This window comes from Onychomys torridus, chromosome 3, assembly GCF_903995425.1.
Source record: "Onychomys torridus chromosome 3, mOncTor1.1, whole genome shotgun sequence".
Taxonomy (NCBI): domain Eukaryota; kingdom Metazoa; phylum Chordata; class Mammalia; order Rodentia; family Cricetidae; genus Onychomys; species Onychomys torridus.
In genome coordinates this window covers 36,135,503-37,116,295 of record NC_050445.1, presented here as the reverse complement: position 1 = coordinate 37,116,295, position 980,793 = coordinate 36,135,503, and the positions used below count along the sequence as shown (strand labels likewise).

The following is a 980,793-nucleotide window of genomic DNA, read 5'->3' as shown; positions in this document are numbered from 1 at the left end:
TTTCCAGGAAGTTTGTTCACCCAACCGTTTGCAATTGACTCTAAAAAGTTCAGTCAGTTAAGTAGGCAGTGGCTCTCCAAACAGCTCAAAGCTAGATATGGGAGATGCACTCCCATAAACAAGCCGTTCTTAACATCCCTAGTCTCAAACCTCTGTCACTAAACTTACCATTTTGCCATTTAGTCTTAAACTTTTAGGAGCAGAGACTACATTTGCTTAAATTCCTATTTCATGGCCTATGTATTTGTTCGGTTGTGTGAAGTGAAACTTTCAATGTTAGGACTTTCAAATATGCATACAAAAATATACAGGGAAAAATTTATTTACACCAAGCTTGCAGGCACAGCAGTATTTCCCACGTGTGTGACTCCCCTGCTCCTTCATAAGTTAGGTCACCGAACGATTAGACAGGGAAAAGTAATGGCCAAAGATGGTATAAATTGGTGAAGGAATTAATGCGGCATTAGACAAAGCTGAGATGATCTATTATGGAAAGTTTCTACTTCGGTACTTTGCCTTCATGCACTCTAAAAAAAAATTAAGTTATCCATGTATTTCTTTTTTGTTTTGTTGCTTTGCTTTGTTTTTGCTCAACACTGTTGCTAAAAGTACAGTATGATCTTAGATTTACAGAGACAGATACTCTTTAGAAGTTAGATGGGTGGGGCTGTGGGTTTAGGTCAGTTGTACGTGCAACGCAGAGACAGCCCTAGCTATGTGAGGGAGGAGAAAGGAACAGGAGGAAGGAGGCTTGAGGAGACTGGAAGGGGAAGAGGAAAAAAAAAGGAGGAGGCAGAAAGGAGAGGAGGGGAATGGGAGAGGACAGAACTAGCTGAACATGGATACTTTTTTCAATTCGTCCTTTTCTGAATTAAGCGCCACAGAACACAACATATCATGGTATCCTCTTACGTCAGACGGATCTGAAACATTGAAGAAACAAGTCTGAGCTTGAGTTATTTGTCATTATGTCAGGATCTGCACAGCAGAAACGTTTTCTATCCCATTCCAACATCCCTGGTCAGTAGCACAGCGGCCATTTCATCTCACCATGCCATCCTTCCAACATAGGTGCATCTATAGCACACTATATTACCTGCAGTTTTGAGCCTATCTGCTCCTTTACTTGCCCTCAAGTTATATCACGGCTAAACAGTCTTCTGCAGGGAGCCCGGACACCCACGGATTGTCGTTCCTTACAGTGGGTCCTCCCCCTCTCGGAACACAACCTCACTCCTTACAACAAATACAGCACGTAATGGGGATGCTGCATATAACAGTTGCTCAATAAACACTTGCAAAATGAAAGGCTTCCATACGGAGAGTAGAGAGATAAAAAACACCACCTGTCAACAACGAAGAAAGCCAAGTGTGAGAAGGAAGTGGATGCCTTCAGTTAGGGAACAAAAAGCATTTAAGTGGTCTTCTCAGTAGAGGTTCCAAAATGCTTTCAAACTCCTAGTGCATTTCAAACAACACTAAAGAAACCTTCTAAATAATAATAATAACAATAAAATAATAATAATAATACATCTCATTTGAGGGAGAAAATGCCTACAGTGACAATATTATTCTCCCCATGTCAATTCCATGGCCCATAATTTCTACCATCTCTTCCTGAACTATGGAGAACCAGTGGCCTCCTCTTCTCCCTGGCTCTACCTTTCTCATGATCATCTAACCCAAAGGCAACATTTATTAGCCAGGAATGTAGGAAGTAAAACGCAAAACTTGGCTAAAAAAAAAAAAAAAAAAGAAAGAAAAGAAAAGAAAAAAAAGAAAAACTCAATTTGAACCGCTCAGATTCTCTCTCCCTTTTCTCTATTTTTGGTATCACTTTCTCAAGTTTAAATGTGAAATTCGCAGCGTACCAAAAGAGAAGTGGAGCAGCTCGGGTAATGAGTCTGAACCGGGAAACGTCACGGCAGACTACAGAGGGGTGAAGCAGGAACCGTAAGCAGAATAAAAACATCCAGATGGCAAGAAAAAAGTCAAACTGCCTCTGTCACACATGACATGTTCTTATAAATAGAAAAATCCCAAAGAATCTACTAAAAAAGGGAATTATTTTTAAAGTTCAGCAAGGCTGCAGAATATAAGATCAAAGTAAAAGCCCCGGTGTATATCTATACACTGCAACTAGCAAGCCCAAGCAAAATGAACACATCAAACCCATCAGGAATAGCATCAAAAATAGCGCAAATGTCCATTTATTGATAAATAGATCAACATGATGCAGCATTTCCAGACAATGGAATAGTATTGGGTAATAAAAAGGTACAAAGTGCTGGCATATGCTATGACATCGATGAATCGACATCTTATGTCATAACATCAAACTGTGCCAAGGGCTAGAGAGAAGACTCAGTAGTTAAGGACCCTTGCTGCTCAGGTTCAGTTCCCAGCACCCACGTGACAACTCCTAACTGCCAGTAACGCCAGTTCTCAGTGACCAGACCCCTCCTCTTCTGGCCTCTGCAGGCACCAGGCATATACTTAGAACATTATATGTATGCATATAAATGTACAGCCAGACAAAATGCATACATGCTATAAATAAATGTGTTTTTTAATTATTCCCAAGAAAAATTCCAGACACAAAAAGACTACATATCATGTGATTCCATTTAAGTGTATTGTGCAAACTGACTGATTTGTGCACTTAAAATAAATTATCTTTTTGACATATAAGTTACGCATTAGTGAAGAAGAACAGAAGCTTATTTAGCATTCAATAAAGTCAAATGTGAAAGAGTTTTTTAATAGAAAAGGTGGAACCTGAGTTATAGATCAGTGGCAGAACACTTGGCTAGCATGAGCAAGGCTTTAGGTGTGAGTCTCAGCATCAAAGAGAGAGTTCTGGGGAAACAGCTGGGTGGGTAAAGAGCCGGCTGTAACCATAGGACCTGCCGAGTTCAGATCCCCAGCATCCACACAAGAAGCTGGAACAGGGGAGAAGCATAGAGATGTGATTCCTTGGACTCCCTAGTCAGCCAATCTAGCTGAAAGGACGAGATGCACATTGAAGAAACCTTGTCTCGAAACCTAAGGTACAGAAGCTACTGAGGAAGCCATTGTAACACCAAATTCTGGCCTCCACATGCACCAATACAGTCTCTCTCTCTCTCTCTCTCTCTCTCTCTCTCTCTCTCTCTGTCTCTCTCTCTCTCTCTGTCTCTCTCTGTCTCTCTCTCTCTCTGTCTCTCTCTGTCTCTCTCTCTCTCTCTCTCTCTCTCTCTCTCTCTCTCTCTCTCTCTCTCTCTCCCCTCTCTCTCTCTCCTCTCTTCTTCCCCTCTCCTCCTTTCACTCCTCTCCTCTAATTTATCTATCTATCTATCTATCTATCTATCATCTGTCTGTCTATCTGTCTGTCTGTCTATCTATCTGTCTGTCTATCTATCTCTCAGCTGTTGTACTGCAGCTGTTGTTCACAATATTAAATCAAGCAAAATTCCAGTTGGATGGGGAAAGGCTCACGAGGCCAAGGAGCTATTGGCAGCTCATTGCTTCTAGGAAAGGAAGAGTCACTTTCCTTCAGTTAAGTGGCCCCAGTAGTTTGCCCACACTCCACTAGAGAGCCTCATCCCCATGTGCATAATGACAGCCCTGACTGGACTCAGTGAGTTATATTTTTTTTAAGAATTCTTTTTTAAAAAGGAAGAGCATATGAAGTTTGAAGACAACATGTAGAAAGGTCTGAGGGGTGCAATTAGAGGCGGAAAGTGGGGAGATAAATATGGCCAAAACACATTACATGTATAAAATTCTTTAAAATACACAAAAAATTTTTTACTGAAGTGTTAGATAGTAAAATAGAAGTCTATCAAATGGATGCTATCATGAAGTGAGTAACAACTTAGTCCCACACACTCAGAGCATGGAACAGAGACACAAGCCTCCAGAAGTTTCCAGAGTTTATTAGAACTCCAGGAAAGTTTCCAGATGCAATCTTGTTAATAGTTGGTCTTATCCATGTTTCTGCTTGCACTCAGGCTCCTCTCTACACACCTTGCCCCTCTCCCCGATGCCCATAGCTTTACCAAAAGCTCTTCCTCATGGCATAAGCCTATCCAAACATCAACAGAGCAATACAGGACTCCAGAAACTGGCATGCTAAGGAAGAATGGCAGATGGCACACTGTCCTTAGCTTCATAACTGAGATCCAAAGGGTCTCACTCTTAGCTTGGCCATTGTGATAGCTAATCTCGATTGTCAATTTGATTGGATCTGCAATCAACTAAGAGACAATGCCTCTGGGCCAGTAAGGGTATTTCTGGGAGGACTAAGGAGGAGGCCCCTCCCCTGGTGTGGTGGCACCTTCCATCAGATGCTCAGATATGAGGAAGTCAGGGGGAAACACTAGTGCTTTTTTCCTAACCACCTTTGCCCCTTGTTGACAAACACATCTGTTCTGTTGCTGCTGTATTTGGTGATACTGGAACCCAGATTCTTCTTCCTTCCAATGTGGACTGAAGAGCTGTAGCGGTGCCAGATTGGGATGGCTGAGACGTTCAGCCCTGTGTGCTAAGCAGCTGCATAGGTCTTGGTTTTACCTGTACACACATCCACTGTTGAACTACTCAGACAGTATTATGAAAGCCAATCCACTAAATAGTCTTCGTTATGGGTTATGTTCCTCTAGAGAGCGATGGCTAATGCAGCCACTACAAAAGTATTGTCCTCCAACTCCTTGTGATGTGTCGTTTCTTACTTTTCTAGTACATCAAACCTTGGGAAGAAGGAGAGAGGAGGAAGGGAGGCACAGAGAGAAGGAGGAAAGGGGGAGAGAGGGGGAAGAAAAGAAAAGGGAAGGAAGGAGGGAGGGAGGGAAGAAGACACAGAAAGAAGGAAGAAGAGTGGAGGGAGGGAAGGAGGGAAGGAAGAGAGGAGGGCAGGAGGGAGAAAATGAAGGGGAAGGAAAGAAAAGGAGGAGAAATGCAAGAGGGGAGGAAAGGAGAGAGGAAGAGATGAAAGAGAAGGGAAAGGAAGGAGAGAAGAATGAAGGATGACAGGCGGGGGTAATAAAAAAGGAAGGGTGGAGGTAGAGAAGGAGGGAGGTTGTTTCCAATCATCCTTCTCGCTGGGGGTGGAGAGGTAGGGGTGGAAAACACCCACCTAGACTTCTAGACCATTCCACTGAAGTGCAAGAAGTCTCAGGTGAGAAGAAACCTTGCAGGACACACTCTGATTTGTCAACTCCAACTTTAAACTAAAAATCACTAAAAGCAAAGTCCTCTCTTACCTGCCCCCTTACACATGGCTTCACTGCCTTACTCGCTGGGCCAGGAGTTCAGGGAGACACCGACTCAAAGGTGAAAGAACAATGCTGAGGAGGTAGAGAGCCCAGTTCCTGGTCCCCAGCCCACAGAGCTAATGAGTGTGTTCTTCAGCACCGCACAAGAGCCCTCTCAGAGCTCTTGAGGAGCATTGCAGCCACACAGCAGAGCACTTGGGGTCTTTGGCCTGGCCTGAAAATGAGTGCAGATATATCAATCTTCCTTTCTGAGCAAGAAATTGAAGCAGTTGCCCTGACATTAGTCATCTACTTAAAGAGACAATTAAACACAGTCCTTGAAGTCAGGATGATGCTGGAGAATCTAGGCCATATAGTTGCCATAGTTATAGCTGGCCAATCAAAATCACAGGCAAGAGCTGCGGGTGGAGTTCAATCCATACGAGCACATTCTGAAACTATGGACTAGGAGGTGTCCGACAGACTGTCACAGGGCCCCAGCTTTCGAAACCCTCCCATCTACTATTATACAGAGAACCATATGAAAACAAGATAACGCTTAGCGGTAGTTCTCCCTGAATGTGAGCGTGTGTGTGTGTGTGTGTGTGTGTGTGTGTGTGTGTGTGTGTGTGTACATGGGCTCCTGTGACAGATTGGAATATAAGAATTTTAAGTAGTACATTTAAAGAGATTACAAACTCTAAATAGCGTAAAACAAGTCAGCAATAAGTAAACGGCGTTCACAAGTGCAGGATAAAGATGTATATTTTGGCATGTAACATCAGTAACAGCACAAACCAGTCTCTACTGAGCTACTCATGTATTAAGTAAAATCATGAGAGAGCGGTCCCTCACTTCTCAAGAACATCGCCATCCATCTCCAACTTCCAGTGGACAGTACCTTTGCTGCTAATGTCTGGCTCACCATAAATTGTATATGCTGTGCCCTGCCTCACTGTAGGGTGAGCCTGGTGACTATTCTGCTTAACAGACACCACTTAACACTATATAGCTAAAATAAATTCTGCACATGGGCCATATTCTTGGCAATGCCCCAAGATTTCCTGGTTCGTCCAGCATAAAGTTTATTCTAGAGTAAAGCTTCACCCAGTTTACAGCCGGTTTCTAAGTAGTCACTTTCTGTCACTGCCTGGACACTTCTCTGCCTGGCCTTTTTCATTTTTATGGGTTTTCCCTGACACCTCATTTCTTTTCTCCTCTCTGTGTGCTCATCAAATTATAGTGGCTGGAATATTGAGTGTTGGGGTAAGGGCATGGAGGGAGGGATTGACAGGGAGAAGTATGCACAGAGAAAGAAAGAGAGAGACAAACCCTGACTAGCTTCCCATCGCTTCCAAATTCAAACCGTGCCAAGGTCCCAAGGCCCTTTGATTTCCTTTGCACAGGATTTAGAGTGATCATCTCTGATGAGCATAGCACAAGTCAGGAGAGACTCATTCCTCATCTCCATCCCTTAAACAAGCACAAACATTCCATCTGTCATCTCTCCTGAATGGCTCCGCTGGCCTTGATGAATTTTCAAGCCATTTTTACTTGAGAGCGCAGGGACTTTCTTCTAACCTTTTAACAATATCTACCTGTCATGGAACTTGAGAGATTTCTGAAATGCAAGCTGTTAGCCTCTTTACTTCCAAATAACAAATGTTTGGGATGCATCAAGGTTACACAGGCAGTTCTGCTGAGAGGTTGGACAGGCAGAGAAACGCATGTTTACTGATGCTAATACTGTAGAAACAGCCCCACGAATACTCTCAGCTGCTGATTCCCAACTCAGGACCATCCAAGGCAAGCACTTTGCTGACCTTTCAGTGCCAGTGAAACACTGTTTTGCTTTCATGTTCCAAAGCGAAGTCTTTACCCCAACACTCAATACTCCAGCCTTTATAATTTGGCAAGCATATGGAAGGAAGAAAATAATTCCAGTCCTTAGCCCAAAGTAGGCGACTACACAGTGTATTCTTGTGTTGGAATTCATGAGATTTTAAGTGGAAATAACCTTGACAATCATCTGATCTCCTTCTTCAAAATTTCATTTTTAGAGACTTTATTTTTAATTATGCATATGTGTGTGGGGTGCACATGAAGTCAGGTGCCCACAGAGGCCAGAAGAAGAACCTCCTAGAGATGAAATTACATGCAGTTGTGAGCAGCCCAGCATGAGTAGCTGGGAACTGAACTCAAGTCCTCCACAAGAGCAGTATGCACTCATACCTGTGGAACCATTGTCTCTCCAGCCCCCAATCTTCATTTTTTTTTTACTACGGATGATGGGGCTCACACCCAGAGAAAATGAGTGAGTCACCCAAGTCCACAAAGCCCTGTGACAAGAGACATTCAGTCTACTACTTTGCCAGCACTTCTGATTCCTCTCTGATGGGAATCTGCCCTCCTGAGCCTCAACTGCCCCGGTTCTGAGGCCTGGTAATGGGCACTTCAGCAATCACTGGAACTAAGGTAGACAGGATTATTAAATGGAGATGACAGTGTTGTACAGTTGTGAGGTGCTGATATAGAACCCAAGTGTAGGGGTGACAGGTCCAACATAAAGCCAGTCTCCTCCTCTATGGGAATATTGGAGGCTTCACACAAATCCATATATATATATGAACTTGCTGGGCAGTGGTGGCACACACTTTTAATTCCAGCACTTGGAAGGCAGAGAAGGTGGATCTCTGAGTTCAAGGCCAGCATGGTCTACAGAGTGAGTTCTAGGACAGCCAGAGATACACAGAGGAACTCTGTTTGGGGGCGGGGGGGGAGAACTTAAGTCTACCGAAAGCTCATAGAGGAAAATTTATCATAGCTTCATCACACAAGACCTCATGCAGGAAACAATGCAAGTGTTCGTTGACTTACAAGTGCACAATGGTGGCATATTTGCACAAGGAAACGCTTCACTACAGTGAAAGACAAAAAAAGCATAACTATTGTTAAATTTAACAAAGCTGAATATCATAGGAATAATGCTGGAAAACACAGAACAATATGTATACTGCTTAAGGCCATGCACATGAGTTCAAGAACAGGGCAAAGCCTAGGGGCAGAGCGCATGGCACAAAGAGCCTGACTGCTTTGACCAAGAGCCGGAGTCAATCACAACCAACCGGGAGCGGGGGAGACCTTTGCAAACGTAACTGATCAGAGCAGTGAGATGGCTCGGCAGGTGGAAGTATTAGATGTCAGGACTGACAGCCTCCGTTTCATTCCCCTGACCCACATGATGCTAAGAGAAACTGATTCATTCAAGTTGTCCTCTGACCTCCACATTGTCAGGTCTCAAACCCTGGGACAAATGGCTGAGGTGCCTGTTTAACATATCAAAGTGGACCTGCCTGCTAGGCTGTCCCAGCAACCCTCAGTCCCTACCTGTTCCTGGGTTTGGCTGGCATGCTCCGCCCCCACCCTAAACTTCTCCAGGAACTGGACTGCCTTTCCCTCCAGCTGCCCTTCCCTATGTAATCCAGCCTCTTTGATTACCTGGCCCTTTCATTTACCATTACCCCGATGGCCTCTTGGTGTGGCTCCTCTCCTCTCTCTGTTTTCCTTACCAGGCCCAGCTCAGTCCGGTCATCTCTGCTCTGGACTCTGCCAGATGTCTCTGCCTCTGGCTACGCTCTCCCTTTTATCTACAATGAACTTTCTCCTCTGCCATACCTAGGAGTAGTCATGTCCTTTTCTTTTTATTTCTTTTTTCCATTCACACATTTGGGTTGTAGCACACATTAATAAACACACACACACACACACACACACACACACACACACACACACACATCTTACAGTAAAAGACATCAAAAGTGGTTACCTTTGTAATTGGAGTTCACCTAGAGGTAGCACCATGGAAGCTTCTTCTATGTCTTAAAGGTTCTAGTCACTAATTGTGTGGTTACTGTGTGGTATGCATATCTGTAAATTTTTATTAGGCTGTATACTTAAGATTTGTACATTTGTCCATGAGTAAGATGCAAGCAATATTTCAATTTTTTTTTTTTTAATTTAGAAGTAGAATGAAAGCAAGACAGAGAGATCTGCTGGGGAGAACATGTCTCAGGGATGACTGAAGCCTCTATTGGAAAGCTGAGATTCAGGGTACTTCATAATTAACAAGGACATCCTAAGTCTATTATAGTCAATCACCTGTGAAAAGAAAGAATCAGACGATAGAAAAAAGAAGGATACACTGGACAGATGTGCTCCAAACCATGCCAAACCGAAGGAAATGTCACAGAGAAACTTAAAGCAGAGGCTTGCTGGAGTCAGCGCCCACACCCAGTGACGCTCAGCTGTACGTTTAGATACATCAGCTTGGCAGCTTGAAATCAATGACTGTGGGAATAGCTCAGTCATCAAAGAAAGCAAACACCATAAAACTGGGCTTGTATTTTCCCTTCAGCCTGGGTATTTAACAGTTGGTAATCTACATGAGTCCTAGGCATTAGAGTACCAGGATCACACATGTATACAAGAGTAAGTACAGTCACCTCTTTTATCTTCAGGTTCTGCATTTACGAATCCAATGAAACAGTTCTCAAAAATATTTGGGAGGGGGTAAAGAGAAGGCTCAGTGTTTAATATTGTGTACTTCTCTTTTGAGAGACCCAAGCTCCATTCCTAGCACCTAGGATAAGCAGGTCATAACAGCTTGTAACTCTAACTCAAGGGATCCATTGCCCTCTTCTATCTTCCTTGGGCACCTGTATTGGTGAAATTATTAAGGCCACTCCACGTAGTTAAAAGGGAGGTTTATTTTGTGGGGTAACTTACAAATGAAGGGGTAGGTTGCAGGGTCTGGCAAAGGTATAGCACAGTCCGGCGGTGTTCTCTGGAGAACTCTGCTCGGTCTACCTCCTGCGTCCAGCGTCCCCGAACCAAGAGAGCGACCTCCTCTTGATCCTCGGTCTTCGGCTCCCTCCTCTGCCCCGCCTTGTGGGCGTGATCATTACTGAAGCCTCAATGGAGGTTGGAACTTCCAGGCCAATGCTGGGATGGCTATCCACTACACACCTGCACTTATATACTCACATGTGTATGTGCATGTACACACACACACACACACACACACACACACACACGCACACACGCACGCACACACACACACTAACATTTATATATATATATATAATTTTTTTTTGAGTGAGATTGTCCCCATCCTTAACTCCACCCAAGGATGTGAGTAAGGCTCAGCGTGTAAACCTATCAGCACACCTCTCCTGGTTCTCCTAGAACATAGACTCTTCTTGGCTAGATACCCATTGTATAGCCTGGAGTGTTCCTTTTTGATCACCCAAGAAGCCTGCATGAAAACAGGGCTGAAAAGAAAGAATAGAGAGTAAACTGGAAAGTAAAACTGCTGTGGACGTTCTGTATGTCAAATGTGTTGCTCTGATTGGATAATAAATAAAACACTGATTGGCCAGTAGCCAGGCAGGAAGTATAGGCAAGACAAGCAGAGAAGAGAATTCTGGGAAATGGAAGGCTGAGGCAGAGAGACCCTGCCAGTTGCCACCATGGCAAGTGAGATATAAGGAACCGGTAAGCTACAAGCCATGTGGCAACTTATAGACTAATAGAAATGGGTTAATTTAAGATATAAGAACTAGATAACAAGAAGCCTGAGCTATTAAGCCAAACAGTTTAAATAATATAAGCATCTGAATGATTAATAAGTGAGCTGTTGGATGGCCGGGCTTGGCTGGACCTGGAGAGAAAACTCTAGCTACATAAAACAGTTTGGTCCTGTCTCTTGGCTCCAAATCACACCTATCAGGCACCTTTCTGGAGTTTCCCATTACATGAGCAAATAAGTTTGTGTCTTCTCTGTTATAAGTCACTAAATAAAGCATAGTAACTGATAAACCACTTTGCTTTCTATTTTCCAAGTTACTGACATTTACCATAGAGTTGCCATTCACTGCACAAGGCCGGGGTCCCTCTATATGCCTGGTCCTTTTAGATGCTACAGTAATATGTGGGAACTGAGACGGGGAGAGGGCAGAATCTTAGGGCCCTGAACATAGACAAGAACTATATAGAATGAGTTGGAATCAAAGGAACTATGTGTCCGTGTTTCTTCGTGATCTCTGACAAATGGCAGAAAGAACCATTATTCTCAAGGCATGGCTGTGAGGAAGAGGCGTTTCAAAGAGGAATGGATGGTCAGTGTAGAGGCTGCTATAAACAAAGATAACCATTGCCAGTGTTTTTGCCTTTTCCCCGTATTAGCCATCAAAACATTTAAATGAGGGACTACCTTACTGCACTGATGGTAGGTATTTTAGGGAAAGCACTTAACATAGAGAACATCTGGCATTGTCTAAAATATGAAGTAGTGATTTTATGTTACCCTAGCCATGTTTTTTCCTTCTTGATCTCCAATGCACTATTATATTTCCAATCTCACATTGTATTTTGTTTGTGTATGTTTTAGATATTTATATTGCCTACATCAATTCCATTTTTAACTCCTTAATTTGGAATTATTTGTAAGCTGTTTTCCTATTTTCCTTAGTCTTGCATAAGCAGCTTCTGTTTATTAAAATAACATGTGTTTGTTATAGTAAATGTAGATAAATAAAAGATTAACAATAAAAACTATATATAATACCTTCTATTTATACCTATCTATTGCTAATATATTCAGAATACAAAAATACATTCTTGGGGTTGGGGATTTAGCTCAGTGGTAGAGTGCTTGCCTAGCAAGCGCAAGGCCCTGGGTTCAACCCTCAGCTCAAAAAAAAAAAAAAAAAAAAACCACATTCTTTTTTATCTCCAAGATAAATGGGGTCATAAAGTACATGCTAGTATTTAGCCTACTGGGTTTTTGTTTATTGCATTCTAAGTCTCTTTTCTATGCCATTAAACATTGTCTTACACTAGTTTTTATTTATATGATTACATGATAACCTTTGTGTGATGTTTTCATTCATCCATTAAATGTCCTACTTTTAGACATTTCAACCCTAAATTTAAAAAACAGATCACTAAGGATACTCTTGATTAAACTTATTTAAATCAGTTTTTATTCATTTATTTGTGGAGGGAGCACATCTGTCGTAGTGTGCATGTGAGGTCAGAGGACAACTCATGGGTGTTGGCTCCTTCCTTCCACACTCAGCTTCCGGGGATGGAATGCAGGTCGTCAGGCTGGGCAGTGAGAGCCCTCGTCTACGGAGTCAGATCACCAGCTCGATAAAAACCCTGCATGCCGTTCAGTGTGCATATCTGGAGCTCTCTCCTAAGGAGAAGTCCCTAGCAATGAAATTTTCAGGGAAGAAGACCATATACTGTGAAGCCTCTCGGGTGTTGCCTGTTTGCTGCAACAGTCTCTTTTCCATACGTGGGACATGAGGGGATTGCGCTTGATACCGTCATCCTTCTAAGAATGATCAACTTGAGACGTAGTATCATTTGCATTTACCTCATTACCAGTGAGACTGATCATTTTCCACATATGTTTTTACTCGGATTTCTTCCTATATAAATTCATGCTCCATCACCCCTTAAGAATTCACCTGCCGGGCGGTGGTGGTGGCGCACACCTTTAATCCCAGCACTACGGGGGGGGGGGGGGGGGGGGGGTGTCTTGAAAATAAATAAATAAATAAACAAACAAACAAATTCATGCTCTTCACTGTTGCTAAAGTGTACATTAGTTATCACTTTTAAACTTAGTGCTATTTACCTCTAATTTTTTTTTAACTGATTAATAGTCTAAATGTGTAATTAATGTGATTGACTTTATAACAATCAATTGTGATTTGGTTTGTTCTTTTATGACTTTCTTTCAAATTATTTTATTTATTTAATTTTATTTTATGTGCAGGTGTTTTGCCTTCATGTATGTCTGTGTGAGGGTGTCAGATCCCTGGAACTGACTGTTACAGACAGTTGAGAGCTGCCATGTGGGTGCTGGGAATTGAACCCCAGGTTTCCTGGAAGAGCAGCCAATGTTCTAAGCCACTGAGCCAACTCTCCAGGCCTCAAACTATTTTATATCTATTCTAACTGTTAATCTTTCAAAATTTGTTCTCATTTGTTGTAATTGTTGTTATCTAATTTAAGGCTTTCTACATACTTGCTCCAATCATTTTATTGCTTCTTGTAATCCATCTTTCCTGGCTTGTATCTCTTGAAAAATCTCTCCTGCTTTTTTTAAAAGATTTATTTTTATTTTATGTGGATGGATATTTTACTAGTATGTATATCTGTGCACTGTGTGTGCACAGCCCCCAGCAGCTGGAAGAAGGCATTGGATCCCCTGGAACTGGAGTTACAGATGATTGTTAGCCACCTGGTGGGAGCTGGGACTCGAACCCCAATCCTCTGGAAGAGCAGCCAGTGCTCTTAACTACTGAACCATCTTCCCACCTCTCTCCTGCTTTTACACATCTGTTTTAATAACTATGAAATCAATCAGAGGGAGGAAAAGCAGGGAAGGAAATCTAGTAAAATGGACGAGACTATGACCCTCAAGGAATTTTAGAAAGCTTCTTCCTCAGCCATCCTGAGGTTAAATTTCTCCTGGACTTCCTTCCCTTCAAGGCTGGTCATAGCCTGCTTAAGCATACGGGGAAAGGGATTACCCGGCTATTATACCTGCACTGTTCGTTCGCTGAGACAGCTCTGAGATAGCAACTGGAGTCCCTGACACACACAGTTACTGCACTGGGGGCAAGCTGATTCTTCTCAGCAGTGACCTGGGAGAAAGCAGGGCAAGGTAGGCGAAAGTAACCCCCCTAGAACGGTGTTAAAATGACTGCCCCCCAATAGTGGCAAGAAAGTAGAGGGTGTTACATTAGGTGACCACCTCCTCACCCCTCCTCCCCTCCACTCTGGGAGGTGGGCCCAGTGTCTCATTCAACTTTATACTCAGTCCATACTGGGTCCCTAGTCTTTGTCAATGAATTACAAATTTAGGCCAGGCATGGTGACACACACCTGCATTCTCAGAATTTGGGGAGTATAGACACGAGGATCAGCAGTTCAAGGCCAATCTCAACTGTAGAATAAGTTCAGGGCCAGTCTGGGCTCCATGAGAACCTATCTAAACAACACCAAAAATTCTAATCTGACTGAAGTATCCTCTCTGTTATGAAGAACCAGCCGAGTGATAAAATCAGTTTATAACCCCAGGTTAATTATTAGTAAAGTGGAGCCTAAACTGAGAATGTGGATATCACTTTCAATTTCTCTAATTGTTGATCTCCTCCTCTTTATAAAAGGGGATAAAACGTGGTCTGTTTACTTTGTAAATGTAAAGAAGGATAACCTCTTGACTAGTATGAAGACTAGTTGGAAGAGTTCTTTTTGATCAGTTAAAAGAAGTTTGGAAGTTCAGCAGGGGGTGAAATGATGGCAACAGAGCCCTTGCCTCTCTGGGCTCACTCATGTGCCGGGTCACTCAGCAGCAAGCTCTGCCCTTCCCTCCTTTACCACGCCCTGGCAGACTACACTGCTCAGTGGGAGCAGAGGCAGAGGAATGGGCAGCTAGTTCTCTGTGGGAAAGGCCTGGCTGCACTCAGGAAACAGCAGAAGGGAGGGAGATGATCACAGGAGGAGGGAATGAACAGGAAAAGCTGAAGTGTCAAGGCCAGGGCTACACTCTATAGCATAATGGCGTCCATGCCTGAACATAGGCTGACAAGGACAGTAGGGAAATTGAGACATTTCTGTGGGTTACAAGATGGCTTTAGTCCATTCCCTTTTAGCAGATGCAAAGGAGGCAGACAGAGAGAGGTGAATGATAACAATGAAATGTATAGCTATAGATACTGACACAGGCCCAGAGATACATGTAGGTGTGACTGACACACATGCATCGTATATACCTGCTACTGTGGATAGATAGTGTCTTATGGTTACTCTTGCTGTGAAGAGACACCATGACCCCGCAACTCTCATGAAGAAAAACATTTCATTGAGGCTGGCTTACAGTGTCAGACATCTAGTCCATTATCATCATAGCAGGAAGCATGGTGGCATGTAGGCAGACATGGTGCTGGAGAGGTAGCTGAGAGCTCTACATCTGGATCTGCAGGCAGCAGGCCGTGAATGTCACACTAGACCTGGCTTGAGCATTCTGAGACCTCAAAGCCCACCCCCTAGTGACACATCCTCTGACAAAACCACGCCTATTCCAACAATTCCACGCCTCCAAGTAGTGTCAGTCCTCATGAGCCACTGGGCCTATTTTCATTCCGACCCCCACAGATAGGGATGTTTATTTCATACAGCTGTGGGAGATGGTAAATCCATCTGAACCCCATGGGCCAGGGTGACCGGCTTTGACCTCTGCCAGAGGAGCTGCTGCTGAGTTTTGGTTTAGTACTGGGAACTAAACACAGGGCCTCACACATACTAGGTAAATACTTTACTACTGAACCAAATCCCAAGTCTTTTTCCTACATTTAGTATTGGAGACAGGATCTCGCTAAGTTACCCCAGCTGATCTTGAGCTCACTCTGTAAGCCAGCCTCGCCTTGACCCTGCCTGGGTTTATAGCCTGGCACCATGAGGCCCAGTAGATCTTGATTTCTTGAAACAAAATTCCTTCTTTTCTAAGAAGTCCTTGGCTATTCCCTTAAAGCCTTTCAGCGGAGGGCCATCCACATTGTGGAATTTCATTTCTTTCCTTAAAGAGGTCTGGTTATAGACATGAGCTACATCTATACAATGCATCCACTGCAGTACCTCAGTGAATATGGGAATAACTAGAAGATATCACCCAGTGAAGTTGAACTTCCGGCCAGTATAGCTGGCATCTGCTTCACATTATTGTAGTTGGAATGTTCCTAGAGGGAGGCAGCAATTTGTTACCAGGACTAGGCCACACAGTGCAACAGAACTTGTTCCTGTTTGTTATCATCCCACATCCCCCAACACACACAAGTATGCTGATATTTTATTTGTGCTGAAATGTGATTTTATGTGTATGTTAATAAATAAAGTTGCCTGGAGATCAGAGGCAAAAGTAAGCCGTTTAGCAGAAATCCAGTGGTGGTGGCACATGTACTTAATCCGATCACATGGCAGGCAGAGTCTCTGTGAGGTCAAGGACACAGCCAAGTGTGGTGACCCGAACCTTTAATCTCAGTACCAACCATAGAGACCTGGAGGTCTGTATAGACAGGCAGTGACGAGGAAGTCATATGGTTGGGTTTAGAGCCAATGAAAAGGCAGAACAGAAAGGCAATAAAAAGACAAGTCACGGGCTGGCGAGATGGCTCAGAGGTTAAGAGCACTGGCTGCTCTTCCTGAGGTCCTGAGTTCAAGTCCCAGCAACCACATGGTGGCTCACTACCATCTATAATGAGATCTGGTGCCCTCTTCTAGCATGCAGGCAGAACACTGTATAATAGTAAATAAATAAAATCTTTTTTAAAAAAATGATTTAAAAAAAAGACAAGTCACACAGGAAGAAGGTCTCTCTCTCTCTGTCTCTCTCTCTCTGGGGGAAGCGACGTTGGCGAGGTAATCAGATAAGGTAGTCATGGCTCTTGCTCTGATCTCTTTGGCTTTAACTCTGTATTTGACTCTTTTTTTTTATTTACTAAGACTGTTTAGAATTTCATCTACACACAAGGACCAGCACCACTCCAAAGATTAAAGGAGATGCAGAACAACCATATTTTACTGGGACAGCTGTGGGGATGAGAGAAGGAAAGTGACTGGGCAGTGGACACTCTGATTTCACCCTTTGAGGATCATGGGGACACAGCCTTCATTGGCAAGCTGGATGTGTACATCCAGGATAAAGGGCTGATCCAAAGACTGGTGTGTTGAGAGAAAGCAGTTTGGTGCCTGGCATGTGTTTTCATGCATAAAAACTTAGTCCATGCATATGCAAGGACCAAGTTCTCTATCTATTTGTAAATGAAAACACCTCCCAAGGGGAAAGGGAGGGTCGAAAGGACACTGTGAGGCAAGCTCATTTCAGCAATGGGGTAAAAAAGAAAGAAAGAAACTGGGCCAAAGGTTTCTTGTACTGCTCGATCATCCAAGGCAACCCTGCTACACACAGCATTGGCCTTGAATGTAGGGTGCTCAAAGACCTCTGCTCTCTCCGCCCTCTACACTGGAGCAGCCCGGCTGGAGGAGGGAAGAATCTGCCTCGTGGGCCCTGACTTCCACCTTATGAGATTCCTAGGGAGCTAAATCTTCCCACTCAAGCCTAGCACCATCCATCACCGACGGACCGTGGCAGCCCCTCGGACTGCCCGCAGTAGAAGGTTTCCTGGTTGAGAAGCAGTCCTCCAGACACCCCTTCCCAAGTTACATGCTGAAACGAAACCGGAGCGTGGCAAATAGAAGCCTTGCCGGCTCACAAATCACTTTTAATGATCCCTGAAGGAAACCATCAGTAAACTTTAGGCAGGGAGCTGGAAGCAGGGACGACAGAGAGCCACAAAAGCACAAGGCGCCCGAAGGGACAGACGCAAGCTCATTTCACTGTACAGCAGCTCCTGTTTCTTCCTCCACGGATCACCGTGCTGCCTGCCTCTAGCCTGGGAGACGTGCCTTAGCTGCACACATTAGAAATTTACAGTTAATCTCGGGCGATGATGGCCCTCACCGGTCTCAGCATTGGTGCCATTTCCATGACAGCATCGCCAGTGTGCTCACAGAGAGATCTGTTACCAGTGAAATGCCCCCGACAAGTGCCAGCAGCCTTCCGGTAAAACGATAAGGACTGTATAGCTGGGAACAGAGCAAGGAAAACGCAGAGATGCCCTTCCTGTCCAGCGCTGCCTCGTTTCTCCTGCCCTGCATTCCCAGATGCTCTGCCCAACTGTGTTCTCAGTAACTGTCTTCTCCCAGATTAGGGAGCCCCCAATTTAGGACCCAGCCAAAGCTCTGATTTTACATCATGATTATGTCCCAACAAACAAACAAAAAGGCTAGAGTCAGGTGTACTGGCACACACCTGCAATTTGGGCACTTGGGAGGCAGTGGCCAGAGAACAGGGGCTTAGCAGCCAGCCTTGGCTACATAGCAAGAACTTATCTCAAACAAAACAATGCAAAACGAAGCTCCAACCCTATTTCTGTTATTTCTTCTCCATGAGTTCCTCATGGGCTTTAATCTACACCAGGGAAGAGAAGCCTTCTCCGCCCTTGAATCTGGTAGGGCTCTGTTGTAGCCTCGGTAAGCAGAATGCAGCAGAGGAAAGGTTTTGTGACTTCTAAATGACTGGGACATGAAAAGCCACCTAGAGGGCTAGGGATGCGACTCAGGGGCATAATAGCATGATTGAGACCCTGGTTTCAATTCCCAGCATGCTAAGAAGGAAAGAAAAGAAGGAAGAAGGGAGGGAGGGAGGGAAGGAGGGAGAGAGGGAGGGAGGGAGGGAGAGATGGAGGGAAAGAAAGGGAGAGGAAGAAAGGAGGGAAGGAATGAAGGGAGAGAGGAGCATAATCCTGTCTGGCTTTTGAAACCCAGCCACAATGCCATGAGGATGCCCAAGGCACAAAGTAATGCCCTGTGCAGTTGTTCCAGGGGACAGCCCAGAGAAGTGGGACTTCAAATGACTCTGTCCTTGAGAGATAGAAGCTTATCCCTAGTGGAGCCAAGATGAGCCACCGTGGCTACACCCTGCCCTGTCAGAGCAGAATGAAACTGTACTGAAGCCTGGAAGTCACAGATCAACTTTATCGACACAGCTCATTAGTGCCTGGAACGATCATTGTCTCAGACAGGGCACCCAGTGGCCTAGAAAAATACCACACTCCTCACTTGGAATTGAAAACACAAAATACCAGTGTATCGTTCAAGTCAATAGTTCCACAAGAGGCACTGGACTAAATAAAGGCCTGACATGAACAGTGTAACTGCTTGACATGTACCAAAAATGTCTGGATCAATGCATTTCTTGAGTCCGTTATTTTTGAATAGAGGGTAACATGTGAGGTCATAAAGTGGGAATTTTTGTTTGGGGCTGTACATACTTTCTTACTGAATGTATACACAACACACAATTATAATTCCACAACTTCAATCATTCAGCTCCTGCCTTGCCATTTGGTTGAGTGTATCCATGATGGCTCTACTTGGATCCACTCAGCATATCCACTCAGATTCTGTTAAGGCCAGAGGCATCTCTCTCTTTCTTTCCTGTCTACTAGGCAATACTAGCTGGGCTGTGTGCCCTGGGCTTTCTCACAGTGTGGTGGCTTCCTTTCAAAGGTGACAGGTTGACATCTTGAGAAAGAGAGCCAGACAGAGCTGTGTTGCCTCGTGAGTGTGTGTGTGTGTGTGTGTGTGTGTGTGTGTGTGTGTGTGTGCGTGTTAAAGCTCACTCACACACTTAGGATAAAACCCAGGACCTCAACCATGTTATTCAAGCACTCCACTCTACCAATATCACCAGCCCACTGTGTTATGCCTGCCCACCCCCCCACCACCACCACCACCATAGGCCTTACTGTAATTCACTAAGTAACTCAGGCTGGCCTCATGCGGCTCACACTGGCCTTGTACTCATGGTAGTTCTCCTGCTTAGTCTCTCAAAATGCTGGGATTACAGATGTGAGCCACTATGCTCAACTTAAAACAATCAGAAAATAAGTAGAAGATGAAAATACACAGAAGACAGGCCCTACCATTCTCTCGTCTCTTTCTCTTTCTTGGTCCTTACCTGGGTGCTAGAGAAGGGACAGCGTGGGGAAATTTCACCCAGACATTTTCCTTCCTTTATGTTGGGTTCCAACTGTCCAGTACCAGGTAATCTGTGCCCCACGAGGTCTTAGAATTATGGACAACATATCAAATCTAAACAGCACCAGGCATCCCCCACTGTGATTTCTAAGAATGTAAAATACCCAGGTGGTAAGTTTCATTTGAGTGGGACAAACCTTTTCCTTTTTCTTTCTTCTCTTTTCTTTTTTCCTTTTTTAAAAAAGTCGTATCATCCAGGGGCTAGAGCAATGGCTCACAGTTAAGCACACTCACTGCTCTTGCAAGGTACCTGGGCTTGGTTCCCAGTACCCACATGGTGTCTCACAATCCCTCATACCAGTTCTAAGGGACCCTACAGAACACTGCAGGCACCAGGCATGCACACAGAATACATAAATATATCCAGGCAAAACATACAATAAGCTAAAACTAAATTTTAATAAAAATGAAAGTTCTATCACTACTAGATAATCAACCTTGAATAACTTCTTCAAAGAGTGTGAATAATATCGCTATGGATAGCGCTCTGTGTAAATAAAATTCTGATTGGCCAGGCAGGAAGCATAGGCGGGACAAGAGAGAAGAGAATTCTGGGAGGTGGAAGGCTGGGTGGAGAAGACACCGCCAGCCGCCGCCATGACAAGATGTAAGGTACTGGTAAGCCACGAGCCATGTGGCAAAGTATAGATGAATAGAAATGGGTTAATTTAAGATAGAAAAAGTAGATAACAAGCAATATAAGTTTTTAAGCAATATAAGTTTCTGTGTGTTTTCTTGGTTGGGTCTGAGCAACTGTGGGACTGGTGGGTGAGAGAGATGTGTCCTGACTGTGGGCCAGGCAGGAAAACTCTAACTACATAATATTCTACAGAATGCTTGACAAACATTGCCCAGGTTTGTCTGACAGCCCTTTTAGGAGACCTCTAGCTAGGATGATGAGCAACTTGGGACCTTAGAAGAGCATGAAGGATGGATTTGTGGTCTTGACTCTCTAGCCACACTGCTGGTCATTTTTAAGGGGCCCTGCTAGACACTTAGACAAATGTGGTTCTAAAATGAGATGCATTCTTAATCACAACCGAGTTTTCAACTGAAATACAGGTAAGGTGCAGGCTTTGCTCTTATTTATTTTAATAACACTCATCTGAGCTGTGTCCTGTGGCAGAACATCTTGTCTTTAGTAAAATAAACAGAGGGCAATCTGGATCTAACTGGCTTATAAATATGAGAGTGTTACCTTTTCCTTGAATGTGCCTTGTCTTTTCTTATGTAACTCAAGTCACAGCAACGGAGGGTGAAACTTGACTTGCAAGAGCTAGTGGGGAGAAGTGGTAAAATTCATTTTCCTGCAAGCTACTGTTTCCCTAAAAAGAACTCAAGCCTTAAAAAGATATTGGTACAAAGTTCAAAATGCTCTAACATCATAAATGCAAATTAAACAGCTTTCCAAAAATACAGTGCCCACTTGGGAGACAATTGGGAGTCTACCTGTGTTTTTCTTTTTTCTTTCTTTCTTTCTTTTTTTTTTTTTTTTTTGAGACAGGGTTTTTCTGTGTAACTTTGGAGCCTTTCCTGGAACTCGCTTTGGAGACCAGGCTGGCCGTGAACTCACAGAGATCCGCCTGCCTCTGCTTCCCGAGTGCTGGGATCAAAGGCGTGCACCACCACCGCCCAGCCTTAGTTACTTTCTCATTGCTGTGATCAGATGGCCTCAGGAAAGAATCGAAGAGGAGAGTTCACTTGCTCATAGTTGGAGAATGCTGTGAGGCCCACGGGTACCATGGGCAGGGAAAGCAAGAGGGAGAGTTGCATTGTAGGGAGATGGTTGCATTGGCTCAGTTTTCTCAGTTTTATTCAGCCCAGGCCCCCTACCCATGGAACGGTGTCACTCATACTTAGGGTGGGTCTTCCATCCTAAGTGAAAAGGCTCTGGATATGCCCTCACAGACAGCCCAAGATGTGTCTCCTAGGTGACTCTAAACCTAGTCTCGGTGACAACGAAGATTAACCATCACACCAGGCAGTTCCTTGACTCTGAATGCTTCTTGGATATGGCTCAGCTTTGGATGGAGTAAATCATTAACGCAGTTACACACACAGTCTTGGGGTGTGGGCCAGCAGAGAATTTAAACATTCCAGCAGTACTTAAAAAATGCTCATTCTCCTTGAAAACACACTTTTTAAAGTTCACCTCAGTTAAGTCACTTCCTTTACCCTTCAAAATCCGACCTTGGCTTTTTGTCTGGTTGATTTTTTTTTTTTTTTATGATCAAATAACATATTCTCTTGTTAAAACACTCACCTCCAATCTCAGGTTAAGGGTTCCTGGCCCTCCTTGTATAATGTCATCATGTAATGAAGAGTAAAATTACAATTGATTGCTAATTTCTTCATCTGGCCTTAGAAAAGATGAGCTTTAACAAGCAGCCTAAAATTTAAGTGCCAAATTTGGGTAATATACCAAAGACACAGACAACTCTATCTCTAGTGGTATTCTGTGGGCTGGGAGACACCATTATTACCAGAAATACTTCTCGGTAAGGTAAGGTATCTTCCAGGGTTGTAATTCACTGGGTCCTGGTTACAGCCTCAGACATCTACCTTTTAAAATAACCAGCCAGGGAACCCTACAGATGGATCCACACACCCACACTGCTATCCCGGAGAGTCCTGGTCCCTCCATGGCTGCCTTCTCAGGTTAGAATCTGCCTCCCCACAGCATGCAAAAGGCGCCTGTCCTTTGACTCGGTGTTGTCTGCTTCTCCAGCTCATTTTGCTTCCTTCCTTCTTTCTGTGCAGCCTACATTGTCCAAGCCTGAGGTGAGAAAGGTCTATCAGCAAGACCTCGTGCCAAGTCTAAACCAGAATCTAACGCTATTGCAAAGATACAATGTTCTTTCTCTAAAGGCAGCTTGGGGATTCTGAACAAAGAAATATTAACTTGAATGGAAAAAACAAAGTCCATTGTGGAAGAAGTGACTTAATGCCTTCCTCTAATTCATGAAAGCATAAGATTAAAGCTGAATAAAAAGTCACAAGACTGTTTCACTAACCTGCAGCTGCTGAGAATATCACATGCTGGATTTCTTCCAGCCAGCCCCAGCCTTCCTCAGTCAGCCCCCAGCCACCTTCAGCCAACACCCAGCCTCCCCCAGCCAGCCCCCAGCCTCCCCCAGCCAGGCCCCAGGCCCCCTCAGCCAGCCCCCAGCCTCCCTCAGTGAATATTAATAACCAGGAAGGTAGAATACTGAAAAAGCCCATTGTATCTTCGTTCAAGATTCACAACTAAGGAATTTATTGTCTTATCATTAGGTCAAAAATAATTTTACTTCCTTGTTACCCTTCAACTAGCTCTATTCTCTCCTTAGACTTCCTCTTCATAAAACAGAATGGAGACGAACTAAGTGAACTACAAATCTCACTTCCTATCAATTCCCTGGGCTTCATAAAAATGGCAGCCAAGGTTAAGATAGTTGATACCATTCCTAACTGGAGTGGTGAAAGATGTCAGGTTCCCTCCCTTCTGATAATTAAAGGTTAGACCACAGGGAGAATAAGGAGAATTAGGAAAATGGATGCTAGAGGATGCCTACTAGGATTTTTGACCATGTAATTTCCCTTTTTTTCTGTGGCTAGTTAAATCCCTCTTTGCTGCAGGAAGCCCTTTATGTTAAGCTCGGGTAGTTAACCATGCTCGCACCACAGTCAGACGCTTCGGTGGACTTCCTATTGCCTCCCAGGCCTGTAAGGGTTGGATCAAGGAAAGGCAGGAAACATACAGATGCCTCTGCAACTTCCCTGCAGCATTTCTGTCTGTGCCATAGAAAGTCTTCTCTTTCCATGGTGGTCGGGAAACCAACAGAAGTGACCTCTTGGGGGTGAGATGCCATCATTACTGTCACAATGAAACAGTTTATCAGAGAAAGAAAGAAAGATGGATCCCATGTGACAGCCACTGACCCATGAACACAACCAAGTCTGGTCTTTAATAATGTGAGCCGCTGAAACCCTTGCCCAGCCTTATATTTGCCCTGAGGTGAACTGAGGTGGTTCTTTCACTTGCAACCAGCAGGGCCTTGACTAATATAGTACATTTACCCTTGGGAGTTACAGCATGATGGTTAGCTTCCCTTGACGTTAGGTCCAGAGTCCTTTTCCCACAGTGCTTCAGGTGGCGTTGAATGGTTTTCATGGAGAATAGCCTTTGGCTGAGAAGTCACCTTCACCCTGTTGCAATGCCCTTAGTATGTATCCTATCGATGTGAGTAACACATAGTGCTGTTCCACTTTCAAGCACTGTCTGCTGACTCCCCACCATGGCAAAGAACACGATTCACATACCCATCCTTTGCTGTTATTCACCCCGATTCCTATCCTTATGTGGTACCAGTAGACTTTTGATTCAATACTTGATGCTTTCTATATTACTGTGACTATTATGATTTATAAATAACTATAGTTCATTGAGTTGAAGATTGACACCAAAAATAAGACATCAAGAATAAGTGTTATGGGGCCAAGGAAATGGCTCAGTGGTTAAGAGCACTGACTGCTCTTCCAAAGGATCCAGGTTTGGGTCCCAGGACCCATGTGGCAACTAACAACTGTCTGTGACTCCAATTCCAGGGAATCAGATTGTCCCCTTCTGGCCTCCACAATATTTTATGCACATGGCGCACAGATACACATGCAGGCAAAACACCCATACATATAAAATCAAAATAAATTAAAATATCAAAATATTAAGAATAAATATTATTTTATATACTACCAACGAGGAAAGTATGACATTCCATAAAGTTGTATTCATCCCAGTTTATAAAGTAAAAACATGAAAAAAAACCCTCCACTTAATCATTCTACATACTGTATACAACTAGAATGTCAAACCCATAGAAGAAAGGATCTAATTTGTTCTATTCACCATTGCAAGTATAATAAAAGGCATATTAAGAGCTTAATGAAGAGCTAGAGAGTGAATATACAAATTCTGATTCTTATCGAACTAAACAGTCCACACAGGTCACTCTGATGTAGCTTGCTGCTTGTATAGCCAATTTGTCAAGTTTTCTAGAGACTTCCCATTAGTAGTGTTAAAGGACATACAGACAGCAAGTTAGCTTAGAGACCTTAAGTGACCTTTTTGTTTCCAATTGGGTATTCATTCCACAGAGTAGAATAAGTGTTCCAGAAGAGGTTTGACTGGAGAAAGCCAAAATGAGGAGCTGAGAGGTACTCCATCATCTCAAACTTACTTTCCTTATAGGGGAAGGACAAAGGAAGAGAAAATGGCTGATTGGTTAACAGGTCTGTGTAAGGATTAAGACCAAAGCATACTCAGTGCTGTGCCAGTTGACACTGGCCTGTTGACAGGAAATTGGGCTGTTTATCTTTCTCCTGATTCCTTAAAAGTATCAAGACTATCTGGGTTTCCCTTTGATGACATGGGATTTCCACATAGATGATTCCATTTTAAATTTTAGGTTGCTCTCCTGGGGACTTGTTCCCTAGCCTGGCCCCCCACTATGATCTCCTGTGTGTGGTTTTCACACTAGCTCTCAAATGTTGAACAGTGTTGGCTCCAATTCGTTCATCATGTTCTCATATCTCAAACATTTCAGCCCCATGTGCTCTTGGAGCTTTGCCTCCAGACCCTGTCCTGTGCAAGCTCTGACGCCATTCTCTCCACTGGGAATGCCCTCCACTGTTCCCTTGAGGTCTTGCAGCACACATTCCCCACTCTCTTCCTGCACTAGCTCCTCCTGTTCCCAGAGTGGCTGCAGGTCTGAAAATATTTTTACCTTATTATCATATTTGATTTATAATTTAAGTGAGGTACAAACTCATAGGGCTAACATTATTTTTCAGTCAAGGCTTTCCAGGCTTCATGGAGAAGGGATAGCTCTTCCGCTACTGGAGGAAGCTGGGCTAGTCTTCTCTGCTACTTGTCTATCACATCTCCAACTTCCTGTCATTCTCTAAAAATGCCTTAAAATAGTTATTCTTGCTTCATTTCCTATTCTTTTGGTTTTCTAAGTTCCACTTTACATTATTTATTTATTTTTATTATCATCATTTATGTAATATGTTTATTATTATTATTATTATTATTATTATTATTATTATTATTATTATGTGTTTTAATTTTATACATCAGCCATGGGTTCCCCTGTCATCCCCCCTCCCGCCCCCACCCTCACCTTACCCCTAGCCCCTCCCCTCCATTCCCATGTCCTCCAGGACCAAGACCCCTGGGGACTCATTTAAACCTGATGGATTCAGTACAGGCAGGTCCTGTCCCCTCCTTCCAGGCTGAGCATGTGTCCCTGTGTAAGCCCAAGGTTCCAAACAGCCAGCTCATGCACTAAGGACAGATCCTGGTCCCATAGACTGGGTGCCTCCCAAACAGATCAAGCTATTCAATTGTCTCACTTATTCAGAGGGCCTGATCCAACTGGGGGCTCCACAGCCATTGGTTCATAATTCATGCGCTTCCATTCAATTGGCTATTTGTCCCTGTGCTTTTTGCAATCTTGGATTCAACAATTCATGCTCTTACAGTCCCTCCTCTTTCTCAACAATTGGACACCTGGAGCTCCACCTGGGGCCTGGCTGAGGATCTCTGCATCCACTTCCATCAGTTATTGGATGAGAGTTCCAGCACGACCATTAGGGTGTTTGGCCATCTGATCACCAGACTAGGTCAGATCAGGCTTTCTCTCGACCATTGCCAGCAGTCTACAGAGGATGTATCATTGTAGATTTCTGTAGACCTCTCTAGCACTTTGTTTCTTCCTGTTCTCATGTGGCCTTCATTTATCATGGTCTGTTATTCCTCATTCTCCCTTTCTGTTCTTGATCCAGCTGGGATCTCCTGCTCCCCTAAGCTCTCTTTCCCTCAAATCTTGCCCTTCATTACTCCCACTGTCATCCAGGTTGTTCATGTAGATCTCATCCATTTCTCTGTCATTGGGTGATCCCTGTGTCTTTCCTAGGGTCCCGTTTTCTAGGTAGCCTCCCTGGAGTTGTGTAGCAGTCTAGTCATCTTTGTTTTACATCTAGTATCCTCCTATGAGTCAGTACATACCATGTTTGTCCTTCTGAGTCTGGCAGGCAAATGGATGGATCTAGAAAAAAATCATCCTGAGTGAGGTACATTATTTATTTTTGTTTTCTATTATGTGTATGGTTGTGTGGATGGGGTGGGGGGGACATGAATGCAGTGCTCATAGAGGCGAAAGAGGGCGCTGAATCTCCTGGAGCTGGAGTAAGAGGTGGTTGTGAGCACCGGGATGTAGATTCTGGAAACTGAACCAGGTTCTCTGGAGGAATCTCTTCATCCCCATACCTTTTTAATTTTTACCTTTAAATTCCTTTACTCTGCATTATTTTAGTATGTTCAAAAAATATAGAACAGTCCACAAAATTGCATTTCAAATCTGCACAAGGCCATGCAAACCTTTGTAACATTCTAATTTTGGAGCATGTGCTGCTGAAGTGAGCACTTTAGTGGGTTTTTAAGAAAGAGATCATTTCCAGTCAATATTTCAACATGGTGATCTATTTTTAAATAACATTTCTTCATTTTAAAATCAATACATGTTTATCGAATAAAACACAAATAAGCAAAAGTAGGAAAATTAAAATGACCTCTAATAGCACCACTGAGAGACAATCACCGCTAATAGGGACTATATTTTTCCAGCATCCTTTCTTTAATGTCACACACACCAGGGGTTGATGCTACTGTTGCCTGCTACCACCTTCATTCCTAGAAAGTGTGTGGGAAGTGTTCTGTGACAGGTCCTTTGTTGAGCAGTACATTGGGAAGAGGAGTTCAAATGTGCTGGTAGCTGCTGAAAGAAAGCAGGTAATTCTACACAAGAATCTGTTAAAAGGGAGACAAATGTGCATAGCACAGGAGGAAAAGCTAAGGCGGTATATTCATACAAGCCACAATATGAAATATACCCCCAAAACACTAAGGTAAGTGAAAGAAGCTGGGCGTATTGCATGGTTTCTCTGAATCATCTAGAGGAGGTAAACTCACTAAAACAGAAAGCAAGCAAGTGATAATTAGGGACCAGAGGAAGGGAATAGGCAATAACTGTTTAATGGATATGGGTTCCCTTTTAAATTGATGAAACTCTGTTCAGAAGAGATTGAGGTATTACTTGCACAAATTATGAATGGGCTAAATGCTATCAGGTAACATACTTTAAAATCGTTAATTTTGTATTATGTGAATTTCAACTTCAATGGAGGGAAGGCCCTAAGCATTATCTTTAGTGACCACATACTGTTCCATTATGTGGTTGGATTATAATTTTTAAAAGTGAGTCCTTCATTTTTGACATAGAGATTATTTCTAAATAATTGTTACAAAAAGAATTATAGCAAATAACCTAACAGCTTAATATTTGCACTTATCTCTCTAGAATTTTTTTCCCAAGGAGTAGCTTATTTAGATTTTTTTTTTCAGATTGCTCTTCAAAAACACATTTTGAAATATTAGATTCATGTACTCAAAGGAAATTATTTGTAACAATATGTTTTTTATAACTTTTCAGAGTGGTGCCCTAATGAAATTATGCCACTCTACCAACTCTGCCCTATCCATGGCAACCAGAGCACACCCATGACTTCACATAGCTCCCACACATGTGCAGTTCTGCATTCTACACCAACAGTAGGCTAATTTATACCCCCAACAAAGAAATGCAAACATTTTTTAATTAGCTAACCCTTCCCCCATCATAATACATATATTTTTGTTCACTAAGACTACGTTGCCCATAGTAAATGTGTAGTGAATGCATGAAAACACTGACAAATTTCTTCTATATTTATTACCTTGCATGTGAGACTGTAGCTATCTGTTAACTTTCTTGCTGCTGCAGCTACTGCAATGCATATTACTTTCTTTCTATAACCTCCACAAGCTGCCTGACACACATCTGCTCAATATTTGTGGAATAGATGGAATAGATAAAACAAGACCAAGCTCACTCTGCCACTAAGGTTACACACATTGCTGCAAATGTACACAGTAAGCAGATGGGAAGGTCACAGTCAGACTCTTGGTCTCCTATGTCCCCAGTGTCTCGCCTCAATCCTTCCCAGCTCTGCTATAGTTAATTAAAAGTCCATTGGGTTTCCAAGTATGCTGCACATTTCTTGAGACAAGGACAAAGCAGTGAGCTGCTTTGAAACTCCCAGAGTGCCCAAGCCAGTGCATGACATCCATCACACTTATTCAAGAAATGTTTGTGGTTTGAGTGCTCAATAAAAAAAAAAAAATTATTATTGTTAGCATTGTTTCCACTTTTAATGACAGAAATGATAATAACCTCCCAGCAGTCTGCTTTAAATAGGTTCAAGACACTGAAACACAATTTTAACAGTGTCTTTCGTCAGCTCACCCCCTGGAGAGATGAAATGAGTTCATAATGACATTCCTGCAAAGAGTCAAAAAGCAGAAGGAAGGAATGCAGGGCTTGGCTGCAGTCGGCACAGATGCTTCACTGCCATTTGGGAGTCTGTTTTCTCTCCGGTATTCAGAACTGGCCTCTGGACATGGGGGACAGTCAGGAGCAGCAAGCCAATGATGACCCACCTTCTCTTTTCTGGGCATCAACCCTTCAGGGCCAAGCTATCTGCAGTGGGGAACGGGTAGGGATCAGATTGTTGACTCTGCATATCCTTTGCTACCAGCTCATGGAAACCACAGGATCTCTGAATCACCCGCAGAATAGCACATTGACCAGTTGGCAGCAAGACAACAGGTTATTTCTCAGTAAGACATTGTTACCAAGACTTTTTAAAAAGACACAATCTCACCTAGTCCTGCCTGGTTTTAAAATTGCTATCTAGTTCAGGATGACCTTGAACTCCTGATCCTTCTGCCTCCATATTCCAAAGGCTGAGATGAAAGACATGTACCACCACCCTTGACTCATTTCAAGTTTCTGTTGTGAGTGTAGCTTGACTTGGAAGTGCAGGTTAACACTAGTGAGTTTTTAAGTTTTTGTGGCAAACATGTTAGTTCCATAGACTGGCACAAGGTGGTCTAAGAAGAGCCAACAGGGGCTAGCAAGGATGCGGTGAGGGAGCGCACCATCCTTTTTCATCTACAACAAGCGTATCACTAGGAAAAGGAACAGAAAACATACAGGAAAGTGTTGAGAGGCCACCCAGGTCCTCACCCAAGGACAATGAATCCACTGCTCACGTTGAAAATGCTTCTAACAGGCCCCCTACTCTTTTCCATCTGAAGTCCCTCAGGGATGATATGCAAAGACAAAATTTCACAATGCTGTCCTATCTAGGTGCTAATTGCCAACTTGACAGGATCTAGAACAGAGGTTCTCAACCTGTGGTCATGACCCCCTGAGGTAGCAGGTCAGATATTTACATTATAATTCTTAACTAGCAAGATTACAGTTATGAAGTAGCAACAAAATAACTTTATGGTGGGGGGGGGGTCACCACAACATGAGGAACTGTATTAGGAGGTTGAGGCATTAGAAAGGTTGAGAACCACTTATCTAGAATTACCTAAGGCACACGTTTCTGGACACATCAGTGAAGGATTATCTACTTGATCTTAATTAAGGTAGGAATGCCCACCCTAAGCATGCTTGGCTAGGGTCTTGGACAGTATAGAAAGAAGAAAGCTGAGCACTGGCATTCCTCACTCTCTGCTTCCTGCTTCCTGACTGCAAATGCCATGTGACCAACTTCCCGTTACTGTGGTTGAGACTGCTTTCTCATTATGAACTGTATCCCCTCAAACTGTAAGCTAAACACTTTCTCCATTAAGTTGATTTTTTTTCAGGTATCTTATTGCAGCAAGAAAAGTAACTGATGTAGGTGAATCAGAGCATCCAAGGGTTGCCTTCGACTTAAACAAACGAATGCCCTCATTTCTGGAGTGCCCTGTGACTGTCTTGTCCATTTTATGTCTCATGTTTTAAGCCACGGAGCAACTTAACCTTCCTACTAGGGTGAAGAAGTTAGTTCCCATGTGTGGGAGACCTTGTGCTTGCTCTTGGTACCTTTTCTGAGGTCACATCAGTAATCTATTACATCTCTCCTCACAAATAACACAATAATAAGCCATCAAAATAATTCAAACTCCAATGGACCAGTGATATGGCTCAGCAGAGAGGGTAAAGACACTTGTCATGTAAGATAGGTAGCCTGAGTTTGATTCTCAGAACTTACATAAAGGTGAAAAGATAGAACCAATTCCACAAAGTTGTCCTCTGACATTCAAGTGTACTGTGAAATGTGCATGCGTACGCGCGCGCGCACACACACGCACACACGCACACACGCACACGAAGGCAATAAAAAAACTAAATGTAAAATAACACTTCAAAAGCACCAACTGGTTGCTTAAACTTCACCAGTTTTCATGAAGAGACAGGGAAAAGCACTAACCTGAAAGTTAAGTCACCAAAATTTCAGAAAGAGCCCCTGGAATTTCTTTTCAGTAACCAGTGGCCTGACCGGCTGAATGCACTCTATAGCTTGGGGCTTCTCCAAGCTTCTTCAATTTGCATCATCACAAAGAACTTGTCTAGGCATCCATCTTCCTTAGGAGAGAAAGGAACTGAAAAATGGCAAGCATTCCTCCTCTGTCACATGAAGTAAAGTGGGTTGTTTACGTGAGTGTTGAGTGTGGGTGGAGGTACTGTGTAAGTGTTGAGTGTGGGTGGAGGTACTGTGTAAGTGTTGAGTGTGGGTGGAGGTACTGAAGCACTTAATAACAAGCAATCTTTTACTTTGGCTTTCTGGGTCATGGGCTACAATACTGGCTAAAATTGGACATGATGGTACACAGCTGTAATTTCAGTGCTCTAGAGACAAATAAGGCAGGAAGATTATGTGTTCAAGGACAGCTTGGGCTGTGGAGTGAGATCGACACCAGCCTGGCCTATGTGGTGATACTTATTTCTTAAAACAAGACAAACAAAATTCTGACTAGGAGTGCACATGGTCAACATCATCCTTTCCTGATCTCATAAGTAGAGTAACATCACCTCCTTTGCAGGGTAGGGTTATTGATGAGAAAGCAGCAGGGAGGATAATTATTAGTCCCAATGAAATTACACTGTTTTTTCTAGAGATTCTGATACCCTTCCCAATCTCATGGCTTCTAGTGGTCTCTATTTGGAATCAGTGTTTCTACCACCCCTCCCCCACCCATAGTGACACAGGCAAGATCCACCTCCAGACAACGGAATCCTTGGAGGTACTATGAGCACTCACGTTCCATCTACGCACTGCTTGCCCCCTCCCCCGTGCCTATCCTGTCTCTAAGAAAACATAGCATTGAAACTCCCAAGCATCCCTTTTCTATTCCTAGTCTAAATTTTCTTCACTGGGAATATTATTTTTCTCAAGGTTTCTAAGGAAAGTGTAGGGAATCGTAGCCACAATGGTAAATTGAATTACATTTGAGCAGAACAAAGCTGGCTTGTAGGTGAAAGGGAAAAAAAGGTATGATATCTTCTTTTTTAATCAAAAATGTTTCTCAAAGGATATTTTACCCAATGAGTTTTCTATTAGCTCGACAGCAAATTTATTCACATGCATGCAGAAGAAGAAAAAACAGAGTGAATTAGATCGGGAGGATGTTGATCCTCTCCGCTCTTTCAGATCTGCAGGGAGACATGGTGTTGACCGCAGGAAGATGGACCTCTGAATGGGCGTTTGTTGCTACTAAGAGAAAGAGAAAAGAAACAATGATGGGCGGAATTTTCCTTTGATGTCACACTCTTCTGCACAGACCTTCAAAAAGATGCTGGTTCTCAGGCTCATTTCCACAAAATTCATCTCAAAGCTTCCGACACTCAGAACTACCTGCACAAGATCCCCAGATGTCCTAGCATTCAATGTGGCTTTCAAAATCCCTTTCTAGACTGCCACTTTCATATTTGCTAGACCTGTTGATTCCACAACATGCCAACATAGGGATCCATCTGTCACAATGGCATGGTGCCCTTTCTGCAGGACAGCACGCCAATATCTACCAGCCCCAATGCCAGCCAAAGTGGCATTAACAACAATGCCCCCCATGACATAATCAACTTTATACTAATGCTGCAAGAAGATCTTCCTGGGAAGGGCAGAAGCTGCCAAGTGAAGAACACACTGCTCACCAGAAAGTCATGTGTGACCCAGCTCAACACAGACCCCAGTCCATGGGAGACATGAGTCTGTCTGTGTGGAGCTCTGCTCTGCAGATGGAAGCGATTCTTCCTCAACAGCGAACCTCAGAGTGTGGCCAGAGTACTCACTGGAGAGACCTGGCTGCAGCCACAACACCCAGATGGCAATCAAACATTCTAGTGCACCAGAGACAGGGGCTTCTTGGCATGCAGGGTTTTTGGTATCAAAAACAAGAGTCTCAGACAAACTAAGAAGAACTGACCACCTCGCTGTATCTCTATCGGGGGCCCCACCGGGCAATTCCTTCCTGTCTTGCGTCTCTATCCAGCTTTGTTTCCATTTCCACTTTCGTGTGGGGATTTTGAAATCTGCACCCTAGTACAATCTCCTCCACATTCACTCATTTCTAAGACTAAAGCAGAAGTAAAGGAATGTCACTTCTAAGATTATCTTAGAGAAAGATTGTGACTTCTCCCCTGGCCTCAGAGCCCTCTGCTCCCCTGCCCTTCTCTGCCCTCCCCTCCCCTCTCTTCTCACTAATTCTCTTGTTCCTACCTTTGCTTTTCCCATCTGCTGTCTTCCCTCTCCTCTCTGAAGGCAGCCAGTTTTCATATGGAGATCATCTCTGTGGAGAAGACCATATGGCAAGGAACTGATGTCTCCATAAAAGTAGAGGGAGAGGAGAGAGAGACACACAAGAATAATGCGGCCGGGGGTGGGGTGGGGGGCTGGCTGGAATATCGTGTTTTCTTTCATATGTAGAATCTAAACATGTGAGCGTGTGTGTGAGCAAGTGTATGACAGCACAAGAGCACTTGTTTGGAGGGAGGAAGGGAACCAGTGGAGTAGTGCAGAATGGACAAGAGATGCCTTGTAGGGGGTGAAATTGAGAAAAAAAAATGTGTGTGTGTGTGTGTGTGTGTGTGTGTGTGTGTGTGTGTGAAATGTCATGGTGGAACCTATTGTTTCATATGCCAACTTAAAAATATAAACATGGGAACATGATGTCTTCAGACAACAATCAGCAAGGATCCAAGGCTGCCATACACATAGGACTAGGCTCAGGAGCAGATTATGCCTCTGTTAACCTTGAGATGGCAGTAGCCTCACCTTGACCAGAGCTCTTGAGATCCAAGTCTGTGCACCCAGCCCAGGCTTGCCTGGGTTTGTCATCCTTAGAAACTGCGAGGCAAGAAAAACATGTTCAGAGTTACTAGATACTGCATTTACACACGGAAGCTGATACAATTTTAAACTATGTAGACACAGGACCTCAGTTAAGAAGCTCTGGGCTCTGGGAGATCAATGCTCCAGTCTGGCTATTTGACAGGTGTGAAATCTGAGCTTAAAGGAGGCCTTGTGACATGTTATCCAGCTGGTTAACAAGTACCACATGTGGCTCCTGGCTTATCTAACTCCTGTTTTGTGGGAGGTATGTTCAGAGCCGCCATTCTGGGTGGCAATCGCAGGGGCCCAGTTCTCTGTGCCTGGGTGTCAGACTCCTCTGAGCTGACTGTTTGCAATGTGCAGACAACGCTTCGACACCACCGTGTCTTTTCAGTCGGAAGCCTTAGCGGGCTGGATATCATCCACATGGAAGAGAAGTGAGCCCCTCTCATGCTTGATGTCTTTCAAAGTTATCCCATTTCTCTGAGATCTTATGGGGAGAGAATTGATCTCCAGTTTCCTCACAGCACTGAAAAACTTGATACAAATCTTTTCTGCATCATCTGTAAACACTGTGGATTTCTCCCAGCTTTGACAATCAGGCAGTATCTTATCAGTTTTTGGTCAGATGTCTACAGATCATTCTAAATGTAACAAATATTCCTACACCTAAAACTAAATGTAACAAATACTCTGAAAACACCTATACCTTAAAGGAGGACTAGTGTAGCAGATGGCAGGGATAGGAGAAGTTATATCACATAGCTACTATCCCCAAGAAGGATTTCTGTATGGAAGTAAACATACTTATGTTGAGCAAAAGGACCTACCTATGTTGTAATGCTTTATGTCCTTTATTTTAATAAGAGCTGAGAAAATGACATGGTGGGCATATGGTTACTATACTATTTCCTTTTAAAAGTTATAATGCTTCCACTGAGGCCTGGGCCAATCTGAGTGGCCTGCACTGTCACCTGGGACAATGGTGACATCTGGACCCAGCGGCTGCCAACCACCATGCTGGGGTCTGTGTTGAAGTCCGAGTCCCGTATTGCCACCAAAGGTCACATAGAAGCCCAGAGGTAGAGCTACAACCTGAGGCCTTGGTGGTGTCCAGGAGCCATGCTGCTGCCAGAACCATCCCAATCTGAGTGGCCAACGCTTCCACCCAGAGCCAGGATGTTGTCCAGGCCCAAGCTGCTGCCAACGGCCATAACTGGGCCTGTAGTCCAGCTGCAGCTGGTGTCTATGCTGATGTCTGTGGCCCATGTCACCTTAGGAGGCCTTAGGAACCATGTGAGATGAAATCAGAGGGCCATGCTGAGGTGGCCCTACCCTTCGCTGGCCCTAGGAAAGCTGGCCTTGACTCTCACTGGACACTACAGCAAGAGAGCTGGCCCTGACCCTCACCAGAGAGCTGGCCCCTGCACTCAGGAGAGATGGCCCCACCTGTCACCACAGGTGAGGGTGAACTAAGGCTAGCTAGGGCATGGGTATCAGCATAGGGGAGCTGACTCTGCCCCCTTGCCTGAGACAGGTGGTCCCAGTGGCCCAGACTGACCAACTCAGCTACCACTCAGGCCCACAGCCAGGCCTTAGGTTGGCCCACCCTAATATCTACCCCATCTAGGACCTGCCAGAGCACATGAAGGGACTGGTTCTGTGGAAGAATACCCGCAGGATCTCCAAGACTCCTGTAGCCACAAGGTATCCCAGAGGAATTCCTGTGAGGATCTAGTGATGATGGTGAACCAGACCAGTGACTCATTGCAAGGAACATTTGCTAGTAATCCGACAGGACCAAAGGGTACACTATGTGAGACATCGAGGCCCCCAATGCCACCAGGACAAATAAAGAGGTGTTGGAGAGACAGGAAAGATGGAGAAGCGAAGAGGTTTTGTTGTTTGGTTTTGTTCTTGTTGTTTCTTTGCTTGCTTTGTTTTGTTTTCTTTTGTGGTAGCGCTGCAGGGGTGAGGGGAAGATATGGGGGAACCAGAATGTAAGTGGAATTGGGGTGCATGATGTGAAACTCCCAATGAATCAATACAGAAGTTTTTTTTTGAAGCTGTAATGATAGGGCCAGAGAAATGACTAAGTGAGTAAAGGCATTTGCTGCCAAGTCTGATGGTCTTAGTTTGATCCCCTTGACCCACAGGGTGGAAGGGGAGAATTAGTTCCAGGAAGTTGTCCTCTGACCTCCACACATGTGATATGGCATGTGTGCATGCATGCACATGCTCACATAATAAATAAATAAATATTTCAAGTTCACTATAGTTTAATAATATATAATTTACAATATCTATTACAACATATTTAGGTAATCTATATATAGGTTAGAGAGATGGCTCAGTGGTTAAGGCTGTATACTGCTCTTGCAGAGGACCTGAGTTCTGTTCCCAGCACCTTCTTAAGTGGCTAACAGTCTCCTATAACTCTAGCTCCAGAGGATCTGATGCTCTTCTCCGGCCTCTGTGGACACTTGTGTTCATGTGCGTATACCTCCCCTTCCCACAAACACACAATATACATAATTAAAAATAAAATAAATCAGCCAGGCAGTGGTTTTGCACACCTCTAATTCCAGCACTTGAGAGGCAGAGGCAGGTGGATCTCAGAATTCAAAGCCAGCCTGAGCTACAGAGTGAGATCCAGAACAGCCAGAGCCACTCAGAGAAACCCTGTCTCAATAAATAAATAGATAGATAGATAGATAGATAGATAGATAATAGATAGATAGATAGACAACAAACAAATAAGTAAATTTTTAAAATATTTACATTATATATAATAGGCATCATGTTTACTAAAGTTTTTTTTCAAATTAAAAGTATCTTAGCTTAATGATTAATTATATCTAAGATACTTAACAAACACTTGACACGAATATCTCATTAAATCTTCCCACCAACTCTCTAAGGAAAAGATTGTTTCTTTCTCTTTTCTCTTGAAGTTCAGAAAGAAAGAATAATTTGTTTAAATTCACCCAGCTACCAAGTGGAAGTTGCGTCTAGTTCTGTCGTATTCTAAAACCAGAGATCTCTATATTTAAGTTTTGACTCTCACCCACTAGAATTGTGTGTGGGTGCAGAAATAAGATACATGTGGAGACAATTTTGGAACATTTGATATAGTAAACACTTATCACTAGAAGTCCAATTTGTGCTAGGGAGTTATCAGTCAGGAGAGTGAGAAATCCACACTAGCTAATCCAGTGGAAAAAGGCTTTGTTGTTGTGTGAATTCCTTCCATTCAGGCTTTGGGGTACAAACCCTAGGGTGTGGCTTTGTCTGCATACATAGGTGACCCCTTAAGAGCTGAGAGAGAGGAGTTGATCTCTCTCTTGGGTGGCCAGGACTGGGTCAAGAAGAGTGGAGCAGCTTGCAGTTAGTCCCTATCCCCCATCCTATTCCCCCTAGCCCCCAAACCCCCAATTCCACTCCCCAACCCCCGACAGGACTGGACCAGCAAGATCAGCAGTGGTGTCTTCCTTATTGTGTATTAGTGAGTCTGTATACCTTCTTAATAAATTAATACTAGACCTCTGTGGATTGTCACATTACTTTGTGAAACAGGTTCATTCATTGACCCAACTACCCTTTTCTGATCCGTGGCCATGTGCTAGAAAGGATCTGAGTGATACAGTGCTAGAGTAGATAACACAGGACACAGTATGACTCAAAGGAATAGTGGGGATGGATGGATGGACAATTGTAATGCATAAATAAGGTAATTTCATATATGAAGGACACTATAAGAAAAATTAAAATGGGGCCTGAGTGACTGGTTTAGGAACCTTGTGAATTAAAATGTTTCCTTTCTGCCTCTCTGACAATGAGGACTCATGACTTGGGGACCCTAAGTTACAATCAGTGAGGTTTGTGGGAAGGACATTAATATTTGAGGATGACCAACTATATCAGAAAGATAACTGTATTTTTCTATACATCTTGCCTCAATAATGGTTATGGACAGGCAGGAGGGGAGCCGGCAGAGCACATGCAATGTGATAACGATGACACCAGCAAACAAATCATGTGTCTGGGCAATAGAAAGTAGGCAGGTAGGGGATGGCACAGGATGCATGCTGGAACTTAGGGACAGAGTATTTCAGACAGACAAGGAAGAGCTAGACTTTTAGAAGCCAGCATGGGGCCTTGGATCCATATCAGAATCACAGTAATGGCATAAGAGAAGAAAATGATGAAGAGATATTTTGAGTGGCTGACTGTGAACAGAATACGGGATAGATAGAATGGAGACATTCATGAGGCCAGAAAACCTCCCAGTAGTCCAAACAGTCCTGCACTTCCTAACACTGCAAGCAACGAAGAGATGCATGACCCACAGCAACCCCATAAGACCATAGCAGGGCTGGAAAATCCCCATCAACTAATGGCATAGTAGACATCCCAATGCTGTAGCACAATGCACTGCTCACATGTGCATGATGAGGCTGGTCCAAGTGAACCTATTGCCAATATTTTTCTATGCCAGTTACATAGAAGAATAACATAAACAGTTACATTCATAACACTTGAAATACTAATAAATGACCACACCACTGGTTTGTGCCTTTCCCATACTCCTACTTATTGTAAAATAGTATGTCATGTTATACCACACACCTGTTTTTCCACATCCCTTCATTGCATCAAGAGAGCACATTGAATGAATGACCCCTACTATCTAGGTATGAATAACTACACTTGACATGGTCTACATAACAATGGAAGTTTTTCAGAACGTATTCTGATCTACACAGGCCATGGGAAACTTCTATCTAAGAAAGCAGGAACTGACGCTAGGGATGTAGTTCAATTGGTGAGTACTTGTCTCACATGCGTGGATCCTCTAGTTCCATCCCCAATTCTACATAAACCTGGTCATGTTGGTACATACCTGTAATCCCAGCATTTAGAAAGCAGAAGCAGGAGACATTGTCTAAATAAATAAATAAATAAATAAATTGCTGTGGATATCGCTCTGTGTAAATAAAGTTCTGATTGGCCAGTGGTTAGGCAGGAAAGCTCTAACTACAAATGGCGCCTAAGGTCAACTCACATTTTTTTTTTTGAAGCTGCTTGCATGCATTTCCTGTTTTTATTTTTTTTTTAGGTAGTATTATTCCCTTCTTGGGTTTCTGAACGAGTTGAAGATCAGTTAGTTATAGTTATAATTATCTTTGTTAAGGATTTCAGAAAAATTCACTAAGAGCTGTAAGTGTATAAATTTGAAAGACGTTATAAGACTGTTCCATTAGCAATGTAAGTTAGGATAGAAAGTGAATCAGGTACATTTTGGACTTACCAAAATAGGATAGATAATGGAATTATTTTCTCTGAATTTGTCAAATGCAAATGGACTAGACATTGTTTAGGTATTTATTGTTTGTATATATGGTATATATAGTTATTGTACTTTTGTATATAGTTTTTCTTATATTAGTTATAACTTTTCTTTTTTTCTTTTTATTAAAATAGAAAAAGGGAAATATAGTGATATTTTATTTGTATTGAAATGTGATTTTATTTGTATGTTAATAAAGTTGCCTTGAGGTCAGAGCAAGCCAGAGCAGAAGCTGAGCGGTAGTAGTGCACGCCTTTAATCCCAGCATTTGGGAGGCAGAGCTAGGTAGATCTCTGTGTGTTCAAGGACACAGGCAGCATGGCAGACACACGCCTTTAATCTCAATACCAACCATAGAAGACCTGGAGATCTGTACAAACAGGCAGTGATGAGGAGGTCATGTGGCTGGGTTTACAACCAATGAGAAAACAGAACAGAAAATCTATAGAAAAGATAGGACACACAGAGGTAGCTCTCTTGCGGAGAGGAAGAACAGCAGAAGCAGTGAAGGGTAAGGTTTTCCGCTCTTGCTCTGACCTCTTGGCTTTTAACTCTGCAATTAGTTCTGTGTTTCTTATTTAACAAGCCGGTTACATCTATAATAAATAGCAAGAACAAAGAACGGAAGTTACATCTGAGAAACAGTGCAATGAAGGAATCCACAGTTGAGCCCTAAGAACGAAGATCTGGTGTACAAACTATGCAAACTTTCAGTTGGAGATGGCAGCCTTGTTTTTGCCCAACACTTCTGGAAGATTGGACTGTTCTGGTCGGTTGTACTTGAACAGATTGTGAACATGATCTCTCCAACTTTTTGGTTTTGGACTCAATGGAGAGTTTATCTGAAGTATTTAGTTGGCTAAGTGGGAGGGCTGTGCGTAGGACTAAAGCTTCCGGGGGCAGAGAGCTCCTGCACAGATGGGGATTTTGCAGAGCACAGATCATAATCAACCTCAGCATTTAGAAGATTTCCTTTCACACTAAAATTGTTCTACCCTTTCAGAAATAACCAAAAACTTGTGCCATATGCCTCAAATATCACTAATTCTTCAGTAGTTTCCAAAGATATTTAAACTACTATTGCTCTTCAGTCCTCTGATTAACACTTCATTTACCAGCCTACAGATATATAATATGCACATATATGTACATATTTACCAGATTCTGTTTTCAAAGCATAGAGATTTGCCTGTTATCTCAGGGGAAGATAAAGTGAGGTGAAAATTGTAATAGAATGTAAGAATGCTACTCTACCTGTCTCAGAGTTGGGCTCAGGTTCCCCAACTCATTGGTACAAAACACTCTTAGATTCTAACTGCACTGCTAGGTCATGTATCCATGCAAGCCAAGCAGAGGGACTTGGAGAGATTGACCAATATTAACCCAGATCCTGCTAATATGGCAAATGGGTGTAGAAGGCAAGAGCTAGGATTCCGTTGGAAAGGACCACAGTGTTTGCTCGCTCCCTCCCTCCCTCACTGACCTTCCCCACGCTGTGCTGCCAGGTTCACTTCCTGGCTTTTCCACATCAGTGCCCACTCATTCATTTTCCAACTTCCCACTCTGTCTTCCATTGTCTTCAAGCTCTCTCCAGTTCCCAGGTTCCAGATAGAAAGTTCTAGAAATGAATACCTCCTCATTCCTGAACCAGGGGAGCAGCCCCCAATTGGGAATGGTTAAGAGCTGGCACCTGAGTTGTCTCATATCACTTGTCCTTTGGGTTCAATAAATTCAAGTCATGTGTTTTTAACTCTAAGTGTTTTGCGGCACGATAGCAATCTAGACTTCCTAATCCCTTCTTTATAACATTTTATTTGTTTGTGTGTTTACAATATGGTCTTGCTAACACCCAGATTAGCCTTGATTTCACAGTGATGCTCTTGTTTCAGCTACCCAAGAGGGCTAGGGTTACAGGTGTGCACTACCATGCCTGATTATCCTCATAACAGTGTATTTGGGGTTTATAAGCATTCCCTTCTACTTCTTATTTCACTGTTTTCCCCCCATTCAATGTACCTATGATTCCCCAACCAGATTAATTGCTTGTATTTGGTCCTTGTCTGTGGAAACCAAATGGAGGCCTAAGGGGAAATCTTTCTCTAGCTCCTGGTATTCAAGGCATGCAGGAAATGCTACCTATAAGCATTGGAGAAGTTTTCATGGTGGTGAAAATCAGGGCACCATCCATCTTGGCTCTGGTGTATTGCCATCTATGTATAGTTGAGTTGGATGGACCAAGGTCTTGTTTACAGCTTTTGCATTAATTCACACGGCTAATCATATCCTGTAAATTTCCCTTTTTCCACTGTGGTTCTCAGGTTGGTGTCAGCCTAAGCTAGTCTCGTTGGTTAAGAAGCTGGCATCTCTTTTCCTAACCTCTGAAAGCCTATGACAGATACTTCTTCCTGGAATTTTCTAAGAGGGACATTTCAATAGAGGTTATTGTATATGCAAAGTATACAGTGAAATCTGGGTAGAGTAGTACACAACTGTAATCCCAGGAAGCTGAGGCAGGAGGATCACATGTTTGAAGTCAGACTAGGTAACATGGAAAGATATTGTCTCTGAAAAAAATATATAAATAAAAATATAATACATAATATTTGATATACACAGTGAAATGATTATTGGAGTCAAGCTAAGTATTGCATGCACAGTGCACACCAAGCACATTTCCAATATGTAATACAATGTTAACGGCAGTCCTCACACTGCCCATTGGATCTCTTGACTTGCTTCTCCAACATCACTGCAACTTTGCACCCTTTGACCTCCAGCTCCATATTTCATAAGAGAATGTTTTTGATCACTGATTCCATTTCTTTAAAGCTTCTAGGACCATCTCAAATTTTTAAAGCTTTTTTTTCCAATTAGATTTTTCAAAATACTATCTTATTAATTGCCATCTTTTTCCCCACTTTTAAAAATTGAAGTCTAATTTACATAGCAAAAAATTCACCCTTTTGAAGTGTACAATTTAGCAGTTTTCAGTATATTCATAAGGTTGTTCATCCATCATCACTATATAATTTTAGAACATTTTCATCAGTCTCTAAAGGCAAGCAAGCCCCCATTAGCAGTCATTCCCTATTCTCCTCCTGCCTCCAAACCATGGCAGTCATTAATCTGGTTGCTACCTCTGTGAAGTCGCCTACTGTAGGCATTTCATATAGATCGATTTGTGTCATATGTGGCCTTTTGTGCCTGACTTAGCATAATGTTTTCAAAGTTCACCGGTGTGGCACATGCCAGCATTTCTTTCCTCATTGTGTCTGAACAGCTCATTTATTATTTATCTGCTCTTTGGTGGGTTGGCTCTAGTATTGGGCTGTTTTGTGTGAACGTGTTAGGAAAAGGACATGAGCAGCCGAGCTGGGAGACAAGAGTCCCAAAGGACAACCAAAATGCTTTGTTCCTGTTTGTATAGCCTGGCAAGCCATTATAAAACCCTGGCCCCAGCTTTCATGATTGAACCTCAATTAAAAAAATAAAAGAAAAATAAAGTACCTTAACGCTGGGGTGGCAGATTGCCTTAATCAACTGAGAGCTCTGAGATCAGTCATGGGACCCTGCACAGCTGGATTTTGGAAGCTCTGTCTCCTAAAGGCCCTTGTGTGGCTAAAAATCCTGATGCAGATGGATTAATCCTGCCATATAAAAAACTAAGGAACTAGAGCATTTTCTCACACATGTATACTTATAAAGTATGGACTTTTCTAGAGGATCTTGGGAAGATTCACCATGACTTGGGAAGGGAAAAACATTGTCTTAGGGTTACTATTGCTGTGATGAGACACCATGACCAAAGCAAATACGGGAGGAAAGGGTTTACTTGGCTTACACTGCCATATTGTTGTTCATCACGGAGGCAAGTCAGGACAGCAACTTATACAGGGCAGGATAAGGGAGGCAGGAGCTAAAGTTGAAGCTATCAAGGGGTGCTGCTTACTGACTTGCTCCTTGTGGTTTGCTCAGTCTGCTTTTTTATAGAACCCTGGACCGCCAGCACAGAGATGGCAACACCCGTAATGGGCTGGGTCCTCCACCATCAACCACTAATTAAGAAAATGCCTTATAACCAGATCTTACAGGGACATTTTGTCACTTGAGGATCCTTGCTCTCTGATGACACTAATTTGTGTCAAGTTCACATCAAACTAGCCAGCATAAAGGTTACTTTACCAGTTCATGAATGCACCATTGATCCACATCTGAGGCCTCTTGAAGTATTCACAATTCACTGAAACTCCCTTTATTAAAACTGTTTTGTTTCTTTTGAGCACTTTCAGGCGTTTTTAGTCTTTGTGTTTACTAATCTTTTTTTCTACAATGCTCCATCTATGTTAATCCATCTACTGTGTCTTTAATCTGACACACTGTAATTCTCATACCCAGTTCAACTTGTTTTTTAAAGGATCTTTGTAAAATCTAGAGAGATGGCTCAAGCTGTTAAGAGGTCTTGCTGCTCTTGTAGAAGATGGCTGTTTGATTCCTGGCACCCACATTGAGAAGCTCACAGCTACTTGTATCTCCAGCTTCAAGAAATCTGATGGTCTCCTCTGGCCTCCACATATACCCACAAGCATGTGTGCATACATACACATGCATACACACATCTTTCTTAAAAATTAAGTATATTCATATTTATACTAGTTACTTTAATATCATTGCTAATTTTATTATCTCAATCAATTGTCAGTTTCAAGTTATAGATGCTTTTGGTACTTATTCTGTATCCTTTTTTCTCTTCATGCCTGGTAATTTTAAATTAGACAGCAGATATTGTGAATTTTACCTTGCTGCATGCTAAATAGTTTTGTATTGCTACAAATATTTTTTAGTTTTGCTTTGTTATGAAGGCACATTTGACCTTTCTGCTCTTGCTTTACATTTATTCAGTAGGATTAGAGCAATATTTAGTCAATAACTAATGATGCCTTGTTCATGAAGCAGACCTTTCTAAGTTCTCTATCCAGGTATCTCTGGTTCAGGTTTCTGTTCTGACTTGAGGGAAAACAGATGCTACATAGTCTCAGTCCTCTGAGGGCCATATCCTGTCATCTTATTTTTCTCAGATAGCTTCTGTAGATGTATGGGCTTGTCGGCTTGTCTGCTGAATATTCAAGTATGATCTAGAGAGCTCTAGAACTCTGTGTTAGTGCTTCCCTCCCAGTACTGTGCCTGTCCTGCAGACTGGAGCCATCTTGGTCTCCCCAGACTCTGAACTCTATTTCTTCCACTTAGGGCCTCACTGACCTCAGCTCCCTCACAAGCAAACTGGGAACTCTTGCAATGCTAAGTTAGGGCAGCTACATATCGTACCTCCCTGGTTTCCCATCTGGCACGGATGACCATTCTTTGCTGTCCATGGACATGAAAGCACCTGTTTCAAACACTTTATTTTCTGGCTGTTTATTTCAGACATCTATAATTGGTCCATGCTATTATATCTTGTTTGAAAGCAAAGTTCTACCCTTTTGCTTTAAAAAAATGTACATATGTGTGTGTTCCTGTGTAGGGGTACAGGTGTGTGTGGGTACATATGCATGTGTGTGCACATTACATGTGTTTGAATACATGTGGTGGCCAGTAGACAACCTCAGATGTCATCCTTAGGGCTATCATCTATCTCTCCATGAGACAGGATTTATCATTGGCCTGGAGCTCACCATTTAGTCTAGACTGCCTGCTGACCACTGAGCCCCAGAGATGCTCCTGTCTTTGGCCCTCCAGTGCTAGTATTACAAGGACACCCACGAGTTCTGGGGATTGAATCAGATCCTCATTCTTGCAAAGCAAACACTTCACTGACCTAGTTGTCTTTTCAACAGGCTTTAATCTTTCTATAGTCACTTCTACATACACTATATACAATCTTTATATGTGGCTTGTTGTAATTGTTGCTATTGGGTTTGTTTCATTCAGCTTTTTTGCTGTTTTTTTTTTTTTTTTTTAAGACAACTTCTCAGTTGGCTGCCCTAGAACTCACTTCGTAGACCAGGCTGACCTCAGACTTACAGAGATCTTCCTGAGGCTGGAATTAAAGGTGTGCATCACTGTTGAAACATTGTCTAAGAATGGAGTCATTTGAAGGGAATTCTGGGTGCTTGTGAGAAAATGCCAAGGAAACAAGAGTGTTATGACCTCAGTTTCTTCAAAAACAGTGAATTGTTCTTGGATTATGCTTTGTGCTCCTCCCAGGGGTAGTGGACAGGAGTGAGTTTGCTTCAGATTATTCACTACAACCAGCTATTGTTATTTGTTTATATACTTCTGGGGGAAAACCTGCTTTTGCCATGTGCAGCTTGTCCTTATGATTGTTCACTTTACTCACGTGATTCTTCTTAATTGTCAGAGTATAAATTATCTGATGCTGTGAATGAAGTTGGTTATTGAATGAGACTTTAGTCTGCCTCATTTTTAGGCTCCATTCTTCCAGCTCACTCCATTTATAACTATAGCTTTAGATCTTGCTTAAAATCCTTAGGCTTTAGTTGGAAGCATTAGTCCTTATTTATTAAGCAATTACTCAAATACTTAGATTTCTATCTACTCCATCAATTTCATTTTAGTTATTTACTTTGCAGAGTTGGGTTTGCACCCAGGGCCTCATGCACTCTATGTACACATCCCCCCTCCGGACTAAATTCTCACCCCCGCTCCCCATGTTGATTTCCTCCTCCCACTTTTGCTTCCCTTCCATGTGATCAATGTTTGTTTTCCTCATGTATCATGGACCATATTGGAAGTTACTGGGCTACCATATCTGGTAATAAATACACCAAGCAAGATTCAGAATTAGAAAAAGCTCAGAATTCAGGTGCCATATGCAATCATAATGGCCTGCTGAAAAGAGAAATTCAGGAATGAGAGGCATCCAATGTGGCTACTAAGGAAATTGTAATTAATGATGGGGGTGGGAATGAGCTAAAAAGAATAACTTCTTATGATCATCCACTATTCTGGTGGAGAGGTAAAATTGCAATTACTGTTATTTTAATTATTCCTACATGCCTTATGGGGCCAGTAAGCAATAAGATTCCAGAGATGATGGGAGGTAGTGTCTAATAATTGAAGCTATCTGAATCTCGTTCTTTGCCTAAATAAAAAAAATTAAGTCCTTGGGATAACAACAACAACAACAACAACAACAACAACAACAACAGAGTAGCTACCCATTTTTGAATACATAATAATGACCAGCGTGGTTGGTTTTACAAGGTTCTCACATTAAATTCCTCAAACAGTATTTTTGACATGGTGTGTGCCACTGTACACTACTTTGTATTCCCTCAGTTTCAGTTTGTTGCTAATCTAGCTGGTACTGAAGTGTGCAGGCCTGTGACTCCAGTCAGTTCCATACAGATGCTCTCCATCAAGGCTTGCCTCTAGTTCCTGCCTCTTATTTGTGACCTTGAACTTCTTTGTTGAAGCCATTATAAGAGAATGGTTCTATAAAGTTCCCAAATATGTCATCTGGGTAGGTGTACTCAAGGCTTGGAAAAATCATCACACACAGGTTCTCTGACCTGCAGAAAGATTCAGTGATAGGAAGGATGAGGTACAAGCTCTTCACTGCCTTTGCCTCATATTTCTAATCAAGACCATAAAGTAATTGTGCATTAGAAGGAACTGCAGAGATGAATGCTGCCATTAAAAGCTTCAATGATGCTGGGGTTGTGGTCCCCATAATGATTCCCTTCAGTTCATCAGTCTGGCTGTTGTAAACAATAACACCAGCAACAAGAGAGAGCATGGTGCATGACAGTCATAAATTTACTCAGGTGGCAGCCCTGAGAGCAGCTGTCTCGCCAGCTGTCCTGTCTTGATGGAAGTCGATCATCACAGATGCTAGCTCTTTGTATGTGGCTATTGATCTGACAAATGTCTTCTTCTCCTTCCATAGAGGTGTGGGGATGATCAGAATCAGTCTGATTTGATGTGAGACAGACAGAGATGTCTTCATTGTCTTGCCCTAGGGGTATATTAATTTTCCTGTTCCCCGACTCAATAAAGTGTGCAGGGACTTGGTCATGTGGCTCTCCCAGCAGAATGTTAGCAGTGTCATTCTAATGGGACTGGGTGAGAATGGATTTGCCAATGTCCTGACTTGTTTTGTTTTGTTTGTGGCTGTTTTTTGTTTTGTTTTTTTGTTTGTTTGTTTGTTTTGTCAACTTGGCACAAACTTGTGTCATCTGGGAAGAGAAATCTCTAGGAAGTGAAAATGCTTCCATCAGATTGGCATGTAGGCAAGTCTTTGGGACATTTTTCTGATTAATGACCAAGGTGAGAGGTCCTGGCCTATTGTAGTAGTGCTGCCCTGGGTAGGTGATCCTGAGCTATGTAAGAAAGCAGGCTGAGAGAGCCATGTGGTACAAGCTAGTAAACAGCACTCTTCCATGGCTTCTGAGTGGTTCCATTCCTGCCTCCAGGTTCCCATCTTGAGCTCCTGCCCTGACTTCCTTCCATGGTGGACTTCAACTGTAAGTTGAGACAAGCCCTTTTCTCCTCAGGTCGCTTTTGATCATGGTCTTATTCAGAGCAGAAGAAACTAAAGTAGAGCAGTTAGTACCCTGGATTTTCTTGCAAGTGAGCCAGTTTGCAGAGAGAAACCCTACAGTGGCTTAGATAGCATGCACTAACAAAAGTTTCAATGAATAAAACTAGAAATGTATTGTTGAAAAATTTAAACACACACACAAAGCAGGCAGAGTAATATAATAAATGGGTCACATGTCTTTTACCTAGTTTCAACAACGACCAACCCACAGTCAATAGTTTTTAAGTAAAATTTCACTTTCTCCCTTTCCTGTCTTATTTTGAATAATTTCCAGATATATCTTTTTATTAAAAATATTATATGTGTATTTTTGTCTTAGTCACTTGTCTATTGCTGTGATAAAACACCATGATCAATGCAATCAATAAGAGAAAGCATTTAACTTAGGGCTTACAGATTCAGAGAGTTAGAGTCAATGATTCCAGAGTAAAGGAATGGCATCAGAAACATCTGAGAGCCCACAACTTGATCCTCAAGTTGGAGAGAGAGAGAGAGAGAGAGAGAGAGAGAGAGAGAGAGAGAGAGAGAAAACGCTATACTGAGAATGGCATGAGTCCTTTGCCCCCAGTGACACACCTTCTCCAATAGGGCCACACCTTCTAATCCTTCCCAAACAGTTCCACCAACATGGGACCAAGTATTCAAATACATGAGCCTACAGGTTCATTCTTATTCAGACCACCACAGTCTTTAAAAGATAAAACTTTGGCCGGGCGGTGGTGGCACACGCCTTTAATCCCAGCACTCGGGAGGCAGAGCCAGGCGGATCTCTGTGAGTTCGAGGCCAGCCTGGACAACCAAGTGAGTTCCAGGAAAAGGCACAAAGCTGCAGAGAGAAACCCTGTCTTGAAAAACCATAAATAAATAAATAAATAAATAAATAAATAAATAAATAAATAAATAAATAAAAACCTTTGGAGACACACCTGATTATTATTACATCTAAAAATGCCAAGTCATGGCCAGGTGGTGATGGCACACGCCTTTAATCCCAGCACTCAGGAGGCAGAAGTAGGTGGATCTCTGTGAGTTTGAAGCCAAGTTGGTCTACAGAGTGTATTCCAGAACATCCAGGGCTATAACAGAGAAACCCTGTCTCGAAAAACAAAAACCAAAACCAAACAAAACAAAAAACAATAATAAAAAACCAAGTAATTCTTTAACATACCACATAGTCAATCTTTCAGATTTCCAATTATCTTATGTATTAACTTTTTAAAGGAGGCCATTTGAATGTATGACTAAAACTCACACATAGAAATCTGTTTTTAAAGTCTTTGTGGCAGCAAGATGACTCATCAGGGAAAGACACTTGTTATCAAGTCTGATAACCTGTGTTTGATCCCCAAGACCCACATGGAAATGAGAGAATCAATTCCCTAAGTTGTCCTCAAATTTCCACAAGTGTGCTGTGGCTCATTCAAACACACACACACAGAGACACACACAGACACACAGATACACAGACACATACACACAAATGTAATTGTCTCCTTCCATCTCTTTGAAGTTTTCTTTTACTCTTGGAATTGATTTGTGACAGGAACTGGGTCATTTCCCATGCAGGTTAGATTAGTAGTTGCATCTCTGAGGTGTCTTTTGACATGCTCCTCTGTGTCTCCTGCAGGTGTGTAGTTGGTGGTAAAATTTGTAGAAGGTCTGGAGTGTCTCAGAGCACATCTATATGACAATTTTCAGTCCCTTGTAGCATCTGTAATGAAAGAAGCACAGCATTCACTGAATCTCTGGTTGATCAGTTTAGCGTGTGCCCAGAAAGGCCTCCATGTTCAAGTGCGATCTTGATACATAGTTTGGATCTTGAATGTCTCCTAAAATCCCATGTATTCAAGGCTTAGTACTAAGGGTGGCACCCTTGGGAGGTGTTAGAACTTTAATCAAGTGGGACCTTATAGGAAGGCCCTGCATCTCCAGGAGTAATGCTTGGAGAGGTGTATGGGACCCTAGGTCCTTTTCTATTTTTCTTTCACTTCCGGACATGAGGTGAGCAGTTTGCTTCACCAGACTCTTCCACTAATATATACTTACTGCCTTGCTACAAGCCCAGAGCGACAGGGCTAATCAGACTGTAAACTCCAAACTCTGAGCTAGAATATACCTTTTCTCTTTATAAGCCAATTGCCTTGGCTATTTTTTCATAGTGACAGAAAGCTGACTGGTTCAGATCTAAAACAGAAAAGGAAGTGGGACAAACCACTTTGCACTTGGGATACGTGACCTGTTAGGCTCAATTGTCCCAAGGAGATTCCTAGTAGATAGGAATGCAGTTTCTGATAGGTTTTAATCTACATTCTGATACATGGCTCAGTTACCTCTCCTCTGTACTGCATGTCTGACTTGGTCTGTGTCTCACTGGCATCTCCCCTTGCTCCTCCATTCATCCCTCTGACTCCTTCTCTTTGCCTGGAGGTCCTGCCTATTCTCTCCTGCCTAGTTATTGACCATTCAGCTTTTTATTACACCCATCAGAGCAATACATCTTCACACAATGTACAAATATCACACAACAGACAAGCCCTGATATGAGGACTAGAGTACTTTTCTGGAACAAGACCACGACCTATAAAGCAGAGAATTGTGGTCTTTTTGATAAATACTATCTAGGATGTTCCTCAATCACAGTACAGTTCTAACACCTGGAGCACAAAGCAACTATGAGATCCCAAATACCATTCTGAACTCACTGCAACCAGAACCATCAGATCATACCATCAGTTCACGCATCAGTCCACTAACTGTTTCAGAGAGCATAGGGTAATGCCAGGGCCAAGGTAGCATGCACAAATAAGATGTGTGATCTATTGACCCTGCCCCAAGACCACATACTCTAGTTGTATGGACATCTCTCTTCTATTCACAGCATGTCTGTATGGGGTAGGGGATTTCTACCAAAGAAAAGGGAAAGAAACAATTTCTTCTTAGACACATTCCACTATATGTTGGTGTTTCTCAAAAATAGATCTTATAAAGAACAATATTGAAAAGAAAAAAAAATTCCCTAGTTGATAAAGCAGGGAGTCATAACCCACTGAATCATTCTATTCTAATGGAAAGGTGTCAAGTACGAGTTTACAGAATCCTGAAAAATAGAGAATGCCATGGCAGCTCATGAGCAGCTTGAAAGTGCTGAGACTGTGTGATATGAGAAAAAAAAATGTCTGGTCAAAGGGCATGTGGATAGATGGCTGAAGTGAGAACAAGCTTGCCTATCTTTAACTCTCATACTGATGCCCATTCAAGAACATCTCTTGCAGAGGAAGGTCTTACCAGCCAGGCAGATGGGTGGGACGACTTGGGATAGAGATAAGCCTGCTTCATTGCTAAGCCTTTTCAGGGGTGGCATAATGAATTTTTAAACGATCACCACAGTAGGAGAGATGAGACTATTTGTCAGTCCAATTTCTCCTCACTAAAGGTGAATGGCATTAGTGAATACCTAATTTGCCTACATCCAGGACTGACTGTACACCTTGATATGTACTGCAGGTAGACACTGGAGGGCAAGCTGTCAGATCCTTTCATCCTAGAGCAGTGGTTCTCAACCTTCCTAATGCTGCAGTCTTTTAATGTAGATCCTTACGTTGTGGTGACCCCCCAACCATAACATTATTTCATTGCTACTTCATACCTGTAATTTTTCTACTGTAATGAACTGTAATGTAAATATCTGGTAGGTGACCCCCAAAGGCATTGTGACCCACAGGTTGAGAACCAGTGCCCTAGAGGAAGTGAAAACTTTCCCTTAACAAAATTGATACTTACTCTAGATACATGCTTGTCTTGCTGTCACACAGTACCTTTGACAGCCATCACTACTGGGCTGCTGGATGCCTGGTCCCTTAGTATGGTACATAGTACGACACTATCTTCAAGGACAGGTCCATTCTAATGACACCAAGATGCAACAATGACCCATGAGCTACCCTGGTTTGACCATGTATGCCATTGTTCAGGTTAATAACATGTCTTTGGAGGGTATCACCCCCAGTAAGTGTCCATCTCAGGGACAATAGTCTTCTGGTTTGTGACATTTTGCACAAAATGTAGCCTATACATTGAGTCCAACAAGGCTTGCAGGATGCTTCCCCAACCACTAGCACTTGTGGTGGTGGTGGGGTACTTAAACAGACAGCAAGAAACTTTAGTCATTGAAGACTTGACGGTATCAGATCACTTGACCACTTTAGGATGCTCTAGTTGGAGGACGAGGAACTAAACTGAATTATTGTACTACCAAGAATAATTGACCCTGGTTACCACAAAGAGCTCTGACCTCAGTGAGCAGGGAGGAGCGTGTGTGCAGCCCACAGGATCCCGTGGGAGCATGGCCTCTTAAGGCATCCCTGCCAGGCAAGGCCACTAATGCTGAGACCTTTGAAAAGGAGTTTCTGAATCACTCCCCACCAGGAAAGCAAGGAAAGGGAAGTAGAAACTAAGAAATAAATGTTTCCCCTCCCCTTCACTCCCCAGACGACAGATTCTGGGGTGCATTAATATAGCTTTTCTGACAGTTTTGTGGGACCAAGCAGCTGGCTACCTGCAGCTCTAAAGTGTACTCACATGTGGGCTCCCCCTCTTCCTACCTCACAGACCCTGTTCTTTACTGCTGTTCCTCCCAATGGCACTCCTTAATAAAGTATTTGCCAATAGCCTCTGTCTCTGGGTCTGCTTCATGGGAAACCTAAGCCAAGACAGGTAGAAGTGTTATTTCTGCGCTGTAGATGGTGATTAGTTACTTCCCCATGGCTATATTCCTCACAGCTCCAGTCTGTCTAGTACCAAAGCCCGTGCTATAAGTTAATGCTGCCTCATAGAATGTCCTGTGATGGCAGCTAGATTCTCTATGCACTTTGTCCAGAGAGGAAGCCGCCAGCCTTGTGTGACTCTTGAAACCTGCAAATGTGATGAGTGTAATGAAGGAACTGAATTTTTCATTTTATTTAATTAACATTTACATAGTCACATGTGGCCAGTGGCCATCATATTGGACAGGGTAGTTCCAAGCCATAGATCAATTGCCTCATGGACAAGATGTACTGATTACATATTTATAAACTTTTCTGCAAGCAAGGTAGCTGAAAATCAATAAAAAGTACATTTGATGGTTATTACTGATACCTAACCGCAAAAAAAAAAGCTTCACATTATAGGCTAGAAATATTTTTGCAAAGACAGGCACAAATATGGAGCTAGACAGTGTTTTAAGCAGTGGGAAGACAGTCATAAAACCTATGGTTCTGCCCTCTGCTGGAGAAAGTCAGGGCCAGACACGTCTTCCTCTATCACCGAACCATGGTCTATGAGGGGCATCACTTGTCTCTCTGCCTCCTTGCCCATCACTTGTCTCTCTGCCTCCTTACCCTTCAGCCATCTCGATACTGAGTTATCTTATGCACCAGATTTCTTCTAAGGCACATGAATTGAGAAAGATGTGGACCCTGAAGTTAATATGTAACTGGGTTTGAATCACATTTTCTGTCTTAGGGCCTGCCCTATCTTACACAGTTCCTTGCCCCTCAGAACCTTAACTTATCTCTAAAATGGGCTTGAGGGGATCACATGAAGCCATAGACATCCTGACCTAAGATAACCCTACCAAATTGACCTTTAAAATGTTCTGCCCTTGTTTTCCATAATCTTTCCACACAGCAGTCTACTTTACAGTAGGGGAAGCCAACTGTAGGAGGTAGTAGTAAGGTAGCCTTGAGATCATGTTTAGAAGTAATTTACAATAAAATTGCAGTCCTGTTGATCACTTGGCTTTTCCAAAAGGGAGAGAAAATTACAGACCCATAATCCATAGTCCTGTCACGTTTCACATGGAAACAGGCTTGGGTTACTAACCAGAGGCATGCAAACACAAGATAATAGAAAGGAGATGATACTATGGCCATGCTCCTTTTATGACTCGGAGGGATTTCAAACTGTTTATTTTATATGCATGACATCATTAACAAATACATTCTGGTTTCTTCTGTGTTTATCACTGTGATGACTTCTGGAGACAGGAAAATCAACACAACATAGTCCCTGTCCTTCAGACCAAGATGTTGGTGGAGGAGTACTCTATACAACATATATCACAGGCAACATGTGACAGCTACTTTGTTCTGGGTTGTTTAATGAGCCTGGATATGGGACAGAAGCTGTAATAGGGAGATGGACCAGTAAGGACATCCTAGAGGATGGCCAAAGCAACAGGACATGCTCTACATGGTCTACATAGTCACCACTACACGTGAAACTGTAGTAAAGGGTCGCAGCATTAGGAAGGGTGAGAACCACTCCTCTAGATGATCTCTCTTTTCTGAAGGGGTTAGTGGCTCCTGAACATCCATTTGAGTTTCCCTATGGTGCTGTTAAGTTTTTCTTGGACCAGTGTAATAGAGTTTTCCTAAGAGTAACTAAGCATCACTCTCAGCAGACTTGGGTTTGCTTATGAGCTTAAACCCTTCTTGGTTTTCTCTTGGCAAATCATTCAAGATTATCTAATGAGAATTGTTTTGAGGGCAGAACATGGTCCTTTTAGAGGAACACAGGCCTGAGGACTAAGAGGCCAGGCAAGGCCTTTAGAGGTGGAGTACTGGTGCTGATAACCAATCTCGTTGTGGTCCATGGAAAGGAACTCTGAGCTGTGCAGGACACGTGCTGTGCTGCTGTATGTGCTGCTTTGCCTTATTCCTGTGGTCAAATTCAAAGGAAGGTTTTATTTTGGCAAACTTTGAGGGCATACAGTCCATCGCAGTAGGGAAGGAATGGCAACTCTTTGATGGTCAGAGCATGTGACTGGCTGAAACACTTCACCTGCTCATACCTCCAAGAGCAGGACACAGAGACCAGGCAGGAAGTGGGCCCTGGTTATAAACCTCAAGGTTTGACCCTCCATGGTCCATTTCTTCCCCCTGAGGCTCCAACATTCAAAGGTTCCACAACCGCCACAGACAGCAGCACCAGCAGGGGACCAAGTGTCTGAAAGTTGAGTGTCTACTGGGGTATTTCACATTCAGCCCCTAACAGCTGGAATATCGCAACTGCGTGGCCATACCCAAGGAAGACAGCAGTTGAACACCACAGGAAGTAATGCTGCTGGGAACAGGGACCCTGCAGCAGTGCTCAGTGGCACGCACTTGTTTAGGAACACTTTCATCCAAGAGGCATTCTGTAACTCAGATGTTCTACCTCGATTTTCCTTCAACTCCTTCTACATCTCTCAGAGATTGGCTTATGGGAAAGCATTATGACTCTTCCAGCCATCTCAGTAGAAACAAAAGTAGCAGCTTAGACTGGGAGAGTGAATCATTGGCAGACGTGGGGAATGAAGGTTTCCTGTCCCTGGCCACAAACTCTTCTCCAGCCTCGTCTTAGATGCTATCACTTAAGTTTTAAAACCCAAACGTGAGTTTTTGTTTTTTTCCAAGGAATGTGAGTTGGGCACAAGTGCACTCCACTACACAAGGGCCAACACTGGGAGAGACATTTTAAAAATCACTATCTTCGCACAGTGACAAACTAACGTTGCTACAAACACGAAGAGAAAACAATACAGAAGGAATGGATGGGGTTAAAAGAACAGGCTCATAAATTTATGTAGTTAATGTGCTGTGTGTTTTCTGATTGGGAAACATTTGATATAAAGTCAGCACTAGTATGCTTCAAAAAAAAACTTAGCTAATATAATACTTCCCACTATAGTATTTAGATTTATTGCTTGGGGTTTTTTTTTATGAGTTTTAAACAGCTTTTTCTTGACATTAAATATTTAGCAGTTAACAGTTCATTTGTCATTTTAATTTTGAATTGTTTCATGCTGCATAATGTGACAGGGTTGTGGGGAAGAAGTACAATATGGTGATGGTGGATTTGTGGGCCAGTCTTGGGAGAAAGGCTGGCAGACTAGAGTATTTTTAATGGTGTCAAAAATCTCTTAAACTTGAAACAATGAGATAAGGAATGTTCTTCAAGCTTTCATGAAAGTATTTGGGTGCGATAGCTCTATGGAGTCTGCAAGAACATTTCCCTCAGTCCTCTAGCCAAGAGAATAGCCTTAGGAGACACTTCATAGCTGAAGGTTAAGACACTGTGTTCCTAACTTTTCCTCACAGCTGTAACAAACTATGTGGCAGAAGCCACCTGAGGAAGAGAGGACTTGCTTGAGAAGACGCAGTCCATTGCAGCAGGGGAAGTGATGGACGCAGAATCACGAGGCTTGTGAGAGAGATGGATGCTGATGTTCAACTCACTTTTTCTTTCTTTCAGACTGGGACCCCAGCCCACGGAATATGGCCACCTGTGTGCAGGATGGACTTCCCCACTTCAACTAACCCAATCTAGAAACTCCCTCTCAGACTTGCCCAGAGGCTCGTCTCCCTGGTGACTTCAGATACTGTCAAATTGATGCTAACCGTCACAGGCACCACAAGTGAGCCTCATGTGGCTAGGAAAAATATGGACTGTTTCTGGAACTGGGTGATCAGGACATGAGAAGCTGACTGGCGAGTGCATCCCCTCTGCACTTCTCTGTATTCCATGTATTCACAATGGGAAAAAAGTGAGAGAAAGAGACCACAAAAGGAAAGGGGGAAACATTTTGTTCATAGTAGGTTCTGAACAATCTCAACACACTCTCTCCCAACCACTCTTCTGTCTCCTCCCCAGGTTCCTGTGCTCTTTCTCTAGGCTTTTCTAAATCCTGTCTCAGGCCCGGCACTGCAAATCTTTAAGATTTCAGAAGAGAGAAGATATGATTTAAAATTATCATAGCTTATTATAGTTGCTTTGAGCTATGTGAACACAAAGCCTATGTTGTTAATGTAGTATCTCATTTTAAAACTCTTTCAATTCTCTGGGTTGGGGGAGCACAAGCTTATTGTTTTATAGTCAAAGAAACTGAGGCACACAGAGTTAACTAAATAACACCCCCAGAGTCATAGAAAAAAAGCAAAGATGCTATTAGAACTTCTGTCTGGCATCCCTAAAGCCCTATAATCTCTTCAAGTTGATCTTCGTGATTTTCTGGAGGACATGGTCAAAGAGGCTGTTGGGTTGAGCATCAACTTGATTTTACACTTGAGTTTGAAATCATTGTTCCATCCAATGTCTTCCTTTGTCGCACACACAGGAATCTGGGATGGGGACATGGTAAAGGGGAATGGTATCTGTGGTGTCACAGGTGATATTTTCTGTGGTAAAGACTTAATCCAGACATTGTTTTCATAATTGGGGCATGTCCTGAAGGCATATTAAATTCTCAGTCTCAAGCTTAGATGAAAGGGAGAAAGCTACAAATAATTAGGGCTGGGATTGAGTTACTAATTAGCTGGGTGGTTCTTAAAAGAGGTAGCCAGTGCTGTGCAGTGTGGTAGCATACACCTTTAATCCCAGTACTTCAGAGGCACAGGCACAGGCACAGACAGACACAGACACAGACACAGGAACAGACAGACACAGACACAGGAACAGACAGATACAGACATAGACAGACACAGACAGGCACAGGCAGATCTCTGTAAGCCTAAGACAAGCCTGGTCTACAAAGAGAATTCCAGGCCATCCAGGGATATAACTTGAGACCCTGCTTCAAAGTGGGGGCCAGTGATCTTAGCCCCACTGACTAAGGAGGAGGAGGAAGAGGAGGAGGAGGAGGAGGAGGAGGAGGAGGAGGAGGAGGAGGAGGAGGAGGAGGAGGTCACCAAGTTCAAAGGACTATAAAAAAATCTATGATTAGTCCAGATGGCATGAGCATGTGGGGGTCTAGACCACTGGATGAAATGTACGAGCAGATGTTTCTACAATGCTGAGAAGCTGAAAGGCAGCAGCATGATTCAAGATGCCCACTCTTGTCAGAGTCCAACACTAAGTAAGCCTGTTTTTACAGTGTCAGAGAAGACAAGAGGTCCCAATCAACACTAAGGTTTTAGACGAGGAACCTCAACCCAGAAGAAACCCTAGAGTTCATGTCAGATAATCATGGTCATTTGAAACCCATGCATGAATCTTGCCCCACCAAACACTGCAGTTTGACAATATGATTCTGGGAATCACCACCATAAAGCCTACTTAGATTTCCTCCAGGGAAAGATTCCCACATCAGTCTTCATAACTAAGTACATCTTCTAATGCAATGCCTAATCCAGAGTAGATCCACAAAAGTGCCTATTTAGAGAATTAATAGGGTGAGAATAAACATGGACATAGTTTAAGAAAAAAAATCAAGATAATTCCAATCAATAAGAGATGTTTCTAGGCTTGGTTACAACCATGTACCCAATTCTGATTTTTTCATGTCAGAAGATTGTCATTGAACAGCACATCAGCCTTCCACATTTGGACCTTTATCAGCTGTAAGCTCACTTCATGAGAAGTCTCTTTTTGTACAGCAGGAGCTTCAAATCCTCAAGTATTCCGAGTGTGGTAAGGATTCACTTCTTTGATCTGTTCCCCATTTCTAGGATCAGTCTCATTTCATGAGCATCCATGGCGCTGCTACTGGGTCCAGGCCCTAGTCACTGTGAGAGGAAGCTCACTCATATATCTTCAGTCATCTTCATCTTGATAAGAATATCATGGGGGTCCACACCATAGCAGGGCTCAGCTCTCACTACATAGTTGAAATCTTGGGGGATCTACCCTCTGTTGCTTAGTACATTCCAGGGCAGTTGGAGTTAAATCAATCTGAGCTCTGCCAGTACAGGTTTCTTAGCAACAATGAGGACACATTACTGAGGGTCAGATTCTTTCCTTGTCAAATCAACACTTGAAGCTCTGTCCGGCTCCCTGGTGAGAGTGTGCATGCCCTCTGTATTAGAGTCAGGACTGTGCAGCCATCAGAAACAATATTGGGACATCCGCACCTCAGCTTATGTCTTTGCATCTTCCACAGACTATTGGCTGTTTATAGCAGATGTACTGTACTGCTAAGAGGTGCTTTTGAGGGACTGGAGTCACTAGGCAGTCTTCATTTGATTTCTATTTCTTTGTTGGAATTATCTCTGTCTATCTCAGCATCCTGATGATAGATGCTGTGATCTACCACCCAGAGTGAAGGAATTGCTGCTCAGATGTTGGCAGCTTTCCAGCCCCCTTTGGGAGATTGCTAAAGACAGCCACAATGTCCAAGGTCATACTCCCTTCCCAAGTTGGTCTGCATCCAATAATTGATCAATGAGAAGTTTAAATGCCAGACCTATTACCCCAATTGGGACAGGTCTTCTCAGCTCCCTGTAGGGTTAGCCAAAATGCTATTGATCCGAATCACAGATCAATGTTGCCCAATTCTACTCTCACTGGCTCATTCCTTTTCTCTTACATCAGTCCTAAGAGAGCCCCAGTAAAACCCTGACATCTCCAAGAGTCTAACCTGCAACAGTTTTCAAACTCAAGGCTTTTCAAACTTAGGCTGGTGAGTGTAATATCGGGTGGCAGAGAAGGTGAGGCTAACCTTCACGGGTAAGTTGCTGATCATTCACCACCAGGGTATGTGCCAAAGGATACACTGGGTGGCAGATGCCATCCCATATACTGTACTGGTAACTTTTATCATCACCATGGCCAAATGGCTGACAAAAAGCAAGTGAAGGAAGGAAGGGTTGATTTTGGGTCACAATTGAGAGGAATGCAGTCCATTATGATGGAGAAGGCATGGCAGTGGGAGCAGGTTGGTCCATGAGCCTACTAAGAAGCAGAAAGGTCCAAGCTTTCTCCTTTTTATGCAATCCAGGAATTCAGCTCATGGGACAGTGCCACCAACATTCAGGGTGGGTTTTCCCTCCTCAGTTAATCCTGTCTAACTAGAAATAACCAGATTCACTCCAAGGTGTATTTCAATACCTTAGACACTTCCTAATCCAATCAGACTCCACTATCCCACGAATCTTCAACTCAGAGACCTTCCCAGTCCAAGTGTTCATTTTCTGTTCTCCATGGGTCAAAGTCATCTAAGAGTCTTCTTGAAGAGGCCAGACAGACAACCCGAGCAGGGAAATCAAGGCCTTCTTCATGGTAAGTGTCTTTTAGCAAATTCTAGCTGCTTCTTCTTCTTCTTCTTCTTCTTCTTCTTCTTCTTCTTCTTCTTCTTCTTCTTCTCTTTTCTTTTCTTTCTTTTTTACTTCTAACTTATCTACATGCAGTGTGAATCTTAATTGAAAATTGAAAATGTAGTTTGGTTTTGTCTGTAAGTTGAGTCATTTTAGAAACTAGCACTCTACCTGTAGCTGATACAGCACAGACCTGAAGCATCTGGAAGAAGATTGGAGGCAGAGGAGGGCCTCTTCATGTCTCTTACCACCATGTTTAACCTCCACTGTCTTGATATGTTCAAATTTTCTAAGGTAGGGTGGGGCTGGGCTCTAGTTTGTATTAACTGCCCCCCCCAGATTATAGTATAAGTTACAGATAGACTTCCTCTCTGTAAGGAAAGAGAAGCTGAAATTAATGGTGTTTAAAATATTTTTAAACTCTGTGTGCTCAGGAAAGTGTAGTTTAGTTTACAAGTAAATAAGAAGGAAGCCCACAGTCATAGCTTCAAATGCTGATTCTTCTGTTGACTTTAAGAAAACCCATTGGCATTCATCTGTCTTAGACCCTTTATCTGTTGGGAAAAAATAGGGATATCAAACTGGCTTGTGTGGTTGGGGGGACATTTTTAGATGGTCAGGTTTTCAGAACTAGGCATCATGTAAGAGAGATGAAGCAATGACAGGAGACATGTTGCCCACTGCAAGTTCCAAACACAGCAACGGCGGGGAAGTCTTTTAAGTGACAGATCTGTAACTGCTGATTGAACCACTGCCTTGGATCTACGCTTTTTCTCTAAGAAGAGCAAATGCTTCTGCTCTTCAATGTCTAGAGCAAGAAGGAAAGTGAAGGGACTTGTTACAAAATTGGAGGGTGTCAGTGTTTAAAAATGTCTTTTCTCCAAATGGCAGAAAATCGGCACGGACGCCCATAATTTCTGTAAAGAAAGAGATGCACTTGGAGCGGGAGGGATGGAGAGACAAAGGACAGTGAGAAACCACACAGTTCAGAGATGCAGTGAACACCATGCCCTCACTCCAGCTTCCCATCAGAGCACACAAAGGCCTTACTCCTGATTCCTCAGAAGCAGAATTGCTGATATCTGACTCCTGACTCTGCTGTTGTGAAGATGGATTTGAGCGAAATAGATCTTTACACAACATTTTCAAGTAGCCTGAACAAAGAGAGTGATGGGTGGTGAATTCCAGATGTTGGTGGCCCCCTGATGCTATCATTTTTCTCTGCTCCTGCCTCATCCTTGACAGCCTAGTGTATGAACAGCATCCTGAGATGGCATACTGCTCTGTCTTCCTCCTCTCCTCTTTCCCTCTTTCTCTTCTTTATTTCTTCCTATGAAGAAATCTGCTTTCTCTCGGTGAGGTGTTTGGCATGTATTTAAGGGCAACAGAATATTATTTTCTCTCCAGATGTTGCATAAATACCAAACACAAACAAGGATCAACTGCTTGGAACTATGATAAGGGCCTTTCTAAGGGTTCCAGGAAAGAGATGTGTGTGCTTATAGTATGAACATGTTTACCATCTGCCACCCAAATGTATTTCTTTCTTCCTCTGTCCTGGAATGGTGTGGCTGGCTCAGAAAGGTCTCATACTGTAACTGCCATGTCTTCCTCCTGTCATATTATTCCTCTCCATCTCTTTCCTTATTCCTCGTGTTTTCTTCTTCTCTTCCCCTTCCTCCTGCCCTCTTCCCCTTCCTGCCCCTCTTCTTCTCCATCTCGTCTTCTTGCTTTCTCCTCCTGCCTTCCTCACTCCATCTTTACTTCTATCCTCCTTCTCTCCTCCTGCCCACCATGTCTTCCTCTCGTCATGCCCCTTTCCACATTCATTTCTATTTTCAAGGAAAAATTACTGGTCAAAAATCTACCCGCACTTGTCAAAGACAAGAATCTGTCCTGCAGTTTCCTACAGATTTCCTGCAGTTGTTTGGTGTCTAGAAGATGGACTGACCAGCAAAGATGTGGGAAGATGCCAATAAACCCTGGAGCCATGCCAGCCCACAGAACCCAGGAGACAAATGCTCACTGCCAAGAAGTGCTAAGTGCACACCAGCTATTTGTAAGCAAGTCACAGCCTCAGCGGGGGTAGAGAGCAACTTCATGGTGGCTGATTAACACTCTGAAAGTCTTTTGCATTAGAGAGAAGAAAGGAGAAGGGGCCTCTGACTGAAAGAATAGTAATGACATCATATCTATATATTTTTTCTTAAAATCTTGAAGCAAGGCAATTATAATCACAAATGTATGAGTTATGAAGGGCAGCATTTTTCTAGTCAGAAAAGATAGATATGGATTACTGAGTCAGTTGGGGACAAGGCAGGCTAAGTCCAGCTGGTGTCGAGGCCTCCCAAACCTGGGGCTGTGTTCCATCCAAAGCATGAAACACAAGACTCTCCCAGAGGAAGTACAGCCAGCATCAATCTGAGCAGCCAGCAGCAGATGTCAGTCCTGCAGAATGAACCACTGCCTGGGGCCAAAGATAAACTCTGATCCAGCTCAGCTGCTTGGACAGGTCTTGGTCAGAAGATGGTAGGCATTCTTGTTACCCTCCATGCACTGGATTTCAGCACAGCAACAATGGACAGTTCCCTACACGCTCCCGCCGGCTTCCACTCAGCACCTTCAGGAGGGACTCAGAAGCCACCTGCAGGTGATACAGGGAAATGCAGAGGCCATAAAAGGCTCTTAGCCATTTGTGAGCAAGTCAAGGCTTCCATATGAGCAGAGAGGCACCCCCAAGGCTTGCTCCACTTTTACTCAGAGTGTCTCAAGGAGTGAACACCAGTTAACCACAGCAGCAACCAGTCATTACCTCTCACCCTTTGTTTCTCAGATACCTCCCAAACAAACTCCCCAGACTTAAATTCAAACCTAACTCAGACTCCTCTCCTTTGGTTCCCCACATCTCTCACTCATTTGATGGGTCTCTTGGATTAGTCACTACCAGCCCCACCTTGTCTCTCTTTCAAGCGGTCCCTCCAGGCTTCCAACCCTGTTTGTAACAGCAGGAGTGTTTGCTAATGATTGATTCGATACCTCTGCTGTCTACAGCCCCAAAGTGAGGATACTATGAGTTGTACTTACTACTCTCTAGCACTTTAAGTAGCTCCCCCTGCCTTCACCCCACACCATGGTTGGCTGACTTGTTCTTTTTATGGCTAGACAGTAGATCGTCAGGCATTGCAGCTGTGACTCATCTTTGCAATATTATAGTAAACAAGCAACTATGAGTGGTATAGAAATGTATGGTCAAGGGTGTATTCCATTAAAGTTTTATTTATTTATTTATTTATTTGTTTGTTTGTTTGTTTATTATGTACACAGAAGAGGGTGCCAGATCTCATTACAGATGGTTGTGAGCCACCGTGTGGGTGCTGGGAATTGAACTCAGGACCTCTGGAAGAACAGTCAGTGCTCTTAACCTCTGAGCCATCTCTCCAGCCCTCCATTAAAGTTTTAATTATGGGCTGGAATCTTCAATTTTCATAGGCCATGAAATACTCTTTCCCACCTCTTCAATGATTAAATAGTTGTTGGGATATAGAGAAATAATCAAGGGCAGATTGCTGGACCTCGTCCTAAATCTTGAACTCCACAAGACAAGCGACGACTTCTCCAAGTACCTTTACTCCCATTGCTCAGTGCACTGCCCAGCACATGGTGCTTTCTCAGCCCTGAACAGGTGCATAACCAAGAGGAGCAAAGGGCAACCCCTTATCTGCGTCTGGGTGAAAGTGCTCACCTGCTTAACCTCAGAGCCACCTTGCCACAAAGTGCCATGAAAGATGGGTGCTTCCTTTGTGCAGTGTCCCTCTACCTGCTGGAGTGTTTTTCTGTGTCCCAAGTTCTCTGGGAAGCACTTGAATTGTGGGTCTGTGTTCATGGCCAGTAGCAGAAAACTGCCATCTTCCAGCCTTGGTTCTAGAAATTTTCAGGAAACATTTGGCCATAATTAGCCATCTGAATTTGGGTGTTGAGAACAGGACTATGGGTACCAAGCATTTCTGCTGATCCAACCAAGTGAAGCTTGAAAGCTTTGTTATTGAAATCATTCACACACACACACACACACACACACACACACACACACACACACGAGCCAGGGGGAAATAATGAACGATTACAATCTGATCAAGCAATATTACTAGCTGGTGTTCTATAAGCTTCGAGGACATTCCCTGAGATGACTTCCCCATTGATTTCATCCACACTGATAGGATAACCATCTGCAGACTCAGCCGAAGGGATTTATCACTTCCTGGTTCTGATGCTAGAACAACTGCCCACTACCGATAAGATCAGGAGACTGATTTAACAAATTGAACTTTAATATGATTTTCCTAAGAAAATTTATCATCCCCGGATACCCCATGGCATGCTGAAACAGCCTCTGCAGGAGACAAGGGATAAGAAAGTCCTGTAACAGCGTGGCCTTTGGGCTCGGTGCTGCTCTGATCCATGGATTAAGCTTTGTGACTGTGTGGGTACATGTGTGTCCAAAGGGCTCCCAGGGAAGCATGGTGACTTGGGAAGAGAGGTATGACACCAATGGCAGAGCAGTTTCAGGGAGGGTCTCTGAGCTGAAAGCAGCCATCGAGATGCCTGCCGGTCCTGTCTGAGACTCCCGCTGTCACATCCCTGGTAAATTTGGGCCCTAAAACCAAGCTGTTGGGCTTTTGCCACCATCCCACCATTGAAACTTTTTTCCAGAGAAAACAGATGAAATATTAATACTAAATGCTTCAGGCTTGAATAATTATGACTTTAGTACTCATTGCTGGACTCTTCCTGTTAGAGCACCAGCCCCAACAGGCCAGGATGTGCATATGCCACGATTTAGTACATTTTTTCCTTAACACAACCAGTGAGTGAGTGCCACACATGTAGTTTCAGAAATATTGTCACCGAGCATGGCACAGAACACGGGGAGAGGGGTTACAAAGCTCCGGTGAATCTTTATGCATGCAGAAGGCCTGGCCCACCTTGGCCTACACATGCTCCAATGACTGTACTTGTAATGTGTTTGGTTTTTTGTTTTGTTTTATTTTATTTTGTTTTGGGAGTTGTTTGTTTGTTTGTTTTGATTTTTCAAGATAGGGTTTCTCTGCATAGCTCTGGCTGTCTTACAATTCATTCTGTAGACCAGGCTGGCCTCAGAGATCCACTTGCCTCTGCCTCCCAAGTACTAGGATTAATGGTGTGGACCACCACTGTGGGTGCAAATGTTCTTGTTTTAGCAAATACAGTATTTGTAAAGTGCCCAGAAGAGTGTTCATAGGAACAAGACATATTTTCTTTTCTTTTTAGATTTTTCATTTCTTTGTTTTAAATTTATTTTTTACATGCATTGACGTTTTGCCTGCACGAATGTCTGTGTGAGGGTGCCAGATCCCGCTGGAGTGACAGACAGGTATGAGCTGCCTGCCATGTGGGTGCTGGAAACTGAACCCGGGTTCTTCGGAATAACAGCCAGTGCTCTCAACTGCTGGGCTATCTCTCCATCCCCTTTGGGTGATTTTCTTAATGAAGCAAACATAAACAAAACACATGAAAAGCTGGCAAACCTTCCCACATGCAAAGAGAAAGGAGGAGGCAGTCCATGCCAGCATCCCTCCTCTCCCTCTACTCTCTCCTTCTTCCAAATTGTTTTTGCTTTTTTTTTCTTTTCCAACTTAAGGTCACCACTACTGTTTATTGGTAGCAAGATTTCTCAGTCTGAGAGACCTAGGGTTGGGAAGGGCCCTGGTCCTGTATGTACCCACTGGGAGTAACTCAGCTACTGCTGCTGCACTTTAACAGGTTCCAGCTAAGCAAACACACCTCTGAAGGCGTCACTTTGGGGACACTGAATGAGGCAGTTGTCCCCTCCCCATGTAAGATCAGGTCACTTTGGCATTGACTCCCTTCTCCGGGTAATCACTCTTGGTGATGCAGATATAAAACAATCAGAAAGATGAAGGCAACAGCCTCAAAGCAGTGTGTCTGCTCACCGTCCTCATGGGCTCTTTAGTCATCAGTGAGGCAGCCTAATGCTAGGAAGGAGTTGACTGTTTTTTCTGCCCCTGTTTTATCAGGAAGAGACTCTTCTACCCTTTCCAAGCTTCAAGCAGTTTGAAACTGACAAAGCAGAGTTTCAGGTCCAGACCTGTCCCAGTCATCCATTCCCTGCAGGAGGTGTCCTGCTGAAGGATTTGCTTATGCTATCTCCAAGTCTTGCCAAAGTATGGCAGGAGGCATTGGTGTCCCTTTTCTCTAACTGTGACAAATGAGGCTCAGAGGAGCTAAGGGACTGGTGCAGGAATAAATCTAAAACATGACGGAACTATTATTTAAAATAAGGACCTTCAAGTGCTCACAACATGTCTGCTTGCTCTTCTTTTTATTTTCTTTTATATTTTCTCCTTTACATTAAAAAATATTTTTCAATTACAAGCATATATAACACTAAAATTTTGTCTTTTATAGCCTTTTAATTATAAAAGCAACACACCAAATAGAGGCTTCCTACAAAACATCCAACACTGTGGATGTTGAATTGCTATTATAATAGGGAGAAGAGATTATAAAAGCGGTGTTATTGCATATTCAGCTTTACTTTATTTATTTACTTTTTTTTTTTTTTTGGCTATTGCTAGCAATTCTTTCAGAGAGATGTCGGGTAGGTCTGTGTCAGGATTTCTCTTTTTCACATGAAGACCCTAGTAAGTACTACAAGTGAAAGATCAAGTAACTCACTCCATCTGCTTCTGCAGTCTGCAGACACTGGGGCAGTAAGTGTGGGTTTCAAGCATGTCCCTGGGAGGCAAACTTCTCTTGACTCTCCTACATAAGCACGGTAGCCTATAGGTTAGTGAGCACACAGAGCTGTAGGGGCAAGCCAAAGGTGGAAGCAAGTGCTGGCAGCCACTTTTCAAAGGCTGTAGTAGTTGCTTTGCTTGTTGAGAGGACATACTCTAACACAGTTGGAAGTACAGCCCATCACTTCAGGGAAGGTACTGCGGCAGGAGTATGAGGAGGAAGGTCACATGGCACCTGTGGTCAGGAGGCAGAGAGAGGTAAACACTGGTGCTCAGTTTGCTTTCTCCTTTTTATCCCATTTGGGACCCTACTCCTTTGATGGTACATATTCAGGGTAAGCCTCTGAAACTACTCTCATAGACACAGCCAGAAGTTGTTTCAATGGTGGTTTCAAGTCTGATAACAAAGATTAGTAACCATCACAAAGGCCTTGAGACCCTGAGTTGGACCATAGCTGGACACAGAAGGCATGTGCAAGTGAGGGAGCTGGGATGATTTTCATGGAAGTTCTGCTCACAAAAGTATTGGAAGAGTTAGGATAAACCAGCAAGGGATGGTGGGATTGGAAAGTATCCATGACGGCAAGAGTTACCAGCTTAGGCTCAAAGCAGCAAGAGCAGGGGATAGTTACAGAAAGCCTGAGGGAGGGAGGGAGGAAAGGAGAGAGAGGATGAGAGAGAGAGAAGGAAAGCACTTATGAAAGGGCCTCCCAAAGGGTGTGCGCTGCCTCTAGATAATGCAACAGTCAGAACTGGGCCATAGCCATGCTGCAGAGGCATTAAAGAATCAATCCCCAGATGGCTTTCTTCCCAGCCTCTGCTCTTCTATTAGTGCCATAAGAAAGGATAAAATTATTTGCTCCTCAAGAGTGGCCCCATACCTCGACTGGACAATACAGTAGAGCTGGCCCCAATGGTGTAGGTGTGGATGAACAGACCCTAAGAATGTGAAAGCAGAAGAACTGGCCCCACCCATTGCTCATTGCTGCAAGGGGTGAACTAGCAAGGGCAGTGCTGGAGAGCTCCCCTTGGTGGTGAAGACAGGGGAGAGCTGGTGGGCTGACCAACCCTGCAACTACCCAGGCCCAGAACCAGAGTTAAGCATTGGCCCACCCCAACATACATCCCATCTGTAATCTTCTGAAACACAGGTTGAGGGGTAGGTCCTGGGGACCAAGGGCTACACTGGGCAGCAATGAGATGTCCAGGAAGAGTCCCAGTGAGGGCCCAGTGTCTATTCTATGATAGTGTAGCAGAGACCAGGGTCCTTGAACCAAACCAGTGATTCTTTGCAATGAACATCTGCATGTAAAGATGTATGGATAAAGGGGTCACTGTGTGACTCACTGTGTCACAGTGCAGCTTCCATGATGAGATTTTTCCTTCCCTTTTTTTCTTTTTCCTTTTTTTATCTTAAATTTTATTTTGGGGGGGTTGTAGGGACAGAGGACAGATTCAATGGGAGGGGAGATGGGTGGGATCGGGATGCATGATGTGAAAGACATAAAGAATAACCAAAAAAAAAAAAAAGAAAGAAAGTTAAAAGAGTATTTGCCATCTTTGCCCACTATAATAATTTTCATTCCTAATTTAGAGGGTTCAGTATTGTTCCTAGAATCTTCCATGAACATACAGTATCCCAAGACCCATAGATTTCCTCCTATAATATTGCCATCAGCACCTCCCACATACAAAATATGTACTGCACCATATTCTAATCTCTGAAATTCATTATGTAAGATGTTCTAGATTTCACCTTTTCCACAAGTCTAATGTGGACACAAAAGAAAAAAATCAAGTAGTGTTTATTGTGCAATTCCAATAGATATTTGTGTGATCTTGAATTAGAGCTAGTCTCCATGGTTATTCCAACTGCCCAGTTTAAACTAAAAGCAACAACCTTTCTAGAAATTTTGCTTGTTAAACACCAAACAAAGCACTGATGATTCATGTTATGATCTAAAAACATTTTTAAACTACACATACTTTACATACCATCCTTTTTATAATGTCATTTGATTATCTAGGAGGAAATAACTGAAGTAGTTCTTTCAATGTATTTACAACCTCTGTAGAACTCCATGCCCAGAGAAGAGGGTGAAGTAAGGATTTGTCAGTCACTAGGAATCTGTGAACTCTAAGACGAGAAATGGACTCATGCTTTTCCTGTTTCCTGGGGACACAGAGCTTACAGTGGCATGAAGGCTCCAATCTCTGGGGTGGCTTCAACAGATTTCACATAGATTTGTTTCATTTTTATCTGCTTCTTTTCCAGCTTCTTCTGTTCTCTCTTCAAAGCAGCTTCCTCAGCCTCCACTGCATCTCAAGATCTTCTCCTTCATGATCCATTCCTTCTTGGCTCCTTCCTTCAACCCATGCTGAGGCTCTGCAGCCTCCTGAATCTGTGCATATGTCAGCTCCAAGTTCTCCTCCACTCCTGCCCAGTTCTTATCTGCATTTGTTTACTTTCTCTATTGAATTGGAATCTTTTGATTTATCCAAAGGATGCATCGCCATGTTCATCAGGGCACCAAAGCTTCCATCTTTGGGTAAGTGTTACCTGAGCCAGGCACATTAAATGTAAGCAGTAGTGCCTTCTTCATGTCAGGGAGTTTTAAAGGTCACCTTCCTCTTTGCATAATCTTTGAACCATGGATGGATTCAATCTTGTCAGCATAGTGTATAAGGAAGTGAATCATCTTTGTATCCATCCTTCCCTCTGTGACTTCTGCTTCTAATAGGATGGCTAAAGAGTCTGGCAGTCCAATCTTTGCTCCAGACTTAGGTTTATCATTACAAAACTAACCAGATCCTGCATCTCTTCCTGTAGTTGCACCTGTTCTAGAGGTGTGCAAGAATATCAACACTTGTTATCAGGTCTTTATTTTTGCTAGAAGAAGTATATGATTTGTCTTCATAACCCTTAAGTTCTTCATCATCATATTGCTCACTCTTAGTATCTTCTTCCTTAGTATCTCCATCTTCAAAATCTCCTCCTTGGTTTTTAGTCTGCCCTTCTAACTCCACAGTGTTCTCATCTTCATTGTCTTCAGTGATTATCACTTGCTAAGGAGATTCCACAACAGAATCTTCCATACCACCCTCAAACTCAGCAAAGTCATTATCATTACACTTCTCCTCATCCTCAAAATCATAAAACATGACTTCAAGAGACATGTTTGAACACTACAAGGACAGCAAAGAAAGCACAGGAAGTTTTAATCAAGCCCCCTCAAAATAAGCTGCACTGAGGCTGCAACATGTCTGGGTCTCCTGAAACTGTTGCAGGACAGCCAGGGCTATGAAGAGAAACCTGCCTCAAAAATAAACAAACAAAAAACCCTAACAACAACAAAACAAAAATCATGCTCATCAAGGTTCACTCTTTGCTGCAATGGCACACACAGTGTCACACATGTATCATACTATAACACAGAATAACTTTCCTGCTTTGAAAATCACATGTCTCCTATTTATCTCCACTGGCTATTTTCTTACTGACTGTATTGTTTTGCCTTTTCTAGAATGTTGCATAACTGGAATCATGAAACATGTAAACTTTTAAAGCTGTGTGTTAGTTTCTTTTCTCTTTATTGGGACAAAAAATACGCGCGAGAGGAGAGGATTGTTTGGGCTTACAGTTTTACAACTGGCTTTTTTTTTCCACACAGGAACTTTAAATTTCCTTCATATTTTGTAGTTTGATAGCTGATTTTTTTTAATCCCTGAGCATTATTCCAGACTATGGATGTACCTGAGCTTATTTATCCATTCCCCCATTGAAGGACAGGTTGGAATGAAAAGGGAAACCTCAGGGTAATCGGAACTATCGTTCACTGCTTGTGGGGATGTAAACTGGTTTAATCACTTTGGATTAAATCTCTTTCAAATCTAAACATATTTTCATGTTGCCTAGGAATCACACTCTGGGGTATTTATCCAGTTGGTTTGAAGCTATGTTCACACATAACCCTGCACATAAATGATGACAGCAAGTTTATGCATAGTTGTCAACAACTTGAATCAGTAAAGGAGCCAGCCACTAGAGAGACTTCTTACCTCTATCAAATCCTCAGGCTGAAGGGGCTGAGCTCCTGTCTTTTCCCACCTTATATTCTTCTCTCTGCCCAGCCCTATCACTTCCTGTCTCCACCTCCCTAGTGCTGGGATTAAAGGTGTGAGGCCCCACCACCTAGCTCTGTTTCTCTTTTTGACTGGCTCAATCTTGTATAGCCCAGGGTGGCCTTGAACTCCTGATCTTCCTGCTTCCTACTCCTAAGTGTTGGGATTAAAGGTGAGTGCCACCACTGCCTGGCCTCTATGGCTAACTAGTGGCTGGCTCTCCCCTATGATCTTCAGGCAGTCTTTATTTGTTAGAGTACAAACAAAATATCACCACACAGGAGTTGTGATATTTTCACTATATAGGAAGAATGGGTACAGAGCACCCAAGAAGATACTTGGAGTTCTTATTCACAAACAGTGGTTCTGTGATATAGAAAAGGATCTTCACTGAGTAACACTTAAACTGGACATACGTAAAATGAGTCCCAAGATTTCCTTGGGGACACGGCAATCACAACAGGCTAACCAGCCTTTGAAGTATGCATGTGTCACATAGTAGACATAGTAGAGAAACTGGGGACTTACCAGCCTGTCATTTGCTAACGTTTAAGTGTTGAGTTTCCACTCACTGAGCTAGAAGCTACCATCCAAAGGCTCCAGGAATGATGGCAGATACCTACTTACCCATAAATCATCGCTGTCTAGGAACACACACACACACACACACACACACACACACACACACACACTAACAAAGGTACACATATTGGCTTTGGAGCCAAGGACACAAGTCTGGCTAGCAAAAGGGAAAGAGTTGAGTGACAATTTCAACAGCAGACTCTACATCCAAGGAGCCAGGCCAGTCAACCTGAGGGACCATAATTACTTTTTCAGGCTTATGCTAAATGACTACAAACAAGCTTTATGTAGATGGATCTGAGAGAGGGAATGGATTCCCTTGTGCTTCAGAGACTATTGTGGAGAAAATGTTGATGGGAGGTAATGTTGATGGGAGGTAGAGGAAGAAGCCCAGCGGTCGAGCAGCCCCAGGCAGAGAGAGCCTGAGATGTCCTCATAACCAGAACAGCTGCATCCCACACTCACCGGTTTCCAAAGCTTCCCTGTCATTTGGAGAGAAGACAGAACACATTTTCAGGACACAGTGGAATGCAAGCGATTGATGGGTCAACACGGCTGGCTGGGCTGGTGATTTTGTAATTACAAAGCAGATTTTTTAGACAGAATGGTTACCCCAACTGTGTAATTAAGAGGATCATTAAGGAATGTTGTTGGGCTGTGCATCACCCCAGGGCTAGTGCTACCACATGGTTACAATAGAGATATGCAGTCAGGCTTCATCATAAGGCCATTGCTAATTAATTGAAACAAATATTTGCAATAGCAATTCCTATAGATGATATATTTGTAACAGTTGAATGCTGAGAGAGTCTTAATAGAGTGCTATGATCACTGGTGAAGGCAAGAAGAAAACAGGTGTTGGGCCTCAGGTTAGAAGGAAACCAACAGGCCGGTTGAAATGAGATGGCCACAATACAGTTTTAGTTGCATTAAACTCTGTAGCACTGCTTGGGACCTTGTTTTATTCAGCATATCTCCTATCATATGGGTATGGATAAATTAGAAAAGTTCTAGGAACTAGAAAGAAAGGGTGATTTGAGTTGAAAAATAGCACCAAAGAGGGAGGTGGAGAGAAAGAGGGAGAGAGAGAATTTAGCACAGTCTAAATCCTGCATATTACATTCATAAAGACTTTCAAAATTGTGAGTGGTTTTCACGCTTTGTTCAAGAACAGAAGTTAGTCATTCCCACCTCTTCTGAACAAAAAGGAGAAACAGACCTCAATACAGAAGGAGGAATTTTAAGCACAAGTGCTGATGCTCTACATTCTAAAATGGGAGGATATTACATGGATATTTGATCTACTTCTTTCCCACATTTTAGAGCTGCAGGGAAGCTGTAGGATCCAGGGAAGGGCCCTCCTATCCCATACTTTTCCAGAAGTTTGCCAAGTGACTTTGAAAACTTCTGACCTAGACCAACCAAACTTCAGCACTGGGCTTAAAGACAGCTCCCTGAGGAAGCTGGATCCTCAAAGATGCTCCATCTGAGCATGGGTTGTCTTTCCTGGTTAGCAAATTCAATCCACGTTGACTCAGCTAGCCATGTTGTCATAGATTAAAAAAAAAAAAAAAAGGTAGACCTGATTAAACGACCCTCACTGTTGCCTGTACTTCACAAGGCCTTGCTGTGTGCAAGGGGAGGTCCTGGGAGGGGCATATCTATCACTGTCAGGGCCTAATAATGAATCATTGCATTCCAGAAGGCATTCCCCTCTGCAGATGGTGGCAAGGCAGAAAGGCTTGTCACTGGTAACAGACAGAGATGAGCAATATTCTCAGTGTTTTTAAAAGCCATATTCTTGCAGCTGCATCATGAAAAACCATAGCACCTACCAAGCAACTTCCCAGTTTGTCTCTTGTATTCAACTCTCTGTATTAAAGCCATTTTCACATTAAAGAAAAGACATATGTATTAGAATATAGAATGAAAAATTCACATAAATAAGAAATCAAGAGACATCAAAGAAGTGTGTCCCTGATGAAGTTCTGGCATGGGCTGCAGAACCTCAGCATTGTGACTATTCTCCGTCCAAGAAGAATTTTAGGTAAGACAATACAGAACTTTCTTTAAGCACACCAGTGTCCAACGCAGACACATGTGCCATTTTGGACTTAAAATGTAACTAGTAAGACTGAGGAAATGGATTTTTAATGTATTTTGTCTTGGGGGCTGGGAAGAGGGCTCAGTGAGTACAAGCACTTGCTTTGGAAGCTTGGGCCCTGAGTTCAAATCCCTAGCTTTCTTGTAAAATGCTGGGTGTGGTTGCATGTACCCATATCCCCAGCACTGGGAAGCAGAGATAGGTAGATCCTGGGTACTCACTGGCCAGCCAGCCTAGCTGAAGGGGCAAGCTTCTGATTCAGTGAGAGATCCCATCTCCAGGCAACAAAGCAGAGAGCAACAAAGGGAGCTAGCACTGCCCTCCTCTGGCTCCTGTGTGCATATGCATGGGCACGTACTCACCCACTCACATATTTACAGCGAGCATGTGCACACGTGCACACACACACCTGTTCCATTTCAATCAATTTGAGTTTAAATAGCCACACATGGCTGATGGCTACTGCAGTGAGCGAGTTTAGAGAAAAACTTTACTCTTGAAAATTTTGGGGGCATTAAAGGGAAATTTAGTAAATGGAAAAGCAGCCAGTATTCTTCCCTCATCAGTCACCTCTCTCTTTTGCTCCAGATCATGGGACACACACAGCCCCGCCCGTGTGTTGCATGTGTAAAGATGTGTGTGTTTGTGTGTATGCAGCTGTATGTGCACGCAGAGGCCAAAGGTTAACTGCGGGCATTGATTCTCTGTTGCTGTCCACTTTGTTTTCAGAGATAAGGTCTCACACTGAGAACTTGGCATCATCCACTGGGCTAAGCTGGTTGGCCAGCAGATTTGCCTGTCTCTGCCTCCCCAGTGCTGGGTTAAAAAACATATGTCACTCTTTTTATTGTTGTTGGCTCTTAGGATGTTGGGCATTGAATCTAGGATGTCACAGATTACTAGAAAAGTGTTTTACCATTGTGCTATACAGCCCTGTTTATGGTTGTTTTGCTTTGTGTTTTGAAACAGGGTCTCACCAAGTTGCCCAGGCTGGCCTTGAACTTGTGCTGCTCCTATCCCAGCCTCTCTAGTAGACGGAATCACAGGCCTGCGCCTCCAGGCTTGTGGAGATTTCCATGTCTCAGCAGTAGACAGAATGTGCATGATGTACAAAGAAAGGCACATTCTATGGTTGTTTGTGCTCTGCCCCTGTGTTGGCTGGTCTTCCGTCAACTTGACACAAGCTAGAGTCATCTGAAAAGACAGAACCTCAACTGAGAAAATGCCTCCATAAGATCCAGCTGTATGCAAGGCTGTAGAGCATTTTCTTAATTAGTAATCAATGGAGGAGGGCCCAGCCCATTGTGGGTGGTGTCACCCCTGGCCTGGTGGTCCTGGGTTCTGTAAGAAAGCAGGCTGAAAAGCCATGGGGAGAAAGCCAGTAAGCAGTACCCTTCCACAGCCTCTGCATCAGCTCCTGCCTCTGGGTTCCTGCCCTGCTTGCGTTCCTGTCCTGACTTCCTTTAGTGAGGACCAATGCTGTGGAAGCATAAGCCAAATAAACTCTTTCCTCCCCGACTTGCTTTGGTCATGGTGCTTCATGACAGAAACAGTAATCCTAACTAGGACAGTACCCAGGGGTTTGTGTGCTGAAGGTTTTGTCCTCCAGGCAGTGGTATTAAGTAGTAGGACCTTTAATAGGTGGGGTCTTGTAAAAGGCCCTTAGGTCTCTGGAGGTATGTACTTGGAAAGGACTGAGCTAAGTCTTGTAGGATCCCTGAGTAACTTATCTCTCAGGGGAGTATTGTTTGAACAAGTCTGACTGCTTCCCAGCCTCTTTGGCTGCCCTTCTGGTGATATGTTCTCTTCTGCCTTCATACTCCTACCATGTGGCACCAGCTACTGTGACATAACTTAGCTCAGGCCGTCACCAAAACCAGTGTAACACTTTACAGACTTTCAGCCTCTAAAAACTGTAAGCTGTGTAAACCTCATTTCTTCATCCTCAAGTACTAAGTACAGCCTTGAGTATTTTGTTATAGTAACAGAAAGTGAACTCAAACAACCTGCTTTGGGGGAAGGCCAAGGACTGCATGTGAAGAAGCCTCAAGACTTACTCTGGGTGTCCTGCAACATTTCAACAAGATCTTGAGGATCCTATAAAATTTCAAGTTCATCTTATACATGTAGCAGCAATCTTAAAAAGTTCTTATTAATAAGATCAAACCTGGAGCCAAGTATTGGGGTGAAAGCTGGAAGATCAGAGAGACAGAACAAACCACAGCTACCTCATCTCGCCAGTTCCTCAGCCTGTGTCCTCATCCCAATGGCTCTCAGCTGAACTGCTGCTAGAAGCCTGAAAGCTTAACCAGCCAAATGCTTCTAGTTTCTGGTCTTCATGCCTTATATATCTTTCTGGTTTCTGCCATCACTCCCTGGGATTAAAGGCTCACTTTCTGGGATTAAAGGCATGTGTCACCATGCCTGGCTATTTCCAATGTGACCTTGAACTCACAGAGATCAGCCTGGCTCTGCCTCCCGAGTGCTGGGATTAAAGGCATGTGCTACAACTGCCTAACCTCTATGTTTAATATTGTGGCTGTCCTGTTCTCTGACCCCAGATTAGTTTATTAGGGTGCACAATATTTCGGGGAACACAATACCACCATATATACAAATGGAAACAGAACTTGAGAATGGAAATTTACTATCTTGGTGACCAGGTGAACAACACAAGAATGGTCCTTTTGGTTGTCAGCCACTCCATGCTAGTTCCTTTAATGAGCCTGTGTCCTTCTCAGGGAAGATGATGAATTGTGTGCACTGGCCTGAGAGTTCCCAAAAAGACTGCAAAGCAAGATAATCTCCCTATGATTTTACCATATGTGTCAGGATTTTAAAACTGTCCTCTGAACCAGTAATTCCTATGCTAATACTTTATCAAAAAAAAATTCACTGAGAAACAACATTACATTAAGTAGAAAAGAAGGGCACACATTTTATACATATACATATAATCTCAGAATACTTAATTCATATTTATGACTATTACAGAAATTGGAAGAAATACACAGTGACTATCAGTGATTGAGTTATACTAGTTTCCTACTTTAAGAATCTCATTTTTTCTTTAATAAACATTACTTTTATGGTTGAGAAAGCCTTTTTTTCCCCCAGTGTGTTAGTAATACAACCCAGGTACTTACTCATGCCAAGTGAACTCTCTACTATTCAGCTATATCCTCAGCCTTTGGTGTTTGGTGACAGGGTTTCTTTATGTGGCTCAGCCTGCCCATGAATCTTCGATCCTCCTGCCTCCATCCTTGACTACAAGAATTCCAAGAATGGACCACCATATGTGGCTAAGAAATCCATTGTTTTAAACACCAATGGCTCATTTATTTAGTTATATTTTTTTCCCTATTAAAACCAGTAGCCTCCCCTTCCTGTCATGGGTATACACACTCTGGTCTTTCCTTTGGTGACTGGGAGATTTAGATAGCATGGAGTTTCCATTATCCCCTTTGTTTTCTGTATGTTTTTCTGAAGGGGAACCCAAATAGAGGAACAGCAATGAACAAGAAAGAGGTGACCTGACCAAGGAAATCCGGGAAGACACTGGTTGTCAATCTTTTCAAATGACCAGGAACAGATCTCCCTGCATAGTAATTACTGTTAGAGTGCAGCTTCACAGGCAGATGGCAGAAAGGGCAGTGCCCTCACTCATGTATAAGAAGGTACCTCCTGGGCTAAGGGCTTGTGGAAGGTCCTTGGCATCTCGACCACATTTAGAGTGAAATAAAACCCAGCATGCACCTGCAGCAGTATGCAGGGCAGTGCCCTCACAAGAGCCTTCAAAAGTCAAGGCAAATGTCCAGATCTCAAGCAACCTCATTTCTAACCACAGGCACGCAATTCCAGGCTCATCTCTTCCCTGAGGTGGCTTTAGGTTGAAGCCGACAGCCTTCACATTTCGAAAGCAATTGCTGATAGAATTGGGTTTTTGAAAACAGTTGCTGAAAGAATGTAACTTAGAACTGAGCAGTGGCTTCTGAGGTATTGAGAGAGCCCTTTACCTAACCAAGCTGACTCTTCTTCTGGCAGATGTGGCATTAGTGGAGAGTAGGGCATGCGGCAGTGATGTGCTGTTCCCATTGAGAGCATGCTTTGCAGGCAGGACACGTAGCATGGGGTTATACATCTCCCAGCTTGCCACATCCTGTTATGTTGTAGCCCATCAGCCTAAACCATGATAGAGGCGAATACAACCTGGGGTGACACGTAGCACTTTGTAATGCATCGTAGCATTTAAATCTACATCAGCAAAGTTGCACACATCAGCTTGGACACTGGATGCTTGGTATTCATAGAATGTGATCTCATGTGCAGGAACTGCTGGCCGAGGGCAAAAATGCATCGGAAAGACAGCCTTGGTGTCACACTCCACTGGAGAGTTCATCCACTGCATTACATTATTAGTCCTTTGCCGAAAACTCTACCACCACTGTGGTCTTGAAAGGATCCAACAAATGAAAATATTCCAAATTTTTGTGAGGAGGATGTCCCTCCCTCTAACATACTGTAGGATGGATGGGCCATATCCCCAGAATATGTTAAAGCAATTAAGGTTGGGGAGATGGTTCAGTCAGTAAGCCATGTGCTTGTCACATAAGCATGAGGACCTTAGCTTGATCCCCAAAACCCATGTAAAAAGCTGGGCATGGTGGTGTGCACCAATAGTTCAGACCTGGGGAGTCAGAGACAAGAAGGTCCATGTGGCTTCCTGGCCAGTCATTCTAGTCAAATCCGTGAGCTCCAGGTTAGTGAGGGACTGGGCCTTAAAAAGTACTATGGAGATTAGTAGAAGAAGATGCTAGATATTGACCTCTGGCCTCTCCATACATGCCAGTCCATATACACCCACACCCATGTACACATGCATACAGGCACACACACACACACACACACACACACACACACACACACACACAGAGAGAGAGAGAGAGAGAGAGAGAGAGAGAGAGAGAGATAGGCAAGCAAATGATAAAGTATAAGACTGCATTAATATCTGTTGCTTCAACTCAACCCAGAATAATGCCAAGTGACTTAATGTTTAAATTTAGAATCTTTTTTTTCCTTGGTTTTTCTGAGACAGAGTTTCTCTGTATAGTTTTGGTGCCTGTCCTGAATCTCCCTCTGTAGACCAGGCTAGCCTGGAACTCACAGAGATCCGCCTGCCTCTGCCCTCTGAGTACTGAGATTAAAGGCGAACCCCACCACTGCCCGGCTTAAATTTATAATCTTATCATCACTCCTCTAGTCAACAGATTTATAGAGTGAGACCACTGGAGAGCTGTGGTGATGAATGAATGACCAAGGCCCTAAGCCAACCCTTTACCATAAAGGTTTGGCACCAGAATTTGGCCCTCTCCTCCTCAAATTGTTCCCTTCAAGGCTGGCAGTCACAAGAAACCTCATGTTCTCCAAAACTGAACAATTCACAGTACTCATTCCCCAATGACTAACAAGCTCTGGGGTGGGGCTCGAGGCACCAATTTCAAGTTGGTTGGTAACTCTGATTGGATCTTCTTAAGGAAAGAGAATTCCAGAGAGGAAGGCTTTCAGAACCCACAACCTCCCTCTGTCTCGCAGCATGCTGCTCTATCATCTTAAAAAAATTCATTTGGATGCCAGGTAGCAGTGGCACACACCTTTAATCCAAGCACTTGGGAGGCAGAGCTAGGTGAATCTCTGTGAGTTCAAGGCCAGTCTGGTCTCCAGAGTGAGATCCAGGACAGGCATCAAAACTACACAAGGAAACCCTGTCTCCAAAAACTAACAAACAAATTTCATTTAGACATAATCCAGCACTTGAAAGGTAGAAGCAGGGGGATGGAAAATTCAAGGCCACTTCTCACTACATGGTGAGATCAAGACCAGCTTGAGTTATACAATGAACCCCCATCTGGAGAAACCAAGGGCTTGGGATGTAGCTCAGTAGAAAAGTACTTGCCTAGTATGGGAAGGACCTTGGGTTCCAACCCTGCCCTCAAAAAGAAAAAAGCAGTGTTCTGAATTTCTCCTAGTTCAGTCAGAGAACAAGGAAAACATCTGAACAGAGGGGTCAAGGAGTCTTTTCTCAGGACATTCCAACAATCATTTTTACTGGTGGTGGCGGTGGTATGTGTGCATGTGGTTTCAAGTGCCTGGCACAGGTGTGGCGGTCAAAGGACTGCTTTGTGGACTCCTACCTCTGTGTGGGTTCTGAGGGTCTAACTCAGGTCACTGGGTTAGTGCTGCAAGTTTACTTACTCACTGAGCCATCTCACTGGCCCTGGGAGACTGTTATTTTATTAAGCAAAGTTAGAGTCCTCACCCAGGGACACTGAAGCCACTGCTTATGTTGAAAATGCTTCTAACAGGCCCCCTACTCTTTTCCATCTGAAGTCCCTCAGGGATGATATGCAAAGACAAAATTTCACAATGCTGTCCTATCTAGGTGCTAATTGCCAACTTGACAGGATCTAGAACAGAGGTTCTCAACCTGTGGTTATGACCCCTGAGGTAGCATATCAGATATTTACATTATAATTCTTAACTAGCAAAATTACAGTTATGAAGTGTAGTGGGTAGCCATTCCAGCATTGGCCTGGAAGTTCCAACCCCCATTGAGGCTTCAGTAATGGTCGCACCTACAAGGCGGGGCAGAGAGAGGACGCTGAAGACCCAGGATCCAAAGAAGAAGGATCTCTTGGTGCTCAGACCCTGGATGCTGGAGGTAGACCGAGCAGAGTTCTCCAGAGAACACTGCCGGACTGCGCCATACCTTTGCCAGACCCTATAATCTACCTCTCCCTTCATTTGTAAGTTATCCCACAAAATAAACCTCCCTTTTAACTACGTGGAGTGGCCTTAATAATTTCACCAATATTTCTTCTTCCTCCCCCTCCTCCTCTTCCTCTTCCTCCTCCCCCTTCTCCTTCTCCTCCTCCTCCCCCTTCTCCTCCTCCTCTTCCTCCTTCTCCTCCTCCTCCTCTAACCAAAACTTGGAACAACCCTCAGCAGCTATGAGAGAAAAGGCTTGGGGGCCAGATAGACTTCCTCTCAAACACTGTCAGTTCTATGACTTGATTTCTTGACTAAACCTCAGTTTCTTTATAAAAAAAATAATGGAAATAGACAGGTATTGCAAGGTTATGACCATTTGTTTTAGTTTTGGAGACAAAGTCTCACTCTGTAGCCCTGGCTGGCTTTGAGCTCACAGTATAGCTTAAGCTAGCCTCAAACTCAGAGCGTTCAGTTCCCGAGTGCTGGGGTTACCAGAATGTGATTTTGAGAAATAATTACTCATTTTGGAAAAAGCCACTGAAATTCAGGGTTCTACTTCACTGCTTTCTATATGCCCTCTGCTCACTTAATTCTGGTCTCTGGTTCTACCATTCCCTGGACGTTGTTTTCATCAAGGTTGAATTTGAATTCTTGACTGCTACTGTTTATCCAAATTATATTTGTGTTCTTTTCGGTACTGGCACTGTTAACACTCTTGCCTTGAGATGGCTTTCTATTCTTCATCTAACTATGTATTTTAGTTTTACAAATCCACATTGGTTTCCTTAAAATTATTTGAACATATCAATGAACTAGAGGATGTCATGAATCAGTGAGATCATCACCATTGAAAAGTAGTTATTCTTAACATCTTTCTCTTCTTAAAGTTCTTTTCTTTAAAAAAAAAATCACTCTATGTTATAAAAAAAACTCTTACTTGCTTGTGATGCAGACAATTAATATAGAAATGTAAATCTAAATTTCTCCATTCAGAAATTCTTTATTCTCTATGGCCATACCAACCTGAATGTGTCTACTCTTGTCTGAATTCCTTTATTAAGGAAAGCAAGCAAGCAAGCAAACAAACAAAAACCTCTTTGCTATCTGAGGCATCTTTTTAAAATGAATATGTAGAGGCCATCAATTGAAGAAAAACACCAGATTTTGACCTCTGGCCTCCACACACTCACACTAACAAGTACATACACTCACACATACACACACAAAAAATAAATGCACTAAAAATAAAAATGTGGAACTGTGAAATAAATCAGAACATAATTTTAAATGCATTCACTCTACAGGTGCTATTTCAAATTAAAAGAATTAAACTAGGCTTTATTAACTTTAAAAGATATAAAACAAAAGCATTATTAACATTTTAACAAGTATTTAATTGGAGCAGTTTCTAAGGGACCCTCTAAAGCTAAGGAGTATACAAAACCACTCGGGTGATTAGAATCCTATGCTTCTGTTTTAGGCACTGGAAGCCCTCTGCCTCAGTAGCTCTTTCTTCCTCTATCTCTTGGTTTGTGTTAGTTGTGTTATTGTTTTATAGCAATGTGGTTGCTCTGAATGGATCATAGACTCCACACTCAGGTGAGTTTTGCGCTCACTATGAGTCCTTTATTTGGCGATAGCCATTTCTAAGCTCTTTTATTTATTTACTTGTCTGTCTCAGTGTGGAATTGTGCCTGCTTCCTCAGTGGTACTCATGGGTCTTTGCTCTTTGACGTCACTGTGTGCTGAGATGGCTGTCTGAGATCTGCTCTCAGGCTTGCGGGCTGACACCATGGTCATAGTTGACCCTTTATTATTACAGCTCTGATCATGTTTCTCCTCTAGTCTTCTAGCATTAAATGCTGTGGCAGAAAGTCTGGAATCAGCTTTCATTGCTATTTCTGACTGGATCAAAAAAAAAAAAATTAAAGTCCAAGCCTTGGGAGACGGCAGTAGGTGGATCTCTGTGAGTTCAGGCCAGGCAGATCTACAGAGCAACTTCTAAGCACCCAGATCTACATATTGACCCTATCTCAAAAGCAATAAATTTACTTATCTATGTGCCTATAACTTAACTCATTTACCTCAACTAGATGGTCTTGATACTCAATGATCTGAACAATTGGGAGAATAAATATAAAATGCCCAGCACAGAACCCAGGATGGTGCTTACAAATACTGTTCTGAAGGGGAAATCCATCCTACAAACTGTTTTTCTTCAAAAAGGCTTTATGGGCCTATGGCTGTATTAGTTCATTTCTATACAACCTGTGTCTCCCTTCCTTCCTTGATGGAACAATTGAGTATTGTTGACAGCAACCACTCTAAAATCTTTACTTTCTCTTTTTATTCTAAAACATGTTCATCAGTCTTATCCCCAACCCTGTCTTATAGGCTCAGAAAAGCTGCCTATTAAAAGTCACTTTATGTCTGATAGCCTGTTTTCTGTAACAGTGCGTTTTGTAACACATCTAGATGCATGTCCCACTTGATATTAACCACTTGACAAGAAGTTCACATGCATCCCATAATTTCCACATTCCATGGTATTATCTTTCACAGGTGAGCTTACGTTGTTTACAGAGGCCCATCCACACTTCAGCAGGATGATGCTTCAATGTAAAACTATCTCCATTCAGAAAGTGTCCCTATTCCTACTATAGCAGTCAGGTGGACCATGCCTGATTGCAAATATTTCCAGTTAATATCAACCACAGTATGGCTTGGGCTCTGTGGAACAGAGGTGAGGACCAAGCATGACTATACACACCTGTAATCCCAGCTCTGGAGGCAAAGGTGGGCAGACAGCTAAGAGTTAAAGGCCTGCCTGTTCTACATAGTGAGTGTCAGGCAAAGCATAACTACACAGTGAGTCCCTGTGTCAAAAAAAAAAAAAGTGGAAGTGACATTGCTTTTTATTTGAGTAAAGCTCTAAGAAATAAAATAAGCCTCCTAAAGGCCATTTGGAAATAGTCTATATTGTAAGAATGTTGCCGCTACCATGACTTTGAAATGCACTTGGGCTGGACTCACTCAGTCCTTCCTCTTGGGAAATGGGCAGCTCCTTGCATCAGGCATACTTGTGGAGATCATTTCCAGCTCTGTGAATTGCCATCTACATTCACTATCTCCCATGTACCAATTTGTGGAGAGTGATGAGGGTGGGGAGATAGGAGAAAGGATTAATAGTCTGCTTTCCAGTGACTGGGAGTGTGGAGAATAGATATTTAGCAGAGAGGGAGATAAGGAATGCCCACGCCTTCAGTGTGTTTGTACACGGGAGATACTATCAATTTCGATATCTGCTTGCCTTAGGTCAGTAAAAATTAGAGGCAGAAATTGTATTTAGCTCCGTGTTATCTACTCTTTGCAACCTAGTGGTTGGCTAGTTAGCACAAAATATATCTTGTGGTAGAGAGATATTTGTGATTTACATAAGAAGCTCAAATGTAGGCTGGTCAGTTTCCTCTGCGATGGACAATACAGTAACTACAGGCTTCCTAAGAGATAACACAACTTCAACATCAATACACAAAGCCTTGGACAAGTTTCTTAACCTGTTTCCTGATGCAGATGATGAAATGGTAAGTCAACATTTATCACCCTTGGCCTGTACACCTCCTTTGGCGCTAACTGTTCTTCATGGGTCATCCCATTTTATTCTTACAAGCATGAGGACACATACTGTTCATTTTCCTTCTTTGATGAGGAAACTGAGGGCTAGAGAGGCTCAAACCTTAGTAAGAGGCAACCCTGGACTTAAATTGCAGTTCAGCCCCAAAGCTTGCACTAATTGATAGAAGTCAGTTTCTGTGTCTTTTATACAAAGTAAGTCTTCACCAAATGGGAGACATATATTGATGATCATGATGGAAATGACAATTAAAAAAACAACAAAAAACTATGCTTTAGAATAGGTCAAATGACAATCCCCAGAAGGATTTCTGTCCCCAGCAAACAATCCTCCTGCAAGAGAGAATTTCTTTACCTGAACTTGCATCTGACTTGAGACAAAGCTGACGTCCTTGTGCCAAAGTGCTGGTGAAATATAATTCTAGATTTGACTTTATGTAGAATTGTAGACTGCTGGGATGTAGAATCAAGGAGAGAAACCCCTTGGTGTGCCTGTGAGTGTCTGGAGTAGTTAACGCAGTGGGAAGACCCACTCTAATTGTAGGTGGTATCATTCGATGGAATGGATAAAAAGTGAGCTGAGCTCTCTTCTTCCTGACTGGTTGCAATGTGACCAGTAGTTTCCTGCTGCCACTGCTGTGCTTTCCTGACACTATGGACTTCCTCTCAGACTGTAAGCCAAAGCAAACCCTTCCTTCCTTAAGTTGCTTTGATCAGGTATTTGGTAGAGACAAGGAGCAGAGTCACTAATGCAATGACCATCGTGTGCTCACAATGGCTGTCATGTAGAAATTGGGAACTATTACTTTTCATTGAGAAAGGCTTAGTTTTAGACCTGGGGTCAAAAGTTTACAGTCATTGTTGAGAAATTGCAGGAATGTCCCACCTCTAAGGTTCTAGTACTGAGTTCTGTCTCTGTCCTAGCATAGGCAAATATTCAGAACAGAGTTCAGGCTGAGGATGTAGTCCTCACTTGTAAGACAATTACCTAACATGCAGATGGCTCTGGGTTCGATGCCCAACACTGCAATAAAGAAAGAAAGAGATGGGGAGAGGGGAGGAGGGGGAAATGAAAAAAGAATACAATCTATGAGTTGAAGAGAGATGCAGAAGTCAAGGGACAGGACAAACAAAAGAGGTGGTACCTAAGCATCGGTAAGGCTTTGGCAGGGACTGTGAGATGCAGCAATATAAAGCTTGGGGAAAGGATGTTATGGTCTTAATGGGAAATGTTTCTCACAGGCTCATGTATTTGATCTTGTAGTCCCAAGCTGATGGCATGCTTTTAGGAGTCATTTCTCTCCTTCCATCATAAGGATTCGGGCCACAGGTTTGAACTCAGGCCACAGGTTTGACAACAAGCACTCCACACTCACTAAGCCATCTTGCTGGCTGCGTGGTACTTTTTTGGGAAGTTGTGGAACTTTTAGGAAGTGGATCCTAGCTAGAGGAAGTGGATCACTGGGGAATGGGCCTTTAGGGGTACAGCCCAGGCCTGCTTCCTGTTTCCTGTTTCCTGCTTTCTGACCTGTCCATGATGTGAGCAAGCAGCCTCATGCTTCTGTTGCCATAACCTCTAGCCACTCCTAACTTCTCCTCTGTTGAACCATACCTTCAGACTAGGAGACAAAGTCAATTCTTTCAAGCTGTTGTTGTTGTTGTTGTTGTTGTTGTTGTTGTTGTTGTAATTTGGTTACAGCCACAAGAAAAGTGACTAAAATGGTCAAGGGGATGATCAACATTTTTAAAGAGTGGGTGAAGACCAAAGAACCTAAAACACAAAAACTCCAACAGACATTCTTAATGGCATTCTTTAAAATAGTACAAAAAGTAGAAGCAATCCAATTGACTAACGACAGATACAAAGGCATGCAAGATGTGACACATACATACAATGGGATTTTGTTCAGCCTTAAAAGAAAATTCTGACTTTACCCTGCAGTATGTTTGAACCTTGTTGAGATTATGATAATTGAAATAAGCCAGACACAAAAGAGCAAATGTTACGTAATTCTATTTATGTGAGCCCTAAAGCTGTCAAAACAGAGACAGAGAGAGTAGGATGTTAGTTGCCAGGGGCTGGGGTAAAGGGTAAGGGAGGGGTAATATTTACTAGATAGAGAGCTAAAGTTTGTAAAGGTAAAAGAATTCTGGATGTGCATAGTGGTGAGGTGTACTGTCTTAATCAGCATGCTATCGATGTGAAGAGACACCAAGACCAAGGCAACTCTCTTAGAGGAAAACATTTAACTGGGGCTGACTTATAGGATCAGAGATTTAGTCCATTATCATCATGGTAGGAAGAGTGGCAGCATGCAGGCAGACATGATGCTGGAGAAGGAACACTAAAGTTCTACATCTGGATCTGCAGGCAGCAGAAAGAGGAAGGTAGTGGGGCTGGCTTGGGCTTTTGAAACCCCAACACCCACTCCCAATGACACACTTCCTCCAGCAAGGCCACACCTACTCCAACAAGGCCACACCTCTTAATCCCTCTCAAATTGTGCCACTCCCTAATGACTCACATTTAAATATGTGAGCTTATGGGGACAATTCCTATTCAATGTACTTATTAATCCTGACACATACATTTAAAAGTGGCTGAAACAGTAAGCTTTACGTTATGTGTGTTTTACAACAATAAAGAAAATCTGACAATAAAGAGAGTGGCCAAACCTGGATGCATGTTTAATGGCAACAGTTGCGCTCCTGAGCATGCCCATTGCATGCATGTAAGTTCATGTATGCCCACCAATGCTGTCTGGATGGAGAGGAAAAGGACCAAATGTAGAAAATGAACCAAGTCATGCTCAACAATAGAGCTTACAAAGTTGCTCCAAGGAGCGTCTACCAAAGGTGGGTAGTTGTAGCAAAATTCTTAAAAGGTCTTATTAGTAAAAACACTCAGAAGCCAGATATTGGGATGAATGCTGAAAGATCAGAGAAACAGAACAAGCCACAGCCACCTCACCTCACCAGTTCCTCAGCTGATCTTGTTTCCTCAAACTGGAAGCCTCTGAGTCCTCATCCGAATGAATCTCAGCTGAACTGTTGCTAAAAGCCTAAAAGCTTAACAGGCCTCTAGCTCCTGGTCCTCACACCTTATATACCTTTCTGCTTCTTGCCATTACTTCCTGGCCTAGCTGTTTCCAGTGTGCCTTTGAACTCACAGAATGGATCTCTGCCTCCAGAATGCTTGGATTACAGGTATATGTGTCACCATTTTCTGGCCTCTATGTCTATCTAGTGGCTGTTCTGTTCTCTTACCTCAGATAAGTTTATTAGGGTGCACAATATACTGGGGAACACAATATCACCACAGGTAGTTATGTCTGTGACAGGAGAAGAGGGTAGGGATCAAGGCATGCAATGTCTGTGAATATGAGTACTAAAAAACTGGTTGGCAGAAAGATGGACCGTCTCTTGACAAGGTCCACAACAGATAAGATCTGCTGAGAATGCATACAAGGTGCAAATACACAGAAAGCCTATTTTGCAAAAGACCTACATGAGGCCCAATCTTTTATGAATGAGCATCATGGAGCTTCTAGCCTTCTTCCCAAGTGCTGTCAACTTTCTCCCTTGGAAAGGTATTCTTTCTTTTCTTCATTTCTTTCTTTTAAATAATGTACTAGATTTATTCATCTTATTTAATGTGTGAGTGTTTTCTCTGAATGTATGTATGCATACCAAATGGATGTTGGGTGCCCACAGAGGTCAGGAGGTATTGCATCCCTTAGAAATGGAGTTACAGATGGTTATGAACCACCTTGTAGAAGCTTGGAATAGAACCTGGGTCCTCTGCAAGAGTAACAGGTTTGGTTTTTTTTTTTGTTTGTTTGTTTGTTTGTTTGTTTGTTTTTTAAGCTGAGGATCAGGGCCTTGCGCTTGCTAGGCAAGCACTCTACCACTGAGCTAAATCCCCAACCCAACAGGTGCTCTTAAACACTGCACCATTTCTCCAACCTCCAGAGTATTTTGTCCTCAAGCACTGTTTTTTATCACTAGCCATATGTCTCTTTCTAGTTCTTCTTTTTCAGGGCCCAAGAACATGGCAATCGTGGATGCTCACTGGGCCTGGATATCAGATAATAACATCTAACCAGACACTTTCCAGAAAGGCCCTTGGAGCCCAGTAGAGACATGATGGAGGGTGTCATCGCTAGCATTCCTGGGGACTAGAGCTGGCTGGCTAAATTAGACCAGGAAGGACAAAGGTCCATAGAGAAGCCCCCTTTAGGCTTGTAGAGACTTGAGTTGGTGTGTGGAAGAGCCAGCTGTGCTGCTGCATCATGAGTGCCTTCACATGTACACTGAGTCCAAGTGGTCAGTCTCGTGAAGTTGCACAGAGCCCACTTGTCTTAGTCAGTGTTCTATTGCTGTGCAGAGACACCATGACCAAGGCGAGCTTACAAAAGAAAGCATTTAATTAGGGGCTTGCTTACAGTTTCAGAGGTTTAGTCTTTTTTCATCATGGCAGGAATCAAGGTGGTATGCATGTCACTGGAGCAGTAGCTGAGAGCTACATCCTAGTCCACAGCTGAAAGAGGGCCTCTGGGCTTTGCATGGGCTTTTGAAACCTCAAAGCCCACCCCTAGTGATTTATCTTCTCCAACAAGGCCACACCTCCTAATCCTTCTAATCCTTTCAAATAGTTCCACTCCCTGGTGACTAAACATTCAAATATAAGAGCCATTCTTATTCAAATCCCCACACCACTAGAAGCCAAACCACCAGACTCTCATTGAGTCTGGCGAGCTCTCCACCATTGGCAAATCAGAGCTCAATAGAACGCTAGTCTCCCTACAATTAAACAGATAATTAAGAAATAAGACCATATTTTCCAATATAAATTGATAACTACTGGTTGGTAATGGTAGCATCAGGAATAAATTGAGCAGTAATGTGCAAAGGAGGTTATTGCTATTATAAAAATAAGGATCTGTCTCTGCAGTCAATCAATTCAGCAGATATATACCAACAATCAAATTGTTAAAAATGACTCCTATAAATTACCCAGCGCTCCGTCTAATGATGCCAGGAGCAGCTGTGATGGAACCATACGTCAGAGCTCTTTTTCACCCTGATGTTTTCCGTTTCCTTCAGAGCGGTTGTAGAAGAGTCTTCAGCTTTGTTTAATGCAGCCACATGAAAATAGAGTGGGTCTCACTCCACGGGCTAGCCGAGTCATTTTGGCTGACAATACTCAGGAATATACACATTTAACATGGAAAAAATCATTCCCTTTCACTCTATTGCTTCAGCTACAAGGTTGAGAGAGCCTTAATTCTTAGCTAAGCCCTTTGACATACAAGGAAGTCTCTCTTCTCCATGAGCTGCTGTGCTTCCTCCCAACAAGCGTGGAAAAGATTCACCAAGGGCTAGTTATGATCGTGTATTTTCAGTCTTGTCTCACAGCCATGCTGATGAAATCAGAGTGATTGAGTACCCTATCTCCACTGAAGATTTCATTCTGTCCATGCTGTCTATTAGTACCTAACCATGAAGCCAGGCTAGGATCTGCTGGTGACCCCTTCTGTCCTTCGCACATTCATGGGAGATGGGGGTGGAAAGTAGTCAAATGTTGGCTGAACTGAAAGCAATTTTCCCAGCTGGGAGTCCTGACACAATAGAAATCCATCCTTAATAGACAGATCCAAACTTCATTCTACAAAATGGTTTGTCTAGTAAGCTTAGAAGGTACCCAAGCGGAGAGATGCTTTGCTCTAAACAAAATCAGCATGAGAGCAAAATCATCAGCAGTAGCTACTGGACTTCTCCTGTGTATTAAGCTCTTTCCTCAGCATTCAGGGGGCCACAGAGTGCACTGAGACAAATAGGTGCAATCACCATCTTCAAATAACTTATCGGAAGCATTGCCAATCTCATACTCACGACAAGATACATAGACACTCCATAAACAGCCGATGAATCAATCTAAGAGATGGCTACTTTCATGGACCAGCTTTGGTACTAACTATAGATTACTAATTGAATGTCTGACAAATTGATTGATTTGATTTAATTATGAAATAGAGAGCTATCATATTTGAAATAATTTACTCTAAAACTTCAGGCAATTTAAGTCTAAAAAAAATAGGAAGAGTCCAAGGGTCCAAGAAGGACAAACATTTTAATTTCTTGAAGATCAAATACAGAGATCTAGCCTGCTCCATGTGGAAATGGGTTTGCAAGGAGACACTGGCACATCCTCAGTGGCCTCTTCCTTCTCTGGAGAAATAAGGATGTTCCTGTCTACTGTGCCAGCAGCTATATCCTGTGGGTTTCCCAATGAGTCAGAAGCCACCTCTACCCAGACCTGTAATGTACAGCTTATAAATGAATTCTCAAATTTAATTTATTAAAAACTCATTTCTTCTCTTTTATTAAAAATAGATTTTTCCCTCATTTAATAGGTTCTGATCACCATTTCTCTGCCCTCCTCCACTCCTCCCTGTTCCTCCACACCTCCTCTCTCATCCAGATCCACCCCCTTTCTGTCTCTCTTTAGAAAACAAACAGAATTCTAAGGGCTAATAATAAAATAAAATAAGATAAAACAAAAACAAATACATCAGAATAGCATGAAACAAACAAATAAAAGGAAAAGAGCCCAAGAAAAGGCACAAGAAACAGATATACACATAAAAAACTCACTTGTTTGCACACTCAGAAATCCCATAAAAACAGTAAACTGAAAGCCATAATATATACCTAAAGGACCTGTAGTGTGTGTGTGTGTGTGTGTGTGTGTGTGTGTGTGTGTGTGTGTGTAAATTAAATTAAATTAAAAATAAGATTTAAAAAAAAAAACAACATTAGGAGCCTCCAAAGATGCTATTGAGTTCATTTTCTGTTGGCATCTCCTGCTGAACATGCAGTCTACCCTCAGGAGTAATTTGTTTCCCAGTGACACTCCCTTGGAGAAAATTATATTTTCATTTGCAAGTGGTTATCAGTTGGGGATAGCATCTGGGTTAAGGATGGCAGCACTTTCCTCTGCTTTAGGACCCCATCTGTGCAGACCTGTGAAGGTCTTGTGATTTTTATATATACCTTGATCCTGTTTATTTATTGTTTTTTGGTGTCCTTCTTCCTCCCTGGCTCTTAGACTCTTTTGTTCTCCTCCTGAGCCCTGACAGGAGGGATCTGATGGAGACATCCCATTGAAGGCTGAGTGTTCCAAGTGTTCCTGTTCTCTGTGTATTGTCTGACTGTGGGTCTCTACGGGAGGAAGCTTTTCTGATGGTTGCTAAGCAAGGCACTGATCTATGAGTATAGAGATGTCATTAGGAGTCATTTTATTGCTATGTTTTTTTGGTTGAACAATGGTATTCAGTTTTATCCTGGATCCCTGGCTATCTAGTTTCTAGTTCTTAGTCACCCAAGCAGTATTGGGTACAGGTTCCATCTCATGGAGTGGGCCTTAAGTCAGATGGTGGTTGTTGACTCCCGTAGCTTGGTGCCACCACTGCACTAGCATATCTTGCAGGCAGGACCTCACTGTAGATCAAAGGCTTTGTAGCTGGGTTAGTATTTGTTTCTCCTTTGGTAGCCTGCAGAGTATGTTCCTGTACCAAAGATGCTAGCACAGAAGGGTGAAGGCTCTGTGTAGGCACCAACTTACTTCTCCATGTTCAATGTGTAAAAACTCACTTATTTTCAACAACAACAGATTTCTGAATAATTCACAACATCATGGACTGTTTAATGAAATGGGTTTTATTGTAATTTGTGATTTCCCAAAGTACTTGATTGATAGGTGCTGTTGTAGGCTTAGTCTGTCAGGGTATTGTTTTCCTGTCAAGTGACAACAAAAATCCTTATTGATGAAATTGCTGGATGTCTCTTATTAATGTAGAAATACATTCTGGCATTGAGCCCCACAGGTGCTAGGCATTCACTAAGGTACATAAAAATGTAGATGTTGTAAATGTTGTTGGTTGGTCTTTGGTCTTTTTTGCTCTTTTTTGGGGGGCCCATCACCCTGCTCCCAATAAATCACACAAGCAAGCTTTTTTTTGGCATTTGGAGCTGACATTTTTCTTTTTTTAATTAAGAAATTTTTTATTCACTTTACATACCAGTCACATATTCTCCTCTTCCCTCCTCCTGTTCCTCCAACCTCCCCTCACCCAGCCCCCCCCCCCTTCCCTCTTACAAGAAGGTAAGGCCTCCCATGGGGAGTCAGCAGAGCCTGGTACATTCAGTAGAGGCAAGTCCAAGATCCCCCCCCCCCCCCCCCCCGCCCCCGCCTCAAGGTTATGTGAGGTGTCCCACCATAGGTAGTGGGTTCCAAAGTGCCTGCTCATGCACCAGGGATATATTCTGATCCTACTGCCAGGGGGCCCCTTAAGCAGATCAAGTGGAAACTTATTCTTAATTATGAATACTTGGTCTTAGCTTGGCTTAGTTTCTTGCCAGCTTTTCTTAACTTTAAATTATCCCATCTACTTTTTGTCGCTGGACTTTTCCTGTTCTCTTACTTCTGTAAATCTAACTCTGTGGCTGGCTATGTAGCTGGGTGGCTGTCCCCTCATGTCCTGCTCCTTCTCTCTCATTCCTAGATCTCTTCCTTCTCTAAGATTTCTCCTTTTATACATTCTTTCTCCCTGCCAGCCCTGTCTACTTCTCTCTCCTGCCTTGCTATTGGCCATTCAGCTCTTTATTAGACCATCAGGTGTTTTAGACAGGCAAAGTAACACAGCTTCACAGAGTTAAACAAAAGCAACATAAACAAAAGTAACACATCTTAAAAAATATTCTATTACATATAGAAATGTAAAGTCCATGTGGCTAAACCTCTCAATCCTCCATTTAGAAAGTCTGGCAGAGTGTCTTTCTATCCCCTCGTCTGATGTCAAAGAGGAAAGAGGCAGACACAGGACCGTAAGCCCAGCTCCGAAGGAAGCCACTCTCAATGTTTGCTTTCTAAACATTTTAGAACATTAAAGGCCCTTTTAAAGTACTGAGGTGGACAAGTGGTGGTGGTGTACACCTTTGATCACAGCACTGGGGAGGCAGAGGCAAGGAGATCTCTGAGTTCAAGGCCAGCCTACTCTACAAAGTGGGTTCCGGGACAGCCAAGGGTACACAGGGAAACCTTGTCTTGAAAAAAGAAAAAAAAAGAAAAGAAAAGAAAAGAAAAGAAAAGAAAAGAAAAGAAAAGAAAAGAAAAGAAAAATGATACATTGAAATAGCCTTTAGTAGACTGGCATAGTCATTAGGGCTTTAAAAAAAAGAGTCTTCTTTAGTTACTCAGTTCATCTTCTCTGGATTGAGATTACTGTTCAGTCTAGCCACTAACACAAGCAAGCAATGAACTAGGAGGAAAAGCCACACAGGGGAAAGAAGAGGCGCACTTACACACACGAGCTAAGTGTTGCCACCACCTGGATATGCAGTTTGCTGCATACTTACATGTATGTGTTTGTTACTTTACCTCTGCGCTTCTAGATAGACAAGAATCCTCAATGGAGAGGAATTGGCCATTGAGCAAGAAGTCCAATCCCTTCCCATATCTCAAAATAAGAACATAACTTTCTAATCAGAACTTTCTCTTTTAAGCATCCCCTTCCACAGCCCTCAGTGACTTCAGCCCAGAGATTTGGATTAACTTCTGGGTCATGGTTTTTTTTTTTTTTTTGTATTTTTTTTTTAAGCCTGGTGTCTGACAGCTGGAATACTATAATGTTTATGAGATCTTCACTGTCAAAGAGATTATATAGCACCTTGAATGGCTTAGAGGACACATGCTGTGTAAATCTGAGAGCTGAGAAGTCAGGGACCTGAGAAGAAAGCATAATGCAGGATAAGTCCCCCACCCCTTTTCCTGTCACCTCTGCTGGTTTCCTGGAAGGAGATTCTTAAAAAGTAAATTGGTACAGAGTCCAGAGGTTCTCCTTTCCAGGGCCTTTTATTGTGCATGAACAAGCCTAACTGTGTGCAATCTCTCCCTAGAAATGCAGGACTACTGATGGTATTGGAAAGGTGAGCCCTTCAAGGGAGTTTCCAAAATGTGCGTTATAATAATCTGTCTGCCGATGGTTATATACAAGAATATGCATTCAGTGAATGACTAAATTTAGGTTCAGTAAGATCTCAGTGCTGTTTGCAAAAGATATAGTTAAAATTATGCTGTCTCTGTTTTTTCACTAAGATTTAAAAAATTAAAATTTTAAAACTACATATATATGCATGTAGCAACAATTAATGAAAAAAGAGGCCTGAAAGAGAGCAAAAAGGGGTATATGGTAGGGTCTGGAGGGAGGAAATGGAAGGGAAGGATGGTGTAATTATATTATAACCTCAAAAATAAAAGACAAAATATAAACAGCCACAAAAACAAAAACTAACATGTTAATATGGCAAAGATATGGGGAATACTTTAAAAACATTGTTACTTATTAAATGTTATAAAGTACATGGAGGGTAATTTGAGAATATCCAAGTTCAAATGTACTACCAGAGATTTTCAACTTCAAGATGGCAGGGAGGAGGAGGTTTCTCCCCCTTTTTTCTTCAGAGAGATCACCCCAAAGCAATAACACTAATGAGTAACTGGGGATACAAACTCCACCAATGACAAATTAGGAAACAATCCAAGTAAAAAGAAAAAAAATGAGCGGAGCTGAACTCATCTAGCACAATGAAGCACGCTGGATTTGTAAGGCACCAAACGACGCAATATGGGAATAAGGAAGGTGAGAAAAGGGGAAATAATTGTAAGTTTACAAACCTAAGGGAAGAGAGCTCTTGCCAGAGTCCCACCCCATCCTGAACAGCAGCTTGACTACCCCTCGTATAACCTGTACCAAGAAGAGGTTAAACCAGACTGTCCGCGTGAGCAACACGAAACCAGAGGGAGGCAGGCAACGGGCATCAAGCTAGTGACAAGCACCGGGGTGAGGCAACGGGAAGACCCACTGCTGCTTTCTGTTGTACAGACAGAACTAACCACCATACCACACTCAGAAAGACCAGTTTTCCTTACAAGAATGTATTCTATAGGTTTACAGCACTGTCGTGTGTTAATATTACGAGCCATATGAGCCCTCATCGGTCCATGCTGTTTTATTGGTACCCAGCCATTCATTCACCTGTTTCCTGACAGCTGCTTTCATACCACTACGGGGAGCTGACAAATCTTAATGGAGCCTGTATGGCCCTCTAAGCCAGTGTTTCTCAACCTGTGGGGCACAACCCTTTGTGGGGGTCAAACAATATTTTCACAGAGGTCACCTAAGACCAGAAGAAAACAGATATTTACATTATGATTTATAGCAGTAGCAAAATTACAGTTATGAAGTAGCAACAAAAATAATTTTATGGTTGAAGGTACCACAGCACAAGGAACTGTTAGGAAGGTTGAGAACCACTGGTCTAAGCCTAATGCATTTACTATCTGATCCTTTCCAGAAAAAGTTTGTTGATTCTCTGGTTTGAGCCAAGGGATCTTGAACTTCAGTGTATATTACAATTACTTGAAGGACTTAAAGCTATATCTACTATCAGGGTTAATGAGGGCTCAAGAATTTGAATTTTGGATGCTTATTAGTACTCCTTAAACTGCCTTATGTTGGCACTTACCTGTTCAAAATCTTCTGAGTTGGTAAATTTCCTCAATCCAGATTCAGGTATAACCCGGCTCGTACATCCATTTTTGGTTATTTGTTTTTGAGACAGTGTTAAGTAGCCCAGGCTGGCTGTGGTGGTTTGAATAGATATGCCCCCATGGACTCGTGTTTCAATGTAGCAACTGAGCATACTGTCCGATGCAGTTCTCCAGCGTTCTGGAACTGAGGATTGCTGACCTGCTTATCTTGCATTGGTGTTCCTTCCGACCTCTCTGCTGCACTTCCCAGAGAGGTGAACTTACCTCTCTATTTTGCTTTTTAGCTGTTACTTCAAGGTCAACAAAACTTGCCCAGATTACTCAATGATTTGATGGGCTGCTGGTATACCTGACTCAAAGCACGATGTCTACATGTATCCCGCTCCTCAAGGCACAGACTTACCAATCCCAGTGTTCCTGGACTCCCAGAAATATCCTGGGCACCACACACAAAACACAGGTGGACATCTTTGAGAACTCTTGAAGAGGGCAAACAATTCAAGCACAATAGCAGGGCCACTTTGGAGAAACAGGTATTGCAGGCCACGAGGATGTGAAATCTGCAGAAGCACCCTGATTAGAAAGCTCTATGCTTACCGAAGTTACATGGACATGGCTTCATCCTTTGGAGGAAATAAGATTTTTCCTGGCAAGGCCAGCACACCCAGTTGGGCATCTAATTAGCAGTGTTTTTTCTGTCTTTGGAAGAAGGGAGTCTAAGACCTGGATCTGGTCCCAGCTCTGCCACATTTACTCTGGGATCTCCTCTAAGCCACACAACCTCTCTGAGCCTTGGTTACCCCCTCTTAGAAAATGAAGGAGGAATTTGCATGGTGATCCCCAAGGTTCCTTTGAATGCTCTAGGGATACCATTCTTTGCCCCCTTTCCCTTGTAGATACATATACAATCATGGAGAATGCAAACAATTTTTTAATATGAATCCAAGCAAAATGTAATAAAGAAGGTAAATTTGCTCCCCCACATTTGCATAATGGATTCTCAAGCCAAGCAGAAATGGCATTTGTATTATTTGTGGTTTTGAATTATCTGCACCACCGCACCCCTGCATGTGTGCAGATAATTGGGAGTTGACGCTTTAGGAGGAAGATACACAATTGTCATGTGTGTGGATCACATCACAATAGCCTCAGAGTTTGGGCTAATATGATTATCTCAGTTGGCAGAACCTGAGGAAGAGCCTAAATCAGTTTTATATAGAGAAAAATTTCTTTTCAGATGGCCCTAATTACACTTTTTATCAAAAGGAATAAAGGGGGTAAGAAAAGGCATGTTAACCAAACATTAACTTCTAGCCTCTACTCGTAAATGCATATACACATATACGCACAGAAAATGTGTATTAACTAAATTGTGAACCAACAGACAGTTGCCTTCCTGATTCTGGCTTGTGATCAGAGCAACCCAGGAGAGGGGATAAAGGATCTTGTCATGTTATTGAGATGAACGGGCATTCGCATCACCTGTGATAGGGGAAACGAGGTCTGTAGTTGGTGATGGCACTGTGCCAGTTCCCCACAGCACCTCAGCATTGTCATCCCAGGCAGCAGCTCATGGGAAAGCCGTGAAGTCGTGATTTGATGCTGACGCTTTAATAAAGTTAAAAGACTCAGAGCTTGTCTGTGAACAGATACCCGGAAATACGTGATTTGGAATGCAACCCGGAAGAAAGCCTGGAGCCTGTACAAATGTTCCATTCACTCAGCTTCAGGAACATGAGCAGGTCCTTGTGGTGAAGGTCTCCAAGGCTGCTGAGGTAGAACCAAGAAGCTGTCTTGGGCTGGAAAGGGGTGGTTTTAGGACAAATACAACAAATTACTACTCAACAAAGCAGACAGAAAAGAAATGAAACATGTCACCCCTGAAGGCGACACAGACTGGAAATAGAAATAGGTTCAAAAATTGCTTAGAAATCTACAACACAGGTTCGCTCTGTAATAGGAAAGCCAGGCATCCTTGACATGTGACAGAGAACAGCTGTGCTGGCCTGCAAAGCATCCTGTTTGCTGCTCTTGGAACTGTTGCTATTGCTGCGGTTGTTGGCTTTTGGAGTGTAAAATACTTACAAAGAACTCTCCACACATTATCATCATTAACCTTCACACTGCATTATATGCCATTATCCCCATTTTAGGAACAGGGGACAGTATTGACAAACATGCGCATCTGTGCTCAGTTAACACGATCTTTCTCGATATGTTGTCATCCTCTGGTACCTCCCTCCCCTATGTTGCCACTTCCCAACCGCTGTCACAACCTGTTTTTAATGGTTAGTTTTGTTAATTTGACTGGGTTTAGAATCACCATGGAAATGCTTCAGGGTGTGTCCATGAGACACCAGAAAGGTTTAGCTAAAGAGAGGAGACTCCTCCCTAAACGTGGAGGGCACCATTCCATGGGATGGGATCCCAGACTGGATAAAAGGTGAACACAAGCTGGCCATGAGCATCCCTCCTCCTCCTGTTCTCTGACGACATGCACATTGTGACCAGCTGCCTAATTTTCCTCTTGTTGCTACGAGTTTCCCTCCAAGCTGGACTGAGTCAATGCAAGCCCTTCCTTAAGCCACGGCTGCCGGCTACTTTGTCACAGCGCCAAGAAAAGGAATCCATACCACAGCCCAAGGTAGGTCTGCCACACCCTCTCAGAATCCCAAAATCTGAAGAAGGATGAGTGCACAGGGAGCGTTAAGACCCTTGCGAGACTATGTCCCCGGAGAAACTGGAACCCTTACACAGGGCTGAAGGAGACATAAGTGGTGAGACAGCTGTGGGAAATGGTTCAGTGGTCCCTGAAAACATTGCCCTCTGACCCAACAATTCTACTGCTAGACATATACCCCAAGGAACTGAAAACAGACTCAGATACTCAGATACACTAACGTTCTTGGTGATAATATTGACAATCACCTCAAGGTAACAATGGCTCAGATGTAGATTGGAGAGATGGCTCTTTGGTTGAAAGTGCTTGCTGGATCAGGGTTGAATTCCCAGAACCTACATGGTAGCTCACAACTAAGTATAACTCCACTTCCAGGGGTTCTGATGCTCTCCTCTGGGCTCCATGAACCCCAGCCATGTCATGGTGCATAGACATAGATACAGGCAAAACATCCACCCATACAAAATAAGTAAAAAAGAAATTAAATGACTCAAATGTCCATCAAGAGATGGATGAATAAACACATTGTAATGTATCTACACAATGTAATATTATTCAACTATAAAAAGGAATTATTCCAGTTATATACTACACCATGGGCAAGTCTAGAAGACATTATACCAAGAGAAATAAGCCAGACACAAAAGGCAGAAATAGGATAATACTAGCTACATAAATCTCTACAATAGACAAATCCACTGGGACAGAAAGGAAGTTAGAAATTATCAGAAGCTGGAAAGAGACAGTTATAGATTGTTACTGCTTGCTAATGTCAGAATCTCTGGGCAGGATGATGAAAGGTTTAGGAGAAGACAGTGGTGATGGATACACAACATTGTGAACATAGCTTATGCCACATCTAACACTTAACATTGCAGTGGTTTGAATAAAAATGGCCCTCATAGGCTCATAGGGAGTGGCACTATTGGGAGGTGTGGCCTTGTTGGAGTAGGTGTGGACTGGTTGGAGAGAGTGTGCCACTGGGAGTGGGATTTGAGGTCTCAGATGCTCAAGTCAGGCCCAGTATGACATTCTTTTCCTGCTGTCTGCCGATCTGGATGTAGAATTCTCAGCTCTCCAGCACCGTGTTTGCCCACTTGCCACCATGCTTCCTGCCATGATGACAATGGACTAAACTTCTAAACTGTAAGCCAGCCTCAATTAAATGCTCTCCTTTATAAGTGTTGCCAGAGTTGTGGTACCTCTTAACAGCCATAGAAACCCTAACATTATTATTCAATTATTAAAAAATATATACTTATCACAATAAAAAACTAAATGTGAACACACGCATACCCACAGTTCTGCTGGTTTCCCTGTCCCGGGCCGCTTAGATTTTTTTCTAGGTTGTTCAATTAAAATGACTCAATTTCAAGACAATAAATTCCCTATTGTCATTGAACTAGCCAGATTCATCAAAGTGAAAGTAGCATATGAAGGTTCAGGTTGCCTAACACATTTGCCTATCCTCCTGCTCCTTCAGTGTACCCCAACAACAGCCCGTGACTTTAGCCATAGTGCCCCTGTGGACCATCAGAAAACAAAGTCGGGGCCATGGAGACACTTGTCCCATCTCCATCCTCTAGAATGCAGACATTCTAGTAGCATAAAAAGGAATTCATTCATTCATCCAACCAGACTAGATGATCAGACAACAGCCAATTATTACTTTTTAGCAGTTACTGGATGGCAACACTGTACGAAATAATGAGAGAAGGAAGGGGGTGGAGAAAAAGCGGGAGCCTGCACTCCATAATTGCGCAGTCCACTAAGGGACATGTACTGTGATGGGGAACATTGATTGTCAACTTGACAAGACCCACCATCACTTCAGGGACAAGCTTGTGAGCATGCTTAGACTAGGTTAGGATAACTGAGATGAGGAGATCAACCTTAATTGTGTGGGGGACTATTCTACGGGCCATGACTTGGGGCTGAGTTAAAAGGAGAACATGAGCCGAGCACCCGCAGCTACCACTCCCCGTTTCCTGACTCCCCGCTTCCTGACTCCAGATGCCATACAACCAGCTGCCTCGGGTCACTGTCGCCATGGCTCCCCCATCATGATTGAACTGTACCCTTGAACAGTAAATAAACCTCTCCTCCCTTAAGATGGCTCTTGTAAGGGTATTTTATCACAGCCCCAGGAAAAGTAACGGATACAAGTACCATGTGGATAAAATGTTGAAAAACTAGACAGCGGAGCCAGCTTTGCAAGCCAAAGCCTCTGAGGGGAAAGGAATTGAATGAAAAGAAAGATCCATGTGTTATAGATTGGCTTAAGCAATAAAAGTTCATCTTTGTGGACAGTCTGGGACTGAGAGAGAAGATTATTTCTACCTGACTTTTTGGCTCAACAACTTTAATTACTGTCCCCAGATCTACAGCTAAGATGGAACCCTTCTGTTACACCCAACACCCGACTCCTACCACCTACTGCAACGTCTCACACTGCTTGTCATTAGTCCACTGGGTGTTATGTGGAATATTTGATCTATTTAGGAGTGGTGTCCAGGCAGCATTTAAATAAAAATAAATAAACAATAACAACAACAAAAAACCAAACCAAACAACTGCCTTTAGTTATGCCCACGCTAGTTTTTGTGGTCAGATGTCTGACTAACGCAGATCCTGGCAAGATTAGCCATCCAGAGTCTCATTGTTTATTTAATGAAGAGACGTTATCACAGCTGGTGAAAGTCCCCCATCATGGGGCACTCTCATGCCTACACACCACTTTCAGTTGTCACCTTGGGCAAGCCTGGTTTACCAGCTTGAACCGTTCAGCATCAGCTATGCCCTTGCATTTGCACCCAGGGAGAAGCAACAACAGTTAGATCTGACGTACAATTCTGTGTTCTTTGGCCTGGTTGGCTGACACTGTTGCTGACTTAGGAAGGATTCCCCCGAGTTTTCTTCCTTGACTCTCACTGTAGGATGTGGGGGCTAAGGAAATGTAACGAGTGATTGCTGCATTAGGAAAGGGGAGGGTTTTGAGAATAAAAATTCCTGATAAAATTGAAGGTGGCCCTTTTTCCCTGCCATGAAGGTGAACACTATGTAGAGTAATTGTCATAGGGAACGACAGGCTTAAAAGATGAACGTCACCTGGGGCTGGAGAGACGGTCCAGTGGTTAGAGCACTGACTGCTCTTCTAGAGGACCCAGGTTCAACTCCCAGAAACTACATGGATGCTCACACCTGTCTGTAACTCCAGTTCCAGGGTTTCTGACACACTCACACAGAAATACATGCAGGCAAAACACCAATGACGATTAAAAAAAAAAATGAAGGCCACCAGCTAAGAATGTAAAGTATGCATGCATGGAGAGACTGGAGACTAGACCTGTGCTGATATCACATACTGGTTATTCCCTCCTCTTCCTTCTAGTCACTTGTATTGGGTTGTACTGTAATGTAATGAGATATAACAGAAAAGTTGCCTCATAAGTATACAGCTTAGGTGAGCAGAGCCCAGATCAAGGAAGGCAACATGACCAGCACCCCAGTGTCCTTTCTCTCATGGTTCTAACCTTTAGAAGGAGCTCTTCATGGTCTTGGTACCATTGGGTGGATTGGCCTGATTTTGTACCTAATAAATAGAGTTGTGTGGTGCATATTGTTTTGAGTCTTCATTTGCTTAGTTGTTATATTACTACGGATATATATTCATTTGGTTTCTATGTCTCACACAAATCTCACATGTATGCATGTATTTATATGTATCTGTTCCACCACTGATGAGCATTCAGTTTTGGGTTATTATCAATCAACATTTTACATGGTCTGATCTCTCTCTGTGTCGGTGTTTCTCTGTCTCTGTCTGTCTGTCTCTCTTTCTCTCTGTGTCTCTCTGTGTGTCTCTCTCTCTCTCTTTCTCTCTACACACACACACACACACACACACACACACACACACATACACACACACACTTTCATTGGGTTTACATCTGGGAGTGCAATTGCTGGGTCAGAGCACAGCTACTTGCTGAGTTGAGTTGACAAGTAGTTTTTCCAAATAGTTACATCAGATATCTTTATGTTGGAAAAGAAAGCATTTGTTTAAGCTACTATAAGCTTGCTGATGAATGCATCCCTAGCCAACAGAGCCTTCTCGGCATTCAAAAATAATTTTTTTTTCTGAGACAGATTTGCTCTATGAAGTTCTGGCTGTTATAGAACTCACTCTGTAGACCAGGATGGCCTCAAACTCACAGAGATCCACCTACCTCTGCCTCCTGAGTGCTGGGATTAAAGGCAGGCACCACTAAGCCCAGTAGTGTTTGAAAATATTTTTACAATTAGTTTAAACATACACAATTGGAAGATAAGAATTGTCTTAGAATTAGATGATCATACAAGATAGTATGACTTCCTGGCTAGATTGACAAACAGTGGATAATATTTTTATAGTTTGTTTGACACCTGAAACCATTCTAAATGTTTCATGCATATTGACCTACTTGACACGTAAAGTGGGCAAGCACAGGCCTTCAATTCCAGTGCTTGGAAAGCAGAGGCAGGTAAATCTCTGTTAAGAACCTGGTGGTCTACATATGTTCCAGAGCAGCCAAGGTTGCATAATAAGACTGTTTCAAACAAACAAACAAACAAAGAAACAAACAGCTGGGCGGTGGTGGCACACACCTTTAATCCCAGCACTCAGGAGGCAGAGGCAGGTGGATCTCTGTGAGTTCGAGGCCAGCCTGGGCTACCAAGGGAGTTCCAGGAAAGGCGCAAAGCTACACAGAGAAAACTTGTCTGGAAAAAACAAAATAATAAAATAATAATAATAATAATAATAATAATAATAATAATAATGAAACAAACAAATCAATGACTTACAATGATCCTAAAAGGCAAATATTAGTGACTTGTCCATTCCATAGCAAAGAAACCTAGGTTCAGGGAGATCAAACGGGCTATAGTCACACAGGTAAGAACCAAAGGAGCCAGAACATAAATGACTCTCTAGCTGTAGAATCTCTGTTCTTAGTCAGCTCACTGCTAGCAAGACCCTACCAGCTCCACCCACCTCGGGGTCCTACTGCCTGGTGTCTATTCTCTCCTTGCTGATATCAGCCTGCTAGGTTTCTGTACGTATCTGAGTGTGAAATTTCAAATACTACTTATTTTGAGTACAAAATATAAATTCAGTTTATCATGATCCTCCAGGCTACTTTCTACACTACCAAATTGCCAATTGCAGTAACTTTAAAAAGTTTTTTTTTAATGTTAAGTTGGTATTCCTTGTATATAGTAATGAATTTAACAATGATATTTTTGTTTAATTACAGTATATACTTTGTCTGAATGACTATCATTCAAATAAGTAACAACAAATATTGAAAAGAATATAGAGGAAAGAGACTTTGAGCCTTTCTTTGTATATAGTTGTCAGGAATGTAAGCTAGTGTAGCTACCACTGAAATCAGAATAGAAGATCTTTAGAAACTAAAACTGGAGCTACCATATAAGCCAGCTATCCCACTTCTGGAACATGCCCAGTGACATCTAAGTCCACAAACAATGGCTCTTCTTGCGCTTCCATGTGTCTTGTGGCTTCATTCAAAGCAACCCTGTTATGGGATCAGCCTAGGTGTCCATCAACAGATGATTGGATAAAGAAATGTAGTGTATAATTAAGGTGAAGTTTTATTGAGTCATAAAGAAGAATAAAATGATATAATTTGTAGGGATATGGATGCAGATGGATGTGATCATATTTAAGCAAAATAAGCCAGACTCAGAAAACAGCTTCTCTATTCCTACTATTATCTAGAATAGTATAGTTCTCATCTCCCAACATACTGAGTGTTTTTCCTGTTTATCTGGGGGCAATAGTTTCATAAGTGGCCTGTGTTTCTGTATGTTACAGTCAGCACTGTTTACCAAACCTGGTGGTCCCAAGGATGCTATTAGATCAGCACAAAGAGAAGCGTTTGCAAACAAAGGAGCAGCTGTGGGGTGATGCAGATCTAGGTGGGAGAGAGCAAAAGTTACCAGAAACTGAGGCCCATAACAGGGGCCAGTCCTGCAGAGAAGTTCCAAAAGTAGTGAACAAACTCAGGAGGAAACTTTTCACTTATTCCAAAAGCTCCAAGAAGAGAAAGGAGGTTGGGCATGAGAAGTACTCCTTTCAGGTTTCCAGGTAACCCAGAAGTTCAGTTTCTACTGGACCTCTTGGTGGAAGTTGGAATTGAAAAGCAGAACAGAGCCGGGTAGCGATGGCACACACCTTTAATCCCAGCATTCAGGAGGCAGTGGCAGGTGGATCTCTGTGAGTTCAAGGCCAGCCTGGTCTACAGAGTGAGTTCCAGGATAGCTAGAGCTGATACACAGAGAAACCCAATTTCGAAAAACTAAAAAAAAGAAAAGCAAAACAGGTTTTGAGTTTTCAAGTAGTAGAAGAAATCATGGAATCAGTTGATTTATTTACCCCCAAACCATTTCCTTTCCCTTTCTTGGCGGCAAACAGCTAGTGTGTTGACCATTTGGTCCCCAGATGATGGTACTATTGAGAAGTGATTACAGAACATGATAGTGCAAACTTTACTTCAGTGGATTCATACTGAGATGACATTATTGGGAGATGATGTAAATTGGGAGATGGAGCTTGTTTGGGAGTAGTAGACACTGGGAATGTACTTTGCTTTGGAAGGGCATATTTTCCCCCTTCGCTCCTCTTCATTTCTCTCTCTGCTTTCTGATGACCCTTAGGTGAGCAGCATTTCCAGTTCCTCCCAACAATGATGGTGTGTGTGTGTGTGTGTGTGTGTGTGTGTGTGTGTGTGTGTGTTACAAACTTGTACATACACGGGGGCCAAAAAAGGATGTCGGGAGGCCTCTATCACCCTTACCTTACTCCTTTAAGATAGGATCTCTCATTGAACCTGAACCTAACTGGCTTTTTGCTATATTGATGGCCACCAATCACCAACAATCCTCCCGTATCTGTCCCCTACTCTCTCCATCCCCAGTGCTGAGGTTACAGGCTTGTGGGATTACACTTGACTTTTATATAGGTGCTGGGGATTGAACTCAGGTCCCCATGCTTGCAAGGTGAGTGCTTTGTTCACCAAGCCATCTCTCCAGCCCTTCTCAGGACACAGAGTACCTTCTGGGTATATGGAAGCTGATTATGTTGATGAGCCCCATTGTCTGCTCCCTGCTCACCTTGTTTGTACAGGTCTCTACACTCTGTAGGGTGGAGTCTACATAACATGAGAACTGTAGCCAGAAAGAGGAGTAGAGGGGGGAAGGCGAATGGCTCTGGACTCAAGTCCACAGGCTTCAGGTGAAGGATCTTCAGCATCTGGAGTTGGGCAATGTGTGTCTGCGGGTGTCAGGCTGGCACCAGCCCATTTCACTTATGCCATTCTTGGCAATCTCTTATTCTTGATGTCTCCTGTGGCCTTTGTCATAATTTTACTCCTTGCTTTCCCCTTCCTTTTTATTTGATTTCTTTCTATTTCTGCTTAAAAAATATTTCTTCCTCAAAGACATAAAGGGAAACTTAAGATATCATCACTGATTGCTTGATATTTAATTGTATTTTGTTTTCCAGACAAGGTCTCATTAAAAACTGTACACGTTTGCATATAAAGAGATATAAACAACATGAGCAACCACTTGCCCCTCAATAGTAATAGAAATTTTTCAGGAAAATACTTTTCCTAGTAAAATTCATCTTTCTTTCTTTCTTTCTTTCTTTCTTTCTGTCTGTCTGTCTTTCTTCTTCTCTTTCTTTCTTTCTTCTTTTCTTTCTTTCTTCTTTTTTTTATTTTTTATTTCAGGTTGGTGAGGTGGCTCAGTAGGTAAGGGAACTTACCCCCAAGCCTGATGACCTGAGTCCAATATCTGGATCCCACAGGCTGGAAGGAGAAAGCCAGCTCTCAGTAGTGTAAGGTAATACTGTGGTCTCTTCCCACTGTCATAAAATGTTTGAAGACTCCCCCGGATAGTTAGCTACATGCATGTGTAAGTAGTGACATATCAAAAGTGTCTGGAAGTGAAGAAATACTTCAATATATGTTAGAGGATAACATAGAAGAGCATATACCCTGTGTGTGTGATTTATTGAAGGTCTGTTGTGTGCACCAGTGTGTTCGATTCTGAAACATCAGACCTCCCTTGAAGTCACAGCCACTCTTGTTCCTTATAATTTGAACTGTTCACTAAGGGAATAGTTTTTAATTTCATTGCTGGAAATTTCCTTAGCCTCTGATTTCCTGTGGGGATTGTGTGTTAAGCAAGAAAAAAATATCCATCCTCTTCCCCCTTCATCTTGGTGTTTGAGGGCTGATATACATCATTGAAGTTTGCTGTTAGCACTAAGTTAGTTAATTATGGCAAGCACTGAGTCTACATGCTGTGATGATGGAAGAGAAAAAGAATAGCCCATCAGTCAGAGGGGCTTCTAAATGATTTTGCCGTGATCTAGGGATATGGAAATTGATGGGTCTCAGCCCATCAACCAACCAAACATAGGCAGCATTCATCTCTTGCTGAGACACAGGGAGCACCATTTTAAACATGCTGAAGCCCACAGGTTTTTGTCTGGCTCCACCAAGCTAGGTTTGAACAGAGAATTATTTCCAAGTTTCATCTTCTGCTTCCCACATCTCTCACCAGAACAAACCTTTCCACATTCACTACTCAGTCTATGGTATGTGGTGTCTTGTCTGGAGTGGTCCATTGCTGACAACTTTAGCTCTGAACCATGAGGCATCAACACCTGAGTTGGAAGTATATTACCAAACCTCTACCTCCACATGGGGGCCACTAGAGGAGCTCAGCCATTATCTTGTAAATCTTGGGATACCAGAGGATCTAAAAGCAGGGGCTGTTATAATCTCTGTTGTGAAGTAAGTCACTTTCCTGTGGCTGGAAAGCACCCACGTAGGCAGGGGACTGGAAATGGGTGCCTGCCAGGCTTAAGCCTCATTGAGCTCCATAGAGGTCAGAGATGCTGTGAATTGCTAGGCATGATTATCAGCAAGCCCTGGAAACATGTCAGAAGAAGATGGACAACCCACTCCCCAATAGGCCTTCTTATCACCAACCCCCTTCTCAAAGTTCAAATCTGAAGCATCCCTCACAGGCTCATGTTCCCAGCATAAAGAACTATTTTAAAGAGCGTGGAACCTTAGGGGGTTGGGCTTGGTGGGCAGAAGTGGGTCTCTAGAGGCAGGTCTTTGAAAGGGAGGCTTGGCCCTCCTTCCTATGCATCTTTCCTGGTTCATGACAAGTGAATAGGCATGGCCTCTCCCTCCCACCTCCATGGACAGACCCACTGCAACCTGCCTTCCCCACCATGATGGATTAAAACCCCCATGAAACCGTAAGCCAAATTAAATCTTTCCTCTAGCAAGTTACTGTTTCTGTCTGGCATCTTAGTCTCAGGGAAGCTGAAGATAACAAAGAACTCTCCTATCTCCCTCCCCCTTCCTCCTGTTGCTTCTTTCTCTCTGCTTCATGCAAATGAGCACACGTGCAACTTCCTTAATTCTGCAAGAAGTCTTGATCCAAACCCCATGGCTGCCACACAGAGAGATCTATCATTCCAAATGCCTGCAATCCAGCAGTATGGGGGACCATAATGGTCATTTTCCAATCAGAAAACCACTTTCAGGGTCTCTTTACCAACCTGCTCCCAGCGTTGCCCTCCATCCTGAAGCATGTCTTTGACTCTATCTCTGTAGCACTTTGTCTCTTTAATAAGAACGTTGGCACCCCTGAGCAGTTAATTTTTCCAGGCTGACCTCTTCCAGCAATGGGTCTGTCTTAAAATTACTGCACATCACTTTCTCTGAACAGAACTGAATAGTAAAGAACCCAGGGAGGCTTTAGACTGAGCAGGCTGACGGCATTTCATCTGTGAAGACAGAGTGTTAAAATGTTCCATGGTTGTGTACCAGGCAAATTTCTTTCCCCTCACACCTCTGTGAAGCCCAGAGCTGTGTCTAACAGGCTTTCAGTGCCACGTTTAGCACATATTTACACTCTCACAGCTCCTAGACAGGAACCTCATCTCATCTCAAAACAAAGTCAGCCGAATCGGACCACCTTATCCATCTGAACCTATTAAATCTTATTTATTTCCCAGCTGCTCACGTTTCCCAGGTAATGGTTATTTATGTAGGAATTTGGTAAATGTCAGACAAACCCAGTGATGCTTGTCTGGACTCCTATTTGCAAAGGATGGCAGCCCGAGAGTATGAGTGTTTCCCCCACCTTTTGCCCTAAGACTATCTTATTTGAGTTGTTATACAACAAGGCCACACAATGTCTGGTCTTTAGTGACATAAGGAAACTGAATGCTACCCTGAGTGTTTCAGGAAATGAAAATGTCACATCAACACTATAAACTGTTTGCTCCACAAATTCAGGATGCAAACACATTCACGGTAGGTGTTTTTGTTTTGCTTTTATAAAAATGTGTCCTTTCATTATTTGCTCCATAGCAAAAGTTTTCAGTGTGTCTATTGGCAGAGGTCAACTCTACCTTAGATTGTTAATGTATGCCAAAGGTGTAACGCCTGGGTTGGGGAGTGGGGGGTGTTGACAACGGTGGAGCCAGTCTTTCCACAGAAGCACTTTACATCATACCATTTCCTGGGAGCCAGGTTGAAGGTGTTTCTCCTTTTTTTTTTTTTTAATATATACAAATATTTAATCCAACAAATACAGAGGAAACATCTTCCAGAATAGATCATATATCAAGCTCCGCTTCTCGTGTCTGCTGCCTGGTGGCTGCTTGGCTTCTTGTCCTGGGCGTCTCCCCCATTCTTTCCTCCTTCTTCTCTCAGTTCTCTCCTGAGCCTAGATTTCTCCTCCTATTTATTCTCTCTGCCTGCCAGACCCACCCATCCTTTCTCTTGCCTGTCTATTCAGCTCTTTATTAGACAATCAGGTGCCTTAGGCAGGCAAAGTAAACAGATGCAACACATCTTTATGTAATTAAACACACACCATTACGTCCATAAACAAATGCAGCAACACAGCTTTACACAGTTAAAATAACATTCTAAAACACAGGACTCTCTGTGCTGGAAAGGTGTAGTGGTCTGAATGAGAATGGCCCCCATAGGCTCTTGTGTGTGGATGCTTGGTCCCCACTGGGACTGTTTGGGAAGGACTGGGGGTGGGCTTTAGGGTTTCAGAAGCCCATATCATTCCCACTTAGCTCTCTCTGCCTCACGCTTGTGGATGAGATGTGAGCTCTAAGCTATTGCTCCAGCGCCATGCCCGCTCACTGCCATGTTCATGGATGCTAACTCTTTAGAACTGTGAGCCCAAATGAAATTATTTCTTTTATAAGTTGTCTTGGTTATGATGTTTCATGACAGCAATAGAAAAGTACCTAAGACAGAAGACCAAGTGAGAATCTTTGGCCCTCAGGCTCTGCTCCAACCAGCAGTTTGTCACAGCTAAGCTGCTCATCTCCTGACAAAAATAATAAACATATATGGCCAGGGATATAGTTCTTTGGAAGGATGCATGCCCAGCATATGTGAGGCCTCACACTTGATGCTCAACACTGAAAAAAGAAACCATACATGCAGCCTGGATTATTATTATATGTCCAACAAGCAGCATTAGGCTAGCATTACATATTTGTGAACGGCAAACCGGTCTTCTACTTCTTCCAGTGTCTTGTGCCCTACAATTCATGGAATCATGGAAAAATTATGAAGTTTAGAGTCTAAGAGACCTGGCTTCAAATTCTGAGTCTCCCACATAGAAGACATGTTTGCTAATGTCGCTATGTCTCGATTTTTAGATCATGAAAAGAAGATAACAAGACTCAAGTTACAGTACGGTTGGGAATATGAGATAGGTGACCTATGTAGAGGAAGCCATTTAGAAATGGGAATTGTCTTTTCTTACCTACTCTTTTTTTCTGTGAAACAACCACCATCTATCAATAGGTGAAAAATAACTTCAAATGTTAACAATTATAAGAAAATATTACAGTTAGAAAAGATGTTTCCCATCTACATTCGAGTAAGAAAATCTACATTTATGACCCAGGTTTGTAATTTTTAGTAAAGGCGAGTGCCCTTTGGTTGTAGATGTTTGAAATAACTGGTTAATTTTCACCATGAGTACAGGAGGACTGTGGCCTGGTTTCCAAAAAGGAATCCAGACTCTTCAGAGACCAATTGCACTAAGAAAAGTCCCAGAGACTGGGTGTGTGCATTTTAATCCTTCAGGAGCTGGTAGTAAGTGAAGAAAGACAGACTCATGAAGTGAAAGTCTTTAGCCTGTGACATGGGGTAACACTTCGCTTAGGAAATGGCCGACCCTTCACTTACTGCTGATTGGTGAAGTGTTTTTCATAGGAAACACAAGAACACCCTAGTGAAATAAATTTAGAAAACTGCAGTTGAACAGAATATACACCTCTGCCTTTGTCAATCTACATTATGACTCATCAGGACCCAGAATGCAGTGTGCAACATTCCCAAAGTAATTTGGCTAAGGAATTTTAAAAGTACATGATTTATTGACTGGTTTAGTTATATTGACTGTATTGAGTGTATTGTGTGGTGGGATGTGTGTATGTGTGTGTGCATGCAACTGTGCAAAGGGAGGTCAGAGGACAACTTACATGAGTGAGTTCTCTTCTTCAACTATGTGAGTTACGGGGAGAAAACTCAGGTAATCAGGCTCGGCAGCAAGTACCTTTGTCTCATCAGCCGTCTTGCTGGCCCAGAAAAAAAATGTTTTTCTCCTAGCTGAACCTGGAACTGACATGGGACTCACAATCTGCAGAAACACACATCAAGGAATGTTGATGTATTTAAATGGAATCTTTCTCTCCCTCCCTCCCTTCCTCTCCCCACCCACTAACTTTCTTCACAGATCAAACCATCTTCAAATTTCTTCTCGTAGTCTGTGGACCTCCAGTCCTGGGCTTCTACTATCCTCCTATAATTACAGGATGATATCACAACTGATTGGTTTTGGTTTTTAAATCCTGAAACTTAACTGTATTCTTTTTAAGACCTCCTTTCTGTCTATATATTGAGTTACTAGATAAGCAAATACTCAGGGAGAAATAACTGGACCAAAGGAATTTCTTGTTCTGAGGGACTTAATTCACATGACAAGTTATTTGAGGGACTTAATTCATGTGACAAGAGACTTTAAATCGGAAATATTTCACTTCAATAGTACGCAGAGCTGTGATGCACACTTCCCTTTGTAACAATTGTGCTGTCTTTTGTCTGAAGTCTGATGTCACCCTTACTTCGTTAGCACCATGAAATGAGTCTGCAGAATAGGGATGAGAAGTACTCTGCCATCTTCCTGGCACCTTTATAATCCTTTCTCACGCCTCAGAATTCATGCCAAAGATACTGGTACAAATACATTTTAAGATAAGCTGGGCGCATCTCTGTTCCCATGGTGAACAGAAAGATAAACATCATTTTCTTTGATGGGGACGTCTTGTTCTTTGTATTCACATTCTATAAAGCAAATAATCTCATTGATTACTATCAAAAGGAGAACCCTAGGATCAATTGCGCCAAATTCCGAACAGTCACCAGGGGCATCTTCTTCAACTCTAGTTTTCATACTAAACAGTTTTCTTTAAAAAAAAAAAATTAAAAATGTGGTGTGTGTGTGTGTGTGTGTGTGTGTGTGTACATGTGCACACACGTACCATAGCATTTATGTAGAGATCAGAGAACAACTTAAGAAAGTCTATTTTTTCCTTCCACCATGTGGGTCAGGAATCAAACACAGGTGGTCAGGCTTGGCAGCAAGTGCCTTTACCTACTGAGCCATCTCGCCAGCCCACCACAGCATTCTAATTTCACATGAAAATTCCAATATTGTACTTAGCTGCAGCCGCCTCCTGAAAAAGGTAGAACAGTGTCCATGTGCACCCAAAGCCTGCCTAGTGTTTGAGTGGAGAAAAATTTCCCACTGAGGCAAGAATATAAACAGAGCCCTTCAATTTATGATAGCATCTCTTTTTAGCCAGCAGCGAAAGGTTCCTGAAGCCTGGTTATCACCCATCAACAGTGTGGGAGATCTAAGCTTTAGTTCTCAGCTTACCTGCTCTTCCTTGTCTGGTCCTTATTCACCTGAGGCAACTCATAATGAGAAGAATTTTCAGAGAAGCATGGCCAGAGATGAATTTCTCTAACCTACATTCTATTCCCATAATAAGGAAAAAAAGCAAACACACAACACACTGCGTGCTACCCCAAGGAAACCGTAACGAGTCCACAACTTGGTGTTTCCTCCTTTGGTATTCATATTTGAAAAAGCTGCATATAAAAACATCCACACATTTCAAATAAACTGAAGATATAAGTGTTCCATATTAGCTGGATATCTCCATGGCAAATAAACTTATTTTAAAACCCAATAACAGCAAAAACATCCCTTAAGTTGATATAATTAATTCCTCAGGTAATGAAGACAATAACCATGACAGTCATCCTATGTCTGTTTTTTGTTTTGTTTTGTTTTGTTTTTTGTTTTTGTTTTTTAATCTCAGCTTCAAGGATGCTTGGAGCTATGTTTTGGAATCAATTGCAGTAATTTTATTAAGTGTAAGTTTTCATGACAAAGCTATAATCCACCTAGTGGCTGACTCTCACTCTGTTACTATCTTCTTCTTGATTGTCTGTATTTCAGTTGTCGTAAATCATTTAAAATCCTCTGGGGCAACAGATAAATATCAGAATAATAACTAAAGCGCACATAATGTTTATAATACCATTTGAGGAACTTGATGGAGTGTAGTTAGAGGTGGGAGTTGATGAATTGCCATAGACAAAGAGAAGGTGTCAATAGAAATAGGGCAGAGGCTGCTTTTCTACTAGGAGGAGAAGCAGGAGGAAATGCTCTGATCTGGGTAACCCATTCATTTTCTAAAATGTTTAGGATTTCACTTCCATGCCACTGAGCACTGTGGAGGTCAGAAAACAGCCCACAAGAGTTTCTCTCCTTATATCACGTGTGTTCTGGGGATCAAACTCAGGATGTTAGGCTTGGCAGAAAGCGCCTTTTCACACTGGGTCATCTTGCAAGCAAAGACTCTTTCCCTGCCCCGCCCTTCTCTGTGAATATATGTATATGTTTATATATACATGTGCTCATGTGTGTGTGGGGAGTGCATGTGTACATGTAGAGGGCAGAGAACAAACTTGCGTGTTGATGCCCAGACACTGTCTACTTTGTTTGTTGAGTAAGTTTCTCATTAACTAGGTTGGGTGGGTCAGTGAGCCCCAGGAATTGGCCTACCTAAAAACCTCTGGGCTGGAATTCGAAAGGCACGCCACCATGCCTGGCTTCGCACCCCCTTGTGGTTTGAAAGAAAATGGCCCCCAAAGGGAGTGGCACTATTAGAGGTGTGAGAGGTGTGGCCTTGTTGGGTTAGGTGTGGTCTTGTTGGAGGAAGTATGTCACTATGGAGGTGGGCTTTGAAATCTCAAATATGCTCAAGCCATGCCCAGTGTCTCAGACCATTCCCTGTTGCCTACAAATCAAGATGTAGGACACTCCATCTCCAGCACCATGTCTGTCTACACACCACCATGTGTGCATCATGATAAGGGATTAAACCTCTGAAAATGTAAGCCACCTCAATTAAATATATTTTTTTTCCTTTATGAGAGTTGCCATGGTCACAGTGTCTCTTCACAGCAGTCAAAACGCTAACTAAGATACCTCCCCACATTGTTTCCTGGGAATGAACTCAAGTCCTCATGCCTAAAGGGTACACACTTTACTGACTGACCTGGCTCTCTTGTAGGTTTTTGCTTTGTTTTATTTAAACAAAAATTTACTTATTTTGTTTTATGCATATGAGCATTTGGCTGGAAGGTATGTATGTGCATCGCATGCATGCTTGATGCCCAAAGAAGTCAGAAGAAGGCATTGCATTCCCTGGATCTCCTGGAACTGGAATTTCAGGTAGTCAGGAGCCACCATGTGGGTGTTGGGAACTGAATCCAGGTCCTCTGCAAGAGCAGCCGGTGCTCTTAGCCACTGAGCTATCTCTCCCAAATCTACTAATATTTTAACAGGTATTGACTTTAAGACAAAGAAAAAAAAAAAAAAAGAATGCTATCTCCATACACAGTTTAAAAACTGTGTGTATGTGCTGCTTGCTCACTTGCTTGCTAGGGGAAGTGTAGTATTTCTTTTCTCTCTTTTCCTCATTTCTCTCCCAGGTTTCTGTCTGGTCTTGTCATCTTGAATGCTCTAGGGACCCTGAGCACAGGTGTGCCCAGCAGACACTCTCTCCTCAGTCCATCAGTCTCTGCACTGCCTTCTGTGCCCAAGTGCCTCTCTCTGACTTGTGATTCCCAGGCCGCAGTGAGCTGGCGGATGGCAAGTGTCTCTGATGTCCTTTATCCCACTTCAGCTGCAGAGCTGGGCTGTTGCCAGTTGACAAAGTGGATGTCAGACTCAGCTGTTTCACTGTATAGATGATCCTTTTTAAACAAAATCTGTCTGGTAAACAGTACAAGGCTCTCAGGGGCTGTGATGGGGGCAGATCCAAGTAGGAGAGAAAAATCACATCCTAGTCAGAGGGGAAATTCATATGGCTGCTTCTGACTTCACTAATTATATAAAAGAGATCTCAGAGACAAGTTTTGGGGAAAGGATTGCAGTAAATTTTTAAAGAAATGTTTGGATAACAAGCCAACCGACTTTGTTGAGATAGTCATAATATTATTGGACTGAAATGGTACCCACGGTAATCAAATTCATGGGATATTAAGTGACAGTCTGTGAGGCACCTTGAAATTAAATGCAGTATTGTGTAGCGTCGTGCAAATGTTCATTCTCCTGGAAAAAGGAGTCATATTTTCATCAAATTTCCCAAGAGGCCCAAAATAAAAAAAACTAGTGAGGTTCAGAAGTCCTCACTGACTAATCCAATTTTCTCAGGACCGTGCAATCATAGCTAACCCAAGTTCCTGTGATAACACACGGATGGCAGGTGAGGGATTAGAAAAGATCATCAGTAAGGAAAGAATTTTTCTAATGAGATTTTCCTTGGGAATGCTAAAAACACCCTGAAAGGACAAAGAAGGCCAATACCGCTGAACCCACACAGGTTTTGATTCAAGTATTCTAGGCCAAATCTCTCTGGTGATCAGTTGTTTGTTGAGGAGTGTCATTTTCTGAGTTCTTGTGTCGTTTATGCTGAGGAAAGCTCTGAGTGGGAGCAGCTGGGAGCAGCTAGGAGCAGCTGGAAGCAGTGCCCGTGTTCTTTTGAATTCTCCACCCCACCACACCTCTGTGTGTCCAGAACACACAGAGGACACAACACACTGGGTAACGGGTTCCAAGGGTCTCGTGTCATCAGTTGCTGTTTCTTCTGCTTCACAGCCGCCTAGTTCGAGTGTCACGTGCCCAGATCAAGTCAACAGCTGGTCCCTCCATTTCTGAAAGCCTTTCTCCACTCAAAGTTCTTGCCTTCTGAATTTGGCTCTTGCCATATTCTCCCCTGCATCTGTGAGTTGACCATTTTGGCTTCACATTTCCCACACACACACACCTGCTGTTCTACTCCCCCACCACCCACCCCGGCAGCTTGAGCCCCATTCTGATGGCCTGCCTCTCTCCTCAACTCTCTTGTCTCACTGTCTCTCCAAGGCAACCACCTGTCCCAATACATCTTGACTAAGCCACTGTCCACAGTCTCCTAGGCCTGGGCTAAGCCAGTCTTCTACTTGCGCTGGTCCATAACAGCTGCTGGCAGTCCATCTCGCTGTCTTCTCCACAGCGGCTGTAGGAGATGTAATAACTTCAAGCATCTGCAGTGGGTTTCCCCTTTTCCTTGGACGCGGTGTAAGAGTTCTCTTTCCTTCTGGCTAGGGCTGATCCTTCCTTTGTTCTCTGTCTGTTCTCTGCACCTGTCTGGGAAGCCTCCCTCCATTTACTATGCTTTCTCTTCCAGCATCATCTTCCTGCTCTGTTTACTCTGTAATACATTTCTCTACTCTTCCTCAGACATGACAGTAACCAAACAGTCAAGCTTAGCGCCCCCCACAGTGGGCCAGCCTGTTATTCTGCGCTTCCTAATGGATAATCAAAGCTTCGAAGAAACACATTGGTGGTGTCTTGAATGAAGTGGTTGGGGGGAACCGACACGTTAGTTACCCGGGCTACCAGGCGTCTGCGGCACGAGCAGAAGGATGGCGGAGGCCTCGGAGAGGCTTTACCGAGTGGAGTACGCTAAGAGCGGGCGCGCCTCTTGCAAGAAATGCAGCGAGAGTATCCCCAAGGACTCGCTCTGCGTGGCCATCATGCTGGAGTCGCCCATGTTCAATGGAAAGGTCCCACACTGGTACCACTTCTCCTGCTTCTGGAAAGTGGGCCACTCCATCCAGCAGCCTGATATTAAGGTGGACAGGTTTTCTGAGCTGTGATGGGATGACCAGCAGAAGGTCAAGACAGCAGAGGCTGGGCGCGTGGCAGGCAAAGGCCAGGATGGAAGCCCCGGCAAGGCGGAGAAGACACTGGGTGACTTTGCAGCCAAGTATGCCAAGTCCAACAGGAGTACATGAAAGGGCTGCTGTAGGAGAAGATAGAGAAGGGCCAGGTGCGCCTGTCCAAGAAGATGCTGGACCCAGAGAAGCTGCAGCTGGGTATGATTGACCGCTGGAACCATCCAACTTGCTTTGTCAAGAATCGGGAGGAGCTGGGCTTCTGGCCTGCTGTGGATATTGCTCTGTGTAAATAAAGTTCTGATTGACCAGTGGCTAGGCAGGAAGTATAGGCGGGACAAGAGAAAAGAGAATCCTGGGAAGTAGAAGGCTGGGGAGACACCGCCAGCCGCCACCATGAGAAGCAACATGTGAAGACACTGGTAAGCCACAAGCCATGTGGCAAAATATAGACTAACAGAAATGTGTTAATTTAAGAGTAAGAGCTAGATAATGGTAGGCCTAAGCTAATGGCCAAGCAGTTTAAATAATATAAGTGTCTGTATGATTATTTTATACATGGGTTGTGGGACTGCAGTGGCTTGGTGGATCCTGGAGAGAAGCTCTCCAACTACAAATGGCGCCCAACGTGTTGGCAAGAATTTCCATCTAAAACCTGAGAAAAAAGATTCTAAGACGGAGCTAAAAACAGCTTCCTAATTGTCTCTCTCAAGTTAGCGGCAGCCTGCCAGTTTGAGCTACTATGGCGGGTTCCTGGTGTGTGTCTGACCTGCCGTGTGGCGGGAATGAGGAGTCTACAAGCGGCACTTTACTCTGCTGCGTGGTAGATTTAGCCTTTGCTAGTTTAAAAAAAAAAAAAAGTTTCTGGGCTATGCGCTGCTTTGATAGAACTGCTTCTGATAGTTGATGGTACACATGGCTCCAGACCCCAGAGCTGGCGGTAAACTGTACCTCCGCCATGTTGAGAAGCTAAGGTGGGCAGAGCCAGCAGCCACAGGGGTGTTTCAGTCTTACAAAGATGGATATTACACAGAAAATCTGGTTTGTCTTGTCTTTGGGATTTTTAACTGCAGAAAAAGATTTGATCATAAAAGCTGTTGAGTTAAACAAATATGTGAATTTTAAAGGTACCTTGACTTCAAAATTTGGATATAAGGATATGTTGCTTTGGAAAAGAGTCTCTGCTTTTGTTCCCACAGAAAGCCAGAGGCTCTGGATTTGTTCCAGATTAAGATACATCAGGTTTGATCAGCCAAGACCACCTGAAAGGTCTCCGATGACACCATGGCCCAGATGATCCAACATCCAAAATGGTTTCAAGGCAATTGGCTCAGAGGTTTACCCTCACAGACTACTCCATAATCCTAAAATTTTCTTTGTGTTCCCATAAGATACAGCGCCCCCCTCCAGCAGGAAGTAGTAAGAGAAACTATGCCCAAATTCCCAGCTGGCTTTGGAGATGGAATTGGCTCACTCCTTCTCTAAACCCAGACATATTGCTAAAAGAAAAGGTTAAGAGGTGCTGTGGATATTGCTCTGTGTAAATAAAGTTCTGATTGGCCAGTGGCTAGGTAGGAAGTATAGGCGGGACAAGAGAAAAGAGAATCCTGGGAAGTAGAAGGCTGGGGAGACACCGCCAGCCACCACCATGAAAAGCAACATGTAAAGACACTGGTAAGCCACAAGCCATGTGGCAAAGTATAGACTAACAAAAATGGGTTAATTTAAGATAAAAAAGGTAGATAACAAGCAGCCTGCCATGGCCATACAGTTTGTAAGCAATATAAGTTTTTGTGTGCTTTCTTGGTTGGGTCTGAGCGACTGTGGGACTGGCGGTTAAGAGAGATTTGTCCTGACTGGGCCAGGCAGGAAAACTCTAACTAAACCGGCCTGAGTATAGCGCCAGCCAGCTCGAGGCTTTGGCCTGCTCTCTGCGGAGGACAAAGAAGCCCTGAAGAAGCAGCTCCCCGGGGTCAAGAGTGAAGGAAAGAGAAAAGGTGACGAGGTGGATGGAGCAGATGAGGTGGCCAAAAAGAAATTTAAGAAAGGAAAGGACAAGGACAGTAGGCTGGAAAAGGCCCTCAAAGCCCAGAATGACCTGATCCGGAACATCAAAGATGAACTGAAGAAAGCATGTTCCTCCAACGACCTGAAGGAGCTGCTGATCTTCAACCAGCAGCAAGCACCATCTGGAGAGTCGGCGATCTTGGACCGTGTTGCTGATGGCATGGCGTTTGGGGCCCTCCTCCCCTGCAAAGAGTGTTCAGGCCAACTGGTCTTTAAGAGTGAAGCTTACTACTGTACTGGGAATGTCACTGCCTGGACCAAGTGCATGGTCAAGACTCAGACTCCCAGCAGAAAGGAATGGGTAACTCCAAAGGAATTCCAAGAAATAGCCTACCTCAAGAAATTAAAGGTCAAAAAACAGGACCGGATATTCCCTGCAGAGACCAGTGCCCCAGCGCCACTGGCACCTCCGCTCCCCACAGCATCCCGAGCTGTGAACTCCTCTGCCCCAGCAGATAAGCCGCTGTCTAACGTGAAGATCCTGACTCTTGGGAAACTCTCCCAGAACAAAGACGAAGCAAGGGTCACGATTGAGAAGCTCAGGGGCAAATTGACTGGATTGGCCAACAAGGCCTCCTGTGTATCAGCACTGAAAAGGAGGTGGGAAAGGTGAGTAAGAAAATGGAAGAAGTGGAAGCTGCCAACATTCGAGTTGTGTGTGAGGACTTCCTCCAGAACGTACGTGTCTGCCTCCACTAAGAGCCTCCCAGAGTTGCTCTCAGCCCACAGCTTGTCCTCTTGGGGGATGGAGGTGAAGACAAAGCCTGTTGAAGCGGTGGCCCCAAGGGGTGAAGTCAGCTGCACCCTCCAAGAAGAGCAAGGGCCTCATCAAGGAAGAAGGTGTCAACAAGTCTGAAAAAAGGATGTAATTAACTCTGAAGGGAGGAGCAGCTGTGCATCCTGACTCTGGTCTGGAACATTCCACACACGTCCTGGAGAAAGGCGGGAAGGTGTTCAGTGCCACGCTTGGTCTAGCGGACACTGTGAAAGGCACCAACTCCTATTCCAAGCTGCAACTTCTGGAGGATGACAAGGAGAGCAGGTACCGTATCTCCTGGTCCTGGGGCTGAGTAGGCACAGTCATCAGCAGCAACAAACTAGAGCAGATGCCATCTAAAGAGGATGCTGTTGAGCACTTCCTGAAATTGTATGGAGAGAAGACTGGAAATGCCTGGCACTCTACAAACTTCACAAAGTATCCCAAGAAGTTCTACCCTTTGGAGACTGACTACGGCCAGGATGAAGAGGCGGTGAAGAAGCTGACAGTAAAGCCTGGAACTAAGTCGAAGCTCCCAAAGCCAGTGCAGGAGCTTGTAGGGATGATCTTCAACGTGGAGAGCATGAAGAAAGCCTTAGTGGAGTATGAGATTGACCTTCAGAAGATGCCCTTGGGGAAGCTGAGCAGAAGGCAGATCCAGGCTGCCTACTCCATCCTCTGTGAGGTCCAGCAGGCAGTGTCCCAAGGCAGCAGGAACTCCCAGATCCTGGATCTCTCAAATCGCTTCTACACCCTGATCCCCCATGACTTTGGAATGAAGAAGCCCCCACTCCTGAACAATGAAGACAGTGTGCAAGCCAAGGTGGAGATGTTGGACAACCTCCTGGACATCGAGGTGGCCTATAGTCTTCTCAGGGGTGGGTCTGATGACAGCAGCAAGGACCCCATCGATGTCAACTATGAGAAGCTCAAAACCGACATCAAGGTGGTTGACAGAGATTCTGAGGGAGCTGAGGTCCTCAGGAAGTACGTTAAGAACACTCATGCGACCACACACAATGCCTATGACCTGGAAGTGATAGATATCTTGAAGATAGAGTGTGACGGGGAGAGCCAGCGCTACAAGGCCTTCAATCGGAGGTTGCTGTGGCATGGGTCCAAGACCACCAACTTTGCTGGCATCTTGTCACAGGGTCTGTGGATAGCCCTGCCTGAAGCACCTGTGACAGGCTACATGTTTGGAAAAGGGATCTACTTTGCCAATATGGTATCCAAAAGTGCGAACTACTGCCACACATCTCCAGGAGACCCGATTGGCTTAATCCTGTTGGGAGAAGTTGCCCTTGGAAACATGTATGAACTCAAGCATACCTCACATATTAGCAAGTTACCCAAGGGCAAGCACAGTGTAAAGGTTTGGGCAAAACCACCCCTGACCCTGCAGCCAACATCACCCTAGAGGTTCCCCTTGGACAGGGATCCCATCAGGTGTTAATGACACCTGCCTACTGTATAACAAGTACATTGTCTATGACGTTGCTCAGGTGAATCTGAAATACCTGCTGAAACTGAAGTTCAATTTTAAGACGTCCCTGTGGTAAAGTGTGAGGGGTGTGCTGCACCCAGAACCCAGCACCCAGAGCCTGGGGGGTAAAGTCCCCCTGGTTCCTCTGCACCACAGACACCAGAAAACCTCAGTCACACCGATGCATAAGGGTGGCACCCTCACCGAATCTCCTTAGGATTTATAGAGACGGGTTAAAGAGCTGGGGTTCAAGTCCCTTGTCCATGCTGACTTGGTGGGAGGCTTGTTTGGGGTTTTAGCCTTCCAGGCACAGCCCTGATAGACACAGCTGGCAGTAGAGGAGAAGTTGCGGAGAGGATTTTTTTTTGTTTGCCTAGACTAGTCCTGAGGAAAAAAACAAGCCATGTCACAGTCACAATGTCTGCCTTACTGGTTTCTCCAGGGAAGGAAAAATGTGCTTCCTCCTTCCCCCCCCCCCCAAAGGTTTGTCTTTGGTTTTGTTTTTGGCAAAATGTTAAGCATTTATTTTAAGCTAAAAATAAAAGCTAATTTCATACTAAAAAATAAAGTGATTGACCTGAAACTTGTGACAGGAAAATGGTCCTGTAACTTCAGACTGTGGAATGTTCTGCTGCACATTATCTAAGACTCTTTGAAGGATTTAATGCCCACAAAAGAGAAGGAAGTATGGTGAAAACTAGACTCTTAACTGTCAAACACGATGTGCTAACCTTGATTGGATGGTGTCTCAAAGAAAAAGTAGTTATGAGACATGTTTATGCTAAATGTAGATATGTATTCATTATCTGTTGGATGAAGCAATCGGATTCATATTGATTGCCTTACATCAGAAACACAATGCCCTTGTCATTGGGGAAACAGTTCGATCAGTAAAGTACTTGTCATGCAAGCATCAGGACCTGAGTTCAATTCCTGGAAGTGATGTCATGCAACTTTAATTCTAGTACTGGAGGGGTGGAGGCAGGTAGATTCCTGGGGCTCAGCAGCCATGTAGCCTAGCCTACTTGACAAGTTCTAGGCCAATGAGCAACCCTGTCTCAAAAACAAACAAACAAAAAAACATAATGGTGCCTGAACAACACCAAGGTCTTTATGTACACCTGTACATACATGCACCCATATACACACAAAAATGTGCACATGTGTGTACATACACACACAGAGACAGAAAAAGAGAGAAAGGCAGAGAGGACTTCTCTTGTTCTTGAGACACATGTGCTCATGAGTTGAAGTGTGAAATGCCAAGTGATCTGCTTTGGGTGCTATGGGGAAAGTGTCTCTCTAGGTCGTAAGAAGAACTGGGTGCACCTGGACTGACAGTTGTGATAAGGAATCATCATTTTAACTTTTTTGTGGCTATGGACATTTGAAAAAAAAAGAAATAAAATTCTCCGCTTGTTCCACACATACTCTATTTTTAAACCTCCACTCCCCAGGCAAACATTTGATAGATTGTCTAAATGTATTATCTTTACTTTCTCATTTCTCATTCACTTTTCCTTACAATGTCCTCCTGTTCCCCTGAAATTGCTCTCAGTGAGGTCAACTATAACAACCTTGTTGGGAAATCCAGTTTGTGGGAACCAGTCCCTTTGATCTGTCTTCTGGGTCACAGAATCACTCTTCAGCTTGGTCCAATTTAATGCTGAATGTATCCAAAGAGTCTTACATTCAAGTTATGTTTTAGCTTCAAGAAATTCTGTTCTCATTTCTAGAAGTTTGGTTTGGACTACTGATTTTTCTCAACTGCTGTTCTCAGGCATCTTTTTATGGACAGAGACATTATAGTTTTACTTTTTGAGGTAACATAATAGATTTATGGAACTCATATAAATTACGTTTGTAAAATGCATAGGCTGAAAAGAGTTCATAGATGTCAACATCCATGAAGACATTCCCATTATCCAGTTAACAAGCATGTTCATCAGTCTCCAAAGGTTCCTTGCAGTCCTTTCTAGCCCCTCTTCTACTCACTTTAACTATACCTGCCAAGTTCCCAAACAACAACCTGCCTGCTTCCCGTAACTATAGAGATTTGAAATTTTCTAGAATTGTATTTATTTATATATGTGTGCCTGTGTGTGTGCATGCATATGTATGTGGGTACTGGTGGAGGCCGGAAGAGGTTGTTGGATCCCTTGGGTTGGGGTTGCAAGTAGTTGGGAGTTAACAAATATGGATGTTGGGAGCCAAACTCTGGTCATCTGCGAAAACAGCAAGCATTCTTAACACTGAGCCATATCTTCAGTTCATACTATTTTAAATAATAAATCCATAAGGTTTATCTTTTTAATTTATAAATCTTTCAATGCACATATCAATAGCTTATTCCCTTTGTTTTCACATAGTGTTCTGTGAATGGATATGCTAGCATGTATTTACTCTTTCACCTTGATGAGTGATCATTAGTGTTCAGGTTGGGGCTTAGTATGATATCTGTGTGTTTGTGTGTGTGTGTGTGTGTGTGTGTGTGTGTGTGTGTGTGTGTGTGTGTGTGAATGAAAATGCACATCTAAGGCCAGGTGGTGGTGGCACATGCCTTTAATCCCAGCACTCAGGAGGCAGAGGCAGGGAGGTCTCTGTGAGTTTGAGGCCAGCCTGGTCTACAGAGTGAGATCCAGGACAGGCACCAAAACTACACAGAGAAACCCTGTCTTGAAAAAGAAAGGGAAGAAGGAAGGAAATGCACATCTATGTGTACAAGGCTTTGTATAGATGTGCATTTTCATATTTCTTTGGTAAATACTTAGCAGCTGACAGATGGATTATACTGTAATATGTGTTAAACTTTTTAAGAAATAGCTAAGTCATTTCCCAAAGGAATTATCACCACTTTGCATTCCCACCAGAAGTGTAAGTAGAACATAAGCGTTTCAGTTAGTGTGCAATCGTTTTCAACAATGTGTGATAGAATCTTCGACATTGGACTAGGTGTGCAGTCTCCTAATGCTTACTGATACCAAACAGGTTATATGATTATTTATCTATGTATCTTCTCAAATCTTTGGACCATCTTAAAATATAATTGGTTTCTTAGTATTGGTTTTAAAACTTTTAAAAAGTATTTTAAAAATTACTTGCGCGTGTGCGTGCGTGCGTGCGTGCACAGGTGCATGCACAGGATAAGGCATGCATGTAGAGGTCAGAGGACAACTCGGGGGAGTCAGTTCTCTCTGATACCATGTAGGTCCTGGGAAACAAACTCACGCTTTCAGGCTTGGCAGCAAGCATTTTACCCATTAAGCTATCTCCACATTCCACAAAGTTCTTTTTTTGTTTGTTTGTTTTTTGATTTTTTGTTTTTTGGTTTTTTTTTTTTTTTTTGAGACAGGGTTTCTCTGTGTAGTTTTGGCTCCTGTCCTGGATCTCGCTCTGTAGACCAGGCTGGCCTCGAACTCACCAAGATCCGTCTGGCTCTCCCTCCTGAGTGATGGCATTAAAGGCGTGCGCCACCACTGCCCGGCCTCCCCAAAGTTCTTAATTTTGATGAAACCCAATATATATACCCATTTTATTTACATTTACCAATTTTTAAAAACGAGATTGTTTGTAATACTGAAAATTCAGCTCAGAGTCTCACATGTTAGTTCAGAGTTCTACCGCCGACCAATAGTCCTGGCCCATTTTCATTTACTAACTACGGGGTGGTTTGGTTTGGTTTGATTTGTATTGAATCTAAGATTTCTCTAACGTCATTGATACTTTCTTAAGTTTTCTAATCAGATCTAAAGTCCACTTTGAGTTCATTTTTTATGTAATGTATCAACTTTTTTGGATATAACTATCCAATTCGTCCTGAATCATTTGTTGAAAAGATTATATTTACTCAATTGAATTGCTTTATACCTTTGTGGAAATTCAAAACCATATATGTATGAAGATATTTTCAGGCTTTCTATTCTGTTCTACTGATTTCTTTTATACCTTTATGCTAATACTATGCTGTTTTAATTACTGCATCTTTATAGTAAGTCCTGAAATTGGGTACCATAAAACCAATATTGAGCCTATTATCTCTTTCAACTTATTTTTATTTTAAAATTTATTATTTTATTTATTTTAAGGTGTATAGGTGTTTTGCCTAAGTATATATCCATATATCCATATACCATGTGCCACGCCTGATGCCCAAGGAGGCCAGAAGAGGGTGTCAGATCCCCTGGAACTGGAGTTACAGAAAGTTGTGAGCCACCATGTAGGCTCTGGGAATGGAACCTAGGTCCTCTGCAAGAGCATCCAGTGCTCTTAACCACTGGGCCATTTCTCCAGCTCCTATTCATGTACTAAATTAAAAAAAAAAATGAAAAAAACTCATACATCATGAATGCCAGAAAACAAAGCATTCTCCTGGAATCTTGGACTTGTCATTTCTCAATGTCTGATACTATTTTCCACCCTTACTATGGCTACTGTCTGTCTATCATCTACCTACCTACCTACCTACTTACCATCTCTATATCTCTATTTTGTTTATGAGGAAGGAGATCATGACTACCTTGTCATCACATTATCCTAAATCCTTTGTATGGGGCTAAATAAATGATTTCTTAGAGGACACATTAATGAATGGGTTAATTTAACATGAGGTTTCAGGTTTCCCCCACTCATGACTCATCCAGTACACTTTCGGCAGCACAACTGGAGTAATTTTCCAAGGAAATCTAGGGAAGTGCGTCCATTTTAAACTTCTTCGACAGCCCTTCACCACCAGACTTCTCACACGGATTCCCACCACTCTCCTCCATCTGGACCGTGCTCTCTCCTTGAGCTATAGTCAATGTTGACATCAATGCCAATATCACGGCCCACCTCTCTTGCAGCTTTTGATCTTATCCACATCACTGACCAACTTGCGTCAGTGTTTTGCCCCCTTGTTCTCCTTTCCATCAGGTTAAGTTCTAGTCATCCTTTATGCTTCTGTTAAGATGTTTTCCCTACATCTGGAATGTCTGGAATATCTGGAATATAAGACGTTTATATTTTCACTTGCTACTGCATGTTCTAATTAGGTATACCCATAGAGAGATCCATGGAAGCAGGAAATAGGACCATCTTGTTGATCATCGTCTAGTCGTATGGCATGGTCTGAACAAACTTTAACCAAGATGATGGAAACTATGATTCTGAATTTGAAAACAGCATTGTTTCAAATTTGTTCATCCAGAGTTACATTTAAAACTCTTTAGAAGACGCCATTAATTTGAAAGATAGCAAAGAATAATTATGGGAGGCTTTGCAGGGATTAAAGGGAAGGCAGAAATTTGCACTTATAATCCCTCAAAATAAACAATTAGATAGATAAAAAAGGATATTCTAACTTAAACTTTTTTGAACAGTTTAACTTAACACATTTGAACATTTTTCATTTTCTTTCTTTCTTTTTTTTTTTTTTTTTTTGCCAGAGCTGAGGACTGAACCCAGGGCCTTGCACTTGCTAGGCAAGCGCTCTACTACTGAGCTAAATCCCCAACCCCAATTTTTCATTTTCTATAGAGATACTTTTAATGAAATCAAATGCTAAGACAGAGTACTTCTCAATTTCCAGTGAGCCCAGAATCATTTGAAGAATTTAAAGTTCTAGACTCCTGGACCGTGTTTCATGATTTCCTGACTCAGCATATCTGAGAATGGGACAAGACAGATACAATTTTTTTTTTCTTTCTTCTCCAGACAGGGTTTCTCTGTGTAGCTTTGCGCCTTTCCTGGATCTCACTCTGTAGTCCAGGCTGGCCTCAAACTCACAAAGATCCGCCTGTCTCTGCCTCCCAAGTGCTGGGATTAAAGGCGTGTACCACCACTGCACGGCCAGATACAATTTTTATAAACATTGTATTCATCAAGGTAACTCTAAGAAATACCCTTCAAATTTGAGATTGTTAACGTAACAGAAGGTTCACATCTTGCTCATGTCCTGCTCCTAGTGGATTGGCAGCTTTCTTTGCAGAGATTCAGGGACTCACAGTGAGTTCTGTCATCTTTTGGGGATTTGGAGCCCTTCATGGAAAAACCTTGTCTTCAGCTAAGCAATAAAAGGTGATTGAGAATGTAATGTATCTAGCATATGAGAAATTTGAGTGGGTTTACTGGTGGTGATGGCAGTGACCATAATGTGTCCCCAGCTGTCTTCCTAGCAATAACTAGGGAGAGGCTCTGAGTCTTACAATATGCTCAGGTAAAGCAGAAGAGACATGTCTTTTGGTGAGCACTGACGTTTCCTGTTTCTGGTTCCCTGTGCTTCAGATGTACTAACCTGTGAACAGGAGTAACAACAACAACAACAACAACAACAACAACAAAACCCTTGTGTATGATAAAACTCAGTTCATTTCATATGGGTTCTAAGCATTATCACTAGATTTGGTTTTAAGATATTTTAGTATTTTTCCCCCTGAACTCTTAAATATGGCTGAGGATGTAGCTCCATTTGTAGGGTATTTGCTTCACTTGCCTGAAGCCCTGGGTTTCATTCTCTAGCATCACAAAAATGAGAGGTAATGGCACATGCCTGTATCCCCAGTGCTCTGGAGGAGGGGCAGAAAGATTAGAAGGTCAATGTCACCCTTCTTTACATAGCAAACCCAAGCTTGGGGTGTTCAATGTCTAAAAAAAGAAAAGGAAAGGGAAGGGAAGGGAAGAAACAGAAAAGAAGGAAAAGGTAAGCATGTCAAACAGGACCTCTTATGACTGTGCAGCAACCCTAGGATAAGGAGTTGTTTGCTCTATAACTTAAGGGGTCGTTTTTCATACGTCTCATTTCCCAGCTTCTGCTGAGCTTTTTTTTTTTTTTTTTTTTTTTTTTTTTTCTTGTAAGTTTCAGGTCTTATCATTGATTCTTCTCACACAGCAGGAAGAGGAGATTGAGACCAGGTAAAGCACTTCAGCTCTTCAGGGGAAAAAAAATAATAGCCTCTTGGTAATTAATTCTATTTCTGGACCTCTCTTCACTTGGGTGCCTTTACATCTCTGCATTTTATTTTTTCTTTTATGTGAGAGCTCACTCCAAGTCACAACCATTTGATCAATATTTTATTTTGCAGGTAAATGATTTTCCTCAGTAACTTCTCAGCCACTTACAACTTTTATCAACTGCTTTTCTAAGCAAACTACTTTCTGAGGAAGATTGCATAAGAAAGTAGTTTGCAGAGATTTTAAGTTGTAAAAGAGCACAAATAAAACTATTATGTGCAAATTGCCTGCAGAATTCATATTTGGAATAACATTTTAACACCTCAAAAAAACTACTTAAAAGAGATTTTAAGACACCTCCCCCCCTTTTTTTTTCTTGACTCGAGGACTTCAGGAAATATTTAGAGTGTAGATGATTGTGAAGTGGAGAGAGGTCTAGGGAAGTATTGCCTCAGCTTTCACATTCAGACTCCACCTTCACCTTCATTCTTTTGCACTGAGAAAGAGCGCTGTAGGTGAGGCCTGGGAGATGACTAAGATGCTGAAGAATTGGTGTGGGGGGGGAGGGGCACCATTTGCACTTCTCTGTTCGAGTTCCTGGTCAAGGCATCATGCCATTTTGTTCCCAAATTCCCCTTCAAACAATTTTGAGCAGCTTTTACTCCATCCCACCCCCACTTGGTTTTCCCACTAGACAGGCCAGAAGATTCTCCACCAATCTGTGAATTCAGAAAGATATGAGTCAAAGAAATTGTACCAAATCTGGGAAGTCTCTTTGAATTTTCATTTTTAAAAAGTAAGATGAATGGTGGATGAGGGTGTTGTTGCCAAGAGGAAACTCTGTGTCTACTTATTAAAAGAATCCTTCTCACTTCCAGACCTTTCTCAAATGGCCAGGGAAAAGGGTCGAGAGGAGGCTCAGCCTCCTTCCAAACAAGCAAATATTAGCTCTTATAATGCAATCTAAAGTTCAAAGGAGAATCAGGTGGAGCACATCTGAGACACAGTGGCAAGGGTTTTGTACACAATTCCAGGAACGAAATTCCCGTAAGCCCTTGAGAAGGCAAGAGCCTGAGGAGCTGGTACCTGCTGTTCTCTCTTGCTGCTTGCCTCTCCGGCTGCCATTCTAACCACTAGCAGATAGTGTACAAGCTTAACAGCCTTTCCCCAACCCTGACTCTTCAGACTGTCCTGAGACTAGATATCTGAGGCCTTGAGTTTTCATTCTATGGGTAGTTTGGTGGATTCTGCATGGAATCATGGGAATAGCTATGATCTGGGCACTCTTATTCCCCAGTTACCACAGACCCTGAGCTCTAGAGGCTTAACTCCTTTCTGGAGTTTTATATATATATATATATATATATATATATATATATATATATATATATATTCTCTCTCTCTCTCTCTCTCTCTCTCTCTCTCACACACACACACACACACACACACACACAATGGTTTGAGCTCACTGCTCCTCCCCATTTGACAGACAGTAACAGTTTTCTTACTCAGCTCTAGCTGCATCCCTGAGACATGATGGTGAAGGTTGGATTAGGTAGATTTGGTCCTATAGGCCCCTGGTTATCAGGGCTGATTTCAGCTTTAGCAAAGTGTGCATTATAATTACCCACAACCCTTTCATGGACCTCAGTTGCATGGTTTCCATATTCCAGCATGATCCCACTATGACATGTTTTATATCACAGACAAGACTGAGACTGTCTCCCTCTTTCATCAGGCTGATCCTGCCAACAACAAGTGAGGTGGCATTTGTGTTCAGTACGGCATAGAGTCCATTGATGTCTTCACCACCATGGATAAGGGTGAAGGTAGAAGGGCCTGCCCCGGCCAGCAGGGTTTCAACCGGGGCGACCCACCTGTGGGAGCAAATGAGAGACAGGGGACACGAGAGAATGACAGCAAGACAAGATTCTGATCAAGCTGCAATTTTTATTTCTCTCTGCAAGGCTTATATAGCATAGGAGGGGAAGGGGCAGGAAGGAGGGAAGGGGAAGAGGTGTGGAAGGCATGCAAGACATGGGAGACGTGCAGGTCATGCAACTGCAAGATGTCTGCTAAGGTCACTGGTCAGGGGCCATTTGTTATGTTGCTAGGCTACCTGACCATGGAATGTTCTTTACATTCGGTTGCCATGGCACCTGACTGTGGAATGTTCTTATCTTTGGGAGCCTCCGGTTAGTAAACAGGTGTTACTGCTCTGGGGAAGGGCAGTGGGCTTATGACTTGTTCTCTGGCTTAGCTAGTACTTTCCATGGTTCATGTTTGGTTCCTGAAATCTTGGTCCCTAACAGGGCTGTCATCTCTGTCCAGCACCCTCACACAGACATACATGCAGGCAAAGCCCAAATGCACATAAAATATAAATAAATATTTAAAGAAAAAAAAAAGTAGAAATTTAATGAAACATAAAATATGGCTTGGTCAGTAAAAAAAATTATTTTAAAAGAATAAAATAAACATAAATATCATTAAATAAAAACAATTTTGGAAATTCTTTTAAACATAAAAGAGAAAAAGGTAATGACTAGGGATATAGCTCAGTTGATAGAATGCTTTTCTAGAAGACATGAAGCCCTGACTTCAATCCCCATCACCCCATAAATCAGGTGTGGTGTCACCCATCTGTAATGTCAGTACTCAGAAGACAGAGGCAGGAGGATAAGAAGCTCAAGATTATCCTTGGCCATTCAGTGAGTTCAAGGTTACCCCAGGGTACCTGAGGCCATCTAGAGGGGAGGAGATGGGGAGAAAGCGGGGTAAACCTTAGGGAAAAACAGGGAAGAAACTAAAGTTTTTAAAGTTAAAGTAGATTGCATAAATTTTATAGCATTGTATTTGAAAATATTGATTAAAATGATTATTTTCCAGGAAAATATAAAATTTTCCTATTGACTTGAGAGGACAGAAAAGGTGAAAAACTGAATAATTCAATACCTATAAAAATAATTTAACAGGCAATCAAATATCTATTGTTTAAAGCTACAGTCACAGACAATTTATAGGCAAGTTCTGTCAAACATTCAAGAAATAGGTAATCCTGACTTCATATAAATTATTTCAGAAATAGAGAAAAGATGGAAAGTCTCCCAACTTGTTACACAGACAGATAGAACAAGAAAAATCACAGAGCCAGGAGTGCAAATAGCTATGCTAAATAATATATTACCAAGAAAATGTCCATCCCACCCCACATGATTTAGTCCCAGGAATATAGGATAAAGCAACATTTGAAGACCTTTTCTTGTAATTCTCTACATTAACAAATGAGGAAATTGAAGTTGACATTGATTTATGCTTTTTAAGGCCTTCTCAAATTCAACCCTTGTTTCTGATTAACATATAAAACTCCTCGTGCTAAAATAGAGAAGAAAAATATACCCTTAATGTGGCAAAGGGTGACTGTCATAAATTTAGCATGAACAATGGAACTTTGGGGACACTACTGCATCCCACAGCATCAGGACAACCACAGCTAAGTCACTCAACATCCTGCTAGAACTTGAAGCCAAAACAGAATGTATTTATGTGGAATTGGTGGGTCATAGTCTATGTTCATTTTTTTTTCCAAATTTTATTTGCTCTTCAACAATTTCAAATATGTTATAATACAATGCATCTTGATTGTACCCAACCCCAACTTCCTCCTCTCACTCCCCTCCTAAACACCCCTAGTGAGTCCTGTAGCTGGAGTTATCTCCATTCCCGCCTGGGCCCGCAGTCACTCAGACCCAAATAAACACACAGATGCTTATATTATTTAAACTGTTTGGCCTGATGGCTCAGGCTTCTTGCAATCCAGTTCTTTTATCTTAAATTAACCCATTTCTATCAATCTATAAGTTGCCACGTAGCTTGTAGCTTACTAGTACTTTCACATCATGCATCCTCTGTCTCTGGCTGGTGACTGGCAGCATCTCCTGACTCAGCCTTCTATTTCCCAGAATTCTCCTCTCTCTCTCTTTATCCTGACTATACTTCCTGTATGGCTATTGACCAATCAGCTTTTTTGTTTATCAATCAATCATAGCAAATTCACAGCATACAGATATCCACAGCAGCGTCCCCTTCCAACATCCTCTACTTTTTTTTTTTTAAACCAGTTGAGTCCAGCTAGTGCTACCTGCTAGAATGTTAAAGGATCTGGTTGGCTTGATAGTGTTCAGGTCTTATACAGGTAACCACAGCTGCAGTGAGTTGGCCATGTCATGATCCAGAAGACAGCATTTCATAGTGCTTTCTCAATCCTCTGTTTTTTGCATTCTTTCCATCCTTCTTTCTTGGTGTTCTCTGAGCCTTGCATGGAAAGGCATTGTTAATATGGATGTCCTTTCAGGGCTGAGCACTCTACAGTCACTCATTCTCAGTGTGTTAGCTAGCTATGAGTCACTTCATTAACTGATCTTCACTATAGGAAGAAGTTACTCTGGCCAAGATGGAGAGCAGCACTGTTGTTCAAACGTTTAGAAGGCAGTTGTTCAACATGTCCATTTATCAAAACAATAGAAATTGATTCCCCTTTAGTCACAGGACCTCCCAAGCTATCTGCTTTCATTTCATGATAGCACTATGCTAAACTCTTTTTTAGCATTAGGAAGTTGCAATTTAGTCCTGATCCCATAGATACATCATTGTTATTTTGGTTTTGCCTGTAGTGTTTTTTTTTTCATTTTTATTTATTTTTCTATTATCAGCTTGATACAGTACAAATTCTTATCCTAACAGTCAAATGTTTCATTGAGACTTGCCCAGTAATTGAGTAAAACTAAAACTTATTATAAGCTGCAGTTATCCTAGGGTACCCCTTCTACATAGCCTCCCTGGTTCTGTGGGTTGCAGTCTGATTGTTCTTTGTTTTATATCTAGAATCCGCTTATGAGTGAGTACATACTATGTTAGTCCTTCTGGGTTTGGGTTACCTCACCCAGGATGATATTTTCTAGTTCCATTCATTTGCCTGCAAATTTCATGCTGTCATTGTTTTTCTCTGCTGAGTAGTTACTCCATTGTGTATATGTACCACATTTTCTTAATCTATTCTTCAGTTGACGGGCATCTAGGTTGTTTCCAGGTTCTGGCTATTATGAATAGTGCTGCTATGAACATAGTTGAGCATGTATCTTTGTGGTATGATTTAGCATTCCTTGGGTATATGCCCAAGAGTGGTATGGCTGGGTCTTGAAGTAGATCAATTCCCAATTTTCTGAGAAACCGCCATACTGATTTCCACAGTGGTTGTACAAGTTTTCACTCCCACCAACAGAGGAGGAGTGTTCCTCTTGTTCTGCATCGTCTTCCACATAGACTGCCTTTAGTGTTTTTGATCATAGCCATTCTGGCAGGTGTAAGGTGGTATCTCAGAGTGATTTTGATTTGCATTTCTCTGATTAAGGATGTTGAGCATTTCTTTAAATGTCTTTCAGCCATTTGAGATTCTTCTTTTGAGAATTCTCTGTGTAGCTCTTTAGCCCATTTTTTAATTGGATTGTTCAGTAGTTTGATGTCTAGTTCCTTGAGTTCTTTATATACTTTGGATATCAGTCCTCTGTCAGATGTGGGGTTGGTGAAGGTCTTTTCCCATTCTGTAGGCTGTCTTTTTGTATCAATGACTGTGTCTTTTGCCTTACAAAAGCTTCTCAGTTTCAAGAGGTCCCATTTATTAATTGTTCTCAATGTCTGTGCTGCTGGTGTTATATTATAAAGTGATCTCCTGTGCCAATGTGTTCAAGAGTACTTCCTACTTTCTCTTCTATTAAGTCAGTGTAACTGGATTAATGTTGAGGTCTTTGATCCACTTGGACTTGAATTTTGTACATGGTGACAGATATGGATCTATATGTAATCTTTTACATATTGGCATCCAGTTTTGATCAACTGAAAAAATCAGTAGCACTCCTATACACAAATGATAAAAGGGCTGAGAAAGAAGTCAGAGAAACATCACCCTTTACAATAGCCACAAATAATATAAAATACCTTGGGATAACACTAAAAAAGTGAAGGACCTGTTTGATAAAAACTTTAAATCTCTAAAGAAGGAAATTGAAGAAGATATCAGAAAATTGCCTGTAGTTCAAAATATACTTGTGTTTTCTTTTGCTAATAGTCTTTGAACTTATAAGAGGCCCCATGAAAACCCAGAGAACTGGAAAAAGTCATTGAGAAGACGTTTTTATACAGCAAAACTTGTCAGAAAATTGATCCATTCTATTTTTTCCAGAAATATCTCTCTTGGAGCATCCTCTTTGCATGCCAATCATGACTATCTCTTGTTTGGTTTCTCTAGGAAGTAAACCTCCTGTATTGCATGAGTGGAGCTGACAGTTAGTCTAGTGAGAGTACCTGGATCTGTAGCAGGTGGGAACAGGTAGGTGTGGCTGTAGAACCTCATAAGTCATCTTCCTGGTTTCATCCTTTGCCTCTTTCTCTGCCTCCCAGAAAACAAGGTGCTTTCCATGCCTGGCCTTTTTAAGCTGTACCAATTCATTTACTGCTCTCCACCTGCTTTTCTAAGAAGTGCAGTTTGTGGTTATAAACGACAGGATGGTGTGTCCTTTTGTTCATTGCTCTCACTGTTTTGGTATGATTCCCAACAGAAGAAAGGTGGGTGTGTTACCCAGGGTCCTAAGAGGAAACTCAGGGCAGAGTGGTTTTTTGTTTGTTTGTTTGTTTTGTTTGTTTGCTTGCTTTGTTTTGTTTTGTTTTTTTGAGACAGGGTTTCTCTGTGTAGTTTTGTGCCTTTCCTGGAACTCACTCTGTAGCCCAGGCTGCCTCAAACTCATAGAGATCCGCCTGCCTCTGCCTCCCAAGTGCTGGGATTAAAGGGGTGTGCCACCACTGTCCAGCTCAGGGCAGAGTTCTAATTTAGGATGATTTGAGGAACATTCATTCAATAGATGTGCTATTTACAAAGGTCTGAGGTGGACACAGAGGACCATGGAAGTTTCTGCAGTTCCGGGGCTTCAGCTGGGCTGTTACTCACTGAGCCCTGAGCCAGAAAGGGAGAATAGGAAGGTGATGGAATTCAGAATTGGTGAGCAGAGGAAGCCATCTTGAGAGGGAACCAGGAACCTGTGAGCTGGCTCCAGAGGGGGCTACCAACAGACCTCCTCATTCTACTTCTCTTCTGTATCCTGGGAGCGAGGCCAGTGGCCTCACAAATGGTATTCAACCAGACCGGGACTAGGGAGCCCACTGATGAGCTATACATACATACATTTTGCTATGGTTTAAATGTGCTTTATGCTGCAGAATTTCATGTTTTGGAAGCTTGAATCCCAACATATGGTGTTAGAGTAGTAGAAACATTAGGAAATGGAGACTAATGGCAGATTATTAGATCATGAGGTCCATTACCTAGGGGTTTGGGGAGTGGGTTGAGGTCTCTCACAAGACTAGATTGAGTTTCTAAGGAGCAGGTTGCTATGAAGCAGGCTACACAAGCACCAGTCCTTAATGGGTATGGTCTATTCCTTTTTTTGTTTCTCTAGCATGCTAGGACCTAGCCAGAGGACCCTTCCAGGATGTGCATGGACCTCCAGGCACCAGAATTATGAACCAGATGTATCTCTTGACTTGATAAGCTACCAAGCTTACAGTATCAGAAAACAGACTAAGACACACTTTCCAGGAGGCAGCAAGCAGGGCAGTAAGAGTAGTTCTGGGCTGTGAAATAGAAAATATCTGGCACCAGGGTAGAAATCTCTTCCAGAAAAGTTAGAACTAGAAGTTTAGACCACTGGCTTTAAGTGTTATCTCTCATTTGACACCTAAATTAATGTTATTAAGTCCTAAATTTACATCTCAAGCCAGACTTCTCCTTAAAGTATGGGTTTGTATCTTAAACAACCTACTTAATCACTTTACTTGAATGACTGACATTTGGAACATAAAAGGTTGAAGACATAATTCCTGATGTTTTACCCCCAAATGTGTGCCTCCTCAGCCTTCCCAGAATTAGCAAGAGCTCTGCTGGCTTACCTATTGTTCAAGTTAAAAGTTTAAAAAAAATCACCATCGATTTTCCTCATTCTTTCACTTGTTACTTACAATAGCCTCAAACTGTGTCTTAGGTCATTCTATTTTCTTTTGTTGTGTTTGTATGTGAGGTTTGGGGGGTGGGAAAGGAGAAGGAGAGAACAGAGAAACAAAAACGTTCTAGTATCCAGGAATCTGCCTACTACCATTACCATTATCTAGACTTGACAACTGATCAAGATTGGATTCCATGTTAAGAATTGTACCAGAGTACCATGAAGGGGGCTTGAGGGCTGAGGTGCAGATTGGAATGATAGAAGGTTATAGACCTTGATTCAGTGAATTCTTTTGGTACTTTGAGTTTGTTGGAAACTATCCTTGTCACAAGTTGTCTTAGTTAGAGTTTCTATTGCTGTGAAGAGACACCATGACTATGGCAACACTTACAAGAGAAAACATTTAATTGGGGCTGGCTTACAGTTCTGAGGTTTAGTCCATTATCAACATGGTGGGACATGGTGGCATGCAGGCAGACATGGTGCTGGTGAAGGAACTGAGAGCTCTACGTGTTGATCTGCAGGCAACAGGAAGTGAACTGTTTCACTGGACATAGCTTGAGCATAGGAGACATCAAAGCTCACCCCCAACAATGTCAAAGTTCCTCCAACAAGCCCACATCTACTCCAACAAGATCACACATCCTAATAATGCCAGTCCCTATGAACTTATGGGGGCCAATTACATTTAAACTATCACACAAGCGTTTAAGTGCAAGCAACATTTTAAAAAAGGTATAAATCCTTTAAAAGGGCATGGGAAATAAGACAGGGAAGCTACAATACCAGTAAAGGGTGTGTGATTATGCTAACTCCTACTTGGGTGACTGAAGCAAATCATTTCCAGTTCAGGAAAGCATACGGAACATACACCTTAATCGTGCCAGCCAAGTGTAGCACTGTTGTTCAAGGACTGGTCTCAGGAATCAAGTAAAAACATAAAACATAGGGCCACATGTAGCATGAATCTTAAAAGGTCTTATTAATAAAAACAAATCTAGAGCTGGGTTTTGGGGTGAATACTGGAAGATCAAAGAAGCAGAACAAGCCACCACCACCTAACCTCACCAATTCCTCAGCTGATCCTGTTTCCTCAGACTGGAAGCCTCTGAGTCCTCATCCAGCATGAATCTCATCTGAACTGCTGCTCAAAAGCCTGAAAGCTTAACCAGCTCTAGTTCCTGGTCCTCATGCCTTAAATGCCTTTCTGCTTCCTGTCATCACTTCCTGGGATTAAAGGCATGTTGTCAGCTATGCCTGGCTGTTTCCAGTGTGGCTTTGAACTCACAGAGATCCAGACAGATCTCTGCCTTTGGAATGCTAGGATTAAAGATGTGTGTGCCACCATTTTCTGGCCTCTATGTCTATCTAGTGGCTGTTCTGTTCTCTGACCCCAGATAAGTTTATTAGGGTGTACAATATTTTAGGGAGCACAATATCACCACAGACACATTTGAATTCTTATTCCTCAAAACAGTGAAAATCAAGGTATTTTAACATGGAAATCTCCTCTGGCTCATATTTTAAATTTTTAAAAATTAAAGTAAATTTAAATTAGATTAAAAAAAATTTTTTTTCTGCCTGTAGTGCAGCAAGGGAATGGTAGAAAAGCATGAGTTGGCACAGCGGAAATGAGAAGATACTTTAAGTGAACTAGACATGGGGTGATCTAGTAGCCAAATGTGGTATCATACATTACCCAGCACTGGGAAGGCCTGAGAGAGAAAGCCTCGCCCAGTGTGGCAGTTTGAGAGAAATTGGCCTCCAAAGGAAGTAGCACTATGAGGAGGTGTGGCCTTGTTGAAGTAGGTGTGGCCTTGTTGAAGTGGGTGTGGCCTTGTTGAAGTAGGTGTGGCCTTGTTGGAGGAAGTGTGGCACCTTGAAGGCAGGCTATAAGGTCTCAGATATGCTCAAGCTTTGCTCAGTGTGATACTGAGTCCACTTCCTGTTATCTTCTGATAAAAATGTAGCCAGCACCATGTCTGCCTACACACCACCATGTTCCCCATCTTGATAATAATGGACTGAACCTCTGAACTGCAAGCTGCCACCTCAATTAAATGTTTTCCTTTATAAGAATTGTTGTGATGGGGCTAGAGAGTTGGCTCAGTGGTTAAGAGTGTTGGCTGCTCTTCCAGAGGACCTGGGCTCAATTCCTACCACCGACATCGCAGCTCACAACTGTCTATAACTCCTGTTCCAGGGTATCCAACACCCTCACAAAGACATATATTCAGGCAAACCACCAATGTACATAAAATACAAATAAATAAATTACAAAAAAAGGAAAAAAAATGTTAAAAAAAAAAAAAAGAGTTGCCATGGTCATGTTGTATCTTCCTTCACAGCAATAGAAACCCTAACTAAGACACCCAGTGAGAGTCAGATTCAAAAAAAGAAAAATATAGATGGTGCCTGAGGAATGGCAACCAAGATTGACCTCTGGCTTCCATACATACATATGTACCCACACAAATACACACACCATGTCTCTGTCTTTCTCTCTGTCTCTATTTCTGTCTGTCTGTCTGTCTGTCTCTCTGTGTGTGTGTGTGTGTGTGTGTGTGTGTGTGTGTGTGTGTGTTTTCTGATATCTTTGGTCTAAATCCTTCAATCAAGGATAAGTTCAGGCAATAGTGTGTGTGTTGTTGAGTGTGAATTTGGGGAAAGATGCACATCTGTGCTTGCCAGACTATGAGACTCCCCTCTGGCATGTATTAGAAATTACTAAAGAAATCAAGTTTGGAGAAAGGGGATAATAGGAAATTACCTTTCAGAGAAACACTATTACGAGGGTTATAGGATCATGGCCATAGCCAGCCATAATGGGGCTCTGAAATATGAGAGTATTAAAAGAGATAGCTGCCACAAACCCTAGGGGTCCCGAAGAGAAAGAGACAGACTGTCTAGTTCCTGGAATATTGGAATTACTAGTATCAAACCAGGGCCATATATAATAATAGGGACTTGAAGAGAGAGAGAAAGCCTCCAGTTCCAGAGGACAAAGGTGTTTCTCAGGGATGTGGGTGAACTCCCTACCATGGAATCTATCTGACCTACCCTATGTGCCAAGGCACTAGACAAAAGTAAGGGTCTATTTCACAGTTCTCTTGCTTGCTCACAGCTGCCAGGGAGAAGGAAGCTGCAGGGCTGCAGCATGCTTTGTCAGTTGCATACTCTTGTTGACTTTCATCTGGTTTTGCTACATTTCTGAGTGCTGGGATTAAAAATGTTAGGATTAAAGGTGTATCCCACTATACCCAGCTGGCTGCATATTCTTATTAATAACATTCCTTTCAGCTTATAATTGCAAAATATTTGTAGTTAGTTTTTACAATATGTATATACCATTAAATATGGTCATATAATTTTTCTTGCCATTGCAAACAAAATATCTTTAAGCAAGAGAAACCCATTTACTCTATTAGCTCACCACTGTCCTCACCTACAATTTGTCACTCAGTTTATTCTGGAGGAAAAGGATCAGCCCCACCAACCCCTTGCTTTCTTGTGCATTATTATTAAAATTCAACTCAATTCATGGCCTCTCTGCAGGAATATTTTAAAGCCTTCAGTTCATTTTTGTGGATTAAAATTAAATAAGGGAATCAGTAAATCCATGTAACTGTTTACATGCAAATTGCAACATGTCAGAACCCGATGCAATAGAGTGAAAGAGAATGGAGGTCAGTGTCAATGCCAGATCACTGGCTTTAAGTAGAATTCCTCTCTCCCTAGGATACCACTGTCAACAAATGTCATGAACCAAGGCAAGCTGTCAGTGTCAATCATGTGCTAAATACTAAAGCTTAGCTCTTTCATTTTTAATAGAACTAGATGTTCTATTATTTTTGCTCATGTTGTGAGGGGGGTGTTGAGATACACAGCCAGTCTAAGCAGACATTTATTTAACAAAGCAAAGGAAGAACTCCAAAGAGACTGGAGTGAGCTGCCCTAGAAGGGTCCTGTATTTTTTTAATGAATATTTATGAGGTAAGTGGCATATTGGTGAAGTAAGGTCACACTTTTTCCCTTCCAAATCATGGTGGACCAGATGCCTCTTTCAGGTTCTTTGTTCTCATGCTCCTCTGGAGAAGTCCACAAGAAGGGAACCACGTGCCCTGGCAACTTGGTTTTCACCCTGACAAAAGTAACTAGTCTACAGCCTTGAGTAGGTTTAGTTTTCTGGGTTGCTTCCAGTTAAGTCCTTTTTGAGAATGCTCAAGTCCCATCATCAGTCTAATGACTGTTTGTCAGCTAAGACATTTTTGTTTTAGGTTTGCTTATATTATTTTTATACGTATGAGTATTTTGCCTTCATGTATGTATGCACACCTCATGTGTGCAATGCTCAAGGAAATCTCTGACTTCGGACAGAGCATCAGATCCCTGGAGTTGGAGTCACAAATGCTTGTGAGCCACCATGTGGACGCAGACCATGAGACCCACATCTTCTCAGAGAGCAGCAAGCATTCTTAACCGCAGAGCTGTTTCTCCAGCCCTGCCATTTGTTGTTTATTTTAAAGATTTATTTATTTTTATTTTGTATCTATGGATATATACACCACGTGTGTGTTTGGTGTCCATGGAGACTGGAAGAAAGCATTGGATCTCCTGGAACTGGAATAACAGAAAATTGTGACCTGCCTGTGGGTGCTGGGAACCGAACCCAGGTCCTCTGCAAGAAAACAGTCAGTACTCTTAACCATGGAGCCATCATTCTACCCTTTGTTATTTATTTATTTGTTTGTTTGTTTGTTTGTTTTTGTAGTTGAGGTTTTATAATTCAAATTAAGGCCAGGACTTTCAATAGACTGGCAGGCTAAACAAACAGGAAATAGTCCTTGGGCTGTCCATAGGACCTCCTTCTCCTGGCTCCTCCATTAATGTCTATCTTTTACCTAGTACTCACACATGAATGGAAGATTTTAAACAAGCTCTGGTTTTTGTTATGCATCTGTTCAACCTATGATCTAATCCTTCACTGGCAGCAAATACTGACTGAATTAGTTACCTCTACTTCTGTGACAAAGTAACACGCCAAAGGTACCTAAAGAAGGAGTTTATTTTGACTTACGATTCCAGTGGGCTGGATGACCGTAATGGCAGGAAAAGCATGGTAGCAGGAGCAGGAAGCTGAGAGATCACGTCTCATCCATACCCACGGGAAGCAGAGTGTAAACTAGAAATGTAGCAAGGCTATAAACTCAAAATCCACCCCCAGTGATGGACTTCCTCCACCTCCCGAAACAGCTCCATCAATTGGGGACCAAACCAAGAAGAGCTCAAATGCATGAGCCTATGGAGGGCATTTCTCATTCAATCCATCACACTGACACATGAGGGACCTCCAACAAGGGCTCCTGAGAGACATACTCTCTTGTGTCAGGGACAGAATTAGTGTATCTTGGGTTTGCAAAACTGGATGAAATGCAAGAGCTGTAAGAATACCAACAGGCATGAAATTGGGAGGGAGACTAGAGAGCATTGGAGGGAGGTAGTAGTGGGTATATATGATCCATATGCATTGTATAAATGCATGAAGCTTTCAAATTATAAAAAGTATTATTAAATTTTTTTAAAGAAGCAGATAGGAGACACAGTTTCTCTCCATGGAGCTGGAGAGCTGAGAGAACAAGAAGAACGCTTTAAAAACAAAAGAAAGCAAAATATACCAGGAGGTCTCCGAGATGATGGATGTAGCCATCAGGGTTGTGGTGCTTTGTTAAAAGCAAAAATCCGAAAGTCTAGTAGGAGAAGGAAAGGAACTTCACAATCATCTTTGAGTCCCCTAAAGTTCCTTGCCTGGGAAGATTTAGTACAAGAATAAAGTAGTCACCCATCCTCCTGCTTGCCACCTAGAAATGTTCCCCCACACACACCTGTTTCATGCTGATCATTCAAATGCATATTTTTTTCTGCATTTTATAAAGTAATTTGTCACTTCTTTTGTGTTTTGATAGATGTTTCCTGGTGTTTAACTTCCAAGTACTTCTTTTCATACATCTGAAATGTTGTAATTTTCTAGAAACTCAAGGTAGCTTTAAAAAACAAAACAAAACAAAACAAAAAACCCTCATCCCTGTTTCTCCTTGATCATCATGTGATTCCTAAAGCAGAGTGACCCTGGGAACCGAAAGGTCCCGTGATTTATGCTGGAGGCAGCACGTAATGTGCTTGATGAAGCTTCCTTATTGCAGTCCACACTTTTAGACTAGTGGCTGAGGTAAAATTGGAGGTAAAGAGAATATATTGATAGTCTTTCTTTCCTTCCTTCTTTCTTTCTTTCTTTCTTTCTTTCTTTCTTTCTTTCTTTCTTTCTTCCTTCCTTCCTTCCTTCCTTCCTTCCTTCCTTCCTTCCTTCCTTTCTTTCTTTCTTTCTTTCTTTTTTTTTTTAACCAGAGCTGAGGACCGAACCCAGGGCCTTGTGCTTGCTAGGCAAGCGCTCTACCACTGATAGTATTCTTTGAAAGAGCTCAAGTCTGTATCAGCTGTGGTCTTGCAAGAGGAAAAATAATTCTTATAATCATGGCTCTTATCATTTTATAAAGCATTATTCATATCTTTTTTTTTCTTTAGAATCAGTGGCCTTCAGTAGAGATTATTTTTATTTACTCCAGAAAAAAAAATTGAGGTCAAGTGGCCCACCCAGTTTATACAAAGCCTGTTTCTGCAGTAAATATCACAGACGCAGCAGGTCCTATGTTGTGTGATATATGACTAACAGCAGCAAGTGAAACAGATTTCCCCCCTTCTCATTTGCTTCACGGTTTTGCTGCCCCCACTCCCTGCACCTGGTCCAGGTGGTGGTGGGTTAACAGTCCTAATTTACTTTCTGCTTGGGTTGAGAAAACTCTTCAACAAAATGAAACCTCAGGGGCCTCCTAAGAAAACAGAGAGAGGGAGACAGATTCACCGGAGGATGTAAACCACAAAGATGAGCACAAAGTGGGACGGACGAGGTTAACTAGGAGTCCCTGAGCTATAAAGCAGAAAAGATGGAGGCAGTACAGGAGGGCTGGGGAGAAAGTCACGATAAAGGAAACCCCACACTTCAGATTATTGTTTCCCCTGTTTTTTGGGTGTTAGGATAAATGAGCCACTGTGCTGTCTTAGCATGGTAGATATAAACTGGGGAAGCTTTGTTTTCTCGGAGCATTAATCAGTTTCTCTCTCTCTCTCTCTCTCTCTCTCTCTCTCTCTCTCTCTCTCTCTCTCTTTCTCTCTGTGTTTGTTTGTATCTTTCTTACACACACAGATACACATACACACATTTAGGATTGTCCAATAAAATAAAGGATGGCCAGTAAAAGTTGGGCTTAGAGTTTTTAAAATCTAAATATCTTGAAGGCAACACATGGAACACATTTATACTAGAAATCTCTTCATTGCTCTGACTTGCAGTTTAATTGAGTGCATTGTTCTTTATTTATTGTATCTATCAACTCTAACCTAATTAGACTTCAGATCAAGCTCCGATAGCAAGTACAATCCAAGCGAAGCTGAGGAGAATGAGGGCATCCTCTACTATTGGACTGGCCTTTATCAGAATGGCCATCTTCTTGTGTTCAGACCTGTATATTAGTTGCAAATGAGTATCAGTGTCCACCTGTAGTTACTCTGAGTTCACACTTCAGGTGATGGTCCCTGATGAGCTGCAGATTCTGGGGAGAGTTTTCAAGCAGATGTATTATGGAACTTATTCTCTTCTTCTGAAAATTACAGAAATGCTCAACCCATCCCGCTATGACCATGATAACTTCCTGTGCTAAGGTAGCAAACATCTCCAGTTAAATCTGAAAGTGAATTCAATGTCCATCTCTAGAAGGATCAAAGAGCACCTACTTGTGTAGGAAGTCATTATCATCATTATTAAGGTCTCCCTGTAAATGCTACTCTTTGAACTTAAAGAGTTATCAAAGGATGTTTGTAGATGCTCCTTCCTGGCAGTGAGTTTATTTCAGAGAGACCATATCAAATGGTTCAAGTTCAGATTGAACAAATGGCAGGAGATAAGAACAAACGGTTTCCTAAACTACATCAGTTACATTTCCCTCTGCTTTATTCAATGCTCTCTTCTCTGGAGAACTATGAAATTAGACCCGCTGAGGCAGTAAACCATCTCAGATAGTGTGTGGAACAAAACTCCCATTCCCACACCCAACCACAAACGTGACCCTAGTAATAGCCCCCAAGGCCCATATTAAAAGCTAAAATAAAGTGTAAGGGCTTTGTGTGCTATTGAGTATAGTTTGGGCGCGCGCGCGCACACACATACACACATACACACACACACACACACACACACACACACACACACACACACACCTAGAGGTTTAAAAAATGCTATGGAATGTATGAAACTTTGATTTTCTAAATCTAACCTTCCTTAGGTTTTTAATTAAGGTAAAATTCACATAAGAGCATTTCAAAGTGGACAGGGTAGGGGTGGTGGGTATGTTCCTGATGTGGAGCATCCTTTGTGTCTCCCCAGATGTTTCCATGGCTTTCTTTCAAGTACCCATTGAGCTGTTGTTCCCCATTCCCTCCTCCTCTGCCGGTCACCAATCTGATCTCTATAGCTGTGAGCCTACCTATGCCTGCTATTCCACAAAAATGGAATCCTCTGCTGTCTTTTGTGTCCATTTTATGCAGCCTGACATGCTAGTAGGACATCCATTTTGTAGCACAAATCAGCACTTCATTGCTTTTTATAGCTGAATAATATTTTCCTTACATTTTAAGCTTCCATTTGTAACTCTTATTTTATTTCCCAGACAGCCAAAAATGTAATAGTATCTTTTAATATTTTCTTACTTTATTTTTGAGACAGTATCATATATCCTAGCCTAGACTTGAACTCACTATGACCTTGAACTTCTAATCCTCCTACCTTTATATCCCCAGAGTTGAGACTACAAGAGTGTGGCTATGTGCAGTGCTGAGGAACCCAGAGCCTCACGAATTCAAGAAAAGCACTCTACCAACTGAGCTGAAATCCCAGGCCGTTCTCAATAATTTTTAGAATGGACTTCTATTTAGCCTGTGGTAACTCACTGAAATTCCTTTAACATTTCCAATAGTGCATAGATTAAATGTATTCAATATTCTTTAATTCTTCAATGAGCATCTTAAATGAAGTACAACTCAGGAGACACAACTCCTTAGTTCCCAGTGGATCACCACAAGTGAACAGGCCTGTGTGGCTCCCACCAGCTCAGGAGAACATGGCAACATCTCAGATGCTTGCCCCTTCACTTTTTCCTGCCAAGGAATCCACGGTTATCTTTTTTTTTTTTTTTTTAAGATTTATTTATTTATTATGTGTACAGTGTTCTGTTTGCATGTGTCCCTGCAGGCCAGAAGAGGGAACCAGACCTCATTACAGATGGTTGTGAGCCACCATGTGGGTGCTGGGAATTGAACTCGGGACCTCTGGAAGAACAGCCGGTGTTCTTAACCTCTGAGCCATCTCTCCAGCCCCGCTTGGTTATCTTTATGTCCTGAACATGGCTAACTTCCTGATACATTCGACTTATCTCCTAATGCCCCCTGTAGTATTTCCCAAACACTTTTCTTGCTTAACAAAAATTGGGGCTGCTGCGGAGGACAAGATTTGGAGAAAAGCTCTTATGATATCTGGGGAACACCTACCCCCAGAACTCACCTTCCTCCCTCTACACACCAGAAGCAAATTCCTCCCTCTGTGCTGAATAGACAGCACACTTCGCTCTTGGTGTGACAGAGCTGGAAGTGGAAGGAAGTGGTACTGTGGATCAGCTATGGCTGAGTTCAGTTTAAAGATCAGTAGTTGCTAGCAGCTGTATATAAATTGCCTGCAGTAGTGTGGGGAGTTCTTTCCTTATGGAAACCCCTTTAGGTGTGTGGCCAGGCTAGAGCTGCTGGTGGTAGAGGGGTGGTGGGTGGCTAGATGACCACTCAGAGCACCCTTATGACATTGCTGTCAAGGTTTCCCAGGCAGACCATGTAAACAGCTCCTCTTAGCAAGTGTGACTGGAGAAGGACAACTTCTACTGAACTAGACTTCAATCACAGCAGCTGGATGAAGTAGTTAGGAGCACAGGTGAGAAAAAACAGCAGGGGCCCCACAGTGCAAAGCTTCCAAAGAAGGGAGCGAGTGTGCTAGAACCCAACAGAAACCCCTGGAGATGTGAGGCAACCTAACCACGACCCACCCTCTTCCCCTTTACCAGCGCTTCTATTTTCAGAGAAGGCCTCTGTCCTCCTTTGCTTTCTCTTGCTGTGACAAACACCAGGACCCAGTGCACATGGAGAGGAAATGCAGTATTTTGCCTGACAGTCCATCATCAAGGGAAGGAAGCCAAGGTGGAAACTCAAGGCAGGAGCTGAAGCAAAGACCATAGGGGAACACACTGCTTACTAGCTTGTTCCTCATGGCTCATTCTGCCTGCTTTTTCATACAACCCAAGACCACCTGCTCAAGAGTGGCACTGTCCACAGGAAGCTGGGGCTTCCTACATCAATCATTGACCAAGAAGATGCCCCCACACAATTGCCTTCAGGCCAATCTGATGGAGTTACTTTCTAAGTTGAGGTTCCCTCTTCCCAGATGGTCCTAGCTGGTGTCGACTTGACAGACAACCAGCACACTTGTGACGTGTATAGCAGGACCCCCTGATTGGTCATGCCCCTGACTATGTAGAGAGGTCCATTGTCAGCCTTCTCCCTGCAGAGTGACTTGCCTACCCAGGCTTCTGCTTCTGAGCCCTGCAAGGCAGAAGTCTTCGTGGAACCTATAAGGACCTCTATAACTAACTGTTGATCCCGCCAGACATTCTAAGTAGTTTTAAATTACTGTGGTCAGTACAGTAGCCCTCAAAGGTACCACTATCCTGCAGCAGTCAGATGGCTCAGTGGCTCAGATGGTTTGCTGCCCCACCAGGAGGATCTAAACTCAAATTCCCAGCACCCACTTAAAAAGCTGAGTGTGGCAGCTCACTCCCCTAAAACCCTTGAGCTAGAACCCTAGAGGAGGAGGAAGACAGAGACAGAATTGTCGCTGGGGTTTAGTGGCTGCCAGCCTAGTATGATACATTTCAGTGAGACACCCTGTTTCAAGAAAGGAAGTCAGAGAATAATATAGAACAGGATACCATATATTTTCTTTTGACCTCTGCTCTTGCACATACACTACAAACACAAACACACACTCACAGTTACATACTCACACACTCATACCCATGTACACACTTTTACAGCCATACCCACTAACACATTTATGCATACACACACTCACATTCAAACACACATACTCACATACCCACTCACACCCACACATACACTCATATACATTTACTCTCACAGTCTCACACACATTAATACACACACACTCAGGCTCACATGCATTCACACCTACATTACACACCCTCACACACAGAGTAACTCTATCTTTACTTTCCTTTGACAAGTGGAGAAACTGAGACACACTGCAATCAAGCCTCTCCTCAATGTCACCACCAACCAATGTGTGGCAGAAACGAGATTCCCCACAAGACTGTCTGACTTTAAGGTTTGTATTCTTACTTTTGTGGGGTTTTGTTTGATGCTGTTGGAACTTGAACCCTAGAGCCCAACACATGACATGCCAGGCAAGATCTCTAGCCCTGAACTATACCCCCATTCCTGGGGTTCAGATTCTTAATTTAGTCTGGTTATACTAGCTCTTAAACTTAAGAGACTCCTTTTTAAAACTTTTTTATTGATTCTTTGTGACTTTCACATCATGCACTCCAATCCCCTTCATCACCACATCCCTCCACATCTGCCCTCTGCCCTTGCAACCTCCTCTCCCACCTTCCAAAAAAAAAAAAAAAAAAAAAAAAATCTCCAAGTGGAAGCTGTCAGATGTCCCCGTGTCACACAGTACACTCTTTTGCCCAAACAGCTTTACTTGCAAATGTTCACTTCAACGAATCATTGGACTGGTTCAAGGCCTCTGGCTTCTCCTACACTATCAATGCTGGATCTTGACTGGGACTCCTCTCGGATATCCTGTTGTAGTGGGTAGCCATTCCAGCTTTGATCTGAAAGTTCCAACCCCGACTGAGGCTTCGGTAACTCTCATGCCTACAAGGCGGGGCCGAGAGAGGACCCTGAAGTCCTGAGATCTGGATGGGCCAATTCTCTTGGCTCCTGGACCCTGGATGCTGAAGGTAGACCGAGCAGAGTTCTCCAGAGAACACCGCCGGTCTGCGCTAAACCTTTCCCAGACCCTGTTACTTGTAAGTTACCCCACAAAATAAACCTCCCTTTTAACTACATGGAGTGGCCTTAATAATTTCACCAATATCCTATTGTCCTGTGTTATGGAGATCCTGCAGCTTTGGTCCTGCAGGACGGGCCCCTTGACTCACTCCAGTAGTTCACAGACGGGGTAAATGTTGGGATGAGCCAACTCAAAGCCTTTGACCTAGGCCTGGGTGGTAGCTGAGTTGGTCAGCTACCCACTCTCTTGCACCAGAGCCACCAGGAGAGGGGTAGGGACCGCTCTCCCACATGCTGCAGCTAGCAAGGGAAGCCTGAGACTGTTTACATCAAAGTTAGACTTAATGTTTGTTTGCAGTAGTGGAAATGAAAAAACAAAAAACAAAAACAAAAACAAAAACAAAAACAAAACCAAAACCAAGACTGTATGCATGTTAGGTAAGCACTCTACCACTGAACCACATTCCCAGCACCCAAAGCTGCCTGTTTGCACATACCTGAAGATTTCCATGTTGCTTCTGCAAATCTGAGAAAAGGTGGTTTGTGTGTAAGTGCATGTGTGCATGTGTGTGTGTGTGCCTTTTTGGTTGGTCCTGGGCAATTTCTCAGAGACAGTGCTGTCTTTCTCCGCTCTTGGCCTGAGCTTCGGGTCAACCAGGTAACTCAACACTCTTTGAGTGCCAATCACAGGAAAAGCAGTGGGAGGATTTAAGATACACAAGCCCCCACCCCCATGTGCTGTTCTTGGACCTCACCCGGGGTCAGGCACACTTACTGGAGAGGAAGGTGGAACAGGACGGGAGCATTGAGAAGGGGAATGCTGCTCTAGCCCGGTGTTTGCTGTGTGCTTTGTTCTGCACTCTCTCCTAGGGTAGCTGTGATGCCATGGAGAGCTGATGCCTGCTTGTGCCTGCTTTCCTGCCCAGAAAAATGGAGCATTTCACCACAGACTCCTGGGAGGGCTTGGTAGAGTAAAAGTGGTTTAAAATGTAAGCCAAAATAACAAATACTATTATCTGCACTCATAGCATCCTTTAGCGCTATTGCCTATAGACTGCCTTTGGGAAGGATTACTTACAATGAGAAATGCTTTATTATTATAATAGAGTACTCAATTATTTACTCTGATGAGAGGTGGAGGGGTTTCTAAATTCATTGTCTTAATTTAGAGTTAGGGAGAATGATTACAAATATAGGCCACCTATGGGTGCTGCATAATGTGGATGATATAGTGTGGTCATAATGGGAGTGTGATGCATCTTATTTATACAGTCTCTAGCTACAAAGAGTATATTAGGTATTTTGCAGCCAAGGCTGAGAAGCCTAAAACAAACGAGATTAAAATCAGCAATAAAGCAGATCAGAAGGAGCCAGTGCAATTCAGCAATAAATTTGATGCAAAACCAGTGTGATCTGCCTAAGGCCTTTTCGAATTTGCTTCAGGCCATTGCTTCTGTTGGCTTATTTTAGTGATGTGGGGGTAGAGGAGGTGGGGTTGATGCCTGTGAAGGAGAGCACAGAGCAGTCCCAGTGTTCTAGGGAAGGGCAGAATTCCTATGGCCCAAAGATCCTTGTGAAAACTGTACACACCTGCATGTGTGTGAGAAAGAGAGAGATAGAAAGCCTCCCCACAGTCACCTACTCCAGTGTGAACTATGGTCATACTTAGCATCAAGAAATTCTTCCTCTGTGTAACTCTTTTTTTTTTGCTGGTTTTTCCATTAATGTTTTTTTGTTTTCCCAGGCTGGCTCTCAATTTCCAATCTTCTTTCAGGACTCCTTGTAACCTTCAAATTCTGTCACACTGGACAGAAATAAGTGTATTGAGATCTAGTTCTGCAAAGGGCACACAGCCTTTTGTTACTGACTCAGGACTGGAGAATCTGGACTTAACAGTGATAAGGGGTTGGTATCTCAGCATAATATATCAAGAAGGGAACACTTTGTTTCAGAAATTAAGAAAATAAAGATTTGTTTGTAAAGAAAAGCATTCGTTTTTTGAATTCAAATTTTGAAGAAGTGCCCAAACCCCTGAGGAAAAAAACATTCTATTTGCTAATTTTCTTGCTCTGACAAACACAGCTTAAGGAAGGGTTTAGTTTGGTTCACAGTGTGAGGGTCCGGGTTATCATGGTGGAGAAGGCACAGCAGCAGAAGTGTGGAACAGGTGGTCACATTGCTTCTACAGCCAGGAAGCAGGGAATGACAAATGCCAGTGTGTTTATTTTATCTTATTTCTGAGACAGGATTTTGTGATAGTTTAACTGTAGAAGGTAACCTTGGCAGGTTGGAGCCAAGGGGTACCACAAAGTCACACCATGCAACAGAGCTCACGTGGGAGGTTTATTGGGGGAGAAGAGGTGCAGAGGCAGCCTCTAAGTGAGAGAGGAAGGAAGAGAGTGGGGTGAGAAGAGCATGCCTTTCATAAGGGATACAGCACATGCGCATGGGGAGCATGCTCTACTCAATGGCAGCAGTAGTCACAGGGTCACATCTTGGCTGCTGCTGCTGACATGTGGTGCTAGGTCCCTGAGGGCAGGCCGGTGTAAATGCCTGAATACTAACAGCTCTCACTAAGTAGCTTAGCTTGGCCTGGAAGGCCCTCTGCAGATTAGGCTGGCCTGTGGCTCCTGAATGCTGGAGTTAAAAGTGTGCACTACTCTCGTCCAGGTTGTTCATGTAGATCTCATCCATTTCTCTGTCATTGGGCGATCCCTGGGTCTTTCCTAGGGTCCCTTTTTCTAGTAGCCTCCCTGGAGTTGTATAGCAGTCTAGTCATCTTTGTTTTACATCTAGTATCCTACTATGAGTGAGTACATACCATGTTTGTCCTTCTGAGTCTGGGTTACCTGGACGAGAGTGGGAGAAATGAAGGGCAAGGTTTGAGGGAAGGGAGGCTTGGGGGAGCAGGAGATCCCAGCTTGATCAGGAACAGAAAGGGAGAACAAGGAATGGTAGACCATGATGGATGAGGACCACATGAGAACAGGAGTGGGCAGAGTGCTGGAGAGGTCCCCTGAGGTCCACAGTGATGCATCCTCTGTAGACTGCTGGCAGTGGTCGAGAGAAAGCCTGATCTGACCTAGTCTGGTGATCAGATGGCCAAACACCCTGACGGTCGGGCTGGAACTCTCATCCAGTGACTGATGGAAGTGGATGCAGAGATCCTTAGCCAGGCCCCAGGTGGACCTCCATGTGTCCAGTTGTCGAGAAGGAGGAGGGACTGTGGGAGCGTGAATTGTTGAGCCCAGGATTGGAAAAAGCATGGGGACGAAAGGCCAGACGAACGGAAGCATATGAATTGTGAAGCAAAGGCTGTGGAGCCCCCAGCTGGATCAGGCCCTCTGGATTAGTGAGACAGTTGAATAGCTTGGACTGTTTGGGAGGCACCCAGGCTGTGGGACCTGGACCTGTCCTTAGTGCATGAGCTGGCTGTTTGGAACCTTGGGCTTACACAGGGACACTTTGCTCAGCCTGGAAGGAGGGGACTGGACCTGCTGGAACTGAATCCACCAGGTTTAAATGAATCCCCAGGGGAGTCTTGGCCCTGGAGGACATGGGAATGGAGGGGAGGGGATGGGGGGGAAGGAGGGAGGGGGAGGACAGGGGAACCCATGGCTGATGTGTAAAATTAAAACACAAATATAATTTTAAAAAGGGGGGGAATAAATAATAGGAAAAAGAAGTGTGCACTACCACCCCTGGTTTTATTTTATTAAGTGTAATTAAAAATATTTTAAGCTGGGTGTGGTGGTGAATACCTTTAATCCCAGCAGTAGGGAGGCAGAAGCAGGAGGATTTCTGTTTGAGGCCAATCTGGTTAACAAATCGAGTTCCAGCATAGTCAAGGCTACACAGAAAAACCAAATTTTTGAAATGCCAAAAAAAGAAAAAAAGTGCTGTTTTTTGTTTGTTTGTTTGTTTGTTTTAATTTTAAGTATAGAGACAATTTTACTGCAAGTATGTCTGTGTCCCACTTGCATGCCTGGTGCCCATGGAGGACAGAAGAGGGAGTCAGATCCCCTGGCATTAGGGTTAAATAAATGGTTGTTAGATAACATATAGGTGCTGGACCTTGAACCCAGGTCTTCTCTCCAGGCCCTATTTTATTTTTTATTCAGTCTGTAAATAAAATTTATTGATCTGTCAGTAGAATGGTGCTACCCCCATTCAAGGTGGGTCTTATCACCTCAATAATTACCTCAGTGTAGAAACCCTTTCATAGACATGTTCAGAGGTTTGTCCCTGAGATGAGTCTAGTTTCCACCAACTTGACAATGTTAACCATCACAGCCTCACTCCATATGCTGAAGAAAGTGTTTCTGATAAAGTTGGTGCCTTAGTTCATGTGTTTCATGTCCTTGCTGCAAAAGCATTTGCCTATCAAAGCCTCACTTCTAAGGACTAAAAAACACATATTTATGTGGAAAATCTGCTTCTCTACCATGTATTCTAGAAATTCATCACAGGCTGCCTGCTCGACTGTCTGCAGTAGGCGTGTGGTAGGCGACAGCACTTCTCCCAGTCTCCTCAGAACACATGGCCATCCTTGACCTCTTTGGCCCTGTGTTTAGCTTTGGGTAAATCTACGTTGCCTATATGGTGGCCATCCCTGACCTATGATCCCTGTCATGTTGCAGGAATTCAGCACAGTTGCTGTATCTGGGGTAGACATTAGAATGAATAGTTGTTTTCTACAAGTACTTTGACCTTGAAGAATCATTGTGATAAACAGTAAAGAATCTTGGTGGAAAACAGTGATTGTTTTCTGTGATGTAGAATTTTTTCTGAAGGGGCTATTGGATTATTGTGTATTGCAAATGATACACAATAAAGGACTAAAGTCATGAGGGCATGTGATGCTTTCCTTTAGAGAGACATATAGATTAGATTATGGACCTTGGTATGAGGAAATACTTTACCCCCCCAAAAATCGACTTTGTGTAAAAATCAATAAATATGCCTTTGCACAGCAGTTCAGGGTTCAGTCCATCAGAGAGGCTGGACCTTCCTGCTGCCACACAGGCCTTAAAATTTCATCTTGGGGTGACTTCTTTCTTCAACCAACTCATGCAACACAGAACACCCAAACACTGTAGGATCAAACAGCAGCCATGTTTCAAGATCCTGGTTAGAACTGCACTGTGGTACTCTATTTAAAATCAGCAAACACCTCCCTTTTCTTTATGTCAGTGACTCTAGCTGTCATTATTTAAACATTTCACATCTATACAAGGTAGCAGCATCAACTGCAGTCATGCACTATGCTTGTGTTAATTCCCAGTTTGCTAGTGTGTTCCTGCACAGTGGTCTCTATCTTCACATTTTCTTATTTTTTCCAATGTCTGTGTCATTGTTATATGTGCAAATACCAAAAAATATACATTTTATATAAACCACAAATTCTTCCTAACTTTCTTGACATCTTATTTTGAAAATATTCAGACATGCAGAAGTTGAAAGAATAGAACAATGAAAAAAAACCAGTGTATTTTCTCCAAGACTTAGCAATTTAACAATTTAACAAATGTTTGGCTATATATATTTGCTTTACATATTTATATAAACATTAGTTTTTAAGATGTTTTAAAAATAAGCTTTAGAAACCATGCCATTTCATCTGTAAATATGTCACACATTTCATAACAACAAACATGCTCTTCCTGTATCACCAAAGTACCATGTAACATCAAAGAAAAATAACAATATACATCCTGTATTTAAAATTCCCTGGTTATGCTAAACAAGGTGCTGTGTACCTATAATTCAACGCTCTGTGATCTAGGGCAGGATTTATTCTGGACAACTTAATGAGATCCTGACTGAAACAAATACATAAAGTAAAATTAAAAATTAAAACAAAATTTCTAGCCAATGTGAAAACCCTTTACAATGATCATCATTTTTTTTTTAACTCTAAGGTGGCATAAGGTAATGCATTTCATTTTGTTCTGATAGTCACAAGGTCACTGTAAGCCAATGTGGCCATTCAAACTTGTTCATTTACTATGCCCGCCCCATGGTTCACGACAGAGTCTGGGGAGCTCAGAGGCCCCAGGGGTGAACTTACTACTGTTTTTCAAGTTTTCTTTTTTAAGAACTTCATGCACGAGTACTGTATTTACCCCCATGTCCACATTTCCTTCTTTCCCTCCAACTCTTCCTGTGCCCTTCTCACATCTCATATTCATGATCTTTTTTTAAAATTATTCACACACACACAAACACTAACACATACACCCCTACTGAGTGCATTTAGTGTTTCTTGAGGACTACAATGAAACAGTGTCTTCTGGGCATGGCAGGACTACTGCACTCAAGAACTCACAACAGCTGCGCTTGCACAAGACCTTTACAAGATCATTCCAGCAAGAAGAGAGGAGGGGCTCACAGCCCCCATCCCTGATGCAAGATCCATTGACTGTTGATGGCTTCTGGGAGAATCAGCTTTTTTTAGGGTGTGACCCCTGGTAGGTTGAGCATATTCTAGTTTCTAATGTGTGGCATGAATACCTAACCAACAGAAATTATACTTTATGGGTTATTTAAAAAAAAAAAAGGACATAAAGTTGGAGGGTTGAGGATTTGGGGATAAGTGAATAGTATCAAAACCTGTGAAATTCTCGAAGAATCAATAAAGATACTCTATACATGTATCTTGAATAATTATTTCTACCTAGAAAGAGTCAAGAGGAACTAGAGAAAACTGTGTAAAAATACATAGAACACTCTCTCCTTCCCTCTTCTCCCCTCTCCTAGCTGAGGATCGAACCCAGGCCCTTGCGCTAAGCTCGGCAAGTACCCTACCACTGAGCTAAATCCCCAACCCTTCTCTTTCATTTTTCAAGCTAGGGTTTCTCTGTGTAACAGGCATGGTCAATCAGTCCTGTAATGCAGCCCTGCTGGGGAAAGCAAGCTCAGATTCTCACTCAAAACCTCTGTGGGGCCAGGCATTGGTGGCACACGCCTTTAATCTCAGCACTCGGGATGCAGAGCCAGGCGGATCTCTGTGAGTTCAAGGCCAGCCTGGGCTACCAAGTGAGTTCCAGGAAAGGTGCAAAGCTACACAGAGAAACCCTGTCTCGAAAAACCAAAAAAAAAAAAAAAAAAAACAAAAAAAAACCTCTGTGGGCCACCACCACATTTTGGCTTGTAGTTTCAAAAGAGATTTCAGTCCATGGATGACCGAATTGTTTCGGGTCTGAGGTGAGGAGGACATCATGAAGGGGTTGGGGGTCTGTGGCAGAGAAGGCTGCCAACATCATGGCAGCTAGGAAGTAGTGGGAGATAGGAAAAGACAAGGAACAAAATACAATGTTCAGAGGCACACTCCCAGTGGCCTCCTTCCTCCAACCAGGTCCCATCTCTCAGTTCCCAGTACCCTTCCAAGCTAAAGACCAAAACCCCAGCACACGAACCTAGGGGTTCTAGTTTGCTTCTCCATGGTGATAAAACACTCCAAACAAAAGCAATTTAGGGAGTAGATTGGTTTCGCTTGAAGTTTCAGGAGAGTCCACAAGGGCAGAGAAGCTATGCCCTGGTGTCGGGAGCAGGGAGCTGTCTGATCCACATTTTCACTCACACACAGGAAGCAGAGGAAGAGAGCAGGAAGTGGGGCAAGGCTAGGAACCCTCAAAACTTGTCCTCAGAAACACACCTCCTCCAGCAAGGTTACACCTCTTCAAGATTCTATATCCTCCTCCAAACAGCTGGGGGACCAAGTCTTTACCCCCATAAACCTGTGAGAGATATTTCTCATTCAAACCTAGACAGGGGTCTGTGGTGGGCACAGCCGCTCATGGTCCACAACACACTGAAGGGAAGGGAATCGGTACCAAATGGTGCCCACGATGCTGCCAGTATCACACTGTGTCTGTGCTCACCCAAGGCTGGGTCATCTATCGGAGCAGTGGGCAGGTTCTCAACCAAGGCATGCGTGTGCTTTTCTCATAGCTTCCCTGTTTCCCTTCTGATCCATGACAGCTACAAAGGTGACTGTGTGCAGCTGTGAGGACCACGTGTAGGCACTCCTAAAAGCAAGCTGATTTTCGTCATTATTTTTAAGTGTTTGATCACAGTAGTACATTATAAATCAAAAGTACTGAGTTCTCAAATTACCTTTCCACTTCCCTGTCCAACTCTACTGATTCTAGGCATCTAACCTCCATAGCCATAAGAGAATGAATGTGTAGCTTTAAACCAATAAATTTGTGGTAATTGTTAGTGTAGCCATAGGAAGCTAAAAACAATATTCCTTTAAAAAAGAAAGGATTATACTTTATAAGCTCAATATTTTATTACTAAGTCATCATGTTTCCCTTATTTATTTCCATTTGGAATTTGTAGATTTTTAGTTAAGTTACATTTGAAAACCCCTGTCAGTGCCCTGCAAGCCAAGGCAAACACAAGGAGCCTGCCTGACCCACTCTTGGACACAGAAAAGAATGATCGGGCCAGGTGTGATGTTCAGGGCAGGGCTTTGAGCCAAGACAGCTGGTGTATCACCATGCTCTGCAGCCCTCTGGCTCCATATGGTTTGTTGCTGTGGAATAATCCTTCTGTCCAGTATGTAAATATATGTCCCTATGATTTGGTTTAATAAACAAGCTGACTGGCCAATAGCTGCACAGGATACAGTTAGGCAGGAAAGCCAAGCTGAGAATGCTGGGATGAGGAAGGGCAGAGTCAGAGGAGTCACCAGTCAGACACAGAGCGACCAGGAGATGAAAGCTTCATGCTAATCAAGGTACTGCCACATGGCAGAGCATAAATAAGGAATATGGGTTAAATTAAAATGTAAGAGGTAGTTAGTAATAAGCCTGAGCTATTGGCTGAGCATTCATAATTTATATTAAGTCTCTGAGTCAGTTATTTGGGAAGCAGTTGCTGGTTATTTGGAAGCAGGTGGTTGGGACAGGAAAACCGCAGTTTGTCATTTCAAGGTCCATGTGCTGGAGGCTTGGACCCCAGTGCAATGGCACCTAAGTGTGATGGAACCTTTAAGAGGTGGGTCCTAGTGAAAGGACACTAGATCCCTGGGCTCCGTGCTCGGAAGGAACTAAAGTCACTCCCTGATGTAAGTTAGGTACTGGGGTGATGGCTCATGGGGTAAAAGGCTTGCTACACAATCCTGAATTCAGATTCCCAGAACCCACATCAAAGCCAGACACAATAGGCCCTGCCCCTGCCCCTGCCCCCAGCCCTTTCCCACCTCCACCCCTACTTCCAATGGGGCAGAGGGGGACCTAGAAGATGAGGACCAAATATCCCCACCCTGTCTTATGTAGAGTAAGTGTCCAAACTGTGAGCGATGGAAATTGTTATGGAAAGGTATTTAAACCTGATCACACTTGGATGGCGGCTTTGCAGATTAGAGGCTGAAGCTACTTTTGCTTGAGAAAGTGCTGCAGCTAAGGGTGTGAAGGCAGCAAGGCTCATGCTGGACCAGGGCACAACTCTGCAGTCACGTACCACATGAAGAAGGGAAACAGCTCTCTGCCTCAGATCCATGCCAGCTAGAGGACGGGGCTGCTCTGTAGGCCTCACCAGACACTTTTAGTCTCAGAGCAAATGTGTGTGTGGGGGTAACTTTATACAAATAGATCATTATTATTAATTATTAAGGAATATTAAAACTAGAAATGCTCCAATATTCCAATTTAGAATTTTAATAATTCATCAAAGAAATACTGGTATTTTAGTTGAAAAAAAGCCCCAAACTCCTTCTACCTAATGAGATTTTGGCAAAAATGGCCTCATTAAGTATGGGAGTGGGAGGGGGCATCATAAAATGACATCTCTATCCATACCCCCTGGAAAACTGCAATAATACTGTTAGATCAACTCAAGTCAGCTCTGATAGACACTCCATACTGGGGACTGAACCTACAACCTCCTGCATGTGAAGAGAGCATGCTACCTCTGAGCTATATCTTCAGTCTGGTGGACACTGTTACTGTCCTCTACGCAGCTGCAGGATGAACTCATAGACAGGACTGGGCTTGTCCAACTCTGGCAGCTCAGCTCGAGCTCAGTGGCCGTCCCATGATGTCTCAGCCAGAACACATTCCGGACAGCAAGTTAGCCAAGGACAGTTAGCGCCACTAAGCTCCGTGCTGGCTGGTAAAGAGAGGGCTTTGTCACAGGTCTTTTCCTGTCTTCTCCCCTAGAGGATTCTGTCAGAGGTGACCTAAAGGAATCGTGCTAACACATAATGGTGACGTGAGAGGTGAGATGAGTTTAAAGATTACGGATTGGGGTCTGGGAAGGTGCTTCAGTTGGTAAAATGTTTTCCATGCAGCCATGAAGACCCCTATTTGATCGCCAGAACCCAAATACAAGGTGGGCACAGTGGCACATCATCCCAGCACTGGGGACAAGGACACAGGAGAGACCCTGTCTCAAAAAGCAAGATAGAAAGCAATTAAGTTAGATACCCAACAACTGCTGCCCACCCCCATGCGTTCACATTTACACACACACATAGAGGTGGGGGAGGATCCTAGATGTTTGCCTTGACATTCTAATGGCCTCTTTTTTTCCTACAAGATTTCTGTTTTACGGTATGATTACAGGAAGGCACCAGACCTGAGCATGGGGCTCCTGACCAAGAAAGAGGCAGTGGGTGTGTGATGGCTAGTCTTGATCGTCATCTTGACTACATCTGGAATTAACCAAAACCCAAGCAGCTGGGTACACCAGTGAGGGATCTTTCTTTATTTAAATTACATCATTCGAAGTAGAATAACCCACTTTTAATCTGAATCTTTTTGGGGTGGAAAAAATACACCTTTAAAGGGAAGATCCACCTATAATGTGGGCCACGCCTTCTGCTGGCAGCCAGGATAAAGGACACGGAAGAGGTTGCTGTCCTCGCCTGCTTGCCCTCGCTCCCACTCTTGCTGGCAAGCCCATTCCTTCACTGGCATTAGCCCGACATTCCTTCAGACAGAGTCAGAAAACAAAACAAAACAAAACAAAACAAAATCAGAGATACTTGGACATATACGGTTATTTAACAGACAAAGGTGTTTGCTGCCCAGTCTAAGAGCCTGAGTTAGGTGCCTGGGACCCCTCTGTCTGTCTGTCTGTTTGTCTGTCTGTCTCTCTCTCTCTCTCTCTCTCTCTCTCTCTCTCTCTCTCTCACACACACACACACACACACACACAACCACAAATAAATGTTAAAAAAAATTAAAATCATGGTAGATCTTTGGACTGGTGAGATGGTTCAGAGAAAAAAGGGGCTTGCCTTTAAGCCTGACATGAGTTCGATCTCTAGGACCTACTTGGTGGAAGGAGAGAGCTGACTCCCCTACAAGTTGTCTTCTAACCTCCATGTGGGTACACACACACACACACACACACACACACACACATAAATAAGAAATGTAGTAAAAATTTTAAAAATTGGAGTTCCATGGTTCTTGGCATCCTCAGGTCCATCTTACAAAGCAAAGGGCTGCTTCTCACATTCTTTTTTTTAAATTTTTTTTAAAGATTTATTTATTATGTATACAGTGTTCTGCCTGCATGCCAGAAGAAGAGGGCACCAGGTCTCTTTACAGATGGTTGCTGGGAATTCAACCACCATGTGGTTGCAGGGAATTGAACTCAGGACCTCTGGAAGAACAGCCAGTGCTCTTAACCGCTGAGCCATCTATCTCTCCAGCCAACTTCTCCCATTCTTCACTGGAAAGCAAGCAGCATCGTGGAACCTGTGAGGGATCTGGGTTCTCACTGAGGACTCAAACTGTGCATCATCCCAGCACCACTGCTGCCTCTAGACTCAACCTCGGTCCATTTTCTGTTGCAATAACAAAATACCTGAGATCAAAGTCATTTAGAAAGAATTGGAGTTGCTTGGCACACAGTTCTGAAGGCTAAGAGCATCTGTCTTAGTCAGGTTTCTGTGACTGTGAGAAAATCCTGCCCTTGGCGAAGAAGGGTTTATTTTGCTTACACTTGCACACCATGGTTCATCCCTGAGGGAAGTCACAATTGGGACTTAAGCAGGAACGTGGAGGCAAGAACTGAAGCAGTCTTGGAAGAAAGCTGTTACCTAGGCCTGCTGGCTTGCCCTCCACGGCTCACTCAGCTTTCTTTCTTATATAGCCCACGAACACCTGACCAGGGGTGGCACCGCTCACAGTGGGCTGGGTGTTAGGATCCTGCCCTCACTCCACACATGCGCAACTTGGGGTCTTGTGTCTTGGGATCTTTAGAGGGGGCACTGGCGGCTACTTAAAAAGCTGGATGTGCACCACCACCCTCTCTCTGTGTTCTCTCTCTGTTCCCTCTCCGCTCTGCTCTGCTCTGCTCCCTCCCCCCAGGCCTGGCTCTCCTCTCTTTCTTCCCCCCCTTTCCCTCCTAATAAGGATCTGAAACTAGCACTGGTTTCTGTGACTGTGACCTTTCCACTCAGTAACCAGCGCCATTTATCAGAACCATCACTGGGGTCTTCTCTGTCAATCACTAATCAAAAAAATAATATTAATGCCCTACACATTTGCCTATAGGTAATCTGATGGTGGTATCTTCTCAATTGAGATTGTTCTTCCTAAATAACTCTGGTTTTTATCAAGACCAAAAAAAAAAAAAAAAAAAAAATCAGAACAACATCCTAACTTGAGCTCATGTTGTGTGGCAAGACTTTTCCTGAGGAGATGCTACACACAGTTCTACTCACCCCAGGTAAGAAGCTTCTGTACAGATAGCACCAACGTCCAATTTGGTGAACCATGAGTTTTATTGGGGTTACTTACAGAAATACAGGTGAGGGGTTACTTATAGGAACAGACATGACTCAAATATAGCTATATCACTGAAGTCCACCCAACATGGGTGACAGGTCACAAAAGCTGGGGACATGGAGCTAATCCTGCTGAGCAATCCAGGTAATCCTGTTCAGCGGGTGGTGGTTCCTCACCAAAAGTCTAACACAATGGTTTCAAATGTGGTTTTGCAGCCAAAGTCCAGATCAATAGTTTCAAAAAATCACCTTGCTCCATATCCTTTCTACTCAATCCCAAGTTGCCAATTTCCAGCTTGTGGTTTTTCCCTATAAAAACTCTCTACACCTGGGCTCATGGCCGCCACCGCCACATTTCCTTCCATCTGCCATGCAGTGGTCCAGGTTGGACCTGAATAAAAGTCCCTTATGTGCTTGCATCAGAAACCAGCTCCCGGCTCCTTGGTGGTCTCTGGGGGTTTCCACGAAATGGGTACAACAACAGTGGTCAACAAAAGTGGCAAGGATGCTGTTATACACTGGAAAGGAAATATGGGTGGGACTCCATGGGTGCCACTCCGTTCTTCTTTGAGAATCATGCTATGAGTAGATAATAGTAGCAACCTTGTGTGCCTATGAAAGGGAAAAATCAGTAGCCATCTTGAGAGATGCTCTCCCGCCCCACCCCAGCCCACCCCTATCCTCTAAGGGATTTACTGACCAGCAGTTTTAGAACTGACCAGAAGTTGAACTGATGGGAAGATAAGGCTGGAACAATAAATCTATATATCCTGGACTTGGTAAAACAGGATATAGGGAGTAATGGACTCAACTGACCAGAAACTGAACTTATGGAGAAAATAAGACTGGAACAATAAATCTGAATGTATATATCCTGGGTTCAGCAAAAGCAGGACATAGGGAGTAAAAAAAAAAATTATGTCTCTGTAGATACCTGAATCCTATTAGCCATCAGTAACCTCATGCTTATAGTTCAGCCAATAACTTCAAAGAACTACCTCACCCCTAGCCCCCTTGTCCAATCTCGAGATATGTAACTCTCTGGATGTAAACCTTCCTATATAACCCCTTAAAGTAAGTGCTGGGGCGACCTCCTCCACCCGCTGTATGGAGTGTTTGGAATATGGACCAAGCCCCTGGCTTGCTTTGTTATTAAAAAAACCTCTGTGTGCTTGCACCGGATATCGGCTCTGTGGTGGTCTTGCTTGGGGGTCTTGCAACCTAGGCACAACACTTAGACTCCTCAGCCTGGTAAACACTGAGATCTACTGAGGAAGTAGCTGAGGGTCAGGGGAATTAAAATATATAGTAATGGAGATGAAGGGACTCTTGCCCTTCCCTGATTCCCTCTGCCTTGCTAAAAACTATTTGATTGAATTCTTAAAGCTAGCCACAAGGTCTGTCCACCTTCGCCCCCTGAGGGCCAGTACCACTGTCCAGCTATCAAAGTATTGTAGTCCAGCTGATAGGCATTCACAACATGCCCCCATGGTTGGGTATGCCCATCGGACCTAGACACTTCCGCCTAGTTATTTCTGGTTCAAAATAGCCATTTCTGGGTCAAAATGTCTTGCATGACTAGGACCCCGTGGTCTTTCGTGGTTGCGTAAAGCATGCTCGCAGCCATGTGATCTACGCACAGTCGTGGAGTAGCCACATAGGTTCCTGTATGTATGTGCGGCCCACCCTTTATAAGCCAGCGCCATGTTCCCCCGGTCTCACTCTTTCCCTTGATCACATGTGTTTTCCGAAGGCCTGTTCACATCTGTTTCTTTCTTTCCTATCCTAATAAAACCTCTTGTTAGTGGATTTGTCATGTTTTGGGACATTTCCTCTCAGGGTAAGAGCACCGCCAAATAACTAACACCAACAATCAAAAACTCATTTTTGGCCACCCTAATTAACCTACCTAATCAAAATTAAACACCTCATCCTAGCATGGGGTTTCCCCTTTTACCTTTATAAACTGTCATTTTGTTCTTCCAGAGGTCGGTCCTGAGTTCAATTCCCAGCACCCACATGGTGGCTCACAACCATCTGTAATAAGGTCTGGTGTCCTCTTCTGGCCTGCAGGCATACATGCAGACAGAACACTATGTATATAATAAATAAATAAATCTTTAAAAAAAAAAAAAAGCCAGGCAGTGGTAGCACATGCCTTTAATCCCAGCACTCGGGAGGCAGAGACAGGAGGATCTCTGTGAGTTCAAGGCCAGCCTGGGCTACAGAATGAGTTCCAGGAAAGGTGCAAAGCTACACAGAGAAACCCTGTCTTGAAAAACCAAAAATAAATAAATAAATAAATAAACAAACAAACAAACAAACAAACAAACAAACTGCCATTTTCCTATGGGGTCACATCTATCTCCTCTCTATCCAGAGGCAGTCTTTTGTTCCTCCAGGGCAAGTACCCCTCCCCTCTCTCCCTGTTCCCTTCCCCTTCTCCCTCATCCTCCATCTCCTATCTTTGTCTCTTATTCCCTGTCTGGGGCAAATAATTCTCTCTCTGGGGCAAATAAATCTCCTTTGTGCTGAGAACTTAGTCTTGGAGTGTCTTGTGCCAATAATGGTCCGTTCAGGAGAGATGGCTCATGGCTCAGCAGTTAAGACTTAGCTGCTCTTGTAGAGGAACCATGTTCAATTCCCAGTACCCATGTTGGTTGGCTCAAAACCATCAGAAATTCTAGCTCTAGGTGATCCAACACCCTTTCCTGGTCTTCATATCTTCATAGATACTTGCATGAGTGTGTGTGTGTGTGTGTGTGTGTGTGTGTGTGTGTGTGTGTGTGTGTAAGACATGTGTGATGTGTGTGCAGCATTTCCAACATCTTGGGTTCTCCAAGGCAATACAGGTTTCAGCTTCACAGCTTCATGCAATGGCCTCACTCGGCCTCCATTCAGGGACACTCTGACACATACCTGGCCTCAGTGGCTTTCCTTAGTCTTGTGGGGAGGAGAGACAAAGTCCATAGCCCCTTTCTTCTATCTTTAACTCCAGAACCACGTGACCGAAGCTGCCTGCCAAGTTCTGCTGCTTACTGGGGCTAGAACATGGCCCTCTCATTCAATTACATCTTCATCAGCTTTCTGTTCTTCACTGCCTAAGGTTGGCTGTCCTGAAAGTGGGTCTGTAGACCAGGCTGGCCTTGAACTCAGAGATCTGCCAGCCTCTGTCTTCCCAGTGCTGGGATTAAAGGTTTGCACTACCACTTACGGCTCTAAACTTTTCTTTAATTCCTTTTCACAAGTTGGAAATTTAGCTGGGTGGGATCTTGTCCTGAGGTCACCACTCCCTATATTCCATTTCCTAATATGTTTATCTCCTTGAACATAGCACTTAACTACATTCCTTTCCTCAGATTTTATATCTTGTTGCTCCTTTTCATTATAAATCTTCATTGGAGTTACCACTAATAACACACTACAGTCTATCCTAGGCTGTTTTGAGATTTCCTCTGCCAAAGGAGTTAATCCAAATCTTTAGCCTCAGGCAGACTCTTCAGACAAGGGCAAAAAGCAGCTGCATTCTTCACCAACATATCACAAGAATGATCTCTAGGCAGCATATTCAAATTCTTCTCCTCTGAAATCTCTTGAGGAGCACCGCTGTCTTCCTTGTTCCTACTAGTATGCCCATTAAGCCGTGCTTAAAGCATTCCACTGCTTCCATAACCCAAAGTATCAAAGTCCAAATTCCTCAAACAAAAACATAATCAGGTCTATCACAGCAATACCCCAGTGCCTGGTACCAACCTGTCTCAGGGGTTCTATTGCTGTGAAGAGACACCATGACCAAAGCAACTCTTTTTTTTTTTTTTTTTTAATAATAGAAACTGGTTTTATTGTCAACTTTTTTGTAAGATAAGCCTGCTAAAACATGGGTATTCCAGTCATGATGGAAATAATAATGTCTGGGGCATTGCTTTTGAGTCTCTGATTTCCCAATGTTCAGCCAAGTAACAAAAGTAATACAATGGTAATTGAGTTTACTATTATCAATGACACTCCCATCACTTTACTTACAGATCGAAATCCTGGCTCCTTTCTGAATCTGCCCATTCCCTGGTCTGTTCCCCAACCAATATTCTTAAGGAAGTGCTCCTTGTGTGGTATGGTGATGGAGTTCACCCACAGCAGAGCCGCCTGCAGCAGAGAGTAGAGCATGAAGGCCATGTGTTGGTTAAATCGGCACTGTTGGTGGCTGGCCGCCGCCCACCATGGCCATACCAGTGGAGGAGTGCTGGTTGGCAGAAGAATCACGAGCCATAGTTACCTTTTTAGAGCTTTATTGAAAGAGAGAGGGAGAGAGAGAGAGAGAGACAGAGACAGAGAGAGAGAGAGAGAGAGACAGAGAGACCATGCAGAGGGCAGAAAGAGGGGGGGACACAGAGGGTCTGCCCGCTTTTTAGGCTGGCCTGCATCCCAGGATGATGATGTAATTAAGAACAGAACCCTTACATCATGGTCGCTCCAAATAGTTCTCAGACTTGACTAGCAACTCTTATAAGGAAAACATTTAATTGAGGTGACTCGCTTACAGTTTCAGAGATTTAGTCCATTACCATCATGGTGGAGAGCATGGTGGTGTTCAGGCAGACATGGTGCTGGCTACATCTTGATCAGAAGACAACAGGAAGTGGTCTGTGACACTGGGTGGTATCTTGAGCATAGGAAACCACAAAGCCCAACTCCATAGCTACACACTTTCTCCAACAAGGCCATACCTATTCCAAAAAAAGCCACACCACCTAATGGTACCACTCCCTATGAGCTTATGGGGATCAATTCATTTAAACCACGTGGCTGGCAGTTTTCGCTTCTCCTTGATCCGCCCAGCATCTCCTGAAGTCTGTAATTCCCCGCTGGCTTTAACCAGCAAGGCAGTGGCACATGGGCTCCATCTGTGCTCACTAGTTTTTAGTCAACTTGACGTAAGTTAGGGTTATCTGGGAAGAGAGAACTTCAAATGAAAAAAAAAAGTATCTCCATTCAGACTGACCCATGGACAAGTTTGTGGGGGCATTTTTTTTTTAAATTAATGATTGATGTGGGAGGTCCCAGCCGCTTGGGTGGCACCTCCCTGGCCATGTGGTCCTAGGGTTATAGAAGAAGAGCAAGTTGAGTGAGGAATGGAGAGTAAGCCTATAAAGCAGCATTCTTCCCTGCCTTCCCCTCAGGATGGGCTAAAAGATAAAAGATGAAGTAAACCTTATCCTCCTTGATTGCTTCTGGTCATGGTGTTTGTCACAGTAACAGAAAGCCAATCAGGACACTGCCCGAGGCAGGATTCCTGCTCTCTAGCATCACGTTCTTCCTGATTTGGTCTTCTTGAGAGAATGACGGCTCTCTCAGACCCATCCTGTTCCTTCTGTTGATGTCCTCTGGTTCCACTCAGGATCTGCCTCCCCCCCCCCTTCTTCCTCTTGCTCCTCCTCCCTTATTCTTATTCTTCTCCCTCCCCTCACTAGAGCCCAGGCTGTCCCAGAATTCTCTACATAGCCCAGGCTGACCTCAATCTCCATCCTCCTGCTGATGTGAAAGAAACTGAAAAGAAACTAATCGGTTTAAATCACACAAAGTAGAACTGAGTTAAGGGAATGCTGCCTCCAAGATACCCCAAAGATGAGTGTAATGCAAACCAGGCCTATTAGAGATTAGTAAAATTCAGCATGTTAAAGCATAAAGGTTTGCTGGGCCACATGTCTTTAATCACAACACAGAGGCAGGCAGATCTCTGTGAGTTCGAGGTTAGCCTGCTCTACAGAGCTAGTTCCAGCACAGCCAGGAATACACAAAGAAACCTTGTCTCAAAAAAAGTAAATATTTATTTCCCAGGATTTGTTTACTTTTCTATAGGCTCCATTTCCATAACAAAGAAGAAATCCCTGACCAAAAAAAAAAAAAACAAAACCCAAACAAAACAAAAACAAAAAATGCACAGAAACAGAGCACGCAGCCTTTGGGCCCATCCAGCAGCCTATGGCAGGCAGCAGAGGGTCACAACATCAGTAAGTCTGGCCTGCCACTAAGTGCCCTTGGTTCTAGTCAGGGAGACTTAATTCTTCCAGGTGGGCATGACAACCCTGGGTGACAACTCTTTGAAAAGAACATCACAGGTGTACTTAAGAAATAACTCTGGGGTAGGGGTTTAGCTCAGTGGTAGAGCGCTTGCCTAGCAAGCACAAGGCCCTGGGTTCGATCCTCAGCTAAAAAAAAGAAAAAAAGAAAAAGAAAAGAAAAAACTCTGAAAAGAAAGAAAGAGAGGCAGAGGCAGGGTGAGTTCAAGGCAGCCTGGTCTACCAAGTGTGTTCTGGGACTGTTACACAGAGAAACCCGGCCTGAAAAACCAGGAAAAAAAAAAGAGAAAGAAAGAAAGAAGAAAGAAAGAAAGAAAGAAAGAAAGAAAGAAAGAAAGAAAGAAAGAAAAAAGAAAAGATATAATTCTAGGAACAACTTTGATATGTAAATCTCCCGTCTGCCCCAGCAGCCAGACGCGCATTCTCCTGTCTCTGTTTAGATTGTTCAAAGTGTAACCTAGGGCCGGGGCGAAAGAGACTTAAGGTTGGCGGTGTGTGAGAAATGAATATGCCTAAGGTGTATGTAAATTAGTACAACCTTTTACTCAAGGCCTGCTCTTTTTGGGCATTAGCCCCAGTTGGACAAACACTACTAAAAAGCATTTCCTTCACTAAGAGTCAGGAGTGACTTCTCACCGGAAAGGCATTTAATTTGTAGTACACATCCTCATTCTCGCCAACCACTGGGACAAGAAGTGTGTGCCACCATCTCTCTGGCCCCTTCTGTACTTTCAACTCTGTCATTAGCTCCCTCCCAAGAAACCCAACTATAACAGTACATACCACTATGACAAAAATGCTCTGAATGAAGCCTGGCATGGTGGCGCACACCTTTATTCCAGTACTCAGGAAGCAGAGGCAGGTGGATCTCTGTGACTTTGAGGCTGGTCTGCATAGAGAGTTCCAGGCTAGTCAATGCTATATATATATATATATAGTAAGACCCTATTTAAAAACAAAAATCCTAAATGTTTCCCTTTTCCCTCCTTTCCACAGCTGAGAGTGTTCTCTTGATTATGTATCCTTCCTTCCTTCCTTCCTTCCTTCCTTCCTTCCTTCCTTCCTTCCTTCTTTTCTTTCTTCCTTTGCTGTAGTGGAGACACTGGGATGGACCTCACACACACCAGACAAGTCAACTGAGTGGCATCTCTGGCCCGCACACTATTTTTCAGGACTTGAATGGAAGGGAATTGTGTTTTGTTCTATTTTGTTTTGTTTGGTTTTGGTTTTTGAGACAGGGTTTCTCTGTGTAGCCCTGGCTATCCTGGAACTCACTTTGTAGACCAGGCTGGCCTCGAACTCATTGAGATCCTCCTGCCTCTGCCTCTTGAGTGCTGGGATTAAAAGCATGGTCACCACTGCCCCAGTTTGGTTTTGTTTTGTTTTGGGAGGGGGTAGGGGTAGGGGTTGTTATCTGTATTTCTAAGTACTCTCATCCAACTGGACTCTCTGATACAGCTCAGTGGTAAAGTGCATGGCTCTGGTTTCAATTCCTACAGAAAAAAGTAAACCACAGTAAAATCCTTGTAACAGGATTATTGGTGAAATTATTTAGGCCACTCCACGTAGTTAAAAGGGAGGTTTATTTTGTGGGATAACTTACAAATGAAGGAATAGGTTGTAGGGTCTGGCAAAGGTATGGCGCAGTCCAGCGGTGTTCTCTGGAGAACTCTGCTCAGTCTACCTCCAGCGTCCAGGGTCCCAGAACCAGGAGAGCCCTCTCCTTTCGATTCTGGGTCTTCAGCGTCCTCCCTCAGCCCCGCCTTGTGGGCGTGACCATTACCGAAGCCTCAGTGGGGCTTGGAACTTTCAGGCCAAGGCTGGGATGGCTACCCACTACACAGGATATAGTGAGGCTATTATACTTGTTACTGTGAAAAGCAGGAATCACCCTTGGGCCACATCCGCAGTCCCTGAAGAGCTAGAATCAGAACAGGACCCACATTTTGGAGCTGCAGATCAGCATAGTTGTAGCAGTTGTTAATACTGAAATCTCACGGTCATAATAGCTACTACCTCGGTACCCATAGTGCACTGCCCATCTCATATCCTCACAGACACACTGCAGCAGCTAGAATCTTCATGCCTGGCATTATAGATGACTCGTAGGATTGAGACTGAAGTCCCTGTTATAATTGGTCAGCATCAGCGTCACATCATTCTTAACATTTGCATCGCCCTTGAATTAGAAGAATGAAAACCTTGAACAGCACATTTCACATTGCTACTCCAGGTCTACTTTAATTGCTCATCTAATCCCTTAGGTTTTCAGATCTTCAGATATTTTATGTTTGATTTAGGATTAGTCACTTTTACTATTTCACATATTAAGTCTTGTTATTCTTTAAAATCTCTGTATTCTGCATTTCATACTAATCATATATAAAACTCTTATATATGAGTCATATTCATGCTAACTGGGGTTCCTCAGGTGGCTCAGAGAGTAAGAATATCTGCTGCCAAAACTGGTGACTTCAGTTCAAACTACAGAATCCACAGCTTACACGGAGAGAACCAATTCCGACAAGTTGTCCTCTGCCGTCCATATGTACCTTGTGAGTACATTCATACATGAACACACAATGAACAAATACATACATAAATAAAATGTAATAAAAATGTAAACTATATTGACCTATCATAGTAAGAGTCATGTACATATTTGACTTGATATAAGATAAATGTGTATATACATATGTATCATATTTGCAAAGTAGAACATATTTATCACACAAAGAACCCAACTTTTAATGCTCAGGGAAACCATATTTATTAGTTTACAAATATTGGCACTGAATAGATAACAGGTGGTAGTGACTATTTTTACTTAACAATTTTGAAATTAAGCATATAAATTTCACAAACCTAAACATAGATACGTGTCAGCTCTTTTGTACTACTCAGTGCATGTAGGTTAGAAGGGGTGTTTCCTAGAAAAGATAGTTATCCAAGAATTTGATGAGAAGAGATAGACAGCAACAATTTCATTACATCTGAGAAGTTTTAGGCCTTAAAGCAACAGACTTGTGTGTGTGAGTTCTGAGGAACATCACCAGAACTGCCAGGGAAACACTGGAAGACATTTTAAAGGTTTATTTTTATTTTCTTTTATGTTTTCTGTTATGTGTGTCTGTACACGGGTGTGTGCATGGGAGTGTGGGTGTCCACAGAGGCCAGAAGAGGGCACTGAATACTGTAGAGCTGTAGTTAAAGGTAGCTATGAGCTGCTCAACTGGAATGCCGGGCACCCAACTTAGGTTCTCTGTGAGATCAGCAAGTACAGTGAATTAGGACCAATAAAGGCAAGTCAGTTCTAGGACACCAGTCAGTGAACTGTGCAGGTGAATATTTTCACCTTTCTGCAGAACCAGTTCAACTAGATAAGCTCTGCTCCTTGTAAATTCTATTTCTATCCATCCCCAACACATACAAGCAAGAGTTACACGTTCACCATTAGGATGTTTGTTAAACAATTCTATTATCGATTCAGATTTATTTTCTTTAGCTAGTAACTGAAAACAAGTAAGAGTAGCAATAGACTGTTTAGTGGGACATGTTTTTAATATTTGTTGTTTGAAATGTAGAAAGTAAGTTATCATATACTGCATATCTACATGAAATCTTGGAAAATATGTTAATGGTGGTTATGTCTGAGTGGTGTACATTGGAATTATTTTATTCAGTGTGTTGCTCTATATTGCTTTTTCTACAGCAATACTTTCATAATTTTAAAACTTAGTTTAAGACATAGAGGTGGAGTCATGGTGAGAACTAGTGCTGACTTCCCTCTTTATGGTGACTACCTCCCTCTCTCTGACTCTCTCATTTCCTTGGTTTTGACTCTTTTTCCCTTTTCTTTCCATTGTGTTTTTCTCCTGGGCTCTCACTGCGTAGTCTGGCTGGCCTGAAACTCACCAGTCTTCTATCTGTCTCAGTCTCCCATTGAAGATATCACAGGCATTCACTTGGTTTTTATTTAATATTCTCTCCTGTTCTCTCTCATCCTCTTTGGTCCTTGTTTGTTCTGGGTACTAAGGGCATCAAAAGACATTGTGAGGGCTCAGTGCTAGAGGAGCTATTCTGGACTTGGTGAATCAGGAACAGATCCACCAATCCACACAGAGCACTTAATCCACCTGTGACCTGGGCTCCCTGGTGACTCTGCACTCTCTGCATATCCACAGAGCTGTGTCATAACTAAGGAAAGTATCTCAGTGTTGGGTAAAGATCCTCCCTGGGGAGAGCCGAGGCTACATGGTACTCTTGTGGTTGCAGCTGTTACAACAAGAAGTGTGATTTTAGGTGATTGGACTTCCTGAAACTTTGAAGCTTGAAATGTTGGAACCGCCAGCTACATCATTTCACTGTTTTTATACAAGCTGATCTTCCACCTACCATCCCATCATCACTGATGAGCCAACTTAAGGACAAACATAAGCATCAAATAAGCAAAGAAAAAATTCAAAAGCTTTTGCTATCTGAATACTGGTTTTTCTCTACAGTAAAGACCTGTAAGAAGAATTTTACAGGCCAAGCAAATGACTTATTGTATTATCTGTAGTTTGATTCATTGTGCTGGTTAGTTTTTTGTCAATTTGACACAAATTAAGGGCATTTGGGAAAATCAACTAAGAAAATGCCTCCATCAGATTAGCCTGTTGGCAAGTCAGTGGGAACATTTTCTTGATTAATGATTGATGTACAAGGGCCTAACACACTGTAGGCAATGTCCTCCCCAGGCAGGTGGGCCTAGGTGGTATAAGAAAAATAGCTGAATGTGAGCCTAAGAGGCCAGCCAGAAAGTAGCGCTCCTCCATGACCTTCACTTCAGCTCTCTCTTTGAGATCCTGCCTTGACTTCCCTTCATGGGGACTGGAGGCTGTAAGGCTGAATAAAGCCTTTCTTCCTCAAGTTGCCCTTGGTCATGGTGTTTATCACAGTAATAGAAGCCTAACTAGAACATTCATAGATGTGAGATTTGATTTGATTTTTTTGTTTTTTGATACAGGGTTTCTCTGTGTAATAGCTCTGGCTATCCTGGAATTTGCTTTGTAGACCAGGCTGGCCTCAAACTCACAGAGATTCATCTGCCTCTGCCTTCTGGGACTAAAGCCATTATTTTATTTTATTTATTAATTTTGTCATTATTATTATGTTTTTTGGGGGGGTTAAATGTGAGATTTTAAAACACAACACAAGCTCTTATACACAGAAGGAGAAATTTCAGATATGAAAGATCATTCCTGATTCTGTTTCATTGTTCCTCCTAGTGTTATGTACTAAAATGAGTTATAATCAGTAAATCAATCAAAAATGATATATAGTTTTGTTATGGCTCCCAAAGGCAACGTAAGTTTGAATTAATTTACTGAAATGATGTAGTATTTTAAGAAATTGTTAAAGGAAACACTATGTTTAAATCATTTATCATTAGTTTGATGACTGTAGTGACTTTTACCAGCCTCTCTGGTATAATTTTCCTTAAAATTAAGTGTTTTTGAAAGTGCTCAGTCTTAGCCCTGTAGTTTATTAACGTTGACTAGAAGATGATTCGATTCAACAAGTCCTGTGTTTATTTACTGAAAACCTTGCTCTGTGCAAGGCATTGGGTATGAAAATGAAAATACAACAACAGTGTTTCCATCCTCATGTTTAGAAATAAACAAGACTGAAGGGAATAAACGCATACTCTCTAACAAGCAGATGAATCTTATCATCTTGTTATACCCAGCACTCACTGAAAGTTAAGAGCGCTATGGTGTGAGGGGCATGGTGCCTGTGAGCACTGGTGGTTTCGTGAGTGACTGACCTTTGGCCTTGAGGAGCAAACAGAAGGAGTGGAATTAAAAGTCTCACAACAACCTTGCAGAGTAAGTAGCCACATTTTCCCAGCTGTAGACTCCACGCTCGGTGAGTTCAGAGAAGCAGAAGCATGTCAGAGGAAAGGAAGCAGAAGCAAATCCAGTTTTCTGAACCTGTTTAGAGAGTTGGGTATAACGAGCGTAATCAATAAAGAAGCTGGAAAAATAATTTGGAGCTGTTTCTCTGGTGAGCAGTTTGGAAAACAGTGCTCTAGGCAAAGTGGTCCTTGGAGTTCTTAATGCAGGGCCAGAAGCTTCAATTAACATGTCAGAGTAATTCCTGAAGTGTGGTGAGTTCATTGCAACAAAGTTGGTAAGAGACAAAGGAGAAAGCATTCAGAAGAATCTAGAAAAGATGGTGAGGACCTGGTCCAGGACATGTGGAAGTCATGGGAGTAGGAAAGTGAAGCCTTGATCTTAGTGGGAGGACTCAAAGTTTGTTTTTGAGGTAAAATTCGTGACATTTGAAAATACGAGATTTGGTAACTTTCACAATAGCATGTGACCATGAACACCAATTCTGGAGTATTTTCATCACTCTAAAAGAAAATCCTGTAAGCAACTGTCAGGTCCAGAAGAAACTCAGGACAAATGGCTAATGGTGGTACTGGCTAACTTACCCAAACCTGTGTTGGGCACCAGGCTCTCTCAGCATCACAAGCACCTCTGTACTGGCTTCTCTAAGCACTTCTCAGCCCTGTCCCCTACCCTAAGCCCCTGAGCTTCCCTTCCCTTCCCCCAGCTTCTGACGCCTCTACAACCTGGCATCCATTCTCTTTGTGCTCTCGGCTCCTGGCCCCCTCTCTTGGTCCTCTCTCTTCTCTTCCTTTCTCCCCTCTCCCTCTTTCTCCCCTCTTCTGACCATGTTCACTCTGGACTCTTCCGGATGCCTCTGGCTGTTCTCTCCCTCATATCTACAACAAAAACCTTCTCCTCAGCCATACCTAGGAGTGAGTGGTCATGTCCTCATTTCCCTTAAGCAATCACCCCATACTCTATTCATCATCCTCCCCCCCCACCCCGTGACAACCACAAATATTCTTTCTGTCTCTATTAATTTACCTCTTCTTGGTATTTCATATAAAAGAGAGCATATAAGAGGTGACCTTTTATATTTAGCTTGTTTCACTTTCTTTAATGGTTTTAATATTCAGCCATGCTATAATACATATCTACCCTTCATTCCTTAAAAAGCAGGACAATATCCCATTGTGTGGATATACCACATTTTGTTCATCTATATATTTATTGATGGATAGTGGTGTTGTTTATACCTTTTGGCTTTTGTGGTAAGTGCTACTATGACCATTCACATGCAAATTTTTGTTTGAGCATCGGTTTCTAAGTTTTAGGGGAAGATACTAAGCAGTGGGGTTGCTGGGTTATAAGGTAATTTATGGTTTTCCATAGTAGCTATTCTATTTTCTATACTCACCATTGACGTACTGAACTTCCATCTCCCCATATGCATGCCAAGTTTATTTTCTCTTAAAAAAGTGACAGCTGCCAGGCAGTGGTGGCACACTCCTTTAACCCCAGCACTTGGGAAGCAGAGGCAGGTGGATCTCTGTGAGTTCGAGGCCAGCCCCTACAGATTGAGATCCAGGACAGGCACCAAAACTACACAGAGAAACCCTGTCTCAAAAAACCAAAAATAAAAATAAAAAAATAAATGAATAAAGTGACAGCCAACCCAGGCAGTGTAAAGTGCTAGCTCAGGCCTGTGGGAGTGCTCATCCAGTAAGCCCGGCATCCTAAGCTCAGTCCTCAGAATTTGTGTGCGCAGATCTGGATGCAGTTACTACATCTGTGATCTCAGCATTCCCATGGTGAGGTGGGAGGCAGAGACAGGTGCAGTTGGAGAGCTTCTCTCCAGGTTCCACCAAGCCCCGGTGGTCCCACAACCCATGTATAAAATAATCATACAGACACTTATATTATTTAAACTGCTTGGCCATTAGCTCAGGCCTACCATTGTCTAGCTCTTACTCTTATATTTAGCCCATTTCTGTTAATCTATACTTTGCCACATGGCTTGTGGCTTACCAGTGTCTTTACATGTTGCTTCTCATGGCAGCGGCTGGCAGTGTCTCCTCCCAGCCTTCCTGTTTCCAGCCTTCTCCTTTTCCTTGTCCCGCCCACCCTATCCTTCCTGCCTGGCTACTGGCCAATCAGCACTTTATTTATACAGAGTGATGTCCACAGCAGACAGGAGAATAATCCAGAAGTGTGCAGCACAGCAGAAACAAGAGGGGTCCTGCCTTTGTGAGCAAGTGGGAGGAGAGAACTCATTTCTGACGGCTGTCCTCTGACCGCCACACTCACACTGTGCATGTGCATACACCACACACATGCAATAATAGTAATAATACATAAAATTAAAATGTTATTATTTGTTATTTTGATTTCATTTATCAGATGGATGATGACACCAAGCATCTTTTTGTATGTTTATTGATCATTTATGTATTTATTTTTGAAAAAGGAAGATTCAGAGTTTTGCTCCACTTTTTAAAAATTGGAAAACTACTTTGTTAGTGAGCTGTGATAATTCTTTATATTTTCTGAATATTAGAACATTATGAACTATGTGACTTGAAACAATTCTTTTCTATATTATAGTTTTGCCATCTCATTGCATGGATCTTTTTTTCTCTTTAAAAATTTTTTGTTTTTGTTTTTGAGACAGGGTTTCTCTGTGTAGCCTTGGCTGCCCTGGAACTCACTCTGTACACAAGGCTGGCCTTGAACTCACAGAGATCCACCTGTCTCTGTCTCTCGAGTGCTGGGATTAAAGGTACGCACCACCACCTCCCAGCAATAAATTATTTTTTAAGTGTAGTATTGGAATCCCACACTGTGGCTTTTTGCATGCACACTATACATTAAGCTTTACTTTTAGCCCCTTCACTTGATAGATTTTTGAACTATTTTTGCTGAAATATGAAACACAGTTGAGAAAATGAAGGGGATTCAAGACAAGAGGAAACATAGGTCTAGTTTGAGGTAGAATTGAGGGCATGCAAAGGTATTTGGCTCCATGTAGTGTCTGGAGCGTGTAATACATTCAGTATTTCTTTGTGTATGTGCATGTGTATGTGTATATGTGTGTGTATATGTGTGTGTGTGTGGAGGGGAGTTACATGTTTATGTGTATGTGTATGATTACAGATATGCATGTGTCATACTGTATGTGTGGAGGTCACAGGACAACTTCCCTTGTCAGTCATCTCCTATATCATTTTGTTAACTACTGTGTACACCAGACTGGCTGGCCTGGGTGCTTCCAGGATTCTCCTGTCCCTGCCTCTCACCTTCCTGGAGCACTGGGACTATGGAGAAGTCGCACCTGGTCTGGCTTCACATGGGATCTGGAGATCTGAACTCAGGTCCTCACACTTTACTCATTGACCATTTATTTCTCCAGCCCATCACCACTTCTTGAGTCTAGCAGAGGAACTGGGAGAATGGTGCTGCTCTAGATAGCCAGAAGACAGGATCATGTTCCAGAGAATGGTTACTCTTCCCTACTTCAACAAAATCAAATTTAACCTACCATTCTTGGACCAATTTCCAAAAACCAAACCTTACTCATAGAAACCCAAATCAACATGGATTCTATTACAGGCCAAAATGAACCAGGTACTGAGTTTGAACAATAGAATTTACTGGTCAGAATTATAGGCTATTGTGATCTACTTATAAAATTTTCCTCCAAATAGACCACAATATGTATATATCTTCAGCTAAGCTTACACTATGTAAGATTTATTTCTGCCACAGTAATTGAAAAAGCTAGTATAAAATTTAAATCCTAAATAAAATAAGACAGTTGCTTTTTTTCATGAGGAACATATCATTGAGTTTTTCTTTTTAATATAATCTAGATCCCATGCCTTGATTTACTCGCCCATGCCTAACGTGCATTTTTTATATCTTAGCTGAGTTGGCTCTTGCACAGAGGCAGGGCTGATGGGGGCATAAAACAGCGCTTTTTCTGGAGTTCTGCCCCTCTTGCTGGTATCAAGAGATCCTTGTTTTCCAATCTCCCAGGCTCTGCAGACACCAAGACCTGGGCAATTTTTATGAATCTCAGGGAAGCCATTCTCCTGCTGAGCTGGCCACATTCACACATTTCATTTATCTGCAATAATAAGAATATCAATACCCTGGATTTATATGGAGCTGCTCATCCAAAGAGGTCAAAACATTTTCATTTAATTGGATGTTCCCATGGTTTTAAGAGCCTCTGGGTATATTACAAATGTAATAATAAAGCAGTCTGCCCTGGTTTGCAAAATAATAGACAACATAAAACAAGACATGCACATGTACTGTTTCTGAACCTCATTGTATAAACCTAGGCAGGGTCTAACTGTGGGCTTTGAGATCTTTTCTGAGATCATCTGTGTGCCTTTTCACCTTGTGATACCATCTTTCATCCATAAACCATTTATTCAAGACTAGGTGTCTCCTTGAACATGATTCACAGTTTCACTTTGTGCCTTAGTTTGTCTGCCTCCTTCCCATCCCCTCCCTTTCCTCCCCCTTTCTTTTTCTTCTGGAATTTAAGTCTCTATCCTATTTTTAAAAATATTTATTTTTAATTATGTTGTATAGTGGTTTGAAAGAAAATGGCCCCCAAAGGGAGTAGCACCATTAGGAGGTGTGACCTTGCTGGAATAACTATGGCCTTGTTGGAGGAAGTGTGTCACTGTGGGGACAGGCTTTGTGGTTTTCTATGCTCAAGATACTGCCCAGTGTCACAATGTACTCCCTGTTGCCTTCTGATCAAGATGTAGCCAGCACCATATCTGCCTCCACACCACCATGCTCCCCATCATAATGATAATGGACTGTACTCCTGAAACTGTAAGTGATAAATGAGCCACCCCAATTAAATGTTTCCCTAGTAAGAATTGCCATGGTCATTGTGTCTCTTCACAGCAATGGAAATCCTAACTACAGCTCGCTCTCTCTCTCTCTCTCTCTCTCTCTCTCTCTCTCTCTCTCTCTCTCTCTCTCTGTGTGTGTGTGTGTGTGTGTGTGTGTGTGTGTGTGTGTGTGCAGGTGCCCATGTTTGCCAGCTAGTTTTATGTCAACTTGACATAAGTCATAGTTATCTGAGAAGAGTACACCTCAATTGAGAAAAAAATGCCTCCATAAAATTGGGCTGTAGGAGAGCTTATAGGTCATTTTCTTAATTAGTCATTGATGTGGTAGGGCCCAGTCCATTGTGAGTGAGTCCACCCCTGGGCTGGTGGACCTGGGTTCTATAAGAAAGCAAGCTGTTGCTGGGCAGTGGTGACTCATGCCCTTAATCCCAGGACTCAGAGGAAGAGGCAGGCCATCTTTGAGCTTCAGGACAGCCAGGACTACACAAAGAAACCAACCAAACAACCCACCTCTCCTCCCTGCCCCCCCCCCCCCCCCCCCCCCAAAAAAGCAAGCAAGCCAGGGAAGCAAGCTATGGGAGCAAGCTAGTAAACAGCATCCTTCCATGGTTCTGCTGATGCTCCTGTCTCCAGGTTCCTGCCCTGTTTGAGCGCCTGTCCTTACTTTCTTTGATGAGGAACAGTGAGTGATGTAGAAGCCAAATAAAACCTTTCCTCCCCAAGTTGCTTTTGGTTACAGTGTTTCATCACACCAACAGCAATGTAACTAAGATACACTGAAACAGGAAAAGGGTGTCAGACACCCTGGAGCTGGAGTTACAGGTTGTAAGCTGCCCTACATGGGGCTGGGAACGAAACTCAGATTTCTGCAACAGCAGCATGTATGCTTATGCTTAAACACTGAGCAATTTCTCTAGCCCTTCCATTCTATTTTTAAAGTCAGCTTAATTACAACCTATCCGTTCACGAAGATTTGGCTAGCCATCCCAGCTTTCTTTGATTCTTTTTCACTGAAACATCTTCAGCATTGTGTGTGTGTGTGTGTGTGTGTGTGTGTGTGTGTGTGTGTGTGTGTGTGTTCAGTAAATTCTTTGGACTATGTTCATTTCTAAATCCCTTTACCCCATGTGCATATCATCATTCCTACATAAAAGTTTCTATAACTAATCTCTTATATGTTGAGAAATGTTACTTTGTTTAAGTAGCCTGTTGAGTTTGGGAGTCTATGTTAAAGGCTGATATTTATAAGTGAGTAGATATACTAATCCTCCTATAGAATAAAAAAAACACAGTTTTTCCACATTTTTGTACAAGCTTGGAGTTATTCTTCCAGGCAACCAAGAATAGAAACAATGTCAAAGACTATATTTATCACTAGAAGATGAAAGGTATATGGGGTTAAGTTTTCCTTAAGTGTGATATGAAACAGGACAATTAGAACTCTTTCTTGAGGGTTTAATTTGCTGTGATAATTTAATTATCACCTAATTACAGTTCTAGTATGTGATAAAAGCAAGCCATCATTTTGACACTTATCCAAATCATGCTTTTAAATAAAATGCATTTGTTTATTTCCACTTAAAATTTATAGGATCCACAGGAAAGCAAACATATAAAAGAAAAATTATCCAGATGTGTGTGTGTGTGTGTGTGTGTGTGTGTGTGTGTGTGTGTGTGTGTGTTCTGAGATAGGGTTTCTTCGTGTAGCTCTGGCTTTCTAGGAACTCACTCTGTAGACCAGACTGGCCTTGAACTTGCCTTGAACTGACAGAGATCCACCTGCCTCTGGCTTGGGAGTTCTGGAATTACAGGCATGCTCCACCACCACCTGGCTTCATATTACTGTGTCTTAAAACAACCTCACATTACTATCAGAGACATACTTTAGACACTTTGAAGACATGCTTCAAAGTGAAGTCATTTTACTACCGGCCTAACAGATATGGAAATTGAGGCACAGAACAGCTTAAGTCTCTTTTCAAAGGGAAGGTGGGATCAACTGAGACCTTGGATTGAATCTAGACAGTACTGCAGCACAAGTGCATACTTTAAAATGCACACACCATAAACTACTTTTTTATCATCTTAAATGTGGGCTTAACAGATTCAAAATACTGAACCTGTCTAGTATTATACATTGTGTTTTATAAAGTCACCCTCCCCTCAGGTCTGCACACTCACTAATTTGCTTTTTGTCTCTATGAATTTACCCATTCTCAATGTTTTATTTTATTTCTGCATTTATCTGTAACATGAATCTTAACAGGTCTTATTAATAAAATCAGACCTAAAGCCAGGTATTGGGGTGAATGCTGGAAGATCAGAGAAACAGAACAAGCCACAGCTACCTCATCTTGCAAATTCCTCAGCTGATCCTGTTTCCTCAGACTGGATGCTTCTGAGTCCTCATCCAAATGGATCTCATCTGAACTGCTGCTCAAAAGCCTAAAAGCTTAACCAGGCTCTAGTTCCTGGTTTTCCTGCCTTATATACCTTTCTGCTTTCTGCCATCACTTCCTGGGATTAAAGGCCTGAGTCACCATGTCAGGCTGTTTCCAGTGTGGCTTTGAACTCACAGAAATCTGGATGGATCTCTGCCTTAGGAATGCTAGGATGAAAGGTGTGTGTGCCACCATTTTCTGGCCTCTATATCTAGTGGCTGTTCTGTTCTCTGACCCCAGATAAGTTTATTAGGGTGCACAATATATTGGAGGAACACAATATCACCACATCTATCTATTTATTATTTTGTGTGTGTATGCACGTGCACACGTGTGTGTGTGTGTGTGTGTGTGTGTGTGTGTGTTTGTGTGTGTTTGTGTGTATGTTGGAACCAGGATCTCTCTGTGTAGCCCTGACTGTCCTGGAATTCTATCTATAGACCAGGCTGGCCTTGAACTCAGAGATCCATCTGTCTCTTCCTCCCCAGTGCTTGGATTAAAGGCGTGAGCCACTACTGCCTGGCTAGACTATTTTGAATAAATGGACTCCTCAGTATTTGTGTCTGGCTTCTTTCACTTGGCACAGTGTTTTGAAGAGTATTAATGTTGTAGAATGCACCAGTACTTCACTCCTTTTTTATGGCTTTGAAGTATTGTATTGTATGGGCAGTCCATATTTGTTTAACCACATTCACACATCTCATATTACACCAAATTTATTACTATTGTCAAGAATGCTTCAATGAATGCTTACGTGCATGTTATTTTTGAACATATAATTCTCTTGAGTATTATTTGTGAAAGAAACCACTATTTCCACATTCACTGAAACAGTTCATATTCTCAGCAACACTGTTCTGATTTCTCTCTGTATTAGCCAGCATTCATTTTTCACTGGGGGCTGGGTGTAGTGGCCTATGCCCTTAATCTCAGCACAGGCTGGTGTGAGTTTGAGGCTGACGGGGTGAAAGGAAAGAGCTGCTTTCTGCAATTGTCCTCTGACCTTCACACGTGCTCCCCGTCAAATATGTAACTTAATGTAAACAAATTTTAATCAAGAAAAATACATCGTCAGCCCAGTGAATGTGAAGTGGTAGCTATTATTGCTTTCATTTTCATTTCACTAATAATAATGTTGAGCATTTATGTACATCCTTTGGAGCTTTTAAAATTATCAGTATATAACTTACATATATAAAATAAAGTCCTATTTTAATATACATTTTCCTTTTGTTGCTCTTACTTTTGCTGTTGTATATAAAAAATAATAAATCATTGTTAAATCTAAGATCATAAAGATTTACCTCTATATTTTCTTTCAAAAGTTCTAAATCATATATTTAGGACTTCGGTACATTTTGGTTGAGTTTTTGTGTGTGGTATGAGGTAGGTGTCCACTTCATTATTTTTCGTGTTTGTATCTAGTGTTCTATTGTCATTTATTGAAAAGATTATTCTCTCCTTCGTATTTGAAATAGTCACATTTTAAAAATGATAATCAAAATATCATTTTGAATGATACTGGAATCCTTGTCAAAAACCCAACTGATCATGGCTGGAGAGATGGCTCAGAGGTTAAGAGCACTTGCTGTTCTTCAGAGGTCCTGAGTTCAATTCTCAGCAACTACATGGTAGCTCACAATCATCTATAATGGGCTCTGATGCCCTGTTCTGTCATGCAGGCATACATGCAAATAGAGCACTCATATGCATAAATAAATAAATATTTAAAAAAAAGAGCACTTGCTGCTTTTGCAGAAGATCTGGGTCTGCTCCCTAGCACCTACGTGGCTGCTTACAACCATCTGCACCTCTTCTGACTTCTGCAAGCACCAGGGCACATACATGTATGCATTTACATCCATGCAGGCAACCATTTGTACATATAAAATTAAAATGGACAAATCTTAAGAACAGAAAAAAGCCAACAGCCCACAGACATTTTATCTCTGGATTCTCAGTTGCATTCCATTTATGTGTTTCATTTGATGTTGGCACTTCTCTTTTTGATTGCTCTAGCTTTTCTCTTGGTTTTAAACCAGAAAAATGCAAATCCTCTATATTTATTCTTTGTGTGTGTGTGTGTGTGTGTGTGTGTGTGTGTGTGTGTGTGTTTGTGTGTGTGTGAAGTCCTGAGGGCAACCAAAGGTGTATTCCTTAGTTGCTATCCACCTCGTTGTTTTGAGATAGGGTCTCTCACGGAATCTGGAGTTTGCCTATTTGCTAGGCTGGCTGGTCAGTGAGCCCCAGGGATCCTCCCGTCTCTGCTTCCTTAGTGCTGAGGTTGTGAGTTCATTTAGCTGTGCCTAGTGTTTTACTTGGGTTCTGGGTATAAAATATAGGTCCTTGTATTTTTGTGCTAAGCACTTTACTGTCTGAGCTATTTCCCCAGGCTTCCACATTTTTTTTTTTCTTTTTCAATATTGTTTAGGCTATTCAGGGATTTTTATGTTTTCACATGACCTTTAGAATCAACTATTGTGTTACTGAAAAAGTTTTGTCATCTTAGCTGCTTCATTTTATCATCTATGATGTTTCTCATGTACTTACAGATTCCTTTATTTTTTTCCAGCAATATTTTGTAGTTTTCATCATATACATATTTGATTTTCCTGCTGAAATTTATTCCTGTTTTATTCTTTTTGCTTTTGTTGAGTTGGAATTATTTGGCTAATCTTCCTTCCTTCCTTCCTTCCTTCCTTCCTTCCTTCCTTCCTTCCTTCTTTCCTTCCTTCCTTCCTTCCTCCTTCCCTCCCTCCCTCCCTCTTTGTAGAGCAGGCTGGCCTGGAACTCGCAGACATCCATCTGCCACTATTTCCTATGTACTGGAATTGAAGATGTGTGCTACCACGCCTAGGCTAGGTTAGTTTCTTTTTAAGATTGCTCTCTCTTATTGTAGAGGAATATCACTGAATTTTTGTACTGTGTGTCCCATGAGATTGCTGAATTATTTTATTAGCTCTAGTAGTGTTTTGTTTTGATTTTTGTTTGTTTTGGTGGTTTTTTTGAGACAGGTTTTCTCTGTGTGACAGCCTTGGCTGTTCTGGAACTTGCTTTGTAGACCAGGTTGGCCTGGAACTCCTGGAGATCCTCCTGCCTCTGCCTCCTGAGATTAAAGGCATGAGCCACCATGCCCATCACTTCTAGTAGTGTTTTGTGACATCTTTATGATACATTCTATATAAAATCATATTGTCCATAAGTAGAGATGGTTTTATTTCTATCTTTGGAAATTAGATGTCTTTCACTTTTTTTTCTTGCTCTGCCTATGGTTTCCAGAATTTTATTGAATAGACACTTTGAAAATGGACATCCTGGCGATGGAGAGATGGCTCAGTGGTTAAAAGCACTGGCTGCTCTTCCAGTGGACCCAGGTTCAATTCCCAGCACCCACATGGCAGCTCACCACTGTCTGTAACTCCAGTTCCAGTTCCAGAGGATCTGACACCTTCACACTAATGCATGTAAAATAAATTAAAAAAAAAAAAAAGAAAATGGACAGCCTTGTCTTGTTTCTCATCTTAATGAGAAAGCTTGTTTTTTATTCTACATACTGTTATTTAAAAAATTCTATTATGTTTATGAAATTTCTTTCTGTTTGGAAATTTTTTGAATGTTTTTAATGTTGTATGTTGAATTTCTACAAAAGATTTTTCTGTATCAGTTTTGGTCAGCAGTTATCAACCTGTGGGTCATAACCCATTTGAAGGGTTGAGCAACCCTTTCACAGGGGTTTCATATCAGATATCCTACATACCAGACAACAATTTATAACAGTAACAAAATTACAGTTATGAAGTAGCAGCCAAATAATTTTATGGTTGGGGTCACTACAACTTGAGGAACTGTATTGAAGGGCCGTGCAGCTTTAGGAAGGTTGAGAACCACTGGGGTAGATGCTTTCCTCTTCCACAGCCTGCATTTTTAACCATTTGACACACTACTTCCTCTCTGTTCTGCTATGAATTACGGATGGCTATATTTTGTATTAGGTACAAAAGTCTTATTTTCGTCAAAAACCATTGAAGTTATGACTTTTGATGGGCATATGTAATTTTCTCATGTGATCTATCCCTAATTTATTTAATACTTCAGGTGCTTCGCCAAATCTCATTATTCTATATGACCGTCTATCTCTTTTTTTTAAAACTGTTTTTAAATAACTTTTTTTTGTGTGTGTGTATTGGTGTTTTGTCTGCATTCATGTCTGTGAGAGGTTGTTGGATACCCTGCAACTGTAGTTTCAGACAGTTTTGAGCTGCCCTGTGGTTGCTGAGAATTGAGCCAGGTCCTCTAGAAGAGCAGTCAGTGCTTTTAACTGCTGAGCCATCTCTCCAGGCCCTTAGCCTTCCATTTCTTTAGGAAGAAGTCTTTAGGGTTGGAATGATGGGGAACTCTGAAGTTCTCTGTATGATTTCTGAGGAATTTTAAAAGGTCAGTGTGGATGTCTACCACTTACTTAAAGTGGTTGTATTCTGAGTCTGCTGTCCACAGCTCCAGACTGAGTCGGTCAACTTTCTGTTTCTGCTCTTCAATTTTCACTTCTATAAGGAAATCATCCCCTTACTTCCTCCTTGATATATTATCATTCTTGTCTCCCAGTCTTCTCATTTTCCATCAACATTCTGACCTTGGCTTGCCAGTAGAACCAATGCAGGAAATAGAACTTTACCAGTTCAAATTGCCTTTAGACACCATTGTGATTAATCATTGTATTTTATTTAGTTTGGAAGACATCTGCACTCTGGCCAGTTTTGTTTTTCAGTTATTCCCTTTTCTTCATCAATATTCACTTGCCTGCTTCTAAATGTTGTTTTTTTATTCCCCAGAAAACCTGCAACATACCAAATTGAGCTTACACATAAGACAAATGTTGAAAAATTCAGTCTTAGATAATACAAAATAAAGTCTATGCCTATAAGTTGTGCATTTGGCTGATTTAAAGACAGTATTTGAAGTTAATATTTTTGCACACTCAAGCACCAGCATAACTTTGGGGCCTTCATTTAAATACACGCATCTGCTTATCCATTTTGATATTATCAGATACATTAAGTTAGGAAGGTGTAAAGTTATAAAAGGGAGTACACTGAAAAACAACCTAAGGTCTGAAGAGATCTAAAGTAGACACCAATTAGGAGACTTGAAGTGGCCACTGGTTTATTGTCCAGGCATGCCCAGAACTCGCAGAACTACATTTCCCACAGTGCTTAGAGCGCACAGACGCCTCGTCCTCCAGCTGGGCATCAGTCCCGCCTTCTCCGTCTAGTGATTGGTCTCTTCACTTCCGCGCCTCCGCGGTTCTCTTCTGCCATTGGTGGATATTCGGCCACAAGAGTTTACTCTTTCCCGGTCCTGTCAAGCACCTGGCTCTCGCTCCCGTACCAAGATGGCGGCAGAAGCAGCTGGTGGGAAATACAGGAGCACAGTCAGCAAAAGCAAAGACCCCTCGGGGCTGCTCATCTCGGTGATCAGGTGAGGGAGGCAGGAGGCAGGGTGAGGACAGGGCAGCGGCTCGCCCTCCGCTGAGGAAGGGGGAGGCGTCGGTCGGGTCCCGCCCGCCGGCCCTTCCCTTCCTCCTGGCCTCCCCAGCCCCTCCCCAGGGCCTGTGGTCCGGCGGGGCGGCCCCCCAGGACTCCCAGTTTCTCTGGGGCCCGGCTTAAGGAGAGGAGCCCGGCCCTCAGTCTTCTCCTCCGGGCAGCGTCTTTCCTTGGGTCCCCGGCCCTAAACGCTGGCTCGCTTGGGTTCGGGAAGCAGCCCGGCGCAGGTGTGCTCATTCATTCCTAGAACAGGTACCGGTTGACCCCGCTGCAGCTCGCGCTCGGCCGGGCCCGCTGCTGCCCGGGCTCCCGGGCTCCCGGGGGCCAGGCCGGTGTCCCCCGACCGGAGTTAAGGAGTGTCCCATTCTGGGCACTTGGCACCACCTGGGAATAGCCCCAGCCACGCCACCGCTGATCCCAGGTGCTGCCGTGAGCTGGTTAGGAATGGATGTTGAAGTGATGACACATGTGTTTCTTATTTTGTTCGCTTTCTGATTCCAGTTCTCCCCTCAGAACCACACCAGAACAGAGTTTCACCATGCCCTCCGTGCTACTATTCTCTTCCTGAAGTAATAGGGTGAGAGTGGCAGTGGTGGACTATTTAAAAAAAAAAATGTTTAAAACGTTACACAAATTTAGACCAGCCTGAATAAAATGCACTCTGACACATTTATACGTTGTTGTCATTTGAATTTTACCCCACATATTTTCCAGAACAAAATGCCCCTTGCTTTTTTGCTTTTCCCACTTATCCTCCACTTTGATTTGAATTCTTTTTTTTTTTTTTTTCCCTTGGTTTCTCTGTGTAGCTTTGCGCCTTTCCTGGAACTCACTTGGTAGCCCAGACTGGCCTTGAACTCATAGAGATCCACCTGGCTCTATCTCCCGAGTGCTGGGATTAAAGGCGTGCGCCTCTATTGCCCAGCCGATTTAAATTCTTAAGAGGGCTCATGTAATGGTCCTGATGATTTTTTTTTTTTTAAACCCAGGACCTACCAGTGGTAGGTTGTAAGCCCTTGAAAGAATGGATAAATCAAGCTTCAGAAAGTTTACCACTTACTGGACTGAGAAAGATCTATCTATGGGTTTTATGTCAGAGATAGTAGTTTAAGACAATGGCCTGTTACATTATTATCAATTTTATTTTACAAATGAGAGGATAGAACTTTCTGTGAAAACAATATACTTTGTAGGTCTTGAAGAGAAAGTAGACTTGTGTAACTGTAGGCTCGTAGTCTTTAAGACGATACAGCACAGACTTATCCCCGGGATATTAAAACCTCAATCAAACCATTTGTAGTGCCCCATCTTAATTTTCTCAGAAATTCTAGTATGAGTGCTTGGAATCTTTTTCTGAACTTGGTTTTGTTCCCTGCCTGATAGTCAACACTCATAAACAATAGATATTTACTGGAGTATGGTGCCTGGCATTTATTTAGTACTTAGGAAATATTTGTTGAATGAGTGAATGAATGCCGTGAGGTTTTCAAAGACAAGCTAGATATAATATTACTCTTGAGCGTATATTCTATTTTTGAGATAAAGATGTATAGAGAGTATGAAATGGAATTGGAGGGAGATGGAGTGTTACAGAGATGGAGAATTTATGGAAGGAGTGATCATTTCTAGTGGAAGTGGAGTGGGTTAGGGAAAGTAGCAACTGTAAACAAATGATTCTGATGCGGAGGCATACATTTGCCTTGAGGGGTCAATTCTTTGTCATCTTCAGGGGTATCACCCACTGCGGGATAGTGTATGGCATTGTTGTTTTGTGCTGAGTTATGGTCTCATATACCCCATTCTGGCTTCAAATTCATTATGTAAATAGTAGCAACCTTGGACTCTTGCCGAGTGCTGGTGTCACAGATGTACATCACAATACCTGGTCTTATTTGGTTATCCGTCTTTCTCTCTTTCTTTTTCTGAGACAGGGTTTCTCTGTTTAACAACAGCTCTGGCTGTCCTGGAATTCACTCTGTAGACCAGGCTGGCCTCGAACACACAGAGATCTGCCTGCCTCTGCCTCTCGAGTGCTAGGATCAAAGGTGTGCATGCACCACCACCCCAGCTGGTTATCCATCTCTTAGCCAATCTGTGTGTATCACCTTCACTTTTTCACCATGATTTTGGCCCAGGCATCCTTTACTTTGACTTCAGTTGTGAAGTACTACTTTAATTTTGATTCTTAATCCAGATCGTGTCAGAACACTTGAATGACATGTTTTCTTTTCTTTTTTGGTTTTTCGAGACAGGGTTTCTCTGTGTAGCTTTGGTGCCTGTTCTGGATCTCGCTCTGTAGACCAGGCTGGCCTCAAACTCAAGAGATCCACCTGCCTCTGCCTCCTGAGTGCTGGGATTATAGGCGTGCGCCACCACTGCCCGGCTAATGACATGTTTTCTTTCTTGTGCTTTTTACAATCATGCTATTAAGGAATGCCCAGACCTATCATTCCAGGCAAGTTTAGTAAAGATTGGGGTCCATGCTTATATATGAACACAAGACTAGATGTTTTTGGTGCTGGAGTGTTGCTGTTTGTGTTTCAACATTCCTTTGGAGACACAAACGTTTTCCTTGAAATGAGGGGTGATGTTGCTAATCTCTGTTGTTGGTTTCCTTCCTGATTTTCTTTTGTGCTTACCTCATAAACAGTGCATTAGAAGAGAATGGTAGTGTGGTTTTGGTGGTGGGATGTGGGGTGAGAGAAGGACCCTGATTGGAAGAATAGGACCGTGCATTTCTTATCAGGAACTGTGTGTCATTCTGGCTTTTGCTCTTCAAATCTGTGCAGTTTGTTCTGCTGCTCTTCTTGTACATTGTACTCATTGTTCTTAGATCTTCCCATGGACTTCAGTTACCTCCTTCCGTCCTTAATGTTTTTCAGATTCTCTCGAAAGACTAGACCCTTCCTGGTTGCTTTGGCAACAAGCTTCACAAAGGAAATCCTGTTTTAGGATGGTGTTTTATAAATCTTAGTATTCCTGTAAGGATACTTGGTACATACTAGCTTTTTCATGGTGCCCTAGACCTGTCATCTTGTCCCCTAAATAAAGTAGCTGGTCTTTTAAATAGTTTGATTGTTTCATCTTTATTTGTTATATCCCTGAGCCATGTTTTTCTTCTTTTGGAATGTTTAAAAATTTCCTTCAGTTCTCTTTCCCAAATGTGTAAAAACACCATTTCTACACCAGGTTATATGTTGTAACATTTTCTATTGCTTTAAAAATGATTATATATACACACACACACACACACACACACACACACACACACACACACACACACGTATATATTTAGAGATAAGGTGTCACTATAGAGCCTGGCTGGCCTGGACTTGCTATGTAGACCAGGCTGACATTGAACACTGAGTTCTGTTTGCCTCTGCTTCCCAAGTGCTAGGATTAAAGATGTGAGCCACCATACCTGTCTAAAATGTTAATCTTAATAGAGGATAACAACCTTTCTTGTTGTAGACACATTTTGGTACTGGCTTAAACTCCAGATAAGGTCTAATATAAGGACTGAGCCAGTGTACACACAGGGAATGGCCCAGCCTCATTGCCATCTAGTCTATTTGTGTATAGATTTTTGAGACAGGGTTGCATGTAGTTCCCTTGGACTTGGTCTTGCTATGTAGGCACAGATAATCTTGAACTTCTGATTTGTCTGACTCCACCTCCTGATGCTGGGAGTACAGGCCTGCCCCATGATAGCCAGTTCTCACTGCCACTTTCTGACATTGTAGTAACTAAAATTAGATGATGGCTCAGGGTTTTGCTGGTATCAGAGTCCATCACTGAGAATTTAAGATAAAAACATAGAAATACAGTGCAATTTCAGTCTCTCTCTCTCTCTCTCTCTCTCTCTCTCTCTCTCTCTCTCTTTTTTTTTTTTGTTTTTTGAGACAGGATTTCTTTGTGTAATAGTCCTGACTGTCCTAACTCCCTTTGTAAACCATGCTGGCCTTGACCTTATAGAGATCCACCTGCCTCTGCTTCCTGAATGCTGGGTTTAAAGGTATTAGCAACCACTGCCTGGCTGTGCAATTGCAATCTTATATTTGATGGAAAGGGACTTAGAAGATACTTAAATTAAAATCTTTAATTACTTAAAAACCCTGAATAAACACATTTCAGGCCAGTCAGGTGTGTAATGGTCCACTCTTGTGTCTGTTTAAAAGTCCTTAGGCTTTTGGTGAGGAGAGATGGTGTTTGTGATTTGGTCTTTTGGAGAGTGCCACTAACTGTGATTTTGGGTTTAATCACCACTGGGCTAATTGGGTGGACATAGTCCAGTTTGGACAGTTTCTTTCTTTCTCTTTCTCTTTCTTTCTCTCTCTCTCTCTCTCTCTCTCTCTCTCTCTCTCTCTCTCTCTCTTTTTCCTTCTTTCCTATTGATTACCCCACTTCAGCCTTTTGTTTGGTGTGAGTTGGAGTTGTGAAATAAGCAAGATGGCATTTCAGAGATGCTATTTTATTTTTGTGAGTTCTTGTCAGATTTTTAATTGGGGAATGTGTCTACTACTTACTGTTAGGTGATTTGCTTTCCAATTAAACATTGACTATGCCTTTTTTTGTACGTCAGCCTGCAAATAGCCAGTTTAATTGGGGAGACAGACTCCGGTCATGACTTAAGGAGGCCTTATGGAAACATTGGAGCAGAGCTTTTGAAGACAGGCTGGTTATAGATATCAAGGGGGTTTGAAGGCAGTTGGAGGCTCACATTTTCATCAACTTTTATGTCTTCACAGGAGTTGGAATTTCAAAAACATAGAAAATCCTTTATTGTAGGTTCCTGTTAAATTCCTTCCTTCCTCTGTAGAGGATATTTTGGTCAGCCCATAGTTAATTCAAAGTAAAGTTTATTGAAGGGTCCAGGCTTTGATCTGGGCTTTGAACAGAGACCTTTGAGGTTTGTGACAGTTTGTGGCAGGAAGAACTTGGCCACTCTGTTTTGAGCTGGGTCCCAGGAGCTGTGTTAGGCATAGATACTGTTCCTAGCACCATCTCTCTTCTGAGCTCATTGTAAAATAGCCTTTAGGTTTCTTACTCTTTGTTTCCCTCAGCCTTGTTCCTCTCAGGGATGCAGTGCTGTTTGCAAGTTACTATCAGAACCAACAGTATCAGGACTGGAGATGGAGCTCGGTTGGTAGAGTACTTGCGTAGTACAAAGCCCCTACCTAAGTTTGAGTCCTGGCATAAACTGGGTGTGGTAGTCCATACCTGTAATTTGTAGCTAGCACTTGAGATAAGGGATACATGAGACTCTGTTTGGAAACAGAACAAACACTAAACTTTCAGGAGGTTCTGGGACAGCTGATAATGGCATTTATGGAAATGAGAAGAAAACTCCATTTTCTGGCTGCACATGCAGAATTAATATCTTGGGGAACCGAATTGTGCTGGCTAGATTTATGTTAACTTGACACAAACTGTAATCATCTGAGGGTGGAGGGAACCTTGATTGAGGAAGTGCCTCCATCAGATCGGGCTGTAGGCAAGCCTATAGAGCATTTTTTAAAATTAGTGATTGATGAGGGAGGGCCCAGCCTATTGTTGGTGGTGCCATCCCTGGGCTGGTGGTCCTCTGTTCTATAAGAAAGCAGGCTGAGCAAGCCATGAGGAGCAAGCCATTAAGCAGCACTCCTCCATGGCCTCTGCATCAGTTCCTGCCTCTAGGTTCCTGCCTGTTTGAGTTCCTGTCTTGACCTCCTTCAGTGATAGACTACAATCTAGAAGTGTAAGACCAATAAACCTTTTCCTCCTCAATTTTGCTTTTGGTCATGGTGTTGTGGCAATAGAAATCCTAGCTGAGACACAAGTCTTGGTTTCTAAAGTCTCAGGAGTCACTGTTAATGTTGGAGTTTCTTAACAGCTTTGAGCATTGTGGTTTTATTATTGGGTGATACCGTCATGTTTTTCAACTCATACCTTTATAGATATGTCTGGACACAAGCCTTTGGTGACAGAGTCAGTGTGTGGTTTAGGGTAGATAAGAAAAACTTAACTACTCTTGTAACTTGGAATCACTCAATGCCCATACTGCCCCCAGTCATAACGTTCCCATTTATGAAACAGGATGATTAGAAGATCTGGTGTCGTTTGAGGGAACATGAAATAAGACAAAACATGCAAGTGCTTTGTACAGGTTGGAACAGAGGCACTCAGATGCTTAATTCTTCATTTCTAGTGTCTGTAGTGTCTTTGGTTAGAAACTTGGTTTTTCCCTAAATTTGAGAGTACTTGCCTGGCATGCCTCAGGCCATGAGTGATAGAAAATTACAACATGTCCACATGGTTGGGCTTGCCCGGCGGACTGCTTAATTATTTCCGGTTCAAAATAGCCATTTCCAGGTCAGAACATCTCGCATGGCTAGGACTCTGTGGCTTTACATGGTTGCATAAAGCGCGCTGCCATATAATCTAGGCGCATGCGTGGAGTAGCCACATGCGGTCCTGTATGCTTGCGCGGCCCACTCTTTAAAAAGCCGGCGCCATTTTGCACAGGTTTCTCCTCTTCTTCTCTTCTCTCCTCTCCTCACTCACGTGTGTGCTTCACACAGGCCTGTCACCTCTATCCTCTATCCTATATTAATAAACAGCTCTTCTGTGGATTTGTCGCGTTCAGGACGTGTTCCTCGCAGGGTAAGAGTGCCGCTAAATAACTAACATTAATTAAGTCACAACTGGAGACCAAACCCAGGACCTTGTGCATGGGTCCAGTTCATGCACAACAAACAAAGAAACAGATCCAGAGCTGAGGTCGAAACCTAGAACTTTGTGCTTGCTAGGCAGGTCTCTACCACTGAGCTAAATTCCCAGCCCCTGTTATGTATCTCATTACACCTTTAGTCTGAGACATGCCTTGAAATGATTGTGCATACTTACAGCTATTCATTTTACAGCTCTCTCTCTGTTGTTTGCTGCCTGCAGTAGTAGTGTTGTAAGTTGTTGGTGTGGTGTGTCATGTGGTCACAGTAGGCTTTCTTTGGGCAGCTTAGAGGCTTTTATTACTAGTTGGTGGGTTTTGGTGGTGGTTTGCAGTGGTAAGTGCTGCTTTCTGTTTCGAACAGTCTGAGTCTGCTGCTGTTTACATTTTGTTAACTGCTTTCAGCCTATGAAATGAATTAGATCTTGATCCTTATAGTCATAGCCCATCTTTTTATGTGCTAGGAATTCAGCCTTAAAAACAATCAGAACTTACAGTGTAACACAAACTAATAAAAGAATACTTTTCTGTTTTGCTAATGTTGATATAAGCAATTATGCATTTTAAGTCTTTTATGAGAATTTTTTCTGAATTACTTGTTACTATAAGCCCTTTCAAAAAGTAAATAGGACATAATTCAAATGATCTTGTTTGTTTTTCACTTAAAACTTACTGCTGTTGACACAAAAAACACAGCTCTCACCTTAAAGAGAATAAGAAATAGTTTATTTTGCAGTCATTTTAAGGCACCATGGTCTGGGAACACAGATTTAGGTTATCCCAGATTCCATGTTCCAAAGTGGGAACAGTCTTATAGTTTTAGGGAACAAAGAAGGTCATAAATCAAGGGAAGTTTAAATACATGGTGGGTACATCAGAGAGGCAGTTACAGCAAGATGGGGGAGGCTTTTTTTTTTTCTTCCACTTTTTCAAGACAGGGTTTCTTTGTGCAACAGTCCTGGCTGTTAGGAAACTCACTCTGTAGACCAGGCTGGCCCCAGACTCAGAGCTCCCCCTGCCTTCTGAGTGCTGGGATTAAATGAGAGCACTGCCACTGCCCAGCAGGAGGCTTTTCTATAGGCTCAAGATGCTATTTGATGAAGGTCTTCGCTTTTGGTTGGTGGATGCTATTGGTCTGCTAAGTCAGTAGATTTCCAAATGTTTTTTTCTGTTAGTTACAGGATATTAGTTCTTACACAAAGGTGGGCAATGTCTGTTCCAGGGGCTAAAGCTAGCCCAAGACAAGGTATTTAGCCTCTGGACATACAACACTCCAGTCTCTCTGTTTCATTGCACTTTTAATCAGTCAGTCTTTGTAGACACAATTTCTTTCCAGGAATTGTCATTCACATCATTTTATGTCCAAAATCACCCTTGAAAGCTTGCCAGGAAAGTGTCCTCTTAGGCATTGTCTGACCTATCTGACATGAATCTGCATTTTTATAACTAAACAGATGATCTGGAAGATGATAAAGTTTGGGTAGCCCTTAAACATACTTTATTGGGGAAATAAGATACAAGAAACAAATTCAAATTGTTACCTTTCTTTAAAGTTGAGATAATGATAGAGCTATGCTTTTCTTCTTCTTTTCAGTGAATATACTTTTTAAAAAAGTATTACTCAGGGTGGAGAGATGACTCAGCAGTTATTAGTACATTCTGCTCTTGCAGAGGACCACAGTTAGGTTTCCAGCTACCATATTGGGCAGCTCAGAACTGCCTGTAACTTTAGTACCACAGGTATCAGATGCCTCTGGCCTCCTTAGGCTCTGCATTCACATATGTGAAAGCATGCATGTGTACGTGTGCGCTCACATACACACTTAAAATACACCTTCAAAGTTTAAAAAAGCATTGCTATTAAGATGATCTTTTTTATAATGAGATATATATCAATATGAATCATGCCTGGGACTTTGCTAATGTAGTTGGGGAACAGGGATAGAGCAGTTCAGGGGTTCGGTGAGACCAGATTGGAATGTGGCACTATTTCTTGAAGGTGGAATTTTTTGACAAGTCTTTTAACTTTTGTATGTGGGCAGAAACTTTCATTAAAATGTTTATGTGGGGGCTGGAGGCAGAGTGTCTATTTAGCAGATCAGTAAATCACAGAAATGCAGTATGATGTAGTAGTCTTTAGTTCTCAACCTGGGTTCTTGACCCCTTTGGGGGATTGATTGACCTTTTCACAGGGGTTGTATATCAAATATCCTGCATATCATATATTTATATACGTTATGATTCATAACAGTAGCAAAATTACACTTATGAAGTAGCAATGAAAATAATTTTTTGGTTTGGGGTCACCACAACATGAGGAACTGTATTAAAGGGCTGCAGCATTAGGAAGGTTGAGAACCACTGCTTTAGATCTTGTCCTTTCTCCGTGACACCTGTATTCTCAAGCTCCATGGGTGCTTTCATTTAAGAAGCCTACCCCCAATTTCCAATATGTATTTGACCACATAATACCTGTGAGAATCTTGTAAAACATCATTTTGAGGAACCCCCCAGGAAGTGAGGATCTCTGTGGACAATGCTTTCTGAGGGGTGCTGGACTTTTTAAGTTGAGTTTGTCAGCCTTAAGCTCAGTTTTGTGCCTGAATCGGGTGATTTTACTTAATTTTAGATAATAGCCTTCTTTGTTGCCTAAGCAATTTATACCTCTTGGTTTCCAGTACTGTTCTGCATAACTGAGTTAATTGCACTATTGAAGCACTGTACGCACATGTGTTGGGTGTAATATTTGGCTCTAAATGCTGTCTGAAGCCAGGCACTAGTGAGTTTTCAACTGACTTTAAAGCAGACATTGTTACTGTCACTTGAGGCCACACAAGTCTCTCTGTACTGTTAAGGGATGTTCATATGCATGAGAAAACTTTTTCAGAGGGACACGCCGTTGTGGATTGCTATCAGGATAGGATTATCCTGTATTTCGTAGGCTCTAATAAGCCATAATTAAGAACCAAGGCATTACAATGTATAATTGAATAGAATAAAATCCGATTTGAAAGCGAGGTGTCGATTTACTTATTCTTTGAGTAAAGTGTATCTTGTGTGATTATGTAGTGATACACATCTCTAGCATTTCTTTAATGTGTGATCCTTTATTCAATCTCAGATTCATGAGGGCCTCTTATTTTGATAACTCCCTGGAAGCAGTGACAGATGATTCAGCATCTATGAAGTGTAGCTGTGTGTCCTGCTTTGCATAATCAGCTTGGAACTCTAAGCTGTGTAGTGTTTGTATCCTTTAGTCTCTTTTCTTCCTCATGGGTTTGAGTTTCTCTCTACTCATGCCTAGAGCTGTTGTCTATAGTTCCCCTGCTGGCTGTAGGTGTATTTTGCTGTCTTCCATGTATGAGATGGGTTGGGTTCTCTCTCTCTCTCTCTCTCTCTCTCTCTCTCTCTCTCTCTGGAAAGAAAATGTGGCTCTAGTACTTTGAAGTAAGTGCTGGTTAGAACTGATAATGTAACGGAGCAGCGTGGGAAGAAAGCACAGTTGACATTGGAAAGGTTGTATGAGCTCTAGACATCTGTGGGATCACTAACAAAACGTGTATTTGCTTCTGAAAGACTGGCTATGAAACACTCGGTTTTCACTCTCTGGAGTAAGGCCTGGAAACTAGCCCACCCTAAGGTTTAGTTTTTGTCTTGTGCTCTGGTGTTTGAGCACAGGGATTCATGGTGGTGGGGTTGAGGTTCTCGATGATAAGAAGCTGATGGCCTAGACCCACATGGAGTACTCAGAAAGACGATAACCGAGGACACTTGATTCCTAGTATAGATGGTGCTTTGTCATTTGCTGATTAGTGATTTTTGGGTATGTGAAGCTGTACTTGTAATTAGTTTTTCTTAGTTGCTTGAAGGAATTTCCATTAATTGTTTTCTTTATATATGTATAATATGTGTATATATATATGATTTATTTATTATATATACAGTGTTCTGTCTGCATGTTTGCCTGCACACCAAAAGAGGGCATCAGATCCCATTATAGATGGTTGTGAGAGTCACTATGTGGTTGCTGGGAATTGAACTCAGTACCTCTGGAAGAGCAGCCAGTGCTCTTAACCCCTGAGCCATCTCTTCAGCCCCATTAATTGTTTTCTTAGTCTTTATTTTTTCTAGAAGAGAGGCTAGTGTAGGCTAACAAGGAATGCCCTTAGTAGACAGCTAAGCCCATTATCAGAAAACAAGGCTGAGTTCTAACTCATTCTGAAGGAGTCACCAAAATTTAGGTGTGTAACTTTATTTCTTGTAACAAGTGTCTCATGAGAACAGCACTCCTAGCTGAGGTTCTCCTGATCTTGCTAAACTTCACCATCTCTTCTCTTTGCCGTCTCTAAACTTAGTCCAAGTGGAGAATTGAGATGTCATCATAAAAAGAGAAAAGCCTTTTTGTGGGATGCACAGTTCAGTTTATAACTAAGCTGTCCCTTTATCACCTTGTTAAAATACTCTAAGCTTCCAGAGCATTAGCCTGTCATCTGCACATAGGTGACCTCAGGCAGGAGCGACTGTATTCAGCACTATCATGCTGTCTTGTGATAGTTACCAGTCTTGCATCAATACTGATAGTGTGCTCTACACTCTCCATAGAACTGCTAGGAGATGGCTTCATCTGTTGAAAGATTTGCTAAGATGATCTAACTCACTTAATCCTATAACTTCTCTAAATTCTGTTTTTAGATGAGAATGAAAAAAATAAATCATTGGGAAACTATGTACTTGGATTATATTATTTTGTTTTCTGAAATATGGAGGCCTTAGTTTTTTTGTGTTTTTTTTTTTTTTTAAATTATGCTCCTGAAGAGATGTTAATGGAAAATTTGTTACCTTGTTTTCAGAAGATTGTTGAGGACATCTTTCAGTATATTGTAAAATGTCTCCCATGTTGTTTTAAATGAAAATTTGGCTTGCCTAAAGGAGTCTTTCTTTTAGAAAATGAGAATTAGAACTTTTTGCCTTGGCTGCTTGGAAGCTCAAATGTCATGTAGATTAAGAACTCATTTACTTTGAACTCCATGTGTCCATGTGACCTGCTTATATTTTACATTTATATAATGATGTTCTGTGTATTTTACTATATTCTTAGAGAAAACATCTCTGATATTTGTTTTTTTTTTTTTTTTTTTTTTTTTTTTTAAAGAGATGAGATATAATTAAAATGAAAGTGGTCACTGGTTGTCACCACCGAACACTGGCTGATTAGTCACCACCACTGCTAAGTAGTTGCTTCTGTGACCACCCAGAGTAAAGGCCACAGGTCTGTGCTTGGTCTGGCTCCTGACTTCCTCTCTGTCACTGCTACACTAGCAGTTAAGTAGCCACAGTGATCTCCTTGCTGTTTCCTTAACAGTTTGAATTCCTTCTCCGTCATGGCCCATGCATCCTCTGTCCTCCTTAGAACAGCCTCCCCACAGAGAGTGTCTTCACAGAGGCCTTCTTCACGGGCCTTCTTGCTGTGCCCTTGCTGGAGGAGGCCATTTTGGTCTCTGGTGTACCCCAGCTCCTGCCTCCTGCCCTTCCCCTGTTGCCTGCTCTATGGTCTGCCCCTCCACACTGAAATGTTAGCTTCTTGAGGGAGGGCTAGGTTAGTTACTGCTGTGTGTCTAGCCACATAGAACTGCCTGGACGTAACGGTGTCTAATAAATGCTGTTGAATGAATCAGTGAATTGGGCAGGGCCACCAGAGCTGTTGCTTTCCTTTCCAGGGATTTATGAGCATGCATGACCTCCAGTGAGACTATTCCATTGCATTTGTCCTGGGCAGAGAGCTGTTCTGCATGACCTTCCACATCCTGCATCTTGCTGCTGCTCATTCTGTAGCTTTTACTAAACATTTAATGTGCCAGGCACTGTGAGAATCTAGAGAAAAGGTCTGATCTGTGTTCATAATAGATCCATAGGGACTCTGGGGTGGGGAGGCTTGAGGGAATTTGGGCTAGCAGAGTTGAGATTCATAGATTATTTATTTTGGTTCTAATGCTGTGAGTCCACATTTCCATTTAGCTTTATATTCTGCATAACACCTTCCCACACTTCTTTAGTCCTTGAAATGTCCTGGAGAGGCATGTGTTTTTATTCTTTTTCCTGTTTTAAAAGGAAAAACACCCAGAGAAGTTGAGGACCTCACCGAGGTTGCAGAGTTCTACTTGTTTTTGTTTACTAAGGATTTCTGTTTCTAAGCCAGGGCCTCACTGTGTAGCTTACGCTGACCTCAAAGTCATGATGCTCTGCCTTAGCCTCTCTTAAGTGTCTGGGATTAGAAGATAATGCTGCAAAGCCCTATTTGAGTTTTCAGTTTTAACTTTTGAGAACAGCTATTTGTTTGATTTTATGAGAATACTTTTTATGGTTTTGTTTTCTTGCTTTGTTTTTGAGAAGGTCTTATATAATCCAGGTTGGCCATAAATTCACTTTGTAACTGAGGTTGGCTTCAACTCTTTATTCTCCGGCCTCTACCTCACTAAGTGTTGAGATTACCATACCTCACTCAAAGATCCGCCTGCCTCTGCCTTCCGAGTGTTGGGATTAAAGGCGAGTGCCACTATACCCAGCTAATATGTTCAACTTTTTTGCACAATGGTATAGGGAAAGAAAAGTGAACTTTTGTGCATGTTGTGGACTGAACCCAGGACCCTGCACATACTGGGCAAGTGCTGTCCCACCAAGCTCCTTCTGCAAACCCTGAATGCCTCTGAGTGGCATGTCTACTGAGTATTCTAAGAAGGGTTTGGTGTATTCCCAGCGCAGCATGGATTTGGTGGTTTTCTTCTTCCATTCCTTTCCTCTGTCTTTGATTGCAAGTTCTAGCTTTGGTGAGTAACTAGATTTTCATAGGTGCACTTTCACTTCTGTCTGTGCTTCCTTTGATCTTTTAAAAGAAAGGCATTGACTCTATGCTTCTGTCTCTGTCTGGACTCCATTACTCTATAAAGTCCAAAGTGAGAGCAGGATTACTCCGAGGAAGGAATTACTGACGGTGAGTGCTTATTTTCCTTTCACATTTGTCTGGCCTACCGGAAGACGGAAGCTGCTATTTAAAAAAAAGAAAAGAAAGCAACGAATTCCATTTTCAGACTCCAGATCTTAATCCCATGTTTTAATGCTTGTCTGTGGGACTCCTTGGGAGCTGGTCCCTTTTGAATGCACTGGCACAATCTGCCATCCTTGTTCCTGCTGGAAGGATTTGGTGGCCCGTTAGCCTGTTAGGAGAACACATTCCTTCCTGGGGATTAATTAGTCCTGGTTAGAGAAGCAATTCATCATGTAAAATACCAGAGCTGTCTGAGTGAAAAATTCCGTGTCCAGCTTCACTGCAGTCTAGTTTACCTTTTTGTGTTCCAGTGTGAACTCCGCACCAGTTTGTAAATCATAATCACAGTTTACATGAAATAAGGGCAACATCTAAAGAGTGGTTGTGTAATTTGAATGTATCTAGGGGGGCCAACTTTACATCATTGTCCTTTGCTTCTGCCTTTTTGTTTTTGTGGTTCTTTTTCAAAACCCTTTTGCAGGTCCAACAGCATTTCTTAAAAAGAAAAAGGGAGGGGAGGGAGGAGGAGGGGGGAAAAGGGAGAAGAAGGAAGGGGGAAGGAGGGAGGGGGAGGGGGAAGGAGGAGGAGGAGGAGGAGGAGGAGGAGGAGGAGGAGGAGGAGGAGGAGGAGGAAGAAGAAGAAGAAGAAGAAGAAGAAGAAGAAGAAGTAGTAGTAGTAGTAGTAGTAGTAGTAGTAGTAGTAGTAGTAGTTGTTGTTGTTTTTGTTGGGTGGTGGTGGCACACACCTTTAATCTCAGCACTTAGTGGGCAGAGGCAAGCAGATCTCTGTATTCGTGGCCAGCCTGGTCTACAGAGTGAGTTAGCCAGAGAGACCCTGTCTTGAAAAAACAAAAACCAAACCAAATCAGCCAGTGGTGGTGATGCACGCCTTTAACCCTAGCCACCCAGGTGGCAGAGTTCCAGGACAGCCAGAGCTGCACAGGGAATCCCTCTTTCAAGCCCTCCTTCCTCCCTACCCCTCTACCTCTGCCAACAACAACAGGGGGGAAAAAAAAGAAAAAGAAAAAAGAAAAACCCAACAAAAATAAAAGAAGGAAAAAGCTGTAGGGCCTCATGCTCATGTTCATCTTTAGCTGACCACTACTTTCTTACAGGTGAGCTGTCACATCGTTAGGGTGAAGTCCTCAGTTTGGGATTGAGGCAGGAAAAGTAGCAATTCATATGTGTAGTAGAAAGAGACTTGGCTTTGGGGTCAAGTGTACTCAGCTTTAATGCCAGCCTAAATTCCACTTGACAAACAAAGACAAAAACCCCTCCAAACTAAAACCTGAGAAGAACAAAAAATGTAGTTTAGAATGATTGTGCCTATGACATGATATTAATATCTCCTTTTGTTTGGAAGTAGGCTTCAGGACCCCACACCTTTTGACACTGACAGGGCAGTACATGCAAACTTCCATGACACTGGGTAGTAGGTGTGTTGGAATAAAGAGCTCAGCCTAGGTAGTTAAGAGTTCAGAGATAGATTTTAATTACTCTGCAGTTGTTTAAAACCTAATCCATAAACAGACCAACTTGTGTTATCAATCCTCTAGGATCTCTTATTCTCATTGTGTGAAGTGGGCAAATTAATCTCTTCAAAGCTCAGCTACTTGTAGTGTGGAAAGGGCTGTAAGATAACAACAGGCCCCACTCCAGCAGGAGTGGACATATATTCGATAAAATGTCAAATAAAGCTGGTTTCTTACATGTGTAAGCCTCTCTAAATTTTAGAGGTCTTTATTATTTTCATTATCTTTACTGCCTTTTATTTCACTAATTAAAAAAAATACTGTAACAATTTGTAATTTTAGAGTTTTATGTGTTTGACTAAAGACAAACTCATCCATCCTAGATTACATCAAAAAGAAGAGGATGAACTTTCAGTGTGAGTTAAACTTGGCACAGGATATTTCTTATATAAATATTTCTTCTGGAAATGAAAATAGGAGAAAAGATCCCCTTGGACTCAATTTACTCCTAATCTTCGTTTTAGTAACCCTTTGTCTTTCCTGAGTAACTCCTAATGATTCAGAAATGCATTGCAGTGACAGCTCATGCCAGAGAAGGTGTCCTCCTTGGGCCTGACATTTTCTTTAATGGTAATTCTGACTAGTTAAGGTAAACAGGGTGAGATGTTTGGCATGTTCCTTCCACAAATGGCAGTGTGTATGTGAGGGGGAGGAGAATGTGATAGGTACTGGGAAAATGGCAGGCACATGCTGTGTAGCACTACACATGGTGATGGAGTAAAATATCCAGAAACTCCTACCAAGTCGGTCTGTTCATGGATTAGTTGATAAATTGAATGCATTTCTTGATTGTTCTTTAGATTAACATCCTGGAAGTTTTCAGATTTAAAGAGCAAAGTTATTATGTCATAAAAACAACAGAGACACATGCTAAGATACTTGGAACCAAATATTGAAGGTGATTTTTGTGGCTCTCCCTTTGAGACCAAGTTGATTTACTTTAGTAGTTAAATACTTGGGTATTCTCTACCTGAAAACAACCTTGGAAATGGACTGGCTTAGGAGCACAAGTTTACAGATGAGGAAATAGGGTCCGGCCTGGTACTGCCCTTCTTAGCTCCCGGTACTGTTTCATTTCATGCAACACTTGATCTCTTGGCATCCCTAACACATTCACAGAATTCATTTTGGAATGTACATTGAAGCCACAGACAGGCCTCCTGAATTCCCCTCCAAATTGAAAAAGAAGTTTTATATATTGTGTGGCTCATGAATTAAGACCCCTTGCTCTGAGTGACAGTTTGGAGAAGAATGTTGTACAGTATTTTGCTTGAAAGTATCTGGAAGTGGGTATGTGATTGATTTGCTGACAGACCATCTCTGAAAGCAGTTCTAATGATGGACTTATAATTGATTGCATCCATCATTGAGAGCCTAAAATATCCCCCTCCCTAAATTAAAAAAGATAAATGAAATAAACTAGGCTGATTGTATAAGCTGACAAATCTGAGGGAATTTAATGAAACTCTAAATTACCACAGGGAGCAGATAAGAGAAAAAGGTTTCTTTATTATAATACTAAATTAAAAAAATTATTCAAGAAAGATAATGGAGGAAACAAAGATCTGTGGCCCATGTATCAAACTGAGTTATTGAAAGATTTTTAATAAGTGTACCTATCTCATTGTCTGGTTATTGTTGATTCCTATCAATCTTGTTGGTGCTGTTTGAAGAATAGTGAATGCAGGCACCATCTTGTAGTGCAGCTTAGGTTATTGCTGTTGTAACAGATTTTAGAATTAGCATGACCTTATCCCCAGGCTGCTGGGTGCTCTGTTCCAATTTCAGGCCATTCTCATGAGCTTTTAGAAGGTGGTTCCTTGGTGAGAGAAATTTTATCTCTTAGTATATTTCAGCCACGTATGAAAGAAGACCATCCAGAGTGACTTAAACTATGATATTTATTATCTCCACTAACAAGAAGTCTTGAGAGGAGGGCAGCTTCAGGGATGGCTCTTTCATGTCGCCCATGGACACAGATGCACAGTAGCATTTACGATGCCTTTTGCTTCCACAGTGTCTGAGAATCTAAACTCTGTGTGTCAGCGTCCTGGGCTGAAGAAGGAACCTTTCTCTAGATGTTCCGTAGGTTTTGTTAGCCAAAGTTGTAAGAATGGATGTGTTAGGAATTACCATGATTCCTATAAATCAAGAGCTGCCCTGCTTCCCTCCATATCCATGCCCATCTGTTGTCTGCTAAAATAATTTCAGGGGTCAAGAGAATAGATGAAGGGTGGGCTCTGCGGCTATGCAACCTGTGCATGTACTTAGGAGGTGTTGGAATCAACTGTGAAAGTTATTTTGTGTTTTCTGGTAATTCATGTCATTTCCTTTTTTGTAGTATGAATGTGCTAGTGAATTGTCTGGATACTGTTCTTCTTATTGTTGCTTTGAAGTTTGGCACAGCTTTATAATTTCTGTCTTCACAAGGACTCTGTCTACTAGTGATGATGTTGAAGACAGAGAAAATGAGAAAGGTCGCCTTGAAGAAGCCTATGAGAAGTGTGACCGTGACCTGGATGAATTGATCGTTCAACACTACACAGAATTGACAACAGCCATCCGCACTTACCAGAGCATCACGGAGCGCATCACTAACTCAAGGAATAAAATCAAGCAGGTGAGCCTTCTTTCTTCCTGTCTGGCAGTGGTCTCTTTCCCTTACAGGTGCGGTTTGTGTGCCTAATGGTCCTTGACCAGTGATTCATAAAGACAGTTTCTGGAATTTTGAGAAGCTGTTGTTTTCTGGGTACTCTGCCTTTAGTGCCTAAAGGACAAAGTGAATTTCTAAGAGATGCTTTTATATTTGGTCAAAGGGATGAGCTGCTAAAAACAAAAAACAGAAAAACTGCATACCATCACATCTTATAGTTCTTAGCTACATATTTTTTTAATTGTGTGTGTGGTCTGTGTGCATGCATGCACATACATGTATAGGTAGGTATACATATGTGTGTATGTATCTGTGGGTCTGTGTATGGAGACCAGAAGTCAGCATTGGGTATCTTCCTGTATTACTTTTTTTTGGAGACTAGATCTCACTGTATCTGAAGCTCCCTGATTCAGCTAGACTGGCTTCCCACAAACTTCATGGCTTCACTTGTCTTTCTCCATCTGGCACCAGGGTTACCAGCATGTGCTACCATGCCCAGCTTTGTTGTAGCTGCTAGAGATCTGAACTCAGGTTGTCATGCTTGTGCAGCGGGTACTGAGCACTGAGCCATTTCCTGAGCCCCCAGGCTGTGTATTTGAAAGATCACTCCTTTAGTACTTTTTTGTACTGTTCTTTGATAAGTAACAGAAATTGCTACTGTATTGAACACTGACTTATTTTGCTGCCAGGAATCATTGCTTCTATTATCTCAATAGGTTTAGAATGTGAACTCAAGGCTCCCTGACTCTAAAGCCTTTACTGGCATTTTTTATTTTTCTTCAGTAATTTTTTCAAGCAGCGCCTTTCACCTTTAAAAAATAAGTATGAGACATTGCAGAACCCCAACATGCCAAATACCAAGAGGGCTAGAGTTCTCTGCTTATGTAATGTTGGGGTGAGGATTACAGAGCAACATGCTTAGCCTCCTTTTTGGTAACTACCCTTCAGGGACCTTTGTGAGGTTATGCACTGTGCAGAGACTGTGGCTTGGAGTTTGTACTCTGGACTGTGCAGTGTAGAGGACTCCCTAGCTTGTTTCTGCTCAGGAACAGCTATGCTTGTGGTGTTGTTACATTCTTTCTTGTCCTTAGACCTTTTATTATGAGTTTGTAAGCAGTGCATAATTTATACTTCTCAGACACTGTGGATGTGAGTTTCAGCCTCTAATCTTAGAGTCCAGCTCTGGAACCAGTAAGCTTTTATGAAGCAGTCTCTTGGTATTTTAGGAAGAACTGGCCAATTTTGAAAGAAAGCCTTTAGATGTGATAGTTCCCTCCTATGGATTTATCTTGAAAGTGGACGAAGCTATAGATGAATTGGTCTTATGTAAAACAAACTATAGTCCATTTTCACCCAGTATAGTAAGCTCAAGAGAGGCCAGGAATGAACGTTTAGCATTGCTGACCTTCTGGCTTTCCTTGGGTAATCACAGGAAGGGTGAGAGACCTCTGATTAGGTTGGCTGACTGGAAGGACTTTGTCCTAATCTCCAGGGAGGTGTCAGCAGTGATTATTCTGTTCCTGCCACTCAACATCCAGACAATAGCATCATTGCTGCTAACAGAATGTGTCTGCTGGTCTTGGTGCTGAAAACAAGGACCTCATCTTGAGGCTCTTGCATTTGTTCTAGAAGCCACACTCCATTCTATTTACCATTCTCACTTTCAGTATACTAAAGTCAGAGCAAAAGAAAGAAAACAGAAGAAGCCTTTGTTATTCCAGTTTGCCAAGGAAGTAAATGTCTCCTGATTCAGTGTTAAGAATTACTGCAGTATTTGGACAAGAAATGCAGGGTTAAAGCTTTCAAAAAACACTTTAACAATTGATTAATAAGATAGGAGAAATGCTGGAAAATGAACGTAAATTTATTTGTATTCTATATTTTGATAATTGTGTACTGTAAGCGGATTTTTTTTTTTAAATGAGCAAAGGAACAGTAATATTTCACTACTTATCTTTCCATGTCATTTTTGTTTTTGTTTTTTTAACCTGCACTTCAGTTTATATTACCAAGTATAGGTATATATTTTTCTCAGGCAAAAATGGGATGAGTCAGTCATCATCAGGCTGCATTATTCTAGAGTCACACAGAAGTTGAGAATACTCAGATCTGATATGAAGTTTCCTTTCTGTTCTCTAGCAAAGGAATAGAAAGACAATCGAGTCCATTAATATATCTTGAGTGCCAGCCATGGTCACGGTTCTGTTTTAGGTGCTCGTGGATATAAAAAGTGGAAGACATCAGTCCCTGTTCTCATGGAGCTTACATGAGGATAGGTAGAAACAAATAGATTATTCCAGCTTCTGTTTAGTATCTTTATCTTGAGTATCTGCCTTGTGCAGAGATTGTTTTTCTAGGCTCTGGAGTACAGAAATGAAAGCCTTCTGTCCAGAGAGTTAAGTCTTAGTTTACATTCTAATCAGAATAAACAGACCACATGATGTTTAGATAAGAAAAAAAACAAGCAAGGAAATGACTAGGACTTTGCTCTTTTGACAGGATTGGTCAGGGGAGGCTAGTATCTGCAGAGGATGAGGATGTAAGGGGATTTTGAGGAAAGAGGGATAGCAGGTGCAATGATGATGAAGCAACAAGGGGGCTAGTGAGATGAGAGCAAAGTAAGGGGCCAGGAGAGACAAATGAAAGAGCGTGGTATGTGAGGGTGGCAAAGGGGACTTGGTACCATAGGGTCTGGCAAATCATTAGAAGAACTCCAATGTTCATGAATGCACCAGGTATACTTGGCTCATGTATGTGATGATTTTGCAATGTGTACTTCGCATAATTTTAGCCTTTTAGAAGTAGTAAGGTTTTAAGCATAGGAACAACATAATGTGACTAACATTTAAAGTCATACTATACCTGATGATGTAGGAATATATTTTAAGGTGGAACAAGTCAGATAAAGATGTATTCTTATTTATGCATCACTTCTCATTTTGATATCATTCCATATTTACATTTAGGTTATATTGTTAGAATCTATGTCCTTCAGGATAAGTACATGATGATAGATGGGTTAGATTTTCTTCTCAAGTGGTTTGAAAATTTTACGTTGGCCAAGTCCATTTGGAAGTTTTTCATAGCTTAAAAATTATTCATTGTATATGAAATTTGACCAATCAGGTCAAGTAATGTGGATAATAAACAGAATTCTTGAGTGATCCTATTATTGTTGAATACACTATAAAATTGGCCCAAACAAGATACCTCAGAATCCATGGGTTCTGCTAGTCTTAAGGTGACTGTTAAAATGACATTGACATTGATGGGTGTAATTGATACAGATTGAAGACTTGTATCATACATGCCATACTTATTGATGTTTCTTCATCAGTGCAGATTTCTTCAAACATATTAAGTAATATGTAGGCTGAGTTTTCTTGTCCTGCAGCTGCTCTCAAATGATCACTCAGAGGCTTAATATTAATTACAAATGCTTGGCCAATAGCTCAGGCTTGTTACTAGCTAACTCTTATATTTAAATTAAACTATATTTTGTATCTATGCTTTGCTCCATGGCTCATGACTTGTTACCTCATTTTCTACATGTCCTGTTTCCTCAGTGGCTGGCTGGCATCTTTCTTGACTCTGCCCTTCTCCTTCCCAGCATTGGATAGTTGGCTTTCCTGCCCAACTTTATCTTGTTCAGCTATTGGCCAGTCAGTTTCTTTATTAAAACAATCACAGCGGCAAATCTTCACAGTGTGCAGAAGGATTATTCCACAGTAGTAGTCAGTCCGATGCCTATCATAGAAGAAGGGTAGGCAGAGCTGAACATACACTTGCCTTTCTTGTATACATACAGACACAACATTTCACTCGTTATTGGTTGTTTTCTTGGTATTCGATCCCATACTAAAAACCTGCTTTTCTTGCCTATAACTATGAATAATTATTCAACTGATGTTCTTAGGGGCTCCATTATTCAGGAATGCAACGTTCATTACTTAACATTTACCCAAAATGACTTTTGGCTTTTATATGAGAGTATACCTTGAAAGGTAGAATTAGGATGAAGAATAGCCTTAATTAATACAAAGAATGTCATAGGAGAACAGCGTGGGTTTTGTAAGATGTTATTTACAACCTAAATGTTAGTGAAAATTTTTAACTATTTGTATGAGAAAGGGAAGAAAGCCTCGGTTTTTCCAGAAATGGACATGCTAAACAATGGCCAGTAACAAGAGCTATAATTTAAATGCAGAACAGCAGTCTTAAGTGCGTTATTGTAGTTGTAGGAACCACAAGATAGTCTTTCCAAAAAGTTCAAGGGTTTCTTGATCTGTGTCTGCATCCAGTAGTAGCTGAATGTATTGCTCTTGGAATGAGTTGAGGGGATATTTTTAGAGAATTTAAAACCAGAAAATGAAAGTTAAAAAAACTGAAGGGGAAGTGTGGAAAATAAAAATGTGAGGGTAATTTAAACATGACTGTTGTTTCTCAAGTTTATTCTTTCTATGAACTTTCTATAAACTGTATAGGACAAACCAGCTGGCCCTTCTCACAGGCACATGCATATGAAAGCACTTAGATGTAGATTTACTTCCATCGCCATAAAAGGGATAGAACAATATTTTGTATTTGTAAACTAAGTGATATTGATATATTGATTTTCAGTGACAATTTCTTGCTCAAGAGTGAGCTTCTCAGCTTCCTTCTGGCCCACAAGTATCCTAAGATGCTTGCACATGTTCTGTGCTTTATTATGGGTGTTAGCACACTCAGAGGAATTTCCCCTCTTTATTTTTCTTGATTTGAATTCAGCACTCTTTTGCTTTTCTGTCTTGAAGATTATGGCCTTCCTTTGTTTCCCTGGGCAGTTATGAATGAGTCCCTCTAGTATGTCTCTGCTATTCCTTTTACAAAAGCTGAGGCAGGTTTGTATTTTCTTAAAGCCTGAGTTTGTTTTCCTCATTTCTTTGTCTCAATGTTGGGATACAAAAATTACTACTTCTCTGCCACCTGTATCATCTCACATTTCTTTTTTCAATAGCCTCTTGAGCCCTGCCTTTGTTTTTTTTCTGGTCTCTAATTAGAATGACTTACAGTTCTGTATATTGAGCCTGGAGTTCTTGGTGCTGCTGAACACAGGATTTGGAGCAAATGTCAAGTTACTGTAACCCCAAGGAGGCAAAGCATGATGACATGATTTTAACAACTTGGCTTTCAATGGATTTGTTTATGAACAAAGCAGGATAGTATAATTTTTCAATATTAATTATCACTATCAATTAAACATAACAGAATGAGAATACTGTCATCATATTTATAAAAGTAGAACATGGATTTGAGAAAAAAATGTTTATGTGAGTTTGGTACTTTCTTTACAGAGTCTTTGTTTTACATCCTTAATTAAAAAGGCCTTGTTTAAATTTATTAATTGACAAATAAAAGTTATGCACATTTATGGGTATACCATGGTATTTTGTGATATGAACACATTGTGGAATGGTGACAACAAGTTAATATGTACATCACCTTACATAGATACCATTTCTCTGTAGTAAAACCACTCTAGCAATTTTCTTTTCTTTTTCTTTTTTTTTTGAGACATGGTTTCAAGGTTTCTCTGTGTAGCTTTGCTCCTTTCCTGGATCTTGCTCGGTAGACCAGGCTGGCCTCGAACTCACAAAGATCCGCCTGCCTCTGCCTCCCGAGTGCTGGGATTAAAAGCATGCGCCACCACCGCCCGGCTTCTAGCAATTTTCAAGTATAAAACACATTGCTATTAACTTAAGTCAGCATGTTGTACAACAGATCTCTTGAATTTGCTCTTCTTATCTAATTAAGGATTTGTATCCTGTGGTGAACATCTCTTCAGTCTCATCCTCTGATAACCATCATTTTCTTCTCTTCTGAGTTTGACTTTTAAACATTGTCACATGTAAGTGAGTTTGTGTGGTATTGTCTTTGTATGCTTGGCTTCTTTCTCTCAGCATGATGCCTTCCAGTTTCATCCATGTTATTGCAAATGTCAGGATTTCCTTCTTTTTAGAAGATGTGTCATACATTTTTTTTAAAGGATAAATGCTGTGCATATGTGTGTTATTATCTTTATCCATTTGTCTGTTGGACATGTACATTGATTCTGTGTCTAGGTTTTTGTGAGTAACACTGTATAAACATGGCAGTGCAGATGACTCCTTGACATACTGATTTCATTTTCTTTAGATATACAGATGTTCCTTGATGTATGGTTGGATTATATCTAAGTACTCCCATCATAATTGAAAATGCCACAAATAAAAGTACATTTAACATATCTTGTCCATTGAACTCTCAACTTGCCTATGGTGCATTGTGAAGGGTTCTTCGTTTACTCTCCTGATTGTGTGGCTCTCTGGGAGCTGTAGCTTGCTGCTGCTGCCCAGCATTGTTATAGAGTGTCATACAATATAAATACTAACCTGGAAAATGATCACAGTTTGTGGGAATGCTCCTATTGAATATGTTTCACTTTTATGTCATTATGAAGTTGACATCATGAGTTGGAAGCTATCTGAATGCTGAGTAGTGGAAGTCTTGGTTTACATTGTACTGATTTATTTATTTTTTGAGACAGCCCTGTCTGTCTATATAGCCCTGGCTGTCCTTGAACTCATTATGTAGATCAAACTAGCCTAGAACGCATAGAGATCTGCCTGCTTCTGCCTCCTGAATTCTGGGATTAAAGGTGTTTCCCTACCTTGGCTTTATATTATTTCCTTTAAAGGTTTATTCCCCATATTTATTGAGATTTAATTTTCATGCAGTAATATGCATGTATTTTGATATTACATGGCAGTACACTTGTTTATATGTTTCAATTTGTTACTGTTGTGTCCGAGAATTCATTCCTGCTGTGTAGCTCAGGCTAACTTCAAACTTGGCTATTGCAGTCCAGGCTGGCCTCAAACTTAGGCTCCTCCTGCCTCAGCTTTCCTAATACTTACGTTATACTTGCAATGTGCACTGTCATGTGTGGTCTTCTGCTTCTCATAGCCAGTTCTCATCCGCATCCTGCTGTGCACAACTACTGATTGAAAATCTGTCACTGGGTTAGATTTGCCTGCTGGGGTACTCATACACATGTCCTTATTACAAGTGGCTTCTTTTGTCAGCACACAATTTTGCTATTCTTCATGTTCTTCTTTGTTGCTGACTAACTCCCTTTCCCATTTTTCATGATTTTCTAATAAAAAAATTAAAAGACTCAGGACCGCTTGGTAATGTGGTGTACTGAAAGAAAATGCCCCCCATAGGGAGTGGAATTATTAGGAGATTTGACCTTTTTGGAGACCTTTGTGGAGGTGGGCTTTGAGATCTCCTTTGCTCAAACTTCACTCAGGGAGACTGTTCTGTTCTGTTGCTTGAAAGATGTAGTTCCTTCTCCATTCTCAGCTCCTTCTCCAGCACCATGTCTGCCTGCACGCTGCCGTGTTACACTATGATGATAATGGACTAAAGCTTGAAACTATAAGACACCCAATTAAAATTTTCGTTTTATAAGAGTTGCCATGGTCATGGTGTCTCTTCACAGCAATAGAAACCCTAAACTAAGCCAGGTGGTAAAATTTATTGTACTTTCTTATGTCCTCTACCTTGCTAGTCCAGTTTAGGGAATAATCTTAGTGATGTTCATTTTATATACGACCCAATGCCAGTGAGTTTGCTGCCAATCTACCTTATTTTCACTTTAGTTTCTATGTAGTGAGCAAAAGTGGGAAGTGCTCTGGTTATATGTGTATATGCTAGCATGAAATTCCGTAATGTTTTTTTCTCACCATGCAGGGATTTGCTAAGCTTGACTGACACTTTGTAAATTTGTCCCCCACCCTTGATCAAGAGCCTAGTTGGGTGTTCTGATAAAATTTATTTTTACCTACTTTCATGGGAAAGACTAAAATTGTAGAATTAAAGCCATAGGAGAATATCAGAAATAAAATTCTAACAGATTTGTAAAATGTAATGAGATTAATAACAACTACTTAGATCAAGAATACAAGGGAATTTATGAATGACCTCGAGAGATATTTAAGTCTAAACCAGAAATAATGATAAAAATGGTCTTTCCGGACCTCATTCTTGCCAGGTCCCAAGTTCATGTAAAAGCTCGGTCTTGTACTGCTGGAGTTCTCCCTCCTCCAACATTTGTATGTCTGGTAGTATTCTCATACTGTTTGGAGTATTCTGTTTAAGAAACTGTAGATTGACTTCTTGCCACATAGGGAGCTCAATTTAGTCCTTCCCTTTTCTGACCATCACACTTTCCTCCTTCCTCTTCTCTAAAAACAATAGATATTCCTTTTTTGGTTAAGCTATCTGTGCCCCTTTATTGTAATTATGTAAATAGTCACATCTGAGCCATTGCATGGCTGTGTTTCCTTCTGTGCAGTTTGTTGCCACCATTGTTCTCCCTGGGGTGATGAGGATGGCCCTGTCGCCTACTTCTGTGTAGGAAATCCCCCTTTGCCCATTTCATCTGTGTTCTGGTATAGATGGAGCAGCATTTCTCAGAAGTTTGCTGATTCTGTCCATGCAGTGTTTATTTTGTGAGCGCTTACATGTGTGAAAATGTTGCCATTCTTTCTTCATGTTCAGTTGATAGCTTTGCTGGGAAGTAATTCTCTCTCAGATTCTGAAGAGGAGTGTCCTTTAGTCTAATTCACCAAGTTTTGTATAGGCCCTGATGTATTCTATCAAAAGCTTTTAGATCTTCATCTTGTACCTACCACTTCTTGCTCTCACTTTCTTGGCTGTCTGTGTATCGCTCTTTCCCTCTCATTTTCTAGCTCTTTCCTCCTGTCCCCTTCCATGTGTCATTCCCTTCTCCCTTTTCCTCTAAGAAGGGTCTCAAGAAGGCCAGACTGCCATCAAGCTCCTGGTCCTCTTGACACAGCCTCTTCCCATTTGTCTTCATTACTTCGTTTGCTTTTTCAGTTTGAGAAATAGTTTGCACTAGGAGTTTTTATTTGTTAAAATTTCATTAATATTTTTCTCTGATATATTATGAAAATAATTTTCCTTTCCTTCAGAATTCTTCTTTGGTAACTATTGAATTATAGATCAATCTTCTAATGTTTAAAAATCTTGTGCATGCACATGTATCCACACCCTTGGAACATCTTAACTTTTTTATTCATTATCAATTTTACATCATTTTTTAAATTTCTAAGAGTTTTTCATTTTCCAAAATTGTCATGTGCTGTTTTGTTTCTTTGATGTAATCTTTTCTTATTTTTCAATAAGTATGTTAACTATAGTTAAAAATCTGTTTTCTGTATACTTTCTCTTTTACTAGTCCCTTCTTTTCATTCTGATACTTGTCAGTCCTTTTCTTTTTTAATATTTAACTAAACTACTGTTCAGTTTTTGCCTTATGTTTATGCTCTAAAGACTTGACTTGTCAATCCTTCCTATGGATTTCCTGGTTGTCTGATGATTCTTGGCTGCCATTTGTATGCAAGGGAGCTGATTGGAAGCTAAGAGCAAATTGAGAGCCTGTTTTCTGTGATAGTAGGACTCTCAGTTTCTTTCTTTCTTTCTTTCTTTCTTTCTTTCTTTCTTTCTTTCTTTCTCTCTCTCTCTCTCTCTCTCTCTCTCTCTCTTTCTTTCTTTCTTTCTTTTTGGTTTTTTGAGACAGGGTTTCTCTGTGTAGTTTTGTGCCTTTCCTGGAACTCACTTGGTAGCCCAGGCTGGCCTCGAACTCACAGAGATCCTCCTGCCTCTGCCTCCCGAGTGCTGGGATTAAAGGCGTGCGCCACCGCCGCCCGGCCTGACTCTCAGTTTCTTGAGTGAAAAGTCAGATGCCTTTAAACTTGAACCAGATCACTTTCCCAGAGGGAATGCCCTTCCTTTCCCTGGTTGGTGCTGAGAGGGAAGCTGTCAAGTGTTATTGGAGTTGAATCATTGACAGTGCTAAGGGCCTAGGGGCCCTAAGGATTATGCTGGTTACTAGGCTCCCCTTTGACTACTTCTTCATGTTTTTCTTTGGCACTTCTCACCCTGCCTTCAGCCATACCTACCATTCCTTGGCCCATATTCTTGCTGATTGTCCAGATTTGGCAATTGCTGGCAGAAGGACTCACCTGCCCGTGTGGCTTGATGCTGGTCCTCAAGATATCCCTGTGGGGAGTCTGAATTCTTTAGTTACGCCTTCCTTGTTCTGCTGCTGCCCTTCAGTGCAGCCAGACCCACTCTAGGTTGAGGCACTCAGGCTTCTATGGCCTGCTAACTTCCATCCACCTTCTGTCTAGCTTCTAGAATTGTACTGTGATTTTCTGTTTGCTCTTCCCTCCTCTGTTTTTTTTTTTTCTTGATGTCCTGTTTATAAAGAATCTCTTTGCTTTTACCATGGTGGAATTGCAAGAAGCAATGGTGAGGACTAGAACCGTCTCTGTCGGATTTTCTCTACCCCCTCCATGGCGCCATACCACCATGCTTCTCAAAGGACATCACAGATTCCTCTTATCCATGACTACTTTCTTTACATGAGAGTTCTATAGAAAGCTGACTTAGATGTTATGAAATTATAAAATCAGATTAGTTGTTTTCTTAAGAGACCTTCTGGCCCTAACAGACTATCTTCACTTTTTCCATGCTTGTTAGACAAATATTGAAGTTTCATTTTACAGTAATCAAAAGCATAGTCTCAATAGTATGTTCACCCTCAGTTTTTCATTGAAGAAGAATACAGGTTTTCAGGAGAAACAGACACATAGACTCTCTAGGGTGATGGGTATGCCTCATACTGTTAGCAGTTTGGATCATGTAGGTAGGTATACATGGCTGTCAGGATGTACCAAGTCTGTACTGGAGTTGCAGTCACCTTAGGGGAAATAGAGACAAAACTAAACAAATGTGAGCTCCAAATAGAAGCATATGCTAGCACCGTCAACACTGTTTGAAAGCATTTATGTGATTTGTAGATGAAAACGAATTTAAAAATCCCGCCCTGCCGTCCCCCCCCCCCAAAAAAAACCAAAAACAACAACCAAAAAACCAAGCATGGCAGCACATGCTAAAGTCCTAGTGCTTGGGAGAAGGAGGTGATAGTATCATCAGGTCAAGGCCAGTGAGCTACATGAGACCTTATAAGTTTTTAAATATTCCTTTTTCATGTTTTAAACATTGAAAATTTTATAGGGTTGAAAATAGAAACTTAGTTTTATGATGTGATTGTTATTATTGTCCATCTCCCAATCCCTTTTATTCCTAAACTTCTCTACCTTTAATTAAATTTTGCATGTGCAGTAGTTAGAATGTACAGGTATACAAAATGCTGGAGATTGTCTATTTAATATCAAATTTATTAAGTGATTCTTAAAATGGGAGGCAAAAATCTGTCATGTGTCTTTGAGATTATCTTTCCATGTGTTTACTTTTTTTTCAATGTTGGGCCTAATTTTATTATGGTCATTTGGGAAGAGCACTGAGATCCTTGGTCATAAACCTTGGCTGGAGTTCTAGAGCTGTCAGCATGGGCCATGTGGCCTTCAGCTGCAGGGGAATTGGGGAAGGAATACTAGAGCTGAACTGTCATACTGATCATTCCCCTGTTTAGGTGGATCCACATTAATAAAGTACTTCATATTTCCAGAGTGCCTAATATTCATTGTAATTATTTCTAGATTCACTCAAAGGTATGCTAGAAGTAGTTTTCTCATTTCATGGGAGAGAAAATAGAAACACAGAGAGGTAATGATGCACCCAAGTGACGAGAATCAGGATTAGAATTTAGCAGGGGCACCAACTAAAGGGAATAAGTGGGAGGGAATTAGGAACTGTTACATACACAGGACCAGTAGGGAATACTAACCATGTTAGTGGTTTAGGCTGGCAAGATTTTGAGTTGACTGAGGATCAAATATGTTTTGTTGTAGGTAAAAGAGAATCTACTTTCCTGCAAGATGCTGTTGCACTGCAAACGGGATGAACTTCGTAAACTATGGATTGAAGGAATTGAGCATAAGCATGTCCTGAACCTGCTGGATGAAATTGAGAACATAAAGCAAGTGCCTCAGAAGCTGGAGCAGTGCATGGCCAGCAAGCACTACCTTAGTGCCACTGACATGCTGGTAAGAGCAGCCTGCGCCAAGATATCAAAGTTCTCTTCTTTCTGCATATAGTATGGTACAAACAGCTCTTGGGATTCTCAAGCCATCGAAGGGGAACCCTAGCTACTTCTCTTCCTATATAGTGTTTGAAAAGTTAGATGGTTATGAAATGATAATAAGAGATTGTTTTTTTTAGCTTCAGAGGAAGAGCATGAATCTCATTTTAGTGGATGAAATCTATGTGACATAGGCCTGAAGATTTGTAAAGTTAGGTGTTCTCTAAAGGTTTTGAAGTCATTTTTGGATTGATTATAGCTTTGTTTTGTTCCTTTCACCTGGTAGAAAAGAAAATGACTTCTTTGATACTAATTTTAGAAGTAACTTTACAGAGCTGGAGTGCTCTGTGACCTGGCCTTTACTGTTTCAGTCCATGGTGTTCTGATACCTTTTGAATTAATGGAAGTTCCTGGAGGGTGCAATCTGTGGTGAATGTCAAGCCAGACTTTGCTCCCTCTTGGTCCTGACTTTTCCAGGGCAGGTGGCTTTTCTGGATGGCTGTCCTGTCGTCTTGCTCATGTACACAGATCCGTATCCACTTTGATCTCTGTAGATATCCACAGAAGCTCTCAGCAGCTGTGCTGGATTTGAAGTTTTCTATTTTCTATGATGGGGGCAAGTTCTTTTTTTTGTTTTATGAATTACATTCATGAAAACACTATTGGACTTGGTGGGGACACTGATGAAATAATTCATTCACTTCTATTAAGAATTTTGCTGTAAGTAGTATTAAGGAATTTGGTTATCAAAGGGTGGGAAGTGGATAGTATTTTATCACATATTGGTTATAAGTCAACTGAATCATCAGTTTTATCAGTATAAGGAGTATTGGTGTAGTAAAGGAGTCTTGGCATAGTAGAAGAATTAGGTTTTTTTTTTTTAACTTTCTATGCATGGTTATTGGTGCTTTTTTTTTTTTTTTTTTTTTTTTTGTATTTGTATTTGTCATTGAATGTAGGGCCTTGCATATGATTGGTAAGCATACTGCCCTCTACTACTAATCTGTGTCTTCAGCCCTTTCTCTATTTCATTTTTTTCTCCCCCAAGACAGGGTTTCTCTGTGTAGCCCTTGCTGTCCTGGAACTCACTCTGTAGACCCATCCTGGCTTTTACCTCACAGAATCTGTCTGTCTCTGTCTCCCGAGTGCTGGGATTAAAGGCCTGTGCCACCATGATTGGTATTTATTCCAGTTTTTGGAGACAGGGTCTTATTCACTTGTCAAGGCTGTCTCAGACTCCTGGAGCCTGAGTGAGCCTTGGATTTGTAGTCTTCTTGCTTTAGCCTTGTGATCAGGCAGGATCACAGCCCTGTACAGCCAGGCCCAGCGTATTTCCAACATCTTACCAGAGTGACATCCTAGTTCATAATCACTGGGCTGTCCAACAGCCAAAAATTACTTTTTAGTGTTAGTGTTGATTTAGGTATATTTTTGCTGAATTATCAAGGTTTAGCAATTTGAATAGATAAGCTTATATGTGTTAGTGGAACATAATACCCAGCTGCTTTTCTTATTGAGTCACTGTTTTGGTGTGCATCTGCTCTTGATAAAATGGCATATATTAGAATATACCTTTTCCAATACTCAATCTAAAAACTGAATAACTAACAATATTTAAAGAACTGATAATGTGCACTGTGATTACTTTAAATCTTTCAATAAACATCAGAGGTATATAGTATCTTAACTCAAACATTTAGTAAAGGTAAATGGCCACAAGCCATGCTGCTGTTAAGAGTTAAAGCTAAGATTCAAGTCTAGGTCTTACATACTGGCACATATAGTTCTCAGTATCATCGAACAATATCATCGATATGAACTGAAAATACTACAATATTTTTATTATAGGATTCTAGAAAACTACTCAATTAAATAGCTGCCTTACTCTCTTATCTCAGATAGGGTCATATTTTCAAAGTGTACGTAAAATAACTCCATTACACAGTGCTCACAGAAAGGCATCCCAAGATCCTCTGGGGAAAAGACAACTATGTAAATATGTTATTATAATTATCATAATAATCCTCATCTGACTATATAGCTATGGATTTTTTTTGTAAAGGCATAAAAATAAAGACAAAATGATTAAAAAGACATTCAAAATCTCTACAATCTTAGGCTTAGAAATGAAAATTTATTTTAGTCACAAGCCTTGTGTGACTGTCAGCTAAAGTGCTTCTAAACGACTCACAGAGGCTTGGTTTCTACTGATTGAATGCAATTATGAATTGACTTCTATGGCCGATAAATCAGAACTTGTGTAAGTGGTTTTCAAAGCACTCCCTGCAATTTTCATATGATGCAGACTTCTACACACAAATTGTCCCTGGAAAAAAAAGTTTATAAAAATATTAACTCTCATGAAATACCTTCCTGGTTACTCATGCCACTGGGAAGAAGCTGCTATTCTCATATTAATAATTGTTTCCAGAATTAATCAGTCATTGTACATTAAAACCAGCAGCTGGAGTGTTTTGAGTGATAATGAAACCTGTAACAAGGCATCTTCAGCCGTCTTTTCAAGACAATAAGGGAATTAAAATTTCAATTTAAATGCAGAGGTTTGAAACACGCTTCACTGGCAAAATTACTTCAATTAATGTGAGTGGAATACAAAGGACAGACTGCAGAAATGTGATGCAGCAACCAGAAATTATGTCATTAATGTGCTTGCATCAACCCAGCACAATACTGCAAAGGTCTAATTTAAACCATACATATCACAAAGCTACAGGCTACAATATTAATCAAGCTCTGATTTCTGTGTGGCTTCTTGTTGGATCATTTTTAGCTTTTCATAAGCCCACAGCAACTGTTTACCTTAAAGAAGGAAACAAAAGGCTGGGCCTATTTGCAGACATTACCTGTCATGACAATTTAATTATTTTGTGCAATATTCTGGTTATCATATCAAAAGAAGAAATAAAATTCCACCTAGAAGCCAAGCCTACAGCTATAAAACAGGTCAAATTTTAAAACAGGAATAGCAGGAGGTGGCAAGAGCCATGGGTCACCACTGATTTATTTACTGTGGGTTTATTAACCTATACTGTGGAGGGATCAAATTACTACATATCTGTATCTGCACCTGCCTTAAAATGAAAATGCAAAGTCTTCTGTCAAACAAATCCAAGGAAAGCAGTGGGGCTTGAAAGACTGGATGGTTTTCCCTTTACTTTCCTCTGATGCATTTTAGTGACGATTTCTATTTGGAACCTGCAGATTTCTTAAGTAGATTTTACTTGTAACAGCACGTAACCATGGAGAAAAGAAATTGTTTTTCATATGAGGTCCAGCAAAAGAGTAGTTGCAGACCTTATACTACACTCTTCTATACACAAGACTGTTGAAGATTATTTCCAACCTTTTGTGGACAGAATGGACAAATTGTTGTACATTTGGGCACACCAACTTCCTGAATCAAGCACAATTACCTCTTCTATAAAATAGTAATGATACCAGAAACCCATCTATCCCAGCTCTAAGAGTGAAGGGAGTTGATCCATTTCCCATACTTAAAATATCAGCACAAAGTAGGTCTATAATCATATTAGCTCTGTTGAAATTGTTTTTGCTAATTTAAATATTACAAAAGGTTAGAAATCAGAGTATCTTGTTCACCAACCAGAGGAAATAAAGCACAGCTCCTGAAAAAGAAATACCTTTAAGAAATGTCATTTCCTCTATGTATTAAAGTCCTTTACATAGTTACCCACTTGGCTAATGATTTGTTAACTCTGACTCTATCAATGTCACTGTGGTAGGAATGGGGCAAAACTGGATAAGATATAAACTCCATAATCAATGATCTGCCACATAAATAAAAACAATTATATGATATAATCAAATTTATGTAGCTTATGAAAACATAAAGAAAAGCATGTAGTACCTGAGATACTCAGAAAGCTGAGTAAATTTAAGCCAAGTCTAAGAAGATAGGATTGGAAATCACTCCAGGAAAATATATAGTCAATTAATAAAAATGAAAAATCAAGCCAACAAATGGCACAACAGATAAAGGCATTTGTTGAAAAGAACCTGGCAACCTATGTTCCATCTCCGGCTATACATGGTAAAAGCATAGACACTACCTTTGAAGGCTGTCTTTCGATGCACAACAGTAGACTGAGACCTTTATAGAAAACTGCAGCCTGTAGAGTGCAGAAAACTATGTGGAGCCCAGTCCCAGCTGATATATCCACAACACAATTCCTGTACCGAAGGCTCAGGGACCACAGTGTGAGGGAGCGGACAGATGACAAAATGCAAAGAAACAGGGAAGCTTGCTGTGAGATTTTATCTCCTAGAAGTGTCAGAGAAGATACACCCAAGAAGTCTCACCAAGGCAATTGCCTAAACAAGACCTAAAGAAAGATGACTCCAACAGACATGCTAACAGAAGGGGGAACTCTCACAGGGCCTTCACCCTAGGCAACAAAGGTTCCCAGGGAAAAGCCCCCAATTTGGTTATCTCATAACAAGTGGTCAGCCCTGAAGTCATATGCATATAAGTAGCATTATAAAGACTGAGCAAGCCAGGCAGTGGTGGCGCAATCAGGACACACAGCCAGACAGATCTCTGTGAGTTCAAGGCCAGCTTGGTCTACAGAGCGAGATCCAGGACAGGCACCAAAACTACACAGGCATATTCTTTCTTCTGCTTGGTTTAGTCTATTGTTGAGACTAGAAATTTCAAGTGAATTTTTAAATTTTATGTTATGGTTGCCATTTCTAAGATTTCTAGTTCTTTTACAAGATTTCTTTCTGCTGAATCTGACACTCATCATGAATTGTTTTTCTAATTTTGTTTGATTATTTGTATCTTCTTAATTCTCACTGATTTTCCTCATAAAAAAGTAGGCATTTCTTCAGTGTCATTTTCTTTGTAATTTGTTGATTTTTGTTTTCTTTGAAGGCATCTGTTACATTGTCTTTTTATATTTCCCATGATCCCACACTGATATTTCCACAGTGGGTAGATCACTTCTTTTTGTTGTTTTTTGCATAAGGTAGCTTCTATTGTAAATAGCTTTCTTCAGATTTTATGTCTTGGGGTATTTGGTTGGTTTTGGTGCCAGATTGGGCACCATAATGTAATCTCTGCAAAGCTTTTTTGGCTGTAACTAATAGCTTTAAATGCAGTATGTATTGTAACAGGTTAGACAGACCCACTATCTGGAGGGGCTATGTTGGGTGGTACACCCTGTCATTGGGGTTGGGTGCCTCTTTAGGGCTACTCCAAGGGTGGGAGTGTGCTAATGTTTCCTCAGGCACTGCTGAGTCAGCTCTGCTCTTGTCAAGGCCTCTTGCACCAGCAGGCACAGTAGGGATGGGGTCCTGCAGCACTTTGCTCTCAGACCCAATGATGGTGCAGATCCAAGAGAAGCTGGCTGTAGGTGGGGGTGGTGATGGGAGCATAAAGCAATCACTATATCAGTTCTAGTGCTGGTGCTAGGGAGTTGGCCACTAGGGAGTAGCACACTTGCTATTGGCAGTGGCTTGACTAGCTTCTATTTGCTAGTCAAAGGGACTCTTTTGTTTGTTTTTTTTTTAATTTTATACATCAGCCATGGGTTCCCCTGTCCTCCCCACTCCCTCCTCCACCCCCACCTTCCCCCCAGACCCTCCCCTCCATTCCCATGTCCTCCAGGACCAAGATACCCCTGGGAATTCATTTAAACCTGGTGGATTCAGTACAGGCAGGTCCCGTCCCCTCCTTCCAGGCTGAGCAAAGTGTCCCTGTGTAAGCCCAAGGTTCCAAACAGTCAGCTCATGCACTAAGGACAGGTCCTAGTCCCACAGCCTGGATGCCTCCCAATCAGATCAAGCTATTCAATGGTCTCACTTATCCAGAGGGCCTGATGTAGCTGGGAGGCTCCACAGCCGTTGGTTCATAATTCATGTGCTTCCATTCGTTAGGCTATTTGTCACTTTGCTTTTTGCAGTCTTGGATTCAACAGTTCATGCTCTTACAGTCCCTCCTCTTTCTCGACAGTTGGACACCTGGAGCCCCACCTGGGGCCTAGCTGAGGATCTCTGCATCCACTTCCATCACTTATTGGATGAGAGTTCCAAGACGACTGTTAGGGTGTTTAGTCATCTGATCACCAGACTAGGTCAGATCAAGCTTTCTCTCGACCATTGCCAGCAGTCTACAGAGGGGATATATCATTGTGGATTTCTGGGGACCTCTCCAGCACTCTGCCTATTCCTGTTCTCATGTGGTCTTCATTTATCGTGGTCTATTATTCCTCATTCTCCCTTTCTGTTCTTGATCCAGCTGGGATCTCCTGCTCCCCTAAGCTTTCTTTCTCTCAAATCTTGCCCTTCATTACTCCCACTGTCGTCCAAGTTGTTCATGTAGATCTCATCCATTTCTCTGTCATTGGGTGATCCCTGGGTCTTTCCTAGGGTCCCGTTTTCTAGGTAGCCTCCCTGGAGTTGTGTAGCAGTCTAGTCATCTTTGTTTTACATCTAGTATCCTCCTATGAGTGAGTACATACCATGTTTGTCCTTCTGAGTCTGGGTTACCTCACTCAGGATGATTTTTTCTAGATCTATCCATTTGCCTGCAAACCTCATGATGTCATTGTTTTTCTCTGCTGAGTAGTACTCCATTGTGTATATGTACCATATTTTCTTTATCCATTCTTCAGTTGAAGGGCATCTAGGTTGTTTCCAGGCTCTGGCTATTACAAACAAAGCTGATATGAACATAGCTGAGCAAATGCCCTTGTGGTATGATTGAGCATTCCTTGGGTATATGCCCAAGAGTGCTTGCTACAGCTGGGTCTTGGGGAAGATGGATTCCCAATTTTCTAAGGAAGCTCCATATTGATTTCCAAAGTGGCTGTACAAGCTTGCATTCCCACCAGCAGTGGAGGAGAGTTCCCCTTGCTCCACATCCTCTCCAGCATAAGCTGTCTTCTGTGTTTTTGATCTTAGCCACTCTGACAGGTGTAAGGCAGTATCTTAGAGTTGTTTTGATTTGCATTTCCCGGATAATTGGGATGTTGAGCAATTCCTTAAATGTCTTTCAGCCATTTGAACTTCCTCTGTGGAGAATTCTCTGTTTAGTTCTATAGCCCATTTCTTCATTGGACTGTTGCGCATTTTTGATGTCAAATTTCTTGAGTGCTTTATATATTCTGGATATCAGCCCTCTGTCAGATGTGGGGTTGGTGAAGACCTTTTCCCATTCTGTAGGCTGTTGCTTTGTCTTGTTGACCGTGTCCTTTGCTCTACAAAAGCTTTTCAGTTTCAACAGGTCCCATTGATTGATTGTTTCTCTCAGTGTCTGTGCTACTGGTGTTATAGTTAGAAAGTGATCTTTGGTGCCAATGCGTTCAAGAGTACTTCCTACTTTCTCTTCTATCAGGTTCAGAGTAACTGGATTTATGTTGAGGTCTTTGATCCACTTGGACTTAAGTTTTGTGCATGGTGACAGATATGGATCTATTTGCAGCCTACTACACATTGACATCCAGTTATGCCAACACCATTTGTTGAAGATACTTTCTTTTTTCCATTGTACATTTTTGACTTCTTTGTCAAAAATTATATGTTCATAGGTGTGAGGGTTAATGTCAGGGTCTTCAGTTCGATTCCTTTGGTCCACATGTCGTTTTTTATGCCAGTACCAAGCTGTTTTTATTACAGTAGCTCTATAGTAGAGCTTGAGGTCAGGGATTGTGATGGCTCCAGAGGTTGTTTTATTGTACAGGATTCTTTTGGCTATTCTGAGTTTTTTGTTTTTCCATATGAAGTTGAGTATTATTCTTTCCAGGTCTGTGAAGAATTGTGTTGGTAATTTGATGGGGATTGTGTTGAATGTGTAGATTGTTTTTGGTAAGATGGCCATTTTTACTATTTAATTCTGCCTATCCATGAGCATGGGCGATCTTTCCATTTTCTAACATCTTCAATTTCTTTTTTCAGGGACCTAAAGTTCTTGTCATATAGGTCCTTCACATGCTTAGTTAGAGTAACCCCAACGTATTTTATATCATTTGTTGTTATTGTAAAGGGTGAAGTATCTCTGATTTCCTTCTCAGCCAGTTTGTCTACTGTATATAGAAGGGCTACTGATTTTTTTGAGTTGATCTTGTATCCTGCTATGTTGCTGAAGGTTTTTATTAGCTTTATCAGTTCCTTGGTTGAATTTTTGGGGTCACTCATGTATACTAACATGTCATATGCAAATAGGGAGAGCTTGACTTCTTCCTTTCCAATTTGTATAGCCTTAATCTCTTTATCTTGTCTTATAGCTCTGGCTAGAACTTTAAGTACTATATTGAATAAGTAGGGGGAGAGGGGACAGCCTTGCCTTGTACCTGATTTTAGTGGTATTGCTTTGAGTTTCTTTTCATTTAATTTGATGTTGGCTGTTGGCTTGCTATAGATTGCCTTTATTAATTTAGGTATGTTCCCTGTATTCCTGATCACTCCAAGACCTTTACCATGAAGGGGTGTTGGATTTTGTCAAATGCCTTTTCTGCATCTAGTGAGATGATCATGTGGTTTTTTTCTTTGAGTTTGTTTATATGGTGTATTACATTGACGGACTTTCGTATGTTGACCCACCCTTGCATCCCTGGGATGAAGCCTACTTGATCATGGTGGATAATTGTTTTGATGTGTTCTTGGACTCTGTTTGCCAGTATTTTATTGAGTATTTTTGCATCAATGTTCATGAGGGAGATTGGTCTGTAGTTCTCTTTCTTTGTTGCATCTTTGTTTGGTTTAGGAATCAGGGTAATTGTAGCCTCATAGAAGGAGTTTGGTAATATCCCTTTTGCTTCTATTATGTGGGACAATTTATAGAGTATTGTTATTAAGTCTTCTTTGAAGATCTGGTAGAATTCTGCAGTGAAACCATCAGGTCCAGGGCTTTTTTTGGTTGGGAGACTTTTAATGACTGATTCTATTTCCTTAGGGGTTATTGGACTATTTAAATGGTTTATCTGGTCTTGTTTTAACTTAGGTATGTGGTACCTATCCTAAAATCTTTTAGATTTTCCAGTTTTGTGGAGTAGAGGTTTTTGAAGTATGACCTGATGATTCTCTGGATTTCCTCATTGTCTGTTGTTATGTCCCCCTTTTCATTTCTGATTTTGTTAATTTGGATGCTCTCTCTCTGTCTTTTGGTTAGTTTGGATAGGGGCTTGTCTATCTTGTTGATCTTCTCAAAGAACCAACTCTTTGTTTCATTAATCCTTTGTATTGTTCTCTTTATTTCTATTTTATTGATTTCAGCTCTCAATTTGATAATTTCCTGGCATCTGTTCCTCCTGGGAGACTTTGCTTTTCCTGTTCAAGGGCTTTCAGGTGTGCTGTCAAGTCACTAGCATGAGATTTCTCCAGCTTATTTATGTGGGCATTCAGTGCTAAGAATTTCCCTCTTAGCACTGCTTTCATAGTATCCCATAAGTTTGGGTATGTGGTGTATTCATTTTCATTGATCTCTAGGAAGTCTTTAGTTTCTTTCTTTACTTCTTCCTTAACCCATTGGTGATTCAGTTGAGCATTATTCAGTTTCCATGAGATTGTAGGATTTCTGTAGTTTTTTCTGTTGTTGAAATCTAACTTTAAACCATGGTGGTCTGACAGAACACAGGAGGTTATTCCAATTGTTTTGTATCCGTTGAGATTTGCTTTGTGATCAAGTATGTGGTCGATTTTAGAGAAGGTTCCATGGGGTGCTGAGAAGAAGGTATATTCTTCTTTGTTTGGGTGGAATGTTCTCTAGATATCAATTAAGTCCATTTGAGCCATAACATCAGTTAAGTCCATTATGTCTTTGTTAAGTTTCAATTTGGCCCATCTGTCCAGAGGTGAAAGTGGGGTGTTGAAGTCTCCCACTATTAATGTGTGGGGTTTTATATGTTTCTTAAGCTTGAGTAATGTTTCTTTTACATATGTGGGTGCCCTTGTGTTTAGGGCATAAATGTTGAGAATTGAGACTTCTTCTTGGTGGATCTTTCCTGCAATGATTTTAGTTTGAAGTCTATTTTGCTGGATATTAGGATGGCTACACCAGCTTGCTTCTTAAGACCATTTGATTGGAAAGTCTTTCCCCAGCCTTTTATTCTTAGGAGGTGTCTGTCTTTGAATTGAGGTGTGTTTCTTGTATGCAACAGAAAGATGGGTCCTGTTTTCGTATCCATTCTGTTAGTCTGTGTCTTTTTATAGGTGAATTAAGTCCATTGATATTAAGGGATATTAATGACCAGTGATTGTTCATTCCTGTTCTTATTTTTATTTTTTGGTGGTAGTGTGTGTGTTCTTCTCTTCTTTGGGGTTTACTGCTGTGGTGTTATCTATTGCCTGTGTTTTCATGGGTGTATCTGCCTTCCTTAGGTTGGAGTTTTCCTTCTAGTGCTTTCTGTAGGGCTGGGTTTGTGGATAAGTATTGTTTAAATCTGGTTTTGTCTTGGAAGGTCTTGTTCACTCCATCTATGATGATTGAAAGTTTTGCTGGGTATATTAGTCTAGGCTGGCATGCATGGTCTCTTAGTGTCTGCATTATATCTGTCCAGGTCCTTCTGGCTTTCAAAGTCTCCTTTGAGAAATTGGGTGTTATTCTGATGGGTTTGCCTTTATAAGTCACTTGGCCTTTTTCCTTTGCTGCTCTTTATATTCTTTCTTTATTCTGTACGTTTAGTTGTTGAATTATTATGTGGCAAGGGGACTTTTTTTGGGGTCTAGTCTGTTTGGTGTTCTATAGGCTTCTTGTATCTTCATAGGCATTTCCTTCTTTAAGTTGGGAAAGTTTTCTTCTATGATCTTGTTTAATATATTTTCTGTGCCTTTGAGTTGGTATTCTTCTCCTTCCTCTATCCCTATTATTCATAGGTTTGGTCTTTTCATGGTGTCCCAATTTTCTTGGACATTTTGGGTCATGACTTTGTTGCTTTTAGTGTTTTCTTTGACTGAGAATCTATTTCTTCTGCCGTATCTTCAACACCAGAGATCCTCTTTTCCATCTCTTGCATTCTGTTGGTTATACTTGCCTCTGAAGTTCCTGTTTGTTTACTCAGATTTTCTATTTCCAGAATTGCTTCTGCTAGTGTCTTGTTCATTTTTTCTATTTCCCTTTTCAGGTCTTGGACTGTCTCCCTTGCTTTTTCATGATTTTCTTTCAAGGACTTATTGTTTTCTTCCGCTTTAATTGTCCTTTCCTCTAGTTTTTTATAGTGTTCTTCCCATTTTTTGTTTGTCTGTTCCTCTACTTTATTTTGATTTCTTCTATATAACGCTCTAGCCTCTTCATGATGTTACTTATAAGGTTGTTTTCTTCTTCTTCTTCTGTTCCGTGATGTTCAGGTCTAGCTGTTGGAGAAGGGCTAGGTTCTGGTGATGCTGTATTGCTCTTTATTTTGTTGTATGTACTTCTGCCTTGACATCTGCCCATCTCTTCTTGGGTTCGTTCTTGGTCTTATCAGTGTACTTGGTCCAGACAGAACTGATAGATTTAGGGAGCCTCTCTCTGGTCCAGATGGAAGCTCTGGGCTAGATTGGAGCGCTGGTCCAGATGAGAGTGCTGGCTGGATAGGAGCTGGGGGGCTGGACTCTAAGTCTTGGGAAGTCCCTGGGGTCTCCTTATTTTGTCCAGATGGGAGCTCCTCTTGTCCAGATGGGAGTTCCTCTGGTCTCTGGTCCAGATGGGAGTTCCAGAGCAGGATGGAAGCTGGGGGTTGTTCTCTGATTCTCAGGAAGTGGCTAGGGTCTCAGGCAGATAGGTGTGGGGGCAGGGTGTGGAGACTGTAGGGTCTGCCTGCAGTCTTGGAAAAGGAGAGCCTTCCTGCAGTGACTGCTGATTGGCCGCAAACTGGGGCCAAGTTGGGCAGGTCCTCCCTGGATGGCCTGTGTCCAGTGGTGGGACCCAGGGGCAATTGCCTCTCTGGCTATAACCCCAGGCACTCACCTCTGGTCCAGATGGCAGCTGGGGGTTGGTCTCTGAGTCTCAGGAAGTGGCTGGGGTCTTGGGCTAATGGGTGTGGGGGCAGGGTGTGGAGACTGCAGTGTCTGCCTGCAGTCTTGGAAAAAGGGAGCCTTTCCGCAGGGCCCGCCGATTGGCCAGAAAGTGGGGCCATGTTGGGCAGGTCCTCCCAGGATGGCCTGTGTCCAGCAGTGGGATCCAGGGGCAGTTGCCTCTCTGAGTATAACCCTAGGCACTCATAGTCAAAGGGATTCTTAAGAAAGCAGTTCTAGTATTCCTTAACACATGCACAGATGGATGATCAAGATCCAAAGTTCTGTGCCATATTTCTGGGATTTGTTGTGGATAGAATTCAAGTTCTCTATCATTAATTTCTCATTCAGCCTACATCAAATACATTTTCATGGGAAATTCACTTCTCTTGTAATTGTAAGCAGTAGCTAACTAAATACTCTAACCTGTTAGACATCAAAGTTATATATAAACCAGTTTCAGGATTGGAAATGGCTTATTAATAGTATTGATTTGAGTGTTAGCTGGTATCAGCTATTCTTTTTGGTTTAGATCTCAGGAATGATGAACCATAGAGGTTGCTCTTATTTGTACCAGTGAAGTTGAAATTAGCACACATACTGAACTTACTTTCTCTTCTTATTGACTGGGAGGAGGTGATCATGCATTGATTCTCAAATGATTAATGGACAAGTAACAAAACCAGGCAAACATAAATCCATTTTCCCAGACTTGAGAGTTTTTGTTTTTATTATCACTCTGTGAGGGCTCTTGATATGAAAGCATCTTGGATATAAGGAGTTGAACATATATTGGGATTATGGATATCAACGTAATAGTGGTTCAGTGACTGCACAGACATTTCAGAACTCAATCTGGGTTTGTCTGCAGCACAATAAAAACATGTCAATGAGGAGTACTGCTAAGGCTCTTGTGTTCCTGATTTCTGTATCAACTTTTGAGGCTAACATTCTATAGTATTAATTTGTCAGGAAAGAAACAATGTGGCACAAATTTAGTAATTGAATAAAAGATTAGAGTTTACTACATTTAAAGCTTTATGTCATAGCATTGGTGTTTTGCCTGCATGTATGTCTTTGCACCTTGTATGTGTGGTGCTCACACAGGCCAGTAAAGGACATCAGATCACCTGGAACTCAATTTACAGATGGTGATGCCATTATTGATCACTTCCATTGTTGGCATGGTTGTCTGTGAAGGTGGTCTCGATCTTGGAAGAGGTCATGTGCTAGCAGCAGTGTGAGAGATGGGAAATAGTGTTCATATCGTGGTAAGGACATGCAGAAAGAAAGGGATACTAGGGAAATTGGGGCAGGCTTAATTTGGCTTGTTATTTTGGGGTAATCATCTGAGGCTGCTTTTAACTTCATTTGAAAGCGCTCATTCCCTCAAACATCTGTCTCATAAGTTAGGAAAAGCTAAAAACAAAATTAGTGACCAAGTTGGCTTTTGTGTGCCAAATTAATGAATATGTTTGTGGTAGCTGCAGTTTATTTTTTATTATAGAATAAAAATGCAGAGCTTTGTAGTAACCATTTTTTCATGCTGCTCAAACTTCTTTTTATCTATATTTGGTTTTGATGACTAGGGTTTCTAATAATCAGATGATTTGGTAGGTATCTTCATTTTTGCTTCTTTTAAATCTGCTATTCATTTACCTCTTTTATTTTTAAAATCAACAGAAATTCCATTTCATTTCGTGACCCCTTATGAAGTTTAGTAATTTTCATTTACCTTGTCTGGAGCAGTGATTCCTAAACTGTGCATTGGAGGACCTCCCAAGAATTCTAAAGTCTAGGCCACAACCCAGACTGGTGAAACTGAAGTCTCTGGTGATAGGCTGCTGGCTTTGGTTGTTTTTGACAGTCTCCAAGTAATGCCAGTTTATAGTCAAATTTGTAATTTCTGGTGTAGGGTTTAGTTTGTGCTGTTGAATGGAGCAAGACTGATTGTCCTTGCCTTTGTTTAACACCAACTCAAAGTATTAATAGTTGCAAAGCAAGTATTTGTGTAAAACTACAATGGTGATATTTACATTCATGATGACCGTCTGGCTTCTATTCTGGTGTTACAGGCAGATTATGTGGTTTAAAAGAGTTTAGTGTACTAGTTAAGCTAGGCAATTCCACAGGCTTGGACTCTGTACTCTAATCTTGCTTATGTACCTCTTGAATCTTTGCTGTTGGCCTGACTTACTGCATGGCTTTAATGGATTGAAATTGGGATACAACTTTATTAATTGACACATGGTGGCTGTGTCAGTGTGACAAAGTAGGAACAAAAAGGGCTTCAATCCAAGATGTTTTAGATTATGGTCCTGCCTCAACAAGTCACCAGTGCTTTCAGTCTAGACAGGTGAATCACTTTCTGGCCCTGAATCTTAGTATCATTATGTATAAAAATGACAAACATTGAATTGTTGAGAGAATAAAGGTGAAATATTGCATGCAAGATGGACTCTGTCAAATGTAAAGCAGTGTAGAGTTTTACATTGCTGTAGGTGCCATCACAGTCGTCATCATTACCAAGTGCCGAGTGAAAAGAACAGATGGTAGTCCTGGACTTGTTTACACTGCACCAGCAGCATTTCTGTCCTGATGCCAGTGTCACTAGGGTACACATGGTGTTTAGTCAGGGAAACCACACAAGTGTTCACACACTTGAGTTTAGAGGAGAATGGTCCAGATTAATGCCCAAGTTATTTATTGTCATCCATTACATTTGGGTTTCTGTTTCACCTATGGGCTTCTCTGAACAGATATTTGACTCATTGGTCTTCAGCCAGATGTGAGCCAGATCTTTGTGCTAGTTTAGATGATGGCAACCTGTGTTGTTGATAGATGTATGTGTGTCAACCTGATTATGATCTGATAATGCTTAGTAATTTTTACTTACCTTGACAGGCTAGAATTAACTTGTTACAACGTCTGTTTTCTCTGAATTCATTCTGATTCTAATTAGTGTGTTTCCCTAGCTGTTAATATGAACTGCCCCCTTTCCTTTATGGAATATTCAGAAGGCTTGTTAGTAAAGGGCTGGTAAGACTGCTCAGCATTTCCAGTGGTTTTAGGGACACATGCAGAATACCCTTGAAATGTCTGGATTAAGTGTGAGTTTGAAGAGATGCCCTGAGTGCTCCTAGCAGAGTTGTTCTAAACTTTTTCTTGTCCCAGGCTAGCAAGACACTAGGTAAGTGACAAGTGATTAGGACCCTTGTTAAAAGAGAATTTCTAGGTTTGGGGATTTAGCTCAGTGGTAGAGTGCTTGCCTAGCAAACGCAAGGCCCTGGGTTTGATCCTCAGCTCAAAAACAAACAAACAAACAAACAAACAAACAACAAAAGAGAATTTCTAGGCCAGGCGGTGGTGGCACACGCCTTTAATCCCAGCACTTGGGAGGCAGAGGCAGGCAGATCTCTGTGAGTTTGAGGCCAGCCTGGGCTACAGAGCGAGTTCCAGGAAAGGCGCAGCTACATAGAGAAACCCTGTCTCAAAAAACCCAAACAAGAGAGAGAGAGAGAGAGAGAGAGAGAGAGAGGGAGAGGGAGAGGGAGAGGGAGAGGGAGAGGGAGAGGGAGAGGGAGAGGGAGAGGGAGAGGGAGAGGGAGAGGGAGAGGGAGAGGGAGAGGGAGAGGGAGAGAGAGGGAGGGAGAGAGGATGGATGGATGGATGGATGGATGGATGGATGGATGAATTTTTTTCCTAGTGTTCTGCCCCAGGAGAAACTTACACTTGAATCCTCTTCATAGAGTGCTGGTGAGAACTGAGAATTGAAAGGAGCACAGGACCCAAAAGAGGGAGCCCCTTTCCTTGTATGCAGTTTACAATTTTTCTTTGTGTTCAGTCTCAAACCCTGGGACAAAAGGCTAACCGAGAAGTCCATTAACATATCAAAACATATCAAACAGATGCTGGCCTAGGTGCCAAGGTCTCCCAGCAAGTCCCTCAGTGTCTATGTATTTCAGGGCCCTTCTGGCAGGCAATATCTCATGCATTCCCTGAGCTTCTCTGTTCTCTAGCCCAGAAGCAGGGCTGCCCTCCCTGCTCCCTATATGATCCAGCCATTTTGGTTACCTGGTCTTTTTCATCCACTCTCTTGGCCAGTCTCTTTGTCCAAGCCACCCCCTCTTGGTCTGAGGCTCCTTTCTTGCTCTCTCCCTCTCTCTCCTCACATGACCCAGCTCAGTCTGGTTGGTCATGTTCACTCTGGACTCCCCCAGATGTCCCTGCCTCTGACTGTGTTCTCCCTTGTATCTCCAACAAACTCCCCACAGTACCAAGGAGTAGTCATGTCTTTTTTCTTTCTTTCTTTTCATTCAATAAGATGTTAAATGTAGTTTAATCAGGAAAGTAAGACATTTATTTATTTATTTGTTTGTTTGTTTGTTTACTTTTGGTAAGGCTTTTTAGAATACAAAGATTCTTAATCTGGTTTTATGCCACAGGACCTCTGGATTGGAATTCTACTTGTCGAGTTTTATGTTAAGGAACATTTTTCAACTATTCTGTGTTCAGGAGCACCTGTGTTTATGTTTTTATGGATATAGCTATTTATCACAGTAAGATTTGTGATAGACATTTGCAATGAATTACAATTAGGGAATTTATCTAAGTCATTTGTGATGTACTCATAGTGTGAACTGGTATGATAGCACAACACACTCATAGGTTTTTATTATGTGCTAATGTTCCTAATTTATTACAAAATGAAAACAAAGACATGCTCAAGAACTTTGATGAATGAAGTACTTCTTTGTGATTTTTTGTGTCTTTCAAATTCCCTTGATTAAACATTTATTACTTTTGAAATGTGGAAGAAAAATAAAGCTTAAGAAAACAATATCACCCCACCCCCATAACATTAATAGGCACCTCGTTAACCTTTAAAGATCTCATATAATAGAAGGTTTGTACGTTTTATCTCTCAGCTAAGGTCATTCTGTGACGTCTGGCCTGATGAATATCTTAGGAGACCCAATTGGCCTTACTTTAAGACAGAAAAAAGAAGAAAACTTGCTTTAATGAAATCTGAGAGTTATTTGTGGCAGAATCCATGATAGAGGGGCAAAAAAGAAACAAAAACGTAGGAGGAATGCTTGTCCAAACAGAGTTTGAGAAGAGCTTAATGAGAGTATGGGCTGTATGGTGCCAATGTGGTGAGGTCTTGATGAAACTACAGTACCTATGTGGCATCTTTGGACTTTCGTTTTCTGAGATAGATTTGAAAGAGTCTAAAGAAGAAATTCACAGATGGCCTTTTATTTGCTGATATTTATCTTACAGGCCCTCCTTCCTTTATTCACTTATCAATAACTTCCTGTTATTTGCTTTATTCTGTAAATTTCATTATCTCTCAGGCAGTCTATTGCATTAAGCCCTGAGTACCCAATATCACCTCATTTACTTGAGGTGTGCTTGACCTCAGCCCTTCTTCTCTCTTTGTTAATGCACCAACAAGCACTGATATCTCTCTGGAGCATTATCATTTGGCTGTTAGCTCAACTAATAACAACCCTTCATTTGAGCTGATGAAGTTTTATTAAATAAAAACATGCAATAACCCTGGCAGTAATGAAAGGAGAGTGGAGCTAGACAGTGTCCTGTTTGTAATGATGAGAGCCTGCTGAGTCTGCATTGTAGATACTGGGCTTCCAGAGGGAGATGGGGCCCTGAATAGGTCAGATCAATGGTATGTTATCAGATTGGTTTAAGAATGGACAGTTTTGATTGTCTGACCTGATCACTGTTAATTAGCATACAGACTGAGGACTTGGTGAGGAAAATATGTTCTTGCTCCAGGCACTTGGCCTTGCTCAATGGTGCATCTATTTTGAGAAGTCTGTTTAAGTAGCAGACTGTTAATAGTCCCGAGGCCTTCAGACACTGGCAATGTAGAACCACAGAGAACCCCAAAATTGGTTTCTGTATGGAAGCATCAGAGATTGCTTTTCCTATAAACCCCAAAACCTCCCCAAAACCTCATTATTGCTCTGAGCCTTGAATGGATTCCTTTGAGTCTCCTTTACATACACCACACTCTTACTCCTACCTAATATTTTTTTCATGGAGTAGCTCTTGTAACCACAAGAGCTGTCAAGGTATAGCCAAAAGTTGAGTGGGTGATGTCACTGAGTTTACATCAGCAACTGAGATTTACTTTTTATACTTCATCGATGAACTTGGATTTTGAAAGGATGAACTGTGCTAGTGGGTCGGCGGGTGCCTTGGAAAAGTTACGAGTCATGGCTACGACTATCAGAGTTAGAAAGAAACCAGGCCTGGAGAGACGGAGCAGAGCAGAGAGGCCACAGAAAGAGAAGTGCAGAGAGAGAGCGTGGGGGTCCGTGTGTGGCTTTTTACGGTGGTACTTAGTCACCTGCTGATGACTTTAGGCACCAGACAAGACCCCGAGCTGCACATGTACAGAATCCTAACATTCCAGACTTTTGCTTATTATAAAAAAGCAAGTGAATAGGAATAGAGGTGTGGTTTCTCCTGGAAAAACTGCCTCCAGCTGACTTGATGGGCATGGTTGGCTCTTAGGGGGAATAAGGAAGTGAATCTTCCGAGGTAGACAGTCATCCTGGGATGGTGAGTAAAGCTGTCCTGCTGCCCTGGAGCTGTCCATCCCTCTTGGCTTGGCACCCTGGCTGCTTTTGTATTTGACAGGATGCTGGTGAGATAGGAAAGGCCTGAAGCAGATCCTACCTGTCCAGATGGATTTAAGCTAGTTTCTGGAGCTTGGGAAAAAATTTGAACATGTTAAGAAGCAGCCATGAGAAGATTAGTGACCATTTGTGGTGTTTAGTACTCTGCTTGTATTGGTTAGTGTTAATGAGAGAGACATAGAGATTTTAACGTGTTAAGCTTTATCAGAGACAGATTATTTAAGGCACTTGTTTCCTTTACTAGTTTAGCATCCAGGAGACACAGATGATCAATTGTTGAGAGCATTTAACAGTAATAGATGGTAATATATATATATATATATATATATATATATATATATATATATATATATATATATTTGAGCTGAGGATCGAACCCAGGGCCTTGCCCTTGCTAGGCAAGCGCTCTACCACTGAGCTAAATCTCCAATAGATGGTAATATTAAAGTCTGTTTTTGTAAAGCCCAGACACTTTTGGGTCTGGGGGTGTAAATACCTTTTAGGTGTTGCAGTTTCTTACTTGATGACCTCTGGACTCCAGTTCTGTGGTGGTCCTGTACCATTAGCTGAGCAGTGAGTTAGAACAGGGGAAGTGGGAAGAGACAAGCTTGTGGTGCTTGAGAACTTATTTCTTTGAAATTAGGGACAAGGCAGAGATCAGGGCCCTGTCTGCATGAGGAGGAGAAGCATTTCTGACAGGTCTAGAGTGAGGCACATGGAGGAAGCAATGAAATGAAAGCTCCTATCTTAGCTGGAAATCTTTTCTCATTAAGTAACCCTGAAAGTACAATTAAGTCTGACGAGGGGGGTAAGGCTATCCTCCCTACCCCGACAATAGGGAAATGAGGAGAGGTGACATCTCCAAACTCCTAGGATTGGGTCAGTGCTCTGGTGTCCAGAAGGAAAGAAACGGATCACTTCCATGCAATGGTCTGGGTTCCCTGTGAGCCTGTAGCCAAGCCTATACAACAGTAGAGAGCTCACCCACTCATTTAGGAGTTGAGGTAGGGTGGGTTAAAGCCTGCCCACTGCCGGAGAGTAGAAAGTGGAAGTCAGATAGACAGAAATGCTTGCACGTGGCAGAGAAAACATCAGAAATGGGGAGGGAGAAGGGTTCAGAGCTTTAGCAGAAAGCTGGAGGATAAAGTAACTCTTTTCATTTGCCCGTTCCCTGGCAGAAGTTCCTGAGAAGCTGTTATGTGGCCAAATTTACTGGTATCTGCCAAATTTACTGGTATCTGCCCCTTTGTCCCATGGCTGCAGCCAAGAGAGAAAAATAAAAAAATAAAATAACAAACCAGTATCAGACTCGAATCACAGGCGTCTCTGAGGCAAGAAGGATCTATGAATCAGCACAAGTTACCACGTTGTGAGTAAAGGCTGGGAGCGTAAGGAGCACGTGTCAAGATAGAATGTGTCCTTGCATGAGCAGTCTGAGCACACACACCCCCCACCCCCTCCAGTGAATAATATACCTCAGGCTACAGGGCAGCAGGAGCGGTGTTGGCAGCAGAGCAAAGACATGGCGGGATGTGGCTGCAGTGGCGGTTGCATGAGCACAGTCGGTGGCAGCAGTGGGCAGTCGGTACAGGGGTTCCCCACAACACTCAGCCCCTGATGCTGGGTGTGAAGAAAACTTACTATCTGAGATCCAAGTCCATGGCATCAATGAAAGGACAAACAGCTCTGAGAGCCAGGCCTGGCAGAGGGAACAGAGAGAGGAAATACAGGAAGACAGGGGCAGAGAGAGGGCGTGGGGATCCATGTCAGCTTTTTAAGGCTGTACATAGTTGCCTGCTGATGATGTAAGGCACCAGACAAGACCTCAATCTGTGCATGTACGGAATCCTAACAGATTTACCTTTTATGCTTCATATCTCTTACTTATGGTGTTATAGTCTATTAGTAAAAATATTCCTAATTCATCTGATGCAGTTAAATACGCAGAGCTGTGTTACATGTGTATATTTAGCAAAATGGGAATTCATTAAGGAAAGGTTTTAGTACAGATTTCAGGAAGAGTTATATAAAGGACACAATATTTTGCAATAGTGCTATGATGTTCCAGATACCCTAAAGCTTTCAGACTTGCTCTTGAAATTATTAGGTTTATCACACTAAAATAATAAAAGGTAGAACAACTTTCCAAATGTATTTACTCAGGAATAATATTTATACCTGGCCACACATGCTTTGACAAATCACAGGCACATTCAAGGAGGCAAAGACTAGACCTTTTCAAAGTTAAATTAGGAAGGTTATCAAAATTGTTTCAAAACTATTGTCAGCTCAAGTCTGTAAACAGGTAGTTGCTGGACAGGAGGTTAAGCCAAAGTATATTTTTTTGTGTGTGTAAAGTTGATGTGCTCCTATGCAGATTGTAGTTTTCAGAGTCTTTGTAATTTTTTTTTTTTTTTTTTTTTCATTCTTAGTCCATTTGGCCTCTATGCTCTGTTAGATTCTGGTATAAATAACTTACTTGTGGGAGAAACTTTGCTTTTAAAGATTTTATCAAAAGTAGTGCTGACAAGGATTCCTATTTTCTGAAACTTCTCTTTCCCCATTGTGGAGGAGCTAGTCACTCACACCAGCAGGATGATTCACAGCCTAAGACTAAGAGTGAAAAAAAAGATTACAAAGACTCTGAAAACCACAATGTTGCACAGGAGCCTCTCAACTTTACACACAAAAAAATACTTTTGCTTAACCTCCTGTCCAGCTATCGCCTGTTTACAGATTTGAGCTGACACTTCTGTGATTAGTGATCCACCATTTAGGGATAATAGATAGAAGCCTCTTAGCCCTTGGTGTGCTTGTAGACTGGTTTGGGTTCTGGTACACCCCTTTTTGAAAAACAGTTGCTTTTCCAGGTCACTTTTGCTTTGTTTGCATGTTTCTTTGTGGGACAGCAAGATTTTTCTTTGTTTCTACCAATTGTGAGTCTGGGGATTTTCACAGGTTGAAATAAGCTAAATAACCAATATTTGATCTTTATGACCTGTGAAAGCAGTAATAATCTGAAACTTTAAAGCTTTGTTCAGTTGCTTTTTTTAGTTCCTGTCTGATAAATACTTGAAATTTTTCAAATTAACTGCAGTAAGGTAGAAGCATTTGGAAATAGAATGATGTAGGATTCTTGGTCTCACACTTGCTTAGAGGTCTGAACCAGGGCATCTCCACAGAGAGGCCTGGAGGTAGATGTCTCTAGCCATCTACAGCTAGATGGACACTGGGAGTTAGGGTCCATCTGTGGGGAATGAGGGTGAAGGCTCCTGCTTCTTTTCTTTTCTTTTAGCTTGTATCTTAATTTTTTTTTTTTTAGAAATAGTTGCTAATTTCATATACCTATGCAAATCTCTCCTCACCCAAATAAAAAAATTCCTTTATAGCATTTCTTTAATGAAGTAGTTGCTAAGAATGACCATCTTCCAAGTGTCCCTTAAAATGTTTCTACTGATTCACAACAGAGCACAAAAATTAGATTTTTGTTGTTGTTATTGTTGCTTAAAAGTTTAAGAGTTCCTGAAGATAGTCAATTACTATGAAATAATATATAATCTTAAGTTCTTGATGCTAACATCAAAATGAGAGATAAAATGTAGGAAGAAACAAATGGCCATGGCAGTTATTTGTTTATGAAGAGGAAAACTCCAGAGGCCTGAATAAGTTGAATGGAATATTAACCTCCAGCAGAACTGTCCCAAGCAGTTTAGCAGGAAGTAGCCTCGATCTCCAGTTGGTTTGAGTTTTTAAGGCCAAAACCCACAATTGTGATCTACAGAAAGGCAGCTCTGGACATCTACAATAAGCAAGCCTTGTTTACAGAAGCAGAGAGATAGAGGTTAAATGGTCAGGCAGTTAATCTTTAGCTGAGGGTCACATTTTATAGGAATTTAGGGCTGGTCTAGAGACTAGTTTGGTAGGAAGGCAAGCATTGTTCTGGAGTAGTAGCTCTGCACTCACATCTGATACTCAAGTTGCAGGCAGAGAGAGAACGACTGGTCCTGCTGTGGGCTTTTGAATCCTCAGTGCCTAACCCCAGTGACACTCCTTCTCCAACAAGGCTTCACTTACTAATCCTTCCCAGTAGTTCCACTAACTGGGAACCAAGCATTCAAAAATATGAGCCTATGGGCCATTCTCATTCAAAACACCACATTCCACTCTTTGGCCCCCATAGGGTTGTAGTCATATTATAATGCAAAATACTTTCAGTTAAACTTCAAAAGTCCCCTTAGTCTTTCATTTTCAACACTATTTCAAAAGTTCAAAGTCTCCCCCAAGACTGAAGGCAATCTCACAGGGGAAAAGCAGTTTACATACTTCCAACATACAGTGGCACCTAATATACATTACCATTCCAAAAAAGGAGGAAAGGGGGCATAAAGAGGAAATACTGGACAAAAGCAAGACTGAAATCCAGCAAGACAAACGCCTCATCCAAAAGGGCCACACCTACTAATCCTTCCTAGGCAGTATCACTAACAGGAGACCAAGCATTCAAACATATTCTCCTGTGGGGACATTCTCATTCAAATAACCACAGAGACTATCTCTATTGTCTTTTTTGTTGAGGATTTCAAAGTTCTAATTTCTATGACTACCCTTGATTGTGTGTGTGTGTGTGTGTGTGTGTGTGTGTGTGTGTGTGTGTGTAAGAGGAAGGGAGGGAGGGATGAAAGAAGGGAGAGAGAGAGGGAGAGAAGGAATTATATTTGGTTTTAAGGAATCAGTCAGAAAGCTTGTTGTGTAAATGATTACAATGGTGTGCTGAAGAACACTTGCTTAAATGCTGTATTGAAACACCATGTAAATCTATGAATTTTCTCTATCCTTATAGTAAATAGGTACTGTTAAAAATGTCTTCCGTGAACATTGTTTGCTAGGCATGGTATTGTTTTATCTGAAATTTAAAAATTTTTTGATTGTCTTTGGAAGTTGTCTTGTTATGCAATTTTGTATTTGGGATATGAATTAAATTGCGAATTCCTACAAGCAAGTCAAGTGTGGATGTGCAGTGGGTAGTTTTTAAGCTTAAATATTTTGGCTGGATTTAATTACCTCAAGGATAAGGCTATATGATGGACCAGTGGTTTACCAAATTATTTTTTATTTTCTGGATCTAGATGTCACTGAAGGTTAATGCATCCTCTTTTCTTCACTAGAGACTTGAGTTAAAATCCATTTTAGGGCATGAGTATAAATGCATTTGTTGTTGTTTTTCCTCCTTAGGGACACTTTGGTCATTTTATGAGTCTGTCTTTCCATTTGGAATTACTGGCAGCTTGCACAGGGCCCAGGGGCTGTCATAGCAGGGGCAGTTGCAAGTCAGTGTGAAAATGAATGGGCAGGCTTCAGAGGGCAGAGCTGGCCCAGGGCTTGTCAATCTTCCATTCCATGATTCTTTCTTGCTTTAACTTAAAAAAAAAACTTATTTGCTACTGACATTTGATTATAGCACATCACAAAACAAGTGATGTGTTTATGGGTGAGCCATTGTATTTTATTATTAGTATTTTAGGTCATTTTGGGCTGGTTTGTATTTGACAGCCATAGAGCTTTCTGTATTCATTGTCTACAAGCTCCCAGATGACTCCATGGACCGCTGTAGATCTGTGACTAATAGTTTTGATTACCAATGCATTTCATGACTTTTATTAACTATTACTTTTATGTGAATGATTTAGTTTTTAGGGTCATATTTATATCCATAATCAGGTTTAACGTGCTACCCAGTTGTAAATGGTGCTACTATTGACTTTAGCTACACCTGTCTGAAGTATTGAGAAGCATAACCTAAGTAGGGAATAGTCATAGACCTTAGTTCCTCAGGGAACTGGGTTTTTTTTTTTTTTTTTTTTCTTCTTCAGACTTAGCTTGCAGTCACCATTTTTTCCCCTTCCTCATCTTTCTCTCCCACTTTGTAGCCTTCAAGTTCCCATCACCTTTTGCCTCACTCCTGAGTAATAATACTTAGAGTATGCCCTTCACCTTTTTTCTTTCAAAATATAAAAGAGCATTATCACATAGAGAAATAATTGAACTTACACAAAGAAATGAGATCATACCACATGTGCTCCTCTCCACCTCCCAGTTATCACTTCATTTTTTTATAGTCAGTTACTTTTGATTCCCTGCCTTTCAACTTCTCTATTATAGTCATTCCTGTACAATTTGATTCATTCACTCCTTCTTGTCTTTAATATCTCTTAAGCCATCTTAAGAATATCTCCTTTGTACTTTATCTTCAGTTCTCCATTTCAGTCCCCTCTGTTTATCAATCAGATTGGCTCAGGCTATCGAGAGGTCATGATTACTACTTCTCACCTGTAGTATGCATGCCAAAGTGCATTTATGTCCATATGCATGTGCATGTGAGAAAAATGAGAGAGATAGCTTGGTTCTTTATAGATACATATGTGACCTTAGCCAACCGAGCTCTTGATTATCATGAGAAGGAGCTAATAAAATGTTTATGCAGTGTGCCTTGACTTAGTCTTAGTTAAAGAGTAAGTTTTATTAAAAGTTGATTCAAGTCCACATGGTGGTTCAGTGCTAGGGATCCTAAGGCAAGAGGATTGTGAATTTGAAGCTACCTAGGGCCACATAGTTAGACCCTGTCTCAAAATAAATAACCCAAACTAAAAACACCCTGCCCAAAAGAAGTTGATTTCAACCATCAGTATTTGAAATTCTAGTGAACACATGAATTAATATAGTTATTTTACATGTGTACTTGGGCAAGCAATGTGTATGACAGTAAATAGTACCTACAGCTTTGCTGTGGTGCCTTACATGGCTTTATGTATTCTTTTGTCAGGTTTTCCTTTTATTTTTGTCTTTTGTTCTATTTATGTTAACAGAACCTTAACAGCCATACTAGGTTAATCCACATGCTACTCTGCAGAGTCTGATATTGCATACTCAGTTCTCAGGAACTCCCATTCTTTCTTTCTTATGGTTTGGCTAGACTCTAGCTGTACTTACTTGGTTTTCTTTCCTATTTCAGGTGTCAGCAGTGGAGTCTTTGGAGGGTCCACTGCTCCAGGTGGAAGGACTCAGTGACCTCAGGCTGGAACTTCACAGCAAGAAGATGAACCTGCACTTGGTTCTCATCGAGGAACTGCACCGACACCTGTACATCAAATCCACAAGCCGAGTTGTGCAGCGTAACAAAGAAAAAGGGAAGATGAGGTTGGTTAAGGAGCCCCTCTACTATAGTGTCTTGTGGCAGTGACATTATTTGAACATACATACTTTGTATTCCAGAATATTATGATTTATTTTCCTTATCCTATAATGTACTATCTCTCTGAACTCATGGATGCTTTAATACTAGTAAATATGCCATACTAGTAAATATTCGGAGAGGCTAACATCAAAGTTTGTTCATTCATTCATTATTTATTCTGGTCCTCTTCTGTAAGGGTGTGTAAGAAATATCTCTGGTGGGCCTGTTATATATGGATCAGAAACACTCTTATGCTCTCAGAAGGAAGTGAAAAAGAACTTCTTAAATTGAACAGTGAGGTCAGCAATAATAAAAATTACAGAGATATATGAACTGAAGTTCTAAGATTTACTAGAGTCTTCTCAGCTTTAGCTAATTCATTTTGGAATAGCTCAGGAGAGATTTAAAGAAACTTTGCTTTGATTCCTTGATTGTTTGTATCACAGCCCAATTTTTAACAGTCTAGGTAGGCTCAAGAAAGCCATTAAGTGACCTGGTATGGAGTGAGGCTAGATCTTAAGATAGCAGATCATGAGTTATGTGGTAACTACACATGATGGGTGTCCTTCCGGCATTCCTAGAGAGAAAAGTAAGGTTTTTTTTCAGAAGGTCTTGCAAGCACTATCTTCTGAAATACATGTTTATGCCTTTTCATCCAGATGTATACTAGGAGAGCACTGGAATAGTACATGCTGGGAATGAAGTCTTTAAAGTCCTATGCTGTTTGAAGAACAACAAAGACATCATTATGTGTGATGCTTCAGTATAGCCAGAGACTCAGACATCGAAAGAGAAATTTCTACTTCTCTTTAGTAGATGGGTACTAGACAAACTACTAAGCCCACAAATTGAGCAAACATGTACTCCAGAATTAGTTCAAGGCTTGTAGCCATAAGTTTTCTCTGGTCCTGTGCAGCCCTCATTCAGAGGCTTAATATTAATTACCAATTGCATAGCCTGTGTCAGGTTTTTTGTTAGCTTATAACTTAACCCATTTCTGTATAGATTGCCACGTTGCCATGGCTTTACTGGTCTGCTGGCATCTTGCTGCTCCGTAGGCTTCTCCCCTTCCTTTCCTTTCTGCTCTCTGTATATCTGTTTGGATTTCCCAGCTGCCTCTAAGTTGCCTTGCCATAGGCCAGTGCAGCTTTATTTATCAGTCAGTCAGAGCAACACATGTTCACAGCATACAGAAAGACACCCCACAGCACTTCCCCTTTTCTGTCTAATCAAAAAGGAAGGTTTAACTTTAACATAGTAAAATTACATAAATAGAACAGCTATCAAGCAGGAATTACAGTTATAATATCTAGTCTATCTGTATTTGGCAAAGTTAAAGAAAATATTCTATCTACCCTGTATTTGTGAGCCTAAGGTTTCATATTTAATTTATCTTTATCATAACCAAGGAAAATTATAACTATTTAGTCTCCAACTACATAAAAAAACCCAAGAAAGATATAACATTACCTAAGTAAACAGGAAGTATATTGTAAGCAACTTCCAAAAATGTAGAATGACAGAGATATCTGGCTTCCTGGACAGTTACCCAAAGTTCCTCTGCAATGTTGGGGCATCTATCTTCAGCCTGCAGGTTTAGAGTCTCTGGCATAGATTTCAGTGAAGCAGGAAATTTTAAGGACTGTCCACCCATTCTGGGAAAGTTTGTCAGTTGCTTCTCCCGGTGTCCTGTAGAATGTCTGGCAGTTTCTTCTGCAATGCGGGAACCTGAAGGACCATCTCATCTTCAAAGTTCACTGGTCACCTTCCTATGGGTCCTGTATGTCCAGTTTATACAGCATCCTGTCTACCAGTTGAGGCAGGGGCAAATTTTGCCCAGTAGATAACTTTTGCCACAAAGGAAATAAAGTCCATATGGAGTTTCTTTGATGCTCATCATCTTCTTTGAAGTAATTGGTGCTGTCAGGAGCAGATGTGTCTCACTGTCCAGAAAAGTCTAAGTTCTTAAAAACATTTTAAATACCATATTCTGCAGGTCTTTGAAGTGTTTAAAGATTACCTATCTATCTGAGATATATCTCTGCATATCTAGAAAACTAATTACTGTGACTATAAGTTTGACTATTATAGATGACTATTAATTTGTATTTTTTAATTATATATTACGTTTAAAATGAACTGCATAAGTATAATACCCTAAACAAGAGTAGAAATATACATACTGTATAACAAAATTAACTTTAAATTTCTATCAATAAACTACAATCCATAGCAATGTAAAACATTTCAAATAAGTTGTTGCTCTTTAAAAGTAGATTCAATAATCTATCTTTTCATCCTATTGTATTTGTATCCCATTTTCTTCTTTACAAAGAGATTGCATTTATAATCAACCTTCCTTAAAAATAAACATTTATAAATAATATTTTGGGAATTTGGGCATAGCTTCTCATACTGCTTCTTGCTGGTTGAGGATACTGGCAATCTTATGGGGATCCTGAGAAAATTAGGAATTATAGTTAAATCTTGGCTGTCATAGTCTGTGAGACTGTATCAATCTTTCTTGGTGTCTTGGTTGATCAAATCATATTAGCCTGGAAGCAATCCATAGCTTCTCATCTTCTGTGGAAACAAAAGAAGAACCTCTTTTCCAAAGCAGTGTATCCTTAGACACAATTTTGAAGTCAAGATACCTTTAATATATATTGGTTTAACTCAGCAACCTTTTCAATCATTTGTCTTTCTGCATTTAAAAGATCCCAAAGACAGTATAATCCAGACTCTGTGTGATTTCCATATTTACGTAGTTTATTTTTTATATTATTTTTACTGTGTCTTTAAAGACTTTATTTTTTAAAATTATCTATTTTTTTATCTACCTGTCTATCCTCCTCTTCCTCTCTCTTCCAATCCTACGTACATTTATATATATATTGTAAACATCTGAATCTGTCTTTTATGTATATACAATCCTTTTCTGATCATTGCAAACTACAGTGTGGCTAAGATGGAAGTGGCAGTCCTGGCTGCTGACTCCACCCACGTCAGCTTCCCAACATGAAGGTGGTACACAGGAGAGTCACACTTACCCCACCAATTCTGGGGTCCATGCTAGTTCAGCTATAGTGTGCAGCTGGCCCATAAACCCTTTTTGACTGTATGAGTAAAAGCTAAATCTGCCATGCAGTGTGCTGTGCAGCTTGGAGACAGCTTTGTGTACCGAGGCGGGAATCTGCCATGCTGTGCTCAAGCCCAAGTGCTGCAGAGTCTCTGTACAGATGCGTATGAGATATGAAGTAGGAAACTATTTTTGGCTCCGTTTTAGAATCTCTTATTAACTTTTCTCAGGTTTTAGGTGGAAACTTGAGCCAACACCTTGGGCAGCCAAATGTGGCCTGATGTTTCTCTAGTCCCTCCTGGCTCTGGGGTCCCTTAGCTGCTTATAAAATAATCATTCAGAGGCTTAATATTATTTACAAACTGTATGGCCTATGGCAGGCGTCTTGCTGGCTAACTCTTACAGTTTAACTAAACCCATAACTATTAATATATCCATCACCACGTGTTCCGTGGTTTTACCTGCATACCATTACATGTTGTTCCTAGAATGGCAGTCTGGTATCTCCTCTTCCTCTCCTTTCTCTTCTCCATATATCTGCTTGGATTTCCTGGCTGTTCTAAGCTGCCTTACCATAGGCCATTGCAGCTTTATTTGTCAACCAATCAGAGCAACATGTATTCACAGCATACAGAAAGATATCCTATAGCAAAGGCTAGATGTAAATAGTGTAACTGTCAGTTAGCTTTTTAGCAGTGTATTTTACTGGGGTCAGTGTGAGCAAGAGAGCTTCTTTCTAGTGTCTGGTGCTGGATAAATAATAAAATAGAATCATTATGAATCTTTTGTAAATGACTGTGAAAAAATGATCATTGCTTTGCTATCTTAGGGGAAGGGTATTTATTTAAATTTTAAAAAGTAAGAAAAATTTGGAGACTTCAGGTTGAGATTTCTCAATAGCTGTGTGAAATATCCACAAATATTTAGATATTGTGTTGGTTAATTTTGATTGTCAACTTGATTGGATTAACAAATGAATAGAGTATTATTGGGATATACCTTTGAGTATATCTGTGATAGTATTTCCTGAGTGGATGAAGTATTAGGAAGATTTATTCTGGTAGCATCCTATGGGCTGAGATTGAGATTTGAATAAAAAAGGAGATGGAGAAAGATAAACGAGCATATGTTAATCTGAGATATGAAGAATCCTAGCCACATGCTTCTCCACTGTGGAGCCATCTGCTACCATGCTTCCCCACCTTGTGCTGTGTGTCCCACTACTCAGAAGGACTATATCTTTATCAACCATAACAACAAGAAACTCCTTTTTTTTGGGTCTGGTTTTGGACCAGTAATGAATGTTCAAAACAACTTCCCCTCCTTCCTTTAAGTCAGATGCATGCATTTACTACACTTGGTTTGGTCCTTTGCTTTTGTGAGTCATTAGGATAAATGAGTCTGTCAGGATCTTGAAACATATTTGTGCTGAGTATGTTCTCTTTCCTCTGCCATTGCCTTGCTGTACTTGTCCCTGGAGAATGAGGTGATAGATGCAAGGAACCAACCCAAGGTCTACCCAGCCTGGCTCAGAGTCACCAAAATATTTGCTTATTGATGAACATTTCTGAGCTTTATAGTTGTATGCAGCAAGCATGCAACAACTTCTGTGAAACAGTGTGCTCCATGAACAGAGACCCTAAACAGGATAACAACATGAAGTGTCAGAAAATAAAAAAGTAAATAAAAAAATGTAAGTCTTGGTTTAAAATATTAGCAAGAGAACTGGGCATGGTGGTGCATAACTTTAATCCCAGTACTCAGGAGGCAGGTAGATGTCTCTAGTTTTCTTTCTTTCTTTCTTTCTTTCTTTCTTTCTTTCTTTCTTTCTTTCTTTCTTTCTTTCTTTCTTTAACTCTTTGTGGTCCTGCCACCCAGCTCCCAAATAAGTACATGGAGACTTATTCTTACTTATGAATGTCTGGCATTAGCTTGGCTTGTTTCTAGCCCGTTTTTCAAATTTAAATTTTCTCTTTTCTCTTTAACTTCCTTTGCTTCTGGGCTTTTTCCTTTCTTTACTCTATATATCTTTCTTTCCTTCTTACTCTGTAGCTGGATGGGTAGCTGGCCCCTGGAGCCTTCCTCTCCTCCTTCTCTCACTCTTCCCTCTTCTCCAAATTTCTCCTATTCATTCTTTCTGCCTGGCAGCCCTACCTATCCTTTCTCTTATGCCTAGCTATTGGGCAATCAGGTCTTTATTATACCAACCAGGTGTTTTAGACAGACAAAGCAACGTAGTTTTACAGAGTTAAATGCAACATAAAAGAATGCAACACATCTTTGCATCATTAAACAAATCTTCCACAAAATGAACAAATGTAATGCATCTTAAACTAATATTCCACAACAGATCTCTATGAGTTCCAGGAAAACCAGAGAAGCTCTGTCTTGATAAAGCAAGCAACAACAATAAACAAACCGAAACAACTCCCCCCAAACCAACCAACCAACAAACAAAACATTAGCAAGAAAAGTTGAATGATTGTATGTGTGTGCCATGAGGTCAGAGGACAGATCAAATAAGTGGATTCTCTGTTTTCACATGTGGGTCCCAGAGATTTAACTCAGTGCTTCAGGCTTGGCAGCAAGTGCCTTTACCTGCGGAGCCCTCTTGTTAGCCCAGATTTTGTTGTTTACCACACTGTTTGTGCCACTTTGTTATATGGTTGTCTATACCAATGAATAATCAGATGTTCAAAATTGTGATTAGAATGCACATAAAGTCCTGTTTTTTCTTAAATTACATTTTAAAAGTAGCTTAGAAAATAACTTTTCATACATCCTTCAGTTTGGTTAACTTTCCTTCCCACTCTTGCATCTCCTATACCCCTGCTTCTATCTCCACTTACACATCTCCATTCCATTATCCCCATCTCTACTTTGATATCACATATGAAGAACTGAGGTCTTTGTATAGGCTATCGACTGGTTGACTATATAATGATTTTTCCACCAGCTAAAGAGTGAAAACACTGTCTAAAATACAACAGAACAAGACAAACAAGCACCACTACCACCACCATTGTAAGTAGAAGGATGGTTTAGTAGTGTAGAACATTTTCTATAAGAGGACCCAAGTTCAGATCCTCAGCATCCATATAAAACAGGCTTAGCTGTGTATGTCTGTGACCCCAGCATTTGGGACAGAGACAGACAGATATCAGGAACTAGCTGGCCAGTCAGCCAAAGCAGTATTGTTTATTTATGCTCAGCGAGAGAAACAGAAGGTGGAGAAGCAGTAGAGGAAGACATCGACTGTCACCCTCTGGTTTCCACATTTGTGTACACATATCCCTGCATGCATGGCTGTGTGTGTTCTACACATACGCAGAGTAAAATGAAATGAATATCACTGGGTAGGGGGAGAGAAGGAGAAAAGAAGAAAGGAAGGGAGGAAGGGAGAAAGAGAAATAGTAAAAGTTCATTGGAAGAAATGAACAAATGGGAAGATTGCCATGTTCTCAGCACGTAGATTTCTGTTCCATTTAAACCTAGATGATGTGTTTGAAACTCGCATCTGAAGTCTATTTAGAAAAATAAGTGTAGCCAGGTGGCGGTGGCACATGCCTTTAATCCAGCACTCAGGAGGCAGAGCCAAGCGGATCTCTGTGAGTTCAAAGCCAGCCTGGACAGGCACCAAAACGACACAGAGAAATCCTGTTTCAAAAAACCAAAAAAAAAAAAAAAAAAAAGAATGAGTATGTAATAGTTGTCCAAAAACACAAGACCAAAACCAAATGAAGACAGGAAGTTCTGGGGAAGGCTTTCCTTCTTGTGACATTAAGTATATTGTAATGCTGCTCGAAGCACAACAGTGCAGAATGAAAGCAGAAACATTGCTGGGACAGAGTTCTTAAACTTTAGTATTTATTTTTGACTTTTGTTCAGGTCAGCACAGGATGGGACAGGAAAAGTATTTAGAATACCTGGGTTGAGGTAATTTAGCTGTTGATTTGAAGAAAATTTAGATGCCTGTCTTTTACATCTAAAAAATTCTAGCCAGATTAGGAAAAAAAAAAAAAAAAAAAAAACCCTAATGGTAAAATTGATAGGCATTAACATATGTGTAGAGAAGGCTTTTCTAAGCAATAACAGTTCATAAAAAATAATGTTAAATAATTTATCCGTTCCAAAACAAAATATATTTTCAGTAAAGTGGAGCCAAAGTTAAAACATAGACTCAAAAAATATGTATTAAGGTTTACTGTCTATAGAGTGAAAATACTCTTCAGAGTAATAGAAGGGAAATGATGTAATTCATAGATTGAAATATAAATAGATAGAGACATTATTAGAGAAATACACATTTGAGAATCAAATATGACATTTAAAGATCAGTTAGCCAAAACCATCCATATTCTTGGTAAGGGTGGTAGAAATGAATAGTTTTCTCTCTTTGGTTGAATAACCATCATGCCTTTTTTTTGCAGAAAAAACTTTATTCTTTCTTTAGCCATGGCATTCCATTTCTAGCTTCAGATCCTATTTAAATTATTACCAATTTATGAAATCATGTAGTGGGATATTCGTTGCAACATTATTGTTACGAACAACATGAAAACCCACATAACTAAGCTTGGTGCAGTAGAACATGCCTGAAATTCTAGCACCTGAGATGGGGAGGGCTATGCTGTCCCTGTCTCAAGAATGAAATGAAATATATCTGCCCCACAAAAAGGGAAACCGCCAAACCAACTTCCTTGCCCCCCACAAAACTCCATATACCTTTAATGCTCATCACAAAGCATGGTTGAATGAATTACATATTTGTTTCATGTAACACAGCGGCTTAAAATGGATGACAAAGATAAATCTTGGTAAGATTTCTGAGAATTACTATTGAACCCTTAAATCAAATTGAAAACAGCGTTATTTATATGAGCATATTTATCTTTAACATACAGGCATAAATATTTGTAGTTATCTAGAACGATCCAAGAAGGGTTATGTGTGCCGGGTGGTGGTGGTGCACGCCTTTAGTTCCAGCACTCTGCAGGCAGACACAGGCGGATCTCTGTGAGTTTGAGGCCAACCTGGTCTACCAAGTGAGTACCAGGAAAAGGCGCAAAGCTACACAGGGAAACCCTGTCTCGAAAAACAAACAAATAAACAAACAAACAACAACAAAAAGAAGGGTTATGTGCAACATTCATTTTTGTGGAAGGTAGAAATAGGGAGTAAAGAAGCTTTTAGTGGGTTACTTTCTTCATATTTCTTTATAGAACTTCGGACTTTATCATCATATGAGATCATTGCAAAATTATTTAAAAGATAGTTCTTCCTTTGACACATTGTACCTGGGTCAGTACTTGCTATGACTTCATTTCTTCTTTTTCTTTCTTTTTTTTTTTTTGTTTTTGGAAACAGGGTTTCTCTGTGTAGTTCTGGCAGTCCTGGAACTCACTCTGTAGACCAGCCTGGCCTCAAACTCAAGGAGATCTGCCTGCCTCTGCCTCCCTGAGTGCTGGGGTTAAAGGAGTGCATCACCACCACTTGGCCTGACCTCATTTCATTGCACATATTCAGACGTGCTGTATTGGTAGAGGAAAACACTGTAGATCCCATGAGTTTGCTATACTTGCTTTTTGTGCACAAGTGTGTGAGGAATGTTTTGGATTCACTTGTATTATGTGCTTTCTATTTTGTCCTTTTTATTTTTTCCTGTTATATATTCAGTTTTTTTTTTTTGTTTTGTTTTGTTTTGTTTTTTTAAGACAGGGTTTCTCTGTGTAGCTTTGCACCTTTCCTGGAACTCATTTGGTAGCCCAGGCTGGCTTCGAACTCACAGAGATCCGCCTGCCTCTGCCTCCCGAGTGCTGGGATTACAGGCGTGCACCACCACCGTCTGGCTTGTTTTTATTTTCTCTTTTGTTAGATGTAAATTGCTTAGCTTCATTCCATTTTATTACTATATCTTCACCCTGGATCTATCATTTGAGGGCTTAGCTCTCTTTTTTTCCTCAATATTTTTTGAGAACCATTCACTATTATTTCTGTATTTTCAGCTAGATCTCAAAACTATATGGAATTACTATGCTAGTGATTCCTGATTCATTATTTGTTTAAGATTTCTTACTCAGGGCATGTTATCTTTAATGGCTATTTTGCAGCTCGGTCTGATTTAACCAACTTTTATGAAGATTTGCTCTATGACAACCATTGTACCAGGTATTCTGGTTATAAATGTGAATATATTAGGTATTAGATTTATAGTGTGTTGCTTTCCTCACTTCCTGCAGCCTTTGGCAATAAAATCCACCAAATGAGCTGGAATGGTAGTTTTGTAAATAGTTGAACCTATATATACTAATCCAAGGATTAGCAAATACTAATCCAGTGAACAGAAATATGTTGTAATTAAGAACAAATGTTTTACAACCTGGAGGATTTCTAACTGTTCTTTTAGAAAAATGAAAGAACAGTTTTCATGGATTTGAAAATCAAACATATATTGAAGATCCTAGCAAGTTAGGTGGTTTATTGTGGCCAGAAAGTCCTTTGAAAAATTATAGTGGCAGTGGGATTGGGTAAGTTATGGTGGCAGTAGGTTTTGGTTGTGGTGTAGTGTGAGTTGATGCATAGTTTTCCTATCTTGCGCCATGTTGATTATGTAACCAAACCCATTTCACTCACAATACACATTAATGTGCATCAGTTGATGTATTGTGAGTGATTCTGAATGGATTAAAAATAAAAGTTATCATGTGTATTTTAAAAAATAACTTCACATTTCTTTCAAAATATAACAATTCAGAGCATTCTCATTAATTAGAATTTTCAAGAGATCAGTCTTTTACTTTTGTTTTCTAAAATAACTTACAGAGATTCAAAGACCTTTGAGGAAATTAATTAATACCTTTTCAATTTTGTCTCTGATGCATGGTGAGAGGAGGCCTTTTCTCTCTTTTGAAATGAAAACTAAGGTCCATTTAATGTGATGTGCTGTAATAGCACCGTCCTTTCTGCTGAGATTCATTTTTCTAGTCAGTAAATAAGTAGGTGTGGAGACTTGTTTTGGAATTTCTCAAGCCAAGTCGTTCTGTAGAAATCCATGAAGAGGACTGGAGAGATGGCTCAGAGGTTAATAGCACTAACTGCTCTTCCAGAGGATTTGGGTTCAATTCCCAGCAACCACATAGCAGGTAACAACTGTCTGTATCTCTAAGATCTGACACCCTAACACAGACATACACGTAGGCAAAACACCAATGCACATAAAATGAAAAGAAATAAATTATTTTAAAAAATCCAAGAGAAGTTGGCATAGTGGCACACGTTTTTAATCTCAGCACTTTTGAGGCAGAGACAAGGAGGATCTCTGAGCTCGAAACCAGGCTAGTCTACATAGTCATTACAGGACAGCCAGAACTGTCTTTAAAAAAACCAAACAAATAAAAATGAAGTCCAAGAGAAAATTAGAAATCATTTTCAGAGTTACTTGCCCTTTAATTAATGTTCACAGAGAAGAAAATTAAGGCCTAAGGGAAGAGGTGTGTATGTGAGTATATGCGTGCGTGCATGTGTGTGAGAGAGAGACAGAGAGACAGACAGCCAGCCAGAACCCACTAGGTCTAAATGTAATTTTTCAGTAAATTGGTTTTCTGAAATTTTGTTGAGGGTCCTTCTGGCTTTGATTATAAAGTTGGGCAGCTATGTTTTTTAAGGTAGCAAGCCATTTATTACCCTGTGTTTGTCAGAAATATACTTTTATGTTTATACTGAGAAAATAATTGTAGATTATGGTCTAAAGTGAATCCCATATCATCTGTGTTGATAGAGGTATGCACAGTTACACTCTCAGTGTGTACATATCAGCATTCACACCCAGGCACTACCTGTACTGTTTATAGTATTCTAGCTGTACATAAGCCTCTATCTTCCTGCTCATTGGTATTTTTATTTATCCTGCTATACAAGTGACTCCTCCAGGTCTTTAAATATTTATAATATATGTATATAAATTTCCTGTCACTTAAAGTTGAAATTAACTTTTTCAAAATTGCACAGTAGCACTATACTCTTCAGTGATTACCCTGTTTCTATGGCCTGCATATCTGAGGACTAGGGAGGTATACAAACCTCATTTTCTAGTTGGGATAAAATGCAGGTAGATGAGTTAGTTAAGAGTAAAAAATTGAGAATAAAAAGTGATGTGGTGGTACATGACTGCTTTAGAGGCTAAGGCATAGTAGGACCTTGTTTAAAAACATGAAAACAACTATGAACAACAGATTATTGGACATATAGTCTGTTGGATTTACTTAGGATGATTTAGGTAGTTAGAAACTTGATGTTTTATATCCATAGAGATAACTATGCCAGTTCATTTCCTATTACCTATATACCTGAATTGAGTTTTACACTAGCTGGGAGTGATGGTGTCTATTAGAGTGAGTGATGTTTGCTTTACTTTAGTCACACTTTTATTAGCAGCACTTATCATAGTGCCAACCACTAACATATTACAGAAATTATCTGGATAATGATCCCCTCTCACCTTGGTCAGTAAAAAGGGAGTAGTTAAAGATTGCCATATTATCCTGAAGTTCTAGGATAATGGCTCATACGTCGTCATCATGGACTAAAAGTAATATTACTACAAATGATAGTTTTTTTTTTTTTTTTGCTAGTTTTACTTTTTAACAAAACTTCTTTCAAAGGTTTCTGAAATATTGTCTTTTTCTTAGTTAAAAATGCAGGGATACAGCTCAGAGGCAACGTATTTATATAGTAGTAGGTGTGATCCCTAATATTGTAAAAAGGGAGGAAAAGGACAGGGAGAATACATACAATATTTAAACCTAGTGCTTTGGTTCCAGAAGAGTCATGGAAAGAGGGTGCGGAAAAATTATAGTGGAGGAGGATCTAGATCAGTGATTCTCACCCTGGGTTTTGTGATCCCTGGGGAGGGGAGTATATCAAATGACTCTTTCACAGGGATCACATATCAGATAATCCTGCATATCAAATATTTACATTATGATTCATAACAGCCATTATGAAGTAGCAACAAAAGCAATTTTATAGTTGGGGTCACCACAACATGAGGAACTGTATTAAAGGGCCGCAGCATTAGAGAGGTTAGGAAGTAGTGGTCTAGATGTTGTTCCCAGTTGGATTTGTCCCCCTGAAGTCTTTCCAGTGGGCTTGGTTCTTTCTTTGTATTCTTGGGTTGAACTTAGAGAAACTTCTGCAGTTCAGGGTATGTAGCTAGAGGATTCTGTTTCCTATGGCCAGAGTCCAAGTTGCACTTGTCTTGACAACCATGAAAATGTAATTGTTGTTTATAACCTTTTTTTTTTTTTTTTTTTACTAATTTATTTTATGTCTGTGTGAGAGATCTCTTGGAACTGGAGTTACAGAAAGTTGTGAGCTGTCATGTGGGTGCTAGGAATTGAACTCAAGTCCTCTGGAAGGACAGCCAGTGCTCTTACCCACTGAAAGGAAGCACTCCTCTGCAACCTTCCCTTGTTGTTTATAATATTTATGTCATCTATAATGAATTTATTTATTTTAATGATATTAGATGATGAACAACTAGGTTTTATTGAAAAACAATAATGCTGAATAAGTCTGTTTTAGAAAGTATTTATCGGCCTTTATTATAGTGATTCTTGACTTGTCAATACTTATGAATCTGTTTTAAAGAAAATAAAAGGGAATAAACTCCTGAAAAGTAAGTAAAAACTGAACATGAAGAACACAAGTTTAAATGAGTGTTTAGTAGTATTAAAGCCTCATTTACTTATCATGTCATGGTGTCACTTGAACTTTATTTACTCATAAGTAGTCTTCACTGCAGCTACAAAGGGGGCCAAGATAGTTGCTTGGCATCATTTTATTGTAAGGTAGTCATCTTACTTTTTGTGTTAAACACTTGAGACTCTTAGAGGACACCTTCAAACCTCCAGTTGTGGCAACTGCTACATTTGCAATGGATGTATGAGGTGTTTGAAGTTACAGTGTCGAGAGTTGGGCACTAATGGGACTTCAGTTGGTTTTGGAGAAAATGGTAACTGTTGCTTGCTTTCCCACAGCTCTCATGGCAAAGATGCCTCTCCTGGTCCTCTGGTGGATGTTACAAACATCCCTACTCCACGCAAATTCCTGGATGCCACTCAATATTCTGCTGCTGGCAGCTCAAGTGGTAAGTTATTTTTATCATGTGCTACAGTCTTAGTATACTAGAAAGCATAGGCAAAGACCTGTGGTAGCCTGTGATGTGCCCTTTGGGACTCTCATGGGAAATAGATATAAAACCATTGGCTGGACCTATTGCATTTTAGAGGGTGATAACTGGCAGTTAACTGGCTTGCCTGCAAAATCTAGCTGTGACTTCATTTTATTTCAACGGTACTGTTCAGTTTTCAAAACTTGCATTTGAATGCTCTTTGCTAAAATCTGTACTTTTCTTTTTGGTTGTAATCTCTATTGCTTCTGTTGATATCAGATGGCAGAAATATAGAAATGAGACGAAGCCATATATTATGAACAAGACAGCTAAGCTTCCTTTAAACTTGGTAATTGTCCATTTGTAATTGTCCATGAGCACAGTTTCAAAGATGTTTCCTTTCTGGTACATCAACATTCTGGCTTTGAGGTTTGTAGACTGGCAGACATTTATTTAATCCACTGCTCAGCTCTCCTTCTGTTATGGACATTTCCTTTTTGTTTTTGTTGTGTCTTTTTTTTTTTTTTTTCAAGACATGGTTTCTCCATGTAACTTTTGGAGCCTGTCCTGGAACTCACTTTGTAGACCAGCAGACTGGTCTTAAACTCACAGAGATTTACCTGCCTCTCTCTCCTGAGTGCTGCCACCCCCCAATCGGCCGTGTCTTTCTGTCTTAGCTTCCCAAATGCAACTGTTTAGGTATGTGCTATTGTGCTTGTTGATAGTACTATCTTGCACAGACACCAGATTTTATGGTAAGGCTGAAGGATGTTAAGTGCATGAGCTGCCTTATAGCACGTGTGCTTAAATAACATAAAGTCAAGGTTAACACACACTAACTTCAAGGACTTATTATTGTTGTTTGTTTTTATTCTTTTGTGGGGCCTGCCACCCAGCTAGCAGCTCCTCCCCCTCCTCCTCCTCCTCCTCCTCCTCCTCCTCCTCCTCCTCCTCCTCCTTCCTTTTTCATCCTGGAGTGATTGGACAGCCTGGGAATTGAACTGGCTCCTCTGGAACATCAGTCAATGCTCTTAACTGCTGAGCCATCTCTCTCCTCTTCCCAGCTTATTCTTAATTATAAATGTCCAGCCATAGGTTGGCTTATTTCTAGTCAGCTTTTCTTAACCTAAATTATCCCATCCAGCTTTTGCTTTTGGGCTTTTCTGTTTCTTTATTCCTGTATACCTTTTCTTTTCTTCTTACTCCATGGCTTACTGTGTAGCTGGGTAGCTGGATAGCTGGGTGGCTGGCCCCTGGGCCTTCTTCCTTTTCTTGTGCTCTTAGATCTCTCCTTCCAGATTTCTCCTTCTGTTAATTCTCTCCCTGCCAGATCCACCTGTCTTTTCTCCCGCCTCAACATTGGCTGTTTGTTAGACCATCAGGTGTTTTAGACAGGCAAAGTAACACAGCTTCACAGAGTTAAACAAATGCAGCATAAATAAAAGTAACACACCTTAAAATAATACTTCCCAATAGCTCATTGGCCATAATGTGTAGTGTAGTCCTGGGCAAGGTGGCATCAAATATTCCACGTGTTCACATAGAGATCGGAGCAGAGTGTGGCTCAAAGATTGAGGCAGCAAAAGGGCAAGGAGATGGAGATGCCAGGTGATATGCTATAGTCAGTCATTGTAGCCTTCACATTTCTGCAAAGTAACCTCTAACCCGCATGCTAGAGCTGTTAGCAGTTGGGGGGTTTACTCTCTTTGATGATAGCCTCTCCCACCATTGCCATTTGTGTCCATTTGAATCCCACTATTTTTAGTTTGGCTACCATATAAGGAGCAACTTATGCCTACTTGTGTAAGCCTTCTGATCTTGTGGTCTAATATGTTATTTTGTGACAAAAATACTGAATGTATATTTTTAATGAGTATCAAATTAGGGACTCAATGTTTATTTACCCTTTGTTTTTTGAGGTGGCTCCTGACTGCCTTCTTATGGGCCTTTATTCCATTGTTTGATATGTTACATTGCATCACTAGTCTTCAAGAGCTTTTGACTATAGGACTCCTGCCTTGTAACATGGCTCCTTCTGTATCTTCCACTGGCTTCACTATTTCCAAATGCACCTGTGCCTCTGTGCATATACTTATTAGCACATCTTGAGGAAATATCCACAAGTACTTTTTTTTTTTTTTGAGCAACCTAGTATTCTTTGAATAAGATGAAGGCGTGTCATTTTGTTGTATGTTTAAAGTTGACTGTGGGAAGACTGACTTTGCTTCTGAATATAAAGTTTTAGTGGATTCTTCTGGAGTGGCTCAAACTTGACTCTTTGCAGAGTACAGACTTGGGTCCACTGCACAGGGAGGGTTTTTGTGACTTCATACCTTTTGGTTGGGTAGAAGAGGAGTGGATGCTTTCTGTGGACTTTGTAGGTACCCTCATGTAGCAGCCAACGTCCTCAAAGTCTTTACAAGAGAGTGATGCTTATTGTCTCCTTTGGATAAATATTAGTTCATTGTTATTGAGGATTAAGCCTAGGGCCTGCCCCATGCCAGAGAATTACTCCATTAATATCCTTCCAACTCTCTTTTTACTTTTTATTTCTGAAACAGGGGCTTACTAAGTTGGATAGTTGGCCTTGAACTCACTCTGCATCACAGGCTGATTGCCTTTCTGAACCTCTTGCTGCATTGTTCCCCCTTCCTCCCAATTACCTGCCTATACTTAAAGGACTTTGGCTCTAGTCCTAGTGAAAAAAATAAAACGTATAGCACTTTGAAATAATTTAAAAGAAGAAAGGCTAAAAAAGAATTGGGATTCAACTAGTCATTTTATGTAACTAATTGAAAGTTAGTTACTGGGACATGCTTCACTGAAAACAATCTCATTTAAATTAGAGTCTTTTAGGTTTGTGATCTTGATGTTTGTTACTTTTACTATAGAGAACTATAAAAATCATGTTTTTTTCTTTTCTTATATTGATTTATTTAGTTTCCAATTTTTCCTAAATCTCTAACACTAGTTGTTTTTGTTACACTGTACAGAGGTTTGTACTCAGTCCCCTTACATAGTTCAGAAGGCTTTTCCTGTCATTTTGACAGTGTTTCTTTTCTTTGAGCTTTTGATACTTCTGTGAGGGTAGAGATTCTTCCGTAGAGTCCAGAAGTATAAAATAACATACATACCTTTAGTTTTGGTTTTTATTTTATTTTTTTTTGGAAATTGTTAGTATATCTTAATTTTTAAGTAAATCATCCTACTAAGCCTGGTGCTGTGGATATCACTCTGTATGCTGTCAATGTGTTGCTCTGAATTGTTAATAAATAAAGTGCTGATTGGCCAGTAGCCAGGCAGGAAGTATAGGCAGGACAAAGGGAGAGGAGAATTCAGGGAACAGGAAGGCTGAGTCAGGAGTCGCCAGCCAGACACAGAGGAAACAAGATGTAAAGATACTGGTAAGCCACAAGCCATGTGGCAAGGTATAGATTTATAGAAATGGGTTAATTTAAGATGTAAGATATAGCTAGCAAGAAGCCTGAGCCTTTAGGCCATACAGTTTTAATTAATATAAGCTTCTGTGTGTTTATTTGGGTCTGAGTGGCTGTGGGCCAGGGCTGGACTGGAGAAAACACCAGCTACAGACTGGTTATATTAATTTATGTCAATGATGCTGAGTCATTGTTGAATTGAAATAAAAATTTTGTTTATAAAGAAATTACAGGTCAACTTTGTAAAATGAAAGTGCTATCTATATACATTTCAAATAAGCTAAAAGTGCCAATTATAGCTTGTTACATGTGTTATTTTTAATAAGACCACTTTTACTTTCTGATGGGCATTTTATCCTGTCAGCTCCCGGAATTAACAATGTCATACACTGGAATTCATGTTCCTGCAGTGACTTTTGTTGTTATTAGAAAACTCTGGAAGAACCTCATGCTGGCTTAAGTGGAGCCAGGATCATTGTGGAAACCACATTTGGAGATCTGTAAAAGTCTTTCTCTTTAAAAAGATTTATTTCCTGGACTGTTTTGGATACTGTTGCTCTTATGACTTTCCTGGGTGTGAATGAAAAAGAATGTACAGTTATAATATTGATTCATATTAGTAATAGCCTAAGCTACGAAGTATTTATTGCCTGCTAGGTGGAAAGCAGTGTTTGAAGTGCTTTACTTGAATCAACTGAGATGGGTATTATTAGTAGCTTCATTTACATACAGGAACACTGAGGCACAGCAAGTTTAGTAATTGGTTTTAATTTTCCCAGCTGATTAAAAAGCATCTAGATTTCCATGTTGGAGCTGAGTTTTTAAAATCAGTTTGCTGTTGTTGTACATAAACAAGCTGTGCATTGTGTGTTTGTTTTCTGTACATAAACATGGCTTACCCAAAATAAATTTATTAATTATCTTAAAGTCTTGTAGGTTAGAAATCTAACACGAGGAGCTAAGAATATAGCTCAGCAAGTAAAGTGCTTACTGTATAAGGTCTGAGTTTGGATCCTGAACACCATCTAAAAGCTGGGTACCACAGCCAGGTATGGTGGTGCACAACTCTAATCCTAGCACTCTGGTGGCAGGGGCAGGTAGAGCTCTGTGAGTCCGAGGACAACCTAGTCTACAGAGTGAGTTCTGGTATAGCCAGGGCTACACACAGGGAAAGCAAAGAAAGAAAAAAAAGCTGGATACAGCAGCATGTGCCTATATCTCTAGAGTGGGAGGAAGGGGTGTGGAGACAGATGCCAGGGGCTCACTGGCTAGCAAGTCTAGCAAAACATAGCAAGTTCCAGGTTTACTGAGAGAATCTGCCTTTAAAAAAAAAAAAATGTAGCAAGCCATAGAAGACATCTGATCTTGACCTCTGCCCTCCATGTGCACAAGCATAAGTGCATGTGCATGCATGTACACACGCACACACACACACACACACACACACACACCCTAACATGAAGCTGGTTATCATGGTAAATCCTAGCACTCAGGAGGTAGAAGCAGAAGGATCAGGAGTTCAAGGTCAGCCTTGGTACATGGAGAGTTTGTGGCCAGCCCAGGCTACATAGGACTCTTAGGAAAAAACAAAACAAAACATAACGTGTCTCATTGGGCCCAAATCAAAGCATTTATAGGACCATGTTTCTTTTTGCAGGTTCTGGGGATTCTTTTTCCTTGTCTTTATGAGGTTCTAGAGGTTGTTACTTTATGTGACCTCTTTCTCCTTTCTCAAAAGCAGCAATGGTGCTAGGGGACAGTTTTCCCTCCTGTATTTCTCAGACCCACATTTCTGCCTTTCCCCTCCCTTTTAAAGGACTTCTGCGAGAGGACTGAACTCACCAGGGTACTTCAGGCTAATCTTGATATCTCAAAGTCTTTAACTTTAATGATATCTGAGAGTCTCCTTTGCCATGTAAGGTGACCTACTCATAGGCCTTGCGGCTTAGGCATGGATATTTTGGAGATCCATCATTTTGCTAACCATACTCTGCAAAGCTGTTTTTCTGTCTTAAGTTATCTTTAGAAACCAATGTGTGAAAAATTAGACATTTTTGGAATTCTATGGTGAAATCTTTTTAAGTCATTGCCATTCTAGTCCTTAGGACTCTATTAATCTGAATCACATTCTTAAGAAATTGTACAAACAAAGAAGATATACATTATGGAGAGAGTACATAAAATGTTACTAAGAATATATAAAAGCTTGGGGCTTGTGAAATATGCCACAATAAAGTGCAGAAATTTTGTCTAATTCTTGGTTCAGAACAGCAAGTCTTTCGTGTCTATTTGTGGAATTCTCCACAAGTCAGCTGAGAAAGTAATAGACATTTTCAGCAGGGAATTTAACATAGGCTCTTAAACCTCCCCTCTCACCTTGTGAAACAGTAGGATTGAGGGTGTAATCCATTAGAACTGACACTTTCATAGAGGAAGTTCCAGTAGGGAATCCCTAGGCAGAACGATTTCCCATTGGGGTGCCATAAATTAAGGTTGGAGGTGATTCCTGAGAATGTTCAGGTTATTATTAATTAAATGAAAATTCTGATTGCTTGTGGATGAGTCTTTCTCAGACGCCTAATTTAGAGGTGGAAGTGTGACTTTTCTCTGAGAAGATTTCTATCATAGTTTGTAAGTGATGCTTTCAAAGCTGCATTTTGTTGTTCAATGGATGCAACAGTGCTAGGAAGTCATTTTAGGGCAGTTTTTTTTTTTTTTTTTTTTTGTTATTACTACTATGAATGTCGCCTTTATATTCATTATACTTAGGTATATTTAAGAAACGTTGTTTGGAATTACATGTATGTATGTGCTATCTGACTAACTAAAGTACTCATTTATAAATTGCAAAATCGAGGCACAGGTTGGCAGAAGCAAGTAACGTTAAAGACAAGTAATTGGAATTCGCATTGCTTTCCTACTACATATGAATCAGATTACAAATGGCATAATAAAGAACAGGGAAGATTATGGAGAACCAGAAAGAAAAGTTTATACCTAAAAGATTATTTATCTGTTAATCAATAAAACAAGCTAGTAGAACAAAGGGAAAATATGAGCATGCGTTTTCTTAAGGGAAATCTCATGCTAGAAATATATATAAAATTATTAGTTAATCATCTATTATTTCAAAAAACATTTTCCAATTCAGAAAGTGATTCCATTGAGATCTAATGCTTGGTTCAGTTACATCCAGGTTCCATGGCTTCACTTGGCCTTATGGTGTTTCCATTCTTGTATAGTCTTTGTCATGTCATTACAGTATTTTATAATGTATGGGAAAACTACTGTCTCATTTAGATGTAATAATTCATGTAAAGAATTAGAAAGACTGGGAGAAAAGCCAGTAATTGTAGTAAAAATGTTGGTTTAGGCTTTTAACTCCCAGTATATCCTTCCATTTGGCCAAGAGCCTTTGAAAAGTTTGAGACTGAGCAAGCACTCCCAGGCATTTCATTTGTGGCTTCTTAATCCATTTTATTCATGCCCTGGTGGGCTACTATGACTTTTTACTACTTTCATTTTTTACAACATAGATCAAATAATAAAACTTAAAAAAGAACACAGATTTAATTTTTTTTCACATTACTGCTTTTTTCTTGATGTGCATCTTATTTCATATAATCTCATCTAAGACTTAACATTGATTTGAGGAGTCAGAGATTTGACATTTTAATAATTCTCTCAACACAGAGTGGGAATTGTATGTTCCAACATAAGAGGACATGAAATTTTTTTTATAGAACTCACATGTATAAACAAGTTTACCAAAATGGTAGGAATCTTCTCGAATTACTTCTGACCTTAGTGAATGAAGTGAGGAAATGGTCTCTCCTAGGTATGGTTGAGGAGAAAGTTTTTATTGTAGATAGAAGGGAATAAACATGACTAGCAGATTGAACCATGCCATGAAAGGAGAGAGAGAGAGTTAGGGAGAGAGAAAGAGGAAGAGAAGAGAGAAAGCAACACACTAGACATAATTCTTTGCCCCTTACCCACTGCTCTCCTTCCTGGCAAACAGTCCCTTGACATTCATGTCTTATACACATATTTTAAAATACATGTAGAAGAGAAAACTTGTGGTGTTTGTCTTCCCGAGTTTGCTTTTTTAAAATCTAATATGGTTATCCCCCTTCCATCCGTTTCCCTTTCAAAGAACATTGTCTTGGTCTTATTTAGGACAGAACACAACTTCATTGTGTGTACGGACCACATTTTTGCTGTTTGTCGATGACTGATTTAGGCTGGTGTCTTTTTTATAAATCAGGTGACTGTAGATATGTGGGTTCATTCCTGGGCCCTCTATTCTGTTTCATATGTGTGTTTTTGTGGTACTGTCACTCTGTTTTTTTACTGTTGCTTTGTAGTGTAAATTGAAGTCAAATATTGTGGCATCTCCAGCATCTCCCTTAGATCCTTTGGTTGTTTGGGGATCTTTTTGATGGATATTGTATTGAATCTGTAGATGGCATTTGTTACTGCAATCATTTTTACACTATTAATTTTACCAGTCCTTTAACTTGGGATGTCTTCCCATTTATAGGCTATTCATCAGTTTCTTAAAGTTTTCTTCATTGTAGAAGTCTTTTACCTCCTTGGGTATACTATTGGTTAAATTATTAAGGCCACTCCATGTAGTTAAAAGGGAGGTTTATTTTGTGGGGTAACTTACAAATGAAGGGGTAGGTTACAGGGTCTGGCAAGGGTATAGCGCAGTCCGGCGGTGTTCTCTGGAGAACTCTGCTCGGTCTACCTCCAGCGTCCAGAGTCCGGGAACCAAGAGACAGAGCTCTTCCCGATCCTTCGTCTTCCGCTTCCTCCTCTGCCCCGCCTTGTGGGCGTGACCATTACCGAAGCCTCAGTGGGGGTTGGAACTTCCAGGCCAATGCTGGGATGGCTACCCACTACATCTCCCCCTTTTGTCTAAATAAGAAAGCTCTAACCTAATACAAGACTATATACAAAGAGATGCTTATCAAATATTGTCTAGGAGTAATGAGGGATAATGACCTAGATAAGTTGGAATTACAATAAGTACAAACAATATCAAGCAAAAAACACATAGTAAAATCCAGGGAAGTCTAGGGCATGGGTAGGTGGCGTGTTACAAAGATCATTCCAAAAGGTGTCCTATCCTAAAGAACCTGAGTCTAATACTTAATATATCCTATCTAAGATATTATATATGTATATATACTAAGTTGTAACTATAACTGCTAATCTCCAACCTCATCAAAGACCTGAGAAGGAATATAATAATACCTGAGAAATGGGAGAAGGATGCAAGCAACTTTCGGGAGTCTTGCAAGAGTAGACAGAGACAGCTAGCAGCCTGGACAGTCACCTAATGTTTCTCAGCATCGTTGGTGCATTCAAATTGGCTACAGGCCTAGAGTATCTGACAGACCATTTTAGAAGCAGGAATTCTGAAAGACCATCTTACCCTGTCTTGGCAAAGTATAGTGGTCGCTTTCCTTGTGTCCCGCTTGTCCAGAAAGGACAGCATTTGTACTGTCAGCAGTTGAGGCAAGGGCAGTTCTTTGCCCAGTAGGCCATTTTGTGCCAAGAAGACAAACTTCCAAATGGAAATGTCTTAGAAGCCCAACATTCTCTCGGGAACCAATTGGTGCTGCCAGGAGCAATTGTGTCTCACGTCAACAGAATTCTAAGTTATTTAAATGCCATGTTCTCTAGGTCCATGAAGTGTTTGAAGATTACCTGTCCATCTGACCTATGTATTTATTAATCTGGATGACCTAACTAACATAATTATAGAGATGACAAGCATAGGTGACAATAACTAAGTAAGTCTTGTCTACCTAAACAACCTAAGGACTAAGCTTCCTATAAATAAGGCAAACAGTCTGTAAGCAAATGCACAGTAAAAGGACAATGACTTTAAATTGTGACAATACACAAAATATCTTTAACAGAGGTAGGAATGTATAGTGCAATATGCAATATGATAATAATCCTAAATATATATCAGTATACAGAATATCTTAAACAGAAGTAGAACATACATACAGTATGACAGATATAAATTCACATTTGTATCAATATACAAATATTTCACATAAGAGTAAAAATATATGTACAATATAACAAACATCGTTCTGTATTTGTATCAATATACAAATTATCTTAAATAGGAATGTAAAAAGTTTATATTTGTATCAACATATAAGAATTCATAACAGTGCAAAGGCTGGTATATTACTAAATTTGTTTACTAATGTATATGACAGTCTACCATAATATCTTATACCTATCCATTCCATTTCTTCTTTTCCCTTTTTTTTTTTTTGAGACATATTTTCTTTCCTTAGGGAGAGTACTGAGTTTAACAGTTTCTTCCACCCCCAACCCTAGAACCATTATCCATAACCCTGAGAAATATGAAACCTTAGGGAGAAGGGGCGTCGTTTTCTTAGAATTGCTTCCTGCTGTTTAGGAAGCGATGGTTTCTCTGTTGGGTATTGTGAGAAAGCTCAGATAGTTAAATCTCAGTTAGACTAACTGTAGATTCTGCATCAACTCTCAGAGTAATGGGTAAGATTGTCTGAAATTTTGGCAAGAAGTGTAATATGATGATGATTACCATGGCATCATTCTGGATTGGGTAGAGTTGTTGTTGTTGGGGCCCCATCTTCCTTCTGGAGACTTCAGAGATTGCTATTGGAAAAAACTTATTTTTTTATCAGAATGGAAGGTTTGGATTTAAAGATGTCATGACATGTAAGAAAGGATTCCAAGAAATCAAGAGTAAGCATGGAGAGAATTAGAATCTTGAAGATAATGGTCCCTTATAATTGGTTTTCTTCTGTCTCACACCAGAGGGCTCTTCTGATATGGGACTGAAGAATCTCTCAACCTTTTCTTTTATCAATATGCTTGGGTTTAGAGAAGGAGTGAGCCAGTTCCATCTCCAAATCCAGCTTGGTTTATAATTAAATTGGAACCACAACTATTCTAGATTGATAGAGATATAGATGTTAGACAGTGATATCTTACCCTGTGTAGATTGGTACCAATAGATTCTTTCTTTCTGCTGTAAACATCCGGATATCCAAGGCCTTATGATTTCTGGAAGATGGGTATTTCCATTATCCTGGAAAGACAAAACAGAAGCCTACCCCAACCTTTGATTGTTAAATTTTTCTTACAACCTGAGGAGATGTCACATTGGTGGATGATCTTTTATTTCTCCTCCTCAAGGGGTTTCTCCTGTTCAAATCGAATTTTTATTAATTTTGTTGGTATCCATAGCTTTTCTTCTCCTGTGGAAACAAAAGCAAAACCCCTTCCCCAACGTAGGACATATCCAGGTTTCCATTCTGAGGTCAACACATCTTTGAAATAAACCGGTTGGTTTAGCTCAGGAGTTTTGTTTGTCGTCCAATGTCTCTCCGCAGCTGTTGTTCCTTTCTCATCAGCATTGAGAAAATTCAAGGTTAATAAAGCACTATGCAATCTATTTCTAGGAGTCATTGTTACCTGTTGCTGTTTATTTAGCATATCCTTTAAAGTTCGATTAGATCTTTCTATGACTGCTTGGCCTGTGGGATTGTGTGGTATACCTGTAACATGCTTTATATTGTAATAAGCAAAGAACTGTCTCATTTTATTGGAGACATATGCTGGGGCATTATCTGTATTGATTTGTACAGGTATTCCCATGATGGCCATAACTTCTAATAGGTGTGTAATCACAGAATCAGCCTTTTCAGAACTCATAGGAGTTGCCCACTGAAATCCTGAATAGGTGTCAATGGTATGGTGTACATACTTTAATCTTCCAAATTCTGCAAAATGAAACACATCCATCTGCCAAATTTTATTTCTTTGTATACCTTTTGGATTGCTCCCTGCAGGTAATGGAGTTTGGTTATAGAAGGAACAAGTAGGACATTTTTTCACAATATCCTTAGCTTGTTGCCAAGTAATGGAGAAATCCTTCTTCAAACCTTTGCTATTTACATGGTGTTTCTTATGAAATTCTGAGGCTTCTAGCACATTACCTATTAGTAACTGATCAATCTCATCATTACCTTGTGCTAGAGGTCCTGGCAGACCTGTATGGGATCTGATATGTGTTATATATATAGGATGTTCCCTTTTTCTGATGATTTCCTGCAGTTGTATGAATAATGAAGTTAATTCTGTATTATCAGGAATAAATTCAGCAGTTTCAATGTGTAAAACAACTCTCTCTGCATATTGAGAGTCAGTGACTATATTGAGGGGTTCTGTGAAGTCCATCAGTACCATAAGAATGGCATACAGTTCTGCCTTTTGTACAGAGCTGTATGGACTTTGTACCACTTTACTTAAGTCTCCTGATTTGTATCCTGCTTTCCCTGATTTATTTGCATCAGTATAGAATGTGAGGACTCCAGAAATTGGCTTTTGTCGTACAATGTGAGGAAGGATCCATTCAGTCTTCTTTATGAATTCTATCCTCTTGCTTTTGGGATAATGGTTGTTAATCTCTCCCAAAAAGTTACTGCAGGCTCTCTGCCAGTATTCATTATCTTTCCATAGTGATGAAATTTCCTCATTAGTTAAAGGTACTACAATTTCTGCTGGGTCCATTCCTGTCAACTGACGAAGTCTTAATTTACCTTTTTGAATCAAATCAGAGATCTTTTCTATATAAGTCTTTAATTTCTTATTTGGTTTACGTGGTAGGAATATCCATTCCAATATAATATCTTCCCTCTGCATCAAAATACCTGTGGGGGAATGTCTGGAAGGGAATATGACAAGAATGCATTTAAGTTCTGGATCCACACGATCCACATGTGCTTCTCGAATTGTCTTTTCTACTAGAGCCAATTCCTTCTCAGCTTCGGCTGATAATTCTCTAGGACTATTTAATTCTTTGTCCCCTTCTAGAGTATTAGCCAAATTTTGTAGTCCATCTTTGGGTATTCCCATGATACCCAATAAGTTGGAAATGCTTCCTAACAACTTTTGAAAATCATTAAGAGTCTTTAATCGATCTCTCCTCAGTTGTACCTTTTGGGGTCTAATTTTTTGTAACTCTATCTTATATCCTAAGTAATTAATAGAATCTCCTCTTTGTATTTTTTCAGGAGCAATTTGCAGTCCCCAGCGAGGCAAAACTTTTTTTACTTCTTCAAACATGCTTTCTAATGTGTCTAACTTTGGATCAGCTAATAGGATATCATCCATATAGTGATAAATTATGGATTGTGGAAACTTTACACGAATTATCTCCAATGGTTTTTGCACAAAGTATTGGCATAAGGTAGGGCTGTTTAACATTCCCTGTGGGAGGACCTTCCATTGATATCTCTTGACTGGCTGAGAATTGTTATAATTAGGAACTGTGAAGGCAAATTTTTCTCTATCATTTTCTTGTAATGGTATGGTAAAGAAACAGTCTTTTAAGTCAATAACTATTATAGGCCATTCTTTGGGTAGCAGAGAGGGCAAGGGCATCCCAGTCTGTAGGGAGCCCATTGGCTGAATTACTTTATTAATAGCTCTCAGATCTGTCAGCATTCTCCAATTACCAGACTTTTTTTTAATAACAAATACAGGAGAATTCCAAGGGCTGGTAGATTCTTCAATGTGTTGAGCATTTAACTGCTCTTGAACCAGCTGTTCTAAAGCTCGTAGCTTCTCTTTTGTCAAAGGCCACTGTCCAACCCAGACAGGTTTATTAGTTAGCCATTTTAAAGGTAAGGCAGTTGGTACTTCTGAGAGTTCAACAGCAGTTGTGCTCTGTTTGTGTACAGCCTGAATGGTTGGTGACTGGTTTTTATAGCATGTTATGATATTATTCCTAGAAACATGCATTGGCCTGTATTCCTTTTCTGAGAGTGTAGGAATTTTAATCTGGGTATTCCACTGTTGTAACAGATCTCGGCCCCATAGATTTACTGCTACATTTGCTACATATGGCTTCAGCCTTCCTCTCTGTCCTTCTGGCCCTATGCATTCAACCCATCTCGAACTCTGTTTTATCTGAGATAGGGTGCCAATTCCTAAAAGTTGGACATCTACCTCTTGAAGAGGCCAATTTGGATGCCATGATTTTGGTGTAATTATAGTCACATCTGCACTTGTGTCTACCAGGCCCTCCAGAACCAAGCCATTAATTCGAATTCTAAGCTTTGGTCTTTGTTCATTTATGGAAGTCTGCCAAAATATTTGTTTTATTGTGTTCTTTGTAAACTGTGATTCATCTATCAGAGCTGTTTTATCATCCATTGCAGTATTGGTTTTTACAATAGGCATTGGTTTATTCAGTTGTCCTGGAGAGGAATGTCTTCCACAGTGGCCGGGAATGTTCTTACCACATTTGATTTGGGGGCCTGCAAGAGGCCCCCTGAGGTGTTTCCCGCCAGTAAAGGGTTGCCTCGTATATCTATTTTTGATCTGCACTCACTGGTCCAATGTCGGCCTTTGCCACATCTTCTACATAATCCAGGAGGTGGTTGGGGTCTCCTGTTTAGGCTATTCCTAGAAGGAGTATTACTTCGAGGATTACCCCATGTACAGTTTTTACTTATATGACCTGGTGTACCATATCTAAAACATTTGGTACCACGGGGCCTTCTTTCACCTCTGGGATTTGTCTCTCCTATCCAAGCCTCATTACTGTAGTTAAAAGATTCAACACCATTAGTATACTGAATCCATTCTTCCAAAGGAGCTGATCTGATCTTTAATGGTGTAAGTATTCTTTTGCATTCTGCATTAGCATTGTCAAATGCCAAGTACTCAGTTAATACTTTTCTTAATTCTTTATCTGATACAGCTTTTGTTATAGCTGTGTTCAGCCTTTGTAAAAAATCAGTGAAGGGTTCATGTGGTCCCTGAAATATCTTTGTGTATACCTCAGTTGCTTTTCCAGGTTCTGGAATTTTTTCCCAAGCATTTAGAGCTGCTGTACGGCATAGGGATATTGTATGCTCATCATAAATGGCTTGTACATTCCTGTCAGCAAAACATCCCCTCACCAAGTATTTTATCTTGGGAGATCTCAAAACCTCTGAGTTTACCTTGTTGTTCTAAATTTCTTGCCTCTTCTCTCAACCAGCTTTTCCACTGTAACTGCTGGCTATATTCTAGAACAGCTGAAATTAACTGATGCCAGTCATCTGGAATGATTCTATGTGAGGTAGACCATGAATTTAACATCTGTTTTACATATGTGGAGTGTATCCCATATGTAACTACTGCTTCCTTTATATTTTTAAAGTCCCTTGTTGAAATTGGTTGTAATGTATATGTCGTATATGGCTCGGGGTGTGTGTCATCTGCTGGCTCCTCATGGATGATAACAGGATAAGCCATTGTATGAGAGCCATTTGGAGATGTTACAACCTGTATGGTCTTGCCCTTCTGCTTATTAGGTCCCTTGTCATGTTTATTGAGAGTTTCCTCCAGGGCTTGTAAACGAGTTCCTAGGGTCTGTTCCAGGGAGTAAACCTCCTCTCTTGTAAGGGATTCCAGATTTTTCATGGAATCATGGAAGTTTTTATGTTCTTCTGAAACACATGATTCCATGGACCTTATCTTATCAAGTAATGATAATTTTTCTTCCTTATATAGTGTCTGAGTAGCTACAACTTCACTCTGGAGAGTTAGTGTTCTATCCATTAAATACTCATATTTATTATCAGTAAAAGCAATTTTGGGTACAAGCTTGTTTTGTAAATTCTGGTTAGCAGATTCCAGAGAGAGAATCTTTTTATGTAAGTCCTGGCCAGCAGATTCCAGAGAAAGAATCTTTTTCTGTAAGCCTTCATTGCTATCTTTTAAAACCTGTAATTCCTGGTTAGCAGATTCCAGAAAGAGAATCTTTTTATGTAAGTCCTGGTCAGCAGATTCCATAGACAGAATCTTTTTCTGTAAGCCTTCATTGCTAACTTTTAAAGCCTGTAAATCCTGGTTAGCAGATTCCAGAAAGAGAATCTTTTTCTGTAAGCCTTCATTGCTATCTTTTAAAACCTGTAATTCCTGGTTAGCAGATTCCAGAAAGAGAATCTTTTTATGTAAGTCCTGGTCAGCAGATTCCATAGACAGAATCTTTTTCTGTAAGCTTTCATTGCTAACTTTTAAAGCCTGTAAATCCTGGTTAGCAGATTCCAGAAAGAGAATCTTTTTATGTAAGTCCTGGTCAGCAGATTCCATAGACAGAATCTTTTTCTGTAAGCCTTCATTGTTATCTTTTAAAGCCTGTATCAGTCCCAATAATGACTCATCTTTGTTCTTATTATTAAACCAGTGTTTGAACACTGTGTGAATTATTACAATGAATGTCAAAATGGTACAGGCCAGATATGTCTTAGGGAGGTCGTATATTTCCAGGAAAATGTCATTCAGCATACAGGCAAAAAGGTTATTAAATTCTTGTGAGGTAATGTTGTCAGCCATATTACAAGAATTACTCAAAATTTGTTAGTCAGTTTTAAGGTGTAAAATTATCAAGTACTTTTACTTGAAAGAAGCTTACCTTTCCGTGGTTTTTGGGGGTGCAACAGCACTTGTCAGCCAGCAGGAGGCGTTGGTATAGCTCCAAAGCAGGGCCTGCTGGCAACCTTGGCTGGCGGCAGCTGAAGGCAGGAGCCAAGATGGCGGGGAAACGGCACTCGGAGGAGTGGGAAGATCTCACTCACAGCGGTTTTCGCTGGTCTGGGGGATAAGCTAGGGAACTGAGACTGGACTAGCTGCTCCCTTTTTCGGGAATGGAACCGTGTAGGTGTCCCCTGGTTAAATGGAACTTTGCAGGCGGTTTTAGGTACCCGCCAGCCGGGGAGGAGGCTGAGGGAGGGAGCCGCCTAGGCCTTTGGAATTTGCCCCACGTGAGCGCCAGATATTGGTTAAATTATTAAGGCCACTCCACGTAGTTAAAAGGGAGGTTTATTTTGTAGGGTAACTTACAAATGAAGGGGTAGGTTACAGGGTCTGGCAAGGGTATAGCGCAGTCCGGCGGTGTTCTCTGGAGAACTCTGCTCGGTCTACCTCCAGCGTCCAGAGTCCGGGAACCAAGAGACAGAGCTCTTCCCGATCCTTCGTCTTCCGCTTCCTCCTCTGCCCCGCCTTGTGGGCGTGACCATTACCGAAGCCTCAGTGGGGGTTGGAACTTCCAGGCCAATGCTGGGATGGCTACCCACTACAGTATACTTATTCACATTTTCCTTCTGCTTTTATTGAATGTTGTAAACTTTTCTGATTCATTTTTAGTATGTTTATTATTGGTATATATGATGTACTGAATTTTGTTTGTTGACTTTGTATCCTACTACTTTGCTGAAAGTATGAGATATGAAGATTTCTTGTGGCATATTAGGGTCCTGTAAGTGTAGGATAGTGTGCTCAGTATATGGGAATACTTTTCTTCTCCCTTTCCTGTCTCTATCCCTCATCTCTCTCCTTAGCCTAAAAAATCAAGCACTGATTTGAGTATGCATGGAACATGTGGACACCCTTGTCTTATTCTTGATTTTAGGGGACATGTTTTTATTTTTTCCCCATTCAGTATACTGTTAACAGTAGGTTTGCTATGTCTTGCTTTTACTGTGATGAGGTATGTTCTTTCTATTCCTAGTTTCTTTCTTTTTTTGGAGGGTGCGGTTTCGAGACAGGGTTTCTTTGTAGCTTTAGAGGCTGTCCTGGAACATACTCTGTAGACCAGGCTGGCCTCCAACTCACAGAGGTCCACCTGTCTCTGCCTCCTGAGTGCTGAGATTAAAGGTGTGCACCACCACTGCCCAGCTTATTCCTAGTTTCTTTATGGCTTTTATCATGTGGGGATGGTGAACTTTGCCAAAGATTTTTATTGCATGTTTTGAGAAAATCATGTGATGTCTGTCCCTAGACCTCTTTATGTGCTATATTATACTTACTGTCTTACATATGTTAAAACCATCTTTTCATCCTTTGGATAAAACCAATTTGGTCATAATATATAATTCTGAATGGTCTTGATCTTTGATTTGTAAGAATTTTCTTGAAAAGTTTTGCATCTGTGTTTGTCAAGAAGTTGGCCTATAATTTTTTTTGTTTTTCTTTTGTCTTTATCTGGTATTGTTGTCGGGGTAATACTGACATTGTAGGAAGAGTTCAAGAGTATTCCTTCCCTCTATTTTTGTAATGGGATACTTTGAAGAACATGCGTGTTCTTCCACATTCTTGAGCAGTGAATTCTGAGTTTTTCTTGAAACTATTACTACTTTAATCTCATTGTTAGTTATCAGCCTGTTGTTTTTTTCTTTTCTTAATTTTGCAGGTCATATATATCTAGAAATTTATTCATTTCTTCTAGACCCCCCCTTTTTTAAGTATTTCAAAGAATTCTATAATTGTTTTCTGGATGTCATTGATATCTATGGTAATGCCCCCTGTTTCGCTCCTAATTATATTTCTTTGAGATTTTTCTGTCTTTCCTTTGGTTGTTTTGCTGAGGGTTTGTTATTTACCTTCTTGTAACTAACTCTGTGTTCAGTGCTTCTTAGTGCTGCTGCTTTCGTCTCTGTTCCATTAATTTTTGCATTGTTCTTTATTTTTTTCTGTCTGCCTATTTCAGGCTTAGTTTCTTTTTTTGTTTGTTTTTGTTTTGTTACCTCAATTTTTTTAAGATGTAAAATCACATAAACTGTTCTCTTAGTACTGCCTTTAATGTATCTCAGAGGATTTGAAAAGTTGTGGCTTTGTTTTCAGTTGATTCTTGGAATTTAAAATTTTCCTCTCTGATTTCTGTGACTCATGATTATTCAAGAATGTATTAATTAATCTCTATGTGTTTAGTTAGTTTTTCTTGTTATTAGCTTCTAGCTTTTTTTTTTACTATGATCAGATAAGATAGAAGAATTTATTTTGTATTTGTTACTAATTTTTTTGTTACTCATACTGTGTTCTATTTTGAAGACACTTCTGTAGACTTCTGACTAGAAATTTACCATCTTCACCATCTCTAAGTTCAATGATTTATGTGTATTTACCCTGCTGTGCAACTTTTGTCTAGAGCTTGTTCATCTTTCAGAACTGAAAGTCTGCGCCTATTGAGCGATAGCTCTTCCTTTCCTCGCCTCCTTAACTCCTGGCACGGCGCATGAGTTTGCTGTCGCTGTGATTTTGAGTACTTGTACACTGTGTACTAGTGGAATCACAGTGCTTGTCTTTTGTGACTAGTTTGCTCAGCATCATCTTTTAAGGTCAGCCCATGTTGTAATGTGTATTACAATGTTCTTCCTCCCCAAGGCTCAACACTGTTCCATTGCTCAGATACTGTGTGTTGTTTGTCTACTCACCTGTTTATGGACTCTGGGGTTCCTTCTCCCTCATGGCTACTGTAGCAGTGTTGTGCTGTAAATATTTTCTTTGTCATCCCCTTTTAGATCTTTTGAGTTGGTGTCCAGAAGTAGACTTCCTGGATCATATGGTGATTCTATTTTTAAGTTTTTCAAGGAATAGTCACAGTGTTTTCACTGCAGTTACACTTTTTTATGTTCTTATCAACAGTGCATATGGGTTCTGTTTCTTCACACTTGTCATTTTCTTTCTTAGGTTTTGATAGTAGACATCTTAATTGGTCTGAGGTTATATTTGATTGTTGTTTTAATTTGCATTTCCCTAATGATTAGTGATGTTGAGCATCTTTTTGTGTGTGTATCGCCTATTTGTTTGTCATCTTTGAAACTTGTTTACTCATGTCCTTTGCCTACTTTGTAATTGGGTCATTTGTTCTCTTATTGTAGGTGTTTTTTATTTTAGATATTAACTCTTCTTCAGATATATGGATTCCAAGTACTTTCTCTTGTTGGTTTTATTATGTTGGTTGTGTCCATTGTAGACCTTCATTCAAATTTTGATGAAGTCACTTTTGTCTTTCCTTTTTTTGCCTGTGCTTTTGGTGTCATCTGTAGGGACGCCGTGTTAAATAGGTGTCTGAGCCTTTTGTTCTGTTCTCATCAATGACTTGTATTGTGTTAGATCTTATGCTTAGGGCTCTGATCTAACTTTTTGTGTGTGGTGCCAGGTAAGGGTGAGTGTCCACCTCTAGTTCAGGAGGTGTGTGGAATCGTCCTTTATCAGAATAGTGCTAGGCTGCTTTCTCATCACCAGTGTGTGGGGCTTGTTTCCCAACAGCTTTTCTAACATGACGTCTGCCGTGCTTTCTTGTTTTTAATCTAATAGATAGAAAATAGTAGTTTGAGCAGCTGGCCTCAAGTCGCCTCCTGTTCAGCCTTCTGAGTACCTAGGACCGCAGGGCCATGCTTGTGTAACCTGCTAGATTTTCTTTTTAATTTGAGACATTTATTAGTTTCACCTAGGTACATTTTAGAGTTGATTATTTGGCATATATTTTCCCAGATACCCAGTAGACCTTTGTAAGTTAAAAAAAAAAAGAAAGAAAAGAAAAGAAAATTTGTGGTAAAATCTTGGTTTGTAATTTTATATAATGAGTCTGTTTTAGTGTTTATTTTTGTCTTTTTCATGCTAATGTTATTTTTTTCTGTGACTTGTTTTCTGTTAAACTATTTTCTCTTTGGTCTTTTAAATCTTATTTTTCCCTACCTTTGTCTGAACCATTTTATCTGAAATATATTTTAAATTTTCTCATGGACATTTTATACTTTTAAAACATGTATGAGATAACTGTCTTTTCATTTTACCTTTTCCCTGACTTTGGTCACCTTTTACATCTCCCTAGATTTTATTCATGTCTATGTTTAAATTTTTAATTTCTGGCAAAAGGTAGCTTAACGTTTCTTCAGATTTTTTATTTAATATATTATTTACGTCTAGTGTGTTGCCTTCTTGTTTTCTTGTGTTTTGTGTTTTTTTTTCTTTTATTGTGTGCATTGATGTTGGGTTTTTTGACTGTTTTATGGTATGCCAGTATGAATTGTTCAATATTTTTTTTCATTGTTTTTGTGGCACAGAAGTAAAGACTTTTCAGTTCATTGGCTCCCTCTTCTGTTAGTATAACAAAGTCCAGATATATTTATGGATTAAAAAAAATTGTTTTGGTGGTGGGGAAAGGTTGTATATTGTCTGAATTTTGGCTCTCTGGTATGAGTCCATTAAATTTTTAAAATTATTTCTTAACTGTCCATTAGCCAGAAGGCATTTCTCTCTTCTTCTTTGTCTTAGTCTTACTGCCCTTCTTTAGAAGCTATACTTTAAAATCTATTCTTTTGGTTTGTGCTTGTCTTTAAATCCCTTCCCTTGTAGTCAATGCACCAATCTACTTGTATAAGATTTTTGTATTTGTAACCACAAATAGATGTTGTCTTTCATGATGATGACTTTGCAGTGATTTTGTATCATCCTTAACATTACGAAACATTCTTTTCATTATAGTTATTTACCATTTAGTTTTGCCAGCTACAAAACCTGTGGCAAGGTCTGTGAGCTGGCTCAGGTAAAGCTTTACAACTGTGGCGAAAGCCTGGCAACCAAATGGATTTAGTACTTGGAGCCCATTGAAGGAGATAAAACAGACTCTACAGAGTTGTCCCCTGACTTCCCCACTGCCATAGGAGATTTGTTTCCCCAGTGTCATGCATGCACACACACGCACACATTGACTGTGGCAGTGCAAAGGCCGGGCTGAGCATGAGATGTGCTTTCTAGGAATATTATTTTAAGTTACAGTTTTGAATTTGGAGCAGTTTTTCTCCTTTCAAGTTATCTGCCTGTCTATCTATCATCTATCTGTCTGTCTGTCTGTCTGTCTATCTATCTATCTATCTATCTATCTATCTATCATCTATCTATCTATCTATCCATCCATCCATCTATCTATCTATCTATCTATCTATCATCTATCATCTATCTATCTATCTATCTATCTATCTATCTATCTATCTATATCATCTTATCTATCATCTATCTATGTACCTATTGATGAATTTTGTGTGGTTTGTTTATTCTTACTGTCCTATATAGTTATTGAAGAAAATACCAAGGGATGGGGTATCTAACAGTCACATTGCTAATCTGGCAGTTCACAAAGCTGAAGTTTGCGATGTATATACCCTTTCAGTATTTTTCTTGTTGTTGAGTTTTGATATCATACTATTTTATTTAAGCACAACTCTGTAAGATTGATAATAAAATATCTGCAGATGAAAGGGTAGAGATCATGGAAGATTAAATAATTGAGCGTGATGTCACACCTGGAAAGTATAGAGATAATCAAAACTAGAATTATATGGCTTTAAGCTCTTACTCTTTCCCCCTATATCCTGCTGTTTACCTAAATAATTGGACTTAAAGAGTATTGACAATGGATTGCAATCCAGTACATTGTTTTGATTATCAGTGTGAACTCTCAGTTGTTTTATTCATCTGTTCTTACTCCTCCCTTTATCCTGGATGCCAGTTTTATTTTAGCAGCCTCTGTGACTGTTACTTCTGGATCTTCAAAGGTCCTTGCTCTAAATGAGTTAATGGGTAGTAAACTCTGTTCCACGATAATAGGATTCAGTAGATTATTTGTTTTGTTTTAAAATACTTTTTATCATTGCTTTAAACAAATTTACTATCTTTCCCTCTTGACCAACACTAGTCCTTAGTGTACCTGTGTACATTCAATGCTTTCAGGTCAGCAGGGTGGATTAATATTCTTGTTCTGTCTACCTCAGATAGTTTCCTTTTTGGCAGCCTCTTTTCTGGAGTGGGGTGTTTTATTATCTGTAGGTTTCTTTAAGGTAATTTAATCTGCACCTTAGGGGTTCTTAGCTAACATTTTTGAAGTACCTTAATCAGGAATCTACACTCCAGGGGTAGTTAGTTAACATTTGAAAGACCCTAATCAAGATTCTGTACTCCAGAGGCAACCAGTGCTTCAGTTACTGTTCTCCTCTACACCAGTGGGTGCATTAATTAGAACAAAACATGTAAGGAGTCATTTTTCACTGGTGAAAGGAGTGATACTAAGATATATATTTGACCAAGAATTTCTGCAGAGAAGAATGGAGGATGAGAATTGGGGAGGTCACCTAGCTTTCTAGCTGAATTAGGAGCTTGCTTTGCTCCCAGGCTTGTGGCACCCACAGTGAGTGGATTTCTCAGGCCAGTGGAGCACTAGCTAACACAAATGGGCCAATCCTAGCTTTCTTGTCTGTCTAGGAGATCACTGGCTCCACACCCTGGCTCTGTTCATTGTTCACCTTTCCTGTCTTCAGCAGTGTTACTGTTTGTTTTGAGCCAGACTATGTCCTTTCTATTTCAGGAATTATATTTTATGTGTAATTATGTAATAAGCAAATTGGATATCTCAGGAATATGAGTTACGGTGTGATTTTTCTGAGGCACACAAATTATATTTTAGTGGCGATTTCTTACTGTTTTCAAGACTATTGTCAAGATTGCCAGGTCCCATCTGTGGTGTAGCACTGTAGACATGTAATTTGTTTGATACTTTAGTGCTCCAATTAGGAGCTAGACAACTTTTCAAAGGCTCGTTGATTTTTCTTACTCCTTTTATTTTTTGAGATGATATAAGTACATCATTTTCCCTTTCCTTTCTCCCCTCCCAACTCTCCTGTGCACCCTCCTTTCTCCCTTTCAAATAAATGACCTCTTTTCTATTTTTTTAAATTAATTGTTGTTATAAAGCTCTTCTTTATATTGAATTCTGCTCAGTACTGGCAAACAGTTCTTTTCTTATACAGAGCTTATATTGTTTAAATACAACATGTAATTCAAATTACATTTATTTAAATCATTTACTGTATAATAACTTTACACAATTTGTATATTGTGCATAATATAATGAGTGACATCTGTCAAGAGTTCCTATAGTAAACACTGCCATTGTATCATGCCCTAATTAACGTGAACAAGCAGTAGTGCTAAATGATACGATATGGCATATTCAACAATGAATTAAAGGGCCTTGTCTTCTGCAGTTTTGTCATGTGTGTGGTAAGCCATGATACAAATTGCTGATTTTTGTCTTACAAATATTGAAGAAAGAAAGCAGCCATGGGCTGATGGGCTAGATTTTTTTCTATATTCATTTGCGAAGTCATTAAACAAAAAGTATTTAGCTTCATGAATAGATGATTCACCTTGTTTGCTTGTTATTTTTTTGTTCAATTTCTGTGGAATAGTGTCTTTCTGTGTATCCCTGGGTAGTCTTCGTCTTGTGGTTATTTCAGGTGTGTGCCATCATGCCCAGGCCTTTATCTGCTAATTTTTTTTTTTTTTTTATGTGCTGTTAGTAATACAGGTATACATATAACAGGCTCTAAGCCATGTAACCAGAGATGGAGGGTTCATGTGAATGTGGAAGTCTAGAGCTTGAGAAGGTCTTAGCTATCTTCTCCTTAATTCTTTCATCCGTCCAGTCAGGTGAGACCCTCCTTCCGTGTTTGCTCTCAGCTGTCTCTGTCTGTTTCTACCTAAGTCTGTAGAAACAAAGTAGTGTGGAAAGTAATAAATACTTGGAGCCAGCAGGGTTGTAGGACGAAGAACAAGTTAAAAGTTATCCTCATTCTTTAGTAGGTTACATTAACCTGTCAGGCAGTAAGATTCTAGAAACTGCATTTGATTCATCTTCAGTTGTTAGGATCTTTCAGACAATATAAAGTTGAGGATAAGAGAACTGGAGAAGAAAGTAATATATTTCTAGCTTTAAAATATCTAATAACTATATACTGGGTATCCGCTATTGCAATTTAGGTGCTTGGGAATGATGTGGACATGAGGAGTTTGGAAAGATGCACAAGTGTGTTATGAGTATTGCGTGAAGCCTTATTGAATTTCAGTTAAGTTATTTTTTTACTTTTTTTTCTTAGTGATATTGTCTGACCTTGTAGATGTTTGTGAATATTAGACTAGTCACGTTGGTTATATTACCCTTTTACAATGCCTTTTAATTTTCAACTGATGTAAGTGAAATAGACAATATAAATCAATTAATATTGAATCTGTTAAGTATTTATGCTTTAGGTAATTTCAGGAGACAACAAAAAGCTAAATTTTTAAACAGATGTGATGTTTATGGCCATGGCATTTCATAATTTATATCTTGCTTATGTGTTGCTTTTTAATGACCTAGTTCTCATATTAGTGTGTGTATAAGTAGCTATATGCCATGTCATTGCAGGCAATATTAACTTAAACTGTATTTACCTTATCATCAGTCACCCTAGGCAGGGAGCTGCGATGTCTAGGTGGCTCTCTGTATGTGTCCTGTTTGTGACTCTCAGGGGTGCTTTTTACAAAGAGCATTTTGGGCAGGTACATTTCCCTTACTTTTCTTCCTGCCTGAGCTCTTTTTGTAGTTCAGCCTCATCTCCTCCTCTTCCATGCTGAAGTGAGACGGCTCCCTGCTGCTGAGTACTTTTCTTGCCTTGCTGTGGGGATGGATTTGCTAGATAGAGTATTTCTGTGGCCTGAGGTATCCCACATCTTGATGTATAAAACAAAACCAGGAACTGAAACATTAGATTTGGAAGTATTGATGATATTTTAAAAACTTGTCTTCAGATTTTTTATCTTTTGAGGCTAAGCCTCTGGGTTCTACTTCCAGTTTCATTAGTATAGACATTATTTTTATTGAGTACTGTATCATTAAATATACTCTATTGTACTGAATGCCCTATGAATATGGTCTCTTTCTTTCTCACTTTCTGGGAGCCTAATGAGTTTAATAAGACATCATAGACAAATTATATAGAGGATTTATTCATAAGAATGAGCTTGCATAAGTAACTATCTTTCATGTTACTAAAATACCTTTGGTTCATATTTAAGTATATATTTTACGTTAAAATATACACATCATTAAGCTTGTATTTTAGTCATTTAAAATGTATAGATCAGTAAGTAGTATTTAGTACATTCATAGTGTGTGCCGAAAGTACCCCCATCCATCTGCATAGCTTTTTATCTTGTAAAACTCAAAACTCAGTATCTACTAAGAAGTAACTATTCTTTTCTTCCTTTTCCTTGTCCCTGACAAACAACCTTCTACTATGTTTCTGGGAATTTTGATCCCACTAAGTACCTCAGTATTAGTGGAATCAAGAAGTATTTGTCTTTTGATAGTCTTATATCACTTAGCATGATGTATTCAAGATTCATCCATGTTGCAGTGTGCTAGGATTCCCCCGTTTTAAAGTGGAATGACATGCCACTATTTATGTAGATCACACTTTGCTAATCTGTTCATGTATTGGTGAGCACCTGGGTTGCTTCTAAATTTGGCGATTATGGGTAATGTTGCCATTATAATAATGAATGTTGTGAATAATGAATCGTTATGGGTATATAGATATGTACTTGAGAAATATGGTTCATAACAGATACTGGTTTAGTTTGTAGCTTTCTTGTGCTGTCTTTGTTTGGCTTTGATATCTACAGGCATTTTCAGGGATATCTAGGTTGTTACATGGATGCTAGAACACAGACTCCAGTCCTCATGATTGGTGAGCCATCTCTCCAGCCCTAATATGGCTTTTATCATGTGGTTCTTAGTAGTGACAAAGTTCTCAGATCATTAGGTAATCCTCTCCACCTACTCACAGGGGTTAAGAACTACTGTGGGAGGCTATGTCCTCCTTTTTAAGAACAGATGGTTTGGGTAAAGGTTATAGTATAAAGAACTATAGGGATATTTGGCATATAATATAACTTGTCAGAAGGTTTTCATTGATTATAACAAATGTCTGTGAAAACACACACACACACACACACATACACACACACACACAAATACAAATCTCTCTGTCTCACTTTCATAAACAAGGTCTCATTATGGAATTTGCTACCTAGCCCATGCTCACTTTGAAATGCAATCCTTATGCCTCAGCCCCTAAGTAGCTGGGATTGCATGGTGTGGGTCACTATGCCAAGTCACACATATGTTTGAAGAAAAATATGGTTTCTTTGGCAGTTATTCAGTACCTCTTTACTATTATATTTTTCCTCAACTCTTCTCATATGTTTTCTTATACATATGTTTCTCTTCATTTCTTTTTTTGTTGTAGTTATATACTTTCTCCCCTACATATATTTATAACATTTTATTCCCTCTGTGTATCACTTTTATCTAATGAGTGGGAAGTTGAGACTGGGCTGTGAGTCCTTAGAGTTCTCCTGAAATACCATGTATGGTATTTTAGAGACAGCATGTACTTAATTATCAACAGACTTGGGTCAAAACAGTCTTTGTAAAACTGGATATTTGCATCTTCATATATAATTGCTTGTACATTCATTACTAATCAATTAGTTTGAATTGAGGGCTGCTGCATATTACTGTGTAACTTAATGTAATAGAAAATTTCTCTGATTCCTTTAAGAGAATAATCAAAGCAGTGATTTTTATTAGTCTTGCTATGCTGTTGAATTAATGTGGAAACTGGATTTGATATTTCTGGTGTGCTTTTCTTTTGCAGTGAGGGAGATGAACCTACAAGACATCAAGGAGGACTTGGAGTGTGATCCAGAGGAGAACAGCACTCTTTTCATGGGAATTCTTATCCAGGGACTGGCCAGACTGAAGAAGATCCCTGAGACAGTTAAAGCCATTAAAGAGCGTTTGGAGCAGGAGCTAAAGCAGATTGTGAAGAGGTCAACCACTCAGGTGGCAGACAGTGGCTATCAGAGGGGAGAGAGCCTCACTGTGGACAATCAGCCAAGGTAGACGAGGGTGTAGTCTGGTGTTGGCTTCTCTTTTTCTTGTATACTTTCTAGGGTGGAGAGTAAATAATTTATCTTCAGATGGGTTATTTTCTTGAGCTGAGAATCCACACATATTCAGGCCAGGCATTGTCTATCTTGCTTTGATTTGTTGAGAAAATTGAGGCCTACTGTCCATATTCACAGACATTGAATGAGAGATACAAGCCTGTTTCTAATGAAGAGTGTTTATTACCACACATGTTAATACATCAAAGGCAAGAAAGAATGGAGCAGTTGTTGAACATGTGTTAGGTACCAAGCTGTCTCTGAGATAATTTGTGTGTATTATTTCATTTAGTTTTCACTGTTTCTCTCTTGCGAGTTATCAGTGTCCACATCTTATATTTAGAATAACTGATTGTAGTTAGCCAATCAGTTTGGAGGCTGGCTGGTCTTGGAATTGAATACATGGCTGCGTGATTCTGAAGTCTGTGGTCTTTCCTCTGTCTTGTGTTTTCCTCTTCATCTTGTGGTGATATTTGTGAATAGGAAAATAGTAGATATTTCTGTAGTAGGAATCTTAAAGGTACTTGTTAATGAAATCAAACCTGAGGCCAGTTATTGGGATGAATGCTGGAAGATCAGAGAAGCAGAACAAGCCACAGCTATCTTGCTACCTTGCTAGTTCCTCAGGAGATCCTGTTTCCTCAGGCTGGCTGGAAGCTTGAGTCCTTCTCCACATGAATCTCAGCTGAACTGTGTTGCTCCAAAGCATGAATGTTAAACCAGCCAAATGCTTAACTTACTCTGGTGCTTGGTTTTCACGCCTTATATATCTTTCTTTTTCTGCCCCCACTCCCTGGGATTAAAGACTGCTTTCTGAGATAAAAGGCGTGTGTCACCATGCCTGGCTGTTTCTCATGTGCCTTGAACTCAGAGATCCAGAGGTATTTCTGTCTCTGGAATGCTAGGATTAAAGGTGTGTGCTACCACTGCCTATCCTCATGTTTAATATTGTGGCCATCCTGCTCTCTGACCCCAGATAAGTTTATTTTGGGGAACACACAATATTTCGGGGAACACAATACTGAGAGAAAAAAAAATTAAAGATACATTTTACAATTGCTAATTGCTGATTTTCCCTCTGTAAACTTGCTTGCATTAGGCACTGACCCATCCCCTCCCTGGAAATAAGTAAAAAGTTTTAGAGTCCATACACCGGCCTTGGGATAAGGTCTGTAACTGTAGGTAGAAGACAAATGAGCTTAAGTCCCTGTTTGGAAATTCCCCAAATGGGACCCAAGATAAGGACCATCTGGCAAGTCCAGCAAACTAGGTCAAATGTCAGCCAATCACAAGCCTGTAACTATGTGAACTCCCCTTCAGACCTTCCCTGAGCCAACCAATTTACGACGAGTGTTACAAAATTCCCCGCGTAACAAAATGATTGCTGAAATATGTAGTGATTTTTAAATTGGGCCAATCCCGGAGCACCTGATGTCTTATGCTAATTTTATGGTTTATGCCTTTAAAAATGCTTTTAACCGCTGCTTGGGGCTCTCTAACTGATGGGGCAGAGAGTCCGCTGGTGCCAGCACTGAATAAATTCCTCTTGCTTGTTGCATCTGCTGGTTTGGAATCTTGGTTTCTGGGGTGCCCTCCCCCCTCCCGCGCAGATGAAAGTATCCCAGGGGCCTGGGGTCTTTCAAATACCACCACACATTTCTACATTTCCTTAAAAGAATAAATAAGATTTGAATTTCAAAGTTTTTGTTTTATAGGATAACATGGCAATGTGATGGTATTGTGTTCCCCACAATATTGAGCACCCTAACAAATTTATCTGGGGTCAGAGAACAGACAGCCATTAGAACAAAGCCAAAAATGGTGGCTAGAAAACAGGTCAGAGCAAGCCATAGCAGAAGTTGGGCGGTGATGGTGCATGCCTTTAATCCCAGCACTTGGGAGGCAGAGCTAGCCAGATCTCTGAGTTCAAGGCCACTTTAGAAACAGCTAGGCTTGGTGACACACAATTAAATCCCAGAAATCCAATCTTTAATCCCAGAGAGTGGGGGACAGAAAGAGAAAGATATATAAGGTGTGAAAACCAGGCACCAGAGTTAGTTAAGCTTTTGGCTGGTTAAGCTTTTAGGTTTGAGCAGCGCAGTTCAGCTGAGAGCGATTTGGATGAGGACTTAGAAGCTTGCAGTCCGAGGAAATAAGACTAGCTGAGGAACTGGAGAGGTGAGGAAACTGTGGCTTGTTCTGCTTCTCTGATCTTCCAGCATACACCCCAATAACTGGCCTCAGGTTTGATTTCATTAATAAGACCTTTTAAGATCCCTGTTACATCTTCAGATCCCTAGAAGTGGCTATAATTTCCTGGGAGAATGTGTTTTTCAAGTCAGATTTTTGGAAACAACTGTCCAGTATTGTATGGTAGTGTTTGAAATTAGGAGTTAAAAAAAATGAGATTGACTGTAAAGTGGATCTCTTAACTCTTGCCTCCTTCACATCTACCCTTCTTCCCCAACACACACCAGGCATATAAGGCTGCTATGGCATGGGAGAGAAAAACATCAGTGAAGATTTCAGTTTCTTTGGAGAGCAGAAGGCAGATTGATGTGGTGGTGTGTGCTTATAGTCTCAGTGCTCAGAAGTCTGAGGCAGGAGGATCTGGAGGTCATCGGCAGCCTAGGCTACATAGGGAGACACTGTCTCAAGGGGGAAAAATCACATGAGAAAAAAGTAATTTTCTCATTTGTTTGAATGGATGTACATGGGAGATGGTAATGCATAAAGTGTTATACTTTTCTTGATATGCTACTAAGGAGATTCTGTCGTTTTTACTTAACATGCACATCATTGTAAAAACAGATACTAAGCAGAATTAAGGAGAAAGAATACTAACTCAGCCTAGATGGTCTCAGACTTATTTTAATATTTTGGAAAAGCTAATATATTCTATTCATATTTTCTGAAATTTTTTTGGATATTTAAATAATACTGATGTTGACTTAAAAATCTTTCAAAAATAATTCTCTTACAAAGTTCATTTTGAAGTACTATAACTGGTAAAGGAACAACAAAAAACCCTTCAAACTACTATCTACCTGTCTACCATTAGGGGATGCATCAAAACAGATAGTTGATGAACATGGATTTTGGAGAGCAGATCTGACAGTATTGTAGCTCCTGGTACCTTACAGGGTTGCCTGCTTTAGATGAGGTTAATGGTTATAATGCTTAGTTAGAACATCATACACATGCATTTACATACCAATGCATATGTTTATTATTGGTGCCTTCTTCAATCTTCATGTGTTTGAGTACTCATGTTGTGATTCAGAGATTCAGAATTGAACTTCGCTTTTCTTCTTTCTTTGCTTGGTGCCTGGATTTCTGCAAAGACCTTTTGACTCTTTGCTAATGAATACACTAAAATTCTGCTTTGCTATTTGCTGTGTTGTTGCAAGTGCCCAGATGAATAGACTGAACTTTCATAGGGAAATAACATTACTCTAATATATACTGGAAATAAAGCACAGGGCACAGATCAGTAACTTTCCTGCAGCTCTCATTATAGTTGCCCTAAAAACAATGTCTTTCATAGGATTTTGACCTCTTTCTCTTCTATTGCCTTAGCTGTTTCCAGAATTTAGGAGTGAAGATTACATCAATAGAAGTAGAAAGTCAGCTCCTTGCCCCAGGAAATTCTAAATGGTTTTCTGTGAGGAATGAGTCAGCAGTAGTAGAGGCCTTTTTCCCCTTCTCTCTCTCTCTTTTTCTTCTTCTTTTTTTTCATTTTAAAGGTCTGTCCTTCCTTCCTTCCTTCCTTCCTTCCTTCCTTCCTTCCTTCCTTCCTTCCTCCTTCCTTCCTTCCTTCCTTCCTTCCTTCCTTCCTTCCTTCCTCCTTCCTTCCTTCCCTTTCTCTCTCTCTCTCTCTCTCTCTCTCTTTCTTTCTGCAGAGTACATTTTGATACCGAGAAGCAAACAAATGTTTTTGTTTTTCTGTATAACATAATTCCATTTTATAGAAGCCAAAATCTACTTATTTTTGGCCAGAATCCTTTATTACAAAATAGAATATTACAGAGAAAATAATCATTTGGGGATAAACCATGTTATTAGATCAAAGACTAAATTCTTGGATTGGGATTCCAAATGACTGACAATTCTGAGCTGACTTCTGGCTGCTAGTTTCTGATAGTTGTAAGGTCCCTTAAAACTCCTCAAGAATTAATTCCCTTAAGTTAATCACAGTCATTCTGAAAATGATTAGCAATTGTTGCTTCCAGGGGCTTGGAACTTTAGAAAGGATATTATCAAATTATTCCATGAGGCATCCATGATGCTTATGTGTTGAAGCTTTCCTGAGATATTAGTGACATCTGTTTCAGAAGGAAGTAAAACCACAGTGACATTATTAGTGTCATCATTATTGTTATTTTATACCTCAAGCCTATTATTGCTTGAGATAGAAGAATCTGTTTTCCTTAAGCAAAATTGGAATATAGGAATAATCCCCATCCATTCAGAACATGCATATTCTCTGGCTAACCCTAATGAAATAAATTATTCTAAAACATTTATATGCAAATGCAACTCTGAGGCAAGGCATCAGTACTGTAAGTTTCCCTGGAAGTTTCATTGTTCATCTCCATCTTGTTAAATATATTGTGGTTGTAATGCATTGTAGGCCTGTTTCCATTTGTCTTATGCAAAGCGAGTTAATGTTGTGTGGTATTTTGCTGGAAATGGAGATTGAACGAGGCTATTGAATTTCATCTTGCTTTAATTTATACAAAGCCAGAATACTTTTTCCTTCATCAGTTTAAAAAATCATTTTGGTGACCTACTTTTTATTTTTTATTTTCCAAACTACCCATTTATTCATATTCATAGGAGAAATATTTTATCTTTTTGGTTCTTCCACTACCTTTAATGTTTATAAGCTTCTTTACAATGGTAAAGGGAAATGTCCAGCCGTTATTTGGCTGTTCTTACTGACTTGGTAAGTGTTAACTTGGTGGTAAGTACCTTGCTAACCTAGTGCAGCCATTTGCTGCTTATTGTTCCCCTCAAAGGCAAGGCAGTGTCTTCAACTTCAGCTGGCCAGTGTGGCCACAGCCTCTGCAGGTTAGAACCAATTTCTTCAATTTTTGCTGTCTTGTTGATTATTCCCAGAAATCTAGCTAATGAGATTTTTCTTCTTCTTCTTTTCTTCTTCTTCTTCTTCTTCTTCTTCTTCTTCTTCTTCTTCTTCTTCTTCTTATTATTATTATTATTATTATTATTGTGTCAAAGAAGCCAGAAGTTCTATAGTAGTTCACAAATACTAAAAGTGAGAGGAAAACATTGAAGGAAAAACGTGTTCTCATGAGTGTTGGATCTTGTCAAGAATAAGGAAGTGAGCCAGAGGAGGTGGTGGTGATTGGATTGTATATGACAGTTATTCTATTCGGTGTATATCTGAAAGCAAAAACTCATTGCAGAGAGATGTTGAAGGCCTGATCCACTGGTAAACTGTTGACCTGGAAGAGGATAGGAAAAAATGGATGAGTTTATAGCTTCTATGGGGTATGGACCAATCATGAAACTAAATTTTAGTATCGCAAAATGTCATAGATTCATAAGGCTTTGTTTTAAAAAATATTTTTTTATATATAGCTATCTGTATATATTTATTTATTTGTTTATTTTTTATTATACCTAGAAAGAGACTACTTTGCCCCATTTGGTCTATAATTTTATATTCTAGTAGAGTGCCCACTGAGCATGTAGTAAGTGTTGAATGAAAGAATGAATCCTACATAGAGTGAATATTTGCTATGGACCAGACACTAAACTAAAATGCTAAACAGTCAGACATGGTGCTGTCTGGAGTTTCAGGGGAAGAAAGGCACCCTCAGATCAATACCTTGTTGCAAACTATAATAAAGGTGCAGGGACAGGCAGAAGGTAGCTTGGAAGCATGTGCTTAGGTACATGTCTGGAAATGGCTTGTATCACTGTTGTTTTGAAAGTAAAGTAAGGCAGCAGTCATTGCTTACACTAGTTGTAGTTGTCCACCCATTTGATAGCACCAACTTGTTTCTCTAGTTGTGCAGTCAGCATGATAGCAACATCTCAAATGTGAGAAGGAAAAGAACCAGACCTTGCCTTGCCCTTTTCACAGTTAGTGCTGACCCTGGTGGCTTATTAAATTTTGATGAGTACTGGCAAGTGTACTTTTCTTTGAGATGCACATTTCCATGTTAGGGATAATGTTTTAGGGTTGTGTATTCCCTTGCCAGTACATTATATTGTTAGATACTTTTATATTTGTCAATCTGAGAGGTAAAAACTGACATTTCTAGTATAGTTTGGGTTTGTTTTTTCTTGTCATGAGTGAGATTACAGTTTTCATTTGTAGAACAATAAGTTTTTATGCTGTCTGGATTATGTCTGGATGGATGCCTCAAAATAAGCTGGGTGAGAAGAGGTGCAGAACACAAAGTCAGACCAAGGACACTTACTGAGTCAGGGTGCTGGGTTATGGTTCTCCATTATCTTCTTACTTTCAGATTTTCTGATGTTTTCCCCTGTATACATACAGAGGCCACACGGAGTACAAACAGCTACTAAGTGACTAACAGTTTATTTATTTTTTGTTTTTTAAGACAGTGTTTCTCAGTATAACTACTTTGGCTGCCCTGGAACTTGTTTTGTAGGGCAGGCTGGCCTTGAACTAACAGAAATCTGTCTGCTTCTGCCTCCCTAGTGCTGGCATTAAAGTGCACCACCACACCCAGCTTGTGGCTAAGTTTTTAAACAGAGTAGATATTTTAGATAAGGGATCTTGCTGCTCAGAAATGGTATACAGATTTAAAACTCTTGAATCATTTCTCAAATATTATGTATCATTTTAGGATTGTAGTTGACCATGTGTAGCTGATAACCACAGAAGGAAAACCACAGATATGTGAGGACTGCTCTAAGTCTACATGGTTCTGAAGGAGAGCTACATACATTAAATCAGATCCTACTTATTGTGCTGGATCATAGTGTGCTGTTCCCTCCTTTTATCTCTTTCTGCTGTGTGTCTGTCCTGTAATTGATTGACAGGGTAGTTCTGTGCTTGCTGAATAATTCTAACACTGATCATTACCCGCTTTATAGTTGTTTCCAAGGTTAATATTCATCTCATTTCCCACCACCTCCCCCATCTCTTGTCCCTCAGCCTATGAAGACAGCAGCATTTTCAAAAATGCATAGGATTATTCCTATAAAGTTTGAAAATGTATACTTTTACATATTTTAAAAATCTGGAGTCTAGAACTCAGTAGAAGGACATGCTTATAAAGTGGTTTTATCTATGAGGAGTCGAAAGGCTCATATTCCAAGGTTAACTTCATAGTACAAGTACAATATTTGTGGCAAGAGAAAAATGAAATATTTCTCCTTATTTAGACCTATGGCTGGTATCAGGCATGTGTTTCCCTTTCAGATAATAGCATTTTCTTTCATCTCTTCTGTCTGTATTAGTTACTCTTCTTCTGAGTGTTTAAAACGCAGGACCTGGTAGAAATTGGTCACTTTACTTTGCAGAAAAGTCATTTGAGAGCAGCTTTGAAGCAGGGTCAGGCATTTGTCCTTGTGGCTTCTGGTAGCCATCGCCAGGCATTGCATGTAGCACCTGGACATGCTTAGAATCAGGAAGGGCCTCAATGTGATTTAGATGAAGAGTTAATTCAAATCAAAGCAAGCAGGAAGCAAGTAAATTTAACCTCAGTGATTATGATTCCATTTGATTGAATCTCTACTTTTGATTACACGTATCAGTGAGAACATGCTTTAAATACACCCAGCTATTAAACATTGAAGGGTATGAAGAATGAACTAGGGACATAGTGAAGAAAATGCACCATTCTTTAATGAGCATGTATCATTCATGACTGTACTATTTGTTTTTAAACAAATGAATGGAAATAGTTGTTTTGAGTGTGGGACTTATTGTTAACTAAGGTAGATAGACAATCCATTACCATGGATGATCTTAAGTCTTGGTACTTTTAATAAGACTTAAATGTTAATTACTAACAGCTCTATAACAGATGAAGTGAGGTAGAAATATCAGTATGTTCACAGTTACTTTGTAAACATGAAGTTGGATTGCTGTCTTTCTTGTTGTACATTATCCTTTGCTTGTAGTCTCTAGAAAAAGGGCTTGTGATCGAATGGGCTGGAATTACTTCTCAATAATAAATTTCTTAAAGCTTTGTTTACATTTGACAGAGTTAAAAAACAATCTGTTCTTGCTGTCTCTTGTGTATCAGGTTTAAATTAGAGATTGGACATGTTAGGGGAATAATGTTTAATAATAATAATAAGGGAATAAAGTAATCTCTTTCATGGGTTATTGTAACTGTATTTCAGTGTCACCCTTCCTGCTATATCAAGGTTACCTCACAGATGGACAAACACTGATCAGTTGAGAATTTCCTCTTGGTGATGAGTAGGAGCAATGCAGGTGTGATCAAAACCCCTTTATGTATAGCTCAGGCTATCTGGACCCTCGAGCTTTGGCCTACCCCCTTGTTATGGCCTAATGAGTTTGTAAGATGGGGGTTAACTTTGTGTTTGTAGTGTGGTTTATGATCATGCCTGATTCTTTTATTTTATTTATTTTTTATTTATTTATTTATTTATTTTATTTTATTTTATTTTATGTTTTGGTTTTTCCAGACAGGGTTTCTCTGTGTAGCTTTGTGCCTTTCCTGGAACTCACTTGGTAGCCCAGGCTGTCCTCGAACTCACAGAGATCCACCTGGCTCTGCCTCCTGAGTGCTGGGATTAAAGGCATGTGCTCAGCTGCCTGATTCTTTTAACAAGTAAATAGCTATGATAGAGAGACAAAGAAGAAAGTATTTTAATAGGAAGTGGGGAGTGAGTAAACTGGGGTATGGGTGGAGGGCCATAAGGACTCTGGTAGGTGATTCTGAGGCATGTACTCAGGTTTGCAAAGTAGGCTGCCATTTGGCATCTCACCTGAGTCAGTCTCACAGTTGGCTTCATCACAGGAGGGATATTATTACTAATCCCAGATTTGTCCAAAGAGATGTAAAATCTGAAATAACTTGACAGTTCAGAAAGCTTACTGGTGGTAGATTTAAGATTAGAAGTGGCCTCTTTCACTGTGTAAGTTTGCTACCTTATATACATGGGTTTCTACCTCCTTTTCTGGACCTGAATTTGATTTTTCTCAGATTGAGGAACTCTTTGTACTGACATACCCATTCTCTTGCTGCATGCCCCCTGCATTGTGATTCATGGTAGGCTTTCAGAGGCTACTGAATTTGTTCAGAAATGGGATCTGCAGCCACAGAGGAAATGGGTCTTGAGACTCAAATTTAGTTACCTCAAAAATTACTCAAGTGGCCTTGTACATTTGTACACTGAGAGTCACATACAACCAAGTACCAAGAATCCTGAACCTTAAGGTATATTATCACACAGAAGAAGGTTTATGGGTAGTTGTTTTTAATGTTCTGTTATGAAGTCTGCTTTGGAATAGGGAAAATGCCTTTAAAAGAGCAACTTTGAAATTTCAATTTCAAAGGAAGAAGGACCGGACCTATTTTCTAATTTTGGCCACTAACTTGCCACACATTAGAATTAGAAGTTGATTCAAGGTCATTTCTCCTGAATTCAGAAGCCTGATTTGACAAGGGGGGAGGGATACAGGGAAGAACTGACTAGAGCCAGGGCCATTCATTGCTAGTCTTCATTCCCTGTGTATCCTTAATAGTGCTGTTCTGTTCTTTTCATAGTACAGATGGAGAATTAGTCAGCATTTTTCAAATAGTATCTTTATTTTTTACTTGAAGTAATAAATGATAAAATTCATCTCTGACTCTTAAAAGTAGTTTTTAGATAACCTTGAAGATTAAATAGAGGTTATGTCCTGTTTAAAATGAAAGATACTAGGTTATCAGAGCTCATTAAGAAAATGTTTCTGTGAAATACATGCCAGCAAATCTAAGACCATCTTGATATGATACAGTTGATGACTGACTTGTTTTAATGTTCATAGGAAATATTAACTCTGAGTGTAGTACTTTCTTACCTTCTAGAGCGTAACAGTAGGGAGATAAATATTCTGTGGTTATTGCCTTTGTCTGTCATTTGGAAAATGGAGAACCCTGATCTTAAGGTCTCAGCAGATAAATAGTAGAACAGAACCAATTTTCTTCATTGTGTCTGCTTTGTGACCAAGTAAGGCAGCTCCTTGGCTGCTAATATGAGTTTTCCAGCCAAATGACTAATCCAAGGTTCCCAGGATGTTAAATTCAGATTCAGATAAGTCTTATCTCACCTTAAATATTGAACATTTTCACAGCTTGATGGAATGCCTTTGTACCATGGGTTCTTGTTGTCAAGGGTAAGTGATGCTCCCTGACAGTTTCTTCTCAGCTCTCCGTATTTTTGCATAGTGGCATTTGAGGAGGGGAACCACAGGGATATTCCAGACAGGAAGTTAGGAGCAGCACTGGGAGAGTTAATGTTTTCCTTACACATTTAGAAGAAGGCTGGCTTTTATTTAATATTTTATTTTAGCTTTTTGAGACGGCATCTCTTTACGTACTCCCAGCTGTTCTGGAACTCACCATGTAGACCAGGCTGCCTCTACCTCTACCTCCCAAGTGCTGGAATTGAAGGTGTGTGCCACCACCGCCTGGTGGGCAGCTGTTTTTAAGACCTGCAGGTAACTGGATATATGTTTAAAGAATGAATGTTTCTATTATGACACTTTCTTTGTGTTTTTATTTAAAGTATATTTTATTTCAGTATTATTCAAGTTAGTTCTGAATGTGCATCTTTCTGGTTATAGAACTGTACTTCCTATGTTCTCATGTTTTGGTTGATAAACTTACATTTTTGAGAACATAATTTAGTGAGGAAAACTTTATTATGGGCTTCTAAAATTAGGAGACTAACATATGGCACTCATTTTTAAGCCACTTATTGTAATCTGCCTCCTCTCACTCCTATTCTGGGGACTTCAATTTTCATTCCTTCATGCAGCAACATCCCTTACTAGCTGCTGGGTATTATGACAACTACTAGTATGCAGCCGCAAACCAGAAGCAGTGAGTTAATAGTCTAGAAGATCAGAGGCAGTGTTGGAGGAAAATGTACTAGTTTGAGGACTGTTCTCCTAATTCTTAGATGAGAGATTTTCAGAATGTAGGAGGGTGACAGTGACAGTAGAGTGAAAAGACTTACAGGGATTTGGTGAATATTTAGATCTGAGGGAGAAGAGGAGGTGAAGATTTCTCAGGAAAACTGTGACTACTGATGTAACATGGAGAACTAGGGTTTGGGGATATGATGGGTTCATTTAGGTCATATTAAATCTTAGGTATATTGCTCACCTATGATAGTGATCTAAGAAGTGTGCTCACAAGTCCTTGCAGATGATAATGAAATCACTGTGATGTGTGCACTTACTAAGAGAGACCCGAGGGTGGAGAAGAGTTTGTGTCAGCTATTGAAGAAGCTTCTAGAAGGTGCTGGACAGGAAAGTAGCAGTCTTGGAATGGGAGGCCAGGAAACTACTGGAGGGTAGAGAGTGGCCAGTGGAAGCAACGGCTGCAGCCCCTTGAGTGAAGGGTATCTATCCTACAGCTCTACAGCAACCAGAGCAAACCGCTCACTGCTACCACAGCAAGAGGTGTTTTAGTAGCTGAGCAGCAATGGAACCCTGCATGTAGCAAGGAGGCAGGGGCAGGGCAGATAGTTCTCCTGGCACTTGTGCAAGCCTTAACTCCCTGGAATTGTAGTCCAAATGTCTCTCTGAGCAGCACTGATAAATTATTTCCCCCTTTCCCCTAGAAAGAAACATTAGGATAAATAATTTCCTTTGCTCTATTCTTGTCTGTGAGCTTTAGACCACTCCTAAAGTAGGGCTCAGAGGAAAAAATGAGATAATCAAACAGAATTTTTAATGCAGTTCCTGGAATATTGTAAGTAATGAGTAAAGAGAGGCTGTCATCATATTCGTCATCTGTATGTCAGCACCAATTATCATCCTTAACTTTGTCAAGGTTCTCATACCTCTGGACAGCCTTTGCTGCCTGTCACAAATTGAAGGAAGAACTCAGATTGGCATCTTAAATCCTAGACTTTTGATAATATTCCAGTCCTACATTGTTCATTTTCCCTCTCATTTCCTTATGATTTGAGATGCTACAAACGTTGACCATTTTCTCCATCCTAGACTTTGGGCCATATGTTAACAGGGAGGTATAGTTACAAAGAAGCATAAAATATGGCTCTGTCTTCGTTTCTGGCCCAGTGGTATCTACCCAGGAGGCTATACATACGTGTGTGTGTGTGTGTGTGTGTGTGTGTGTGTGTGTGTGTGTGGTGTCAGTGTCATAGAGGGGGGTGGACTCTTGAACTTCTTTATAATTTTTGTTTGGAAAGGCTGCAGGAACACAGAGGAAGGAGAGAACTAGCTTTTATTAAGTCAATCTTCTTTTGGCCATATGACAGAGACCAAATTCTACTAACTTAGTCATTTTGTAGGTAGGGCATTTTGATTGAGGAACCCGAGTGAAAGTCCCATGGCTCTTCTGTAGCTAGCTGGCATTTAAACCTAGCGTTCTCATGGGAGTGCTCTACCCTGGCACTTAGGCTTTCTGCCATCCCGTCGCTCTGTTCATACTTACTTTCATGATGTTCTATAGGCCTGGTGCTGTGTTCTGATTTATATCTCTAGGAAAATCAACCTGGGAAGCTGTTTTTTTCCCCCTGAATTGAGAAATTGTAGTTAATTGAAATGTAAACCTCCACGTTTCTACAACCTCTTCTTGAGGAGTTCAGTTTAGTAAGCAGAATCAGGTAATTTGTCTATTCTATCTGTGGTGGAGTCGAAATCCAGACTACACTTGTGCAGCTGAGCTAACTGCAATATGTTTTGTTTCTTCTTCTAAACATTTGCAGTCAGAGTGGAATGGAGAGTGATTTTATTGGGGCTTTGTTGAGTGTTACCTTCATCCCAAGTGTGTTTTCCCAGTCTTGTGTTTATTTCTGGTAGCTTTAAGTTGGGCAGACTAGCACAGACTCATGTACTGCTCATGTGAGCAACTTCTTGTCTCATTTTTTGCTCATGGATACCCCGTGGAAATATCCTCTTATTGTTAAAGTTCTCCTGTTTTAAGAATAGTGCATGTTGGTTAGGAATGTGTCTTATCTCGGAGCCATTTGCTCCTGAGTTCACCTTCTAGTGTTGCCCTGAAACCCTGGGGGACCTGTAAGTTCCAAATTTCTCTTTCCTTTATCTGATTTCTCTCAAGCCCTTGACTTTGCTGATAATTCTCTCCTCCTCTGTCTTCTAAAAATATTTCTGGCCTCCTTCCTCTCTGGCATCCTCCTAATCATCTCTTTTGAATGCTCCCTTTTCCACAGTGTTGGCTATATCCCCCCCCTTGCTATCTAACTCTGCAAAGTGTCTCTGCCTCATGGCACCTTTCAAATATATGTATGTTTTACATTTCTGTTATATGTTTGTTTCCTGAGCTCCTGACTTGCATATCAGGTATCTGAAGGCATGCTCCGTGAACTTAATATGTCTAGATCTAACCCAACAGTTTCCTTCTAAATTTCTACCTTCACTTTAATCTCCCCACTTCTAAATCCCTTTCCCTTCGTCTGTCTCCTTCCTGCTTCCTCTCTCACAGGAAAGCCAACATCATTGGTGTTACTCAAGCCATAATCCCAGACAAAGCAATCTGGAGCCCTTTGCTTTCTTTGTTACCGTTCTGTCTGTCCTCGGCTTGCTGTCTGTATTCTAGTTTGATCCTTATGGCATCTCTGTGAGGCTTCTAGATCAGGTAGTATTTCTTGGTTTTACAGTCGGAGACTCTTGGAGGAGTTGATTTTTTTCATTGTGTATAGTGTGTGTGTGTGTGTGTGTGTGTGTGTGTGTGTGTGTGTGTGTAAAATAAATTCTGGAATTCTCATGTGAAAGAACACATGTAATAGTTGTCCTTCTGAGTCTGGCTTTTTTTTTTTTTTTTTTTTTTTTTTTTTTTTTTTGGTGGAGCTGAGGATTGAACCCCGAGCCTTGTGCTTGCTAGGCAAGCACTCTACCACTGAGCTAAATCCCCAACCCCGGGGCTGGCTTTCTTCACTTAACGTTTTCATCCATTTTTCTGAAAACTGAATAATTTCATTTTTTTATTTTTTGTTTTTCTTGTTTTTGCTTTTTTTTGAGAAAGGGTTTCTTCTGTGTAGCCCTATATCATCTGCACCTATAATTGGCAGAATAAAGCATCATTATAGGTGGTGATGATATAACTCAGTGGGTCAGAGTACTTACTGTGAAAACATAGTAATCTGTATTTATTTCCTGGAACCCACATAAAGCTTGTAGGAGAGAACTATCTCCACAAAGTTCTTTGATCTCCACACATATTCTGAGCATGTCTCAGCGCACCCCTCCCACACACACACACATACAGAGAGAGAGAGAGAGAGAGACAGAGAGGGAGAGAGAGGGAATTAAAATAAAGCTTTCATTGTGTTTATACACCACATTTTCTTTATCCACTCATTTATTGATGGGCATGGGGGTGATCTTATAACTTAGCTATTGTGAATAGTGCCACAAGAGATGTGAATGTACAGATGCATCTTTTGTGGGCTGACTTATATCCCTTCCATTACAGTCTAAGTGTCATCTGGCTGGAGCATACGGTTGGTAGTTCTACTTTTATGGAGGAACCTCCATACTACAAATATTTTATTTCTCATATACTATTTATGAAAGAATGATAAAAAATCCAAATGAGTTAAAAAGTTAATTTCTTCTCAGTAGTCAGAATTCAGAGGAATAAGTTTTCAGTATAGTTTACTTTTTGAGGTGCTGATTTTCTTTCTTTGCTCTTCTGTGTATTTGATATTTACCACAGTAGAATTGTAGACTCTTGTCTCTTTTTTACTTAAGACATAGCTATTATTCTGTTAGATCTTAAGCTGTTTTGTAATATAATTCAGATACTTTACATTTTCACTTCTTGAATGCATATAATTGTTAATTTTGATTAGACTAAGAAATACTTAGACACTTAGTATCAATCATATATTCTGGATATGTTGACATTAAATTTCAAGAGTTCTGACCTGAACAATGGATTGATCTCTTTGTGGATTCATAATATGATGGCATTGTTGGGAGGTGATGCAGCTATAAGGTGGAGGCCAGCTGAAAGCTGTAAGTCACTAGAGATACTTCTTCAGGACTGTGTTTTGTCTGTGTGCACTTTTCTCCACTGACATGAAGTCTGCCCAAGCTCATGGGTCTACACAACCCTTGGATGAATCCTTGGAAACTGTGAGCCATAATGAATCAACATTTAAGTCTTAATAGTAGACCTTCTGTCAGAGTGATTAGTAAAATGTTTTTAACATAATGACGGGCTTTGACGCTATCACCACTGTGTGGTTCCAGAATACCCCCTTTCCTACCACACACTATAAATTCCCTATACTTTATGAGTTCCTACAATGAGAACCACTAGTATTTCTGTGATTTTTTTCTGCCCTCGAGATGTTTCTTATAAATAGGCAGCCATCTTTGACTTTTTCTTTACCAGAATATTTTAAGTTTGTTCCATCTCACAGATTGTTAAATTTCTTACCTATTATCCAATATATGCATCTTGTTTATCTGTTTATCTGGAAATAGACACTGGATTGTTTTGATTGTTTGTTGTTGTTACTAATACTACTGTGAACATTTGTGTTCAAGTTTTTGTTTGTCTATGTTTTCTGTTCAATTATGTGTGTATTCTAGGAAGGGAGTCTCTGTCCATATGGTAACTGTGTATTAATATTTTTGAGAAACTTTGAAAACTTGTTCTGTGGAGAAAGTGCCAGTTTACAATCTGACTAATATTGTCATAGTTATGTTTGTCTTTTTTATTGTTTTTGTCTGGTAGATCAAAATGTTTTATCATTTTGATTTTCATTATATTTCACTGATAACTAATGATGTTTCACATCTGTGTATTGCTCAATAGCCAGTGATATGTATTTTTTTTGCCATATTGTGTATTTAAATCTGTGCCCATATATATATATATATATATATATATATATATATATATATATATATATATATATTCAGCTGTGTATAATAAAGCTACACTTATTAAGATCAAGGAATTTTTCTAGAGGGAAGCCATTTATTGTGCAATATTTGGTGTTATTCAGCTTTTAATATGCAGCTGTTTCTTGCTATGAAATTCTTGTGCTCTCATATACTACTAGGACATACAACAAAAGCATAACCTTCTCAGACCTACTGCTGATCTACTAGGTAACACTCCTACAGAACCTAGGACACTGGCAGACTGTAGATGCATACCTTTGTTTCTTATGCAAATGAAGCTTAGCCTTTCCTTCCCCAGATTAGCCAAATGGCATTTTAGAGCATTTGACTTAGAACAAATGGTTTTTGCATATCCCGAATTTCTAACTGGTCTTATTAAATAAAATTTGGAGCCAGAAATTGGGGTTAAAGCCTTAGAGAGATCAGAGGAATAGGAACACCCACAGCTAACCTTACCTCATCAACTCTGCAACTTCCAAAGAGTGAGATACTTCCTGTTTACCCATGTCTGTATGCCCTGCTGTTCTGCCATCTGATTTCCTCTCTCTGTCCAGCTACATCACTTCTTCTTCCTGTCCAGCTCTTTCATGTCATGTCTGTACAGACCTCCAGACCTCCAGTGGTTAACTAGTGTTGGAATTTAAGGCATGTGCCACCACATCTAGTTCTGTTCCCAGTGTGGCCTTGAACTCACATAGATCCAGATAGATCCCTGCCTCCCAAAGATTGGATTAAAGCCGTGTGCTAACATTGCATGATTTTTGTGTTTACTTATAATGGTTGGCTTTTCCCTCTGATCTCCAGGCATGCTTTGTTTATTAGAGCACAAATAAAATATCACCACAAGGTAGAGAGAAGGGTGGGGCAGGATGCCTGGTTCTGCTGGAGTCGCACAGCCAGGGTGAGAAGAGAACAAGGCAGAGTTTCTGTAGATGTGTAGGGCAGAGTCACATTGCTGGAGAGAAAGGAGCAAGGCAGATCTTTTGTAGAGAATAGGATTGGTTCAGGTCAAGAGAATAAGAAGAGAAGAAATGAGCATGGATGGAGAAACTGAAGACGAAGATGAGATTGAAAGCATAGGAGCTTACTAAAACTATGAGAGGATGGAAAAAGAAGGGACGGGGAACTGAGTGTCAGGATGGAACTGAAGCTGTATAGATAGAATTTTGTCTTAGAGAAATAAAGTAAATGGACAAAAGAGTATCTTGTACATAGATTCTTTTCCCTCAGATAACCCCACACTTTATGTAGCATCTTCTCCAGGACTCTGGGAGGAATCTTCTCAGGGCAGGCCCCTGGGAAAATTCAGATAGTCCTCTATGAAGCTGTGGTTTTTAGTTTTGCTTCTTATTTTGTTGGTTGAATTTTTCCTTTATTAATGATATCACTTGAAATCCAAAAAACAAAAAATAAGGTTTTTCACTGTAGCTGTAGGGCCATTACTTTTTACAGTTGTATTGTTGTAAAGCATAGCTGAGCTTCCCTCTGTTGAGTGGATTCATAGCTCCAAGTAGGTAGAACTGCCAGTAGAGCCTTCACCAGTCTGGCCCATCTCTCCTTCCAGCTAATACTCCACCTTCCTCTTCTTTGGAGCTGTGATGTCCACACTATAATGGCAGGCCTGCCTTGACCTTGAGTGTACAGGAGTGGCTGAAGCTTACCCTGTGTTAGCATTAATTTTTTAAGGGTTATTATTTCCTCAATGTAAATAGAGACTGAATCTGATCTTCTTCTTTTTTTTTTTTTTGGAGCTTAAGATCGAACCCAGGGCCTTGTGTTTGCTAGGCAAGTGCTCTACCACTGAGCTAAATACCTAACCCCCTGATCTTCTGTTTTATTTCTCTTTTCTAGCAGAGCACTGTTTCTGCTCATTATGCTGCTCTGGTATCTGGCAGATAAGGTCACAGCTGTGGAGGGCAGTGGTCTTGAAGATGATCACTCTATTAGTGTAGTTTTTTTCACTTCCCATGTTTCCGCTCTCTTGCTAGTTCATAGTTTATGACCCCAGAACTTCAAACTACTGGAATGCTGGACCACAATGTCCTCTAGACTTCTGAATGTCATTGATTAATGTGTTTTCAAACACTGTTAAGTATAACATGACCATTAAAGTTTCTTTTTGTCAGAAAGAACATTGGGTGATATAACCATCATCGTGACAGAAACAATAACAGAAATATAACAACTCTGAGAGTTTGTTATCAAGAGTTGGAAAAAAACAGTTATGAAAGTCAATACATTGTTTTAATGTTTCTTATTTTCTTATCTCTGAAAAAACAATGCATATTGTTTACAGATTCATACTTTAGAGCTGTAGTCTAATATGCTTACCAGCAATTTTAAGTAGAAATTGGCCTACTTCAGTTGGCCCACTATTTTCTGTGTATGGTCCCAGTTATAAGCTTTATATCAATTATTTTTTTACCACTGAAGTAACTGTTTTGGCTGTTATGCTTAGTTAGCCAAGTCTTCTTTCTGCTGGTACTTGGGGCTCTCCAAAACAGAAAAATGTGGCTGGCATATGTGGGTATAAATCTGAGCTGACATTGAAGATAAAGTTACCTTTCAAATGGTAAGATGGCTCCTGTTTACCTACTCAATGTGTAATTTCTAGATTATGCAAGTATACTACAGGCAAGGAGCACTCCATAAATTCTATTGATTCTCTCTTGCTGAAATTGCAATGTCAAATAGATATTAGAGTTTTATCATAGGATAGTTATGGGCTGTCACATTGGCTCATTAATTATAACAGTTGGGCAATAAAAAAGCCACAGGAATGGCTAATATACCGTGCGTTTTTTTTTGTGAGATTATAGTTGTAACCCCTACTTATGGCAGTAAAGTCTTGTTAAATGACACTGCCATAAAGTACTTTTGCTTTGCTGTTCTACTTTGAGGTTGGCTTATCAGTCTGTTAAGGATCTGGGAATTGAGAATCGTACAGTGAGGCTCCCATTCCAAGTTATTAAGCCCTCATTCATGATATAGACATTAAATTTATTCAACAAATATTTGTTAAACATGCTGTAAGTGCTCTTGAGTACAGGAATATATAATGTAAAATCTACTCTGAAAAAGTAATAATGGAGAGGGGAGGCAGAATACCTATATAAAGGTAAATGTGACCCATATTTGTTAAGCAACATGTGGTAAGTTCCTTAAAACTAGGTTGAACTACTCTCCAAGTTGAGAGAAGGGAATAATTCCAGGTCTAAGTGATCAGTGAAACTATAAAGCTCAGTGGTAGAGGAATTACTTTGTATCATGACAGAAAGCTCGGAGCTTTCTCTAAATATACGTCTGTATTCTAGAGTGGTAGTGAGAGGTAGGTGGCTAAATGCACTGGCTTGGAAATCAACTTTTGTTCTCAGAACAGCTGCTTTGCAACCTCACTTTGTGTCCTTGAGTATATAGTAGTGATGTAATAATATGTGTCCAGCATATCTCACTATGATAAATGAGATAATGTGGATGCCTAAGCTGCTCCCTGTAGTGAAAGTCAGATTGCTTAGCAGGTGTCTATTTTTTTTCTTCTCAGACACCTTAGGCCATGCATTTGAATGATAGTAAGCACAGCTTCCCATGACTAACAAGATTAGTGTCCTTACCAAAGCACTCTATTTATTGCTGGGGAATAGCATATTCTGTGTGGCATTTGAACTGCTGTCTAAAAAATTAGTTAGAATTTGTTGGAGACCACCTATATGAATACAGAGTAGCTGTGATTCTATAACCTCAAATATGCTAAAAAGGAAACTGTGCTTATTAGGCTGCCAGTTTAGGGACTTTACATTGGATTTATAAATTCTTAAGTCATCTTCATTTAGTGACAGTAATCTGAGACTAGATAGATTTAGAAGATTACTTAGATTGTGTAGCTATTGGAAATCACATCTGTTGGAATGTGATATTTGTACTGTCTACATGATGATGTGTTGCTCACTGGAATTGATAATTTTTTCTTGCAGGCCAGTGTAAACCATTTGTGTATGGCTATATACATTTTGTAAATGTTATTTGTTTGTTTTTCCACAGGTTACTTCTAGAACTGCTGGAGCTGTTGTTTGACAAGTTTAATGCTGTAGCCGCAGCGCACTCTGTGGTCCTGGGGTACCTGCAGGACTCTGTTGGAACCCAGCCAATGCAGCAGGAAGAGATTAAATTATATGATATGGCAGATGTGTGGGTGAAGATCCAAGATGTGCTGCAGGTAAGGGCTTTGTCCAAAGGCTGTCATCTTGATTGGGGACAGCAGTATAGAACAGTAGTAAACAGTGATGTAAATTAGTACCTTAGGAAGCATAAACTGGATGAGAAAGCTTTCAGTGAAAGGGGAATGACATTAACTTCTACCATCTTTAAAAAGGACTTCAAATAAACTTTATTGTTATTATTAATTATTATTTTGGTCAGGCTTTAAAATAAGAGCTGATTCTCAATATGTAGCAATCAAAGATAGATACTGTCACATTTCTATTCACAAGTTCTTTATTCCATTAAAATTACACATATGGTTAGCTAATAAATAACTTGGGTGGTTAATAGAGGAAGATCATGAGTTTGAGGTCATTCTGGGGCTTATGGAGAGTTCATTGCTGGCCATGACTATGGATTGAGACCCCATTTCAAAAGAAAGAAAGCAAGGGCTGAGGGGAGAAGAGAGAGATAATAATAAATATTAAAATGTTTTAAAGCTATTTCATGAACACAGTTGAACTTAATTTTACTGACTGTTTTCTTATCATCACCTTTTCCATGCATTGGGTTACATGACAGGGCAGGAGCTTATTCTGAGAGATGAGAATAAATCTGTGGGTTGGAAAAGTATCGCTTTTATTTGTTGAAGATCGAAGGAATTGCATTACTGTTTGATATGATACTGCTGACATGGCATTTAGAAAGTACATTATATTTTTTCTCTTTGTCAGCAAAATATATTTGATTTGTCCAGATGAAAATTAGAAATGCAATTAAGAGTTAGCTGAAACAAGTTTGACGTAGCTAAGTAGAAATGGTAAGATCTACTTAATATTAAAAAAGGTAAGTACATGTAGAGAATTGAAAAATGTAACTGTTGAAATGAAATCACTTGCACAGAAAATGGGAATGTTTGCAATGATAAATAAATCATGAATGCAAATTATAGTCATTTTTGAGAATATATGCACGCTTCTGGTAGATTGAATAAGATTGATTCTTAGTAACTCATTTTCTAGACTTATTTTTGGGAGTGAGGTGCAGTGTATTTGTCCTGTTTAGATGTATTGAGTCTACTTTTTCTGGATTCCTTTTACTAATATGTCAATTCTGATGTTCCTTTAGTAGGTGCTTGAGAAATGCATATATTGGATTAAATATCTTTGTGTGTTGGAGCTGCTTATTTAACACTTTCCATCCTGGTTTGCTTATCTGCCACATAGAAATGAAATGTGCCTTTCATGTTATAAAATAACATATTAAAGCAATTTCAAATATTGTTGGACTTCTAGTTCTGGCCATGTTGAAATTACCTTTTATAGTGAGTAACTATAAACCTGAATGGACTTAGGTAATGCAGTTAGCAGAAAGGAATTGATGAGGTTAATTTCACTTTCTTCCTGCTTCCTTTGGTGGATACTCTTAAGCTATTGCCATAGAGAAGTGAAGTCCAAAAGACTATCTTAGCAGAGGAATCAGGGAATAGAGTTCAGGGATGTAGAGGTTTCTGAAATTTATGAATTAGGATACCGGAGAGGAAGAAATTGCTTACAAAAGGAGCCCTAGAAAATTTAAAGCAGAGTTGTCTGAGCTTTTGCTCAAACACAGCACAAGCCTTAGCAGAAAACAGACACTGTAGTACTGATTGCTGACTGGAGGTTCTCAAAGGGTATGCAAATGCTTAGGAATGGAGAGAGAACATGCTAATGTATCCTGTGCTTCATGCCTTAGGAACATAGCCCCTTAATCATAAAGCAATGGTTAATTCCCCAAAGGTTAACCCCCAAAGTTCATCCTGAATCAAGGCGATCCACTTGATAAGTAATTGACTGACAGATATAAACTCTGTCTAAAGTCAGATAAAAGAATCCAGATTCTCAATAATGATGCACACCCACAATGTCTTGAAGTGTGATCCTAATTAGTCTTATTAAAAAAAAAAAAAAAAAACCCGGAGTCAGATATTAGGCTGAAAGATCAGAGAAGCAGAGCAGCAGCGACTCAAAACTTCTTACCTCTGTGAATCCTCAGACTGAATGGTTGCCCAAAATCCTGTCTCCACCTCCCTAGTGCTGGGATTAAGGTGAGTACCACCACCTCCTGGCTCTGTTTTTTTTTTTTTTTTTTTTTAGACTGGTTCAATCTCCTGTAGCCCAGGTTGGCCTTGAACTCCTGATCTTCCTGCTTCCTCCTCTCAACTGCTGGGATTAAAGGTGTGTGCCACCACTGCCTGGCCTCTATGGTTAACTAGTGGCTAGCTCTGCCCTCATATCTCCAGGCAAGCTTTATTTGTCAGAACACAAAATAATCACGCAACAGTGTCTAGCATGCAGTTATAATACTTGTGCAAAAGTCTGAGACTATCGCGCATAAGCAGAATAAAAATGCACAGAAATGAGTATCTGAACTGAAAACATAGCTAGACAGAGGAAGTTGTGAATTGTATACTCTAGAGAGGATCAGTGAACTTGATGGTGGATTAATGTAATCTCTCGAAACCAAAGCACAGTGTAACAACAGTCCAAAACAAAAATAGATAAAGCCATAGTCTCCCTGTTATAGTTTCTTTCAGTCTAAAAAATATGTGGTTGTAGTGGTAGAGGGAGAAGAGACAGATTAGGGCAGCAAATTATCAGGAGAAATACTGGCCAAAAATTGTTGAAAAATATAGACCCATAGATCAAGAAGTCCAACCAATCCCAAGAAAGATTAACACAAAGAAAATCAACACTAGATATGTTATCAGTTTCCTGAAAAACAAAAGGCAAAAACCTTAAAAGTAGTCTGAGAAAAAAGGACCTATTACTTGTAGGGGGAAAAATGATAAACATCATCACTGACTTTGAATCAGAATCTGCATAAGCCAGAAACCAATGAATGTCATCTTGAAAGTGCCAGGAAAAAAAATCCAAAAACATTGTTAATCTAGAATACTGTATCAACTGCATGTAAAGATAAAACAGACATTTTCAAATGAATTAAAGCTGAAAGAATTTAGACCTGCACTTAAGAAATGTACAAAGTTTTTTAAGCTAAAGGAAAGTGATATCAGATGGTAATTACTGGAAAAAAATATGTGGGCAAGGGTGAAATACCATTTTCCTTATTTGTTGATTTATCTTTTGATGAGGTTTCATTTATGTTTAAAGCAAAACTAATAACCATATATGATAATTTTATAACATATGGGGTAATTACATAACAATGATTTCAGAAAGATTGTATATCTGATAAACAAGTCTGTGTTGGCAGCAGTTTCACAGAATATGTGAAGATGTATAATATTTAGGATAAACTACGATAAGTTCAGAATTCATAATTTAATCCTTCGGGCATTAAAACAGAAGAATGAGTATATAGATAAACAGCTTGCCAGAGGAGATAAAGTTGATCACTGAATAATTGATTAATTTAAATGAAATCAGGAAAGGAAGAAAATAGAACAAAGATAAAAGAAAATATAAAGAACAAAGCCAAGATGATATGGCTAGGACACAAATAAAAAGATGCATACTAACTATATAATATTAAATATAAATGACTATACTTTCCAATTAAATAGCAGAGATCATACTAGTTTAAAGACAAATAAAAACAAGACTCAGACATATAATCTCAATAGATGTATTTTATTTTATTGTTTTAAAATTTTAAATAATTTTTAAGTTTTCAGAACAATAATTACTACTAAAAGACTACCCTTATGCCTCTTTGTTGAAATTTGCCTGTTGTTAACATTTTACTACTTTATTAGTTGTCCTCATGTACAACACACACACACACACACACACACACACACACACAATTCTTTGAAAAATTTATATCAATTTATGTAACTGTATATATTCTAGTTTAATTGTATGACCCAATAATGTAGCTGCTTATTTTTATCAGTTGTTCAGAGTAAGACATTTAAGTATGACATTGCCATACACAAATACAGCAATTCTTCTGCTCTTGGAGTAGATGGGAGTCTGTCTTTGGATAACTTAAACTAATATTTCTAAGTTCCCAACAACAGTGAAATGACCCTAATTCTGCCATAATGAAGAATCGATTATCGTTAAGAACAGTGCAAACAAGCTATCCTGTCTTCCCTTATTTACAGTGGCTTTAGCTTTACCAAATGTATGTAGTTCCTACACCTTTAAAAACAAAACCTATATTAAAAATGGTGATAATAATGAAGCAACTTAAATTCCATTAGGCATTAATATAGGGAATATACAAATTATTATAATACATGTTTATGGCTTATTGAGTTAATCCTTCCATACGTTAAAAATGGATAATTTGGGGATTCTATTTTAACATGATAAAGTGAGATATTTTAGCAGCTTTAATAGAATACAATTTAAAGTACAGGTTTTATTGCTTCTCAACCTGTTGGCTAAGGTCAACTATAAAGAATAGTTTTCACAGTGTTCTGTGTGTTTAGCGAACTGTGCAGCCATAGATAGAGTCTAATTTTGAGACAAAAAAAACTCTTGAATCTGTTAGTTGTCACTTCCCATTCTCTACCCTAACACAGTCACATTAATTTCTATAAATGGCTTATTTTTATCATGGACACAGAGCCCTCTGGTCTTTTTATTTTTTTAGTATAGATCTTTGGAAATTTTAGTTTAATAGAAAATACACAAGATCTATTCAGGTCACTAAAAAGGTGTCATTTGTGTTCAGAATATTTTTAGCATGCTGATCAACTGGGTCTTTGTAGATTCCTTAGAGGTAGAGAATGTGGGGAGCTGTACCACACACCACCAACTGCACCATTGGTCTTAAGCTTATGAGATAATAGCTGTCATTAAAAGAAATAAAAAAAAATTAATGGACAAGGTTCTTCAGGGATATGAAGAGGAAGATTTAGCTATAATAGAAGGTTTATTTTATGGAGTAGAAGAAAATCTTTGATTTGGTTGTAAGTTTCGGAAGACCCTTAGCATCATCTAGGTGATTTGATTTGTGAATTGTCTTTAGTTTAATAGCTTCTGAAGCTGATTGCCTATCCGATTTGCTTAGGGATTGCTTACCTATACCTTTTGAGTGAGAATCACTGTGGATAATAACTAGATTCTATGCTTTTTAGTTGCTGAGTGTATTCAGATATATCCACTTAATAGCCTATTTGTTATTGACCATCAAAATGCTTTTTGAACCAGTAGCACCAACAATACTCAGAAACATATTATTATGCAAATTCACTCCAGCTTTTGATTTACTGAACTACAGACTTTGAGAATAGTACGGGATCTTTGCTTAGGCACTATTGATTCTTTGGAAATTTTGATTGGATTATGATAAGATGAAGAAGGTTAGCCAGGTAGCAGTGAAAAGCACTGGGAAGATGAGCAGAAGGCTGCAAAATAAGGCAGGAATACTATTTTGGAGTACAGTGGCTTATATTACTTAAGATATTGCTTAATAGTGAAATAAATACAGGCTTTGATGGTAGACAATGCTAAAAGAATGTAAAGATGACAGAAAGAATGTGTAAGTGTTTTGAGCATGTCTTCAGAAACCTGTAACATGATGTGGTTGACCTGTCAGCTTTAGTTTCAATAGGTTGCATATTTCAATTGTAGATTAATGATAAATTATTGGGACTAACTAGGAAATGCTAGTGTGTAAAGATGAACACATGGTAGTCCATGGCAACATCAGAGAGCGCTTCCAATAGTATACATTGTGCAGTCTGAATGACTTTTAACTAGCAGTGCCACAGGAGAGCCCTGGCTGGGAAGTGTCTGGCTGCATGGCAGGTTTAGGACATAGAAGAGATTTCATGTAGAGTTTTACGCATGGGACTAATTTAGTTTTCACATGCTTCTTGGAAGAATGATCTTTAGGTTAAAAATTACTGTTGGAGCATGAAATAATTGAAAATAGCACATCTGCATTTAAGCATGAATGAACGTAAGATGACATGATGAATGGAGTTATAAGTGTTTGAAATTTAGTTTTCAGTGTTTCTTTGGATGGAAAATATTTCTTGCTAAAAAATTAAAATAATTTTTAAAAAAACAGTAAAACTTGAAGAAGAAGAAGAAGAAGAAGAAGAAGAAGAAGAAGAAGAAGACGACGACAATTCTTAGCTTCTGAAGACTTTCTCAGTTGCTTTCTGCTGGAACCCAGGCTTCCCCTGCAGACAGAACCCATCTTTTAGGTGGAAGCTCATTTGTCTCAGCATGTTTGTGTCTGGAGACAGCCAGTGGGGAGAGCAGGCCATGGCTATCACAGTAACAGGTGTGAGCCCTGTGACCACACCCCGTTGCACTCCTTTTTTGGCTCTGCACTCTTTGAAACTGTGGTAATAGTAACATGTGTTTTTACCCTTCTGAGCAGCAGCAGAACCTTCCAAAATGTCACCTACTTGGTGACATGCCTGTCATACCCATGGCTGCACATTTCCAAATGTATAAGACTGGGGTCTACTAAAAACACCGAAGTATTCCTTTCTTACTGAATTCTGTGTAATAGAGAAAATAAGAGGGTCACTATGAACAGTCTCCTCCTCCTAGCTGTTTGATTCTGAAAAGATGTAAATTTTAAATTGATTTCAAAACAACACTGTCCACTTAGCCATTGTTGGCCAAAATTTATAATTCCTTTAGTCTACTTAATAGTGTGTCCAGTGGCTCCCAAATACTCTGTTTACAACTAACAGTCACTCCTGGAACAAGCCATTACTTTTCTAGTGTTTTGTCACATTTTCTAGAGAATGTAGAATCATTTTACATTGGTTACTGCTGCATTAATGTTTAAATAGTGATAAAATTAACCTCATGGAGAGAGAGAGAGTGAGCTTGGAATTTGCTGTCAAGGAAGGAAATCCTTGAAATTATTGGTACTGATCATGACCTAGAGGGGATTTTTGAGAAGACCTACAGTTTCTATTTTGAATCTAGGGCTGGAAGTGGGTTATTCTTAGGCTTTGTTGCATTTAATGTTTTAGTTAACTAAGGATTCCCATCCTTAAAGTGAAACTAGCCTTTCAAAGTATTTCATCCATACAACTTATGAGCGGATTCTTCAGAAATAGTGTTTCTTCATTTCTCAGACTTGAAAGTTTTAACTACTTCAGTCAATGTGGTGGAGCTGTCAGCCAGTGACTGGTTATCCAGAAAGGTGCTTCTTTTTCAAAGTTTTGTTCTAGTCTGCAGTGACAGAATGGCACAGGGCATGTAGAATTCAGTTAACTTTTGAAAAGCCCTTCCCTGACTTTCCTCTAAATTGCAGTCAATTTGAATAGCACTAAGACCCTTCCTGTTCTGTTTCATGTGTACTACTAATTCTTATAGCAGAAATGGATGGGCAGTCAAGGAGATGATTCAGGGCCTAGCACAGATGTGGCAGATACCTGAAGCAAGGTGCCAGACTATCCAATGCTCAGTGATGCCTGGAATAAATGGGGACAGTTAATATATTGAGCCAAACTTTAGAAAATAGAAATTTGGCAGGGGATACCTTGAATTGGTAGATGTGGGAGTAAATCCGTTCTTGAATTTCTAGATAACCACAAAGGGCTACTTGGGCCTGATTGTGGCTAGGCATAAAGAACAACAGGTAGAAATAACAGATCTTCCAACCTTGTATGGCCAAAACACATTCGATAGTTTAAAGGATGAACTAAAAAAAGCCATGTTGTTGTGGAGTGATCCTGTTGGTATTGCTGCATAACATGTGCTCATCAAGCTTTGGTGCTCCTGAACCTAATGAACAGTATGTGTGGGGAGCATTCCCAGAGACCCAGTATGTGCCTGTACTGACTGATAGTAACATCTGAAATATTTTGCTATAGAAGTTCTCATGTGATTTGTGTGAGGTGAGCCAACAGTCATGATTTTCACTGTTAGTGATGATGTTATCAGAGATTTAGAGAATTGGTAACCTTTAAAGTGTTTGTTTGGAAGTATGATTTTTTTCTTAAATCTGTTGACTTGTTGAAGAAATATGTATGTCTGACTTCTTGACAGTTATGATATTTTTTTTAAACTTGATTTTCTGTTACTTGCAAAGTTTGTGGCTTCAATCATCCACATTTTAGTTCCCATAGTTTTCTGAGTCAGGCCTTCTGAGATTTGCCCAACTATTCTAGCTGCATTGTTGACTGGTTAGTATGTGTAGGACACTTCAGTATGAACTGTCACACAGTCTCTTCCTCTGTATGACTTTACAGGGTGCTGATCTCAGGGCCGTGGGACACTTAATGTGATTGTTGGCTTCCAGTGGGACTTTCTGCAGAGTAAGGCTGGAGATCTTTTCAAGCTTAATGTTGGATATGAGATTAACTACTTTCTTTAGGTTGATGGGGTGGCTTGGGTTCAAGAGAAAGGAAAGTAGAGTGCTGTTAGTTATTAAGGAGAGCAGTGTGAAGCAAGGAGTTCGAAGCTGGGTTTTGTTTTTGTTTTGTGTCTAAGTACTGGAGATAGAACCCAGGAGCTTGCACATGATAGGTCAGCACTGTACTCCTTCCAGGTTTTGGCAGCCCATGGCTGTCCTTACTGCACAACAGCACTGTGCAGATCAGATAGATCTTTGGCCTTTATAGATCACCCAGAATCTGACTGGCATGAAGTTACCAAACCTTTTCTTGCTAAATTCTTTTCATTGGTTAGAGAATACTTTAATGAATAATAGAGTTAAACATTTTACCATCTTGAAGATCAAGATACACTTACGAAAATATATGGCTTTTACAAAATTGCTTTGTTCCAGTGTGTCTGTGAAAAATCTTACAGTAATTATACTTTTCTATTGCCTTAGACTGAACACTGGAGTGACTTCTTGTAGCTCACCTTTCCCTTTGTGTTTCTATGATTCTCTCTTGTCATATCCCCTTACTAGGAATGGAGAACTGGGATAATGACTTGTAAACATGTTTTCAGTACCCAAGAGTTACATGTAAAACTTACCTTGTATATCTTCCTTTATAAAACTTTTATTTTACCTTGAGACAGGATCTCATATGGCCTGAGGTAGCCCCAGGATCCCTTTGCTTCCACTACCATGTTGTACCACTATGCCTAGCCTCATGATTTTTAAGTGATTGAATTACAAGCTTGTCTTTTGCTTAAATTTTAGCATTTTAACATTCAATTTAAAAGACTTTAGGATAGTAGTCTTTAATTGATTTATTTAGCTGAAATGATTTTAGTTTTCTTTTTTTGAGACAGGGTCTCTCTACATAGCCCTGGTTGTCCTGATACTGATAACTCTCTGTAGACCAGGCTAGCTTCCAATTCATGGAGTTCTGTCTGCCTCTGCTTTCTGAGTGCAGGGATTAAAGGCATGTGCCACCATATCATGTACCTTTTTTGTTTGTTTGTTTAAATGAGAACTTTGTGTTGAGAAATATTCCATGTCAGACATTTTACTAAGTGTACCATATGGTTTTTGTCACACTTCCCTGTGCACAGGTATGATCATTTTCCTATGGTGAAGAATCAGAATTTCAGATTTACAAGAAAAGCACACACTGCAAGAACTTTAGTTTTTTCTGTTCTAAAATGCCAAGCATTTTGATGGTTACCCTTAGATTGGTTTGGGCTTTTGCATTACTTGAGTCACTTATGGTTTGGGCCACAGCTTTGATGAATCACCTGGATATTCTGAATGTTTTGGTAATCCCAGTGCTCACTAGGCCTCTCTCCATCCTTTTGTACTCTCCAGATTGACTGGTCACCACATTAGGTGTGACTTCTGCTTCCTTCTCTCCCCCTTCCCTCCCCTCTCTATTTTTAGAAGGAGTTGTTTTCTTTGCATATCATGCTTTCATTAAATTGTCATTGGCAGATGGCATGAACAGCTTTTGGTGGTTACCTTTCCTTCCAAGGTACACATCTTGTGTTTGTTCTGTCCTTCTTGTAGTAGAGGAAGAAGCACCTCCTGGGAAACCATACTGGTTCCACAGCTTATGCTCTTGTTCTGGAGCCATGGTGGAGTATACAAAGGAGGATATGTTTGCTATATTATGAGTGGGTGGAATGTTTAATTTAAAAATGGAGTGGAAGTTAAAGGGTCCTTAGCCTTAGACCTGAGGTGAAATACGACATAGAACCTGCTGTTGCAGAATTTCATCTGATGGTGGCCTGCAAAATTTCTAATGAATACGACACTCTAGCAAAGATGCTGTGTAGGTAGGACCTTGTTGCTGTGGCTAAGGGGTGGTAAGAAACGCAGATGCTGTAGCTGGAGATGTGCCCCATATTCTACTAAGTCCTGTTATTTGGTGTGTTTTAAATAATAAACAGTCTGTTGCAGTGTCCTTATTATTGTTTGTTGTGATTATTATTTGTTGCATCTACCTTCTTAAAACAGTGATTCTGTAGGGTATATAGCTACAGTTATCTGTGTACTCCTTCCAGAAAAGAGAGCCTTTTAAAATTCTAACCAATTCTAATATATATACTTCTGGTTCAGAAGCAGGGTTAGCAAATGCTGTAAGTTCAGTTATATTAAAATCAAGACCACTGATATGTGACTTTCCTGGGAGATGTTAAGAAGTGTGCATTTGCCTTATGTAGAGAGGCCATTTATGGCCCAAAGGAAGGGTTCCATTCAACTCCATCTTGGTGAACCAGTGAATTCATTGTAAATTACAGGAGCACAGAAAACTCATGGGCAGCTACAGCACCAAGAGCTCCCGTCCCCATCAGTTGTTTAATTCTTAAATCACATTGACTGGCAACTCATGGAGGAACCACATCTCCTAAAGACCTCCTGATCTTGATCTTCATGAGCCACATAACATTCATCTTTCAGAAGGGAACATGAGTAGACCTGATCTTGTGAGGTTGTCCTGTATGATTTGTGTGACTTATCACAGCTCTTTAACAGTCATGTTCTGCCCAGAGAGAATAGCTATATTATGCTTATGAACATCAATACTGACAATAAAAACATTCAAAATTGAATGTGGATTAATTTTGAAAGGTGTGTCAGTCTTGCACATTTGTGAAAGTGTCTGTGCCCACTACTTAGATAGCAAATGATGATAGGATGAAGAAAGTCCTTGAAGATGGGACAGAGCATCAATATCTGTACTTAATAGTGCTGAGGAAAATTAGGCCATTGTGTTAGAACTGATCTCCATTTGAAGATTTTGGTCAATTTTAAAGTAGTAGCCCAAAGACAGCAAACATAGGTACCTTGTGTTTCTGACCTGAATAGTTTACAATGTTAATAAATAAGTTCTTTCATTCAAGATAAGTTCTGACTGGAAAACAGCACCCCAATGTTAATAGTTATTGTCTCTTTTTTGAAAAGAGAACTGTCCAAGTTGCTTTTCTCTCTTTATTCCCACTTACTACTTTTATGTGTTTTTTTGCATTTATATGTATATCAGTGGGTATTCCCACCTTCCTTTTCAGGTGATTGAATGAAGATATTTCTTCAAATGTTTCTTATGAAATTAATTTTTATTTACAAGGTAGTTAAAATCAAGAATAATTGAGAAGAGTTTGTGACATCATGGAAAATGTTCAGTATGAACACAAGTTCAGGAGAGCACCATAGAAGGGGCAGGAGAGGACTATAGAAGGGCAGGAGAAGACCATAGAAGGGCAGGAGAGGACCATAGAAGGGCAGGAGAGGACCATAGAAGGGCGGGGGAGGACCATAGAAGGGCAGGGGAGGACCATAGAAGGGCAGGAGAATACCATAGAAGGGGAAGGAGAGGACCATAGAAGGGCAGGAAAGGACCATAGATGGGCAGGAGAAGGCCACAGAAGGGCAGGAGAGGACCATATAAGGGCAGGGGAGGACCATATAAGGGCAGGGGAGGAGCATAGAAAGGGAGGGGGCAGGACCATAGAAAGGGAAGGGGGGAGGATCATTGAAGGGCAGGAGAGGACCATAGAAAGGCAGGGGAGGATCACAGAAGGATGAAGTCAGAATGGGTTAAAGTAGTTGAATTGATTGATGAGGTAGAAATTGGCACATTTTAACATGGAGGTGAATATAAATGTGAAGAGACTGTGGGACTTGGGGACATGGAGGGTTGTTGTTAGTTTGTCCTGTAAGACAGTATTACCACCATTACTACTAACCAACCAACCAAACAAGAAAAGTTAGGACAGAATAATTTTGGATTCCATGGAGATCTTTGGACAGCTTTTGGGTTTGGCTCTTTAAGCGCTAGCTGCTATTATTGTTTCTCTATTTTTCTACATTACAAAAATTTTCAAACATGTTCAACATAGTGTAATAGATTTCCATACACCCATTATCCAGCTTCACATTTATCAGTTTATGGCCAAGATTGTTTATTTCTTTCCTACCTATATTCTTTCTCCTATTTTGAAACAGTCTTAAAAATATTGTTTTGTCTATATTTCAATATTTGTCTCTAAAAGTTAAGAACTATTTTTATAAAAATGTAACTATGGCTAAAACCAAAATTCCTTTATCAACTATTCAGTGGTATTTACATTTTCAGTTGTTCACATGTGATAATTATATGCTTTTCCTTTTGTGTGATTCTGGATTCCAATGAAGTTGAAATGTTGAGTTTTTTAAGACTCTCAATCTAGGGGCTGGAAAGATGATGGCTCAGAGGTTGGGAGCACTGCCTGCTTTTCCAGAGGTCCTGAGTTTGATTCCCTGGTAACCACATGGTGGCTCATAACTACCTGTAATGAGATCTGGTGCCCTCTTCTGGCATGCAGGCATATCTGCAGGCAGAACACTATACATAATGAATAAACCTTTTTTTAAAAAAAGACATTTAGTCTATACATTTTCCTTTCATTCTATTTTATTTTTCATCCCATGATATTTATCAGTGAAACTTGATCATTTAGTCTGCAGATTTTCCTGTATCCTAGATTTTGTTGATTGGTTAGTGTCATTTACTATTTTCTTTTGCTTTATAACTTGAAGATAAAGGCTTGATCAGATTTAAATGGATTTGAGGTGTCAGGATTACTTCATGGATGAGGGTAGACACTCTTTTTTTTTTTGTTAAAGGACTACTATGGTTAAAGTTTATATATATATGATTACTCTGGCCATAATGTTCAGACCAAATTGGTGGAGAAGAAAATGGATGGAGAGATACCAATTGGAAGGCAAGTTTAGTCAATGTGTTGCCAAAAAGGCTGGGTAGTAAAAAATAAGGAGATAGAGAATAGAGAACTTTTTGAAAAATGAACAGCTTTCTAAAACCTTTTTACTTGACTCTTACATATGGAGCTCTCCGAGTTAGAGTGAAAATTAGGCTGAGAAAGATGGTGGCCTATCTTGGTTAATGTTGAGGTATTGACAGATATAGCTATAGAACTGTTACAAGCAGCTTGATTGGACATGGGAAGCTGGGATATGAGACCAAGAAGTCTGTCTACCTGGGGTTAATAGCTAAGATTATTCAGATGGGCGTGTCAGAATGGAAGGGCTGAGTGAGGACTAATTGCCCCAAGTAGTATGAAGAGTGAGCTCTCTGTGCTTGTCAGATAGGTACAGTCTGTGGCTGGAGGTTCTTGTGATGATGCCACATTGTCCTCTCTTTTTTGCTGCATGCTTGTTTCATAGGGACTGATATAGAACATGGATGCAAATGCTGTTCAGATTAGGGGTGGTGTCTTCCGGAAGCTGGTGTTTCTTTGGGCATCTAGACTGACCCCTTTGGGAGGAGGAGGTATACATTAGATCCGTAAGTGAGCCTGGAACTGCTAACAAGACAGAGTATGTACGAGGCATTATGGTTGGGGGACTGTTTTTACTTTTCCGGGTGGTGTTTGTCTTTAATACCTGTATTCCCCTGCCTGACCTCCCTACCTCTGAGGACCTATTGGTGAGATCACAGGTTTCTTGATGTCCTCTCTTGTTCTACCAGAACTTAGGAATTGTGGTTCATTAGGAACTATAAAGATTGTGTAAAATCATTAAAAATGCTACCACTAAAAGGATTCTAAAAAAAATTTCCTCCAAAGTCCCTCTTAAACTGCCTAACAGTGTCTGCTCACTCCTCTGTCTTTAGATGCCTTTTGCTTGTTGTAGAAAGATGGCAAAGTAAATATTTGCCATTAAATCTACACATATAATTCAAAGTTTAAAGAAGGGTGACCTTTCTTTATATATGTCCAAATCCATCTTCATTTTTTTGTCCGTAAGATTATGTAGAAAATATTACAACATTTAAAGTACAACTTTTATTTTCTTATGTCATTCTTGGCTTCTTATAATTATTTGCTGGTAATTTCAAAGAATTGTTCACACAAAACAATGAAATACACCCTTTTAGATTAGCTACTTGAAGGTGTTGTATGGTTTGGAAAATATAAAGTGAACAGCAACAAAGCCCATGCTTTGGATATGGTTCCATGGGAAGATGGGGCTGCAGCAGATGACGAAGGCTCAGCACTAAGTAGCCAGCCTCACGGGGGTGATGAACGACGACAGCACTTAGATATGTGTCAGCTGCGGGAGATGGCAGTGAAAAAGGCCAGCACTATTTTTGGCTATGATGTACCAAACAGCATGTCATCACTGAGCTGAGATGATCATCCCTTTCTTCCAGTCCTCAGGAAGTGGTATCTGGAGGCTGCTGTGAGCACTGGGCATGTGTGTCCCCAGGAGATAGGCAAATGGGCGAGAGTCCCAGAAACACCATCGACAGTAACTGAGAACTTCAGATGGGACATATTTTTTTTGCCTTTCCAGAGGAAGTGGCACATTTGAGAATGAATTTGGTATTAAAATGTATTAACCTTTTCAGAGATAGGGAGATGCTGGTGGGATGCTAGCATCCCTGTAAAGTTGTTCATTAGAGTTTTGACTCTTCACTAGTTGGGATATATTTAATATAATGCACTTGCCGAGAGCATACACATACTTCTACAGACAGCCAATTATGAAAAAGAGACTTGTTTATAGTTAGCTCTATTCTGATCGGAAGATGATCATCAGCATTGGCCCTGATGGATAAGATAAGAGGGACAGGAAATAACAGGTGATATACATCTTCCTTGTGAACAATAGGGACTGAATAGTTCTTTGTAGTATTCTTTAGAAATTCTGATATGAAATGGAGCGATTATTTACTTCTCACAATAGGGTAAGCGTGTACAGCAGAAAGAAATTAAGAAATGCAGAATTGAAGTGGAAAGTCAAGGTGCACTTCTGTTTTTTTGGTTTTTTGAGTCAGAGTTTCTCTGTGTAGTTTTGGTGCCTTTCCCGGATCTCTCTCTGTTAGACCAGGCTGGCCTTGGCCAGGGTGCATCTCTTAGCAAAACTACTGGAACATAGGAGATCCTCTGGGAAAATAGAGTTGAATTTTGTTTGACTTGATTTTGACAGAACTGAATGGATCGTAGGGAAATAGGTTGAGTGTTCTTGTAGCATCTTTCACTTGTCCTTTCTCTGATTCTCTGTTATCTCTTTACCTGGTGTTCAGAAAGAAATTTCACATCTCATTTTTAGACACACAGGCATATCTAGATGAATCTCCTCATAGATATGGGCTTAAAACATGAAGGTTCATTGCTGTTGGGTTGACCTGGCAGCTTTTCCTCTGATTTTATGGAGTGACCCCCCTCCATGTAGAATATCCTTAGGTCCCTACTGAAGGTGGTGGCTAAGTTTAGTAGACTGGGTGGTATGTATTAGGCCGAAGTCTTTTTCATCTGTGGGGACCGCCAGCCAGCTTCCATGAGTGGCTTTGGGATCCAAAGAACTTTGGAGGGGATGTCATTGATACTTTCATTTTCTTCCCTTTTTCCAGCATTTTGTTTTCAGGAAAAAGGGTATTTAGCAGACTGTGTGCCCTTACACTCTGTGTGGAAATATGATCATTGTGCACTCCTGAGCTCCTTTGCATGTGGTGATGGCATGCATTCCAGTCTGCCTCTAGTAGTAACAGTGTCTATTAAAGAAGGAAACTGATAATGCCAACTCAACTGTAGTTTTACTGCTTGTACTCTGTTTCTTTGAGTAAGCTCATCTAGTTGGAGAACATTATTTCCTCAGCTCAGCAGTCAGTATCTCCACACTGTGTAATCAGCTCTTAGGTCTACCTGTGCTTGCCGTGTAGTACAGCTGTCTTCAAATCAAATCATTCCTTCCTCTGTTCCCCAAAGCCAGCTCTGTGTTGTCTTTTGGTTGTACTGCACATCTGTCCTATGCCTTTGCCCTCATTCCTAAGCATCTTTTCTCTTGTGAGCCAACCCTCTGCAGTTTATCTGAACCATTCGTTTCCTTTCAGGAACTCTGTGAACTGTTACTTTTAATAATGTACTCATTTGACATATGTGCATTTCTTTTTCTTTAAGAAAGTTTAGGGGTTGGAGAGATGGCTCAGAGGTTAAGAGCACTGACTGTTCTTCCAGAGGTCCACGTGTTCAATTCCCAGCACCCACATGGTGGCTCACAACCATCTGTAATGAGATGTGGCACCCTCTTCTGTATACATAATAAATAAAATTAATCTTTAAGAAAAAGAAAAAAAGAAAGTTTAACCAGATTAAAGCTTGTCTCCTCCACCCAGGGCCATGATCATTTTACATCTTTTAATCTCTCAATGCTTACCCTGGATGGTTTCATGTCAACTTGACATAGGCTAAAGTCATTTGAGAGGAGGGAACCACAATTAACATAATGCCTCCATAAGATCGGGCTGTAGGCAAGCCTGTAAGGCATTTTCTTAATTAGTGACAGATGGGGAAGGGTCCAGCCCCTTGTTGATGGTGCTATCCCTGGGCTAGTGATCCTGGGTTCTATAAGAAAGCAGGCTGAGCAAGCCTTGAAGAGCAAGCCAGCTCCCCTCCAAGACTTCTGTATTATCTCTTGCTTTCAGGCTCTTGCCCTGTTTGAGTTCCTTTCCTGACTTCCTTAGATGATGAACAGTGATCTAGAAGTGTGAGCCAAATAAACACTTTTCCTCCCCAACTTGCTTTTTGGTCATGGTGCTTCATCACAACAATAGAAGCCCTAACTAAGACAAGTTGGTACCAAGTTAATGGAGTATTGCTATGACAGACCTGACCATGTTGTTTTGGCAGGGATTGTGGAAGGACTTTGGAACTTTGGGTGAGAAAAGCTGTTGAATGTTGAGAGCTCAGTGAGCTGTTCTGTAGGAGCTTGGAAGATAAGGATGTTGAGAGCAGTGCAGATGGCAGAAGCCTGGCTTGTGACCTTTCAGAGGGAAGCAAAGACTGCTGCCATTTGTGGGAAGAATATGTGGTATCTTGGCAGCTGGAGCCAAAGAATCAGCTCTGATTAACAAGATCCCAGAACCACTAAAGTAAAACTGTAGCTTTGCTGGGACAGTGGATGCTGGTCAGCGATTATTAAACCAATTGACCATTTGAGAGAAGAGAATATAATTAATTGTTTCCCCACCTGAGTTTGACACAGGTTGTTATGTGCAGTATGCACCTACTAAATACTTAATTGGTGAATGAGTAGTAGCTGCTCAACATTTATCTGTCATTGGTTGGCTGAAGATTTACTACAAACTGTATTTCTATTCCCCCTTAAATCCATGTGATCAGTTCTATTTTTTAATGTGGTGGTATTGCGAGGTGGAAGCTTTTGTGAAGGAATTAGGTGTTTGAGAGTATAGCAGATTCCATGTTTGAATCTGTAAATGGAATCAGTGCCCTTTCACAGGCCTCAGAGATCTTCCTCTGCCATGTGGTACCACAACTAGAATGTGGCTGGCTGTGAACCAGGAAGCAGACCTTCACAAAATACTAGACAAAATACTTCACAAAACCACTAGCTGGTGGTTTGATCTTGGATTTTCCAGCTTTTCTAAAACTATGATGGAATGAATTTCTGTTGTTTATGAGCTACTCGGTATATAGTATTTTGTTATAGAATCCCAAACAAGGATAAAATTGAGTTTAAAGATTTACTTATTTATTATGTGTACAGAAGAGGGTGCCAGATCTCATTCACATAGTTGTGAGCCACCATGTGGGTGCTGGGAATTGAACTCAGGACCTCTGGAAGGGCAGTCGGTGCTCTTAACCTCTGCGCCATCTCTCCAGCCCTAAAATTGAGTTTAAAATGCCTTTTAGGGCTGGAGAGATGGCTCAGAGGTTAAGAGCACTGACGACTGTTCTTACAGAGGTCCTGAGTTCAATTCCCAGCACCCACATGGTGGCTCACAACCATCTGTAATGAGATCTGGCACTCTCTTCTGTATACATAATAAATAAATAAATCTTTTTTTTTAAATGCCTTTTAAATGTGATGAACTTTGTAGACTTAAAAATATTTAGTGCAAGAATCATAAAATTGAAAGTGTGATGTGCTTTAGGAGACCAGTTCTTCCAGCTTTCTCTCATACTAGGCTGCTCTTAAATTCTTCTAAGAAGGTTCCTGGTCTGGCAGCTTGACTTGAGACTGTTACAGAAATGTTACCGTGTAACTGATATTCAGTCATGGGTAAGCATGATTTTCATTATGGTTATGACAATGTACTTGGCAAGATGATGAAACATTTGGTAGTAAGTTGGGCTATAATAACTATCCAAGATTTTTCTTTATTCTTTAGAAAAAGACATTTAAAATTCTGATTTTCATACATTTATTATAAAATTTTTTCTTTATTTCTTGCCCTAAGTGAAACTCACTTGTACTAAAATAAGTCCATTTCTTTCAGCTCTGTATTTACCTTCTTTAGTACTGTCTTTCTTTAGAACCTTTGGAGACTCTCTTCTTCAGTTCTTTGGAGTAAATGTTAATGATGCAGAGCATGCATTTCACAGGAGGCATAGTTACTGGTGAGTAGTGTGGAGGTCTTCTGAGTATGGTTTGCAAGGGGTTTTGTGATTCTCTGAGTGGTCAGGTGCTATTAAAATGTGAGGCTTTTTTTTATTATAACTCCTGGCCAACTGTACAGAACCATGCTAACATTATTGATGGTTCATTCACATAGTCAAAGAATTAAACAAAAAGTCATATTAATTTTCAGCTCCATTAGAGATGCCAGAATCCAAAGGATGTTTGCCAAATGGGAAGGGACTAAATTGGTAAGAGAAGGAAATTTTAATTTCAAGCTTCAAGTGAATGTTACAAATGATGTAGCATAAAAATCCTCTACTAAAAGTGTTCTTTCTAAATACTAACACTGTGGAGACAGGGAGAAGTGGGGAGGGGGATTGTTAGTGTGTGACACTAAAATTGGTAGAATTGGGTCACTTAATTCTAGTAACCTGTTTCTAAGGCCTCAGGTTAAAGCTGTCTGGCTAGCCTTGGCAATTAGTAATTTTGCCATGGTGATTGTATTATCCACTGTTTTCTTGTCACTGCGACATAAGACCTAGCAGAAGTGAACTGAGGGACTGGAGGGCTGTTCTGGCTCCAGTTTCCGAGGGTGCAGTGTACTGTGCTGAGAGGACATGGCACCTGGTGGAGGCCTACTTTGTGACCATAGGAGCTTGCAATATGGCTTATTCACATCTTGGTTGTTGATCAGGAAGCAGAGAACATTATTGCAAGTTACTGTGACTAAAGCTTTCAGAGGCCTGCTTCTACAACCTCCCTAGACATTGCCAACAGCTGGGCATCAGGGATCCAAACACATGAACCTGTGTGTCTGTTTAAATTGGAATCCTAACAGTCTCTCTGTTTACATTGTTTCTGATTAAGCAGAGGTTCGTTCATTTTTTTTTCCCTTACTTGGCACCTATTGAAGATGATGAAAACCCCTTTTGCTTATAAATGGGTAAGTGTAAACTTCTTGAAGAGTGATAGGGCTATTTAAAGCACTCACATTAGGAAAAGTTTGTGTTTTAATTATAAAAGAATCATATAATTTCTAACACCATAAGTAAGCACCATCTCACTATGTATGTAAAGTGAGTAGTTCATCTGAGATCATTATCAGGGTCAGATTGATGAAGAAAGGAATGCAGTGCAGAGCATGAGAAAATCTTGATCTTTTCTGTTATTCTCTTGGTTTTATTGCCTACTATATCTCCCTTCATTCATGGCTTCTGGGATGTAGATAGAGAATAGACATGGCACAGTATTAAAAGGAGCAGGGGATTGGAACCCCAGGACAGTAGCTCTGAAATTACTGAGACTAGGTTGGGCCTTTGAAACTCTACAAATAGTTTAGTGCTCATATTAAAATAAGAACAAGCAACTTCTGTATATATGAAACACACACACACACACACACACACACACACACACACATACACACACACAAATTTAGGAAGGGAAAGGCCAACTGTTCATTCTGTCTGCATTTCTCTGGGGGCTTAATCTGACAGTGATCATTTGGGGTTCTTAAGAAGAAACTTATACTAATACTGTACTGTGTGGGAAAGAGTGGGGGCAACTAAAACTTTCTCTGTAGGGATTGCTTTGCTCTCCACTCCCTCCCTCCCTTCTTTTCTACCATACTTGCACATGAAAATATGATGCTTTCCCTCTGATTTTTTTGTTACCTTTTAATGATTATGGGAGAGATTTATCCTTATGTCTTACTATGAAAAAATTTTCAGGATTCCATCAGGAATGACTTTGGCAGACAGGTGGTTTTTAAAGTGTTAATTCCCAGACCAGCAGCATCTGCATAACTTGGAAACTAGTTAGAAATGCAAATGTTCACATTCTATCCTAGACTACTGGCAGAGAAACTTATGGCTGGGGCTCTGCAATCTGTGCTTAACAATCTGTGGCTGGAGGACACATAATTCAGCACTAGACTGAATTAAAGAAATGCTAGTGTTGTTTCAGAAAACTTCATCCAGGCTTATGGTAGTGAAAGTGACTTGGTTCAAGCTTTACATGTGTTATTTCTTTCAGCTTTCCCAACCCTCCTGGGAACTTGCTGTATATTCTTTTGTTCCAGTGGTGACTGCTGTTTTCAAGCACAGATGATTGCTAAGCATCTGAGCCAGTCTTAGAATTGTGATAATAATTTCAAAGTCAGTTCTCTTTACACTGTTGAACAGGAAGATTTGGAGAAGAATTAATGGTTTTAATTAATTATTCTTGAGACTTTACAATTTGGTTTCAAACCTGCTAGGAAAATTTCTAAGAGGTCAAGCCAGAAGATGTTGCCAAGAGCACTTTATAGTATAAGTGTAGAACTTCACTTGCCTCCAGCTCTGCCCCACTGTCCTATTCATCTAGCTAACCTAATACCTTTCTTCTCACTGACCTGCCTTCCTTCTGTGGGTCTTGATTCTTCGGATGACCTTAACTTCCCTGTAGCATGCCGCCTGTTCTATAGCCAGGCTGTCTGTGTCACACTGGAAAGCTGGCACAGCACTGTGACTTTCAAGGTCATTATCCTCTTTCAGTGCAAGAGCTGTAATTTGGCTCTATTATATTGGTACTGTAAGCCTGCAGATTTGCTGCCTTTCTTTATGTTTTTTTTCCCCATTTATTTTTAAGACAGGATCTCACTATGCAGCTTAGGATAGTCTAGGAATAGCCCAGAATATAATTCCCCTACTTGAGTCTCCCAGTGCTGGGATTACAGGCACTCAGCATGACGTTTTGCTTGCCATTCCCTTTCAGTGTGTACCAACTGGGATTGCTCACTCTTTCCCCTGTGTTATATATATTTAGCAGTCACTGTAAACCCCACGCATGAAGTACTGTTTTGGTTTTCTCCTTTCCTCTCTGCAGTCCTGGTTCTATTTGTCTCAAGACTTGATTCAGTCTGGTGCTATCCTAGAACTCATCTAGCTATTTTTAATCAAGCCAATAGGCAGCAGCCTTTTCCTGCTCTTTCTCTTCCTCTTCCTCCTCCTTCCTTGTCCTCCTTTTCCTCTTCCTCTTCTTTTGTATAAATAATTTTGTTTTCCTTCACATAAAGTTTTACTCTCCTCAGCTGAATTACTGTTCCTTGCAGAATGATTTCTCTCTCTCTCTCTCTCTCTCTCTCTCTCTCTCTCTCTCTCTCTGTGTGTGTGTGTGTGTGTGTGTGTGTGTGTGTGTGTGTGTGTGATGTCCGTGTTTGTATGTATGTAAGTATGGAGGCTAGAGATTGATGTTGAGCATCTTCCTCCATTTCTGTCCACCTTGTTTGTTGATGGAGTTTCTCACTGAACCTGGAGCTTGTCATTTCTGCTAGACTAGCTGGCTCCTGGGATCTACTTGTTTTTGTGTACCCTACACTCAGGTTAAAGATACATGGCTCCATGCTTGTCTTATATGTGGGTGCTAGGTACCAAACTCATGTCCTCTTACTTTCATAGCAAATACTTTTACCCACTAAGCCTTCTGTGTCACTTCATAGTACCTACTCAGCAATTTCATGGAAATATTTAAGTCCTCTTCTTTCCTATAGTCTTTAAGTTTGTTCTGTGTGTTGTTTATCTTTTTTTGTACTTATTTTTGGTGCCATTGGCTATTATTTGAATTTGTCTTCACTAATAAAATAATTAAAAAAATTATAGCTAATCAATTTAATGAACATTAACATACCATTGTGGTTAATATGTCACATATCTTATATAATCTCCACATCAATAATGCCATTTTTATTATTCATAGCTAAAATAAATTCTTTAAATAGTTTTAAATGATTTGCCCAGACATTAAGTGTTAAGGCAGAGATTGAAAATTAGCTCTTGATGCTTATTTAGATAGTTGACTAGAATGCTGCATTTTCTGCATGGTTTTCTTTTTCTTCTTTTCATGTACACACATACATCATATTTTTTAAAATTATGCTCATTTTTAGACATTGTCTTATTGTTTATCCTTGCCTGGTCTGTAACTTCTATGTACTTCTCAATGGTTTCAATTTACAGAGATTCATCTCCCTTTGCCTCCTGAGTACTGTGATTAAAGGCATGTACCCATATACCACCATTCTGTGTGTGTGTGTGTGTGTGTGTGTGTGTGTGTGTGTGTGTGTGTGTGTGTTTTCTCTTTTGAGACAGAGTCTCACTATTAGGTCTTGAACTCACAGCAACCTTCCTGCTTCAGTTCTCCAAGTGTTGGAATTATAGATATGTCCTACAACAACTGACTGGTTTTCTTTTTCTTTTTTTTAACAAAACATATATACACCTTTATGATTTTGCCTAGTTTGATTCATTATGGTATCTTACTCATGTATAACTAATATGTGGAGGCTAGTATGCAGGCCTCTAGGCTGGAGGTCTAACACCTAGAATCCTGGTTCTTCTGCTAGAGAGACCAGATGATGGCAAGGGACATGGTTAGCTAACTTCAGATCAAGTTCTATTTCACATGTATCAAGATGGCTGTGTAGTTCATTGTACTCAACAGGCTGAGGCAAGAGGATCACTTGGCCCTGAGCGTATGGACAAATGGTGAGACTTTGTCTCAGTTGATTAGTTAACTAATTATTTAAAACTTTTATCTCTCATGATTCAAGCCATCTCCTTAAGAAATGACATTGTTTTTGTATATGTTCATACTTACATGTTAACTTAGGTGCCATCTCTACTTAATATAGTATATGGTGAGGTACACACATAGACCTAGGGTCAGTGTTATCATTAGGGTTACTATTGCTGTAAAGAGACACCAGGACCACCACAACTCTTAAAAAGAAAACATTTAATTGGGGTGGCTTGCTTAGAATTTCAGAGGTTCAATCTGTTATCATCATGATGGGGAGCATGGCAGTGTGCAGGCAGACATGGTGCTGGACTAGTAGCTGAGAGTCCTTTATCTTGTAGGCAACAGGAAGTCTACTGAGACACTGGGTGGTATCCTGTGCATAGGAAACCTCAAAGTACCTGCCCACCCCCAGTGACTTCCTTCAACAAGGCTACATGTCCTAATAGTACCATTCTCTATGAGATTATGGGGGCCAATTATATTCAAACTACCAGCTTCTACTCCCTGGCCCCCATAAGCTTGTAACAGTTTCTAATGCAAAATGCATTTAGTCCAACTTCAAAAGTCCCCATAGTCTATCACAGTCTCAACAATGTTTAAAAGTCTGAAGTTCAAAGTCTTTTCTGAGATTCATGCAGTCTCTTGACTATAATAACCTGTAAAAATCAAAATAAAAAAGCAGATCATCACATACTTCCAGCACAGGATATACATTTCCATTCCAAAATGCAGGGAAAGAAGCATCGGAAATACTGAACAAAATCAAGACCGAAAATCAGCTAGGCAAACTCAAACTTTGCATCTCCATGTCTGATGTTGAAATGCTCTTCAGATCTCCAACTCTATTTAGCTTTGTTGTTTGTAACACACTTCTCTCTCAGGCTGGTTCTACTCCCTGTTAGCAGCACTCTTTGGCAGGTGTCCCACGACTCTGGCATCTCTAACATCTTGGGTTCTCCAAGGCAATCACAGCTTTAAACAATGGCTTCTCTACTAGACCTCCATTCAGGGATACTCCTTACAGGTGCCTGGCCTCAGCAGCTTTCTTTAGGTGTGGAGGCAAATTCCATAACCTGTTTTTTCTATCCTTAACTCTAAAGCCAGAACCATGTGGCTGAAGCTGCCAAGTTTTGTTGCTTACTGGAGCTGGAACATGTTCCCCTTGTTCAATTATCTTCATTGGCTTTCTGACCTTCACTGCCTAAGCTTGGCTGTCCTGAAATTGGATCTCTAGACCAGGCTGGCCTCAAACTCACAGATTCTCCAGTCTCTGCTTTCCCAGTGATGGGATTAAAGATGTGCCCCAGCACACCTGGCTCTAAGCTTTTCTTTAGTTCTTTTTCACAAGTTAGAAATTTAGCTGGGTGAGAACTTGCCCTGAGATCACCACTCCCTTTATTATATTTCTTAATCCGCTTATCTTCTTGAACACAGGATTTAACTCCATTCCACTTCCTGGTGCTTTTTTTCTCCTTAAAATTTACATTTTATAATTTACCCCGCTCAGCTTGCTCCTTTTCATTATATACCTTTATAAACATGAATACTAGTAACAACAGAATTTATACTAGGATTTTATTTTTTAAAGAAAATGATTTATTTTTATTTTATATGTATTGGTGTTTTGCCATGGGTATCAGGTCTGTTAGAACTAGAGTAATTGTCAGTTGTGAGCTGCCACATGGGTGCTTGAAATTGAACCTGGGTCCTCAGGAAGAGCAGTCAGCTCTCAACCACTGAACCATCTCTCCAGCTCTATACTAGGCTATTTTGAGATTTCCTTTGCTAAGGGAATTAATTCAAAACTCTTTACTTTAGCCTCATGCAGACTCTTTGAATAGGGGCAAAAGGCAGTTACTTTATCAAAATATCATAAGAATGATCTCTAGGGAACATACTAAAATTCTTCTCTGAAATCTCTTGAGGTAGCCCCCAATAGTTCAAATAACACTTAGCACCTCTTTATTCCATGCTCCTACTAGTATGACCCATCAAGCAGTGCTTAAAGCATTCTATTGCTTTCATAACCCAAAGTACCAAAGTCAAATTCCTCCAAACAAAACCATGGTCAGGCCTGTTGAAGCAATACCCTAATCCCTGGTACCAACTTCTGTCTTTGTTAGGATTGCTATTGCACTGAGGAGACACCATGACCACTATAAGTCATAAAGAAAACATTTAATTGGGGTGCCTTTCTTACAGTTTCAAAGGTTCGGTCTATTATCATCATGATGGAGAGCATGGTGGCATGCAGGTGGACTGATGCTGAAGTAGTGGCTGAGAGTACTATATCTTGAGGCTGCAGGAAGTTGACTGAGACACTAAATAGTATCCCAAGCATAGGAAACCTCAAAGCCCAACCCTCCAGTGACATACTTCCTCCAACAAGGCCATACCCATTCTTACAAAGCCACACTTCCAAATAGTGCTACTCCCTATGAGATTATTTGGGTCAATTACATTCAAACTACCACAGTCAGTTATCATTACACCAGGCTTCTTTCTCTTGGTGTAGTAATTCTGTCATCCAAGTACTAAAGAGGCCCAACACTGCTTAGTTTGTGAAAACAGAGGAGACTGGACATGTTGAGGATAGGCTGGCCATAGACTTTTTTTCTGGTATGTCAAACACCTTTCAGTCTAGGATCTTTGCTTTCTTTCTTTGCACTGTTAAAGATTGAACCAAGAGCCGCGCGCAAGTCAGGCAGGTAATGTGTCCCTGAGTTGTATCTCTGCTCTCAGTCTGGGATCCTAGCACCTTTATATGTACAGTAAATGGTCTTCTTTTATCATGTTCTTTCTTTTTTTATTTATTTGAGGCTAGACTTCTAGTGTAGACTAGAGTATAAGTACAATGGGGAGGGGAAAATCTTTAGTTGAATAACATTACCTTTTCAAATTCTTCTTGATAGTCTTTTATTAAGCCAGTTTTACAGAGAGAGCTGATATCAGAATTTGTGTTGCTCTATTTTGTATATTTTAGTAAATTCTACTTCTCTGAAGTTTGAAATATCAAAGATAACTGGGTTACCTTTAGTTCCTTTTACAAAGCCCTAACTTGGTGACTTGATTTTTTGTTTTGTTTTGTTTTTCAAGACATTGTTTCTCTGTGTAGTTTTGGAGCCTGTCCTGAAACCCGATCTGTAGTCCAGGCTGGCCTCAAACTCACAGAGATCCACCTGCCTCTTCCCACGTGCTAGGATTAAAGGGGTGTGCCACCACCGCCAGACATGGTGACTTGATTTCTAAATGCAAATATTTACATATATTTGGGTGCATGCCTTGTGACTTAATTAGCTTCTGGAATCTGATTAGCAAATCTAAAGTGATATTTAAGTGCTTATTATCTTTTAATTACATTTTATAAATGTTAACATAGATAGCTCACCATTGTTATCATCCTTTAGAATTTGTAAACTATCTACATTTCCAAAGTACTTTATTCATGTGAGTTAGCCAGTCCTCCTAGCATTCCTTTAAATTAAGGCAGTATTATCCATGAAATATTGCCATTTTCAACTTCTGGCTAGTATTTTTCTTTGAGTCTAACATCACCTTGTTAAAAGGGCAAAGAAGCTTTGGAACCACCGAAGGAAAACAAACGTTCCTTGGTGCTCTTGAACACAGAACAGGGGTTAGAATCACTGTAGTGGCTAATATGCTGCTATTAGGTTTTAGTCTTACAAAAATGTGTGCATAATCTAAGTAGATATTTTCCTGAATTAAGGCTACAAATAAGTGAACACATATCTCAGGAAATAGCATAGTACCAGCCTCTTGTAGCTCTTTTCTCAAGACAGGTTATGGATGTCTAAGATTCTTTTTTCTATACTACAGATACAGAAATGAACACAGCTTTTATATTCAGAAACTACTTCCCTTACAAAAGTCATTTCTGTACTTTTCAGAAATGCTATATCAGTATTTTAAAAACTAGGACTGAATGGTCATAGTCAGAGATGCATATAGATTATTTCTTATTAGTGGTTGTCTTAGGGTATTTATTGCTGTGAAGAGACATGACCATGACAACTCTTATAAAGGAAAGCAGATAATTGTGATGGCTGGCTTACAGTTCAGAGGTTTAGTCCATTATCATCATGTTAAGAAGCAAGGCAGCATTCAGGCAGCCATGGTGCTAGAAGAGGAGCTCAGAGTTCTTACATCTAGACTCACAGGCAACAGAAAGTGGTCTGTCTCACTGGATGTGGTTTAAGCATATATGAGACTTCAAAGCTTAAGTCTGCTATGACACACTTACTCCAACAAGACCACACCTACTCCAGCAAGGCCACACCTTCTAATAGTGCCACTCCCTTTGGGGGCCATTTTCTTTCAAACCACCACAATAGTGATTAGGTTAAAATATGCTTGAGGGTATCATGGAAGAGAAGTTGGGTCCTTTCGGACATGCTATACATGGAGGTGGGATTAGAGTTAGACTACCTATTGATGATGGGGAACTCAGAAGACTGGGACTGAACAGAGAGAATAAAGACATGGAGTGAGGTTAATAGAATAATGGTGCATGGAAGATGGCATTTTTTTTTTTGAGATTGTACTGTTATTTCATCATTTCCTCTTTCCTTTGCTCCTTCCAAACTTCCCCTTATACCCCTCCTTGTTCTCTTTCAAATTTATGACGTCATTTTTTCATTAATTGTTATTATATAAATTATGTGTATATGTATGTACACACGTGTTCCTAAATATAACCTGCTCATATTGTTACTTATATGTGTATTTTCAGGGTTAAACATTTGGTACTGGATAACAAATTAGTGCACTCTTCCCTGGAAAGAACTATTTTCTCTAACCTTAGTATTCCTTAGTTTCCTGTAGTTCTTTGTGTAGGGTTGAGGCAGTGTGGTCTTTTTCCTGTCTCCTTCGTATGTCTACTGGCTTTGTATTTGTTCAGTTCTCGTTTAGGCAGTTGTGCTGGTGAGACTTATGGATGTAGCTCCTGACATTACTAGGAGTCACAGTCTCGTGGTAATTTCCCTGATCATCTGGCTCTTATAATTCTTATGCCTCCTCTTCCATAATATTCCCAGAGCCTTAAGTTAGGAATATTTTGTAGGTGTATCCATTGGGACTAGGCTCCACAACTTTCATTTTGATTGGTTGTGGGTTTTGTTTTTTGTTTTGTTTTTTGTAGTCTCAAGTTTCCTTGACGAGTGGTGAAGACTACACTCATCTGCTACTAGAAGGAAAAATGCTTAGATTATTGTTAGGGATTGTCAGTTCTCCTTGAAGATCTAGGACTTCACTAGCACTGAATAGTTGGCTCCATTTCTAATACCAGGCATAGTCTCCCTCTGGTTGAGAGGCTCTTCAGTCCATTTAGAAAGCTGTTAGTTGCTGCCAGGGTGTGTGTACCCTACTGTGCCCATAGAGTTTTGGTGCCATGCAGCCATTGTTGTGGTTCATATGCATCACAGTGTGGTGGGCTTGTTGGCTGCTTTCCCCCTTTGGAAGCTTGTGTGGCACTTTCTGTTACCATGAAAGCTAGTCCTCAGGAAGGAGACATTCAGGTTGGTTCCAGCTCAGGGTCCTCTGTGCCCCGTGTCTGCTGAAGAACATGATGTCTTCAGCCACCTCTGGGTGCAAGCAAGGGCAATAGCAATAAGCTCTATGCTTTGGGAGTCTCTTTGGCAGCCTTGACTAACAACTCAAAAGAGGGGTTCTCATGTCTGGCATTGGGCATTTTTAGATGCTCTTTGGCTCTTGGAGGGAACACTGTTAGTCCAGATAAGAAAAGTTTATTTAAACTATGTATGTGTATTTACAGACAGATTTATGTATCTTATATGTTGTTTTACATAAATAGTTAATAATATGTTAATAATAGTAGCTAATAGTAGTTAAAAATAATATTCCTTATGGCTTTTTGTTATTTTACACCCACCCCTCCTTCCATATTTCCCTCACCTTTCTCTAGAGCACGTCATTTCCTATTTCCTTGATCAGATCACTTGTACCATGCTCTTCCCCTTTACCCTCTTCCTTCCTTCTTTATTTACCTCCCTCCCAAACTCTTAAGAAGTCTCCCTCCCCAGGTGGAGATGTTTCAATGGAACAAGGGTAGAGCGTTTGTGTAAGGCCGCCATTACTATTCAGATGTGTGAGAGGTAAGGTGAAAATATAGTTGTAAGGATCTTGTCAGTTAAGTAATGACTCATAGAAAATACCACTTATCTATCTATCTATCTATCTATCTATCTATCTATCTATCTATCTATCTACTTACTTCCTTCCAATTTCTATGTTGGAAACAGTAGTCATTACTTTCATATGTATTTTGAGTTTATTCTCAGGACAAATAGGTCTGGTGCAGAGGTCGGTGAACCTGAATTCTTGCTCAGCAAGGGTGGAAAATGGAGAGGGAGAGTGAGTGTGAGTATGTGCATAAGCACGTATGTAGAGTGCTGATCTATCAGGTGTAAGATGAGCAGTTAGCTTACACTTGTCTTAATACTTGTATATTCTTATACTTGAAGACCTTGCCCTAGAACAATGGTTTGCAACCTTCCTAATTCTATGACTCTTTAACACAGTTCCCTATGTTGTGATGACCTCCCAAGCATAAAATCACTTTTGTTGTTACTCCATAACTGTAATTTTGCTACTGTTATGAATCATGTTAATATATGATATGCAGGATATCTGGTATGCAACCGCTGTAAAAGGATCTTTACATCTCCAATGGGTCACAACCCATAGATTGAGAGCCATTGCCATAGAAGATAGAGATATTTATTTATTTATTTATTTATTTATTTATTAATTATTATGTTTTAATTTTATATATCAGCCATGGGTTCCCCTGTCCTTCCCCCTCACACTCCCCCTACCTTTCCCCCAGCCCCTCCCCTCCATTCCCATGTCCTCCAGACCAAGACACCCCTGGGGATTCATTTAAACCTGGTGGATTCAGTACAGGCAGGTCTTGTTCCCTCCTTCCAGGCTGAGCATGTGTCCCTGTGTAAGCCCAAGGTTCCAAACAGCCAGGTCATGCAGTAAGGACAGGTCCTGGTCCCACAGCCTGGGTGCCTCCCAAGCAGATCAAGCTATTCAATTGTCTCACTTATCCAGAGGGCCTGATCTAGCTGGGGGCTCCACAGCCGTTGGCTCATACTTCATGTGCTTTCTTTCGATTGGCTCTTTGTCCCTAAGGATAGAGATTTTTGATGGTCTTGATTATTCTATGTATACACTATTAAGAATTCACAGTACTAATACTAAAATGAGTAATTAATATGAACTTACTAAGAACCTAGTTTGTATGCAGCTTAATGTTAGATTTGATGTCCTTTCTGTCTTTCTCTGCCTACTTGACATTTGTTTACTTAGGACAACCATTTAATAAGCTACTTCCTGATGTTTGCATAGGACCAGCTGTTTTAGGTATCCTATTGACTGAAGATTGGTTTTTAATTTTAAAATACCTATATGTATTATTTTAAATTATGTGTGTGGATATGTGTACTTGAGTGTAGTCTCTAAGGCCACAGGCATCACATCGTCCTGGAGCAGGAGATACAGATAGTTTTGAACTGCTAAACGTAAGTGTTGCAAACCAAACTCTGCTTCTTTGCAAGATCAGTAAACACTGTTAACTACTGATCCCTCTCTCCATCACCTAAACGTTTTTTATGATGCTTTCTCCTGTGTTTTTGTCCTTAGAAAGTTTTGATTTTTATGATAGCATGATAATGCCAGATAACTGAGTTTAATTTATAGTTTCTTGTCGACTCTGTCTCTGTTTCAGACTCCTCCACCCTCCTCTTTACTTCTGCATTTTAAGCACAAAAGTGAGAGTCCTTGAGGAATTCCCCTTCAGTTCCTTTCTTCCAGCTTTAGTCTTTCTTGACTATTAGCAATTATCCATTGTCCTTCTGATGTCTCCTTTCTCTATATACCTTCTCTGAAATGTCTTCTCTTGCTTTGTGCTACCTAGTGGGTTAATAGAATGGCTGAGGAGATGGGCATAGAAATATCTGTAGGGGATAGACGGGAAGGTTAATTCTGGAAAGTGAATTGTGTAATAGGAGATAGAGGTCTAAGGAACAGAAGCAGAGAAATGAAAGTGGGAGGCTGAAAGTAGATAAAACAAGCAAAAGTACAAGACCTCGAGGACGGTCACAGGATAGTCAGTCTATAGTCAGAGATTTCTTTTGAAGCCAAGTTGCTAAACTCTTAATTAAGTTATGTAGGAAGCAGCAAAAAATATTGAAATGTCTCTCCAGTTTTATTTATCATCAGAAGATTTGCCGTAGTTTTTATAAGCACTCTGCTCTGTGGCTACGAATTGCTCATCATCACTGTTTGTGTACAACATTGTTTCTTGATGTAATAGGCCACATGTTCTTAATATTGTCAGTCTAGAGAGGTTAAGCTTCTATATAGCAGCTTTTGTCCCAATATTGATTCCACTTTAGGTGTCATTTTCCTTTTCTCTTTCATTTAGTCAGGTGTTTAATTTCTATGTGACCTTAGTCTTAAAAATCATTTATAGTATTTCATGTTCTTCTAATAATTAGAGAGTAAAATATTAGGATGAGGATGAATCTCTTTAATTGAAGATTTAACATAAAGATACCAGTGAGTTTGTATAATGACTCTTGTTGACTTTGTCCAAATTTTAAGTTTACCTTCTTAGTTCTTTTAATCTATTTTAAAAAACGTGTTATTTTAATAGATGTGCTATTTTGCAGTTGAAATATTAATTATCGTTTTAAGGTAATTTACTATCCAAAACACATTAGCTGTGTTTTCTCTTAAGATCTATGGTGACACGTTTTCACCTGACAAAGGAAGTGGGCAGAAAATTAGCTAATGAAATAGATGTTCCAGACTAGTACATAATTAAGAGCTTTGCAAAGCTCCCCTGGGAAACTAGGGAACTAGGAGCAACTTAAAAGTATGTAAGCTATCAATTGTGCTACTCAGCAATAGGTAGTGGGAATAATTTTTTTCTTTACAAAATATTTAAAGGAAAGGCAAACCACAGTTTAAGGTATTTATTCTATGCTATTAAATATGGTAGATCCTACATTACTTTTCCTTTTCTTCTCTTTTGGGAGAGACAGTTTCCTACATAGCCCTTGTCCTTGCACTCATGTAGACCGGGCTGACCTCAAACTCAGAGATCCATCTGTCTCTGTTTTCCCAGTGTGGAATGAAATGTGTGTGCCTGTGGCAGACCAGCCCCCGCATTTATTTACCCCAGAGACTCTTGAGGAATGAGGAATTAGAGACTTAGTTAGAAATAAAGAGGGGAGAGAAACAGAGAGAAATTCAGGATAGCCTAGGTTGGGCCTGTATCCTTATCCACAGGTCTATTTATAACAATGTCAAGGGGTGGAGCAAAAGACCTCTCCCTTGCTTGTTACAGTCAAGTGTAGACCCTCGCAAACACCTGATACTCAGGCCCGTGGTCCAATCACCCTCTTATGTAGTCGTGCTGGGTATAGCCGCTAGGAAACCTAGTGGGCTACAACATGTGCCATTATATTTGGCTTTGCATTACTTTTGATGAATATTAGTTGACACTTCATGCCTGTGTGTGTTGCTTTGTTTGCGGTGTAATAAGAAGCATTGTTGAGTTACTCTTTTAGTTAGGTATAAGGTCAGCCAAAGCATTTTTCTTTCATCCATAGAGAGTGAGTTGTTGACAAGTTCTTTTGGTGATTCTTAAGATCTCCCAAGTCTATAAATCTCTGAGGTCTTCTTCAAATGTAGATTCTTGTTCAGTGTTTCTCAGATAGGGCTAGAGAACTGCATTTCTAACAAGCTTTCAGGTGGTACCAGTACTTTGACAGCCTTTCCCCCCACAATTTTAAATAGTTTTATTTAAGGCATTGCATTTCCACTCAATATCCAATACTTAAAATGTGCAGTGTTATCCACCCTATACCCCTCCCCACTCCGTGCACCCTGTCTAATTTGACATCTTGAAGGACCTTTTCTACAGGATCTACAGTGCCCAAGAACAGGTTAGTATTCAATTCTTCAAATTGAGCTTGGGTAATGTAGATACAGAAATTTATTCCCTTATAGAGAAAATCAAGTTCAATACTGGCCTCAGTACTATAGGAGAGGGTACACTTAGCCCATTCACAAGCAGTATACAGATGAGGGACACCTGCCTTGATTTAAGTGATGTTCTTTTTGTGCTGGCATTAAACTCAGCAATAAAATCATTAACTATTCAGTTGTCAAACTCTTTACCCAAATGTGTGTCTTCTGCTATAGATTTGAATGCAAAATTTATGTCCTCAATAGTAAGGACTGACATATCAAAAGTACTACTTCCAAATAAAAACATCAGCACGTTTCTTTAGGCTCCAACCTTCTTATCTACTCCACAAGCAGTAGTAGCAGCAATGTTTTGTTTTGTTTGTTTGTTTTTTTAAATTGATTCTAACTACATCTTTTGTTCCCTGCTGCTGAGGGTCACTGAAGTAAGCTGCCACTGTGACCACAGCATTGACAACAGTCTTCCCAAGATAGGCTTCTGCAATTTCCTTTATTTTCATTAAAACCCTAGAGTACACCTTTTCTGGGTAGAAAAATTTGATCACCCCTTTTTATTCTACTTAGACCCTTAGGCTGATTGCATCATTCACCACTATAAAGGTCCAGCACCATCACACCTACACCTGATCAGTCAGATGCTCAGCATCAAAAATTGTCTTGGTGTTGTTCATCACAACTTGAAACTTTGTAGCATTGCCAATGAATCATTTTGCTGTCAATAAAAGCAACATAGCCTGGTGTGGTTAGGTTATCCTAGTCATTGGCAATTTTTTCTGCTTTTCTATGATGAGAGGACCTCCCCGCTTCTAACAGTAGATGGTGCCAAGGTCAATGCCCAATGTTGGTTCCTTAGACATGATTGCTTGCATGTATGCCTGGCTGTGCTGATGACAAGAACACACATCCCTGAAAGCTGCTGTTGCATTCATTGAGCTTGACCACATTTTGAATATGAGTAGCAAGACTTTAATACCTGTTTCTAGAACAATAGGAAAAATCCTGTTATTCATAGGAAACATACATCTATTCCTGTTTCCTATTTTATAGCATGGAGGTTTTGGGACCTGTTTTGGGGTCAAGATTCCTACCTCTTTAGTGTCTCTTAATTTCTTTTCTATTGTATTTGAGAAATAACTATTGGCCAGACATCATACAAATTCTGAACTTTTCTAGGTATCAGTGCATTAGATGACGATGAATTTTCCTTAAATTATGAAGATGAGCCAGGCAGTGGTGGCGCACGCCTTTAATCCCAGCACTTGGGAGGCAGAGCCAGGCCGATCTTTGTGAGTTTGAGGCCAGCCTGGTCTACAGAGTGAGTTCCAGGAAAGGTGCAAAGCTACACAGAGAAACCCTGTCTTGAAAAACCAAAAAAAAAAAAAAAAAAAAAGCTTAAGTCACTAGATACCTGCTTGCTTAACTTAGTGATGAGTACTAAACCAGTTGCAATCTCAAGTTGAGCAACCCATGTTGTTCCAAGTCCCAAATGCAGCTCATGAATCACAGAAGTCTTAATGTTTTGCTTTCATACCTCTAAATGCCTTCTTACCTCTTTCTTTCTCCATGGCCACAGCTTTAGTTTAGGGGACCCCTTCTCTCTACATCTCTCTATTATCCCATTCATAGATGTAGCCCTATTATGATTTACTCTTCACATTGCACCAGGACCATCTTTTAAATTAACAAATCTTTCCTTAATATTGAAACTTTAGGTCAAGTTTAAAGTCTTTGGCGTGGCATAAAGACTTCCCTCTTATCTCACTGATTTCCTCAGGGTGAGGGGGTGATCTATTCTCAATTCTCCCAAGATTTTGTACATTCCACTATGATACTATTATTCAACCTTCCATGTTAGTTTCCTGTATTAGTGTTGGGACCAAATACCTGAAAAGAAGCAGTTTAAAGAAAGAAACATTTATTTTGGCTTACAGTTAGAGGACATGCATTTCTTCATGGTAGGAAAGACTTTGCAGAACGGAGGAGGCCAACTGATCATGTTTCATCTAGTCAGGAGCAGAGACTGATAAACACTGCTGTTCAGCTAGCTTTTTCAGCCAATGGAGTGGTGCTGTCCACAGTTAGGTTGGTCTTCCTCTGTCTGTTAACCTCCTCTAGAAAATCCCTCAGTCATGGCCAGTAGCTTGCAGTCCTAGATGATTCTAGATCCTGTCTAACTGACAATCAGTTTACCATCATTTCCTATTTCCTGGGCAATTTTCATATTATTTTATTTTATTTATTTTTTTATTTTATTATTATTATTTTTTTTGTCATTTCTCAGCTTTGATATCAAGCTTTCCAAAAGGCATTTCCTAAACACCCTGGGAAGGTTTGGTACCCTTGTTGTGGACTTCCCTGAATTTTTGTTCAGCACTTTTTATCTTATATCGTTGTCTGTTCTTGGATTGACAGGGAACCTCTGGGGCAAGACTGCGTTCTTGTGCATGCCTGTTTTTGTAGAGCCTGACCTGTACATAAATTGACTGTACAAGAGACTGAAAGTGGTGGAGATGGTTAAAACTTACTTAACTTTGTTTAAAGAAGTATTGGCAATATGTCTGAGGCTATAAAAACTTTATATTAAGTTCATACAACATTTAGCGATCAAATTTTAATGATGTACAAACAACAAATGTCAATAAAATAAAATTTGTAATTTTGCTTTAATATGTAGGCAATGAGCCATATTAAATATGAAGGAGGAGGGAAAAGATCTGGAATAATAATCATAAGATTAATAAATATTTGAGTGGAAATAGAGAGCTTTCCAAATCTGAAAAATGAAATAATTTCTCTTTTGTGGTTTCTGTTTTCATATTATAATAAAATTACATAAATGTCATTCACAAATATTCACATTATAATTTTATAAAATTATATTTTGTTTGCATTTTATAGCCAATGTACCATCACAGGTATTATCTAGATTACAGTTTAGAGCTGGAAAAATGAACTTGTATCTTAAATAGACTCTGACTCCAAATTTCTGTGACTGTCACTATGGGTTGACTGTGATATACCTCTGGGGCATTTTTGAGAGCACAGTTTGGAAACATCATTAAAACACTTAATGGCTTAAGTTCAGAGAGGTAGTAGTGCTTGGATTTGAGAACTCACAGTATCTATATCTGTTAAGTTACTTACTGTTTCTCCATTCTCAAAAGGACTAGAAGCATGGCTTTGCTCCTCATTTTTCCTAGGTTGTAATTTAAGCTGTAGAGAAAGGCATTGGAATTCTTTTTGGTTCTTTCTCATCACCTCATAATTTCATTGTTATAGTTTTATAGTGTAAAGTGTGAAGTAGTGTGAAGTGTTTATGATAAGAAAAACTAGGAAAAGAAATATGTGGGGAGCATATCAGCTGTTAAAGTACAAATTTCATAGTTTACTTTACCTGTTTGTGTCTGTTTATACAGAAATCCTTCATTTAGGCTAATAATCACTTGTATTGACAATACCAGTGGATAAACAAACAAACTGTGACTGGCAGATATGAAATGCTACTTAAGTATAGCTGATATGATTACAATGTCCCTGTGCATAGCTTGCATAGAGGGTGAGAGGCAGTAGCTCACTGCTTCCAAAACCCGTGTTTACAGTATGTTACAGTATATGGAGTGACCCTTGCACTCAGTAAGAAAGGCTCCTGTCATGACCCTACACAGGGCTTGCTTACCCTTTTTTGTTTTTGTTTTTGAGACAAGTGTCGTGTGTCGTCCCAACCCCTGGGCTTGCTTACTCTTGACTTGTCTCCTTGATTGAACTTTAGTGGCCTTCCCTCAGTGCTCTTCCCAGCTTGGTTTTGATGTTGGGATGCTTTGTTCCTCTATGTCCATCTCTGGTGAGTCTAGTTTAGCAGACCTCTTGCTATGCCAGCTTAGGGAGAATGGCTTCACATTTGATATCTGATCAAATGCCTCATCCCCTACCTTTAATGTGTAAGTCTTTCACCTGTTTTTTAGCAAGAATTATGCTAATTTAGTTTGATAAGAACACTCCTCCCCACCACTGTGTCTCCTGTGTATGTTTTCATTACTGCTCATTGGCTGTAAATCACCAGCTTCTTTGCTAGATATGGAATTAGGCCCAGTCTCTCTGCGATTATAGAAGTAGTCTTGAATAAAGATTTCGTTGCTATTTCAACCAGTGACAGAATAATTTTTTTCTTTTAATAGATTCATATCAGGAAAATGAATTCAAATAATCAAGACTCGTTCTACATGAAGGTTAAAGGCATTGTGACTTAAGGGGTATCAGCCATGTGAAAATATGTCACGTTTAATTAAGCTATAAAATAATAGCAATCAGGCTTTGTTCATATTTTACTATTAAATGGCAGAGCTTGGGTTTGAACTCAGATTAGTCTTACAACAAAGTTCATACACTTTATTGAAATATTATATTACTTCCTACATTCTTTTCAGTCTGCCACTATAGATTCAGTATATGTGTATAGTATAGTGATGTTAGCTCCAAGTTGTGCCCTGTTTGGACTAGTCAAAGATGACTGAACTTGGATCAGTGATTCTTTTTTTCTTTTTGCATTTAACTTTGCATATTTCAACATTCACTGGTTTTTGTAAGGAAAAGAACTTTAGGAACCTCTGCAAGTACTTTGTGTTGGGACTGTCTCATGCCAGCAGTTTTCTTGTTGGAGAAATCTGGAGTGATTGTATAAAAAGAGACATGTAATCAAAATCACAAAAAGCTCCTAATTTATTGTATAGCTAAATCATCATCGTCTTTTTTTTTTTTTTTTTTTTTTTTTTAGCTGAGGATCGAACCCAGGGCCTTGTGCTTGCCAGGCAAGCGCTCTACCACTGAGCTAAATCCCAAACCCTAAATCATCTTCTTACACATAGGCTACGTCTCTGCACTGCTCATAAGGAATTGTACCATAAAGTAGCTAATACATACGTGTTTAGCTAAAATACAGTAACATAATGATCAAGTTTTATTACCACACTGTTGAGAATTTGGTTTTCCATAGAAAACTACCGTTTTGTTGGCTCACTAAATTGAGAGAAGTTTTGGCCATGTTAGGTCTCCTCTTTTACTCCAATTCAGTCTCTACAGTTTCACCGCACAAGTGGGAGAAAAGACACACGTGCAAAGTCTGCCCTGCATTGCTGTGGCTGAGCACAACCTTAAAGCAGCCATGTGGCGTGTGACTGGCAAGGAGAAAGATGTGCTGAAGGCCAAGGTTCTGAACTGCTCTTGAGATGTTTCAGAGGCGTTTACCCACTTATGCTTTCATGAGTACTTTGGAGATTGCTGCCTCCGAGCAGTGTGCTGGCCTTCTGCTCTCCTCATCCTGACCCTTGCCTAACTTTTCTTGCTGTGAGCATACTAACAATCGGCCTTATTCAGAGTTGGCAGGTTGTGGTTGTTCAGTTAAGACCTTCTTTCTTTTCTCTATGGTTTAATTGCCCCGGGGAGCTTGTATTCTGAATACAATATTCCTATTGGTTAGCTTGAGAAGTATTGGAAATACTTTCCTTCTCAGAATTCTGGGTTAATCACCCTTGCAGGGATGTGAAGGGGGTGTGGGTGCATGGGTGAAATAAAGTAGTGGACATTACAAGACTTTACTTAGAGGCCTGGTGTCATTGATCTTAAAAGATTCATCCATTTCTTTGATTCCTTATTGTCAATAACCTGCTCATAGGATGCTCTTAAAGCAATGTTCAGATATTTTAGCCTGATATGACAAAGAAAGGGGCTCACCATGAAGAGTCTCAGGGAGTTTCTTCTGGGAGAGGAGCCTAAGGAATGAAATTTTAGCTAACCTGACCCTGCCTTTTTAAAGCTTTTTATTTTTCCCTGTCATCACTCAGTCTACCCTGCTGAGCCCGTATACAGTGAATGCACTTTTGAAATGGTTTTATGCCTGTGAGCACTGCACGGTTAGCCTGTTGGATTCACAATAATGTGCTGGGCATTTGTTTTGTAGTACCACAGAGTCTTCTTATCAGGAATTACATTTTCAAAGATATCAAAGAAGGCAGGGAAGAAAGCATAATATTAGAGAAAAAGCATTTGGGAAATTAGCATTGTGCATAAGGTTATGAAATGAACTCCCAATACAGGTATTTATGTGTATGTGTTTTCCCCCCTTGGTGTATGATTGTGAGGCACACAGAGAGAGAGCCATCTCCTACTTAATTATGTATTAAAGGTGTAGTGATCGATTGTCTTTGTCAAATTGCCTGAATTTAGAATTCTCTAGGGGATATACCACTGGGCATCTCTTAAGAAAATGTGTTCACAAAGATTTAACTGGAGAAGGAAAGTCCACCTTGAATGTGGTAACACCACCCCATGGACTTGGGTCCTCAACGAAAACAAAGGAGCAGGTGAGGGAACCAGCCCAGTACCAGTACTTCTCAGCTTCCTGATGCAGTGGCTTCCTGATGCAGTGCAGTGGGACCAGCTGCCTCCTGTTTCTGCTGCCACACCTAGAGCTACTCTTGTTGCCATGTGTCCCCTTCATGATGGGATGTACCCTCAAACTGTGAGCCATATGAATCCTTTCTTCCTTAAATTACTTTTGTCACAGAAATGAGTAAAGCAATTGGTCCACACAGTCCCTAGAAATGGTAGTAAAATTTATTATTTTGAATGTTTACTAAGAATCAGTAAATATAGAGGATTTAAATTGTGCTAGGTGCACCTCCATGATCTTACTGTATTCTGGTTTTAGACATGTGTACTACATTGGATAGAGCTATTGTCTTAAGATGCTGAAGTTACAGAGACTAATCAATCAATACCTTTGGCTTAGTTTACTTTGGTTTATTTTTGACAATAATCTTTATTTAGCATTATTGCTGACTGTCATATAGAAATCTGATTTTTTTTCTGTCTTCATAAATTTAGCCAAAAGTTGTAAAAAGATTAGTGTAAAACTCATACTTAGTTTTGTAAAAAAACATTTGAACTTCATATCTTTTTAAAAAAATAATTTTATTTTATATGCATTGGTGTTTTGGCCTTCATATATGTTTGTGTGAGGGTGTCAGATTCTCTGGAACTGGAATCACAGACAGTTGTGAGCTGCCATGTGGGTGCTGGGAATTGAACCCTGGTCCTCTAGAAGAGCAGTCAGTGCTCTTAACTACTGAGACATCTCCCTAGCCCCTGAACTTCATATTTTATATAGTTATTTTTCACTATAAGGGAGAGTCTTTAAATAGTTTATGAAAAATATTTGTCAAATATAAGGAGATATTCAGCTTTTGATTATATTTCCTCTTTGAAAATACTGTCTATGGAGTGTGGTCTGTTACCAGGGTATTGTCTTCAGAAGCAGAGTTGAGAATTGTTAACATGTAGTAGAATTGCTGTTGGTGATTTATGCACTCTATAGACATTTCCCATTTTGTGTGCATTTCCTGACTTTTGCCAGTACTCTTAGTCCATCCTCACACCTACAGAATCCTATCCAGATCTTATCGCAGATTATATCTATGGATTTAATGCTTTCAGGGTTCATCCTCAGCAAAAGTAGAACAATTTCTTTGTCTTTACATTTCATCTAAACACTTTGAAGAAAGTCTTCTGAACAATAATGTCAGGACTCAATACCCCAGGGAAGGTGCAAGTTATGATCAGATTATGAGAGACTTATTTTCAAGGTTGGAGAGTATGCTGATTTTAGGAAGGCTGTGTTGTGAGGTCAAGTAGAACATGCCAGTTTATGTGGATCTCACGCAGTGTTGTTTATACTGAAGTTCTTGAATGTAAGTGCACTCCTGAGCCTTTGAGTGAGCAATAGGGGGCTAGAGAGATGGCTTAACAGTTAGGAGTGCTTTCTGCTCTTGTAGAGGACTAGAATCTGTTCCTAGCATCCATGTCAGGAAGCTCACAACTGCTTGTAACTCCAGTTCCAGAAGAATGATGCTTCTGGCCTCTGAAGACACCACAGTCATGTGTATATCCCTCACTTACACATAGTTAAAAATTATAAAAATAAGTCTAAAAAATTAGATGAGGCGTTTAATAACTTGTCAGTGAGTTTGTTTGGAGGGTAAGACTTTTGAGAAGTTGTTACCTAACATCCCTCCAAAGTTAGTCTTGCTTTGCAGTGGGCTGCCTTGGAGAAGATTTTAGATTATTCAGAATTTCTGGTGTGTATCTACCAAACACCTTCAGAATTCAGCTTTAAAAATTGGCCAATATTTTGTTGGCTGACATTGGATGGCAAAAGTATATTGTAATGCTGGGTGTGATGGTGCATGTCTATAATCCCAGAACCTGATGGTAGAGAAAGGATCAGGAGGGAGTTCAAGTCATTTTGGCCTACATAGCGAGTGTAGGCTTCCTGTGTTCACTTTTCATAAAAGAAAAGGGAAGAAGCAGCAACCAGAAAGAAAGTTTTCCTGAGTCACCAACATTTGAGGGGAGAGGTAAACTTCAAGGTTTCTGCCCAGGAAAGCTAGATCCCAGCTAGTTTATGGTTATGCTGCTGCCTTTGGCAAAGAGGTGGCTTGATGGAGAAATACTAGGCAACGACTCTGTGTCATTCTTAGGAGTCTTGAAGACATTGCTGTTACCTTGTATACCTTGAATAATAACATTATTCAGGGTTGAAGTGCGGCCAGTACAAGAGAGTTAGTGTGTGTGCTCTTACAAGAAGGGTGATTGGCATTTTAATCAGCACCAATGTGCATAACCTTTGTGTGATGCCTATTTCCAGCTTTTCCCATTTCCCTGTTCAAAGGTTCAGCACAATCTCAGAGGGGAGAGCTCCATCTACTGAAGACCCCTTTCAGAATGCTCCCTCTGTTGACTCCAATGATTTTCCTTTTGCACAGCTCATTGAATTTTCTTCTGATTTATCAGCTCCAATGAAGATTATGCTGAAACTGGTAATTTGATCATTTCAAACACCAATTCCTTGTCATTTTGCTTAATACTTAAATTCAAAGGAGTTACCAGGGAGTCTTCTTAATTCAGTGTACTAAATAGTGATGTGTTGTTGTGCCCTGTATAAATGAAAAGACTACTCCTAGGAAATTGTAGATGTTCTGTCTATGATCACCCTTAACTCAGCCTTCTTACATGTTACACTTACATTTTATTGGTGATGTTGTAAGAAAAATAGTGAGTTTGTTCAGATTTAGGCTTGATTTTCAGATTTTCCACTTTGACTGGCTCTAGGATATTGTGTAAGGGAGCCAGTTTTATAAACTTGAGTTTATCTTGGGGACATGTCGACTTTGCTTACCGTTTCTGGACATGGTTGGAAGGGTAGTAGAGTCTTTGAAGAGTTTTAAATAAGAGATCATCTTTTAGTTGTCAGTCTATTAGATTGCCAAATCTAGAGAGGACCACATTGCTCTGTTTTGTTTGGTTTGCATTAGCTGATCAACAAGGGAGTAGAAAAACAGGGTACCTTAGACAATTTCTGTCTGTTGAGTGAAATTTTTCTGAGGAGCCCAACAAATATCTGTTCATGCCAGATGTGGCACAAATGACAGACCAAAAAAAACAGTTCCACTCAAGTCTTACTTAATTATTAATTAGCCTTGGGTAGCATGGGTGAGGTGTTACTTAACTCAAAACAGCTAAACCTCTGTCTCTAAAAGCAAACTTTAACTGCCTGTATGTTGTTAGTGAGGAACAGGACCTTGTGAGCTCCTCTCTTCCTCTGTCAACCATTAATGGGCCCAGTCTTGTAGAAGTCTTGTGTGGCTGGTCACTGGAGAATTAAAGGAGCATTGGGCATGTCATGCTCAAAGAACAGTGTTGTTTAAGACTGTCCAACTCTGAAGGGCCATAGCAACATGAGGTTATGATAGGGAAGAAATATGTAAGTAATACATAAAAATTATAGGCCCCCAAAGAAAAGACTTATATTTAATACATTATTCTAAAGATCTGCAATATAACAAAAATAAAAATAAAAACAAAATGAAAAGACAGACCACAGACTAGGAGTATATATTTGAAACTCTTGTAAGTAACCAAAGATAACCAAATCTTGAAAGATGTCATATAAATCTATGACAGAATAAAACAGGTGAAGTATATGACTAGGCAATTGACATGGAAAGAAGATTGAATGGCCAGTTATGAAAATTGTTCACCCTTACTAACAGGGAAATGAAAATCTAAATCCTGGTGAGATTCCATTTTACACCTATTGATTGGCATAACCTAATGAGCTTGATAACACCAAGTGTTGGCAAGGATAAGAAGAAACAGGAACTCTTGTATATTGCTGTTGGAAATAAATTACTCCAACCTTTGTATCAGGTATTCTGGAAATATCTGGTAAAGCTGAAGATGCACAGGTTCAGAAATTCAGTATTCTGCTTTTATGTGTTAGCATAGGAGATTGTCAACATTAATGGAAACAAGGAGAAGATGTGCAAGGGTGTTTACTATAGCAATTCTTTATATGGAAAAAAATTAGAGGAATTGATAAGTGGGGTATACTTTTCAACCATACAATGGAATAGTTAAAAACAAACTGTTCACATGGATAAATCTCAGAAACATGATGTCAAGTAAATAAAGGATGCTGTAAAACAGTGTATAGTACATGTGATATAATCTGACATTATATATAAAGTTTTATTGACACATAATTCTTATAAAATTTGCCAGTTCAAAGTGTAAAATTTAATGGCTTTTAATCTATTTCACAAAATTGTGTCTCTGTCACAGCGGTGTTGTTACTCTTTGCTGTGGTGGGGATTGAATTCAGAATCTTATGCATTTGAGGTGAGTGCTGTACCAATGATCTCCATCCCCACAATTGATATATTTTGGACATTGCCCTTACTTGAAGTCAAGTCCTCTGCAGTCTTCTCTGATGGGCTTCTTGCAGTCAGATAATGTTTTCAAGCTACAGAAGTGTTACAGTATATACACATGGGCCTGATTTGTCCTTATTGCTAGCAAGTGTCTTTTAAACACATCCACTACGTTGTACCTGACCATTAATCTGTGGTGAATTTTGAGCAGTTTTTATTGGCTAACTGTAATCAGTAATGCTTCCATGAATGTTTTTGTACATTCATTCTGTTCTAAAGCTATTGATACTGTGTGTTGGAATAGCCAAGCTATTTTTTTAGAGTGGCTACATGTTTTTGCTGCCCTGCCAGCAGCATTTGAGGCTTCCTATTTCCCCATGTCCTCTCCAATACTTGCTATTGTCTTTTTTTTATATATATTATAAATATTCTAGTGGTTGATATTGTGGGCATAGGAACTTTTTTTTCCTGGAGAAGAATGACAACATAATAGAAGGTCCAGAAATGTCTTGGTACTGGCTTTCATTTTGGTGAGAGATGACATAAAGGAAATAAAATTAAGTTAAAAAAAATTTTAGTTGAAGGATCATTATTAATACTTAAAGCAACTGATAGTTTTCAACAATATCAAATGTTGAATATGAGGTGAAGATATTTTTGTATTGAATATAATCAATAGATCTTTGTATTTTGCTGGGCAGTGGAGGCTTATGCCTTTAATCCCAACATTTGGGTGGCAGAGGCAGAGGCAGTTGGATCTGTGTGAGTTCAAGGCCAGCCTGGTCTACAAAGTGACTTCCAGGACAGACAGGGGTACACACAAATAAACCAAGTGTCAAAAAAATAAAAACAGCAACAAAAACCCAGAAACAAAAACCCAGAGCAACAAGAACAAAACACTTTGTATTTGATAATGAAGGCATTATTAGCCTCCTAAGTTTTATTTTAGAAGTTAGGTTCAACTTCGAATGGTAGAGTATTTGCATTAAATAGATGGCTTGTGAGAGAAATTGACACTGTGTCATAAATACACTAGTGCATTGTCAGTGTGCTGATAGAGAGAAATAGTGCAGTAGACTGAAATGAAATATGTACTCAAGAACCTTGTCTTATACATCCAGTGTGGCATAGTACTTGACCATCATCAATAAGAACAATTTGGATTTCAAAGTGGAGCACTCCAGCGACCCAGCTGTGATTTAGAATGTAGAGGAATAACTTTCTCATTCATATCTTCTCAAGTGTCCTTTGTTTGAAACATAATCTGCATACATGGCTGCTTCTCTTTCTAGCTCTTATGATCCTTTGAATTACGGAAAATAACTTATTTATTTGTCCCACTGCCAAGTGAGCACATTGCATATACTATATGCATAAATAATATACTTAATTTAAAAAGAAACTTTTTTTCAGCAGCCAGATACTCTTTGAGGTAAAAAACCGTGAAGAACATGGAAAGACTAGGTACAGTAGTGTGCACATTGTCCCTAATAATAACCTAATTCATCAATAATGTGTTTCTTTATAGTTCATTTTCTACCAGTGTCTGAGAAGAGGTGATTAGAAAGCATTCCAGTAGACTTGAGGACTGTGGAAAGGAGGCAACTCCACAGTTTTTAAAGAGGGAAAGGTGACTTTTTACTTTCAGGGAGTGATGATAAGGTGATAGTGGAGTAGAGAGTGAACTGAAGAGATACATAGCGAAGGTCCTCATATTGTAATGAGGAAGAGAACAAAGAAGGAGGAGAAAGAGGAAGTAGAGAAAGGAAGAGGATGAGGACCAAGGGGCAATCCATACAAGTAGCAGTTGTTGCATGAAAGGAAAGGGAATAGAGCAGATTTGGCAGTTCTGTGGATGAATGCAGAAACCAAAGCATAATGTTCCAGCAGCAGTGAGGGTTGCTGAATTTAAATGGCAAGTGTCTTGATGTCTTCTGTGAATTTTGTGCTTTGGTAGCTGTGATTGAAGAAGAGCGTGTAGAATTTATACTCTAAAGGAAGGAACACACAAAGCCACAAATGGAAGATTTGATGTAGTCATAACTACTTCCTTTAATTGATTCAAAAAGTTCTCAGATGGATAATTAAATGATTCTTCTAATTGTTTTCATAGAGGAAAGTTTTTTGGCTGAAAATTTGAAGTAATATGGATAGATACCTACCCATTATAAAGAATATGCTAATAAGTAGACCAGTAGTTGGCACCTACTGTTTTGAGAAAGGGATGGGGTTCCTTGTTAATGGGAGGATTCGGAGAACAATCCAGAATGTGGCAGCCCAACTATGTTCTACCTAAAAGCCTTTATAATGCTCAAGGTGTTGCAAAGCTTTATAGAGAAAGACTATCTAGTTTGTACCAAGAATTGAGTAAATATAGTGACTAGAAAAGTCTAGGTAGGTTAGACATCATTTGTAGACAGAAAAGAGACAAGCATTTTAGAATTAGGGAATGTTTTATACCAAAGTCTACCCTCCCATGTTTCCAGCTTTGTGCTCATAGGCTGACAAACAGGTCTCAGTACTATATCTCATGAATTGGTGTGGTTCCCAACCAGTCCATCTCAGCAGTATCATTAGGCTTCATGTATTTTTACTCATTTAAAATTTCACTTAGAGTGAATCACTGTAATTGACTTTTTGAAATAAAGAGTTCTAAATTTATTTGTAGATAAGCACATGTATCAGATTTTTACAAAAACACCACCACCCCTTTTAAAGACTTTTGTGTTCTCCGCCTTTAATCATTAGGAGAATTTTGTATGGTAAATACTGGCTTTCCTCTAAAAAAGTAAAAAATCTTCCTAATTTTTGTTAAACAGTAATTTATCTGTAACTTTCATCTACTCTCCTCACATTGCTACTTTATCCTCCCTGAAAGAACAAGGAACAGCTTTTAAAGGTTTCCTCATTCTTGTCAGAACGTGTCACCAGAGCAGACACATCAAGATGTTTTAGATAAGAGGCAGCATTGTATTTTGTGTTCTTTAGTGGCTCAATGCATAAAATACTTAGTTTATAGACTGTAATCTTTTGTTTTGTTTTTGTTTTTTGAGATAGTATTTCTCTGTGTAACAGCTCTGGCTGTCTTGGAAGTCACTTTGTAGACCAGGCTGGTCTCAAACTCACAGAGATCTGCTGGGATTAAAGGCATGTTCACCACTGCTGCCTGGCTCAGCACCATGACTGTAATCTTATGAGATTCCGTACATTAATGCCTATGAATTTAGTATTGTTTACTGCAGCTTCTCTTTCCTCATCTGTATGAGAAAGGAGTGGTACTATAGCCTGGTTCATAATGTTACTTAGTGTCTTAGTTACTTTTCAACCAAGGCAATTATTAAAAATTCATTTAATTTGGAAATTACTTACAGTTTTAGAGGGCAGTCTGTGATCATCATGGCAGGGAGCATGGCAGCAGGCAGGCAGGTATGGCGCTGGAGCAATAGCCAAAAGCTTATATCTGAGCCATAATGTATGTTTATATATATGTTAACATGTATATGCATATATATACATATATACACATGTGTATATGAGAGCGAGAGAGTGAGCTAACTGGGAATGGCATGGGCTTTTGAAACCTTAGAGACTCCCAATGACACTCTTCTTTAACAAGATCCCTCCTAATCCTTTCCAAACAGTTGCACCAACTTTTGGATCAAGAATTCAAGTGTATGAGACAATGGGGGGGGGCATTCTCATTGTTTACTCAGTTGTCTGGTGGTTTTAGAGAATACTGAATAACTGCTCTTAGAATTACCTTTATCATATACTTCTAAGATATTGCTGTATTAAAAGCATAACCTTCATGAAAAATAATGTGTCTGGATCTACCAGACTATCTATCCTAGCTGTGTCTAGGTTGTTGAAGGCTGGAAAAGGAACCAAAGAGTGATTACATTGGGTATCTTGGAGTTGGGGTGGGGGATTCCCAGTATTCAAGGGGCTATGCTAGCATCTCAGGTTTAAACATTTGCCAATTTATAGGCCTCACTTTATGTGGTTCTATGTAAGATGAATTGCTCAATGTTCGTATTAATAAAAAACCCAGAGCCAGCTATTGGGGTGAAAACTGAGAGATCAGAGGAATAGGACAAGCCACAGCCAACCTTACCTTACCAACTCCTCAGCCTCCAGAGACCTGCTTCCTGTATACCCACACCTATATGCCTTTCTGTTCCTGCCATCTCACTTCCTCTCTCCACCCAGCTACATCATTCCTCTTTCTGCCCAGCTCTGTCACTTCCTGTATGTCTGTACAGACCTCCAGACCTTTGTTTCACTAGTGTTGGAATTCAAGGTGTGTGCCAACACACCTGGCTCTGTTCCCAGTGTGGCCTTGAACTCACAGAGATCTGGATGGATCTCTGCCTCTGGAATGCTAGGATAAAATGCATGTGCTACCATTACCTAACTTCTATGTTTAATTCAGTAGCTGGCTTTTTCCTATGATCCTCAGATAAGCTTTATGAGGATGCACAATATACTAGGGGACACACTATATCACCACATTTCTATGACTTTCCTCCCAAAGATTCTGTATTTTCCTTTGTTCCTGCTTCTATTTTAGGATTATTGTAGTTTATAACATTAAGAATCACATCTTTAATTATTTAGGGATAAGAGACTATTATAATTGATCAACTATTTCATAACAAACTCTTTTTGTGGTGATATTTGTTCAATTAGGTACAATTTTTGGACTCACCACAATAGGATAGATAATGGAATATTTTCTCTGAATTTGTCAAATGTTTAAGGGCTAGACACTGTTGATATATTTATTGCCTGTGTACGTTGTATATAGTTAATGTACTTATTGTATATAATTTTTCTTATGTTAGTTATAACTTTTTTATTTTACAGAAAAAGTGGGAAATATGATATTTTGTGCTTTGACTTGCTCTTTTCTCTTGCTGATCTTTCAGCATTTGCCCTGATATCTGGCTCTAGGTTTTTATTATTAAGACCAATTAAAATTCATGTTATATCTTTTTGCTTGTATTGAGACAGCATCTCATGTACCTTAGGGTGGCCTCAATCTTGCTGTGTAGCTAGGATTATAGGTATATATAATATAAAAAACTAATGTAGTATATAGCATTTGATAAAGACCTCAATAATGGTAAACTTTTAGAATTTTACAATGAAAAAAAAAATGGAGATTTATGGCAATATAAGGATGACATGTAACTTGAGGAAAAGGTGATCCTTGACTGTTTAGAAATCACAAAATGGCTCAGTGTAATCACCTGAAAATAAATTTCAGCAGGATCATACAACAGTGGAAACGATAGGTACTTCTGAGCAAATGAGGTCTTTCTTGTAGGTAGGATGTAGGCAGAGTAAATACAAGTGGAAATGGGTGATTCAAGACACCAAGCTGGTTTACAGTTGTTGGGACATCCAGTGAAGTAGCCAGTAAGAATTGATGGTTATGGAATTATAATTCCAGCAGCATCTGAGCTGTTGTCTGGTTAGAAGGATTCGAAAAATGTCAGGGAAGGAAAAGGCTCATAGCATGGAACAAATTGAGTTTATGGATACAATGAAAGAGCAAGTCTGAAATTTTCTTTTCATCCAAGGATTTATTTATCATGAAAAAGGAATTCACAACTAAGTTTGGAGAACCAGCAGTGAAAATATTTACTACTAGACTATTTTTCTTTTCCTATAAAGGAAATTTTAAAGAATAAAACATCAACAGAACAAAACTAAAAGTCAATCTCCATTTTTACCACATTCCTGCTTAACTGGCATTGTTAGAGATGGTGGGTGCAAAGGAGTTAGAGGGAAAAGATTGGATTGGCTAGATAGATTGTTTTATGGACAATATATTAACTTCTGGTATAAGAGCTTATTCACATCATGGATTTTATGCCCCCACCCATTAAAGTTTTTTTTTTTTTTTTTTTTTTTTTTAAATTTGGTGCTATTGTAAGATGCTTTTCTGAGAAACTCAGAGTTCTCAACTCTGACTTAAAAAAGTTGTTGTGTTCCCCCCTTTAAAAACATTTTATATTGTATTTTGTTATTAGAAGTAGATAATGAGTGGTAGACTGCCATTGTCCCATATCCCCCCAATAGCAGAGTTACTTTGGGAAAGTCAATGAACTATCTTTAGCATCATTTATCTCATATGTAAATTCTGTCCTTTCATATAGGGTGTTGTGTGACTTGAATGAATTAGGATGTAAAAGTTCATGGTAGAGTTTTAAACATTTAAGATTGTAGTAGACTGCTTTTGTAAATGTCTAATTCACAGGGATAGCCTTTTGCTGCCTTACAAGTGGGTGGGCAGAACCCCTTCTTTCTCTTTCTCTTTTAAAACAAAGTCTTAATAGCTCAAGCAGGCCCCTGACATACTTATAGCTGATGATGATTGTGAACTCCTGATCTTCCTGGCTCCACTTCCAAATATTGGGGTTATAGTCATGTCCCAGCACATCCAGCTTTTGATGGTGTCTTTCTGACTATAATTCATAAATAAATAAATAAATAAATAAATAACCCCCCAAAAACATAGATGCTCTTCTCAAACTTGAATACACAGATTCCCCATCTTGGGAATTTGAATTTACTATTTTAAATCAGTCCTTGCTGGTCTAATATAAGGGAACTCAACCAATTATGCGGGAGTAAAATAACTTTGTTCTGTCCAATGTATAACAGAGAAAGCTTATTGCAGAGAGAGGCTTTCATCTGCAAAAGAAAGGAAATACACACACACACACACACACACACACACACACACACACGGCAGGGGAGCAGAGGGAGAAAGGGATGCACATGAGTGCATTTGCTCCTAGAGGCCTGCTACTTTCTTACTAGTGTAGTATACAACTGCAAATCTGTATAACAATGACCCTTTTGTTTTGTTTTGGTTAAGCTATTTTAGTTGTTTTTATTACTTTCAACTACAGAGTAGAAATGAAAATCAATGGATTGGTACTTGGCATCTTTTTAAATCCCCTAAATACCCATTAATTCCCTCCCTAATGTTTACTAATTTGTTTTTATGTTCTTTCATTTATTATACAGTCATCACATTTTTTTTAGGGTGATTTGGAGATGCTGACATGAAGAAATATCCTTGTACCCAAGTTGTTTTACATTTACTCAGGAAAAAGTACATGTAAATGACCAACTTTAATGTTAGGTAAAGGAGGAAATAAGTATATAAGTGATTAGATCTTTAACCTATGCTCAGTATACTTAGACATTAAAGTTTTTCTTTTCTTTTGTCCTTGACCATTTTTTAGGAAAACTTGTTTTTGGACCTAGCACTTTTGCAAGTGCTTCTGAGCATTGGATCCTGTAGATCTTTCCTTATGGAAGTGACTGCAGAGAAATACAATAATACAGGCAAATTTGAAACAAACTAGCTTTAATCCCAGCACTCATGACTTAGAGGCGGGTGGATCTCTGTGAATTCGAGGCCAGCCTGGCCTACAAAGCAAGTTATAGGACAGTCAGGGCTGTTACACAGAAAACTCTAGTCTTGAAAACAGAAAATAAACAAAACTAAAAACCAAACCAAACAAGCAATAAAACCCAGAGACTTGGATTAATTTTTTTTAATAAACTTGATCAATAAGTCACTATCTTGAGATGAATAAGTCATGATTTGAATGCTTATTTTCATGTTTAACCTTGACCTTAGAAGTTTGTGTTGTTTCTCAATGTTTTGTGTCATGTACAGAAAGGACACTTACACATTCCTTGCATTATATAATAAAACTCATACCTTCCCATAAGTGTGCTTTGTTTGCTATACCTTGCATGACATTTTAAAATAGGTGTTCAGATGGAAACCATTCACATATGGTTAACCAGAGAGGACTAATTTCATTTTCTTTCTTTCTTTTTCTTTTTTTTTCTTTTTCAGAATGTAGTTCATGCACATATTCTTTTTAAAAAATTTTTTATTAAGCAATTTTCTATTCACTTTACATACCAACCACGGATCTTCCCTCTTGCCTTTTCCTACCCCCTAGCTTTACCCCCACAACCAACTCCCCATCCCCACATTTTCCAAATCAAGGTTTTCCATGGGGAGTCAGCAGAGCCTGGCACACTCAGCTGAGGCAAGTCTAAGCCCCTCCCCCCTGCACCAAGGCTGTGCAAGAGGACCACATTTTCTTAACCTGGAGGTTATGTAGGTTATATGTTTTACTGGCTCCTGCAACTCTTCAAAATGACCCAGTTCAGAATGACATTCATCTCTCAGATAGCTGATTCAAATGGGCATTTGGTAGAAAATCCCTTGTGAATTTGTGGAGCAATTAAATTTTTTTCCTGGGAATCTCATTTTAATAATAGAAAAAAAAACTATAGAATTTTGGAAGAAAAGTAAAGATTTATGTTATTGCTAAGGAAAATATAGGACATACTTATATTTTGTAAAAGAATAAAGGGGAAACAGCCTTGATTATAAAAATCTCATTAGAGAAAGTAATAGAATTAAGGACTAATGCATGGATAGATTGAATAGTTTTGTTTTCTAGAGTTCCTCTAGGCATTAACTTTAGAAACCTTTTAATATGATGAAATTAATATTGGCTTAGGTATTCATTCTGTCATATCCCCAACCCAAGGTGCTAGCTTTCCCCTCACAGATCTCTGCACATTTGATGTTTGTTGGATATAAGTTACAAACATGCACACATGTGAACATTTTAAGGCCACCCCTTCCAGGTTATAAACTCATTCAGATATCTTTGAGATTGCATTATCGCTATGTGCCCGGTTCCCAGTGCTATCCTTGGCCATAAAAGATACTTAGTAATTGTTGAATGAATGAATACTTAATTTAGTCACATAATCTTCTCTCCTACCAACTTTCCTGAGAAGACATGCTAGAAATACTTAGTCACATTATTAGACTCCTTTAGATTAGATATAAATTTAGGCACTATAAATATGATCACATAGCAACAACAACAATTATATTATTGCTACCTTTCAATTGGACCAAAACTGAAGAGGAAAGGGAATCAATTGCTGGGACTTTCATTTCTAAGCATCAGTCCATGACACACAAAAGATTGCCAGATTTCTCTGGGGATAAAGTTTCTGGTACTTGGGTTGGTGAGCACACAGAAAACATTAAAGGAGTTCTCAAGGCTTCCATCTAAGTCAGTAGTGGCCAGAAGTTCACAAAGGGTGCAATGCTGTTTTCTTACAGCCTGATTGCAGGAGAGGGTAGACACTGTATATCAGTTACAGGACTTCAAGCAGAAGGGATATTGAAGAGAGCTAAGTAGCTATGGAAGCTGCAGGGGATGGAGGAAGATGGCCCAGAGTTACAGGAAGAAAGATGAAGAAATTGGGAGCTCGAGTGTGCTTTCATCACCCTCTCCCCCACAGCTTTCTCGGTCTTGTTCATGACACTTTGGCACATGAGTGTGTCATTGGCACAGCACACCTGCCTATATATGTGTTCCCAGAATTCAGCCTTGCCAGCTGTGTGTAAACCTCTGATACACTGATGACACTCCTCAGTTCTGGTTATGTCACTAAGTGCCACAGTCAGAGCTCTGTGTTATGTCTGCAGATGGCTCTGAGCCTGCCAAGTGAAGAACAAGATAAATATTTTCTTACAGATATGAAAGGAAGAGTTAAACAGTTATTGTTTAGAAATCACGCTGATAAGCATTTTACATTGTCTAAGGCACCAGAAATAAGCAAATTAATTACATGCAAATAACTGTTGCTTATGAAGTGTGGGATAATAATAGTATCTGTTTAGATGTTTATGGCAAGTTTATTTACATGGCAGTTTTCTGCTAATTCTCCTGTGGAAAATTGTAACTATTGGTTTCTTTTTGTCTTTTCCTCCTAAATGTATTGAAAACCCATTCTGTTTCTCTATCTTTGGCATGCCAAAAAACAATTGTAAAGATTGTGAATGGTGAAGGAAAGATGTCTGCTGTAGGATTTTTCTGCCTTAAACACATGGTTGCCATCATTAGCACTATACAACACATGGGTTCATTTTGTTGAAGATTCACACTCAGTAGTTCATCTGGATCTACTTTCTATTGACTTTTTTATGAACATCTTTTGATGCCATGTTGGTGAGCCTCAGACAGCTCCTTCTCTTAAGGTAAACTAGACAGCTGAAAAGCTTATGTAGCCATTGTGATCCACTGTGTGGGGAGATGAGCAACTGGACTCCAGTTTTTCACAGATGGCCTGGCATTTGCTGAGTGCACCCAGATGCCTTTGCACTGTGCTGTGATATTCCCAATTTCTTGTGCGTATATGTCCCTGCAATTATGTTAGAGACCATGATTCTTTTATTTTTTGAGATATTTAGTTCTTCTGGGTCATTAACTTCAGTTGTATGTCAGATACTTCAAAGGCTAGGGACCATTGTAGTTGTGAAAGGAAGAAATTGTTTTTAATGTACAACTTTGTAAGCTGCGTTTACTCACTGTCAATTTTCCTCCATACGGTGTACACTCTTTTATTTATTTGCTGAGTGTATTACTCAGTCTAAGGCATCTATATGGTGTACACTCTTTTATTTATTTGCTCAGTATATTACTAAGTCTAAGGCATTTAGCTCACCTCTATGCATTTTGTCAGTAACCCTGGCATTTACAAAATTACTTTGAAAACATTATGAAATGGAGGACACTATGATTAATCATCTTTTGTTAACATTACAAGAAGTGGAATGGAAATGGACTTCTGCTTTGATTTTTGATACAGTCCAAATTTTAACCTAAAGTCTAAGAGGACAATTATATCTTGGATTGACTGTTTCTTCTGTAACATAGTGGTTTCCTTACATTGAATCATCCAATAATAGACAATATTTTGTCTCTGGAGATCTTTTTGTTAGTCTTCTCCTTTGATTGCCATGTGGAAATTAGTATTCTGGATGGTAGTGGTCAAATATATCCTTAATAAATCTTCAGGTGGCAAGTGTGGCTTCTGTTTCATTGTTCTTCCTTTCAGATTGAAGTTCCCAGGTAGAGAAATTCTACTACCTGCAATAATTCTGCTTGAGAAGGAGAGAAGTTGGTAGATTTTGAGGTGAGATTCTATTTTCTTATTATAGAAAAAGATGAGAGACATAACTACCTTGTGTTTTCATTATTTGCTTTCAGTCTGTGATGCTTTCAAGAGTTTGAGAAATAGGGTATTTAACTTTTCAACTTATGACTGATAGGATCATAGTAAAAGTGCTCCAGTCTAATGGAAGCTTAAAATGCAGCCCTCGGAATCACTGGATTGCACTTGACAGTGGTTTGTGTGTCTATGGATTATTAAACCTCGGCATACAGAATGTTCTGATTTAAAAATTCCCTGTTTTATTCACTCGGTCTGATGTGAGGAGCAGTCATGCTTTCTGTTGTCTTATGTGGTAGATTAAGTTCCGGTCAAGGCCAACAAAACTTAGGAATTCTTCCTTTTGTGGACTTTTCAAATAGAATTGTTGACATTTCTTTTGCCCCTGACCTTGTTCTCTATTGATGGCTAAGCCCTATTTGTTTGTTTCAGCAGGCATAAGCATGTGTTACAGTTGGTATGTGTCCCTCAGAGTGACGACCAGTGTCAGAGGGAACAGTGATTGCTAGGTGTGTTATCTTATTGTATCTATTAAGTGAGCCCTCACAATTTCTTTAAGAAACCTTAGGGCTTATGCAGCTTTGATTAGTTATGTACAGACTTAGAGGTCAGCAGACACAGAGAGACTAGCCTGGCATGAGGTTTTGAAACCTAAATCCACTCCCAGTGACACATTTCCTCCAAGGTCAGCCCTATTCAACAAGGCCACATCCTAATCCTATTAATCCTTTTGAACAGGTCCATTTCTTGGTGACTAAGTCTTCAAATATCGAAGCTTGTGGGGCCATTCTCATTCCAGCCTCCACAGTGTGTTTTGTGGTTGTGCTAGTTGATGTTTGTTCAACAAACGCTTATTGGTAATTCTTGTATATATTGGGTTGTGTCCTAAAGTATACTTGGACTTAATGTTATTTTGATAAGATTACTTGCAGTGAATTTTATATTTTTGTTTCTTATCCTTTATTTTCTTTTCCTGCTTACCAGTTATATTATGAACATTTTGAGGTAGCCATAACTTAAATACTTTATTTGTAATGAGTCAAAATCTGACTGAAGGTGGATTTATGCCAGGAAAAGCTGAAGAAGCTTGGGAGAGTATTAGCCAAGGGAGAGAATCCTGTAGAATGTGTATGAAGGTGGTCAACGTTTGAGTTGGAGAGACTGTAAAGGAGTGGTGGGGAGGGGACTGCCTTAATAAGTGCAATAGTGCTGGAACAATGGAGTCTTAGGCTACTGGGAAAAGAATTGACAGAACACGACTTTTCACGTTGTGTGGTAATCAATTTAATGATGTTTGCCTTAGACCAAAAATAATAAACCAAGTATAAAATTTCTTGCAATAATAATCTGAACATTATTTAAAATATTTCTCTGAGTAATCATCTGATTTCTGTTTCTATGCAACATTTCCTTACTTTTGTTAAGTTAATTCATTTTACTGTATGTTAGGACCAATATCTTTCTGCAACTTTTAAATAATTTGAAATTTAAAAATTAAGACACAATTTTATGTTCAGTAAAATCTATCTAGGCGGTGGTGGTGCACTCCTTTAATCCCAGCAGTTGGGAGGCAGAGCCAGGTGGATCTCTCTGAGTTCAAGGCCAGCCTCAGCTACCAAATGAGTCCCAGGAAAGGCACAAAGCTACACAGAGAAACCCTGTATTGAAAAACCAAACAAAAACAAAAACAAAAACAAAAAACCAAAAACCAAAAACCAAAAACCAAAAAACCCCCAAAACAACAGCAACAACAAAAAAACCCAAAAACAAAAAACAAACCCAAACCAAATAAAATCTATCACTTTTGAAGGTAGTATTAGTATCTCTTAATATGCTCACCAAGTTGTGCAATCATCAACACTTTCTAAAACCAGAACATGTTTTTCCTTCAGAAAGGAAGCTGACCATTAGCTGTCAATCACTGTCATCAGTGTCTCCCATTCTCCTTTCCTCAACCTGTGGCAACCACTAATTTCCTTTCTTCTCCATGGGTCCATCTTTTCTGGACCCTTGGTGTAAATGAAATCATTCATTACCTGGCCACATAGTATAATGTTTTCAAGGGTTGTCATCTTATAGCCTATCTTAGTACCAGTATTCTTACTGCTTCTTATATTCTCCTTTTTATTAGTTCTTTGAGAATTTCATACAATGCATTTTGATCACATTCACCTCTTCCCTCACTTCCCCACATTCCTTTTGGTATCCATCCAAATTGGTAGCTTTTATTTTTTTAATCACTAAAGTATAGTTTGTGTTGCACATATAACTTTTGTATCTATAACCTTCACTAGAAAGACTCTGAGGTTTCAAAACCCCATGCCAGGCTAGTCTCTCTGTGTCTGCTGAACTCTAAGTCTGTACATAACTAATCAAAGCTGCATAAGCCCCATGGTTTTTTTTTTTTAAAAGAAATTGTGAGGGCTCACTTACTAGATACAATAAGACACTGGTCACTCTGAGTGACATACCAACTGTTTAAAGGGTGCTTATGCCTGCACCCTTTAAAAAAACTGACTTTTTCTTCCAGTAGCTCTTAACTGCTAATCTCTCCTTACTTGGAGTGAGAGTTAATGCTCACCTCCCTTCTCTGTGCTGGAATTATGTTTGACCTGAGCCTGCTCAGGTTTTGTACATACTAGCTCAATTGCTGGGAATTCATTTGTGCAACTGCTCTGTGGTTGTTAGAAGCCACTGTTTCCTTGTAGACATCTCCTACCTATGGGTCTTACAATCTTTCCACCCCTTCTGCCAAAATCCCTGAGCCTCAGGAGAAGGTGATGTGATACAGATGACTCTTTGGGGATGAATATATTCTATACTTCCTTATTCTCTGCACCATGATCAGTTGTAGGTCTCTCTGTTAATTGCCATCTACTGCAAAAGGAAATCTGATGAGGGTTGACTGATTCGTCAGTTTATGGATATAGCAATAAGTCATCAGGAACTGGTTTACTATTATGTCCACTTAGTAGAGTAATAGTAGTAGGTTCTCTCCTTGCTCCATTGACATGTCTAGCCACAGGTTCTTGGGCCTGATAACAATGGCAGGTATGGGTTTCAATTTTTGGAGTGGACCTTAAATCTAATAGGAAAGTGGTGTTTACTCCAGTGATATTTTTGCTACTTGCCGAGCCTGTCATAGTAACTCATAGGAGTCACAGCTGGGTAAGATTGTTGACTCCTTTTATCCTCCTGTAGTATACATAGAAATTTTCAGCACTATGGAATCTAGCCATTAGGGATGAAGCTTCCAGGTCAGTACCAGCTTGAATTTTCCCATCTTCTATGACTCCAATAAATGATATTTTCAGCAATATGGACTTACTGCCACACTGGAGGATAACCAAGAGTATTGGCAATAGCCTGTAATATTTTGTGGGGAGGTTGGATCTATGAGACTTCATTTACCAACAACTTCAAAGGAAGTAACCCTTCTTGGTACTAGATTTTTTTATTTGTTGTCCTATGATGTCGAATAGGTATCTTCTTGCCCTGATAAGGGTAACTCCATTTAAACTCCTTTTATGTGCTTAACTTACTCTTTATATATGTATTTACTTATTTGTTTAGTGTGTGTGCTTGTGTACACATGTATACATTATTTGTGCCATGGAACATGAGGTCACAGAATAGTCTGCAGGAATTGGTTCTTTCTTTCAACTCTGGGTTCTGGGCCTTAACCTCAGATTTTCAAGGCTTGTTGAGTGCCTTTACCTACTGAGCCATCTCCTAGACCTCTGTATATAACCTTTTGAAGAAACTACCTGTTTTTGAGATTGGCCCTGCCATTTTACATTTTCTCCATTTTGAGCGTGTAAGTTGGAATTGTGCCTACATACCGCAGAAAAATTAAATTTCTAACCAGTTTCTTTGGACATCATGCATAGTAGAATGAATTATTATGTGAAGCTTTGGAAAGCCATAGAATTTTAGAGCTCATGGGTTCTGATGGGCCCATCTTCCTATTGTAATAAGAGGTCTGTGGATCTTGTTTATTTTGTTTACTACTGTATCTGCTCTGTTTAGAGCAGTACTATAAATAGTAGGTGCTTAGTATATGTTTCTCAATGACCCTGCACCACCTCCTTTATTTATTTATTTTTATTATTATTATATTTGTGTTTTAATTTTACACATCAGCCATGGGTTCCCCTGTCCTCCCCCCTCCCGCCCCCACTCACACCTTCCCTGATTCCCCCCCCCCCTATTCCCATCTCTTCCAGGGCCAAGACTCCCCTGGGGATTCATTTAAACCTGATGGATTCAGTACAGCCAGGTCCAGTCCCCTCTTTCCAGGATGAGCAAAGTGTCCCTGTGTAAGCCCAAGGTTCCAAACAGCCAGCTCATGCACTAAGGACAGGTCCTGGTCCCACAGCCTGGATGCCTCCCAAACAGTTCAAGCTATTCAATTCTCACTTATCCAGAGGGCCTGCTCCAGCTGGGGGCCCCACAGCCTTTGGTTCATAATTCATGTGCTTCCATTCATTTGGCTATTTATCCCTGTGCTTTTCCAGTCTTGGGCTCAACAATTCATGCTCTTACAGTCCCTCCTCTTTCTCAACAATTGGACACCTGGAGCTTCACCTGGGGCCTGGCTGAGGATCTCTGCATCCACTTCCATCAGTTATTGCATGAGAATTCCAGCTCGACTGTAGGGTGTTTGGCCATCTGATCATCAGACTAGGTCAGATCAGGCTTTCTCTCGACCATTGCCAGCAGTCTACAGAGGATGTATCATTGTGGATTTCAGGGAACCTCTCTAGCACTTTGCCTATTTCTGTTCTCATGTTGTCTTCATTTATCATGGTCTGTTATTCCTCATTCTCCCTTTCTGTTCTTGATCCAGCTGGGATCTCCTGCTCCCCTAAGCTTTCTTTCCCTCAAACCTTGCCCTTCATTACTCCCACTGTCGTCCAGGTTGTTCATGTAGATCTCATCCATTTCTCTGTCATTGGATGATCCCTGTGTCTTTCCTAGGGTCCCGTTTTCTAGGTAGCCTCCCTGGAGTTGTGTAGCAGTCTAGACATCATGAGGTTTGCAGGCAAATTGATGGATCTAGAAAAAAATCATCCTGAGTGAGGTAACACAGACTCAGAAGGACAAACATGGTATGTACTCACTCATAGGAGGATACTAGATATAAAACAAAGATGACCACCTCCTTTATAAAAGGAAATAATGCTAGAGAAATGAAGTGACTTTCGGAAAGTCACACAGGGAGTAAAGGAGAAAGCAAAGTCCAGCATTGTGCTCTTGATTTCCTTGCAGTTTTCAGTCAATGTCATTCTCAAATTCCCTTCTCTACCTGAGCACAGTGGTCTTTGTTGACCTGGTATAGGGCTTTCTGGTTGCTTTCCAGCTGTGTTTGGAGGGCTTATTGACATTCAATAAGCGCTTTTGTTCTTGTGAAGTTGTTTACATGTCTACTGCTGAGTTCAGAAACATCAAAGGAGAGAAACATTTAAATAACTACATTTTATCTAAGAAGGATACATTACAGTTGCCCATCAATATTTATTATCAATTTATTATCAATAAATAGATTACCTCCAGAGCTGCCAAGATTATTAGGTTGTAGAACACAACAAACTTGTGCCTTCCTTTGTGAGTCACTTGTTTTAAAAAATTCTCAACTCATTATCTGAAAGAAAGATGGGTTAATCCAAGTTTGTTCTTTACTAGTATTTGTTCCTAATCACCCTGTGAACGGAGGAATACATCTTACTAGCCTTTTCCCCATACTTTGTTTTTATAGAGTAGCATATGTATAAATTAACTGTAGCATAGTGTAAGTGAGCATTACTTACTCTTAAGTGAAAGCAGTGTTCTTGGAACCACATTTGCATGGTAAGTGGAGTTTTGTACTTGGAAGGATAGGTTTGTAGACTGGTTGTGTAATGAAATTGAGATTTCACTGTGTGAAGGTTGTGGTGGAAATCTGGAGCCTTGGAAGACAGGGGCACATATTTCAGTTACTTTTTAAGAATTTTTTTTATAAGATATGGAAAAAAATAGGCATTCTGGTTACTTTATTTAAAACTCATTTTGATGGTATTTAGAATTTCCATTTTCTCTGGTAATTTTTCACTACCTGGTAATACCTGGTATCAAAATAACAGGCTTCAAATTCCATAAATTCTGGTTATGTTTTTCCAAATTTGTGGGATGCATACTAAATAGGATCAGAAATATATTTATTTCATAATTATATCATAACTATTCCTTCCATGTAATGTGTAGGTTGACTGTGAGAGAATATAAAAGAAATCATTCTTTTCCTTAAGGTACAAAATAAAGCATCATTGGACAGTTAACATGGTGTTATGAGGAAAAAAATTCCCATAGGCTTTTATTTAGATTTACATTCAAAATCTGCCCCTATGATAACTTGTCTAAATCACAGATCAAGGCTCATTCCCCTATTTTACAATGTGAATAACAATTCTGTTTCTTGGCAGTTCTGGTGAGATGATATATGGAACACATAGTGAATATTCAGTAGTTGGCAGTGAACTGAGTCACACACACACACACACACACACACACACTCACACACACACTCACACTCACACACACATACACTCACACTCACTCACTCACTTAATCCTAATAGTATTTAACTGGTTATGTGGTTGACAAATTAGCTCTTCAATGTCTGTTGGTAGTCAGAGCATTTAAACCTGATTATAAATGTTGGTTTGAGTTGCCATATATCTGCTTGTGAAGTTCTGCCTATGCTCTTCCATTTTCTGCTAATGCCACCACTATTGTTAGTGCTATCCAAGTTGGAAACCTTGGCACAATCTTTCTTACTTCTCATCTCTTTGTAATTTTGCTGCCTAGTGGTTACCTATGCAAAGCTAATATTGCATAAAATATTAGTACCTGTTATTAGGTAGACAGTTCAGGGAGTGCATGGACCCAAACACTAGCTTATATAATTACTCTGATCACTCTGTTTCTATAATTGTCTTTTGTCAGCATGTTTCTGACTTAGAAATTAAATATAATTATCTTTTTACAGTTACTTTTCCTGTTTAATGTCCATTTTTTGATGGTCCCATAAAGGGAAAGCATACATAGACAGGTCCCCCCACCCCCCTTGACCTAGGTGGTGTAGTGAAGACAGACTGTCTTAGAATAACATTAGTATCTGGATATGAGGTGTAAGCCACTAGCCACCCCTCTAGACCTGTATCAGAGAGTGGTATATTCAGCAGATACTCATTTTCTAACTCAGCTCAGCACCCCTTTTCCACCTTCCTGGGAGCATTATGAGCCCTTGCTCTTGACATTGGGTTTGGACATATGACTTCCCATGACCAATGGCCTGTTAACAGATTTGCCACAGCAAAAAGCTAGACATGTTCTTATGCTTTTGGACTTAGCCTTTTGTATTTCTATCAGTTGTCATGAGTTAGCGTGCTCTTAAGTAGCTACTAATTGATGGAGATGAATAACCAGTGCTGGCTCTGATCTGTAGTTTTTGTACCGAGTCCAGCTGAGCCTACTTACAGCCCAGTCCTAGATAACCAGTGTATTTATGACCAAGAAGGAAGGGCATATTGTTTGCTGCCGAGCTGTAGGGTAGTTTTTACTCAATATTGTTGTGGCTGTAGCTAAGGAATACAAGAGGATACTGTTTCAAAGATTGTTTTCTTAGGCACTGATTTCAGATCATTGTCCTTCCATGTAGACTCAGGGCCTTTACCATTTCATAGCACTGGTATGTCACACAACCAGCATCAAAGTAGGTGCCATTCAGGATGGAAATTGTCACAAGGGGTGCAAACAGTACAGATCTGGAAGAAGGTTCTGGTTGACATTGGATGTTTCTCCAAGCCTGCCTGTCCTTGGAAATTGTTTATAGGAGATTGTTAGTGGCTCCCTTTTTTTGTTGGATAATATAGTTGTGTTTTCTTAAGGGAAGTGAATCCACATGGTGTCCTTAATTATGGAAAGAGCCTATTAAAATTGTTTTGTTTTTAGAAGTAAACATAAAAGAAGCTAGAGGAGGTCAAACACCTTTTTCAAAATAGTGGTTGTCTTGAGTTAATTCCTTCATTGTGCCTTCAACATCGTTAGATTCCAACCCTACTGTGTGTCTCATTTGCAGTCAAACTGAAAGGAAAGGAAAGCCTGGGGTGCCAAAGACCTCTCTAAAGCAAAGGGCTCAGAAACCTGGTCGTTGTTTAACCTGCTTACCCTCAGCAGTACTTTTATTTATTTTCCCTCAAGCTGGGCCAAGAGGTGGATGGGGGCCAGGACAATATTTCAGTATGTATTGTAATACAGCCTTCAAAAGAGAATACTAAAAAAGAGAAAAAGATACTTTGTCAAAGTCGCGGATTTCTTAGCATTTCTCATCTTGTGCACATAATCTTGATCTTTCCCTTTGCTCTGAGCTCCCCCCTCTGGCATTCATGGCATATTTCCTTTTCTGTACTTGCAAACTTCAAAGCTTTCCCACCAAGTCATTTTGCCACTGCTGTAGATTGTACAGTGACAGTAAGGGTGTGTTTGTTTCTAGAGAGTAGGGTAGAATAGACTATTGAGGCAGAGAAACAGTCTGCAACATTTACTAACTTTGAATCAGTGCAGAATAAAGTAAAAAATACAACACACCATTTATGTTGCTTTAAAAATTCTTTTGAGCTTGTTAACTATTTTTCTGTCCTTGTGTGCCAAGTCTCTTGTGAGATCATGGGCAGATGCATCTGGCTTTTTGCTTTCGTAATGGAATATTTATCATTATTCTGCCTTGTTATATTCTCATTCTCATTCTCTCTCTCTCTCTCTCTCTCTGTCTGTCTGTCTGTCTGTCTTTGTATCTGTCTGTGTGTGTGTGTATGTTTCTGTCTCTCTTTTTGTGTGTTTTGGAGACTTTACTAAATTCCTGTTGTTTTCTGCTATGTCATATTTTCTTTTAAAAGATTGGTAACCCCCATTTTTTGTTGTTGTTTGTGTTTTTCATTAAAGTACTGTTTTAGATTCTGATTTTCAGTATAACTTAAATTTCCAGAAACAGAATTTTACCTTTTAAGAGTAAACATTGTAACAATGGAAATTGTGCGCTCTGCAGTTTTCTAGTTTGGTCTTTTTGCCAATTGTGGCATTGATGCTGAGAACCTTCAGATTTTTCTCTTTTCTATTTCTCATTTTATTGAAGATAAACTTTTCCATACAATATATTCTAATCACTGTTTCCCTGCCCTCATCTCCTTCCAGATCCTTCCCTCTCTCTGCCCATCTAACTCCATGCCTCTTTCTCTCTCTATTTAGAAAAAAAACAGGCAAATAAAAAACCAGTCAAACCAGAAGAAAAAACAAACATAGAAAATGAAAACAAAGAAAAAGCAAGAGACACACAGACAGACACACAAGACTTATAAAAACACAAATTCAGAAACCTTAATGATTGATATGCATCGTCTTAAACTTGGTAGTGATACTTCTCTTGAACTTTATCAACATTTCCTTTTGTGAGTTGTTTAGAGTAAGTCAAAGACACCTTTTCATTCATGGAGGCATGCATAGTTTCTTCTACCCAGAACTATACTCGCCGCCACCCCCCCAAGTCTTTTATTTCTTTTTAGTCTCATTTTGTCTGCTTCTCATGCAATCTTTTTTTTCCTTATGTTGTTTGACTGTAGATCATCCTATCTAGTGACTTCCATTTATTTGTCTTAGAGGAGCTTTTCATGTTTTTAAGTTGCTCAATTACTGGGATGTAAGTTGCAAAGATAGAGAACCAAGCTATTTAGCAATGAATGAAGCTGTGATTAGAAAACATTCCATAGTATCAAATATGTTAGTTGCTATCTACTGACTATGTACCATATACGAATTTGCCCATGAGATGTTTTTGCTTTTTTTTTTCCTTGTTGTTGGTTTGGTTGTGAGTTTTTGTTTTGTTTTGTTTTTGTTTTTGTTTTTCAAGACAGGATTTTTCTGTTTAGTCTTTCCTGTCCTGGAACTCACTTTGTAGACCAGGCTGGCCTAGAACTCAGAGATCTGCTTGCCTCTGCCTCCTGAGTGCTGGGTTTAAAGGCGTGTGCCACCACCACCCAGCTGAGATGTTCTTTGATTCCCATTATTCTGAATGGTCCAGGCTGCTAGGTAAATTATTACCTGCCAGCAGGAGAACTTATTTAAAATCCTTTATTGTAGGGTTCTATATTTCAGTCCTTTCTGCCTTTATTTGAATTAGTTAAATCTTAGGTGCCCCATGGATATCCATTTCTGGGAAAAATACTCCTTTATCTTATTAATTTCCAGGACTATCTAGATTATGTATATAGTTACTGTTGTCTCTTTGTAATGCTATCTCAGTTTTGTTGAATGGATAAGTAAGTGGATATATTATTTCATTTTTCTGTTGCTGTGAGAAAATACCCTAACAAATCCAAATTAAGTGGAAAGAGTTTATTTTGACTCACAGTTTGAGAGTCCAGTCCATTATGGCAGCAGGAGCTTGAGACAACAGATCATTATTGCATCCATTGTCAGGAAGTAAAGAGAGATGAATGCTGGTACTCAGTTCACTTCCTTCTTTCTATTCAGTTCAGGACCGTAGCTCATGGAATGGTACCACCCATAGTTAGGGTAGATGTTCCCAATTTAGTTAATCTAAATTAGACAGTCCTTCACAAGCAATTTGTAACTTTTCTCCTAGATAATTCTAGATTGTGTCAAGTTGACAGGTTTAACTGTCACAGTGAGCAGTGATGCTTTTGACACTGAAGCATGTGTCTTCTCCCCCCGACCTTCTTTAATCACATATCTGCTTAGACTCTTTTTACATTTAATAATTTCTTATTGATCTTTTCCTACCTGTGTTAGATATTATGAAACATTAGAATTACTTAGTGGAGATAATTATTATTAATTATTATTGTTATTTAGCAGGTAGAATTACTCATGGAAGTGATTCAAGAGGTTGTTGCTCTTGTGTCACACATTGTGTTTATACTTCTCTTTTGAGACACGGTGTCACTGCAGTGTGTAAGTTGGGCAAGCTTGTAATTTTCCCATGTCAGCCTCTCAGATACTGTGACTACGGGTATATAGGTATATACTACTGTAGTAGGCATCTTGGTTATTTTCAAAAAATGTTTGTTTCATCCCCAGCATTTGTAGAAATTTACTGGAGATGTACTAGGTCAAGTTTACAGTGTCTTACACCTTCATTGTACCTATTTTCTGTTTTCACTGATATGTCTATAATCAATTATTTGGCCTCTAAATGAAAAGATTATGTAATATGATTCAAGATGTGTTTTTTAGAGCTGTTATTATTTATATAAATGATTTTATATGTGTCATATCCCTTTGCTTTATATGAGTCATGTATATGTATATGGCTTTTAGTTTTGTTTGATTGGTGTGTGGTTATTAATACATACTATGTGGAATGCACTATGATCTGTTAAAAAAATGAAATTCCCCTCAGGTATACTTAGAAAAGTTTCATGTAGGAAATGCAACATGTAGTTGTTTCAGCTTATGTTTTTAATTACTTCAGAACTGCTTATGGTCTTTCCCTACTAGCTTAATGTCAACCTCCTGGCAGCATATTCCTCAATATAAATTTGTCCATTCACACTATTTATATACTGAGGATGAATTATTAACAGATATTTCAGCGTTTTGACTATGATTAGATTGTGTTGGAATGTGAGATGCCTTAACACTTTATTAGGCCAAATGATCATTATGGTAAAGGTGCTTTTTAGAGTTGTGTGTCTTTAATTTTGCATATTCTCTAAATACTCAGTAATTTATTTTAAAACAAAATACTGAAAATATTTGTCCAAATTTATATTATATATTGTGCTTTTTGATATTTTAAAAAAGTATCTCAAATATTCTGCATTATCAGTGTCTTTAGGTATTTTTATTCCAATTATTTGTTTTTTAAATTATCTTTCAGATGTATGAGTACTTTGCCCTTTGCAATTGTTTTATTTATTAGAGAAAACAATTCCCTGGTGGTGCATTTTTTTCTGCAGAGAAGACATGAGGTTTGGAAGCATTTCCATTGCAGCTCAATGTGATTTCTCATGTTCTCTCTGGGATTATGTATTGCTTGCTCTGGACTCTGCTAAGAGTATAAGAAGCATGCCTCTAGGCTCCTGGAGCTCATAGCCTGGCTGAGAGTGTCACTAATTTCACTACTAAAACCCAACATTTCTCTTTCTAACCATGTTAAGACTGATAGGCTATTTCATTATTTTTGCCCTCCACTCAGATTTTACTGTTTCCCCATTTTTCTGTGATAGTTCCATAATGAGTTTAAATGAGTTCACAAGTGTGTGAGTTGAATTCTCTTGAGAGGCTCAGCTTCCCATCACCCAGGGCTGCTGATTGGTGTGAGTTCAGTTTTGTCAAGTGTTCCACATCTGCTTTTTGTCATTCGCTATTTTTGCAAAGTCTTCATTCTCTCTAATTATACAAATATGTCTTCTTCATTTTTCTTGTCAAAGACAAATTAAAAAGAATTAGTTTCTGTGCTAGTTTAGTCTTCATTAATTCTGTGCCCTACTCTGTTTTTAGCAGCATTTTTCTTTTCCTAGTCTTCCCCCGACTCCTTAATAATTTTAAAAGCTTGTCTCCTCATGTCTGCCTTACTTGAGTAGCATGAATTAATTTGCTACTTCTGACTCTTTTCTCTAAGTTTTAGCTGACTGTGAGAAGAGACTTTTTCACTTTTCTTCATGTTTAGTTCAGATCTGTCTTTGTGATATTTGAAGTGTCATTTGTGAAACTACATTAGGTGTTTCTTGTTCATTATCATTTGCCCCAAGAGGAATTTAATCCTACGTGATAATTATTTAATTATCCTAATGATGTCTCATATTGTACCCTGGCCTCTTGCACAGTGATGGAATTACCCTTCATCCCAGGGCTCTTCAGAGTTCTTGATTCTTTAATCTTTGTGCATTTATAGTTAAATCGCTTTTGCATTTACATAGTTTATAACTAACTTTCTGTGTTTTCCTTTTTTCCCCTAGGTTTGTGTCTCCTTTTTCAATTTCTCTGGGTTGCTTATATTTCTATTTTTTATTTGTGACATTTACACTTTCCCGTTGTGTACAGTGCAGTGCCTTTTGCTAATGTGCTCTGGCTTTCAAATTTTAGTAATGGCTATGAGAATCACCTGGAATGTTCAAAGTCCAGATTCTTGGGTCCTAGCTTTAGAGATTATCATTCATTTTGTTAGTCAGGAGCCTTGATTGCTTCAGTGTTAACCCAAGATGTTTGAGTGGTTATAACACCAACCACACCATTGTATATTGCCACTACCTGCTCACTGGTTTTCTGCCTGGCCTCCTTTTACCTTCAGTGCAACAGCCCGGGTTTCTTTCTTGTATATTCTTTCATAAATTCTTTTATAATAGAGCTATCTGTAAGATATCATGTTAGATATTCAGAGTATCACATTGTGCAAAGTGTTTAGGGTCTAGGTTTTGCAACATTTCATAATATATTGAGTTGTTTCTTTATGTCTTCAACTCAAAAGCTTCTTTGTTTTCTTGGCAAGTGCTGGTGACTCAATGACATTGAATTAGTGTCTTAGTACTTTTCTGTGTTGCTGATGACCCTTAGAAGCTGGCACCCGGGGCCTTGACTTTGGAGTTGTGGTTCTAAGCTCCCTTCTTTGTCTGTTTGCTTCATTTGTCAGATGAGCACAGGTTGACTGTACCACACATGGTGCTTTCAGTCAGTGAGCTTAAGTTGCCCCCTCTGTCCTCAGGGTCTTAATGTCAAGTTTAGGGGAAATTTACCACAATTAACGAGTTCTAATATACTAGATCTCTTACTTCAGGGAGGTTAAAATGTAAAACAATGTGCATTGTATGATCTGTGAAACTCAGTGCTTACACTTGTGTTTCTGTTATATTTATGAGAATATTGTACCATGTAGAGCTACCTTCTGATTACTGACACATGGGACCTGGGAACAAACAAGCCCATCTCGCTGTTGTACTCCCAAAAGAGTCTCAGTCTCTCTCCCTCTCTCTCTCTCTCTCTCTCTCTCTCTCTCACATACACACACACACACACACACACACTCTATTTCTCCCCCCATCTCTCTCCTCCCCTGTCTCCCTCTCCCCCCTCTCTCTTTCTCTCTCCTGTGTGTGTGTGTGTGTGTGTGTGTGTGTGTGTGTGTGTGTGTGTGTTCACAAGTGGGCACATGGGTAGGTGTGAGTATGATGATTCATTTGTGCTTGTTTGGTGGCCAGAGAGTTGTTATATAGCTTATCTTTCTTAATTGTTCTCCATGTTGGGTTTTTAGACAGGGTCTCTTATTGAAATATGAAACCTACTCACTGGCTAAGCTGGTTTGCTGGTGAGACTCCCATCAATCACCTTACTGTAATCCCCAATGCTGGGGCTATAGATATTACCCTGATGTCTAGCTTTTTTGTGAGTCTTGAGGATCCAAATCTCAGATTTCTGGGTTTGTACAGCAAGCATTTTGCCCACTGAGTCACCTGCTAGGCTCTAGTTAGGATTTATTAAATGATAAAAAGCTAGGATTCAAGAAGATAGAACATCAGTCTCTCAGCCCCAATAAACCTTCTTATACTTTCCCTGGACACCCCTCACCATTGAATCATGACGTGTGTAAAGATTCACAATAGTAATGTGACCAATGGGACTATAATTCAGTGCAGCTCTTCATCTACTACTCTGTCCTGACATCACTGAGAAACCAAATTCTTTTGAATGGTATAGTCACTTACCTGCAGTCCCTAATAACACATGCATGTAAACTATTTCCAAACCAGGGCCTAGAGTGGGTAACTTCAGCTACATTTTTAGCTTTGTATGAATTATAGCCTCTAGAACTTGAAGTCCTGTTATTTCTCTTCATATTTTCATGTGTTTTTATGGGAGAGAGGATAACATATCTAGAGAGCAAAAGGAAAGCAGTACAACCAACTCTGCACTTAGGAAGCTCCCACACCATTATTCTTCCCATAAGTTACCACTTCCTCCTTCTCCAAGCTTGGAATTCACTTCTCATGCTACATCTGGTCATCAGTGTTCATGATTCATATTGAGGTTCTACTGGCAGATTTTGGCTGAAATCTTCTACCAGAAAAGTCGTAACATCAACAGCTGGTGATAAATGATATGGACCGTAAGCATCAGAGGTATTAAAACAAAAGGAAAAAGTCTTCAACTTTTTAGAAAAGACTTCAACAATAGGAGTGGCTTTTGTATACAATGATAAAGTCAATTCTGAAGGAGGTGTATCAGAATAGATTGTAGTAAGAAAGAACATACTAGGGGAATGGTGGAGTATCAAAGGGCCAGAAGAGGAGGTAGACGTGTGTGCAGGGGAATCAGTTTGAGACTTATGGAGGATACAGAAATCCCACCAAAGGTTATTTTCAGTTTTACATTTGAAAAAGCAAGGTTTACCAGCATCTTGACGGGGGCTATCCTTGGCTAATATTGCTAAATCTTTGTACATGTTGTATGCATATTTCTGTGTATGCAAGTGCCAATTCAGTATGCCCACTGACTCTCGTTCCTGAGATGGGATCCTTGAGCAGAGTGGAATAGAAGGGTGTGCTGTTTCCCTGTTTCTCTTCACTGAGTATTCATAGTTGGCTGTGTGAGAGGAAAGGAATTTGACCTCAGGTCTCTGTTGATTACTAAGGATTGACCACTGACAAGGCTTGTCATAGCATTGAGGGAACATTGGAAGTTGTGTTGTTGTTGTTGTGTGGGTGTGTTTTGCATTTATTTCATTGTCTGCTGTTTTTAAACCTCTTTTAAGATTGATGGGGATTACTGTCTTAGAAAGGATATACTGGCATAGTTTTCATGATTAAGTGGAATGTAATAAAACTGAAAGTCTATTTAAAAGCTTTTCTTGAAAAAAGTAGTATGAGATGGAGAAGGACAATTTAAGGACAGGGGGAAAAAGGGTTATCTATTAGAGAGACTTATGTCAGGACAATTTATTCATTGCATATACTTCTCCTGGAATATATTATACTATGGGGGATTTAAAGTTATAAAACTTTAGTGGTGTGCTTTAAAGAGCTTCCACTATTAGATGTTTTTACATGCAAAGAGTGATGACATGTTTTGTTTGATGATGGGATTGGGTCAAAGAGCCAGGGAAACAGGATGGAAGGAGTCCTCAATGTAGTGGGTGTGATGAGATGATAAGGCAGCACCATAGAGGGCTGTTAGTTAGGCTTTTTTGTAAACTGAGGAAAAGAATCTAGTAGGGGTTGATAAAGTTAACCTAAAACATGCCCTTGACCAAAAAGTAGTGTATCTTTTTTTTTTTTTTTTTCTGTTGCTGTGATAAAACACAGATGAAAAACAAACTTTGGGAGAAAAGGGTTTATTTCAGTTTACAGGTTACGATTGTCATCAAAGGAAGTCAGGTCAAGAGCTTAAGACAGGAATCTGAAGGCAGGAACTGAATGAGAGATTATGGAGGGAGACTGCTTAATGGCCATTTGTCTTATAAAACCCAGGACCACCTTCCCAGGGATTGCACCACCCATAGTGGGATGGGCCTTCCACATCAATTGCTCCCTCCCACCCCCAACAGGGTTTCTCTGTGTGACAACTAGCTGCCTTGGAACTTGCTTTGTAGACCAAGTAGACCAGGCTGGCCTTGAACTCATTGAGATCCGCCTTCCTCTGACTCCCAAGTGTTGGGATTAAAGGTGTACACCACCACCACCACCACCACCACCACCACCACCACCACCCAGCATTTATCAAGAAATGCCCCACAGACACAGCTTGATGGAAGCAATTTCCTCTGGGGTCCTTCTTCCCAGGTAACTTTAGTTTGTGTCAAGTTAACCAGAACAAACAAAATAATGAACATACAACAACACCCAGTCCAGTAAGGCCCGTAGTGGGAATATGATCTATGGGACTCCAGGGTTTGTGATGGGATGCATTGAGAAGCAAGGAATGAGACTTAAACACAGTTATTTGCCTGTGGGCTTGACTTCACAGGTGCTGTGAACTCAGTTTTTCTCCTGTATTTTTGTGTTTTCTTATATCTCAAGCATAGATGTAGCTGTGGAGCCTCCTCCTAGCATATGGGCTATATGTAATAGTAGAAGAAAAGCTGTATTTTTCAGCTGAGGACTGAGGAGAACCTAGAGAGGCCTTGAGCCATAGGCTAAATGAACACTAGAAACAAGCCTGTAAATAAAGCTCTTATATGTAGTACATAGTGTGAAAATTTCACATCTTTGTTCATTAGAGAACAGCTAAGTAGCCTTCAATGAAACCAGAAACCAGGCCTAAAGGGTAAAACTTGATATGTGAAATGCATCGCAGCTTTCTGTATTTGTCATTAGTCATTCTGTGCTAGAAATTCAAAGCTCACAAACCCTATGTGACTTCCCTAGCTACAGTCAGTTAGAGGGATATAGGATCCAATGGATCTTCTCTGACCAACTGTTTGTTTCCATTGCTCTATAGATTATACTGTTTGCTCATTCTGTCCATGGTGGCATCAGTGGGTGGTATGAAAGTTTACTCGTTTTCTTGGATTGATAAAGGGCTAAGATTAATCATAGTACCTATAGGGTAAAAGGGCCAAGGAAAGAACATCCTGACCCTGACTTGACCCTGAGCCCAAGACCAGGGCCAAGTGTGGTGATATAGTGTTCCCCCAAATATTGTGTACTCTAATAAACTTATTTGGGGTCAGAGAACAGAACAGCCACAAGACATAGACGCCAGAAAATGGTGGCACTCACACCTTTAATTCTAGCATTCCAGAGGTAGAGATCTCTCTGGATCTCTGTGAGTTCAAGGCCACTCTGGAAACAGCCAGGCGTGGCAACAGGAGCCTTTAATCCCAGCAAGTGATGGCAGGAAGCAGAAAGGTATATATGGTGTGAGGACCAGGAACTAGCCTGATTAAGCTTTTAGGCTTTTGAGTAGCATTTCAGCTGAGATTCATTCTGGATGAGGACACAGGATCAGCTGAGAAATTCGTGAGGTGAGGAAGCTGTGGCTTGTTCTGCTTCTCTCATCTTCCAGTGTTCACCCCAATGCCTGGCTCCAGGTTTGTTTTATTAATAAGACCATTTAAGATTCATGCTACAGCCAAGAAACACAAGCCACCAATCCATGAATTTGCCTCAAGATCAAACTACAGAATTCCAACTGAGCTTGCCCCAGAGTCTAGTCATAGAACCCTACCAATCCTTAAACTTGCTCCAAGATCAGGCCACAAAAATCTCACCAATCCCAGACCACTCTGGGAAGCTCTGCCCCCACTTAAACGAAACGAAACAAAACAAAACAAAACAAAACAAAAGAAAAACCCACCAAGAAATCCTACATAAAGGCTGCCTTCTGTTCAGTTCATTTCTGCTTCTTTCTCTAGGAGAGGCAGCTACCCTCCTGGGGCTTTTCCTCCCCAATAAATCTCTTCTATGAGGTGTGACTTTGTGGTATTCCTTTGCTCCTGATTTCCAGGATACCTTTCAGAGCAGAGCTGTAACACTTCCATAGGGAAATCCTTTCTCTTCAGAGTGTAACACTTACACTACCTAAAGCCCCTAAGACACCATTCTTATTTCTTTCATATCTCTACAAGAAGGTCAGCTGAACAGAACCTCTTAAAAGGGGAATGTGTGGGTAAGCGAGGTAGGGTCTTGTGAAAGACCCCCGAAGAGATCTCCCTTCAGGAGAGACCCCCGGCTCAATGAGCACGCAGCGACCACCGATCAGATGCAACAGCACGAGGTTTATTCAAACACAGGTACCTGGGGCAACAAACCCTCTCGGAAGACCTGCGCGCCTCTGGGTTGGTGGGATGGGTTTTTATAGCAAGAAGCGCGGGAAAGCATTAGTCAAAGGGTTCTGATTGGATAATTTAAACAAGGCGCGAATGGTTACAAAGCTCTGATTGGACAATTCAAGTGAGGCGCGAATAGTCAAAGGGTTCTAATTCTAATTGGATAATTTAAACAAGGCGCGAATGGTTACAAAGCTCTGATTGGACAAATCAAGTGAGGCACGAATATATAAGCATAAATCAAATGGGGCGTGAATTTAGGCTCAGGGCGGTTTGTGGGTTTCCTTGGTAACCAGATATGTGTTGACTCAACCCCTATCTAGAATTCCAGCTGCTCTGGCCCTCCCGCACTGACGCCAGGCAGTCTGCCCCTGACATCCTGCTTATCTCTACACTTTTGCCTTCTAGCTGAATTCCTTTGTTCCCCTACGTGCCTCACAAGCTGGGGATTTCTAATGACTCTTAGGGGGTTTGCACAACAGGGCATTGACGAAGGTCTGGCTGAGAACAATCAGTATTAATCATAGGGTTGAGCAACATTTCTTATCGGCTATCTGGGCTGCGGTGGGGCCATTCTATTTCCTGGAACTGTCTTTTGTTCCCTTATAAGCCTTGCAAACATAGCATTACTATAGGGGTGCGGGGGGGGGGTCTTTCACTTGTATTCATGAAAAGTACGAACTATCTAAAATGATCCTAGCCAGAGGATGCTAGGATGAACCATAGCCCTTATTATGGACATTGCTCCTGGACCAAGCCTAAGTTACAGGCCTCAGATACTGTGTGGTTTAGGGAATTATGAGGACTTTATCTTTTCTTGAGTCTTGAGACCTGGGACCAAAATCTGAGCTGCCAGCCAGTCTTCTTAAGAGAAGGGTGTGTTCGAGCAGGCTTGGGACTACAGAGTGATGGTATAGATAACAGAACTGAAAACCTTTGGTGGTAGTAGAATCCATGACTTTACTTTTATCTAATCTCTTCCATCACCGCTCTGGGTTTTGGCCTTGGTTATACATTAGAATCATCTTGGGAAGCAAACCAAAAACCAACAAAAATCACTCCCTTGCCTCATTCTAGAGGCCTGGAAAATGGTATTTACAAACAAGACAAAAATCCTTTCCAGACAATTCTAATGTGTGGAGTGATTGTGAGATTCTATCCTGTATACCATGCTACTTTTTTAAAATGGAATTTTCTTAATTCTGAGGGATTATTGAGCCAACAAGGACACTAATTACCTTGGAAAGGAGACTCCCACCTCCTTTTTCTAGCAAAGTCTAAAAGGGAGCATTTATTCAAAAGAATGAGATTTTACCATTTTCAGGAAAATGAATGGACTTTAGAGATCATTATGTTAGTGAGATAAGACAGAAAGACAAGCATCATGCATTTTCTCTCATGTGAGATCAAGATCCAACTAATACATATGCATATTCATATATATGTATACACACATACACACACACATGATAGAAAACCAGAAGAAGGACTATATATTCATTTTAATAATAATTCATGCTTTTCTCTTTATAAATGTAGTTAAATGACTATTTTAGAGGTCTTTGGAAAATAGAAATTTGAGAAAAGTCCAGAACCTCACACTCCTGGAATATTTTTATCTTTTACTTTATTTTTATGTTTACCTACTTACTTTGAAGCATGATTAATACAGGTCCAGTCACAGAATTCAGAACAAACAGAATTAATTAAAATCTAATAATAATTCAAATAGATTAGTATGGGATTTAAAGATGTGAAAAATTATTTCTCAAGTTCCCAAGGAAAACGCACAAATAACAAAATTACAACTTATGTTTATATGTTACCTTTTAGAGAAAGAGAAAAAAAATGCACCTTTGATTTACTAAGTCTGAACTGCTTTACGAAATGTGTTTAAAATAGTTGAGACACTGTCAGTAAGTGGTTGAAAAGGATGATATTGGTGTTGCCTAAAATACTTTGGTTATGACTCAACCTCTAGGTAGAGGACCCCAAAGGAGGTGCTGCTCAGGGGTTCTTGTGGGGCCTGCTGTTTTCTAGGCTCTGCATAACATGCCTCAGCACATTCTAACCAGTTGGATTACTAATGCTGGGCCTGCGAAAGTCATCAGAGGATCCCATGTTTCATAACTCCTCCTTAAAGTTGGAATTTCCACTCCTTCTTGGGAGCCTTAAGCGTTTCCCCTGTAATGAGTAGAATTGTATTACTAACCTGTGAAACTGATGCCTCTGGCCATATATAGCTCCACAGGTCTTCCTCGTATTTATTCAGAATAAAGTGGAATTATACTGGTTAAGGTGAATCATGGGGATTTGATTATTGAGACAGGGGACACACAAGAAAAATGATATTTATCAGCAGAGGAGGAATGTGGAATAGTATTTCCATAGGCCAAGGAATGCAAAGCATTGCTGGCAACCCTCAGCAACAGGGAGATTCAAAGACCAGTCCTCCCCAAGAGAACTAGAAACCATGAAATAGTCAGGGAGCTTTCATCCCCCAGAGTCACAAACAACATGGTCCTGATGATACCTTGATTTCAGATACTCAGTTTCTAGAGCTGAGAGGATGCGTTTCTGTCTTAAGTCACACAGTGGACTTCGTTATGCCAACTGGAGAAGCCTAGTAGACTGCCCCAAACATGGAACTCTTGTTTTCTGCTCTCTAAAATGTGAGGGTTTATTTTGTTTCTAAAGCACACTCTTTTCATTTAAAAACTCTATAGACATTGTTTCAGAGTTTTCTGCCTTTTAGTGTTATAAAGACTTTGCAACTCTTCAGACTTTTGTTCTTTTCATAAAGTATTTTTTTTATTTTTTTATTATATTTGTGTTTTAATTTTATACATCAGCCATGGGTTCCCCTGTCCTCCCCCTCCTGCCCCCACCCCCACCTTTCCCCCAGTCCCTCCCCTCCATTCCCATCTCCTCCAGGGCCAAGTCCCCTGGGGATTCATTTAAACCTGATGGATTCAGTACAGCCAGGTCCAGTCCCCTCTTTCCAGGATGAGCAAAGTGTCCCTGTGTAAGCCCAAGGTTCCAAACAGCCAGCTCATGCACTAAGGTCCTGGTCCCACAGCCTGGATGCCTCCCAAACAGTTCAAGCTATTCAATTGTCTCTCTTCTCGAGAGGGCCTGCTCCAGCTGGGGGCCCCACAGCCCCTGGCTCATAATTCATGTGCTTCCATTCATTTGGCTATTTGTCCCTGTGCCTCTCCAATCTTGGTCTCAACAATTCATGCTCTTACTTTCTCAACAATTGGACACCTGGAGCTCCACCTGGGGCCTGGCTGAGGATCTCTGCATCCACTTCCATCAGTTATTGGATGAGAGTTCCACCACGACCGTTAGGGTATTTGGCCATCTGATCATCAGACTAGGTCAGATCAGGCTTTCTCTCAACCATTGCCAGCAGTCTACAGAGGATGTATCATTGTGGATTTCTGGGGTCCTCTCCAGCACTCTGCCTATTCCTGTTCTCATGTGGTCTTCATTTATCATGGTCTGTTATTCCTTGTTCTCCCTTTCTGTTCTTGATCCAGCTGGGATCTCCTGCTGCCCTAAGCTTTCTTTCCCTCAAACCTTGCCCTTCATTACTCCTACTGTCGTCCAGGTTTTTCATGTAGATCTCATCATTTTCTCTGTCATTGGGCGATCCCTGTGTCTTTCCTAGAGTCCTGTTTTCTAGGTAGCCTTCCTGGAGTTGTGTAGCAGTCTAGTCATCTTTATTTTACATCTTGTATCCTCCTATGACTGAGTACATACCATGTTTTTCCTTCTGAGTCTGGCTTACCTCACTCAGGATGAATTTTTTCTAGATCCATCCATTTGCCTGCAAACCTCATGATGTCATTGTTTTTCTCTGCTGAGTAGTACTGCATTGTGTATATGTACCATATTTTCTTTATCCATTCTTCAGTTGAAGGGCATCTAGGTTGTTTCCAGGTTCTGGCTATTACAAACAATGCTGATGTGAACATAGCTGAGCAAGTGCCCTTGTGGTATGATTGAGCATTCCTTGGGTATATGCCCAGGAGTGCTACAGCTGGGTCTTGGGGGGAGATGGATTCCCAATTTTCTAAGGAAGCTCCATATTGATTTCCAAAGTGGCTGTACAAGCTTGCATTCCCACCAGCAGTGGAGGAGAGTTCCCCTTGCTCCACATCCTCTCCAGCATAAGCTGTCTTCTGTGTTTTTGATCTTAGCCACTCTGACAGGTGTAAGGCGGTATCTCAGAGTCATTTTGATTTGCATTTCCTGGATAATTAGGGATGTTGAGCAATTCCTTAAATGTCTTTCAGCCATTGGAACTTCCTCTGTTGAGAATTCTCTGTTTAGTTCTACATCCCATTTCTCAATTGGACTGTTGGGCATTTTGATGTCTAATTTCTTGAGTTCTTCATATATTCTGGATATCAGCCCTCTGTCAGATGTGGGGTTGGTAAAGACCTTTTCCCATTCTGTAGGCTGTCGCTTGGTCTTGTTGACTGTGTCCTTTGCTCTACAAAAGCTTCTCAGTTTCAACAGGTCCCATTGATTGATTGTTTCTCTCAGTGTCTGTGCTACTGGTGTTATATTTAATAAGTGCTCTCCAGTGCCAATGCATTCAAGAGTACTTCCTACTTTCTCTTCTATCAGGTTTAGAGTAACTGGATTTATGTTGAGGTCCTTGATCCACTTGGTTTTGTGCACGGTGACAGATCTGGATCTATTTGTAGCCTTCTACACATTGACATCCAGTTATGCCAGCACCATTTGTTGAAGATGCTTTCTTTTTTCCATTGTACATTTTTGGCTTCTTTTCAAAAATTCATAGGTGTGCCGGTTAATGTCAGGGTTTTCAATTAGATTCCATTGGTCCACATGTCGGTTTTTATGCCAGTACCAAGCTGTTTTTATTATTGTAGCTCTATAGTAGAGCTTGAGGTTGGGGATCATGATGCCTCCAGAGGTTATTGTACAGGATTCTTTTGGCTATCCTGGGTTTTTTGTTTTTCCATATGAAGTTGAGTATTATTCTTTCCAGGTCTGTGAAGAATTGTGTTGGTAATTTGATGGGGATTGCATTGAATCTGTAGATTGCTTTTGGTAAGATCGCCGTTTTTACTATGTTAATCCTGCCTATCCATGAGCATGGGAAGTCTTTCCATTTTCTCACATCTTCTTCAATTTCTTTTTCAGGGACTTAAAGTTCTTGTCATATAGGTCCTTCAGATGCTTAGTTAGAGTAACCTCAGTGTTTTTTATATCATTTGTGGCTATTGTAAACGGTGATGTATCTCTGATTTCCTTCTCAGCCTGTTTGTCTATTGTATATAGGAGGGCTACTGATTTTTTTTAGTTGATCTTGTATCCTGCTATGTTACTGAAGGTTTTTATTAGCTTTATCAGTTCCTTGGTTGAATTTTTGGGGTCACTCATGTATACTAACATGTCATCTGCAAATAGGGAAAGCTTGACTTCTTCCTTTCCAATTTGTATCCCCTTAATCTCCTTATGTTGTCTTATAGCTCTGGCTAGAACTTCAAGTATTATATTGAATAAGTAGGGGGAGAGGGGACAGCCTTGCCTTGTTCCTGATTTTAGTGGTGTTGCTTTGAGTTTTTCTCCATTTAATTTGATGTTGGCTGTTGGCTTGCTGTAGATTGCCTTTATTATGTTTAGATATGTTCCCTGTATTCCTGATTGCTACAAGACCTTTACCATGAAGGGGTGTTGGATTTTGTCAAATGCCTTTTCTGCATCTAGTGAGATGATCATGTGGTTTTTTTCTTTGAGTTTGTTTATATGGTGTATTACATTGACGGACTTTCGTATGTTGAACCACCCTTGCATCCCTGGGATGATGCCTACTTGATCATGGTGGATAATTATTTTGATGTTTTCTTGGACTCTGTTTGCCAGTATTTTATTGAGTATTTTTGCATCAATGTTCATGAGGGAGATTGGTCTGTAGTTCTCTTTCTTTGTTGCATCTTTGTTTGGTTTAGGAATCAGGGTAATTGTAGCCTAATAGAAGGAGTTTGGTAATATACCATTTGCTTCTATTGTGTGGGACAATTTAAAGAGTATTGTTATTAAGTCTTCTTTGAAGATCTGGTAGAATTCTGCAGTGAAACCATCAGGTCCAGGGCTTTTTTTTGGTTGGGAGACTTTTAATGACTGATTCTATTTCCTTAGGGGTTATTGGACTATTTAAATGGTTTATCTGGTCTTGATTTAACTTAGGTATGTGGTACCTATCCAGAAAATTATCCATTTCTTTTAGACTTTCCAGTTTTGTGGAGTAGAGGTTTTTGAAGTATGACCTGATGATTCTCTGGATTTCCTCATTGTCTGTTGTTATGTCCTCCTTTTCATTTCTGATTTTGTTAATTTGGATGCTCTCTCTCTGTCTTTTGGTTAGTTTGGATAAGGGCTTGTCTATCTTGTTGATCTTCTCAAAGAACCAAGTGTTTGTTTCATTAATCCTTTGTATTTTTCTCTTTATTTCTATTTTATTGATTTCACTCTCAATTTGATAATTTCCTGGCATCTGTTCCTCCTGGGAGACTGCTTCTTCCTGTTCAAGGGCTTTCAGGTGTGCTGTCAAGTCACTAGCATGAGATTTCTCCAGCTTCTTTATGTGGTCATTTAGTGCTATAAATTTCCCTCTTAGCACTGCTTTCATAGTGTCCCATAAGTTTGGGTATGTGGTGTATTCATTTTCATTGATCTCTAGGAAGTCTTTAATTTCTTTCTTTATTTCTTCCTTAACCCATTGGTGATTCAGTTGAGCATTATTCAGTTTCCATGAGATTGTAGGATTTCTGTAGTTTTTTCTGTTGTTGAAATCTAACTTTAAAATATGGTGGTCTGACAGAACGCAGGAGGTTATTCCAATTGTTTTGTAGCTGTTGAGATTTGCTTTGTGACCAAGTATGTGGTCGATTTTAGAGAAGGTTCCATGGGGTGCTGAGAAGAAGGTATATTCTTCTTTGTTTGGGTGGAATGTTCTGTAGATATCGATTAAGTCCATCTTAGCCATAACATCAGTTAAGACCATTATGTCTCTGTTAAGTTTCAATTTGGCTGATCTGTCCAGAGGTGAAAGTGGGGTGATGAAGTCTCCCACTATTAATGTGTGGGGTTTTATATGTGATTTAAGCTTTAGTAATGTTTCTTTTACATATGTGGGTGCCCTTGTGTTTGGGGCATAAATGTTCAGAATTGAGACTTCATCTTGGTGGATCTTTCCTGCGATGAGTATGTAATGTCCTTCATCATCTCTTTTGATTGATTTTAGTTTGAAGTCTATTTTGCTGGATATTAAGATGGCTACACCAGCTTGCTTCTTAAGACCATTTGATTGGAAAGTCTTTTCCCAGCCTTTTATTCTTAGGAGGTGTCTGTCTTTGAATTTGAGGTGTGTTTCTTGTATGCAGCAGAAAGATGGGTCCTGTTTTCATATCCATTCTGTTAGTCTGTGTCTTTTTATAGGTGAATTAAGTCCGTTGATATTAAGGGATATTAATGACCAGTGATTGTATGTTCCTGTTCTTATTTTTATTTTTTGATGGTAGTGCGTGTACTTTTCTTCTTTGGGGTTTACTGCTGTGGTGTTATCTATTGCCTGTGTTTTCATGGGTGTATCTGCCTTTCTTAGGTTGGAAGTTTCCTTCTAGTGCTTTCTGTAGGGCTGGGTTTGTGGATAAGTATTGTTTAAATCTGGTTTTGTCTTGGAAGGTCTTGTTTACTCCATCTATGATGATGGAACATTTTGCTGGGTATATTAGTCTAGGCTGGCATCCATGGTCTCTTAGTGTCTGCATTATATCTGTCTAGTTCCTTCTGCCTTTCAAAGTCTCCATTGAGAAAGGTTGTTATTCTGATGGTGTTACCTTTATAAGACACTTGGCCTTTTTCCTTTGCTGCCCTTTATATTCTTTCTTTATTGTGAACTTTTAGTAGTTTAATTATTATGTGGCGAGGGGACTTTTTTTTTGGGGTCTAGTCTGTTTAGTGTTCTATAGGCTTCTTGTATCTTCATAGGCATTTCCTTCTTTAAGTTGGGAAAGTTTTCTTCTATGATCTTGTTAAATATATTTTCTGTGCCTTTGAGTTGGTATTCTTCTCCTTCCTCTATCCCTATTATTCATAGGTTTGGTCTTTTCATGGTGTCCCAAATTTCTTGGACATTTTTGGTCATGACTTTGTTGCTTTTAGTGTTTTCTTTGATGAATCTATTTCTTCTAACGTATCTTCAACACCAGAAATCCTCTCTTCCACCTCTTGCATTCTGTTGGTTACACTTGTATCTGAAGTTCCTGTTCCTTTACTCAGATTTTCTATTTCCAGCATTTCTTCTGCTAGTGTCTTCTTCATTTTTTCTATTTCCCTCTTCAGGTCTTGGACCGTTTCCGTCATCTGTTTCCTTGCTTTTTCATGGTTTTCTTTCAGGGACTTATTGTTTTCTTCTGCTTTAATTGTCCTTTCCTCTAGTTTTTAACAGCATTCTTCCCATTTTTTGTTTGTCTATTCCTTCATTTTATTTTTGATTTTTTTCTATGTAAGGCTCTAGCCTCTTCATGATGTTACTTATAAGGTTGTTTTCTTCTGCTTCTTCCATTCTGTGATGTTCAGGTCTAGGTGTTGGAGGAGAGCTAGGTTCTGGTGGTGCTGTATTGCTCTTTATTTTGTTGTATGTACTTCTGCCTTGACATCTGCCCATCTCCTTGTGGATTCATTCTGGTGTTATCAGTGTACTTGGTCCAGACAGAGCTGACAGATTTAGGGAGTCTCTCTCTGGTCCAGATGGAAGCTCTGTGCCAGATGGGAGCTCTGGTCCAGATGAGAGTGCTGGCTGGATTGGAGCTGGGGGCCTGGACTCTGAGTCTCAGGAAGTCCCTGGGGTCTCCTTATCTTGTCCAGGTGGGAGTTCCGGGGCAGGATGGAATGCTGGACGCTGGTGTCTTAAGTCTCTGGAAGTGGCTGGGGTCTCTGGCAGATGGGTGTGGGGGCAAGGTGTTGAAGTTGTAGTTTCCACTGGAGGGTGTCTCTGCTCCAGATGAGAGTTCCAGGACGGATGAGAGCTGGGGGCTGGTCTCTGAGTCTCAGGAAGTGGCTGGGGTCTTGGGCAAATGGGTATGGGGGCCTGGTGTGGAAAAGGGGAGCTTTTCTGCAAGGCCCGCTGATTGCCCGGAAACTGGGGCCAAGTTGGACAGGTCCAGGGGTGGGACCCAGGGGCAGTTGCCTCTCTGACTATAACCCCAGGCACTCACCTCTGGACCAGATGGGAGTTCCGGGGCGATGGGAGCTGGGACCTGGTCTCTGAGTCCCAGGAAGTGGCTGGGGTCTTGGGCAAATGGGTATGGGAGCAGGGTGTGGAAACTGCAGGGTCTGTCTGTGGTCTTGGAAAATGGGAGTCTTCCTGCAGGGCCCGCTTATTGACCGGAAACTGGGGCCAAGTTGGGCAGGTCCTTCAGGGATGGCTGTTGCCCAGGGGACTCTTTTTATAAAGTCTTTATTCTGCTCCTCTCCCCACTTCCAGTGTATGAGGTTGCCTTACCAAGAATATGTTCCTAGCTAATGTCATTCATTGACCTGATTACTCTAAATACCAAATATGGCAAACTCTTCTGTTTTATTCTTAACATTTTTCCTTCAATAAATATTTTCTCATTCTTATTCATATTCTCTGTCCCCTTTCCTCCTCTTCCTCTCTCTTTTTCTGTTTCTGTAATTTTGAGCCTAAGATCCTGTTCGCACAGTCTTCCTATTTACTGTCCATTCTCAGTCTTTTCAGTCTTATTATTGTGCTTCCCATGTTCCTTGGAGAGCATAACTGAAAATTTTTTGTACCTCTGATTTTATTTTTTGTGATATCAATTATTATTAACCTTGTGCCTCTATTGTGATTTTTGTTATAACATTTTTTGTTTTCCAGGCAATCCTTTTTAACTTTCCTTGGCTCCCTTTAATTTTATACCAATAACTTTTTTCAGCTAGCTTTCCCTTGAAAGGTTTCTTTTACTATTGCAAGAAGCTATTTGTTTTATGTGCTACTATGGCTGTCAGGGTTTACTGAGAACTTCTTGACTCTAGTATGTTGAGTGGGCAACCCCCTCCTCCCATCACAGACTTTCTTTTTTCTTGTTTACTCTCTTTCACAGGATAACAGCTCTTTCTAGACCCTTTGTTTGCCCACTGTTGGAATGCTTCTTAGCTTACTGCCTAAATAACCAGGTGATAATTAAATAAATTATTTCCTGAGTTTTGCTGTTGAAATCAGTTTTATGAGTATACAGAGAAAAACCTGAGTATTCAAATAAAAACCAGTTTTCATGATTGCTTTTTATTTATCTATGATACTTTTCAAGAGGTGATTATATTGTCAGGGTTCTTTCTTTGCTCTTTTTGCCTTCAAGGAACTTCTTTAGTTTGAACTGCTCTTCCAATGGACATGGAACAGTTGGTGTTTGCATGAGGAGGGAAGTGAGCAGGGAGGGCCAGTTGCCTCTCAGGCTGGTGTCAGTGTTGTTCAGCATTGCTTCTTTGGGGTATAGAGAAAGCGGGGGAGGCCTCTACCTTTTCTACACAGGCAGGTGGCTTTCTCTTGGAACAGCATCATTCAATCACTACATTAAGCTTTAAGTGTGTTCCAACAGCCTTGGACGTAGTGGGGATTTATTAAACATTCTGGCAGTGGCTGCATTTGGATCTAGATTTTGGCATTGTGAGTTGTTTTTATGTTTTTTTCTTTTTCATTTATAAGTCTTTTAATGGGTGTGTGGGTAAGATTGTGGAGTTCTACTTCTCATTAGATTACATTTTAACATGTAAACTTCTCTCATTTCAATTGTACATTACCAATTATGTTGTAAATTAGAAGAATATTGACCTTTATTTTATTTTCTTTATCCATAAATGGGATTTTAAAATTTATATGTGTATGGTAAACATGGGCCAACAAGTTTAGGAAGTCAGAAATGTTTCTAATCTTTTATATTAATATAAGAAAAATTATATTCTTTTTTTATTTAACATATATTGGGGGTTTTGCCTGCATATATGTCTGTATGAGGATGTCAGATCCCCTGGAACTGGAGTTATAGACAGTTGTGACCTGCCATGTAGGTGCTGGGAATTGAACCTGTGTTGCCTGGAAAAGCAACCACTGAGCTATCTCTCCAGCCCCGAAAAACTATATTCTTAAATGACCTTCTGCATTTTATAGGTTCACGATAATAAATATTTTCACTTTATTTATATGTTCTTTACACATTGTGTGAAATTAAAATTACATTGTATGTATATAGGTATTTTGTCTGTATGTATGTCTGTGCACCATGTGTGTGCCTGGTGCTCACAAAGGGTAAAAGAGGCCATCAGATTCCCTGGAGCTGGAGTTACAGATGTTTGTGAGCCATCAAGTGCATCCTGGGAATCAAGCCTGGATTCTCTAGAAGAGTAGCCAGTGCTCTTAACTGCTGAAATCTTTCTCCAACTAATAGGCATGGCTTATTTAAATACCCTGGGCAAGGTAAGAAGGTTGGAGATTTCAGTGTTAGAATGGTTACTTAGGGAGAGTGGCTTGGTCCTGCCTCAACTTAGTATGCTAGACTTTGTTGGCTCCCCAAGGGAGACCTTACCCTCTCTCAGGAGTCAATGGGGGTGGGATGGGAGATGCTGGAGTGGATGGGAGAGGAGGAGGAAGGGGGAACTGGGATTGGTATGCAAAGTGAAAAAAAATTTTTAATGAATGAATGACTGAATGAAGAAAAAACACACTTTAAAAAAAAGATAGGAATTTAGACTCATCATTTGAACTACTAGCTTAGGAACAAATGAAACTGTCCTCTGATGCTGATGTCTGTTCAGTAAGATTCCCAGCATGGTGCTAATTTCAAGTTTGTTGTTAGTGTGGACTTGCTCAGTTCATAACTCATGAGTGGATGGAGAAAGGTCAGTTGTTTTGAGTGAAATGACAACAGTATGCTGTGACAGATACAGAGCTGTACTATTTGCCTATTTCCTTTCTTAGTTAAAATATTTTTTGATGGGGCAAAAAAAACCATGCAACCAAGTTTATAGTCTAAATCACTGCTTAGTAGTGTTGATGTTATTAACAGCATGGTTGCCTTCTGTCTTCCTCACTGAGAGGAATTGAGGGTCTGGTTATCATCCTGGTTGCTGATTAGTTCTTCTGATGAAAGGAATTCAGGAGAAGCTAAAGGCAGAACAAGAAAGATCGAAAACATTGGAAGAGACTGAAAAAATGGCCCCCATATCAATAATATCAGCATGTCTCTCTTGTGTACATTTAGAAAGATGTTCATTTTTAGGTAGTTTAGGTAGCAAGAGAATTTGTACCTTAGGATATAGAAATGGGGGGGGGTGTTCTGTGTAAGCAGTAAATCTGAGGAGAAATCTGATGACTAGAGGGGAACAATGTTATAGCCCAGGCTTCTAGAAAACATAAGAATCTTCCACCTTCAACACCTTCTGCCATCTTCCTATCTCCACTAACCTTATGTTCTCTGCCCATCTTTTACATTCAAGTTATATATCTATATCCATATATTTATATCTTCTCTATAAAAGTTATTTTTAAGTAGGTTGTCTTGATTCTCCCCTATTGTGGATTGTTGACAGCAGCTGACAGTAAGGAATGTACCCTGTGGAAACATGTTCTTAGTAATAATGACAGAATAACCCACAAAATGTTATATATGTGAACTACTAACCTTTGTTTATACTATGAGGAAATGAGCAATATGTAGACATTTGAAATATATATCTCTTTAAAATTTTGTCATGAGAGTTTAGTTGTTCACTTCTATGGTCCATTCCTATTTTCCCCTCTGTTATAGTGTCTTATAATAGCATCAGTAATTATTCATCAATCTTTTTTCCATTATGTAGAGTCTACCTGTGTCCACCCCGTCAGTCTCTAAGCTTATCATGACATATGTATATGAAAAGGAATGTTACCTTTTCTGGAAGGAGCATAAGCTATAAATATGAACGAGGCTTTAAAAAGAGCCTTACATAAATCACTAAGAAAAATCTGTAGTCGACCACGAGACTATAAAAATCACCGTGAATTATAAATAATGCAACAAGGTTGCAGAAATCATTTCATGTGAAAGCAAACGTATATTTCCACTTGCTACAGTAAGGCTCAGTGATTTTAATAATATTGGTTGACCAGATTATAGAATACTATATAGTAGAAATCTGCATAGTAAAAGTTCTTGGTGATAATTGATATGGAACAATGATACTTACTAAATAGTGCATCTTGCATTTATTCTGAATTGCTGTGAGGTATCAAAATAAATCTCTCTGTCACTTGCTGATTATAACTTTGTGTGTGTGTGTATGTATAAATCATATGTATAAATTATATAAACATACACTTTTTTTTCTTGGCAAGGTCTATTTTGTATAGTTCAGGCTGCCTTCAAACTTGCTCTGTAGCCAGGCTCAAATGTTTGATCTTTTCTTCCTCAGACTCAAGGTCCTGTGCTTGTAGGCATGTACAACCATACCTGGCTTCCTCTTTCTGACTTCTCTTGGTTAGTAGCATGCAGATTCCCCCCCCCCCCCCCCCCCCACCCCCCCGAGACAGGGTTTCTCTGTGTAGCTTTGTGCTTTTCCTGGAACTCTCTCTGTAGCCCAGGCTGGCCTCAAACTCGCAGAGATCTGCCTGGCTCTGCCTCCCAAGTGCTGGGATTAAAGGCATGCGCCACCACTGCCTGGCCCTAGTATGCAGATTTTAAAGTCCTTGAAAATCAAAGTCTGTATCCAAACCTTCTTCTTTGATTTAGTTGAAGTTATTTTTCCCTAAAACTAGTGATGACTTTTATGGCACTTACATATAAAGAGCCCAAATAGTTTCCTTAAGCATTTATTGTTTTTTCCCCATTATAATTACTTAAGTAATATTTTCTTGGGGAATTAATCATAAATAGATGTTTATAATCTTTTAAGCATGTTGCAAAGAAAATAGTCTTTATTAAAGACATTCTATTACCTCTTGGGTACCAATCAAGACATTCTTTCTTGAAGAAAGTTTTGCTTGTAGTATCTAACTTTAATATAATTTAAAGTTATATGTTAAGTATTGTTTATTGTGAAAGCAGGATGATTTTCTCTATTAAAGCACTTTATTCTTGACATTTGGATTGAACAACTTCAGTTAATATAGGTGATAAAGCACAGGTGTAGGACACAATGTTTTTTCTTAGATAGCTTCCTGGCTGAGATCAAACTAATTCCATTTTTAACAGCACTGGCATTTCAAAACAATATATGATTAAGTTCAGATTTCTATGATTCAGACTGTTTTTAAATGTCAATCTTAAAGGAAATCAGAGTAGGCCACTATTACACTTCTGCTGTTACTCACTTGTAACCACTGCAAAGTCTCTGAATATTCAGTTTCTAAGAGGTTAGGAAATGTTGTTTCTGACTGGAAATTTCCCCACACTGAAGCAACCATTTTATTTTTTTTATTACATTTTAAATTTATTTCTTTTTAGTAGACCTCCTGTTTTATTTGTGAGCTGAAGGTTATGAAAGATAAAACTCCCTCTTGGAACAGAACATATTTCTAAGATAGCAATATGTGACATATAAGAAAACATACTTTTAGTTTCCATATTTGTTCCTTATAGAACCTTTCCTATTGCAATGAGTCTGGGCTACGTTGAGGCTGTTCCAGAGCTGAGGAATCTGAAGGTTACCATGGCAGATACAGAAGTGAGTTGTTCCTCCTAGGTGTGGATGTCAGAATAGATTAAGTGCTGACTCTCATTTCACAACTATGTGTGAGATACAGAAAATTGGAAGCTCACAAATAAATCACTGCTATTTTGACTTAAAAATCAGATCTATCTATAGTGGTAGTGATGTGTTAAACATTAAAAGTAAGAGAATTTTATGCAATATAAAACAGTTTAGTTGTTAGCTTGGCCTTCATATGCCAAATCATAAAATAATATTATTTTTTAATTTAAGAGTCATCTTCGTAGATTTAGCCTCTGAGAATGTACAATGTAAGAAACAAATTATGAGAGCTAGTCTGTTTCAGTTTTGTCTTGGTCTAAGTCAGGATGTCCTTGTGTTATACTTTCTATATCCAATTGAGGAATATTCGATCTTTGCCCATGAGCCCTTATTCAAAGATAGTTTTACCAGTATAAAGTAAATGTAAAGGAAGTGGGCACTATTCCTAGCTCCATGTTGTCTTAATTTCTGCTTGTATATTATTAGAACTGAATTGTAGAACCATCATATTTAAATGGCTCACCAGATTCTACTGAAGCCAACATGTAGCTAGAAAAGTTTTGCGTTAATGTTTAATGGATTCAGAAAAAAAGAAAAGTTGTAACAAAGCCAACAAATTGGCCAATAACAGTATCTACATAGTGCGAAAGCATATTACTCTCAAGTCTGATAAACTGTTAACCTTTTGCAGTACAGAGTCATAATTGATATTTATATGATCAGATTATCAGGGAGGCTTAGATGGCAGGGGGACTTCAAATGAGCTACTTTGGTAGATTGGGTAGTTCGTAACTGCTGTTGGAGGTATCAGCAAACTTAGGTGACTGTATGAATGAAGTTCCACCATCCCCTATAAATAGTATGGGTAGTCATTTTGAACTGAATGGTAGATGTGACTTTCCAGATTCATATAGCTTAGAGTTGGGCAACAGCTAGTGCTACTAGGGAGCCAGATATCTTAGAGCCCAAGATGAGGCACATAATAGGTGATTTGGAGATCTGAATCAACTCGAACTAGCATATAGGTGACAAATGGAAGTGCCTGGTTCATAGAAAACATTAATGAATACTATTTCTACTAATAAATGGATTATAGGAATAAGCCACAGAAAATAGAGACTCGAGATGAGCTCCTAGTTACTGGCTGGAATCTGCTGGTGAGGTGGTACTTTGAGTGTGTTGTTGCATGATTATTTATATGTAAGTGAACGGAGAAACAAAATGTCATAATTCTTTGGAATAGAAGAGCCCTGCAGAGTGCTGAGAACTTCATTTGTGTGAGCTCATAACCTAGTATGCTATCTTGCATACCTTGCATATGTGTTATAGAATGAACAGAAATACCAGTGAAAGGTTGATGATATTCATGTTGGGGCATGAAAGGAGAATGAAATTGACTTTGAGGGAAATGCAATGTGTGTGTGTGTGTGTGTGTGTGTGTGTGTGTGTGTGTGTGTGTTTTAAATTAGGAAGAATTAGTATAGTGACTTGATTTGGTGAGACAGCAACTTGCTAGTCTGATTAGAGGTCTTGTTATTGTACATATTGTAGTGATGATTGATTATTAAGAGGTTTTGTTTTGTTTTGTTTTTGATGAGACAAGGTTTCTCTGTATAACAGTCCTGGCTGCCCAAAACTCATTCTGTAGACCAGGCTGGCCTCCACTTATAGAGGTCTGCCTGCCTCAGTCTCCCAAGTGCTTGGATTGAAGGTGTGCACCACCACTGCAGGGGGGGGGGGCGCACCCCTACCCCAAGAGTTTGTTTTAAAAGACCAATTCCTGGAAAACTTACATCCCCTGCAGCTTTCTTTTCCTCTCTCCCTCCTTTCCTTAATTGAAAATCTGTCCTGATTATCTATTTTATTGAGTAAACCTGATTTTATAGAAAAAAAAAGCCAAGCTTGTAGATTTCATTTACATAAAACTATCATTAGATCTCTCTCTCTCTCTCTCTCTCTCTCTCTCTCACACACACACACACACACACACACACACACACACACACACAGAGCAGAGGTTGTATGAGGAGAAGAGAAGGGAAGAGAATGGATGTAAAAACTCTTTTATCCTTTGAGCTCATATAAAAAGAATGTGAGACATCTCTACTGAGAAATTCTACGTGTAGACTAATCTCACAACTCTGATCCACAGCCATTCTAGTTGCTGTTGTTACAAAAAGGATCTAGTAAGGGTTTGTGTGGCAGCCCAAAACATTCATATCCTCCTGGATAGAGTTAGTTCACATTGGGGTGGGGGGCTTCTGTCAGTGAATTGCATCTCAAAGCTTTATTGACATTTGTAGGATTGAATCATCAGAAGTAAAACTCCTTAAGGCTGTTCTCTGGAACAGGGAACCTCTCTATTAAAGGTGGTGCATCTCACTGTTCTTGAGCTGTAATCAAAGACTGTTAAGGACATCTCTAGTCTAATAGAGGCATTTTCCAAAAACGGTAGTCATCTAAGAATTATTCCCTTTCCCAGTACCTCATTTTTTTCTTCTTAAGCTCCCTTCTTAACTGTATATATGCATGCATATATATATATATATATATATATATATATATATATATATATACACACACACACACACACACACACACACACACACACACACATGTAATCTTGCCCTTACATAACCATGCAGTACTTTGTCATTTAGGATTTCTCTAAAATTCAAGTGCTTTGTTTTGTTCTGTGGCAAATTTAATCATAACAGTACGTACCAAAAATAGAGACACCAGAAAGCATTCTAATAGTAGTGGTAGCTGTAGCTTCAACAGCATTGCTAAGAACTCAGACTTTGTAAGACAAACAAAGTAGTGTTGGGGGTCATTTGTGTTGAGCAAACACAGAATTGTTTTTTCAAACTTTTAGAAATGCAAGTGGAAAATTTGAAGTATAATTAGGGACAGTAGAGTTTTTGAAGCTTTTTTTTTCATAATGTTTACCTGGATTAAGGAACATTTGTTTTTCCTGGCTGGATAGTATAATGCAAATATTTTATGATTATTTGAGCCCTGTAGTTATTTTTTCTGGAGCAAAATCTTTTCATCTTATTACAGCATCTGCACTTATACCTGCTTCCTCTTCAGCTGGAGAATTGAGAACTGGAGAAGAAGTATTAGAGAGTGAGTGAGCATCAGCCTGGAGCTTAGGATTCCGTTTATCCTATTGCAGAACATAGGCCCTCAGAAATTCTGTGAAGTGTACCCCAAAGACATGGCTTTGCTTTCAACTGTGATGACACTGTAATTGATCAAATAGATTCTTTTTAGGAATCATAAATTCTTATTGGAGTTTGAGGAGATGTCATGTTCATTTGTCAACATGTCATTCCAGGGACACAGGTGCAATGAATTTATGGGTAAGTGCCTCATGTTTCTCCCAAGCCACATAAATATAAAACAAAATTGATTGAAAAACTGTGGCTTTGGATTACTTCTCAGATGGAGAGCAATTAAGATCTTCCTGTAGATGGCATTTTCCTGTGATTCTCAGGTTTCCTTGCAGCATAGGTGAAGATCAGGTGCAAGGGGACAGCAGAAAAGGTTTGGAGACCGGCAGATAGATGTCTTCTCAGGAAAGACTACTACAGCAGTTCTTCTGTGGCAGAGAGAATATTCCACATTTTAGTCAAGTGCTCGATTAACTTTGACATTTGGAAATAGAACTTCATACAAAAATAAGCATGGTAGTTTTGCATGTTTAATTAAGATGTTTAGTTCTTGTCAAGGTTGATATTCCCCCCTCCCCGTGTGAAGGGCAATATATTCTCAACTTCTGAAATTTCAGAAACCTGTACTTAACCTTTAATCGTCATTCCATTTACATGGAAATCTGATTAACAACTTTTAAAGTTCATGAGCTCCTGGTAAATGCAATTAAGACCTTTTTGGGGTTTGTTATTAAGAGATGGCATTTAAAGAAGACTAGGATATGGCTACTGTTGCTGTCTTCTCTATAGCAGGATGTCTTAAGCAATTAGCAGAGGACATGAGGTACATGAATTATACTGTATTGCTTCGGCGTTAACATGGTTGGTATTTAAATAGTTTGATATCTTTTCCTTCTTTCTGACTTGCTTTCTAGTATGAACGTATTACAAAGTGGGAGATCGGTGCCAAGGCTAGTTACATGGAGGTGTGGTGCTCTGCAGAAGTGTACGTGTTAGCTCAGCCCTCCTCCACGTGGCATTTTCAGCTTGTGTTTACAAACGTTGGGTCTGACTTTCATCATCACCCTTATCCAGTTTATACTGTCCGCCATTATTGGAAAAGTGATTCAGGTGTATCTCTATTTTAAAGCTCAAGTGTTTCAGATATTGTCCTTGGGTTGTAGGTTCAGGAGGAAAGATGGTTGGTACAGGCACACGTAATATAATTTATAGACTGAGGTTTGTGGTGATGCATACAGGTTGGGAGGCAAGTCACTCAAAGTGGAAAGGGTTATATTGGCTCCTAGGCTGTCTATGAAGTACAGTTTATTTTTACTGTAACAGAATTGGGCTCTCTTTGATGAATGCATGCAATTAATAAGGTGCTTTATGTGTGGGTGGGAACTGCTTTTTTGTACTTAGAGATGATAGGTAAAATGAGTCCAGATATGACAAGAGGCAAATTAACAATGTATTGCTATAAGTACTGTTAAAGAATACTCAAATCTTCATATTATTTTTGTAATGTGGAATTTTTATGTGTATTTGAATGAAATAAAGTTAGATGAGAAAACATCTAAAATAATTAAATTTTTACAGTAGAATTATCAGTTCTCCATTTTGGGATCCTAGAGTTTCTGTATACTACAAACTAATTTAAACTATCAATGTAGCACATTTGATTAACCTTTTAATTTATCATCATCTTTATTTGTAGCAGATAAATAAAGTAATTCAGTTTTGTGTTTTGAATAAATGCACAACTCCAGTAGAAATAGCATACAATTATAATATACCTATTATAGATCTAAAATTTTATTTTTGAGGTAAAATCTTTCTTGAAAATGCAAGCATATACGAAGGCCAGAAGTGAATGATTTCATCTGGGTGTAAGTTATAATTTAGAAAGGGTATTTGAGCTTTATGTGAGAAATTCTGGTAATATAGGATTTCAGGCAAAGTGCCTTCTCATCAAGTCATATAAGGACATTAAGTGGTGAATAAAGGTTAAATGCCCATGTGCATATGGTTAAATGCCAGTCTGGAAATCATCTGTGGTGGTGCTGGCCATCCTGGGAGGACTTAAAGGTACAGTAAAGGGTTTATGCACAGAGTGGTACCTGACTGATTCTTACAGGAGCAGGATGACATAGGCACCCGTAAGACCGTGTTAGTGGGACAATAGGCATATATATATTCAGAGCAGGGGACTTAGGAACGTGATTCAGGGTGAGCCAATTGAGGTTTTCTTTGTGGACTCCTTAAAGCAGGGAGTCTCTTTATCTCTGTATCCAGGTGCTATATCTTTAGTGCTTTCAAACTTCATTACCTCCAGTCTTACCAGTGTTCCTCTCAAACCCCAATAGGATAATACTTAACATAGGTCCTAGCATTCTGTAGATACAAAAATAAATATTAATTGAATCTGTGCCTGTGCCTGTTATTTTTGAGATCTCATTTTGAATGAATTATAAGCAAATTTTAATGTGTGTCAATAATCACATGTTACAGATAACCAATATGAAAGAGTCTTTAGTAACTAAACTGCTAATTGAAAATGCTGTGTCTTGGGCACTTAATTGAATAAACTGTCTCCAGAGAGCATTTTGGCTTTTTTCCAAGATGCATTAACTCTTTGGGGTCATTAGGGTAGCACTTATCGCATTGGAGCAGAAATTTAATAAATGGTACTCCCATGATGTGAGTAAATTAATGTACCTGAGAACGCCTGAAGTTTCACCATGGGTGCTGTAGCTGTACCCTGGGGAGCTCATCTGTGAATGTGGAACATCAGTGAGGAGCTGCCCTTTAGATTATATTACTTTCAATTTAGGTAACCTACTAGCAAGCAGCTACATGCTTGTGATGCCATGTTAGGTATCAGTTACAAAGAAAAGCTTTGGCTTGAACTCAGAGGGAAGGCTAAAAAAGCCCATAAAAACAAAATGAAATGAAACATAAAAAAAGAAGACAGGCTCCTGGAGGACACAGCTGCTGTGTAGGTTTTAACTGGAGTGAGATAGTTAGGTCCATAGTGAAGCTAGACGGTAATCTCAGGAAGGAAGTGGTCTGTACAGTCCTTTTATTGAGATTTATTATTTCAGTGTATAAATCTACACAATGTAGATACATACACATAAAACATGAATAAATGTATATATCTGAACTATGAGCTAGATAAACAAAAAGCTTTTTAAAATGCAATTTTCTTGAATATTTCATTTCCTCACCATATGAATATGAAATACTTATTTCTACCACTAACCTAATGTTAGGAAAAAGGCTGAGTAGCCTCTTTGAATGATCTTCCATTTGACTGTGAGCCTGTTGATCAGTAATACTGGTCTTACCTTATTCACCAAGGTACTATGCACTTACATCTAATAGCAAGATAGATAGTTAGTTGTCATCGTAAGATCAAGAGAAGTTAAGTAAAAAGATCACTGCACAAAGAATGCTGAAAAGGGGCTTGGGGATTTAGCTCAGTGGTAGAGCGCTTGCCTAGCAAGCTCAAGGCCCTGGGTTCGATCCTCAGCTCCAAAAAACAAAACAACAACAACAACAAAAAGAATGCTGAAAAGAAGATGGAGATAATACCACCTCAAGAAGCCAAAATGTCAAAGCTTTTTTCCTCACACATAGAAAGGCCTTGTATGTGGCGTCATATTAATTCTAAGCCTAAACATTCCATATTTACTTTTAGAAAACTGTGCATACATAACTACAAACTTCCCATAGGCAATATGCAAAATAAATAAGATTAAATGATGAGTGAGGAGTCATTCAGTATGATATTACCAATGTTTCAGCAATTTTTAAATCTCAGAATTTTACTGCTGCCTTTACATCATGGGATTCCTAACCGATGCTGTAGCAACTGCTGATAGTACAGTAGCAGAATTGTCTACCTGTGTGTGTGTGTGTGTGTGTGTGTGTGTGTGTGTGTGTGTGTGTGTGTATGTATGTGGTGTGTGTGTGTGTGTGTGTGTGTGTGTGTGTGTGTGTGTGTATAATTTTTTTTCCCTGCCCTGGATCTCGCTCTGTAGACCAGGCTGGCCTCGAAATTAAAGAGATCTGCCTGCCTCTACCTCCTGTGTGCTGGGATTAAAGGCGTGTGCCACCACCACCCAGTTTAAATTCTATGTTCTTTACAAATGTGTATATCTTTGCTTTGTGGAGAGAGCCACTCAGCATTCCAGGGCTTCAAAAAATATAGTGAGTCATGGTATCATTTGAAGATATATAGATTTCAATGTTCTTTCCAACTGTGTCTTTGTGTCTGTTCTCTTCAGTTTGACACATTAAAGCCTTATAAGTTAAATGTAAAATACCCATAAACTTCCACTTTGCTTTTTAATTCTAGATCAATAAAAAATTATTATTGCTATTTAAAAGTACAAAGGATATTAGTACTTGAAATAGAAAGGGTTCTGGAACCTGAGGATTGTGGGATTATCTTGTACTGATTTTCTTGGATGGATGCATTTTATGTTAAATGTAATGATCTTTGTCCCAGATCTTATATGTTCTGATATATGGCTTTGATAAAATAGAAATTTGGGTTTATGGGTATGTGCTTTAAGTATGTATATGCAATTTAGAATAAATGATTCATTGCCTACCAAGATACAGAATCATCAGGAAATTCTATAGTTTTATTATTTCATTTTAATTTCTGATGCTTGGGATTGAACACATTCTGCCAATGAGCTGTATTCCATGCTACTAGTTATGTTTTATTTCCAGACATCCGATGTTTTTGTCAAGATTTTAAATTAGAAGATTTCATTTACCCATTTCAAACAGCTTATAAATAGGGACTTTTATTGCTTTTTGTTTGTTTGTTTGTTTGTTTGTTATTCAAGGCAGGGTTTCTTTGAACTCACAGAGATCCACCTGGCTCTGCCTCCTGAGTGCTGTGATTAAAGCGGGCACCACCGCCACCTGGCTGGTTATTCTTTTTTGAGATATTTAAAAATGTACCTTTCCTGATTTTGTGATCAAAAGGAAATGTTATTTGTTTTAAATCAATCTGGTTTCTAGCTAGTTTACATACACAATATGTCTGTCTGTCTATCTGTCTGTCTGTCTATCTATCCATCCATCCATCCATCCATCCACCCACCCACCCACCCACATATATACATACAATAAATGGAATTGGAAACACAGTAAAACACAGTGGAGCAAACTAATGCCACAGCCATTTAGCCTGTGGTTCAGATCACGCCTATCCCTTTTGGATTTTACTTGACCTATAGATTTGTGTATTGAGGACTACTTTGTACACTGTGGATCGTTTCTACTTTTCAGCACATGCATAGCAGCCCGTGTATTACTATGTTTTTTATACCTAAATTTAATGCATAAATAGTGCTGTTTGTTGCATGACTCTATAGTAGAAATAAAGAAATATAATGCTTTAAGAGCCATATAAATTAATGGCTAACAGTATTATGGAATTTTTGGTGGCTACTTAATTAACAATGTGGATAATTGTGCTTTTGTGATTCAGGAAAGGGATTAGCTGACTGAGAGTCTCCTGAAAAGGAGTTGCCAAAGAGAATACATCCGCACTACTCTCTGAAGGAATTGTTGATTAGAACCAGGGTGATCTAGACTAGGATTCCAGAAACAATAAGGCACGTATATATCCAGGGAAGAATTGAAGTAGGTAGACTTGACTGGAATTGAAGTAAGTAGAGTGAGGGAACTAAGTACAATTCAAAGGAAATATATTTTGAAGCTAGATTGTTGGATGATCTGTCAGTTATGTTTGGCAGTACTGGAATAGTAAGAGAAGCAGAGAATTGATGAACTAAGCTGTCAGAGGGGACAGGAATGGGCAAACAAATAAAGAGGTAAGACAGACTCATTAATAGATGGAAGCATGTGAGACTGTATCAAAAGACAGACCTAGGTGCAGGAACTGTGTTTTAGATGTATCAGTTGGGGCTGGACATCACACAATCTCTTGTTCTCTACATTTGGATCAGTTATGGCTTTCTGTTATGATCCCCATTTGTTACAAAGAGAAATTTCTGTGATGAGAGATCAGAACTACACTTATTTGTGGGAAAAAGGGATAAGCATTTAGAATGTAGTTAGGGATTATTCTGCTTTAGTAAATAGTGATTGTAGGTTCTCCTCTGAGATCTGTGATTTTACTAGCCCTGGGTAGTTGGGTAGGTCTCATTATCGGCTCCATAATCACACTTGTGTGTACACACACACACACACACACACACACACACACACACACACACACTGCATATACGTATACACACACACACAGAGCTAATATTATATTGATTGAACAGGTTGTATTTGAAGATTCAGGAATACATATCATTATTATCATATTCTAATTCATATAGAGAACATGGGAGTGCCTAGGCTATGTTAGAGGGAGGAAAGGGAAGGTGAAAATTACTTAATTATATTATAATTAAAAATTATTAAAGCAGTCCTGCATTTAAATCCAGAGACAAGTGATGAAAAAGTCTGTATACAAATAAAAAGGCAGCAGAAGGAATAGCTATTTGTATCTGAAAATGATTTGTTTTAGCCCAAGTTGACTTTTTCAGTGAAATATGACTGTACTAAGTAATGTCAAGCGTACACTCATACACATGAGAATATAATTTGTGACAGATACCAGCAATAAACCATCTCATGGCAAAGGAAAAAACATATGGGACGGCTACTTTTAAAACTTTGGAACCTAAAGACAAAAGCGAATTGAAGATTATAGAGAACACATAATGACTGGAGGTAAATGTTGTTGAGAAGGTGGAAGTAGGATCTGTTTCTAGATAGAGGAAGTGGTGGAGAGAAACAGCACAGGCAGCAGTGCTGCAAGAAGAACACTGATCTTAAGACACCTGAGTTTGGGGAGCGCCTGTTCCTTATGCCTACTTGGTCAGTGATTCATTGTTCAGGCCAGTTATTGAATACTGCGACATTAAGTGCCTTACAAGAATTACTTGGTTTAGTGTGACTTTGTTTTAGCAGGAGACATTCTCTGTTATATTGGTATTAAGGCCAAAGCTTGACTGCAATAGTGAGTTGATAAGAAACCTTTCTCTCTGGTTTTTTTTTTTTTGGTTTTTCAAGACAGGGTTTCTCTGTGTAGCTTTGTGCTTTTCCTGGAAGTCGCTTTGGAGACCATGCTGGGCAAGAAACCTTTCTATGCTGTATGACTTTTAAATAATTTTTGAGTTTTCTAGCTTTCTTTTGATCACAGATAGCTGAATATCTTACTAGCAGCTACAGTCTACAGCTTGATCAAGTTCCTCACTTGAGCTGTCCATAGAGACTCAACTTCCTGATACCAGATAGTTGAGTGATCTTTATCAGAGGTGATATTTGTTACTATATTATTTCATGGACCTACAGGATAATACTTCAATGGTCACATAAGTACAATGTTTTCCCATGCTGTTAGAATATTTTATGGTTTTCCTGTACCATTTTTATTATACAGACACTATTGATACCTGTAGGACTATCTTTTTTTTTTTTTTTTGAGACAGGGTTTCTCTGTGCACCTTTACTGGATCTCGCTCTGTAGACCAGGCTGGCCTGGAACTCACAGAGACCCGCCTGCCTCTGCCTCCCAAGTGCTGGGATTAAAGGCGTGCGCCACCTCCTCCCGGCAAGGACTGTTCTTAAAAAGAGTTTGATTGTGTAGCACTGCTGAGCATCCTGGTCATGAATACAGGATTCAAAGTTACTCAGTCCAGGTTGAAATTGGTCCATTTGCAATTTTAAACCTAATACGAATTCCATTTCTTCAAGTACAAAATAGAAATTCAGACTTCATAGAGTTGAGACTCAAAAGAATGCTAATGTTTATAAAATTTCAGATGTTCATGTATTGAGTAGTGTGTGTGTTTGTGGAAGAGGCTTCATCACCTTCAAACTTACTAAGTAATGCTCATTTGACTTCAGAAATGCTTTCTTGGTGATGATATTTAAAATAGAGTTTAATGTACAGTGAGTTAGTAAATAGTCAGATGAGACCTTGAGTCTCTGAAAAACAATTCCTTGACTCATGGGTAGTTTTTCTAAGAGAGAAATGAGTTTAACTGCTTTATCTTTATTAGGTATTCCTAGGAACTATTGTGCTTTCTGTTCCAAATTTGTATTTTTTTTATGAATGTGTTTACATTGTGGCTCTATGGTGAATTTTATAAGGCATACCTGTTGATCACAAAAACAGTTGCTCTTTTCCTCTTTTTAAGGTGAATAGCAGTCATAGTAAGTCTTTGTAGGTTGGGAGCATCTCATTTCTTAGGCCAACTTCCTAGAGGTTACTTGATAGGTTTGCTGGCATGCTTATCTACAGTGCTGGCAAAATGAAGGGTCACAGCGTGGACTCTGGCATTAGTCCACTGGGGACTACTTTGCGGCTCTGGAACCTTTCTGAACCCCACAACCTAATATATCTAAATAGATTAGTACCTTGCCTAGAGCACAGTAAGCCCTCACTAAGTATTAGGCCATTGCTGCTAATGCTGCTGTTCTTTGGAAAAATGAGGAGTAAATGCTGAGTAAAGAAGAGTTTTTACTAATTCACTCAGCATGCTACTTGGCATGTTCCAATGCTCACAACCTTCTGTTCCTTGTGAATTACTAACAAGTATATGATTTCATAGCTGTAATAGAGCTTTCCTTATATCTCTGACTAGGAGAATGAATGCCTAGGTTAATATATTCTGGAAGCCTGGGTGAGGCTTTAGAACTGTATTTGTACAATAGCACATGGGTAAATTCAACTGCTCATCTAATTGTACAGATGCTGTTGACTGAGTACTTGGATATGAAAAACACACGTACTGCATCAGAACCATCAGCTCAACTAAGCTATGCCAGCACTGGACGAGAGTTCGCAGCCTTTTTTGCGAAGAAGAAACCACAAAGGCCAAAGAATTCTCTTTTCAAGTAAGTATCCCAGTATCAGAGAGACAGCAAACTGTAGAGAGTCAGCTGTGAGCAGGAGGGCTTCTGTGTCATCCACAGCCACACACTTCCTAGCTGAAGCTCCCTTGATGCAGTGTGTAGGAAGGGAACACATCCTGTTTTGTTTTCTGTTGCCTTCTGTTAGGTGGAGTGCCTGTTTCCGAATGACTGGGTACATTTTTCAAGCTTGTTTCTGGAGAGTTTTCTACAAAACTAAGGAAAGTGAAACTTCCCAGGTGTTTCTGAAGAATTTTATAGGAAATGAAATATGTCATTCTTGAAAAAGCCCTAAGTGCCAAGAATTAACCTTTGTTAATAAAGTTATGCACTATTAAGCTTTATGTGGTTAATATAATGGAGCAGTCCAAAAGGTTTTAATTTTTTCCTAATTACCATGTTAGTGAACTCTACAGCCAAATGTTCAGAGTATCTATTTCTTGGCAATAGCTAATAGTTTGTAAGTTAAGACCAATGTTGATAATAATAGCTGGTGCTGATTGAATGCTTTCTATGTACAAGATTTTACACATTGATTTATCAAAATGATTCCAATTAAACAGTTTAATTTGGAATTAACAAAATTTGAGCAACTGTAGCAACAATACCAAACTTTATTCCTTACTTAGTGCTATAAATATAAAAGTCCTCAGAGACCAAAACTGACGTATGGAAAAATTAAGTAAATTATGTAAAGTAGCAGCTAGCAAGTGGTAGTGAGGTTATAAACAAGGAGAAGACTCTCTGGAATCCAGTTCCTCTCTCCAGCTGATTGAAATTAAACAGTCTATCACAACTAACAAATTACGGTAGCCTGAAGAGACAATGTTTGTTTTTCCCAGAGATGTCAAATAAGGACATTAAAAACAACATGTGAACTACACTTGCCAAGGGCCAGTGTGCTTATGACCTGATTTTAGCCATATCCATATTCTGTTCTCATCCCTGAATTTAAATGGTGATCTTCATAAACCATCACACAATTTTATTTACAAAAAGGAAAAAAAAGATAAAAAGAAATAAGCACATTGTATATATTTTATTTCATATTTTTACTTAGTTTTTAAACTTTTGAAATTTGCTTAATCTTTGAACTTGATTATAAATTATAACTTCAAAAGCCATAAAACATATATGCATGTATATATGTGTGTATGTATGTATATATGTATATATGTATGTATGCATCTCCCTCCCCCTCCCCCAAGTCATTTCAGTGCCCTTCTCACTCTTCAGCATTGTACTCCTGTTTTTAGGAGCATATAACTTTTCTTTTCTTATGTTACTCAATCTGTTTCTTTCTCTTTCTCCTTCCTCCCTTGGTGATGTAACAGTCTTATTAAATAAGAAACACAGAGCCAAATGCAGAGTTAAAAGCCCAAGAGGTCAGAGCAGTAGCTTAAAACCGCCTTCTTACCCTTCCTGCCACTGCTGTCCTTCCCCTCAGCAAGAGACCTACTTCCTGTGTATCTGTCTTTTTATTGACTTTCTGTTCTGCCTTCTCATTGGTTGTAAACCCAGCCACATGACCTCCTCGTCATTGCCTGTCTATACAGGCCTCCAGGTCTTCTATGCTTGGTATTGAGATTAAAGGCGTGTGTCTCCATGCTGGCTGTATCCTTGAACACAGAGAAAGATCTACCTGTCATGTGATCGGGGTTAAAGGTGTGCGCCACCACCACCTGGCTTCTGCTATGGCTTGCTATTAGCTCTTGACACCCAGGTAACTTTATTTACTAACATACAAATAAAATCACATTTCAGTACAAATAACATATCACCATATTCCCTAGCCCTTTTTTCTAGAAAGTTCCATTTACCCTTTGGTCTATATACTTTTTCTTTTTGTGATGAACACTAAGACCAAAAAGCAAATTTGGGAGGAAAGGGCTTATTTGGCTTCAACTTCCACATGAGTACATTATTGAAAAGATAGAGCAGAAACTGAAGCAGGCACTATGGAAGAACAGGATAACACTGCTTACTGATTTGTTCTTTCCCAATGAGTTTCTCAGCCAACTTTTAAATACAGTGTAGGCCTACTTGGCTAGGCATGGTATTGCGCATAGTGGGCTGGGCCCTCCTACACCAATTAGCACTTAAGAAAATGCTCCATAGGCCCATCTGATCAAGGCTCTTCTCCATTACCATTCTCTTTCTCCAGGTTTGTGTCTTATTGACAGTAAACACTAACCAGTACATCCGTCTAAGCTCATTGCAGAAAGCAGGCTTTGGGGTTCTAACATGTCATACTCTCAATCACCACCATCTCAGCCTCAGACCGCACAAACACACAATTTAGCATTGGCTAAAATAGGCAGCTGGGTGGTGGTGGCGCATGTCAGTAATCCCAGCACTCGGGAGCCAGAGGCAGGTGGATCTCTATGTGAGGCCAGCCTGGCCTGGTCTACAAAGCAAATTACAGGACAGGCTCCAAAGCTACAGAGAAACCTGTCTCAACCCCCCACCCCCCAAAGAAAATTGTGGTATAGGGGTGGGGGTGGGACAGAAGGGAAACCCCTACTTGTTAGACATGAAAAAAACTTAATTAATTGTTATACATTTATTATTATTGGCTAGTAACAAACTCATCCTTGTCCTAGAAATGGACAGTTATACAGATCTGCTTACTTTTAACATGGTTCCACTATTAATTAGCCATGCAGGCCTGAGTAGGTCTCATGTCTGAGCATGCCTCAGTACCTTTGGCTATAAAATAAGGAGGTGAGACTGAAGAGTCTCTCATGCCTCTTTTAGTATAAAATTATCTCAATCTGTGACTTGTTGCAAGCATAAAGAGAATTCATGAATAGCAAGTTTGTCAAGTCATAAAGGACTCAGATTGTGGAGAGCTGTAATCTGTTTCTATCAGATCTGTGAAGGACTATATTACCCTCCTTAATTGCCCTTAGCCAAGGTTAATTGTGTATAAGTTCACTTGTATTGTACAATGTGTGCTTCTTTAGTATTTGCTGCAGAGTTTGTTTTTTTCCTTTGCCATCTCTGATCAATAGCTGTCAGCATGCTTTTTGGAGGTCAGTGACTTCTTTCTGCACTTGACTGGCAGGTGACACTTTTTAAGTACTGCATACTTTGCCTTCCTTCCAGCTCTTTGTGCCTCTTAGTTCTTGGTAGGGTGCAAAGAGCAGATCAGGTAACTGAAGTATTTCCTTCACAGGCTGATACTTGTCTTGGTATTCATCTTCGTTGTCAAGGACTGGATAAAAGAGACATGATTAAGAAAATGATGCTCCTTTCTTGTTGCTAGTTACTGATCCCATGGATTCTGTTACTCTCTCCCTATGTTGTTGACCCTTTAGTGGCAAAACTCTTAGAAGGATTCCTTTTTTTATCAGCTTCTTATCCTGTCTTTGAAAGTCTCAGATTTTAAATGGAATTGGCTATTCATGAAAAGATTTGCTATTTAATATAGTTATAATTTTACTTGGTTTTATTCTTACATGTAAGTTGTTCTTTATGACTAATTTGTTTTGTATTTCTTGTTTTAGCTTTTTAGAGACCCATTCTTTACCACAAGTCTGTTTTCTATGTTGCTGACCTTTGTAAACAATTCCTGGAGAATATTTTATATGGTGCTATGTCACAGGACAAAAACTAGAAGCCATTTGGAAACAGTGTTTTCAGAATATTTAGAAAGAGTCCCATGATACCTTGCTTTTTTGATGTCACTGTTCATTTATAGAAGCACCTATCCTCTTGTCTTTTAACTCAACAATTTAGGAAGAGAACTGTTCTGAAGAGCCAATATGTCTGCTGAGGCAGCCAGTAGTCAATAGCATAATTCGAATGGCTTTATTGAATACACTTGTTGCTGTATATCTAGGTATCCTGGCAGATGTTGATGATTACAACAATGATAGTAATGATGATCTGAAGGTAAAAGAAAGTGGAGGTAGCTGACGATTATTCTATGTGACATGCGCAATGAGGACAAGGTTCAAATAGTACTATAGAGGAACAGTAGCCGAGCTATTGTAAATGAACCAAGGTTTGGGCAGCTGTCCCTGACTTTATTATGGTATAGCCAAAAAAGCCATAATTATAATGGTTATACACCAGGAAATGTTATACATACCAAAATATAATAGAGTAGAATATTTTTGGGAATACTTAGTTAGATGCCATTTTTGTGGCTTAACCATGTGGTACTGTGTGTTGCATTGTAGGTTCGAATCATCCTCCCATGCCATCAGCATGAGCGCCTATCTGCGAGAACAGAGACGGGAACTCTATAGTCGGAGTGGAGAACTTCAAGGTAGGTGATTGGACTTCTCTAGAAAAATTGGTTTTCTGGAGGGCAATCTGCAATGTATATAGCATATGAGTTTGTGTTCAACATTCACGATGTTCTTCTAAGATAAATTTTAAAGAATTGGTAATCCTTTTCCAGTATCATTCTACAACATCTGATGTGAGGCTTCTAAAATTAGTACTGTCCCTACAAAGAATGCATTGCTGTTAAAGTAGAAATTCCATGCAGATGAGATGAGGCCAGCTTGAGTCCAGTAATAGTTCAGTAGGATGCTAGTCATTTATGGTGGCCACTGGGGTTTCCATTTGCTTATTGTTTTTGAAGACTTCTGGAGTATGGCAGGCAGAAAGGGGAAGCTCAGTCTCTATCAGGTAAAGAGTACATGGATGCTTCTGGATAGTGTGGTTTAAGCATTGTAAATTAATAATAAGCCACTTGACACCTATTTGTGGTTAGTAAAGAGTATTATTTTGCAGAAGAAAATACTTTGAAAATAAATTATAATGTAAATAAAATAAAAACTGAGGTGATGGCATTTCCTTTAGTGACAAAAAAAAAAAAAATAGAAACTATCTTAGGATTTTGTTAGGGTTTCTGTTGCTGCGAAGAGACACCATGGCCACAGTGACTCTTATAAAGGAAAACATTTATTTGGGGCTGGCTTGCAGGTTCAGAGACTTAGTCCATTATCATCATTGTGAGAAGCATGGCAGCACACAGGCAGACATGATGCTGGAGAAGGAACTGAGAGTTCTACATCTGGATCAGCAGTCAGCTGGGAGAGAGAGAGAGAGACAGACAGACAGACAGACAGACACAGACAGACACTGGGCCTGGCTTGAACATCTGAAATCCCAAAACCAACCCTCAGTGACGCATCTACTTCAGCAAGGCCACACCTCTGAATCCCTGTCAGATAGCACCACTCCCTAATGACAAGCATCTATATTGAACATGTATATGGCTCCATTGTCATGGCCTAAATGCTATGGTAGGGCAGCTATTTTTATAACATTTGTATTATATTAGGTTTTAATAAAATAAAGTAATTTAAAGTAGCAGTAGTGGATGTTTGTAAGTCATATGTAGAACCTATATCATTGTATATAAGAGGTTTGAACATCTCTGTGTATAGTTATCCATAGGGATGACCATACATATACCCTAAACAGACACCTCAACAACAGTATGGGAACATATGTACTAACAACTAGGCAGATCACATGAATAGAATTGCTAGAGGAGATAAGAGAATGGAATGATTACTTTAGAACTCTGGACCTTAGGAGAGATGGATATGAAGACTTTTACAGTCTTTGATGATTATTCGCTGTGACTAGCTTACACAGTTACTTAGTTGACAATACTCATCATAGATCTTCCTTGGAATACTATGTAGTAACCAGTCAGCCTTTCTGGGGTTTAAGACTGTTGCTAGTCATCCCATCTCTACCTCTGTCACTAACCTGTGAACTTGCAAGTTTTTCGAAGCCTTGCTGCGCTCTTTCATGTCTCATACAATAACTGCTCCAAGAGCATGCTCACCAGAAGTGAAAGTCTGGGAATATGGTCTATGTGTTAGGATGAGATTCGCATAGCGATGTTTATCTAATTACTCTTAAGGTGTTATGCATCTTGATGTGCTTCTTGGAGGAATTAGAGGGTACATAGGACTGAGAACAATAGCAGAAGTGACCCCTTTGTCATGCAGGGAGTGGAGGACAATGCTCACCCCAGCTCTGGAATGTAACTGCTTTTTAGGAGAAAGGGGAAACACTACTAAGTGTGGAATGGCATGACAGTAATAGTACACATGGGTTTGCAGGAGTTGGGTTCCTATGTAAGATGCCCTTTTGGGATACAGTAGGTTATGAGGGCTAGTGTAACACTCTTCCTATTGTCCTATTTTTTTGTGTGTGTGTTTCCTTAATAGTTTAAATTTGTCCCCATCATTTTTCTGCATCTGCCTTAAACTCTTTTAATAGTAACAAGTCCCCCTCCAAAGTTAAATTCCAATCTTTTCATTTTTTAAAAAAATAAATATTTCAAAGGGCAGTTTTAGGTTCACTCTACAATTGAGTAGAAATTATAGAGCATGTATAGGATCTCTGTCCTCAGGAGTCCCCTCTGCTAACACCTTCCCTGCATCATAGCAGTAATGAATGGGGCAGCAGTGCACCTATCTGTCACTCAGGTTCAAATATTATTAGTCAATATTAGTATGATCAGTGACTAGTGAGTGCCACATGCTATTTCTTAGACAGTAAGAATAGGAAGACTTCTGTGCTGTAGCCTTGTGGAGAGATTCCTCAGTCGCCCTCTGTGGTCCATGATCTCTTGAGAAGCAGAATATCTGGCAATGGCAGAGTAGCTAGTCCTGGGCCTAGATGCCTACATCCACAATCTAGCTCCCAACCACCTGTTTGCTTTTGTTTTTTCTTGATGGTGATAGAAATAATACCTGCTCTGTGAAGAGGCTGGGGAAATTTGGGTTTAATCAGTCTCTCTCTCTCTCTCTCTCTCTCTCTCTCTCTCTCTCTCACACACACACACACACACACACACACACAGAGAGAGAGAGAGAGAGAGAGAGAGAGATTCTGTTTTTTCTGTGTCATCTTTTGTAGGCTAAGTCTGACTTGACTTCTGTGTTAACCTTAGTTCTTACTCATTCATTCTAGTGAGCTGCCTTGCCTTCCCCCACACTCCCCAGTCTGTTTCCAACATTTACATGCCTGGGTTGTGGCCCTGCTGTTTGGTGCTTCACTGTGACATCTTTCTTTCAGGTTCTCTTTGTGAGTGCTTCCCATAGTGCAGCATGTACCAGAGCTTACCTGCCAGAGTTTATGACCACGCTGTAAGCTCCATGAGTGGCATGCCATTTATTTCTGGTGCTTCTTATGATGCTTGTTAGGGCAGATGTACTCTAAACACTGGCTGGCTTTGACAAATGAATGAGGCCAGGTAAAGTGTGAGCTAGGATAGAGAGATCACCTTGGTGGGAGGAAGTACCCTAATAGGAGGTGTGGCCATTGACAGTCTTCATCTTTCAGGTATGTTTACATGCCTTTTTAAATTAAAGGAGGAGGGACCATGCATAAGTTTTTGTTCTCTATGGTTACCTTACACATAAGCTTTACAAGTAGAAAAGTTGCTCTTCAGCTGCCAGACCCACGAGGAAACTGCTGTATGTAAGTAGGAGGAAAAAGAAATAAGTAAGTTACAAGATAGGAAATGGAAGAATCACTGTAATCTAACTTTCTCATCCTTTAAAACGTTCACTGAAATATGGGACTTTCTAGGAGAAGTCTGTTGTACAAAGTGTGTTCAGCATGATTTTAGGTATATCTTTGACTATGAGAGAGAAAAGGTTAGCAAATGCATCATGTTCATGATAGCCATTATAAAGTACTGTAGTGTAAAAGTATTGTCACCTTATGTGCTTGGTGAAGACATAGCTCAAACGACTAGCTCTTGTAAAGGTTTGATGATGGTTGCTTCCAGAACAGAAGTTTCTCTGATGAGTGCTTTTAATATTTCAGTAGGAAAAAAAGAAATCACACCTATTCTATCTAAGAATGGCTGTTTCTTTTCAGTTGTTCACTAATATGACTATTCCAAGGACCACAGCTCACCCTTGAAAAAGCTTAATTGAATAGTTCAGCCAAATCATAAGAGACTAAGATTTCTGTCTCTTCATGAAAGTCATGTAGCTTCAGGCTTCTCCTCCCAGTGGTTTGTTTTGTTCATGGGGTCAGCTTCCCTCTATTGCAGGGGAGCAGCAAAGAAATCAACCATAACGACCATCAAAGTGACATTAAAAAGCTCAAGTTTTACATAGTTAAGTTCTTGCCAACATGTTTGATTTATCATGCAATTAAAAATGCTACTCAGACTAACAGTGCATTAGGGAGAAAATGAATTTAAAAATTAGATTTCTTTGGTACAATCAGTCCATCTCAATTGGCTCTTACTGTTAAGGTACAGATGGTTCATTATATAGCCTGCCGTTGGCAGTCGGGACTGAGGAGGTGGGGGTGCTCCTTCAAAGTGTGTGAGATAACAGGTGGAATCTGCCTTGTGTATGTGTCTGCGTTAATCATTGGCTTCCTGTTGTTCTGAGTTTCTACTGCTTCATTGTACTGCTTAGACAGCAGCGTTGTCGGTAAAGATGGATCTTAGTCTTAGTGACTGTTTAGCTTGAATATAAGCTGTTTAAAAATGTGTTAATGTGCAGAATACTATAATTGATGAACACATTACCTTGTGAGTGTTGAGAAAATCAAAATACTGCAACTCGTGAGCAAATGCTTTGTTTAATCACTTCAACTGGGTCTCATTTTCTAACATAACAAATAACAGCTCTCTCAAATTCTAGTTACTAATGCAGGTGCTAGAACTATTAAGTTAGAAGTTTATACTGTGGGAAAATTAGAATCATATCACTTTAAAGTAGTGCTTGAAGTGATAGCACTAAGAGAGGGGTGATTCTGCCTCACAGTTCTCGGGTTCTCACCTCCAGCCCATTGAGATGGTGATCCTCCAGGTCACAGCGACTTCCACCATGGCAGACTCCTGGGTTCGCTCTTCTGCATTTGTCTCACTTGCTTATTCGGCTTCTCTTTGCTGTTTTGCTTCCTCATGCTTTTTTTTGAGGATTCTCAAGAACTTGTTTTTTCAGTGTTTGGTCCTGGGATTTCTTCTTTGCTCACTCTGTAACTCTCCTGGATTTTCTTCAGTCCAGTCAATTCTTGGCCTAGTGCTTAGGAATAGTAGACCTCTATATCTATGTCTCCTGCCCTTTACGTTCCAGTTCTCTGATCTCCAGCCTCCTGCCCCTCATCATATCATTATTGAGTACAACATTAAAAAATTTCTGTCATGACACTCTTCTTTGGCATGTCTTGTTTGCTTTTAACTTTTTAGTCTGTACCATCTTCCACCCAGACTTGAATCTCACTATTGTTGCACTGCAATGCCTAGGATAAAGCTTTGATTAAATTAGGCTCTTTAAAATATAGGATAGGCACTTGTGATATGGAACATGTATTTGCCATATACAAGCATACACAATTGTGTATGTGTGTGTGTGTGTGTGCTTTTTTATATTCTGCCTACAGATAATGTATACATTATAGTGAAGAAAGTCTTTATCTTTATTTTGTTGGGCATATGTTATAACCTATTTGAGAATTTTTAATAAAATGTTTAATAAACCATAATCAGAATCCTGTGATTTATCTTCCCTTAGTTTTCAAGAAAATGAATGGGTGGAGTTTAAAGGCCATTGATTCAAGTAGAAATATATGCTGCTTTGATTAGTTTCCTTTTTGTCTAAGGGCTACTTAGCTTTTTGTTTGTGCTCAGTGATCTTACCTTTGGAGTGCCAGCTTTATTTCTGTCAGTTTAATGAGTGGCGTTTCTTTAGTTGTGACATTATAAGACTCTGCAAAGCTTCAACTGCTTTAGAATTGGCATTCCTAAGAGGCTTTGCTCTACATAGTAAATATGGAAGTACTGGTATCAGGGACAACTGGGCTCTTTGGCTGACCTGAACTTCCTGATGATGATGATGATGATGATGATGATGATGATCTCTGAGGGGTTGTTGATGACTGGAGTTGTGAATGCTTAATGACCTTCTATATAATTAATGTGTTTGTGGTTGCCTTGCCTTCAGTTAAGCCAACATTTGACATTCATTAACCATGGGTTGATTATCCTCTTTAGAGAAGGATGTTTAACAGCAGTCTCTGAAGTTTCAAGCTGCTCTATAGTGGAGCATTTTGCAAGATATCATTTATGTGCACATTTTCAGGGACATTTTGGATGGAGTAAGGTATAGTATTTAGTGCAATGACTTTATATTCATACCCACATTTGTTCTGTGTTCTTAAACACAAGAAGCACTTGTAGAACTTCATATCCTGAAATTTGATTAGGGATTTCTTTGCAGTCTTTTAAATTTTACTTAATGATTTTGTTAATAACTGTAACAATATGCAGAGCACATGAAAAGAAGTACTTTTTTCTTTTGAAAATTGCATATAATTATTTCAAAATAACTTTAATCTTTTATATTATCTTTTTGTTTTAGTCTTAATATTCTGTAAAAATGGATTCCATCTTGTATATTTATATCCTTGCTTTTAAAAAGAGTGAATTTAACTTACTTATTATGGTAAGATTTGTTAAGTAATGAACTTTTAATAAAGTTTTTATAAATGCTAATTTCTTCATATGTTTCTAAGAAGTAATAAATACACTTTATTCCTGTTTTGAATAGACTTAATGCACTATGTGAAATTATTTAGGAAATAAAAATATTTTATACTGAAAATTTTTTTTTTTGAGCTGAGGATTGAACCCCAGGGTCTTGTGCTTGCTAGGCAAGCGCTCTACCGCTGAACTAAATCCCCAACCCCTGTACTGAATTTTTTATTGGGTTTATCTAATGTGTTAGCCTCCATATATGATAGAGAAAATTATTTTATTTAAAAATTCTTGGCAATTTTGAATTTAATTTCTAAAATCAATTTTTTGGAAAGACTCTGCGTTCATATGGTTTCCTATTTTCATGGAAGTGGGGTGGGGTGGTGATCACTGTTAGCTGAGCCATGTGAAGAGGACTGGAATTCCTCAGAAAATGAATCTAGAAGGTATAGACAGTCATCACAAAGTGATGTTAGTAACTTCACTTATTATAAGAATTTTGTTCATTATGAAGAGCCTTACTTTAAAAATATTCCATTATATTCATTTATTCATCAATGTATGGGAGAAATAGAGATGTTGTTAATGTATTTGAGTTTAAAGCCATATAAGTGCATTTATACCATTCTTCAATGGCTCTTTTTTAAAAGCAATTGCATAAAAAATAATAAATTCTAATGTGGTCTTACATTATAGCTTTTAAAAAGAAGATTAAAACAACTAATTTAACCTAATTTTCTTAGGTATTATTTTCGGTGTTGAATGTGGTATGTATAGCCCACACTAGCTTTGAATTTTGGATTGGTGTGTGTCTGCTGCCTGCAGGTTGGGATTATAGTGTGCACCATCTCATGCCTGCCTTTAGCTTCTTAGACTAATGTAGTTTATTTAGGGCAGTCCATACTGAGGTGAGGATTTTTAGAAAATAGAAAACACTATAACCATTATGGCAGATAGTGACTACAGTATTTACTAGAAATTCATGAGAATGGTCAATAGCAAGCTTATGGTTGTCCAATAGGACACAACTCATAGGACCATTTTACATTTTCAAAATAAATTTTGTATAAGGGAGAAATTATCTTATGAAGTAACCTATTAACAAAATTCAAAAGAAATTGATATTTGCATGCAGGTAGTTCTATGTCTAAAAAATAAAATAGTAGAATTTAGTCTTAGAAAGCATTTCAGAATTCACTGGCTATTGCTTCCCAGGATTGATTTTTGGTGTAGAATTCTCTCTTGTTTAAGTCTGATTCCACAGTTCAGAATAGAAAATAAATTCAAGTTGGCGTAGTTTAAGCCCGCCTGCCTAGGCACTTACCCGACCTGCCCTTTCCCTTGCTCAGTCTGGGCACCTGGATGACCTTGATCAGCCTTTATACACTTTCAGAAGCAGATAAGTCTCCACACACCTAGAAATTTAATACAACAGAAAAATGACATTACAGATTGGTAAAGGATAGATGAATCAACAAAGGTGGTGAGACAGTTGATTAATCTATATAGAAATGGAGAAAATAAAATTGCATTTGTTCCTTGTACCATTTAAAAAATAAAAATTTCATGATGAGAACCCAAATATGAAAAGTAAAATATATTGGGAAGACTGTTCGCAGCAGTATTGTTTGACAGGAAAAACCTAGAAATGGCTTTCATGTTCATAAATAGATGATTATATATGAAATGCAATAGAGTTATACAATAGAATGATGTGTAGTAATGAAAATGAATGAACTATTATACACTGAATCAACTAAAAATCAGCCACATAAGGAAACCTGTTCCCCATCTCTGTCTCTCAGTCTCTTTCTATCTTCGTCTTTCATACAAATACAAATATATACAGATATATAATTTCATTTGGATGATGATCAGAAGCAAGGAAAACTGGAGTGGCTTTCTTTTAGAATAAAATATGCAGAAATTAAGCTAAGGAGGTACACAGAAGAAACTCAGCAAAGTTCTCCACTGTAGTAAATGGAGCCTCTCTAAGAGCCATGCTGTCTTCTTTATTCTTGTTTAAAATGGTCAAATATCACGATATGCTACTTTATGTTGTTGGCTATCTTTTGCTCTTTTGGGGGGTGGGATCTGCCACCCAGTTCCCAAATAAATCACTCACTAAGGCTTATTCTTAATTATAAATGCCCGGCCTTAGCTTGGATTGTTTCTTGCCAGCTTTCCTTAACTTAAATTATCCCATCTACCTTTTGCCTCTAGACTTTTCCTGGTCTCTTACTTCTGTAAATCTTACTCTTGCTCTGGCTTGCTGTGTAGCTGACTGACTGCCCCCTGAAGTCCCCTTTCTTCTCTTGCTCCTTCTCCTCCTAGATTTCTCCTTATATATTCTGTCTGCCCACCAGCCCTGCCTTTCCTTTCTCCTGCCTTGACATTGGCTGTTCAGTTATTTATGAGACCATCTGGTGTTTTAGGCAGGCAAAGTAACACAGCTTCACAGAGTGAAACAAATGCAACATAAATAAAAGTAATACACATTAAAGTACTGTTCCCCAACAATTTTATATATTGTATAGCTCATGTAAAGTACAGAAATGAGCAGTTAATTAAAAGATACCTTTTAAGGCTCTAAAACAACATCATATATCTAGTTTGATGTTCCCATATAGAAATTCTAATCAAATTTAGAGGTTTTTTTGTTTGTTTGTTTTCGTTTTTAAAACCTTATCATCCCATTAAAACCTTATTTCTCCCACAAATCTTTGATCTTCTCCCGAGCTCTTAGGTAACTTAAATAGCTCACCAAAAGATAGTTTGTGTTAGGTATGTGTCCTCTTGACTTACCTGTTCTTCTCCTCATTGTTCCACAGTATCATGGTTATCAAGCCTGAGTGGGAGTCATCAGCTAGGCTCTGTTTGTTCCTTATGTTTTCTGTACCTGTGAATTTATTGATCCTGTACAACTTTGTGAAATGTCTGCTTGTGCCAGGCAGTTGACTAGACTCCAGGATACAGTAATGAGTTCAACCAGTTTTATGTTTGATGTGTAAAAGAAAAGAAGGAGGTTGGAAGTAACAGAGACTGACATTTAACAGGCAGCACTGTTTTCCCTTAGCTCTGTTCTCATACAGTTCCTGAATTTTACATAATCATAGGGCTACATAGAGTATAAGAATTCCAAACATTGCCTGTAGCCAGCCACGGGCTTATGATTTCTTTCTTTCTTTCTTTCTTTCTTTCTTTCTTTCTTTCTTTCTTTCTTTCTCTCTCTCTCTCTCTCTTTCTTTTTTCTTTCTTTCTTTCTCTCTCTCTCTTTCTTTCTTTCTCTCTTTCTTTCTCTCTCTCTTTCTTTCTCTCTCTCTCTCTTTCTTTCTCTCTCTCTCTCTCTTTCTCCTTCCTTCCTTCCTTCCTTCCTTCCTTCCTTCCTTCCTTCCTTTCTTTCTTTCTTTCTTTCTTTCTTTCTTATTACATGTTTTAAATTCTATACACCAGCCATGGGTTCCCCTGTCCTACCCCCTCCTGCCCCCACCCCCGCCTTCCCCCCAGACCTTCCCCTCCATTCCCATGTCCTCCAGGATCAAGGCACCCCTGGGGATTCATTTAAACCTGGTGGATTCAGTACAGGCAGGTCCTGTCACCTCCTTCCAGACTGAGCAAAGTGTCCCTGTGTAAGCCCAAGGATCCAAACAGCCAGCTCATGCACTAAGGACAGGTCCTGGTCCCACAGCCTGGGTGCCTCCCAAGCAGATCAAGCTATTCAATTGTCTCACTTATTAGAGGGCCTGCTCCAGCTGGGGGCCCCACAGCCTTTGGTTCATAATTCATGTGCTTCCATTCGTTTGGCTATTTGTCCCTGTGCTTTTTGCAATCTTGGATTCAACAATTCACGCTCTTGCAGACCCTCCTCTTTCTCGACAGTTGGACACCTGGAGCTCCACCTGCGGCCTGGCTGAGGATCTCTGCATCCACTTCCATCAGTTATTGGACGAGAGTTCCAGCACGACATACCACCCTGAACACGCCCGATCTTGTCTGATTTATTTTTTGACAGTAGGGTGTGAGAAAAAGAATTGTGTGTTATTTCAGATCACACATGGAAGAGAAGGAAGAGCCTGTCCTCCTCTTCCAGCCCAGTATATGTGTGAAGACATGCTTATACTGGAATGTGGTGAGGAGCCCCTTAGATAATGCAGATGAGACCGCACTATACGGATGATAGAGCTAAAAATTAGAAAGAGCCCAGGCCTCTCATCTGTGCAATGCTGCACCACTGAGTACTTACTGGGCCAGAGCTACCAACCCACCCTAGAGAGGATAAATCCTCTGTGTTAAATCTCTAGTGATATTTTTCTTTATTATCCCTTCTAGTTCTACTTAGACCCTAATCAAGTTCTCATGCCAAAGAGTAATGGCAGCATTGTGACACACTGGATGGTATTATATGTATGCATATGCAAGTGCTAGAGAAGGCAGAGAGCCTTTCATCCATATGGAAGTCTTTTCGGAATGAAAGGGACAAGCATTTCAATTGTTGGGCATAGCATGAATAAATATATGAAAGGATGTGAGAGGTGAAGCTGTTCTCTCCTAATTTGTGTTTTAGAATATTACTCAATCTTTTCTATTAATTAGGGAGCTCTGTTAGTATATAGTGATTTATACTTATTCTAATTTGTTACTTTTGGGAAACAGTTGATGCAGAGTACACCAGAGTTGTTGCCACTGTTTATCCTAACATCCATGAGATCAAGAAACAATTTTGAAGAGGTGATGATAGTAAGATAAAGATCATTAGCATATGAAGAATTGCTAATTGTAATCACACACTGAACTTTCTGAATATTGTTCAAGTCGTACAGTTATACAACTTTATAAAGATCTATATAGGAAAAGTAACACTTTTGTATGAAACTCTAATAGTGTCCTCTGAGATTGTGTATGGTAGATGAGGCCAGAGTGGACATACTGGGAGAGGCCATATCATGAAAGATCAGTCTAACACATTTCTAAAGCACCTTGATATAAAAATAGAATGTTCAGTTAGGTTGTAAGTAGTGTTGGCAGCTTGGTCCTATATAGTGATTTCAGAATTCTTCCTGTTCACATCTGATTTCCAGCTTGTGACTGTGGTGTGAATGAAAATATGCATCAAGTTACTTTTGGCTTCCCCACAAATTTAAACTCAAAAAGCCATATTACAGTAATATAGATAGTATGTATGAATGCTACATGAATATTGTAATAGTCATAATATAGAATGTTCATTCCTAGAATTGTGATGACATCTACTGAATTGCAGCCAGTTCATTTGCATATTCATGCCCAGTTAGCTCAAATAACTCCCTGTTTGTTTGCACATTAATGTCTGGTTTCTACATCACTTAACTAATTTACATATCCCTGTTCAGTTGGTTAGTGATGTTCATGTGTAGTGTAGCTCTGTGCTTGAGTGGCTTGGGGAATAGTATGTCTCAGTGGAGGAGCACCTATTTCTTCTCATTATACTTTTGCTGCATGTACCAATCGTTTTATGTTCCTAAGCTTTAGATTGCTTACTCATTTGTAATATGTTACTAATAACACTTACCTGCCCATTTCTAGGGGTTGTGTCAGTTACCATATTGATAGTAACAGGGCAGCATCAACATTTCTAGATTAGCTCTATTTTTGTCTCTATTCCTGGAACCCCCACTCCTTCTGTGTAAGGAGGTGTAGTAGGTACCTGTGGAAGGCACACATGCAAACAGTCACAGTTCTAATGAGTGTCATAACTTCCTTCACAGTACGAAGCGGAAGAAACTTGATATTTTTTGGAAAAGTCATAGACATTACAAAGAAAGAACTCTATTCCTAAACTGAGCAGTGAATTAACCAACTGACTAAGGGAGTTTTACTGACTAAGTATTGTAGCTAGAGTTTTCCTGGTCCTGCCTGGTCCACGGTCAGGACAATTCTCTCACACCCACCAGTCCTGCAGCTGCTCAGACCCAACCAAGTAAACACACAAAGACTTACATTTCTTATAAACTGTATGGCCATGGCAGGCTTCTTGCTAACTGTTCTTGTATCTTAAATCAACCCATTTCTATTAATCTATAAGTTGCCACATGGCTCTTCTCATGGTGGCAGCTGGCAGCATCTCTCTGCCTCAGCCTTCTACTTCCCAGAATTCTCCCCTCGGCTTGTCCCACCTATACTTCCTGCCTGGCTGCTGGGCAGTCAGCATTTTATTATACAGAGTGATATCCACAGCAAAGTATAGTTAACCAGCTGCACTATAGAGAGGATATATCTCAGTACCCAGATGTGGGAGACTACTTTGTAGTTGTAGTCATTTTATTTTGGTTGAAGCAAGTGTGTGAGGAAGATTGGACCTAGGAAAGGAGAAAGATGAGTAGATCTTAAAAGACCTGGTATAGTGTAAGGTTTGGATTTTCTCTCCTGGATGACAAGTCTGTGGAAGAGAGTAATATGATCAATGTGTGGAGACTAAAGTAAGTACAGTGAAGTGGTAACAGGAGAAAACTATCCTAGCTTCTTAGGACAAGTGGGATGAAGTTTGGAATTTGAAAATGGAATCAGTCGGACATGCTATTCTTTGTTGTGTTTGAGCATATGATACACATTTTGGCTCATTACCAGTTTTCCAATCTGGTGACTTGGGTAGATAAGATGTTACTTGTTGAACAAGGAAATGCAGGTAAGGGAGAAGTTCTCTTTAAAATTTTAATTTATGTATTTGTATATTTATTTATTTATTGTGTGTATGCGTATGTGTACATTCATGTGTGAGTGTATGTATGTACGTATGTCCATATATATATGTAAGTGTTTTTGTATTCCACAGCATGCATGCAAATGAGTAGATAACTTTTAGGAGAAATTGTAAGATTATTGAATTGTGTTCAAAGCTCTGAATGCACAGTGCTATCTTACATTACTTATTTGTAGGAAACCATCACACCATTTAGTCTTGATACTATACAATCCTTCCTGTGAGATGCCCAAACAGTTCCTGAGGATGTTTGTAAGTGATTTCTCTTACTTTAAGAATGAAAAATATGAATCTGTTCTTTTTCTTCTCCACATTGGTTCCAACTCTTAGTATTCACAGTTGCTCCCTGGATTTCCAGTTCTTTATGACTTTGTTTATTTGGTAAATGATAGGGAAAAAATGCAGGGCTAAGAGATTTCCTATGAGATAACAAATTTTGAAAATATTTAAGGATCTTTAAATATACAATTAAACCTAATTGTTATAACTGTTCAAGGAGAGCTAAACAAGTTGTGTTTCTGTCTCTCTGGTACCTGACAGTGAACTTGTCAGGGCCTTTTTTTGTTTGTTTGTTTGCCACTACCTCCAAACTTAATTTTCTTTTAAGTTTTACTTTGATTAAGTAGCACTTACCACTGGCTATTGAGTCTGGAAGTTTACTTGGAGGAGCATCTTGAGTTTTCCTCCTTTGCCCTGCCCTAAATCCATCACCAGATCATACTGATGGTGCCTCCTAGTGTTTTAAGAAGCCAGATTTTGAGACTTCCTGTTCTTGGACTGGTCTTTGCAGTGATAATAAAGACGGCTAGCTGAGAGGGTTCCCTATGCTTTCTCTGTCAGCTCATGATCTTGTAACATGCATTGCATCCTAGCTACAGATCGCTGAGAAGTGAGTGCTTTAAGTGAGTAACCTTCACCCTCAGACAAATGAATCTATCTAGGATAGTGCTACTGTGTAATCATAGGCAAGTCAGATTTGTTTGAGTTTCTTTATCTACTTAACTTTACTATGGTGTCCACCTTTATGACTACTCCACCAGCTGTTCTCATTGAACATTAAGACCCATCTGATCCAGTCAAGACCCAATGTCATGTTACATTCATGTCCATTTCCAGTAATCTTTGTGGTAAGCAGAAAGAAGATAATAGCTGTAGGACTCCAAAAGGCTCCTGGACAGAAATACTCAATGTCCTATGAAGTTGAATACTCGGGAATCTGTAGGAGTGTCATCTGAGGTCTGCTCTCACTTGTTGGATCATAAAAATTCTTTCTCTTCTCATTAAGTATGGGAATTAAGGTATAAATTCCAGAGGGTGGAATACCTTTATCCCAGTGCTTTGGCTGCATGAGGATGTTGCTGCCTTTAGAGGTTAGACTAATACTCATGGCTATCAGCTTTTAGCACCTTCAATGAGATCTATTTATCTTAGACTTTCATACACGAGTATACTGTATTTTTCCTATGTCCATACCTTCCTCACCCCTCTCCCCCACCAACTACTCCTGTGTCATCCACATCAGGGCCTTTTGGATTCATGATCTCTTCTATAATTTTTATTATCTCCCCCCACACACATATGTACATACCCCTCCTACCCCTTACTGAGTCCAGTTAGTATTGCCTTTATGTATATATGTTTAGGGCTGATTAGTTAAGATTGGGAGTCCTATCAGGGGACTTGGCCCTATAGAAGACTGATTCTCCCTCCCTCAGCAGCTATTGGTTGCCTGTAGGTACTCATCAAGGGTTGGAGCCTTGTGAAATTTTTCTCCATCTACATTGGCATATTAACTGATGTGGTCTTGTGCAGGTAGGCATGTTGTTGAGAGTTCATGGGTATAGCATTTCTGCTATGTTTAACAGACTCTCTTGCAGCTGTTATCCTGGACATCTGGTTCTTACAGTCTTTCTGCCCCTTTTCTACTCTGTTCCTTGAGCTTTCGATATAGGGGTTGTGTTGTGCCCCATTGGAGTTGGCACTGCGTGTTCATTTCTTCTCTCCGTCTTGACCAGCTATAGATCTCTGTCGTGGCCTGGGTGAGCTGCAAGAAGTGGCTTGGTTGAAAAGTGAGGGCTTCACTTACTCAGAAATTGGGTGCTGTTGTCTGTTTCTGTTTCTTTCTAATTATGTGTCTGTCTGTGGCTGCCTGTGAGTGCTGGTGGCTAGGGAAACCAGAAGATAGTGTTGGATCCCCTTCAGCTAGAGTTACAGGCTGTTGTGAACTGCTGAACTGGGTCCTGGGAACTGAGTGTCAGTCCCCTGTGAGAACATGAAGAGCTTTGACCTACTGAGACATCTTTCTAGCACCCAGGGACTTTATAATTTGACTAATTTACCATATGTCACTCAGTGACCTTCCAAATCTGACATGTAGTATCCTCTTTAATATCATTATATTATATTGGTGAAAGTCCCCTCCCCATACTAGATTAGCTTCCATTGTAGAAATCATTGTTCAATTAGTTACTTGAATTTATTTGTTTAAAATGTATATGTATTACTTATATTCCATGCATCTAGGGGCCAAGTCCTTAAGTTCATTGTACATCCTGAACATCTAGTATATTAAACACCTCTGATAAGTTGACATTTTGGATGTGAGAAGTTCAACATTACACATAACTAGACAGAATCATCAGTCTTTCCCCCTAATTTGCTAATAATACTTGTTGAGATATATGAATATATTAGATTAAATTATAATAAGGAGCAAGATAAGGAAAACTGATGTTATTTGAGAGAAAAGGATAAAATTACAGAGATGAGATTTTTGAGTACATATGTAATTATTTTTTTCTCATAACTTTTATCTTAATAAGTAAGCCTTAATATCTCATTTTTATAGCTAAGAAAAACCATGGCTTATATAGATTAAGTTATTTCACCAAAGTTACAAAACCAGTATGTGACAGTGCCCTTCTGTTGTTGTTTTCTTGTGCGGAGACTGGCAAATAACTTGTATTTAATATGCTTGTGCAGTTTTTGCCCTATGGTGCTAATGTGTATTGCAGGTATTGTGTTTAAGTAGAGATATTTATCTGTGCAAGCCATCTCGCCCTCAAGTGGCAGAACATTTTCATCAGCAGAAGTTCCCTTGTGGCCTTAGAGGGTCTGCATCTCTCTCTTTTCAAGCCTTTAGTAAGTGCTGAAATACTTGATGTCACACTAGGTTAGCATGAAATTTCTAGATGGATTGTAGTAATTTAGTCTGTGATTGTGAGACAGGCTTCTTTCTTTCCATCTAATGATTTTGACTTTCTCCTCACTAGTTGCTCGACTTAGTGTTTGTTCCTCTCACTGATGAGTAGTGCTCTGTGGTGTGGCTAGGCCACACACTGATTATCCTTCAGTTGGTGATGCACGTTGACTCTGTTACCAGGTTTCAACCCTGTGAATGGTGTGCCACAAACATTTGTGTGGGACAAGCACTTTTAAATTTATTAGGAATGTATAGAAGTGGGGTTGGTGGGTCTTACATGTTATTACTTTTGTTTAACTTTTTAAGAAACTGCCTGTTTTTCAAAGAGAATGTATTTTATATTCCCATCTCCAGTGTATGTCTAGTGTATTGTCTTTTCAATTTGAGACAATCAAGTGAATATCTGCAAGTTTAAACCTACAGCTTGTCAATGTGTCCATTTTTAATGTAACATCTTACTGATCCATGAGGCTGTAGAAGTCTCAATTTGAGCCTTCTGTTTCCAAATTAGAATCGACTACCAATTTTTTGTCTTGTATAATTATCTCATAACTCTAATTTTTTGTCATTTCTTTTGCAATAAATTATATATACCTTTAAGTGTTGAAAATATAGGATAAATATATGTATCTAGAGGATAAGCCCCTGGAAAAAACTACTTATGAATTCATTTATATGTTAAAATAGTGTTTATTAAAATACTTATTCCTATGTATTTGTCTAGTTCCAGAGTTTTCTGAAAGTTTGTGGGTTTGTCCTGAGGAAGTCCTATTAGAAAACTAAGCTTCAAGTTGTCACTCTGCAGTAATCACAGGGCTCATGTAATGTGCTGCTAATCAAGACTTTGATTTTTGAGCACCACCATGATAGTCACTGCTACCTTACACTGATAAGCTGTATGTTTAAACTTGCAGAATGCAAGCCACAGTTCAGGGAAAAGGAAGTTTTGTATAGGTGACTTGTTCCATTTGAATTAATGAAAGGGCTGCTGGTGTAGACCAGCTGTGTTCTATGATGACAAGAACGAGTCTTGACATTTTGGGTAATGAAAATTCAGTTCAGCACCTCTTAGAGATATGTATGATAATATATTTTCAGTCAGAAGCAGATGGAAGGGAAGCACAAACCTTATCTTATTAAAAATAGTGTGACACATGGACACTGCCTGATGTCTGCTTTCTAGGGGGAAAGTGTCAGGGGGACCCTTTTAAAATGGCAGGAATAACTCTTTGGTGGAAGAAGGTTGAGAAGATCTGACTTTGGTCCATGGCCTCTTTGACAGTTGCCTTTCTTCATGATTTCTAGTTTCGTGGTTTGTTTTCCTAGGTACGGGGTAAGGCATGAAAGCCCTAGAAAGGAGACTCACCTTTTTTGCCTTGACAGTATTAATGCAATCGTGTAGTTCAGACCTTGTAAGCCCACTTATTATTTCCTCTGCATGTGTTTCTCTAGTTTAGCGGATTAGCTGCACTGTCTCTTCAAAGGCTATCCAATCAAGGAGGGGTTATTAAAACCAGGGCGATTTATGACTGAGAATTAATTAGAGAAGCATTTTCATGCAAAACATCCAATTTTTTGATTAGCAGTGGAGCAGGGCCGCAATTAGCACTCTAGGAAGCTTAAATTTCCAGCTTTTTGATTCTCAGGAAATGAGATTATCAAACCAGGGTCAGACACTTGACAGCAAAGCGGGAGTGGGGGAGTGTGAAATTATATCTTAAAAAAGATCTTTGATTTTGATTCTGAGATTGCTTTTCAGGCCATAGAAAATTCAGAAGAGGGCAAAGACAAGAAAATGTAAAAGTGCAGGGGCTGAGATCTGGCTCTTCAGTGGCCTGTTTATTGAGCAGGGTGTCTGTTGTAAATGTTTGTTCAGAGAATGGTCAGATGCAAATCCAAAGTTTTGGTTCCTTCATTATTACTTATTATTTAATTCTCCTTTCATAAGTTTCTTTTGGTATTCAGTACCTGAACAAATATCTAAAATGTTTATATGAATTGGAGGGAGGCCATTTTTTTCCCCATTAGAAAATGACACTTGTTTTCTAAATGATGACTTGCTAGTTTAAGGGTCTATTCATTTTTTTTGTTGGTATTTTTAATTATTTCAAATCATTTCTCAAGTGAGCCATAGCTTAAGTAGTGAGTTATGTCAGGCCATAGATTGCCATTTATTGATAAGTGACCTTTGTCAAGCTAGGTGCCTGAGATAGAGTAAGGCACTTCAGATCTGCTGTAAACCAAGGTACATTCTGCCATTAGTATAATTAGCTTTTTTTTTTTTTTAAGGAAGGTGCAGCATAATGAAAATTTATTTGTTCTAGAAAATAGTTGTTACCCTCTGTATTCTTAATTTAGATTTCTAATTTTAGTTGGAAAATAAAAGAACAATATATCTTTTGTCTTGGGAAAGTGTGCTAGTTAAAACTAATATGCCTCTTTAATCATTAGGCTCTGAGCTCCTCAAAGAAACACAGTTCCTTTTTGTGGTTTTGGTACTCACCCATCTCTTTGCTGCTCTGTCTTCTTACTTACCATGCTGTTCATTCTCTGTAAATAGTTTACAAATACCACAGCACATTTAATGTACTGATTGTGTGTGCTCTTATGGATTGCTTGCTTTGTCATTTCAGGGGCCCCATTGGTAGTCTAGTCTATGTAAAGCACTGGTAAAAAAGCCTTCCTTGGTCTGAGTCAGGAGGGGCTGACCATTAGTGGATCTGGCCTCTCTGTTGTTATCCTAGCCTTGTTTTCTTTACTTAAACGAAGAAGCCTCTGCAGTTCTGTTTTTAAAATAGCTCTGTAAGCATCTCCTAGACCATGCTGACCATGAATACAAGAGACAGACATACAGATTTGATACAATCAGAGATTTCTGCTGCTGCAGTTTTCTTCCTCAAACATCTCTGATTTAGGAACATGATTTGCTGATATAATCTATCATTTTTGCAGTCCCACTGTTGAATGTCAGCTTTGTGTGCCATTCTTACTCAGTTCTTGCCTTTTGTTGATGAAAAGTATCCGTCACCGGCTAGATGAAAATTGGCTGCTGTTTAATCTTGGGGAGGAAGAACTGCCAGTCAGAGGCCAAAGAGTAGACATTGTTGGATTCAAAGCTATCAGCCTCAGTGCTCCTGTTTGGAGATGTTGATAAATATGTGCTTTATAGTGTTCAATAAAATATTTATTTAAAGTGTGTGATGTGTAGTTTTACAGTTATAGCTGTTTTCTTTGTTGTATAATGATTGTATATTTCCACGTCTATAACACATGAGCACATGCGAGAGCACAAGAGAGAACTTAAACAGATGAAATTGAGATTTTTATCATTTGTGTATATGTGCTAGGCTAAAAATTACCATGTCCACCTTCTGGGAGCTTGTGATACCCTGTTGTATCTGCAGGTTTGTGGATAAAAGGGAAGTATGTTGCTTCCATTAGACTTGCAGCATGCTTTCATTATTTGTGTATGTGTAAATATACACAAACATACATACATACAAATTTCATTTCTTCATTGAATGCTATTACCTGTAGAAGAAAACAATAAAACAACTTAAGTAAAATGTATACTAAGATCAATTTAAAAACTTACTGACATTTGATAATATTACTATTAAAGGTAAGCAGAAATAATGTGGTTTATTAAAGTTCAGGAAAATTTAATCAGGTGTAATCATTTAAAAATGAATCAATTTTAAAGAAAGAATAATTCGTTATTTAGTGAAATAGGCAAGCCAGGCTAGTCTAAGCTTTTCCTTAATATGAAGTTTTTTAAAACTCTAGTTTGCCATAGCTTAGTTTATTAATTAAGGAACTTGTTTTATGAGGCTTCTACTTAGTAATTTGTCCAATGTCATGTGCAGTTTCCAGTGGTAGTTTTATGGTGTTGGCTGCTGTCCTGGTAACACTCTACTCTGTCTGATGTGCCATAGGTGTAGTGTATATGGTGATGGATGAGTGATGTGCATGAAGACTGTTTCAGAACATGCTAGTGATGAGTAGAAAGGAATGCTTTCACTTTTCAGGTTCATATAAGTAACATTTAATAATGTTAGAATCACGTATGCTTGTTATTATGTAACTCTGTATAGATCTTGCTCTTTTGCCATTAATTATACAGTTATTTGGTAGGATTCTCTGACATGGATTCCTGAAGTTCTCTTTAGTCTTAACTTGCCATTGAAGTTCTTGAATTGACAAGGTGTCCTTCCCTAGTGAAGACTGTGCCGGCATAAGGAAGCTCATTTTCTTAGGTATATGATCAGTCTAACTGATGATATTTGATATTTGTTAGTACATGGTGAGTTTATAAGCCAGTGAGGTTAAGACTCTAGTATTCAGACCAGTAGGTTAGAGAGTGTTATACAGTGTTTGGAATAGATGAACAGTCTGTGGTGATGTGGGGCTGTTGGGCTTTTAAAGTAGAAATATGTGGAAAGAAAAATCCTAAGACTAACTAGAAAGAATAATCTAAAGGAAACAGTCACAACTGCATGAAGGAGATGTAGATCTGGGGAATGTCTAGCATCTCTCAAGGGCCCAGAACCAGCCACACCAGCTTCTATTAACTAATATAAGTGCATTCTTACAGTTTCCATCTTTTGTAGTCACATTTCCCTTCTTTCAGTGCTCATCTGCCAGTTTGGTAGCTCTGCACTTCTTTCTGCATATCTTATGTACAAATTCCAGTTTATTTTAATAGTTTTGAAGTCTATTGTTTGTTGTCATCTCCTTAATTAAAATTGTATCCTTTTGCAGCCATTATTAAAATGATAAGTGGAAATACTTCGTTTTGTTGATATGAAATAAACCAGAACTATGAAAAATTTTCTAAAGCAACACCAAGAATTTCTGTCTACTCCTATGAGCTTCTCAAAGCCTGGCCCTGCTAATGGCAGCACCTAGGAAAAGAGTGAGAGAGAGCCTATTCTTATTATGACTTAAGGATTTGCTAAGATTCAGCTATGGTAGTAATTTTGGATTAACCCTCTACTTGCTTGATGATATAATATGAAAAGTTTGATGTTCTGTAGCTGGATTGCCTTAAATAATATAAAAAAATCCAAAAGAAAAAGCCTTTCTGACTTCCCACATTTCCCTGTGGGTGCTTTAATTACTGTGATTTGTGATTGTGTTTAGTTTCATTGTATTAACAAGTGCTGACATCTCTTGATCACTCATTGTGCAGTTGATGCCCTTCAGCAGCAGTTAACACGTGATGTAGGAACTAGTTCTTCTTGGTAATGGCAGTAGAATATATAAATATATTCAAATGAACTACTTTACCTACATGTCTTTAAAATAGTACAATGGAACACATGCTTAAGAAATAGTTTTAAGGCTGCCTTCAAAGTCAGAGACCTGTCTGCCTTTGCCTTGTGAGTACTAGGATTCAAGACATGAACGACCATGCCTGCCTGGTTTAAGAAATTTTTTTCAAAATTGCTATTTCTACAGTGACTGGCTTATTGATGCATTATATATGTAGTCGATGACAGATTATACTTTAGAATATCTAAACATATTATGAATATATTTCTTGGTACTGATGCTTGATAGATTTATGTTTTAGGTAAAAATCTATGGTATCAGTGTAGTTATGAGAATGTACTCATAGTCATCCTTCACGTTTGAATAAATCTCAGTGGCATAGAGTCCCTTGAAAACATTGTATTCTCTATCCTCCCACAGAACTAGGAAGCATCTTTTGGAATAATCTAGTCCAGTGGTTTTAAAACTTTATTCTTCCACTGGACATGATGTTGCATACCTGTGGTACTGGCCTTATGGGGGTAGAGACAAAAGGCTCAGAAGTACAAGGCCAGCTTCCACTACCTAGTCTAGTGAGTTCAGAGCAACAGCAGCAGCAGCAGCAACAACAACAACAACAACAACAACAACTACAGTCTAAAGCACTTGTATAAATACCTGCACACGTGTCTTAGAGGCAAATGTTATGAGAATTTGCAAATGAGGAGTCCCAGCCTTCTGAAAGCTGTATATGTTGTTGATCAAGTTCTTCATTTTTATGTTTGGATTCTTCACTTACTTCAACTTGTTCTATTTTTAAAATTTACAGTGGGGACTGGAGAGATAGCTCAGCAGTTAAGAGCACTGACCACTCTTCCAGAGGACCCGGGTTCAGTTCCCACCACCCACATGGCAGCTCACAATTGTTTATAACTCCAAGATCTGACACCCTCACACAGACATATATGCAAACAAAACACCAATGCACATAAAGTAAAAAAATTATTTAAAAAATATTCCATTGAATTTATGGGGATTCCTTAACAGTATATATCGAGAAGGGGCTAACAAGATAATCCTATTTGAGATTTGGTAGAGTCCTTACTTTCCAAAAACATTTATCAGCCTACATTATTTGCAAAAGTCTAGGGCTGTGTCTGTTTCTTTTCATCCTTGTGATACCCTATCAATTTTACAATTGTAAATGTTTTTAAAATTTCAGAACTCCCCAACTTGATACGAATATACCTTTGATTACTGTCCAGGAAAAGAGATGAAATTCAGAGTATCTACTGAGACAACATTCTTTAACTTTAGAAGAACTTCAGATACCTACAAAGCTCATTAATCCAGACCTGTAGACCCCGTTGCCTGTTATCCTTTTTCTTTGTAGGTCTGTGAATTAGCATTTCTACCTACTTTGTGAAGCTGCTCCCTGATCCATGAACACACTTTGAGGATCTGTATAATAAATCTTACAGTAAACTGAAGGATGATGGTGATAGTCAGGTTAAGCATGCTACCTCTGACTATATTACTTCATTCTTAACACTATAGCACTTAGAAAGTATCTAATTTCCCTAGAGAATAGTGAACCTAATAGAATTATGCTTGAGCATTAACAGATCATCAACGGTATACCTTTCCCCTGGGTCCACAACAATTTGAAAAGATACGTTCCCAACAAATGACTTAAAACTTGTAGCTAAAGTAACAAATTAACAGTCACCAGGCTCTGTAATTGGCTATTTGAACAGATCTCCTTCATTTGAGTTTTATTCATGAATCACAAAACTGGAGATGAAGAATGTTCAGTATAAGGAGTGAAAGGCTAGTTTCTAAACTTTTATTCAACAGAGATTTCAGGCTAATTTTGAATCAAGAGCTAGGAGTCAGTTTAGATGCTTACAAGGTATACCTCATTTTTTACTATAATAAAATGCTTTACACAATATATTATCTTTGCACTAGATATTTAGTTGTACTTGAGTGTCAGTTTTAATTCCAGGCTTTCTTTTGGTGTAAGCAATTTTTAGCAACCTTTCTGTGACCCCCCTCATGGTCATTTATAGTAAAGTCATCAACCCAGCATCAAACAAATAGTTCTGTTAGGTGCTGAACTGCTGTGAAAGAAGATACTGAATAAAGGTCTCTGAAGGATGCTAGGAAATGGAAAAGGGGAAGAGGCAAGGAAATGCCTTCTAAACACCTGAAGTGTTTCATGGGCTGAATCAGGAAAGAGGTGGGATGGATAAAGGGGAAATGAGTTAGGTTGCACTAAGATCCTTCAACATTGTCTTGACTAGTCACATGACTTGGAAGCTACTCCTTTTAAGTCTTTTCTTCTATGCCTTATATGTACTTCTAGCAGAAGGTGTGGTCCAAATTTGTGTCTTCCTGTCTCAAGATCCAGATTAAAGGCCTGTGACTTCCTGCCTCAAAGATTCAGACTAGAAGTGGATTCACTCACTTTAACGCAGGCAAAAAAGTCTCACAGCTGTTCCCCCCATTTCTGGACTGTAGTTCATTACAGATATGCTCAAGTTGACAATGAAAGAAGAGCCATCAAGGGGAACTTAGAATTTGTAACAGAGGAAGCATGCATTTTCAGACAATTTTAGATGAGAGGATTTAAATTTGAAGAGGAACAAATAAATCAAGCCAATAATAAATAGAAATTATTTGCTAAGGTAGGAAAACAAAACAAAAACTAAAATTCTACATCATATTAATGGTTTAAGAATATGAAATCAGTTCATTTTTGTCGCTTTACCTTAACCTCCATGTTAGAACCTTGAATCTTTAAATTGGTTTGAAATGAGTAGTTAATTTAACTGTGCATATGCACATATTGCTTTGGTCTTATTCTATAGCAAGCTACTCCAAAGACCATCAAATATCAAATATTTATTATTATTCATTTCCTATTATTGACTGGCTGGTTGTCAGGATTTTAATAGCTCATCTGGGGTTGGCTATTCTAGGATGGAGTCATCTGGTATCACTGGGGTCTTTATTTTCAGGGCCTGTCATTGTTCAAGAGGTTAACTGGAGCCTGCTCATATAAGATCAAGTCCCCTGAATTTACTGTGCTTATGTGCCCATCATGTGTTTGTATCACATTTGGAAAGAACTGAAAGGGAAATATCCTCTCTGTTTTGATGGGGAAGCACTGTAGAATTATAGAGAAAAGTAGAATGATCACAGGATGGTAAGAAGCTTGGCTTTCTTTTCTTACAGTACCAGATGAAAACTTTTAAATTACTCATGCCCTCCTAATTGTTTTCTTTATTCTCCTAGAATACTTTTAGGTTTTTCATTTTGAGGAAATGATATGAAATATACTTTTCAAAAAAGCTTAAGACAGTGTGCTCATTGCGCTCATTGCAGCTGCAAAGATTTGGAGGTAGGGATTCTACCATGTCCGCCCAGTTCTGGTTAGCAGCATACTCATGGCACTATGAAAAAGTAGCAACTCTCAAATATGAAAGTAAAGAGAAAGTTTAGGTAAATAAATATTTTACTAAGGCTTTACAAAGTGTTACATAGTGATTTAAATGTTTTATGATGATAACAAGAGGACATACTTGTCATAAATAAGAATCAGGGCATGAATTTAAATAGCACAACCTTAAAGAAGAAATCCAACACATAGAGCAAACTTTGAGAAAAATTATTGAAAAAAGTAATCATAAAGTAGAAAAATAGTCAAGTAGAAAGGGAGTTCACAAGATGTTGTCATAGAAAATAGAAGGATTTTTGAGGAGATTCATGAGAATTACAGTTTGGAGAAGTTAAGTATTTGTAGGACACCACATGTAGCAGCCACTGTTAGCAGAAAGCTGTTCCCGAAGTCCCCAGGAGAAGTAAATAAAGTACAGTGTCAGAGGAAAGAGATATACCTCCGTGTTTTATGGTGATATTTTATTTGTATGTTAATAAATAAAGTTACCTGGGGGTCAGAGCTAATAGCAAGCCATAGCAGAAGCTGGGTGGTGGTGGCATACACCTATAATCCAGATCACATGACAGACAGATCTCTGTGTATTCACGGATACAGCCATCATGGGACATGCCTTTAATCTCAATACCAAGCATAGAAGACCTGGAGGCCTGTATAAATAGGCAATGACAAGGAAGTCATGTGGTTGGGTTTACAACCAATGAGAAGGCAGAACAGAAAGTCAATAAAAAGACAGATACACAGGAAGTAGGTCTCTTGCTGAGGGGAAGCAGGGCAGCAGCAGGAAGGGTAAGAAGGCGGTTTTAAGTTACTGCTCTGACCTCTTGAGCTTTTAACTCTGCATTTGGCTCTGTGTTTCTTATTTAATAAGACTGTTCATCTAGAATGATTCAGGGCCCATTTGCTTTTGTTAGAATAAGTGCATCAACAATTTTCAAATAAATCTACCAGATTCATCCCACTTTTATGTGACAAATTATATACCGATGGTTAAAATATTGAGGTAGAATAAAACTACAAAATTTGAAGGTAAGCATAAACATGTTTTATTGTTGCTGGTTCCTAAGGACTCCCTTGGGAGAGGGGGTGAGAACTGTAATCCCCCAGTGGGGAGTCTGGGCAGCAGGGTTTCAATACTTCGCCTCCCAAGTAAAAAACTCAGAAAACATAAGAACTTAGCATTGTTGCACAGAAATCTCAAAGCTATCATAATTTAAACATTTGAAATTAATAGTAAAAAATTAAATTTAATAAATTTGTAATGAATGCAACTCCAAAAAGTTATTAAATACAAGCTTCCATAAAACTTTTTTCTTTTATTAAAAATACATTTTTTCATACAATATATTCTAATTATAGTTTCCCCTCCCCAACTCCTCTGAGATCCTTTCCACCTCACCTCTTATTAGGATCCACACCCTTTCAGAAAACCAACAGGCATCTAAATAATAATAATAATAATAATAATAATAATAATAATAATAATAAATTAATGTATAATAAGATAAAAAGAAAAACACTATAATCAGACAGGACAAAGTAAACAGAAGAAAAAGAGCCAAAGGGAAAAAACTGAAAACACATATAGATGAAGAAACACACATGTTTGCACAAACAAGAATCCAATTAAAAAACAAAACTTTCAAACATAAAATGCAAAGGATCTGGAAGATGAAAGAAAGAGAAACAAAGAAAGAGAAAGAGAGAAAGTAAGAAATAATGAGCAAGCAATAACAAAACATGAGACAAAAATCTCTCCAGATGCCATTGATTTCATCTTGTTTTGGCCATCTACTGCTTTGCATGGGACACGCCCTTAAGAGTAATTTGTGTCCTCAGACTCCATTGGAGAAATCTAATTTTTCATTTGTGAGTCATTATCAATTGGAGATAGCTTCTGAGTTAGAGATGGGGGGCATGTGTCCACTTCTCTTAGTATTGAGACCCAATCTGATGTTGACCTGTGTGGGCCCTGTGCGTACTGTCACAGTGTACATGCATTTGTGCATCAGTCTTGTTCTGTTTACATGACTTTGACTCTTTGGTGTCCTCCATCCTTTTCTGGCTATTAAAACCTTTCTATCTTGTTTTCTGCAGAGTTACCCCGAGAGGAGGGATATGATGGAGATATCCCATTTTGAACTGAGTGTTCCAAGATCTCTCTGTCTCTCTATACATTGTCAGACTGTGTGTTTCTGTGTTTGTTTCCATCTACTGCAGGAGGAACACTGATCTATGATTATAGTAGAATGTTGTTAGGAGTGATTTTATTGCTATATTCCTTTAGCAAAACAGTAATATTTGGTTTTCCCCTAAGTTCATGGTCCATCTAGTCTCATGTTCTTGGCCACCTAAGAGGTGTCAAGGATACATTCCAGCTAATGGAGTGGGGCTTTAAATCCAATCAGATTTGACTGGTTATTCCTACAAGATTTGTTCCACTATTGTACTAGCACATAGTGTAGGCAGGTCATCATTGTAGATTGAAGCATGAATACTAGTCCATAGGAGCAAAGGCTCTAAGTAGGCACCAGCTCAACTTCTCCTGTGTTCAATGAGTTGTATAGGTATTGTCTTCAGCAACATCTTCAGCTTTACCATACATTTATGGAAAACAACCAATAGCCTGGGTTATTCAGGGGTTCCCATGTGGCCAGTTTGGCCCACAACTTGATTAGATATAACTCATTCCCAGTTTACCTGTTTTATATCCCCATGGTTACCACATTATTTCATAACAGTTTTATCATTTTAAAATTTTAACTCACTAGGGTTATTGTATGTTTGCATGTGTGAGGGGTCCATTTATGCCCATGTTTGTGGCCATAACTTTAAATTTTTTTTCCATGAACAGTAGCTCATCCAAATAACGAACTTGGTAAATATCCAAATATGAATGGATGGATTCTGGGCCTCTTATTTCCCTGTGTTCTGAAATAGAGTCGATGAGCATGTTTGTTGATGAAGAAACACTGGTGATAAGTCCTTTGTTAAATAATAGTGCAAGTGCAGCATGAATTAAATGTTTTGTTGTAAAATATTTTAAATTCTGAACTGTATACTCCAACAAAAATTAACTGGATTTGAAATCACAGTATATAATGCATGTAAAGAGTAGTTTCTATTTCAACTAACATTAATACATTCTTTGGCTATTGTTTTTAATTCTCTTCACCTTCATTTGCTGAAGGCATTTTCACAACCCTTGCCTCTTTCATTAATCTACCTGTCCTGCCCCCCTCTTTTTTCCTTCCACTCCTCTAACCTCCTTGCCTTTCTCCCTTTCAGTATTCTCTCCTCCTACCCACAGGCTCGGCTATTGTGAAGTTTTGAGTTTCATTTGTTCTTTGTCCTATTTAGACATAAAAGCCAAGTAGTTGTGCATTTGAGATTACACTAGTGTGGTGGGAACATGCTCTGGATGCAGGCTGCCTGCTGTTGATGATGATCTATAAAATAGGACTGTTGTGTGGGGTAGTGACCCCTCAGGGCTTTAAGTGCAGGTTACATAGTTTGCATGGTAAACTGAGCCAGGGTGAAACTGGCAGTGTTTGCACATTTTCAAAATGACATTTAAATGAACCAGCCTTTCATTTTTATTGGGTTGAACATACTTGTCTGCTTATTTGAACAGTATTTTCTTGAGAAATCCTGAGACTTTGCTTGATTTGTTCTTTTATGTCAGTAGTAATTAAATTTTTATGTTTGTAAATCAGTCTGCCCATCACACAGAAGAAGAAAATTTCCTCATTGCAGATAGTCGTTGCAACATTTATTTAAAAAATTGCTTTAAAAACAAAGATGTCCCTGGTACACAGTCTAAGAGCATTTGTTTACATTTATGACCAAAGATTTTGAAGTTCCTTCTACCCCCAGTGCATTTCCGCTATAATGGGAATAAACAAACATAACAATAGAATGACACCCTTAGAGCATATCCCGAGGTACTTATGATTTGTGATGTATTACCCTTCTGTATTCTAGATATCTATTTCTGTAACTATATAGCAGCAATGGAGTTGGTTCACTTTAATTAAAACTGGATATAATTAGCTTGTCTCATGACCCTTATTGATGAAAATCAAAGTCAGTAAATGTGTTTCTTCAAGGCTAATATTCGCTTTTTGCTATTATCAAATCTTAAGGGGTAAAAATGAAGTTTGCTACAAACTTGTAATCATTCTAATGGCTTAAATTTTAATTCATGAAGCTAGTAAAAGTTCTCCTAAAACAAATACTGCAACAAAGCTCTACAGTACAGGTGTAGGCCATCATTAGGGGGACTTGTGCCTTTAGTGTGCATTGAGTCTCATGGAGGTGCCTAATATGTGTTATTTATTTGAATTCCAGTTATAACTTAGTAGTAATTTTTCTCCATTATAGACATTACACATAATGAATTTCAGGAAACATACAACAATAGGTTCTTCAGCTTGTAGACAAAGACAGTAATATGATGAAATGATCAAATACAAATAGTCCTTTGGTTTATTTTATCAAGGCATTTTTCCATGTTTTATTTATAAGGCAATTGAAGTAATTTATTTTGTATGGAATTCTGACTCTTCTGAATAACAAATAATGTATTATCATATATACCACATTGAATGGGAGAATGATGAAAGCCATACTTGAAGATAAAAGTTTAATATTTTGGGCTCATTGGTCACAATTATAGTGGTACTACTTTTTTTCCCAATGGAATCATAATTCCACATGCACATTTTTCAAAAATGGAATGGCATGTAGTACAGAAGAATGTGGAAATAGTAGGTGTTTGTTCAAAGAGGGAAAGAGTGGTTTTTTTGTTTGTTTTTTCCCAGTAGCTATAGAACATGTTAAATATGCAAAATTCTGTCTACACACCCCCCCCCCCTCTAAGATCTTTGAATATGTATAGGTTGAGTGGGTTTCAGTGTGTGACTATCTAAAATTCTCGGAGTAGGGAGGGTGTTTCTGCCTATGAATCTTGGGTATGGCCATATTGGTGAAATTATTAAGGCCACTCCACGTAGTTAAAAGGGAGGTTTATTTTGTGGGGTAACTTACAAATGAAGGGGTAGGTTGCAGGCAAAGGTATAGGGTAGTCCGGCGGTGTTCTCTGGAGAACTCTGCTCGGTCCACCTCTAGTGTCCGGCGTCCCGGAACCAAGAGCCCACCTCCTCCTCCTCCTCGGTCTTCCGCTCCTTCCTCTGCCCCGCCTTGTGGGCGTGATCATTACTGAAGCCTCAATGGGGGTTGGAACTTCCAGGCCAATGCTGGGATGGCTACCCACTACATGGCCATGCAAAGGCCAGTAGGTTTGCTCTTGACTCTTTATGTGGTGATCTATATGAAGAGATTTGGAGGACATTAGCAACCTCACATTTTAGATTAAGTCAGGGTAATATTGGACTATACTCTGTTGCCTTGTATTTCCTGCTGCTTGAAACAAGGAGGATACAAGCCAAAGTGACAATATGGTTACTACCTTAACTTATCTTTAGTTAAAATTCCAGCTAATGAGTGTAATGTGCTATAGTCTCCCATGTACTGATTGCTTTAAAGCATCTAGTACAAGGATATTTGAAAAGAAAAAATCAAACAAACAAACAAACAAACAAACAAAAACAGGCCAGAAAGAAAAGTTAAAAGTTTAGAATGTCATGGAATAATGACCTTGGCCTGTCAAAACAGACTCTACACTTTTAAGTTCAGTAAGAATTTTAATATGTTAAGTAACTGCTCTGTGTACATTGGTTTGGGGAGAGCTATGCAACAGTAAGGTCAGAGTTTCCTGTCTTGCTTTTCCTGAGAGTAGTTGCAAATGTGTTAGGGGCTAGGGGCTGGGGGTGAGGTTTAAGCTGAAGTGTAAAGCATATACCTTTAAAATCTTCCTGTTAGATTCTTCTCAGTAGTGAGTTCTTTCTTAAAATTTTGCAAATATAGTTTATAAATCACTATTTTGAGAATATCTTTTAGATACAAACAGAATTGCCCAAATATATTTGAAAATTATAACATACTGGTTTGTGATTGATTTAGTGTCCTTTTGGTATTTCACAAAGTTACTCTGTTGTCCTTTCTGAACAAAGAAAGACCTTTTGACTTGTGACATCTTTTGAGTGTGACTTGACCTGTTTTGCATGATTTATCTCCTGATTCTAGCTAGTCACAGTGAGGGCTGTGGCTCCTGAAATGTATCCTGGTGTCCCTTCATTGGTGTCTTAGTAGGTGTCTGGACTGAGGATAATGTGACTTCTGATATTGACATTGCACTGCCTTCTACTTCTGAACAGCTGTGCTGGTCGACCAGTATTTATAAGGTCAAACTAGTTGCTGGAAATCATTCCCATTGAGACCAAATAGTCCCCCTTAGCTCTTAAGTATTATTGTTGTTTGCCAGGTAGAAGAGTAACCTTGTGTTTTTCCCTAACTTTCTGTAGATTCAGCATAATGTGTATCTTGGAAAATAGCTCTTGATAAATGGTTTTATGCCCAATTTTCTGTTATTTCTTCATAGTCTTCTTATTTTATTTTGTTCTAAAGCAAGATTCTGAGGAGCCCTATGTACTCCTCAAAATAATGTTGTTAAATGTATTAAGAATTGTATTATACCTTTATTGAAATACTTATAGTAAATAATAAAATATAACACCAAGACTAATAATCATATATTTGTAAATCATTACAAGTGTAACCTTAAGGATATTTGCAACACTGTGTGCCATAAAATTATGGTTTCTATTCATGAGAAAGTGATGGGATGTAGTAATGTATTAAAGTTGTTTATGGATTATGATCATAGTAAAATGGTTTCTATCCAAGATCCGTTCTATCCATGTGCCTCAGATGAAAAAGCTCCCTTCTTTTAAGAAGGCATCTGTGCCTGTGTGATCCACACTGCCTTTGAGCTGCTATGGATTGAGCTGTTGTTCCTGAAGGATGGACAGGATTCTTGACAATGGTAGAAGAGGTTTATGGTGCTTCAGTATTTTTCATGACTTCTACTAGAAGTGACACATAGTTGGTGTATTATTTTTCCATTCCCTTAATAACTGGATAATTCTTCACTCATGAGACCAGTACATTATTGTCACTCAGGCTGTTGAGAAGTTTTTATTTCTATGAGATTGGATAGATCAAAGTGTAAATGACATGTTCATCAGAAATCCTTAATCTTCTTTCCAATTTATTGAGGTAAGTTAGACCCATTTCTAAATGTTGGCCCTTGTCTCCAAGTTGATGCCAGGCTAGGAGTATGCTTGTGAGGTAGGATTGGTAATTTGAGGTGAGTCACATCAGTAGAGGACTAGGAAGAATATGACAGACAAAGTGTTGAGACTCACACAAATACTGGATGACTGTTTTATAATTTTAGTCAGATAGGCCTCAGAGAAGTATTGAGAGTCAGAGGACTGTGGGCACCCTCTGTACAGTCAGATTAGTTGTCTCGAACCCTAAATTTCATACAAAATATTTTCAAATAACTAAATAATAGTCAATGTATTCATCTGAACAAAGGAAGAGAGACGAACATATGCACAAGATAGACTGAAAGAAAAAGATCCTGTATGCACAAATGTGCATTTAAATTTCTCTTCTTTTATACATCAAAGCCTCAGCAGATATATGATTTAGCATTTGCCTTGTACCGCTGGCTCTGGGGACCACAAAAGTTTTGTATGTATACATACATAAATATATATATTTGCTGCAGTGAACCCTGTTGTTGTTCTGAACAGCTGGGAATAGAGTGTATCTCATTAAGACAGGATGCCTTATCTAAGCCTCCCCTGGCAACCTGAAGAGTATTGACTGTGTTTTGCTTCCCCAGAACTGAAGTATCCATTTCCTTACCACCTAGTGTTCTCTTGCACTTACTGAGACACTCTCTGGGCCCCATTGCCTCTTTGAATGATGTGCACAGTTTATACCAGCTGTTACTTTTTGTCCTTCTTGCCTTCTCCTTTAGCTTTTTGTTATGTTTATTTAAATAAACAAAAAGCCCCCAGTGTAATTAGAGTGTACCATTTGTTTGTGTAACTTTAGAGTATCAAGAACAGATTTTCACAATAAATCCCCATCATAAAGACACCCTATTCCATGCTGGAGAGAGGGTTGTTATTTAAGGTGGTTCCTCATGCTTGCATTTAAGGTTTTATGTGAGATGATTACTCATATTGCTTCATTTGATTGTAGTGGTAAATTATCATCCCACTTTACATCCAGATCACAGCGCATCTGAAAGCTCCAGAATGAAGTTAGTAGATTGTTGGTCAGCAGTTCAAGCTTTGTCATTTCAGCTCCATCATCTCTTCCTAGTATATATGCAACCTCTTAGTAAATTGAGTAAATTCAGATGTCTATGCTCAGTTTTATGTGGCTTCACTGATTATGTGTTTTTATTATCCATTCAGAATTTTAAAAAGACAGAGAGAGATGATGCTAATAGTATCATTTCTCTGTGTATTCAGACTTCCATTTAGGTCATCATGTTCGTTTAAGATTTGTTCAGCATTTGCACAGGAATTAGGCAAGAATGTCCAGGAAGATCTACCTGGAGATTCCTTTAGAACTGGGCACAGGAAAGTACCAGTCTTTGCTTTCATGCATGTTGAGAGTGCAGTATGTGTTAGACCTATATGCACATTGCTTCATTTAACTCTGCTAGAGGTATTAGAATAGATGAGGAAAATTGAGTCCAAAAGAATTTCCTCAGTGTCACATAGTTCACAAGTACTGAGTTATGCTAGAGACAATATCTGATTCTAGTGCCTAGGTTCTCAGCCACTGCTTCATGCTTGCAAGGAATGGTGTCTAAGAGCTGAGATAGTGTTCCATAGCAGTCTAGAAAAGGAGAATGAAATTATTTCAACACCTGGACATTTCCTGTCACAAACTTTAGGGGGAAAAAGGACTTTGTGTAATATTTATTGATTCAAGAAATTCCTGTGATTTCTGAATCATTCATTAGGTATAAATGGAAGGACCTGTTAGTTTCAAGAAAGAAAACAGGAAATTAAAGTCCAGAAAGGTTGGAGGATCCTTCTCTCCTGTTAAGAGTAGAAGGAGTTGGGGAAAACTGATTTGCTTTGCATTCCAATACCACAGTGTAGAAGGTGCCCTGGAATGTTAACTGCATGACCTTGAGTATGGCAGAAGGAGTCATACCTGTTTTTTCTTTCCCTATTAGAGCATTTCTGACATCATAGCAAGACTCAGGATGCCAGATATTGTAGACACCAGTGTCATCAAACATACAAATGGAATGATAAACACTTCTTATTGTACATATACATACAGATCTCTCTCTCTCTCTCTCTCTCTCTCTCTCTCTCTCTCTCTCTCTGTGTGTGTGTGTGTGTGTGTGTGTGTGTGTGTGTTTATGTGTTTTCTTAGCAAAAATAAGCTAGAGGACAATATTAGGTTTCTAGGGAAGAAACATTTTTAATTAAAATAACAATATAATGCCTACCATTAATAACTTCTTGTAAAACATTGTTGATGTTATCTTTTTCTTTTATTTTTATTAGCATATGCTAGTTTTATATATAACGGGTTTATTCTGGCATTTTATACATGTATATAATATCCTTTGATATTTATTGCTACCTCTAGTTTCCATTTCTTGTCCCACTCCCACTGATCACCTTCCCTTCCCAACTAGTCCCTTTTCTAGTATTGTTTCTTCTTTCCCCTCCTCTTCTGTCCTCCCTTTTTTCTTTGGATTGTCCAATGAGTTTCATTAGGATTGCTTAGAGGACTGTGGTCAGGGGTTGTTCACAGGAGCATGGCATCTTACCAGTGACTATATCACTGAAGAAAATGTCTGTTCCTCTCCTAGCAACCATTATCTGCATTTAAACACTCACAGAGGACTGTGGCCTTGTGAGCTCCTTCCTTTTCCATGATAGGATCTAGTGTAGGTAACAGCTGCTGTCAAGTTCAAGAGGCAATGGCTATGCCATGACCAGCATTTAGTGTTGCACATCACCTGACTTCTCTTTTCTTTTAAATCCTGTATACTTCTTCTCTTAATATGTTCTTTGAACCTGGGCAGGTGTATTATGATGCCCATTGATATTAATTTTTATGAGATGATATCTTTATCTTATTTTATTGGCAAAAAATGTATTTACAGGGTATTTGTTGAATCATTTCTTGAACCATATTCTTTAATAATATTTTATGGAATCTAAACAGTCAGATTGAAGATTATCATGCATTTTGCAATTAGTTTTGATATAATGAACATTTCATGTTTGTGTTTTGTATTTATAAAATAATTCACTTGTTTTCTAACTGTAGTTATATTAACTGAATTTATTGTCTTTTTTTGAATGCTGACTAGTAGGCTAAACCAAACAAGGAAATGAATATTATAATGAAATTAAGAAAGATTTAATTATAGTCAAGAACTGTGACACTGTCATTTCTTTTAGAGAAATATCAGGTTGAGAACAAATATATCAAACATAGGAGCCAATGTTTATTTTTTTTTAATTAAGAAATTTTTTTATTCATTTTACATACCAATCACAGATTCCTCTCTCTCCCCTCCTCTTGCCTCCTCAGCATCCCCCTCCAGCCCACTCCCTATAATCCCCCCCCTCCCATTCCCTCCTTTGAAAATGTAAGTCCTACCATGGGGAGTTAGCAGAGCCTGGTACATTCAGTTGAGGCAGGTCCAAACCCCTCCCCCTGCATCAATGTTGTGCAAAATGTCCCACCATAGGTAATGTGCTCCAGAGAGCCAGATCATGCACCAGGGATGGATCCTGATCCTACGGCCGGGGGCCCCTCAAGCAGATGAAGCTACACAATTGTCTTGCTTATGCAGAGGGCCCAGTCCAGTTACATGGAGGCTCCACAACTATTGGTTACAAGTTCATGAGTTCTCACTAGCTTGATTTAGTTGTCTTTGTAGGTTTCCCCATCATAAACTTGATGCTCCTTACTCATAGAATCCCTCTTCCCTCTTTTCAACTGGACTCCTGGAGCTTGGCGTGATGCTTGGCTGTGGATCTCTGCATCTGCTTCCAATCATTTCTGGATGAAGGATCTATGATGAAAGTTAGGGTATTCACCAATCTGATTAGCAGAATAGGCCAGTTCAGGCATCCTCTCCACTATGTGGCAACCCACAGCTCCAGAGAAGCTAGGTAACAAGACGGACCCTAAGAGGGACACATGGATTGCCCTGGAAAGGGGAAATAGATGAGATTGACATGAGTAAACTCAAGGTGAGGGGGCAATAGAAGGTAGGGGTAGGGGATGAGAACATAAGGAAATGGGATGGTCGATCTGGAACTGGGATGGAGTGGGAGAACAATGAAAGAGATATCTTGATAGAGGGAGACATCATGGAGATAAGGAGAAACCTGGTGCTAGGAAAGTTCTCAGGGATCCAAAGTTTATAAGAAAAAAGGCATTTAAAAAGCATGTTGTGAGCTGTCCAGTAGTCCTCAGAGACAGCAGTCCTTTTGAGTTGCAGTGGAGAATTTAGTTGTTCTGCCCCATTGCGTCTGCCTGACTGTTAGTAATAGCAAAGCTTTTCAAAGAAGGGAAGTTGCTATTGAATTACTTTTAGAAATTAGTTTTGCGGACTAGAGACCTTGTGTACCCATAAGTACCAAGCACATTTTTATTTCTAGTTCTGGGGCATGTAGTTATTTTTTTTTTTGTTTTTTGTTTTGTTTTGGGTGGTTTTGTTTTGTTTTGTTTTTTGTTTGTTTGTTTGTTTTTGGTTTTTCAAGACAGGGTTTCTCTGTGTAGTTTTGGTGCTTGTCCTGGATCTCGATCTGTAGACCAGGCTGGCCTCGAACTCACAGAGATCTGCCTGTCTCTGCCTCCTGAGTGCTGGGATTAAAGGTGTGTGCCACCGCCACCCAGCTGTACCTTGTATCTTTAGAAAACTCTCAAGAGCCTCCCCTTTCTCTATTATCTGTGACCAGCCATGATCTAGTAGTTTTGAAGAATAAAGAGGGAGGCCCTGAAAACAGCACGATTAAGATCACTTATTTAGGTGTAAACTCTTAGGAAAAGGCCTGCTGGGTGGCTTTCTCACTGAGCTTGACTTGAGCAGAGAGAGTATGCCCAGAGAAGTGGTGCTTAGCATTATAGCTGATTACTCCATTGTTTATTATTTTATTGTTATTTCCTCAGTGTTGAGTGCTTTTTACATGTGGTCATGTGGTAGTGACTGAATGGCAGAAAACAAAGTGAAGCAAATTGAAAATGCTAGTCTAGAAAAAAGGTAGATAGTGATTCTGTTTTTTCTAGAAAGTGGGATTTGGGAGTGAGTGCCCATGTTAAAAATTGGTCACATCTGACTGACCTTGTGTTTGGAAACTCAGCAATAAGGGGAAAGAACCCAAAATTATTTACTCCAATATGAATTTGTTTGTAGACTCCAGTAATTGACTTATTTCGTAGCAATAAGGTAATTCAGATAATTTCAGAAAATTCACTTTCAAGAAGGAATTCTAATAAAGAATAATTTAGACAATTATATTATGCATGAGAAATGGCTATTTGCTAAAAAGGGAGAAAGGTGGCTAATGGTGGCTACAGTTTACAGCTAGGGATCCTCTCTGAATGAATACATTTCTTCTGTGAGATTTAAGGGTGAAAATGACATGGATGGAGCATGACCCAGAAACAGGCCTGTCAGTGGTTGCCCCGGGAGTAATTGAAGATTTGCCTGTGTTGATTGACTTTCGCCATCTGATTGCAGACACTCCGAGCAGCTCATCTTGCCCTTTTATCTCCTTTGTTACTTCTTCTCAGAACTGCTTGTAAAATATGTCTTGCTTATCTATAGATTTTTAGATCCTCAGAAGGGCTTATCTATTTCTCTTGATTGTTTGCTGGGAGAATATTTCAGTCAATGTCATTACTAACATTACAGCATCTAAATTCAACTTTACTAAAATCTGAGACTAATTTTAGACACATGTACACTTAGCTGTATTCTTTATAAAGCCCGCCCATGTGAATGTTTAAAATCCCCCATGATCTTGGGTGCTAAGCTGTTGTAGCTGTGGGCATCTGCTTTTATTAATGCCTCTTTAGTGCAGATCAGTTTTTAGAGAAAACCCTCTTTAAGAATCCATCTCAATACTATCAACAGAGAATCTTGTCATTTTATTTAGAGCCTATGAGCATATGTCTGAGTGGACTTTAGTGTTTTAAGAATGGGATTCTACATATCTCTAGGTCAGGGTCAGCTTCTTCCTGTAGGTTTTCTGTGTGTCCTTTAAAAAGCTATAGTAATGCCCCCGTTTTGTGTTTACTATCTAACATGGATCTTCTGTTTGTGTTTCATAATTTTATTTTATTATTTTTGGTTTTAAGCTGTACTATGCTGCCAGAATCATTGGTGAGGGAATTATCTGAGCTGTGTTAGAAAACAGAAATGTGCAGTGTCTTAAAAAAGTACATTTTTACTTTTATACCAGCCTTTCATGGATTCTTGTTTTTCCTGCTGTTGCTAAGCTGCTGAGTTTGCTTTGACCACATTGGGGTAGGAGGTGTGCAAAGGAAGGTGAGGTCATTGTTCTGAAAGCTGTTTTAATTGTTTGCATTTATTTGTTTATTTAGCATATATGTGCATACGTCTGTAGGTGGCGTGCATGCCACAGTATACCCATGGAGGTAAGAAGACAACTTGCAGGAGTTCGTTCTCTCTTCTTACTCTGTGGGTTCCAGAGAGTAAACTCAGGTCCTCAAGTTTGGTACCAAGGCAAGTATCCTTACTGAGCCATCTTGTTTGATTTAGGTACTTTTGGGGGGTGGTTAGGGGAGCTGGAACAAATGGGTCAGTCAGTCATTAATAGCACTGGGTTAGTTTGGTTGCTAACAGTAGTACATATTGCTTTTGCAGAGTTTGGTTTGCAGCATCCAAATCAGGTGGCTCACAATTGCTTGCAATTACAGCTTCAGGGGATATGACATGGTCTTCTGGACTCCATAGGCAACTTCGTTCATGTCCACATAAACCCCTATCCACATATGCATAATTAAAATAGAAATAAGTATAAAATAGTTTTATATTAAAATACTAATGCATTTTTAATTTTTAATTTTTATTGTGTGTGTGTATGTGTTTGTGTATTTGTGTGAACATCCATATGCAAATATACATGCTCACCATGGCGTATGAGTGGGTTGGTCATTGTCTTCCACTGTGTGGGCTCTGGGGATGCTACTTAGGTTCCATCTTAGTGGAGGCCCCTTAAGCTGCTGGACCTTATTGCCAGGCTGCTATCAATAAAGCTTTACTTTAAGTTTTAGTATATAACAGGCAGGGAGAAGTCCATGTGACATTTCAGACTATTTTTCCTGATGCCTCAGGTTAGAGGAATTTTCTTCAGTTCAGCTAAGTACATGATTTGTTTCTCATGTGCCCTCTGTTTTCGTAATCGGGCCACAGCTTCCACCTATGATATTTTGTTTCACTCAGCACTTTGATTCTGTGTATTCATGCTTTTATAACCACTTTTGATTTTATATAAGATTTGATAATTGACTATATTCATTTAAATAATGTACAATGATATGTATATTTGCTTAGATTCATGTCTTATCAGTAAATATGTGATTTTGGTGTTTGCACGATGTTTCGGAGATACATGTTGGCTGTAGTTGTTTGCAAAGCCCTTCCATTCTATGCTAGGTCAGAGAACTTGAGTTAATTCTAATCAACCTCGGGTTGTCATTCCTTCTCATCACTGTCACATTAGCATCATTCCTGTTCATCACTGTCACATTAGCAGAAATCTGAACTTACTGATTAGCAAAGTGGATGGAAATCACAGCTCTGTGTGTGTCCAAATAACTACTCATCAGCAAGGCTTGTGCTGGGGTCTGATGGTTTAATGCAGACCTTAATCAAGGGCTGAGAAATGTTTCCTCTGCAGTTTAACCTAGTAGTAGTATTGAATTACATTAACATGTATATACACTCCCATACACACACACACACATACACATACATACAGAAGCAGCATTTTACAATGTTCAAAGTCAATCAGATCCAATCAAACAAAGAAAGAAAATAAATAGACTTTGACTATGGCTTCTCTTGTATTTTAGTTCCATAGATTCAAGTAGTATATTTGTCTTTGTTCTCATTCAGTCACCCATCTGGCTGAAGAACTACTTGATTAATAATACATATCTCTGTACATATATTCTGAAAAAGTGTGTGGTTAATGAGCCAGAGTTTATGTTTAGAGCTGACAGTATCCCAAATGGTATCAGTTGTTTTTCAGTGGTATGTACATGGATGTATAAGTGCATAAGTGCGTACAAGTCATTATTTTGAGAGGTAATAACTCTACCCATTATGTAGTGCCTTGCCTGGAGCACACAAACAACTATATACTGGTTTTGGTAACAATATTTTTGTGTGTTTTACTCAGCTGTTATATACTGATTGTTCACTAGGAAACCGAATGTCTTTGTGGCCCTTGATCTTTGATTAACAATTTTTTAGAACCTCATTTTGGATGGTTTAGATACTTTATTTTCATTTCTACAGTGATTCCTTAGCATGGATGTTTCTAGTCACACCAGAATGACCACAGGCAGCTGTGTGATTCCTAACTTCACTCAGGATAAGAGAGCTTGAATGTGCAATCGAACACCCAGATTGACATCTAATGTTCTCTGAAGGGATTGTAGGATTCACATTCAGAACAAGTTTATCACTTGAAATCAGGATTATGCCAGTGTTTGATGGAATCTACGTTATTGGATTTAAAATATAGTGTCCATTATTTCATAGGATTATATTTTAAAACTTCTAATGTGTAAAAATTCTTTTACACTCTACTCTTTTATTTCTGTATGTATCTATGTACTACTTACTTGTTTATGTTCCTATGTATGTGTACACATGGTTCTATATTGATGTTTGCACGTCCAGATGTGAATGTTAGAGGACAACCTGTGGGAGTCAGTTCTCTCCTGCTACCATGGAGGTTCTCAAGATCAGATTCAGAATGTCAGGTTTGGCAAGTGCTATTCCCTGTGGAACCCAGAATACATCTGTTTCTACAGACTACATGTGGGGAGAGTGGGGTGGGGTGGGAGAAGTGCTTACTTGCATGTATGTCTTTGCAAAGTGTTCATGCTGTGTCACTAGTGGCCAGAAGATAGCATCAGATCCCCCAGGACTGTTGCAGATGATTGTAGCCTCCAAGTGGGTCCTGAGGAAGAGCAGCCAGTGCTCTTATGTGCTGAGCCATATCTCTTTAGCCCCACTCCTACAGACTTTTAGGATTTTATTTTATGTATTTTTGCAATGGAAACACTTATTTCTCCTCCATATATGTTTCATTTTCTTTCCCCAAATCTAGTGGTGCACATTCAAGTATTTCCACCATACTTTTTTGTTGCTGGTGTAAGCTCCAAATGAACATTTTCCTCCCAGATTTTTGGTTACTGTTACATCATTTCCTTCTCTTATGGCTCAGATTAATACACCACTATCACTTGTTCTTTCTTTTGCCTCTTGTGCGAGTCTGTCCCTACAGTCCTTTCCCTTTTATTCTGAGGCTACTAAGCTTCATTGTGAAACAGAAGCTTGAGGTCAGGTAGTGGGCTTTGGGTACAGAGTCTGAATTTTTGAAATTCTCTTGCTCTTTTAGAATTCTCTTACATTTTCCATGTAAGAGCCTATATTACCATAATTGTGAACTAGTGTGATGCTTTTGTTTTCTTTTCCCGTGTTTACTGTTTGTTATTTAAGGTTTTTTCTTTTCAGTATCTGAACTAATACCCTTAAAATCCTTTACTCTTAGCCCACTTTTTATTACTTCAGTGATTGAATTTGTAATATGTAACTATGTAATTGTGTATACATGTTCTTAAGGAATATAGCATTTCTTTAGAGGTATATAATACCTGCATGAAGAAAAGGTCATATTTGTTTCTTTGAATTTATTTTTTATATTTTCATTCTTTTATTCTTTTTGACTTAAATATGAAGTGATGCTAATTTGTCATACTCTATTCTGGAGATGCTTATGTCAGTATCTTTCTTATTTTTTTGACTGTACCCTGTACCTGTGGTATATGTAAGACTGTTGTACTCCATTACTTCTGTTGAAGGAACAATTTTATGTTTATACACCCACCCTCCCCTGTTTTATCCTCTATGGATTATAAAGAATGAACTACCTCACCTTAGTGGTATCCCACGTTGCCTGGCAACAGGCATAGTGTCAGACTTCATCTTGTCCTACTTGAGCACTGAGGAGAGATGTTTGTTGTTTTCTTGTTTGTTTTTCTATTTTTCTGTCTTCTGCTGATACAACCATCTCTCCTGTGTCTCGTCTTGCCCCAAAACTTATTTCTTAGGCTGTATTTTTCCATTTCCCATAACTGACTGTCTGTACTTTAAAAGTGACCTCATTTATGCATTCAGGAACCAAAGTTTTTAACAGGCAGGACTGATTTAACAGAATTCCAGATCTCAATGCTTTGCTGTTAGTGGCCACAGTCTATCTTATTTCCTGTTAATCTAGAGCATGAAAAGAAATTACGCCTGTTGAAAAAAGGACAGGCAAGAGAGCAACCACATTTGTTTATTTTTTTTCTTATTTATTGTTTGTTTAACCTCCCAACTGCAGTTTCTCCTTTCTCCTATCCTCCCAATCTTTCGCCCCATACCTCCCTTCTGTTGCCACCCCTTCCCCCTGCCCACTCCCATCCACTCCTCCTCAGTTTATTAAGCAAAGGGCAGGTCTCCCATGTATATCAACAAAACATGGCATGCCAAGTTACAGTAAGACTAAGCACCTCCCCTTGTATTAAGGCCGAGCAGGGTGACCCTGTGAGAGGAGTAGGGTCCCAAAAGAGTCAGAGACAACTCCCGCTCCTGCTCCCGCTGTTAGGAGTCCCACAAGAAGACCAAGCTACATGACTGTCACATATATACAGAGGGTCCAGATCCATCCCACGCAGGGTCCTTGGTTGTAAATTCCATCTCTGTGAGCTCCTAGGAGCCTAGATAGTTGATTCTGTAGCTATTCTTATGATGCCCTTGAACCCTCTGGCTCCTACAATCCTTCCTCCCTCTCTTCAGCAGGATTCTCTGAGCTTGGTATAATGTTTGACTGTGGGTCTCTGCTATAAACCAGAGAAACCAAGTTTATAACAAATGTGTACTCTTTATGAAAGCTACCAAAATAGATATTATTGGATGATTTAATAATTTGGTCCCCCCCCACTCTCTTTTGTGTGTGTTGGTGTTACAACAGTTTTTATGTACAAGAAAGGAAATTATATACTAAAGTTTTACAGGTATGAAAACTATCTCTAGGATGTGTCATGGGCTTAGCTGACATGTTAATCTTTAGGAAGAAGTTTATTGCTTTGTGAATTTCATGGATCCTTAAATTTGTAATATTAACTTTTAATATTATGTTACTAATGAAATAGGTATACTATCTTCTAGAAGATTCTAAGAGGGAATGTCTTAGGGGCAGATATATTGTGTAGGTAATGTGTTAGGAATAGATAAATCTCATGGAATTTTTGCTTTGTGATTCTTTGACTTTTCTGTAACTCTGGTGGTGTGTGTGTGTGTGTGTGTGTGTGTGTGTGTGTGTGTGTGTGTCCCTGTAAACACACACTAAGCAACCTTTAAAACCTGAGAGGAGTCCTTAGCTGTTTCCTGTTGGTAGTTTTGAGCACTCTGGAAGGAAAGCATTAGGCAAACATTAGGCATTTTTGTCATTACTGTTGCCATTACTTGGTACCATTTATGTAGCACCTGCCTCACTAATGTGGTTGCTTAGAGGAGCTTCAATTTTACTCCAAATGGCTACTTTTTTGTCATTATATCATCTGTGGTAAACCACATCCTATGTAAACATTGTCACTGGATTTTTTTTCTTGAGATTCCAGCCTTCAAATAGTGTTTCTGTTCCAATTGTCTGTGAACCCTGTAATGGAAGTTCCTTAAGAACATACCATAGTGGTATCCACGAAAAGAAAACATAAAAACATTGTAGTTCCACCTGATTTCCCCCTAGTTCTCATTACCTTGGAGCACTGCTAAGAGAATGTTAACATGTTTCCTGTGCATGGCTTCCTTTTTATACCCAATCTCTGAGTTGCTGTGTTGCCTTTTTATTCATTTTCAAATTCACAGCGTACTCTGTGCTTTCCTTTACTAGACTCACATAGCTCTTTGAACTAATGCATGCACATTTCTCAGTTTTGAGTTTCTTTTTCTGACTCTTGCTAGTAGTTGTCAGTTTGCATGTTACACAGCAATGACTTGACCTGATAGAATTTACTTGCTTCATTCTCAAAGCTAATAGCTTCCCATAATAAAATAAAGATATTTTCACTTAGATATGCTTATCAATTTGGTATTCATTTCTGGTAAAAAAAAAAAGTATAAAATATTTTGTTTTGAAATTTGGACTCTTTTGAGGCAATCTATTTTTATAGAGAGAATCAAAGCTCTTTTTGCTAGTTAATTCTCCTTTTCTGACATTATTAGCAGTTTTATTTTTTAATTCCAGGAACATGAGAGGTTTCACATTAGGATGGTAGTAGCAAGCAGCATTGGTGTCCATCAGCTGAATATTCATATTTACATGAAATAATTTTTGAACCTGAATGTTTTTATTCATTCTCATTTATTATTAAATATTCTTTATTTTTCTTAGTTTTTCTTAATTTTAGTCATCATGTCCTTTTTTTGTAGTGAAATTTTTTCTTCCAATTTTTCCAATCCATTTGAGAAATTTTGCACTACATAGATTAGCCATCAGTGCCTGACAATTTGTGTCTATAGAGCCCTGTATGGTGGCTTCTAGTTGAACAGACCCAACAGTGTGAGTACATCTTAAAGGAAAGTTTATTAGATGGGCTTTCATGATATGGTCTTTCTAGTCCAGCAATGGCTTACTCACACTGTAGAAGCTGCGAACTCCTTAGTCGTGCATTGTATGACTGTAGTTGCCTCAGTAGTTCCGACCTATCATGAAGGGCCTGGAAGATTCCTAAGAGCCCCTCGTCTTTGGTTCATGTTAGTAACCTGAAGAAGTGGGAGTCAGTTAGTGAAGGAGTACAGCGGCAGCAACAGGACGGATGAATGGGCTTCCCAGTGACAGCGAAAGCAAGCAGGTAAGGTAAAGTTTTCTTTCTTGGACTTACTTTAATTTCAGCTGCCAGTGGAAGATGCTGCCTACATATAGGGTGGGTCTTCCCCATTTGTATTACTGATCAAGAAAACCCATTACTGGTGTACCTGCAGGTTGTCTCATGGTTAATTCCAGAGTCAGTCACATTGACAGCTATGGCTAAGTATCATAAGCTTAAGGTTTCATTTGGCATTCTTCACTGTACTTGCCCATTGTGTAGGAGCTCCCTGACACCTTTGGATGCTTTGACCATAAGCATTGTAGGCTAATGAGGGGTATGTGTCACTAAACAGCTACCCAATAAACAATTGTCCACATAAATGAAGCATCAGCCTTGCTAATTTTAAAGGAAAAATCTTACTAGTACACATGGGCCCTAGGAAGTATAGTAAAGTGAGCAATTCTGGGCACTGTGAGTAATTTTGAATAAGGAATGTTTTTGTGTTTTGTATGGAGAGATCTTCAGTGAGGAAAACTCAAAGTCCTTTTGTAGGTGATCATGTAGTTGTTCCTTAATAGACTCAAAATTTCAGAAACTTCTTTCAATTTTCTTTGTAGTATATATGCACTTTATTTATTTATTTATTTATTTATTTATTTATTTATTTATTTATTTATAGCTTTTTAAAGTTACCATAGAAGGCATTGGATATGATTTTGATGCTTTCAAGTAGTGTGTTTTTGTAGATTCTCCTTTTATGCTATTCAGTTCCATCCATTGTCCTGAAAACTTCATGATTTTATTTTCATTTACCACTAAATCAAATTCTGTTTTGTTTCTGTTCCACATTCATTATCATTCATCTGTTAATGGACTTTTAGGCTTGTTTCATTTGCTTCTGATTAATATAAATGTACAAGTATCTGTATAATAGGATATGGACTGTGCACTCTGGAGTGGTATAGTAGTTATATTTGTATATTTTAGAAGCCCCGAAACCAATTTTCATAATGGCTGTACTAGTTTGCACTCCTGCTAGCAGTGAATAAGGGTTCCTTTGCTCCCACATTGTCACCAACATTTGTTTTCAGATTTCTTGATGCTAGCTATTTTCACTTTGGTAAGTTGATAAATATCTCAAAGTAGATTTAATAATTGCACATTGACTATGATATTGAGCACTTTAAAAATACTCATTTATCATTTTTTCTATAAAATACATTTTAAAAACATCTTAAAAATTTGGGTTGACTCATTGAGGAGAGCTGGCACTGCACCTCAACCTGGGCAAAACAGTACAGATGGCCCTGGTGGTGTGGGTGCAAGTGAGCCAGACCCAAGGACTGAGAACAGAACTGGTCCAACTCCTTGCTGCCGGTTGCAGTGGCCTAGATGGCTGGGCAATGCTGGAGAACTTGCCCTGGTGGTGTCCATGAGGGAAAGCTGGCCAACTGCCCAACCCAGCTACCACCCAGACCCAGGACCAGGGCTAAGAGTTGGCCACCCCAGTGTCCACCTCATCTGTGAACTGCTGGAGCATGTGAAGGGGCCAAACCTGCAGATCCAACACTGCAGGATCTCCATGACATAGGGCAACAACAGGTTATCCAGTGAGGACCCATTACTGAGGGTGTCTCAGAAGACAGAGGCCTTGAACCAATGACTAATTGTAATGAACACTTACAAATAAGGATATGTGGACTAAAGGGTTTGCTATGTGACTCACTGTATCACACTACAGCTTCTACACTGAAAGGGTTTTTTTTTCCCCTTCTTTTCTTTTTGTATGTTTTTTTTTTTTAATTTAATTTTAGGGGGAGGTTGCAAGGGCATAGGGTGAATATGAAGGGATGGAGAGATAAATAAGAATGGGATGTATGATATGAAACCCACAAAGAATCAATGTTTAAGTCTTTAAAAAGTTGTTTTTTTGTTTTTTGTTTTTTTTTTCCTTGTTTGTTTTTCCTGACTCAGTACTGGCTGGGCTTGGTGGCTCATGGTGGTAATACCAGAATTCAAGAGGTAAAGTTAGGAGGATCATGAATTTGAGAATAGTATAGGCAATATAATAAGACTTTTTCCCCTGCCCCAAAAGTAACAAACTGAATGAAACCAAAACAAAATAAGGAAAGAAGGAAGGGAAAGAAGAAACAAAAGAAGACGAGAAAAAGATGACAAAAGGAAGATGTCTTTGGAAAATGCCAATTTAAGTATGCTGACAAATAATTTGGAACAGATTTAATGGATAACATTCTAGTCTATATTTCATAATCAGGACCAGTTTTATTTCCTCTTATGCATTTAGAAAAAAATGTTCCTGCCAGGAGGTGGTGGCGCATTCCTTTAATCCAAGCACTCGGGAGGCAGAGGCAGGCAGATCTTTGTGAGTTCGAGGCCAGCCTGGTCTACAGAGAAAAAGCTACACAGAGAAACCCTGTCTCAAAAAACCCAAAAAGCAAAAAGTGTTCCTCACAAAATCCTTGATGGATTCATAGTTAAAACTTGGATATTATATTAATGCTGTTTAGTGATTACACTGAAGTATGCTAATTATGATCATAATTGACCTCTATTCTAGATGTGTTTTCATTAATGACATAAATAAAACCGATGGGGGGAATATTGGGAAATATTAACTCATGATTGGCTTTGCAATTTGTTTTCTGAATAGAATGATAAAGAATTTGTATTTTTGATATGATTTTGAAAATGGTTAGAGATTGTTTTCATTATACTTAAAAAGTTACTTGGTATGTCAATTGAGTATCCTGATATCATCTTTGCAGTTTAGGGTTTCCCTTCAGTGCCACTTTAAAAAGTTGTTTAATGTAAAATTTTCTTTGGATCTTAGATTAACTGAAATAGCTCTGCTAGTTAAATTAGTTGTATGCATCCCACCCAAACTGTTGTCAGTTGGTATTCCCCAGTACTGAGATTTGGAGAACTTTCATGCCTTCAATGCCTAGTGGTTATGCTGTAGGCACATTCCTTTTCTCAGTTTACCTGACTCTTAATGCTATTTCTGCTTCAGTTACTACTTACCAGCTCCCGTCTTGCAGGCACCTAGTTCATACATGTATTTAATAACTATTCCTTGGTTATCCTTATGCTGACTTTTCTCTTCCACCCACAATAATCTCAGTTCCTTTAGGCTTTGTTTTTATATTTCTTTGTCTAGGCTTAATGCTTTTAGTGGCTTCTCCTCAATCTTTAGAAGATAATGAATTTAACCTACTGCTAGAAATGTTCTTGTCATTATTCTCTGTATCAGTCAAACTCTGAGACCCTCAAACTGAAGCCTCCATGGGAACATTTATTATTTGTTCAAATATGGTCATAAAAATCGACTTTGCAATCATCTTCAGTCCTCCTGCCAGTGCTGTGAGTGACAGAAACTAATCTTATCTGCTGGCTAGCATTTAAAAAAATGATAGATGGAACCTAAGTCTTTAGTTAGCCTGTAAATGAAATTAAGTTTATCTTATTTCTCAGAGAAATAACATTACTTAGAAAATTTTGAATTATACCTTTCTGAATAAAGTTAAATAGCAAAGGCTAGGGGCTACATTTTGATGATGATTATATATGTTTTTGTTTTTTTTTTTTGCTTGGTTTGGCTTTTATCATACCAAATAATGGTGCTTTGAGAAAATCAAAGTGTTAAGAACTCAGCATATATTTCCTGAACAGAACAAAAGATTCCTCATCGTCTGTGCTAGCTCTTAACTTAAAAATCGTACCCAGATAGAATGCATAATACATGTTCAAAGTAAATTTTAACAGATATTTGTGCTTTGATTTGTCTATTTCAGATCTAAAATAAAATTTAAAATCTTGAAATCACAGCATGTGTAAGATACTGTCTTTATTGTTTTATCTGCCTTCCTTTTGGTTGTCTAATCATTTGAAGATCAAGTTAAATTGAAATCCAGTACAATTCATGCCAGGAAGTGACTTTTGTAGCAACTTTCACCATTCATTTAGTTTCCCAGTGGGACACTGATTTACCCTCCTCTCTCTGTGATTTTCATGTCCTTGTTTTGAAATTGTCTTTTCTCTGTCAGTTAGGATCAAGGACATTAGAACCCACTTGAGCAACTGTTACCACAAATTAAATTAGGTCACTTTACACCGTCTAATGTCTTTTTCTTCTATGTTTCAACTGATATATCAGCACCCCAACTTGGCCATTTTTTTCTGTCCTTTATTGTTGATATCAAGGGCCTCATTAATTACTTTGTTAGATGCTGTTTTGTGAAAAGTATGGTTTAATTAAATCAAAGGCATTAAAGCACTAACTTTTTAGGTTGTGTTTCTAAAGGAACAGGTTATTGATGTGCTCAGTTGGTTGACTGGGGGAAAACCTTATTATCTTCCATATGTAGACTGCTTTCCTTCTAAAGTTCTAGTCAGCATGCTTGAGAACTCTTTGTGTCTTGAACATGAGTAATGTGGAGGGAAGGCTTTAATGGATAAGAGGATAACCTACCTATGTACCTTCTTTCTTCCTTCCTTAGTCTTCTGTCCGTCTTCCCTCCCTCCCACTCTCCCTCCCACTCTCCCTCCCACTCTCCCTCCCTCCCTCCCTCCTTCCTTCCCTCCTTCTTGGGAGACAGTTGGCCTTGAACTTGTTAGATAGCTGAGATTGGCCTGAATGCCTGACCATCCTGCCTCCAGCTCCCAAGTGCTGGGATTGCAGGCTTTTATTTTGAATTTGTGAAAGTAAAGGGAAATATGTATATTGTATTTGATAATTTGTCATTGATGAAAAGGTTAGCTATTTTCTTCTCTAAATATAGGAGAGATTCTTTCCCTTTTCCTCTTCATGTTCAAGATTTGATACTTAAAAATGTCTAGTAATAGCTGTTTTGTAATAGTAACTGCTTTCCAATCCCTATTATTGCATTCACTATAGGCTGCCTAGCTCATGATTTCTTTATCATTTATTGTAACATGAATCTTAAAAGGTCTGATTAATTAAAAAAAAGAATAAATAAACAAAACAAAGCAAAACAAAACAAAACTCGGGGCCAGATATTGGGTTTTAAGCTGTCTTTCAGAGAAACAGAATAAGCCACAGCCAACCTCACCTCAACAACTCCTCAGCTCATCCTGTTGCCATGAATCCTCAGACTGAAAGCCTCTGAGTCCTCACCCCTGAGGGTCTCAATTGAACTGCCACTAAAAAGCCTCTACTTCCTGGTCCTCATGCCTTGTATACCTTCTGCTTCCTACCATCAATTCCTGGGATTAAAGGTGTGTGCCCTTCTCAAGCAAAGACATGAGATCTCAAGTGCTAGGATTAAAGGTGTGCGCCACCCACCACCCCTGACTCTGTTTCCAGTGTGGCCTTGAACTCATAGAGATCTTGATGGATCTCTGCCTCCCAAATGATAGGATTAAAAACATGTCTTCCACCATTTTCTGGCCTCTTTGGCTACTCTAGTGTCTTTTCTGTTCTCTGACCCCCAGATAAGTTTATTAGGGTACACAATATATCAACCACAATTTATGACTATTTTCAGTAGTAAAGAAACTTAAAGGACATTTTATTTGATCTTTTATTTCAAGTGCTTGAATTTTGTCTGCATCATTCCCCTAGATTATTTTCTGTTTATGTTCTTGCATCCATCTCTCATTCCTACTCTGATCCTGTGTGTACTTTAACTCATCCAACTATATTACCACTATGTTTTTATTCATACATATATTTTAACCAAGGTCAGCTCAAAGCATCTTGACGCAGTCCTTATTGTAATCAGGAACACATAGATTAGGTGGGCATGGGTTTTTATTACAGAATAGCAGATTTACCTTTTCTGCCTTCTATGTGGCCTTTAAAGATTTGTTTTTATGGTTTTTTTCTTTATTAAAATTTTTTTCATTTTACATATCAACCCCAGTTCCTCCTCCCTCCCCTTCTCCCGCCTTCTCACCTCCCTCCCACTCTACCCCCATCCACTCCTCAGAGTGGGTAAGGCCTCCCATGGTAGTCAACAAAGTCTGGCATACCAAGTTGAAGGAGAGCCTAGCCCCTCCCATTGTATCCCACCACAGGGAATGGGCTCCAAAAAGCCAGTTCATGCACCTGGTATAAGTCCTGGCCCTGCTGCCAGGGACCCCACTAACAGATCAAGCCACACAACTGTCCCCTACATTCAGAGAGCCTAGTTCAGTCCCATGCAGGTTCCCGAGCTGTCAGTGCAGAGTCAGTGAGCTCCAACTAGCACTGGTCAGCTGTCTCTGTGAGTTTCCCCACCATGATCTTGATCCCTTCTTCCTCTTCCTCTTCCTCCTCCTCTTCCTCCTCCTCCTCTCCTCCTCCTCCTCCTCCTCCTTTTTTTTTGCCAAATGCTGTTTATTGAAGGAGGGAGGAGGTTGTTTTTATGTTTTATATGTATGAGTGTTTTTCCAGAAAAGGGCATTATAGTCCCTGCAAGTGGAGTTATAGATGGTTGTGAGCTGCCATGTGGGTGCTAGGAACTGAACCCAGGTCCTTTGCTAGAACAGCCAGTGCTCTTAACCACAGACCATCTCTTCAGCCCCTAACATAACTTTTAAAGGTTCATATAGCTCACTGTTAAAATTCACATTTCTCTGTATCACTTCGGTTCTTTGATATTTTAATTTTTGATATTTATTTGCTTGCTACTTTTCCTTAGTTACAAAGAATATGAAGTCAACAAATTCTGTTTCTCCATTGGCTATTTCTTATGAATCAAAACTTCTGTAAACTGTGTTGTAGGACATTTTGTATTTGAATTAAAGCTATACTATTATTATTGACCACTTTTATTAAATACCAGATAATATTACACTGAGGTAAGAGGTGTTTTGTGAACGTAATTTCTATTTACTAAATAAGCACTGGGAGGACAGACACCATATCTACCTTGTCGATGCTGGGATATCGTAACCAGACAGATTGTCAGTAGCATAGCAGATACTCCCTGAAGAAGAATCACCAGATTTTTCATAACAGTTATCAATATGAGGCCCCAGTTTTGCTTGCTTTTTTATACATGGCAGTTATTCACGATAACAAGTCATTTTTCTATAGGAATTTAAATAACAGATTTTAATTCTAGCTCTTATATGAGATTATACAATCTTTCTCTGAGACTATCTAACATATAATGGCATTTACTTTTCCTCAAGAGAGTCAGCTTTTGTTTTATTTATTATTACCAAACTAGTATTATTAGTATAAGCACTTTATATTTTCCTTTTTTTTTTTTTTTTTAATCATTGATTGGCTTTAAGTGTGACAATGATTCCACATCTTCTGGGTAAAGGCCTTCAACATGGATGGAGCTGAAGATAAAAGTCTATCTATGGAGAGCAGCTTTATTCTTCTAAATCAGAGCCTCTCTTCCCAACTGCCTTCCTGAGAATTCTTTAGTGGCCTAGAAGGTGCCTACCTACTCTTACCCAAATCCATGTGTAGCAGGAATCTTAACAGATCTTATCAATAAGAACAAACCCGAGGCCAATTATTGGGGTGAATGCTGGAAGATCAGAGAAGCAGAACAAGCCACGGCTATCTCACCTCGCCAGTTCCTCAGGTGGTCTTGTTTCCTCAGACTGAAAGCTTCTGTGTCCTCATCCCAATGGCTCTCAGCTGAACTGTGTTGCTCCAAAGCCTCAACGCTTAACCAACCAAATGCTTAACTAACTACATGCTTTACTCCTCTAGTTCCTGGTCCTCATGCCTTATATACCTTTCTCTTTCTGCCCCCACTCCCTGGGATTAAAGGTTGGGTTTCTGGGATTAAAGGCATGGGTCACGATGCTTAGCTGTTTCTAAAGTGGCCTTGAACTCAGAGATCCATCTGGCTCTGCCTCCCAAGTGCTGGGATTAAAGGCATGTACCACCACCGCCCAATTTCTGCTATGGCTTACTCTTCCCATTTTCTAGCCACCGTTTGTGGCTCTGTATCTAGTGTCTGTTCTCTGACCCCAGATAAGTTTATTAGGGTGCACAATATTGTGGTGAACACAATACCACCACATCCATGTGATATATTTGTGTCTCTTACTAATCCTGTTTCTCTGGTTAGTTTCTGACTATGTGGCATGTCAATGGAATGTTGTTCTTTGTAAGAAGTAGTGTTCTTGCCTGTTCCTCTGTGTCTTGTTATAGAAGACCCTCAATGTGTGGTAAATGTCTGTTACTTACTCTACAGTTGCATAGTTGCCATAATTGTACTATAGTGTATTACTCATTTTTCATTTGATTTTGTTGTAATTGCCAAGATTTTCTTCCCTAAGGAAACTTTTTTTTTTTTTTTAAGAAAAGTTTTTTTTTTTTCTTTTCTTCTTCTGGCCTAGAGTATGGAGAAATCATGTTATGTAAATTTAGTTGTCTGAAAAATTATTATTCATCCATTTATTTTTTTTTGTAAGGAATAAAGCTCTCTTGCATTTTGACTGACTGTGTCTAGTGGTATTTGTAGGATATGTTAGTACGTGGGCTGAAATATGTTCTAGAGCACAAAGCTTTGCTTTGAAGTTGTCTTCCAGGATTCTGTCACATGCTGCTGTACTGCCAGACCATATGGCTCTCCATATGGCATTTCTTTGGGGTTTATGCCACCTGTAATCTTGCTGATTTTCATTCATTTACATTTGTCCAGGAGGTAAGCAAACTAAACCTGGATGTGAAAATAATGTTCCTGTGTTAAAATGCTAAAATTTGCAGTGAGTTACTATTATTACAGTAATTACCAAGAAAAAAAATTCATTAAACAAGTGCATTAGTCATATAGCAGTATTGGTTCTATTGCCCCATTAACAGCAGGGAGCAGTGTGGAGAGGAAAATTATTGTATTTTATTGCATCTTCATATGAAGGTGGAGTTAGATCATTTTGGACATTTTAAAAAGTAATAATAGTAATGAATTTAAATATGTTTTCATGGTTCAGAAGTAATGGTATTGTGAATGGCATTTGGCATTTTGATTGAATATAAAAAGTAATAAAATGGTTGTATTGTGGTTGCATGATATTGAAGATGGTTTATATCGTTAAGGAACTTTGATTTCAGAAACAAGAAAGTAAAGCAGGGTTCTATTAACCATGGATTCAGGCCTCATAAAAATGTGTCTCTAAACTTGAGTCAGGGTTGGTGGTTTATGTGTCAGCTGGCATGGTTTTACATTGTATCTTAAATGTTTTAGACTCTCTCTAAAGCAGTTGTTTCAATAGACAGAGCAGAAGTCATTGATGATGTCTTTGTGTTCCTGCTGTCATGTAAAAACAAAAGGGTACTTCTTGATTACATTCAACACTGCCTGTATTGTCTCTCTGTGTCTCTGACGGCCTGTCCGCCCCTTCCCGGCCCTGTGTGTGTCTGCCTTTCACAGTATGTGGAAGACAGAGGACATCTTGCAGGAGTTGGTTCTCTCTCTCCTACTATTGCTCCATCTCACAGCCCAATTTGAGACTTTTAACTCCAGTGTTTTATTGATACTCAACATGCTCTGAAAATAGAGGCATAATTATTGAATTATTGGTGCTTAGAATGATTTTGAAGGCCCTATGTTCAGTGGTATCCACCCAAAGAAGTAAATGACACCGTGGACACATCATGTAGGCTCCTGTTTACTGATACTCTTTGGGGATTAGAAGGAAAGTAGCAAAGGAGTGGAGAAAGTTTGATTAATGTAAACTAAGTTACAATTACATAGCAGAAAGAAGTTCTCTTGCATAGTGGAGTTGTTATAAATAATGTTTATGTAGTGTACCATTTTGAAAAGCTATTTTTCAATAAAGAAATGACAAATATTGAAGAAATAGATACATTTACTTCTATTTGCACATTATATATATTTATTGAAATCTGTGGTATCCACTCCATAAATAATTCAAGTTTCATATATTACTGAATAACAAAGGAGGTAGCAGGGAGGGTTGGCTTCCCCAGTGGTTGCTGAAGTGATCAAGTATTCATAGTCAGTACAGTAAGTCTATGTGGATGTATCTTCAGCAGTGCTCATAGCACCTGGCACACAGTCTAGTAGTTCACACTACTGAACACGGTAGTGTCTTGATAACAAGAAATTATGTTTGTCATACTTAAAGATGTTCTGCATCCTACTATTAATTCATATTTATTGTTGTGCTTATTGCACAATAATGTATAAAATCTTTACTTAACATGTAGGTAAGTTAATAAAGAAGCAAAAAATATATTTGTTGTGTCTGATTCACTTGCTTTTTGTGTAGTTGAAGACTCAATTGTGTCAACATGCACTGAGATCTGAGATGACCTTTGTCTTTTGTCGGTGGATCTATGACATTAGGCAAGTTGTAACATCTCAAGCATTGATTCTATCCTATTATATGCCTTAATTTACAAGAAGTTCAAGACTCAAACATGACAACTGACAGAGTACTTCATAACATTTACTAGATGTTTTAAGGTTGCATGTCACAGTATATTTGTATATATATTTTTTTGTTCTCACTTCCCTATCTAATTCAGATCTTGCTCCCTCAGATTGGATTATGCCTGAATTCTCATATCTTTTACTGAATTTGTTGCGTATTCCTACAGTAGCTTAACTTTTCTTTTCCAGACTTGTGTGGTGCCATCTATCTACTCTGCAGCTCTTAATCTCTGCATGCTGCTTCTTCCATGTGGGTCCCTCCAGTACTCCTTGTTTGTCCTTCTCTTTGTTCCTGCCAGTGGCATGCTTTTGTGTGTGCTCTAATATCTACAATCCTTGCATCCATCTGTGTACTCTAATATCTACAATCCTTGCATCCATCTGTGTGCTCTAATATCTACAATCCTTGCATCCATCTGTGTGCTCTAATATCTACAATCCTTGCATCCATCTGTGTGCTCTAATATCTACAATCCTTGTATCCATCTGTGTGCTCTAATGTCTACAATCCTTGCATCCATCTGTGTGCTCTGATATCTACAATCCTTGCATCCATCTGTGTACTCTGATATCTACAATCCTTGCATCCATCTGTGTGCTCTGATATCTACCATCCTTGCATCCATCTGTGTGCTGTAATATCTACAATCCTTGCATCCATCTGTGTGCTCTAGTATCTACAATTCTCGAATCCATGTGTGTGTTCTAATAGCTACAATCCTTGCATCCATAGAAGCTCTCCTTGTCTCTACCCAATAAAAATTGATGCACCTATCTTTCAAGACTCACATATGGTTTTGTGCCTTACTTTTCATCCTTAGGTCAATTTTTCTTTTATAGAAATAGACAATAAGATCCAGGGATGGAAGGTGTTGGCCAGGAGAGAGACAGTATTACCCAGTTTGATTTTCCTGTTGTGTGAGGCAATCCAGATTTTACTTTGTTGCTAAAGAATTTAAAATCAGGGTTGGGAATTTAGCTCAGTGGTAGAGTGCTTGCCTAGCAAGCACAAGGCCCTGGGTCCGGTTCTCAACTCCAGAAAAAAAAAAAAAAGAAGAAAAAATTAAAATCATGGTATCTTGTATTGGTGTAATTATTAAGGCCACTCCACGTAGTTAAAAGGGAGGTTTATTTTGTGGGCTAACTTACAAATGAAGAGGTAGGTTGCAGGGTCTGGCAAAGGTATAGCGCAGTCCGGCGGTGTTCTCTGGAGAACTCTGCTCGGTCTACCTCCAGCGTCCAGAGTCTGGGAACCAAGAGAGAGACCTCTTCCCGATCCTTAGTCTTCCGCTTCCTCCTCCGCCCTGCCTTGTGGGCGTGACCATTACTGAAGCCTCAATGGGGGTTGGGACTTCCAGGCCAATGCTGGGATGGCTACCCACTACATCTCCCCCTTTTGTCTAAATAAGAAAGTTCTAACCTAATACAAGACTATATACAAAGAGATGGTAATCAAATGTTGTCCAGGAGTAATGAGGGATAATGACCTAGATAAGTTGGAATTACAATAAGTGCGAACAATATCAAGCAAAAAACACATAGTAAAATCCAGGGAAGTCTAGGGCATGGGTAGGTGGCATGTTACAAAAATCATTCCAAAAGGTGTCCTATCCTAAAGAACCTGAGTCTAATACTTAATATATTCTAAGATATTATATATGTATATATACTAAGTTGTAACTATAACTGCTAATCTCCAACCTCATCAAAGACCTGAGAAGGAATATAATAATACCTGAGAAATGGGAGAAGGACGCAAGCAACTTTCGGGAGTCTTGCAAGAGTAGACAGAGACAGCTAGCAGCCTGGGCAGTCACCTAATGTTTCTCAGCATCGTTGGTGCATTCAAATTGGCTACAGGCCTAGAGTATCTGACAGACCATTTTCAGAAGCAGGAATTCTGAAAGACCATCTTACCCTGTCTTGGCAAAGTATAGTGGTCGCTTTCCTTGTGTCCCGCTTGTCCAGAAAGGACAGCATTTGTACTGTCAGCAGTTGAGGCAAGGGCAGTTCTTTGCCCAGTAGGCCATTTTGTGCCAAGAAGACAAACTTCCAAATGGAAATGTCTTAAAAGCCCAACATTCCCTCGTTTGGCAAGACAAATGCTGGGGAGAAATTGCTGTGAAGATTTTCTCTTCTAGGGAAGAATGTTCGTGGTTCCAAAAGACAGACAGATGTGAGATTGTGATTGCTCCAAACCACAGAGGAGGCACAAAAAAAAAAAAAAAAGAAAGTCTTCAGAGAACCATTGAACATGCCTAACAGCAACTTTGAAATCTTCAAAAGAATGATGGGACCCAACAAAGATGAATTCATGTGGACTATGGTAAAGCCATTAGGACCACGGAAAGATTGACTCTGGACTACAAACTGCTCAGGACAATTTCGAGATGACTGGCTGAGATGATACAGCCTGACAGACTACCTGAACAAGGACTTGAAATAAGCCCTGCACTTTCTCACTATGCAGTGGCGGGACAAATGATACCAGACTTGATAATTAACCCAAAAATTTTCTTTTCAGGATCCTCTAAAGATGGAAGTAATTGTAAGAAGATGACGCCCACATCCCCAAAAAGTGGGATGGAAGGTTTTCGGTCGTTTAATGAGTTTTGGATATGGTCATTGTTTATGATGATTGGTTACAAGTTGTTAATTGTTAATGGTCAGGGAAAAAGCTGAACATGAAGATTAGATTCAGAGGTTTTGTTAAAAAAAGAAAAGGAAAAAGAGAAAATAGATATGAGGTAGATCATTGAATCTACCCTGAGAAAAAAGATAAAGAAATAATAGGATAAATGGGTAGATCACTGAATCTACTCTAAAAAGAAAAAGGAGAAGATATAAAAATGACAAAAGGTAGACTACTGAATCTATTATGAAAAGAAAAGATAGGATAAGTACTGAAAAATTTTTGTCTGAGTTTATCAAATGTTACTGGACTGGACATTATTATAGATAATGGAGTTTTTCACCTGAATCTGTCAAATGTTAATGGACTAGACATCATTAATGTAATCTTGACTGTGTATATTGTATATACTTATTGGATATGATTTTTCTTGTATTAGTTATAACCTTTTTTTAATTTTAGACAAAAACAGGGGAAATGTGGTGGGTATTGTGTTCCCTGAAATATTGTGTGTTCCCTGAAATAAACATATCTGGGGTCAGAGAACAGACAGCCACTAGAACAGAGCCAGAAATGGTGGCCAGAAAATGGGAAGAGTAAACCATAACAGAAGTTGGGCGGTGGTGGTACACACCTTTAATCCCAGCACTTGGGAGGTAGAGCTAGCCAGATCTCTGAGTTCAAGGCCACTTTAGAAACAGCATGGTGACCCACGCCTTTAATCCCAGGGAGTGGGGGCAGAAAGAAAAGGGTATATAAGGCGCGAGGACCAGGAACTAAAGAGGAAAAAGCATGTAGTTAGTTAAGCTTTGGAGTAACACAGTTCAGCTGAGATTCATGTGGAGGAGGACTCAGAAGCTTCCAGCCTTAGGAAACAGGATCACCTGAGGAACTAGCAAGGTGAGATAGCTGTGGCTTGTTCTGTTTCTCTGATCTTCCAGCATTCACCCCAATAACTGGCCTCAGGTTTGAGTTTTATTAATAAGACTCTTTAAGATTCATACTACAATCTTGAAAGCGAAGAATTCAGCTTTACACTATTATATAAATTTTGCCACTTGCACAATCAGCTTTTCTTACATTAATCTATACTTTCCTCACATTAGATGATTATATAAAAAGGAAATTGAGAATCGTATTGTCCAGGTCTGTTCTGAAAATAAAAAATCTCCATAGATTATAATTTATAGATTAAACATTTTAATATTTTATCACAATTTGATAATTTAATATTTTCTCTAGACTATTTTCTTGGTTATATAATTTGAATACCAATTTTGTCATATATCAGGACTCATCAGATGTCAATAGAAATGTGTTATGTTTTTATATTCTTAGTTTCTGAGCTCTCTGTACTGAAATTGCTACAACTTTTTCATCATTTTAAAAGTGTATTGATCTCTGGGGATACTTTTCTTGGACCTGGCAACCGTCATACTAGTACTGGCATAGTGTCTGTGCCTACACGTTGATCTGTGCTTTGAAGTGAAACAAAATTGTCTTTTCTATTTAGCAAAAACACTATCTGTATTAACTACTTTTATGGTTGCTGTGTCCTAACACCTGACAAGAAGCATCTAAAGGCAGAACAATGATTTGTTTTGCCCTGAGTTTGTGAGGATTCAATCCATCATGGTGTGAAGTAGGTTTGGTGATGGCAGCTCCTTGCAGTAGAAGCATCTGCCTAGGACTGTTCACATCTCAAGTGGCCAGAAAGCAGGGAGTGTTAATGCCAGAGCTCACCTCCTTCCTTCTTTTTCTCCTTGTTCACCCCAAATCATGGCATGGACTGCTCTCCTGATGTCTTCACAGTACACACAGAAATGTGCCCCATTAATGCCTTAGGGATTTCTCTAAAAGGTCAAGTTGTCAATCAAAATCAACCATCACAATTAGGAACTTGGCTGCTAATCACAGGCCTCACTTCAAGGTCTAGGTTTTGTGGCCATTGTCATTTTTTTCTCAAGTTCATTGCTTGAACCTCTTCTTTCCTAAGCCTACTGCTGTCAGCCTCTTTTATGCCATTTTCAGCAGTACTGGCCCATCTGACCACCAGTTTGAATGTCTTGTCTTCTTAGTCCTGTAGCTCCTTGTGTAGCAACCACCATCACTTTGTATTATAACCTTCTTCTGTCCTCACCAGTTCTCAAGGGCAAGAGAAGTATGTCCTACTGAGTTTGTATAACCCTGTGTTTTCCATATTACATGTTTTAAATGTTTGTAGATTTAAAAGATGGGTTAATTATCATAGTATTTTTCATTGTTAGCTTCTCTTAGTATAGCTGCACATCATTAACTCTAGAAAATTTCCAAGATTGCTCTGGAGAGAAAATATTTGTGATAGCAGTATATTAGAAATGATTGGAAAAATTGAATCTTGCCTGTAATTCCCCTTGGGGTATGGATTAATTCCTGTACTACAGATTAGCCTGAGTAAGTAATTTATCTACATAATAATGAACAAGTATTTATTGAGTACCCATCAGCCTAAGGGACTGTACTAGACTTGACTATTCTTTATGTACACTGAGGGATCTCAATGCTAAACTAGTAATAATTAAATTGTCAGTCACTGAGTATATGGAAGTTAAGGGAATGGTAGTTATTGGCCTGTGTTAGCTGTTCTACCATATTTCATGGCTCATTTCAGTAAATTACATTATAATTCAGCTACCTTTTCTTTTATAGTGTAATGCCTGTATGCCTTTGCTTTTATTTTATAAATTCAATGCAATTGGAGGACATTGGCCTTCTTTCTTTGTGCGCTTAGGCTTATGTTTAGAAGCCCTTAACCAATTACAAATACACGGACATTGTAAGATTATAGACTCAGATTGCATGGATTTACATTTTGGCTTTGCTCCTTTATGAATGTGATTTTTTTAAAAAAAAATGATTTATTTATTTGCATTGCTGCTTTTGTGAAAGGGCGTTGGATCTCTTGGAACTGGAATTACAGACAGTGGTGTGTTGCCTTGTGGATGCTGGGAATTGAACCCATGTCCTCTGGAAGATCAGCCAGTGCTGTCAACTGCTGAGCCATCTCTTCAGCCCCAGGGAATATGATCTTAAACATGCTTACTGTAGCCTCTCTGCTATTCTGTCATATACACAATAAAGATGATAGGTACCTCCCTCATAGGTTAATTATGATTAAATAAGATAATGAGAATCTTACCCATGGTTACTAGCTTTATTACATATATTTAATATAGAACCTTATTTGAAACACAAATTACAAATTAACATACACTTGATAACATGAATTAAAATTCTAATTTCCTGAAATTAGAATTTTAATCTTATATGTAAGCATATAAAGTACGAGAAATGTCCGTCTGTACTGATTTATTCATTATTTTTAAATAGGAATGTCCATTACTTAGATGATTGTAATCACTTTAGGTGACTTTTCACTGGATTTATTTTTCTGTCAGTTGTTGCTTAGTAGTTAAGTTGTTGCTTTGCATCTTGGTACCTGTCCTCTTTAACTTGTCACCAGATTCGTTCTTAATGGATTGTTGAACCTTTAATGAAATCCAGTCTTGCTGAATCACTAACCCTGCTTTCCCCTATCAGGCTCTTCACTGGGACCTGATGGATCACCTCTCAGAGCCTCCAGACGGCCTGGCCCTTTAATTCTTCCCTATAACGAGTTTTGTGCTGCATGATAAAATATTCATGTTAAAATAGGTTCTAAGCTAATTATCTTCAGCCAGCAGTTGCCACTGCAGTCATTCGCTGTTAGCTTAGCTCAAGTTAATGGCTTGTAGTTCAGTACAAATAGTCCCTTTTGGCTGTTTCCAGTCACTGATTTTTATCCTAAATAGAAATTTCTATACATACCTAAAGTTCATTCTTGTCTTAGAGGAGATTTTTTGCTCTGCTTTCCCATCCTATTTCAGTTGATTCTAGTGTTCATACCTTTGTAGCTTGCCTCCATCTTCAAACTCGATGTCACTTTCTAAATTTATAACTCCCACACTTTGAGAGCAAAACATCAATTACACCTCTGTATTTCATGAAATATATTGTGAATATCATATTTTTAAGAAACAAAATTAAAGTGCCACATCAAGAACAGGATATAGTCCACACATTAAAAAAATCTACAAATTGAATTGTGATAGGTATGAAACTCTTCAGGAAAAATTATGGAGCTGGGCATGAGGGAACTAAGACACCAAGGGAATATTTTCTTATTGGTGTTAGTAGGAATGATGGGCTGACAGACTCCAGGCTCAAGAGCAGAGGAGTAAAGATTAGATTTTAGGAGAAGTGTAAGGTCAGAGAGGGGCAAGTGAGGCAAGCTGGAAGCAAGCTAAGGAGGAGAAATCCCTGACACCCAGGGTCTGGCCAGTCTCCCTGCCTTGAGATTGCCTAAACCTGCTCTTGTTCTTGCTTTTGTTTAAATGAATCACTGAATGAGAAGAGAGGAAAAGGATGGCTGGAGGGAGAGGCAGGGGAGGAAAGGCGATAAGCACCGAGTTGGGGATGGAGTGAGATAGATATTAAGGCTGTTAGGTAACTGGCTACTTTCAGAATTGCCTTTGACCTCCTCTGTGGTGAAGCTGAGCTCTGAGAATGAGCGACAGCTTGGGATGCTGGCTACAGAGCAAGTTCCACATAGGAACTACAACTTTATTCAGACAGCTATGTTCAAAATGGTTATTCCTCACAGTGTTAAATATCATCTAGTATACTGTTCATAACTGCCCTCTCCACTGAATCATAGCTTTCTGGGGTTGAACACCTACCAACCAGATGGTATGTACAATATATAATCTGTTAACAGCTAAGGAATTTCATGGGTTTATGGTTAGTGATTTAATTTCAAATTCAAAGACTTTTGTTTTTCATGAGCATAAAACATAAAACATTACTTTCAATTAACAGTGTTATTAGACTGAAATTGTAAGGACATGTTAGGATGTTGAGGTGTGGATGTGTAGTGAATAAAACATGCAGGATTTTAGGAACGTAAGACCAGTCTCCTTGCCTAAATCTAGTAGTCCATTGTCCATTGTCCATAAAATAATATCTTCACCTTATACATCAATTTTAACCTGTGTCATGTGTTTGTTAATTCTCCTCCTCCTTTTCCTTGACCAAAGTAGAAATAGGCCTGTTGAAACATTCCTGGTGAAAAGCTTCTTGCAAGGAAGTGTTAGCTTATATGTTCCCCTATTTTCAGTAAAAGAAGTTTTGTTTTTAACATGTTACAAATGTAGGTTTAAGAAATATGTAAATGGAAAATCTCAGAAAACTATTAAAAGCAGGGAACCCCACTGTACTTAGAAATAGAAGATATTCATGTATATTATGTCTTAAAAATGTATTTCCAGAGTGTGTAGCCATAATCAATTTTTTTAATTAAATGCACAAATAATATTTTAAGTTCATGAAAGCCTTCAGGCACTAGGGAGACCTATGTGCCAAATATTGACTAATATAATGGTAAATCATATTTAAATTGTTCTCTCTTGATGCATTAAATTTGAAAATTACAAAATATGTCCTACATATTCTTTAAATTTCTTCCTCATTCTCCCTTTCAGTGACACACACACACACACACACACACACACACACACACACACACACACACACGTTTGTTCCAGTTGTCACATAGTCTCTGGTGATACCCACTGAAGGAGTACAAATTGTATTGGTAGGGTCCTGATCATCAAAATAGCTGAGAGTTAACATTTTAAAATGTCTAACAAATGTTGGTTTGTTTAGAGGAGGAGCTGGTAACTGCCTTGGAGCAGAAAGCCTGGGAGGTCAAAAGCAGGACATTTTGTGCCTTGATCACCTCCAGAGCTTCATCTGACAACCACACCAGTGTCCTCCTTAAATCTAAGGGACAGAGGAGGAGAAATATGTGACAATATCAAGTACTATCAAGTGAATACACAGTACTTCTTGAATCAAGATTTTGAGGATTTAAACCATCACTCCAGGCTTTAGAATTGTATTTTAGTTTGCATTTGTATTATAGTTCAGCTTCTGTTTTTCTGTTTGTTTGTTTTTTTTAATTTTTGTATTTGTTCACCTTTTTCATGTACTTCTTGATTATATATGGATGTCCTTTCTTTTAGGTGGCAAAGTGTTTTCCATTTGTGTCTTATTTCTTAAACTTTGTTATCTGTTAATGTTCAAATGTATGCTGTTTTGTGTCATTATTGTGCTTTTTCCTTTAGATTTTTGATTCTTAAAGTTTTATTCAGTTAAGCCTCCCCTTATTTATTATTTAAAATAAACAGTTTTTGCTCTAGAATCTATAGTTTAACTCTTCTGTTTTTATGCCATTTACATATCTAATCCACATAGAGTTAATTTTTATATAATATATGAGCTAGAACTTGAAGTTAATTTTTTAAAAATATTAATCAGTGTCTAAGTTTTGTTTATGGGGACTTAATGCCATTTTCCTGTGGTTTGAAATCTGTAGTAAATATCAAATGTGCTTCCAGGGTTTGTTGATTTCAGGTGAAATTGAGCCACCTACTGAGCTTAGGTAAACATGGGGGGGTGAGCTTTCCCTCAGAGTCACTGGAAAGGTGTGTGGCTGGGCCTCACAACAGCCACAGACAGGGCTTACTACTATGGGTTGCTTCTGTTCCACTGCCTTTCCTCTCTGTCTCATTTTTGCTTCCTTCTTTCTCTCTATGGACTGTACTTTTCTGGACTCTCCTGAGCCTTTCATCGCTGGTAACTGTGGGCGCTGGACTAGATCCTCACCCTTGGCCCAGTTGCCCTTCCTGGAATTGCATTATAGGAGAGCATAGCCAGACCTGACCAGAGTGCTGTGGACAAAAGACTAACCTCTCCTGGGCATGAATAATTAGGTTTATCTTTGTCTCTTTCAGTTCATTGTTTGGCCAATTACCATTTATAGTTCATTTTATTTTTGTTTTAAATTCCTTTTTTGTCACTTATTTTGTGTTTGAGAGTTTGTAAAACTCTCTCTCTCTCTCTCTCTCTCTCTCTCTCTCTCTCTCTCTGTATGTGTGTGTGTGTATGTGTGTGTGTGTGTGTTTGTGTGTGTGTGTGTGTGTGTGTGTGTCCAGGACTTCCTTATCCTTTTTTATATTATTTTTATTTCTTTAAAACATTATTGCCTGAGATTTATTCTTCCAGATGAAATTTAGAATGAACATGTCAAGTTCCATTATACATCCCATGTTTTTTATGGGAATAGATTGAATCCATTGCTTTATAAGTGGAAAATTGGTTTTCTTCTTTTGAGACTCATTTTCCAGAATCACAGTATAACTTTCATCTTAAAAAAACTGTGTTAACATGTACTGAGCTGGCTATGTTATTGTCAGTTGTATATTCTTTACTAATCTCTAAGTAATCAAATAGAGCTTAATGGAAAATGTGGAAAACACAGGTGAGCAAAAGAAGACAATAAAGGCTTTCTATAGTGGGGCCTGCCATTCATGGATAACTGTTTAACACATGGTGGTGTGGTGGTACTTTGTGGGCTTGAAACATCAAGGCTACAGAAAAGTGGCATTTGTGCAAAATATGCACTTGTATGTAGCAGAGACTGAAAGCAGTTTGGATTATATTACTCATCACTGAACGCCGTTCTCTGGTGATGGAAAGATGGTGCTGCTGGGTCACATTCATGTTTGAGAGGAAAGGACAGGCATGAGTTAAGTCACTCTGTTGTTGCTCAGAAAGCTTTCTTAAGGCAGCTTTGCTTACATCTGTTCACATGACCACTTCTCCTTGTAGCTAATGTTGACTGGTACTTATCTTTTTAGTCTTCATTGTGGGAAGTGGGGTTGGGGTGGCCTTTGAGTTTTCAGTCAGTACTATCAACCTTTGCAAGGTGTTCAAGCAGAGTTTTAATTGGTGCTTTTTTGTGCTTTAATTATTCTTTCATTTTTTTCCTACAGAAAGACTCTGAGAATCTGTTGTCCATATCTACTAGCCACTTTGTTCAGTGCAGAAAAGCATCCCAGAAACCAGAAATAGCTTCTGTGATATAATCATTTCTCTGTTCCACCCCTACAGAGTCTGGTTGCCTTGGCCATCCCTCTTTCCCCTAGATTGCTGACTTTGTTTGAGTCTGCTGTGAGGAAGGAATGAAACTTCTCTGAAAGTCCATTTAGTGTTTTAGTCAATCCTGTCTTGTATTGGGCCACTCATGCCAACCCTTGGTTTTGGCTCTAAAGATGGAGCTCTCTGGGCCATGGCCTGACCTGGATTAGACTTTGGAGGCTGCAGTTACTCCTGGGTTCTGCATTGCTATAGTCTTTGGTTTTCCTGCCTCTCTAAATTTCATTCCTCTGGCCTTTCCAGACCTGTCATTTTCATTATGTCTCATTGCTTCAGCAGTTATGGGATACCCCTTGACAAGTAGAGTTCTTTCATAAGAAGGAATTTTACCCAGAAATCACTGTATCTTAAAACTGGCTGTTTCCACAAGTGTTCAAAGAGCTGGAAAATTGCAATTAGTTTCAGATAAGCATAGCTGAAATATTCTTGTTTTGTACTATGGCAACAAATTGAAAGAAAGATTGAGGGCACTGAGTCATTATAGTTTCTAATGATACAACTCATACATTATGGGGTTCATGTATCACTCTGGGACCTTGTTACTTATGTAATCCAAAGTAAAATACTGTTAACTCTCCTTAGTAAACTTCATGCCTCTTAATGAGAGCTTTTAATTTGCGGTCCTGAAGTCATCACAATTTTTGTATTGCTTTCCCTCCTGTGACCAAATCAAATACTTCCCTAATTAATTTTAATAATAGGAAGACTCATTAGTAATGCAGTGGGCTGGTGGGATAGACTGTAGTGACACTTAAAATTGTGAAAACAAAATGAAATTTCATTGCCATTTCAAATTTTACATGGTTATCAGGCCAAATAGGAACACTGTGGACAGCATTTGGGAGGTTGTGTACTAATGTTTACAGTGTTATATTTCATTTGTTTGATTTGGACTGATTATTGTCACAATTTGCCATTAGTGATCATTTTTAATGGCCACACTTTATGGCAAATTAAATTAAATGGCAAATTAAACTAAAAGAAGGAAGAAAGATGGTATATTTTAATTGTTGAAGTATCCTCAATTGGAAACAATTAACTCTCAAGAAGTATATGCTTACAAATCTAAATCAAGAATAGGCAGATTAGTTTCTCTCATGAACATCTGTAAAGCATTGAGTTTAATTGGCTTGCAGCTGCTAGTGACAGAGGTCTTTAGGTTCATTCCTGCATTTCATCCCCATCTTCACTTTTCACTTAATCTCCTCTTTCCTACTGTTGTCCAGTCAGATGCAATTGTTTGTGTCGACAAATTAAGAAATTGGAGTTGTTTTGAAGAACCTAAAATATGCTGTCTATTCAAATCTTTCTCTGCACGCACCTGGGAACAGTTGCACTTAGTGCCTCAGCTGCAGCTCTGGTCCCTCGTAGCTCCAGCAGCCATCGCTGGTACGGCCTCTGTTCTTTGTTTTGTTTTGATCAAATGGTTCATGAAATTAGGTGGCATTATGTAGTTGGAACGATTTATATGGGTCCCAGAATAGATGAAGTCCTTACAAAACTAGAGTGTAAAACACTTTTGACATGAGTTTGAAATTGGGTAAAAATAGAAATTTGTTTCCATGAAATTGCTAGGAATTAATCCCACATGGAAGCCACTATCTTTTGACATTACCACATTGTCTAAGTACAGTTTTTTGCTGAGTTATTATTATTATTATTTGTGTGTGTGTGTGTGTGTGTGTGTGTGTGTGTGTGTACACCTAAAGTCAAAATCCAACTTCTTTGTTTGTTTCTCTTCTTAATTTTAATAGGAAATTAAATTAGTTATATCTATAGCTACATTAGTATATTTGATTAAGTATAAGGACTATATAAAAATGGTTGCAGATCCCATAGTTTTTCTGAGCATGATGTAAGAGTACACAGTACATGGTTTCGCATATATTAAAGACTTAAATGTTACATAAAATAGCCTGAGGGTTAAATGAAACAAACTCCTCTAAGTGGGTAAGGTCTTAATACTTAGTCACCAAACGTGATGGCTTTTTGATAAAAGGCATCACTAACTCGTAGTAGGCTGAAAGATTCTCATATGTACTTGTTTGTTTGACCTGATGTCCACTACAGTGTTAGCTACATAATAGCAGGGCTGTTTTTGTTTTGCTGTTTAATCCTTGCCGACAGAAATGGTACCTTCCCTATCACTTGCAGACTGAATGAAGGATGACTGCAATTGACAGATGCCCCAGTGAACTAGGTTTACATGATTCTAACATTGTAAGGTTGTGTTCCTACTGGTATAGCAGTGTAGAATTGTAGGTCGAAGACCTCAGGATGTATAATCATAGGAAACATAAAGAAAAGTGGAAAGATTTGTAGATACTTGTGCATTCATTATTGTTGTTATGCAGGAATGAAGTGATTTAACCCTACCTCCCACTTTTTGTCTTTTAACCTTTGGTATGATATGCTGCCTAAAATAACTTTACTATTTTAAAAGTCAATTTTAAATATGTAATATGTTTGCAATGCTTCAGAATTCAGAAGTGTAAAAGTTTCTATGATAAAAATCTCTTTCTAAGGCATACCTGTTATCTTTTTCTCAGACAACTGGTAGCCTTAGTTTCTAGTAACTTGTAAGATTCTGTGCACATTTAAGCAAATTATTCATTTTCCCTCTAGACATCATGATAGCTGGTTTTGTCACTGATGTGGTAAAATCCCCGGGGAGAAGCCACTTAAGGGAAGGAGGGTTCATTCTGGCTGACAGCTGGAGAAGACATACTCCATCATGCTGCCGAGTCATGGTGGCAGGAAAAGGAGGCTCATTGCATCCACAGTCAGGAAGCCTAGAGTGAGCGGGAAGGGGCCAGAATTTAAATCTGCAAGGACTCTTCCAGTGTCCCCCTTCTTTCAGCCAGGCTTCACCTCCTAATTTTCTGCAGTTTTCCCAAACAGTGCTACGAGTTGGGGACCAAGTGTTGAAAATACAGTAACCTATGGTGGAAATTTCACAGTATAACCACAGCATACATTAAACATTAGAAACACCTTTCTAAACATTGTTTTCACTTAAAAAACCAAGAGCCTTTATTTATTATTTTTTATGGCTACAAAGTATTTTACATATTGATATACTATGATTTATATGATTAGTCCCCTAATCATGTTGTTTCTAGTCTTTGGTTATCATAATAGATAATAAAGATGTCCTTTCACACATATGTAAATTAATTGTGAGATAAATTTCTGGATGTGAATGTGTGAGTCACATGGTATGCATTTACAGTTTTGGTGGTCTTAATAGACTGGTGATTATACCAGTGTATTATTTTAGTATTTGTTTTATTTTAAAATTTTGTCTATGTGTGATAATCTGTGAGTGGATATGCACACATGAGTGCCCAGCCTATAAAGACTGGATGTCGGAGGCCCTGGAGTTTCAGTTTTGAGCCATCCAGTGTGGGTGCTGAAACTGAACTCTAGTTCTCCACTAGAGCAGCATGCCCTCTTCATCACTGAGCCATTTCGTCAACCCTCCAATTCAAAGGTTGCCATGCAATTTCTTAATTATTCACATTCTTCTCCACACTGTTATCAGACTTAACCCAAACTAATTCTGTTTTGAAAAAAAAGTTTTAATTTATTTTAGTTTGAATTTGTATTTTTTTGTGATACTGAACTGGTCATATATCTAAGTACCTTTTCTGTTACCTCTTTGTTATTTTTATTTTGAATAATAATAATAATAATAATGCAATTGCCTTTTCTCTTGCTGATTTGTAGAGAATTGAGCATGCTGATATCTGTCTCTCCATTTTTTTCATTTATACATTGACTGTTTGTTAAAATAATGCAGGTTAATAATGTGTTAAGTGAGTATTCTATAAAAGTAAGTGGGGTCTAAGCTCTTAGAGTGCTGAGTGCATGGCCTGAGTGGATTAATTGACAATATGAGCCACATATAAAAGGCCTGGCTGATTTATTTTAAATAAATGAGTCCATAGAATAAACTATGGAATTTATATTAATAACTAGCTTTCCCTGCATTTTGAGATCCAGTCATCAGCTGTGTATCCAGAAAGACAAAAACACAAAACCTACAAGGCTTGGATGTCTAGAAAGGTGACAGAATTCTCACATGATAATGGTAAAGAAGCTTATTTGTTTGGGGAATAGATAACACTTGGCACATCAAATCCAGGTAAGTGAAACACTAAGTTAATACATAGGACAGAAGAGACAATAGACAGTATGCCCAGAGGAAATAATTGATGTGACAATAACTTTGATTTTTGAAAATAAGTTGAATTTTTTAGATTTGAAACATTCAAAAAAGAGAGTAACATTCCAGTGTACCAGCAAGCAGATTAATCTTCTTTTTTATTGGTACCAAACTTTCTAGTTTTGCAGCTGCTTTTGAGTCTGTTCCATTACACATCTAATGGTCTGTATCTCTGCCTCAACCAAGATCTGTCTGTGTGTGAGAGCTCCGCATTGCCTTTATGTATACGTTTTTCGTCCCTATTCACAAGGAATTTTTATAAAAGAGTTGCAAGATGCAATAAATTATCAAATAATTGCCTCATTGCTTCTGTGCTAAGATGGAAGTGCTAGAAAAGTTAAGTCGTGTGAGTGCAGGAAATGCCTCTCTGCATTATCTGGGCATATATGATAGTTTAAGGTATAGAAGAGTCAATTTAGTGGTACTGTAAACTGTAATCGATGTCATTAAGTGATTCATGCATTTAGACAGAGATTTTCTTTGTTAATGGGTCATTGGATGGGAATAAACAATGATGAAGAGAATCTAATGCAAAAGACACCAGGGTTTGTGATGGAGACTTCAAGTGACAGGAGGTATGAGAGAAAGCAGACAATGATGTAGATGCCCATATTTGTGCTTAGAGATACTTAAACACATAACACCCTAACCATTTTGATTGTTTCTGCATTTTTAACTTACTTAAACAACTTAGATTCTCACCTATAATCCTTTCTAAATCTGTTCTCAGACAATAAATGTGAACAATAGTTGTTAATAATTAAGTGGGTTACAATATGAACTTTGTTGGAAAAGAAACCTAGACTTGAGGAATCAATAGTTTAGAGAAAAAAACTGCTACAAACTCATTCAGTGTAAAAATAGCAACAAATCAAGAATAATAAACATCCAAGTTGCTTGGATAATCATTTTACTTTGAACATAAGAATAAAAAAAAAAAGATCTCCCATGCTCATGGATAGGCAGGATTAACCTAGTAAAAATGACGATCTTACCAAAAGCAATCTACAGATTCAACGCAATTCCCATCAAATTACCAACACAATTCTTCACAGACCTGGAAAGAATAATACTCAACTTCATATGGACAAAACAAAAAACCCAGGATAGCCAAAAGAATCCTGCACAATAAAACAACCTCTGGAGGCATCACGATCCCCGACCTCAAGCTCTACTATAGAGCTACAGTAATAAAAACAGCTTGGTACTGGCATAAAAACCGACATGTGGACCAATGGAGTTGAACTGAAGACCCTGACATTATTCCACACACCTATGAACATATAATTTTTGACAAAGAAGCCAAAACTGTACAATGGAAAAAAGAAAGCATCTTCAACAAATGGTGCTAGCATAACTGGATGTCAATGTGTAGAAGACTACAAATAGATCCATATCTGTCATCATACACAAAACTTAAGTCCAAGTGGATCAAAGACCTCAACATAAATCCAGTTACTCTGAACCTGATAGAAGAGAAAGTAGGAAGTACTCTTGAGTGCATTGGCACCAGAGATCACTTTCTAAATATAACACCAGTAGCACAGATACTGAGAGAAACAATCAATCAATGGGACCTGCTGAAACTGAGAAGCTTTTGTAGAGCAAAGGACATGGTCAACAAGACAAAGTGACAGCCTACAGAATGGGAAAAGGTCTTTACCAACCCCACATCTGACAGAGGGCTGATATCCAGAATATATAAAGAACTCAAGAAATTAGACATCAAAATGCCCAACAGTCCAATTAAGAAATGGGCTATAGAACTAAACAGAGAATTCTCAACAGAGGAAGCTCAAATGGCTGAAAGACATTTAAGGAATTGCTCAACATCCCTAATTATCCGGGAAAGGCAAATCAAAACAACTCTGAGATACCACCTTACACCTGTCAGAGTGGCTAAGATCAAAAACACAGAAGACAGCTTATGCTGGAGAGGATGTGGAGCAAGGGGAACTCTCCTCCACTGCTAGTAGGAACGCAAGCTTGTGCAGCCACTTTGGAAATCAATATGGAGCTTCCTTAGAAAATTGGGAATCCATCTCCCCCAAGACCCAGCTGTAGCACTCTTGGGCAAGGAATGCTCAATCATACCACAAGGGCATTTGCTCAGGTATGTTCATATCAGCATTGTTTGTAATAGCCAGAACCTGGAAACAATCTAGATGCCCTTCAACTGAAGAATGGATAAAGAAAATATGGTACATATAGACAAAGGAGTACGACTCAGCAGAGAAAAACAATGACATCATGAGGTTTGCAGGCAAATGGATGGATCTAGAAAAAAATCATCCTGAGTGAGGTAACCCAGACTCAGAAGGACAAACACGGTATGTACTCACTCATAGGAAGATACTAGATGTAAAACAAAGATGACTGACTGCTACACAACTCCAGGGAGGGTACCTAGAAAATGGGACCCTAGGAAAGACATGGGGATCGCCCAATGACAGAGAAATGGATGAGATCTACATGAACAACCTGGACGACAGTGGGAGTAATGAAGAGCAAGGTTCGAGGGAAAGAGAACTCAGGGGAGCAGGAGATCCCAGCTGGATCAAGAACAGAAAGGGAGAACAAGGAATAACAGACCATGATAAATGAAGACCACATGAGAACAGGAAGAAGCAAAGTGCTAGAGAGGTCTCCAGAAATTCACAATGATACATCCACTGTTGACTACTGGCAATGGTGGAGAGAAAGCCTGATCTGACCTAGTCTGGTGATCAGATGGCCAAACACCCTAATGGTTGTGCTGGAACTCTCATCCAATAACTGATGGAAATAGATGCAGAGATCCTTGGCCAGGCCTCAGGTGGAGCTCCAGGAGTCCAGTTGTCGAGAAAGAGGAGGGACTGTAAGAGTGTGAATTGTTGAGACTATGATTGGAAAAGCACAGGGACAAATAGCCAAACTAATGGAAACACATGAATTATGAACCAAAAGCTGTGGAGCCCCCATCTGGATCAGGCCCTCTGGATAAGTGAGACAGTTGAGTGGCTTGAGCTGTTTGGGAGGCATCCAGGCTGTGGGACCCAGACCTGTCCTTAGTGCATGAGCTGGCTGTTTGGAACCTGGAGCATATGCGGGGACACTTTGCTCAGCCTGGAAGGAGGGGACGGGACCTGCCTGTACTGAATCCACCAGGTTTAAATGAATCCCAAGGGGAATCTTTGTCCTGGAGGAGATGGGAATGGAGGGGAGGGGCTGAGAGAAAGGTGGGGCGGGAGGGGGGAGTACAGGGGGAACCCATGGCTAATGTGTAAAATTAAAACACAAATATAATAAAAAAATAAAAAATAAAAAAGAATTTAAAAAAATGATAATTCCTCTGAGTGATGTGAAAGATTTCTTCCATTTGAACATGTCTAGAAGAAACAAAGAAATAGAAGAAATATGTAAGAGAAATGACTCCTTACAAGTATCAATTTAGTAAAATAAGAGATTAACCTTTAGGGTAGATTTGAGGAATCTGTGGAAATTCCTATTAAAGTCATTAAAATATACATTTGTGTTTGCTGATGTAACAGTAAAATAAAATTATCTGGATGTTTCTAGGAAATATGTACTTAAGTATTTCTCAATAAATTCTAATTTCTGAACCCCAAGGCCCAGCTATGTATATGGAGAAGTGGACTAATATTTTCTAAAACCATTATTTTTGACTTTTGATATGGATATCTTCCACTTGCTAGCAGTGCTACCATACTTGTGATGTTTAGCCTTATGATAAAGCTCTTAGGCTATATAAGACTCCACCTCTTATTTCTCAGGTACCTTTGTCAGCCGTAATGCCCCCTTGTCCTTTTCCATGTTCATGTCTTCTTGAATTGTTTTGTTACTTACTGAGTTTAAACAGGTCTGCCTGAGTGTGCACGGGTATAGAACTATCCATGGATCCTGATGGTCTCATCAGCAAACGCTTTCCTCTTTATGTAGCTGGAGTTTTCCTGCCTGGCCCACAGTCAGGACTAATCTCTCTCACCTGCCAGCCCCGCAGCCTCTCAGACCCAACCAAGGAAACACAAAGATTTATATTGCTTGCAAAATGTATGGCTGTGGCAGGCTTCTTGCTAACTGTTCTTATATCTTAAATTAACCCATTTCTATTAATCTATAATTTGCCACGTGGCTCGTGACTTATTAATACCTTACATCTCTCTTGTCATGGCGCCTGGCAGAGTCTCTCTACCTCAGCCTTCCACTTCTCAGAATTTTCCTCTTGTCCTACCTATACTTCCTGCCTGGCTACTGGCAGTGTTTTATTTAAGTATTCAGAGCAACAGATTTAACATACAGAACATCCCACAGCATCTTTAAATTGTTTTTGAAAGATATTTTGTAGTAATAATGGGAATAATGCATGTGGTGCCCAAATTAAATTTGGGGATATGAACTAATTATTGATAGAGGCACATGGGAACCTGCATTATTTGGGCACAATTTTACAAACCACAGATATACTCAGAAGAGGGAGGAATGGCCAGCTGAGTACCCACTAGTACAGATAGGATAGTGTCTTTTATATATATATATATATATATAATTTACTGTGTTTGCATATATAATCAGTTGTATATAATCAATATAGTCTTTATGTATGTATAAGATCTACATACAGATATCTAAATATATGTTCTTTTCTAGGAACTCTTTGCTCTTGAATAGACATGGATTATGCTTCTAAGATGGGTATTTTCCCCAAGGAAAAATTAAAATCAGGGTTCTTTGCACATGTGTAGAAAGCCTGTTTGTCTAGATAGTCAGTCACCTGCCACTGATAGCTGCCTTGGTTTTGGAATGTTAAGCAATTCATCAATAAGTGAATGCAGGGAAGATGGAACTCATGGTCACCATACTCATTGCTTCTCCTTTATGTCACTGCCCCCTCTTGATACTTTCATGCTGCTGTCTCATGCTGGCCAGTCTCCTCCCTTGTCATTATCTTTTTTTCTCATTATAAGTTTGCCTTTGCCCTTCGTACCTATATGTACTGAGAACTCCCTACAGAGTTGCTCTTTGGTGAAAAGTTGGGAGCCTCATAAGTTTTAAAATTATCTTTTATTTTCAGTGGTGATGACAGATCGGTTACAAAAACATTTGTTGGAAAATGATATTGGAATAAAAATGATAGCATTTGTGAAAAGGATGGCTTGCCTATTTCATTTTATCTATATTGAATATTGCTATAATGGCCTGAATATTATCTGTGTTGAAGAAGGTTCCCCACAAATTCAATTATGATGTGTGCATCTGTTAATAAGGAAAGAAGTGTGCTTACTTTCTAGCTAAGAATATTGTAAAATGATTTGTCTTTTCCCAGTGGAGTCAATATGTATGTATTTCAATGTTTCTTTTGATTTATTTTATTTTTTTTTTGGAGTTCCTAGGTTCACTGCTACTACATTGTCCAAATACATATCAACTTTAACTCAGTGTATGATATATCCAATGCTTCTGTCTCCTAATTTTGATCCATTCTGTATACTTCAGTGAACATTTTCATAGTGTTATAACAACAGTGACTATAAGCTTTTAGCTGAAGATTGAAAGTAATAGTCAACCATAAAGGGGGCCAGAGAGACACTGGTTTGTGATTTGTACATTGTTACTTCTTAAGAGCCCTCCTCAATTTAAATGTGATCTGTCACATACATGGTTCTGCTTCAGCTGTTAAAATCAGCTAATGATTCTTTTCTCAATTGAAACAGTTTCTTTGATTTAAAACTTCTGTTTTGGTGGTAGAATATAGTAATAGAATGCCCATAGAGAGGGCTAAATTTAGTATGTTTTTTGCCCGAAGATACCAATTCTGGAAGTAAACAGGCTATTTTGTAGAATGAACCTTGTCATAAATACAATGTAGCAAAGCTGGTATAAGTCATAATAGAGCATTTCTTCTTTCATGTTGCTTTGATAAGAATGGTTCCAATTAAAAATATTTTAGTATGTATTTATAACAGTCCTCTGATATCCATCCCCCCACCTTTCCTTTCTTTGCTTTCAAGTTTATCTCAAAGGAACTTCTCTTGGTCCCATAAGGCCAGTCTGTTTTTGCATTCCTCAGTTCTGATTTCTTTTGGCAGGAGGACTGGATGTGGTTGACAGATCATATCTGAAAGGGGCTTTGGTAATTGCTTGTACTGTTCGGCGACTGTGCTGCTGAACAGATGGGCACAGTGAATACTGAACGTGTTCTGGACCTCCGCATCCTTCTTCAGCTTGTGAGCAGGGAGCGCTGCCAGCGTTTTCCTCATCATCTATTAGCAAACTTAGAAAGAATCACTTGGATTCTCTCATCGTTTTTTGACTCACAACTATCTCACATTTGTGGCTGGGTTCTTTCCTAACTCTTATACTGCCCCCCTTCTTGTATGCCTTTTGGAATAAAGAAAGTTCTCAAGATGTTAGTGCATGCTGTCGTGAATGGGTGCCAACAGTTCTTACAGACTTGTTAAAAGATTTATTTTTTGCACAAGAATTACACATATGGCTTGGAATGATAATATTAGGATCTGTGTTGGTTGAGATAATTGGCAGATCACACCTCAGGAAAGTGATTGGCTGGCTTGTCTGCTTCATTTTAATCTGTTGTTTCCATCACAGTCACATTCCCATTATGGAGTACATTACTACACGGTAAAAACTGTCTCTTAACCCATTTGTTAGGGGGCATCTGTTAGTTGAGTTTGAAGTGTTGGAAACATTTTCTTATATTAATGATTTGGCTGGCCAATGTAGTAGCAGCCTTCAAAATCAAAATGAACAAAGGTGGGAGATCCCAGATAATGGCAGATCTACAAAGCTGGTTTTCTAAGGGAAGAGCAGGTATCATCCAGGTCTAGCTAAGAGAGTGTGAGCAGAAACATAGGACACCAGAAATGACAAATGGAATCTTGTCACCATCTTAGTGAAGATTCATCATCCACATAGTTACAGAGGGCACTGGACCTCTCTGTGGTTGGAGAAGTAACTGTACTATGAGGTCTTTGTAGTCAGATGCTTTTCAGCACACAGCAAGTCTGAATGGAACGGCTAGAGATTAGGGTAAAGCTGTCCATATTCTTCACTTTACTGATGATACATGAGAGTTTATATGTATTAATTCAACATTTATCTAAATGTCAACTTTTTTTTTTGGAGACAGGGTCTTTCTATGTATCCATGGCTGTCCTTGAACATACTGTGTTGACCAGGGTGGCCTTGAACTCACAGAGATCTGCTGCTTTTGCTTCCCCAGTGCTGGGATTAAAGGTGTGTACTACCAAGCCCTGCAATATCAGCACTTGTAAAACATTCTTTTTTTTTGTAACACCCAATTTTTATGATGATGAATATGAACATTTCTTTTTTCTTAGAAAAATATGCTTAAATTAAATCAATTGTTTCCCTTTGCTTTCAAGTCTGTTTTTCACTGTGTGAGTATGTGGAAGAATATGGCCAGGATTGGGTGTGTTTTCATGGCTGAATGCAAGGAAGAAGAGCCTTCTGTACTTTAGGCATGAAAGCTTAGATTTGGCAGTCCCTTGCAGGAGGGAATGTATGGTAGTTACAAGTCAAAGTGAATATGTCACAATAAAGTCCTCTGTTTCCCATTTATAATACTAGAGATTAGGAAAAGAGAATGTGTTATCTCTGCTTTTAAAAACAGCCCTTCTACTTCATGTATTTGTTATATTTTTTATTAAGAATTTTTTTATCCATTTTACATACCAACCACAGATCCCTCTTTCATCCCACCTCCTACCCCCACAAGTCTTCACGCCAGCCTACCCCTATCCCCTCCTATGAAAAGATAAGGCCTCTCTCATGGGGAGTCAGCAGAGCCTGGTACATTCATTTGAGGCAGGTCCAAGCCCCTTTCCTTGCCTCAAGGCTGTGCAAGGTGTTCCACCATAGGTAACAGGCTCCAAAAAGCTAGTTCATGCACCAGGGATAGATCCTATTCCTACTGCCAGGGGCCCCTTAAACAGATCAAGCTACACAACTGTCTCACTTTTGCAGAGGGCCTAGTTTAGTCCCATGAAGGCTCCACAGCTGTTGGTCTAAAGTTCATGAGAGTTCCCACTAGCTTGGTTTGGTTGTCTCTGTAAGTTTCCCCATCATGATCTTGATGCTTCTTTGCTGTGGATATCGCTCTGTGTAAATAAAGTTCTGATTGGCCAGTGGCCAGGCAGGAAGTATAGGTGGGACAAGAGAAAAGAGAATTCTGGGAAGTAGAAGACTGGAGAGAGATACCGCCAGCCGCCGCCATGAAAAGCAACATGTTAAGACACTGGTAAGCCACAAGCCATGTGGCAAAGTATAGACTAACAGAAATGGGTTAATTTAAGATAGAAAAGGTAGATAACAAGCAGCCTGCCACGGCCATACAGTTTGTAAGCAATATAAGTCTCTGTGTGCTTTCTTGGTTGGGTCTGAGCGACTGTGGGACTGGCGGGTGAGAGACATTTGTCCTCACTATGGGCCAGGCAGGAAAACTCTAACTACACTTCTTGCTCATAGAATCCCTCTTTTCTCTCTTCGACTGGACTGCTTGAGCTTGGCCTGGTGCTTAGCTGTGGATCTCTACATCTATTTCCATCAGTTACTGGATGAAGGCTCTATGATGACAGTTAGAGTGAACTAATCTGATTATTAGGGTGGGCCTGCTCAGGCACCCTCTCTACTATTGTGAGTAGTCTAAGCTGGGGCTATCCTTGTAGATTCCTGGGAACTTCCCTCGCACTAGGTTTCTCCCTATCACCATGATATCTCCTTCTATCAAGTTATTTCTTTCATTGCTCTTTCACTCCATCCCTGTTCCTGTTCAACCATCCCTTTCCTTTATGTTCTCATTCCGCACCCCCTACCTTCTATTGCCCCCCACCCCCCCTCCAGTTTGCTGAGGAGATCTCATCTATTTCCCCTTTCCAGGGCGATCCATGTGTTCCTCTTAGGGTCCTCCTTATTACCTAGTTTCTTTGAAGCTGTGGATTGTAGTCTGGTTATCCTTGCTTTACATCTTTCACTAGGTATTTAATGTTGGCAAGTAAATGATAAAGTTATAAGTTTGTATTTGCCCTTTTCTGTAGCAGAAATCTTAAATGGTCTTATTAATAAAATCAAACCTGAGGCCAGTTATTGGGGTGAAAGCTGGAAGATCAGAGAAGCAGAACAAGCCATAGCTACCTCACCTTGCCAGTTCCTCATCTGATCCTGTTTCCTCAGACTGGAAGCCTCTGTGTCATCATCTGGAATGAATTTCAGCTGAACAGTTACTCTAAAGCCTAAAAGCTTAACCAGCCAAAAGCTTCTAGTTTCTGGTCTTCACGCCTTATATATCTTTCTGCTTTCTGCCATCACTCCCTGGGATTAAAGGCTCACTTTCTGGGATTAAAGGCGTGTGTCACCAAGCCTGGCTGTTTCCAATGTGGCCTTGAGCTCACAGAGATCCAGGTGGATTTCTGCCTCTGGAATGCTAGGATTAAAGGTGTGAGTGCCACCATTTTCTGGCCTCTGTATCTAGTGGCTGTTCTGTTCTTTGCCCCAGATAAGTTTATAAGGCTGCACAATATTTTGGGGAACACAATACCACCATACTTTTCCTCTTTGTTTGAATAACATTCTTTATGAAAAACTCTAAAAATATCGCTTTGTATCATCATAAGCAATTTCATTCTTCATCCCCTACTAAGACATGTGATTCTGTTAATTATCCCAGTGATTATTATAAAATTAAAAGAGCTCTTGAATTAATGGTTAATTCACTTTCAACAAGAAATACCTGAGATCCATGAAGGTTCAGGGATTGGTGCCAGATTGCATAGGTCAAATGAGGGACTGGAGAGGAAGTTGGCCCTCTTTCCTTCTGTGTCATCTTTATTGTCCTCATGCTGCCTCCTGTCACACCCTTATCAGGATGGGTTGCCTGGGAAAAGGTGCAAGTGTGCACTGCTTGGTCTACTTCATTAGTTACTGTCAATGTTTCCATGCGTTTCAATGTAGAATTCTAGAACTCCAGTGTATTTTCCATAAACCATATATTTTTCAAGTTCCATACATATTTATTGAATGACTGAATTAACCTGGTAGTTTGATTCGGCATGTGCAATATTTATGACTTACAACAAGAAGTTAAAATCAGTAAAGAAACCAATATAGATCCATCTGTCTATTTGGAAGGCTCTTATTGCATAATGAAACATGAACACAGTTGTACAATTGAACACAAGTCAGTGTTCATAATCAGAAGCAAGTGGCAGAGGTTAGAGATTTTTCAGAATATTATGGGTGTTCATTTTATTGCCCCCAATTTGTAGATGCAGATTTTTGCCAACATGTGTGTGTGTGTGTATGTGTGTGTGTGTGTTTGAAATTGTTATTATCATTGTTCAAATAATATTTATCTTGTATAACATGAACATCACCCAGGATTTGAAGAAAAGTGGGCTTCTATTTTTGCACTATCCTTTGGCTTCATGTTTCCCCTTTTCTATGGGTTTCACCTCTTAAATACTAGAAGGATTTTTATTACTGTAGATTTACTTTTAGTAGATACAAGGAGAATATTTATTTGTTGCCGAACTGTGATTGTAGATCTCAGATTGTTGATTAATGGTCAGCTATATATCTGGGCCTTCTTCCTTATTTACATGTAGAGCTTGGATCTTAGGATATCTATTTTTATATCTCAAATCAGTAATATGTATATCTAACTGACTTTTCACCATGGCATTTTTCTTGTCCATTTCTAACTTGAAATTATAGTCCCCTTTGCTTATTAGGAAATATATATAACATTGACATGGTTATGTTCTTTTGATAGCTCTTTGAGTTGGTAGGTTATTTGTCCTATTGCATAAAAAAGAGTTGTTTTACCTCAGGGAACTATCAACCTGCTTGCATAAATGTATTTGTGACTGAAATGAAGTAATGCACTATTAGTTTCATAAAACTGTTAATCTGGCTGTCAAAGTTAACATTTCTTGAATTAGATCTGGAATTTCCAAGGGCCCTTCAAGAACAATCACAGAAACAAATATTTAATAGCACTACATTTTACCTGTTCTCTTGGACTTGCTTGTAGTGAAGAACAGATGTTGGGGTGATATTGAAATTAGTTTGTGAAAATAAACTGAAAAATAAAATGCAATTCTTTGATATATCTAGGCCAAAATGACTTTGCAACACCACAATTATTTGCTCCCATCTCAGAAGATGCTCTTGTGTTTAATAGCTCTTGTTAACCTGAAAAACTTTAGGTTCCATTAATAATGAATAGGCCCCCAAATGCATCAATGCTTTTATAATGTAGATGAAGGTAAGATGTCATGTCAGGACTGGAATTTGCATATTAGAATAATTAAGTTATCTTATCTTGTTCTTTAAAGAAATAAATGACTATGAATATTCATGGTCAATTAAAATATTAATAGTACACTGATACTTCAGTTTTAGGTCTCTAGTCATCCAGGAAGAGTTTCATTTAAACTTGATTAACAGTAAAGGGATTCTTCAGCACACAATATAATATATTGGCTTTTTGTCTCTGAAATGAAAATATAGTACCTGACATGTGTAAATACTTTATTTATTCAATGAACCATTTCTTTTGTGAAGAAAATATTCTTTTTGACTATAGAATAATGCATGGGCACAGGTGGAATGACTTTGATTCTAAAACAAACTTCTCTTCAATTGTAGTTCATGTAGTAGTCTTCATCTCTATTATCTTCATTATTTGTTCTCCCTCCCTCCCTCCCTCCATCCCTCCCTTATTCCCTCCTTTCCTCCCCCCCCCACTCCCTCCTTCCTTGCTGGGAAACAAACCCCTGAGCCTTGAGTATCCCCATAAGTTCCACCCTCAGCTCTAATTTAACTTTTTAGATTCGTGGAAAATGATGTATAACACAAACTATGGCATCTTTCCCATTGAAGAGTGTTGTAGAGTAATTTAAACTGCATTTACATCATTCTCCAGCTATCCCGTCATTTGTGTCTGGAATTCTTCATGTCTTGGGAAGTCAAACTGTGTTCATTTATTCTTAACCCCCTTCACTCCTCTTTGTAGCCTGTAGCAACTACTATTCTTTCTGTCTCTATGAATTTGGCTTTTCTAGATTTCACATAAACAATACAAACAATATTTGTATTTCTACGACTGGCATATTTTGTCACAACTGAGGGAAAAGAGACCTAGCTCATACTGCTACTCTCCCTCATATTCCATTGTGAGGAATTCCCCTAGAATTTTAGGGACCCAGACTCAGGCCAAACAGTGTTTTGTAGCTTCAAGGTAAAAAGGAATTTCAGGCCTATCAGGGGAAATGAAGCAAAATTAAATATTTTATTAAAAATAATGTAGTATAGGCTCCACGTGAGTATTAAAGAGAAAAGGAGGCATTCATAAAGAAAGCCATATCCAGTATGGATATACTTCTGTCTGAAGGTTTAAGTTATAATAGCTGTACTTTCACTTCTTATAAATGAGTGAGTTTATTAAGTATGTAGTAAGCAAAAAATAAGAGAACAGATATTAATTATCAGATAGATAGCAGAGCATCTTTAAATCTGGTGTTTATAATATCCAGGAGAAACGATAGAGGAAGCTTTATTGAGAGCCAGCTGGAGTTCTGTGTGGAACAGTGTTCCCTTGGGGAACATAAGAACAAAACAAATACTAAGTAAGAGGTAGATAGTAAAGCGTGATCAAATGCATTAGAAATTGCTGGAGAAATGCTGCTAAAACAGTCATGGTCAAGATTCACCTGTAGGATTTCCCCGTAGGGCTGTCTCACCATGGAAAAGTCCCCATGAATTAGGTTCTGGCCTTGCAGCAGACATTTTTATGCCATGGGATAAACAGTGGCAATGTTGGTTGGAATTTGTTTTTCTTATAGCTCTTAAGGGTACAAAGTTTTTAATGCCCTTAGTTCTTGGTATTCTCCTGTCACCCTGTTAGAATGTCAGAGTTCCAGCATGCTCTGGGACAGGGAGTCTCGAGGACATCTGAGATAAATCTGTTGTCTTGTTTTGAGTCTTCCCTCATTCAGTGGAAAGAACACAAGGCACTTTACTCATATACTCCTCCTCAGCCTCTGGAGAGGGTTGCAGATAAGAGGTTCCCATGTGGATGTGGCAGTAGAGGCTTCTCAAAGGAGAATCACAATTAACTGTGTTAGCATTAGCCATATACACTTTTTTTGTTGTTGTTGTTTTGTTTTGTTTTCAAGTTACAGCTTAAAAGGTTGCTACGAAAACTTTCTCCTTTTATTTCTCTTTTTGAAGTGAGATTTTATAGGATGGCTCTGGACATGCCTTGGGTGGATCTGATAAGGTCAAAACCAAGAGCCACTGGGGCCACACACAGACATCAGTACATGTTCTTTCTCTGTAAATAGGGTTTCCAGTGAGAATTTTAGAAGGTTCTAGATTTACAGCTGGGAAGGGAGCCAGGCCATAAGCCTTTCTGTAAGGTTGCCCTTGTGCTGGAGTTCTTGGTTTTCCACTGTCAACAGGCTTTGGCTGATTCTTGAGCGGGGAGTGGGGAGAGTTGGGCTTTTCTTAGCCCCAAGATTTCCCCTTTGTTTCACTTCAGATTTACTTAGCACAAAGTCCTCAAGAGTCATTCATGTTGTAGAATGTATGAGATTACTTCCTGCGAGGCTGCGTAGTATTCTTTCATGGATATACATATTATTATTATTAATCAGTTTGTGGGTTCCTTAAAGATTTTTGGCTATTGTGAATAATAACCTTGAGATAGAAATACCTGTTTATAAATACCTGTTTGAGACCCCGACCTTCCTTTTCCTTGGGTTTACCCAGAAGTAGACTTGCTGGATCATATGATACTTCAAGTTTTATTATTGTGGGGCACCTTCTTAGAATTTTCCATAGACCAACATTTTTTCTTTAGCTTTTCAACCAGTAGTACATATAGCTACTATCCATATTCTCACCAACACTTGTTATAATCTCTTTAATATGTAGATTATTTAAGTTATAGAAGTCACATGTACTTATTGTAGAGATTTGAACAATTTTGAAAGTATAAAACAACAATTGAACATCCTTCTTCAATCCTCCTTAATTCCTCAAATTTTAACATTGACTCAGGTCTCAGATGAGGTTCATTGTTCTATCATCCTTTCCAGGATACTGCTCTATGACACCTGTAGGTCCTCTTTAAGTCCTGTCCTTTAACATGATGCCTTTCAATGAATGCATCTGCAGAGTGAATGTTGATTAGTACAGACACTCTGTAACTCATACCTTGTAGTCTTTGTGGTACCAATAGGCACTATAGTATTTTGTCCTACACATTGTAAGTGTTCAAAATAGATGTTGAAGTGAATACATCTGTACAGTCAGCCAGGAACTTTTAAGGAGGTAATTGAGGCTTTTTCTTCTGCTTGATTCCCTGTCAGAAATTTCATCCAAGTCATACTCTAATTGTATTTCTAAATATCTGCTTTAAGGCCGAGCCTATAAGACTACTTCACTTTTTAATGTTGCTTTTGTTGTTATATCAGAAAGTGTTTGTACCCACCAGTTCTGCTGATTTCTTAATGATGTTTATAAATTTTAAGTGGGTTGGAAGCTATAAGATGCAAGCAGCTTAATTTTACAAATGAGAAGACTGAATCATCAAATAATTTTACCAGTGTTTGTCAAGAACAGCACTTAGTAGTATGCTTTATTTTTCATAGTCTGGTTAAGAGTCTTACATTATAGGGCCTATACATTAAGGTGAAATAAAAGACTGCTTTGCAATTCTATTTAATTCAGGCTTCGCACCTTATTTGGTCAAATATGGTCATTTCATGCCAGTTGTCTTTATGCAGTCATAATCATTGTACTTTTTAAACTTTAAAAGAGAGATGTAAATTAGAAGTTTAGTGATTTTTTTAACAGGTTCAAGTATGACCATATGCTGTTTCAGTGTGAGCATGGATAATAGTCAGAAGCCTAGGCATTACAAATTGAAGAAATTGCCTTTTAAATGGCAAAGAAAACAAAGCATTACGATCAGAATTGCTGTTCTCAAGATCATCATAGAAATATTTTAAACAATATGTATACAATCAAAAGAAAAGGCAGTTGAGAGAAAAGGCAGAGGAGATCATTGGTTTTACAAGTTTCATTCTTTGCAGTTGAGTTGCATCTTTTAGGAACAGTAGTATATGGTGTACTCAAGAAATATTTGAGTGTTTTAACAGCATTATTTGGACATAATTATCATTTTGTGTAAGTCACCTATTTAAACTGTACAATTCTGTAATTTGAGGTATGCTTGAAGAACTGTACAAACACTGAATTTTCTAAGTTGAGAATAGCTTTTTTTAAAATAGTGGTTTATTTTTGCTTTTATTTTTATAGTTTTAACAAGACCCTCTATTATTTACTTCATTTTCATGTGATTTTATATGTATGTCTCTTTATTCTCAATTATTAATCCTAACTTTGGCCACATTTCCAGCCTGTTTACATTTTAACTTATATTTCTCATACTCGGAATCCCTTCTGTTGCATGTTAAATTCATTTGTTCGTTTGTTCGTTCGTTCATTGTTTGTTAAAGATCTGCTGTGTTGTTGGTATTGAAGAATCTTCTGCTTGGTGATCTTGTAAACCAGTAACAACAACAAAGAACTGGAATACTTTCATGGAGATGATGTTCAGCATGTTGTGATGTCCTGGCTGGTTAATTGTCAGCCTGACAGGAGCTGTGTGGGATGAGGGCCTCTTGATGGTGAAAAATGCCTCCAGAAGATTGGCCTGTGGCACTTCCTGTAGTGCGTATTCTTGATTGATAACTGATATGGGAGGGCCCAGCTCATTTTGGACAGTCCCACCCCAAGGCTGGTGCAAGAAAGTAGGTTGATCCCCCTTCTGTTCCAGCTCTGAAGTGCTTGTAGAAAGAGTGTTGGAGCCAGGGGTGATGGATGATTGTAAGGAAACCGTGTCTTTCAGATGCAGCAGGTCTGATGCACATTTGAACTCACAGAGACTGTCAGGATGCACGAGACCTGCACAGGTTCAAGCCACATCATCCAGGCACTGAGAGAAGGTGGACATGGTGCCCCATCCTTAGCTAAGAAAGTGTCTGAAATTCATACCTGCTGACAAAAGGAAAATTAGTTTTCTCCAGTGGTATTTCACTGGGTATATCAATCGCATTTCAGGGCAGGCTCCTTGCCCAGGAGTAGTTGGCCAACAGAAAATAAACCCAATGATATTTTTGTAGCCTCTTTTTGTTTGTTTTATTTCCTTTTGGTATGTTTTGGCTTTTTTGGTTTCTCTCTCTCTCTCTTTCTTTCTTTCTTTCTTTCTTTCTTTCTTTCTTTCTTTCTTTCTTTCTAAAGAAGGGGTTAAGGATATGGAGAGGATCTAGGAGAATACAGGTTTTGGCCTTTTTTTTTTTTTGTCTTACTGGTCTTTTGCTTGTTTTGGTTTTCTTTCCTTTTTTTTTTAAAGAAGGGGTTAAGGATTTGGAGAGGATCTAGGAGAATACAGAGTGGCATGATTGACATGTGCCATTCTTTTTTAATTTAAAATAATGATTAATGCTCTGCTCTCAAAAGTAGGCTGAGCATGCTATGGGGGAGCAAGTAAGCAACATACCTCCATGGTCTCTGTATCAATCCCTGCTCCAGGTTCCTGCCCTGTTTGAGTTGCTGCCCTGACTCCCTTTGTTGATAGACTATGCTGTGGAGCTGCAAGCTGAAATAAATCCTTTCTTCCTCAGATTCCTTTTTGTCATGCATTTTATCACAGCAAAAGACACCCTAATTATGCCATAGGAAACTAGAGCAGGTACACTTGAATGCTGTAGAAGGTTGTGTAGAAGAAGCAATGTAAGCTGGATCTCAGATAATGGGGAAGAGTTGGCTTGGTATACTGGATATAGTGTTTGTTGTTTTGCAGCACTCGTACCCTGCAAGAAAATGTCACAAAACACGACAAAATCCACTAACAAGAGTTTTATTAAGATAGGAAAGAAAGGGACAGACATGAACAGGCCTGTGAAAAACACACGTGGTCAAGAGAGAAAATGGAGCCGGGAAATATGGTGCTGGCTTATAAAGGGCGAGCTGTGCCTGCATACACACGGATCCATGTGGCTAGTCCATGAATGCACGTAGATCACATAGTTGCACAACCATGCAAAGCCCCGGGGTCCTGGTCACGCAAGACGTTTTACCCGGAAAAGGCTATTTTGAACCGGAAAAGGCTATTTTGAACTGGAAATAGCTAGGCGGAAGTGTCTAGGTCTGCTGGGCATGCCCAACCATGGGGGCATGTTGTGAATTCATGTCATAGAGAATCCTAAGAAAAGGGACTACTCCATACAGAGTTTGTAAGATGTGTACAGGCCTGTTGCATCTAGAGGAAGATAAGCAGTTCCTTCAGTGGTATGCCTTTGAGGAGAAAAGAGAGAAAAGAATTTGGAAGAAAATACAAGGGAAAGATATGAATTTGAAAGGCTCAAGATGTCATAAAAAGAACAGTATTATTCTAAAGACAGTGGTAGCCTTTGAAGGGTAGTAGTGGATAAAGGAAGACATGAAAATGATAAAGATTTTTTTGTTTTTGTTTTGTTTGTTTGTTTGTTTTTTCGAGACAGGGTTTCCCTGTGTAACTTTGCGCCTTTTCTAGAACTCACTTGGTAGCCCAGGCTGGCCTGGAACTCACAGAGATCCGCCTGCCTCTGCCTCCCAAGTGCTGGGATTAAAGGCATGCGCCACCACCACCTGGTGAAATTGATAAAGATTTTAAGCAGAGCTTTATTATAGTCAAAATTTTGCAAGAGTCTGAAGGATCAATTTGAAAAGCTAGAGAAATGGGGCAGGATGTCTAAAGATGATGTTGTTGTTATTGTTTCTGTTAGTGGTGATAAATGGTGTCTGAATTGCATGGCAGCTGTGCTTGAGAGGATGTTGTGGGGTGGCAGGGTGGCAGAGTGTTGGATGATCCTGCATGGCTGGTGGAGGGTCTCATTTTGGAGCATGAAGGGTGAAATTCAAAGAAGAGGAGCTCACACTGGAACTTGTATTTGAAACTTGTGAGATAATCAGGTGAATCTAGAGCTAGGGAGAATGATTTGGACCAAGCATGGATTGATTATACTGTATCATTAGTATTCAGGTGGTACTTGAAAACCTGATAGATCATTCTCAAGAAGAATGAGAAAAGCAAATTATTGAGAACAAAATATTGGGGACCTGAACATGTTGGTGATGTAGGATGTAGAGGAGGCCATATCTGTAGTCACACCATATCATCTCCAAACTTCTTCTGTGTTGTCCTTGTTCTGTCAACACAGTGTCCTATAGAATCTGACTTCGGGCCTTCTCTTCAGCAGTATCTTTTATGTGTTGGTCAACTCTAGCTGTGTGGTCACTACATGGGTGTGTGGGTCGCTACATGGATGTATGGATTCAAGAAGATCCCTGGAATGAAGATTCAGAGGAATTTTAAGAATGAATCTAGCTTTTCATGGCTGCAGGGGGTCCAGCCTCAAAGGACTGAAGCACTAACCCTTCCCCTAGGGCAGTTTTATTTCTCTCCAATACAGTTTAGCCAGTTCATTTCCATATGCTCAAAACAACCTGAAAGAGGCTCCCAACAATTCATAATGCCAAGTGCAAATTCCTCAATTTCTCAGGTACCATGGTTTTCCAGGATTCCTGAATCAAGTTTTACATAGGCCTTTGTATCCTTGGGAAACTCTGAGACAAGATTCACATGGAAGGCAACAAGGGAAACCAAAGGTGTCTGCTAACTAAAGTTGGATTAGGGCTAAGTGCTGCTCTCTGGAGCCAGGCTAGGTGCAGCCCAGCAGGAATGCTGCCACAGTCAACAAATGCTTTTATTTTTTTCTTACAATAGCTGCCAAATATGCTTTCTTATGTTATCAACATGTGTCATTGTATTTTAAGCATTCTTAGTTTTTTTCCAATTTAATTTTGTCTTCAAATTTTTCATACTTTCATCTATTAAATATATCAGTGTTCTAAACACCTTTTCATATGATGAAAGTTTTGTTCAAAAAACAAAACATTTGAAACTACTCATTTATGAAAATGCAGCGTTCAAGGTTTCAATATATATTTTTGAATGTAAATCTCATCATAAATTTTAGGTACATCTGTTTTATAATATTTTATCATTGTGTTTACAAAAATCGTTACATTGATTGATTCATTTGTGTGTGTTGTGAATTTTTTAAGTTCACAATCACATATACCACACTGCACATGTAGAGAGGTGAGGAGACAAATTAATGGGAGTCTTGGAATCTCAGATAGTGTGTGGGAGTCCGGCTCCCACCTTTTGAAGGGTTCTTAGGTGGAGGAGAGAGTGATAAGAAAATATTAAATAGAAAGAGAGACTTAGATGAGAAAAAAGACAGAAACACAGGATAGCTTCAGGAGGGCCTGGGTCAATACTTCGCAGCCTCTTTTTTTTTTTTTTTTTTTTTTTTTAATTCAAAAGAGCTTTTTATAATATTTCAAGGGGAGAGGCAACAGACCTCCCCCTTGCAAGATCAAAGCTTACTGTACAGCAAAGTGTAGACCCTTCCAAACACTTGGTAACCATGCCTGTGGTCAAATCATTCCATTATGCTGCCCTGATGGGTAAAGCAAGCTCAGATACTGGGACCCTGAATAAGTTCTGACTAGGAAGCCTCTGTGGGCTCCCCAATAGTGGAAGGTGATTCATCTCAGGTACAAGTTTGGAGGTACAGCTGCCTTACCTGCAGATCCAACTTCTTGATGCTATATTTGTAATTTTAGTTCAGTTATTTTTATGTGTCTTTGATTTCTAATGTTTCCATTTTCTTCACATTTCTCACTTAGGCAAATGAAGATTGAGCTCAGTGTACTTTTTTGAAGAACAGTGATTAGTGTAGGCAGAACTACTGGCAAATCCTGCATAGCTACTTTTCTGTGAAACTCAGATAATTTTTGTACATATTAGTTTTTGTTTTTCTGACCTGAGCAAATTCACTTCTCTTGAGGCAACCTGGTGGTTCCTCACTTGTGCACATAAACATATCCATGTCATACTTAGTGTGGGCACCCTGTTATCATAGCAGACTGTAGCCGAGCCATACTAGGACTCAATCAACTCTCATGCTCCTGAACACCTGGATATTTTTTCTTAATATTTCTAAAACAGGCTACCCGTGGATTAAATTATTATTATCGATAATAATAAAACATGTAAAAAATGTGTAGCACAACTTTGTTTTTCCTGGCCAATGTGTCTATATATTTCTCATTCACTCATTTTGCTTATTCAACCAGTATTTGCTTTGGCAGTAGTCTGTACATTTATAACAGCGAACCAGACCGGCACCAATGATAGATTATTACTTTCATCATGAAGCCCATGTGCAAGATGATATGCTTGTATAACATCTAGAAAGATGATATGTATACTATATATTGATATGTGATAGGAATAACAATTAAAGGATAAAAGGAAGACATACATTATCAAAAAGGAGAGTAGGAGTGTTAGTTAGGTAGATTGTATGGGACAGTGTCTTTGATCTCTTTTTTCCTAAAGAAGCCCAGCTACACAGTGAGTGCTCTTACTTCTCCATCTGACTTACTGTATTTTCCTTGTTGGGCATGCTTCACTAGCTTTCCCTTTAGCTCCTTCATGGGCTTCTTGATCTGACGGAAAAATTTTTATTAGCTCTGTATTGCTCATTCAATTTTTATTGAAGGAGAAATATATCATAATGGCAAGGAATTGATGCTGTATCAAAATACACAGCTGGAAATGATGGAAAGGTCAAGCCCTTCATATTTAATAGGAAGTTGGTAGAATTCTTTGGAAGCTAAATATTTAGTTCTTATCTCCTCTAATTTTACTTGCTCAGCCATGATTTGAAAATGAAAACCTGAAAGACTGTATGTAGTTGCCAGTATCAGGTGTTATTGTCATTTGGGGATTTTGAGTGATCACAATCCTGCCTTTGAATTTTAGGATGGGAAGTACCACCTCAGTTATAGTTCCTGTGCAGAAAGCTGGACCATGTGACAACAATTAAATTCATGACACCCAGGCCTGAAGTTCATTCCAAGAACAAAAAAATTAAATATCATGTATACAAAGTGAATGATTACCTTTCCTCCCTCCTTCCTTTGTGGCCTTTGCTGCTGGATCCTTTAAAAATCTTAAATGGTATCCTAAAAGTAGATAAAGTGCTTGTTTCAATATTTGTGATTTCCTTGCTTATCATTTTGTATTTGGGGAATAATAATTTACTGGCTATTAGCACACTATTAACATACTACCATTTCCCTTTATTCTCTGTTTATACGAAATCGGATGACTGAATGAAAAAAAGATGAGGATCTAGTACATTATCACACCATTTTTAGCTATTTTGATTTCACTTAAGTTTAAATATATGCATAGGTAGTCCTCAGCAACCCTGCATCTTTATTTTCGTTTTTAGTCCTGAGAGTTTGTGTAAAAATTTAGTTCTAGCCGGGTGGTGGTGGTGCACGCCTGTAATCCCAGGACTCGGGAGGCAGAACCAGGCAGATCTCTGTGAGTTTGAGGCCAGCCTGGTCTCCAAAGTGAGTTCCAGGACAGGCACAAAGCTACACAGAGAAACCCTGTCACGGGGAAAAAAAAATTTAGTTCTGTTACTAAGCTGATATGAAATTGTTGAGGATCCTATTTAGCCTTTCTTTAGGGGAAGTGAATTCTTTCAGTGCTCAAATAATGGACCTAAATATATTGGAGAGTTCACTAGATTATAAACTATGACAGTGGAGTTTTGGGGATTGAATGAATATAGGTCTGATAATTGGTTCATGTCATTTCAAAGGTCCTCTGCTACGGCCCTAAAACAGAGACAAATAGGACACAGCAGTGGTAGATTTTGTGTTTCTGAAAGTGTACTGTGAGCCTGTTACAGATAATCAGTACTTGAATTTTTCCTGTTCAGAACTCTCATGCTCTCCTCCTGTGTTATTTTGGACCAAAGCACCACAAGATCTAGATTTGAGTCTTCAATGCTTCTTGTAAAGCATTCTCTTTGAGCCCTGTGGTACATTCACAAATAGCTACACCTGTGATAGATGTCTCCAACTGGAGACAGCTAGCTACTAAATTAGAAAATATTGCTAAAATTAAATGTATTTTTAAAATTGGAAACTGTTTGTTTTCATCCTAGTGCTTCTCTCCATCCTCATTTGTTGTAAAATGCAGGAGAGGAAAATGCTGTGAGCAGTCATCTCTGATAGCTGCGGTCAGCTGTGGGCCTGATTTTTGTCTCCTTTCTACAAATGACACAGGAGAATGAATCACATATGGGCAAGGAAAGATTTGTCAAGGCAAGAGTGTCAATGATGCTTTATTGTTCTGGTTGTGGACCTCGGCATTTCTTCATTCATTTTCAATATCTAGTGTCTTCGATCTGAAATTAATTCTTGTAATCCTTACCCAACAGGCATAACCTTCAGAACTTGAGATAATCCAGCTACAAATCTATAAGCCACAGGCCATCTTGCTTCCTAGTATGTATGTAATTATAAATGAGAATGGGTTTGGGGGAAACTACACTGAGAAGAATAGCTGAGGATGTCTGTCATATCTGTGTGGTTAATGACTATGCTGTGTCTTCGTCATGAAAGCTCTCAAACCATTGAGTATCTTCTGCTTCTAGGTTCCCTTTCAATCCATGTTTCCCATGTGTTGAGAGGCTGATTGTCATACCCTTGCATGTCACTTTTCTAAAATGCCTTTTGAGTGGATTTCCAAACCATATAAGCATCATATTTTGAGCAAACATGATAACATATAAAATATCATTGAAAACAATACATGAACTTTTTTATTAAGCAAATAAAACAGACAAGGTTTGTGCATTATTTTAATTAAATATTAAAATGACAATATGTACATTCTAATTTCTAATCAAAATCTACGTTTTATGTGGTTACTTAAGTACATGGTAAAATTTAATAGCTTAAAAATGTGTTTGGTGACACCTAGCTGTACATTAGATAAAAATAATCTCCTTTCAAGAATGAGAGTTATAGTATTTTAACTTCATTTTGTGAAAGCAATAAATTGCCAACTATAACTTAAAAAGAAGCAAAGTATACTCTGAAAAATTATTATAGTAGAGCTACTAATACTTAAATCAGATTTTATTGTACTTTTATATCGTTCTTTAATATATCCTTTTTTCATAATTCAGCTAAATGTTTTGTTAATACTTGTGTGGTGGGTTTTTGTTGTTGTTGTTGTTGTTGTTTTAGCTTATTAAAAGAGTGATTCCATGGAAGAGTTCATCCCTTTTCCCATGAAGTTGTCTATCCAAATAAGAGCAATAATTTTCTTTTTTTATAATTTATTTATTCTTATTTTATGTGCATTGGCGTTTTGCCTACATGTGTGAGGTGAGAGTGTCAGATCTTGGAATTAGAGACAGTTGTTAGCTGACATGTGGGTGCTAGGAATTGAACCTGGGTCCTCTGGAAGAGCAGACAATGTTCTTAACCTCTGGGCCTTCTCTCCAGCCCCAATAGCAATAATTTTCTACATGTATCTAAGTTTGTAATTCCTTGCTCTGTTAAGGACTTCCATTTCCCAAGTGCATTGATGATTTTCTTCTTGACTCCTAGATGGCTATCAACATGTAAAGCATAAGAGATTACACTGCTGCCATATCCACTGGAGAGCTTTGAGGGAATAAAAGGACCACCTCTTTGGATCTTTTTCCACATCTCATTAGTCTCAGCTGTAAAACTTGGTCTAAGTGTAGCCTAAGGAAGGGGTGTGGATAGACTTTCCTTCAGGGCTCTTGTCCTGTCTAGAAGAAAGTCATTTTTTTTTTTTTTAGAGAGGAAGCCTTGGTAAAACAGGAATTTGTGTAGGTAGGCAGTTTTCAACTTGTGTTTGTGGTCTTTAGTGTACGTGAAATAATCTTTGTTTATCAGACAAGTCATCTCCATCAAGATTGATGAGTGGTGCTGTGTCATTTGAGCATCCCAGAGTACCCCTTCACTAGTTGGATCAGGTTCTCCTCTAGGATGGAAATAACAATGGGGTTCCCCTCTTACTTGAAAGACTGTCCTTCAAAGCTCATATGATGATGGTCTTGGCATACCATATTCTTATGTGGTCAGGCTGTTTCCAACTCATGCCACCAAGAGGAATTGGAGTTGGCTGTGACTAATCCTTGATAGAAAGCGATAAACATTGTTGTCACTGAAGCCTTTGAATGGTAGAAGGGATGAAAGAGGAATGACATCTAACTATTGTTTTGTCAGGAAGGCTCTAAAATGGAGCCATATTACATTGTTGTTTATGTTCCACTGGCCCAAACTACTAGCCATAACTAACTTCAGGGCAGAGTCACATATGCACTTGGGATTCCAAGATGTTCAACCGACAGGCAAAGGAAAATAATCACTGGTCACAAGTAACAGTCTGTTCTTCCTTCCCAGTTTAATCACCTGCAAATTATGTTACTGGACAGATGATCAATTCCTTAATCTTTGAAATTTATTTACCTCTACTTGTCCTTTTGAAAGCCATACCATTAACAACAGAATACTGTCCAATGTTTAGAGACTCAGTATGGCTGTCTGCCCAGCATTGTAGACATGTGTTACAGGATGTTATTGACTTCTTGAAATGTGGCTAATGTAACTGATGAATAGGATTTTAAATTTTGCTTAGTTGAATTTAAAACATTTGTTTGAGTTGGAAAGTTATTATCTCTGGATCAACTTTAGCATGTGACTAATTTTTAAACTAAATTTTATGGAATTTAAAAACAGATGAGTACTTCTGATGAACATTTAACATCTGAGTCTAGTTTTGCTTTAAATATAAAGTGAAAATTGGTTTTAAAAGTTCACTATAAAAATATAAACTCACAATTTTTAATCTGCAGCTACATTGCATGATTTGATCATTATAGGTTAAAGACAATACCCATTAATAAAGTTAATTTTACTTCATTCATTCAGTAGCTGCTGTTATTCAGCTACTGAAAATTTAAAATTATATGTGGAGTTCACTTTATATTTCCACTTGGGAAAGCTTCATATATATTTTTTTTTTTTAACAGAGGACTTGGCTTCCTAGCATCTTTCATTTCTGAGGCAGCAACAGTTTTAAAGATGAATGGAGCTGCCTTTTATGTTCTTATCATATATTGTTTTTTCCCTTAGGCTTCCGTGTCAAGAGCCTTTCCTCTCCCCTTGTCATGATATTCAGATTTCTCCTAAACCTTCGCTAGCCTAAAGTAGAGTTGTAGCTAATTGCGGTTTGAAAGATGATTATATTGTTTAATATTCATGTTATATATCTCAGTGAATATGATGTCACACTGTGTCTTTGATGATAAGCTTATGTTAGACTTTCTGACTTTAACTTCCACTTCTACCATGTATACTTTCTTAGATAATGGTTCATTCTAAGATACATTAACAGAAACACAATCTTTTCCTTGAAGCTGTATGGAGTGTGTTGTGTTCAAAACTTACAAAGTACTCAATTTTTGTTGTTTTGGTGTCTGTGATGAGGGATCCAAGGGAAAGAAGTATGAATTTTATTCTGTATAGTACAAATTCACATCCAAGTTGACATTATTGCCCTGAACAACACACAAATTATAGAGCAGTTGTAAGTTCATGACTTTTGTGATATCCAAATAGTTCATGGAGTTTCTACCATTTCCATTACTTGGCACTAATTGGATTTTGTGCACATGCTCCTTTTGGGCTTCTTGTTTCCTTATGAAGGCACTGGTAGCAGTTACTTCACTACAATTCTTGCAGTGCTCCAGAGAGTAGGATTGTAAAAGCAGCTTGGAGGCTGAGGACCCACAGTGTTGTAGAGGCTTGTTTTTGTAGGCTCTCTTCCCCTCCCCCGCACCCCCCTCTCCTTGGTGAAAGGAGAATGGTAGTGTTTACCACTTTACTATGAGCCAGTGGGGCAGACATGGTATTAATTTCACTAAGGAGAGCAACATCAATTTTTGGAGTTTAAAATAGAGGCAAGTAAATACTAAAATAATTTAGAAAATATCACGTATGCATATCTCATATTCTAAGATTTATAATTCAAGAAACAAAAGTGCAAAAAAGGTCTAGTAGAAAATAAAATAAGTTGGGGATTTAGCTTAGTGGTAGAGCGCTTTAAGGCCCTGGGTTCAATCCTCCTCAGCTCAAAAAAAAAAAAAAAGAAGTTAAAAAAAAAAAGGCTGGAGAGATTGCTCAGAGGTTAAGAAAATAAAATAAGAAGCTTTAGACTTTTGTGATAATTTTACCCTCATATTTTGTTGGGCAGAAAACCATATCTCTCTTCTTCCAGTGTAGAGTTCATCTTAAAGCACTGTTGAGTTAGCTTTCTAACATTAGAAAGCTATGTCTGAAAGTTAGGGACAGCTATGCATACATTATGGTGGTTAATACAAAATTAATACACACTAGGAAGCATGCTTGATGTGAATCAGTTATCCTGGGGATAATCACCTAAAGATTGTTCTGGATTTAGTTCACAGAAATATAAAAATATACAAATCACTACTTTTTTTTTCTCTGTTTATATATCATTTTCTAAAGTTGAAAAATGAAGCCAAGCAATGGTGGCGCACGCCTTTAATCCCGGCACTTGTGTGGCAGAGGCAGGCAGATATCTGAGTGTGAGGCCAGCCTCGTCTACAGAGTGAGTTCCAGGACAGCCAGGACTGCACAGAGAAACCTGTCTCAAAACACAAAAGAAACACATAAACCCAAAAAAATACTGTAACAGCAACAATAAAATAAAGTTTAAAAGTGGTTTATTTTGCATGTTCTTTTTTCTTCCATCCCTTGATGATTGAAGTGGTTCTGTCAGAGGTAAATTGATTCTAGATCCCTTTTTAAGCTCATGAAAGTGCTGAACTTCGTGATTGCTAGTGTTGGCTTGGGACACTTAGATCAGTGGTGTTTCTATTCGAAGGGACCTCCTTCGTTTTTAGTGGAAAGATTAGGTGAAATATCTGATGAATCTGTCATCTGTGATCATTTGTGAAGAACTTCCCCCCTCTATGATATGTCTGTTCTCTAAATATTAAGAGTACTTTCTAATCTAATAGTTTGTAAATCTCTTTGAACTGTTATACATGGAGCCCTCTGTTCTTTTTATTCCATGGTAGAAATCTATAAAAATGAACCAAGTACCTTGGGATTGCATCTCTTTTGTCCTCTTGTGACCCCTACCTTCTTCTTCTTCTTTCTAGAGAAGGGACTAGAAAGCTGTGTGAGTGAGTGGAGATCGATGGAGAGGTCTGCTGGCAGTGCCTTTCTTGTTCCCCTCCCCATGATCAGAACTGCTCCCCTGTGTTCTCTGTGTTGAAGCAATTGAGGCAGCTGCTCCGGTTGGAGGTGTCGCTATGCCCTGTGCTCCTTTACCAGGACATTGCTTAAAATAGAACTAATGGCAGAGTTAAGTCAAGCTGCCAAGCTCCCTGAACAGCTGGGATTTGTGTCTATTGCCAGCCAAGACTTGGCACTGAACATGGCCTGTCCTAAATTTTGGTTGAGAAGAAAGCCTCTATACCATCCTCTGAGGCCCAGGGCAATCCAATCCAGATCCTGCACCTGCCCTCACATCTGGCTGCTGGTTTTATGTGTTCACACTTTCCAGTATGTTTGACGACAGCATAGTCTTGTTTGTGTAACTGCATGCCTAAATGTGGGGGTGATGTGTGTGTACATGGGTATCTATCTGTGTAATTGAATGCATTCACATTCCCCTATTCAGAGGTGGTATTTGGAATCATAAACAAATTTGTATCTATTGAATGTGTATATATGTGTACATATAAATGATATGTACAGCTCTTAGAGCTTTGCTAAATTGGATGCAGCATGATGCTGACACACTGACTCTTATGAAATTGGTTTTCATTAAAGTCTGCAGGTTGTTCTTGTACTGGCAATGGCTTTGATTAAGCACTGTATTAGGGTCATATCCTGGAATAACAGCATTTTGAAATCCCTGGCTGTTTGTGAAAGAATTGTGATTAAAGTTCTGGCTGTTTTCCCGTGATTACTGATGTCTGCTGAGGCTTGAGTTTCCTGGTTGTTATTGGGATTGAGTTGTGTGGCAGCCCCTTGTGCTTTCTTGCCAATATCAGTGGCGTTCTCCAGGGGGAAGTGATTTTGCATTGAAATGTGAGCACTAAAAGCTGTAACAAAATTAACATGGGGTCCAGGGTTTCTGATGTGGCTACAGAACTAGAATGGGAATGGTTCCTGAAGCCTAATTCTTCTATGATTGAATTTCAGACCAAACAAAGCTGCCATGATGAGAAGGGAGAGAAATTCATCCCAGAGAGATTATGGATGAACAGGCTGAGAGGAATTCGATATATCAGGGCAAAGTCTAGGGAATCATTCATTTCACTTTCAGCTGGACTTTCTTCCTGAGAGGCACGGTCTGTGCTTTGGCAAGGAACATCTGGGGAAAACCCTGGTGTTCGGATGGTCCCTTTGCCTGCATTTTCTGTGTGTGAAAAAGGAGGCGTGTGTGTGTGTGTGTGTGTGTGTGTGTGTGTGTGTGTGTGTGTGTTAGAAGGTTTGTTCTGTAGGTTTTGAGAACTATTATAGAACTATGACTGCCTAAAAAACAGGTTGAATATCCATAGCTACTCATTTAATAATAGTATATTCCACATTGAATAAAATTGCCAATTTCTAAATAATCTTTTACTATGGAGTTTTTCTCAGTTGCTACTGAATTAAGACAACGTAATTTTGTTATTTAACTTGGTAATCCTTTATATTTGGACTTTTTTGGGCAATGATTATTTCTTTCCTATTGTTATGTGTTATAAAGTCCTTCTTGGTGTGGCACCACATGTTGTGTTTGTTGTTTCTCACTGTACCATGTACAAAATAGATTTGTAATGTCCATCTGAAATGATGTAGAATGTACTTTTGTGCTTTGCGAAAGATAATTTTAAAACAACTGTAGTACTATACAAATCTTGAAATAATTGCAGTTCTTTTACTTTGAGAGGGTTTCGAATTAAACAATTGAATTCCTAATGCTCTCTGCTTGCTCCGGTTCCATGTTTTACTAACATATGAGATTATTTTCAAGATGGACATTGGGCTTCTGTCTCCATTTTGTCCACACATCATTAGATTTGCTGTATGAAAAAAAGCTGAAAAATAGTAAGCGACTGCATATGTGTGGACTTTAGGAATTGATTGTTAGCTCTTAAGCAGGCATTCTCTTTGCCTTCACAGTTGTCAGAAACCATGTTAGATGCTTCAGATACAGAAATAATCAAAACTAGCTCCTGCTACCTTCCTATCTTTATTTCAAATTTTTACTGAGGCAGAATTTACAAACGATGATCTTCACCATCTTATAGTGTTGTGTAGCCGTCACCACTGTTTACTTCTAGACTAGTTGTTCCTTCTAAAAGACACACCCCTATCCTTTAATAGTAGTGACTTCCTGTCCCTCCTTCCCCAGCCATAGGAGCACCAAATCTATTTTCTGTCTCTGTGGATTTGCCTAATGTGAACACTAAGTTTAAATGGGATCATACACTATGTGGCCTCTGTGTCTGTGTTTTTTTTTTTTTAAACCACTTAGCATAATGTTTTAAAGATTTGTCCCTACAGTAACGTGAATCAAACTTAAGTTCTTTTTTGTAAGTTAAGTGTGACTGTTGAAGGAGGAAGTAGGCAGAGAGGAGTATGTTTGAATTTTGGGTTTTTTTTTTTTTTTGATGTCAGAAATTATATTAGTAGATGTTGAATTCTAGTGCAAGTTCTAAGTAGGCACTTGGACGTGCTGATGTGGGGTTCAGGAAGGAGGTCTGGACTGGCAATTTAAATTGCAAAGTCATTATCATATAGATGATATTTAAACTTACCAAGGTTAAACCAAGTATTCTATAGAGCATAGATGGAGCAGGGAAAGGGTTAAAAGGTTGAGCCTGGAGCACTTAAAATGGAAAGGCCTAGAAAAATGAGTGGGGAATAAGAACCTTGGGGAGGGTTTGTACCTTAGGGATGCTGAAAGAGTGTAGGGTCCTGGAAGCTACCCGAGGAAAGTGTTTCAAGGAGGGAAGAGTTAATTGTGTCAATTAATGCTGCTTCGTTTGGTGAGTGAGATGGTGAGTGATAACTGCTCATTGCTGTGCCACTGTCCTAAAGCTGAAGGCCCCGAGCTCGGCATATTTCTTGTAATCCACTTGCTTTTTAATTGCTTACATCTTTAACAGACTCCGTTCTATTGTCTTTCAGCTCATCAGCCTTTTTTAAAATTCTTGCCAGTTGCCACAGTCAACCCGGAACTGCCTACTTATATTTTTGCTTTATGCCACAATAACAAAATACCTAAGATTATTAACTTACAAAGAAGAAAAGTGTTTTATTTTCTCATTCTTTTAGCAATTCAAATACATGATTAGGTGGGTCCATTGTTTTTACCTCTTCAGATAGAGCTGTTATATGTTAACGTTAGGGAACATGTCATAAAACAAATTGATCACTTCATGTGCAGGGGGGGGAGAGAGAGAGAGAGAGAGAGAGAGAGAGAGAGAGAGAGAGAGGGAGATGCTTAGGGTCTCAAGTCCCCTCTGCAAAGGTGACTCCAGTTAGTTATCTATGGGTCTCTCTTCAAGGTTCTCCTTTCTTCTACTTGTACCACTCTGTGACCCAGGTTGTTAATACTGGGCCTCTGGGGATTGTCATCATCCATGAGTTAAGGCTGAAGATGCAGCTCAGTGTTGGTGTATCATACTCTATGGGAGGCCATGGATTTGACCCATGGAACTATGGCATAAACAAGAAAGTATCCAAATATCTGAGCTACAGTACCACTCACCCAACATTTTCACGCCCCTTGTCCATCCACAATGTCGCTCTGCATCTGTCCTTCATCCTATGCCTGAATATCTTGACTCATCACTGTAGATCCTTTTATTCTGAACATCATCGTTGAATAGTCCTTTCAAATTTATAAACAACTGGAACTGACCCCATTTCACCCATTAGACTCTGTTTCCACTTTTCCTACTTTAAATGCATTAATTAGGCTTCTGCTGTACAGGGCTGGTCTTTTTTTTTTTTTTTAAATTAAGAATTTTAAGTGCTATGTAAGTTGAAAAAATGGCAACACATGTGTCAGACAAGCTGATCAAATGATAAAGAAAATTGGATCTCACACTTTGGGGCAGCTAATGAAGTAAGGGTGTACTGCAGCTTTCTGAAGTAGAACTGGAGCAACTAATAAATCAGGTTTTGAAACATTGAAACACAACTTCTTTCAATTCATGTAGTATTTGGATTTTAAACAAGATAGGACTGTGAGTCCAAATAGTCTAGGCCTCATAAAAGGGACACTGTACCTAAGCAATGTCAGCATAGCAGAATTTAAATTCATCTCTTGTCATTGGACTTAGAAATTTAGGAAGTAAGTTATTATAATGTGCTCAAAGGAGCTCCCAGATGCCATGCAGTTTTGCTTGAGTGACCAGTGACACTGGACTAGCATGAGCCTCTTTCACCACACTGATACTTCTCTGTTTTGTTCTCAGAAGATAAGACACCAATCATTTTGTAACACCTCCTAAGAGGCATCAGTGGTACAAGTTCAGCTCATTGCATTCAACACATTAATATCAGTGTTCTACATTACTACTCCTCTCTGATTCACAGGCTGACATAAAATGAGCCGTCACATACAACTTGAGTATAAAAAGAGATTTCTCTAAAGCAAAAGCAAACAGCATGGTTTTGATAATTGCATTTACTATTTGTCAAATGCGGATATGAGCAACTGAAGATTGATCTCCACCCCCTCCCCAAGACAACATTTCTCTGTGTAGCCCTGGTTGTGCTGAAATTCACCCTGTAGTCCAGGCTGGCCTCGAATTTAGAGATCCGCCTGGCTCTGCCTCCCAAGTGCTCGGATTAAAGGTGTGCACTACCACTGCCTGTAATAGGAAACTTAAAATTCTTATTAATAAAATCAAACCCGAGGCTAGTTATTGAGGTGAATGCTGGAAGATCAGAGAAGCAGAACAAGCCACAGTTATCTCACCTTGCTAGTTCCTCAGGTGATCCTGTTTCCTCAGGCTGGAAGCTTCTGAGTCCTCCTCCACGTGAATCTCAGCTGAACTGCTTGCTGCTCCAAAGCCTGAACACTAACCCAGCCGAATGCTTAATTAACTAAATGCTTAACTAACTACATGCTGAACTGTGTTGCTCCAAAGCCTGAATGCTTACCCAGCCAGATGCTTAACTAACTAAATGCTTAACTTACTTAGTTCCTGGTCCTCATGCCTTATATTCCTTTCTCTTTCTGACCCCACTCCCTGGGATTAAAAGTTGGGTTTCTGGTATTAAAGGTGTGGGTCACCATGCTTAGCTGTTTCTAAAGTGGCCTTGAACTCAGAGATCCGGCTAGCTCTGCCTCCCAAGTGCTGGGATTAAAGGTGTGCATCACCACCTCCCAACTTCTGCTATGGCTTACTCTTCCCATTTTCTAGCCACCATTTTTGGCTTTGTTCTAGTGGCTGTCTGTTCTCTGACCCCAGATATGTTTATTTCGGGGAACACACAATATTTCAGGGAACACAATACCCATCACAACTGCCCAGCATGAAAATCTATTTTATTAAGTCATTTTATACTACTGTTTACTGGATTTTTGAGATTATAAAAGGAATTTTCTTTAAGTTTTTAAGATTTACTTTTTATTATTTTTATTTATGGATATGTGTCTGTTAGTATTCTCTCTCTGTCTCTCTTTCTCTGTCTCTCTTTCTGTGTGTGTGTGTGTGTGTGTGTGTGTGTGTGTGTGTGTGTGTGTGTTGCCCTTGGAGGCCAAGAGAGTGTTGTGTTTCCTGGAATTGGCCTTAAGGGCTTGTGAGATGCACTGCATAGGTACTAGGAACAGAATTTGCATCCTCTACAAGGATAGTTAAGTGATCTTAATTGTGGAGCCATCTCTTCAGATCCCAGTTTTTCTTAGAAAATGAACAGTAAAAAAAAAAGTTTCTTAAAGATAGAGTGTGCTTCCACTTGAAGATGTTCAGAATCTCATGCTAGAATTTCCTGGGAGTTTTTCACTGATCCATGGGTTTTAGTTTGATCCATACACATTTATCTGAGTTTGGGACTGACTTTGGTGATGAGTTGAGACAGCTGGGGCATGATTCCAATGAGCATCATCTCAGTTCCTCAGAAGTTCAAAGAATATATAATACACACCACACACCACACACCACACACACACACACACACACACACACACACACACATATGTTTGCTGTGGGATGTCTTTCTGTATGCTGTGAATATATGCTGTTCCCATTGGTTAATAAATAAAGTTGTTTTGGCCTATGGCAAGAAAGCTTACAGCCAGCAGGATATCCAAGTAGAGAGACAGAGGGAAGAAGGGCAGAGGGAGAGAGACACTAGCTTGCTACTGCCAGAGAATCAGCAAGATGCCAGCAGACTGGTAATGCCATGGCTATGTGGCAACTTACAGATGAATAGAAATGGGTCAAGTTATAAGAGCTAGCTAGCAAGAAGCCTGCCATAGACCATACAACTGGTAATTAATATAAGCCTCTGAATGATTATTTTATTAGCAGCTGTGGGACTTTAGGGCCGGGCAGGACACAGGAAAACTTTTGGCTACATATATTCTTGAACACTTAGAAATTGATACTTTTTCTTGAAGCTGGAGATAAATAGACCTTTAAAAGATTTTTATTATCCCTGGCTAAGGAGAAAGTAGAATATTCAACTGCTCCCAAAAACTCTGAAACTGAAGATGAAATAAAATATTAAAATCTGAGATGTATGACCCTAGCTGGGCCAAGCAATGATTTGTTCTATGCCCAGAAGTTAAATCTTTCTCCATTTATGATAAGTTATAACTAGCTGGGTCCTGTTGCAAAGCCTTGTCTTTAGCATGCTGCTTATTTGGGGAGCTTCTGTAGGCATATGTTAAATGAGGTGAATCCCTTACTTAGGATCCTCTGAGACTATCTCCAGTCACCCCCAAGCAATTCTTGTTACACCTAATGCTTCAACATACAGACACTTAGTGTCACTCTAGCATGCCCTTCTGCTTTGCCCAAGTCATGGCTCAGTGGGTATATGCTGTTGGCCAGCTTTCAAGTGGGGTATTTACCTGAAGGGTGTTACTTTCATAGGAGCACAGTTGATATTGCGCATAATAGTGATCTGTATCTCTACAGGGTCATACAGACTCTCCAGGGAGGGCTCAGTGGCTTCATTTAAGTAATTGTGATTAGGAGAATATTTTACTTTGGGCCCACATAGTTAAATTTTCTTACTATCCTTCAGTTGTTGAATATTTTTTAAAAAATAAGTATAGTATTTAAACATGTGATGTGACAACTTGTATGTGTTTTTATTAAAGACTTGTGATTTGGGGGAAAGTAATAGCTATTATGTGTATAAATATAACTGTGCATTTCTATCAGCTTTATTTGCTTACATTTGGGAAGTATTTCAAAGATACGGAAGTTATGGTAATAGTGTGAGTGCATATGTATACATGTGCTTTCCCATGCATGTATGTGAGTACACATGAACCTACTCATGTGCATGCAAGGATGTGTGTATAAAACCTCAGCATACTTGCACTGGGTGGTTTGGTGGTCCATGCCTTTAATTCCAGCACTCAATAGTTAATATGGAATTAACTAGGATTAACTATTGATTGGCTGGGAGGCAGAGGCAGGCAGATCTCTGTGAGTTCGAGGCCAGCCTGGGCTACAGCATGATTTTCAGGACAGGCTCCAAAGCTACAGAGAAACCCTGTCTCGAAAAAACAAAACAAATCAAACAAAACCAAAAACCAAACCAAACAAAAAACCCACGCCTACATACTCATCTATGTTATGCAATTACCAAAATGTTATTTTTACTCCATTTCCTATAGTATTTTCCTTTAATTTTTTTTCAGAACTATTTCAAACCAATTGCCACATGTTGTGGCATTTTGTTCTTATATGTCTAAATTTGCATTTTAAGGCCACTCTTTTGGATAATTTCATTTTTAATCATTGTTTAGTACTATGCCAAATCCCATGGAAGTTTTGTGAAATTACACCTTTTGACTTCATTTAGGATTTACTGATTAAAAGGTGTGGTAGAAAATGAATTTTATTAGTTGAATTTGAATATAAAATACAGAATTCTTATCCTTTTCCTTGTGGTATGTTTTATATTTAACCTAAATTATTCTTGATCTTGATAGTTTCAGTTTTGTAACTGACATAATTCACTTAACATGTACATCTTGTCTGTTAGAAGACAAAACAACAACAAAAGAACAAACTTTAGGGTATATGAATTTTATCTTGATAAAGCTGTTAATTTGCTTGGCATGGTGGCACATGCCTTGAATACCAGCCCCCAGGAGGCAGAGACAGGTGGATCCTTACTCCACAGAGTGGGGCCAGGACAGCCAGGGCTACAATGACATTATTAATGAATTATTAATTCATAATATCTCTGGAGTGATCATTCTACCCTAGCACTGCTGAGGAAATCATTGGTGGAGGATTTTTTGGGAATGGTGTGATGAGGTTACTCAACATCATTAGAGAAGGTATAGATATACTTGCTGTGATAGAGCACTGTCATACTGACCTGTTTGAGCCAATAGTCCCTTCTCTCTGATTTCCATGACTTCATGTTGGTAGTTTCCAATTGACCATGATGGGCAGTATTTACACCACAGATACCAGCAAATGCTGTGAATCTTGGAGCTCACCATTCTTTGAAAACTGACTATTAAATATTAAGAAACACACTAGTGGTTAGATGAAAATCTTCACTTACAAGAGAGACCCTGAATTCTACTTTACTTTCCCATATTGTCAGGCCTTAAAAACACCCTTGATGTTTTTTTTTATAATCATCTGCTCTTTAATGTGGGCAGTATTGCTTTTTTTCCCCCTGACATAACTAGATATAATTAGATATGTTATGAGTTTATTTCCCCTTTGGTATGCTTCACGACTGTTACAGTATATAATGGTAATATCATTTGAGGAGTCAACTACTACAAAACTTCTGGGAATAATCTTGATTTGCTAATTATATATAGGTGGAAGGCCATCTTTAGGCAATTCTGGAACCTCATTGTTGGAATTGATTATCACTTTTATCAGTGCTTTACCTATCCTCTCTGAGATCATGACAAATGGGCTCCCAGCCTCTCTTAGGAAAAATGGGACATAAGGTATCAGGAAAGTATCTTCCAAGTCAGGCATTACTGTTTCCTACCTTTCTAAGCTATAGCAACATTTTCCTTCAATAAGGCCACCTCTGCCTTTAAAGTTTTTATTTTGACAGACTTAATATTTGTAATTATGTTAATTTGATACGTATCTCAAATATGCAGTGAGTGGTGACCAATGCAGATTAGTTGACATTTCTATATCCTCAAACAACATTTCTGTTGTTAACCTTGGTGTTTTCTAGATATTTTGAAGTATAATTTGCTGTAGACTGTGTTTACCCTCTAGTGTTCGGTCTAACTGAAGGTATAAACTTCGTCATCCTAATTTTGTTTTTCAAGACCATAGAAAAGAATCCCATTATGCTTTTCATAGGGTAGTATTTCTTATAGTTGAAGGCAGTAATGTTATTGTTTCCACCAATTCCATTTATCTAACTTAACCATTCCCCAGTTTCCATACTAATTTTTTCAATTGTAGAATGAAACTGTATTAATTAAACCTGCTTTTCTTTGAGGATTCCTCTCATAGCTTCTTTAGAGTAGGTATTAGCAAAATACACAGTAGTTAGTTATTTGCATTTTGTTGTTTAACTAGCATTGATAACACCTTTTAGAAAAATATGAAAAGTTTTACATGTATTTAAATGTTCCTTGATAATCATAAATCTTTATTTTGCTGTTCATAAAGATTGGAAAAGTCGTTTGTAGTAAGTTCATAAAGATTGGTCCAAGGAACCAACTCATGAAGGAAACAGAGGCATTGAGGTTTTACTCTAACAGTTGAATTTGCTGTTACTGTAATATTCAGGGCTTATGTTCCTTAGACTGTTTGTAACACTGACATAGATTGTATTATTTTATCTGCATGGGCTTGTGCATTTCTCTAAGTAGAGAGAATCATGGTTTATATGAAATTCTGAAATATTTTTGTGACCCTACAAAGATGAAGAAAAATGACTAGCTAGATATGTGACCTACTCCTAAAATCCTAGCTCCTAGAGACTGAGGAGGAGGATTGAGAGAAAGTTTGAGGTGAACCTGGTTTGTAGGGTGAGACTCCATTTCAAGAATAAAGAAGGAAACAAGCAACAAAGAGTTCTCCATACAACAACAGCAAAAGCACTGTGTCTGCATTGTCTACTTCTGTGAAGAATTATCTACGAGCTGATCTTTTAAGGCAGACTTCATTAAGTGAAATATTTCCCTTTAATATTTCCTTACGTGTAGAGGTTCAGCTATCTTTGAATTCATATCATTGGACCAAGATTTCATCCTCTAATCTGAACTATCTTAATGTATTATATGAATTCAAAATAGAATATAGAACACAGAATACAATGTTGAGATCCAACCAGATAACCCATATGCACATAGCTAGAGATATAGTTATCTGTGTGCACACCCCCTACACAAAACACCCTTCTGTTTTTTTGATCATGTAGAGAATATATTTTTTGTTTTGTTGTATATTTTATTGTTTTACTATTCTTTTCAAATGTTAAATTCTGTAATAATTCGTTTTTAGCTGTATGAGGAAGTGGCAGGAATTTTTGAAAAAACATCTAAATTATAGAATTTGTCTTGTTCTCTATAGGCATGCATCATATTGCATTTCTGTCATTTTTTTTAAAGATTTATTTATTATGTATACAGAAGAGGGCACCAGATCTCATTACAGATGGTTGTGAGCCACCATGTGGGTGCTGGGAATTGAACTCAGGACCTCTGGAAGAGCAGTCAGTGCTCTTAACCTTTGAGCCATCTCTCCAGCCCTTCTGTCATTTTAATGTGTATTATTAATTCATTTTTCTTTGGTTATTTTGAGTGAGACAGAATTTTTCTTTCCATAATATATTTTAATGACATAATATATTTAAACACATTCTACGAAGCTTCCATATTAACTATTGATTGGAAAACCCTGTCTGAAGTGCTGAAGTTAAGTGCCTGTGGATAAAGCCTGTTTGTCTAGGCATGGGGATGTGAAGGTTTGCCTGTTTGCTGATGCCTATAGTACCCATCTTTCTAAAGCAAACAACAGATGAAAAAGCAGGAATGAGGCCTGGGATTTGAGCCTCTCCTACTTTGTTACTACTTTTTGTCAGCCTTCCTGAAATGTGCCCCCATCCTGACTCACCAGCTGCACACAGCTGGAGGCTCTGGCAGCACTCTCTGCAGCTCACTTGTGGCTGAGGGGAAACAGAGGAGGCTATTGGATAAGAGACTGTCCAGACTTTTAGAAGGCTATCTGCATCCATAAGCACTAATGTAGGTTATGTCATATTTATAGTCTCGGTATTGTAGACTATGGTAAAGCTTCTTGACTGGCAGTTCTCCTGCTTGGGAGCAAGGCAATATCCAAATTGAGAATCCAGTGAAAATAATTGGTATTCCTAGAGGAAAAACAGAGTATAACCAAGAGGTATTTTGAAGACTGTAGAAAAGTTGGTCTGAATCGGGAGCAAGAGTATTAAGGATATTGTGATGGCCTTGTTGAGAAGCAGCACCTTTTCAGTGAATGAGATTAACTAATGAAGTGTTCTGGGGGCCTTGGCTATGGGGTGAGAGGGCCTCCTACCTTCCTGTGGTGGTGGTCGCTCCAGAGCTGCAGATTCCACTTGCTAGTTTGTGGAGAGACTTCCTGTTCCAGGGACTTTGCTTTGGAGCAGATAGAAAGGCATTCTGAAGGTATTCCTTATGTGCGGTAAGTTATGTGGAGTCTTGTACAGAGGTGTACAGAGGTTATTCTGAGTTCTGCAGACATGACAGTGTAGTTTCCAGTCAGTCATGTCAGTTGCTGTTTTAGTTGAAAAAGCAATTTTTCTTTGCATGACCTCCAGGCCCTATGTGATCTGGCCCTGCTTCTTTCCTCCCTTCATGCATGTTCCTTTCTTATCATTCTCTTTCCATCTTCGTTTACTCCATGTTGACGATTTTCCTTGCTTGAATATGCCCACGATCTTCACACATGCTCCCCCCTGCCTAGAAAACTTTTCTGGCTCTTCCAGTCAACTCATCAGCATCCTTTACTGCTCTGTAAATATCACTTCCAGGGTGTGAAGAAAGCTTCTTCATGGGCCTCAAAGTAAATTAATATCAAAGGTATTACAAATAAGGATTATAGCTTCATACCTACATAGTGCATGACATACAGCAGGATTTCTAATAATTGTTAAATAGTGAATGTTTGCCTTTCCCCTATAGCATTGGCCAATTTTATTATTTTCTTAAAAAATATTTCCCAACATAAGAGAAAACTAAATATCATTGGGAGGAAAATGGTCACTGACACCTCATGGTTTCAGTGATTTTGATGGTCTTTAAGTTTTGAGGTGGTATAAATAAATGTTGGGATTTTATTGTGTGTTCCCCAAAATAAACATATCTGGGGTCAGAGAACAGACAGCCACTAGAACAAAGCCAAAAATGGTGGCTAGAAAATGGGAAGAGTAAGCCATAACAGAAGTTGGGCAGTGGTGGTGCACACCTTTAATCCCAGCACTTGGGAGGCAGAGCTAGCCAGATCTCTGAGTTCAAGGCCACTTTAGAAACAGCTAAGCATGGTGACCCGCGCCTTTAATCCCAGAAACCCAGCCTTTAATCCAAGCAGTGGGGGCAGAAAGAGAAAAGTATATAAGGCATGAGGACCAGGAACTAAGTAAGTTAAGCATTTAGTTAGTTAAGCATTTGGCTGGAGAAGCGTTCAGGCTTTGGAGCAACACAGTTCAGCTGAGATTCTTGTGGAGGAGGACTCAGAAGCTTCCAGCCTGAGGAAACAGGATCACCTGAGGAACTAGCAAGGTGAGATAGCCGTGGCTTGTTCTGCTTCTCCGATCTTCCAGCATTCACCCCAATAACTGGCTTCAGGTTTGATTTTATTAATAAGACTCTTTAAGATTCATGCTATAGGATTTGGTCATTATTCCCCATGTCATCTCTTCCACTGACTTAAGTCATGATGGCTATGTTTCTGGAACTTAGTTCTAGGAAATTTAGTATTTGATATATGGAAATATATACTTAATAGAAAATGAATTTAATTTCCAACTGAAGTTACCTGTATTGCATTCTCTTGTCCTACATGTCCAGAAAGGACTTATGGAGGAGGTGATTGAGTAAAGATATGAAGTAGGTAAGATGGTGAGCTCTCCAGTTCCCAGGAAGAGCAGTATTAGACAGAGGGAAGGAAGGACCTTAGCAGGGGTTCTGAGACAAGTGGGTCCATGCTGTGTGTAAACAACACAGAGGCCTTGTGGTGGGACCAGACTGAGACAGGGAAGCAATGGGAAATGAATTCGGGAAACCACAGGGCCAGGAGGAGTGGGGTATTTTATAGATCACTGGAAAGGGTTTAGCTTTTATCCAAATGACAAAGGAAAGCTTTGGAACATCATGGAGAAGAGAGTGATTTGTTACCACTCCATGGAATGGGAACAAGGAACGTATAACCATGTTTGAGGGTGGTGAGAAATACCAGGATTTTTTATTCTGAAGAACAGTCTGACAGGATTTCTGGCTGGTTTGACTAGAGAATGTATGAAGTAGAGTAGAAAGCAAAGTCAAGGTTTTAGACACAAGCAACTAAATGCTGACATTCCTATCACCTCAGAGCCCTGAGTAGGGTATGTGGTTAGTGTTTCATAAGGAATCTTTTGAATGAAATCTAGCAATTTCAGTGTTCAGTTTCAGACTTTCCTTGGCTCTATTTCTGGGGATGTGTATGATTGTTGAGATGAAAACATTTGCACTAAAGCTGTATTCCATTGACCATTTGCTTCTGGCTGAAGTTGCCTGTGTGGTTCTTCAGAGCCCTTTTTGTTGGTAACCACTGCCTGTGTCTGCTTCCTCCTGAGCTAAATCGACAAGTAGTTCTTTTGTGCATTCAGTTTTAATAAAAGCCGTTTCTGTATTTTAGACTTTTGAAAAACAGCATTTAAGAAGCAGAATAACCAATTTTTAAAGAAATACAAAGGAAAACTTCATTTCCAGGAAGAGAGTGTAATTTTATGAGATGTATTTAGAAGATATTGATATGTAGCTCCTTTGTTCTGTGATTGTGACATTATTTCTGATCAGAGTATTTCTTGAGTACCAATATTTGAAATGCCATATTTTATACCATTTGGCCAATCTGTTTTCTTATACTATTAATACTGGCTATACTATGGAGGAGCAATGTGATTTTTTTCTATGAAATAATTGTAAATTCACATTCTTCCTTTGTCCTTTTTGTAGGCCTGTTTTATTTGTTTGCCCGTTTTATAATAGCTTTAATTTCTAGTATGTTTTATCTATATCCTAGTCATAACATGAACCCATTGAAGTTTTTAATTATCTATATCTCATGTTGAATTTACCACAGGTATACCCCAAGGTGCAAATATCCTGAGTTATTGATTATAAATTCAATGAAATTGTATTTTCTAATTTAACATATTTCTTCTGATACCATTAATTGTAGTGATTATTTCTAACATCCAGGATTGTAGTGATTATTTTTAATGTCTAGAAGCTTATTTTGGAGTGAATAACAAATATTTTTGAATAAATTTATACAACCTGTTAGCATTTTTGCCTATTTTGTTTTTCTCTGTCAGGGAATTCTTGTGATAATTGTAGGATGAACTTCAGATATTTCCCATAAGAGAAATGGAGTATAATTGTGGAGGGACCAGCTTGACTACATAGTTGCCATTACAAGCTTAGGAGCCCAGACATAGCTGCTGTGACAGACAACACCTGGATCCAGGAAAAACCATAAGCTACCACCACCCAGGGATCCACCCAGGGATGGGTCAGCATCTAAGGGGATGTACCTGACATCCCAAACATTCCAACCTTTAAGATCAGATAAGATGTTCCTGAGCCCAGCATGAACCTATTTCCCCTTTTTACTAAAATACTCTCTAGACAGATGTCAGCCAATCAGTGTCCTGAACCCTGGAAATCCCCTCACCCCAACCTCTGGTATTTTAAAAACCCTACACCACACAGGTTTGGGGCTGTCTGCTCTGACCACTGCATAGGACAGACAGAGGAACCAAGCTCTGATCTTGAAATAAAGGATCTTTGCTTTTACATATGGGATTCGGTCTCTCTGGTGCTCATTTGGGGGACCCCACGATATGGGCATAATAATAGTCATAATTAATAATCATTAATGGATCTCATAAAATTATCATCTCTAAATGGTAGTGACCATATTTACCTGTAGCAATCCAAATATCCTACAACAAACATGCACAGATCATCCTCATTTAAACTGTCAACAAAATAATTATATATGATGCTTCAATATATGATAATTGGAATAAATTTCTTTTGGACAGCAATGGTACTTTTTCTGTAGTTCTAGAAAAAACCATTAAGGGACATAATTATAATGAGAATTCTATAATTAATAAAGTCAATATTCAGCTAGAAGTGTTTTTTAAAAAGCATAGTATGGTTAATTTTTATTTTATTGTAGAGAGATTGAACGACTCAGACTCATTAAGCAGTTGGTGTCACAGAATTATTTGTTAGAAAAGTTAAAAGGAGAATTTTATTCTCTTAAAGGATTATTTTAAAATATTTTAGCTTATGTTTTATTATGTGTTGCTGTGTTCCTGCATATTCTGTTAATTAATAATGTTTAAGGCAAACACTATATTCTGCTCCTTTATTATTTTTTTTTAAAATGGTCAGAATAATTATCATATGTTTACTCTGAGAATTGGTCAAAACAAACCCAGAAATAGGAACATCTGAGTAGTGATAGATAATTACATGTCCACACGGTTGGGCTTGCCCGGCGGACCGCCTAACTATTTCCGGTGTAGAATAGCCATCTCCGGGTCAGACATCTTGCGGGACCGGGACTCTCTGGCCTTACGTGGTTGCATAAAGCGCGTGCGCAGCCATGTAATCTATGTGCATGCGTGGAGTACACACAGGAGTCCCTGTACGCATGCGCGGCCCAACCTTTAAAAGGCCGGTGCCATCTTACATGACTCTCTCAGCCTCTCTGTCTGTCTCTCCCCTCACGTGTGTTTCATGCAGGCCTGTCACCTCTATCCTCTTTAATAAAACTCTCCCGTGGTCTTGTCGCATTCGGGACGTGTTCCTAGCGCCGCTTAAATACTAACAAGTAGACTTTTTAGATACTTGCACTGGAGTAATTTCATTCCGAGGTACAGTTATGTGTAGATTGTTGGGCTTGCTTACAGTTTCAGAGGTATAGTGCATGGGGAAGGAATATGGTGGTATGTAGGCAGACATGTTGTTGGAGAAGTAGTTGAGATTTCTGTATTCAGATATGCAGGCAGAAAGAAGAAAGAGAGCCACTAGACATGGCCTGAGCTTTTGAAAACTCAAAGCCCACTCTGCCCCCACTCCTTCCAACCCCATTGATACACTTCCTCCAACAAAAGTGCACCTTCTAATCCTTCTCAGTATTTCCACTCCCTGATGACTAAGCATTCAAATACATGAGCCATTCTTATTCAAACCAACACAATAACTTTTTGGGGGGGGGGGGCATGGCAGAAAAACCCATGATAAAACTTTAAAAATACATTTAATTTATTTGATGAGTTTACAAGAAAGTGTTATTTATTAAATGGCACTGTGTACCTTACATACCAGAGAAGCCAGGAGGCACATCAAAACCCACTAATCTATAACAGTTTATTAAGGGAAGGGTATAGAAAGGGTGTGCATAAGCCCATAATGACCTTGCAGGAAGAGAGACAAGGAATAGGTGGAATCCGCTTTTATAGGTGTCTGCCCCCTCTGCATGTGCATATGGACATACATAGCTACACCACGCATGCACATAGGTTACGTAATCATGCAGTGCATGGATTATATAGGTCATAAAGCCCTAGGATGACTAAGCATCTTGCCTGGCTACTAGACAGGACATCCACAGTCTTGTAGCTGGGGGAGTGGCCAGGAATTCTAACAGAAAGGATTAGTGGAAACAACTCAGAAGCTCTAGAAAGTTGTGCTGGGCATGATGTATTGCTGGTACTCTCAGCACTAGGATCCATCTCTTGAAGGACCCTGTGAGAGACCGTGAGAGAGAAGCTGGTGGAGGAAGGGAGGGTGGGCTGGAGAGAAGATGAGGACACAGCCTTAAGCTATTTTCAACCCCACTGAACTTGCAAAGTTCAAGAAACCAAGAAAAATGCCCAGGATTTACTCATCTTGGGAATCTCAGTGTAAACAGTAAGGATTATTTCAAGATTCCAGGCTCTCCCACTGGTTTTATTCTTCTGAGATAAGGAGAAGATTGTCACTGAGGCGACGAAGAGGAAACATATTCCTTAGAATATTTATAACTAAGTCTGTATCTGTCTGCCGTGTGTGTGTGTGTGTGTGTGTGTGTGTGTGTGTGTGTGTGTGTGTGTGTGTGTGAGAGAGAGAGAGAGAGAGAGAGAGAGAGAGAGAGAGAGAGAGAGATTTGAAAAATCTTCCAAATTTATGTTTAGTTTAAAATGTGTTTTAGGTCTTTATTTTTCTTTGGTGGAGAAGCTGCCATGCCTGGATGTTTTTGGTAAATATTCTCTGGGCCTTGAAGAATTACTACAGATAAATTTCTGTGGGAAATATGAACCCCCAAGCCTCACATACATGACTTGCACACAGTGGAAAATAACCAGATTCACCCGAGATGAAAGACAGAAACAAAACTCAGTGCCTCCGAAGATCAGGCTGCTTCTGAATTGTGATTTCAATTGTTTTTTTTTAGGTTTATTTATTTATATATACAGTGTTCTGCCTACATGCATGCCTGCAGGCCAGAAGAGGGCACCAGATCTCATTACAGATGGTTGTGAGCCACCATGTGGGTGCTGGGAATTGAACTCAGGATATCTGGAAGAACAACCAGTACTCTTAACTGCTGAACCATCTCTCCAGCCCTCAATTCTTAATCTTGTAATGATATAGGTGAGGGAGGGACCTTGGCTGGTTTGGAGGCAAGGTGCCCCATGGCAGGTGAGAGACAAATGCTATTATGAACAGGTCAATTGCGGGGACCCCCAAAAGACCACCACAGAGACCAAATCATGCATGTAAAAGCAAAGAGCCTTTATTTCAAGCTCCAAAGCTTGGTCTCTCTCTCTCTGTCTGACACAGCGGTGAGAGCAGAAAGCCTTGAGCTCAAGTGGGACAGAGTTTTTATCATAGCAGAGGTTGGGGTGAGGGTCTTTCCAGGGTCCAGGACCCTGGTTGGCTGACAGTTGTCTAGGGGTATCTGTAAAACAAAAAATAAGTGTGTACTAGACTCAGGGACATCTGGCCACCTTATCTAATGATTGGAATATTTGAGATGTCAGGGACTTCCTCACCCCTGGGTGGATCCCTGGGCAGTATCAGCTTAAGGTGTTTCCTGGATCTGGGTGTTGCCTGCCTGTAAGCCTATCACAGAAGCTGTGTCTAGGCCCTTAAGCCTGTCATGGCTGCTGTGTGGTCAAGCTGTTTTGGGACCCTCCACAATGCCATGCTGGCAGGGCTCAGTGAATAGTTTTATTTTGGTAGGGGAAGGAAAGGGGGAGAGGGAGAGAGAAAAGGTGGGGAGAGAGGGTAAAGAGGGAAAGGTGTGGGGGAGAGATAGTGGGCTAGGGTGTATGCCTCCTGGGAATGGAGGGGAGTTTTCTTTTTAAAAGGGTCTTTACTTCAGGACACTGGGCAAGTCTCCAAGGGGCGGGTCAGAATACTAACAAATCTACTTTTTCTTGAGGGAGGGTATCCTGCCTCTTGCCTTTTATATTCTCCTTGATTTCTTGTTTTGTTCATTTTAATTGTCATATAATAGCCCCAATCTATGTGTATAATTATAAGTATTTATTTGTATATTTAGGTTCATCTAATCAATTGTTTATTTTAACATTGCATTCTGTGATGAATAGCTTTTTTGTTGAGTATGAGTGCAGATTCCTGGAATAGAAATATTATCACATAAAAAGTAAAACTTTAAAACTTTAGCCATGAGCTTTACAGGAATCATGAGTAGTCACATGGGAAATAAAATTTTCAGGATAAATATATCAGTGTTTCAAATAAATGTTCAACAGATACTATTGGAAAATTTCCTCAGATGATGGCAGTGTTGGTTAAAGTGGCGCTGCTCATGGCTGGCCGCCATGCCAACAGAGGAGTGTGTTGGTTGGCGGAAGAATCACAAGCCACCCTTACCTTTTAGAGCTTTATTGGGAGAGAGAGGGAGGGAGAGGGAGAGGGAGGGAGGGGGAGGGAGACAGAGGGGGGGAAAGTGGGAGCGGGGAAAGAGAGGGAGAGAAGGGGAGGGGAGGGAGGGGGGAGAGAGAGAGAGAGAGAGAGAGAGAGAGAGAGAGGGAGAGAGAGAGAGAGAGAGAGAGAGAGAGAGAGAGAGAGAGAGAGAGAGAGACAGCCCGTCTTTTAGGCTAGGCCAAGTCCTAGGCCCATGGACATAATTAAGGACAGAACCCTTACAGGTAGAACTTACACTTCATATGTTTATCGACTCACATTTCCCAGACTTTCAAATATACACACTTTCACCCTCTTCCCATGGTTGTTTTCAATATTAGAATTAGAGAAAGGTGTGTGTGTGTTAGGGGAGGGGGGGGTGGATGGGTGGTGGGTAGGCAGGTACTGCTGCATTTATTCTACTATGGTGAAAGGATCTGATTTTGTTTTATTTTAATTGTGTGTTTTCATGTTCATCTGTGTATGGATACACATGTGAGTATACATGTATATGTGCACAGATGTGTGCATATGAATGCCAGAAGATAATTTTGGCTTTTTATTTTTCACTGTGCATCTGGGTCCTGATACTTACAGAGCATCATTTTATCAACTGCATTGTTTCCCTAGGTCTAAGACTGATTTTAATTCAAGGAAATTTGTAAGATTTGTTTTCTCCAGTGACTAGAAAGTGGACTTGTTAATTAAACGTAGTAACTGTGGGTGTACTGGTAAAGTTATTTAAAGCAAGCCGCCCATCCCTCTGTGATGTAGACACTTCCACTGCACTGTGAAATAATACTCATTCTGTTCTAGTGCTGGCACCGATGATCTTCGTCTGGCAGTGACAATACTGTTATGCAACTGTATTTTGACTATAATTTTTGTTCAAAGAGCCCCCATCTACTCTTCTTCTTTCAGTCATTTTGGGCCATTGTTCTTTGTACCTGTCATGCTGATTTCTTCCGATTAATTCCCTTCCCACTTAGGAGTAAGCAGATGTAGGCATGTCTCTGAGTATTACAACAAAATATTTTCCAGCACAAAATCTTCAGTGAACTGGAATTCATTCAGTTCTCATTCCCAATGAACCAAGTTGCAGACCACTAACAAAGGAAGATTGATGGGTACAATCTGTTTTCAGTTTCTTTTTTCTCAGTATTATAAAACTGATCTGATCTGCAGCCATAATTAACAGACTCCAGTCAGCCAAACACACAGGGAGGTCTGCATTGAGCTTGGCCTATCAAGGCACCTCATCCCAGTCTGCTGTCCTTCACATCTTCCTTTATTTTAGGATTCCTGAGCAAACAGTAAAATACTCCACAGTCCAAATTAGTCAGAGGGGACAAAACAGTATTTATACTATAGACAACACATGTAGTTTCTTGCTTTTGACAGTTCCAAAGTGCTACTGAGCCATCATCATTAATTGTACCTTGTAATGCTTCCTTAGTGATCTTCTGAAACAGGGCTATAGGAGACAGGTTGGGGAGCTGGCTGTAGTAGGAAAGAATTCTAGGGAAAAGCAAATTACTGATATTTCCTTTGTATTTAACTATAACTATTTCCATCTCTTACTCTCTTATGCCTAGGCCCTTCTGTTAATTAACTAGTTATTTGAAAGCAGGAAAAAACAAACAAACAAACAAACAAAACAACTAAAACATAGTACTGGTTCTTTGGGAAAAAGTCTGGAAAAAATTTTAAAGGCTAAACATAATTTTATATGAGTAAGAGAATTGAAAATATTCTTTCTCATAGGTATATGTGTTTGGATGTTCATATCTTCATCTTTCATAATAACTATAAAGTAGATATCCCTGATCAGTTGATGAATATTGGCATAAATTAAATGTACCATGTGTGTACAATAGACTGTTATTCAGCAATAAATAACAATGGAATGCTAATGTATGCTGCAGCATTAAAAATATACAATGTAAATGAACCCCAACATTTGATTAGTAACAGAGTTATTTGGCTTCAGGCATGAGGCCTCTGACCTGGTTTTGCCCTACCAGACACTCAAATGTATTTAATAGATTCAAGATCATTAAAACTAGTTAAAAGAATGAGAGGAAAATGGATCGATGCCATCTCCCTATATAGCTTTGAAATAAAGTGAATTGGAGGATAATGGCACTAAGACTGGAGTGTTCCTCAAAGATGGTCAATTGAAGTTCCCTTTTGCCTTATTGATCAGACATTTAAAAATATACACAGTGACTGGAGATCATTTGTTAAGTGGCTTATCCTTTTGCAGAGTGTGCCATTTCATTTTCCATTCCAAATCATCCAGTACTGCCACAACTGGATCCTTCTGACTTTGTCCTTGGAAGACCTCTTGATGACTACATTAAAAAAAAATGACTTATTTATATTGTTAATTATGCGTATGTGAGAGTCTGTGGGGTTTGTTTCGGGGTCTGTACATGTGTGAGTTTAGATGTCTGTGGTGGCCAGAAGAGGACCATGGATTCCCTGAGCTAGAGTTACAAGCAGTTGCAGGCTGCTTGACATGGCTGCTGGGAACCCAAATTATGTCCTCTGTAAGAGCAGCACACACTGTTGTGCTTGAGTTATTTCTCCAGCCTCTCACTGAGCACATTTTACAGGTGGATCAGGATGGAGGCTTATTAACCTGAAAATATATTTGATCATTTTCCCTACCATGACATCTCATACTTCCCAAATCCTTAATTGATTGTTAGGAAGATGATTAAGGTGTGCTGTCTCCCTCTTCTTCTCACTAAGGTGTGCTGTCTCCCTCTTCTTCTCACCCTCCCCTTCTCTGTATCTCCTTCCCCTCCCCCTTTATCACCCATGCATTTCTTCTTTTGATTTGCAATCCAAGACAGTTCTTAAAAATACCTAGCATTTATTGACCATCTTTGGGGGACATGTCTATCTTAGTGACATTATCTTCCAGTTCACTTTATTTTAAGGCTTCATAGGGTGATTGCATTGATCCCTTTCCCGCCCAGCCTCTTAATTAACTAGATTATTATAAAGTTTATTTTTTTTTATTTAGAATGTATTCAGTTCTAGATTGTTATTGGCTTTCCTGAAACTTATTTTGTAGACCAGGGTAACCTCAAACTTACAGAGATCCCCCTGCCTCTGCCTTTCATGTGCTGGGATTAAAGGCTTGTGCCATGACATCTGATGAATGTGTTCAGTTCTAGAATTATATAATGACACACTTTTCTTTCCTTTATAGGAATTATTTCATGTACTCTAACTGAATTCTGGGAGAGATCATCTTACTTATGGCAGTTCCCAAATGAATTGTCCAATTGTTCTCACAGATGTTTCCAACAAATGCAGATGCCTCATGAACATACTATACTGTTACTTTTATTCAAGATAAGTGACATGTGTCCTGCGTGCAGTAATTTATGCAATCATGCAGTCCCTAATTGAAGTTATCTTCCTTTTCTCTGTGTTTTTGTCCTGTGAGAGACCAGATTACTTTCCTTTTTCTCATCTGGGCATAGTCCTTGGAGTCTTCTTTCTTTTTGTCTTAGTCTCATCTTCAAATGTCCAGTAAAACTCCTTAGGGGCGTCTGTAGCACTCTAGCTACAGGCGTCGTCACAAATGCTTCTTTTCCTCTATGTTTCTAGCTCAGAGGAGGGGTGTCCCTGTGGTTCTGAAGTCAAGGAAGTGTGGAAGAGTGTTATTCCAAGCACCTACCCGCTGCCTGCCATTTTCGTTTTCTCACCTGACTCCAGCTATATGCTGCAGCCTGATACATACTCCTTAGCAGTAGCTTCCTCCATTTCCTTAAGTAGCAAGTCCTTCCACCCTCATCAAGGCTTTCTTCATCTCTAATTAATTGCCTACGTTTTTCTCTTACCAGAACCTTCCATCATGTTTTCCCCCCTTTTCCCATTGTGCCTAGAAAGCTTCCTACCCCAGACCCTGACACCCTGACTCTCCCTTTCCTTTCCCCCACTCTGACATATTGTAGACTGTCTCCTGGTCCTCCAGATATCACATATTTCACCTCCTCTAGGGTCATGGAAGCAGAAAGGGGCTATTAAAAGATTCTTCATCTTCCCCCCCCCCTTAAAGTTGAGTTTTGTTAGTCACTGCTCAACTTAAGCCTTTTTTCAGCAGGGAAATTTCAAATTCATTTCTTCAGTTTTCACGAACTCCTAATCTGGTGCCCCATTACCCCACACTTATTCTTTGTGATAGAGACACTATGACAAAATTCCAATTACAGCTTTTTTCACTTTGGTTTTGGTTATTTGTTTATATATTTATGGAGCCTGAATCCTGATAAAGGAAGAGTAATGCACACACACAAAATGCTCATTTTCTTCTTTAATGGGGGTGGCAGGTTTCATTTCTCAGCATCTGTTGTGGCTGTATATACCACAGGAGATTGTGTGATTTGTGTGGAAATGACTGTTAATGCCCATGAGAGGGAAGAATGGCATCATGGGTGTCGGAGGTCACCCACATTTTCTTCTGTCTACTGCTGTGGTAACCCACCATGCCTTCTGTTTTGCTTATAGAGTTTGAATGTCCATATTAAGTTAGGGCTGATTTGGATGATGAGAAGCATGTGACATTGGGGAGTATTTCATGAATATTAGCCCCTAATTCATCTCATGATTCTTGAAAGTTATAGTTGATTACCAATCTAGAGACACGATGAAGGAAGGAAATGGGAGGGTAGTGGCAGTGAAGGAGAGGTGCTCTCTATAATTTGCACACCAGGACCACTCCTTTTATCTGCAACATTTATGACTTTTAAGATTTGGTCTGTTTCCACATTATCTCCTTTTCCTCTGATATTAAAATGAACAACTCTAAGGTGATGGCTTTTGGGGGTGGAGCACCCATATTGTTAGCATGTCATGAAGAAGCTAGAGATAAGATGTTCTGGGGGTTTTATTTAGGAAAGTAGAGCTGTAGTGTGTTGACCCTGAATCAAAGCAAGGCAAGGCTGTTGAGTTTATTTTAAAAAGAGAAATAGGAAAAAGAAAAAACAAACAAACAAATCAAAAACGTGTCCCTTTGAAAGACACTGCCACTTCTTTTCTTCTATCTTTATGCTCTTTGCAATCCAGAGAGCCTTTCCTAGCTACTTGTGAGGATGAAGTGCTCATCGTATTCCCTGTTGGCTGTCTGGAGAGATGGGAAAGTTCAGTCTAGTTCTTGGTTTGGGGACTGTGTTAGAGAGGAAAAAGGTATTTCTAACTTCATTTGGATAATTAAATATGCTTCTACCAAATACACTGTCTGTGTGGTCATTTCATAGAAAGAGTATATTATTTATCTTGAGTTCACTTGTATCTTTAATTAAAGAGACTTTTTAGATATTGACCTGAATAACCAACATATGTTTAGTTTTGATTCTATGAAAAATGTGTAAGTGTATCATCTCATGACAAAATTGGTCTCAGTGTTCAATATTTTGGAATTTTTCTGTACACCATTATCTTATTCAACATCTAAGTCCCTGTGAAGTGAAAATGATGTTAATTACATAGGTTGTAGAATTTGTATGTACTTAAAATGGTTAGGATGCATCTGACTGTTTCAATACTGAGCCCACCATATGTATCCTTGAGCAGGCCCTATAACTTTGGTTCCCCACCAGAAGCCTACATTTCTTCATTTCTTTGTATGGTAATAATATCTCATTCATATCTTTTAGAGTTAGAGAGGAGGTTTTTGTAGAGTCCAGCCGACTTTCCCTTTCATGGTAGTTATTTAATGATTGCATTTCTTTTTCTTCCATTGTACCTTCTTCATTAATTCATACCCAGGGAAATGGTATCTACCTTGATCACAGAGGTGGAGGAATCCAAGAATAAATGTATATGAGCAATGGAATCTTGGCAAGGTGTTTGTTCAACTTATGATGGAATAAGTAGCTAATTCCTATTTGAGATGGTGTTTTCTAGGAATAATATTTTAATTCATTTAACTTTTCTATTCTTTCTTAAAATCTGGATTTCTGACTGAGCATATTTATTCTAAAAATATATCTGCTATTTTTTCATAGACAGTTTATAGTCATAATTCACTTGTTCTAGAGATATTCTCTTCATTTTATTTACACATGTATTTGGTCAGCAAATGTTTATTATATTTTAAAAACTATTCCAGGTACCAGGGATACCCTAGTGATTAAAACGGTGTTCTTGTGGAATCCTCTATCCTTAGCTACAAGTTGAGTCCCATGTGATGCTGTCTTTGAGGTATATTTTTTTGCTTGGCTTTTCTTCCTAGATCTATTTAATACTCACCCTTTAACAAAAGCATAACACCACCAGTCCTGATTCACTTGCTTTACTGAAATAGTAAAGCATTTTGGGATAAGATTTTTTTTTTTTTTTTTTTTTTTTGCTATTATTTTTCTCTTTGATTCTGGACTACACACCAGGGCTGGGTCCAGGCTGCTTTAGAGGCTGAAGGGTGGTGATAGCACCAGACTGAATTTTGAGGGCACATCATGCTTTAAGAATAGACCTCTTGCTGGGCAGTGGTGGCGCATGCCTTTAATCCCAGCACTCGCAAGGCAGAGGTAGGAGGATCTCTGTGAGTTCAAGGCCAGCCTGGGCTACCAAGTCAGTTCCAGGAAAGGTGCAAAGCTATACAGGGACACCCTGTCTTTAAAAAAAAAAAAAAAAAAAAAAAAAAAAGAATAGACCTCTGTAGCTGGGCTGTGATAGGTAGATCTCTGAGTTCAAGGCCAGACTGGTCTACAAATCGAGTGCCAGGATAGCCAGGAGTGTTATACAAAGAAACCCTGTCTCAAAACAACAACAACAAGCCTACAAACAAAACAAAACAAAAAATTCCAGACAATAGCCCTATGCTGCAAAACGTAGTCTGTAAGACTACCTCTGCCAAGGTGACATGGAGTTCAGAAAACTCAGGTCAGTCATCTGGTGCCTAGAGCCAATTAAACATGCTCTTTATTGATGCAATTAGGAATTCCGTATTTGTTATTCTGCATGACATTTCCAAAGTCAGATATTTGTTGTGAAATATTCTATTTTTACTGCTATTCTTTGTAATGTTAAGCCAATTTTAGGCCCTGGACACATTCAGAATGTTATTTGGTACGTGCTGCTTTCTGTAACTTAATGGAAGTCACTATTTTAATTTAAGTACTTGGCACAAGGTATTTGTTCACAATACTAGCATCTATACATTTGATATTGATTATTTTAAGTGAAAAATTAAGAGTTGAGAGAAGCTTATTTCACCTTGCCACATTATAAGTGTTCCTAGCAATTTTCTCAATCTGTCACTGCAGTGATACTGTCCTCCCAATTGAACTCACAGAAATGTTTTATTCATTTGTTACAAATTCATTTGTTGGACTCATTAATGATATTGACTACTACTAATGTCTTTAAGAGTAATACAGAAAGTGCTTTTTAAAATGTCTTACTTTTTCCTTGTTTATGTTCTAGTGGTATGTCAAGAGTTTCTCTCTCACACACAGATTCACACAGACAGACACACACACAGACACACACACAGACACACACACAGACACACACACACACACACACACACACACACACCCTTACCTATTGATACCCACAAAAGAAAAAGTGGGCTACTTCTACTTCACTGGGATGTGTGTACTGGGTATCCAGCACTATGCTGAATGCCGTTGTGTATAATTTCTCATTTAGACAATTAGCACATTATGTTTGAAGGAATTAAGCATAATTCCTATTTTATAAGTGGTTTAGCTTAAGCTCAGATAATTTTAATTATCATACTTACACTCATAATATCTAATATATGTGATCTGATGTAGATATACTGATTCTTCCCATCTTACCATGTTCATTTCATTAAGAACATTTGTTTGCATTTTTCCTGAAGTATTTGTTTTCTCTTTCCGCCATAGTCATTAAGGTGACTATATTCATTATTAGTGACAACGAATCTTAGTTGGAAAGAGCCCAGGAATAGGTACATTAGCAGCTAATTTCTCCAAATGAGTTCTAAAGGTAGGGACTAGTCTGTGAGTGCTAAAATGCTGTCAAAATAAAGTTGTTAGGTGGCCTTGGGTTTGTTTCTAGTCATCTGGAGAGAGGTTGTCAAACCATTCCATTCGTGGGGCATTCTTCCATCTTCTTGTGCCCTCCAGCTTACTTGTAATCCTACTGTCAATTTCTTTTTCATTCCAACATCCATCATCATTCATCATATTCTCTGGTGCCCATCAGGTGGCCTTCCCAGCTGAGATTAGACTGCAAACATAATGAATGAAGGTGAGAATTGGCCCTGCCTGGTCAGTGCATGTCTCAGAATTGGAGTAGCTTGCTCCTTAATGGTCTTGACAGCAGTTCCCAGGCTACTTGGCTGAATGTGAGGGCATGTTAGGAGAGGTGAATTCTGTTTCTCACCCAGAATACTGAAATGCCAAGAGTCATTTACAGTCCATTTTGATGGTAGATACTCTCAGACTTTATGATCTTTGGTCAGGGCCTTGCTTTTGGTTCTGATAGCTTTATTTTCAAAAATAGTTCTTTAGGATGCTGCTTCTTTTTTCTATCTAAAATGGTAATGCAATACCTTTGTTAATTTTGTGATATTACAACAGAATATCAGACTGAGTTGTCTATAATGAACAGAAATTCAATAGTGTATAGATCTAGAGGATTGGAAGGTGAAATTAAGGGACATCAAGTGACTTTTTTCCATATCTCATACCATAATAGAAGACAGGAAAGGTGAGAGAGGAAGGGGACTCACATTTCTATAGTCATCTGTGTCCTGGGATGTTTGAATCCATGCATGGGCATCCTCATGACAAGTACCAGATCTCAGTACTGCTGAATTGGAGGTTAAGAGTCCAGCACATGGTGTTTGGGGATCACATTTGTACCATAGCATTTATAACCTGGATTTAGACATCAGCTTTATAAAGAGGAAACCATATCAGATGCAATGAGGGTCACATAGGCATGGATCTGAAAGAATGCACAAGGTTCCTGGAGGTAGAATTTTGGCTGAGGGTTAAAAGCAGACAGAGCAGTCTTTCACTCTTAACAGTAGCACACCACATGAATCCATCATTTTCCTCAGCTCCCAGGAGTCTTGAGCAGTGGGAACGTGGCTAAATTTGGAACTTCATACCCTATCTTCCTCCCTTCATTGCCATAGCCTTATCTCTCCCACTGACATTCCAGTGGCTCCTGTCTTCATAGTTGGTATTTGTTTCTTTTTTATGCTTGCTCTATCCCTTGCTATAAACACACATTTATGAGGTATTCCTACTACCTGTAAGGCTTTAGGAGGACAGAGCAAGTTATTCACTTTTGCTAGGCTTTGACAGTTAACAATATATTTTCAAATATACTTCTCATTTAATTTTAATATTATTTTGTCTACTGAGGCCTCCATTTCTTTTTCCATTCATGCAGCAGATGCATGCTTGCTTAACCTCTTTACATAGGGATAAGTTATGTAAACTTTTGAAAAAGATTTATTTATTTATTATATATACAGTGTTCTGATCACATGTGTGCCTGCAGGCCAAAAGAGAGCACAAGATCTCATTATAGATGGTTGTGAGCCACCATGTGGTTGCTGGGGTTTGTACTCAGGACCTCTAGAAGAACAGCCAATACTCTTAACCTCTGAGCCAAGTTATATAAACTTTAATGAAGTCATATAATGATAATAAAAATGACATGTTAAGGTTTGTCTGAGTTATTTTTTATGGAGACAGTTGTTTTTTGGGAAACAGGATTGACTATTTTAGGCTTGACATTGGACTTTAAAAAAAGGGTAATAGAAATGTCCCTCTAAAACTGAGCCCAGTATGCCCAAGGCACACAGGCCCAGCATCCATACAGTGTACGCAGTGTATATGAAGAACTAGTTAACTGCCTTGGTTGTTCCAGTTTAAATTTAATTATGGAGTCCTTAAAATCATAACACTTGATCTTTTTACAAGTCAATAAAGACACCTACTCATTTCTATTATAATGAGTAGAATTGTGTGTTATTTTTATATCCATCTCATATAAAGTTTTTGTTTGGTTTTGTGTATGCTGTTCCTGGAGTGCAGAATATAACCTTATTTTCCCTGTACTCATCTCCTTGGTGACTCTGTTCTGATTAGGTTTTGTGGTCTTGAAAGGTATATTGTTGATGAAGAAGATAAATCTATTCTGAATTTATTTTCTCTGTTTTTAAATGTTCAATATGATCTTTTGAGGTAGAGGTTTGTTAAAGGAGTAGTATTTCTTTTAGTCTGTTCCAGGCCCTAGCTATTTGCCTCCTTTTCTTCTTTGATATTGAATATTCATTAAACTTAGGACCTTGATCATGCAGAGCACATTCAATACAGCTGATCTATACCCCTAGGCCTTGTGTTAGTCTTGATGCTTTCATTTAAGTTGCAAAAATTAGCAAGACATCATTGATCCTGGTTCATATCATTGTGTTGGGATGCAGATTTTGAGAATGTGAAGCAGGCCATTAATTTAAAGGAAGAGCTGTGTATGCCATTGTATTTTTGTTAGAAATTTAGATCTGTGCTCTGATGGTCTGATGGAAAAACTGATCCAAACAGTATCTGTCAAAATGCCTCTGGGAAGTGCTGATGATCCTGGATGTTGTTTGCTGAAGCTTCCCTTGGTTTTATCTATCTCCTAGATGCCTTGGAGACCCCAAAGATGGATAATAAACCAGAGTCAGCCTTGCTTGTGTCTGATACCATGCAAAGAATTCTAGCCATAAAGAAATGTTTAGAGAAAGATAATATGTATATGTAGGTTGCTAGGGTTTTGAAGAAACCCACCAAATAGTATGTGCCAGAATTCTGAAACTATTGAGGACTAACATGAAGTAAATGAAAAGTAGAGTACCAGTTATACACTAAAAAATAATGACACTGAAGGACATAACTTAGCTTAGGTGGACTTGCTAGCTGAACATGGGAGATAGATTTGTTTACCCATTTAATAGAAGGTATTAGACCACTTTACTTCTTTTTTAACCTTCCCCTCACTTCTTTTTTTTAGCCAGGTCCTTTGTAGACAGACTTTCCTCCCTCCCTGTATTGAAACAAGAGTCTTACTTACATGTGTTCTGTAATTATTCTACCCTTGAGTTATATCTACAGCCTTACCAACATAAACCAAACTACATTTGCCTTCTGTAGACATCACGGTTTTTCAAATGGAATACTGTGGCTTTCCAGGACATTCATGCCCCCCTTTTTTCTCCCTTAAGTTTTGCTGATCAAAAGAATTTACTCACCTTGGAGTATGTAAAAATGGATAGAAGCTAGGGAATATAGTGATCGAATCATTTAAAAAGAAAAACAAAAAACACCCATGGGGGCGGGGTGGTGGTGCTAGTGGAAGCGTTTCTTCCAACTCCTGAAGTTATATGCAGCTTTGTATATTCTATACTCTCTGCACCTAAATCTTGGCAAAATAGTGATGTACATTGTTACTACATCAGAATGTGTGAGCTCGGCAGTTACTTCTTGTACTTTGACCCTTTGATGTTTCAGCTAATTACCAACTAAGAACCATTTCAGGAAAGAACATAAGTCCTGGTTGCCATTGCAAATCCTGGTTTAAGGCTTGAGATAGCACCGAGAAAGCAGCAATTTTACACTTTGCAAAGTATGTATCAGCAGCTTGAAATAGAATCCTGCATACATCGTGGTACACTCCTTAAAACAGTTACGTTCTCGGTTTACAGGATGGCACTTACTGGAAAATATGGATGCTGCCAGCTCTGAATCAGTTATTCCAAGGGATGGAGCATGTATATTATATAGTTTTAAGAAGGTCTTGATGAGTTTCTTTTTAATTTTTTTTTAAATTTTGTGCATAGGAGTGTTACCTGCACATATTTTTGTAGGCTACTTGTGTGTATGGTGCCCTAGATGACCAGAAGAGAACATTGGATCCTCTGGAACTGGAGTAGCAAATGGTTGCGAGCTCCCATGTGGGTGCTGGGAATTGAATCCAGGTCCTCTAGAAGGAGCAGCCCCTAGTGCTTTTAGCCACTAAGCTAAATTTTTTTGCCCCAAGTTTACTTTTCTTATATTTGTTTATTAAATGTACTCAAGGTATTTATGGACTATCTATTTAAATAGCCAAGTAAGCCTTCTACTGTGATATAATAAAAATCTTAATAAATTACATATTTTAATAACTAGAATTCTTTCTCCTAGTATTACATAAAATAGTAGTGTGTCTTTTAATTTGTGAGTTTTTTTGTCTTGGTAACAATTATGGCAAATGGGATTAAATACATTTTACAATCTGGGATGCTTTAAATGTAACTTCTTCTTTCTCTGTGTGCTCTACTGATCAAAGAAGACACTGTTGACTAGAGAGAAATATTTTAGCTTCAACTACACTGTAACCTTGAGCCATTACTTTCCATGTGTCATTGATTCTTCCTGGACTTCCCTTTTTTCTTTCCTGGGTAATTATGCCATAGATTGTTAAAGAGAAAGATTGGATCATGTCATTTGCAATAGCTGTAAATACTGTGGGTAACATAAAAGGTAGGCCTTTTGACAATACAACACTCATATAATGCTTATCTTAGTTTGCTTATCTGTAAAACTTCCAACTAGCTAAATCTTGGTTTTCATTTTTCCTGGAAGGGGGTCCTGACGACAACTTAATTGAAGGTGGAGGAACAAAATTTGTCTGCAAACCTGGAGCCAGAAATATTACTGTCATATTCCATCCATTACTGAGGTAAGTCATCCCTATGATGTACTTACCCATGATCAATATTCTCAATATTCATGCTGATGGGCTTGGTGCCAATAGTTGAGCCAGCACTGAGTCAGATCATTAGGAAAAAAGAAACTCGTTTCATTTTTGCAGGTTTCACAGTGAAAGTTAGTCAATAGAACAGTAATGTCAGCCAAGCCACTCCCTGTTCTCAGGAGTAAGCTCACAGACACTTGAATTTGATTTTCTCTGCTTCCTTCTCTAGTTCTGCCCATCTTCTTCCCTCCTCCTCCTCTTTTTTTGGATCTCAGTGGTTGGCAAGTCCAGGCCTGCTGGGGCCATCTAGCCTGCCATCTGTTTGCATGAACACACATTTGTTGGCTACAGTTGTGCTCGTGGGGCTGTGGGTAGCCTTACTCTGCCTCCGCGCTGCATCCCAGAGATGAAGCCTTGCAGTGTAACTCCCGGCCTGTGAGCCTGCATTTTTTCTCTCTAGTTCTTCATTAAGAAAAACAGATTACTGACCCATGGTCTCTCTTACTCATTTACACTAATTACCCCTTCATTATCTTTTGAGAATTACTAAGTCCGTGAACAGATGTGATTTACAGAAACCTGAAAAATATTAAGAATAAAATATATGGTTTTGTTTCTTGGAAGGTAATTTGATGGTGAGCAGAATAAAATCTGTTACATTGTTCATTTCTCGATTTTACTATATTGTAGCAAAGAAAATTTCAGAATGCTTTCCCCCAAAAAATTCTAAGTCCTAAGTGCTTTAAAACAGGTACTTTTCTGCCAGAATTAAAGGGACAATTGCTCAGTCATTACAAATTAATGGTTTCTAGAGATCTATGTGCATGGCAGAGTTCAAATTGTTTATAAAATTATTGAAGGCAAAGATGCCGTATTTAATACTGTGGTTCATTAAATTAATTTTGAAAAATGAATAAAGAATAAACATTGTACATATTAACAGGTAACATGATGTTTTCATACATACAAGAATCTTTTGGGGCAAAACCTCAAAATCTTTTTTGAAATGTGCTTTATTGTCTGCAGCCCTCCTGCTGCACAGCTGCATGCATACCAGTTCTTCCTTTTCCTACCTCATCGCAAGCTACTCATAGCTCAGCTTTTGCCCATCCTGCTTCCCCTAGCCACCCTATCCTCTGCAAACCAACATTCCACTCTTAACTTCCACAAGAATCACATCACACCCTTTGACCCATGTGTCACAAATGACAGAACTGAATAGTATTCCATTGTGTATATGTATCACATTTCTTTTATCCATTCATCAGCTGAAGGGTATTCTGGTTGTTTCCACTTTTTGGGGGGATATGTACCCAGCATGGGAATTGCTAGATCATACAATAGTTCTGTTCTTAATTTGGGGGGAACCTTCACACTCTTTTCCATAATGGCTGTATTAAATGACCTTTCAGGTAATGTTCATATAATAGCTAACATTATTTTACTGAATACTTGAAATGCTTCATAAGGGAAATTTAATGTCTTATGTTTACCACAGTTTGTAGAAAGCACTTTGGATTTATATAATATTGCTTTTCTCTGTAAAGAAACTTTATATACTCCATGTATTTGTATGTAAAGTAACAGAAACTTTTGAATACATTATGAGGTATATCTCAGAATAACACTTTAAGCCTCTAAAACTCTTGCTGCAAGTAAATTCACTTAAGAATCATGGGGTTAAGACAAATAAGACTATTTAATTGGTTAATATATATTATATATGTTATATATAATAGGTAAATTACAATGTAAAACTTCTGTATTTAACAATATTGTCCATATATACCAGGACTTTGGTAATTCGTTTAATACATGTTCTGCAATTACATTTGATTTTTAATTAGTGTTGTTAATTGCTAAGGAAACAGGAACATACCTGAATGTTTATTGGCCTCTTCTAAACCCAGTTTAACACTGTACTTTGCTGCTTAATTGTACCATGGTGTGGATGAATTGAGTCCTTATATATACATTTATTTTGAGTATGGAAGGATACCTATGGACCTTAACAGATTCGAATAGCTTTCTAGTGCTTCCTTAAAGAGCTGTTTTACGGCTTTTCTTACTCATTCCATTTGTATTTTAATTCTAAGTTTTGTTATTGTTGACAGGAACTGAAGGTTTGTCACATGATATAATTCACCATTAGTTATTTCTTTGTGTATCTCTTAATGTAAGTAACAAGAACATTATGCACTATTAAGTTTTAGTGAAAATATAATAATGGACTTATAGAACTTCAAATGACTAAGCCCTTTAGTAATTTTTACTTTTTAATTTTAGTTACTATCTTCCAACATTTTCTGTGTCCATTATTTCTTAAGTTTATAAATTAAATTTGGTAATTAGAATCAACATACATATAGTTTATTTCCACTCATTGATTTTCATCATGAGTTAACCCTTTACTAGTAGTTATATTAGTAGACTATTATATTGTTTGTTATGTTATTTATATTAGTATTAATAGACTCTTCAAACATATGTTCTTACTTTAAAAGACAATATTTCAAAGTGAGACAGGCAGATTAGAAGAGTGGAAAGATGTCGGCAGGAGAAGGAAACTTGAAATTTCAGATGAAAACCATAACAGGGTATCTTGACTCAGGTCTGGACTCCTTTTTTAGCTTTTTTCACTAGTTATTTACTGGACTCTGCCTCTCTGTAAGGCTTAAGAGAACAAGATCAGGTCACATTCTTGTCTATGAGATGCTTGCTTGGTAACCTGCTTGGTAGGAGAACGAAGTCAGCAGGTCTGGGCACAGCAGCTATTGGGAAGGATGTGAATCCGTGGAATCTTTTAAATCTGCCAGGGAACATGCGTATGCAATGTTTCTCTTGAACCAGTGTGGCAATTCTTCTATTTTATTTTATTTTATTTTATTTTATTTTATTTTATTTATTTATTTATTTATTTATTTTTTTGATCTGAGGATCAAACCCAGGGCCTTGTGCTTGCTAGGCGAGCGCTCTACCACTGAGCTAAATCCCCAACCCAGTGTGGCAATTCTTATAATCACGTATCCTCTTTTTAGTCACTGTCTTCCTCGTACTATTCTGGGAACTTTCTACTTAGATCAAGTGACTCATATTCCTAACTCATCTTAAACTTTGGTTTTGTTTATGAGTTAGATTGTGATTATGAGGTGCAGAAGTAACTTTCCTCACAATGACATTTATTATGAATTCATTAGTAGCAACTAATAGACTGTGTAAGCTTCCTTGTATCCTTTACTGAGCTTAAATATTTTCCTCACTGGGAGACAGATTTTCCCCTGGCACTCCCACCTCAGCATCACTGGCGCTCTGTCTTCCTGAAACTTTGCATATAGCTTTGTACGCTTCATTTCTGAAGGAGGTGCTTTCATCACTTTGCTGCAGCTGGCAGTGCCCCCCCCCCCCCAGTGCCTCGCAGGTTTTCTGTATTGGCAATGGAACTGCCCTTCTGAGAGCACCACAGAGTTGCTTCCCGTTACCTTGTTTGATGGATTCCCAGAAGTCATTTGTGCTGTCCTCTCATAAAATTATTCTACAAGGTCTTCCACTCTGGTAACCTTGTAGTCTTATTTTTGTACTCTCCTCATAACCACGGCAGCCATATCACTTGGAAATCACATAGGACGTTGGAGGCAGATGTACTGTCTTCCAATGTTCACCACATTAACTCGGCTGGTGCTTTTATATTTGTCTAATATTTTTCCTTACTGTTTACTTTTGGTCAATCTTGTATCTTAAAAAGATAGGGGATAGAATCATCTTGCTTGCCTTACTCTTAGCCTACCAAGAAATTGTAAGCAATTGAAGCCCTAGTGAAACTTGCAACGAGAAGAGGTTGTTTAATCAATTTTTCTGCCTGTTGATCTAAATGAGAAAAAGCATATTGAAACAAATTTTATACTGGCCAAATTACAGTGAGTTTTAATTTTCTTTGTATGTTAGCAAAGAGTTGATTAGTTTGCATGTTGATTTCTGCATTTTAATTTTTATGACTGTGACTGGGCAATGCCTTTATATTTCAGGAATGCCAGGGCCTTGTCCTTAAAAAATTAAAAGTTCAAACAAAAAGTGAATTTTACAATGTGTTTTGTAGAGTCTGAGTTGGGAAGGTCTTTGTGAGAGCATGTCTCTTAATCAGACCTGAGGATGCAGTAAGATGAGCAGCCTGAATATTTGAGGGAAGAATCCCTGGCCACCAGAAATGTAAATGAAAAGGGAAAGGTGACTGTGTTTCAAGAACCACCAGGGGCTTGCTGAGGCTGGGTGTATTCCCCAATGATCCCTGTTGGAGGATGTGAATTGGAAGCTTATACTCAAAAGTAGTAGGATATAAATGGTTTCCTTTTGCTTCAATAAAGAGGACAATACATTTAGACTGAAAAAATATAGGAACTACCTTTGTAATTCCCAAAAGCATGGAAAGTATAGAGAAAGCCTGATAATGCTGGCATTCAGGAAAAAATTATTATAGGCCTCTTACTTGATTTGAAGTACAGAAGAATTCTAAGTTAGTATAGCTTAGTGTCGTTAGTATAGATTAGTATTACATCAAAAATGATGTATCCCTCCTAATAATGATATATCTAGAAGTAGAATATGTAATTTGACGTAGCTCATTTTTATTATATTCTCCAGTGTTGTTTGGCAAATGCTATATTGTTTGGAAATCAGAATGTCACAAAGGATTCATCCTGTGTGTGGTTTCTGATACAATGTACTTTCAAATATTCTTATAAAGTCTTGTTTTCCTCTCAATCAGTGAACAGTCTGGTGGGCTTCATTACAAAAGTCCTGGTTTGTTTTAGGTTTTGTAGTAGATTTGCATGCTAATCTTTCTAAGTTTAGAGAATAACTACAGAAGAATGACTTCTTTACCAAATTACATGTTAGCCTAAACCTAGTCTAGCACAATAGGTCTGATTTGAAAGTATTTCCAAGATTATAAAACCTTTCTAATAGAAACTTGCTTTAAAATCTTATTTAACTTCTTTCTCTGTTTTTGTTGGATTTTCCCCTTATATTCAAAAGTGTGGAATAACACCTTCATTTCTTAGTAGTGGTTATGTAGGTATCGGTATGTTCATATGATTGGCTTTGAAAGGAAGATGTAGTTTGAATATTTAGAATAAACATTCTATTTTTTTGCCAATGTTTGTAGCAGGTTTTCTTTTGAGCCACCACCTATCTCCCAAATCATGATATGGAGAATATTATTAGTTCTGAGTGCTTGATCTTAGCTTAGGCTTGTCTTACTAGCCCTTATAACTTATTTTAACCTGATTCTATTCATCTACGTTTTGCCTCAGACCTACTTTGTGTCTGTCTGGCGGCTGCCTGTCTGGATAGGCATCTTCCTCTCTTTCTCCCTTGTTCTCTCTCATTCTCCCAAGCCTAGATTCCTCCTTCTACTTATTCTCTCTGCCCATCAGCCCAACCTATCCCTCCTCTGCGTAGCTATTGGTTGTTCAGCTTTTTATTAGACCAATCAGGTGCCTTAGGCAGGCCAGGTGAGACAAATGCTACTCATCTTTACGTAATTAAACAAATGCAGCATAAATAAATGAAACATATCTTTACATAGTTAATATTCCACAATAAATGTTTTTATCTTTGAGAAGTGTAGAAAAGTTGTTTCCACTAAGACAGTTTGATATTTACAGTGATATTTGGTAGTGTTATTTCAAGCATCCGTATATATGTGATGTTTATACAAAACTATGCTTGGTCTTTTATTTTAAGTGATTTTTTTAAATTATTTTTTTATTTTATGATGTTTTGCTTGCATGTGCATGTCTGTGTAAGAGTGTTGGATCCCTGGAACTAGAGTTACAGACAGTTGTGAGCTGCTATAATGGGTGCTTAGAATTGAACCCAGGTCTTCTAGAAGAGAAGCCAATGCTCTTTACTGCTGAACCATCTCTCCAGCCCCAACATGCTTGTTCTTGCTAAAGCTTAGGTGCGCAATTTCAAAGGTACTGGTGATGATACTGTGAGTTATATGCTATTCATAAATTGGGGGGCAATATGGCCACTATGTTGCATTCCTAAGAAACAGAACTGTTTTTTCTGACTTATGAAAATAATTTATAGACTTTATGACTTATGAAGCCTAAGGTGCACTGAGCATTGGTTTATGTAGATTCTAAAACCCATATATGAGTACATGCTTTCAACTCTACATTACAGATATTAACTGATTTTAATCTTTCTTCAAACATTTGGAGATTAAATCATGGTTTTTGTTTGTTTGCTTTTTTTTGTTTTTGTTTTTTTGAGACAGGGTTTCTCTTTTTAATAGCCTTGGCTGTACTGGAACTCATTTTGTGGGCCAGGCTGCCTTCAAACTCACAGAGCTCCTCCTGCCTCTGCCTAGAAGTGCTGGAAGTAAAGGCATGTGCCACCACTGCCCTGTGAAATCACGTTTTTGGATCCCAAGTTTCTCGTTTAACCTTTATTTCTTCTACCATGTTATGTGATATGTGCTACACGTTGGTTGCAACACCCTGTACCTGAGTGAAATGAAAGTCAGTCAGGGAGTCAAACCACTTCTATGTGCGCCCTTCAACATTGTTGAAAGAAGTAATTTGGTAATCCATTTACATGAAAAGTACAGATAATTCTATGAAAAATAAAAGGAAATTTAAAAATCAACTGGAAAGATTAGAAGTGTTAGAAATGTGGGTATATGTAAGGAGACTTGATGCTAATTAGTGGTTGTTTTCTAATGAAAAATCAGTAGAAATAGGAAAGATTCCCTTGGGAGGCGGTATCTACCCTGGAGATGCATAGCCAGCAGCTGCGTTCAAGAAGAGTTAACTGTGTGCTCAAGTGGTAGGTGCACATTCTTTGGTTCTGGGACCCTACTTCTGACACATGTGCTGCTTCTGAGATCTGGATTGATGTATTTCTTTCAGAATGTTCATTTGGGATTTCAGGGATTTTGTGGTTTGTTGGTTGGTTTGTTGGTTGGTTGTTTTTAATCAGACATCAGCACTACTGATTGCCATTGGCAGGGCTGGGAATTCTAATGTCTTCTGCATCCTTTTTAGCATGACTTTTTCTCCACATCGGACAGTGGGGTTCTCTTCAGATCTGGACTGTTACTAGAGATCACCCTGTCTTCTCTGTAGTTAGTTAACTTTACTCCCTCCTTACCTCACACTGTTTCTTCTCTTTCTGTTTGCTGTTTTCCTGTTTTGTTTTATCATAGCAACTTATTTCTGTAGCTTTCTTTCTTCTTGCAGTGACTCTGCCTTCCTACCACTGTAAAGACTAAAACACAACTCACTGCACTAAAGTTATCCAAACTGAGCTGCTGTGATTTCTAAATTATACGCTGAGATTTTATATTTATTAATTCTGTCACTTCATTGACGTTACTGATAGCATAAATATAAAAGTCAGTAGTAAAACTTTTCAGTGCAGAAATTTACATAGTTTGTGTACTGCTCTTTATGTATTCTGCACATGCATTTGTCTTTTGGATTGTAATAGCCAAAATATGCCTACTCAGCATCAATGAAGTATGTTTATATCCAGCTACAGGCCTATTTACATATGATTTTGGAATATAAGTTGATAATGAAATGTAAGATCAAAATAATGTAGGCATACCTAAAGAAAAGTGTAATTTCCTTTTTTAATAACATATTCCTTTAGGTGTAGGCTATGCATTCTCTCTGTTCAGTTTGGAAGCTTTCCCTATACCCTGTTCCCTTCAGTGTGCACTCTCTCTCTTTCCCTCCTCTTCTATTTTCCTCTACTTCCCCTCCCTCCCCCACTCTCCCTCCTCCCACTCTCCCTCCCCCTACTCTCCCTCCACTCTCCCTCCTCCCACTCTCCCTCCTCCCACTCTCTCCCCCCACTCTCCCTTCCCCCTGCCTCCCCCCACTCTCCCTCCCCCTACTCTCCCTCCCCCCACTGTCCCTCCTCCCACTCTCCCTCCTCCCACTCTCCCTCCTCCTACTCTCCCTCCCCCTACTCTCCCTCCCCCCACTCTCCCTCCTCCCACTCTCCCTCCCCCCACTCTCCCTCCTCCCACTCTCCTTCCTCCCACTCTCCCTCCCTCCATTCTCCCTCCCCCCACTCTCCCTCCCTCCATTCTCCCTCCCCCCACTCTCCCTCCCCCCACTCTCCCTCCCCCACTCTCCCTCCCCCTACTCTCCCTCCCCCCTCCCTCTGTCCCTTTCTTCCTCTCTCCCTGTCTCGCTTTCTCCTGTCTCCCTGTCTTTCTTTCTCTCTTCATTGGTTGAGTTATTTCTACTTTGCTGATTAAGACTAATTCTCTTCTTTGATAACTTCAACTTCTTGATTTTCATGAATGGTTATTTGAATATTTGGCCACTTTTAATTTACTTGTCATTCAAAACTAAGAATTAACCTTTTCAAAGAAAGACAATTGGTAATATTAAATCAACCTTCTTAAGCAAATACGGGCATATAATATAGTTTGGAGGAAATAATTCAGTCAAATGGGGAGGGGAGGAGCTTGACAAGTGTGATTAGCTAGGAGCCCTTTAGAGGGAGCATTACAAATGAGGGTTCAGGTATGGCCCTCTGGAGTCTAGGGCAAGTTCCAGTGAGTGGTTACCATAAAGCACATGTTCCAGGCCATAGTGGGGAGCTGGAAAGTTATTTTTCACAAAACAGAAATGAAAATTAGAGATAATTAGGGCAGATTGAAAAGTGGGGATGAGGGTAGGCATCAGCAGAACATGCCTTTAAATCCCAGCACTGGCAGAGGCAGGCGGGCTCTGAGTTCGAGGCCAGCCTGGCAGACTGGTCTACAGAGCAAGATCCAGAATGGCCAGGGATGTACAGTTCCTGGTGGCCTCTTTGGGTGTAGCTAGCATTGCTGTGGGCCACTGAAGCTCTCTGGCTATGTCACGAATACTCAGGGTGTTTCCATCTGGGCAGTCAGTGATACCTTTTAAAATTTACTTTTGCCTTGTGTGTCTGTGTGAAGTATGATAGGAAAATGTTAAAATGTGAAAATAGAAATAAGACTAGTAATGAAAAGTGTAAGAAAAGCAGTCCTGTACCTATTCTTCAGAATGTAATTAGAAATCTGAAACCTGCTGGACAGGGTAGATGTTTCTTAATACCCATAAATGCATCTGAGTGAGTTTTGTTTTTTTCTTATTTCAACTCTTTTAGGAAAATTGAGAGGTTGATTTCTCTAAATAAAAAAACACCATTATCTTCCACTGAGCTGCCACTCACTCTGCCACATAAGTGTTAGTTTCTTTTCTGTTCTTTTACATATGATTTGATTAGTAAATAGATTACCCCTCCCTCCCTCGTCCCTCCCTGCACCTCCATCTTTCTTTAAGCCTGGATCTCCTGTATAGCCCATGGCTTCCTAAATCTGAGCATCTTCCTTCCCCTACCTCCTAAGTGCTGCAGTTAGTAGACGTGTTGATCTGCAGGGTCAGCTCTGACTTTGAGTGGGAGTTGACTATACTTTACAATGAACTCAATTTGAAGACACTTAAATATTTATATATCTGTTATAATAAACTAAAATATATAAAAAAGTATATATGCTATGTTTCTTTCGCTTCTTGCTTCTTGATACCTGCCACCCCACCCTACCCCACTGTCTAGCACTGTCCATGGAGCTTTCTAGAACTTCTCCTTTCCTTCCTTCCTTCCTTCCTTCCTTCCTTCCTTCCTTCCTTCCTTCCTTCCTTCCTTCCTTCCTTCCTTCCTTCCTTCCTTTGGTTTTTTTGAGATAGGGTTTTTCCGTGTAGTTTTGGTGCCGGTCCTGGATCTCCCTCTGTAGACCAGGCTGGCCTTGAACTCACGGAGATCTGCCTGGATCTGCCTCCCGAGTGCTGGGATTAAAGGCGTGTACCACCTCTGCCAGGCTCTGGAACCTCTTTCTTAATTGTGTATTGAGTATTGTGGTGATTTGAGTACAAAAGGAACTCCATAGTGAAGAAGTTCACCTTTCTATCACTGCTGGATTTCCTGACCTTTATCAAGGTATTTGCCATAAAGACACTTTGACTTATGTGCAGGTAGATAGTTTTCTAACCCATATCTAGCCTTGACCCTTATCACTTGGTGTCCAATTTAAAAAAAAACAAAAACAAAAAACTTAGCATCTTTATTTTAAATCAAAAACTGGTTGCCTAGAAGACTCTTGTTCCTACTTCCTCATGTTTTCAGTGTCAGTAATTTCTTCTGGTTCTACTTCTGTGTCTTGGATCCTCTCTTCCTTGTTGGCATTGTTTTAGTCTCTTAGCTTCCTTACTACTTCCATTATGCCAGATCTGACCTTTCTTAACCCACCTCCATCAGCTCGGTGAGGGGCTCATGCTGCCTACCTGCTTCTCCTGACTTCATGTTCCCTGCCCACTTAGTCTGAGTTGTTGGTGTAAAGCATCACACCTGGCACTCCCACTATACACAGAACTCTCATGCTCACCTCTCAGTCTAGATCCATAACCCATTTCTTGTTTTGGGCCTCTCATGCCATAATCTGCCCACTAATTGGAAATTGACGTTCTTATCAGGAGAAAGTGGGGACGTCTGTAATTACTGATGATATGTGGAAAGGTGGTAGAACAGTGATGAAGGTAAGAGTTGGGCTTATATCAAATACAAATCTGGAAGTCTGCCTGGGAAACAGGAAAGGAAAATCAGAGTAGAACCTGTACTAAAATAGTATAAGCCAGATGAGTTTTGATAGTCATGGCTGAACTCAAGATTATATGAAGATTAATTATGTATTGAATCTTATGATGGCAATGGAAATCCTTCAGAAAAGAAAATGCTTGAGGTCAAATACAGAGATTATATCAAAGAAACAACCAGCAGATGAGTGGGTAGGAGCATGGAGTAGGAAGAGAGAATAAAGCACAGAATCAGACAACTCCCCAGACTACAAGTTTTACTTACATAAGGCTAGCTCTGTTGAGGGGAGTTGGTGGTGGTACAAATTACAGGATATTGTTCCACCCTGTCCAGCCATTTGTGCTGAAATAGTAGTACATTAATTGCTTTTCCTGTTGCTGTCATAAGAGTATTTGACAGAAGCAAGGTAAGGAAGGATGGATTTATTTGGGCTCATAGTTTGAGAGTGTAGTCCATCGTGATGGCAAAGGGATTTTAGACAGTTGACCAGTGTATCCACATGTAATGAGGAAAGGGAGATGGATGCTACAACTTAGCTCATGTCTTCCTTTTTATTCAGTAGAGGACCCTAAGCTTTTATTATTATTATTATTATTATTATTATTATTATTATTATTATCACCATCATCATTCAATATATAGATGCCAGGTAAGGTAAATTTTCCAACCTCAGTTGAACTAATCTAGATAATTCCTCATAGGCATGTCCAGAAGTTGATCTAATAACACCTCCTAGATGTGCCAGGAATCTCTTCTCCTAGTTGACTCTATTATGTTAATTGATCACCAGTACTAATAGTACTAATCTTTACAGGCAGATAGGTATACTTTTATTAACATAAAGATATTCATTTAACATTTTTAATAAATGTTGATTAAAAGCAGGATATATAGCAGATCAAATTTTGCTTAAAATCTGTAACTTTATAAGGGTATGAAATATATAAATTCATAATTCATAAATACCATTTAGATTTGGTAATAAATGTGCAGTGATAATCTGTATTTCCTGTTATTCTTTCTCTTCTCCTCCTACTTCTCCCTTCTCTAATTGTAAGCATCAAACCCCAGGACTTTACACATATTAGGCAAGCTGTTTACACTGCGCTACATCCTAGCTCCTCCCATATTTTTCTCATTCATTACAATTAACATATGTTTATTTAGAATTAACAACAACAAAAGGAAGAAGCTTACTTCTAAGACTATGACTTTCTAGTACATGAATAACAATAACATTATCGCAAGCATTATGATACTTTAAGATATTTGTAATAACCAATATTAGGTAATATATACATAGCAGTTTATAAATTACATCCAAGGATATTTTCATGTTTGGTGATCACACAAATCCTAAGATACAATTTGGAAAAGATTGTATAATGAGGCCTCATTTCATGGATGGGACTTTATGTCCAGCTCTTATTGAAGTACAGTTTTGGAAGCTGGACACAAATCAGTGAATCTGGTTTTGTTTTGTTTTGTTCTTTTGGTTTTTCGAGACAGGGTTTCTCCATGTAGTTTTGGTTCCTGTCTTGGATCTCATTCTGTAGGTCAGGCTGTCCTCCGACTCACAAAGAACTGCCTAGCTCTCCTAGTGATGGGATTAAAGGTCTGTGCCACCACCACCCAGCTTTTTGTTTTTGTTTTTGTTTTTGTTTTTTTAATCTGGTTTTAAAAACTTGTTCTTTCTGTCTCGTGGAGTTTAAGTCCCAGGTACTAAGGGTTTTGTTCAGGTATCTAAGCCCCCTACATTTTGAGGTTCCCATCACATCTAAGTCTGAGTGTCTGTTTACTTAGTAAGGAATAATCATATCCAAAACAAGGTTCAAAGAGTGTTCTCTTTTGCCTTCAGTATTTATTTTACTTTCTACAGTTCACGGAAGCATCCTTTGCTCCTGGAAGTTCATTAGTGGGCATCTGTGCCACCCTCTGTTGTACTGTGTTCATTTTCTCTTCCTGTCATTCTGTTTTCTCTTCTTTTTCCTGTTAAATTGTTTACTCCCTTAAGCAACATGCTCTTGTGAGAACTTTCTAGTACCTTTTCGTCTTCTCTTTCTTTCACTGCTCCCTCTCCCTGCTCTCTGTCCTTGGAAGGCCTAACCCGCATGTGTGTGCAGGTGTGTCTTCTCATGTTCCTAGCTTATGAGACAGTTCTCAGAGCCAGTTGTTTCTGCATAGCTAGATCTTTGATGATGTGAAACTCTTGTATAATATTAGAGGGACCAGCCTTAATATTATACATCCCAGGGGCTCTAGAGAGAAAATTACAAACAGTGAGGACTATTTTTGGGAAATAGAAACTCAGCACACCGAGCTCTTTAGTTCACTTGCTTTAATTCCTCTGGGATAACATCCTATCTACACAGCTTCAGTTCTGTTCTCATGCCTAGCTCCTTTCTTTGCCTGATTTCTCTCTCTATTTGTCTTCTGCTCCCTCTAAGTTCTATCTTAAATCTCTCGTCTTAATTCTGCCTCATTCAGGTCTTTTCATCTCATTCTTACCTAGCTAGTACTTCCCCATGTGGCTCTTCTTCATCTTCCATCTCATCCACATGTTCTCTCTGGTCAAAGTTCTCCCCAAGTCTCTCAGGAATCCAGTTATAAACCCAAACAATAGCAATGCCCTGGTCAAGCAAGGTCACCAGGCTTGAATTCTACAGGGTCATAAAGGCAGGTAAGAATTTTCCTCAGGCAGTGACTATCAGGCCTTCTTTTCCAACCCAAAATGGGAGTGGTAAAAGAGAAGGTCAACTGAGTGCTAATGACCAGTTAGTATATCAAAAAGGAGATTTATGTGCTCAGTTTACATTCTGAGAAGTGGTTAGGTAAGAAGTTAGGGGTCTATAAAGTTAGTAAGGCTTTAAGAAAGGAGGGTCTAAGCTAAATTGTGTAAATTTATTACTTAAGGTCCATCTGACCTAGGTGGTGTCTCCTTGTGGAATTTACCTTAAATCAGGAGACTAGCATGTGGTAGTCTGGACTGTTATTTCTGTTAGTCCTTAAAAGTGGCTAAGGGAGATATCTGATTCCAGTGCTGAAAGGGAAGAAACAGATGGGCTGAGGGGAAGGAAGCCTTTCCTGAAGCTGTTCTCCAGATACCTTGAATGTGTATATCCAGAGAGTGATCAGTACACACTGATAGCCCTTCTTAGGGAAAAGTCAATTGGGAGAACTATGAAGGCACACATGATTTTCATAACAGAAGACAGCTGATATATAACAAGCCAAATAACACCAAAAGTTCCTTGGAATTTGGCTTCCTCTGGAGTAATTCCTTGATCCCTTTGCCATAACCAGCTGAGTTCTTATAATATTTTCCTGCAGCCTGTAGCATGAAACAATACTAGTTTCTCAATAAATACTTGAGGAATGAATTTTGGTGAATTCAGCAATGTGAATTTTTCCTTAAGTGAAATACTGTAGTTTTCTCCATTAGAACAAGAGTAAAGTGGGTACAGATATCTGTTTTTTTCTGGTGCCCACACAGATCATGGATCATGGATCACCTGTGTACCTTGTGGTCATTGCCTTCTGAAACACATTTGCTTACAGATCTCTTCTTGTGGTAGCTTTTGGAACTCCAATAGATAAGCTGCAAGTCTCCATTTCTAACTGGCCTTTCTCGTGGATTTACTCAAGGAAGATGAATTTCTACCAGGCCTTGGAAATAAATATGAGGGTGACACTAAGGCAGCCATTCACTTCTTTTGCTGTAGTCCTGCTTTATGATGGTTGGCAGAGTGCCTGTGTTTGATTTAAGACGATGGTGTGTAAACTCCTTAAGGAAAGACTGTTAATTTCCCATGACAGCTTATGAAGCTTCCCCTCCTTGTCTCTTCCCAAACCTAGGCACATGTATCAGAGGAATTCCTGTGTGCGATGTTGGTTTAACAGACATCATCTGTAAGAAAAAGTGCCACAGCAAGTCAGTCAGGTTTCACATTTGCAAACATACTTCCACCTTACTGAACATCACAAAGGCTGTCAAGAATTTCATTTCCTTATATGTTCTCCTCCTGGAGGGGAAACCCCTATAGGTGTTAATGGCAATGCGACTTGTCAGTCTTTGGAGCCTCTGCGGGGCGTTTTTGGCAGAGTTTGCATTTGGAAGAAGGCTTGCCTGGCCATTTTGCAATCTTCCAAGCAACTTATGTGAATTCTGTATTTTGCTGCAGTACAAACTATCTTTGAAATATTAGTTATTATCTGACATTCTTTTTTTGTTTATCCTGCTTTCTCTGAAAAAGCAAAGAATAAGCTTTTCTAAGTGGCCTTGATACTGATAAAGTAAATACCTTTTTCTTTTGTTTCTTGCCAGCCTTCTAGATTCTTTTTACTAGCACACTCCCACTCTGTGCTCAATGGGACTTCAGTGAAATGTATGTTTGTGAGCCATTCATATTTCACATATTGTTTCATGTGGTGGATGATGACTATCTTCCAAGAGTGAGACCAGTTGCACTTCAATATGTAATTAATAATCACATTTCCAAAGAAGTTTGCATTTGGTTAGAACATTAGCCAGTGGTGTGTCTTCTGCAGAGAGAAGAAAGGGAAAATAGATGCATTTATAGTGCAATCAGCACACCCCTCTATAATTTATGATTATTAGCATATCCTAAGAGACCCTGATGTTTGAATGTCTTTAAGAGCACAAAGGCTCTCCCAAACAAATATGACAGAATTACTTGAGGGAACACATTAAGACAGCAGGCATGGTTCTTAATGGATCAACAATGTATATACTCATTATCACAGCAAACTCCAGGAAAACTATCACTGAAACCACAAGTAGTCAGATTATTGATGGAGTCCTGGTGATTCTGCTTGTACTGCTCACATCCAATTTATCATCATATGTTTGAAACCATGCAAACATTGGCTTTCTTCAACATTAACATTGTTTCCTTCTTGTACCTGGATACAGTAGAGTATACATTTTGATCCCTTGTTATGTTGTATAGAAGAAAATATATAACACTTTCGATTTTATACTGTACATAAAATAAATGGTAGTCTCCAAACATTATGAATCTAGGATATTAGAGTAATATAATATGGGCTTACTTGCCTAAGTGTGCATATCCTGGGACTCACTTTTATAATTTGCTCTTGTATTCTTCATGTGTCAGTCACCTCACATGATGAAAGGATAGGTAAAATCCTTGAGCCTTAGAGATCTGCCCAGTTATGTTGTAAGTATGTTGCAAGCATTACCTACCTTCACCTTTCTGGGAACTCTCTGTGTTATCTACTGTTATTATCCCCACCCTGTATCTGAAAAACCTGACTCGAAGAGAAATGGAATAGATTGACCAAAAGTGTGCTATTGTAAATGTAGTAGCTGAGATGCAAGTGTGAGTCATAGGCTCCAGAGCCCTGAGTTCTGCTTCTTTCTTTGTAGTGCAAGTGTGTGCCTCCATTTAACACCCTAAAGTGAAGAGGCATCTCAGAAGCTGTACTTCTCGATGATAGAGCAGACTGGTCTCTTTCAACCTAGAATATCATTACATTATGACATTTTGGAAATAGTTTATGAATGCAGTTCTTCTGCTGGGTTAGAATAAGTGACTTTTCTATTAAACAACTAAGATGAGAATATGTATCATGGCCAGCTCTGAGTCTCAGAGACACTGCAGACCAGGTCAAGGCCCTCTCTGCAGATGTCATATTCATGGTACTTCAGTCTGTTGGTTGTGCCTGCCTCCTCATTTGTTCTCTGAAAGAAAAGAAAACCTACAAAGTTTTGAGCCATTTTAGAAGGAAGCATTATAGTCTAACTGGTTAGTTTGAGTATAATAGTTTATATACTTTAAATACGTTTACTATTTAAACTTATAAATGATAAAGTTTACTATTTAAACTTATAAATGATAAAATTTATAAAATAATTAAAATTAAAAATAAAATTTGTTTAAAAGAAATTTCCCTATTTCAGAAAAGGCATCAAATAATTTAGAGCATGGTCTTGAGCTGGAGAGATGGCTCAGGGGTTAAGACCATGAACTGCTCTTCCACAGGACTCTGCTTTGATTCCCAGCACACGTCTGGTGGTTACACACACACACACACACACACACACACACACACACACCCCACACATACATACACACCACACATACATACACACACACACACACACCACACACATACATACACATACACACACACACACACACACACCACACACACATACCACACACACACATACACACACACACCACACACATACATACACACACACCACACACATACATACACACACACATACATACACACACACATACACACACACACCACACACACATACATACACACACACCACACACATACATACACACACACATACACACACACACACCACACATACACACACACACACACACACACACACACACACACACACACAGAGACAGAGACAGAGAGAGAAGTAATAAAATAAAATCTTTTCACAAAGTACAGCACATTTACTTTGTTTCTTAGGATATAGTAAAATGAATCTCTTATGTTGACAAGTGAATTGTTTCCATCTTTAGCCTTGTCTTCAAGAGAATGTGAGTCTATGTGTGTCATGGCATTATTTTATTTTGCAAATAACTTCTGCATTTGTAAGCTCTTCTTTATTTATTCATTCATTCATTCGTTTATTTATTTATTCATTCATTCATTCATTCATTCATTCATCTATTTATTTATTTATTTATTTGCGGAGCTGAGGACCTAATCCAGGGCCTTGTGCTTGCTAGGCAAGCGCTCTACCACTGAGCTAAATCCCCAACCCTTGTAAGCTCTTCTTCTTACAACATATAGGGAGTATATTATTCCCAAATATTCACTATAGACTGGCTTTCAACACATGTACATCTCAGTGTCTGAAAATTCTTCATACTAATAAAGTATAGTATAGGGAAGGACAACCATTCTGACTTACATTCAGGTAGTTTGTTGGTACCATCTTGCTATGAATGGACATATTAATGTATTTATTTGGAAACATGTCAGTAGGATTATCATTTTAATTCAGAAGCATAACATTGTTTTAATTCATCCAGTTGTTCATTTCATGTTTATGCTTTTCCAAAGTGACTGTGAGACAGCTGACCAAATACTTGTTTGAGAAGCAGCTGAAAAGTGAACATGTGGTGAGACCACTCCAGGATTGATTGATCCAAGAGAAGCAGAGCGGCTTCAGTTTTGTACTTGCTTCTCTTAATCTACTTATGTTTTTCCAGTTAGTGCCCTTTTTTTGAGACAGGGTTTCTCTGTGTAGCTTTGGAGCCATTCCTGGAATAAACTCTGTAGCCCAGGGTGGCCTTGAACTCACAGAGATCCACCTGCCTCTGCCTCCCGAGTGCTGGGATCAAAGGCGTGTGCCACCACCGCCGAGTACCAATTAGTGCCCTGAACACTAGGACAAGGGAAAGGTGTAAGTATAATTGTGTTTTATGTATTTCAGTAGGTGTACCTTATATTTTGTTTTTCATGGAAACTTAGTTTATAACCATGTTTTTCTTTTTAACCAAGCTGAGAATTTTCTTGTTCTTATTATCTTGAAATAATATCTCCCTCCATTTTTAGAGTACTAGACTTGCACACTCTGTATTAATTGTTCCTGGTGTCTGTAAGCTGTCCTGAGGATCTTCTGCTTCTGTGGAATATCTCTTTCTCCAGGTATCAATACAACCAGTAATAAGTCCAGAAGTTTTTCCAACACCACTTTCCTTGCAGTCAGCATTTCTTCAGTGGTATTTCAATCACTTTTAAATATAGGAAGCAGGGTTCACCGCCTAGACAAGCAAATAAGTGTGAGTAGTGTGTATTTCCTAGCCTGCTCCGCAACCTCCTGCCCACTCCTGCCAAGTGTGAAGTCTTACTCCTTTCCTACCACTGAAGGCTGTAATCTGGTGTCTGCCACTCTCATTTGTGTTTATGGAGAGAGAAAGGAATGGTTTCACTGTTTGGAGTTTGCTGTCTTAGCATCCTTCTGAAAATTTCATTGTTCACCGGATTTTGTCTCCATTTGAACACTGTGAACTGAACGTCATCTTCGTTTCTGTAGCAAGAGTGCACAAGGTATATCAGCTTAATCCTCTGCCTGTCTTTCTCTGTGGCTGGCTATTTATTGGTGGTCTAGGGGGGTATTGAAAGGAAAAGTATGGCTTCATGATTACATACCTTAGTATATTCTTAACTATTGGATTAGGCCTAAGGAAATATCTTCTTTTTCCTGGTAAATTTTATTTGATTGAAATTACAGGTTTTTTCTCCCTCAATTCCTCCCAGTTCCTCCTGACCTTCCTCCCATCTGGATCCCCTCCTTTCTGTCTATTCTTAGAAAACAAAAGGACATCTAAGGGATAATAATAAAAACAAAATTAAATCAGAATAGGAAAGAACAAACCAACATAAGAAAAAGAGCCCAAATCTATTGTTTGGATTGGCTTCATAGTAATACTATGATTTTTGTGTTCATATCAATAGGAAAATTTTCAAAAATTGTCCTGAGGACATCTATGGAATAGCAGAACTGCCCCCAAAGACCATACCTTGTAACCCCCAAACTCAGGAGAGCATCCATTTACCTTGATTCTTTGTATTAGTCTAGGATAAACTTAAAAGCTAGTTGGCTTCTTTTCTAGATAGTGGACTCTAGTTCTCGTCATTTATTACTAAGTTCTCCCTATGACATGCAGTAAAACTTCTCCATGCCAATGAAATGGAACTGACCCAAGTACTTGAGACGTGAAAGGATACTTTTAATTTGTATGTTAAAAGTATAAATTGTAATTTCTTATACACACAGCTAGAAAAGCAGTATCATTTTAAAGATAAGCGGAAGATGAGAGTTTTTCCAAAATCAAATGCTACATATCGTTGAAACAATTCTTTTTATTAGGATGGGTCCTGGAAAAAATATAAGCTATCTATTTTTCTTTACCATAATAAAGAGTTTGAGCTTTTATATACTAAACATGAAATTTCTGTAAAAAGCACAAAACTTATTTCCACGTTAGCTCTTAACAGAAGTGTTGAAGCAAAGGAAAGAAATACAGAGGATGAGTGTAGAAAGGTGAACTGATGAAAAGGGGGGAGGCAAAGAGGAAGATGAGAGTCCAAAGGGGAGGAGGAGGAGGAGGGAGAGAGGGAACGGGTTCCCAGAGGAACCTTGGGGAGCGGAAGATTGAATCAACCTGGTCACTGAGGAAGAAGGACAGAGGGCCTTCACTGGCCTCTTCAGTCTCTCAACCACTCAGTAATAGGATGTTTTTCATTTTGATCATATTCTGACTTCTTGTAGCATGAATCTTGAAGAGTCTTATTAATAAAATCAAACCTGAGGCTGGTATTGGGGTGAATACTGGAAGATCAGAGAGACAGAACAAGCCACAGCTTCCTCACCTTGCCAATTCCCGGCTGATCTTGTTTCCTCAGACTGGAAGTCCTCATCCAGAATGGGTCTCAGCTGAACTGCTGCTAGAAGCCTGAAAGCTTAACCAGCCAAATGCTTAACTAACTTAGTTCCTGGTTCTCACGCCTTATATACCTTTCTGCTTTCTGCTGTCACTCCCTGGGATTAAAGGTGGGCGTCACCAGGCCTGGCTGTTTCTAATGTGGCCTTGAACTCATAGAGATCCGTCTGGCTCTGCCCAGCTTCTGCTATGGCTTGCTCTGACCCATTTTCTAGCTCTGTATCAAGTGGCTGTATGTTCTCTGACCTCAGATAAATTTATTAGGGTACACAATATTTTGGGGAACACAATACCACCACAACTTCTGTTTCCTGGTGGAGATGAAGGTGAACGTAACTTCAACAGTGCCCTCCATGGTGGGCCAGAAGGTGTCTTTAATGCAACTTCAGGGGGGAAGAATGCTGTTTTTAGTGCCAATGGTGAGTTTACATTTTTAAAAAAGTAGATACTATATTTTTATATTCTCTCTTAAGTCTTGTGGCTTATCAGTCAGGAACATTTTTCTCCAAAGACCAGTTACCATAATAAAAATAGTTCTCTATATGTTTTCCTGTCATGAATGAAAGTGCCCCTGTATCCAGATAGTCTTTTATTTGTGAACTTGTACTTCAGAGGTGCTTTTCTTTAAGAATACTCAAGTTCTGTGCAGTATTTACACCATTATACATCTGTGTACCAGTACCATAGGACATTTATCTTCTAGAACTTTTGATGGACTCTCACAGGTTAACATTGTAAACATCTTCTCTAATCTTTCCTCCCTGGGTCGTCAGCTCTGCAAACATCCCCTCACTCCTTCTAAATTCTCCAAAGCTCAGCAAATACCTTTGCCTGTATAGCCGAATTGTCTCCATGATATTGCTGAATTTCTTTCTGTTTTGACAGATAAGAGGAAATAAGCCAGGCTTTATAAACCTTTTTCTGTGTTGACACTTTCCAAACAGCTACGTGCTTCTGAACTGCTCAGCAAAAGTGAAGTGAACAAAACTGAAATATTTAAGAACTGTGCTATCTGTCCACAGCTATTTGTTGTTCTGCTAACGTGATGTAAGAGTAGAGTCCAGGACAGTGGAAGTCAGGGCTGCAGGCATTCAAGTTCTTTTAGTTCAGGCTGATTAGACCTGAGACAGTCTTAAGCATTAAGAGTTATAAATGGGAAGTCTGGAATGGTGGTGCTTGTGTGTAATCCCAGCACTTAGGAGGTAGGGGCAGAAAGATGAAGATATCAAGCTCATTCTCAGATATGGTGATATCAAGGCCAGCCAAGTATGCATGAGACCCGGTCTCAGAAAACAAACAACAATGGCACCAAAAAAGTTGGGGAATTCGAGGTAGGTATGGGAAGGAATGGGTTGCCCCCAGATAACGTGTATTTTCCTGTTGTTTAGGATTTAATAGAATAGTTTCTAATGAGCAGTTCCCCTTAGGAAGGTTAAATGAAGAGGTACACTGCATGGTCATTAAAGCACTAGTTCTTAGCATTGTGAATAAATGAATGAATAAAGTGTATGAAAATATTATATGAAGGAATATGTGTAAGAGAGAACTTAATGGAGAGGGCCTCAAATCCTCTAAGTTATCCTAAGTGCCTAGCATTCAATGAGCTTTCAGATTTAGGAGTTCCAGCAATCTTAGCTTTTATTCCAGTTTTGTTCACTAGGCTTCTCCAAGCGTAGGTTCCTTCATCTCCACATAATGTCTATGTTTGTGGTGATGGCAGGAAGTCTGAGCCAACATACCTACACTAAGTACAGTGAGGCTTGAGACCAGGAAAGCTGCATAATACTTATACAGGTTCTAGAAACTGAAAGTAGATAGTTAATGGGTTTGTGTGTGCCTGTCTGTCCATGTCCAAGTGAGTGTGTGTCCACATGTACACGTGCATGCATGTAGGACCTTTGTATTTTAAAAATTTTTTTATTAACAGATTTTGTATTCATTTTACATACCAACCACAGATTCCCCTGTCCTCCCTCCTCCCAACCCCAGCCTTCCTCCCCAACCCATCCCCCATTCCCACCTCCTCCAAGGCAAGGTCTCCCATGGGGATTCAGCAGAGCCTGGTACATTCAGTTGAAGCAGGTCCAAGCCCTTCTCCCCTGCACCAAGGCTGAGCAAAGTGTCTTACCATAGACACCAGGCTCCAAAAAGCCGACTGATGCAGTAGGGACAGGTCCCAATCCCACTGCATAGGGGCCCCCGAAAACAGTTCAAACTAAACAACTGTCTTGCTTATCCAGAGGGCCTAGTCCAGTACCATGGGGGCTCCTCAGCTCTTGGTCTACAGTTCATGTGTTTCCACTAGTTTGGCTACTTGTCTCTGTGCTTTTTCCAGTCATGGTCTCCATATCTCTTGCTCATAGAATCCCTCCTCTCTCTCATCGATTGGACTCCTTGAACTTCGCCTGGGACCCGCCTGTGGATCTCTGCATCTGCTTCCATGAGTCACTGGATGAGAGTTCTATGATGACAGTCAGGGTATTCAGCCATCCGATCATCAGAGTAGGCCAGCTCAAGCATCCTCTCAACTATTGCCTGTAGTCTATAGTGGAGTCATCCTTGTGGATTCCTGGGAACCTCCCTAGCACTCTGTTTCTCCCTATTCCCATGGTGTCTTCATTTATCATGGTATCTCTTTCTTTGCTCTCCCACTCTGTTCCTGTTCCAGCTTGAACCTCCTGCTCCCCTATGTTCTCATCCTCTGACTCTTGCCCTCCATTACCCCCTCTCCCAGCCAGTTTGCTCATGTAGATCTCATCTATTTCTCCATCACTGGGCGATCCATGCGTCCTTCCTAGGGTCCTCCTTACTAGCTAGCCTCCCTGGAGCTGTGTGTTACGGTCTGGTTATCCTTTGCTTTATATCTAATATCCACTTATGAGTGAGTACATACCACTTAGGTTTTACTTATGGATAAAGCAAAGGGATGGGAAAGGAAAGAAAAATCTGCTCCTGTACCTTTGCCTCCACACTGGGCTCAGCCCTTCTTTTTACTTCCTCTTCCTGTTTCTCAGTGCTCCTTCATAGAAAAGTAATAGGATTTATTGCTCCAACAAGGTGCTTATAGGAAATAGAGAAAAGCTGCTTGTATGTGAATCACTGAGAGCTGAATTTCAAGCTTTTGTGACAAGGAAGTATTTGGGGGAATATTTCCTTGATAGTGCATAGAGCATACTACTTCCTTTTTTTTGACTGGAAGAAATTAGGGAAATCAGATATTGGGGAAAACAGTGAATCAAATTGCTAGATTATTTCTAATATGCAATTTGAGTAATACAAGTTATTATTTTGAGTTTTCAAATGCTAACAAGATATTATAACCCTTTCAAATAAAGAAAAAGCTCTAGGCCGGGTGGTGGTGGCGCACGCCTTTAATCCCAGCACTTGGGAGGCAGAGGCAGGCAGATCTCTGTGAGTTCAAGGCCAGCCTGGTCTAAGAGAGTTCCAGGAAAGGCTCCAAAACTACACCGAGAAACCCTGTCCTGAAAAACCAAAAAACAGAAAACAGAAAAAAGAAAACGCTCTAGTAGAATGATAAATGACCTTCATGAATTAAAATAGTAGTGTATATGGAATGGCGCACAATACTGCTGACATTACCACTATTGATGCATTTACATTCAGTTATTTGTAAGTGAGAACTACAGCAAAGCCCTCTGGAATTAAAATAGAGAAACAAACCAAATAGCCACTTGTTCATTCTTTTTTTTTTTTCACCCCAAGACAAAGTTTCTCTGTGTAGCCCTGGCTGTCTTCGAATTCTCTGTATTCTGAGCTGGCCTCTAACTTACAAAGATCGGCCTGCCTCAGGCTCCCAGTGCTAGGATTAAATGCATGTGCCAATACCGCTGGGCCACTTGTTCAGTCTTAAAATATCTTTCAAAAAAGTACAGCTGAGTTTATTGAGTTAGACCTGACTTGTTCTTTATGATTTGTACCAGCAAATGAACACCAATTACAAACAATAAAGGAACTAAAAGGCTTAAAGCATGGCTCCGTCAGGTAAGTGCTTGCCCCAGTACACACATGAAAGCCAGGCAGGGTGGGATGCACCTAGAATCCTAATACTGAGGAGGCAGAGGTAGGCCCAGGCCTGTATCTCACTGGCCAGTCAATATAGCCAAATTTGTGAGCTTTAGGTTCAGTGAAAGATTTTGGCACAAAAACTTAGATGGAAAATGATAGCACACACCCAGTGTTGACCTCTGGTCTTCACATGCACCTGCACACACACTAACATGTACACATATGTAAACAACACATAAAAATTATTAAATTGTTAAATAATATAATCTAGCTTTGTAGTAATTTCTTTTATATGGCTGTCTGAATTTTGTTCTTGGTGACCAGGTTTAAGAAATAAGTCATCAGGGCTGGAGAGATGGCTCACTGGTTAAGAGCACTGGTCCTGAGTTCATTCCCAGCAACCACATGGTGGCTCACAACCATCTATAATGAGATCTGGTTCCCTCTTCTGACCTGCAAGCATATATGTAGGCAGAACACTGTATACATAATAAATAAATAAATAAATAAATAAATAAATAAATAAGTCATGATTTGAAATAAGAATTAGAAGAGCTTTTCTGATAACAAAAGGCACTTGGGGGTAGCACTCATTCATGTAATTTGCCACATGCTGTGAACATGTTCAGACAACCGGGGAGACCTTCATAAGCTGTGGCAGGTGTGATCTCTGTCTCTTTGTTCTCACTCTCCTAAGGTTAAATGGCTTTTTTTCTACTAAGTGAGACATGATTTAAAAAAGAAAGAAAGTTATTCTAAGTCCTAGAGGTAGTTATTGATCTCTCTTGGTTTCTTATTAGTTTACTGATAATGAATTACCAAGGAAGTTTGTGGGCACCATTTTTCCTGCTTGTAATTAATACACATCCCAAGCAGAAATTGGCAATCTAACTATAGAGAATGATAAAATCTTAATAATAAAATCTCAGTAAAATCTTAGAGTCTGTTCCTGGCATAGAAAATTGAAAACTAGAACAACAAAATCTTAACACAGAACATTTTTCAGACATGGGTCTTAAAAGCAGTCAAAGTTCAGTATTGGTAAATCTAACCCAGTTCCCTTGACACACATAACTGAGTCTCCATGATACTCAGATTGTACTAAAGGGGATCATTAAGCTTTCAGAATAAACTGCAGTTATGAGCAGGAATGATCTCCAGTTTCCCAAGGATAGCATTTTTGAAAGTTTGCTTTAAGTTTCTTCTAATGAGAATTACACTGTTATGTTAGAAATTATTGTGGATTTGGCCTTAACTACATATGTATTCAGTATTGAAAGATGATCAACTTGGTTTTTGATGCTCTGTGAAAAAATTAGGAACCAAAAGGTATGGATTCCCTATCTGTGTGTATATATATATATATGCTGTCTCCATATAAGTAGCTCATATCCACTGTCTTAGACTGCCCCTTCTGAGCTTTCTCAGTCTTATATACTGCTTTCTGGCTTGTATTCTCCAACTCTCAAAAGTAGGATAGTCATCAACCCTTGGAGTGTTATCCTGTACATCCTGGTTGAACCAAAATCTTGAGACTAATCTTTGTACTAATTCTGCAAATTTCTACCATTTTTTTAAACAATAGTAAGGCAACCTACAAGCATTTTAGAACTATTAGACATGACAGAAGTGTAGGAATGTGAGCTGCATGTATGATCATCCAGAGGTTTCCTGAGGGAGGTCAGACTCGAACCAAAAATAGAATACAGGTTGGTCCAAAAGGCACCGTTCTATTAAAGAAGTGGCAAATATGAACATAGGGGTTATGTAATTATCTTTAAATGTAGGGTATGTGGGGAGGTTAGACCAGTGAAAACTTGGTAACGTTAATACAAATGGAATTATATAGGAAAGGAACAGTGGTTTAGCTTACTTTCAGCTAAAAGAAAATATTAGAAAAAGTAGTGCCATCTTTGATTCGGTGGAAATGCAAAGAAGCTTTCTTTAGAGTTAGTGTAAATGAGAAGAAAGGGACATTGGCAGGGCTGCTTTCTCTAGGACAGCTCTGTGGTGTCCTGTTGTAACAAAAATGCCCCAATTCATTAGCTACTGGCTAGCCCAAGTTACTAGGGCCATGGGCCGTTCTGCACTAACTTTGTACTATTATTTAAAATTTTAATTTCTTTTTAAAAAGAGCAAATGATTGTTTTAGTTTAATTCTATAGCACTTGTTTCATAACCTTTGTCAAATTGTTTCTCAAGAACCTCTATATTAATATGGGATACTATTTACAGAATGAAGTATCAGCCCTTTTGTTTGTTCATTTGTCTTCCATTAAATGAGGACTGTGGGCAGGGCGTGGAATTGGCATTTGAACAGACTCGTGGGGGATTCCTGTGTACTTGAGGTTAGCAGCCTCTTAAGTTTATCTTCCCGCTGACCTCCATGTTGCACCATAAGGAGAAGGTATTTCCTTCTCTTCCTTTATTTAGTGTTCTACAACTGTGAATCCAGAACAGCTGGTTGGTTTATTAAGAAACGAGTGATTTTCTACTCAGTGGCCTTGTTCTCATGAATTCTCATCCTCTACATACTTTTTTCTCACTAGCGTTTATTTTTCTGTAACTTAAGAAATAGATACTGTAGCCTGTCTACCAGGACTTTGCTATGATGTGGTTACTAATACAAGTTCCTGTCCCCATCACAGGGTTTGTTCCTGCCCTTAAGCAGTCTATTCAGGATTCCTAGCTAGTGTTAATAACAAGGTTTAAAAAAAAAAGACTGAAAGTTTTTATTAATATTGTACTTTGCTTCTCCCCAAAAGCATACCCACTGTGACCCTGATTTAGAGTGGCTTAATCAATAGACTACAGGATAACTAATTTGTTTCCACACATTTCTTATTGACTATTTTCCAAGTAAATTTGAATAGGGAGGAGCAGCTAGGTGCTTGGTGACTGGAGTGCAAGGCTCAGTCAGAGGTGCCGGCCTGTGTGCTGCAGTCCTTTAACAAGAAGGCAGAGGAGGAAGGAGAGGATGCTGAGGATGCCCATTATGAAAGCTATTCCTTGATAGAACCTGGTTTTAGTGTTTTTTGTTTTTTGGGTTTTTTTTGGGAGGGGGTTGTTTTGGGGTTTGGGTTTTTGTTTGTTTGTGACATCTCTATAAGGCATGAAAAGGATATATTTTCTAGACATAGGTCACATGCATATCTAACCTGCTTGAGCTGCATGTGGTCAAAGGTTGCTATAAATGTGGCCCAATATCAATTTGTAAATGCAGTTGAAATATTGAGTTTTTTTTTTTTTACTTTTTTTTCTACTTAATTGCATGCTTCTTGAGTTTGAACTTCATAGATAATAATATCTTTACACAACATTGCAAAGTTGGATGTGCTCGAGAGTAGAACATTGCAGTGTAAAAATGCATCTAGGGGTTGGAGATTTAGCTCAGTGGTAGAGTGCTTGCCTAGCAAGCGGAAGGCCCTGGGTTCAGTCCTCAGCTCCGGAAAAAAAAATGCATCTAATTGTAAAAATACTAAATAATCTGAGGCCAGGTGATGGTGGCAGATGCCTTTAATCCCAGCACTTGAGAGGCAAAGGCAGGCAGATCTTTGTGAGTTCGAGTCCAGCCTGGTCTACAGAGCGAGATCCAGGAAAGGCGCAAAGCTACACAGAGAAACCCTGTTTTGAAAAACAAAAACAAACAAACACACACACACACACACACACACACACACACACACACACACACACACACACTACTAAATCTGTGTCCCGTTTTTGTTTCTCCTCAGCTTTAAAAAAATAAAAATCCTTTAAAGATTGTCAATTAGCATATACTTAGTCTACAAAATGATGTTATATTTTGACAATTTCATACATGTATGCCATCCTCTTTGCTCATATTCACCCTCCCTTGCATTATATAGACTATATAATAAATGTTTTATTTAAGTTGAATGCAGACTAGGATAAAAAGGATGGACACAGAAGGAGGTGCTGCCACCCTACAAGCCCAGTCAGCCTGGACTGAGAGACCTGGCATTTACTAAGATGCATTTACTTACTGCCTACTCCTTTTCATGTATGTCCTGTTTCAATTTCATAACCGTCACTTGGGACAGAGATAATAGTTTGTTCAAAGTTGTACATGACAACACTTAGGGGTGGAATTGAGATTTGAATTTTGTAACCTCTCCTTATGTTTTGTTCATTTGACTGAACATTCAGTCAGTTCCCTTAGGGCATTTTCAAGGGCACTTGACCTTTGTGAAATAGCTTGGCAGTGTGACATTGACTCAGGGAGGAGGAAGGAAGTGAGCTTGCATGCTGCCCATCAGTCCCTTGCATCTTGCTAAGCAGAGCAGGCCTGCATCTTCATAACAAGGCTCTAGAAGTGACTGCTTGAGGAGCTGCTTTTCAAGGGAAATAAAAACCCATTAACCCTCACATCCACTCTGTCCTCTTAGCTCCTGGTCATTGTCTTAGCTCTAGTTAGTCAACTTAAAAAACAAAAACAAAACAAAACAAACAAAACTAAAACCATTTACTTTGGCTCACAGTTTTACAGGCTTTGGTTCATGAAAGCATGGTTACCCTATGCCCTGTGGCAAGGTAGTTCCCAGTCACAGGCACTGTAGCAGTAAAGGAAACTGGTCACCTCATAGCCTGGATGCAAAAGAGAGAAGAGAGGGGACACTGGAAAGGGGACATGCTCCTTCCAGTGAACTAACTTCAGGTTACAGACTCCACTCAAAGCTTCCCCACTGTGTTGGTTGCTTTGTGTTATTGCGACCAAAATAAAGATTTGTTTTGTTTCCTAGTTCCAGACCATGGGCTGGAGAGATGGCTCAGAGGTTAAGAGCACTGACTGCTCTTCCAGAGGTCCTGAGTTCAAATCCCAGCAACCACATGGTGGCTCACAACCATCTTTAATGAGATCTGGTTCCCTAGTTCCAGATCATATTGGCAGGAAGAACATGGCAGAGGAACTCAGTTACAGGTCGCTCATATCACAGTGAGTCAGGAAGCACCAAGTGAGGCAGGAAGTGGGGCTAGGTGTAACCTTCAAAGCCTCACCTAGAGTGATCTGCTATCACCAGTTAGATTCCACCTGGTATAGGTTCCACAGCCTTCCTGAACAGTACCACCAGATGCAGAACGAGCCTGAAAACCTGAGCCTTTTGGAGACACCGTTTGATCAGACTATAGCACCCTTCCAACAGCACCACGGTAGAGACAATAAGGACCATGTTGTTAATGATATACATTTGTGTGGTTTTTTTTTGTTTGTTTGTTTGTTTGGGTTTTTTTGTTTGTTTTTTGTTTTTTTGTTTTTCGAGACAGGGTTTCTCTGTGTAGCTTTGGGCCTTTCCTAGAACTCCCTTGGTAGTTCAGGCTGGCCTTGAACTCACAGAGATCCGCTTGGCTCTGCCTCCCGAGTGCTAGGATTAAAGGCGTGCGCCACCACACAAGCCACACAAGCTAACTAGTTTTCACTGACAAAAATAGGAGATACTTTACACATTATGTGAACTGTCTCCAAAACATCAGCTTTATTCCTATCCCCAGTCCAGATATGAAAAGTCTACAGCAACAAAGAATGTAGAAAAGTCATACTCACAAGGAAATGGTAAAATTCCAGATGTGGTGTTTGGCACCAGTAGTCTTATCTGTTTAGGGCATGAGACTGGAGGGTCTTTGAGTAAGAGACCAGCCTTGGCAAGTGTTCTAACCCTCTGTCTCAAACAAAACAAGCACAAAGAAAGACTAATACATATTTAACTAAAGTCTACTAAAGGTCTAAAGTTTACTAAGTCTTCATTGTTGAAGGGCAGTATATGTGTTCAATAAAAGAATTTTGATGCCAATGAGAATCTAGATTTCAAAACAGATTATAGTCCAGTTAGGTTTGACAAAGCCTAAAATATCCAACTGATAGGAAGATGAGCTCTACTTGTGCAGCAGCAGATCAGTGTCCAATGAGTCCAACATGCTTTAATCAAGTATTTTGTTACCTGCATCAGGAATTGAAGAATTTTGAAATTCAGCCTGAAATAAAGGTTCCAGTTAGGAGTTCCTATTTGAGGAATACAGTATCAGCTAACAGTGTTGCATGCATAATATGTGCCTTTCTTTATGTTGATCCTTATTTTAAAAAGAACTATTAGGTGATATCTTTTGTTAAATCATTTTTGTAGTTAGATTTTTCCTGCCTGGCCCAGAGTCAGGACAAATCTCTCTCACCCACCAGGCCCATAAACACTCAGACCCAACCAAGTAAACACACAGAAACTTACATTGTTTACAAACTGTATGGCTGTGGCAGGCTTCTTGTTATCTACTTCTTCTATCTTAAATTAACCCATTTCTATTAATCTATACTTTGCCATGTGGCTTGTGGCTTACCGGTGTCTTTACATGTTGCTTCTCATGGCGGCGGCTGGCAGCCCCAGCCCCCCCCCACTTCCACCTCCCAGAATTCTCTTCTCTCTTGTCCCGCCTATACTTCCTGCCTGGCCACTGGCCAATCAGAACTTTATTTACACAGAGCGATATAAATAAAGTGCTGATTGGCCAGTGGCCAGGCAGGAAGTATAGGCGGGACAAGAGAGAAGAGAATTCTGGGAGGTGGAAGGCTAGGTGGAAAAAGACGCCACCAGCCGCCGCCATGGCAAGAAGGGCATCATAACAACTGGGTAGATGTCCAAGAACAGTGAGAGAAGTACGTGCTAGGAAGACTGGAGTGATTGCAAACAGAGGAGATTCATCATGCCTGGGTTTACCATACACTTTGAAGCTTTGGATTTGTTTACCCTGTGATTATTCTTGGCTATCACTTAAGGCTAATTTAAGAGCATATTTTGGTAGTCTAGATAATAGCTCTGAATATTTGTTTCCTAGTAAATTAGAACCCATCTGCATTTCTTCTGTCTTTGTTCTGTCTCTTTTTCTCCAAAATGCACAGAGTACAAATATAAAAGAAAGAAAAACTGTAATGTGGTATATGCCCTGCTAAGAAAGCAGAGTAATGCCAGAAGTAGATAGGCAGTGACAGTGGGTAATCAGGGAAATTTATTAGTGGGTTATCTTGAAACCATGATTTTCCATACTTTATAGTAAGATACTCAAAACATTTCACAGGCTTGTTCAACTTCCATAAATACATGTCATGTGTGAGGGATGTCTGTTAATATCTTATACACACACACACACACACACACACACACACACACACACACACACACGTACTTTGAATGGTTCAGAGCAATCCGTTAGTATGTTTTGCATGTTATTAAACCAACCTGCAGTACATGATGGGGTTTTTGTCTATTACCTCCTTGAAAGACTTTCTTCTCATTTGGCTCCCAGAAGTATCTGCCCCTCTGGTTTTCCTCAGACCTCCCTGGCACATCCTGAATTCTCAACCTCATCTACCTGACCTCTGCTGATGTGGTGTGTGGCTTCAGTCCTTGGCCACCTGCTCATTTTCTACCCTCATTTGTGTCCTTGGTAACCTCATCCAGTCTCAGGGCTTTAAAGGCTTTGTCAGTCTGTCGACTCCCACAGTTCCGCCTCAGCCTCGAACACTTTTCTGAATTTCTGGCTTTGATGACCTTTTGCTTTCTTGTCATTTCCATTTGTTTGTCATCCAGGAGTCTGGAGTTGAAAGTACCCCAACCTCAGTTCTGCTATATATGTCCAGTATTTGCTGTTCTTTACTCAATCTCCCCCATTTCAGTCAGTGAATATGCCAAGCTTTTAGATGCTGTGAGCAAAGCCTGTTTACCAACCTCAGAGGCAGCCCGTCAGGATAGGTATGCCATTGGCTTTCAAAATTGCTCAGGACTTTCCTAGCTATTGCCCAGGTGTAAGCTGCCATCCTTTCTGGCTTGGTTTATTTAATTAGGCTCTGGTCTTATGCAATATTCTTAATCCTTTTTAGCCAGAACAATACTGTTAAAAACTTCAATCCTATTTTATGAATTTATGGCTGAACATTCTCCACTAGCAAGTCATCTGTGGTAGAAATTGTTCTTTTTTTTTTTTTTTTTAAAGTGGTTTTCTGCCCTGCCAGTGAATTTTCTATAGCTTTCTGTCTGGAGATCGCTCCCTTCTACTCAATGGTTTTCTGGCTGTAGCTTGTAAGCTCCATGACCTGTACCACCAGGCAGCCATCTAACTTGCTTTCTCTGCATCTTCATGGATTTTCTCCAGGTTGCCTCCCTAGTTCTCCGGCTATCCCATTGCTATCCCTTCAACATGCTCTGCCAGTCCCCCCATGCTTGTTATTGTCTGCACTCTTCGTTTTTTCTCTGTGAAGGTAGGGATTTTTAAGGATTTGTTCACTGTTGTTATCTAAAACTCAGCATCATGACTAACATCTAATAGGCCATCTATTTTTGTTTAATGAATGAACTTGCTCACCCAAGTTGTTAAACTGCACTATACAAGTGCTGCTCCTTTAGTCTGTGAATGGAATTTGTCTGCTGATGCCTCTGCTGTGATCCTAAGGTAAAGATTTTTACCTTAGTACACAGATGCTCCTGATACCCAGATCTTTGTCTCCATGAACAAGCCTGCCTGTCAGAGGAGGGCAAGAGAAAAAAGTACACATTACCATCTCCAATTGTTAGCGTCCCTTTGGACCAGAATGGCTTCAAAATGTTATTCCACAGAGGCAAAGAAATCTGAAACCCTGTATAGTTCCTTTAGCCTCTGCTGCGTTAGCTGAGTCATATCTATGACTAGTTCATGAAAAGGAACAGACAACTACATTAAGCCTTGTAATGATGAAACAAATAGCCTGTGACAAAATGGGTATCTACAGGCTAAGCTGCCATGCAAGGTGGGTATTTTCCTCTGTTTTTGATAAGGTAAAGAAAAAGGGTTAAAGTGAAACCATTTCAAGAGATGTAAAGAAACAACCTCCAGATGTTTCTTGGTTCAATGTGGTTTTTATGGTCTCTCTTTTTTCTTTTCTTTTTTTCATTTTCTTTTTTCTTTTCCCTTGTTGTTGATAACGTAAGAATCTGGGTAGGAAGTACTGCATGGATTCCAGTGAAAGTCAGTGGTAGGGGGTTTCTACTATACTAATTACAAGTGGAATGTGACTTTATTCCTCGTAGCAACCTAGTTTCATTCCTTTCCCTTCCTGTTTCATGAGCTCTGTCTCTCACATAATTAAATGGAGTTTTCAGTTGCTTTCTTAACTTTCATACTAGTGATCGTTAACATTTTCTGTGTTTTTTAATATTTATTTATTTGGGTTTGGACATGTGGCTGCCATGGCACATGTGTGAAGATCAGAAGACATATTAAGGGAGCTGCTTCTGTGTTTCTATCATGTGGTTTCCAGGGCTCTAACTCAATTTACAAGCTTGATGGCTAGCTCCATTCCCCACCGAATTTTCTTGCTGATTCCATTATCGTAGTGGTCTAGATTACATTTTTTTTTGTGTGTATTTTCTTCCTTCTTGGGAAGGGGTACATATATGCAAGCAAGAGGTTTATGTATACTGTTCTAGTGTCTTCTTCTATTGCTCTTCACTATGTGTATGGTCTGTTTGTCCATCCATCCACCCACCCATCCATCCATCCATCCATCCATCTATCCATTCAGCCATGTATAGCATACTCATTGTCTTGATTTTCTATCCAGTAAGTTTCAAAGACTCCCTACCCTCTGCCCTAGGACTTCAGACCTCAGGCTTCACACCTGACTCTTCCATGGGTGCTGGGGATCTAAACTCCAGCCCCAGTGCTTGGCCAGGTTGCCCTTTATCCATCTAGCCATCTCCCCAGCCTGTTTTCCTCATTCTTTTTTTTTTTTTTTTTTTTTTTTGGTTTTTCAAGGTAGTATTTCAGGCATGAGCCACCACTGCCCGGCCTTTCCTCATTCTTAAGTGAGAAATCTTTCACTTTACTATTTGACTTTTATATTGTTAGTTGGGTGGTCTTGGTTTGTTAACTTTTTTCATTACGAATTGTCATATGAGGATCAAACATACAGAGATGCATTTCATAAACTGCGGAAACATTTAAATCATCAGTGCCAATACTAATATTGACGTCAGATCAGCAGATTTCTAAAATTCCTTTCACCTGTAGACCTGAATTATTTTTTAAGGCCTTTTATAAGTACATTGTACTAGATTGTATAAATTCAGACTGTGTGTGCATTTGTGTACACATGTCTGTAACATGGGCTTTCCAAGAGCTGACTGTGAAATATTAAGTAATTGGAAGTGGCGAAGGACTCTAAAAACTCATTTATGATCTCCAGTGTGTCCTGTACATACTGTTCTTAGTGTTCACTTCTCAGATATTCACAATACATTTTACTCTTCAGCAAGATTCTGTAGCAGAACATTTCCTTATGATCCTTAGAATCTCCCTGGATTATATTAAAAAATATGGCCTCTCCCTTTATGAGTATATAAAGTCATATATGATGTGTTTCTATAAATCTGATTTTATTACCATTTTCCAAAGTAATTTCTCATAATCCTGCCAGAACCCTCATTTTCGTTTGTCACATTCCAGCTCTATCCTTGAGTAAGAAGGCTACCTCTCCCATCTGCCCAAGAACCAAGGGTTACATGGTCAATTTTAAATTCCCAGCTTTCTATGTAATCTCTTAAATTTTACATCCTAGGGATTCATTTACATTTACAAAACATTTTTGTTCCTCTTTCCAGCACCAGTGCATTTCCTTAAGTTTCCTACATGCATGACTTTTATAGCCCAGTATAAGCTAGAATGCTCTGCCATATTGATTTAGTGGTATGTCTCAATAAATTTTCCTGTTACTGTGCTTGCTCTGTACCAGGCAGCCAAAGGGGAAACAGACGGATGTGCTAGTTAACTAGTTTTAAAAGAGAAAAATTCCATTTTCCCCATTCTCTAATGTCAGAGCTGTCCTGCCTGTGACCTGATACTGAGATGTATTGGGTTCCTCTGACATCTGTTAAAGGAAGCAGTGACCTGACCTTTTAAAAATTTTATTAACATTTATAAATTTGTTTTAGTGTATTATGTTGGAAGCAATGATTTTTCTTCAGGATGGATTGGGGTGACTGGTGTGCAGATTCATACCACTGCCATAGATTATCTGGTGGACATTTTGTAGCCTGCATAGATAGCAGCTTCTTTTCCTCCTCCCTTCCTGGTTTTAAGGCTTAGGGTAATAGGGATGCAAGCATTTCGTCTGTTTTCTTACATCTGTTTCCAAACAGCAAGTGCCATTCATGTCAGCCTTTGTTTAGCATAGGTCTGTCTGCGTAGGGATTCCTTCAGGGTTTTTTCTTAGTGCCTGGTGCATTCCAGGCATCATGACAGTCCTCAGGGCTGTAAAGGATTGTGATGGTCTGTAAAGGATGCTGGCTGATTGTCACCATCCTCTCTGTCAAGTAACTTGTTAAAGGATGATTTAGGAACCTGTAATTTATAGTTAAGTCCCTAAGCAAAGACAGCCCCTCACTCATTCTAGGTTTGAAGTCCTTTCTGACTTCCCCTGTTCTTCTTTTATAATTTTTAAAACCACATTCTATCTTGGCACTTACAGCAAATTGATTTATAAAATCTTGAAAGTAGAAACTTTTTGTCAGAGAACAATACAAAAACATGTTTATTAATGCAAATCAGTGGAACTTAACTGTATACAGTTCTGTTGCCTTAGTGATTTTCATCTTTCTGGTCATTCTCAGGAACATGAGAAGTCTGTCGTTTTATACAAGGGCACCTCTCCTGTGTCAGCACACAGGAGCCAGGAATTGGCTGTCTTTCTAACCTTGTTCTTGCAAGAACAGTTGTGAATAGTGACGATGATTGACACTCCCATCCATCATTTACCTCTTTCCAGATGCTTCTGAAACTTAAATTAAGCCTTGCAACTCCTTAGTGAGTATAGATTGCTGTTTTATTTTACAGTAAATATTTGTTTATTTTATAGACAGGGAAATTGAGGCATTGAGAACCTAAGTGGCTAGATAATAAGTTACAGACACTGCTGGGAAATATTACCTAATGTTTATTGAGCCCCTGTGGAGCATATTTTCATGCGTCCTGTGCAGTATATTTTGTTTCTGACTTTCCTCTTTATGCTTGCAGAAAGTACTCTATGGAACTTACTGCCATTCGTCTGTCCTCACAGGGAACTATTTTTTTTGTACATATACTTTTGCCTGTTTTTATATATTAAACCTTTTGCATTTACTATGCAATGATTAATGATATAAACATGGGTCACATTTCCAGGTTCAACTACTCCATTTATAGCACTACAAAACAAAAATACTGTCATGTATCAGTTGTTGTGTTATCACCAGAAAGGCAAATTAAGAAGTGGTTCTCATACCCAGGAGTCTCTATTTCTAGTAAGTATTTTTTAGCAATAACAGAAAAAAATGTATCCTGTTTAATTTGTGTTTATTTTAAAACAAGCACTTTTCTTGTTGTGGAACTTTTTAGGACCTTTAATATATCAGGTGCATTGAGAATGTCTGTAGTCCAATAAAGTGTGCCGGGTTTCCTGAGCTTAAGTAACAACCTCTGGGTTGCTGCTTTTTCAGTATACACTTAGAGAACTGATGATGTAGTACTTTCACTGTTCACCTGCCAGACAGTCCTAGAGAAGCGGGGAGGGCAGACAGTGCAACTTTCCCAGAACAGCTGTTGGAAATTATAGCTAGTCAGTCCTTGAAGATGCTTTGAGCAGCAGTCTGTGAAGGAGAAGCAGGCTACCTCCCCACTGTTCCCATTCACAGCCACTCTCTGGAATGTCTTTCTATGGGTGAGACATACTCCTAAGGCATTGGCAGTCATCTATTCTGTCCTCTTATATTCATTTCAAATATTTGTTGAGGACAAGAGAAAGAGATTTACTTATGATACTAGAACCAGTTAGAAGAGCCTGCCAAACCCAAGTCTTTTAATTCTCCTTTACAGCATACTCTTTCTCAGTTGACATCTGCCTCAGAAGTTTGATGCTGCAGAACAAGTAGTATGGTTGAGACAACTGTGATATGAGTGGCCTTTACCATCAAGCAGGACAGAAATAGCCCATATTGTCAAATGTCCTTTGGTGTCTCTCACAATAATATCAGAATCAGCCATCTTTCCCTTTCTTTCTTTGTAGTTGCTCATCTAATCCCCTCTCATCATAAGATGTGTAGTGTTTTCACAATAGCTATTTTGTGTTTGAGGCATTGGTGGGCCTTCTTTCCCATACTCCCTGACACATCCAAAGTGACTTGGCACTAGAATCTGATACACTGCTGGAGCCCTGAGTAGGGTTTTTTGTATAGTTTTTTAATGTCCAGGGAAGTACAATAAATACAAGGGAATAAAAACCATTAAATGTATAGGTTAAAAAGAAGTCATAAAGCAGGCCTTGCTTTTCTCTTAATTGTTTCTCCCAAAAGGTATGTAAATCAAATAAAAATGTGTACTCTCCTTCTAGATTACTTTGGGATAACTTTATACCATGTTCGTTGTTTTAGGAAGGTTTTCTACAGTGGTACCCTGTTCTGTCATTACAATGTAGCTTTATATTGTGACTAGATTATAGCTCATGCACTTGGATCATCTGTAAGTCAAGTTTTTGGAATTCAGAATGCATTTGCTCATGGAAATAATTTCATTTTGTGCAAACCGTCTTTGGGTGTCTAGTGTTTCTCACTGTAACTTACTCAGTTCTAATGAAAGCCTGTATCCTAGGAGTGGATTAACAGTTCGACGTAAGATTCTAGCAACACTTTTTTTCCTAGTGAGACCTGAGGTCAGAAGACCATTCAGTGTTTAGAGTATGGCAAACAGAAGGGCCTTGGCAGTCATCTAGTTCAGCCTTCTACATGCCCAGGAATGTTATCAACAGCTGGTGCAGAAGGTCCTGTAGGGAAGATGTGAGGGACAGCATCTCCAGGGTCACCAGAATGATCATTGGAACTGTGGCCTGAGTTTGTAGATGTTTCTGGAGTGAACTTGGGAAGACGAGATAGTGACAGGGTCTGAAGGTAGGCGTGAGTCTTCAAGGACATTCTTCCTGGATAAGACGTGAGAGTGTCTCTCATATTTAACCTTTCACTTTCACCCTTCTCCCTTCGACTGTTTGGCTGTAGAGTGCAGTGCCCAAACCAGGGATGATGGGGTCTTGCTGTCAGTGATGAGGAAGAGAGCTTCTGAAGGGTCTACCTGGGAAGTGTATGAAGGGGATGTGTTGCTAGAGTTTTCCTGCCTGGCCCCCAGTCAGGACAGATCTCTCTTACCGGTCAGTCCCACAGTCACTCAGACCCAACCAAGTAAACACACAGAGACTTACATTACTTATAAACTATATGGCCGTGGCAGGCTTCTTGTTATCTACTTCTTCTATCTTAAATTAACCCATTTCTATTAATCTATACTTTGCCACGTGGTTTGTGGCTTGCCAGTACCTTACATCTTCCTTGTCATGGCGGTGGCTGGCAGTATCTCTCTGCCCAATCCTTCCACCTCCCAGCATTCTCTTCTCTCTTGCCCCGCCTATACTTCCTGCCTGGCTACTGGTCAGTCAGCATTTTATTTACACAGAGTGATATCCACAGCAGGGATGAGGTTCCCTGAATGCAGGGTGAGACATACAGGGGCCATGACAGTGCTTGGTAATGTGTGTGTGGGTGGGTGTGTGGGGGGGGGGTGTGTGTGTGTGGGGGGGGTGTGTGTGGGTGGGTGTGTGTGTGTGTGTGTGTGTGTGTGTGTGTGTGTGTGTAGCAGACTCTGCCAATGCCGAGGTTCAGTTGAGTACTTGTCTTCATTGAATTTCAGTTAATGGTAGAAGGGAAACTGCTTTTCTGATGGATCCAAATCTGTAATTTAGTGATAATTCCTGGCAAGTTTTATGGACACTGGACTCAAGAAACCAAACAACAGTCAAACACTGCATTGAATGAAGAGACCATGAAGAGCCTGTGAGGTGCTGTGAGCATGCACAAAAACTTACCTCCACTTACACTGAGTCTTGCAAATCTGTATACTTCATTGCTGGTGGGATGTATTTGTGTTGGTTTGGAGTAGGAGAGGAGGATAGTTCTAAAGAGGAAGATGGAGAGCTTAAAGCAGAATCCTTCAGAGTTCTCTGGGAAGAATGCCTGGAGATCCCTGTTCATTTAGAGCTTACTGAAGGACTACATGAGATAATACATTCATTTCTGAGGAAAAGTTTGAAAGGACTCTGAAGAATTTTTCTGGGTTTTTTTTTTTTTTTTTTGGACTTTTTATTTTTACATATAAACATTTTATTTTTCACTTATTTTCTTTTTAGAGATTTCCATTGTTGTATGTGTGTGTTGCCTGATGTGTAGAGCTGGGTACATACATGTCAGAGCATGTGTGTATACTGATGATAACTTTGTGAGGTTGGTTTTCTTTTTCTACCTTAATGTATATTCTAGGGAACAAACTTACGTCGTCAGTCTTACAAAGCAAGCCCTTGTACCCACTTAGGCATATTCCTGGAGCATGGGTCCCTAATTTAGCATTGCACTGTGGTTGTATAGGAAGCTTTTTTGCTTTTAAGACTCAAGTTTCCAGTGAAATTTTTCTAGATTTTCTGAGGATTAGTTATTTTGACCTTCGGTAGTACAAATTCACAGTTGGTGCAGTTGTGAACACTGAAATTGCAAGCAGCAGATATGGTGTTGGCTTTCCTTGTGAAGTTAAAGGGCTTGGTCAGAGTCTGGCACCTCCATTTCTGGTGTGAAGACTACCCCTGTTATCTGTATGATCTCTATCACAAAGTCCCTGCATTCCCAGTGATGCTAAAATTGTGGCCTTCACAGCTTCCTGACTGGGCACGTGCTTCGGTCATGGCACTTTTCTCCTTCTCTCTACTGTGGGCCGACTAGCTGCAATGTTCCCAGCACTCAGTCATGCAGTACATGCACAAGGGCCTGGCATTTGCTAGCTGCCCAGTCAGGCTCTGCTTCGTTTAGTTTGGTTCCATTTGTGGCAGTACTTTCTTTGCCTGTTGCTAACATACAGGCAAAGACATTACAGCAGTAGTCTGTCTGGAGGGTACTTGTGGTGTGGCCGAGCTGTGAAGGATACCCTGAAAACCTACAGAATTTCCTATTTAGATTCTCCCATTCTATTTTCCTTCCTCAGTGCACAGCATTGTAAGACAAGGAATTCTCCTGGATGTTTGCTTCTGCCTTTATCTCTGTGTTGTGTACAGGATATCCCGATCAAGCTAATACCAACTGGTGTCCTGAGTATACATAGCTGGAGAACATTCCTATATATTCCTCTCTGTCCAGGCATTTACCACAGTGATAAGTTTTTGTTTTTATTTAACAGATATTTATGTGGCTATTATCATGAGCAAGAAATGAAAAACATGAAGTCTATGTTTTGCCAAAACAGAATCTTTTCCTAGTAAGAAAAGCAAATAGTGAACAGATGCCAATGCCTTGGGTTTTAAATTACTACAAAAGAAGATAGGATCGGGAGGAGCAGATAGGTGCTCAGAGCAGGTCGGCATTCAAGGACACACATGAAGGAAAGTAGGAAAGAAGCCATCCAGGCAGAGGAAGTGGGAGTCCTGAAGCTCTGAGACTAGAATTGAGAGCCATGAGAAGGAAGAGTGTGTGAGAGAGATGACCTCTGAGAGATGTTAGGGCAGGATTGTTCAGTCTTTTAGTTGGTGGTTCAGACTTTGTATTTGATCCTGAATTGGAAAGCTTTTTGAGGGATTTGAGCCATTTTAAGGGTACATTTCATTCTGATTTCTTTATTTCTAATCCTTTTTAAAGATTGCCTTGGCTATTTTATGAAAAATAAAACCATAAGGAGGTAAAAGTACTAATAAAGAGAAGAGGCCAGGTGGTGGTGGCACACGCCTTTAATCCCAGCACTTGGGAGGCAGAGGCAGGCGGATCTCTGTGAGTTCGAGGCCAGCCTGGTCTACGGAGCGAGATCCATGAAAGGCGCAAAGCTACACAGGAAAACCCTGTCTCGAACCCCCCCCCCCCCCCCCAAAAAAAAGAAAGAGAAGAAAGCCATTATGATAATGCTACATGAGGCTGGTCTCAGCTAGGTTCCTCTATTCTGGGTGAAATATAAAGATTTGCAGGGGACCTGGCAGTACTAGGCGAAAACCAGAGGTCATTGTAAGCTTTTCCTTATGAGCACCAGAAGAATCCAGATGTGATCTAAAGAGATAAGGAAGACGAACAGGAGACCAGGAGTAATCGGCGTGGGGTATCTGGAGCCAGTTTTCTTGTGGAGTAGTTACTTGAATATGTCGTGGTCCTTTGAATGGTTTCATATCTTTGCTGTCTCATATGACAACCACTTGCCATGTGTCACTCTGGAGCATGACAAATTTGGTTGTTACAGCTGAGAAACTGTTTTTTGTTTTGTTATGTTTTTTTTAAATATAATTGTTGTAAATTAAATTTCAGAAGTTACCTGTGGCAAGAGGTCCATATGGCTGACTACAGATGTTAATTTAAAAGTCATCAACACGTCAGTGCTTTATAAAACCTTCAAAATAGATAAATCCTTTTGGGAGGGAGTCTAGGTAAAGATGACAAGACATCTGAGAACAGTGTAGAAGTTAGGAAGACAAAGGACTGTGAGGTTGGAAAGGCTAGTCAATAGAACTAAATGGTAATGAAAACTGGGGAACACTTGACTTCATAGAGAGTAGTGTCTGCATGAGAACTGCACACTGTGTAAATGCCCCTTCATCTTAAAGTGAGTTACTTATGGGTTTATCTCCTTATAACCTCTGCTTAGCCCAGATCCGCGCAAGTACTTTTTGCTTATTTGCTTGTTTTAAATCATTCCATTTAAATTTTGTTTTAAATAATTCCAAAAGTGAAGGATGTTCAGCAGATGAGAATCTGCAAAAGCTATTCTTCAAGAAATGAGGGACAGAGTGGGAAAGCAAGGAAAGACATACCATGATAAATAAAGACATCATGGGATTAGGAAGAAACAGGGTGTTAGGAAAGTTCCCAGGAATCCACAAGAATGACCCCTCCTTAGACTATTAGCAATAGTTGAGAGGATGCCTGAACTAGTCTACTCTGGGAACCAGATTAGTGAATACCCTAACTGTCACCATAGAGCCTTCATCAGTTACTGATGGAAGAAGTTGCAGAGATTCATGGCTAGGCACCAGGCTGAGCTCCAGGAGTCCAATCAATGAGAGAGAGGAGGGATTCTATAAGCGAGGAACATCGAGATCATGGTGGGAAAAGGTACAGAGACGACCCGCCACATTAGTGGAAACCCATGAAATGTGGACAACTAGCTGTGGAGCCCCCATGGGACTGGACTAGGGCCTTTGTAGATGTGAGACAGTTGTTTAGCTTGAATTGTTTAGGGGGCCTCTGGGGCAGGGGATTGGGATCCTTCCCTGGTGCATGAGCCGGCTTTTTGGAGCCCAGTGCCTAAAGTGTGACACCTTGCAAAGCTTTGGTGCAGGAGGGAGGGGCTTGGACCTGCCTCAAATGAATGTACCAGTCTCTGCTGACTCCCCATGGGAGACCTTGACTTGGAGGAGATGGGATTGGGGGGGGGGGATAGCTGGGGGATGGGAAGAGGGAGGAGGGGGGAATCGGTGGTTGGTGTGTAAAATAAATAGAACATTTCTTAGTAAAAAGAAAAGAGACAATATTGCAAATATATTTGTGACCCTGGCAGTGAATTTGATACAAATAACAATAGTAAGGGAGACAGCTTTCATTACTTGCATCCTAATGTGAGACCTCATGAGCTCATATCAACATTCATTTAATGTTCTCGAATGTAATCAAATATAAGGGCTTGAAAACTGTGAATAAAAGCAAAGTATATACATGATCAAATTAAACTATACAATAGAGAAAAAATTATATTAACCCATACTGAGAAATTTTGTAGTAAAACTAAATCATTTTAACTGAAGTATTGTTTAAGATTAAGAGTCATTAAAGAGATATGACAATCTAATGTAAAAAAGAATTATTAAGATTTCAAAGCAATGTAAATAAAGTATTTCTCTTTACCAAAAAAAAAGAAAGAGAGAGAGAGAGAGAGAGGAAGGAAGGAAGGAAGGAAGGAAGGAAGGAAGAAAGAAAGAAAGAAAGAAAGAAAGAAAGAAAGAAAGAAAGAAAGAAAGAAAGAAAGAAAGAAAAAGGAAAAAAAGAAAGGAAGACATGAGTCTCCTGACTTAAGGTTGGCACATGGATGAGTCCCCACTGTGTGTACTACTTCTTGCTGGTCAGCCTCACCAGCGTGGCCACCACATCCCCTCTCTCCAGTCCTACCAGACTTGTTGAAAAGAAGCCAACATGAAGATCTCGTTATCTCAGCAGGTTTGGAAATAGAACAAACAGCTGGCCAGCCTTCCTTTCCTTTTCTCCCAGTTTTTGTTTCTGTCATTGTTTCCTTCAAGAGATTCCAGCAAGGAAATCTGGAAGTCAGATCAAATTAAAGTAATGGATGTCCTGAAGGTAGATTTTACCCCGACTCTCTGACACCTACTGTTGATGCATTTTCCCCTTTCGACTTCTCTTTCAGTCTCCCCTGGACCTTGAGTTTTAATACTCAGTGTTGTGTCTCCCCCATATATACATTATATTATAACATAATAGTAGATATTCCTCTGTTCATTTCTCCCCTTATTCCTCTATTTTGAAAACTCTTTCCACAGTTACTTCATGTACCTCGACTCAGCCTCTTATTTCACAGCAAGAGTACATCCTGGCTTTGTTGGCTCAGGCCCTAACATGCTTTCATTGCACATTTCTCTGTAGTCCCATCTCTGTCTTCATCCTTCAGGCCAGATGCTGCCCTATCTCTCTGCTGTGTTTGGTGCTTATTTCTCATGACGCCAGACTTAATACATTTACTTGGGGAGAAATCTCAAAGCCAAAGGGACAAGCATGCTCTTCCTTTGCCAATTTTAATGCTTTTGTTATAATTCCTATGGTAGTTTGAGTTAACTCTGTAACATTCTTAATACTCATTTTTCTTTTCTTTATATGTGCTTTGTACAATTTCTCTTTTTCTTCTTTTCTCCCTTTCTTCCTTTCTCCCTTCCTCCCTCCCTCCCTCCCTCCCTCCCTCCCTCCCTTCTTTCTTTCTTTCTTTCTTTCTTTCTATTTTTTTGTTTTTCGAGATAGGCTTTCTTTGTGTAGTTTTGGTGCCTATCCTGGATCTCGCTCTATAGACCAGGCTGGCCTCAAACTCACAGAGATCTGCCTGGCTCTGCCTCCCGAGTGCTGGGATTAAAGGCGTGCATCACCGCTGCCTAGCACTTTGTACCATTTTACAGTGGTGAACACTATAGCTGGCATATAGAGTGCATTCTCATTCCTGTGGTTGAAAGTACTGTCAAGTGATCAGTGTGTTGGTACAGGGAGGTGTGCAGAGGAGTAGATGGGTAGGATGGAGCATGACCCTGAAGACCCGTAGTGACTTTCTGTAGTGAAGTAGTACAAGGGAGGCAGAGAATTGGTATCACTCTTAAGCTTTCCAGAGTTTAAATCTGCCAAGGAAAAAATGGCAGAGCTGTACCCTACCTTGAATGATTAAAAGTCACATGGAGCATGGGGAAAGAAAATCCCAATGGGCTGTTGACTAGAAAATCTCTGACACTCAAAAGCTATAACATAGCAATTGCTTATAACTCTAGAAACTACAAATGGAAATGAGCAGGGATTATATATAATACAAAAGATGAATGCACACACATTCCCTGTCCAATGGGCTTTTAATATAAGACAAGCCGATTAAGGCAATATGCACAGTAATTATGTCTTTGAAAGGGTCAGGGCTGCTGGACTCTTCATTCACTTCATACATTTAGTTTATTTTGAGTTCTTCTGTAAGGATAATTATATTACTTTAAGATATGCATTTTTACAACTGAGCTGTATGGAAATCACTGATTATTAAATGAATTTTGTGTATTTAACCTCATAATTCACTTACATGCCATGTATGTGCCTTGAAGGGAATGTGTGTCTTTTAACGTTTCTCTGTGTTAACCCAGCTGCCTTCCTTTATTGCTACCATATTACAATGGGTGTTTTCTGCATTTTTATGAAGAGCCTATTAGTGGCTTAGGCTTGATTTAAAGAACTTACCCAGTGAATGAATACAGTTCACCCCTATGAATGAATTTAGCACTTTAATGTTATTTATTCACTCCACACCATAAAATGTAATATAATAATTAATGTGTCCCTTGGGCTTATGGTAAAACTTAGTGATCATCCTCTCAGCAGGAGGATGATCACAGTTTGAGTGGAGAAATAATGATCAGAATTCACCACGCACACTGGGATGCCATTTATATACCTGAATCTTAGAAAGGCGGAATTACAATGCTTAATATCATGCTTAGCACTTGGCATCTGAATGTAATGAGACTCAGATGGGAAAGATTCAATCATAGAAGTAAGAGCTTAGGTTACATCACCTTCAAATTGGCAAGACAAATAAAATAACGTTTTCAATAGTGTGTAATTCTTAATTTCTTGTGATGTGTAAGTGTTAGGTTAGAGCTTTTTACACATAGGAAAGCCACCATCCTTTTGTATTTTGTTTTGGGGACAAAAATTACTTCAAAATTTCCTCATTTTCAATTCCATTTGGAGTTTTCAAGATGACTATTAGCCACCTATACATACTATAAACTTCAGTTTCCAAGTAGTGCCAAGAATGGGTCACCTCTCTTAACTGAAACATACAGTCAATATTGAGTGTTCAGAATTCTCAGTATAATGGGACTGAAAAGGTGGTTCATCAGTTAAGAACACCTGCTACACTTGCAGAGGACCTATGTTTGGTTTCAAGTACCCACATGACAGCTCACAACTGCCTGTAACTCCTGTTCCAGAGGATACAACACCCTCATATGGCCTCCATGATTGCCAGGCAGGCCCATGGTACAGATACATACATATAGGCAAATACTCATACACACACACACACACACACACACACACACACACACAGAGAGAGAGAGAGAGAGAGAGAGAGAGAGAGAGAGAGAGAGAGAGAGAGAAGTCTTTAAAATTCTCCATATAACAACCTCTGTCTAGTTGTAGCCCACAGTAGTCATGGTTATTTTTATAATATTTTCTTGTCTGTCTTTATTAATAGTTTTTTGGCCTTTGAAATAAGGGGATATAAGTTTATGGCCATAGAAACTCATGAATACTTTACACCACAATTTTGTCTACCCAGAAGCCTGAGTCTTTCCTTATATCCAGAAAATATATGATCTCAAGTCTTCTAAGTTTACTGAATAAGTAACTTTTATTTCTCATGTGTAAATCTTGGTGTTTAAATTTTAGAATACTAAGTATGTATAGCCTATCATTTTGACAATTCTGCTTTATCAGGTCATAAAAAATTATTTTTAAATACGAGATCTCATTTGATGAGACTGGGCTCAGTCTCAGTAGCCTATTGCTTGGGCTGGCCTTGAAGTCCTTATCTGCCTGTCTCCATCTCCAGAGTGCTGGGCTTACACGTGTGAGACACTATTATTTAGCTAGTTCATGAACGTATTTATGCAGATAAATCAGTTCTTGAATTAGAATATTACTGAGCTACTGTGTTCCTTTTAACATTGTTGAAATGATTGTTAAATGGAATTAGTTATTACAAAGCATAGGCACATCTCTATATATATACCTATATATATGCATATTTATCAATTATTTACACATATGTGAATCAATTGTTTACACATATATATTCAGTGCTGCTTTTATATGTAACACTTTATGTTTTTAACCTTTGACATGTTATTTTTATGTATATGGAAATGTATGGATGGTATAGAATAATGCACGTTTTCCTCAGAGTGATGACTCACAGGTGATCAGCTCATTGCTTTCTGTTACAAGCAATAAATAAGCACAGTTATACAACCAGAGGATTGGACCACTTTATTTGAGGATATTTGTTAAAACAGGATTTTTTAAGTTTATGTCTTTCATGAGAATCATATTGATTATTCTCTATAGCCCTATGTTGTTGCTGTATATAGATTTTATTCATTATTAACCAGAATAGTATGTCAGTGTATTTTATAGTATGTTAGTCTAAGAAAGACCTTTTCTCTTCATAGTTGTACTTAAGGATATATTAAATCAAGCTAGAAACTATAAAGCAGATGTTTGTTATGGGAACAGCACGGGATGAGATGTATGCATCATGAGGATAGAAGTGACTTTTTTGGGATGAACCTGAGGCCTTATCTACTAGCTGTGTATCTCTTGTGTGGACAAACGTTCTACTTTGTAGATCTTTTAAGTTAGAGCCAATGGAATTTTTGATGACCGTGGCAAGCAGATTTAGGACATGCTGTATCTTGAGTATCAGGGACTGAGAAGTTTCATAAGGCAGTTTTTAACTTGGGGAGCTAGGAACTCAGTGTCTATCCTTATTTTGGACAAAGTAGATTGAATTAAAATCTGTCTTCTTATAAAATAATCTTTACTTGTTAGGCCTTCAGCCTCTCAATTTCTCATAACACTTTCAGGCTTTCTAACCAGGCAGTTCATCATTACTGGTACATGAATTATTAATTATTTAGATCATTACCATTAGCAAAAACATACTGCCTATTTGGTAATGTGCCTGTTCCAGGAGCCTGAAATTTTGAAGATAAACTTGACAGTCAAAGCCACTGATGTAATTCAGTTAAATTAGTAGGGTGAGAATTGCAGGGTAGTGGGTGCTGGTGGTATTGGTGTTGGTGGTGGTTTTTAAGGCTGGGTCTCACTGTGTAGCCTAGACTGGCCATATACACATATCTTCTTACACTGACTCTCAAGTTTATTCCTGTACTCTCAAGGACATCCAGCCAGTTGTTTAGTTACCCATTCAAAAATTATTTATTTATTGACTTGTGTACAGGGAATGTTCTAGGTACTAAATGGCTGTGTGTGTGTGTGTGTGTGTGTGTGTGTGTGTGTGTGTGTGTGTGTAGAAAGTGAATCATCTCAAAAGCTGAGCAATTCTTTCTTCCTGTATTCAGAATTGTTCTTATTTATACTGATGTCTGTCTTATCCTTAAACTGTTATTTGGTTCTATTGGTACTCCTAGTTTATTATGATTGAGATAAAACTAACTCATAACTTTTAATATCTCCTCTGTCTCATATTTTTAAGTTTAACAAAATGGGATCCTTTTATAATACCTTTATTATGGTTAAGAATGCATTACAGTTCTTAGGAACAAGTGACAGATTTCACTTCTTCTCCATCCAGGAATACTTCTAGTAGACTTAGGGTCGGAGTCTAGTAGAGTTGATTTGTTCCATGACTCACTCCTCAGACACTTTCATCCTCGTCAAGGCCATACTGACTTCATCACAAAGAGGCTGTGATAGAATCTCTCATGTGTCATGTTGTCCATACCCCAAAAAGAGAACAAAGTTGTCATCCAAGCTGTACAGTCCCAAATAAAAACCATAAAGTCACTTTGGTTTGTTGTGGCTTTAGGTTTCTATTTTGGCTTTTGCCTCATCATATATTTCAGCTTCCAGTGCATTTTTTTAATTGTACAGATATTTTTTTAAGTTTCCACTGATGGCAGAAAACTTGCTAAGCATTTTCAAAGTTAAAATGTAGTAAAAGTTTATTTATAATTTAAACTCTGTGGCCACCCAAACCACAACTGGTCTTAACTCCTTTGTTTTCTAGTATACTTAATATGATGGACTCCTTTGGTTAAACAGAAGGGTTTTATATATTTTAAGTTTCTTTCATGGGTAGATAGATATATTTGAAAGCACACACTGGCTTAGCGTCACCTAGTGAATTAGGATATGTATAACATACTTATTATTATTTTATATTTATTGTTTTATTTATAATATGATCAACAGTATACTCTAGTTTTAAAAAATCATCTTAACTTTTCTTATTTTATACTGTCTCAGTTTTTCTCCTGTATTTGTTGAACTTAATAGCAAGCTATAAAAACAATTAGAACTTTATAATATATAATGTATATCTTAATAAAGCTGTTTTGTATATACATAAAGAAATTTAAAAGATCCTATCTGCATAAAAATGCTATATACTGAAAGTACAAGTAACCTCCCTTCTTTAGTTAGTCTTAATCCGCGTAGAACATATTTTTTGGGTCACTTTGCTGCTTCATGGATTGACTGCTTTATTCCACATACTAATTCCAGTTCTAAAACATGGGGAAATCTTAGTTTACTAATTAAAACGTTCATTTGGATAAGAACCTAAACAGAGTTCAGTAATTCTCAATTTCCCACTTTGCTTGCAAAACACAATGTAAGTATGGAATTACCCTCTTCACAGCTTATTACCCTGTGCGTTCACTCACAAGGAAATAATTTAATGCAATTTACTCCCAACTGTTTTTCTCATGCTGACCCCATTATTAAAGTAACCAACCTCTCAAGGTTACATTTATTTTGAAATTATTTAATTTCCTTGGGGGTCATAAATTTATTAACACCTGGTCTCATTCTGTGTATGTGTGTGTGTGTGTGTGTGTGTCTGTCTGTCTGTCTGTCTGTCAGTGTCTGTGTTTCATTATGAAATGTCTATATTATGTCACCAATCCATACATTTTTACCTGTTCGATTTCCTGCTTGTTTTGAAATCTCCAAGTTCATGGAGCACTAACAGTGTGGGGCGAGGAGGAAGTCCATCATGCTTGGTGAGAGAAGGGGAAATCACATTATTAATGAAAATGTTCTAGGGAAAAGTACTTTGTGTTCACCCTTACAAGGACTTCAGTTTTATTAAAATACTTGGGTAATGGAAGCACTTGCCTTTTTTGACATTCCCTGACGTGGAATAGCAGGAATATGTCCGTCCACCTGCTCTACCCGTGTTCCTCATGCTTCTTGACTGGAAGTTTTTCTAAGAAAATGAACTGTCATGTTGAAAGTGAATGAGCCATTTTGAAAATTGTTAAACAATTTTATTTTCAGAATTTTATAATACTTTTTGGTTTCGCTTTTCCATCTTTATTGCCATCATGCATTTTAAGTTTTCCCCAAAGTGCTTTTTTAGATAATACAGTGCGTAAGTTTTCCTTTTCAAGCTGGTTATGGCCAGTTTCTTTCCCTCTGTGGTTTTAGTGTTCCAGTGACCTTGGGAAGTTTTGTTCAGTGTGGCTTCCACAGCAGACCTGCAAGAGCAAAGCCTTGGTGTGATGTCCAGTTCTTACCCTGCCCTAGGATGGCCTGGAGAATATTTTTAGCTTCACTTAAATCTCACTTTTCCCACATAGGACCGTACAGGTGTTATATTAACTATAACCCTTTATAATCAATTGACTGTGGCAGGCATTATATGAGGTAGGCCTTGGTGCACCTATGTTTTTCTTTTGTTCATTGTGCAGCATTAGGAAGATGAAAGATTTTTAAGTAAAACTGTGCATGGAGGTGCATGCTTGCAGTCCCAGCATGTGGCAAGCTAAGGCAAGGGGCTACTAGGCATTCGAGGCCAGCCTAGATTACACAGCCCCATTCCAAGAAGCCAGACAAAAGCACTCAAAGATAGAAATAGGTGATGACATAGAAGTACAAAGTTAGCTTTTTGATCTGTCTGTGATCAAAGCCTGAAGTGTGAGTAGAAATGAGTTTCTACTGGGTGTAAACTGTGCTGTCTTTGTATTACCCAGTTCCCTTTCTGTTGTTCCTTAGATTGATTGAAAATCCTCCTGCTTTGTTGATTTTGTTTGATAAATTTGACAACTCTTCTTTCCAAGGTGTAACCTCTGTTCTACAACATAATCCCCATGAATGTGTATCAGAAGCTAAAAATCTTTGGTTTGTTTCTGGAAACCAAAAAGATGTTCTTGTGTCGTTCTAGATAAGAGAGTGATTGATGGTTTTGATATCAAATTCTGAACTGAAATAAATTTTGCCTCCAATTGAGAAAAAAAATCATAATAGCACAGGTCTTCTCTGCCAACCAATCCACACTTATGTGTCTTTGGTTTTCTTGGTTTGTTTTCTCTCTCTTCTACAATTGAAAAAAATCTCATAATATTTTTCCTAATTTGAATTAACAATATAGTTATTTTTGTTGTTGTTGTTAAAATAAAGATTGTAGACAGCCACCACTCCATCCATGCTTGGTCTAATGCCTTTCTCACCTTCCATAAATCTCCAGGAAAGCTCTAGGAAGGAAAACAAGTTCCCCCAGGACCCCAGGTTGTAAAATGGACATAAGCCGGTTGTTTTTTCAGTTCTTAGAGCTGTCTCAGGAATACTCACTCTTCTGACTTCATTTTCCTGCAAGAACTCGCCACCCTCCTTGTAAGAAAGATGATTCCAGCTGAATTCCTAGTAAGAAGCAAATCAAAGTTTTCAAAGAATAATTTTGCTAGGGCCTAAGGAGCAAATCACCTTTCAAACACTCCAAAGGTAGTTATTTAAATACATTTAAGCCCCTAATCACTGATGCCTTTGATGAACTTTCCCACTTAAAATACATCAAAGGAAGTAAAGTGAGTGGAGAGAACCATTAGATAATCGTTGTAATAAACACCAGCATTGACCCCTTCTTTCTAAGCATGGAACCACTGCTTTCTCTGTCCTAAGCTATTTGGGATTTTTTTTTTTTTTAATTTATGGAAATCAAATTTTTTTCATGCCGTCTAAGAGAAATTCAAGTAATTAAAAAAAAAAAAAAGCAACAGTATACTCATTATTTATGATTTCAGGGTGCCCAGCAATACTGTGTCTGCCCACTTTGGGCTGTGACTTTCAAGTTGAACCTTTTTGATGGTAAATAGCCTCTTGCTTATGCCTGTGTTTTGGCTTAAAAAAAAAAAAATCAATGTCTGAGCAAATGGGCTTCCATCTTCCTTTCAGCTCTGTCTCCTTTGATGATTGATGTTAATTCAGTAAGTTGCTGACCCAAGAAAAAAGAATTGTTTGTGCTGTTGTTTTGAATAAATAAACTTACAAAGAATCAATGGCTGTAGCTTAGAGAATTAGGTGGTGGAGAGCCTTATGTCTCTCCTGTAGCGTTTCTCATGTAAATAAAGTAGGTAAAGGGCACTGAGATTCCTTTTTCAGTGAGGAAAACTTGCTCAAGGGGAATGAATTTGTTTTAATTTAAAAATAAATGTTCTCTCTGTAGCTAGGGCAAGAAAGATTTGTATTCATGACAAACCAGATATATACTTGCCTAATAATTCCAAGCTGGCAGTAAAAAAATCAAGTTTATACATTTATTGGACTTCATCTTACATTCCATGTTGTTCCATGAGGATTCAGTCTTCTATGTCTATAGAAGGTTTTGAAATACTTTATATAGTTTTAAAATTGAAAGGCAATATGATCTGCTAGATACAAACATTTACCTCAGCAACTGTCCAATTTCTGGATTGTAACAATATTTATTGACTGATTAAAGGAGTAATTTTGCTTTTCTGAGTCACCATTTCCCTTATACAAATGGTGTCACAAGATGTTACGATCATGGAGTAAAGGACTATTCTTAAAGCAAAAAATGTGGATAACTGAGTTCCTGGCCAAGTTAGTTGAAAGTATACTCATTAGTATCTCTCACTGTGGGAGAAACTGAAGAACCAGCTAGCCTCCATCTTAGGTTTTAAAGCCTTCTTATAGTAAGCACAAACTAGGTTCATTTATGTATGTGATTAAACCTCTGTTTTTTAAGGGTTGGGCTATGCCCCATGTTTAACCTAAACTACATTGGTTCTCCACTGCCTGTTCCTGGAATAGTAATCATGTCATTCTTTCAAAAGTTTATATGACCACCTATGACTACTTTGTTATAACTAAATGTTATAGCTACCTTGTTTTTGCATACTAATTTGTTATGGTGTTCTGGTCCTGTAATCAGCCCATTTTGCCTACCAAATCACCTATTTGGAAAATCCCTACCTTGTTTCTTCAAAGGAAAGTACATGAATAAAAGGGTTTGCTTTAATTAATTTGGCCATTAAAAAAAAGAAAAAAGAAAAGAAAGTATAAAGCAGCTTTGCTTTTTATTACCTTTTATTTTGGTATCACTTATTCAGCAGTGTCTCATAAAGACTGTGTCTCCCTTCTTTTTCACTTGATCAACAGATCAGCATGCATTTATGTTAATAATACATGCAGTGTCAGAATTTAATATTGGCCTTATAGGTCACTGTTTTGTAAGTTACAAACAACCTGACAAGGGCAGGAAATATTCAAGCCAGGCTCAGTGTATGCCTATAGTCCCTGTAGTCCCAGCTCCTTGGTAGCTGATGGAATAGGAAGTTCTCTAGACCCCAGGAGTCCTGACCAGCCTGGGTGATACCCATCTTTGAATAAAAAGTGAAGAGGTTAAGTAAATTAAGGCATTTCCAGTCACTGGGTCAGCTTCCTATCATTTAAATGTGTATAATAAGACTTCATGTGGCTCAGGCAGAGCTTAAAGAAGTTTATGCATATGAAGCCCATAGATAGTGAATGGACACATCACATAGCTTTTTACCATTTTTCTGAGTTATGGTTTAATGGACTAGTATCTATGAAAAGTTTTAGTAGTAAAGACAAACACATATGCTTTGAGTGAATATAAGATGTCAGAAATGACATGATCTCAAATTTTATGAAATATTAAAAATAAATATTAACATAAGTAAATAATGAATTCTGTGGTCATTTTAGAATTTTCTCCTATTTTTCTGTGTTCATCCAAAGAACATTTCTATTAGAATCTGGGGAGAAAGTATGACTAAGGGTCAGTGTAAGTAGAATGCTTACGAATGCATTTTGAGTAAAAGTGATCTGATACAAATAAGCATGCTCAGGCAGACACAGATATAAGGAGGAGGAATAACACACCAGCTCACACCAATGTAGTGACACAGCAGCTCACACTAACGTAGTGACACACCAGCTCACACCAACGTAGTGACACACCAGCTCACACCAACGTAGTGACACACCAGTTTATACCAATGTAGTGACATGCCAGTTTTATACCAATGTAGTGACACACCAACTTATGGTGTGGAATGTTATTTTAATTGGTTAATGATGTGTTACTTTTGCTTATGCTGCAGAATATTACTTGGAATATATGAAGATGTGTTACATTTGTTTCTGCTGCCTTTGTTAAAAATGTAAAGATGTGTGACATTTTGTGCCACATTTGTTAACCATGTAAAGATGTGTTGCATTTGCATTAATTAAATAAAATTACCCTGGGCTCAGAGAGGCGGGGTTAGCCACTGGCTGACAGGAAGTAGCAGGGGGGAGCTTAGCATGGTTTATTTTAGTTGGGGCAGGGTGGAAGGAGTGGCTTCTGAGGACAACAGTAGAGAGAAAGGTAGCCAGTTGCTATTCTAACTTTCTGAGCTAGCAGGTTTTCATCCTAGCCTTTGAATGTTGAGCTTTATTATAATGATAAAGATTTAGATAGAAGTACCTTTAGTATAGCAACAGAGCCATTGTTTGAGGGAACAATGCCCCCCAGGCTGCAGCTTGAGCAGCTACACCACTAGCAGTTTAAAGTGCAACCCCTGTAATGAAGGTAAAACAGCATTTTGGGGTTCCAACATGAGGCCAGAGTTTCTACATAGGTCCCGAGAAAACTGAAAGAAATAAACAACAACCCCCAAAACCCAAACCAACCAACCAACCAGCCAACCAACCAACCAGCCAACCAACCAACCAGCCAACCAACCAACCAACCAACCAGCCAACCAACCAACCAACCAGCCAACCAACCAACCAACCAACCAACCAACCAACCAGCCAACCAACCAACCAACCAACCAACCAACCAACCAACCAACCAACCAACCAACCAACCAGCCAACCAGATGTGGCTCCTTTAATAGGCTCTGCTGTATAGCAAACCCATGAGCAGCCAGAAAGCTGAGTAAAAACAGCAAGCTAAGTTAAAAATACCTGCCATAGTGTGGGCACCCACTTCCTAGAGCTGGGGTTCAGTTCCTGGTTAAAAAACACAGCTTTCACAGACCCAAGCAGGGCCAAGGGAGCTGCTAGAGCTGCCAGCACAGAAGTTTGTTTCTTGCAGTCAGAATAGGATAGAGATACACAGTAAAGACAGATCCAGATGGAAAAAAAAACTTCTTTATTTTTATTTTTATTTTTTTGGTTTTTTCGAGACAAGGTTTCTCTGTGTAGCTTTGCGCCCAGGCTGGCCTCAAACCCACAGAGATCCGCCTGCCTCTGCCTCCCGAGTGCTGGGATTAAAGGCGTGCGCCACCACCGTCCGGCAGAAAAAAAACTTCTAAACAGGTTCCAGTGTGAACTGTGCATAGACTTAAGAAAGAAAAAAAATGGGTATAGATGATCATAGAAAAAAGATAGTTTAAAAATAATAAAGTCTTTAAATATAAGGGTAAAGTAACATAAAAAAAAAAGCCATGTCAAGATGAAGAATATACAAGGAGTCTGGATCCTGTATGATGTTATATTAACTTAGAATTTTTTGATTGCTGATGAGCAAACGACAACTGCTGAGAGACATGGGATTGAAAAAGGGACTGATGGATTAAACCAGCCTAGATACTTTAGGGGTGCCTTAACTTTAAGATGGAAGTCAAAAAATGTATTGCACTAGGGGAAGTGGTTATTCTTTCCACAGGAAACAAAAGGCTGTGGAATGCATTCAAGGTTAATAGAGATCAGATTTGACTAGGGGGAACCTCCTGAACATCCTGGCTACAGATACAAAGAAATAAACTTAGAAAAACTACAAGACAGTTGACATATATTTTATCTGCTCAAACATAAAAAAAAATTATCTTTGGCTGGCTTGTGTACAATTCATGGTCCATACTTGTGTTAATGCAGATATGTACGTTGCCTTTGAAAGTTTGTGTGTTTACAGAGCAAGGGGACCAGGCACCAGAATCATACCAATGTAATAACACACCAGCACACACCAGTGTATTAACACACCAGCTCACACCAATGTGGAAACACATCAGCACATACCAATGTAAATTTTCAGTTTAATCTATTTTTATGTCAATTCCCAATGCTACTAGCATTAGATGGTAGTTCTTAAGTAAACTATTTGAATTTGTATATATTTAGTCTATAACACAGGAATGTTTATGTCCTAATGTAGTTTGAAAAAATAACCCAATGAGAAATATATATGAGCCTTCTAAATATTATAACAAATATATTAGGCTTTCTTGTGTGTCTAAAATATCTAATGTTCTCAAATTTCAAATATGAATGACTAACTAAAGATAGGTACTTAAAGCTTAACATTGGATGAAGCATGGCTCGGAAATTATGAAAAGAGGTTCATTAAGATTGTCTCTAGGCTTGAGGCTCATTGATCCCTCATTGTTCATGATCTTTGTAGTACTGATTAGAGCACCCAGCGTCTAGTTGATTTTATAGGAAGAGAGTCAAGTGGTTAGTTTAAGATGCATCAGCAATACCTTTGATTTAGAAAGGTAATGGCATCAAGTGGAGACACTTGACTGTCTCCTAGCCTAGCCCTTCCATAGTCTTTGTAGTTTGCATTTAGTCTGTAGTAAAGTGAATTAAAAATTTGTAAGCCTTGACCCTTATGTCTCATTGGTTGTATACATTCAGTGAAATCTCCCAAAACAAGAGTAATCAAACAAAAAACAGTGGAAGCATTTTGATGGTCAAATGAAATAGTTTTTAATTAAACCTAAGTTAGAGAAACAATATAAGACTTGTCTTAGTTAGGGTTACTATTGCTGTGATGCAACATCATAGCCAAAGGCACCTTGGGAAGGAAAGACTTTATTTCACTCACGGTTCCATATAGCAAACAGTTCATCATCAAAAGCAATGAGGGCAGGTAATCAAGTAGGGCTGGTACCTGGAAGTAGGAGCTGATGCACAGATCACAGAGGGGTGCTACTTACTGGCTTGCTCTTTATGGCTTGCTCAGCCTGCTTGCTTGCTTTTTTTTTTTTTTTAAAGATTTATTTATTATGTATACAGTGTTCTGCCTACATGCTTGCAGGCCAGAAGCGAGCACCTGATCTCATTACAGATGGTTGTGAGCCACCATGTGGTTGCTGGGAATTGAACTCAGGACCTCTGGAAGAACAGCCAGTGCTCTTAACTGCTGAGCCATCTCTCCAGCCCCTCAGCCTGCTTTCTTAGAGAATCCAGGACCACCAGCCCAGGGTTGGCATCACCTACAACTTAATTAGTGCTGGGCCCTCCCCTATCAGCACTAATTAAGAAAATGCCTTACAGGCCAATCTTCTGGGGGCTTTTCCTCAGTTAAAGTTCTCTCCTTTCAGATAACTCTAGTCTGTGCCAAGTTGACATAAAATTAGCCAGCACACTTGTTATGGCTTGAAGTGTCTATGTGAAATTACTTATGATGATGGTTTTAGCACAAATCCATCGTGTTTTTGCTACTGCTCCTCCCTACTAGGAAACTAAACCTAATCTCCTGCTCTAGAGTTAGGCTGGACATTGATGACATTCTAGACACCCCAGTATGGTATCTTAGACTTAGAGAAAGCAGCAGAACCAGGAAGATTATTCTGTAACTTTCGCTCACCCTTTTCCACAGAAGCAGTTCATAAATCCTTGATTTTTCTGACCTCCCCATGAAGTAGTGTGTCCAACTTTGATGTGAGAGGTGTCCCCTGTCGGTGCTTAGATGAAAGGGGCACGACACCGCCACAGCAGCATTTGAACCAACGGGCCTTGCTCAGTTTCCCCATCCTTGTTTATTTCTGAGAGGTCACACCTGCCTTGTCTAGAAGTACTCCCTGAATCTATCCTTTTCTCAGTCAAATAGTAGAAATATAGGCAGATTTCTCTGCTCCTTTGGACAGTTCTCATGCCACCAAAACTCATTTGAAATGCATTTGTTTATGTTTCATTTATTTGTTAATACATCTTTTGTTAGCAAGGCCTCAGCCTCCAACTTAGTTATAGATGAGAACTATTTTCCCTCCTATAACATAGTGACTTACCTTTCACACATACAATGTACTGAGAAGGCAAAGTTCATTTTAAAAGGAAGAAGTGGGAGCTGGGGAGATGGCTTAGGTCTTCCAGAGGGTCCTGGTTTAATTCCCAGCGCTTATGTGGGGGATCACAACCACCTGTGACTCCAGGTCTGGGGTATCTGATGCCTTCCTCTGGCCTGTGCAGGTACTACATTCATGTAGTACAGATATAGATGCAGACAAAACAGCCAAACATAAAATAAAATTGAATGGTTTCCTTAGAAATTATTAAAAAGAATCACAAGAGACCCCACTTCACAGGTGTTCTGGGTTCGTGCCCCCAGTAGTAACATGTGTATTGATACCGTTGATACCCTCATGTGAAGAAGAGAGGAATGCACACCTGTGAGTCTTTTCAAAAACTCACTACAACTGTCCAACCCTGGGAAAACATAAGAGAAACCAAATACTTCACTCATACTCTTGACAAGCTTTTAAACCATGAAAGATGAAGGACTGTGGAGTGTAACTGTATTGGAGTTACTGAGGAGATGTGACAGCTAAGTTCAGTGTGGCCTCAGATATATCCTGCCATAGAAAGAAAAGAGTAGTGCAACTGAGTAGTAGAAATGATCATAGTCTTTGGTAGTTAATAATAATAAACCCATCTTAATTTGGGTTCTGGTAAATGTATTATGATTAAATAAGTGGAAGTATCTACAAGGACTTCCACACAATGTCTTGCGATTATTTCGAAATAACTTAAAGTTCTCTGAAGTACAAATACATACAACTTTTTTCAAAAGAAATGGTATACTGGGTATTATATCCAATTATATATCATTGTGAAAATTAGGTACCATGTGTAGTCAAAGATCTAAGTGATGGGGCTGTAGCTCAGTGGTAGGGAATGTGTATGTGTAGTAGTATGCATAAGGCCTTATGTTTGAATACCAACATCAAGTGTGAGCATGATGTATTATATTTTTCGCCTTTAATTTGATGTTCTTTTAAAAACATGTTTCCATTTACCATGAAGAAATTATATCAAAATATTAAAATAGAAGGTTAATAAAATATATAAACATGCAAATTTGACAAGTGGTAATATTGAAATAAGATAATGAATTAAATAGGTTTTGAACGATAAATGCTTTTAATTAGTACATGTGAAAACATCCACACTATGGAGCTATGTAATGCTTGTAGTCTCTTAAGACTATTACATGTATATATTTATTTATTGGATTTTTGCAACTACTTACAGATTTTTAGGTACTGACCCAGGGAAGAAAACCTTAATTCTTACATTATAGAGGCCAGCCACTTTGCTTTAATTTCAAATACGCTCTTTACAACGTTCCTAGCTATAGTAGCACTCAGGTGGTTTGTGGTATCATATATGAGAGGGGCATACCTGAGCACTTTCGTTAGCATATATCTCATGCATATAAAATAATGTCATGGCTGGAGTGTTATCTATCAGTTGTAAATAGTTGTTAAGACATTTTTACAACAACAGTGGGTTTCAGGTTCTCAGCTGGGTCCTGGAGCTCATTGTTATTTTTCAAGCTGTGGAAGGGAATTGGTACAAACATGGCAAAAGGATCTATGGATTTTAACTCTTGTGCAGAACACCATGAAATGTTTTTCTTTAAACAAGTTGATGTGAATTATGGGGGTTCATGTCGAAGACCTCATTTCCATCTGAATGTTGTGAGCAGTGACTCTTTTGAATGTCATCTCTTCTTGCCTATTATTGTATCTGCCTTTCTTTGTGGGGCCTGGCTGTTCCATACTTCTCTGTGTGTTTACATTACATGGCTCATTCCAGCTGACACATTCTGTTAGTGTTATCAGACAGATTAGAAGGAGTCAAATCACTATGACTGTTGTTTCTCATTCTTCCAGGTCAACAAGCTTACTTTCAAAGATAGAAATCCTTGATTGCTTTGCTTGGGGCAGAATTGATCAATATCGTTTGTGGTTTGTTCTACATTGAACTTGTTAATTTAACTCACTGTGTTCTGACTTCATATGCAGTGTTAGGTCTTATCTTGGGCTTCAGTGAGTGGTGTGTGTATGTGTTTGTGTGTATAAAATAATTGTCAAGAGTTTGGCAATAGCAGAATGAGTGGTTTATAATTTGATTATCTTAGCTATTATAACCAATATCTTTACCTTTTGACTCATATGAAAATATGTTATGATAGTTATTCTTTCACTGATCATTAATTAAGTTTAAAGTTTATGAAAATAATTTCAGTATTATTACACTTAAAAACCCTATACCAGTATACTTTTTGAAGTCTCCAGGTAGCACATGATGTTTTCTCTCTAAATTTGTGACACTCAGAAAATGCAAGAAAAGAAACTTAGTGCATTGTATTGAAATAATTGTCATTTTTCTAAGTTATATATTGGGTAATATGTAAACTATGAAAAGAAATGTATTTTCAATACTTCTAAATATACAAAATTATATACAAACAAAATTGTTGGAAAATAGAATGTTTTAATTTTAAAAGGGCTAGAGGATTGAACAAATGTCATAGTGTGCACTAGAAAACCTCTTATAGATTCCTATAATTTTAACATGCAACATAGTAATGGCTTGATTCTATAATGTACATAATATGCATTTAAAGATAATGAATCACAATTTAAAATTACCATTTTTAGTTTAATTTCCAAAGATTCATAATTTAAAGAGCATCTAATTACCTTCACTTTTTTAAAAAAATTGAATTTGGATTCTTTTCTTGTACAATACAGGCCACCCACAGTTTCCCTTCCTTCCATTCCTCCTACTTCCCCCACTTCTTCCACAGATCCACTCCCCATCTGTTTCCTCTTCAGGCAAGAGTATTCCTCCAAGGGATGACAGCCAAACAGGACAAAACAAGATACAATAAAACAAGGCAAAAGCACTCATATTGTGGAATGAGGCAAAAGCCCTCATATGTGGCTGAACGCAGCAACCCAGTAGGAGGAAAAGTCCCTCAAGAGCAGGCAAAAGAGTCAGAGATAACCCACTCCCACTGTTATGAGTCCCATAAGAACACCAAGGTAACAGCTATAACATATATGCAGAGGACCTGGTGCAGACTCATGTAGGCCCCATGCTTGCCATTTCAGTCTTTGAGTCCATATGAGACCTACTTAGTTGATTTGGTGGGCCATGTTCTCCATCCCCTCTGACTACAACAGTTTTTCCTCCCTCACTTCCATGGGGTTCTCAATCCCCTGAAGGGAGGGACCAGATAAGACCTTCAATTTGACTTGGTCTTTGCATAACATCTGACTGTGAGACTGTGCACCTACCCCCATCTGCTGCCGGAGGAAGCCTCTCTCATGATGACTGGACAAGGCATTGATCTATAAGGACAGCAGAATATCATTAGGAGTCATTACATTGATTTTATTGTTGCCAGTCATGTTTGGTTCTGCCCTAGGTCTCTCTCTAGTTCCTAGCCATCCCAGCAGTTTCAGACATGGGCTTCCTTTAGTGGTGTGGGCCTCAAGTTAAACCAAACACTGGTTGGCCACTCCCACAAGTTGTATTCCATTGTTGCCCCAGAACATCTTGCTGGCAGCACCTCCTGGCCAACAATTCAGTCAAATGTAACCCAATCCTACCACCTTGTCTGTCTACAAAAGATGGGACTGGTTCAGACTGTGTATCCTCCATTACTAGTAGTCCTCACTAGGGTCACCCACGTAGATTCCAGGAGATTTCCACTGCCCCAGGTTTCCACACCACCCCTCAAATGCCCTCTCCAAATTCCAGCTGTCTCTCCTCACATTCTCTCCCTCCATCCCTCCCCTCCTTCTTATCCTTCCCACTACTGTCTCCATCAGCTCCAATCCACCCACAGAATCTATTTTATTTCTCTTTCCCAGGGAGATTCATGCTTCTCCTCTATAGCCATCCTCTTTCCCTAACCTATCTAGGTCTCTGGATTTAGCTTAATTATCATTTACTTAGCAGGTAATGTCCACTTATAAGTCAATACTTACCTTATTTATTTTGGGGGGTTTGGGTTACCTCACTCAGGATGATTTTTTTCTAGTTCCATCCATTTGCCTGCAAATTTCATGATGTCATTTTCTTTTAACTACTTGAGTAGTACTCCATTGTGTAAATATACCACATTTTCTTTATCCACAATTCAGTTGAGGGGCATCTAGGTTGTTTCCAGTTTCTGACTGTTAGGAATAAAGTGGCAGTGAACATAAGCAAATGTTCTTTGTGTATATGCCCTAAAGTGGTATAGCTGGGTCTTAAGGTAGATATTAGAATGGTTACACCCACTTGCTTCTTAGAACCATTTGCTTGAAAAATCTATCTCAAACCCTTTGCCCCAAGGTAATATCTATGGATGTTGAGGTGTAATTTTTTTTTTTTTGGAGGGGAGAGTCCTGTTTTCACACCCATTCTGTTAATCTGTGTCTGCTTTTGGGGGAATTGAAGCCATTGATATGGAGAGAGAACAATCAACAATGATTGTTAATTCCTGTTATTTTGGTGGTGGTAGTGGTGTTGGGACATGCATGCTGGGTGCATACGTGTGTGTGTGTGTGTGTGTGTGTGTGTGTGTGTGTGTGTGTGTTTCCCTTATATTGATTTTGTTCATGTGATATTTATTTCCTGTGTTTTCATGTGTATAGTTAACATTCTTGGTTTGGATTTTTCTTCTAGCCTCTCTTGTAGGGATGGACTTGCACATAGATATTGTTTAAATTTGAATTTATCATGTGATATCTTATTTTCTTCATTTTTAATGATTGAAAGTTTTCCTGGATATGGTAAGCTGATCTGGCATTTGTGGTCTGTTAGAGTCTGCAGGACAATTATCCAAGTCCTTCTGGCTTATAGAGAAGTCAGGTGTAATTCTAATACGTCTGCCTTTATATGTTATTTGATCGTTTTCCTTTGCACCTTTTAATCTATTTTGGCCCAATCTGTTCGGTGTTCTGTATGCTTCTTATAACTTTATAGGCATTTCTTTCTTTAGGTTGGGAAAAATTTCTTCTGTGATTTGGTTGAAAATATTTTCTGGGCATTTGAGCAGGGATTATTCTTCTTCCTCCTTCTATAATTTAGTTTATTCTTTTTGGAGTGTCCTGGATTTCCTGGATGTTTTGTGTCGGGAATTTTTTAGATTTAACATTTTCTTTGACCTGTGTATCTATTTCTTGTATTGTGTCTTTAATACCTGAGATTCTTTCTTGTGTTCTGTTTGAGAAGTTTGTCTCCGTAGTTGTTCCCATTCCAAAACTGTCCATTTCCAGCATTCCCCCAGTTTGTGACGACTTCCTTATTGCTTCTATTTCCATTTTCAGGTCTTGAACAGTTGTAGTTGTTTTCTTCAACCATTTTCTTTGTGCTTTCTTCAAGGAATTTTCTGATTTCTTCCAATTGTTTGTTGTTTCCTTTGCTTTCTTAAAGGGATTTATTCATTCCCTCTGATGGTGTTTTTCTGGCTTTCTTTAAGAGAATCTATTCATTTCCTCTTTTAGGACCTCTAACATCTTCATATAGTTGGTTTTAAGATCTTTTTCTTGTGTTTCAACTGTGTTGGAATATTCAGGGCCTGCTATAATAGAATAGCTGGGCTCTGATGGAGATATGTCCTGGCTGTTATTGATTGTATTCTTATATTCGTGTCGAGGCTTCTAGATTCTGGGATGATTATAGATCTAGGTGCTGATTTCTGGGTTTGTCTTGGTTGGCAGGGGAGTTTTTTTTCCTTGGTTTCCATTTCCTCTGTGGATTTGCAGAGTATCATGGCTGAGGGTGGCCTGTTTTACTTGCCTTGTATGCTGCTGTGTTCAGAGGGGAACCCTTACTGATATTGGAGGTTGGGGGAAGGGGAGCGGATCAGAAGGATCCATAGGAGGCATGAACATTGGGTGCAGGGCAGTGGGAATCTGCAGCTGGTGTTCTGTTGCAGTAGTAGGGTGCCCTGAAAATTGGGTCTAGGGTAATGGAGAGTGGGGAAGATCCAGGGACAGCCTACCTGGTCTTCTCCTTCATCACTTTTTAATTACTTGCTTTGGTAATATAAAAATTTTCCTGTAATAATACTGTCAAATTTGTGGATTCTGGGTCCAAGAACATGGGGAGAGAAATAGAAGAATCACATGAAAAGAAAATGGAAGACTTTTATTTTTCATAAAGTTGAGAGATAAACATCTGGAAAATTTTGTGATACAAAGCAGGTGGAAACGCTGGATAAAATGTAATAAACTTCCTTTTAATACATTGCTGACTTTGTTAGAGAGGAAGAAGTCTCCTGAGGATGAAAATAGAGAGAAAACTAAAAACCAGGGCAGTGAGCAGACACTGATGCAGCAGTTGCCTTGGGGCATTTGTGGTCTTGGTAACCTGAAGTTTGAGCTTTGGCAGCTGCAGACTAGTAAAGTCAGGGCTGGGCCTGTGCAAGGTAGGATCTGAGCATGTAGAAAGCAGAAATATTAATTTCAGTGAGAGACTAGAATAGAAACAGAGAAGATTCTCTTCACCACCTTTTAAGAAATAAAGCTGAGAGACACACACACACAGAGAGAAACAGAGATAGAGACAAACAGCCCACACCAGCAAAGGGAAATGACAATGAAATTTGTCTGACAAACCAGTTAATTTTGTGTTACATGACTTCAGTTTAGGCATTTGTTTTGTCCATGGATAAATCTTCTAAAACATTAATTTACAAACTGCAGAAATATATAAGTAATATGTAACCATGGCTAGAGTTAGAAAAAAACACTTTTATTTATTTATGGTAACTTTAGAAATAAAATTACTGGTTGAAGAATATCAAGTGGATCTGTTTTAATAATTATTAAACAAATTTTGGGTAAGCCCAAAATTTTTTGATGAGAGTTAAAGGAATTGAATAGGTTTGTAGAAGTAAAAATTAAGGTTATTTTCTATTGAAAAATAACTTAGAGGTTAAGTAGGAAATTGAACACACAAGGTAAAATACTGCATAATTTTGAAGGAAATACTTAATATGCAGCATGTGAAGATAAAAGATTTAGAAAATGCAAAAGAAGTTTCAAATGTAGAGTTCCTTGCCTGGAGTGTGGAATTTCAGTAGCAGCACCCATGTGTTTAAGAGGAAATTCTAAACTCCACCCCCACAAAAGAGGAAAAATAAAACAAATAGCCCAATGTTTGGTCAATTTAAAAATGGACAACAAATTCTTGGAAAGTGTTCTAATCTTGAGGTAAAGTCCATGCCCTAAAATACAGCAGTCTTGTGCTATATATATATGTAATTTCAAGATGACACTATTAAAGGCTATACTGCTTCAGTTTGGTTTGCTGGAATATTAGCTTTTGGACTTCTGAGTTGATTAGAAAAGAAATTTGGCCATTCTGAGGCCACAATATTTTGAGGAACCCCAAAACACATGCAGAGTCCCGCTCTAGTTCTTTGGTTGTCTTGTTTGTTTGAATATGTGCTATGGTAATATGAATATTCATATTTGAGATTGCATTCATACTAGAGCAGACAATCTATCCCCAAATTATTTTTAAAAATTATTTTATTTTTGTGTATGTATGTTTGTGTGCATTTGTGTATATGTATATGCACTAGTTTGTGGGTAACCACCAAGGCCAGAAGGTAGAAGGTGTGTGTCTTGCACTTGTGAGCTGCCTAATATCAGTGTGTGGAACTGAACTGTGGTCCTCTGCAAGAGCAGAAGTGCTTGTAACAGGCATGCTATCCCTCCAGCCCCTATGCCTGAATTCCTAACAAAGAATGGTTATTTTTTGCATTAAACAGGTTTTGGGTGATGTTTTATGCAACAGGAAGTAAATGGAGCATATTGGATGACAAGGTCTAGAGAACATATGAAAAAAGAAAGTTAAAAAGAAATAATGGTGAAAAACAGCACTTAAAGAAAAAGAAGTTAAGAAATGTCAAGAATTGAGTGACATAAAATTAATGGATCTCAACTAGGGAAAGGAGAATATAGACATAACTTAATGCACCCATATACAGCTATACAACAGTCAGGTCAAAGATAACATGAATATTAAAAGCAGAGAGAAAAGCACTAGTTAAGTATCACCCTGCTTGAGCTGGTATAGCTAAAGAGCAGAAAAATCCTTAACTCTTATCAGCACAAGGCTTTATCAATGTACTGTGATTTGCTATAATAATAAAAGGCTATACATAGTATCTAGCAACAAAAATGATTGACTAGAAGCTATGGTTATCAGTGTGAATCAATCATCCAAATATAATTATTTCCATATGTATAGCATGATGGCATTCATACAAAGTTTGAAAATTTGAGAGACTGCATGTGTGTTTCTATATGCATGCTTTTATAATTCATGCATCTAATGTCATAGTTTAGAGTCAGTATAGTAGGGAAGGGAAGAGAATATAATAAAGCAGACCTCTGCTCCAGGGGGAAGTACAGTCAGCACTTCCTTGTGGTGATATTGTGTTCCCCAATATATTATGAACACTATTAAACTTATCTGGGGTCAGAGAACAGAACAGCCACTAGATATAAAGGCCAGAAAATGGTGGCACACACTTTTAATCCTAGTAATCTGAAGGCAGTGATCCATCTGGATCTCTAAGTTCAAAGCCACACTGGAAACAGCCAGACATGGTGACACACGCCTTTAATCTCAGAAAGTGATGGCAGGAAGCCGAAAGGTTTACAAGGCGTGAGGACCCGGAAATAGAGCCTGGTTAAGCTGTTAAGCTTTTAGGCTTTTGAGCAGCAGTTCAGCTGAGATCTGTTTGAATGAGGACTCAGAGGCTTCCAGTCTGAGGAAACAGGATCAGCTAAGGAATTGGTGAGGTGAGGTGGCTGTGGCTTGTTCTGCTTCTCTGATCTTCCAGCTTTAACTCCAATACCTGGCTCCAGGTTTGATTTTATTAATAAGACCTTTTAAGATTCGTGCTATCATATACACAATGGAGTACTACTCAGCATTAAGAAACAATGAAGTCATGAAATTTACAGGCAAATGGATGGAACTAGAAAATATCATCTTGAGTGAGGCAACCCAGACTTAGAAGGACAAACATAGTATGTACTCACTCATACTAGATGTAAGGGAAGGGATGGCCAGACTGCAACCCACAGCTCCAGAGAGGCTAGCTAACAGGGAAAGACCCTAGGAGGGACATATGGATGACTCTGTGAAGGAGAAGTGGATGAGATCTACATGAGTGGACTGGGTGTGGGGTGGTGGTGGAGGGCGAGGAGTGGGGGATGAGAACATAGGGAAATGGGAGGGTCAAGCTGGAACAGAGACAGAGTGGGAGGGCAGGGAGGGAGATACTATGATAGATGAAGACATCATGGGAATAGGAAGAGGCAGGGTGCTGGGGAGGCTCTCAGAAATCCACAAGGTTGACCCCACTTGGGAGTGCTGGCAGTGGTCTAGAGGGTTGCCTGGACTGGTCTGTTCTGGTGACCAGTCTAGTGAATACCTTAACTGCCATTATAGAGCCTTTGTCCAGTGACTGGTGGAGGCAGATGCAGAGATCCAGGGCCAGACACCAGGCTGAGCTCTGGGAATCCAATCAATGAGAGAGAGGAGGGATTCTACAGGTGGGTAACATTGAGATGATGATGGGAAGATGTGCACAGATGATCGGCCACACTGGTGGAAGCCCATGAATTGTAGACTAGTGGCTGTGGAGGCCCCATGGTACTGGACTAGGCCCTCTGGATATGGAAGATGGTTGTTTGGCTTGAACTGTTTGGGGAGCACCCAGACAGGGATCAGGATCTGTCCCTGGTGCATGGGCAGGCTTTGGGAGCACAGTACCAGTGGTGTGACACCTTGCACAGCCTTGGTGCAATGGTGAGGGGCTTGGACCTGCCTAGGCTCAGTGTGCCGGGCTCTGCTGACTCCCCATGGGAGACCTTGATTTGGGGGATGTGAGGATGTGGGATGACTTGGCAGACAGGGCTAGGGGGGTGGGAGGAGGGAGGAGGGAGGAGATGAAATCTGTGGGTGGTATGTAGAGTGAGTAGAAAATTTCTAAATAAAGAAAAATGAAAAAAAAAAAGAGAGAGAGAAAAGATTCGTGCTGCACTTCTTACCTGTGAGTTCTGCATCCATGAGTTCAGCCAACTTCAACTTGAAAATAAGTATCTGTGCTAAGTATGTGTAGGATTTTTGTGCCTTTATTCCTTAAATAATTCTTGTAGCCTGTATTTACATTAGTTTAGCTATTACAAGTAATCTAGCAATTTAAAATATGAAGAAGGTGCACACAATTTATATGCAAACACTATATTATTTTATATATGGAACTTGAGTTTTCACCACCTTTGAAATGTACAGAGGATCCTAGAACCATTACCTTCACATGCTAAATTAGCAAGCAAAGGAATAGAAGTATAGACAAGCTGCCTGATTCCATACTTCCTGAGTGTGATGTTCATTAAGTCTAAACGGATTTGAGGTTAGAGATGAGGTTGATTCTCTTGCTATGATTGGATAAATAATTTCATACACAGGAAAAAGAAAAAGTCACTTGTGAAACCAGACCTACTTGGTTGGAAATTTTTTAGTGGGGACAGATGGGAGTCTATGGAAGCTGAGAGGGAAGGATATAAACTAAGAGATACAAAAGCTTGCTTTTGTTGTTGTGGTAGTGAAGATTATACATTGTAATGCAATGCAACTAGAGCCTGTTGAACTCTAGGCAAGCATTCTACCATAGAACTACATCTGATACCTATAAGGAACCTACATACTGAATGTAAGAGTTTCTATGAATGTGATATATTGCTCAATAATAAACAAAATGGACCTACTTTTTTATCATATGTGATACTTTTGGAAATATTATAATCTTAAAATCTTTTTATTACTGGAATATAGCAATAAATATTTTGCTACATTTTGGCAAGGGGATTATTTTTATTTGTCAAACATATGGAAGTAATTTGGATTTGTCAAAAAGAAATAAAGTCATTGTAACTTATACTAGTTGATGTTTATTTTTGCTATGACAAAAGTAAAGAAAGGGAGGCACAATTTATTTTGGTGCACAGCTTGAGGGTGTGGCAGAGAAGTCATGGAGGCAGGGCCATGCAAGTCAGACTTGCATCCCCAGTTGGGAAGCTGAGAGAGAGGAGCACTGGTGCTTATTATGCAGCTCAGGACCCCAGCCTATTTCTGATATTCCCACAATTCGGTTCATCTTCCCTTCTCAGTTAAGTAATCTAGAAACTTCCCTCACAAGCATGCACAGAGGCTTGTCTCCTAAGTGATCCTAGAGCCTCCTAAAGTTAACATTTAGTGTTAACACTGGTAAGTAGTTATGAATGAAATAGAAGGAAAGTATGGTGAGCTCATGGAGACTTGGTAAAGAAAGGTGAAGAATTAGGGAACTGCTATTTGTAAGCCTCAGAAAGAGAGTGGTCATTAATTGCTACTGCTGTGGATATCTGTATGCTCTAAATGTGTTGCTATGATTGATTGATAAAATGCTGATTGACTAGTAGCCAGGCAGGAACTATAGGGGGGACAAAGAGAGAGGAGAATTATAGGAAGTGGAAGGCTGAGTCAGGAGATGCTGCTAGTGGCCGCCATGAGAATTAAGATGTAAAGTACTAGTAAGCCACAAGCCACATAGCATCTTATAGATTAATAGAAATGGGTTAATTTAAGATATAAGAACTCAATAGCAAGAAGCCTGAGCCATTAGGCCAAACAGTTTAAATAATATAAATGTCTATGTGTTTATTTGGGTCTGAGTGGCTGCTGGCCTAGATGGGACTGGAGATAACTCCAACTACATGCTACTGTACATATTCTTCTCTCAAATGGATTTTTTTTTTTTAATGCAGAAGGGATTTGGGAAACTTAACTGGGTTGTAGGATCTTTTCAGTGAGCTTTCACTCAACCTTTCATTGAATGTTTTCAAAGAGTAGAAACTCATGCACATTCTTTAAAGTGCTATGGTCTGTATGTGACATAGTTAGGACATATTTTAAAAATGTAGAGAAACCAAACAGGGGTAGTAAATGTAAATCTCAGTGAAAGACCAGAGTGAATGTCAAGATGCTCATCCCTCACCCAGTGATGAGTCCAGTAGTTTTCATGCTTGCTGTATCCTTCCTTATGGCAACATTTTTTTCTTTTCCTTTTTCTTTCTTTTTTCTTGTTTCAGCAATTAAGTTTCCTTTTAAAATTCAGTGTACTTATGATATTTTTAGCCTTTCTCTATACTATGTTCCTTTAGTTGTTAGCTTAAAAATCAGCTGCTTTATTTCAATTTCAGCTTTCTAAGAGTATTAATAAGACCTTGGCTTCTAGCCACTTGGTTTGATTGATGTTGGATGTCTCCTCTAAGTTAACTAGCAGCAGTTTGATGAGATGGAGCCATGCTGCTAGAACAGTCTTACAACTAAATACCTGCATGAAGAATGTATATCAAGTATTTTTGTGGTGTAGCCGTTTGATCTCCTATGCCTAGTATGTCTAGTTAGCAAAGTGACACAACAGCTAGGTTCTTAGAGTTTTGAGAGTCTACAGACAAGGGCTAAATGTACTAAGTATGAGGATTGACTTGCCCTTCTGTGCTTTTTTATCTGTTTAAGTTCTAAAGTGTTACTGCCTGTTTCTCTGTTGCCTTTTACCATCATTGTTAAGCAGCTTCAGGAAATGATTATCTCTCTGAGAACTGAATCTTCCTTTCAAATAAAATATTCAGTCTTAAACATACTTTGGCTGGGCGGTGGTGGCGCACGCCTTTAATCCCAGCACCGGGAGGCAGAGCCAGGCGGATCTCTGTGAGTTCGAGGCCAGCCTGGTCTCCAAAGCGATTTCTAGGAAAGGCGCAAAGCTACACAGAGAAACCCTGTCTCAAAAACAAACAAACAAACAAACAAACAACCCCAAAACATAATTTGAACAGTTGATCATTATTTTAGCTTGACTAGAACTGTTTATTCCTTGCTAGTAATAGGAAATAACTGTGCTGGCTAGCTCTGTTTACTTAACATTTATATTTGCATTGAATCCCAAAATGTCATTGCAGAAATGTAGTGAAAGGTACCCATACAGGCATGTGTACAACTTTGTTTTAAAACATAGAATTATAGGACATCTGTTTTTGCCGTCAAGATCTCTTATAATAATTGGTCTAGAATGGAACTATTTAGCATCAATTTATATGCCATTGAATGCAATGACTGAGGCACCCTATAGTGCAAGTGGAAATGTCATAAGATCAGTGTATAATCTTATAAGGAGGGTCACCTGAGCCAGGAAGGAGACAGCAGTAAGTTTTAAAATATGAGTAACTGAAACAGTTGTTCTTTATTTTAAATGGAACTCTCTATGTAGGTTTACAGTGTTCATAAGAGTCAGTACATTGTGTGCATATTACCTGCATTTTTTTTAATTAGGAGTATGTTTAATTAAACAATAAAAACTATTAAAAAAAAAGAACATACACACTCAACAAAGGTGGCAGCAGGAATATAATGCTTAAGATTTTTTACTTTTGGTCCTAGTGGGTTTGTGATTTGACTTTACACTAGGAATAACGGTATAGTGATGATTATTGTTCCTTTGGGACTGATGAGAAAGGACATGGCACCCTGTTATCTTAGTTATTAGTATTCTCTGGTGTTAGTAATGTGGATGCTGTAGAACTAAGACATAACCTAAATAGTTTTTCAAAGATACAAATATCTTTCAATATTGATAAACTTGTAATTTGTCTGTCTTAGAAAAATAAAACTATCACCAGATATATTGGCACCCACCTGTAATTCCAGAACTTAGGAGGCAACGACAAAGGAATTGAATGTTGTAGGCTAGCCTGGGCTACAAAGAAAGATATGTTCTTAAAGAAAGAAGCCTTTCACATACAATCTGGAATGTTTTAGATACATAGCTCTGTAGTCTATGGATTACGCCCTGTTTTCTTTGATAAAAGGTATTTATTTTGTCACCTCCTGTCTGAGATTTTTCATATTTGTATCTACTCTAAAACCTGAGAAGAGATCAAAGGATTCTGTCTGAAATTAGTCAGCAGGTCTTGTTTATCAGGGAAGCATTTTCACCCTTCCATGTATGACCTAAAATTGTACTAATCTCATATTTCCTTGGAGATATTTTGTTATATGTCTATTTTGTCACTGTTTCCCATCTGCCACCCAGTCTTTGTCTTCTGTTGTTACTTCCAAAAAAGTTATCATCATAAGTCAAGTAGTTTGGGGGAAAAACAGTCTTGAAATTATTTTTCAGACTCTAAGCGAACAGCCAACACAGACAACTGTTCTTGGAACACAGGTGTCTCATAGAGGTGACTTTTCTTGCCATGGTGATGTATTTTGCTGGACCACTTTTAGCCTCCTGCTTTAGAATTCCTCCACTTCCTTCTCCATCTCCCCTGTCTACACACAGAATACAGAAAGCTTGCAATCTTGTGGCCTAACCTCACTTACTAGTACAATGAGAAAAGTGAAGGAATTATTAAAGTAAGCACTGTCCTTGACACTTATTAAAGCATAAAGAACTTTATTCAGATGAACCTACTGTAAGGTTTTGGGAGGGAGTAAGGTAAGCTCAATTCTGAATGCATCAAGGAGTGCTAGAGATCTGCATTCCCACATCTGGACAATAGATGGAAATTCTCCTAAGGAAATGCCAGTGGAAGGAGAGATCCAGAAACTATCCTACCAGGATTATTGCCAACTGCAGGCTCGAGTATTAAGTTATTGAGGCTGATAGATAAATAATTTAATCATATAGCATGGGTAGGAGCTGTGAAATTTAGATTCCAATGGTGAACTACCCTATCTGAATTCTTGCTAAAAACTGAATGGAGGGGTCCGAGGACCAAAGGTCAGTGTCTTCAGGGAGAAAAAGGACTCAGGAGCTTGACTCAGATTTGGTCAAAGAACTGAATCCTTTTTAGAGTAAAGATCTTTACTTTGATTTCCTTGAAAAGAGGAAAAAGTACTTTTAAAAATGCGACCTGTCAGGGATATTGCTCAATCGTGGAACATTTGGTGGTATGCATGAGGTTCTGGCTTCCATCCTCAGCATGGCAAGACAGACAAACAAAAAGTTCATCCAACCAAAACTCTGCTAAATTCTCTTTGAACACGTATCCCCCCAAACTGATGTTACTATCTACAGGAGAAAGTAACAACATATCCTTAGGCCCACATCATCATGCTCTCTCCCAGTTTCCTTTGCCTTCTTCTTCTCCTTACTATTGATACCGCAGAGCTCCAGGTCCTCAGAATCTTTCCTGCTTGTAGCTGTTTCCTTCTTCTTGAAAGATAATTGTACTTTTTTGTTTATTGAGATTTCACAGAATTAAGCCAGAAGTTCGGTCTTATATACCATTGAGCAAAGAAAACAGGGTTTGGGCTCAAAGGAACAATCAATTTTGAAGAACTAATTAGAAATATGGAAGAAACTAATGTACGATAAGGGTTATTTGGCAGGGTTTATTTACTCAAATGCCCGAGCACCTTTCTGGCTACCAGTTGCTTGCTCTTCTAGCCAGATGTAGTGGTATATGCCTGTAATTCTGCATATTGGAGGCTACACCTGAAAGATCTGGAGTATAAAAGATCATGTATAAAAAGAAAAGTAGTATAAGAGGAATCGTTCCTCGTTCACAAAGACACGTTTATGCTGTGCTTTCAGGTTTATAAGAGGAGGGTAGATCTGCTAATTCTTAATTGCCTTTAGCACAAAGGTAGTCTTGTACCACAGTGACATATTTTGTAGAAATACATTGATATCTTCATCATCCATAAAATAATTTTCTTGGATTATAGTGCCATAACTAAGTAAATTATTTTAATATTTGAGAAATATAAAATTAAGGGAAAAGTTAAATGAGGATATTGGTAGAGCATATGGTTGGCATGTACTGAGGCCCTGGGTTCAATCTCCAGCACCAATTTTTTAAATTCAGAAAACATCAACTGTGATGTTAGCTCATTAGAGATGAGCTATAGATGTATCTTTGATCTTCCTGGTATCAGCACAAGATAGATATATGTATCTCTGTTATAATCCTTCATATCTATAACACAAAACAAACTATTTTCTCAAAGTAGCAATTGTTCCAGAAAGCAGAATAACTTGTAGAGATTTCATGAAAATGATACTTTTTAATGTAGTGACAACCATCTACAGCAATGCAGTAATGATGCAACAAAGCAGAATGTACAGAATACTGATGAAAGTGTTCACTGCATATCTATTATTGCACACAGAATGTACTAGGTTTGTGAGATGTGGAACAATGAGCTATGCAGACATGACCAATGATTAAAGGTCCTGATTAAATATAATGGAGATGCACAGGTAGTGAATAAATAAAGCAAAAAGCAGAGAATTAGAAAACATAATGAATTTGCCAGAAAGTTGTGAGGGAAAGGATAAAAAATACAGTCACTCAGCAGAGTAGTCAGACAGAGTCTCCACAGCATAGATGAGATAAGGTGGAATTTGGGAAATGATGTCTTTAAATTGGTCAGGAGCGTGGCACATTTGAGTCAAAGGAAAGCAGCTGGTGCAGTAAACTATCACAAAATCTTCACACAAAACCATGCAGGGTTTTGGCAACCTTCTGTATTTACTTCATGATTTTGTGGCTTATGTTTCAATCCTATATTGAGAGAGCATTGCATCTCTGGTATGAGCCAGACAGAGGAAAGTAATGGCAGTTCTAGGTCAAACGTGGCCTTTGAAAGCTTCTGGACAACTGTAGGATATGTCTATATGAATTTTAACCAAAGAAACAAAAACAAAAAACAAAACCAAGGGGGAGGGGAATGAACTTGTAAACCAACTTAGAAAAAAAACTAAATTAAACTGATACTTGCTAAAGCATTTCCACAAAGTCCAGCTGAGGCAGAATTTCCTGGACTACCCCACAAGCATTACCTCCCTCATCTTTATTTCTGCATCTAACAAACACTGTAACTGAAACTGTGTTTGTACTGGATATGTCCAGACACTTTTTCCTCATCATTACTCCTCAATCAGTACAATATAATAATGATTTTCATAGCATGCACATTGTATTTCATATTGAAAGTAATTTAGAAAAGGAAGGTATGTGTAGGTTATAGCATTTAATGTAAGATGGAGAATCCATAGATGATAGCATCTTTGGGGAGTTCTCAAAACAGTTTCTCCTCCATATTGAAAGACAACTATAATTGTAAATATACAATTATATACACACACACACACACACACACATATACATGATGAATTGAATCATGTCACTCTGTAAAACAGTTTTATTCTGCCTTCTCAAATTAGGAACTACTAATTGAATATTTTCTCTTTGCCAATATCACAGTCCTTTGCACAAACTTTTATTCTTTTTGTTCCTACGTCTTGAATTCAGATTAATGATATACATACTATTTTTACCTTCCACCCTGAAGATGTTGGGAGTGCTCACCTTCTTACAGACTTAGGCAGTTCTCATTGAGTGGAGAGTGGAGAACCAGTCCCAGATTGTCAGCCACCACTCCCACTCTATGTGGACTTACGTGATTCTACTTCCATTTCCCGCAGCTGGCCAACTAGGAGAAATGGAGACTATGTGCATTTTAAAAGACAACAAGTTTTAGTCCTCTTCAGTTTAGAAGTCTGTGTTCAGAGCACTGAGTCTCAATCACAATGTGGCTGTCAGTGTGTGCTGTTGTAATGTTTTCACCAACAGCATCTCCCCTCCTTGTCAGAACCCTTAGTGTCTTTTAATAGTAGTGTGAATAAAAATGCAGGCCTATGCTACATGATAGTGCTGTGCTAAGTGCTTTAAATGCATTATTGTATTCAGTTTGGACCATGGTCCTGTGAGGCCAGTCTTGCTGATGCTCTGCTTGTTTGTTCTAAGTACGAAAATGATTACTTGGAAAATTTAGGTAGCAGTTCCTAATGCACAGAAACTCATATGGCCAGATTTAAATTGGGTCAGTCTGATTCCAGAACCACTCCTTCCCTGATTGCTGTATGAATTTTAATCATGAAAAAGAATGGATAAAATGCTATATGTGTTCTAGGCACTAAGGATAAGAAAAGAAGCCATTCATTGTAGGTCTAGAATTCATCTGTTGCCTTACAGAGGAGGACAAAGAAGAGATTTGCGTTTTGTTTTGTTTTGTTTGGCAAACAGCAGAGGAATGAGTTTAGAAAGAAACTGATAGGGCCTCAGGGAAGACTCAAAGAAAATGTTGTCTTTGAGCTAGGCTCAGTGAGAATGCCAAGTTTGTGCAAACTTCCCAAGGCTGAAATGATGATTCTTGCCAGGGAGTGTACAGTGTGACCCTGGACCAGCCTCCTAGGAGACTTATGGAAATGTAGGTAACCACCTCACCTGGACCTGTGGAAGCACAAAATTGAAGGTGAAGCTCCCCAGAGTATCCTTCTTAGCCTTCACATTTGATCCTCTCTGTATTTAAATGAAATATATATATGCTCCAATGGTGCAAAATAACTGATTTATTTCAAGGATCAGAATATTATGATAGTATGTCAATTTCTTTTCCTTCCTCCCAAAGGAATAGACCTATTTATCACATCTAGGCTGTCCACCTCTAACCTAACCATATTTGCAAAAGGAACAGTTAAAGAATAGTTGCCTTTGACATTCATTTTCAATATTGCTGCGATGGATTCAGTGGTATATACATGCCAGTGGTATATATGTGCTAGCCAAGTGCTTTACCACTGTGCATTGTTTCTACCCCTTTATTTTTGGGAAAAGAGTAGGTTTTTAGGCTACTGACTCAACATTTTCCCCTCGTTCTTTAGCTCTAAGGAGTTGAATCCCTTCCAATTATCCTCTCAGTTTGGAGAAACGTAGTATCATTCAATGATAAGTTGTCATAATAAAATCATGAGCTGTTTGTCAACAAGTTGGTGAAACTATGCCATTAGTAGCTTGAGTCAGTCAGTCTCTGCTGATAATTGTGGCAGGGGTAGGAAACTTGCTAGTAATCATTATTAAGTTATGTCTGTTGTGCTCTCAGCATTTTAAAAGTTGGAAATGGAATTCTAGATGCATCTATGTTAATGCTCCTCTTAACAGTGATATTGCATGAATCAAATTCTATAATAACTAAAAACATCTCCATTCATTTATTATATCTGATATGGCTGTTCTGAGGTATTGTGTAAAATAATATTCTTCTATTCCATGTAGATTGACCTTAAATATAATTACATTTCAGAGACCATTCTTCCCCTAATATACCATCTCTCAACTTCTTGTGCATGTGTGCATGCACACACATACATGCATGTGGGGACATCCTCTGAAGTATAGGAAACCTATCAGTAGCCACATTCTCTTGTATTTTTGGTTGTGAGCCTAGCCTTTAATGGCTGAGCCATCTCTCCAGCCCCACATTCTCAACAAGAATGACTCTACCTCACCCAAAACCTATCCACTCTCTAATAGCTCCGCAGTATGGAGTGTGGCCTATTTGTGCAAGAGTTTTATCTGGCTTGATCTTATATAGGTTGTGTGCAAGTAACCCTAGCTATTGAAATTGATGTATGCAAAGAGCATGTCATGTCCAGAAGACAGCATTTTATAACATTACTCCCCAACCTTTGGCTCTTGTATTCTTTGCACTTTTTTTTCAGTAATATTTGCTGAGTCTTGGTGGAGGTAGGTTTAATATAGATGTCCCCTTTAAGAATCTGGGACTATTTTAATTGATTCTCAAGCCATTAAATATATATATATTTATGTATGTATATATAACGGATTATATGTATTATGCACAGTTATCTCTGTCTCTCTGTCTCTCTCTGTCTGTCTCTCTCTCTCTCTCTCTCTGTCTGTCTGTCTGTCTGTCTCTCTCTCTCCATATATGCATTTACTGGCCAGTGGCATTTAAAGCATAACATTATACATTCTGAACATTGATATCTTATTTACATTTCATTTTCTTTGGGTTTTGGGCTTTCATGTTGACATTTCAGTACTACAGTGCACTGCTGTCTTTAGCTGTTTGAAAACAGCACAGTAATCCCACCCTACTTCTCACTCTTTCCATCATTGTATTTGTTCCAGTGTGGTTTGGTTTGGTTCCTTTGGCACCCTCCTTTATTAAACGGTGGGCAACAATGCCTTATTTGTTAGGTGTTTGACAAAACCTCTGCTAAGCACAGACCTAGAATTAAGTATATCAGAATTTCCCAGAAAACTTTGTTCTTAGACTTGGGCTTTCTCCTGTTGATTATGATACTATAGGGTAAGGTTTGGGAAATATTTACTAAATATTTATTTTGATTTAATGAATAAAATGTATTATTTCCCCCACTGGCAGAGAGTGTACCAGAGCAAATGATTTCACATTACATTGTTGAGTGATAGATTTATTGTGACCCTTGGAAAACTGAAGTATGAGGAAGTAAATAGCTTGCTGAAGCCATACAGATTGCTCCTTACATTTCATCTGACACTGTGGTCATTTGTTTCAATCCTGTATACTTTTCAATAAACTACCATTGCCAAACGGTCTTCCACAGGAGGTTATTATTCTGCCAAAATGGAACTGGACTTATGGCCTAGACAGGGAAGATGGATTTGGGGAAAACATTGGCTAATAAAAGGTAGATGGTTGGGGTTTTCTCTTGTTTGTTTTGTTGTTCAGCTCTAAGGCTTTTCTTAACTGAAGTGTACTGGAATGCACATTGCCAGGATGAGTAACATAACTTATTTTTCTACAGTTCTATGTCGACAAAACTGTTCTTTAAATTTACTCTGATTTTTCTCGAAGGGTCACCTTTATATAAACACAAAATTTCGAGAAGGCTTAATGTCTGTTTTTTAGGATGTTGGCTCAAATTCTTTATGTCAAAGTCATTTTTGGCTTGCATGAACATCAAAGAATTGAAATAATACTGCTTGTGGGTTCTTTTTGGAATTTGTCTCTGATTTGCTTCATAGGTTTTGACACATTCCAAAATTTCTTCCCATTTATTCATTCATTAGTAAAAGGGATAACTGGGGAGATGCATCATCAATTACTTAATCCTTTGGACTTGTGTTAAGCTAACAGGCCTTGTTCAAAATGTGTATGTCAGATCATCTAGGTAACAACAGTCAATCTATATTCTCTTATTTTGCTGAAGTTATGTTTTTACTGCAGAAATAATTTGATGTGACAATTATTTTTCGTATGTAGAGTTAGATATTAAATCTGTTCCAAGAAAGATTGCAGAGGTTCCTTTGGCATTTGTGTTTTGTCAACTAAAAGAAAAAGGATATTAAATACTAAATATTGACTTAATAGTGTCCATATGTAAAGACTTAAATGTCATCAAGTCATTTGTTCATTTCTTCTTTCCTTCCTTTTTTATTTATTTTACATCTCAACCACAGTTTCCCCTCCAACTTCTCCTCCCAGTCCCTCCCCACCACATCCCCTCTGCCCTCCCTAATCCACTCCTCCTCTGTTTCTTTTCAGTAAAAGGGCAGGCCTCCCATGTATATCAACAAAACATGGTGCGTCAAATTGCAGTAAGACTGAGCACCTCCCCTTTTATTAAGGCTGGCCAAGGTGACCCAGTGTGAGGAGTAGGGTCCCAAAAGCCAGCAGAAGAGTCAGAGACAGCCCCTGCTCCCACTGTTAGGCGTCCCACAAGAAGACCAAGCTACACAACTATCACATATATGCAGAGGGCCTTGGTCAGTCCATGCAGGCTACCTGATTCAGTCTCTTATGAGTTACTGTAAGCTCATCAGGTTAATTGATTCTGTGGATGTCCTTGTGGTGCCTCTGGCTCCTCCAGTTCTTTTTTTCTTTTCAGCAGGGTTTCTGAGTTCAGCCTCATGTTTGACTTAGCATCTGTCTCCACCAGTTGCTAGATAAAGCCTTTCCGATGACTATTGGGCAAGGCTCTGTCTCTCTGTCTCTCTCTGTCTCTCTCTCTCTGTCTTTCTGTCTCTCTCTCTGTCTGTCACTCTGTCTCTGTCTCTCTGTCTCTCTCTCTCTCTCTCCATATATATCAGACTAACCAAAGTTGACTTTGCTTATTGGTTCTTTGAGTTTCTCTATGTAGCCATGGCTGTCCTGGAACTCACCCTTATAGACCAGGTTGGCCTTGAAGTCAAAGAGCTCTGCCTTCCTCTGCCTCCCGAGTGCAGGAATTAAAGGGATGTGCCACCACCACCTGGCCAATGTTATCATATCTTAAGCTTTTTCTGAATTAAAGTTGAATTATGAAGGGGTGTTTGGAATAGTTATGTTTTATTTGAGATAAGAACTTAAATAACACTTAGGAATAATTGCTGCTCTTGCAAAGGACCCAGCTTCAGGTCTAGGTACCCATATATGATGACTCAAAGCCACCTATAACTCCAGTTTCACGATATCCCACATTCACTTCTGGCCTCCATGGTACATGCAGTGGTTAGAGAGAGAAGGAGTTATATACATACACATACAAATTAAAAAAAGAAATTATAAAAAAAGAAATCATAACTTATTCTTGCCTCGTGAAATAAAAAGAAATAGCAGGTTTGAGTATCAGAATACAGAGATGTACATCAATGAATACAAGTATTATCTTGAATTTGTAAGTATTTTACTGTCTTAGTTAGTGATTCAATAGTGCTGCAGCAAAACTACATGACCAAAAGCAAGTTGGGGGAGGAAAGGGTGTATTCAGCTTCTACTTCCATATCACTGTTCATCATTGAAAGAAGTCAGGACAGGAACTCTTAACAGGGTAGGATCCCAGAGGCAGGAGCTGATGCAGAGGACATGGAGGGGTGCTGCTTGCTGCTTGCTCACCTTAGCTTGTCAAGCCTGCTTTCTAATAGAACCCAGGACTGACAGCTTTCTTATAGAGCCCAGGGAAAGAACCACCCACAATGGGCTGGGCCTGCCCTCTTTGATCGATCTTATGGAGGCATTTTCTTAACTGTGGCTCCTCCTTCTCTGATGACTCTAGCTTTTGTCAAGTTGACATAAAACCAACCAGTATATCTACCAAAAGTTTAGAAATTCCTAGAGAATCTTTATTACCAATTTGCTTTTCCTCTTGAGCAATTTGAAGTAAACTGTACTCTGAGACTTTAGAAATTTGAAACAGATGTGGTTAAAACCATAGATTGCATAGGTCAGCATCTGGGATATGATGATCTGAATTAGCTGATTTAACTGGCTTTTTGCTAGTTTGCACATGAACTTTTCCTACAGTTTGAATTAATATCACTTTTATGGCCACTATGTATGTGCACATATATTAATCTGACTCTGTGAAAAACAGTATGTTTGTATTATTTTCTTTGCTTCAACATAAATTATTAAGGCGGGAATCAAGCAGCTCAATAGTTTGCAGCCTATGTAGGGCTTGTAGGGCTCTATAAACTAGAGCTGTCAGTGACATTGCACAGGAGACATCTATATGCACTCCTACATTTCCATGCTCATATTCACCTTCTTTACACCAAACCCCAAATCAACATCAGAAGCAGCTTTGGGCTATTAACAAATACATCGGCATTCTCCAATAGAACTTTTAATAGAGGCTTCACTTGTAATTTTGTTTCCAATAACAATATTTGTGGCACATTTTAGAAATTATAGATGAAATAAATATTTTTACTTCATTAAGCACTTCTTAAAATATTTTTGCTTTAGCCTGTCGTTAATGTCAAATTTGTTTAAGATGGTGTGTTTTTCATACTAAGCCTCTGAAATCCAGTGTATACGTGGAATACAAACATCCCAGTTTTGTCTAGCCAAATTTGAAGTTTTTAGTAATCACTTATGGCTTGTGGTTACTGTTATTAGATAGGGCAAGGTAGATGATTGTCAGTCTAGTTGGGAACTGGGAACAGTTGTCAAAATAATAAAATGATGATGATTAAATCATAGATCATTTGACAGCCTCTCCAATAATTAAAGTAAAATTGAAACATAAAGTAGAAAAATAACACAGCTATACAGATATGAATGACAAAAGAGAATATACCCAAATAACTTCTTAGTTTGTTGATAGAAACCATAGTTTTCAAATTCACAATAGGTAGAAGAGCTAGAGAATGTTCCAGAACTTGTTGATCCCTTCTTAGATTGGAAAAGAACAGCCTACCTATCTAGGTTACTGGAAGCATGCTGTTTAGAAGCCCTCCTTAGCCCTATAGACGTTTCCCACTCCATAGGCATAGGATAGGGTATAACTCACCCACTGTGAGTAAATTCTTTTGAGGGAAAAGTCAGGGTTAATTTGCCTAATTAATATGAATGTGACATAAAAGTATGAAGATGCTTTTGTAACTGAGACTGTCATTGCCAACTATCTCAGACTGAGTGACCGCAGAAACAAGTATTTCCTAAAGCACTGGAGGCCTGGAGGCTCAGATCCTGGTACCAGCATAGTTGGGTTCTGGTGAGAGCCCACTTCCTGGTTGCACATTTGTTCTTTCTTAAGAGTTCATAGGGAAGGAGGGTGGAAGAAGAAAGAGGAGATGCCAAGGATGAGAGGAGAATGATTGCCTGGCTGTCTCCTATGACCACCTGTAAACCTCTGAAAGCGTCCCCTGATAAGACCATAACATTTGGGATCCAGGCTTTGACCTATGCACTGACCAAGGAGCTGAGGACATTCAGGCTTCCCTGCCTCTAGCCCAGTAAATCAGAGGTCGTACCATGTTTGTATATGTTTACATTAAATCTATTTCTGTCTGTTTTCTTTAAAAAAGAAAAGAAAAGTTCTGCTGGTGGTACGTTTGAAGCCAAGATACTCATTAAGCACACAGGAATTGCCAGGAGCATTGGAGGATTTATATGGAAGCTTTTTACTGGGAAAAAAAGAAAAAGAAAAAAAAAAGAAAAGAAAAAGTATAAATATACAGTTGTAAGAAGTTGAGAAAATGATGTAAATTTTTATTTTTTTCCATGTTTTGTTATGGTGCATGGGAGGGCACTGCAGTACACATGATAGGGGCCAGAGGATGGATTGTACAAGAAGATTCTCCCCTTCCGCTTTGTGGGTTCTGATGATCACACTCTGGTAATTGGGCTTGACTATAAGTAACCTTACCCACAGTCTGACTGCCCCAATGGAAATGCCTTCTCGGGTCATCTTCTACAATCATTTACTTAGTTTACTGGACAGATGATAGCCCTATGGCTTTAGGCATTCTGTGTGAGCCCTCTGCAACGGAGCCATGCTCCGAGACTCTTTTGGTAGTGCCTTTGTGAGGCGCTCTTCTAATCTTATCTGTATTGTTCCAATTTCAGTATATGTGCTGTTGGCAAAAGCATGAAACATGTTAAGTAGGAGCAAAGAATTCAATATTTCCTATTTTAAAATAGACTTGTTTGTTTGTTTATTTACATTTTGTGGTGTTGTGGATCTAACACAGGACTACTGTGTAAGCAGTGCTCAACCACTGAGCAATCCGTCTATTCCTGCAAGTGCTCATTTCAGATATATACTTGATACTGATAACAAATTTGTTTCTGATGAATTTGAGGTCCTGACATTTGAAATCCTATTTATAGTGACAGTGCACTGTAAGTTAGATAAGGAATAATACAGGTACCTCCATTTTTTGATGCTTGGTGGTTTATGTTATTTATAACGTCCCAAAGTGTAATCTAGTGAGAGCTATCAGACTCAGAGCAGTTTTGAAGCTGGTGAAGACTCTGACATTAGGTGTCTGACTAGACATAGAAGTACTGACATACGTAGTCTATAACCATGTCCGAAAAGGTGAATAAGACAGTGAGAAGGAAGGTATGTGGCCAGTGGGAACAGGGGACTCTACATGAGCGATTCTCTTAGTAAAGAATAAGAGATGAAGCCTCAGAGGCTTTGCTCTTGATAAGCCCTTGTTGCATTTGTACTGCAAAGTTTAGGAACGATCAAACATTCTAGCTGGCAGATGGAGACTTCTAAGTTTTGAATGCCCCTGTGAAATTCACATTGAAGCTGGAGTGGAGGTTCAGTGCTATGGCATAGTGTGTTCTTAGCATATGTTAAGGCATACACAGTAAGTTCATCCATAGCACCACAGCAAACAAACACAGAACAGTACAAACATGAAGACACTGGATCTTGGTAAGTTGCTTAAGTTTACATAGCCAGTTACCAAACAGGAAAAGAAAGTGGTGCATGTGCTTAGCCCCAAACTCACTAAGAATATGCATTAAATATGGACCATTTTTCATCTGTCCTTTCCACCTCCATAAAGTAATTTTTAAAAATACAAAACAAAATTTTTAGCCAGTTTGACCCTGTGATCCCATAGGTCTGTGGCTTTACTACCTCCTGTGGCCACAAGCTTTATAAAGTACTTTACCAAGGGTAGTGTTTAATGAGGGTGGAAAATACTGGCTCACTTTTGTCTTTTGTTTTTGTTTTCTAGAGCAGTTGTTTTGCAGCATTGGGCTTGATGGTGCCTTCAGAAGGAATTGGATCTAATATGCTTATTGTGGTCTCTGAACATAAAACTCCTTTCCCTCAGAAGCTAGAGTGTCACCATGGATGCCTCTTTAGGAGGGTGACTCTGAGGAGCAATTGCCTCTTTAATTGTGCTGTCCACGGAGAAGCAAAGCATGGCTGATTATAATCAGGCAGTGTCTGCAAAGGCTGACGTAGGCACAGGTGCTATAGAAATGTATAGATATTCTGAAAAATGGAATATAGGAGATGACATCAGGAAGGATAAAAGATTCTTTTAAGTGGGAATCAGAACAGAATCAAGACAGTTGCATGCAATACCAGTCAGCTGTGGTGAACCATTCTGTAAGCTGATTATCACAGGTTAGGGTTTTAGATACCGTATTTCTTCCCAAATTAATGTTTCTGTTGATCTGATTCTACAGAGAGTGGCATAGTCATGCTTAATGTATGTTTGGCCAAACTTCAGACTAGTCAGCTGGGAGTTTAAGTCTCTCCACTGCCTGTTGTGAGTTTAGCATGGAGATTTTCTTGACAGACATCACTTATAATCTATTTTCTATTTCTGCTTTGAGTGCTATCTACTTTTCATATTTGAAGCCTGTGGCTCAGTATGTAAATTTCTTACTATCTATGAAATCTTAGTGAAATAATGCATCTCTCACTGACTCAGTTTCCTCCTTTGTAAAATAAGAATAGAAAAAGGATTTACTTGATAGGATTGTGTGTGTGTGTGTGTGTGTGTGTGTGTGTGTGTGTGTGTGTGTTGGAGGGAGATGTTAGGGCTCACACCCGAGGTTTTCACATGCCAAATACATGCTTTATCAAGAATGTTTCTCCCAGCCCCAAGCATTGGTAAGATCTTTTTGATTGAATACATAGTAGGTGTTAGGTGTAGCAGCTGAACTGCTGTTATTGTTGTTACTGTGCCATTGCTTATGGCGTTCCAGAGGTGTTGACCACTCTGTAATAAGTTGCTCACCATTATTCTCTCAGCAGCAGATATCTGATAAAGGAGAACATTTACTTTTAGATTCTTTGTCTTTGTCAATAAATATTGTGTAATTTTTATCAGGCATAAAAAGATTATGAATTAAGTAATATGGACATGGTAGTGATTGGGTTTTTAGAACAGAACATTTGGGAAGAGTTGGTGATGGTCTGGGCTTCCATCACAGGGTGGGATAGCCTTGGAGATGGGTCATCTCTTCATCTGCCTCTGCATTTGATCTTCCAGGCTTTTCCCAGTAGCTTGCCACTGACTCACAGCCCTGAGTACATGCGCTGTTTGTGACTCATGTTGCATACTGAGTTTCACTGGGAATTCATTACACGGTGACATGGTTTAGACATGGAAATAGTTGGGACAGGGACTGCAGATATGCAGTGCTCCTGGGTAGGCCCTCCCTTAGCAAGAGCCCAGCTGTTTTTTTACTGTGCAGTCAGAGACAAGGAAACTCTTCTGGGCAACTGCTGCCATTTTTTCCCTTTGTTTGGCTTCCATGTAGTCACCACATCCTTCTTATCTTTCTTATGGAGTAATCCTGAACTAGAAAACCATGTCATGTTATCAGGCTTTCTTTAATAGCCAGTGAAAACAGAGGAAGAGGAAGGAAAAGAAAAGCCATTAATACCAGCTCAGGTATTATCAGACATTCTAGAAAATGATTGAGAAGGGGGATAAATTAAGCATACTACTGGTAGAACGGGTTCGGGGGTGAGGGACCATATGCCGTGCTGTCTGCATGGAAGAAGGACGACAGTAAACGAACTGTATCGGTTTTACTGACTTGTTCTGTCAGTGATTGAGGCATTTCAGAACACAACCAGGAAAATAATAGGTTACTTTCACAATGGTAGAAGTTTAACAAATGCTCAGTCACTCAGCTTCTATCAGTGCTGTCATTGGTGAGAGCGTTGCCGTATGATATTGATGCCTTGCTTCTTTCTTATTGCTGTATTCTTTACAGATTGAATCTGCCTGCAATAGGCCACTAAACATTTCAATTTGCTACCTGTAGAGCTGGATTGCAATGCTGAGACTGAAATGAGAGAGAAATGGATTTAGTAGAACTCAAAAGAGAGAGTTTCATGGATTTTTATACAAGGATGCACAAACCGAACCCCACTGATAAAATACACACGATCACTTTTGAGTTTCTTATAAAAGTACATGGTATTAAGCAATTCAGGTATATTTATAGGAAAATAGACTCAGCTGGATACTGCTAAGACCCCCTATATTTAGAGTAACTCAGAGTCTGTCAGCCTAGGTATACCTACCTATAGTTAGTGCCATGATAATAGCCTTGAGTACTTGTAAACTATGGTTGCTTGGGTGTTATGCAGTGAGCTGAGTTAGCAAAGAACAGGAGAAAGTTAAAATTATTTTCTGGCCATTCCCTGCCGTTTAGTCTTTCATAGCAGCAGTCAGTTGAGAGATCTTCTAGCTGGAGAGAGGAGTCATTTCCTGTGGGAGCCGCCTATTGTTGTCATTTCCTATTGCCTATGGTTCTGTAATTAACCATAGATCTTACATTTTAGCCCCCCTCCCTGCTTGCTAATGTACGCCCTTTTTGCATGTGTTACTCTGTGTTTAATATCTAGGTACTCCAAAGGACTCCTTATTGAGCCTAAATTTGATTTTTATAATGGAGAGTGGATGTGGTCAATTGCAAAGACATTAAGTACTCAGCAGAAAACAGAAACATTGAATTTTTTGTTTGATTTTGGATTTTTTGAGAGAGGGTTTCTCTGTGTACCTGTTCTGGATCTTGCTCTGTAGACCAAGCAGGCCTCGAATTCACAGAGATCCTCATGGCTCTGCCTCCTGAGTGCTGGGATTAAAGGTGTGTACTTAAAGCCGCTGCCTGGCTAAGAAGTATAGACTATTAAACCCTTCAAACAGATTAAAGCACTGCAGTGAGGTATCCAGTGAATCCACTAGCATGACTAAGACCAAGGCTGGAAAATGGCCAATGCTGGCAGATGTTGAAAGCCTCTGATGGAAATGCAGAATGGTTTGATAGTAGAAAGGTGAGGCATAGACTTGACATATAACTTTACAGTTCTGTCCCCAGGTATATATACCAAAAAGAATCAGAATGGCAGATCCAAACAAGTACATGTGCACACAAGTTTCTTAGACCAATATCCATTGTAGCTAAAAGATAAAAGTAGCCCAAATACCCATCAAAAGTAGATAAGAGGTACTATCCATGAAAATGCCACACAAAGTGTTGATTAAAAAAATAAGCACTCCTAGGTAGTATTTCATTGTAGCTAATCTATTTTGTGGTGCTGGGGTCTGGAGATAGGCTTGAGAATATGTAATACTAACTGATCTCTCTGCCTACAGGCTTCCTGAATGAAAGAGTAGTTTATAGCACAGGCAGTATTGCTGTTCATTCCTAACAATCAGATGTGATCTTTACAATGAGGATTACCCTTGGACACCCCTTCCCACTGCTGTGGGCCCCTATTGCCATTAATTTCATTACTCTGAAGTATTTACTTAATAAGAGCTTCTTATACTATAGACATTGTGCTAATCTTTGAGAATATAAGTGTGAGGTAGGCATAATATACTCTTCATTGACTTTAGTTTCTAATAAAGGAGAAATATTTAAAATAAAACAAAATACTAAAACTCCAAAACAAACCACATATAATAGGCAACACAAAAATACCTAATAACTCAGTAAGAACTATACTAGAAACAGAATGATAAAACCTGAAAATATAGGAAGGCTTGCTTTTCTTCCACTAGATAGAATACACTTTGATATGGAGGTTGACCACATTCAGGCTCCATTCACACTTCTAGTACAGTGTCAAAACTAGCTATACTCCTTCTAGAAGTTACATATTTTCTTATCTTTTTTTCTTAAAGGTACATAGTTCCCTTAATACAGTCATTTTCAACCTTCCTAATGTTGTAATCCTTCAATACAGTTATGTTATGATGACCCCCAACGATGAAATTAATTTGGTGTTACTTCGTAACTATAATTTTGCTACTGTTATGAATCATAATATACATATCTGTGTTTTCTCATGATCTCAGGTAATCCCTGTGAAAGGGTCTCGACCCACAGATAGAGAACTGCTGCCTTAGTGTTTGAAGTTTCCTTCTTACTAACACCTTGTACTTGTTACATGTATTCCTAAAAGTATTTGCTTAGACTACTTAAGTATTTATTAATTCCTTTTTATTGTTTGTTTGTTTATAGCGATGATCTCATATAGCCCAGGATGGTTTTGAACTCATTATGTAGCCAAAGATGATATTGATCTCCCCGAGCCTCTTGCCTCAATTTGGGAAAATGCTGGGATTGGCTTTATACAGTGCTAGGGATCAAACCCATGACTTCATACATGATAGTTAAGCATTCTACTAACTGAGATATTTCCTCAACTCCCACATTTAGTGTCCCATATCAACAGATTGCTCCCTCACCAATACACTGTCCACTAGTCAGGCACTTAGTTTGATTGTTGGTATAAGGGCCTTTTGTGTTTTCTTAAACACTAGTTTTTTGTACCACTTTTCTGCTAGGTTGATACCAGTATCTCTGATATACTCTCTGATTTCAGCTCTTCCCTACCTTTGATTTCAGAGTTCCTCAGATTGACTTGTTGACTAATTTCTGTTCCCATGTTGCTGAAGTTGCCACTCACTCACCTCATTCTTGTTTACCCTGTTTTCTAGCATCTAGTCCAGCCACTCTCTTATCTCATCTTGTTGTGTCTCTTGACCTCTGTCTGTCCTCAGCTACTATCTCCACCCCCTGCTGTTGTTATTGTTTCGTGTGTTTGCTTCATCATCTTTTCATTTTTTAGAGACAGAGTCTTGATGTGTTGCCCAAACTGACGTACAGTTTACCACATGGTCCAGGCTGGCCTTGAACTCTCGGCAGTCCTCCTGCCTCTTCTCTCTGCATGAGACCATGTGAAGTTGACTTCTTATGCTTATTCCCATTCTGACTCCAGAAAGCATAGTTCTTCATCAGGAAGATGTATTATTCTTGTTCCAGTGGGAAAATCACTTATAGGCAGTGCTGGGTTATCAAAGCAGTTAGCTTTGCCTCAGGAGTGTGATTAGGATGCTTTGCCACAATCAAGAAATTGTCTTCCTGCTCTTTAAAAAGATAAACGTCAGGAATCTTAGTACCCAGGAGGGACAGAAGCCCTGCAAGGCTGTAGCCCACCTGAACTAAACAGGAAGACCTTGTCTATGAATGAGATTTAATGAACATTTTCAATTTTGATTGATATTTTATAGTGCTGACTTTAAGACATTTATTGATATTTTATAGTGCTGACTTTAAGACATTTATTGTAGCTGGCTACATGTTGAATATTCTTCTGGAAGATATACTCAATGAACAAATGTGTGCAGTACACTGTTGATTGAGGAAGTTGACAGGAAATCTGTATTCAAGGAGTTTTCAGTACTGTAACAGAAACAGATGGAAAAACTTAATGCAAAAGCTTGTTATGGAGCTCATGGGAGAGTGTCTTGGGCAAAAGTAATCTGTTAACACATACAGATTTACAAAAAACTTGAAAGCAAAGAACAGTGCTTTTGAATGATCTAGAAAAATCCCTCCTGTTTACAAAGTACATGCTTTTTACACTTGACCTCATCTGTTAGACTAAAAGACTTAAAATGATTTTAGTACAGATCTGGTCTCCTGAAAGGAAACATATAAATAAAAATATCCAAAATGGAAGAGCTTTCCTCCAAAGGTTCTTGTTCGTAAGACTCACTTGTTATTAGTAGTTAAAAAAAAAAAGATCTCCAGAAGTGTCTCTCCAGTTGGCCACAGTTCAGACCAGTGCCATGTTATTTGAATGTAGATATAAATAAAGAAACATGAACTTTATTCTTTCATTGTCAAGCTAAAAACTACCCCATTCCCTTTGATGTTTCCCATATGTTTAGAATTGGCACGTAAAACCAGAAAAATAAGGCAAAGAGAAATATTAAGAATCTGCACAAAGATGAATTGTTAGAACTTTTACAAATGTCACTGTTGTTTCTTGTGGTTTTAGTTGGCTTCTAAAGACAGGCAAAGAATGAAATCACAAAAACTTCTATGTATTTCAAGGTTGATCAGTACTGGGAAAACTTAGAATCTTGGTGAGGTTTGTAGGTTTACAAGTGACAAGGATCCTCCCACATAAATTACTTAGTAACTGAGGACTTGTGTGATTTTCTTCATTTGGTTGTAGAAAGCCTGTTCTTTCCTTCCTTCCTTCCTTCCTTCCTTCCTTCCTTCCTTCCTTCCTTCATTTCCCTCTCCCTTCCTTCCTCCCTCTTTCCCTCCCCATCTCCTTACCTTCCTCATTGTCTATCTCTATGCTTGTCTCCCTTTGTCTCTCTCTCTGTATACGTGTCTGAGTATGTCTCACCTACTTGTGAAATCTCCTTGATTTTCACTTCATTTCACTGTGCATAATCTTATCAGAATACATTATGTACATATTCATTGTAGGTGGACTTTTCTTTCCTGTCAGTCAGTTCCCAAATAACCACACAGAGACTTACTACTAATTATAAATGATTGGCTGATAGCTTAGGCTTGTCTCCAGCCAGCTCTTACAACTTAAATGAACCCATTTCTGTTAATCTATAGTGCTGCTCCGAGCCTTATTTACCTCATCTTCAAACTTCTCACATCTATTCTTCTACATCTGCCTCTTTACTCCTCTGACTCCACCTTTTATCTTCCCAGCATTCTTTGTGCCCCCAAAATTCTGCTTAGCCATTGGCCAATCAGCTTTTTATTAACAATGAGTATACAGTTCACAGTATACAGAAGGATTACTCTACAGCAATTCTTCCTATTGTGAGTTTGGGAACATCTTGTGTCAAAGCAATATTTTGTGAATTCTGTGCCCAAGAAAGTTCTTGATATGTTTATTGTTAATAAATTTCTAATGAGTAGACATACACACTCAGGGACTTGTGAGATCTTAAGTGCCTATTTTGTATATGGTGACATTTGTTTACTACATGGTAATGAATGGCCTTTAATACATGGTTATGTTATTTACCTAGAGGAAATTACAATTTCAGAAACTGATGGCTACCCATAAAATGGATGGATGAGTGAGTGGATGGATGGATGACAATTAGGAGCATAGATAGCAGGATGGATTAGTGAATGATGGGTAGATGGGTACATGGATGAATGGGTGGGTGAATAGATTGACAGAAGCATGCCAAGGAGCTGAGAATTAGTAGATTCTTAGCCTCTAGTATTGTGACTAATTAGGTATGATTGTCTACTACGTTTCTTACCATCACCACCATGGACTGATGACCTCTTGGGGCAAAGCCTGATTTTTTTGTTGTTGTTTTGTTTTGTTTATCTTTTTGTATCACTACTCCCTCACTCAGTGCCTAGAATAGAATAGTTTTTCTCTAAGAGACTTGAATCACTCTTCTCCCACAATTAAGTTAAACACTGGCTTTTACAATAGTATGTCACCACTACTCGTAGGAATATACTGGATTTTCTACTCTTGTTTTACTTTCTTTTTGTTTAAATATTCCAGTAAAAGTACTGGTGGAGTCAGAATGATGTTTTTGCTTACATCGTTGATGGTACACATTGCAGTCTACTGTTGTGTTTTGCAAATGGTAGTATTCTCATTGTTGGTAAACAGAATAAAGACCAATGTAGGAAATAAACATTCTAGCAAAGGAATAATACATGACTTCAGACTGGCTTGTCTGTCATTGTTCGTGTGACACCATGAAAGCAATGGATTGTTATTCTGGCCCAGGTGCAATCTGATAGTTTAAGAATTATCTTTTGATTTAAAATACAACTTCTTAGAACTTTCCTAAAGTCAATGCAGGATTGTGTTATGATACTGAGATGGAATTTTGGTTCTATTTCTTTCATTTCTGGTGGATCTGCTTTTGCATTAACTGTCTGTGTCCAATTAAGGGGAAAGAGAACTTAAAATTTAGAAAACTCATTCTCTCTGTCACTAAATTAATGGCTTTTCAGTGAAGATGGGAAAGCATAGAGCTTCATTTCCATTTTTTTCATTAATACTAAGAAAAACATCAGTGCTTTGCACATTTATCAGCAGTAGTGTCTCATTGCAATATACTCTTTTCCATACTCATAGGAGCTTATTACGATGAAAAATACATTGAAAAAAATCATCAAACACGTTTTTGGAGTATTATCTATTTTGAGCTTTCATAGGATCTATAGGGGAAGAACTAAGAATCAGAACTGATAATTGGAGCCATTAATATGATGGAGAACCTCTTTTAATGCATAGGCAATGTGATATGGCAGATGTGGTACATCAAGGGGTCATGTTCCTCTTCCTAATAGCGTTACTAAACATTTTAAAAGACAGATTTGATCAAGTTTAATGTAGGCCATTGTCAGATTTTTTTTTACAGATTTATTTATTTGTTTATTATGTACACAGAAGAGGTTGCCAGATCTCATTACAGATGGTTGTGAGCCACCATGTGGGTGCTGGGAATTGAACTCAGGACCTTTGGAAGAGCAGTCGGTGCTCTTAACCTCTGAGCCATCTCTCCAGCCCCATTGTCAGATTTTTTAAAACATAGATGTATGAACTTTTGTAGTCAACCACAGGCATTAGGAATTCCCATGACCTCCTAGTAAGTTCGGTATCTCTTTTAGATATCATTGCTGGGGAGATGTTGAAAATCGAGAGTTCAGAGAAAAATCTTCATGTTTTTCTTGGTTTTCTTCTTGACTTATTAGTGTGCTTTTATCAAGGGCTATTTTCACAAGGAGAATTCTATTTTTTTTAAATGTCTTGAAAGAAAAAAATGAATCACATACTTTCTACCATTAAAAAAAAATATTTCCCACTGGTGCAGAGGTGGATAAAGCTGATTTGCTTTGAAATCCATGATCTCTGATACAGAATGTAGCTTTTTCAAATCTCAGTCTCCCCTTTTCCAGTACTGGCCAGTGTGTGTACAACCAGAAGCTCATCTTGCAGCTTCAAATAACCAGTGCTCAGGAACCATAATGCTGACAATGACTACCATAGCCAAGGGCGATGATATGTTCCTGGTCTCCAACCAGGAATTTCCTTTTGGTTCTTTTGTTTGCTACTTTAATTCTGCCAGGGTCTGTGAGTCTGTGGTATGATAACTTTTATTAATTACTTACAGATAGGGTAAAATTTGAGACTCTCATATCCTCCAAGACAGTTGAGTTTGAATGCTCTGACTTTAAATAAGACACAGAGGAATTTCTATATGGGATGCAATTTGCAAATGTATGTAATTTCTGTGACATAGACGAGGAGGATAAAATGGAAGAGCCAAAATGTATTGTTTCTTGTTAAGACTTAATTTGAGGCTAAAATGTCTCAAAATTATTCTTTCATTGCAGTGAAATAGTATGAGTTTGAGACATGAGAAAGAGTAAACCAGTTTGTCATGAACATTCAGCTGCTTTGTCCAAGGGTACATTATTTTTCTAGGTTATATGATCTTACAATTTTATTTATTTAAAGTATTTATTCTTCTCTCTCACATCAGCAGCACATATTGTAAAAATTGGCATGATACAGAGCAGATTAGCATGGCTCCTGCCCAAGGGTACATTCTTATCACCTTTGCAATTACCTGGACTTCTGGGAAGATCCCCGAGACTCTTTAAAAGGAGAAAGCAGTTCAGTTTCTCCACTAGAAATAAATGGAGATTCTGCAAACATGGGGCACAGCAATGGATCCTTTCTGCGTGATGCATGAAGAGGATGCTGCTCAGCTGTACTGGTGACTAGGGTGCTTCTCTATAACCAGTTTGGAAACTGTTGAAGCCACAGGCCTTGGTGTCATGCAACTGATACAGGGAGTCAAAGAGATAACTGTTCAACACTCCAGCTTGGGTTCCGGGCATTTTAAAGTCACCGTTAAATTTTACTCCAGTATTTAAGTGTCTTCTGTGAAAATCAGTGCAAACTTTTACCACCATTCAAAATGCAAAGTGGTTCATAGCGCCGTCACTCCAAACTTCCCTAAAGTGCTACAGTTTTGCATGAGCAGGCCTTTGAGTTATGTCCTCAGTACATAAACTTAGCTCTCCAAACTGGATTGTTGTCATGTGGTTACAGATAGTATCAGGGACAAGAAAAAGAAAATTTCTGTGAGTCTGAAATCTTATGCATTTCTTATTTCAAATGTTCTTAATCTTTTCTAGGTCAGTAAGCATATCACAGACTTGCTTTTATTCATGTGCTTCAGAAAATTGTAATTCCTTTATGTATGAGTGTTATTTTTTAAGTTAAATGTTATTTCTGTTTACATTACTAATCGTAATTATTTACCCACTTTTGAACTCATATGACTGTCATCATCTTTTCTATATAGTTTTTCCCCATGATGATATTCTCTAAACTGAGTGAAAGCTTGAGTTACATAAAGAGAAAGAATCTTAGATAAGATTGATCATCATGGCTATATAAATTATCTGAGTCAAAAATAAGCTTGTTAGACATTTCAATGATAATAGATTTATGACTGAACATAGGCTAGTGGGTTGAGTTTTGAGTTCCCTCTTCTGCTATCATATTTAGACACTGAGTTGCTGAGTCAGGTCTCACTTTCCCACACAAATGGTTCAAAACTCACACCTTTCTTATCAGATAGCTCCAGGTACAGATGATGTTGGTGGAGTAGTTGAGAAGCTGCCCCTTACCTTCCCAATTCCAAAGTTAACTGAAAAGAGATCTTCATCAGTCCAAGTTTTGGTGGAAGAAAATGACAAAACTTTCAATCTTGGTTTGGCAGCTGGGTCAGTAAGACACGTTTCAAGAGAAAACTTACTTCTTGTGGCATCCCTTTTGTGGGGCCTTATTCATTTATTCATTCATGTTTCTCATTTGGCAAACATTTGTGAAGTTCCTATGTACATGAGAGTATTCTGGGCTTGGGGGTTTTGCCACTGAACAACACACACAAAACTCCTGTGTTTTTAGAACTTATACTCTATAGAGAAACACATATACCGTCAATACCATTATGTCTCATTTTACTAGTACACCACAAAATATAGATAATAATAGAAAATATCATTAATATAGATGAAGTGGACCAATGAACTAATAAAAGGATCTCTGGAGGTGGAAATAAACAGAATTCAAAGGAAACAAAAGAAGGACTTAAGAAGGTATTTCTAGACAGATATTCTAGAAGGAGGTAACAAGTGTAATGTGCCCTAAGGAATCACATGCCTTTTTTTTTTTTTTTTAAAGAAACTGTGAGGAACTGGTGAGAACAGACCAATAAGTGAAGAAAAAGAAAGGAGGTAAAGTCAGAGCAGTTGTTGGAAGTGGGCATGGAGAATAGCCATGTAGTAGGTCACAACAAAGAACTGGACATTGGTTTAAAATAGAAACCTTTAGAGGGTTTAGAGAAGTAGAAGGATATGGTCAGATAGGTTTTAAGCAGTACTGGATGGCAGAATTTCCTATAATGATAGAACTATTCTAAAATCAACCATGGCCAATAAGGCAGCCACTGATACCTTTATGGATCACTAGAAATGTAATTAATGAACCTAAAGATCTAAAAAACTTTCACGCAATACAATTTAAATTTAAATAACATCATTTAAGTAATTACCAGTAGTGGCTGCTTTGTGAAGAATACATGGAAGGAGGCAGAGTCATAGGCAGGGATAATGATAATTATCATAGTATTATCCAAACAATACTCTTTTTTGCAAAGGTTTAGATAGTAAATTATTTAGGTTTTGCATGTGTCTTAGTTAGGGTTCTATTTCTATGAAGGGACACTATGACCCCTGCTACTCTTATAAAGGAAAACATTTAATTAGGACTAGCTTACAGTTTCAGAGGTTTAGTCCATTATTGTCATGGCAGGAAACATGGTAGCATGCAGGTAGACATCTTGCTGGAGAAGGAGCTGAGAGTTCTACATCTTGATCTTTCCAGCAACAGGAAATGAATTGTCATGCTGAGCATGACTTGAGCATATATGAGATCTCAGAGCCTGACTTCACAGTGATACACTTCCCCCAACAAGGCCACACCTACTCCAACAAGACCACACCTTCTATTAGTGCCACTCCCTGTGGGTCAAGCATTCAAAAGCATGAATCTATAGGGGCCATACCTATTCAAACCACCACAGCGTGTCATGTAGCCTCTTTCAAAGCTACTCATGTGCATTCTGACAATATGTAAATGAGCTAGAGCAGTTGCTTTTCAATAGAACATTATTTGAGGGTCTGTAGGCTGTAGTTTACTGACTCTTAGTAGAGTTGAGATGAACTGGCTGTCCTTCCAAGTTGAAGTGACAGTATTTATAGGCTGATTGCAAGTGCAGTGTAAAAGAAAGGAGGGCTCACATACTTGAAGCCCATGGCCTGTACATTTGGTAAAGTGGAGTTAACCATTTACAGAGGGAGAAAAGACTCAGCAGATTTCGGAGGAGAAACTGAGTTTAATTGGCTTTGTTTTGTTTAAGTCATCTCTTAGTCCCTACCCCCACCCCATTGATCAACACCTGAGGTGGGTGGGAGAGCTGGCTTTGAGGTCAGAAGGGCAAGAAAGCTGTCCCTGCCTGCCACCAGCTGCAACTTTTGGGAAAGCAGTCTGTGCACCTCCCCTGTACAGCATAGTTGAGCCAATTGTGTTGGTGGAAGTGTGGGTGAGCCAGCCCTGAAGTGGTAAGCATGAGAGAGCTGTCCCTATTACACATATGTCATGTGGCACTATGGGCAGGGGAGAGATTACCGCCCCCACACCTGAGGCAGCTGCAGGCAGCACTGGGGAGAGTGACCATGCACCACACCTGGGCTCCATGGTAAGCTGACCCTGAAAGTGTAGGTGTGGGAGATCCAACCCTGAGGCCATGAAAGCAGGAGAACTGGCCCCACCCCTTGCTCATCTTTGCAAAGAGTGAACTCACCAGGACAACTCAGGAGAGCTTATCCAGGTGGTGAGAACAAGAGAGAGCTGGCAGGCTGACCAACCCTGCCACTACCCAGGTCCAGAATCAGGGTTATGAGTTGGCCCACCCTGTCTGTGATCCGCTGGAGGACCTGAAGGGACCCGTCCTGCAAACTAAAAGCTGCAGACAAGGCTACAGCAAGATAACCGAGAGGAGTTCCAGTTAGGGCCCAGCACTGACAGTGTAAGAGAAACCAGAGGCTCCAACAGACCAGTGCAAAGAACACTTATAAGTAAAGGTATATGGACAAAAGGGTCTACTGTGTGACTCACGGTGTTATACTACAGCTTCCATGGTGAGATTCCCCTCCCTTTGTTTTCAATTTTATGGGGTGGGGTGTGCCGCAAGGGCAGAGGGTGGATGAAGGGACAGGGAAATGAATGGGCGCACACACAGACACACACACACCAAAAAAAAAAAAAAAAAAGAGGAGGGGAAAAAAGACATCTCCTCTCTTATATAGCCAAAAGAATTTTGAGGTTGAAAAGAAGCATCTGGGCTATAGTACATATTTCATAGTTGGCAAAAATAATCGTATTCCTGAGTTCTAATGAGGTTTCCTGAGTGACAGCTTGCGAAGAAGAGTTCTGAGGACCAATCTATGGCACAGCTTGGTGAGAAATAGAGGAAGGCAGTGAGGAACACTGTAAGGAAGGGTGAGCAATGCAGAAAGTACTGTCCCAGGAGCCAAATTAAAGTACACTGAGCAGGATTTCATTGGTACTTAGCAGACGCCACGTGGAACATAGTGAGTTCCTCCACATGTGTTTGGTCACTGTGTCCACTGAGTATACAACAGTCTCTTCTGTATTAAGTTATAGTCCATGGCTGCTTTGTTCAGAACTAGGTAATGCCTTCCTCACATTGCCAACTCCCTGATAGGCACGTATATTTTAATACAGCTATTGTCAATTACAGCACACATAGGGGCTCAAGCTCCCTGCAAGTGAATTTCCTTGTTCTTGTTCTGTGTCAAATACTCTCTATTTGAAGTGTCTTTTCTCTTTCAGTCCTTATTGAAATCTTGGTCATTTATTCTGGACCTAGTCAAATGTCTTCTCTTTTTGGTACATTGTCCTTTTTCTGAAAGTTTTTTTAAACCACCCTTGCAACCTTAGAATGTTTCCACTGTCATGAATGCCATTTCTTATTTGATCCCAGTTGCCAATTTAATGTACACTGTTATTTTAGACCCTAAGAACATGTGCATAAAATATTAGAAGAATACTGATTGTGAGCATTGAGGGTAGTATAAAACAAACTAGTTTTTATATACCTGTTCTTCCATTTACTATTAATTGCCTATGATTTTTTTCTAAGTAACTTAAGCTTTTGTAGGCTTCATTTCTTTACCTTCAGTGTAAGATAAACACATGAAAATTAGATAGAGTTGTAATAAGTTTATTCATTTATTGAGATTACTGTGGATCAGGTTAAAGCAAAAATTTTCAATGTGAACAATTTAACAAGCAAGTTGTATAGGAAAACTCAAAGATCATTGCTTTTCTCCATGTTTTGTCTACAGTAATGCTGCTTACTTACCTTTGCATGCCCTTTTTCTTAAATTATTTACATTGAAACACTTAAGTGCTCAGTCTTATGCCTGAACCACAGTTTTACATTCTACATTTCCTGCTGAAGTCCCATTAAACCATTGCCACTTGCTTTGTGAACGTTAGCTTCTGATTCTTCCTTTCTCCCCAGAAGCTACATTATTTTGGATCAACAGAGAATCACAAAAAAACCAAGAAGGAACTGTAGCCAAAGTCAATATTTATAACTTTTTCATCAGACCTTGAAACATCACGTGAAAATTTATAGTAGTGCATCAGGCGGGAAAGTTCCACAGGGTGCTGAGCCTCCCATCAATGCCTTTGTGAAACTTGGACTGGGAAAGTTGCATGGGGTGCTAAACTTTCTGTTAATGGCATTGTGAACCTCGGGCAGCAAGACACACAGTTGTCCTTTCCTGAAAGTAACTGCTGGGAAGTTGCCTTGAGAAGAATACTCTGTGACAGTATGTACTGGGAATATTTTTATTGAGTCTTTCCATTGATGTTGTCACGTGCTGTTTACTGAAGACAGCCTTTTATTTCAGAACTGTAGGTAGCACTATGAGGTATAGACCGTCTCAGACCTTTTTTGAACATATTGAATCAATGAAAGAATAGAATGCCTTTCTTTGTTAGATTTAGGTTGGATTTTCTGTGTTTCACTTGGGAAATTATTGTATTTATTGCTAATTTATCTTGACATTTAGTAAAACTTTCCTTATTTTCTTGCCTTTCCACTATATGTAATCTGCATTATGTCCCCCAATGACATAAGTACAGTTGTTCTGTTCTATAAACTACACTGAGGCTCTTACCCCATTTATTTATTACTGAACTGAAAAGAATTGTTACATATAGGTATTGTATTTAATCCATTGAAGTCTTCTAGTCATCCAACACACAACTATTCCCTAGTTTCTCTTTGGCTTAAGTTTGAGCCAGCCTAACATTTGGACCTACAATTCCACAAAACTCTCCCCTTTTTGCATCTCTCAGCAGAACTGCCATTAGAACATTCATGTATTGCAAAACTGCCTCCTGCTTTTCTCCCTTCCCCTTCAGGTGCAGTTCCTATGGAAGTAATGTGAACCATCCACCAAAGCAGCCTGTAAGACACTTGAATGGCAAGATGATGTCTTTAAGTTACAAACACTTTGGTTCTTATATAATTTTAGTATTGATGACTTTTCTCCTTTCAAACGTTTTCCTTAGAACTAGTTCTAAGAAGAGCAAAAAGGTACAAATATTGAAAAATGAATAAAGACAATAACAAACTAAAAACTTGGGGAAGGCTTTAAGGAGAAATGTGAGAATATGCAAATACTGACATGGTTACTTTCTGTTAAGTAGATATAAAATGATACCATTTTATTAAACATTGCTAATTTTTGTGAAACCAGCAACCATACTAAGTGTATTATGAAATAATTAAAGGAGAATTCTGTGCATATTTGTCATTAATCAGTGGGTCTGGTCTCATCATGCTGGCCTAATACTCAAATCTTGCAAGGTACTTTGTATAAGACTGAGAAAATATTAACACATGGAAGGTAACTGCCTAGTAAATGTTTCTGTAACAGGGAGAAGGTAGGTCTGTGGTTCAGCATGTGCCAGGTCTCAATGCAGTGCTCTTTGTATGCCTTGTGGCTAGAGGGTGTCATGGCAGGAAGGGACTGTTTCCTTGGAATCAGATACCCTCTTATGTCCTGTGGAAGATACTAAGACTTTCTGAAGCTCTTTTAATATTTCAGTTTTAGTTAGATACATATTTTTCTTGGCACTCTATTTTAATGAGACTTTTGAGAATTTCCTTACTCATGTTTTATATGACAGTATAAAAACAGAATAGTAGTTATAGTCAACATTGTGAGTTCTTTTCTGAATGTGTTCATGTGTGGAGACAGCTTCCTCTTTTACTATAGAATACTAAGAAAGTTTCATTTGCTAAGTCTCAATTTCTAAATTTCTTGGTCCGAGGAAGAAGATTAATTAAATCTTAATTTGGAAGCCTCCCAATGCTATATATAAAGTAATTGATCTTTACAAATGAAATGTTACAGCATGCAGATAGATGCCTTGGCTGCTGTGGTTACCTTCTTTTAGGTGTAGGTGAAGGGAATAAAAGCTGTAGACTTTGGAGCAAATACCGGCGTGGGCCTAATCTTCTTTTATTCTAATATTTTCACAATTCTAATAATCACAAAACAAGGTTTAAAACAGCATGCAAACAAAGACAACATCTAGTTGCAGGAGCTTCTTGGAGACTCTGCTTCTTTCTTAGTGACATAGGTCAAATGTGTAATACTCGATAGTGACAGTGTCAGAATCTCATTGGGTGGATTAAAATTGTATTTTATACTTGAACAGGGATTTTTTAAAAAGCTATAGAAGCATTTTGGAGGACCCTGAAGTAAGTATTGCTGGAATGAAATGTCTGTGATTATCCCTTAATGACATGTCTTGTTTTGCAGCTATTCCTTTCAAATCAATGATGGACTGTTAGGGGGACATTAAGATGAATCAGTGTATTCACTGAGCAGGCGTGCAGAAAAACAAATGGTATTTTTAAATAACCAGAGTCAACTTGGTGAAAAGCAAGCTACTTCAGACAGAGCACATCCCCAATTTTGGGGGGCGGTTTTTGTTTGGATATGTTTATAAAGACATTTGTCTTCGATCTCTTTCTCTTCCTTTGCTATTTGCTTAAGTTTTATTGTACAGCAAAGAAAACTACAACCTCTGCCCTCATGGATGTGTGATACTGTGACGTGTTTTGAAAGTAGCCACCATTGAAATCTGTGCTCCTTAGAAATCCGTGTTCTTTTGCCAGCTCCTCTCCAGTTTTGTGTGGATTAGCTCATAGATGCTAGTATAGAGATCTTTACTAGTTTTAGGAAATGCTATGGGAAATATGCAGATAGTCTACTACCCTCTGTTAGCCTCCATTCGACTTCATAAGACCACTTAAAAGGCTTTATTTTATCTTTATAAACAGGATCTAGTTGTGCAATTGGGGAAAAAAGATTTAGGGTTTCCAGATTACTTTAAGTATGAGTCATATTGCAGCATATTTAACATAGTTCCTCAAGTCCATTAAATATTTTTCTATAGTAATTTACCATTTGCAGAACAATGTTAATCAGATTGTTAAGGTTTAAAACATTTAATGATTTTTTGTTATTATGATAAAATTGAACAGTACCCAACTTAGCAATTCAACCATTTAGCTGTGTTTATAATTGTAACTGTGTTTACAATTCAAAGACAGGAAGTATAGTCACATTTTTTTTACCATCTCCATCATCCATATCCAGGTCTTTGAAGCACTTTATCCACTAAACATTAATTCTCTATCTCCCATTTGAAAGCTTCTGCCTTTTATAGAGGACATAGATTGAAAGATGCCCAGTAGACCTGGGTCCTTATAATCAGCATTAATTGAAGATTACCTTTATATTACTAGGATTTGATTTGAACCTATAACACTGACTTCTACAGCTATAAAACTTGCAGTATAGTGGAGAATAACAATAAAAAGATAAATAAAACGGTAATCAGTCTCACCGCTTTAAAACTTCCTGGTTCAGAGAGTCAGTGTGGTATTTAGCAAAAGCTTTAATTTGATTCCTGATCAAGCACTTACCCTAGTTACGTAGGTTAGTTTCTGTAAGCTATTCTTGCATTGCATTAGGTTTAGAATGGATGTATCAGAGGTTTTTTTTTTTCTTCTCAAGATGTTTTAAGAAGCCCAAGAATTAAATATGTCAATATATTCTGTAGATTAAAATGAGTTTTACAGACATTCATATATATATATGTGTGTGTGTGTGTGTGTGTGTGTGTGTGTGTATGTGTGTGTGTATGTGTATGTGTATATATACATATTATATATATTATGTCAGTTTCCAGAATTTTTCCTCTTAATGACTTTCCTTGATATGATATTTTAGCATAATTCTCAGAATAAAAAACGTGGACCAAGTTAACAACTTTTTAACAGGACTGTTTAACCAACTCCATAACTGACATTCTGTCACTGCTCAGACTTTATTTCATTTCTGCTCAACTCAGTATATGGATCTTTATACAAACCATTTACCAAGCACTAGACAATAGTGCCTTTGGCATATCCAACTTAGAAAGTTGTTTGTTGTCCACAAGAGAGTCTCACTGTATTACCAGGACAGCTTCTGTTAACAGTCTAGGCTGAGAGTTGATGACACTTAAAATTCAAATTATTGATGAGAACATCCCAAGTACTAAAATGACTTTAAAATTAAACCTTTTAAGCCCATGCAGTCATTATTACATTAAGCAGGAGATGATGATGGGTCATAAATTGGTTTTCCATTTTATTTAAACAGGATCTGGCAGAATATAAATGGAATCATTGAAGTTCACTTATCTCATGATAATTCACTTTTTTTCAATATGAGTATGAGTTTGAAATTGTAGATGATTTCTGATTATTTCTGTGAGACTATTTTTTGGAAAATTGCTTTTTGAGGGTTTTTCCCAGTTTCTCTTCATATTGGGATGTCTTCTAGAAACCCAGGGATTCCTTGACATTCTCATTTTCCTGTAATGTTTTTATGCTACTCTGAAACTTTAGAGATTTAACAAATCATGATTCATACTTCATTGTCAGTATTTCTCAAAGGTTCTCGTTTGGTATTAACAACTATTTCAAAACCATTCTTACCTCAAACTTTTGATCAAATCTTTAGCATTCTTCAGCCAGTGTAGATGCTGTAAAACTTTGCTTCAAGTAGTCCATTTCCTTTTCTGTTAAACAGCTGGCATTTGACTTTGAGCCATTTTTTATAAACCTCTTCCAGATGACTTACAAGCTTATCCAAGTCTTTTCCATGGACATGTGTCATCTTTCTCCTAAAGAAATCTGCTCAGTTACATTAGACTTATTAACCTGCTTTAGTTAGATTGGATCCTGTGTGGGTCAATTTTGTTTGTTTGTTTTTGGTTTGGGGTTATTTTTTGGTTTATCTATATAGGGGCTTAGAGTCCTTAATGGCAGGGACTACATGGGTTCAACAGCAAGCATGGTGACTGGAGTGGGAAGCTAAGAGCTCATAGTGTGAACAACAACAAAGCCAAAAAAAGAAAAGTGAAGCAGAGAATGAGCCTGGGTCCTTATGTTTTGAGAAACTACAGTTCTTCACTCTGCTGGGTGGAATGTGAACGTGGAGTCCTTTTATTATAAGACAATTGTTCTCCACTGTGTTGCATTCACAGCTCCTGCTATAATATTCAGCCATGCATCCTGCTATCTTCCATGGAGTCTAGTCTATGGGATCTAGATTACTGAGCTTCCTTTGCCATTAAATTTAGGTAGTATCCTTCTATCTTTTTATCCCCAGCAGAAGAAGATAATATCATATTTGTCCCCAGATCAAACAGGTGGGTTTGTTTTGTTTTGTTTTGTTTTTCAACCAACTTATTAATTCACTGTTTGAGACAAAGATCTTATTGCTTTCTACTTGGAGTTCTATCTATCTGTCTGTCTTTTCTCCTCTTGTTTGTATTTTTAAGAATTAAGTCATTTTCCTCATGAAGCTAAGCTCCCATTTGTGCTTTTGATTTCATGCTCTCCCTGCTCTATTATTTTCCTTTTCAATCCAACACTCTATAATCTCACTTATTTGTTTTCTATATCCATCATACCTGTTTTTTTCATACCTGTCGGCTTCCTGTTTTCTACATAATCTGAAGAAAGCTTGCTTTCACCTACAGTCTGCTAAGACACTGCCTTCTTTTCTGTACCAAGTATATCTAAAAAGTTGACTGGGCTCCTTCTCCTCATTTTATTACCCACTAACTCCAACCTTTTTGGGGAACATTTCTGCTTCAGTATTTTATGTACATTTTAACCCTGGCTGCATTTGAATAGAAGTTGCTGTGAAATCTATGGATGCCTGGAAACCATCGTGATAGTTTCTGATTTAACTGATACAATGAGCATGTTTGTTGATCATTTTAAAACTCTTTCAGAGAACAATGATATGTAGCCTGGGCAGAGAACCACCATGCCATCACTGCAGTAAGGACCCTAGCTGTTAATTCCACCAGTTTTGTGCCCTTCTGCCCTTGCTGGTTCTTGTGAACTGTGGAAACCTACTCCTTCCCTCCTAAGTGTTTACAGTTGGAACTGTTTCCAGTTTTCCTATTTTCTCTGTCCTCTCTTTTCCTGTTCCTGAGTTACTGACTGTCCAAATAACAACAGTGGGTCATCATGTTCATATGCTCTAAAGCCTGCATATCCTATCGGGATCACTTCTTAAGTTGTTACTCTTTTCCTATTTTCACTGTCATTAACCCTTTTCTGGCTGTGTATGGACAATTGTAATAACTTCCTCACTGGTCATTCTGGATCCTACACAGTGCTGTAGTACTTACTGGTTTTCAGGAACAGCTTCAATCCCTTCATTGTCCTTTAAAACCTTCCAAGGTTCTCCATTGACCATAACCAAATATAAACATTTAGCATGAAATTCAAGATACTTGATTAAAGACTCTTGCTGGCATTTCCACCTCACACCCATCCATCATTCTTCCTCAGAGACGTCATGTTTCAGCTCAGTGGGGCTCCTGGCTGTTGTTCCCAAGCCTCAAGTCTCATGAACTAATTTTTTTCCTCAAGGTCATAGACAGGGAGGTTTGTGCCACACATGTCCCAGCTTATACAGGCCTCTCTCCTGTTATTCACTTCTAAATTCAGCATGGAACTACTAGCTTGAGGTTTCTAATTGATGGTAGCTCACCTAACCAATGTGTATGTACATATTTAAAGATGGCTGTAACTGAATGTTACCCTGACATTTTGTGTCACAAGATGGTGTGTGTGTGTGTGTGTGTGTGTGTGTGTGTGTGTGTGTGTGTGTGTGTGTTTGGGCGTGCGCATTCGTGCGTGTGCGCGTGTACATATGTGTATGGTGGTTGCGTTCTCCTCTATTCTGTTTTTGTCTGGGACAACTTCCATGTTCTTGTAGGCCAAAGTTTATCTTTCTAGCTTGGACCTTATGTGAAAAATGTCATCTAATCTTCAAATTAATGATAAAATAAATGCCCTAGAAAGATGAACCCATTTACCCTTGATTTTTTTTTTTTTTTTTTAGTTTTCCTTGCTTTCAGTGTCCCTCAGTTATTAATTCCAAATTGTCCCCCTGCTATATTGAAAGAAATAAAATTTCTCATCACTAGCAAACAACAGTGCCAGTCTATTGAAGACTGCTAATGATTTACTTATAATGTCAGCAGATACAAAAAGGCTAGAGGAATTAAATGTGCAGCATCATTACCTTTCTGGTGGGCATTGCTGGAAATGGCATAGTGCTTAATACAACATTTTCAGAGACGAAGAAAATCCCTTTAGGAGAATGAGTTCTTCAGGAAAGTCTGGATAATAGGTAACTGTTTACTATCTGTGCTGCCTTCCACAAGGCATTCATTCCTTGGAGTTAACTATCGCTTGTTAGACAGCTGCTTTGCTGTATCTCTCTCTCATTGTGAGTTTTCTGCAGACAATTTTAGACTTAGGTTTTGTGGTTTTTAGTTATACAAATGTTATTTTTAGAGAACATGATTTAAAATGTTCATTAAAACAACAATTTATTAGGAATTCTCAGAACTATTTGTTACTGATAATGCCAAGGCTGTTGGGTTTAGGAGCCTGAGTACATTGTGAACCAGCATGCCTAGAAATTCCCTCCATCTGCTAAAATTCACATGCTACTTCCATATCACAGAAATTGTTCTATTTTCTAGTAACTGAGATGAATATGCTCTAGATGCACTTTATTCTTTATGTAGGAGGCGTTTAATAAAATAGTTGGCTTGTTTTGATTGTTTGTAGCAGTGGAAGAGAAGGAAACTAACTGGTCCAAGGAAGATTGGAGGAGAACTGAGATCCAAAGTATAAAATGAGCTGTGAAGTGTAATATAAATGCAAATTCCTTCTGTGGTCTAAGACCCGACGTTCCCCCACTCCACTGTCTTCCCTTTAGACCTCCTATGGTGAAAGGCTGTACTTTTCCTTGCAGGGCAACAAAACTTCTGCTGAAAGGCCAGGATTGGGCTTTTCAATTCAACTTTGCTTTTTCTTGTGTCCCTTGAATATTAAATGTAAAGTATTCTACTGTTATCTTGAAAGAAGTGGTATTTCTCAGCATTATTAAACAACAGTGTCAATATATTTGAGACTGTTATCAAGTTGTTTATAATGTTAGCTGGTGTATAAAATCTAGAATCATGCTTGTGCATATGTGTACACAATATGAGGTTTGTTATGGTAATTTCACTTTAGTCAGCTATAGAATAAGGTCAGATACTTTTTATAAGCTTGTTCATCACAAAGCATGCCAGAGCCTAGACTTTGCAGGTCAGCCCACCAGAAAGGAGAAAATGATAAAAGGTTGGGTGAACAAAATGATCTACGATTCTTGAGCAAGAATGTGTGTCTGTTCTCACTGACCTCCCCCCCGCCCATCCCCTTGGTACAAGTGAAGCAGAAACTGATATCCCCATTAGAGAGCTAGACATACCTGTGGCTGAGGAGTCATCCCTGAAAGTCAGCAGATCCAAGAGTGACAGCTGCTGCCAAGGTTCTGAAACAGCACTTAGTGACAGCATCAAGCTGCCCCACTGCCACCCTTCACATCTCAGAAGAGTATCTCTCCTATCCCATTCTAACTTCAACACACGGGGAAGGCTCCTATCCTGTCTGGCTTGGAACACATGGAGAGAGAGGAAGGTACATTAGCCTGACACAGTTGCATGTCACGAGCCACTATAACAACAACAAAGCCTTCTGTATCATTTCTGTTTCTGTTTAAAAAGCTGATAATCTATTTAGTGAATAGCCTATAGTAGTCCAAACTTTCCCAACACTCTCACAATATATAAACAGCAATGTTGCAGCTATGGGTAGTGTATATAATTGTGTCTTTGATACCACTGTGCAGCTGAGGGTCCTTTGTATTTATACAATGAGAAGTTTCATGGATTCTACAGTAACAATTCACATTATAGCGTAGTCTGATCTAATGAATTATCTCTGGCAAGCAGGGAGACACTGTAAGTGTATTATTAGGTAGCAAGCAGTACTTGCTACCCTCATAATTGTATGATGTGAATGCTTCTGAGGATAGAACTTTAGACCCTGACAGTGGGGGTTGGTATGCTTTCCCATGTACACTACAGGTGGTAAGTAGGCATATGGCCCTTTGAGAACTCTAGGACCATTAATTTTCAGTTACTCGTACATTGTACACATTACATTATAGAGGAGGGTCTGTGGTTATTAGCATCTGCATTAATAGCAAGCTTTGGCCCTTAAACTTCATATTCTTAATTTCCTACAAGAAGAGTGGCCAGCATATGTCTTCAGTGTTGTTCACTGCCATCTGAATAGTGCCACTATGGTGTCTTTGTTAACTAAGAAAAAAAAAAATCTCTGAAAATACTCCAACCCTACTGGGAACTTTCAAGGCTTGTTTATTGTCTGTCATCAGATATGATTTGACTTTCTCTCCTATAATAAATAATATAAAACAGGGAAAAACATCTTTCATCAAATTGCTTTTCCTTTAACAGTTATTTTCTGTCCTGAGTAAAACTTTAGCAAACCTCCTTCCTCATCCTCCTTTATAACTAACTGCCTATATTTCACCTTGTCTGCAGAGACTTTACCTATGTAATGTAATAATGTCCCTATCAGGTTGTAAACAGTACTTATCTTTGTACTGATAACCTTGTTACTTGAGTGGGCACATATCATCACCTTTGTATTAGAATTGAAGGAATGAAGCCATTGAGTTGAAGGAGCACAACTTGCCTGAACCTATTGGCTTCCTGCCTGCATCCATACCCATCCTTCCTCCTAACTTTCAGATTGTAGCAGGCTTGGGGTTGTACTCCCTGCACAGTGACAGGCTCGGGAAAGGGTCCTGATTATTTTTACCCCGAGGGCTCTTCATAATTCATCTTACAGTTGTGTAAGTGCTTCAGCTGGTGATGGTAATGGTGAGGGACAAGTATAAATGATACAGTTCTGGTCAGCAAGTGTGAGAAAAAGGCTGTGAAGGCTCTTAGAGGAAGGCTTTTCGTCTGATTAAAAGGTGATACCAAGAATTAGTTTAGTTTGTTCCCATCAACAGTGTCATTTGTACATGTGCTGAGTAGGATCGTGACTTCCATTTTGTAATCAAAGTGGACCAATCCTCTGATGATGACAGTGGAAAAACCCTGATCTATCAGCCAAGAGGTAAGTCACTCTGAAGTAGCCCTACCTTTGGAACCCTTCATGTTCAGTCATCTTGTGGTCCATACCCTGACTTGGTACTAAGGAAGCTTTCTAAGTCCTTTTTTGTTTATTCGTTTCTCTGTGTTCCCTGATCCTCTTGCTACAGTGTCTAGGGATAAGTTAGGCTCCTCCTAGCAGATCCACTTTTGAGAGGTTTGGGAGAGGGAACTGGGTGAAGACTGTCTTTGTGGTTCAGTTGTTTTGTTGGTAAGCATGGGGATGAGGGGTTTTCCAAAGTACTGCAAGTCACTCATCAACCTTCTAAAAGAAATCATGATAGTCTTGGCAACCTCCTAACTCCTCACTTTGCTACTGGGACAGGGGTAGTAATTTGTGCCAGTAAGAGGTCACTGTTCACATTTTATTAGGAATTATTCCTTGGAAACCTGGCTTACTCCCAGTTCCACCAATGCTTCCTATATTATTGTGAGTAGCATATTTCCTGTATTAAATTATTTCTGGTAAAACAGCTAAAGTGTTTTCTTTTACATACTTAACACTTCTATTGAATTTTATGATACTTGAGGCAGAAATAATCCTGGTTAAGACAGTCATATACATACTAAAGAATAGTTATTACTTGAACCAAGTTAATTTGACAGAAATCCAAACCTCTCCCCTTGACACTATAACTATAAAGTCAATAAAAGCCATGTATTTTTATTTCTGGAAGTTGTTATTTTATTTTTCTTTATTTACCCTTTCCTTTGTCTTCCAAGTTATTTTGGTACACCCTCACACACGCACATACGCGCGCGCACAAACACACACACACACACACACACACACACACACACACACATCCCTCTCGTCCGTCCCTTATCTTTCTAAACACAAGTCTATCCTTTTTTAGTCTTATTTTTTTTGAGAAATTCATGCATGGGTACTGTATTTACATCATCTACATCCCTCCCCCTGACCCCTTCAGTTCCTCCTATGCCCCTCAACTCCCTCTCAAATTCAGTGTTGCTTAGATGTACATGTGTTTATGGCTGACCACTTGGGATTAGATAAACTATCAGAGGTCTCATCCGGGGGAAAACTGATTCTCATTCTTTTAGTAGCCAGCCACTGATTGCCCATAATTCTTTATTTAGGGGCATAGCCCTCTGAAATCTTTGTTAGCTTGTTGTCAACTAGTGGTGGCATTATTCAAGTCTTGTTTAGGCAGCCATATTGTTGATATTATGGGTGTAGTTTTTCTGACATGTCTACAAGACACTATCTAGCAGCAGGTGTCCTGGGCCTCTGGTTCTTATAATCTTTTTGCCCTATGTTCTAGAATGTTCCCAGAGTCTTGAATATAGGGGTTGCAGTACAAATGTATCAATAAGGACCAGGCTCCCCAACTCCATAGACACCTATTCTCTGCTTCTTGACCAATTGTAGCTTCCATATGTTGCAAAAAGAAGTTTCCTTGTTGAAAACAATAATCACCTGTTGTTTTATGTATTTACAATGTAATTGGAAATTCTATTAATTTAGGAAAATGGCTGTAATAGATTCTCCTCCAGGGTCTTCTACTTCTCCAGCCATGAGTTGTTAGTTGGCAATTTTATAGTACAAGGAATGAATTCACTCCTCTTGAATGGGTTTTAAGTCTAATTAGACAGCTGTTGGTTACTTCCAAGATAATAGTGCCACTATTGAACCATTGGGGGTCTCTTGCAATGCTGTGAGGGAGGAAATGGGAAAAATGTGGATGGTGGTACTCTTGATAGGGATAGGCAGAGAAAGGGTATTATAGAGGGTGGAAGGAGGGATAAACTATATTAAAGATGTGCTTGAAACAGCCATAGGGAAACATTTTAAAAGCTTACTTAAAATGTATGCATACACACATACATATTTTTTAATGAAGTCATACCATATGGGGTGATAATGCTTCCTCAAGAACAAAAACATGAGTGTCATACAAGGGCAACTTTCCTTCCAGTTGCTGGTCAGCAAAGTTCAAAAGAATCCTCAGGCAGTATGGACTATTGCAGTTGCCCTTGGTAGCCTCCCAGAACTTGAAAGGCAGTTCCTAGTGCTGCAGACAGCACACACTGTGGACACAGGATTGGAGAGAATGAAACTGGAACTGACCCAGAAGCCTTGTTCCTGAGGACCATCTCTCCTAGTACCTGAAGGTGCTAGCTGCCAAGAGAAGAAAACTATCAGTAGTCAGACCTACATGCCTAGGAACCATGACATGTCTGCTCTTATCAGTACTGGCTTGTCTCTCTCCCTTTGTGAGGTCTCAGTTGACCTAAACTTCTGAGCTTGCTAACAATGTCCCTGCTCTCTTGACAGTCTTTTCAGTTATTCGTTTAGATACAGCTCCACTGAAAAGTGAAATTTCTTTTTCTTTCTTTAGCTGACATAACATCTCGTTCTTATATAATTGTGGTCCATATCACCTCATATCATAGTTACTTGTTTTTCCATGTTAGGCCTTTGTACAAAGAAAGGCCAGCTTATACCTGCCTCTGTGCCCACCATCTGGGACACTGTGGAGTTCTAGGACAGTTTCTTGAATGACCTAGAAGGAACACTAATTGCTCTAATCAAGCCTTGTGCAGAGCACAATATTATACTTCCAGATATGGTCATTTAAAATCCTAGGATCTTTTTCAACTTTCATTCCTGAAGCTTAAGTATTATATAAGGTACCTCAAACATTTTTTCTCTAAATCCTATTTGGAATCCATGTCATGAACACCTATGGCATTGTTTGATGCTCTTCTAGTCATCTATTCACACTGTAGTATGAGGTTTTTTTTCTCTATGTCTTCTAGAGACTTACGATTGTGATCTGATGGCTGATATCCTTATACCTGTGACTAGGGGGTTGCATTGATTCCCTCAGGGATTGGTGAAGTTATTTTACTATAAATCAGTTTACTGTTCACTAAATGCCCCCACTGTCTGTAGCACTGTCACTGTGTAATGGATGCATCACTGTTATCAATGTAGCTTTGTTGCTGTTTTAAAGTGTTTGCTGTCCATCTCCATCTCTGCTGTGTCTGTCTTTAGACCTTCATTTTTCTTCATGATTTTATCTAATTATATTTTTATTCATATTTTTCTTCTGTTTCTTTTAGCGCTTCACCCATGCTTACATTTTGCTTAATTAACAGTTTTGCAGCTGTATTTGAAGCTCATTAAGCATTGCTAATTGTTCCTGCTTGATTTCTTCCCAGGGTTTCGGGAGAAGATAAAGTCAAACAGAACACAACATGACACCTTGGTTTTCTGGGGTCACCTTGGCTCCTATAAAACAGATAAGCATATAGTTTTTATTCAATTGTGTTAGCTCATAATGAGCCTTATACACTGTAATACCAATTTCAGATGACTGACCAACAGGGTATCATTAGTGTTAAGAGAAAACAGTTTTATTTTTTTCAAAAAGAGTTTACAATAGCTTTGAAATATGATTTTAAAACAAATTTTACATGCTAAAGCAAGAAACTTATTTTTCTTCAAGATAAAGAAAAAAGCCAAGCACTGTTAAAGCAGTTATCAGTGACACAAGTATTCAGATAAACACCCACTATTACTCAGTTGTCTAAGTTGAGGCTTTAAATATAGTGGCATTTGAAAAGAACTTTGCCACTCAAAACAACGGCACCCCGTCCTCCTGAAGTTGCAAACTTGGGAGTTCTAGTAGATAATATGCTGAGAAATATGGAAAACAAATTATTTTGAAATCAAAAGAGAAACAAAGAACATAGAGTAGTTTTTCCTTTTCCCAGCTGCCCTCTGGTGGCAAAGCTGCTTAAGAGGGGCCAGCCTGAGCCTTGGCTGTGCGTGTGTGCTTCCAAAAAGGAGGCAGAGTGTTGGGCCTCCTAATTACATTGTGCTTCCCAGCGGCATCTGTTCTTATCACAGCAGCTCCAGGCTCTACCCGCTCAGTCAATACTTGCATATTAGCAGGAGACAGTCGATAGAAAAATTAAAAAGGAAAGTAAAGGTAATTAGGCTAAAGCTGCTGCTTATGAGTTTTCAATAATTGCTTTAGCTTCCTCTTGTTTCCTCATCTCCAGAAAAATAGGGCCTGATTGAAGGACTGGGTCGTGTTTGACTGAGGACATGTCAAAATTATACAAAAGCAGGCAGGAAATAAAATGAAGCTGTATTTGTTTTAGAGCAGTAAGGGGGCTTTGCATGATGGCAGGGGAAGAATAGGCGTTGATTTGAATGTTCCCATTAGCAGCTGTGCCGTTGTCAGTACCTGTTTCATGTCATCCGTCTCTGTACCATTGGCAGAAGCCCACTCTAAAGCACCATGACATGTCATGTATTTAAGCTCCAGAAGAAGATAGGAGATGAATTTCTCCCAGAAGCATTCAGATCTTTCTGGAAATTTCCTTCTATTTTTTTTTTTTACAAAACTATGAACTAACTAAAAATGTTCTGGTTCCTAGCCATTGTATGCCACACTTGAGTATTGTCCTCTGGGCCCAATTGACAGGGATGCTGGCCTCTTATAAACACATTCTGAATGAATACTATTTGTATACAGGGACCCAAGCCTCGGTTTTGACCTGCATGGGCATTTGTTTGCCCTGGTTCTGGAAATACATCTTCTAAACAGAGGCACCTAGTGTCTTCTTGTTGCATGTTAGGCTGGCAACTACCTTATAGAGGAAGGACATACCAAAGGAGCCCCTCTTTTGGAAGTGATTAATCTGAAGAAAAGGATAATTTGGTTAGAGAGATATGTCATGTTTTATGTCCATTTACAGTCTCCACATGCACCATTTTTGTCAGTTTAAAGCACTTTATAAACTTTAGAACCAAATTATGTACTTATATCATTTCATTCACTGTTGATATGTAGCTGTTAAACATCTGCCAGATACATATTTCTTGGCCGAAAAAAATGTAGACGATAATTAGATCTTGGTAAATATAGTTAAAACTGAGATGGAAAGAACGTGATATAGAGGTATTTATTGAACATCTGCTATGTCTAAAGATTATAGAAGAGCCCAGTGGCAGAGAAAATAATGAACTCTTACCACCTTCCCCAAGTCTCCTTCCTCTTCCTCCCCCAACATTTGTCAGTCAGAAGTGAATGATGATACCTGTGTTTGGGTCCAGGACAGTCTGCTTTTCAAGCTCTTAAGCCTCTAATTACATCATTTTCCTTTTAAACTCTAATTTCTTAAGGACTCTAGGACAGTGGTTCTCAGTGTTCCTAATGCCGTGACCCTTGAATACAGTTCTTCATGTTGTAGTGACCCCCTAACCATAAAATTAGTTTTGTTGCTACTTCATAACTGTAATTTTGCTACTGTTATGAATTGTAATGTAAATGTCTGATATGCAGGACATCTGATATGTGACCCCAAGAGGTCATGGCCCATAGATTGAGAACCCTGGCTCGAGGGGTTGATGGAATGTGTAAAGCCATTCTTCACTCAGTGAGTTCAAATGTAATTGCTGATAGAGAAGCAAGGTGTGGGTGAAAGGGTAAGGTGAGGCACAAGTAGAGCCAGGCTGTTGAGAGCTGTTCCCATGCTTTACCCCCTGTCATTCCACCATGACTTGACTTTGTGTCCCTGAGTCTGTTACGTGTAGAACTTCTCACAAAGGAAACCTGTCATGATGGTGGCAGAATTTGTATAGAATTGTGTCAGGGCTTTCAGTAACTCCTGCTTCTCATACAACCTTTGCTTGAGGACAGGGAATATTCAACAACTTTTATCACCCTCCTCAGCCCCCTTGGCCACACCTCTTGGTCCTTTTCTTCCTTCCAGGGAGTTTCCAGTCACATCACTAACATTTTCCTCTCTTTCTGGCCTCATAGTATGATCTCTTCTTCTTTTGTAGTTACTACTGTTGCTTTTAAACAGGGGCTTCCTATTTAGCCTATGCTGGATCTGTAATTTACAATCCTCCTGCTTCAACCTCCTGAGTATAGGTATGTGCCACCATGCTACACCTACATGCCTAGCTCAAAGGAGACCATATATTGTTATTATTTATTTCATTGGGGTTGGGGGTATAAATATTGAAGTCAGAAAAAAACTTTTGGGAGTTTGTTCCTATCTTCCACCTTGTTAGTACAGGGGCTATCTGCTGTGCATTCCCGGCAACCTGGCCTGTGAGTCTCTAGCCAACTCTGCCTCTACCAGTCATCGCTAGTAGGGTTAGGGTTAGAATTCCATATGGGAGTCATAGCATCTGGCTTTTTCTATGCAATGGGACTGAGGTCATCAGGCATGTATCACAAGTGCTTTTACCTGTGAGCTATCTCTCTGGCCCCCATGGAAAACTCTTGACAGCCATTGTTCTCTCCTCGTGGAATCATTTCTTTTAGTAATTCCAAAGGAAGATTTACACTCTCCCACTTCCTCCTATATTTATTGCTTCCATCATAGCTCCATGTTCTTTGTCTTTAATGTTTCTATAAAAACCTGGGTACTAAATACAAATAACCATGGTGGATTAGTATGCCACCCTTATGGTGGTGTAATTATATAGTAATAACTTCGACTCAAGTTTAACTGCCAGCTTCGACTTGCAGGATGCTGCTTTTGTTTTTTCTTTCTTTCTAACTTAAAACATTTCAGTTATGCTTTTAAATTAACTCTATAACCTTCAGTTATTTAAGAATAAGAGGCATTAATAAATATATGTCCATGAGGCATGCATAATGATACAGAAATATGAGTGAGATAGCTTTATATGAAACAAAGATGTATGCAGTAACATGTTATTGCAGGAATACAAACAGTTAAAATGTCTTTAAAGTCCCCAGAATAATGGGACCCATAATACTGTGGTTTGTTTTAGAACCATTCCCTCCTCTTGCTGTCTTTTCTTAATATGAGGTACTTACCACAGTGTACAATGAATTTATTGGCCTTTTTACTTTGATTTGAGTGGTCTGTTGCAATGGAACACACTTTTATGGGAAAACTCATGTTGGCCTTTTCTACAATGTATATCCTGTGTCTAATGCTAAATGCCTAGCATTGGGGAGCCTTTCAGTAAATATCTGTTCAATAAATATGTTTACTTCTTTCTTTTCTGCATTTTCCAATGATGTTAGCAGAAAATTGTTGATATAATAGATGGAATGGGGAGTGCTGTTTTGTAAGCACTGCCTTAACCTTCCTGAAGGCATAATACTACTGCTTTTTAGTTCAAGGTCAGGCGTCAAAAAAGAAGGGCTCCTCACATTATATATTTGCTTGATGTGACCCTTCCAACACGTGTGTGTGTGTGTGTGTGTGTGTGTGTGTGTGTGTGTGTTTAATTCATTGAGTAAAATGGGTAGGTTAATTTCTCAAGTTTAACTCATGAAAGGCTTTCTCTTTTGGTTGTGGGAATTTTAAGTTCCAAGGAATATGGAACGCTTTAGATATTTTCTACTTAAATTTTGCTTTGAAGCATTATTGTAAGTAGCAATGTATTATTCTGGCACTTAGTTCCAAAAGCTGTATCCTGGCTAATGAATCTACAAGTGCTTTTAGTGATTCATTAACATCAATTTTCTGAATTCCATATTCCATACTAGTATGTTTTTTGCTTACTAAGCAATCAAAGGCTCAGTTACCTATCAGTCAGCCATGAAGGCCCATACTTGATTCTCTGCCTGAAGATCTGCTTTCCAGGAAAGCTTGGCCTTGGCACTCTGTGTTAGGTATACACAGTCCTCTGGTAGCTCTGTCATTCCATGTTCATTTTTAAGAAGAAGCTTCAGTGCAACAGTTGTAATGACTCACACAAGCTCTTGCAGGGAGGATTCAAACAAATGCAGAATCCTTTTCATTTGCTGCTAGAAAATTACCAAGTCGCAAAGACAAACCCATCTTTCCACATGGTCCTTCATTCAACTATCACACTGCCAGCAAGAAATTTTATCATGTGCTTACAAGTCAGTGCAGAGTTTTCCCTTTCCTGAAGAGAGTCTTCCTGAAGCACTTTGAAGAAAGCAAAAGCAACAGAGATGAGAAAAAAAGTAAATTAAGAAGAGATAAAGCTCAGAGGAAGGGCGGGAGGTATGCCTTCACTAAGTACCTCAAGCAGCACTCAGAATGGCATGAAGCGTTAATCTAATTCATGTTTATCAATAAAAAGTCACGAGTCAGATCAGAGTAAGAACCTGAAAGATCAGAGAGGCAAGGGAGCAGCCACCACGCATCTCCTGCCTCTTCCATTCCTCCCTCCAAAAAGGCTGAGGTCCTCTCTCCTCTCTGTCTGCAGTCCTCCAAACCTCTATGGTTAATTTAGATCAGCTAGTGGCTGGGTCCACCTACTGACTCCAAGTAAGGTTTATTTTTCAGAACATAATCAAAATATCACACAATAAGCTTACACTGTATTGCTCCAACAGCAGGGTGAGCATGGCGGTGATTAACAGAACTACTCTATTTTCACATAGGAAACACATTGAGTACATTTAATGTGTAAGAACTCCAGCAGGATTAGCTGTTTCATCATTTCCTTCAGAACACACCAAAGATACACTCAGGAATCAGCGTGCTGTGAGGGTCAAATGAAATAATTTATGAACTGACTCTGAAAATCATATACATTGTAGTGTATGTTGGTAAATTCTCAGGTATAGATTACTGTAGTCAAAAGTAAATGTAATTTGAGCTGTTTAGGGTCAGATTGAGCATAAACCTGACTCCCCATAGCTCCCTGCTCTCCTAACCCCCAGCATTAACATAACTGTTCATACTCTGAGGCAGTGGTTTCAATCTATATGGTTCAGCAAGAAAAACCAACAATAAGGGAAGATATTATTTATTTCCTTGCCTACCAGCTACTACCATATAATTGCAGCATCTACACTCTGATTGAAAATTGGCTCTTTCTGATTTAGAATGCCTCATTAACTGTTCTCTCCTTGTTCTACAGAGAAATCACAGTCTGTAGGATCTGGTACAAAGAGGCCAGTAGATTCTCTCTTCCTGTGGGCGTGTGTCTTAACCCTTCCTTCCTGGAGTCCAGCTCTGTTTAAAGATCTGGGAAGTGTTGACATGTGTTGATGGAAGTGCTGCAAGTCCTGCATTACTCCCAAATGCTTCTTACTCTGATTGGTTATTGAACTATCATCTTTTTTCCTGGGTTTGAATTCCCACCAAAAGAGTAAACACTTCGGATTATATAATGAAACCAATGGAATTTTAACCAAAAATTTACTACTGAAAATTTCATAGGTTTGAAGAAACCCCATCTTAGAAATTACAACTGCTTTTCATTAATATATCAGCAATCTAGGGAGGTATGAAGAGAGATAAGACAGATTTCAGGCAGGGGAAGTAAAGCCTACCAATGAGTGAGCTTCAGTCATAGAGAGACTACATGATGTCTCAGATAGGTATATTAGTCAGTGCTCTCCAGAGGAACAGAACTTGCAGACTATATTTATATTTATATCTATATCTATATTTTATCTATATCTATATATCCATAAATATATGGGATTTATTTGAATATCTTTTTTTTTTAATCTGGAGCTGAGGACCGAACCCAGGGCCTTGTGCTTGCTAGGCAAGCACTCTACCACTGAGCTAAATCCCCAACCCTTTTATTTGAATATCTTACAGGCTGTGGTCCAGCTACCCCAACAGTGACTGTCTGGCAATGGGAAGTCCAAGAATCCAGTAGTTGTTCAGTACTTGAGGCTTGATGTCTTGGCTGGTCTTCCATATATGCCAGGATCCTGAAAAAGTAGGTGCCAATGTCAGTGAAGGAATGGACTTGCTAGCAAGAGCAAGCAGGCAAAGAGAGCAAGCTTCCTTCTTCCATGTCTTTTATATAGGCTGACAGCAAAAAGTGTGGCCCAAATCAAAATTGGGCCTTCACACCTCAAAAGATCTGGATTAAAGGTGAATCTTCCCCACCTTATAGATCCAGAATAGAAGTGGGTGTCTTCCCACTTCAAATGATTAATTAACAAATATTTCTTCACAGATGTACACAGTCAGTTGCTTTGTAGTTAATTTCCGATGTAGTCAAGTTGACAATGGAGAATAGCCGTCACAGGAGGCATTTGAGAATTGTACTGGGCATTCAGTGGAAGCACCTATGGAACCCAACCTGTTGTTGTGCCTATGGCTACGATTTATTATAGTAATAAACATTGTAAGGAATGGTAATAAGTCATAAGGTGGCACAACTGAATGACATGGGAATGAATTGCTTCTAGAGAAGCCCATGTGCAGGCTTCCTTATGTTTCCTTTCTCCCTTGAGAGGACTACTTAGAGCATACATTTCTTCCAGGGACATACATTCGATAATATGTATGAGAGATTCAGTGTCCAAGGTCAAGAACTTGTCACTTGGTCTTAAACACCCTGTAATGAGCATTTACTGAACTCCAGTCTCCCAGAAGGCAAGTATTCAGTGAAACCCTACTGCACAAACAGCTGACTCACTATGGAGTGTGGGAAAGGAGTAATTCACTACCAAAACCCAAGTTATGCAATTCCAGTCAGAGGCAACCTTACAGGCTCTTCTTCAGAGTCCTCCTCCAGCCCGTCAGCCCTTTCTACATGAAACTTGTGGCTTCAGTTACTCAGCATTCATCTGAAAGGCAGCATGGTAGGACAGCTCTAGAGCCGGGCTGATGGCTTCACCTTGGGTATCTGTTCTCCTTAGATAAGCACTGCAGTCTTTGCATCCCTGTCAATGGTCCACTGTGATAGCGACTTAAAAGAACACCATTTGCGAGCTGGGAAGTGCGTTCAGGGGATCCTGGTGCTGTGCTTCAGTTTTTGGTGAGAGTCCCTGTTGGCAATTTTAGACTACTTTTTCACTGAAGACTAGAGAGATAGTAGGAAAGGACAGTTCTCCCCTTAGAGGACTGCTTTGTGGGTCTTTAGCTCTGGATGGTGAACTCTGTTTTAAAACTTTATAAGTAATCAGACAGACCCTGAAACTGTGATTTAATTGTCTCATTCAGTGTTTTAAGTAAATCTACCCTAGTCAAGCACTGACTAGGTAGAGTATAGTATAAAAGTTAATACATTGCTTTTATAGTACCTTGAGTGTCAGTCGGTGACAAAGAACTTTCCCCTTCTTTGTTGGCCTTCCTAAAGTTGGTTGTTGATCTTCTTTTTTTTTTCTTTTTCTTTTCTTTTTTTTTTATTTGATCTTTTTCTAAATCAGTGTATTTAGTGTCATGAGTAGAAAGCAGGTAAGTGCCTGAGACTAAAATGAAATTATTGGAAATAGATAGAAGTAATGGAAAGCTAGTAGTGATTAGCAGAGAAGAAGCATTATCTATTAGAATTACTTGGGGATCCAGATACCAAGCCTTTTGATAACTCCTTCCTGTTGCTTCTTCCCTGGTAGCCAAGATTCCAGATTTTTTCTTGCACTAATAGTAATACATTATCATTGAAATTTTGTATTTCAACATATCCAGAGCCTAATATGTTTAAGAATTTTTGGCCAAAAACCCTCTTCTGAGGTCTTCAGAAGTAGTATGCTCCTTTTGGAGTTACTAAGTTTCTACTGAATGAGGACTTAGCAAATCTAGGTCTCTGGTGCCTTCTATAATATGTATCTGTTTCATCCTTTATCGAAAATGCCTGGGGCCAGATTTTCTTTTGATTCAGAACTTTTGAATATGCATATCTTAGAGATGGGACACAAGTCTGAGTACAGAATTAATGAGCATTTCCTATATCTTTACAGAGTTGATATTATACAAAATTTTAGATACTTTTGTCTAAGAAACTATTTAATGATAAGTCACTCTCAGCATCTGTCACTATAACAAAACACCTGAGGCAGCTAACTTTATAGAGATTCATTTAGTTCATAATTCTGGAGATCTTAGGACATGATGTTTGTATCTCCTTTATGGCAAGGACCTTCTTGGTTCTTTCAAATCATGGTGGTCCCAAAGCAGGGACTCTTGTAAGAATGGAAGCTCTTATCTCAAACAAGAAGTCAGAGAGATGAAGGGGTCAATCTTGTTTCAAATTATTACCAGTCTCTCAGGAGAACTACCACAGCACCATGTAAGATCCATAGGAATCCTTCTCTAGAGGACCCCACACACTGACCCACAACAGGTAACCTAAGGCTGTTCATTGGAACCTGCCTGTTAAAGGCTCACACCAACATGACACTGCCACCCTGAGGAGCAATGCATGAATTTGAGGGAGAGAACACTGACCATTTAAACTTAGTGCTCGGTACCAATTTTTCCACTTGTGGCATCACATTGACACTCAAAATACTCAAAATGTTGTAGTATTGAGTTTTGGATTAAAGATATTTAAACTGTCAGTGTAAAGCCAAACAATCAGAGTTCTTAATGCTATGAGGAACCAGCCTTAAAATCATTGTCAAGATGGTACCTGAAGGGTAAGTGATAATGCTGTATTGAGCTCTTCCAGTGGCAAGATTTAAGAGGACCCACTTTGGGGACACACAGACTTCTCTAAAAGAAGAATCAGAATATTTGGACAGAAGTTGATAGTAATTTATTCTTAAGCTTATTTCAGCAGAAAGTACTTATTACCTGAATTGGTTTATAGAATCTTTTAAATGTTTTATTCTATAAAACGCCCTCAAAAATATTTGGAGTCCAGCATATTTCATGATCACAAAGGCACCTTTAGTTGCTTCCATGAAGTTGTATCTGTCTGTTTCTTTTCCTGACCAAGTGACATTTATTAGCATTTCTCTCATAGTTATTTGTAATTGCACTAATGTTCACCATTTCCAGTGTTACAATGAAATCATTTGATATTCTAGTCACATTTCTAAGCAGATGTACCAAATTACAGCTTAAGACTTCTGTTAGAAATGGGAAGTTCCAATTAGTAAAATTTCCGGGGTGGGATAGGTTAGCAAGACAGGACCTGAGAAAACACATAGCCCAAAATAGTTTGTTATCTCCTTGTTAACATTGCCCCCACCCAAGCTTTACTCATTAGCGTGTATGAGCTGTCACATCTCCTACACACTGGTTTTCCCCCCTTTCATCCAAGTTTAACTGGGTTTCTCTGGCTGAATTCAATCAGGAAGGCAGAAGTTAGACAGAGGATGTGTGTAAGTTCATGCAGAGCAGTGTGTCACTTGGGTGTTGTGACTTGTCTACTTCCATCCAAACCAGGGCTTTGTGTACAGATCTGGCCATATGGGCTTTTACATGTCTGTTAAAGCAAATCTGTAATGTACTTACTTGTAACTTTCCACTTCTTCCAAGAGCCCTTGAAACTGTCCTCTTACATACTGTTCCTTTCGCTTAAAGTAACTATTGCATCCTGGGAAGTTTCCAGTTTATTTTAAGATCAGCATCTAAAATTTTCCTCCAGTAAGTCATCCTTTCTTAGAGGAACATTTGTGTTTCTTCAACACTTACATATTTAATTTTTAGTTGCTCTGTGAGAGAAGCTGTGTGGTCTAAAGCAAAGAGTATGTGTGGTACAGTATTAACAGTTTTGCTCACTACTATTCTTGCTGCTAACTTCAAAGATTTGGTGTTCTCAACATAAAGTGAGACCAGTAGAACTCATCTTTCAAGGACATTGTTTTCTTCATTTTCTCATCTTCCCTTTATATTGAACACTTAAGCCCAGTGCCACTGCTGGGATATGATAAGAGGCAGAGGTATAGTCTATGCCATCATGCAACCCATAATCCACTAAAGAAAAGGCAGGGTAAATGAGTAATTATAAAATGGCTGCTGTTTAAAATAGGAAGAGCATGCCATAGGAGCAGCACAAGCATTGAAATGAGGACAGACCATCACAGAGTTTCTTTTGGGATGAAAGGTCAGACCACTCAAGTAGTCCCATGAGCAACTTGGCCTAGCAAGTAAATGCTGATGTCCTCCCAGAGGGTGTGGAGAGACAGGGCTTCTCTAGCAAATCTGGCAAATACTGTTTACCAGAGTCTCACTTTCTCAGCTCTTTTCCACCTTTAAAAACAAGTTGGCTCCATCACCTTTTACCCCATACAGGTGCCCATATCTCATGCCAGGTTTTGTTTGTTCCTCCTACTGTGGTAGAGTCAGACAATTTGTCATCCTTTATGAGATTTAGTCTGGCCAGTGGTCCTACACTGTTCTTTTTATCTCTTTCCTATAGAATAGTCTGGCTGTTTTTTTTTTTTTTCCTCTACCACTTAAAAATCTACTCTTTCAAAAATCAAATAATTTAATCTCTTTAGAATGGGCTTTATTTATCAAATAAATACATTCAGTCTCTACATATAAATATAGATTACTTTCATCTATTGAGACTATAAGAACCATTCTTGCCTAGGACCAACACTATAGTTCTTATTGTAGTTGTTTGTTCTTTGAATCTACCAGCCTACTGTGGTCTCTGAGGTAGGGAATCAAATATGTTTGCTTCTGTATCACTAGCACACAAAAAAATGATTCATGACCAGTACTTGATATGATGCTATTTAAAGTTAGGAATACACAAAAAGAACATCAGGATTAAGCCTGTGCTATATCTAAGCAACAAACAAAAACTCTGGAAGTGAACTATGTATGTAGCTGTCTAACCCATACAGCCTATTATATAGTTAATGTTACATAGATACTGTTCAGGCATTGACTGACCTCCAGCTAGAAACAGCCAGGAAACTTTTCATAAATATTATCCCACAGATCCTAAATCTGAAAGAATGGCAAGAATTTCTCCAGATGAATAGGAAAGAAGTATATTCCAGCCTGAGGATTCAGGATGCAGAAAGCAAAAAGATGGAAAACTCTAACACATGTTTGCAGAATTACAAGTTGCTCAGGGCACCTACTAAATATTTATTGAGAGGCATGAGCATCACACAGGGCCCAAAGGTCAAAGCTTAAGCCTGAAGGTCTGTTTTATATAGGGGCATGACTTGGGCTTTATAAGTTGGGGAGCAGAGCATGGTTTAAGTCAGAGAGATTTGATCTGATTTGAACTTGAAATGGGTATAGGGAAGAAGAGATGCTTTAACTCTTACAATGAGTCAGACAAAAAGCTTATATTGCTTATTGAGTTGATTTGAATATGAATGGCTCTTATAGGCTCGTATATTTGCATATTGAGCCATCACATGATGCTGTTTTGGAAGGATTAAGAGATGTGGCCTTGTTAGAGTAGATTTGCCCCTGTTGAAGGAAGTGTGTTGCTGAGGGTAAGCTTTGAGGTTTCAAAAGCCCATACAAGGCCCAGTCTATCTGTGTGTGTCTCTCTCTCTCCTCCCTCTCTCCCTCCCTCCCTCCCTCCCTCTCTCTCTCTCTCTCTCTCTCTCTCTCTCTCTCTCTCTCTCTCTCTCTTACTTTGGATCAGGATGTGACTCTCAGCTACTTCCCCAGCACCACATCTGCCTGCTGCCATGTTCCCTGCCTTAATGATAGTGGACTAACCCTCTGAAGCTGTAAACAAGCCCCCAATTAATGCAGTTGCCTGGTTCATGTTGTCTCTTCACAGAAATAGAACAGTAACTATGACACTTACATAGAGTACCTATTTAATTTTCACATCTTGTCTTCCTACAGTAATGTATTAGTGGTGCAGAGGCTTATTTTAAATAAGGTAAAAACCGGTAACACAGTGAACAGTTAATTCCAGTAGTCTGAGAAATAGGTCTTTCAATAAGTCAGGGGTTAGAGTTCTTGCCAGCAGAATTCACATCTTACAAAGCTTTTGGAGATGAAGGAGATAGAAGAGGCCCAGATTAGCCTCTAGTTTTGCCCTGGGCAGAGCCTCTCTTTGAAATAAACAGAATAAAAGCAGGGACAGGTTTAAGGAGAAGGCATTAAGCTTAGGTTTGAACTCTGGCCTTTGAAATGCTGAAGAAGGTTCCAGAAGGAATGCAGGAGCTGCCATGAGCTTAGAAGAGTAGCAATGGGAGTTACAGGTGTTTGGGTGTTAGTTGAAGCTGGCAGTGTTGTGAGGTAACTCCTTAGAGAACACGTGAACTCATAAAGCTGAATAGAAAGTCTTTATAGCCAGCCGGCAGCTGCACTAAGACCTCACACAAAACATGCCTCCCGGCCTTATTGTTTTTGTCTTCTAAAGCACAAAAACCACATCCCGAATTCACACACTTTAGTTAACAAGAACACTTAGCAAGAAGCGGAACAACATAAGCCAGGGAGCAAGATTAGTCCATTTAGGGGCTTTCCCAGATGCATCCCAGAACTGTTGATTTAGTCTTTGTTCCTTTTTGGTAGGTAGACTGGGTCTTTGTTCCTGCTTTAGTGGGCATTGTTGCCAATGAGCTGGGTTCCAGTCATGGCATCAGTTGTGCTAGGTCTAGGGGCCTGTTACATTCCCTATTGTTTCTAGGGAATGAGACAAATCATGGATTCATCTGGGGGCAAAAGGTTATATTATCCCCTTAGCATTAGTAGTTTAAAGAATTTATTCTCTGTTTTACTTAGCTAAATAGGCAGTTAAGCAAGCAGAGTCCTAGAGTGAGGACCAGGAGCAAAAGGATGATTGGCTCATTTATACAGTAAGTAGAGTAGTTAACCAGGGGGACCAGGAGAACAAAGATTGTACCAGTTGTTAAATTATTGACATCTCTCCTTTACCAATGAAGGTTATCTCTGGCCATGGCTAAACTTCCTCTAATTATCACTGACCAGTTGGTATAGAAGCAGCAAGTTTTTCCCATGGTCATAGAGAGGTCTTCTTGTCCAAAAAAGAGGAGGTCAATCCCCTTGGATTTTAAAGAACAACTTTAGAAAACAGAATTTTCCAGATGGCCTGGGTCTATCTATGTCTTTTTGAGCACTGAGTTTACTAAAATTTTTATGGCTGAAGTTTCAACTGTAGTGGAGCCCACCATGCCTGCCCCACCAAAAGGGAAATGAGAATGGGGATGGTTCACTGAACATATCACAAAGAAGTTCAGGATATAGATTTAGGGCTACCCTGCTCTCTGCTCCATTATGTAGTATAACGTATATGAGGATGAAAAGGTGTGGGGTCTCCTCCAATGCAAACAATTCAGAAGATGTACACTTTGTTAAGCTGTTAGTGCAAGCAAGCCAGTAGTCTCTTGGCCCTTGAAATACATTGGGCCACCATTTCTGGGGCTAGCCTGCTGTGTATGGCTAAAGGAGTTTGCATTGGGGGAGCTTTTTATGGGGAATCTTGGTGACATTAAACAGGTACCCTTCCCTTGGAGTCTCCTTAGGGTGAGCTTAACTTATTGGCATTTACAGCTGTTGGGGTTAGAAGTGGAGCTAATTGTTTGATTAGTTCTATTCCCAATATAATATGGTGGTTGGGGTCCAGGCACAAACATCAGTCCTGATCTGTATCTGGTTGAGATTGTTAAAGGACGTGATACACTCTTTCTAACATCCTGAAAACTGGGGGGCTGGTTTCTGCTGCCTCCTGGACCTTTGTCCTCAAGGTTCCTGAGGGAGTTTCTGGGAGATGTGGAAGTTTAAGGCTACCACCTTAGGGGGACTCATATCCCAGGGGAATCAAGATGTGTCAGATAGGGCCATGGGCCACATGACTCTAGATGCAGGTTTCTTTTCAATAGGGAATTTGTTGGCTGGGTCTGGGCTACTTAGAGCTTGACTCCCCAGGTTTAACTGGTTTCCTAATAATAACCTTTGGCTTCCCGACAGGCCCTAGCCTATGTGAATTGTATAGGATTGTATTGCCCATGACCACAGGTAGGTTGTGATGTTGTGATGGTTTCCTTTCTATGATGATGAGGGGGTCCATGTGCTCCCAGGAGGACTTGGTTTTGCAACCTCACTGAACACAATGGTACTCACCTATATCCTGGCAGTTTAGGGAGCCTTCAGCCGGACAGGCATAGATCAGAGCTCCCTTTCATTATCAGTAGACCACAGTTGCATGTTCCTAGAGGAGAAGGGAACCATATTCTAGTAGCCTCTGGATGCAATATTTTACAGAAATCTACTTGGAAGGTAAGTTGGGCCTCAGTGGATAGACTGGCTATAAGCACCCCAGCCCTGGTTTTTGTTTTTGTTTTTTTATTTCCATACCCAAACCCTGGATCATGAGGTATGGGGTCTTTCCCATGGGATGACAAAGAAAACAAAATTGGACAACCATAATTATAGGGCCTGTGTCATTCTTTAGGGTGTTGGCAGTCCTGGTGACTACTTATGTGTCATTGTTTTCTGTAACCTCCTTTAGTTTGGGGTGGTGCATCCATGGGGGCTGAGCAGCCTTTACTGTTGTGTGGTTGGTGAGGACTATAGGATGTGTGTCATCCCTGTTAGTTCCAGGCTTCAGTTGGGATCCTCATACCCACACAAGTCACAAGGCTGGAACTTGTGGGCAAGCTCAGACATGTTCAAGGGTACATCCATTTGAACCATCTGATGACTAGTACTCTGGGTCTGTTGCAGGACTTGAGGAGAGGAATGATTCTGTTTGAAGTGATTGGTAAGAATTTTTGGGCCTACAGACAGGAACAGTACATGTCTTCTTTCTGATCCCATAACTGTGTCTTCAGACCCTGTGGGCTTCTTACACTGTTGTTCAGATGTTCACATTTTCATCTTTTTCCAATAGTCTTACTGTGTAGCCCTGGCTGGCTTTGAATTCTCAGCAATCTGCTTACCTCTGCCCTCCCAGTGCTGGGACTTCAAGCATGATCCACCCATGCCCAACCTCAGATGGTCTTATTTTCTCTTTCCATTTCTTGATTCCAGCAGGAATATTTGCTCTGAGCAGTGTGCCCTCCCTTCTCTGTGGTACACCTTTGATCTTCGTTGTTTAATTATGTCTTACTAGAGTCTACATAGTGGCTCCCTTCCTGTTAAATCATTGGAAACATAGTGCAATACCAATGGAATTTGGTAAAAAGAAACCATTTTAGCCTAATTGGGAAACATCTTTTATTTTCATCCTAATCTTTTCCTCAAACATACTTTTATAATTCTTCATGTACTATTTTATATCTTATATCCCTTGCATAGTATTGTTTCCATATTTCTATATAATTTTATGATCATATTTTTCATTTAAAATATTTCTAACTATGGAAAATAGACTACAATTATTATCTTGATAACTTCCAAGTGTTTTTACCTGGGTATAATTTAATGCAGAGGCTGGGAATGTTTAAATGGCTAAGGAAACCTAAACTGCCACTTCTTAGTAAGATAAAGGTTACATTTCCACAAAAATTCTTTCACATTCATTTAGCCATTCTGAACTTTCACTTTGACCTTGGAGTGAGGGCATTGAGGCTGATTATGATTATCTCTCAAGGCCTTTTAAGCTCTAACAAGAATGTGACCATGACCTTCTGCATGTAATGGATTTCTAAAGTATTGATAGTTCCTTGACTTTTGGTTTCATACATGCCATTAAGAACACGGGAAGAGCTTTGGAGCCTCTCCATTTAAAAATGCCCCTGTGCATAAGCACACAAAATATTAAACATACTACCATCTTGGGGTCAAGAGTTCTGCCCTAAGAATAGGAAAGAAAAATTATGGAAATGACATAAAAATCAAGATATAGTGATTTCTTAGATAAGGGATTATATGGGTTTTACTCTAGTATGTAACACCAAGAAAGTAGGAAATGGGAAGATATTCTGAAAAGTATATGTAAAACACACTAGAAAGCTACTTAAAATACTGACTTGAATTTAAATTTTAAATTATAGTATTTGAGTCTTATTTGCTCATTTTATTTAGGAGCTCGTATCATCAAAGGTAATGTCCCTTGCAACTATGATATACATTCTCTAATTTAAGTGCTGGACACTTAGAAACTCTCTCATTTTACAAATAAACTGATCTGGGCTACAACAGATTTCCTAACTTTTTCAGTTACATATTTAGTAAATGGCAGAGTCAGAATTCAAACCTCAGTTATATGATTTGATAACCACTCACTCCTATGTTTGCTACCACTGGATATAATACTGTCGTTACATACTTTCAGTGAAAAATCACTTAGTTACTGAGTCTTTATCTGCATTACAGCAAATTGCAGAAGTCCTAGTGGGTTGATGCTCTAATTGAACTTGCAGAAAGGAGAAAGGAGAATGACTTACCTGTCTTTGGATGTTGTACAATGTATGCATGTGTCTGTGTGGGGGTGGGGGGGTGTATGTGTGTGCGCGTGTGCCTGGGTGTAGTTTAAGAAAGAATATAGAGGAAGAATAAAGTGAGAGGTGGATAGACTGCTCTATTAGGTTGATCAGCTGTCTTTAGCACAAAAGCAAAGACCATAGGAATACAGAAAAGTAAAAGAAGGACCATGGAGCAGGTTAGAATCTTGTTCCTCTAAGTCAGCACAGAATGACCAACAAAGTGTCAGGACCAGTCAAAATCCTTTACAGGTAAAGCCAATAGGAGGTAAAGCTTGCTTTCATGGCACTGTTAGGCTACACAGTTCTGTGGAAGAGTCTTGTCCATGAAACCCATGGTAAATCTGCACTCATGGTGTGGACACATCACATTTAGGTATCAAAACATACCTATCTAAAAAGTCATTCAGAAGATATGTCTGTTTTCATTGAAAACATTGGTTATCAATGTGATGGGATCTAGAATCACTTTGGAAACACATCATCCCGTGAGGGGTTTTTCAGTTTAGGTATACTGGTATTGGAAGGCTAACCCTAAATGTGTCAGGAGAATAAATAGAAGGTGGCTACCAGAGCAAGGCTTTCATTTCTCTCTGCTTCCTGAGCGCAGTAATGATGTGAGCAGTTGCTCACACTCCTACTGACCATGCTTTATCCTAGGTGGATTGTGCCCTCAAACTGTGAGCCACAGTAAATCCTCACTTCCTTAAGGTGCTTCTGCCAAGCATTTTGTCAAACCAAGAAGGAAAGTAACTAATATAGTCCCTTTAATGAAGAAAGGAACCTTTTAAGACTTCTTTTTACTTATATAGTTCATGCTATTGTTTTTGTTTTTTTTTTTAAAAAAAAAAAAAAAGACCACATTTGACTTTAATGTATTTCTGCCCTTCAACACAGAAATTTTAAAATGTTCATTCCTCAAGTAAGAAATATGTGGGGGAATGTGCTGTCTTCAGTGGAGGGCTCTGTTGTTTGTGTCTCGGAATCTGACCATTCTTGGGCTGACGTCCCTCTTTCTCTCCCTCATCCTGACATGACCCACACCTGAGTGTCTGGCCCTGTGCCTTTGCTGTCCTGTTACAGGGTCCCAATTCATTTCTATCTGTTTTGACTTTGTATTATTCTGGGCTGCACTTAGGAATTGTATTATTAACAAAGCCTGGACCAAGATCTCCACAATACTTTACCTTATCTTACAAAATATTCATCCCTGAAAACTACAGGTAAATATCATACCACATACTTAATGTCCTCAGGCTGATTTTAAAAGGCTCTTTATCAAGGTAGCAGAAAATTCTCACAGAAACATCCTCGAGGAAATGGTCTTACTTTAAGAAATATCTGATACAACAAATTTCTAGCAAAATATACACATCATCTATTGGGTTTTCTGTCATCATTATTTGACCTATAATACCAAGCTTTACAACTGAACATACAAAATAGAATGACAGATTCACTACCCTGCACAAAAGCAAGTGTGGATTCAGTCTATTGATAAGAGAGCAAAGAAACACACTAAAAATTTAGTATTAACAGTAAACCTACTGGGGCTCCAAACCTCCCTAATTAAGAAGTCTTAAAGGGAGATTAACATCTTCTATTGATGTTTACTTCTGAAATTTAGAACAAAACAGTGTAAACAGAGGATACCCCAAGGAACATTTTTGGAGAAATCCCAACAATTGCATACAGCCACACAGATGAAATGATTTAATTAGCTGGGATAACAGTATTCTTCTAAAGCGTCTGAAACAGACTCATGAAACTCATAAAAGGCAGTGTATTTTCTTGCATATGTGAGAGTTTAAGAGTGCTTAAGAGCCTACTTTGGAAGATTTGCTGAGTCTCCCTTGACAACATTGTGCTATTGCTAGAGCTACAAGGAAAGGAGAATGTCAATAGTATTCTCTAACTGTCATAGTCTTTGTAGAATTTAGAACTGGGAAGATACCATAGAGCCTTCCCTCATTAGGAAAGAGGGAACAGATTCAGCTGGGCTTTTGGCTACTGTAGGTGAAAGCACTCATGCTAGACTGAAGCTGCCTGAAACAATGGAGAGAGGTACCATGCTCTTCTTATCATTTCATCCTCCTTTGTTGGTGGCCAGTGTTTGTTTTTCTTAAGTGCAGTGGGCTTTGTTGATTGTTCTAATAGCTAATGAAAGTGACTTCACTTGGTGGTTTTATTCATTTTTAACCATGTCCCTAGGTAACTTACTAACAAAACTAATTATTAGCAAACAATTTCACTTGGACCCACTTTCCCCCTGCCCTCCTGTTGAGCAAATAGTTAGTTTGGGGCTGGGTTTGATATTAAAATATTTCTCCTCTTTCCTCAAGTGAAACTTCATTGAATTGGTGTTCCAAAAGGAATGAGAAAAAGGCAGAAATGAGATTTGCGGATGTCCCTTGCTGCTTTGCTAAATTTGACTCTCTAGTTTAATCTGTTCTGTCTACATACATACACACTGACTGTTCCAACCCTAGGGTCACTTAGTTGTAGGAGGAGGTTGAGCTCTGATTGTGACCAGAGATAGTACTAAGACTATTGATGTGTATTTTATCATTTTTTCATATATGTATGTAAAGTGGCTCAAATAAATATAATTATATTGTGTAATATACCTTCAGAAATTGATCACAAAATCGACAGACTTTCTGAATCCTTAAACTCAATTTAGGCTTTTATGTTTGAATACTCTAAAATTACTAGTTTACAAGTATATTTTACCTGTAATGCATATAAACTAAAAAAATAAAAATCACACGAGCTTCGATATGTTTTAAATGTGATTGTGGCTAATAGATAAGAAGTTCAGGAACTAAAGTGGTTACTAAGAACTGAAATTTAAATACGAAATTATGTCCTTACTTTTGTGAGAGCATAAACCCCTAGATAGTCTTTGTACTCTATTTGTAGCAACACTGATTAATACAGACATTGAATATGAAAATATTTAACTTCAGTATTTTTCATATATAGCTATTTATACTGTAGTTGGAGTTTTCTCCAATCCCACTCAGGCCAATAGCTCCTCAGACCCAAGTAAACACACAGAGACTTATATTGCTTATAAACGGTATGGCCGTGGCAGGCTTCTTGCTATCTAGTCCTTGTATCTTAAATTAACCAATTTCTAATAATCTATAAGTTGCCACGTGGCTTGTGGCTTACTGATACTTTACATTTTGCTTCTCATGGCTTGGCAGCGTCTCCTGACTCAGCCTTCCACTTTCCAGCATTCTCCTCTCTGCTCACCCCACCTATACTATACTTCTTGCCTGGCTACTGGCCAATCAGCATTTTATTTATCCATCAACCAGAGCAACACATTTACAGCATACAGAAAGACATCCCCAGCATTATACCAAGGTAGTGTGGTGATACTTGCATGAATATTTTTGTGCAAATATGTTCATCACAGTTTGTTTATAACTGTAGAAAAATTGGAAACTAAATATGTGGCAATAAAGAGATTATCAGTTAATCATAATATATCCATATTATGTGGCATTAGGTAATAATTATAACATATTTACCTAAATCTCTCATGATACAAGAAAATGTCTATAATAGAAAAAATGAATAGTTTCAAAATAATCTGTTTTATGATCACAATTGTAATATAAAGCTACTTATGATCATAGAATACTATAAGCTAATACACCAAAACATTGACATTATATTAATTTTTATGTAAGAAAAAATTGTTTATTTCACTGATTATTTCATTAGTATATTTAAGCATACATTACTTTATATATTTAATATATTAAAACTTATTAAAATATATTATTTATCATGTGGGAGAATATCTTAAATCCTTATTAATTGGACACCAGTGTACAATGTCAGTATTCCCCCTAGCTAAAATTTATCATATTTATATAGAAGCATGTCCATGTGTATCTCTTTAAGTTCCCAAGTAATGCTTGAGAACATAGAAAAGATTCTCCATCACAGCAGAATTTCTTCCCACATGACTTCTAGTCTTGATTCATGTAGATTAACTGAGGAGTTAGAAGGAAGACTAAATGAGGTATTAAAGGAGATGGACTAACAAGGTCCCAGGCAGACAACTTAATTTAATACTTACTTTATTTTCCCTTCTCCCTCCCACATCTCTATGTAGTTTGCTAATATTGGATAGAAGTAAAAATAGTGTTTCTGGGGACTGGACCTGCCTGTACTGAATCCACCAGGTTGAATTGAATCCCCTGGATAGTCTTGGCCCTGGAGGAGATGGGAATGGAGAGGAGGGGATGGGAGGGAAGGTGGGGGGAGCAGGAGGGGGAGGACAGGGGAACCCATGGCTGATGTGTAAAATTAAAACACAAATATAATAAATAAAAAAGGGAAAAAATAAACAAAATAAAATTTAAAAAGGAAAAAAAATAGTGTTTTGACCTGGGTTGGTAAAGTTTTAAATTAACTACCAAAAAATTCACAATATATGAAATGTGAGGGAAAAATTTAAATGGGACTGCTAGGCCTACATAGTAGTTGAATTTTGCTGCTATCTTGGTTATATTGTTTGCAAAATATGCATATCTTGTTGCTTAGGAAGCATTCACACTTGTGGTGGTTTAAATGAGGATGGCCTCATCGGCTTATATAATGCAATACTTTGGTCACCACTTGGTGGAACTGTTTGGAAAGCATTAGGAATAATGGCCCTTGTTGGAGGAGGTGTGCCACAGGGATGGGCTTTGAGATTTCAAAATATTAGCACCATTCCCAATGTCTCTCTCTCTTTTTGTCCTGCTTGTGGATCAACATGTAAACTCCCAGCTGTTCTGGTATTCATGCTTTTGTGCTGGCGTCATAGACTCTAGCCCTCTGAAACCATAAGCCCAATTAAATGCACTCATTTACAAGTTGCCTTGGCCCTTGTGTCTTATCACAGCAATGGAAGTATAACTAAAAGAATAGTTTAACTGAGTAGTCTTGATTTCAGAGCTTTGACTTAAATGGAATTGGTCATACATATTGTCTGGCCCACCTGCCTTTTGATTGAATACTCTTGGTTTTGCTGTTATTCATATGATATATTGTAAAATTTAAAGGGCCAAATAGTTGCTTTATAAGTACAGATTATATCATTTTCAAGTGGCTTATTCATGTTTTGAAACCACAAGTTTAATGGAATGATGATAACAGTGATAGATTCCGAAAAATAAATTTAGATTAGTTTTAATGCACAAATCCCTTATTGATTGATCAATGAAAACATCAGAGATTTTGCATATATAGACAATATAAATGAAATGTAGTGTTTTAACTTCTTTGGGTGTTACATGCCATTGTGATATTTAAATTTACATTGATTATATTTTAGAGATGACCAGATAAGATTTTTATTTTCTCTACATTAGCCTCCTTTATATTATACTATTTTCTATAAGGAAGCTGTCAGATTAACCCACCATCTTTCTTTCATTGATATTAAACAAGAGTATATATTTAAATTTATTTTTTATGTTATTATAGTTTGACTTTAGTCTGTTTTGATGATTCAAGGATTTCCTATGTAGCCCAGGCTAACATCAAATGCATGATCCTCTAGTATCATAACATCAACTTTTTTGTTTGTTTATTTGTTTGTTTTTCAAGACAGGGTTTTTCTGTGGTACAGCTCTGGCTGTCCTGGAACTTACTTTGTAGACCAGGCTTGCCTGCCTTACACTCACAAGGATCTGCCTATCTCTGCCTCCTGAGTGCCTGGATTAAAGATGTGCACTACCACCACCCAGCTTGCCTCAACTTTTTAATTGGTGGGATTACAGGCATATGCCATAATGTCTGGCTCAAGAGTACTTATTTTTTCAGTTTACCTGTGAATAATAATTCTGTCCTCTCGGTAGTCTGCCTATGAACTCTGCAGACTCACAGTGACATAAGATTTCTGGGTGACTTGTTTTCCTTTCTAGACAAAGTTTTCTATAAGGATATTAAGTAAAACCATTCTCTCTCCAAGGTTGAGATACAGCCCCTAAAACCTGAAATGAGCATGAAGGCTGGTGACATGTAGGTGAGGCTAAACAAACAAACCAGATCATCACATTTTGACCACAAGTTCTTACTGACAGAGCTGATTGCTGCCTCTGGTACTCCCTAATCAGTAAGAGTTCATTTACTTGCTTCCTTTACTTAAATGTGGCTTTACAAGGCTTGCATTTAGATTTCTGTGCTTATTTAAAAAAAAAAAAAAGAGATAGCTTTATAATTACTATGTAAAAATTATAAAGTAGGAAAGAATACATTGGCAAGCCATATTACAATTACTTTGTCATGCATCTGGTTATGTTAGCATATTTGTTTAATTAAATTCCCTTCTAATTATAACTGTATGTACTTGTGTTAATTATTATTTGCTTAACACAGACAATAACATAATTCTTCAAAAGAAAGCAACTCACATTCTATTTAAATTAAATTCTAATTTAATATGCTTCCTAAAATAATAGTAGTGACATTTCATTAGAACAATAGTTGAAAAATATTTTTCTACCTCAATGAAGTTTGAACTCATTAAATTTCAACAGTTGTTTTAATATCAGGTAGTAGTGGAGAATCTTAAAATTTGAAGAGTAAAAAGATTAGTGTTATTTCACCATCAACTGGTGATACACATGATACACTGAAAAATACATTTTCACCCTTTAAGGAGAACCTACTCTTCCTTTCCAAATGCCCTTCTTGCCTACTGTAGAAAATGGAGGGTGTTAGTACTTCAGAATGATTTTCTAGACTGGCCAGTATTGTTTACCCCTAATACATTCAGGTGCTCTATCACATAGTTGTGATCACTCATGGTCGCAAATACTTAATTTTAAAAGTGAATTTCCAGTGGAATTGAATCTTTTCCATTTTTGTGGTCTCTATCTTTTCTCAGATTCAAAATTCTTATACTTCTATATAAACCTCATTCCTTCATCCTTTGTCAAACATTAAGTCGTTAAAAAAATAAATAAAATCTCCTATGCATACTGGGCAATTGGAAACTATTATCTACACGACTGCCTCCCATACTGTTTTTGAGACAGAATCTCTCTATATAACTCAGGCTGGCTTCAACCTAAGACCTTCCTGGCTTATCACTGAGAGTGTTGGGATGTACAATCACACCTAACTAACTTTCCTTTCCGTGGGACAGGCCTGATTGTCATTTTGGTTTGTTTAATGGTTTGTTTTTCATCTCTTGTTTTAATTTAATTTAATTAAAAATATGGCAGTGGTGCACGCCTTTAATCCCAGCACTTGGGTGGCAGAGCCAGGCGGATCTCTGTAAGTTCAAGGCCAGCGTGGTCTTCAGTGTGAGATCCAGGACAGACACCAAAACTCCAGGGAGACACCCTGTCTCGAACTGCCCCCCCCAAAAAAAAAGGAAAGAGAGGTGAAAATTTTTGTAAGTCATTCTTCCTACTTATTCTCTATAGTTCATACCAGAAACTTCCTTTGCTATCTGAAGGCCTTGATCTTTGGTCAAGAGAGAATTGAGTTTCAAATATGCTTCTTGGGGTAACTGCTAATTACTTAAGCTTCTGAATTCTTATTTATAAGGCACATCTGTTATAAGACCAGAGAAATAGTCAAATGGAATAACACATATAAATTTTCTAGCTCACAACAGTCATCTACTATATATATGATGTTAGGACATTTGTCATGTTCTAAACTTACTGAGTGTACACAACAGAATTTCTGTTGTCACATCCTCCTGTCTGTTTCAAGAGACAAATATGTTAACAGGTAAGACAAGATATGGCAAAATCAGTGCTTTCAAGCTTCTAGAGCAGTAGAAGATACTTTCTTTTGAAATGAGATTTATGTGAAACAGAGAGATATAATTTCTGTCCTTGAAACATAAGAGCCATTTGTGCCCTTCTAAAACATATCTGAAAAATTATGTAATCTGAGATCCATAATTTAAAAATGACTGAAATAATTTTGAATTCATTCACAACAGATGTCCATGATATGCCAGGTATGGTGCTGTGCTTGAGTTGATAATAAATTATGGCATAGTCCTCGACCTCAAAGAGTTTATAAACAAATAGATGAGCTCTTCCAACTCTGAGACTTAGAAACTCTGGATTGAAATAAAGGCATCAATAGTTGTAAAACAATATATTTGGCTAGGTAGGATATGTAACTACATAAGAGCTATAGAGTTGTGCTGATACATAGAACAAGCTGGGGAGATTTTCTTTAATGATGGTTTCAACAATTTGAGTCCTGGTTGCTGAGAATGGGAAGGGACTTTTTGTGGGCCTATCAGGATGAAGGAATAGGACTTGGAGACTGGGTAGGAAAAAACAAACATTGCTCAATATATTGACCCTGTTAAGTGGGACAGACAGAACTAACGAGTTGAAAATGAGATGGAATGAAAATGAGTCAGTTATCAAACAATGTAAGAACTTAGTTATAAGATATGGTTCTATAGCTTTTAATCAAGAAAAAATGCTGTATGGAAACACTATTGTACATCTGGAATGTATACCCATGTCAACTGTAATAGGTAAGCTACACACTTTAATGACAAATTCTTAGGGTTTATAACACACTGCTGAGTCTATTCATCTGTGACAGTAGCTATGCTATGGTTAAATAGTTAAGTTATTACTTTCGCCAAGTATAGATTAAAAAAACACCTTAATTAGCAAAATGGAGTACTACAGTGTTTTCTGAAAGAAATTCCTTCTTATTAACCAGTAATTATACCTGTCTCATAGAAAAGTATTATCTATTAGCTGTATAATCACATTTTAATTAAACTCCTAAAATGTGATACTGAATTTGGGACAGATGTCCAGTTCAATATAATAGATGGTGTTTGACAACTAGTTGTCCAAGGTGCAAGAAAAAGGCACATAGCCCTTCTCAGAGACCCATAATCTAGTGAAAGAGTTGATAAGTAAGGGGATAATTTAACAATATTTGTAGCATTGCTATAGAAGAAATATAAAGATATTGTAGAACCAGAAAAATGGATGTCATATTAGAAATCATGACACGGAATCTGCATCTGTGAGGATGACCTGGGAATTGGACAAATCTCGTGTATTTTTTCCTAAAATTGTCATATACCAAAGATATTCCAAACTCAATGCCTAAGCCAGTTGTTGGACTTCTGAACATTACCTTCCATTTCTACATTTAGTGATTCCCACAAAAGATTGTGAGAATTCAATGTGAAAATACATATACAAAGACTTGGTATATTGATTGTTTAAAAATATATTGTTTCATTTTTAATGTTGACAATTCATGGGCTGTTGTTATCAAGATGGCCATATTTTGGTGTTTGGTAGCAGCTGAACTTATCCATATAAAATGGAAAGGTTTATTCCCTATTAATGCACCATTTTTCTCCAAGATGTTAAGCAGGACATGTGTTTGATCCATCAAATCCTCTTTGTCCTCAGGTTGTGTCTGGTTTTTATTCCAATTTCTAGGTCTGTCTGCACACATTTATGCCTTGAGCCATGTAGTTCATAGAGGGATACATGATTTATTCTGATAATCCCCTTTATTAGCAACTGTGAGAACTATCATTTATTTAGGGAACAGAAATCTTACTGGAGAGAAACTTCTGGTTATTTTTCTAATGAGGAAGCAAATCTCTAAACAAAGACCACCAATCTTGTTTCCTACGCAAGACTGAAGGTAACAGGATTGAGGTGTGTATTAGCTTTCTTTTATTGTGAAGGTTTTCTTTTTTTTTTTCCCCTGTATAGAAATCTGAGTTTTTTTTCTTAAACTTTATGATTTAATTTAATTTTACATATCAGCCACGGATTCCCCTGTCCTCCCTCCTCCCGCCTCTCCTCCCCAACCCATCCCCCATTCCCATATCCTTGAGGGCAAGGACTCCCCTGGAGATTCAGATCAACCTGGTAGATTAGGTCCAGGCAGGTCCAGTATCCTCCTCCCTGCACCAAAGCTGAGCAAAGTGTCTCAGCATAGGCCCAAGATTCCAAACAGCCAGCTCATGCACTAAGGACAGGTCCCAGTTCCACTGCCTGGGTGCCTCTCAAACAGTTCAAGCTAATCAACTGTCTCACTTATCCAGAGGGCCTGATCCAGTTGTGGGCTCCTCAGCTGTTGGTTCATAATTCATGTGTTTCCACTAGTTTGGCTATTTGTCCCTGTGCTTTTTCCAATCATGGTCTCAACAATTCTCAAAATTCTCAAAAATACAATCCCTCCTCTTTCTTGCTGATTGAACTCCTGGAGCTCCACCTGGGGCCTGGCTGTGGATCTCTGCATCTGCTTCCATTAGTCATTGGATGAGAGTTCTAGCACGACAGTTAGGGTGTTTGGCCATCTGATCACCAGAGTAGGTCAGTTCGGGCTTTCTCTCAACCATTGCAGTAGTCTATTGTGGGTGTATCTTTGTGGATTTCTGGGGACCTCTCTAGCACTTTGCTTCTTCCTATTCCCATAGGGTCTTCATTTATCATGGTCTCTTTTTCCTTGTTCTCCCTCTCTGTTCTTGATCCAGCTGGTATCTCCCGCTCCCCTAAGCTGTCTTTCCCTTGATCCTTGCCCTTCATTACTCCCCCTCATGTCCAGTTTGCTCATGTGGATCTCATCCATTTCTTTGTGGTTGGGGGATCCCTGTGTCTTTCTTAGGGTCCTGTTTTCTAGGTAGCCTCCCGGGAATTGTGAGTACCAGTCTAGTCATCCTTTGTTTTACATCTACTATCCTTCTATGAGGGAGTACATACCATGTTTGTCTTTCTGAGTCTGGGTTACCTCACTAAGGATGATTTTTTTCTAGGTCCATCCATTTGCCTGCAAACCTCATGGTGTTGTTTTTCTCTGCTGAGTAGTACTCCATTGTGTATATGTACCACATTTTCTTTATCCATTTTTCAGTTGAAGGGCATCTAGGTTGTTTCCAGGTTCTGGCTATTACAAACAATGCTGTTATGAACATAGCTCAGCATATGCCCTTGTGGTATGATTAAGCATTCCTTGGGTATATGCTGAAGAGTGGTATAGCTGGGTCTTGGGGGAGATTGATTCCTAATTTTCTAAGAAAGCACCATATTGATTTCCAAAGTGGCTGTACAAGATTGCATTCCCACCAACAATGGAGGAGAGTTCCCCTTGCTCCACATTCTCTCCAGCATAAGCTATCTTCATTGTTTTTTATCGTAGCCACTCTGACAGGTGTAAGGTGGTAGGTATCTCAGAGTCATTTTGATTTGCATTTCCTGGATAATTAGGGATGTTGAGCAGTTCCTTAAATGTCTTTCAGCCATTTGTGCTTCCTCTGTTGAGAATTCTCTGTTTAGCTCTATAGCCCATTTCTCAATTGGACTGTTGGGCATTTTGATGTCTAATTTCTTGAGTTCTTTATATATTCTGGATATCAGCCCTCTGTCAGATGTGTGGTTGGTAAAGACCTTTTCCCATTCTGTAGGCTGTTGCTTTGTCTTGTTGACTGTGTCCTTTGCTCTACAAAAGCTTCTCAGTTTCAACAGGTCCCATTGATTGATTGTTTCTCTCAGTGTCTGTGCTACTGGTGTTATATTCATACTCAACTTCATATGGAAAAACAAAAAACCCAAGATAGCCAAAAGAATCCTGTACAATAAAACAACTTCTGGCGGCATTACGATCCCTGACCTCAAGCTCTACTATAGAGCTACAATAATAAAAACAGCTTGGTACTGGCATAAAAACTGACATATGAACCAATGGAATCGAATTGAAGACCCTGACATTATTCCGCACACCTATGAACATATAATTTTTGACAAAGAAGCCAAAACTGTACAATGGAAAAAAGAAAACATCTTCAACAAATGGTGCTGGCATAACTGTATGTCAATGTGTAGAAGGCTGCAAATAGATCCATATCTGTCACCGTGCATAAAACTTAAGTCCAAGTGGATCAAAGACCTCAACATAAATCCAGTTACTCTGAACCTGACAGTAGAGAAAGTAGGAAGTAGTCTTGAACACATTGGCATAGGAGGTCACTTCCTAAATATAACACCTGTGAAGGTTTTCTATTCAAAGTCCGCAATTTTTGTTCAGAATTTGCTTCCATATTTGAAGAACTATTGGTAGTCACTACAGGTGGCCTCACACTTAGATTTTATTTGCCACTTTTTTTTTTTTTCCAGTCCAGAATCATTTTTCTTGTGGTTTCTACAAGACCCTTTGTTTTGCTGGCCTCATCTCTTGTATTTTAAACATGCTTACATTTGCCAAGATGAAACAGTAATAAAATAACCAAATTATACATCAGGAAAGAATAAATCATTGCTTTGACACACAGTTAGATCAGCAAGTGTCACTCTCTCTGTGTGTTGGATATTGTCTTCATTGCCCCTTTAGATGCTTCAGTCAGGTCATAAATGTTTCTCTAGTCATTTTATAACCATCATATTTGTTCACTATTAATTTTCTCATTTAACTTTTGCTAATGTTCCAGGGTAATATCCAGTTTATCTGTGAGGAAACTAAGAGTTGAAAAATCATAGTTTTATTATCCTACACTGATAGGGCAGGAACTCCCACCCAGGTCTGTCTGATTCCAAAGTAAATGCTCTTAACTCCATGGTAAACCACATCCCTTTGATCTTTCTGTGTTCTTGGAAAGTAGACCTTCCCATGTACTTCTCACTGGAAACCACAACTAACTGCTTGGGACAATACATAATGGCTCATTGCTAAATTTTATGGTAAATATTGAAAGTAAGCTGTAAGTAATATAGAGTTAATAAACGTTTATTCATGAAGTATGGTTTTGTTAATAATAGCCATACATTATTCCAGGAACTGAGCTATGTTGTTAAAAACCTTACACCTAGATGTTAAAACTTAAGTAATTGTAGGTAGGCCCTTGAGTGTAACTGAAGGATAGAGCACTTGTATAACAAAAGCAAGGCTCTGGGGGAAAACAAAACAAAACAAAACAAAAATCCCACTATATGTCATCTTTTCCCCATAATTTCCACTCTAAAAACGTTGAGAAATGAACATTTTTACTATTTGCAAGACTGTAGCACTAGTGCCTGACCTGAGCTGATAAGAAGCTACACATGTCATTTATTTTTGTACCTCTTAAAATATTTATGCATGAATTTGATTATAAGGGACAACTCTAAATTTATCTCAGGTTGTTGTAGAATATATAGAAAATGCCTGGCATAACCTTTTGAAGATGTGAACTTTGAATTCTGAACTACGGATGGCCCTTAGAGTTTTATAAAAGGTACCTTTGAGCCTGTGGAGTGAGCAGATGTAGTAAACCAGAGAAAGAAATGGTACACTTTTCCTCAGTGAGTTCAAGTTTCACAGCAGAGAGACAGTAATAGTGGTGCTGAGTATCTAGGTGGAACTAAGGATCAGGACAGATGACTCTTAAGAAACTAACTTCTAAAGCCACAAATTAAATGTGACCACTCTGCACCACATTATGGAAGTCTTCATATGCCTCTGGCCAGGTTTTTCTTTAGCTGTGTGCTAAGGAGTACTGGGAAGTATTAAGTAGAGTATTCGTCTCATCCCATTTCTGCTTTAAAGATTTCTGCCTCCATATAGTATGGGACCATAATATTATAAGCATGGTTAGAAATAATAACTCAGATCTAGGCAGTAGCAATAAGGAAAGGCAGATAGGAGGAAGTGTTTCACAATAAAGGAGTCTACAGGGACTAGAGAGATGGCTTGGGGCTTAAGAGTACTTTCTTTTCTTCAAGAGGACTGTACTTCTATTCTTAGCACACCTGTAGGCAGGTCTTTCTTTCTCTCTCTCTCTCTCTCTCTCTCTCTCTCTCTCTCTCTCACACACACACACACACACACACACACACACACACACACACACTCAGAAAATAAAAATAAAATATTTTAAGGAAAGTCTGCAAAATCAACTTCAGGTTTTCTAGTATTACAACTTAAAATTTTTAGTGAATTTCTTTGTTGTACTTTATCCCCTTACTGGATAATCAACATCTTCATCAGCATATTTAGCACTATGCCTTGGTGCATAATTATTGCTGATTAAATGCTCCTTAGAAGGTATATAGATATGAGGACAAATAAACAAGTTTGTCCATTTTGTTGTTCATTTAGCAATTCCATTCACACAACTTGTTAACTTTGTTAACACTCAGGTCACCTCTCTGTAACACATAAGACATTAGATAACTATTATGGAAGATCTAATATACAGCCCAGACTTTGAATCTGGATATGGAAATTACTGACCAGTACTCTGACAAACATAAATATTCACTATATAAATAGATATATAAATTGGTTACTCAGTTGTATTGGTTATAGAAGCAAGTGACTACTTTTGACTATGAAAGTTTAACAGCTTTTGTGGAGCCTCCATGGGACTGGACTAGGCCCTCTGCATAAGCGAGACAGTTGTGTAGCTTGGATTGCTTAAGGAGCCTGGCAATAGTATCAGCATCCACCTCTGGTGCATCAGCTGGCTTTTTGGAGCTCATTACCTATAGTGGAACACCTTGCACAGCCTTGATGCAGGGACAAGGGCTTGGACCTGCCTCAACTGAATGAATGTACCAGGCTCTGCTGATTTCCCCATGGGAGGCCATACCTTTTTGAAGAAGGGAATGGGGGATGGATTGGTGGGGAAGGCTGAGGGGAGCGGGAGGAGGGAAGGGAGGGGAATCTGTGGTTGGTATATAAAATGAATAAAAAATTTCTTAATAAAGTTAAAAGGAACAAAAAGTTTAACAGCTTGATTTGCTTTCTGATTATCACACAGTGGACCTACCTTCCAAAATTTTCCATCATCCCTAATCAAAGCTAAAGCTTCAGTAATAATTAGAACTGACTTTCCCACAAGTCAAGGTTTTATCTTTAGACCCTCAGTGCTGGGATTGTTCCATACCCTTCTGAATTCTCCTGTGGAGGGAAGGTGGAAGCTGAAATGGCTGTTGAAGAGAGTCTGAAATTAAGTGTCTGACAATTTTATATTTGCCCTGTTTGTTCCAGGGCCTTCTATTTACTTAGTGAATACTAACTGATTAATTACTTTAGTCTGTAGAAGAACAGGCCCATAACCACCAGTGGACATATAATATCTAACTACAGAAATGTGCCCTGACATTTTCTCGTCTGTTCTGCTTAATTCCACTCTTCCACAATGATTGTAGCTCACAATCTAAAAGAGCACTCTGGTCTTTTTACCAGTAGCACTACTTAGATAGATAATTTGATTCCCAATTCCAGAATTCACAAACAATTGTGGAGGTACATTGTACCCACCCTACAATGGCGTGGGTAGGAGTTACCATGAATATGCTGTTTGTTGCATCTCATATAACTTCTATCAGCTGACGCTGTTTGGTCTTGCCTCATTAAGCCACATTTGCTAATGTTAGTTGCTTGGTTGCTGAATGCTGTGGATGCATGTGAAAAGTTGATGAGTAATCTTGTGAATGGAAAAAAATGAACTGAGGAAAATTGCTTACTTTCTATGTTGATTTGGGCCCCATTTCATCTTAACCCCCTAGTTAGAGTACATCAGTAATGATTCTGTCTCTGCAGCTCATTCCTAAATAAAATTAATTGGAAACTAGATAGCTTCCTAATAACCATGCTTGTTTTTGCATAATAGAAGGAGAAAAGGATTAAGTTCTTTGTTCTAATTAATAGGAATGAAAATAGGATTGCAATCTTGTGGTATGGCAAAATGAGAGAAAATAAGGCTTGTAAGTAATTTTCATGGTTGTTTAGGAATAATTGTTTCATTATTGAGTTAATAGTTTTTACAAACAGCTTTCATTTCCATATCATATTTCTGCAGTCACTCTTTATTGAGATTGCCAAGGCAGAAGTTGTTTTAAATCCATCACTTGTCTAAAAAAATGAGTTCCCAAATAGTTAGGGGAGGGGATACAGCAGTAAAGAATGAGGTGTAGGGGGAAAATAAAGGGTCAGATGAAAATCACTTGATTAATAAGACAACAAAATTCATTCAGCAGCTTGTTTCAAAGGAGACTCTTATTATTCTGGAAAGAAATTAGACATCAGATCCCTCATAGGCCCCAGGCTCTGACATGTGTTTCATAATGACAGTTAATTAGATACTGTCTGCAGCAATCATAGGCTGTCATTTCTAATACATTTCTGGGAAGTTGAAGGACAGGAGAAGTCATCCCCCTCCCCTTCTTCCCCCTTCCCATAACTAAAATCGGTTGCCAAAATTAACTACGAATATATGAGGCTCAAGTTCAACAATTATACAGCCGTTGTGCACATTTATGTCTTCTATTTAGTATGTGCCCTGCATCCCAGGCTATGCCAGGCATGCATTTTGGAGACCAAGATGTAACTACATACAGCCTTGGAAATGTTTGGGAAAATCTTATACAGTAGTCTCTATCTCCTGGTCTTCTGGAAGATGCAACTTAAGCATTAGACCACAGACCCCTTCATTATTGAATGCAAACCACCAGCTCACTCTTTGTATTAAAATAGAATTTAAAGTGCATTAATTGAGGCTAGTTCTTCTTATGTTTAGGAGAATCTTAAGTTGGTATCGTCCCAGAGGTAGCTGTTATCCTTGGTTTTTCATGCCCTCTCTTTCAAACATCATTATAACAAGACAATAAAGTATAATTTTAAGGGAACCAAACCATGAAATAGAAACTTGTTTGTGGCAGCTTATAATCTTAGATTGTCACAATTTAAGGGTTCATAGAAATTATCAAGTCCAATTCCTTTACTTTATAAAGACATTTGCGGCCCAAAGAGCCAAAGTAATTGGCTAAGATCCTGCAGTGGGTTGAATCTCCATTGTTTTGAGTTGTAGATTGGTATTCTTTCCCCTGAGAAGCACTGCCTCCTGATTTATTATTCAGGAAACTGAACCATTCATGGGGACTTTCTGAGCTTGAATTAGTCTGTAAAATGTGCCTAGGAATAACACAGCACCTGCTAGAGCTGCAGTGAGTGAGAGTGGAGAAGCTGCTCACAGTCTCCTCCAGGATTCCAAGCAAAGCTGGGCTGTCCTTGTTGCCTTTATTATTCCATCAGCATTCTAAGTGCATGGCTGACAGCACATACAGAGCTCCCGCTCCCTTCTGGCTGGAAACCATACTCTTTACATGCTGCCTACTAGCCTTCCATTTCTCAATTTAGAGACATGCCCCATTCAAGGTCTGTGCAGAAAAGCAAACATTTTCAAGATAGGATGTCATAAGTGCTGTCTCTGGAGCAGGAACTTCCAAATATAGCACAGAATGCCCAGAGAATATTTTTATAGACTCCTGTTGCCCTCCCACTTCTGCCTATGACTCAGCTCCCCCTAACCCCCCAAAAAATAAAATTAAAAAGGCCTAATACAGCATAACTGTTTCCGTCTGTTAATCATGTTTGCTAGGTTTCCTTTTAAACCATTTGGGACTTGTTTTATTTTATGATAGTACTTTATGGTGGTTTGAATGAGAATGGCTTCTATGGGCTCAAATATTTGAATGCTTGGTGCTCAGTGTTTGGAACTGTTTGGGAAGGATTCCCAGGTGTGGTCTTGTTTGAGGGTGTGGGCTTTGAGATCTCAAAAGCCTATGCCATTCCCATTTAGCTCTCTGCCTTGTGCTTGTGGATAAATGTAAGCTCTCAGCTACTGCTCCAGTGCTCTGTCCTGCCTGCCTGCTTACCTTACCTTGCCATGCTCTCCACCATGATGGCTATGGACTCACTGTCTGAAACTGTAAGCCCTATTAAATGCTTTCTTCTATAAGCTTCCTTGGTCATGGTGCTACATCACAGCAATAGCAGTAACTAAGACATACTCTTCTCATACCTACCACCCATGTTTATTTCGAGATACTTTCTCTTGTGTCTGGTGGCCTTGTGATCAAAAGTACATACTTTCAAACATGTAGCTAGGATTAAAGTTATACTATGTGGAATCAGGTGATTAATTAGAGTGTTATTACAAAGCATGTTAAATCATGTACCCAGCCACAACCAGGGTTGCACTGAGAAGGTTATTAGATTGTGGCCCATTAGCATCCTTGAAAATCAAGGCTGGTATCTTGACTCCATCCTCAGGCATGGCAGAAAATACACTTGGCTAAATCCCTGTGTTGCTATAATGATTCACTTGTTTTCTAATTGAATGCAGCCTCCATACCAGTTGTGGACTTAAAATATTTGTAAAGGCTTAAAGATACACCAGTAGAAAGAGAATGAAATTTAACAAAAATATTTGGAACTGACTTAGAAGCCTACTCACTGAGGATTATCTCTCGGAGTCTCCAGTGGTGCCATGCAAGCTGCCTAGGGAGAGCAGTAAACAGTCCTCCCTAGCTATAAAGCCTAGGGATGGCAACAATGACTGACCCAACAAGATAAACAGTGATGCAATAGTGGCACTTTTATCTTGGAGGTAACCAGTTACTTTCTAACTGAATTTCAGACTTGCTCAAGCGGAGGGAATTCATGTCTTGTACTGTAAACCTAGCCAACTACCCATAGCTGGAGAGGTCTTAGAGCCTACAGGAAAACCTTCTAAACCAATATCATTTTTACCTGTCTACTAAATAGTTACCTTTATACACAGAGATAAATTTGGCTGTCATACCTCTTCAAAGAAGCTTCCTTTGTACTAGATGGAGGCTACTAGAGATCCAAAGTTGGTAAAAATGTAGAGAATGATTGTCTGTGGGGTTCCCAGCCCCAACTGCTACATCAACATTTCAGTCCTTACACCTAATGCTCAGGTACCATCATAGAAGGGGGATAGAAAGATAGTAAGAGACAGAAGACTAAGATACCTATGGCTGCGTATTATTTTCTAAACATGACAGGAAAGCTGCACCCATAAAATCTCAACATTGTTGCTGTAACAAAACCTGCATTTGGCCAGAATCAGTTGACATACCAACATAGATGAGAGAAATTTCTCAAGGTCCCACCCCTTAGATGTAGAACTATAGGCAAGCAATGGCTTCTGAAAGAAGAACCCATTTTCTTCATGGAGGAGCTCCCTAACAAGTTATCCAATCCCATACACGTGTTCATATGAGCAACACTAGATATACTCAGTAGCGCTCGCTCTCTCTCTCTCTCTCTCTCTCTCTCTCTCTCTCTCTTTGTGTGTGTGTGTGTGTTACAGTAATGATTAAAGATAAATGAGGTCATGAGTTTGAAAGGGAGTAAGGGTGCTAAAGAAAGAGCTGGAGTGGGAAAAAGGATAGGTAGAAATGACATAAAAACATTTTCCATGCATGAAATCCCCCCAGAATTTAAAGTTTTAAATTTAAAAACTTTTAAAAAGAAACCATTCAGGGCTGGAGAGATGGCCCAGAGGTTAAGAGCACCGGCTGCTCTTCCAGGGCTCCTGAGTTCAATTCCCAGCAACCACTTGATGGCTCACAAACATCTACAATGAGATCTTGTGCCCTCTTCTGGCATACAGGCAAACATGCAGGCAGAACACTATACATAATAAATAAATAAATCTTAAAAAAGAAAGAGGAGGAGGAGGAGAAGAAGAAGCCGCCACACAAAGATAATAACATAAGTTAAAGTTAGTTCAGACAGAATCCCAAACACAATAAGCTTTCATCAAGTATTCGCTCTATTTGAGGTTTTGTTATTACATTGCTACTGTTTAACTTGTTCTTGATAAGGAGTAGCATACTGACCATGATGTTAAGCTAAAAACTTGAGGACATTTACCTTGTTTTTATTTTCATTTGTTTGTTTTAGGAAAAATATAAAATAGCTACTTTGTTCAATCTAAACTTCTTGCTTTATTTTTCCATATTATAGAATGTGGTTGTTAACTTATAGACATCAGTGAGTTCATATTTCCATTGGGCTTAGAGAGTTAGATGTTTTTAAGTAAATAGCTGAATTCTAAGAAGCTCATCCTGGGACCACTTTCAGAGATCACTGGAAAGTATATAAAATTCACAATGTCAGTTCAGAGTCTATGATTATTTTTCCTGAAGGACTCTCACCTTCCACTCAGCTTTCCCCTTATTAGTTGAATAAACAAAGATAAAACCATTGATTAACCTGAAAAAAAAAATGTCTGTTGCCTCTAACAGTGACCCAGATAAAAGGCAGTTGAATGAAGCAATGCCTTTATATCTGATCTAAGGGTTTTGAGTGGATTACATTCTATGGAGCCATAGTTATGGCAATGTTCAGAAGGTAAATAATATTTTGTATGTTGATTTTCTTGGTTTGTCTTGTCAGAAGTAAATACTTTACTATACAGTGCCACACACCAAGATTTCTTGTGTAAGTGTTCTGTAGCCTGCCTGTCTTTCATGTTAGAAGAGTAGAAATCAACATGAATGAAATACACATTAGGCTTTCATATCCATTGTAATGGTTGATCACTTGTAGGTTCCAGCATGAAGAATGATTTCAAACCATGTGTCAGGCCATTCAGTACAGCAGTCAATTTGACAGTATCATAGGGTGATGTGCAAGCACAGAGTGTTTTTAATTTAGGTACACAATGTAGTATCATTTTTACATTCTTGTCTTGTAGCTAATTATCCTTCATAAAGTTAGGCAAGAGGTCAAATTAATTTTACTTGCCAAACATGCAGTAGATACATCCAGCAGAATATATAAATTACACTGCTGTTGTCTGCATCTTATTCTTCCTATAACTTTTCTGTAGGCTTTGTACAGAAGAGGGGAGTATAGCATAGTATGTGTGCTAGTTAGCTTTTATTGTTAATGTTGACTTGACATGAGTCAGCTGGAAAGAGAAACCTCAATTGAGAAGATGCCTGTATCAGCTTGTCCTGTAGGCAAGTCTGTAGGGTATTTTCTTGATTGATGATTGATATGGGAGGCCCAAGCCACCCCTGGACAGGTGGACCAGGGTTATATTACAAAAAAAAAAAGAAGGCTATGCCATGGACGCCATAGAGAGCAAGCCAGTAAGCAGCATTCCAATATCACCTCTGCTTCAGTTCCTGCCCCATAAGACAAACCCTTAGGCGCCCCCCCCCCAAGTTTTGTTTGGTCATGGTATTTGTCACAATAGTAAAGCACACTAATATGGTATGTTAACTATGGGCCAGTGTTACCAAATAAGGCAGATAAAGCGAATAAGGTTGTTTTGCTTTCCATTTTAGCAGCTCCATTCCAAGTCCCAGCTGCCCAGTTTGCTTTGGGCCTCAAGCATGGTGGGGTGCTCATTGAAGCAAGCTGCTTACATTGTAAGCCAGGGAACAAAGAGATAAAGCACGACTGGATTCCAGAATCCCCTTTGAGCTCATGACCCCAGGGACCACCTTCCAGGCTGGCCCTACCTCCTAAAGCCCCTAATAGCACCACTCTGGACACACAGACAGGAGATTCTCACCCAAACCATAACACATGGATAAAGCATCAATGTGACTATGCATATATATGGAATCTTTCTTTCCTTTTCATGTCTTCTACAAGGCATTCTTGATCCCACAAACTTTTTCCTTCTGTGTTGTCCTTTGTAGATCCTCCTTGTGTGCATACATAGAAAGATGGATATGATCCCATAATGCCTCTAAGCATTGTCTATTGACCATTTTGAATGTTCTGGTGTTTACAAGACAATTGAGGTTTTATGTTCTTGAAACTTAGACAACTATTTCTGGGATATAGTAAGTTAGGCTTGGTGCTAAAGGAAAATAAAAGTTATCATCAGTTCTGAGTTATGCCTATCTTAATTTGGCTCCTAGTCTCAGGAAACCTAATATCTTTGGACATCCTTGGCTATTCTATAGAGAAAACGTGCTCAGATCATGAAAGTAGGCAAAACAAGGTACATGTCTGTTCCTGGTGGTGGATCTAAAAGGCAAAGGAAGGAAGGAATTGGAGTTATGGTATTTACTTTAAGAATGGATTAGCCACTTGAGGAAATTGAGGTTTTGTTTTGTTTTGTTTTTTCTTTTTTCTGCTGTCTCTTACTGGTGGACAGTCTGTTTTCGGCATCTGCCCTTTGGCAAGAAGAATACAAGTGGTAATGTCTCCATGTTGCTGCTCAATTAAATAGCAGGACAGTATGTGCTTCAAGGACTGCCCCTCCCCTCCTTTCCCCAACTGCTGCCTTCAGTGACATGATCTGTACATTAGTTTCAGTTCTGTATTCATTCACGATTCAGTCTTTTTTCAGGAACTAATTGAACAGCTTGTCTCTTGTTTCAGACATTTGGCACATGTTGTCCCAAGCCCAGTTGCTTTATGTGGCAAAAGGGACTTTCAAAGAAGGCTAATTGACCCTTTTGTCAATGAAGAACTTCAAAATGTGAATGATGAATCAGGGTCCATTATGAATGTGGACATAATTCATTTATTCCTCTCACTAGTTTTTAATGTATGAAAAATTCAACTCATGTTTAATTTGTATCCTCTTAAATCATCAACGTATTATATTTTAAGAGTTATCAAATGCTCAAGAGCTAACTAACATTTGGCTTGGAGCAGGCCTATTCATATTCCAAATAATTTGGATCAAGCTCAGAAAACGATTGATTTGGGTGTTCAGTGTTGTCCTTTAAAAACTCCAGTTTTCTGTGTTTCTTGATTGCAGGCTGGATGCCATGATCTTGTCCCAGCTTCACTTATGTCTTGCTGATTGCTTTGTATCTAAGAATACTTACCTTTTATTCACTATGGTATTTAGAACAAGAAACAAAACTCTCCTGGAACAAAAAGGCTCCTCCAATAGCTTTCTGAAAAGTAACTACAATAAAAATGAAAATAAAAAACAAAAAAGAAGAGCTTAAATCTCTTCGAAATACAAGACTACCTCCAGGAGCAAAAAAATAATCTATTTTATATTTTCAGATGTTATTTTGTAAGTGTCTTTGTTGTAGTTAAGTATTTAGTAAGATGGGATTATAGGTTCTACATGGTGAGTTTTACCAGGATCTTCAATAATTCTTTTTCCTTATCAAGGAAGATTGTTTCAGCTTGGTAATTACCAAAATACCTACTGAAAATAAAACCCATATAGATGCCATTATTTCTGCTAATCTTCTGTTTGTGGTGTATGTAAATAACAGGAACACTTGAATTTTATTTCACTAGATACATTGTAGAAGACATTTTCAAGAAACTTTATTGCTGATTTCCTCTATTTAAATCCAATGGAGAGCTGTTGTGTGTAGTAAAATAATTCCTGTTGAGGGTCCTGTGAGAAGTTGTTTTTTAAGTGCTGAAAAGTGATTTTACACTGTCAGTGTTTTTCTTCTGAATAAAGAGGCTAGGTAGTATTAAGGGTGCTGTCTGAGGCCAGGCATGGTGGCATTTGCCTTTAATCCCAGCACTAGGGAGGCAGAGGCAAACAGATTTATGAGTTTGAGGCAAACCTGATCCTAAGTATTGTGTTCCAGGCCAGTCAAGGCTACATCCTGTCTGAAAACAAACAAACAAACAAACAAACAGAAAACACTGGTAGAATCAAGGATGCCTTATTTGGAATTGAAGCTAGTATGACCAGTACAGATAAGGTATGATAGTTAGGATTTGAAATGTAGATTTCAAACCAGACTATAGGTTCAGATCATGGCCAGTCACCTATTAGCTATGTGAACTCCAGCAAGTTCTGTGATTTCATCTTCCCTATCTAGTATGTGGTTGATAACAGTAAAGCCACCCTTTGTATGGATTAAACTTACCAATACATATGATGTTCTTAGAAGAGTCTCCGGCTTGTGTATATGTACATATGTATATCTGATATATATGACTATTTCCATGGGCCAGTAAAATGTTTGTATTGGTATTATACATAGACCAAGTAGTATTTGGTTCCTTCTGAATTACACTATCCCTATAGTTTAGTGCTATTTGCAGCCTAGGTCTCTAATAGTTTTTACCCTCTAGCATATATCTAATTTAATAGTTAAAAGTCACTATGAAAGGTTGACAAACTGTACTTGATTGTTGAGTATAGCACACATGTTCCCCCAAATATTTACATTTTATCCTGGACTGTAGTATAATTCAGACAAAATATTAAAAATGAGAGATTTGACCCCAGTTTCTATCTATGCCACTTTATCTATTGGTTATAGTCTTAGAGGTAAATTAATGAAAAAACTTGAAAGGAAACCAAGTCCCTCATGAACTCATTATGTTAAATGGGACTTGGCCAGAGATACAAGCTCACTGTGGACGTCACCTCTTTCCAGAGTGCAACTCAAGTTAGCATGTTGTAGCCACTCAGTGCCCCCGTGTTGTTCATTCAGGGTTTCAGAGCATAACCGAGATTTCAGGCTGTTTTCTCCTTTGTGGTATCACAAAGCAGAAACAGTGCTCAAGTGATAACTGCTCTATCTAATCCCTGATTAGTCTGTAACATCGCTTCTGCTAGGTTGGGATCCTCCCCTCCTTTAATCTCATTCTACTAAAATGCTAACAAGGTTTCTTTCCCTTCTGACGTAGCCTCCTCACTCATATGGGTGCATCAGAGATTCTTAAGTAAGTTGTTACTACAGTGTTAATTTAGATCCCATGGTCAGGCTCCATCCTTTAATAGGTATGATGGGATTTGGCTTCCTCTGTATCTTCATGTTAATACCTTCAACCATCCTATGACTTCTCCACTGCTGAGAAGATTAGATGTACAGCAGGAGTGATGAAGCATTGCAGTCTATTGATCTGTCTCTGAGTATAATTCACCCATCCCTGAGCACTTGGATGCAAAATGACCATTAGATGTTACATTTTTACTGTGGAGTTTTATTGAAAAGGTAATTTTGTTTAGGTGCACCACCAGTTTGCTTTCAGACACTAAACATTAGGCCTACTTGCCCTCTTCTTTGTGTAAATGAGAAGTTTAAATACTGTGTATTTCATGCCCTTCTCCATAAAAATGAGGTTTATTTTCTTTTTAATGACTTTCTCAATACTACTAACTCTTATTTGTGTTGCAGTGGTAGGTAAAAAAAAAAAAAAAAATGTGGATTTATGGAACTAGAAAACGCAAAGTGTGGGAAACAGGAGACAGAAGGAACAGTTGAATCCCTGGGAAGCACAGCTTCTAGAAACTTCCCAGATCAGATCCGCCTTTGGGTCTTTTGGGACAGTCTAAGCTGACTTGTGGATACTCGGGTCAGAAAACTGATCCCTGTACTTTCCTGGAGAGAAGCTGTTCTGTTGAGGGTGGGGAGAATTGGAACAGCCTACTTAGATGATAGTCAACATTGAAACTCGTAGTCACTAACAGTGCTTAACAACTAGTTATATTTTCATCTCTAATAGTCAAGGAATATCCTAATACCTTAGTATTTATAATCAATATGCTTTCTAAAAATCTCACTTTCTTCATAGTTAAAATAAGTGTTTCTTCCTTGATTTGCTTTCTAAGAATCTTCTTTTAAATTCCACTTTGATCAGATAATTTGACAGTATTACCACATCAATGACATTTTGTTTTGTTCTCTTAAATCTAGGAAGGGAAACACCAACAATATGAGAAGCCCCAGCTATGTGTTAGAGAGAGCTTGTTATTAAACAGGCTGTATGTATCTTAGTTGACTTTATATTAATAGATACAGCCTCTTTACTGAAGCTTGAAAACACTCACAGATTTGCCAAAAGTCTATCAAAGTATGTTTTTGTGCAAATAAATCTTGGATATCATCTCCTTTTGTTTCATGGCGTTCTACTGTCATAAGAAATCCCAGATTGGGTGGGAGTGACTCAGTTTCTGCATACTTGCCATATGCAGTCCTTGTTGAGGAGCATCTAAGGAAATCATGGCCTGTCAGAAGACCGCTCATGACCTACAGCCTGGTGCAGTCAGCCCTGTACCCCACGGTAGATTCTTTTATTAGAAGATCTGTGAGGAGTGTCCACATGACAACAGCTCACATTAGCATGGTGGTACCTTTTTAAGTTGAAAATTAATTTTTGTTAGCTGAAATGGAGAGTGAATATTGAATATACTAAAGAGAGCTCTTGTTATAAGCTGAGCTTCATGTTGACTGGGCAAATGACCTTTTATTACTCTGGAAGCATGAAGCCAAAGCCACTCTGACAACAGGAGATTACACTACCTATTCCCACCATGCTTTGATTCTAAAAAATAATGTCAATTTCTTAATAGGGTGTCCTATTCTATAGTAGAAATATACATTACCAAGAAGCATGAGAGGCTGAGGATATTTATGATTTAGTGAGTAAAGTGCTTTGCCACAGAGCCATGAGGACCTGAGTTTAGATCTGCAGAGCCCACACAAAAGGTACACATGATAATACATGTCTGTCATCCCAGCAATCTTATGAGTGATTGGACGTGGAGGCATGAGAGTTCCCAGAAGCTTGTTGGCCACTGTGCTGGCTTATTTTATGTCAACATGGCACAGGCAAGAGTCATCTGAAAGGAATGCCTCTGTAAAACTGGGCTGTAGGAAAGTCCATAGGGCATTTTCTTAATTAGGGATTTAGGCTGGAGGACCTGGAACATTGTGGTTGGGATCATCAGTGGGCTGGTGGTCCTGGATTCTATAAAAAAGCAGGCTGAGCAACTATGGGGAGCAAGCTAGTAAGCATCACTCCTCCATGGCCTCTGCATCAACTCCTGCTTCCAGGTTCCTGCCCTGTTTGAATTCCTGCCCTGACTTCCTTCAGTGATAGACTATGATATGGAAGTGTAAGCCAAATAAACCTTTTGCTCAAGTTACTTTTGGTTATATAGTGTTTCATGACAGCATTTGTAACTATGACAGAAATTGGAATAAGGATAGTGGGGTATTGCTGTGGCAGACCTAACCATGTGGTTTAGGGAGGATTGTAGGACTTTGGAACTTTGTTTTAGAAGAGCCACTGAGTGTTGAAAGCTCAGTGGTTGTTCTGTCTGATCTTTGAAAATAAGAATGTTGAGAGCAGTGCAGATGATGGAGGCCTGGCTTGTGAAGTTCATAGGGAAGCAAAGACTCTACTGCCCTTTGGAGTGTGGTCAGCTGAAGCTGAAAAAAATGGCTGTGAGTTACAAGACCAGAATTTCTGGGACAATTGATGTTGGTCACCTGGAGCCAAAGCATCCTGTAATAAAGAAGAGGCCAACATCATTGAGCTGAGGTCTTCTGGGAAGTGTTTCCTTGGAGTCAGCACATACAAGCTGTGTTTAGAGGTGGCCACCATTGTACTTTGTGCTGGCAGCCAAATTTGGTCACATGTAAGAGTGTCACAGGTGGCTCTGGTTTTGAAGGCATGAAGGAGTCATGAAAAGCAGCTGAAGTTTGGCACTGTGAGATGTCAGGAGAGTCCATCAGTGAAGGTACAGTTGAGCATCAGTGGAAGCCCCAAGATTAAAGGGGTCCTAAAGAAAAGTTGAGGCTTGGCAATATGAAGAGAGTCCAGGAACGGCTATTGGTGAAAGTATAGCCCAGTTGTAGTGAATGGCCGCATCATTTTGGAGATACCAGCACCATGGGAAGATCAGCAAGAACAGCAGCAGCTGTGGAGTGGGGCCAGGCAGAGTCTAGAAGACAGGCTACATATGCTGTAGAAAGCAGAGCTGGAGGAGTGGCCCCAGCCCATTGGTTATATCCAGAAAATCCTTAGTGAATCCCAGAATATTGGATATTGAGTTATTTACAGTTAGAATTTGGTTTTGCTTCAGATTGTGATTGTGCCCTGGTTCTTCCCTCCTAACGTAAAGTATTTAGCTTATTTTGTAGTTTATAGGAGCCCACAGTTGAGATATTGAATTTTTAAAAGAGATTTTGGATTTTAAAAGATTTTGGATTTTTACAGAGACTGAACTGTTAAAAAGTATTTGAATTGGTAAGCACTGTGAGACTTTTAAGTTTGTAATGTCTTTTATATTTATGATATTTATTAGTCTGAGATCTTGGGAGTGAACCAAAAAGGGTGGGGGGTGTTATGTTGTAAAAAGTGTTATGTGTCAAGTTGACAAGGGATGCCTATAAGCAGCACCCCTCCATGGCCTCTGCATCAGCTCCTGCCTCCAGGTTCCTGCCCTGTTGAGTTTCTGTCCTGACTTCCTTCAGTGATGGACTATGATGTGGAAGTGTAAGCCAAATAAGCCCTCCCTAAATTGCTTTTGGTCGAGGTGTTCCATCATAGCATTAGTAGCCCTAAGACAGCAACCTAGCCTGGAATATGATGAGAGAGAGAGAGAGAAACAGAGACAGAGACACAGAAAGACAGAGACAGAGATACACACAGGGACAGAGAAATACACAGAGGCAGAGAGAGACAGATAGACACAGGCCTTGTCTCAAAACAAGGTAGAAGGCTAGAGAAGACACCCAAGGTTGGCCTCTGTGACTGCCACACAGAGACCATGGCACATGCATTCAGTACACATATGTTGTAGAATGTTATTTTAACTGAGCAAAGATGTGTTACATTTGTTTATGCTATGTATTTGTATAATTATGTAAAGATGTGCTGCATTTGTTTCACCTTGCCTGCCTAAGGCACCTGATTGGTCTAATAAAGAGCTCAACAGCCAGTAGCTAGGTAGGGGAGGGATAGGTGGAGCTGGTAGGCAGAGAGAATAAATAGGAGGAGGAATCTAGGCTGGGAAGAGAGAAGAAAGGAATGAGAGAAGGAGGGGAAGAGAACAATGGAGACACTTGGAGCCAGAAGCCAGGCAGCCACCAGCCAGCCAGCCATAGAGACAGCAAGAAAGTAAGAAAAGGTAAAAAGCCCTGAGGCAAAAGGTAGATAAAGAGAAACAGGTTAATTTAAGTTAAAAGAACTAGCCAGAAACATGCCTAAATTAGGCCGAGCATTCAAAAGTAATAATAAGTCTCTGTCATGATTTGGGAGCTGCTTGGTGGCCTAAAAGAAAAAGCTTGATTCACACACATGAATGTGAACATCCTCATACACACATACACACACAGAACATTTTAGCAGGAGAAACAGGAGACTTGGCATGAAGGTGGAATTCAAAGTCCAGGGTGAAGGCTGTTGGAGACTAGAACTTTCATGAGCCCCTCCGGGTGGCCTGGTTTTGGTGCTGTTCTGGTAATCCATTAAACTTAAAATCATACCAGATCTTGTGGTGTTTCTAGATTCCCCATAAGTTCAAACTGACGCTTTGAAATTCCGTACTCTAAAGATAATTGGTCATCATAACATTAATGCACTTCAGAACAATGCAGCAGGAGTTGGTAGGCCTGTGCTCAGAGGCTGTCTTTGTCACATATGACCTCTATTTCCTTGAGGATGACACTTCCTCTGCCTACGCTTGTTTCTTTGCAGAATGCAAGAACTGGAATGGCAATGAGCATAGAGATTCTTTTCCTTTCAAAACTTCACTGATTCATTCAGTATCTAGGCTAATCTTGGTGGTAGCAGCTCTCAAAACTCATATGCTCAAATCTTTTGGGGGAACTTAATATATTTGCAGAGAATTTGCATTCTTTACCTTGAGGCTCATCCATGATTTATCATGGTCATTGGATTGGAAAGGTAGGAACTTCTGAGCTGAAATTCCCAACTGTGTTCTTGGCTTGCTCACAGGCCTTATGCCTGTGGGCATGTTGTCTGACTTATCTTTAGTTCCACCAGCTGCAAAACACAAATAACACTTCCTTCCAGACAAGCTGTGTGATGAATGACAGCGCAGAAAGTCTTGTTGTGTCAGCAGCAACCTATTCTGATTTTAATTATGACCTTGTGCTTTCTGTTTTCCTATTAAAGCTGTGCTTTTGTGATCCTAGCTTTAGAGATGTTCTCCTACCTGCTTGTTGTAGGGATGAAGACAGCCGAGCTGGCTTGGTAACAGAAGGCTGCCAAGTGTCATGACTGAGTTGTTGTGTTTTCTGCAACCAGTGTCTCTTAAGCTTTTGTTAAAACCATGTTAACTTCCATAGCTCAGAGGAATTCATCAATCCTGACTGCTAGTTATTTGTCAAAATGCTACATTAGGAAGTAAAATGTTTCTGCATATCTAGGTTTCCTAAAATAAATGTAACCTCTAAGGGTATGCAAGCATTCTAGGATTCATACTAGTTAGATGCTTGGGCCTCTGGGCTTACAAATAAGCAAATATTCTTCCTTGGCTTTGTAAAACTGTTGGATTATTTCAGATCACACACATGCACCCATCCTTGGGCCCTTAAGGGCATTAACATTAATCAAAGTGATGCAAAATTCAATTAGAAATTATCTGATGCTCCCTGGATGTTGATTTCACTATGCAAGGCGCCTTTTCTGCAGTAATCTGCCTGAACAGATGAAACTCAGCTCAGGCAGGGAGAAAGCTGTCAGAGGAGAAGTTTCAAATGAGGGCAGAAAAAATGATCCCAACATGGGATCCCTCTTCACAGCATCACCCTGAGCAGAAGTGGAGCCTAGGGCAAGGCACATTATAATAGACCTCAAATATTTTAAATGAATGCCAAGGATGACTGCTACCTTATTTCCTAAGACTAAACAACTAAAATTGTACATGCAGGGAGAGGCAGGTGATATCAAAGGCTGATGGTATTGTACAGAATATACAGAGGCAAAATAAGGTGCTAAAGAACTATTTGCTGGCTTAAAGGGCATAGCACTAATAGATTCTACCCTGTCACCAGCCTGAGGCGGGGGAGAGAGTCCTAGAGTGAAAAGACTCAAATATCAAGACAGCCCAGGGTTTGAACTCAAGCTGTGTCCTTCAGTTCCCTCGTGGCTTTCGACAAATTACTGTACTTCACCTTTAAAATGAGAATAATGTGTCTGGGCCTTGTGATACATGCCTGTAATCCAAACACTCAGAAGGTTAGAACAGGAGGAATACAAATTTAAGGGAATCTTGGACTCCATACAAACATGCACACAAATACACATACATAGAAAACTGATAATATAAGTCTCATAGAGATGAGGACTAGAAATGACACACATTTATTCATTCTTATGTTACTTGATATAGTATTCAGTAAATTATTTTATGTATGTATGTATGTATGTATGTATGTATGTATTTATTTATTTAATGTATGTGGGTGTTTTACTTCCATGTGTGACTGTCCACTACATATGTACAGTGCCTGTGGAGGCCAGAAGAAGGTTGGACCCTTTAGGACTGGAATTATAGACAGGTGAGCGAGCCATCATGTGGGTGGTAGGAATCATGAAACATCTGTTTGTCATGTTATTTGGTTTGCTTCCTTTGAACAACCTCCGAATGTGATAAATTCTTCATACCTCCATCCTTATGTTCCTACATAAAGGAAGAGTAGGCAGTTCTCTGAACCACTGAGTCACCTCAATGGCCCCCTCCGTAAGTGATTTTTAAAGAGCTTATGTAACGTATCTTTTACCATAGATATGAACCTTTACACTTCTTGAAAACTGTACCCTTTTAGCTGCTTCCTAATAGTTGGAAATTTCAGAATATCTATGTCTTCATTGTCTCTTTAAAAGTCTTACTGCTGCATAGACTGCCAGGACCTACTATGATTGAACATATCAGCAGACTAAGATTTGCTGTAACTGATTTCTGGAAGAACATTATAGTCATGTACATACATACAACAGGGCACTTAAGTTAGAAGCACTGCTGTATGTGGCATCATTATCACAAGTCATGGTTCTGGCCATCATGCTATTTTTTTTATTAAATATGTTTATTTATTAAAATTTTTTCCTGTTTTACATACCCCAGTTCCCCCTCCCTCCCCTTCTCCCGCCTCCTCACCTCCCTCCCACTCTACCCCCATCCACTCCTCAGAGTGGGTAAGGCCTCCCATGGTAGTCAACAAAGTCTGGCATACCAAGTTGAAGGAGAGCCTAGCCCCTCCCATTGTATCAAGGCTGAGCAAGGTATCCCACCACAGGGAATGGGCTCCAAAAAGCCAGTTCACATCATGCTATTTTTTATTCCTATAGGAGGTAACTGCTCTTATGAGCAATGAATTTACATGAATCCTAGTGACAGAGGGCCCAAATTTTCATCTCATTCATCATGCCAAATTGTTCATTAATCTCTATGCCCTTGAACTCTTGATATATTGAGGTAGCATAATAAAGTGTACATCTAGTGAAGTGTGAAGAGTTAAATGTAAGAGATGATTGTTTGTAGGTCGTGTTAAAAACTAAAAAGATTTGGAATGAAGGAATGTTCAGGCTTTGAAAACTTCAAACTCTGGCTTTGTTATTTCGTATCTGACTGTAATATACTAGAAATACATGTGCTCAAAATTAGTTAGTAGATTGGGGCTAAGATGCTTTCAGGTTTTGATGAATTATTTTATGTAGTTTAATTTCTCAGGTATTTGATGACATATAAAGAAACTTTTGTGTAGTACACGAAATATCTGTTTGTCATATGTTACTTGGTTTGCTTTCTTTGGACAATCTCTGAATTCTTCATACCTCTATTTTATGTTCCTACACAATAGAAGTCAGTGGTTTAAAAGCCTTTTGTTCCATTTCTATGATATTATTGATAATTACATATTAATAATTTCAATCAATAAAATGTGTGATTATGCCACTTAGGTTTTTTCTTAAAGTGCTTTCTCACTTGATTAACTTGCAGCCTTCTCTTTGTTCCTTTTTTCCCCTTCATCATCATCTATCACTAGGCCAAGGTCAAGTAGAAGTGCTGGTAATAGTGCATGACAGGTATCGAACTCTAGTGGCTATGACTTCAAGGGACCACTGAAGGGACAGAAAAATGTACCTTTGATATCGTAATTTGATCACGCTAATTGAGAAAATACACCTTAATAATTAGTGTGTATACTGACCTGACCATTCTTTCTAATTTGAACCCTTAGTCTTTGCCTTTCTGGATTTTATCTCCACTTAATGAGATGACATGCAGAGAATTGCAGTCATCAGTATTCAGGTGATTGGACAGCGGCTTTCACCTGGGCCTTCCTCCTCCTCCTCCTCCTCCTCCTCCTCCTCCTCTTCCTCCTCCTTCTCCTCCTCCTCCTGTGTGGTCCATTCTTCTTGTGTGCTGGTGGGCTCCACCAAGGAGCTGACAACAGAATCTAGTTACAATGATGCTTTCAGATTAGTTCTGAGTCTGTAATTAAATGACATCACTGAGTCTTAAATGCATCTGCTGTGAAAGTCAGAAGGCTAAATTATCCCATTAAAGAGAGAAAAGTGTCACTTGGTGTTAAAAGAGCCCAAGTTTAGTATGCTGCAGAGTTGCTTCAGGAAGGCTGTTACAAGCCAGTTGAGCATGGAACAGAGTGGAAAGACTGGGAGGCTGGAAGGCCATGTGCTTCAGAACAAGCTGTTCAAGAATCACAGCTGCACTCAGGCTAACTTTTGAAAAAAGAAGCCGTTAAAAATGTCTTTTGCTTTTCCAAATGCAGTTAACTGCTTGGCTGCTGGTTTTATACTCTCAGCTCTACTATTCCAGACTCTCCAGAAAATCTCTGCATCGTATGACCTCACAGTAGTATATTGCTGTGAGTACAGCACAGTTTGGGTGAGAACAAGACTGTGCAGTCAGTCCCCATCAGCTGACTACCTTCACTTCGTCCCAGGCTGTCATAACACAACACCCCTTGGCACTCCTGGATTCCTGTTTCTCAGCAAATGGAGATTTCGAAACAAAACTCTTCATTTCTTTCTTTCTATGTTTGGCTTCTTCTATCCTCTCATAGTTAATCTCTCATGCCTTGTAGAGGGATAGAGTGTGGCTAGACAAGTGGGGCCATGGTTTACTTGTTTACAGATGGCTCCATGTTCCCTTTCCTTCGGAAGCCCTTGTTCATGCTCTCTGTCTGCCTGGCTGCTTGTATCCTTAGCACTTGAAATGCCATTTTGTCCAGTTGGCAAACTGAGTTTAAAAGAAAAGGAAAGGGGAAGGAAGTAGGAACCTGTGTTAAACATCCAGTGTTCCTTTAAAAACCTTCGAAGTCTCAGTTTATATCCCAACTTCTCCCTGATGTACCAGATATATCAGTACTAGATCAGTAAAGGGTAGTTTTCACTGCACACAAAGGAAATGGTGGGCTGGTGTGTAGCCAGGAAGTAGACTTGTGCCTATTATGTATGAGGCCTTAGGTTCAGTCCTCAGGACAGAGAGAAGAAAAGGACAGAAGAAGAAAATAAGGAAAGAAAGGGATAGGGCGGAAGGTTGTTTCAGAAGGATACTGTAATATCTCACCCTTTAGAAGAACAGCCCACAACAACTCTAGGAACCTTAGAAGAAAAGTCTGTGGCTTTAACAGCTCTAGTTACCATCAACTCCTGAGTTTCAGGCCTCACTTTGGCCAGCTATCTTAAGACACTTACCCATCAGTGGAGCAGTAGTAAAGCCATATGTCAGACTAACTGGCTTCAAAAGGTGTACTCTTCTGCAGGTCATGGGCCCTTCTTTAAGAAGAGGACTAAGAATGTCACCTCAAAAGCATATGTGTTGTTGGAACTAGAAGTGGGTAAGAACTCATCAAGAATTTAGTGCAATACGTACTGGGTTCAAGTCCTTTCTCTTTCCACTTGAACTAGAAATTGTAACAATTCTCATAGCATCTTCAGAACCTGAGAAATGTAGAACACTGGTCCTAAAAAGCCAGCGACCACTAACAAGGTCTGGACTCTACCAGGTTGCATTTTGCTGACTTTCATTCAGTAAACAGAAAGCCACACAGCATCTAGCAATGATGATGTTAATCAGCCTGCCTGTTGGAATGGGTCATTTATTTAAGTGTTTCATTAAATTTCGTGTGTATATATTTTGTGTGTGTGTGTGTGTGTGTGTGTGTGTGTGTGTGTGTGTGTGTGTGTAGCAACAGTAAAGAAATAGAGGCCATGAATTTGACAGAGTGAGATGGATTAGGGGAAGGGTTTGAGGAAGGAAAGGGAAGAGGGTAGATAATATAATTATTTTAATTTCAAAATGAGAAATGAAAAGAGAGAAATTATTCCCCCTACATATGTATGCAATCAGAGAAGAAAATCTAAAAGAAGAGCTACTGATGCACCTTTTTTTCTCCCATCAGAAGGTATTACTTGACTAATATATATTCAGTATCCATTCTGCTTAGGGTATTGAGATAAAATTTATAAAACTGAAGATGTTGAACCAGTTTCTGGATTTCTATACTTTGGTTGACAATATAAGCAGACACTAGAGGAATTATTATACTTCAAGATTGTATATAAATTCCAGATGATCATAATATACATGTAAAGTGCCTTAGGCACAAAAGAAGGAAGGCTTTATAAATATTAACAGTAATGATAAGTAACTTTTGAGCATTTTGGGTCAGGTACCATATTGAACACTTTTTGGGGGTTAAGTCATTTAATCCCTCACCGTATAGGTGGTGTAAATTTTTAGATAAAGGCATAAAACTGTTGTCTTAGTCATCTTGGACTATTAAAGCATAATACCATGTATTGAGTGGCTTGCACTACATTTCTGGAGTTATGGAATTTGAAGTCTGAGATGAGAGTGTCACCTGGTTCTGCTGAATGCACATCCTGGCACAGAGATTGCTGCTTTTGGTGTATGCTCCTATGGGGACTCTGGGAGAGAGCAATAACCACCCTCCTGGGGTCTGTTCTTATTAAGACACTTATCCCATCTTTATGACTCCATTCAAATCTAATTAGTTCCAAATTATGTGCCGCCTAACGCCATCAGATTGGAGTTGAGTCGGGAATGGTGTACTGTACTGGAAAGTCTGACTGGCAGATTTAAAACAGTTCTGGTTTCTTGTTAACATAGATGTACTTGGCTATATTAGCAAACTCTATGCCAGCTACTGGGTTTAGGCTTTATCATCACAATAACTGCATGGTAAATGCAGGTCTGCTAGCTAGTCCAGGTCTGTCCATTTTAGAGATGTGTTATTTTGGTGTTGATGGTATTGTTTCAAAGAATATAGGGTTAAAAATGATAATAGACTGCATGTAAGTTGGAGGTTTTAACCATCACAAATATACCAAGATTTCACTTCTCACACTCCAGGGATCTTGAGATGGTCAACATATTGATCATCAGGTTCAAATGTTCAAGGACTTGCTACTTTGGATGGTGAGGTCTCCATTCAGTGGACCACATAATTAGCTGAAACATATATGCCCATTTAACAAACCTGACGCTGTTCTTGTTGGGCAGCTCCTGAGGGAATCAGAATCTGCATCCAACCCTGTAAATAATCACCTATGACTAACACAGCCTGATATTCCTAGCAGAATAAGAGTGGGCTCACTTTGAGGTGCATAGTGAGCTAGAGGTTGCTGAGTAAACTGCACTTCCGACAGCTGGAGGAGAAACAGGCTTTTAGGAGTGATAGAGCATGCAGTAGATGGTAGACAGGAAAAGAATTTGATGAATTGATTTCCACTGGAGATGTCTGAGAGATGTCTTCACCTGAGATTGCCTAATAGTCCTAAAGCTTGAAGCTGCTAATGAGAGTCTCTGTCGATCCCACTGGGGGCACTTCCATGTTGCTAAGCACTGAGAAGGATGGAGCAAATGATGCAAAACCATGATTCAATTTCCTGGAATTGTGGGGGTGATTCCTGTAATACCTTAAAGTGTTCCAAACTGATGGAACTTAGACTGCTGGTTAAAAACTGGAAGCTGTATGCCTCTATCACAGTGCATATGCTGGTCCTGTGTTGTACAATTTGTGTTTTATGGATGGCCACATGAATTAAGTTGGAACTAAATCATTATGCAAGTTCTTCCTGTAATTCATCTGCCATTCCCAAGGTAGGTCATCTTCCTCTGTGAAGTTTACAAGTTTGTTACTAAAGGGAGTATGTCGTGATGAAATTGTTCTTCAGCTCCACAAAAAAAAGCCTTCCATGTTATGATTTGCAGGTAGCATTTTCAGCTGTAGGCTGCCAGGGACACTGGGGAACTTGCTTGTCAAATAAACAGAAAACATTCGTTCTCAGGCATGTGGTCTCAGTAGCTTTCACAAGCATTAAAGCCACTTAGAAAATAATTAGTAATCAAAAAAGGCATTTAAACTCAACTCTCTGAAGCGTAGAGGGAGTTGTACATTACATCAATTGAACTATCAGTTTAAATATCTACTTTAGTTGTAGATGTAATTAGGTTTTAGTGAAAGAAGACATATATGTAGATTGGAGAATGTGGAATGTTTTAATCATTGAAGTGTCATTTGTATTAGTGCTGGAAATTAGGAAATGTGTTGACCTCTGGATCTTCTCTTCTCCACTGGGTCCTGTGCCTTGCATTGCTGTAGAACTAGTGGGACTCCAACAGCTGGTCTTATTCAGCAGCTGCCCAGTGAGGGCACCTAACTCCTAGAGCTGTGCCAAGTTGGTGATAAAATACACAGATTATTTTCAATATATTGTTAAAAGTAAATACTCTGAGCATGTTGCTATCAAATACCAAGAGCTGAATTTATATTTTAGCTGAAGTTCTATCCATTCAGAATATAGCATTCATGTATGGTCCCTAATAGACACTATCTCAGTACAGTTTATATCTGTGTGCATAAAGTCTAATGAGTACGGTGTCACATGGGATTGGAAATTTAATGTTTGTTGATTAGTTGTTGAATAAGTGGGGACAGGGTAAAACAATTAGAATTCTTTTTGCCAGTTAAATACTTTAATTTTCTTTTCTGGTTACTTATTTAATAAATGCAAAATATTTTGAAACAAAGTCTATGAAAGTGAAATTGTTAAATAAATGATTGGTTTGACAACTACTTTGAGCAGGAGGAGGGAGGGAGGGAAGGAGGGACGGACAGACAGACAGACAGATTATGAGCTGTGGATCCTGGAGAAATCCTTGTGTGCTCAAACCGTGCAGTGTTACCCACAACATCAGGCAGTTTGCAGACCCACAGATAAAAGGCCCTGGTTTAAGGCCCTGCCACCTTCCCTTTGTTTCTTTGGTGCCTTTGGCTGCCCCATCAGGGATGAAGGGCTCTAATACCTGCTTTCTACATCCATCAGAGCTAAACAATCTGTACCACTTCATCCTTTAGTGTCGAGAAGGTGCTCTCCACGTTGTCCATGGAAGCTGATTGATTACTTATTTACAACTAAAACATTTTTGTTTTCTAGAAAATATGGAAAAATAAAAACGCTTTTGTAGAAGAAAATTGTTCACAGAGAGCAGAAATCTAAATTACCATGCTATGATGAAGCTATAAATGGAGCTATTGTAAAATATGCATTTTTATCCCCAAATGAAAAAGGAACTGTAAAAACTGAGATGATTTTAATGTTCTGGAAAGAATCTATAAAAGTAGTGTGCATTTAGAGTTTTTCAAAAGGAGATATCAAATAGTAGCAAAGAGTGGTCAGTCAGTCAACTGTAGGTTGTTGGAGAGGATCTGGAGGCTCTGTGTAGAGAAGCAGAGAGTGAGTCATCCTCCCAAGGTGCCCTTCTTGCCTTCAGTCCATCTGTGGACTGTTCTCTACTGCAATTACAAAGAAAGGAAGTTAGCAAATGAAAACACCTAGTAAAAACAGGCCTTAAAATCTTCAAAGTGAAGCCTGTGTAGGAGCCCTTGGAGTCTTTGCACCTCACATTTTCCCTTCATGATGGCTTTAATCCCAGTGATTTGGGGAGAGCAAGAGAGGTAATAGAGTCCTCTGTTACTCTTGACTGTGTTTATTGGCTATTTCGTCTAACTTTGAAGCTGTAGGTCTCAAATATGTAACTCTACAAGAACTTTCAGCTTCACAGCACTGACAGGCTCTCATGCATTTGGAAAGCTCCTCACCCTGTGCTCCCTGCATGTGGTGAGAAGCTGGGTAAAAGACCTGGAGAATTGGGAAGTGAAACCATCACTCCTCATGTGTCTAGCCTAGTATTGTGTTATATTTTTGTTTCCAGTTCTGACATTTGAATTCTTCATGAGTTTTCTAATGGTTTTGCCCCCTAGGGAATAAAAATGTCTTTAAAGAAGTCTTATCATATACATTGAGGAGACTTAAGTAATTAGTGTGGTCTTTCTATGTTTGTTGTCCATATCCAGTTACAAGTTAAACATTTCCTACCCATTCTAAATGGTAAAATACTTGAGCACACTCTCCATGCTCCATGACCAGTAGTAGCAAAGCTCCCTGGTCCCCTCTGAGCTGGGTACAGAGCCTGCTGCTTTGACACATTAACTGAATTTGTGAAATCTCAAAATGAAATCAACCTTTTCTTGATTTTGAACTCACTAAGCCATTCCATTCTTTAATTACTACCTGAAAGGTAGTGCCTTCAATTCAATTATTTTAGGCTGCAATTCTTTCAAGCCCAGATGAATTACCTCCTTTATATCAGTTCCTTGGAAACTATGCAGGCTGTATAGTTTGTAGATAATATCCCAAGTGTATCTCAACCTGAGACTCTCACTTACTTTCTCTTCAGTAGCTGCGCCCTTTGCTTCCAGAGTGGGCACCTCCCAATGGAATCGCTGTTTTTCGATGTTTCGACTCCTCATTCCTTGTGTGCTTTCTTAAATGTCAGACTGAAAATGAAAGTCCATGTTCAAAGAACTCCATCCTTTAAAATTAGGTATTTCACAAACAAGTTCAAATATAACCATTGTTGAATAACCTGCTATCTTCAATGAATATGGAATAAAGACACTTAGAAAGAACAATGGTTAATGGGTTTGCTTTTCCCTCTAACCACAGCCATGAAAATGTAATCGTCATTAAAATGCTGTAAAGTTGTCTGCTTTAGTGGTTCAGCACACTAATGGCTCTCTGCTTTTAGTGCTGTTTTAGTATCGTGACCCCTGTTCCCTGAAGCTGGGAGTTTACTAGTCATTCTGGCCTTTGGGAATGAATATTCATAATAAGATATCAGAGGTGATTCAGCTCCCCTTTGCAGTCCCCGGAGAATTACTCTTAGCAACTGGAAAGGTGAGGAGGGAGTTAAAACTGCACCAGCATCCAAAATTGAACCATGGAATGTGAAGTTGCATTCAAAGTATTTTGTGAGTAAACTGAGGACTTAGGGTTGCAGTTCTAAGTAGTACACTCAACATTGGAACATACGTTTTCTGATTGCCAAGCCATATTCTGTGGTATTATGCATTCTCCATATTAATTTATTTGCTTCATCCCTATATCCTGGGAAGAAATGAAATGCCAAGTAGTTAGCTAAAACTTGACCATGATAATGAGACCTTGAGGACAGAGCTAAGAAGAGAGTGTGGAGGAGTAGAACCGTGGCTCTGTTAAAAGTAATTTCCCAAACCTTTCAACTCACCATCATCATAAACAACTTTTTAAAACACCCTTAAGTTTATTAACAGGGAATTTGTGGAACACCTGCTTTGTGCTTATGGTTCCAGTAGATAGGATGACATATGGAAGATATATGTTGCTTCTCTTTCTAATTGTATTACATGATAACTTTATTAAAATTTATATTTTAATACACTGTAGACATCCAGTCATCTAGCTTTAAGAGTTTTCAGTTAAATTCCATTTCAACTTTCTCCATAGGCAGTTTGTTTTAGTCTTTTTATTTTTTAATGAGATTAGGTCTAAAGAAAGAATTGTTTTACTTTCCCAAAGTGATATCACTGGAATCTCTAGCTAATTTTGTGGGTTTTTTTTTTTCTGCAATGCATACAGATCAGACTGATAGAGGAAATAACTGTACTGAACCATGGCCAGAGAGCTGCCACCCAAGGCTGCTGCTGCAGGGGATTCTTGGTAGACTGAAGGATGTACTACATGGCTTTGCCTATTGGAGGCATGGTGCTGACCCAACATGGGGTTAACAAGATTTTGTTTAGTGATCTATGTCTGGTTTTATTTGAAAGTCACCTGACTTTATACATGGACTCTCTCCCTAGTTATGTGCCTAGGAAGCTAATTATTCAGTCATAGGGTAATGAAAGACCCTGCCATCTGTCTGCTGATTTAATAGAGTGTCAGCATATCCCAAATAGGACATAATTGGATTGACAGACACAAAGACAGTTATTAGACTGTTATTATCTTATTGTGGGAGGAGCAGGCAAAGATGCATACACTGTAACAAAACTTATCTGATGTCTGTTATTCCTGGAATACATCGCCCTTTACACAGAATACATGGGCTTTGAAATCCCTGCCCCATTTAGGAATGTTTGGCGTTCCTGTTCTCAGAATTCATTTCTATATTCTTATTACAAATCATTATAATGCAATCTAATAAAACACAGTTTGCATAAAGATGGGGCCCATTTATAAAGCTGTCACCCTAGCCACTCTATTAATAGAGCCATTTTAAAGATTTATTGTGAGCATATGTTACTTTTTTGCAGAGGGACAGATTGAGAGCTGCAGGATTTGAACATGCTAGAATGTGCTACTGCTGATAACTCAGGGGAGAAAATTGAAGCTATTCTGTGCAAGAAATGTCTTTCTTCCTTTTCAGGTATAAACTGAGAGAATCGTAGTAAGGCATTAAAGAAGGGTGACAAGGTCAATCGTTATGCTACTTAACTACCTTTTTTTCTGTCACATATTCTGCTTTTATTTCCAGATATCACTGAAGATTTGAGATCACATGGGTCAGCAAAATATAAACCTTTGGAAGCATAGCTGGTTATGAACTTTCTCCTTCAAATGTTTGTGGCTAGATCTGCTGATGGCCAAGTGGTAGAGACATGGTGTCTGTGAATTCAGTAATGGGTTCAGGGAACATTGTGCTCTTCCTTGTTACATCCTAGAGTTTCTTGCCCTCAGAGCTTGTGAAGAGAACTAGAAAGGAGTCCAGTAAGATTATATATATTCAAAATGACTCTGAAGAGCTCCTGTGTGTGCCAGGCACCTTCCTGGGATCTAGATGTATTGCTGGAAACTGGCCAAAGAGTTGTCTTCTTGGTGTTTACATTCATTCCACTGAGGCAAACAGAAAGTAAGCAAACAAACTCATGTTTGTGGTATCAGATTTTGCCAATGAAGAAAAGGAAGGCAGCTGGAAGAGATAGTTAACTGGGGAGGTATTTTTTATGCCACCCTTCTCGAAGCTTCTTAAGAAACTGACTGCTGTGAGATAATGAATCTTGTGACTGCCTGAGTCAAGCACCCAGCAGACCCAAGTACCCCACCTTGCCTGGTAATAGTCCCCATAGTGTTCCTTGTTTGTAAGTTAGGGAGTACTCACAGTAAGCATAAGAAGCTGCTGTAAGCCACAATCAGTCTATAAACAGAGCACTCCAGAACTCCACCATTGTAAACTGAGCACTGCTTGTTTTTGAAGAAATTCTCTTCTGAGGAGACAAACTTTGTAGCAGTGGTTCTCAACCTGTGGGCCGTGAACCCCACAAGGGTCACATACCAGATATCCTGCATATCAGATATTTACATTACTATTCATAACAGTAGCAAAATTATAGTTATAAAGTAGCAACAAAATAATTTTATGATTGGTCATCACAATATGAGAAACTTTATTATTAATAAATTAATTTAGTAATTTATAAATTAAATTATGGCAGCATTAGGAAGGCTGAGAACCACTGACTTGCATCACTTTTATGTTATAAATAGTCTATTATTAACTGAATCAGAAGATTTATAAGTGAACAAAATTAATTTGTACAAGGACTACATTAATGATTACTCATATTAATGTTGAGACTTACATGTATTGCATCAATGTAAGGCAATGTCACCACACATACATCACTGACAACCTTACAATAATCCCTCAAGGCACATATTATTTCCACATTTGTAGATTAGGAGCCTGGTCAGGGAAGTTCTCTTGTTAATTATTGGCACATCTGAAGCCCCAGACCTGTCTGACTCTAAACCCTATGATGTCTTTTGTATACCACATTGCCCCCCAAAAAATCTTACTTCTGACTTCATAATATGAGGGACATATTGTGTTAGGAATCATAGGAGATGTACAAAAAAAAGAAAGAAAGAAAAAAATGCAATTCCTGTACTCAAAGAAATGAAATATACTGGAAAGAGATGATTGCATGAGAAATAGCAGAGAATAGTGAATGATGAGGTATAAACACATAATTGCATTCCTTGGCCTGTGAAAGCTAGAGGAGAGACAGAGATTAATGTAGACTGCAGACAATAAGCCTGAAGCTGAGCATTTGAAAGACAGGTAGAAACATCATCTTTGGATGTTAAGATCTACTCTTGTACCTAGGGTGAACATCAGATGTTGTTAGAAGCCATGAAAATTGCTTGGCAAGTTAGAGATGGTAATGCAGCTGGACTTCGCTACAGCTTGCCTCTCCTTTGGTTAAGCCTCAAGTGAAGCATTTACCTTGTTAAAGTAGCATTATGTTATGTAAAATAGATGGGTATTTTAAACACTGGGTCACATTGTCACACTCAGAGCAGCTAGATAGTGACATCATGAAAGGCAGCCAGGAACTGATTCTGACTGGGGAACTTGGGTTTGCGTCTCCTGCCCTACTCCTCCTGGGATATATTCTCATTGAGTAAATCACAGGCAGAATGTCTCACTGTGTTTACATTGTCCCTGCTCAGTCCATATATCATTGGTTTCGTATGTGTTAAATACAGATATTCTGAAATATCACTGGAATGAAATGTACGCTGAATGAGTAGAATTATTAACAAAAAGTCCAGGATGAAAAAAATGCAGATTTTCAGGAAGTAACAGCAAAGTAGCATCCTACTGAAATGTGGGGAAATAGTGGTGCCAGATCATAGGTAGAAGCTCTTGAAACCATAGATGAGGGGCAGCAGGGGAGATTTTGAAAGATAGGTGTACTAGAAATAGAAGCCACTGTGCAATAACATTGGTAGAGATCTAGATAAAGAGCATATATAAAGGAACTGGAGATAGTTCAAGAGACAGAACTTGTGTGGAAGTAACTTTGTTATCTTTTCACTAACTTGATCCTGAAGTTACTGAAATGAAATGAGTTCAAAACAACAGATTAAAATAACAGTAACATGGCGAATCAGCTAATGGTAGCTTTTTACACTGTACCTTTTCATCCACCAATCCAATTTTCTTTGCTTCCTCTAGGTTTACACTTACAATTGAACCCATTCCTGTCAAATGAAAATTCTGGTATAGCACTGTAAATTGTTGGCAGCATTAATTTAGGTGGCTAAAGTAAGAAGTACTCAAAAAACATTTTAAAAAATTTGAAATATTAGTATTATTTTTATTACCTAGGTGTCATACCTTTTCGATTCTCTCAAATCCTACTTAAATTGGGTAGACTTACATACTGTTAGTATATTTGAAAACAAATACTGTATAACATACCTCAGTGTTCTTATTTCTCACTATTCTGTTTCCTGATGCATTTTAATGACAGCAGCCTCTAGAGAATTAACTGGCTAAAAGAAAAGAGCTTCTTCTTTTCCATACCAAGACCTAGAATAGTCATCGAATTGTGGGGGTGGGTGGGGGGGTTGTTATGTTTTGGGTTAGTTTGGTTTGTTTTTGCTTGTTTATTTGTTCTTTTGTGTGATACTTTTAGTAAAAGAATTTGCAGGAATCCAGGTGCTTCTGTTTTGTCTCAGTGATGGTGTTGCCCTCACAGGATAGTAGGGAGTTACAGTCATTTCAGCACCGTGTTCCTGTACTGACATCTCAGGCCTCTGCTGATAGTTTCCTTTCCATTGTTTCCAAAATCCAAATATTCATAGGTATGATAGCCAAAAAGAAGTTCATTCATGGAAACATTTCTTAAAAATCTCCTGGTCATTACTTTCAAAGTTTAGTTGACCCAAGTAACTGAGTGTGACACCTCATTATAACTTTTTCCTTGTCTTAGGACATAGCAGGCAAGCATCTTCTATTCTCTAATGACAATAGTACAAAGCATCAGTCATGCATAACTTCTCACATCTAAGAGCAACATATGAAAATTTTAAGATCATCTACTGCTTTTGTTCCCTTCCAGCATTTTACCATCCATAAATTATCACGGGGAAGAATGGTCCAGGCATACTGTTGAAGTTGATTAAGCCTTTCTTATTCCGGCTGAGTGAGATGATTGTTGCATGGCAACTGGCCAAGAAACACAGCCTATCTGACACATAGCAGACACTTTAGCATGACAAGGGCAAATGAAGGAGGCATGGCATGGTGGCTAAAGTGATTTGAGGGCATGAAGGCAGGTTTCCTTCCACTCATCACTGTTTCCTTAACAAAGATGTTCCTGAGATACCCAGTGGGAGTGATGAGCTCCTATGGGCGTGGAAACATTGGGGGTGTGATTCTCTTCTCATTGGCTATGAATGAGATGTTGTTCACACATACCCCAATTACTGTTCTGTTGTTGGTTGGGCACGTTATATTTGTTCTTTATAAATAATCAATAAGCCCATTCCACTTCTACACTATTGCAAACCCAGCTAATAAGAAACAAAAATCTGTTTCAGCAGCAGTATTGTTTATAATTTCTGAATGCTTTTAGAACATAAGAGACTAAGAAATATGAATTAATCAGAGCTTGGACAAATGAATTTAGATCTCAGATCTAAGATGAGTACAGACATACAAGTATAAAATAGAAAACACCACCCAACAACAAATACATGTATATTTTCTTCACATATGTGTATCTGAGCCTAACTCTTAAGTAGTTGCTTTACATCATGGCCATTTTCAGAGCTGGCCTAACTTCTCTTTATACAGGAGGCTTGTAGTGAATGTCTGCTGATACACAGTACTTGACCAGTGGGAAACACAGTAATGAATCGAGCCCACATTCTTCCTTCAAAGAACCTAGTGTCCAGAAGGGTCATGACGTGTACACATGAATTAGAGAGCAGTCCAGACCACTGAGCCTCTGTGCTGTGTAATTCTTAGCTCTTTTCTCTATGGGTCAATGAAGTGGGGATTTTTTCCTTCATTACAACCCCCAGTAAGAATTTTTTGGACTCAGAATCCAGCACACTGCCATATATACGTAAAATGAAGTGTATGACTTTTTACATTATGCATAATTAGCACATGGCAATTTGTCCTGCATAGTTGCAATATACTACAGTATTTCCTGTTTCCTGTCTTATTCAGGTATCCTTGTTCTCCTGCCCTCTTCTTTTCCACTCCCATATTGTTTACAACCCTTCATTTTATTTGATTTGAATTGTTTCAATTCAGCACGCCTTTAGCCTGAGCTCTCAAAGAGCAGGTCTCCTTTCTGCTTTGTGGCGATGGTCATGCTTCATAGTAAGCACACAATAAACAAGAGATAAGGTGCACTCAAATCTCACAACCATTTTTCGGTCCAACCTGGTAGATGACGTTGCCTGCCACAGGTTCCTTATGACCCTGACCCGGAGAAATAAGAAAAAAACCAGTGTCTCATTCTGCCCACTCTACTGAGGTGAATGGAACAGGATAATGAATTATGTATAATTGAAAATGATGCACATAGTCTAAGATTGGGCAAAAATATCTACCACCCTCAACTTCTAATACATTTCATCTCACTAATGGCCTCTTTTATTCAGCTTGCTCAGAATTTTTCTGAAACCCTGACTTAAGGAATGAAATCTACCTTCAATTATTTATGGTTTAAATTAATGCAAATAAGACTCCCTGGCTTGCTGTGCTGATACTCATTAATAAATATTTCACTGGGTATTAGGAAGATTCAGATTGACTAAATGAGGCTCTTTTTCAATATAAACAAAAGCCCTTGTGTTTTTCCACTACTGTGCAGGCCCAGTTCTTATGTCTGGCTTTCATTATACTAAATGAATGTTAGGTGGGTGCATCACCAGAGCTATAGGTCCTGTGGGAACCAGAGTCAGTGGGGGCTCTGCAGTAAAATAATCCTCCAGTTAAACCAAATTTAATCTCATTAGCAGGGTCATTGTGCTGTTAGGGGAAATGGTCAGCCGGGCTAAAAAGAAACATATATTCTAATTACTCTTTTGCTTCTGTCATTGGAAAATTCAACACTGAGCGGAGGCAAAAGGTACAGATTCTGTGCTTGGCCTAAAGAATCTGGAATTTTGGTGATATACACATCTCTCACACTTTCCAGACCTGTGTACAGCAGAATTGTCATGCTGTGCATGTTCTTGGACCTTTGCTATAAAATTAGTGTTAGGAGTGCAGGATCTAGACACAATGTACCTTTTATGTATGTATCTTGCCCTCTGTCCAACAAAGTTTATGCATGAGACCACTAAGGATTTAGTAGTTCAGACAAAAAAATTAATATGATCAAAATATTTGTAACTTGTACAAAAATGTCATTTCATATTTTTTATTTTTGGTGGATTTTTCGAAAATAACTGAATCGGGGACCAAGTATTATAGTCCTCTGTATTTCTGCCTTTAGCATGTTTAGGATGTGGTAAAGAAGAAAGAATTATAGCTACTTAGAAGCTGGAACTGGGTTCAAGACATAATCTTAAAGCTTGATAACCTTGTGAACTTCAGAAAATTACTTATCTTATTTGAATTGCAGGTTTGTCATGTATAAAATGGAAATAATTATCAATGTCAAAATAGCCCTAAAGCAGAATAAGAGGGTTTTGTAAAAGTCTACAGTAAGCAGTGATAAAATACTGTATATATGGAACATAATCGGTTTTGCTTGCCTTGGAGGACCTGGCATCTCTAGCTCCTAGAATACAATGTAGTCATAATGGCAAGTTGTAGTTGAGTTAGTTAGTTAGATGTTGGGGAGTTCTGTGCCATCAAGCTTGCAATTGTTACCAGGGTCTACTCTGAGTAATTATTGCCAAGAATTTTTCTAAATCAATGAAATGAATATAGCTGCATCCTTTTTAAAGAAAAAGATGTATCAACTACTTCTTGGTCCAAGAATAGCTTATCCTATCAGGTTTGAAACAAAGCATTTTTGTGGGCAGTAACGTAAAAATATTTCATGGTATTAACAAGTATGAATGTGATGTCACTAAGCTGAGTGCATGGATGGTGAATGTGGAACTCTTTCAAGCTTTTGTTTATCATGCCTGTGGCCATAATCTTTCACTGTCCATCTGAACAAGTGAAGTTTGGTGTTTACTATTATGCTGATAAGTAAACTGTATCAAGGGTAAACTCATTGGCCATATAATTACTAAAAATTATTTTACAAATTTTCTGAGACAAAGTAATTGTTAAATAATTTTTACATCAAGAGAGACTTGGTATTTACCTTATGATAAAGCATATATTCCTCAAACTTTCCTGATTCCTTTGAAAACATAAAATGTTTCTCAAATGAAATTATGTGATCTTGAATTTTTTCTGTTAAAACCATTTCTGTAGGCATCGCTGTCTCTTATATATTCGGTTCCTGTTAGTAGCAGCACTCAGCCCAAAAATATAAGACTCTGAGCAAAGTCATGTGCTTGTAGATACTAATGTCGCACAGCAGTGTTATCTGTTCTATGCTCTAGGTATTGGTCACCATAATAATACAGGATAGTGTTGGTTCTGTGGGAATTGATAATATTGCCATCAAAATTCTTTTCTAAGATCTTGGATTTGTTTTATTTTGTTTGTTTTTGAAATGCTGATTATTAGTGCATATCTACCTGCAGATTCTTAGACAGGCAAGGGACCCTCCTCTTCCTGACTGTGTGGAAGTGTGATAACTTGTACTTTTCTGTACCTTGGTTTTGTGAGTAGCATTTTAAAATCTGATTTCGCTTTACTTGAAGGAAATGGACTTCCAGGAGTAGTAAAGTCTTTGGATCCTGGCTATTAAAAGACATTTACGAAACTGTAAAGCAAGAGCCTTCTGATGCCTCTGGAATGGACAGGATAGGGATGGACACTGGATAAAATATTCAGCTTAGTTCACCTTTTATTCTAGATGAGTATTGTACAGGCTGCTTTGTTGTGTTGAAACCCTCATAAAATAATGCATGGCTACAAGTGGTTCTAGAAAATGCTGTCTTTTCCACACAGGAAAGGACTACCTGGAGTAAATCTAAGAAGGACTCTAACCACTATAAAATAACAGTTTTGTGAGAAGTAGTGCACAATGCTTCATTAAACCTATTGTCCTGGAAAAATGCATGTGTGCCATGGGATAAGAACATGATCATGGCTGAGTTCTAATAATCAAATATTCAAATAAAACAAGATAAATGTAGAAGAGTTTAAGGCCTGTAGGACTCCCACTCCCACTTTCCCCCAGGGTACTCTTGAGGAAGAAGAAGTGAGAAATATTTAGATAGAAACAGAGAGGGGAGAGAGACAGATAGAAACACAATATAGCTCGGGAGGGCCTGCATCATTATCCACTGGCCTCTTCTCTCTCTTCTAAAGAGCTATTTATAGGAGTGCCAAGGGGTACAGCAAAGACCGCTCCCTAGCTCAGCCAGGTGTAGACCCTTCCAGTCACCTAGTAACTGGTCAAGTAGTCCTCTCATGCAGCCCTGCTGGGTAAAGTAAATTCAGATCTCACTAGGAAACCTTTGTGGGCTTCCACAAAGGCCCCAGACTCAATCAATACTATGTGTCTGGGGCCCATGCCATAATTGTTTGCTGGGGATCCACACATTATTTTGCAGGTACTTTTTCTTAAATTGCTGCACATTCAGGTTGACAGTTAATCAAGTAATAATAAACATGGAATGGATAAGACATAATCTAAGCTAAAATCGTGGAACAAGTTTAGCTGCCAAATAGGCTCATTAGAGATAATTCAAACTGAGCTTTCCAAGGCATTTATTAGTAAGCATAATAAAATCTATCCTGTCGATGAACACTGAAAGAGACACAAGTAGCCTGCCTGTCTAATCCAGCAACTATATTATGTAATTTTTAATTTTAAATTGTTTGAGAATTTCAAACCTGTATATAATGTGTTTTGATCAGATCCAATCCTCCCTTCAACTGCTCCCATCCCCGACCACCATTCTTCTTTCCCAACTTCATGTGCCGTTTTCTTTACCTACTGTAGCCACAGTGATGCCAGTATATGCATGGGTGAAGTATTACATGGGTACAGTATGTGCATGGGTGCAGTATGTGCACAGGTGCGGTATGTGCATGGGTGCAGTATGTGCATGGGTGTAGTATGTGCATGGGTGTAGAGACAACCACTAGAGCATGAGCAGCCTTCAGGGCTACATCCTGATGAAAACTGCCTCTTTCTCCACCAGCATCCATCTATTGATAGTAGCTCCTTGGGGAGCTAGGGATGGGACTTCATGTACCCCTGTCCCAACTATGATAGGACTTTGGATGGTTTGATTTTATGCATGTCTTGTGCATTCAGTCACAGCTGTGAGTTCATGTATGCAATAGCCTTGTTGTAACAGGTGCACACATCTTGGTTTGATACATAACGTATTTCCAGTACTTGATTTCTATTGCTGGTGCCTGAATGGTGTTCAGATGGGGCCAGATTCTCTGAGCTTCAAATGAGAGAGCAAGACTAGGTTTTAATATGCTGATAATTTGTCTTTAAATGCCTCGTTTTGAAACATTTAACACAATGCATGCATCATCTGTTTTAGAACCTCCTGTATTTCTTGTACTACCTCAATTATTTTATCATCTTGTTTATCCAACCATTTTTATCTATAAAACAGAACATTAAAATAGCCAATGGATAGTGAACACTTTAAAAAGTCATAGCCCTTAATGACAAGGACTAAATACACTATAATAATAATGCTATAGTATTACTTATTTGAATATTTATTAACTATGCACACTACTTAATTGATTTGGATTCTTCAGGCATGATTCAGAGGTGTATAGAACACAGTTATGGGTCTGAAGGAGCTTGATTGTGTTATCAGTGAGTTAAGAAAAGTTAGAAAAAGGACTAATGCTATGAAGTAGTTATTTTATGACTGAAGTCAAATTAATTAGAGGTCAGGGGAAATTCCGTGCTTTTAATTGGTCCTTATCCAAAAGCTACATTGAAATAAGTAACAATTTTGTAGATGTCCACTCTTTCTGCTCTGCCACAGTAGTATACTCAAGATACACTAAAAATACTAAGTGAGAAAAGGCACCAGGTTTACTTTCGTGCAGGTTATATACAGGATATATTCCTACTATGTACCAGGCTGCCCACAGTGAATAGGAATTCCCCTCTCTCCAGGAAGTTCTACATGGTGGGGTGCAGTCTCCTCACCAGGAGTGTTATGTTGGTGTAGTGAGGACCAGGACAGTCACTAGAGAAGTGACATCTAAGCTGTGACTGTGTGTTCAGCATTCAACTCACAGTGGAGGGAGTATGCTCAGGTAAATGGCCAGGCCTGTGCAACAACCTGTGGGCAAGGAAGAGCAGGACACATTATGACCTTTAAGTACCTCTATAGTCTGTACTTTGGTGAAATTAGGATGACAAATTGAAGGAAGCAGGGTTTAGAAAAAAATGGAAAACCAGTTAGGAAATTGTAACAGGGAAGCCAGGGAACTAAATGTGCTTGTATTAACTTCTCACCATTTATCTGCATCACCTTGTTTAATTAGAACCTGAATTGAGTTGCAAATGTTAGTAATGGAGACACAGGAGTGTCTGCCTGAGCTCCAGCCTTGAACTAGTTGAGTTAGTTCCATCCATGCCAAATGATGTGTAAATAAAACCCATGGAGCCCGATTCTTTCATTGTGCTTGCTTATCACCTACAGCCATGGGCAGCATAATAAACACACTCCACATAATGCCACATAAACAAAATGGGGACCAAATGAGCATATGCAAACATTAGACAGAAAACATGTCTCTAAATCTGGAAGTTTCTTGCATGAATAGCAAGATTAGGTGAAAGTGATAGATGACTTTTAAGCTTAACCCAGGGTGATTGTGATAATAATGGTTTAAATATGGAGATTATAGGAGAGAACTGAAAAACAGTTGGGACTCAGCAGTGAAGAATTCTCAGTAAGACATAATTTGAATTATCAGGAGGTTATCACAGGTGATTGGAAATGCAGGTCAGGGACCAATAGTTTAAGCTGAAGGTATGATTTACTTATCTTATTAAAGGTGTGGGTAACCACCTTTAATCCCAGCACTTGGGAGGCAGACGCAGAAAGAATTCTGTGAGTTCAAGGCCATCCAGGACAGCCAGAACTGTTACACATAGAAACCCTACATTGAAAAAAAACAAAACAAAACCAAAGAAAAATATTTAATTATTTTAAGATAAATATTCTTGATATATTAAAATATTTTATGGTGATAATATAATCTTTTCTATCCACTCATTACCAAACACTTTAGACCTCAGTGTAGACTTACCTCTACTGATAGCCCACCTCAAGCATCCTGACCTTAGGCCTGAATGTCTGAGAATTAGTTGTATTAGAATAGACTGATGTCTAGCATGATCTCTGGAATCATGTTGCCCAAGGTCAAATTTTAGCCCTCTCACTTACCAGCTGTTTGATCTTGAGAAAGTATCTTGATGTGTGCTGCCAGTCAGTTCTGCTTCCAAATGCCACTTGTACGTGTGTTCTACCTTGCAGCATTATAAGGACTGTGACCCAAAGCACAGCGATTCCACACAGCACTCTGTGTATGGAATCTCAGTGCCATCCTGTGTAAAATGGAGACAATAGTGCAGTCCTCTTAGGATGCCTGTGAAATTTATATTGACAAATCCTCATAAAGCTCTTTGAGCAAGACGTGGTAAGAGAGCTGTGGCTATGAGCAGTTATTAATAACACTCCTACTGATGTAGCAACAGTAGCAATGTGGGCCACATCCCCCTGTGTTCGTATTAGAGTATCTTAAGGCCTCATTGCTCTCCAGCCCCAGAAGAGAGTGTATTAGCTATGCCATAGGCTTCTTCTCCTAAATTTTTCTTGGAATTTTTTTGACAGATTAATCTTTTATATGACAACATAAAAAGGTATTTAACTGTAAGTAAAGTAAGTTGAAGCAATAAAACAGAATTCAACCCTATCAGAATAGAAAAATTATCATCTTGCCTTTGAGCTTGGTTCAATAGCCCATATTATTGACTTATTATTTGCATCTTGAGGGGTTAAAGAAAGATTGTTTTATACTAAGGGTTAGAGTTTAACTCTCACTTCAATTTCCAAATTATATGCTTAAAAGTTTTAACAGCTGTCATTTTAAAGAGGCTTACTTCATTTTTCCTAAAGTGCTTTTCAGTCTGTCAGGAGCACTTAAGCATAGTCTCAAATCATTTGCAATATACTCATGGCAAGACGTTGAAAGTTAAATTTGTTTGTAAGCCTGCAGAGTCCAAATTTCATAGGTAATATTCTTTTCTTTCGTTACTTAATGATCTTTACCTCGTTTCTCCTCAAGACCCAGGCATGAATCTCACTCATTACAAATAAGAGCACCCAAACCCCTTCTGATTTCATTAGTTCAGCAAATTGTCTCCTAGGGGCATGAGCCGAGGACACAATTGGGCTCTGCAATGATGAGCTTATTTTGTACTTTTCCCCAGAAAATCTTTATATACAAAAGGCACAGATCGTATTAGACTCAGCATGAGCAATTACAGACTATTGAGGGAGAGCTTCTCCCCGATGTGCCAGTGGCTCACTCCATGAATTAAGAGGCAAATGTGCTCCAATGTGCATTAACCTTTATGGATTTTTCTTCAGTTTTCATGTTCTACTGATTTATGCTCTTAAATATGCCTGTTGCTGCTGTTTCTGAATGAGTCCTTTGTAAATCATTTCTAAACGATCTCTTTTCACCAAGGTAATACAAGTAAGTTGACTATATCTCCAATCAATTCTGCTGAGCCTTCTTCACTCCTTTGCCTAGGTTGTCTACCACTTTGCTCAGCCTTAGATGTCAATGTGAGAAGTATCAAGTAAATTCAAAACATGTCTTTAAAAAGCCACATGTGCTGTGTTGCCTCTATGTATAGACCAAGTTGTTTCCTGTGTTTCTCATGGCCTTAGTTGGATTAGAATTCAAAGTCTCATCTTTCTATGTATAACTAACTGTTTTCAGTTCTTTGTACAAGGATGAGCTCATGTCTGGGGTAGACTCTGACTCTATATAATAGATTCTAGGTTGGTTTCTTTTTCCCAGGCAAATCAAGTACAGTTGGGATTTTTGAATAGACCGTGTCCTACTGTAAGTCTACTTCTGGCATCTATTTTCATTAAGATAAATAAAGGTCACTGCTCTCAGTGCAATGTCTACAGCAGGTGGAGATCCTCTGTGCTTGATGGTATGTTCAACTGGTACCAGCCACAATTCTCTGCTGAACTAGAATAGGAAATGATGCTTTACAATAAAATATAGTATGTGATAAGGAGGCTAGCTGAACAAGGGACTGGGGATGCTTGGGTAAAATTTTAATTAGTTTATAAATTCTCTAGATAAGAACCACATCAAGGTAAAAAATATAATTGAAAAAACTGGGCAGTGGGTGCTCATTTGTGGCTTCCAGAGAACAAGTAACTTGCTGCAACAAAACATCAGTTAAAAATACAGTTATTATGCATGCATAGACTTTTTAAATTCCCCTCAGTGATAGTATGAAATGAAAATATCCAGTTTAATATTTATAAATACATAACTATCAATACTAAATTTAAGGAATAAGAGAAGTGTTTTAAATTTGCAGTGAAAATTAGTCATGTGCCTCATTATTTGCTTTATGGTTTATCCTATTTTACAGCCTCTGTTTAAGAGGCTTATTTGGAGAACAGTCTTCAAAATCCTGTGATTAGATACTCTACACACAGCATTCTGTCGATCTCTCTCTTGATTCTCATTGGCTCCTTTCCATGCACAGGTGCACCTGGAGTCTGTATTTGACTGCTCATCATTCATAGGTCTGGGAAATCCCCAGCTGACAGCACTTCTGGAGATTAGATAATACCCCTTTCACAGGGTTCCATCTGTGTTCTAGCTTAACTTGGATGTGTTTTCATTCTTAATGGGATTCTCTGACATTATCAAATATTCAGTGTTTTCTTGCTCCCGTAGTGCTGAAAGATTGGACTCTTGATGATTTTCTTCTATACCTCTATCTGTACCTCTCTCCTCGTGTTCAACAGACCATCTTAAAAATGCTTATTAATAGACAAAAAAAATCCCAAAATATGAAACAAGCAACATGTTATAGGGATTTGGGGCCAGAGAACAGGAAATAAAATATAAACTTCCCCAGGAAAAATATCAGGAGCTACTTACAATATTTGCACTTGTTAAAATAGTTTACCAGAAACAGAATGAAGATGTTCACTGTGGGGTTACCTGTAATAAAACCTGAATTAATGTTCCTTAACAGATGTTTGATTTAATAATGTGCTCATTAGCATGACAGACTGAGTTTACGATTCTCTGAGAATGAGCAGGGGAAGGTAGTATGAGCAGCCATCTTGCCCAAAAGGAAGGCAGAGTTAAACTGACAGACCCATTGAATGTTCTTTGACAAAAGAGGAACCAGTTGACACTGGAGTGGTGGGGATGAGGGATGAAATTTCTTTCTCTTTTATATTGTTCATTGGGACCTCTAATCCCAACTCTTGACAGGGGTAGGGCACTGGTTGTCAGGCATATTGCATCCTAGTTTCAAGAACTATGGATTGAGATCAAAATGTGTTCCTTTGCTCTATATCTTGTTTAATATATTTCTCCCAAGACTCTGCTCTGTGCCCATGTAAGCACTTAGGGAGCACTTAACACTTCACTTCTGGCCATATGGACATTTTGGTCATCCCTGAACTTTTTTTATTTGTTTCTCAAGGATTCAGAGTCTAAATCTAATTATCGATGTATCCCACTAGAGATTCACCATCCTCACCCAAGCTTGCACTATGAAAACACTACTAACTATTGGAATAGCTGCCACACTTACTATACTTGCTGCATGTCGTTCTCAGTCCTTTTGTGTGAGGAGGTGGTGGTATCTGCACATTTCACAGTGTGCAGAAGTAAGGCCACAAGAGACTCAGTTATTTGTTGCAACTTGGTCCAACCTCTGCAATACCAACTCTGAGTACTGTGTTTTTGACCACTCTACTTCCGGAAGTTGTCTTCCTGTCACAATTGACAGTGAGCAAGGTTCACCTCTCAAGAAGTTAGGAGAAGACTTTCTTTGTTATTTTTGCCAACACAAGCATAGCTTGCCAATGTATTTGCTTATTTTTAATTTTTAAAACATTTATGTATATTCGGTTCAATTCCATGAATCAACATGACTGTTTTTGTGTCAACACCCTGCAGTTTTTATTATTATAGCTATGTAGTACAGCTTGAAATCAGGGATGGTGATACTCCATTCAGGATTGTTTCACCTATCCTGGGTTTTTTCTTTTTCCATATGAATCTGAGAATTGTCCTTTCAAGGTCTGTAAAGAATGATGTTGGAATTTTGATTCGGATTGCATTGAATCTGTTGATTGCTTTTGGTAGGATGGCCATTTTTACTATGTTAATCCTACCTATCCAATAGCATGGGAGATCCTTCCATTTTCTGATGCCTTCTTCTGTTTCTTTCTTTGAAATTCACCGGCTTGGTTAGGGTTACTCCCCAAGATATTTTATATTTTTAGTGGCTATTGTGAAGGGTGTTGTGCTCCTGATTTCTTTCTCAGCCCATTTGTCATTGTGTATAGGAGGACAACTGGTGATTTTGAGTTCACTTTGTATGCTGCCACTTCACTGAAGGTGTTTATCAGCTGTAGGAGTTTCCTGGTAGAATTTTGGGGGTCGCTTATGTATACTATCATATCATCTGCAAATAATGATACTTTGACTTTTCCTTTCCATTTTGTATCCCTTTGATCTTCAGTTGTCTTATTTCCCTATTTAGAACTTCAAGTACTATATTGAGTAGATACATAGATAGTGGACAGCCTTGTCTTGTTCTGATTTTAGTGGAATTGCTTTACATGGGTCTGCACTAGGTCCTCTTCACATATCCTGTGGTTGTTAAGCTTGAGATTTTTGGGGGATTCCTAACAGTGGGAGTGGAGGTGTTTCTGACTTTTTTGCCTGATTTGGGGATCCCTTACCTCCTGTTATGCCACATTTGGTTAATATCCCAGGGAGGTCTGCTCTTTTCTGAAGGGAAACGGAGAAGCAGTGAATCAAGGGGTGGGTGGGGGCAACTGGAAGGAGTGGAGGGAGGGGAGTTTGCAGTTGGGATGTATTGAATGAGAGAAGAATAAATAAAAAGAAAAAAACAAGAAGAAATTTATGTATGCTAAGGCATATCACATGATGTAGAATGGCTAACCCAAGCAAAACATATGTGATTACCATTCATATTTGCCATAGTTTGTGCTAAAATTACTTAAATCTATCTTGTGTGATTTTCATGTGTCGCATTCATTAACTGAAGTCTCCACCTTGTACAATAGATCTGAGTTGATTTCTCACATCTAGCAGAACTTGGCATCCTTTGATGAACACATCCCCACCACCATCTCCCACCCTGGTAACTACCATTCTTCCCATTTTCTGACTAGAAAGGGGTCTGGAAACATCCTTAATTTTTCTCTCATTCTCCCATGTTTCATGCTTTCTGCTGAGATCCCTCACAGCTCTGAAAGCAGATTTGGAAACATGTTGAGTGGATCCCCTCAAGTTAAAAATGACAACATCAACCTGGATGTGTCATTGGAGATGGATGTGGTGTGCTCTAGGGAATGAATAGTTTGTATTCACGAGAGGTGGCTCATTGAAAGTGATAGGGGACCCTCTGCCAGTGCTGTTTGAAACTATCTCATGTTTTAGGGATACATAACTAGAGAAAAAAATGTGGATAATTTAAGGTTTCGGTCACTTTGAGAACTAGCTGGCTAGTACAAAGTTTGTTCTGATCATAAAGATTTTGAAAAGAAAATATAAGTACTCTTGCTTAGAAAACCATGGTCCCTCTTCAAAAAACAAATGAGTTTCTGTTGAAAGGAGGTTTTTCATTTACTCTTTGGAAGGTAAATAACAAGTTTTCTTTTGGAGGCAGACCAAAGGACCCAGAGTACACCTGGGTAGGGGTTCCTCTGCAAGGTCCAGAGAATCAGAAGGGTCAGAGGACAGAGTATGGAATTGTAAGACCTTAACATTATGGCTGTGGCTAACTGTTTTGCCTCTCATTTTTCCTGCCTTCTTCCACTCACCATCTCCTTAAAGATGGATGAGGTTCACTTTCAACCTCCTTTCCTTTGCTGAACAGGTAAGAAGTCGTGTGTTTGTCTCAGTTTCTCATTTTGCCCAAATTCCGAGTCACACTGTAATTGTCATTGTAATAACCACCCCTTTACTTCCTAGCACTGCGTGCGCGCGCGCGCGCGCACGCGCGCGCGCACACACACACACACACACACACACACACACACACACACACACATACCACAAAGGCAGGTGCAAAGAGGGGGAGAGAGGAAGAGAAAGAGAAAGAACACAATCATGTTATATGTAGGCAATTTTTTAATTTTTTAATTTAATTTTAATCTAGTTGCTAACCCTTCAGTTTGTAATCATTTTAAATATTAAAAAAATAATCATTGAAAATTCTCATTCCCACTTCCCAACTTCAGCTCCATCCTACCTCCTTCAGGTAGGTACCTGTTGGGTTTTTGTGAGACTACAAGCTAAAGTATACAATGAGATTATACTACTTTGGTAAGTACCACTAACTACACATTGATCTTCACTCCCTGTTTTTACTTAACCTTGTGAGCTGTGAGCTTTTCATACCCATGGAGCCAAAGCTTTCCCATTTGGAGGGCAGGGAGGGGTCCACAACATTCCAGTGTATTGCACCACAATTCTTTGCTTGTCACCTAACTGATCAACATTAAGGTTATTTTCTGCCTTCAGATTTGGGGAGTATGTCCCAGAAGTGGTGTTTCTGGGGGAAAGGAAATCTGCACATGGTTCTGACTAATAGTGCAGCATGCCCTTCATATGTGCTGCACCGATCCTCCTTGCACGGGTGCTGTGTGCACATGCCTCCTTCCCCACACTCACACCAACAGTGTGCTTTCTTTCACACCTTTGGGATTTGGCCTAGCACATAGGTTCAAAAATCGGAATACTTTACTTTTTGAGATTTTTTTTTTTATGTTTGATGAACATTGCATTTCTCTTTTCTACATGCTCTTTTCCTGGATTTGACCACTTTCTACTAAGATCTGTGGGTTTTTAATCTTACTTCTGGACAACATTTGTGATACAAGTTAAAAACCTTTTTACATTTATTTGTTTATCTTTTGTCTTGATTTTTCTTTTTCTCTTCTGGGAAAACATTACAAGCAGCCACTGCTTTGCATGCCATTGTGGAACTATAAAAATGACCATGTAAGAAAACACTACAAGCTATTCTTATTTAGTTTGTGTTCTGAAAAGTTCTGTCAAAACATGTAAATATATGTAGAAATGAAAACAAGGAAACTAAGATCTAAAATGTATTCAGTAGCTGGGACCTTGGAAACACAGTTAAAGTGCTTTATCTCCTTTAAAAATATTAAAACATGCTTGAATGGTGCTTGCTGGCTTCATGTTGTGTACTTTATGGGTCCACATGTGTGTCTTTCTTTGTTCGGCAACCTTGTGCTTCTACACTTTAGTCATTGTGAGCAGTTTAGCCTTCTTGTCCCATTGCTGTAGAGTACCTCCAGGAGTTCCCAGCAAGTTCTCGGCTTGCTCTGGTGGCCCATCCCTCTTTATCCTTGCCCTCTCTTCTATCACAGCCAATTTGCGGGTTTATGTTAAGAAGTTTTATTTTGGTTACATATGATTTTGAAGTGGCAGTGTCAAAATTGTCATGGTCATGTTAGTTCTTCTATAAGATGATTTGCCTTCAGTTCAGATTTCACTGCTGGTGTCATCTCATTTAGTTTTGTTCCTGTATTTTATCTGTATTGGCTAATTATTTTGCTTTTTATAAAATGCAACGTGGCCTTTTCACTTGACACGTGACAAGGAGACAACATAACCTCATACTTGGTTGTCTGTACATGAACTGAATAAACAGAACACAATGGCCATTTGCAATAGACTGGAAAGAAATGATTGATCACTGACCACAATGCCCCGCAGTTTTTTATACTTAGGATTCTGGAGGGATAATATTATAGTTTGGTTTTGTATAATTAGACTGAATGGATGGTGCTAACTATATTGTGATTCTATAAGTTTTAAACTATGTTGTTGGGGGCTGATGTCATTTAACTAAACTATAGTAAGTTAAATTTGTGTGTATCAAACCATTGAAACCAAGGCTGTCTCTACAAAAAAGTGCAAACCATTGAAACCCAGGCTGTCTATCTCTACAGAAAAGTGCAAACCAATGAAACCAAGGCTGTCTATCTCTACAGAAAAGTGCAAACCATTGAAACCAAGGCTGTCTGTGTCTACAGAAAAGTGCAAACGATGGTGTAGATTCATCTCTGAGTTAGGATAGCTGTTAATATTTTGGTATATACACCTTAGCTGTTTTAATAAAAAACATAAAATTAAACATAAAACATTTAGTTTAAATTCTCCTTTGTCTTGCAACTCCTGCTCTTTCCCTTTTTCATCCTGCTGCAAACTCGATATCATTGTAAATAAAAGAATATTCACACACTATATATAAGCAAGTTCAATAGGAAATAAGTGCTGTTTGTGGTTATGCTCTTTAGTTTGCCCTATAATTTTGTTTTCTGTTTATTATACTTTTCCTTTGACTCTTACAATCTTATTTCCTTTGAGAATTAACCAGAGTATTATCCTCTACCATACATAGAAGAAGTCATGCTTTTCTGTTCCATCTTATTTCATTTAATTAGTGAAATAATTTATTTTTTAAAAAAACTGAAACTTGTATTGAGATGGAATGATGACCTTGCTGTATCCATGGAAACAGCCTGAGCCCACAGATACTGATGTGTGTGGTATCATATTTATGTCTTTCTGATTTATTTAACCACCTTCTTGTTTGTCTTCCAGATTTATTCAGGAGATTGAACATGCCTTGGGACTTGGCCCTGCCAAACAGTGTCCCCTTCGTGAGTTCCTCACCATGTATATCAAAAACATCTTCCTTAATCAAGTCTTGGCTGAGATTAACAAGGAGATTGAAGGAGTCACCAAAACAACAGACCCCTTGAAGGTCCTAGCTAATGCAGACACCATGAAGGTTCTGGGGGTGCAGAGACCTCTTCTGCAGGTAATAAGAGAGAAAGAACTTACTCTTTTCCTAACTTTTTAAAATGTGGTTTTTATGTATATATATTTGTATACCAGTTGTATGCCTGATGCCTGGAGAGACAAGAAGAGGGTGTTGGATCTGTTTAAACAAATGGTTGTAAATCACATGATGTGGGTGCTAGGAATTCAACCCAGGTCCTCTAGAAGGCCAGCCAGTGTTCTTAGTCACTGAACTCTCTCTCCAGCCTCAAAAATACTGTTTTTAATCACCATTTTCTTGTGACTTGGCAGGAGTCATAACTTTAGAAAAGAAGAAGAATTACCATCTGGTTCTATATTAAGCAGGGACAAAATAAAAGGAAATAAATTAAATAGACACTAGGGAAATTTAGGTCTGATATAGTTTGGATAATGGAAATTCCCAAGATAGTGAAAGGAATAAAAAATAGTTTAACTTTGACTATGGGAGATGGTGAGTCTCATTGACATTCAGGCAATTCTTCACTGTTCGTCTAGAATTTGTCCTTGAAAGAAATATTTTACACTGGTGAATGCATCCTAGAGTAGGAAGGATTAGCAGGCTACTACCTAGCCAGGTCCCTTTTCTGATTTTCCTCATTCGTCCTTTTCTCTTCCTCATGTATTTTCAAGGCTGAGGTCAATCCCTGTGTACTGTCCCAATGAGGTCATCTTGCCAAGTGGCTTCTGAATGGGTTCTTCTGGGAGGGATCACTAGCAGGAACCCGAAGGTCAGAGAAGAAAGAAGCTGAATTGTCTCTTCCTCCCTACTTGTGATGCTGAAGCTTCCTCACTAGCGGTAGCTTCTGCTATCTGTGGGCTCTGATAACAGCGTCTCCTCCTCACTCCTTGACCTCCTCTTTCTGCTATCAGAGTCTCTGTATCCTCAACACCCCTGATTCCTTTTCTCTACCCTGAGCTTGCTTCTGTAAGCTATCTCTTCATTGATAGCTCTTCATTTGAATTACCTGAATGGAGGAGCACTTTGTATCAGGATCAAAAAACAAAATATCCATTGACCATTTCTTTAGTATTTGCTGCTTGCTTGCTTGCTTGCTTGGTTTAACTTCAAATTGAACTCAGGACCTTGTACATGCAAGGCCAACATTCTGCAATTGAACTACACCCCCAAGCCAACACTGGGTTTTTCCTTCTTAACATTCATCACAGATATAGTTACCACTTTTGCTAACTTGTCCTCTATCATTTCCCACTAGGAGGTAAGTTCTAAATCCTAGCTCGCTCTTGGTGACAGGAAGTACTCATGCATGTTACCAGGTGCATACATGCATAGATGGGTCAATAGATGAATAAACTCAATGAAAAAATTCAAAATGGGAAAAAACGAGAAACAGTGACTATGATTTGTCTGACCATGAGTTTCTTTTCCATCAGGAACCCACCGAGTATCTATTATCCTGAAACGCCATGCTATATAATAACAGCTTTATCGTATATCATGTACTGTGTTTAAGGGGAACATGAGGAGAGCACAATACACTATCTAGTAAATCTGTGAACTAAAGATTCACCTTAATAAACATGATCTTATGTAGCAAATACACGTTGAGATTCATCGTCTAACCCACATTGGGCCATACACTGCCAGCTAAATGTCACCTCCGGGCATTCCGTAGTGTACCTGTCAAATCTCAAACTTGTCACCATTTTGTATTAGTGTCTCTCTTTTGTTCTTTAAATCAGTTACTCCTGTCTAAGTCTGGGAAGGACTCTACCTGTTCTCTTTTTTACCTTATCAAGGCATAATTACACATAAGTAAGTAAAACTTAAGACCAAAGCCATTCCAGCTAATAACCTCCAAGTTTATGCTCAGAGCTAAAATACCTGCTTTGTTATATGGTCCATAGTCTTGCCTTCTTTTGTACATTAAAATTATATTTTTGAAGATGCAAAGTTCTGAGGGTATAGTCATTAAATTTACCTACTCTTCTCCGAGATAATGAAATTTCCATCCTGAAAAATTCTCTTTCTTTATAACAATTATAAGTGGTCTTCTAACATGATTTCCTATGCTAAAATTTCAGTGTTTCTTAAAGGTATCTCCATGTCTACTTTACATTTGTATTTCTAGCTAATTGTAAGTGGCTAATCTAAGCAAATGTGGTGAGTAGGTCTTACAAATATTAACTGAGAATGCAAGACACACTAAGAAGGGGGCTGGGGGCAATTTTTGCGAGAGACGCAGGTGGGGAAAGTGCTCAGTTACATGAAGCGTAAAGAGACCCCTCGGCTAGACTGCTGTCAGGTCACAGAGGAGAGCAGGGCATGTGCTCTTCCCCTGAGGCAGCAGCTGTGTCGTTTGTCATCAGCCTTGTTGGGTTTTCCAGGGAGAAGGAGGGACAGTTGTCCACTGCTGCTTTCATTCGTTGGCTGATGGGTAGGTGAAATGTATGGTGTTCTGTGAGGAGAGCCTCAGGTCTGTCTTTGCTCCCCACCCCAACACAGCATCTAAGCAACCCAGGCTTCATGTCATGAGGAGACGTATCTGAGAGTGCTAACGTGCACTTGCACTGATAATTTTACTTTCTGTGGTCAATTATGTGAAGGGAAGAAAGGGAATTAATAGGAAGAAAAAGAGCAAGCCCCACTTTATGGGTGCAATGCTGTGCGAGAGGTGGTCCTCAAATGACGCAGCGCAGCAGAACAAGAAGTAATGACAGAAGTGATATTGGTAATGATAGTAGTCAGCACATTAGCAGTGTTGACTAGAGCCAGACACTCTTCTGAGTGCCTTACATGAACCAGCTTATATATGCTTTGATTGTATGACATGATCTTTGATGCTCTTAAATTAAATTGCCTGCCCAGAGTCTTCTGGCTAGCAAAGGGAAGGTTAGTTCACACCCCAGAAGTCTTGTCCTGAACCCTGTGCTCTACAACCGTTTGTACATCCTAGTCTGAGGACTATGGTTGTCTGCAAGCTGCCTGCTACCTTTGTGCTACCAGACACAGAGTTGAGTAACCCTTTAGACACGTCGATTTCTTTTTAGTGCTTGGACATTGTCTGTGAATTTAATACATTGGAACTTATATATTTCTAGGATTTGAATTTCTTTCTCTGGTAACTCATGTTTATTGTATCTCTTTTTTTAAATATTTTTTTGTTATTTTATTATATTTGTGTTTTAATTTTATACATCAGCCATGGGTTCCCCTGTCCTCCCCCCTCCCACCCCTGCCCCCACCTTCCCCCCAGCCCCTCCCCTCTATTCCCATCTCCTCCAGGGCCAAGACTCCCCTGGGGATTCATTTAAACCTGGTGGATTCAGTACAGGCATATTGTATCTCTTAAAAGCATATATTCACAACAGATTGTGGGGATACTGACTGTTGCCATAGTTAGAGGAGCATTGCTCCAGATCCTTTACTGTCCCATACTGCCTCCCAGAGAGTGAAGGAAAGGACCATCTGCTTCAGCCCTAACACATTGACAATAGAGAGCTTGGGTATTCGTCCCCATTGGTTCTCTCCAAAATCTCTAGTTCCAGACTCAAATATCTAATAATATTTATATGAATATTCTTATAATTTTACTTATTTGTGTGAATGTGTCTGTGTGTTTGTGCATGCGCATGCATGTACACACACCATGGTGCATGTCTGGAGATAAGAGGACAACTTGCCAAAGTTGGTTCTCTCCTTCCACCCTGTGGGTCCTGAAGATCAAATCCAGGTCATCAGACTTAGCAACAAGTGCCTTTTCCCTCTGGTCCATCTTGATTGTCCCAATCTTCAATATTTAATAAATGGTTGAGTGAAGGAATAGATGAAAATGATGCTTTCCTTCCTGAATGGACATACATGGCTGTGTTTTCCTCTCATGACACAAAATTTCTGATCTTGAGTTTCAAAACCTACCCATTGCTAAATCAGAATGTCATGGTTCTTTACCTCTTTTACTACTTACAAAACTAGATATGACTCATCTAGACTCCTGAGATGTTCTTTGCCACTGCTTTTTCTGCAAAATGGCCTCAACTCCTGCTATGTTAAGCTTGTTGATCCAAGCTAAACTAAGGAAGTTAGGGGGGAAAAAAAATCTTCATTTTTCCTAAGCCATTTTTTGGATGTGGAGTTTTGAAGCTCTGTGCTCAGCGTTCTGGCATGGAACTAGGGGCACTTTTGTTTGAGATGGACATTGAGGTGGTCCAGAGATTTTCATTCCATAGTGTGGTAGTTTGAATGTAATTGTCTCCCATAAGCTCATAGGGAGTGGCATTATTAGGAGATGTAGCCTTGTTGAATTAAGTGTGGTTTTTTTGGAGAAAGTGTGTCACTGTGGAGGCAGGCTTTGAGGTCTCTCATATGTGCTCAAGCCATGCCCAGTGTCTCTCATCATTTCCTGCTGCCTGTGGATCAAGATATAGAACTTTCAGCTCCTCCTCCAGTACCATGTCTGCCTGCATGCTGCCATGTCCCACTGTGATAATCATGGACTGAACCTCTGAAACTGCAAGCGAGCTCCCAAATTAAATGTTTTCCTTCTAAGAGTTGCTGTGGTCATGGTGTGTCTTCACACCAATAGAAACCTTAACTCAGAAACATAGACATAAGGAGAGAGATTGGACTCTGGTTCACTTTAGTCCTCACATGTTTTGTTGTCTGATAATTTAACATATCCTTTGATGGGCCCATAGTTGTCTCTTTGTTTTTTAAGTGACAGTACCAATAGTTTATGTTTTTTATTCCTTGCCTATGAAACTGTTGAATGGGCAACCATCTGAGCAGTGGTCCACTGAAGTTTCCTCTCCTACCCCATTGGTGAATCTTTACCATTTGGTAGCTGGAGATTTGCCTACAGACAGGGCCATCAGACCTCTGACTCAGCCTGCACTTGTATCTTGTCCACATCTGACATGTTTGTGTATTTGTGTTTGAGAAGCAATGCCCTAGACTAGTACAGCATAACATGTGACCTGTAGCCTGGAGTGTTGGCATCACCTGGGAACTTGTGAACTTGTGAGAACTAGATTCCTGAACTTCGTACCTGGATTGTAATAGCCCTGCATGTAGCTTTAATCTAATCTGAAGGTGAGGAAGCATTCTTTTAGTGTCTTTATGCCCATCTTGAAGGTAAGGAGTCCCAGGACCTAATGCTGTGAATATTTAACTTTGTGGTGAGCAACCGTAGTCATGTTAAAAAGTATTCTACATTGTTTCACGCTGACCCAGACATTGCAAAAACAATATTTGCCATGATGGCAGAAGCTGTTTCCTAGTCTGGCACATTGCAGAATTTTGCAGAGTGCTTTCCCAAGAGAGGAGCCCATGTTTTCTGGCTCAGAAAGGACAATGTGGGACAGAGGCAGCTTCCCTAATGCTCAGGCTCAGGCTCAAACTTCCTATCACTGGAGGAACAAACATAAGCTGTGTAAGAGGAAACCGTCTTGAAACATTTAAAGCATATTTCCTTTTCCTCACTGCCCTAGCATTTGCCAGAGTCACTTCGGAGAAATGAAATAACTGCAGTCTGCCTGCAAACACCAAACTCGCACCTCCTCCTCAGTCAGCCCCACTTCCCACTTCCACCTGCTGCCCTAGATCAGTGGTTCTCAGGAACACAACCCATTCAAGTCACCCAGGGAGCACCACTGCCCACACTCCCTCAGTCGGCCCGGTGATCCCAGCATTCAGCCAGAATTGGTGCCACTTCTCTGAAGATTGCTGCTTTGAATCAGTTATTTCTCTGACAAGGAAAACATAAAAAGTTATTGCTCAGGCATTATCTCGTCAGGTCTGTAACAGGGTACTCAGTTCCATATTGGGAAACAAGCCATAGACATAAGCTTTGGAATCACATACAAGTGGATTCCAGCTACATCATTTGATAGCTTCTTCTCTGTGACCAAATTATTTAGCATGTATATATATATATATATATATATATATATATATATATATTGGTCTAGGAACATGATAATGGTTAAGTGGGTAATGACTATAGGACATACTCTCTTCTTGCTCACACCACGTGTGACTGGATCTTAGCATAAAGGGCTCTAATACAGTACCTTCCTGCTCCTAGCTCTCACTTCTAAGGCTATCTGACCCCTGTCACTGGCTGTTCAATATCCTGCCATCTGTCTGGATTTTCAGGCTGCTGTCCTCTCCCCATGAGCCTGTGTTCACTCCTAATACCCACCCAGTCACTTTTCTAGCTCCCCTCTACCTAGCCTGATAGCAAGCAGGAGAGGATGCTATATCTGCACCATTTGCCTATTCTTGGAGTCCCTCTGCTGGTTAGAAAAAATTAGGAGTAGCATGTGGGTTTTATGACTCTTAGAGTCAGTGGACTGGTTTCCTAGGAATGCTGAAGCAAGTTAATACAATGCCAGTGGCTTAAAACAAAAGAAGTTTATTCTGTGGGTCAGCAAGATGGCTCAGTGGGTAATGGTGTTTGCTACCAAGCCTGTTAACCTGAGTTCAATCTTTAGAACCTTAAAGACAGAAGTGACTCCTGCAAGTTATCCTTGGACCTCTATACAAGCACTGTAGTGTACATATATGTGCACGTACACAACAAGTAAATAAACATTTATAGTGTTAAATGGTTTACTCTGTCACTGTTGAAGATACCAGAAGCTGCAAATCCTCCAAGGCTCTAGAAGGGACCCTTTTTAGAGGCTGTTGCTGTTCTTGCTCTAGAAGCATAAGTCCAGACCCCATCTCCATTTGTCATTTGTCTGACTCCCATAAGGGCACTTTCAGTAGGTTTACAGCTCACCCTAATCTTGTATGTTTCCATCTGCAAAGAACCTGTTTCCAAGCCGGGTCACATTCTGAAGTTTCATGTTGAAGATGTGGGCTTGGAAGCACATGGTTCACTCCTCTACCTCTCCATGGGAATCAGTATGGAAGTATTGCTGTGAAAGCAACTGCCCAGGGTAGTCTGCATTCTAGGAGTCAACAGGGTTCCAAAGGAGAGTGATTGATAGGTGAGTGATTGCAGGAATCCCAGTCAAGCTGTAGTGGACACAGCTGCTTACAGTACAATTATTTGCTGGAGATAATTACTGATGCCCAAACTTATTATCTTCCCAGCTAGGTCAAAGCACTGCCAGTAACCTTTTCTGTCTTCCCAAGGATATATGGATAGCGGCACAGCATATTGTTTTCCTCAGATCGAATTATGTTAACATGAAGAATGTTGCCTTTGAGTGGCGTTTGCATCACAGCCATTGTTGCCATTCTACTATTCCACTCTCTGGTACAGAATAGATTCAGCTTTATTAGTGTAAATAGATTAGTTCCATTTAAGGTCTGCTGGAAGTCATCATGAAAATCATTAAATTGAAAAGAGAGCTGATCAATTGACACCCCCCTCCTCAAGCTCTTAGAGATGGTTCTAATGTTCTCACTGTGAAAAAGTAGTTCGAAAAGTAAAGCTTTTTGGAATCCAATCTCATTCTTTGGTGTACCTCTATGCTTAAAGAAACGCTAATCACTTACAGTTCTTGTTTTCTTTGAATTGTATTCCTAGTATTTATTCACTAGCAGTGCTGATTGGCTTTTTCACAACAAGCGGGAGCCTCAATTAACCAGCAATTTGTGGCTAGTTTAGACTTTGTCCTGGGAGATGGAGTACTGGGAAGTACCTTTATTCTTGTCTCTGTTTGGGTTGTCTGTCACCATAACTTCAAACAGTCATATACTTCTGTTGATAAGGGAGACTTGTGATCTCATTGCCTTCACCTGTGTTCTCATTATCCAGATGTGCTTTTTCTATACCTTTAGTCCTACTGATGGCTTAGATCTTTTTAACTTTTTTATCATTTCTTTTGTGATTCTATTTAGTTTCCTTATGGTAAAGTGGGGAAAGCACAGATGCATGAGTCTGATGTCCCTAAGAATGATGAGTCCCATTGAATACCATCCCTGGGTTCCCTTCCCTTATCTGGAGGATGAAAAGGACCTTTGCCCAAGCTACTGTCAGACAAGGAGAGAAATATCGTGGGTATGATGTATCCAGCAGAGCTTCAGAAAGTCTCTACGTACTGAGACATTCACAACAGGTATTATTGGTTCACTTAACAACATAATCCCTTCATTCTGACAAGCATCAAGGAGATTGGTGCTTAGACAATTCCTGAAGAAATATTCCCTAGTAAATGAAAAGCCTCATTTCTTGTGCTAGTTTCTTCTCTCCTCTCTGTTAGTAGATACCTGAAGGAAGCAACTTGATGGGGGATGGATGTACTTTAGCTCATGATGAGAGTCCATCATGGTGAGGAAGGCATAGTGAAGCTGTTGGCCATATAATGTTGGCAGTCAGGAAACAGCAAGCCTAGAGGCAAGGCCTGCCTCTCACCCTCAAAGCTTGTGCCTGCAGCCCTATGACTACCAGCAGGGATCCAGGTCAGAAAGGTTTCACAACCTCATAGACCACTACCATCAGCTGTGGACATTTCCACTCCAACATAGCACTGATCTTTTCTAGTGTGTGTGTGTGTGTGTGTGTGTGTGTGTATGATTAAACCATCAACATGAGAACTTGCCAATTAAGAAACTATTATTTGAATAATTTGTGAAAATATTTAAGCACCTGAAAGTTCAAAACATGTCCCCAAACAACCACATACTCTCCAGCCAAAATTCTGCCACTGTCATTTTCCTATATTGGTTTGGTAGCATAGGTGAACCTGCACATTCCAATTTCTCTTCAGCTATGCCAGAAATTCATCACTAACCATTTCCTATTGACACAGTGCTTTAAAAATAGGCATGTGTAGGTGCCACAGTGAGTGAGACCATAGGTGCTTTCTTTGGAGCACTCAGTTGTTAGAAGTACTCATCCAAAAGTTTCCTTTAAATATTGGCATGGAACATGAAATTGACTAACTCAGATTAATTTGTAAGTAGGGCCTTTATCAATATCACACAATAAGAGAACTTGTTTCTCTCACCGCTGTTGCAGAAGGCTGTGGCTTGAATAAGGAATGATTTGTATGTACAGGTAGACCAAACACACTATATGAGCAACTTCACTATTTACAAATATCTTAAAGGTTCGGCCTCACCTCTGAATGATAAAAGAATAGATTCTTGTCTGGTTTTCTTAGTGAAGTTTTGGTTAATAAGTCTTCTTTAGGAATCTTCCTGTAAAATGAGAAGGAAAATAACTACTTTAACCTAACTTCTACTGAGTATAGATAGTTAGGCTTTTGGAGTAGTACAAAAGGGCTAGAAATAAACATTAGCTGTCATTTTTTTCTTGTTGTCTTCCACTAAAAAACAATGTGTATTTAACCCTATATATTTTGTAGGGGGGTCCTCGATTATCTTTTCTCCCCCTGTTGTCTGCCACTAAAAAAAATGTATATTTAACCCTATATATTTTATAGGGGGATCCTTAAACATCTCATATTTTTGTTTTATGAGACCAATGTTACAGGATTGTTTAAAAATGGAAGTGAAAACAGAGCGAGCTAGAAGGTTTTGTCATGAGGACGTCTGCATGGGAAAGTAATTACAGCCAGTGATACTTGTCTACCAGCTTTTCTCAGTGCTCAGAAGCTGAGCATAGGGCTGTTTGAAAATAACATCAGTATAGGGGTAAGCCTGGGGCTTTAAGCTGGGACTCTGATTTACTTTCTATCATGAGTAACGGTAAGTGTGCTGATGGGCAGCTTAATTTGTCCCCTAGATGGTTCCATGTATCAGGCCACATTTGAGATAAATATTTTGAAACATTGAGTGGCTGCTGTCCATTTTGATCTTTCCTCAACCCACTCTATTGTGGATAAGCAGGATAGAAGGTAATGACTTATGGCAGATGTGCTGACAGGGGCTGAGCTACATTAACACTCTGTCACTCAGATCTTTAGAGGGCTGCCTTTGCCTGAAATATATTTGACTTTATGTGCTAACAAAGGCATCTTCAGATTTATTCCTTTTCCTTAGATGTTAGAGGGGGAAGAGCATTTCATGAACAGACACTAGGAAGAGAGAAAGGCTGGCTTGACAGCCCAAGCAAATGATAGTTATCATTCTTAGGAGGGAATTGCTGAACCGGCGGGATTACTGGGAGGAACCAGATGAGTATAAGACAGAGAACTGCTGTACTTCAGGAATTTTTGAGATTCTTATCCTAAGTCATTTTTGCCCTGTCTGTATGTTGCCACTTTGGCTTAGAGACGTTCTAGTGAGAAGTGAGGAGAATGATACAAGACCATGTCAACTTCAAAGTTAAATGGCCCTTTAAAGATCAACCATTCAAGGAAAGCACCAGTTTTCCTCATGCTTTTCAATGTCCATGCAATGCTCAGCTTGTCTGCACTTAATCTTGGTGTGGGCATCTACAGTGGGCCAGAGAAATCTGGTACACGGCCTCTGACAAGAATGACAGGGTTCAGTCCAGTAATTCCTCCGTGTTAAAATGCTATTGAAACTAAATGGAGATATTTAGTAAACCCTTGCTCTCTGCTAAACTTATAGTCTCATCTCTGAATGTCATGGGACAAGGTGACTAGGGATATAAGTTTAAAGCTAGACTTCCTCATCTGAAAAATTTAGGAGGGAGTCTGTTAATTAGGGAGTCTGAATCTGTCACACCCACAAATCCAGGAAGAGTGTCTAACTGACCCCAGCTGGGATGGTCCAGAAGCCAGGCACTGTATGTGGTAAGGAGAGGCACTGGGGGGTGTAGGAATCAAGAGAAATACTTGTGAGTCCTCATGGCATTCTGGACTCTACAGACAGGACCATCCATCATGGGGATTGCTACAGCCATGCGGGGTAAAAGAAGATAAATATGGAGGAGAAAAAGGAACCAAATAGAAGGATACTGGGTGTTGTTGAATGTGCAGATATGGAGCAGGCAGGAGAAAGTGTCCCAAGCAGGAGACACAAGATTCTCAGTGGTGTGAAAGGACAGACAGACTGGGGTGCAGAAGTGGATGGAGAATGAGAAAAATAGTTAAATAGACAAACAGGCTAGTGACCATCTCAGGCTTTCAGCAGACCTGCTTCCTATTGCTGTTTGTCAGGGAAACATGAAAGGTTGTTAAAAATACAGCTACTCAATAGGGGGCCCTTTCAAGAAGAATGTGGCTTGCCATCTACAGATACAGTGAAGGACAGAGACCTGGTGTCACAGAGGCAGCTGATGGAGGGCCCTAGTCATACTGCCCTGAACAGGAGACTGTCTCCTGTGAAGGTTTTGTTTTTCTCTAGACTGAAACATTGAGCAGTGACCTCACAACCGCCTGAGATAGGTGAGCCCAGGCTCAGTGTTTGAGGTCATTCTTTTGATTGATTGTCATAACTGGCCAAACAAACCCAACAAACTGATTTCCCACAATAAAACACTCAAATCTGTCAAGTTTCCAACCTCATGCCACAAAGGCTTCAATGGGCTAGGGATCACCTCTGTATCCACAGGAGCGGCCATCAACCGCAGCACATCCAAATTTGTTGAAAGATTAAGCTGTACATTTTTCATTCATTTTTTTTAGGTACACACAAACTGGCAATTGGAAGTCTTGCTCTGGGGAATAGACAACCCATAGCTAGCTCATTAACAGGTTATCTATGTCATATCATAGTCTTTTTGGACTGTGAATATTAAGAATAGAGTTTTTTTTAGAAGAAAAGTTCATCTAGGCCTCTATTTGGTTTCTTTTTCTCCCCCATATTTATCTTCTTTTACCCCGCATGGCTGTAGCTATCCCCACAATGGATGGTCCTATCTGTAGAGACCAGGATAACATGAGGATTCACTTGCAAATATGTATAAATTTAAATTCAGATAATTGTACTTAAATGAGCCATTCTCTACCTCTGCTCGTTGGGTGCACAGAACTTCTCTTTGCCTGATTTCAACTACAAGAGCTTAATTGCTTTCCCCTTTTATTCCATGAAGCATTTCTGAATCTGTTGTCCTCTTGGTGTGCCAAGGTCAAGGCTGCCTATCAGGTACTTGCAGAGTGCTTTGATGACCTTGTCTGCTGTGTGCCCATGGCTCCTAAAGCTTTACCAGAGGGAGCAACCTGAACAGACTAAGGCTGGACTGTGCTAATTTCTTGCCTCTCGAACCAAAGTACCCTTCTCTTTCACCCTTTCAAATTTTACCAAAGACCAGTAGAAATCTTTAGCACATAGTGGGACACACTGAATGAATAAAATGGAACTGCCAGCATCTTTGTAAAAGGGTGTACAAAAACAAACTTCCATTGTTTGTCAAGGGAAAGAGCATCATGTTTTAAAATAAACTTTCCTTTTGGAACTTTTTGCATTTAAAAAGTTACAAGGGCAGTATAACAGCTCTCCTGAAGTTTCTTGCTGTCTCCTTTGATGGCCATGACAGCTTAGTTTTTATTTTTTAATGTTTTATTTCTGTGTTATTATTTTTCTCAATTTTTATTTAACTACATATTAGTATACTGAGCCTCTTCCCCCCAACCTCCCTGTCTTCTCTTGTCCCTGTTGGTTCACTTTCATCCCTTCGATACCTCTTTTGTGTCATATCTGTACACAAGATCATATATACTATAGAACATCTAAAAGCTGCAGACGGGAGAGTGAATCCAATATTTGTCTTTCTGAGACTGGCTTAAGTCACTTTAATGTGATGATCTCCAGTTGCATCCATTTTCCTACAAACGACAAACTTCTTTATGGATGTAAAAATTCATTTAGCGCATAAACGCAACATTTTACAAATCCATTCCTCTGTTGCTGGGGACCTCCTTTGGTCCCATAACTTCGCTCTTATGAATCATGCTGCAATAAACATTAATTTCAAGTGTCTTGGTGTTATGTTGACTTAAAGTAAATACACAAAAGTAGTGTTTCTATTTTATGTGGTAGTAGTGAGGTGTCTTGTAAAATATCCTACAAAGTATACTGTTTCTCATGGTTTCCTGAGAACCGTGTATTTTGAGATATCATCTCAGGTGTACCTTCTAACATGACCTCAGGGTTGATGGGAAAGCTTGACTGCTGGTCTGAGGCAGTGTCTGTCAGGTCGTTTCCCATGCCAGTTTTGTCCTAATCCACACACTGGCTGAGATCCTGTGCTGCCCTAGCTTTGTTTTAACCTTACGTGCATTGACATTTAATCTTTGTTTTGTGAAGTTTTGTATTCTGATGAAGGTATAGTGTCATGCATCTACCATTTAGAAAGGAATTAGCCAATCTGAATGGCAGTAATGACTGGGGGCAGAGAAAGCAGACAGAAATCATTCTTACCAGCCAGACAAGAAATTCATTAGCAGAAGAGATCAGAAACTTTGATATATAGAATATTAATAAGTTAAGGATTTTATTTTTCATCAGCAAAATTTGAAAGACAAGCTGTAATTTATAAAATCATTATTTGGTTGTTGAGATTTTTTTTTAATTAGTCCCTGTGTTACGTGTGAATACAAAGCTCACATAATTGCTTAACTGCATTTTAAAATATTTATATGATTCGTTATGTACTTATAATGTCTACTTTTCTGTGGCAAATCTAATTGTTTTTTAAAAATCATTGTTAGTGACTTGCTTGAGAGCTATTTTTGTTCTTTCTCAACTAGTTAAATCTAGGTGGAAACTAAGCTAATTGGCTCATGAAACTATTGACTAGATTTACCTCATGAGTATTAACCAAAGCAGATCTTGTGCCTGTGAAGAAGCAATCAATTTCTCTACAGCCTGCTTAGCAAATGCAGATGTTTCAAACAATAGCAGGATTGGGGGTGGGGGGTGGCTTTTTTCAGTTGTTTCTTTCTTTCTTTCAAGACCTGGACTTAAGAGTCACAGGCAGGTTTACTTCTATGGTAAAAATATAATAGATCAGACAGGAAGTGTTGTGGCCTCAACCATATACATGAGACAGGACATTTCCTTTTATAAGTATATAATATATAATATTCTATAAATTATTTTTAGATATAATTAATCTGAGTTGTGAGTTTTCCCAGCACAATTTGGTATATACTTACATAATGACTTGGCTTCAGTAGAATTTTCAAAGCTGAAATATGCCTTAGAAAGTACTCCATCTGCATGCCTGGAGCCAGGTCCCACATGCGAGAGAACCTTGTCTAAAGTGACATCTAGAAATCTAGTCTCTGAGAGAGACTCCAGGTCCCCTCCTCCTGGCTCAGTTCTCTGTAGTCTACTTGTGGTGTTATTTGAAAATTGTTGCTGTTAGTCTGCCGAGTGGTTTCCTTCCGTGGATTTGAGCAGCACTGGACTTTTCTGTAAGAGCGGTGTTTTGTTCTGTTGCTCTTCCCAGAAGGTAATGTCTTTCCTCCCCCATTGAGAGTGACTTTGCCTCTGGACCCTTTCCCTAGGCAGAGCATGATTCACGCCAAAACCACATAACAAGCCTCTCTCTCCTAATTTATGGTTTTCAAATTTCTACAGTGTTTTTTTTTCCTCCTTGGTGTCCAGAATGTGTCTGAAAAGTCACAATGATTTAAATAATTGATGGCTACTTTATGGAATTGTCAGCTTGGATCCATCCTCCTGCCTCCCTGAACCACACATCCTCGCGCTGCTAATCCTTTTATGTTGCCTACATTTTTTTTTCTTCCTGGTTTCATTTAGATAATTATATTATTCACCCTGAAATATAATTGCCGTTATACTGTGGGGGAGGAGGGGGCAGAGTAGGGTGGGAGCTGCCTGCTGTTGGCATCTGCAGGTTATAAAATGTCTGTTACACTCTAGCCTCTAATTTCTTTCCCATCCCACCTTTTAAAGATTTAATTATACCTGTGTAAAAGCATAATTTGAAATGTGACTTCTGATTCTTTTGAAAGATAAAAGAGAGATTAATTCATTGTTAAACATGAACAGGCATAGTACAATAGAAGAAACTTTTAGTCTGAAATTCAGAGATTTGTAGTACATTGAGTAAACAATTTCTAAATGCCTACTGTGTGCCAAGACTTGGAAAATGCAGACAGTTGAAAAGATAGGAAGGCATCTATCCTTTAGAAATGTGTTTCCTGGTGACCAGCTACTAACATGCGGGATGGCATGGAGCAGTGTGCGTGACTTCTCTGAGGCTCCGCTTCTATTCTCCACGCAACAGTGATGGTCCAGGGGCACTCCTACCTGGGAATCCCAGTGGAAGATCAGAGAGTAGCAACCACTTTCTTCTTTGTCAGTCTTAATTGAAAGACTAAGACACTATAAAAGGGATAAATTTGCTATGACAGAAGTTGCTTCACCATGTCTGAAATCAAAGACTGTCCAGTCTGAAAGCTTTTAGACAAATGACCCCTTTTTTTCAGAATATACTCCCTGCAGGCTAAGTCCAGTAGACAAAAGCAGGGTGAGTTTGGGATCAGAAAATAGCATCTGAGCAAGTGATACTTATTATCAGAGTAGAAATAACTTTCTGTCTCAAATTATTATGTGGCATCTTTTTTGGTAACTCACAAAGCTGTTTTTCCAGTAAGAATTGTGGTTATGATGTATGCTTTTCACAAGTCTAACTTTCTGCCCATTAGTTAGATTGGAAGGTCATAACCTGGTATTTATTCTTTATATATTTATTGTTTGACTTCTATGTGGCCAGTCTTAAACAGCTCAAAAGCACAGAAAATGTGAAGATGTTAAATGTAAACACAGTGGCAGAGCAGGCTTTATAGCACTAAGAAGAAATGATGTTCATTTCTGTTGGTCCTTATAGCATTGGCTAACGTAAGCCCCAAATGACAGCAAATCGCCTGTGACAAATGAAACACAAATAGCACATGACAGAATAGAGATTTAAAGTGGATTTTATAGCATGTTTGTTTTCAAGGAGCAAGTCATAACATTTGCCTTATTGAAGAAGCTATTTTCCTGTTACAGAGAAAATAGAGTATTTAAAAAGGAACTGAGTGTGACAACCAAATGGACTTGTTTGAAATTAGCAAATTTGTTTCTTAATTACTTGTTTTTGTATTATGGAAAGTGATAAGGGACCAAGATCAGATTTCAGTAGTAACAGTTCTTTTATGAAAAAAACTAATCCACCTGAGTTGATGAAGTTTTCACATGTCCTATCTTCTCTGGAGGTAAAGACTGACTGACATAAGGAGTCTTTTCCCTTCATAGCAATGGGAGTGTTTCCCCTGGCTTGCCATCTGCCTCTTTGTTTTCTCTTCAAAGGACCTTGTCCTCTGTTGTCTAGCAATAAAATGTCATCTGGTAATAAGCCCACTCCTTTTTGTTGGAGAATTATCTTCATCTTTAGGACTGTACTCTATGGATGACTGTTGTTCAAATAATAATTATCTTGTTCATCATAGAGGGTGGTATCCTCTTACTTTGTTCATTTGATCCATCCAGTCTAGGTGTGTAGTTAGATTTTCCTGCCTGGACCAGTCAGGACAAATCTCTCTTACCCGCCAGTCCCACAGTTGCTCAGACCCAACCAAGAAAGCATACAGAAACTTACATTGTTTAGAAACTGTATGGCCGTGGCAGGCTTCTTGTTATCTGTTTCTTGTATCTTAAATTAACCAATTTCTGTTAGTCTATACTTTGCCACATGGCTTATGGCTTACCAGTGTCTTTACATGTTGCTTTTTATGGCGGCGGCTGGCGGTGTTTCTCTCCAGCCTTCTAATTCCCAGAATTCTCTTCTCTCTTGTCCCGCCTATACTTCCTGCCTGGCCACTGGCCAATCAGAACTTTATTTACACAGAGTGATATCCACAGCATAGGTGAGTCATTCTGTTGTTCATTTTGAGTCAAATGTTCAGATAGTGCTGCTGTGTCTGGTCCATTCATCTAGTAGCCAAACTAGAGCAGAGCTAAGCACACTTTCTCTACAAAGTGCTGGACTGTAAATGAGCCATGTGATTCTGGTTATCTCTGTTTAAATAACTGAGCTATTATACTATAAAAGCAAGCATAGACAGTGTGTAAAGGAATACATATAGCTGTGAGCTAGTTAAACTTCATTTACCAAAAAAAAAAAAAATGCAGCAGCTAGATTTTGCTACAGGTTGTTTTGCCAACTCCAACTTTAGTTTGTTGGAAATTGTTCATTTTTGTTATTTTAATCTAAAAATTTCCACCCATGTGCTCACCCATGGCATTTTTATAATGTTTGCCCATGTATAGAATGAATGGATAGTAGTTAATTTATGCTTTGCCTAAGTAATACAGTAAAAGAACTTAAATTAATAAAATATATATGCCTTCTAGAGGACATATAATATGATGAGAATAATAATATATTAGCCCTCTTGAGTGCCAGCATTTGAAAAAGCCATTCTTTTTTTGGCAAGTACTGGTTTACAGTCTTGGTGGTTCTGTGATTGCCTCTCTCCGAACTCTAACTTCCTCCTGCCTATGTGCAGTTCTTTCATCATGCCCCTCGCCATATCATTTGGCAGTGATCCATATTTGGGTAATGAGATAGTTTGTTGTGCCTGCAATGAAGAAAATGATTTAAAATGTTTTTAATAAGTTAGCAGGAGCAAGTGTTGAAATTGCTGTAATGAGATAATGACAGTGCAGCACACTGCTTTGAAGATTGTGCTCTGGTGACAACGCAGGCTCTTAATAAATTTTCCCCCGAATTTTCCTTGGCAGGCTTATTCAGCACTTGTCTGTTTGTCTACCAATAACAAGAAGTGGTCACTGAGTTGGAGGTCACTGGAGAAGACGAGACTGGCGCTCATTAGGCAGTGTTAATGGCTTTAGGATGTCAGCCATGGACCACTTGGGCCAATAACCAAATCCTGTAGTGATAAGTGCTTTCTGAGAATATTAAAATCCAGATTTCTGATTCTAAGACCAGTATACTAGATCTGTCCTTTCATTATGCCTAGACCTGTCAATCATGTGAACTTTGTTTCTTTGATATTTTAAGTGTTTTTTTTTTAACCTGAGAAATATTTGAGTTTTTAAAACATGTTTTTACTTATTATTTGAGAGTTCCATTCATGTATACAATGTATTTTAATCAAATCCACACCCCACACCCACTTCTCTTCTCTGTCCCCTCCCATTTCCCCCTCCAAATTTGAAAGTTATCTAATCCTCTGCACTTTAGCCAACACGTATCTTGTGTGCATACTCAAAACACAGTACAGTCAGTGTAAAACACTAGAGCAACAGAGATGAACACAGAATCCTGCCTCAACTTTATTGTTTATCAAAGAGGAGAAGATACACTAGCAAATTAGCATTCTGTTCCACATGATGTACATTCATATAAGGCACCTTGGGAGCTTGCATGATCAATTGCAATTTGCAGGTCATTTAGAAAAGATTTTAAAAGAGAGATGACTTAATGAATCTAGAAAGGTTGCTAGTATTTTGCATGTTGCTGGTAGAGGAAGAGGCCTTGAGAAAGGTATAGCAGCCTAGCTCATCAAGGATGACAGATACATTGTCATATATGCCCAGAAAGGGGACACCTATGCAGTGATGGAAAAGAATAAACAAACAACATGTTATTCATTTTTGAATTGACTTAATGAATATTTTTGTTCTTAGTTCATAACATAGGTTTCTGCTAAACTAGTGTAGGCTGGCCTGGAATTCATGATCCTTTTACCTCAACCAGAATCCTGGGATTGTAAGCATACACCATTACACTCAGCTATTGTACATACTGTTCACCAAAGCAAGACACAAAGAATATGTAATACCTGATTTTATTTATGATGTGCCAAGTTATCCTATGGAGTTTAAAGATGTATATTTTACATGATAAAGGGTAGAACCAAGTTGCTGCAGAGGCTACCTTAGGTGGGAGGAGAGACAGTTTTGAATAGAACAGGGAAGTACTGAGGATATTCAGAATTTTTATTTCTTTTCCGGTTTGGTTTCTATTCAATGTCTCCTTAATGATTATTTATTAAGATATGCACTCATACTATAAACATTTTTGCAAACATATAATTAGTCTATTTTCGGTTACTATAACAAAATAGTTTATAGAGAGGTTTATTTGACTCATAGTTTTAGGGTCTGTAAGTCTAAGATTGGACAGCCCTATCTACTTGGCCTCTTATTAGGGTCTCAGATGGCATCAGAATAGCAAAAGTGTATGATGAAGTAGTCACAGAGTAAGACACAAGAGAGACATTCAGGGACTCAGGCTTGCCACATTTTATAACAATCTGTTCCTGTAGGAATCAACTGGAGTCTTAATAGAACTCCATTAATCTATTTCAGGAGAGATGCCTCCAATAACCAAGTACTTTCTACTAGCTCCTATTCTCAAAAGAGTCCACCCTCTCTTACTGTTGCCATTCTTGAGACCAAGATTCTAGTTCTTAAACTTTTGGGTGCTACATTCAATATATTTCCAAATGAAGGCAGTGCATTATATGTGTGTGTGTGCACACATATGTGTAAATGTGATAAAATAGAGTTAAAGAGGAGACATTTTTGAATGAGTAGAAGGAGTGGGTTTTATCATAGTCCATTTAAGCAAAACCCAGTGCCTGATGGCTCTAACAACAATTTATTAGTTACAGTTTCAGTTGCAGAGAAATCTTAGATCATCTAGACTCTCTTCAGCTTTGGGATTAGAATTGCACTGTGGAGACTGGAATATCAACATGTGAATGGGAAGTTTGATGGTTTAGATGTGAAATGTCTCCAGTAAGCTCCTGGGTTTGAACACTTGGTTCCCAGCAGTAGCACTGTTTGGGAAGTTTATGGAAATCTTAGCCTCACTGGAAGAAGCTGGTCACTGAGATCAAACTTTGAGACTTTCTAGCCCAGTCTCACTTCTTGGTAACTCTGTTTCCTACTGTGGATGCGATGTGACCTGCAGGCTTACTGCTCTTGTTGCTATGCCTTTCTTGTCTGAAGCCATGTCTTTCTCACTATGGTGAAATGATCCCTTGAAACAATAAGCCAGAATAGACTCTTTTTTCTTAAGTTGCTCTTGTCCAAGCATCTAATCATAGCAACGGGAAAGGTGACTAGTATAGAAAGTGTAAACATTCAGTCCTGTAGCCAGGTTTCTCCATCCAGCCAAGCCCCCACAGTCCCGTGGTCCGCTTATAGAATAATCATTCAGAGGCTTAATATTATTTATAACTGCTTGGCCACCAGCTCAGGCTTATTACTGACTACCTTTTACATTTAATTTAGCCCATAATTCTTATCTGTGTTTAGCCATGTGGCTTGGTACCTTTTCTCAGTTAGACATTCTCATCTTGCTTCCTCTGCATCTGGCTGGTGACTCCTGACATAGCCCTTCCTTTTCCCAAAATGCTCCTCTCTGCTTGCCCCACTTATACTTCCTGCCTGGCTACTGGCCAGTCAGCATTTTATTTATCAACCAAATCAAAGCAACACATATTCACAGCATACAGAATGACACCCCACAGCACTTCCCCTTTTTCTGTCTAACCAAAAAGGAAGGTTTTAACCTTAACATAGTAAAATTACATATAATAAAAGTTATCAAGCAAGAATTACAGTTACAATAGCTAGTCTATTTGTATTTGGCAAAATTAAAGAAAATATTCTATCTATCCTATATTTGTGAGTCCAGAGTTTCATATCTAATTTATCTTTTATTATCACCAAGGAAAATTATAATTATAATTATCTAGTCTTCAACTATATCAAAGACCCCAGAAGGATATAATATTACCTAAGTAAACAGGAAGAGCATTGTAATCAACTTCCAAAAGTTCTAAAATGATAGAGACAGCTGGCTGCCTGGACAGTCACCCAAAGTTCCTATGCAATGTTGGGGCATCCTCTTTAGCCTATAGTCCTAGAGTCTCTCAGTCACTTCTCTGTGTGTCCTGTAGAATGTCTGGCAGTTTCTTCTGTGAAGCAGGAACCTGAAGGACAATTTTGTCTTACAAAGCTTCGTGGTCACCTTCCTATGGGTCCTGCATGTCCATTTTATACAATATACTATCAAGCAGTTGATGCAAGGGCACTATTTTGCCCAGTGGCTAACTTTTGCCACAGAGAAAGCAAACTCCATAATGAGTTTATTCCATGCACATCATACTCTTTGAAGTAATTGATGCTGTCAGGAGCAGACATGTCTCATTGTCCAGAAATGTCTAAGTTTTAAAAACATTTTAAATGCCATATTCTGTAGGTTTTTAAAGTGTTTGAAGATTACCTACCTAATTGAAATATATCTATGTGTTCCTAGAAAACTTAACTAACATGACTGTAAGTTTTATTATCATAGATGACTAATTATTAATCAGTATTTCTCAACTATACACTACAATCTTAAATGAGTTGCACAAACAAAATACTTTAAACAAGAGTAGAAATATACATACAGTATAACAAAATTAACTTTAAATTTGTAATAAACTAAAATCTATAGCAATTTAAAATAAGTTACTCTTTAAAAGTAGATGCAGTAATCTACCCTTTCATTCTATCATATCTAGGTCAATCCCCCTTTGTTTTTTAGAAAGAGATTGACTATGACCAATAATTTGTAACCAACAACCTAAACAAAGACAAACATCCATAATCTATTTTTTTGCAGGTGAATGAGGGCATAGTGTTCTAGGCTACTTCCTGCTGATAGGGTGCACTGGTAGTCTTATGGGGATCATGAAAAAATTTGGGATTATGGCCAAGTCCTGGGAAGACCAGCTATAACCTTTATTGATAGGTACCATCTGTTAAGGTTCAGGAGGTCTGGCTTGATTAGATCTGGTCCATCTTAACCTGGAACAAATGTATAGCCTCTTGCTTCCTGTGGAAACCAAACCTCTTTTCCAAAGAAACATATCCGTAGACATAAATTTTGAAGTCAAGATACCTTTAAAATATATATATTGGTTTAACTGAGCAGCCTTTACAATCAAATGTCTTTCTGCAGTTAAAAATCTCAAAGACAATATAATCCAGACTCTTTGTGTGATTCCCATCTTCACATGGCTTATTTTTTTATATTAGTTTTATTTTCTCTTTAAAGACTTTATTTTTTAACGCTTCTATTTCTTTATATAACTGTCTATATTCCTTTTCTTCTCTCATCCAAGCCTACGTACACTTTTACACACACTGTAAACTCTTTAGGGTTTATCCCATCTGAATCTTATTGTGAATCTATTGTTTTAAACTATGGTGGCTAGTACTGAAGTAGCAGTCTTGGCTGCTGACTCCACCCATCTTAGCTTTTCAACATGGCAGAGGTAATTCACTGCCATCTCTGGGAGCCATGCTTTCTGCTGACTCTGGGAGGCAGTGGATCCGTGCTTCCATCTAGTAGCATATAGCCAAGAAAAACAACTGCTACTACTGCTGCTGCTGCTGCTGCTGCTGCTACTACTACTACTACTTTTCTTCTGCTTCTGCTTCTTCTTCTTCTTCTTCTTCTTCTTCTTCTTCTTCTTCTTCTTCTTCTTCTTCTCTTCCTCCTCCTCCTCCTCTTCCTCCTCCTCCTCCTCTTCCTCCTCCTCCTCCTCCTTCTTTTTTTTCTGTACTAGCAAAAGCTAAATCCACTGCACAGTGTTCTGTGCGGCTTGGAGACACCACTGTGTACTGTGGTAGGAATCCATCATGCTGCTTAGTTTATGGCGGCTGGCAGCCAGCGCCATCTCATAGGCAGCTGTTGGGAGATGAGTCTCTTTGCTGCTACTGGCATGAGACTGTGGGACTACAACATCTAGTGTGGCTCCATTTCTGTGCATTCAGAATCTTTAAGCTTTCTTAGATCTATGTGGGTCAAATATAGCCGGAAGTTTTCTCTGTCCCACCAAGCCCCCACAGTCCCATGATCTGCTTATAGAATAATCGTTCAGAGGCTTAATATTATTTATAACTGCTTGGCCATTAACTCAGGCTTATTACTGACTAGCTCTTACATTTAATTTAACCCATAATTTTTATCTATGTTTAGCCATGTGGCTTGGTACCTTTTCTCAGTTAGACATTCTCATCTTGCTTCCTCTGCATCTGGCTGGTGACTCCCGACACAGCCCTTCCTCTTCCCAAAATTCTCCTCTCTGCTTGCCCCACCTATACTTCCTGCCTGGCTACTGGCCAGTCAGCATTTTATTTATCAACCGAATCAGAGCGACACATATTCACAGCATGCAGAACAACATCCCACAGCACAGTCCATTGTAGGTGTGAAGGATGTTTTGCAGTAGAACCTCATAGTCACTACTTGGCTGTAGATAGGACACCAGGATCTACTATGGGACAAGAAAACTGCTCATTTTCCTGTCTTCATATCCTCCTTAAATCCAGTGACCACCTCAAATATATATGCCCTTCTGTACATTATGACCTGAACTGACTTCTTCACCATAGCTGAAAATTCCTTTCTGACTAGTTTAAATGTATGGTCCTTACTGCTCACCTTCTTCTTCAGATCCTCACCCATGTCACTACTTATTTCTCATACCCAACTCAATTTCTATAACCAAACAAAATCTTCCTCCAGAGCCAATTCTTTAAAAGGAAGTCATTTTAAGTCTCCTAAAATCTATTCAAAAAAATATGTATTTACCTCTTTATTTACAATTCTTTTCTACTTTGGAATAGATTTTTGTTCCTGTCAAATAGATGTATTTATTTAAAAAACCCTACTCATACCTGAAAATCCAAACATATCTTTTTATGTAACTTTTATTCATTTTCTTTGACAATTTTATATATATATGCCTGTAGCCAATAGCCAGTAAGGGCATTATGGTCCTATGAATCCCTCCCAGATCCACTGGTCCAGTCATCTGCATGCCCAGTACAGACAAGTACATCTGCTGAAAGAGCATAGTGGCAGTGGCCATATAATGCCCAAAAGATAGCATTCCATAGCCCTTCTTCATGTCTTCTGGCTCTTACATTCCCCTCCTGCCTCCTCTTCCACAGTGTTCCCTCAGCCTTAGAAGGGGTGGCCTAAGTGTCCTATTTAGGATCAGGAATCCACCATCACTTATTCTCAGCACATTGAGAAGCCATGGGTAATTGCATTCATTGCCATTCCTTATAAAGAGAAGCTTCTCTGACTTATACATAAATATTTGGAATGCAGTTTGGCATCATGTCACTTTAGCTGAACTACTAACAGTAAGTTGCCACCTAAGGCCTAAGACTTACCTATTCATGGGGTTTGGATTGAGTTCATAGTATCAGACATGAATTCTCTCCTGTGGAGCAGGCCTCAAATCTAACCAAAGAATGGTCAGTTACCACCATAGCTCATGCCACTATTGCACCAATGCATGTCTTGACTGTCAGGCTGGCATTGTAGTTGGTAAGTTTACAACTAGGTAACACCCCTGATGTCTGTTCTTCCTCAGCAGACTACATAGCACCTTTATCAGCATTACAAACTCTAGGAGGGGAAGTACCTCTAGAGCAGTCCCAGTTTAGTTTCTCTGTGTCTTGCAACAACAGTATTCACATCAGCTAGTTCTGATGGATAGCCAAGGGGAATACAAGTCTCTGGGACCTCCCTGACTAATAACTCCTAAGGTGCTATCCCTCGCATGCCAGTGCAAGGTCTGTTTAATAACCCCATGACTTTTAGGAACAGCCTGAATATCTCCTTTCTAACTCTTTAACAATTTTTTTCAATTAGCTTACAAAGTAGTAGGTTTCCATATAGCTTTTTCAGACCACTTTTATTTTGATTAATCATTCCTCTAAATGTTATCTTGATATTTGTAATTGAGGTGTATGTCTGTGAGTAGCCTCTACATCATGGACACTTCAGTTCTATTGCTGTGGCTTTCTCTGTGTTTGAAATGAATAAATCCTATTATTTAGAGAGATGATATGAAGGCAAACTCTAACTAGGTAGACATATGTTTTATGACTTTTTCTGCATAGTAACTATAGGTGTGTGGTCCATGAACATCCTGTTCCTACTTTGTCTTACAACAAATGGACTACTGGGAACATTTTCTGGAGTTGAAATGCTTGAGCATCCAGTGTGGACCAAATAGAAAAGAGAAAGCCAGATTCAAAATATAGCCTCTGTCCTTTTCCTGACTGAAGATGCCTGTGGGCTAGACTGAGCCCAACCAAACTGTCTGGTATCTAATTCTATTGGAAAATGAAAAACATTGACATATCATTCAGTGACCAAAACACTTCATATATGTCACTCTCCAGCTTATAGTGCCTGCCACACCCAACCTTCCCTCCTGGAATTATAGAACCACTCAACACCTAGCCATGGTGATTCCTTATCAATGAAGCAGTTGCATGTTCCTTGCTATCACTTTCGAGCCTCATTTAAATTGAAGCCCACACTTCATGTGTATACAGTGGCCCCAAGGTGATCCATCTGAATATTTTAACAAACCACAGGCTCCTGTTACAATCATGTCATAAACACAGTCATCTGACTTCATGCTGGGGTAGTGTCAGAGCACTGATAGCAAACTCTCCTTCTGGAAGGTTAACTGGTGAAACTTTTCTGTCTTACAAGACACTAAAGAATATAAAAGGTTCTCTATAATAAACCAACAAGCTTGGCAGTGACTGTGATAACTACCATCTCCTCCTGACTCTACAACCATACACACCATGTGTGTTCATACCCATACAGAAAATCATCCATAATACCTCCAAAATGGTGAAATCATATTTATATCTATGAAGTTGGTCTTTAATCAAGCAAAGAAATGGGAGATGATGTGAAAGGAAATTTGTAAAAGGGCAATGCAAGAAGCAAGCTGAGACTTGAATTTTTTAAAATCCATTTCTATCTCTGTCAGTTGCTTGCTTCATTACTTTGGGCTTGCATTCAGTCTTTTAAATCTTGAGTCCTATCTTTTGACTCAGTTTCTTTTCTTTGGATTCTTAGAAACACTAACAGTAGAAAGCATAGGCTAATTTGAAGATATGCAAGAACCTGAGAGTCTCAGCCCTTTACCTCCCTTAATTTAGCTCTGTGTTGGTAATGTGCATCCCATGCTTGACACAATGCCTTTGAAGCTCTTCTGCTAGGCAATAAATAGTTACCTCACCTGTATTCTAGACAGAAAGACTCCATACTTTTATTCTTGAAATTATAGATCCAGTTAACAAAGACAAATGTAGGGTAGTGCACACATCAGCAAACTGGTTTTCCTTTGTGAACCATAACAATCTGTCTTGTGACTATAAGCAATTCTCAACTGAAGTGGTTTGCCTGGCTAGTTCTTGAATTTATGATGGTGAAAAAGTGATACACATTAAGTGGACACTGTACTTCAAATTCTGAATTTTGATCTTTCCTGGGTTAGTGCATATACTCCAGGCTTCTTGGGATGGCAGGCATGGGAGATGAATCTCAGATCCCAGACTGCCATGCAATTGTGAGGGTGATCACCTGCCGTTCATAGTGCTATGTTGCTAAGCTCAATTGGACATCAGGTTAGGTGAATCAGTAAATTCATTTTGTACTTACATCGAATTTATCAGTATACAACCCTACCAGCAATTGGTGATCATCTGTATACTCAGGTTTGCTCTTGTAGAGGGAAAAGAGCTTATACCATAAGTAACTAAACTCAGTTGTCCATCTGTGTTCTAGTAAATTAAAATCAGTTATCAAGAATAGACAGCAAGTCAGATTTGGCCCATTTGTTTATTAACAAATACAGTGGTAAAAATCTGTATATTGAACTAGGGTTTAATCGTCATAACTTGATGGGCCTCATCAATTTTATATTTATTTGCAGTTTGTGGTAACAGTGCTGCTTTTGCTTCCTGTATACAGTTCAATAGGAAAATTTAGGTAGGTATTTATTCACCCTGAGAAACGTCATAAACATAGCCTTTCTGCCTAGATTATTAATATTATTCTCTAAAGAAGAGAGAGTTAGGACTCACTTATAATTCCCCATAATACCAGAGTATCTTGATACTTATGGATTGGGAGCAGGGCCCCCACAACCCCCTGAAAGAGCCCCATGCTGGAAGTTAGGCTACACCTGGAAATATCCATAAGAATGTTCTTCTAATTGGAAACCTTAGCAGTCTGTCAGAGGGGAGCACTATGGGCCCCTTCTGCTTGAGAGCATGGTTTCGGGAAGAGCCCAGGGGGGACCACAAGGCTGATATTCCTAACATGGACCCTGGTAGTTGGTGGGATGATGGGCATTTAGTTGCATCTCTTCCATGTAAGCCTTCCCAAGAGTTTAGACTTGCCAAGGATATGGTACACTGGAGTTTTGTACTAATGCTTCCCCAGTTCCTGTATATTTAATATCATGGATCTTCCCTGCTAACTTGTCCTGTGAGGAAGAAGTATGGATGATGGCTGCATCTGAAAAGCAGCAGTGTATCGGGCATAGTGAAGGCCTAATTGCTCTGTCACTGTCCCTAAAGCATACATGTCAATTTGTTGACCACTCACTCTTCCGCAACTCTTCCCTTTATTCTGTCCTTCAACTGTCATGCCCTACCCACAAGCATGTCTCAGCTCTCCTCTGGGATTGGAAGTATGCTTATTCTTATTCTAATAGTGCCAGCTTCTGAAATGTCTTTTAAAAATGACAGTTTGCTCATTTAATTTTTTCTTACCTTGCCATTCTTAGCTTCTCAGTGAGATTGTAAATTTTCTGAAATATGAGACTATTTCTAATCCAAATCTGCCTCCATCTCAGAGCCTTGCTAATGGTAGGCCATTCAGTGTGTGTTGTTAAGCAAAGGTATGTTTAAACAAAAGTAAAGATGCTTTTGGTATCAGAAAGTCTCCCTAAAACCAAGAATATTAATAAGCATAAGCTTTTTTTGGTGCTTCTGCCTTGTATTTGGAGGTCTCCTAACCTTAATCTAGAGATCTGAATATAGTTCATATTCATTCATATTCTGGTAAATATATAACAACCAACTTTCTAGGAAAGAATTAGAATGAGAGGGGACTTATATTAGGCTCGTATTTGTAGTGTTTGCTAATAGCCATGATATATCTTTTCCTACACGGCTAGTTTAATGCTACTAGCATGATGTGCTCTCTTAGGAATACAAAGTAGTATAGGATTATATGGAATTGCCCTCATGTAGATACAACAGGCATAAGTAACCCTTAGAACATATAAAGTAGGACAATATACAATAACTAGAAAGTAGTAGCTATTGAGTATCACTATAACTTTCATTAAATTATTTAATTGTACATTTACATTATATAATTTTTAATGACAGATGCATTTGCTAACTGACATACTGAAGCCTTAAAAATGCTAAGAGTGCACTGCTATGACCTAATAGGATGTATCCCTAGCACATCACTGTTTATTGTCCTGTTTATTTTAATGGGTTATTTGTCTGCCTCCTTCCACAAGTTATGAGCTTTCCAAAGGTAGAGAACTGTTTTTGTTCATCCAGCATTGCATCTTTGAAACAAAACATAGATATTCAAATATTCATTGACTGAATAAATTAGCCCAATTTTTTCATTCTTACCAAATTAATACAACCTAAAAACAAAGGAAAATGGTTTCTTTTTTCTAAAAAAAAATCCTACCTTATTTTCTTCCTCTTGGTTGTCTTTAACTATATACAGTGACTGTTTGTCCTGAAGCACTTCAGTGCATGAAATATTAATGTTTTCAATATCTTGCAACTAAGTATATGTGAGTTATTCATGGGCATAGTGTTCAGAGAAATAACTCTTAATGTAAATATGTTCAGGAACTATTTTTCAGCATAATGTCAATTTTTTGAGCTGCTTGTGTTCTTTTACCTCAAGAAAACATTGCCAGTCCCTGTGATATATAGATTATTTGTTTTGATGAAATTGCAGAAAATGTAAACCCTTTTATGGATATTCTTCTATACCTTAAGGCTCAAGCTTTTGCACTGATCAGAATGCAGAAATAGAATTCTTAGCACTTACTCACTTCAGGGCATGCTAAGGAAAAAGGAGTATGATTCTCATGGTCTAGGCTAGCCTTTCACAGAATATGTTTCATGAGCTCCAGTCCTGAAGGTTGTTAATAGGCACTGTGTGCAAACTGGTTACAAGGTCAAAATAAGTTTGGGAAGACCTTATTTCCACACAAAATGGGCTCTTTGCAGTAGTACATAACAGAAGGAGATAAAGTAAATACTATTTCCCAAATGAAGTATTCTTCTGTAAGAGATTGCAGACCAAATGTTCCAAGGAGTTCTGTGGGAAACAGTACATTCATTATGATCTGACTTATAAAATCACAGAGTGCTTAGAAGTGAGAATACAGAGGTTCCCTGGTTATACTTCCTGCCCACACACTCAGGTCAGAGCCTATCTCATGTGCCTCCCAGCAGCTCTGCTGGATATAACTTTGGAAGAAACTTGCCTTCTCACCTTCAGACAGTGAACAAGGAAAGTCCTCCAGGTGAACCAGAGCTTTCTTTACAGTCACTCTCCTTCTTCTTTCACCATCTGAAATGTCGGGAAAGCAAGTTAGCCTTCCAAATTATTGTTACTTCCTGTTTCTCTTTTCTTCTTTGGGCAAAGTGTAACTAATTCAATCCTTCCTTCAATAAGGAAGTTCCTAGAAGTCTCATGATCCTGATTATTCTCCCCTTGATAGTGTCCGGTGTCTCTCTCCAAACAGGATACTAGACTTTAGTACAATGATCTTTTCCAAACACAGATGTTAACCTTTTCTTCAGCAAATACTCTGGAGCCACTGTTTCTATCTGGGACATGATTGTAGGTGCAGAGAATACAGTCAGCTAGATGTTGAGAACAGTGGTTGGGAATAGGTGACTTATTTGGGGGCGGTGATGAGAGAATACTTCTCAGTAGGTGCCATTGCACGGTTTCCTGAAACAGTGTGAGTGAAGATGTAAGGGGTCACGGAGGAAGGGGCCAGGGGCAGGCTCAGTGGTGGAAGTCTGATCCATGGAAAAGGAGCCTGAAGAGGAGGTAAAGAACAGGGGAAAGTAACTTGAGATTTCTTAGAGGAAGTTGACTGCTAGCTTAGATAAGGTAGCTGTGGCTCTGCTAAGTATAAATTTTAAACATTGTGGACTGAGTTGGAAGATCTTTAAGCACAAGACTGGATTGACAGAATTTTCAAAAAATAATTCTAGTTAATTTGAGTTTCTATACATCATCATGTTAACACCATACCATTTTGAATCTAGATCAAATTGTTACAATTGTTTTTACAAAAATCTGGTCAAATTTCTAATTCATAATGATTTTTGTTGTTATTTTATTGCTATTTTCTGATAATAGTGATTTGACCCTTTCTCTCTTAAATTTCATAATTCTGGTCTTACACCTGTCAGGATGTTTAGGCCTGACTTTGCCACTAATTGTAGTTGATTGTTCTCAGCACTCTGGCTTTTTAGATGAAATTTCTTTGTTTAAATTCTCATAATCCAAGAGACTACTGAAATGTAATCAGTAATTTCTAGAATGTGCTCTCACCCCATTGTAAACCTGTACACTGCTCTCCCTTGTTTTGTCTTTGTGACAGAAATTGGGTTATAAGGAAAAATGAAGAACTTAGAAAGTATCCTTTCTCAGGGAAGCATCTTCTGCCTCTATATATAAGCCTGCATCAGTTCATCCATAGTGAGTTTACTGAGCATTCTTCCTGTGACAGTTAACAAAGATGTGCACACACACACACACACACACACACACACACACCAGACAATTGTCTTTCCTCTTAGGTATCCCTTGAAGGATTGGTGGAAATGAGATGGGTTTAGTTACTGGAAACTAGATGTAGTCAAGTATATAGCCTTTTACACCTAATGTTCAAAATCTAAAGTACACTTGGCCATGGCTTAAGCAGTCAAGGTCATTTCAGGCTTTTTTAAATGACACTGTTCATTAGCTTGACACAAGGTAACTAGGTGCTTCTTCACCAGCTGGAACATCTGCTCCATTTAGCCTGCTGGGCTCTGCTGCCATCCTCCTTTCTCTTTCCCATTGTTTCCCTTCCAAGATTTCACTCCTTGTTTTGCCTATAACCAGCATTATTTTACAAAGAAAGAAAAATCTCACTTTGCCCTAATGTCTGAATTGCTCAACACTGGGCTTAGGTGTGCCTGACTCCAGCCTCAAACCCTTGTTTATTGCTAGTCTCCAAGCATGTTGGTTCAGCTTAGCAAACTCCTAACCCTGGTGTGTGTTTTTGTACCTCCAGTGGCACAGTGATCTTGTTTTAAGGGTAACTACCACTTCTTCTGGCCAGGTTAATTGTAAGAAGCACAGCTAGTTGATGTTAGCTAAGCAGTGTGTTCCAGGTGCATCCTTCAGCTGGAATGTCTCATGAGTAGGGCTCTCACAGTTCACAGGCTCTGGGGGGCTCAAGATGTTGACTGTGTTTCCATTTGTCTTCCTAGAAGTAGTTCATTTTACTTTTAAGGAAATGGGGTACATGGAGGAAATAGCCTTAACCAGGAGCTAGGTTACTACCTCATCCGAGAATAAGGGCCACAGTTTCTATCCTGGGTTCCAGAAAATATCCTCATATGAACTTTCTGTTAACCACTCAGCTTCCTGTTCCTGGGATAAATTAATGGTAATGCTGTGAAGGCAGACCCTGGGTACTAGTAGATTACAGTGGTGCCCAAGGAGATCATTGTGTCCACTCTCATATGTCTGCCCCTTCCTGTTGGTCTTCAGACACCCTATGTGTTCATCTTTAGCATTCTTCTCAACTGTTAAAAAGGCATACACACAAAGGGGTTGGTGGGGAGGCTAATCCTGTATTTCACATGCTGTGAGGCTAAAAGGAGTGTAAGGGGAAAGAAGTTTACATCTGACAGTCTTACTGATCATTGCTGATAAAAACTGGCAGAAAGAAAGGTAATCGGAGCCTCGGGAATTCAATTCACTCCTTTAATCCACTCAGCAGATATTTTATTTTTAAAATACAAGTGCAGCCATCAGCAAACTTGAGAGGCTGTATGGGACCCTGAGGCACTTTAAACTTTGGAGCCCTCTAAAATCCCAGCCCGTCTCTACCTTCAAATGGCCCTCCTAGCCGTTTTGTCTACTTAGGTATACCCCCTCACTTTCTCCTTCCTTTACTCCCTAGAAACCAATTAAAAAAAAGAAAAAGAATTTACCTTTTGGCATTAATTAAAGAAAGAAGATGCCTTCTGATCTAGACCTTCAGCTAGAGATTGGTGTAGTACATTATTCCTACTACTTAGGACCTTCTGACTGGCCCCATGTCTTTCTTGGTTGAGGAAGCAGTAGCCCAGGCTGCCCCTGGCTGATGTCAGGTCATTTGGGCTTCCTCCATCCCTAGCGCTCTGCCAAATGGTTCCTACCAGCAAAGAATAATGGGTAGTGTCTTGTGCATGACCTGGCCTAGGCATTTGATGCAAAACCTTGTCTGCCTGATAGTGCTCTCTCAAGTCTCCTGAGCCACTAGCCCTCCTAGAACAATCCAATAGTTTCAACCAGAAAATCAACTTAGTTCCACCTGCAAATTTCAGCTGTTCTGCACTACCCTAAGAGATATGAAATTAGATACCCCAAGAGATATGAAAGTGAAATGCACAGCCATGACCACCACGTGTGTTCCATTACAGGATGTGTAAGATTGATTCTTTACATCAGCTCTCAAGCAACAGCACAACTTCATCTGGAGATGTGTGACTTTGCTGCAGGATTCACACTGCATTTGTTCATCTTACCCCGGGTGCCAAAGCTGCAATGTGATAGCACTGTTAACATGTTAGAGGATGACAGACATGCCTGAAAAGAATAGTGTGGACCCTTTGCTTTGGGACAAAGGGACAAGCAATTATTGATAAGAAAGTGAGCATTAAGTCAGCCCTCTGTGTCCCATCTGCTGCTCAAAGTAGATAACCATGCTTTGAATTCCACAAAAGGGAAAAAAATATGGCCAAATTGTAAAAATTACTCACAGTTTTCTGTCTACCTGTGTAGACTGAATTGGAGAGAAGCACTGATTTAAATCTGGTACCTGGTAGCAAGCGGTTGGCACTCTCACTTCTAACCATGTAAACAGGTTTCTTCCTTCAGTTCTGAACCCGTTTTCTTACCTATAATCTGAGCTCTTCATCTCAAAAACTATGAGAAAGATTAAATGACCTGGAATGTGTAAAAGCACTTTATAAGGTATAATCCTACCTGAACATTAACTTTAAGAAACTAACTCATGCAGTTAAGGCGGCATGGGCTTTGGAATTAGATGTGGGACCATTTCCTAGAAATACCACTGTATATGTGACCTTTCACGGGAAGTTCAACTCTCTTGAGACGTAATTTCAATATCTGTAAGATGGAAAAATACTACATTGACCCTTAGAGCACAGTATGGGGATTAGTGAATACATATGAAAGAATGTGTGTGTTTATATATATGTGTATATGTATACATATATGTTTATATTTTACATATATGTATAAATGTATATATTTACCTTATATATAATGTACATTTAAGTTATTGGTGCAGTGAAAAGAATGCATGTGCATGTTTTTTTAGCAAGTTACAAGAGAGCATTACAGTGGTGGAACACATAGGGCACACTGCCTGGGCCTCACTTCTGGTGAGGCATTTACTCACAGTGTCATATCACCTGTTTGCTTCTCAGTTACTCTGGATTCCTTGGTTGTAGGGAGACTGTCTCTCACCTCGTGTGCAGCTCCTAGTGACCTACTACATGTAGTAGACCCTCAGGAAGTCTGTGGAACGAGTGCATGCCTTTTTTCTCCTGCCCTTATCTTTTAACCCCTGTGGTAGTTCACAGATATCATTTACATGTATAAAATGACAACAAACTAGAAAGTATTGGTCAATTAAGGAAATCCTCAGAAACACTCCCATTCTTCATCTTTGGGGTTCTTGGTGGCTTTTGATTCAAGTGACCTCATAGATTCTCACTTAAAGCCAGAAGCACTGTACAGGAATTGAACAATATACTTGCATGCTGTGCTATTATACTGGCACTAAGCACACGAATGGCTTTGAGGAGGGCACCTGAATACCTTTTAGAATTACACATATTGGAGCTCCTTGGGGGTATGGTGGGTAGTTGGGAAATGTTTGTAGTTAAAGTTTTCCTGCCTGGTTCACAGTCAGGACAAATCTCTCTCACCCACCATGCCCATAGACGTTCAGACCCAACCAAGTAAACACACAAAAACTTACATTGTTTACAAACTGTATGGCCATGGCAGGCTTCTTGTTATCTACTTCTATCTCAAATTAACCCATTTTTATTAATCTATATTTTGCCACGTGGCTTGTGGCTTACCAGTGTCTTTACATGTTGCTTGTCATGGCAGTGGCTGGCAGTGGCTCCATCCAGCCTTCCACGTCCCACAATTCTCCTCCTCTGTGTCCTATGTACCCTATCCTTCCTGCCTGGCTACTGGCCAATCAGCACTTTATTTTAACCAATCAGAGCAACACATTTGACATACAGAACATCCCACAGCAAATGTTCCTTCTTGGGTGGTGCTAAATCACTAGTATCAGAAAGTTCTTTAAACTTTCACCATCTGAATACAAACTCATAATAAAGACATTTCCAAATTAGTCAAAGCATTGTCTTAGGCACCGTTTATGCTTCGTCTACTCTGAACATGAAATGACATCTTCTAGCTTGCTTGCCAATCCCAAGATGCATTTCAATCTTTGTTGCCATCTCTGACAGCCTCTGGTTACTTGATTGTTCTCTAGCCACAGTTTTCAGAACTCCACTTTGGGGCACTTTTTCCCCCTCACTATTCCTTTCTTAACTGAGTTAAATCTGCAGCCATTGTGTGGGCAGCCATTTTTCCCCCATGTGGATGTGAAAGGCAAATGGTACCACAGATCCTGCTACACTTGAAGCACATGTCCCAGAGGTAGTGAGCCAGAGCATCAATCTTCAGCAGCACCTGGCTCCTGATAAGCTTTGGTTTTATGTGTGGCTGCATTGTTGGGAGCTTTGCTTCCTCTCTTCCTACCATCTCACCCAGAGAGCTTTTCTGAATATGACAGCTATCTAAAGACAAATTACCTCCTTGCAAAGTTAATTCCTACTTCTCAGCAGGGAGCCATTGGCCCCACTGGGCTTGAAAGTACTGCTGTTTGGTTAATGAATGAGCATCTTTTGGATGCTGGTTATCTACACTGGAACTGCTGCAGTGCCTGGCTTTCCATTTGTTTTAATTTCCTACTTACAGCTGGTGTTAGGAGACCTAAATGGGTTTATTCATGGGATAGTGACTTAGAGTCATTAGCACAGGAAGGGAATGATACTGAGGACAAGGGCTGGTGAGCTTCTTTCATGCCATCCTTGATTGGTTGGGAAAGTTTGAGTGGTTGGTTAGCTTTTTAAGAGTAAAATCACAAAGGTCTTCTAGAACAAATGGCCTAATGTAATAGGCTCATCTCTGACTTTCAGGGGTTTGAAAATAATGGCATTTTTTATGTCTTCATTATACAAATTGAGAAGAATTAAAATAAGATGCTGGATGAAAATTGCTCTGGAACTTTGAAGTATAATTAATGGTCAATAACAGGAAGCTATAAAATGCAGAACTGCTGTACAGCAAGTAGTTGTTTTATGTTCTAGCCAGAATACAAACTACAAAACTCCTTATGATGTATCTTGAATTTCTCTATTAGATTATGTCATTGCCATTTGTTGTTTGAAAAGGTCAAAACCTGGCCATCGCTCCCATGTTCAGCTATGCAATGCTGATTTTTTTAGTAGAATCGTAAAGCAACAGGATACCATCTGTATGTTTTGTCTTCGGGAAACATTAAAAACCTATATGCAAAAGCCCATGTGCCCTTGAGAGGATCCCAACTCTAAGCTGGTGACTGCATGTCAGAAATATGCCCCAGAGTTCTGTGCTGTGGGAACATCTGGCTACACAGACTGACTAATGTTGGACAGCTTGCTTTCTCATTCAAAGCTTCACTTTCCACAGCCTTTCTACACCACACATTCAGTACTGTCACACCAGTGGAGCAAGAGAGATTGCCAAACGACAAGTTCCAAGATAGGGAGTGAAAGAACCAGGATTCATTCCCCAGTCCTACGAAGTGCCATGTCACAATGAAAAACTTGGACACTGCTGATTCTGGGCATGAGTTTGAGTTTGTGGGATGGAAAAGGAGCCATGAAAACTGCTATATTTGGGCAAATCTGTTAAGCATATATCTTAATGCCTACTACTTTGGCTTTTGTACCAAGGACATAACATCACAGAGGCATTGATGAACTGACGAAGATTAGATAGAATTCCGTGTGGAGAGCCAAGTCAAGGATATACTAAGTAGATGTGACTGCTTTTCTCTTGACTTTCAGCTTTCAGACAAGAAGAATTCATTCTTTAATTTAGAACCATGAAACAGTGATGCCCTATGCAAAATATTTTATTTGTTTGTTATTTTGTTGTGACAGAGTCTCATCCTGGAGCTTGGAATGGCCTTGAACTTGCAATGTAGCCCAAATTAGCCTCAAACTTGCAATCTTCCATCCTCACCTTCTCAACTGCTAACAGTATAGGTGTTGCACCACTGTAACCAGACATTATTTGAAACTTTTAAAATCAGAATAGAAGATCTCATGATCTAGGACTATGCATTGGTTTGCATGTCATTAATATGTATGGGGGGTGCCTTAGTGACTCAGATCAATTCTACTGTCCTCTGTTCACTTAGATTCTGAGCATCTCTGTTTTTAGATCCCTCTCTTCTCACTACTAGGAATCCCCTTTCACCCATCCCCAAATCACCACTATTTCTCCCTCAACTGCTACCAGCCAAACTAGCAGTTCTCACAAAAGCTGCCCCATGTTTAAGAATGGAAGCTTCTAGAATGGGGATTCTGGTCTTCAGCTGTGGAGTGGTAATCCAACCTTAATAAGTACCTATTGTCTTAAAGGGTAGGTACCCTGCATGTCAAGGGAAAGAAGAGAAAGAAGCACAGTTGGGGATGCCAAGGGGTTCTTCTGCAGTTCTGTTTAGGTCAAGAGCATTTTCTCCTGATGAGTATAATCCATAAGACAAAGTATTTGGTCACAGTTGTTTATACATATAGCTTTGTAAACATTCTTGTAAACACATAGCATGTACCAGCACTGATTTGTATAGTTCAGGCTTTTATTTTTGTTTTTAAAAAAAAAATAGTTCTTAAGAAGGGCTTTACTCCTAGGGCACTTTATTTCTTGCATTGATTGATTGACTAAAGTACTAATTGCAGCAGAAAGGATGCCCTTTAGTTAAGCTCACTCATTGCTTCCAGCTGTGAAAATCATGCCTGGCTTGTTTCTAAGGTTTTTAGGGATGTGTACAAGAAGTCAAGGTTGCCCTTTAAATTTATGTATATATGCATGTGCATTCTCCCTCCCTCCCTCCCTCCCTCCCTCCCTCCCTCCCTCCCTCCCTCCCTCCCTCCCTCTCTCTCTCTCTCTCTCTCTCTCTCTCTCTCTCTCTCTCTCTCTCTCTGTGTGTGTGTGTGTGTGTGTGTGTATGGTGTTGGGGATTAAGCCTAGTACCTCATACATGCCAGGCAAGTACTTAACTCTGGGAAACATCCCCAGACCTATAGATATTCTTTTTAAAAAAAATAATAAAGTAGGCATTGGGGAAATTTTTTCAAATTTTCTACATCTTATTATCGTGGTGATGCAGAAATTCTAGCAGGGCAAAGATACATGAGTGAAAGCATTTGTTGCCTTTAATCCCAGCACTTGGGAGGCAAAGACAGATGAATCTCTCTGAGTTTGAGGCCAGCCTGGTCTACAGAGTGAGTTCCAGGACAGCCAAAGCTACACAGAGAAACCCTGTGTCAAACAAACACAACAACAACATTAATAATGAGAGAGAGAAAGGGAGGAAGGAAGGAAAAGAAATAAATTAACATCCAAAGTAACAGTTACCAGGCTGAGAGTCTCTGAATAGTTGCAAAGATCCATGAGTCTGAATAATTTGGCAATCCAGATAATTGTTTTGCAGTTTGTATATTCATTTCATTTAAACCTTTTGCCAAGAAAAATAAAGGCTGTGTTAGAGGATCCCATCTAGTCTGAAATAGCTTTGCTATTTGGATAAACTCCCAGCTTCGCTGCACTGAGCTAGTGGCTGACTATTGAAGCAATCCACAGTTCACTGTAATATACTGACCAGCTATATGAGCAACCAGATTTCCAAAGAGGTAGTAGGTCGCCCTTGAGCTGTTGTTTTCTCCTTCCATCGGTGAGAGTGACAGCAGTAGCAGTAGCATGTGTAATCTCTCGTGTTGACTCTGGGGTGTTCTCTCCATGCTGAGGACTTGCTCTCCATACCATCATCAGGTAGTACTTGGATGAATGCGAGCCATGTGTCTGATGTTATTTCTAGTATCTATGTGGCTGTGATGAAACAGTATGAAGTAGCATGACCAGGTCAATTATCTGTTCAGAGGTTCTGAAGGATGATTAGATTAGGCCATTTGATTTGTAATGTGCAAGTTGATGATATCAATGATTATTCATTAGGACGACATTCTAAAATCTTGCTTTTGTGTACTGTGTGCATTACACCCTCATAAGATAGGCTCTTTCTACTATTTTATGTAGAAGGAAACTATGGTTTATATAAATGTCATAATTAGTAAGTAGGAAATCAGAATCTAAAGTCCATCTGTTCTCTGATTCTGCATTGTTTTTACTCTTCCATTCTCTCCTCCCTCTCTCTCTCTCTCTCTCTCTCTCTCTCTCTCTCTCTCTTCTCTCAGACTAAAAAGGCTTCAAGGATTCTCATTAATTTATAAAACTTTATAGGAATCATTACATCATTACTAATCCCCAAACATTTCCAATAAGTATTAGTTTTTAATCATTTCAATCTGTTGCATATTAGTAAACAATACATTGCCAAATCCTGCCCTTCTATCCTTAAGATGTTATGTGTACCAGATAGGGAACAAATATTTCCATGATCAATCTGGATCTAAGTAAACTTCCATGTTATGAGGTGAAAACACAGGAATTAGGCCAGATAAGATAGCCAGGTCCCTTAGAGCAGGAGTCCAAAGGGCAGAAATCTAAGGCATGGGCAGCATGTTCCCATGATCTTGAGAATACTCAAGGGCCATGAACATTGTGGTCAGAGGTCATCGCCAGTGCTTGAAGCTCATCCCTGGCTTCCTTTTCTGCTTTTTTTTTTTTTTTCTTTTTAAATCCAGACCAGTTATTCTTCTGTCCCATCCCTATTCTGTCTTTTGATGGAGCGGTATGTCCTTAATGTAGGCAGCTGTTGAGTTTGAGGAAATACTAGAAGCTCTTTTTCTCCTACTTCTGTGATGATTTCAAGAATAACTGGTTGCTAACTCTGTCCTGGACGCTGTCATAGGTCCGCTGAAATGTACAGAAGTGAGCAAGATTCAGTTTGCTTCCAGGAAACATAAACTTTACCACAGGGATATGAACAGTGCATGCATATCATGAGTCTTTCTTCATTGCAGTGACATGGTATTTGCTGCACATGAGATTTCTAGTTGGAGAAAATAATGCTGCTCTCAAAACTTACATTTTATAAGAACTTAATTAACTAAGAAATTAAGTACAAAAAGTAGTTTTGCTTTGTATATATACATATGTAATCTTATAAAATAGAAACTCCCAAGTTGCATAGCTGGTGGTTATAAACCTAGGCACCACTCTTGTAGTTTACCCATGGGCCCTTTGTCAGATCTATTTATTCTATAAAATTTTGGCTTTCTGATTTTCAGGTTTTCTTTTTCCCATGAGTGCTAACCAAGTGCTCTGCCACTGAGATCGTCTCCAGCCATGACTACTTTTTTTTTTTTTTTTTTTTTTTTTTTTTTTTTTTTTTTTTTGTAGCTGAGGATCAAACACAGTGCCTTGAGCTTGCTAGGCAAGTGCTCTACCACTGAGCTAAATCCCCAACCCTGACTTCATATTATTTTAAGAAGCAATATATTTGTAATTTGGGAACTGAAAGCAATAATAATCCACTAGTATCTATTATTCAAAGAATTAAGAATTAACAGCTGTATAAACTCATGAAATTGATTGCATAACAATTTGCAGCCATTGAAATGGTTGCAAACTCCTGCCTGAGAAGTTGCCTCTACTTTGGCACTGAAGAATGTATAGACCATTTGTTGTGCCTTTGGATGCACCAGATAAACAAAACCTGGAGGTGCGGATGGGGTAGAATGATGGGGGGCAGGTAAGTAAAGAATGTGAGCAGGAATGTGCTCTTCTGTACAGCTGTGGGGTGTGACAAAAGATGGCCAGAGATGATGGTGGTGGGAAGGCCATGCTGGTAAGAGTGTTACCTTGTTACTAGTGAGGGGTGCTCCAACATGCATGCTGCACAGTGGCAGTTGGTTGATCTAGACATTGAACTTCCTTCTTCCACTGACTCTTGGCTCTGACAGGTAGTCTTCCTGTTAATTATTTGTCTGCTTTTTCCATTCCAAAATGCAACTCATTTTTATTCATCTCTAGATCTAAGAGCTTGTATTCTCTGAAGATTTGATGCCTCTCCCCTCTCTAAATCTTTATTAAAGAATAATTTACAAATAAAAAATATATATAGTTAAAATGTGCAACCTGATTTGTACACATTGTAAAATGATTACTACAATCAAGCTAATCCATCTCTTAGTACTTATATTTGAAGCTTAGTTTTAGAGCTTTATAAGATGCATGCAGTGTCTAATGAAGAAAGAAATATACAGGCTCTGTACCAAAGCAGATTCTGTCCATCATAATTTTTGCTGAGAGGTTCATTTCCAAATGCCTTTGGTTGATTTGAAAACATCTGGTTTTGGTTTACCCAGCAGTTTCTTCAGTAGGCCAGCCAAATTCAACCAAAGCCTTTGTCTTCGATGAAGTGTGGTGTTTTGAAGTGCCATACCATATAGTATAGAGCTGTCCTCAGACAATCGCATACCTCCTCATATCTGATACACAGCACTGTGAAGGTGCTGTGGAAGATTCCTCTTCTCAGTCTATGTATTTCCAGGCTCCAGGGTTCCATTCTGAGTAACTAAGCCAGTGGGCATAGGATCCAGGTTACCTAGGTCCAAGTTCTGGCCCTGCCACTTACCAACTGTGTAAACACGGACAGGTTACCTAACCTTTCTTTACCTCAGTTTTCTGTTTTATACAATTTTAATGGCAGGACCTTCTTCATGATTAATTAAGTCAATTCAATTGCAATTTTTATTATTGTTTTTCATAAATTGACAGCTCCAGGTAAATGTTCAGTAATATTGCCATTACTATCCTTTCAACCCTTTTGAAGTGTAAAGCACTTTCTTCCCTTTGTGCTAAGGGTAGCCACAGCTCCACCACTTCTCCCAGCAACTTGGCTGGGAGATTGTCCTGCATCAAAAGAAGGAAGCTGTTCCTCCTTTCCTGGAGAGCCAAGGACTTAATCAGTTTTCACATGGGTAAGGAAGGAGATCCTTTGTGTCTCTCACACACATACAAGTTTCTTGTAGCAGTTAAAACAGAATTTTTTTTTTTGTCAGATTATCTGGCTACATTTACTTAAATGCATGAGATAGTATGACCTGTGTGATAACAGTGGGAAACCCTGTTTCCCTCAATTTCCTAAGTCCTTGGTGCCTCACTGATGAGTGTGCATATGAAAAAAGAAGGAATGCTTTTGGTACAGTGCTGAGCAAATGTGTGCTGATTTATTTCATTAAAGGGTTGTGGTGTTTGTTTTCTGCTCTTTTCAGGGGGCCCACCTACCAGCTCCTAAATAAATCACACATGGAAGCCTATTCTTAATTATAAATGCTCAGCTTAGTTTGGCTTGTTTCTTGCCAACCTACCTTGACTTATACCATCTAGCTTTTGCCTGTGGGCTTTTCCCATTCTTTTACTTGTAAACCTTATTCTTACTCTGTAGCTTGTTGCGTAGCTGAGTGGCTGGCCCCTGATGTCCTCCTTCTCCTTCTCTGGCTCTTAGCTCTCTCCTCCCAGATTTCTCCTCTCTGCCTGCCAGCCCGGCCTTTACTTTCTTCTGCCTTGCTATTGGCCATTCAGTTCTTTATTAAACCATCAGGTGTTTTAGACAGGCACAGTAACACAGCTTCACAGAGTTAAACAAATACAACATAAACAAAAGCAACAAACTTTAAAATAATATTCTATAACAAAAGAGAAATTTTTATTTTGTGCCCTGCAGAGAGAGAGAGAGAGAGAGAGAGAGAGAGAGAGAGAGAGAGAGAGAGAGAGTTATCTGTTACTAAATGGTTCTAAGGAATGTTTAAGGCATACCTATGTCTTTTCTCAGGTTGTCCCAGTCATGAGACCTGTGTTATTGTTTCCAGAGAGGAAAGCTTCACCATTTTGCCAGAGTGGAAGAGAGACAGCCCCATCTTAAGAAAGGATTTGGGAGCTGATTCCTTCTTAACTAGACCTCCATACAGTCCTTTTCTTTGGTCACTCTGCCTTCTTTGCCCCACATCCAGATGTGTCTGGAGCTATTAGGAACTCTTACAGGACTCCATTTTCATAAGTCTCTTAGGAACATGCCTACTAGTCTGCTTTTCGACTTCCAAATCTGGCATTCTTTTTTTCTCAACCCTATTATTGCTTGTTTGTGTCATGGAAAAAAAAAGGTGACTTTTTAATGTTATTTTAGTGGGGTTTGGGAAGAAATGGTATGTGTATTCAGACTTCTTCTTTACCTGTCAGCAAATTAATCCCTCTGTCCACATCTCTTTCCTGCTCCCTTTGCACGTACTCAAAAGACCCTGCCCTCCCTATCACAACAGGGTTTGAAGAGGAGTATGTAACACCTACCCCGTTTTCCCTTCCTCCTCATACTTGGGAGATCCAGCTTTTGTAATGGTGCTCCCTAACAGCTCATTGAGGATCCTAATTTCCCTGTAATACTGTTCTAAAGTGTGCCAAGCCATAATGAATGATGTATATAATTCCATCTTTTCTATCATCTTCTAGTTGACTAAAACTAGATTGTGCCGTGTCTTCAGGCTGGGACTTTGCCTGATATTTGGTCATTTCAGATGCAATGTGATAGTGTAAAAAGATAAAGCTTGACAAAGGAAAGCCTGGGGGCTGCTGCAAATTCCCCTGCTGGCCTGCAGCATTCCTTTGAAAGCCGAATTTAGCCATTCAGCAGCTCCCTGACTTCATCAGTAAATTGAGGTATGTGAGGATCAAATGACCAGGAATATGTGGCCTTACTTCACCTAACCACATACCCCACCTCCTGGTATAGAAGAAGTACTTTATGAGAGTTAGTCTCCTAGTGGGTGTATTGGCATAGGAAAGTAACCCTTGTATTGGGGAGACTATGGAAGAAGGATCACAGGTTCCAGGCTAACCTCGGCTTCATAGCAATACCCCCATCTAAAGAGAGAAAAAGAAAATGAGCTAGCTAATGACCAAGTAAGTGAGCAGGCAAGGAGTGTAGCTCATAGGTCACCTGCCAAGCATAATTAAGGTCCTAGGTCCAGTACCACAAAAATAAAGTTGTTAAAAGCTAGTCTTAGCTGGAAAGATGGCTCAGTTGGTAAAGTACTTCCTGCAAGCATGAGGACCTGAGTTTGGATCTCAGAACCCATATAAAACTCCAGATATAGCAGCAGGTACCTATAATCTCTGTGCTGGAGAAGTACAGATAGAAAAATCCCAGTAGCTTTCTGATTGGCCAGACTAGCCTAGTCAGCAACCTTCAGGTTCGGTAAGAAACATATCTGTTTTAAAAAAGAGGCAAAGCGTGATTGAGGACCTTTGGCCTCCACATGCACATACATTTACATACTCATGTGCTTTCACTAACATGCAACACACACACACACACACACACACACACACACACACACACACACACACACACACACACCTCTTGCTCCTCTATTCTTATATCTTCTCAGCATGGTGCTTCCCTGGTAATGGATGCTTAATTTAGAAATACTAATTTTTTTTTTCTAGAAAGAGAGTTTAGTAGAGGTTTTCCTTTAGACATAGATATTCTATTTCTTTGCCTCCATGCTAGAGCATAGCAAGTATGGCAGGAAGATAGACTCCCTTCTCTAAACTATGAAGCTATGGCCGAAGATTACTACTCTCCAGTGTGAGGGCATCAGGAGACAGAAGCTGTGTACTCAGTGAAACCCAAAGGGCCTCATCTCCCCTGGCATTCCCAAAGCCAAGCTGGGGCTGCTTCTGTGCTTTTATTGTGCAGTTAGCAAAGTGACAAGCCTGCTAATAATGCCACTCCAGCCAGCACTTGCCACTTGGGTGCTGGAAGCTGGCTGGTTTTTTACCTAAGGCTCTCTGCTATGTAGAGTTGCCAGTTATAATTATATGTTCAGGTATCAATTAGCAAAACAGCGCATTATTTGGCAGTTTAGAGTAATGAGATGGACCTTGCCCTAATCTTTCAGTCCGACACACATTTAATAAATGCCTCATACATAAATTCTGTACTGTATTGTACTTAGTAAAAGCTACAGAAAGAACTGGGGGTCAGAAAATTTAATGAATCTTCTTTGGTGGACTCATTTTCAAATAAAATTTTAAGCAATGAAAGAAATAGGCAGAATCTTCTCCATTAAGATGATTTCCCCCATGCATATACCTCCACACAGCTCTCTGTACTCAAACGATACAAATCCAAAAGACCTCATGAAACAGGAGTCATGGAAATCCATTGTGCACAACTCTTTCCTGACTCTGATGGTGCTGGAACCTGGGCTTCGATTGGGGAACTTTAATAAATTCAGCAGACTGTCCATTCTTAATGTGGCTATTTGCTGTTCACGCTTTCCTTTAGTCTATCTCAGAGCTTTCTGTGTAAGTGTTCCCAGTACTGTGTCCAGATTTTTGCATAAATTGCCTTCATTAAATGTTGTAGTCATAGTTTTTTTATTACATGGTTTTATCATTTGACTCACTTTAAATATGATCATCTACCCTCTGAGTTGGCTCTCTGTGATGGCTAGTTTTCATTGTTTACTTAGTTGGATTAAGAAAACCTAAGGAGGGACATGGGAAAGATTGGTTGGAATAAAGAGAAGGGGGGAATGCTGTATTTATTATTTAATTAACTTTTTTTTTTAAAGAAAAAGAAAACTTAGACCATTAATGGGGCTGTCTGTGAGGGTGTTTCCAAAGAGAATTGACAGAGGGTAGAAGAACTGCCAGGAATGTATGCAGCACCATGCTTTGGGCTGTGGTCCTTGACTGGATAAAACAGAAGGAAATGAGACCAACAGTGGAGCATGGAGATTTCTGTTTTCTGTGGAATTCCTGATCCTCTGAGATGTGAGCAAGCAGTATTTGGGTCCTGCCACCACACTCTCTTCACCATGTCAACTACGCCCCTTCAAACCAGGAGCTAAAATAAACAACTCCTCTTTAACTTGCTTCTTGTCAGATACCTGGCCACAGAGGAGGAAAGTGACTAGTACAGGGTGTATTTGAGTCATACTGGTGGGCCCCCAAGATCTGGGCCTAAAATTCTCAGAAATTCTGTGAGCTGATTAAAAAAAGAAAGCTATTAGTGAAAAATGAACTCCTTGGCATCAAGAGCAATGATAATATTTGTGAATTAATCAGGTCCTAATTATTCTACCATAGATCGTAGTAATACCCCTGTTCTTGAAGCTATCTGCATCTCTTGTGGCTTCCAACCCAGTCACTGCACAAGTTGCTATGCATTTCTTCCCAGCTCTAAGTTTAATGATGTCATGTTGGCTTTTTAAAATGAACCATGTTAGAACTGCTTACATAACCAAAGCCAGGGAACACAAGTGAGGACCCTTCCATCTCCAGGAGACCCAGCTGTCAGGTGGCTATCAGCAAACAGCCAGCCATGCTTGTCTCTGCTCTTGAGCTTGAGTCACCCCAGTCACCATTTCTCTTCAAGATGGCAAAGTATTCCCTCCAAGACAGTCATATCTAGCTTATGTTTCTTTGGCACTCAACCCTTATGAGCATTAGGCCAAGATTTCTGCTCTGAATTCATGTCTCTGCCTGATCTGGCTCTCCTTCCTTTTCAACCCCAATGAACCAGTCATCCATTTCTCTAGATCTACCTCCCATCACTTTTACCAACTGCTCCAGATTTGCCTTGTAGTTAAGAACAAGGGCATTGAGACAGACTTACTAAATGACTTTGAATCTGGTCCCACACTCACTTGTTGTCACCTTGGCCTTCTTACTGAATCTTTTGAGTCTTGGTGGTTTCATTATCTGTATAGAGATCAGTTATTATGAGGTATAAGTTAATTTTTAAAACACCTAGAAAAATTCCAGTAATGCTGGGTGGTGGTGGCGCATGCCTTGAATCCCAGCACTTGGGAGGCAGAGCCAGGCGGGTCTTTGTGAGTTCAAGGCCAGCCTGGTCTACAGAGCGAGATCCAGGACAGGTGTAAAGCTACACTGAGAAACCCTGTCTCAAAAAAACAAAAAAAGAAAAAGAAAAATTCCAAAAGTGCAGTAAGCAATATGTACATATTTGTTAAATGAAGTAAGTAGTTGTAAGCTGGGCATGATGGCTGACACTTACAGCCTCAGCACTAGGAAGCCTAGGACATGGGATCATGAGTTCAAGGCCAGCCTGGACTACACAGTGAGACTTAGTCTCAAATAACATAAATAAATAAATACTTGGCAGTTGTTCTCTTATCTACCAGCTTACTGTGTAGTAAAAGTCAAGGACAGTATTATGAAACACATGTAAATGAAAAAAGAGACAAAATGGCCTGAGGTTGTAACAGAGTAATAGCTACAGGGAGCTAGTGGAAAAGTAAATAAAATAAAAGAGAGAAGATGTAGTCATTAGGAATAGAGACAAATAAGAAAAACAGTTACATTTCAGAATATCTTGCAAAAGTTAAAATCTATAATATGAACTTTAACATTTTCCTTCAAATATGTGTGCCTGGGAAATAAAGAATATTGTATTCCAATCCCCACTCCAACTGTTGAACTCAGAACCTCATGTTTGCTAGGCAAGCTCTGTGCTGCTGAGCTATACTCTAAGCTCAAAAGGAACATTTTCAAACTGCTTAGAAAATTCCCATTTTGATTTCAGCAATTAAATCAATTTTAGTCTTTACTAAAAGAAGAAATTCAGTTGTCACAAATTTAAGGTACTTAGGCTAAATCAAATGTTCATTGAACAAACACCATGGAGACAGAGTGCAAGATGGGTGTCTGTGTCTAGGAAAAAAGCAAGCCTAGGAGCCATCTGGAACTCTCCAGCGGTCTAGGTTCTTAATTTTACCCTCATTCTTAGAATAAAATAGAAACAATAAAAGAAGAAAATGGGCAGCAAGGGCATTCTACTTTTCATTTAAAAAAATAATTCAAGTGATAACAGGAGCAGAGAGTTTAAAAGAAAAAAATGAAAGACCATTATAATGATTTGAATGCTCAGTCTATATTTTGCTATGGGTTCTATTGTTTTCAGCTACATGGGAACCATGGTAATTTTATGAATCATTAGAATTTTCTTTCCAAATTATATGTGCATGTTCTCAAAGTGCCTCCTCCTAAGTACCACACAGTAAAAGGCTGCTGAACAATCTTATTTAATGCATTTGAATTTTGTGCTAATGTTGAATTTTTAAATATTTGTACTTAGCAAACCAAAGATAAAATAACGACAGCTGAGTTTTTGTACATGTTACTTTTCCTATTTTTGAAAATATATGAGTATGCTTCTGTTCTCATCTACAGTCTAGTGAGAAGAGATAGGAAATATGAGACCCCAGTTTAGCATCGTGGTGGCTTAACCACCAGAGCTTAATAGTCCTACCCAAAGTTGGAAGCACTCACAGCCAGCATTTGAACTTTGTGCATCTGTGTCATCAGACAGTGTCTGCAGTGTTTATTTCTAATGCCTAATACCTTACTCCTAAGAGTGATGACCCCCAAAGGCCAGTTCACTAGCCCAGACCCTTCAGTCCAGCATACGAGCCATAGAAATTAAGTGAAGTAAGATAAGTGGGGGTGGGGGGGTATTTAAAGTTTATTTCCTTGGGCAGAATTATTGTTTCTATTTGGAGCATTAAAACATTCACACCTTTAAAGACAGTGATATTATAGATTTTATGTTGTTTCAAGACCTTAGGATGGTTTTTTACTTAATAAAATAAAAAGTTAGCTACAGAATAAGTTCCAGGACAGCCAGAGCCACACAGAGAAACCTTGTCTTAGGAAAAAAAAAAAAAAAAAATCTCCTGCTCATCTACCCTTTTCCTGACTAGTGAAACCCCACTGATAGAATTGTGCATTCTAAATACTGGCTGAATCCTCCCAGAGGTGTAGGTGTTTCCTGTGTGAAGACTGTCTTAGAAGGAGACACTTCAAACTTCAATATTCTGTTTTTTTCACCACTTGCCAATCTTATTCATGATAGGAAAGCTGCCTCCCTGGGCAGTGTGTAGGTGGTTCTATTACTGTTCTTTTCACACTAGCTTTGGCAGGATGCCCTGGAGTTTAGTCCATTGGAATGCATCATTGGGATTTCCAAGTTCATTTTAGTCCATTTCCTCACAAATAATGTGCTTCAGTAGCTAAAACCTAAGAAAGTGAAGCATGGATGGCATGGGCCTAAAACTTAGAAGGTGACCTAACACCTCAGGTTATGTTACAGTGGGTGAGCTGGAGATGTCCTCTTGGGTCATGAAGAGTATCACACTCCTTGCAAATGAAGAAAGGGACAGAGACTGGCTCAACTCTCCCAAGTCAGTCAGCAGGAAAACACAAGTCTTTGAGGACTGGGTTTACAACTACCAGTTTGGGGTTGGTTTTGTTTGTTTGTTTTTAATGAGAAGCAATTTTAGAAGTTAGTTCTCAGATGTTTTCACTCCCAGTATAAGGTATATCTGGTTTGTAGTCTACCCTTGAATAAATTTCTCCTTGTGTGTGTGGATGAATGCATGCTTGCTCACATGCTCTTTCCCCTGAACAGGTCCATATGTTCCATTTTGCTGGGAGCCAAGCTTCCTTCTCTTTCTCCCCCTCTGAGGGCTCCAGATCTTACCTCAGAGGTGCCTGAGTAACCCAGGCTGAAAGAATTCGTAGCGAAGCTTGTCAGCATAATTGATTATTATATGGTGTGAGCCACCAAAGACAGGTGAGCCTGCACAGAGTGGAACAAATATGTGTATAGTGTGCATCTCCCATTGAGCCCACCCGTCTTCCTCCTCTGACATGTTGATTTATATATTTGCAACTCTTCCCTAATGAATCGTGTCCCATTGTAAGTCATTGGAACCTCCTGCTGAGTACCCTACCTCTGCAAACACAAGAAGAATAAAAGGTCTGCTCTGAATTCATGGGTCTTTTAGTTGGCCCTAGCAAAAATGGTTGAGGATGTGTAATCTTAAAAGGACAAAATAGTCGTATAAAATGCTTGAGTAATATTGCTACCTCAAGAAACAGGCTCCTGTGATTACAGATGCTTTGCCACAAGACAGACTAGTCAGAGTGGCTTGAGAATGTAAGAAATGTAAAGAAAAATCCACGTCCCAGCGCCTTTGGTTGCAACTTGATGTTCTGGAGACCTTCTAAGTGTTATGCTTCCTCCTGTAAACTGCTTCAAGTGTTAGACTTGCTATAAAATAGGGACACTAATGATTGTTCCTTTCTCACAATCTGTTAGGATCTTGATTGAGATATTTACAGTGTTCAGTGTTCTCAGGAACTGGAAGAGGAGTTTTAGAAAATACTGTGGTCGCCAAACATTAGGCCAAGCTCAAGGAATCCTGCTGAAGAACAGGGAGGAAGAGTTGGAAGAGACAGAGGGGTCAAGGACATCACAAGAAAACCCACAGAATCAACCAACATGGGCTCATTATAGGAACTCACAGAGACTGAACCGACAAGCAGGGAGCTGCATGGGACTGAGCTAGGCAGTATGTGTAACAATTGTGTAGCTTGGTGTTTTTGTGGGACACCTAGCAGTGCTGGTAGGAGCTCTTTGTGACTCTGGCTGGCTTTGGGGACCCTACTCCTCATACTGGGTCACCTTGCCCAGCCTTAATACTAGGTGAGGTGCTTAGTCTTACTACAACTTGATATACCATGTTTTTGTTGTTTTGTTTTGTTTTGTTTTATATCCATGGGAGGCCTGCCCTTTTCTGAATGGAAATAGATGAAGAATGGATTAGAGGGGCAAGGGGAGGTGGCAGGGAGGGATTGGGAGGAGAGGAGGGGAGGAAAACTGCAGTTGAGATGTAAAATAAATAAATTTTTTTAGAAAATTAAAAAGGAAAAAGGAAAGGGAAGAGAAAGGAAAGGAAAGAAGTTAAGGAAAGGAAAGGAAAGGAAAGGAGGAAAGGAAAGGAAGGGAAGGGAAGGGAGAAAGGAAAGGAAAAAGGGAAGGAAAGAGAAAGGAAAGGAAAGAGAAAGGAAGGAAAGGAAAGGGAAGGGAAGGAAAGAGAAAGGAAAGGAAAGGGAAGGGAAGTAAAGGAAAGGAAAAAGGGAAGGGAAGGGAAGGGGAAAGGGAAGGAAAGGAAAGGAAAGGAAATGCTGTGGTAATGTTGATAGCAGGGCAAGACCTAATTTGAGGAAGAAGTTATGGTCCTATGCCCATCTAGTCTGTCTTTTCATCTTAGGTATCAGTTCCTGGTGAGTTGAAAGTCCAGGGTTTGGGGAAAATAAGAGAGAAGAGGGCTTAAGAGAGGATTTCAGCTATCCATGAATAGACTCTTGGCTACTGGTGTTAAATGTTTGTGCCTCCAGAAGGCTGGTCAAACAGAACATTGTACTGATCAGCCTTCCTGTCTGTCCTGTGCATCTCCTGAGCTACACACATCACACCTCTGTTTGCTGTCTGTCCTGTGTGCCTGCTGAGCTACACACATCACACCTCTGCTGTCTGTCCTGTGTGCCTGCTGAGCTACACACATCACACCTCTGTTTTCAGTGACTGTCTCTCCTCCCTCTCTTCACACTGTGTTCATAGCTTTCTGAAAACCTGGCTTCACCAAGTCCATCACTATGACAATTCTGAACATTGTAGAAACTTTGCACCAGCAGTCATCAGTCATCTTGACCTTGCTGAACTACCTAAGATACTAGCATACCATTTACAATTTACTAGAAGCAACAAAAACAGTAACTAGAAGATGAACTCTGGATTCAGGCTGTTTGAGTTCAAATACTGGTTGGAACTTTATGTATTTGTGTACCTTGTTGAACCTAGCACTATGGTTTTTTTCACCTGTAAAATTGAATGTTAGTATGTACCAGTATGCACTTTGTTGATGCCTAAATAAGATTTATCAGGAGTTAAATAAGATGATACATATAAAGTATTTAGAATTCATTATAATCTCCTGGATTGTTTCAGATGTTTTTCTTAAAACATTAAACCTCAAGAAAAAAGGAAATTTGTGTGTTTGTTGTTGTTGTTCTTGTTGATTGTTTTGGCCCTTTTGAGGGAGCCTGCCACCCAGCTCCCAAATAAGTCACACATGGAGGTTTATTCTTACTTATAAACATCCAGCCTTAGCTTGGCTTGTTGCTTGCCTGCTTTCCTTGACTTAAATTATCCCATCTACCTTTTGCTTCTGGGCTTTTCCTATTCTCTTACTTCTGTAAATCTTACTCTTACTCTGTGGCTTGCTGTGTAGCTGGGTGGCTGGCCCTTGGAGTCCTCCTCCTTCTCTGGCTACTTCTTTTTTTCCTCCCAGATTTCTCCTTTATGTATTCTCTCTGCATGCCAGCCCCACCTATCCTTTCTCCTGCCTCACTATTGGCTGTTCAGCTCTTTATTAGACCATCAGATGTTTTACACAGGCACAGTAACACCGCTTCACAGAGTTAAACAAATGCAACATAAACAAAAGTAACACTCCTTAAAATAATATCCCCTAACGTGTGTGTATGAACTGCTGTGCCTGGCATATCACTAACACCGTATCAGTGAGTATTGAATGGTGAAAGTTTGCTTATCTTACAATTCCTATTTTTATCTTAACATAAATTCTATTTTCAGTTGTAATTCTTTCCATAATAAGAGAAAAAAATAGTAGTTTTGGGAATTTTACTTTTGACACTCAAGACCACTAAGGGTCAGAATTTGTCTTTCAGGTTCTCTGTTCTCTGTAAACTTGTCTAGATTATTTCAAGACTTTATACTTTTATGTTGCTGTCTTTTTTTTTCCTTTTGAATAAGTTAGCTTTTAAAATCCAGTATTTGTTATGTTAAGGAAACTAAGGGGGGGACTTCCAAAGTGTATTTATTTCCACTGTAGAACGTGGACTATTGAGCCCTGTGGGCAGAATGTTTAGGGATACACAACTGTGAAGAAAAACTCTAGAGGATGCCCTCCAGGTTCTTCTTTCATTGGAGTGGTCTTTAGAGTAACTGCCTTGCTGTGTAAGGTCAATGGACTTAATAATCCTCTTGCTCAGCATTTTTTTCTTACCTCTTTTTGGTTTTTGGTGGTGGTGTTTTGGTGTTTTGTTTTGTCTGAAGTGGAAAATGCTACTTACTATTATATTTTATTGATAATCTTCATCCCCAAGTAAAAAATACTTAAGTAGTATGTGAAGGCTAAGCTAACAGCAGTGCCCAAGGTTGACTTGTCATTTCCTAAGAAGAAGAGCTCATATAAAGTAATTATTCAAGCGGCCTCAGGGTGTTACCATGAAATGTCTTACAGTGAGTTTTATAAGTATTTGACAGAGAGAGAAATCAAGATTGGAAAACAGCTTCCAATATACTACTCCCTTGCATATCATTCAACAAAAGAAAATTATATTGATAGGCAAAAATAATGAAATGTGATCTGTTTATTATTTCCTTAAAAACAATTACTAACGTGGAACTCAGTATTTTATTTCTTTCTCTCTTGCCTTCTCACTTTAATCATGAAGTCAAGGTCACGGCACCGATTGAAATGATTCCAAGTATCATGATCAGATTTCCAAATGCTTTCTAAATTGCAACTGTGACCTAGTCCATCCATCCCAGGTGATTTTGTTTACAACAATTACAGCATATTTATTGTGTTGGACTTCACACTCTGGAACAATCGCACCTATGAAATATCTACTTTGGAAATGCTAAAAGCCCAACAAGAAATTAGGAAGAGCATCTGTAATTAAAGATTATGTTTTAAAAAGCCAGCTCCAGCTAGTCCCTGAGCACAGTGTTTATCAAAACAGGAGAACCCTAAAGTTAACAAATGGCAGGTACATTTTTCTCCATTGTAGGAACTGCTACATAGGACTAGAAAGGGCCTGTCAGCCCAGGGTAAGTAAATCTGTAATTGATAACACCCATCTCCCCTCTTCCCAACATTAAATCCAATACCCTAAAAAAGTGACATAAGGTTGGTTGTAACTATAACACTTTGGACTAGAGAGGCAGATAGGGTATAATAGTCCTTTTGTGGAAGGTTCAAGAATAAAGGACTGCATTGAGCTTCTTCTTTTTCCTTTCCCATGAAATCACTATCCCATCACCAACTCTACCTCATCAGTTCCATTCTTTGTTCCTAGAAGTTTGTGTCTGCTATCTTCAGCTATCTGAGACTGGAGTGTCAGCTTGCTGTTGACAAGAACTGCTTCTCCCCATTTCTGGTAAAAATTTCACAAGTCTTCTTGGGAGGAATATTTGTTCTTCCACTGACACTCTGTGGTAGCCGTAAAATCCCCCTCCAACTCCATATTTGGAGTGGTTTGCTAAGACATGAGTCAAGGGTCTAAATGATTGGGAACCAGCCTGACAGGAGAGCATTTCATAGTGTTCTTGGGTATAAGAACTATAGACAGGAGCTTCATATTCTAGAACCAGTTACCAAAGCTTGTCATTCCATGATTCCACAGGAGAGGGCCATCTGGGTCATCAATCAGTGTGGTATGCAGAGATCACAACTGTACGGTAATCTGCCTGTTTTTTATCCTCTCTTGTCCTGTGGCTATCCAACTTGTGAGAATGAAGAATTTCAACAAAGAGTCCGCTCTGAATATTTTTGTCCTCCAGTCTAGCTGATCCAGCAGCACATGTCAGAAAGAATCAGTGTAATCAAAGACATCTATATAATTCGGACTGGCTTCACAGAGATCTTGGGAAAGAAGCTATTGATAATACCATGAATGTTTCAAACAACGTGGTGATTCAAGTAAATCTTTCTAGTAAATCTCTCAGAAAACCATAAAGCACAGTGTTGAGCCCATAGTGTAACTACAGCACTGTTCATATTTCTTTACACTGTTGATTTCAGTTTCAAAGAGAAACTTTGCTTAATAAACTACACAAATTTGCTGATGCTGCTCAGTTTCTGTTTCCATCAGTCATTGGATGAAGGCTCTCTGATGACAATTGGGATAGTTGCCAGTCTGATTACAGGAGATGGTCAGTTCAGGCTACCTATCCACCATTGCTAGGAGTCTTAGCTAGGGTCATTTTTGTAGATTCGTGGGAGTTTCCTTTGTACCAGGTTTCTACCTGAACCCTAAATGTACCCCCCCATTAAGATGTCTCATGAGTCCGTTGATATTAAGAGATATTAATGACTAGTGATGGTTAGTTCCTGTTATTTTTAGATGATGGTAGTGGTGTGTGTGTGTGTGTGTGTGTGTGTGTGTGTGTGTGTGTGTCCATTCTTTGGGATTTGCTGGTGTGAGATTATCTATTGCCTGTGTTTTCATGGGTGCAGCTAACTTCCTTGGTTGGAGTTTTCTTTCTAGTGCCTTCTGTAGGGCTGGATTTGTGGATGGGTATTGTTTAATTTGGTTTTGTCATGAAATATCATATTTTCTTTGTCTATGATGATTGAAGTTTTACTGAGTATAGTAGTCTGTGTTGGCATCCGTGGTCTCTTAGCATCTTCATAACATCTGTCCAGACTCTTGTGGTTTTTAGAGTCTCCATTGTGAAGTTAAGTGTAAGTCTTTTAGGTTTGCCTTTATATGTTACTTGGCCTTTTTTCCTTGCAGATTTTAATATTTCTTGTTCTGCTTGTTTAGTATTTTGTTTATTATGTGACACATGCAGACTTTCTTTTCTGATCCAATCTGTTTAGTGTTCTGTAAGTTCCTTGTATTTTATAGGCATGGCCTTCTTTAGGTTGGGAAAGTTTTCTTCTATGATTTTGTTGAATATATTTTTTGTGCCTTTGAGCTGAGATTCTCCTCCTTCTATTCCTATTTTTCTTAGGTTTGGTCTTTTCATGGTGTCCCAGATTTCCTTTTTATATTAGATTTCCTTTTATATTAGAAATCTTTTAGAGGTAACCTTTCTCTGACCAATGACTCTGTTTCCTCTGTTATATCTTCAATGCCTGAGATCCTCTCTTCCATCTCTTGTGTTCTGTTGGTGGTGCTTGCATCTGTAGTTCCTGTTTGCTTACACAGATATTTTTCATTTCCAGAATTCTCTTGGTTTGTATTTTCTTTATTTCTATTTCAGTTTTCAGGTCTTGAACCATTTCTTTTACCTGTTGATTTTGTTTTCTTTAAGGGATTTATTGATTTCCTCCAATTTATTGTCTGTCTTTTCCTTGATTTTTTAAGGGAGTATTTAGTTCCTCATGAGGGCCTCTGTCATCTTCGTAAAGTTATTTTTAAGGTCATTTTCTTGTGCTTCAACTGTGTTGGAATGTTCAGGTCTTGCTGTTGTAAGATCGCTGGGTTCTGGTGGTGCCCTATTGTTCTTTCTGTTATTGCATGTGTTCTTACACTGGATTTGGGATGATTACAGGTCTAGGTGTTGAGTCTTGCATTTGTCTTTGTTGAATGTGTGTTTTGTTCCTTTGTTTTCTGTTTCCTCTCTTGTCTTCTGGCCTAAGTGGCTGAGGGTTCTGGTAACTGGCAAGTCTTCAGGTCCAGTAGGGTGTCTCTGATGAGGTTTGCAGGGCCTTAAGTCCTTAGATCCAGCATGACCTCCTGTAAGGCAAAGTCTTCTTCTCAAGTTGTAGACCAGAATATGGAACCCAGTGGAGGGAGTGCTGTTCTTGTGATTGGTGTGGGCTGTATCTGAGCCTTTGGAGTCTGCTCTTTTTCCAACTGGTGCAGGATGTACCTGGGCCTATGGAAACAGCTTTTCTCCTGGCTGGTGTGGGTTGTGCCTGTGCCTATGAAGTCTGCTCGAGTTACAGGGAAGGGCTGGCCATGGGGAGGATGAAGAGGTAGATGGGAATGGGTGGTAGAGTGGGTGTTGGAGAGCACAATCTAGTAGGTGGTGGCGGTCCAGCTCGCAGGCTTGTCACTTACCTGCTTGAGGGCAGGCATCTTAAGTGCAAAGAATGTCAGTGTTTTTATGCAGTAGCTACCCATTCCAAGTATTTCCAGCACCTAGAAGATCCTTTCCTTCGCTCTCAGAATCTACCTCCTTGAAGGGCAGCCACCATTCTAACTGATCTCATCAATGATTACTCTTGTATGTGAGTGTGTGTGAGTGTGTGTGTGTGTGTGTGTGTGTGTGTGTGTGTGTATTTGCCTGCCCCCAGAATGTACTATGTATTACTTCATCGAATACAATTTTTAAATAACCTATATTGTATGAACTATATGGCCCAGTGTTAGTAATGTAAAGGAATGGTTCTTGGCTTTATATAAAAAAAAAAAATTTAGTCTAGTGAATGAGACAGCCTAATGGTGAACCAGTGGTACCAGAGCCCATTTAGACACTAGGCTAAAATTGTTCATCCAAGGAGTTCTCATAGCACAGAAGAGTATACTTAAAGTGAGTGGGTAACACATGTGCTAATGTGTCAAGAAAGGGATTCACAACATAGGAAGAGCATTGTAGACATAAAGATCTTGGGGGGGGGGCGGTTAAGGCACAGAGTCAAGGGTTAGCTGGATGCAAGCATGGGATGGATGACTGGTAATCTAGTATGGTTAAGCAAGGGATGACCATGCTCACTGGAACTGGAGAGAAGCATAGGCAGGTCAAAGAGCCAAAACTAAGCAGGTTTGTAGTATAAGAAAGGAAATGAGGCTGGGTGGTGGTGGCACTAGGGAGGCAGAGCTAGGCGGATCTCTGTGAGCTCAAGGCCAACCTGGTCTACAAAGTGAGATTCAGGACAGGCTCCAAAACACCACAGAGAAACCCTGTCTGGACCCCCAACCCCAAAAAAGAAAGGAAATGAATGGATAAGGAAAAGAACCCTAAAATTCGTCCTCTTTGTGTTCAAGCATGTTATGGGCCCTCCCTGTCAGCAAACACTATAACCAAAGAGCTGGGGAGAATCATTCTAAAACTGTGTTCTACAGATACATTTTCAGCAGGTGTAAAGGGATGGACTATGACAAATGTTTTTGTGTTGTGAGGTTTGTTTTTTTAAGTCAATTGATTAGAATAAGATTGCATACTGTAGTCATCCCCTGAAGATTTATAATAGCATTAATATTATAAAAGCTTTCAAACATTTGAGCATGGATCAAATTTTTCTATAATACTAATAATATTAGTATCATTTTATGGAGCCCAATTTTGGTAACAGTGGTCCGTGTCTCAAAAAACCCAATTATCTCCATTCATAAGCTTTATTTATTTATTTGGGCAGTGATGAGGATCAATTCTGGGACGATCTTTAGGTTACACCTTAACTCTCTCTACATATTTGTTTTCCAGTGCACAACCAGATTTCTTGTTCTTTTATACCCACTTCCATATTGGAGTGCTCTTGCATCCCTGTAATAAATTTCAGTTTATTTTTCATAGAATTTTTTCATTGCATTGGCTCTCTGGAGATTTTTATCTCCTTGTTTTGTTTGTTTGTTGGTTGGTTGGTTGGTTTGGTTTGGTTTGGTTTGTTTTTTTTTTTTTGGTCATGCTCAGAAATCATTACGTGCTAATAAGTTGTAAGAAATGTGAGCTTACCTGTTCCTAAACAAATATAAATCATTTCAAATGTGTTTAATAGGAATTATAATAAATAAAATCACTTTTACTGATTTTGAAGTTCTTATAATCACAGTGGCATACTTCTAAATTAATAATGAGCCAGTAAATCAGTGGTGATGCTAAAGAAATTAAACAAATAAAAGCAGGATTGACCTTGTTGAAATTTAATGTTTCCAGCATTTATCTGTCAGAGCCACTGATTTGGAAATTGTTGTAACTTCTTGAAAAGGTAGACCTTTTTTCCCATAAAAAAAATCCCCATCATTGTGCAAAGTGCAGTTTCATTTTCCTTGAAGAGAATGCAGTGATTGATTATCCAGAGTGCTGTGGTGACAAGGTGAACCAGCCAGAGAGCTGGGAAATTGTATAGAATCATAGAGCATCACATAGGTGCCATGTCAAGCACAGCCATTGGAATGAAATTGTGCCTTTGTAGTTAGTCTGTGCTGGTACTTCCTGCTCACCCCCAAAACCTCCACCCCCAGAGATTGTTCAGCCATCCTTTCTCCTCCACATTCTGTCAGTTCCATTCTTACTACCCTAATCCACTGTGGTAGATACATAACAAACCTCCCTCACTCAAAGAGATTGCAAAATACAGGTGCCTGTTTCCCACACCCCTTGCCTATGCCACCTTCAGTGAGAAGTTCTTACATTTCCCATATGAGCACTCTTTTATTAGTTCTGAAGATCCTGACATGTGATGAGCAAGTAGAAGGAAGGACGGGAGATGAACAAAAAGAAAAGGGACATGTTGGTCACTTCTAAGAAGCTGATAATCTAGTTGAAACACCTGCAAAAACTTGAGAACAGTTATACACTAATTCAGCCAATGGCAAAGCACCAATGCACAGATTGAATACATGAGTCATGTGGACCAATAAAGGAGCAATCAAATTATCCTTGTTATTAGTGGACTAAATTAAGTCATAATAAAGGAAGAGGCTATCTATCCAAGCTACCCGAGAGCTGATTATCAATTGTGTAATTGAGGACAGAACCAGGCTTCTCCTAATGATCAGAGTCATCTCCCCATGTTCATCTTGCAATGCTTTAGAATCGAAGCAGGCTTTGTGAGGATTGCTGAGCTCCTCTGCTTTATTAATTGCTGTCCACATTTTGTAGGATATCCTGTGTTCTGAATTGGGATGAGGATTGTAGATGCTTAACGTGGGGACATGTAGCTAGGCAGAATCAATTCCTGTCAGTCACACAAATACAGAGGAATAGGATTATAGATCAGGGTGAAGCTGCAGTGCTTTAATCTCAAAATCAATACAGAAAAGGAAGTTGAACTTGGGAAGATTCTATAGAGACTGTAATTTGGTTTCCTATGAGGTTTGCCTTACATAATATGATGCTCCTTTCTTCTTTCCTTCTAATTATTTCAGTAGGAGTGGGGAGGGAAGGAGAAGGCATAGTAGGCAGAAGCCTGTACTACCAAATCATCTGAAATGAGCATACAACTGTAACTCATAATCCAGGCTAATGCTTCATTGTATGTACTTTTATCTGTTCTTTTTATTTTGGGGGGGGAAATTATCTAAAACCCTGAACCCATTGTGTATCTTTAAGCATAGTGAATGCCTTTGATTGGGTCACTGTGAGACTGGAAAAAATATTTTTTTCATATTCCCTTTATGGCTAAGCCTGCTGTAGTAATTTTATTTAAATAAATATATAACACACTCTTTATTGACCAAAGGATTCCAAACTGCTAAGCATATGATTAATATTTACTTCAGTGTAATTCTGCTCTTTTTACAAGAGACATGAAATAGTGGTTTAAACAACTCAGTCTTTTTTAACCAACGATTTAACCAAAGAGTTTATTGAACATTCCCTTTTTCAGGAGTACCACTACTTTGCTAGTAATAATACCCTAGCTTTAAAATGGTCTTATTATTTTTCTCTTTGGAAGTTCTTTGGTTCAATTTTAAAGTCTTAGTCTATGTGAGCCCTTCTTCAGTTGTGCTGACAATAATGACATCATTTGACTCTGGACTTGACCTCAAGAAACCATGTGTAAAGGCTTATTCCCTGAGAAGAGCTGTTGGAAGGCTGCCAAAGCTCCAAGAGCAGGGTATCATAGACAGTCTTCAGGCCACCAGGGGCATGTCCTTGGAGGAGACAGTAGAGTCCAGCACCATTCAGTCTCTTAGGCTCCAGCCATGCCTTGAGCAGTTTAGGATGCTATCTCAGTGTAGGCCCAAAACAATCCAGCCAGTAAGTTAAGGATTGAAACCTCCAAACTGTGAGCCAGGTAGGCTTTCTCTTGGGAAGTTGGTTATCCCCTTTGGTTGTTATAGTAACAGAAATAAATGTGAAACATAGTCAACTTGTGAAAAAATAATGGGCTGTGGACAGAACTCAGGGCCAGTGTTAAATCAGAAAGGGACAGAAACACAAGCAGAGCCTGGAGCCCTTGCTTTTTTGTTTCATCTTTCCCAGTCTGCTTACTGCTGTTTTCACTGACAGTGATTATGGGGTACTGAAAGGGTTAAATAAGCTAAAGCAAGTGGAGTGCCTAGTGCTGTGCCTTGTACTTGTAAGACCCCTGTAAACATCATGATAATCATGATGATTATATGACTTCCAAGTGATTCCAAACATGCTACAAACACCTTGCAGCTGTAAGATACAACCCAGATGTTCCTTGTTCTTAATACAGCGATAGTTTCTAAATTTAGAACAAATAATGGCAGCCTTTTTCTTTGTGCTGCCTGTAGTGGGCCCTTTACTCTCTAAGTAAAGCCCTGGAGCTAATAAATGAGTCTTCCATTGACTATGAATGTTCTTTCTTAAAACCCACAGAGATTCCAGTAGTGATGGTGGAAGCCTGTAATCCCAGCCCTTGGGAAATGAAGGCATGAGGATCAGGAGTTTAAGCCATTCTGGGCTATATAATGAGTTCAAGGCCTACCTGAGCTAAAATAGCAAAACCCAGTCTCCAAAACATCGAGGAGGCCAGGCAGTGGTGGTGCGTGCCTTTAATCCTAGCACTCTGGAGGCAGAGGGAAGTGGATCTCTGTGAGTTCAAAGCCAGCCTGGTCCACAGAGGAAGTTCCAGAACAGCCAAAGCAACACAGAGAACCCCTGTCTCAAAAAACAAAAGCAAAACAAAACAAACAAACCAGCAAGGAGTGGGGATGTAGCTCAGGGATAGAGTGCAAAGTCCTGGTTCCCACCCCACAGCATCATTTTAAAAAATAAAAAATAGATACAAAGACATCTGGTAGATTCCATGAAGTCTACAAAACCTTTTGAAAATCCTGTCGTGTATCAACCCTAGGAACAGACCTTTCAGGTCTTTGACAGGCTATCATTGTGTGAGATGTTTATTTGGTTGTTGATTTTAATTCGTAGTTTTAAGTGCCGCATCCTCCAGGAAGCTCAGGTGCCTTAAGCGATCACATCCTTTCAGTTGTTCCTGCTTCTCCCGCACGTTATTTCTAACAGAAATCCCATGGGTTGTTGTGACCTCTCTTTTTCGTTCATTTCTAGAGCACTATCATTGTGGAGAAGACGGTGCAAGACCTCATGAACCTGATGCATGACTTGAGTGCATATTCAGATCAGTTCCTCAACATGGTGTGTGTGAAGCTCCAGGAGTACAAGGACACCTGCTCCACAGCCTACAGGTACAGCTGGGGGATGCTGACTCAGGGTACAGCTCTGGGGATGCTGACTCAGGGTACAGCTGGGGGATACTGATTCAGGGTACAGCTCTGGGGATGCTGACTCAGGGTACAGCTCTGGGGATGCTGACTCAGGGTACAGCTCTGGGGATGCTGACTCAGGGTACAGCTCGGAGATGCTGACTCAGGGTACAGCTCTGGGGATACTGACTCAGGGTACAGCTTGGAGATGCTGACTCAGGGTACAGCTCGGAGATGCTGACTCAGGGTACAGCTCTGGGGATGCTGACTCAGGGTACAGCTCTGGGGATACTGACTCAGGGTACAGCTCTGGGGATACTGACTCAGGGTACAGCTCTGGGGATACTGACTCAGGGTACAGCTCTGGGGATACTGACTCAGGGTACAGCTTGGAGATGCTGACTCTGGGTACAGCTCGGAGATGCTGACTCTGGAGCCTGGTAATGCTGACCACACTGCCTTCTTCGCCTCCATCCCTGAGTTTGTCAGAGGGCCTGGCAGGAAGGAGCACCACAGAGACAGTCTCTTAGGTTCCTGCACAGTCACAGACAAAGAGAATGAAAGGAACAAATGGGCAGAGACACTTAAAATGGTTATAATGGCTCAGCTCATGGGTCAGCCCTGGTTTTCATAGAAACCTAGAACTGTGATTGGGGCTTCTCAAGGAAACTTCAGGTCTTGATTAGTCCACTTGGTGAGTGAAAAGATCCTGATAATAAAGTGATTTAAAACTCCTAATATTCTAGTATATAAAGTATTTCTCATTCTTACAAGTACATCCTACTGACATTGATCTGAAATCCTCCTATTGTCAGAAAGGACATTTAGACCTGTTTTCAACATCAGCTGAAGGGAGAGAAATAGTGTTATAAACTTGAAACCTGTTGGTTAGACCTCAGAACCCTTTTTTTCATAGTTTATCAAATTATCCAATGCTCCTAGAAAGATCATAGCATTTCACATAGAAAACTAATAATAAGAACAAATTATGGCCTGGTTGACAAGACTTGAAACAATTACAGAAAAAAGAGAATGTAGAATAAAATACTAAATTGTATGTGATATATAATTAAGGATAGAAAGGGACAGTACAGTGCATAATCATAACCTGTGTGAAAACACAGAGAAGAGGTGATTACAGACAGGAATGGTTTTGCAGCAGGAAAGGTTTTGTAACGTGCTCGACAGTGACATTCATGGAAGTGGAGAGACTCATAAAGGCATTGCAGTAAAGAAGCAGATACTAACATAATGGCCTTGTATTGGAGGGGACAATAGGATTGTCTAAGTGGGAAGTAGTAGGAGATAACGTTTCCCAGGAAGACTGACACCAATCGACAGAGGGGCTGAGGAGACAAGACTGGGACATTTAAATGTTCTGAGAGTCATGTGAGTCAGGAAGCAAAGTTTCAAAAACGAATCTGAAAAAGTGATATAACACACATAAATGCAAACCTCCCTCATTCCAGCAGGAAGTATTATTTATCCATTGTCTCATAGCTCACTTAAAAATTTAAAAACCCTATAATATTTACTTTTTGTATTCATCAAACTGTCAATATATTAGGTTAAAGTCATACAGTAGTAGTATTTTATATTCAGTTAGAGACTAAATAATTATCATGGTAATTCAGAAATATTAAAATTTATTCTGTGGTAACAGGAAACATAAATTCTTATTTTAAAATGAATTTATACAAATTTGCTTTGCCAATAATTACAACATAATAAGCAAATGCTTCCAGCTAAAAATGTACTCCATTACAATAAAACTTAGTGAAGAGATAAAATACAACTAGTGCCCAAGAAAAAAGAGAAGAAGGGCCATAAGAAGAGCACTCATTATATATTATAAATATACAGTGGAAGGGTTCAAATCCCTGTGAGAGTGAGATCCAGTAAGTACGTTTTTATTCTCACTTGAAAAGAAGTAATTGAATCTACTTAGGGGACAATGTTTCATTGTTTCAATATGTAATGATTAAATCAATCTATGATACATCTATTAACTCATATATAAGTTTTTTTAATGTGTGTGGTGTGAACATTTAAAATCTACTGAGGAATATTTTGGGGGGATGCGGGTTGGTTTGTTTTGGTTTTGGTTTTGAAGACAGTTTCTCAATGTAGTCTGGCTGTCTGGGAATCACTCTGGCCTCAGACTCGGACATCTGCCTGCTTCTGTGTCCAGAATGCTAGGATTAAAGACACGAGCCGTCACATCTGGTCAACTTTTAAATACATGTTGTATTTAATGGAGATTGTGTCTTTGACCCAATGCCCCCTTTTCCTACCCACACAAAACCCACCTTTTTTACTCTCTACTTCTTAGGATTTGAATTGTAAAGATTCTGCATCTGAAAAAGAACATGTGATATTTCTGTTCCTAGCCTTTGGGAACATTTAAAATAGTGATTTTTGTTGTTGTTGTTGTTGTTTGGTTTTTTTGAGACAGGGTTTCTCTGTAGCTTTGGAGGCTGTCCTGGAACAACTCACTTTGTAGACCAGGCTGGCCTCGAACTCAGAGATCCACCTGCCTCTGCCTCCCGAGTGCTGGGATTACAGGCATGAGCCACCACCACCCGGCTCATGTGATTTTTTTTAAAAAAACAAATGTATTTATGATATGTCAAAGTCCTGAGTTGTGCAAGTACTTAAATTTATACCCAAAACAACTGTCAGCTTTAATATACAGAGAGGAGACTGTAGTTTTTACAAAATCTTTTAGTGGGTATACAAATTCCTGAATCTACTGACCTAATGTATTTGTTTGAAGTTGGAACTTCTGGACATCCCATGGGTGTTCTATTCTCAGGTATTTTAAAATAAATTCCTAAATGGTTGTACTAGTGTGTCACCTACCAAATGAGAATTTAAAAATATTTTAAACATTGAGACTTCAATTTTAAGCAGTGAAAACATTTTAAAATTGGACTTTAGTAACACTGTGTTTTACTTTATGTTTATATGGAACTACCATTAAATTTAAACATTTTTTGATGTAAACATTTTTTGATGTATATAACTAATTTCTCACCAATAATAATGTTGATGAATATTACTTATAATTAAACTATAATAAATAACCTATAATAAAATAATTGGCTCTTGAATCTAAATTCTACTGATAGGCAATATTAAGTGTTGTTGCTTTAATGATTTTGACAGAGAAGTTTTAAGTTCCTAGAGCCTGGCACCTCACTCATCATTTCCTCTCTATGTGTGAAGTGATTGGAAGCCATTGTGTGTTAGTCAGGCTTGTGTTACTATAATGAAATAATTTGGATAATTAGCCTACATAGTGAAGGCTCCCATCCATTTGTTCCAGTCCAAAATAACATGGTTTCATTGCTGTGAGCCTCTGACAAAGGATTTTATATCAAAGCAGAAGTGCCCAGTGGAGCCAACAACTTGCATCTTAAACCAAGAAGCAGAGAAACGTCATGAAACCAGGGTCCCACAATTCCTTTTGAGAACACAAACTCAAATTCCACTTCTTTTTAGTAGAGTGAAATAATTTTTATTCCTTATGTATGACAATGTTACACATTGGTAAAGATAGTTATTATAGATCATTGTGGGGTTTTTGTTTGTTTGTTTGTTTTAATGTTGTTTTCTCCCCTAGACTGGACATCATCCCAGTCATCCTCCTTCATTGTCATTAGCCTGATAGCATGCATCTTAAAAAGGACTCCACCCAGCCTGGACTGGTTATCCAGGTGTGATCTGCATAATAGAACAGCACCATCACATGCCTCCTTTAGGAGCCAAGGCTAAACCCAGTTCTTCTTATATCCTGTCATTGCGTTGGATAGAACTTCACTGAGCATCCACCAAGACACTCCCCTCCCCCATGTGTGTGCAGAATTAACCAGTCACAGACTCTTCCTTCAAGGAGCCCATATGGTCCAGGGAAAGGGGTGGAAGAGTAGTAGTATGTGACAAAGAAACAGAATGTGTATGCCCACAGCATCAAGTTGTGGGAGGGAATCAAGTGAAACAGAGAAGGGCTGTGCCATAGGAATACATTACTAATGAGGGCAGGAGAGGATTGGAGAAAGACGTGACCTGGTTTCATGAGGAATGAGGACAACTGAGACAGAGAAGCTTAGGAAGGATGGGATGTAACCATGGCAACCTTCAGAAGGTTAGAAGGTAGAGAAAAGGAAGAACAGGTGAATGTGTGGGGGACATTGGGGGCTCTCGAATGCAGGCTCTGGACTCCTATTTTAAAGTTAGCAGCAAGGAGCCAGTGAAGGTGCAAAGGGAGGACCAGGCGCAGAGAGGTGCTCTAAGAAGGCTCCTCCGCTTTGGGGTTTAGATGGGTTGGAGAGAGAGAAGGGAGAGCAGCAGGAGAGTGCTTGTTAGGCATGAGGTGAGGAGAAGGGGCAGTCCAGGAGGTATTGAAGAGGGAACAGTTGTGATGCCAGGCTGCTGATTGGCTGGAGCGGGTAGGGAAGGTTTTAGGGGAAACAAGGGTAAAAGCATCTTTCTCTTTGCAATTTGTGGTAACTTTTAAACATAGATTCAAGATCTCACATTCACCCATTGAATGTAGTATTATTTTTAACTCCTCATCTGGGTCTATTGAGATATTTTTGAATCCTCATTCTGTCATCAAAGATTCTGAGCTATTCCTCTCAGTTCCATGCCTCCCTTCAGTTTAGTTTCTTTATAGGAAAACATTCAATAAAACAGCTTAAGTTGAAATTTTAGGAGTGCCTCTTGGGCCATCCTTGCCAGGTGAACACATACAGTGTTTCTAGTCAGAACCGAGTTTGGGCTTGAAGCAGACCCTTCAGCCAGTGTGACTGCCAACTTTTCACCTGTTCATCACATGCCCTTGGACAGCTACCCAGCCTCTCTGCTTTAACCTCCCTTTCCTAAAACAGGGGTGTTCCAGAAACGCCACTCTTTTACACCTGTGCTCACACCAATGAAATGTCACCCAAGTTACTCAGCTGTGATTTTGATGCTGGTGCAGGTGCTGGTGCTATGGTGCTGGTGCTATGGTGCTGGTGCTGGTGCTATGGTGCTGGTGCTATGGTGCTGGTGCTGGTGCTATGGTGCTGGTGCTATGGTGCTATGGTGGTGGTTGTTCCCTGTACCACTGACAATGACAGCTCAAATTTGTAGCATCTACTGCTCTACTGGAAGCCTTTTTCTTGTGTGTGCTTCTTGTGCTGTCAACTTAGGTTTAGTTTTAGAGGCAATTATGGAACTTACTGTGTAGCCTAGGCTAGTCATGAATTCAAGATCCTCCTGCTTCAGCATCCCAAGAGCTAGAATTGTAGGCACATGACACTGTGCAGCACCAAGCCTAAGTTTATTTGTTTGTTTGTTTGTTTGTTTGTTCTACATCCTGGCCAGTTTCCCCTCCCTCTTCTCCTCCCATTCATTCCCATCCACTCCTCCTCCACTTCTGTTCAGAAAGGGTCAGGCCTCCCATGGACATCAACAAAACATGGCATATCAAGTTGCAGTAAGACTAAGCACCTCCCCATGTATTAAGACTGGGCAAAGTGACCCTGTGTGAGGACTAAGGTCCCAAAAGCCAGTGAAAAAGTTGGAGACTCTTTTGTTCCCTTTGTTAGATGTCCCACAAGAAGACCAAGCCACACAATTGTCTCATATATGCAGAGTACCTAGGTCAGTCCCATGCAGGCTCTCTGGTTGTTGGTTCAGTCTCTGTGAGCACCTCAGAGCCTAGGTTAGTTGATTCTGTAAGATGTGTGTGTGGGGGGGTATATCCTTGACCCCTCTGGCTCCTACAATGCTGCCTGCCTTCTACAGGATTCCCTGAAATTTTGCCTGGATGAAGCCTCTCTGATGACAATTGGGCTAGGTACCAATCCAGTCACAGAAGATAGGCAGTTCATGCTACACACCTATTACTGCTAGGAGTCTTAGCTGGGGTCATGCTTATAGATTCTTGGGAGATTCCCTTGTGCCAGCTTTTGACCTGACACTGAAATGCCTCCTCTTCCCATAGTCTCTTTCAGTATTCTCCCCTTCCACTTACCCCCTAACCTGATCACTTATGTTCTCATCCCCATCTGCCCTCAATCCACTCACAAAATCTCTTCTATTTCCCCTTCCCAGGGGGATCCCAGCATCTGCCCATGAACCCTCCTTGTTTCCTAGAATCTCTGGGTCTGTGGATTGCAGCGTAGTTATTCTTTATTTTATAGCTAATATCCACTTATGAGTGAGTACATACCATGTTTGTCTCTCTTGGTCTTGGTTACCTCACTCAGGATAATTTTTTTTCTAGTTCCATCCATTGGCCTTCAGATTTCCTGGTGTCCTTGTTTTTAACAGCTGAGTAATACTCCACTGTGAAAATGTACCATGTTTTCTTTATCCATTCCTCGGTTGAGACACATCTAGGTTTTTTCCAGGTTCGAGGCCGAAAGCTCTTGGTGCAGCTCTCCCGTCACCATCTTCCCAAGGATAGTGTGTGCACACCCAGTGCAGACGGTATCCTCAGGTTGCCACAGTCCTCCCTCTTCTGCTTTCCAATTCTGAATCAATCTCCACTGACGAGGAGAAGAATATTGCAGGTCTGGGGACAATAGACAGTTGGCCGTATTATGAGTGAGTAAAAACCTGCTGTCCCCACTGGCTGTAAGGCCTTTTCCTGAGCCAAAGGCAGCCTCCCAGCTAGAAAGACTGTACAGTGCATACGTGCTCACCTGGCAAGGATGGCCCAAGAGATATCCCCTAATTTTTCAACTTAAGCTGCCCTATTGAATGTTTTCCTATAAAAAACTAAATTTGAAGTTTCTAGTAGACATTCACATGGCCACCCAGAAGTGGCAATTGAGTACACTCATCAAAAGGAGAGAGCCCCGGCCTGGAGTTAGGCATTTATCAGCCATTAGCATGTGGTAGGAGTGGTGTGTGAAGCTGTGGTATTTGGTGAAATCTCCTTGGGATGAGTATAGCTATGGCACAGATGGCAACAATGTGGACCTAAGAAGTGTGCAGAAGGAGGAGTAACTGTGAGGGGCAGAAGCAAATGAAAAGGTTGTAATGTGGAAGCCAGGCCAAGGGGTGAGCCAGATGCTGCTGTTGGATCTAATCAGAGCATGGGCGGGCTGGGTAGTAGCTTTCCCAAGGTGGTGACCATCTCAAGAGCTGTGCCTGTGGGTCATTAGGGTGCAAAACAGAATGACATGGATGAGAAAGGAAAATACAGGTATGGAAATGACAAATATAGACTAAGCATTTATTTATAATTAGTGCCACTACAGAGGGGAACAGGATTATGGTAGTAGCTAGAGAACTGAGGTCACATGGAGATGTGTTATATTTGGTGAGTCATTTCCAAAGAGGAATACATGCATATCTATATTTGAAAAACATTTATTAGAAAGAGGAGATTGTTAGTATATGAAGTAAGGGGAGACTGTGAAGCTGTATTGGGGACAGGTAGGTAAGGGTGGGATCTCATACGCAGGTAGATGGTTGGTTTTAGACAGAAATGAGAAATGGGAAAAGTTTCATTCACTGTGGACTCTTTTATGGATAGGAATTCAATTGTTTCTCAGTGTTTATATTTCCAAGGAAACCTATGTTTCCCATCTACTATTTATTATATTTATTAATTGTGTGGAGTAGTATGCACATGTGCACATACCATGGTACTCATATTGAGATCGGAGGACAACTTGTGGGAGTCAGTTACTTCCTTCCACTGTGTGCATGCCCAAGCTGGAACTCAGGTGTGCTGGCTAGTTTTATATCAATTTGACCCAAGCTGAAGTCATCTGAAAGGAAGAAACCTCAAATAAGAAAATGCCTCTGGCTGGGCATGGTGGCGCACGCCTTTAATCCCAGCACTCAAGAGGCAGAAGCAGGTGGATCTCTGTGAGTTTGAGGTCAGCTGGTCTACAAAGCAAGTTATGGGACAGCAAGGGCTGTGGTGATATATTGTGTACCCTAATAAACTTGCCTGAGGATCAGAGGACAGAGCCAGCCACTTGATTAGACATAGAGGTCAGGCAGTGGTGGCACACACCCTTAATCCTATCACTCATGAGACAGAGATCTGTCTGGATCTCTGTGAGTTCAGGCCACACTGGAAATAGAGCCAGGCAATGGTGGCACACACCTTTAATCCCAGTACTGGTGACACAAATGCCTTTAATCCCAAAAAGTGATGTCTGGGCAGAGAAAGGTATATAAGGTGCGAGCAAATAGGAACTCACTCTCTTTATTCTGAGGATTTTGTAGAGGCTGGCTGTTCTGCTTCTCTGATCCTCAGGCAAGTTTATTAGGGTACACAATATATCACCACAGGGGGCTATTACACAGAGAAACCTTGTCTCGGGAGAGAGAGGAAAGAGGGGAGAGAGGAAGGAGAGAGGGAGGGAGTGGGTAGTGAATAAGGGAATATGCCTCCATAAGGTCAGGGTATATAGGGAAGCTTGTAGGCATTTTCTTAATTGGTGATTGATGGGGGAAGGCCCAGCCAGTTGTGGGTGGTGCTGTCCCTGGGCTGGTGGTCCTGGATTCTGTAAGAAAGCAGGCTGAGCAAACATGAGGAGTGAGCTAGTAAGAGGGACCCCTCCGTGGCCTCTGCTTTAGCTCCTACCTCCAGGTTCCTGCCCTGCTTGAGTTCCTGTCCTGGCTTCCTTCAATGATATACTACAGTGTGGAAATATGAGCCAAATAAACCCTTTCCACCCCAATTTACTGTTTGATCATGGCGGTTTCATCACAACAATAGAAACCCTAACTAAGGCATCAGGTCATCAGCTTGAGCAAGCATTTTCCCTACCGAGCCCATGTGTGCTTCCTTTGGACCTCAGCCATTGGGGTTCTTGACCTATGGTCCTCCTAAAAATGATCCTGATTCTTTTGTTTAAGAGACTGAACCACTTTGGAAACACACACACACACACACACACACACACACACACACACACAGAGAGAGAGAGAGAGAGAGAGAGAGAGAGAGAGAGAGAGAGAGAGAGAGAACGCCAGCATCTCCAGAATTGTGTTCACTTCTTGTTTCAACTGTCAGATTATTCCACACAAGATTGTCTGGGGGTGATGTACGTGGCTGCTGAATTGTGGGTATAACCTGAATTTAATTTCTGAGTTAGAAAAGCAAATCTGTAAAGCTTTGACAGCAGATAAGTAGAAAACCATCTTTATGCTTGTTTTACAGCAATTCATGGTCATGTGTGTACATTCTCCACACACAACCCCATGGTGTGTGTTTCTGTGACTTAATCAGGTTTCTCAGGCTTAGGGAAAATGTGTTTTCTTCTTGTGTGACTCTGAAGATGCAAAGTGTCCTTACTTCCTCCCTTCCAGTCTGTTGCCCTCCCCCGCATTGGCACCTGCTGAGGAGTAATTAGGGCAGTCCTAATTTGGACAACCAAATCCTGATTACAGTGAGAGGAAAAACAGGAAATGTTCTAGTTTTGCTGCCAGCAAATGACTGACTTAAATAGAAAGCATGTACAATTCAAATGATCCAAAATGATATAACACTAGGGAGGGCCGGAGGGAGGAAGCAGGGAAATATTGCAGTCTGACTTTCTCCCATGTGATTCTTAGCAGACACCTTACAGAAGCTGTCAAATCCCCAAGCTCACAATGCCCTCTGCTGAGAATCAGTTTGTCTTCTGAGTCTGACAGGAGGACTTGAGCAGAGCTATAGGTTTAAAGATCTGAGGAAAGGTCAGGGCATCTCTTCTGTGTGAGCCCAGCACTCTGGAGAGAAAGTCTGCTCTGGAATGATGTCATGGTACATGCTTGGGATACAGATGTTCCCTCAAAGGGAAAGGGTCCTAGAAATGTATTCCTTAATTAGTCACACCCTTTGGAGCGCCAAGGAAGCTCAGATGTGAGTTCTGAAACGTACCGTGTTCCCACTCAGGCAGTCTGTCTATTACTGTCTATTACTCCAAACCAAATGCTTCTCTCACCATGCTTGTCCTCTTTGCCCTGAGAGTCAACCAGTAGCTCCATCTGTCCCCAAAGTGTCATTTAATGCTTACAAGTCACAGTTGTCTAAAGTTTCTCTTTATTCTAATTTAGCATCACTTCATTAATTTTTTTCTCAGGATCTGGTACAGTGTACACACACACACACACACACACACACACACACACACACACAGCCATAACTTTGGACCTACTTGGTAGATAATACAAATAAAACTTCTGCTATACACTTAGAGACTCCATTAATATCAGACACAGCATACTATCATGGGTTATAAGCAGCTGGGGACTCACCTTTCAGCTATTCAATGTGTCTTCCTAAAGGGGCTGGAACTTATGCTAAAGTATGAAGACACCATGCAGCAGGACATACTTGCAAGCTGAGCCTCAGGCTCAGTGGAATTGCTGTAGAGCACTTGACTGCATTCAGAGGACCCTGGATTTGATTCCAGAGTAGTAAGAGGGCACACTTACTATGATAAACTATGATGGCAAGGAACAGGTCCAACTCAGGGCTGATTCCTTGTTGGCGCTTTGGCATGTTTGTTGCATGAACAAGGAAGCTTTGCTGAACTGAATGTGGAGCAGAAGGGATAAATGGGTGTGTTAGGGAAAGTGAGGAAATAGAAACAAGGGAAGGATATGGGGATAGGTAGGAAAGGGAAGCTTTGAAATGTTTCCATTCAATCAGAGAAAACTATATGGCTGATATGGGGTGAAGTGGACAACATGGTCTAAGTGGAGCTATGAAGAGTCCATTGTGTTAACTGGTGAAAACGGGACATTCAGAGATGCCTTTAGATTCAGGAAATATTTCTCAACATCCCTGCATAACCGGAGGCACCTTTCCTGTAGGACCAAGAGCAGAGTTGAGCTTGCCTTAAACATTTGCTAATAAATGTAAACAGGAGAGAAATCAAAGTTGTGAGCCACAGGAATCCTCTCCAAAGGCCTGCCCAGCTCTAACTACCCTTTGCCTACAAAGGCTGTCTTTCTCCCACCTTCTTGGTTCACTCAACACTGACACGTGGCATATTAGTTTCTTTTCTGTTGCTGTGATGGAAGACCATGACTAAAACAACTTATAAAAGACAGCATTTAATTGCGCTTACAGTTCCAAAGTATTGGAGTTCGTGATAGCAGAACAAAGGCATGATGGCAGGAGCAGCTGGCATCTGACATCTCAGCCCACAAGCAGGAGGAAGAGCAGGTGCACTGGGAATGGTCTACCCCAACATTCAACTGTCCAAGGGCAGAGTCTCTAACCTCCACACCCAGGTGTTTCATCCACCAGATGGAAGTGGTGAACCTACCACACAGGATTGCTGTGTCATGAGTAAACATGCTGGAGAGATGACTCAGTGAGCCAAGGGCTGGATAGTCTAGCATAAAGACTTGAGGACCCAACACCCAGTCAGAAGTCAGGCATAGCCACACATGCATCTGTAACCCCAGCACTGAGGAAGAAGGGAGCAGAGATAAGAAGATCTCGGGGTCTTGCTGTTGGCCTAGATCCAGGTTCAATAAAAAACCTTGTCTCCAAGGAATATGGTTGAAAGTGAGAGAGCAGGCCTCCATGAGTTTACATTATAGGCATGCATCCTCACAAGCAAAAATGAGCATATACCACACTAAACACTTCACACGACATACACACACAGACAACATATACACATAACACACTCACATACATATACACATATACATGCATACATACATACACAAGATACACACATATATGTATACATACATATACCACACACATACAAACATACCATACTCACACATGCATACCACAGACACACACAGAGACATGCATTCACATACACACCACACACACACACACACACACACACACACACACACATGTAAGCATACATATATATTCACATATACATATAAACATACATACCACACTCATACATATCACACACATACATATAAAAATATAGTCATACACAGAGATACAGTCATACACAAACACACATATATATGCATACATACATACCCACATACATACAAATATACATGCCACACTTACACATATATACCACAGACACATATCACAAATACATATACACACACATACATACATACATACATATACCATACCACACTCACACACATACACACATACACACACACAAGAAAAAAAAGCTTTAGCATGTGTAAAGAACTTAGAACAATGCCTAGACTGTGGTAACTACTGTGTTAGTATATTTGCTTATTACTGCATTCATTGATGGCATTGTTAAGGTCTGCTGATGACACAGGAAAGATATTTTTATGTCTTCTGTTGTGTCACCAGTGCTTATATTTCAAATGTATCATTTCATCATTCAATCTGTTACCTTATTTATTCAGGAATTATTGAGGCCCTAATACCAAAGACATGCAAGGGCATTATATGAAAAGAAAACCACAAACCAACCTTTTCAACAAACAGATACAAATTTTCTCAGCCAAGTACTAGCAAATCAAATTCAGCAGCACATTAAGAGGATCATTCCCTGTGATCAAGTGGGATTTATCCCTGGAATGCAGAAACACATCAGCATCCACAGATCAATAAATGTGATGCATCACATTAACAGTAGAGGACAAACACTGTGTGATCATCTCATTAGATGCAGAGCAAATGTTTGACAAACTCAGTGTCCTCTCTTGAGAACAATACAACAAATGTGCTGTGGAGGGAATACACCTTAACTCAGTTAAAGCCACATGCAGTAAATCCACAGTTAACATGAAACACAGTGGTGAAAATTCAAACCTTTTCCTCAAAGATCTGGGCAGGCCAAGATAATGAGCAAGTAAGCAAATGAAAGAAAGAAAAGGAAGTAGAAAAGTGTTGCTTTTTGATGAATCTAAAGATTCTACCAATACCAACAGCTAGGACTAATAAAAGACTGCAGTGAGATTGCAGAGAACAGAAGTCAATCACACTTCCATGTACCGAGAATAAGCATAATGAAAGAAAATCAGGAGGACAGTCCATTTACAAAGACTACAAAGAATACTTCGGAACCGATGTAACCACGGAGATGAAAAACCTAAAACTGAACACTATAAATGTGGTAGTGTGGAGGAAAGAAATGGAAGGCACAGTAACCGGAGTGATAATTTATGTTTGTGTCCAGAGTCATATTGTAAAAATAGCAAAATGGCCATGCTACACAAAGTAATGTACAGATTCAACACAATGCCTTTCAAAATTCCAGTGTGGGGGAGTGGGGGTGGGTATGTGTGTATGTGGGTGGGTGGGTGTGTACGCATGCTTGTGAATTGGTTTGGGGTATACACAAATGAGCATGTGGACTCATACACCCGTGCTCATTAATGTAGAACAGGATGTCGCATCTTTGTCTACTTTTCTCCACCTGTTGCCTGGAGACATAGTCTCTCACAGAGCCTGAAGTTCACCATTTTGGCTAGTCACCATTGCTGGCTAGCCAGCAAGTTCCTAGAATCCACCTATTTTAGTCCCCCTGTCTTGGGGTCCACAGGTATGCACAGCCATGTCTGAATTTTCTATGTGAGTGCTGGGGGCTCAGACTCAGGTCCTCATGTTGTTTACCCACTGAGCCATCTCCCCAACCCCTACTATGTATTTTTATAGAAATATTTTTAAACATCAAATTCATGTGGAACCACAAAAGTAAAACCCCAAATAGTCAAGACACTCATGAGCTAAAAGAACAAAACTGGAAACATCACACTACTGATTTCAGTCTATGCTACAAAGTGATAGTAATTAAAACACCACAGCGTTGACATAAAAACAGATTCATTGACCAGAAGAAGAGAATTGAGAGCCCAGAAATGCACTCATGCATGTACAGTTAATTGAGTTTTGACAGAAGTGCCAAGAATTCATATTGGGAGGGTGCCACTATCTCAGCTGCAGTGTGGGGGAGTGTACACAGGAGAGGAGATGCAGCATCTCCCGTCATACAGGAAAAGGAAGTACAGGTAGTCAAAGCCTTCTTTCATATGAGACCCAGAACTACAATGAGAGTGCATAGTACATCTCCATGGCATTCCTATAGCAAAGATTTTTTTTTTTGGTTTTTTTGTTTGTTTGTTTGTTTGTTTGTTTGTTTTTTAGCTTTGATCTCCAGTATGGGGATGATGAAAAAAAAAAAAAGAACACACTTACCAAAGGTCTGGGTCCTGAAATGAAGGAGAGAGGAAACAACCTACACCTGGGAGAAAATATTTCCAAGCTGTACATTTATTAGTAATTAGTAGAAAACCATGTAGGAGATTTAGCACTGCATACAAACAAACATAACATAACAACAAATTTCATTAACAGTGGATGAAGAGTGTGAGGTATAACTTGAATGCACATTTAGCTTATTTAAGGCCCCAGATTTGAATCCTACACCACTAACAACAAAACAAAACAAAAAGGAAAAACTAATGAGACGCCTGAATAGGAATTTCTCAAAAGAAGATGTATAAATGGCCAACAGATGTATTTAGAAAAGCTGGACATCACTAATTATTTAATAAGCACAAATTTTAAAATAATAGAATATCTCCACACAACTGTCATTAAAGCTGTTACCAAAAAGATGAAAAGTACCTGCAAATGGGGGTGTAGAGAGAAGATATCACCTGTACACTGTTGCTGAAAGTATAACTTAGTGTTGTCATTGTGGAAAAATCAAAATGGGTCTCCTCAAAAAAAGAAACACCAAATAAAATTATATCTAGTGATACCACTTCTGGGTGTTTACTCCCCAAATTAAAGTTAGTATGTCAAAAAGATGTCTGCAGTCCCTGTTCACTAAAACACTGTTTATATAGCCAAATTATGGAATCAACCCAAGTGTCCATCAACAGATGAATGGATAAAGAAAATGTGGTGCATATCCACAAAGGGTTTCTATTTAGCTTTTTAAAAAGAAATTTTGTCATCTATGACAACACAGATGGAATAGAAAAATACTATGCTAAGTACAATAAGGCAGACACAAAGACATATCCTCATGTCTGTGAGAAGAGGCAGGAATGGTGGTTACCAGATGGTTGGAGGAGGGGATGTTGGAGTAGTGATGATCAATGGTAAAAAGCCTCCATTAGATGAAAAAGTAAGGCTTCTCCCATTCTTGCTGAAATGTATTGTCAATGCTCAGAGTCATTAAGACTAAGTTTGAAATGTTGTCCTCAGAAAAATGATGTGTATTAATGGTGGATATGTTATATTCATAAATCATAGTATCACTTTGCACTCTCTGAATGTGTAAAATTATAATTTGTCTATTTATAATACAAAAGAATTGGGTATGCAGTGGTATACCGAGGGCTAGACTTAGAGAAATGAATCTGTTAGGCAAGTTCTTGCAATCATGGCTTTTCCATTCTAATGGAAAGAGACAGATAATGATCTAGCGACAAAGGAAGAAAGTGGGCTTCAGTAATAAGAATGATCTGATTTTGCAAAACAAGTTTTCTGGGTAAGGAGCAGGAAGACCTCCCTGAGGCTGTGATGCTTGAACTTGTCTGTGAAGGATGGGAAGGAAGGCTCTGGAGAAGTGGAATGACCTTCCAAGTAGAGACAGAGGCGGACACACAGAGACTAGGTTGGACAGCAGTCAGATCCTGGCTCTTCTCTGGCTACACAGTAGAATGGTGTGAGCACGTTAATGCCCAGTCGGGGCCCAGCTTCTGACTGGGAGCCTGGTAGATATATTTAAATGTTTTGGGAGTATTGTAATGTATAGCCAGGATTAAGAGCCCTTGATAAAACTAGAGATTAGAATTTTATCCTGAGTGCAGTAAGACGACATGAGAAGTTTAAAAGGAGCTACCTGGTCTGTCTTTCTTTAAATAAATTAAGGATATTCAAACATAGAATTGCTTATTTGTCTACCAAAGGAAAAATCTGAACATTGACAGTTGAAGCACATTTCACATTAATTTTTGCTCTACTGCCTATGCTATACAGTGTAATTCTTTTTCTTCAAAAGTCAGTCACTTATGAACAGTATCATGCAAACTTACTCTTTTATCTTCTGCAAACACTCAGATCCAAGCCCTCCTTCCCTAGAATCCTCCTAATTGTTTGCCATGGACTGCCTGCACTGTCGCCACATGCTTCTTAGATTGTGTCTCCTGGAAAGAAGTATGCATCCTGTGATGGCTAGTTTTATGTCAACTTGACACAAGCTGGAGTCATCAGAGAGGAGGGAACCTCAATTGAGAAAATGCCTCCATAAGATCCAGCTGTAAGCTAGCCTGTAGGGTATTTTCTTAATTAATGACTGATGTAGGAGGACCCAGCCCACTGTGGGTGGGGCCACCCCTAGGCCAGTAGTCTTGGTTTGAATAAGAAAGGCTGAACAAGCCATGGAAATCATGCCAATAAGTAGCACTCCTCCAGGGCCTGTGCATCAGCTCCTGCCTCCGGTTTCCTGCTCTGCTTGAGTTTCTGCCCACACTGTTTTTGACAATGGGCTATTATATGGAACCATGAGGGAACTAAACCCTTTCCTTTCCAACTTGTTTTTGGTCATGGTGTTTCATCACAGTAACCTTAGCTAAGACACACCCATCTACAGCTCTGTGAGGAGCCTAAAGACCTACTGGTATTTCTATCTCTTTTCATAAGTATTATGGTCCAACCTTATTATGATTACTATTATTATCTCCTTCCTCCCCTTTCTCTTTTTCTTCTCCCTCTTCTTCAGTTTCCTCCTTCTCTTCTTTGAGTTAATTATATTTTCTTCTTTGACACTTTCATGTGCCTATGTAATGCACGCTGATCATTCAACCCCCATCCTCCCCCCCCCCCCTCTTCTCCCCAACCCCGAAAATTTCTTGCCCACATTCATGTCTGTTTGTTTTGTTTGGTGATCCACTGAGTTTAACCAGGCCTGTGTTACCATGGACTTGGAGCTGACAGTGGGGCCTGCCAGGCTCAGCAGTGGAGGCACAACCCCCAACAGTGACTTCCACTCTCGCAGAACCTATCAATAGCTAGTATTTTAGAACTGTTGTTTTTGTTTGGTTTTCTTCTGTGGCATGATGCTAACTAACTCTTCCTGCATCCCTAACTGTCATTATCACTTGGTTGGTTGAGGGGTATTGCGCTCAAGTTTGGCTTGATGCATGCTCAATCACTGCTAGTCTATAAACTGGACTAACACCCAGCTTCATGTGAGCTAGACTTGTCCTTGGTTCATTTGTCTAACTTGGCTTCTACTTTTTGAAGTGTCTGGAAGATTCAGTCTGGGAAAGTAAGCATCATGCCCTGGCTGTCACCGAATAATTGAATCCAATTAGTCCCACCTGCCCCTGGTTGTTTACCTAATGAAAGCCCCACCACCCCAGCTGTGTCTAGGGACTGTGCACACTTGCACTTCCCAACTGTTCCAGTGAGCGAGAAATGTACATATGAGCTGGCTGACATCAGCAGATGCTTTCTGAATGAAATCCACTCAGCCATGTCTGGAGGGTAGACTCTTCTCATGGCAACCCATCACCTGTTTCAAGAGACACACCTACTTTCCTCTCCCCTCTGGGAAGGATACAAATAGTTATACAGATGGCTCTGTCTGTTGCCTATTGAACTGTGAATTAATTGGTAGATTATGGGTTCTGGTTGGAATGATTAACCCCATTCCTCTTACAGAATAAATGTTGGGAATGCTGGGGTCCTTTTTTGAAGCTATTTAGATATGTCCTGGAATTTTATAACCCACATGATTTGTTTCATTACAAAATGAAAAACTAATAAAGATAGTTGCCATTTGAATGAAAAATTTCCTCCAGGGTAATTATTTCCTACAGGATGCCAGTATTTCAGGTTAGGTATTTGGAATTGCTTTTTGCTTTTATCTTTATTCCAATATGAATTAATATTGAGAGCAGTATATATATTAACATTTGGATTAATTAAGATTACCATTCCTCAGGTAGTAATATAATGTTGAACTTTTTAGAGCAAAGCAGTGTTTTTAAGAGACCTAAGTAAATAATCTGGGCACCTTTAACACAGTGAATATCTTAGATGTTGTTTCTTTTGTTCCATGAAGTACTAAAACAGAAGATTGTAGCCACATCCCTCCAAAATGTATAATACCATCTCACAGGTATGGGTACAACCACTTTCTGTGGACAGGCTCAGGATTTAAATTTTGGAAAAGTGAGTTTGGTTTGGGCTTCTAAGTCTGCAAAGCAGCATTTGACCTCTAATGTGGCTCTAAAGGGACCTGAACCACTCAGCTAAAGTTCCTTGTGAGTATGACATTGACATTTACTTTACAAATAATTTACCCACATTACAAAATATTACTCTTTGATTTTTTGGAACAATTTAAAAATGACAACCTTTAAATGACTTCTAGGACATAAAAAGACAAGTGGTGAGCAGGTGGGATGCACAGGCCAACTTCATTGTATAGAATGAAATGCTAAGAGGTAAGCAATCCATATAAAAGCAAAGGTTTGTGCTTTGTGTCTTTTCCAAAGAGAGAGATCATTGTATGCTGTCATGGTCAACAAACTCCTCACAGAGAAAGCAGGCTTTTGAGGAGGCTTTCCACATAATAGACCACCTAGGCAGAAGTGGAGCACAGGGCAAGGATTGTCAACAATTGCTCCTTGGTTCATTTGTTTTCTGTTCGAGGACTTTTCTTCTGTTGAGTTTTTAGTGAGAGACACATATGTTCGTTAATTCACGACTTCTGATCTTAGTGATTTAGAGAGGCATAGAATAAACCTATGCTTTGGCTGAAAACCACTGGCTTAGTGACTGGTCTGAGTTAAGTACAGAGAAAGGAAACCTGCTAAAATGGCCTCGGATGAATGAGTTTTCTAGACTAGTGAAAGAAGTCTCATTCTTCTTGTTCATTTTTTACACATCTTCCACATATCAGATATTATGCTAGGTACTAATATTTAAAAAAAAAAAAAAACCTGACAAAAAATTAACTATCCTCAGCACACTCATTCAGTTTGTGATCCCAGTTTTTTGTTTGTTTGTTTGTTTGTTTGTTTAAAAAAGCAGCAGTGGCATGCAGGTATAACCCTGGCATACAGTTTGGATCACCTGAGAAATTTGAAGATTACATCCTCCATGCTGCTCCCACACAGTTTCTGATTTATTGAGTCCTGGATAGGCCTGGGCATCCAGGGTTTTGGTTTTTTGTTTTTGGTTTTTGGTTTCTTTTTCTTTTTCTTTTTTGGTTTTGTGTTTTGTTTTTTATTTTTATTTTTTTGTTTTAAGAGCTCCCCTAAGTGATTCTAGTGCACATTCAAGGCCAAATCCTCTCGCACAAGAGAGTGGAACACAAAAAGATGCACACAACAATAGCAAGGACGGAACCCAGGTAACCTTTAGGGAGTAAAAACATACCAACCGGATATGATAGCATAAAGAAGGGGAAACAATACATCCCACTTTGGAACTTTGGAACTACCCTTCTGGATAGGATGTACAGCTAGCATGCCAGCCTGCATGGGGGAGTAGCCTGGAATAGTGAGCAGGGACAAAGGAGGTATCACATAACAAGTAGATGTTCACACATTGTTGTCTGGTTCTGAAGAGGGGACTAGCATTGTATTTACAGATATGACCCTTCTGGCAAGATAAGCATGACTAATGGTCTCATAACTCCAGGCAAGAAGCCCAGGCCCTGAGTCATTGCCAAGTCCACATGAGAAATGATTAGGGCTTAAATGTCAATTAATGACAGTGAGTCTGGACAGGAAATGACTATTCATAAGATATTAAAGATGTGGTACTAATAGGATATGGTCACTGTTGGTGATTAAGAAGAGCATATTCCTGATTGGATTACAGCATGGCTAGAATAGGGCATGCCAGGTTTCTAATGAGAAAGAGAGAAATAGAAATGACTGGATTCCTTTTGATTCATTTACTTTGAAATATTGGTGAAACTGTCCACTAAGAATTCTCTAGTTAACCTTTCAAATGTAGGAACAAGAAAGAGAAGTGATGCTTCCCCAGAGATGTGATGGAGGAATCATCAATCTGTCCAGAAGACAAGATTACCCAAGTGAGAAATGCATAGGCCTGAGGGACTCAGTATGTAAGGTATGGGCACAGGAAAGGAGCTATCATTTTGGCTCCCAAATGGATTCAGGTAGCAGTAATAGAACCAGGAGGAAATGATATAAAAAGAGAAGGCAGATATAGAAAAAAAAAAGGGGGGGGGGATATTAAACATTAGAAGCTTCAGACAGTCAAAGAGCCTTAAGATTTAAGTCATGTCAATAAGGTAGGTCAACATCATGGGAAGGCTGATTTGAGAACCATTACTGCAGTTGGCTTAAGACTAAATTTTAACTACATGTCAAAAATGTAGAGAGAATAGATTTAGGAAGCCCTTTTCCTCCTTCTAACATATACAAAATGGGTAAAAATCTTTAGCTTTAACGTATTTCTAATTGGGAATCAAACTAAAAAAGAAGCCAATTCTCCATATTCCCCAACTGAAAAGGGAATTTAAAATCACAGGAACAGGTAAAGGTTGATGCTGAGAGGACCACAAAGGTATCAGACTACAAGTAGAGGCAAAAGGAAAAAGATGACACTTCAACCTGCAACGCAAAAAGGTGGAGCTCTCATCTGTGCAGAAGTTGTACAAGGGATGGGGTCATCCATGAGTGCAACCAGGAAACTTGGATGCTCTATCCCATCAAATGATGGGATGTTTTTAATGGAGAGAGAAGAACTTTGGAAGAGAGGAATTCTGGGTCAGGGGAGAAAATCATGTATCCATTATTTAGAAAACAGAGACTAGGAAAATGCATTGTGGAGAGACATGTGACATATCAGAAGAAAGAGCAGGATAACAAAGGAAGATGAAATGTAATTTGAATATGCCTGATTAAGAGAGAATCTCAAGTGTGTAATATGTGCTCTCCATTCTCTGTCAGATATAAAGGATGTCGAGGTGACCAGTGAGGATCTACAAGATAAGTGTTTTAAATGGCCACCAAGTTAAATATGGAGAGGACACATTTTTCAATTTACCAAAGACTATTCAGGACTTGCCTGAAATGGAATGTTATACATCTGAGGTGGTATCATGCTATAAGATATAAGTATGTGAAACTGTAGCTGGGCAGTGGTGGTGCACGCCTTTATTCCCAGCACTCAGGAGGCAGAGACAGGTGGATCTCTGTGAGTTCAAGGCCAGCCTGGTCTACGGAGAGAGTTCCAGGACAAGCACCAAAGCTACAGAGAAGCCTTGTCTCGGAAAACAAACAAACAAAGTGAAATAGTAGAAACTTGGAAGGAAATAAAGGAGAAACAAGAATAAGGGACACCCACCCAAGAGTAATTTGAAAGGCTGGCCAGGGAAGAAGACTCTGCTGTCACAGATTTTTATTTTGGACACCCGTTTCTATCAGAATATTTCTGCTTGAAGTAAGCTAGAAAAATTCTCCTAGTCTAGCTCATTTTAAAAGAACCAGGGCAGTATTGTTGCAATATGAAACCATGACAGCTTTGGTCAGGCTGCACGGAGTCAAGGTTTATAGGCCTCATCTTTTCTTGCCTGTGCATATTGAATTGTCTGTTGGGTGAAGGCACTTTTCTTATAGGTACATATGCACTTTATATTTATCTGAAAATGTATGCTGTATCTCAGTGTGATTCTTAGCACTGCAAGATATCCTTGCCTGTGATGTGCGAAGCTTCCAGAGACTGGAGACTTTCATCATCATCAGAATAATGTACAGCTCATGAACATTCCATAAGTAAATGTCACTTCTGTCAGGAAGGACTGCTGATGGGAATTTTTAGACCCTTAAAATCAGCTTTGGTGGCAGAAATACTGAGTAGAAAGAGAAACTTTTTAATTAAGTTGAAATTGAACATTTAAGGTGACTTTTCAGGTATGTTCTAGTAAGGGCAGCATTAATAATGAACCCATGGGCCCTATTAAAGGACTAAAAGCCTGTCAACTCTAGGTCACCAGCCAAAGCCCAGTAGAGTTATCTATAATCAAAGGTTTTCCCTGCCTAACATTTGGGGCACAGGCTTTCTTTATGATGGTAGGTTTGTTTTGAATAGAGGAGATATTTGTCCATCATTCAAAAGCTACCTTCACATAGAACTAATTGGTAGCATAAACCAAAAAGTCAGAAAACAGTCTATTGTAAACTTATGTCACCATTTAGGTATCACTGTTTGGTCATTTAAATAGCATTTTTAAAAACATGATTGTCCTACTTTTTATTTTTTGAATATTTCTTAGAAGGTCCAACTCAAACTTTTCCATACATTTGTGTTCTACATAAGATATTAACAATTATAAGATGGGCAATCAATATTATTAGCTTATTCAGCAAATTGGAAACCTAAAATGAACTTTGCGAGTGACGTTTTCCAGCAGTGTGACCCAGGAATAGCTATTGCTGCTTTCCAGCACTGATAATGAGCTGTGTTAAGAGGGAGATGGGCATACCATCTTTTTCTATAGCAAAAGCAGAAGAAAACACTCACTGTAAATGACTCTAAAGTGTCCATTTCTTTGTGGCCATTTCAGAGGCATTGTCCAGTCGGAAGAGAAACTTGTCATCAGTGCATCTTGGGCAAAAGATGACGATATCAGCAGACTCTTGAAATCGCTGCCCAACTGGACTAACATGGCTCAACCCAAACAGTTGAGGCCCAAGAGGGAAGAGGAAGAAGACTTCATAAGGTAAACGTCTGTTCTCTAAACTATGTTAGACAGAGAGAGGAAAACTCCATGCCTTCCGCAAATCCTCACTCAAATGAAAGGGTGCTGATTCTAGAGGTCAAGCAGCAGTGACCTGAACCTGAAAAATCTGTTTTCCTCCTCGCGTACCTCCTTTCTCATGCAAGTGTGTTTGGGGCTCAGATGCTGGCAAGGAGGAGCTGTGAACCCAATCTAAGCATTGCCAAGTTGGGCTAAAATGTCTCAGATTGTATACAGGTACAATGCAATCATTTGCTCATTCGTTCATTCAGCTCTGCTCTACTGACCCTGTTCCTTGACAAACTGATAGTAAGATAAAGTTTGGTTCAGAGTATGTCACAGCATTCCAAGCATGTTCTGTAATTTCCATGTGCATTCACACAGACTAGATTGTCTCTACTATTTCTGCTTGTTTTGACAAAAGTAAGGTTTCTCCTCTAACATTATCGCTCAACATTTGTCTTTGTACAATTTTTTTTACTTAACCCATGGGATCTTATAAAGCTGCATGTTTTCCTATGTCTGGCTTGCAAGAGTGAACTGTTTTCAGCCGTGTCACCATTGAACTGTGTAAAGTAGGTAAATGATGACAACAGTGCCTCATCACGTTAAAATTAGGTCATTCTTATTACTTTTTGTTTATCTGAATGAAAAAAATACGAGGTACAATAAAATAAAAGCACTTTTGAAAAGCAAAGACCAAGAGCTGGGAAAGTGAGGCCCATCTGGAATCCCAGCACTCAGGAGGTGGAAGCAAGAACATCAGGAATTTATTTACCTTTCACCTCATAGTGAGTTCCAAGCTGGCCTGACCACCTGAGACCCAGAGTCACAAAGGAAAAAAGGAGAAGCAGCAAAGACCAAAGCTAAAAATAAATAATTTTCAGAACTAATGGATATTGTCTTACTTTCAGTGTATGATCCAACAACAGACTCATCTCTGTCTGTCAGAATGTAGATTGAAGCTGTAGATAATGTGGCTTGCATGAGAATGTCCCCTATATACTCAGGTATTTGACTACTTGGTCCCCAGTTGATGTCATTGTTTGGAGGTTAGAAGGCGCAACCTAGGAACAGGCTTTAAGAACCCATAGCCTTGTCCCTTTTCCAGTTCATTCTCTCTGCTTCGTGTTTTTGGTAGAAGATGTGATATCTAAGCTTCCTATTACTGCCCTCTGCTGCCATGCTTCCCCAGCTGTTATGAATTCTCCTTCTAGAACCATAACTTAAACTCTGCTGTCCATGGTTGCTTTTGGTCATGGTACTTTATCACAGCAACAGAAAGTAACTAATCTAGATAGTAAGTCTTACTGTTCGTAAAGTTAACTGTCTTCACACCTATATAACTGTCTTTATGCCTATATAACTTATTTTCACTGACAGTAGGTAACTTTTTCCTGATACTAGCTTATATATAGTTACAATTGAAAAGTTGTAGGATATTAAGTGTAGCAAGCTTTCTTTTGGCTGTGTGCCAGCTCCCAAATAAAGACATGGAGACTTATTAGTTATGAATGCTTGGCCTTATCTTATGCTTGTCCCACTAGCTCTTATAACTTAATTTAACCTGTTTCTCTTCATCTATGTTTTACCTCTGGCCTTTTCTCCTTTCTTTCCTTCTGTATGTTCTACTTTTCCTTTTCCTTCTGTGTCTGGCTGGCAGCTACCTGGCTAGCTGGCCCTTGGCATCATCTCCCTCTCTTTCTCCCTCACTCTCCCTACCAGAGCCTAGATTTCTCCTCCTACTTATTCTCTCAGCCTGCCAGCCCCACCTATCACTCTACTGCCTAGCTGTTGGCTATTCATCTCCTTATTAGAACAATCAAGTGCCTTAGGCAGGCAAGATAAAACAGCAACACATCTTTACATAATTAAACAAATACAACATAAACAAATGTAATGCATCTTTATATCATTAATGCGGCATAAACAAATTAACATATTTGCATAGTTAAAATAATATTCCACAGCAATTAAATGTTGAAGTGAAATGTGTATGCATGTCTATTGAATATATGTCAGGACTTGAATTGCTGGGTAATAGTGTGTGCAAATTTTGAGGGGTCCACAATATCAGTTTTCTAAAGTATTCCTAAGGAGCTGGAAATACGACTTAGCCATAAAGAACCCAAGTATTATCCCTAGTACCCACAACTGTCTGTAACTCTAGTTTTAGAGGACCTGACACATTCTTCTGGCTTCACACCCACACTCACATATCACACATGCACACACACAACTTAAAATAAATGTCTTAAAAATTAGAAAACAAATTAGGTCTAGAAGTTTGCACCCTCACAGTGGTCTATCAGAGTTTCTGTTGACCTGTGTGTTATCAGGACTCGGTATCTTCCATCTGTTCATAGCAGCCATTCTAGTACGTGTGCTGAGGTAATTTGATGTCATTTAGTGTGCATTTCTCCCATGGATTATGGTGAGCAATTTCCTATGTATTTTAATGTATTTATTGACCTTCATGGGATGTGTGTGTGTGTGTGTGTGTGTGTGTGTGTGTTTTCCAAATCTATTGCTTAATTTTAATTATGTTTTCTATGGAGGGTTTTCCTAGTAATTTATAAGAGTGATCTGTATACCAGGTTATTACTCCTTTGTTATAGACAAACCAGTCTTCTCCTGATTGACAGATTGCCTTATTACTTGCTCAGTGCAGTCTTTCACTAGAAAGACTGTCCACTCACTGCCCATAGTATATAAGTACAGTTTATTTTATGGATTGAACATTTTGTGTAAGAATATTTGCTTATACAAAAGTCACAGAGGATGTTCCTTGGAAACTTTGTACTGACTGGTTCCCCAGTATGTAAAAAAAAAAAACCAAAAAACTTATTTTTTAACTTTATTCCCCTGTAACCTAAACTTTCCTCAACTGAGATTATGTTCTTTTGACTTTAACTGTAGAAAATATCCTCATATCTACCACGACAAGAGATAATGAATGATTGATGGATTGATTAGCGCTTCCGCAGAGTTACTGTCCCATTTTACCACTCTCATGTGGTCTGAGCAAGCACGCTCCCACTCCCACCTATAACCATGTTCATTTCACTGTCTGTATTAACCTCAGTAGTTGAACTACAAGCAATTTCTGGATGATAATTTCTTTTGCACTAATATTTCAAATAACCATGTGTCTTCTTATTGTTCCTTGGTTTATTTTTATATAAGAATTTAATTGTAATATATGCCCACAAAAGATTGTTAATCAGCTGTGTTAGTTATCTTCCATAGCTCAGTGTGAAAGGAAAGAGTTCTGTACCAGAAAAGAGATGCTAAGCCAAGAATGGGGCCTCTTTTGACACTGCCTTGGATTCACAAGAGCTGGAATTAAGGACCCAGCTTTCTTTACTCTTGTTTTGATCATTCAATCAGACTACTCTTCATATTAAAATCAAAGGAAAAGCCAATTGTATTAATACTTCTTCATTTTTGGTCTCAATAAAATATATATCATTATGCCCATATAACTAGATCAAAATATCAAATTCGCCTAGTGTCCTCCAAAGATCTACCATCAAAGTAAGCCCCATTTTAACTCTACCATCATGGTTTAGTTTTGCTTGTCCTTGTGTATTTTGGGCTGTAATATCTGGATTATTTTGCTAATTTGTGCCTGAGATATTTGTTCATATTTTTGCATGTGGACATGGTTTGAAAAGCATCATAAGCCGGGCGGTGGTGGCACACGCCTTTAATCCCAGCACTCGGGAGGCAGAGCCAGGCGGATCTTTGTGAGTTAGAGGCCAGCCTGGGCTACCAAGTGAGTTTCGGGAAAGGTGCAAAGCTACACAGAGAAACCCTGTCCCGAAAAAACCAAAAAAACAACAAAAAAAAAGAAAGAAAAGAAAAGCATCATAAGAGAATACATTTTTGCTGGGTGGTTGTTCCAGCACTCAGGAGGCAGAGACAAGCAGATCACTTAAGTGCAAGGCCAGCCTGGTCTACAAAGTGAGTTCCAGCATAGCCAGGGCTTTACAATGAAAACCTGTCTTGAAAAACCAAGAGAGAGAGAGAATAAGTTTTCGTTTCTGTTTACTTTAGATGTGATGGGTTCTTTCCTTTAATCTGTCCCATCCTGTGTCTAGATTAGAAGTTGAAACCCTTCACTAATGCTCCCGTGTAGCAGAGTTGACAGAGGGCCTGATTTAGCACATTAAAGTACCATATAGCACTGCATGAGCAAAACAGACTGAAAAGTCACTCTTCTCCTATAATTAGTTTTTAAAGCTCAGAAGACTGTTTAGTGAAGTGATGAATATAGAATCTAGTGCCCTTTGCATTGAATAAAGGCTATGCTCTCTTCATTAATAAATGAGTCCTTTTTCTATTCTTGTTTTTTAACTAAAAAATTTTATTATTTCCTGGTTTAGCTTTGAATAGAAGGAGAAAAAAAACTAGGTCAGGCTAGGGCTTTAATAGGGGGAGGGGGGAAGCTAATACCCTTTGTTCCCAAAGAAGCTAAAAGCAGGCTCTCTAGCCCATTGTCTTTGCACCTGTCATCGTGTGTGTGTGTGTGTGTGTGTGTGTGTGTGTGTGTGTGTGTGTGTGTGTGTCATTTGTGATAATAGCTATCCACTGATTAAAAGAGTTTGCTGTTGGGGGGTGTGATTAACAGAAGGAGGACGGTGTTGGTGGAAGTAAAAGAGACAGGCCTGGGCTGTCTAGAAGTTGGGCAGATTATAATCAGACCCCCAAAACCTGAATTTTAAAGGATAAGAATCACTTCTCTAGAGCCAGTCCTGAAAGCCTGTAAGTTTGATTGGTAGATCAGGATCTGAATGTTTAAGTGATAAAAGTCAAATAGTAAGTATGAAGCCTATAGATTAATCTTGAATTATAGCAGACTGCTGGCAAATGATACAAAGTAATTCTCTAGATCAACAGTATAATGAAAACAATAAGAATTGTCAGTGCCTGACTGTGTAGGGGAGCATTACGAGTCTCTAAATGTTATCATTCCCATTCAACAAATGAGGAAACTGAAAGAAACTTCTTCATAGACACAGCCATTAAGTGACAGAGCTGGGGTTTAAACCTTGGTAGTCTGGCCTGCAGAGCCACCATACTTTGTCAGCCAGGCTAAAATTGGATCAGGAATGTACAGTTTGGGACTTTTTATTTGCTCCCTCATTTTCATTGATTATCATAATCTTGACTGATAGATCTTTTTGCAAATGTCACAGACTGTGTCATGATGGCACTTTGACTCTATAATTTTTATTATTGTATTTATTAATATATTGTGTTTTGTGGATTCTCTCCATTCCAATAGCCAGTGTTTAAACAGTATGTGCCCAGATGTGTCTGGGAGGAACAGTGCATTAAACCCAGCACTCTGTTTTAAATTGTTTCTCTTTTTCCCTCTCAGTAATCTGTTTGTCTATTCAAAGCAAAGAAAATAGAGATGATCGTTGTTAGGAAGGGAAGAAAGATGCAAAGAAGATAATGTAAAAAATAGATAAAATTAATTGCTTAAATTTGGGGAGGAAGATACTGCAGTTCTGAGTAGGAAAGAAAGACTAAAGAGTGCTGTGGCTGTTGTATTTTTAGAATTGAGTTGTCTGGATGATGACCTTTTAACACCTCATCGCAAGATCAGATGATGGTGTATTCACTGTCAGGGTTTTTTATTGTATGAAATTTTGGAGGCAAGATGATTAAATAACAGGAAAATATTACTTCAGTGCTCAGTGGTTGATTATAATAATTTTAAGCTTCTATACATTTTGGGTTCTGTGCTATATGTTTATTTAAAGAGTCAGAAGAAAAGCAGAGGAGGTGGGCCTTTTGTCTGCCTTCTGTGGAATCCTCAAAGCATAGTATATACTTGATAGATGTATGGATGAAACCAACTTAGCACGGGAAAAGTCAGCTCATCTTCATAAACCTGGGAAAAGTAGTTTCCTTCAGAAATTGGCAGGCCCAAGTTCTGGTCCTCAGCCATGCCTGGCACTAACTAGTCTACTTTGTTTTTTTCTTCAATACTTTCTTATCCCTAATAAGTTTCTTCACATCACTCAGACTAGACAATTATGAAAGAAGCAGAAACCTAGCAAGGCTAGAAATACATTCAAATACAGAAATAATATGAATAAAGTAGAACATTAACAATTTTCTGAGAAGTTGCACTTGAAATTAAAAAGGCCCCAACATAATGTAAGCAACATAGAAAGGTCTCAGCAAATTGCAGCTGCTGGAAATCTCTAGACAAATCTGAAGGAGCAGAGAGATGGTAACGGTGGGCAAAGACTCCAGCTCTACCGAATTAGTCTGTGGAATACAGACACTTATCCACTATCTCTGGATGCTTCATATGACTTTTCAAAGGCAATTAGAAAAGGAAAGATGAATCAGACTCATGAATATATTAACTGAAGTGCAAGGGTAGAAAATGCTTAGCTAAAATTTTTTTTCACTCCTCAATTAAACAAGATGAAGGTCATGGATAGATGTGGGACACTGTCAAACAAGTCAGGGTGAGAAGCAGACTTCAGTCTCAAAATTAAACAAAAAGAGATAGGCCATTAACCAGAAATTCCTCTGCAAACATATCAGTATTCAAGATGACTAAGTTCAGTGCTTTATTCTTATATCAAAGCTCCTATTAGCAAAAAATGGACAGTAAATGAAAAATAAAATAAAATCTCCCATACAGGGTGTAAAATCTGAATCTTTCTAGACAGTTATTTGTGAATTATAATTTTATTAATATTTTAAATGTATTAATTTGTTTTTTTTTTTTACTGTCCTATATCAGAAGAACCCTCTGGTGTGGGACAGAGAAAAAACAATATTTTATTTAAATTAGGTTGATTATAAATGTAATCTTGTTCTAAAGAAGTAAAGGGGATAGTATAAATATATAGGATAAAAGGGTAGATTAATAAACCTACTTTTTTTCATTTTTTATTATTATATTTGTGTCTTAATTTCACACATCAGCCATGTGTTCCCCTGTCCTCCCCCTCCCGTCCCCACCCCCACCTTCCCCCCATTCCCTCCCCTTATATATTGCATTTTTATTTACTTTCAGAATATGGGATTATTTAATAATTTCCATTCAGGTATTAATTTAACACTATTTCTCTTTCTCCTGTTTAAAGTCTTAATAAAAGATTTTAAAATCTGCCCTTCTGATGTAGTCCATCCTGTTCCTTGAGGTTGAGAAGGCCACTTCAAGACATTATGATGGTGCATAGGGTGCCTGTGATGGAGTCTGAGCAGCGGAGCCAGGCAAGGGCTGCGCAATGGGACTTGTAGAGGTTGAATTTCTCTGCTAGGTGATGAAGAGCCACTTGCCTGCTTACTTTCATTTTTCCTTCCCCACTAGGTGTTTTCAGACTTGCATTCTGCCGTGTTTTCACCCCTCCTTATTGGTCATCCCCAGCTTTTCTTCTTGGCATAGCCTCTAATCATCCCAATGTCCCTTCTTTCCCTCTTGTGCCTGCCCAGCTCAGCTTTCTAGATTCAGCTCAGGCATCTATGCTGCCCATCTCTTTCACAAGTCCTCTCCTCTCCCCTCACCTCCTATAAACCTCCCATTTCCTACCTGGCAGAAGCAGAGTGAAGGAGGGTGTCAGAGATGTGAGCAGTGAGCAGCCAGGGCATCACAGGTGTGAGCAGTGAGCAGCCAGGGCATCACAGGTGTGAGCAGTGAGCAGCCAGGGCATCACAGATGCGAGCAGTGAGCAGACAGTCAGGGAGTCACAGGTGTGAGCAGTGAGCAGACAGGGAGTCACAGATGTGAGCAGTGAGCAGACAGGGAGTCACAGGTGTGAGCAGTGAGCAGACAGGGAGTCACAGGTGAGAGCAGTGAGCAGACAGGGAGTCACAGGTGTGAGCAGTGAGCAGACAGGGAGTCACAGGTGAGAGCAGTGAGCAGACAGGGAGTCACAGGTGTGAGCAGTGAGCAGACAGGGAGTCACAGGTGAGAGCAGTGAGCAGATTCTTTCTAGTGTGGTAGTGGTGTTCTCAGAGGAAAAGTGTTTTAAACACACACAAAAAACAAAACCCAAAGACATTAAGGAGGGAAGAAGATGTGATTGGGACCCAACCAGGTCAGAATGAAATGTCTAAAATCAGTTCAGTAACATTAGCAGTTTCAACAGATTGTTTAGTGAGAAATATAATCACTGGAAGAATTTGGAGAAATAAATCTTAAACCATTGTATGTGAGTTTTCTAGGACACAGAACTGAAACTGGGGCGAGGTGGGACAATAGGTCAGTATACATTATGATAAGGTTATTTAGCCATGGTAACCATTACTTTATGTTAAAATTTTTACCTGCTTAAATATTTTCCAACACACCCTTAATTACTGTTACTACTTATTGCCCATTCACTGGTTCTCCCCAATACATTACCCTAATATGTTTTTCTTAGGGGAAAACAAAACAAAAAAAAACAAAAAACAAAAAAACCTTCATCTTATGGCATCTTCATTTTGTGTGTGTGTGTGTGTGTGGTTTTTTGTTTGTTTTTTTGTTTTTCCGAGATGGTTTCTCTGTATAGCTTTGTGCCTTCCCTGGGACTCACTTGGTAGACCAGGCTGGCCTTGAACTCACAGAGATCCACCTGCCTCTGCCTCCCGAGTGCTGGGATTAAAGGCGTGTGCCACCACCGCCCGGCGGCATCTTCATTTTTCTCCCAATTTTATGGCAGCCTCCTCTTCTCTGTGCTACCTCACATAGCCACACATGTCCCCATCTCTCTGTGTCTTTTCCCACCTCCTTCATCCCATCTCTCCCTTTATTCTGAATGCTGCCAGAGTACTGGACCCTCAGTGGACCTTGCTTCCAGTCAATTCTTAAGTGTGTCTGCTAAGCAAAGTCATAAGTTCTTTCAAAGGAAGCTGTTTGATAGCCAGAGGAAAAATCACAACTGTCAATACAATGGAATCTTCAGAGGAGGGTCTGAAGGGCTATATCAACATCAGCTTTTAAACCTGAGGTCACTTTCTGCAGTTGAAAGCCAAGGTACATCATGCCCAACTCACAACAAGTGATTTTTTATTATTTTAATTCTATACTGACAAAGTTCTGGAGCTTACAGCATGTTCTTGGTGGGAAATGGTTGCTGTTTATATGAGTGAGTGATATCGTGTCTCCTGGCAGAAAACCTGTGTGACCATGTGTCTCCCTGTCACTAAAGAAACAAGATATAGTCTGCTGCTTACACCTACTGTTGTTTCTCATCCATGAAGGAAACACTGAGACCAGGTTTCGAGTGCTTAGCTTAGAAACGAGTGTTTAAAACTTGTGCATGCACTTGTATTGCAAGTTGAGTCAGTGCACTAAAGTATGATCCTTAAGTAACACACTGTTGACAGATGTTTTTTGTTATTGGGACCTGTGTCAGTTTTCATGGAAGTGTTCAGTCTACCCATGGATGCATCCATGTACTTGGCTGCTTGGTACCAAAGAAGAGATAGAGAACATATGGAGTAAAGCCTGAGATGAGCCTGTGATCCTGCCCTACTCTGCCCACTCTTCAAATCCTTCCATTCATGTATCAACCAACATATGTGCCTACAACATATAGGCTGGGTGTGTGGGTTTTCTTTTCAGCGATTTTGGGTATTTATTCATTTAGACTAGCATATCAGAGAGGAGCAGGGGGTGGGGCAGTTAAAAGGGATTTAAGAAAAATTAATACAGCTCGATTGATAGAATGCACAGAATAATTGAGCATAATGGGAGCACACTTGTGACTCCATCACTCAGAGGTAGAGGCAGGAAGGTTGGCTACATAGTACATCTGAGGCTAACAAGGGACACATAAACAACCTCTGTCTCAAAAGAAGAAGGCAAACACACACATACACATGAAAAAAATCCAAAGTATCAGCTACTGAGATGAAGCTGACAGGAAATCTGATGTGTAGTATGGAGCTATACCTGATAATGATCTACTGTGCTGGGGAGATTTACTGTAAGCATAGATTATAGGAGCTCTTTATCTCACAATTGTGAAATAAAAGGTGTGTTTAATCTCTTAAATATGTAATAAAAATTCTGAAAACGTTTTTATAAAAAACCCTGGAAGAACTGTTTAAGTATTCTTTATATTTCCCATATATAGTTTATAATAAACTAGAACACACCTAACAGAAGTAAGTAGCTTCATGTATTGTAGCTGTTTTGTCAAACTATGAACACAATTTACTACTCTTCGTTACTACTTAGGGCTTTAGTTTCAGTATGTTTACATTTATAGCACATTGTTTGTAAAGATGTATCACTTATGCATCAGAAGGACATTCTTTATAAAGTCACCTCATTTTAAAATTGGTTGGTTCTTTGATGATTACCAACTTCCATTGAAGTCTCCAGTTCAACACTTATAAAAAGCAGAAACTGCCTAGAATTGGTTTTGAAACTATCCAGTTCCAAGATCAAATCAGGATTCCACACTGATGACAGAGGTGTGCATTTCTGACCAGTCTTTACCTCTCATTATTGGCTGGATGACACACATCAAACTTGCTACACGGTAGTTTTTAAAGAAGGTTTATTGAAAATTCAAGATTTCTGTCTTCATCCATTACTTGTTATCCAAGGAAAGCCATCAGGAGAATGGGAAGCATAGGAATCTTCAGAGCACAGTACAAAACCCCTGACATAACAGTCTGCACTGCAGTTTTACATTTGCAAGTGGAAATTCGGCCATATGGCACACTTTGTAATACCAGCACTTTGATGTAGAGGGGTTCACCCCAGGTTTAAGGCCAGGCCAGCATTGTCTGCATAGCCTATTCCAGGCCAGCCAGGTTTACATAGTGAGACCATGTTTCAAAAAGTAAAAATTGGAAATTAACCAGAAACTTAAAACGTGGCTCTTTAATCTGTTACATATATTGTTAGCAATATAGGCCAAAGAACAAAAGTTGCACTGCTGGGAAGAAAATAGCAGCTTAAAATAAAACTAATTGCAGAGAACTTTTAAAGAATTCCTTGCATAGAAATTGTGCAGGGCTGAGTCAAATAAGAGTAGGGATTTTTAACATAATGCATCTCCCATAACAATGCACTTGAACTTATCACAAAGTTACCTGCCTTGACCTGTGATTAAAATCTCAGCCTCTAATTGGGAACCAGCTCTTTGAACTTGGTGTTTTGCTGCCAACTCATTCCATAAAAGACGCTGCTTTTGTGTCCTGGATAGTGAGCCCACATGATGGTGAGGCTGCCCCTAGCCCAGTAGTACCTTCACTTTAATGTCTGGACTTTTATCTCAGACTGGTAACCCTGACCTTTTTTCTTCTGGAAAAGCTCACTTGTGTAGTGTTTCTCTGTGCTCATCCCCAGTGAGAACACAACACACAGATCATCCTAACATGCTGTATGTGAACAGAAAGAAGAACTGAGGGGGGAAAGTGTGAGTGCATGCCTTCATGAATTGAACTCATCCAAACATTTCCCCTTTTACCATGACAGCATCATTTAGGGACGTTGTGTTTTGTTTGTGATTTCTGGATCTGAAAGGAGAAGGGTAGAAACTGTGTTTTATTTGCTTTAGTCATATTGTTGAGTTTTAATTCAGGACATTAACTTCTCACTGTATGTATATATTATACCTTGTGTAAAATCTTCATTTCTAGAAGTTGAGCACTCTGGTTAGAAACAGATTTCTAGCAAGGGATTCCTCTAGAAAGCATGAGACTGCTGCACCTAGGCACTCTGGGTTGAGGTACAGGAGACACTGTTGAAAACCACAGCAATTGCCTTCTGTGTCTTACCTCTTAGTTTTCCCTTTTGGTTGCTGCTCTTTGACAGCCAAAACCAAAGATCAATGGGAAATGTGTATGGAAACACATCTGTCCCTGAGCACAGCCCAGAAGGGTTCTCCTTTGCTGAGGATCCTGTAGTTCGGCTTGGTGTTTCACATAATCCAGAATAATCTGTGTAGCTCATGGTGTTCAGCCTTCTTAATCTCATCTGTAAATTTTCTTGTCCTAGTTTGCTTTCAGGGAGGGGTTGTGATAAACACCATGAAAAGCAATTTGGAGGAAAGGGTCTATTTTATCTTATAACATCCAGGTCAAGTTCATCACTGAGGGAAGTCAGGACAGGAACTCAAGCAGGACAGGAACCTGGAGGCAGCAACTAAAGCAGAGGCAATGGATGAACAACACTTGCTAGCTTGCTAGCTTTCTCTCCAAGGCTTGTTCAGCCATCTTTCTTATCCCTCCCAGGACTACCTGCCCAGAGGTGCACTACCCACCATGGGCTGGGCCCTTCCACATCATTATTCAAGAAGATCTCCCCCTCACACACACAGATTTGCAGTCTGTTGGAAGCATTTTCTCAAAGGAAGTTCCCTCTCCCAGGTGACTCTTCCTTATGTTGACAAACACATACACACACACACACACACACACACACACACACACACACACACTAGTACATTCTATTTCCATTTCACTTAACATAATCACAGTTCCTGAAGTTAAGATATAGTCATCTTTGCATGGCCATGATTGATTCAAACTACAGTCTACAGTCATACTTCCCTACTCATCCTCTATCCAGGCAAGATTCGCATCCTAAGTTCCCACTATCCTTGTTCATGCTATGGATCTCTTGGATAAGAATCCAGGCCGAGATCAGGTGGAAGTCTGTATTATGACTCAGTTACTGTTTCCTCCATGAACATTTCAGTCATGAGCATCACACAGGTGATATTTTAGGTTTCCCACTGTGTCACTGAAGCCTGGCTGTGCTGTGTTGGTAGCCATTTGGTTAAGTTGATGACAAGCAGGCTTCACCTATGGAAAGAGGCTCTTACTTCCTTTGCTTATTAATTAGGTAGGACCCTGAGACCCTGAGGTTTTCTGCTTTTCTAACAACCATTCACCAATAGTCTTTACAGTCATGGATAAGTTTTGTCTGAAACATCACTGAGCTTCTTCTGTGAGGAACGTGTTCTCTGTTGTCCTTGTCTCTCTTTCCCCTTCTTCCTCTTTCTCACGCACTTACTGTGTTGTAGGCATGCATTTTTTAAATTCATTACATTATTACCAAGACAGCCTCTCTTTACGTCCTTACTAAAATACATGTAAATACAGTGAAATACAGCTAACCTTAGTTTGCAGTTTGATGAGTTTTGACAAATTCTCTCTCTCTTTGCCTCTCTTCCCCCTTCTCTTTTCCTCTCCCCCACCCCTCTCTCTCACACACACATGCACACACACACATACACACATAACCTATACTCCAATGAATAGGTAAAACTCACTCATTACTCCAAAAAAACGATTCCTTTCCTCATTGGCGGCATTCACATTCTGATCCCTTCTCCACAGACTGGCTTGGCCTATTCTAGAACTCCACGTGAAGAGACTCATACTGAGCACACTCTTTAGTACCTTTTGTTTCACTTGTCCTACTGGCTTGAGCTTCTTCCGCATCATTGTTTGTCAGAACACAGTCCAGGAATGGAGTCAGATGAGGAGAATTTTGAGTGCTTGTGAGAACACTCCAAGAAAACAAGATGGGGTTGGGGATTTAGCTCGGTTGTAGAGCGCTTGCCTAGCAAGTGCAAGGCCCTGGGTTCGATCCTCAGCTTCCAAAAAAAAAAAAAAAAAAAGAAAGAAAGAAAGAAAGAAAACAAGACAAGGGTCTTGTGACCTCAGTTTCTTCCAAACATGGAATTGTTCTTGGAAAGTGTTCATGCTCCTCCCAGGTGTAGTGGGTAGGAGTGAGTTTACTTCAGAATACTCATTACTGCTTGGTGTCATTACTCAATTGTATCTTTGTGAAAAGACATGTTTTTGCCATGTGTGGTTTGGCCTTGTGATTGTCCAGGAGCTTGAACTCATGAGAACTTGACTCAAGTGAGCTTTCTTGACCCTCAGCATAAATTCTCTGAGGCTCTGAAAAAACTTGGCTATTATTGCATGCGATTTTGGTCTGTCTCGTTTGTCGGCTCCATTCTCCAGCTCCTACCATCTCTAGAGTAGAAAGAGTTGTTCTCATTAGTAATTTATATCTATGGTTGAGTTGTATTCTGTCGTATGGATATAGTATAGTTTTTCCCACACTTACATTAACAGGTATTTGAATTGTGTGCAGTCTTATTCTGTCATAACTAAAACAGATGCTGTCTTACACTTTAATTCTTATAAAAATCTTTAGGTCTTCATATGCCTGTATGGAAGAAGAGTGGCTGGATCATAGGATCAAAACATACTTAACAGTATATGAAATTTCTAGGAGTCCTTATTGCTTCACTTTCTTGTCAGCATTTTGTGTTTTATATGTTGCTCTAAGAGTTTACATAAAACTAGTATTTTTTTTTTTTCTTTAACTGTGTGGTAGGATTCTATAGTGAAGCCATCTGTTCTTTTTCCCTTTTGAGAACCTTTAGTTACTATTTTGGTCTCTTCAAATATGCATGCATATGTGTATATTTATAGACTCTATTATTTCTGAATCCCTTTTGTAAATTAAACATTTCAGGGAATGTATTCATTTCTTTGATCTAAGTTACTGAAGTCCAGGACCTGAGATAGGTTTGACTATTCCCATATGTCCCTCTACCTCAGGATCTGTGGTAGAGCCCCATTTAATTTCTGATAGTAGTAGTATGTGTCCCTTACTTTTTTATTTATCACTTCCTTTAGGGCAAAAGCTTTCCATCATCTCTTTCCAGAAAAGTGTAGATAGTTTGGCTTTGTGAGTTTCATTTCCATCTGCTTTGCTCTGCTCCTGTAGTGTGACTATACCCATAGCACACAGCACCCAGATAACAAGAGCCCTGGGGCCCAGTAATGCTTCATTTAAACGTATAGGCGGTGGGTGTGATTTCACTGGACATCATCACCAAGCTCCAGTTTTATCAATTTATGAGTAATTGAGGTTTTTTTTATTTTATTGATTTTTACAATGAACCTTTTTTGTTGTTTCACTAACTTTACTGATTAGATGTTTCATTTCTCTAACTTTTGCTTTCTGCTAACTTCAGGTTAATTACTCTGTATAGCACTGTAAGACAGCAACGAAGGGTGAGAACTGGCATCACTGATCCTGTTTTTCCTTTCTGATGTGCGCATTTACAGTTTTACATTTGTCACTAAGTTCTGCTTTAGGAGTGTCCCACAAATATTGACATATTGTGTTTTCCTTATCATTCAGTTCAAAGCATTTTCTCTTTCCCTGGTGATCCCTTTGTAAGCTGAGACTGCTTAGAAAGATGGTCCTTAAATTTCCGCTACGTGGCAATATCCCAGATACATTTTGATATTGGTTTGTAATGTGATTCTTTTATCTTATACACTCCAAAATGAATTCAGTTCTTTTAAATTTATTGTTCTTGTTATAATGGCCCAGAATGTCATCTGTCCTCATCACTTTCCAAAGGTATTATTGTAATGGACTTATATTCCTCTGTACATTAGTGATATATACTATAATTATTACTTCAATGATGTATCGCATAGATAGATAGATAGATAGATAGATAGATAGATAGATAGATAGATAGAGAAAATGAGTGTATACATATGTACGCACACACAAAGACATACATACTTGCTGCACTGTAATCTAGATAATGTCACCCAGTAGTAAGCTGGGGTGGCTACTTGCTTGCTTGCTTTCTCTCAGTCATCAGTTTGTTGCCTATTGTTGAGCATTTGAACAGCTGTTTAATTATTTCTCCCATTTGTGGTTGGCCCATTCAATACCATTTCCTCTTTTATAGCTAAAGCAAAGTCATTATTATTTTTACTCTTTTGAGGTGTGATCTTAAATTGTCGGAAATATAAACAGGATATATTGTTTTCTTCTGACATGACCCCATTAATCTTTAATCACCACAAAATATCCTAAGCCTGTCTCTCCCAAGAATTCTGGTTCCTTTTACTGATTATGACTTTTTATTTAGAAACCCAACTCTGAGCACTGGCTATGCTCATTGCTACAAGTTGGCTTTGAACCCATGGTGCAGTATAGGACAAGGCTTGCATAAAGGAAAATTTGCAGTAAATTTCTGCTAAAAAATAAAAACTTTGTGATAAGAACATAATACAGATGGTTAAGAGGGACACAAAAAGATCGTTAGCTGACAAGAAGATGCAAGTCAAGCTAGTGCTCCACCAGACCACCACTGTAATTTTAAAGGGCGGAAAATACTAACAAATGCTGCGGGGACATAGAGTACTGAACCTATTAAGGGAACCTTTAAGCACTCCCTCAAAGGCTAAAGGTTGCATTGTTGTGCAGTCCGGCCAGTCTACATTTAGATGAATGCACCAAGACAAGTGAAGACACATCTAGACAAAATGTAAACAGGAAGCTATTGCAGCTACACATGCTGGCACAGGCCTACAGGCCCAGCTACTCTGGAAGCTGAGGTAGCAGAATCCTAAAGCTAGTTCAGACCCTGGGAAACCTACTAAGACCTTAGATCAAAACTGAGAGTAAAATAGGGGGCAGAATGAGTACTTACCTAGCCACACCAATGCCTGAGTGAACCCGCAGTGCTGGGGAGGGAAAAAGGTTATGACACACATCCTTCCAGTTTAAGCACTTGGGAGGCAAATGGAAAATTGTGAGTTCCCGGCCTGCATAAGCTATAGGCAAGATTATATATCTATATTCATGTGTAACATATAACAAGATCATGTCTCAAAAAAACATAAAAAAATTCATGCACACTGTTTTTAGAAGCAGCATGGTAATTACTTAAAGTTGAAAACCACTCACATATATCCACATGTTGAATACATGAATGTGCTAGATCATATGACATATATACTTGCTAGTATAAAAATAATGAAGTATTGCTACATCCTTGAATATGGATGGACCCTGAAAATGTGATAAGTGAAAGAAAACAGTGACCTTGGATATGAGTAGAAATTACACATGAATCTCCAAAATGAGGAAATCCATGGAGATAGAAAGTAAATTCTTAGTTACTTAAAGATGAGGGTGTGGATGCAGAACTTAAAGTGTACAGAACATCATAAATCATTAAGTCTAGTGATTTGTGTCCAGTAAACAAGCTGATTTAAAGGCACAAGGGGAAAACCAGGCATCCCCAACCACCCATGCTTTCACTGCAGCCAGGTGACTTTCTGGCTATTACCCCCCGAATGAGTAGAATCCTAAACCCTGTTATTTATTTAACTGGAAAAATATAATAAAATGAATAGTGTTCTCAGTCTCTAGCAAAGTATAAGAAAGAAAAGCTGCTGGTGTTTTCCCACATATGACCGGTATGTTCCCTTCCCAGTTCAGGCTCTGTACACTTGTACGCTACATAGCCTCACCTAGCCAGTCAAAAGTAGTGTGTGTGTGTGTGTGTGTGTGTGTGTCTGTGTGTGTGTGTGTGTGTGTGTCTGTGTCTGTGTCTGTGTCTGTGTAGAGAGAGACAGACAGACAGACAGACACATACACACACACACACACACACACACACACACACACACACATACACACACACACACACACACAGGGGAAGGAGAGAGACCAAGTAATGTGCAAATGGAAGCCATGGGTTGACATCAAGTGTCTTCCCAAATTGCTCTCCACCTTGTTTTTAGAGACAGGGTCATACAAAGCTTGCCAGTCCAGGTACACTGTCTGGCCAGCACACCCCTGGAGTCCTCCTGTATCTGCCTCCACAGCACTTGGTACACAGGCAGATAGATACACCAGGTATACTACCTGCCTTCTTTGTATGGATGCTGGAGATCTGAACTCAGATCCTCAGGCCTGCACAGCAAGTGCTTTACCAGCTTAGCCAGCTCCTCAGACTTCATTGTGATTTTTTAAAGTGGAGGAAGAAGAAAGGGTGAAGAAAACAAACAGAAAATGACTGAGAGAAGAGACAGACATCTAGAGAGGGCTAGTTATGTCCTGAAATACAAATTAGCTCCTCACATTATAGTTTACAGGAAACACATGGGTCAGAACTGGTGAAGGTTACACTGGAGAAAAATAGTATCGTAATCAAGGTAATGGAACAAGTCTATTACTTTCTGTTTAGGAGTGTTTGGTGAAGATGATTTTAGAAAAACAATTTTTGAAAACCTGATTAAAAACCATCAGTAATATTCTGTCCTCATCATTTTTGACAAGAACACATTAAAAGGCTGGAGTAAGTGATGGTAAAGAGCGGAAGTGTTCAACCAGAGATGTCATTGTCACATCTTAAAAGAGCAATCTGGAGTTTTAGGATCTAGGCAGGTGGCCTGGCCTTCTCTAACTTCCATTAGTTTATGCTCTGCCATATTAAACCTCAGTGATTTTAATAAGTTATATTAACATGCTTCAGTTTCTTCATCCACACAACAGAATCACCCAGTCACCTTGCCAAAGAATCTAATTAATTTTCAATAGCATTAATATATGCATCCATATTGAATCTTACATAAATCCATGTGCAGCCTGGGAAGCCCACTTCAGGTACTTATCTCAGAGTGAACTTCATGCAGGCATTGGTTCCCCGGGTTAGTCAGGATCTGAGTACCACACAGGAGATGTTAGTGTTACCCACAGTGATGCTCAGAATCCATTACTTCCTGGGCCAGCTGATAGCTGGAAGGTCAGAGCCAGGCACATGTTAGTAGAACCCAAGGAAGCTAGGGCACAGTAGGGTAGAGAGGCCACAGCTACAAGGCAAAGAACTGACACTGTAGGACAAACACACTCCTTCTCTTTCCTATTGCTGTTCAGTTTTCTACCGAGGCCTCTGATGTCAGAACCTGGGAATCTGCAGACAGCAAGCAAGGCTTGTGCTCCACTTTTCTGATGTAGATGAGAACCACAAAAAGGAAGGGAGGAATGGCCGATCTTAGAAAGGTCCACTCTGACACTCTTTCTCCTTTTGTAAGGTGTACATACATTTTATTTTCTAGAGCGGTTTTCAGTACACCTGCTCACACATGTGTACAGCCTCCCGTTATCAACACCCCTCACCAGACTGGCATGTTTGTGTTAGTGAACCTGTGTTGGTGCATCACGTAGCTTACCTTGGGGCTTAACCTTGGTGGTGTGTACTCTTGGACAAATGTAGAATAACATGTATCTACCATTCTACCATCATGCAGAACATTTTCTGTGCTTTGCCTGTTTGTCCCTGCTCCCAGACCCCACTGATAGTAGGACTTTCCCCTGCTGTCATAGTTCTGTTTTCTGGAATGTTCTATGTGGCAGTGATACAGAACGCAGCCTTATACAGGTAGGCTCCTTTTACTCACCCATGTGTCCTAACAAGTTCTCCTGTGCCTTTTCTTGACTTGTGCTTCATGTTTGAATAAATGCCCCCGAAAAATTGCACATTAAAGGCCCAATCCCTAGCTTGGTAGAAAGGTGGGAGAAACTGAAAAGGTAAAGCCTAATGGGAGGCCTTCAGGTGATGGGAGTGTGCCCAAGAAGGAGACTGTGGGCCTGTTCTCTAACCCTCCCACTTGTCCCCTGGCTCGGTGAATGATTTTGCCTGAGATTATGGTTACAGGCTGCCAAAACCAACGGGACTAACCTCATAGACTGAAACCTCAAAAATGAAACCATAATAAGCCTCTTATCTCAATAAAGTGATTATCTTAGGGATTTTCAACAGTGACAGATAGCTGACCAGCACAGCTCAATGGCTCTTTTTTCATAAGCAGTATATAATATTAAATAGTATACATTCACCCACTGAAGAATATTTTGGTCGCTTCCCAGTTTTGGTCATTATTGGTAAGCTACTAAAAACATTCATGTATGAGTTTTTGTTTAGATATAACATTTTGGTTAAACCAAAAGTATATTATCGGGTCGTGTAATGTAAGTATTATTTAGTTTAATATAGTTTGTAAGAAGCCACTGAGGTGTCTTTCACTGTTGCTGTATGTTGCTGTAACATTTAGGTTTCCATCAACAATGAGTTTCTGTTGTTTGCACACTGTGATGGCTACTTTTGTCAACTGACACAGTCTAGAATACCCTAAGAGGTTTGTTTGTTTTGTTTTGTTTTGTTTTTAATTTCTTATTTCTTCTTTGTGACTTTTACATCATAAATTTCCATCCCATTAATTTCTTGGTCCCATTTTATCTGCCTTCTGCCCTTGCAACCACCACCCAAATATATATGGGAAAACCTCATCATGGAAGCTGTAGTATGACACACTGAGTCACACAGTAACCCTTTTATCCATAAATCTTTACTTGGAAGTGTTTGTTGCAAAGAGTCATTGGTCTGGTTCCAGGCCTCTGGTTTCTGTGACACTGTCAACGCTGGGCCATCACTGGGACTCCCTTGGCTATCCTGTTGTTGCCCTGTGTCATGGAGCTCTTTCAACTTTGGCACTGCAGAACTGGTCCATGCTCCAGCAGATCATAGATGGGGTGGATGTTGATTCTGGGCCTGGGTAGTTACAAGGTTGGTCAGCCCTCCAGCTCTCTCCCATCTTCACCGCCAGGGTGAGCTCTCCAGCATTGCCCTGGCTAGTCTCTTGAGTCATTACGTTCATTTCAAGTATGAGGTCTTTACAACCCTCTGCCACACCCATAAGGATGGTTATTATTTTAAAACAAAGAAACAAAAATCATGAAGTAGTAAGTTTAGCAAAGCCGTGGGGAGCCTGGAACCCTTGTCCATATATTCAACATTAATAAAATAGTAGATGAAGTAAAAGCACAAACAATCATGGTTGCTACCCATCTTGGCATGCAAAGCTGTTGTGGTTGTCTTTCTATCCTGAAAGCAAGACATCAGGAGTGAAGATCCTATACTGCAGCAACCTGCTCCATATTGCCCTTGCCTGTTGCCAGTGCCTCAGCTGGCCAGATCTCTCTCCTGTTTGTTTGTTGTTTGTTTGTTTGTTTGTTTGTTTTCTAGCCTTTGTTCCTTGAAGACCTGAATTCCTAATGAACCTGCCTTTGTCTGGATATTATTACTTTACCATGCTGTTTCCTGGGAATAGTGAGAAGTTCAAAGCAGTGTGATGGCAAGCTCTCCTTCCAGCTCATGCAGCCACCATGTGTCTTCCAGCAGAAGCATTCCTTCCTGGGTACCAGCAGGCTGGCTTCGCCCAAAGCTGAAGGGGAGAGAGCAAAAGTTCCATGAGTCATAGTCTAATGAGAGAAGGGATCCTTTCGACTTTTAATCCTGAATCCCCAGACCCATCTTTTCTTGTTATTAAGGGATATAATGTGATTGGTCTTTGCATCAAGTATTCCAGCACACCAACATTATAAGTAGTTTCCCAATTGATAAGAGCTGAATTCTGCCCAGGCCAGCCTGCTGCTTGCTAGCTCTGTCTGGATGATTGTGAGTGTATGGTTGGAGAAGGGAAGACCAGGAGTCTGCACTGTTACATTCCTGGTCAGCAACATTGATAAACGAGGTACTGTGACTATGAGTAAGACCCTAAACAGACCCTAACAGAGGGACTAGTATAAATCTTTTAGGCAAGGAAGGCAACCTCATGCTCCAGATGCAGGAAGAAAGGAGTTGATCTGTATAGCCTCGAGCATGGGTCTTTGCCCTTCAGGCAGTGTGCTCCAGGATCTGTAGGACCTCAAAGCTGAGCTCAGCCCTAGGAAACAGCAGTAAAAGATTAGGGAACAGGCACAGGGAAAGAGACAGAAATGGGTGTGTGCCATGTCTGATACAGCCCAGATCTTCAAATCAATCACTTTTTAAACCATTTATGATGTTTCTTTCATAATTCCATGTTGCCTGCTGAAAATGCAGATTTTTCCTCTTCCTTTCAGTAGATAACAGAATTATTTAAGTTCTAAATGGAGACAATTTTGTGCATTCTTTGCAAAACTCTTTGAAATGAATTCTTGTCAGATAGACTTCTTTAAAGAGTATAATTGTGTGGTAAAATTAAGTTAAACAGATTTAACACTCATGGCAAAATTCTCTTAAATGAATCCTTGTCAGATCAAGGTCTTTAATGATTTTAAAAACAGTGTGGTAAAATTTAAGCTTAAGAGGCTTACCACACTTCTTCAGTTTCATGGGTGGTGTGAGCTTGTTGGCCAGCTGACTACAAAGACGGCTCTTCCCTAGAGATCAGTTCTTTGAACATAGAAGTTGTGAGTTCTCCTTTCTGTCCCTGGCTGTACATCATATCATCCCTGCACAGTGATGAGGGAGGGCCTGTTCCACCCTCCTCCTAATTTTGTCCTAGTGTCTGTGAAACTTGTGTCCTCCTGCCTCCTTTCCTGGGATTCCTAGATTACACTGTGTGCACAGTGTAGTAATAGTTTTGTTTGACCCAACTGCATATCATCCATAAAAATAAGCTACACCAAACATTTTTTGTGATATTAAGAGTTCTCCACTGAATAATTTCTAATGACTCCATAGTATACATGTGGTACAATTTAATAAATCAGAGAGTTGAGAAAATAAATCTGCAGTCAGGCGACTTTAGCCATCACTCTACGGTTATTGTAACACACAAAAATCTTCCAGCACGCTCTTTCACACATACACAGATCCTCAAAGGAATGACTTTGTATGTGAATGGTTATAGCTGTCAGTCATTCTCCATGTCATAGTTTCTATGCGTCTTCCAGGTTGTGAGGGGGTGATTACGGATTCCTGTCAAATGAGGTAGCTACTATGTATTCAACATGAGGCAGTTTGTATTTTTTAAGTCCATTGCTCTCCTGTCTGAGGAGGTTAAGCAAATCTCAGTGATCCAGAGGGAAGAGGACCAGCATCCAGTGCTGGAAGCACACACAGACATGCCTGGGGCCCATAGGCCTGCACACATGGATTAGACTTCTGCATAAATACACTTGTCTGGATTGTCACACTCCACCCTGAGTTAGACCTGCATGCATACAAATGGCTCCAAGCCTGGCTTTCAAAGCCCTTTGCCTCCCCTGTTGCTTTTTAACCACCCAGCTCAGAGACATTTCTTGTGTTATATCTATCAAAGATGATTAAGGGATTGGAAAAGTTGATTTATAAGGACATATTAAGAAAAGTAAATATTTGCAACCTGGCCCAAGGGAAGACATTATAGATGTTTTCTGGCCTCACATCATGAAGGAGACTTAGTTTTGCTTTTCCTAGTAACTAGATTTTAGGGACAACAAAATTCAGAGGAAGTTTTCTGAAGATAGCCTCACTTATGCTAATTAGATGATTGTCAGTTAAAAATTGCATTTAGTAGCTACTAGCAAAGTAGAAATAACAGCCTTTATTTTCTCTTCTCTGACATGAATCCCAGAGCATATTGTCTGGGGCTGAAGTGTGGTACCTGTGATGTCACAGTATGCTTGAACCATCTTACCTCTAGGCTCCATCATTCTTAGTAGTGACTTCCACTCTCAAAGTCTCCTGATATTTGAGAAGAGCCACTGTAGCTCAGTTGTTATGACTGTACGCCAGAAAGGGAGTAGGCAAAACTAGTCCTGATCTGCCGTGATTGCTCCAGAGCTCCAAATTCATATCCCATGGCACTCAGTACCACATCTGCAAGTGGACAGTGGAATTTAATGAGATTGTTTGTGTCTTTGTTTTGACATTGGGCACACTTTCAACCACAGTAATATGAAGGGCCTTTTACCAGGTAGGACTAGAATAATGAGCACTAGGTAGGGGTCCAGGGATTTTTGTCACAGTAACTCAACTCTAGAGTAACTGTAGTGCTAGAAGTTTCCATTTGTAATATTACCCCTTGAGACTTGGTTCCCACTGCTCACTCTTACCTACTTAAGCGCATTTATCAGCATATACCTTGAGTTGATTGTAAATAACTAGCTTTCTCATTGGCCCTAAAAACTAATAACTAAAATGTTATGATTTCTATTAGATCCCAAGCATTGTGTTGTGGACTTAAATATTTCTGGGCAGGGGATGAGGACAGAGGAAATGTGGTTCCCTGTGAGTTGCTGGTGGTGAAACTGGGTATGGCCATTGAATTTATTAACATTTTGCTGTCATGATTACTGATACTTTCCCAATGAAAGTTTTTCAACATCACCTCACCTAATCTTCACTTTATTTCAGAAGAAGTCAGTGCCATTTCCACCAGATGCATCATACAGGGAAGTCCAACATCCCACCTTCAGCAAGCAGCAGACTTAAGGCTTCACACTTGGGTTTCCCACTTTGAAGCTGCAGCACAATTTTTACCCAAGCATCACTTGGAAACTAGTTATATGTGTGTCATTTCAGGAGTCAGTCACTCTAATATCTTTTCTCAGATCATGGGTAGAGCTTGTTAACACACTGAAATTTCATATGCACAGTCCAATGTGCTTTGTTGCCCCTTTAGCCACAACTTATCCAAATCAACCAGTCACCTGTGATTCTTCCTTTTAAGAACATAGCCCTCTGTTGAAATGAAGTGTACCATAGTGATGGCTTAGTGTCAGATACCTTTAACAGCATTGAATTCATAGCAGGGCTTCTGTCACAGTGAACACTTGCTCTGATGCTGGATCTTAAGTGCCTGTATGTCCACTAAGAGTCTTTTTATTGTATTTTATGTTACTACTCATTATTTACTCAAAGCTTAAATTATGGTTTTACATTTAAATAGAGCCCTCACATCTGTTCACTAACGTGATTGGAGTTTTAAAAGCCTTAGGCTGAAAAAAGGCTCCAGGTACCTCTTTCCACTTCCTCTGGTGTCAGCTCTGCTTATCTACCATGTGTAGCCTCACTCCCAGGCACCTCTTCTTACCTTGGCAGTCGCTCTCCCCCCATCTCTTTCTTTTTTCCCCTCTACCCTGTTTTTTGTTTGGTTTTTGGTTTTTGATTTTTCAAGACAGGGTTTCTCTGTGTAGCTTTGTGCCTTTCCTGGAACTCACTTGGTAGACCAGGCTGGCCTCGAACTCACAGAGATCTGCCTGGCTCTGCCTCCCAAGTACTGGGATTAAAGGTGTGTGCCACCACTGCCTGGCTCCCTCTACCCTCTTAGGAGAAAAGATTTGTAAAAACAGAGCAGTTCGTTTTTCAAATTGTCATCCCTTCTCTGTCTGGACATGTGGTCTCCAGAGTTCCTCTATTGCACCATGTTGTGACTTTTTCACACCCTTAAGAACATTTGAAGACAATAGGCTCTGGGAAACCCAGTGAGTTAAAGGATCCCTGCATTGCGCTACTTGGTGCTTGTTCCTAGATTTTCTGTCACAGCATAGATTAATGCTTATATTTTATTTGCTTCAGAGTCTTTTTAAAATAAGTGAATGAAACCTGTCCCCAGCCTTTACCAAATACTAAGTGAGGTGTGGCTTTGATTTGTTTTTCAGGGCAGCCTTTGGCAAGGAATCAGAAGTTCTAATTGGGAATCTCGGTGACAAACTTATTCCTCCACAAGACATTCTCCGTGATGTCAGTGACCTCAAAGCCTTGGCCAACATGCACGAGAGCCTGGAATGGCTGGCCGGCCGAACAAAGTCAGCTTTTGCCAACCTCTCTACATCCCAGAGTAAGTGCCCAGGGGTGGCAGCTGCTGGGTCCGAGTGCTTCCATTTGAAACATGAGTGCGGGCGCTTGTCATCTGGTGGAGCGTGCTCCGGAGTGTCAGAGCCATGTGTGAGTTCTGTACGCACTGCACCTCCCTTACTCTGAGATTTTAGGGGGAACTCTTCTCAGGTTCCCTCTATGGAATATGAGAAGCCGAGATGGCTGGCATCCTAGGGTTTCATACTAAACCCTAGAAATACAACCCCTGGACGATGGCAATGCTAAGTCTCGAGAACAGAAAACAATTCCTTCTGTGTTCTTTCCAGCACCTTCTCTTAGAGCCTGAGTACATGGTTACAGTTTTCCTTTAACTGGGTAAAAGCTAATAAACATATCTAAAAAAAGAATAATAAAAATGATTGAAATAGAAAATAGAGGTCATAAGGATGACAGTTATTCTGGAAAAGAGAAAGATGAGAGATAGCAGTTATAGATTTCTAAGAAATTGAGGATTAATTAATTGCTATAAAATAAAGTTTATGTATATGTAATTTTCCTACATTTGTGTATATATACTATGCATGTGCATAGTACCTGTGGAGGCCAAGAGAAGGTGTGGGCTCCCCTGGGACTGGAGTTGTAAGTGGCTATCAGCCCCCATATAGGTGCTGGGAACAGAACCCAGTCCCTCTGCAAGAGCAGCAAGTGCTGAGGCATCATGCTAGCCACTAATAAATGCTTTCTTAATACATACTTTTAGAAAGCTTAATTCAGAAGTATGCAGATGTAAAGCAGAGGCTGAGGGACACTAGTGTGGATAAAGAAGAAAGCCAGTTTAGAGGTGCAAGTGGAGGGATGCGAGCAAATAAGGAAAAGCAAGCTCTTGGCAGCAAGAGAGCAGTGAGATCATCTCTGTCCTGTTAGGGCTAGCAATCAGATGGTCGTTAGGAAGAAACTGCCCATGTTTATTGTGACTGTGAACTTTGGAAGCAGTTATTTATTATGAGTGTCCTGTGAAGTTATTATTTTTTGAGTAACCACAATTGCAGCCTAGAAGTAAAAAAAAAAGTGGGAGTGGATGAAATTCACAGGGATAAATTGTTCTGTGAAATATAGGCCCGCAGCCAGAGTCCATGAGATCCCTTGAAGGCTCATTGCTGGTGCCCTCTAGTGCTGATCATGTGCCCATCCCCACAGCTGGTGCGGAGCAGCAGGGGGCAGGGTGGGCAATAGAAGCAGTGTGCGGGTAGGAATCTTATCATGTGCTTTGACATTTTCTTCAAAGGTATACTTTTCACTTATACTTTTATTTAAAATATTGTCTTATCTACTTATAAAATTACACATGTTCAGTCTCAGACCCCTGCACAAATAGAAGCTCACTCTGTTAGGGGTAGTTTAGGCCTGGTGTTACATTTGAGCAGCGCTGTCTATGGTAGGTCACTCCACTCTACAATCCGTAATCAGTCTTGTTACAAGCAGCCTCTGAACTCATCCCTTTTCCCTCCCAGACCCACTCTGCTCTTCCTCTCAAAAAAAAAGCCAGAGCTAATTTCCTCTTTGCTAACTACAAACAGCTCTGAAAAGGAACCAGATACCTCTTTTCCTGGTTTCTTTTGGCTCCTGTTGATGCAGGTATATTTCTCAGTGGTGTTTAGAAGGGGTATGCTTGTTTGGTTTCATATGTAAGTATGTGTATATGTGTGTACACACACACACACACACACACACACACACACACACACACACACACACATATATATATATATATATATATATGATCTAATATTTTGTAATACATTTTAAAATTTTTGAGTAGCATACCATGCCAAATTTCTAGTCTGTGCATTCTCAAAAGTTTTTACAAGACAAAACCGTTTGAAGCTAGCCACTGAATGATTCAGACAAGCTAAGCTAACTTGATGTCAACTGTGTTCTAAAGGAGAAGGATGCTCTCTAAGTTACACTTAACTTTGTAATTGCTCAATTTAGCTGTTGTGTTCATGTCACTGAGAGTCCCCAATGGAGATGATGTCTGATGCATGTCTTTAATCATCTCTGTTATTCTGACAAAGATCTCTTCTACTACGCCCATTAGTGCTGTGTCTACTGTGCTCGGCTCTGTCTTAGAATACAAGTTGCACCCTCTCAGTTCCTTTCAGGGTGATTATTCCACCCAGTGAGTGATTTAACTAACTGTCAGCATTTTTAAAATCAGTTCAAAACCCAAGTGAACTATAATCACTACTTCTGGTGTCTTTGCTAAAACAAAGCACCAAGCAAGCCTGCTTTATCTTGCTAACAGTCAGCCCAGTTCATACACACTTGCCAGGTCTGTGAATTCCCAGAGAGATGACCATTGATGTTGTCATTTGAACAAAGAAGAAGATTCTTTTGTTGGCCTACTTTGACTGCTCCATGTCAGTGTGACTCTACACCAGTGTGTGTGTGTGTGTGTGTGTGTGTGTGTGTGTGTGTGTGTGTGTGTGTCTAAAAAAAGACAGTTCTTTATTATTGTTTTGAAAAGTGAACCAAAAGGTTACATCATCTTAAGTACTTCCCGGCCAAGAGACTAGAAAGCATGAAGATGATGCCCAGCAAGATGGGGAGGAAATCAGGCTTATTTCTTGTTCCACATGCTGGTAGCTATTTGCTGTGGTGAATGCCATGTTGCATTAAACTCACATTACAACTGTAATGGACTAGAGACAGCTGGCAGAAAATCATTTTCATATTAAACGTCTCTTCAGTCAAGTACAGCAGGATTCTCACCCACCTGAAACATTTCATGGCCTCCTGAGAAAATTATCATCTATTGATGGCAAAGTATGGTTGGTCACACATTGTCCAGGAGATCAGAGTGAATGGCATTTCCAAGGGGGATTTTTTTCTATTTCTTTTAATATTTTCCTAAATGTCATTCTGTCTCCTTTACATGCAAAGGGGTCTTCTCCCCCTTTTCTAGATGCTGACTGCAGAAAGTGTGGCTTTTACTCTGGGGCTTCTACAGTCCATGGTTGCTGTTCCACCTCCTGAGGGCATTCCTCCATCAAACTTCTCACCTGCTCCTCTAAGACTTTTTCAGTTTGAGAATAGAGAGATAACTCATCAATAAAGAAATCTTGCTGCTCTTGCAGAGAATGTGAGTTCAGTTCCCAGGATCCAGATCAAGCAGCTCACAACTACCTGCACCTCTAGCTCCAGTGGATCTTATATCCCCTTCTAGCCCGTGGGGGCGGGGGGCGGTCAGAGGACAGCTTGCAGACATCAGTTTTCTCTTTCTATCATGTGAGTTCTGGTGATCTAACTCAAGTCATCAGGTTTGTTGACAAGCAAACTGAGCCAGGTCCACTGAGCATGAGTATTTGTGATGGACATTTGCAATTATTTCCCACCACTTCCCACTGTTTAACCCAGTCTCTAGTAATCACCATTCAGCTCTAAATTTCTGTAAGATATTTTAAGAAATATCTATTTAGGTATGCTGTACACTTTTTTCTATTGACCTTTTTAATTTCATATGCAGTCTATCAACCCCTTATTAGATGTGCAGTTTGTCTCAATTTGTAAGTTGTTCACACTATCGACTTTTTGCTTTCCAGAAGCTTTTTAGTAAGTTTAATGCAGTCCCAGTTGTCTCTTTTTGCCTTGATTGCCTGTTGAAAAGATTGTCCTTTCTGCAGTGTGCTTACCATCTTTGTTGAAAAGATGATTGTGGATGCATGGCCTTATTTCTTGACTCTCTATATGGATATGTCAGTTTCAGAAAGCAGATCCATAGGCCTGAAAGAGCCACTGGGGCTTGTTCTGCCCAGGATGCTTTCTCACAGAGTCCCTGCATTCGGTCTTGGATTTTCTTCAGATCTCTAGAATTAAGGTTCTACAGCTTCCTTGAGTATATACTGTATTGTGCTGCTTAAGCTAAATTACTGCTTAGGAGGCCGTATCTTTCTGTTAAGGCTATATGCCTTAGTCCTTTATTCATGTGTTTTGTTCTATTCAAAAATTCAGTGCTCAATATTTTCTCTTTAAAATGTACCTAAAGGGCTGGAAATATAGTTCATTCAGTAGACTATTTGCCTAGTATGCACAAAACCCAGGTTCAATCTCCAGCTCCCCATAAAACAGGAATTGTAACACTAGCCTATAATCCTAAAATTCAGGAGTTGGAGGCAGGAGGATCAAAAGTCATCTTCAGTTTATTAGTTTTGATAATCATGTTCTTCTCATGCATCAACAAAATTTCTATACCTTAGGTACATGAATTATTGCATATATCATTTTTAAAATTCATCTGAGTTGTAATCAATATTAATGTGTCACCCTTTTTTATGTTACAAACATTTTCTAATTGAGAAACTCTGTTTTGTTATGCTCTGTAATATATTCTGCATATTTCATTGTGCTGCACTGTATCCATTAGCCTATATGGCTATTTAAATTAAGTTAAAATACCATTTTTTTTTCTTTCTGATCACTTCACTGTCATCAGCTTGTTCTATTGAACATTGCTGTGGCTCGTCATCCCTCCTGCGGATGAATGTTTTTAACAGTAACAGTCCATATACTCTGCCCTTGCAGCACACTCAAAATGTCTAAATGGTTGTCTCGAAACCTGAACAACTATTTGAACTGTTCAGCCCCTAAATCACATATGCACCTGTGGAGACCCACAGAGGTTTCCTAGTGAGAACTTATTCAGGGTCCAAGAATCTGAGCTTGCTTTACCCAGCAGGGATGCATAAGGGAATAATTTGAACACAGGCATGGTTACCAGGTGTTTGGAAGGGTCTACATTTGGCTGTATGGTATCCTTTGATCTAGCAAGGGGGAGGTCTTTTGCCCTGCCCCTTGGCATTGTTTTAAAAAGCCCTTTAGAATATATGGAAAAGGTCAATGGTTACTGACCCAGGGCCTCCCGAAGCTATCCTGTGTTTCTGTCTTTCTCCTCTTCTCTATCTTTCTAATATTATCTTATCCCTCTCTCCTCATAAGCACCCTTGAAAAGGTGGGAGCTGGTCTCCCAAATGCACCCCAGGAGAGATGTATGTTATGGGTCCTCTTTTTTCTAAGCTGGTTTTTCTGTTGATGTTTATGGGTGCTAAAAGGGAAGGGGTGAGTGATCACATAATCTCAGGAAATGTGGTGGTGAAAACACCTTGAGTATGCCTCTCTACCATAAATCTATGAAGGTTCCAATATATTGAAGGCTTCAACAGCAGTAGAGTTTATCAGACATATTGCTCATGGGAATCCTCTCGCTGAAAGGATGCTCACAGGCCTTTCCCTGTGAACCAGTTTCTTGGCCTCACAGTTCAGTGCTATAGTGCTATAATTTGCTTAATGGCTCCTGTTTCTCCCATCCTTGCCAGGCACAGATGTTCCATAGTCGCAGGGACTTAATTTCTTATTCATGACAAATTTGTACAACCCCAGGTGACTTCTCTTGTAATCTAATTATTTCGCTCTTCAGTTGTTTGGGTTTTTAATGTTGAAGTCAGTGGATATCAGGTGGCCCACATTTCCTGTCTTCTTACCCTCAGTTCTCCTCTGACTCTTTCCACTCCTTGAGTGCATCTCACAGTCATCAAGGTGGCCAGGCAGTCAGATACCACAAGTCATGCTAATAGACCCACTATGGGGCTGCTAGTTAGCTTTTATCAAAGGGGAAAAACGGTTTCGTATTTTCAGACTTCAGATTTCAAAGACAGCACAGAGAACCCCCACGTCTCATTCCCAGATGCCCTCTTTGTTAATGTCTTCCATTAAGATAGACTATTTGTCTTAACTAATGAGCCAGTACTGATATGATACATTGCTATTAGCTAAAGTCTGTAGTTTAAGTTTTCTTAGTTTTAGTCTAATGTTCTTTTTCTATCTGGGAGCCTGTCCAAGATATCATAGTATATTTAACTATCATGTCTCCTTTGGCTCATGAAGACTGATGTTTTCCTAGATTTCCCTTGTGATTTTTCACTGTTTTCAATTCCTGCTTGAGAATTTCATACATTTATGTAGTGGTTTTTGATCAAATCCCCCCCTATTCCCTCTACCTCCAGTTTCCCCGTTTTTGATTTTGTTTTTGTTTGTTCGGGGTTTGGAGTTTTTTGTTTGTTTGTTTTTTACTTTTTACATATATGAATGTTATCCTTTATTCACATCAGAGGCCTGTGAGTAGCTACTTTCCAGTTCTTGATGACCTTAGCACGTTGAGGGATGGTGCTGGCTAGGTATTTACACAATGCCCTTAAGTGTGGGTCTATCTAATATTTGTATTAGTCTGGGCATATGGATTTTAGAAAGGAAGACTACCTGATGTGTTGGCATTCTCTTCTAATGAATTGTTCATGTTATCACCATATCATTGATACTGTTTTCAAATTTATTTCCATGCCTCTAATTCATTTAATCTTTCTAAATAGTTCCATCTGAATTCCAGATCCACTCTCCACTTTCCCACCACAAAGTGGCTTTGCCCATTCAATCTTTCTAGTGACCTTTAAAATTTATATATAATGAATGCACCTGTTATGAGCCAAATGTTTAGCCAAGCTGAATACATTCAAAACTAGCTATCCAGTTCAAATAATGATGTGATTGGTGTAGATTTTAACTAGAGGCTCTGAAAGGCTCCATCGAGGAGGAGCTGGGCTTTGCACTTGGGGCACTTCATTGGGGCCTCAGTAGTACTTGGTTGCCTTGTGTATAACCAGAATTTGATGGTCTCATATAAACGTATTATTTCCAACAAAACCATATTGGGGTCTCTTCACTAAATAGCCATTTTAATGTGTAGTGTTGAATTAAAATCTACTTCCAAACAAACATTTTGGGGTTGCACTTCTCACACTTGACTGCACATAAGCTATAATCAGTAGGAGAGCTGGGCCCTACTCCAAAGGTAACAAAATGTGCTGCACCCCCAGAGGCAGCTAACAACCTCAGCTCATAATTGAATTGTATCTACCTTTTAATAGCAGACAGTCAGGGTTGAGAAACACTGACCTAGAGCCCCTAAACATTTCTTCCTCCATTTCTGTAGCTCCATGTATGGAAGAAATTTTTGTAACAGGTTTTCTGTTCTTAGAAGCATGCTGTTCACATGACCCCATTTTGTGGACAAGAGCAGAAGCCACAGAGATAAGGTACTTGCATGTGTAACAGAGTCAGCACAGTGACTCATTTTGACTTAACAGTTAGCCTGACTGTTGACCAGAATGGTTGAAAATTAAAATATTCTTTTTATACTTCTGAAGGTAATAAATAATAACAGGAAGGTTTCTCCTAACACAAAGCCTTCAGTTGCCAAACCTATTGAATGGATATCGAATCAGATACCAGCCAATTATATCATTGGAAGTGTAGATAGAAGTGGTGCAGGTGGCCATCCATACCTACATGACAACATGGCTGCATGGCATACCAAGACATGTTCATATGTTACCTGCTATATGCTTCAATACTTTCTAAAGTGGAATCTGGATTCTTTCATGAAAGAACTCACTATCTTGGTCTTTTTGTGTTCTGATGGTAAACAAAAGCGAGATGCAAATCGGCCAGCTGTGAAAGTGTCCCATGGGATAGTGTCCCATTTCAGCTTTGCTTTTGGTAAACCATTAAGCCAGTCCCTTGTCCTAATTACATCTGATTCTTTTTAATTAGCACTCTCTGTGTGGTGATCCTTTCCTGCTTCAGTATTTACAAATTTCAAATATTTATACACTGTTGTCAGACATCCCGCTTTGATCTGCCTGAGCCTGCCCCTGTGAGTTTCGATTCTTTACTCATCTTTCTGTACTTAGGTTCTCTAGTCCCTTCATCATTTTCTGGTGTTAGTAGCTGTCATTTTTCTAAATGGATTTATTCTGTGTCTCCATTCCTATCATTCTTCTTTTATTGATGATACTTTTTAAAGTTATTGTTTAATTTCATGGTCATGCTAATTGCTAAGAAAATCAAATTACCATTGATGACATATTTCCTTCATGAGTTTCTCACCCACTGGCCATCTCTGAATTTGTTTGGGGCTTCTCTAATCAACATGGCTTATACTTCTGTATAAGCCTTTATTTCATTAAAAAAAATCCTAATGCAATTCTATGTTATATCCAACTTAACAACTAATCATGTTTTGTTGAGTCAAAAAAACCAACTGATAATTTTTGCTCATTTTCAGCCTTACTTGTACTGTGTTGATTTTTACAAATGCATTGAAACTTACAGAAAAGAACAGTATGGAAGCTACTGTGGTCAGGGTGTGTTGTGTGGTTGTTAGGACTCCACCTGTTGATGTTAGAAATGGAGACAATGCTTTCCCTGGGTGTCATAAGGAGTACCACCTGGGCTGCTGTCTGCTTCTCATTGGCGTGTGCTATGACTGTGGATTAATGCCAAGTTTCAGGGAACCCCTTGGGGACTTCCCATGTTCCCTTTTGTTTTAAGCAATCCTAAATACTAACGCATAATACTACTCCCCTTTTGAGCCATTCCTACTCTGAGGGGCTCCCAGATTATAGTTACTCTTGCCTCTCTGCACACAGCTTCTTTATAGTTAATATAGAATGTGTCCTGCTCTTCTTTGTCCCAAAGACCTGAGCTAGTTCTCTGTTGTCAGTCTGATGATGTTTTCTGAGGTTCTTTGTCTTGTGCCAAATCCTGACTGGGGAGCAGAGCCATCTCCCACTCTGTAAGGAGGCAGTTATCAATTGCAGAGCTAGAGGAGGCTAGTGCTGTGGGCATTCCAATGTAATTACGAAGTTCTAAGTATCTGCACATAAAGAATTATGTGGCTATTTCTTTGAAAGTGCCAACATTTGTATCCATAAGGGAAATATTTTATTAAAATATGATAATATCATGGATGCTTAAGTGTGGTGGCTGGAAGCTTCCAGCTGAATGATTGCATCTGCAAACAAAACTATAAAATGGGAACAGGAAGAATAAATATAAATGAAACTCTCTGGCAAGGATGGGAAGCAGAAGTTGGAAAATAAAGAGTTCTAAAATGGCATGCTGAAGTTGCAGGCCCAGCCGAAGAAGAGGGTGCAAGTTCCCTGAGGCAAGGCTGGCACCCTGCAGAACAATGAGGAGGGATGGCTGCTGTGGTGGCACAGCTTAAAGGGTACATCTGAGGAGAGCAGTTTGGTGCCAAATGGCCCAGGTGTTACAGTGCAGAACAGTAAAGCCAGGACCTGAAGGCACTGTTAAATCTCAGCTCCTGTCGATGACTTGGGTGCTTTAAAACTTGAGACAAGCCCAGGAACCAGTGTGAATTTGGGACTTAATGAACTCCACTGGAGAAAGATATGCCTTTTAATTTTTTCATCTTTGACACGAAGTTTGTCTCTGTCAGAGGGGGGCTGGAGGGTGGGGGAGGACTGGCTGATTTCATGCAAGAAATCTCCATCACTGGGTAGGACTGAATTTAGAGAAATATTCTAAAGTTAAACAGGATATGCTTCCGAAAGTTTATGTATTCATCAATGGTACCCACAAACCTTTTCTGGCCTGCTGGAGGAGTGGTTGTGTGAATGTATCAGTCATGTAACAGCCCTAAAGGACGGCATGATGATGTTGGTGGTACTCCACAGTTAGAGTATACTTCATAGTTTCAGAGACCTTTATAGGCATTAATTCTTAATTGTACATCCCTCAAGCTATAGTTGACAGACCAGCTCTTATTCTCTTAGTTTAGCAAAGTATGATCACAGAGCACCGAAGTTTGGCCATTTGCACAAGGTCAAAAAATTTTAAAAAATAAAATATAAAAAAAAAAAAAAAGGTGACTAAATCTGTTTTCAGAGAGTGACATGATATCCAGCTTGCTCATGATATGGTGCCTCAGAACCCAGGCCAGCGTGCCTGTGTTTTCCCACATAAACAAACAGGACCATTCTCAAGCTGCCCCCCATAATGACAGCAGTAAGGAGCAAGGGGACGACTCTGGCCTGCCTGAGCGCCATCACGTGCACTGCCAGGAGGAGTGGAGGAAGCAGCCTTGGCATCCCTGTGCCAACTTTGAAGCTGGAGCTCTGGGGTTGTCACCCCTCTCTGCCCTCCCCCAGAGGACCTGTCTTGAAAGACTCTGTCATGTGTTCAAGGAAAGTTTCTCTTATTACCTTAAATCCAACAATATAATGTTGTTATTTATGTTATAAAATATGCAGAAAAGTGTGAAAGACCTCCATGTTCATATGAGGAAAAGGGATGTGTCAGGTGTGAGTCTCCAAGGCACTACGTCGCTTGTTAATAGCGGTTAATAAAGGTACTGAAGCCTTTAAGCTCTGGTTGTTGAGTCCTGAGTGGATTTGACTGAGTTTTTACCTAAGAGGTTAATTCAATGTTTATGAAAGGAAGAACAATGGGGACTTTTCTATAAGGCTGATGAAAAACCCCAAGTGCTTCATAGAAACCCAGGCGATCTGATCTGATCCTTGAGAGAAGCAAAAACCTGCAAATGTCAGAGAGATGCTGTATGCTGGGAAACCCCTTTGGACAAATTCATCTAAAGAAAGTGCTATTTGTAGGTGACTTTTCTGGCAAGTCTGTCAAAAGCTTCGTCTGCAGATAAAAATTCAATAACCTTTCACTGTGGATGTGCACAATTATCACTCATTAAAACAGTCCCTCTTCTAGAGCATTTTATCACACTGGACAGTCTCTGCCTTGTTCATTATTTAGTGTTTGCTAAGCTGATGGCTCCTCCACTGAACTCTCCTTATCTCTGCTGCTTCAGAATTGGATTTTATATTTCCAAACCAGCCAGATATGACAAGTCATTTTCTTTCCTCTTGTCTTTAAAAAAAAAAATGCAAACTTGATTTCTTTTTTTTCTCTCAACAATCACCACTTAGAGATTAAAGTTATTGGAAGTGCCTGCATTAACTAGCCTTGGGCCATACGGTGAAGGTCTGTTATATTTTAATTACAGTTGGGGTTTTCCCCTCTTCTTTTGTATCCTCTTTATTGTGAAGTGTATGCATAGCCCGTACCTCTTTGGACCCCCACATCCCTCCCTTGCTGCTTAAACACACGGTGTGTGTGGTGTAAAGATGAGGGTATTGCAAAGTCTGATGTGCTTAGAAGACAAGGCAAGGAAGGTATTATCAGAATTATTATATTATAGAACCTCAGAGTGGTGCTGATAAGCGATGTAAGTGAATCTCTCTGTAAACACAGACGGTCTCCAGATGAGAAAGTTCCTGAAAGGAAGATGATGAAGTCATTAGCCTGACACCCAGGAGGAGATGCCCATTCAAACAGCATTGCCTTCCTCCCGTGTGTAGCTCATTGCTAAGAACATTAACTGTTTCCATTCTGAGAAGTTACGCCATCTGTGGTTCTGGAAAGGTTGTTTTTAAAGCAGCCATGTACATGACCTGACTCTGAGCCAGACCTAGAACACATACTTTTAGGTGTTTATCTTTTATTCAGGGTTTTGTTCTGGGCTCTTTCTGATTGAGGCTAAATCCCATCTCTTTCTAATGAGAACACCCTAGGACAGTGGGTCAGAATAAAATGGCCACATCTTCCTCCACTGGGAAGCTGTCTCCTGGGCCTGGTAAGGACCTGTCCATTGCAAGATAGTCTCTCACATTTTTTAGAAAAATAATAAAAATCAAGTTTGATGGCAGGTATATCTGTACAGTGAAATCTCCTCAAAAAGACTGAGACAAAGAAAAATTTTAATTTTAAGTTTTATTTTATGAACAAAATAAAAATGACTTTGTAGTCTTCTGTCAATACTGATAATAAGAACTTTGGGAACTGGCTTTATAAGAAAAATATTTGCTCAAACTATGTTCAGAGGCAGGAGGTGCTTAGGGCTTCCTTCAAGTCTGCTTCCAGAAGGAAGTACAACTAAAACTCCACTATCACGTATCATTCGGTCAAAGGCACCACAAGCCCAATTAACGCATTTGCTCAGGCCAACAGCCTTTTACATTTTCACAGAAATCTTGGAAGTGTGCTGGAGAAACACCCCCACGAGAGTTCTGCATATGCTGCTGTATCAGCCTCTCTGGAAAGCAGAGCATGGGTCACCCACAGACAGATGGCTGCCACAGGCATCACTGTTAGCCAGAAACCTCCCTCCCCCACCTGCTGTCCTTTTTCTTAAACACCATGCCCCGTTTTTCTCTCCATTGACCCAGCCCTACCCATGAAACACCGAAGCCAACTCAGCACCTAATTTTGTACCTCCCTTCCTGACTTGCATTTCAATACCAACATATCCCAGCAGATGAACTGCTCAAAGTACTTACCATTGCTAAAGTGTCATCTATATTTTAAAGCCCTGGTAAGGATTGCTTGGAGGATCAAGCCACCTAATATATGCACAACACCTGTTCTAGTGCCTAGTGAACAGTGAACTCAATGAGCGGTAATGTCTGTCTTCTTCTGCTTCCTATTGAAGCTCTCTTCCTCCTGAGACCATTTTAGTTCTGACTTTCCCACTGTACTGCCAGTGTTTGCCCACAGTGTCTTGTGAGAAATGCCCCAATCTGTATCCTGTTTTTCTGTCTTCCACTCTCCCCATTGTTGGCTTAACCACTCTGCTTGCTACTTGACTTCACTGTCAAGGGATCTTTGATGTATTGCATTTGAAATTAGATTTTTGAGCTCTTAAGTTTAACAACTTTCCAAATTCCATGTGGCCTAGGAACTCAGGCATGGGGGAGGTGGTATTTATTCATAACCACACTAAGTGGAGCTTGATGTTCACCCCTTAGTTGTCATGAGTAACTTCTCTGTAAACTTTGACTTCAGTGTATCAAGTCATATGGAACTGACAAAGCTGCTGTACTATTGTAATAAGGAAATATTGTGACATCAATTTCCAGAGTCCCTATTTGCTCTAGAGCTCTGAACCTTTAACATCAAGGGGTTCTGTCTGCATTGGAATAAGCTTACATAATCATTATAGTTAAAACTTACCCACACTTCAACTGGACCTGGCTCACAAAAGTGGCAGGTGATGCAGCTCCCTGCTGACCCCTCCTCTGCTGCCTGCCAGGTCATAAAACACTTGACGTTCCAAGAGTTCAGAATCTGCTCCCCTTTTAGGAACATTGCCTAGGAATGGAAGTAACTCTTCTTTGTTGCTATTTCAGCCATTTTTAATGGGCAATTTGAGGGCATTAAATACATTTACAACTGTACAAGTTGTAGTACAACATCACCATCATCTGTCTGCAGAACTTTTCTCTCTTTTGAAAAGTGGAAAATTAGGTATCTATTAAATTGTTCCTCCTTTTTCCCATCCCCTAACAACCAGTATTCTAAACGTTCTGTCTCTAGAAATGCAACTGGTTTGGGTACTCTCTATAAGTGGAATTATATAGAGCTTTTCTTTTGTGACTGGTTTATTTCATTCTCCATGAGACTTAAAGATCCATTCATATGTGATATGTGTCAGAATATCTTTGTTTCGGAGGTTGTATAATAGTCTATTGGATGGATATATCATCTTTTGCTTTTCCATTCATCCACCAATGGACACTTAAGTTGCTCATACCTTTTGGCTGTTGTCAATGCTGCTATGAACATGGGTATGTAAACATCCAAGTTTCTGCTCTGAGTTCTTTTGGGTATGTACACAGAAATGTAGCTATGGAAATTAGTATTTTGAGACAGATGTACTTTATATGTTTTTGTACTTACTACTTACCTTGCAGCTCCCTTATTGCTTGATATCTTCTGAAGAAAGGTTTAGTATTTTTTTCTTATAAATGAAAGCAATAATAGTGTTTATACATTCCAAGATTTATTTTTCCATGCATTTTTCCTGACCTATAGTCTATTGGGTTCATTACTGTTTTTCATAAGTAGTAGAGTTTGCATAGGGGCACATTTGACTAACATCAAGGTTTATACCTCCTAATCTCTGTTCTCTTCAAATAAATAATTATTCCTTGTCTCCTCTTGGAATAAAAATTAAAATAAAAACCCTTGGATGATACCTTCTTTTTTTACTTCTAAAAAATTGAACATTTATAATTAAACTGTAAATTTTCTGTTCCATTATCAGTATGGACTATATACCCTCTAAGAGTATGTGAAATATATTTTGGACTATAGAAACAAAACATGATATTATTATTTATATACACTTTTAGAAACTAAAACAATCAAAAATTAGATAAACTTCATTGGTTTAACATAAGAAATTGTATAGGGTCTTCGTTTAGGCTATATATCAAGTGCTGTTGATAAAGGATCTTGAGGGAAAAAAAAAAACCTAAGGATTCTAAAACAGGCTAATTATGGCATCCTTTGCCTGATTGTTGTTGTGTTTTTCTTTTTGGGAAAGTGTCTAGTGAACTAGCGTTCTAAATTTCAATTGGATATTTAGTTTTATGATTGGTTGGCTGGTTGGTTGGTTGGCTTTGAGATTATAATACAATTATATAATTTCCCCTTCCCTCTCCTCCTGCCAAACCTTTCCATATACCCTTCTTGCTCTCCTTCAAATTCATGGCCTCTTTGTCCACTAATTGTTATTGTATACATGCATATTCTTATGTGTAACCTGTTGAGGCCGTATAATGTGACTTGTATTATGTTTTGGGAGCTGACCATTTGGTCCTGAACAACCAGTTTGTGTGTTCTTCCCTGGGAAAGACAATTTCTCTGCTCCTAGCTTTCCTTGGTTGCCTTTAGTTATTTGTGTAGGATTGAGGCATTGTGGGCTTTTCTCCATCCCATTTGGCATATTCATTAGTGTTGTCTTTGTTTTTCTGGACATTGGGTGGTCATGTTTGTGAGACTTTATGTGTCTAGCTTCGGAGGCTAGCAGGAGACACATCTCACTGCAAACTACCCGATCTTCTGGCTCTTACAATCTTTCTGCACCCTCTTTCACAATGTTCTTTGAATCTTAGGTGGGAGGTTATTTACTGATGTTGGATCTTTAGCATTTACTAAACTCACTTTCCTAAAAATAGCCTAAAAAGGAAACCATGAATTAAAGATCCAAGTTAAGAACAAACCATGAGAAAATGCCAAGCCCAATTTATTGTTGTGCTTAGTAGGGCTCTTTGTGAGTTTTCTATGTATCTGATCTGTAATAACAGACTAATCAAATAGCTAAAAACTGGCCAGGAACTTAAATGAGTCAAAGGCATTTACTGAAATATGGATTTTTATCTAAAATCCTTAATATGAACCTTGCTTGTCCTAAGTATATGCATGCCTTGAGCTGTTGGCTAGTGTAATTTAAAGCTCTTATGGTTGGGAATTTAAGAACTTTATTTGCCCCATATTTAACTTCTCTGAGACTGATTTCTTTTCAGGTTATAATAAAGGTGTATATTCATAACATAATAAATATGCGTAAATTTTAAATGACTATATGTACATACACTAGTGATTTGTACTTTAAAATCACTTCTGTTAGGATATGTAGTGAAAGGCCCTCAAAGCTGCTAAGGACTGCAGTAATAGCACTGTGCCCCCACAAACACACACACACACACATACAAAGGGGTCTCTACCTAGCCCTGGTCATCCTGGAGCTTACTACATAAACCAGGATGGTCTTGACCTCCCAAAGATCCTCTGACCTCCACCTCCTGAGTCCTGGGATTAAATCATGCTCTACCATGCCCAGTACTGCATTGCTTCTGATGATCTTAGCCTATGCGTCTGAAGGCCATTGGGTAGGAAAGGATGGTTCCTCAGGGAAGCAAGGATAGTAAGCATCCTCCTGTGTGGAGGCCCTGTTAGCTTTAGTTGTTGTAGAGTGGAGCATGGCAGGGCCAAAAACAAACAAAAGGTGTCTTTTGAGTGTGTGGGAGCCTGAGATTTCCATTGTTTGTCTGTGAAGCAATATTTTTTAGTTCAGTGAGCCTCCTGACCACTTTTTATCTCCAGAGATCCTCAGACAGCTGGGTTCAGTGAGCACCTCAGCTGGGGGTTACCTCAACCCCCTCTCCTGTGGTCTTTCATCCTGGGCTACTGCCAAGTAGGAAAGCCGGAAAGTTCCACGAAGGCAAAGGCAGAAGCTGGGACTCCTAAGCCCGGGTTCTGAAATTTGTCCAACCTCACTTCAGCCATATCCTGTCAGCCAATGTCATCGAGCCACTAGAGAGTTAAGAGACAGGGGAAGACTGTTTCTAAGAAAAATTGCAAAGAATTGTGACTATATATGTTCTACTCCACTAGGATATGATGAGGAAAACCATGTTTCTTATTTATAGTTAATCAGTTTGACCCACACAGAATGTGTTTTCTGTCTATTTCCTTATTTGGAAAAAAAAAAACTACATTTTTGAACTGATAGTACACTATACTTGGTTTTTTTCTTCCAATGTGAAGACTATGGAGAGTAAAATGGGCAATTAAAATCATGCCTCCATTAAGTATTTTTTGTAGTGTGTTCAAAATAGTCTTCATATCCTTGATCTAGAATTAAGTGTTTTCAACATTATAATATTTCCATAAAACCAAGGTTTTTCTTGTTTTCTTTACTAGATGCTAACATAGCATGTCTTATTGAAAAGATTGCTCGTAGGGTTTTTTTTCCAGTTAGCTTTTTTACATAATTTTATTTTTAAGAAGAGAATAATTTTATGTACTGTTAAAAGTCTGAGTGACCCTGAACAGACTGGGAAAGATGGGCTGAATACTAACAGACCAATAACACTCTACATACTAGACATTTTCGAATAAATATGCATTAACTTAAAACATCTACCATAACTTTCAAGTCCTTAATTTTGAATAACTGTAGTCTTTAGTCTTTAATTAATTCCTTGTAGGAAAACATAACTTAAATTAAATTAGCATTTTTCTTATATGGGTCCCAAGAGTTCAAGGTATTCTGGATTTTAGATTAGGAAGTCAAGATTCCTAAATGTTAATGAGGTGTTTTCTGTGTCCTCTACATGGATGATGGATTATCCTATGACTCCGGTATATGCTAACCCTCTCCTAAGGCTTCACATACATCATGGAACAGCATGTGCTGGCTTCAGCAGAACTGCTCCAAACACCTAAAGGGTTGAGAAGTGCATCTACTTCATGTATTTGGAAAGCTTGGGAAACAAGAATAGTGAAAGATAGCTATTTAGCTAGAATAATTAAGGATCAATTACCTATATTGCAATCCACTCAGTTTCCTGCTTTCTGAATGGAAGTAGACATGTGAGATACCTGCCAAACAAGGCACTGATGCCAGATTGTTCCAGCTACTGTTCCTTTTCCTCACCAGCGCTTCACATCCACTTAAATTGTAAACCAGCGGCATTAGGCAGCAGCCAGGACCAACCTGAGCGTGTTCCATGGGACCCGCTAGCACTGATGCTGATCTCAGTGTTAACAAGGTCAGCATGGGTGTCACTGTCTGCAACTGAACAGCTCCTGACTTAACCCCTGGAAGATGGAGGTAGTCAGCAAATGTTTCATCGGACTGAACTCCATAAATGCCAGGGAGTCTGCTGTTCTTGCTTCCATTTGCAAAACTGGCTCCAAAATCAAAGGAACTTTTTTCTGGTTCTCCCAAAAATCTACCATTTCTTTGTGTTCTTCACATAATAAGACTCACAATAACCATTATAGCTTAGAAAGCTTCTTTTCTAGTTATCCATTATCTCCTTAGATTAAATAGTATGATTACCTTTAAATCTCAAACATACTTTAGTCATTTCACTTCATTATTTGATGCAATATATTTGATTATATTTCTGATTTTCCTTTGGGGATTTTATGGTGGTATTGTGTTCCCCGAAATATTGTGTGTTCCCCAAAATAAACTTATCTGGGGTCAGAGAACAGGATGGCCACAATATTACACATGAGGATAGGCAGTGGTAGTACACGCCTTTAATCCTAGCATTTCAGAAACAGAAATACCTCTGGATCTCTGAGTTCAAGGCCACATTAGAAACAGCCAGGCATGGTGAGACACTCCTTTAATCCCAGAAATCCAGCCTTTAATCCCAGGGAATGATGGCAGAAAGTAGAAAGATATATAAGGCGTGAAGACCAGAAACTAGAAGCATTTGGCTGGTTAAGCATTTGGCAGTTTACCATTCAGGCTTTTGAACAACAGCTCAGCTGAGAGCCATTGGGATGAGGACTCAGAGGCTTCCAGTCTGAGGAAACAGGATTGGGTGAGGAATTGGCCAGGTGAGGTAGCTGTGGCTTGTTCTGCTTCTCTGATCTTCCAGCATTCACCCCAATACCTGGCTCTGGGTTTGATTTTATTAATAAGATATTTTAAGATTCATGCTACAGGATTTTATTTATTAAAGGTGTTTCCTCTTGCCTTCCACTCTGATTTGTCTCTCCTTACACATCTTTTTCTTCAGCACCAACTTTGGCACAAACGTGCACTCAGTGAACATTATATCCATAATGTCCCAAAAGTTCTTTTTAAAAAATACAGGGTATTGGCGTAGCAAATTATGTTGAAAGAAGAAATAAAGAGGAGGCCAAAAACAAGAAGACCTGTTTGAACATGTTTTTGGGAGATGCATAACCTCAGGTTTTCTTCCCCACTTCACCTAGCTGTGCCATTATTTGTATCAAAACCATAGTAGAAGGCTGAGGAGGGTTGTTTAGCTAGTATAACACTTGCTGTGCATACATGAGGACTTGAGTTCAATTCTCAGTACCCAGTTAAAAAGTCATGCATGGTAGTACAAGCCTGTAATCCCATTGCTGTGGAGGCAGAGAGAGAAGGATTCCTTGGGCTTGATGGCTAGCCAGTATATCCAGTCAATGAGCTCCAGGTTCAGTGAGCGACTCCGTCTCAAAGAATTAGGTAGGTTTTTGCATGTCTACCCTCTAGAGGGAGTACATCTACCCTGTTGCTGTTGATAGTGCTAATATCAGGATAGTGCTGTTGATCCTTTGCTAACATCAGAGCACAGCTTCTTCAGTCTTCCAACATGATCCTAAATATGAGTGACTCTCCGGGAGTGCCCCCAGGCTTCCAGCACCAGATTAGGACTGCTGAGCTATCTAGCTAGCATCATGATCTGAGCAGTTACCATGTTCTCTGCCTCTTCAGCATTCAAATGGCATGGTTTCAGTAACCTGTGCATATTGTATAAGGCAATCTAAATAAATCACCTTTCCTAATGAAAAATATTAGGTGGAGCGTGATTGAGGAACAAACCCAGTGTCAACTTTTAGCCCCAACATGCCCACATGTACATACACGTACACACACCCACACAGACACACAGATTTAATTTCTAAAATTGATAGAATAGAAATCCTATTAACTAAAAAGCATAACTCATGCTGAAATTAGAAATGATGTAAAGTTTATACCAATGATTGTTTAGACCCTTTGTTTCCTTATGGACTAGCATCTGAGTATATAACCTCAGGCAAGAGACTAAAGAATCTAAACATCTCCCTAAAGAGGGCAGAGCAGCCAAAGGCACTGATATTACTAGTTCTCCAATAAAGAGACCTGCCATAAGAAGGAAGAAGAGGGCACAGAATGTATGTGACATGGAGAGGAGCTTCAGCAGAGGGAGCACAGGAATCAGCAGGAGTGGGCAGAGGGATGAGGAAGGGGAATGTGGAGGAGGCCCTGCAAAAACAAAAATATGTATGAAAATGCCATTACTTTGTGCGCTGATTTTTTTAAAATATTTTTACATTTATTTACCTATGTGTGCATATGCAGATACACACATGTATCATAGCACATATGTGGAAGTTCTTCTGCCATGTGGGTTCTGGGACTCATATTAGGTCATCATGGTTTAGTGGCAAGTGTTCTAACCAACTGAAAAACTTCACCACTCCTAAAAAGATAATTTTAAAGATAAGAGAGACCTGCCAGATCATCCACAAGGGGAAGTACAGTCCATCAGCTAGACCTCCCCAAACATAGAACTTTACCTAGCCCCTCTTAAATATGGCAGACAACCAGGTACACTAGATATCTGTGGAGACTGTGTAATATAAAGCAAAGAAACCAAGACAAGCAGAAATGGTAACCTAGAAGAGACATGGATTATCCAGAAAGTGTGGAAAGGGGCTTGGAAAAATTATAGTTAGAAATAAGTAAAAACATCACATCCATGAAACAAGATCAATATGCGGTATGATAAGAAAGCATCCAGAATATAAGAAACCTTAGAAATATGACAGTGAAATTAAAATCTTAGAAAGATTAGAAAAAATAAAACTGAAAAAAAATCTAAGAAAATAGGAGAAGGAAGGAAGGAAGGAAGGAAGGAAGGAAGGAAGGAAGGAAGGAAGAAACAAAAGACCCTAAGGAACAGCACAAGGTCTTGGACAAGTAAGTGATAGGACCTCAGAGGGAAGGAAGAGAGAAGGAACAAAAATCATTAAAAAACATACAGAAACTTCCTAAAGTGGAAAAGACAACATTTCAAAGTCAAATGGTCAAATAGTTAGAAACAAACCTACATTCTCACCAACATGGTCATCTCAATGTTGCAGAACCCTCAAAATGAAGAGATAATATACTGCCAAAGAGAAAATTATCTTAAAAAGACCAAAAAACAGAAAAGCAATGATAAAAAGTAGCACAGGAAGGCAAAGGATAATAGAAAAATACCTTTAGGAGTCTTTTAAAAAGTTATTTCCAACATAGGGTTATGTATCCAATCATACTAATTCAGTGTGTTAGCATGTACAGGTATTTCAGACATGCAGAGTCTCAGAAAACCGGTATACCATGCAAACCCAAGGCTTAGCTATAGTAAAGAGAGGTTCTAGAATTCTCACAAGAGAGAGCTCCTCAGAATGGAGATAGGTGAGGCTAGGTTAACAGCACTTCCACTGGCCCAGGAAGAACATAGCACACCTCAGGAGAGTCCTGCCAGCACCCCCAATCTATGGATTATTGAAAGGAGATTTGTTCTATCTGGGAAGATCTTGAGGTTGGATGACCCCTCAGTACACAGAACAGTAAAGAACAATTCAGTCATCAAAGATGCCTGTGCCCAAATCCCCCAGAACCTAGGAATCTGCTAGGCAAAGAGGAATTAAAGTTGTTCATGAGCTCGCCTTAAAATAGGGAGATTAGCAGGGTAGCGGTGGCGCACACCTTTAATCTCAGCACCTGGGAGGCAAAGCCAAGCAGATCTCTGTGAGTTCGAGGCCAGCCTGGTCTACAGAGTGAGATCCAGGACAGGAACCAAAACTACACAGAGAAACTCTGTCTCGAAAACAAACAAACAAGCAAAATAGGGAGATTATCCCCGATCATGCATGTGAGTCCAGTGTCCTCACAAGTGGAAGAAGACAAGAGTAGGTTAGTAGGATGCACTGTGAGAGTCCACACTGCTGGCTTTGGAGATGAAGGGAAAGGCCATAGGGGGAGTAGTTGGTCAGGCAGTGATGGGCATTTGCTCCAGGGCCTCTGGTACCTGCGTGGGATGGGAAGAGCCATATGGTACTCAGCTCCCCAGTGCAATACCGGGGTAAGACACTAAGAACATAATCACTTGTCACAGCAGCAGGAGGAAGCATAACTGTAAGGATTGATTCTTGCCTCCATTGTTCCAGAAAGCAAAAATAAGGTTCAAAGCTAAAACAATGTCTCTAAGAGATGAGATGGCAGGTGCCAAAGCTAGGGCTGGAACCCAGAGCAGCCTGTTCCCAGCCCGGAGTTCTAACTGCCACTGTGGCTGCATTCTCTGAACTATGAGACAAGTGTGCCATCTTGTCTGTGCCTTACAGGAGCCTGCAAGGTGTGGGATGGGTGCCCTCATTTCTCAGAGGAGGAAATAGAGGCCAAGAGTGGTGGAGCCCGATCTAAACAGCAGTTAAGCACGGTGCCTGTCCTCTGCCCTCATCTTACTGCGTCTCCTGAAGACACCTCACTAAGTCATGCCACAGCCAAGAGCAGAACCCAGAGGCCTCCTGCTTATCTGGAGCCTAATGTTCTTGAAAGTGTGTGGAAATATCACAGCAAGGAACCAAAAGTGACCACTCTAAGTGCAAAACCATACATTTACCCTCTCATTGGTAGTGCAGCTCTGGTTGCTGAGAAGTGTTACAGGAACCTAAAGCCTTCCTGTCAAAATGAAGGTGCAGCCCCAAAGGCTCCTTCCTGGACTTCTTTTGTTGGGCTCAATAGCACCCCTTTACCTGAGATTGGGTTAAAGTCATTCAGAGAGGAGTCCTCTCTGCTCCTGTGAGCCTCTGTTCCCACTGGTCCTCTCGGAAGTCTGTGGGGACCCAAGCTAGAACGTTGAAAAGGCCATGCTCTTATTATCTGATGTTATGCACACCCTTGATCTCACACAAACAACTTGTGTCAAGCAAGTCAGACATTTCCATCTGAGAAAAACTGAGTGTCACCACATGCACTTATGCTTCATCTATATAATGCTCTCGAGGCTTCTGGATACGTGAACCAAGCCATTTATGCTTCATAGAAAGAGATTATATCATTTGAAATCCTCAATAAAAATGCACTCTCATAGTCTACAGATGGGTGTCATTTAATTATAATATGTATTTAAAATGCAGAGGGCTACATTAATTCTGTACTGTGGCTGAGATTTTAATTGCACTCAAGTTAGGAAATTCTGAGTTAATGTTCCCCTGGCATCTCCCATTCAGCCTCTTAGAACAGATGTATTGTGATATGAAGAGGATTTCAATATGTTTTCCCATGCTGTACATACAGGGATGCCTTTGCGACCCAGGAGTGGCAGGCATGGCAGCAACAGGGAGTCGATCTCACACAGAGGGTGCACAGAAGCCCATGACTGCCTTTCAAGGCTCTTCACTTGACAAGGTGCCTTTGGCCAACCACTCACTGCAGCTGTGGCTCCCCTTACTCCCGGAGGGCAAATTTTGTCAAACACTGCGGGGGAAACAACCACATTTAAAGTGTTAAGAACTTGAAACTACTCAGGAATTAGAAAAAAAGTCTGAGTGCTATGAGTGTATTTCAGAGCACATACTTAATATTTAAGAAAGGCTAATCAACTTACAACAAACTTGTCAGTTTCACTTAAGAACTGTTGTGATACACCGAAGTAAAAATCTATGTATAGATTTCACAATGCAACAGCAGAATTTTGAACCCTTAGGAACTGAACTTCTCTATAAACTGGAGATAGCCCAAGGGAAAAAGAAATGTCATCAGCAAGGATGTTTCTGACAAGCAGGCCAGCAGTGAAGGCCAAGTGTCAGCACAGTGAATGTGAGGCCCAGCACCCGAGGGACAAGCGTGGTGTTGAGGCTAGGGGAGAGAATGACGCTGTACTTACTTGCCTGACATTACAGTGTCACAAAAGACAGAGGTGAGCGCTCCTGTTGAGGAGGGATGAAGGTAAAATTGGCACACAAGAAAAGACATTGCCCTTCCTTTATTCCTTAGTCTTTCCTCTAGCTTTATCGGTCAGCTTGCTCTGTGCTCAGACCTGTGCACAACATGGTTGGGGGGGGTTCAGGGGGGACATTAAAATGTGGGGATTCATGGAGAACACTAAAAACAGAGTACTGTCCACTGTCCACTTCAGGGTTTACAGCCTAGCTGAGCTGTTATCAGCATAGGTGTGGGTTAAATTAATGTAGGGTTTTTTGTTTGTTTGTTTGTTTGGGGTTTTTTTACTTTAATTTTAGTAGCTTAGGAAATACTGAGTGTTCTGGAGACAAGAAAGGGATAATTCACATTGAAGGGATGGATATGCAGAATGTTAAGTGTAGAAACAGGAACTTGTCTTATATATTTTATGAGAATGTTTTTATTATGTATGTATGCCCCTGTGAAATCTTTTTAATTAAAATTTGCAAGGCTAATAAGAGGTGATATATGAGAAAGAACTTCAAGTTCTTAGGAAAATAGGCAGTACATAAATCTTTGGGGAAGAAAATAAATCCCAAACCCTCTTAGAAAAGTCAGCAAAGGAACCAGTCATAGAACTGAGACCTTCTGCCTCCCTGTGTAGGTCTTTATGCCAGACTTAGAACTACATATGTGTATGTCTTTAAGCTTAGCCTCATCAGCCTATGCTTCAGTGGTTTCAGATCAACAGTAGAGTGAAATGTCACCACCAGAAGAATCTGGTTTCTTAACCACCATCTCCAGAACCATCTTCCTTTTGTTTGTTTGTTTGTTTGTTTGTTTGTTTGTTTTTGCTTTTGTTTTTTTATCTGATGGCTTTTCTGCAGACCTTGAAATGACTGACAGATGACTTCTGCATTGTAAGGCACATCTTCCAAATACAGGGCTCATGAGAAGCTAGCTAAGGCTGAGAAGAGCATCTAAACATAACTGCACAGTTCTTTCTAAGATGCAGGAGGAGTACTAGACCCCAGACCTGAAACATTGTTATGTGCATAGACCAGCCTTAACCATCTATTTGTGCAGGATAGAGAAGATATAGAAGATTTCAGCAGATAGAGAAAACCCTGATCATGCCAGGTAATATGTAAGACTTAGCTAGGAAGAGACTGCCTTCATTTTTACAGAAGACTAACAGATAGGCCTCCAGAGTTGTTCAGTTGGTTTGGTTTTGTTGTTTTGCTTTTCCAAGACAGGGTATGGCTATGAGCCCTAGCTGGGCCGGAACTCTCAACATAGATGAAGCTGGCTTCTGAACTGTGGGATTCTCCTGCCTCCTCTCTGAGTGTAGGGATTATAGGCATATACCACCACAGTCAGCTAACTTGTTAGGTGTTTTTGTTTTTGTTTTTGTTTTGTTTTTTGTTTTTGTTGTTGTTGTTGTTGTTGTTTGGGGGGAGTGGAGGTGGATTTTTTTTTCTTTTTTATTCCCAACTCATATCTGGGCCTTAATGTAGGATGGAGGGATGAATTATTTTTTTTCTTGTATATAAAATACACTGATTTATAAGAAAATAGTAAATTTTCTTAAAGCAAGATGTTTGCAGAGGCTTATAGAAAACAACTCTCTTTTAAAGGAATGATTGCTTCCTTAAAAGTGCTAATTTACAAGTGAAATTTATGCCTCCTTGCAGAGTCAGTGAGAAGTACCCCAGGCAGCTGGGGGAAGACAATCCATTACCAGTTAGTGCACACACTCCGTGAAGGACATTAATTCACAAAATGAAAAACTAATCGAGTGTTTAGCTGGCCCTTTATCACTGGTGGCGGTCTGTACCAGCTCTATCCTTGGTGTTTACTGAGCTGATGGGACTGTGGGTAGGCCTGCTTATCACATCTCATCTCTAATGAGTTTGCATCACTTTCTGAGCATCACTGGCATTCCTGTTTTCTTCCTCCAGACCAACAATCCAGGGGTGCCAAGGAAGCCATGAAGTGACTGGGACCATTTCTAATTTTCTACTCTTTTTTCTTACTTCTTGATGCATCTTAGCCAAACCTCTCTAGCCCCCCACATTTGCACCTTATAATAGCCATATGCAAGCTTGCCCCTAGAGCTGCTGAGCTGATTAGAAAGCTAGCTCTTTTCTCCCCATAGTACAAGTGATAAACCTGAGAACTCGAGTGAGGCCTGTGTCTGACAGCCATGGCTCTGGAAATGAGAGCTTGCCTGGCTGAACTCCCCTCCTCCTCCTGTTCTGTGCTCCCATTGTCTCCACATCCCTCACTGTGGACATTTGGTCTGTCCACTGTGCTGTGGTTTCTATTTCTAAGGTGATGTCATTGTTGCTTCCCAGAGATGCATACATTTGGAAACATAGTGCAGTAGTCTGTGTTTTAGAGGGATGCTGTCTACATTGTTATATTTAAATAAGCACCTTTCAGATAAACACTTAAAATGTAAAAACTTGAAGATGCTCTCTGTCCACTTAGGAGTTTTTTGGGTTTTGTTTTGTTTGTTTGTTTGTTTGTTTTTATTCTATATTGTAAGTTATTTGAGTTGCAGATAATGAGGGAAGTGCTAAATTGATCTTACTTGGAGGAATTTTGCTTCCCTCTTTTTGCCTTTTGCCTGACTTGCCCATTTTGCTTTTCTGGCTGTACCAGTTGTTTCTATGCCCATCTCTATAGTAGGCATCTTAGCTAACTAATCACAACAGTCACATGCACAGATGAGGACTCACAACTCATGCGTTCCCTGGAGCTTCCCCAGTAGAAGTTAATGTTCATTGGTGAAGCACTATCTTATGGAGCCATCAGGGAAGCTATCTGTTCCATTGATATTTGTGTATTAATTCATTATAACAGTAATACCAACTATGGGCTAGGATGTAGACCCTGGAGCAAACAAGACCCAATCTCTGCTTGTAGGGGCTAGTAAGTCATGAAGAGACAGATGTGAGTGTAGTTACATTATGGTGAATTGTCAAATATGGAGGGAGCACATCATATGATGGAAATGTGTAAAGTACAGATCTGTACATATCAGGCAAGCCTTTCTAAAGAAGTATACATATCAGGCAAGCCTTTCTAAAGAAGGTGGCCTCTGATTTGGTTCTTGAAGTATAAATAGTAATTAGCCAAATAAAGAGTTAATAGCAAAATTATAGAAAGCGGAAATCAAGTAAAATTAAGAAAAGGCTATGAAGAAAATAATGTGTTCAGAGTATTTCATGTATTTATATAGGGAACTAACAAACAGTGGCACTACAAAGGTGAACAAAGGACAATGGCAGGCTATTGAAAGACTTAAAACACTAGAGAGATATAACCCAGTAGGGATTCGGAAGGATTTTATTAGTAAGACTAATAGAGAATGAATTGCAGAGGGATAATTTTTGAAACAAAGAGCTAGAACTAATGCATTAGCACAGAAAATAGTAAAGATCATCTCTGCCTTGTGCTACTAAACCAATACAATTAGCCCTCCATTTCCTTGCATATCAACCCATCCCAGATCAAAAACATTCAAGAAACAAACACAACTTCTCTGAATATGTTCAGACACTTTCATTGCCGCTATTTCCTTAAAAATAAGGTATAACAGCTATTTGCAGATGACTTACATTGTATCAAGCATTATAAATCATCTAGAAATGGTGTAAACTGTATGGGAATCTGTGGATAACCCCAGCATAAAAAGAACACCATTTTATATAACGGACTAGAACACCCACTGATTTTGGTATTGGTGGAAGAGGTCCATGGAGTGAATCCCTAGATACTGAGGAATAATTCTAATTCATGATGAGAATTGAGAGATTCTACATCAAATATGAAGCATAAACTACTGAGTAATGTTAGAACAAGAGATACAGTTCACTGATAGGGGCCTACCTAGCAGCATGTTTGAGAATAAAAGAGAATGGGGCCCAAATCTACACACAGATTGTATCTATGTTTTCTATACATCATACACACATATAATGTTTTATAATACTTTCAGGGCACCCTGAGTTGTTACTACAGTTATTAGGAAAAGTGTAGAATTGTCTAGAATTTTGAGATTTCAAACATTCAAATGTAGAAATGATCAAACTGTAATAGCAAATACAGTATGGTAGAAAGTATTCTAACATACACATCTGCACACATAAATATACACTGTACATTTATCTTCATAATAACTCCTTACATGGACTCCACAGTTATCACTGTTCTGGAGGGAGCAAAGGTTTATTTTATTTGGCTTACATATCATGATCACAGTCCACAGTTGTGGTAAGTCAGGAGAGGAACTCAAGCAGAAACAGGCAGAATCGTGGATGAGTGCTTCTTACAGGCTTGCTCGATACCCCTTGTTCAGCTTTCTGTCTTTCTTTTGTCTTCTTCTTAACTTTTATTGATTCTTTGTGGGTTTCACATCATGAATTCTGATTCCACTCATCTCCCTGTCCCCTCAGGTCCTCCCTCTGCCCTTGCAACCTCCCCCCAATAAACAAAACCAAATTTAAAAGAAAAACCAAACCCAAACAAAACAACAACAAATAGAATCTTATCATGGAGATTATGGTGTGGCCCATTGAGATACACAGTTTACCTTTTAGTCCATTCACCTTTGCTTGCAAGTGTTCATTGCCAGGAGTCACCGGTCTGGCTGGAGGCCTCTGTTTTTGCTACACTACCAATAATAGGCTCTCACTGGAGCTCCTCTTGGGTAGCCTGTTGTTGTCCTGTGTCATGGAGAGCCTACTGTTTTGGATCCATAGGTTCATCCCCTAGTTATCATTGTTTTCAACTACAGGGGAAGTGTGGCCCTGAGGAATGAGATTAAGTTATCTCACACATAGCCATTAAAATATTGAGCTACTAGCAGAATTTGATCCTATTCCATATTCCTCTTAGCTGTAAGTTAAATAACACACTACTTGGGTGTCATCCAGAGAAAACTTTGGTGTGAACAAATAGAAAATTTTGACTAAAAACTGGGAGAAAAGATGTGTCCCCATAGATGAGTGCAGGGCATGCACACAAAATGTGCTGTGAGCCGTCAGTATAGTGTCAGGGAAGCAAATCTGGAAGTAACCCAACAGTCATCTATCTGCTGAAGACAGGAAGGCGCAGTGTGCAGCTGCCTTCACACACAAAGCAGGAGATGGAGAGGCCACCAGCTTGCGGTGTAATAGACAGCAAAACCACTCTCTTTCGTTGTGTCTGCTGCAGAAAAGCGAGTGTTCAGAGGATGAAAGACCGGGCAGGTCATGGCAAGAAACACTCCTAAGGGATGTATTTGATGGAACCTAGCTACTTTAAAATTGACCTCAAATGGATTTAAGAGGTTTAAGGAAATTCATGAAAGTTGAAAATTGTAGACTATGTAAAAATATAGCACAATACTGGATGATAGCAGATCTCCTTGTTCTCAGCACAATGAATGGACTCTGAAAACTCCACTGAGCACAATTAGACAATGACCCCTGAAGCCAGTGTGGTTTCAGAAGAGCTGCTGATGGTAACCAGAGCCAGCATGGTCACAAAAAGCCAAGTGGCATAGGTGCCCAAGGCCACAGAAAGACACCAGATAGGACTTACAAGGAAGTAACGGGCAGAATCCAGCCCCGTATTTTTCAGTTCAGCTTGTATGTCCTTTACAAATATCAACTCATTCTTTCTCTGAAAATGAAAATCTACTTAGTCACCCAGCAAAGGAAGCTGTGACAATTTGGATGCAGGTTGAGCATCACTAATCTAACACCCCTTAAAAGCCGTAGTGAGAGACAGCCTGACAGGCAAGCAGTTCCAGAATTTGGAGCATTTCAGACTTTCAGAAGGCTATCCAGCCAGTGAAAGAGGCAAATGTTCCAGAAACCCTACAAATCTGAATTAAAACACTTTTGGTCCCAGGTGTCTTGGAAGGAATACTTAACCAGTACTCACTGTTAAAGGTGAGTATTCTGATGAATGGGCATAGCTAAGCCTGTCTGCTTCAGTAAGTCATTCATTCTTAATGCCGAGTGTTTAAACCAGTTGCTACAGGCATGGTGTGTAAGCCATGGACCCTAGAAGTTGCAACATTTCTTGTGTCCTCAAGGTCAAGCAGTTTGCCTGGAAGATGCATTCAGTATTGCAGGGAAACCTTTGCAGAGCCACTGCAAGCAGGTCCATGAAGGTGACCTTGGAATATGCTTAGTTGAGAATTGGCATATAACACTCATATATTTCTAGGGTACCATGTGACACTTTAACACATGTGTACAAGCACATAATCCAGTCAGGGTAGTATGTTCTCTACCTCCTTTATTTCTATTTGGTGCTTCTCCAGATCTTCATAAAATACATAGTAGGCTCTCATGAACTGTAGTCACTTCCCTGTGGAATGAGCACTAGATGCCATTGTCCAGCCTCCCTCTAGCCCCTTAGCCCACTCTCTAATGACTACTATTTGATGTTCAGGCTGGCCTCTTTAGTTCCCATATATGAGAGAAAACATGTGGCCTTTCTGTGTCTGGCTTATTTCACTTATCATAACATCTTTCAGTTCCATCCATTTTGCTGCAGAGGACAGGATGTCCTCCTTCCTTAGGACTGAGCAGACCCTGAGTGGGTGGAGAGAAGGAGAGACAGAGAAGGAGGACCTGTCTTAACCCATTCAGCCAGTAAGTTGCTTCCTCAAAAAACTAAAAATATGTCTTTCATTGATTTGATTCAGATACCTCATTTCTGGGCACATATCCAAAGGCAAGGAAGTCAGCATATTAAAGCTGCACCTGTACACATCCGTGCTGATGGCAGCAGTATTCATAGTCAAGATGGAGTATCAACCTACCTATCCATTTCCTACATCTTCAACTCGGTGTATATTTAGAAATAGTAGAGAAACTTTGGGCACAATCTTCTAGAAAACAGACTTGTCTGTGTAAATACTTTTCTGAAGGGAAGACTGAAACTTTTTTGCAAAGAAATGCTACAAAGTGTTATTGAGAATAAGAGTAACTCATAATTTGTGAGTGCTAAATACAGAAATGAGTAAGAAAAAAACAGTGTAGAAAAGGGAGATTGCAACTAAAATAATGAAGGAAAAGAAGAAAACAGGTCCTTATTTCTGGCACATATTATGTATGCTCCGCCTCTCCTCAACCAATGACACTTGAGCCTAATTTCAATGTACACACACACACACACACACACACACACACACACACACACACCCCATGCCCCCACCTCACCCCCCACCCCTCCCGGGCTTTGGCTGCCACCGTGGGAAGCACACTAGAGACCTGCTTGCTTGTCCAGAGTCTTCCTTTTCAAAGGCCAGGGCTTGGAAATCCTTGATTGTTTTGTTTGTTAGCAGCAGCATTCTCTTTCCAGATCTCACCAGGATTAACCAGTCTAAGTGCTTTCTCCACCCCCCACCCCCACACTCCCCCACCCCCACACTCCCCCACCCCCACACTCCCCCACCCCCACACTCCCCCACCCCCGGGTGAAGGTGAGGAGCCCTGCGCTGTAGGGATAGAGAACCCTGGAGCAAACCTTCAGGAAACCTAGCCTAGGGTTTACAGCCATTCCATAAAAGGGGAGGGAGGCCAAAGTTTGTTTTTTGTTTGTTTGTTTGTTTTTTGAGACAGGGTTTCTCTGTGTAGCTTTGTGCCTTTCCTAGAACTTGTTTCATAGACCAGGCTGGCCTCAAACTCACAGAGATCCACCTGCCTCTGTCTCCTGAGTGCTGGGATTAAAGGCATGCGCCAGCACCGCCCGGCCAAGTTTTTTGTTTTTTCCTTTGAGACAAGATTTCATGTATCCTAAACTTATCATGTAGCCAAAGGTGACTTTAACTTCTGATCTTCCTGCCTTGGTGTGCCAAATGCCACCACGCCCACTGTGTGTGGCACTGCAGCATGTCAAACCCACGACTGTGTGTGCTCAGCAAGCACTTTTACTTTCATTCCCAACTGAGAAGTTCTTAGTGACCTTCAGCCCACTCTTTCCTGTTCCTAATCTTGCCACAGTTCACAAATATCTCACAAGTAGAAGGTTATCTTCATTCATCAAGGCATAGTGAAGAATATGAAAAGCAGTTTAGCTATTTCAAGCAAGAAAAAAATAGATGTTTTAAAAATTGCTGAGAGAGCTTAGAAAACAGTTGGAAGGAAGCAAAAGCCGGGAAAGTAGATATCATCTTTCAGGAAATCAGGAAATGTAAGCAGGGCTCCGCCTACCTAGAGCTAGGAAGCAGCTGCAGGCCTCTTCCCTACCAGCTGCCCAAGTGTCAGCTCTCCAAGAGGAGAATGGTGCTTCTTTTCTTTTCTCGATGCCCTACACATCTCAGTGGCAGAACCCAAACCCCAAACCTACTGGAAAGAGGTTGGAAAATGTCCCTCTGCTTCCAGGAAAGGTGCTGGGGAAGATGCCATGTTGTCAGAAGACGAGTGTGCAAGGGCGTTTCCCACTTCCCTTTCTGCAGGATATGTAGTCTAGGGTAATATGATGGGAAGCATGCTTCCAACAAAGCAAATAACATAGCCAGTGAGTGACTCAGTGAATAAAGTGCCTGTCACACAAGCATGGGGACCTGAATTTAGGCTCCCCAGCATTCACATAAAAATAAACAAATAAACAAAGCTGGGTGTGTGCATGGCTTTGCATGCCGTAACTGTAGTGCTTGGAGAGGAGGAACATTAGAGGCCAGTGGATCCCTGGAGCTCTCCATGTAACCAGGCTAGCCAAATAGTGAGTGTCAGGTTCTCAAGAGTTAAGGTGAAAGTGATCAAAAAAAAGAAAGAAAGTAATCAAAAGAGACATTTGACATTGACCTTTGGCCTCCGTGTGTGTGTGTGTGTGTGTGTGTGTGTGTGTGTGTGTGTGTGTGTACACAAAGGCTCCTGTGATAGTGTACATAAAAAGCATCTCCCCAGTAACTCCATGCAGCTTCTTTTTAACCTTAGTAGAAGACATAACTTATATGTCTTTATATGCATATTAGATCATTTACAACCCAATTTCTGTCTCTGCAGTTGAAAATAACACAAGTTCTGTTATCTCAGGGTTAAAATTGCACAGGTGTCAATAATGGCTCTTCAGATTCCTATGCAGTGCTCCTTTCCCTGTGCCCCAGAGTCTCACCCCGGTGTACTTTCCTCCATCTCATTGTGACTTTAGCAGAAGAGCAGTAACTGTGTTCATGCAATAAATGCTGGTTCAGAATATAAATATGCGCATGACCTGCTGGGTCCTGCTTGAGTAAGGCTGAATTCTTAAAATAATACTTGTTTGTTTTCAAATGCAGACATTCTTGTCTTTATGAGGGAGACTACCTTCCCAAGGATAGCCCTGAGGGAAGGTAGCTTCAAAATAAAATGAGGATCAGCTAATCTCCCATCTCTGCCTAGAATGCTGCCAGATGTCACCCCTCGCCTCCCCACAAACCAAGCACCTCGTGCTTGCTGCACACTCCTCCTGTCGGTCTCTCTTGGCAGGTCCAGGGATGTCTCCCGTCCTTCTTACTAGACAGGCAGGTGACTGAGCTCTGCCACTGTTGGTCATCTTCTTCCTGTGTCACTCTCCTCATGGTTTATAACGAAGTTCAAAGGTCGTGACTGTACAGCACACAATCTTAAGATATCTCTGTATCACTTTTTGTCTGAACACCACACCGTGAACAAGTAAGCCCCGAGTCCGAAGAGTTTTTAATAGAGATGACTGGAATCTCAGTCTCCTGGGGTGCCTAGCAGGAGGCTTTGAAGCACTAACTTACATTTGCTGGGCATGTACTAATGCACTTGTCCTTGTTGTAAGTGCTGCTGTGTTTTTAAATCTCACTGAATCTTTATAATGACTAAAAAAATCATCTCCCTGTTTGCACATGTTGCTGCTTTGCCCGAGGTTATAGAAGTGCTTGAAGTCAGACTTTAACTACTGCTTCCTGGGCCACTCCTGGAGATACGGTGACTGTTCTTCCCTGAGCCCCACTGCCAAAAAAAGGTTGGTTCATAACTAAATATAAGAACATTCACATATGTGGAACACAGTAGTGCACAACTTTAATCTCAGCACTCGGGATGCAGAGGCAGGAGGATCTTTGTAAATTCAAGATCAGCCTGGGCCTACATAGTGAGTTCTTGGATAGCCAGGGCTACCTAGAGAACCCCTGTCTCAAAAAAAGAAAATAAAAGGAAGGAAGGAACAAAGGAAAAGAAAAAAACATTCATATATTGTTGGAGAAAATTAGATTTTGAGAATGTATCTTTTTTTAAAGATTTATTTATTTTGGGTGGTGGCCACATGAGAGGCGGGCAGGTGCAGGGCCCAGCCAGGAGCCTCAGCCCAGGCCTCTCTCGATCTCCAGGGGCGGAGCATAGTTGCAGCCTCCTGCGGGGCGGCCAGGACCACAGCAGCGGGTGCGGTCGGAGGCGGCACCCTTAGGATGGACGCCCTAGAAGAAGAGAGCTTCGTGCTGTCCTCCTCTGCCTCTGATGCAGAATTTGATGCTGTGGTTGGGTGTTTAGAGGACATTATTATGGATGTGGAGTTCCAGTTACTGCAGAGGAACTTCCTGAACAAGTACTACCAGGAGTTTGAAGACACAGAAAAAAATAAACTCACCTACACCCCCCATTTTTAATGAATATATTTCCTGGTGAAAAGCAGCTGCTGGAACGTATCCCAGGCTTCAACATGGCAGCTTTCACAACACTGCAGTACCATAAGGATGAAGTGGCTGGTGACATCTTTGACATGCTGCTCACATTCACGAATTTTCTGGCCTTCAAGGAGATGTTCCTGTACTACAGAGCAGAAAAGGAAGGCCGGGGACTGGACTTAAGCAGCGGCTTGGTGGTGACTTGTCTGTGCAAATCCTCTTCTACACCAGCTTTCCAGAACAACCTGCAGCACTAGGTTCCTCCTTCAGACATGTGTGTGATCACTATGAGGTCACCTGCCCAGCTGGCTCAGAGAAACATGGGCTACTGATGACAGATGCATCTTCGTTCATGTGAAGTTTTGTTGAGTCCTGGAAAACATGACCCACGCTCCTGGCCCTTGTCCAGAAACACCATGTAGTCAGTAACCTTCATGTTCATCCCTCCGATCCCAATGCAGGCACCTCCCCCATGTGCTTCAGAGTGACTCTTGGAGCAGGCCCCCTGTGGCCACCTCACCTGGGGGCCCTCCCTCAGCAGTGTGGTAGTGCAGTGTGTCAGCAGTGTAGACAACACACCCTCATGAGCCTTCATCCCGGCAGACTTTACATGAGCCCTTGTGCACCTGTTTTTACATGGGTCAGTTTCAGTCCTCAGCCTCAGTGGGGTTTTTGTTTGGGAGTGTTTATCTAGGGACTTCCTGGGGCCAGCTGTCCTGATTTCTGAGTCTCCTGTGATTACAGCTTGGCTGGCTGTAGGAGTCAATGAGAGATGTCCTCTACCCCAGTGAAAAGGAACTCCCGTCTTACATTAGCATCCTTTCCACACAGTTCCGCTGCTCTTGCTGCAGGCCCATCGTTCCTCTAAGTCTCTAAGCATTGTTTTCAAGAAACATTTTTATAAATGAAAACTCAGGCTCACCAATGAGTATGACCTCGGAACGCCCACAATCAACAGCCTCAAAGATCAAAGTATTATATGCTGTGTGCTTCTTAGTTGTGAGTGCTGTGCTGTGAGTGCAAATCTGCTTTCCGATTAGTGCCTCTCTTGGGCGCCAGTGCAAACAGGCTGTATGCTAGAAATAGGCTGCAGCTCTTTACAACAGCGTGCTAAGCGTGCTTGTGTGTGCTCGTCTACAGTCCTGTCACAACAGCGTGCTAAGCGTGCTTGTGCATGCTCGTCTGCATTGTGTATGCCAGTGAGCTGGGTTTTCTGGTGGGAGACTAGGTTGTCTGCAGTTTTTTCCTGTAACAATCTCTCCTGCCAAGGTGATGCTCCCCGATCCAGCTCCGCCTGGGGGAGGGGCAATACACAAGTTTTTCTGGTCATCTGTCATCCTGGGTGGACTGTCACCAACCAGAAAGCATGTGTATCACATCTCTAGAAAGAAGAAAACAGTTCAATTCCTAATGTACACTTTTGACTTTTACTTTCATAGTAAAAATAAGAATCCACGATGACTTCCCATGTGACCATTCTGATTTTACAGGATATACGCTAAGCACTGTGCTTTTTCTGTAGCAATGTGTTGTTTAGTGCTTTTGTAAAATGAGTAAAATTTGAGGTGTTTGGCAAGGAAAAAAAAGATTTAATTTATTTTTGACAAACCGTGGTGGCATACACCTTTAATCCCAGCTCTTGGGAGGCAGAGGCAAGAAGATCTCTGATTTTGAGGTCAGCCTGGTCTACAGAGAATGGTTATACAGAGAAACCCTGTCTCAAAAAAAAAAAAAAAAGATGTGTTTTATGTGTATGAATGTTTTGCCTGCATGTATGTTTTTGTACTACTTACATGTCTAGTTCCTGAAGAGGCCAAAGGAGGGATCCAAAAACGGTTGTGAGCCACCATGTGGATGATGGGAATTGAACCTTGGTCCTCTTGAAGAGCAACCACTTAACCACTGATCTTTCTGCCCATTCCCTTGAGAATATCTTATAATTATATAAACCAGCTGATTAAACAGCTCATCTTCATGAAGGATTTAAACACAGATTGGTAATATTTTAGTTTTTAAGGAAATTAATTGTGGAGACATATACACGAACTGTGAATTTTTCTATGAATGATATGAAAATGAATACATGAACAATCTTCATGTGTTACTAATGTATAAAGACAGAAGCATGGTCATATATTATTAACTTTCAGAAGGGATTAGCACATTTGACACATGAGAGATTGAAGGGAAGTATACAGCTGTAATCTTTCCCACATGTTAGAACACTTGTTCTCACTGAAGAAAAACAGTAGCAAGATTAATGCCTGTGAGTTCTGCCCTGTGTGTGAAGGTTAATTCTCTCTGCCTTACTGACCCCAAGATGCATCAGAGGAGCCCCTGCCAGTACATAGCCAGTCACAGTGATGTCACGTGTCTCTGTCTTCCATAAACCAGGTATCTGCATATTTTCCTGATGTTAGGAAGGGGTCTGAGGACCAAGTTTTTAGGCTTTTGGCTGGCTATTCCCTGAAATCAGTCATTCTCAGGTTTTAGCATGAAAAGAAAAGCTGGCCAAGTGTTCCATGATGTATCTATGACTCTAGAGGGTGTCTTTCCATCCACTGTATCTTCGTTAGGTAAATAATAATATTCCTGACAGGAATTCTAACTACCATGACTAAGCACCATGCAGCCAACACTGTTCCAGTCTTTTATTAATTTTCTTAGTTAATCACAAGAATCCTGTGAGGATGATGATCCTTTTCTTTTTTTTTTTTTTTTTTTTTTTTTTTTTTGAGCTGAGGATCAAACCTAGGGCCTTGCGCTTGCTAGGCAAGTGCTCTACCACTGAGCTAAATCCTCAACCCATGATGATTCTTTTCTTACAGGTGAAGAGCCTGTTATGGCATTATACCTGAAATTCTCAAGAGTAAAGAAAATTGTCTCTTAATCTGTTATGGAGAAAGTGATCCACATATGAGACATGAGAATTTGAACTCAAGTCTTTCTGAGGACATCCTCTTATTCAATGTACTTGATACTCTCTTGTTCTGGGAACTATGATATTTACTGAGGACACTAAGATAAAAATGAGATTGTTCCTACTGCCAACCAAGAAACTAATGATTATTTCCTATTTCAGGCGCAATTTATGAGTGACATGGCTGCTTAGAAGTAAACTCATGGAAAAGGGCAACTGTAAAGCATTCAGTTGAGGAGGATCCATGATTGGCTATCAGGCTGTTTACTTCATTTTGTCCCTATTTATGGGACTTGCCATCTGGTCTGTGTACTGGGGAACACACTTACTGTTTTCTGTTTCACCATTTGCAAATGAGCCTAATGTTCTAATTTGCACAGTGAATTAATCATGCCCTAAGGCTCTTGGGAAGATCTGCAGGTGATAAGCTGTAAGAATCCTGTTGGACCCTTTGATCTACAACATGTCCTGCCTGCAAGTATTCGAGTGCCATGGTGGCACAAACCTCCTTGTGGGAGAAACCAGCTAACTCCACTAGATGGAACCCTACCTGACACTGCTTGGGTGACCAAGACCCTGAGACTAGTTAGCCCAGGAACCTCGTGTAAAACCAAGTACTACTGTCCTTAAAAATAAATAAATACGTTTTTTTTAAAGTAGCAATAAAATGACATTCCTAGTGACATTCTGATATACTCACAAATCATAAATACTCCCGCAGCACAGGAGAACAAATACAGAGACCCATAGCCAGATATTATTCAGAGAATGAGAGACTTTGGAACACCACCCTAAATGGGATGTCTCAGTCAAATCCCTCTCCTCGGGGCTCAGGTACCTCTGTGGAAGAGGAGGCAGAAAGAATGTAAGAGCCTGGGATAGAGGACATCAAGAAAACAAGGCGTTCTAAACACACTAGGACTAACATACATATAAATTTAAAGAGACTGAGCATGCATAGGGCCTGCATGGGTCTGTACCATCTGGGGTCATGGGGCCCTAGGACTGAAAAAAGTGGACACATGCCCACAACTGTAACCCAGAATCTATCTTCAATTGATAACCACTTGCAAATGCAAATTGTTTTCTCACTGGGGAAACAAACTACTTTCAAGGCTGCTTGCCCAGCAGGAGATGGCCAACAGAACGCAAAGTCAACATCATTATTGGAGGTTTCTTGTTTCAAAATATTGTTTCAGGGCTTTTCGTTTGTTTTGTTTTTCATTTATACACACACACACACACACACACACACACACACACACATACATACATATTCTCACACACACAGGTCCTTGGCATATATATTATGCTTTCAGTTCAGTGTTTTTGTGACATTCCTGAGTGTGTGAACAAGTGGGTCTCTGAGCCTATATCTGTTTTATGTGCATTTTCTTGATCTTCTGTTTGTTTGTTTTGTCCTATTGTGATATATTTGTTTTTGTTTAATCTTACTATATTTTATTGTCTCTAGAAGCCTTTTTTCTAATGAGAGACAGAAAGGAAGTGGATCTGGATGGGAGAGGAGGTGGAGAGGAACTAGGAGAAATAGAGGGAGAGGAAACCATAATTAAGATATATTATGTGAGAATGAAGCTATATTCATTAAAAGGGAAAAAAGTAGAATAATTCTAAGATAGAAGAAAGTCCATGTAATAATAACATAGGGAAAATTATACTGTTAATAAGTTGGTGATCCCCTCCTCCCCTAATATGTCAGTGCCACGATTTGGTTGACCAGATATCCCCAGCAGTAAACTGAGTAAATGTTGACTTATATATGGTTGCTGGTTTCACATAAAATAATGTTCAAAGTCTTGGTTCCTACATAGAGTTTTCTTGTTAATGGCAGAAAGCAGCATCTTTCATTTCAACCTTGGGCTTTATCCCCGTGTTTGAAGGACATTTGTCCTGATTGGGTTTTGTCATTTTGGAGAAGACAAACCTAGACTTATTGGAGAAGAGGAGATGTAATTTGAGAAAATGGCTTCTTCATCTTGCCCTGTGAGCAAGTTGTGGGGCATTTTCTTAATTAGTGATTAATATATGTAGGCCCAGCCCATTGTGGATCGTGCCCACCCTGGGTAGGTGACCCCATGATGTATAAGAAAGCAGGCTGAACAAGCCATGAAGAGTAAGCCAATAAGCAGCACTTCTCTATGGCTGCTGCTTTAGTTCCAGCTTCCAGGTTCCTGCCCTGACTTCCTTCAGTGATGGAATGTGACTTGAGAGCTGTAATCTGAAATAAACCCTTTCATTCCCTCTACCAGGAATCCTGTTTGAACAAAGACAAATGTTTTCTCTCTGCCATTTAATATTTTTTTGCCTCAAAAATTATCTTATAACTTAAACCTGTCTGTTTTTCACCTAACACTTTAGGATGCTCTGTGATTTGGGTTTTATGCAGTCATGGACTTAATGCAGCTCCACAGCTGTGCATTCAGCAGGACCAGAGATGTTCCATAGCCACCCCTCCCCCATTTCTCTTTCATGTCTGCAGAAGCTAAATTGACCACATCACACGCCTTTTTAGTGGGTGATGAGGTTTTCTTGGCTTCTTTTTTCTTTACTTTTTTTTTTTTTTAGCCAAGCCTCCAGGAAGATTATTTAGAATAAAAGGAGGGAAAAAAAATCAATGTTAATGTTTCACCTAGGGCTGAAAGAGACTGATGTCTGTACTGTCAATCACATGCTATAAACATCATGTGTCCACACTGGTTTGCACTATATGTAGACAAGACCCTGAAGCTAACTGCTCCAAGACCTAGAGCTTGCTCAGACTTGTAACCATCAAGCAGTATTTTATGAGTACTGAATACAACAGCCTCTCTACAGAACCCTGCTGTGCGCAGTGTGTACTGTGGACTCTAAGTTGACCTCTTATCCCATGGTAGCCTAAGGGAACAACAGTCCATTTTTAAGTTGGCTCTTATTTTTGGTTTATTCTTCAGAAGGCCTCACATGAGTCCCCTTTGTTCTTTCCTTGTGAAGTAATTTTTCATTCAGATGTTCACACTCCTGGAACTTCAGTTTCTTCCCTGAAACAGAATGATGAACCAGACTGATGAACTGTTAGGAAGACATGAAGTTAAAACCATTGAAAAGATACAGCTTTTTTAATGGATATAAAATTCTTTGGTTTGTCCTTAACTTGAAGGTTAAATTCAGCAAGGATTATTGGCAATCTGCTGGATGTAAACAGGAGCTACATATTGTGAATCATGCCAAGAAGAATGGGTTAGTGAGTTTATTGTCACATATCTAAGCATTTCCTAGGGATTTTACAGGCGGATAAAGTACAAAATGAAATAGGCCAAGTACACAGTAGAGAGACAGGAGTACTCTCCAGTGCACAGCCCCTGGCTTTCTGCTAAGTACAGTGCTAGATGCCACTCTCTTTCATGTGGTACACACAGCAACTCTCAAAGGCCTGTCTGTAAGGAAAATAAAGCTTAGAATTTGTGGTTATTCATATTGTCAGTTTGTCAAAACCTAGAATCACCTGGAAAGTGGTCCCTAATAGTGTCTGTGAGGGATTATCTTGATTGTATTCATTGTGGTATGAAGACCCCTCTCTGTGGGTAGTACCATACCCTAGCTTGAATAAGAGCAGCAGAGGGGAAATGAACACTAGCCTGCATGCATTCATCCAATGCTCTCTGCTCCTGCCTGTGGATATATGTTGCTGCCTTGACTCCCCTGCAATGATAAGCTGTAACCTGGGATTGTGAGCCAAATAGACCCCATGTCTCCTCTAAGTTGCTTTTCTCGGGGTATTTTATCATAAGAAAAGGAAAAGAAACTAAGATTCATTTGTTAAGAAATCTGTTCTGGGGATGGAAATATGGCTTAGTGGTTAAGAGCACATGTTGTTACTGCAGAGGACCTGAGTTGAGTTCTGAGTACTCAGATGGTGGACAACAACCATCCACAAGTCCAGTTTCAGAGGAGCCGATGCCCACTTCTGACCCCTTCAGGAGCACAGTGGTGCACATAGATACATGAGGCAAAACATTCATACACACAAAATGTAGTAAAAAGTGAGAGAGTAACTTATATTACTTTAGCAAATAGTAGGAAAATAATATGGTATCAAATGAAAACTACTGTCTGTCCTTAAAATTGTGAGTTTTTGTTAGAGTTTGGAATTTTTGATCTTTGATGTTGGTTTATAATAACACCTCAAATAAGTGTTGCAGACATCTGAAATGTTAAGCCATTAACATTAATGAGTAGGACAAACATATATGTTCATCACCAGACAGATTCTGTCTACAAAATAACAAATGGCTTCTCAAAAGAAACATTCCATGAAGCACTTAGAAGCCACCATGTCCTGGTCTGTTATGATCCACAGTAGTAAGAGATGTAAAGCTTGGTCATTTAAACAGAAAATAGTACTGTAGGAAAGGAAGAAGAACTCTGCCTCCTATACCCACATGAAGCCTTCCCTTCAGAGTCAGGGAATACCAGTCTGTAACATAAATATATCATCAACTGAGTGACAGCACTATAGGAAAGCAGAGAAAAATGTCATAACTTCCCACAGGCTCTCACATCCTTATTTCTTTTTTCCTACATGGTAATGAACTTCTACTTTTCTACACTCTAATTTTTTAGTAGGCTTTTTTTACCAGCAGCCCCCAAATCATGACACAGAGACTTACTAGTAATTATGAAAGCTTAACCTAAAGTTTAGGCTTGTCCCACTAGCTCTTATAACTTAAATTAATCCATTTCTGTTAATCTGTGTGCTGCCACATGGCTTGTGGATTTTGCCTTTACTCCTGTATGTCTTGCTTCTTCTGTGTCCAGATGGCGACCCTGCTTTCCTCTTCTCAGAGCTCTCTCTGTCCAGAAGTCCTGCCTATATCCTCCTGACTAGAAAAGAAGAAAGAAAATCATTAGTTAATTCAAGATAAATAAATTATAATAGTGGCAGAACCTAAGGTCTATTGAGAAAGTATACCTAGATGTGAAAAACATCTTTATCATAAAGAATAATCCTAAAGTTACTAAGATGGCTGGGTGATAGCTCAACCAGTAAAGTCTTTGTCTAACAAGCAGAAAGACAGAATTCAATCCCCAGAACCCATATAAAAATGTTGGACAATCCAGTTCTGCAGGGGAGAGACCAGGAGGAACCCTGGAGCTCGCTGGCCAAGCAGTCTAGCCTAATCAGTGAGCTCTAAGCCAAGGAGAGACGCCGTGAGTAGACAGCATTCCTGAAGATGACACCCAGGGTTGTCCTCTTATCTCCATACATGCACACACGTGCATAAAAAAATGTTGCCAAGAAATTTCCATTTAGAATAGAGTATACTGTACCTTAAGAAAAGTTGAAGTTAATTGGATACTTGCTCCAGTGAAGATCACTTGCATATTTCAGATGCCAAGAAGCTTTGTGAAGAACTAGTTCACTTAACAGTTATGAAACATCTATAATGCCCAAAGCATTGGAGTGGAGGAAGATAAGCTGGAATGTGTTTGCAAGTATTCCAGGGGCATGGATAAAAAATATGGATAGTGGTGCAGAGTTTATAAAGGCAGTGGGCAGAGCTGACATTTTAAAATACACCATTGGTACTGGGCTTACTACTAGCATATTACATAGGCTTTTGGGGACAGGAAAGAAGCTAGATGGAGGGGCTATTGTCATTACCTCCACTGACTCTGTAAACTTCATGACTTCTTAATTTCACACACCTTGTCATCATTCCTATTTTTATTTTTTTCTAAAGTGTTCAGCCTGGTAACACCATCAAAGGATCTCAAAATTATTTACAAGGTCTAATAACATATTACTTTCAGAGCAAGAAAGATGTAATTGCCACAATTTTCTAAATAGGAAAACTGAAGATTGGAAATTAAGTAATTTGATCTCAGGTGAGAGCAGAGATCATTACGTGGTAGCTGTCATCTCTGTACACACAAGAATAGGATTCAGAAATAATTACTCTACCAAAATTTGATCTCCTAAAATGTTCCCAATGAGAAGTCTCCTGACATCATGTTTCAGTATCTTTTTCTAGCCTCTAAAAGATTTGAATTTCCAGGGTTAACCTTTTTTTTCCTGCCATGATAACTGTCTCTCCTTTTTCAATTTATGACTTTGCTGACAGCTGATAGCAGCCTAAGCTAATATTGTAACAATTTTAGATAATATTGCAGATGTACAAGGACATCCTCATATGAATCAATTAAAGAAGTCACAGTAAGTTGCCATTGAAAGTGTAGCAGCTGCATCCTTGAAAACAGATGCTCTTCAGGGTGTGAATAAGTCCAATTTTGACTAATTTTAAGACCTAAACAGATTTCAGTCTGGTTAATATTGGGCTGTGGAGCCACTTGAGACATCCTAATGCCCTCGACTGATGGCTTCTCCATGACAGTTAGTGTGTTGGCTTTCCTTGAGAGATACTGGATATTTGACAAGCTAAGGATGTTACATCAATAGAAAAAAAGAGCCCAAATCTCAGTTTTAGCAAGATGGACTGACTAGTTCTAAAAACAAAATGGCTTCAAGAGACAACACTGCCTATAGGGATAGTTCATGAGCTGAAGGAATTAACTGGAATTGAATTAAACTTTCTTTCTGTAAGATTCCTGAACAGCCCAGAAAAGCAGCTATAATAAATGTCTTCCCCATCCGCACTCTCTCCCTATTTGTACCCAGAAACTAAGGAGAAAGACAGGGTGGTCAGTGTCAGCTGCTCTTTCTTTTCCTGGTCTTCACAATGGGTTATTATGTGCATTCTTTGTTGTGTTGTGCTAGTCAATTAAAATCACTAGTTCAGTGTAACTAAAAGGACATTGTTGAATTATAGAATGCCTCTAGTTATTCTTCTGACTTCGATTATGGAAAATGTATGCTTCTTGCCCAGAAGGAATTGGTGATGTGGTTGAGAGACAAAATAAATAGACAATCAGTGAATGGGATGTGGTTACTGCTGGCTAGAGTTGGATGGAGAAAAATGCAGACAAGTCACTGGGCCTGAATGAGAACATTCGAAAAGAGCATAAGAGCTGTCGCAAGTGTTGAGGAATAGAACCTCGGGATAGAACTAAGAGGTTCAAGTGTGGCAGTCACAAGGTAAGGTCTGGGGAAGGGGTGGATTGCAGAAGAGAAAATGGTACATGTTTCAGAAGAACCGGGATATTTTGCCAGATAAATCATAGAGAGCTGGGGGTACAGCACAGTGGTGGAACATGTGCCTGGCGTGAAAAGCTCTAGGCCCGATTCCTAGCACTAAAAAGAGAGCAGCCATGAAAAGCTTAGCTAAGGAACCTGGTCTCGGTCACACAAGCACTAAAAAATGCAATGGAATGAGCATCATTATACTTACATTTGGGGTAATTATCTCTTAATTACTTCATGCTTTGTTAGATTTGAAAGGTCAAGCATGAGGCAGACCCCAGTTAGAAGAACCATAGAAAAGAGGTCTAAACCAAGGAAGAGGCAGTTGATGTAGAAAAGAGAAAATGAATATTGGGAAAATATTTGCTAACTAGAATAAGCAAAAATTGGTCTTTAGTGGAAAAGAAAAAGTCAAAGATAATATAGTTTAGATTTCACTGGTAAGAAGGCAATTTAAATAAATTTTCCAAGGGACAATAATGTATTTAGTTTTGAGATGCCTGTGGAATGTACACAAGTAGAGGGGTTTTTATAAAGAGTTAAATGAAGTTTTTAAAGCCATGAATTTATGAATTCATAAATGCTGGGAGTATTGAAAATGGTGAGCTCACCCACACTTGGCCCCTAGGCAAGCCTAGCAGATATAGATAGGATAAAGGAAGAGGATGCAGCGATGGAGATACCATAGAGGCTGAAGAATGTTCAGGAGAACATGATGTGATATCAGCCAAAGCAGATGTAATTTCAAGAAGTAAATGTCCAGTGATGCTCTATGTAGCAGAAAGCTCAAATGGCATTAGCGTCGAAAAGCATCCCATGAATTTGGAAATTTGAATTTCATAGAAGTGATATCAGAATAATTTTTAATAAAGTAATGAAAGTAGAAATCAGATTGTGGTACACTGAGGAGTTAATAGGAAGCAGGACTGTAGAGAAAACAACTGTTGGAAGTTCTCTCACACGTTCAGCAAGCAGCTGAGATCTTACGAGAGAAGAAGGAAGGGCTGGAGGAGAGTGGCTTGAGTGTGGAAGTGACTGAGAAAGGGGTAGTTGGCTAGCAAAAGGACTGAGAAGTGGTATGACAGGCATTTTTTATTAAAAATTTTTATACAATATATTTTGATCATGTTTTCCGTCTTTTCTGACTGCTCCCAGATGGTCCCCACCTCCCTACCCATGCAACTTTATGTTCTCTCTCTGAATGCTCCAAAGTCCCTCACTCTTCTGAATATTGTCCAATCATGAGTGTCTGAGTTAGTGTCCATCTACAGCAAGGAGAAGCTTTTCTGTTGCAGGCTGAGTGAGGCACTGGTCAGTGGGTATAGCAATATGTCATTAGAAGTCATTTTAATTTTTATTTTATTTTGCAGGATAATAGCATTAGGTTTTCTTCTATACCCATGACTTATCTAGTCTCAGGTTCTTGGCCACTTTAGCAGTGTCAGGTACACAGGTATGAATCCCATCTCATAAAGTAAGCCTTAAATCCAATCAAAAAGTGGTTAATTTCTGCTATAATGTTTGCGTTGCTGTTGTACCAGTATATCTTGCAGCCAGCTGACTGTTATAGGTTGCTGGATTTGTAATATTAATGATTACCTTTCTCCTCCAGTGGCATGCAGAATACCTTCCAGCACCATGAACACTAGTCTGTAGGAGGTGAAGCTTCTAGTTGGGCACCATTCTCAATAGATCCCTACCATCAGTTTGTGGAAAGCTTTTGAGATTAGAATCAAGAGCTTCCTGTTGGCAATGCTCTGCTCTTCAGGTTTTCTTTTGTTTTCGTGTCAGTGGGTAAAACTGGCCCAAGGCTGGAGGGAGCCTGAGGCAGTTAGAACACAAGAAGAAGACTCAAGGGAATTGCACTTGCTGGTGAAAGGGTAACTCAAGTGTAGCTTTGCCATCCGTGCTGCCGGCCTTCAAAGGGGAAAGTGGAGGAGTTCCAGAGGTGAAGGAAGCCCAGTGGCAGCTGTATTGCCAACAAGCAAGCATGGGGAGGGCTGCAAGAAGGAAAGCTTGTGAGCTGGTTAGGATGTTAGGACTTACCAGAAGCTGGGCAGAAACTAGACCCTACTCACCAGGGAGCTGTTATTCTGTTGATTCCCAGGGTTCTGAGAGGGTATTTGTTATCCTGATGGGGCACAAAGTCTGGGGTCAGTGCCCGTGCTGGCCAGTAGTTAAACAGTAATACTACACCTGCCTGATTCTTGCCCTTTCCTTCCCTAATCAGGAAAAGGCAGGGTAGGGAAGAAAGGAGTGCTACCAGCCCAGGCCTCTCCTTTGATCAGGAAATCTCTGCTAGAAGGTTTACCAGTCTGTGACACAGGCCACTGCTTTCTATAACCCCAGGGCTTCAAATAGTGTGCATGTCATATGCTAGAGTGAAGATGGGATGAAATTGTCCTGTCCATTGTCCCAATAGAAAAGCTATCTCTGTTTGAGAGCACAAGGTTCATCATCTTCCTGTTAGACCAATGGAATTAATGGAGAAAGCCCCAGCAACCTCAGCATGAGGGTGAGCGAGAAATCTTAAAAGCTATATGCTTATATTTAGTGGTCACATTATGGATATCAGATATCAACCTTCCCCAGGGCTAGAACAGCTGCTCAGGATGCATGTCTTACAGAGGTGATCAATGACTAACATTTTAAAAGTTCAGTACCCATGGGGCTATGGCAGAGTGAAGAGCAGCCTCTAAGACAGATATAGAAGCACTTAGTCTCTAGAAGGGTGTGTGCAGAGGTGTGTGTGTGTGTGTGTGTGTGTGTGTGTGTGTGTGTGTGTGTGTGTAATTGTGTTTAGGTAGGTGAGAGGTGAGGGGGGGGGAGTATGGTGTGTGTGAGTAGGGGGTTGTTGTGTGAGAGTCTGTGGTGTGGTATTTTGTATGGAGTTGTGTGTGTGTGTGTGTGTGTGTGTGTGTGTGTGTGTGTGTGTGTGTGTTTTACCAGTGTGGGGTGAGTGTGTCCAGTAATCTCATTTCTGAACTATAAACAGATCTATCAACACTGTCACTGGGCATTTAAGAACCCAGTAATTGTTCTGTGCTCTTTGCCATGCTCAGCATTCCTTCACTCAATATACTCCTTCTTACTTAGGAAAGCTTCATAAACTTCAAGAATTTACAAGCCAGCATTTCAGGGAAGCTTTAGACATAAGTTATCATGTTATTCTAATATCATGCCATAGCTTTGCTGTACCTACAGTCAGACACAGTGCACAGTTTTCCATTATTCCACACTGCTCCGGCCATGGCAAGCTTTATTTGGCAGCTGAACCTTCCATTGCTTACGTTCTATTTTGGATTTTGGTTTTGTTGTATTTATTTGTTTTTGATACTTTGGGAGTGGTCAGTTTTCACATGGTGAAGTTATTTGTTTGTATAATAAAAAGGGAAATTTCTAGCTTTTTAATGGATTTTACCCAAAACATTTTTGATAGTATTTGATCAATTATAGTGTTTGGGAGCTTGAGACCATGAGTACAATGTCAAAGTAATCTCTGCCTCTTCTCATTGATGTGTATAGATAATTCTATGGACCAGAGTTTATGTCACATACAAAATGAATTCAGAGCCTTAAAAGCTCTAAAGTGCTTTGGAATATTATAATAATGTTACTTAAAGTTGCTTTCATCTAGCCTGCCTCATGAAACGTGATGATGGCAGTGATGTTGCCTTGCCAGAAAACAACACTAATAACATTAACATTTGAGAGAAAAGGCAGTGTTTTACATCCACTCTCCAACAGATCAAGTTTGTGAACAGCTATTCTGGGGTTATTAGAATTTTAAATCTCCATGACTGTATTCTCCTCCTTATAGATCAGTTCCCTTGAATAACTTTCACATGTGTATACTCATGGGATACTGTTGTAATTTCTTAGGGTCCAGATCCAAAAGAAACGTTAGCCTTAAAAGTTACATGCCTAGGTCACATGTCTGACCTTCACCTGGGCTTTATAGTATAGGAAAAGACATACTCACAGTAAACACTACTTGGGCAATTCGTGACTCCTACCCTTTAAAGTGAGTTAGCAATGTCTCGGTGCTATGGCAGGCTCCAGGCCCATAGTCCCTTTTGCAGGAAAAAGGCTTCTCTGCCGAAGAAACAAAGCTATACAGATAGATGACTGGGAACTGAACTCTGTTATAGATAGGATTGTTTCTGGCTGTAATTATGAAGATCTAACTTGGACAAATAGAAGACTAAGGAAGAGTAAAGACTGTTTATATTTCTGACTTATATGGATACTGAGGAAGCTTCATGTACTAATATTGTATTTTTCCTATGACAACCCATTTACCATTATGTGACACAGTTTTCACAGAAGACTGAGGCAGAGATATTTGAAGAGATTGGCTCTTGCTATGAGCTAGAGACAGGACAATAGCAGTTGAGAGTCCAGAGAGCTAAAAGATACTTGACTAGTGTGGCCAAATTATTATTGATGATCTCCAAGGTCCTGTGAGAAGCTTAAGTAAAGAAAACCTCCCACTTCGACTGGTCAGTATCTTCCTAAGACTCTATTGTCAATATTTAATATTCATATATGCATATAGTTTTCTGGATCAAATCCATCCTCCAGCTCTTCCTTACCCTCACCACTACTTTCCCTCTCAACCTCATGTGCATGCCTCTTTCTAAGTTTTTAATACTCTCAGTCCACTTAATCCTGCCTGGTGTGCTAGGTGAAGGCCCCTGCAGGAGGATTAGTAGCTGCTCAGAGCCCTCATACCCAAAGAAAACTGGCTCCCCTCCCTCGAACACCCATCAGATGCTAATAGCTCTGCAGCTAGAGGTGGAACTTCTTGAGCACCTCCCCCATCCAGTCTAGAACTTTGGCTGGCTTGAGCCTGGACAAGTCTTGTGCATACAGTCCTAGCCACTGTGAGTGCATGTGTACAGCAAACACTGTTCCACTGCAGACATCTACTCTCTCTGACTCCCACAATCCTCCCATGCCTTCTTCCTCAGTGATCCTCAAACCTTTATAGAAAAGGATGAGATGCAGATGTCCCATTTAGGCACTGCTTGGGCAGTTGTTGACTCCCTGTTTCTAGAGTTAGTGGTGTCTCAGAAGATCCTTTGACAGGCCCCAACTCCAGGAATTCTGATTCCAGAAGACCCAAGTTCTCTGGCAGAGAGAAGGATTTTCAGACAGAGAAGCAATACTGAGCACTCCACAGACTATGCATGTTGGCTAGTTGTGGGTCTTAGTATTAATTGCCATCTACTGCAAAAGGAAGCTTCTATGATGAGGGTTGAGTAGGGAATCAGCCTTTGGGTATAATGATAAAAACTTAGGGACATATATTACTATGATGATTAGCAGAATAATAGTAGTAGGGTCTCTCTTCTTATACCTATGACTTGGCCAGTCAAAGTTTTTTTTTTTTTTTTTTTTTTTTTTTTTTTTTTTTTCTGCTCAGTTAACAGTATTAGGAATGAGGTCCATCTTATGGGAAGGGCTTTAAGTCCAAGCAGAAAGTAGTTGGTTACCCCCCATGATATTCCTACCACTATTACACCGTTCTATACATCTTGCCAGACCAATCATTATACCATATAAGGTTCACTGGGTGAGACCATTGATGCCTTTTCTCATTTCATAGCATGCATAGAACCTTCAACTTGAACTCTAGCCAGTAGTGATGAAACTCCCAGGTCATTATCAGCTTGATTTTTCCCTGTCCTTTAACTCAGATACACAGTGTCTTTAGCAGTGGGGCCTTATCATCAAGTAACCAAGAGCAATGACAATAGCTTATAATGTTTGGGAACATGTATGAGACTCTATTCACCAACATATCAAAAAGAGGTAAACAATTCCTCACACTGGGCTTTTTATTTTATAGCCTATATTGTCTGAAGGAAGCATTGACCCCTTGTTATAGTCTATCTCCATTTAAACTTTGCGTGTGTGTGTGTGTGTGTGTGTGTGTGTGTGTGTGTGTGTGTGTGTGTGTAGGCATCTATTTTGGTAGGTTTCCATGTGTTGCTTTCAAAGGACTTTACTGTTATCCTTCCCCATGGTCGCTTCTCTACCCTCACCTTCTACCATAGCCCTTCCTGTTCCATCATTCCCCTTCCCACCTTCATACCACTCCCATTCTATCCCCCTTTCTTTGAAATCCCCTACGGCCTCTTGGTAGTTTCCTAACTTGTATGTGCTATCCAATTTTAAACATACATACCTAAAGATTCAAAGCTAACACCTGCATATGAAAGGGAATGTGGCATTTGCCTTTCGGGATCTGGGTTTCCTCACTCAGAGTGATTATTTCCAACTCTGTTCATTTACCTGTTAATTTCATAATTTCATTATCTATCCATCCATTGATAAACATCAGGTTGATTCTATTCCCTGAATTTTGCTAATACAGCAGCAATGAATATGGATGCACAAGTATCTCTGTAGTAAGATATGAAGTCCTTTGGGAAGTTAGAGAAAGTAGCTAATACCAGTATCCTAAAAAGCCCTGCGAGGGCCTAACATTACTCCTAAGTTACATGTGCATTAAAGAGGCAGCATACAGCCCACCACCGCCTCCCTCTGTCTCATCCCCCAGATGTTAAGCTTTAGTCCAAGTGTCACAGCCTCTAGAATAACCCCAGTGATCCCTCCTTGTAGACATGTTAGTCTCTAATATTTATTCTGAGACTTTCAGGAGGGATCCAGAACAGAGAGAATACTTTGTCAATAATAGAGTTTGAGAATTAGGATACAATTTAGTCCAGTCATTTGAAGAATGATTAAAGAATGGGGAAAATTTAGTCTGAGAAAGGAAAGACTTCACTGAAGCCAAAAGAGGTATCTTCCATCCTTAGTTCTGACATGTCTGATAATGACTACAGAGCTAAGTAGATTGGTGCCAGTGAAATTCTGGAAGTTAATGAAGACAGATCCAGGGATTTTGTCAGCTCAGGTATTTCGGATGTGGAATTAGCTGGCTCAGAGATGCTGCTATTGCCTTCACAATCATTGCTGTGAGTGTGCAGCCAGAAGCTGAACAGCAACTTGAAAATACAGGAAATACAATGACAGGCCACATGTTCAGGCCACACAAGTCTAAAGCTGCTTCTATTTCAGTAACTTGATTGAGGCAAGTGACTGTTTAAAGAAGAACACAATAGGATGGGTGTGTAGGTAGGTAGAAGTAGGTAGGAGTACTTACTGTACATGCCTGAAAACCTCAGTTTGATGCCCCAAACACCAATGAAAGAAGAGAATGAGCTCTCCAAAGTTTGCCTCTAGCCACCACACATTGTGACACACAGGCACATGTGTCCATACTCACACATAGCATGCGTACACAACAATTAGAAGTAAAACAAATTCTAAGGTAAAACCAGAGTCTGGTGCATCTTAGACTTCTAGTGCTGCTGAAGTAGAAAACTAGCAAGAGGAATAAATGATATACATTATGGGGGACCTGTAGCTATCTAATAAATGAGTGCTCTTTGTCTCTCCTCCTCTCCAGTGTTGTCTCCTGCTCAAGAGAGCCATGTGAACATGGACCTTCCGCCAGTGTCTGAACAGATCATGCAGACACTGAGTGAACTTGCCAAGTCCTTCCAGGATATGGCTGACCGCTGCCTGCTCGTCTTGCATCTGGAAGTGAGGTACGACCCAGTTAAGCACAGGACATTGTGGTGTCAGGACCCCCCTGTGACATAAGTCGGGTGCTGTCTCTGGGTACATGGAGTGACCCCATAATTTTCAGTTTTTACTGTTTTGTTGTCCATTTCTTTGGTGAGCATGATGTTTAGCAGTATTCAGTGTTCATAAAAAGATGTGAACATATGCTGGACTGTGAGTGTGGTGACTCAAGAGTGGTGTGGCCTATGATGTAACCTGGATTTGCACGCGCACATCAACCATGTAGATGATCTGAGGGTCAGCTAGCTGGTTATTTTTGCAAAGCTTCAGTTTCCAATTAGAATGAAAATAGCAGTTTCTACCTTGGATGTTATAAAGGAAATCTTGAATAATTTGTCACATGTTTATCACATATTAAATCAAACTGTGTAGACTTTATCATCATTGATATTTTTGCAAGACAGAAAGGAAGTTATATTCAAGAGCCACAAAGCTTCCCTTCAACCAACTTAAAAACCCAATTGAGGAGATTGAGGAAAAGAATGATCCAAGAGACAGGACTCAAGGGTGCCTATTCCTTCCCCTGCAGCAAGAAGACACTGGCCATGCAGATGCTTTTAATACAGTTGGAAATGAGAGGAAGAGGCAGAACATCTTCAGCTCTCCTCTCATTGTGGAACAATTTAACAGGTGTCTTCTTTGTGCTAGGCAGTGCTCTAAGCATATAGCAACGAGCGAAATATTCCAGGTCCTCACACTTTCCACTCATGGATAAGGCAAAAAAGATACTTTCAGATAATCATAGCTAAAGTAGGAACAAAATATATCAAGAGGCTAGTGAGGTCACCTAGAGAGTTAAGCCACTGCCTGATGACCCGAGTGTGTTCCTTAAGACCCACATGGTGGAAGGAGAAAACTGACTCTCAAAAGTTATCCTCTGACCTCCATACTTGTTAGCTCATAGGTGTTTTCACATAAATAAATTAGTAAGTGAATAATTTTCAACAATAATATTCTGATATAATTTAGATAACATGAACTGCAAATGCAAGCCACATAGGTCATATAAAGTTGCTGTACAGGTTGAGCATCCTTAATCCAGAAACTCAAACCTAGAACTGCTCTTCAGACTTGAAAACATTTCAGATTCTCAGTCAGTAAGTCTGTACATGTGTTCTAAAATTAGAAACTTTTGATCCCAAGTATTTTAGATAAGGGATACTCAAACAGTGGTTACATTTGAAAATGTACAGGGAAGAAGGTAAAATGATTTATATTTTTAATTCAGAATGTGTGTGTATATATATATATATTGTAGTATGTATTAATGATATATTATTGTGTTGACATAAGATCAACACAAAAACAGTGAGTTACTTGTCATTCCCTGTGGTAAGCCTTGGCATATTCATAGTTTATACTTAGTGTGCATCATGGTGAAGACACTTCATGTGCTCAGTAGCTACATGAGGCAAACACACACTGAAAAATGCAGGGTGTATAGGCTAACCAGAAATGGAGTTGCTTAGACAGAGGACATGTGACAGAGTGACAGGAGCCACCCAAACCAACACCTAGAGGAAGAAAATTTCACTCAGGGAGTCACAAAGGTCCCAAGATACAGTTAGTCCAGGCAAGTTGGAGGCACAGAGAAGAACCCAGTACATTTACAACCAAGCAAGTGAGGCAGCTGTGGACGGTGGGTAGAGTAGAGTCAAAGATGGGCTGGGGCCTGATCTTGGGCAGTTGTCTGCCTGATACATGGGAGGTCTTCAAGACCAAAAGAATAGTTCCAATCATGTTCTAAGTGCCTTAGGAAGCTATCAGCGAGGCTTTGTAGAGAGGACAGATGTTATTCGTTAATATTTTTAAAAGGCTGCTCTGGCTGTTGTATGGTCAATGGGACTGCACAGAAAATAGTGTGACCAGTTGAGACCAATAAGGGGCATCAAAGCAACAAGGTGGAAATATGAAAGACAAAGATGTAGGACTTGGGAATATATGCTGGAAGTAGAAATCCTAGAACTTACTGACAGACTGGATTGGGTTCAGGATTTGATGGCAACGAGAAAAAAGACTCACAGAAACCCCCCAGTTCAGAGCCTTAGAATTTGTGAGTGCAAAAGCCATGATTGCCAGTAGACAAATACTGAAGAGGGCAAGACAGGGCCATTATGAGGTTGAGAGCGTCCTGGACTTCCAGACCCTTGTCTGTGGTCACACCACTCTAGAGGGTCCTGATCTCATCTCACTGAAGCAAGACGGACTGAAGGAGCAGAGAGGTTGGGGTGTGGTTTGAGGTTTCAGGAAACAAGTACTCAAGGTGTTCACTTTGAGGAGCTTCTCTGATATCTAGGTAGCAATGCCGACTAGGTCACTGGATATATACCTCTGAAATTCCAGGATCAGGAAGCCTGATGTGGCGTGTAGTGCATTTTCTTCTGTGTTTTTTGGAACAATATTAAAGTTGATTAAATATTTTCTTTTCATTTGAAGTTTCTATAACATCCATGTTTTATAAATATAAAATGAGTTTGGTTCATAGTTAAGACTTTGAATATTTTTAGATTCCAGTTAAAACTTGGATGGCTTTGAGGCATGTTAATGTCACCTTCTTTTTATGCAACTTGCTTTTGGCATTCTTTGGTTTCCCCCAATGAGCTACTTCTCTGTTGCTTGTTAGCACCCTGAGAGGGGAACAAAAGAAGGAGCCTGCAGGCTTGGAAGCTGTTGTGCTCAGCATTATTCCTGAGTTTAGTTCTTACATTAACTTGTCCAGAAATAAAGCATCTTGCTATGTGATTTCTGATTTGTTTTACGATAATTTTTAGATTTGTTTTATATTTATTTTCAAGCTGATAATGAAATAAAGCAGGCATTTTCTATGAATAGATAAATGCTGTGGACATACAAGGAAGATAGAAGAAGAAGAAAAAACACCCAGTAATATTCTGAGGCTGCTGTTACCCCAGTTTGCAAAGCAAAACAAGAGAACAGCAAATTAATTACTCCTAGAATTTATGCTATTGATTGTGCAGTCTCAGGACATGTTCTACATTCAGAAGCACTGACTTGTGTGTAGTTAATTCCAGGAGGGATGTTTTCAGCACGTCCGAGTAAGATCTTTGAAATCTTTAACCTCTGTCCTGTCTTTTTTATTGTTTGTTCTTCTTAGCAGCACTATTCTTACAGTGCCAAACATGTTTTGTCGACTTTGCAAGAAATCACACAATTGTAAGATTCATTTCCACACCCCTTCTTCAGTATTAATTTAAAAACAGGAAAGGGTAATTTCTGCCTGAATTTTAGTGCTCTAGATATAGATTATTTTTCCTTTACTTAGAGAACACGAAGCATAGTTTTTCTGAATTCATTTTTTTCCACTTATAACACGGTTCCAACATTCGGTGTGTTTTCTATAAATGTGTCTCCATTTTGTCCTTATTATTACAAAACAGACTTCTCCACGTATGGCTGAGATGGTGAATGCTGACACACTCTGTTCTGTCCTATCACAGTGCCGGGAGAGGGGGTGGAAAAGGTGGTGAGGATATAAAATGAACAAAACAGATGCCATGTTAATCATCACATTGGTAGGGTATTATACCAGAAGCAATTGCCAGACACTCTTGGGACCTATAGTGCAAGGTTGTGGAAGAGACCACTCACTCTTTTGGTATATCTTGTTCATTGTTATAAACAGTCCCAGAAGTTGAGTCAGTCATAATGCCTGTATGATTTCTTCTTAAGAATGAGCTAGCTTTAAAACAAACCCAGATTTAAAAATAAAAAATTTAAAAAAATTAAAAAGAAGCTCTATTCTCCTAAACAAAGCTGTGTTCTTGAAAGCAAATGAATTGGTTTATAAATTGCATTTTCACATGATAGTCCACTTGCATGTCAACCACATGCATCTGCAAGTACAGAGGGTGTATTAGTCACTTCTCTGTTGGTGTGATTAAATACCACAACCAAAAGCAACTCAAGGAAGAACGAGTTCATTGTAGCTTACAGTTCCAGTCTATGAAGGCTGGAAAGGGATGACAGCAAAAACAGGGGACAGAGAGGTCACATGTCATCTACACTTAGGAAACAGAAAACATATAAACCCTGAAGGCCCACCCCAACTAACAGACTTTCTCCAGCAAGGCCCCACCCCCTAAAGGTTCCATAATCTCCCCAAACAGCACCACCAACTGGGGACCAAGTATTCAAATACATGAGCCTGTGGGGGCCATTCTTATTCAAACCACCACAGAGGGTGTGTGACCAACTTCACCCTTATTCCGATAATTCACTAATGCTTACTTTATTCCTATCCTAGTGTGGAAGAGAGTTATAATTGAGGCCCTGTCCAGGAGCTGGCATGAGGAAAAGTGAGGCTCTCTCTTGCACTTATATCCATGAAAACACTGCAATAGGAACCAAAGAAAAATGAAAGCCATGTGAAATATATTAATGGATTGTGCCAACAAAAGTCCAGAATGACTTCAAATGCCAAACTCTGTCTTACTCCTAAAATATCTTTATATCCAAAGCCCATATTTTTCTTCAACACTGTTAAAGTTCAAAGCAAAAAAAAAAAAAGTTCTCCAGTCCAGCAGGTTCTGTGTTAAAGAACCCATCCACAGAGCATTTGACATTTACCCATGTCATTGTAGGCCACATTTAACCACCGTGCACTATCTTTCCACAGTTTGAGGCAGAAGAGAGATGATCCCCCACTCCCCACCCCCAAGAAATGAAAGGCATGGTGAGACCATTGAAAGTTGTTGAGGGTTTTTTTCATATTTGAACTTTAGAAAAAGAAAATTAAGTTGCCATTTGAGTCCACAACACCAAGAATGTCACCTTTATCAGCTGATTTCCCTTACCATCAGGAGGGCTCTAAGTGGGTTCAACAGCAACTGCCTGTCACCGTTGGGATTCTAAGTGTGCGCTTTCTGAAAATCAACCATCCTGCTGTGCAATCAGCAGTGTTTGTAGAAAACCTTAATGCCAAAGTCAGGCGAAGGTCAGCAACAGCACACCAGAACCCAGAGAAAAATAAAACTTTATTGAATTTGATATTCAGCATGACAATTTTTTCTGCTCATTTGGGAAAAATAAAATAATGCCTTTACCAGTGATTGTCTCCCCTCTGCCTCCAGCTGTCTCAGGGTCTCATGAGCTTCACCCACAGTGTACCAGAATCTTTGGGAGCCTGTCTCTTCTGTAATTTGTCTCCATGCTCTACCATCAGTCTACTCTTTCTTTGTGCCAAGCTAGTATTAGAGTTTTTCATTTTGATGCTTAAAGTTCTCTTGGGGCTAGAGAAATTACTTGTGATTAATAGTGGGTACAAAGGACCCAGGTTCAGTTCCCAGCATCTGTATCAGGTAAGACCTCTGGCTTCTTTGGGCACCTGCATTCATGTGTATATACCCACACATGGACACACACACATACTTAGTTTTTTAATTTTCAATAGGTCTGTGAAGTTCTCTTAAGGTTCTCTAAACCTTCTAGCATAAAATCCACATTCTTTAGATGACCTCCAAAGCCTAGTGTGACATTTTACTGCCCATGTCCCTAAATTCATGTCATGCCTCTCTCCTGTGATCTGTATGGAACAAAAAGGAGCCTCTCACTATTGGTCAGAGACATTGCCCATATACAACTTCATGCCTTTCAGCATGGTCTTCCTATTGGGTGTGACTATCACCATAGCTTTAAGCCTAGTTTAAAGATACTTTAGTGTAGATGCTTGTATTTCAACTAATGCTACTTCATTTTAATTTCTGCAGGATAGTGATTAATTGCCCTAGTCAAGATTCCCGTTCCCAAGTGCATCATCTTTCATTGTACTGGGAAGATCACGTTGGAGAGGGCCTGTGACCAGAGCCTTTATCAGAACTGTTCTCTTTGCCAATTAACTCAGGAATGTCAGATTGGGCTTTTTATTGGTGACATTTCTTAGTAATTAGCAGCTGTGAGGCTAAGCACATATCAGTAAAAATGAACAATATTCATTTTATATTTGTATTTCCTTATATGAAAAATTCTAAGGATGTTGCTTGAGAGTAGGCAGATGGCTCACTGATCTGAGCACTGTTGTATGAACATAAGAAATTGAGTTTGAATCCCCAGAACCCATGTAAGATAAAAAGTCAGAGGTGGCTGTGAGCACCTGTAACCCCAGCCTTGGTGACACAGGGTAAAGAGAGGTTGATCTTTGGATCTTGCTGGCTGGTCACTGGAGCTCAAACAGCTTCCAGTTCACTGGGAGAGAACCTGTCTCTAGATGATAAATGGAAAGCAATGGAAGAAGACACACAGTGTCTTGTGCTTGCTTGTTTTCTGTGGTCAACTTGGCACAACCTAGCGTCACTGCATTGTCTTGATAGTGGTTGACGTAGAAAGACTCAGCCCACTGTGGCAGTACCACATTACCATAGATCAGTGGAAACAACTCCATGAAGTCCAGCACTGTTATTCTTGAGAAAAATGGAAATTAAAACCACTGTGAGGTAGTATAATACATCTACATGACAAAAAAGTCTTTAACTGGCGCACCGAGTGCTGGTGAGGATACAGAATGACTGGAACATGTTGCTAGTAGGAGAGCAAAATAGCTCAGCTCAGTAACACAGGGCTTTGTTTCCTCCAAAGCCAGAGGTACCCTTAGCCCCTAACTCAGCAAAGCCTCCTTCTAAGTAATTACTCAAGAGAAATGAAAATTTATCTTTAATAAAGCTGGAAACAACTTAAGGAAAAATGGGTTATTTCAGCTTACAATTTGAAGGGATATAGTCTGTCAGGAACAGGAAAGCATGGTAGCAAGAGTATGAGGTATCTGGTCACACTGCATCTGCCACCAGGAAACATGGTGAGAGATGAATAGTGTACCCAGTGGCTTCCTTCTTTTCCCCTTTATATTCAGCCTAGAATACCAGTACATGGAATGGTACTGCCTATATTCTTCCCTTCTCAATTAAACTTCTCAAAGTTCTACGCAGAGGCGTAGCTCCTAGTCAAGTTGAGAATGAAGTTGTGGATGGTTGTGAGCCAACATGTTGGTGCTGGGAACTGAGCTCACGTCCTCTGTAGGAGCTACAAGTGTTCTTAACCACCGAGCCATCTTTCTAGCCCATTCTTTTAGACATTATTATTATTATTATTATTATTATTATTATTATTATTATTCCCCAATAAGCTATGGAGTCTTCAGTGCTGCAAACTGTCTTACAGTTCCTGGTTCTAGCAGTTTCCAGCAGTTTTAAACATGTTCAATAAGTGACTCCGTCACATAAAAAATTAGCAGTGATTAATAGAATACTAGTGACAGTTGTCAATTCTTGCGGTGTGTTTCCTTTACATCAGGCTCTGTGTTATATGATTTGTATAGTCCTTTGAGGCAGAAGTTATTATTGTGCCTATTTCAAGGGAAACTGAGGCATAGAAAGATTCCAGTATCTTCCATAAAGCTAATAAGTGTTAAAACGGGGAAACAGAAATCAGAGGTCTTCCACAATAGCATCGCATTAAGGATGGAAGTTCAGCTCTCATTGTCATGATAACAACATCTTTTGAAAGACACCCCTGGCTCCTATACTGTGCACACAGTCTTGGCATTGAAAGAATTTCAGAAGTCATCTATTTCTTATCAAGAGGATATGTGTTAAACGAGGAAACCTCATAGGTGCCTGCTTGCTTCAGATCACTCAGCTGTGTAACTCAGATGGCTTTTGGTTTTTAAAAAGAAGATGACTGTGGGAGGTCTAGGTGAAATGCACAAGGCCACAGCTGCTTCAGGTATTTTGGGGCTCTTTCCCAAGCAGATCCTTGTCTTCGTGGGGAAATTTTTATTTTAATCTGATCTCCCCATCCCTCTCTTTCAGAGTCCATTGTTTCCACTATCTCATTCCTCTGGCAAAGGAGGGGAACTATGCCATCGTTGCCAATGTGGAAAGTATGGATTACGACCCACTGGTGGTCAAGCTCAACAAAGACATCAGTGCCATGGAAGAGGCCATGAGCGCCAGCCTTCAGCAGCACAAGTTCCAGTACATCTTTGAAGGTCAGAGCTTCCTCTTGTATCTAGGAACAGGGGAGGGAAGAAGGTGTTGGTTAGTTTCTGTATTAGGGAAGTTCAAAACGTGCAAGGTGCAAGGAAAAGTTGTTTGCTAGGGTGTTTAGATTAGAACTGCTACACCTAGCTTCATGTATGAGTAAATAGATCTCGGTGCCACCTGCTCCTGCTGATAGGAGATTTTATCTAAAATAATGCAGATGTCTCTCCTCTGCCTGCCTGGACATGTATGTCACTGAGACTTGGGCAGATGTGTAAATGGGCCACAAATTAGCTTGAGAGAAGCTCATTTAAAGAGAGAAAGGTAGGAGAGAGAAAAAAAGTTCACACATATGCAGACAGTGAGGCAGGAACCCTGGAAAATCTTTCTGTGGTCACTTAGTACCTAGATGAGGAAGTTTCTCTCACAGAATGCATTACTCCCTGAAGTGAACAGACTCCTTGCTCTGCAGTAACTTAGGGCAGCTGCTTCCGTCAGTGCCCTCTATCAGCCGCCTCCGTCAGGAGGGCTGTGGGAGGCATTATTATCTGGAGATATTTGCCTTCAAACTTAAAAAATATGGTACAAGCCAAATAATTCTTGATGCTGTATTCTACCATAGGACCTTTTCTCTATAACACAGTACCCCAAATAATTAAGCTATAAAGAGAAGAGGCTTATTTTCCTATTCATGGTCAAGAGACTCCATTGCTTTTAGGTGAGTTAAGGTAGGTAAGGAGGCCATAAGGCAGGAACAAGGAGCTGATAGCGAAACTGCTGATCTTGTGGCCAGGGTAGTGAATAAAGAGACCAAGATCTCATGGTATGCCCCGTCCCAACTAGGCCTTATTCCCAAAGGTCCCACCTCCTCCCAAGAACGCTCACAAGAACCAGGTCCTACCACAGAGCCTCTGGTGCATAGTCCTCCAACGTGTCCCTGAAGGATCTGTATTTATTTTGTCTTTCAAAGCATGGGCCTGGATATTAGAAGTTGTCAGCGTCTTGACACAGAATAGGACAGTTAAGGTACATTGTTGAAGCTGAAGGGATGGCTCAGCATTTAAGAACACTGGATGCTCTTCCAAAGGTCCTAAGTTCAATTCCCAGCACTCACATGTTGACTCACAACCATTTGTAATTGTAGTCCCATGGGATCTGATGCCCGCTTCTGGTGTGCAAATGTGCATGCAGACAAAACACCCATTTACATAAAGTACGTAAGTAGATAAATCATTAAAAAAGAAGAAGGTACATAGTCTAAAGACTGTGACAAGCTGCAGACTACAAGATGTACATGGCCATTGCTGGCTTTATGAGAACATTGTACCACAGCAGCTTTGCAACCCTTGCCCCACAATAGGTGAATCCTGTTTTACCGTGAAATTTTTAAAGTGGAACCATGGAGAAAGAAATGTTTTCTGAGGAAGATTGTACCCAAAAATGGGAGTAGTTATAACATGAGCCATTGGCTAGCCTTGTGTCACTGGACTATAGGGTACCTGTGAATCATATGCAGCTTCAAGCTTCTGTGTCTGTCAAAGGCTGACACTGTTCTCTGACCACACCGTGTCCATCAGAACCTGTCACTGTTCTCTGACCACACTGTGTCCATCAGAACCTGTCACTGTTCTCTGACCACACTGTGTCCATCAGAGGCTGACATTGTTCTCTGACCACACTGTGTCCATCAGAACCTGTCACTGTTCTCTGATCACACCATGTCCATCAGAACCTGTCACTGTTCTCTGGTCACACCATGTCCATCGGAACCTGTCACTGTTCTCTGACCACACTGTGTCCATCAGAACCTGTCACTGTTCTCTGACCACACTGTGTCCATCAGAACCTGTCACTGTTCTCTGACCACACCGTGTCTATCAGAACCTGTCACTGTTCTCTGACCACACTGTGTCCATCAGAACCTGTCACTGTTCTCTGACCACACCGTGTCTATCGGAACCTGTCACTGTTCTCTGGTCACACCATGTCCATCAGAACCTGTCACTGTTCTCTGATCACACCGTGTCCATCGGAACCTGTCACTGTTCTCTGACCACACTGTGTCCATCAGAACCTGTCACTGTTCTCTGACCACACTGTGTCCATCAGAACCTGTCACTGTTCTCTGACCACACTGTGTCCATCAGAACCTGTCACTGTTCTCTGACCACACTGTGTCCATCAGAACCTGTCACTGTTCTCTGACCACACCGTGTCCATCGGAACCTGTCACTGTTCTCTGGTCACACCATGTCCATCAGAACCATTGGAACCTGTCACTGTTCTCTGGTCACACCATGTCCATCAGAACCTGTCACTGTTCTCTGATCACACCATGTCCATCGGAACCTGTCACTGTTCTCTGACCACACTGTGTCCATCAGAACCTGTCACTGTCCTCTGACCACACAGAGCTTTCTCTTTCCTCCTAGTGTGATTCTGCCATGCCCTGGACCTCCATAGGTCTTATTCATGTGCTTGCATTTATTTAATGATATTTTAGGTTATTGATATTTTATGCCTTAATAATCAGACATACCCCACCATCATCTACTCTTTACACTTTCATCACACCATATTGTACCATGGCAGACCAGACCTTAACTTGGAAAGATTTTTCTAGCTTAAATGACAAGTCTATGTTGTGTTTCTTTTCCTTTGAGCCCAAATCTCTTTCTTCACTGTAAATATCACAAACAAGTCTGTGGTCTTGAAGAATTACTGGTTGAGAATAGCTAAAGCAAGAGAAATTGCCTTGGCCTTGGCCTCTTCTGCTTTGATCTCAGCCAAGGAGCGACCCATTGTGAAGCTACAGGAAGCCATTGAAGCTGAGATGGGCACTGGTCACTGACTGGAGTCTAGTTGCCATGAAGGGACTCCAGCTCCAGGAGAGGAAGATGACAATAACAGTGTACTACCTGGGGTGGATCTTGAGTTCTGAGGACAATACCCTGCTAGAGGCCAACTTTCCAAAATTGGGACAATCTGAATGAAGAAACATTTAAAATTAAATCTACCTTCTAAAGGTAGTTACCTATAACTACTTTATGTTGTATTGAACCATCCATTACTCCTCAGCCTAAATATTGCTATCCAAAAGAAGTCCTGGGGATAGAAAGATGGTTCAACCATTAAAGGCTAGATTCACAACCAAAAAGATGAAAGGACTCCTTCTAGTTTATTGATGTCCTCAGATACTGTATGCCAAATTACATAGACTGTAAAGCAGTCCACAAGGGCTGGACATTTGGCTCAGCTGGTAGAGTATTTGGCCTAGTGTACACAAAAAGCCCTGGATTAATCCCTAGCATATATAAACCTAGTCAGCATGCCAACACATGCATGTAATCCCAGCATTGGAGAGGTGGAGACAGGAGGGTCAGGGTTTGAGGCCAACCCATAATATGTAAGACTTCTCTCTCTCTCTCTCTCTCTCTCTCTCTCTCTCTCTCTCTCTCTCTCCATATATATGTATGTATATATTATATGTATATTCCAAACAAACAAAAAAAAAGCAAGATAATAGGACAATCCTTCAAATGTGAAAACAAACCATTTACAGGACCCCAGAACTATCCATAGATGTCTGCTGGGAATTCAGCAGAACTCACAGTCTGTTTTCCTAAATGCTCTGTTTCTATCCATTACTGTGTTATACATTCACCCTGTTACCAATGCTGAAATCTATTAGCATTGTTGCAGGAGCCCATATTTTATTGATTGATTCTTTTTAAAGATTGGCATTGTTGTTGTTTGTTTGTTTGTTTGTTTGTTTGTTTGCAGTCCAGGTCTTTCATTTCTTTTTGTATATTCGGCCACAAGTTTATCTAGAATGGGCTCCAGCAGCTCAGGCTCCTTCCTGTTGTCACAAAGTGTACTTCTCTGGGCAGAGCAGACTGGCACTTCAGCTGAACCTGGGTGTCCTGCCCTTTGGCTTCCCTTCTCTTCTGGTTGTTCTCTTTTACCCGCTTCAGGAAGCTGTCTCAGCTTTTAGAGTGCTGGATTTGCTCAGTCTGCACGCTAATTCTCTTGGCAAGAGTCTTGCCCTTAACTTGCTTGTTCACAGTGATGCCCATGGCATGCTGGGTAGCACTGTAGTAAACTCTTCTGGTTTTGCCATGGTAACACTTACAGGGCCTTCTTTTTTTAAACAGTGTCCATTCCCTTGGTGTCTACAATAGCTTGTAGATTTGTATGTAAGTGGCCAAAGGAGCAACTCCATGTTACCTAAAAGGCCCAGAGAACATATAGCGGGTGCCTCTCCTCTCTCCCGTTGTGTCTGTCATTTTGGCAAGTTACTGGAAGATGGCTGATGTGATGGAAAGAGAAATATTAGCATTATTGATCATAAAGCTCAACTTAGGACTGACTTATTTTTATATACATAGGCTCCCAATTATGTTCAAAGTCCAATGTGTGCCCTCCTCTGTTTCATGAGTAGGGAGACCAAACAGATCTCTCCAAATATCTGCACATACTGTACAGTTCCTTTTTATGTCATAGCTTATAGCATCCTGACTTTTTCTTGAAGCCCTTATGGATGGTGGCTTTAGGTGAGCATTACAGTGCTGGGTGGTGAATATACCAAATTTAGCTGACTATATTAAGTTTTCCATTTGCAACTACTAAAACATTGTAGAAGTATTATGAAATCATTGTAAGATTTGCTGTGGCAACTGGGATACATGTTTTCTTCAGTCATTTAAACGTGTGGAGGATGAAAAAGAGCAATCCTATGAATAATTTTAAGCCAGATGCCACTAATATATCTTTTTTGTCTCCTCACTACACTTTGCTAACCCCTCAGGTCTGGGACACCTCATCTCCTGCATCCTCATTAATGGAGCCCAGTACTTCCGGCGCATCAGTGAGTCTGGCATCAAGAAAATGTGTAGGAACATTTTTGTTCTTCAGCAGAATTTGACCAACATCACTATGTCACGGGAAGCCGACTTGGACTTTGCAAGGTATGAGGGAATATTGGGCTAGGTTTCTTACACCAAAGCTCATTGCCTGTAATGAGCTTCTGTTTGCTAAAAAGAGATTTATTTAAACTCCAGCCTTGGAAGGAAGAGACTAAGATTCCCCAGACCAAGACCTGGGATTGGTTGGGAGACCCTGCCTCCACAAATAAGGTAGAAGAATGGCAGAGGATGCTGTTTGCCATCAACCTCAGGCCTCCACATGTAAGCACACACACATCCATTCAGACAAGCATACTCATGCATTCCTATCATAAACACACACACATGAAAAGAAGAAAAGAAGGCAGTATTCTACAAAACTCTATTCAAAGTTTAACATCCCTCCAGATGGTTTTTACTACTGCCTAACATAAATTCTGTTTTTAAATATTTTTTACCTTTATTGATTTTATGACAGAGGTCGGGAGGAGTGGGGTGGGGGATTGTATGCCATAGAGTGTGTGTGGAGATAGACCAGAGGACAACTTATGGTTCCTTCCTTCCACCATGGAAGTTCTAGGATTGAAATTGGGTCCCCAGTCTTAGTGACAAGTATCTTTACCTGCTGAGCTGTCTCACTGACCTCAAACTTATGTTTTTCATGCTAGTAAGCATTGGTGACTTTTTTTCTGGGTAAAAGAGTAATGTATGCACATTTTACAAGATATGTAAGATGATAAACCTTTGGCCTAGAGACAGGGATATCTGGTCTGCCTTCTCCTGGCTTTGAGTACATGTACACAGTACAAAAGTATGTGAATTTTCATACATACACATGCATAGGTATCTCTTTTACAAAATTATAACTATGTTAATGTAACTTAAAATGTATTCATTGCATTTTCCCATATCAATAATAATCTTTGAAAACATGATCTTTCAAATACTAATGCTTCTAGAAAATATTACTTTCAATAAGTGAACAAATCCATGGTACAATTAACTGAACTTTGTTTTCTAATCACTTTGGATGTCAGCGTTTTTGCATTTTGTTTCTTACCTGGTAAATACTGAAGTTAGCTTTACACGTGCCTCTTCTGATACAGCTTCTACTTGGCCCCAGTTGGAACCTGTCCAGTTTTCTTCCAACTGGGAGAGGAGTCGTTGCCCTTTTTCTTCTCAAGGTTTGCTTGTCTCGATTCTTAATGCTGTCTTTTAAGACACTTTTTTAAATGCTAGGGTTAATCTTATTTTACTTCATCTGCTCCCCACATTGTTATATTAAATAATCAAACCTTTGGTGCTTTATTGACAGGTCAAGCTGTTTTGTAGCATGTAGATGACAGTACATTAGCAATTTCTCCCCCCTCCCCCATGGTCTGTTACTTACAGTTACGTCAACTAGTCCATAAACTTCATTTTCAAAGCCTTTTTAGCTAGGAAAATGTTGGTTTTTAGTAGTCTAAAGTTTCTGCTTATTTATTACTTCTGTTTCTTTCCATTTGACTTTTAGATTCCTCTAGAAGTTCAGGAAAAATTGAAACAGTTTTTGAGTATTTAAGCAAATTATACAGTACCATGTGACTTTGACGGTGATAACGACATTTGTACTGGGGCTCTTTGCTTTGAATGTGGCCACATATATTACTTTTTAACTTTCCTTCTCTATGTTTGTTGTATTGGTGACCATTTGGTTCTCTCTGCCCCTCACTCTCCCTGTTTTTTTCCTGCTGTTTGCAGGCAAGTGTGTGTGTGTGTGTGTGTGTGTGTGTGTGTGTGTGTGTGTGTGTGTGTGTGTGTGTGTGTTTATGTGTTCATTAAATTCCATGTTTTAGGATAAATTTGGTGGAAAGCCTCCCTTGTTCAGATTAGGGAAACCAGGTGTGACTGAATGCTGCATTTATTTGGCCGCTCTTAGGGGAAATGATCTCATTATTGAATTAGTCTATCCATAATAACATTGACAAGGGGAAGTTAAGAACATGGAGGCCTGAGGGATACAAAGAGCCATTACTAATTCTCTGAGGAATATAATTCCTAAATTCAATCATCCTTTTTTAAATGATTTTTTTTTTATTTAGCCGAAATAAGTAAATTAACACAGTTCTTGGCAGACAGTATGGGGCCCAAACACATACTGAAAACCCAGCGTCTGCATCATGAAGCCCTGACAGGGTAGCACTGAGATTGGCATCATTGGGCTGTGTTCCAGTGAAGGGTTTCTGCAGGATATAATTGAACGGCAACTCAGTCATGCCTTTCACAGTTGGATTTCTGAATTATGTCCAAGGAGTAGGTAAAAGGTGAACATGACCACCAGGGAGGGGTGTGTCTAATGTTATCTCTCTTCTGTAATGGATTATACAGGCTGGTGTAAACATATAGCATGGGATTCTGTGCTCCAGATGGTTCAGAGACCATCTCTCCTTACTAAATGGGGAGTTTCACACTGTTTCCTCAGTGCTTGGAACACAGTAAATGATCACTAGATATTGTGAGAAAGTGGCTCTATGCCAGATCAAGGCTAATGAAGAGTTTGTAAAATGACCAGTTAGGCTCTCTACCCTGAAAGTTTTAATCAGCAAATATAGGCAACTTTCTATCCATTCCTAAGGAACAAGAGTGTCTCTCAATTTTATAAACCAGAAGATATTACCAAAAGTAGTAACATAGCCCTGCTAGTCCATGGTCTCTTCTGTCTTATTTGCTCTTGTTCTCATATAGACATATTTTATAGCCTTATTTTTCCTCCTCTTTTTGAGGTAGAGGATAGTTTTCTGAAATGGGTTCCATCAATTCTACCAAATGTGAAGCTGTGTAGAATAATACCTAAACAGGCAGAATGAACAGACTGCAGCAGTGTGCCTCGGCTTTCCGCAAGCAGTGCCTAATCAAGCATGGACAAGGGCATGTGTGTTTCCAGTGAATCTCTATAGAAACGTTATCTTCTAACAAGTAATTAATCACCAGTCGCCATGTGTCAGAAAACTGACTTAACAAGAAGTTGTACAGCACTTGTAGGTTTTTTCTGCCACTGCCTTCCTGGCCAGCCAAAAACACAGACAGCATCTTTCTATACTAGAGAATGACGGGGTGTGGAATGATTCTACTTCTGTGGATTCTCCTGCCTGGGGATGGCTGTCTGTCTCACTGCACTCTAATCTCTACTAGGGTAGATTAAGTGAGCAGAGAATCAAGACAGCCTGGACATTGCCAGGATTACTGATAGCTCTGCCCTCCTGATAATGATCACTTACATTTTGCTGTAATTTTGACTCTTTATCCCACTGTTAATTTTTGGAATCAAAAAGGACTTCTGCCCAAGAAAATCATAGCAGATTAACTGGAAAGTTTATGGCTAAGTGTGTATGGGGGTGGGGGGAGCAGAGTCCGTCCGTCGGAAGCTCATTTAAACTTGAACTGCCCTGTTCCTTTACAGAAGTAAGTCACCAAAGCTGCCATGGCGTCCATGTGGTAGGAAGATGGAAAGTACAGCAAAAGTGTAACAAGGTCTGTGATAGGAATATCTAGCAGGCTGTGTAGATGAGGTGAAGCCCTAATTAAAAGGAAAATCCCAGAGTTTTTTCCCCAGGTCCTCTTCTCTTTCTCAAGTCTTCCTTCTGTTGTGGGGAGAGCATGTCTTTGGGTTTGGATTAGGTTTGGATTTGTCAGGGGTTTTTTGGTTTTTGGTTTTGTTTGTTTTTTTAAGTTTTTGTTTATTTGTTTGGGTGTTTGTTTTGTTGTTGTTGTTGTTGTTGCTTTTTGAGATAGGATCTCACTCACTGGCCTGGAACTTGCTGTGTAAACCAGGCTGCCCTGGAACTCACCAAGTGCTGGCTTTAAAGGCATAGCTGCTAAGCCTGGCAAGTTTTCCTTTTGTTCTGTATTTCCCAGGCTGCTTTGCCTCTTGCTTTCCTCATTAAGATTTATGGCTCCTTGCCTCACCCCACCCCTCATTCTGCCTTTCATTAAACAAATGTCTTCATTTAAGCCTCACAAAGATAAGGAAATAAGAGCTGAGCAAGGTACCGATTGTAAAATGGAGAAGAAAACATTTCTTTACCTTATTAGTCCTTTAGTCAATGAACAGATATTTTTTGGAAGTGTGTCCTCTCTTGGTCCTGCCCTACAAACTAATAGATAGGTAAAATGTAAAGTACATCAGAAGATATGAGTATGTCAATTCTGATGAACTTGCATTTTTGTGAGGCAAAATACAAACTAATGGGTAAAATGCAACGTATGTCAGTTTTCCAGATGTCTGTGATGAAAAACTACGCTTAGAAACGGGCACTGAGAGGGTCTGTGAAAGTCCTAGCAGGAACATGCCTGCAGAGGATCTAGGGAAAACCCAGAGCAGGAAGGCGCGTGCTTGACTGGGAAAGCATAGAAAGGTGGGTGTGGCTAGAATGATCAGGGAGAAGTAAGACCATAAATGTATTCGAAGGAGCTGAGATCTTGAAGGTCATTGTAACATCACTGCCTGAGACCTTGAAGGCCATTGTAACATGGACTTTTACTTAGAAAGAAGTAGAAAACTGCTAATGAGGAGGCAGAAATGAACTGGAGGCAGAAGAGTACCACAGTCCGAATCCCCCTGTCTGCTCTGATGAAAATCAGAGGACTTGGGAGAAGAAGGTAAAGGCTTGAGCATGAGCAGAAGGGTCCATAAGAAAGCAGCAGCAGGTGAACATTGTCCAGGTGAACAATGGTGATCCCAAGAAGTCAGCTCAGGCTGGATTGCAGTAGTCAAGGTGACAGGGTGAACCAGTGACTCTGTTTTCTTCTGATCAGTTCAAAGCATGAGGTTTTAATGTCCTGAACCAGACTATGGGTAAAGCGAGTTGAGTTTGGGTAGATGGTAGGGGTACCAAAAGCTTGATTTTGATACATTCAGTTTGATATGTCTCTTATAGATATGAGTAGAGACAAGAGAAGGGACTTGAGAAAGAAACCTGGCATATAGGAGAGTCTGGCCTAGAGAGAACAACTCAGGAACCATCAGCTTGTACATGCTGTTTGAAGCCAGAAGAAAAAGTGACAAGTGAGATCTTGCTGGGAGAACAGGTAGAGAAAAAAAGATGCTGTCTTTGAGAATTGGGCCTAGTGACTGCCTTGCTCTTTAGAGGCTGGGCTGCTGAAAAGGGCCAGCAGAGAGTGAGTAAACAGCCACTGGGGAAAGTAAAGAGCTTAGGAAAAGAGGGATCTCGGAGTCCAGAGGAGTGTTTGAAGAAGATACTTTCGTGTCACATGTTGTTCCTGGGTTACATTAGCTCACTACAGAGAACTGGCTGCTGATAGACTTGACCAGAGGCTTGAAATACCTTGATTTGTATGCCTTTGTCTTTCCTATGTAATTTGTCTAAAGTAGGAGCCAGCTTCAAGTGAAACAGGCTTCTCTTAGTAGCATAGATATGATTAGAACAAACAAAAATGCAGCCAGAATGTCTCTACTATGATATAGAAAAGGCCAAATTGGTAGCCTCTCATTTATCAAGGTCACATCAACATGCATGAATCATGTTCACAATATGTTGCTTTGATACCATGTGATGAAATTGATACTCTACCTCTGTGGTCTTTCCCTAAGCTTGTGTTACATTCAAATCACAAGAAAGATTCATATACAGGGTTAGCCATAAAATACTTGACCAGCATTCCTCCATATCAAAGTCTTTCGAAAGAAAATAAACAAAGAAAAACATTGGTGAAGCCATCTCAGCCATAAGGAACCCAGGAGACATGACAGCTAAATCTATCCTATCCTGGATGGGGTCCTAGAATAAAAAGAGCATGCAGTAAAAACAGAGGAAATCTGGGTGAAGTTGGGCTGTAGTTAATGGTGGTAAATTAATATTGGTTCATTATTTGTGATTAATGTGCCAAATTAGTATAAGATGTTATTAGTAGAAATAATGAATATAACTTCTTAACTTTTTGTGACTCAAAACAATTTAAATAATAGTCTATTAAATTGTTGTCAAAGACATGCCATGAAGATCTACAAGTAGACAATGTATGTTGAGCATGAAAAGATGTTCAACATCATTTGTTATTAGGGAAATGAAAACCAAAACCACAGTGAGATGCCACTCATACCCATAGGACTGCAACAGTTAAAACAAAAAAAAAAAGAAGAAGAAAATGATGTGAAAAAGAGTTGGCTCTTTGGTTAAAGAGCACTGGCTGCTCCTCCAGAGGACCCAGGTTCAATTCCCAGCACCCACATAGTGTCTCACAGTTCCAGGGACTCCAGTGTTCTCTTCCGGCCTCTATGAGCAGTGCACACTCAAGGAGCAGATATACATGCAGACAAACACCCATACACATAAAGATAGTTTTTTAAGTGTTGACAAGGATATAGAGAAACTAGAAGCTTCATTTGTGCTATTGGGAAAATAAAACATACAGCAGCTTTGAAAAACAGTTTATCCCTTTTTCAAAAGGTTTATTATATGACTCAACAATTCTACACAAGAGAAATGAAAAATACATGTACTCAGAAACTTCTACCCAAATTTCATAGTAATGATATCCATAATTAACTGATGGATAAATGAAATGTGAGTCCATAAAATAAATATTATTTGGCCATAAAATGAGATGAAATACAGAAACATAATACATAATGAACCTTTAAATACGAGGCCAAATTAAAGAAGTTGGTCATGAATGGACTCATTGTGTGTGACTATGTGAAATGTCCAAAATAGGCAAAGCTGTAAGCTAGCAGTTACTTAGTGTTTGGAGGTTGTGAGAAAAATGAAGATGTGGATTCGGGTTTCTTCACAAGTGACTAACAGGTTCTAAAATGGATTCTACAACCCTACAAATATGTTAAATGATCTTGAACTCTAGACTTCAAATATGGAAATTGTATGCTAGCTGAATTAGATTGCAATAAGTTTTTTTTTCTTAATGTTGAGCTTTAAAGCTTTAAAAGTCCCAAATGATTTGACATAGAAAATGAGTAGCTCAGCTTTTATATTCACATTAATAAGAACTTTGTCAAGGCATTTTTGCATTTCCCTAATCATCCTGAGAGGTGAACAATCAAGGAAGAATTTATAAGGAAGTGATATTTATTTTAGTACTAAGTGGAATTATCCAGAGTTGGGGAAAGAGGCACAATCAGGAAGTGAGGGGCAGTGAAAGATGAGTCCTGAGAGAAGTGAGATCTCCTTTTGGAAAGATGTGGATTCCACTTTCTTGCCCACAATTCAAAATATACCCTTCACTATTTTCCTTGCCCTAATTAATTTCTTGTTCTAAACCTGATATGTTTTCTATCTGGTTGTCCGTACCTTGTCTACCTGGTAGAATGGGAATTCCATAGGCAAGGCCTCGCCCCAGGACCTACACTAGGTAAATGTCCTCAGTGGGAAAGTGGTTGCCGAAGGTGTGGTGGACAGGTGATGAATAGGCTCGGAGTTGGCTGGAATGAAAACAGATATGGCAAGTGTGAAGGAGGTCAACAACTAGCTGGGCTTAAGGAATGGGAGAATGGTGAAGGCAGAGAATAGGGTTCAAGGGTGACCCTGGAGAGTCTGACATGGACACAGCATCAGCACATCAAGTAAGAGAAGGCACAATGGGAGGACTGGGCTTGATGTGGGAAGGGTCCTCAGTGCCAGCATATGTAAAATGCCTGTGAGACTGGAGCTTAACAGACAGGGTGGGTTAGACCAACAGACCTGGGGAAGCATGAGCCATCTACAGCTCTTGGAGAGGAGAAACGAGAGAGAGCAGTCATCTGGAAGACCGGACAGTAAAAGGAATGGGAAGGAAAGAGCTGCAGGAGAGGAGAGGAAAGGAGGGGTCCACAGGACAGGGCAGGAAGAGGATGATGCAAAAAGCCAACAAAGCACACAGCCTTGCTACTGCCTGCATAGACGACTACTACTTTCCATCAATGGGCGGAGCCTCCTCCCTCCCAGTGAAGGCAAGTGGTATCTCATGCTAAGTCCTCCACATCCTCTGAGGTCACCTACCCAGATTCTTCCTCAGTGTAACAGAGTTAGGAGACAACAGCCCAGAAACTAAGTGGGACATTGCTTTGTCCTTGACCTTTGTGCCTTGATAAGTCCACAAATGATCCCTGGCATGGCTGAGGATGTTGAATGGAGCTGTTATGACCGTATATTTTCTACAGGCCTGTTACAGCGGGACATTACTGTGGTTTTTTGCAGGAAGGTTGTTAAGTTTTCCTATCTGAAGTGACCAGGGCGTAACTTGCTAGAGAATTAGCGATGACATGCTGCCACCTACTGGAAACACCCACAGCCATCAGGACAGACCTGTGATCTGAAAGGCTCTGCTCCTGAAGTGACTTCAGTGACAGGGCTGAAAACAGTGACTGCCTCCCCTTGCAGACCCTGTTCTCTTTTCACCATCCATTTTTAACCAGTTGTATCCTTCTGAGAGCCCTGTCTTCCTTCCCAACTCCAGCCTCTTTGGCAAGCCCCCTTGAGTGATTCTTGGAGCGTTAGCCATTTGGATTTGTGACTGAATAAGAGAAGCTAGTCTTCTGCCCAAGTTCTCCTCATGACGATGACCTCCAAAGTTCTAAGAAGTAGCTTTAATTCATTAGGGATAAAAAGCTAGCTCTGACTCCTTAGCAGGAGGGAAGACTGCTAAGTGATGAGTTTTATTGCTTTTACTGCCTGGTGTAAAGAAAGGCCTCTACTAATAAAATTCAGTAATAAAACAAAAATGTGCATAATTTGATTGCTGAGTGTTTTCTTGAGGATTCTCTTTAAGTATATTTAAATAATGTTACTTTTCTTGATTTTAACCCCCTTTTGACTTTTGACCCCATTCTGCCTATATTATTTTCTTCTGTTCTTGCCTCTCTAAGTTTATTATACTTAAAGTAGATTCCATACATTCCAGCAATTAACTGGTCTCTAATTAATCATTTAATTGGGGCTCTTTGAATGCAGGTGAGCATTCCTCACCAGCCTGCATATCCTCTACAGAGCACCAGAGAACAATGAGAACTCAGAATCTTCCCAGAAAAATGCCTGTCTGTAATTAATGTCTGAGTTCTCATAGATTAAATAAGATTTTCCGAAATTATCCGTTCTTGTCCTGATAGCCTACAGTCAGTTTAGAGCTTGGGCTTCCTCAAGATTACTGGCAGTGACAGTCTTCCTATTGTAGCGTCTTCTCTGGAACTGGCATTGCTCAGAGATGAGCAGAGATGGCAGGTGTCCTTATTACACAGTGAAGATCTCAAGGAGTACAAGCGACTTGTCCCGAAATCTCTCATCAGATGATGCCATTTCTGTCAGTGCGTCTGTAATCTCTGTGCTTAAGAAACTAAGTTAACCCTCCCAGTGAAACCATGTTTCTTCCTGGAAAGCAGAGTTACACCGTTCTCGGATCATGTATTAACTCTAGTAGAATTCTTACTAAAAAGCTAGAAGCTGACCCCTTCCTTTTTTTCTAAATAAAGATGTAGTGTTGAAATTTACATGCTTGAAACTCAGAAGCACAGACCTAGGAGACAGCTCATTCAGTAAAGTAATTTAGGGTGTAAAAGGCCTGAGCTCAGTCCCCAGAACACATATAAAAATAGCTAAGTGTGGTGACCACACTTGTAATCCCAGCAGTGAGGAGATGGAGACAGATCCCGGAGGCTAAGTCCAGCCTCATGGACTTAATACGTTCCATTTTTCTGAAAAAGAAGTTGGATGAGACCTGAGGAATGAGGCCAAAGGTTGCTCTGTAGACTAACTACAGACACACACATGGGAAGTACCCTCTGTATCCCTCCCCATCTCCTGATCTGGAAAGATCAGACCCAGATGCTGAAAGGAAGCACCTAGCCATGGGGAACAAAACAGCTTTGCTCTCAAGTCTTCCATAATGTGCCTGCTCATAGTATTCTCTCTGTCTGTAATCTAACTTTTCTAATTTTGTGTTCTGAAATTATTGTTTTATGTGCTTGATTTTTACTTTTTCCTATATTTTTAAATTTTTTAGTGCTCTCATTTTTATTAGCCTATTCTCCCTCCTCACTAATCATGAAGTTCTTGTGACTAGTCACCAGGACTTTATTTAGTTTTAGTTTCTGAATGTCTACAGCTCATTATGTTATTTATTTTCTCTTCTTTAAAAAAGCTCACATAAATTGAAAGTTTTTATAAACATGTTCTGGACTTGAAAATATTTTAAAATACCTGAGTTTACATTTGTTTCAGAGAGTACCCATCAATAAATACAAATAGGTTGCCAAGAAATAATTTTTATACCTAATCTTATAGACCTGTGGGAATAAACTGCTTTCTCTAAAATAAGGGCAGCTCCTAAAAGACAAATGGGTTTGGTGTAACTTATCTTCAAGGCTAAATTTGTTACTTTCATGTATGATAATGAGGCTACACTATTGTGGTAAAGTGAGGGTACTTGTTATTGTTACTGTTATGTGACTGGGCTTGGTACATATACCTGTAGTGAATGCTTTCTCCACGTGGGTTCTTTGAGATTGTGTGTGTGTGTGGGAGTGTGTGTGTGTGTGTGTGTTATTATCACATCTTGTAGACAAAAAGGAGAAACATTTAAGAGATTAAGTAAATTCCTAGTTCATGTAATAACAGATATCAGATAACACTTAGGTCACTGGACTTCAGTATGCTCTTACCCACATGAAGTTAAGGCTATCATTTTGGTAAACATCAGGTCTCTGTTTTATATAGAATCATTTCTCAATTAGAGTCTTAACACACAAATATACTTTTTTTCTTTATTTTTTCTAGTTATATTTTCCTGCCACTCATATTTTTCATTAATATTCCTGTTACATATATAGATATAAATGTGTACAAATGTAACCGTCTTGAGTCCATTTGATGTTGCTCATAGGTATATATTTTTGGAGCTGACTACCTGGTGTTAGATGCCCAGATGCTGATCCCTGGGGAAGACTAATTCCTCCCATGTCAGTGTCACTAATTGCCTGTAGCTCTTCATCTTTGAGTAGGACCCTTGTGATATTTCCCCCATCCACATCACATATCAAATGATGTTCAGATCTTGCTTAGGCTCCATATTGTTGATATGTTAACGGTGCAGCTTTCCTGTCCTTTAGAGAAGACAGTCTCCCAGAGACATCTTGTTCCTCTGGCCTGTATATATTTCTGCCCTCTTTTCCATGATATTTCCTGAGCCTTGTGTTGGGGTAGTAGTGTAGATGTATCTGTTAGGGCTGGGCACCCCATCATCATTTGTTCTTTGCATTTTGACCATTTATAGTGTACTGTAATGGTTTACCTGGGCTGCAAAAAGAAACGGTTTGATAAGGGATGAGAGCTACATTTATCCATGGATATAAGGCTAAGTACTTAGAATGCAGGTAGAAATCAGAATGCAGGTAGAAATTATACTGATATTTTAAATAGCTTTACTTAACAATTTAAAGAGAGTTCTGCAAATTCCTCCTACTCTGGACTGTGTTATAGGGTTTGTTTTGCTCAACCTTCCTAGATTGTCTTCTCGAATGCCTGCTGTAGTTGGAGTTTTCCTGCCTGGCCCAGTCAGGACAAGTCTCTCTTACCCACCAGTCTCACAGTCGCTCAGACCCAACCAAGTAAACGCACAGAAACTTATATTGCTTACAAACAGTATGGCTGTGGCAGGCTTCTTGTTATCTACTTCTTCTATCTTAAATTAACCCATTTCTGTTAGTCTATACTTTGCCACATGGCTTGTGGCTTACCAGTGTCTTTCCATGTTGCTTTTCATGGTGGCGGCTGGCGGTGTCTCTCTCCAGCCTTCTACTTCCCAGAATTCTCTACTCTCTTGTCCCGCCTATACTTCCTGCCTGGCCACTGGCCAATCAGAACTTTATTTACACAGAGCGATATCCACAGCAGCCTGCCATGGAGTAGCACTTGCTTACTGCCCTAGACCATGCCTTAGAGCCACAGCACAAAGTAGAGCCAACACTTGGTCACCCATTTCCTGGCAAACTCTAGCTTTGCTCCCAGATGCAAAACCTGTACTACTAAGACAACAAACAGCTTAACTAGTGGTTCCCAAAGGCAAGAGAGGGAATACTGTTTTACATGGGAAGTCTTTTGACTCTATCCCTAAAAATTTTAAGTAGATGTTTGACAGTTTACCAGGCATGTATATGCAGCTTGAGAGTTTCCTAGGAGATCCTCATGTGGGCAGTTCCTGGACAGTCCAGGAGAAATACCGACCTGAGCTCACATCTTTTGAGATGCATATACAATCCTACTGTCAAAGCCCATCCTCTTATCCTTGTTTAAGACTTACTCATGTTCTCCTTCTCACTCTTCCTCCCTCTTCCTTCTCCTCCCTCCACTACTACAGGCAAAGAAAGTAAAAATTACTAAAAGTGCTAATTTGGATTAAGTTAAATCATCCTTAAAACTAGCCTGCAGGATAGTCAAATTATACATTCTGCTTCTATGTGCAGAAATTAAGATAGTCGGAGTTTGTTCTTGGAACTTTGGAGTTGAGTAAAACCTCCAACCAATAATGGCTTTACGTAGATCACAGCTTTGTGATCGTGAGAAGGTATATCTACCCAGAATTTCTATTTTTCTGGTATTTAGAAGGACAGGTTGGTACTCAGTATTGCACCCAAGGCTTCTTAGATTCAACAATTCTGTTTTTCACTTTGAGTAAAATACTCAGTAATGTACCTGAGATGCATAGTGCTATTGAAGAACAGAGATGTTATGTCGTGATTCTGCCCAACTGTAGGTGAATATAAGAAATGTGAGCACAGTTAAACCTGGCTAGGCTAAGTGAGCTATTACAAGCCATTGGTTTCATAGTATTTGCATCTTAGTATTTGCAACTTACAATTGATTCCTGCGGACATAACTCTGTCACAAGAAAAGTGGTGTCTATTTCATTTGTCTAGTGGATGACCAGCAAACTTAGCCCTTAATCGTTATATGAACTTGAGTGAATGATCTCCACTCTTTTGGCTGAAGTTCTCCCATCTATAAAATGATTTTGACTAGAAGATCAACTGTCACATGATATAATACTAGATATGGGATTCAGAGGGCTGGTGCTCCACTTCCGCCTCTAGTTCTTGATAGAGATTATCAAAGAAAAGCAGTCTACTCCAATCTGTTTTCCATGAAGAAATCGAAGACTTCTGAGAGGTGCACTGGCCCTCCAGCTAATGTGTGTGTGAAGGAAGGAAGGAAGGAAGGAAGGAAGGAAGGAAGGAAGGAAGGAAGGAAGGAAGGAAGCTGTATAGGCACATGTCTTTCCATAGGCAAAATCATACGTGTAGCATTTGCTCACCATACCAGTGTATGAGCAAGACAGATACAACAGAAGCTAGCTAGTGCCTGTGCATGACCTATAAAGGTCTTAGTAGGCTCCAAACAGTAATTGACAAAGTAAACATGTGGGTACTCAAAACATAAATGTCATATGCACTGAAGCCCTTCGTCTGCTGTGCTGTGCTTTTCCAGTTGATGGGAAGGCTTTATTCAGATCAGCATTGCACTTTTCCCCGGAGGTACTCTTAATCTTTGCGTTCTAACCTTTAAAGACACAGGCTTCAGTTGCTGCTGTAATGATTCCTGTTGCTTGGCATCTGCATGTTCAGATTCCTCCAAAGAACTGTGCCTTCTATTTTGCTCAACTGCAGATGGAGTGAAATGAAAGAAACCCAAGTGGGGGTAGGAGAGGCCAGACTTGATTGACTTCCCTCTCTTGATAGCCGGAGTCGGGAGGAAGGATCAATGGCCCCAACTTTTCAGCAGTCCTGAGCACTGCATCTCATTCTCCTTTAGGCAATCTGTTTCACCGAGAAGCTGATTAAATATTTTGGAGGTATTGGCGATGGGGGAGGAGGGAGAGGCTGGGGATTTTTAGTGGCTAGAGCCTTTTATTGACAACATTAAAGGCTTCATGATATATTCGACCAGAAATTAATTACAGCCCAGTTCCCATTCCTCCCTTAGGTGACAGTCTTCTGTTGATGTGTGCTGCTGGGAAAGTAATAATAGGTTTCAAATGTTTGTGAAAAACATAAAGGCATTACTTGCTGTGGTAAATCAGTCATTTGAAGCCTCTCAGCTTCTCTCTGCTCCATGGATGTGGCAGTCTGTCTGTTTTCTTTTGTTAACTTTAATTATAGGGTATAGGAATTTTTTTTTTCAGAAATTTGGAATTTTTTTTCCATTTCTTGGTTTTCTTAGTTCTCCAGGGACATGAGTATTGAAATGATAATGACACATAAATAGCATTTGAACAAGAGAAGCATATGTCTGCCAGGGAGCTGATTGCCTTAGTTAAAAGCTGTGTAGTTATTGGCTAGCAACTGTTGGCCAGCTCCCCTAATGAGCCTCCGATATTTACCTTGTGCTGTGCAGAAGGGTGAATTGATTCTCAGGAGTCTAGGGCTGCTTTTCACCAGAGGCAATGTGCTGAAGTAGTGGGCTCTTAAGCCATAGCCTGGACTCATTCTCCCCCTTTTCAAATGAAATGTAATGTGGTTTTCCAACAGCTCTTGCAGCCCCTTACTTCAGGCCCCTTCTTTCCAGTAGGACCTATACAAATCAGCTTAGAAAATACTGGCCTCTCTGTTTGCTCACCTGGGCAAAGAGAGAAAGATTCCTTTTAGGGGACCTCACCAAGCAGAGGTATCATGGTTCACACTAGCCAACCTAATGCATCAGCACATGGCAGCATCCTGCTTCTTGCATGAAAATTGGCCAACCCCTAACAATATGAGCTGTTCATATCCAAATGTCTTCTCAATGGAACTTGACATTATGCTTTCCTGTTGTGTCTAATCTGTGCTATCCATTCCTGAGCAGTGATTGCTAAATCCTAACTTCAGATGTTTGCCTTGTCTTCTAGACCATTTCTTGAAGTGATAAGTTTATTTCCCTTTCTAATCCTAACATCTTTCTTTGAATTATTATTTATGATCAGAACCAAACATGAAAATCGAATCACACTGACTGGACTGTAGTACCTCTTCACTGCAGTGATAATTGGAATGTGTGATGGTTTTCCTTGAGCTGAGAATACCTCTGTAATCAAGGAAGGGCACAACTACATGGAGATAGTTGAATCATCGAGTAGAGTTGACTGTATTCTGTCAGTGGTGAATCAGCATGATATTCCAGCATAAGCAGTATATCCCTCTTTCCTTTCATGCTCCATTATAGAGTAATTCTATACCTCTGTCATAGCATTTCATGTTTTCTGTAAGCCTGGGTTGTAACAATAGATTACTTAAAGTAAGTATTTGATATTTTATTACTGCAGTTCTATTAATGGTAGCATGGATTAAGCACATACTTTGTGTAAGGCACCCTACTTATGTGATTTACATGTATCATTCATCTCAGTGAAGTCTGCACTAACCTTGTATGCTTAGGGGTTAGTATTTTCTTTTTGTATGTGAAAGCATGGTACAGGATCTGCACTAGTGGTAGATGGCAGGACCATGACTCACTGACAGGCCTGTCTGCAGCTTAGTCATGTTATGTGGCATATGGTGATGGACTATATCTCAAGAGATATACCATTGCCCCGGTGCTTTTACTGACTCCATTAGACAGTGGTGATGGAGCAATCCTAGTGCTTAAAGGAGGCGTGTAGTAGCCTTTTCCTATTCCTGAGAGAAACTGGGAGGAGACAGTGGTTAGGAGGATGCAATGGTGAATAGTTATAGTGAACTTGACAGGTTTTAGAGTTACCTTGGAGAGAAACCTTTGGAAATGTCTGTGAGATCATTTCAAAAGAGGGTTAACTGAGAAGGGAAGAGCTCCTCTGAATATAGGCAGCACCATTCCACAGACTGGCTGGAAGGGAGAACCCATGCACACCAGTACTCATGTTCTTTCCCCTTCACTATGGAGGCAAGATAACCAGCCACCTCACACTTCTGTCACCATCCCTTCCCACCATGGTGGACTGTACCCTCAAACGGTGAGCCCAAATCAACCCTCTCTAAATGGCTTTGTCATGTATCTATATCTGCAATGAGAAAAATAGTAATGCAGGGGTAAACAAAACACATTCAAAGGATTATGAGACAAGATTGTAACCTAATACCTAAGTCCAGCCTTGAAGTGATCACCATCATTGATGGATCAAATGAGACATGAATGGGTGTGAGACCCCAAGAGGACCTGACACTGCAGCAGCATTAGACCATGTCCAAGTCAGGGAGGAAACTGAGCCAGGCAGTCTGAAGTGAGCCTGACACCAAGAGGAATTCCCAAAGGATCAGTAAACTAGCTGTGAACTATGGTAGTAATGATGACAGCTGGGAGTCTCAAAGACGCTAGTGTGTTTAGTCTAAATCACAAGGAGCTATGTCTTCTAGTTATATCAATAGTAAACCAAGTCCTTTTTAAAGGGAAAATATAATTGACAGTTGTCATATTTTGCCTATCTAGTTTCTAAATTTCTTTAGAAATTTCCTTAGTTCCTGAGTTTAGAGAGAGGCAAAGTTTGCCTTCCATCATAAAAACGCAGAGATCAAGGCCTGGAGCCTGTGTGGAAGCCAGTCTAGACCAATTGAGTGCACCTACTGCAAACTCTGGTCACAGAGCTGGGCCTCAGAGCACAGGGCAGTAGAGAGCCATTGGAGACAGTGTGATAATGAGTGACTTTTGGTTAACTGGTGGTGGCAGCAGCTGTGGCTGTGGGATACCAACATCCGGCTCCGCTGGAGCAAAGCAAGACATGGCACTCCCTTTGTAGCAGCAATGCTATCTTCATGGAACCATCTTTGAAGAAGAGTTTTGAAATGACTTGATTCTAGCTGCTGCCTGAGTTGATTTATTTCTGCTCACTCCCTAAGTCCCATTTTCTTGGAACTGCAAATTGTCCTAAGTCTTTTCAATAATCCCTTCTCTAACTGAAGACCCTGACTATGGCATACATACACACATATACATACACAGAAAAAGCCAGTCTATCAGTCTCATGCATTGCTGTTAAAGCCTTAACCAATCCTTTTTCTTTATCTTGGTCAATTAAATAATAACGTTAAAAAACAATCAAAATTTTCTTTTTTTTAAAGAGCAAAATGGACTGAATTGTATCCATAAAGGTTGACTATCCAACCAAAACTTAATTATCCAATCTACACATTTATTCCTGTTGTCTATTTCTATGTAACAGATCACTCCATTACTCAGTACCTACAGCAACCACCAGTATCCATTCTCTCGAAACAGTGGTCACTGAGGCCCAACCATAAGCTGCTTCTGTAGACAGCCTTGGCCTCACAAATGGCCGTAGTCGGACAGCAATAGAGCTCCAAAGTCTGGAGTAGCTTGCCTCACATGTATGGTGACTTGCCAGGGCTAGCTGGAGTTCCAGGCTCAGCAGGGATGTGGGATCCTTAGGTCCCCGCTCCCTTTACATTTCTCACAATGCCCCTTCTCCATGTAGCTTTCACATGTCATTTCTCTATTAGGGTATCACACATATGACAATGTGGGGCTCTGAAAGCATGAAACAGAAACTGCCAGGCCTTTCTGAGTCCTGGACCCACTACCTGCATAGAATCACTTCCACCATTCCCGAGCAAATCACAGAGCTGGCCAGGTTTTCCATGGAGGGATTAGATGAAGGCATGACGGTGAGAGGGGCGGCTGGTTAGGGTCTACCTTTGGACGGGCTCCAGTTAGATACCCTTAGCTCCGCCTCATACAGTTAGATACCCTTAGCTCGGCCTCATACAGCTAGATACCCTTAGCTCCGCCTCATACAGCTAGATACCCTTAGCTCCGCCTCATACAGCTAGATACCCTTAGCTCCGCCTCATACAGCTAGATACCCTTAGCTCCGCCTCATACAGCTAGATACCCTTAGCTCCGCCTCATACAGCTAGATACCCTTAGCTCCGCCTCATACAGTTAGATACCCTTAGCTCCGCCTCATACAGTTAGATACCCTTAGCTCCGCCTCATACAGCTAGATACCCTTAGCTCCGCCTCATACAGTTAGATACCCTTAGCTCCGCCTCATACAGTTAGATACCCTTAGCTCCGCCTCATACAGTTAGATACCCTTAGCTCCGCCTCATACAGTTAGATACCCTTAGCTCCGCCTCATACAGTTAGATACCCTTAGCTCCGCCTCATACAGTTAGATACCCTTAGCTCCGCCTCATACAGCTAGATCTGTCTACCCAGTGTCTTTGTCAAGACTCTTTCAGTTTCATGGAATAGAAACCTAATTCAAAGTCCCTTAAGCCAAAAGGGGAAAAAATGTACTGGATCATGAAACAGACGTACAAGAAGTAGTTGGTTTTAGCCTTGCTTTTATCCTAGGATTCCAGGGTATCAGCTAGACTCCTTTTCTTCTGGCAGTGCTTGTGTTTATTTGAATCTACTTATCTGTACCACAAACCCTGCCTCCCCGTGGTGGCAAAATCGTACCTAAAATGCGTATAACATGCATAGCTGGAACTCAAATAGTTACCTTCTCTCTTCCAAGGGGATAGAGCAAATCCTTTTTCCTCTCTGTGTCCATTTCTGAACAAGTTGCTAGAATTAGGAGGGTTGTGCACTGTGATGGGACCAAGTTCCTATCCACATCGGATGACTAGCCTGGTCCTCATAGAACACGCTCCAAAGATAAGGTTCAGTCACCCAAGCAAAAGGGGCCAGCTGGACACCCAGGAAGGAGACATGAAGCTCCACCCAGTAGCAGTTTACTGCATGGATGCAGTTCAGTCAGGAAATGACATAAAGCACAGATTTGAGTTTACGAAGTGCCAAAGAAGACAGACACTTCCAACCAGTCACATTATAGAGAGGCATTTTTCTTTTTTTATTTTACAGTTTCTTTATTGAATCTTTGGGAATTTCACACCATGCTGCCCACCTCCCGGTCCTTCCATACCCTCTTCTCCCCCTGCAGTGCCCCTCTTTGAATTTTTGATTAAAAAATCAAACTGAACCAAAACAAACAAAAACAAGACAAAAAAAAAAAAAAAAAAGCCTCTTCGCTCCTCCATCTTTCCCACCTCTGCACTCTTCATTTGTTCTGGTGGCTTTGGGAGCCGTGGTGTGTCACATCCTTTGTCCAGTCAGCTGTACTTGCAGTGTTCATTGCATTGAGTCACTGGTCTGGCTTCTGGTACACCATCATCACTGGCTTCTCACTGAAACTCCTCTCGGGTATCCCAGAGTCGCCCCAAGTCATGGAGATCCTTGACTTGGTTATGGTTCCACAGGACCAGTGCCTTCATGAGCTCAAGCAGGTCCTAGATAGGGTAGTTGTTAGGGTGGGCCAGCTCCAGACCACCAGGGCTGCGCCCCTGTCAGGTGAGGGCCAGAGCCAGCTCCCCTAGGCCACGCCATCAGGATTAGTTCCCTATGTGGTGAGAAATGAGGGTATGGGGGAGGCAGCTTTCCCCTGAGGGTTGGGGACAGCTCAGAGAGACATTTTTATGGAAAGAAAGAGGTTGCTAGGTACATTATTCAGAGTGGATTGAAGTAATTCAGGGACATGTACTTTGAAAGTTAAGACTGGAAAGGAAGGAAGATAAAATAGTCAGAGGAAATGTTGGTAGAATGAGTTTCCTGGGACCCTTTCGGCAAGACCTTCTCTACAACTGGGGGCCCTGACTGCTTCCTATGCACACACAACAAAAGCCTGGCTTTTTACGAGGAGAGCTTTCTCCTAATGCCATTAAAATAGAATTTACTAAGTATAATTTGGGGGTTTCTTTATCTGCCTTCCTAACTCTAGGTAGGCCTGTTAGATAAATCAAGAGTTGGTCAATTGTGGTGTGTTACACAGTATTGTTTCAGATTTAGTCCAAGAAACCTAAAATTAACCCTGACTGTGACGAGTGTTGCAGGGCTTGAGAGGCCCATACAAAAATGAAGTGTTTGACGTGATTGCTGCCACAGAAAAGCCTTTTCCAAAAGTATATTCATTTTTTGTCCTCTGTCACTTTGACTAACAACATATACTTAAATTACCAGAAATAATACTTCCCTGTGTTATATCCTCCTGTGAAGCTGAAGGCTGCCAGGAATGTGAACTCATTTAACGCCTCTCCCGAGTTAAGGGAGTAAAATGGCAAGCTCCCCTCTCCTTCTCCCTCCCCTCATCTCCCGTCTTCCTCCCTTTCTTTCTCCTTCTCCAGGATTCCTGCTTTTATTTTGTACTGAATTGATTCCAGTACAGTAAGTTCTGTAGCTTCTCTTTCTTCCAGGGTATTTTTTCTTCATGGCTTAGGAATATTTTTTCTCTTTTGAAAATTTTCTTTAACTTTTTATTTATTTATTTATGTGTTTGTTTGTTTGTTTATGTGTGTGAGGGTGTTTACTTGCATATATGTTTGTGTACCACATGCATGCCTGGTACCTGCAAAGGCCAGAAGAGGGTGCTAGATCCTCTGGATCTAGAGTTACAGATGGTTACAAGCAACCATGTGGGTGCTGGGAATTGAACATGTTTCCCAGAAGAACAGCCAGTGCTCTTAACTGCTGAGCCATCTCTCCAGCTCCTTAGTTTGTCCCTTTTCAGTGAGGATTATTTGCCTTGCTGTGGCAGGGGAACTCTGGTGTGAGTTATTCCTACCATGAAGTTGAAAAAATAATCTTAAATTCCATTTAGAAACACACACACCAAAAAAAAACCAGAATAGCCAGACAACCCAGAATGATAAAAGAAATGTTGGAAGTATCACCATCCCTGGTTTTAAGTTATACTACAGAGCTGTAATATAAAAATAGCATGGTGCTGACAATTTTAAGTCCACCAACCTATGGCCACCTGGTTTTTGACAAGGAAGACAAAATACACACTGGAGAAAAGACAGCATCTTCACTAAATGATGCTGACCAAACTGCATAGCTACATATAGAAGAATGAACTAGACCCTCATCTCTCACCCTGCACAAAACTCAATTCCAATGGATCAAGGGCCTTGACATAGACCTGATCCCCTAAACCTTATAGAGGAGAAAGTAGAGACCATGTATGCTTCACCATATAGACATGGCAAAGACTTTTTGAACAGGACCCTGTAGCACAGGCATTAAGTACAACAATTGACAAATGGGACCACATGAAACTAAAAATCTTCTGTACAACAAATTCAAGTAAAGAGGCAAACTACAGAATGAGAGAAAATCTGTACCTGCCAAACACCTGACAGGGGATTAGTATCAATAGTATACAAAGAACTCAAAACACTAAACACCAAGAAAATAAACATCCTAATTTAAAAATAAGGCATGGATCCAAACAGAGTTCTCAAAAGAAAACAGACAGATGGTTGAGGGAGACTTAAAACAATGGTCAATATTTTTAGCCATCAGGAAAAATGCAAATTAAAACTACTCTGAAATTTCATTTTATATCATTCAGAATGGCCAAGATCAAAGAAACAGATGGCAATAGATGTAGACATGGATGTAGGAAAGGGCGAGTATTTATTCACTGCTGGTGGAAGTGCAAACTGGTATAGCCACTAGTTCCTTTTCCCCCTCTTATTCAATATGGGACCTCGGTGCATGGGTTGGTACTCCCAACATTCAGGATGGTGACCTAGACTAGCAGGTCATTCATTAATGACAGGGTCCTGAGAGAGAACCAGGATATCAGAAAGATAAGAAGATAGATAAGTTTGGGATCAGGAAGTCTTGCTTAAGCTATATCTCATGCCAAGCAAACTTATTAAGACGCACAGCATCTTACGTCCTATTCCCAGGGGAGAAATAGGACAAAGTCAGCAGAAACCATCGTACAATGGAACTAAGTTAGTGGGAAGTTATTTAAAAGGATCGCATGAGGGAAACATGGTATCTCAAGAGCACACAGCAGCCTTGGGACTGATTCCCATAGCCCTGTATGCTAGGAAGAGTTGGGTTCTCAGGATCTGAAGCCACAGCTCCCCCAAGGCCCTGGCCCCAGGCCATTACCAGCTCTGCCAAGCATATCCCTGGTCTTAGAGACAGAGCAGTATTTCTTCTCTATACATCAGGTCCTCAGAGAAAGCCTCAGTTAATCAGTCCAGCCTTCACCAGATGGCTCTTTCTTGCTTGAAGGAATGCCCTCATAGACAACAAGAGGTATGCCTCCTCAGTAACTGTAAATCCAGTCAAGTTGATAATGAAGATTAAACACCACAGGTTCCTAAGAATGTCACAGTAACCACCAACCACCATGTGAGCCTTCCCTAGTACTAGACTAGTTTACTTTTGAACAACCAGAAAGTCGTCCTGCATGGTGATAATTATGCGTTCTATTTACCCTCTACACGCACCCCTGCCCTTGTTACTAACAAATGTAGGCAGGTTGTTAGTTTTATTAGCTTTTGATATTGGGATGGCCCTTTTCTCTCTCAGCTATAAATATCTGCTCTGCCTACATCAATTTGAATCTTTTCCCCCTAAGGAAATTAACATTGAAACTGTAGTACAGTTAATTACTATCTAAATTCTACTAAACTGTAAGTCAAAACAAATATAAAACTGTGATTCTATGAAGATAAGAAATCATAGAAAAGAATTCCTTTTTGGGACAATAAAGTCAGATCATGAGCAGAGCATGGAGCTCTTAAATTAGCCTGGGTTGGCTTGATTCTGAAGGTGTGGCCTATGAGAGCATGAGTGTCATCACTTATCTTGGCAAATGTAACCTGGTACTTGTCTCCTGTCTCCAGTGATGATTCCTTCCCAGGGTGAACTCTATGGTTCATGATTATAATGTAGGGATGTCCCCTTTAAATGCCAAAATAAAGAGAGAATCTATGTATTTCTGATCAGTTCAGAGAAGAGCTGAGCTTTATCTGCAAATTCTTACTTTCTCTCTGGTCTAATCTAGACCTTTGACTGCTACAAAAGATGATTCTATGTTGGTCAGTCAATGTATAGATAGGAGAGAGTGTTGAGGACCCTTCAGAAGACTTGGGGTGGGGAGACTAGAGGGAAGCAGACCTATGGCCACAGGACACACGCAGTAGTTTTGTTACTACACTAAGGGAAAGACATTGCCTAGATCAAGGTGTTCATTGATTGGGTAATCATTTTCTGTGAAGAGACCATGTAACCCCGCTGTATAAAGTGTGTTCTTTGCTGTGAAGTCAGCCTCTCCCTCACTTGTAGAGCCTGTTGAATTTGCCTATGTTCAGACTTTTACATCCTGGGGACCACCTACCATTATGAGTGTCTTAACACAAATTTGCCTAATAAACAGAGTCAAGTATAACCAAGTTATGTCTATTATTTCAGCATCTGAAGCAGCTCCTGGAGAATTCACTTATTGGGGTGCATAAAACAGGTCAGCTAGGGGTCAGTCATTCAGTTCATATAACTGTCTATTGAAGGTATACAAAATTCACTGTATTCTTCGAGTTAGAAAGACAAATATATGATCCCTGCTTGTCCAAAGTAATATGAGCACACAGTAAGCAATGATGTGAGCAGTGTAGATTCCTAAGAATAAAGTAGATCAAATACAGCTCATAAGATTCACTCCCAGCTATGTACCCAAGAGAATGAAAGCATACTTCCATCAGAAACATCTGTACAAACACTGAGAGCTGTATTCTTCACAGTAGCCAAAATGTAAAAACAAGCTTTGTGTCCACCCATGGTAAGTAGACTTTACAATGTGATGTAGCTATATGTCACAATAGTACGTGGGTGTGATAAGATTGACATACCAATAGATTCTGTATGATCATGGAGGAATTATGAAATATTATTCTAAAAAAAGATTGCATGTCTCCAATTGTAAAAAGACCAGAATAGAAACCAAAACCAAAACCATGTAAAAGGCAGGAAGTAAACTAGTGTTTGCATAGGGTGGTTGGGAAATGGAGGCAGGATGGTGGGGCTGAAGGACATGGATATGGGATTTCTTTTTTGGAAAATAAAAATGTAAGGTTCCCTGTGGTGATGAGTCTACATACTTTAAATATGTAACCCGCTGGTGAATTGGACAGCTGAGATGGGGAGTTGTGTGTTAGGAGAATGTTATCTCAATAAAGCTGATTGCCTGGGAAAATTAGAGGGACAGACATGGAAGTGGCAAGGAACCGTTCCCTCCCACCCTGCAGAGAGTCAGAGTCGGGAGCACGGACTTCCATGGTTGAGGCAAGGTAGACAGAGTCTGGAAATGAGGTAAGCCTCTCAGTAACCCTGGTAAGGTTGATACTGTTACTAAAAATTGGTTATGGAGCTAATTAAGATGGAACAACTTACAGCTAAAGGGAGAGTGCCCTGTGCTAGAAAGCGGGCAGCTGTTACCGGTCCAGTCCAACAGGCAGTCCAGGGAGTGGAGGACGGTCTTACATCAGAACAGGGAAGCATATTCGCAAATGGAGGAGTTCTCCCATGTGGATAGATCCATCCAGTTCGAGCAGCTAAAGACGCGTGGCAGAATTCCTTCGTCTGTTTTCTGTTTGCAGTGATTTGTGCTGTGTGTTTTCATGTGCTGCTGAATCTTGTGGTCATTTTAATGAGTCGGTAGTAAGTGTGTAGGCATGATATGAAGTGTTCTGTGTGTGATTCCCCAAGTAACCACAACTATCTGGGAATATGAATTCTAACTCTTTATTGCCACCTGATGACAACAAAGAGCACATCCCGGTACAAACTCTGACTTTCCTGGAGACAAGGTAACTCTTTCAGAGGTAGGATTAGGGATTGGTGATACAGAGATGGAAACAAAAGCTTTTTAAAAGGTCTTCTGGCTTTGAAATCAGAAAACAGTTCCTTGAGAGCACCCTTTAAACTTGCTGAAGTCCCCTCCTATAACCACACCACCTAGAAAGCAATATCCTGTCTAGAAAGAAAGCAATTTTGCTTTATTACATTAAGGCATTAGGTGTGTGTTCCCTGTGTCTGTCAGCACTTTGTCCTGTGGCTGCAGCTGCTGTCACGTCCAGTGGCTGTTTCTCAGTATCTGTGGCTTCCAGCCTGATCTCACTGTTTGTGGCTGTCATCACCATCACATACAAGCTGTTGGCCCTGCCACCATCCTCCTGCTGCTAATGGGACTGACTGGCACCTCTCCATGCCACATCAAGGTGCAGATGTTGTCACCCTGCCAGGCTCAGAGCCATCTGACACCCTTTCCTGGCACAGTTCGTCATCACCTTCCCAGCAATGTTGTCAGCTGAGACCAGCATAGCCTGAGCTGGCCAGCCTTTTGATGGAGGGACTGTTGTAGTCACCTTGCTACCTGTGCAGGCTGGTGGCTCTCAACAAGGCTGTGCCTTGGGACTTACAGAATCCTGCATGTTTAGGAGTTACCATAGCAGGTCCCAACAGTCTCTTTACTGGTTTCTGAGATGAAAAGCTATTCTATATAGCTTTAATGGCCTCTTTCTTCTCTGCCCACTTAGGTACCACAGGGAAGCAGTGATCTCTCCTCCTTGACCACTGGGAAAATTAGTGCCAATTTGGAGTTATATGACAGCTGGCATGGTGGCGCACACCTTTAACCCAGCACTTGGGAGTCAGAGGCAGGTGGATCTATGTGAGTTCAAGGCTAGGCTGGTCTACAGAGCGAGTTCCAGGGCAGCCAGAGCTACATAGTGAGACACTGTCTTTGGGAAGAGAGAGAGAAAGAGAGAGATGACCAACTTTTAACAATGCCCATGAGACCCCTAAATTAATGGTAGGTACAATATGGCAGACTTTACAGAGAACCAAAAAGGAGTGAGTCCACAAGTGTTTACTAGTGAACCAAAGACACAGACAGGTGACGCTGTTAGTGGATGGAGTAATAGAGGAAGTGTGCAGAAAGTTTAAGGCTCATCATCAACAGGCAAAAAGGAAGATAGTGAGAGTGGAAAGAAACTGAAAATGGAAGAGTCAATGGAAAGCTGTAGTACTGTTTTCCTCCCCTCCCAAGAGTTAGAAATTTTTCTCTAAAAGATGCCAGTTAGGAAACACAAAGCGCATCCAGACTTCGGATAGGTAGGCCAGTGCTCCAGAATAAAACCTTTCTCATCCAAGACTGAAGAAAAAATGGCCAGACAGTTCAGATCCCATCTACCCTGTTGGCACCTTTTACATCACTCACATCATGCTTCCAAGCACAAGAACATCTTGGTCCAGGGGCTTTTTAGGCACATGAACCTTGCCTATACTTAGAGGACCAGGAGCCAACAATTTGGAATCCCAAGAAAGGATGACAGAAAATGAAAGTAAGGTGAAATTCCTAGAAAACAGTAAAAATGCCTTCTAAGCCAGAAGAAGGTCTCAAAGCTTCATATTAAGGATCTTTTTTTGCCTGGAGCTATGGCTGGAAAACTGGCCTCTGAAATTTCAGAATGCCAGAAGTAAAAACAAGCTACTAAAAGCCCCCCAGAAGGCACAAAAAAGGTCAGGTAGCATCAGAGTTGTGATTGAGCAGTGCCAAGTGCCAGGAGCTAATGGAGCAGTCTTCAGCTCTGAGGAAGAATTGTTGACCCTGGACCTTTTCAGCACAGCAGCCTATTCTGGTAGGCCTATACTTAGAGGACCAGGAGCCAACAATTTGGAATCCCTAACTTCCTTAATCCCTAACCAACTTCCAAACAGTGTCTTAGAAGCCCAACATTCTCTCAGGAGTAGATCAAGATCAGTGCTGCCAGAAGTAATTGTGGCTCATGTCAACAGAATTCAAGTTATGAAAACATTTAAAAGCCATATTCTCTAGATCTATGAAATGTTTGAAAAGCTCAGTGTCATGGCCAAGATGGATCTTTCTCATCTGCTAAGATGCTTTCTTTACATTGTTTTTTCATTTTATGTGAATGTGTGATTTGTCTGCATGTATATCTGTGCACTATGAGTATAGAGAGCCCTCAGAGGTCAGAAAAGGTATCAGATCCTCTGGGACTAGAATAGCAAATGGTTATAAGCTACTATGTAGGTAGGTACTGGTAATCAAATCAAGACCCTCTACACTGTTAGGATGCTTTTGACTGCATGTAGCAGAAACCCTGACTTGAAACTTTTTCTAGGCAGTCTCAATGTTTCCCAGTCTGTGCTCCCACTCCTGTGCTCAGGTGCTGTACTGCAGGTGATATGCAAGCCTACTTCAGTCTTGTGCCTGTGCTTATAGTTACATATGACCACACCTGACCAAAATGTACATTTCAAAAGGAGAGATTCCCTCTCCTGTAATTTAAAGTCCCAAGGTAGTCTGGCTTGAAGGTCTGCTACTCATTGTCCTATTGATGTCATTAAAGAACCAGGTTCATGCCATCTCTCTGCTCTTCCTCCTTCTGGAAGAGCTTCATCCCAGAAGCTTCCCCTGTGGTCTGAGGTTAGCTCATGAACACCCAAGTGTCAAAAAACATCTCATGGAAGATGAGTGTTTCCTTTTCTGTGTTTTATTTTTGCCAACAGGAAAACATTTTCTAACAGTCCCTAGACTGATTTCTCGTGACTCTTACTGGTCAAATTTCATCCCATGCACATCCCAGTCTATCTGCTAGCAAAAATGGAAGATGCCTCCTCAAAGCCGATCCTCAGTAGACTGGATTAGGTGGGAAGTCCCTGGGAACAGCAATGTCTGTCTACCTCAACATGACCGTAAGGTCTACACAAGTTACCTTAACTGATTGCTACTCATGCCAGCAGACCGTCCAAAACATTGTTTTCTGTGTTAGCCTGGTACTCAATCATGGAACTAAATCAGAATAAAAAGGACATGGCCAGTGTCTAGTTTCTTTGTTCAGAAATCCTCCCTTGAAATACAGGTTAATAATGTGTCAGCTCAAGATCCTCAGAACTTCTGAATGAATTTTTTTCTTTGAGTAATCATCTGTATATAAGTCATATATGTTAAAGGATCTTTCATCTCTTTCTGTAATCTATCAATTTGTATGCTATGTGGATGCTATAGAGATAGATTCTTGTTTTGTCTTCACAGGGCTGGTGGTTGGCCCAGGCCCCTGAATGTGCTAGCACATGCATAACCACCACAAATTTCCCAAGCTTTTAATGTTTTACTACATCTCCATGGCTCGGAGGTACCCTATTTACGCTCTAGGCAAATGTGAGGGTTACCACTGCAATAGAAAACAGCCCAGTGGGCTGGAGAGATGGCTCTGTTTAAGAGCACTGGGTCCTCTTCCAAAGGACCCAGATTCTATTCTCAGCATCCAGAGGGTGGCAAACAGTCTGTAACTCCAGTTCCAAGGGATATGTCGCCCTCTTCTGGCCACCGTGAGCACTGTCCAAGCATGATGCACAGACATACATGCAGGTAAAACACTCATAAAATAAAAATTTAAGAATATTTTTAAGAAAACAGTACATATACAAAGAGGAGGTGATTCACTGTCCAGTCTTCTTCCTATTGTACTATGCAGGGGATACCTAGCCCTTGGTTCCCCAGTTTTTATATTCTTTACAGAAGGCTGATATTATTGGAAAGTGAGTCAGATTAGGGGCAAGGCAAAGGAATTTAACTCTCATTGAAGCGTGAATATAGCAACAAGAAGAGAGATGAAAAGCAGAAAGGATAAAGACCAAAGGGAGATGATAGCCGTGCTTTTGAGTATGTTTCTCAATCAAAGAGCAGGCTGCTTTCACTGTGTGCCCTGAGCTGCATCCTGCTGAGCCCCACTGAAGGCGCTTTGGTGGGATGGCTTCCTCCCAAAAGGAGACCAGGGCAACTTTATTTCTTTACTGAAACACTTTGAATTATAAAAAGAAATCAGGTGATCAAAAGGTATGAGATGGTGGATAAAATATGTTGTAAGATTCTAATTCAATAATCATTGATTCTCTAGCATTTTCTCCTGGCAGAGAGGTGCAGAGGAGTTCAAGTTAGCATCTTGGTTACTCATGACATCAGTTAGTAGAGACAAGGGCTTGCATTGGCTTCTGCATTCTTCTCACCCCACCAAGGCCGTGAGACTGAGCAACCCCTGCAGCTCTGGTACCCAAAGCTTTATGAATGTTGCCACTAACATTTAGGCACAGTTCAGAAGTGGATTGCCCCATCCCTCCTCTGGAGCACTCCTGGTCCTGAAACTCATCGTCCTGGTCTATTGGCATGTCTTTGGATGAGAAGTTCTAGATCCTGTCTGTGGAACAAAGTGCCACAGCAGAACAGAGCAGGGTGTCCCGACTCACCTGCTCAGGTTTCCTCTGATTCAGAATCAAGGGGATTCTCTAAATGCCCAGAATGAAGAGATGACCCTCCCTCCTCTGTCTGCCCTTAAAAGGTCAAATAGGAATGGGTCTCCTTTACCTCCCTGCCACAGCTGTACAATGGAGCAGATGTCCCCTGGCTTGAGGCAGAGAAGCAAGCGCCAGCTAAGCAGTCACAGTGTAAATTGTGAGGGAGTAGCTCCCCTGACAGGTGAGGGCTGTTGACATCCAGCAGAGACAAGGCAAACTGCCCCCCCCCCCCCCCCCGCAACTTCCACAGGGCAGATTTAGGATGTTAACATGCAACCTAATGTGCTTAAGCCTGGGACTTCTCCCATGGAAAGAGCCAGTGAACACAATAAAAGTCTTAATCTTTTATTAGTTCCAGGGATGTGTTAGGGATTACAGAATAAAAATATTTCCCCAAATGTGGATGGATACTCTGGGCACCTCCGTCTACATGTCTTCTCTTTGAGAACCCCTATGTAAAGTCAGGTATTAGGAGCTGCTGGCCCCTCTGGTTTGTTTTATATCCTTTAAATTGCCTTAAGGTGCCAAGCTGAGTCATGTGGATAAGTTAATATCTTTGAGAAATCATTTGGTGCTATGTTAATTTTATTCTCTCTGAGTGCCTTCTGACTTGGCATCTCTTTCCAGATCTTGGCCTTGTAGCTGACACTCACCTCTGTGATAGACTTCCCGTTTCCTGCCCTGGGTTTGTCCACTGTACTCCATGCTTTGCAGACCCTCACTCCCAAGGTGGTGGTGTGAAGGCCAGACTTAGCAGACAGGTGGAGCACAGGCAGAGGCCTGTCTGCATCTTCTCCTCCACAGTATCAAGGAGCTCTTCCATGACCCGTGGGTTGTGGGTGAAACAGAATCTTCCTAGGACTTCACGGGTCTACATATGAGAGTGCAGAGAGACATGTTGGTTACACCCAGCACACTCAAAGCACTGAGCACATATGTGTAAAGACACATGCAAGTGTCTTTGTTCCATTGTCCCATATTCTGTCTGGCCTTATCTTGCTGGGTAAGATCTGCCCAACTTATATTTTTACCCCCTTCTGCTTCCTTCTGGACTAGATAAAAATCCAGACTAATGAAGAGTGTATAACGTAAGACCTAGATAACAGGTAGGAAGATGGGCCGGGGAGATCATTTAGTTAACAAAGTGCTTGCCTTGAAAGCATAGGGACTTAAATTCAATGCCAAAGCCTATGTAAAAATGCTGGCATGATGATGGACTTTTCTTAGAGTCAAGAAGATAGAGACAGGTGTGTCCCTGAGGATAGCTGGAAATTTCCAGATCATCAAGAGAATTTGTCTCAAAAAGAAAAAAAAAAGGCACTGAAGGTTGTCTTCTGGCTTACATATATATACACATACACATGCACAAACTTGCACATAAGAATGAACAGACAAACAGAGACACAAAAAGATTAGATAGGAAAATGGGCTTATAAGCATTTATATACGTTCATTTAGCTATGGTGCATATCATGTAGAAAAGATAAGTATTTGGATGCATGCATACATGTACATGTGTATGGTAGTTGAAATATAAAACATGCAGTCCTTGGAGTGCATGGTAGAGCTTCAGGAATCCATAACGCCTGGTGATCAGATCAAAATCTGTTAGTATACATGTGCATTTTCTTGTGACAATATAGTTGTGCCTCTAGAAAAATTTCAAATGATGCTATGGGATTTCAAATCCCTTCTCTTTGGCCCTCTGTGTTTACTCTCATTCTTGTCTTTGAATCAAAGAGCCAGGGATCAGAGCATGTAGCCACAATGCAACCTTCCAAGCCTGGTAGCATGCCCTGCTGCCACAGCCCCCCATCAGAGTCCTCCATTTGGCTCTTCACACCCCTCCAGCCTTTCACATATCATTTTGCTTAGCTATCCCAAGAGAAGGAACAAATGTGAGGTGGAGCCACAGAATGCAAGGGCTCTCATTTCCTGAAGGGTTTAGGCCAAGAAGATTTCAGGGTCTTCTCTGTGTAAACAAGTCCACATGTCTAACTTTGCCAGTCCCCTGCTTTCAGGAGAGGAGTCTGGCTAACTCCTGATGCTGGGTCATCATTCTTACATAGTCCTAGCTGTTCCTCACCCAGGCCCTCAGCTCTTACTAATGGACCGCAGGCTTATCTGCTTTGATTCTGCTTCTCTTTAAAAGAAGCTTCAAAATCTGCCAGAGCTGAACCTAGGTCCAACCCCGATCTTTCAATTCCACAAGTCGCCAACACCCTCCTCCACAAGTCGCCAACACCCTCCTCCATGGACTGGCTTACAGTAACTCTTTCTCTCTCTCCTCTAAATGGTTCTCATTCCCAACCCTGTGTTACTGTTCCTCTGCTGCTCTCTCAGATCTAAAATAAAGCATCCATCTTGAGCTGGAGGATGACTCAGCCATTAAAGGCTAGGCTCACAACCAAAAATATAAAGCATCCATCTTTCAATCAAGGCCCATGCTTTCATTCTCTTCCCTTCAGCCTTCTTTTTTAATGAGGTTGGGATAATCATCCCCATATTTTTCAGCTAACTTTTTGCTCACTCCTTAGGGTAACATGTTTATAAATACTATACACAGCCCATACTTCTCATACATAACCAAATGACTTCCCCCATTATTTATCCTGGAATCTGCTGTTCCCACTGGTCTCAGAGACCCTTTAGTGTGACTTAGGGTCCAACCTCCAAGCCTTTGTTCTGCCTGGTCTACTTTTCTTAAACTTACACCCTTCAAAACACCTGGAAGTCCTTATTCTCTTCTAAAATGATTGAGCATTTCATTTTTATGTTCTCTGAAGTCTTTAACATATTTCTTGCATTTCCTATAATGTTTGCATGTGGCCTATAGTAGGTATTTGATAAATAATCATCATTTCAAAGATAAGTCAATATCTAAGAGTGACAAATGTCTATCTTGGGAAAAGTGCCTAACAATAAAGGCAAAGTCATCACAGCACACATTATTACTAAAGGGTAGCAATTATGAGGGCAATGAAACTCACTTATAACATTGTCAGTACTCGTATATGTCAAGCAAACGAAAGACGTAAGCATGTTTAAGGCTAATGCTTCTAAGATGCAGGCAGTTTGATATGGAACCTCAGCATAATAGCATTGTTGATCAAATTTCATGGTCCCTGTGCTTGGCCCCTTAATTGGGTGGTTATTTGCCATAGACTGCAGGAGGCCTCCCTTTGCTGCACTGTTCAAGGCAATGACATGAACTGCTGTGTGCCATTACCTCTGTGAAAGCAGCTTTCTTCCCCCCCTCAACGTGACAGTAAGTGCCACCCAGTTCCTGTGTCCACCTCCACCTGTGACGATGTTGTCAGATGTCTGTGGATGCTTTCATTCCAGTTGGCCCTAAGGGGAAAATTTGCCATTGTAATTGTTGTCCATGAAGAACAACACAAACTGCTTTAGTCAGCAAAAATGTATGTCCTCTTTATTTATTTTATGCTGAATTGCTGACTCTTCTTTAAATCCAGTGGTTATTTTTCAATTCTTTAATTTATGTATGGGTCAAAAAGAAAAAAAATCACTGAATAGTTTTAACAAATAATATAAAGTTTAGGTTTTTTTTTTTACTATATGCAGTAAAAATGCAAATGTGTGTGGCTTATTTGCAAATGTGGGCATTAATAACTGATATTTAAATAGGCTAGATTAGCAATTTTACTGATACATTTCAGATATTTTTCCCAATAATTTTACACACTCAAAATCAATTTGAATACAACATGTAAATTGAATTTAATTTTTTGATAGAAAATTGTAGTTATCAGCTTGAACCATTAAATTTACTGTTTAATATATGCTTTCCAGCTCACTTGGTTAGAATTTCATTGCTCCTTATCTATATAAATTTAATTAGGCTTGATATCATCAGTATATTATAGAACTAATTAAAGATTTAGATAAGTGCTGAGGGGGCTTATTGAAAACTCCATAAAGTTCCATTTGGAAAATGAGATATTCCTCCTCTAGTCATTGTGAGGAAAGGAAACAGCAAGAAGTATCTCTTGCAGTATTTCTGAAAAATTATTTAACTGGATTTAATGGACTCATTCTATTCTTTGAAGAGCTTTTTAATTACTCTGTATCTGTGTGTAGTCCAGCAACAGCTACAGTCTTTATTTAAAGGCTTTAAACTCCTCATCCCCCTTTCTCCCTTGAGCTAGCCATCTGTTTGCATACAGTGAGCGTGTGTGTGTGTGTGTGTGTGTGTGTGTGTGTGTGTGTGTGTGTGTCTGTCTGTCTGTGTCTGTCTGTCTGTCTGTGATTGTGTCTGTGTGGATGTGCACATACTAGTGGGCAGAAGAATAAACCACATTGTGATCACAGAGTCCATGGGGGATTTACTGGGAAGTCTGTCAGTCCTCACAAGTAGAATAAATCTACAAGTTCAGAGTGCACCTGCCGTAAACATGATGGGGAAGGAGAACAGATAAGCACCCAGCCCATCCCTGGAAAAAGATGAGAAACCCTTGGCAAAGCTTGGGTGCCCACTTATAGACTCTGCTGTTCTGGGTGAAATCATCATTCTGTAGAAACCACTTTTGAATTCTCCTGTATCTGCATCTCTGCAATAGAGTAGAAAGCAGATTAGTTTAAAAGACTGTGATTTCCACTAAGTGCTTTGTGTCTTCATTACAAAGCACAATAAAGCTTTTTATTACAATGAAGCTGCCATTACATCCAATTGAATATACACTGAAATAAAGCTGCATCACCCACATTTCCCAGCACACTCTTTGCTTTTCTCAAAGCTGTGTGTGTGTGTGTGTGTGTGTGTGTGTGTGTGTGTGTGTGTGTGTACACCAGCTGAGTGACACATGCATACTAGAAAAATAAAGTAAAAGAACAAATAACAAATGGGGGCCATCTGCAGCCCATCGTACTGCCATTTAGTCCAGAGGCCCCAGGGAATCCAGGGAAGCAGATAGATTGCTGTGAGCTAGCAAGCTCTAATGGAAGGTTACAGGCTTCAGGCTCAGGAGATGCAGATTTAAGTCCAGCCTCACACTGATGAGCTGTGTGACCCAGGGCTTCATCTCTTCATCTCTCTGCATAAATTGCATTTCCTGGAAAATGGAAATAATATTAATAATGCTGCCTCTTTTCCTTCTCCTGCCCTCCTGTGGATTACAGTGGTTTTAGATGCCAGCTCTTGTACCTAATTCATTTAGGTCTCCAGAAATGGAAACTGAGGCACACTGGGATTGAGAAGCAAGGTAGTGGGACAAGGCCTGGAAGAGGCACATCAGGAATGTCACACTGTGTGTGCACTGCCACTTGGAATGTGAAAGAGCAGACAAGCATCATCTTGAGGACATGCTGGCTGCCCTTGCTGGAGGTGTCTCCCCTCAAGTGACTAGAATACATCCCCCACAGGTTCCCTGGTTCATAAATATTCACACACCCCAAGCCTGAGAAATGTTCTGCAGAAACATTTGGGTCACAAACTAATGTTTTGTGTTTTGCCACATTTGAAATGTTTTCTCTCTGAAAACATTAGAAATGTATGCCAGTAAACCAGACTCCCAGCAGCAACATAAGACTGAAGTGAAGATACATTCAGATGCTTGCTTTAGGACATTCAAGGCAAAGCTGTCTCCTGCTGACCCAGAAGAACATCACCCAGCATCACCTTACCCTTTGGCATTCTTTGACTTGAAACTGCAGAAGGTGCAGTGAGTGGTGCTGTGGTTCTGAGTGAGTGTATGTAGAGTCTGGCTGAGAATGTAGAGCCTTGGCCGAGGAGGAAGTGTGAGTGTGGAGGCAGGAGGCAGGCCAGGCAGTATCCCTGAAGTGGGTGGGCAGGGGTTTCTTTGTTGCCCCCTCCTTTTCCCCACACTCCCCACCATGACTTCTGTAGTGACAGTGTCTAGCACTGCTCTGGTCGTGATGGGACCTGGTCTCGTCCTGTAGCCAGCAACTTGAAGTCTAGGTAGAGTAGGTCAAATTCTACCTCTATTTCTGACCATGGATTTCTTCAACTAACTCATCCAGCCACTGGATGGAGCATAGTGGAAAAGAGGGTCAAAGAAAGGTGGTCAGTATGTGCTCCAGGAGCCCTTATCTCCACCTTCTTCCCCTGTAGTGTTCTTCCTGACATGGAGGTCATAAGAGCAACATGTTCGTGACAGAGAGGCTACATACATTCTGTCATGAACATGCCCACTGGACCTGATAAAGTACTTTATAATTTCCTAAAGTAAACTGAAACTCTGATTGTGAAGGCTACAAGTACAGGAAATGAAACAGTTTCAGCTCTGTCCTACCGACCACCTTTGGTTGTATTTGAGAAAAACTAGCTCAGGCATTCAAGGTGTTTTTGTTACCTTTTGAATGACTTCTTTTCCTTTTAGAGATCATCAGATACAGTCTTTAAAAAATCTATATCCTCAGTACTGGAGAGATGCCTCAGCAGCTAAGAGCATATGCTGCTCTTTCAGGGGCTCAGGTACCAGTAACATCAAGCAGCTCACAACCACCTATAATTTCAGTTCAGGGAGTTCTGTGCCCTGTTTAGGCCTCTGTAGGCACTGGAATGCACATAGTGCACACATATCCATGCAAACAAAGACAGGTATAACATTTTTAAATTTTTAAATCTAACCTCTAAGATCTCAGACAGCCTTGTTCTCCAGTCTCCTCTCTGATGGGTGATGGTGCTCTGCATGCTGTAAATGTGTCATTCCTATTGGTTGATAAATAAAATGCTGATTGGCCAGTAGCCAGGCAGGAAGTATAGGCAGGATAAACAGACAAGGAGCATTCTGGGAAGAAGAAGGCTGAGTCAGGAGTCCCCATCCAGACACAGAGGAAGCAAGATGTGAAGGCAGAACTGAGAAAAGGTGCCAACCATGTGGCTAAACATAAATAAGAATTATGGGTTAATTTAAATGTAAGAGCTAGTCAATAGCCTAAGCTAGTGGTGAGCAGTTTTAATTAATATAAGCCTCTGTCTGTTCAATTGGGTCCAAGCGGCCGCAGGACAGTGGGAGCCAGGCAGGACCAGAAAAACTTCAGCTACACCTCTCTACTGCTGTCTCAACTATATAGACTTTGTTACTCCTGGCTGTAAGTAGGGGTCTGAAGGTCATCGGTGCAAATGGCCAGATAATTACAAGATGTGTCTGTGATCTAGGAGCTGCACCACACTCACACTGATAGGTGTTTGCATTACCATAGTACCTTCCAGTGTCCCACAGGGCTGCCACAGAGGTGACCTAGTCTCCTGATAGGTAAGCAGTGTGGTCTCCTTAAGCTTGATTCTGTTTCTAAACTGTTTTCTCATAGGCCAACTCAGAAGTTTAAATAGAATGCACTGTGGAGTTGGGGCATATATATGTTGTTATATAATCAAAATTCTGTCTCAGTGCTGGTGACCAGGTGACCTTAGGCAGGTAGTGGCCCTTATGAGCCTCTTCGAAGTCAGGTGTGCTTGAAAAGAGTGCAGCAGGAGAAATTGTCGATGCTAATTGCTCCCTTAATTAATGTCCTTCCTAATTATGAACATTAAGACAATCATTACTGCATCTTTGGCTCAATTATGTTTCTATTACTCTGTAATTATACACACAGAACTGTCCCAGTTCACACCCATTTTTTCTAGTAAGGGTTATCCATTATTTGTTACCATAAAGTTTTCTTGAGAACAACAGTGCACAAGGCTGCCAGTCACTTAACCCACACCAGTGTGGAGGCCTGTGAAATGGCTTTCGTGCATTTTGGGGTGCTTAGTGAAAGTGTCTCCACATCTGTCACTTTGGGAGATCTTTGCTGCAATTACCGAAGGGAAGCACCAAGCTGCAGCCAGTGTCCTGATTAATGGGTGAATCCTCGCAGCAGTATTGGCTGCCGACTAATGTCTTCTGTGTACTTAAGTCAGGGTTGGAGTTCATAAAATTTGCATTTTTGTAATAGCTTTATTGAGTAATAATTTACATCCATAAATATTAACCCTTTTAAAGTGTGTAATTCACTGGTTTTTAGTGTAGCCAGAGTTGTACAGCCATCATCACTGGCTAATTTTAGAATATTTTCATTGCCCCACAAAGAAACCCTGTATCCATTAGCAATCACTCTTCATTCCTCTGCAAACCCTACCCCTGGCAACCACTAATTACTTTCTGTCTCCTCTGGACATATCATACAAATGGAATTATGCAATAAGTGGTCTTTTACAGCTAGCTGCTTTCAATTAGCATCGCACTTTCAAAGTTCAAAACATTAGCATTTCTTAAAGTTACAGTATGAAACTGACTGAGTTAAAAAGTGTATCCAGGGACCCACCCCAACATCTGACCTTTCTCTTTCCTTTCTGGTTTGTGTTGTTTGTTTGTGGGGGCAGAGCATAGGGAGTAAGAAGCTAATGTGGTTTTTGTTCTTATTGTAGATTTTGCAGAGTTGGAGGTGGATCAGGGCTCCTGTGTGCTTGGCAAGCATTCTAACCCTGAATCACCCCCACCCCTGTGTTTGTGTTTGGTTGATTATGGGTTGTGTTGTTTGTTTGTTTTATGGAGAAGGGGTGGGTGTTGTTTCATTTTGAAACAATGTCTCCTGATATAACCCAGGCTGGCCTTGAACTTACAGTGAAGCCAAAAATGACCTTGAACTCCTAAATCTTGTGCTGTCATCTTCCCATATGCTGAGATTAGGGGAATGTGCCACCGTGTTTGGTTGTTGTTGGGGATTTTATGTTTGTTTCGTTAGTTGGTTGTTGTTGCTGTTTGGTGCTAAGGATTGACTCTCGGCCTCCTATATGCTAAGCAGACATTCTGCCTGCTATATCTCCAGCCCCTGGGAACATGTTTTTATTGAAATGTAACATACGTGAATAGAATGCAGAAATCTGAAGTATGCAGCTTGATTATATCTTAGGATGTGAATGTCCCCTAATTAGCATTGTCAGGTGCTAAATATCAAATTACCCCCCCCAAAAAAGGTGTCCTTTGGCCGCTCCCACGTGTCTCACACCAGGCATTTTCTATCTGCTCAGTGTTCTTCTGGTTTGTTAGTGTGCATACACATCGGTGCATGCCAGTCAAGCCTTGGGTCTGCCCTCTTCCACCGTGGAGCAAGCCCTTCCCAGCCCTTCCCACCTGGGTCTCCTCCTTTCATTACCATTGGTTCCCAGGGGAAATAAAGCAGTGCTAAGCACTCCAGAGCTCTCCACACACACTGTGTCCTTTCTGCTAATCTGAGCCAGCTGCCCAGCCTTTGTGTTACCTCCTTGCTTTTGTTGCTGGACTTCCTTTCAGACAACAGAGATCCCTGACATCACATCAAAGTGGGCAGGGCACACATAACCTCTCCTGTGTGCCTAGGTCTACAGGGGACCCAGGCAAATAGCCCTCTCTGAAGTCACTAGGTTATCTTTAAATCTGATCAAAATTGTATTCAATTCCATGCCTATTTTGCTCTTCACAAATAATAGGTAATTTCTTAAAGAAAGTAAGGTTTCAGTTTAAAATTACTTTTAGTCTTTGAAAAACAAAAACAAAAACTGGGTGTGTCCTGAATAAAAGAAATTGAAAGGAAAGGATGTGACTGCTCCTAGGTATGGTGGAGGAGAAAGTTTATTGTAGATAAAAGGGAGAGTATGGCCAGAAGCAGAGACATCAGAGAGTCCAGAGTGAGCCATGTAGGAGAGGAAGAGGGGAGAGGAGCTTCCAACCAAGAGGGTCAGCCTGAACCAAGAGAGTGACCTAACCAAAATGGCTGGATCATGTAGAGAAGGGCAGCTGGGGGAAGGGGAACCCTGATCCTGAGCTGGAGAAGTTTAGGGTAGGGGCCAGGATATGCCAGCCGCCAGCCTTACCCTGGAACAAGTAGGGACTGAAGGATGCAGGGGAACCTGGCAGCCAGGTCTGCTTTGATATGTTAAATAGGCACCTCAGCCATTTGTCCCAGAGTTTTAGACTTAACATGTCCTAGGTATAGGTTAGCATTAAGCAGGTAAATAGAGGCTTACAGTTTGCTCACACTTCCTCACAGTTGCCCTCATTCTATAGAAGAAATGCAAATGCTATATAAATTTCCTCCCATCAAAGATCCTTTTGTTTATATATAGACTTAAGAGAGTCAATGAAAAATCCTAGTATTATTACTCTTTTTGTATAGAAGGGCCTTAAAAAATTGTCATTCTGTTCAAAGAGTTATCCCCAACCTGTGACTCTTAAGATGTATTTGCCTGTAGTCAGTCTTAACCAACCCATGTTCTTAATCATCTCAGCCCATGGTACTAGTTCTCTTACTGAGAAGAAAAAAGAAGATGCAGAAAGATTAACAAATTGTCCAAAGTCAGATAAAGCAAGGCTACCCAGTGTGTGCATATACACTGACAGATGAATAAATATGTAGTCTCATATCTTTTGACGAGAATGAGGCCCGTGAGAGAGAACCTTACTTATCCATAGGCTGACCAATGAACAGAAACGGACTACCCCTTGTCCCTTTGCTCCCATTTGATGCTGCTTCTGTGTGGCTCATGGTACAAAATGAAAAAGAACTACAACATGCATCAAAGAAAGGATGACCATTGCCTCTTTGCCCTAAAACAGCCCTTGTTTTTATAGTCCTGGCCTCCCCACCATCTATGGCTGGACTGGTTCCCATGAAAGCAAAGGTTAGACTTCCTCCTGCCGTGGTCATGCGGGCCTGTCTAAGATGGACCTCCTTTTGTTGTGATTCTAATTTCTCTAGAGTCCATTATGTGTTTGTACTTCTTTGTTGCCGTTCACAGCCCTGCCCAGTTTACTAACATCTGCCCTTTCCTCTGCTCCTTTTCTTCCTGCACACTAATGAAAGCATAAGTGAGAGCAGTTGTGAAGCCAGTGTCCTCAGTGCTCAATGATGCTTCCTTCTCCAAAGCTGTAGACTTGCATTTCTCATTACCCTTTGTTGGGTTTGCTGCCTGTGTCCTGTCATGGGCAGCCATTCAGAATCAATTGGTTTTACTAGTTACAATTTTTAGACTCACTGTATCAAACAGTTTGCTGACAGCCAAATATGTATCACCCACAGTGGTTTTTTCACCCACCAAATTCACAGTTCCCACAGCTATCCATCACATTTGTCAGAGTCTTTGGGTCTTTAATTAAGCCCTGCTGGATACTGTACATACTTCCATTAGCTCCCTCCTCTTTACTCCATTACTTTCCTAATTGACATCCATCCTGAGTCACGTGTCCTTGAATCTCAGGTGGCCCATTTTGTAGCTTTGGTTTATTTAGGTTTTCTCTCCTTCATAAATAACCCAAGTGTTTAGTTAATACAACCTCAAGTGTTTGCTATTGGGACCTGCTGATTTGCATATGCTTGCACTTCTCAAATAATTGTGGATTTCAGAGGGGGCTGGGTTTCCTCTAGTAACTAACTCTCTCTCTCTCTCTCTCTTTCTCTCTCTCTCTCTCTCTCTCTCTCTCTCTCTCTCTCTCTCTCTCTCGTGTGTGTGTGTGTGTGTGTGTGTGTGTGTGTGGTCTCATGAAAGTTGGAACTATTGATCCTCCTGCCTCTACTTCCCAAGTGGACAATTGCACGTGTGTTCCACCACACCCAGCTGCCAACCATATTTTCCCCAATGGAGACCTATTAATCATGAAATAGATGGTCTTTGTTTCAACAAAGCAGAGAAATCCCCTAACAGTTTTGACAAGTGTTCAAATTTCTAAATGGAAATGACAGGCTGAGTGAGTGTCCTTAAGAGTCCAACAAATGATATCTGAGTAGCAGCAAGAGAATGATAGTGGGTTGCAGCAGACCATCCCATTACCCTCACCCAGCCTGTCTTGACAGTTGTGAGGGGGACTGGAATTGCCATAACTGTCATCTGCTATAATCAAGCCATTACCTTGGTCTCTTCAGCACAAGGCTCTATCTAATGAGAGTGGTTTCTGAGCGAAGCCATGAGATCCCGTGCACTTCCACGATTTGTCTTCCCACATAGCTCCAGGTAGGCAGAATCTCCACATTATAAATTCAGAAGCCAAGATTGCTATACATACATAGCTCAGCAGTACAGCCCTTGCCTAGAATGCATGAGGGGCTCCAGGTTCAGTCCCCAGCATTATAGTAGATAGGTAGGTAGATGGACAAATGGACGGATGGACAGATGGGTAGATAGATGCAGAAACCATAAGTTCATTAATCCACTCACTTCTCCATCCCATCCTTAATATTAATAATTACTTGACCCCAAGCCCTGGTTTTTGTCTCTTGTCTATGGCCCTCTAACCCTTCTATCATTTCCCAAGATCAGTACATGAGGAATGGCCCAGGCCAACAGGTAGACTAGCAAGCCCTGGCTTGGCTTGACTTTAAATTTAAACATTGACTTCTGCCATGGATACCTTTGACCTAGGCCTAGATAGATGTTATTTTTAAGAGCAAATAAAAGAAGCCTCTTGGAGCCTAGGACCATGCTTTCTATGTGAGGTTGTCATTTGTAGTATCACTGGACTTCTCAGCATTGGTAACAAGGTCCATTCATTTGTAGTATCACTGGACTTCTCAGCATTGGTAACAAGGTCCATTCATTTGTAGTATTACTGGACTTCTCAGCATTGGTAACAAGGTCCATTCATTTGTAGTATTACTGGACTTCTCAGCATAGGTAACAAGGTCCATTCATTTGTAGTATTACTGGACTTCTCAGCATTGGTAACAAGGTCCATTCATTTGTAGTATCACTGGACTTCTCAGCATTGGTAACAAGGTCCATTCATTTGTAGTATTACTGGACTTCTCAGCATTGGTAACAAGGTCCATTCATTTGTAGTATTACTGGACTTCTCAGCATTGGTAACAAGGTCCATTCATTTGTAGTATTACTGGACTTCTCAGCATTGGTAACAAGGTCCATTCATTTGTAGTATCACTGGACTCCTCAGCATTGGTAACAAGGTCCATTCATTTGTAGTATTACTGGACTCCTCAGCATTGGTAACAAGGTCCATTCTCCCTTTGAAGCAGCACCTTGCATTATCTTTGAAAAGGTACTACTTCTGTTGCCTTACTTAAAGATGAAAAAGCCATGGGGCCTCTGAATTATTTTTCAGCTTACACGAGCAATTGTAAGATTCTAGTCTATGAAATATAGATAATACACAATTTAAGATTTTCTTACTAATTAGTAAACAGTCTGTAGCTTTGTGACTGCCAGAGGGCAATATGCTATGTGTCTTTTTTTCAACCTGTGATATTAGACAAATTATTTTTTAAAATTGAAAACTCTCCAAAGTGCTATCCGGTAAACTATTTTAATTGAAAAGACTCTAAACTGCTATTCAGCACAGCACAGCTCTCCTTAACCCAGGTTCACCTTTTGATAATCAAAAGAACATTTACAGAAGTATGAGACAAACACAATTATGAAAGTAAAATGAAGGACCTAAATAAAAAATCACAGAACAAGAGGGTAATTCTATTCACTCTTTCATATTTCATTATTTGATAACATCAGACGATGAATCCATCAGAATTGCTTTGGCAAGTGCAAACAAAAATGGTCCTGATCAATATTTATTAAAACCTTCAGAATGGGAGAAGGACTTGAGCTGACTTCTTAATGTAGTAAATAATTATTCATATTAATGGGCTTTGACCAAAGGCAGTGCCAGACCAAAGAGACACAGTTTTAATTGTACTGAATTTAAAATACAGATTGTCCTCTAGCTCTGTTGTAGAAACTTTAATTTAAAAAATTATCTGATGTAGTAAAAAGTGATGTGGGATTTTATAAATGTATTCCAAAGGTGGTGTGAGGACAAAGTTGCTAGCTAAGATTATGGGGAGGCATTCTCCCCATCTCAGTGACTGGAACAGGAGTGCTGCCATCATCTCAGCAGTGACAGGGATGGATGGACTCGGTGGAATTCCTTTGCTGTAAGAACTGCATTTGCTGAAGAGAAGTAAAGCTCTAGCTGCAGCCGCCCATCAGAAGTGCTGAGCTATGGTACCTTCCCAAGAGGAGGAGTAGGCACAGCTGGCATGAACTTTGAACTCTCCAGGAGAGACACCCCAGAATTGTGAAAGTGTAGAGGTTATCAGAATAAGGCTGACAAGTAACTGTTTGTCCACCCCCACCTCTTCCCCAGCTTTGGAGTCTGGGGTCCAGCTTTGGGCATCACACTTCAGGAAGTGCTCTACCACTGAGCTACATCCCCAGTCACTTAAGCAGTAAAAATGAGTAAACGAACCACCAAAAAGACAAAGCAGACCTTGCAAACATAAAATCCCAAATTGTACCTACATCTGGAATGATTATCTTCTGTCATCAGCTAAGGGAATATGAGCAAAGTCTTTTCTAAAATCTCTTCTACATCAGCATGCCCCAAACAAAAAGCAGGGTAATCTGTTGAGTATTAAAGTCCATCCCAACATAAAATACTCATTTAAGCCTGCCATTAACTGCCTGAAACTTATTTAGCTTTTCTCTACTTTTTCTCATTCCTGAAATGGAAATAACTTCGCTGCATTTCAAATTAAAATTTTCAATCATGTCTGTAATAAACTCTAAGCTCTTTGAAGGAGAAGACAAATAAGAACAATTATATTGTATTTTAATACACTAATATATTCTTCTGATACACAGGATTATCATCTTCTTTATTATTGGTCTGGAAAGTATCTGAGCTAAGATTATACTTGTTGAGAGTGTTTGCAGATCAACTGCTAATGTGCTTGCCTACCATTGCTTGGCAACAGTTAGTATCAGTGATCCTGATGGCAGCTCCAGGATGTGAAAGAACCAAGCAGGGGTAAAATCAAAAAATGCCACCAGTGCTTACAGAGCACCTGCCATAGCCTTTCAGGTTTTTACACGGGGAGCAGATGACAGCATTTGTCCAAAGGCACATGGCCAGTTAAGATGGCTTGCAAGACAACCAGAACCTCTGCCTGGTTGCTGAGTAAGCCTCCCCACTGTAGGAGGCCCCTGTCAGTTATTTATAGGAGGATTATCTGGTTTATGGATGAATCAGTTCCTCTCTCTTCTTTCTTCCCATTTCTGTGTTTATTGTTATAGTTAATATTAAGAAGGCTAAGAAAACAAGAGTTCAGTGTTCCAACCGATCATTTGTTACCCTTTACTATGGTGCCTTTAGGAAAGTGCTTGAAATACTCCTGTTGCAGGTTAAACATCTCTAATCTGAAATCTGAAACCTAAAGTGTTCTAAACTCCAAAATCTTCTGGGTACTAACCAGATGCCACAAGTGGAAAACTCCACCTCTAGCCTTGTACAAGGGGTTGCAGTCAGAATGCATTCTCACTAAAATATTGCACAAAATTGCCTTCTGCAAAGAGCCAGCTTTTCATTACTATAATGAAATACTTGAGGCAAGTTGCTAATGAGGACAAGAGATTCATTTTACAAGTTCAAATACAGTTCCTGTATCATGTTTGGTAAGGACTCCCTCAGACCCATTACTCACAGCAGATGGCAATGGTAGCAGTCCATATAGAAACGAGATCACACCGAGATATAGAAAAACAAGGACGACTTGGAGGTCAGGCCCTGGTTTTTGTAAGGACTGTGTCCCCAAACCAGCAGTGCCTTCAGAGGGCAGGACCACCGGGGACCCCAGAACCTGCCACGAGACCCTGGCTCTTAGAGAGCCTACCATCCCAATGCTGCCTTCTTACAGAGGAGCCTTCTGGGAGAGCATCGCGTCGTAAGCCACACCATAACAGATGTGTAGGAAACATGTTAATTTAAGCTCAAGTCCCAGCGCAAGGATCCCTCACTGTGTATGTGCATATAGTTCCCAGTCTGAAATCACCTGAGGCAACACATTTCCGGTTGGGAATGTCTTAGAAAAGCGATACTCAGTGTGCACACACACTTAGCCACAGTGTACATGTGGAGATCAAAGGACAACTAGTGGATGCCAGCTCTCCCTTTCCACCATGTGGGTCCCAGGGACTCAACTCTGGTCTCCAGGGCTGGCAGCAAGCACCTTTTTACCTACTGAGCCATCTCACTATCCCCACCTAAAAATAATTTGGGGAGCTACCGTCAATACTGTTAGATTCGGGTCAGCTTTTCAGGTCAGCGTCTCGTTCTTTCTTTAGGTATAGACAACACACTTTCCTTGTTCACAAATTCAGCACCAGACACTTCAGTCAATTCTGATCTTGGCTGTTGTGAACACTGCAGCAACAAAGAAGAAAGTGCAAGCATCTCTCTGATGTAATGACTTTATTTCCTTTGGTTATAGAGCCCAGAGTGGGCTGCTGGGTCCTGCAGAGTTCTGTGTGTTCTACACCTCTCAGTATCTACTGTCTTCCATAATGGCTGCACTAATTTCCATCTCCGCCAACAACGTGTGAAACTTCCCCTTTCTAAAGCACCACACTGAAAACACATGGTTATCCTAAGGGAAGTAATAAATCAGAAAGGCAACCAACTTTTTAAGAGAATGCTTTCCTCATCCATTACCACCTTGGGCAGACAAACAGGGAAAAATAAAGTAGGTAACAAAATGAAAAAGTCCTAAGCTAAATGCTAAAGTTTAAGTTTGGAGCCCTGAATTCCATGTCCACAGAGAGCTAGCTAGTCGCCTGTAGCCGTGAGGTTTGTCTAAACAAAGTGTGAACTGCTACAGTGTAGACTCACTCCACCAGCAGCCATAGCTGGACTCAGTTAGTCTGATCTTTTCGTTTTCAGTTATACACAAGTGTAGCTAAGTGTAATTAGCTACACAGACACTATTTTCAGCTAGTACCTTTGCTTCCTACAGTTTCAGCTATCTATATTACCGTGGCTCTGGGGGACGTTGTAGGTCTTAAAATCCTTTAGTTTGAGATCTGAGACAAACCACTCATGTTCTGCATCTGAGTTGCTTCTGTGTAATGTGAATTGTGATGCCCATTTCAGAAGGGTGGATACACAGATGCATCTACAAATTAAACATTGCTAATACTACTACAATAAATACAGCTCCAAAGCACAGTCGGAGTCCATAGCAGTGTACATTTACCCATCTTCATGTACAGGTTCTTCTCCAGAGTCTGCCTTCTATGGTTTTAGCCAACCACAGATCAAAGTATCCAGGAAAAAAATATGTTCAGACTTTGTTAACATTATTCTCAAACCTATAGTATGACAACTGTCTGCAGTATGTTCGAATTGTGCTGAGTACAGGATTTTAAATGTATAGAAGAGCCAGGCTTGGTGGCACACACCTTTAATCCCAGCACTTGAGAAGCAGAGGCAAGAGGATCTCTGTGAATTTGAGGCCACCTAAGGCTACATAGTGAGACCCTGTCTCAAAAATTTTAATGTACAAGAGGACTGTATAAGTTTTATGCATAACTTATGTTATTTTATAGAGAGAATATGGCCTGGGGGTACTGGCACTAATGCCCCCAGATGTCCAGGGTAACTATTTAAAAGCCATTTAGAAATGAATCTTGTACTCTGAATTTCACCAAGTGGACAAAGACAGATGGTAAACGTATACCCAGGGGTTTAGGTCAGCCCCCAGCAAGGTCTTGCTGTTGTCACCTGCACACACACCTGCTGTGAAAGATTATAAGCATGGGACAATTGCTGTGGTGGAAGAGGTGGCTTTGGGGTGTAGGGGGTGGCATTCTTGCCCCATTTTCCTGCAGGAAACCCATAACCATTTGTAGTAGCCTCGTGTCACGATGGAGACATGAACTGAGCTTGCCAGAGGAGGGGTGGACAGGTGTGGACTAAAGTTCTTCCTGATCCTTGTGTGTAAAATGTATAAAGGGCTTTTAAAGGGAAGTCAGAAGAGTTCTAATGCTAAAAGCAAAAGGTTCAAGCAGTTTGTACGTATACACATGCCTGACTACATGCACTGAAAATGTAGTGTGGCTTCACAACAGAACCATATGCCAAAATAAAGTCTTCCTCCACGTGTCAAATTGGGTCATGATATCTCATCACACAATCAGAAAAGCCGTTAATACACCAGGTCTACTCATGATACTTTGGAGTGCTACCAAAGGGCATACAGCAAAGAGCAAGAAGAACCATGGGAAGGAACACACTTGGTCACAGAATGTTCCAGTCACCAGGATGATGCCAAACTCCTTTGGTCCTCAGAATAGGCTGTTCAGTCCACAGCTAGCAGCTGGCCTCTAAATGTTAAGGGTCTTATACAGAGACTCCCTCTATGAGTCCTGAGCTGGAAAACATCTACAGAACATGTGTGTTCACTAATGCAACCCAGGCAGCCACATACAGTGCCATCTGCTGTGAGCTATGGCGGCTGTTTTAGTGCTTGATGATAAAAAACATGCTTTTATTTTCCTGAAGTCTCAGTACATACCCATCAATTGTTTATTACTGTTGGGTTACATGATTTCATTTCAATCTGTCAATGTTTATCATGGAAGCTCATTTTAATTGCGTAGTTTGGGGCATGTTCCTGCTTCCTCTTTAGGGCATCTTGTAGCACCTCCCCACCTCTCTGTCAGTTGTTCTGCCCATTTATTAGTCTTTGCTACTGGGTAAGGTGGCTTTCTGAAAGATAAATGGATTTCATTCTGTCTTTAAATATTTATGTTTCTTTATGATCTAATATATCATCATGGTTATAGGGGAATTTTCCCCTAACTATAGAAAATATGCCATCAGTTAGCTGTCAATTTTGTTTAATAACTCAGCTTTGCAATTCTGGTGCCCTGTTCATCTGAGGCTCCTGAGAACTCCGTTAGTCTCTCCCTTGCCTTCGCAGGGTCATTCTGGGGTTTATAAAGGTCATCAATGCACAGAGGATATTGAAACATTAAGTACTTAGTGGTGTGCCCTTCATCACTCAGCACACTGGAAGGTCCAGGGCTAAAGACCTGGGCGCCTTTGTCTTGTTTGCTCCCAGGGAGGAATGGTAGTCTCTGTAGAAAACCAGTCTCCCTGGAAACAATTCATCAGACTTTTCAAAAGAAATCCAATTTCATCTGGGCTGATGGGCTCAGTGTTGCTTTTTAAGATAAATGATGAAAATATCAATATCAAAATGCAAAGAATTCCAATTCTTTTGGCTTAATCTCAGTGAAAAGTATCATAAAACCATTTACTGCCTCTGTAACAGCCCCTGCTTCTCGGTCCTGGGGATCCCGGAGGTAGAGTAGCTTGGAACCTTTGACAGTTCCAGTGTCAGGGTGTGCGGCTCCTGTACTCCGTTCTCATGACCCTCAGTGGGGTTCCCAGTGAAGCACTCTGAAGTTTAGGAACATATAGGCTTGAAAGTCCAGGTTGCACAAAGGCTTACTTCATTTGGTAAGCCTAAACTTGTCTTCTTCTTGAGCAATATTTAAAATGGATGTCTGTTTCCTAAACAGACAGCTTCTTCTCACACCTATGCATCTAAGGGAAACAGAACTATATAGCATAGATCCTTAATTCATAAAATAAGGAAAGTGTCAGGGAGAAAGCTGCTGTGTGCCACCGAGCATATGATGACGTAGGACAGTATGAAGCATCTTCCTACAGCATAATTTTTCAGTAAAATATTTTTAATTATAGCAGATACATTGAGGAGTATAATATAAAGCTCATGGACTTTATGCTAAACATGCAACCTCAAAGGGTTTCCTGATTATTGATGATACCATTTCCCAGAATCCTCCAAGTGACTTTCTCCTCTTCTTCCATCTGATGTACTTCTGTGCATATCCAAGGATACGTCTGGCCCATGCTTTCTAACTAACCATTGTGTGTTCATTGCTTCTCTCTTGGTGACTGGATACCGGACAAAGCGCCCTGGGACAGGAAGGGTCTAGTTGGACTCACAGTTGAAAGCAGTCTGTCCCAGTGGGGAAGGCATGGCTGTTCACTCTAGGGTAGTGAGAGCTGACAGCTGCCACCTCTCACATCTCCATGGATCATGAAGCAGACAGTGTTGGGAAGCCACAGAGCCAGTCTGTAACCCTCATAGGCCAGCCGCTAGTGTCCTGCATCTGCCAGATGCTTCTGGCAGTCAAACTTTCAGAGCCTACCCAAATGCCAGCATCTGCGGATAAAGTGTTCAGATACATGAACCTGTGGGAACATTTCACAGTCATGCCATAGCAGGTCTCAGGAGGCTGAAGTAAGTCCTCATTTGAGACCATAACAGAACACTAATGTTCAGGGGAGTCTCTACATGACAGTGCCAACCCGTGCTCCCAGGACACTCATGAAGTTGCCCATCTAGCAGGTCCATTCCTCCCCTTCTTAGTACTTCAAGGGCATCTTCCTCCTGCTCTAATAGAACATCAGTTGAAAAGAAAAGCTAGTGGACACCAGAACTCTTCCTGACCACACACCCAGTGAAGCAGCAATGATAAAGCTCTTCAGATACACTCCCATACCCAAGGATGGCTTCCTCCCTCCATAAAATGTGAGGTTTGGGGGTTTGGGGTTTGGTTTTTTGGTTTTTCTTTCCCCAAGATACTCTTGGTGGAAAAGCAGCAAACTCAAGGCCCTGTGTGCAGGAATGCACGTTCCCGAGCCAGCAGTCCTGACGTGTAGGATGTCTGTCTGTACTGCCCACATCTCTTCAGCACACTCTGCGTGCTTCTAGCCCCTCGACCTTGGTAAAGCTTTCATGGAAAGAAGGAAGGAGGTGACTTACACTTTGGAAGCCTTTTCTGTCCCTTTACTAACAGGCTGGGTACACAAAACTGCCCTAATGTTACTATTACAGTTACTGTGTTCCTATTACTATTGCTGTTGTAAGAGTTCATCTTGATGAAACACCACATTCTAAGTGCTTTATATGAATTAACTAATTCTTCCAATAACCTGGCGAAGTAGGCAACATTATTATCCCATTTAAAGGAGAAGAAAGCTATATTTCTTTCCCAGAGTCTCCAGTAATAAGCTAATGAGTGAGTGAGTGACTACGAGGTTGAGTGGGACAGAATTTGCCTTCCAGGTAATCTGGAGCTGTGTGTGAAATAAGTAAACATATTAGCATACAATTAACAGCATATGTATGCCCCCAGCCCCCATGCTGATGGAGGAAACACTCAACAAGGTTCTGTCTTGCTTCCCCAGGCAGTACTACGAGATGCTGTACAACACAGCCGATGAGCTCCTGAACCTGGTTGTGGACCAGGGCGTGAAATACACAGAGCTGGAGTACATTCATGCCCTGACCCTGCTGCACCGCAGCCAGACCGGCGTGGGGGACCAGACCATCCAGAACACCAGGCTGCAGAGGCTCAAAGAGATCATCTGTGAGCAGGCTGCCATCAAGCAGGCCACCAAGGACAAGAAAATAACCACTGTCTGATGGTGTGCACTGCAGTGGGTGTGGGTAGCATTCATTGTGTGTGCAGCCCACAGGCTCTAGCTACTACTTGGCATAGCATGAGCTGACTTGCTTTTGTCTACACTGATGCTTAGTGGATAGAAGGTGGATTATTTTCTTCTCACTTTTGCTTTTCTATAAACTCTAAGGAAGTTTGCAGTACAGAATGTTTTGCCTAATGACTACTTTAGTGCTGTCTATTCCCAAGGGATGAAGGTGGGACAGGAAGGAGGGCATGTCAAGTTGCTGGACTCTGAGAAAGGAATGAAGGAAAGTTAGCTACTGCCTATGCTTTAGGACCACCCTGAAGCTACTTAATAAGGTCTATAAAATAAGCAGGGGCTTTGTAGTTCAGTGGAGTAAGTGTGTGCACATTACTTTGTCTCCATTGCCAAAATCAAAGAAGAGGCTTCTCCGCTGGCTTCCCTACCAAAACAGACCTCAAAGCTGGGGGAAAGCAGCCCTTGCCCCTGGCCTGGGGGGGGGGGGGGGTCCGCTATAGCTTGTACACAGGTTGCTGGTTGGTTTTATAACCTTTTCGTTTATTCCTTCTGTCGTAAAACCAAGAGTCAAAGCTGGAGGGTGGCTTAGCAGTTATGAGCACTGGCTGTCCTTCCAGAGGACTGGCGTTCAATTCTCAGCACCCACACATGGAGGCTCAGTCATCTGTAACTGCAGTTTCCCTCACCTGAAGCCCTCTCATGGCTCGACAGTACCTCATGTATGTGGTACACAGACCCTCATGTATGTGGTACACAGACATACATGCAGGCAAAACCACTCATAAAGAAAACAAGCCAAGTCATAAGACCAGTGCTAATAAAGGAGGATGGAAGGTGGTTCACCCTCCCATGGCTGCAGAACTTCCCGTCTCACACCTGTTGAGGGTCAGTTTTGAGGGGCATCCTCATGTTCCCATGCACACGGTGTTAGTCACTTGTCCTGTGGCTGTGACAGGAGTGACTTAGGAAAGGAAGGTTTTCTTGGCCCATCACAGCCGGGAAGCCAAGACAGCCAGACCTTGAGGCAGCTGCTCACACAGCCTCTGCAGTCAGGAAACAGCAGTGGATGCCCGGGTTTGGGTAGCTTTCTCCTTTCCATGCAGCCCAGGACCTCGGCCCATAGAATGGTCCCCCACAGTCAGAGTGGGCCTGCCCACCTCAATTAATAGAATTTAAATTCACAGACAAGTTCTGTGCTAGTTGGTTACTTTTGCTGTGATAAACATCTGACCAAAACCAACACAGACACAGACACACAAAAATAAAAATAGTTTTAAAATAATTTGACAATGAGAAAGTAAAGCAATCAATATTATGGCAAATGTCGAAGCTCCTGAAAAATTCAGAGAGGAATAAAGCAATAGAAATATTTAATATTAAGCAGTACAGCTTAGGTCCACTCAGCTGAAAGCAAGTGGGACATTTTCCCTGTGTCTGGGATTAAAGGCATGCACCCCCAGGCCTGGCCGCTCAGCCTCTTTTCCAATTGCCCTGTCCTGAGATGGGTGCTTGCGATGCTCGTGGAGGTAGGGTCCTGCCCACGCCCCCACGTCCTCTTGCTGCTCGAGGTTCATAGGTCACAGGAGACACCAGTGCACTGACAGGGAAGCATCTTGAACATGCATGGGAAGAAGAGCCAGAAGGGCTGGGACCATTCAAGGTCATTCTTGGACCCTGAGGGAGGGAATTTTCACACGTGTTTCTAACAACTTTGATCTGGATGGGAATTAAAATTAAAATAAATAAAATAAAAATTAAAAACTGTTTTGAGAAGCTTAAATGTTGTCTGTTGTTTTTCTGATTGTCTTCATTCAACAAACGTTTCCTGGGATCCTAGCATTTGGCAGGCACTGCCATGCTTGGGCCATATCTTAGGGTTTGCTGTGAAGAGATTCATGACCAAGACAACTCTTTTTTTTTTTTTTTTTCTCGAGTTGAGGACCGAACCCAGGGACTTGTGTTTGCTAGGCAAGCGCTCTACCACTGAGCTAAATCCTCAACCCAACTCTTATAAAGGAAAACATTTAATTGGGTGACTTACGGTTTCTGAGGTTGAATTATCATCATCATGGTGGGACATGGCGGCATGCAGGCAGACATGGTGCTGGAGAGGTAGCCGAGAGTTCTACATCTTACACAGGCAACAGAAAGTAAATTGAGACACTGGGTGTGGCTTGAGCATATATGAGACCTCAAAGGTCGCCTCCACAGTGACACACTTCCTCCAACAAGGCCACACTCCCTAATAGTGCCGCTCCCTTTGGGGGCCATTTTCTTTCAAACCACCACAGGCCAGAGACAGAGGACACCATTTTTATCTAGCATTTAGGAACTGGACTTGAAACCCAACAAGTTCCTACCCAGAACTAAGCTGGAAACCAGGTTGACAATGGGGTGAGAAGCCAGCAGGCAGCTGCAGGATGTCCTTCCAGTACCTTCTGAGAGGAAGGAGAGAGGGCTACACAACTGTGTGGTTCAGAATCCTGACAGGGAAGAAGTGGGATGCACACAGGAGACAATCATGGAAAGCACAATGCCTCACACAAGGTTCTTGTACGTCTACCCAAGAGGCAACGTGACCGGAGGAGCAGAGAGCTGTTGGAGTTCTCCTTTTGTTTGGACACTACTTTGTAGTGACTGTGGCCACTTAGCTCCGATCTCTGCCGCCTTCTTTCCTCCCTACCTGTTCTGGGGTTCAGGATGGTTTTCCCAGGTGTGGAACAAGAACTTGGGTTGAGCATAACAGTGGGCAGTGAGAGCCAGCAGGATCCCAGCACGGGAGCTGCTGCAGAGAGTGTGCAGGAGTGGATCCCCGCTTTGCTACAATAGTGTCAGACCAGAAATGCCGGTTTTACACAGAAAAAGGACATAGGGGCCTTTGTCCAAGGCATTCAAGCACAAGTCTTTGGTAATTCATCAGTATTTGTTCTGCAAACAGTCAAAACCAATGACACATTCAGGAGCTGGTTGAGTGGATGCAGATGGACAGCATAGCCACCTCAGAACCTGCCACCACTGGGGACACACGGAAGGTTTCTACACAGTATGGCCCTACTTGAGGGATGTTTTGTGAGAAGGATTCTGTGTCATTCACAGTCATTACAAGAAAGTACTAGAGTCAGTACAGAGAGCCCAGACACACAGCCTCAAGAGTTAACGTTCTGCTATGCCTGCGGCTCCCTAAAAAGTGCTGTGGTGAGGAATAGAGAAAAATACCAATAAGCCTCAGCAGGAGGGCATGAGAGCAAAGCTCACCATTTTCTCTTAAATGTGGGACAAATGAGATGGACCTATGGATAGTCCACAAAGCTAGCCATTGGCTTCTCTTCTACAGGCTCAACCAAATGTGCAACAGAAATATTCCTTAAATAACAAATGCTGGTGAGGCCGGGGGCTGGAGGAAACCCTTACATACTGCTGGGAGGAATGTAAATAGCCACTATGAGATCCCTGTGAAGGCTCCTCAAAATAGTAAAACAGTCTGGTGGGTCTGTCCCTGGTCCCTTGCCCTGTATCTCCTCACACCCAGAAGCTGCAGTCACACGCTTTCTCAGGTACAGCTCTCACGCCTCATCCATGAACCTTATTTAAAGCAGACAGGCTACTAAATAGATTCACAACTGGTCAAATGCAGATAAGGTGACTGTGAGGGGTCCTGCCCCAGTTGGGTTAGCTACAGCACAACCCTTACACCCAAGGCTTGGGAAACATTGCGGAAGAGGAAGCAGGAAAAGTGGGAGAGTTAGAGGACAGGGTGGCTGCTGTGAGATGGTATCTTCTAGACATAAGATGCTGCATCATGAACTGTCAAAATATGGCTGCCTATGCAAGACCTACATAATGACAACAGCAGTTAATGTGCCAACATGGATGAGGGAAAATTCACAAGGCCTAACCCCTGGCCAAGAATTCCAAGTGGTCAATGGCAACTAAGAGAGGGAGAATCAGACTTCTCCAGGGGCTCGCCCCCTTGTAGGTTATTCAATCACAAGTGGTCAGCCCTAAAGACACGTACATACAAACAACTAAACAGACTCATTGGGATGTACTATTGCAAGAATTATAGAAGAAGGGATGATTCAAGAAGGAGAGAAACACGGGAGGAGTTAGAAGGGGGGTAGGTGGAGATGACATAAATACAGTGTGCTCATTTATGAAAGACTCAATTAAAACACTTAGAAATTCAAAAGAGTGAAATAGATCTACCACATGACCCAGCTGTACTACTCCTGGGTACTTACCTGAAGGACTCAAATCCACATGTCACAGGGATACTTGCACAGCAGTGTTTAAGGCTGTTCACAGCAGCTAAGTGTGGAGCCAGGCCAGGTATGCAACAATGGAGGATAGGTGAAGGAACTATGCTGTAGATGCAGGATGGGATGTCCTCTCACTACAAAGAACCAAGTTGTCATCTGCAGAAAAATGGATGTAGCTGGAGGTGACTGTAAGCAGAGTAAGCCAGGTTCAGACAAAACTGTGGCCATGTCAGCTGTTGTTGCTGTTGTCTTGTGCAGGCAGCCATGCTGTTGAGAGTTTGTTCGTGTAGTTTCTAGATCTTATATAGCTATATAAAATCATATATGTAAATATGGTGGAAACAAAACTGTCCCAAGGAACACAGGATATGAACAGGAGGGTACAGTGGTAAGATGGGAGGGTGTCAAGTCCCGCTCAACCTGTTGAACGGTTCTGAAGGGGGGTGTGTGGAATTGACAAATGATAGCTATGAAATATAGACATAGATGAAGAAAAAGACAGAGACATAGGATAGCTTCTGGTGGGCTCTGGGTCAATACCACAGACCCCGAGTTTATAGAAGTTTAAGAAGACCACTGGCTTCTTAGAACACTCACGGTGATCTTGCTTTGCTACTGTCCACACTTCCCACTCAGTACTCTAACACTAGCCTTTCATTTAGGAAGCCAGCCATTGCATAGGACTGAGGACTGAAATCTTCAGCCCGACTCTCTGCTGCTTGGCTAAGTTGTGTCAAGGTTTGGAACTCAGAACTGTCCCTTTCAGAGTGAGCCTCTTCTCTCGCCAGCACAGCCTGGCAGCTCACGCCTCACCAGCTCCAGCTGGGACAAACGGGTCCCTGCCTCACAGGCTCTGTGAATGGACCAGGGCCCTTACAGTTGGGATTCTTGCTCTGAGCCATGGCGGTGGCTGCCTCCCCAGGACCCGCGGCACAGAAATAGGCAGACAAGGAATAAAGCAGGCCAGCGTCCAGGGTTCAGCAAGTCTGAGCTGGATTCATTCCATCCAGGGTAAATGTAAGCAGAGACCAAAAAATGGCTAGGGATATGGGAACAAGGAGTGTTCTGGTCAAGAAAGTTTGGGTCGAAAAGCAGAGCGCGTATTGTAATGCACACCTGAGAGCAATTGTCTTAATGTGGCATGGATGTAAAACAAATTGGGCATAATTTGGAGGGAGGGTAATGAGGTACCAAGAATGGGAAAACATAAAGAATCACTAGGCTCCGCAGAGGTCTCAACTCTGTCCTAATTAGACACAGTTGTTATAAGAAGTGCATAATTAATAAGCATGTGACCAGATGTGGAGTACAACGGAGTTCTTTCCCTGATACGGAAGCGCTAATGAACTGTATGCGGCTGGAAATAGTTGTCCTGCCTTGGCTGCGGCAGAAGGCCTGCCTGGAATGTTGAAGAGGTGTATGCACCGCACAGGTTTACACCTGGAAACAAGTCATCGGATTCCAGCAGGGCCGGGGTAATGAGATGGAGCTAATTACCAAGAGTGTAATGAGATGGGAGAGTGGCTGGAGCGGAGCTGGAAATCTCTCTAAAATTGAACCAAGATGCAAACAGCAGAAAGGACTTCTGTGAACAGAATGAGGTGTGAGAGGGAAGAAATGCATGTGACCTGGGGTTACTGGGACGTGCCTAGCCAAAGACACATCTGTGATGGAAAATACTGCCAGAGTGTTCACACACCTGGAGCAGGAGTCCCTAGGATCCCAAGGATTCGATGACCTGAAAAAACCACATACAAATGTGTACATGTATATACAGCTTGCATGTGCATAAACTTAAAAAGAAAAAAAAAAAAAAAAAAAAGACGAGGCACTTGTAGGTAAGCGGAGTTCTCATTATCTGTGATCCCTGGTAGAAAGGTGGCCTTGGACTCCTGCTGACTCTGCATAGATGTTCCAGGAGGAACCCGACTCCACATAGAAAAAGCAAGTTTTTTTTCACAGGGATTTACTTACTGTGAGAGATCAGGAAACCATTACTAGCTGGCTTCTGTTGTTTTTATTTTGTGGTTGATTGCTAGTGCTTTATGGGAGATACCATTTCATGAACACATAATGTGTCCAATATGTGTTAAGTGCTCTACCACACTATTTCACTGAATCTCCACAATAACCCCAGGGGAGCCACCATCATTCCCACTTCACTGAGGACACAGGGGCTGGATCAAGGACTGTGCCTGAGACCCAGCAAGTTCATGGACTTGCTCTGCTTGGCACCAGGGTTCAAGGTGGGAGACTCTCTCACCTTCTCTATTCTGAGCCAATCTTCTGTCGAGTGTGGCAGAGAAAGAGCGCTTCACCAACTCTGAGCTCCAGTGACAGTCTGTGGCAACCTGGCTCTTCTAGCCCCTCTGTCCTTCCTATGGCCCCCAGAGGGAGGCACTTCTGGGCTTAATTTGAGAAGCCATTTCCCCATCTCTGCCTCTCTCTGGGCCTAACTGTCTATGAATAACATGGGGCCAGTACATCTACACACAAACACACTCACACTCACACACACACACACACACACACACAAAAAAAAATCTGAGAAACATAAGCCTCTCAAGGACTGAAATGGCGGTTGAAAGTGATTCACACTCCATCCGAAGGCAGTGGGGGCCATGGTTCTAGAATCAGGGCTCAGAATGTCACTTCAGCCTGTACAGGGGAGAAAACCCACCTTTTCTCTTTACCCACGAAGGCTCCTTGGCTGTGGCATCTGTGTCAACAGGCACATGAAAACATACAGATGTATTCAAGTTTTATGCACACAAGGACCTTTGTAGAAAAGGGTGGGCAGAGAAGTGTGGGTTTGCTCTGTCCTGTCTCCGTAAAGCATCTGTAGCGTACTAGCTGCAGGGTTAGCAGGCACATCTCCAGCAGAGCAGACTGCAAGAGACTCTTGTTGGGGAGGCTGTTGAGTGCTGAAGTTCCCTCAGAAGGAAGGGCCTGGAAGGTCACTGTACCAGCCCAGGAGAGTCTGGCTACTCCTTCCTACCGCTCTGTGCACTGTGTTTAATTGTGCTGCATTTTCTCATGGCCTCATGGTCTTTGGAGAAGGTAGAGTACATAGCGTATGAATGTTAACTGTGAAGGAGAAGGTGTCATCTGTGCAGCTGTGGAGAAGTCATCATTCATGCTGGGGTGAGACTTTTCAGTGGTGCAGCTGCTTGGGGGTCACCCACACCCCTGTTAGGAACCCCTCATCCATGCTCTGTGAGCCCAATGATCTGTTTCCACAGCTCAGACTTTGGGAGATGATACTTTGGATTGTAGCTAGTACCCTGTCTAAGAAGGAAAGATATACTTGTACACATGGTCCCAAGAATTACTGGACAAGGGACATGGATCAACTGACAGAAATAGCAAGGCCTATCTGTTCCACATCCTTGCTATATTCCTGCATCTTCAGAAATATGGAAGCCCCAAACCTCCAGGTACAGGGAAGGTACCTCTCAGAGGAGGTCAGAGATGCCTGCTCCAGTGAACAAGGTAGGGAAAGCCAGAAAGACCTTCCTGCATAAGACTGCAGATTCTGTGACCTTGGAACATTCGCTCTTCCTGGAACAGAGTCGGGCATTAGTATGTCCCAGGCCATCTTTTACAAGGGGCCTTGATATTGTCCCTGAGTTTGGTTTCCTTATCTGTGACATGGGACGGTTCAACAATAGCTCATGGTCAACAACAATGCTGTATAAAGCATATGAAGTGTTCACTGCCAACACGTAATAAATATTATGGGGTGTGTGTGTGTGTGTGTGTGTGTGTGTGTGTGTAACCAACAGTATTATCACTGCCATGCTCATTTCTTTGAGGAGCCTTGGACACACCTGAGAAGACTTGACTATTTGCAGTAGCTAGAGTACAGCCACTTTGGTTAGAAAGGCCAAGGGCCTCAGACACCTGCTGTGTCTCCATACCTGAAGCTTTCAGAAAACTGCAAGAGCTAGGTCAGACCAGACCCACAGAATGTCCTCATCTTTGCTATATGACTGTTTCAGCCCCACACTTCCTTCAGACAGGACACCTGCCTTCGGTGACTGATCCCCTGTACATCCTTCCTTTAATTTGTTAGTGAGAGTTTGCATCTCACACCAGCCATTGTATTTCCATACACCTCACTAACTCTTAGGACTTCACTTCCCTGGAGGGGCCAGGCCTTGGCAGGCCGAATGGCCTTTGGCTTAGACTTTGCCTTACTTGTCCCATCTATGCTGAGGAAAGTCTGATCGCCATTGCTAACAAATTCCCAAATTGCTTTGTGAAATTGGGGTGAGAAACATGTCAGATCTTTTGTGTTTTTAATTTCCCTAAATGAAATCTATCTCCAAGCTCTGAGCTCCCACTCAGCAGACAGTCACCATGGCGTCCTCCAGGGGTGCAAGGCTTTCTCTCTTCCCTATTGTGGCAGCGCCCAATTGCAGAAGAGGATGCGGAAGGGTGAACACAATGTCATCAATGCCTCCTAATCAGTCACCCTTGTCCTTCTGTGATGCTGGAGGTCCCCTCTGTGTTCCTAGGTGTCTTCTGCAACCTCCACGCCCCAGTGTCCAGCCTCCACAGGCTTCTCTGTGAGCCAGACCCAGGTGGAAAAACACGGCTTGTGTTCTCAGCCTCAGGAATCCACCATGCCTAGCTATACAGCTCTTCCTTCTCTCCCCCACTGATGATACCTCCTATCCTTCCTGCTACTGGGAAGCCAAGGGTCCTCTTGGCCCAAACCCTTCCTAACAATAGCCTGCCCAGAGAAATTCTCCAGATGAAGGGAAACTCCCTCTGCCATACTCGCCCCTCCCCTCTTCTGCTCTGAGAAATGCAGCTGGACATGGGGAGCACCTGGACTTCAAAAGCAATCCTCCCAAAAAACCTTTAGAAGGTGTCAGGGGAAGGGGACATGGCTTTCATTTTAATTACAGCTAAGAGAGATATGTGTCAGTATCACATTGAGTAAATTTTAAAAAGTCTTCCTCTTGATGTAGACAAAGATCGAGCCCATATTTGAATTCTGCACATCTCCCCCTGTGCCATCTGTCTGCTATGTGTGTCTAATGTCTGTCCCTAACAAAGGGCTTTGCTGTATGTTTATTGAATAGCACAGAAAACACACTCATGGAAAGGAATAAATTCTTCCTATAAAGACTTTTAATAGAGTTTTATAACGGGAAAAATGACTTTATTAACACAGAATGAGCCAAAATGGCAATCATGTACTATCTACCTGTATCCACATGTTGCTTCCAATATTTATGGTATATACTTGTTTTATTTCAGTTTGCTTTCAACCTGTTAGATACTCTCAGCAAATGAGTACCACAACACACACACACACACACACACACACACACACACACACACACACACAACTATACTAAGGGGCATGGCAGAATACACAATGTAAGATTAAAGCTATATGTACCAGCATCTCTCTTTTTGGGCCACCAACCAGCTCCCAAATCATGACACGAAGACTTATTAGTTATGAATGCTCGGCCTAGCTTAGGCTCATTTCTGGCTAGCCCTTTGAACTTAAATGAACCCGTTTCTCTTTATCTGCCATTTGCCTTGGGGCCTTTTACCTTCATTAGAATATCTTACTTTCAATGCTTCTCAGGTCTGCTTGCTCAGGGTGCCTGGCTTTGGGCCCCAGGTGTCTCCCTCATTCTCTCCTCTCCTCTTCTTTTGTTCCTCTTTCGAGCCTAGAGTTCTTCTCCTATTTATTCTGTCTACTGGCCCCGCCTATCCTTTCCCTGACTAGCTATTGGCCATTCAGCTCTTTATTAGGCCAATCAGGTGCCTTAGGCAGGCAAGGGGGAACAGATGCAACACATCTTTACATAGTTAAACACACATCATTACATTGTTAAACAAATACAGCACAAACAAATGTAACACACCCTTACACAGTTAAAGTAATATTCCACAGCATAAACACATGCAACACATCTTAGCCCAGTTAAAATGTTCCACAACTGCTATGCATGTAGGTTGTAAGAGTTGATTACATGAGAAGTACAAAGCATAGTATGGTTGGTTCCATTGCTTTCTTAAAGCAGGTTAACTATATATAGACTGAGTGCATAGTGCTATCAAGGTGTATTGTTAACTTGCTGTGTTGCAAGGTCTAGCAAAAGTTCAGTCTCTGAAGGCAAGAGGAATTTTCAGAAAAAGATGTTCCCTAGGGAGGTAGCCCTCTCCAGGGAAGAGCACACCAATTGGCTATCCAGTGCTAAATGGTCAACCCTGAAAACATACATAGAGGTAGCATTTATATATATATGAATACACTGACAATTAGTGAAAAAAGAGGCCCTAAATTTCAAGGAGAGTGGGGCAAGGCATATGGGAGGGCTTGGAGGGAAGGAAGGGAAGGGGGAAATATTGTAATTAAATCATAATATCAAAAATAAAGTCAATACAGGGGAGAGAGAATGATCCCAGAGAGACTGGCTTTCATGTCTTAGTAGTCTGTCATTTTTTTTATTGTTATGGAATCCTATTCACTTCATGACAGCCAGGAAGTACAGACAGACAGACAGGGATAGACCGAGACAGAGAGCACAGGACACCGGGGTATCCTCCACGATACCCTCTATGCCCTTCAAGAGCAAAGCCCCAATATGCTAACTTCTAGCGTAAATGCCTGCCTCCTCAAAGTTCAAGTGCCTTCCAACAGTGCCAAGCTGAAGACCAGGCCTCTAATGGAAGGGACTTTGAGGGACATTTCTGACCCAGCTATCCAGTAGATTACCCTACTGTGGGCAGAAAAAAAACTGGACAGACTTGGAAAGCTTTTGCCCCAACCATCGAACTTCTCAGAGCAGCAAAATACCAAAGTATAGGGAGCTGCCATTCTAAGATGGCGCCGACTTCCTGACAGCTTTGCTGTAAACAACTCCATATTTGGCTGTGCTTGCTGGGCTGTGCGCCTCGAGGTTTGCGCATGCGCGTATATGGTAATTTGGCCTTATGTCCTCAGCCTATCCCGTGGCTCCCCGTGCTTGCATTCTGGTAGGATCCAATCATAGATTGACCCGTTTGCTTGGTTCCCTATATAAGCAGCTGCCTTTTGGTTCTTGGGGCCCCTCACCTCCCGCTCTCCCTCAACCAAGAGGCGCTCCAATAAAGTGTGATCTGAGAAGAATCCTCAAATGGTGGTCGTTCTTCCTCGCTGGTCGAGGAGCTCACCGCACCAAAGTCCAAGAGGAGAGTGTGGCACTGTCTACTCAGTGACTAAGCCAGGACTAGCATCTAGGGCTCTTGGCCTTACACCCCAGAGATGCTGCATTTGGGGACCCTGCACCTGACTTATGCTTAGGTTAAAAGAAGGAAACTAGAAGGCAAGGCCCAATCCATCTCATGGAAAGAACAACATCATGGATCAGCTAAAGAATACTGTAGCCAGCATCCCAAAGCAAGGGCACTGTGGACCAGGCTAAATCCTTGAGGAACCCAGCAAGAGAAGCCACAGCTGCAGGTAACTGTTAGCCCAACACAACTTAATAGAGGTGCCTGTGATTGGACCACAGTATTGAAAAGGATGTGGGTGGGGTTGGGGCATCAGTTGAGGTACTTGAGATGAAGGATGTGCTCTGACAGCCCCACAGTTTACCATAGAGATGTGAAAGTGAAGCAGAAGGGCTACTCCTCAGTACAAGGGGCTCAGCAGGACCAACTTGTGAAAACTCAAGAGAGAGAGCCCCTGGCTCCGTTTGTCCTGTGCTGCGATAACAGAATCCCAAAAGCCAGGTAATTTATAGGGAGCAAGAATGTGTGTCTCACAGTGTGTGCAGCTGAGAAGTTCAAAAGCAAGGGACTAGCATCTGGCAAAGGTCATCTCACCCTGTGGCCACATGGTGGGAAACAGAAAGGCAATAGTTGGAAAAAACAATGAAGAAAACTAGGCACAGTGGTTCATGCTTGATCCCAGCACTCAATAGACTGAGGCAGGGGGACCATCAGAAAGTCAAGTCCAGCCTGGGCTACAGAGCAAGTTCCAGGTCAGCCTACACTGAAGTAAAAAACTGCATTAAAAAAATGAGAGAAAGAGATTGGGATTTTCTTGTAGGAACTGGCTCAAAGGTGAATACCTATGAACTAAGGAATCAATGGGCATTTCACAGGCAAGGGCACCGTGCTCTGATGTAAGCCTTGAGTACAGAAAACCAGGAGCCCGTTGCACAGAGGCAGGAGAAGATGGATGGCTCAGCTTAGAGGGAATTTACCCTGGCTGGCCCTTTTTATTCTCAGAGCTCTCAAGCGAGTGGGCGATGCCCTCCCAACACGGTGAAGACAGATCTTCTCTGTGCAGGGAATTGGTCAGGGCTAATCTTCAGATGGACCCAGAAACAATGTTTACTGGCTACCCAGACTTCCCTTAGCCCAGTCAATTAACATCACAAACACTGACCCTGAATCTTCTCAGCTCACAGGCCTTTTCTTCCTCCGCTTCCTTGTTTTATTTTTAGCTCAGTTAGTGTTTGTAAGCCCATAGACATAGGTCTGGGGTCAGTATTTTGAATTATTCATGGGAAATCTTCTATAAAAATGCAGTATATAATTTTAAAAACCTGCTATCTATAATAAGTAATTGCCGGGAAAGCCTGAAGGCCCAACAAGAGGCCATCCATCTCTACTTCCACATTCTAATCCGGCAGCACCGGCCACTCTTTGTATCGGCTGTCTTCATTATTCACCATGCAATACCAATGCTCAGAATTGAGATTTTTATCCTCTAGAAACCCAGGTCTCATTCATAACCATGAACGTACTGGTAGAAAACTCCATCTTCTGGTTGTCTACCCTCCTCCCCAACAGCTGCGATTTCCTTGCTTCTCTCATGTCCCAATGGAATCAAATGTTACTGTGATTTAAACAAGATCTAAAACCCACCCCTTGTAAACGAGAAGACATAAGCCAAAGGGCTGCTAACTTGGCCATCTATAAGGAGAAGTCTCCAGGAGGCAGGACTTTTGGCTCTGAAAGGGCTGTGGCTGCTAATTTATTACACAACAGATTATACATATATCTGTGCAGGCACGGTAGACATTGTCAGGGATTGCACTTGTATTAACCGTCGGTATGTGCTTGTGTATTGCTCACTTCTGTGGTTTCTGGATGAAGACAGACTCTGTCCAGAAGACACCCAAGGTGGTCACTCACTTCCTCTGACCCCACTCAGGGTTCAGAAGGGAAGTAAGCATCTGATTGACTCCACAGCCCAAGCCTCAGGGAAGGACTATTCTACAGCATTTTCAGCTGGCTAAGCATCGGTAGCTTCTGCCGTGAGAAGACCTGGGAGAGATGTCTCCTCTCCACAATTTTGCCTGCAGGTTGTAGGCTACAAAGTGAGCTATCCACAGACAGCATGTCAGCAAGCAAGGACACAGGTCACCTTTCAACTCGATGGAAGCTTGGGAAGTCTCCAGACTGTCCCCACTCTGTGACCATCATGTTATCAGAACATCTACTCCAAAGCAAACCAAAAAGATATCCTGTCAGCAGGATCAGACCCACCTCCTAGTCAGATCAGGACTAGACTGCTCCATCAGTCCTGCGAGATCAGGGTCCTGGGGAACAGCTGCAGCCCTTCCAAACAGTGAATTCATTTACTTTTAACTTCATTCCTGATTAAAAAAAAAAAAAAAAAAAAAAAAAAAAGCTCATAAAACCTTACTTGGCAACTGCATATCTTAAAACATTTCACACTCACTTACAATCTATTTATCTTGCCAACCTTTTGATACTGTTCTAATTTAGATGTCAATTCTGGAGAAACTGTCTATGCCCACTCCAGTAGAGAGAGTTCTGGAAGACACTCTGGATTCTAGCCTTTTCGTGGGGAGCAGCCAGCCTGGGCTGATGGGCTCCTCATTAGTATCCCACCCTATAGTTGGCTAGTACCCAAAATGGGGTGTCTACTGTTACCTTCCTGGTTATGGGTGCTTGTTCGCACCGTGCCTTTGGAAACCACTGCTCAGATTTGCAAAGTAGGATCTCGGATGTAGTCCCAGCTTGTCTCACAGCACAAGGATGAGGACAGGGTCCTCCAGAAACAGGGGGCTCTGCTTTGTCTCTGTGGCCTGATGCTCTTCCAACCATTACGCCATTACGCTTTCTGTTCTCTCTCTCTCTCTCTCTCTCTCTCTCTCTCTCTCTCTCTCTCTCACTCACACACACACACACACACACACACACACACAGGGAGAGAGAGAGCATCAAATCTGGAAGGCTGATAAGAAGATCTTAAGAACTAGTTCAGATAACTTGGGTGCAAATTCCTCTTCTACCTCCTTAAAAAAAAGATAGAAAAGAAAGGAAAAGGAAAGAAAAGAACAACCACTCCTGCTGCTCCGCAAACAGGTTCCCTTTCCAAAGGTGCTGAGCTTTGCACTCATGATGACCAGCCTTGGCATCCATCTTGCTTGTGCTATTAATAGCCAGGCCATGACACCAGTCTTCAGCTAATTAATAATGCATGGCAATTCCTGGCTGTGTTAAGATACAAACGTCGTTCATCTGCATGATTAGCTCTTAGCTTCCTGATTAGAAAGATTCAGCCTGTCACAAACCTGTCCTTTCTGAATGAATGGTTCTTTTAAAGGGAATGAGATTCTCTAAGATACGTCCCAAACTCAAATAAAAAAGACAATCAATAGATAAACAATATCAGCCCCTTATTTTCTTTGTGGAATGAAAAAAAAAAAAAACCCAGACTCAGAGTGTTTGGGCTTTTTGTTTATTTTTTTAGTTAAGTTCTATGCTGGGATACTTGGATACTTGGAAGATATAAAGTTGGAGACAGACGCAAGGGCTTGTAGGTGACAATATGAATTTGAATTCTAGACTCTGGAGAATGTAGGGCAACCACTAAGTGATTATAAGCAAGAGCAGGGCATGAGATGTTGGTGTAGAAATACGACCCTGGGAAGGGGAACACAAAATGAAAGTGGCTATCAAGAAGACTCAGAGATTATAGGGTTAAGACTGAGGCTATGGCACAGAAGAGAAGAGAAGTGGACACATTTAGGAAATATCTTAAAACATTGTAAGTGGATTTTTCTTCCCTACCCACTAGTTCCCAAATAACCAACATGGATACTTAATATTAATTATAAATGCTTGGCTGGTAGCTCAGGCTTATTACTAGCTAGTTCCTACAACTTAAATTAACCCATTTCTATTAATCTATGTGCTGCCATATGGTTTGTGGCTTTACCTGTCCTCCAGCATGTCTTGCTCCCTCTGTGTCTCCTGGCAACTCCTCTGATTCCACCCTTCTTTTTCCCAGAATTCTATTCTGGCTCTCCCACCCAATCTCTTTCTACCTCGTTATAGGCCAGTCAGCTCTTTATTAACCAATGAGAGTAATACATATTTACAATACAAAGATTGTTCCACAGCAAAACATGATCATTCTTTCCCATCTTTGGTCTCTACTTGGACTTCACCCTCTAATGAGTCCTTTGTTGGCCACCTATTTAAACAGCAGCCCTTCCCATGTCTTAGACTTCTTACTTTTTCCTCACAGCTTTATTGCCATACCACATGCTCTGTAACTGAACTGTGAGGTAGGGATTTCTCCTTTCTTCTCTGCATCCTCAGATCCTAGATCAATCACTGGCACATGGTGGATGGGCAATAACTATGTTGAGAAGGACTCCTAGTGGCAAGGAGTCGAACAGACAGGATGCAATCACTGGTTGGACAGGAGACAGTGAGTAGAAGGGTGTGGGGAAGGGGTAAAGGAGGCTGGCCAGGTGTGTTAGTCTGCTTTTCTCTTGCTGTGATAAAATACCATGACCAGAAGAGACTTATGGGGGAGAGTTTATAGTTCCAGAGGAAGAGTCCATGATGGTAGGGAGAGCATGGCATGAAGCATGAGAGAGCACATTTCCTACCACACACAGAAAGCAGAGAGAGCCAGTTATAAGTGGGGTGAGCCTGTAACCCTCAAAGCCCACTCCAGTGATGTATTTCCTCCCAACAAGGTGCCATATCCTAAAAGTTCCATAGCCTCCCCTAACACCACTACCACCTGGAGTCCAAGTGTTCGAACCCAGGGCCTGTGGGGGACGTTCTCATTCACACCACCATGTCACATTTCTAGGTAGAGTAACTGGGTGGAGTGTCGCGCATGAGACAGGAAGCCACACAGAAGGGAGAGAAGCAGTGTGGGAGGTGGGCACAGAACAAACCCAAGGCACCTGCTGAGCAGCTAGCAAAAGCTGCAGGAAGGCTGGAGAATGCTTTGGGATGGAGGAAGAGACTTAGCTTTACTCTTTCAAATGATATTTATTGTGCTGTTAATTTTGTCCAGACACTATGCCAGGCACAGTGGACATAAAGATAAGCGATCTGAGGGAAGTCATGCAGAGAGATAATATAATCCGTAAAATCACAATCACTGCCACAGTTGATAGCCTGCATCACTGAGTGAGCAGGAAACAGGCACCCTTGTAGACTGTGGTGGGGGTGGAGCTTAGACTTGCTAGCACCTTTCTAGAAAAGATTTGGTAGTGTGCATGTAAGAAGCTTAGACTATTACCCATCATGACCCTTCTAGCTATTGACTTGATGGTCATCATAGATAACTCTGGGGGGGGGGGGGGGGGGGGAGAGAGAGAGAGAGAACAAATTGTGTATATTTTGACTTGTTTTGCTTTATACTGGAGAGGTGACGTGTGTTGAAAGCCCCTCAAACTGCACATCCATAGAATTGTCCCTGTGGTGACCTGTCATAGCTCCCTGGAAAGGCCCCTCTCATAAGATGTTATTTGACCTCATTCAACTTTGGGGGTCAAGAACAATTGACAGAAATGTTTTGACCGTGTAGCTGTCTAAGACCGTGATAGCTACTGGGACAAACATGAGCTCGACCAGACATTACAAAGAAGAGCTTGGGAAGGAAATGCTCACAGGGAGTTTTGAAGAGCTCCAACATATGTCTGGTGATCTAGAAGTCCATGTGCATGTACAGAATTGAATGTGCGGTGGAGAGACCCCAACTGTGATGCCTCACCTCTGGCTCACCTGCAACACACACGGAAAGTTACAAAGTTCTGGGGCATTCAAAGTGTACCCAATATCCAAGCCTTTGGAAGCCTATGTGAGACACAAGACTTGACTTTTCAGGAATTTGAGGAAGTCAACCTTCCCTTGGTCAACTGAGCGGAGGCTTTAGTCAGGACAAGGGGTATGTAACTTACAGAACTGATCTGGAAAGGTTACTTGACAAATAGCAATAACATCAAAAGATGTTGGCATTCTGGGTGCATCATTTTCATATCCAATTTTTCAATGTCTTGGCATGGACTTCTTTTTAGGGCAGTAAAATATTCTGGAGGTAGCTCATGGTAATATTATCCAATCTATGAACATTAAAATCCATCACATTACACTACACATGCTCTTAAAGTGTGGAGAGTGGGCTGGGGAGATGGCTCAGGGGGTAAGAGCCCTTGCTGTACAAGCCTGAAGACCTGAGTTCAATCCTAGAAATCCACAGTGGAAGAAGAGAATGGACTCCCAAAAGTTAACATGTGTAATCCCTCACTTATGCACATATCATATACATACATACACACAAAAATAGTAATAAAATGAAAATGTTTAGATGTAATCAACTAATGTAAACATGTTCAAGGAATAAAGGAAACCATGTCTGCAGAGTTAAACAAAAGCACGAAACTGACATCTCATCAAATAGAGAATATCAATAACAAGAGAGAACTTGTGTAAAAGATGAAATTTTAAAATGGAGTTCAAATGCCCTTCCCCTCTCAAGCTTGCAGCCCACAGCTCCATTCTCCTGGAATGTGACAGAGATGACAGACCAGGACCAGAGTTGGCCATCACAGGCATCATGGTTACTTCCTGCTGCCTCCTACTTCACCCTCCTTGGGGAAGCTGGCACCATACCTAAGACACTCAAGTAAACCTTATGGAGAAGGCCATGTGAAAAGGGACTGGCCTCCTGCCCGAAACCAGTCAATAACTGAATGAAGCCTCCTTCCCACGGCCAGTTAAGTGGGTCACCTGGTGAGCAGGTCCTCCAGCTCCAGCCAAGCCAGAGAAGATCAGGAGAACCACTCAGACAGAGCCACCCACTCCGTCTACACTCAGCTCCTGACTGACCCTCACACATGTTTGTTGAAGTCATGTTTGTTGGTCCTGAATCAGCTAGAGCTTGGAATGATTTGTTATGCAAAAATCATCACTAATACAAGCTAAGAGGAAAAATCCTCTAGACAATCAAAGGACAGAATTAAATAGGAAAACATTACCACACTGCTAATTGTGTTTTAATGCAAGGAAGAATTTCACTCCATCTGAACGGCTCACCATGGAATACTTACCATTTTAAAACTCTCTGATGCTCATCACCTGGAGATTTCAAGACGGATGGCAACTGACTGGAGGTGATGAATGTGGTTCTCTGGTACCTGGAGGAACTTTTCTAGAGATGCCCTTTGAGTTCAAAGTCACTCAGTTTGATACCATCTCCACCATCTGTTTTCCAGAAAGATTGTAAAGTAGTCTGGATTGTGAAATAGATAGATAAAGATTAAAAAACTAAAAGTAAGCCAGGGGCAGTGGTATGTGCCTATAATCCCATCACTCAAGAGGTTGAGGCAAGGGGATCGATTGAGTCCATAGACAGACGTTGAAGGCTAGCCTGCGTGACACAGGAAAGCCAGTCTCAAAATTAATAAATTAAAATTCATGTAGGGAGCGCACTCCTTATAAGCCACTGGCTAACTTCGGTTAGCAACCTGCTGGTTTAGACTATATTTCCCACCCCCAAGTTGATCATCTCAGTGCTTCCGTTAGAAGCTAAACATGGGCAGGTGATCCTAGGAGGTGGATGTGAGGTGGTCAGGGCCCTCTTTCTTGGACAGCTGCTAGTCTCACTGTCGTTCACAGGGGCTGCCTTGTGATGGGTGCCCTAAAGTTAAGCTGTTAGTTAAGCAGTCTCTGGGCTCACTCCTCTGGAAGATGGAGGAGGCACTTTTGACTCATCAACTCTCCCAACTGAGACTAACAGCTGAGTCACCCCTAACAAGAGTCAACTAAATCCCAAGGCTTCTTACCCATCAACTGGGCATCCTCCTCCACACCTGTATGGGATAGAAACACCCTAGCTGCCAGACCAGCATTTTTGATCCATAAACCCATCCCCACACCTTGCCTCAGCCTTCCTAGGAAGATCCACTAAGATGTTATGGGCATTTGAAGAGTTATGTGAGGTCTAGATTTGTGGTGATACCAATTGACCATCTCGGTCACAAATGTTTCTAAGAAATGAAATCTGAGGTCTCATTGCAACACCTAGAAAACGCAACTGATCAGTTTCCTCCAACATTTCACTAACTACTGGATTCTCAGATTCCAATGCCTTGAGAACTGCAATCAAAGGTGTGGGACCAGCCACTATGGAGAAAGGAGGAGGGCTCTCGCACATTCATCAACACACGGCTGAGGCAAACGTGGAAAGACAGCACCTGATGCTCTTCACAGCTCAGGTCCCTGCTTAATTCTGACCATGTCCCTAGGCTGGGTGTCAGGCAGCTGAAAGATGATCAGTGAGCACTAGAATTAGACCTGCTGTGATGATAATGAAGAACCGCCAGTGGGCTCGCTGGAAGGCAATTTAGATCTACATAATTATGACTTAATCCCTCACCCTGTGACATCAAAAAGGTCCCTACCAAGTGCACACTGCCTGGTTTTGTGCCACAAAGAGTACAGCTGTGTTCTCTTGTCCCCTTTTGTGTGTCACGCTCACACTGGCCATGATAGCTTTATTAAATGGTGTGACCTGACCTGCTTCTTGCACACATAACTCTCCTAATCATAACTGCAAAGTAGCTGAAAAGAAATTGGGCACTGCATCTAAAACATCAGATTAACTGCTGTGGATGGGGAGGGTGTCAACAGGGATGGGGGTGGCTGGGACAAGCCCAGCTCTTTTGTGGGAGCAATGGAAGTTGCTGCCTTCAGCAGTCAGAGGTCAAGGAGTCCGCAAGGCTGTCTTCAGAACATAGTGCTGTCTCTTCGGACAGGAGTCATGGCAGAGGATGGCCATGCACACACAGCAGGTTCAAGGAGGGCCAAGGAGAATTCATGTTGAAGAAGTGATGCTCCTGGTCCTCTGCCCTCCAAGAGAGACCAGACACGGGCAGTGAATATTATAGAACTTCTTGGTAAGTTTCCCATTCCCTGCAGCTTAAATATCACAAATGTCCAAGCCAGGTGCCATGCCAAGGTTGTTCCTAGAGATTTTAGGGATGGATTGAGTCCAGATTCTGGCACCACTAAAACAAGGCAGACAGCCACTCATCTCAATACGCCAATTGAAGGGATGAATGAAGGCAAAAAGCAATATGGACACATTGGGGAAAGGACCAAATGAAGCAATCTAATGACCCCCACGTCTTCTGGGTACTGAGATGAAGTTCAGGCTGAAACACAGGGGAGCAATATGCATAACGCATAACCAAGTAGTCCTGGAAAGGCATGGCCCTGCCCATATTGATCCAAACTTCTGTCAGCTCCACTCTATGCCGCAAGGTGGTTCAACACGTTGCTACCCCAACTGTAGTCCAATAAATCTTCGCACCGCTAATTGCTGAGGATGCAATCTTATTTTCTTGGATAATTGTCCTCATCTAGAGGGAAAGGCAGTCTGTTCTGGGAGGGTTTCCTGGCATTCAAGGTGACTTAAGAGGAAAGATTAAGGACCACAATTTATCTCTGTACCTTCGGCCAAAGCACAGACATAAAATACAGGCAGAGATGTCATGCTGGGCTTTGATCCTGTCTTAGTTACCTTGCATGCCCAAGACAATGCTGTTCAGCAAAAGCAGCTGCTTCTAAATTCTGATTTCAATGTTTTCTGTTATGAAACATAGAGGTGTTATGAGGTCACAGGTATGCAGGGAGCGATAGAGATTATGTTCAAGCTTGGGGCAGAGAAATGTGGAAAAGGCCAAGGATGGTTTCAGAAGTGCATGGCATTTGGGCTTGACCAAAAGCATGGTGCTATGGGTTCAACTGAATCTCCTAGCATGTATATACTGAAATGATATCCCCTTGGTACTCAGGACATCATTTAGGAAGGTCAGCTTGATGGGGCTGAGAATCACTGTGGAAACAGACCTAAGGGCAGCTCCTGAGAGATTTTCTAGATTGGGTTCATTGAGATGGGAAGACCCACCGTAAATGTGAGTAGCAGTCTTCCAGGAGCTGGAGTCTGAGGAGAACTGATCAGTAGTGGCATTCATCCCCTTCGGCTTCCTGCTCCCACTGCCATACCTCCGAAGCCAGGACTGGATCTTAGTCCCACACCGAGCCAAATAAACCCTTCCTTCCTGACATGGCTTTTGTCTGGTGTGGCCAGGAAGCAATGAGAAATACCTCAGAACATGGTCTTATTTGGAGATTGGACACTGTAGCAGTGTGGATGAGAGTATGCCTCCCCCAACTCTGGCACCTTGGCATCTGACGAAAAAGCAGAAGCAGGAAAGCCATCTTACTTGGCCCTCACCCTCTGATCAGAAGCAGGCCATCAAACAGAGATCACTCTCTACCTTCTCTCTCTACCATCCCTTTGAAGAACTTAATGAGACAGGTGTCATGCCTAATGGTGGAGAGAAGGAATTTCATACACACCTGGATGTCTAAAAGAATCTATGCAAGCAGGCCCTGCTGAGTTCCACACACACCCCAGTTTATTACCCTCAGATCTTACTCTTCTCCAAGTCATAGCTGTGCACAATGGTCCACAAACATTTTCATACATACATTTCCCCGTTTGTTTATGGAGGCACTCTTGTCACATAAATATAAGTGATGCAAGATTAAAATAGTTGTTAAATTTTAATATATATTCTCAAATTATTTGAGAGTTTCACACATGCCTACTATGTATTTTGTTCATACTCGCTCCTCCTCTCAAATTCACCTCACTGCTCATCCTCCCCTCCCAACTTGAAGTTGATGTGGAGAAGCTGGAATGTCCAGAGGCTAACAACCTTATCTTGGGCTAGCTTTAGCTAGGAATAAATAGCCATTCCTTGCCCACCTCTGTGTCGGAACTAAATATCCTGTGACTAATACATAAAAACCTTTTGGGATGTATTAACTTAGCAGACCACTGGCTTCCCTAGCCCAAAAGCTAACAACTCCATCAGACAGAATCTCAGGCCTATAGAAAAGCCTCCCCCATTTTGCTGTAACAACCTCTCTGATCTACCCACCAATGTATTCTAAACTCCTCTTGATTTATGGCTTTCTTAATTCTGTAAAACTGCTTCCACATTGGAACATGGGGTCTGGGCTAACCCAAGTCTGTTCCTGGGCCCTGCTCACCCAAGTGGCCTTTCCTACTCCCTTACAATGAGAGCTTTGCTTTTTGTATTGACAGACTCAGCAGAGTTTGCAAGTCAGGAACAAGGGAGAGGGTTAGCTCAGCTTAATGCAGTGTTCTGAGCTTGGAGACTGGGAACATGCATGATCAGCTTTAAGGAGAAGATGGACATCCTGGGGGATTTTAAGGAGGTCTTTTGCACATGCTGACTTTGAGGTGTCTGTTAGGCCCCAAGCAGAGGCGTCTGATGAGCAGCTGAACCTGGACAAAAGTATAGCATCATTTGTCTCAGAGAGAAGCAGCATTTGGAAGCTACACAGAACACATCAGTTCTACTCTGCAGGAAGTGTAATTCAAGGGGAAGAGACGCTCTGTTGGCCTGTGTGGCAAGCTATTCAAATGTGTGGCTTCTCTGATATTTCAAATACTGCTAACAAGGAGACAGAAACTAGCCAGATAGCTTTAGAGTGGGGGGTCCCCAAATTAAACAGTTTTCCCTTGGTCCTAATATGGCAGGAAATGCCAGAGGTCCTCTGGTTCCTGGTCTATCCTGGAAACTGTACACCAGGATGTGACCAAAACTGAGAAGAGGTACCCACACCTCCTGGATAAACCAACTGGATCATGCTGCTCATCCCCTGCCCATATGTCACTCGGGTTTGTACAGAGCCCTAGGAACAGCCTAGGGTCCAATGGCATCCCCTTTCCAGGGCCCCATTCAGACTACACAGGCGCGCTCTGTTTTCTTACTCTTAATCTCCCATCCCAGATCTAGAAGAAGACTCCTCCCTGAACCTATCTTCTCATTGTTGTAAATTCCATTCTTCAAATTCAAGGGGCAAGAAGCCAGAGGCCACTGACCCAGTGGAAGTTCTGTGTGACCACGGGCACCCAGTGCTTCAACCCCCATGAGGTACAGCTCCCTTGAGACAAGAGAAAAACCCATTGAGCTCAAAGACCCTCTGTTTTCCCCGCTCATCGTTATAAGCAAAGAAAAGGCCTGATCACTTGCAAAAACTGAACTGTGCCTTTAATGAGTTGTCTGTCTCTCTCTGGAAGGATAAAAGAATGCAAAAAGTGTTGGTTGTCCTGAAAAGTCTGGACCCAAAAAATAAAAGCAGTGTCTGCAGCAGGTGATCCTCTGAGCCACTCTCCCCCAGTGGAAGCGGAAATGGAAAGCTCTAAGTTGAAAGCAGCTCCTGGCTTTCTTTGGAGAGTTAATTAGCTGGAGAGTCAGAGCTCTGGGCTAGAGAGGAAGCTAGATCATCAAAGCATTTTTAATTGATGCATCCGGAGAAAGGACAAAAGCTGCGGCCTCCTGCAGACCTGGATGCTTTTAGCTCCACAAGTCCTTTCTTTTAAGCGGCATAGGAGAAGCCTTGGGGAAGTAAAGTAGTCTGGGAAGCAAAGGGTCCCAGAACATGACTAACTCAGACCCTACCACAACTGTCTCAGTGCTTAAGTGTTCATGAAGCCAGGTACGGCTGAATTATATATGACCCCTCGGCACCAAAGCTTGTCAAGCCAAACAACTGTGAATAATCCCACAAGAATGGCCTGTTACTGAAACTACTCACTGTTTCAGAGCAATCCAATGAAATGAAATGGGAACCATGCGTAACTTGAAATATTCCAATGGCCCCATTCAAAAGGTAAAAAGAAACTCAAATTATGTTTAACTATAATCTGATTTGGCTAAATATATGCAAAGTCTTATTGTATCTACACAAAGCTTTAAATTACTGAAGCATTTTGCATTGTTGTATTGTCTTCATAACCCAGGATGCGTTTTATCCCTAAAGTGTATGTCAGTCATATTAACCACATTTTGGGTAGTGATGGCTATGAGTGGCCCACAGCCACCTACTACACAAACGTGGCACTTTAGCCTTATGTTAAAGTCGCGCTGTGTGAAAGCCGGTTCAGGGAAAGCTGTGGCCTCCTAGCTGGAAGAATGGAATCCACCTTGACATGGAGACATGCCTTGTCTCCCAGTTGGACCTGTCAGCCTCCTGGCCAAGAGACCACGCCCTCAGGAAGGCAGGCACACCTTAAGCCTGTTAAAGCGTGTGTGTGTGGGGGGGGGGGGATAATTAGGCCTTTAATGAGATAATGTGCTTTTCCTTCCCAGAATTCCCACCTCCTCAGCTAGTCCCTATGAGCTGCCACAGGTTCTATTGTGTTTACTTAACTTTTTCTTCTTTTTTGTTTCTTTCTTTCAGATGCTGGCCAGAGACTAAGTATGATTTTTCTGGTATTTCGGCTTCCACCTCTTTCTCTCAAGCTCCCCTCCCCCATGTACCTGCAAGCCCACCACGAGAATGACTGCCGTGCTGCTTAACTCAAATAACTGGCCTGGCCTTTTCTCTTCCTCTATCCATCCATCCTCCTCCTCCTCCTCCTCCTCCTCCTCCTCCTCCTCCTCTTCCTCCTCCTCTTCCTCCTCCTCCTCCAGGCAGCTGCTGGGATTACAGCTGCCCTGCCCTGTTTTGTTTGGTTATGGTTTTGGTTTTTATGCTACAGAAAGAGTGTTTCCTGGAGCTTTCTTGTGAATTCATTCTTAAATTCTTTTATTAAGTGTCTTCAGATTTCTATTGCTGTGAAGAGACACCATGACCATGGCAACTCTTAAAAAGGAAAACATTTAATTGAGGGGGCTCACTTACAGTTCAGACGTTCAGTCCATTGATGGGGAGCATGGTGGCATGCAGGCAGATGTGGTGCTGGAGAAGTAGCTGAGAGTCCTACATCTGTCAGGCAACAGGAAGTCAACTGAGATATTGGGTGGTATCCAGAGCATAGGAAACCTCAAAGTCCGCCCACACAGTGACACACTTCTTCCAATGAGGCCATACACACTCCAACAAAGCCACATCTCCTAATAGTGCCACCTCCTATGAGATTATGGGGGCCAATATCATTTGAACTACCCCATTAAAGAAACTAAGAACCCCAAGAGGAGATCCTGATTCTCCTGTAATAGTAACACAGAAACTCAGGCAGCATGCCCCAAAACTTCTGGTACATCAAGTGATTTGTGTTGATTAGTTCTCTAGTTAAAGGATTCAGCCTCACCTTCAAAATGGGTGGTGTGTTGCTTCTAGTGGAAGTTTTCAACAAAATGGGCTCAGCAGAGTTTATCTGAGCAAAGAATGACTCATGAATCCAAGAGCAAAGACTGTGGGAGTGTGAGCTGGTCTGGAAGGGCAGACACAGGGTTCAAGAAGATGATGGGAACTTTGAGATGTTTTAGGAAAGGGGAACAAAGGAGGTGGCTGGGGTCTGCATAGCTGACAGAGTGGTGAGAGTCAGGCTGACAAGGAACAGTGTCTCAATTCTGCTTCTGTAAGGGCTTCCGGGGAACATCATGCTGGGAGCAACGAGCCAGGGGCACCGAGGTAAAAGTATTTACCAGACTAGAATTGATATAAAATGTTTAATAAAGAATAGACAATGGACAGAAGCATAGTAATCAAGTTCACAGAGAGAATCACACCCCTGAGAGGGAATTGGGATCCTTTTATGGCAGTTACTTCCCTCCTGGGCCAATTGTGGGGAGTCATATTTGAAAATAGAAGTGGGGGTAATTTCTTGTTGGGTAGTAAACTTTATAATATCATTTGTCTTTTCTGAAACTGGCCATTTGGAGTGAGGCACCAGGGGTTGGGGTGAGACACCAGGGGTCATTAGGAATTAGACTTTAATTATTTATGGAGGGTATCACAAGTCACTGGGTCAGGCTCTAAGCAGTTGGGGTCCCGTTGTTAGAAAGTGGGACATTTGGCCTCTATTTATTTATTTTGACCTTTTGTCTCCAAAGGAGACATTGTCATCACTCTAGGGAACAATCTGGTACCTATGAGATGAGTCCTCTTCCAGGGTGCAGTCTCCCCATCGAGAGTGATTCATTTGGGGAGTAATCCCATCATGATCTGTCCTCTGAGGTACATTGTTACTTGAGTTCTCTATGGTTTTTGTCAGAGAGATGTTCACTGATCAGCCTCATCATTCACAGAATCCAAGGTCACTGCAGAAAAAATGATTCAGACCAAAAAGGGAGAAAGAGGCAAACATAGAGTCTAAGAGAGACAAAAGAGAGTCAGCTAGTGTGGTGGTTTGGATGAGGATGGCCCCCATAGGCTCATATATTTGATGCTGGGTGCTCAGTTGGTGGAAATGTTTGGGAAGGAGTAGAAGGTATAGCCTTGTTGGAGGAGGTGTGTTTCTGGGGGTGGGCTTTGAGGTTTCAAAAGATTCATGCTGTCCTGAGGGTGTTCTCTCTGCTTCTTGCTGTGGATCAAGATGTGAGCACTCAGCTACTGCTCCAGCACCATGCCTGCCTCCTTGCCACTGTGTTCCCCACCATGATGGACTCTACTCCCACTGGACCTGTAACTCCAAATGAACCCTCCTTTCTATAAGTTGCCTAGGCCAAGGTGTTTAATCACAGCAACAGAAAAATAATTAAGACAGCTGGGCTGGTAAGCAATGCTGTTGTTCTATGGAGCATATATGTGTCATATGTGAAGTCCTCAGTTCGATCTGCAGCATAGTAAAGCATGAAAGTGAAATAAAGGATAGGAGGGGAAAGATAGTGGAGATCTGAGAGCTGGTCATGATCTACAGACTGGGTAAGGGGATAGATAGCCTTCTCTCCAGCCCCTTTTACTTCAGCTGGTTGAAAATGCAGCCCTGGTTTATACTTTCTGCCTACCTTTCCTCTAACTTAGCCACCTTATTAGAGTGCATGTGTAGGCCCACACATGACTTATGCTCATGTTTCTATCATGTGCTGTCCTTATGCTATCACCATCACACATCTTTGAACATAGGCACTGGTCAGCTTTAGGTGAGTCGAATGACAAAAATCTGGTATACTTTGTAAAAGAATTCAAAGCCTCAAAGAACACAGACCATGGATAAATTTATTGCTACTTGAACAAGAGGTAGTCAGGGATCATACTGAAAGGGGCCAAACTGGGAGAAATGTAGACAAGGTGTAGTCTACAGACTCACGAAGAGACCGTGGGATGTCTGAGACTAATATTATCTCATTTTCATGCTGGAGAGCCTGAGCACAGGATGACTGCCTTTTGTTGATAGACGCCTATTTGATCTCACAAAGAAAAAACAGAGGGAGAGAAGTATCCCCATGGCTCCCTCCGAAATCACTCTGCATTTCACAGAGAAAGCTCTCTAGATTACAAATGAGAGATGAATAGGAAGTGATTAACTGTCCCAGAGTAGGAGGAAGAAAGGCAAAATAGCTTAAGTAACCATTTAACCACTGGAAATATCCAAAGGCAGTTACCACCAAGGGGATGATGAAAGACCTAAGCCAGCCTTTGGCCTAAACAAAGGCAGCCATCTTCAGAATCCCAGCCTGCCTCCTGTGGACCCCAAACCCATCCTGTGACTAAGGAGGCTAGTGATTGTGAGGAGCTTAGATGCTACATTCCTAAACCAGAGGGAGGAAATATGCCTTTGAGGAACATACACTTATATCAGGGAAACCTCCCAATCCTGAACTTGTAGTATAATTTCTCCTGAGCTTCCTTGACCAAACTCAAAACTCTTTGAACCACAAAGCATAGGCAGCCGATGAAAAAGCACACACACACACACACACACACACACACCCGTTCAGAGAAAACAAAATGAAGAGTCACAGCAAATGAATGGGGAGAGCTTAGTGTCTACATGCTTCAAGAACAAAGGAGGGCTAGACAGATTGTTCAGCAGTTAATTGTGCAAGTCCCAGCACCCATGTAAAAAGGGGGTGTGGTGGCAGGAGTTCCTGTAACCCCAGTGCTTTGGGGACAGAGAAGGAGAATCAAGTGAGTCTACTGCTCACCAGCCTTGATCCAGGCTCTGTGAGACAAGTCTCAAAGGAAGAAGGCAGAGAGCCATAGCAAGACACCGGAGGGCCTCCTCAGACTTGCAGGTGCAGACACAGGCTTTAGCTTTTGCCTCCCTAGTTAGGGAATCCTGAGGAAATTTTAACTCTTGGAGACCTATTGTTTAGGGACAGTAGGCCAGTAGGGTAGCACCTCTGATTTATTTTCAGGGGAAACCCATGAAATAATTTACAGTTCCATGAAGTTTTTAAGACAAATACTTGACATAACTTGAAAGAGGACGATGTTGTTGTTTGGGCTCACATCTTTAGAGAACTCAGTACGTGGGGTCCTTAGACTCCTGGTGGGACAGAATGCCACGGTGGCAGGAGATATTTATCCTGTGGTGGAATGGGAGGCTATAGATTATTTATATAAGGTAGATGATATAGATGCGTACGGAGGTAATGCAAAAAAAATTTTTTTTGAGAC

At 40.1% G+C, this 980,793-nt stretch overlaps 3 protein-coding genes, 1 long non-coding RNA gene and 3 pseudogenes across 4 annotated transcripts; 3 read left to right on the top strand and 4 right to left on the bottom strand.

Annotated features, from left to right (window-relative positions):
* Positions 1-69,222: 69,222 nt before the first annotated feature.
* Positions 69,223-70,211, bottom strand: LOC118580015 (annotated as a pseudogene).
* A 46,487-nt stretch (positions 70,212-116,698) lies between these two features.
* On the top strand, positions 116,699-121,354 carry LOC118580492 (annotated as a pseudogene).
* Positions 121,355-165,201: 43,847 nt separating this feature from the next.
* Positions 165,202-165,426, bottom strand: LOC118579342 (immediate early response 3-interacting protein 1-like). Its single transcript, XM_036180520.1, has one exon. It carries the CDS (start codon positions 165,424-165,426, stop codon positions 165,202-165,204), a length of 225 nt encoding a protein of 74 aa, XP_036036413.1.
* Positions 165,427-185,877: 20,451 nt separating this feature from the next.
* Positions 185,878-953,608, top strand: Exoc4 (exocyst complex component 4). Its single transcript, XM_036180825.1, has 18 exons — positions 185,878-186,002; positions 203,778-203,967; positions 215,865-216,059; positions 241,745-241,929; positions 255,083-255,192; positions 282,053-282,296; positions 302,479-302,653; positions 403,357-403,502; positions 407,705-407,793; positions 537,197-537,293; positions 727,352-727,571; positions 788,744-788,880; positions 811,392-811,547; positions 836,803-836,981; positions 888,373-888,514; positions 896,372-896,550; positions 901,350-901,509; positions 951,581-953,608. Exons 1-18 carry the CDS (start codon positions 185,917-185,919, stop codon positions 951,816-951,818), a joined length of 2,928 nt encoding a protein of 975 aa, XP_036036718.1. The 5' UTR covers positions 185,878-185,916; the 3' UTR covers positions 951,819-953,608.
* On the bottom strand, positions 335,802-337,532 carry LOC118579442 (annotated as a pseudogene).
* Positions 870,619-871,091, top strand: LOC118579519 (ADP-ribosylation factor-like protein 2-binding protein). Its single transcript, XM_036180826.1, is given in 3 exon segments — positions 870,619-870,804; positions 870,806-870,831; positions 870,833-871,091. Coding segments are annotated over 3 exon segments (471 nt in total).
* Positions 953,609-956,108: 2,500 nt separating the features above from the next.
* On the bottom strand, positions 956,109-970,598 carry LOC118579521. Its single transcript, XR_004944475.1, has 3 exons — positions 970,452-970,598; positions 965,611-965,720; positions 956,109-956,253 (listed from the first exon to the last, which is right to left on the bottom strand). It is a non-coding gene; the product is annotated as an uncharacterized LOC118579521 (long non-coding RNA).
* Positions 970,599-980,793: the final 10,195 nt, after the last annotated feature.

Excerpts from the sequence above, each read along its gene's own strand:
- LOC118579342 (XM_036180520.1), bottom strand. The coding sequence starts at position 165,426 with ATGGCCTTCATGCTCTACTCTCTGCTGCAGGCGGCTCTGCTGTGGGTG.
- Exoc4 (XM_036180825.1), top strand. The coding sequence starts at position 185,917 with ATGGCGGCAGAAGCAGCTGGTGGGAAATACAGGAGCACAGTCAGCAAA. Across the intron at positions 727,572-788,743 it reads TGCAGAGACCTCTTCTGCAG|AGCACTATCATTGTGGAGAA; the intron begins GTAATAAGAGAG and ends GTTCATTTCTAG. Across the intron at positions 788,881-811,391 it reads ACCTGCTCCACAGCCTACAG|AGGCATTGTCCAGTCGGAAG; the intron begins GTACAGCTGGGG and ends TGGCCATTTCAG.